This window comes from Hemiscyllium ocellatum, chromosome 23 (assembly GCF_020745735.1).
Source record: "Hemiscyllium ocellatum isolate sHemOce1 chromosome 23, sHemOce1.pat.X.cur, whole genome shotgun sequence".
Classification (NCBI taxonomy): domain Eukaryota; kingdom Metazoa; phylum Chordata; class Chondrichthyes; order Orectolobiformes; family Hemiscylliidae; genus Hemiscyllium; species Hemiscyllium ocellatum.
In genome coordinates, this window is record NC_083423.1 from 39101063 (window position 1) to 40060263 (window position 959201).

At 40.5% G+C, this 959201-nt stretch overlaps 1 protein-coding gene across 12 annotated transcripts; it reads left to right on the forward strand.

Annotated features, from left to right (window-relative positions):
• Positions 1-35341: 35341 nt before the first annotated feature.
• On the forward strand, positions 35342-850455 carry anks1b (ankyrin repeat and sterile alpha motif domain containing 1B). 12 transcript variants are annotated; one of them, XM_060842911.1, is made up of 27 exons: positions 35342-35757; positions 284574-284654; positions 297763-297919; positions 406689-406985; positions 410709-410784; positions 429015-429116; positions 464792-464911; positions 482328-482503; positions 549229-549369; positions 628686-628845; positions 647367-647500; positions 708966-709134; positions 741990-742654; positions 747010-747082; positions 750839-750945; positions 782377-782475; positions 786531-786683; positions 815682-815789; positions 817506-817568; positions 820931-821110; positions 824329-824457; positions 824817-824888; positions 827481-827564; positions 831459-831596; positions 838074-838244; positions 848155-848246; positions 849605-850455. In XM_060842911.1, exons 1-27 carry the CDS (start codon positions 35624-35626, stop codon positions 849648-849650), a joined length of 3927 nt encoding a protein of 1308 aa, XP_060698894.1. In that variant the 5' UTR covers positions 35342-35623; the 3' UTR covers positions 849651-850455. The 12 variants fall into 12 exon arrangements, with proteins under 12 accessions (XP_060698894.1, XP_060698897.1, XP_060698893.1 ...); XM_060842914.1 differs by lacking the exon at positions 849605-850455 and adding an exon at positions 846594-846683 and having other exon boundaries at positions 848155-848242; XM_060842910.1 differs by lacking the exons at positions 848155-848246; positions 849605-850455 and adding an exon at positions 844381-845027.
• Positions 850456-959201: the final 108746 nt, after the last annotated feature.

The following is a 959201-nucleotide window of genomic DNA, read 5'->3' on the forward strand; positions in this document are numbered from 1 at the left end:
AGGCTTTTCCATGGTAACTTCTAAAGTGAAAATAGAACTAGACACCTTCCTAGTTTGTAAGACTATATGCCAGAGCAGGCAGTGCGTTTTTAACTGCACACCTAACCTGGGAAGGAGTTCATTATTTTCCTAGGTTAACCAAGTGATACCTGGAATCTACTTGCCAGCCACATGGAAGTGAACCACGCTGTAGTATTGTGCCATTGTTGCACACATCAGCGAGCTTTGGCCAATCTAATATTTGTATATGTTAAGGGTTTCCCTGTGAAACAGATAACTAGGTACGCTGTTTAGCTATGTTTAAATCAAGGCCAAAACAAACCAAAGAGAGACAAGGAACTTTCATTGCATTATGTATAAATAAGGGATTGATGTTTAACAGATTGATTTCATAATATATTGCTGTATAAAACTAATCTTAACTCTGGGCTAGAAAGTCAAGGTTTGAGTCCCATCTGCAGCAGAGATGTGTCACAATGTGATTACATGCGATGCACAACATTATTAAAAACAGATAAACTAGTGTTGAGGAAGCAATATAATCTACTGAGAAATGTAGAGAAAGTTAGATGCTGTATGTGACCACTGTTTGAATCTATGTTAGCTCAAATTGCCAAGTCAAATTAGACTTTAAGTCAATAAAAGTCTTTTCCCTGGGGTCGGGGAGTCCAGGACTCGAGGGCATATGTTTAGGGTGAGAGGGGAAAGATATAAAAGAGACCAAAGGGGCATCTTTTTCACACCGAGGGTGGTACGTGTACGGAATGAGCTGCCAGAGGAAGTGGTGGAGGCTAGTACAATTGCAACATTTAAAAGGCATTTTGATGGGTATATGAATAGGAAGGGTTTGGAGAGATATGGGCCAGGTGCTGGCAGGTGGGACTAGATTGGGTTTGGATATCTGGTCGACATGAACGGGTCTGTTTCCATGCTGTACATCTCTGTGACTATGACTCTATGACTATGATACTCTGACCTGTCCTTAACAAATCATTGCTGGCCCTTTCTAAAAGCTTCATAATGTAGCCACTTCAAGAAAATCCTTCATGAGTAATCAGCAGTGGACTAAATGTAGATAACATTGCCAGACAGTAGCAGGAGATTAGTTGGCATTAAGGACTCATTTGTAGAAACTGGGCATGCAGTGTAACGTTTGGCTGATCCACAGCTGTTTACCATGTGTGTTTTGATGTGTTAATTATTTGAATGAGACTGGTTTATAACTAAATATGGTAGTTACCAATTGTGCTAGATTAATCAGTTTTAAATGTAATGGTACATAATACTTTCACATTGCAAAATCATGGCAATAACAGTACAAGAATACTAAACCCAACTTCAATTGAAACAGGATTTATTTTTCTGGAAGAGAATCCAGTCTTAGATAGGAGAGTTCTGAGGAAAGCATTTCTGAGGCTGACAGATAATTTCCCACAGAAAAGAATTACTACCTTTGATTCAGCATTTTACAGCTTCTGGACTCCACATTGAATTCAACAATTTCGAATCATAACCATTACTCCCATTTTTACATAGAGCAGCTGTAGGCAATAACATAACCATTACCATTTGTCCTGTGACTATCCCCTTTTGTCTTACACCATAAACCTTTCTGTCATATAATTTCCACACTGATGCAGACATTCTCTTATGTGCTTTCCTTATAAATCTCTTCCATGTCTCTCACTCAAAACTTGTAAAACCTTGCATTTTTTCAGGACCTGGGAGCAAGTTTTGGATCTGCTATGTTAACTTTGTTTTAACTCTTTCTCTCTTTGTAGATAAAGCCATAAAGCTATACATCATGGGAACAGACTCTTTGGTCAAACTTGTCCATGCCAACCAGATATTCTTAATCAATCTAGTCACATTTGCCAGCATTTGACCCAGGATCCTCTTAACCCTCCCTATTCTTATACCCATCCAGCTGCCTTTTTAATGCTGTAATTGTAGCATCTCCACCATTTCCTCTGGCAGCTCTTTTTATCCATCTGCATGAAAAAAAATTGCCCCTTTGGTCCTTTTTAAATCTTTAATCTTATCTTAAACCTATGCCCTCTAGTTTTGGACTGCCCCACCCTGGGGAAAAGACTGTAGCTATTGCCCCTATTCATGCCCCTTATGATTTTATAAACCTTGATATGGTCACCCCTCAGCCTCCGATGCTCCAGGGAAAATAACCCTGGTCTAATCGATCAGCTCAAACCCCTCCAAACATTTCTGAATCCTTCAAGTTTCACAACATCCTTCCTACAGTAGGAAGATCAGAATTGGATGCAGTATTCCAGAAGTGACCTAACTGATGTCCTGTACAGCTGCAACATGAGTTCCCAACTCCTACACTCAACGTGCTAACCAATAAAGGGAAGCATACCAAACGCCCTTTTCACTATCCTGTCTCCCTGCAACTCCACTTTCAAGGAACTATGAATCTGCACTCCAAGGTCTCTTTGTTCAGTCACTGTTGCCTGATTGTTGAGTATTTCCAGTGTTTATTATTACTTCTGTTTTCCAAAACCCAGACTACTGAGGAGTTAGAATGTTATTTTAACTTAATGGAACAAATATCCTCAATATCATCTTGCTACAACTTGCTAAACTATTTCTCAGTAAGTGCCATATCTTGACTATGACATTCACTATGTGGATATTTTTCACATCAAGCAAGTTACCTGTTTCTGAATTTTACCCGTGTTATCAGAAATTGGAAGCTTTTGAAATAAAATTTCTAGACTTCAATTACCTATCCAAACACACATTTAATTTTTAACTATAATTTGAAAGTTGAGTTTGTTCCATTCTGTTTCAGTGCCTTAGAGTCTGATAGTTTAGATACAGCCGTTGTGTCCACCAAGTCTAGGCTACTAAATCTACAGTAATTTCAGTTTCCAGCACTTGGCCCACAGCCTTGAAAGTTACAACATTTCAAGTGGTCATCAAAATACTTTTTAAAAGTTGAGAAGTTAACTGCATCAACTACCCTCAGGTGATCCCTACCACCCTTTGGGTGAAAACAGTTTTAGTCAAATTCTGGACATTAAATGGTTTAAGACCCAAATTAGTGCAGCAAAGTCTTGGGCACCATGGCTGAATCTTAAGTGAAGCATGGTTTGCCAAGATTAAAATGATCAATTGGTGTGCGGAACTCTCCAGTGTTCTGAAGAAGGGTCACAGGACCCAAAATGTTAACTCTGATTTCTCTCAACAGATACTGCTAGGCCTACTAAAATTTTCTAGCTATTTCTGTTTTTATTTCTGATTTCCAGCATCTGCAGTTCTTTCATTTGTATTTAAAATGAGGGAGGAACGGGACCGGCAGATCAATGTTCTGTGGTATTATTGCCGTAGGACGGATAGAAGGGGAAGCAAGAGAGGAAAACATCACTGTTGTACTTAGACAGGATTTTCCTGTAGACTTGTCCAGTAAAACTATATGGGTGAACTAAGAAAAAGGGATGATCACCTTCATGGCAGTATATGATCCCCCAGCCTCCCTAATTGTCAGTGGGAAACTGAGGTGCAAATATGTGGGGCGATCTCATATCTAAGAATAATGGGATTGTAATGGCAGGAATTTTAAAGTCAAAACGTAGACCGGGACTGCCATAATTAAGGGCTTCAACAGGGAGAAATTTAAGTGTATACAAGAAAATTTTATCAATTTGTAGATGAACTTAAAAGAAAGTCAAGTTTCGCTTTCTTTTGTGAGAAATAAAGCAGGGGAAGTGACTTTGGGACCAGTGATCATAATTTTACTAGTTTAAAATAGTTATGGAAGACGATGTGGGTGGCACAGTGGTTAGCACTGCTGCCTCTCAGCGTCAGAGACCTGGGTTCGATTCCCACCTCAGGCGACTGACTGTGTGGAGTTCGCACTTGTTGGGCTGAAGGGCCTGTTTCCGCACTGTCAGTAATCTAATCTAATCTAAGATGGATCTTGTATAAGAAAAGGTTTAAGTTCTAAATGGAGTGATGACCATTTTGACCGTGTTAGTCAGGAACTTTTTAAAAGTTGAGTAGGGAGGCTTTCCAAAATGAGATAATAGGAGTTTAGAGATAGTATGCTTCTATTGGAGCGAAGGGCAAGGCTGGAAGGAGTAGGAACTATTGGGTGACTGGAGATATTGAGGCTCTGGTCAAGAAAAATGGAGGTATATATCAGGAATAAACAGCTGAAATCAAGTGAATCCCTTGAATTTCAGGGGGCTAGGGTATACTTAGGAGGAAAGTCTGCAAGGTATAAAGGGAATGAGATAACTTTGGCATATAAGGCTAAGAAGAATCCAAAGAGATTGTGCAAGTACATTAAAGGTAAAAGAACAATCAGGGAGCGCATTGGGCCCCTTGAAGACCAACAAGGCTGTCTATATTTCGAACCACAGGAGATAGGTGATATACTGTATGAATGTTTTTGCTTTGGTATTTACTGTGGAGAGAAACATGGAAGCTAGGGAAGTTGGGGAAATTCATACTGATGTCTTAAACAGTCCACATTACAGAAGAGGAAGTGCTGAATGTCTTAAAATACATAAAAAGTACATAAGTCCCAAGGATCTTGATGATCAAGTGTAGCACGGGACATTGTGGGAAGCTGAGGAAGGAATTACAGGGCCACTAGTAGAGATATCTACAGCCACAGGAGAGGTGCACTTATTTAAGAAAAGCTGTAAGGAAAAGCCCCTGTACTATAGACTGTTGAGTCTGATATTTGAAGTGGGTAAATTGTTGGATGGGATTATGAGAATCAGAATTTACATGCTTTTGGAGAAGCAAGGACCAATTAGAGATAGTCAACATAGCTTTGTGTGTGGGAAACCATATCCTACAAGTGTGATTGAGGTTTTTGAGAACATAACCAAGATGAGGAAAGAGCGGTATAAGAAAGAACAGCTATAACACGGTAGTTCCATTCTCATGCAATTCCATGTTATCAGAGAATGGTGTAATAGCAGCACCATTTGAACTAATAGGGCCGGGATCACATTATGACCAATACACACTTTAAAGCTTCGTGTTTTGGAAACTGTGTCCCCAATTTGTCAGTCAGGTTGTGGTGAATTCATGGTAATGGAACATGCATTCTAGCAAAACGATCTGTAGTTGTTGGCTACATGGACTTTAGCAAGGCCTTTGATAAGGTTCTGCATGATAGAGTGGTTGGGTAAAGTTAGATTACACAGGATTAGAATATAGGAGGCAGGGTTAGTAAGTTTACGATGACTCCAAAATGGTGGTATAGTGGAGAGTGAAGAAGGTTATCTCAGAATACAATGGGACCTTGATCAGATGGATCAGTGGTCAAGGAGTAGCAGATGGAGTTTAGATAAATGCATTGTGTTGCATTTTATTAAGACAAATCGGGATAGGACTTCCACAGTTAATGGTAGGCCCTTGGGGAGTGTTTTCAAATACAGTGATTTAAGGGTTCAGATACATACTTCCTTGAAAGTGGCAACACAGACAGAGTGATGAAGAAGGTGTTTGGCATACTTGCCTTCATTGGTTAGAGCATTGAGGAGTGGGACACTATGTTGCCACTGTACAGACCATAAGGCCATAAGACATAGGAGTGGAAGCAAGGCCATTCGGCCTATCGCGTCCACTCCATCATTTAATCATGGTTGATGGGCATTTCATCTCTACTTACCCACGCTCTCCTCATAACCCTTAATTCCTTGCAAGATCAAGAATTTATCAATCTCTGCCTTGAAAACACCCAACGTCCTGGCCTCCACTGCACTCTGCGGTAATGAATTCCACAGGCCCACCACTCTCTGGCTGAAGAAATGTCCCCTCATTTCTGTTCTAAATTGACCCCCTCTGATTTTAAGGCTATGACCATGAGTCCTAGTCTCCTCGCCTAACGGAAACAACTTCCCACCATTCATCCTTTCTAAGCCATGCATTATCTTGTAAGTTTCAATTAGATCTCCCTTCAAACTTCTAAACTCCAGTGGATACAATCCCAGGATCCTCAGCCATTCATCGTATGTTAGGTCTATTATTCCAGGGATCATCCGTGTGAATCTCCGCTGACACTCTCCAGTGCCAGTATGTCCATCCTGAGGTGCGGGGCCCAAAATTGGACACAGTATTCTAAATGGGGCCTAACCAGAGCTTTATAAAGTCTCAGAAGCACGTCGCTGCTTTTATATTTCAACCCTCTTCAGATAAATAACAACATTATGTTTGCTTTCTTAATCACAGACTCAATCTGCAAATCAATCTTTAGAGAATCCTGGACCAGTACTCCCAAATTCCTTTGTACTTTGGCTTTATGAATTTTCTCACTGTTTAAAAAATAGTCCATGCCTGTATTCTTTTTTCCAAAATGCAAGACCTCACACTTGGTCATGTTGAATTTTATCAGCCATTTCCTGGACCACTCTCCTAAACTGTCTAAATCTTTCTGCAGCCGCCCCACCTCCTCAGTACTACTTGTCTGTCCGCCTAACTTCGTATCATCGGCGAACTTCACCAGAATGTCCCAAGTCCCTAGCTAGTAAACAGCTGCGGCCCCAACACTGAACCCTGCAGGACCCCACTTGTCACCAGCTGCCACTCCAAAAAAGAACCTTTTATCCCAACTCTCTGCCTTCTGTCAGACAGCTAATCCCCAATCCATGCCAGTAGCTCACCTCGAACACCGTGGACCCTCACGGGACATTGGTAGGCCACGTTTTTGAGAACAGTTGGTTCTGTTACAACATGTGTTTCTTCAACATAAATTGGCTTTAATGCATTTGAAGAATTTAGACCATTATTTGTAGATTGTGAATTTTCCTTACCTGTATTGGCTATAATGTGATTCGAACCCCATTAGTTTCAATGGCACGGCTATTGCTCAATTTTCCTATAATGCGAGATTGCACAAGAACTATCGAAACAACTGTAATGCATACAGTTTTGGTCACCCGATTATAGGAAGGATAGTGTTAATTGGAAAGTGTGCAGAAAAGGTTTACAGGGACTACTGAGTTTGAGTTATCAGGAGAGGAAAGATGGTCTGGTACTTTTCTCTTGGAGCATAGGTGCTTGAGGGGTGACCTTATAGAGGTTTATATGAGGTGTATGGATAAGGTGAATAACCAAGGTCTTTTTCCAAGGAGGGGGGAGTCCAAACTAAAGGCTATAGTTTTAGAGTGAGAAGGTAAGGATTTCAAAGGGAGCTGCACAGGGTGGTGCAGATATGGAATAAACTGGTGGAGAAAGTGGTAAATACGGATACAGTTACAATATTTAAAAGCTATTTCAACAGGTACATGGATAGCAGTAGTTTAGAGGCATACGGACCAAACACAGGCTAATGGGACTGCTTTAGTTTGGGAAAGCTGGTCAGCTCAGACAAGTTGGACTGAAGGGTCTGTTTCCATGCTCTACGACTGATTGTGGTGATAATTCCACCTCAAACTATAGCATAACTCTGTTCCAATTCAGATGAATTGCAATTATTCAAATAATTGTTGACTAACAGTTTAAGATGTGAAGATGCAAGTGTAAACAGTCTTGAAAGTAATACAACAAATATAAATGTCATAATAAATCTTGATCATATTCTTGTAACCCACAGGAAATCCTATAGCAGGGAATGTCACATGGTCAGGCTAAATATTAATTCTGTGAAGGATTTAACTGGACTGTAGATTTTCTATAATCTGCTCAATGTTTACCGAACCCTTTTAAATGACACAATCAGTCTGTGTTTGCTAAATAAAATGCTCAAAAACAAATTCATTAAAACAAAGTATCAATATTCTGCTAATAATCAATGTCAGATACTATAAATAACAATAATAATCAACATCATCTCTCTTGAGGATAGGTAAATTGGAATCCCGTATATCTCAGGTTAAGATGAGATGACACATTTTGTAACACATAATTGATACTTATTTTCATATTGTCAGCTTTACATAGGAGCACAAAATCAGTTCAATAATTTTTCTTATAAAATAGGTTTCCCAATATCCATCACTTTATTTGTTGTTAGGTCTTTGAACCCAGATCCAAAGGGTCTGATAAATAGGAAAAGCATTCAGAGATTTGGAAAAAGTAAAAATCTTTTTCATTCCTAGCAACATAACCAGACGACTGAGAAGCACATTATAAGTGGATGATTTTCTAATGGTATGGTCTTTCAGTTGCTGCAATAATGTTTTGTGGGGCATTTGAATCATTACATTGGCTCAGATACAAATGTGTGGATGTGAACAAAGCTTCTATGGCTGTGATATTTGTGTGAAATTTCTCAAAGCTTACGGGTTCAGAAATCTTTCAGATATGTAACTAGGTTAAATTATAGACACCAATGCAAGTATATTAAGGCATATGTCAATGTGGAAATATAAGCAACTGTTTATTCAAATACATTTCTATCTTCTATTTGAAATTCAGAAAGATTGATCATCCAATCAAATCATTTTTTTGAAATCTAGATATATGCAACATCATAATTTTTACCTTTTAGAAGTTAAGTTTTATATTCTGGGAGCTAAGCATGTAAGTCATTGTAGATATTTAAAATAGCAACTAGTTTATGGTCGATGGCATTATACGTGGCAAGTGAATGAAAGGTTCACTATTCAGACCAAGCAGGGTTTGAGGACAGAGATGTAACTAGATCAACAAACAGCAGGAAATGAAGAAGGCAAATAGAAAGATCAAATCTGAGGCCAGTGGGAAAGAGCAAGTTGAAGAAGGAAATAAAACCTTGATTCATGAGGAAAGAACAAAGAGAAACTGATGGACAGAGAAGAGCAAATTGGAAGAAGAGGAAATGGAAGAATGGGAAGGAAGGGTGAGGAGGTGATGAGCACATTAAAGTCTCCTGCAGTTCTCATTTCTGATGCCTGACTTGCACTGTAAATACTGTGCTGATATACCGGTTCACATTCTGGATTTTGAGAGAACTAAAGTGATTTGCTATAATTTAAAAAGCTGCCATGAAATTATCACAATAAGTAAATCCTTCTGCACACTTCCTGTAGTTAAGATTTTTGAAGGTACATTAGAAGGATACATGAAATAATGCTTGGATGGATCATCAACACTGGAGGCATTTTGTCTGTATCCACCTCATCCATTGACCCATAGTTACTGATCCTCAACAACTCTTGTCTGGAAAGAATTGCACTTGGAGTTTCCAGAACCCAGAGACAGTAACAAAACTGTCATCTGCTCAAGGCTAAATGCTCACCACAGTTCAGCAGAGTGTGATCTTCAACCTGAACTTTAATGTCTCTTTCCAGGCTACCACAAAGAAAATCTAAGCTAGATATTAATCAGTTGTGTGTGAATGTATTAACACCTCTGGGACGCCCAGACCAACCAACCCAACCAACCCAACCACCCCGTGGCTCAACACTTTAACTCTCCCTCCCACTTCACCGAGGACATGCAGGTCCTTGGACTCCTCCATCGCCAGAACATAACAACACGACGGCTGGAGGAGGAGCGCCTCATCTTCCGCCTGGGAACCCTCCAACCACAAGGAATGAACTCAGGTTTCTCCTGTTTCCTCATTTCCCCTTCCCCCACCTTGTCTCAGTCGGTTCCCTCAACTCAGCACCGCCCCCCTAACCTGCAATCTTCTTCCTGACCTCTCCGCCCCCACCCCACTCCAGCCTATCACCCTCACCTTGACCTCCTTCCACCTATCACATCTCCATCACCCCTCCCCCAAGTCCCTCCTCCCTACCTTTTATCTTAGCCTGCCTGGCACATTCTCCTCATTCCTGATGAAGGGCTCTGGCCCGAAACGTCAAATTTCCTGTTCCTTGGATGCTGCCTAACCTGCTGTGCTTTAACCAGCAACACATTTTCAGCTCTGATCTCCAGCATCTACAGACCTCACTTTTTACTCAACTTTAATAACTAGTCCTGCAATAGAAGACAGACACACAATGATGTTGTGAGCCTGTTACCTTTCCTCACTTTTTGATAAAATAAGATTGTTCTGATTCTATGGGAGAGAATTCTGGAACAACTTGCACACTGTAAATAGTGGTTTAAAGCTTGTTACATCACATGTTTTGGCTACTGCCAATCCTCTGTGAAAGTTGCTGCAATAACTTGGGAGATTCCTGGAGAAATTTGAGATGTGCGCTCACTTGTAATTTGTGAAATAAATTAACTAGCACATTTACTGTAATAGATTACACGGAAAATGCAGGTAAGTGGACATGGGGAATGTCAGATGAGCCGTGATCCTATTAAATGGTGGAATGGGCTAGAGGGGCCATACAGCCTTCTTCTATTCATATTTCTTAAGATCTAATGTAATGGAACCAACCAAGGCACCTCACAGGAGAATTACAAAATATGACACTGAGCCACATTGGTCAATTTTTGGTTCGATGAACAAAAGCTTGATGAAAGAGATAATGTTTCAGAAGTTTAAAAGACGAAACCAAGTTAAATATTTGCAGAGAGGGAATACAAAGATTGGGTCTTAGGTTACTGAAGGCACAGCTGCCAGTGATGGAGCACTCTAATAATTTGGACCTGGCGTCATTGCACTCAGTACTTCCCTGTCTAATTTCAAAAAGATTCGAGGGGGTGAAACCTGACAAGACACGATGTACAGTTTAAATCTCAGGTAGGTGGACTTGTAACCTTGAAGTAGATGCATCCCTTTGTTTCTAACTTTAGACATTTAAAATTGATTGCATCAGATTGTATTCAATTTCACTGACCTTCCAGAGTCCACTTCAATCCACCCTGGAGATTTATCTCGAATCAGAACTGAAGGCAATCCCAAAAAATCAAGCAAATTTGAATTTCCTATAACATCCTATTCGTAAGTCTTCCTTTCCTGTTGAACAGATGTCAGGATGGAAATCTACTCTATACAAGACAATTAAAATGAGAAATACAAGGATAAATGTTTAAAACATTAAACTGGAATCCAGATTTTATATAATAGAAGCATTCAGTAGGAAGGCATAGAAGCAATCTTGAAATTATACTCATGATGTTTCAACTATACAAAATGGGAGACAAGAAAAGATTCACTGGTTCATCCACCTTTTCCAATTTGTCGATGACCCCCTTAATATTAAGGCAGATGCTCATCCAATGTTATCTTCAGGAAAAAGTCACAAGCAATTTTTTTTTCAAAACAGGTTTATAAATGGGGAGAACCTGAAAAAGTCCTTTCCAATCCTTTAGATAATCAAAACTAGATTAGGAGACCATATTGAACCAGATTTAAAATTTATCTATCAAACATATAAACACTGTGGTTCTATGAGCAGATCAGAGGCCACAAATTTTGACTGAGTAACTCACCTAATTCATCAAAGCCTCCCATCTCCATGACAAGCCAGGAGCATGATAGAATATCTCTACTTGCCCTAGATGTGTGCAGCAACACTCAAGAAACCTGACACTATTCAGATTAAAACATTGCTTAATCACCACTATATGCACCACCTCAACAACCATTCCCTTCACCTCCTACACAACTGACAGCAGTGTGTCCCATCTGCAAGATACACTGCAGCACCTTCCGAGTATATGATCTTTACCATCTAGAAGAATAAGGAGAACAGTCACATACGCACACCACACACTGCAATTTCCTTTCAAGCTAAACACTGTCCTGATTTGGAACCATATTGCTTTTTCTTCATTATCACTGGGTTAAAAACATAGAACTTCCTTCCTTACAACACTATAGGCGGATGGCAACAGTTGAAGAAAGTGCCTTGTAATCAATTATCTTCTGATGAGCAATTGTTATCAAGCAGCTAATCAGGAAAACCACTCCTATGGATGAGCAACATAATTTATCAAATAATTAGGTACTGTTTATACAATGGTTGTGGGTAATTAATGTTGGCTGAAGCAGCAGTGTTCACATCCCATGAAGGAATAACATACAATTGTGTACATTGTTGTTCTGTCGTTCACTCAAAATAATGCTTGACCCAGGGAACGTCTTTGATTTCCTTCTTGAAGATTTGTTTGATTGAAACCAGTAATTTTAAGTCTTGAATTAAAGAAGCAAAGTCACAAAGACAACAGTTGCAACTTTTGTGTTTCTAGTGCTGATTAAAGACATTTTTACAAAGATTTTCATTTTGCACTCATTAGGTCTTTTGCACAAGTACCGATGAAAGGATGAACAGCATTTTGAAATTGTATGAGAAAAGAATGCTGATTGGTTGACAAGTGGATTTTAATTGGCATTGTCATGGAGAATCCATGATGACTGACAGTCAATAGCCAAACTTGTTTAATTTTAAGCCAGGCAGGTTGACTTTGGTCAAGATGGAAAAAGAGACTGGCTACAGTCTATTTTGTTAAGTTGAAATAGTGTGTCATGAGTACATGTTCATTCTGTCTCCAAACACCAGGGCCTTGTGCATTGATGTGCAGCTTCCATTATGTACATGTGGACCACATTGTGAACCCAAACGAAAACCTTAAATTGGGTATGAATGTAATTCATAGCACACTCTGGATTACATAGCAAATGGTGTCTTAAGTGCAAAAGCATCTAGTGTTGAACATTGTGATTTAAATCTTGGAAGTGTGGGCTGATTGGAAACATTGGCCACAATCAAACTCAAAATAGACTCTCCAACATTAGATGTTATTCTGTGATTGGATAACATAGTATACCTGAATGTACTAATAATTATTTGTGCTTGTCAGTTGGACTCTCATTTGTGATGCACTTGAGTGTACTGAAAATGCAGACAGTAAAGAATATTTATATACAATATACCTGTATCAATTTAACAAAAGAGACAAAAGGCAATGTGTTTTGATTCCTTAGGGCAAGGCCTTGAACCAAGCAGATTGAAACTACGTGGTTCAAATTTAAACAAAGCTTATTGGCTAATTGTCAGGCAACTGGTGCATTCTCCATGGCAAAGCCTGTTCTAATGAGAGCCCATTTAGCAATCATTGAACACTGTTTCCTCAGAAAGCATAAAACATGGTATTCGCCTCTGCACTAGTAATCTTGTGAACTTCCTAATGAGTGCAAGATGAAAACCTTTGAAACAAATACTTTTTCCAGCAACATTTATGTTCTATGCTACTAAATACTTATTTGTGTTGGTCACCATTGATATAATTTTCAAGTGAGAAGACTGAACAGTATACTCAAAATAAAAGAAGTTCAATAATTCCAAAATTCCCATAGGAAACCAATCAATTTATTTCAAAGTTGTACAGTATCTACTTTTTATTCCCAGTGCTTTATGCATAAAGATAGAAGCTGATCTTTGCAATTGTCTCTGCAATCTTACTTTGATAAATGTAGTGTTTTTAATGTCTCAATTCCATGGCGATGCAAAACATTAATAATTTTGCATTCTGTGTAGTTTAGGTATAATCATTTTATAAATAATTTTTAAAAAGTGAATTGTCATGTGTCCAAATCTGAGTTAATGTAATGTTTCAAATATTAAACTAACTAATCTTTCTCCAAGAGTCCATCAGATATAAATACTAAAGGCACATGAGATATCTCAGCAATTATGACAATTTTCTCAACTATTTAAAAATTCTCCTCTTAGTTATTAACCAATAAGAAAGTTTTCATAATTAGCTGCTTTTTAGCAATTCAAGGCAAAAAGTAATGAATGCATGATCCATGTTTTTCTATCCAGTTAAAAGTTATGGACAGAGATTTGTGGAGTGTGCAACTGCAAGTGTGCTCCTTCTTCAAGTGCAAACTTGTGGAATTAGCAATTGTTTCACCAAATTCACACATGGAAATAACACTTGGCTCTAACTAATCATCTTAAAATGTTATTCAGCAGCTTAGAATATGCCTGCTTCTCTATAAGGATCATACAGCCCTATTTAAATCACATATGCTGCTTTATAATGGGTAATTTTCTAAGTCACTGACGATGTTGTGGGGCTTTGTCAGGAGCAGGGTGAGCTTGGAAATTCAGGCTTTAACCTTCAAATCCCATTTTTCAAAAGATGATTTGAATATGTACAAAGAAAACTAACAGACATGTTGTGTCCTTCTTGCATTAAAGGTTCAAAGTAGTATAGCAAGAATGAGGAGGGCCAACTCTCTAGACTAACTGGAAGAGTTTTGTTTAATGAATAGGATGAAGTATTCTGAATTATTTGCAGATGCCTTGAATATGATCTACATTACTACAGACTGATAGGAGTACACACGAGTCTCAGTCTGTCTCCTACCTTATTCCTGACCATGTCTGTGTGATATAAACACATAAAGTGATGCTTGCTGTATTCAATCAATTATTAACTCATCACCTTCGTAGTTTCATTTCTGCAGTCTACCTTGTTGTATCCATGTGCCTAACTTGAGTTGCAACTTTTTTTTATATTATTGCTGTGACAGCCTAAAATAATGTATGGTTTAAAGTTTCCTCTTCTTATGCAACGGATTTTTGGCTTTCACCCTTGCACTCCCCCAATGTCTGGTTAGTTCTTTCACTCAATACTGACTCAGGACTACAGGCTCATGTTGCAGCCAGTTCCACTGACTCGATGTGGCAAGTTTAAAACTGTTCTGGTGCATCTGTCAGGATTGAAATGCCATCTTCATCGTTCGCAGAGGGATATGTGGAGCTGAATTTTGCCACAAAGTTTGTGGGGTTCACTGTCATCAGCAATCAGCAGTATCTGTTTTTTTTATGTCTTTAAGGTCAACCATCTTTCTTTACTCTGAATGCTTGGAATCTAATTGCTCTTGGTTGGCACTCTCATAGAAATTGTGCTGGTTATTCAATATTGGCAAGAGTTCACAACTGTCACTACACCACTGCTTACCAAGTTGCATATGTGGGTTCATATAAGCCTAGAGTATTATAGTGTGGATGACAATAGACACTTTCTAGTCTAACCAGAGGATTCTTGTTTAATGATCAAACTTAAATTTCTTGCTTTATTATATGTATTTTCAAAATATAATCTACATGACTACAAACATTGAAAGGAGTATACTTGGCTCAGGTTTGTCCCCTTCCAACTCTTTGTTTTAAACCAAGTCCCCATGACATTGCCATAGTGGGTAGTGCAAATGTCACCTAACCAAGTATTAAACCCTTTAACTCCCACATTGCAACAAAGGCAACCCTCAGCAAGAATCACTAATCTAGTTGAAGCCACCAGAGGAATGCAAAGTCAGTAGCTTTATCTTACGTGTTTCCATACCTAGCCATAGACTTTTACTCATCTGATTTGATGATAAGACTTGGGGATGAGGTAGAAGAGTTAAGAAAAAATATACAGTAAGTGTTGTAAAAAGGAGCAAACTAAGTAACTCATTTGAGAATGTGGACAAACTTAGTCAATGTTTATGATAAGAGATGAACACTTGGGGACAGGTATTGTAAGAGGTTTCAGGATTCTGAACAACTTCGCAATGATATCACTGAGGTGTGCATCACTGAGCAAAAATAACAGTGTTTGTGGAGTTAGAACACTCTAGAATGAGAGCACATGGACATGAACACATGAAGAAGACATAGTTACATTAGGTAAGTGTTAACCTGAGGCCAGAGCCTGGTGTATCAGTGATTAGCACAAATTGTAGAATTCAGTATTAATGTAGAATAAATAGTGAGTTTAAGCATGAGGCAGGTCTTATTCTAAAGAACCCAAACCCATAGTGTGACATAAAACCACAAGACAAACAATTACCCAATTCTCAACCCATCCTAGTATTTTTTCCCAGATCTGACATACTGTAATTTTATTTGTTAATCTTCTGTGTGAGATCTTATCTAAATCCCTGTGAAAATCCAAATACACCACATTCAGCGACCCTCTATCTTTGCTCCATGTAACAACCTCAACATCTCCAAAATGTTTGTCAAATGTGATTTCCCTTTTATAAATTCATGTTGACTTTGACGAATTTTGCCATTATTTTCTAAATGTCCAATTATTACATCATTTGTAAGCGGTTCTAACAATTTACTTACTATAGATGTCTATTTTACAGATTTACAGTTCTGTACACCCGTCTTCTTCCTTTTTAAAATAGTGGGGTTACATTTTCTACTTTCAACAGGAATCTTTCCAGAGGTGGTGCAGGTTAGTACAATTGCAACATTGAAAAGATATCTGGATGGATATCTGAATAGGAAGGGCTTGGAGGGATATGGGCCAAGTGCTGGCAGTTGGGACTAGATTGGGTTGGGATATCTGGTCGGCATGGACTAGTTGGACCGAAGGGTCTGTTTCTGTGCTGTAAATCTCTATGATTCTATGACTCGAATATGTAGAATTACAAAAGATCATTACTGCATCCACTGTCTCTATTCACTATACCGTGAGCCATCCATTTGTCTGTCTCTCTCTCTCTTCTCCATGTCTATTCTATCCGGGCCTCTCAGTATTCCAAAGATATGCAGGTCAGGTGAATTGGCTATACTAAATTGCCCATAGTGTTAGGTGCATTAGTCAGGGGTAAATATAGGGTAGGGTAGGGGAATGGGTCTGGGTGGGTTATTCTTCAGCGGTTTGGTGTGAACTTGTTGGGCCGAAGGACCTGTTTCCATTCTGTAGGGAATCTAATCTGTTCTGTATGTTTCAATGAGATCTCACCCACCCCACCCCTCCATTCCAGCCTTCTAAATTCCATTGAATACAGATCCAGAGTCCTCAACTGCTCCTCATATGACAAGCCTTCATTCCTGGGATCTTTCTTGTGAACCTCCTCTGGTTGCCCTCTAAGGCCAGCACATTTTTGCATAGATAGGTGGCCCAAAACAGCTCACAATATTCCGAATGTGATCTGACCAGCGACTTAACAGCCTCAGCAGTACATCTCTGCTCTTGTACTCGAGCCCTCTTGAAGTGAATGCTAACATTGCATTTGCCTTCCTTACTACCAACTGAACCTGCAAGTTAATCTTAAGAGAATTCTGAACAAGATATTCAAGTCCCTTTGTGTTTCAGATTTTCTGAAGCATTTCCCCACTTAGAAAATAGCCTATTTTTGTACCAAAGTTCATAACCTCACCCTTACCATATGCCCCTTCTTTGCCTACTCTCCTGTCAAAGTCCTTCTGCAGTCTCCCTGCTTCCTCAACACTACCTGTTTCTCCATCAACCTTGGTGCATGTTAATGTCCATTTTGGTCATTCTCTCGTAGTCCACATATAAGCATGATGACCTAAAGAGATGGAAGGCGGGGCTGGAGATCAAAGCTATGACATACAGTCATGATTGTTGCACCTCAAGTAGAAATCTTCTAACAGCAGCAATACATAGAAATGCCGAGGCTTGTGGACTGCTGCGCAGAATTACACAGACTACCGTTTCATTGTTTAGATGCTCAGATAGACTGCTACTCTGCAATGTTGCCAATGTCTCCAAGGTCTGATATAAAAAAAATTTACTAATCTAATCTTACTTTAAATTGCATCCACTGTATCCCTGCATGAAACTATTTCAAGCAAATGTTAGTGGTATAACATAATCCAATTTTGGAACGATCAGCAACAAGAATTAATCCTTATAAACATCAAATTGTCCTATTCTGAAGGAGCGTCATACCACGATCAAAATGTTAATTCTGTTTGTCTTTCTGCAGATACTGCCAGACCTGCTGTGTTTCTCCAGTGTTCTCCATGTTCGTTTTGTATTTCAGCATCTGCAATATTTTACCTTTATTAAAATAGTCGTTCGGTATTACAGAACTTGAATATTGCTGAAAAAAGACAATATTTGGCAAAACCTTTCATCTTGCACTCAGCAGCTCATTTTGCAATAATCCAAATTCAAGAGAAAAACCAACAGTTACACTACATGAAAGGAGAACCTGACTTGTTGGTAATTGAACTCTGATTTCTAGAAGAAATGTCATGGAAAATGTATTCAACAATGCTGATTGACAGTTAACTGCTTGGCAGGTTAACTCTGATGGGTCAGAACATTGCTCTAAGAAATGAACCAGAGAATGGCTGTCAACTATTTTGAGTTGAAACAGGCACACTATATGTACATGTTCTTCCTGTCAGCAAAGTACAGAGCTCTGTACATTAATATATGTAGCTTCTGGTACACTGAAGAATTTTAAAGTGCAACAATGCAAGGCCGACTGACAAATGTGGATGTGAATGTCTGGCAGCATTGCATGGCCTCAAGGCCACCCTGGACAAACATATCAGTAGGTGTCACAAAGGGACTGGGATGTTCATCTTTAACAAGTGTGAATATGTCAACAAAATGCATACCATTCCCAATGACTGGTCCTCATTTGTATTCATTGAACCTGTCGCTCAACATGATTGGATAACCTTATTTTAAAGCAAGTCAAAGAAGTGTTTGTTGGGCCTGCGTAAGACCAATGGGTGGTAGGGTGATATAAAGGCTAGGGTTCATCCTGATAAATCACAAAATGTGTACTTCCACAAGCTGCCCAAGACAAACAATAGTTAGGTCCCTTTTAGCCCTATAAGCTTTTAAAGAGCAACAGAGGATTACTAAGAAGGAAATACGCAGAGGAAAAATGAGGTACAAAGGTAAACTGGCCAATAATATAAAGGAGGATAGTAAAAGCTTTTTTAAGTATGTGCAAGGCAAAAAAAATGGTTAGGACTAAAATTGGGCCCTTGAAGACAGAAACAGGGGAATATATTACGGGGAACAAAGAAATGGCAGAAGAATGAAATGGGTACTTTAGATCTGTGTTCACTGGGGAAGACACAAGCAATCTCCCTGAGGTAACAGTGGCTGAAGGACCTGAACTTAAGGGAATTTATATTTGCCAGGAATTGGTGTTGGAGAGACTGTTAGGTCTGAAGGTTGATAAGTCTCCGGGGCCTGATGGTCTATATCCCAGGGTACTGAAGGAGGTGGCTCGGGAAATCGTGGATGCGTTGGTGATTATTTTCCAGAGTTCGATAGATTCGGGGTCAGTTCCTGAGGATTGGAGGGTGGCTAATGTTATACCACTTTTTAAGAAAGGTGGGAGAAAGAAAGCAGGAAATTATAGACCAGTTAGTCTGACCTCAGTGGTGGGAAAGATGCTGGAGTCTATTATAAAGGATGAAATTACGGCACATCTGAATAGTAATAACAGGATAGGACAGAGTCAGCATGGATTTATGAAGGGGAAATCATGCTTGACTAATCTTCTTGAATTTTTTGAGGATGTAACTCTGAAGATGGACGAGGGAGATCCAGTAGATGGAGTGTACCTGGACTTTCAGAAAGCTTTTGATAAAGTCCCACACAGGAGGTTAGTGAGCAAAATTAGGGCGCATGGTATTGGGGGCAAAGTACTGGATTGGATTGAAAATTGGTTGGCTGATAGGAAACAAAAGGTAGTGATAAACGGCTCCATTTCGGAATGACAGCCAGTGACCAGTGGGGTACCACAGGGATCCGTGCTGGGACCGCAGCTTTTTACAATATATGTTAATGATATAGAAGATGGTATCAGCAATAACATTAGCAAATTTGCTGATGATACAAAGCTGGGTGGCAGGGTGAAATGTGATGAGGATGTTAGGAGATTACAGGGTGACCTGGACAAGTTAGGTGAATGGGCAGATGCATGGCAGATGCAGTTTAATGTGGATAAATGTATGGTTATCCACTTTGGTGGCAAGAACAGGAAGGAAGATTACTACCTCAATGGAATCAATTTAGGTAAAGGGGCAGCACAGAGAGATCTGGGTGTTCTTGTACACCAGTCAATGAAGGCAAGCATGCAGGTACAGCAGGTAGTGAAGAAGGCTAATAGCATGCCGGCCTTCATAACAAGAGGAATTGAATATAGAAGCAAAGAGCTGCTGTACAGGGCCCTGGTGAGACCACACCTGGAGTACTGTGTGCAGTTCAGGTCTCCAAATTTGAGGAAAGACATTCTGGCTATTGAGGGAGTGCAGCGTAGGTTCACGAGGTCAATTCCTGGAATGGCGGGATTACCTTACACTGAAAGACTGAAGCGACTGGGCTTGTATACCCTTGAGTTTAGAAGACTGAGAGGGGATCTGATTGAGACATATAAGATTATGAGAGGATTGGACACTCTGGCAGCAGGGAACAGGTTTCCGCTGATGGGTGAGTGCCAAACCAGAGGACGTAGCTTAAAAATACGGGGTAGACCGTTTAAGACAGAGATGAGGAGAAACTTCTTCACCCAGAGAGTGGTGGCTGTGTGGAATGCTCTGCCCCAGAGGGCAGTGGAGGCCCAGTCTCTGGATTCATTTAAGAAAGAGTTGGATAGAGCTCTCAAAGATAGTGGAATCAAGAGTTATGGAGATAAGGCTGGAAGAGGATACTAATTAGAAATGATCAGCCATGATCATATTGAATGGCGGTGCAGGCTCGAAGGGCTGAATGGCCTACTCCTGCACCTATTGTCTATTGTCTATTATATCAGCTATGACTGGTTTCACACAATATGACCTGGCCATTTTCTTTTCTTTATTTTTTCATTTTGTAGGATGTGGGCATCACTGGCTGTCCAGTATTTTTATTGCCCGTCCCTATTTGCTGTTGAGAAGATGGTGGTGAGCTGCCTTCTTGAACTGCTGCAGTTCACCTGCTGTGGGTTGACCCATAATGCCATAAGTAATTTGGTTCCAATAACAGTGAGGGAATGGCGATATGTTTCCAAGTCAGGATGGTGAGTGGCTTGGAGAGGAACTTGAAGGTGGTGAAGTCCCCATGTATTGCTGCCCTTATCCTTCTAGATGGAAATGGTCATGGGTTTGGATAGTGCTGTCTGAGGATCTTTGGTGAATTTCTGCAGGGCATCTTGCTGCGACTGACCGTCAGTGTGGAGGGCGTGGATGTCGTACCAATCAATTTAGGGCAGTATGGTGGCTCAATGGTTAGCACCGCTGTCTCACAGAACCAGGGAACAGGGTTTGATTCCAGCCTTGGGTGACTGTCTGTGTGGAATGTGTACATTCTCCCTGTGTCTACATGGGTTTCCTCCCGATGCTCCGGTTTCCTCCCACAATCCAAAGATGTGCAGGTTAGGTGAATTGGCTATGCTAAATTGCCCATTGTGTTTAGAGATGTGTTAAATGCATTAGTTTGGGGTAAAATGTTGAATAGTAGGGGAATGAGGGTGGGTTGCTCTCTGAAGGGTCGGTGTGGACTTGTAGGGCCAAATGACCTGTTTCCACACTATAGGGATTCTATTCTATTCAGGTGGACTGCTTTGTCCTGGATGGCATCAAGCTTGAGTGTTGTTGGAGCTGCACTCATCCAGGCAAGAGGGGAATATTCCATCACACTCCTGATTTGTACCTTGTAGATGGTGGACAGATTTTGATGAATCAGGAGGTGAGTTACTTGCCGCAGTATTGGGTTAGATTACATACAGTGTGGACACAGGCCCTTCGTCCCAACAAGTCTACACCGACCCTCCAAAGAGCAACCCACCTAGACCCATTCCCCCACATTTAACCTTTCACCTAACACTACAGTCAATTTAGCACGGCCAATTCACCTAACCTGCGCATTTTTGGACTGTGGGAGGAAATTGGAGCACCCGGAGGAAACCATGCAGTCACGGGGAGAATGTGCAAACTCCACACAGACAGTTGCCTGAGGCGGGAACTGAACCCAGGTCTCTGGCGCTGTGAGGCAGCAGTGCTAACCACTGTGCCACCGTGCTGCCATGCCGCCCATATTCCTAGTCTCTGACCTGCTCTTGTAGCCACAGCATTTATATGGTGAGACCGGTTCAGATTCTGATCAATGGTAACTCCCAGTATGTTGATAGTGGGGGAATTCAGACACGGTAACACCATTGAATGTCAAGGGGCAGTGGTTAGATTGTCTTTAATTGGTGACGGTCATTGCCTGCCATTTATGTGGCGTGAATGTCACTTACCACTTGTCAGCCCAAGCTTGGATATTGTCCAGATCTTATTACATGAATCTTGGACATGAATTGCTTCAGTATCTGAGCAGTTGTGAATGGTGCTGAACATTGGCAAACATCCCCACTTCTGACCTTATGATGGAGGGAAGGTCATTGATGAAGCAGCTAAAGATGATTGGGCCTAGGACACTATTCTGAGGAACCCCTGCAGAGATGTCCTGGAGCTGGGATGACTGAACTCCAACAGCAATGACCATCTTCCTATGTGTCAGGTATGACTCGAACCAATGGAGAGTTTGTCCCCGGATTCGCATTAATTTCAGCTTTGCTAGATGCCACATTCGGTCATATGCAGTCTTGATATCAAAAGCTGTCACTCGCACCTTATCTCTGGAATTCAGCTTTTAGGCATGTTTAAACCAAGGTGTCATGAGATCTGGAGCTGAGTGGCCCTGGCATAACCCAAACTAGGTGTCACTGAGTAAGTTATTGCTGAGCAGGTGCTGCTTGAGAGCATTGTTGATGACCCCTTCCATCACTTTACGGATGATTAAGTGTAGATGGATGGGACAGTAATTGACTGGGTTGGATTTGTCCTGCTTTTTATGTACAGGATATACATGGATAATTTTCCACATTATCAGGCAGATGCCAGTGTTGTAACTGTACTGGAACAGCTTGGCTAGGGGAGTGGCAAGTTCTGGAGCACGCATCTTCAGTATTATTGCTGGAATGTTGTCAGGACCGAAACCTTTGCAATATCCAGTATCTCCAACCATTCCTTGATATCATGTGGAGTGAATCGAATTGGCTGAAAACTGGTATCTGTAATGCTGGGGACCACTGGAGGAGGCCGAGATGGATCATCCACTCTGCACTTCTGGCTGAAGATTCCTGCAAAGGCTTCAGCCTTATGCTTTACACTGCTGGGCTCTTCCATCATTGAAGATGGGGGTATTTGTGGAACCTCTTCCTCTGCAAGTCTGTTGTTTAATTCACCGTTCACAACTGAATGTGGTAGGACTGCAGATCTTAGATCTGATCTGTTCATTGAGGGATCCCTTAGCTCTGTCTTTAACTTGTTGCTTACGTTGTTTGGGATGAAATTAGCCCTACTTGGTAACTTTACCATGTTGTCACCTCATCTTCAGGTATGCCTTGTACTGCTCCTGGCATGCCCTCCTGCGGGGGTGTGTGGGGGTGTGTGGACCTGATGAGGGAGTCACAGAGGGAGTGGTCTTTTCAGCATGTTGATAGGGAAGGGGAGGGAAATATATCCCTCGTGATGGGGTCCGTTTGGAGGTGGTGGAAATGACGACGGATGATATGATGTATCTGGAGGTTGGTAGGGTGGTAGGTGAGGACCAGTGGGGTTCTGTCCTGGTGGCGATTGGAGGGGTGGGGCTCAAGGGCGGAGGAGCAGGAAGTGGAGGAGATGTGGTGGAGAGCATTGTCAATCACGTCTGGGGGGAAATTGCGGTCTTTGAAGAAGGAGGCCATCTGGGTTGACATCTGAGGTCCACACCCTCCAACAACCCAACCTCCACTCCCGGCACCTTCCCCTGCAACCGCAAGAAATGCAAAACTTGCGCCCACACCTCCCCCCTTATTTCCCTCCAAGGCCCCAAGGGATCCTTCCATATCCACCACAAATTCACCTGCATCTCCACACACATCATTTACTGCATCTGCAGCATCCGATGTGGCCTCTATATTGGGGAGACAGGCTGCCTACTTGCAGAACGTTTCAGAGAACACCTCTGGGACACCCGGACCAACCAACCCAACCACCCCGTGGCTCAACACTTCAACTCTCCCTCCCACTACACCAAGGACATGCAGGTCCTTGGACTCCTCCATCACCAGACCATAGCAACACGATGGCTGGAGGAAGAGCGCCTCATCTTCCACCTAGGAACCCTCCAACCACAAGGAATGAACTCAGATTTCTCCAGTTTCTTCATTTCCCTCCCCACACCTTGTCTCAGTCCCAACCCTCGAACTGAGCACCACCTTCCTAACCTGCAATCTTCTTTCTGACCTCTCCGCGCCCACCCCCACTCCAGCCTATCACCCTCACCTTAACCTCCTTCCACCTATCGCATTTCCAATGCCCCTCCCCCAAATCCCTCCTCCCTACCTTTTATCTTAGCCTGCTTGGCACACTCTCCTCATTCCTGAAGAAGGGCTCATGCCCAAAACATCGATTCTCCTGCTCCTTGGATGCTGCCTGACCTAGTGCGTTTTTCCAGCAACACATTTGTAAGCTCTGATCTGCAGCATTTGCAGTCCTCACTTTCTCCCCGGATTAATAGTACAGCAATAATACCTAAGTCCATTGCCTTCCCTATAATGGTTGGGAGAATTGCTACAACCAGTTTGGAACTATTTTTCCACCTGGATAATTGAAGATTCTTCCAGATTCGTGTAGACCATACAAGACAGGGCATATTAATAGCACTGTAGGTCACGAGGGCAGCATGGTGGCTCAGTGGTTAGCACTGCTGCCTCACAGTGCCAGGGACCCAGGTTCGATTCGCACCTGGGGCGACTGTCTGTGTAGAGTTTGCACATTTTCCCTGCACCTGTGCGGGTTTCCTCCCACAATCCAAAGATGTGCAAGCCAGGTGAATTGGCCATGCTAAATTGCCCATTGTGTTAGGTGCATTAGTCAGGGGCAAATTGATCTGAATGGGTTATTCTTCGGAGGGTTATTTCCACACTGTAGGGAATTTAATCTGTGCTCATTTGATATTGCTAGTCCATTCACCAGTGTTTCCCCCAAGAAGGCCAGGGACACTCGTGCTGCTGCATTAGATCTAGACCCCACCACCTTTGCATGAATCAGCAAAGGCTGCTCCAACTATGTATCTGAGTTCCATTTTTGAATCTGTTCACACTTGGATTTGTATCCAAATCAGAACAAAATGCACAACCATGTAAAATAGCCATAAGTACGAGGGAGCATTCATACAGTGGATCTTTAAAATTCATATTAATGCATCCTTCAATGGGATCACTTTCTGAAGTACAAGCACTCAAAAGTTGACTGAACTAATGAACTCAGCAATTCACATAGTTGCAATCAGTTGCAACAATTGTTATGTGCCCAAACACATGATGTTATCATCAGATCCCCACTGGGCCCAGGTCTCTCAAACACCTTTGTTGGAATCTAAGAAAAACAGGTTCTTGATGAAATGACACGTAACCTCCTCCCTCTTGCAGATTTCCAAGATGTAGTTGATATGTTTGTATATTTGAATCCAGAGCTGCATATTAAAATTTCCTTTTATGTCTTAATGGGCTCTATCCTCCACTCAAATTCATTTTGAAGTGGAACAATGTAGTGAACTTCTGTTCCTCAATGTCGGAGTTAGGAAACTAGTGAGAGGTTTCTCCACAACTACTTTCCGCACATTTATCTTTACTGGCTATTATATATGTTGGAACTCCTACAAGTCCATGTGTTATAAAATTGGCCTTAATGACAACCTCATAAATAGGGTCAAGCCATTTGCTCACGAGGCAAACTTGATGCGGAAATAGGGTCCATCAAATCCATCCTGATCCAAACAATTCTTGCTGTGTAAGCACCACTTTTTATTTCTTTAGTTTGGACAGTGGATCAAAATAGGAAAAAGAATCTCATAATTAAGGAATGTGGAAGGTTTTGCTGTAGTTTCAGAAACAAATTACTGGAACACATTGTGAGTTGCATTTATTTTGTTGCTTTATTGAAGTAGTGGGGGAGATATGATATCTTAATACCATACATCAGGGTTCTGTGTTCAGAGTAATCTTTGCCTTAGTGACAGGTCGCTAATTGGTTTATTCAATCAGGGCTAGAGAAGTCATCAACAAGATGACAACTATGATTGACTCCTGCTTAAGTGAACAGTTGGTGTGTTTATGGTACATGGTTCAGCCTCCCAACTGCAGAAAAGATAATATTTGCCTATCTATCTTTGCAGTGAAGTAACCAAAACCTGGACAATAGTTAGCATTTTTTTCTTTGTACCCATCTGTTGCCCTTACAGCAACTGAAAGACTTTGCAATAAATGTATGATGAGTAATGTGTAATGAGTAATGTAGTGAGTGATGCTCAGTACTGCATGATGACAGGTATGTGAGCTTTATGTCTTAAAGATTGGTGGAACATAGCAAACAGAATAACTTACCGGCTGTTTACAATAAGCAAGGTACTAACTGTACCCAACCAGTCCACCCTAGCACAATTCATAGTGTTGAACATCAGATGTGATTCTACAATTGGACAGCATTTAGTGGATAAACCTGAGTGCGTGAAGAATTATACTGACGATCAATTTAGTGTTGGCAGTTGGACTCGGTCTGGTGTATTTGTGTGTACTGGAAGTTACATATATTATAACACAAGTTCATGGTCTTTGCAGGCAGAAACAATATGTGCATGCATTGCATTTGTTTCAATTCAATAAAATGGGTGAAAACCATTCCCTGGTTCATTTTTCAGACCAATCATAGGCAACATTCTGTGTTTAAAATTTTAAAAAGCCCGGCAGTTAATTGTCAATCCGCATTAAGTGCATTCTTACCCACAAACTCTATTAATCAGAGTTGACTTGCCAATCAGCATCTTTACCTCATACTTCAAAATTGAGTTTCCCCTTGAATATGTATTTTTCTGAATTATCCTAAGGGGTGCAAGGTGAATAGTTTTGACAAAATGTCTTTTCTTCAGCAATACAAGTACAAACATGCACGCTTAATAAGGAAGAGGACACAACAAGTGAATGTGAGGAATCTTTGAGTTGTTTTTACAACTACTAACAGGTCATAGAAAATTTTACCCCATTAAACGTATTGAACTTTAATTACAGATTTTACAGTTGGTTGTTCAGAGTATGAATATTTTCATATATAACGTAAATTGAATGTTATTTTACTGTCCTGATCTAATGCTTCCTAAATATTTTGTCACTATTCCTGTAAAAAGCACATTAGTAGGTTAGCATTCCCCCGGTAAAAAGTAACATAATGGTGCAGATGGAGTTTAGTGTGACAAATGTTGTCATGGTTCACCCAAACTGTGCGCCTGCTGAAGAATTCAGCGTATTGACAGTGCTGACTGATAGAGTGCATCACTTCACTAACAAAGAGACCATGACATATGGACAGTTCTGACAGCAATGTTTGCTCCACATGGGCTGTATCTGCAGGTGTCTAAACTGCAACAGACACATTTTCTTGTCACATTTACCTATCCATCGATTTAACCAGTTCCAAAGCAGGCAGGCCTTTTGCTCTTCTTTTTCTTTTCCTTTGTTTTCTCTCTCTTCTGCAAAGTTTAAGGATTTATTTTTGGGTGATAAGAGATTGTGAAGGGTGTACATCAAGGAGCAGCATGTCTGTGATCTCTTGAACCCTATATCTGTGGCAGCTACTTCTCTTTGAGAGATTAACTTTTATTACCCAATGCATACACGAAGAAACTTGTGCATTCTATTGAGTTTATTGGTAAGTTTTCTAATTTTACATATTTTTGCTTATACAAGGCTTAACTCGGCAATTATTTGGAAATCAAGATGTGCATGAAATTCAAAGATTTTGCTTTGTTTGTGTTTGATTTTATAAAGGCGTATCTTCCAGATTAATCCAACTGCTTGGGAGCCGTGCCCATGAGCAAAAGCAATGTTTGCCAGAAGTTCCAATATCTAGGATGTTCAGACTATTTAAATGAATGGTGAGGAACTTTCCCACCGTGCATATAAATATGGTCACATCCACTCCCAGCAGATGACATCTCCCTGCTGAAATGTTATTTTTATAAATTTAACCATTGTTTAAAAATAATAAAACACAGAAAGTGTGAAGATCTGGCCTACTTCAACTTGAATTAAGGCAACTTGCCACAAATATCTGTTGTTACTTGCATAAGGTTTGCTAAATATTATTGAAATGTTATCATTTCTGCAGTATAAAATTGAGATATCTAAATTAATGTCTGCTTTCATACAATAACTAAATGCGGGTCAGCGTTGTGGAGTGAGTCACCATCTTGTCTTGTGCCTCATAAATGTTTGACAGGCTTTGAAGAGCCAAAATGTGAGTCATTCATTACAGAATGCCCAGCTTCTGCTCTCCTGTTGTAGGCCACAGCACTTATATGACCAGTCAGTTAGGCTTCTGGTCAATGGTAATATCCATGATGCTGACAATGAATGATTCAACAACTGTGATGCGATTAAATGTCAAGGACAGAGGGTTAGATCGTCTCTTCGAGATGGTCACTGCCTGATTTGTGTAAGCTAATGGTATTGAAGGGGTTAATTTTCATGTTACATTGTGCGTAACATCAGGAAAATGGGTGGAGCCAGCCTGTGTGTGGAAATAAGGAGCTCTATTTTAATTTTTGGAAGGAGGACATGTATTTGTACTAGCTCCCTATGATGCTACTAAGAACGTAGCAGGTCTCACCAAATAATCATTGTTATCGATAGACAATAAGGTTTATTGCATGTAGTAAACCTTCTTGTTACTGAAGGACAGTGCCTCTTCTGCAGATATTCTACAGTGTGTCTCCTTTACCACTCATCATGACATAGGCTGAGACAAAGCAAAGATAAAAGGAGAACTGGTAGCAGGGAACTACCTCAAACCACCCTTACTGAGTATCGTACAGTGGTGATGGTGGCAAATACCACAATGTACCAGGAATGGCCAACTGGGAAAATATCAGACCTGGCACATTTACAGCACAAATATTGATCGCAGTTTATCAATCCAAACATCAATGATGTCCCGATTTTTCTTTATCGTGGCATGCATTACTTCAGTATTTGCGGAGAGTTGAGTAGTACTGAACACTGTAATCATCAGTGAATATTCCCAGTGCTGATTTTATGTTGCAGCAAGAGTCAGTGGGAAAGAAAATAAAGATGCTCGGGCCTAGGTGAGTACCCTGACTATTTTCTGCAATAAAGTCCTGAGCTGAAATATTTAGCCTCCATTGACCATAACTGTCTTCCTATCCAAACAGACGGACAGTCTCCACTCAATTCCCACTTACTTCATCTTTGCTGGGGCTCCTTAATGTCAAACTCAGCCCAATTGTGTCTTGATGTCAAATGCAATAGCTCACAGCTCAAGTCTTGGTTGAGGTTTGAATATTTTCTATAAAATTGTTGGGATCATTCTCTCAATATAGTCAGTATTATTATCCAAAGGTTAATAGATACGCAGAAATAAGTTGCCAGAATGAAACATAATCTAGGTAATTACAATAATTATGGTGTTTGAATTGGTTTGCTAATATCTCCTGAACAATTTGACTGTGGTATATTCTTAACCCTCACATATACTAAAAGGTGCTTTTGCTCCAGATTGCAGTGAAACAGTAATCAGCAAGGAACTAATCAGAACTGATTGCTGCTGTTAAACTCATCCCTTTCTGAGCTGGAAATGTAGTGCTGCACATTGATTCGCCAGCAGATAGAGTCAACAATAAAGTAATAGGTTTTGCCTTTGATTCTCCAATTCCACCCATTTGTATCATGGGGAAATTCTCAGCAAATGTTGAAAACCTCCTCGGATGATAGGAGGTGATATTAGGCCATGTTTCCCCTAGTGTACATCTTGTGTTCCATGACTTGTTTAACTTTAAGAGCATGTTTAAATTTTATTTTTAAAATATCTTTGTGCGTTAACTTGAATAATCAATTAACAAATTATAGTGATGAATAAACTAGGTTTCAATTTTTCGATCTCTGGTATAGAACGAAGTTTACCTTGTCTACTTCAATATTCACACACAACTTGCATTTATATGTTATCGTTAACATAAACTGCTTCATCTACCAGTGATTAAAAAAACAATAGTATGAATGCATTTATTATGCAGTACACACAAAAATCTGTGAAAACTTGAAATATGTTTCTGAAGTTCAGACCCGTAAAATATTAGCATTGTTTTCAGAAACAAAAATGTGATTCCTATCTATTTAAAATAAACTGGAGCAAAACAAAGCTGGAAATTACAAAGCTTAGCAATCTGCTGTGCTGCCACATGTCCCTGCTGCATCCAGACAGCAGCAATATTATTGGGAATGAAAGCTTATTCATTTGTTCGTCAGCATGAAGAAACATGACTCCCAGTCTTGAGTAAAATGTGAGTTAACTAAAATCAATCTATTACCTTCATTATAGCACTTTACCACTGTTGGAACTGTCATGTGCAATTAGGACTTCTTACAAACATTTAATCAGGATAATATCCATTGAAGTCATAAATAAACAATGTGAACTTTTCATGAGTGACAATACTTAAAGTGTGGTGATCTGCTGATAATTAGGGAGGTTTCCTTATTGCACAATGTGTAAATTAATCATAAGAATACTCATCAAGAACTCTTTCAATATTTCATCAGGGGCACTGAGATCTTGTGTTTTTTAGTGTCTGATGAAAAATCTGTTTCATCTGTAGTTAGTGCCAAGTGGAGAGCATCAGAGAAAGAGGGGAGAAATGAAAGGTAAATGATGGGTAGATGCCCCCCTTTCAGTATTGTGGTATTGGCAGGAAGTTGGAACTGAGTGGTGAACCTACTCTCTCAGTGGCCTAAGAATGAGAAAGATAACAAAACGGAATTGATTTTTTTTTGCTTTGAACAGGTTAGTGCTGACAGATGGTGCTGTCTCATACACTACTCAGCAAACTAATGTGTTTTATCTATTAATGACTTTGTAACTATCAGCGTTCCTGCCCACAGGACCCCGGTGACACACAATAGCATTATGCCACTTAGGTTGCAATTTCCAAACTTTCTTTGTGATTAACTGTCCCCATTTCTTCCAGAAAAGTATTTCTGCAATTAGTATACTCATCTGTTAATCATTATTCTCTTTCATGGTTCATATCTCATTGCATATTAACCATCTCCCTTCTATAAAACCTACCTATTATGGGTGCTGGTGGTCTTCTGTCCATCTTACTAAGTTTTACAAAATTTCTTCCTTCAGCCTCCTAGGCTTGTGAACAGTCCTTGAATGAATGCAATGCTATTTATTTTACTGCCTTCATGTGGGTTTTTTTTTCATAAATAGTTTTTCTGGATCAGTTATGAAATGTACCACACTAACACAAAAAATATTCTGCTGCAGAACATGCAGATATCACTGCCTATCCACCAAATCATACCAGGTATGGTCAGACTGTATTATGAAGAAAGGTTGATCAGATTGGACCTATGCAGCTTGGTATATAGAAGAATGAGAGCTGACCTTATTGAAGCGTACAAGATTCTTAGAGGACTTGACAGGGTAGATGCAGAAAGGTTGTTTGCCCTTGTGGGAGAATCTAGGACTAGATTAAGGGGATGCATGTTTAAGACAGAGATGATCAAAATATTCTCTGTAAACCTATGGAATTCTTTATCACAGGGAAGTTGAGGCTGGGATTAACAGATTTGTAATCAATAAGGGAATAAAGAGATATAAGGATAAGGCAGGAAAGTCAGTGTGAGGATTACTTGATCAGACATGACTACACTGAACAGCAGGGCAGACTCAAAGGACTGAATGGCCTCCTTCTGTTTATACATCTTTCAGACAGCTCATTATTAGTGTTTAATCTTAGATAATGCATGAAGCTGGTGCAAACACTTGTGTTGTAAAACACACAGGTTCTCGTTCTAACATTGATCAAAGGCCATAGACATTGTAAATAAATTTCATTTATTTTGACTGGCATTGTGTTCCTCCCATACAATCAGGGAGGGCATCAAGCCCATCACTCTTCACGGATACACTGAAAAGCTCAGTAGCAGCTGTTATGAAAGTATATGTCTGAAACAAAAAGTTATGTGTTTGCTTAAGTGCAATAAATAAACTAATGTTGGTCCAGAATTATTCAGAGCTTATAAAGTTTACTTTGCAGTCAAACCATTGTTTCTCTGTATTGAGTCAAATCATAAGCCCCATGCTGAGACGATGGAGTGCTGCAGCACTCAAGTACTTGGAATCTCAGTGCAGGGGGTTGGCCTTGTAATTTTCCATGTGATTAGCTTCCAATTTCAGTAATGATCAAGAGATGATGAGATGGAGGTGAATTGCTCTAGTGTGCCCTTACATCCTGTGTAATCAGATAAGAGCTGACATATGCCTCAGACAAAGTTGCTTATAATCTCAGACTTGGAAATCTAGTGGAGCAGGGCTCTTAGGGCACAGTGGTAATGTCCCCACCCCTCAGCCAAGAGACCTGCTTCTAGTCCCACCTGCTCCAGAGGTGTGGAATAACATTCTAAACAGACTGATACAGAAATATAGAAACCTCGCAGAGGGGTCTTGTAATGCAGTGGTAGTGACCCTGCTTCTGAATGTCTGGGTTCAAGTCCCACCTGCCCTGGAGTTGTGTCACAGTATATCCAAACAGGTTGGGGGAAAAATAATGAGAAATCTAGCAATAGGCCCTTTGTGGTACAGCTGTACAGTCCCTTCTTTTGAGCCAGGAGACCCGTGTTCAAGTCCTACCTCCTCTAGAGGTAAGTAATAATATCGCTGAACAGGCTGATCAAAAAAATCTAGAAATCTAGCAATACTTTTCTTTAAAATCAACAACTGATGGTTACAATGGGATCTTGATTAGATGGGCCAATGGGCTGAGATGTGGCAGATGGAGTTTAATTTAAATAAATGTGAGGTGCTACATTTTGGGAAAGCAAATCTTAGCAGGACTTATTCACTTAATGGTAAGGTTCTTGGGAGTGTTGCTGAACAAAGAGACCTTGGAGTGCAGGTTCATAGCTCCTTGAAAGTGGAGTCGCAGGTAGATAGGATAGTGAAGGTGACTTTTGGTATGCTTTCTTTTATTGATCAGAGTATTGCGTACAGGAGTTGGGAGGTCATGTTGCAGCTGTACAGGACATTGGTTAGGCCACTGTTGGAATATTGCATGCAATTCTGGTCTCCTTCCTATTGGAAAGATGTTGTGAAACTTGAAAGGGTTCAGAAAAGATTTACAAGGATGTTGCCAGGATTAGAAGATTTGAGCTATAGGGAGAGGCTGAACAGGCTGGGGCTGTTTTCCCTGGAGCTTCGGAGGCTGAGGGGTGATCTTAGAGGTTTACAAAATCATGATGGGCATGGATAGGATAAATAGACAAAGTCTTTTCCCTGGGGTGGGGGAATCCAGAACTAGAGGGCATAGATTTAGGGTGAGAGGGGAAAGATATAAAAGAGACCTAAGGAGTAACTTTTTTCTCATAGAAGGTGGTACGTGTATGGAATGAGCTGCCAGAGGAAGTGGTGGAGGCTGGTATAACTGCAACATTCAAAAGGCATCTGGATGGGTATATGAACAGGAAGGGTTTGGAGGGATATGGGGGTGCTAGCAGGTGGATCTAGATTGGGTTGGGATATCTGGCGGCGAGGATGACTTGGACCAAAGGGTCTGTTTCAGTGCTGTGCATCTCTATGAACTGACAACTTTGTATTTTAAGAATTCTCACATGAAGGTTAGTCTGAAATGGGACTTTTAATGTAACCTGCAGCATTAGTTGTCGTGCTCATTCCTTTGTAGGTGGGATATATTGAAGTGTAGAAAGCACAATTCACCCCACTTTAGAAATTACGTATGAAGTGGGCTCATCGAAAGCACTGATACTTTCCAAGTGGATTTTGGAAACGCTTCTCTTCAAAAATATAAAGGTCTTAAACAATTGGCTGCATTTTCCAGTGCACTGTACTCTATCATAATCCCTTCTGAAAGCATCACATGTATCGTGAATTTAACATGAAGTGACTTCAGACCTGGATTCATTTCATGTAGAACCGCAGCACCAGTTTTGCCACACACACCTGACAACATTTTCTGCATTTACGGCACAAATCGAGTTCCCTTGACTGTGCCTCCTTTCTGGGCTGTAGGAAAGACAGCGTCAGGTGGGAAAAACACACAAAATGCTGCAGAAACTCAGCATCAGATTCGAAATGCGATTTCTCCTTCTTCACATTTGCCGTCAGATCTGCCGAGTTTCTCCAGCAATCTCTGTTGGTGCGCCAGTATCCTGAAGAACTTTGCTTTCATTCGAGTGATAGGTGGGAGTGTTTTCTAGGTGAAGGGGCGTGTTGATGAAATAAAATCCCTGTTACAATTACTGACATCACTGAAACAAAGCAGCAGGGATGAGATCTAAAAAAAATCACATCATTCTGAACGGTTTTCTTGTACATGCTGATACACCGATGCATTTTCAGCATTCTTCTGTTTTTAACATAATGGGATTGATACTTACTACAGACACAGAGTGAGAGCGCAACACGAGTGGAACATTTAATTAATCTACTTTTTGGATAATCCACTGATATGATTGGCTACATTAGAGTTAAGTACAGGCCTTCAACTGATCTGATTGGGTTTGAAGGATGTCGATAAATAGAGCTGATCCTCAAAACGGAGCCAAGTTGACAATTAGAGGCATGTTGTTAACTTAAGAAACATTGTTAAAAATCACACATCAGGTTATAGTCCAACAAGTTTAATTGGAAGCACTAGCTTTCGGAGCGACGCTCCTTCTTCAGGCGATTGTCACCTGATGAAGGTGTATCTCTATGAAAGCTAGTGCTTCCAATTAAACCTGTTGGACTATAACCTGGTGTTGTGATTTTTAACTTTGTACACCCCAGTCCAAAACTGGCACCTCCAAGTCATTAAGAAACACTGATCGGTTACAGATCAGTACTTGTGAATGTTTTCAATTGTCTTGACACTTTAGATTTCGATAGAAGAACAGATACAGATTGTAAAGTAAAAAAAAGTCGTATGAGGTCTCATCCAGCAATTGTTATAAAATACCTACAATAAATTATACAAATATCGCAGAGTTGGAAAGACACAATGTGATAAAACACTCATTGTTTGCTCTTTAAAGAGAACACTAAGGTGAAACCATCAAATTGTATGCAGACAAAGAATAAGGTGGATTTAATTTTTCTAACTAAGACAGGTAGAAGTACAGGCGATAGTGTAGGGACAGTGTGATGGTCATTTATGAAAATAGAAATAAACCCGAGTGAGCTGGGCTCGCAGAACTCCCCACAGCCAGCTGTCAGGGGCATGGTTCAGTTATTGTTCTGTTGCCGAGCCTGGCCCGCCCTTCTCCCCTTAGGAGGTTCACTGAAAGAACACACCTTAAAAAATAACTGACCCAACTTCTACGTGTAATTATTACCGAGAGCGCGGCTGGTAGTTCAATTCCACGGTAATGTGAGACAAAACACAACTAGACGTTACCTGCGCGACCCCATTAGCCTACAGAGCCACACAACTTCGCCTGTGGAAAGGGAGGGGGTGTGTGTGTGTGAAAACAGAGGGTCCCAGACGTTGTTCCCCTGTCACTCAGCGCTGCCTCTGCTGCTGCTGCCGCCGCCTGTGAGGCTCGGGCTTGGGGAAACCGCAGTTCACGCCCTGCTCTGATTGACAGGCCGGCGGGGCTGGCTCTGTGTGAGGAGGGGGTGGGACTGTTCGCTCTTTCGCTGCCTCTGCTTTCCCACCCCCCACTCCTTTCCTCTGTCTCTCTCTGTGCTGGAGATACAGGGGGAGAGCGGGAGGCTCTGGCTGACACAACCAGAGCCGAGTGTGGTGGAGCCGAATCCCCCCTCCTCTCCCCTCCCCTCCCCTCCCCTCCCTGCCTGGCTCGCCCACCCCTCCTTTGGAGTGCTAGCCTCCATGAATTTACCGAGCGGCGCTCTGTGGGGATGATGCTCGGCTCTTGACGCCGCTGAGCACGCGTTGCTGACTGGAATTTGTACAATTTAATCCTCTGACCCCCCTCCCCTCTGGTTGTATGATGGGGAAAGAGCAGGAACTTCTGGACGCCGCTCGCATTGGGAATGTAGCGGTGGTGGAAAAATTGCTAAGTGGCAAAAAGGGATTACTAGGAAGTGGATCGAGCTCCATTCCACTGTCCAGCTTGCTGAGGTGAGTTAGAGAGACCTCCAGCCTGTCCTCTTTAGACCCGTGCGAGAGTGTGTTTCATTACAGGTTGGGAATACAAACAGTTCAGAACTGTGAGAGGTGACATGACCTTTTCATTTTCTACCCAGGTTCATTCCATTGTGGAGCACCGTACAGCGTTAAGGCACCTTTTAAAATGTGAAATTCTCTCATGTTTTTATTCGATTGACTAATTATTATCGATTGACTGTATGCAAGCCAGTTACTTCCTGCATTCCCCAATGAAAGAAATTCCCAGTCCGGTTTGTACTTTGTGACTGTGGCTCCGAGATGGTCATGTTTACAGGGTTAATGTTGGTACAGGTGCAAATGTGATGAAATATTAACGTGTCGAAATGTTACACCAGCCAAAACAAAAAAAAGTTGGAGAATCAATGCTCTGAGTTTATGTTGTGAGGCAATTTATCACTTCGAAACTAGAGTTCCATGACATTTCCCCAAAAAAGATGTTTGGACGCTTGTTGTCCTTGGACTGTGTGTATTGCTGTGACAATAGACCACCGAGAGGTAAACAAAGTGGGGGCAGGAATTTCAAATAGGAAATGTGGTCGTGTTGTTAGCGGGGGAGAGATGTGGTGGGGGGTAGGGGGGAGAGGATGATGGGCACTAGGACCAGGATATGGAGTAGGAACATCATGGTAAAAATGCAAGCTCCAGGAGGATAGAGGTTGGCGGTTACACGCTCAAAACATAATTGGAAAATGGAAGGTTTATTTTTTTCCTTTTGTTTAAAATGAGTAACATGAAGGATCAGAGGTTTGTGTTCACATTCACTTCTGGTATCGCAATGAGCTGACAGCGGAGCTTCTGTCTTGGTTTTGTGTTTGGGATGGGAGGGAACAGGACAAAGCCAGCAGCACAGAGAGGGAATTCCTCCTGGCGGCGGCGCCTTGTATTTCATGTGTTGGACAATGAAAGGGATGGGACACATTGTATCCAGATTGGAGCATTGTCATTCGCAGCTCCCTGTCGCCTGTGTGAGTCCATTGGAAAGCTGTACTCGCCGTTTACTCGGAATCTCAGTTCTCCACCAGCCTCGCTTCCTCCTGAGGTGATGAATGGCTCTTGATTGACCAACAGGGCGACGAAACCACATTAACAGGAACCGGGTGCTGCAGCGAAAGTTTAACTTACTGTTTCAGCTGGACGTCGGTGGTTTTGTTGGAACACACTATATGACTCATTGACTTTTTAAACCAAGAAACGACGTTTCAAAAGCGACCAACAGGCCAGATCCCTTTCTTTACAAGAGAAAGTCCTCTTATTTGCATAACATGGCGTTGGTTCAGCGACAGTGCTACTGGATGTTTGGAATAGCTGGGATAGTTCAGTCGTCTGGGAAGCTGATAGTTTACAGATGAACCAACGCCACATAACAGACTTCTTCATCCCAGGGCAATGAGAGTCATTTCCCACAGCACCTGGCCACTGCTGAATGACATTTATTTTGATGGATAAGTGTTGAACCTCAGTAAGCTGGGAGAAACTAAGGGCATTTAAAACTGTGCTATAAACAAACACTGTTTCTGTATGTTTATAAGTGTATGACTGATATAAATAAACTGGCGTATGATTTCACATGTCAATTTATGAATTTACATGGTTGTGAGCTAAGTAGTATTCCTGGAACTGTCAGTGCAAGGGTTGACATATTTCAATATTTACTGCTTCTGAAAGGAAAAACAAATGATTCCATTATTGACTTGCTTAATTATTCTGAATGGGATACACCCACTTACAAGGAGGTTTACAATACAAATACATTCTTGGTAATCTATAATTTTTAAGTGACGTTGTGTTAATCACAGAGGAAATTCAATCATCATGTGCATTATAGTTTGTCTTGCAGTGATTATGTGGAGGATAATATTTATCCAGATGTAACAATAAATCAGTAACTTGTCCAGGACCATTGAAATGATGAAAAATACTGAAGAATTTCATAGGAAACATCTAGACGTAGAATGATGCGCAGTCTTAAAATCAGCACCAGCTAATCGTTGACATTGAGATCCTAGGAAATAAATAGAGAAGCAACTCAATATTAACTTAGCAGATATTGCAAAATATAGAAGGATAGACTTCTAGCTTGCTTTAAACAATAAGAAAAAGTTTCAGGCAATTTAACATACAAGAGTTAATAAACAGGCAGGTTACTCAGTCTATCTGCTTCTTGGATGGCCAACTTTTCTTGCGTCCCTTCTGGAACTGTTAGAAATGGGAACAGTATTCGAGTCTTGGACAGGGTTGGACTTGGTCAGCAGCTGAGACACGACAGTTGCTTTTGAGGCATTGCTTGCAGTGCAAATAATGTAGGAGATCCACTTAACTATAGACCCAATTGAGCATAAGGAATGCCAATGGTTGATGGAAATAAAAGGCAAGTTTTGGATTTTAATTCCATTTAAAAGATTGGAAGCAACTTTGAGGAATTGAAAGTCAAATGTTACTTTGTTCAGACTGTATCAATATTATGGATAATGGATATTGAAGGTAATTAAAAATAGCAGACAAAACAATGGAGGAGCCACAGTAAATGAAAATGATGAAGTCAGCTCCATGGTGAAGAGAATAAGCTGGTAAATGGAGCTGAACATTAGACAGTGGCAGCATGAGCAGGATGACAGTTTGCAATATTATCATGATTCAAACATAAGAGAAATTTAAAGTAAGTTATGATCCGACGGAGTAGCCTGCAAAACCAAAGATACTTTACTGGACACTGAGGGAACTTGCTTTTTAATAGCACCTGGATACAGTATGTCTGTGTTTCACAGGCAATATTTGATCATTTTGTGTTATAAATTTTCTTCAGCCAACTGTGTTCACTGAAGTCCTGCGAAGAGTAAATATAATCAACAATTGGTTATTTTCTTCAGTCCTGGTCACGTGGCTGAGGAAAGAATGTTAGCGAGGCCAATGGAAGGGCTCCTTGCTATGCAAAAAAAAAATGCTTTTTGATATTTCAGGCTTAGCTTTAGCATTGCTTCAACTTTTAACCAAAACTTGACATTTCTGACCATACATCATTTCCTCAATACTGCACTGAAATGTCAATGTATCTTTTTGCTCAGAGAAATTTTAACCTCCAACTTTGATAGGTAATAGGGTGAGGGTTATGTACTAACTGAGCTAAATTTGTATTTGAATTGTCAGCATCTGTTGTCCAATTTAGCGTTGTAACTGTCGACATTTATGACAGTTATAAATATTTTATGATATGAAGTAACATCTTGACTAGTACAAAAATGGGGGTGGGGAGGCAATGAACACACTGGTGCGAGAGGGGTAATGCTTTGCTTTGAAGTTTAGGAAAATGCTTCGGAGATTTTGTCAGATTACTTCATCTGAATGCTCAATGCAGATAGCTAAAAAATGTTATCTTCCATTGCTGACATCCATCAACGTGATGAACAGCAACATTTACCCCAACCTTCTGACTGTTCTGAATGAATTTGCTTGTCTTTACCAAGCCTGCTGTTTTTAATTGGATCAGCAGAGGGAGGAGATTCCTAATACAAATCTCCTCCTTTCGACCTGAGCAAGTATTATCTCAGAAAATATTGCAGGGTCTGTGGCCGATGTGTTGTCTGAGGCTTAAAACCTTATTTGGTTCTAAATCTGTCCTTAGGATAGGTATGCTTTATCTGATTTACCATTTTTCAGTAAGAAATAAATTAAATACAATCACACACTGGGGTAACACACTGCTCAGTTTTATTTCAACGCAAATATTTAATTTTCTGCAAATACAGTTGAGGTAAATTTGTATGTTTTTCATAAAAAAACTGCATCAGACTGATCTGCTTAGATTGTAAACATGGAAGTTTGAGACACTTAGTGTGTATTTGTAATTTGACTGTCGATTTTCATCTACTTATACCCCACATAATCATTTTAAGGCTTGTGAAAATTAAAAACAACACTATTTTGTATTGTTTAAGCCTAAATATACATTGAGGGATAAAGTTATTTTAGTACTACAGAGGACGTTGGAGCAGGAGTAGGCCATGCAGCCTACTGAACCTGCACTGCCATTCAGTTCAATCATAGCTGATCTTTTAGCTCAGCATCACTTTTTTCTCTCTCAATCCCATATTGCTTGATATCTTTTAATAGCTAGCAATCTATTGATCCGTCTTCAATATACTCGTGGCTGAACCCTATGGATGGATGCAGTAAAGCAGTCATTATGATACTAAATTAGTAATTCAGAGGCTGGAATGATAATATAGAGATGAGTTCAAATCGATTAATAGAGGCTTGGGAATTTGAAATCTGCTTTTTGATGACCTCTTTGATAATTAAAATGCTAATATATAGGGTTACAGGGATAGCATGGGGGATGGGTCTGAGTGGGATGCTCTTCAGAGGGTTGTTGTGGACATTTGGGCCAAATGGCCTGTTTCCACTCCGTAGGGATTCTATGATTCTAAAATCAGTCAAGATGCCAATGAAGCTGTTGCCATTGGTACTCAACCTGTTAAATAACATCTCTTAAGTGGTTGTGTGTGTATGGAATGAGCTACCAGAAAAAGTAGTGGAGGCTGGTACAATTGCAGTATTTAAAAGGCATCTGGATGGGTATATGAATACAAAGGGTTTAGAGAGATGGTAGGCCAAGTGCTAGCAAATGGGGCTAGATTAGATTAGGATATCTGGTCGGCATAGACAAGTTTGACTGAAGGGTTTATTTCCATGTTATACATCTCTATGATTCTAAGTGTACTTACTTGCCTCTTCAGCATGCATCTCTACACTCAGTATTGTAATGTATTTGAATTTTATTTGCCCTCTGAAATAGTCTAGTAATCCACTCATTTGTCTCATACTTGTATTTAAAAAGATATCAGAATAAAATGGACAAACCATTGAGTATTGAGCTGAGCAACAATATTATACATGATAAAAAGGCAGGCCCAAGCTCATCTACTGAACAAATTGTACTTCCTAGATATCCAACAGATTGTTAATTAGCTCAAGGGAAGATTTTGAAAAGTAACAAAGAAGATTGATGAGGGCAAAGCGGTAGATGTGATCTATATGGACTTCAGTAAGGCGTTCGACAAGGTTCCCCATGGGAGACTGATTAACAAGGTTAGCTCTCACGGAATACAGGGAGAAGTAGCCATTTGGATACAGAACTGACTTGACGGTAGAAGACAGAGGATGGTAGTGAAGGATTGTTTTTCAGATTGGAGTCCTGTGACCAGTGGAGTTCCACAGGGATCGGTGCTGGGTCCTCTAATTTTTGTCATTTACATAAATGATTTGGATGCGAGCATAAGAGGTACAGTTAGTAAGTTTGCAGATGACACCAAAATTGGAGGTGTAGTGGACAGCGAAGAGGGTTACTTCATGTTACAACAGGATCTTGACCAGATGGGCCAATGGGCTGAGAAGTGGCAGATGGAGTTTAATTCAGATAAATGCGAGGTGCTGCATTTTGGGAAAGCACATCTTAGCTGGACTTATACACTTAATGGTAAGGTTTTAGGAAGTGTTGCTGAACAAAGAGACCTTGGAGTGCAGGTTCATAGCTCCTTGAAAGTGGAGTCACAGGTAGATAGGATAGTGAAGAAGGCGTTTGGTTTGCTTTCTTTTATTGGTCAGAGTATTGAGTACAGGAGTTGGGAGGTCATGTTGCGGCTGCACAGGACATTGGTTGGGCCACTGTTGGTATATTGCATGCAATTCAGGTCTCCTTCCTATTGGAAAGATGTTGTGAAACTTGAAAGGGTTCAGAAAAGATTTACAAGGATGTTGCCAGGATTAGAAGATTTGAGCTACAGGGAGAGGCTGAACAGGCTGGGGCTGTTTTCCCTGGAGCTTCGGAGGCTGAGGGGTGATCTTAGAGGTTTACAAAATTATGAGGGGCATGGATAGGGTAAATAGACAAAGTCTTTTCCCTGGGATCAGGGAGTCCAGAACTAGAGGACATAGGTTTGGGGTGAGAGGGGAAAGATATAAAAGAGACCTGAGGGGTAACTTTTTCACGCAGAGGGTGGAATGAGCTGCCAGAGGAGGCTGGTACAATTGGAACATTTAAGAGGCATTTGGATGGGTATGTGAATAGGAAGGGTTTGGAGAGATATAGGCCAGGTGCTGGCAGGTGGGACTAGATTGGGTTGGGATATCTGGTCGGCATGGACGGGTTGGACCAAAGGGTCCGTTTCTATTCTGTACATCTCTATGACTCTATTTGTAGCTCACTTTGCAAGGAGGTCCCACCTCTATAGTTGCTGGCTGATCAAATGGCTGACAGCTGTCTGGTTGACAGCGGCCATTGTTGGCACTGCAGCAAGTTCTCAAAGGAAGCAATTGAACCTTCAAGGCCTTGTTGGTGCCAGGCTGACAGGAACTGGCAAAGGAGGTCGGGAGATGTGTGGGAGGTGTGATGAACATGTTGGGGGAGTGTGGAGGAAATGCTGAGGCTGGGGGTTTGGCATAGTTTGGAGGAAGGGGGATTGTCACAGGAGACTCATGAAGATGGCAGCAACCACCCTGCCATATCCTGTTGGGTGGAGTGGATACTCTGATCTATCCTCCTGTCAACATTTCAGCATTGAGGGAGGAAGATGCTGAAGGTGCTTGGTCTGAATTGGCTCATAGGTGAATGATCCTCTCACTACTTCCCCACTCACAGTGAAGTTCCTTCAACAATGAGTGAGCAAGTACTGGGAATGGGCTTACGGCTATAACACACATTTATACACAGCAGCCTGCTAAACCATACCTGAGGACTGTAAAATTCAGCCCATTATGTCTTGATCTGTACAAAAAAAGAACAGGTAAGACCTTGTACTATGTGACTTTCTAAGTAAGGAGACACTGAGTAGACAGGATATCTTTGAATGGAAATATTTTTGCTAAAATATTACCTTTTATACCTCAAAATAAACCGTGAAGCAAAATAGTGTTCTTTAGCACAGTTTGGAATTTAATAGTAGTACTAAGGATATAAACTAAGCCACAATGTGTCCTTAAGTTTACTAAGTCAAGTGAGGTAGGTGTTTTTTAGATTATGGTCCTTCGCGGAAAGTTCACCGTTGGAACGTGCTCCATGATGTGTTCCCTGTCTCAGTTTGTTGATTATAACAAAGTCTACACTCAAATGCGTTCTGATTTGGTATCCATGATATAGTAAAAACTTTGGAATGGAATTTCCCGTATAATTGTGCCCAGAAATACTTTGGAATGTGGGGAGAAAATACACAGACAACCTAAAAACATTGTGGAACTTAGTGAGAGTTGTACATGCAAGTGCAATGAATCCAAATTTGCTCAGTCATTTATGACTTGACAGGGGATTGAAAGATGAATGAAACATCATCCTTGCATATGAACCTCTCTATGAAATTTTCTATAGTTGTGCTTGCTCAGGGGCTTTCTTTAGGTTATAGTCATGGTTTTTCATGTACAGCAGGAAATAGTTATTTTTCCAGCATGTTATTAAGGTTTTAAAAAACATTCGCTTCAGAGACTTGCACTGTACCTCTTTGTTGAATGCATTTTGAACAAGTAACATTAAAAATTGAAATCTTCCTTGACTTTCAGTTTCTTAAATGTGTTGCACCTAATGTGCATGAAGAATGGTTGAGTGATTTTAAACTTTCTTTTAACAGAAGAGAGAATATATGATTCAAAAGACAAAACAATTTGGGTGCCAAAAATCGCAAGTATAAACAGAATGTCGGAATCACTCAGCAGATCATGGGGCATCTGTGTAAAGAGTCAAGCAATGCTTAAGGTCAGCGACCTCTGATCACAACTGGAAAATGTTCTAGATAACAGTTTTGTGGATCAATCCACACTGAATGGACTGCAGTGGTTCGAGGAATGATGTGGAGAAGCCGGTGTTGGACTGGGGTGGATAAAGTTTAAAAATCACACAACACCAGGTTATAGTCCAACAGGTTTATTTAGAAGTACAGTACAAGCTTTCTGATGAAGGAGCAGCACTCCAAAACCTTGTATTTCCAACTAAACCTGTTGGACTATAACCTGGTGTTGTGTGACTTTTAACATGGCTCATGAAGGCAGCTCACCACTTTATCGAGGGCTGCAAAGGATGGACATTAAATGCTGGTCCGGACGGCAATGCCCCCATCCTATTTGAAAAACAAAAGTTGGTAATTGTACTCTGGTATTCGTGTTGCCATGGAGAATGAACCAGTTAGTAAAGACTGGCAGTTATTTGTCACGTTATTCATGAAATGGTGTATTCATTTGATGCCTGTGACAGAGTTTTTGAAAGACATGTTTATTCCGTGGAGGAAAATGTAGACTTTAATGGATTATGGAAAGGATTTCAGAAGCTAGTTTGGACATTCCTTGTTCAGTGCTCACACTAAAATTGCTGGATTGTTAAGATTTTTGCCTCTTCAGGTTTTAATTGGCATTAGGATCTCAGAAAGAGGCACCATGTTGGACCAGATGTCTAAAGCTTTAACTTCCGTAACTTTGCCTGGAATTTTGCCTTAAATGTGTTTGTGGGTTAAATAATGTGTCAAGGATGTGGCATGCATCAGTTAGCTGTTTTGTCAAAAGTAGGTTGGATTCAACTGGGGGAAAAAAAGCAGGTCCAGCAATGATCTACTGGTATCACAAAGCAAAACTCTCTGGCACCTTAATAATGAATGGCAATTATTTTCTATCAGGAGGACTTATGGAATTTGAACAATTTGTATTAAATAGGATTAAAAGGAAATTTAGGATTGGAAGCTAGGCTCAGGGCCTTTGGATAGGCTGAGCAGATAATAACTTTGAATCAACAACCTTATCAAAGTGATACTTGTATGCAGATAAGTCATGTGAGGTCATCACGAAGACGATATGTTGAAAGAATAAATTGAGTAGTTAAGAAGCATGACTGTACAGTTGAATTAACTATGTGCTCAGCCAAGTTGAGATGCGAGTTTAGAATGAAGTACTCCAATGAAGTGTCCTAACTGAAGATAATTTGGTGGGCAAATAAAACACTAAATGGGATGAAATGCACCCTCAAGTTTCCAGCCTTGCAAGTCCAGATGGGTGTGAAATTAGTATTGCTTTTAGTGCTGTTACTCATACCAATCTTCTGAGTGGGGTCTGGGCATTTCAGTTGAGCTAGTTTTATAAAATTCCCTGTGGTTGAAAATGAAAAATGTTGTCCCTTGGCTGAATGAAAAAATGGTTTGAAAGGACTTTGGTTGTGGAAATGTTCATTTTTCTAGAGGCAACAGGATATGGAATTTTAGTTGCAAAATATTTTGGGCAACTTCTACACAGTGGGGAATCGAGAATACGTTACCAATTAAATCTTACAAAGAAATTTGTTTCCTGTGGGATAATGCATATTTGACAAAAAAAAGTGACTGCAAAGAGATTAAGGATGACCCTGCCAGTATAAAACAGATACTTGATATCAAAAATTTCCAAGATGAAGTAAATTGCTACAAATCTTCAACTGTGGGATTGTTTTGCCACAGTAAATGCTTGCACAGAGATTACTTGGATGGTCTTAAAGGGGCCATCTTTTATTATGATGTGATGTATAGAATATGGATAGTTTTCTTTTTCTTTGAATTGTTTTGAAATATTGTTTGTGCATTTTAATTGTATTATCAACATTAAGAATATACAAACGGATCGCATTCATGAACTACATTGAGAACATATAAAAAGGAACCATATGGGTTGGTTGAGGAGAAAGGCAGACATTTTTAATGTTGAAGCCTGTAATAAATCTAGTATCAAGTAAAACATTGACATCTTGTTTCCTACTTCACCATCTGGTTTCAGGATGAATCAATAACTCAGTCTTCACATGTTCTTCCTGCTGAGAAGGACAGTGCATCATGACTCTATACTAAATTGAAATGGCACGTGTTGGTGTTTTCTTTGTGCACAAGTTGCTTGTGTTGATTTCCACCCATTCTTACCTTTGACCATATCCTGATGAGATGCTTAAGAAATTTGGGCATGACATGACTTTGGCACAAAGGATGTGGCATAGGCTGCCGCATAGGCCCCAACTTTCAGGTTGTGGCACTGCAGGAGATTCCAGGCTTTTATGTCCGCGCACACTTCCTGTCCACAGAGCAGTACTGCTGGTTGGGTTCAGTGTTGTTATGTATTTTCATAATGAAGGTTGCTAGCTCATAACGATGCTCATCAGTCACTGGTGACTCAACTCTAGGTTTGATGATTTGGAGATGCTGGTGTTGGACTGGGGTGTACATTCTATATTCATGTAGAACTCTGAGCTCAAAAACTGCATGAAATTATGTAAAACTCTGTTATCTCACTTTTTAGATTAGAATCAATCTAAACATCATGCCATAGACACAGAACACAGGGGGCTAACACTGTCAACATATTGTCTAAATATCACCATTATCAACCGCTAACATGAGAATGCAACATTTTAAAAAAAAGGTTTTGTGATTTACACATGAAAGAAGTGAAACTATCACTGTATTCTAACAGATGAAAGGCTTAACAGACAATCAATTTTTCAATGTATAATTTCAGTTACATCACACTGCAAATTTTTGCTATAAATTCTGTGTTACGATTGAGCCCTCCACTATCACCTGATGAAGGAGCCTCGCTCCGAAAGCTAGTGCTTCCAATTAAACTTGTTGGACTATAACCTGGTGTTGTGAGATTTTTAACTTTGTACAACTCCAGGTTGATATGGAATAAGTAATTAAGTTATGATATTTTGAAATAGAATTATGAACTGGGTGAGAGTTGAAGTAAAAATCTGAAATGTAAATTCCTTGCAAGCACCCCTGGTGGAATGGACCTTGGAGGGCACCAAGTATTTGAGAGAGGAATGAAAGGTCAGTATAATGGTACTTCAGCTTAAACATAAATCCCAGATGTGACAGGATTTTGTCAAGGTGCTGAATGTAGGTTATCAATTTATCTTTTCACTTTGCTGTGCTATTCTGAAACCATCAATATTTAAATAAATAAAATTAAGTTAATCCGATAGTCAAATTAATGTGTATATTGTGTAATTCCTTACTAAGAAAAAGTCGAAACATATGAGTGTGAGAGGTCAAGCATCCAGACTCCTCCTGTGGCATATGCACAATCTGAACAAATTTAAACACGTGAGTGAGCTCAGACTCAGTCTTACAGTTGGCTGCTCCAAGTCTCAGTATTAAAAATGTTCAGTCTGGTTTTTTTCCCAGAGCCTTGGCTCAAGCTCTCTGACTTCACTCTTGGTGATTCCCTGCTGTAAATTAAATGTACAGACAGAAGGTGTGATAAAGTTCTCACCGCACTTAGTGTTTTGGGGTCTCAAACTGATCAGTGAACAATTATTTTGCTTTCCACATTATATTTGCAAAGATACTCTCAGTAGTAAACTCTTACAAGTATTCTCATCTAGTATTCCTTGCTGCTCAGCAATGAGGCTATCCCAAATGTTCACTGTGGATTAATTAAAGCTATAATACATTTAGTCTTATTAAAGTGAGGATTAAGAAAATGAGGTGGGTCTAACTATCCCTGAAGTCAAAATTTTATTTAAGTTACTGTATTCAATGTACTGTATTAAAATTGATCTTCAAATTTTATCTGGATATTAATTGTGTTTAGTTCAGAGTGGCCAACTGGATGAGAGGATTACAGTACATGGAAGGCTCGCCAAACTTAAGTCATGCTGAATGCTTCAAACTACAATGACAGTTCTATTACATGCCTTTTTCTTTTGTTGGATAATTTTAAAGAGGAGTTGTGCTAAATGTAAAATAAGATTTTGTTAATTAAGAATTAATAATTAAATCTAGAATAAAATCTGTTTTGGAGATGTTATTATTGGTGTTTGCTTTTCAAGTTTGGTTTTCCTGAGACAGATTTGATGAGACAGTGTCCTTTAATTGAATTGAATAGAACCAAATAAGCAGACTGTCACCCAGTGCCCCCTGCAAAGGCTGTTTAATCAGCTGTGAACAAGCTGGATTGTTGCTCTGGTGGGTAATAATGTTGTCCTCAAACTGAAAGCTTGGTAGTGGATGATTTAAACTTTTTAAATGACTTTTCTAATGCACTTTGGACGTTTTAAAATGCATAATTTTTAAAAGTAAAAAGCATATTTAAAGATATTTCAGAGGTGTTCCCACATGGCTGACCTTCAAAATGTAAGCTGCAGGACAGTGTTTTGCTCATGCAGTAAGTGTTTGGGGGTCTGAGCCATTTGTTCTTGTTTCAAATGTTCTTAAGTGATATCTGTCCTGGTTACAGTGATCTCTATATTTTGTTCAGTATAACCAATAATTAATTTGAGCAGTAATGTCAAATTACACCAGCATTTTTGTGAGCATGTTTAGATAAGTGATTTCAATGTGAGTATGGAATATAAACGTTAGGATATTATATTAAATCAGAAGACCTCTATTGCAGTACTGTCAGTATTGCATTACATGCTGTTGAAAATATCAAAATGTTTTTAGTAAAAAGTTTTTTTGGAAAGAGGAAACTTAATGACTTAATTGAGTGTATTTGTTTCAAAATAGGTAATGGGATGATCTGATAAAGTTTAAAATTATGTGCATCTATAATGCAATAGATGGAAACAGATTGTGCCCAGTTGCTGAAGTGTCACAGTTATGCGATTTAACGCAAGTGATTTAGAACAGATGGCAGGAGAAACTTCGTTATACACAAAGAGTTCTAAGCTACTGAACTGAACTCCCTGATTCATTATAGCAGGAACTATGAATCGTCTGGATTAGTTCGGATGGATGGGTGGATGACGGCATTTGGGAACAAAATGGGGAAACTCAATTAGGGCTATTCATTTGTGTGGAAAGTAGGCACTGATACTGGCTACTGGGGCTGACTGAGGAGTTTCCCTGCTGTTATTTCAATGGACACCTGTCTGGTTGTTGAGCAACCTGGAAAAGAGCCTGGGATTTTATAAAGACTGTTAGATTACTCAGCCAGACTGGAAAATTTTGGTGAAAGAAACAAGTTACATTGTAAACACATTACTGTATACTGTAGAAAGATATTGATTGGGAAGATTGGCATATTTGAGATGTTTTGTTCAAGAAAATATTGCATAAGCCATTGAGAATTAGTAATTCAGTGTTATATATTCATTTATTTCCACATCCCAATTTCTACACAATAAGAAAATGCCTATGTGAACTGTTTCTAACTCTCATAGGTAACAACTTTACATGCTACAGTGTTTCACTTCTCTGCAGCATCTGATGGGCCTCTGATATAGAATATTGCGTGTGTTTTCAAGAAGTGAAAACTGTACATTTTGTGACTTCTGATGGATTCTATTGCAGCTTAAACACCACTGACTGGCAAAATCAGTTAATCAGGTGTTTGTAAATAGTGAAGTAGTTTTCGCTTTGACATTCTACGTTGATTTAAAAATATCACTGCATTTAAAAATAAAGCAAAAGTTGAAAATCTGAAGCTAAATCAAGTAAAACACAAAAGCTACGTGAGTATCAAATATCGTTGGTTTTGTAAATGTAATATTGAATGTAAAATTTGTTTTTAATAGAAATGAAATTATTTGTGACAGGCTGCACATGGAGGTATTAGATATATAACTGTGATCCTTTTTAATATAAATTATACAAAACATTCTTTACACTGTGAAAGCAAACGTGCTCGTGTTTCCTGTTTTCAGGCTGACGGGCATGAGACTAATGTTTAGTGGAAGAGTGTATTGAAACTCACTTTTACCACTTCCGATGTATTAATTTAAAATGTTTGAGTAACATGTTGCCTTTTATGGATTTGAACCTTGAATGTTCAATTACTTCATCCATTGGAAGTTATAGTTGTTCATTATCAGCTTCTGATCGGCTTGGCCAGCATGTTACTGAGTTAAAGAAAGGTGTTTTTTTTAATGAATGCAAATCTCCACATTGGTTTGATAAACCAATCATTTTGGGAGGATTCTTTGGTGTTCAGGCACACAGACCGATACACTTCTATATTGGCATTGATAATGGCTCAATTTTGGTAATGATTTAGCAGGTATGAGATTACAATTTCCTACTGACAGAATGTAAGGTAGGTTGAAGTGGTACGGGAGGAATACCCATCTGTGAGCTGTGAAATTAGTCTGCTGGTAAACCATGCCTGAATATATTACAAGTTTGGTAATGCTGTTGTGACATGATTGACTTCTTTACAGTGGTTTGGGGCAAGAAAATATGCAGTAAATTCTAATACTGACCAAAGGTTTCTAAAATGTTGCCCAGTCCAAACATGTTACATTTCTATAGGAAGAATAGATTGATTTACAGATGTTCATGTTGGAGCAGAGTTTCACAGTTTCTTTATCCCTTTTCTGTAGATGTCATTGTCACTTTTCACTATAATCAAACACCGACTTTGTAAAGGGTGCAGAATTTGATAATTATAGTTGGTATTTTCATGATTGTTCCCAAGATGAGGGGATGAGAACTATCATTTCCAGCATGATTTAAAGAAATCCGTAGTGACTGTCAAGTGACTGTCAGATTTTGGAGACATTTTCTTGTATTATTATTGTGTTTGATCTATTTGCATCATTTCAATAAGTATAGAACATTAAGAATTCTTGAAGAGCTTCTGAAAATATATTTGCTTCCTGCAATTTTCCCTTTAAAGAGAGGTGAAGCAACTGTGGAAAGAGTAAGCACAGTTACTGGTACATGGTATGTAAACGGAAAGAATGTGCTCACAGAGTGCGTGCTCTCTTGGCAAGGTTTACAAACCCACAGCCAAGTACCTGCAATTCCCTGAGGAGCAGGGCACAATGCTGCTGTGCTTCTGTAAAGAGGCTGTCTGAGCTGTGTCTCATTTTGCAACCAATTCTCACAGTTAACAAGTCAGTGCCTGCGCACCCCTTTTGTTTTACTTTGGGTCCTTTCCGGGCCATTGCCTGCTATTCAGCAACCACCTACATTCGTGATACCACCCACCCCCTTCACCTCTTCCAAGATTTGTGTTTCCCCGGCTCCCAATGCCTGATCTTCACTCTGGATATCCACTCGCTGTACACATCGATCTGCCACAATGAAGGTCTCCAAGTCCTTTGTTTCTTCCTCTCGTGCTGTCCCAACCATTACCCTTCCACTGACACCCTCATCCACCTGACTGAACTGGTCCTCACCCTCAACAACTTCTCCTCACAATCCTCCTACCTCCTCCAAATCAAAGGGATAGTCATAGGCACCCGCATGGGACCCAGCTATGCCTGCCTGTTTATCGGATGTGTGGAACAGTCCATCTTCCGCCGTTACACCAGCACCACCCCACATCTGTTCCTCCACTACATCGATGACTGACCATATTGGCACCACCTCATGCTCCCATGAGGAGGTTGAACAGTTCATCAACTTTACCAACACCTTCCACGCCGACCTCAAATTCACCTGGACCACCTCAGACACCTCCCTGTCTTCTTGGACCTCTCCATCACTGTCTCCGGTGACCAACTAACCACAGACATCTACTACAAGCCCACTGAGTTCCACAGCTACCTTGACTACACCTCCTCCCACCCTATCTTCTGTAAAAAAACACCATCCCTTATTCCCAAATTCCTCTGCCTCTGTCGCATCTGTTCCCAGGCTGACCAATTCTACCTTAGAAAATCCCAGATGGCCTCCTTCTTCCAAGATCACAATTTCCCCTCCCACATGGTGGATGGTGCCCTCCAGCGCATCTCCTCCACTTCCCGCATCACTGCCCTTGAACCCCACCCCTCCCAATGCAACAAGAGCAGAACCCCCTGGTCCTAGCCTTCCACCCCACCTACCTCCAAATACATCATTGTCTGCCACTTGCGCTTCTCTGGGACACCTGCACCCACCAACCCCTCTGCCCATGGCAGAACACTTCAACTCCCCCTCCCACTCCATCAAGGACGTGCAGGTCCTGGGCCGCTTCCACCACCAAATCATTACCACCTGATGCCTGGAGGAGGAAGACCTTATATTCTGCCTTGGGACCATGCAATCACACTGGCTGAATGTGGATTTCAATAGCTTCCTCATTTCCCCTCCCCACACATTATACCAGTCCCAAGCCTCCAACTCAGTACCACCCTCCTGACCTGTTCATCACCTTTCCCATCTATCTGCTCCAGCACCCCCGACCTATCACCTTCTACCTCACCGTCATTACCAACCACTTTCTCAACTACCTTAGCCCCTACCCCACCCCCCTCCCATTTATCTCTCAGCCCCTGGCCCACAAGCCTCATTCCTGATGAACGGCTCACGCCAAAATGTTAATTCTCCAGCTCCGTGGATGCTGCCTGACCTCTTGTGCTTTTCCAGCACCACACTCTCAACTCTGATCTCCAGCATCAGCAGTCGTCACTTTCTCTAATCAGCAACATCAGTAAGCCTTCAGTTCCTGCTTCCATTCATCAGTTAACTGATGCAGTGTCTTCTAAAGCAACAGGTTCACTACCTTTTCAACATACACCAGGAAATGAAGGAATTGGTTTCTGCCGCCATTATGAATTACTGAGTTTCCCAGATCCATTGAAACATCGAAAATAGGGTGGCTAGCCCCTAATGCCAGCTCTAGCCATTCAACCGGATCATGTCTGATCTTCCACCTCAGTATAATTTGCTCACATTAGCTCATGATAGCTTTAATATCTGGAAATTGAATAACCTCAGTATTGAACATACTCTATGACTGAGCCTTCTAAAGCTCTCTGAGTCAGAGAATTCCAAAGATTCTCCTCCAGAGAATAAAGCAATTTCTCCTCAGCTCAGTCCTAAATAGACCGCATGTTATTTTGAGACTGCCCCCACCACCCCCCCCCCCCCCCCCCCCCCCACCCCACCCCAAGCTCTTGACTGCCAGCCAGGGGAAACATCCTTCATCCATTTACCCTCTCAAGCCCTGTAAGAAATATGTCTGTCTCAGGGGTTCTTTGATTGCACCTTGCACATTACTTCAGATGACAACTGCCAGATTTTCTGAATGTGGTGATCAGTAGACAGGTCTGAATCTACTTTTCCGATACCTCTGCCATTGAGAAAATTGCACCAATCCATCATACTGCAGAGCGAGTGAATGTTGGCTGCTTTGGCGACTAGCACTGTATGTCCTGTATACGTGAGCAATCCATTCCTGTTAACTGAACTGTGTTGTAAATAAATAGATGCCTTGGATAGCGCTCTCATTGAGCATAGTGTTGGAGTTCTCAAGGGACAATGGTACTTGTGCAGGCTTCCTGTCATAGCTTACAGAACAGTTTCCTGATTGAAAGTTTATTTTTTTTAAATTCATGAGCTGTGAACATTTCTGGCAATGCCAACATTTATTGCATGCCCTGGATTACCCAGGAAGGTGATGGTGAGCCACCTTTGTGCACCACATTGTGGTTATCAAGTGACAGTCAGGGAACGACCGTATGTTGCAGGTCAGAATGGTGAGTGCCTTGGACGTGAATATGCAGGTGGGGACACTCTTGTGCATCGTTGCCCTTGTCCTGGAGGTGGAGGTTGTTGGTATAGAAGATGTTGCCGGAAGCTTGGCAAGTTGCTGCAGCACCTCTAGAGGTGGTAGACACAGCTAATAGTGAAGGGAGTGAATGTTTAAGGTTCGGGATAGGGCATTAATTATGTGGACTGCTTTGTCCTGCATAATATTGTGCTTTCTGAGTGGTTTGTACTTGCACACATGAGACAGGTGGAGAGTGCTCCGTCACGTTTCTGACTCGTGCCTTGTAGATGGTGGAAAGGAGACGTCAGGAGGGGAGGTATTTCTGTAGATTTGGCATCCAACTCTTGAATTTATTTATAATGCTGATTGTAGTTTAGTTTTTTTGGTCAATGGTAACCCCTGTGTTGTAGATAGGGGATTAAATAATGATGACAATGTTACGTGTCAAGGATGAATAGTTTTATTATTTCTGGTTGCGCGCAGGCATTGTCTGGCACTTGTATGGTGTGAATGTTACTTGTGTAGCTTTAATACTGCATCGGGGACTACAGATGAACCTTAAATGACATGGGTAGCGGGAAATGAGAAAATGGACTCCAATAGCTCATGTTGTTGGCAGCGACTTTTTGAGAATTACTTCAGCTGAACAATCCTTGTACCCTTACATTTAATCATATTCAATACCTGTCCTAGTCTTTCCATCCTTAATGTATCTGCTCAAAGACCACAATTGATGTTCATTGTTATGCAGGTTCAGAAGCTGCCACTCGAATACACTCTGCACAGCTTTACAAATGAACTGTAATTCTAATAGTTTGTACAAATGTCTAATGGTAATTATCACTCTATTGTGAAAACCTTTTTATCTGTCCTGACTGCTGTCTTAGCATTCCAATGCTGTTCCCACAAAGATTGCATCAAGAGTTTTGGAAGGCTGCTGTGCCTCGTTGTAGGTTCTTAAGCTGTTCATGGACTGTGAGATCTAGGAGCTCTGGCCTGACTCCATGCAGTTGCAGACATGGTGTGGCACATAGAGCTTTCCGATACAAAGGAAGGTATTGGTTTGCAAGAGTTAAGGGTCCTGAAATGCTGCTATCCTGAGAGATACCAACATGTTCCTTTCCTGTTACATTAAGAGAAAAGGTTTCTGATTCATAAGCAATTTGATTCTGTTTCAGGCCAGTGACTCCCATGGTTCTAGAATATCCATGACTGTGCAGCATACTAATTTTGTGCTCCTAAAAGTTGGGTTTGTAAGATTGATGGTCAAATCTTAATTGGTATCAGGACGTGTGTAGAAAAAGCATACTGTGTGCCTCATCTACTAGATTAGTTGGAACAAAAAGAAAATTCATCTATTAAAGAGGAAAAAAAAGTCTGCCATCTTGCTTTTAAAGTATGTGCAGTTTGATCCTGTCAGGGACTTTAATGGAACATATTACCTATGGATCACGTTCTGAAAACTCTGAGTTGTAATTAGCCCATAATTAAATGTAATGTTATTTGACTGTAACTAGTAAGGAACAGAACCCAGAAAAAAGTATTTAAAAAGGCAAATGAGTCAGTTAGGGAAGAGTTAGAAGAAATTAACAGAGCTATTTCACCTCTGGGAAATTGGAATATTTTTCACTTTGTATTATGCAGTAAGCAGGGTTAATCCAAGGGAAAATGGAAAGAGGCTGCTTGCTTGAAGTGCCTAAGTGAGTAGCCGTGCCCATTAAAAAAAATGGATTTATGCTATGGGCAGACTCTTAAGTATTTTAAGAAATCGAAAAACCCAATTGTCTCTTCACATCTTTCACTTTTGACTGCATGCCATTTCATACAGTGGTGTTTTTAAAAGCTCTGGTCTGGTACATGGCCATTTTGGAATCAAATCTCTGGCACAGGTGGGACTTCGCCCTGGGCCCTCCTGGGCTAGAATTAGGGATGCTGTTGTATCACAAGAGCCCCCAGAACACTACCACATATTTATTTTCGGATCCGCCTGTTCAGAGACATTGGTACACACCCTGGAGCAGGTGGGACTGGAATCGGGGAACATTTAGCCCAGCAGCAGGGACACTCCCACTGCCGTCCCCAATACTGCTACATTTTTATCATTTTGACCTATTTTCCTAAACAACCCATTCAGAGATGTTATTACACACTTCTGGAATAGGTGGGACTTGAACCTAGGTCTCGGTTCAGGAGTAAGACAACTACCTCTGCACCATTAGAGGGCCAACACTAATACGGATCACTTGAAGACCAATAGAAGACACCCTGCTCACTGAGTGATCTTCTCAATGATAGAGTTCATTTGATTTGGATGTGAAATGGGATATATTGGCAGATGTGAACATATTTACCCTCTAAAAGTAATTTTTAAACCCCTCCCCATGGCACTTATTTCAGAAAACATTTATAAAAGATTGCTTTTAAATAATTTCCACAATAATTACACTTTTTATGACCAACAGTGTGAATTCCTTTGTGTTTGCTAATCTTTTAAAATGTCTAAAATCAAAGCTCATGTGCCAAATATTTGGGATAGAAATTTACACCATTTTGAATGGGAGCCAGTGCAGAAATTTTAAACTGTATACTGACAGCTAGGCTCATGCCCAGTTGTTTTGCATGAACGTTTCAAGAAAAATTGGGACAATAGTCTTCCCGAGGCTGAAATTGAACCTGGGACCCTGGTGCTGTGAGGCAGCAGTGCTAACCACTAAGCCACTGTGCCACCCATAAAGCTAGGGCAATCTTGACCCAACTCCTAGCTCAAAAGTCATAACTATATTGATGGTTTCTGATAAATTAACACGAATGTTGGCACTCTAACATCAATATAACTGGAAGATTAAATGGAAACTTAACACTCCTGCAGTGGCAGGTGTTCATATGATGTTGAAGCATATTGTGCAAGATAAAATACCTTCTTTTGGGACTTGGCTTCTACTTTATCCATTTGGGAACAGCTTGTGTTAATCTTCTGTCTAGAGTGGAAAAATGTTTAATTCTATAACACTGACCTTCTAAAGTTGCTTAACAGAGAATCTCAGCAGAAGGAAAAACTAAAAAGTAAACAAGGTGACATCATATATACATGTTCAAGAGTAGTTTGGTTACTTACAGTGAGCTGCTGTAAGTTTGTAGTTGTTGATTAAGTGGTTCCAGGATGTGTATACATAGAAATATGTTGAAATATGTGACTAAAGGCATGAGGTTTTTTTTAATCCTAGATTTGTGGGAGAGGAGTAGGGAAGTACACATACAGTTAACTGACATAAAGCCGTGTGAGGTTAGCATTACTCAAGTATTAAAAATGATGCACAGGTACTGGTGAGAAAATAATGTATAGAAGTGTAATGTTTATTCCATTTTATAATGCTGCTTTGTTATATACAGTATTATAGTGAAATACCACCAAAAACAAAGAAATCTGGTTGTAGGTCTGAAAAAGGATAAAATGGCTAGAAGTAATTGTAAGCCATCACTTGGTCTGGATCACTTGATGGGATGTGGGTTATAGCAGTAACTATATCTTTGGAGTGACATGACACGGGATGGAAAGTGAAAAGTCTTGAAGTTGCAGATCTTTTGATCTTTGACTTATTTTGGGGATTTTGATTTTAGCAATGGCCAATCCATGAATTTGCTGAACTAGGCTTCATTTACCGATTCAAACTAATGACCCTGTTAGCTCTGGGCCTTTGTCTGTTGGAATGTACGAACGCTTTATCGATTTCAAAGGGCTCTTGCTGCTTCCTTCCAAGATATGGCATCCAAGCATTCACTTGCACCTTCAAGTAACTGTGCAAGCAAGTCAGGTGCCATAGTTTAAAGAGTGGGGCAGTTGTGATCTTGTTTGAGCTAATATGGCAGAGGAGAAATTTTTCTTGTATCCGCTGTTAAAAGCGGTGTTGGCAAGCGGTTTTAAAAAAAATCAAGACCAACTGCATCCTTCAGTAGGCACTGTGCTATTGCTATGGGATCCTGTTATATTGACCTCACTGGGGTCTGTCAAAAAAAATGTGTACTGAACACCTCCCACCTTTGGTGTAACAAATTTTGCTTCTCATGAATATTCATTTTGCAACATTGTGAAATTGATCCCAATCTCCCCTTCTCCCTCTTTAATGTTATTTCTCTCATCCCTAAAGCAATTTTCATTTTGCTCTACCTTCCATTTAATGATCCTGCATGATATATTTTCATATTCACCACGCTTCTGGGAATTTTCATGTTGTGGAAAAAGAGCAAAATCTGTACCAGGATGGGGGCTTACCTTAATCCTGTGAGGTACTCTGGGAAGTTGTGGCAGTTTAAAGACAATACCTACCACCAAAAGGCAAAGACTTGATTCTACACTGAACTCCTATCCTCTTTCTTTCGAATCCTACAATCTCACTCAAGTACCTTCATCACTGCATGCATTGAACAAGATTCCAGTGTCACTTACACTGTTCAGTGGAAATGTACAGTTGAAAACCAGGATTATATAATCTCTCTGTCTCTGTCTGTCTGTCTGTGTCTCTCTCTCTCTATATCTATCTCTCTCTCTCTATCTCTCTCTCTCTCTCTATCTCTCTCTCTCTCTCTCTCTCTCTCTCTCTCTATATATCTCTCTCTATATCTCTCTCTCTCTCTCTCTCTCTCTCTCTCTCTCTCTCTGTCCCTGGTTGTTACTTGGGATCCACTGGAACATTACACTACACAATGTTCACATTTTATTGATCCTGATCAGCTCTGGCATTGTATTTGATTTTGAGGTGAATATATTGGTGACTGGGAATGCAAGACGGTGAGTTGTTGGTGTGCAGAAGGATCCTAAACACTGTACACAGGCCTAAATAATCTGTCCTCCTTAGTTGATGTGAACATGGATCTAGACATTGATTGACCAGTTTAGAAATGAAGAATGCTTTCTGGGAATTAAAAGATCAAAAGGAAAACTAATCTTTTTTTTAAGCCATGTGAAGCCACAGGAGTGAGATTACAACAGTTTTTTTTTAACTTTTCTGGGTCAGACGTGATATTGCAGAAAGCTAAATCCAGTACTTGAAGGGCTCCTTGTATTATGCTTTCACCCTTACTTTCTACGGTGAATTTAATTGTTCTGCTAGTGCCAAGGCAGAAACTTTTCATAACTCTCAGATCAATTGGCATTACCTGTTTTTGTAGGGCTAACTATGGGGCAGCCGTAAGTTGTTAGGTATTTGCAGATTAAGGGTCATCGATCCTGCATTTTGTTCTTAGCTTCAAATACTATCGTCTGTCAATAGACTCGAAAAGGGAGTTAGAATTGCTCACATCATTGTTGTGTAGTGGTTGTTTCAGTGACTTCCCACACTATGCAGCCTGCACCTTCAGTCGGGCAGTGAGCAGTCTTCCTGCACATCCTTGAGTTGATTTTTGTTTTCAGTTAATTTCAGTGGTACTAGGCTGCTATACCAATTAACCTGAACACCATCACCTGTACGTTCCCTTCCAAACCACTCCCACTCCTGACGTGGAAATATATCGCTTTTCCTTGGCTGTCGCTGGATCAAAATCCTGGAATCCTGTCCCTAATTGTAAAGTGGGTTCACCTCAGCAGTTCAAGAATCCAACTCTCCACCACTATCTCAAAGGTAAATGGGGATGGGCAATAAGTGCTGACCAGATGGCAGTGCCAACATCCCAGGAGAGAATCAACAAAAAAAAAGCCCGTGTTTCTTAATACTTTGATGCAAGGGGCTAACACTGAACAGTCAAAACATTGTAAATTTATGCTGTGTAAGCCATTACTCCAGTCCAGTGGTGTGACTGGCAGTGATGGCACAGGCTCCATGGCTGCATGGGTGATGTGTATGCCCTTGTAGTCTCAGTGATGCCAAACAGCCTCCAGCAAATTCCAAGCCGTTGCCTAACCACCAGCAAAAAGGGGGACATATAAAGAATGATCTGAACAAAAGAATAGAAACAGGAGGGGGCCATTTGGGTCCCCATTTGCTTCACCATGCAATAACATCATGCCTAATCAGACTGTGGTCTTTCTTTTGAATTCAAATATTTCTAAATCGTTCATTGTTTCAGGAGCTTAAGCTACGTTACTTGTAGCCAAGTTGATTCTCACTTGGGTGCTCTTCAGTCCTTCACTTGCATCCAAATACGGATTTCACATTCAATAAATCCTTGTCAAGTATACCAAGCATTTACAGCATTCTACAATAGGTTACAGCAGAGGCAAAAATATGTAAATTTTCCTTGAGAGAGCTTTGAAATATGAGTTATACATTTTTAGTTTCATGCTTCCAAACAGTATCTGATTTTGTTTCTTTATATCTTTTATGTTCATCCAGGTATAAACATTGTTTTAAAACAGTGCTAACAAATATGTAATCTAAATAAAAATACATTAATTGGCAGGCTGATTTGGCCTTTCTGTGACTAGTCTCAATACTTCTGGGGTGATAACTCCACCTTCTTGTCTGCCCCCTTAAGCTTTGACTCTCTCTTAAAATGGCTGTCATATTTTGAATATTTTCAATGACCAAGTCTCCACTTATCTCTGGGGTAGAAAGAATGGCAAACGCACTGCAAAGAAATTATTTGCGATTTCATTCTGCAATGAGGCAATGCCCCCCTCCAAGTCTTGATTCTGCTGAAAGTCTGGTGTTCAATCTCAACTATGGAAGGGTACCATTGACAAGCTTGTAGTTCCCAACAATTTATGAGAAGTGTAGCTGCGATTGTATTCTCAACTTCTGGAGTAGGGTTGTGCCCAAATTTGTGTGACCTAATGGAGAAGCATGTTACCAAATAATTAAAAGAATTTTGTTTGAAGAAAGGTAACGATTTTGTTCTAAAACAATGTACATTTGTTTCATTTACAGAATGTACAAAGGACTGGTTGTCAAGCTTTGGGAGGACCCATCACTCGAAGATCCTCCACGGGATCACAGCCTGAGTGAAATGGTTTATGTGCCATAGTGGAACTGGAAACTGATGTTAATTCGTGCAGACTGGCCTTCAGAGGACTCGAGAGAGCTCTGAATGGCTACATCCCAGAGATGCTAGGCGGAAGGTTATGGTTTCTCACCTGTGTTTTGAATGGATTAACTGGAGAGTCAACCTGCTTCAGACATTGTGTATAGGATTCTGAGTAAACTGAAGCAGGCGAATAGCCTCCTTTGGCACATAGGGGTTGCAGTGGGGTACAGTAGTAGCATGTCTTCTTGTCCCTGTTGGAAATCTGTCTGACCTGAATAATATAACCCAGAGGTGATGTCGTGCTACGGATTTGGTTTTTGTCTTTGCTCCACCCGTCCAATCCTTTTCTTTTCCCATCCTTCCCCTCCACCACTCAGCAGCAGTTATGGACTTCCTATACTTGGTATCATGGGCACAATTATACCCTTTACTGGGTCTCTCTTTATTCCTATCTCCTTTTGGATGGAACCCTTCTGAGGAAGTGGAGGTGAATGAACCATTGGATGTTTCCTTCATTCTTTCACCTTGTATTGTGCATGGGCTGCATGTTCTTGTTGGACCGTTCAAGAAAACAGTGAGCTAAGCACTCCAGGTAGATGGAACAATGGAGTTCTAGCACTTCATAAATATTACTAGCGATCCAAATCTTGAGGAATTCTTGAAAAATTCCTGTGCTTTAATTTTTGAAGAGTAGTTTGTGAAGTCTGGCATATAAACAAATATCTGATTGTAAAGACTGTGTGAGCGTGAGGTTTTTTTTTCCCCAGAAGGTTACACAATGAGCTTTTCGACAGTCGAGCGAATATCTTTTCGGGAGGAGTTCTGTTGCCTGCAGGACATTTTCTGGCTTCTACTTATTTATGTATTCGCATATTTCCTCGCTGATACCTCTTAGCTTTTGGAAAAGTAGTGATCTTAATGAATTCTGACACAGCTATTTTGACAGTCTTACGAGCAATGATGAGGCCAGCAAACCAAATTTAAATTTCATGTATTAATAAACAGTTGCCCTTCGCTGAAACACCATCTATTGTGTGAATTCTCTTGCATCATGAATTTCCATTCTTCCACACCAGACTTGGCTGAGCTGATGTGGTGGAATTTTCACTTAAGTTGAACAGTAAACCTGAATAATGTAAAAACAAGATCCCACTGGATGAATTTGTTAGTGGAACTCGAAGTGTCAATAAATTTCAAAACCGATTATGTGAACCAAGTCCAAAGCCTTATGCTTTCTTAGTTTTGTTTGTTGGGAATAGTGAGCTGCGATGTGTGCTTCATTTTATAGACTGTCTTGGAGAACCAATCAATCACATAAGCACTTAAAATCTATCTTCATCTCAGATGGGAATCTGAACGTTGTACTCAGTGAACTAATCCATTTGAGTTTAATGGACTTCTGCAGCCCATGGCTGTAGGGGTCAGTCCCTACTCTCTGTGTTAGGCAGTCAAATAAATCCTACTTTATTATTGCCCTCTCTGGAGTTTCTGTGCAACTGAAAAACAGACGTAATGTGAAGGAGTGGGTTGGAATATTCGGCATGAATTGCTATCAGCAAATGTATGTGTTTGCCAGCAGGAAACTTTTTTGAACTCCACAATGTTGAATGTTTGTAGCTTTTGAGTCCAATAGTTTATAAAGCAAGGCATATTACTGTTGAATTGTTTTAAATTCTCCCATTACTTTGCTTTGTACAACATCTGCTCTTTGTCTTAGTATGACTAAGAAGACTTTTAAGGGGTAATATGTTAAAAAATTAATTACAAAATAAAATCTGTGTGACTAATAGGTTCACCGCTTACCACCACTGCTCATAGCTGTCAGCTGAAAAGAAGTTTGAACAGAGGTGAAGGTGTGAAAACTGCTACTGAGTGCTGTGAACAGTGAGAAAAAGGAACAGTGTTTTCATTAATTTGAGGCCACCGAGGTGTTGAATACTGTTGTTGTGGCTCTATAAACAATTAAGCAACAGAGTGCTCACATATATGCCCACGATGTCTTCTCTGGGGAAATATAAACTCAAAGTCCTTGTACATTTCTGTTGGTATTCCCTTGAAATGTTAGTCCGCTTTGTGCTTCAGGTTTTTCAAGCTGTTGTCAGGTATGTGGTATTGAAAATGGGAGTGTAAGTACGTGTTCTAGGCCTCTTTTTAAAGGCTTTTTGAAGCTATTGGTCAGTTCTTGCTAGTTTTTGATTTGAGTATTTACATATATTTGATGTTGAAGTTTAATCCTGCGTACAAAGATAATTTGAAGGGTGGGTGAACAGTTAAAATCACTTTTCGGATTTCCCTATCAACTCTGCACTAATCCCTCCATTCCACAATTTTTAACCGACTGTCTTTTAAATGTATATTTTAGGCTTAAGTGAGGTCACCATGACCCATTTGTCATTTGAACCGTGAGTCTAAGGGTTGTAGCTTTCTCTGTGGTGAAATTGTCAAATTGGAGAGATGGTTCCAGCCAAAACCCAAAGTTGTCATTTTACTTTACAGAGCAGAGGAAGAAGTTGTTTCTCCATGCCTGATAAGGAAAGATTAGACATTACAGCTGTCCTTTAATTCCTGGGCATCATCCCATTTCCCAGTAGCATGCCATGCTTCCGTACCTGATTCCTGCCTGGTTGAAAATGGAAGCTTTGGTGCTTCTGCTAATTCTATTTCTGCCTTCTTCCCAGTTTTTAATACTTGCTTTGACATTTATTTATTAACTCTCAGTTTTCTGTTACACTGCTTATATCATTGACACTGTCAGGAGAGTTACAATCTACACACCAAATGACTAGCTCCTTTTTAATAAAAAATGAGTGCGACAGTATGATTATTTACTCAGTTGCTGGAAGTGCAAGGACAGTCACCTGGCTCAATTGATTGAAGGATTGTGAAATCAACTGTACAAGGAGCTGAAAATGAAATACACTTTGGAATTGCTGAATTCATGCCATATCAAGTCAGTGCAATAACGAGCAGAAATCATTAGAAATATGAGCAAAAGAGATACGTGAAGAATTTTGCAAAATGTGGAAGACCTCCTATAATTATACCTCGAGGAATGAGACTCCAACTGTAAATAATCTTTCAGTTTTGAAGAGGTTGACCCATAGCATTAAAAAAAACTTCTGAGTGTTGTAAGGGCACTTAGACAAAGATGGATAAAGCATATATTATTGTGGTAAGTATCATTGCAGTCTATCAATTCAGGAACTTCATGGTGTTTGACTTATTTGAGTAGTGAGGTAGACAGCGACAAGTCATTTTTGTGGCTCACTTTGAGCCAGTTGGTTTTGAATTTTAACCTGCACGTCTGCCCTTTCTTGAGGCTGATGAAAGATGTGTGTATATATTTTGTGTCATTACTCCAGTGGTAGGTTGACAGCAAACTAAAACTGAATGCATCTCTATCTTAGTATCACTAAATCACAGCATTATTATGGTGCAGATGGAAGGTTTCTGACTCTTGGTTATGCTTGCCAGATAAGTATTTTAACTTAGTGCCAATCTCCTGCCTCTTCTCCATAATCCGGCACCTTATATCTAATCAGATAATCAACCAAATGCTGCTTTGAGTGTTGCAGTTGAACCTGCCTACACCACACTTAAAGACAGTGCATTCTAGTGTGGAAAGTAAGAAGTTCTCACCTTGCATTTGATTCTTTTGCAAAACACGTTAAAACCATGTAAGTCTAGCTCTTGATATGTTTGAGAGGGAAATTTCCTCTCAACTTTCTTCTCTTCAAAGAAAACAGTCCCACTTGTCCAATCTGTTTTCATAGTTGAAGTTGCTCATCCCTGGAACCATATTTCAGAGCCTGTTTGGCATTCTCTGCAATGCATTCACATCATTTCTATAGTGTGGCACTGAGAACTGTACTCAAAACTATCCTTTACCTAAGTTCATCATAACCACCACTCTGCTCTTGAACCCTGTGCCTGTGTTTAAGAAGCCGAGATTACTGTCTACTTAATGATCTGTCCTGCCACCTTTTAATGATTTACACAACCAGGTCTGTCTGCTGCTCACACCTTTGAGAATATTGCTTTGCACTTTTTAGAACAGTATATTTTATTTTCTAATATCTATGTTCTTTGTAGCCAAGCGCATTACCTCACACTTGTCCACACTGAATAACATTTGTCACCTATCTATCCTTTCCACTAACCTGTCCGTGTCATTTGAAGTTCTACACTCTCCTCCTCAATTCTCCCAGACTTTGTGTATCCGCAAAGAATTAAGTTGTCCGGAGTAAGTCTCCGATAGCACTGCTGCCGGAAAGTCTGGTGGTGTCCTTTGTAAGGGCAGGACCACGTAAAACATTTCCTATTATTGTGCAGCTGCAACTTGGGTTTGTACCTCTTTAAGCCTATAAAGTATAGCTGATGGCTAAACACTGGATGAGCTCATATGTAGTTTGGTTGAGAAACTGCTGATATTTTGTCTCTAATAATTTCTGTGCTTGATTGTTTGTGTGATCCAAATGGTTACTTATGTTTCCTTTATGCAAATATTCTATGATGAAATATCTGGGAATATTTTATTGTATTACTAATGTACCACTGTCACTATTGCTGATGGCAAGTTAGAACATACTTTTTAAAAATAATATGGACATACTGTTACATAATGCATAATAATATAATGATTGAAATGAAATGTTTTATTCCGTGGAATTGCGAGATCTTTACCAATACATTTGGGTTAGTAACTGTGATACTGTCCCATTTTCCTAAAGTTGAGGTTTAATGACTTTGATTACTACATTTTCCTTTCATCTTGGTACTCAATTTGACCACATTGATTTGAAGTAATTACTGCAAGGGGCATGTAAATCAAATGGCAACTTTTGTCACCATTTATGCATTTCCAGAATTTGCCTCAGGGCATGTTTTAAAGTGCAAATATTTTGCTTCTCTTGCCTGGATTAAGAATGGACGATGTTTCCAGTTGGTTAGTAAAAATTGCTGGATCAACTCCACTATGAGCAGTTTAATCCAAACACTAATTTTCGATTGAGCCAAGTATTTGTAGACGTAGTGCGCAAGAAACTTGTATCAGTTTTACAAAGACCGAGATGCAACCTGTGGGAATACTTAAACATGTTTCTGATTAAAAGTAGCTGTGGCTCATTTTTGTATGCATCACAGTTTCCATCTTTGTCCTCTCCTCTGTATATATGTCTTTCTTTCATTGTTCTTTCCTTTATACCGCAAGCATGCTGTCTTCCCTTCCTTGTTATCTACATCAATCAATGTCTTAAACAGACATACTCTTCCTTTTCGCTTAACTAATCTCTGCTTGTTCTTTCTGACTACCTTTATAGTTCACCCTCTTTGCCATCCATTAGTCAGGTTAATTTAATCAAATATAGTTCCCTTGCTGGGAATTTTGATAAGCTAAAACATGGAATTTGGAGTTTAAGCTTTTCAGTTCCTAAAGTCATTTGTTTTTCCACAGGTTGCACTGAACAATGATGCTGTTAGTATTTCTGCTATGCTTGCATTTGTTTAGAATATGGGATGCTGGGGATTGTAGGCAGATATGCTTCTGGGAGTTGTAGTTGTCTTTCAGCTGCGCAGGACCCGAAAGCTTTTTAGGCAGACATGTAGGTCTGCAGAGGAAAGCTGTTATAAATTTTAAAACCAGGAAATTCAGCTGTTTATTGTAAGTTTTCTTATTACCTTTATGAGTATTTGTTTCCTTGATGTGTTTATTATAGCATCCATAGTAAGGACTTTTGTTTTTAGTCAGAGTAAATGCAAACATTATTTGGTTGGGCCAAATGGCCTCTTTCTATTTTGCAACTTCTATGCATTTCTATTTATAACTTTATCTGAAATACCAAGTTTTTTGTAGCGATTTTGAGAATTTAAGGTGACACCTGAAAGGATTTCACAAAAAAAGAACAATTTGGTTATTGTATTTAGTTTGTCACTGATACTCTTTCTCTTTTATTTAGACCCACCATTGCTTTTGTTTCTGCTTATTGATACATTCTCAACTCTATAGACCTACTTTCTATTCTATTTCTGAGCAAATCCAAATTTTGCAAGAAAAAAATGCTGAAACACATTCTGTCTTACAAAATTATTGATATGAAATTCCTGAGGTCTGTGGGAAATTGGTTAAAACACTGTTTGGCATAGATGTCCAAGATTAACATTGACCTGTTTTAGAAGGATATTGTAATGCAAGCATTTTAAGCATGTATTCCAGCATTTAGGTTGTGTAGATTTGGTATCAAATGCTCATTTGACTCATGGTAAACAATTTTACTTTGCAGTTAGCCTATCATTTTGCCAAACTGTTTTCAAACATGCCCTTCAATAGTTATTTCAATTATTGTGGTGTTTTATTTTGAGTTGTTAAAACCAATTTAAAAATTCATGTTTTTATGTAGCGCTTCACCACATTCCAAGGCCATCTCAGTACTTCAGTTAATTACCTTAGAAGTGCAGTCACTGTTTCCATGTAGTCAAATTTGACAGTTTGTTTGCATCGAGCTGTGCATAAACTAGAACAAATGAGGTGAACAACCAGTTCGGGTTTTTTGATGTCTTGGTTGAGTGGGAAATATTGGCAGTGATACCTGAAGCATTTCTCCCAGTAACTTTGCACTATCTTTCTGTCCACCTCAGCAAATGGATAGGCCTTTAACAGGGGCAGCATGGTGACTCAGTGGTTAGCATCTCTGCCTCTGGGACAGGGACCCAGATTCTATTCCAGCTGTTGGGGCGGGGGGGGGGGGGGGGGGGGGGGGGGTGGTGGAGGGTGGAGAGATCCTGTCTGTGTAGTGTTTGCACTTTGTCCCTGTGTCTGTGTGAGTTTCCTCTGGGTGCTCTGGTTTCCCCCCCACAGTCCAAAGATGTGCAGGTTAGGTGAATTGGCCATAGTGTCCAGCGATTTGAAGGTTAGGTGTGGAAATGCAGGGATAGGATAGGGGTGGGTCTGGGTGGGATGCTCTCTAGAGGGTCAATGAGGACTTTATGGGTCAAATAGCCTGTTTCCACGTTGTCGGGAGTCTGTGTCCTCATAAAGATAGCATCTCTGACAAAGTAAGACTGGCTCAGTGCACTTATATTCAATCCCTATTTTGGAGTTTGAACTCCATCTTCTGAAACAGGGGTTTGATTCTTAGAGGGTCGGTGAGCCAAAGACATTTGTGCAACATTGATACATTTCCACAGTTGGAATAAACGTAACACCTCTTAAGCAATAATTAGCTTGAGTCAAGGTACAGTTGATATAGTCTTAGTAGACTAGAGGGCTGCTCTCTCATGAAAGAGAAACAGCTGCTGGTGGTTAAACCTGTGAGGGTTTTCATGTCTCAGGAAAGGACAGTGGGTTGAGAAGAAGGATCCTTCACGATAACCTGTGCCAGCTCGGGAATTGACCCACACTGTACTTGTTAGTTCTTGTAACACTTCTGTCTTGGACGCATGGTTTTATTTTGTGATGATTGTGGTTAAGTTAAATATTTTCTTAAAAAATATAAAAGTTCACACTACTAATCGGTTTGTGACTAGTTAACCAGCTGTTTATTGTAGATAGTTTATACAACCTGAAGAGCTTGTTAGCTTCAAAATAGAAATTTGAGCAATGAAGGAAAAATACTTCAATTGTCCAGTCACCACATGTACCAGCAACACTTCATGCAGAGTTGAGATGCTTTTGCAGATTTCCATGAGCAGTTTAAAAAAAGCAAAGCCTGGATTTTAATCCAGTTTTCTGTCCGAAAGTTTTGTGTTTTTAACAATTTATTGACTAATAAATGTGATAATGAATATTATGCTATTTGCTGTTCTGTCAGTGAGAGCTGTTTAGTTTGGAGGAACCAAAGGAGGGGAGAAAAAGAGGCAAAATATCTAACTTACTAAAATCAGTATAAATTTGTTTTTTCCAATGTGAACATAGCTCCTACCTACATTCTGTGTGATGGACAATAGAGTCTTGCTGCTACTATCTCTCTTTTCTCCTTGCCTTTATCATTTTTGGCTTTTCTGCACATGCTTAATGCAGGTAGAAATGCTGAATAACTATGCTGTAAATACCAATTCTATTCTGTCTTACAATGAAAATAAAGTACCGCTGTTGCATTGCCCTCTTCATTCCTCCAATTGAATGATAAATGACAACTTGATAATGATAATTAAATAAATAAACACTTCAGCAAATTTTAATTAGGAAAGCCAGCATGGATTTGCTTCTCTAACTACTGGGAAGTACTCTCTGGACTAGTAGCCCAGAACCCCAGGCTAATGTTGTGTTGATGTAGGTTTGAATCCTCCCATGGCAAATGTGAAATTTGGATTGAAATTGAAATCTGGCCTAAATGTTGGCCATGTAACCCATTGCTAATTGTTGTAAGAACTCATTGGTTTCAGTGTTGTCCTTTAGGGAAGGAAACCTGTCATCCTTTTGAGGTCAGGTCACTCTAGATCCACAACAATGTTGTTATCTCTTAACTGCCTTTGAAAATGGCCTACCACCAAACCAGTCAGTTAGAGGGCAGTTGAGGGGCAATAAAGACCGGTCTTGCTAGCAACACCCAGATCCCATGAACAAATTAAAAAGAAGTGACTGAATTTTTGGATGAGCAACCAGAGTGCATTGATGAGGCTGATATAGTTGTGATATACAAAGATTTTACAAAATGGTGTTTAAAGAACCATAATTTTTGCCAGGAAAATCAAAGCCTGCACATTAAAGGGACTGTAGGAGTATGGCTTTAACATTGATAATCACACAACACCAGGTTATAGTCCAACAGCTTTATTTGGAAATACTACCTTTGCGCTGTTCCTTCATTAGGTAGCGCTTCCAAATAAACCTGTTGGACTATAACCTGGTTTCATGTGATTTTTTTTAACTTTGTCCACTGGCTTTGTAAAACACTGGCTCCTCCCTATCATTTAAAATTGATAGGTGATGAGAAAGAGTGTGTTTGGCTTGTTTTCTACACTGAAGAAAAATGTATATAATGGGTTGCCCTAGGTGTTGGTATTAGACTACAACTTGATGTTTGTGAGCGACCTGGACTTTGATGTGCAGAGCACCATTTTAAACTTTGGAGGTGACACCAAACTTGGATACATTGTAAACTGTCAGGAGGACAGTGGTAGATTTTAAAAGAGTATAGACAGGTGGGTAGAATGGACAGACTTTGCCAGCTGAAATTTGATGCAGAGAAGTATGATGTAATGCATTGGAAGAATGAGGAGAGGCAATATAAAGTAAAAGGTGCAATTGTGGGGGGGGTCCAGGAGCAAGGAGACCTTGGGTTATATGTGCTCAAATCATTGCAAATGGCAGTCAGGCTGAGAAAGCAGTTAATAAACTGTTAAGGAATCCTGGCATTTTATCACCAGAGATATTGGATACAAAAGCAAGGAGGTTCTGTGGAAAATTTGCAAAGCGCTGTCTCTGTCTTTATAGGATTGTCATCTAGTTCTGTGTTTCAGTCTCTGAAAGATGTAAAAGCATTTGACAAAGTGCATGAGCATTCTGAGAATGTTTCCGGGGATGAGATGTTAAAGTACCTATTCAAGACGGCTCAGGGAATCCCTAATGGACTCGATCTGTAAGCCTCTCTTGGTTCGTCCCAGAGATCATACTCTGTGGTAGTCTAGAATATAAAACTTTTTACAGACCGTGTAGTGTAAATTATTACCTTTTTTATTTGCTAATGGCATCAATGTTACACTATAACATAGATACCTACAAACTAGTCTTGAGCTAAGGTTTTAAAACCATTAGCAGAGTTAACGGCACCAGCTCTTATCCCAAAGAGCTCTCTCAGGCTACTCCCTTTATTGCTGCAAACAAGCCGTCTTTATACAGAAATTGGTATTAAAACTACAAAAACACCACATGCCTTTGCTCAGATAAGCAGCAATAAAATGGCAAAAATTTGCAGAGGAAGAGAAACCCATTGACAGGTCTGTGTACACTTGACTAATTAAGTGACTTGCACATCAAAGTGGGAACCCTGATCAAGCCAGGCCAAATGGCCAATTGCCTTTAGCTAGATAAGCTTCCTTTTTTAACAGTACATCATAACAAGAGACTAGTTAAACTATGTGAAGAGGTCATGAGGTAAGCTTGCTCAGCTCACATGCCCAGTATCATTGTCCTACAAAATGGCTTTTTCTTTTAAAATCCTCTTTGATTCCCAAACATGCAAATTAAATTCATAACATTCCTGGATCTCGAACTCCAGGGAACAAAACACAAACATTCAATCCATGACAAGCCAGTGTTCACTCAAATCAGACCATAAAGGGTTAATCTTTCCACCAGCTTCCATCCTGTTGCTCTCTCTCTCGCGCTCTCTGTGTCCCGTGACCCCTTCAGTCAGTGAATGTAATTTACAGAAGAATGTTTTTTTCTCTCTCTCACTCACACATGAACATCTTCCAACTTTCAGCCTTTGTGTTTCCCTCACCTGTAAGGGTATTGAGATATTCCCTTCCCAAAGCTGTCAAGATGCGGGAGCTGAGCTTAATAAATTCAAATCTGCTCAGTGTATAAGACATGAAAATGTATCAGGATTGTTCTATTACATACATATTCCATTCAGCTTATTACATTACAAGTTGTTTTCCTATTGAGTATGAGTTTTGTTAAGAGTCCTTGATATAAACAGAAATGTAGTCATCCGACACTCTACAGTGAAATATGTGCGCCTCCAGCCTCTGGCATGAGAAGGAAGTACTGCCACACATTCCATAAGTGAACTAATGTTATCACCTTATTTATGCTGATCCATTGACACTAGGAACAGATGTCCCCAATTCTTCTGATTATTGTTACTGATTACAGTTGAATCAATTTATGGCAGAGCTTAAATGAGGACAAACCATTAATGCCCTCATTCACAATTTTAGTTTGGATAGTCATACCAGCCTGATGGAAACACATCTTGTAGCTCTCCTGCTGTTTTCTCTGTGAATAATGAATCTTGGCACATTGATAGATGAGTAATTTCATCAAGTCTAGTGCATGATAAATGTCTTGGGCACATTCCACACAACCTCTGGTATTTTATATTTGGTGCTGGCCATTCTGATTAGTCAGTCCCAAACAGGTCAGATTGGGATCTGGATAGATCATCAGAATTTTTGTGCAGTCTATTATCTTTTAATGGCAGTATGTGTTCTGCATTATTTTAAGTAGACAGAATGATGTACCTTCTCAAGTGTAAGCAACTGTAGGCATGGGTAGATACTCACTCCATATTGTTGAAAATTGTGTATAATTGTGCTTGTAGTTATTCATTGTTTCTAAATTGTTATAAGTACCATCATTGAGATATAAATTGTCCCAGCATCCAGGAGTCGAAACTGACTTATTGGTATTATCACTGGACTGTTACCCAGATAATTTGAATCCAGATTCAAATCCTGCCACAGCAAATGGGGGAATTTGATTTCAATAAAAAAGAAATCTGGAATTAAGAGACTAATGATGACCATGAATCCATTATCGATTGTCAGGAACACCAGTCTGGTTCGCTAATGTCCTTTAGGGAAGGAAAGTACTGACCTTGGTCTGACCTACACATTACACCAGACCCTCAGCAATGTGGCTGACTCTTCACTGTCCTCTGGGCAATTGGGGATGGACAATAAATACTGCCTAGCTAGTAACATCCACCCATATCCTGTGAATAAATAAAGAATACAGCATAGTTTATTATACTTGCATAGTCTTGAGTGTATTTTTGGAACCCTACCCTCTCCTTTAACCTTTCCGTACTTTTAAACAAAAATCATTATCCCCTTCCAACAAAAACAAATTTGTATTTATTGTGTCTCCAGGACAGAAAAGATGTGCTAAGGCCTTTTCATACAGGCATAACTGTTCAAAAACTGACAGCAGGGAGGAATGTATTGGGAGGGCTGAGCAGAAGCCTAGTCAAATCAAATGGTTTTAAGAAGGATCTTAATGTGAGAGATGGAGGTGGAGACGCTGAATGGTGGTTGGTGGGGTATGGAAATCTGGATCATAGAGTTTAGGTAGCTGAAGGTGTGATCTTCAATGGGAATGAGGAATGCAGATGGGAATAGGGGAGGAATGGAGACTTCAGTGGGAAGATGGGTTTCGATGCTGGTCAATGTTCCAAAAGTCACCATTAAGGCCGCAATGGGAAAAGACGTGATGAAAAGGTGACAATGGAGGCATGAAGATGCCAGTGCAGTGAGCAGTGAAGTGATGGGAAAGTAAGGCTTACTGTATGACAGAACACGTTTCAGGAGGCAGTCACACCCTCCAATTCAGTCAGTGGTCAGGAACAGGAGGGTGTGACTACCAGCGAAGCAGCTTGAGGGATCCAGGAAGGAGCCTCAGCCCTTCAGCTTGTCTAACAGGTTTGAGATTCTTGCTGTCTGTGTGGATGAGAGTGTAGGAAGAATGAGTAAACTGACCATTGTATTATGGAGGGAAAAGAAAGGAGAAAGGTAGCTGTAATTGAGGATCGTGTAATCAGGAGAATGGACACTGCTCTCTGTGGTCAGGATTGAGAGTGCCAAAAGCCGTGTTCTCTGCCTGGTGCCTGGATTCAGGATATCTCATCTGGGTTACAGAGGAACTTGGAGTGGGAGGGGAAGATCTAGTTATTGTGGTCCATATAGGTACCAAAAATATAGGTAGAAAGAGGAAAGAGGTTCTACTGAGAAAATATGAGCAGCTCAGGGGTTAAATTTAAAAAGCAGAACCAAAAAGGTAACAATTTTTGGACTCCCCTCCTGACTTCCCCACAACCTGTACATCAACCACTAGGCACAAGTCTGGAGTATAATGGAATACTCCCCACTGGCCTGAATGGGTGCAGGTCCACCAACACTTAAGGACATTCAAGGAGCTTGACACCATCAAGGGTAAAGCATCGACAAACTCGCTCCATAGCTGACACTCAGCTGCAGCAGGGTGCAATGGAAAAATTCAACAAGATATCTTTTATATTATTTCTAAGCACATGATCACATATCATGATGAACAAAGGTGGCACAGATACATGGGAACACCATCATCACCTGCAAGGTCTCCTCCAAGCCACTTGGAAATATATTGTTGTTCCTTCACTCCAGCCAGGTCAAAGTCCTGGAATTCCCTCCCTAACCAGATTCTGGCACTATCTGCACCAAATGGACTCCAGTGGTTCGAGAAGGCAGCTCACCACCACCTTCTCAAGGACAACTAGAGATGAGCACTAAAAACTGACCCAGCCAGTTCACATCCCGTGAACATAGAACATTACAGTGCAGTACAGGCCCTTCAGCCATCAATGTTGCGCTGAACTGTGGAACCAATTTGAAGCCCATCTAACCTACACTATTCCATTTTCATCCATGTGACCATTAAAATGCCTTTAAAGTTGGTGAGTCTGCTACTGTTGCAGGCAGGGCATTCCACACCCCTACTACTCCGAGTAAAGAATCTATCTCTGACCTCTGTCTTATATCTATCACTCTCAGTTTAAAGCTCTGTCCTCTCATGCTAGCCATCACCATCCAAGGAAAAAGGCTTTCACTGTCCGTCCTATCCAACCCTCTGATTAAGTTTCCTCTCAACCTTCTCTCTAATGAAAACAGCCTCAAGTCTCTCAGCCTTTCCTTGTAAGACCTTCCCTCCATATTAGGGCTTAAAAATGTGTTGCTGGAAAAGTACAGCAAGTCAGGCAGCATCAAAGGAACAGGAGAATCGACGTTTTGGGCAGAAGCCCTTCTTCAGGAATGAGGAGGGTGTGCCAAGCAGGCTAGGATAAAAGGTAGGGAGGAGGGACATGGAGGAGGGGTGCTGGGAAAACGATAGTTGGAAGGAGGTTAAGGTGAGGGTGATAGGCTGGAGAGGGTGAGGAGGTTGGGAAGAAGATTGCAGGTCAAGAAGGCGGTGCTGAGTCTGAGGGTTGGGACTAAGAAAAGGTGGGGGGGAGGGGAAATGAGAAAGCTGGAGAAATCTGCATTCATCCCTTGTGGTTGGAGGGTTCGTAGGTGGAAGATGAGATGCTCTTAAGCCTGGAGGAACCCTCAAACTCAGCACCGCCTTCTTGACCTGCAATCATCTTCCCAACCGCTCCACCCCCACCCCCTCTCTGGCCTTTCACGCTCACCTTAACCTCCTTCCACCTATCGTATTCCCAGCGCCCCTCCCCCAAGTCCCTCCTCCCTACCTTTTATCTTAGCCTGCTTGGCACACCCTCCTCATTCCTTATGCCCGAAACATCGATTCTCCTGTTCCTTTGATGCTGCCTGACCTGCTGAGCTTTTCCAGCAACACATTTTTAAGCTCTGATCTCCAGCATCTGCAGTCCTCACTTTCTCCTTCCCTCCATATTAGGCAACATCCTGGTAAATCTCCTCTGAACCCTTTCCAAAGCTTCCACATCATTCCTATAATATGGTGACCAGAACTGTATGCAATACTCCAAGTGTGGCTGCACCAGAGTTTTGAACAGCTGCAACATGACCTCATGGTTCCAAACTTAGTCCCTCTACCAATAAAAGCTAACACACTGTATGTTGTCTCAACATCCCTGTCAACCTGGATGGCAACTTTCAGGGAACTATGTACATGAAACACTGAGATCTCTCTGCTTGTTTACCCTACTAAGAATCTTACCATTAGCCCAGTACTCTGCATTCCTGTTACTCCTTCCAAAGTGAATCACCTCACACTTTTCTGCAATAAATTCCACTTGCCACTTCTCAGCCCAACTCTGCAGATTATCAATGTCCCTCTGTAACCTACAACATCCTTCGGCACTGCCAACAACTCACTGACCTTAGTGTAATCCACAACTTTACTAACCCTTTCTTCTATGCCCTCATCTCGGTCATTTATAAAAATGACAAATAGCAGCGGACCCAAAACAGACCCTTGCGGTACACCACTAGTAACTGAACTCCACGATTAACATTTCCCACTAACCACCACCCTCTGTCTTTCAGGCAGCCAATTTCTGATCCAAACTGTTAAATCATCCTCAATCCAATGCCTCTGTATTTTGTGCAATAGCCTGACGTGGGGAACCTTATCATGAGTGAATATTAAAAAAAACTTTATTGTAGCTGAGTGATGAATTAGATGGTAAGATGTCGAAGTAGTCAAGCATAAATCTAGATAAACGATATAAACTCACAAGTTTCGTTGACTGCAACCTGTGTGTGGGCAATATCTCAGTTTGTCTTAATGTCTATGGTTTAACATGTGATTTAGTGTTTAAATTTTAGTACATGCCCCATAGCTACTAACCCAATGTATTCTGTCAATTGCATAAATAACGTACTGGCTTTGATTAAAATTCTGTTTGTTTCTTACTGATGATCAGGGTACAAATGATAGCAAACTATATCTCTCATTCTACTTTGTTTTTCCCCAATTGTAAGCAGAGTGATAATATGATTGTGATTAATCACATACAACAAAGAATCTTACAGATTCCAAATAACTGGTTCATTTGTTAACATGACATAATTGTTGAAAGAAAAGTTCAGAAAATTGTTTCCAACATCCAGTATTCTGATATGTACTCTGTTGATATTTGATGGAGAGACATGTCAAAGAAGGAATCCTGAATCATGTTTTCAGTAGCACAAATTGATCTTTATCCTGACCTCCTTTATCAAATGTGTGGGAGAGGCCAGAGACCATTCCAAACCTAGCTTTCACACGGGGCCTAGTTTACCCTCTTAATTATGGCTGAGGTTGGAGGAGAGCTCAGTGACACTCTGGCTTCCCCAGCTGAATATGGAATTATTATACCTTTTGCATTACAATAATTATATGCAACATTGTTATTGTTCCATCCCCCTAATCTACATGTACAATCCTGTAAATGCTCGATCCATGATGGACATCCCCATGGACAACAACTAGGTTCTCCCACGACCTTGATGTTTGCCGGACGGCTTTACTATCAGTCCTTGTGATATTCTTCTGCATCCCATTATTTAACATTCCAATCCTTGCAGTTATTACAGGAGAAACAAAATGACACTAATTCCTACAAAGATCATAATGTCTTAGTTACATATTAAGTTATATGGTTACACTCAATGTTGGAATGCTTTAGCCAATAAGGGATGAGCAGTTTCTTTCTCATCTGACCTAGGAATGTCAAACACACACTGCCCCTCTACTGTTATAACTCCTATTCACATGCTGTCAGTAAGCGTGACAACACTTTACCGTCCCTACTCTAACTGTTTCTACATAAAATATTTTACTTAACATCTATTCAAATTTCATTAATAAGACAGAAACTCAATCACTTACCCAGCTGAAGAACCTTGTCTGAATTCCTAAGGTTTTACAAGATATTTCTGTTCACTTATTCTCACGCAAATACACATACACACACATTCCACACCCCCCCACTGCCTCCTTGATCCTTGGATATATAAAAAAATTTGAGCTGTCCCCATCATTCTCAAGGTTTACTTATTTAGATTGGGAAGCTGCCATTGTTTATTTTCTTGAATTCAAGCTTTTCAAGATCATCTGCTTGCCCATTTGTTATTCAGTCACCCCTGTAAACAGAATGGGGCCTGCTCTCCACTATCTATAGCCCTTTTGTTTTAAAGGAATGCAACCAAATCTCTCAATGTTAGGTGTAGATTGTGTTTCTTAATTTCTCAATACTCAATCACCCAAAGATTCACTATTATTGTAGGAACATAATTTTCTTTTCTGACTAAATTACAAATTTGAAGTTGTTTGTTCCAAAACATCTCTTGTCAGACTGCCTCCTACAGATATCTGCTACTGTGAGTTTGTATAGAACTCACTTCCTCTATTTTGATTGGTAAGATTTTTTGTTCTATCGGTAACCTTGGAATTATCTTATTCTCAAAGCTCCTGTTGTCCTAACTTATGATCTCATTCAAGTGCTGAATTAAACCAGCTATTTCTATTACTGCAGCTAAAAAGCTTCTCTGCCGTCTTTATGTCAAGTGAAAATCCGTGGAGAGTCATTTTGTGCCACCTCTGGCCATGGGCTGCCCCAACAATACTACAGTCAGAAAGATATCCTATAAAGTAATAAATAAACCTATTATTCTGCATTCAGGTTGTACCTTCTCCTTCTATTTTGCACCAAACCTACCTAATACTGACCGCTTATAAGGCTTTGATCTTTTTATTTTAAATGGTTGAAAAATCATTTGCTGAATATGATTAGATTATGATTAGATTACTTAGTGTGGAAACAGGCCCTTCGGCCCAACAAGTCCACACCGACCCGCCGAAGCGCAACCCACCCATACCCCTACATATACCCCTTACCTAACACTACGGGCAATTTAGCATGGCCAATTCACCTAACCCGCACATCTTTGGACTGTGGGAGGAAACCGGAGCACCCGGAGGAAACCCACGCAGACACGGGGAGAACGTGCAAACTCCACACAGTCAGTCGCCTGAGGCGGGAATTGAACCCAGGTCCCTGGCGCTGTGAGGCAGCAGTGCTAACCACTGTGCCACCCTAAGATTAGATTACTTACAGTGTGGAAACAGGCCCTTCGGCCCAAGTCCACACCAACACGCCGAAGCGAAACCCACCCATACATTTACCCCTTCACCTAACACTACGGGCAATTTAGCATGGCCAATTCACATGACCCGCACATTTTTGGACTGTGGGAGGAAACCGGAGCACCCGGCAGAAACCCACACAGACACGGGGAGAATGTGCAAACTCCACACAGTCAGTCACCTGAGTTGGGAATTGAACCCAGGTCTCTGGTGCTGTGAGGCAGCAGTGCTAACCACTGTGCCACCGTGCTTGAATTTTTGATACTCATAAAATTGATTCACTTCATGTTGTTTCAGCTTAATGTTAATGAAGTAATGATAAGACATCCATAAACATTGCCAGTTGTAGGCTACTCCCTTCTCCTGGATTAGTGGTGCTGGAAAAGCAGAGCAGTTCAGGCAGCATCTGAGGAGCAGTAAAATTGAGTCCCATTCTGAACTCATACTTGATATCCTGTTCTCCACCCAGTGACACAATTTAGTTGGTACAAGTGGTCTTAGGTCTTCATTAACTACTGATATTTGCCACTAGATGGATCCTGGTCAGTCAAAAGTAGTTGAGTAACCTTAAAATATTTTACAGTTAGCGTGCATTGTGTCTCCTTCATTTTTCATGATGTTGTAATTAGCAAGTTATTTTAGCTAGCCATGTGCAGTGCTGAACATATATGGCGCAGTATTTCAACTTGTGCACTGTTTAGTTTTTCTAGGCAAAAGAATGTCTGAAGGAACCTAACTCTGATTTTAACATTGATTGCTATGAGAACCCATGTTCCACTTAAAGTTGTTTCACTTAAAGTTCCTATTTTCAGGAGCATCACCTCAACTTTTAAGTCAAGACTCCCTGTAAGTGACTTTTAGAGGTATAACAACATTGGGGAACTTCTGTCTTAATGTTCAGATTGGCTAATAGTAATTGTAAGGTCTGTCTGTTTAAATCAGTCAATGACAATAATGCATGGGGCAGCACGGTGGCTCAGTGGTTAGCACTGTCTCTTCAAAGCACCAGGGACCTGGGTTCAATTCCAGCCTTGGGCCACTGTCTGTGTGGAGTTTGCACATTCTCCCCGAGATTGCGTGAGTTTCCTTTGGGTGCTCCAGTTTCCTCCCACAGTCCAAAGATGTGCAGGTTAGGTGAATTGGACATGCTAAATTACAAGTAGAGTTAGGTGCATTAGTTAGGGGGAATGGATCTGGGTGGGTTGCTCTTCGGAGGATCGGTGTGGACTAGTGGGGCTGAAGGGCCTGTTTCCACCCTGTAGGGAATCTAATCTAATCTTCATTGCTGTGGATGTGATCATACCATTGGATTAGTAATGATCAGTGACATCTGGCCTAGATCTTATTTGAACTGTGAATGATTAACCTTTGGTCATTTAGTTTGCTCTTAGCTGTTCATCACTTACGGGCTCCAAATCTATTGTGCTTCACTTTATATTGAACTGACCTCTCTTCTCAGCTCACTGTAATTCAGTCAGTTTTTAATGCTTCTATTTTCAAATTATCCATAGCTTAAATGTCTGTGGATCTTCCTTTGAGTTGGTTTCATTTCAACCTGGTCTCAAGAAAAAATCTTTAACCAGATATCCTGTAGGCTTTTCCAATAAGACTTGTCTTGTTTTTATCTGAAGTTAATTGAATACTTTGCTATTTCAGGATTTTGAATAAATGTAATTGTTTTTGTTTCAGTAGGCTTGGGGCTTGATAAAATTGAATTTATTTCCTGAATATCCTTCTTCAGGTCAACTCCTCTCCCAGATTATCTTGGATTTTCTAAGAATAAAATATTAATATTAGTAATATGGGATATTAATCTTTCATGTAGCTAATGAAGGAGAAAAGTAACAGGAATGTGAAAATCAAATTTTCCTTGGTATTAATTCTAAAAATGCAAAATGGCCATTTTACAGTTAAAATCAGCTAGCAATAGGTTTAGTTGTAAGTATTGTGTAAAGCCTGCATCTTTTTATTACCTTTAAATTTGGACTGTGGATGATAAAGGAAGACGTTGCTTTAAACCAAGGCAACCATGCAAAGAGATGGTTGCAATCTTAAAAAATCATGTTTGATTGATCACTTTGAGTTGTCTACAATGTTGCATTTCTCTTAGAACAATGAGACTATTTGTAGATGGCACAGAGCTGATGGATGTTGAACTAGTGGACAGCTGCTGGACAACAGAACTCTGGCCCATGACTAGGGTGACCATGGCTTCTGTGGGGTCGATGTAGTGGAGAAAACTCTAGTCTGCAAAAAGAGAGCAAAAATCTCTGTCCTGTGTGGAGGTACCAGAAAGTCTCTGGTAATAGTTAGCTGGCTTCCACTCCCCTTCCTCTGCAAATCCCCAGTTCAAGGAGGAATAAAATGTGCTCAAAGATATTGAAAGGACAAATTCACACCTAGTGAATGAAAAAACAGCATCACTGTGCAAACAACCTTGTGTTAACAGCAAAGGTCTAAAAGAATTTGAAATTAGCAACTCGCCAACTTTTGTGGTCCAGACTGGTTGAACTGGTTTCCCTAATCTTTTTTTCTTTTCCATCCTTAATGCCCATGTTAAATATTTTGTTTGTGAAGGGGGGGACTAAAACTGGTAGAATTTAAATTTTATGGAGATTTAAGTTACCACTTGATATTTCCTTTATGCCATTGGTTTAATGTAATCTGTTTGTAATAGTTATTTTCTTAAATACAAAAAACTGGTGAGTGTTTTCTATTAACCTGGTTGCATTAGTTCAGTAAGTTGGGGACTTTGAACAGACAAACTACATTTTTTCCCCAAATTTGTATAAAATTCTGGGAATAGGGGCTTGGTTTCCAATACAGTACCCCAGTGAATTGCGATAAGTTGGGAGGTCATGTTGCAGCTGTACAGGACATTGGTTAGGCCACTGTTGGAATATTGCGTGCAATTCTGTTCTCCTTCTATTGGAAACTTGAAAAGTTCAGAAAAGATTTACAAGGGTGTTGCCAAGGTTGGAGCATTTGAGCTACAGGGAGAGGCTGAACAGGCTGGGGCTGTTTTCCCTGGAATGTTGGAGGCTGAGGGGTGACCTTAATAGAAGTTTACAAAATTATGAGGGGCATGGATAGGGTAAATAGGCAAACTCTTTTCCCTGGGGTGGGGGAGTCCAGAACTAGAGGGCATAGGTTTAGGGTGAGAGGGGAAAGATATAAAAGAGACCTAAGGGGCAACTTTTCACACAGAGGGTGGTATGTGTATGGAATGAGCTGCCAGAGGAAGTGGTGGAGGCTGGTACAATTGCAACATTTAAGAGGCATTTGAACGGGTATATGAATAGGAAGGGTTTGGAGGGATATGGGCCGGGTGCTGACAGGTGGGAGTGGATTGGGTTGGGGTATCTGGTCAGCATGGACGGGTTGAACCGAAGGGTCTGATTCCATGCTGTACATCTCTATGACTCTATGGTTCTAAGTGTGGTGAGGGACATGTTGAAAGACTAGAGGGTGTAAGGGGCAGATTAGTTGAAGGAGATTGATCATCTAATAAGACCTCCTGGAATATGTGCAATGAGTGTTGGCTTCACTAAAATAAGTGACCTTTTTCTCATGCCATTGCTCAGGTTCAGTGACTCACTTTGGTAATTTTAGGATCCTTTGTTCAATAGCTTTTTAAAAAATCTGTGGTCTCCTCCCAGGTTTATAATGCAGCACTCCCTTTGTTGAGGGGGTGGGGGGAAAGGTAGTTTCAGGGAAATCTGAGGATTGACCCTGCTCTCAGCCTGGGGGAGATCAATTTGTTGGCTTTGCAGGATTCTTTTCCAGGCCTCAGAACAGCCGTAACAAACGGAAAATAAGCTCTGTCTCTCTTAGTTTCAAGCCACAGTAATGAAAGCAGTTTTCAAATTTTAGAGTTGTCTCATGTTGATACCAATTTAATTTTCAACTTTCTCTTGCTGGATGAACACCTGTGTTTTAGACTAGAATGGAAATGCTAACCCCCGATTCCAGTCAGGCACAGCTTTAGTTAATTGGCTGTTGGAGGCTGCTGGTGGAGTTTGATGGTTTTACTCTGTTCTAGATTGTTCAACATGGAAACATTGCAGCTCTGAACTCTACTCCCAAGCTATTGTCAATAAGTGTCATTTGAAATATGCTCAAGTGATTATTCAATCAGTATGCTTTGTCTGTATACCGTGGTTTGTACAGTCACTGAGCTTATCTGGTCCCTTGAATAAGAATGAGATACAGGAGTGACTCAAAATACAAAAGTTACCAAAAAGAACATCTCCCTTATCAATACAACATGAGGTTAAAGGCTGAATTTGATTGTGTGGCTGCTTGACTTTACAGCATAATGGCTAAGAACCTTATCTTTTTAATTGTATATTTGGATATGTGAACTCATTGTGATTTTTTAAATATTGTACTATCAGTTGGGACAAGACATCAGAAACATGATTATCAGCATTTCTTTTGAGAGTCTTTCAGTAGGTACACTGACAAAATATCTTTGAAACTCTGGTGGAGAGTGAGGTTGATGTTGAGTTGTAACTGTAATCATAGGTACAGTACCGAGTATTGATTTGATAGCGCTAATGATTTATTGTTCTCTTCAGATGATGTGTTAGAAAGTGCTGTTCTGTATCTTTCTGATTTTATAGCTCAGCTGGTAATTGATTTTTGTGTTTTATGGTTTTCATGAACATCACTTGGTGGAATGATAACCAGAGAAATGGTTTATGATTGTGTTCGTTTGTGATAGATTGAATACTAGTGCTGTTTCATGGTTCCAATACAAGGCAGAGGTGAAATATGGTAATAGAATGATAAAGCATTAATCAGAGATTGGTCAGTAGTTCAGGATATCAAACCTTTCTAGCTAAAAGGAAAGTACGGACTTGCATGTGAAAAGTAACTACAGAATAGAATATATCAGTCTCTTCATGTATTGAAATACATAATACCAGCCCGCTGTAAAATTTTGAATGTATTCATAAAATTAAACCACAAATAATATACTTTCATTTTGTTTTTGTGCCGGCGCATCGAAGGCAAATTTTGATAATTCCTCAGCTTTGTGGTGAGATTTGTCTTATTTACACTGGCAGGGATGAGCAAGTATATACTGGTTTCTCCGAACCAAAAGGGAGGATTTCACTGAGAAATCATGTATTTTAATATTGTGTAGAAATAGTCCTAATGATGTGTAAGTATTGCCACTTACAGACTGAATTGTTCAGCACTATCCAGTGTTGTTCTGAAATATGCAGGGCAAGGTGATCATTACATTTGATTCCTGGCCAACTGATTGAATTAGCTAATCCTGACTGCAGGCCAAAGTTGGGATGTTAGCAGTTGGTTATTGCCCTGCAGGTAAGGACTAAGGAAGGAAATAAAATGATGGATTCAGCTCCTGATGATGAACTGTGATTTATTCATTAGATGAAAACCTGATTGAACTCAATCCAGTGCATTTCCTTTTTCAACTCAGTACCAGGGCTCAAAAATGAGGAAAGAAGGTAGAAATATGTGCTGTACTCGCCAGTGCCAGCAGGAGAGAAACTATTCGGTAATCACCTACATGTAGAGAAATTCCCAAATATATTTATTTACATGTTTTACTGGAACTTAGTGCTTGCCAACAGCAAAGACAATAACTAATTGTTTGGAAAGAAGCCATTATAATGAATCTTGCGCTATCTGCATTTCTTTGCCCCATTATCCCATTTCATACAGTACATTTGATCCAGTTTTACTGATATCTACATTTTAACCTGGTATGCAGAGAATGTGTTAACCTTCTATAGTATTATCCCATGCTGAGAACGCTTGTTAAAACGTATGAACAAGTCTTTGAGCGTGCTCGGTTGGATTTGAACAAAGAATGTATTCAGTAAGGATTTATGGTGCTTTTTGTTGTGTGTGAAATGTTAGATTCTTTACTTAGGTTTTTTCATGAATTGCCCTGGTTTTCATTTGACCATCAGTGTTCTGCATTTTAAACCAATGCTGTATTTGTGTAAGAAGTGCAAAGAGCAAATAAATGTTATTTAGTCGGTTCAGGCAAACATGTTTTGACATGGTTTGCATCACTTGTGCTCTGTTTGCAAACAAACAAAATTTTATCGCTGTGTTTTAATGAATATGGAGCGTCTCAATTTTTTACCTGATCAAACTCTTCTTACTCTAGTCTTCACCTGAAAAGAAAACTCCCATGAATTTAAAAATATACACATGTCTTAGGACTTACATTTATAGAGCACCTTTCATGACCTCTGATCATCCTAAAGCACTTTACACTTAATTAAATACATCTGGAGTGATTTGGAGTTGCTGGTGTTGGACTGGGGTGTACAGAGTAAAATAAAAATCACACTGCACCAAATCACAGTCCAATAAGTTTATTTGTAAACACTAGAGTTTGGAGTGCCGCTCATTCATCAGGTGGTGAAGGAGCGGTGCTCCGAAAGCTGGTGCTTGCAAATCAACTTAGTGGACTATAACCTGGTATTGTTGATTTTAACTCTGAAGAGTGGTTATTCTTAGACTGTCAGAAATGTTGTAGCTTATTTGCATTCATCAAGAGTTCACAAATATATTGCACTATGACGAGGTAATCTTTATGATATTAGTTGAGAGTTAAGTATTGGATGATGCACAGGGGAAGAACTTCTATGAACTTCATTCTAGCCTTGGAAGGAAAGCAGCAAGGATTGAAATGCGTGCTTGGAAGGAGAATTACCAATAGTGCTTAATTAAATGGGGTCAGCAACGTGTGCTGAAAGAGTGTAAAATGACTTTGGGACTGAGGGAGATAATTAAGATCGCGGGGAAAGGGGCTTTTGAAGGTTGTGTCAAAAAGTGTTCAAGTTGACCAATAGAAACATCAAAGCATTAGTACATCTTAGTAAGGGTGAGAGTAATGGAAAGGTGACACAGAAACACATGGTCCAATGATGATTTAACAATAAGATATGTATTAATGTGAAATGCATGAAAATGTATTTGTTCTTTTGGCTGTCACCAAAGGACAGCATAAAGATCCAGGTCAAAAATACAATCATGAGCAGGAAGACAGCATGAAATCGAGGCTAATCATGTCAGAAGAAAATGGTGGTCATTGTTAACCGTATTAACAAGGGAATTGATGATTATTGTAGAGAGGTCAGAATGTGGAGTTGTGGCCACAATCATGTCACTTATGATCTTGTTGAATAGCAGAGTAGGTTTGAGGGGCCAAATAGCCTACTGATCCCAGTAACTATGTTTGTATTGGCTTTCTTAAAAGAATTAGAAGACATGTTGGGTAAAGTGAACCCAAATGAGTGTTGTATCTTTAAGCTTCACTGAAGAATTTGACAATGCTGCACTTGGATGTTGTGAAACAGATTCGAAATTGGGAGAGTCAGAGGAAATGAATCGAAGAAATGCGTGGAGTTGACTCGGTATTGAAGGAGATTTCAGGAACGGTATTCTGGGTCTGTATAGTTATAGGCACCATAACTTTATTTCTGGCCAGCAAATTAAAATGATTTATCTGTTAGTTCATGGCAAACTGGAGAAAAGGTGACAGCAGATAACAAGGCAATAAAGTAGGAAGAATAGGAGCTGTAAATCAGAGTCTTCATTGTAAAAGAGATAGGGAGAGTCTATCAATGCTTCCACTCAAACACTGCTCAGGTATGACCAAGGAAATGAATAATTTACAACCAGCGGGTCTTTCATGTTGGATGTAGCAGCTAGTAGTGGTGGGGGGATTTTTGAGGAGGAGAATATTTTTTTAAAACATGCATTAGCCTTATTACATTAACCAAAATTTCAGCTTAGCCTTCTATAATTTTAGAAGATACGAAATAGAAGCAGAAATAGACAATTTTGACTTGAGCTGACTTTACCATTTACTAAAATCATAACACACCATTTCACATTGAATTTCACATTTCGATCTAGTCCTGATAACCTTTAACTAGGGCATCCATCTACTTGCTCTTTAAAAATATTAAATTACCCTGCCTCCATCGTCTTCTAAGGCAGCGAGTTTCAAACTCTCGCCCTCAGAAAAATATTCTCCCATTTCTCTTAAAATGGTGATACCTAAGTTTCAAACAGTGTCCCCCATCTTCTAGACTCAGCCACAGAGGAAATATCCATTCCATGTCCACCTTGTCAAGAGTATTCAGGATGTTGCATATATGTCAATCAAGTCATCCCTTGCTCTCAAACTTCAGTGGAAACAAGCCCAGCCCATATGTATAAGACAGACCACTCATTCCAGGTATCAATCCAGTAGATTACCTCTGAACTGCCTCCAGTGTATTTATTATCCTTCCTTAAATAAGAAGACCAAAACTTCACATGCAGTTAGAGATGTGGTCTCAACAATGCACTGTACATCTGAAGCATTATATACTTAATTTTAAGTTCAATTCCTCTTGTAACATTCCATTAGGTGCCCTGGTTATGTACTGTACCTGCGCACTAACGTTTTGTGATTTGAGCAGTAGAGTACCTAGACCTTTCCACACCTTTTGAATTCTCCAGTCATTCTCTGTTAAATTAGTACTCTGCTTTTCCATGCTTCATGTTTTCACATTTTCACTGTTATGGACCAGGCCAGACCCCTCAAAACATTTCAGGAAAGTAGCCCAGCCCCTAATTCTGCTCGTTGTTTTCAGCAAGTGTAACGTGGATAATCCAGAAGTGATGCAGCTGATTAAGCTACTTGTTTTCAAACAAAACAGAATTTATTTGCAAGATTAACGAATTAAACACACAGAAAAGAGTACAGAATATAGAATAACTTAACCTGACCGAAAACCTAACAGATTGTCCCAACTTAATGATGCTGTTCCAAGTTCCTGCAACAATCCCATAAACACCCCTTGGCATAAAAGATAAAGTCAAACATAGGGTCTAACAGGAGAAAAAGGGATGGAAGCAAGGAACACCTTCCATGTATCTGTTTCTTGGACCACCAGCCTCAAACTGACTGACTACTTTCAGTGAACAGCCAGATCGCTCAAACCAAACCAAACCAAACCAGAGTTATGCTGAGTAGGGAGAACTGGCCCTCCCTTTTCATTGTACATATGCTTTTTTTAAAATTTGAAAGCATTCTCAAGTAGATCAACCCCAAACATTTTGGAGTATCTGTCATTAGAATCTCCTGAGAAACAAAAATTAAGAACTCCCTAACCTTGTTAAAGGAGCAGCATCATCACATCACCAACTTCACATTTTCCCACATATACTGCTTTCCATTTTCTGCCCACTTGTCAAGCTTATCAATATCTATCTTCAACCACAACTTTCCTCATGATTCACTTTTTTCAACCTGTATTGGTATCCTCTTATAAATTGAGGTACCATTCCTTCAACTTCCTTCCACAAAGTCATTGATATAAATTGTAAAAAGTTGAGATCCTAACATAGACCCATGTGGGACTTGTCAAATCCTGCTGTCACATTTTGTAGCAATTGATTCTGTGAAAAATGTAAATGTGAAGTTTTATTAATATCTTGTGTTTCCATCAAAAATGGAAATTTTGTTCATTGATGGACAGCAAAGCTCAGAACATCATACTTTAAGGAAATGATATTATTAATTTAGATCACAGCTGTAATGCATCTGGAAATACGCACACCATCCTAGAACAGAGAACAGTACAGGCCCTTTGGCCCTTGGTGTTCTGTAGATAACCTGTCAGTATTTAAATTGAATAAGAATTTGAACTGATCTGAAATAAAAAGGCAACTATGCACCAAATAAATTTCAATACTGGGTATTAGGCACTGCATCAATTATTGTAATGGCTTTATCACATTTTCAGTATAGCCCATTAAATATTTTGCTTTGCAAATATGAGAAACACTCAGCGTATTCTTCCAGAAGAATGTTTGGGGCTCTTTCTACAAACTAGATTCATTCTTGCTGTCATCTTCTGGCTTCAGTGTTTTAGCTGGGTGATAGATAGCCCTCTGCAATATGCGTTGGCTGTTGTAATTTCTATCTGGAAGATTTGTGTATAGAAAATACAGCTGATTCTGCTACTGTCAGTGACAGTATTTAGGTGTCAATAAAACTGAAAACCATTACAGTTGTTCTATAAGGCAATTGAAAAATGACCCACACACATTGTACATGACAAATCTCTTTCCTTTAGAAGATGTTAAAAAAAGTGTAAAGCAGACAAAAAAAAGTTGGCCTACAAGGATTGCTCTCTCAGACAGCAATAAAAGGCAAAAATCACAAGTTAGAAAAGTTAGTCAGGAAGCCTCTGGAACAACCAATAATTTGATCTTGACTTGGGATCTAGTGTGAGTCTCAAGGAATATTGTCCTCTGCCTTTGGATTTATTTAGCCTTAAATATTAGTCAGTAGTCTTTGCATTCCAAATTTTGGCAATTGCAGGAAAGACGTTTGCTGTTTGTGATAAAACTTTTAAGATGCAGAAACATATCCTTATAATGTGTGCCATACAGATACTTTGGTGGTGATCTTGTGATGATTGTAGTGATTCTCGAATGACAGAGGAAGATTATGACCTTTCAAACAGCAGAACGTAAATGTACCAGTATTTGGAAAATTGGAAAATTAAAAATGCTTCTACTGAAAAATGATTTAAAATTCAAGATTGGATTTTTATCCCAGTTTTACTATCAAAAGTCATCTTGTTAAGTCCATACTGGATCAGCAATCTGCATTGACCCAAGCATTACAAACATAACAGCAATAATCATGGAAATTTTCTGTTTTCCATATTCTGGTGGCTTTTTTTGTGACTGATCATATTTGGTTTTTGTCATAACTCTCCATAACAACAAATAGTATTTCTGTACAATATTTTATTGTTTTGTTTGTATTCCTTTCATCTCTAGTGATGTACTTTATTTCACGCATTATTTCAGCTAAAAATACTCAGTGCTATAGTACAATATTACAACTTGTACATTTATTTTTCCCCAGGTGAGTAATGTTTGAAAAACATTTCTCTGGTTTAATATTGATTCCTATCAGGACTGAGAATTCACTTAGTTGATTTATGTACAGTTTGATTTTCAGGGATGCAGCCTCAACTTTAAATGAGAACTTTTATGACTCAGATGTCACACTTCATTTTATAATGCTAGTCAGTGAGAGAGCTTTTAAGAAAGATCTTCTAGAAAAAGAGAAATGAAGAGGTTTAGGGAGGGAATTCCAGAATTTCGGCACGATTTTCAGCTGAAGTTCTATCAGTATGGATTGATGTAGCAAAACAAAAATTCAGTATTTCAGAGGATTGTGGAGCTGGAGGTAGCGACAGTAATTTTCAGCATAAGGTGTAAGTGACCGCAGGTTTAGAATTTGGTGGACCAGTTGGAGCGAGTTAAGATTATTAGGTCTACAGGTCAAAACAAATGGATGAGGGTTTCAGCTGTGTGTGTATGTATGTGTGTGTGTGTGTGTGAGAGAGAGAGAGACCTTGTATTGAGAGGTCCCTAATGACTCCACATTATGGGGAAATTTTATGGATACAATGGAGATCTTTGCCATTAGTTTAAGGGCTTCCTAGGGATCTTCATGAAAGCCCTAGAGTATTGTGTGCACTTTTGGCCACTTTATCTGAGGAAAGATGTTCTGGCAAAGGAGGCAGTTCAAGGGAGATTTACCAGATTGATTCCTGGAATGGCGAGACTGAATTGGTTAGGATTACATTCACTGGATTGCAGAAGAAAGAGAAAATCTCATAAACTTCTAGGCAGAGTAAATGCAGGAAGGAAGCTCCTGGAGACTGAGGAGTCCACAAACTGGTGTCACAGTATAAGGATATGAAGCAAACCATTTAGGACTGAAATGAAGAGAAATGTCTTCACCCAGAGAGTGGTGAGCCTATGGAGTGCCACAAAGTGATTGAGGCCAAAATACTCAGTATTTCCAGGAAGGAGTTAGATGTAGTTCTTAGGGCTAAAGACATCAAAGGACATGAGAAAGTTGGAACAGGGTACTGAGCTGGATGATTAGCCGTGATCACACTGAATAGTAGAACAGGACCGAAGTGTCGGTTGCCATAATCCTGTTTTCCGTGTTTTTATGTCCCCTGGTATTTCATGTTATTCTGGGAATTGAGCCTTTCACAGGATTAGGAGCGTAGGCAGGATGTTAGAGGCTGGCAGCAATTTTACTCTGAAACTCAATCTAAGAATGTCCCTCATAATAAGCCCAGGCTGGAGCTGTGATGGTCAGGGGGTATTGCCATGATTGCATGAACCTTCGAGTTCAGTCTTACACCATATGCAATGACAATTAATCACTCAGCTCTTTGATTGTTTAATTCTGGGTTAATAATGCGGCAATGTATGGAACTTGTTTCATGCGTGAGGCAGGTAAAAGGATTTGCATTGTCACTTCGTTCATCAGCAATAATATTTCTGTGTTGGCAGCTCTGGGTCCTTTCAGATGGTGTCCTTTCTGCCATAGTTAACATTTGATCAACATTTGTGCTAGACAGGAGGATAAATTTCCATACTTGTGGACAGGGTAGCTCTAATGTAATCATACTTTGATGCCTGGTGAGCAAGGATGTCTGAAATATTGGGTCATGATGGAAAGAGGAGCTAAGTTCACTTTGGATTTTAAATTCTGAACACGGCAGTACTTTATACAAAAGTATTCCCTTGAAACTTTCCTGTTCCTTTTCAGTGCGAATGCATATTGATGCAATGTGTTAGAAATTGGGTTTTCATCCTTTTTGCTATAGGATGGCACAGTGGCTCAGTGGTCAGCACTGCTGCCTCACAGCGCCCGTGACCTGGATTCAATTCCAGCCTCTGGTTTGTGTAGAGTTTGCACATTCTCCCCATGTCTGCGTGGGTTTCCTCTGGGTGCTCTGGTTTTCACCCACAATCTAAAGATGTGCAGGTCAGGTGACTTGGCTGTGCTAAATCGACCATAGTGCTAAGGGATGTGTTGGTTAGGGGCATTAGTCAGGGATAAATTGAGGTGATAGGATAGGGGAATGGGTCTGGGTGAGTTACTGTTTGGAAGGTCAGTGTGGACTTTTTGGGCTGAAACTGCAGGGATTCTAATTCTAAAAAAATTAAGACACATTAATGAGAAACTTACACATTTTGCTGATATGTTCCAAAAGTGTGTGCATAACATTGAAGATAAAACTCAATTTATAAATAAATCATGGAGTACAAGTTTGCCAAATAGTGACCTGTGACTTGGTTAGGTTTTTCAGGACCATTTGGATGTCAACACATAGGGTTAACATTGCAACAAGAAGTCAGCTGGTCAAAGATTATCCTAGCATGCGGTGAATTACTGTGATCTTTACACTTGAAAATTACACCAGAGAAAACCTCCCATTGTTGAAAATTGTAATCAGCACAAAACATTTCAAAATGTTAGCCTAGGTTTCTTCCAATGTTTGGCTATTTCCAGCATTGCATCATGTATTGTGTCTTTGTGCAGGACTGTGTGTAGTTTGTGTGTTTGTATGAGCAGTTGGGGAATGTTTGTTAGGAAGCAGTGCTCTCCTATTTTAGTTTATGTAGTTTTATGCATTTTCCTTTCATTATTAATACCCTCCCCTTGATTTATTTTCAACTTTCGCTGTTCTTGTACTGACCACTTCGTAATAATTTATACTTGTAAAGCAATCCAAAACTTCATTGACCTGCCTGTAGTGTGTTATGATTATTGCTGATTCAAGTTTGTGGTTTGGTGTCCAAGTCAGCTCCAACCTCACCTACAATACAAGGCTGTAACTGTCATTCCACATCTCCCTTTATCCTCCTCAATCCCCTCTACCAGATTTGACTGAGGCAAATAGTTCATCCTGCCAATATTTTTTCTAGGGTTTTAAGGAAAATAAAATACTTTTTTCAAACTTCTGTAGTTTATATTTGAATATTCAGTATATTTTTAATTATTTTTGTGTTTTCAGATGACAGCTGGACAGTAATTTGAAAGGCTTGTAAGAGTATGCACTGGACCACTTGATACATAATGCATTGGCTACTTCCTACCTGCTAATTTGCAAATATTACCAGGAGGAAAAATGAGCAATTTAGTTTGGGTTCAGTAATTCAGTGGACTCAGGGCTGCTTGAATAATGACATGGATTTTGCTGTGAAGAGAATTTAACATGCAAATTGAGGTGATATATTTCAAAGTTTCTTGCAGCAGCGTAAGATTGGCTGACTGTGCTACTGTGTGACTGACTTATAAGACACAAAACAAAACTGCAGATACTGGCATCCAAAGTAGACTGGGAGGGGGCTGGAAGAACACAGCAAGCCAGGCAGCATGGTGGAGAAGTCGACATTTTCAGGTATAACCCTTCTTCAGGACTTGGGGTGGGTGTGGGAGGAGCTGCAGATAAAGGGGTTTGTAGGGGCAGGGTTGTGAAGTGGGGAGAGGTGAAGACAGGTAGAGGGTATGTCCTGGATGGTCAATGGAAGGAATGAATCCAGTTGGTGGCAGGGAGCAGTGGAAGGAATGGGGATGAGCTAGGAAGGGAGTTGGGGGATGGTGAGGGAGGTTATTTGAAATTGGAGGACACAATGTTAAGTCCTCAGGGCTGTAGGGTGCCCAGGCGGAAGATAAGGTGTTGTTCCTCCGATAGGAGCTATGGTTTCTCTTGACAATGAGGAGGCCAAGGGTGGTCATGTTGGAAAGGGAGTGTCGAGGCAACTGAAATGGGCAGTGACTGGGAGGTCAGTCGGCCCCTGCGGGCCCGGCTGTGATGCTCGTGAACTGTTCCCTGAGTTTATGTTCGGTTTCCCCGATGTAGAGAAGACGACATCGTTTCCTCACTAAATCTTAAAACAAACAAAGATGAATGTACCATTAAATAAAATGATAACCTTGAATTATTAACACAATCAATAAACTGGCATACATATTCAAGTCTCTGATCATCATTGACCAGATGTATTGTGAAGGATGCATATTGAGACCCTTGAACATCCCAGCAGATTGACTACACCTTGTGACATTTCTCCTCCTCCTCCTCCTCTTCATGGCCTGACTTGCCCTTGTCTTCCTTTGCTGCTAATCTACCCAGGTACCTGACTCTCATTCATTTAGTAACACTCTGAAAAGCTGAGATGTCCCAAAGCTTTTCAGTGTGTTAGTGAATGAAGATTTACAAGAATGCTTGTTCTGTAATGAGGGGACATGGCTTCCCCCTGTACAGAAGGGCTTTTAAAACAGGTATATTCCACATTTTGAAGAGCTCCGAAATGGCCAGAAATGTGGAGCTCCATGGTCATGTTAAAAAAAAGTCCAATTCAGCACTGATTACCATTCCTCAGAAGATTCAACCCAATGTTATTAGTATAAGATTTTATGGCCACAGAATACTGGCAACATATTTTAATAGCAAAATAAATGTCATATTTATGAATTAACTGCATGCATTAAGTTCTTCAATGTTAAAATTAAACTTTAAAGTAGTACATCACTACAGTATCCTGAAATACATTTTTTTGAAAATATCCACATAGTTGCTTCTAAAGCAGAATTTTAACACTGTACTCTGCCCCGAGGTATTGCAACCATTATATCTTTTATTAATAAAAAAAAGCTGTGGTCATCGTCCAGGCCCTTCTCAGAATTATGTTTTTCCCCTAAAATTCAAGAGGAAGTCAGTTTTTAACAATTAAAAACTGCTGAAAAGACTTGGAACAGTGCCTCAATATCGCTTATGTTCATAATTAATAAAATATAAAGTCTCAAGCTAGGATGTGCAGTGAGGACATGTAGGAAGTAACAGAATTTGGATTGAAGATGTTTCGGTAGTCTTTTGTATTTCTGCCAGATTACATTGATACTATAAGGCTGTGGTATATTGCCGTCCTGCCTGATCATCAATTTCTAGAAGACCTGAAAACAGTTATTTAAAAAATACCTGTTTTCCTAAGCAAGTGAATAAATGTTCATTTTAGATTTAGAGATTTGTTCTTGTGTTGCCTCAAAACATATTGTTAGCAGTCTGAAATGTAGTGATGCTCAATGGAAGATTGGCAGTTCTTAAAGAGAGATGGGGAATAACGAGGGACAAAAAATAATTGCTTCCTGACGCTTCTTTGGGATACGTTGTTAATTTTTAATCTAATTTGGAGGGATAGTATATGCCAAGGAAGGCTGAAGGAGTGTGATTCATAAGATGAGGATGCTAGTCATGTGACTAACCTTGCTGTTTAATAAAATGCATAGAGTTGCTTTGTAGAAACAATAAAACAGCTGTTTCTTTTAAAAACATGTTGACTTTTGAGGTTCAAGAGTCTGGTTTGTTTCATAGATCAATTAGTGGTATAGCACATCAGGAATACAGATCCTTCAACTATTTCTTTATTGCTTTTTCCGACCATGTTAAGGAATTTTGTTTGATGTAACACAGCACATAATTGTATTGTGGAAATTCCAGCTGTTCTTCCATCATATGACTACAAAGAGGTGTTTGACTGGAAAACTAACACCACAATTTACCGCTGTACCTGTTGTGGTGTGTATTCTGTCATTGATGACCAAGGATGAGTTCTGTGAAGCTGAATTGCATTTGAGGGATTCAGATGATAACCGCACCAACACAAACTGATGAGGTCAGACTGCACACACTCCCAGCTATTTCATTATTCTTTTATATTCTGCCAGAATGTATTTTTCTGGAATGTGGGTGCTGATTTTAAAAAGAACAAATTTGCAGATGTGTACCTAACACCTTCCATAAGTTCAAAATGCTGCTGTACCATTTTAGATCGGCTAAGGTACTTCTGTTAAAGTTATCACTACTGTGATGTGATGTAGAGAAATGTGGCAGCCAATTTACACACCCCATGGTTTTGAGTACTGCAAGGGGATAAATGACTACATCTTTCTTGCTGTTGTTGATTTGAGAGATAAATATTAGCTAGAACACTGGGAGAATTCCCTTGTCCGTTTTTTGATTAATGCAATGGACTCTTTTTGCATTCACTGGATACAGCACTTTGGCCTATTATTTAACATGAAATGCTTTTTTTAAAAAAAAATCTGATGAAGTAGTTAATGGAAAAATGTCATTTTTACATTATGGTCATGATATTTTATAGAGAGCAAATAATTATGATGTTGATTTACTAATGAGCAAACTGTTGTCAGCATCTCCAACTTGTTCTGCACTATACTTTTGCCACTTTTTGTATAGTCAAAGTTCTGAAGCAGGATCAGACCCATCACACTCTGATTGAAAAGCATTTGCAATGTCAAGGCATACGAGGCTATGGGGTAAGTGCTGGAAAGTGGGATGAAAATAGTTCATTGGCTGTTTTTGACTGGTATAGACATGATGGGCAGAGGGATAAGTTTCAGTGCTGTAGAGTTCAGACTGACTGACTTAGAGCCTCCATCGTATAACTGAGACCTTTTTTTTCCTTCAAGACATTGTTCAATAATAGGAAAGACTTGACTTTCTAAATCAAATATACCTGATGAAGGGCTTTTGCCTGAAACGTCAATTTTTTCCTGCTCCTCGGATGCTGCCTGGTGCTTTTCCAGCACCACCACTCCTGAATCTGGTTTTCAGCATCTGCAGTCATTATATTTACCTAAATCAAATATAAGCTGATGTGGCATAAGACCTGTTGTTCATTGGAATTTGTTATTGGCAATGATAACTGAATAAGATATCTGTTGAAACAGTGGATGTGGAATGACATGAATGTGATAAGCACTCATCTGAGTATCAGCATTAGCGATAAAGTTTTCTCCACTATCCAAAAGCTGTGTTTTTAGAAATAATAATACTCATTTCTTTTATGATGTTTTTAAATGATGTGTATATAATATTGCAGGACTTTGATGAAGAGATGCTCATTTGAGTACGTGTTATAGACTAGCGCTAGTTGCATTTGCTTTATAAATAAACTGTTTCCACTGGTTAGAGATTTCAGGACCAGGGTTTATTGCTAAAAGGCTTGGCTCTAATTATTGGGCAATGAAGTCAAAAAGCACTTCTGCATGAAAGGTGTGGGAGAAGATTGGAATTCTGTGTTTCAAAAACAGCAGCCAAAACTAGTTTAATTTTTAACTTTTAATCTGAGATTGACTAGATCTTTGTTTATTTTTAAGGGATATTGGACAAAGCTCCATGATCTCCTTGAAAGGCAAAACTAGCTTGAAGAGCCTCTGCCTGTTCTCCCATGGATACATCCATTATTAATGATGACTAATGCCTGTAATCTTTGGAATTGTTTAGTCTCGATCCTTATTGAACACTTGAAGCTGTTTTGCTTGGTTGTCCTTTTTTGTCTGTGACATTTTCAACGCAGTTTAATTAGCATGTTGGAATCATTGACTTAGATTTTGCATTCACTTTCATTACCCTGTGAAAATGTCGGCACTGTCTGGCCTCTGAATTTTTGAATGTAGTTGTCAATGCGTGGAGGTTGCTGTCACTGATTTTCCCTTACAGAATCATTGTTGGAGCTCCTGCAGAAGACCACCTTTAAATCAGTGTACTGAGCATTTCAACTATGCTGGAATTTTAACAGTGATATGACAAATACAAATGAACTCAAATTGACGAGGTGCAGCTGGGATTTTAATGGCATACTTCTTGATAACTATAGTTGAACACCTTTTTTATGCCTGTGGAAGCTTAACTTTTTTTTTTATTCATATGATGTCAAATTTATTCATTTGTTAATTCCATATGCCTTGGCATTGCACATTCACATCTAAACACTTCAATAGTTTTTCTTCTCAGGTTATTGATATTTCAGCTTTTAAATGTCTGTTACCATTTTATTTCATCTGCTTATTTGGTCTGTAACAATGCTTCAATATGATTGGCTGCTTGCCCTTACTTGATAACAGCAACGTTGTGCCTGGAGATCCCCTTGACTTGGCATCAGATTCCGATTACAAATAGCAAATGTGAAATCCCTGTCATAGAAATAACTAAATCTTTGTAGATAACTTACTTTGAGGTAACCAGTGAGCAGCATTGTGCTGCTGCTGTTTGCAAACTCCTTGCCTTTAATTCTGATGAACCTGCAAAGCTGATTTATAGGCTGCTGTAATGCCATATGCATATTTCAATTATTAGAGAGGTGATACTGCTGGTTACAGTTCTCTGGTCAGAGCAGCACTTTGTTTTTCCAAGTGTCAAGAGGGAAGCTTACCTTTCCTAACTGAAAAGGCCTCTACTCTTAGTCTCAAAGTCTGGACTTCTTTTCAAAAGTAAACACATTCAGGATGTGATACTGTGTAATATTTCCTCCACTGGGAACAGCTCCATGTCTGCGTCTTGAGAATCTCTTGTTACTCTGTGGGGGTCTTTTTTTGTTGAAAAAAACGTTATGTATTCCTTGCACGCTCCCAACTGCGTGAAGAATTCTGCTTTCTAAAATAGTGCTGAATAGAAGCAGCAGAGAAATAATAGTTGTTCACTCAGTGGTACTTCTATTTTAAGTAGAATAATTGCCCATGAACAAAAACACTTTTTTTATTTAGATCTAATAAAACTTTGACTCATATCTGTTGAAAGGTTTGATGTACAATCATTCTATATTTGACCAGACTATGGTTAGTCGGTTAATGTCTTTGATGCCAATGTGAGGGTGCACTGCAGTCTGGGGAAGTGAGATACTGTGGGCTCCCATGAGGAGAATGGGAGCAGATGGAGCAAAGATGCTCAGTCAGTGAGGGATAAAGAGCAAGGGACAGAAACCGGAGCCCAGAGGAGTGGGAAATGTGGCGTGCTAGGTGACTTAGTGAGGTGGGATGCAAATCTTTGTGTTCCCGATGGCTAGTTTAAAAGCAGTGATAACATTAGCAGTAGGTTTTTCTATGTTTCAAAAAAATTACCCCAGCCTGTGGTGGGATCTTACTTGTTTATTCTTCCATGCCACAAATACGCATTAATAAGAAACCATTTTCTGCAAAGACTTACCTTTAAGATAAAGTCAATGGCACATGGAAATTTTATAGGTTCATGTTCAAATAAAAGGTGAAGCTGTTATGAGGCTTTGTGCAGTTGTATATGAGGTCATCAGGATATGTCTGAGTGGTTGTTCCTATGGTACAGACTTCAACAAGGGAAGCAAACAGGAGAATAGTCTCATGCACAGAGGCTCTGTGCAGGCAAGGGTGAGTTAATGATAGGGGCATAATGGAGTGGGTTCAGGGGCTTGGAGGATTGGAAGAAGGACGGACAGAGAGTGAGTTGGAGTCTTGGAGCTATGAACTGGAAAGGGCTTGGTGTTTTGATGTGGTGAGGGGTGGGGGGGTCGAACAGAGGTTAGAGAGTAAGTCATGGGGACAGTTAGTCAATCAAATCAACACGGACATTTACGATAAACCGACCGACTCTCACAGCTACCTAGACTACACCTCCTCCCACCCTGCCCCCTGTAAAAAATGCCATCCCATACATATTTCCAATTCCTTCGTCTCCACCGCATCTGCTCCCAGGAGGACCAGTTCCAATACCGAACAACCCAGATGGCCTCCTTCTTCAAAGACCGCAATTTCCCCCCAGATGTGATTTGATGCTGCTTTCCACCGCATCTCCTCCACTTGGATGCTGCCTGACCCGCTGCAACACATTTTCAACTAAGAAAATGAGGCCCAGAGGGCAGTGTCAGTATTGTCCAAATGTGTGTCCAACTCTGGGTGTTGGCTGGCAGCATCTTTGCAAGGCTTTGATCTCCCCTCCTTTACTTCTGAGATTGCTGCTCAATAATGTCCTTTATGTTGCATAACTGAGAGAACTGAAGAACCTACAAGTTCAGTCATGTCCCATAGACCAGAGAGCACAATGCTGGACATTAATGTTAACATTTACGAAAGCAAAAACAACCCGTGTTCCTAACTCCCCTGTAGCCATCAACACATGGCAATCATGAGGCATGCCATTTACCCCCCAGACTAAGATACATCCCAGTACCACCATAGTGTCAGAGAGATGTACAGTACAGAAACAGACCCTTCGGTCCAACTCGTCCATGCTGACCAGATATCCTAAATTAGTCAAGTCCCATTTGCCAGCACTTGGCTCATATCCGTCTAAATCTTTCCTATTTATTTGCCCATTCAGATGTCTTTTTAAATGTTGTAATTGTACCAGCCTTCACCATTTCCTCTGGCAGCTCAATCCATACACACATATCACCCTCTGCGTGAAAATGTTGCCCTTAGGTCCCTTTTAAATTTTCCCTTAACACCAGTTGCCAGTTCCACTCTAAGCCACTTGCTATCCTGAAATATATTTCCATTCCTTCACTGTTGGGTTAAAATCCTGGACTTTGCTCCCTGAGGGCATTGTGGGTCCACCTACAGCAGGGGGTGGGGAGGAGAGGGATGTTCAAGAAGGCAGCTGACCCCTACCTTTTCAAGGGCAACAAGAGATGGACAATAAATGCTGGTTAGCCAGCGCCACCATCATTCCATTAGTGAATTTAAAAAAGAGCTAAGCTGGCCTCAACAAATCAGTGATGTGCACAAGTAAAATGAAAACTCTGTAAAACACCCATATGAATGTAATACTGTTGGTTCCTGTGTTGATGGCAATGGGGTTAGACAGAAAAACTGTGGTTGTAATGCAGAGCCTTTGTTGTGACCAGACAACTCTTGAATAGGCCCTGTTAGTGCATTCGTGCCAAGAGATGTTGGGTTACATCGGTGAAGACAATCCCTTGCTGCTAAATGTTGTGTTGTCTATGACTATTACTGGTATTTAGAATTTTAATTGTAATCATATGGTGTAATGATGGGAAACATACGTACTTCTGACTTGCTTGGGAAGAGTGCACCAATAAACGAGTCCCACAATTCCACAAACCATCACAAATTTGTAACTACTCAGTAAAACTCTGCGATAATCAAATTGCCTGACTGACATTCAAAACAAAATCATTTAATACCAGCTTTCTTCATTAGCAGGAAAATAACTTTCTTTATTGTAAACAAACTTATTATTTAACAACTAGGGAAAAAAATGGGTTACCATGTAACTGCAATGTGACTTGAGCTATGTCCCTTTAAAACCCAAAATATATGTGCACACATGCGCACTGACACATGCATTCATGAATAAGACAAAAACAAATGACTTGGCACAAATATTATGAGTAAAAAAAATAGATAAAAAAGCAAGTTCTGTGATCTAAGTACAAACAGCAAACTGAAGAGTTATTTCTCTCAGTTTTTCAAAAGTGATTTATGACATGATCATGTTTGCAGAGTAATGTTCAATCCTCAATTCAGTAGTGGATTGGGTAGACCTAGGTCTTTGTCATTTTCACTCTGAGACTTGGGGAGAGAGGTCTGTCTTGTTTGGAGGCTTCCAAATGCCTCTGGTTGCAAAGCTCCGTCTAGCCATGATTGAATGGCGGAGTGGACTCGATGGGCCGAATGGCCTTACTTCCACTCCTATGTCTTATGATCTTTATGGTCTTATAGATTACATATTCACTCCGAGATTCCATGCAAGCTGATCAGCAAGCATTTACTTTCGGTTTTGGAAGTTGATGCTATGCATGGACCTTAGGGGTCTATGCACCAATAAAGAAATTGGAGGGAGAATTGTCTGAGTGCACAGTCTCGCAGGTCTGTAACAAACTGCACCTAGACCATTCTTCAGGCAGCTGTTTGACAGTTTTTCCATAACTCCAAGACATGTGGTGCCATTCTGCCTTATAAACGTATGCACGTCACTGCTCCAAGAAGAAATATAATATTATGCAGCTGAAGGATACACTATCCAATCCCATTTGATCATCAAGTTGCAATAAACTCTCTTCGTTCTTTGAATGAGGCAAGTCTTTTATGCTTAAGTGCTTGTACGTATTAAGGGGCTAATGTTCATTTGCAGGAATAGGAAGAGGGAATATGTGGCATATCTTTGGACAAATTTAAAGTATATAAAAGATAGAGATGTAAAACCAGCAAAAAGATCTTGGAGAAATTAAGTCCAGAAGTGACAAAGACATGGATAAGAATTTCTGACATTGTAGAATTTAGGAATTGTGGAAAGAAGGGAACTTTTATGGATAATGAGCTGGGCATTTGAAGACTGGTGTCATTTGAAGATCTCGGTCATGCAAGGATTAGCTATTGCTTATCCACTAGGCAGGTGCAAAATCAAATTGAGACATACCGGAATTGGTAACGTGAATTGATCTCAACTCTTGAGCCAGATTGAATATATACCTGCAAAATAATGTAGATGCTGGAAATCTGAATTAACAATGAAGCTGTAAAGAGCAGTCATATCAAATTCAGTATTAACTCTTGTTTCCTGCTCTATGGATGCTGCCAGATCTGCTGAGCTTATCCAGCACTTTGTTTTTATTGGGTAAGTATTAGGACTTTAAAAAAACCCATCAATTTTGCATTCTGTCACTTAACATCTGGCTGGTGGAATGAGGAGAATAGCTATTGCAACTGAAAGCAATAGATGTCATTTAATTTTGGTGTACAGCAGGCCACCATGTGTGGTGTTATAGCTGAGTACACAAAATTACTTTTAAACTACTGTAAAATGCTTGCTTTATTTAATAAATTATAGTTCAAGATTTCAATTTGAAGAGATATTTTATGCCTAATGCATTGAAATTTTTGTCTTCAAATTTTGAACAAATTCCACATTACCATACTGCAGAAGCTGGCTTTGATGCATTTCAGAGATTCTGGTATTTAAATCAATACACAACACCAAGTTGGGAGGGATGAGGCAATCAGGACTTTACAAAAGGGGTTTGTGACTTGGCTTGTTATTGGAAGTAAGGCTGTTAATTCTACTATTTAGGGAAAGGTGAGAAGGATGGGTTGGGAATGAGGGTAGAATAATCAAAGCTTGCAGTGGTATGCTGCCAAATTCGTTCTCTGTAAATGTTGAGGAATCATTCTGAAGCTAAAGTCAGATTGCACCAGGATGAGCTACAATTTCCTTCACTGTGAGAATTGTAAATCTAAATTGTTTATCTTCACCACTGCCACCAGCACTGTATGTTTGACTTAATTTCATCCCTATCTTTAACTAATTGTTGTGAAGGAGACTTTGGAAGCCTTTTGAACTTGTTTCACATCAGGTTGAGATTAATCTTTATATCCTGTCTGAAAAAAGACCACCTATTTCTGCCTCCACAAGATAACCTGCACCAATTCCAGCTCTAATCTATCTGCTGTTGAAACTCTCATCTGTACCTTTGTCATTACATTATTTGAATGTTTTAGTAGATGGCCTCCAAATTATCATGAACTTAAAACTCACCCAAAGCTCTGCTGTCTTTTTCCTAGTGCATCCAGTGCATTTCTGTCTTCGTTTCATGGTGGATCCTGCTTTCCCAGTGCTGAATAATTCTCATCTTTATGTTGTCCTTCTGTTATTTCTGAAGCATTCCCAAGTTGTACAGGAATTTAAGGTTCCCTGGATTCTGGCCTCTTGGTCATCTCTGACTCAAATTGACCAAAAGGCCCACCTTCCTCTGAGTGTGTCTTGGGATCAGCCCCATGTCCGGTTTGTGGAAGTTTCATGATGACGGCTTATTGAAGTTTGGAAAATGAAAGTAGGGCCCCTTGTAATCCAACAAGGTGGAACATCTTGCTTCACGAAAGTAATTTGTGGGTAGGGAAGGGGGCACGAGTTCTTGAATTACGAAGTACTTTGAAGGAGAATGTTACCTAGTTTCTTTTGTGTAAGAAACTATGTTGTACCTTTCTTGTTCACCAATGGCTGATGAAGTGGAAAATTGTGAGTAGACTCTGGAATATAGCTGTAAATCGACACAAATCCAGGGGATGCTATAGTTGATCTATGTGCTAATACCTCATTATTACTGATGAGCAAGTTTTAAAAGAAAGATCAAAATTCAAAAGGTACCATTGATGTGTAATAATAATTGAATTAATGATAAATTGATCCAACATTAATATTTACACATATAAAGGGAATTGCCCCTTCTCTAATGTCATGATGAAATCTTGGTTTTGTTTAAGCACATTTTCCACAGAAATGGTCCAAACGTTCATTGCTGCTTCTCCATATTTTCATTTTATGTATATCATAGAATCCCTACAGTGTGGAAACAGGCTATTTGGCCCAACAATTCCATACAAACTCTCTGAAAAGCATTCTCTGCCCCCCCCCCCCCCCCCCCCCCACCCCTCTCCAACAACACTACGGGCAATGTACCATGGCCAATGCACCTACCCTGCACATCTTTGGACTGTGGGAGGAAACCAGAGCACCCGGAGGAAACCCGCACTGACAGTCACCCGAGACTGGAAATGAATCTGAGTCTCTGGCACTGTGAGGCAGCGGTGCTAACCACTGAGTCACTATGCTGTAAGCCTACGAATTGGTGAGAAACTAAATAAAGATATCCTAATTTGGGTCAGTAATCGCCAACCCTGATTAATGCTGGCACCTTCCCAGTGAAAGGTAATTTGTAAAAAGATCAATGTACTAACCTTGGAGCAGATAAAAATCACTCCCTGAATGTTTATGGTGGGACCAAAAGAGATTACTTAAGAGGAAATAGCCTTGCCTATATCTGGATGAAATATGTGTTGCAGCTTACAGATATATAGAGGGCGGCATGCTGGCTCAGTGGTTAGCACTGCTGCCTCACAGCACCAGGGTCCCAGGTTTGATTCTAGCCTCTGGTGACTGTCTGTGTGGAGTTTGCACATTGTCCCCGTGTCTGCGTGGGTTTCCCTCTGAGTGCTCCGGTTTCCTCCCACAGCCCAAAAGATGAGCAGGTCATGTGAATTGGCCAAGCTAAATTGCCCATGGTGTTAGAGGTGTTAGTCAAAGGGAAATGGGTCTGAGTGGGTTACTTTTCAGATGGTTGGTGTGGACTGGTTGGGCTGAAGGGCCTGTTTCCACACTGTAGGGAATCTTAAAAAAAAATAGTTGTAAATACAATGAAATTGAAGAGGTCAAGCAGAATGATTGGTGAGTTATTCATCTCTTCTTTGTGTGTCCATGAGAGCTAGGGGAAATCTGTAATCTGAGCAAAACAGCATAAAGATTGCAGAGACCTGGAAAATGAACAATCATGCTATAGTGGTTTACAAAGCCCTGCTACAGCAGATGCGCTGCCAGAACTGCACCTCTTGATTATATTCTGGGAAATATGCTGAGCTAGTGCAGTGCATCAGAGTAATGGTGTAAGCATGCTCATGGATCGTACAGGGTCAGTCCCAAAACTACTATTCGTCTATGGGAAGCAAATCTGCAGAGAAAACCAGGATTCAGCAGATCTGTGTGGCTTTACCATGTCCACATCCGATACATTCAGAAAATGTATTAACTCAGAGACACTCCACACACCCACCAAATAATCTGATGCACCAAATCTGTCCCTGTAAATTTCAAGCCTGCAAATTTAAAAAAACCTTACAGGGATTGATCTGTAGTAACTCAATGGGTCAGGGTGCAATGTGATCACGCACATTTTGGAAGTCTGAGTATGACTTATTGCGGGGCATTCAACCATTCTAGTTATCGCTTCCAGAGAGACGTCAAGGAGATTAGTCAAGCAAGATTAACTTCCTGTTGAATGCTCTTGTTTGTTAACTAACAATTCTCTTCTTTCTGATCATTGAGAATATTAATTTATGCAGTGATGGCACTGTAGTTACCTATACCTGCTTTATCATCCTTTCTAAATATGGCATAACATTGGACATAATTGGAGGCACAGCATGTAGTCAAGAAAGCCACTTGGATGCTATCCTTTACAATGAAGGGAATTGAACATTACAGGTAACAATTGTATGCTTTGGTTGTTCAGGGCATTGGTGAGGCTGTGTTTTCAATATTGTGTATAGTTTGGTTTCTGTTTTTAAGGAGAGAAATAGGTTTGCTGGAGGTATTTTAGAGCAGGCTGACTAGATTGATTGATGGAATGAGTGAGGATGAGTTTCCAGGCTGGGCTTGCTTCCAGTGGCATTTAAAAGTGTAAGGGATGACTTAGTGAAGTGTGTAAGATCCTGCATGGTCTTGACAAGGTGGGTTTGGGTAGGACATTTCCTGCTATGGGTGAGTCTAGAATTAGGAATTACTTTTAAACTAGAGGTTACCCTTTTACAACATGATTTATTTTTTCTCTGAAGGTTATGAGACTTTCAGAAGAGGTGGATGGGAGATCTTTGATTACTTTTGAAGGAAGAAGTAGGTAAATTCTTGAAAGGGCAGGGAAGTAAAGATTATCAAGGGTGGATGGGAATACAGAATTCAAAACACCAGTAGATCAGCCATGATCATATTGAATGATGGCGCAGTCTTCAATGGCTGATTGGCCTATTTCTGATCAATTGCTACATATGAATTTGCCAACAGAAGCAGGAGTTGGCCAGTGTGTCCACTGATACTGTTATCTCTCTGTCTCTGGAATAATTACCATCTTTCATTGGGGATTCATTTGTTTTGAGTCCTGTCTAGGGTTTTGATTTCGCAAATCAATATTAAGTCTATATTAGTGAAGTGGTCATGTGACATCCACCTGAGAAATTAATGGTCACTGAGGATGTTAATGTACTTACGGTGGAATAGTGGCTCTCAAACTATAGTCCCTGTGGAACTGTCCCAGGAAGAACAAGCTAGGGAAACAAGCATAACTGTATGCTTTGTCTATATGATAAGACATGGGAAAGGCTCTCAATCTATTTTCATGAAATTCTTTCAGGTAGTGGTCTGGAATTGTCTTCCAAAATGGAATGGATGCTGGATCAGTTGATTATTTTAAATGTGCCATTCAATGCAATTATGGCTGATCTGTGGTCTAACTCCATATGCCTACCTTGGCCCATACCCATAAGACATAGGAGTGGAAGTAAGGCCATTCGGCCCATCGAGTCCACTTTGCCATTCAATCATGGCTGATGGGCATTTCAAGTCCACTTACCCGCATTCTCCCCGTAGCCCTTAATTCTTCGTGACATCAAGAATCTATCAATCTTTGCCTTGAAGACATTTAGTGTCCCGACCTCCATTGCACTCTGCGGCAATGAATTCCACAGGCTCTGGCTGAAGAAATGTCTCCGCATTTCTGTTCTGAATTGACCCCCCCCCCCTAATTTTAAGGCTGTGTCCACGGGTCCTAGTCTCCTCGCCTAAAGGAAACAATTTCCTAGCGTCCACCCTTTTCAAGCCATATATTATCTTGTACGTCTCTATTAAGTCTCCCTTTAATCTTCTAAACTCCAATGAATACAATCCCAGGATCCTCAGCAGTTCCTCATATGTTAGACCAACCATTCCAGGGATCATCCGTGTGAATCTCCGCTGGACACATTCCAGTGCCAGTATGTCCTTCCTGAGGTGTGGGGACCAAAACTGGACACAGTACTCCAAATGGGGCCTAATCAGAGCTTTATAAAGTCTCAGTAGCACAACGGTGCTTTTATATTCCAACCCTCTTGAGATAAGTGACAACATTGCATTCACTTTCTTAATCAAGAACTCAACCTGCATGTTTACCTTTAGAGAATCCTCGACTAGCACTCCCAGATCCCTTTGTACTTTGGCTTTGAGTTTTCTCACCGTTTAGAAAGTAGTCTATGCTTTTATTCTTTTTGCCAAAGTGCAAGACCTCGCATTTGCTCACGTTGAATTCCATCAGCCATTTCCTGGACCACTCTCCCAAACTGTCTAGATCCTTCTGTAGCCTCCCCACTTCCTCAGTACTACCTTCCTGTCCACCTAACTTCGTATCATCTGCAAACTTCGCTAGAATGCCCCCAGTCCCATCATCCGGATCATTAATATATAATGCGAACAGCTGTGGCCCGAACACTGAATCCTGCGGGACATCACTTGTCACCGGCTGCCATTCCGAAAAAGAACCTTTTATCCCAACTCTCTGCCTTATGTCAGACAGCCAATCCTCAATCCATCCCAGTAGCTCACCTCGCACACCATGGGCCCTCACCTTGCTCAGCAGCCTCCCGTGTGGCACCTTATCAAAGGCCTTTTGGAAGTCTAGATAGATCACATCCACTGGGTTTCCCTGGTCTAACCTACTTGTCACCTCTTCAAAGAATTCCAACAGGTTTGTTAGGCATGACCTCCCCTTACTAAATCCATGTTGACTTGTTCTAATCAGACTCTGCTCTTCTAAGAATTTAGAAACCTCATCCTAGAATTTTACCAACAACTGAGGTTAGGCTAATTGGCCTATAATTTTCCATCTTTTGTCTTGATCCTTTTTTGAACAAGGGGGTTACAACAGCGATCTTCCAATCATCCTGGACTTTCCCTGACTCCAGTGACTCTTGAAAGATCTCAGCCAATGCCTCCGCTATTTCCTCAGCCACCTCTCTCAGAACTCTAGAATGTATCCCATTGGGGCCAGGAGATTTATCAATTTTAAGACCTTTTAGCTTTTCTAGCACTATCTCTTTTGTAATGGCAACCATACTCAACTCAGCCCCCTGACTTCCTTTAATTGTTGGGATATTACTCATGTTTTCCACTGTGAAAACTGATGCAAAGTACTTGTTAAGTTCTCCTGCTTTTTCCTTATCTCCCATCACTAGGCTTCCTGCATCAGTTTGAAGTGGCCCAATGTCTACTTTTGTCTGTCGTTTGTTTCTTATGTATTGAAAGAAACTTTTACAATCATTTCTAATATTACTGGCTAGCCTACCTTCATATTTGATCCTCTCCTTTCTTATTACTCTCTTTGTTATCCTCTGTTTGTTTTTGTAGCCTTCCCAATCTTCTGATTTCCCACTGCTCTTGGCCACTTTATAGGATCACTCTTTTTCTTTAATACATTTCCCCCTTAAGATAGTAAGGGGTATGGGCCAAGGTAGGCATTTAGAGATAAGCCACAGATCAGCCATAATCTTATTGAATGGCAGAACAGGTTTGAGGGGCTGAATAGCCTACTGCTGTTCCTATATCGTATAATGAGATTCAATATGATGGGCCAGAGCCACAGACTTTTGGTGTGGGGTGGGAGGGGCTGCTGTTGTTGTAATATGAGATTGTGTGGCTATATCTTGGGGGCATAGTTTTCTGTGATGATGTATACTATGCAATGTCACAGGGTCCTGCTTTCTCCTACAGCCTCATGCCAAAGGAAACTGCTGTAGGAGAGCTTTCATTCTCAAGTAAAAGCCGATGTTTTCTTTGTTTCATCACAGGCTCTGTAAATATTCTTCAACAACACAACAAGACTGAGAATAATAGAATAATCACAACGTTTGAAATTAGCAAGGTTTTTGCTTAGAAATTTGAATAATCCAATTTAATCCCAGTTTGAAAACTGTATAAACAGATTAAGATAACAAAGAATTGAGGTTTTTTTTAAATGATTTTGGAAGTATGGTCTACCTTTATCTAATGTTAAGTCATTTCATATTTGTGCTGTTTAAAGATTGCTTTCCTATTTTGACTTAGGTTTGCTAGCTTGAAAGAAAGCTTTGAAAATGCTCCTCCTGTGATTAAGATATTAAAAGATTTTTGTCAATGCTTGCACTTCCTGTCAAGTAAGGATCTCCAGTTACACAATTTGTTCTCCTCACACCTTTTCTGGCTACTTATGCCATTACACCCGTCTATTTCAGTCATGATCAGGTGTACCTATTCACAGTACTTGCATTAAAGCTTTGCTTTGATGATTCATTGATAGCTCACGTTGTTGTTGCTTGCCTCGGAGACTTCCCAGAAACTGACCAGTGATAGGTGGAACTCATTTTCAGTGTGATTCAATTGGGAGGATTGTAGTCTGCTTTACTGTTCTTAGGCAATCAAAATGTTCTCTCAACTGAAGCATCACCATTGACTCATCTCAGGAGCCTGCAGTGTTACTTTCAAGAATGTTTAAAGCCTGAATAGCTAGGAATTCAGGTCTAGCACCATTTGTGGGGCGAGAAAAACAGTCTTTTTTTTCCCTCAACGTGTTGTCCCGTTTTTCCCTCCTCAGTCGAAGCAAAACACTCAGAGACACAATATAGTTTTACCTCCTTCATAGAGCAGAGAACAATACAGCACAGAACAGGCCCTTTGGCTCTTGATGTAGTGCCAAACTGTGAATTGTGAAGTGAGCCCATCCTCCTACACTATCCCATCGTCATCCATGTGCTTATTCAAGGACTGTTTAAATGCCCCTAATGCGGCTGTGTTAACTACATTGGCAGGCAGTGCATTGCATGCCATTACCACTCTCTGCATAAAAAACCTGCCTCTGACGTCTGTCTTAAATCTATCACCACTCAATTTGCAGCTGAGCTCCCTCGTACAAGCCAACATTATCATCCTAGGAAAAAGACTCTCACTGTCCACCCTATCTAATCCGCTGATCATCTTGTATGTCTCTACTAAATTCCCTCTTAGCCGCCTTCTCTCCAGTGAGAACAGACTGGAGTCCCTCAGCCTTTCCTCCTAAGACCTTTGCTCCAGACTAGGCAACATCCTGGTAAATTTCCCCTGCAACTTTTCCAATGCTTCCACCTCCTTCATGTAATGGGGCAACCAGAACTGTACACAATATTTCAAGTGAGGCTGCACTAGCGTTTTGTACAGTTGCAGCATGACATCACAGCTTTGGAACTCAATCCCTCAACCAATAAAGCCTAAAACACTGTCTGCCTTCTTAATGGTACTCTCAACCTGGATGGCATCTTTCAAGAGATCGATGTACATGGACAGCAAGATGCCTCTGCATCTTTACACAACCATGAATCTTTCCATTCACCATGTGTTCTGCCTTCCTGGTATTCTTCTCAACGTGAACCACTTCACATTTAGCTGCATTCAACTCCATTTGCCAACTCTCAGCCCAATTCTGCAGTTTATCCAAGTCACCCTACAATCTGCAACATTCTTCCACTGTCCACCTTTCCACCGACTGAAGTGTCATCTGCAAACCCTTACTAACTCATCCACCAATGTCTGCTTCCACGTCATTTATAAAAATGACAAACAGCAATGGTCCCAAAACAGATCCTTATGGCATACCACTACTAACCGGACTCTAGGCTAAATATTTTCCATTAACCACCACTCACTGTCTTCTTACAGAAAGTCAGTCTCTAATCCAAACTGCTAAATCACCCTCAATACCATGCCTCTGCATTTTCTTCAATAGCCCACCATGTGGAAGCTTAAAGGCTTCACTGAAGTCCATATATACCGCATCAACTGCTCTACTCTCATCCATATGCTTGGTCACTCAGTTTTGTGAGATGTGACCTGCCTTTGATGAAACTATGTTGACTATCTGAAATCAAATTGTTGCTAGTTAGATGATTTATAAATCCTATCTCTTAATCCTTTCCAAAATGTTTCCTATAACAGTCAGAAGGCTCACTGGTCTATAATTACCTGGGTCATCTCTGCTGCCCTCCTTGAACAAGGGCACAACATTTGCAATCCTCTAGTCCTCTAGTACTAAACCTGTAGATAATGGCAACTCAAAGGTCAAGGCCAAAGGCTCCGCCATCTCCTTCCTAGCTTCCCAGAAAATCCTTGGGTAAATCCCCTCAGGCCCAGGGGACTTATCTACTTTCACATCTTCTAGAATTTATAACAACTCCTCCTTACTAACCTTAATCCTTTCCAGTATAATAGCCCATACCTCAGTCTTCTGCTCTACAATATTCTCCTTTTCCGAGTGAAATCAAATGATAAATGTTTTGTTTAGCGCCTCTCCAATCTCCACAGAGTCTACACACCATTTTTATTCTGGGCCCTGGAGGGAGAGAGAACAATGTCCGATGTGCAGAGACACAAGTGTTTTGTCTTCTCTGGAATAGCAGTTTCTTAATTAAGTATATTGTCATTTTACAGGGAGGAGCTTCCAGATAAGGCAACATACATATTGATTGTCTGACCATTACAATCAGAGAGTGTCAATAGTAAAGATTAAGCCATCTGCAGTTACACAATGTATAACTGGCTAGACATAATGAATACTTTTGACCTTGCTAAACTGGCCTTAAATACTGAATTTTTCCAATATTGTTAAATGGCTCTACATAATGTTGAGACAGATCTTCTGTCCCCGTGTTCGTTTGGAGGAGAGAGACACCGGGTCTGATTAAAAGTATAAACAGGTTTAATCAGAGAGAATCGTACACAGTACAGTGAGGTGTCTAGCTCACTGGAGAAGGTGCGTTCTGACTATTTTTTTAATTTGTCTATCCTTTTGTTCTCTCACATTCCAGAGTTACATCCTTATTTGGTAAAATGCAGAATTTTCGTATGTCATTGGTTCTCACCTGATAACGTTCTATTACCTCAGTTTGAGCTACGTGCGTTTAGACACGGCTCCAATGTCCTGTTATCTCTCACCCTCCCTTGGGCCTCTTCAGGCTATGCCATCAGCTTTTCAGTCTGTTCTTAGTGTAACATAATGGCTTACTGTTGTCTAGTGAAGCTAACAAGTTCCAGACTTGCTAATACTACCTTACGTGAGCACTACCTAACAATAAAGTTTCTTACACTACCTAACCTTAATAATGGATCCCAACACTCCCTCCCTTGGCCTCGAAAGAGGCCACACAAAATACAGCAGTTCGCGCGCAGCAGTCAGGACCCGGATGGTCGGTGAGTGCCCCTCCGTCGCTCCTTTGCAAGACCGACCAATTAGCTTAACCCGGGCTTGTCTGACTCTAGGGAGACATAGTTATAGGGGATAGGAGTCCCTAAGCAGCATACAACGTCACAAAGCAATCCGTGTCGCAAAAAATCCCTACTCTAGGCACCTCTCCAGTTCGCATACAATCGTTAAGGCACGAGAAGCAGTGAAATAATACATAACAGACATAAGCACTCAGAAGTCGTAACATGGGGGTGGGAGGTCCCCCTCCATCTCAAATTCGGCCATGCCAACTGTCGCACAGGGAGCGCCTGCGCATTCCTGCTGTACAGCTTGATAAGGTGGGGGCGAAGAAAGGTGGTCATCCTTGTCTGTAAGGACTCGGTCGATAGTTCGAGTTACAAGGGTCCTGAGACAGGGGATACAACAACAGCCACAAATAATAAAAATAGCAACAGAAATGCTCAGGCCCAGGGCCAACTGCCCCAACATATTTCCCCACTTCCCGAATGTTTTACTCAACCAATCTATAACAGGATTACTGACCCCAGACTGCAGCTTCCGTTCAGTGGCCAGAGCTCGTAGTTTCCTTAAAGTTCTAGTGAGTTTCCCATCTGGGCCTGTATTGTTTGCTATTGAAGTACAACACATTGCACCAAACATCGCGCAGACCCCTCCTTTCTCTGCTAAGAGCATATCCTTTGTTACCTGCATGGAGAGTCGTACCGCAAAGCACAGACCCAGCCCTATGAGAAGATGACCAGTCCGCCTTGGTTCAGACATCATCACCACCACTCTCCGTCTCCTCTCCGGGAGCGCCCTCCACCAGTGATTGCCCTTTTGGAGATCTGGAACAGTGTAAAAAGTGGTGCCAGTTATTGTCCCCCTCCCTGTCCACCCTCAGGGTGTTGTTAGTCACTTCGGTGACTCGGAATGGCCCTTGCCACCTCTGCTCACTCCAGGATGTCCTGCCTGGGTGCCGGAGGTAAACTTCCTCCCCCACCGAGAGCGGTGCCGTTGAACCAGCCTCCTTTTCCTGAGCATCGATCACCTGTTGCCTGACTAGCTTAACCATCTCGTGCAAGAACTGCATGTACTGGGTCATGCCCTGGTTCATGAAGTCCCAGGTGTCCTCCCACCGGGGTGATAAGCGAGGTCCGGGCATGGGTCTACCGGTCAGAATCTCATGAGGGGAAAGGAAGGTGTCTCCGCACTTCTCCTGGTGCATGGACATAAGAGCCAGGGGCAGTGCTTGTACCCAAGTCATGGAGGTCCCCGCCAGGACCTTCGCTATCTTGTCCTTCAGGGTCATATTCGCCCGCTCAACTAAGCCCTGGCTTTCTGAATGGTATACACTGCCAAACCTATGGCTTATTCCCAGCGCCACCACCACACGGGCTAGGTGTTCGTTCTTAAAGTGGGTGCCGTTATCGGTACAAATGAGTCTGGGCACCCCATGTCTGGGGATCAACTCATTTTGCAGCCAGTTGGCCACTACCTCCCCATCCTCCTCCTTTGTTGGCGTCGCCTCCACCCACCGGGAAAAACGGTCCACAATCACCAGGAGGAACCTGTAGTGGTCTGGCGTGCGCCACTTGGCCCCCATGTCAGTGAAGTCCATGCAAATTTCCTGCCACGGGCCGAGGGGCGTTGGGAAAGTAAATAGTGGGTGAGGAAGAACTTTGCGAGCGTTATGCTCATTGCAAATCTTACACTTTGCTCTCAGATTTTCCAATTGTTCCCGTAGCTTGGGAGCCCACCAATGAGCCCGCACTGCCAGGAGGACCTTAGTCAGTGCCACATGCGTCGGCCCATGGAGTTCAGCAAATAGTGTAGGGAGCAGGGACCGGGGCGCCACTACCTCTCCGCCTGCCGATCTCCATAGTCGATGCTGTGATGTCCCCACACAAATCGTCTGGGCCACCGCCCCCTTGCTCTCCCACTCACCTTTCTCGGCCTCACTTGCGCGGTACTGTAACTCAATAAGGTGCATAATGGCATCCTCCCGGTTGACCGGGTTGCCCACATCGCGTTCATTCCCATGTGGTGTCCCCTGTTCATCCGTTATCCCTTCTTCCGTGGCCCCTCGAACACTGTCTCCCTGTGTGCGCCTCCCTTCAAAATTCTGAGCCACCAATCTTGTTTCAGTATCAAATGTCCTTCCACAATAATGGCATCCTGCCTGTGGAGACCTTCGTCTCTGCCCCTGTCGCTCAAACTCTCTATCAAAAGCTCCTCCTTGTCTCTCCCTACTCCCTTTCTTCTCTGTCCTACGTGCTATCACTCGCTGCTCCGGTTGCTCACTTTTGGCTGCATTCTTCTCCTAATTACCTCATCAACCGCAGCTACCATCATTTACGCGTTCTGCTCCTGTCACTCGTCCTTTCTCTCTTTACAAACACTTTCTGTGCCCCTCCTAACAATTCATTTAATGGATTTATCCCACTTCACCCTTCTATCTTCCGTATCTTTCCCTATCCAGCATCCCCATATAAGTCTCCTTTCTCCTGCAGTAAATAGAATATTCAAAATAGACATTAACTCAGCCCACAAATACAGACTGGGCCTCAAAAATAAATTAATTTGTTCTGACAATCCTATCGGATTCTCAACCAGGACCGTCATTTCCTTTTAAATGTTCCGACCTCCCCACTGGTGAGGGGGTCACACACAAACCCAATCTCCTTGTCCCCTATCAACACTTCCCGAAGGGGACAAGTCGTTATGTTCTTCCCTGTTTCTTTCTTTTAAGAAATTTTCCAATGTTCCTATCTTCCCATATGCTCAAACACCAATTTATCAATTCGTGCTTGACTAACTTTAAGGCCTGTTCCTAACTTGTAAACATATTTATATATTTACGTCCATTTATTCAGTGTTTAATATTTAAAATGTAAAATGCGTACAGTTCCCAATTTTGAAATCCACTGTAATCGTCCAGATTTAGTACCCTAATTTAGATCCAAAATTAGTTTTCTTATGTACTCCTGACCAATCATTTCTCAATTACAATACTTTAGGTCGTAAAAATAATCAGAGCTGTCTTACAACAATTCGTTAATTCAAGTTAAAAACTTCTAACGCATGCACAATGGTCGAATCCAAGGTCACAGATAATAACCATGGAAATTTTCGTTTTTACAACTACCCACTGTCGAACGAAACTTCGACTGTCCTTCATATATTGCTTTTATGTAAAAATAAAAGAGGTTAGTAAGAAAAGTAGTTAGGGAGTCATGACTCATAAAAGAACAGGAGTTATTAGCCTTAAAAATTCATGTTAAGTTCTCATAAAAAGAAATTACTTTAAACAGCAGTCCCGGAACTTGAGCTCTAGAAACAAAAACAAGAATTCAATCACCAAACAAACAGATGCATCTAAATCATGTTAAACAACCATAACAATCACATCCAAAACAGTCCCGGGACTTACGCCCTAGGTGACCAGACTTAAACATTCAATCACTATCAAACAGATGAATTCAAGCCAGAGTACAAAGTGTTAAACTGCCTGTTAGTTGAGCAGCCTTTTGCAAGTCTCTCTCTCTCTCTCTCTCTCTCTCTCTCTGGGCAACAATACAGACTTTTTCACAGACTTCCACACATAGAAACTCTTTTTCTCACACAGACTTTTACAAACACAGAAATACTTATACACACACAGATTTTACACACCCAGAGACTCTATCTTTCTCATAAACAGACTCCCTCTCTCTCACTCACACACACACACACACACACACACACACACACACACACACACACACACACAGTCGCTCTGTCCGTAACTCTGTGTCTGTCTCTGTCCTCTGTCCTCTGTCTTTGTCTCTCTCTCCTTGCCCAATGCCCCCCTACTCTAGGAATTCAACTTATGTGCGTCGGGGTTCGTGAGCCCCTATTAAATACTTCCATTATATTGCGGGACGGGCCGGCTACTGAAATACGGTCCAGAAATCGGGTTCTCAAATCCTTGTAATTCGACTCCTGACAAAGCCTGTTCCAGTCAACACTGTCCTCTGGTCAGGGGAAGTATACACTTTACCCCAAATTCGTCAGCGCGGGGGGAAGCATACGCTTTACCCAAATTCGTCAGCGCGGGGGGAAGCATACGCTTTACCCAGATTCGTGAGCGCGGGGGGAAGCATACGCTTTACCCAAATTCGTCAGCGCAAGGGGAAGCATACACTTTACCCAAACTCGTCAGCACAGGGGAAGTATCCACTTTACCCCAACCCAGTCCAAAGCGCATGGGAAGTATCCGCTTTACCCCAAAACTATCTCTTCACCAAAACTTCGCAGCGCTGCATCCAAAAATGACTCCCCACTCTTGATCACCGGTTCACTCTACTTACTCATCTCTAGGACTTTCAATCCTTGACCCAGAGACTTTCGTTACTATAAAACAAAACGGTTCGATTCTCTCTCGGGCTGACAAGCCCAGAATTTCAGTTGGCAAAGAGTTGTGAGACGCCAAACAAAATAAGAATTTAGTGTATTCAAACCCCTACTGGAGATCTTTTGTATAAAGGGCGTCTCCGAGCCCGATTAGGAGTGGCCGGCCGTCCGGCGAGCTCTCAATCCCTGCCAACAGGCGTGTCTCTACTCCCTCCCGCGATGGGGTCACCATGTTTTGAGACAGATCTTCTGTCCCCGTGTTCGTTTGGAGGAGAGAGACACCGGGTCTGATTAAAAGTATAAACAGGTTTAATCAGAGAGAATCGTACACAGTACAGTGAGGTGTCTAGCTCACTGGAGAAGGTGCGTTCTGACTATTTTTTAATTTGTCTATCCTTTTGTTCTCTCACATTCCAGAGTTACATCCTTATTTGGTAAAATGCAGAATTTTCGTATGTCATTGGTTCTCACCTGATAACGTTCTATTACCTCAGTTTGAGCTACGTGCGTTTAGACACGGCTCCAATGTCCTGTTATCTCTCATCCTCCCTGGGGCCTCTTCAGGCTATGCCATCAGCTTTTCAGTCTGTTCTTAGTGTAACATAATGGCTTACTGTTGTCTAGTGAAGCTAACAAGTTCCAGACTTGCTAATACTACCTTACGTGAGCACTACCTAACAATAAAGTTTCTTACACTACCTAACCTTAATAATGGATCCCAACACTAATGAATGCTTTTGTTAACACATTACCCTTGCCTCCAGTATCTCATTGTTCACTGTAAGATTTTGATCTGAGTCATGCTCAGCTGCACCTCTTGTTACTCAAAACTTAGCTCTTTCCGTGCCTGTTTATACCCTATACACATTCTCGCACAGATGCTCCCAGACCTGCTGAATTTTCCCAGCATTCACTGCATTAGCTTCAGATCGTCAGCATCTGACAAATACACTTAATGGTAAGGTCCTAGGGAGTGTTGCTGAACAAAGAGACCTTGGAGTGCAGGTTCATTGCTCCTTGAAAGTGGAGTCGCAGGTAGATAGCATAGTGAAGAAGACATTTGGTATACTTTCCTTTATTGGTCAGAGTATTGAGTACAAGAGTTGGGAGGTCATGTTGCGGCCATACAGGACATTGGTTAGGCCACTTTTGGAATATTGTATGCAATTCTGGTCTCCTTCCTATCGGAAATATGATGTGAAACTTGAAAGGGTTCAGAAAAGATTTACAAGGATGTTGCCCAGAGTTGGAAGATTTGAACTATAAGGAGAGGCTGAACAGAGCTGTTTTCCCTGGAGCGTCGGAATCTGAGGGGTGATCTTATCGAGGTTTAGAAAATTATGAGGGGCATGTGGATAGGGTAAATCGGCAAAGTCTTTTCTCTGGGGTCAGGGAGTCCAAAACTAGAGGGCATAGGTTTAGGGTGAGAGGGGAAAGATAGAAAAGAGACCTACGGGGCAACTTCTTCACACACCGGGTGGTACGTGTATAGAAAGAGCTGCAAGAGGAAGCGGTGGAGGCTGGTACAATTGCAACGTTTTAAAAGGCATTTGTATGGGTGTATGAATAGGAAGGGTTTGGAGGGATATGGGCCGGGTGTTGGCAGGTGGGACTAGATTGGGTTGGGATATCTGGTCGGCATGGACAAGTTGGACTGAAGGGTCTGTTTCCATGCTGTACATCTCTATGTCTCTGTCTGCAGTACTTTTCCTTATTAATAGGAACTAGCTTGCCCCTAATTAGCTACTGTCCACTAGAGATTACAAGCATCTCTCCTCATTCGAAAGAATAAGTAGTTTGAACTTGAGGGGCATGATTCTGCATCAAGTGTGGCTGACCAGAAATCATTTCTGCTTCTTCCTGTTTGTTGTTGGTGTGGTGGAAGCATTAGCGGCTTGATTTTCAACCTGTTGGACTGCAGCAGGGGAACTGCCTATTGAGGTACAAAATCACTCTTAATTTGCAGTAGAGTCACCTAAATCGAACACTCCCTTCTCAAACTTTTTTGAGTGACGGCATTTTCAAATCCAGCGATTGTGCGGCATCTTCATTCCAGGTCCTTGTGCCTTTCCCATTCTGTTTCCTGCTGTCCTTGACCCCTTCTGTCCCCTTGCATGAAAGTCTGTGCATTATACTATCCACCGCTGACCAGTTCCAACAAAACCTCATCTGCCTCGGTGTTTCTGCATCCAGAGACTAGTCACCCCGTGCTGTCAAATACAAAACCCTCCCTCAGTGCTGCAGAAGTCCAACACACTGCCTCTCCTATATCAGTGATAAAGCTTGATCACGCCATCAAGATGACCGCTAAACATACCCTCATCCAATCTTCTGCATGTTGCCTAACATCCTTCTGCATTCTCAGTTTTAAATACGAATGCATAACCATGTAATATTTGGATAATGGAACACTAATTATTGTGGATGTACAGTTTTAGTATGCTGCATTCATTTTTGTTTCTTATTTTTTTTCAGCCCAGAATCAATTTGAGTTGTTATGCAATTTTAGCACTGAATTTGGTGATATTCAATTTGTCTTGCATTTATTGATTTCATTGCAGGTGAGGCTTTGTGACAAATGTAAATAACTTTGATCTCTTCAGCAGTTAGGAAATTGGTTTTCTGGAATCAGCAACTGCATACCACAGCAAACCTACTTAATGCTGACTAGGAGAAAACATATCCTGGCTACAAAAGATTGGAATGACTGAGGAAATGAAATTTCTCAGAACAATGCTCTGTACTGTTTAGCTCTTTATTTCAAGGAATTCAATTGAATTTGCACTGTTTTGAATGCAGGATAAGGATTTGAAAGTCCTGGTCTATATTATTTTTCACAATGAAGTCGGGTGCATTTCTCTGAACATTGTGACATTTGTGTAGCTTTTGTTTTTGGGCATAACTGGAAGGATTATTTTCCTTTACATTTTTGTGTCAGATTTCCACTCTCATCATATTTCTTGGACGATCCAACAGTGAGTCTTTTTGATTTTGTTAACTTTTATTTGTTCTTGGCACTTGGGCAAGTCTGACGGTGTTGCATTATTTCCCAGCCTCAATTTTCTCAGCGCATTGGCCTTCTTGAAGTGTGGCACTTTTGGTTCAATGCTGCTGCCTAACAGTGTAGGTCATGGGCAGTGATGTAGGATATAGATTTGAATTAATTTTATCTGGATGCAATGAAGGAATGGCGGCAAGTGGCCAAATCATGAACCTTTGTGCATTTGGAAACTTGCAAGTGTTAATGTTCCCATTAGACTGCTTTTGTTGTCCTTTAATGGCAGAGGCTGCAGCGAAGGAGGAAATACTATTAAAATTAGCTTATGTTTCAGATGTGTATTCCTTTTAGATAGGACACAATGCTAACACAAGGGTCAGTAGTGATGCATAGGTAAATATTGGGTTCAGTGATGGGTACCAATTGTGGGAACTGCTTTGAACTACCTGGTGTTGAACTTGAGTGTTGCATTGACTTCCCACATCCAGCTGAGTGAAGTAATCCTATCCTGTGCCTTGTGGATAGTGGAAAGCCATCGAAGGGGGTCAGACAATGAGTTGCTTTAGTTCCTTGGCAGGCACTCAAAATGTTAGCTAGCTCTCCATGGATGCTGTCTGACCCGCTGTCTCCACATTTGTTTTTGGCACTGTGGTGAAATAGTTCAGTTAAACTTTGGACAATCAGATTCATGATGGATACCTTGGCAATAGTGGTGCGGTTGAATTTCAAAGCAGAGGATGACTGGACCATTTCTTGCTGAGGAATGATCATTACTTGGTACCTGTGAGATGTAAAAGCAGCTCCACTGTTTGGAGTCAGGCCTAGTACGAAGAAAATGGTTGTGGTTGTTGGAGGTCAATCATCTCAGCTCCAGGACATTTCTGCAGGAATTTCTCCATGCAGTGACTTGGGCCCAATCAACTGCAGCTGCTTCATCAATGACCTTCCCTCCTCCATAGGATCAGAAATCAGGATGTTCACTGAAAACTGCATACTGATCAGCACCCATTCACAACTTATCAGATATGAAAGCTGTCCATGTCCAAATGCAGCAACAATATACAGGTTTGGTTTGACAAGTGGTAAATGACATTTGTATCACACCTGTGCAAGCTAATGGCCATCTCTAACAAGGGAATCTAACCATCACCCTTGACATTTGATGGCATTGCCATTGCAGTTAGAGTTAGACTAATCTTAACCCTAAATCTCACCCCTGTCACATCACAAAGATGAGAGATTACTCCCATCTTGCCTCGATATGTGCAGATCCAACAACACTTAAGTTTGACACCATCCAGGACAAAGCAACCCAGTAGATTGACATTTTGTCCACCAACTTAAGCATCTTTTTGTGTTGGTCCCTACATTGCACATCTGATGGTCTTTGTCAGAATGACAACATTTTGTATCTCATCCCTTTACTCCCACTGCCCTCAAAAATAAACACTCTCACACTGTGTCTCACACACACACACACACACACACACACACACACACACACACACACACACACACACACACACACACACTGCAGTTATATAGTGTTGATTGACATTATTTACTGCTTACTAAAATGATAATTTGGCTGCTGTTGGTTTTGCAATGCATTTATGCCACTACTATCCATTGTATAACTTTTATTAAAATTAGTCTTTGTATAGATTAGTTTTGTATCCTAACTTTGAATTAGGAGCTCTAAAATGCTAATGTTTAACACATTCTAAAACTGAATGCATTTAAAAAGAAAATTGGGAAAGGCATACTTTTAATGTTGCAGCGAGATCAGCTGAAACTAGTTCATCAATGTGCTGCCTTAAACTTGAAAATATAAGTAGTTATTCATTTTTAATACTGCCAATTTTAATAGTACTGTGGATGTATTTCATTTTCTATTAAATGCACATTAGTAGTAATTGCACTTAGATCAGATGTTTAACCATAACAAAAAAATGTTGAGTCAGAAATTATAGCTTTGGATATGAAATGGGGTTTATTTTGTTTAACAGATGATAAATTTTGGTATCATTTGTACTTGGCACCTTTATTATAAAATTTAATTAATGTTACTAAATTAAGAAAAGAAAATAGAACAATTAGCACAGTGACCTGGGAAAATAATATTTTCTGCTATCAAGGAAGACTTTGATGCTTACCTTGATTCTCCATAAGTTTAAGTAACACTTGACATGTAGGTTTGCTTAGGTAAATTAACATTAAGGAACGAAATGCTGATTTGGACAGTGGTTTGATTCCTGTTGAGAAATGATAGTCTTGCCATTGCATGGGTAAAATGGTTTGTAGATTAGATTTGATTCCTTACAGTATGGAAACAGGCCCTTCGGTCCAACAAGTCCACACTGACCCTCTGAAGAGTAACCCACCCAGACCCATTCCCCTACCCTATATTTACACTATGGGCAATTTAGCATGCCAGTTCACCTGCCCTGCACATCTTTGGACAGTGGGAGAAAACCGGAGCACCCAGAGGAAACCCACACAGACACATGGAGAATGTGCAAACTCCACACAGTCACCTGAGGTAGGAATCAAACCCGGGTTCCTGGCGCTGTTAGGCAGCAGTGCTAACCACTGAGCCACCATGCCACCCTTCGGTGTATATAGCATTCGCAAGAGTTGGAGCCTATATCCATCAGGTGGTCTTTCCATTTTTGCTCCATTTAAGGGTTTTATTGTGAGCCATTGCTCAGTTTTTGGTTGAAGGCAACAGAGATGACTACCAGGAGAAATTAAACTTGCAGAGAAATCAGGCGCTTCAAATACAACAGCTCTGAGAAAGAAATCGGAAAAATGAAGGGAAGTTTGCATACCAAGGTTGAACAATCTTTCATCGATAGTTGAAGAGCACCATATTAAAAGTAACTTGTGTTTCTACTAAAAACTAATTACACAAGTTACTTCAGAATAACAAAATTCTGATTTTAAAAAATGTCTATCACCTATAGTAATTTCCCTATGCTGACCTGAATATTGAAGTGGCTTACAATATGAGCATTGACATTAAACATTCAAAATATTCCAAATAGCATGCTTAAGCATACCATTGGGAGTTATCCTTTGTATACTGGCTGAGGAAGGGGTGAGACCATTCCAAGTCTTTCCCACTACATCCTCCTCCTGACACCAATGTGCAAATCATTAATTGTTTTTAAGCTTCTGAATTAAGTGTGAGTAGATTCTACGCATTTACCAACCACGAAATCATGATGTCTCACATTCTGAATAAACCCTTATCAAAACATGATTTAATTTTTGAGATTTGTGCACTGAGTGACCATCTGTTCTTACAATTCCTATATGAAAAGGCAATTCCCTCACAACCCTAGGTCTTGCTAATGATCTGGGTATGAGAGGAAGTTGAATGAAGGACTAAAGAAGTATTTTAGTTCAACCTTTCTGACTCTTGGAAAGAGATTTTGGCAGGCGCTTTTTCTCAATTACTGCTGTGAAATCCTTGCCTGGCAAAGTTTGCTTGCATGAAAGGGCTATTATCTCCTGATGGTATCATTTTGTCTAATTGAAAATTATTTCTTGTTCATTATGGGCTGGGAGGTTGATGAAGAAGTTTTGTTCATAAAAATGACACATCTGCTCATGGTATCAAAGCATAAAGATTGTAAATGAGGCCCGTGCTAGTTACTCAGACCCTAATGATCAGGTTTTATTCAGTCAGACAACAGTCAAGAACCACCATTCCTATTAATATGGCTTTTCTTATGCAATAGGAATTGCCACATTGTGTTGGTGGTACTTGACTAACTGGCAAAGTACACTCGGAACCTAATCTATGAAGACTAGAATACTTCTCAGTTCACATTTAATTCTAAATCATTCTTTTCTGAGTGGTCATTGTTATCCTTCTGTAAAATTGGATACAACTCATCATCCTCATTGGTGGTCCCTCTCAGACAAGCATGACTCTCTTCCACTCTCAGGATGAGTCTGTAGGTGGTTGTACAGACCAATGTGGCTTCCACAGGTTGTATTACACTTGGGGCAGCTGGTGGTCATTGGAAGGGGTCAGTGGGGTGTTGGTGTGACAACCTGCTTCTTATGCCGTTTTCACCTAGCTTCCCTTTCTGTGGGAATGCTGCACTTCGACGGTGAGACCTTGAGGGTATCCCTGAAGTGTATCCTCTCCACTTGGGGCTGTTTCAAAGCTGGGAGTAGAGAACCTGTTTGGGGAATCTCTTGTTGGTCATGCGGACAATGTGCCCAACCCATCAAGAGTAGGCAGTGCCTCAATGCTGGAGATGTTGGCCTGGTCGCAGACACTAGTGTTGCTGTGTCTGTCTTCCCAGTGGATTCACAGGATCTTATGCAGGCAGCGTTGATGGTACTGCTCCAGTGCTTTGAGGTGTCTGCTGTCGACAGTCCACATCTCAGCCATATAGGAGAGCAGGAACCACCTATGCTCTGAATACCATGAGCTACCATACAACATACGACCATAACATTGTAAGGGCGACAAGCTAACTGTACTTTCCTTAAATTCTTTACAGAAAATGTTTGTCACAGTGAATGCTAACTGCTCCACAAACAGGGTTTGCACGTGTTTTGGAATATCAGATATTTTTCACTTCAAGCAATGGAACTGAAACATCTTTTTTGTCAGCCTGAATCAATTATAATCTTATGCTTTACTTCTCAAATTAATTACAAGTCCTGTGATATTTTAAGAAGGATTTTGAATAAGCAATGTTGGCAACCAACAAAATCATCTTCACTCTGAATGCCAAGTGATATTTCCAAGGTGAATTTAGTACATTGTCAAATATTCAATGATGCAGGAAACAAAGGTCAGTACAAAAAGAGGATGACTGTACAATGATTCACTCCCAGAATAGAATAATCAGAACTGAGTAAGGGTGCGAAAGCAAGACTGATGAAGGGTTGCCTGTACCCAAATGGAAAGGCTGATTAAACAGGCAGTGGAGCCCTTTGAACTGCCTTCACACCTTTCACTCGAGTGAAGCTGATGTCATCTGTGCTCAAGAATCTAACTAAATTTTATATGAAGGATATATATAATTCTACTTGAATAATCTAGTTTCAGCGGCATCTTGAGCCAGACAGAAACACTTAGTGTTGTCTGGTGCCTTGATTCAATAATGCAGTGAGACACAAAATAACAGGTTAAGGTTCATCACATTATTGTTGATACAAATGGCTGAAGTTATTAGTCTTTACACCATTAATCGTACTGATCAAATATGACCTGTTTCAGTTCGTGGATGACTTCTATAATCTGCACTTTAATGGCTCCAAAGCCAATCAATTGCACTTCCAAAAATGAAGACAAGCATTTAAATTGTGCTTAAATGAAAGTTTAGTATAGTAACACCATTTACTAAACATTTAATTTCTTAATGACTACTATTGTAATAGGAGTTGAGAAGATTGCAGTTATTCATCACTGTTCGTTCATGATATTGCCCTGCACCTGTTTGTAGAAAAAGTCGCAACATATTGTAAGAAGAACGTTCTAGCAGAACAAAACAATTTGTCTCAAGTTTAAAATAGTCTTGTAAATTTAGTTGTCAACAACATTGCATGATGCAAGCTAATATGTGCAATTAAACAGTCGGTATGTTGGACCTGACAATTGGCTTGGGCTGAGGCATTTGTTCTTCACTCTGCTTGTTTCTAACTAAACTATTGCATCAGAATATGTACCCTGTCCAAGGATGTATAGTGGGCAGGTCATTGACTGTGACGTATAGTTTATTGTGCAAGTGCCTATTGGTATATTTTGCAACTGACTACAGAGAGCATTTTCTGGATGGATTTCTGAACCCTAATTTTTGTTTCTTATCCATTGATGGGATATGGGCATTGCTTGCAAGGCCAGCAAGTATTGACCATCTCTACCTAGACTGGAGAGGGGTCGTGAGCTGCTTTCTTAAACTGGTGTTTTCCTGGTGGGGATGGGTGAAATGTAGGTGTATTCTGTGCGGTTAAGAAAGAAGTTCCAGGATAGGAAGAAGTTCCAGGATATTAACTCGTCAACTGTGAAGGAATATTGAGAGTTTCAAATCTTCAAACTTGCAGGGAGTGGTTTTCTCATGTAAATGCTGCATTTGTCATTCTAGACGGTGGAAGTCGTGGGTTTGGAAGGTGTTATTGCAGGAGTTACTGTAGTGCATGTGTATCAGTGATTTTTAAAAATTTATTGACAAGTTAATTGTGATCTTTTTCAAGTTATGTATTTCCTTCTGCAGTATTTCAGATTGATATTCAGTTTAATAGGCCATGGCTTTTATGTAGTTATTAGTACAACACTACTGAAACATTAGTATGAAAATTTTGCACATTTTCAGGCTGTTAACAACTGAGCACAGTTCATTGAAAAACATTTGATTAGTACAGCAGTAGCACAGAATTTTGTTCACTTATTTTTACTGTTTTAAAGTCCTTGGAGTCTTGTATGATTCCTGACTACATCCCTCTTCCTCAGGTTTGGAAGGAACCAGAGATTTAACTTTGCACTGTCTAGACTTTCAGGAATATGTCAAGAATCAAGACCAATGAATTACTGTCAACTAATCATTAAAGTTGTTAAAATCTGATAGTTGTTATGGGGTCATACAGCTTAATCATAAGTTACTTTGCTAATGTGAAACACAGGAAGCAGAAAACTTGTTGTAATTCACATTCAGTTGGGAACTTATCAGGTCACGAGGAGTTTAAGATGGCATTAAAGTTGGAACCCAGTATTAAATAACAAGATTTAATACTGTGGATTTTTGTTGTATATGCTTTGTAATCTTTGTGACCTTTTTAAATTCAGCCTCAACTCCATACAATGTAAATCTTTAGATGAAAGCAAACTGAAGATTGAAAAGGACTAATGGGCAAGAATGTTTAGATAAGTATTGAAAATAATTCCAGTGAGGAATTGAAGATTTTTAAAAATTACTTACTGTGGAAATAGGCCCTTCGGCCCAACAAGTCCACACCGACCCGCGACCCGCAACCCACTCCCCTCCACCTAACACTACGGGCAATTTAGCATGGCCAATTCACCTAACCTGCACGTTTTTGTACTGTGGAAGGAAACCGGAGCAGCTGGAGGAAACCCACACAGACACGGGGAGAATGTGCAAACTCCACACAGACAGCTGAGGTGGGAATTGAACCGAGGTCTCAACACTGTGAGGCAACAGTGCTAACCACTGTGCCACTGTGCTGCTTCTGGTAGCTGTTAGTTGTATTTTGTCAGTGTGTTTATTAAATGTTACATGACCTTCATGATGCTGCTTTATGGTATAAAGGAATAAAAACTGGATTTGGTCATTAGATAACCACTGGCTAATTTTCTAGATGGGAAGATAGCTAGATGTACTAAAACTAAAACAAAACATTTATTTTTATGCTATAGAAAAAAGATCTTATCCTTATTGCTCTGGAAAGAAATTCAAATAAGTCCTCCTTCAATTTTCTATTCTGCGTTGAGAGTTTTTATTTTTAAAGGGGTGTTGTACAGGAGAAGTTTGCATATGCGATAGTTCTTACATTATGCATTACCGACATGTCAGCCACCTTGACAGTTTCACCTGTTAACAACAGACTGGGGACGTACACACACTGAGTCTATGGTACTCCGTTTGTATGCTGTTGGAAAGGAAGTTGACCATTCATTTTAAATTCTAAAGCATCAAAGAGCTACGGTCTGCTTCATCATACAGGAATCACCTGCATCACTACCTCTAACAATATCTATCACAGATCTGAATTTATGCTAGTTAATGATTATTTGTGCATTTCGAGGTTGCTTGTAGAACGAAAAATACTTAAATTGGGAGTTTGTTAAGAAACTTTGTACAGATTCTTGCAAAAATGCTCACAAATGTCAGGACCATATCATTTTTTAATGTTATTCTCAGCTAGTACATACGTCACAACCTTAGTTCTGAGCACTGCTCTTCTTTAGAAAGTTGTTTATATCAATGTCTGCCTGACTAACATTTAGTTTCTGCAAATTAAAGGGTACTTTGACAAGAAAAGCTGATGAAATGTACTACATTCCTGAGGAACTTCACAGATCTGTCTGTCAGTTTCTCATTCACTTGCAAAATACAGACAGATGCTAACCCATCCATCATTACACGTTGTCAGCTGGTTCACTCAATTAGTAGCAAGTTGTTAAAATTAGACTGAAAAAAAGAGTTTAATGTAAACAGTCATTTTAAAGAAGCTGACCTGAGTGTCACCACTGTATTCTATAGAGATGTGAAGCCTGTTCAGACCTGTCGGTTTGAAAAGTACCATCTCGAACAGTTGGGGACCATCATGCCCATCAAATGGTGCGAAGTGTTAAGATCCCACCAACATCAAGGCTGTGCTAATATGCAGCTGTGCTAGCACGGACACTCCATTCATACAAATGATTGCAATGTAGCAAAAACATGTGATTGCGAATGGGAGAAGCAGTCAGTCAGTGAAAGTGAGATAAGAACATTCTTCAGAGTACTGACATGGAAGGTTATATCAATGTTGACAGCTCAAATAATCTCTTGGCTGATCACATTAGCTTGTGCTCAGAAGTACATGATGGTGTAATCCAATCTGAGCACCAGAATGTTGGTTTCCTTCAGAAGTGGCAACAGTAGAAACACCAAAGTCAAAAGCAACATCCTTTTTATCCCAGATAAGCCGTGGATCTTTGCATGTGGGATTGCTTGACTCTCTTTATATTGGTCTTAAGTCGATGGCTGCACAGATGATGTTATTTCATGTCATGTTAATTTACAAACGGCTGGACTAAGTAACTTGGTTTGAGTTGTAATCATTACTACTGTGAATTCAGTCCCATCACTTAATTTGTTTTGTTGATAAGTACTTCAGGTGAACCTAGTACACAGAATTAACATTTAATAATCACTTCAAGTTTTTTTAACTGCTGCATATACATGTGTGCCATTTTGATTGTGACTCATTACAATTAGGCACATGAAATTCCATTTGCCTTTTAGTAGCTTATCCATTTGTAGTGTTTCTTTGTACGTCACTTCATTTCTCTGATACTTGTTACCTCGTCACACAACTGACAGGAGTAAGCTACATAACAGCATGTTTCTCATGATGAGCTAGAAATTATGCTGTAGCAAGAAGTTGCTGCGGGAGAGGAAGGTATACTGGTATCGAAAGAATTTGAACAAGATCTCTTGTTGGATTGGGATGTAAATAAACACCACAGTTACATAATGTAAAGCAAATATTACAGAGCATGCTATTTTTATATTTTTGATCTTTATGATTATAAGTTTTCCTCTTTTAATCCTTCCTCCTTTATCTTTGCAAAAAAGTTCAATTGCATTTACGTCAAAGTTTTGATAAAATAGTTTTAGAGCTACCACTTTTATTCAGAATCTTGAGAGCAATATCTTTTCAAATGAAAGTTGCCACCTACTTGTGAACAGTACAGTCATTTTGAATTCATAAACTGCTGTAGCTAGTTAAGACACAACAAAATGGAAAGGTTTAACTTTGGTATTGCGATTTCTTGAAGCTGCAGTTTGTTAAAATATTGAATGTAGTAACAGTTGTTTCAGGAAAATTACCTGAGAAAAAATTCAAGATTTGACTTGGCTTTAAAAAAATGTCCGTTACTTTTACTGTCCGGAAGACAGGTACTGTCCCTTAGGGTTTCATTAGATGTAGTTTTTCATTGACACTGATGGGCGACCAGCCCTTGGATACGATGGCCAGTTTTGCTATTGCTTATTTCCAGAAGCTGGTGGGATATTTGTCTTCTGTCCTGGTGAGTCTGTTCATTCAAACCACTGGAACTTGCCTGGGTATGAAGCTCAGTCTTCTAGCGTACATCTCAGATAAATAAAAGTGAAATTTTATCATATTAATTTTGCAAAGCTTATGCTTTGAAGTTTAAACACTAATTTTATGCTTTAAAAATTAGCAAAACATGTTTAATATTGCGTTGTCCAAAATTGACCTTTATTTGAAGCTGACGCAGCCCAGTAATCCGGTTTTTAATCAATTGGTAAATTTTTCAAATATTGAACATCTTTTGGTATCATTTTTATTAACTAGATGCAAGAGCAAACCTCTTCTAAAATGTTAAATCACAAGTGGGACTCTTGATTTCAGAAATCGCAGTTAAGGCTCCTGTTTTGAGCCAGATTTATTTCCCATATTGTTAATGGGCAAACAATCCTTCCTGTGCAAGTTTGTGTAGTCTGACAAAATTTTTGAAGATGTAAGATCATTAGCTAATTGCCATGAATTGAAGTTATCCTGTTTGGGATTGTGTGCTTGGATGGAACAATGTAGATGCGATCAGATTACTAAAGTTATCTGTGCCTGAAGAAACTTGAAGATGAGTGTAAAATTAATGCTGTAGGAAGAAGCAGGTTGTGACCACTAATAAAAGCAAATGTTATTTAGAAATAACATTCAGTCAAATAGTAAATGCAAGATCAATTGAGGCCTTTAAATACTGGTTAATAATGGTTTTACACTTTGTAAGCTTGCATTGGCACAAGTTTGTGGTGTTGTGCAACTTAAATTGAATTCAGTTCTGGGTTTCTGTCTGCCACCTCTGGCTTATTGCTTACGTATGGTAAGGTTTTTATACAATAAGTACAAATGAGGAGCTACCTTTTAGAAAGAGATCTTAAAAAGACATGAGAGGCAAAATTGTTACATGGTGGTTCATGTACGGAATGAACTTCCTGAAGGGTGGTGGATGTGGGTACAATTACAACGTTTAAAAGACATTTGGATAGGTACATGAATAGGAAAAGTTTGGAAGGACATGGGCCAGAAGCAGGCAGGTGGGACTAGTTTAGTTTGGGATTGGACTGATTGGACCAAAGGGTCTGTTTCTGTGCTGTACGACTCTGTGGCTCAGTGGCTAATACTGCTGCCTCACAGCACCAGGGACCCAGGTTCAATTCCAGCCTCTGTCTGTGTGGAGTTTCCAAATTCCCTCTGTGTGAGTTTTCTCTGGGTACTCCGGTTTTCTCCCACGATCCAAAGATGTGCAGGCTAGGTGCACTGACCATGCTAAATTGCCCATACTTTTCAGGGATGTATAGGTTAGGGGTAAATGTAGAGTAATAAGGTAGTAGGAGTGGGTCAAGGTGAGTTACTCTTCGGAGGGTTAGTATGGACACTGTTGGGATTCTATGATTCTCAATAGTACCACTCACAACCACTGGCTACAAAGCAGTTGAGTCAGTAAAGTAAATGAGTAACATGGAATACAGTACTGGATTGTTGGAAATACTCCCCATGGAATGCAGTATTTAGAATAAATAAAAACAGGAGTTTTACTTGAGAGCTGGACTGGGGGGGGAGGTGGATAAGGAAAATGTCCTTTTGAGTTTAACATGTGGCGAGCCATTTCCTGAGGAAGGTTTTGAGATGAGTTGAACTGTTTTTGAATATTGGGGGGAATAATGTTTTATTTTTAATATCATGGGGAACAATTTGAGCATCACTTAGGAATTCAACCCGCTCTTCTCTGGACTATATGTTTAGTTTTTCTGCTGATGGTGATTTTATTTGTCTGTACATTTAACGCTACTACTGATTGAATGTATTTATTTGTTCTGTGTTTTCAATTATGGTTTTATTTTAACAGTTGTGTTATAGAACATAGAACAGTACAGCACAGAACAGACCCTTCAGCCCACCATGTTGTGCCGACCACTGATCCTCATGTATGCACCCTCAAATTTCTGTGACCATACGCATGTCCAGTAGTCTAATAAATGTCCCCAATGACCTTGCTTCCACAACTGCTGCTGGCAACGCATTCCATGCTCTCACAACTCTCTGTGTAAAGAACCCGCCTCTGACATCCCTCTATACTTTCCTCCAACCAGCTTAAAACTATGACCCCTCGTGTTAGTCATTTCTGCCCTGGGAAATAGTCTCTGGCTATCGACTCTATCTATGCCTCTCATCTTGTATACATCAATTAGGTCCCCTCTCCTCCTCCTTTTCTCCAATGAAAAATGTCAGAGCTCAGTCAACCTCTCTTCATAAGATAAGCCCTCCATTCCAGGCAGCATCCTGGTAAACGTCCTCTGAACCCTCTCCAAAGCATCCACATCTTTCCTATAATAGGGCGACCAGAACTGGACGCAGTATTCCAAGTGCGGTCTAACCAAAGTTTTATAGAGCTGCAACAAGATCTCACGACTCTTACACTCAATCCCCCTGTTAATGAAAGCCAAAGCACCATATACTTTCTTAACAACCCTGTCCACTTGGGTGGCCATTTTAAGGGATCTATGTACCTGCACACCAAGATCCCTCTGTTCCTCCACACTGCCAAGAATCCTATCTCTTAATCCTGTGCTCAGCTTTCAAATTCCACCTTCCAAAATGCATCACCTCACATTTGTCCAGGTTGAACTCCATCTGCCATCTCTCAGCCCATCTCTGCATCCTGTCAATGTCCCGCTGCAGCCAACAACAGCCCTCTATACTGTCAACGACACCTCCAACCTTTGTGTCGTCTGCAAACTTGCTGACCCATCCTTCAATCTCCTCATCCAAGTTATTAATAAAAATTATTAACCGTGGAGGCCCAAGGACAGAGCCCAGTTATAACCAAGCATGTCTCACACTTTTGGTCTCCAAGCTCAATGTGAGCCAAAACGTATTGCTCTCATCAAAACTTGTGGAAAATTCAGGAATTTGCTTATTCCTTAAAAAAAACTAAACAGTCTCATCAAAAACCCATCAGTTTTGATGATGATATTAAGCTCTCATTGTGATAGAGTTACAGACGTTAGTTATTTTCACTGTTTCTTTGTCATCTTAATAATCGTTATTTCATATTTTGCTAACAGCATTTCCATTGCATTACTTTGGTTTAATGTGCACTTCATTCACTTAAATTGTTTCAAGATGTGAAATTACATTGATTCGATGAAAACAAATACTGAGCAGTGTTAGAGGATCTGGGTTGATTTTTCACAAGTCTATGTGCCCTCACAAGTTCATGTGCCCTCCGCAGATTGGACTCTCATTAGCCTGGCGTGAGGAAGGTGGAGGGGTCCATGGGATAAGTAACCAGCCCTCACATCTTCTCATTCTGGATCCCATAAAATGGTGGGATGAGAAGGTGCCAAACCCGCAGCCTGCATGCCATTTAGAAAAAAAAAATGCACTGGCAACTGATAAGCTAATTGGCCTGACTATTACTGTGTCCACACCTCATTATAGTTAGTGTGGATGCTGTGCAAGATTTGGAAGGATTTTTTTTAACCTAACTGATTAGAGGGCAGAAAGAAAGGTGGGGTACATCCTTCAGGAGGTGTCTAGTGTGCACTGGATGGGGGCGGGGGCCATCTGTTCCAAACTGTGACCACCCTGTGTTGTTACTTCCCACCTGGTGAGCCAATGAAATTCTCTGCCGCCGAAAGCTTTGAGGCTAAAATATTGAATGTTTTGAGAAGGTAGGAGATCGAGTTCTTGGGGTTAAAGGGTGTGGGGCAAAAGTGGGAACAGGGTACTAAGTTAGATAATCAGCCAGGATCATGATGAATGGCAGACCAGGCTCAAAGGGCTGAATGGCTGCCTCCTGTTCCAGTTTTCTATGTTTCTAAACTCAGCAGCGCCCAGAAAAAATGACCAGCTTTTATTGCTATCCTTAAATGGTCACTTTCTCCACCAACTACCCCCACTTTACCGTCTTAGACTCATTTATTGGGCTGCAAGTTGGGGGTTGATTTTTGTTTTTTGAGTCTTCAGTTCTATTCAAGAAGGGGGAAGAAATGCTTTGCACTCTTTTTTTTATCTATGCCAGTGGTAATTGAACTGGGCTAGGGGCTTAAACTTGAGAGTGGTGCTGAAAAAGCACAGCAGGTCAGGCAGCATCCGAAGGGCAGGAAAATTGACGTTTCGGCCAAAAGCCCTCATCAGGAAATCTAGGAGCTTGTCTGTACTTTTGGAGTTTCCAAATTCATTGTTGCCTACCTGCACTTACACAGCATTGTTTCTTCATTTACTTCAATTGTTCATTTAACCAGGAACAAGGGGATATTCCTCTCCTCCTTCAGGTGTCTAAGACTGCTACACTCCTTCACACATTTTTCACTTTATCATGACAGTTATAAATTTTGCCTCCTTTGCAACCAAATTGATTTCCTCAAAGCTGCCATCATTTCATGAATGTAATTAAATTTTCTTTGCTGCAGTCTAAATAGTTCTAATACTTGACCGCTCCTATCATATCTATAGTTTTGTTAACTTGATATTTTCAAGAGACATGCATTTGAGCCTCTCGGTGACAGTCAATTTGCATCCTTTTGGCCTTCCATTTTGTCTAGAATCCAATTACGTATTTTCAGTCAATGCGTTATCTCATGGTTTAACACATTAAGTTCCATCTGTCTGTTCTGCTTAATAATCCTATATTCAGGTTGCCTGTCCTTTATCTTTGGGCTTCATATTTAAATGTTTTTCTCACCTATTGGGTTGGTGAACAAATGTCTGAATAATGACGTTTGGCACTGCACATGAATTTCAAGTAAAATAATTCCAAAGGAAATGAGCAGTGAATTAAAAATTTGCAAATCTAACTAGTAAAACCTATTTTTGTCTTTTTAGCTGAACAGAGTCAGAATAGGACCCAAGTGCTATTCTTGGGGGAAGGGGGGAGGGGCGCACGGGTTGAGCTAAGGGTTTGAGTTTAAACAACACCAACCAGGGTTCTCGGCTGCTGCTGCATTCTCCAGCTGGTTTCAACCAAATTCAGTCAACAGGTGAGAGTTAGATGCAGATTGGCCTTCAACCTGGGCTTTGCTCCTTTTCCATTATGATTTGTGGTTAGATTTTTGGGAAGGGTGCCGATGTGCACAGTCCTTTCACCCCATCAGTACAATTCCTCACATTCAACACCCCTCACTCACCCCCTCACTTGACACTCTCCCTTCCTCCCTCTTGCTTGCTTGCTTCCTTCCCTCACTCTTGTTAACACTCTCCATGTTTTCATTCTCTCTCTCATCAGTATCGCTTTCCCTCCCTCATGGCCTCTAGTCTTGGGCTCCTCTCTGTTTGTTGTGACCTTGATAGTTGCCTCCCTCACCATGGTGGGAAGGAGGGAGCCTCGGTTCCTGTCCACATCTTCCCCTGTCCCCAATCTGCAGGAGCCCTTTCTTTTGCAGACCCTGCAGACTCCTCACATTGCCACTCTTGTGCAGACCTTAAATTTCATGAGATTACTCACTCGCATAGCTTGCTGTTCCTTTAATCTGAGGCTGCTTGTCTCCTGTATGTACCTGTGGTAGGCTCACTAGTTAATAATGGACTCTGGTTGGAGGCACTTCTCCTTGCACCAACATGCTGTGTTTAGAAGCCGGGTGGCAGGCTGGGTCGGACTCCAGTAGCTGACTACATTGTGGGTCCCAGGCTACCTGCTGAACAAGATTATTCTGTATGCTCCAGAAGTCTTTCATAACTCTCCTAGCTACTTGTCAAGCCAGAAGATATCTGTATTGGCTATACAGATTTCGTAAGTAAAGAAAGATATCCCACATATGATTCAACTTACTTTATTGCAGTGAAGGAATGTGAAGTTTTGCCAGAAAAAGATCTTGATGAGGTGTAAGGAATGAGGTCCTTCAGTAAGGAATGTCAGAGTCTAGCAATAATAGAAGGATGTTTCAGATTAAATTTCAGAATTCACAGCCAAGATTGGTAATTAATTATGAAGTGTTTCTCTTCTCAATCTCTTCACATTAATGTGATTGACTGACTGAATAGGTTGAAACCAATTTCATATGAGCACCTGGGTCAGTTCCATGAACCTTTCTGGTTTGAGAGTGGTTGCTCCATTCTCTGATGCTTTAATCTTTATGCAGTGAATTGGTCCCAGTCTTTAAATCTGATCACAGTTGGTCAAGCAGTTATTTGACTAACAGGTGATCGGTTGTAATTTTTAACGTTACTGATGTGCAAAGAAAGCAATGAACACAAAATTGATTTGAAGTAGGTGTGAACCTGAACAAATGGGAGGATGCTAAACTTACTTCATTAGCTGCAGATTAACAGCATGCCCATGCTCATGTAAACATGTCCAGAGAAGGCTTTTTATGTGGTGGTGATGTTCCTACCTCCGGGCCTCAAGGTTGGGGTTCAAATCCCACCTGATTCAGAGGTGTGCCATGACAACTTTTGTAAGGGTTGATTTAAAAAGAATTAAAAGCACCCAGAATAAATCAGTTGGTGCTCAACTGGGGAGAAAATAATTAACTGTCAGAATTTCAATGTCCCTTTCTTTTTAAAAAAAACTGACAGAATATTACTGCTGTTAATGTGGAGAATCTTCGAAGTGCATGTTTTCCCTGAACCCATGAGGAACTGCACTGAAGCAAAACTCTGCTATTTCATTGTGTTGTGTTGATTTAAGAGGTCATCTTGTAATTGATCAGTCAGCCATCCCAATTATGAATTCTACTCCCCATCACTCGATATACTGGCTATGAAGAAATAGGTTATACTGTAAAGTTTGTTTTTGCAACACAAATTCATAACACATGTATGAAGTCTTCTGTTGCAAAGAAGCTCCCTTAATAAGGAAATTTGTACATTATTCAATAATTCAGTAAGAACCTGGTTACCAAGTGATGTATGCAGTGTTCTAGATCATTCATGAAGGTTTATGGACCTCCACTCACCATTTAGCCTAAATCTAATTCTGCTCTTTTGGTTGATTGCTGCCATTCGTTTCCTAACTTTAAGATTCTGACCTCCACTTTCCAATTCTCCTTGCCCTTTCCCAAAATGTTATCTGCAACCAGTACACTGCTGCTTTGCCCATCGATCTCTTCATCATCAAAAATCTCTTCATAATTACTCTGTTCTTTTACTCATTCAGTCATGTTTGGTAATGTTAATCTTTTCTGCCTTGGTGTGTTCTGATTTCCTGTCCAGTGCCTTAAGATAATTGTTCACCTCCAGTTTGCTAAAGGATTTGTCAATTGTATAGACAGTGAGAAGTCATCCCATGTCCACGACCTCCTGTTTTGACTACAGTTTGGACCACTTGACTACTAATTATTTTAGAAATAAATTACACTGTTTTGCATGACTACTGAATCAAATGTTCAGTACCTGCATGCTGTAGTTGCTACTGAGCTGCATAATGCGCATGAACTCTATGGGAATCTGTTTGAGAAATGACTGTTACTTTTACAAACATAATGACAGCAGGAAGTTGTAGATAAGCTGTCTGGTATAATTTTGTTCTTTAGTCAATCATTTTGTTTAGCCAGTTTAGTTTTGATTGAAGGTCAAATCTATGTTTCTAAATTACTTAATTTTGATCCTTAATTCTCCGATACTGATTACATTTATATCACAGTAACAATTATTCTAAGAAAGTAGGTATACAACTTATAGACAACAGATATTTGCCAGAAACTTGAAACCAATTTCAGCTGTATTCTTAAATAGTGTGATAATAGAACCTAACTTGATTGATTCTGAAGCATGAAAAGGTTACAGGCAGCATTACATGGGATCATTTTATTCCTGATCTAAAGAAAGATCCCATGACTACCATGATTTATTGTTTATCCCAGGTCAGCAGCTGAAGCTTTGAGTTTTATGCCAATTAGATATCAACCAAGGGATGAACATTATCACTCAAGGCAATTGCATCAGTTCTAGGCCAACATACTAAAATGGGCTTGAATAGGTCTATGCTCAGCAAAAGTTAGTTAAGCTTTGAAATAGAGTTAACATCACAATATTACATTATGATGATGAAATAACAATGTCAGTTGCGTGAGAAGTTAGAGAGATCAATAAGGAAACAGTTGCTCTCATCTCCTATGGGGAAAATGTGTCTCCTGAAGTTCTTGCAGAAAAAGCTCATGGACTTCAGGCCCAACCCTGGAACACACAGCAAGACCTCTATAGCTGCAGTTGATATTTTTCTAATCCACCTGTTAGACATGTTATTACATACTTCAGGAGAAGGTGGGACTTGAACCTGGGTCTCTCATTCCATAGGAAGGGACCCTGCCACTGTGCCACAAGAGTCTTTTATTGCTGCTATTGTGAGCTGATGCTTTAATGGTAAATGCCAGAAAGCTGTTTGACTCCTAGGAAAATTAGATCTCTCCCTATTCATTTGAACAACCAGCTTAAACCCTTATCAAGCCCAATGTTCACATATATAAAGTTCTGAATTGTTGCATGGTGAAGAAGTAGTAAGAAACCCTTCTCCATTCCCACTCCCTTTAACCCAGAGATGTCCAGACCAATTGAATGAAACATTGACTTGACTGAGATTAATTAGTATAGGCTTGCAATTGAACTTGAGGCCTTCCTGGTTTGTTGAGCCTTTTGGGGGATCACAATTTGTCTTTTTTATCACTGAAGAAATTATGTATGAAAACTTCAAATGGAACCTTCTGAAAAAGTAGCAAATTAAGTCAAGTCCCTTTCTGCTCATCAATTTATTGACAATGATGAAGAAATGAATTGAAATCTATAAGTTTTTACTCCAGCCTGTGCTTAGAGAGGATAATTGCAAATTTTTAAGCATCTAGTGTACAGAACAACTTTGATTTTTCGAATGAGACCGGTATAGAGTATTTTGTTTGGATAACTGATTGCTCAGATATCTGATCTGATTGTAAACAAAGGAAGCATTTATGGGATCTTGAGATCTTGTTTGGATAATCTGAAATTCGGATAATTGATGTTTGGATAACCAAGGTGGTTCTGTAGTTGCTAAGATATTTATAGAAATGGAAAACAGGTTACCTACAGTTGTCATCTTGAGTTCTCTGACTGAAGGGAGAATCTTATCAAACCTTGGCTATGAATGGGAAAGGGAGCAGACCCCAGATGTACCTCAGCCAGAAAGGGGATTGAACCCAATACTGTTGACTTTAATGTGAAAAATATTCCCGCTATTTAGCCAACTGAGCCAACTTCTATTACACTAAACAGCCATGATTAAGTTTGATTTCTGTCCTCCCAGTGGATTGATAGTCTTAGAATTCTCTTACCCCCAAAAATAATGGAGGCTGGTTCATGGATTTACTCAAGGCTGAATGAGACAGATTTCTGATAGACAAGGGAGTCTAGGATTATGGAGTCAGAAAGGAAACTGGAGTTGAGACCTTAACCAGATTATCCACTATCTTATTGAATGGTAGAGGAGGGTATAAGATTGGATGGCTCTGTCCTGCTCCTACGTTTCTATGATAATAAATGGTCGTGGTTATTTTGGGATTTTTACTGAGTCTCCTTTGCATCTAATGCATTTTTCTGAACATGTATGAAGTTATGATTTCCACTAATCGGTAGTTTTACTAGGAATGTATTGGTCCTCTTTCATTTTGGCTATGTCATCAAACAGACTGCAGAATAAAATGCCTTCCTGTCAATATGTCACATAGATAAAAGTATGTTGTAATTTGCTGATAAAATCTTATTAAAAGTCATTCTGCTTCTCCCCTCATAAAATATTGTCACTATGCTTTACTCCTCTGTGCTCAGTCCATTGTGAGAAAACCAGTTGTTTTGGACTCCAAGAGATGCTTTGAGGTGCATTATATTCTCAAGTTTGATTACACATTTTGACCAATGCTTGTAAAATATTGTCAAATGGTGTCTCCAATGGGTTGTCTGTGTGGGAGCTGGAATGTGAAATCTACTGCCATGTTAACTGAGTAGACATGAAGCTAGTGCATGAAGGAGAAGTTACCAGAAAGAAATTAACGAGGGGTTGGAAGGAGATTTGCGTGTAGCATAAACATCAATGTAGAGCCCTTGCATTGTATGACCTGTCTGTGCTGTAAATTCTGTGGAACTTAACCACAGGAGTCAGCACTCTTAGCAATGAATAAGAAATCCAGTTTTTACCTATTTCAATTCAAATCTTGACTGGTCAAAGTAATTTTTATTTGGAATATTTGACAAAAATGTAAGGCTCCACTGTATATATGGTCACAACCACTGAAGGTTTTAAAGCACTTCACTTGAAGTGGAATCAATTTATGCACAGCTAACGCCCAAAAACAATTGATCAGGTCATTTATTTTTATGTTGTTGACTTGAGTTAAATATTGACTAGGATACTGGGAATAGCTTTAGATTGAAATATTTTCTTTATTGTTTCATGGGATACAGGTGTTACTGGCATTTATTGCCCATCCCTAATAGCCCTTAAAGGTTTAGGGTCTAGGTTTGCTCGCTGAGCTGTAGGTTTGATATCCATACGTTTCATTACCTGGCTCGGTAACATCATCAGTGGCGACCTCCAAGTGAAACGAAGCTGTTGTCTCCTGCTTTCTATTTATATGTTTGTCCTGGATGGGGTTCCGGGGGTTTGTGGTGATGTCATTTCCTGTTTGTTTTCTAAGGGCTGATAGATGGTACCTAGATCTATGTGTTTGTTTTTGGCATTGTGGTTGGAGTGCCAGGCCTCTAGGAATTCTCTGGCATGTCTTTGCTTAGCCTGTCCCAGGATAGATGTGTTGTCCCAGTCAAAACACAAACCTTGCAAAAAGCCCTTAAAGGGTTTTTACATTTACCTGCCCACCTAAGAGGACAGATGAGGTCTCTATTGAATGACACTTCAAGACTGCACTGGTTTAATCACCTTGAATTTTGACCTCAAGTCTTGGAGGAGGACCTGAACCTAGAACCTTGCCATTTGAAGGCAACAGCGATATCAACTAAGCCACGCTAGAGAGCTACAGTAATCATACAAAGTCACAAATGCCAACAATCATTTCTAGATTCAAATGTATGCAAATGGGTTCATTTTGGAAGAGGTATTCAAGTCCAGCCTTGGCAATGAAATATTTGTTTGTGCTAAAGTAACCATTGCCTGAAATCTTGTAATGTGAATATTTAGCCATTTTCATGAAGAAGCCAGACTTAAGCTCTAAAATGGAAATGAGAAATGCTGTAAATACAGGGCAGATCAGTCAGCTACTGTGTAGAAATGGAAGTTGACGGCCTAGGCAGAATGTTTTATCTCAAATAGTTTTGACAGTGGGTTCACTCAGTGCTTCTGAAGGACAAGTGCAACAGAAATTACTCTATCCAGCATTTTAGTTTTTCTCTTTTTGGTTCATGAGTAAGGTGCGTTTTAAAGATCTAAAAGAAATTTGTATATTAAGCTCCAATTTAGTGCAGACTTATTTTTGGGTTTATATTCTGCGCCAAAATCATTTTTTTAATGCTAACCACAGAGATTCTTTTGTGATCAGGATCACTCACCTTTACAGAAGACTATTGATTAAATGGATCATCTATTTTTCCCATTTTGTACTTCCTTTAAAGGGTTCAATATGGCACCAGACCCACAATAACCTGAGCAACAGGAAGCCTGTTAAAAAGTACTGCTTTAAAAGAAATTCCTTGTGGAGGGGGAGGTGGGGGAGCATGCAACAGTCTCTAAAAATGCCACTTAATATTACAGATTTGAACATATTTGCATTAGCTGCACTTAACAATTTTAAACAAAAATATTGTGCCTGCCCCTGGTGCTCTTAGCAATTACCTACTTTCACCCTGGTAGTTACTTATTTCTATGTACTACAGTGAGCATTGTTACATTTCTCATTGTCTGCACAAATTCCAATTTGATACATTTGTTGTACTTGCAATTATGCTTGGTATCTGTGGTAGGTGGAATTGATTAGAGAATGCCGATATTACAATGATTTAATGACTTGCCCTCTGAATACTTACTAGTTTGTCAATTTGATAAGCAATATCCCATATGCATAATGCTTTCTACATTTGTCGACAAGCTGCAGAAGCTGCACTGCAAAACTAACTTCATAGAAATCATACAATCCCTACAGTGTGGAAACTGGCCATTTCGCCCAACAAACCCACACCAACCCTCTGAAGGGTATCCCACCCAGACTCGTGCCCCTACACTATTAGTCATTTCCCATGACTAATACATCTACCTGACACATCCTTGAACACTATATGGGCAATTTGGCATGGGCAATTCACCTAACCTGCACATCTTTGGACTGTGGGAGGAAACACATGCAGACACAGGAAGAATGTGCAAACTCCACACAGACAGTTGCCCGAGGGTGGAATCGAACCTGGGTCCCTGACCTGCCTTGCCGCCCACCTTGTTTGCTATGAAGTGTTTGCAGATATCGTGAGGATATGAAAGTCATAAAAAATTTTTATGGTTTTGCTGTCAATTACAAGTAATTGTCAAAACATTTTTGAAGCTTTTGTATTGTGATGCTGTCACATCTTAAATTGGAGTTTACTGGGAAGTGCATTGTCACATACTAAACTGCAAGATACACATTCTAATAAAGGAACTGTTTTTTGTGAGTACGTTCAATACTTGTGTAGTTTAATTTATTATTTGACGTAAAAATAAGTTGATCTCTGGTGCTCAACACAGTTGGTCAATAGGTAATTGTTAATTTTTTGAATGCTATCTCTTAAACCCTTTTATAAAGTTGTGGCTCTCATTTGCTTATGGATGCCTTCCTAAATGTGAGTGCCAAAGGCAACAGTGTCAGGAGAAAGTTAGAGCGGTTTAGAGGATTATCACAAGGATGCTACTTCATAATATTTGTTCCTATTGTGCATACTGTAGCTGGACTATTGACTATCTTAGTTAATTAGCCCATTGCATCCTGTAAACGTTAACTAGACTTCAGTTTGTGACCTTCGTTGGTCACTGTGAAAGAAAGCATAAGAGGTACAGTTAGTAAGTTTGCAGATGACACCAAAATTGGAGGTGTAGTGGACAGCGAAGAGAGTTACCTCAGGTTACAACAGGATCTGGACCAGATGGGCCAATGGGCTGAGAAGTGGCAAACAGAGTTTAATTCAGATAAATGGACAATACTGCATTTTGGGAAAGCAAATCTTAGCAGGACTTATGCACCCTATTGGCAAGGTCCTGGGGAATTTTGCTGAGCAAAGAGACCTTGGAGTACAGGTTCATAGCTCCTTGAAAGTGGAGTCGCAGGTAGATAGGATAGTGAAAAAGGCATTTGGTATGCTTTCTTTTATTGGTCAGAGTATTGAGTACAGGAGTTGGGAGGTCATGTTGCGGATGTACAGAACATTGGTTAGGCCACTGTTGGAATATTACATGCAGTTCTGGTCTCCTTCCTATTGGCAAGATGTTGTGAAACTTGAAAGGGTTCAGAAAAGTTACAAGGATGTTGCCAGAGTTGGAGGATTTGAGCTATAGAGAGAGGTTGAATAGGCTGGGGCTGTTTTCCCTGGAGCATCGGAGGCTGAGGGGTGACCTTATAGAGGTTTACAAAATTATGAGGGGCATTGATAGGGTAAATACACAGTCTTTTCCATGGGGTCGGGGAATCTAGAGCTAGAGGGCATAGGTTTAGGGTGAGGGGGGATAAAGATATAAAAGAGACCTAATGGGCAACTTTTTCATGCAGAAGGTGGTACGCGTATGGAATGAGCTGCCAGAGGAAGTGGTGGAGGCTGGTACAATTGCAACTTTTAAGAGGTATTTGGATGGGTATACGACAAGGAAGGGTTTGGAGGGAGATGGGCCGGGTGCTGGCGGGGTGAGACTAAATTGCATTGGGATATCTGGTCGGCATGGATGGGTAGGACCGAAGGGTCCATGCTGTACATCTCTGTGACTCTGACTCTAACTGCCTGTACTGTTAGTAGCAATAATGATTGTATCTATCGTAGGGCCAGAGAGCTCTCCTACCTGGAGACAGCTTTAGAGGCAAAATTAGTCAAAACACATTCAAACATATTGATGGCCTCCAGTTCTGCATAGTGACACTAGCCTTACTGTACTTTTACTTTGTATTCAAAGAAATATGATCAAGGGTCATTACATCAGCAAACAGCAAGCAATTCTCATTAAATCCCTCCGACTAGGTGCATTCTGTTTCATTAGTGTCGAAGCAAGGAGTAGATAGTTAGACAGCTGATTGCCTCTGCTGTGTTACTAACAATTCTTTTTACTGTTTGTTTCTGGGATGTGAGAGTCCAGGAATTATTGCTTATTTCTAATTGCCCTCGAGAGCTCCAAAAGCCACATTTATTTGAGGTAATCTTTAGGACATTGTACTCCAATTCTGCGAATCCCTGGAGATGCATTTATTCACTTTGCTGGAAAGCAGTCAACATCCACAATTTTGATTGAAAGTATCAGTCAACTTAAAGGATAGGCAGTTTATCTTTCTTGTGAATAGATAAGCTTCCCTGATGTTTTCCTTCTACTTCCCTGATTTCTGTTGTATTCCAAAAGGTCTGAGTAGACAAAGTGCAAATCATCTTGATGATCTTGCAAAGGCCTGATTTATTTTTATTTTGCTAAAGCAGCTGTAGTTGAATTACCCTTTAAATAGAGTTCTTAATTGAGACATCATCTGAATGCTGAGCTAATCCATGTTGCACACATTGTAAGTTAACAGCTCTTAGAACTGGGGCTCCGAACATCTTGACCAATTCGTGCATAGCACCCATTTATTTTTGGCAATGTTTACAGAAGGGGATAATTCTATTTAGAGCTATTTTCTGGAATCTATTAATCCCACTACTCTCTGTTTCTCACATTTGTCTTCAGTTGGTTTACAATCTAGTTCTATGCAAGTGCATGTGGCAACCATTTCATTTTCTCTTTTGCCTTATTGTCAGTTTATTAAAAAATTGTCAGTGCTAACAGGACTTGCAAGCTGTGACCGAAAGGCCTTCTGAGGTTTCGACCGTGATTGTAAACTGGTATGAAAGAAAATTCAATTACCTTGAATAAATTGTTCCGTACACTGGCCAGTCAAATGGGAATATTTATTTTGTCTCATGGATGATAGTGGAAGCCAATCTGTAGATTGTGGTGATGTTAGTTTCAAGGTAAACCACCAAGGTAAGTAAGTGATCAGAGATTTGCTATATGAACTGAGAGATTTTTGTTTTGTGAAGCTATGAAAGAATGTAGATTTGATATTCATGATTGAATTGAAGGCTGACTCCTGTCCCAAGTTCTTATTTTATGAGGTCCATTTCTCAACGCAGCACACAGGTTGAAGGGCAGATGTATATCCTCCTATCTTTCCTAAAATATTGCATACCAAGGGCAGATTTTCTTACTTCTGTTTGCCTCAAATGATGCAGTACGGTTGATGGGTTGGACTTTACATTACATTCTGCCTAGGACAAGTTGGTTCAATGAAATAATAATGAGGAAGAAGCGGTGATGACACTTTAAGTGGAGCCTTCTTTCTCATGGTGCTAGGCCAGAATTTCCTAAAATCAATGGGCCTACATCTGCAGTTGCTGCAGGCAAGAGGAGGGGGCAGAAGGAGATATTCTTGTTTCTTGCCTCACTTTGTTTTGTGACAGATTGAATGCCTTTGTGTGGAGTTGGGATGGGAGGAGGGGGCTTATTGAAAGGGCATGCAGTAAGATGACGCAGCTGCTATCATATTTGCATGGACTGGAGCAGACTGAAGATCAAAAACTGAGTCAGGCTAGGCATTTCTCTCTTCTGCCTTGCCCCTCCTCCATACATACCTTAACTGTTGCTTCCCAAAACATTCAGCACAGGAAACTTGGGTACTTCAATGTAAAACAAACATAAATACAGTGAACTCTCTAAATTATGGACACCTCAGGAACTTGCGTCAGCTCTTCTACTTCGCAAAGGATGTTAACTTATAAAATGACTATTAAACACACTAAATATTTTCTCGATATTTGAGGTGCCAGCTGAGATTGTGATCACCTCCCACCTGCAAAAAATGGGCTTTGTGCATGGGAAATCATGCCTCACAAACTTGAATGAGTTTTTTGAAGAAGTAACAAAGAGGGTTGATGAGGGCAGAGCGGTAGACATGATCTATATGGACTTCAGTAAGGTGGGAGACTGATTAGCAAGGTTAGACCTCACGAAATACAGGGAGAACTAGCCATTTGGATACAGAACTGACTCAAAGGTAGAAGACCGAGGGTAGTGGTAGAGAGTTATTTTTCAGACCGAGGCCTGTGACCAGCGGATTGCCACAAGGATCGGTGCTGGGTCATCTACTTGTCATTTACATAAATGACTTGGATGCAAGCACAAGAGGTACAAGTTAGTAAGTTTGCAGATGACTCCAAAATTGGAGATGTAGTGGACAGCGAAGAGGGTTACCTCCGATTACAACAGGATCTTGACCAGATGGGCTAATGGGCTGAGAAGTGGTAGATGGAGTTTAATTCAGATAAATGCGAGGTGCTGCATTTTGACAAAGCAAATCTTAGGACTAATACACTTAATGGTCAGGTCCTAGGGAGTGTTGCTGAATAAAGAGACCTTGGAGTGCAGTTCATAGCTCCTTGAAAATGGATTTACAGGTAGATAGGATAGTGAAGAAGGTGTTTCGTATCCTTTCCTTTATTGGTCAGAGTATTGAGTACAGGAGTTGGGAGGTCATGTTGCGGCTGTACAGGACATTGGTTCGGCCACCGTTGGAATATTGCATGCAATTCTGGTCTCCTTCCTATTGGCAAGATGTTGTGAAACTTGAAAGGGTTCAGAAAAAGTTTACAATGATGTTGCCAGGGTTGGAGGATTTAAGCTAAAGGGAGAGGTTGAACTGGGGTGTTTTCCCTGGAACGTCAAAGGCTGAGGGGTGACCTTGTAGAGGGGTGTGGATAGGATAAATAGACAAAGTCTTTTCTCTGGGGTGGCAGAGTCCAGAACTAGAGGGCATAGTTTAAGGGTGAGAGGGGAAAGAACTAAAAGAGACCTAAGGGGCAACTTTTTCACGCAGAGGGTGGTACGTGTATGGAATGAGCTGCCAGAGGAAGTGGTGGAGGCTGGTACAATTGCAACATTTAAGAGGCAGTTGGATGGGTATCTGAATAGGAAGGATTTGGAGGGATATGGGACGGGTGCTGGCAGGTGGGACTAGATTGAGTTGGGATACCTTGTCGGCTTGGACAAGTTGGACTGAAGGGTCTGCTTCCATGTTGTACATCTCTATGACTGAACAAAACAAATATGTCAAATGCAGTCCTTAAGCAATAGGACCTGTTCCAAGAGTGCTCTCAGATAATGGATTGGCCATACCAAGAGAGCTCTGTTGCATGCACATCTTCTGGATCCATGGTGCTGGAAGAGCACAGCAGTTCAGGCAGCATCCAAGGAGCAGTGAAATCGACGTTTCGGGCAAAAGCCCTTCATCATGCTTGATTTCTGGTTTCCAGCATCTGCAGTCATTTTTTTTTACCTCTTCTAGATCCATGGGCTAGTTGTGTGTGTGTGTGTGTGTGTGTGTGTGTGTGTGTGTGTGTGTGTCTCTCTCTCTCTCTCTCTCTCTCTCTCTCTTTCTCTCCTGGCTTGCATTTTGCAAGTATGAACAGCAGTAGTGGGGGGATTCTTGTCAAGAAAAGTACAGTGTTTACTGAATTGTATGTGTAATGTGTAGTGTGTAGTGTGTGAACTTTAAGTAAGCCCCTAATATTAGATTGTAAGAAGACTGAATGCATTGAATGCTGATTTGTTTATATTGATGGTTTTAGGATGCTCCGAATTGTAGTTAACTTTGCAATTGATTTAGGTTTCTCAGTAAGTGTCTGATTACACAGTTTGACTGTTTAAAAACATTGCCTGTAATAAATAAAAAGTATTTCTGAGTGCTGACTTATTAGTATTCTATTCCTGCATCTGTATTTTACAACTTGTAAGAATGCATTAAGTGCATTTTTACAGCCATGCATAGTGACCTTTTAATAGTGAAACCTCTTAAACTGTTGAAGAATACAGAAGTTCAAATGTTTATTGATTTCAGTTAATGCCAATTCAATTATGAAATGCCCTATGAATAAATTGATTGCAGCCTTCTGAAGGAATTCTGCCTTGTTCATTTCACTATTTGATACAATTAAAATTAATTTTCATGGCAAATGGAATTTTTGATGACTCTGTTACCCATTGTGCATGAAACAGCCTTTGAAGTAATTAATAGGCTTCTTCCATTAGCAGTCTCTCTGATGGTGGAAGGAGATCTTTTGACTTAAGCTGCTAAGGAATCTGTGCATGTACACTCTCCCTCGAGGGACATGTCTCATTTTACCAATATGGAGAGCGCAATTGTAGATTGAGAGATGAGGCTTTGAGGCCTCCACCCCAAGACTGGGTAGAGATATCTCTGAAGTTTGCAGCTTTTCTGTACAAGGCATTGCTAAGCGTTCTGATCTGGGAACAGCCCACCCTTGGGGCATTAGCTTTAAATGCTGTGGTGGAGCTGCGTTGAAAGAAACTCGACTATAGTGACAGAGTGACCCTTCCCTGTTCCATTAGTGAGACAGAACTAGCTCGTCAATCATTGAGAGTTCCCTGCAGGCTGCCTGGGTTTGATATTGGATTACTGAGACCACTGTCACAGACTGACTTCTTTCTGAACTTGTACTGATATGTGGGTCTTCATGGAGCAACTTCTCCCACCTTAACAATCTTCCATCTCAAGGGGTAAGAGATAGTTAGTCTCTAAAATTCCAATGTGAACATATATAATTTACAATTTCTTACAGAGGAAATTTTGAATAATTTTCCTCTCATTGCTCTCTGAATAAGTAAAAAGGCCATTCATGGGACTGTTAATTTCAAAGATGCTGATTGGTCAAATGCTATAGCATGGGGTTTTATACTTTTGAACTGGTGTTTTGCTGTTTGAATTTCACAATTGTATCCATTTTCTCTTCATTAAAGCATTTTATTGTATGGCAAATAACAATTGTGCCCTGCTTTGCATCAGAGAAGATTTAAGTTTACAAGGATGTTGCCAGGGTTGGAGGGTTTGAGCTATAGGGAGAGGCTGAATAGGCTGGGGCTGTTTTCTCTGGAGTGTCGGAGGCTGAGGGGTGACTTCAGAGGTTTATGAAATCATGAGAGGCATGGATAGGATAAATAGGCAAAGTCTTTTCCCTGGGGTGGGGGAGTCCAGAACTAGAGGGCAGAGGTTTAGGGTGAGAGTGGGAAAGATATAAAAGAGACCTAATAGGCAACTTTTTCACGCAGAGGGTGGTGTGTGTTTGGAATGAGCTGCCAGAGGAAGTGGCAGAGTCTGGTACAATTATAGCATTTAAAAGGCATCTGGATGGGTATATGAATAAGAAGGGTTTGGAGGGTTATGGGCAAGTGCTGGCCAATGGGACTAGATTAGTTTAGAATGTCTGGTCGGCATGGACAAGTTAGAGCGAAGGGTCTGTTGTACTTCTCTATGATTCAATGACTGTAATTTAGTACGATTGCCATAATGGTTGTACATATTGTTCATGCAACTCAAGAGCGTTTCCCATGATACAGATAACTAAAAGGTTTCTTAAAGCTATTTCAAATTAATAATGCTTCCAATAATTAACCATATCGGGTAATGTAGTTCCAACACACAATGTGTGCAATGTAAGTAAACTTCTGATTTTATGAATTCCATTTAGAGTTAAGTCTGCAATTGTTACTATTGTGACAATAACAACTTGCACTTAAATAACATTAAAAAGGCATGCTAGGCCACTTGTAGCAGTGTTACAAAACAAAATTTGATACTGGGCCACATAAGGAGATGGGCAAAAACCTGATCAGAGGTGTTAAGGTGCATCTCAAAGGAGGAAAGAGAGAGTCAGGTTGTGTGAAGAAATCCCAGAGGTAAAGACCGTGGTAGCTGAAGGCACAGCAAAAAATGTCAGAACTAAATTTGGGATGTTCAAGAACTCTGACTTTCCTCTTTGGAGGGAAGGAGGAAGAGAGGTGACCTAATCGAGGTATGCAAGGTAATGAGAGGCATGGATAGAGCCAATAGTCAGAGACTTTTACCCAGGGCAGGATTGACTGGCATGAGTGGCCATAATTTTTAGATATCAGGAGAAAGCTATAGAGGGGCGTCAGAGGTAGATTCTGTACGCAGAGAGTTGTGAATGCATAGATTTGTTACCAGTAGTTGTGGTGGAAGTGGAAGCAAAGTCATTAGGGACATTTAAGCGACTGCTGGACATGCGCTTGGACAGCAGTGAATTGAGGGATGCATAGGTTAGGTTATTTTATTTTACTTTAGGGTTAATACTCGGCACAACATCGTGGGCAGAAGGGTTTTTCTATGCTGTACTTTTCTATGTTCTATATTAAGCCAGAACGAGAGGAATGCTGATATTGTGAAGCTGGAGCAGATTGCATAGGTCAGGGAGGCCAAGGCCAGGTGAGGAATTTGAAAACTAGGAAGCGAATTTCAAAAATAAAGCTGTTGCTTACCAGGGAATCAAAGATCACTGAGTTCAAAGGTGATGGGGGAAAAGGAGATTTTGCTCCCCTTGTCATAACTTGCACTGTGTTTTAGGTGAGTGCAAGTTTAAGGAATGTAACGTTTTTGTAAGGACAGCCAGGTGCACTTGCATGTGATGAAATCTCAAGGCAGCAAAGATATGGAGGGAGGTTTCAACAATAAATGAGCAGAGGTAGAATCAGGTTTTGACAATGTTGCAGAGGTAGAGGTAGGCGGTCCTCAACATGTCACACATATATGATGAATTCTTTTCGGGGTTAAATATTGAGTGTAATGCATTAATCGGTTTTCTAATTTCTGTCTGATGAACAGCATCAATGTAGAATCCATAATCAGTAGGCATAGTGCATGTGCATGGTTAACTAAAATTTCTTTGGAGCAATGGATATTATTGATGTAGTATATGCTGTCGGTCAAATCCAACCAGCTATCCCGACCTAATCTAGTCCCACATGCCAGCACCCGGCCAGATTCCTCCAAACCCTTCCTATTCATATATCCAAATATTTTGCTTTGTTGACAATTCTTCAAGTTGGATAAAAACAAGATATTGCAATTTGGTAAGACAAGCCAGGGCAAGACTTATACAATTAAAAGTAAGGCCTTTGGTATGTTGTAGAACAGAGAGAACTAGAGGTTCAGGTACTTTATTCTTTGAAATTTGCATCACGTAGACAGGGTGGTTAAGAAGGTGTTTAGCACACTTGCTTTCAATTCTCAAACCTTTGAGTGTAGGAATTGGGATGTCACGTTGAGGTTGTACAGGACATTGTTGAGGCCTCTTCTGGAGTCCAGTTCTGGTTAGCATGTTACTATTACAGGAAGGATATTATTAAGCTGGAATAGGTTCACAAAAGATTTATCTGGATGTTGCTGGGAATGGAGGGTTTGAGTTTACAAAAAGGCAGGATAGGTTGGCACCTTTTTTTTCCACTGGAGCATAGAAGGTTGAGGAGTGACCTTTTATCGAGGTTTATAAAATAATGAAGAACATTGCTAAGGAGGATGACAGGTGTCTTTTCCCTAGATAGGGGTTTTCAAGACTCAGCATATGTTTAAGGTGAGAGGAGAAAGATTTAAAAAAGACATGAGGGCCACCATTTTGCTTATGCAGAGAGTGGTTCATGTATGAAATGAAATGCCAGAGGAACTGGTGGCTGCAGGCACAGTTAGAATGTTTAAAAGGCATTTGGATAAGTACAAGAATAAGAAATGTTTGGAGGGATATGGGCCAGGAGCAAGCAGGTGGGACTCATTTAGTTTATGGCTGGCATGGACTGGTTGGACCGAAAAGTCTGTTTCCGTGTTGTATGACGATGACTCACCAATTGTGTTACTGAATAATCCGAGGTTATCTATATTTTTTTAGATAACTAATTTGTTAACAGCAGTTTGGGGAAGAAATGTCAAGCAGAAAATCAGGCTTACACTATCCCCACCATCTTGATGGATTATTTAAGTTCTGTTTGTTGGTGAATTGGTTTCTAGTGAATGCTGTATGTTCTGCCTCCATAACTGTCATAATTCAGTAGATTTTCAATTTTGTCTTCAGTGAATCAACTGCTATTTAATGTTTTTTTTTCCCTTGGGTGCTACCAATTAAATGAGTTTGCATTTGCATTTATTAAGCTGCATCAGTCTTTCTATTGAATGTGGTGTCAAACAATTACTACTATTAAATAGCTACAAAATAATTCATATCTGTCAATAGAAGGATTAAAAACACCAGATTGAATTTAAATATGGCACAGAATTATGACCAGTAGTATTTTGTACAACCCTTGTTTTCTATCTAATAAGTCATCAAGTATGTGAGCAGAGAAGTACACTGGAATTTTCCAGTTTCTATCACCAGTTATAAAACAAATTATGTAAAACCATGACTTTGCTTTTTGCCAAACTTTGCACGAGGCTTTGGTATTTTCATGTCATAATAATGTTTGCTTCGAGAAGGGACCCTGAAGAGGTCCCTTCAGTTGAAAACTTCTATTCCACAATTGAAATGAAAATGATTCTGCTTGTTTTACACTTTCAGTAGGGTTGACTATCGCCCCAGTTGAAAATCGAAAATTAAAAATAGAAAATGCCAGAATGACTCAGCTATGTTGTTTTTAAACATTTTCTCTCCTCTTGCTTGCTTTTTTACCAATTGCCAGTTTATTTCATATTTTCCATGCTGACTTCATCCTGATGTAACTTCTTTGTTCTTTGTACTGTTTTCACCTCTGAATTAAATGGGGTGACATATCCATGAATGTAATGTGAAGCAGGTGTTGCAAAGAAGCAGGGGATTGCACAGATTTTGTACTTGAAATGTACATCGTAACTTACTGTTTCAAACTCTGTCTGAGGAGTATACAGTATTGGTTACCAAGGAAGATTTCCATTGCAGCAGATGGTTTGCTGGAATACAGACATGAATTGAGAATTATGACTATTTAACAAACTCTTCAATCAGTGGTTTCTGCTGTAATACGTGTACAGTCATGACAGTTTTAATTTGAATGGAATAAATAATGATACTGGCAAAGGTATAGGATAACACAATTTTCAAACTAACTAGAAATCGCAAGAACAATACTGTCATGCTGTACAGATGAATGTACAGATGAAAAACATCATGCAGGTTGGATGTAAACTTGCTTGCTGAGCTGGAAGGTTTGTTTTCAGATGTTTTGTCACCATACCAGGTAAAATCAGTGAGTCTCCAGTGAAGCACTGGTGTTAGAGACCCGCTTTCTATTTACATGTTTAGGTTTCCTTGGGTTGGTGATGTAAACAAACACACCGGTTTAGATCCCATCCACCTCCCTCTAAGAAAAGGAACAGCAAATGATATCACCACAGGAAATAACATCAACCCACGGAAACCTAAACACTTAAATAGAAAGCGGGTCATAAACACCAGTGCTTCACTGGAGGGTCACTGATGATGTTACCTAATTCGGTGATGAAACATCTGAAAATGAACCTTCAGTGAAAAAACTTACATCCAGAACCTCAACCTGAGCTACAAATCTTCCCAAAACCGCTATCGTACAGAATCTATCAATGAAAAACAATATTTACGAATTTATTTTCTTAATTCAGTTTTGTTTTTATTTTACAAATACCTCACATGGAAGTTGAATCTTTCCAATCTGATTTATGTTTTATCACTTAAAGGGCCGTTGGCTTCTTTTTCATTCCGTTCCCTGTTTTTGTTTAAACAATAAAATCAAAGATTTATGTGTCGAGGTCTTGTTGTTGCGTATAAAGCTGAATTCTCCATAAATGTCCCCTTCCCTAGCTCCTAAATGTTCACTGTAACCAACAGAAGAAGAATCTAGACTCTCACTCAGGCTTTTGAAACTAACATACAGGAAACAGCATTTCTGTCCAGCTCTCTGCATTAACTCAACTGGAGAGACTAAAAGTTGCACATTCCCTGAATGATGTTGACGGTACCCTAGATCTCATTCATAACGGCACAGTGGTTAGCGCCAGAGACCTTGGTTCAATTCATAACTCAGGCGACTGACTGTGTGGAGTTTGCACATTCTCCCCGTGTCTGCGTGGGTTTCCTTCGGGTGCTCTGATTTCCTCCCACAGTCCATGAAGGGGTGAATGTAGGAGAATGGGTGGGTGGCAGGTCGGTGTGGACTTGTTGGGCTGAAGGGCCTGTTTCCACACTGTAAGTAATCTAATCTAATCTAATCATAACCTGGAACATGGATTAAATGCTCAAGGAGAAAAGCATAATGCCTGATGTGTTAGCTTGCGTCCTGATGTGTTAGCTTGCGTCCAGCTGTAAAAGCCCAAAAAGGCATGCCTTTAGTTTATCTCTCTGTACCTGGTCAAAATCTGTGGAAAACAAGTATTGTCAATGCGTTTCAAAGTTGATGTTACCCTCGCGTGGACAGAGGCCTCATGAGTTGTTAAATGCCCTTTTTGACTGTTACGAGATCCCCAAACATTCTACCTGTTTATCAGCATCCGACAGGTTCTTTACAAGGATCAATATTCGTATTCCCTGACCACAATGAAATTAAAAGTGGTTTCAAAATTTTCGTTATTGAGATTCTTCCTGTGTATGCCTTGAAAGTTCTGTGTATTGATATATTGACATGCTTCCTGACTCCTTAAAATTTCAGGGTAATTTGTTTAAACTATATTCCCTTGATGTTCTTTTTCTATTTTAGTGCTTACTTGCAAATGGAAATTGACCATTGCTGTTTTCTAATTGCCTATTCCTTGCTTTCTGACCAAGATTAAGATAGCGAACTCAACAAGGGCCAATCCAAATTAATCCCATCCTTATTTCTCTACATTCTCACAGCAGAAGAGGCACGGCTGTGATATATTTTCAGCTGCACATTATAGTGAGGTTACATTGCCTATTCAGGTTTTTCTATCCCTGTTCCACTACTAGAAAATGCCATCACATGGCATTTTGCATTTCGATGATAGCAGCATCCCCTCTTTGGACTGATAACTTGAGGGACAATTATTAATTTCTATGTGACCAGTAGAACGAATTGCAGGACCAGACATTTTACTGTAACAAACTAAAATCAATATAGGACAGGAATCTTGATCTGGGCAGCAATTTCAAAATGAACTATTTTGGCATTAATCATTTAACTTCATAGAACTCTCTTTGGTGTTTTATTTTCTACACATTTCCAACAGACAAGTTCTGAGCTCCTCAGATTTCCAGCAGACTACCTTCTCCAGTTGCAAAGTCCAGTGGCCCTTGAAATTATTTCGATCAGTCTTATCCTTGAACCAGCTTCCTTCAGTAATGCTAACTGGTGAATCCTTGTTTGTTAAATCTCCACAAATTTTTTCTTGCTTCCTTGCCCTCACTCACACACTCCCGCTGTTTTTCTTGTTAGATTACATTGGCCTGTTTGAGACAAAGCTAGAATGATGACTATTCCCTGCTCCTTAACAGATTTTGGTTTTACCTTGGGAAAAAAGTGAACATTTTGCGCTAGCAGACTTATAAGGTGTCACATTCGTAACAAGGGTAACATACCACCTTTACGCTGAGCAAGTGAGGTGATTCTGTACATACATTTAGTAGTACTTCTCAATTGCTTGCTCTACCTGAGACTGTTAGGAGTCACACCTGATAAAGGAGCAATGTTCCAAAAGCTTGTGATTTCAAATAAACCTGTTGACTATAACCTGGTGTTGTGTGACTCCTAACTTTGTCCACCCCAGCCCAGCACAGGCACCTCCACATCATATTCAAGATTAACAGTGTGTTGTTAATTAGAAATTGTTTTTCTGTTCTGAGTGCATAACTCAATTTGAATTCAAAATAGTTTTTTTTGGTTTAATCCATTTGTAATTTTCTACCCAAATCTGAATCTATTCCCATAGTAACATGTTGATAGTGTGCAGGGTCAGTTGAGTGAACCAATCAAGTTGTATTGGGGAAGAGAGTACAGCGACATAATCACTAAGTTGCTTTGGTTGGTGAAGTGGGGTCAGATGGAGTACACAAGAGGAATATAATGAGGTAAAACGATTGAAATGGAATGGATCTAGCTATTGAGCAGTTTGAGATTGACAGGATTTAGAAGTCAATTTGATGCATGGGGCTCTCTGGAATGAAGGACTGTTGGGTATGTGTGTGGTCTTTGTAGGCAACATTAGGATTTCTGGATTAGTTGTGATTTATGATTAGGACCAGAGAGGATGGCTAGGATTGCACCAGTGAGTCAGACCTAGAAGAGATGCAGATCTATGTCAGGATTTCGTTTGCAGTGGTGGATAAATTGCAGCTTATTTGGAAAACTACATCATATCAGTCTGCTTAAAATAAGCCTTTAACTGCTTTTTATGAATTGACTGCAGCTTTCAAAGACCAAGTCAATAGCTAACTTAATATCTTATATTATATTCATACACTTGAATTTTCCACTCGACGAGCTCATGAAAAGTTTAATAGCTGATTTACTTCAAAAATACATATTGTTTAGAGCAATAAATTTATTACTTTCATCTTCTGCCTTCCAGGAAGCGGTTCCTGCACTCCAAACTGTCACCCACAAGGTAGGAAACCTTCACATGTGGACATTAACAAATACCAATCTGGCAGTAAAACTCTTGACCTATGTTATTAGTTCAAACCTCATTCTCTCTAAAGTGAGTAGTTTAGTTATTTACTAATCATTCCTCATGCTGAGATATTTTGATATATATATAACTAACTACAATCATTTTTGCAATACTTGGCTGATTCACTGATCTCTCTGTGTTTCGCAATTATGACACTAGCCCGCTCAAACTTGATTGTGTGCTCTATGTTGTTGTGAAAGCTCCAAAGTGGTTTTGCTTCAATAAATCAGATGAAAATTATTGTAGTTATCTTGGACAATAAGGATTTGTAGTGATTAAGCTAGTAAATTTAGTCTTGTCTTAGTGCTAAACTTGATTAAAACAATACTAAAAATTCAAGTATAATAGAACATTTGAATAAAGTGCTTTCCTAGATTCTGAGTTATTTAACACTGCACTTTTAAAGCAAAAAGGAAGTTTAAATATGTGAGAACACCTCAATTTGGCAATCTTTATTGAGCTGTTGAGAAAATAATATTTTCTGACACTTCAAACATTTCCAAATGCTGGTGGTCTTGGTTGCAGTCAAAATAATGTTATTTCTGTCTTTGAACAGTCAAGTACTTGAAGTTTCTAAATAGTTTAGTGTTTACTTAAGGATGTTCATGTAAATTTGTACTGATGTTGGAAAAGCATAGTTTGAGACAAAAAAAGTACAAAACTTTATTTTCCTGAGTTCATTTAGCATGTTGAAATCTATTGCAAGAAAAATTTCATTTTCAATAACAGTAGAGCAACGTTCAAATGTTTGTTACCACTGAAGCCAGGAATGAGACTTTTCATGTTTGTTTATTTCTGTGTTGGTGTATAGCTACAATGCGCACTAACCATTCTAAGTATTAGATGATCACTCCAAAGTTACAGTTCAGTAATCTCTGAGAGTTTACCTGAAATTAGTCTCCAGTTAATTACTAAGAGGTGGGATTGCACAGAACTCTTTCTAAATTGTAGTATTATTAAAATCTGAAGATGAACCAAAACCTTCCCAGGTGATCACAGAATGCCGTACCAGAGATGCTTTGGGAAATTTGTAACTAGACAATGATCAATGTGAGCATTGCAGGAAGAATCTCATGTTTAAAGAAGAAAGTCCTTCTGCTTCAATTCTGCATAATAATTCTTAGAGGTGGCCACATTTAGTGACCTTATTTGGATATTTTTTTCTCCACGTTAAAATCAAAAACTGCTGAATCTATATTAATCAGGAAATGTAGCTTTCATTTGGGGCTGAAATCTAAAAGTTTTTATCTTCAATTTAAACATATTTTAGAATTTTGGGTGCATGTACACTATTGAGTGAAAGCCTGTATGTTGGCTAGTTTATCTATTAAAGTTTATGTTTCTATTAAAGCTAGCTGCAGTAAATTAGTGACTGAAATCAGCTCACCTAGTTTTTTTTCTACGCGCATCCTTAATTTCAAATGGCTGATATGTTTAGCTTGAAATTTTTCCCAAAAATCTTAAGGAATGAGTTAACACTATATGATCAGCATCTCACAGCTACATTAATACTAAGAAACCCCCTCTCATGTCAGCAAACAACTCCGTTCATTTAGTGGTTTTTGCAATCTAAATTTCCATTTCATTTCAAACTGTCTGTCTTGGAGCAGTGTACAACTTCACTAATGAACTGTATTTCTCAGTTCTACAGTCACAGGAGAGAAAAATAGGAAACGTGATTTTATAGATATTTCTAAAGGCAAGTATTTACAATTGGAGAACATTTGGAAAGTTAAACAAAAGGACAGCGTTTAAGTGCAAAAGCAAAACTTGGGCTTTTCTATTTGAGTAATAAGTTTACAGGGAGACTGATAACTAGATTTGACAGGCCTATTCATCACTCTATCGACAAACAAAGGAGCTGCATACACTGCACTCCCCAAAGCTCCTCAAAGTGAATTCATTATCAGCAAGGAAAGCAAAGATTATGGCAGGGTCAGAGGAGAGGATGGAAACAGCAATGAACTGGAAAGATGATCTCTTATTAATATTCACATGCACTATTCTTGAGATATGAGGCCAGTGATGTCAGTGCATACATACTAAAGTGAGGCAACAACAAGTTTTATAAAAACACCAATTTTTGTGAAATGGAATGTACATTTATAGAGTAGCAGAGAAATGGCTCCATCGCTGGGATAAAGCTGTGCAAATATTTAGTCCTGGTAAATACTTGTTCTTGCATGCAATGTGGGTGCCAGTGGCAAGGCCAGCATTTAATACCGTTGAACCAAATGATTTGCCAGGCTGTTTCAGAGGGCTTTTAGAGTCAACCACATTTCTGTGGGTATGGAGTCATGTTAGGTCAGCTAAGGATGACAAGGTTTCTTCCCTTAAAAAAAACAGCAGTGAACCAGATGAAGTTTTGACAATAGATAGTTTGATAGATATAAATACTGAAATAAGATGGCATTTCTGGAATTTTGTTCATGGGATATGGTCATCACTGACTAGGTCAGTGTTTATTACACACCCTTAATTGCCTACAAGACCGTTAAGAGTCAATCACATTGTTGTGGATCTGGAGTCATATGTAGGTCAGACCAGGTAAGGGTGGCAGATTTCCTTTCCTAAAGGACATTTGTGAGCCAGGTGGGTTATTATGACAATCCACAGTAGTGACATGGTCTCCATTCATTTGAATGTATTTGATATGTATATGTGATATGTATTTGAACTCAAATTTTGCCATCTGCCATCATGAAAAACATACCTTTGTTTCAGGAACATGGACTTGTGGTTCTGGATTTTTAGTCCAGTAACATTGCCACTATGTCAAGAGTTTCCCATTCCATTCCATAAAAGTGTTATCTTTCACAGAATCAAGTCACCTTGCATGACCTTCACATTCTATGTTTTGGAGTTGTAACAGAATTTGATCCATTGTAGGTATCCAGAGTTCATAAATTATAAGCATTCTAGGTCGACCAGGTTCCTATTGTATAATTTGTTATATAGTTGTTTGGATTTTCCGGTAATATGTGTTTTATTCTGGGAGAGTCAATTTATTCAGGTTTTGTTGCGTGCTGTAAGATTAGGTTGTTTCTGTCACAGTATAGTGGTGCTTATCAGTTTATTTCTCTAACTTTAAAATTGTTCTGCTTTTATTTTGAAATGGATCAGAAATGGATCAACTTTTATACTGTAAAAAAGTATGAATAATCGCACTACCACTGTAAAACTTTTATGTATAGCATTAAAGATCGACAGACAACTTATCTAATGTTCATTCAAAAATGGTTCAGATAAATATTTTGATAAATAATTCTAATGATATGGAATTTCTAACTTCAATGATAGGCTCCAATGGATCGTGTATGTTGCTGTAATTATATAGTGAGAATTATGGTTTGAATTGTGGTCCAAAGCAGCATAGTTAGAGGGGAAAGATGTTACACATTATCCAATAGCTGTCACCTGTTCTAAAGTACACTGTTATTGAGGCTTGGAGAATTGTCAATAATCTCTATCTCACTGCTACAACACATCTTAAATAAATGTTTTTTGGTCAATTGTTAGGCTGCCTTGTTGTCAGAAGTATTCGAGGCTTATTTAGAACACTATAGAAATATTTTCACATACAAGTTCCGGTATCTGTGTAGGATGAAATAAAAGTGACATGTTAGAGAATTGATTATAATAAATACAAAAACAAGTTCCAGGGTGATTGATTATTACACTTAATAAGCATATGTATCTATACAATAGATTTATCATATGGAAAAATATACTTTGCAATTGTAATGAGAATTATAAAATAAATTTCAGTATAAATATTTTGAGTGGCAAACTTTTCTTGAACAGCATTTTACAGAAATATGTAGGCAGTATTCACAAAGCTGTACAATTATACTGAACATACAGATTCCTGAAGAAGGGCTTATGCCCGAAACGTCGATTCTCCTGCTCCTTGGATGCTGCCTGACCTGCTGCGCTTTTCCAGCAACACATTTTTCAGCAATTATACTGAATGAAGAATTGTCACACATATTGTGGGAACTCCTACATTCAGTTCATTTGCTCAGTGGAAAATGCATATTGATGATATTTTTTCAGTTAACATAAGGGAGACGACCTGTGGGAAATTCAGAAATGAAGAGAATGTTCTGTTTCATTGCAGAGTGTTCATTTTGTGAATTTGAAATGACTAGCTTCTCAGATATGCTGTAAAAGCTCTCCATTCGAGTTATGAGAAAAAGCCTTGCTCTGTACATCAGAAGGTCACATTGACATTGTTTTGTCTTGGATTTAGTACTGAATCATGTCTCCACAAGATTTCATTTCCTGCATGTTCAAGCTGCATTAAAAAAAATTTAGGCACATTTGCCCAATATATTAGGGCAGAATAACTCTTGTGTTTATAATTGCCAGGTTACCTGCCCCACAATGAGGCATTAAGTAAGGTTCTAGTGCTGAAGCTGGTTAGAGTACTAGTACTGAACATGACAGGTCCAACATCCTTCAATTTAAAAGAAAGGCTATGGCGCTTTTGCTAGCTTAATTTGAACCATTTCTTTTTTAGTGAAAAACTTGTCTTTTTTTGAAAAAGTGTGCAGAAAATTAAATATGGACAGTGTATAACAGTTTCTTGCTTTCTATATTACTGATTTAGTTGTTCCTGAATCTTTAATATGTACAACAATGCAATTTATGTTGTACTGTGTGCCAAATTTTGAGATTTCACATTGACATGGAATTGTTGGTGGGCTGATTTTTGGCTATTGCCAACAAATTAAATTTAATGCTCAGGAGTTAAATCCACACAAGAAACAAGTTATCTGGGAAGCTACATTAAAGGCAGTGGTCAAACTAGATTAACTGCACTGTTTGTATGCTGGAATAGTTTGAGGTGATAGTATTTGTTGATAATGTCAATGATTTTGACATGTATAATATTGGAATGGCATTATTTCCATGAGGTGTCTCCCAAAGTATATAGTCAGTCAGTCCAGCCAATACAGACCTGTGAAAGTAGGGCTGTATCAATCAAAATTTATTGTTTCATTTTATGAATCAAGTAGAACTTGTACTGTATAGAAAATAGCATTCATTAAAATGTATTATATATGCAAGTCTAACCAGTTTCTTGGTCAGCAGTTGGCTACTCTAAAACATTTTAATCCACCTTCCAAAAAAAAGCAGAATCTTCAGAGGCATACAAGAGTATTTGGTTATTGACGGCTGCTGACCATGGAAAGTAATTTAGTGCAGAGTGAAATTTTTAACCATCTTTGTCTAGTCTTTTCAGTGGTTTCTCACAAATTCACAATGCAGACATCGTGAACCATCTTATGAAACTCTCATTTGCAGCAATATAAATTTCAGTAAGCCAAAAGTTGTCTAAACAGAAATAAACAAAATGGGAATATTGATTTCATAAATAGGCACACAGAGCAAAAAGATGCAACAATATAGTAGTAAAACTATACAAACTATTGATTATTCTGTTGGATGCTTTATTTTGGAATGGATTTGAAGATCAGGTCATGGTACAAAAGGGGTTAATCAGACTTTAGTTGTGATGAGCGATTGGGGAAACTGTGGCTTTTATCCGAATGAAGAAGAGGTGATCTAATAAAAGGTTTGTAGGGTTTGACAGAACTATTTCTGTAGGGCAATGTATTGGTAACTAGAGGGCAACAACTTTGAGGAAAGGCATTGTTTTACCTTGAAATGTCCTCCCAGAAATAGTTGTAAGAGCAGAATTAAAAATGGATTTTTTCTGGGAAGTGAGAAAATGGTCGAAAATGAAAGGGGAAAGGGCAGGTGAGTGAGACTAAGTGGATATCTGCTTTAAAAGCAGCAGCACAAGCATGAGCTGATGAAAAGTGATTTATTTCACTGTAAAACATTTGCTGTAAAGCTCCATGATCCTATGATGACTGCAGGACTTGCCAAATGACACAGGAGAGCTTTGTAAACTTGAGCACAACTTACACTGGAAAGCAGAAGGTGAAACAGCAGTCGATCAAGTTGATACTGGCTTAGGATCAGAGTGTAGCAGCAGCTGCCAGCACTAGTGCTTGCTGATAGCTTGGGAGAAAGCGTTTCTCTGTAGTGCCAGGACTGAAATACAACAGTTACAACTAGTTAATGACAGAAGACTTATCTATTGAAAAACTGTAACATTCTGCACGATCATTACTTTCTAAAGAAGTTCATCTTGAATGGTTTCATACAGTGCCAAAAAAGAGATTGCTGTTTAGTTCTTGAACTTTGAGTCTGTTAAACAGTGTTATATCATTTTTGGAGTTTGAGCAGCTGGCCTGAATTCATTTTGAAAGGATGTCACATAAAATATTTTGGTTGAGGATGAATATTTTGATTCCTTTAAAATGAATGCAGAACTGAAAGAGCATGTCTGTACTGTGTATATACAGAAATGCAGTTCAAGTACATTAAATGTTGTAAATTATTTTAAGTTTCCAAACATTGACTTGTTTGTCCATACTGTTCAATCAATTAATTCCATGTGAGTACCTGAAAACGGGTGAGGTTTCCCCCATCACCACCTTGCAGTGGTAGAGTCCATTGCGACTTTCTTGACTTGTCAACAACCAAGGCCCTTAAATGTAAGCTAAATTAATGACCACTTCAGGATGTCAAGTTGTCAGTCACTTTAATTCCTAAGTTCTCGGCAGTGAAAAGAGTTAGGTAACCTGTGTTATATGCCTTACCGATTGTGGGTTAGAGTGGTCTCCATTTGCGCCAATCAGGTGTAGAAATGGAGCATTAAACTGAAGGCTAGCCCCTGCCCTTGCCTTCGAACCCCATTCTGTGATTCCCCATTCTGTGAAAAGCAAAACAAGTGCTTTCTCACTGTTGGATCCCTTAAAGTCTAGGCCTCAACCAACGGTCCTGAGAACCATTGAAGCATATTTTGAAATAATCAGACAACACTGTACTCCTGAACTGTGGTAAACATCTCACTTGAGAATGCACAATTTTGGCATGGAAACAAAATGAATCTCTTCAAGAACTGATTCCAAACTGAAGAAAGAGCACAAGCAGCAAATTTCACAATATTACAATAATTAAATATACAATATTTATATTCAAACTCCAGTTTTAGTCAGCAATTCTACTCCATAACCTGGACCATGTGTTCATAATGCCTATGTAAAATTGATTCTATCAGCTTCTGGCATGGATAACAAAATCGTGAAGTCACAGACAAATATTGAGTTAATGTAAGATGGGTGGCTAGCTCTCAGCTGCCTGTTTTCTCACCTTTCATAGAAGTGAAACTTCATCCCATTATTCCTGTCAGAATTTTTTAATTGTTTTTTTTCACCACCTCCAACCATTGTCACAGATCTTTAACCCCAAGATTTGTTTCTCGTCTCTGTCATAAAGATTGCCTGTTTTCACCTGTAATTCAACGCATCTTCCCCGACATGTAATTATTCCCAAGGACCAATTTGCCAACCTCCATCCTTTTTTAAACTTCAGGCCATCTGAAAGTTATGGTATATATCTGACCTTGCACTCATTCCTGGTTTCCCATCATCACTATCCACACTGACCTTTGACTCCCTGTAACTCGCAGTGTCAAATTTAAAACACTCATCTTTTTTAAATGCTTCCAGAGTCTTTTCTGGACAGATTTGTGAGACCTCCTACATTGAAACATAGAGAATAAGAGCAGGAGAAGACCATTTGGCCCCTTGACCCCTGCTCTACCATTCAGAATGAATATGGCTGATCATTGCATTCAAATCCTATTGCCCCTTTGAACCATCTAGCCTCAGGGGTTATAGCTACCTCCTTGAAAACACAATGTTTTAGCCTCACCCACTTTCTGTTGTAGTGAATTTGACAGGCTTTCTAGGTGAGTTATACAACCTTTATTGAATTCACCATTAACCTGAATCAGACTTCTTAAACATCAACCCAAGCAGTCTCCTTTCTACTCGTTTGAGAAGAGCTCTGAACATATCTCTCTTTTTGCCACTTTTGGAGGAGGAAGGTGAGAGAGGCATGCCAGGCAAGGGAGTGCTCTCAATTGAGGCAGGGTCCAATTTTTATGGTGACTACTATCCTATCCAGGCATTTTATGCGGTAGGTTCATTCTGAGTAGCTGCAGAAGATCTTGGCTACATCTCCCAACCTTCAATGTATATTTGCATTATGATAATGGATTTCTTCCCAGAAGCAGCAAATTTGGTTGTTTGCTTTCCGAAAACAGCCAGTTGCAGCCAAGAATGTTTGAATACCCCATAGTGCTGCCACTTGTGACTGGGCACTCCTCTGTGGTAGTTCAGTGGAAAGGGTCACTATGAGAGTTTGGAGCTGCCTTGTGACTGTAGCTACTGATCATGCCTGTTACTGTGGCAGCTGCAGTGATTTATTCCTCCTACAGCCGCCCAGACTGCCAACAGTTTATGTAAGACAAAAAAAAGATGCACTTTTATCAGGGCTGACAACATTATTGATGATAGCAAGGATGAGGGTTGAGGGCAGATATAACCGGTGCATGCTTTTCCAGAGTCTTATTTGAGCACAGTGATAGCTTTCTTAAAGCCAATTCAGATAGGAAAACTGGACAAAATGCTACAGTGCCAATGTTTGAGCTTATTGTAGTTTGCTTTGTCTGACACAACGTTGCCAAACAAATAGCATCGCTATAGAGTAAGCAGGAAAAGTTCTCCTCGGCGAAAGTGTGGACTGCATATGCTGGAGATCAGAGTTGAGTGTGTGGTGCTGGAGAAGCACAGCAGGTCAGGCAGCATCCAAGGAGCGGGAGAATCGATGTTTCGGGCAAAAGCCCTTCTTCAGGAATGAGGCTGTGAGCAAAGCGGGTGGAGAGATAAATGGGAGGGGTATGGGCATGGTGTGGAAGGTAGCTGAAAGTGCAATAGGTAGATAGAGGTGGGGGCAATGGCAATAGGTCGGAGAGGAGGGATAGGTGGGAAGGAATATGGACAGGTCAGGCCAGCCATGAGGGCAGTACTGAGTTGGAAGGTCGGAAAAGTTCTTCTGTCGTGCTGAATCCAGAGATAGTTAATGCATCTTAAAAGTAAAATACCAAATTATTTGCCTTCTTTGATTAATGCTTTTCAATAATATTTAATGTTAATTTTAAACCTAATTCCAAGTTCTGTGCTTCCCTCTTTTTATTCTCATATCACTATCATTTTATGCCAGACAATGTAACTCATGTTTCCTTTGAGTATGTGGGCGGCATTTAATAAGTCATTGACCATATGCTATTTCTTCGCTTGACTGCAGAAACATGTTCCAGTTGTCAGGAAGAATGGATGCACTAATCAATTTTGACAGATGCATACGACTACCTTTTTTGTCCCATCTTGTCAAATAGTGAAATTTGTCTTGACCCCTCTTTACATGTAATTTGTTTTGTTTTTGATTAAATCCTCATCTGGATAGCACTGGTTATAGCATGTTGATCACATTTGAATTAGACTATAAGAAGACTTGCAAGTATTCTAATGACTGAATCCAGAAAAGGAAAACAGGATATATTACCTACTATATTTCATTGTCTTCCTGTGGTATTTACTTTTGGTCATTAAGATATTTTCAGTGCTTCAGTTGAGATTCTGAGCTGATGAAGAACCTTTCTTGATCCTGTTTCTCATTTGGTATTATCACTGACAACGAGTTTTTATTGTAGTATCTTTAATGTAGTGAACCATCCCAAAGAGCTTTGTAGGAGTGTGATGAGACAATTCAACACTGAGCCGCATAGCAATGCAAATGCTCAAAAACTCAAACAAAAAGGTCCATTTTAAGAAGCCCCTTAAGCAATGCTGGAGAGGTTTTCAAAGTGAATTCAAGTACTTGCAGCTGAATTAGTACTCACCAGGAGTAGCTTGATTAAGTTGAACAAAGGTTAGATTTGGAGGACTGAAGGGGGCTATGTGGATGCAATCGATGACAGAAGGGGAGTGGATCATGTATGGAAGGATTTCGAAGTTGGGATGAGAATTTTAAAAGTAAATACATTGCTTAACATAGGTTATTCAGCACAGGGTTAATGAGATAATGTACTTGGGGTCAGGGTAGCAGAAGTTGAGATGAAATTAGATTTGTATGGGTTAGATGGGAAGGAAATGGTCATGTGTTATATGTTTAGTCAGTGCCCATTGGCTATAACGTGATTGAATTGTGGATATTGTTTGGATAATGCGAACTTTCTACTGAATGGTATAGTGATTTTCTATAAGTGATTTTCTATAAGTGATCTTCTCCAGCGTGATTTTCTATAACAGTTTTCTACAGTGTGATTTTCTATTGCGCGAGTTTGCAGAGAAACATAACTGTCGCATCATAGCAGAACAACCAGTAAGTCATAGCTGAAGATTTCAAAAGCGATGAGCTTTTATTACAAAAAAGGAAGCATGGTGTGATAATGGCATGGATATGAGGTTTGAAACACTTTTCAGATATAACGCCAAGGTGGCAGGGAAATGAAGTTGGTGATGAAGGAAGGAATTTTGCATGGTGACCTGGCTTACTATGTGTTGGAGGAATGTGAAATCGAGGATGCTATTGAGCTAATATTCTCAAATTTGCTTTCCTCCTCATTTTATTGGGGAAGATATGAGGTTTGGGACAGCAGATTTTCCTCCACACATTTACAGTAAGATGAGAAATGCACTGCGGAAAATTGAGAGAGAGGACTGGTCTTTAGTGTTGACAATGAGAGAATTCAGTTTCAGGGACAGATTAAACAGCCGCCTCCATGTGAAGTGAAAAATCAGCTGTATTTCAATGCAAATAAAATGGCCAGCAGCTTGGCTCTTCAATTTCTCAACAGTTGCCAAAGACCTTCAAGGCTCTATTGAGTGACTGATAATTGCATCCTGCAATTACACAACAGTGGAATCAAATACTCATGTCTCTACCTTCAATCAAAGCCATCAAAGTGACATTGCAGCACAATTTGTATTGATGTTCTTCCTTCTTTAGTGTTGTATGCTGACCAAAGTAGTAGTATGTGTCCACAGCATGTACTTGTTTCAGAATTGCTGTAGCAGCTGCATTAATGTAGCTGCCAGACATCGTACAAGCAGAATTTAAAATAGCTTTGGCTCGTTTGAAAGCATAATTGTTTTTGTCAATCACAGCACTCATTGAATCAAAAGAGAAGCTTGGCACAGTCTCTCGTTTTGTAGTCAATTAAAATCAAATTAAGGGTGCTGAACAGATTTTCAGCATTCGCAGTATTTGTCTGGCACTCTCAAAAGGCCTGTCATTGTACTTTAAACTCTAGTGTCAGTACCCCATTTTGATTAAGATTTGCTGTTGATATCTCCCATTTTATATGCAGCTTGTATGCTGGACTGTTAAATTACCATCTAGAAACAAAGCTTGGAAAATACAGTAATTGGACCACCTGCATTTTCAAAAAATCCCAAAGAACTCCCCTCTCACATTTGATGCTTTATTTTAGAAAAATGAATCAGATTTTTTGGCCCTCCATTTGCATTGAAGATGATGTTTGCAAGAGTGCAGGAGGAGGGGCTTGACTGAGTAGTAATTGCCTAATAGCGAGGGTTGCATATTGTATGATGAAGTATTTATGAAACTGCTTGAAGTACAGCAGAGTTCTAAAGGAGATAGCTGAGGAGATTGTGGAGGCATTGGTGGTGATCATTTAGAAATCACTGGAGACAGGGGGTGGAGGGGGTGGTGGTCCCAGGGGACTGAAAAGTTGCTAATGTCGCACACCTGTTTAAAAAGAGAGGGAGGCAGGAGACAGGAAATTATAGGCCAGTTAGCCTGACCTCAGTAAGATTTTTGAGTCCGTTATTAAGGATGTGATTGCGGAGTATTTGGAAGTGTATGGTGAAACAGAATTAATTCAATGTGGCTTCATCAAAGGGAGCGCATGCCTCACAAACATGTTAGAATTCTTTGAGGAGGTAACAAGTAAGTTAGACAAAGGAAAACCTGTGGATGTGAGATATTTGGATTTCTGAAAGGTCTTTGACAAGGTGCAGCACAGGAGGCTATTAAATAAGGTAACAGCCTCTGGTGTTTGGGGCAAGATACTGGCATAGATAAAGGATTGGTTGACTGGCAAAAGACAGAGTGTAGAGATACAGGTGTCTTTGTCAGAATGGGAGAGTTCTGCAGCAGTCAATATTGGGACCACAACTATTCATGTTATACATTAGTGATCTGGATGAAGGAACTGAGAGTGTTGTTTTAGCTTTGCAATGACACAAAGCTAGGTGGAGGGACGAGTAGTGTTGAGAAAGCATGGAGGCTGCAGAAGGGCTTAGACTTGCTAGGAGAGTGGGCAAAGAGGTGGCAGATAGAGTACGATATGGGAAAGTGTGAGGTTACACACTTTGGTAGGAAGAATAGAAGCATAGACTATTTTCTAAACTGGGAAAGGCTTTGGAAGTCTGAAGCACAAAGAGACTTGGTGGTCCTAGTTCTGGATTCTCCGAAGGTTAACATGCAGGTTCAATTGACGGGAAGGAAAATGCAATGTTGGCATTTATTTCAAGAGGTCTATAATACAAGCACAGAGCTGTTCTGATGCTGTGTAAGGTGGTGATATAATCATATTTGGAATATTCAGAGCAGTTTTGGACCTTGTATCTAAGGAAAAGCTGAGGGTGTGTCCAAAAGAAATTTACAAGAATGACCCCGAGATGAAGGGCTTGTCATATGAGGAGCAGTTGAGGACTGCATTTTGAGTTAAGAATGATGAGGGGGCATCTGATTAAACCTTACAGAATACAGAGAGGCCTGGATAGTGTGGATGTGGTGAAGATATTTCCACGAGTAGGAAAGACTACAAGGGCACAGCCTCAGAGTGAAGGGATGAATCTTTCAAACTGAGATGAGGAAGAATCTCTTCAGCAGAGGGTGTTGAATCTGTGGAACTCACTGCCCTGGCATCCACACTCCTCTGTGGTCATCAGTGTATGTGAGACATATATAGATGAGTTTTTCATTGGTTAAGGGATCAAGGATTAAGGAGAGAAGGCAGGATAATAGGTTTGAGAAACATATCAGCATGGTCAAATGGCAGAGCAGACTAAATGGGCCGAATGGCCTTATTCTGCTCCTACACCTTACAGACTTACAAGAATTAAACCAGTATCATTGGCAAAATTTATAACATTGATTCTGCAAAATTAAACAGAACATGCAAGTCACCATTGTCCAAATTGTGCATGATGTTTCCATCCTTGTTACCTGCTCTTCCATCAAGCCGTCTTATTTTTACCTGAAAAGCAGCATTTTCATTTTAATGAATGATTGATTGATTCGCAAAATTTCCTTTTGAAGCTGAGCAGCATTTGACCTTTGGACAGATTCCTCCAAGAGCTCATATATTCCAACAGTGAAGCTGTATGCTTCATTAGTCATTCAACGACATTTCACTTCAGTCATTTGGTCTTCATTGCCTTCTTCACTGAAGCATTACAGCTGTTGGAACAAGAGGAAGCTTACCACAGGAAGAATTCCAAGGTGCACTTTAGTTTTCACTATAAACCTTAACACAAGATTTTTGTTGCCATCTGAGCTAATTCCAGAAAGTTAGAAAGCTTTGTGTTATGCAGGATCCTAGGCACAGTAGCTACAGAACACTCATTCATCTGATGTCAGAGCCTTAGTAATCCATCCCTTGTGATGCATTCCAGCATGGCTACCTCCCAGATGTGAATACAAGTGACCTCTGATCCATATTTTCAATGAAGGAAAGATCAAAATTGCATTTATTGTGCTGTTCATATATACATCATTATAACTGGGTAGACAAGTGCAATTGAAAACAAATATTGGCTTGACAACATTTTCCTCCTTGAAGGAACTGACTTTTTTGAAAGTGTAAAGCTTAGCTTTAATAGTGCTAATTGAAGCCATAGTTCAGTTGTTTATGAATCCTGCCAAAGTCGTAGAGTTGCTTCAATCATGTAGACAAGTGTGCGATACAATTTGCAAACACCTCAATGGACTCTAATATCTTAAAACATCTCTGTCATGCCATAATTTTAGGAGGTTTCAGACGGTCATTGTTTGCTATGACAAACCTGAAACATAGCACCATGTACATATTAATTACAATTTCCTAAACCTTCAGTTATGATAGGGAATGTATAAAAATGAAACATTTATGATACTTAATTGAACAGAAGAGATGAAAAACATGAAACATTTCAATCATTAAAATGGCTATACTGTTGTAAAGCTAAGTGCAGTTTGCAAAATACAAAAATGCTTCATGGTGAAGCTGATGCATTTTGTAGATGATCAATCAATACAGCACAGTGTTTAAAATTAAATTGGTAAATATTGGAAATAATCTTTCTGCTACAGATATGAAATGATTGCTTAACCGTTTTTGTAGAAATTCTTAATATTTCTGAGTGAGTGAACACTTTATTGATTTACTTTTCTATGTATATATTTGTCTCTGCAGCAACCATAATGTCTATAGGCAAGTCATTTGAATTGAGCTAAGAAATAGAAATAACATTAAGTATTCTATTATTTATTATTTACTCATTCCAATTCTTACCAAGTAGCAACTTGAGAATGCAATTTAATTTCTTTCCCATTTCTTTTGGAGGTCAATGGATAGGTTGCCTCAAAATAAATTCACATTGTCTTTCTCTGCTCAGTACCAGCAAATGTCTTTGTTTTTGGCTGTACTCATTATTTTTTCCTTACTGTTGTTGTGAAGGTCTTGCCTTCAATACTTGTTTTGAAGGATTGTGGAAAACGGATTTCGAGTTTTGTGATGGATTGCTGTTTGTAAAAGGTTTCACTGAGAATCACTTCAGACATTGGAACAATTTTTGTAACAAGGCATTTCTTGGAAACCATCTAGTTTCATCTAATTGCTTGGACTTGCTTCTGGGGGAAAGGAAGACTGAGGTCATGGCTGGGAGAGAGGTGATTTTGATTGAACAGTGTTTGCATACTGTTGGAGTTTGTTTGTTGGTTGGTTTCCATTTGGGGGAAAAGCTTGATATGGGAAAGGCTGCAGAGCTCCACATTCTGCCTTTCTGAAAAAAACTTTGAATCTATTAAGAAAGTTAGAGATTCTGTTGAGGTACAACCAGAAGATCTCTCGGGACTGTGTTTGCTGAGCAAGCTGTAACTGCCAAGACCCCAGAGTGATGCACAAAGTGATTGTCTGTGTGTCAGAACATCAAATTAATATCCTCTAAACATTCCATACCTTACCCTTTTTCCCTTTCAAGAGTAACCAATTGTATTTGTTCAATTACCTGGCATATGTGTGTACACATGCATATTTTGGGTTATTTGAAGTAGTTTTAAAAATTTTATATCACAAACTTGTGTTAACCATTTCTGCACCTTCATTTCAAGTTGTATTTGATAATAAATCAATTTTCTTTATTAAATAAACCTGGTTTGTGTATCTTACTATTCCAAACCTAATGTAGAGAGAGCATACAACTGGCAAAGTGAATAAAATTTAAACCAAATGCACATGTTGTGACCTGTGGAGTAGTAGGTCTAGATAAAGAGACAAAGAGATGGTGCATTCTTCCCATCTCTGTCATAACATTGTCAACAAAAATTTTATTTAGAACTGTACATGATACACAATTGGTTTGTACATGGTATTACAGAGAGATGCTACAACATGGTAACCATTAACAGAATAGAAATGGACCATGACAATGAAAGTAAGTTCAGAGTAGTGAGTTTACAGGGTTATGCCCAGAGATTGTAAGTATATATGTATATGCGTATTTTGCCAGTGACCTGCAACACTCTAATTCAATGAACAAGTTTCAATCACTGATTACACTGAGAGTGAATGTCAGAAGGTCCATAACATACAGCACATTATATACACAGCTTTATTTTATTTTAATCCTTTATAGATCAGATGGCAGAGTTATGATTGAACATAGTAGTTGTAGTAACCTACATGGAAGAGTATTGAAGATTGATAGCATTGAATGTGACCTTTAGTATTAAATAGTACAATGTATTAGCAAGTTTTGAGAAGATTTATAGCTCAGGTTGAGGTCCTAGATGTAAGTTTGTTCACTGAGCTAGAAGGTTCACTTTCAGATGTTTTATCACCACACCAGGTAGCATCATCAGTGAGCCTCTGGTGAAACACTGGTGTTAGTTACTTATTTATGTGTTTAGGTTTCCTTGGATTGGTGATGTCATTTCCTCTGGTGATTGTCATTTGCTGCTCTTTTTCTCGCAGGATGGTAAATGGGTTCAAATTGATGTGTTTGTTGATAAAGTTCCGGTTGGAATGCCATGTTTCTAGGAATTTTTGTGTGTCTCTGTTTGGCTTTTCCTAGGATGGATGTGTTGTCCTAGTCGAAGTGGTGTCCTTCCTCATCTGTATGTTAGTGTTTGTGGTGAGAGTGGGTCATGTCTTTTTGTGGCTAGGTGATGTTCATGTGTCCTGCTGGCCAGTTTTCTGCCAGTTTGTCCAATGTAGTGTTTATTGCTGTTCTTGCAAGTTTTTTTCTAAATTACATTAGTTTTGCTTGTTGTCTGTACAAGGTCTTTCAATTTCATTCAGCTGTTGTTTTAGTGTATTGGTGGGTTTGTAGGCTGCGGTGAAAAAAATAAACCTGCAGAAAAAAACTAGACAAACTCATATAAAATACCAACACAGACAACACAGAAGCATGGATTAAAAAAAACTTATCTGACCAATCCTTAACAGACACTGAAAAAGCCATCTTAGTAAAAGGATTAAATTACAACTTCCAGGATGTGGAGAACAAAGATTTCTTAGCAGCATTAGAAACGACACTGGAAGGCAAGCAACTCACAGAAGAAACCCAGCAAACCATGAGACAGACAGTCACACCAACATTAAGCAGGATAAAGGAAGGAAACGCACTCAATGCGCAAGAAAGGAAAGCACTAGAAGGACTGAAAACAGATAAAAACATTGTTATCTTATCTGCAGACAAAGGACGCTTGACAGTCATTCTAAACTGAACAGACTACATTGAGAAACTGAACACACTACTTGCTGATACCGACACTTACCAACAGATGGCGATAGACCTGACCCCAAAACTAGAGAACCAAATCACAGCCCTATTCAAAGAATTTCAGAAATCTGGAGAATTAAATTAGACCGACTTACAAAAAATGAAACCAGATGAAGTCAACCCAGCACATTTCTACAGGTTACCCAAAAATTCACAAACCAGGAGCCCCCCCCCAGACCCATTGTCTTGCTATCTAGAACACCACAGTACGGATTAGCCAAGTAGCTACACCAAAGACTAAAAAACTTAATAGAAGACTCACGCCACTCCATTCAGTCTACTCAAGAACTCCTGAAGACCATCAAAGATACCAAGATAGAAGAGAATGAAATAATGGTTTCCTTTGACATAACAGCCCTGGTCACATCCATCAACATCAACCTGGCCAATGAACACTGACTGCATTATTAGAAGAACCAAAGACACAGACACCAAACACCGCCAACTTCAACAGCAAGGACAGTGTCATCCAGCTAGTGCTCCCATGTCTTACCATTCACTTCACCTTCCACAATAAAACCTGCAGACAAACCAACAGAACACCCATAGGATCTCCAATATCAGGGCTCTTAGCAGAGGAAGTAATGCAGATTCTCTAACAAACAGCTCTTCCAACCATCCAAACCAAACTTTGGGTCCGCTATGTAGATGATGCCTTTGTCATCACTAAATGAAAAAAATTAGAGCAGACCTTCAATAATATCCTTATTGGCATAAAATTCACTGAAAAGAAGGAAAACAACAATAAACTGCCATTCCTAGATGTCACAGTAGAGTGAACAGCCAATGGGGAACTTCAAACCAGCAGATACAGGAAAATAACACATACAGACTGAAAATTGAACTGCAGAAGCAATCATCCCAACACTCTCAAACAAAGCTGCATCAGAACATTATTTCAATGAACCACCCCACACTGCAGCACAGAGGAACTATGCAGAGCAGAGGAAAATCACCTATACAGTGTATTAAAAAAGAACGGGTACCCAATGAACACAGTCTGCAAATTTCTGAGCAACAAACCCAAACAAGCAGGCAAAACACGTCCAGAAACCCTAGCCACTCTCCCCTACATCAAAGACATCTCAGAAATGACTGCCAGACTACTCAGACCTCTTGGCATCATGGTAGCCCACAAACCCACCACCACACTAAAGCAGCAGCTAATGAACTTCAAAGACCCCAAGACCCCATACAGACAACAAGCAAAACTAATGTCATTTTGAAAATACCTTGCAAGAATGTAACAGACACTATATTGGACAAACAGGCAGAAAACTAGCTGCCGGTATACATGAACGTCAATTAGCCACAAAAAGACATAACCCACTTTCACTGGTATCCTTATATACGGTTGAGGAAGGACGCCAATTCGATTAGGACAACACATCATATCCATTCTAGGACAAGCCAAACAGAGACACGCATTAGAATTCCTAGAAGCATGGCATTCCAACCAGAAGTCTACCAACAAACACATCGAGGTGGACACCATTTACCAACCTCTGAGAAAAATAACAGGAAATAACCTCACCAGAGGAAATGGCATCACTAATCCAAGGAAACCTAAACACATAAATAGAAAGCAGGTCACTAACTCCAGTGTTTCACTGGAATCTCACTGATGTTACCTGATTATGGTGACGAAATGTCTGAAAACAAACCTTTCAGCTTAGCGAGCAAATCTACATCCAGTACTATGTATTCTTCAAGAATGCAAGAAGAAAATTAGGTTATTCCATTTGCACAATTCCTGCTCAACTTACATTTGAATAGCAATTGCAAGTAATATGTAATAATGAACATTATTTTGCGTAAGAATGCACAGCAACTGTGGATGTTTAATTTTCATGTGGTTTGGGGAATTAGTGGGCCAAAAATGAAAGTTGTGTGTAGAATGTTTAGTCCTTGCATTTATCATGGCCAGTGAAGACATGCCCTATTTGTGACTTTAAATGTGCACAATGGTTGTAAGGAGGTTTCTGAAACTTTTATTTTTGAAATGGTGACACTGTCAAAGTTGTTACAAGATAGCTGCAAAGATCAGGTGGCCAAGGTGACCAGCACACAGAACATCTGAAGTTTATGATCCATTCATAATTGTGTTACTACAGATATCGGCCTCCTCTGGAATGGTCGTACCAAGGTGCATACTGCCTGTGAAAGTTACACCTCTATTGTTGGGGGACTTATGCAAAAAGCACCTCAACACCATGTTTTACAAATTGGAACCATAATAGTGAGAACTGGATGGAAAAAAAAAGCATCCTGTGTAAGATTCAAATATTCATTACCTCCATTGTATAACAATAACATCTGATTGGACATTAGCAGTTGATCGTGTGATTGAAACTAGCTTGAGATAATGGGTTACTAAAATCTGATTTAACAGTGGGCATTATAGCTTTAGAAGCAGTGCTGAGAAGATTTACTGAACTGATTCCTGAGCTGACAAAATTATCTTATGGAAGGTTGGATTGATTGGCCTTGAATCCATTAGAATATAGAAGAATTAGAGACCATTTTATTGGATCAGATGAGATCTCGAGCTGATTTATAAATGAGGTTGCTGAAAGGTTTCTCTTTGTGGAAGAGAGTAGGATTAGTGAACACAGTTTAAAAGTGAAGGGTCACTCATTTAAGATAGATATGAAAATACTTTTCTCTGAGGATCTTGAGTTTGTGGAATTCTTTATCTAAGAGAACAGTGGAGACAGTCATTGAATATTTTTAAGGCTGGATTAGACAGATTGTTGATGATTCGGATATGAGACTAATCGGGAAAGTAGAGTTGAGACCACAATAAAATCAGCCATGATCTTATACAATGAATGAGCATGCTCAAGGAGCTTAACAGCCTATTTCATATGTTCCTATAAGTTTAACATCTGAAGACCTAGAAAGATCTGGGCAGTCAGCAAAGAACACTGAAATCTGCAGAACATCACCAGTGAAAGGCAATGTCATCTTTGCATTTAAGAATCTGGAGGCTGAAATAAACATAATAACCTCTTGCCCTCATCCCTTTCCTGTCATATGTTCAATAGTCAGAACTTGATCTCTTGTTGAGCAAGTCATAACAATCAACTTTGATCCCTTTGAAAGAATCTTGCAACAATTCTGACATCTAACTCCAGCTACACTGCATCTGAATTCAGCTAAAGTACAATGCAAGCGTGCAAAAGACCCATGGTGACTACCGTTGTACAATGAGCCAAACATACAAATTATGAGTTATTCTTTCAGTTTAGGATTTATAAAATGTACTGTTCTCTTTAACTATACCTTCCTTGTGTTCAGGTGTGAGTATCCTAGCTATTGGGCTTTTGGAAATGTGTGAATAAATCCTTTCATTTAATCTGACAAAAACTTGGCAAAATTCATTTCACGTTCCAGGAGCTAAGAAACGCATGCACCTGCCTTCCTGTCTCAAGCTAATAGTAAGGTAAACTGTACAAAGGTACCAACTCCCTCCCAACCAAGTCTGTGACAGTGACCAATGCAATTCTGTGTGCAGAGGTTTCTAGTTTGGTCCTGGATGGAGTCAGGAGATTTCTGTCCTTCCTGGCTGACAGCAAGGTAGGTGATTTGGGACAGTGGTGGTGGACAGCACCATGCTCTGAGAAACTGGGCACGATGAACTCAGAATTGTGACAACCCAAAATTTCTTAGTTTGCTCGCTCCTGGCCTCAGAAAAGATAATTTTGGCCATGACATTTTTGGTGTCTTTTCGAATGTATGGTATATTCTCCTAAGGCAAGTTACTGCAGTTTAAATGGCTTCAGTATTCTAAGTTATTTTGCATCAATTCATAATATTTCTGCCTGAGTCAGGTGATATCTGAGCTCCTTGTTTTTAGAATAGCATGATGGCAAAGTGAGGAGTGAGTTGGCTGCTTCAACTCATGCTCCGTTCCAGCTCATTGGTGGAAATTGAAATGTTCTCCTTTACTGATTCTGATATATTTACCATGTAACCTGATGGTACAATGCAAGGCAAGTCAGTTCCTGTCTTGGAATATCCACTGCAGAGATATAAGGCCTGGTGGGATGCTAGACATCTGTAAAAGTCTTAAATTTCTCTTAGATTAGTGAATGGCTACATGCTGATCGCATGACTCAACAACATTATAGTTTGCTGTGGTCTCACCTTTAGTTAAGATATTTACTTCTGTGGCCACCTGAGTGTGTGGAAACGAATAAAGCAGTGGTATAAATTCTCGTGCCAATTCTCCTAAAGGCAACTATTTAATGTCGATTCCAATTGGTTATTGTACAAAGTAAATGAAGCCCTAATTTCAAAGCCAGTTTACTGAATTCTTTTCTTTCAGTAGTCCGTCATTGTACCGAATACTGTTTGGCCCACTGTCTTTACCAGATTTAATAGTTGGAATTTCTAAGGGTGGATTTAATTTAAACTGTTCTCAAAGAATCAATCAACATTGAATTATTTTTATTTGGTGACTCTCATCTTTTCACCTGTTGCCTCTTTGCTCTGGGCACTTTTCTTCATTAAAACACCAAGAGGGATGTACCACAGGCAGATGTGGCAGAGAAGTCTGTTCAGAGACAAGAAACTTTGGAGCGCACAGAATTTAAACCCAGGCCTCATGCTCTAGTGGTAGGGGCATTACCTCATTTTAGATTTTTTTTTAAACCATGTGCTCAGACATGTGAACACACCTCTGAAGCAAGTGGGATGGGAACCTGGGTCTCTCAGCTTAGTGGTAGGAAGACTACCACTGCATCACAAAACCTCAAATATACTTAAACTTTGTGCTTTATAATCATTGCTTATGAGAAATCAACTATTAATGTTTCCCCTTTTCCATGACGGCATGCTATTTGTTAGTGAATTTCTCAAAATTGCCATGACTGCTGATATGTAGGGTAACCAGAAGACCAGTGTTTATGCCAATATCCTGTAGGTTTGAGAAGTATATGTGTAGCAAATGTCATAGAGTCATAGAGATATACAGCATGGAAACAGACCCTTCGGTCCAAGCTGTCCACGCCGACCAGATATCCCAATCCAATCTAGTCCCACCTGTCAGCACCCGGCCCATATCTCTCCAAACCCTTCCTATTCATATACCCACCCAAATACGTCCTAAATGTTGCAATTGTACCAGCCTCCACCTGGCAGCTCATTCCATATCTGTACCACCCTCTACGTGAAAAAGTTGTCCCATAGGTGTTTTTAATATCTTTCCCCTCTCACCCTAAATCTATGCCCTCTAGTTCTGGACTCCCCGACCCCAGGGAAAAGACTTTGTCTATCAAATGTGTTGAATATCAAAGTCTAACGCTGAAAACATGAAGATGAGGAAAGAACTGACATTTATGTAAACCCAACCAACCTCAAGATTCCCCAAACTCATAACAGGCAGTTAAGTGGTTTTAAGGTGTTGCAATGAAGGAAGAATTGCAGCTATTTTCACATACAGCAGTGAAATAAATGACCAGATCATCTACTTTGGGTCTTAGTTGTGGGATAAATATTGGCTAGCATATTGGCAGAACTTTACTGCAAAATTACTCAAAAATGTAATTATGTCAGAATGAAAATGTACATGTTTTGCTATAGAAATTGAAGGAAAAAAACTAACTCAAGCTGCTCCTGAAACAAGAAGTTTATTACTCTAAAAAGATAACCTGGAATGAACTAAGCAATTTACATATAACACAACTTGAAAGATTTCAAACAAGTAGGATATTTGAGAGTTTATTTTGTTAACACCATCACTTCACAGGAGCCAAACCCAAGTGAGTTGCATTTTCTATCATATGTATGGATGTGACTTTACAGTTTCTTTCAGTTTCTGATCTTGAGAGTTTGATGACCTTAGTATTGAGTGTTCACACAACTGAGCTTAGACTTATTCAGCTTCAAGTAACTCGGACTTTTAATCACATACTTCTGGTCTGAAACTTTCAAACTGAAAACCTTGCACTGACCAAACTATTCTCAACTAACTCCTTTCTCATATATTGTTTCATTCACCCACTCAAATAAACTAAAACAATTCAAAGCTGTGGATTCTTCTCCTAAACCAAAATAAGTTCCTTATTATACAAATTGAAAGCAAGCTAATGCTCTTCAATGTTTACTCTGTCAACTCATAAAACTTTCCCAATGCAAATTCCCATTTTCATCCCAAGAAGTGTCTCCCTTAAAGAGTTTAAAACAACCATCATGGCTTCAGAAAGCCTGACAAGTTGACCATTGAACCCCTTCATACACATACCAAAACCTGTATGCTATTAGTTGAAAATCTAAACTCTCAAATAATCTATCTCACTTATATCACAGGATATAAAGAAAATTGCCTATTTTAGTGAGCTTTAAGTTAAGCTTACATGTTGGCTTTGCTAAATTTTTGAATAATCCTAATCTTCTCTTATGTTTTCAGTTGGTCCATTCATTTGCAAACATTAATGTTACATAAGCATGACTGATATTCAGCATCACTCCAATGTTTCAATAGAATTATTAAATAGATCTTTGTAGCTTGGCAGTCAATCACTATGCTGAAATTGTCTGTATTTGTGATTTCTCAATGCAAGGCATAAGATTAATTCTAAGTGTAGCATCTAAATGGTGAAGATGATCATCCTATGAAAGCATGAATTTGTAGCTTTGTCTGGACTGGTTGTCACAGGTCATATATTTTAAATTTAATTTGAGGAAACAGCTCATTATATAGCTATTCAGTCTTTTTTGTGCAGAACGTGACATTTTGCATCGTGATATATTCATTAGTATGACTGAATGTTTCTGTGCTTGTTAGATTGGATTTTCTTTATTCTGATGGTAATTGATACGTCCTCATAGCTGGCTTAAAGCTGCATTAAAGGGTTTCAGGGTGGGCGTCAGTCCCATTCCAGGGACATGTTCAAGGCAAACTCTCCAATTGTGAGGGAGGCACTCTCTGATGAGGTATAAAACTGAAACAACATATGCTTTCTCAGGTGGAAATAGGCTCATGGAACTCTTCCAATTACAGGGCAATAGTTCTTCTGGTATCTTGGCCAATATTTATCCCTTGACACCAATAAAGGAGAATACTTCATTCCAGAACACAAGTTGGCTGCCAAGTTTCCATATATTGTGCTTTTACTTCACGGCCCTGTTGGTACTTTTTGAAATGTCTGTGTCATACCTATACAAGAAGGATGGATTGCATCTGAATTGGAAGGTGACTAAAGTAATGGCAGGGAGATTTGCTAAAGCTGCTTGGGAGGATTTGGACTAATAAAATGTGGTGGGTGTGGAGAGGAGGGTGGTGGTGGTGGTGGGACCTAGGGAGATAGTGAGGAAAGAGATCAATCTGAGACTGGTAGAGTTGAGAGAAAAAGTTGAGAGAGTCAGGGCAGGCAGGGACAAAGCAGAGAATAAACTAGGACTAATAAATTAAACTGCATTTATTTCAATGCAAGAGGCCTAACAGGAAAAGCAGATGAACTCAGGGCAGGGTTAGGAACATGTGACTGGGATATCATAGCAAATACAGAAACGTGGCTCAGGGATAGACAGGACTGGCAGCTTAATGTTCCAGGATACAAATGCTACAGGAAGGATAGAAAGGGAGGCAAGAGAGGAGGGGGGAGTGATGTTTTTGATAAAGGAGAGCAGTACCGCTGTGCTGAGGGAGAATATTCCCTGAAAGACATTCAGGGAAGTTATTTGGGCGGAAGTGAGAAATAAGAAAGGGATGATCACCTTTATTGGGATTGTATTATAGATCCCCGAATAGTCAGTGGGAAATTGAGAAACAAGTTTGTAAGAATAATAGGATAGTTATGGTAGGGAATTTAATCTTTCTAAACATAGACTGGGACTGCCATAGTTTTAAGGGTTTAGATGGAGAGGAAATTGTTAAGCAGGTATAAGAAAATTTTCTGATTTAGTATGTGGTTATACCTACTAATGAAGGTACAAAATTTGACCTATTCTTGGAAAATAAGGCAGGGCAGGTGACTGAGGTGTCAATGGGGAAGCACTTTGGGGTCAGCAACCATAATTCTATTAGTTTTGATACAGTGAGGGAAAATGATAGAACGGATCTAAAAGTCGAAGTTCTAAATTGGAGGAAGGCTAATTTTGACTGTATTAAGCAAGAACATTCAAAAGCTGATAAGGGGCAGATGTTTGCAGATAACGCGATGGCTGGAAAATGGGAAGTCTTCAGAAATGAGATAGTGAGAGTCCAGAGACAGTATATTCCTGTTAGGGTGAAAGAAAAGGCTGGTAGGTATAGGGATGCTGGATGACTAAAGAAATTGAGGGTTTGGTTAAGAAAATGAAGGAAGCATATGTCAGGTATAGACAGGATAGAGTGAGTGAATCCTTTGAGTATAAAGGCAGTAAAAGTATACTTAGGAGGGAAATCAGGATGGCAAAAAGATTTACAAAGGTGTTGCCAGGGTTGGAGGATTTGAGGTAAATGGAGAGGTTGAGTAGGCTAGGGCTGTTTTCCCTGGAGCGTCAGAGGCTGAGGGGTGACCTTAGAGAGTTTTATAAAACCATGAGGGGCATGGATAGGGTAAATAGACAAAGTCTTTTCCCTGGGTGGGGGAGTCCAGAACTAGAGGGTATAGGTTAGGGTGAGGGGGGAAAGATAAAAAAGAGACCTAAGGAGCAACATTTCATACACAGGGTAGTACGTGTGTGGAATGAGCTGCCAGAGGAAGTGGTGGAGGCTAGTACAATTGCAACATTTAAAAGGCATCTGGATAGGTATATGAACAGGGAAGGGTTTGGATGGATATGGCCGGGTGCTGGCAGGTGGGATTAGATTAGGTTGGGATATCTGGTCGGCATGGACAGGTTGTCTGAAGGGCCTGTTTCCATGCTGTATATCGCTATGACTCTTTGTTGATGCTCTGAAAGTCATTTCTTAATTCTTTGACTGGCTGTGTACCTTTCTGGCAAAGTCAATATTTCTCACCCATCCCTAATTGCCCTTGTGAAGGTGGTGGTGAGCAACATTCTTGTAATGTGTGTGGAGAGAGTGCACCCTTGTTGGTGGGGAATTTCAATATTTTGTACCTTTACCTATGACATTGAATGAATAGTGATATAGTTTCAAATCGGCATAGTGGGGAACTTGCAAATGATGCTGTTCCCTATATGCCTATTCCCCTGATTCTAGGGAAAATGCTAAGAGTTGCTGTCAAAGTAACTTTGTTGTTGGAATATGCTGCAATCTTGGTGTTTCAGTATTGGACAGGATGAGTCTCTAACTTACAGATCTAGTGCTAGTCAAACTATGTTCTGGATGATAGTCAGTGGAATACCTATAGCTGGAATACCATCATGTGGAAAATGGTGACTATTCCATCACAATCTTGATTTGTCCTTTGATGTTAGAAAGAGTTGGCCAGGTTAGATGATGAGTAGCAGAGCATCATGCCTCTGAGCTGCTGGTGTTGGCTCCTTGTTTAGGTGGCTTTAATCAGCATATTGAAGAATGCTATGATGCACTGCAGGGGCAGGTAAGATTTGAACCTAGCCCACCCCCCGACTCAAAGTTAGGGACACGATCACTGCACCTTTAGGCCTCCGTATTTAGGTGCTTGTCTTGTTACGCCAATTAAGCTTCTGGAACAGTGGATTAGAGGTTGGGTATTCTGTGGTTTGTGACTCATTACCCATTGTCTTTATCAGAGTGAGGTATTTTTTTTTATATTAACCTGTTTTTCCATTACACCTGTTCAGAGATTTATTGCACACCTCTGGAGCAGATGGGACTTGAACCCAGGCCTCCTAGTCCAGGGATAAGGGCATTACCACCATTCCATAGACCCCCCCCCCCAAGAGTGAAGTAGTTAATGCATTTGGTTTTGCTGAATTCTCCTGTGATGGGTTATGCAGCGAATGACCTTCTCTTTCAAGTTATCTAAACCAAAACACACAACGTCGATCACAGTCTTAGAATCCTCCACATTTCTCTCTGAATTGCACATCTCAATCAACACTGCTTTAAACTGGTCAACCCCACTTCAATGTCGGCTAAACTGCTTTCACTGCCGTCAGAGGTCATTAGTATCCATTAGATCAATTAAAAGATGGAGCTCAGCTGGAGAGCAGGACTGGAGGTTGTGTGGACCAGTCGGATTGGTTGGAGGGAAGGACTGAAATCTGTCAGGGCAAATACATCAAACTCAATTTAACTATATTTCCCTGTGAATGATCATTGGACCATTGCAGATGCTCTTGGCTACTGTGGCAACAAAGATCGATTGCTGTAAATTAATTAGCAAACTGAGAACTCATTATGCATGTGCTTGAGAGATTTTAAGATGAGTTGATTGTGCATGTATGGAATGGAAAGAAAGACCAATTTGTATTTATTTAAGTAGGATCTTTTATGATTTCCAAACCTATCTGAAGGGCTTCCCAATTAAACATTTTAGAAATCTAGTTAGTCATTACTGCAAAGCAAAAGGATGTAAATGCAGAAAAATTGAGTTAACTTGTTTTAGTGTTAACATTTTAGCTGCTGAAATACAACTTCTTAAGAACTCCTCCTTTTACCTCTCTTTCCAGACATTTCAGTTGTTGACCTACTTAAAAGTTTGTCTTCAAGCCACTTTTTGGAAATAATGAAGGGGATGAAGCTCTGGTGTGTCTGTGGATAAAGATACAATAAATTAAATACAATAAGTTATTGCTGCCTTTGCAAGAGTGCTACCACTTGGAGATTCATTAACAAGTTAATTGAAAATTGTGACAAGTTTTGTTTCATTTATAAATGACAAGAAGGTTCTCTTTAACTATAGTGTAACACTATAATTTCTTGTGCGTATTGATGGACTTTCAACTTTCAATGTGCGATAGCACCTTTTTTACAAGATTTTCTTTGCTCCCTATCGCACTGGTAGTAGTCTCTTCCTTGCCACGGAGCTATCAAGAAGAATATATCCACTGGAGTGGTTCATATCCAGAGAATTTGCAAAGGAATCAGTTCCAGACCAGAAGCAGCCTAGAGTGTAGAATTCAACTGCCTGTGCCCTATCTGGATTCATGCACTTCAGCTTTCTCAGGATTCAGTCTGTAGTAATTTATTCTTGATTTGGTGCGATAATAAGAAGTGCAGCACAATCAAGGGAAAAGAAAACTATGCATGCCTGACACAATTGTACGACATTTTTGTGCCTTTTTTTAAACGAAATATGAACCAGTTTTGATGAGGTTGAAATAGCAGGCAGCATTGTGTGATAGGAATACATCAAGCAATTGTTTGCTATAATAGCATCAAGACTATAATTAATTTCTTGGCTTGTGTCATTGAACGTGAAAAATGCACCTGGGATTTTCCATTTTAAGTATGGCAGTGACTATCTTAGAATGGCATCACTTCTAAGACATCCTATGGCTAGTGGAATGAGCAATCACTTGTTAGCTCGTTGTGTATTTAAACAAGTTTCAGGGCCCGGATAAATGGTGAATCATGTGCAGCTGTTGGGGCAGACTTCTTGCCCCTGCCAGTACCATCAGGGAGCAGGGATTCTGCAAGTGTAATTGAAGACCACCCATGCATTGTTTCTTCACTGCAAAATGTCACCCCCCCCCCCCCTCCACATACACGCACGCACACGCACACAATCAGAAGACTCCCTCCTTCATAGAACCCCCTTCAGGCATTCTGAACCTGGCTGGTTGGCTCGGAATGGAGGACATATTCTACTGTGATGAGTAAAAGAAACTCTCTCATTGGAGCCAGTGGAGGTCAGTGTTACAAATAGGCATAAAAGACCTAATGCAGAAAGTGGCTGAACAATTTCTTGTGCTCTGCAAGACTAAATGCCCAGGGTTTCTTACACAGGGCCATCCCTCAGTTCAGACTAACCCTCCCTCTGTACAGCCATGTCACTGAGGCATGCTAACGTCACTGTCACTGTGGGGCTCACACCCACCAGATGCTGCCAGTCTGCCAACGCCTTCCAGGCACTCTGCCACCTCCTGCCTCACTGGGGCAGGACTCATTATCTGGATGAGCTCATCACATGCTCATGCACGCATTCCTATCACACTTAACCCTACCTCAGTGGGTTCTCTCTCACCTCTTCCCACATAAACACAGTCAAGAGACAGCTCAATAGCACAGGCTTGAGAACCCTCAGAGACCATGCGACAAGGCATTCAGCAGGAAAAGGACAGTTCCCTCAGTGGGCGCTCTCGCTAGATTGGACACTGGCACAATTCAATGAGTACACCCCTGATTCCTGTCTCCATTCAATAGGCAACGAAATGCTTGAGGTCTCTGATACTTGTGATTACTGGAGACTCTTCCCCCAAGTAGAGTCCATTCCTGTGTATTCAGTTGTAAGTAGCAAAGCCAGTTGCAGAGACAGGCAAGAGAACATCAGGCTGCAGGCCCTAACTAGACTGGAGTGGAAGATCGAGGAGTCTATCCATTTGTATACTGTGGTAGCTCTAACATTGGAGAGTTTGGTTGCCTCTACAGAGGCATTTTAATGTGCATTGCCAGCAACCCCTTAACCCTCAACATGTTTCTGGGTAACCAGAACATGATGTGCTGGTAAGCTTTGGCTTCTGCCAACTTGGTAGTTTACAGACTGCATTTACCTCCCTAGTGGCATTACTCACTGAGAGATATGAGATGGTTATCAGGAGAAACTGTACTCGGGCTCCATGCATTAACGAGACCTGTTTGGAATGTGATTTGAGTGCGGTGATTTGCTGGTCGTGTAACAACTGAAGACATCTGAATCCGATTGTTAGTTCACTAGAGTCCTGATTAATGGGGGCCCATCAATTGGCGTAAGGTATAACCATGTCCTGCAATGATATCTCCTCCCATTTTGGCTGTTGTCATTTCTCTTTTGGTGTTGTGCAGCTGGTTTGAAACAGGCAGGTGAGATTTAGCTTGCCTTCAGCCTTAATACTCCCCTAATGGAAACCACCTTACCATGCTACTCTTGAGCACACCTGCCAAAATACTGTCTGTTCCCTGACCCTCAGTTTCCATCTCTGAGATGACAGTATTCCAGTGTGCCCTATTCTGGTGACCATTCCATTTGCTTCACCAGAAACGCCCCCCAAACATTGGTCTTGGATGATGTTCTGGACACAGCCTTCCCAAACCCAGAGAGTCTGCAAGCCAACAAGAGTCATGTATATTGGAGCCCAGGCCCCTGATTGATTGGAGCACCCAAACTCTGAATTGATATCCATTCCCAACTTATCCTTCCTCAGCTTCAGTACTTTAGTGATTCCACGCAGTGCTGACACTACCACTCCCAGTTTACCCCCTTCACAATGCCATGCCCTTTATCCAGAAGCACTCCCTTCCCAATGTGTGCCAAATCCTGCCCACTGTTTGCTGTATGTGCTTTGGGCTTGGAGGTATCCCAACATTGACTGTACTTGGAGAAATAACTGAGAGCATTATGTGAAGCTATACTCCCATAAGGACGAAAAAGCAAGTATTTACCCTAATGTGGAAGAAGCTTTTTGCTGTTTGATTCTAAAGTATTGAATTTTTTGATTAGATCAAAGTTAATTGGGAAGATAAAATTAATTCTCACATACTGTTCTTCGAATGGATGCAAATGCATGCTCAAGGGCTCCTCACTGATTTGCTGGTGATGTTCTTGACCAGTCTCTGATGGGGGACAATGTAATTTATGAAGTCTATCTCCATGACAAGGGTCTGTTTTTATTTTTTCCACTCACATAATTAGATTCACTCACCTGCCATTGTTCTTGCCATCTCTGGAAAATCCTGCCCAAAATATTTGATATATTTAGCCAGCTAACTCAGAGAGGGGAAAAGATATGTTAATATTTCTGTATTATACCGAATTAAAACTCCTTTTTACAATAAGGTCAATTCAGTACGACTTTTCAATCCAAGTAAGCAGAGTTCATGAAGAAATAGAATAGGCAGAAATATGTAGCAGGTCTTCCAACATTTTTAGACAAAGTAGTATAGTTGATATTTCAAATCCGTGACCCTTCATCAGAGTTGCTTTTATTTCAGCATTCCAGCCATGTATTTTACTCTTGTGTAAATCTTGTCCTTTGAGCTTGTTTTGGTCTCTGCCAGATAGAGGTAGCTGCTGGAATCTGTGCCCTTCCTGTGGATGCACAAGGGCATCATCATATTAACCTAACAGTGCCTGGGGCAAGTCAACCTTTGGGGAGGATGACGAGCAAACCATGTGATTAGCACCACGTCCACAAATATCCACTCTCTCTGCCACCAATGCTCAGTAGCAGCAGTGTGTACCATCTATAAGACACACCCCTGAAATTCATTAAAGATCCTTTAGATTGGACCTTCCAAACGCACAACCACTTCCATCTAGGACAAGGGCAGCAGATACATGGGAACACCACCAGCCCTACAATTTCTTCTCTGAGCCTCTCACCTTTCTGACTTGGAAGTATCGATGTTTCTTTATTGTTGCTGCCTCAAAATCCTGACAATCCCTCCCTGACAATATTGTGGGGCGATTATAGCAGGTGAACTGCAGCAGTTCAAGAAGGCAGCTTATCACCACCTTCTCACAGACAACTCGGGGCAGGAAATAAATGCTAGCCAACCAGCGAAGCCCATGTCTCTCAGATGAATTTTAAAAATAAACTCGTGGTTTGTCTGTTTACAGGTTCCCAGTGTGGGGTGCCCCTTTTTCAAAGGAATAGGCTTGATCAAGAGACTCAGCATGTGAATAGAGGTGGCTTTTGAAAGCCATTATCCTGTTGTTGCTGCCTCTGAATCCCACTCCCGCCTTCCTTCCCTCTTCCCAGCTGCTAGCTGTACCCCACGAGAGGATTGTTCACTGAAGAACCTCCTGTCCTACACGCTAATTAACATTGGCATTTCAGCATTAGTCTTACTTGAGCAAGTTTAAACATAAAGGCCATTACTGCTTTATAGTTTGATTATTTGTTTCAAGCATCGATCCAGGTATATTCCAGTATTGCAAATACCTCTTCTGACCGAGGCCCCTTTTAAGGCTACATACAGCTGACATCAACATAAAAAATAATCATTTCACGAACCTTGCTTCTTATTAACACAAGAGCTGCCTGAGCTGTAATCTTTTCCCATATTGGCATGTATGATGTATTTTAATAGGTTTTCTAATTCGTACTGCTTGTAAGATATTGCTGCTCCCATTTCCTTGGCATTGATAGAATGAACTGATTCAATGAACTGCCCTGAATGCACTACGCATGTGACCAACATTATCTTGCAGCAATCAGGAAATGAAGCTGGCTTATTGAAGTATGGATTATAAAAGCAGTTATTGGATAATTGTTAGTCGGCAGGAAGGCAGACAGAAGAACCAGAAATTGTGTTTTGTATTTATAATTATCTTGCAAAGAGCAACGTATTCCTATTTATATTTGCTTGAAGAAGCAGAATTAGTCATTACAAATGAAATCCCTCTTAACAATGAAGTGTAATAGGTCCAAGTGGGTCAAGATTACATACCTCCTTTAGCCAAGGAGCTGAATAGTAGCTAGTTCTTGTGAAGGAATCATTAGTGACCGCAAACTTAATGCAGTAATGAGAGAGTAGAATGGAAACGCTCTGTAGGATGCAAATTGGTCTTTTCTGAATAGTCAGATACCCAGAGTCTACAATTAGGCACGGACAAAACAGCAGTTTCTGTCACTTTCATCTCAGCTTTCATCAGCAAATGTGTTTCTGCTATCAGTAGCAAGCAGATCTGGAAACTTCTTTTAATTTGATCATCTATAGATACAAATGCCATTGTAAGTGCCAACTTCTACACTACAGACTGCCTCTTCATTAATGAGGGTGGTTGAACAGGGCATCAGGCAGTTCATTCTGTTGAATGGTATCCACACAGTATCAGGTGCAGAGGCTTTTGATTCATTCATTTTCCTAAAGTTGAAAACATCAGTGAACTGACAACAAAGGATCTTTATTTCATCTGGATATGGTTAGAGTGTGGTACTGTGCCCATGTGTTGAGGCGCATAAATCTAGATCTAAGATATTAACTTGCTTGCATGACAAAAGGTTTCATTCAGCTCTTTGTGCTACAAAAATAAGATTTGCATCGACATTGGGAATTTCTGAAGGAATGAAAAGAAAAAAATGCTTGAGACCCAATGGACGAGTTTGAAGTTCAGTTTCTGCTCATTCATAGACACACATTGGGGAGAGGCAATGGCATATGGATATTGTGCTTAACTAGTAAACCAGAGACCAGGTAATATTCTGGTGACCTGGATTCAAATCTCAACTTGGCAGATGGTGGAATTTGAATTCAATAATAAAACCTGGAATTGCTGTAAAAACTCATCCTGTTCACTAATGCCTATGGTGAAGGAAAACTGCCTGACCTGGTCTGCACCCACAGCAGTGGTTGATTGTTAAATGCTTTGTGAAGTGGCTCAGTTGATTGGCATCTCATCTACTACCTGAAACATTCACCCTCTCTATCACCAATGCATAGAAGCAGTAGCATTGTGGCAATGCAACAAGACTGCTTTTGCAGCACTTGTACTATAATCTGATTAAACATTTAAAGTTTGCATTTGTTTTAATTATTTCTGCTTTGGAAAAAGTTTGTCACCTTTTATGTTAGATTCATTTCCTGAAAGACTGGAATGAATGCAATTTCATGCAAATATTGCACTTCCTGAACGTACATTCTTTTACAGCTGGGCAATTAGAGGTTAATCTAATTACTTAGTGAATGGAATTAAAACAAATTTGATTTAAACATGCCATCATCTGTAACCGCAGACCTTGATATCCCATTTATTTAAACTGATGCTGAACTGACAGATGACAGGTCATGAATGGTAATAGGAGCAATTGTTTAGCTCTGATGCTATCATCCTTTTTAGATTTAAGAAACTTTTTCTGAAAAGTCACACCTAAAACATCCAGGTTTCGGAAGTATGAAGTATTATGCATTCGCTTTTTTAGATAACTCAATTGGTGTGATTGGGTAGTTTACAAATTATAAATATGCAAATAATTGTTATTTGAATTACTGTTACTTTTTTTCATTTAATAAACCCTGCATTAATGCTATTGTGAGCTTTCACAAACTAGCTGGCTTTTGGGAGACTGACAGAACTGAAATCAGACAAAAAATTGAAAGTTATCGAGTTATTCTTTGAATATAGAAAAAAACTTGGCCTCTTAAATGTCTGTATGAATTTTGTTGAATACAAAAATAAGAACCCTTCAATGGACTTATAAAGTACACTTTTTAAAGAGCAATAGTAGTAAATGTAATATGTGTTTATTTTTTGGCTACATTGAAGGTGGAGTATAGTTTTCTGTTAGATACAAAGATTTAATTAAAGATAAGACCATTTGTGCTTAATGTATCTTTTCAGTACCAAACATTTGAACTGTCTTTCAAAAATTGACACATTATAGATGTTGCTTTTAAAGATTGTCAAGTCTCAAGAAAGCATTGATTGAAATCTTCTGCTTCAAACATGTTGCCTATGTAACAGCATCAAGAAGAGAAACATGAACTGATGTAGTACCTTCAGCCTAAACCCCCCCCAAGATACTTTCCAGTTCAGTGTATGGGAGGTGCTAATGAATGTCTAGAGTATGCTGGAATTATGTTTGGTGCAGAATGAATGGCTAGCAAGGAGAGCTTTGTGTAGTTGAAGGTGGAGATGGTGCGTTTCAGTGCAGAGGGGCTGAAGGAGGGTAGGGGTGTGCAGTTTCACGCAGCTAGAATTAAGGAAGCTTGGGGATGTAAAGATATGGAATCTGGAGGTCAGCATTAGATTAACTAGGGCATGAGGAGAAGATTGCATTTTCTGTTGTTAGTGCTGGAGGGAAGGGATAACATCAGTGCCTTGTAAAGAGATTAAGTGGAAGGGACCGGACACAATGGCTACAGTCTGTAATGTTGAACTAGAGGAAGTGAAAACTATTTCAAGACTGGATATTAAGTGAGCATTCTTGATGGTGCATGACAGCTAAGGAATGAGAGAAAAGGTGGGAGAATAGATTGCAGATCTGAAAACTTACCCAATATTTAACTACCTTTAATATCTATATAATCTATGATTGGCATACAACCAGAACTTTTTTAGAATTCATGGTTCTGCTGTCTCCCCACAGCCAAAGATCAGGTAATCCTCTCTGCACCTCAAAAGCCTGTTTGATGGTTATTGTCAACGAAAACAACATCATTATGATCTAGATGAGGTTTTTTTTGAGTGAAATTTGAAGAGGCCATTTTTGTTGAAACTGTTAATACACTAGTGTATTGTCAAAAGCTTCACTTTAAAGAAATTTGCCAGAAATTTCCTGTTGTGTAGGGTGTGCACATATTCACGATCGCTTCTCCAGCATTCCTACTCCTGCCCTTGTTCCTGAAGCTCATTTCATCCACTGCACTTCCACTCTGTTCTTAACTTTAAAGTTTCCAGAACATACAGCATGCTCCTATGGATATCAGCTGCTACTCTTGACTAGTGAAAAAATCTCCAGTTTTAACATTGGTTCCCATCACGCTGCATGTTAAATGGTAGAGGTGAACTAAACTGTTTTGTGTGCACAGACCACCTAGATGTCAACAATCACTGAATCTCAACAATGTTTTTAACACTCAGTAATGTCCTCCTGAGGGTTGTTAACACTTCACCCTAAAAGATCCCATTTCTGTATACCCTCCAATACACTTCAACATAGAGTGCCGGAATAACTGCTGATCTCTGGTGTTTCTCAGACTCACATTCCAATACGGAGTCACTAGAAAAGTTCCAGCTTCTTTTGGGATTTGCCTCATCACTAATTACATGGAGCCAGCACACAGTGTTTGCTCTGGTGTCTGAAACCTCTCCCCTGGTTCCTTTGCTAAGAGTCTTCTGCCATTGGCCCTCTGCTCCTTCGTGTCAACATCCTTTCCCTCTCGAGTCTTGGTTATCTTCTTCTCTTGGAACCCAAGGACACTCATTCGCCACCTCCTCTTCTGGTTCCTGTGTTTTATATTCAGCTGGGTGTGCTGATTTTCATGCTGTATTGATGCACTCTTGATGATTTGGGTGGCAGGGCCCTTTAAAAGTCTGAAGGGAAGGATACGACATTACTGGCTGGAAACGCTTGCTGCATTGTGGCCATGGGCTGAGACTCCTCATCTTTTGGTGGTCATAGTTCGAAGCTAGCTGTGTATGTTGTCAGCTGAATTCTGAGCAGGTTCAATCACCAATTTTACCAGAATTTAAGGGCAGACTCCTGAAACTCAATGTTTTAGACTTGGTTTTGTAACAAGGTTGGATAGATTAAACAAACATCTTAATTGTAGCACAAAAATTGGTGTGAATTAAAGAATGATTTTGGCATACATTTCAGATGAAGAACGGCTACACTTAGAAGCAACGGAGAGCATATTATGTTAAAACAAAAAATACCCTGATGAGTACTAATGAAAAGTACTTCAATTTGAACATAGGTTAATTAGGTAGGATACAAACAATTGTGTGTTTTTGCATGTTCTACAAAGATAGTGTTGTGAAGTAGCTGGAACTTTGTTGGTAGTTTCCTACAATAATATCGCACATGAAGTACTGGTTGAAAGGGAACACAAAAAGTTTTTGAAACCAGCTGCTACTGTGCGTCAACAGTTAAACAGTCTAGGCTATGCTGTACCTGAACTGAGAAGTGTAAAGCTGACAACTCCTTTCAAAATTAGGAAAATATTATGCACTGTCCGTGTAGTCCACTGTCTACAGGAATAGTGCCACAAGACTGGAGGATAGCAAATGTGGTTCCCTTGTTCAAGAAGGGGAGTAGGGATAACCCTAGTAATTATAGGCCGGTGAGTCTCACTTCTGTTCTGTGCAAAATCTTAGAGAGAATTGTAAGGGATAGGACTTATGAATATCTGGATCGGAATAATGTGATCAAGGATAGTAAGCATTGTTTTGTGAAGGGCAGGTCGTGCCTCACAAACCTTATTGAATTCTTTGAAAAGGTGACTAAGGAGGTGGACGAGGGTAGAGCGGTAGATGTGGTGTATATGGATTTTAGTAAGGCGTTTGATAAGGTTCCCCATGGTAGGCCACTGCAAAAAATACGGAGGTATGGCATTGAGGGTGCGTTGGAGGTTTGGATTAGGAATTGGCTGGCTGGAAGAAGACAGAGGGTAGTAGTTGATGGTAAAGTTTCATCTTGGAGTCCAGTTACTAGTGGTGTTCTGCAAGGATCTGTTTTGGGACCATTTCTGTTTGTCATTTTTATAAATGACCTGGAGGAGGGGCTAGAAGGTTGGGTGAGCAAGGTTGTGGATGATACAAAAGTTGGTGGAGTTGTTGACAGTGAGGAAGGAAGTTGTAGGTTACAGCGGGATATAGATAAGCTGCAGAGCTGGGCAGAAAGGTGGCAAATGGAGTTCAATGTAGGTAAGTGTGAAGTGATTCACTTTGGTAAAAATAACAAGAAGATGGGGTACTGGGCTAATGGTCGGATACTTGGTAATGTGGATGAGCAGAGGGAACTTGGTATCCATGTACACAGATCTCTGAAAGTTGCCACCCAGGTAAATAGTGCTGTGAAGAAGGCATATGGTGTACTGGCTTTTATTGGTAGAGGAATTGAATTCTGGAGTCCTGAGGTCATGTTGCAGTTGTATAAGACTCTGGTGTGGCCACATCTGGAGTATTGTGTGCAGTTTTGGTCGCCATACTATAGGAAGGATGTGGAGGCACTGGAACGGGTGCAGAGGAGGTTTACCAGGATGTTGCCTGGTATGGTAGGAAGATCGTATGAGGAAAGGCTAAGGTACTTGGGGTTGTTTTCATTGGAGAAAAGAAGGTTTGGGGTGACTTGATAGAGGTGTACAAGATGATTAGGGGTTTAGATAGGGTTGACAATGAGAACCTTTTTCCACGTATGGAGTCAGCTATTACGAGGGGGCATAGCTTTAAATTAAGGGGAGGTAGGTATAGGACAGATGTTAGGGGTAGATTCTTTACTCAGTGAGTCGTGAGTTCATGGAATGCCCTGCCAGTAGCAGTGGTGGACTCTCCCTCTTTATGGGCATTTAAACGGGCATTGGATAGGCATATGGAGGGTAGTGGGCTAGTGTAGGTTAGGTGGGCTTGGGTCGGCGCAACATCGAGGGCCAAAGGGCCTGTACTGTGTTGTATTTTTCTATGTTCTATGTTCTATGTTCTATAGTATAAAAAGACCCTGTCAGTTGAGGAACAAATCATTTGAATGCCCACTTTAACAAGTATTGTGCTGTGAAGAGGAACAGCATTATGATGACACTAAATTACCACAGTGGCTAAATATTGAGTTGAATTTTGGAATCTGAATGTCTTTTAAGATGAGATTTTATAGCATGTGGCTTCAGAATTCAAGAATAGTGAATTCTAGTACCTGTGAGAGGAACTATGCCAGAGGTTTTAATGTGCAGGCTAGATGGATTGAGCAGCCATTCTGTGCTGTCGATTGTTCCCAGTTTGACTGCACAATAACAATGCATCATGACCATATTGGCTTTGTCTGACTGGTTTCAGACCACATAATGTATGAATAATGCCTGAGGTCCGGTAAAGCTGGTAGTGGGGCAGGCCTAACATCTATCTTTTGTGCATGATGTGACTCTGACTTTAAATTTGTGTTCTATTTAGCATTTCATTGAAGTCCAGTCCTCATCATAGCTTAGTGTAGAAAATAAGAGCTATTCTGTAAACTATGGATGTATAAAAGAAAAAGAGGAAAATGTTCTGTCAGTGGAAAGCTCATTTGCTTTTGGTTTGGAGCAGCAAACTTAAGTACAGCAGTTAAATAATTTCAATATTGGTCATAAATTTACTGCTACATAGGTTCTAAGAGATGACTCTGCTGCATTTTGTTTTATTTACAGGAGGAGATTTTAATGTTGTTGATTTATGTATGCGTGACTTAAAGCTGCAGCCCTCGTTGTGATCAGATCATTAAAATTCATTATAAGTGGACCATGAAGGAAGATTAGTTAATCTTTGACATAGCTGACATTTTAAGTGAGAATTTCTTCAAACTGTGCTTGATCATCCATATTTGAATTGAGTTCTTCCTTAATGACAATATCTGTTACAAGCTAATCTTGTTGAACTGTGATAAGTGTTTGTTGAGCTTAGTTAAAACAGGAGTGCACTTGTTAGTCCTTTGAACTTGTTTTGGCATTTGTCAAGATTGTGACTGATCTGTGAAAGCATTCCATACACCTTCCTTTGCCCTGTACTTCTTCATAAATTTGGTTAATCCCATTTAAAATAAACAATTTGTCAACATCTTCTGATGTTAGCAGAAGAGATTTCCAAATGTCCAGCTCCATTTGCCTCTGGAAGTGTATCTCAACCTCATTGCTGAAGTCCTTGGCTTTCATGTCAATCCTCTGATTCTAGATTCTTCAACCATTGCAAATGAGCTCCCTCTACCTACCCTATCTATTACTGTTAATATCTTGAAAACTTGGATTAAACCATCGCTTAACCTGAATTGTGTGGCCTACAACCTCAGTTTGTAGAATCTCTTTTGGTAATCTAGTTTTTGAAGTCTACTTATCATTCCAATAAAGCTACTCTGCACTGCATCTGTTCAGTATATCTGTACCGAAAGTGTGGTTCCTGTTATTTAACACAATGAATTCCATGTATGGTCAAAGCTGGGCTTTATACAGTTTTGGCATAACTTCGACCCTGTTTTGTTTTTGTTTTCTGGAAAGAGGGGTCAGCATTCCATTCACCCCTCTGATTATTTTTTGTATGAATCCACAACATTGTAACCTATGTACACGGACCCTGGTGTGATTGTAGAGTTCCACTGTTTCTAGTGTTTCACCATTTGGAAAGTATGGTGTTTTATCCTTTCTGTGAGTAATCTTACAGTTGCCAAAACTGAAACCTATTTGCTATTGTTTTGCCCATTCACTTAATCTATGAATATGTCTTTGAAATATTCTGCTTCTACCTATATTGGTCAAAAATACTGCTTATCTTTGTATTATTGACAAACTTGAATATATGTCTTTCTCTCCCACCAATGACATCGTTAATAAGTACAGTGAATAATTGAGATACTCAACACGAACCCTGACAGGACACCATTAGTTGCATCCTGCCTATTGCCCTTGTCCTCTACTTCTTGTCATTTGGCCAACCATTTCAATTTGCCTTCAATCCTATGAGCTTTAATTTTAACATTAGTACCTGTTTGAGTTGTTTTTCAAATGCCTTCTGGAAGTCCGGGTAAACAATATCTATTGACGCACCACTGTCCACTAATTTATTTTCTTCTTTGAAATATTCAGTCCAGTTCCTCAGTGTTATCTGTTCTTTACAAATCTATGCTGGCTCTTTCTGACCAGCTGAACATTTTCAAGGTGTTCAGTTAACGTCTTTAATTATCTGCTCCAGACTCATTTCCTGACAACAGATGCTATGTTAACTGGCCTGTAATTCCCAGGTTCCTCTCTTTGACCTTTCTTAATTAGTGGCATGACGTGCAATTATCTAATTTAAATGATCTAACCTGAAGGAGTAATTCCTGGGAAATCTTTGAGAACTTTAGAGGTTCATAATTAATATTCTGAAAGTCAGTTGGATCCATATGCCCATGTACTCCATGCAGTGCTCAGAACTAGTTGAGATGTTGTCCTTCAGATGTGGTATTAACCATATTGGTTCTATTTGAAGAAGAAAAAAATAGGTTTTCTGTTTTGCTGATTGATATTCCTGCCTCAACAAATGGTATCAAGATGTGTGGAGCTTAGAAGAAAGAACTTTGAGAAATAGAATGCCGCAGGATGAAGAGACCCTCTGAAGAGGAGAGGTTGTCCTGGTTAGAGGTGTACTCATTGGAGTCTTAAAGAGAGAGAGGTACAAAGTTTGTTTTAAGATTTGTAGCTCAGGTGCTCGTTGTTGTGGTTCTGTTCGCCGAGCTGGGAATTTGTGTTGCAGATGTTTCGTCCCCTGTCTAGGTGACATCCTCAGTGCTTGGGAGCCTCCTGTGAAGCGCTTCTGTGATCTTTCCTCCGGCATTTGTGGTGGTTTGAATCTGCAGCTTCTGGTTGTCAGTTCCAGCTGTCTGTTGCAGTGGTCGGTATATTGAGTCCAGGTCGATGTGCTTATTGAACACACACAAAAGAAGTTGCATCAAGACACTATTCAAAAGGGCCACAACACACTGCAGTAGACCAGAACTGCAAAAAGAGGAAGAAGAACACCTATGCAATGTATTCGCCAAAAACGGATACCTGTGCAATTTCATCAACAGATGCCTAAGGGAAAGACAACGGGACGAGGACATGCCACAACCCAAAGGACTAGCCACGCTACCATACATCAAGAGCATTTCCGAACTGACAGCCAGACTACTGGACCACTAGGACTCATAACAGCACACAAACCAACAGCTACTCACAGACAACAACTCACCAGAACGAAGGACCTGATGCCCAGCATGAGCAAAACCAATGTAGTGTACAAAATCCCTTGCAAGGACTGCACAAAACACTACATAGGACAAACAGGAAGACAGCTAACGATCCGCATCCATGAATGCCAACTAGCCACGAAACGACACGACCAGCTATCCTTAGTAGCCATACACGCAGATGACAAGCAACATGAATTCGATTGGGACAACACCACTATTATAGGGCAAGCCAAACAGAGAACCGCCAGGGAATTCCTAGAGGCATGGCACTCATCCACAGATTCAATCAATAAGCACACCGACCTGGACCCAAATATACCGGCCACTGCAATGGACAGCTGGAACTGACAACCGGAAGCGGCAGATTCAAACCACTACAAATGCCGGAGGAAAGATCACAGAAGCGCTTCACAGGAGCCTCCCAAGCACTGAGGATGTCACCTAGACAGGGGATGAAACGTCTGCAACACAAATTCCCAGCTCGGCGAACAGAACCACAACAGAGAGAGGTAATTACGTGGAGTAAAGGGTTGGCTACGCTTTTCCTGATGAAGGGCTTTTGCCCGAAACATCGATTTTCCTGCTCCTCGTTTGCTGCCTGACCTGCTGTTCTATTCCATCACCATTCTAATCTAAACTCTGATTTCCAGCATCTGCAGTCCTCACTTTTGCCTATGCTTTTACTCAGAATAGCTACTTGAATGTGAGTGTAAAGAGTTGTCTCATAGGCACTGTAGTTTGTTAGGTAACTGTCAACGTCCTCTCTTGTATATAGTTAGGATTAATAAAGCTTGTTGACCTGATCTTATGACAAATTGTTTGAAACATATAAGATTGTGAAGGTGCATGACAGGGTAGATGTTACCACATTTGGATGCATATTAAACAATGTTTCAGAAGTTGGGGGTTTCAATTTGGTATGGATGTGAAGTGAATTTTCCTGTCTGAGAGTCATTAATCTCTAGAGCTCTTTACCGCTGGACAGCTATGACTCTTATGTTAGTTTTTGCACAAATTTTTTAAATTTGAGGCAAATGAAGAACCTAAGTGTCCGGCAGGCAACTTATGTGTAGGGTTCCTTTGCATCTGTGTAAAAATGTTTTAGTTCAGAGAAGATTTTATTACAAAGTTGGATTTGAATTTTTTATTCTACTAGAAATGAATATTTTACAGAGGCTCTGAGTCCCTTTTGCAATGTGTCTCCATGAGATGGTAATCTTCCTTTGCTGGACTTAGTCTTGCAGAGTTCATTTTTCAGCTTTATGCCCCCTTTCATATGTTATTAGAAACTGCTGTGCTCTCTGAGATTAGCAAATGGAAATGAGAATTGCCTGTGCTGTATGATTGCGGAGCACATTAGTATGTACATTGAATTTTAATAAGGTCATGCGTTTGAGAGAGGGGACAAGACAAATTAATCAATTAGAAACAACAAGATGTTAAAATGTTCCTAATTGAAATTAGCACTATATGTTACATTTTAGTGTCGGCTTTAATAGTACTATGTAGTAGAAGTGCCACTTCAGTTCTTATGTTGCTATTCTGTAGTCAATAACAATTTGCATTTGTACAATGTCCTTAATATACTGATAGGTTTCAGACACTAGTAGCCAGACAGTTATTAGGAAATGTAGCTGAGAACCAGGTTGAGAAGAGAAGCTTGTGGAAGGTATAAGGACAGAGTTGGGGACGGAAAATGTCAGTATGTGAGGCTCTGCAACTGAAGAGGAGGAGCTGAAAAAAATCAAGATGAGAAGAACATCGGACAGAAGGGGAAGAGAGGGATTGAGCATACTGAAAGCTGCGCAGATGTTGGAAATAAACAAAAATATCAGTAAGCCAAGCCAGGAATTTAAAACAAAGGAGTTCATGCTGCTTTGTATGATCTGCCCGGTTCCTATCTGAATCCTTCCCTATGTCAGTCATCTTACCAATTAAGGCAATTCTCTTCATTCTGCATATTTTCTGAACTGTCTTCAAAACTGTTTTTGGAAGTGCAAAGGCCCAAATGTGGCTTTTACAAATTTAGAAGGATTGATTTTGGCTTGTTTCCAGATGCTTTTGCATTACATCCCACTGCATGATTAGCCTTGTTGATGCCAACTTAATATTGAGCGGGTACTTTCTGTGGAAGCATTAATTGAACTGAATTCCTGTTTTAATGTCTTTCCTAATTGACAACTCTTCATTGTGTACATTACTTACAAGTTACTTAAATGAAAATGTGTGTGTTCTTTATATTGTTTTTTATGCTCCTGTGAAGCATTGTTGATGTTTTATTGTGTTTAGACATTCTACAAATCTGAGTTGCTGATGATTTGCCAGGGATAGATGGAGTAACAGTAATGACAGTCAACTAGTTATCCAGAAATCCAGATCATTGTAATGGGGACATGTGTTCAAAATTCACCATGGTGAGATTTGAATTCAGTACAAAAAAGTCAATAGAATTCAATACTTGAATTATGACTAAATTAAATCTAAAAATCAATCAGGAAAAAAAATCTGGAATAAAGGGCTGGCCAAACAGCAAGTGCGTAACCATTTGTTACAAAAACCCATCTGATTCACTAATGTCCTTAAGGAAATCTGCCATCTTAATCTGGTCTGGTCAATCTGTGACTCCAGAATTTCTGCAATGTGATTGACCCTTAACTGCTTTGTGGACAGTTGGGGATGATCACTGGCCAGCATTGGCCACATCCTGGGAAATAAATAAAAAGTATATTAATATGTATGCCATGCAACCAAAATGCTTAGCTTCATGTTTGTGCTTAGGAAGCAGCAGTGTTCCCATGCACACCTGAGGCAACGTAGGCCTGTGCTGAGCCAGCATTGCCTGGTGTTTGATAATATGTGAGTGCTGTATAACGTGTAAAGAGGAACACTGTCAAAATGGGTTTCTTGCTTTGTATGTGTCCTAAACCCAGTCAACTGGAAGAAATCTTCCTTTTTCCATCTCTTCTGAGACTCATGAGGCCCATTACAACCTCTGCTGTTTTCGATCTGAGATAAACTAACTCTGTAGATCCTGAAACTACCTGATCTGTGGGGCTGTGTCTGCATTTAGTAATGAACCAGAGGAGAAATTTATCCAGCTTTGTTTTTAAAAATATATTAATAAAAGCTTTAACTGGACATCTGCTCCATATATCCACTGAGGGAAAAAGCTAATGGGATATATCTTTCTGTTTATGCCTTAACTGTTTTAAAAGGTTAAAAAGTCACCACCAGCTGGTATTAGCATGACTCCTGATGCTCACTACAATTTCCTTGCATTTAGGTTATTTTCTATCTCCTTATTCATCCACAATGATTTTATCTAGCTGCACTTCTTTTTATTTTTGATCATTTTTACGATATTCCACTCAACAATCTTCAAAAGAGAAAACTGAATGCTTTTTAAAGTCTACTTTCCGTTCTTACATTTTTAGGTTTTTTTACAAAAGATTTTGCAAAGTTAATTCTGAAACCCCGTGCAACTGTATTATTTTTGGCCCTGGTTTTAAATAGAATATTAAAGCTCACCAAAACTAAATGCTGGTTTTTTAGTTACTTCAGGATGTGTTGTTAAACTGAGTTCCCTAATTGCCTTCTCATATTGATGTAAAAAAACAATCCCATAGCATGTTTTCTAGAGCACCTGTTAGATTATCTTCATTATTTCTTGTTTTGGCAAACTTGCTGTGCACAAATTTCCTATATTTGAACAGTTATTACACTTGAAAAATTCTTAATTGTCTGTAAAGCTCTGTGGAACATTCTTAGGTTATGAAATGTGCTCTGAGTGCAAGTTCCAAGCTACTAACTAGGCAGGAAAAAAATATTGCAGGCAAAAGAAAATGACAGGAAGAATCTGGCTGGTGCAAGAAATGTGAAAATGTTTCTGAGCTGGGAAGAGAGCTGAAGCAAAATTGGAGGCAGCGTGATGGTAAATTAGAATTGTGATGATACCATGCCTTTGAGGTGTATGCTGCCTTTTTTTTTGAGAGGTTCCAAGACCAAGGTGCTGAATCCAATAAAGTAAACAGTTTGTGAGGCGTTGGGCTTTTTTTTGAAGTTGTAACAATAGAAGCAGCCTGAGTGGGTGTGATCAAGCTCCCACAGAATGAGGATTTTTCGTTTATTTTTCTGTAGCAGTTGCTGAAGTCTCGAAGCTGGATGTGGAAGTTCTTATTCCTCTCTCTTTTGCAGCTAAAAGCTGGGGGTTCTCTTCTTGCTGTTAGAATAGCAAATGAGACTATCTATTTTAGTAGATGTGCCTTTGCCAAGGGTATGTTGATGGGATCCTCTATATTGGTGAGACAGGCCGCTTACTTGCGGAACGCTTCAGAGAACACCTCTGGGCCGCCCGAACCAACCAACCCAATCACCCCGTGGCTCAACACTTTAACTCCCCCTCCCACTCCACCGAGGACATGCAGGTCCTTGGACTCCTCCACCGGCAGAACACAACTACACGACGGCTGGAGGAGGAGCGCCTCATCTTCCGCCTGGGAACCCTCCAACCACAAGGTATGAATTCAGATTTCTCCAGCTTCCTCATTTCCCCTCCCCCCACCTTGTCTCAGTCGGTTCCCTCAACTCAGCACCGCCCTCCTAACCTGCAATCCTCTTCCTGACCTCTCCGCCCCCACCCCACTCCGGCCTATCACCCTCACCTTGACCTCCTTCCACCTATCCCACCTCCATCGCCCCTCCCCCTAGTCCCTCCTCCCTACCTTTTATCTCAGCCTGCTTGGCTCTCTCTCTCTTATTCCTGATGAAGGGCTTATGCTCGAAACGTCGAATTCTCTATTCCTGAGATGCTGCCTAACCTGCTGTGCTTTGACCAGCAACACATTTGCAGCTGTGATCTCCAGCATCTGCAGACCTCATTTTTTACTTATACTACTAATTGGAGCAGTTAATGTTTAGTAATTAATCTACTATCCTGTTCAGTTTTCCATAGTGTTCAGTTCTTCCAATTTCTTCTTTCTTTTGTATTTTAACTAAAGTGCACAAATAAAATGTGTTTGGCAGTTGACTGGTAATTTGACCAATCGAATTGCAGCTGGAATGCAATGCCTGGCACTTGGCAAGACCCAACTGTTCCTTATTTTAAAGACATCTCCCTAATATATTTTGAAGGAATTTGGTCTGGTCCATAACAGATTACTCTAAAGCTGTGTAAATCGTCTCGATATTTTCTCTCACTGTGACTACATCAGGTGCATAAGAAATGTAGTCAATTCTTATTGAAATAAAGCACTGTGAAGTTTCCTTTATATAGCATCTTTCACAATCTCAAGATATCCCCGTAGTAAAAAACAATGAAGCTTTTGTGCAGTGTTGCAACTGTAGTAGTGTAGGGAAATGCAGCATTCTACTTGCACACAATGATGTGAAGTGTCAAACACAGGACAAAGATAAACAGGTGATTAATTTACAGCTTGATAGATAAACGTTGGTTAGAATGTTACCTAATATCTGTCTTTTCCTCAAGTTGTGCTATGGGATCTTTAAAATCTACATGAACAAGCAGGCGGGGCTTCAGCTTAAGGTCACATCTTCAAGATCATGCAATATTCCTTTGGTGCTATCCTGAAGTGTTAGCCAAGTTAATAGCATAGAATCTGCAGTCGTAATTGTGGCAAAATTGTCACAATGTGCTGCTTTTACTGTGTGAATCTGATAGAAACTACTAGGGTTTAACCTGTCCAGTTATATGCAGAAATTCATTTGTCGCCATCACTGAAACTTTGCTGATGCAACCAATAAAGATGCAGGGAAGATGACTTGACTTGAATGTCATATTTTTGTGTGCAATGTTATTTTTTTAAAAAATTGAGCATTGACCCTTGTTTATTGAGGTGTAACTGAGCATGATTGATGCTGAGTATCTCTGAAGAGTGGACTTTTCTCATTGAGACCACATAATTTCTGGATTATGAAACATTTAATTGTGTGAAAGATTGATTCTCATCAAATATGACTTTACAAAGGGAAGTGTACCTAGTTATTGTCTGTATAACTAGGTTAACCTGAGATGATGCTCATTTCAGGTGAGATGTAGCAAAATAATTTTCAGCCGCTTAGGTATTATGGTTATATTGTGACTTATACATTTTCTTTAAAAATGCGCCTCTGTGTGCACCTCCTGTCCTAACTTCATTTTGTTTTCATTTTTCATCACATTTTTGTGTCAACATTTGCAGAATTGCATTGAAGATCCAGAACAAGAAGAGGCCATTTCACCCAGCCAGTCCATGGTTATGTTTATGTTTCACTAGTGCTATCTTCCATCATTTTTCAACTATGTGACCTGGAGGGGCTGGCGTTGGGCTGGGGTGAAAAAGTAAAAAATCACACAACACCAGGTTATAGCCCAACAGATTTATTTGGAAGTACTAACCTTTGGAACACCGCTCCTTCATCGGGTGGTTCATCAAAACAACCACCTGATGAAGGAACAGCGTTCCGAAAGCTAGTGCTTTAACATAAACCCATCGGACTATAACCTGATGTGTGATTTTTAACTTTGTCATCTTACAATCCCTACAGTGTGGAAACAGGCCCTTCAGCTCAACAAGTCCACACCAACCCTCCTCAGAGTATCCCATTCAAATCCATTCCCCTTTACTCTACACTTACGCCTGACTAATGCACCTAACCTAGACATCCCTGAACACTATGGATAACTTAGCATGGACAGTGGGAGGAAACCGGAGCACCCGGATGAAACCCATGCAGATACGGGTAGAACGAGCAAACTCCACATAGACAGTCGCCAAAAGCTGGAATTGAATCTGGATCCCTGGCGCTGTGAGGCAGCAGTGCTAACCACTGAGCCATCATGCTGCCCCAAACGTTTAGGTAGTTCTCCTATAACATATGTTTATTAAATATAATTTGGCTGTATTGTAATTAGTGAATTGTGGGCTTTTTTTTTAAAATAAAGTGAGCTCCGGTTCACTGTTACGTGATTCCATCCCCAGTACTTACCTGAATAGCAAAATGCAGCCTCAGTATCCTCTGTCTTCAAAATACAAGTCCAGTGTGTACAGCTAAAATAGGAATGCAGTCAGCTCTGCAAGCCTTGAAACTTGAAACTGGGAATTGTAGTCTATATTTAGATGGAACTTTACGTGAAACTGCAGGAGAATTTTGGGGAGGACTGGATTTCTGCATTGGTATCACATGAGTAGTTGGCTCATGAGCTTTCTAGTGAAGTGCTTAGTGAAAGGTACAGTGCTGTAGTCAGTGATTATAGTGTTAAATTTAATGTATTATATAATTAAAGTGTGATTTAAAGATTTACTTATACTGTTCTATCATTTGTGTTAGGTTACCTATTATTTTGTTTTGATTTTTACTTATATATTTGGCAGTTCACCCCAACTCTCTGTTTCCCATAGGCCCCATCATTTATATTGCATGATTTTCTATAACATGGTGTTGCACAGGAATGCACCTACCGCATTTATAGGAGAATTACCTGTATTATTATAATCCTCTATTCTCTTCTCCCTCATAAATGCATTTATTTTCTCCTTGAATACATTTGTACTATTTGCCTGAACTATTTCCTATGGTAGCAATTTCCACTTTGTGAGCAATTCAATCTCTGGATAATGGAATTTCCTTTGACTAGCCTATTTAATTTTTTTTGTTACCCTATACTGATGGGCTCTTTTTTTGCTTGTCACAAGTGATAACACTGTGTCAAAACGCTTCATAATTTTCAAGGTTTTGAGTTGTCGAGTCAAGTAAATCTGTTTGTGTTTTGTGTTTGTGAGATGATTAAGAATCAGAGGACGTGCCTTTAAGGTGATTGGCACAAGACCCAGAGGTGATATGAGAGAAGTCTTTTATTGTACACCAAGTGATTAGAATTTGTAATGCACTCTGTGAAAGTGTTGGAGCAGATTCAGTTGTAACTTTCAAAAGGAAATTGGTTAACCATCTGAAGACTGTCACAATTATTTGATTGTATTTTGGGACAGTATTTAAATAAAGAACACCATGTCATCTGTAATCTTCCTGATTGTAAGCCAGAATGGATTGACCGATAGAAATCAAAAGAAGCCTTGGAATGCTTTACTGGAAAGAAGGTGCAAGGTATTTACACTTAGAGTCAATGACATCAGTCTCTGAGTTCGCCATGGAAAAAATCCCAAATCTCCCCATGTCCCAGAAAGATGTGCAAAGTCTTCGGAGGGTCGGTGTGGACTTGTTGAGCTGAAGGGCCTGTTTCCACACTGTAGGGATTGTAAGATGACAAAGTTAAAAATCACACACCAGATTACAAAGTCTACAATTCCCAGTTTCAAGATAAATTTCGAACATTAAATCTAGTCAAGGATATCTAATCAGCATTTCTAGTTTTACACAAATTTAATGTGCCATGATATTTCCCTGGGAGGAGGAAAAGAAGCTAATCTCAGATCAGGTTACAGGCTTTCCTACAATTCAATGAATATTACAGACAGAAATGGTTCTATGTGGTGAGCTATGACAGCCAGATATGGAAGAACAATGTCCTTTGATCAATGAGGCATGTTCTGCACCTCTCCATAGATTTTGGGACAATGATTTTACCATGGTTGGAAAAAGAAGCTTCACTTTTAATGGTTGATTTAAGAAACTTTCATACTAATCGAAGTACCCAGAGATGATGATGACGAGTAACTACTGAGTAAAGTAGGGATGCAGAAACCCATTGGAAAATAGGAGTGACAGTGGATTGTTTGTGAACTCAATGGTGTGAGTGATATGTGATAATTATGAGGGAATTGTCTCTGTAGTTAGAACATCAGCTTCATACAAAAAATAGCGTTTTTAGGCAATAGTTTTTCTTCACTCTGCAGTAAACTTTCAAAATGTGACATCTTGTTACTTCAGCTTTTAGCAAGAAGTTAGACTTTCTTTTGAAACGTCATGGTCTCCTTGGTGATTATAACAAGAGGAACAATTGCGGGGCTTCAGGACAAAAGTGAGGAGATCGGATGATCTGAATTCTTTCTGTAAAGAGCTGACATGAGTATAATGGGTTGAATGGTCTCTCTCTGAGGGGCAACCATTCCATGATTTGAAAGGTCACCCCTTGGCAATTCTTTTTAAAAACATTGAGATACTGAACATGTTCTTTGTTTCATGGTAGGTGTAGCTTCACAGATTTGTTGTCATCTTTGAGTCTTTTCTGTCATCTGTATCTCTATACTCTTCTAATAACATTGCAATCAGAAATGTACCCATTATTCTCGATATTGTTGCTGTATTTAAAAAGTCTAGCCCTCTTTCCTGAAAATGTCCCATCTCTTTTTCTTAAAGAAACATAACATTTGTTCCTCTAACAATACAACTTTTTCTAACAGACAATAGAGGCTGTGCTGTCTTTTTCCAATCACCTTTTAAAATGCAATTTATTTTTATTGGAGATTTTTTTTCTGTGGTTAGATTTGTTTATGCTGTTCCTATTTTTGAGTGCAGTTACATCATTTCTAATGTAATCTTCTAAATTCATGTCCACTTGATCAGTCTCTCCTTTTCTGGTAAATATGGCAATAAAATATTATTTAATATTCTTGTCATCTCTCTGTCACTCCTTGTGATCTTAATCCAATCTTCCCTTCATGGTCATGTTCCCATTGTAACTTTTATTCCTTTTATTTATGCATATGTAGAATATTATACTATTTTGTTCAGTGTTCCTAGATAATTTAGTTCTTGATCTGATCTTTAATTACCTATTATTATAGAGTGATAGAGATGTACAGTATGGAAACAGACCCTTTGGTCCAACCTGTCCACGCCGACCAGATATCCCAACCCAATCTAGTTCCACCTGCCAGCACCCGACCCATATCCCTCCAAACCCTTCCTATTCATATACCCATCCAAATGCCTCATAAATGTTGCAATTCTACCAGCCTCCATCACATCCTTTGGCAGCTCATTCCATACATGTACCACCCCCGAGTGAAAGATTTGTCCCTTAGGTCCCTCTTATATCTTTCCGCTCTCACCCTAAACCTATGCCCTCTAGTTCTGATCCCAGGGAAAAGACTTTGTCTATTTACCCTATCCATGCCCCTCATGATTTTGTAAACCTCTATAAGGTCACCCCTCAGCCTCCGATGCTCCAGGGAAAACAGCCCCAGCCTGTTTAGCCTCTCCCTATAGCTCAAATCCTCTAATCCTGGCAACATCCTTGTAAATCTTTTCTGAACCCTTTCAAGTTTCACAATATCTTTCCAATAGGAAAGATACCAGAATTGCACACAATATTCCAACAGTGGCCTAACCAATGTCCTGTACAGCTGCAACATGACCTCCCAACTCCTGTACCAATAAAGGAAAGCATACCAAACGCCTTCTTCCTATCCTACCTACCTGCGACTCCACTTTCAAGGAGCTATGAACCTGCACTCCAAGATTTCTTTGTTCAGCAACACTCCCTAGGACCTTACCATTAAGTGTATAAGTCCTGCTAAGATAGATTTGGTTTCCCAAAATGCAGCACCTCACATTTATCTGAATTAAACTCCATCTGCCACTTCTCAGCCCATTTGCCCATCTGGTCCAGATCCTGTTGTAATCTGAGGTAACCCTCTTCGCTGTCCACTACACCTCCAGTAAGTCATCTGCAAACTTACTAACTGTACCTCTTATGCTTGCATCCAATTCATTTATGTAAATGACAAAAAGTAGAGGACCCAGCACCGATCCTTGTGGCACTCCACTGGTCACAGGCCTCCAGTCTGAAAAGCAACCCTCCACCACCACCCTCTGTCTACTACCTTTTAAGGCTTGCCAAAATCCCCTGAAAACCAACAAGAATAGGTAATGTTCTTAGTACTGGCTGCATTTTTTTTCTGCTACTGTAATGTTACCCCCAATACATGACACCAGAGAAAGTGCTACAGGTGGGTACAATTAGAACAGGCAAATCAGGGCAAGACTTATACATTTAAAGGTAAGGTCCTGGGGAGTGTTCCTAAACAAAGCAACCTTAGAATGCATGTTCATAGCTGCTTGAAAGTGGAGTTGCAGGTAGATAGGACAGTGAAGAAGGCGTCTGGTATGCTTTCCTTTACTGGTCAGAGTATTGACTGTGGGAGTTTGGGAGGACATGTGGCTATGCAGTTCATTGGTTTGGCCACTTTTGAAATATTGCATGCAATTCTGTTCTCCCTCCTATTGGAAGGATGTTGTGAAACTTGAAAGGGTTCAGAAAAGATTTAAAAGGATTTTGCCAGGGTTGGAGGATTTGAGCTATTGGGAGAGGTTGAATAGGCTCGGGCTGTTTTCAGTGTAGCATCACAGGCTGAGGGGTGACCTTAGAGAGGTTTATAAAATCATGAGGGGCATGGATAGGATAAATAGACAAAGTATTTTCCCTGGGGTAGGCTAGTCTAGTCTAGAGGGGTAAGGGGAAAATGTAATAGGGACCTGAGGGGAAACTCTTTCATGCAGAGGGTGGTGTGTGTATGGAATGAGCTGCCAGAGGAAGTGGTGGAGGCTGGTACAAATACAGCATTTAAAAGGCATCTGGTTGGCTATATGAAGAGGTAGGTTTTAGAGGGATATGGGCCAAGTGCTGGCAAATGGGACTAGATTAGGTTTGGCTATCTGGTCAGCATGGATGAGTTGGACTGAGAGGTTTGTTTTCATGCTGTACATCTCTATGACCTTATGACTGTATTTAAGTTATTTGGACAGGTACACGGACAGGGAAGGGTTAGTTGGATATGAGCCAAATGCAGGCAAATGGGACTAGTTCAGTTTAGGAAACTTGGTCAGCATGGATGAGTTGGACCAAAAGGTCTGTTTCCATGCTGTCTGAAATTGAGTGCATAAGAACATAAGAAAAAGGAATACTCGTAGGTCACATTTCCAAGGATTTTCCATTTTTCAGTGAAATGGTAGCTGATCTGACTTTGGGCATATCTTCACTATAATTCAATAATCTGTCAATCACAAACTTGAATTTTTTTAGTGATACCAATTCCATTGTTCTCTGGACTGGGGTGTTCCAAAGACTAACCAACTTATGAGAGAAGAAATTCCTTCTCGTTGCCGTCTTAAAGATGTTACATTAAAGAACATTCCATAAAATAAAAGCTCATGGAATAGTCAGTAATATAGTGACACCAAAGGAAGATTGGCTGGCTAGTAGATGTAATTAAATCAGTTTCTGATTGGCAAGCTGCACTGAGGATAGAGCTCAGTGATCAGAACTGGGGCCTCAAATTCTTCATGTTTATGTAGGTATGTTGGATGCAGTTTAGCATACGTTCAGTAGGCTAAATATTGGTAGTTTGTCTGAGGAGGATAGGTCGGACAGGCTTGGCTTGTCTCCAGTGGTGTTTAGAGGAGAAAGAGTGAGGCAATATAAGATCCTGAGGGGTCTTGGTAGTATGGTGGTTATGGAAAGGATGTTTCCTCTCGTGGGAAAACCTAGAATCAGGAGTTGCCCACGTAAGACAGAGATGAGGACAACTGTTTTTCAGCAGAATTTGGAAGGTCTTTGGAATTCTTCATCAAAAAGCAGTGTAAACAGAATTCTTGAACACTTTTAAGCAGAGACGGATAGATCCTTGATAATGTCCGGAAATATTATTAAGATTGTGGACTAAACAGATCAGCCATAATCTTATTGAATGGCAGACCAGGCTCGAGGGGTAGAATGACTTGTGCTCCTAATTCCTATGTTTATATGTAACTAAAATGTGCAATCCTTTATTATCAAATGATTCCCCATAGTGGAAACATCTTCTCAGCTACACTGTGAAGCCCCCTCAGAATCTTTATTGTTTCATTAAAGTCATTTCTAGTTCTTCTAAACTCTAAAGAGCATAAAGCCCAAACTGCTGAACCGATTGGCCTTTTATCCCAGGTACCCCATGTAGCGAATATTCTCCAAAGTCCTTCAAGTGGAAGCATATACATCTGTAAATAAGGGCACCAAAGCTATTTAGAACTTTAAGTTCAGTCTCGCCAATGCCACAGTTATTTCAGACTTCTATCTTTCATTCCAATTACTTATCCCAATAATTGCATGCTAGCATTTTGTGATCTCTGTATGAGAGCATCCAAATCCCTTTTTACTTCAGCATTCTGTAGTCTCTCTCGATTTCAATAATATTTCGCTTTTCTTTTCCCTGGTCCCAAAATGAATAATCTCACATTTTCCCACATATTCCATTTGCCAAGTTTCAATGTAAGTAGAAATTCTAATGTCCCAAATACTCTCTCAAAAAATGAATTTAGCATACTGGTGAAATTTTAACCAATGAGCTTTATATTGATGTTTTCATTAAAAGTTCCTCAATAATCAATTGTTTTCAAGACCAAATTTGTGATTTTGGGATCTGGTTTTTGTGTGCTCTGAGCAGATGTGGCATATGTAATTTCCTGAGGTAAATCCATTACTGTAATTCAGTTATATTGATGGATCTGTGTTTTTTGCAGCTTCTAGTAATTGCTGTTCTCTTGGTTTCTTGCAGTTACTTGAAAAATAAGCTAAAGAAAATACTTAGTGGCTTAATTCATATCAAGTCTGTATTTTTTGTGTGGTATTGTGAGTGTATGCACATAAGAATTAATAAAGAGAGAGAAAACAGTGCACTCTGCCTTACCTTAGAGCTTTGGAAAACATATCCACTGAGGGAGTGTCTCATTATACTGCTGTTTAACTTTCAAACCTTGTTGCATTTTGAAGTAAATTACCTTGACTATTGAAATAATAAGCAAAATTGTAAATATGTGCTTTTCAATAATATGTTTTAAATTCTAAGATTAAACAGATGTAAGGTTCTGAGAAAATGCCAGATTGAACAGTGTAGATTTAAACACAGGCACAGACCATCCATCCTATCTGTTCTTTAACAGTGTTTATTTTCCAAGCTAACTGCTTCCCAATCCATTCTAAAATTACATTCTCTTCTATTTTTCTCCCTCATACACTGTTGCTACTTGAATACATCTGTAATATTCACCACAACTAGTCCACTCAGAAGTGAGTTCCACATTCAAACCGCTCTACGTAGAGTTCCTTATTGGCTTTATTGGTGACCATCTTCTGTTTATGATTCATGGTTTTGGATCCCTGGAACCCTCTCCAATGAACAATATCCTTTTTAACAGGGCAACCAGACTACACACAGCACTGCAGAAAAAGCCTCACCTACATCCGGTCTGACTGCAACATGACATCACAAATGTCTGAGCAATGAAGGCAAGCTGCTTCATAATTTTGAAGACATCTACCTAGTCGTTCCTTCTGTTGTAAGAGCTGCAGCCTATGTTGTATTTTCTGATTGTTTTAACTTCTTAATTTTACAGTTGAGTTTGTGAATTTCTTAGACCTTCGCTACTGCTTTTACAATGGAAAACACCCCAGGAAGCACAGGTATTTTGAAACTTTGACGGGAAACACATCATGTGATCTACTGATCAGACAATTTCAAGGCAACATGCGAGGTGCTGACTGACTTTGTGGAATTCGATCGTGACACTTCTGTCGTGATAAAGTTCCATCTCAATAATAATACTGGAAACCCCTTATTAGCGAGAAGGCAAATAAGTTTAGTATTTTGATTCAAACTCTTTATGAATGAAGCATGTTTGTTCACTGTTCAGATGACCCCAATGTTTCCAGCATTCTCTCTTTCAGTGTTTTGGATTTATTTGCAATCTTACAATGTTAAGATAATTTCAGCTGGTACTTATGATGCCACACCGGTACTGTCTCACCATGCAGAAAAATTTGCAGTGCCCTGATCTTTGTGGCGAAGACAAATAAAATGCAAATACTGGAATCCACATTGGACGAGCAGGAGGCTAGAAGAACACAGCAAGCCAAGAATCATCAGGAGGTGGAGAAGTCAATGTTTTGGCTATAACCCTTTCTCAGGACCCCTCGGGACTTGGGCAGGAAAAACGTGCACACACTGCGTATGACGAAATCAATGGCAGCCATCCTCCAGTTCATTTCTTAGGGCAATGCTATCAACCTGCAGGATTCAACATTTAAGCAAAGCTTGGCAGTTAACTTTCAGTCATTACTAGCTGGTGCGTTCTGCATGCCAACACCTTTACCACTCAGCACTTTTCTCTCATAGTATCCAGGTTGTGTTTAGTTCAGTATTTCATGTAAATTGTCCAGGTGAGTATAAGATAAAAATCTTCAACAAAATGTCTTTTCTGCAACAGTAATGTCCTGAAGTACCAAGCAACTATTTCAATATAGAGATTTAAACTACCTTGCCTAATACTTCCTACAAGTTAGGAAGTGAATTAATTTTCTAACGGATGGATTGAAGGGCATGTTGTCAGGGGATTGTCCCATTCTGCAGGCATGTTATGTACTGGCAGTCAATAAAAGATACAAGCATCTGCCTTCATTCAAGATATTTTTTACAGATTAAGGTGGATTAACTGGATACAGCGCTTATAAATTAATGGGGCCACGTAAAGAAAGGCGACAAACCAATGTAATTGTTGATACAAAAGATAATTCTGTTATGTTTTGTTTGAAATCTGGGCCACAATTTATCCAGCTATTTTTTCTGCTTCAATAGTTGTCTCTGTCATTTCAAATTAGAACATGAAGCAGTAACAATGATGATGCAGCTGATTTCTGATGAACCCAACTAATCCTCCAGGAAAATTGGATCCTCCAGGAAAATTGTAAAGGAAGGGATATATTTGCAAATCTTTGTCACAACCCACTTCATGTTTTTACCCATTCGGCTCAAACAATAACGTGCCTCATGGATGAACAGTCTGATTTCCAATTTCCACTGCCTTTTGTTTTGTCCCAGATGTGTTTGGATAAATTGAAGGTTTTTCCCTGCTGCTGACAGATTTGCTGCATTTCAAACCCTGGTGTGGCTGTACTAACAAGTCAGATAGAAAAAGGTAAATGGCCATCCAGCCATTGTTCAACATTCTCGGCACATATTAAGTTCACGTTTACCAGCAAGGCATAAATGAACTTTGACAGTGAAGCAACTATTTATTGTGTCAAAAACCTAAAAGCCAGATCGCTTGAATACTTTATGGACCATGATTTGTTGCATTGGAACTCTGCACTTGGAATGTATATGTTTTGAGTCGCCTATCATATTCTGAAAGGCTTTTACTTTTCCTTTTGTTTAGTCATATTACCATGACAATGACGGCATTCAAACAAATTGAACTTGGAGCAATTTCATTTACACAATATCAATAACAAAAGCCTGGGCTCTGATCGTGTCCCACTAGCATTACATTGTTCATAGATGCTGCATTAATGCAGTGCAAACAAATATCTCAGTACCTTTGTATCGATTGGTAATCGAAATACGTGATTAGTTGCCAGGTCAAACAGACAATTGAGAACTTGTGAACAGCAGGACGCAAACGCCACATCTTCCACATGTTGTCTTGTTAATTTTTTTGTAGTTCCCTTAAGTACAATTAGATCCATCTTGGAAAAAATGAACTCTCAGTCACCATTTTTGTGAGCCACTGGCCAGCAATAGTTGGGTTCATCAAAAATAAGGAGGCAACGATGTTCTATACAATAGAACAAGACTAATCTCCAACTTGTCTGTCATTTCCTCCCTCAGCTACTCTTCATTAAGCTTTAAATTTTAAAAATCTCAACTTTGCTTTCCCTAATTGCTACTTCCTCATTTTCCTTGACTTTTGTGGTTAGTCATACCCACTGCATATGTGAAGATGTTAAAAAAAATTGTTAAAATGGACATATCACCAGCATTTTGGACAATTCCTTGGTAGTAGAGAATCATTAATTGGTGACAGTAGAAGGAGACCATTCAGCTCAGCATTCTGCACTAATTCCTTTTTCATATATAGTTCTTGTGTAACCCCACGTTATAGAAAAATTGTGCTTTAGAAACAGCGCTTAAAGTGTTGGTGCTGCAATTGCGATACAATCGATACGTTTTAAAAGTTTGCGTTTTAGAAACAATGTCCCCAGTTCGTCAGTTTGTGTTACAGTGAACTCCTGTTAACGAAACGTGTGTTATGGCTGAACGAGCTGTGCAGAGCAGGGCCCTGTGTGAACAAACCTAGCTTCTAGCACACCCAAACGAAAGGTGCTGCGAGTCTGACAGTCTTAAATTGCATTTTAATGTATGGTTTGTTTTCTAAATGTTGTCTAAAAACAGAATTGCATCTCGTGCTGGAGCCTGTGTTCTAAGTCTCGCAGCTCAGGTTGCATGAGTACAGTTGGAATGTTGCCTGCTGCAGACAAAGGGACCTGTTGGTTAATACAGTCCATCAGTCATTGAGCCTGTTTACCTGGCATCACCCCAGCACTGATCCTTGTAGATTACATTCCTCATTGACATGGTAGGCAGAGCATCTTTGCGGCCTGACAGCATCCTATTAGTGAAGAAAAACATTTGTGTTTATTGTAAAGCACCAGTATGAGATGGCCCTTTTGGGTCAAACGTGGTGACACTAGGCCTTCTCATGCATTTGTAAGATTAGGCGGAGAGTAATGATTTGATGGTTGTCATTTTCATACAGGATAGTTTCCCTAGGCCCTATTTCAGCATCAGGCCTAGACAGTGAGCAGATGGCTGGGGCTCTGTTCATGAGTTTGCCACTGAGATTATTTTGTAACGCATGGACTTTAGTAAAGCCTTTGACAAGTTTCCACATGGTAGACTAATTAGTAAAGTGAGATCACATGGGTTTTAGGGAGAACTTGCCAGTTTGATGCAAAATTGGCTTTACAATAGAAGGCAGAGGGTGGCAGTGGCTGATTGGTCACGAGCCTCCAGTCCAAAAAAAATAGGTGTTCCACAGGGATTGGTACTTACTGGGTCTTATTTGTTTGTCATTTTACATAAACAATTTGAATGCGAAAATAGGAGACACGGTTAGTAAGTTTGCAGATTATACCAAAATTGGCGGTGTAATGGATAATGAAGAAGGTTACCTAATATTATAAAGAGATCTTGATTAATTGGGTCAATGGGCTGAGGAGTGGCAGATGGCATATAATTTGGACTCCAAATTAGGTTTGAAGTATTCCATTTTGATAAAAAAAAGGGACTGGACTTATCCAGGTAGGGACCTGGATGGTATTGTAGAATGGAGAGGCCTTTGGGTTCACATACATAATTCTTTGAAATTTGCAGACAGGATGGCTAAGAAGGGATTTAGTGTGCTTGCCTTCATTGCTCAGACATTTGTGATGTCATGTTGAGGTCATACCGGATGTAGGTGAGGCTTTTTCTGCAGTGCTGTGTATAGTCTGGTTGCCCTGCTAAAAAGGATATTGTTCATTGGAGAGGGTTCTGAAAAGATTTACCACAATGTTGCTGGGAATGGAGGGTTTCCGTTATAAGGAGAGGCTGAATAGAGTAGGACTTTTTTTTTCACCGGAGCACAGGAAGTTGACCTTTGTCGGGGTTTATAAGATCATGAGGGGCATAGATAAGGTGAATAGCAGGGTCTTTATCCGAGGGTGGGGAATTCAAAACGAGGGCGCATGTTTTTAAGGTGAGGGGGGGAAAATTTAAAAATGATGAGGGACAATTTTTTTTACATGGTGATTTGTGTGTGGTATGAATAGCCAGAGACAGTAGTGGATGCAGGTACAATTAGAACATTTAAAAGGCATTTTGATGAGTAAATGAATAGGAAAGGAGTGGAGGGATATGGGCCTGAAGCAGGTGAGTCAGCCTAGTTTAGTTTGGGAACATGGTCAGTGTGGACTAGTTGGACTGAAAGGTCTGTTTCCACGCTATATGATTCTACGCCATGCAGCAATCCCACCACATTTGAGAAGCTAATGAACACGGGCCTGCTGTCTCTGTAGTGATCCCATGAGGTGGAGGAACTGGTGTTGGACAAAGTTTTTAAAAAAATCACATAACACCAGTTATAGTCCAACGGGTTTATTTGGAAGCACTTGTTTTCAGAGTGCTACTCCTTCATCAGTGGAGTACAAGATCATAAAACACAAAATTTTTAGCACAAGATTACAGAGACACACTATGATATATTTAACAAACCTGGATTATTATGTCTTTCATCTTTTAGAATGCATGTCTCGGTTGAATCTAATGTAAATCACAGAACTTCTTTTAAGTTACCTTCTCGAGATAATTTAAGATTTTGTAACAAAAGGTGACATCTCAGCTCAGACAAAGCGTTAAAGGTGTGATTGTTATTAAACTCTTGTGAACTTTGACTAGAATTCCCAACTGTTAGTTTTTTTGCTTTAGAGTCATGAGGACAATTTTGGCAGCAATTAATTCCCTCTTATACAGTTGTAAACCAAGTTAAAATGTGAGATTTTAGCTGAAGTTTTTTGATGCATTAGGGATGCTGTGATAGTGTGGTTGCAGACAGGATGGACAGGACCTAATTAATTAAATGAGAAAAAGTGGGGTTTTGGTTAGACTTTGTGTGGACAAGAGTAGGAGAAGGAACATAGACATCAAAAATCCCATATGGGTTCCTTTATTCTAGCTGTCAATGCTTCCGTATGTACTTTGAGGTTTCCTAATTTCCTTTTTAAGTTTCCCTCTGCGCTTTTTATACTTCTGTGTGGACTTTGCTGTATTGAGCCCTTGGTATCTCTACAGCTTCACTTTTTCTTCATCCTAACCTTTTTGTCCCTTGATATATAAGGTTCTCTGGTCTTCTTCCTGCCTTTGTCTTTCTGGGAACATATTACTGTGTACTCCCATCATTCCCCTGCTTGTACACATTCCACTGTCTGACAGCTTTATCTGAAAGTAACTGCGTTTAGTCCATTTGGGACAAATTGTCTCATATTTTAGTAACATTAGCATTTCCCGGTTTAGCTCCAGCTATTCTTATCCTTTTCAATAGCCATCCTAATTCTGAGTTACGGTTGCTGTTTCCAAAATCATCCTCTACTGAGAATTCTACCACATGACCAAGCTCATTTCTGAATGAGGTTCAGAACTGTAACTTCGCTTATTGGACATTGTGTAATGGCTTAAAAAAAATCTCATATATGCAATTTACAAAGTTTGTTCCCTCCTTGTTTTGTACACTCGAAATATCCCAGCAGATATTTGACTAGTCAGAATCCTCTACTATTACTACAGTTGTTATTCCTGTACTTCTCTGAAATGTGATTACACATTTGATCTTCTATATCCCTTACTGTCTGGGGGCCTATAAACACTCCTGACTGCTGTTTGCTCATTTTATTTTATTATTTCTGCCGATATGGCCTCATGTGACAATCCATCAAAGATGTCCATTTTCCCTGCTATAATTGATCAACAATATGACCCCCTTCTTTGTCCATCCCACTTTCTTTCCTGGCTGTAAGTGGGAATGCTGAACTGTCTATCCTCTTCGTCTGTCAGCCAAGTCTCAGTAATAGCTATGATATCATATCATCCCATGTGCCCTCAGCTCATCTGTCTTATATCTTAGGCTTTTTGTACTAAACTATTTTCCATTCAGACTTGCCAAACTCACTACTTATTTTTATCTTATGATTCCACTACCTTCTCGACTCATTTACTTGTAGTTTAACTGTCTTATTCCATTTCAGCTCCTCTCCCATCTGAATCAGTTGCCAGGATGCCATCGTTGTTGAAAACTGTCCAAACAGATTTAGCAAACCTTCCCATGTGGATGTTGGTCCCATTTCTGTTCAAATGAAACCCAGCCAACATGGACAGTTCCCACCTGCACCAGAAATGGTTTCAATTCTAAATATCCCCCTCCTGCACCATCTCTCCAGACTCACTGTCTTCTCTATCCTTGTGTTCCCAGACTCTCTGCTGCTGGGAGTAATCCAAAGGTTACTACCTTCTTGAAGATATGTTTTTAATTTGCTATCTAGCTCAGTAAAGTCTGTTTGTTGGTCCTCATTTCTCTTTCTGTCTTTGTGATTGTTCCCAACATGGACCATGACCTCTGGCTGTTCACCCTTCCAGTTCAGAGTGCCCTACAGCCATTCCATGACATCCTTGACTCTGATACCCAGGAGGTAACGTAGGCCATCTCAGAGTCCTGTCTACAGCTACAGATGTGATGGTCTCCCCTCCCCACGACCACTTTTGGCCTTCACGTGACTACTTCCCTTGCTGCTCTTCAACGGATTCATCACTGTTTTTGGATGCTAAACATTGGGAGTGGGATTCTCTCACTGCCTGTCTGGCAGTTATTCATTCCCTCTCGGCTGGCACTTTCTAAAGCTGCAGGGTGACTACACCCTGTAACATGCAGACCTTTCTGTTGCATGAATGCACTGTTGTGTCCCCTTGTCCACTGCTGAAGCTGTAAAACCCAGAGCTTGGGTTGCTACAGCAGAGGCACCTCCTGCTCGGATGGCCATCCAGCCACCAGGAGAATCTCTGATTTCTCACATGGAGCAGGATGTACATACCATGGGCTAGAGCTCCGGGTTCCTTGAAAGTGGACCCTTACTCTTATTTTGCTACAGACAAGAAAGACCTTATTCCACTTTGTCAAGCAAGCCATCAAAATTCTTTTAACCAGAAGAAATTTAGTTTAGAAGTTCCAAAATATTACTTATCTATGTGAAGTTTTTAAACTGTAGTGTCCTTAACTTTAAATGAATATCTAGTTATAAGGGAGAGGAGGGAATGAATCAGCTGCTCATTTGGGACCTGACTTTTTTGGTTTTATTAAGTGGCCCTCCTGCTGTCTTTGCATATCTGGGATCTCTGCTGGCCATTACTGGCCAAGTCCAGCCAGACTGCTTCTGAGACCTCTCCGCTCTCCACTTGCATTACTCCTTCTAACCTCCTTATCACTGCTACAGATGAAGCTGCTGTTTGGGTTTGCCTGTATTGGTCTCATTTGAGCTGTTTAACTTTATCCGCCTGTTTATAGAATCAGGTTTGGCCTTTAAAAATGGATCTACCTATTGCAATAACTTACCTGTAATCCTGGGGGAAACTGCACTTGATTGACACTAGAATCAGGGCTGATCTGAATTTCCTGCTCATAAACATGTGAAATAAGAACAGAAGTAGGTAGTTTAGTGCCTCAAGGCTAAGATCATGGCTGATCTTTTTCTGAATTCCCTATTCCCATCTTTTCCCAAGAACGTTTTCATTTCACTGCCCTTTCAACAATCTATCAACCTCTGCCTTTAAAGCGCTTCAGTGACTCTGCCTCCACCACTTTCTGAGGCAGAATTCCAAAGTCTCTCGACTCTTTGAGAGAAAGATCTTTCCTCCCTCTCTGTCCTGCAAGAGCAACCTCATTTTAAAACCGTGCCCCTAGTGCTGGACTAACCCACATGAAGGGAACGTTATTTCCATGTTGAGGATCTTTCAAGACACTAGCACATAGTTCCATCGTCTCCATTACTGAGCTTAGTTTTAATTCCAGAAATAGTAATTGAATTTGAATGTCATTAGCAATTGTGAGAGGATTTGAACTCATTGTCCCCAGGACATTACATTTGAATTGTAAACAACAAACGCTAGCGATCACAGCAGGTCAGACAGCATCCTTGAAGAGAGTAGACAAGCAGGAGTCTGGAAGGGCTATTTCAAGTCCAGATGACACTCATCAGAGCTGAAGTGAAATGGAGAGTACAGGATTTATGCTATAGTTTAGGGGGGAGTGGTGGGGTGACATCCTGAATTCCCTGGAACACTGCCACACACCAAGGACAGGCATGTGGGCAGGATGCTGTCAGTCCTTGGCATGCTGCAGTATTCCAGTGAATCGGGTCTGTTTCCACGCTGAACATCTCTATGACAAACTGGAGGAACAACATCTCATCTTCAGACTAAGCACTTTATAGCTTTCTGGACTTTATATTGAGTTTAACGCCTTCAAATTGTGAACCATTTCTTCCCTTTCTTTTGGTGTGTTATCATGTTTTCCCCCAACCCACCCCAATCCCAGTATCTATCCTTTCAGGTTTGGCAGGAGACACACTGTTCTGTCATTCTCACATTCCGATCACTTAATCTGAGCTATCAACATCTTTTCTCCAGCAACTCCCTACACCCATACCCCCTCCTCCAACCTACAGCATAAATATTGATTAGATTAGATTACCTACAGTGTGGAAACAGGCCCTTCGGCCCAACAAGTCCACACTGACCTGCCGAAGCGCAACCCACCCAAACCTCTACACTTACCCCTTCACCTAATACTACGGACAATTTAGCATGGCCAATTCACCTAACCTGCACATCTTTGGACTATGGGAGGAAACCGGAGCACCTGGAGAAAACCCATGCAGACACTGGGAGAATGTGCAAACTCCACACAGTCAGTCGCCTGAGGCAGGAATTGAACCCGGGTCTCTGGCGCTGTGAGGCAGCAGTGCAAACCACTGTGTCACCGTGCCGCCCACGTGTTGCTGCCTCCACACTTCACTTCAGCTCGGAAGAGCCATTTAGACTCAATCATTAGCTTGCTCTCTCTCCATGGCTGTTGTCTGACCTGCTGTGATCTCCAGCTTTGTTGTTTTCAGTACAGATTCCAGCAACTGTAGGAATTTGCTCCTGCTATTACATCGGGATTAGTAGACTAGTAACATTATCACTATGCCACTTTTTCTCCTCATTTTTGACATTCACATTTTGATTTTATCGAACATCCGACGAGGGAAAGGGCCATATTGGACCTGGTACTGGAGAACGAGACAGGGCAAGTGGTAGAAGTTGCGGTTGGGGATTTCTTTGGGAACAGTGACCATAATTCTAAGTTTTATAATACGCGTAGATAAAGAAGAGAGTGGTCCTAAGGGAGGAGTACTAAACTGGGCCAAGGCCAATTATATCAAAATTAGGCAGGAGCTGGGAAATGTGGATTGGACATAGCTATTTGAAGGGAAGTCCACATTTGAGATGTGGGAGGCTTTCAAAGATAGTGCAGGATAGGCATGTCCCATAGAAGGCAAAGGATAGGAAGGGCAAGATTCGTGAACTGTGGATGACAGGAGAAATTGTATGACGAGCCAAGAGGAAAAGGGAAGTGTGCATAAGGTCTAGGCAGGCCCTGGAGGAATATTGGAAGAGTAGGACAAGTCTTAAACAAGGAATCAAGTGGGCAAAAAGGGGTCATAAAATAGCTTTAGCAAGCAGAATTAAGGAAAATCCCAAAGCATTTTATTCTTATATGAGAAGCAAGCGGGTAACTAGAGAAAGGATTGGTCCACGGAAAGCTGTGTGCTGAATCTGAGAGAATGGGTGAGTTTCTGAATGATTACTTTGTATCAGTGTTCACTGAGGAGAGGAACATGATGAATCTTGCGATTAGAGATAGAAGTTTGATTGGTCTGGATCATGTTGGCATAAGTAGAGATGATGTGTTGGGTATGCTAGAGGTTATTAAGGTAGACAAATCCCCAGGACTGGATGGGATCTATCCCAGGTTGCTGAGGGACGCGAGAGAGGAAATAGCTGAAGCCCTGACAGATATCTTTGTAGCATCCTTAAATACAGCTGAAGTGCTGGAGGACTGGAAGGTTGCTCATGTTGCCCCCCTGTACAAGAAGGGTAGTAGGGATAATTGGGGTAACTACAGACCAGTGAGCCTGATGTCGGTGGTGGGGAGGTTGCTGGAGAGGGTACTGAGAGATAGGATCTATTTGTATTTGGAAAGGAATGAGCTTATCGGTGATGGGCAACATGGTGCTGTGAGGGGGCGATCGTGCCTTACCAACTTGATAGAGTTCTTCGAGGAAATAACTGAGTTCTTAGTTGAAGGAAGGGCTGTTGATGTCATATACAAGAACTTTAGTAAGGCATTTGATAAGGTTCTCCATGGTAAACTAATAGAGAAAGGGCAGTCACATGATGTGCAGGATGTTCTAGCTAGGTGGATTAAGAACTGGTTGAGCAACAGGAGACAGAGTAGTAGTTGAAGGGAGTTTCTCAAAATGGAGAAAGGTGACCAGTGGTGTTCCACAGGGATCAGTATTGGGACCACTATTGTTTGTAATATACATAAATGATCTGGAAGAGGGCACTGTTGGTATGATCAGCAAGTTTGCAGATGACACGAAGATTGGTGGAGTGGGAGAAAGCATAAGGGACTGTCAGAGAATCCAGGAGCATATAAATAGACTGGAGAGTTTGGCGGAAAAGTGGCAGATGGCTTTCAATCCAGACAAATGAGGTGACACATTGAGACAAGTCTAATTCTAGAGTGAATTATACAATGAATAGAAGAGCCTTGGGAAAAGTTGATGGGCAGAAAGATCTGGGAGTGCAGATCCATTGTACCCTGAAGGTTGCTGCACAGATGGATAGAGTGGTCAAGAAGGCATATAGTATGCTTGCCTTCATCAGACTGGGTATTGAGTATAAGAGTTGGCAAGTCATGTTAAAATTGTACAATACATTGATTCGGCCGCATTTAGAGTACTGTGTACAGTTCTGGGTGCCACATTATCAAAAGGATGTGGATGCTTTGGAGAGGGTGCAGAGAAGGTTTACGAGGATGTTGCCTGGTATTGAAGGTGCTAGCTATGAAGAGAGGTCGAGTAGGTTAGGTTCATTTTCACTAGAAAAAAGGAGATTGAGGGGGCACCTGATTGAGGTTTACAAAATCATGAAGGGTATAGATAGGGTGAATAGAGACAAGCTTTTTCCTAGGGTGAAGGATTCAATCACGAGAGGTCATGCTTTCAAGGTGAAAGGTGGAAAGTTTAAGGGGGATACATGCTGTAAGCACTTCACACAGAGGGTGGTGGGCATTTGGAATGCCTTGCCAGCACAGGTGGTAGAGGTAGGCACAGTAGATTCATTTAAGATGCATCTGGACAGATGCATGAGTAGGTGGGGAGCAAAGGGATACAGATGCTTAGGAATTGACTGACAGGTTTAGACAGTACATTTGGATTGGTTCAGGCTTGGAAGGCCGAAGGGCCTGTTCCTGGACTGTAAATTTTCTTTGTTCTTTCTTTATCCCACTCAGCACCTGCCAACGGAAATGACTGATCCTGTAGGGACTCCGGACTACATTCTTATCTATTACAATCCGATGCGAAGCCTCTTCCGAGGATGCCTACCTTGAAGAAGTTCTCCTTCTTCATCCTCTATAAGGATCTCAGTGAGTCTCTCTCTCTCACTGCACCCCCCTGCCCATGTCATCTCCTGGACCCTGAAGCTCTTTAGCCACAATCTGAAGCAGACTCAGTCCCACAGCCACATCTCCTTCCTCAACACCTCCCTACTGAATCAACTGATCCTGCTGGGACTCTGGATGACATTCTTATCTCTCATTCCTGATGAAGGGCTTATGCTCGAAACGTCGATTCTCCTGCTCCTCGAATGATGCCAGAGTGGCTCTGCTTTTCCAGCACCACATTCTTCGACCTTATTGAACATAGAGCAAAATATTTTTAAAAACTTGAATTAATAATCTGCACTAGTCAAATACATTTGACATAAACAAAAGATTTTGATTGCACAGGGAAAGGACTTTTTTTTAAATGCTTCAATGCTGCACATCTATATTTTGAGCAATCGCTGTAATTTATCTTGATATAGGAAATGCATTTGGTGCCTCTTTTCTTTACGACTCAAACTTTTGGTCTGGATTAGGAATGGATTGTTGAATTGCCCCATTTTCCCATGGTAGCAGCTAACATCCACGTGTAGTCACATCCAGCACCTGTTATACCAGTAGGTAACACTCCAAACATAATGCAGCTAATAGAAAACATATGGTTGTCACTTTTTTGTGCTAAAAACAAGCAAATATTTAATATGCTCCAACTTAAAACATTTCATTTTTGAGTAGCCTCTGTTCATTCTTGTTCTTTCCTTGTGTTACATTGACAAAAGGTTTTTTTGGTCCAAGGTACACAACCAATTATGCATGTCTAAATTTACACACTTTATTTAATAAATTCCTTTCTTTGTAAAATTACATTCTTGAGTACAGTATACATTTTAAGCACTGGAGTAAGTTTTTATAATGTAAATAAAATCATTATGGAAATATTAGTAAGAATTAAAAGATGTTGCTATAAGCATTTAATGAACTTATTGTCTCACAGTTGCAGCTTTATCAATTAACTTAGTGTGCTGGAATTGTGTTTATTTTAAACATCAACTTGAATAACAATAGAATCAGATTTGTCTTCAGTTTGATTATTACGATGGCTGGGGTTTGCAATACCTTGGGAGCTGATGCTTTCTATCATGGACAGGTCAGCAATGTTTCCTTAGCCTGATGAATCCTCAGAAAAGCATGGTTCACAAATTGGATTGTTAACACTGCACAGAACATTTGAAAAGGCAACTTTACCAGAATGGCAGGAAAAGCATTATGTGAAACATTGCTCTAGTCATGACATACAGATGGTTTGGATTGATACAGACTGCCAATGTGCAGCCAAGTCTATGCTTCTGCTGTCAGTGTCGATGTCTGATGCAAGTACTTAATGGATAATTGTGGTTATGCTGTGGTTGTGATTCTGTAAGGAAGTGACAACTCAGCCAAATCTCTGGAGACCTGGGAAGTCCCCTTTTCAGAGCTGGTGTGTGCTGTCTATGACCTAAAGCTTTCATAGCCTCTGTTTCTCTCCCCACTGTTGCTGAAGGTCTTTCTGAGCATTTCCCGTGATAAGGTGTTACCTAATGATGGGGCTGTCCAACAGCTCAGTTTCAGCCTCCAGCAATGAGTGCATAACTTCACTTGAGAGAGGGTGTAGCTCAATAGTCTGAGAAAATCACTGAATCCTACATTGTGGAAACAGGCCATTAGGCCCAACAAGTCCACACCGACTCTCTGAAGAGTATTCCACCGAGGCCGATTCCCCTACCCTTGATGTGAAGGTGCCGGTATTGGACTGGGTTGGACAAAGTTAAACATCTCTCAACATTAGGTTAGATCCAACAGGTTTATTTGGAAGCACAAACATTTGGAGTGCTGTTTCCTCTTCAGGTATCTGTGGAGTAGGACCATAAGACACAGAATTTATAGCAAAAGATCAGAGGGTCATGCAACGGAAATGAGTATTGAACAAACATAGGTTGCTGTGAGGTCTTTTGTCTTGTGGAATGGGTTGCAGATTTCAGTTCGCTAATATGTAAATCCCAGAACTACAATTAAGTCCCATTCTCAAGATTAATCCATGTAATAGTAAATGGATTGACTGCCTGGAGATTGCTCCAAAAAATGCACAAAAATAGAACTTCACCCCATAGATGTAAGTGTGTGTATGTTTGCGTGTATGAGAGAGAGTGTGTGAGCATGCGTGAGAGTATGTGTTTGCATGTGTGCCTGCTTGGTAAAGTGTGAGTGTGTGATGGAATGTAAGTCCTGATGGGGTGTGTGTGTGTGGGTATATGTGCGTGTCTGTGTGTGAGTGAGAGAGAGAGACGGTCTGCATGAGTGTGCGAGTATATTGTGTGAGAGTGTATCGTGTAGTGGGTAAAAAGTGAGGTCTGCAGATACTGGAGATCAGAGCTGAAAATGTGTTGCTGGTTAAAGCACAGCAGGTTAGGCAGCGTCCAAGGAACAGGAAATTCGATGTTTCGGGCCAGAGCCCTTCATGGCTCTGGCCCGAAACGTCGAATTTCCTGTTCCTTGGATGCTGCCTAACCTGCTGTGCCTTAACCAGTATCGTGTAGTGGGGTCACCTGTAGTGTGACATGAGCCTGAGGTCCCAGCTAAGGCTATCTTCACGGGTACAGAACTTGGCTATCAGCGCTCTGCATGCTGGTGCTTCCAGATAAACCTTTTGGACTCTAACCTGGTATTATGTGATTTTTATTAACTTTGTCCTACTCTTAAGGCAGACATTTGCCCTGACTAATGCACCTAACCTACGCATCCCTGACCACTATGGGCAATTTAGCAAGGCCAATTCACCTAGTCTGCACATCTTTGGACCGTGATAGGAAACTGGAGCACCCAGATGAAACCCATGCAGAATGCTGTGATGCAGCAGTGCTAACTACGACTGAGCCACAGTGCTGCCCCAATTCTTGGTGAAAGAAACAGAAAATTGAATTTTTAATTGCTTCCCATACTGCAGGTCTCTGGCATGGGATACCTGATGCTGTTTGAAATTGGGGTAGTTTGATTTTTGCCATTGTCAAAACCATTGATGTGACTGGGCTGATTGCTGATGATTTTGATACAGATGAAGTCTGTGCTTTAGAATGATGACATAACTGGAGAAATACAAAAACAACAGGTATTGGAAAGAAAGCTTCTATAATTCCAATTTGCAGATCTGGATGACTGGTAAAGGCTGTTCCCCAGGTGAAAAATCTACCAGTGCGAGTCCTATCAAATTCCATTCTTCCAGGCTTGAAACTTAAACACGCTTAAAAGTCTTTTGCTCAACTGTTTGTTCCCAAAAATGGAGAGCCAGGGAATCCGCTCGAGCATCACAGGCTGGTTGAAGACCTTTAGTGGCTGCAGTTAGAGTTTGAGAGCATTCTGAAGCTTGGTAGTTCACTGAAGTAAAGTAAAATATTTATTATCTGGCAGTGGCTGGGATCAGATTGTGCTGCTGAATCCACAGTGCTGGTTAGAGAAGGTGATCATAAAACATGCTGCTTCCTTGCATTCAGCAGGAATCATCACGACATCACTAAATTATTAAAGTGCAGAAGGAGATCATTCAGCCCATCGGGTCTGCACTAGCTTCGAGCATTTAGTTTTGTGCTAGTGTCCTGCCTTTTCCTGTAATCTGGCACATTGGATGAGTATTTAAATAGATACAATGCTACCTTGAATGCCTCAATTGGATCAGTCTCGATCAAAATTGCTGTAGGAAACAGTCTTTGTCACACTTTAATTTTTCTTCTTTTAGAAAATATTTTAAAATGTTGCCCTCTGTTTCATGATCCTAATGAGTGGGAACAGTTTCTCCCAATCTGTTTCTCCAGATCCCTTGTGATGTTAAAAGCATCTGTCAGATTTTTTCTTAGCTGCCTCTTCTTCAAGGAAAACAGGCCCAAACTCTCCAGTCTGTCTGTTTAACTCTGATTCCTCATCTCAGGAACCATTCTCATAAACTCCATCTGAGCTCCAGTGAAGTGATCACAGTACCTATATGTGATGGATGTGAATACACTGATGTAAATCTACCTTTACGATGGTAGACTTGGCCTTGAACAGCACTTTCAGCAGTATTTTCCCCTCTGTCCCATCACAAGGGTACTTTACAGCACTCAGGTCTTTGTTTTGAATGAGACCATCTTGACTATGATATCTTACAGTAGTTGGTCGCTGGATGCCATCAGAGGTTCTTTTGGTTACTGAGGTGTACATTTGGTATTGGGCTGATGGAGAGTTTGTGATGCCACTTTGTGAAGTGCCTTATGAAATGAATTATACTGTAATTTGAAACTTACTTATGCAAGTACAATTCAAAATGTGATTACAAAGCTAAGGTGAATGGTTAGAATCGAAGAGTTTGTCCTGTTGTGGATAGAATTAGTAGCAAACAGCAAGGATTCCATCTTTCTCGACAGGCTTATTGATTTTCATTTCTGTGCAGAAGGTACTCTATTAATTGTCTGCTTATTGTCTAGTTTTCTATATGTAGCAATATCTTGGTCTGCTTTCAAATGGGAAGCTAACTATTTAACTCGGGAGTCACTAAGGAAATAAATCAGAAGTAAATGATGTCAATTTAATATTGCCATTGCTACTGTTAGTTAATTGCATAGTATTGGGACAGGTGTATTGTAAATTTGTCAGATTAAAAAGAACAAAGCCCTTTAATTAGACTACAGTGATAGAAATGAGTCATAAATTAGTTTACTTAGATAATAATGAGGACAGATATGACGAATTATTCTCTATCCTTTGTTTGCTCAAGCTTCTACTGCTTGTATCTTTTCTCTGTGCTGCAACCATTGGCTGAAATATTTATTACTGTACTGCAGATCGAAGATATATACGATGTAAAATACAAACATTAGAAGCTTGTTCAGTGGGAAAAGAAAGGATAGATTTGATAAAATATTTAGACAAAACCAGAGGAGGATAAAGAAATGGAAACAGCATGCTGGAAAATGTTGAGAGGGATGTAACTAATGATGTGTAGGACAGGATAGGGGATGTACAACCTACAGACCCTGCATCTCAGTAATTAGATCTCAAAGCCTAGCCAATACAATATAAATTGCAGTTACTTGTTTCATTCCCAGTTTGACCTACATTTTTGGCCTGGAGTTTTGCCAAAGGATTCGGTTCATTGCTATTACCTAGTCATGGAGATATTCTGAACTGCCATACAAATCTGCTTTTATTGGCAACTTGAAATGTAGCTGAAAAATGTGTTGCTGGAAAAGCGCAGCAGGTCAGGCAGCATCCAAGGAGCAGGAGAATTGACGTTTCGGGCATAAGCCCTTCTTTGAAGAAGGGCTTATGCCCGAAACGTCAATTCTCCTGCTCCTTGGATGCTGCCTGACCTGCTGCACATTTCCAGCAACACATTTTTCAGCTCTGATCTCCAGCATCTGCAGTCCTCACTTTCTCCAACTTGAAATGTACACAAAGATACAGGCAGGTGAGCTTAATCTTATGCACACTTGCACAGCTCACCAAAGCAAAGGTTGGTTGCTCAGGGGGAGGATTGGTGAGCATCTACTTCACCTAAAATGTTTGACAACTTTAAGAATCTAAATGAAATCAAGGTGAATTGTCACACAGTGAAGGGCGCAGAAAAGTGGACTGACTATATTCTGTAAAATATGGATGGGCTGGTGGGGGATCAACAGAAACAAGTGCCCATTGACCACCAGCATTGACAAACATGAGAGAACCAACCACACAAACTACAAGATTACTTGTTACCAAGACAATGTATCAGCAATCTTCCTTCATCAGGCCAACCCCACATTTGAACAAGCTGCCAAAAGAAACCTTCGCAGTCCTATCATTTGACATTGTCAAGATCTATTTTTAATTAATTTGCATTTTTTAAAGAATTTTTTTTTGTTTCACCAACTCAGCAGGTCGTGCCTGGTTTAGCTGGCTCTACCCATATAAACATTGGGGTACTAGTCTGTGATGTTGACACAACTAAAGCAGAATGAAGCAAAGTATTAATTTGCACACACAAACGAAGCAGATATACTTTAGATAAAAGGTGGTAGAGCAGTTAATTTACTTTTAACCATCCTGCTCTAAATTAGGAACATGTGTGGGGAAATTATCCTTTTCTGGAGCAAGTGTAAGTCTAAAGAGATCGTTTCTCAATTACACTATGCTGATTGCATCATCCCATTACTGCAGTTGAGTTTAAACTTGATAAGCTAATTGCCTATTTCTACATTGTACATACCCTTATTTAGATACAGGCCCCATGATGTTTGATTCAATGTACATGGGAATGAAATCCCTTTCTTTGACCATGAAAAGGTCTGTATCTTTGTAAAACCATGTTTCCAATTTTGTACTTAAGGCATTTGAATTACAGGACAAAATAGCAGTGTAAATGATCATTTTAGGGATGCGGTTGGGGTTGTATTTAAGTATGAACCCATATATTCTGAATTTTAAGATCTGTATCCAAGTGATTATAATAAAGCAACGAACTGTGGATGCTGGAGATCTGAAACTAAAACAGTAATTGATGACAAAACTCAGCAGATCTGGCATCATCTGTACAAAGAATGCAGAGTTAGTGTTTTGAATCAGGTCTCTAGACTCAAAATGCTAACTCTACTTTTTTCCCACTGAGACTGCCAACACCACCTGAGTTTCACCAGCAATTTCTGATTCTGTCCAAGTAATGGCATTGAGCAGAAATGCCAAAAATGTTGAAAGAATCAGTAGGGAAAAGTTTTAGCGAATCACGTTTGTGCTGACACTTGCTAAAACGATTTCTTTAAGGAAGACAAATGTACAACTAAGCCACGTCAGCTCTCAGAAGAGCAGCTAATAAATTCAAAGAGCTCCTTGGAAGAACTGATAAGCTTCAACAGTGTATCTATCGCCTGTTGGAAAGTATGAAAAAAACAATGGTTGTGAGTCGTGATAGATAGCAGTATGGAGCCACCTTGCTGACCTTTTCATCAATGACATCTGGCCATCTTTATTTAAAAAGGAAAACACACTGCTGCCGTCCATCCTTCACAGTTCACCAATCAGTAGCAGGAGGCTTAACATAATCAAGTCGATGGTGAGGCTACTGTCCTTGCCAATCAGCAGTAAAGATCTGCCTATGTTCATACAAAGGATGTCACCGACCGTTTGTAGACAAATTGCAGTGGATGTGAGGATGGAGGGCATGACTTACCACGATGACAGTGCATCTCTTGGTAGGAGCAGCTAGAAGCAATTGCAGCAATACATTCTGTAATATAACTCGTGTTAAGGTGAGGTCTATGAATGGGCTAGTTCACAGGTAAGATCTCCACGGGTTTATCTGTTGTTTCATATCTTTAAAGAAAATTTTATAGATCCACTGAGGCATAGAATGAAGAATTCTGTTTGAGAGAATGTGTACTTTAAAGGAAGATAAGTGCAAACCAGGAATTTTCATATTGGGAATCAAGAATGAAGGCCCAGATTTTTGGAAATTGCTGAAATCCTGACCCTAACATGGTTCTTACTATTTAACAGGAATGGGAATAAGTTTGGAATTTACATATGGGTGTTTCACAGAGGCATTTACCGAAATAAATAATTATTGTATCATTTTGATGACGTGGGAGTGTGAAACTGGATGTGCATAGATTTGACTTGGTCAAAGCAGGTCTGAAGCTTGTGGATTCAGTTGAAAAATCAGCAGACCCTTTTGGAAAGTATGATGAGACTATGGCTTTAAGAGACAATGTGTCCTTTACGCAGAGGTGAAAAGCAGTCTGTTCAGAGCCAGTCGTATAAACAGTTTGTGAGGCCTTGGGTTTATTTTCGATTGGAACAATAGAAGCAGCCTGAATGGGTGGGGCAAGCTCCCACAGAACCAGATTTTTATTTTTTCTTGTTTCTCAGTAGCAATTGCTGGCTGGATCTTCAGTTGGAAGCTGTATTTTTTCCCCCTCTCAGTCACAGCTAAAAGACGAGACATTCACTTTCTGCTGCTATAGTTGCATGTGAGATAATCTGTTTTTCTGAATTTGTCTTTGGTCAAGGCAGTGTTTATGAAATATTACAATATTAGAACAGTTACTTTTTGGTCATGAAATAATCTTTTATTCTGTTAGGTTTTCCAATAGGCACAGTAACTCAGTGGTCAGCATTGCTGTCTTACAGCGCCAGAGACCCAGGTTCAATTCCGGCCTTGGGGGACTGTGTATGGAGTTTGCACATTCTCCTCATGTTTCTGAGTGCTCTGATTTCCTCCCACAGTACAAAGTTGTGAAGGTTAGGTGAATTGGCCATGCTAACTGCCCATCATGTTCAGGGATGTGTAGGTTAGGTGCATTGGTCACAGGAAATGTAGAGTAGTAGGGTGGGGGGATGGGTCTGGGTGGGATATTTTTCAGAGGGTCAGTGTGGACTTGTTGGGCCTAATGGCCTATTTCCACACTGTAAAAAGAAAAAAAAATGTTAAGTTATTCCAATTCTTTTATTTACTTTTTCCTTGTTGTGTTTTAACTACAGTTTATGAATGAAGTATGGTTTGCTTCAAATCTGGTACTTTGATCCGTTGAATTGCATCCAGAATGTTATACTTCCCACCAAAACAAGAAAACATCGAGACTATCTTAATATATTTTGAGGGGAGTTTGGTCTGGTTCAAAACAAAAGCTAAGAAAACGCTCTGCGTATTGTCCCAAGGTACATCAGGGAAAGATCAGATACACTTTGGGATTGTTACAAGTAGGTATGAATGTATGTAAAAAGTGCATAAACTAATTGGAATTTTGAAGATCATTAGAATTGTCAAATGTATGTGTCAAGAAGAGCTTTCAGATGCCATTGTAAATGGAGTTGTCAGGACATTTTAAACTCCTCTTTAAATCCTTGAAAATATGTCTGCAATGTTCTATTTCATTTTGTTGAAATAAACCTGAGGGGTACTTTGCTGGATTACTACTGCAGGACTGATTCATAGCCATGCATTATCACAATAGGATGCCTGCTGTTCCATAGTTTGACAGCTACAGGTGGCTATCCCCTCAGTGAAATGGGACCATGCATTCCAGTGGCTGTTTATAACAGATTGTGCACTTGAATGAAATATTTGTTTTTAAGGCATTATGTTGATAAAGGAATATACGTGTGGTTAGTTAATTTTGTATGAATGAATGTTTGCTTCAATATATTAAAGGCTGCAATGGATATTGAGCGTTTTACATTATTTCATCTGAGTATGTCCATGATAGACACTGGATGAGTTGGCAATACGTTTATGTGTGAAGTGTGGAAGATGGGGGCATGGGTAAATATGAATTGATATTCAGTGGCATAGGAGCTATAAAGGCCAATGTGGTGTGAGTACAGCACGATAGGTTAGCATGTTGTTTGAGCATGAGGGAATCGATTGAAGGGCCTCTGAGGAGAGGGACATAATCAGGGCACGGGGGTTGAGGGCTGTGGGGAGATGTCTTACTTTTTCCTTCCCCATTTAAAAGTTTTCATAGAATCCCTACAGTGTGGGAACAGGCCCTTCAGCCCAACATGTCCATACTGACCCTCCGAGGAGTAACCCACCAGAATCATTCCCCTACCCTATTATCCTATGATTACCCCGTACTACTGCACCTAACCTACACATCCCTGAACACTATGAGCAATGTAGTTTGGCCAATTCACCTAACCTGCATATCTTTGGATTGTGGGAGGAAACCGGAGTGCCTGGAGGAAACACACACAGACACTGGGAGTATGTGCAAACTCCAAACAGACAGTCGCCTGAGGCTGAAATCGAACCCGGGTCCCTGGCGCTATGAGGCAGCAGTGCTAACCACTGAGCCATCATGCTGCATTTTGGGTACAATACCAAGTCAAGACATCCACGCAGCTGCCCCCAAACCCACCCCCTTCCTTACCCACTCTGGGGTCTCTAAACCTCTTCCAGTTAAGTCAACTGGCCCAACTCTCAGGGAACTTGACTGCCCTGGAATGAAAGTGTTAACTTCCACGGCACTTTTGCTCAGAGTTGGGTTGGTACAGCCAGGAAATGTCCTGTTGTGGGAGTGCAAATTCATCCCATGGTAATTCCTTGGGATATTCAGCAGGGTCTGTGATGTTCTTACACAAACTCCAATAAGGAGGTTAGAAAATGCTGTTCTCCTCAGTTGCGCAGGAAATATGTGGAAGAGCAAATTGCCTCATGCATCTTAAAAGTGATGCAGACAGACTTGCCGTTTGTAGTGACTGACAATAAACAGGATTGTGCGATGAAAAATAAAACATTTCAGAATACGAGACACTAAAAAAGCTTGATTATTCAGAGGTAGTGGTGAAACCAACAAAAACAAAATGAACACTACCTTTTGAAAAATGCCTTTCTTCCTGCTATATATCATTTAGATTTTCAGTATCAAATTAAAACAATTACTGGACTATGGGTGAGAGGAAGAATTGTAATTTCAATTTGAATGTTATGAAGTTATGGCACTTGTTTAACCTTGAAATGGTCTGTTTTAAATTTTCAAAAACCTTGCATATCCTACATGAAAAATTAAAATCGCTACTTGTGATGTCTTTCACATTTGGGCACATGTTCTACCTGGTACTTAGGGTCTCATATTGTGGGTTGTCTAGATATTATCTAAACTTAATGTACCCACATAGATTCCAGCATGCATTTGGACCAACTACAATTTTCGCAGGTTCATCTGGAACCTCCTACAAAACTAACTGAAAAGCAAAAAATCATGTAGGATTTTGATGAGTAACATTTTGTCATAGACAGTGAAGGAGGAGGATATCAGACTTGATAGATGACTGGTATTAAGGATTTGTTTTGAGAAAACTGAAGCTTCTTTTCTATGTGATAAATAGAAGACAAGACGTCATATGTTAACGCAATGCTTCAGGAATTAAAACCAAATGTATTTATAGAAAAGTAGGCCACATAACAAAAGGCAAAATATTGTTGATGCTGAAAACAAAAGCACACAGTCCTGGAAATATTCAGCCAGTTCCAGGGGAGGAGGTAGTGAGATAGTGGTACTGTCACTAGATGCATAATTGACAGCTTAAAGATGTGGAGTTCAAATCCCATCAAGTTAAATTTAAATTGAATCAGTAAATCTGGAACTGAAATCTTGCTGCAAAACTGGGAAATCTGCCATCTTAATTCAGTCTGGTTTATGTGTGAGCTCAGATCCACAGCATTGTGGTTGACTCTCTGTTTCTGTCTGAAATGGCACAGCTCAATTCAAGGGAAATCGGTGATAGAACATAGAACATTACAGTGCAGTACAGGCCCTTCGGCCCTTGATGTTGCGTCGACCCGTGAAACCAATCTAACTTACATTATTCCATTATCATCCATATGGGCTGCGTGTTGGCTTTGTGTTTCACTTGGAGGTAAATTCTATTCAAACTGCAGAGGCGACAATTTGATTGCACCAGCAGCCATTTGCAGGAAGGAAGGTATCTCTGCCCAAAGTTTTTGGATAATTCAGTACAAATGCAGGTACTCTGTGGTTTATGCTTGGTTGTTTGATTAAGACAGTATTTCAGTTCTGAGTGCATATGCAAGAAAGAAAGGATTTGCATTAATGTTGAATTTTCCATGATTTGGGGATGTTGCAAAGTGTTCTATTTAATATTGAACAGGAGAGTCAGCCTGGATTCTGTGCTTAGGTTTTGGGAATAGAACCTGAGAATTGACATCCTCCTGAATCAAAGTGAGGGACAGTCCATTGGCTCATTAAACTTTGGGACAGTTGGCAGACCTTCTCTCTCAAAGTGTCACTTCCTAAGTCTTTAGAAATGTATGGGATAAATCTCTGTTGCAGTCAGATTTTCTAAATAATTTCCATGACACTGGAAATGGTCAGCATTCTCATTGATAGATACAAACTGAATGTGAAATTGGCCTCTTCAATGCAATGATTCACGGATTACTTGAATCTCTTTCAAAATTATCTTGGTGTACTCCTAATTAATAAGAAATCAGATGATTTTGCAATGATGTCGAACATGCAGGTATATTTATACGTACAATGAGAGTACTTGTATGGTGGCTAGATAAGATGCTTGAGTCTGGTGTGGTTTGTGATGTTAATGGAAAATTTTAGATTCAAGTCCTGCTGCAGTTGCTTTTGTGGTGCAGTGGCAATGTCCCCCAATTCTGAGCTAGGAGGACTGAGCTTAAATCCCACCTGCTCCAGAGGTGTGTAGAACCATCTTTGAAATGGGTGGTTAGAAATTATCTGTATCACAGGCAGTTTGTGATGTGAATTACTGTATTGTGTTGATCTGGAAGCTGGACGCACCAACAAGGACTAGATTAGATCATGTTGAAAGCAAAGGTTTCACCCCTACAAACACACAGTGGCTCAGTGGTTAGCAACGCTGCCTCACAGCACCAGGAACCTGGGTTCAATTCCACCTTGGGGCAATTATCTGTGTGGAGTTTGCACATTCTCCGCGCATCTGCGTGGGTATCCTCCGGGTGCTTTGGTTTCCTCCCACAGTTCAGGCTAGGTGCATTGCCCACGCTAAATTGCCCATAGTGTCCAGGGCTGTGTAGGCTAGGTGGATTAGCCATGGAAAATGCAGGGTAGGGTGAGGGGTAGGTGAGACTGGGTGGGAGTCTGTGTGAATCCGATAGGCCAAATGGCCTGCGTCCATACTGTAGGGATTCTATGACAAACTCAATTGAAAATCAAGCTTGTGTCATCTATTGGGATTAATAATGAAGCAATCTTGTTCTGTCAGTTTGTTGACTATTCTTGTTCTTGCTGTGACATATGACATAACTGCAGTGCCAGGAACCCTCTAATGATGAGGTTATTGCTCATGCACCTTTTAAATTATTGATTGTCTCGATGGATTGTGAGCTCAGTCGTGTGACACTGTGTAGCTTCAGCATTCAGCTTATGCTAGTACATTTGAAATCTTCATTTACTGTCTGAACCAAGAATCTGAAGTCAATTCCACAGAGAAAACAAAAATAAAGGCTAGTTTTCTTTTCAGTCCTGCTGCAGGCTGGAATGGAGCAGGCAGATCCTGAACCTTGGGCCGCGAGCCAGCTTTCTCTCCCTGTTTCTGCTGTTTGGAGCTTTTTCACAGGAAGGAAAAGGGCAGGCTCAGGCACCAGTCCCATTTGACGACAAGGGCAATTATTTCAGTGAAGGAGTCCGTTGAGAACTCCAAGGGCGAGCGCAGGATTTTGGAAGGTCCACGGGGATTTCAAACTAGATCTGGGTCAGACTTGGTGCATGGAGGGCAACAATGCAGAAAACCGGTCACATCGTCCCCTTCAAATTAGTTGGGTCCATAAAAGGAGGAATGTTATCAACTGTGTGTGGTTTACAGCGTTGATTGTGTGCATTGGCAGTGCAGGGTGGTGGTACCCAGCTGGCATTGCAGTCGGGATAAGCCGAGGGGATGAATCCTCTCAGACACAGCTGGAAGTTCAGTGAAGTGGAGGGTTAGCGGCTGTTGGTAACGCCAATGTAACTCCGAGATTATGTGTGTCATGATCAGTGGGAGAAATATCATCAGGAGCCTATAGGCCTGAGGTCAGTGGACAGGCAGCAGAGAGGGATGAGGCTTAGGAAGGAAATCAAGGCTGTATCAACCCTTCCAGCAAAGGGATCCACCAGTGAAGATGGAGTTACCTTAAGATGCCAGAGAATCTGTGTTCCTGACAGCTGTTCACAGAAATGTGTGCCCTGTTGGTATAAGACCTTATACTTTGCACTATTCACTTTGCCCAGCCACTGTAACCCCTCAGGTCACTAGTGTCCTATTTGTGAAAGCAGAGCCATACATTGAGGTCCAGACAGACGACTCGCGCAAACAAAGGGCAGTAGAATTCACCTCCAGTGCTAGAATCTGCCACGTGGCAGTCAAAGTATTGACTGACCGTGCAGTGAAATTCATCAATGTCCACTGGCCTATTGCCACAAGAAATGCCTCCTGTATGAGTGCACTGACTTTCCTGGCAGCTGCTGTGACTCGTCCTCAGAGGATGGTGCTGAGAATTCTCAAATCAATCATGAACTCATTGAATGACAGAGAATTTCTGAAAGGAGTGTACGGATGCCATTCATCCTATGCCTTATGGAGTAAGGTGGAATGCTAATCAAGTAGACATTTTTTCTTTCCCTGGATGTTAAGCTCATTAATATTGTTTGATTATTGCAATCATCCAAGCAATGGGGAATATTCGGTCGAACTTCCAACTTGTGCCTTGGAGATGGTGGACAGGCTTCGAGGACTCAGGAAGTAGTTGCTCACTGTAGGATTGCCCGCTCTGACCTGCGCCTTGAAGCCTTGGTATGCCTGTGACCAACCCAGTTCAGTTTGTCATCAGGATGTTGATGGTAATGCCAATGAATAGCAAGAGGTGATGGTTAGAGATTTTCATTACCCAGCACTATTTTTGTGCAATTGTCACTAATCAGTCTAAGCCTGATTATTTTCAATACCTTGCTGCATTTGGGCACAAACTGCTTCATAAATATTGCTGAGCCTTGTGGAATCATCAGCAAACTCTCCACTTTGGACCTCATGTTAGAGGAATGGTCACTGAAGCAACTGAAGATGGTTGGGCTTAGGTTTATTGACATAAGCTGCATATATTAGAGTTGGCTGCCTTTCCATAGCACCGGGGTACTGAGCCTTGCTGAGGGGTTAGTAAATACCATGGGTACAGATGTGGTCCTGTGTTCAATACACCCTTCGGTTTCTTAGCTGGTGTGACTACTGGAAGGTGAATGTACAAATGTCTGTCATGAGGGTTCAGCATAGCACTTGACAAAATGAAGTCAGTCATTAACCGTCTTCCTGCACTGGACCCAATTCTTGTTGAACATAATTTTGTTGTTATTGGACTCAGCAACCTTGATCCATTTTGGTTTGGTTTGATTCCTTTGGATTCAGGATCCGTACTCATCTTTGTTACTATGTGAAGGAGGACCTCCAGAATAATGTCAGCCTGACTGCGGAACAGCCTTCCCTGGGAGTAACTGTCTGTCTTTCCCTTCCTTGTTACTGTTGCTTTGATTTCCTCAGTGGATATCCATAAGGCTTGCACTTGCTGACTCTGCCTCTGTTCCTGCCCCTATAGCTGCTCATGGTCACCCAGCATGCCCCTCTAGGCAGTTAACAGGCTCACTCTGAGGAGGCTAACTTGGTTCGGGTCCTACATCCCTGCACGTAGGATCAGAGAATGGACTTAGTCGCAATATCAGTTTCCTTATCCCAGAAGGAAAATCACGCCAAAGATTACCTTTATTCTCTGATGTTGTTTGAGTTTTCAAAAGGCAGTTAGCAATCAGACTACTTCGAAAATATAGATTAGATTCCCTGAATTAGGGAAACAGGCCCTTTGGCCCAATAAGTCCACACTGACCCTCTGAAAAGTATCCCATTCCCCTACCCTATATTTAATCCTGACCCATTCTCCTACCCTATATTTAACCCTGACCCATTCTCCTACCCTATATTTAACCCTGACTAATGCACCTAATACTATGGGCAATTAGCATGGTCAATTCACCTGACCTGCACATCTTGGATTGTGGGAAGAAACCAGAGCACCCAGAAGAAACCCGCAAGAACGTGCAAACTCCACACAGACAGTCATTCAAGGCTAGAATTGAACCCAGATCCCTGACACTGTGAGGCAGCAGTGCTAACCACTGAGCCATCCTGCTGCCCTACAGGGTGGATAGGACAGATTGTTTTACTGTTGTCACTTGTTTTTTTTAACAAGATGTCATTTGTAGGGCTAATTTAACTAGCTTTATCAAATCATTTGGTGCAGATCATGAAATGTGCAACCCTGCTTCTGAAATGATGCTTTCTTTCTACAATTGCTTCATCAATGATAAAAAATGAAATAACTTTCTACAGCAGGCTATCTCTCTTGGGTCTGTAGTCAAATTTGTATCAGATATGCATGGCCATCTCACATTGAACCAGTAATAAAGTGCATTGCAGCATGGATGCACATGACCCAGGTTGCTGTAACAAATTATCCACTTCACGTACAGTGTAAATTAACTTCTTGTAATGGAGCACAGGATCATTCTGTAAATGCTTCCAGTTGCCAGCCCAGTTTACCTGCTAGCAGTGACTGCAGTGCTGTGAAAAATGAAGGTTCAGCAGCCTGACAACTTTGCCATTATCCCTGGTTGCCTTCAGCAGAATTTGGATTGCATGAACCTGTGGCCAATGATCAGTATAAATATGGTTTCTGATGTAGATTTGCCATTTTTTTCAAAGAGAACGTGATAAAGCTGGATATACAAGTTGAGGCTTGTGATGGTTCAATAACTGGCTCAGCAAGTGATTTGGGAGTTAAAAGCAGGAAGGAGAATTTTTTTGGAGTTTAATTAGAAGAAGATGACAATTTCAAGTGGGGCCTGGTCTGAGTCCTCTGGTGATTGTATCGGTATATCTAGGATGCACAAGGATATACTTCAACAGTTACTCTAAGACCTGCTGAGGGTAAAAGCTGACTCTCAGTAATTTGGCCAAACCATGTGTATTAATAATGATTGATATTTATAGTAGGTAATCCATACCAGAACACAGCAATTGAAGGAGGATTTCATTTTAAATACATACTTGATGCCCACAGGACAATTTGATCGAGTGTTTCTACATCATTGAAAATTAAATGAGGTTTGGACAGAGGCTAATATCAAAACAAAGCAAATGACCATTACAAAATGAGGAAAAGGCTTTTGCTGTGACTATCAACCATATAAGGAAAGGATTGTTGAATATTAAAGTATTAAGTGTGTGTAATTTACTGAGGTACAATAAAGAAGGTTATCTAAAATTACAGAGGTCTTGATCAATGGGCTGAGGAGTGGCAGATGGAGTCTAATTTGGATAAGTGCAAGGTATTGCATTTTGGTAAAAGAATCAAGGATAGGAATATACAGTAACGGTAGGGCCCTGTGGGTACTGTTGTTGGACGGAGAGACCCAGGTGTTCAGGTACATAATTCTTGGAAATTTGCATCAAAGCTAGACATGGTGGTTAATAGTGTGCTTGCCTTCATTGCTCAGACCTTTTTGGTCTGAGTTGGGATGTTATGTTGAGGTTGTACAGGATACCTGATGAAGGGCTTATGCTCGAAACGTCAAATTCTCTATTCCTGAGACGCTGCCTGGCCTGCTGTGCTTTGACCAGCAACACATTTTCAGGACGTTGATGAGGGCTCTTCTGCAATACTGTGTATAGTTTGGTCACCCTGCTAAAGGAAGGATATTAATTGGAGAGGGTTCCAAAAAGATTTACCAGGATATTGCCAGGAATTGAGGGTTTGAGTTGTTAGAAGAGGCTGGATAGGCTGGAACTTTTTTCACTGGAGTGTACGAGATTGTGAGGTGACCTTAGTTTACAAAATCATGGGGGGAATAGATAAGGTGAATGCAGGGGTCTTCTCCCTAGGGTGGGGTTCTTCAAAACTAGGGGGCATGTTTTAAGGGAGAGGAGACAGTTTTTAAAGAGGACATGAGGGGCAACTTTTTATTTTACACAGTGGTTAGTGTGTGGAATGAACTGCTAGAAGTAGTAGTGGATGCAGACACAGTTACATCATTTAAAAAACATTTGGATAAGTACATGAATAGGAACTGTTGGGAGGGATATGGGTCAAACACGGGCAAGTGGGACTATTTTAGCATGGGAACTGAAGGGTCTGTTTCCATGCTGCATGACTTTACCTCAAATAAATTTTTTTTTATATAGATATTTTTATTGAAAATTTAACATGTTTTACAAATTTACAAATTAAAAAAAGCAAGTCCAAACACTAATATACAATTAAATCTTAAATAAATAATAGCCAAAACCTGTCAAAAAAAGAGATACAGAGAAGAAAAAAAGACAAAACTGAATTAACTACTGATCTAACCTATAACTAACCAGAGTGTATGATCAAATATCTTACATTATTTAAAAGAAAAAAAGAAGGATAACATAGTAATTAAGTCGTGAAGTACATGCTCGGAATTAGTCATAATAAGTCATAATAAAATCCGTATTCATGCGGGATTCCTCCCTCCAAGGGGCCCCGGACCAGCCTGAACCATTACCTCAACTAGATGAAAGTCCTTGAGAGAATGGCCGAAATATCTGTATCCATGTAATTCAAAAAGGGCTGACATATTTTATAGAATAATTCAGTTTTTTGGTGCACCATGTTTGTAAGGAAGTCAAGGGGAATACATTCCATGATTAATCTGTGCCAATTCAGAAGTCCTGGGGGGCCCTCAGCCACCCAGTTTACTAAGATATTTCTCCTTGCACAGAAGGAGAGAAGGAAAAATAATTTCCTCCCGTGTACATCCAGAGAAAGTAAGCTCAAGAAGCACGGAAGCAGAGATACTGGATCGACTGTAATTTCCGTTCCCAAGATTTCTGTCAGGGTGTTTGGTCCGGTATTTGTGGATCTTATGGCATGTCCATAAGCAGTGTGTAAGAATGTCCACCTCTGTTTTACATTTGGGATACATTGGAGATGCTGCTGCCCGAAATTTTGTCAATCGTTCCTGTGCCATATGAGCCCTATGAAGAAGTATCTTTAACTGAATGGCCTGGATTCTGTTATAAATGGAGATTTTTCTGGCATTTTTCCTAGATGTCATTCCACATTTCCAGCCCCAAATCCTGATACCATGTTCTTCGTCATGTAATAAATGATAGAGTGCTGACCAACGGTACACCCATTGGCCACAACATTCTATGTTCTCTATCTGATTTATAGAGACTATCTAATAGTGTAGTCTTCTTCTGTATGTAATCTCGAATTTGGAAATATCAAAAGAAGTCTCCATTAGGTAATCCAAATTTCTGATGCAGCTGTTCAAAGGACATCAGGACCCCCTCCTCAAACAGATCCCGTAAACAGGAGATACCCCGGATCTCCAGGATTTGAATGTGGCATCTGTGAGCCCCGGTTGAAAACCCCATGCCACAACTATAGGAGTATAGAGAGATATTTTATGTGAATTACCCTTGTTTTGCCGCATTATATTCCAAGCTTTAATTGTATTTAATACTATAGAGTTTTTACAGTGGTCCGTAATGATATTCGTCTTATCTAAAAATAAGAGGTTAATAAGAGGGCACTTTACTTGAGAAGCCTCAATGTCCATCCAGATTGATTGCGGGTCAGACGAGACCCAATCAGCTACGTAGCTTAACAGAGAACTTAACTGATACTTTCTAAAGTCTGGAAAATCCAGCCCTCCCCTTGCCTGTGGGAGCTGTAGCTCTCTTAATTTAATGAGGAGCCATCTATGATTCCAGATGAAAGAACCCAGTCAACCATACAATTTGTGCAATGCCGGCCTCTGCAACATCACCGGGAGCATTCTCATCGGGTATAAGAGACGGGACAAGGCATTCATTTTAATTAGGGCTATTCTACCTAGCCAGGAAATTGGAAGGTCTCCCCAACATTGAAGGTCCTGCCTTATCCTTTCCAACAGATGCACAAAATTAGCCTTGTATAGCTGGCCACATACTGGGGTGATAAAAATGCCTAAGTATAAGAAACCCTCCTGAGACCACCGAAAGGGAAAGTTGGATCCGTCCAATAAGTAGGATATACTAGCAAGGCCACCCATTGGCATGGCCTCCGATTTTGAAAAATTAATTTTATAGCCTGAAAATACACTAAATGTATTGATAACTTGGATTAAGCGAGGCACGGACATCAGGGGATTGATTACTAAGAAATAGAAGAACATCATCTGCATAAAGGGTAATTTTATGTTTACTTATACCAATCCTCGGGGCCGTTATATTAGAGTCAGCCTGTATAGCTTCCGCTAATGGCTCAATTATTGGCGTGAATAGCAATGGTGAGAGAGGACATCCCTGAAGCTATCCGAGCGTAGTCCATTGGTGATCACAACTGCTTTGGGATCATTATATGGTGTTGAGACCCATTTGGCAAATACCTTTCCAAAGCCAAACCTTTCCAATGTATAGAACAGGTATGACCATTCAACCCTATCGAATGCCTTCTCTGTGTCCAATGAGACTACTATTCCAGGTATTTTTTCCTGATGACAGACTTGAATAACATTCAAGACCCTTCTAATATTATTAGATGATCTACAGCCCTTGATAAACCCCATCTGGTCCTCTTTTATGATATATGGCAGCACCCTTTCTAGCCTCAATGCTAATGTTTTAGAAAGAATTTTAAAATCTACATTTAGCAAGGAAATTGATCTGTATGATGCACAATCTTCTGGGTCCTTTCCTTTTTTTGAGACCTCAAATAAATTTCACTGGAAGTCAAATCACTACTTCATCACTTCAAAGCAATACGTATGTTGTTGGTTAGGATGTTCTGTGAACTCGTGTAGTTCCTTGGGGGAAATGTGAATAGTACAAACTACTCAATGTAATATAGACCACTCTCTCTTCATAATTGTCTTGATGCATTGAAAGAACGTACAGAGGAATACGAAGAATGCTCTTCCTACTGTTATGAGGAGAGACCACATAGAAATGAATGTGCTTTCATTTTCAAAAGCATGTTCAATTACTGAAGAAATTTTAGAGGGAGTTAGGAAGGCCAAGTCTAAATGTAGGAGCCAAATTATGTTGAAAAGAACACAGAGCTGAGTTTTACTTTGTTGCAAAAGATGGATTGAGAAGAGGGCATAACCTGATTGTTCAATTGCTCAGAGGCATGGATGATGGAGACGTGAAGGCATTAATTAACTTGAAACCTCACAACAGAATAGCATGCAAAATCGACAAGCCTTGGGCAACACTTGAGATTAGAAGATTTATTTGCCCCATTGGAAATATGAGCTAGATTTCCAGCAAAAAGCTGTTCATGGTATGTCAGTCCCTAAAATAGCATTGGATACCTACCTGGTTAGGACAGACATTCTGTTTTTCATTGCAAATAATTATGATTGATGAAATTTATGGAAAACAATTGTTTCTCCAATGCTAGAACTTTAGAAATCCCATCAGTGATCCCAACTCGTACATGTTCCTGAAGAAGAGCTTATGCCCGAAACATCGATTCTCCTGCTCCTTGGATGCTGCCTGACCTATTGCACTTTTCCAGCAACACATTTTTCAGCTCTGATCTACAGCATCTGCAGTCTTCACTTTCTCCATGTTGAATAATATCAAGTTAAACAATAGTTTGATGCATTAAAAATTTTACTTGATTCTTCAGGCCATGAAGTAATGGCATAAAATAGTTTTGAAGGTTTTCTGTGGAATTGCTCTAGAGTCTTGTTTGGGTAGAGTCCATGATAATATTGTATGTGGTCTTTCCCAGTTGGCTTTTAGTTTGAAAATACTCAAGCATTGTTAAATTACAATAATACTGATAGCATTTTATATAGAAGCTTGCTGCAATGATTAAAGGTCTTTGGGCATGTGACAAAATGAATTACAGAGATATCTAAAATATTGGACACAATGCTAACAAATTTGTTTAAATTTGACTTTTTCTGGCTTCAAGTGTATGATGTATTCATAAAGTCATAGAGTTGTACAGCACGTAATCAGACCCTTTGGTCCAATTTGTCCATGTCGACTAGATACCCTAAATTAATCTAGTCCCATTTGCCAGTACTTGGCCTATATCCCTCAAAACCCGTTCCTATTCATATAACCATCCAGATGTCTTTTAAATGTTGTAATTATACCAGCCTCTACCACTTCCCTTGGAAGTTCATTCCATACATGCACCACCCTCTGTGTGAAAAATGTTGCCCTTTAGGTCCCTTTTCTATCTTTCCCACAAAGTCCAATAATTCCTGTCCCTGTTGCACTGTTGGGAAGTAACTTTTTGATATCAGCATTTAGCTGTCTTGCTCACCAATAAAATGCATTAGATGTAATGAACTTGCTGCGTTTGAATATTGGATACCCATTTAAAGAATCACAGGAAGTTAAAACAAGTTATTTTAAGCCTGAGGAGCTTTTCCAGAGCATGTTACTCATGGTCAACCTCTTTGGCACAGATGATGAGTTTTTACAAGTGCAGACTCTCATGTCTTTGTATTTAATTGTCAGTTTAAATTTTAAAATTAACTTTTAAAACCAACATGCAAAGGGCTATCTAACCACATTGTTCAGTGTCCTGCTACAGAGGTTTGTGGCCTGTTCTTCCCTTCCTGGACCTGTCCATCTCCATTAATGACGACCGACTTGACACTGACATTTTTTACAAACCCACTGACTCCCACAGCTACCTGGACTACAACTCTTCCCACCCTGCCTCCTGCAAAAATGCCATCCCGTATTCCCAATGTCTTCGCCTCCACCGTGTCTTGCTCCCAGAAGGACCAGTTCCACCACAGAACATACCAGATGGCCGCCTCCTTTCGAGATCACAATTTCCCTTTCCACGTGGTTGAAGATGCCCTCCGATACATCTCATCTACATCCCGCATCTCTGCCCTCCAACCCCACCCCTCCAACCGTAACAAGGACAGAGCCCTTGGTCCTCACTTTCCACCCTATCAATCTTCGCATTAACTATATCATCCGCTAACATTTCTGCCACCTCCAAACGGACCCCACCACCAGGGATATATTTCCCTCCTTACCCCTTTCCGCTTTCCACAAAGACAGTTCCCCCCGTGACTACCTGGTCAGGTCCACGGCCCCCAACAACCCACTCTCCCGTCCTGGCACCCTCCCCTCACAGGAATTGCAAAACCTGCGCCCACACCTCCTCCCTCACCTCCATCCAAGGCCCCAAAGGAGCCTTCCACATTCATCAAAGTTTTACCTGCACATCCACCAGTGTCATTTATTGTATCCGTTGCTTCCGATGCGGTGTCCTCTACATTGGGGAGACTGGACACCCCCTCACAGAGCGCTTCAGGGAACATCTCCAGGACACCCACACCAATCAACCCCACCGCCCCGTGGCCCAACATTTCAACTCCCCCTCCCACTCTGTCGAGCACATGGAGGTCCTGGGTCTCCTCCATCGTTGCTTCCTCACCATCCGACGCCTGGAGGAAGAACACCTCATCTTCGGCCTCGGAACACTTCAACCCCAGGGCATCAATGTGGACTTCACCAGTTTCCTAATTTCCATTTCCCCCACCATACCCCAGTTCCAAACTTCCAGCTCAGCACCGTCCTCATGAACTGTCGTACCTGCCAATCTCCCTTCCCACCTATCCGCTCCACCCTCCTCTCTGACCTATCACCTCCATCCCCACCCCATTCACCTAGCGTACTCTTGGCTACCTTCTACCCAAGCACCACCCCCCTCCCCCCCCCCCCCCCCCCCCCCCCCCCCCCCCCCCCCCACCTCTCCACTCTGGAGGCTTCCTGCCTCTATTCCTGATGAAGGGCTTTTGCCCGAAACATCGATTTTCCTGCTCCTCGGATGCTGCCTGACCTGCTGTGCTTTTCCAGCACTACTCTGATCTAAACTTTGGTTTCCAGCATCAGCAGTCCTCACTTTTGCCTTGGAATTGAGGAACCAATTCAGCTCCAGATGTCTTAGCATTTACTGAAGTGTTGCTACCTTGGAAAAGCTTCTGTTGAAATCTCGTATTTGGTGTGAATAATTTATTGGGGGAGAAAGTGAGGACTGCAGATGCTGGAGATCAGAGCTGAAAACGTGTTGCTGGAAAAGCTTAGCAGGTCAGGCAGCATCCAAGGAGCAGGAGATTCGACGATTCGGGCATTAGCCCTTCTTCGTGACTAATTTATTGCCTATTTAGTTGGTGACCACTGTGTAAAACTCAGGACTGTCTGATATTTGGTCATTATAACGGGTCCATAAGAGCTGATGAGGCAGAAGACAGTTACATTTATAAGTTTACCTGGTCTTCAACTCCTGAAGAGAGGAGCACCTTATCTTGAAAAAATGTTTGCAAGCCCTTTCTGCACTGAAATAGATCATTGCACACAAATTGACATGAAGTGCAATGATGACTAAAATGATCGATAGCCGTACCAGCTGTTGTACCACTTTAAGCCTCAATGAAGAATCTGGCATACATATGTTGGTATGCATTTTGCAAAGCTATTTCAGAATCATTTTTGCTTTTGTACTTGATTTATGCAATCAGGAAAGCTTTATGCAAATTGAGAACAACGTTTGGTAATTTGTAATGTTCCAGAGAGAGAGCTTTATCATGTATTTGAATTCCGCTTTACTGCTCATTGGAATTTATTTAATTCTAAATTTGTGCATCAAAGGAGCCAGATTTACTCTGGAGTAGTAGTAACTGCTGACGAGCTGTCATGTGGTATAAACTGTAGTCGGTGCATGCACCATGGGAGAGTGGGCGGTTAGAGCAAAAATAGGATTCCTTCTTGTAAGATTGTCAATTTCACTTAATGCAGTAGCCTGTCTGACAAATTGCGGTAATGCTTTCTTGATTACAATGTCTTCCAAAATCTCAGCTGTACCAAAAGAGAAGCAGAAATTAACCATGTCCATTGCAGGTAATCTTTGCTATTGAAATTATTCATTGTTTTTGCAACTGAAGAATTGCCTGAAAAAGAAACTAATTTTGCATTTTAAAAAGCACTTGTCCCTACAAATAGAATAAATGGGCAGAAAGGAAATATTTGCATTTTATCTCCTCCTGCACACCATCAAAATGTCCCAAAGCATTTCACAGTCAGTTAATAACGTTAGAGCTATAATCAAGGTGGCATGCAAGGAATGACAGCAGCTTGCATTTGTATGCTACCATTAACATGCGAAGACACTTCATACAGGCATCATAAAATAAAACTTGGTACTGAGCCATACAAGGCAATAGAAGAGCAAACAAAAAGATAAAGCGACTATAAACTTGGTTAAAGAGGCAGGTATAAGGGATTGTTTTAAAAGAAAGTGAGGTAGTGCATAGTTGTCAGGCAACATCCGAGGAGCAGGAGAATCGACATTTTGGGCATTAGCCCTTCATCAGGAATCTTATGCCCAAAATGTCAATGCTCCTCTCCCCGAATGCTGCCTGACCTGCTGTGCTTTACCAGCACCACCCTCTCGACTCTGATCTCCAGCATCTGCAGTCCTCACTTTCTGTTGCAGGTAAGAGGTGCCAAAAGCATGGATTTAAGGACTTTGCAAAGGATGAGCCAAACTGGGTCAGAATTGGGCGATGTCTACTTCTGCCTCTGCAGCGATTTTGGAACTGGCATAGATTCATGGATGGAAGTCAGCTTGCAGTCAAATAAAATGCTATGTTTGCACACACTCTTGTTTAGCATCAGGCAGTTGCCAGGGAGAGGTTAGTGTTCAGTGCTAAGGATGGAAAACAATGCCTTTCAATTTCCCAATGTTTAATTGTTTCTTGTTATGATCTTAGTGAACACTCAACCTCCATTATTTGACTTCCTGAGTCTTCCATGTTCTAAAAATGGTCTCATTTAAAAAAAATACTAACCTAAACTAGCTTCTGTGATGCCTCAGGCAATGGCCACGAAAGTATGTGGAAATGAATGCATTGGAATTACCCCTTTAATCAAGAGCTACTGAAACTCAGAATATCAAGAATTTCTGATTCCCCCTCGTATTACTCTCACTTGTTTTGAGAGGCAAAAGGCAATCTACAACTATACAGCTTAGAAAAAAATCAATAACCCAGACACCAGAATCCTTGAAATCAACAAAGGAGAGAAAGCAACATGGACTGATAAAGCTAGGATACTGAAAGCTCTTCCCCCTCCTCTCTCAATCTCTCTCAAACTTTGAAACTAAGCTGGACAAAGGAAACTTGGAAAAAGTATTTTTCACTGGGGAATCCAAGCTATCTGCAAGCTTTGCAATGCTTATTTTTCTCAGGTGTATAGTGTAACTCTTTTAGTCAGGAAAACCATTCGATTGGCTGTCCTTCGTTTATGATCTAAGCTTAATTGTAATGTGAAACATCTGAGCTTGAAGATATTTGTTGTCACTGACTGAGAGGGTTTAAAAAGAGAGGAGCTGACACTCTTCTCCTGTTTATAACATTATCCAATCCTGGCTTTCTGATAATTCAGGGAAAGTGGAGTTGAGAGAGGATATGGTGAGGTAGAGCAGGGTATTGCCAGCATTTATAGAAAGACTAATGCTGTGCTTTCGGATTATATTGCTAAGAGACGGCATCTAGATGTGTCAAGCATAGATTGACAAGACTGGAGCAGTGATTGTGTGGGAGTGAGTCATTGTAGAGGGGCCACATTGAAAATGGTGATGTGGTCAACTACATCAAAGGCTTCAAAGGGTCAAAAGAATGAGACATGGGCTCTCAATTGTGACTTCACTGAAAGCGGTTTAAGTCATGTACCAGTGGTGCAAGCCCTGTTGGAAGGATTCAGTTGTGAAGTTCAGGAAGAAAGGGGCAGAGATTTGGGAGATGACAACATTTTAAAGAAGTTTAGAGAAGAGTAAGAGGTTGCAGTGTTTTGCACAGAAGGACAGGTTCATTGAGGAAGGGAGTAGTAATGGAATAGGAGAAAGTGAGGACTGCAGATGCTGGAGATCAGAGCTGAAAATGTGTTGCTGGAAAAGCGCAGCAGGTAGGTAGCATCCAAGGGGCAGGAGAATCGACGTTTCGAGCATGAGCCCTTCTTCAGGAATCCCGAAACGTCGACTCTCCTGCTCCTTGGATGCTGCCTGACCTGCTGCGCTTTTCCAGCAACACATTTTCAGCAGTAGTAATGGAATGTCATACAATTTGTGAAGTCCCACAAACTGTAAAATGATAATGACTAGATTATCTACTTAAAAATATTGAAGTGGTAAATTTTCTCGAGAACTCAAATTTACCTGCTCTTTTCAAAATGGTGCCATAGTATCTTTCATGTCTGCCTGAGAGTGATGGTGGAGCCATGCTTTAACATCTCTTGGAAAGATAGCACTATTAATGATAAGACAGTGCTTTCTTTAATCCTGTGAGGATGTGTCAGTCTGGGTCACATGCTCCAGTCCTTGCAGCATAACCTTCTGACTGCAAACTATAGTCACTGAACTGGGACAAGCCACTGCAGGTACTGCAAAACATTAGATTAGATTACTTACAGTGTGGAAACAGGCCCTTCGACCCAACAAGTCCACACCAACCCGCCGAAGCGCAACCCACCCATACCCCTACATTGCCCGTAGTGTTAGGTAAAGGGGTTAATGTGGCATGGCCAATTCACCTGCCCCGCACATCTTTGGACTGTGGGAGGAAACCGGAGCACCCGGAGGAAACCCACGCAGACACGGGGAGAATGTGCAAACTCCACACAGTCAGTCGCCTGAGTTGGGAATTGAACCCGGGTCTCTGGCGCTGTGAGGCAGCAGTGCTAACCACTGTGCCACCATGCTGCCTGCAGTGCCAACCACTGTGCCACCATGCTGCCTGCAGTGCCAACCACTGTGCCACCATGCTGCCTGCAGTGCCACCGTGCGGCCCATAAAATACTGGTCATTGTCAGTGTGTTAGGCAGAACACATGGAAAGAGAAACAGGGTTCATGTTTTCAATTTCAATGATTGTTAACCAGAATGGGGAAAATGTTACAGATGTGACTTGGTTTTGAGTAAGTACAGAGGCATCTGGTTGGAAAAAAGTTCAAGGATCTTAACCCTAGCTGTCGTCTCAGGCACATAATGGTGATAATTATTTTTTATTCACAATTTTTTTTTGGTCTTTTTGCTTGTTTTATAGCCACACTCCTCTTCATGTCTTTTGTCAAACTATTCCTCTTGTATGTACTTGTGGTCTCTATTTATTGAAACAGATTGCACCTTGTAATGCTTCCCATTTCTGATGAGAGCTCACCATCCTGAAACATGGGGCTGGGTTTCCTGGTAAAGGAGGTGGGAAGTGTGAATTGGGAAATAGTTGACCTCGCAAATGCTTTTTCGTTGAGGCTGCCCTTGGTTGCCATGTCTTTGTTCCAGAAATTTGGATTTGGCTCATTGCCATTGGAGCCAGTCCTGAGGTGGCCGAGTGGCAAAGCTTCCAGGTTAGAGCACTTGCCTTCATTTATTGGGATGTGTGCCCAGCACGGATGCTGAATGTCAGGCCCACAGCCCCACCCACGACCCTTCATATTCTCTGTGCATTCCACCGCCATCCCCTTTCATACTCTGTTATTCCTTCCATGCACCTTCCTTTGCCACTCTTCCACTGTATATAGTCCTCAAGAACTTCTGAATGGGAAGATTTTGAATTGGACTTGGGAAAAGATACTTCTAATAATTGAATCATGCTGTCATTCAAACAGGAAGCATCATCTTAAAGCAAGAAAAAACTTAGATTCCTCCCAAGTGGTCATTCAGTTATAAAAACAAACCAGTATCTATTCAGTGCCCACATCAAAGACAGTAATCCTTTATTGATACTGTAAAATTATAAGTCAATGTTAACCCACTGCTAAGGGAAGTGGTCCCATAGCGTTTGAAATGCAACCAAGGATTCATGATCAATTCAGTTGTTAAGACACGACAACACAGCTAGAATTGGGACAGAACCTTTTTGCTCTATTTCAAAGTGTGTGCCTGATGGAGTTAGTTACAAAAGAATGTCTGCAATTAATTCTTCTGATGCCTCACACAGTCTCTTAGCTGGAGACGAGCTTTGACTCTACCTTTTAGAGTGAGCAGCTGTATCTGTACCAGCTTCCTACCTAGTAATTAATTCCTGACCAGATGTAGCCATACGTATTACTGTAATACACTACCATCTTCCCAACAACAGTGCTCCAACGTGGTGTAACCTCTCCCACTAATCACACAATAGCTTTGCTTTGTCTTAGACTAAGGAAGAATTGGTGGCAGCGAACTCAACTATAACCAACCCTTACCAAATGTTAGAGGTGACAATATCCACAAGGCTCCAGGAATGGCCATCCAGGAAAATACCACCTCAAAGAGCACAACTCTGCACATGCTGTTGCAAAGGAGTAACACAGTGTCATGGATGAATGTTATATTGGCCAGTGTGGATGTTATTTTGTCTGCAGTGAGATCTCATAAACAACGAGGTGAACGAATGAGCAATTAATATTTTTGAGTGAGGAATACATGGATATGTACTTGGAGATCTTTCTGATTTTTGAATGGCACTATTGTCTCTTTAACACTGTGGTGGTGTAGGGGTATTGTCACTTGACTAGAAATCCAGAGGCACAGATATTTGGGAACACCGGTTCGAACCCAATCACAGCAACCAAACAGAAAATGCTGGCAAAACCCAGGTCTGGCAGCACCTGCGGAGGGAAAGCCGAGTTAATGTTTTAAGTTGATTGTCGCTTCAGAACAGCATTCAGTACACTGGACCCGAAATATTAACTCTGCTTTCTCTCCACAGATGCTGCTAGACTTGCTGAGCTTTTCCAGAATTTTCTTTTTTTGTTTCTGGTTTCCAGTATCCATAGTTCTGTTGTTTTAGCTTTGTCCAATGTTTAACTCCCCACCACAGCAGGTGGGTTAGTTATTCTTTATAACTCCCTACAGCTGGTGGGTTAGTTATTCTTTATAACTCCCTACAGCTGGTGGGTTAGTTATTCTTTATAACTCCCTACAGCTGGTGGAGCTTAATTTCCAATAATTAGTCTGAAATTGAAAGCTGGTATCAATAACGGTAAGTGTGATGGTTGTCATTGATTACTGTAAAATCCCATCTGGTTCATTTATGTCCTTTGGTGAAAATATCTGCCACCCTTGTCTGACCTACTTGTGACATTAGACCCACTGCAATGAGACCCACTCCTCACTGCTTTCTGAAATCCTGACCATGAAGGATGGGCAGTAACTGCTCGTCTTTCTGGCAGCATACACTCAAGAAAGAGTAAAGAAACTGAAATTAACAGAAGAGCTGCTGTGCCTCTGTTTGACCATCCAAAGATGTCATGGAGTAACAACTTGACTCTGTCCTAATTATGGACTAGGCATTCAACATACATCTGTTTTACAATAGACGAGATGCAAGCAACTGAACTAAACAGACACTAATGATCATAAGACGGGTCCAGAGTAACTCCCCTTTTGACTAATGTTAATATTAAGAGATTAATATATTTTTTCTTTCACTGGGGACTCCTCGATATTTTCTTATTAGTACAATGAGGCCTTTAGGCATTGAACCTGCTGTTGCTTCTGCAATGATGTATTTGGATTCGCGAGTGCTACACAGCAGTGGAATTTTATTTTCAGAATAAGCTGAACACTTCCGATGGTAAGCATACCTGTGGCTTTGTCATTGTTGAATTACCCTGGTAAAAGTCCAAATATAATGATAATTGTTTTGTCTAAAGTGTGCTTGCTCTGCTGAATTGTGATAGGAAATAGTTAGAATTTAATAATTAAAGTTATCACTAAAAGAATTTGGAGTACTGTGAGCAGATCTGGGTACCACAGCTTAGGAAATGTATATTGGCTTTGGAGGGAGTACAAGGTAGATTTGCAAGAAAAATACCTGGACTTAAACGGTTAAATTCTGAGAGGAGATTAATACACAGTAGGCCTGTTTTCTTTAGAATTTAGAAGGTTAAAGGATGATCTGATTGAAGTCTTCAAAATATTAACAGGAAAAGCCAAGATAGCTAAGGATCAACTATTTCCACTGGTTGGAGATTTTTGAACTGGGGGATATTCTGAGAGTTCAGGCTGGACTTTTCAGGAGAGATGTTAGGGAGTACTTCTACACAGAAAGGGTGGTAGAAATTTGGAACTCTCTTCCACAAATGGCAGACGATGCTAGATGAGTTGTTTGTTTTGAATCCGAGATAGAATTATGTTAAGGAAAGGTATTAATGGGTATGAGTCCAGGGCAGGCAAATCGACCATGATCTCACTGAATAATGGAACACACTGAAAGGGGCGAATAGTTGCTTCCTGTTTCTATAAATTCTCATTTTCATATCTAATCCTTGTTTGTGAACGGTTCGGTTGAAAGGATGAAACTTTGAATCATTCCATTTGAAGCTAGCTAAAGTAGAGAACTGGCATGAATGGGTCAAAATGTTAAATATTTTGGAAATTAAATTCCTGTTCTAATGAAAAGCCTAAAGAACGTCTGTTATCATTAGTGACTCGCCAACAGAGACACAAGTATTTGTAAAATGTATTTAACTTTTCTGACTCACTGTTCTGCTGCAAACCTTCCCTTGGTATATGAGTAGTATTTCAGGGAAAGTGTACCATAGCAGTGACAGTAAAGATTATTGCACCAGTCTGGAAATGTACTGATTGGACTTCTGCCAGAGCAGTGGACAACAGGATCTGCTTTGTGCAGTTCTGTCATCAGTCTTCGAAATGGAACAGATTGGCAGTAATTTGCTTGAGGTTATATGAAGCAGTTATATGAGGCCATGGTCCTTTAGTTGCACTCTAGGCAGTTGTTGTGTCCACCAGTGTGCAATGCAGTAAAAATAGTGCCAAAGCTTAAACCTGAAATACATTTCACTTTGGGAGTAAACCTGTGAAAAGAGCAGCAGATTTGACGTGCACAGAATGTCAGTATATGGAATCACTGATATTTCCAAGAAAAACATGCCAAGTTGCAGCAAGGTAACCTGGGAAAGATGATGAATTTCCACAAGAGGGAAATTCAGAGGTCAGTTTCATCAGTCAGCCTACACTTAGTGAAAACCTAAATCAAAGAAAGTAACTCATAAAATTGGCAGAAAATTCTGTGTGAAAACCAAAATAGAATTTCCAAAATTTTCATACGATTCAGTTTAAATTCAAAACCTTTCTTCTTGGTGATGGTTTAGTTAGATAAAACATTGCTATGATTGGCACACTGTTATTCATTGTTTTTATTAGTATGTACTATGCTGGTTCAGTAAGGGGGAACCTGCTGCTTTTAGAAATGCTTATTTAGCAATTACAATTTAGATTCTCATTATCCAAGTCAACAAATATTGCACAATTACATGCTTAGGTGCAGTATGTCAAGGGTAAAGCCAGGGTTATTGCACAAGCTGTATATCAGAATACTCTTTGATAAGCAGTTTTATTATTTACAGTAATTTGTAATGGGATTCCAAGTTATCAGCTCATTCTGTCCTTTGTGGTATGGTTAGAAGCAGAAAGCTAATGACTGGGACTGACATGTATAATCACAGTCAGCAATCTTTAATATAGATAATTGGTTAGAAAAATGATCAATGATCAGTCAAAATCTGCATTTGCTATCACACTTGTAGTTAGCATTGTATTGCGGTGTTTTATTTAGAATGATGTTTGTTCTTGAAGAACAAGTATTCGGATGTCATAAATTTCTTTTTACAATTAGTGCTGTTTATTTGGTACAATAATTTAATGTCTGCAATAGAACTGTATTAACCTTGTCCAGAATATACTTAAGTGTAGACCCAGGAGAGAGTCCAATGGAGTGCTTTTCAAAAGCAATATTTCAGTATCATCAACACGATAAGAACAGCAATGTCGGTCAAACAAAAGAACAGACCAGGCTTTAAGGCCTTGGTATATCCTACAATTGTTAATATGTAACAGGAACATGCAGGGGTGTCTGAGACCAAATGGAATACAAGAACAGGTAATGGTTATATGTTAATTGAGGAGTAAATTAAAAACCCAACTGGGTGTACATAAAAATATTTTGTTTATGGGAAAATAGATAATCAGTGAGAAGGGAGCTGATGATACATGAATTGAAATAAAACTTTGACAACAATATTATATGCCTGGACTCTGGCTTACCAACATTTAACCTCGGCTGTTTAACAGCAAATAGAATAATGGTGGTTGTCAGCAGGATGACTTAAACTTTTGAGCTTCATTTCCTATAGGTATCTGTTAACCACCAACAACAGTGTTGTAAGCAGAAGAATAAAACTTAAATGAATTGTCTTGTCACATAATACTATATTGAATAACACGTAGTGTTTTACCAGTCTTTATCGGAGATAATTGTCTTTGCTCTACTTTTTAATGAGTACTTCTAGAAGCTTTGAAAAAATAAGGTAGATATTTCCTCCAAATGCAGAACTATGGTGTTCGATGAATGCTGTCTCTATTTGTCCAAGTGTAATGGGTCACAAGCCCTGGATCACTGCAGGCAATGGAGTGCACAAATCTTCTTGTCTGTTTGGGAATGGTGAACGCATTTATGGATAGCAATAATTGATTCCATCAATACTTGATCATACAAATGATCATCTCACTGTTCTAATGGGTTTTTTTTGGGTCACTCTTCTCCCCCCGCTCTCCCTACTCCTGAAGACCATTTGCTGTTTAAGTACTACATTACCCAAATAATTATTCAGTTGCAAATAGAGATGGGGTCAGCAGTGCAAAGCACCTCCAAGCCCTGCCTCAAATCCTTTTCTCCTCCAATCATGCGCACTTCAGCAGGGATTTTTGGCCAGTGATCATACTGAGGTTAGGTAACTCTACAGGCCTGGGCATGAGTCCTGAAATATCGTTGCTTGGCAACTGTTGGACAAGAGTAAAGTTGTGATGTTTCTTTTGTAGTCTTGATCCTCATATAGAAAATAAGTGCTTAATGTTATGCAATATTCTTGCGTGCGCTTTTGATATTCCAGTTGAGCAATTGCTTGTGATGGAATGTGGAAAAATAAGTGATTTCTGTGTGTTTATTTGAAATCTTGAACTTGTGGTTTTACGTTGCTGGGTTTTCTGACCCTTTAAACATCCTCTTTTCAAACTATACATTGTTTAAGAAATTTTTAATTATTTGTAGCAGGAAAATCCACATTCCATCTCCATAAAGAAGCTTTGATGTTTCTGGTTACTCCAAATTCGCTGGAATTATCTCATCAAGTGACGAAACCAATCATGCTTTTAATGTATCGTGCCCTTAATTTTCAAGCAGAAAAAGCTCTAATTCCTAACGTCCCTTTTTATGCAACTCAGTCCTTGCAACATGCATGTGCACCTTGTTCATTTTTGTCATATTCTTTCTATTCTGGGATGCCAAAGGTTGTATCAAGTTCTTACGGGCAGCACAGTGGTTAGCACTACTGCCTCACAGCGCCAGAGACCCGCCTCAGGCAACTGTCTGTGTGAAGTTTGCACATTCTGCCCGTGTCTGTGTGGGTTTCCTCTGGGTGCTCCGATTTCTTCCACAGTCCAAGAGTGTGCAGGCTAGGTGAATTGGCCAAGCTAAATTGCCTGTAGTGTTAGGTGAAGGAGTAAATATAGGGGAATGGGTCTGGGTGGATTGCTCTTCGAAGGGTCGGTGTGGACTTGCTGGGCCGAAGGGCCTGTTTCCACGCTGTAAGTAATCTAATCTAATCTACTTCAGTTTGCTGTTCAACTTAGCGTCCGTTCTTTGCTTTCGTATCCTCTGTCTCCAGATTAAAGGAAACATTTGCCTTCTCAATCTTCCCGACTTGACATGACACTTTCATCAGCCTGTATAACTGTGCACAAAACACCTTCAGCTTCTCTTGAGTTTTTTTATTGAATGTATGTGTATTTTCAATGTTCTTACTTAAAAACTAATAGTCACTTCACATTCTTCTGAGTTGAATTGCATCTACAATTGTGTAGAGCCCTGGTGAGATCTCACCTGGAGTATTGTGTGCAGATTAAGTCGTCTTTCTTGAGAAGGGATAACCTTGCAATTGAAGGCTCACCAGACTGATTCTTGGAGTGATGGGATTGTCCTATCAAAAGGAGACTGGGCCTGTATTCCATAGATGTAGAATGAGAGGAGATCTTATTAAAACAAGAAGATGGTAACAAGAAGATGGATTACTGGGCTAATGGTAGGCTACTTGGTAGTGTGGATGAGCAGAGGGATCTTGGTGTCCATGTACACAGATCTCTGAAAGTTGCCACCCAGGTAAATAGTGCTGTGAAGAAGGCATATGGTGTACTGGGCTTTATTGGTAGAGGAATTGAGTTCCAGAGTCCTGAGGTCATGTTGCAGTTGTATAAGACTCTGGTGCGGCCTCATCTGGAGTATTGTGTGCAGTTTTGGTCGCCATACTATAGGAAGGATGTGGAGGCATTGGAACGAGTGCAGAGGAGGTTTACCAGGATGTTGCCTGGCATGGTAGGAAGATCGTATGAGGAAAGGCTGAGGCACTTGGGGCTGTTCTCATTGGAGAAAAGAAGGTTTAGGGGAGATTTGATAGAGGTGTACAAGATGATTAGGGGTTTAGATAGGGTAGACACTGAGAACCTTTTTCTGTTAATGGAGTCAGCAGTTACTATGGGACACAGCTTTAAATTAAGGGGTGGTAGGTATAGGACAGATGTTAGGGGTAGATTCTTTACTCAGCGGGTTGAGAGTTCATGGATTGCCCTGCCAGTAGCAGTGGTGAACTCTCCCTCTTTATGGTCATTTAAGCGGGCATTGGATAAGCATATGGAGGTTATTGGGCTAGTGTAGGTTAGGTAGACTTTGGTCGGCGCAACATCGAGGGCCGAAGGGCCTGTACTGCGCTGTATTTTTCTATGTTCTAAAAGATTTTTAAAAATTCTTACGGGGTTCACAAGGGCAAAGGAAGGAAGGGCGTTTGCCTTAGCCTGGAGTTTCTATAACCAAGGGGCACTCAGAATTTACAGGTCAGTCATTAGGACAGAAATGAAGAGATATCTTCACTCAGAGGCTGGTGCATTTATTTGGAATTCTACCTCAGAGGACACTGGAGACTCAGATATTCAGTACATTCAGGTAGAGATCAATTGTCTTCAAGATAGCTAAGATGCCAAGAGATGTGGAAATGTTGTGGGAAAATGGTGTTGAAGTTGAGTGGTTTGCATGGTCAAATGGCCTACATCTGTTGTGATTTCCTTCATTGCCAAGTACAGATATATCTTCCCTGTAGATTTCTGCAGACTTTCACAGTATTGCTCACATTTGTTCATACTCTCCGATTTCATGAAGACAGGAAATTTCAGTCCCTCAAACGCAGTCCATCAAAGAATAAATTCCAATGTCTAGATCATTTATGTTTTGCGAGATGAGCACAGCCCATGTATAATACAACTCTTCACATCTTTCCTTGTGCCATTGCCTTTTTGCTTCATGTCTGCCAGCCATTTGGCCTCAATCATATTAATTGTATGGTGCTGCTATCTTTGCTAATGTGGTGCCTTATTAAATGTTTGTTTAGAATTCATATGAACTGCATTCACTGCGTCTTGTCAATTAACTTTGCTTACTTTTCTGCTCCTGATAACAATTCTAGATGGTTGATGAAGCATAGCCTGTATTTTAGAAATCCAGAGTGACTGGCTCACATTGCTACATTTTGGTTCAAATGTTTGATAATGTTGTTATACTTTATACTATTTGGTTGCATTAGTACCTACCTAAACAGGATGGGGCTCTTGAGAAAAAAATGGCTGAGAGGTGACTACATGGAGGTTTTAAAACTTATCAAATAGTTCGATATGGTAGATACCGAAGACATTTCCTCTTGTGGGTTAGGGCCCACGAGTATCAGACAGTTGCTACTAAATCCAACAAGACATTCAGGAAAAGCTTAGACACTGAGGAGGGATGACATTGCAGAACTCACTACCAAAAGGAGAGATTAAGGCTACATTTAAGGATGCAATTAGAGTTGAGCTAAATAAACGTAAGGGTGAAGGGCATAGAGGCTTATGTTGATGGGATGAAATGAACAAGGCAGCTCATGTTAAGCCTAAGCCAGATGGCCTGTTTCTGAGCTGCAAATTCTTTGAAATTCGATGTAAGGAAAGACTAGCCAGACATATACTGTATTACCTACAACTTTTTTTTAACGGGAGGTGTTCCATTTGTTATCCTCCAGTTGTCTGGCACAATTGTCTTCACAGAATTTGAGAAACGTAGCCAGATTCCCGAGAATTGCTGCTTTCTTTTTCCTCTGGCTCTGTGCATGTAAACTGTCAGGGCTGGGTTTTGAGCAATGCGAAACGCATTCAGCAATGACAGTAAATCAGTCTTTATATTTATCAGAACATCAGGATATGAATGTTCTGTATGGAGAAGATGTACTCCTTTGATTTTGAAGGTCATGTCTCAGTTGCCATATTCTTTTACCATGATAAAAACTGAAAGAACTGAGGATGCTATAAGTCAGAAACAAAAACAGAAATTGGTGGAAAAGCTCAATTGTTTCTGAGGAAGGGTCACTCGACCCTCAACTCTGATTTCACTCCACAGATGTTGCCACACCTGCTGAGCTTTTCCAGCAATTTCTGTCTTTGTTTCTGGTACCATGATGTGGACTCTACTTGCAGCAAGGTAATTGTACCTGATGAGGCAATACTTATATCAAGTTCTGAGGGGAGGTGATGGCATCATAATACTGTCACTGGGTTAGTTATCCAGAGATACTGCTAATGTTCTGGGGGCTCGAGTTTGAATCTCACTATGGCAGAGTGTGGAATTAAAAAACAAATTAAAAGTCTAATGATGACATGAATGCATTGTGATTAGGAAACTAGAGAAGTCTTTACAATATCTTTCAGGGAAGGAGAGCTGCTGTCCTTTCTTGATTTGACCAATTGATGCAGTTTACCCATAGCAATGTGGCTGCATCTCAACTACTTGCTGAACTGGCCTAACAAGCTGTGTCAAAGTGCTAAAATGTCTCAAAAACCTAGGCACTGGAAATATCGACAAACTGTGTTGATTCTGAAAAGTTCTAGTTCTAGAGTTAGAGGCTTTCAGCATGGGAATGGCCCTTCATCCCAATTTGTCCATGCTGACCAGGATTCCTAAACCAAACTGGTCTCGTTTGATAGCTAGTATGGTTAGTAATTAGATAGTAATATCTGTGTGCCAGAATTGAGAGCCATCTCCAAGATTAGTCGAAAAACACCCTGATGTCGCCATACTCATAAAATCATACCTTATAGACCATGACCTAGCCAATACCATCATTAGCCTTGGGTATGTCCCCTCCCATTGTCAGAATGGACCTAGCAGAAGGCCAGTAAACATTCAGGAGCAAGATTTCCTGGGAGTACTTAACCCTGACTCATAACCACGCACATCTCATGCCAGCAGGTTAAACACCGTTTCCTACAACAGAGTGATGACTCGTGCTCCACAACTTCATGCCCAACTATGCTGGCCCATTGCAGCTCTAATATTGGCATCTATCTAGCAATGTGAAAAAATTGACCAGATATGTTGTGCCCACGAGAAAATCAGACACTAGGGATTGATCTAAAAATTAGGGCCAGACCGTTCAGGAGTGATGTTAGTTAATACTTTTGTACACAAAGGCTGGTAGATGCTTGGAATTATCTTTCACAAATGACAACTGAAGCTATATCAATTGTTAATTTAAAATCTGAGCTGGATAAACTTTTTGTTCAGTAAAGCTATTAAAGGATATGGGACAAAGGTGTATATATATATGGAGTTAAGCCACAGAACAGCCATCATCTCATTGAATGGTGAAACAGGCTCAAGGGACTGAATGGCCTCCACCTGTCCCTATCTAACTTTTCCCTGGCCAGTTACCACCCTGACAGTCTACACGCAATCATCAGTAAATGATGGAAGGAGTCCTCAACAGTGCTGCAATCACCACCTTTCTGCTCAGTTTGGATTTCACCAGTGCTATTCTGCCCTAGCCCTATCGCAGTCCTAGTTCAAAGATATGCCAATGAGCTACATTCCAGAGGGGACATGACAGTGACTGTTATTGACATTAAGGCAGCATTTAACTGAATGTGGCTTCAAGGAGTTCCATCAAAATATAATCTATGGGAATTGGGGTTTGTAAATATCTCCACAGTTCAGTCATACCCATCTCAAAGCAAGATGCTTATTTTTGCTGGAGGTTAATACACTCAGCTGCAAATGTGTTGCTGGTCAAAGCACAGCAGGTTAGGCAGCATCTCAGGAATAGAGAATTCGACGTTTCGAGCATAAGCCCTTCATCAGGAATAAGAGAGAGAGAGCCAAGCAGGCTGAGATAAAAGGTAGGGAGGAGGGACTAGGGGGAGGGGCGATGGAGGTGGGATAGGTGGAAGGAGGTCAAGGTGAGGGTGATAGGCCGGAGTGGGGTGGGGGCGGAGAGGTCAGGAAGAGGATTGCAGGTTAGGAGGGCGGTGCTGAGTTGAGGGAACCGACTGAGACAAGGTGGGGGGAGGGGAAATGAGGAAGCTGGAGAAATCTGAATTCATACCTTGTGGTTGGAGGGTTCCCAGGCGGAAGATGAGGCGCTCCTCCTCCAGCCGTCGTGTAGTTGTGTTCTGCCGGTGGAGGAGTCCAAGGACCTGCATGTCCTCGGTGGAGTGGGAGGGGGAGTTAAAGTGTTGAGCCACGGGGTGATTGGGTTGGTTGGTTCGGGCGGCCCAGAGTCCTCACCCTGAATAACTTCTCTTTTCAATCCTCCCACTTCCTCCAAACTAAAGGAGTTGCCATGGGCACCCGCATGGGCCCCAGCTATGCCTGCCTCTTTGTAGGATATGTGGAACAGTCCATCTTCCGCAACTACACTGGCACCACCCCCCACCTTTTCCTCCGCTACATCGATGACTGTATCGGCGCTGCCTCGTGCTCCCACGAGGAGGTTGAACAGTTCATCAACTTTACTAACACCTTCCATCCCGACCTGAAATTCACCTGGACTGTCTCAGACTCCTCCCTCCCCTTCCTAGACCTTTCCATTTCTATCTCGGGCGACCGACTCAACACAGACATCTATTATAAACCGACTGACTCCCACAGCTACCTGGACTACACCTCCTCCCACCCTGCCCCCTGTAAAAACGCCATCCCATATTCCCAATTCCTTCGTCTCCGCCGCATCTGCTCCCAGGAGGACCAATTCCAACACCGCACAACCCAGATGGCCTCCTTCTTCAAGGACCGCAGATTCCCCCCAGACGTGATCGACGATGCCCTCCACCGCATCTCCTCCACTTCCCGCTCCTCCGCCCTTGAGCCCCGCTCCTCCAACCGCCACCAAGACAGAACCCCACTGGTTCTCACCTACCACCCCACCAACCTGCGCATACAACGTATTATCCGCCGCCATTTCCGCCACCTCCAAACGGACCCCACCACCAAGGATATATTTCCCTCCCCTCCCCTATCAGCGTTCCGCAAGGACCACTCCCTTCGTGACTCCCTTGTCAGATCCACACCCCCCACCAACCCAACCTCCACCCCCGGCACCTTCCCCTGCAACCGCAGGAAATGTAAAACTTGCGCCCACACCTCCACACTCACTTCCCTCCAAGGCCCCAAGGGATCCTTCCATATCCGCCACAAGTTCACCTGTACCTCCACACACATCATCTATTGCATCCGCTGCACCCGATGTGGCCTCCTCTATATTGGTGAGACAGGCCGCTTACTTGCGGAACGCTTCAGAGAACACCTCTGGGCCGCCCGAACCAACCAACCCAATCACCCCGTGGCTCAACACTTTAACTCCCCCTCCCACTCCACCGAGGACATGCAGGTCCTTGGACTCCTCCACCGGCAGAACACAACTACACGACGGCTGGAGGAGGAGCGCCTCATCTTCCGCCTGGGAACCCTCCAACCACAAGGTATGAATTCAGATTTCTCCAGCTTCCTCATTTCCCCTCCCCCCACCTTGTCTCAGTCGGTTCCCTCAACTCAGCACCGCCCTCCTAACCTGCAATCCTCTTCCTGACCTCTCCGCCCCCACCCCACTCCGGCCTATCACCCTCACCTTGACCTCCTTCCACCTATCCCACCTCCATCGCCCCTCCCCCTAGTCCCTCCTCCCTACCTTTTATCTCAGCCTGCTTGGCTCTCTCTCTCTTATTCCTGATGAAGGGCTTATGCTCGAAACGTCGAATTCTCTATTCCTGAGATGCTGCCTAACCTGCTGTGCTTTGACCAGCAACACATTTGCAGCTGTGATCTCCAGCATCTGCAGACCTCATTTTTTACTCGTTAATACACTCAGCTCTTAGGATTCCGCAGGAATTCTTTAAGGTGGTGTTCTAGGCCCAACCACCTTCAGCTGCATCCTCAATGACCTTCTGTCCATCATAAGACCAGAAATGTAAACATTCAGTGATGATTGTACAGTATCCTGCACCGTTTGATTTCTCAGATGCTGACATAGACCATGGCGAAATGTAGCAAGACCTAGACAATATCCAGGGCTGTGTGACAAATGACTATCTCTGCCAAGAGAATCCCACGTTTCCTCTTTATGTTTAATGGTGTTTCCATCACTGAATCCCCTGGGGTTGCCATTGACTAGAAACTGAAGTGGACATACCATCTAAATACTATGACTACAAGAGCAGGACAAAAGCTGGGAATTCTAGTGTGAGTCACTGACCTCCTGACTTCTCAAAGCCTATCCACCTACAAGGCACCAGTCAGGAATCGGATGGAATGCTCCTAATTTTTCTCAGATTGGTGGAGCTCGAGCAACACTCATGAAGCTTGACATCAGGTCAAATTAGCTTGATGGAATGTATCACGACCACAAACCTTCACTCCTTCCACCACTGATGCTCGGTAGCAGGAATATGTGCCATCTACAAGATGTATTGCAATAACTTACCAAGGCTGTTTAGACAGTACTTTGCAAATCTACGACCTGTACAGTGTAGAAAGATGGCAGCAGCAGATCCAGGAGTACACCGTCTGTAAGTTGTTCTCTAAGCCCATCACCATCCTGACTTGGAATAATGACACTCTTCCTTCAGTGCCTCTGGGTCCAAATCCTGGAACTTCCTCACAGCATTGTGGGTGTACCTGCACCTAATGACTGCAGCACTTCAAAAAGGCAGCCCGCCATCACTTTCTCATGGGTAACCAGGAATGCTGAACGAATGATAGTTCAACCAGCAAAGTCCAAATCCATGAATAAATTAAAAAAGCTAAAAGTTGGTCATCTAGCACCAAAGATATAATAGGATTTTTATTGCAGTTACTGTAATACATATCTGACAGACATAGGCATTTCTTGCCTCGGCTAATACTAAGCTGCAAAGAGTAGTGTGTTTCCATCAACATGTACTTGAAATGGTCCCTCAAGTCAGATACTGTCATAAAATGAGGAGATCATGAGCAGATCTCTTAAAGGTTTACTGCATGCCAGCTGTGAAACCTAGCACAGTAGCCATTAATATTTCAATCGCTTGATAAAGGAAGCAATCTGATGTGGAGGTTATCGTACTAATATTGTCCAGAATCAGATGCCAGGGGATGTGAGAGAACACACACACAGGAGCCAGCTGCTCATTTCTTATTTTTGTGCAAGAGAAATTCTGATCTTCAAGCTGGCATTTCACTCTGCTTGAAGCAGGGGCCATGCCTGATGGACTATACATTTGTATTCTACTATTATGTGTACAGCATTTTGTCTGTGGTTCCACTGTGAGTGGAAAGTTGGTTTCTAATAAAATAATTACATTTAAGAACGGTGAGATGTTAACTTTTCTTCTCAAAGAGGATCAATTCTTTTTACTTTCAGTTCTGCTTTTCCAGTAAGGAAACAGTGGTATTCTAGTCACATTACAAGCTAACAATCCATTGGCCTGAGCTAAAGAACATGAGATGCAAGTTCACATCCACTGTAAACAAAAGCACTGATGCATGAGTGACCTAGGGAAGGAAACCTGGCTTCCTCACCCAGTCTGGCCTTTACGTGTCTCCGCACCTGGGCTCACTGCCCTGTGAACTGACTTATTGAGCCACTATTTTAAGGATAAGTATTGTTAATGCCTTTATCCTTGGTAAGGTTCACCAATTCATTATGGTTCCAGTTGGGAGACCCAGATGTTTCATCTCCCAGGTGAGCTGGGTGAGCAGGCTTCTCGTCCTTTGGTTGAGCACAACCAGGTTAATTTGTAAACAAACTGCCTTCTCTTGTTCATTCCTTCTTCCCAGACTTAAAGTAACTTGTGTTTAAAAGGATTTTTTTTTTGAGTTAACATAAAATGAGTTTATCCATTGCTTAACTTTAGTAATGAAGCATGTGCATACATGCATGAGAAGTAAGAGCGAAGTCCCAAAAAATGAACAACAGAAGCAATGTTGTACAGCTCAGTCTTTCTTGAATTGTACATCAGAAGCAGATAAGCTGTATGCTGCCTGGTGCAGCAGTGGCTACTAAGCGTGTTGATGCTGGCAATCGAACATTTGATTTTTCAGATTCTTAGTTTCCTTATTTGATGCATGTTTCTGTATCCTGATTCCTTTTTAACTGCTTTGCAGCACTTGGAGTGAGGGAGTCTTCCACTAGTGCAACACAGATGACTAGGGGATAGTTCTTTGACTATGACTTTAATAGCACACTCATGTTCCAACCTGGATGATGTACATGAACACTTTCAGTTCCACTAGCCCAATTCAGTTGAGTTGAAACTGATGTCGTAACCACTGTGTTTGTGTATTCCTGGAGGATCAGGCAGACCTCTCTTTAAGAGCTGGCTTTGTGCGAGAGGTGAGAGAGAGTCAGCCCCTCATTATCTCTTTTTAAGTCTCTTCCCTGTTTGAACTTTTCCTCCCAGTTCACATACGAGACACTGTTTAACAGAACCTTGGCAGGCAGCTACTGAATGTAAATCCATATTATTTTTTCCTGTCGTATTCCTCTTTTCAGAAACAATGTATTTTGGAATCAAAAGTGAAGCGTATCTATAAATAATTTAAGGTTCTGATCCATGATCATGACAGTAGGGTTGGGCATTAAGCCCATACTGCATGAATGAACAAAAATGAAATGATTTCTGTCTTGTAGATCAGTTTTCATTCCCACTTATTTTAGTAGAATAACAAAACTGACAATGAAAAACAATGTTTCTGAAATGGTAATTGCATAGACATCTATGATTAACATTCCAAATTTTAATTCATTGTAAACTTACAAAAGTTTGCAAAGACAACATTCTCAAGTCTTCTGGATTATTTTAGTTTACTGATCCCACCAATGCCTTTAGTCAGAATGTAAATAAAAATTAGATTACATTTACTTATTAACTTTGTAAATAAGATTTAAATAGGTGAGATAGTGTTTTGTTGAGCTAAGTCTTTGCAACATGCCTTTGCAATGTATTGATACAATTTTTAAAAAATGCTGATTCAATTTTTTTTGTGAAAAACAAGGTAACTTGCGATTCACATGTGAATTAAAATATATATTTATGCTTATTTGTGAATGACTTGGAAAAGATTCACAAGTTACTCTGTCTCCATAAACAACACACTGATTATGCCACTTTATCCATTTAAAAAACTGAAAAATTACTTTTTATGAAGGATACATTTATTTGGCATATGTAAGAGGCCAACTTATTTAGAATGTCACTAATAACCTTTTACAGGTTATCATTGAGGCATAAGGCTATTTCTATTACGGGGAATGTACTCTCAAGAGCCGATTTTTGTTCATTCTGGCAACAGTCATGAGAAAGTTTGAGGTGTTTGAGCAATAAACTGACAGACATCTATCCTCATTTCCCCTCCCCCCACCTTGTCTCAGTCAAATCCCTCGAACTCAGCACTGCCTTCCTAACCTGCAATCTTCTTCCTGACCTCTCCGCCCCCACCCCCACTCCGGCCTATCACCCTCACCTTGACCTCCTTCCATCTATCGCATTTCCAACGCCCCTCCCCCCGGTCCCTCCTCCTTACCTTTTATCTTAGCCTGCTGGACACACTTTCCTCATTCCTGAAGAAGGGCTCATGCCTGAAACGTCGACTCTCCTGCTCCTTGGATGCAGCCTGACCTGCTGCGCTTTTCCAACAACACATTTTCAGCAGACATCCCATACACCTTGCAAAAACATTGTTCACTTTATGGTAGTGAAATCAATGTGAAATTGTGTTGATAATATTTGTTGAAGGCTGATGAAATATTACTTCTATACTAGTTAATTCAAGAACATATCTTCTTAACCATTGAGATTGGCCATGCTTTCTGTTTCTCAAAAGTACTGAAAAGCCAGCTTCAGGTTATTCATTGCTGTCTGATTATTCAAAGTGTCGCTTGGCCTCGGACAGTGGCAATGCCACATTTTCAGATACCCAACAGCGAACTCGAGCTCCCTTGGTCTCCCACGTTTAAGCATTTAATGTATCAATGCTGCATTATTGAAGGGGCAGCTTATTGTGTATGATGCTTTGTATCCACCTGAATACTTCCTTTTAAAAGGTAGTGGGTTCTTGGTTCATGTATCTTATTGAACTTACATTGGTAGAACAGGTTAATCTGTCATTTTAAGGAGAAAATGTAAAAAGAAATTCTGATTAACACATTAAACATTCCTGTACTAGTGTCCCACAATGTAATTTTAAAGGAAATTTCTTTTTTTTAAAGCAAATCTTTAAACTACCTACATTCACTTGTCTTGCAAGTTATGGAGTGCTATGATACAGTTATGCTACTTGTTTAGTAATTAAGAGGCCTGGCCTATTAATCAGGAAACATTAGTTTATACCCCACTTTTGCAACTGGGGATTTAAAGATCAGCTTATCCAATACAATCTGGAATATGCATGAAAATTGGAATAAAAAGCATGGCGACCAAACCCTTGAAATAATCCCCCCAGGGAGGGACATCTCCTGACTTTATCCAGCATGAATGATTATAAGTCCACAGCAGTTTGAATGGTTCTTATCTCCTTGTGAAATAATCTAGTAAATTCCATTCAAGGAGATGGTACACCATCACTTTCTCCAGGGAACATGTGGATGAGCAATGAATGCTTGGTTTATTAGTGATGCTCATTGCATGAGCGAAGAAAATAAATGTAGAACGTGACTGATTCCAAGGAAGGGATTCACAAATGCAATGCAAGATTGTGACAAATTGCAGGTGGATATTGGGAAGTGGCAGTGATGAATATTTATTGATTAATGTCCAATTGCATCCAATTGGATTCCATTCCTGAGTATGGTCTTCATTTAATTTATGCACAATACAATATAATACAGTATAAAATAATTTTTAAGTCTAAGCAAACATTTGCATGTCAGACCTCTGATATTAATATGGGATCTTTTTCATATGTACAAATGTTCATAGGTTGGGCATTTATAAATCAGGGACTGTCTCTACCGTTGTGTTGTTTCTTAACATAAGAACCAAATACAGAATAAACTAATTCAAGTTTATTAAATGCTTATGGGTTGCTACATCAACAGATAATGTAATATTCCCTCTCTTTTAATCCACCTTCCCCCCCCCTGCTCCCCAGCTCATTAACCACTCCCTGGTTTGCAGCTTCTGTCATCAAGCTCTGTGCAAGTACTCCTATTGCCAGGAGTGATCAAGTGGAGTTCAAGATGGTCTATCTGTGTAATCGGATACTTGCAACCTTTCCTCTGCAGATAACATCTGCAGGACACGAAACTGTGTGCTCTGTTTCTTCATCCTAGTTATCCAAAACCATCTGCTTCTAATGAAAAGTTTGTCTAGCTCTTTACTGAGAGATGATTGACACAGAATAACTTTTTACTCTGGATCTCTTTGCACATCACAATGGAATGGAGGTAAAATGCAGCATGCAAACTTGTGTGTAGTTCATGGTCTCTGTTACACTCATGCTACTAGTAAGAGGGAGACTGACAGGCCAATATCATGTGTATTCACGTGGATATTAGATGAAAGATCATTCTGTGTGGTAGACAGTGAGCTTATAATGTAAGCTCTATAAAATGAATTAGTGCTTGTAGCTGAATATGCCATTTTACTAATTTCCAACTATTGAAGAGCTGTCCCCATCAGGTACAAACACTTAAAGTATAACAGGGAAGAAATTTTATTAAATGGAATGATCACTGGCAGAAAGTGAAGTGGCAAGAATGCACACTTCTACTTGATGTATTATCAATCTGTGGATTTCAGAAAAAGCCTTATAAATTGATCACTGTTGCTGAGTCAAGCAGGAATTCAGGTTAGGCATTTAAGGTGCGGGGGGGGTGGGGGTGGCGGGGAGTGGAAACAATACCCCCGAGTAAATAGCTGTTACACTAATTGTTCTATATGATTAAACTGGAATGTGAGAACTGTTGTGGCTACTTCTTTCATTGTTAAAATCAGTTTGTAGAATGTGACATGATTATGAAGGTGATAAATTATTTATATGCATGAATTTGAGAGAGGTATATCTCATTAAACTTTATACAGATTCTGTTTAAAACCTGTGGTCAAAGCTTAAATTCATCAACTGATTGAAGCCAATCTTTTTTTGAAAAAAATGTCCTGTAAGGTGAAATGCAGTTGTATCACATGAGGATCAATAGCAGAAATTAGTGCCCCAGACTAGATGTCTCCCTCAAATTGAAGGGCAACAAACAGACATGATTAAGTTAATCAGAATTAGCAGAATGAAAATGGACACAAGAACAGGACAGGTTTGCAAAAAAATGATTTGCTATTTCCATTTACTCAGGTAGGAGCAAAGAAATGATGGGTATGTTGCTGATATATTGTTGCTATAACACTACAAATATTATTTCATCATGACCTTCACCTTTTAATGTATTTTAATCATTAACATCCTGACTTATGGATTAAGGCTCTTGACAAAAATACTACTTGCCAACAGCAGAATATTGTGAGCGTAGAAAGACTTCAATGTTGACCATTAATAATAAAGATGTGTGCTGTCAATGTCAAGGTGTCTGTGGCAAAGGTATCCTACACATCGCTGTCCCAGTGGTGTGATATCATTGTAGATGTTCTCTCCGTCCCACTGTGACCCCATTCTGGCCAAACCCCTTACTGCATTATCCAGCATTTTGCTCACGGAACAGGACAACGAGTGAAATATTGGATGATGCTGAAAAGGCACTCTCTGAGCTGCATCAGTGGTTTCCTAATTCAGTTCAGTGGCACCTCTTGCATAGATGCTTTAGCAGTATGATACTCCAATTTTAAATAAAGCCACATGCTGGCAAGTATGTTCTGTCAAACTGTAATATCTGTTCATTTCAGTCAACTAATGCTCAGATGTTTGACTGCAAAATTGTGTTACATGTGTGCCTGATTATTGCACAAGTTAGCATTGGTGTTGGCAATTAATATAGCTTAATATGATTAGCACTTCATATTTATATAAGGACTGGATTTTCTCAGCTGGGAAGACTTTACGCATCTTTAAAAATGGCAGGTGGAATCTAGATGTGGAATACCCACTCCAATTTCTGATTGATCCAAGTTTTTGCTAGCAGAATAAGGAGATTGTTGTGTCATTCAGAGGACAGAAACCTTAAGTCCAAAGGAACATTTGGACGTAGCGCTGAGTTCAAACAGACCATAGTGTTTTTTTACAAAGGCCTTTACCTACATTATGGAAATCCTGAATTAAAGTAGACATAAAAGCTCTTAAAAGACAGGGTCTGTTTATGTGTCTTGATTTGAAGTTCAGTGAATCTACCTCTCTTTAAACTTAAGATAAAATCACCTGAAGCTACCAGTGAGAGTTAAAAGCACTGTTGCTTTGCTTAATAGGCCATCTCAGTGTATATTGCAATAAATATTTAAGAAAGGAGCTGTTTGTGCTGTTTTGATTTACTAAGGGCTATGACGTCATTATGAATGTTTGGCTGAGTTTCAAAACAAAGCTATCATTGCTTCAGCAGGGTTGCCTGCATTTGCAGTTTAAACTGGTTTTGAAGAATTTTTGAACTGCCTACCAAAGTAGACAAGTTTACATTTTCCCACATTATATTCTATGCTTCAAAATTTTGCCCACTCACAACTTTTCTGTGTTCTTTTGCAGATACCTTATGCTCTATTGACAAATTACTTTCCTATCTATCTTTGTCTCTTCAGCAAATCTTCCACGGTCCAAAGATGTGTAGGTTAGGTGGTTTTGCCATGCTAAATTGTCCCACAGTGTCCAGGGGTGTGCAGGCTCGGTGGATTTGCAATGGGAAATGCAGGGTTACACTGATAGGGTGAGGGGGAAATGGGGTGCTCCACCCTCGAGGCTCCCAGCCTTATTCCTGATGAGGGTCTTTTGCCCAAAACGTTGATTTTCCTGCTACTCAGAGGCTGCCTGACCTGCTGTGCTTTTCCAGCACCACACTCTCGACTGCTCTTCAGAGGGTCTGTGTGGACTTGATGGGTGGAATGGCCTGATTCCATATTGTAGGGATTCTATTAAATAGATGTTTGTCTGTTTTTATAAGAAATTAACCACTTGTGATTTAAATATTTGAATGGATATCAAGAATGGACTTTTTATTTTCATCAAGTGCATATAGATGAGGGGCTTTTTCTTGCCCACAGATTGACATTACACTAGAAAGTATTGTACATTCTTGTATGTAACATTTCACCAATGATCATTTGATATGTTTCAGTTGAAGGTTGTGGGGATGACCCTATACTATAATGAACCTTCTAACCAACCTGCTTCAGGACTCATCACCTATAAGCTACTTCTCCGGTATTGGGCCTGACTCCATCTAACCCACCACCTCCATGGAATAAAGATATTGGGTAATACCAGGCCATTTAAAATAAGATGGGTAAGCTGAGTTGAATAATTTCACTCCAAGTTCAAACTTGATGGTGAAAATCCAACCCTAGTTGTAGAAAACATGTTGAGATATTTGAATGTGCTGTGTAAATTCTAACTCTTTTAGATATTAGAAAATTTAAATACTTTTTTCTTCTGACTAGCTGCTGAGGCTAAATCAATTGAAAGGTTCAGCACTGAGATTTGATAGATATATTTTTATGATGAAAAGTTATTAGGGATAACAGTGTCAGGACAATTTGATGGATAAAGGATCTCCGATTTCTGACTTGTATCACATATCATGAGGCAGACCACATGGATTAACCAGTCTAGGATCTTCACAGTATGTGGTATATTGTGGAGTCTAATTATAACATGACCTGTTCTGCTGAATGATCCATTCACCTGAGGATTTGATGTCATCTTACAATATTTTGAAGGAAATACAATAGCATATGAACTGATGATGATTCATCCATCAAAAATAAGAATATTATGCTACTACCTACCTTAGATGAAATTTGAGTAGGTACATAGAGTGCTGCTGATACTGGGCAGTGCAGAACCTGATTTATGGATTTAAAATATCTATTTCACATACAAAGTACAGGCATGGATGTGTCAAAACTGTGAAACTATAATTTTAAGAATGGACACAGCTTTTAAGGTGCAAAGAAGAATCATACTCGACTAAAATAATGTTTCAATTTTCCAGTCTTATTGCAAGACCTGTGGAGTTTCTCCAGTTTTCATTTAGAAAGGCTGCCATCATCTTAAAAACCCAGCATGTGATTTTTGTCAGTATTTAGTTTCAGGTAGTTCTGAAACTTGAGAAAATATCTATTTTCATATGAACAGTCACAAACATTTGTGAAACTCAGATCATTTTGTTTAAGGATGGACTGTCAACTGAAAGGGGAATAGCATACCAGCCAACTTGCCTTTCTGCTTCACCAAGGTACAGTAGAGATGCCAAAAGTCAATGGGTTTTAGATGAATATGAAATGGACCACAATTTTAATACATTGTGCTCACCAGTCTTGCAATTACAAAGATCTTGACTGTAATCCAGAGTATCTGAAAAGCCACACTACAGGATGATTACTAGTCTGGCACATGACCATATTTGGAAAATAACCTTGCATTAGTAACAGGCCACCTTATTAAGCTAGCCACTTTATCTTCCAGAAGCTAATCTGATGGGGAAAGACCACCTGGAAAGTTGTCAAATTAGCTGCATTAACTATGCATCCAAGGTTATGTATAGCCATACCCTGAAAGTGAGAGAAGTCCTCTCTCACAATATGCTCCAAATTCAAATTTCATCTGATAACTGACCTCCTGGCAAATCAGCGGCATAAATTCTCAAAGGTTACTGAGAATCTTCACTTTCTACAAGGCCTCCATTCCAGATAAAAAAAACAGTTTATCTAAGAAACTACAGGTACACTACAAAAGAGATTGGATTAGCTACAAATTATATATGTATTGGTTTTTCCTTATCTATATTTAATCTTTGTGCAGGTGATGTGTGTCAGATGTCATGTTTTAAACCGTTGGGATCACTGTGTGTTTAAAAATCTTTTTTTAATGTATAAAAGCTAGCTGCTGGAATCATTTAAATTGGGATAAATCAGAGGGTAAGAAAACATACTAACCTCATGCATAAACACTTTGATCAATGGCAACAATAAAACACATTCTGCACATGACATATCGAGTTCATTCATACAACATTTTTCATGTTTATTAAAAACTTTATACACTGAAGAAAATATAATTTTGCTATTTTAAGCTGTTTGTACAAGAATGTCATTTGAACAAACATCTTTTAGACTAGATTAGATTAGACTAGACTAGATTACTTACAGTGTGGAAACAGGCCCTTCGGCCCAACAAGTCCACACCGACCCGCCGAAGCGCAACCCACCCATATCCCTGCATTTACCCCTTACCTAACAGTACGGGCAATTTAGCATGGCCAATTCACCTGACCCGCACGTCTTTGGACTGTGGGAGGAAACCGGAGCACCCGGAGGAAACCCATGCAGACACGAGGAGAACGTACAAACTCCACACAGTCAGTCACCTGAGTCGGGAATTGAACCCGGGTCTCAGGTGCTGTGAGGCAGCAGTGCTAACCACTGTGCCACCGTGCCGCCCATCTTGCTTCATGTTCCCCAGGTTATGATTCAGGTGAATGGTATAGCCCTTATGGAAGTTCAAGTATTTTCAGGGATGACTTGCGGCAACAAACTGAGCCTCGTCTGTTACATTGAAACTGTTCTGGTGTGTTTTAATCATTTTTGTTTGTCATTTCTTGTCTGTCTTAGCAATTCTGCAGTTAGAACTGTGTACTTGTTAAGAAAAATATCAATTAATTGAATGAATTGGTTGACTAGTGTTAACAATTGTACCTATGCGTGGTTATAAAGATGTGTAGTTCAGTCTCTATTTTGCGCAACACAATGTATAAGTTACAATGGCATACTTCACATACTTTACTGCTTGAGGGAAACTGATTTGCATAGTTTAAAGTGGCTTCTTACTGACTATGTTAATTTACTACCTGGAGAAATTGAGGTGTTGTTGTGGGAATTTGCAGAATTACCAGCTGGATAAGAGGTGATTTCCTTACCTGTGAGGAAACCAACTTCAGGAGCTCCGTAATTATATTTTCTCAGCAAAAATGATCATGTATTGGAATGCCGTTTCAAGTTTTAATTCTCAGGATGTGGCTTTTTTAAAAATTCTTCGGATTAAAAGGGCTTGCCAGGACACTGTGTTTCTTTGCCAAAAGGATGTTTGTAAACCCAGTCAGTCGCTTTTACCAGAAGCTGACAAAGGCATTTGGTTTTGTGTGACTTGAACTTTGTATGACTAACTTGTCCAGCCATATTTGGGTTAAGGTATAGATTTGTGCATTCTGTCTGCAAAAAGGGCATTGAAGTTCTGCAGATCTTTCAAAGTCAAGTTCTAGAATGTTCTATGGCGAGGCTGCAGATTAGAAGAAAAAATTCAAACAGCTGCCCTAGTCTTCATTCAAAATAAAATTGGTTTGAGTGAGGTTATCAATGTGGTCTTTAAAATACCAAGAGGCAGAGGTAATGTAGATGTAAGCCAACTAATTAGTTTGCCAGTAAAAGCTCTACTTGAGGGCATAAGTACTAAATTAATTAGCCTCAAGTGAGAATAGTGATTAAAATAAATAACTTTTCCTAAATTGTTAAACGTGTGGAACAGACGAAGGCAAAGCCAGTTAATGCTGTTCTCTAATTAGCATTTTTAAACTGACTGCATAGAGACAGACTTGAAGGTTATAAGGATAAATATGGATTGAGGTGTTCACCTTCAATTTTAAACGTGGTGCATTTCAAACCTTTTAATGTTTGGATTATTCCATAGAAAAAGGTGGACCAAAAAACAATGGGTCATAAGGTTAGGTGGATATCTGGAGTTTTGCTTGATTCCCTGGGTAGTAAGGAAAGTGTTATAAGAGTATCTCGTACATGTGGATGAAAATGAATTGAAAGACAGTTTTACACTTGCTGGTTTTCTGTGCCCATTAAATTTGTTTTGATTGAAAAGATAGCCAGAATTTTATATACAAGATGGATGACAGACCATGAAAATAAATTGCCTACGCCTACTGAATGTATCTGCTTTTCTGTTGTTGCAGTGGGTTTGCATCTTATTTGCATTAGTCTTAACGTTGGAGAAGAAATGCCATCTCCTGAGGTCAAAATTGATGTTAGTGTTAGGCAGAATTTTCTTGTTAATATTTTGCTTAATGAAGGACGGAATAGCAGAAAGGTGCTTTGGGAATCAGAAAGAATAATTTAATTTATTTTGCTTTAACATTTCATCTATCCCTCAAATAACTTCTTGCAACGGAGTTATACTTGCCACAATTTAAATCAGTAGCTAAGGAAAATATTACATCAAATCATCAGAGTCCCTGCAGTGAGGATAGAGGCCATTCAGCCCATTGAGTCTGCAACATCCCTCCAAAGAGCATCCCATCCTGACACTCAGTATTTAGGGCAAGTCAGTGAAACGGCTGGGAAATCAGATGAGTGGCAGAAAGTTTGGAAAATGGGTAAGTACTCAAATTGGCCGGATGTGACCAGTGGTGTCCCACATGGATCTGTGATAGGGCCTCAATTGTTCACATGTATTTATTAATCAATTGGATAATGGCATAGGAAGTCATATGTCCAAATTTATGATGACACAAAGTTAAGTGGTATGGTAGAGAGTGCATAAGAGATATTTGTTAGTTTTGGTGAATGGACAAAACAGCAACAGATAAATTCCAAAGTAAACAATTGTGAACTTATTGATTTTAGACCAGAAAATGACAGATCACTGCATGTTCTAGATGGTTAGAGGTCAAATACAGTGGATGCCCAAAGCAACTTAGGGGTTCAGGTGCAACAGATGCAGAAAATAATCAAACCAGCAAATTGAATGCTGGTCTTTATATCTAGAGAATTGGAGTATAAAGATGCAGAAGTTATGCTTCAGCCATACGAAACCCTGGTTAGCATCACTTGGGGTATGTGAACAGATCCAGGCACCCCATTTTAAGAAGGATATCTTGGTTTGGTAAGGAATATAACATAAGTTTACAAAAGTGATACTTCCAACTTCAGGGACAAAGTCATGAGGAAAAATTGTACAAAGTAGGCCGTTTTCTCTAGAATTTAGATAGTGAGAGAATGAGCTGATCAATGTCTTCAAGATATTAACAGGAAAGGACCAGGTTGAGAAAGATAAATGGTTTCCCTTGGTTGAAGATTCAAGAACAAGAGAGTACAGGGCCAGACTGTTCAGGAGAGATTTTAGGAAGCACATTCGAAACAGAGACTGTGGAAGCTTGAAACACTTTTCCACAAATTGTAGTTGAATTTAGATCAGTTGTTAATTTTAAATCTGAGAAAGATAAAGTTTTAGTAAGCAGAACTATTAAGGGAAATAGCCAAGAGAATGTATATAGAGCTAGGTCACAGAGCAGCCATGATCTTAATGAATGGCCTACTCGTGTTCCTGTGTCCCTATGTTCCCGCCACCACATCATCTGTTAATCAAAGCAGTCCAGCAGATATTACTTTTTAAACTCATGAACAGCAGCACCCTGTTTTTGTCCACGCTTAAAGAGAGGAGGATTTTTTAAAAAAAGTCAGACCATGGCAATTTAAATAACAACAAGTCTGGTTATTTGTATTTTGTCAATTTGCAGTTCCCTTGCAGCAGCCTGAATGTGGTCTGTTGAAACATGGCCTGAAGTTTAAATGCCCTGCTGAGTTTGAGTTTCCCTCCTATGTGAATCATTTCACTTCCCCTTCTTAATGTCGGTAGGAATCTGAATTGTCAGATTTGAGTAGGGGAGGGGGGTTGGATTTCCAGGTTCCTTCTGCCATTTTGAAGGCCCATGGACTCTTCCAACTTTGCGAAAATCCATCCTTAAGTGTCTTAAAAAGTGCAGTTCAATAATGTATAACGTTGTTGAATTAGTGTCTAAATGTTGCTGATGTTGTAATCTCAATGACACATTATTGAGTTGCGTTGACAGCACATTTAGAAATCAAGCTTTCCACAGTTCCCCGAGGAGCTATTCAACAAGGCCCATCCATCAGCAGCCTTCAGCTCATCTTGCACACATTGTTGCATGTACTGTTTTCTAAGTCTGCCTTAAAAAAAGTTTGTTTAAAAAAACTTCATATTGTTTGATAAAACAGCAACACGTTATGATTTTCTGCCTGAAATAGATCAAGTCATCTGTTGGATGAAGCTGACAGCAATGAAATATTTGAGAAAACCACACTGCTCCTCTTCTTTTATATAAATATCCCTTCTGTAACATATGCTTTACGTAACATAGATTTTTTTTTAAAAAGGCTGCCTTATGAATCTGTGGCAATTTTTGCTTATGTTTTGAAACCATCACAAACAATCCTCCCTCCCCATGACTTGCAGTGGTTTACTGCCTTATGGGAAACTCTGATTTCTCAAAGGTGTCCTTGTTCCCTTTTCTACCCCCTTGGTCTTAAGATCAGAAACTTGACATGAAAGGAATGTGATTGAATACATGTCTATTTAACGTGGACTATTCAATTGGAGCACAATTGATCAACTTTGGCATTCCATATCTTGAGTTTTAATTAAAACTCATCATATATATTAGAAATTTGAATGTTTAATTAAATTTCAATCTGATACTGCCCCTCTAGGTTTAAGTTCATTGTGCTGAGTGCTTTAATATTTCATATGTTCCCAGGGAAATGCTATTATTTGGTCTCAACTTATTTATCTGCAGTAACAGTAATGCTCACCATCACCTGTTTTAATACAGTATTGTAGGGGTATAGAAAAAGTCCTGATGTTGCACTGTTCATTGTGCTCTTCTGAACTGAACAACAAACTCGATGAAATGATGCTATGCACAGTCAATGGTGTGATTGAATTAATCTGCAGAATTATTGAATCCTTTGTATATTTAGTCTAATGGTAGAACATGCATATTACATTTATAGATTAGTAAACAATATGAAATTGAAAGGATTTGCACACTGGTGCTCGAATGAATGATAGGCTTTTGTATCTGCTTCATTTCCAGGTATGTGGCATTGACTGAATCTTAGCTAATTTGTCACAATGCGTATTGTGCGTAAAGACTGCATTATTTTTAATTTTCTGCTTTCAATTAAAAAGGAAAAGTAGTGTTTTAAAAACAAGGACTGTGGAAGGGAATGCTGCATTTACTTAAAAAAAATCAAGCTGCCAGCATTTATTGTAAGCATTCTTAACATTGCTGTTTGTTGAACCAGTGGGGGAGGTTTAGCTGAACACAAACTGGCATCAGGGAGTTTGTACAAAAGTGAGATTCAGTCTGCTAAGATTACAGAGGGATCTTGATCAATTGGGTCAATTGACTCAGGAGTGGCAGCTGGAGTTTAATTGGATAACTGTGAGGTATTGCATTTTGGTAAAACAAACAAGGGCAGGACTAATACAATTAATGGTAGAGACCTGGGTAATGTTGTAGAACAGAGAGGTCTAGGGGTTCAGGTACATAGTTCTTTGAAATTTGTATCCAGGGTAGACAGGGTGATTAAGAATGTGTTTATCACATTTGCCTTTGCTCAGACTTTTCAATATTGGAGTTGGAATGTCATGTTGAGGTTGTACAGAATGTTTTTGAGGCCACTTTTGGAGTACTGTGTACAGTTCTAGTCTCCATGCTATAGGAAGGATATTGCTAAATTGGAGAGGGTTCAGAAGTTTAATCAGGATGTTGCAGGGACTGGAGGGTTTCAGTTTTAGAGAGAGGCTGAATAGGCTGGGACGTCTTTCACTGGAGCATAGGATGTTGAAGGGTGACCTTTTATAGAGGTTTATAAAATCATGAAGGGTATAGACAAGGTGAATAGCAAAGTCTTTTCCTTAGAGGACACACATTTGAACGTGAGAGGAGAGAGACTTAAAAAGAACCTGAGGGGCAACCTTTTTGTGCACAATGATTACTATGTGGCATGAACGTCCAGAGGAAGTGGTGGATGTGGGTACAGTTAGAAATCTAAAAGACATTTGGACAAATACATGAATAGGAGAAAGTGAGGTCTGCAGATGCTGGAGTATCAGAGCTGAAAATGTGTTGCTGGAAAAGCGCAGCAGGTCAGGCAGCATCCAAGGAACAGGAAATTCGATGTTTCGGGCATAAGCCCTTCATCAGTGTCGAATTTCCTGTTCCTTGGATGCTGCCTGACCTGCTGCGCTTTTCCAGAAATACATGAATAAGAAAGGTTTAAAGGGATAGAGGCCAAATACAGACAAACAGGACTGGTTTTGTTCGGGAAACTTGGTTGGAATGGAGGAGTTGGACCAAAGGGTCTGTTTCCTTCCAGATGACTTTGACTCAAACAGGTTGATCTGGAGGGTAGTGACAAGACAACAGCTATGGCTTCCAGGCGGCTGAACAACTTGGGGATGTGAATGAGGTAGTTAGTACCCAACAAACCTCAAAATAGGGAGGTGCTGTCCTTTTCTCTGCATTTAAAAAAAAATCACCTAAACCCTGAAGGAAACCAATTTACTTTCCCTCAGCATTTGCAACAAGTTGTTGCTTTAACCAACAAGTCAGAGACCTTTATAATTTGGGAAATAATTGGCCTGTACTCCTGCAAGTAGGTGAAAAAGATGATTAAAAAAAAAAGAGGTTGATTAACAGCAAGGCCCAGTGAACCAAAAGGATCATCTCTGTAAACCCTGTTGACAAGGGCAATTGAACTGCCTTCCTATTTTACCCACCACCCATAACACCAGAGTTTTTGTCTGTTTGCATGTGTATGCGCCTTTTATAAGAGGTTGGGGTTTTAATTGCGAGAATTGTATGTCAACAGTTAATAATTTTTAACTGTAGCTAAGAATCATTTAGTAATAAACCATAATCCTTGTTAAATCCATACTTTCTGTCAAACTGGGTCTGAAAGAGAGGAAATTGGGGAATTTCCTGTGTTTTTATAAAATCTTGAACTTTTGTGAAATACTCTAGGAGTAGTCAGAGTTATACAGCACAGAAACAGATCTTTTGGTCCAACTCATCCGCACTGGTCAGATATCCTAAACCGATTAGATTAGATTAGATTTACAGTGTGGAAACAGGCCCTTTGGCCCAACAAGTCCACACCGACCCGCCGAAGCGAAACCCACCCATACCCCTACATTTACCCTTTACCTAACACTATGGGCAATTTAGCATGGCCAATTCACCTGACCCGCACATCTTTGGACTGTGGGAGGAAACCGGAGCACCCGGAGGAAACCCACGCAGACACGGGGAGAATGTGCAAACTCCACACAGTCAGTCGCCTGAGTCGGGAATTGAACCCGGGTCTCAGGCGCTGTGAGGCAGCAGTGCTAACCACTGCGCCACCGTGCCGCCCACTAGTCCTGTTTGCCAGCATTTGGTCAAAATCCCTCTAAACTCTTCCTATTTGTGTACCCATCCAGATGCCATTTAAATGATGTAATTGTACCAGCCTTCACTACTGCCTCTGGCAGTTCATTCCATATGCATGCTACCCACTTGTGGATAAGTTACCCCACAGGTCCCTTTTAAATCTTTCCCCTCTCATCTTAAACCTGTGCTGCCAAGTTTTGGACTCCTCTACCCTGGGAAAAAAGACCTTGGCTATTCAACCTATCGATGCCCTTCATGATTTTATAAACTGCTATAAGGTCACACTCAACCTCTGATGTCCAGCATATTAATCCTCTCCCTGTACCTCAAACCTTTCAATCATGATAACAAATCTTTCCTATAGCAGGGAGACCAGAATTGAATGCAGTATTCTAAAAGCTGCCTCACTGATGTCCTATAAAGACATAGCATGACATCTCAACTCCTATAGTTAATACACTGATCAATGAAGGCAAGTGCGTCACTACCCTGTCTACCTGTGACTCCACTTTCGAGGAACTATGCACCTGTGTTCAGCAGCACTCCCCAGGGCCCTGCTATTTAGTGAATAAGTTGTACCCTGGTTTATCTTACCAAAATGCAGCATCTCACATTTATCTAAATTAAACTCCAGCTGCCATTCCTCAGCCCATTGGCCCATTTAATCAAGGTCCCAGTGAGCTGAGATAACCTCCTTCACTCTCTACTGCACCTCCAGTTTTGGTGTCATCTGCAAACCTATTGACCATACCTGCTATGTTCACCTCCAAATTATTTACATAAATGGCAAAAAGCAATGGACCCAGCACTGATCCGGGTGGCACATAGCTAGTCAGAGGCTTCCAGTTTGAAAAGCAACCCTCCACCACCACCCCTTGCCTCCAACCTTCAAGCCAATTTTGTATTCAGTTGACTAGTTACCCCTGGATTCCATGTGATCTAACCTTGCTCGCCAGATCTACCAAGCAGAATCTTAAATGTCTTGCTGAACTCCCTATAGACAACGTCTCCTGCTCTGCCATCTTCCATTATCTTTATCACTTCTTCAAAAGATTCAATCAAGTTTGAGAGACACAATTCCCATCCACAAAACCGTGTTAACTATCCTAATCAGTTCTTGCCTTTCCAAATGCATGTAACTCCTGTCTATCAGAATCCCTTCTGACAGCTTACACACCGCTGACTTCAGGCTCAGTGTTTTGGTTCCCTGGTTTTTCCTTACCACCTTTCTTAAAAAGTAGGGGCTTGATTTACAGTTTGCTTCCCCAATATGAACTGTATGAGACCTGTGGAACAAAAGTGATCTGGGCAAATATTATTAGAGTTCACATTTATTAGAATAAAGCTTAAATGGTCAGGCGTAAGAACCGGCTCCTACAAGTGTTTGAATGACACACACTCTGGCACCTGTATCTCAACATCATCAATTGTAACACTTCATTAACTTAAAATTGCTGTGAATTTACCTATGCCACTGTTTTGCAAAATTCACTGCCAGCTAGTTGCTGATGCGTGTTACTTGCAAAATTGTCATCTTTTGAAAACATTCCTTATTTTGAGGAGAGCCCTCCTTGCAGTCAGGACTTGCCTGAAAATATTGCTATTTATCAGCTATCAAGTGTCTAGAAAGTGTTAATTGTATCATGTTGTGAAAGTTTGTGATTTCATCCATTACTTCCATCACAATGAGTGCTATTCAGACAGACCATGTAATCAAAAAATAAAGAGTCAAACTTTATCCCAGAAAGTGAGGCTTTGGTCTGTCACAAGGCTGAGTTTGTTTGTGGAGGTAAAGGTTTCCCATTGTGATGGCTGCTTGTAAAATGAAATTCATATGTGGGTTTGACTAATAATTCATGTACACTTGCTGGTAAATTGTCAACATCAGGAATAGAAAGATAAATCACTTTTTTGGTTGATTGTTCGTTATTGAATTATTTGGTTACAGTCATTTTAATGGGCGGCTGTTCTGAGTGACATAATGACCACCATCACATGATCTATCTTGCAGGCTTCATGAAAATCACCTGAGTGGGGGAAGGGATGGGGGGGTGGGTATGTATATCTTCATTCCAAATGGAGCTTGATGTACCACAGATATTTATTATGATACTTACAACAAAGAAGTGGTATTGAATTTCTAGTTCAATAACCATCCATCACATTCATGTGCTCTGTCATTCACATGGAATGTACATACACAATGGTAACATATACTTATTAAAAATGACCAATGACAAATAAGATAAAAGTGTCATCATTTCTCTGGTTCAAATTCGTTAGAATTTACTCCATTTGCAATATGTAGGAGTCCATGCTGACCTCTAGTTTTTGATCTATGTCAACACTTTATGCACGTGTTTGAATTCCTGTACTCTGAACCACTGCCCTGACATGTATTCATTGGGGCATGGTTACATTTGGGCAAAGGTTACCCTTCCCCCTAAGCCTATAATGGGTGGCTAGCCCACTCACTTGCTGCATTCCACAACCTGGGCCCATACCTATGGTATATGGATTGGTCCTGAATTCAGAAGCCCTGCCATCATTTGGGGAAAAAAACAATAGGAAATTGAGCTTATTAAATGATGATTGCCATGAATAATCTACTCACACTATGAAACAATTGATATAAACAGGCGGACAAGATTTAGAAGACATTTAAAATAAAGATTTGCTGGGAAAATGCAGAAAGGAGTACAGTTGCATCTTTTTGCATTTTTTCAATTACCCACTTGGGGGTTTCTAGAGAATCTTTTCAATTTTATCATTGCATAACCGTTGGCTTTTCATATCCAGCTTGTTAAAACATTTAAAATAAATTACTGTTGGAGATTTCTTTTTAGATAACAACATTTGAACACGTTTTACACATAATTAGTGAAAAAATATTGTAATTCTGTAATTTGCAAACATTTTGAATCACAGGTTTTATAATTTTGTCTAAGATTGCTGGTGACAATATTACAAGTCAGCTGGTGTGATTTGTCAAGAGGAGGAGTTATCACTGGGATACAATTACATTATGGTCAAATGTGTCTATATCTGGGTAGTGAGATAAAGACTCGTGGGGATGGTGATTAGCAATATGGGCAGAATTATAGATAGTTTAAAAAAAGCACTCTTAACGTTGCTTGCAAAATAATAAATAAAATTTATAGCACAATACTGACAAAAAGTAATCATATTCAATAATGGCATGTATTGTTATGTGAATGAACATAACTACCAATTAACATTTTATTATTAGGATGAGGTGGATTTGGGTCATACCAATGAGAAATAAAATGCTCTTTTGTATTTTTGAATCTTGCTTGAGCAAAAGATGAATTGTAAGAAATATTTCACATTGGGATAGGATGTTTGGCAAAATACACAGCCTCCTCCCAAATCTCATTTGAATTCTGGAGTTTGTGGTGGGAAATATTTTTCTTTGAACATGATCATAAAATAGGTGGCATTTATCACAGTTCAAACACAATATTACAGCACAGATTACTCTTCTATTCTGTTGTAATGTGCTAAACCACCCAGGCGCAAAATACAGAATGTAGATCAAAAAAAAGACCAAATTCTTGAATTATCTTTGACATAGAAAGAATCATTTAAGGATAATTGAATTTAGTTATAGCAATTTAGAAATTTAGCACTTTCTGGTAACCTTATGGAATTTGATCTGCTGGCAATTAATAGCACTTCAGTTTGATTTAAAATTCACTCGGATGAACCTGCAAGGCCACTGATAGTGTGCACTGGGTTATGCATGGATTTAAATTGTTAAATGATGCTGACCTTATTTTTGTTAGAAAGCTCAGCTTTTATTTTTGTATTTCCTTTCAGCATTTGGCGAGGGCCCAACGTCAACTGTACAGACACTTCTGGTTATACAGCCTTACATCATGCTGCTTTGAATGGACACAAGTAAGTATTGGGAATTTAGTAACAGTACACAACTGGACAAAAATTAAACCTTTCTTGTGATTTCTTCCCCCACCTCCCCTCCATTTTAAGGGAAACTAGTTCCTTGCACATAGGCTTTTGTCAGTGATGACTCCTTCCAGATCATTGTGCACAGAACTAGAACTATAAGTAATGTTGGTTTATTGTAGGCCACTTAGCCAGAATTCTTATCCACTCTTAAATGTTCAAATATATACATCAACTAGAACAGGGAAGTTTGAGGTCCAACTATCCCCCTTAAAGGAGGCCATTATCTTTGTGGGCAAAGGAGAAATCAATGAAGTAAAGCAGCAATTAGATATAGAATTAAAGTAATAATGCCTATTTGTCTGTAAACAGTGGCACCAAACTTGGTGTAGGTGGTTTTTGTATGTATTGAAATAAACCTAAATTTGTCTGAAATGAATGATGCCCTATTGAGGGGTAGTTTACGTAGATGGAAAATTGATTAGCAGACGAGAAAGAAAGAATGAATAAATGGGTCTTTTTCTGAAAGACAGGCAGTGACCAATGAGATACTGCAGGGATCAGTACCAGGACCTCAGCTATATGTTGGCCTTCACGGTGAGAGGATTTGATTACAGGAACAAGGATGTCTTGTTGCAATTACGCAAGGCCATGCATGAAATATTGTGTGCAGTTTTGGCGCTCCGTAGTTGAGGAAGGATGTTTTTGCTACAGAGGGAATGCAGTGAAAGTTTACCAAAGTCATTCCTGGGACAGCAGGACTGGCATTTGAAGCAAGATTGTGTTGGTTTTATTCACTGGAGTTGAGAAGAATGAGAGCTATCTCAAAGAAACCTATAAAACTCGAACAGGACTAGACATGTTGGATGCAGGAAGGATGTTCCTGCTGGTGAGGCAGTCCATAAGCAAGGATTATAATTTAAAGATAAACCCTTATAGGACTGCAATGAGGAGAAATTGCTTCACCCAGAATGGTGGACCTGTGGAATTCTGTACCACTGAAAGTGGTTGAAGCCGAAAGGTTGTATTTTCAAGAAGGAAGTAAGTGTAGCTCTTGTGGCTAAGGGGATCAAGGGATATGGGAAGAAAGTGGGATTAGGGCTACTGAGATCGATGATCAGCCATGACCATAATTGAACGGCAGAGCATGCTTGAGCAATTAAATGGCCTGCTCCCACTTTTCTGTGCTGTATTTCTATTGTAGATTTAAAAATTAGCCGTAATGTTAAAATGATGGGTTTTGTTTAAAGGGAAATAGTTAGCTGTGGATTCTTAGTGCTACATTCACGATTTTCTTCAACATTATGTCGTATGAAATCTTTGCTCATGTTGACTTGTTAATCAGACTTGCTTTCTGAGTAACCTGACTCACTGAAGAAAATGGGCATGAGATGAAAATAGTTACGGTTTCAAAATCAGATTTTCAGGTTAATAAGAGATTTTTTGAGAGATCTTGGGACAGAAGCCAATTGAATTTTCACCAGTCCATCTAATATGTGAACACGTTTCATTGCTGGATTGAAAGTAACACATTGTTTAATGCAAGGAAAATATGATGGCTTATGAACTATTGCTTTATTTGTAAGGTAATGATTCAAGTATATTTTCAGTTTTTGGTAAGTGTTTTTTGAGGCTGAATTAGGAAAAGAAATTTTAAACGAGCAAAATAAGAATCAATGTTTTTATTTAAACTCCACTCTTGTATTCCTTTTTTTAATATCTAATTCCCAAATATTAAGCTTGATATTGTTTAATCTTGAAGGTTTGTAAAATGAATTATTTGAAAACAAAAGTTAACTGATTTAATTAAATGCAAAGATTTAAATCTATAAAATTCTGTATGTTGTATATTTTGCCAAGATTGCAAGGCCGCAAAATTCTGCTTTCTTAGAAAAAAGTGTTCAGTTCTCCATTATTAAAAAGGAAACAGAAGCCTTGCATTTAAATAGCTTTTTCTCATGACCACCAGATGTCTCCAAGAGTTTTACAGTATATGCAGTATAGAGAATGTTGTATTGTAGGAAATATGGTAGGCAACTGAACACAGCATGCTCCCACATCTAGCAATATGATAGCAACCACCGAGTCTTTTTTTGGTCCTATTGATTGAGGACTAAATATTGGTCAAAACAGTGAACATAACCTCCCCCGTTCTGAAGACCATAGAAACAGGAGTAAACGTATTTATAGCTGACAAATACGTTGGTGTCTTTTGTGCATACTGTTCCCATAAACCATTACGCCATTGGTAATTCAAAATCTATCCATCTTTACCATACACATACTCCAAGACTGAGCTTTCACAGCCTCTAGGATTGAGAATTTCAAGTGTTCACAACCGTGAGTAAAGAAAATTATTTTCATCTTGAGTCCTAAATGCATCCTTGTTGCTGTAATGTTATACCCCATTGTTCTTAATGTTGAACTAGGGGAAACATCTTGCCTGCATCTACCCTGTCTAGCCCTTAAACATTTTGTAAGTTTAAAAGAGATCACTTCTAATTCTCTAAAACTCTTTAGAGAATACAGGCCACATTTGCCTAACCTCTCTTCATAGGACAGTTTGCCATTTCAGGAGTAACGTCTAGTAAATATCTTTGAAAGTGTGCAGTGAGACCTTTTTATATCCATCAAAGCAGGAAGATGGACTCTCAGTTTAATATCTTAGCACCTCCATAGTCAGTCCCAAGTGCAGTGGAATCACAGCCTTCATCTTTGTGCATGAACCTCATTGTGTGAGACTTGAACCTGGACATTAGTGACTGCAACAAGAACGTAAATAATTGAGGCATGACTGACGAACCAAAGAAAGTAGAAATCCTTTACACTGAAGCTGCAAACTTCTTTATTTAGCTCTGGAATGTATCTGGTTTTTCCTGATTAGTTGACTTGTGCCAGTACAAGGTAGTTGAGGACAGTAGTACACAAAGCAAAAGCTGAATCTAGGGATCAGGTATATCGCCAAGAAGGCACAACAATGTATCATCTTCCTCAAAAGGCTCAGGAAATTCGACATGTCCATTGGGACCCTCACCAACTTATACAGATGTACCATTGAGAGCATACTGTCGGGGTACATAATAGCCTAGTATGGCAACTGCTCTGCCCAGGACTGTAAGAAATTGCGGAAGGTTGTGTGCACAGCCCAGACTATTGCGGAGGCCAACCTTCCATCCATGGACTGCATTTACATGGCTCGCTGCCCCAGAAAGGCTGCCAACATCATCAAAGATCCATCTCATCCCGGCATTGATCTCCTACAATCTCTTCCATCAAGCAGAAGATACAGAAGCCTGAACACATGCATGTTCAGGAACAGCTTCTTCCTGGTCATTATTATGTAATTGAATGGACTGTTTAGCCTCAAATAGTGCTGAACTTGCTAATGTTGATCTCCCTTAGTGCACAACATGTGCAATGTAACCTGTATGCCACTATCTAAGTCTTTTTGATCTGTGAACCATTGCTTACTATGAGCTGCCTGTACTGCTCATAAGCAAACTCTTCACTGTACTTCGGTACATGTGACAATAAATCAATCTATCAATCAATAGCAGACAGAAGGCTCTGGGTCCATGTATTTTCCCACTCTAGCTAATAATTGAGTAGAATCTGAATTTTCAGGATGACCAGGTGATGCAAATTACAATACCACAAAAAGCATTAGCTCCAATTTAGTGTTGCAGTGGTAGTGCCCCTACCTCTGAGCCAGGAGGTCTGTGTTCAAGACCCACCTGTTCCACAGGTGGACAATAACATTTCTCAACAGGTTGTTTAGAATATTTTTATCCAGCTGCCGTACACTAAGAAGTAAACCACGTGACAATGAATTCCTTGTTTACTTGAAGTAATTTTGTTTCATTTCAGCTCAGGCAGCAAATAGCACTAGAGAGAGGCTGAGGAACTTGGACAGAGGCAGTATTTCTGAAGATTCTGGGGATCTCAGATTGTACCGGTGATGCTGGTATAAACAGTAAAAGTAAATTCTGCTAAAATTTCATTTATTGCCAACAGAACTATGCAAGTCAGTGCTCCAAGGCAGTATCACAGTTATTTCATTTTTAAAGCAGTCCAGTGACCCATCAATATTTGACTCTCGGAGGCGATTTGCAGTCTGGCTTTTAGTGTACCAAAGCTATTCTTTACTGTCATGCTTCATTTGAGCTTTGGAGTATCCATGGTTACCAATTGAAAATGGGTATAATGAAGTGTCACCAGAGTCGGCATAGAATACTCCTGCACTCCAACTGTCTGGACGGGTCCAGGCAGGATATCAATCATTGTGGAAATTTGCATGCTGCATGACTAAGTGCAGGGATACATTGTTATGGACACCCTGGAGGTGTCCATGCAGCTATAGCAAGGGGATTAGTATGAAGAGCCTGGCTGAACTGCGGAAGAGAATCTGATCGTGCTATTGGGAGGTTTTCAGTGCTGTGTTGTAGAATAGAACATCTAATGTGTAAAGCTGCTTATTGCATTAACAGTTCTGACTGCATCATCCCAATTCTCCTGCCTAATCAACCTTTACAACTATATATTGACTGCCCTATTTAAATCCCAAAACTATCAGCTAATAAAACATGACTCAATCATAGGCTGTTTGAAGCACGTCCCATCTTTTGTTTGTTATTCTGTTGTATACTCTATGAATGTGTCTTAGTTATTCACATGGTGCTTTCCTTTGGTGTGAGATCTTTATAATCTTGACCTAATCTGATGTTTCATCAATGTTCCACGTAAGCAACCAAGTTTTCTCATTTTGTGAACTGAAGTGGCAGCTAGACAGTTATATTTGAAGAAAACAGGAAAATCATGCAACTTGAAAAATAAGTTGCATGTTGTTGAGCTGTGCTGTTTTGTAGTGAAAAGGGATGACCAGAGGCTACACTTTGAGTTGAGGAAATTCTGCCTGGCAACAGCTCTCGGAGTTGAGCTGTAGAATGTGTTGTAAAGCCGAAAGTCCCGAGACTTGCAGATAGTTTCCAGATCCTCTCTAAGCCAGAAAAATTGAGACAGTTTCAACGAATTCATATAAGAAAAGATCCAAGTTGACCTGATTGAGCACAGGTCCATTAACACAGTTGGCTAGGTGACAGGCTTGCAGTCTAAGTGATGCCAACAGCATGGGTTCAATTCCTACACCAGCTTAGGCTGCCATGAAGGATTCTTCTTTGAATCTCTCTCATCGCCTGAGAAATAGTGTTCCTCCCATTAAGTCATCACCAGTCATCTCTCTCTCTCTCTTATGAGAAAGCAACACGATGGTGTGGTAGCTAAATGGCGATTTTACCTTTTCTATCACCATGCATACAAAAGCGTCTCACCATTGCAAAAAAAATCAAAAGAACTGTCAGAGAAAAAGGACTTTCCAACTTGTAGTTTGGACTTTTTGATCTTTGGAATTTTGTCTACATTGTTTTCTCCTAATAGTCATGTAAACCATATTTCTTTTTTCTGTCATAATTGTGCATGTTTTCTACAAGGATACATCCAATTATCTTGGGAAGTCCAAACTGCAATGTAATGCTCCACAGCAGCATATGAAGAAGTGCCAACCAAGGAACAATGTCAAGGAAATTTCCAAAGTTTACTCCATGGCATGCAAGCATTACAACATAGTCCAAGAGTTATCTCCAACTCTCAGCTTACAGTTTCCAAACAGCGGGTACTTGGAGTCAGTCAGACACATCACATGGACATGGTCAGAAAATCTGAAGCTTTTACCTTCTTCTAAGAGATCTACCTCAAAAAGAATAGACACCATGTGCTGTATACCAAAATTGACCCTGATGCCAGTGCACATTTCACCTCTTTTTTGCATCTTACAAGAGATGCATTCAGAAATTGGCAGTGTTGTCCAGTTCACACCTGTTAAGCTGCTTACAGTGGGTCTGACATCCTTTGTATTAACATCATCAGTCTTCCATATCAATATAGCTCTTCAGGCTGGACACCTGAAACTTTTTACATCAGTGATACAGTAGGACCTTCAATTACTGGCATGTATGGACCTACATGTTGCGATCCACCAGGTAACAAATCAGTCAGTTGAAACACCAAATATTCCAGACCACAATGTTGATTTTGTTCATTTTGGTCAGAGCCAAGCATAGGAAGTTCAGCAAGCTGCATCAGATATTCCTCAAGATCAATTCTGGTCATCTGGAGATGAACTTGATGTCTCCAGGAATGTAACCCTCAAGGGCAAATATGTTCTAATTCAGCAAACTCATGCCAAGAATTATTAGACCATATACACAGAGGTCACATGGGTACAGAAAGAAAAACTGAGGGATCATTAGTTCATTCATTTGTCCAGCTTCAAAAAGAACATCAATCATATAATCAAGTCATGTGAACATGGCAACTCCACCAGCCTCAACAATTGCTGACCTTCTTTATCCACACAAGATTTCTTTTAATGCAGGATTATCACTGATTGTTTCCATGTTCAAGGATATGCCTAGAGTTTGGTGACTAATGTTATGAAAATGTGGATGTAATATATCTTTAAGAGAGTAAAAGTTAGCATTGGCAGCATCAATTGTACTCAATAAGACACAATATAGCACGTGCTCCACCTACTAGGGTAGCTGGTTGACTGGAAATGACAAAACAGATTCAAATTAGGCTGATCAGTTTAAATTATATAACAAAAAAAATCCCAAATTCTAATTGATCAAGTTTGAATAGAGTATATTGACAATCGTAAAAGCCAATGACCCAATCTGATGCTTTGGAGTATAAGACCAGGGAAAATTGAACAGTTAGTGGGGAGAACTGCCATAAGAACAACAGATCTAGACTGATAGTCAGAACGCTGAGAGGTACCTGTCTAGAAAATACATTTGCACAGAGAGAAACCTCAACACTGACCTGGGGAAGCTAATCTACTGATGAAAATAAACAGAAGATTCGACCGCTGGCTGGTTTTTAAAATTTGAATTTTCTGTAATTCTTAATTGGGAGTTTTATCGGACTAGTATTATAGAAGGGAAGGTAAAAGAAAGTTTAGGGGAAAGAATTGTAAATAGTTGTTAGTTAATTATTCTCTGTTATACTTTAAGAAACAAAGTTGTTAATTTTTACTTTAAATAGTTCTTCGCCACTCGAAGTTTTACAGATTACTTCACGGGATAAATCTTTTCTGTGTTGCTGGTTTTAAAATAAGCAGGAGGGTTTACCCTGTGTCATAACTCTGACTACTTCACTAAGTTCCCTTTTGGGTGACAAATCAGGGATATTACCAGTATGGTGGTGATTGACAAATTCACCCCCATATTCCGTATGGTTGGTGTTCCTCAACAAATTGTACCTGGCAACGGTCCATAATTCACTCTCCTGAGACCTGCAGGAAAAGGGATGTTAAACATGTTTATCTCTTTTTCATCAAAACATTCATTTGAACAGTCATGCAGACTGCCCTGTGTGTAGCATAAATCCATGATAGTCAGGTATCAAGTGACTTGTCAAGGTTTTAGACAGCTCTGTTAAATTTATGTGCTATTCCTTAAGGTATTGGTTTGCCCTCACAAGCAGCTCTTGCATTTGGGAGACAGATCCACACAGTTGTTCTCTTCCACATGAGCATGATGCATTATTGAAAAGGAGGAAAACATGGCGTGAGAGAATAATCAGAGTATGCAGGCAATTACCCCAAGTTGAACCAGTACAAAGCATGTATGTTTGAAATATTAATACAATCTCACACGTTTGTGGAAAAATACTGTATTGTTGCCTTCAGCCTAGATCATATGATATTATAATAGTAATGGTCAAGTCCCAAAATAGGTGACATATCCGAACTGCATATCATCAAACACCCATAGTTTGATCCAAAGATATCAGCCCATATAATAACCTACGTATTTATTATGCACTTCCATTTGTGACGACAGACCACAAATTGCAGAATGAAGCTACACAGCCAAGTCATGATAACCCTATAAGGACCATGTTGGATTGTATCATACATTTGTCAAGGTAGTGCATTCATGCATAACGGTATTGTGCCTATTGTACCTGTTAATTGGAAAAGGGTTTCCACTCAAAGGAGAAAAAGGAGATGTTACTTTATTGCTCAGTAGGCAGTGTGTCTTTTAAGGCATGAAATTGGGACATCTTTTGCTCCAGTGTAAAAATCCTCACTTTCACATATTCTGTTTTAATGCAGTGGAGTAAGCAGAGTGCCTTCAATAGGCTGTGTAAATGTATTGTAATAGTAAGCTGAGAACTGAAAAAGTCTGCTTCAGAATCTAAGGAATCATGACAAGTGCTGAACGTCATGCAATCAGCTGCAAATATCCATGTTAAAATTCACTAAGATCTGGACAATATCCAGGCTTGGGCTGAGAAACGGCAAGTAACATTTCATGCCTTACGAATGCTAGTGAAAATCATCAATGAGAGAGAATTTAACCATCTCCCCTTGATCTGAAAACATCCCACTTTTGATCTTTTGTGATGAAGGGAAGGTCTTTGATGAAGTAGTTGGGCCAAGGACACTACCTTGAAATTCCTGTAGAGATGTCCTGGATAACTGATTTCCGACAACCACAGCCATTTTCTTATGTGCCAGAGGAGCATTCTCCCTAGTTCTCACTGACTCCCATTGATTTTGGCTAGAAGATAAACATTCTGTCTTTTTAAAAATTGTTAGAATTGAATTTTATCCTTGATCTCTATCCTTCTAATGAATGGTTTCTTTATGGTGTCTGTGACCTGAATTCAGTTCCTGAAACTAGTTACAGTACTTGTGTTGCACACACATTTTGTACTTACCACTTTATATGATTAAGCCCCAAATCCAAATTATCTAAAGCTTAGTGATATCATTACAAATACCAGCAGATTAGAAAGGAGAGATGCTGTTAATCATGAGCTTGAAATCGCTATGAATTTTACAGTAATACAACAAATTTATATTTCTGAAAAATCCTGTTAGGATATTCAGAAAAAAATACATTAACATATGATTGCTGATGTGCTTGAGATTGTCAGATTTCAAAAATGAAGAAGTAACAAAGAGGATTGATGAGGGCAGAGCGGTAGATGTGATCTATACGGACTTTAGTAAGGCGTTCGACAAGGTTCCCCATGGCAGACTGGTGAGCAAGGTTAGATCTTACAGAATACAGGGAGAACTAGCCATTTGGATACAGAACTGGCTCAAAGGTAGAAGACAGAGGGTGGTGGTGGAGAGTTGTTTTTCAGACTGGAGGCCTGTGACCAGTGGAGTGCCACAAGGATCGGTGCTGGGTCCTCTACTTTTTGTCATTTACATAAATGATTTGGATGCAAGCATAAGAGGTAGAGTTAGTAAGTTTGCAGATGACACCAAAATTGGAGGTGTAGTGGACAGCAAAGAGGTTTACCTCTGATTACAACAGGATCTTGATCAGATGGGCCAATGGGCCGAGAAGTGGCAGATGGAAATTAATTCAGATAAATGCGAGGTACTTCATTTTGGGAAAGCAAATCTTAGCAGGACTTATACACCTTAATGCTATGGTCCTAGGGAATGTTGCTGAACAAAGAGACCTTGGAGTGCAGGTTCATAGCTCCTTGAAAGTGGAGTCGCAGGGAGATAGGATAGTGAAGAAGACATTTGGTCTGCTTTCCTTTATTGATCAGAGTATTGAGTACAGGAGTTGGGAGGTCATGTTACGGCTGTACAGGACATTGGTTAGGCCACTGTTGGAATATTGCGTGCAATTCTGATCTCCTTCCTATTGGAATGATATTGTGAAACTTGAAAGGGTTCAGAAATGATTCACAAGGATGCTGCCAGGGTTGGAGGATTTGCGCTATGGGGAGAGACTGAACAGGCTGGGGTGTTTTCCCTAGAGCGTTGGAGGTTGAGGGGTGACATTATAGAGGTTTACAAAATTATGAGGGGCATAGATAGGATAAATAGACAAAGTCCTTTCCCTGGAGTGGGGAGTCCAGAACTAGAGGGCATAGGTTTAGGGTGAGAGGGGAAAGATATAAAAGGGACCTAAGGGGCAACTTTTTCACGCGAGGGTGGTACGTGTATGGAATGAGCTGCCAGAGGACGTGGTGGAGGCTGATACAATTGCAACATTTAAGAGGCATTTGGATGGGTATATGAATAGGAAGGGTTTGGAGGGATATGGGCCGGGTGCTGGCAAGTGGGACTAGATTGGGTTGGGATATCTGGTCGGCATGGATGGGTTGGACTGAAGGGTCTGTTTCCATGTTGTATATCTCTATGACTCTATAACAGAGCTTCAAGCTTGGAAAAATGAAAGTTTTTGGATGGTTTAGAATGACTACAAAAGACATGGGTAAGGAGCAGATTGTTGAGTGCTATTACCTTTTGTGGTCACTTGCCTGCCTTTGTTAAAGTGTCCTTGTCCTATACTTTCATATGTTCTTCATTTAATTTATTATATTCAGTTCTTATGACTATGTTTCCTTCCCACAATGTTTCTCTCCTTTCCTGAGACGTGCTTCATGTAGATGTCCAGTTTTGGGAGTCAATTCCTTGCCCCTTGCAAGAGGGGTCTTTCTGGTTGAACATGTATATGACACTGCTTCTCTCACTTGACTTTATTTGCCACACTTGAGTTTCCATTTTTATTCGCTGTATTTACAGGGTGAATTGGAGCAAAGACTTCCTTCGGATTTGAGGTGTTTCTTAATAGTTTTCCTGTTCGCCTGCCTCAATGTCAAAGCTTAACTCATTAACATTTCAGTGACCTTAGTGCCTTAAGGCCCTATATTTTAAAAAAATGTTTCAAAGATCCATGACACCTCTATATATCGCCATGTCTCAGGCAAGGGACAGGGTCTGTGACCTCCGCTTATACAGGAATTAAACTGTTTGCATAACTGGACACCACAAAACATCTGTCCCATCAATGGTAACATTTCAGGTCAAATATGGCTTTCTCTTTGGAATTCTAAATAGTTCCTTTTTTAATCCTGTTTAGTATTTATTGGGTACTGAGTCACCGAGACTAGGAATGTTCCTATTTCATTATCTGACATGTGCCACGTTAATTGTCAGGATATTGGTCAAGCCTTTAAGAATGCTCTCAAGACCTTTCTTGTAGAGTGGCTACAGTGAGCTGTCTGTGCTTGGCCCTCTTAAGCAGTTCAGCTAGTGCTACTCCCGTGCCTTTTCTCTGTGGCCCTGAAGTCTTTCATTTTCAGATCATGAATCAATTACACCTCCCCCCAATACCTCAACTGAAACTGGCTTTGCCACTGTGTCAGTGCAATCCACATGTGCACACCACTCACTGCACAAATCTGAAAGATCTGGTATGAATTGCTTCGTTAGTGGGTATTTCACAGAATCCCTACAGTGTGGAAAAAGGCCATTTCGTCCAACAAGTTCACACCGACCCTCCAAAGAGCACCCACCCAGACCCATTCCCCTATCCCACTACTTTATTTTTCCCTCGAATAATGCACCTGACATACACATCTCTGAATGCTATGGGCAGTTTAGCATGGCCAATTCACCTAACCTGCACATCTTTGGATTGTGGGAAGAAACCCACACAGACACTGGGAGAACATGCAAACTCCACACAGACAGTCGCCTAAGGCTGGAATCAAACCCAGGTTCCTGGTGCTGTGAGGCAGTATGCTAACCACTGAACCACCATGCTACCCAAATTTGTATTCACTATCTTGATGTAAACCAGAGGGCTTATTTGAACAGGGGGTGTGGGATCAGAGGGATTTGTACATTTGCTGACATAATTGAATCATTGAGTGTGTTTCACAAGTTAACAGACTTATGGAGTTTTAAGCAACAAGTATCATTGCTCTTTTGCTAATTACCTTCAATCCATGTCTTCTGGTCCTTCCGTCACTACAATTTCTCTCTATCTACAGTGTCCAGAAGCCTTTCAGATTTTGAACAGCTCTCTCAAATCTATTTTTAACCTTCTCCAAGGAGAAAAGTCCAACTTTGCTGGAGTTTTTACATGTTGCAGTCCCTTATCCCTCAAACCATTTCTGTGATTTTTATTTTTCTCTGCGCACTTTCTATTGCCTTTGCATCTTCACTAGGTATGGTTCCCAGAACTGGACGCAATATTCCAGTTGAGGCCAAATTACTTCATACAGACGAAATACATTTCTTCCTTGCTTGAAACTCTACAACTCTGTCAATAAAGCTCAGGATTCTGTTGTTTCATTTACCATGTTCTCAGCCTGACCTGCAACCTCAAGTGAGTTCTGGAAATATACAGCCCAAAGCTTCTGATCCCATACCCCTGTAGAAGTGAACACTTTTTATTTTGGAACGTTGTGATGGAGTCGACTATTAAGAAAAATTCCCACTCGAATGAAATTTGCATTTAGGGAAAGAGTTCTATGCAGCTCTTACATGGGGATTATTGTCTGTGCAGGAGCTACATGAATCTGGCATTGAAACAGCTTTCAACATCTCATGTACTGCTTTTGGCTTTCGGTGGAGCTGTAAGATTTTCTTCAAAGGAAACAAATTACCTTGGCTGTGAGGAGAGGGATATTTTTACAGCATAAGCCAAGTATTATATCCCTCTATTTCTTCATAAGATGGTTTTTTTTAATCATTCGCACTTCCTTTTAAGTGGTTGGATTTATAATGCATTGGAAATATTTAATAACTATGGTTAAAACAAACCAAGGTGGTCTTGGCAATAACAATGAAATTTGTGCTTTTTGTGTTATCTGATCTAAGAGAATTTATTTAAATTCCATGAGCCAAGACTGTGGTCTACCACGAGTCTTGTAATATAAATCACAACAATTCTTGTATCACACATACCTATGCCTTTAACCAATTGGATGTGCTGTTGACACTGTGCCGTCTGGAACATAGCATTAACATTATGTCACATCACTGCTAAATTGTACATTATCTGCTGCTGTAATTACTGTGTTGTGTTGTACTTACCACTGTAACTATATTTAATTGGACATGTAGACACAAAATGATGAAAATACAGAGTAGGTCAGACAGTATCGGCCCAAAGAGAAATACAGTTATGTTTCAAGTAGATGATATTCTGTTTTGGATTTTAGTGTCAATTTGACTGTAATTTCTCTTGTTTACGTTTTGATCCTTATCTTGTAGGGATGTTGTTCTGAAGCTCCTTCAGTATGAAGCCTCCACCAATGTGGCAGATAACAAGGGTTGCTTTCCACTCCATTTGGCTGCTTGGAAGGGAGACATGGATATTGTGAAAATTCTAATCCACCATGGGCCATCCCATTCACGAGTGAATGAACAGGTGGGGTCTGCTTGTTTGGTCCTTCCTGTTTTTCTTCGAAAGGTATTTTAAGTGCAGAGTTGATTAGTAATCTCCTGATTTTACAATCTAACAGACATGAAATGCTTGTGCGTGATGCTTGAGGAAGGTCTATCTTTTCATTTAATGATTTGAAATTCTGGATTGCTCAAGCTTTTTGTGGATTAATTTTCAGATTGTACAATAAAATGAAGTACATTTCAAAAACTTGCACAGGAATGTTTCATGATTTGCCCTCAATGTTTTTGTGAAGTTTGGTTATCAGGTGCCTGTATTTTGTGTGAGAGGTACTGTGTGGTTCTAAGAAATGTTGACACCTTCTGAACATTCTTCCGGTGCAAGATATTGGTTATTATTTTTGATTTGGAGATGCCGGTGTTGGACTGGGGTGTACAAAGTTTAAAAATCATACAACAACCAGGTTATAGTCCAACAGGTTTAATTGGAAGCACACTAGCTTTCGGAGCGACACTGATTCATCAGGCTATTATTTTGACAGGGTCATTACCGTTGATCCTGGGAGTATGTGGAGGAGAAAGGTTGTGGCATCAGGCAGCATGTAACACACATGTGTCTGCAGTGCTCCCCTACTTTAGTCATCATTCTCCTCTAAAATATACCTTAAAACCTGTGACTTTGATGACAAGCTTATGGTTTTGTTCCTTAATACATCCTTAAGTGGATTCGTGTTATATTTTGTTTTATGATGTGCTCCCAAAACATGTTTTGGTAAGTATCAGTACGTCAAATGTATAAATACAACTTTTGTTCACATCACCATCTTGTTGTTGGCCGTCCATTGTTGTTTCAGTGAGGTGTGTGTAAAGAGGGAGAAAGTTGTGTTCTTCAGCAAGGGTAAGAAAAGTAGAGTAAGCACGTGGCTTTGTTAGGATTGCAGGGCTCCCTTTGTGTAATCTGTCATTAACCCTCCAGCTGTCACTCTGTAAGTCCTGCTTGTACTTATTGCACCATAAAGGGTTCCACACCGTCCATGTCCAGCTGGTGTTTGACTATACTGATAATGCAGTCCATTGGCCAGGATTATGCCAGCAGGCACTGTAGTTTTATTTTTCTGCCAGTTTGTTGAACCAAGCATTAGCACTATAATGAGAAACTGGTTCAAGGTTACTGGGCACTAGGTACAATCAACCTAACTCACAATTGCAGTATATGTTCTAACAAGAGCGATGCTCGCATGAACTGTCAGTGAGTACATAATTAAGCATTACCTCAGCTTCCTGGCCCATTCTCAGGAAAAGCCATGCAGTATTTCACAGAACAAGAGCTACAATGTGTTGTGCTTTGCTACAATCTACGTAATCTCACCATCAACTATACTCTGAGTGACTATGTAGGAGGAAGGTGTGAAGCACTATATGTAATAGTGGCTCAGCTGGTTGCAATCCCACTGAATGCAATTCCAATTCCCCAGTCACCAACTGGGCCACAAAATGTTTTCTGGTCACGACAGCATCCTCCCAGCCATTGCTGAAATAAAACACATCTCTAAGACAATATTCTGAACTAACTTTATTTCTTTTCAAATGGTTGGTTTGTTGCAAATACCATGTTCACCCTCTTGCTGCTGATTCCTCATGCCATTTCCTCTCCTGGTGCACACAGCGATGCTGATTGCAGCTACATAGTTTGTGAAAAGCTGCAGACTTTCACTGGGGAAGACACTTCTGTTGCATATCTCTATCTATAGAAAGCCAGGCTTTGGATTGCACCATATTGGCATGGAAGGCAGGAGTCCATGCTACTGGTAGAATAGCAATGGTTAGAGGCAGAGCCTGTCATCATAAGAGAGGGCAACAGGTTTGTGTTCTGTAATGGCTGCTAGCACTGCCCCAAGGTGACTCTTTAGCAACCTGAGTGAGCTGCTGCTGGATGGAGTGCTGGCATGGGACTGCAAGCCCTTTAGAACACTGATGTTCACAGCCTTTGGAGTTTGCATGGCAGCAGGCTGACATTTTGTGACTTCATGTGCAGGACTTGACTGTTGTGAAACTTCTGCTGTCTGTTGGACTGGAATTTGAGACATTGACCATCAGGCACTGGTTCATGACATGGTCGAGCTGTGAGATATGGGAAGCTTGCAACAGAGGCAAGTGTTAGGATCCAGTGAAGTATGAGTGGTAGTTCATTAGCTATTGTTGGTAAGTGTGTGAGGGAGTGTGATTTATTGAACAGGGTGTGAGGGCAATGGGTCACTTGGTGGGGTATGACATTTGTGGATGAATTCATTTGACCGTGACCACTTGAGTGATGTCTTGTGGCGCTGTATTTAGACCCTTCGAGCCATGTGCTCCTACTTTCTTTTGCAGTGTCTGTCTGAAAAACCTCCTGATTCTCTCTGGATCAAAGACATAGATCCATCTTTCCAATTCCTGCACTAAGGCGGTGTCTCAGAACCTTGTAACCCATTTTGTGTCATGACGTTGTGTATTTCCCAAAGTGAAGTCACCGATTTTCACTGTGTCCTCTTGGGAAAGTGTGCTTCCCCTTTAAATATTGAACTTGAACTCTTCTTTCAGGATTTGTGCCCCCACACTGGGTGTAATCACACTATAGCATCTACATCAGGAAGTTTTACTGCTGCTGACATCAGAAGGAGCAGTCATGGGTTAATCTCACACTGCAATCCCTGTGCCTGTTTTGATGGGTGGTGGTGCTATTGAATGCTGCCACAATGAAGTTTAAGCCTCAGTTATTATCTTGCTTGCAATTTTGTTTCAGCTCTTTGAAATTCTTTTTGTTGAGGAAGGTTCAAACCATCCCCCACACTGATGCCAGGATTATCTAACTTAGTAAAATTATGATACAACATTAAAACATTGTACGTCGAATTCAATCTACTGGTTAGAAATCTCATGTATCGCTGCATTCATGAATTGCACATTTGATGGGAGTGCAAGTTTAAACCACATGTGACCTCTTTCCTAGAGATTTAATTGCTTTGGGTCAATAATAAATCTACATCTGCTTTTCAATGTTTGTGTGCCAGCAGGTGGAATGTTGGGCCTACACTTGTACACTGTTACAATGCTTGCACTAATCACAGAAGAAAGCAGATACAGTGGTCTCCTCAGAATTCTTTTATTTTAGTAATGATGCTGGAACCATTTGTATAAATGATCGTTTGTTTATTTCCTTTTATTTTATTCTTGCTCATTTTTACTTTGTTATAGTTCTGACTATAGGCCTCAGCCTGTTTACATTCCTCATCATTTCTGATATTGCACAGTCTCCATCTGTCAACTTGCTTCTTGTCATTGTTTCTCTGCCATCCCACACCTCTCGCCACAATTAATTTCTCCTGTGGCTCCTAATTTCAGTTAATTTTGCACAAGTTATGGTATTGTATGCCAGAACTATTATTGTTTCACATCAAAGTTCAGAGAAGAAGAGACTTGCAGCTTTATAGTGCTCCATTATACCTCTTAGTAACATTCTAGAGTACATGCTTTAAGTTTAATCAATCTGAAAGTTACTTAAACCAATATGGTGGCTATTATACTTACAGCAAGGCCACAGCTATCAATATGATTGGTGTATCTCTTTCTGGCATATTTATGTTAGTGACACTTGTGTCTCCATTAGTCAACAGATTTGCAGAATCCCAAAGTATAATTAAGATTGCTGCAGGGACTTGTAACATTTAATTAAAAAACATTAAATTTCCTGTAACTGACTCAAAATACACATGATAAACCTTCATAAAGATGTACAGCATGGAAACAGACCCTTCAATGCAACTCAACCATGCCCATCAGAGATCAGAACAGTGGATCTGTGGTTAGCATTGGGATCCGGGTTCAATTCCAGCCTTGGGCAACTGTCTGTGTGGAGTTTGCACCTTCTCCTCATGTCTGCATGGGTTTCCTCCTGGTGTTGTGATTTCCTCCACAGTGCAAAGATGTGCAGGTTAGGTGAATTGGCCAAGTTAAATTGCCCTTAGTGTTCAGGGATGTGTAGGTTAGGTGCATTAGTCAGGGGAAAATGTAGAGTAATAGGGTAGCGGAATGGGTCTGGATGGGATGGTCTTCAAAGGGCGGTGTGGATATGTTAGGCCAAATGGCCTGTTTCCACATTGTAGAGATTGTATGATCCCTCCAAACACTTCCTATTCTGATACCCAGCCAGATGCCTTTTAACTGTTGTAATTGGACCTGTCTCCACCACTTCCTCTGGAAGCTCATTTCATACAAAACCACCATCTGCATGAAAAAGTTGCCCCTTAGGTCTCTTTTAAATCTTTCATCTTTCACCTGAAACAATGGCCTCTAGTTCTGGACTCCCCCACCCCAAGGAAGAGACCTTGTCTATTTATCCTATACATGCCCCCAGTGATTTAATAAACCTCTATAAGGTCACCCCTCAGCCTCCAACATTCTAGGGAAAATAGACCCAGCTCATACAGCCTCTCCTGATAGCTCAAATCCTCCAATCCTAGCAACATCTTTGTAAATCTTTCCTGAATCCTTTCAAGTTTCACAACATCCTCTCTATAGCAGGGAGACCAGAATTGAATGCAGTATTCCAGAAGTGCCCTAACCAATGTCCTGTACAGCCACAACATGGCCTCCCAACTACTATATTCGATGCATTGACCAAAAAAGGAAGCATTCAAAACGTCCTTTTCACTATCCTATCCACCTGCAGCTCCACTTCAAGGAACTATGAACCTGCACTTCAAGGTCTCTTTATTCAGTAACATGTCCTAGGACCTTACCATTAAGTATATAAGTCCTGCCCTGATTTGCCTTTCCAAAATGCAGCACCTCACATTTATCTGAATTAAACTCCATCTGCCACTCCTTGTCCCATCGGCCCATGTGATCAAGATCCCATTGTATTCATGTTTTAAGACTTTTTCTGGAGCTGGAGACTAAATTCAACACGGATTAAGTACACTTAATTAAAAGAAACAACTTAATAATGGGACTGAAAAGTCCATGCCATATTTATATGTTAAACTGTACTTTGTGGAATTGTACTATTCACAGGAATCAGTCCAAAGTCACTCCAAGCTTCCCACAGACTCACTTCTCCCTGTTTCGTTGAGTCAACATAACAATCACTGTCCTTGGACAGTGGCTTCCTGCAGTCTTTTGAAAACCCCTGAACTGACTTCCAGCGATAAGGCCCACTCCAGTATATCCTCCTCCTGACCAAACGAGGATCAGTTTACCACTGTCCTTAAATCTGCCCAGGTTCCACTGCGACAGGATTTACTTTCTGTCCATTGTTCCTGCAAGTCTGACAGGGCTAAGTCTAGCTGCTTTTCCCTTTTGGCTCCAGATGTTTTAAAATTGGAATGTACTTTCAACAGGGCTTGAATTGAGCCCTGTCCCCTTGGTAAATAGGTCACATGGGCTTTTTGTCTGTCAGAACTATTAGGAGATCACATGCCCCTCTCCACTATGCCATTTTATCTCTTCAAAGAAATTGCGGTTTTGACATTTGAACCCTCCCTTTGCATTATGTTAGAGTGTCAGCTTAAATTATATGTTCAAATCCTGACACAATTTTGAACCCACAACCTCTGACTCAGAGGAAATATGGATTACTGGAAAAAAATAGATTCATGAGCTGAACCTGCTGTTTAGCAGGCCAAAGATGAAGGATCATATTGACTGCCAAGTTTAAATTACAAATGTAGACTGATCCTAAAGGATCTCCAAAATCAATCCTAAAGGAGACACTCTTAAACCATAATCACCTTCTAAAGTCTCACAGGTGTAACACTAGAAATAGAGGCTTTCAGTTTAAAATTAGCTAACACATTTTAATTTCCACACCCAGATTTGTTTAGAAGTGGTTAGGAGTTGAACAATCTGTGGCTGTATATTGTTTGCCCACAAGTGCTACTTTTTTTTAGCTTGGAATCAAGTTTCACTGATTTAACTGCGATTTGTTAAGTGTCTTTGCCTAAAATGTCTTCATTTACAAAACAGTCCAAACTTGATGAGTGATTTCCTTTCATCTCCATTTGGCTTCCTTTCAAAAACAAGCATACCAGAAACTGCGAGCATGCCGACCAATGTGTTGGAAAAGTACATAGCACTTGAACATTCTGTACTTCTCACCTCATGTTCTCATGAGAGTTGATAGGGGCTTTCATTTATTGCAGCATTAGTTCACTGTTAAGGGAAATGGGAATCGTACTTGCATGTATTTTTATTTTCTGTTCAGAGCTGATTACATTTTTAACTCAATCAAACATTTAACTGAAGCATGACTATTTCTAACACTTGTTTCATAACAGAATTATATTTGTATTAACCCAACTGTATTAAAGAACTCCCATTTTGTGATCTGTGTTATACCATCATGCTTAGGAAGCTCAAAACTTAATTCACATTATGCATGTGATGGGAGTTTTGAACAATATGAGCATCTTTTAATTGATTATCTATGTCAATCTCACTCAGCCAGTTTAAATAAGTGTTAATTCCAGGTAAAGGTCAACCATTGATCAAAAGTGACAATTGTTCTGAGTCTTGCAAATGCCAAATTTATCCAAAATAGACAGTTGTCAACTTTTTTTGATCAGTCAACTTCTGATGGGGAGTATTTTTGTCATAAACAGTAATCTGTCAAACTGCAGTTTGTCTTAAAAAAAACAGATGCATTTAAGACACACTGAATTTACATGTTGTACCTTGAACTCTTGTGATACTGTCATGTTAATATAAAATGTGAACTTTTTAATTATTAAATATCATTGACTAACTTAAATGCCTTGGACCTGGGTAAGTGAGAATAGTTTGGGATGAGAATGCGTTTCTATCAGTTGGAGAGATAAGGACCTTAGGGGACAGCCTCAGAATGAAGGAATGACCCTTTATAACTGAGTAAAAACAAGGACTGCAGATGTTGGAAACCAGAGTCTAGATTCGAGCGGTGCTGGAAAAGCACAGCAGTCCAGGCAGCATCCGAGGAGCAGGAAAATCAATGTTTCGGGCAAAAGCTCTAACTGAGATGAGGAGGAATTTCTTTCAGCGAGAGAGTGGTGAATCTGTGGAACGCATTGATGCAGAGGCCTGTGGAGGGCAAGTCATTAAGTGTATTTAAGACAGAAATGGATAGGTTCTTGATTAGTGAGGGGAACCAAGGGTTATAGGGAGAAGGCAGGGGAATGGGGTTGAGAAACATAACAGCCATAATGGAATGGTGGGCAGAATGGCTTAATATAGCTCCTATATTTTCTGGTCTTTTGGAACCCATAAATGGCTGTCAAAGCCACCACTTCTGAAAACAGTCATGTTCAACAAGATGTTTCTCCTGCCTTATCTGAAAAAACCCTTGGTTCTCCTCACTAATCAAGAACCTTTCCATTTCAGTCTTAAATACGCTTAATGACTTGGCCTCTACAGCTCTCTGTGACAATGTGTTCCACAGATTCCAAAAGAATGTCTAAATTAGATAGCTGAAACTGTTGACCACGTTCTAAAACTACCCAAGATACTTAACCAGACAATAAAATTCATCATCTGAAATATTTAGCTCAACTCATTATTTAAATTGATCTGTTCAAAGATATTATTATGCACCGATGGAGCAGGTAGGATTTGAACTCAGGCCTTCTAACCCAGAGATATGGTCAAGATCACTGTGCCACAAAGGCCCTATTCTGAGACCTGCGGAGATCTTCTGGTATCTTTCTGGCATTTCCTGATGATGATAAGTGTGTACAGAACAAAGTGTATCATCCAAAACCTGCTGTGGGAAAAAACAAGGATTGCAACTACCACATTTACCATCAAAAAATATAACTGGAGAAGACTGACAATAGATCGTCAAAACTCTTCCTCAAAAATAGTTTGTTCCCATTGTGGCCAACAGCCACTATTCACATGTCAAAATCCCTCCCTCATCTGTATGTGAGAAGCCATGGTTATAAAGCTTGTGGTTTTGCAGCAAAAACAGTAATATCAAGAAGGAGGACTCCCCTCTGAATGTATGATCACCTATCTCTCTCACTCTCACTGTGCAATTTTTCAAGCTGAGGCCCTGTCTCTTTTCCAAGTTGGACTTTCAGAATTAGAGAACTTAAGTGCTATAGCGCCCACTCTGTGGGATAACAATAACTGCAGGTTAAATAATGTGTCTGCAGAAGAACAACCAGCTGAGTCACAATGCCCACTAGAACTTCAAAATCAATGCAAATTCATTCACCTAAGAACTGTAACTTTCTTTTTCTGTTCTCTCCTCTCGTCGCCCGGATGTACCTCAATTCTGCATCATTTTCTTAGCTTGCATGTTTGTGTGTATGTTGTGGGATGGGTTTTTACCTTTTTAATAAGCCTTGTACTAAAATTAACTCTAACTTTGGTTAACTCAGAGGGATTTGTCTGGCTTCTTCTTCATGTCTTTATGCTTTTGTAGTGGGAAAGTCATTTGTTTAAAAAGTCAAATCTGTTACATCAACCTTGGGACTCTGAGGAATGTACTCCCCTTTCTGGGCTTGGTCATAACAATACGAACATATTGGAAGAGAAATGAAAAACTGGTTAGTCCCATAAATCGGATCATATAACCTGATATTGATATGTCGGCTGGTGTATGAGGCAAAAAAAAGTGATAGGAAGATTGCTGAGCCCAATCTTAGTAACACTCTGGGAAATTACTTCATGATTGCCAAAGGCAGAGAACCAACTTTTTGAAACACAAGAGCCAGATCAACATGACCAATAAGTAGGTCACATATGGTTTAGTAATGAGTTTGGGATAACCCATCAATTTGTATTTTGTGATTTTAAAGCAGAATTATAATAAACATCTAATTGTTTTTTCTTATGATTCATGTCGGAGTCCAGCGATTTTTGTCAAAAAATGTGTTCTTTTTATTGGATGACTGACAAGAAATTTAAACATGCCGAAGATGTTTGCGTTTTCTCATGTGATTCAGAAACAACCATCCTCAGCCCATCTGGCCTATATGTGACTGCACAGTGGATATTGTTAACGTGTAACTGTCCTCAGGATTAGCCACTCAATCAAACCATATTGCTCAATCTATTAAAAGGGAAAACTGACTGACCAGGCTGTATTGACCTGGGAATCAGACAAAGATGCACTCAGTGCCAGCACCCCTGCAAAGTTTCTTTCACTGGCCTGTGGGGACTTGTGTCAAAACTGAGAAAGCTGGCACACATGCGAGTAATATAAATCATGTGACATAATCAGCGATTGTGACCCTCCACCATTATAATCAGAAAATGTTCTTTCCCATGAGCAGGAGAAAACTACTTTAGGCTGTGCCATCGTCATGTACAGATAGGAGAGTGCTGCTCAGAAACTGCTTGAAGTCTCATAGTATCAGGTCAAAGGAGGATAAGAAAATCTGCTGATTATGACTTGAACCATTCTTCCAACTCGTGAATCAGTACTCCTTGATGTTTCATTCAAGGTAGATGAAGCTTTGAGCATATCAATGACATGTAAAGTATCTACACTGGGTGATTTTAATTTTTGTCACTAAATGTAGCTTGTTTGCGCCAGTACTAACTCATTTGGCCATATGTATTTGCCAGACTGGGCCTTTGGCAGATGATTAGAGAAATAATATGAGGCATAAAACCTACTTGATCTTCTTTTTATCAATCTACCTGCTGCAGATGCATCTGTCTATAACAGCAACTGTTGGCAGTGACCTTCTCTCAAATTTCTGTGAAGGTGAAGACCCTTCTACTACACTGTAGCTCCTTCACTATGTTGTGTGGCAGTAACACTGTGTGCCAATGGTGTCGATTCAGAACAGATTAAAAAGCTCTGAACTGTAATCTCCTGGTCCTGACATATCCCCCACTCTTCTATTACTGTCAGGTCAAGGGGGCAACCTTTATTAAATGATAGATTTAAGAGAAAAGACGCCTGGTATACCAAAAATGAGGCTCCCGCCTGCAGCAGCTACATTAAAGAATGATGTGCATTCTAAGTACCAGAGAAGGTATGACATTAATAAGCAATCTTGCAAATGACACATCTTATTTCAGTCTTACACTCCTGTCTCATCTAGCCATGAAAGCTGGTGAACAATTAAATAACAGATGGGAGAAGGTTCAATGAATATTGCTACCTTTAGTGATGGGCTAGTCCATCAGTTGAGAGCAGAATACAAGGCTGAAGTTCTAAGTGGATGTTCTGTCATTCCCTCCTCCTGGAGAGCGTACTCACACAGATGCCAGTCTTCAACCACTTTGGTTTCCTTCATGTGATATTTTTAAAAATGGATGAGTGCATTCAAAATAGTAAAGGCTAGAAATTCCAACATCACCCCAGCTGCATTGCTTAGCGCTTGTCCTCTAGCACTAATCAGTCCTCATGTCAAGCTGCAGGATTTCCTCAGGGTACTGTCCTAGGCCCAATCGCCTTCAGCTACTTCCTCAACAAACTTCCCTCTGTCATCAGGTCAGAAATGGGGACTTTTATTGATACAAACTCCTCAAAGCTCCTCAGATAATGTGTCCATGCGCAACTAGACTGGGAAAATATTCATACCTGAGCTAAAAAACCTCAATTAACATTTGTTCCCTTCAAGGGCCAGGTAAAGATTATCTCCAATCAGAAATAACCATTTTATTCGATGCATCATCATCAAATCACCATCATCAGGTCCACAGGGGTTATCATTGACCAGAAACTGGAGCAGTCATATCTATGCTGTAGTTACAGATGCAAATCAACAATTGGTAATTCTAAGGTAACTTAAGACTCTGTGCAAGACAGAATCAGGAATGGAGATTAGTAAAAATACATACTAGAATTACATGTTTTGCTCCTCCATCAAGAGCACAAAGTGAGTGCAGCAAGTTACTAATGTTTCTTTGACAGCGCCTCCCAATTCATGCATTCCACCATATAGGAGAAAGGCAGCCAAACCTGTGGAGATACCCATTGCCTGCAAGTTCTCCTTCAAACCTCACAATTATTATCACCATTCCTTCATTGTCACTGCAGCAAAATCCTGGAGCCCAAATCAAAACAGCACAGTGTAGGTACCTTCACCATCAATTTGCAGGAATCCAAGAATATGGCTCACCACCTTCAACCACAGTGTCTGAACCACCAATGGCCACATCTTGTGAACGAATTTTAAGAAGTGCGACAAAACACAAAAATCACAGCATTTGAGTGCAGTGTCAGCACTGTATATGCAAAGCTACACAAACATGTCAAACTGCCGAATGAGATGCAGCAAAAGCCTCATTTTAGAACATTCAAGAAGCCCTCCAGTGTACACATTCCATGTTCCTCATCCACAAAGACACTAACTCCACATATACAAAAAACACAAAGCAACCTTTGTGTATCCACTCATTCCAAGCTCCCCAAGCACACCATTCCAATTTCTGCACGCCCAAACAGATTTATGTCTCTCTACACAAACCCCAAGGGTTACAATCCCATCTACACTAAAATTCCAATCCTAACCAGCATAGTAATTTTATTCCTCCTTCTTTCAAGACCATAATTTCCCCTCCCACATGGTCGAAGATGCCCTCCAACGCATCTCATCCATGTCCCGCACCTCCGCCCTCCAACCGCAACAAGGACAGAATCACTCTAGCCCTCACCTTGCACTCTACCAACCTCCGCATAATCCGCCTACAGCAGACCCCACCACCAGGGATATATTTCCCTCCAACCCCTATCTGCTTTCTGCAAAGACCGTTCTATCCGTGACTACCTGGTCAGGTCCACGCCCCCAAAAAACCCACCCTCCCAAAAACCCACCCTCCCCTCCTGGGCAGTTTCTCCTGCCACTTCAGGAATTGCAAAACCTGTGCCCACACCTGCCCCCTTATCTCCATCCAAGGCCCCAGGGGCCTTTCACATCCATCAAAGTTTCACCTGCACTTCCTGAAATGTCATTTATTGTATCTGTTGCTCCCGATGCAGTCTCCTTTACATTGGGAGACTGGACACCTTCTCGCAGAGCACTTTAGGGAACATCTCTGGGATACCCGCACCAACAATCCCACCACCCTGTGGCCGAACTTCTCAGCTCCCTCTCCCACTCTGCCGAGGACATGCAGTTCCTGGGCCGCCTCCACCACCACTCCCTCAACACCCAAAGCCTGGAGGAAGAATGCCTTATCTTCGGCCTCGGAACACTCCATCCCCCGGTCATCAATGTGGACTTCACCAGTTTCCTCATTTCCCCTCCCCCCACCTCACCCCAGTTCCAACCTGCCAGTTCAGCACCATCCTCATGACCTGTCCTACCTGCCAATCTCCCTTCCCACCTATCTGCTCCACCCTCCTCTCTGACCTATCACCTTTATCCTTACCTCCATCCACCTATAGTACTCTTAGCTACCTTCTCCCCACCCCCTCCCATTTATCTCTCCACCCTGGAGGCTCCCTGCCTCATTCCTGATTAAGAGATTTTGCCTGAAACGTCAATTTTCCTGCTTCTCGGATGCTGCCTGACCTGCTGTGCTTTTCCAGCACCATTCTAGTCTAGAGTCTGATCTCCAGCATCTGCGGTCCTCACTTTCCTTGCCGATTCAAAAATGTCAATGCCTGGCTAGGCAAAATGCCAATCCTTGTGTGCATAAAAGACTCCCTGAACTTTGAATACTGGAATATTTTGGTGCTATCTAGAATCAGAAGACCATTCCTTGTCTGTAGCCAGTGGCCATTCTCTCAACCTATGAAGTATAAGCAAGCCTGGAGTTGCACAGGAAGAACAGCAACTTATTTGCATTTACATAGCATCTTTAAAGTTGTAAAACCTTTTAAGATGTTTCACATGAGCAATTCCAAATTTGAGACAGAGCCACATCAGGCAGGATTAGAACATCTGACCTAAAGGTTGGCCAGTGAGAGAGGTTTCAAGGAACATCTTAAGAAATTCTAAGGAGCCAGTTAATGACATTTTTTTTTAAGACCTGGATTTAATCCTCACTCAAATCTTGTCCCTAAATACCCTGTAAATCTAGTCCAGCTCCCTGTAACCATACTTATTCAGGATGGAATGTTTCCTTCTGTGAAGATGAACGAATTGGGTGACTTCTGCCTGATGATGTATTTGCCCCCCTCTTGGCATCCCACCATTTAACTTTTGGATAAGCAGGTTCAGTGGGGATTTTTCCTCACCTGCCACCAAGTAAGGCTCTTGATCAGTCAATTAAGAGCCTCAACTCACCACCAATCTGATTATCTGCCTTCCAGATGGATGAGCAAAGTGACCAGTCTCCTGACTGGAAAGTCGGTCAACCTGTCAGCAGGGTTGGGGGAGGGCCTTCAGACTGGGTGCAATTTCAGGATTTTATGTGCAGTGTGTGCACAAGGTTGCAACTTTGTCTGACAGTCTACTGTGACTCTGTATGCTGTACATGTAACAAATCAGGTTGGCTTGTGCAATGCCTGCCCCATAACTTGTGAAGTCTTCTCCTGTGTTAAATAAAGTAACTTTTTATGGAGTTAATAAATTCCTTATCAACAATTGATTATAATTAATATGCCACACCACAGGATAAAAATTACAGATAAAACATTTTGCGGGTTCTTGAGAGATGCAATAGTGTTGCATAAATGCTGGTTTGTTTTATTTGTATTTCACTAAGCCATCGCAAAATCTAAAAGTCCTGAAATAAAATAGATGCTTTTTAAAATATTAGTATTTTGTCGAATGTTTTAAGCATGCACACACACAACATACAAATCTCACAAATGTGAAATCTGAAAGTGAGGCAAAATGTCAAAGGTCAGAGATGTCAGCATCTGTTCAGCTGAATCAAACGACAATGTCAGAAAGTCAGTGTTCTTCCACAACCTTAGGAATTACCTTTTTGTTGTCTTTCTGATTCATGCCTCAAGCCTTCCATTGGAAAATTATAGCTCTTGGGACATTGGAATAATAATGAGCTAATTAAAGTGCAGTCAGTGATCTCACTGGGATATAAAAAAAAGACAAGAAACCAATCAGGAGTCATAAATTGGAGAACAGCTGATGTGCAGAAAAAAAACAGCATTTTACCAAATGTTTACTCTTGCTTTTTTTTTGGAATCTTGTGATCTGAGGTCGCAAATCATTTCCAGGAACAGGACGAGCACTGACTACACAGTTCACTTCTTTAACCATGAGTCGTAATTTGCAATAGAGACAAGAAAGGAAATACTTTGGCCTTCAGAATGACAGTGCAATCACTTGATGCTGACCCGATCTCTCTTTTCAGGAAGTAGAACTGTAACCAGAGTGGAAATTGTGGGGGGAAATGCTCTGGAATTTACATGACAGGTCAGCTTGTGGGAATCCAAATGTATAGTGATTCTTTTCTGTCAAAATCTGAGTGTTTCCTTGCATGGAAGACTGATTGCATTAGTAATGAATTACAACGGGAATGATGAAGGTCATTAGCTGGGAAACTCTTTGCTCAATGAGCCTAATTATAACTGTATAAAGCGCAAAAAAACAATTGTTAAACAACTTGACCCATACATGAAGCAGTGAATCACTGAGGGGCTTTTGTGACCTTCATAGCTCAGTATCCTTTCAGTAACTTAAATTTGCTGAATCAAAGAAAATCAGCTGATCAGGATTCCACGATTGTATCCATTTCAAATGTTTTCCTCATCCATGTGTTTATTTGTTTTAAAGAGAAAAAGTATTGCAAAGCTTTTACTCGTTGATGGGGTATGGATGTTGTGGCAAACGCCATTGTTTATTGTCCATCCCTATTGCAGTTGTGAAGGGGGTAAGGCAAGCTGTCCTAATGACTTCCGTGGGCCACCTCAGAGTTCACCATAATCAGTGTAGTTCTGGAGGCACATACTGGTCAGAATGGTCAGATGGCAGATTTAATTTACTGAAAGACCAAACTGAACTAGAGAGGTTTAATGTCAGCATTACCAGCTTTTTATTCCAATTCTGTTTAAATACCTGAATTTAAACTTCCCAGTTGTCTTGTTAGAATTTGAACTCTTGTCATTAGGTCAGTAGCCATGATGAAGGAGAAGTGCTCCAAAAGCTTGTGATTTTAATTAAACTTTGTTGGACTATAACCTGGTATTGTGTGACTCGTCAGTAGGCCAGGCCTTAGAGTCAGTAATCCGGTAACATCACCATTATGCTGCGATGCTCGGTGATCTTCAGAATAAAACATTTCACAACTTGATTTTGCTTTGAAGGCAGGTATGCAGTCAATGGGTAACCAAAGTGTGGGATTATTACATTTGAAAATGCTGTACGCCTGCACCCTTTTTTGTCTGTGCTACATCAATTTGTGTTGTCTTACCTTGGTCATATATTTTCTGTCTGATTTCTTTGTCACTACAAATCCCCACATCCATAATAACTTTTGACTTTATTAATACATAACTTTGAAATGAGACCTGAAATAAATCCTTCTGCCCTGGTCTAATTCTCTGATGTAGGAATGAGGAATTTTCAATCTCTGAAACGTTCTGGAGCAAATACTCTCGGAAGTCAATCCAATATTACATACATTTGACAAATGAAGCATGCAGCAGTCTTTTCTGGTGGAGCATGAAGCTTTGGGATCGGAAAAAGCTATTGTATAAATTTTTAATTGAGGAAGCCCAAATCCCTAGCTTGGAGCTGGGAATGGAATGTGATTGCACTCCTGCCAGGGAGAACTGCTGTGCAGCATGGATCAAAGTTTAGGTTGGATCAGATCTATGTCCTCTCATCTCTGCACTGATGACTTTTCCAGAGAGCGAGTGTGCTCCTTCACTTCAGTTCAGGAGACATTCCTCTATTATCAAAACAACAATAATTGAAATCACTAGAGTGACACTCCCATCCAGTTTCTGGGCTGTGGACAGATGTGAAAATGATTTATAATTTGGATCACTCCCCAGGGTAATCTGACACATGACCTACTTGGACTAGGTGTGGCCAGTGTCCCTAAACTGCTCTCTTCTACAGGAATCCAATCTACCGAAAGACTCTTTTGTTGTTGCTGAATTAACATATTGCAAAATCAGTGCCTTGTTATCCTTGTTCTTTCTTTGTATTTCACAAGACTAATTAATATGAAAGAAGTAATGTTATGCACATTTTAACATGCTTTATTTTATCAAGTTAAGCTCTTTTCCGCTGGTCAGAATTAATTTTTAACTATCTAAACTGCAGAAACAGATTGCTTTTACAGTAATTATGTCCAAAGTCTTTCCACAAATTTAATTGTAATATTCGTATCATAATGGAGGAAGCTGGTGAAACAAAATCTTCATTCTCCATCAGCATGTGATTTTACAACCATCTGGTCAGTCCGTCTGTGCTCACATGTTTAGTCAAGATCGTGCTGAAAATTATTCAGCTTTGTAAAAACAGCAAGATTAATTGACTTGTGCTTTGTTGTTGTATCCTGTTATTTTAAGCCCTTATGAAAAGGGAGGTCTTGGCATTGTGATATTGTCAGTGGAGTAGTAATCCAGAGACCCAGGTAATGTTCTGTGGACCTACATATGAATCGTACAACAGCAGATGGTGGATTTTGATAATTCCAATTGAGAAACATCAGAAATTAGAGAGTAATGATGATCGTGAAACCATTGTCGATTGTCATTAAAGCCCGTCTGGTTCACTAGTGTCCTTGAGGGGAGGAAACTGCCATCCTTGGCTGGGCTATATATTACTCCAGACCCACAGCGATGTGGTTGACACTTAACTGCTTTCTGAAATGACCTAAAAAGCCACTCATTTGTATCAACCGTTAAAAAAGTCTCAAACAAAAAAGGAATGAAACCAGATGGGCCATCTGGCAGTGAATAAGGCAACAGAAACAGAGGCTCTGTCAACAGGGCTGCAGTATAAGGATGCAGATAATATCCTGCAATTGTACAAAACCCTAGTTAGACCCCACTTACATTTCTGAGAGCAGACCTGGGCACCACACCTTAGGAAGGATGTTTTGGCCAAGGATGGAGTTCAACGCAGGTTTGGAAGGATGGTACCCGCACTTTAGGGTTAAGTTACGAGAAGAGATTAGACATTCTCTCAAATTTATAAGGTCAAGGGTGATCTAATCAAGGTTTTCATGGTATTAACAGGGAAAGATGGTAGATGATGAGATATTATTTCCATTGGTTAAAAATTCTAGAACCCGGGGCATGTTCTAAGAATTAGGAGCAGGCCATTTTAGGAGAGATGTTAGAAAGCACTTCTGGGAGATCCAAGATGGCGGCGACTCAGCAAGTCTGAGTCTACAGAGCCCTTCCCAAAACCTGGGTAAAGTGGGTTTCCTGTCCCCACCACACTTGCCAAACCACCCAAAAAATTTATTTAATCTTAATTAGCTGCTGAATATTATATTTAAATAGTCTAATACTGAGTGGATAATGAGTAAATCAAAGGGACCCCGCAGCTCTCAGAAAACAAAGACCCCTCCCCCACCCTCCTCTCCTCCGGCTGCAGCTGATGTAAAAACAGGCCTTATAGAGATGATTGCCAGATTGGAATCGACACTCGTCAATTTCATCGCAGAATCCAGACAGAGATGGAATGCATTCGAAGAAAAGCTGCAGAAACAGAATCAAACTATTGGAGAATTACAGGGCCGAGTGGAGGGGGCGGAACTAAAGGCCACGACCTCCGAGGCTGCAGCTCAAACAGCTGCAGAACAGGTGCGAGCTCTGGAGCAGAGAGTCCGGGCCTTTGAAATTTACATCGATGATATTGACAACAGAAATCGGAGAAAGAATATTCGGTTGCTGGGCCTTCAAGAACAAGAAGGGAAAGGACAGTTAGCAGCATTTCTGGAGCAATGGCTGCCCCAGCTTTTAAACCTGGGGGCTGAAACTGACCGGGTAAGGGTGGAGTGGGCCTACCGGGTCGCAGCACGCGGATCTGGCCCAAACCAGCGCCCACGCCCGGTCCTGTTCCGGCTGCAGAGTTATAGGGAGAGGCAGATACTCCTGGATGCCTCCAGAAAGCTTGGAAAGGATCCTAAAGCTATGATTCATGAAGGATCCAAGATTATGTTATTTCAGGACTTCTCCCCGGCTTTGGCACGAAGAAGGAAGGCGTTTGATGAGGTGAAGAAATGTTTAAGGGACTTAGATACTCAATACACCTTACGCTACCCAGCGACGTTATGCTTTACCCACGAAGGATCCGAGTATAATTTTAGATCATCGGAAGAGGCCAAGAAACTTTTAGACTCGGTTAAATAAATCGTAAGAGACAATTTATGTTGGCTTGCCTCTCCCACACTCCGTGGGGAGAAATGGATACTTTATTCTACTTTACTTTTGCCTCTGGGAGCGGGGTTGTCTTCCTTGCTATGTTATTATACTTAACTGTAATCTGTTGGAGTTGTAATTTTATAGTTATGTGTGTTTGTACGTGGCATTGATGCTATTAGATATACTCAGGTATGGGTGGGGTGGGGTGGGGGTGCGGCGCTCACTGTTAACTCTAGCTCGGTATTATATCTAAATCCTATTAAGGAGCGCCCGGGTCAAGGGTGGGACACTGTTTGGGAGAGGATATGGTGGAACGTTGGAAAGGTAGTAAGGCCCCCTGAGAACAAGGGGGAAGATCTCCATTCAAACATGTTTAATTTTTTTTTTGTTTGTTCTTATTGTTTGGAAATAACTTCCTTTTAATCATACTGTTATGAGTGTATTAGAGAACATTTTCTCTTATTTGAAGGATGTAAGCGACTCAACTATACACTCTGGATGATTGTGGATTAGTTGAATTTTGATGATTATATATTTAAGATCTATTTTGATATTAATGTTTGTGCTTGAAAATTCTGCTTATTTTTGTAAATTTGTCAAAATGTTAAATTCCCAATAAAAATATCTATATAACTCTGGAAAAAAAAAGCACTTCTACATGCAAGCGTAGTGGAGATTTGAAACTCTCTTCTTCATATCATTAATTAATGCTAGTTCAATTATTAAATTTCAATCTGAGCTTGCCAAAATGTTATGAAGCAAGTGTATTAAGAGATATGAGGTTATGCCACAAGTTAGCCATGATCATAATGAAGAGTGGAGCAGGCTTGGGGGAGCTGAATGGCCTACTCCCAATCCAATGTTCCTATGTAACCCTGCAAAGTTTCCTTTACCCCAACTCTGAATCCAGACACCACAACGTGTCAAATATGGCAAGGGAATCCTCTGGTAACCTCATAGCCATGACCGCTACTTCCGCTAATGGAGGAGTACTCCTGTACGGTAAACTTTGAGGAAGCACTGCGGATGGTAGGGGTGCAGAAATTATTCTGGGTTGGAAACTTAAATGTCCATTACAAGGAGTGCCTCAGCAGCAGCATTAATGATTAGGTCAGTTTCTAAAGGATATTGCTGCTAGACTGGCTGTGTAGTAGGAAGTGTGGAAACCAAGAGAGAAAACACTCTTGACCTTCCCTTCATCAATCCATCTGCTGTTGATGCATTTGTCCATCACAGTGTTGGTAAAAGTGACCATCGCACAGTCCTTGTGGACTTGAGTGTTGCCATCATGTTGGAGATACACCCCGTTGTTTTGTGTGGACCTATCATCATACTAAATGGGATAAATTATAAACAGATGCAGCAATTCAAGAATGATATTGATGAGGCAGGGTGCAGAATTGTCCTCCAACACAATGTGAAGGTCATGGCCTGGCACATCCCCAACTCTAATATCACCATCAAACCAGGGGATTGACTCTGGTTCAATGGAGAGTGCAGGAGGGCATGCTGGGAGCAGCATCAGGCATATCTGAACATGAGGTGTTAACCTGCTGAAGCTACAACACAGGACTATCTGCCTGCAAAACAGGATAAGCAACAAAGGACAGAGAGAGCGAACCAATTCGGCAATCAGTGGATCAGATCTAAGCTCAGTAATCCTGTCACATCCAGTTGTGAAGATGGTGGGCAATTAAGCAAACATGTTGGCCGAGGAGGCGGCTCCACAAATATCTCTAACATCAATGATGGAAGAGCCCAAAAGATCAGTTCAAAAGATAAGGCTGAATAATTTGGAATAGTTTTCAGCCAGGGGTGACAGGTGGATGATCCATCTTGTCCTCCTCCAGAGATCTCTAGACTCTGAGGTCAGTTTTCGGTCAAGTCAATTCATTCCACATTATCATCAAAAGGTAGCTGGTAACACTGGATTCTGCCAAGGTTGTTGGTGCTGACAACAATCTACCAATTACACTAAAGATTGGTGCTGCAGAAAGTGTCACTTGCCAAGTTAAGTGGTTCCAGTACCAGCTAAAAGACAAATTTCTAGCTCTAGCCCCCTCTTTGAAAAGACAAACCAGATATAACTCCCTATAATAGCACATAAAAATCATCACAGTTAGTTGTATTGAAACCCTATCCATTGAAAATTGCCAAAAGTGAGACTCATTTACTCAGATTTTTATGAACACAGAAGCAAAAATTACTAGAATATGGCTCATTCTATTCAGCAGGTTAAATGGTAGGATTGGGAGCAATGTTAATCCTTCTGCAGCTTTACCTCTATTGTGAATGGATATTCTCAAGATGATATGATTTGGAGGAGCTGGTTTTGGACTGGGGTAGGTAAAGTTAAAATTCAGGTAGATAAAAGTGAGGACAGCAGATTCCGGAGATCAGAGTCTAGATTAGAGTGGTGCTGGAAAAGCACAGCAAGTCAGGCAGCATCCGAGGAGCAGGAAAATTGATGTTTCAGGCAAAAGCCCGTCATCAGGAATGAGGCAGAGAGCCTCCGGGGTGGAGCGATAAATGGGAGGGGTGAGAGGCTGGGGAGAAGGTAGCTAAGAGTGCAATAGGTGGTTGGAGGTGGGGATAAAGGTGACAGGTCAGAGAGGAGGTGGAGTGGATAGGTGGGAAGGAAGGTTGGAACTGGCATAAGGTGGGTGGAGGGGAAATGAGGAAACTGGTGAAGTCCACATTGATGCCTTGGGGTTGAAGTGTTCTGATGTGGAAGATAAGGTGTTCTTCCTCCAGGTGTTGGGTGGTGAGGGAGTGGCGGTGGAGGAGGCCCAGGACCTACATGTCCTCAACAGAGTGGGAGGGGGAGTTGAAATGTTTGGCCACGGGGCGGTGGGGTTGGTTGATGCGGTGTCTCGGAGATGTTCCCTAAAATGCTCTGCGAGAAGGTGTCCTTTGCGGCCTGAGATGGAGGTGAGGGGGGAGGTGTGGGCACAGGTTTTGCAATTTCTGCGGTGGCCGGGGAAGGTGCCAGGAGGGGAGGGTGGGTTGTTGGGGGTCATGGACCTGACCAGGTAGTCACGGAGGGAACGGTTTTTGCGGAAAATGGATAGGGGTGGGGTGGGAAATATATCTCTGGTGGTGGGATCTGTTTGTAGGTGGCGGAAATGTTGGTGGATGATGCAGTTTATATGGAGCTTGGTAGGGTAGAATGTGAGGACCAGGGGTTTTCTGTCCTTGTTACGGTTGGAGGGATGGGGTTTAAGGGCGGAGGTATGGCACGTGGATGAGATGTGTTGGAGGGCATCTTCAACCATGTGGGAAGGGAAATACGATCTTTAAAGAAGGAAGCCATCTGGTGTGTTCTGTGGTGGAACTGGTCCTCCTGGGAGCAGATACAGCGGAGGCAGAAGAATTGGGTGCAAAACCTGCACCCACATCTCCTCCCTCACCTCCATCCAAGGCCCCAAAGGAGCCTTCCACATCCATCACAGTTTCATCTGTGCATCCACCAATGTCATTTATTGTATCCGTTGCTCCCGATGCAGTCTCCTTTGCATTGGGGAGACTGGATGCCTTCTCACAGAGCAATTTAGGGAACATCTCTAGGACACCCGCACCAATCAACCCCACCGCCCCGTGGCCGAACATTTCAACTCCTCCTCCTACTCTGCTGAGGACATGCAGGCCACTCCACCTTCTCCACCGCCACTCCCTCACCACCCGCTGCCTGGAGGAAGAACACCTCATCTTCTGCCTCAGAACACTTCAACCCCAGGGCATCAATGTGGACTTCACCAGTTTCCTCATTTCCCCTCCTCCTACCTTATCCCAGTTCCAACCTGTCAGCTCAGCACCACCCTCATGACCTGACCTACCTGCCAATCTTTCATTCCTCCTATCCACTCTACTCTCTTCTCTGACCTATCACTTTCATCCCCACTTCCATCTACCTATTGCGCTCTTAGCTACCTTCTCCCCAGCCTCTCACCCATCCCATTTATCTCTCCACCCCAGAGGCTCCTTGCCTCATTCCTGATGAAGGGCTTTTGCCTGAAAAGTCCATTTTACCTGCTCCTCAGATGCTGCCTGACCTGCTTGCTTTTCCAGCACCACTCTAATCTTGACAAAGTTTAAAAATCACACAACACCAGGTTATAGTTCAACAGGATTATTTGGAAGCACTGACTTTTGAAGCGCTGCTGCTTCATCACGTGGTTGTGAAGCAGAACCATAAGACACAGAATTTATAGCAAAAGATTACAGTGTCATGCAGCTGAAATAATCTAGATTCAACAAACTAGATTAAATCTTTCATCTTTTAGAATGGGTTTGCTAGTTTTTGTTCTTTGACATATAAGTTCCAGAACTTCTTTTAAGTCACATTCTCAAGATAACTTAAGGTCCCGGAATGGCGGGACTATCTTACGCTGAAAGATTGGAGCAAATGGGCTTGTATATGCTTGAGTTTCGAAGGCTGAGAGGGGATCTGATTGAGACGTATAAGATTTTTAAAGGATTGGACACTCTGGAGGCAGGAAGCATGTTTCCGCTGATGGATGAGTCCCGAGCCTGGGGACATTGTTTAAAAATAAGGGGTAGGCCACTTAGAACAGAGTTGAGGAGAAACCTCTTCATTCAGAGAGTGGTGGGTGTATGGAATGCTCTGCCCCAGCAGGCTGTGGAGGCCAAGTCTCTGGATACTTTCAAGAAAGAGTTGGATAGAGTTCTTAAAGATAGTGGAATCAAGGGTCATAGGGATAAGGCAGGAACAGGATACTGATTGAGGATGATCAGCCATGGTCATAATGAATGGTGGTGCTGGCTCGAAGCACAGAATGGCCTACTCCTGCACCTATTGTCTATTGTTTTATAAGACAAGGTGCCATCTCAGTTCAGACAATGCATTTAAAGGTGTGAGGTTAAAGTCTGTATCCTAATCTGGAGTCAGACTGGTTCTGTTTCCAAAGTGGCACTTAAATTATTACATGGTTTGTCTGCCTTTAGGTTATGCATTTTTTGAGCAAACTAGAATGTATCTGTAAATATAAATTCATCCCATAAACTTAGATGTGTGTGTACGTACAGGGGAGACAGACAGACTGAGTGAATGTGAGTGCATGAGAGAGACTATTTGCGCGCGTGTGTGTGTGTGTGTGTGTGGGGGGGGGGGGGGGGGGGGTGGTACTGGGGGCTGGTGGGGGGCGGGTATGAGGCCATCCCCATGGATACCGAATCTGGCGATCAGCCTCTGCTCAGCCATTTTGGTTTGTTGCCTGTCCCGAAGTCCGCCTTGGAGTATGGTTACCTGAAGGTCTGAGGCTGAATGTCCCAGACTGCTGAAGTGTTCTCCGACTGGGAGGGAATACTCCTGCCCTGGTGATTGTTGTGCGGTGTCCATTCATCCATTGTTGTAGCCTCTGCTTGGTCTCACCAAAGCACAATGCCTGAGGGCATCCTTGCCTGCAGTGTATGAGAGAGACAATATTGGCCAAGTCAATGAGTACCTGCTGCATACATGGTGGATGGTGTCCTTATGTGTAATGATGGTATCCGTGTTGACACTCTGACACGTCTTGCAATGGCTGCTATGACAGGCTTGTATGCTGTTGTGGTCAATGTTGTCCTGAAGGCTGGGCCGTTTGCTGTGAACAATGATCTGTTTAAGGTTTGGTGGTTGTTTAAAGGCAAGAAGTGGAGGTGTGGAGAAGGTCTTGGTGAGGTGCTTATCCTCATCAATAATGTGTTATGGGCTGAGAGGCACATCGCGTAGTTTCTCCGCTCCTGGGAAGTACTGAACAATGAAGGGCACCCTATTAGTCCCATCCCTTATCTGTCTCCTGAGGGGGTCATTACAGTTTCTCGCTGTGGCACGTCGGAACTAGTGATCAATGAGATGAGCATCATTCCTTGTTCTTATGAAGGCAACCTTGAGCACTTTCAGGTGTCCGTCACATTCCTCCTTCCCTGAACAAATCCTGTGTATGCGTAGGGCTTATCTGTAAGGAATGGCTGTTTTAATATGTTTGGGGTGGAAGCTACAGAAGTGTAGCATTGAGGCTATTCATGGGTTTGCGGTAGAGTGAGGTGCTGAAGTGCCTGTCGCATACATAGGATTTGTTCAGATGAGGAGGAACTGACTTCGCATAATGCAAATTCGCCAAGCAGAGACTGATGGCCTAGTTTGGGACCCATGAGGATGGCCTCAACTGGAACCTTGGGTTCAAGTCACACTACAGGTGACCCCACCGTAGTGCGTACACATGTGCACCCTCTCAGACACTTGTACCCCATCTCTCTCTCTCTCTCTCGTGAGCGCGCACACACACACATAGACTTTACCAAGCTTGCACACACGCAAGCACATACTCTGTCAATGCACTCTCACTCACTCTGCCTCTCTCTCCTTCATTTACACACACATCTAAGTTTATGGGGTGAACTTATATTTGCAGAATTATATTTGCAGATGCATTCTATTTTGCTCAAAAAAATGCATAACCTACAGGCAAACCATGTAATAATTTGTAAGTTCTACTTTGGACATAGAACCAGTCTGACTCAAGATTGTGCAACAGACAGACTTTAACCCTACACCTTTAATGCATTGTCCGAGCTAAGATGGTACCTTTTGTTATAAAACTTTAAATTATCTTGAGAATGTAACTTAAAAGAAGTTCTGGGATTTATATAATAAAGAACAAAAACTAGCAAACCCATTCTAAAAGAGGAAAGACTTAATCTAGATTTGTTCAATAGATCATTTCAACTGCATGACACTGTAATCTTTTGCTATAAATTCTGTGTCTTATGGTTCAGCTTCACAACCACCTGATGAAGGAGCAGCGCTCCGAAAGCTAATGCTTCCAAATAAACCTATTGGACAATTATCTGGTGTTGTGATTTTTAAACTTTGTCACAAACTTAGTGCCAACTTCCAGCTTCAGGTCGACCTACAACTGTTGGACTAAACAGGCAGACAGTGATCCCATTGGAAGCAAGCAGGAGTCTCATTGGCCATTGCAAGTCTTGGACCAATGATCTTTCTGGGTTCCTAAAGAAATGTTAATCCTCAGTGATATGTTAGACTGTTATCTATGGGCAACAAAGCATGGAATCATCACGCTTCAGTGAAAGTTCAAGGGATAGCTGGAAGCAGGGCTGAGAACATTGGTAACTTATTGATTTAGCAATTGTAAAATGTTAGAACTACCTGAATTGCTTTCTGTGCCCCTGTCCAGTTCCAACCCCTACCTTTCACCCATTAAATGTGTCACTGCAAGTCCACGATCCATGACTACTCTTTCACAATTCTTGCCTTTCCACTGGGACAAGTTGGCCTACAAAACATAAATATCTCCTTTTGAATGACTTTTCCATCTGACCCCTCGAAGTAATTAAGGAGCATCACCAATGTCAAGAATCTGTTGGAATCAGACTCTAAGCTGCCTTAAATGTTGAAGACCAAGCTTGTGCCTATACAGAAATGATGAAAAAATGCTACCAACCAAAAATGTGAAACAATATTGACATGTTAACTAGCGCTGAACATGAAAATCCCTTTTCAGTTCCATTTATTGTTACCTTCCATTGGCATATGTCAGAATGATTTACAAGTTAACACTCAATGCCGTTAATACTATTTAGCCACAGCATGCACATTCCTTGTTGCAGGCCAAGTCCAAGTCTGGATAAACCTCTGTCCCTGAAACTAAACTCCTCATAGATGATGTACCTCGTGAGTCTTATCAATATGACCCTTAATGCAGGGTCATCAGAGGAGCTCTTAATTTATTTCTTGGTTTTTTTAAAACCAAAATCTATTATTAGTAATTCACGGACTTGTAATCAATACCAATTGAAACTTGAATTTCTATACAAGCCTTTGAACATCTCTTCGTTTCAAGTTCTTGACATGCATCAGCCACAAGTTTCTCAGCTGGGATGTTGTGCTACAATAGACACTGAATTCTATGAGAGAAATGAGCGTGGGTCAAGCCTGGTGACATATTGACCTTACTTTGGATAGCATTGAGGCCTTCAGATCCTTTTGAAATTCTTATCCAATGTGGTGCCAGTGTTCCATTATATTTCAAATAATCTCATAATATGCAATGTGAAAAGTAGGTCCATTTCAAAGACGCACATTGATTTTAGAGTTTATGTGGACTACACTGGATTTTTCAAAATCAAATAATTTTTTTCTTCTGCTGCGCTAAAGTATTGAGTACTCTATTTATCAAATTGAAATTTGCCTGTTACTAAGAAAAATGCATCAATCGTTGATGCCTAAAATCTAATCAAAAACAGTGGGAGCACACTAAATGTATCCAAGACACAACCTTGTGTCTTTCTGAAAAAGATTTAATATTCTTTTTGCAGTCACTTGGACTTAATATCATAGCCTAGGTCTTCCTATTATATATTTGATTTTTTAAATACCTTTTTCAGGTTAGATTTTCTAGTTTCTGTGTCTGCCTTTAAGAATGTAGTTACTAGGAATGTAGGAAGTCAAGAAGCACATTCAACCCCTCAAGTCTGTTACAACATTGATTTTGATCACAGCTAAACTACATCATAATTCCAGTCATCCACCTTTGTTCCATTTACTGACGTAATCATATTTCACCTAAATTTATCAAACTCCATTTAAAATTATTAAGTGATCCATCCCCAACAGTTGAGTTATACAGTTGTACTGCAAATGAAGATACTCATTAACCACATCAATACACATTGGCAAATTATTGCTACACATACTCAGACTATGGTAACTCACTTCAACGTTTAAGAGTGGGAATGTTGGAAAACAATATGCTCAGGATTTTAGATGAAAAAAAATGGTTCAACCAAATATCACAAACTCATCTCTTGTTCTTGCAATAAGGGAAACCAAACTGGTCCATACCCTGTTCTAATTCACTATCATCTACTATCTTGACTTAAGGGTTTCTGCCAGTTCTCCGTGTATCCCATTTTACTGTGACAACATCTATTCAGGCTGCCTATTCCCAGCAAAACAATTGGAAAAATTTCAAGTAATATGCCAATCATAGCATTTGTTCAAAACAACAGTAACATTGGTATTTTCTTTTTTTACCTGATTGATTTTATTAGATGGACTGTCATGGTGGAAAATTCCACGGCTATGGGCCTTCAAATCCATTGTTGGAAGAGTTTAATCTAGTTGTGCTCAAATTGAGTTTTACAAACATTGGAACACATATTCATTCCTTGCAAGTACTTTCATGTTATTTTTCCTCTTAGCACCTCAGAGTTATTCCAAGTCAATTTCCTTTGAGCAAGGTTTAGCAGTCTTTCAGAGGTACTTAAATTCAAGATTCACAGATGCATCGATAATTCACATAATGAGCTATAGTAGAAAGGATAGCAACCTCCTGGGCTAAGCTCTGTGGAAGTTAGGTACTTGGCTTGAGAGGTGGCTAATTTATTTTTCCAATTCAACGAGTTAATCTAAAAACAGCCTTGTGGAGGGCTTTTGGAGCTGCTTATTTACTGAGCGGGTTTGTTCCAGTGCCATCAGCCTAATGGATTCTTTGAAGCATTCTTGCTCTTGAGTATCACAGAGGGGAAGTTTTAACTTCCATCAAGCAGTCAAAAGACCAATACTCATTTTCCACCTTAGCGAGGTTTGCTTTCCATGATCGAGTTGCTATCAGCTAGGCTTTTTCTTGCACGTAAGAGGTAAAATAATTGTCGTGTGATCAAATTGATGAGAACAATTTGTTTTCATATTTTGCAAATTATGTAATCAGCTTACTTTTAAATGAGAAATCATTTCAAGCATTTGTTCAAAAAATTCACAATTTGAATGCTTTTTAAAAATGAAACCATACTTTTGCTCATATATACACGTTATGTAGACATATAGACTAGTAAATGACCAGAGTAAATGGCAAATAAATTCCTAGAAAATATTATATCCAATGCTATCACTTATATTCCTCTGTCAATTTTTTTTCCAGGTACTTGTGCAGCTCTGATACATTCAGCATTCTGTATTAATGGTATCTTGAGTTGTCATGGTAAGGTTAGTCAACTAGATGGTATTGATTGATTAAGTTTCTTTAGAACATATCGAGACACACCTGAGGTAGAGTTTTTTTTAAAAGCAGAAGAATGGGTGTGTTTGGTGTCAATTAATTTGCTGTCTCCACCACCGAGACAGCCTGCTGTACTGCACACCATGCAGCTTGTTAAAACTTGCCTGGCTAGTCTCTTGGCATATCCCAAGGCAATCAAATGCTAGTAATTTCCGTCCCCCAAATGTTAACAGTCAAGACTGACTCTTCTCTCGATCCAATAGTGAGAAGATGGACCTTTTTCTCACTGCTGGTATAGTGGGTAGGAGGCAAGGGCAGACAGTGGCTTTTAGAGGCTATGACTTTGCCCCTCAGTTCCTCATATTGCCTCAGATTGGGATAAATGGAGGCCCCCTGACAATCGGGAAGGCAGTTTGCCCTGTGTACCCAGACAGGCAACCAAGCACATTTCTCACCTGCCAGGAAGGTAAGTAATTTGAAAGTAATAAGTTAAGGCCCTTAATTTGCTGTTAATTCACGATGTAAGGGATTTAACTGAGAGAGAGTTGGGAGAGTCTCATTGGATCCAGTTTCAGCTCAGGAAACAAGCAGAGGAGTGGACAGTCATTTCGGGGCTTCCTAAGCCAATCTTGTCTGGTTTCACAGAGAGATCACAATGACAGCTAATGGATGGGGTCAGTGAGAATCTGGAGTGGGGGGGTGTATCCAATGGATGGAGTCATATCCGGTACCACAGAAGATGGTTGTTGAAGATCAGTCATCGCAGCTCTGCGACATCTTGGCAGGAGTTCCTCGAGGTAGATAATTTCTAATTAACCTGTTAAGAGATGTTATTGTGGAGAGATGCATCTGGAGTACGGGGTCCTGGACCCATCCCTCCTAGCTTAGAGGCAGGGGCACGACCAGTGTGCTGGAAGAGTCTAGTTCTTCAGAGTAGTGTCCTAATTTAAGCATTTGGATCTGCTTCAACCATGATTTTCCTTCTGTCATAGGGTCACAAGTGGAGATATTCACTGATGGCTCCACAATGTTCTGCATCATTCACGATTCCACAGATGCTGAAACAGTTCATAGCCAAATGTGTCAAGATCCGGATAATGTCCAGGTTTGAACTGACAGGTGGCAAGTAACATTGGCACCACACAAATAATGCAATACCTTGCCAAGCATAACCGTGAATCCATACAGATGTCTATGGCAAGTTACCAGATATTGTACCTGAAGAGGAATAGAGAATGCACAGGAGATTGTTTATCTGGATCCATAGAGACCAACCAAAAATGAGAGACACCTTTTTTTCAGAATGACCACCCAAGCTATCAACGGATAACTGTTGCGCCTTGATGTGGAGCTTGACTTCATGGTTACAAGAGGAAGTGTTTCCTGTGGGGAAATATGTTGGGAAAATTGGTGTCTAATGTTCAAGAAGTTCAATTTCCATTAAAGCTTTACCAGAGTTATCATCTGCCTCATGCAAGTATTTCTTGAATAATAATAAAGAGCAATGGAAATCAGGAGAATTGATGGTGCACTCTTTGTTGTGCTGCATTGGCAGCACTGTAAAATATCTACCATTGCTGAGAGAACTGACCTTACACAGAGACCTGAGGCTGTGGAATTAACTGCCAGGGTTAATACTCAAGATAGAAACTGTCAGTATTCAAGATTACGTCGGATAGGTGATGAAAAAGCATTGAAAGGTATATTGATAGGGTGTTTGAGATAAAGGCAGATGCGAACTGGTTGGTCTGAAAGGTCTATTTTGTTGTCCTATTTTGTGCCTCAGGATGGCAGGTTAAATGTGTGCCTGACATTGGTAAATGCCTGTCTTGTATTGCTAATAAAAAAACAGTTTTCACTGGGAATGGGCTCTGATCTTTTATGAATTACCTCATGTAGGCTGGAAGTAAGAATTGATTACTCTCTCAAAGTGTTGTCGCTGTTATTTTGACAATCTGGTTTGCCCTGCTTTGAGTGTGAAGTTCTCTGATCTCACAATACGTTGCCAAAAATTGTTTTAAGATAGTCTTCTTGTGCTGAAGTTATTTCTTCCTACCAATCTTCAAAGATACTTTTGTTTCCTTACATTTCCTCACTTTGATAATATCTGGCAAAAAGCTGTCATATCCATGTTAAGGCAATTTTCCTCCTTTTAGCTTTCAAAAACAGTCATAGCTTTTACATTTAGTTCACAGTAAATCATGCGTTGCAGTTGTATTTTTATAGCCAGCAAATTCCAGGTCACTGAAGAACTGTGGTAATAGTTAAAATCTGTATCAAGTGTGCTTCTCTTTAGGTATGCTGTATACCTAATTAACCAAGTGCTTTACAGTGCATTAGGCTTCATGAATTGATACCTAATTAGTCATTGCATTGATTCCCGGCATGTAAACTGAAACCCACAACTGCACAAATAGCGACAGCCTGCTGTATAATTACAGAGTAAAACAATTCAAGTGTGAGAGCATCCTGTTCCGATACCTATCATGCATTAATTCCAGTGGCATACGTTGTAAATTGATAAAGTATGAAATGATGGTTGGAAGGCTGGTCAGAATGGATGTATGCCAACTCAGCGAAATGGTCTTGGAATACACGGCACTGTTTATGATCTATTTGAGGTTACTGTATTGTAAAGGCAAGGCAGGTGGCCTGAAGTGATAAGTGGAATTCCAGTGACACTCAAAATATTTCGAGGAAGGTTTGTGAAAGACGAACTCAAAGTAAACTATTAGATTTCTGCCTGGCCCAGGACCCAATCAGTAATTTTGTGTGATGGATATTTTCACAAATATATTTAGTTAATCACTGATTTCCCACATAATGCTACCTGGTAATCCAGAATGCTTTCTTTGATTCTGTTTCAATCATCAAACTTCTCATATCATTGGGAATCAACTTGACAATTCTCTATCTTTTCAAATCATTCCAAAGCCCATGTTTTCCTTCTTCTCAGCTTAATATCCTTGAGCATATGATTAGATTAGATTCATTACAGTGTGGAAACAGGCCCTTCGGCCCAAGCAGTCCACACCGATCATCTGAAGAGTAACCCACCCAGACCCATTTCCCTCAGACTAATGCACCTAGCTCTATGGGCAATTTAGCATGACCAATTCACCTTGCCTGCACATCTTTGGACTGTGGGAGGAAACCGGAGCACTCGGAGGCAACCCACGCACACGGGGAGAATATGCAATCTCCATAGAGACAGTCACCCGAGGCAGGAATCGAACCTGGGACCTTGGTGCTGTGAGGCTGCAGTGCTAACCACTGAGCTACAGTGTGCTGTGCTTCCTGTTTTCCCTCTTCTTGCTCCTTGATGTCTCCTGCTTTTGCCATTTTCTATATATGTTATGATCCCAGCCAGTGAAATGTTGCAACCATCCTGACTGTATAATTTCTTGCTCAGTTGACTCTTTCCAGTCCTGCACCTTGGATTGTTGAAGCAGCTTAAGGCTGTTTGTGCTGCTGGGCATTTAGATCGCCGATGACAGCAAGGACTGCTATGAAAGTGGGGTGTGTATACCTTCTTCCAACTATCCTGCACTAGGCAGATATAAGTAAAATATTGCGGATGCTGGAAGTCTGAAACAAACAGAAAATGTAGGAGAAACCCAGCAGGTTTGGCATCATCGTTGGAAAGAGAAACAGAGTTAACTTTTTGAGTCCAGTATGACTCATCAGAATGTTCTGACGAAGGGTCACTGCATTTGAAACCTGAGCCTCTCCTGCATTTTTGGTGTTCGCTGTAGTAGCAGAGACTTGTTATGTTCAAGCAATGGGAAAGGCAATCGTCTGGTTGTATTATCACTGGGTATTAATCCAGAGATCCCTGATTCAAACCTGGGGACCCAGGTTCAAACCTTGTCATGGCAATGGTCAAATTTGAATTCAATAAAAAAATCTGGGATTGAGCATAATAATGACCATGAATCCATTGTTGTTTGTTTGTCAGGAAGAATCCATCTGGATCCCGAATGTCCTTTAAGAAAGGAAACTGTGATCCTTACTTGGTCTGGCCTACATGTGACTCTGGACCCACAGCAATGTGGTTGACTGTTAATTGCCCTCTGGGCAATTAGGGATGAGTAACAAATGCTGGCCTAGCTGGAGATGCCCTCATTCCATGAATGAATAAAACAAGTTCTCTGCATTTCTGAAAATCAGCGATCTGCTGCTGGAAATATGAAATTCTTTCTGAATACAAATAAAATCAGAGTGCTGTGGCAATCTGACAAATACTTTAACTAAGTGACTCCATGATTTAAAAAAAACACACAGGATGACTTATACAAACAGCAGCTCGGAGTGAAGCAAAAAGAACGGGTGGAAATTTGAAAGACCAAGAGCTACATTTTATTAACCCTTTGGGAATATTGCTAGGAGGCAGGAAGGAGAATATTATGGGGTGGCAAGGCAGTGGGGGATATGCCATCCCAATTCTTCCAACTAACATGCCATTGTACTCATCATAGGAAGATAGCCCACAGCCCTATCGTAGCTCAATTGAGAGTCTCTTCTATAAGCTGCTACTTAACCAACTGCTGGGAGGCTTTCTGCCCTTTAGGTGATCCCACTTGGTGTGGGTGGAAGGGGTGGGGGATGTTGAGTCACCAATTGGGTTGGGGTCTAAAAGAGTTGTGTTTGGTGGGTGTGTGTGTTGAGATCTGATTAATGGTTACTAAGGAATTTTACTCAGTGTAAAATTTTCTGCATAACTATTATAATAACTGCAGTGGAACCCTCCAAATTCTCAGAATACTATCACATGGTTCAAAGTGGATGAGAATTGCTGATCAGAGTCTTCAATTCCTTAGGCATTTCCATTGGAGTCTGCTACAGTTGGATTCTGAGGGCCCCAATGCGTACTCCTCTAGATACCAGAAAATCTGGGTAAATAATTTGGGAGCTGCTCTAGTGTGTTAATGGAGTGCAGGCAAAGCTTACCTCATGGGAATGTTTTTGTGCAAACATGAGACATTATCCATGAGAGGAGAGAGGTTCTTTATGCATAACAGATGTGCTCAGCAATAAAAGCGAAACGTGGTTTCCACAATTAAACTGATCTGCTGGGCTTTCAGTGAGGTCAGAAAGAAAATCATTAACTTATAGAGTCATAGAGCATGGAAGCAAACTCTTCACTCCAACACTTCTGCGCTGACAAAACATTCCAAGCTGACCTAGTCCCATTTGCCAGCATTTGGCCCATATCCCTCGAAACCCTTCTGAATTGAATGCTAATCCAGATGCCTTTTAACTGTTGGTAATTGTACCAGCCTCCACAATTTCCTCTGGCAGCTCATTCCACACATGCACCATCCTCTGTGGAAAAAGTTACCTCTTGGGTTGTTTTTAAATCTTTCCCCTCTCACATTAAACCAATGCCCTTTAGTTTTGGAATCCCCCACCTTACGAAAACGACCTTGGCTATTTACTCTATCCATGCCTCTAATGACATTATAAATATCTATAAGGTCACCCGTTAGCCTCCGATGCTTCATGGAAAACAGTCCCAGCCTTTTCAGCCTCTCCCTGTAACTTAAATCCTCCAGCCCTGGCAACATTCTTGTCAATCTTTTCTGCACCTTCTCCAGTTTTCTAATATCCTTCTGAAAGAAAGGTGACCAGAGATGTGTTTGAAAGTACAAAGGTACCTGTTTGAAAATACTATCCCATTATTAAACAACAGCCATGGAATTTGGGGGCACCTATTCTAAACTGCTAGTTGAATTGTTGATCTTGGTATCATTACAGAATAAGGAAATATGATGGGATGTTTTAGAAATATGATCAAGCAGTCTGCATGGCTTCATGAAGAGAAAATCATGCTCAATAAATTTATTAGAATTCTTTGAGAAAGTAATGAGCAGGATAGGTAAAGAGGAGCCAGTAGATGTACTATATTTGGATTTCGACAAGGCATTTGATCACATACTGTGCATAAAGCTGTTTAAGATAAGAGCCCACGTTGTTGCGGTATTAGCATGGATAGAGGTTTAGCTACCTATTAGAAGACAGGAAATTATAATGAGCGCATTTTCATGATGAAACCTGTAACTATTGGAGTAGCATAGGAATCCATGCTGGGGCCGTAATTCTTTACAATATATCTTTTGACGTGGATGAGCAAAGTGAATATATCGTTGCCAAGTTTGCAGATGACACTAAAATTTGTGGGAAGGTAAGGAGTGAAGACAGAGGGAATTAGACAGGTTGTGAGTGGGCAGGTACTTAGCAGATGAATTGTATTGATTTGAATTGAATTTATTGTCGCGTGTACTGAGGCACAGTGAAAAGCATTGTCTTGTGAGCAATACCAGCAGATCACATAGTTAAATAGTTGGGATAAGTAAATAATAGGTAAACAGCAGCAAAAGCTAAAACACGGGTACAGGCGAATGCTCAGAGTTTGTGAGTCCATACAGTATTCTAACAACAGTAGGGTAGTAACTGTTTCGAAACAGGATGGTGCGTATGTTCAGGATTCTGTACCTTCTCCCCGATGGTAGAGTTTGTAGAGAACCATTGCCAGGGTGGGATGGATCTTTGAGAATGCTGGCAGCCTTTCCTTGGCAGCAGACATGGTAGATGGATTCTATAGATGGGAGGTTAGCCTTTGTGATTGTCTGGGCTGAGATGGACTATGAAGTTGGAAAATGTGAGCTTATCAATGTTGGCAGAAAGAATAGATGGAGGTGTGTGGTATGTAAATAGAGGAAGGCTGCAGGGCAAAGGGATTTGGGAATCTTCAGGCAATAACATGAAAAGCCAGCAACCAAGTTCAGTCAGTAATAGGGAAGGCAAGTGGAATGTTGGCCTTTGTTTCAAAGGGAATGGAATATTAAAATAGGGTAGTCTTGGTAAAGCTCTATAAGGCACTAGTCAGTCACACCGGGAATACTGTGAACAGGTTACGACTCCCTCGTATAAAGACATGTACATTGACATTGGAGGCAAATCAGAGGAGATTCAATTCTAGGTATAGAGTGATTTTTCTTATGAAGAGATGTTGAATAAGTTGGACCTATACATATTGGAGAGGCACTCTCATTGAAACATATAAGATTTTTCAGGGCCTTGATAGGGGAGATTTGGAGATTTGTTTCCTGTTATGGGAATCCAAATGGCATCATTTCAGAATAAGGAATGGTCCATTTAAGACTGAGATGCGGAATTTCTTCTCTGAGGCTAGTGAACCTGTGCAATTCTTTACCTCAAAGACCTGTCAAGACTATCTTGTGAAATGCGTTGAAGTCTGAGATGGACAGATTTTAATTCAGTAAGAGAATCCTGGGTTATGGAGAAAAGGCAGAAAAATGAAGTTGAGGATTGCCAGATCTACCCGAATCTCATTAAATGGCAGAACAGACTCGATGGTCAAACGGCCCAGTTCTGCTCTGACATCGTGTCGGAAAATATGGGAAGACGGTTGTTGCAATTTCATAAGTATAAGGAAAGTGGACTTGTCCATAAAAAGCAATTAACTTGGAGGTTGTTAGATTTTTGAAAACGCAAATTATGTTTTTTTGGTTTGTTCATAAGTGTTGTACATTTCACTATAATTCTTTTGGAGATCTATGAACTAAAATAACCAACTTACTGAATGACTCACACTAAATTAAGCATTAATAGAGCAGAATTCATATTTAGTAGCTTTTACTTCAACAGGAGTCAGAGTTCACCTAAATTGTGTACAATTTGACCAAATCACGATTGGTATGAACAAGACACTGCTTGCTTAAAGTTAGATTTGCATTCTCAAAAACAGACTTCAAGTGAAACAATTTCAAGTGAATCATAGTTTTCCAAATGGGTGTCAATGGTAAGGCTTGGTTTTCATTTTTTTCCCAGATAAACCAATTTACGAGCTGAAATATATTGTCAAGCCAAATTTGATTACATTGATCAGAGCACAGGCTTTCATGGCTGCTGTCTCTCTCCTCTCCAGCTCTCTCTTTTCTGTCTCTTCCACTATGTCTTCCTCTGCATTTTCCATTTTTTAAAAATCTTTTGTTCTCTATCCCTTTCTTGCTCTGTCTTGAACTGTGTACCTTTTTTCACAGCAACTTTTCTCTTTCTTTGCCCTTTCCAATATCTCTCACTCCCTTTCCATTGTTCACCTCTGTTCCCAATAGATGGTCCTCTGGGTCTTCCACATTCTTCATATGGCTGACTCCAAATAATCCATCAGTCAGAGTGAAAGAAGCAGTGGCTGCAGACCTAAATGTACTGACTGCTCTGCTATCCTCTTTTCCAAATTGCCTTGCTGCCTGTCTCCCTGGCTGTGCTCTACCTTTTCCTTTGAGTCTCGGGCTGTGCATTTTGACGTTTTCTGCTGCTACCAGTGGGAATCATGAATCATTCCTAATCCAAAAATTACAATTGACTCCCGTACAAGTGACATAATTTCTTAAAATTGCTTTTCACACATCTTTGAAAACCGTTACTGATTCAACAAACATGTTAAAGACTTGGGAACGTTGTTTATTGTCACTGGGTCAAAGGCTGTCACACATGGATGTGTTTCTGTTTGAGGTTCTCTTCCAATGTTATCTAAATGACATGAGCATGTTTCCATGCTGTATGGTTCTATATGAACGTTCTGTATTTTACTTTGAGTTAAAGGTACATTACAAGGCATGACTGCCTTGTGAAATGTGTGACCCTGTCGTTCTTTTGGCGTCTTTCGTTGTTCCACTGTTGCAAGTGGGTTGGAGATTGGGAATTGTACATGCAGCAGATATGTGTACCACTGTATATTATCCTGCAGCATAGTGTTTACACCACTGGACTCAGAAGGTTGTTTCCTGATGTGAAACAATTCCTCATGATTGATGGATCATTAGGTGCTAATGGATGGAGGACAATTTCAGAGCTCGTTTATATTATTTATAACCTGATATTTCTACTACACTGCTGAAGGGCACTGGAATCTTCCAAAAATTGTCTTCCAAAAATAAGTTTCCAATGGAGCATTGACTGATCAAAAGTAAATATGTTCATTAGACTTGTTTGAAATGGGCTGTATGCAATCAAAAGTTAATGCTGATGTAGTTAGAGCCACGGCATCATTTCAGGCAGCGCTGAGTTGTGGATTTCTTCAGGGCAGTTCTTGTCCACTTTTGATAAATGTGACCTCTGCTTCATTCACAGAGGTAAAATAGCTGAGTACCCTATCTATTAGAAGAAGAACTGACATTACAGTCCATCAATTTAAGACCCACATCATCCAAGTTGCTTTGCAGTGTGCTGTGGCTACTGCTGGTAAATTCAATTTTGTGGATGCATAATTTTGTTAATGTCTGTACTATTTCACATCTACATCAAATATAACACAGACGTTATTTCAATTCTTATGGCTGCTTTAATCATTTTAAAATAAAAGTTACTTGTATTTTATGAGCCACTGAGAGTGGACCCATCAACGCGCATCAAAAATTGTTTGTGACTCTGATTCTAAATGGGATAAGTTTGAATCCATGCTTATTTATTCTTTGGATATGAAATACAGTTTAAAAAGTTATTGACAGGATGCAGCTGTATTCTTTCGTCCCCAAAGGTGAACATGGTGTTTACCCTGTCAGATCATTTTGCTGTCTGTCAAAGATAATGGCCATGTTGTAATTTGTATTGGTTGCATGTGTAAATAGGGTTGCAAAGTTAATTTTGCAGTTGAACTTCAAGCAGCTGCAATGACTGTGTCAGTCACACATTAAATAAAGAATGGGAAGAATTCCAGATAGCTTGGTATTCCCTGTGACAATACTCATTTTTAAAATTAATCTCTTAATTTTGATTTAGAGATGCCGGTGTTGGACTTGGGTGTACAAACTTAAAAATCACACAACACCAGGTTTAATAGGAAGCACTACCTTTCGGGGCGCCATTCCTACATCAGGTGGTTGTTGAAGACCTTTCATTTCTGAGCCAACATTTAGTCAGCAATCCAGAAAATAATACAATGACCCCAAAAATGATAGGGAGAATAAACAAATTGTTTGGTCCTTTTGTCTCAAACAGTTCTAATCTTTACAGTTGCTACATTTTTCATCCACCGCCCCCCGCGCCCCCAACCCCTCTGCAATATCTGCAAGTGGAAATCAGCGTGGTTGCTGAGAACTTTCCACGTGGGAATGGGAAGAAATTCTGAGGCATCTCAAATTTTCTTGGATTGACTTCTGTTCTCAATCACCAGTCAATATCAATGTTAGGAGACTAATAATGGCTGCTTTGTTCTTCTACCAATGTATCACATGTTTCAGACAACTGTGAACATGCTCTACAATGTACATTTATACTTCTCCCTAAAAAGTACACTAGTGACTTTCTGTGCAGTGTGTTGAGAAGATTGAAAAGAGCTGTGAATTTTGAGATTCTGTAACAAACCTCGTACCTGCAAAAGTCCACCAGCGTCCAAACCTAAATGAATTAATGCTTTTAAACAAGGTTTTCACAAAGTTCAAACTGGGATGTGAAAACCATCTCCCCTCTTTACATATGTGAAACATGAAATATCACTAACGAAAGGGAATGATGCACTGCTCAGTGTCTCAATTAATGTAGACGACTAGAATTGCACTGATGAACCTGTAGAATATTTGCAGTGCAGGAGGTACCTGATTTAAAACATCTGACTTACAAATGTCATAAGTATGACCTCCTTCTTAAACGGGTGTAATTTTAAAGACCTGGGGTATGAAATTTCCTGTATCTATGAATGGCTACTTCACATGGTCCTGCATTGTGTTCTGACTTGTGTACAGATCGACTTGCACAAAGATCGACTTACAAATGGACTTGTTCACAAGGAATGCGACTTGTTCACATTCGAGGGATTGCCTGTTGCTTCTGATGTTTGCATAACAGCATTCATATAACATTCCAAACATTGTTTGCATCCAATCACTTTTTTTGGAGTGTAGTCACTAATGTTGAGGAGATGAATAACAAGTTCAAAAGGTATTTGGTGCTGTTCATTCAGGAAACTGGACAAGGGCATTGCTGGCTAAGACAGCATTTGTTGCTCATTTGTAATTACTCAAAAGGCAGATAGGAGTCAACATGTCTGGAGTCCCATGTAGGCCAGACCAGGTAAGGATGACAGTTTCTATCCAATAATCAACATTAGACTCCTAATTCTTGATTTTTTTCTTATTGAATTCAAATTCTATTATCTGGCATGGCAGGATTTGAGTATGGGTCCCTAAAACATTACCCAAGTCTCTGGATTAACATGACTAGGCCATCGTCTCCCCTACTGGTTTTTAAAAAGAATATTCATTTTGTAGGTTGTGTGTGTCACTGCCCTGCATTTATTCCCCATCCCTAGTTGCCTTTGAGAAGGTGGTGATGAGCTGCCTCCTTGACCTGTTGCAGTCCACCTGCTGTGGGTTGACCCACAATGCCAATAGGGAGGGAATTCTAGGATATTGACCCAGTGATAGTGAAGGAACAGTGAAATATTTCCAAGACAGGATGGTGCATGGCTTGAAGGGGAACCTGAAGGTGGTGTTGTTCCCATATATTTGCTGCCCTTGTCCTTCTAGATGGAATTGGTTGAGGGTTTGGAAAGGATCTTTTGAGTTTCTGCAGTGCATCTTGTAGATAGTACTTACTGCTGCTACTGAACATTGGTGGTGCAGGGAGTGGATCCTTGTGGATGCAGTGCCAATCAAGCAGGCTGCTTTGTCCTGAATGGTGTCAAGCTTCTTGAGTGTTGTTGGGGCTATATTGATCCAGGCAAGAGGGCAGCATTCCATCACACTCCTGACTTGAGCCTTGTAGATGGTGAACAGGCTTTGAGGAGTCAGGAGGTGAGTTACTCGCCATATTATTCCTAACTTTTGTCCTGCTCTTGTAGCCACTGTGTTTGTGTGCTGAGTCCAATTGAGAGTTTGGTCAATGATTACCCCCTCCCCCCCAGGATGTTGATACTGGGTGATTCAGTGATAGTAACACTGTTTAACACCATGGTGCTGGGGTTAGATTGCCTCTTATTCGTGATGGTCATCAACTGGCATTTGTGTGGCACGAATGTTACTTGCCACTCATCAGTCCAAGCTTTGATGTGGTCCAGATCTTGTTGCATTTGGACATGGACAGCTTTAGAGTCTGCGGAATAGCGAACGGTGCTGAACATTGTGCAATCATTGGTGAACATCCCCACTTCTGACCTTATGATGGAGGGACAGTCATTGATGAAGCAACTGAAGATGTTTGGGCCTAGGGCACTACCCTGAGGAACTTCTGCAGAGATGTCCTGAAGTTGAGGTGATTGACCTCCAACAACCATGGCCATCTTCCGATGTGTCAGCTATGACCGCAACCACTGGAGAGTTTGCCCCCTGATTTTCATTGATTCCAGTTTTGTCAGGACTTCTAGATGTCACACTCGGTCGAATGCAGCCTTGATATCAAGGGCTGTCACTCTCGCCTCCCCTCTGGAATTCAGCTCTTTTGTCCATGTTTTAACCAAGTCTGTAATGAGGTCGGGAGCTGAGTGGCCCTGGTAGAACCCAAACTGGGTGTCGCTGAGCAGGTGCTGCTTGATAGCACTGTTGATGACACCTTCCTTCACTTTACTATTAATCGAGAGTAGACTGATGGGGCGGTAGTTGGAATGTTGTCAAGGCTTTGCAGTATCCAGTGTCTCTAAATGTTTCTTGATATCAAGTAGAGTGAATCGAGTTGGCTGCAGACTGGTATATGTAATGCTGGGGGACCACTGGAGGGAGGCTAAGATGGATTTGCCACTCGGCACTTCTGGCTGAAGATTGTTCTGAAAGCTTCAGTCTTCTCTTTCGCACTGATGTGCTGGGCTCTTCCTTCGTTGAGGATGCGGATGTTTGTGGAGCCTCTTCCTCCACATGTGAGTTGTTTCATTGTCATCCACCATTCCCAACTGGATGTGGTGTTTGGCACGCATGTAGTCCTGTTCGGTGGCTTCACCGGGTTGACTTCTCATCATCAGGTATGCCTGGTGCTGCTCCTGACATGCCCTTCTGCAGTCTCCACTGAACCAGGGTTAATCCCCCTGCTTGATGGTAATGGTTGCGTGGGGATATGACAGGCCATGAGATTACAGATAGTGCTGGAGTACAATTCTGCTGCTGTTGAGGGCCCACAGCGCCTCATGGACACCCAGACTTGAGTTGCTAGATCTGATCAAGGCCTGTCCCATTTAGTATGAGAGTATGACAGACAACAACAGAGGTTATTCTAAATCCTCCGCAAGGACTGTGCAGTGGTCACCCTTACCGATACAGTCATGGACAGATACTTCTGCAGCTGGCAGATTGGTAAAGATGAGGTCAAATATGTTTTTCCCTCTATTTGGTTCCCTCAGTCTAGCAGCTATGTACTTTAGAACCCAACCAACTCGATCAGTAGTTCTGCTGTTGAGCCACTCTTGGTGGTGGACATTGAAATGCCCCAGAGTATATTATATGCCCTTGCCATCCTCAGTGCTTCCTCCAAATGGTGCTCAGCATGGATGAGCACTGATTCATCAGCTGAGGGAGGACTGTATCTGGCAAATGTGGGTACAGATGAAGCAGGTGTAACAATGCTGATTTTTGATGGTCAAGGGATCACAGACAATAGTTTTATGTAATACGTCACCTGAGAGGTAAAATCTTCTTAAAGGGCAGGTTTCTACTTTTCCTACCCCACCTCATTCCCCTCTGGTATAGTGATTAATTTATGGAGGGAGGAAGGAAAAAGCGAAATGACTTACATCCAAATAGACAGTTTGTATTGCAGAATGTGAGCTTTGCTGATAAAAACATCATATAAAATAACATCATATAACCAAAAATAGAAATAGCTGGAGAAACTCAGCAGTTGTAACAGCACTTGTGGAGAGAAAGCCGGGTTGATGTTTCAAGTCCAGTGATCCTCCTTCAGTATTTATTTCTATATATAATATATATATCGATGTTGTTCTTTCTTTTCACTGAGTATATTTTTGCAGATTTAAAGTCAATAAGGTACTTTTGAAATGTAGGCACAATGTGGACATAACATGCAGCCATTATTCTGTTTAAGCCACTCCCAGTCTTAGAGGACTAAATTGACACTTCTGCATGCTGTATGTAGGGAAGGGAAGAGGTAGAATGCCTTTGAAGTGACAGGCCTGGAAGCATATGAAGAAGAAAGGAGCATGGAAAAATGCATGACCAAAGAAGAAATGAAAGGAAGACAGAAATCATTGTAATTGAAGTGGAAAGTTCCTATCTTACCCAAGAGAAAATGGAAAGTATCTAATAAAGGATGGGATCAAAAGTTGTTTTGGGAAACAGGGAAGCATTATATGAAGTGCAATCTGGTGGCAGAATGACAGCATGAAATGGCAAAAGGGAAGTGCACTGGCTTAGATGGAGGAGAGGGGAAAGGGTCACTGGGTTGATTGAAGGGATCCAATTGAACTTGAGAGTGAGAGCAAGAGGTTGGCCAAGATGAACTGGAATTTTAAGTAAGAGGATGTTGCCATTAAAAGATGGGCTGCAGTGTCTGTTGAATGGTTTGAGGAGCCAAGTAGCTTTTAGTATGGGGGAACAGGGAGCAATTGACTGTTGGAGAGCAGTTGTCTGGATAATTCAGTAACTGATGGTTTGGCCAGTTCATTTAAACTCCATAAAGTACTTTATTGTTTCCTTTTGCATTTACACTGCATTACATCATAAAACTAACATGCAAAACTTTTCAAATAAAGATGCATTTGTTTTGTTCACGGGGACATATGCTACACCAAGGGGACAGATGCACCATTGTTTATTGACTGTTATCACCCTCTCAATATGTACAGAGCATCAAAACATATCTCTGCCCAAGTTGTTGGTAAGCTTTTTTCGAAGTTGTCAAGTACTTAAAAGCGGTGGTGTTATATACCTTCAAACAAAGTGGAGTGTGACAGCTGATGATGGGGAAGACTGTATTAAGTCATCGTTTATTATGTGGTCGGGTGGTTATGCACAAACTGCTGTTTAAGAAATGCTATAAACAATACATATATAAGGGAGAGGTGTCACTCTTTCAACAAGTAAAACAAATTAACAACGTAGATGACCTTTTTCCTGTCCACACTTTCTTGACAAATGTTGCAGGAATCGTCTAACTATTTGTATATGTTAACAAGACCTCTGTCAGTGGGAATTAAAATAACAAACTAACGTTTGGTTGTATATTCATGTTAATGACATGAATATGAAGAAGTCCTTTGTTTATAAATGTAGCTCAGAAAAGTTAGACTTCTTCTAAGTGCTTTCTTGGATTGAAAACCATTCCTTAATCAGGAAATTTTGAACTGGCAGCTAAATCATTTTGGAAGAAACAAAGAACTTAAGAGGAAAAATAAGAGGGCAAAAAGGGGACATGAGAGTGCTTTGGCACATAGGGTTAAGGAGAATCCAAAGGGTTTCGACAAACACATTAAGGACAAAAGGGTAACTAGGGAAAAAATAGGGCCCCTCAAAGATCAGCAAGGCCGCATATGTGTGGGACAACAGGAGATGGGGGAGATACTAAATGAGTAATTTGCATTAATGTTTGCTATGGAGAAGGACGTGGAAGATAGAGAACGTCAAGAAATAAATAGCAACATCTTGAAAAATGTCCATATTATAGAGTAAGGGCTGCTGGATGTCTTAAAATACATAAAGGTGGATAAATCCCTGGGACCTGATCAAAAGTACCCTAGAGCTCCGTGGGAAGCCAGGGAAGTGATTGCTGGGCCCATTGCTGAGATATTTGTATCATCCAGAGGTGAGGTGCCGGAAGACTGGAGATTGGCACCACATTAACCAATGTTGAAGAAAGGTGGTAAGGCAAAGCCAGGGAATTATAGACCCGTGAGCTTGACATTGGTGATGAACAAGTTGTTAAAGGCAATCCTAAAGGACAGGATGTACATGTATTTGGAAAGGCAAGGAATGTTTAGGGATAGGCAATATGGCTTTGTATGTGGGAAATCATGTCTCATGAACTTGATTGAGTTTTTTGAAGAAGTAACAAAGAGGTTTGATGAAGGCAGAGTGGTGGATGTGATCTAAATGGACTTCGGTAGGCCGTTCAGTAAGGTTCCCCATGGGAGACTGGTTAGCAAGGTTAGATTTCATGGAATACAGGGAGAACTAGCCATTTCTCCCTGGCTCAAAGGTAGATGACAGAGGGTGATGGTGGAGGGTGGCTTTTCATACTGGGGGCCTATGACCAGTGGAGTGCCACAAGGATCAGTGCTGGGTCCACTGCTTTTGGTCATTTATATAAATGATTTGGATGTGAGCGTAGGAAGTATAGTTAGTAAGTTTGCAGATGATACCAAAATTGGAGATGTCGTGGACAGCAAAGAAGATTACAATTACAATTAAATGGGATCTTCATCAGATAGGCCAATATTCCAAGGAGTTGGCAGATGGAGTTTAATTTAGATAAATGTGAGGTGCTGCATTTTGGAAAAGCAAATCCAAGCAGGACTTATACACTTAGTGGTAAAGTCCTAAGGAGTTTTGCTGAACAGAGACCTTGGATTGCAGGTTCATAGTTCCTTGAAAGTGGAGTCGCAGGTAGATAGGATGGTGAAGAAGGCGTTTGGTATGCTTTCCTTTCTTGGCCAGTGCATTGAGTATCGGAGTTGGGAGGTCATGTTGCAGGTGTACAGGATGTTGGTTAGGCCACTTTTGGAGTATTGTGTGCAATTCTGGTCACCCTGCTATAGGAAAGACATTGTGAAACTTGAAAGGGTTCAGAAAAGAGTTACAAGAATGTTCCAGGATGGAGGTTTTGAGCTATGGGGAGTGATTGAATATACTGCAACTTTTTTTCCTTGCACATCAGAGGCTGAGGTGACCTTTATAGATGTTTATAAAATCATGAGGGGCATTGAGAGGGTAAATAAACTAGGTCTTTTCCCTGGGGTGGGAGAGTCCAAAACCAGAGGGCATAGGTTTAAGGCGAGAGGGGAAAGATTTAAAAGGGTCCTAAAGGGCAATTTTTTCCCAGAAGGTGGTGCGTGTATGGAATGAGCTGCCAGAGGAAGTGGTGCAATTGTAACATTTAAAAGGCATCTGGATGGGTATATGAGTAGGAAGGGTTTAGAGGGATATGGGCCAAGTGCTGGCAAATGGGACTAGATTTATTTCGGATATTTGGTTGGCATGAATGGGTTGGACTGCAGGCTCTGTGTCTGTGCTGTATATCTCTATGACTCTAAGAACTTGAAAGAATTGAAGACTTAACTGTATTCAAAGTGTTATCGTAATGGATTAATATGTTTCATTGACTGCAGCCCTTCAGTATTCCAGTCTATGATGGTTCATTTAGCCATCCAACAGGACACATTTGAATATATGCTATTTCTTGAATTGAGCAAGCTGAGGTTATTCTGTTTAACGGGAGAAACAAGCCCTGTGCATTACACCAGAACCCAAGAATAACTTTTCTTCTTTAACTTGGTGTAATCCAAAGTTTGTAATTCATCTTTTCATTCTAATCATTAGGTGGAATGAATTTTTAAATTAATTTAACCTTGTATACAAAAATTGAGGTTTTTACCCAGCGCCAAGATGAACTCCAGCACGGGTAGGCTCGGGCACTAGTTGGCCGGTGGATGGTTTTTTGGCTATGGGGGCGGCATGGTGGCCCAGTGATTAGCACTGCTACCTCACAGCATCAGGGTCCCAGGTTCTATTCCAGCTTCGGGTGACTGTCTGTGTAGGGTTTGCATGTTCTCCCCATGTCTGCGTGGATTTCTTCCGGGTGCTCCAGTTTCCTCCCACTGTCAAAAAAAAATGCAAGTCAGGTGAATTGGCCAGGCTAAATTGCCCATAGTGTTAGGTTCATTAGTCAGAGGGAAATGGGTCTGGGTGGGTTACTTTTCGGAGGATTGGTGTGGACTTGTTGGGTCAAAGGGCCTGATTCCACACTGTAGGGAATCTAATCTAATCTAAAGCCTGAGGTGGTGGGTAGTATTATAACAGATCTCATGCAGGTTGATGCAAAATTCCATTCCCCCAATGCTGAGTGTTGACTGAGGTAATGGTTCTGAAAAAGTTAATGTTAAGCTCTATCCAATCTGATGATGTCATGCAGTCTTTGTGAGGAAATAAAGCAGTCTCATTGGAAGCACTGAGGAGGGTAAATGTGTCATCTCTGCTTCCTGATAAGCATAATCAGAAAGACTAACTATCTGCCGTAACATACCTAGTACTATCATGTGATATACTACATCTCGTTTAGTAAGACAAGTGCCTCTTGTCACCAAGGCTCAATAGTGTTTCATCCTCTACCATGTTAAAATAGATAGGCCCTTCGATCCACCATAAAAAGACGAATTTGGGGGATTTTGGTAATGTCCCTATCGCTAGGCCAGAAAGTCCATATTCAAGTCTCTCCTGCATGGTAATATATCCAAACAACTTTATTCCAAATAACTTTTAGAAAACTGAATTGGTGACAACACTCTAACTCATGTACAAGACACCAGAGGTTGGATCTCTAACATAACAAAATGCAATTTGTGTTCTGTAGTGTGCATGATGTGATAAAGATGTGCAATATATTATTGTTTTTGAAATTTGGATTTTAAAACACGGTAAAATAGATATGTGGTTCCAGTCTGTGAATAATGTTAGTTTGGAAGAAGTTAAAATGTCATTTGGGGCATGAATGTAATAACAACATCATACAACTTCAGTTAAATGCCTAGAAGGATACATGTTACTTGATGAGCTACTAGCAAAGTTGCATGTGCATTACAAACATAGAAAACAGGCCAGCATCCACAAATGATTTGATCTGAATTCAGTTCAGAATTGGGTTTCAGTTAAAGTCAGAGTCATACAGCATAGAAACAGGTCCTGTGACTCAACTTGTCCATACCCACCAGGTTCCCTAAGCTGAACGAGTCCCATTTGCCTGTGATGCCCATATCTCTCCAAATCTTTACTATCCACATACCTGTCCAAATGTTTTTTAAATGTTGAAATTGTACTCACCTTTACCACTTCCTGTGGCAGCTTATTCCATATACACACCATATTTGGTGTGAAAGGGATACCTCTCAGGTCCTTTTTAAAATCCTTCTCCCTCAGCTTAAAGCTATGCACTCTAGTTTTGAACTCTTAAAAAATCTTGGCTATTCACCTTACCTATACCCCTAATGCTTTTATAAACCTGTATAGGACACTCCTCAGTCTCCTGTGCTCCAGGGAAGAAGAATCCCAGCCTATCCAGCCTCTCCTTATAACTCAAAACTTCCAGTCTCAGTAACATCCTTGTAAATCTTTTTTGCACTCTTTACAGTTTAATAACACCCTTCTTGTAACAGGGTGACCAGAATAGTATACAGTACTCCAAATGTGGCAGTATCAGTGTCGTGTACAGCTGTAACATGATGTCCTAAGTCCTGTGCTCAGTGATTTGACTGCTGAAAGCAAGTGTGTCAAGTGCCTTCTTTACCTCCCTGTCTATCTGTAACACCATTTTCAAGGAATTATGTACATGCACCCCTAGGTCTAGTCAACAACATTCTCCACTGTCCTACCTCTAACTGCTCTGTTCGTCCTACCAAAATGCATCACCTCCATCTACTATTCCTCAGTCCACTGGCCCAGTCAATGAAAAGATGCTGCTGTACTCTATAATAGCTTTCTTCACTGTCCAATATACCAGTCTCTCTCTCTCTCTGAACTTTATTTTAGTAATACTTATGCAGGCTCAGTCCCAAGAAAGCAATATTCTTTTTGTAGATCTTTTGGCCAGTTATCCAAACTCAAAGTTGACAGTCATTAATCCATCATGCTGCCTCTGTTATCTTGTTGAGTTAGATCTCACACCCTAATGAATCATAGTTCGCCTTTCTGAAATTGAAAATAATTCGGATAACCTCTCTTAAATCTCTCTCCTCAAAAATGTGTCCCCTAGTCTTGAAATCCCTCATCCTAGCTTTGAAATCATAAGTATGGTTAATCTAGCAGGAGGTTTAGTATCATTCTATCAGTCTTTTAGATTTCTTTTCACTATGTTGATGGTACTGTGTTGTGCGCTTTATCCTAAAGCAAAGAACTGAACTATCCTAATCTCTTTTTCTTATTCTTTTCCCAATAAAATAATTTTCCCACTCAGGCTTTTTTTTTGATAGTCATCTTTGATCATAATTTAACAAGTTAAAGAGCTCTGACACTCTCCCTGAAAATCCAGACCTCTACTTTGGACAATTGGGCAGTTTGACCTGTGAAAGAGACTTATGATTTATTTCATTATTTGCGGTTAGAAAACCAATAGGGGAGAATATATATGAAAAAGAACCCACAGTGAGCCCATAGTCATACAACGTGGAAGCAAACTCTTTGATCCAACCTGTCCATGCCGAACATAATCCCAACCTAAGCTAGTGTCACCTGCCTGCTCCTGGTCCATATCCTTCCAAACCTTTCCTCTTCTTGTATCTGACAAAATGTCTTTTAAAAGTTGTAACTGTACCCACATCTACCACTTTCTCAGGAAGTTCATTTCACATGTGACCCATCCTCTGTGTAAAAAAAAAATGCCTGTTTTGTCTTTTTTAAATCTCTCTCCTCAAAAATGTGTCCCCTAGTCTTGAAATCCCTCATCCTAGGGAAAAGACAACTACTATTAACTCTATCTATACCTCTCATTATTTTATTAACTTCTATCAGATTGCCTCTCAATCTCTGACACTCCAGTGAAAAAAGCCCCAGCCTATCTTTATACCTCAAACTTTCATACCTGGCAACATCCTGGTAAATCTCGTCTTGCTTGATAATTCCCTTCCTATAACTAACCAGGCAACCCAAACTGGACACAGTATTCCAGAAGAGACCTCACCAATATCCTTTTCAGCCACAATGTGACTTCCTAACTGCTGTACTCAAAGGACTGAGCAACGAAGGCAAGCTTGCCAAATGCCTTTTGAACTACCCTGTCCAAATGTGATACAAACTTCAAAGAAGTATGTTCCTCTGTTCTACAACCCTACCCAAGGCCCTGTCTTTAGTTTTGTGATGAAAGTTTTTTGCCCAAAACATTGATTTTGCTGCTCCTTGGATGCTGCCTAACTGCTGTGCTCTTCCAGCACCACTAATCCAGAATTTAGTTGTATAAGCCCTATCCTTGTTTGTTGTACCAAAATGCAATGTCTCACAGTTATCCAGATTGAACTCTATCTGCCATTTGTCAGCCCATTGACCCATTTGATCAAGATCCCTTTGTTACCTCAGAAAATCTCCTTCACTGTCTACTATGTCACCAATTTTGGTGTTGTCCGCAAACATACTAACCATGCCTTCCATATTCTCATCCAAATCATTTTATATAAATGACAAACAAAAAAGCTTGGGTAATGCACAAAATCTTTTATCTTGGGAGCACAGTTGGGAATCTAGATTTAGAGTCATAGAGATGTACAGCACGGAAGCAGACCCTTCGGTCCAACTCGTCCATGTTGACCAGATATCCTGAATGAATCTAGTTCCACTTGCCAGCACTTGGCCCACATTCCTCTCAATCCTTCCTATACATATACACATCCAGAAGCCTTTTAAATGCTGTAACTACCAGCCTCCGCTTCCTTTGGCAGCTCGTTCCATACATGCACCACCCTTTGCATGAAAAAGTTGCCTCTTAGGTCCCTTTTAAATCATTCTCCTCTCATCTTAAACCTATGCCCTGTAGCTTTAGACACAGAGGAAAAGATTTGGGAACCAGGTCAGACAGGCTAATATTTTTTAAACAGCTACATGATTGTCACAAATTGTGAAATTCCAATCTGCCTTGCCCTCAGTCAATCTCAGTTTATCATCGATGGTGTCAACATAATCACTCACCTCAGTATATATGATGTACATTATTGTCAGTAAGTATAGAACTCTGATTGGGACTCAGGTGGCTGAATGGTAGTGTCCCTACCTCTGAGTCGGAGGCCTGAGTTCAAGTCCCTACTGCTTCAGAGATATATAAGCTGATTAGCAACTATCTAGGGTGTATGTGTGATATTGTAGCTATGTAAATAGTTTGTTACTAAACTTTGGGACATACGTCCTCATCAAAAGCTTAATTCTTTCTGGTAAATGTTATGCAGATTAATGTACAGAAAAACAAAATCACAACAGTAACAAAAACTTAGCTGATGTGACAAGTGAAAAAATATTATAGTTGTGGAGGAGGGCTCACTTCCAAATTAGGTTATTGAATAGCAAAGTTAATTGTATAAAGAAAACTTAATTCTGCAACTGTCCATATTGGACTTGCCAATGATGCAATATTAGTTACCATGGGGAATTCAGTAGAAATCCCCAATTGCTAGCATTGGCTTTGGAGGGCAGACAGAAAATCATGGAAGTTATGCTGTCCTGTTTTGTTGCATAATTTTCAGTTTGCGTGAATAAAAACTAATGCCTATGGAGAAAGTGGGTTTGCTTAATTTTCTTTGTATTGGCACATCTTTGAAGGCGGTATTCACGTGTTTGTTAAGCTGGAAAACATCAGATGTAACACCGTGAAATACAGTTTTAAAAAAGGTTGTAATGCAATCCCAAATTATGTCTGTCAAAAACATAGAAAATTTGATTTATACAATCTCTCCTGCTTTATGTCACTGGCGAGTTCAGTAGTAACATGTCCTATTAGCCCAGTTGCTCAGGTCAGTGATGTTCTGATGGCAGGATTTTTGAACGAAATTCGTCAGAATATTGAATAATAGAGCTTTAGTAAACTAGGACTTAGCTTGAAAATATCCTGCAATTAGCTTATTGAATTCAGATTCCTTCTTTCTATTCAATGCCAAAGTTAATACATCATTTCAACATGGCATCTTTAGATCTTTTGCTTCGGATTAATATAAACTGTGTCAGTACCACGAAGCATACTCCGTTTATATCAGAGGTAATATGCATAATTTATTGTTTTAAAAGCATGTAATTACTGTACTGTTTTGACTTGTTGCTGTCAACGATTAAGTTAGAGAACTGATCTTATGCCATTTTTCTGTTTTGTGTAAAAGTAGTTTTGGAATGTATTGGTGTTTGACCATGCACTGTTGTTGAAGTTGTAAATTTAATCACTTTATTTCATTACTGAGTCAGTCATATCGAAACTTGCGCAGGTCTGTGTGGACTGGTTGGGAAATGTTGTGTTTAATAGTGCTCACCATAATCAATGAGTACAGCATGGAGCAATGTCTGGAATTTAACCGATACCCAATGAATTGCAAATCACCACAAGTTGTAACTGACCATTAGCCTCAGAATATCTATAAGTCAGCCTCAACATCACATAAAATTGCTGCATTTGAGTATGAATTAATTTCACAGAAGACTATTACGGCTAGTTCTAAGCAGCACAATGGTTTCAGTGAGAGTTTATTTCCTAAAACACCAATCAAGCATGTAAGAGAAAATTATAATTTATTCCATCTCTCTGTTAACTTTCTTCTTCTCCAGCCTTTCTTTTCATTTTATTTTGCACCCCTATGCATGGGTCCTTTTTTGATTTCTGACTGGCCACAGCACTGCTTCTGTCAGTCATGGTTCTGTTGTAAGTACTCTCCCCTCAGAGTAAGAGGGTTCCTGGTTGGAACATTACTCCAGGGCTTAAAGCTAGTGTAATAGACTTGGTGTAGTGCTGAGGGAATGCCGAATTGTCAGAGGTGTTGCCTTCCAGATGATTTGTTAACCCTAGGCTCCATCTGTTATTTCAGATGAACATAAAATATCTCATGAAGAAGAGGACAAAATTAATTATGTACTGTCCAAAATTTATTGCACAAACAAAATTACCAAGATTAAATATCTGGTCATTATCATGGTGCTGTTTACAGAAGCTTGCTCAGTGCAAATCTACCGAGTGTTTCCCACATTATAAAGGCACTTGATAGTGTTTTAAAATCTTACATTGGCTTTCAGATGTTTGCTTGTGGGTAAAATGCATTATTAAATGCAAGTTAGTCTTTTTATACTGTTCACTATTTACGTGCATTTGGATTTCACATTCCCCTCTACATTGCCTGACTTTTCTTTCTTCTTGGAAACTCTTTTTTTTTAATCATTTCACCTCATTCTATATTCATCCTCATTTTCATTTCTGTTGTCAAGCTGACAGCTACCATAGTGCCCTTTGTTTTATTTTCTGCCTCTTTTGTCATCTAGCGAGTGTTGCCTTTGGTTGTTCTGCCTTTCCCCTAGTTCAGCGTACCTTGAATCTTTGAAACCATCTCCTGTTTAAAAGCAGACTATTGTTCCATTATAGTTGTGCCTGTCAACTTTTGATTCTCATTAACCTGGTCCAAATCCGTTCTCACCCCACCAAAACTGGCTTTCTTCCAATTAAATATTTTCACATCAGATGTAAATGTTCCCTCACTGACACTTGATCTACTGACCTACTCATTCCCCAGAATTGCTTCCTCTCTGTAGTCTCATAAAAGGCCGGCATTAGCTTACAGCATTCACTGTGCTGTCACTGTTTATAGAACTTGAAAAGCAGTCTGCAACCACTGCCTGGAAAAAATATGGGGGCAGTGGCATCCCTTAGGACGCCATGCACTCGTTAAGTTCCATTGGAGAAAACTATGCCCTTATAAGTGTAAAAACAATGTGTGCAAACCTACTGTGCTTTGATCAAGCACATATCTTTCAATCCTTCACTTATTTCAAATTGCTAGGCACAAGCGAAATATCCAAATCTGACCTGAAAAGACATGCATTTTTAATTCTTCTGTTGTTGTATTTGGACATTTCCCTTGTGCCCCAGTGACCAGACATGATGCCAGGAATAAGTTCATCTGAGTAATTGATACCTGCGATGGCCTTCCAAATAAGGCTTTGGACTGTGGACAAAATTTCATCTCATTTAAAATCCATCCACTTGCACAGAATTAACATCGGGCCCTTTGACATTGAATTACTTAAAGAAAAGGCAGTTGGAAGTTCTGATAAGAGATAACTGGTTCTGATGGAAACTTGAGCTGTGCAGTATCTATTTACCTTGTGAACAGAAAGTTCCATTGCTCAATATGTATCTGGCTAGACGACGCTATGATATGATCTGTTCGTTTGTTTGATCCAATCATAAAGACTTTAATGTACATTATTTACACTGCTGTGAGGCTCTGTACATCCAACCAATCCAGAAGCAGGAGTAGACCACTCCATCCTTCAAGCCTGCTCTGCCATTTAGTGAGATCATGGCTGGTGTGATCGTTACTTCAACTTTCCTGCCCAGCCATGATATTCACCCCCCCTACTGAGCAAGAATATCTCCGCTTTTTCTTGAGCAATATTCAAAGATTTGGCTTCCACCACCTTGGCAGAAAGAAAGTGATTAAAACATGTGACCCTGTAGGAGAAAATAAAAGTGTGCCTCAGATTTGTTTTAAATGTGTGAGCCCTTATTTTTAAACAAGGGGCTGTAGTTCTAGATTTTCCCTAAGAGGAAATATTCTGTGCACACCCACCCTGTCAGGATCCCTCATGATTTTTAGATTAGATTAGATTGCTAACAGTGTGGAAACAGGCCCTTCGGCCCAACAAGTCCACACTGACTCGCTGAAGCGCAACCCACCCATACCCCTACATTTACCCCTTACCTAACACTACGGGCAATTTAGCATGGCCAATTCACCTGACCCGGGAGGAAACTGGAGCACCCGGAGGAAACCCACGCAGACATGGGGAGAACGTGTGAACTCCACAGTCAGTCGCCTGAGATGGGCGGGAATTGAACCTGGGTCTCTGGCGCTGTGGTGCAGCAGTGTTAACCACTGTGCCACCTTGCCGCCCACTTGATTATATGTTGCAATCAAGTGGCTTCTTGCTCTTTGAGACTCCAGCAGATCCAAATCTTATCCTGTCCCACCCCTTACTTCCTCATAAGGCAGTCTGCCAACCTCAGGTGTCTGTCTGATAAACCTCTGACCTTTTATATCCTTGCTTAAATAAGGGTGACCAAGGAATAGATGAGTCAACTGCTTCACTGCTGGGATCATGCTTTGTAAATTTATTATGGTGTCTTGAATTTAGTCATTTTTGCGAAGATTTGTCACTCAATTGAAAACCTGTCAAACTGGACAAATCTATGGGCAGTGATCTATCAGATCAGTTAGATATGGCATGTATATGAGAAGAGCAGTGTTGAGTAAACATTATCTCTATTCTGGTCACTTTGCTACAGGCAGGATGTTATTCACCTGGAAAAGATGCAAAAACGTTTTACAAGGATGTTAATGAGATCGGAAGGTTTGCTATATAAGGAGAGGCTGGATAGGCTGGGACTTTTTTCCCCTGAAGTGCAAGAGGCTGAGAGGTGACCTTATGGATGTTTATAGCAGATAAGATGAATAGCCAAGGTCTTTTCTTCAGGGTAGAGGAGTCCAAAAATAGAGGGCATAGATTGAAGGAAATAAGAAAAATATTTAAAGGGACCTGAGGAGCAACGTTTTCCACACACAGGGTGGTATGGTTATGGAATGAACTGCCACACGAAGTGATAGAAGTGGGTACAGTTACTATATTTAAAACACATTTGGATAGGATTCTGGATCAGTGGTGCTGGATCAGTGGATCAGAGCACAGCAGTTCAGGCAGCATTCAACGAACAGCGAAATCGACGTTTCGGGCAAAAGCCCTTCATCAGGAATAAAGGCAGTGAGCCTGAAGTGTGGATTTGGATAGGTATAGGAATAAGAAAGTTTTGGAGGGATATGGGCCAAATGGCGGTAAATGGAACTAATCCAGTTTAGGAAACCTGGTCAGTCTGAATGAGTTGAAGCGAAGAGTCTGATTTCATGTCCGATGACTCTATGACTCTTGTGTGGATCAGCATAACAGAAAAACATTGTGCAAAAGAAGGGATGAATATGCATCATACACATTAACATGTTCAATTAGTGAAAAACAGTAACTGTGCTAAATGGAATGCTCACCTACAGTACCAAAGTCTTCCAGTACATTTGACAGGATCTAATGCTTAAACCGTCCCATGCTCTCAACAGCCCGCATTGTGACTATTCTGTCCAGTTGGGGTCACCAAGACATTAGACTGATGCATTGGAACGGGAGCAGAGAAAGCCGATCAGGTAGATGCTTGATATCACACGAGTTCAAAAGAAAGATTAGAAGAAAATGATTGAAATATATTGCTATAACTGCTAAGTAGATCATGGTATTTGAGAAGGAATTCTGAACTTGAAGAGAAATATAAAGGATACAGGAGAAAATAATTCTGGTGTGAAAAGCCCAAAGGATCAAATAATTTCTTGGCATTCTGAAATTCATTTCACAAACTTCAGCCATTCATCTTGGGCAGAGGCAATCAAGGAGGGAGCTGAATGAAAATTGGAACTGGAAACAAAGCGGGGGAACAGTTTGCTAGTTATCATTGCTAGTTATCGTTGGGGCATTGCTGCAGAAAGAGAGGCATTTTGGCAGTGAGAAATAAAATAGGAAAGAACTTTACGAACTCGAACATTTCCTCAGAGTTCACTGGAAGAATGTTTCAATGCTGTGACAATTGATCTGCAGGAATAAAATCAATGAGAGCAAGTACAGCGAAGTGTCCCATCTTCACCTGGTGTTTTTCTCCAAGCTGATCATGTTGGAACAAGCAAATTTGGGAGACTGCATTAAGAGTGAGTGGGTTTCTGTTCTAGATGTTTAACCACGGGCTGGAGAGTTACTGTTGGACCTGAGACTGTGGATGTGAAGGACCTTCTTACAGGCCTTTATTTATTAGTGAACAAAAAAAAACCACGTTGGGCCGAAGGGCCTGTTTCTATGCAGTACGGAAGCATGAATTCACATTTAACCGTATTACTAGGAATAAGATATCCAAGTTTGAATGATTGAAAGGACTGTTGCCGGAGAGAGATCCTTCCCATTGAATAGCCTTTCTGGTCAGAGGAGAGACATTTGTGTTTTTTTTCTGGACGATGGAGCTTAAGTCCTTTAAATAGCTTTACTTTGTTTCCATTTGTGTTCAAAACTGCATTTCTGTTTTATTTGAAACCTTATTGCACTTATAATTGAGTATTCTAAATATTCAACCGGAACTAGAATTTTCAAATACTTTAGTGTATTGTGATTGTCAAAACGCTTCACTGCTTGTGGATAACAATGTTGTAATTCTTGTGATACTGAGAAATGTGGCAACTTATTTGTAGCATGGTTCAACAATCAATAAAAGACTAGCTGATCAATTTTTGAAAATGACTTTGCCTGAGGAACAAATGATAGTTAAGAAGGAAAGAGAACTCTCCAGCTCCTCCGCCCGTATTGCCATAGGATCAATACTCTCCTCCTGAAATGACAGGGCCTCTGTTTCTCATTCAAACAATGGGACCTTGAACTGCGTGCATACTGAAATAGCAGCTCATATTTGTAGTTAATGCTCAAAAAGGATTTGATATTGCAATGTTCTGATTTAAAGAGGAAGAGGCTAATGCTGATTCAAGCCTGACATCCAAGATGCAATGTGAATTTACTACCATATATTAACATTGAGAAGATGCTGTTAGATTGCCTGATGTGGAAAACTAGGATTTGAGTTTCAAAGGGCCATGCAGCGCAAGCCGCATTTCAAAATCATAGTCTTGGACATTGTCTCAGGATTTCAATGCCCCCACGGCAGTTGGGTGAGGAATGGGCAACCCACCACGGACAATTAATGACTACTTAAACTTCTTAAGAAGCTTGTCACAAGATCTCTGTGATTGTAATCTTCATTTTGGGAAACCCAGTCTGGTGTATAAAGATGCAGAGCAGTCAGGTTCACTGTGAAGTTTGCCTGGGCCTACCTGTGCTGGTTCCATCTCCACTGTTACCAACCTGCATGACACTTTCATTCTGGTTGGCATTGCCACCTCTTTTAAACTACTTCTCTCTGGCAAGGCACAGGCAGTCCTTAACATGTTGCCTGCTATTGTCATTGCCAGTATTGCACCTCCTGTCTACTAGACTTAGTCCCAGTAATTGGATATCAAGCTTGTCTGCTCTCCACTTGGCTCATTTAAATTTAAAATAGCATTACAAGGTCAATGCAACTCAAGCTGTGGTTGTGACCAGGAATTCACATGGCATCATCTACATGTAGTTTAAAAAAACATTCACCACATGGCCTCCAGCACATTTTCACCTGATCTGAACTTTTGACACAATTTGCTTTATGACAGTATTTTCATGTAACTCTCCTGCTATTTCTGCATTGTACACAGAATAACATTTGGTTTTAATAAAGCAAATTTAATATATTTTCTAACTGGATATTGTAAAAATTATAATCCTACCATTTTTCATATAAAATTTTAATATTTATGATTTTGCAGTACTGAAGTAAGAAACACAGAATAGTTTGCAGTTAGATATTAAGTGTGAGCAATAATATTTGGATAATGTCTTTGGGAATAATTTCTTTGACATGTACGGTTTTGCAATAATGGTGGCTGGGAAATTCACTTTTCACCAGAGGGTATATAAAATCCTTACATTTGTAAATATCAATGGAATCTAAGCAATGTTATGTCTGAATTGTGATTTCTATAAACTACAGCTAAAAGTACAGAACTTGGAAATCTTCAACACATTTAGTTATTTATTGAGCTGTGCAGTGTGAGTCTAATACAGAAAGCCCTTACTCTGATCAGGTGAAATTATTTTATTCTTTCAGAATATACTTTGCACAGTAAGATGAATGCTGATGGGGCAATATCTTCATGGTTGGACCAGTAATGTTGTATAAGGACATCATTCATTATCACTGACATGGGTACAGAAGGAACCACTATGGTTGATCATGCCTGTACCAGTACCAGCTTCTTATTGTAGCTATCTGCTTGAATCCCTTACAACTTTTCTTGTTTTGTAGGCTTTTCTTGCCTTTGTTTTTAGGCATTTATTTAATTCTTTTAAAATGTGGTACTTCATAGTTCCAGTTGCCATTTATAGTAAAGCATTCGATTATCATAGTCGTTTTGCATGAAAACTCCTCTCTCATCTCCCTTTTAATGCTTCTGATACAATCTGATTTTCTTCCCTCCTTTTTACTCATTCACCAATCTAGAATCTAGGGCTTGAGTGCTATTGCTTTCTCGCTTTCATTGTGTATATAAGACGTGTCTGAATTAAGAAACTCAACTTCTGCTTCTCTTAGTCTGCAACTAATACACTCAATGAATCTGCAGCTCTCTGAGGTAGACAATAACATGGTGAGTGAAGATGTTTCGTCATCTCAGTTCTGTATGGTTAACTACTTATCCTGAGACTAAGATCCATTGTTCTAGATCGTCAGGGCAGGGAAAGGTTTCTCAGCCTCTATGCTAACAATCTTTACAAAAAAAAATTTGTATGGTTTCAAAGAAGTCATCTCTCGTTCTTCTAAATTCTAGAAATGCAAGCCCATCCTCCTCTTAGGATAATCATGACTAGTCTTTATTACACTCCCTCTGAGGCAAGTTTTTAAAGCTGTTTTGTCACTGATTGTGAGCATGGTTGGCTCAACTGATACATGTTGTCATTTCTAGTTGCTCTTGAAAGCAGTCAGCCCCCATCTTGAAATACTGTGGTAACACACCCACAGTACTATTAGTGAGGGAAATACTTATCCTAAAGCAAGACCAAAAGTTATTGCACTTCACTGGGGTAATGCACTGGAAATCAAATCCCACCATTCCCGTTATCACCACAAAGGTCAACGATTTTAAAAAGTATGAGAAGCTCCCCAATTGACCTGATATTCAGACATGGTAGGGGAATAATAAACACAAACCAGGTATTTGTGGATTGAACAAGAATTGTAACTTCTTACAGGTTGTAAGACTCTAGCTCCAGGTCTAGTTATAAACCATTAGCCTATAAATCCACTAACTAAAACTCTAATTTCTTCATAAACTCCCCTCTAATGTTCAAATAGACAATGTAAAATAGGTTATTGGGCAGAAAGTCAAAACTGGAATAACAGATAAGTAGTCTTTGTTACCAGATTGTACGGCTGAGACAATTTTCACAATTCTTCTGCTGATCTACGCACTGTTTCACTCCCCTTCACTCACCTTCCTCTGGATGCTTCCACTGGTTGGTGAGAGACACAGGCTGCCTGGTGCATTTCGAGAAGCTCTCTGACTTATCAGATAAACGTCACTGCTTACAACAACTCATGCTGGAAAGGTAATTTGGTTTTCTTCAGGCTTCCAGTGAGTTTTGACTGCAAAGAACAAATCAGACTGTTCGTGAGGTGGGGGATAAACTGAACATAGAACGTTACAGTGCAATACAGGCCCTTTGGCCCTCGATGTTGCACCAATCTGAAGCCCATCTATCCTTCACTGTTCCATCATTATCCATATGTTTATCCAATGACCATTTAAATGACCTTAAGGTTGGTAGGTCTACTACTGTTGTAGGCAGGGCATTCCACACCCCTACTTCTCTCTGAGTAAAAAGTCTATCTCTACCTATATCTGTCACCCCTCAATTTAAAGCTATGTCCCCTTGTGCTAGTCATCACCATTCGAGGAAAAAAGCTCCCACTGTCCACACTATCTATCTAATCCTCTGAACATTTGTGTCTCTCTTAGTCGACAAAATGTTTTCAACATTGATCACCTGTCACTGTCACTGCATCTTTACATCTCTTCGGCTCCAAATCATGAGCAGTGCAAATTTCAGTTACCGTTGTTTAAACAGTTGGAGCCACGATGGCAACAATGGGTATCAGAATTGCTTTCAAAACATGCAGCCTCCCTTTCAGATGCTGGTTTTAAAGCAGCTCTTTCCCCTTTCAGCCCCAAGTTTTCAAAAGCACAAAATAAAAAGACACAGGGTTTATTCTGTGCATTGCACTCCAGTCGTGGTCTTACCAAAGCCTTGAATAACTTCAGCAAGACTTTCTTACTCTTAGACTGCATCCCTTATAATAAAAATTAACATTCAATTTGCTATCTAGCTTTCTATTGCCAGAAAACCTGTACATATTACTCTTTGACCCCTCCCCCATCTAAATCATCAATAAAACCTGTCAAAACAAAAATATCCTGTTAATACCTACTTGCTGCTGATTGTTTGTTTGTTTGTTTGTTTGTTTGTTTATTAATTAGATTAGATTACTTACAGTGTGGAAACAGGCCCTTCGGCCCAACAAGTCCACACCGACCCGCCGAAGCGTAACCCACCCATACCCCTACATTTACCCTTACCTAACACTACGGGCAATTTAGCATGGCCAATTCACCTGACCCGCACATCTTTGGACTGTGGGAGGAAACCAGAGCACCCGGAGGAAACCCACGCAGACACGGGGAGAACGTGCGAACTCCACACAGTCAGTCGCCTGAGGCGGGAATTGAACCCAGATCCCTGGCGCTGTGAGGCAGCAGTGCTAACCACTGTGCCACCGTGCTGCCCTTTATTAACAAATCATTAAGCCAAGATAAGCTGACATATTACCCACAATACCATGAGTTCAATTCTTGTACAACTACTACTTCTTTGATACTTTATTGCATGTGCTCTGGGAACATTATCTCCTGAAATCTAATATGCAGTTATCTTATGATGTATGATATTAAAACAAGTAAATGAATTTCCAAAATGTGTTCCATTTAGATTTAAATTTATTTAACTGAATGAGTGCAATAGATCTCTCTCTTGGAGGAACTATAGTGTAATGCTAAGGAAAATGTCATCAGCTGTAGTAGAATACACACTCTTAGGCTTAGAGTGAAAAATACGTTTTGAGGCCAAGGGACCTTTACTATGTAGTTGTGTGATATACATTGCGTAGGAATAGATAATGCTTTCAATTGGATTGTCAGTAGATCCCTCACTGACTAGTTCTCACTCAAGTTGATAAAGATTATTTTAAAAAGTGCAATTACTATGTTAATGTCTTGCATGTTACCAAGAATGTGTCTGTTTTTTTGGATTTGACTGGATCTTTCGCTCCCACTTCTCTCTCCTTCCCATTATCATCATCTTCCCAGACTCTACCCATACTTCCCATACTAACGCTTAATACCACTGTACTTCAGGTTCTGTGGGGAAATAAACCACTGTATTTGTCATGTTTCCCTGCATCAACATATTCCTCCTGCAACTTAACAAGTGATGTTAAATATAAGCTATGACTTACTGGAATGTGCAATATTACAGACCAGGTTTTGAAATGATTCTGTTTCTCACAGAATGTGATTTATTTTCTTCTTCCCCTCCTGATAGGGGGTTTCACATTCCCTTCATAGTCTCTCTGCTTCAGTCAGAAAACCCGTATTAAGAGATTGTCGTAATGCTTAATTGTTAGTTCTTGCTTTATCTCTCCTTCTGTGGTTGTATGTCTACCGACAATTTGGGACATGGATACCTGATTATGAGAAATGCGATACCAATGCTGCCACTTTGATTTTACAGTCTTGTGATTCCTCCAGCTTAAGACACTTGAAGTGTCTTAAGCTTTAGGAATCACAAGGCTGTAAATTATAACAGTGACTTTAACTTAATGTTATTATACTAAGAGAAACAACAGGACTCAATTGTTTACTGATCTTTGAAGACAACTAGGGTACAGTGCTACAAGAGCTGAAAATGTGTTGCTGGAAAAGCGCAGCAGGTCAGGCAGCATCCAAGGAGCAGGAGAGTCAACGTTTCGGGCATGAGCCCTTCTTCAGGAAGGGCTCATGCCTGAAACGTCAACTCTCCTGCTCCTTGGATGCTGCCTGACCTGCTGCGCTTTTCCAGCAACACATTTTCAGCTCTGATCTCCAGCATCTGCAGTCCTCACTTTCTCCTACAGTGCTATAAGGAAATTTTAACAGCTTCTGCACTGGCATCAGCAGGATTTGCTGTGAGTTTACTATTTTGAAAAGCTGCTACAATTAACCATTTTGCAGAGATAGAGTTTTCAGTAGCTATATTTAAATATAGCTTGCTGTATTGGTGATTTTAGTTTATAGTTGCAATAAATACTTTGTTCACTCTAATGATTATTATCATTTGTTTCCTAAATGAGAAGAAAGGACCAAAAACTTTATAGTTAAAAGATCTAGATTAATCAAAGATAGGAGAAAAATATTAATGCCCATGAGACAGGGAAAATAGATGAGCATTGATAGCTCTGATATGGAGTTAGCAGCAGTAGCACAAGGAATTAAGCTGAGTGGTCATTTCCTGTGCTGAAATATTTATGATCCTATTTGAATATACATGGGTAGGCAAAACTCTGCAGAGAAATAAATTATCATAACTGCTGGTCTACCTCTGCAAAATTCAAGTTCGTTCTCTTATTGGCAAGATTGAGACATAGCAACACAGTATAAAAATAAATAATGATGCATAAATAGACATCAGTAGTATCGTTGAATAAATCAGTGGTGTATACACATAAGATGTATATAGAGGTTATTTCTCATTAAATTAATATTCATAGCCTCATTTTTTTCTAATATATATTGTAATTTGCCAAATTGAGATTTGCGATTCTGTCAGGGAGAAATTATTTGATGATGGGTATGAAAGTTCTGAAGAAGTGATTTCCTTGGCCACAACAATCTCAAAAAAGACATGAAATGGTGACAAGGGACTTTAGGCACCAGTTCCTAGTCAATGAGTTATTATTTGCAATAAGTATTAAGTATCAATTACACCTTCATCTATTCAAACTGTCACGTATACTCTGCTGCCAAATGCAAAGGAAAAAATTAAATTGCTTTTGCATTATGTACTACTGAAATTAATTTTTTTCAAAACTTGCCATGTAATTACAGGAAATGGATGAAAATGAATGAAAAAAATTATTTGAGCTGCTGTTGTATAAGAGCAGTTTCCAAGCATGATAAAATGTAGGCAATTTTTTGGAAATGTTTGTATATTATTTTCACCAAATTGAGAGTTCTTCTGAATATTTGTGCAACACTACTGATTAACCCCTGATTCACACCAAGTTCCTTTTACTCAACCTGTTTCATCCTCTACCTATACCTGTGCACATGCGTGCGTGCACACACTTTCTTGTTAATTCATTTGTGAGATGTGGGTGTTACTGGCTAGCCAGTATTTATTGCCTGTCCCTAGTTGTCCTTGAGAAGGTGGTGGTGAGCTGCTTCTTGAACCATTGCAGTCCACCTGCTGTGGATTGACCACAGTGCCATTAGGGAGGGAATAACCTGCTCAATTGCATTGGCTACCAGTTTAATTTGAAAATTCTCATCCTTGTTTTCAATTTCCCTCCGTAGCCTTGCTATTTGCTATCCTTGGTGAACTATGCACTCCTCCAGTTCTGGTATCCAGTTCGCCCTCCCATTTGAGTCCAACATGATTGGTAACTTTTCTTTCAGCTGCTCGAGCCCCAGAGCCTGGGAATCCCTCCAGTTTCATTTGTCTTTTCCCCCTCTGTCTTCTTTTATTAATTTCCTCTTGGTTTGAGCTTTTGATGATTTGTATGGCTTGGTGTCAAATTTTGCTTGTTCCTTCCAGTGTGAAATGCTTTGGAACATTTTGCTACGTTAAAATGATGCAGAAAAGCAGGTTCCTCTTGTACTCAGTCAAATGATTTTCAGCAAGTGAAAACTATTTTGAGGTCAAGGGCAAAGGCATTTCTTGTCAAGCAACGATAGGAAACGGAGGATATCCGTTTTTACTTCGAAACCATTGTGTAAGTTTTTGCTGTCGATAACCGTGTAGTTGCACAATGATTTCATTTTCCCATAGAAATTTTCCCCTCTGTACTTGCAATTGAATTCTGTTATTATTTTGCAGTTGCAAAGCCTTTTTTCCTAAAGGTGCTGATGACACTGAAGAATAGCTAGTAGACAGCCTCAACATTGGTCGGGAAATTTTTTATTGCATTCTTTGGAATAACTTTGTCTATCTAGTATTGTAGAATGTACCTATGATGAGTTATTACACTCACTTTTGTGGACATTTATGTGTACAGATTCAAGGAGAAAGTGAGGACTGCAGATGCTGGAGATCAGAGCTGAAAATGTGTTGCTGGAAAAGCGCAGCAGGTCAGGCAGCGTCCAAGGAACAGGAGAATCGATGTTTCGTGCCTGAAACATCGAATCTCCTGTTCCTTGGATGCTGCCTGACCTGCTGCGCTTTTCCAGCAACACATTTTCATCTGTGTACAGATTCAATTTGCTAATACATATTATGCATGTTAAACAGTGGAAATAATCTTATTTCTCCCACTCCTGAAAGTCTAATGTCACTGGTGACATTTGGTCATTTTAAAAGATATGACCAAAAGTTTTGATGTACAATTTGTCAGGATGGAAACAATAATGAAGCTTCGGAGCTCATTGACACTCTCAAATAAGGGAAATCACTAAGTAAGTTATACAATACCATTAAAACACTGTCTCTGGTAACTTTTCTTTATAATTGGTTTGTGAATGCAGTTTACATTATCACTGATCAGACTGGAAACCTGAAAAAAAACTCAGTGGGAACAGTATGTAGGTGTTTAAAATTGGAATTAACATGCATGATCCAAGTAAGTGGAATAATAAGATTTGTAATTTAATATGCAAATTAACAAGTTTATTGCAGATAATGCTGCTGAAGTAATAAAAGTTATTTCTGAATCATATTAAAAGTGTTGATACAATATCTGAAGAGACTCTTTCACTCTCCCTAATCTCTGTATAATGCAGCTATAAATAAAATGTGGGTGCTGTGCAGCTCTCCCTTCCAAGTGTTTACTTGTTGACCGGAAAATTGCAAGTAGCCATTGCATACCCTGATACCTAAGCTAGCGTGAATGGAATGACTAGATTAGATTCTCTACAGTGTGGAAACAGGCCCTTCAGCTCAACAAGCCCACACCGACCCTCCGAAGAGTAACCCACCAGACCCATCACTAATGTACCTATCACAATAGATAGTTTAGCATGGTCAATTCACCTGACCTGTATATCTTTGGACTGTGGGAGAAAACCAGAGCACCCGGAGGAAACTCATGCAGACACGGTGGAGAATGTGCAGACTCCACACAGGCAGTCACCCGAGGCTGGAATCGAACCTGGGAACCTGGTGCAGTGATGCAGCAGTGCTAACCACTGAACCACGGTACCTCCCCAGTCTTTTTGTTTGTTTTTCCAATTATTTAGTCAGTAGTCAATGAGCTACAACAATCTATTAATTTGTATTTCCCAATAAGAAATATCAGGGGTATTTTTTTGCATAAATGCAGTGTGATCCTGAGCACCTCAGGGCAGATAATGCATGGTTTGGTGAAGCATCAACTTCAACGGCTCAGTGCCGGGGTGAAAGAAATCTGAGCCCGAGTGCTTTTCCTGTTTCCAGGCTCCTTACCACTCCATAGACCCTCAAATAGATAACCCTTCTCTTCACATCTGTCAGCTTCTCAGAATTAGGAGCCATAATCCTATTGGGGTTGAACTGTATCAGATAGCAAAGCTTGTTGGATTTTGTACTCCATGCTTCCATTTGTAAAGTCATCAAAAGGCTCAGGTTTCTGTATGATTCATCCTACAGCCATGGCTTTGTCAGACAATTACACACAACTTGATTATTCTGACCCTGTACAATATCAGACAATAACAACATCCAAAATATTTGAAGTTTACAATAAACATTGCAAATAATCCCATATTTTAATGAAAATATCTTGAACTGTAACTAACATATTGTATTATGACTTGACTTCTGGTTTCACTTCCAAGTTTAAAATTGGCAAAAACTTCCAGCAGCTGGTGTAGCACATTCACCTGGAAAAATGTACACTTTCTGTCCACACAAGGGGGCTTTGAAAACAGAAAAATTAACTTTACCACTGAGTGATAAATATTTTTTCATTTGGTTTTGAAAAATCTAACTTACAAATGTCCAACATGGAGGAAATAATAGGGGAACAAAATACTGTGGATGCTGCAAACTAAGTAATCCCACCTCCACCACCGCCTCATTTGCCATTTGTCTGGTTACTGTTATTCAGATCATTTTCCTTGCAGCTGCAGCCGATGTGGCATTTTATATTCACTTCACATAATGTTATCAAAGGCCATAGTTACTCATCTCCACATTATCAGCATTAGATTCACTGCTGATGCCCTTCTCTCCTTTACATGGCGGTCCGCACTACAGCCAGTACTCAATACTGCTACCTCCGCCTCCTTCCCTCCATGCCTCTTACCTCCAACCCCCCAAAATAACTCTCCCATACCTCACTATGGTCACCATAGCTGTTCCCCATTGCATTTATTTATTATTCATTCAAGAAATGTGAACATCATTGATGAAGCAGCATTTATTGTTCGTTGCCCTGAAGGAGGGGGTCGTGTGCACTACCATGAATTCCTGCGGTCCAGTTATTTGACACATCCTCAGTGCCAGGGTGAAAAAAATCTGAGCCCGAGTGCTTTTCCTGTTTCCAGGCTCCTTACCACTCCATAGACCCTCAAATAGATAACCCTTCTCTTCACATCTGTCAGCTTCTCAGAATTAGGAGCCATAGTCCTATTGGGGTAGAACTGTATCAGATAGCAAAGCTTGTTAGGGACAGTATTTTGTTCCCCTGTTATTTCCTCCATGTTGGACATTTGTAAGTGTTTTTTTCAAACCAAATGAGAAAATATTTATCACTCAGTGGCAAAGTTTATTTTTCTATTTTCAAAAACTGTTAGGGAGAGAGCTCCACTGTATCAGGCTGATTTTACTTTTGTGATTTTGATGCTCTTTAATGTTATACCTACACTTCAGACAGTTTCCTGATCAAATTCACTCTACTTAAGGCTTCTAGTGACTTTTCCTTGAACTTAAACTTGGTGCCAGTATCTGTGACAATGCTGGATGAAGTGAGATGTGGAGTGGGACATTCACTGATCTCCCCTTAGGAATAATCTCAAGCAGGAAAGAAGAATAAGATTTTTAAAAAAATCCTCCAGATAATGACAACCAAGATAAGTAGGATTATAAAACCTGTAAGGAAAGAAATCCATTAAAGGGGATTTGGATAATGCCTGCAAAGGATTGTAATCAACACAGATTATTGGATGGACTACAACACAGACTCTCCAAGCTAGTTCTGTAGATGCACATATGCAAATAGAATACTGGCCACTTCCTTAAATTCAGGCAGCTGCTTCATCTTGGCTGGTGCAGCCCTCATGTGAATTCTCTGCTGATGGCTGTGAGTAGCTTTGGCCTGCAAGCAGCTCCCATTAATGACCATGTTTGCAGGAGCCTGGGCCCCTTTCAAACACAGCTGTGTACATGCCATCTCTCATTAGTACGCATCTAACATTGCGTGACTGTGTTACAGACGACCTGTGAAAGATTATCTACTCGTTCTGTTGTTCACTTTTGCAAATGTCTTTTACTTTTTGCAGGATAAAAGCTGCTTGCAAAACAAATGAAAACTGATAATAGCATTTATGTCCTATCTCACTGAAAGATACAGTGGTTAAGTGTTGACCATTGGCCTATTTTTCCTGGTAAGGAAGGTCCTCCCATCCAAAGGTACATATGCTTCTCTGATGTCATTGAACATTTTCCTGTTTGCTCTCAGAAATGATGGATCTCAGGTAATGGTCACCTCCACTATATTCCATGCCCAGGCTTACTGTGATACAGTGTCTCCAATCTCTTACTCAGTGTATGGTGGGTGCAGTTTTTCTGGCTGCTGACTTGCCCACGGGACGCATGTTCTGGTATTTGGGCAGAGTATTTTGCTGGCTCTGCTGGGTGGATCATCTGCTTATACAGTGAAGAAAAGTCCATTCCTGTTCCGTTTCTGATTCAGCTCACATAAGCTTTGGAAGGCCCTAAAGCTGGACAGCTGATCGCTGCCTGGAGTGAGATGAGAGGCTCTTTAAAATGCACATTGGTGTTTTGTCACATACTCCAGATTCTGTGCAGACAACTGCATTGGGTTTTTTTTTCCTCTCCTGAGGACAGACTCATCTTTCAATACTGTCCCAGGCCTTCCTACTTTCTTTCCTTCACCAGTGTGCTATGACAGGATGCTCAATAATGACACACAACACTTAAAATGCATGGTGTCTTCCTTTGACATTATCTGGCTCTGCCCAAAATCTGTCTGTAGTAAACATCTCCCATCTGGCTTTCTAGTCTGCTTACTTCAATATCCCTTGGTCAAATGCAGTTCAGAATTCCTTACACTTGATTTGGACTTAGACATCGAATGTTTATGTTACAGCAAGGTCAAAGAGAACTACTGAAAATCTGGTCCTCTTTCCTATTGTCCTATAATCAGTATGACTTTTGAAAAGGAAGATACAGGGTTTTCTTAAATCCTAAATGTGTGGACAATTTGAAAACCAGCAACAAGCTTTTTGAAAGTTTAAATGAAGAGAATTATTCATTCAATCATGCATTCACTCTGAAAATCTTAACAGTGCATCACACATTCACCTAGCCTCTCATAGAAAGTGCAGTTGAGGAGAATATGTATAAAATTACAAACTGACGTGAATAGCTCATGTGTTTTCAACATGGCAGCCTGAAGGAGAGCCATTTTCTCTCCTTCTCTCAAAGCTACAGTTTTATTCCAGAACCGTGTATTATTCTTTCAAAGAAATGGACTGTTTGCAGGTCATGAACTTAGTTACTTGTAGTCTTCTTATCAGGAGGTTGACTTTGATATTTTGGTGGACGTGGAAAGGTGCAGACTTGGAATGTTAGAAGCTCCAGTTCTTAAGACATAGGTGTTCCTACCTTTTTTGCTGCCGTGTTGTGTGTCTCTGCAGACAGCAGTTAAAGCAGCCGTGTTTGTCTCCATTTGTATTCTTTATCATAAGACTCCTTAACATTCCCATTTCTAAATTTGCTGCTGGGCTTAGGTTTAAGACGCTCACCCTGCAGTGATTGTGATCATTGTTGTTTCAAATCAATCCATTTAAGTCAGGAGATGTGCTTTGGATTGACTCAGGACATGGACAGCGACACACTCCTGCATCTAGAATATTCCTTCTGAGACAGTTTTGAATCCAGAGGACAAGTCACATGATGTGTAGTACTGCACTGCTGATTTTTGACAGAAAATCCCCTTCCATGAGATTCCACAATGACAGCATTTAATGTTTAACGTGTATAAATAGAGCGTGCTTTTATTGCACATGATGGTTTAAATGCTTAATGTTGAAATACTGTTGCTTCAAAGATGTAATACAGTCAAAAAGATGAGTACATAGAATTCAACCATATTCTTCATTGCCTGCCAATTTGGGAAGGCTTTTGCTAGATGCATTCAGAGATGTCGTGCCATAACAGGCTGGGCTTCACTTTTTTCCTAATCTTAGTTTATGAACACGGAAGAACACTTACCATAAATAGCTGAAATGCTTCAGGAATCAATAGTTTGAACTGGCTATACAATTAATTAGCTAAAATGCAGAATGGTTGGGCATTTTCCCTTGTAGTTTTACATTGATTTATACATGCTAGAAAAATTAATAAATGCACAGTATCTGGGAAATGATGATAAATGACAGCACTTTTGTAAGTGATTTTGTAGATCACAATTGATGATTATATATTGTGCACATAGATTACTTTCAATAGAATTTTAAATACCTTCTACAGTAGGTCTCTGAGTAGCTGTGCTCAGCCAGACATTCAGAATTGACACTCAATTAACTTGTTAAATTACAAGAAACACCTTGTATTGTAATAGGCACATTTATTAGCAATTCAAATTAGTTGAGTGAAATCAGTTGAAATCCTAAAATTATCATCTTTCTCCATAACTAGAAAATGCTTTAACTTTGACTTTAGATATGGACTATTTTGAGACTGATAGTATAAGACATGCTGGAAACGAATAGCTGTTACCAGCAACTAGCTAACAATCTATATTTATCCAATATTTATCAAAGTGAAGCTTATGAGCAACATGATTTTCTTTTGCTTTTAGGAGTAATGTTTATAGTAACCTAAGAACTGTCTGTGCCAATTAGAAAATGTGCAGTTCAATGGTTTTGGGACAATCTATGTCACAATCCTTGCCACTAAGATTTCAGAAAGGTGAAATCAGACAGAAACAAATAATTTGAGTGAATGAAAATGTGACTTCAGAGCAACAATATGAATTTAACATTCAGATGGAGGTTTTAAAGGGAGGAAAGGAGCAGATTCCTTCCCAAATCTCTGAACGAGTGGATTGGTTTGGGATCGGTGTGCAAGCGAATTACAAATCTTGAGCAAACTTGCAATTATGTCATGGAGCTGCATGTCATTGAGTATAAATACCACAGTGTGTCAGAACATTCAGGAAGAAATGGGACTTGATGGGTCATTCTAGAAGACATGTGCGAGTGAGGCTCTGTAGAAGAAACACAGAGCATCTGTGAAGTTATGAAGGAGCTAGATTAGTCACTATATAATGTAATTTTAAGATAAGAGCCTGATCTATCTCTGATTATCATATACACAGGAACCTTGATTATCTGAAGGACATGGGTGGGGAGTGTTTCACTTGGCTAATTAAATTCTCGGTAGTTGAAGGCTGGGTAACATAGTTTAGCCAAGCATCGGGACCTTGTGATCTTACCGGGTAATGTTATATTCGGTTAATCAAATGCCAGATAATCAAGGTCCCTCTGTATTGTGGTATTTAGTATTAATGTCTAATAAATAGTCTTTCTTTGAAGTCTAAGCCTGAATATAGACAGACATTGCTTTCTCATTGATCTGTCTGGAAAGTGCCCGAATATATTCTGTGATATCAAACCACAGCAGCAGGAACAATGACTGAAAGGGCTCAGTTGATTTTTTTTTCAGAAGATAAAATTGGAAGCAATCATTTGGAAGTGACAGGTCATTGGATTATAGAGCCGAACAGTAGTGTAATGCAACTGAGGGTGCAGGCAAGGATTTTAGATGTTTTGAGGGCAACAACAGGTTTTAAATTCAAAGTGCTAGATTAAAGAGAGTCAACACAGCTCAACAAAAATAGAAAGTGAACTTTATACTTAAGATGACATGAAGCTTTTAATGACTTACTGAGAATTTCAGATCCAGGCAAAGGCATGGACCGTCAGTGTGGGGTAGCATTTGAAGGTAAGGAAGCGATGGGGTCAGGAAATTATCATTTTTGAAGAAGTGGGGTTCGAATCTCAGCTTTCAGTTGGAACAGAATGCGGACTGCAATCTGAGCATAAGTGAGGAGGTACAGTAAAGGGTTGGAAAGTGTGGTGAAGATTTTGTCATGAGTTGATAACTTATCTTTTTCTAGTGATCAGTTACAGAAAGTTAGGACTCAATGATTTAATGTCATGGCCCATTGAAATTTGGGCCGAAAAGCAGCTTTTAATGATTTGTAATTAGGCAATACATCCAAATAAGGATAAATTTTCTTAAAAGCTCCGTCAAGCGTTTGGGGATATTCCATGGCCAGATATTTGACTTAAATAGGATTATGGGAGTTGAACCAGACTTGTGTTTATGTTGATGAGAACTTAACTGTAAAGCTAAGAAATTAAAATATCATTGAGTTTATAACCAAGATTATCAATGACTTCATCCAATTGCACAGTAGATTTATGTAAAATATGTAGCACATTTTTAACAGTTTGTGTGTGAAATTACTGAACTGCCAAAGAGTTATGGCCCTGTGAAACATACCAAAAATACATGGCCAGTATTAACACAAAATACGTTTTTAACACAGCAGTGTGCTTTAATTAAAATCCCAGATAATTTTTTTCTCTTCAGTGACTGTTTCTTAAAATATTGGAAAAAGAAGGTCACTGTTTATTGGTTGTTGCTGGACTACAACAATGAAAAAGCACTCTTTTTTTTTGTTGCATCTCTTGAACAAGGAGCGGTATGCTGAGTCTCAAATCTGATTACAGGCTTGAAAGAGGCAACTGTGTCCATTAATGATTGGGAGATATTTGAAGATGGGTGAAGGTATATTGCAGCTTGGGGACTGCAAGAACTTTAGATTGACTGACTGATTTTTCAGGGGTTGGATGTAGCTGATTTAAGTAAGGGCATAAGACAGAGGGATGGAATATAATCACCATGCTCTGCCTCTCAGTTAAACCATGACTGATTCTTTGCCTTGATTCCCCAGTATTTCAAGACCCCCTCAGAATCTTGTGTTTTTCAATGTGATCATTTAAACATCTTCTACACTCCAGATGTGTAGACACAACTTTCTAAGCCTCTCATTAATGGAGTGAACATCTCAGCTAGGACTGAATCTGGTGCTGCCTCTAATACAGTATATTCTTCCTTAAATGAGGAACTCAAACTTTACACACAGTATTCCTGTTGTGTTCTCACTGCTTTCCAGGTTCTTGTGAGCGGATCCCATGTTAACATACATGTACCTTCCTATTAGCTGCACTTGATGCATGCTCACTTTGTGTTTCTTATACAAATAGTCAGAGATTTATTTGAATATCAATATTTAAAAGCATTGCATCATTCAAGCATTTTTTATTTGGTTTTACCGAAGTGAATGATCTCACTTATTGCTTACTGATGTAACAAGTATCGTTGCAGCCTCTTTGTCCTTCACATGGCTTATATCTAACTTCATATTATCAGCAAAATTGGATATTTTATCTAAGCCCTTTCCTCTTATATATTGTAAGTTGGTGAGGCCACTGTGCTAATCCTAGAGGTATTCCACTTTGGTTATCGCTTCCCTTTGCTTTCTGTTCACTAACAAATTACCTATCCTTACTATCCTTACTCACACATTTATGAACTTTTGTCACTTGTCACATTATTAATAATCTTCTGGTGGCATTTTGTCGAATGTCTATAGGAACCAAATATCCTGCATCCGCTCATTCCTTTGTATCTAGCTTATTAATTGCATTCTCAAAAATCACGAACAAATTTGTCAGGCACCATGTCCTTTTCACAAAATGGTGTTGTGCAAACATTGCATTTATGACAGGCAAAGGACAACAAAGAACTCAGACTCCAACAGCACCCTCGAAACTAGACAGTAACTAGGACAAGATATTCTACTCAATTGGCATCCCAGTCACCACCTTCAATATTTTCATTTTTTTAATCATTGTTATAAATGTGTCAGCAGCTGTGCCATCTACAAATGTGGTGTTTAGTTAGCTCACTTGGTTTTCGATGCAGAATGATGTCGACATTGATGGTTCAATTCCTGCATTGATCTATGCAATCATGAAAGTCCCTTGTTATTAACCTCTCCCTTTGCCTGAGCTTCAGGTCAAACTTACCACCAGTCGTCTTGCTGTAGTAGGAGAGCATCCCTTTACTGTCTACAAAATGCACAGCAGTGACTCAAAAGCTCCATCAACAGCACCTTTCAAACATACGATCTGTATTACCAAGAAGGACAAGAGCAGCAGAAACAAGCTCAAACACCATCCTGACGGGGAATTGTATTGAGCTTCCTTTGCTATTAGTGGATCCACCTCTGAATGGAGCTGTGGATATCCCTACACCCCAAACGCTGCAATAGTTCAAGAAGACAGCTCGTTTCCACCTTCTCCAGAGCAGTCAGGGACTGTTGGCTGGCCAGTGACACCCACATCTCATGACTGAATAAAAACAATTCTCTTTTAGTAAACAGAAGTGCATTGTGTTGTTGCACACTGAGAATGAAAAATGCAACATAGTATTTAGGTGTGAGCTATGTGTTGGAGAATGGGATATAATTGGACCGTGCGGTGCTAAACAGTTCAGTTCTGATTTTAATGTAAATTAATTCTGCATTTTTCTTTTAAGTTATATTTTTATAAAATTGGAGAACAGGGGAGTAGAATTAGTCGCACAATGCAAACAGTAGTGTTACAGCACTCCTGGTGGTAGCACTCAGGGTTTACAATCAGAAATGTAAGGTTATTAAGGTATAGGTATAACATTTGCAACTGGAATAACAAGTATTAACAGATGGTGTGATGCTGAAAAATAATGACATATGGCACAAACAGAATGTTTCAAGAGACCATTTCTCTCGCCCGTTACCACCGCCCCCAAAAAATCTTTTCGTGATAAATGAAGAAAAAGTAGGAAATGGCTCATGAATAATTTGGAATGTCTTAATAAGTTGGATTAAGAAGTCATACCTTACAGGAAAAGGTTATAGATGAAAAAGAAGAATGTTGGATTCCTTAATGAATATGCCATGGTTAAACTAGTTAGATATACTTAGTTCATCAACTTCACAAACACCTTCCATCCTGACCTCAAGTTCACATGAACCATCTCGGACACCTCCCTCCCCTTCCTGGATCTCTCCATCTCCATTTCTGGTGATCGACTCAACATGAACATCTACTTGAAATCCATCGACTCCCACAGCTGCCTGGACTACACCACCTCTGAACCCACTCCGTAAAAAATGCTATCCCTTACTCCCAATTCCTCCACCTCTGCTCTCAGGAAGATGAAATCCATTCCAGGGCATCCCAGTTGGCCTCCTATTTCAAGGATAGCAATTTCCCCTCCTACATGATCAACAGTGCCCTTCAGCACATCTCCTCCACTTCCTGCACCTCTGCCCTTGAAAGCCCACTCCCCAACTGCAACATGGAAAAACCTTCTGGGTCCTCACCTTCCACCCCACCAATCTCTGGATACAGTGCACTGTCCTGCATCGTTTCTGCCACCTACAGTCAGACCCCACCACCAGTGATATATTTCCCTCCCCACCCCTTTCAGCATTCCGCAGCGCCCATTCACTCTGTGACTCCCTCGTTATGTCCAAGCCAACCCGCCACCCCTTCCTGGCACCTTTCCTTGCTACTGCAAGAGGTATAAAACCTGTGGCTCCACCTCCCCCCTCACCTCCAACCCATGCCCTAAAGGACCCTTCCACATCTGGCAGAGATTTTCCTGTACGTCCAAACACCTCATCTCCTGTGCCTGTTAGTCTCGATGTGGTCTCCTCTACATTGGGGAGACAGGATACCAACTTGTGAAACGTTTCAGAGAACATCTCTGGGACACACACACTAAACAACCCCACCACCCTGTGGCCAAACACTTCAACTCCCCCTCCCACTCCCCCCAGGACCTGCAAGTCTTGGGCAGCCTCCACTGCCAAATCCTGGCCACCCAACGCCTGGAGGAAGAATGCCTCTCATCTTCTGTCCAGGAACCTCCAATCACACACGATCAATGTCAATTTCACAAGTTTGCTCACCTCTCTACTCTCCCACCCTCCAACTCAGCACCGCCTTCTTGAACTGTTCTACCTGTCCATCTTCCTTCCCACCTCTCCGCTCCACCCTCCAGTCCGACCTACCACCAACACCCACCCACCTGCATCCACCTATCGTATTTCCCGCTCCCCCCATCCCAGCAGCACCCCCTCCTGTTTATCTGTTTATCTGTCAGTCCCCTTGGGCCCTCCCACATTCCTGATGAAGGGCTTATGCCCGAAACATAGACTCTCCTGCTCCTCAGATGCTGCCTGACCGGCTGTGCTTTTCCAGCACCACACTTTTTCACTCTAATCTCCAGCATCTACAGTCCTCACTTTCTCCATACATTTAGATAGTAGGGGAGGCAATGGCCTACTGGTATTATCGTTGGACTGTTAATCCAGAAACCAGTGTAATGTTTGGGGACCTAGGTTTGAATCTCGCCATGGCAGATGGTAGAATTCAATATAAATCTGGGATTAAAAGTCTAATGATGACCGTAAACCTGTTGTTGATTGTGGGATCACTAATGCCCGTGAGGGAAGGAAACTGTCATCCTTACCTGGTCTGACCTATATGTGACTCCAGATGGGTTGACACTTAATTGCCCTCGAGGATGGGCAATAAATGCTGGCCAAACCAGTAATGCCGTCATTCTGTGAATGAATAAAAAGAGGAATCAGTTCATTATATAAAGTGTGATTGGCTCTGCATTCTCCCTAATTGGGTTATGTGTAAATCTGTGATTTAACATCGAGTGGAATGCAGTGCTGTTGTATTCGGATCCATGTTTTATTGAAGTCACTCTTTATAGGTTCGTAGATAATGGCCAAAGGATGTCAACATTCATTAAAATGTCTTCTCCCTTCACTGCACACCAGTTAGACAAAATTTATTCAGATTGATTGTGTACACAATTTATAGCTGTCAGTATTTAGTTGTTTAAAAGACTGCACTGAAAGCAGTAGTGCATGAACGAATAGATCACCAATAGACATTGATCATCAAATCAGAGAGAGCTACAACAGCAGCTCATTGTTAATGTGCCAACTCTGTGAAACCAGCATTGTGCTTAGCCCCACATCACCACTTTTTCCTCAGTACCCTATAAGTTTGTTATTGCCCCGAGTTATCTGCCCACCCACATGAATTAATTGAATCATGTCTAAGTGGAGCACTGCCTGCTTCGGCGTTCTGAAGAGTCAGTTCCCTCTGTGACATCCTATTTGAACATTCCAGATCCTGACAATTCACTGGGTGAAAATAACTTTCCACATTTCACCATATTGTCTTTACCAATAACTTTCGATCAATGGCCTTGAGTTATTGACTGACTTAGTGGAAGAATCATTTTTCTCTGTCTATTCTGTCAAAAGCACTCATCATCATGAAGCCTGTATTAGGTTACTTCATAACCTGGTGTGCTGCACAACAGAACAGTCCTTCCTTGTAACTAATATACCACATCCATGGTAACATTCTGACAAATAATATTTTCTCCTCTTCTTTGAATGCGCAGGTGATTTCTTTATTTGCGAGGTCTCTTTAAATATTTTGCATGGTGCACACTTGGGGCTGATTTGGGTGCTGCCCATGCAGTGTTTTGGAGAGATCACTTTAGAACTTTATAAGTGACTGGTTAGGACTCAGTTGGAGCATCACACCTCAGGGAATGTATAAAGGCGTTCATTGTATGCAGTTCTGGTCACTATAGGAAGGATGTGAAGATTTTGCAGAAAGTGCAGAAGAGATTTATCAGGATGTGGCCCAGATTGAAGTATATTACATAGAAGGAGAGGTTGGACAAACTTGGATTGTTTTCACGAGAGCATCGGAGGCTGAGAGACGATCTGATAGAAATACATAAAAATATGAGAGGCAATAATGGTTGGAATCTTTTTCTCAGGATGGAATGTTAAATACTAGGGGGCATAGGTTTAAAATGCGAGAGGGAATTTAAAGGAGATGTGTGAGAAAAAGTTTTTAAAACAACGGGTGACAGGTGCCTGGAATCTGAGGAGGTGGTAGAAGCAGATACGATAGCAATGTTTCAGAGGCATTTAGTCAAACACATGAGCAGGCGGCGAGTAGAGGAATACCACCTATGTGTAGGACGGTGGGATTAGTTTAGAATGGCATTGTGGTCAGCACAGACATGGCATGTGGAAGGGCCTGTTCCTGTACTGTAATGTACTGTTCTAGCTTTTATATTAGAAAAGGCACAGAGAAGAGTCATCGGACAGTTTAGTGTCTGTGATCAGGGTAAGACAGGAAACATTACTGCCACCTTCAAGAGTTTTTATCTCTGGGGAAAATTTCTTCGCTCATCCACACTCATTAAAAAAAAAGTCCTGTTCGAAATAAATTGTCCTCCATATCAACCTAACCAATGCACATCATTTCAAACCTCTGTACCTATTGAACTCAGTCTGTCAGGCTTCTGCCCATTTCACCATCCACTCAGTGCCAGCCTAAAACCTGTAAATATCCTCCTTGTGATCTACTTGACCTTGGTTTGTATAATCTGCACGCTTCGTAATGCAACTCTCAACATCTGAACTTAAGACATTGATTTAAAATCAAGAATACCGGATCCAAAACTGACCCTTGGTGAATAACATTGTAGATCATCTTCTAGTCTGAAAAAGCAGTAATCTAGCTCTGTCCTTTACTAGGCCATTTTCCCCTTAATTCGATAGGCAGCCATTTTAATACGCTTCCTGTTTGGCATGCTCCATTCACATTGTCTTTAGAAAGTTTATATACACATCTGTAATATTTTGATTAACCTGTCCAAATGAAAAATCTGACAGATGCTGGAAATCAAAATTAAAACGAGTAATGCTGGAAATACTTAGCAGGTCAGGCTGCATCTGTATAAAGAAACAGGGTTAATATTTAGCAGTCTGTCTTCTGAATTAAGGAAAGTTACCTGGTACACAGGAAGATTTTCTGGTTGTTTGAGGTCACTCATCTCAGCTCCGAGACATCCCTGCAGGAGTTCCTCAGGGTAGTTGTCCTAGGCCCAACCATCTTCAGCTGCTTTATTAATAACCTTCCCTCCATCATAAGGTCAGAAGTGGGAATGTTTGCCAATATTCAGCACCATTCACAACTCTCTAGATGCTGAAGCAACAACATCTGGGCAATATCCAGGCTTGGACTTGCAAGTAGCACACAAATGGGGGCAATGGCCATCTCCAATAAGAGAAAATCTAACTACTGCCCTTTGACATTCAGTGGTGATACCATGACTGAATATCTCACTATCAACATCTTGGGATTTACTAATGACCAGAAACTCAATTGGACTCGCCACATAAACACAGTAAGTGCAAGAGCTGGTCAGAGGGGAGGAATACTGTGGCTAGTAACTCAGCATCTGACTCCCTAAAGCCTGGCTGCCATTTACAAGGCATAAGTCTGGAATATGATGGAATATTTCCCCAAGATGCAGCTCCAACAACACTCAACAAGCTTGATACCATCTAGGACAAGGCAATCCACTTGATTAGCACCACATCCACAAGCATCCACTCCCTCCACCACCAACGTTCAGTAACAGCAATATGTACTATCAACAAGATACGCTGAAGAATTTCACCAAACATCCTTACAGTAGCTTTGAAACCCATTACCAATACCATATCGAAGAACAATAGCAGCAGATACATGGAAACACCATCACCTCCTCTCCAGCCATTCAGCGTCCTGACTTCGAGGTATATCACTGTTTCTTCTCCATTGCTGAATCACAATCCTGGAATCCCCCCCTAAAGGTATTATGGGTTAACCTTACAGCACATGGACTGCAGCGGTTCATGGAAGCAACTCACCACCATGCTTCACACTGGCCAGCCAGTGACGCCCACATCCCACAGTTGGATAAAACAGAAGTTTTCATCAAATGGAAATGAGGAAGATAAACAAAGGGGAAAGTGATAGGAGGACAGGAGATGTTAAATTGTACAAAAGCCAAAGGAGTGGTAATATTATGAAAACAAAAAATGCATCCAGAAGAATGTGAATGGCTGCATAGCAGCAATGGGAGGAGGTCTTTAAAGAAAAGAGAAGAAAATCAAACCATGTTGTAATACTATTGGAGATAATGAGGGCTGCAGATGCTCGAAGTCGGTCAATAAAATGTTGAGCTGGAAAAAATAGGTCAGATAGCATTGGAGGAGCAGACGAGTCAACTTTTTGGGTCAGGACTTTTGAGGGGGTAGGGGAAGGGAGTTCAGAACTAAATAAAGGGAGGGGTTGGGGCTGGGGGTGAGGTAGGTGGGATGGTGGTAGGTGGATGCAGGTAAGTGGAAAGGGTGGAGTGGATAGGCGAGAAGGAAGCTGGATAGGTTAAGTCAGGTCAAGTGGGCAGGGAGCAGGAAGAGGGCTGGTCATAGGCTGAGTTTGGGAGTGAGGAGGTTTTGAAACTGGTGAACTCGATGTTGAGGCCAAAGGGCTGTAAGCTCCTGAGGCAGAATATGAGATGTTGTTCCTCCAGTTTGCATGTGGCCTCATTTTGACAGTGGAGGAGGCCCAGGGTAAACATGTTGCCAAGGTAGTGGGAGGGGGAGTTGAAATGGCTGGCAACCTGAAGGTGGTATTGATTGGAGAGTGCAGGTGCTCTGCGAACTAGTCCCTGAGTCTGATTGCATTTTTATGAATTTTGGAATCAAGCCAGTGGGTGTAGTGACTACATTACATTGTTGGAGATTTGTACTTCAATATTACAACAATCCTGGTCCGTGTAATAAATGACCAGCGATAAGTTATTGCACAAATTTTTCCCAACTGTTGTTGAAGACCCAAAATTAAATTGTACTTTCTTTGTTTTTGCAGAGAATAAATAGAAAAGGGAAAAACAGCATTTTATCACTTGAATCTCTTAACAGAAAGTACTGTGAATTACGATGGCACCTTGGTATCCAGAAAAATAAGAAACTTATACCCAATGAATGAAATACATAGGCTTAGAATGTACTTGGCATTACTCCAACTCTGACAATATAACTTCACCAGAAATATGGTGGAAACTCTAATTACTGCACTGTGGGAAAAATTCCCGGTTTTATTACCATAAGGAATGGAGAACCCCTTCATTTTCATTTGCCATTGCACTGATATCAAATAAAGAATTCATTACTATGTTTGGGGCTTGGGCATAACTTGACCAATTTTTCATAGATAAACATCGTTATCAGATATCTCCTTAATAAAAGGATGTACAGGGCTTGAGGAGAATGCAAAGGCACCTATAGTCTCAAGGGACCTATATAAAATGGAAAATGTATTTGACAATGTTTAAAAGCATCTTTCTGTTGTATTTAGGTAGATTGTTTTCACACCCCAAATGTTTGCATAGTTCTTGAGAACCATATTAGTCACATTAAATATTGACTGCATTATTTATCTATTCATAGAATGGTTCCTCAGGAATTGAGCACCTGTAGTGATAAATCATCCTTGACACCATGTTGCAAAACTGGTTATTCTTATTCTCCAGGTGACTTGCAAATGTCTTCACTTGCAAAACAGCATAAATGAAACGAATGTTTCCTTGGAATTTGGCAGTTCAGCATTTGAGTTGTAATTTAACAAACTGAAAATATTTTGACTTTTGTTAATGTTCTTTAAAACCTATTTTGTAAGGACATAAAATATGAAGTTCACACATCTCAACACACCACAAAGGAGAATGTTTCTTTTGTTGGAATGAACGAATGAATTATTTTATTGTCACATGGATTTGGGAAAATACAAGAAGTGTGTTTTGTCTCCACAACCCAGCGCCATTTTGGATGACAAAATGGATAAAAAGAAATAGCTTAAATAACACTTTACCTTCTGTTCAACTAACAGAAAAATATCAAAGCAGAAAAATTAGAAACACACTTCAGCAACAGTCCTTCTCATCAAGCCTGGCTCCGGGTTCTTTTTAAAGTCTCTGGGGTTTCTGTAGGATGTTCAGGCTCCGGGTCACAGTGAGTCCCCATTCCGGGTCCAGCTGATGAGTCTGTTCATTAGTTAATAGGAAAAAGATGCAAGTAAAATAGTGTTTGTTTCATTTGGCAGGAACACTGGGCTTTAATCTCTCTCGCTTGAGTTTCAATTGAGCTTGAGTGATGGGAGGAAAGAATGTTGACTGTGAGGGTCCAATGTGAAATCAGTTTGGAAAGTCCCAGCTTATTTCCTCAAGGGTAAGAGTCACAGCAAAAATGTTGACAACCTCAATCAAGCTGACTAATGTATAATAGGAAAAGAAAAGTCACGTCAAATTATGCAGTGGAGGCAAAATGAAAGTTTGAATGGCGGCACGCTTACATTTATATAGCGCCATACACTAAATTGGAATGTCCCCAAAACACTTGTCATGACTTAAAAATAATTTCCTGATTAACATAGGAAAAATCACTCCTAATTTGTGTACCCTAAATTCTCAAAAGTAACGATGTGAAAACACCAGGTAATATTTCAAAAGAGTTGCACGGGATTTGGGCATCGCTGGCTAGACTAGCATTAGCATGGGTTGATTCTCTAACTGTTCTTCAGAATATAATGGTGAGCTGATTTCTTCAACTGCTCCAGTCCATCTGGCGCAGCCACATCCACAGTGCTGCTGGATAAGTGTTCCACAGTTTTGACCCTGCGACAATGAATGAGACAGCGATGTAATGACAATGCAGGGTATTATGTTTGAGAGATAAATGTTTGTTAGCTAGTTAGAACTTGGATAGGCAAACAGTGCGGGAACGATCATTAGAGGATGTTTTTACAGCATGGAAAAGGACCCTTGTTTGCATCAGTCATCAAGCATCTATCTAATTCTAATACAGTTTTCAAGCACTTGGCCCATATCCTTGAATTCTGTGGAGTTTGAAGTGCTCGTCTCAATACTTCCTGAATGTCTTGAGGATTCCTGCCTCCACCAGTAATGTTATAATGATCAGACAATCTATTTTTTTTTATGACACTGAGTTAAAATTGACTAGGAAACCTTGCTGCTCCTGGAAATAGTGCCAAGAGTTCTTCTGTATCTACCCAAGAAGGTCAATAAGATTTCATGTCTCATTTAAAAATAATACTGCAACAATATAGCTGCCCCAGAGTGTTGCACTGGAGTGTCAATATAATTTTCATGTTTGAGCCCTGCAGTGGGATTTAAACGTGGAATCATGTGGCTCAGAGACTACCAATGGAGCCATTCTTTACTGTCAATTATAATAATTGGTAATGTCTGTCTTCCTTTATCGTTAGTTGCTTGCTTTTGTTTGTTTTTCACAATTCTCCTAAATGTGAAAATAGTAGCTGCCATTTTTTTGTCTGCTTTCATTCTCTGATGTAGGAAAGTCAGAGAATGCTGCACTTTGTGGTACAAATGAAAGCCCTTTGTAGTTTTAATAGACATTCTCAGTATTTTTAATCAACCTGCTAGAAAACACGTGAGGCAAGTAAGACTTGAAGAGATAGGGACACTACCACTATGCCACAAGAGCCCTGACAGACAGTTTCAGGACTGAGTGTGAGTGCTGTCATAGTTCTCTTGCTGATATCTAATGTTCTGGAAAGCAGTGCACAAAATGCCAGTGTGGGCCATAGAAGCAGCAGAACACAGCTTTGTAATTGGAGCTCCTGCCAAAAATACTGTTGTGTTCTGGTAGGTCTGTCATATGGAAATAACTGCCAGTTAAGAATGTTTATGTGAAATTAAATAAGTTATAATTCTTTAAGTTAATCAACTTGATACTCAAAAATATACCAGAGCGCTCATAGATAAACCTTGGAGGAGTTTTATTTCAATAGCAATCAAAGTGCTATTTTACTGAAGTGTTTGTTTATTAGTTGCTGTTCCAGGATAAGAAACTAGAGAATCTTCAATCATTTCATTTGCTCACAGTAAGCAGAATGACTTTGGCTAGGTGTTCTGCCTTGAATCCATATGGGACAATAATTTGCCTTCGCTTTGGTGAATTTTGCACAAATGTTTAAGCAGATGTATGCAGTTGTGTACAATGCGTTAATAAACCTGGGCATTTTAGCTCAGATGTTAAAAAAAAATTGAAATAGCCTTATAGTTAGATTTATGGACAGTCCAATCTTGAGCTTCAGTTAATTCCATAACTCAATGCACGTTGTGAGGTCCATCCCCCATTCCTCTTAAAACCTCACCAGCTGATCTGACATTAGAGTATTTGTGCTTTGTGGACTCATCCATGGTCAGAACTGAAAATTGACATATTTAAATGCTCAGAATGTGGAACGCACACAACATTTGCTGAAATTTGATTGGGTTTTCAAAATTCTTTGGCATCCACTGCTCTGGAAGTTTCTAGTGCTTGTTCTGTTAATTCAGAAAGAAACAATGCGGAATGACATATTATTGAAATAAATAATTCCCTCTTAATTAGTATTGTGTCTTATCAGAAACGGATTTAAATTAGATAGCTAATTCATCAGCTTTTAGTGATGAGTATGCCCTTTTTTTGCTCCGCATAATGTTGCAAAGCTAGAACAATGCAGATTGCAGACTGGGGCAGAAACTGTAGATATTTTGGTGAGACAGGCAGAGTCAGTGCTGAGGATGTTGGAAAATTAATTGCTATAGCTGACCTTGCTCCCTGTTGGAATTGCAGTTGATAAGGCATATCCTTAAATCAAAGTGCTTCTGTTTAGTGCACAGGAAGAACTTACTGGCATCTGACTACGATATAGAAACTGCGCACAACTGAGCCTGACAGCAGCAACATTTGTATTTCCTGAAAAGAAGCTGAAAGAAACAAAGAAAGTGAGGAGTTTTTCTATGTGAAAAGTTCCATCTTCTGAGAGGAAAAGAAATTCTCCTCCTACCCCCCACCTTAGTTTACTAGCAGTTAAAAGAGCTGGATTTGCAAGTTGTAAATCAAACTCATACCAGAGCCTCTGCAGACGTGCCTGTTTGTCTCCTCTCCTAAAGACCTCACGATGTGGAGTCCTCGGTAGGACAAACAAAAGTTTTGACATCTTTGTGGCACTAAAAATGAATTGGTAATTGCCATCTTTAAATGATATAGTTAGCTTAAGGGCTTCTGTTTCCTTCTCCAAGAATCTTCACACCTTTTAATTCCCACTTTTTTTCTCACCAAAATGAATTTCCTCATCTGTTGGTGTACCATTGGAGTGATTTCTCCATGGATTAACTGTACCTGTTTTCCTCTTGTTTTGAAATAATTGGTGGGAGACAGGATGTGTAAGCTTCCATGATTTTCTATTGAGGATGTATTGCCATATAAGTTGCAGCAGAGGTATGTTGCTGTGCATGACTCTCCCATGTATCCAGTAAACACAGGACATGACAGCAGTTCACTGTCTGGAGCCTTCACTGTAAGATTATTAACCATAACCTGAAACTAACCAACAAGTAAAATGTTAAAATGTTTCATATCTGATTCCCTTCCATTTCTTTGAAAAGTCACCTTGTATGTCTATTCCATAATGGGGACATGAAGTTGAACACTTCCTATTCCCATTCAAAGAAAACTTGATTTCTTAAGAAACCTTTGCCACAGCTAACATTTGTTACAATGTGGTAGTCCTTGAGATTATGCTGGACTTAGGTCATTGCCTTTAGTTACCGCTGGAAACTTCATTCTTTATCTTATGATGCCTTTGCCCTCTGTAGTGAAAAGCCATTCTCTGAGGCTGAATCAGGCTTTTCTGAACTGGTTCTGCATTTGACCCTGGAGTGAACTGTGACAACACATCTACAAAATGGCTGAGACTGCCTGGTCTAATTGGCCTGGAGATGGTGGTGATGAGCTGCCTGATTGAACCACTGCAGTTCTGGAGCTGTGCCTACTCCCATGATGCTGTTAGAAAATGAGTTTCAGGATTTTGATCCCACAATAGTAAAACAAAAGTGTGGTGATGCAGTTCTGGGTCAGGGTGGTGTATGGCTTTGAGGGGAACTGGCAGGTGGTGGTGGTGTTCCCATGCATCTGCTGCCCATGTCCTTGGAGTCGAGGTCATGGGTTTGGAAGATGGTATCAAAGGAGCTTTGCTGAGTCCTGCACTTACTAACTGAATTCTGGCCTCATCACCAAGTTTCAATTTGGTGGCCATGCCTTCAGCTGCCAAGTCCATGAGCTGTAACCCTCATGGCCATTCTTTTTTCTTTTAAAATGTTCCTTACAAAACTCCCTTTTTGGCTAAGCTTTTAGCCATCTGCATGAATATTGCAACTTGTGGATTGGTGTTTAGTTTTACTTTAGAATGCTCAGATGAAATGCCTTGGGATTGTTTTTGTGTGGAAGAGACTATATGGCCATGAGCTCTTGTTATTGTTTTCTCACAAGTTGCCCATTAGGTTAGTGTGTAACTGGAGGGTGCAGATGAAGGAGTAGCATTCCAAAACATTGTTTACATTCAAGATAAATACTCTGAAGAATTGGGACATTGAACAAATGGATGGAGTAAGGCAAGGTAGAGGCCAGGGTTCTCTCCAGCTGGTACGGCCATCTTATGTTTTTCTTTAAGCTTTTATTCACTCACTCTGCTTAGGTATAGGCTTGAGCATTATATAAAACAATGCAATGTGCAGCCACTAAAACAGTATTTGCTATAGTGTAAGTAGCCTTCTGTCATGTTCCTGTCTTTACCCTGTTAATGTCCAAAAAAAACACGTAATTCCCAATGCATCCCAAAGAACTGCTAGCTTCCATCATTTACTGCCCGGCATAAGCACCAGCCTAGGTAATCTCCACTGTTTAGGTAATCAGTTGTGAGATGTGAGTGATGGAAGTGTGGGAAACCGTGGTCAGTTAAAGGAAGCTGTTGATTGGAATGTAAGCCTTTGTCTTTCCTCAGCTGCAGAATCATAAAGTTTGAATCTCACAGGATCAAGTTTTAAAAAGAATTCTGTTTATTCAGTGCCAGTGCTTCCTGCAGTCATTACAGGGTTTTCAAAGTTCACTTGGTGGTAATTGTAAAGGGCACCCTGTGTAGTTGCAATTGACCATTTAAGAGTATTGAAGACCACTGTGGTATACCAAGAACTGCAGGACATTCTGAGGTGGACTCCTCCTGTAAGGGGGTCTAAATTCAAGTCAAGATATCCCTCATGAACATTCAGAAAACTGCTTTTGTTTTCAATGTTCAAGTGCTTGTTTTGTCTTATTTTGACACACAGGGAGATTAGATTTGGACAGCCATACTATAATACTTCACTGCTCATTGTTGCTTGTAAGCCTGTTCCTATGGATATCACCGGGTTGCTTGAAAGAATCCGCAGCAGGCCTGAGATGGTTTTTAAAGGATTGGAACTGCTTCCTCTTGGAGTGGAGCCATGTTTTGTTCTCTCCTCCTCCTCGAGATGCTTCAGAGCCAATGATGGCTTTTTGAAGTTGAGACTGTGTTTATTTGGGAAAATGCTGCTGTCAGCTTGCCCCAACCAGGCCAGAGAGAAGACGGCCTTACTCCTCTTCAAAAGCAGTATGGGATCTTTGATGTCACTTTGACAAGCAGATAGTGTTTGGTTTAATGTTGTGTCCAGAAGGCAGCATGTCCATCAATGGTTGCACTCTTTCAACTTTGGGAGTGTCAGCCTATTTTAAGCGCGCCAGATCTACAAAGCTTGAATCACTGAGGTGAAAATATTACCATTGAATCAAGCTGACAGTGTGTGTAAAAATAAAAGCTAGGACCAAAATTAACTGTATCATTGGATGTGGAACAAGTTGCAAAGGGCGACATTGAGCCAAGTGCAAGAAGGTAGCTGGATAGTTAAGTCAAGAAATTCACAAGAGCTAGCAGGCAGCAATTGTATTATTCCTGTCAATGAGAAATATCTATTTAGAAACATCAAAGCAAATATCTTCTCCAATAAAAAGTGATGCTCAGTGGATTAATTGAGTAGCAAGCACCAAGGCAGATTATTTGACCTTGTTATAAATTCCCAACCAAAGAAGAAAAGAAATCCAGTACCTGAATCAAAAGTACACAAGGAAAACTTTGGAACATCCTTTTATTGATGAGAAGCAGTACAGAACTAAAAGGAGTGCTGAGTGTTATGAAGGTGTAAGGGGTACTGTACTTTTAAGAGAGTTGAAGGACTTAGCAAGCACACAGAGTGCTGGAGAATTTACAATGTAATATTTGGTCCAGCAACCAGCAGTACCTGGGTTGCTATGAGATAAACAAAATCAAATTTGGCCAATCAGTTTAAATTATGTCCCAAGATACAAAACTCCAATTGAGTTTATATTTAGTATTTTGACAATATTTAAACCAATAAGACAATCCGAAGCTTGGGCATCTAAGACTAGGAACAAATGAACAGTTGAACCAGAGTTGCCAAAAGACCAACACATGTAGGCTGTTAGTAAGAACGCTCTGAGATGTACCCTACTGGAGAAGGCGTATACATGGGAAAAAATACGACACTGACCTGGAGAGCCAATCTACAGAGGAAGATACCAACAGAAAATTCAACAGCTGGCTGGTTTTGAAATTTGAATTTTTCTGTAAATCTTAGTTGGGGGGTTTTATCGGACCAGTATTGTAGAGGGGAAGGTAAAAGATATTTTTAGATAAATGAGTTGTAAATTGTTAGTTAATTATTCCCTGTTAGATTTTAAAAATTAAAGTTGTTAATTTTACTTTAAATAGTGACTTTTGAGATAGTTCTTTGCCTCTTGAATTTTCACAGATTACAGCACAGGTGGATTTTTTTCAGTATATTGTGTTTAAATTAGCTGGGCGGGGGGGGGTTACCCCATGTTGTAACACTGGGAATAGCATAATATGCATCTGAAGATCGATCTTTCCACAATATCTTTTCCTTCCTCATCGTCTTTTTGGTTCCCATTCTAGTTCTGTTTGTTCATTCACACCTCAACATTTAAATTTCATTCAAAGTTACTACTAGCTACGGGACTTTCCATAACATATTCCTCCTTCTCTTTTGTCTGCTCATTGGTCTCGTCAGAAAGCAATCTCACAGGTATTTGAAACTGGGTGGGATCTGTGCAGCATATAGGCACAGCAGAGAAGTGCACGGTCTGTTCTAACTTGACCATCAAGCCTCATCATTAGAATTTCAATGACCCGTGCATGCCAATTAATGATTCAACATAGACTCCTGATTAAGACTACTGATTAGTTTTGTGTTTGGGTGTCTGGTCAAGATGAGCTATCTATCAGCAACTCCAACTTTAAGATCGATTCAAGAGGAACAACCAAAAACAATTTACTTAAAGACCTGTTACATAGTCCTTTGAAGATTGAATGCAGTGAATGGCAGTGAGAACACAATCCTAATGTCTCAGCCCGACTGAATAGTGATGCAGATATACTTCCCTAAAGAACTGTTCGTTAAGTAATTCTGAATCCGTAAATAGTAGTTGGAGCTTTTTGGAACAATGTCCCAGTAAAGTTGAGAAATAGTTTCAAAAGTGGGGATTTAGTTGCTGATAGAGGTTGAACTTAACTACATTTGAAGAACATTTTGATGCAGTTATCAGCCCTTGATTAAGATTTATAATTAATTTTGATGGTCGAGGAACAAAATGCATCTGCGAAAAAAAGATATGCTTGTTGTTGAAATGGTCTGTATCTGATTCTTGGCATGAGCTATGAGAACGTTGGACTCTGTTTACTGTTCTATTTTGTGACAGAGAAATTCCTGGCAGCTATCTTTGCTTACAATTGAAATATCAGTGAGCCTTTGGTCATTGTGGGTTATGGATGGTTTTTGGTTCATCACCATTTGTTCATCTTCTGTAAATTGGAAGATCAATTATTTCCTGTTCAGATTTTGGAAGTTATTTTCACTCCTTCAGTTTGTTTTTATTTCTGTGCATTTTTTCATCACCGGGGAAAAGTGTATCTGTGCCCAAGGTTTTCTGAACTTTATTTTGTAACCAGTCAATTGGAAGTTATTGAGAGCAGCAAACATTTACTTTATTGTTTAGCCTTCTTTATTTCGGTGCTCTGTCCACAGGAAACATAGAACAGAAAGAGTCTTAAGTATGGTCGGCCCATTGTGGAACACATTATTGAATTAATTCAGTGGTAACACTTGGAGGAGGTGGGGGTGGATTTTCCTTTGTGTTTATTGAAATAAAGAATGTTGATATTTGGTATTAGAACATTTCTCATTCATTCCACCCTCTGCTTGCCATGAGAAAGAAAACAGGAGCATGTCATTGAAAATCTGCTTCTCTGAGATGTTTTATAGAAATATCCTCCCACATGACTGCCCCACAATGAACCTTGGCTGCAATTGTAAAAGTAAGGTTAAAGCACACGTTTCTTTGGTTCATATCAAAACTTGGTAGTTTACATAAAAAGCTTAAAAGATTTTTTTTTCAAGTGTTGGAGGAGCCCGAGTTATGGAATATTCTGTAAGTTTATGGAAAATAATTTTTGGGTGCTGTGCCCTGCCACCTGAAGTGCTGGCACAGAATGCAACCTCACAATACCAGCTGCTCTGCAGTTAGCTGGGCATTAATTGGCTAAGACCAAGATTTCTGGCCCCATCTGGAAACAAGTCTTGTCTTAGAGAGTTGTCAGCTAAGTGGACGGTGGCAGAATCTACAGTCCCAGCTGTGCCAGTTGAGCGGAGGCAGTCTCTGAAGAAAATGCTCAAACAGAGGCTGGGTGAAAGGTATATCTAGGCTACTGGTTGGGCCAATCTGTTAGACCTCAGTGAGTAAGGGTATAGGGTTTTAGTGGTCAAGTTTGAAATGCTAGGGGAAGGGTTAATGTAGACATGGCCTTGGAAGATCCTTTGTGGGAGATCAGGTGTTCTTACGGGGAGAGAATCTGCCATATAGAAGGTATCAGTAAACATTTGGGAATTGTTAAAAATATCTATGACTGTGCATAAAGATGTTTGGCATCTTTGTAGCTGTCAAGGCTTTTAAAATTCCTGGACTTGAAATATTTGAAAAGAGTGCAATGTTTTTGAAAGAGAAATAGTTGTGAGAGATTCTGAACTGTCTGTTTACATTAGCATGAGTTCTATAGTTTCTTTGCATGGCTGATTTCACAACCTTCAGTTGTCACAGTGGTGTGCCCCAAATTGTAGTTCTGTTGATAGTTCGAAGTGGTTATGGATTTTTGAAGTGGAACATTGGAACTTGAATTCCAGTGCATCTTTTAATAAGGGCTTAAATCAAATTAAACATGGTGGATCATCTTTCTAAAAATAAATGCAGATGTTAGTTTTAAAATTGTAAAACCTTCAGTATACAGAAGAAATTTATTTTATCTGAGAATGGATCCTGAAGTCTGCCTACTATGGATACTGGGTGAGTTTGCATTGTAGGTGTGAGGGCAAAAGTGAGCAATGAGAGGTATGGGTTTGCATGAATTGGCACAAAGTTGTCCTAGGAGTTAGAAACGACATTGAGGATGGGCACAATTCACAGGTCGGCATAGAGGATTATGAGAGGGCGTAAAGATGGGTACATGGGTAGGTGCTTACCTGAAGTGTAGGAGGAGCTACAATAGACAGCATATATAGGCATGGAGACAGTGTGAGGGGATGTGAAGGATGGAGTGCTGTTTATCTTATATATTTTTATTTGGTAATGTGCCTGTGTGCTTAAACAGGCCTTCCACCACCCACACCCGGCAACCTCATTCTTCTTCCATGTTCACCCACAACGTCTCCCATTTTCACAAGCATATCCACTCATTTGTATTAAAGATTGAGCCAGAGACTTTTATGTTACACAATTGTTCACAATTATTTATTCTGAAAGCTGAAAATAAAAATGCTTCTGAAACCTGGGCACTACTACTTTCAGCTTGCTCCTATTTTACTTGGAGTTGGCACAAAGCTAGTTGATTACCCTCATCCACCTTCTCCTGTCAGTTACCATTGCTTTTCCAATTCTATGGTATTTAAGACTCTCACCCCTCAACTTTCCACCTTGCTTCAGGCCTTCCTGCCACTTCCATTTCCAACATCCATCTCACTACATTTTCTCTCTCTCTCGGCAACGGGTACCAGACCATTTCAAACTGTTCTCAGATAATTTATTGGCTTTCACAATCTTTCCTGAGCCCCTCTCTGACACATTGGTTCCAGACTTTGTCTCTTTTTGTTCCTGCATACATTCATCTCACCATCTGTTCTCATTACTAGCTAATCATTGTTTCTCCTATTTTGATGTTGCCCCCTCTTCTGGCCTATGTAACAAGGTCTATCTCACAACTGTCTGGTAGATTCTTCTTTTCAGTTGCAGTGATACATTTCTATCACCGTGGCTTTCTACTCTGCTACTTCCAGTCATTCTCCCAAAATTTAAGCTGTTGCTTAATTTCAGTTTGTGTACTTCAATGTTCTCTCATAACTAATCCCAGTCACATGAAGCCAGTCACTTTCTGTAGTTCTTCATTGCACTGCACTTGCACTGTCTTCATTCTAATCCTCCTATCTTGATTGCCCAGAAATTTCTTTGCTCTACCAATATTCTCACACCCCAAAATTAGACACGATTAGGGTAACATATTTTGTAGGTATTTCAGGATGTCTGAAGCTTAGGAGATGTTCTGTAATGATTGATCTAAGCTACTTTGAAAATGTCTGTGCAAGTAGTTACCGCCTATGTCTTGTAATTGTATTCAGCAGAATTGAATGATTCGGCACATAAATTGGACTCTGGATCTAAATAGGCTGATAAAATTGTGGCTGGATGCCAACGGGATTGCCAACTGTGTTTTAATAATATTTAACAGCTGACAGACCTTGCAAATTTTTTCCTCTCATTTTGTTCATTCCCAGAGGTCATTAACATCAGATTTTAATGATGAAATTTAATTTTTTTTTCTTCAAGTGATCAATCAGTAAGAATCAGATTTTCTCTCAAATTGAAGGAAAGCACTCCTAATTTCCCATCCGTTTCTTTATGAAAAGTCAAGACCAGAGTCTCATTCGTGTTGCTTTGGTGACATTTGCCAAATACATTGTGCTATGAATGCAGTACTCATACATATCTGAATGATTGTGCAATCTGAACTGTAGTTTATAAGGAGCGCAGTACACTGATAGTTACCTAATGCCTGGGATCTTTGAGCCAAGACTGATTTGGGTCACGCATTGTTTACTAGAAAGCTTTTGCAAATGGGCCTCTATGCATTATATTTTTTCAACCGAAGACCTCATCAAATGACAGCTAACTCTCTGAACTCCTTAAAAAAAGTTAAGAACTTTTTAATTCCTTTGTTTATTGTTGAAAATATTATTTTCCTGACACGTTTTGGGTCATTTTATGCACTGACTGCTCTCCTTTTTCTATGAGGTTAAAACATGAAAAACACACTTTATAATATACTGTAAAGTCCAACTTCTATGATCTTCAATTATAACATGATATTAAGTGACCGTGAGTCCAAGAATGGTATATTTATACAATGGATTTCATTTTGATCAGACTAAATATTGATTCCTTTGTTACAAGTGGTAGACATGGGACTATATTTTCTTATGAAGTGTTGACAGTTAATAATTTATATTGGTGGAGCCGCGCTACTGTTCTCAGAATTTAAGTAAAGCCTATAGTTCAAGTGGATATGAACTTGCCAGTCATTTATTCCTGTGACATATCATGCTGTTTCCTTACTTTCTTTACACTACTGCAATGCCCTTTATAATATCAACATTTTGTTTATATCTATTTTACTGTAGGCTGAAAGGTTTATGACTGCAGTGCTTCTGTAAATCCATGTGCTTTTCTCACAGAAATCATTAATAACTCACTAGGTTGAAAGCTGGTTGTATTTTAAATTGATTAAATCTTGATTCTCGATGATTTGGATTGTTGTGCTTTTTCAGATCATTGAATATCATTAAGTACATGTAACATGCTTGTTTTCTACCTTGGACACTTACGCTTGGACTTGAACCAATTCATGACGATTCTGCTTTTAAAAGGCAAATGTGACACAGGTGCAGAAGTCCCATTCTGGGCCTGAATCACATATGACATTCCCCAAGCTCAGCAGGCCATTGGACCAAGACCACCTGTTCACCATAGGATGGGCTGTAAAATTGCAGTGTTACTATATTGAATGTGCAGAGTAGGTGTAAATACTCTTGAAGGGAGAAGAACGTCCTTAGAGCTTTCAAGCTGTGGAGTTTTTTAAATCCACATTAGACATAGGAGTGGAAGTAAGGCCATTCGGCCCATCGAGTCCACTCCGCCATTCAATCATGGCTGATGGGCATTTCAACTCCACTTACCAGCGTTCTCCCCGTAGCCCTTATTTCCTCGAGACAACAAGAATCTATCAATCTCTGCCTTGAAGACATTTAGCGTCCCGGCCTCCACTGCACTCCATGGCAATGAATTCCACAGGCCCACCACCCTCTGGCTGAAGAAATGTCTCCACATTTCTGTTCTGAATTGATCCCCTCTAATTCTCAGGCTGTGTTCATGGGTCCTTGTCTCCTCGCCTTATGGAAACAATTTCCTAGCGTCCACCCTTTCCAAGCCATGTATTATCTTGTACATCTCTACTAAGTCTCCCCTTAATCTTCTAAACTCCAATGAATACAATCCCAGGATCCTCAGCTGTTCCTCATATGTTAGACCTTAATTTTCTTTTTAACAGGCTGTGTCAGTGAGGAGTAAATAAAAACCTGGTTTAATGGTTATAATATCGATCTGTTGACATTACCCTAAGGCTGGTCATTGAAATTATCAATCTTTGGTGGTTTTCTACATCTTATAATTATCCCAAGAAGGATACATAAAGTTGCAGTTTGATTGACAGTTCAAAGAGGTTTCTAAAGGATTTACTGTCTTTGATAAAAAATTATGAAACAAATCTGTTGTTTTTATGAAGGATTGAGTAATTGTTCAAAGAGGTTTCTAAAGGATTTATTGTCTTTAATTAAAATTATGAAACAAATCTGTTTTTATGAAGGATTGAGTAATTGTTATGATTTAAAAGTTTTGAGATAGAGGAATTTAAAAAAATATATATTGAAGACTTAGATATTAAAAAAATTATTTTATTTTATCTCCATGCATCTCCTGAGGACTTTCCAGGGTTGATCAGTGGTTCACACTGCTGCCTCACTGTGCCAGGGACCCAGGTTCGATTTCAAACTTGGGTGATTTACTGTGTGGAGTTTGCACATTCTTCCTGTGTGGGTTTCCTCCCACATTCCAAAGATGTGCAAGTTAGGTGGATTGGCAATGCTAAATTGCCCATAGTGTTCAGGGATGTGCAAACCAGGTGTATTAGTCATGATTACAGGGATAAGGTAACAGGATTGGGTCTGGGTGAAATGCTCTTTGGAGGGTCAGTGTGGACTTGATGGGTTGAATGGCTTATTTCTATGCTGTATAGATTCTATGGTTTCTATGATTTTGAGAGATGTTGACTCAACCGTTGGTGGATGAGAATCTACAGCACCAAACAATAACTTTTAATATGGAAATAGTTAGCAATCATATTGTTGGTTCTTTGTGGCCCTCAGACCTTTTGAGAGGGCATTGGATAATTGTTTGGATAGAAATGGTGTGCAAGGATATGGAAAAATTGCAGGAAATTAGCACTAGGTAATAGAACCAGTGAGGCATGATGGATCCAATTATCTCTTGTTGCATTGTAATATTTCTGTGCCTCTGAGAGATGACATGAGAGTAAGGAAGATGCAACAGGACTATATGCAAGATTGCCTATTAAGCAGATTGAATTCTCTTGCACCTCCAATTTTAAAAGTTAGTACACTGCCGCAGTTAGATGGCGATCCAGTTGCTACTAGCTGTCAATGTGGGGAAAATCATAGGTCTATGAGTGTGTGTGTGTTGGAGACTCTTCAAGCTCATGTCTAGAACCTGCATTTGGGATCATTCAGCATGAGGCTAACCAGGAAACCTTCCAACGTTTACTGTGTGTTAGAGTGCAGTTTGATGATCAATCAATTCGGCATTGTTATGATGCACCTTCTCTGGCCATCATGTCCTTAGATGGAACTTGACCACAGAGAGCTTCTAGCCCAGAAGTTAGGGATATTATCACAGCAGCACAGGAGCCCCTTGCAGGCTGTTTTCCCCATACAGTGCGGGGCCCCATTTGAGCCTGATGACGGAATCAAAAGGCCACTGAACAATCTTGCCCTATCTTTTGTTCTCAGGTTATATTTAGAATAGGTTGCTTCTGGTACCTAAAAAAGTAATATTTTGGGCTACGTGGCACATTGAAATATACATACACTATTTCTTAAAACTAAGAATCGTGGCTAAAGATCACAAAGTCAATGCATTCACTTTTTAAAGGTAGCAAAACAGGAAAAATGGTGCGTCCATGTGCAGAATGTGTTTTTCCTGCATTGCGAGCTTGTAGCACAGCATATACCAAGGCAAAAGTGAGTTCTGCAGATGCTGGAAACCAGAGTCTAGATTAGAGTGGTGTTGGAAAAGCACAGCAGGTCAGGCAGCATCCGAGAAGCAGAAAAATCGACATTATGGGCAAAAGCCCTTCATCAGGTGCACTATTCCTGATGGAGGGCTTTTGCCTGTAACATCCATTTTTCGGCTCCTCGGATGCTGCCTGACTAGCTGTGCTATTTTCCAGCGCCATTCTAATCTTGTACAGTATATAAACCTTACCACACTGCTATTTTAATGTTTCTCCAAATGCATTCATGACATTATTTATGAGAATGATTGTGAAGTTGGACAAATAATCATATTGAGGTTTATCCAATAATGTTCAAAATGCATAACGTGCAAGTGTGAATACTGTTCCAGCACAGAGAATGTAATTGGGAATTAGGCAGTTACATGACAGGACTCCATTCGGAAGTTGGAATTAGTGCAGCACAAAGCAGCAAGCTATGTTGCCTTATTATCATGTTTATGTTGTTAAATAAAATTGTTTAAAAGAAACTGGGAGCCTGGTCTGAGCTTTTACGAAAAACAAAATACCATCCTCTACCATGGTGGAAGCAGTGGAGATACTTAGATGATGATTTCCTGAACATAGTAAGCTGAAGACTTGCTTGCAGTGAGGCATGTGTCAGGATGTCCACACCAGCCAAACAGTCCTTGTCCTTTCACGCTATTAAAAGACGTAGAAACGTGGGCGATTACATGAGGATACATTTCCACAGATACACAGTAGTTCCAGATCTCTATATGTAGTAAGTTCAGCTCCAGGTCAGTACTTAATTTACAGGCAGAGAGTCCCATTACCAAAGAGATCCCTATCAGACTAGGTGTTAACAAAAACTCAGCAACATTTCAATCGATCCAAGCAGCATTTGATGCTTATTTTAGTTTCAGAACATTGTTATAGAATGTGTATGCTTCAACCAGAAATGCCGGCAGACTCTGTCTCAGAGTTCTCCATTGAGAATTTAGATCGAGCTGCCAGTCATATGTTGATGTGAAATTGAAGGGTAAACTTGTTTAAACTCCCAGTAGTATGCTGCCTGATTTATTGCAGTCTGCACAAGGCTTGATATTAAGGCAGGCGGCCCATGTGGTAGTGAGGCCAAGCACAGAGCACAAAATTAGGGCGTGATTTGTTGCAACTCCAAATGCAAAGTCGGCTAGGCCCAAAGGTGGTCACCCACTTGACAGTGTAGTCTGCCAAAAATCGGGGGGGAGGGCGGAAAGGCAGGAAGTGCCATCTTGAAGCGCTAGCAAGTGGTGAGAGAAGACGGCACAAGTGGCAAAATTGTCCAGTAGGTGGCATCCAGTGTTTTCACTGTGATAGATTTGGGAATTTCAGCAGTTTTGCAGTGGAAGAGCACCTCTTCTGAGTAAATCAAATCCTCAGTGAAGTAGAGTCCAGCAGATTGACCAAGAAGATGGTGTAGGCAGGATATTGTTGACCCTAATGCAGGAAATGATGATCTCTACCACGATCACTAACCTTAAAGGTCGAAAATTCTGACACAAAATCTTTACTCGATTCAGGAGCGACCAATAATGTGCTGCCTAACAATTCAGAACATCTTCTTGCTGTGTGCCTTCAAGAATCAAATATTATCTGGATGCTAGGAGTCCACACCTTTTGGTAAAGTTAGTTTTGAAGCAACACTTGCTTGCAGTGGTAACATTATTACGGAACCTATTTATGTCATACAGAATTAGAATAAATCCCTGTTGAATTGGCAGGCTTGTGAGCAACAATGTCTTTGACAACAGCCAGCAAATACTTCAGTCCAGGTCATAGACTCTTCTTCTAAGGTGGTGACGAGATTCCATTTTGTGAGGAATTATGTCTGCTTTTCCAGGAGCCTGAGGTTTTGTCTGCTGAAAATGGAACAGCATTTTTGTGGATTTTCCAATGTTGTGTCAGTCAACTTAAGTTTCGTATCATGAAACTTAGAATGATTGTTATTTATAAAGAGTATCTCAGCTTTTCTCAGAATTTGACTAGCATTGTGATGCTCCACCTCCAGTTATGCCTGAAGAGGATGTGCCTCTTCTTCAGATATTTCTAATCAGTGGGTGAACTTGACATCGTGTTAGTGTCAGACCCAGATTTATCCCTTCTGGAAGAAACTCCAGTTGTACTTGACTTCTGGGTACTTCATTCCTTTAATACTTAAGGCTGAGGTAAATTCTTGTTCAAAAGGGGAACCAAAAGGCATGAGGAATGTCAGATCAACCAAGGTCCTATTGAACGGGGAAGCCTAAGTTTCAGGGTTTGAATGGCTTACTCCTCCTATTTCTTATACTTCTAGACCAGACTGAGCGGAATTCTTCACTTACCTCTATGGAGAAGCCAGTTTTGTAACCAGCAGTAATAATGCAGAAATGCTACATGTGGTTATTGAAGATGTGGTGGATTTTGAGTACTTTCATCTGTACAAGGGGATCACAATGGTTTTTCCACTATTATGGCCCAGATCCAACTCCCTCAAAATATTTTTAAGATAGCCTAGACTCTAACTTTCTTATTTTAAAAGTAGATGTGAAGTGCATGTTCCAGATGTGACATGGCCTATTTGATGTTAATCAAAATGCAATTTATTTAACCATGATCGTTCAAATACAAAGAAAAAAAAAATGAACTTAGAATAACTTAACTATTGGAAAACGTGGCTGAATAATAGATACAGTGTACATTACTAATTAATTGTTCTAATATGGTGTCATTCCATAACCACATTCCTTGGCAAAAAGGCAAATTCTGACACAGATTTTTGCATGTCGTTCTCCAATCCTGGATGAAACAACATCGAGAGATTTCAGAGAAAGTAGCAACTGGAAAGCATTTACTGAAGCTTCCAACCCTTCTGGGACTCCAAACAGCTTCTGACTGCGGTAGCTAAAAGAAACTAGAAAGCCTGGTCTATGGGAACTGGCCACTCCCCTTCCATTGCTACAACTGTTTTTTAAAAAACCTAAAGGCCTCCTAAATTATTTACTTCAGCTGTTTTAGTAGCCGGTACGTCCTCTCTCCCTTCCTAAACCCTCTCCAAAAAAAAAACAAGACAACCTTTTTTAAAGTGACAGCATTGTCACACAACCGGCAGCAGCTTCAATTGGATGGGATTATGCCAGATTACAAAGAACCGCAAAACGTGCAGGAGAGTCCTTCAGCAATATGTGACAACGTGAGCTCGAATTTTCTGAGATACCAGTAAAAGGTTTATTTTTATCTGGTATCCCAGACACATTGACAGAGAGAGACAGCAGTCAATGTTAACGCTCATTGGCCCACAGCTTTTATCCAGAACGATTTGATTAGATTAGATTATCTACAATATGGAATCAGGTCCTTCGGCCCATTTGCGGTAATTACTGTTGTGGACTCAACTGCAAATCTTCCAGTGCAACCAGCAACCTCAGAAGAGATTTTAATTGATCAGTTATGTTCTTTGTGCAAGTCTCTTTCTTTTTAAGAAGTATATCTATGAGCTGCAGTCTTGCTGATGTCCTGTTCCCTCTTCATCCAAAACTTGAGTATCGCACAAGAAACTCAAGATCTTCTGTCCAGCTAGTGCAGCAGATTGGTGATGCCTGTAAGCTCTTCAATAGTGCAAATATTACCAATCTGTCATGCTTCATTGTTAACTAACCTTCTCAGAAAAAGGTATTTCTAAAAAGAGAGATAAGACTACTCAGCATCCAGCAAGGAAAAGAACACCCACCAGTCTTTGTACTGATAGCCCACAGGCAGCCAGCCCCTTCAGTACCATGAAGTGGCGCCTTGTGATTGATCCTACTCTTTTCATTCCAGCTGCTGTATGAAGTATGGTCCCAAGTCAGCCTTCTGGTCATTGTTCTCCTCAATCATTTTGAATGACCAGACCAGTATTGAGAGTTCATTGTGTTAATCAAATCTGAGAGTGATGGAATTTGGTGGGAAATAGTGGGATTGAAGAAACATTCACTTAAAGGGGGATACTTTAACTTCAGTGTTTAGTCAGTATGTTAAGCAAATGCTTTCAGCTAAAACTGAGAAAGCATTTGTGGGGAGATGTAGCGATTGGATTTAGGGGACATGCAGATAAGTCTCCAAGGCATACCACAATGTAACTGTAATCATGTGATAGGGCTCTGCTGAAAGATCAGCTTGGAACAGTGAACTCTATTGTCTTATCGTGTAAACAATGTAAATAAACATTGTTGGAAAGAAGCCTAGATGTTTTGTCTCAGCTTATATGATGAATAGAAGAACACATACTAAAAAAGATTGCATTCTGTAAATTCCATTACGTTTTTTGATGCTGGTCATAGGCCACCTAGTAAAAAGATAACCTTCACTGATCTTAGTTTACTGAGTGATAACAGAAGGCAGACTGATATAGCCCTGACTACCACACAAATGATGTAGGTTGTTTCCCTTGAGTTATGGAAACCTAATTCCAACCATGTGATAATCTTGGTTTTGTATTTGTTCCTATTAACTAGCATGAGTCTAAAGCTAGTTTGTTGTGGAGTGAATTTCGCCCTTCATCCTCCTTTCACACACCCTGCTGGTTTCCTCTGGTTAAAGACCCACTGTGCTGTTAGAATATTTGTGGCCACTTTATTATTGTGAAGTTATGGAGCCTTGCCCCTGTCCACTGATTAGAGTCATGCCCTCAACCTCCCATCATTGGAGGCTTCTCCCTTACATAGACTTTGTAACGTCACAGAGGTCTAGTGCTCCTGAGGCTGCCCTTGGTTTAATTGCTCTTTATCTGAACGTGTGGCGCATATCACTGCCTAGTCACATGGCTATCGTGCTAATGAAAAAAAAGACACTTTGATCTCCAAGTTTGAAAAAGGAGATCTTTGATATACTTTGCCAGAGCATAAGAAGATCTGGAGGCTGACTGGAAAGTCTGAGAAATGCATAATTTACCATAACTGCATTTTCAGCTCAGGTGTCTGTATGAGAGAGAGAGGGAGAGACAGAGATGGACAGTCTTATCATTAGACTGTTGATTTATGTTTGTGGTTATTACTGATTTGTGTAGAGCCTGAACTGGGTAAAAGAGCATTGTGCAGCCGAGGTTGCAAAAGTCTTTCTTGTTTCATTTCTGTTCCGATTCCAAGCAGAATATTGCAATAATACAACAAAATATGATTCCTTGTCATTGCAGTACAATAACGTTTATAAATATGCAAGGTTCTTCTTTAAGTAATGGAGTCATAATGTTGATGGCTATTTAATGTTTTAGCATATACTCTCTGTTATGAGCAATACTGCCTGTTCCCTATCGAACTCCTGATCGTTAGGAAGTAAGAATTCACTGCTGTTTAACATTCCATGTGGAAGAATTTGGGTTGTCCTTATCCAGTTTTTAACATCACAGCCTGTCTTGTGGAGCTTGTGGAACTATACTGATGTGATGGAATAAGACACGTGGGCAAGGGAATTAATTTATGCAAATCTTAATACTTGCAGCCTAGAGTGCTTCACGTGTGCAGGATTATTTCTCCAGACTTCAGAATCCCTCTATCAGGTTGGAATGGGGCCAATGAGTGGGAAAGAGTCATTCCTTGTGATTTTCAAAGGGAGTTGATTAATAACCAATGTAGGGGAGAAGAGTCCTCAAGATGCATGTGTCTTTTCTCCGACTCTTTAAAAGTGTGACTAGAAATGCCTTTTGCAGTCAGACCACCATGGTGAGAGGGGGGATGAGCCAGAACTAGGTAGGCCTGCAAGAAGGGATAACCTCTAGGCCCTCCAGCTTACAGCTTTGATGCTTTCCTGCCAGTCTACAGGAGGAGACTGTTCCAAGCAGTTAAACTGGCTGCCAGAGCATGAAAGGATCTGGAGGCTGACTGGACGTCCCAAATGGTGTTCTTGAATGAACAAATTCAATCAATCACCCACTGCTTCCAGGAGGGCAGCATTGCCATCAACCCCCATGTCCATTCCCCCCATTCTGCCATAAAATGGCAATGGCATGGGATGGAGTTGGGGAATCAGCAGGCCAGAGCACCCACTTTCTATCACCATCAAATCCAAAACTTCAGGCCCTGGATGATTGGAAGGGGAAGTTGCTCACTTCTATATGATGTCCTACCTCACTTTGATGATCTTTGTAAAATTATGCAACTTCAACAGATGTTTCTGTTTTCTTGGGTCATAAACTAGTACAGATTGGATACAGGGGGATGTGTGAAGAAACTAAGCACTTACGGAATGAGGGTATTAATAGCAACTAATGAGAGGATTAGGAGCAGTGCTGTGTCTGAGCTTCTAACCCGGGGCTTGAATGCTCCTGTCTGCTTTCTTGTTTTTTTTTCTTTTTACTTTTGCTGCTTTTCTTTTGCTCTTTTTTTCCCTTTCCCCTTTTAAAACCTTTTTTGGCATCTTCGTCTTAGCAAGAGTAGGCCCGGCCTTCTGAGCATGTGCGGTAGTGAAGGCAACAGAGTTGGCTCCTCCTGGCAGCAGTGGGCACAGCGATTCCTGAGGAGAAAGTGAGGACTGCAGATGCTGGAGATTAGAGTCAAGATTAGAGTGGTGCTGGAAATGCATAGCAGGTCGTGAAGCATCCGAGGAGCAGGAAAATCAACGTTTTGGATAGGAGCCTTTCATCAGGAATCTGAGATTCCTGAGGTGATGTCAGTGATGTAGGCCCAGCAATGAATGACGGTGCCTGAGGATTTGTTGAGTTTAGCGCTGGTGGTGAAGGGGCACCATGCCAACATCGACTATGGCAATAGTCTCGGACGTTGGTATGCCCAGCGTGGGCAGTGGTGAAGGTGAATCAGCCCAGCAAAGAAAGATGGTGCCTGAGGATCGGCGACTCCCACGTTAGTTGGTTCTGAGTTGGAGACCCTGTACATTGACAGACTTTAAGCTATATCTTTTCATTTGCTTATACTACCAAAATGATGCTGGATTATGGCGACAAATGAAAGTTTTTCACTTTTTTTTGTGTTTCGCTGTAAAGTGCACTTGGCAGTAAATCATTCGTTCATTCATTCTTACCTAAGTTGTTCTCATTCTCATTGTTATGTCCAAAGATAGTTATGCCTAGATATTCCCATGGTCAGGTAGTTGTTACTGCTGTCTGTGTAGGTGTTGCACTTTGGTATACTGCAGAAATCCCAGTGCAATTGCTTACAAAGAAATTGCTGGTGAATTTGAAAATACTGATTAGCAACTCCCCTCCACCCTGTTCAAAACAACATCTAGAACTCACAAGCATATTCTTGTAAACTCAAAGAATTTGGAATGTTCTGAATCATTTGAGCCTAAAAAGTACTCAAGATGCATTAGACGGTTAGAAAGCTGCTGTCATTCTTGGGTAAATGGGACTGAACCTCTGACTCACCACACACACACCCGCCCACAGCTACACCCTCCCATCCCTAACTGACCCTTCCTGATCTGAGCAGATCCCTACCTCACCTGATACCTCCCCATCCCATAACGTGCGTCCACTCACCCACTGCATTCCCACTCGATGCTTACTGACCAGCTCCTGCCCCCAAAATAAATACTCATCCATTCCCCTAGTGCCCAATGTATCTGACACTGCCTCCACCAGCAAATTCCACCCACCCGGACTCTTCACTTAATTCCATGCCCTTTCACAGTAGCTTTCAATATTTCTCCTGGGCACTTAGTATGCAGCACTGAGTACTGCAGAAAATGGCACAGCTTTAACAACGATCTTCTCAACACTGAATCTCAGGATTTTTAGGCAGGTTCATAGCGGGAGGTCCCTGACCAGGAATTTCCATCACGGAAATCATCAAAAAGTAAATGGCTACATTTTAATTTGAACGGGGTCTTGACTAATTGTAAGACTAATGACTATATTCGGAATTTCTAGGCCACCTTTTTATGCTGGTGTGCTTTTAAAATATTGTGGATGTTGCGATGCACATTCTGAAACCAAAGCACACAAGGAAACCTTCATTATCATCCAGATTGTCATCATTTAGGGTGTTCAAAGGCAGTAGCATGTTTAAGAGTTGTGTTGATGCTGGTAATCTGCTTGTGGTTTGATGTTGAGGTTTATATTGTTATATCAACTGTGTTTCACATCTTCACCACCTTGCAGCTTTAATTTATGCTTCAGAACATTCTCACCCCTTTTGTATCAGCTAATTCTCGAATGCTGGAGCGATTGCAAAGTAGCAAAGCAATAGTGAGACCTTTACAAATGAGTCACGTTGGAGCTGTTGAAAAGGTTAGATAACCTCAACACAAAATGCATATTTTGAGTTGCATTAATTTAAGGTATGGTCTTTTTTTTCCTAAACACAGAAATATAAGTTGGAAATCTAGAGAGCTTTAAGTTGGGACTTGTAAATTCTTTTAATTTATGGGTAATGGTAGATTGTAGATATTTACATGTCACTGATTACCTTGTTTGGATTCTATGTTATTTGTGTACATTACTTTGGCTATTATCTCAGGAATTTGCTATGATTTTGCTTATTGTATATATTGTGTGGTAGTTGCATATGAACTGCATTTGTCTTTTTTTTCTTTGTTACTTTTAATTTTATTTGAACATTCGACAACATGATAATCATTCATGCTTTACACTGTATGCTGAAAATGAGCATAACTTGTACAAAAATGTGAAGCGTGCACATTGATCCTCTCCTAATGTGCTGACCCTCGTCTCCCTCACTCGACATAACCCATCAACCTATTGGACACAAGCAGAGGAGTGCTAAATTAAGAAGTCACTCCTAATCAGTACACAGTCTTTCCTGCTCCTCCAATGCTGTTTGACCTGCTGTGTTTCTCCAGTTCCACATTTTATTAACTCGGACTTCCAGCATCTGTAGTCCTTTCAATTTCTACTGCCTCTTCTCCTCTGCCTTGCCTTCAAAATATACCACTGGAGTCTGTTGTAACCCCAGATTATAACTTCAGGGGAATTCAGGGCAGATTTGGCTCCAGGATATGTAGGCCCATTGGCATGTGGACACTCCCTCACACTCACGAATCAAATTTGCTGCTATGGGTGAATACCTCTTCAGACTTAGGGATATCTTGACAGGTTAAAGGCAAAAGGATAAAATATTGACAACATTTCTAGAGGTGAGCCCAAAGAACTCATGTTATCTTCCTGGAATCTTCTACAAACAAGTCAGTGCCAAGGAAAAGCTCAGCTGGCTGAGAAAGAGGGATTGGAGAAAGCTGAGGTCAGTGATTCTACAGCTTTCCTGTCCATTTGTCTTCCTCTACAAAAGGTGCAGCAGAGGCTGTGTATCCCACAATGGAGATCCTGAGCCATACCTGGTGGTATTTTACACAGAGCACAAAAGCCTTAAGAAAACAACCTGCTTTGAAAGATACATTGGTATGAAACATTGGCCAGCTTTAAGTTTGGAGTCTGCATCCAGGGCATCTGTTAGTCAAACTAAGAGAAACAGCTTTGTCAGCTGTTGAGTACTTAAGGGTCTGTTTACTAAGCACTCTGGACATTGTATCAATAATTTTGAAGGGTGCAGTTCCTCTCCATTATTCAGGGAAGCACAGGAAATCCTGCTTGTGATTAGAGCCCCTCTAGAACACGACTTGACTCAGTTTTGTATCAGATCCTTTGTTAATTGTTTTACTTGTGACATTCATTTAGCAGGATGGTGTGTCATGACAATGAAAGAACATAAATACACTCAATGACGTGGCCTCCACGACCTTCTGTGGAAATGAATTCCACAGATTTACCACCCTTTGGCTGAAGAAATTCCTCCTCATCCCCTTTCTAAAGGGTCATGTCTTCACTCTGAGCTTGTGTCCTCAATACAGAGTCTCTCCTATTAATGGAAATGTCTCCTCCACACCCACTCTATCCAAGCTCTTATACTCTTTAAGTTCCAATCAGGTCTCCCTTCATCCTTTTACACTCCATCAAGTGCAGACCCAGAGTACTCAACTGCTACTCATATGAGCAGCTCTTCATCCTTGGGATCATTCTTGTAAACCTCCTCTCAACCCTCATTTAATGCCGGCACATTTTTCTTCAGATTTGGAGCCTAAAATTGCTCACAGTATTCCAAATGTGGTCTGACCAGAGCCTTATACAAGGTCAGCAGTACATTTCTGCAATTGTATTCTAACCCTCTTAAAATGAATACTAACATTACATAAGTGCTAGCTAAACCTGCACAATTCTCTTAATTGGGTGGCACAGTGGCTAGCACTGTTGTCTCACAGTGCCAGAGACCCATGGTTTGATTCCGGCCTCGGGTGACTGTCTGTGTGGAGTTTGCACGTTCTCTCCCTGTCTTCATGGGTTTTCTCTGAGTGCTCAGGTTTCCTCCCACAATCCAAAGATGTGCAGGTTAAGTGAATTGACCATGCTAAATTGGCCATAGTGTTCAGGGATTTGTAGGTTAGGTGCATTCATCAGGGGTAAATGTAGAATAATACGGGAGGGGTATGGATCTGGGTGGGATATTGTTTGGAGGGTCAGTGTGGACTTGCTGGGCCTAAGGGCCTGTTTCCATACTGTAGGGATTTGATAATTCTATAATCCTGAATCAGGTCTCCTAAGTCCCTTTGTGCTTCAGATTTTCAAAGCTTTTCTCCATTTGGAAATTTTCTATGCCTGTATTCTTCCTCCCAAAATGCATAACCTCACACTTTCCCACATTTCATTCCATTTGCTGCTACTTTGCCCCACTCTCCGAGCCTGTCCAAATCCTTTTGCAGCTTCCCTGTTTGCTGAACTCTATCTATCCCCCCACTAGCTTTGTGTCATCCACACACTCCGATCTTTTCTCCACCCCAGTCCAACACCAGCTCCTCCATATCTCTGATACCCATAATACTGTAGTTACCAAATTCAATCTGCGCTACTAGTTCACTTACCCTCCTTCGTATGTGTGCGTTTGTGAGCATTTAGTTATAACACCCTGAGTCCTGCATTGACTACCCCCCCACTTTCTCACAGGTGTCCCTTTATCTCCCATGCCTGAAGTTAGATTCCTGACCCTTTCCATATGCTGGCCTATTACTTGTTCTAGAAACGTTCATAACCTCTCATAAGCCATTCCCCTATCTTTAACTTTTTCTGTAATTTTCCATGCAACTGACCCCCCTCCCCTACCGCCACCCCAGTCCTCCTCCCCTCAAGCACAACCTCCACCTCACACTATTTAATTTAAATTTTATTTGGAGGATGTAAGTAGTTTGTGGAAAATGCAGTCCTTGAAAGATGCACGATCCCTTGCATCTAGTCAGTGAAAGCTCTAAATTAAATGGTACCATCAACTTATTATTTCTGGGTTCTGCAGCTGAGTTAGAAATTTGTTAGACTGAAGAGATTTTGTTACATGAGACACTCTGAAACATGAGGAATGCTCTGACCCCAAGTGCAGCACAGAATACATTGGGATAATGACCCATGTGTCAGTCCTCCTGTCCCACTATACAATGTCAGGATTTTCAGAAGATTGGCCTGAAACCTGATGGCTGGTACAGAGTTTGTACTTTAATTAGGCCCAGATCAACCCGGTGAGAAAGGAAGCTTCCCCTCTCCTGCCTTCAATCACAGGTCAGGGGTGTACTCTAACACAAACATTACGGCTTTCACTGACACTCCGTGACTGTGGGACAGACCCAATAACTTACCAAAGACGTTGGACTGTTCTCATTTCAATCCCCGTGAAGGTATCAAATCGTCTGGCCTTTTGGAGAACAGCAGCCAGAGTCGGCAATATTGGCAGCTGGGACTACTGACAGGTTTTTGTATCAGCTTCTCCAATCCCTGTGCAAAACCCTCTCAATGCCTGCACCCTTGCTACAAAAGTGCTCAGACAATGTAAATGACCCAGTGTTGGATTTGGGTGCCCTTCCATTGCACACATGCTGATTCTGATTAGATATCTAGAAAATTAGACAATTCCCAGCTCACTGCCCCAATTGTTTAAAATGTTTGCACATTTCTTGTAACTTCCAAACACTTGAAGAAAATGTAGGCCAAATTGAATTGAATTGAATTTCTTGTCACATGTACCAAGGCACAGTGAAAAGCTTTGTCTTGCAAGCAATACAGGCAGATCACAGAGTTAAATAGCATAGACAAGTAAATAATAGGTAAACAGCAGCAAAAACAAAAAAAGGTACATGTGAATGTTAAGAGTTTGAGAGTCCATTCAGTATTCTAACAACAGTACGGTAGAAACTGTTTTGAAACCGTCTGGTGTGTGTGTGTTCAGGCTTCTGTACCTTCTACCTGATGGTAGAGGTTGTGGGAAAACATTGCCAGGACGGGATTGAACTTTGAGAATACTGGCAACCTTTCCTTTTGCAGCGGGCCTGGTGGATGGATTCTACAGATGGGAGGTTGGCCTTTGTGATTGTCCAGGCCGAGTTTCTCTGTAACCGCCTCCGATCTTGAATGGTATATTTGCCATACCAGGACCTGACAGAATATTCTCGATGCACCTATAAAAATTGGCAAGGGTATTTGCCGTCATGCCAGTTTTCCTCAGTTGCCTGATGAGGAAAAGATGTTGTTGGGCCTTTGTAACCAGTGCATCCACATGATGAGTCCAAGAAAGCTTGTTGTGGATGACCACTCAGGAGCTTGACGCTTGCCACTCGTTCCACCTCCGTGCTGTTGGTGTAGGGGGGCATGAGTAACATTCCACTGAAAGTCAATAATGAGTTCCTTGGTTTTGCAGGCATTGAGAGCTAGGTTATTCTCAGTGCCCCGTTTTTCCAGGTCTGTCGTCTGTTCAGTCGCCATCTGAGATTCGACCGACTCTGGTGGTCTCATCAGCAAACTTGCAAATGGTATTCGTCTGGTATTTGGTGATGCAGTTATGGGTATATAGCAAGTACAGTTAGGGGGCTGAATACGCACCCCTGGGGGGCTCCAGTGTTAGTGAGGATGAAATATTGTGAAAAATTGATGACCTTCACCTTTTTTCAATAGTTTGTAGAAATATCTTTTGCAATATAAAGTGGAACTTTGTTTCATCATGCTGTTTATTTGAGAAATGCATTTTTTTGTGAATGTCTTGTAATGGGTCTTTCTTTTTTCTGCTCTGAACTCGAACAGAACAATGAGAATGAAACCGCGTTGCATTGTGCAGCCCAATACGGACACTCTGACGTGGTCGCTGTCCTCTTGGAGGAGCTGACTGATCCCACGATACGGAACAACAAATTTGAAACCCCCCTCGACTTAGCTGCACTCTATGGCCGTTTGCAGGTGGTCAAGATGTTAATAAATGCGCATCCAAATTTGATGAGCTGCAGTACCAAAAAGCACACTCCTTTACATCTCGCTGCACGCAATGGACACAAGGCTGTGGTCCAGGTTTTGTTGGAGGCTGGCATGGATGTGAACTGTCAGGTGGGTGCAATTGTAGGTTACTGTACACTCATTGTGGAAATCATAGACAAATAAAATGCAGAAGGGAGCCATTAGTGCCTATTCTAGCTCTTTGCCACTGCCCTTTTCTTTCAACCTAGCCCCTTTCAGCTTTAAATGATGTGAAGATTTTGAACATAAATATGATTCAGCTATATAGTTATATATACATAGAGTCACAGAGTCATAGAGATGCACAAAACGGAAACAGACCCTTTGATCCAATTCATCCATGCCGACCAGATATCTCAACCTAATCTAGCTCCGTTTACCAGGACTTGCCCCATATCCCCCTAAACCCATCCTATTCATATACCATCCAGATGCCTTTAACTGTTGTCATTGTACCAGTCTCCATCACTTTCTCTGGCAGCTAATTCCATCCACACACTACCCTCTGCGTGAAGACATCGACCCTTAGGTCTCTTTTATATCTTTCCCCTCTCACCTTAAATCTATGCCCTCTAGTTCTAGACTCCCCCACTCCAGGGAAAAGGCTTGCTCTATTTACCCTATCCATGCCTCTCATGATTTTATAAACCTCTTTAAGGTCAGTAAAATGATCAAGTCCTAAAATATGTAGCAATTTCTCTTGATTTTCCTGCTTGCTTTTATAAGTATTCTTCCCATCACGGAAGGATTGAGGACATGAACACAGATTTAAGTTAAGTAGCAAAAGAAGCATTGGTTACATGGGCGAAAAAGCCTTTTCATGCAGCACGTGGTTATGGTCTGGAATGCACTACATCAAATTTAGTGGAAATATTCAATTAAGGCATTAAAGAGGGAGTTGTGTTATTATCTGAAAGGAAGAATATGAGAGTGGAATTTTGTATATGCTGCGACAAATATCTTTTAGGTATATGCTTCTGTAGAGCCTGAGTTATCTAGTAAGGATACTATAGTCACCTTTTGGTCTAACTAGAGAAGAGTCTAATAGTTAAAATATTGTTTGAGTGTTTTTGAAGCCTGGCAGTTAACTGTCAATCATCATTTATTAGTGTATTCTCCATTGCCATATCCTTACCCATCTCAGCCCATCTGCCAACTGATCTGCATTCTTCTCTTATGCAATATAAATTATTTTCTTCCTTAATGTTTGCTTCTTACAACATGTCCTGATGAATATTAGGAAGAAAGCTGTGAAAAATGTCTTTTTTTTCAGCAATACTCAAGTTCTGTAATACCAAAAGATATTTTTAATTGTATTTCTACAACAATCATCATGATATGGTTTACATTCTGAGAGAGACTGTTAGGAGTCTGGCTCCCCCAAGAGCGTTAGTTACACTGACCACTAGTCCCCAAATATCATCACAGTAAATGGTGCTAACACTTTCAGACCCTCGTACAATATTCCCCCACCCTCCCAAGATTTTAGCAGTACGTGATTGTTATTCATTTATTTATGTAATTCTATTGATCACTCTCCCATTTCCTTGGCAAATCTATCAATTCAGGCAATCTGGATGTTTCACTTTTCTCCCCGTGTGTGGAAGAATGTTAATTGCTCTCTTGGGCAGTCTTCCTGATGGTTTGAGATACTCTTCTGTTGTCAGATTCTCCATTCAGTTCATCCTGGTCAATAATCCAGGATATCTCAATCATAATGGAATGAAGTTCCTGCATTTCCTCACATGACCTTATTGGCATTACAAGCAATGTATTATGTCTGTTGGTTTCTGTTTCTGAGGAAAATCATGCCTTTTCCATTTAATCCACAGTCAACACTGATTCCTCATCCTAATCTCTGACAAATTCCTCATTTGGTAGCATTTATTGTAATGTGTGGCTTGCTGAGTGTGATAGGATTCCTTTTTATCATATACTGATTGGTAATCATGATGGTGTAATAGTAGAACCAGGTTAGTTTGTGAGCTGAGCCTTCAGCTTTCTGTCTATCATGAGACAGTTATAGACTGCTTGCGGTATGGTGGACATAATTAATTAATGCTGTGTCAAAATTGGAATGCCTTTTGAAGATCAGCTTAACCATTCTGATGTCACATTTAGCTTCCCTGTTAATTTGCAGTTTCCAGATTAAGCTTGTGACATACCGATATCAAAAATTGTCAGTGAAGTGGCTGAAGGTCTTGTTTATGAATTGTGGCCTGTTGTCTGAAATAACCACATCAGGAAGACTGGGTGCTATAAATATCATTTGTAATACTCAGATAATTACTTCTTGTAGTCTTGCAATTTATTAAGTTTGATCCATCAGGAGAAATAATTGCTGGTGATGAGGTGAGATCTTCCATTAAATACAAGCAAATCTATCCCAACACATTCCCAAGTCAGGTTGGGAATATTTTGAATGTTAAAATGACAATAGGAAAGTGGGTCTAGATGAAGTCAGACAGCCAGTCCAACATAATGGCCAAATGGCCTTATTCCATGCACTGACCATTCTATGATACTTTATTTTCTGCATTTGATTATAGTCTTTAATATTCCAGTGTAGTTGACATGAGGTGATTTTAATAATATTGGTCATCTTTTTGTAAATCACACCCAAGCGTTAAACATTGCATCAATTTGACTGGACAGTCCTGCTATTTCAGGATTACATATTTTAAATTTAGTTGCGTGCATCAAAGTTTCAAATCAAGTATTTGTCTTTTTTCAATTTCTCAACAATTTCTATGAAGTAAAATATTTAAAGAATTGACCAGCAATATGTCAAAAACAATTTTTCCTTTTGTATTTTTATTGTCTGTCCAAAAATTGAACAAACTGCCACTTTATTGCTACTGTAAAAATAGTGAGGACTTCAAGATACTATTGCACGGCTGTCATCTCCAGCCTGTCGAATACAGAATTTCAAAAATGAACCTGGAAATACTTTTTAATACAGTTCCCTGTGATATATTACTATTTATACTGGAGATTACTTGGTAGGGAAAATGACAACTTAATAAACAAAGGGAATGACTTATGTGCATCGAAACAAATTAACCTCAGAATCTTGTATGGAGTGATTGTCCCCAACAGCAGTAGCAAAACAAAACAACTTTTTTCCAGTTAAATTCCTGGAAATGGTGTGGCAAGAGATTTCCTTTGTTTGACATCATCAATTCCGAATCATTCAAGGAAGCAAGACAGGAAGAACCTTTTGAAAAGGCGAGGCTTTTGCATCCTGTGCATCCATTTTATACAAAACACAGCACATTGAATGCTGGTAAGAGCATTCTGTGGTTTAGCTGTCTTCCGTACCAATTATCTCCGTAACCACTTAAGTTTGAGAAAGCTGTTGATAAGTCTGCTGATATGCATTAAGCTGTGAAGAGACTGAATAACCAAAACCACAAAGAAATGTACTGAACTATAATATACTCTGGGCGCCCTCATTTTCAAACTCTGCACAGCTGCTTTTTGTGACGACCTTTAAGACATCAAGACTAGTCAGATCTGTGCAACCAGTTTGGAGATGCCAAAGGAGCAAAAGGTAATAATTTTGGTCATATCTAGAATTGATATATTTCAAATACAAGCATTACTTCTGCAATAAACACAGAATATTTACAGCATATGCAAAATGTGCTGAAATCCTAGAATACCATTCAGTGTACTTATTGTGAAGTTCACGTGAGGAATGAGACAGATGAATGATGTTAATAACTTGCTGCATTTATATAAATGTTCTATCTGTTATCAGTATCATGTATGTTGAGTGCAGTTATAAAAACCCACATCTGTGCTTTGTAGACAGAGAAGGGGAGTGCCCTGCATGAAGCTGCTTTGTTTGGGAAGCTGGATGTTGTTCGAATTCTACTAGAAGCAGGTAAGATTTATGTAACTCTTTTGTTCATATTTGCTACTAAAGTTTCTTGTTGGCAATTTTAAACCATAATTTTTTTCTCTTATATAACAGAGATTGAATTTTACAGGCATATATTTAGATTTATTGTAGATATAAGCATTCCGTTTTATTCATTGCCCGTGAACTTCTGTTGTTGCTTCTTCACATAGTCGTTGTATTTTTCTCATTTGTCATTGATGATGTGTTGGATAGTACATTAAGCTGAATCTGATGCCTCACTTGGGATAACAGCGGCAGCATTCTTTTCAGGTGCCAATATTACTTAATTCCTGTGGAAAGTAGATGACGTAGGGCAGCACGGTGGCACAGTGGTTAGCACTACTGCCTCACAGCACCAGGGTCCCAGGTTTGATTCCAGCCTCGGATGACTGTCTGTGTGGAGTTTACACATTCTCCCCGTGTCTGCGTGGGTTTCCTCCGGGTACTTCAGTTTCCTCCCACAGTCACAAAGATGTGCAGGTCAGGTGAATAGGCCATCTTAAATTGCCGATAGTGTTAGTCAGAAATGGGTGGGTTACTCTTCGGAGGGTTAGTGTGGACTGGTTGGGCCGAAGGGCCTGTTCCCACACTGTAGGAAATCTAATCTAATCTTTATATAGGTTTACGATTTTGATGAAAGCATGGTGATTTAACATTTTCATTGCTGATATACATGGTATCGTTCTTAATTGTTTTTTAAGTCACACAAAAGTGTGCCGATTCACACTTCTTTGGAAAGATCTTTCTCTGAATGAGCCACAACATTGCATAATACAAAAGTATATACAATACAGCAAGAAAATTAACTTCTGAAAGCATGTGACATACAGATACATATATTAAATAGGTTCCTAAACTATTGGAGATGCCATACTTTGAACACATACATGAGATATTAGAATTGATAGGTCAAAGTAGACCATTCTGCAAACTTTAGTAAGAATTACACTACCTTCAGTTGAAGAGCATCAGTGCAAAACCTAATGTCTTTGACTACTCTCAATTTCTAACAACATCACACCAAAATAGTTCACTTCTTTTCAAATGTAAAAGTTAGCAAGACTATGAATAGGTTCATGACTTGTATTTTGAGTTTTGGGATTTGTTGTTAATGAAGTTAATGTATGTCTCTGTATCAGAAGAGGCAGGAGTCTAATTTAGTGACATCTTCTGATATGTATTGAATTACATTTCTGTATTTATAAATACTCCCATTAAAAAAATGAATTAAAAGTTAGGTTAGTATTGTCTTACCAGACCATAGGACTGCTCTCTCGTTAGAGAGAGAGATTACTGGTGGTGGTTTAACCTAAGGGTCACCATGCCTCAGGAAAGGAAAGAGGAAAGAAGGTAACCTCAGCCGGTGTGAGGATTGAATCCATGGCCTTGGTGTCACTCTGGATTGTAAACCAGCCATCCAGCCAACTCAAAATGGTAGATTTTGTCAGTAGTGTTGAACCATTGTCCAAGTTAATTCATTAAAAAATATTAACAAGTTATAGCAGAGAATATTAAATTGTAGCATACAACTATATGTATGAGAAAAGAATCAGACTGAGTGATACATTGAAGAGAGTTAAGGAGTGGGGGCAAATCTTTCAACTACCTCCAGTAAGTGTGTACCACTTCTGATTTTTGTTCTGCTGACATTCAAAGGTGGAATATTGCAAGCAGTGATGAGATTCCTGGCACAGATGGTGTTGTCAGTGGTGTGAGCACTCTGAAAATCATAAATACGTTCCCTTCAATTCACTTACTTTCTGTCTGCCTATCCCTCATCCTGTCTTCACTCTGTATGGTTGTGTTGCTTGATTCCTGTGATAGCATTGTACAGAAGAACCTGAAGGAAGCTCCAGTAGATAAGATTAAAATGAAACTAGAATTAAACTGAAATGGATATCAGTAATTCATGCTGTTGTAATAGCCCCTAACATACATAAAAATATAACAAAACTATTTAATAAGTGTGAAAGATAAATAAATAAAACACCTCTGTTACATAATCAATATCATGAAACTAAAACCTTTTTACCAGTGGAATTGTCGACAACCATTCATAAATTGTTGACAGTGAGGAGGCTCGCTCTGAATAAATAAATCCTGTTTGAATGGGAAATGGATTTTGACAAATGCAAAAAAGTAAAGGCATATCCACGTTGTGAGAAAGAACTGCAGTATTTAATTTTGCTGAGAAAAAGAGACATGCTGTTGGAGCTTTCTGTCCGTCCTTAACGAATTGGAGGAGAGAATGCAACATTGCAAGAGGACCAATAATGTACACTGCATGAGAAAAGGCTGTTGATTGGCTGGCAAATTGACTCTGATTGGTCAAGGTGTTGCTGTGGGAAATGCACGGGGAAAGTATTGTCGTCCCCATTCTTTAATTTAATTCAAAATGACAAAATACCCAGCAGAGGAGAACACCCCAGTGTAATGATACATGCAACTCCCAGTATGTGTATATGAGTCACATTATGACACCAACTGATAATCTTAAATTGGTTGTTAGTTTAATCAGCACACTTGAGATTGTCCAATTGATGGTAACACATTTAATGTTAGCATTATGCTCTGAGGTTTGCAAGCCTGTTGTAAATAGCTGAACGTTTGGTATAATTTGCCAGTCTTTGGGATGTACAGGCCACATATCTGACCTCACACCAGTCCTTAGAATCTGCCAATTGCATATGAATTTTATCACATATTAGATATCTTTAGTGGCTCACAAGGGAAGAGTGATGACCATCATCAACTAAGCCATGCTTGGAAAACTCAGAACGTAGTGTCTAATATTAGATGTAATTTCACAATTGAACAGCACTTGCTGAAAAATCCCAAGTTCATCAAGAATCATGCTAACAGCCAATTTAAGATTATCAGTCTGGCTCGCATGTGACTCACATAGGTTTGATAAATGTGACATATATTAATGCACAAGGACCTGTTCTAGGAATTGTGCTTTTTTTTAAAACTAAAATTGTGTGAGACAAAAATTTACTGGACAAAACTTCTCTGGTGCATCCTCCATATCGACGTTCACTCATAGAGTCATACAGCATGGAAACAGACCCTTCGGTCCAACTAGACCATGCAAACCAGATACCCTAACCTAACCCAGTTCCGTTTGTCAGAATTTGGATCATATCCCTTCCTATTCATATACACATCCAGATGCCTTTTAAATGTTGTAATTGTACCAGCCTCCACCACTTCCTCTGACAGCTCAATCCATGCACACACTATCCTCTGTGTGAAAAAGTTATTCCTCGTGTCTTTTTAAATCTTTTATGCCATAGGTTTAAGGTGAGGGGGCAAAGATTTAAAAAGTTTTTGACTCCATCTTAGAAAAAAACATCTTGGCTATTTACTCTATCCATGTCCCTCATGATTTTATAACTTCTATAATGTCACTCCTCAATCTCAGGCCCAACCTTTTTAGCTTCTCCCTATAGCTCAAATCCTTGAGTCCCAGCAACATCCTTGTGAGCTTTTCTGCACGCTCTCAAGTTTAACAATATCTTTCCTACAGAAGGGCGAACAGAATTGTATACAGTATTCCAAAAGTGACTCACCAATGTCCTGTACAGTCACAACATGACATCCCAACTCCTATAGTCAGTGCACTGACCAATGAAGGCAAACGTGCCAAACACCACCTGCATCACCTTATCTACCTGCAACTCCACTTCCAAGGAACTCTGCATCTGCACCCCTACATCTGTTTGTCTGGCAACACTCCCAGGGCCCTACCATTAACTGTATAAAAAAGATTTAAAAAGGACATGAAGGACAGAGATTGATTCGTGTGTGGAATGAACTGCCAGAGGAATTGGTGGATGTGGGTACAATTACATTGATTAAAAGACATTTAGATAAGTACATGAATAGAAAAGGTTTGAAGGAATATGGACCAAACACCAGCAAATGGGACTAGCTTGGTTTGGGAACATGTTTGGCATGGACTAGTTAAACCGATTGGTCTGTTTCCATGCTTTATGACTCTAGATAATTCATTGTCTAAGAATGGCCATTACATTTTCTAGTTCCTGCTTTGGTTTGCCTTACCAACATGCAGCACCTCACATTTATCTAAATTCAACTCTATTTTGATCAATCAGAGTCACTTTGCCAACTAATTAACATCTGTCACTTGAACACTTTGAAATATAATTTTCTTGGAACTATCTTGATGAGTACAAAGCACAAAGCCTTGACAGCAAGTCTCTTCTTTTTTGAGCAGTTCTCAAATACTGTGTTCCACGAAATACCTAACTTCAGAATAATTTCTGAAAACATCCCCAAATAATGCAAAATGATGAAAAAGAAAGGACATTTCATCCAATGAGAACAGAATAAAAGTTAAACTCGGAAACACATGTCAACAGATCAAAGTAATCCAGTCATTGGACATTGTGGGCCTAGCTGTGACATATGTACTAATTGTCAGTATTTTGAGACAAAAGACAGCATTCCACCCAATGTTCTGGCTAGTTTGAATTTCACAGGAAACTCCTCCTATTCAAAGCAATTTGAACCGTAGGACAACAGAAAGGAAATGTGCCAAAGCTAGTCAAATGAGTTTGATACAGGGATAGAATTAACCAACAATATGACTTCTTTCCCACACAGACATGACAGAAAAAATCTGAACTAAACTTGTGGCTTGTTGAGAGCTGCAGTTTTAAATTTAGTTGAGCCTTAATTTTAACCTGAATTGGCATTTGCAAGAGGTGAGTCAAACTCCAAAATCATCTCTATGGTCAAGGCTAGTTGAACACCTGTGTATCAGTTCCACTAAATCATTTGACAGCTAATAGGCAGGCAGGAGCGGGGTTCCGGGTTGTACCACAGGCAGGAGCGGGGTTCCGGGTTGTACCACAAGCAGGAGCGGGGTTCCGGGTTGTACTACAGGCAGGAGCGGGGTTCCGGGTTGTACTACAGGAAGGCTGACTAGCAGCAAGTCCAGCCATAGAGCAGGGCTTTATGGAGAGCCATACAAAGGCAGATGGGAGGGAGCCTGGAAAAGTGACAATGTCAACTTCTCCATTCGAGAGTCCCTGCCCTCTGCTTTCACCTTCCAGAAAGCTACAATGACGTCTCACTAATACTGCTGTTTAAAATTGTAGTCAGACCCTGATTGTATTGTTGGATTCAGATTTATAGATTGGAATAAAGCATTTTCAGGTGACTATCCAATTTTACCCATGTACCTGTTCATTGGAAACTAAGTGGATAAGATTGAAATCATCCTTATATTTACAGGACTAAACCATTAAAGGGCAGGTTTTAAAAACTCTAAAACTAACTGCAGCCATGTGTTATGTCCAAAGAAGCATCATCTGTGGTACTGGGAAAGTATGTGTCTCTTAATGTATTGACAGTCCGCAGTCCTGTGTCTGTTTTAATAATGAGTTACAACACAGTTTTTAAAAAAAAACAAAATGTTTATTAAAGATTAGATTGTTTTTACACTCATGCCCATACACCACGATTGTAGATGGATACCCAAAGCTTATTGCACTCAACCCATTCCAGACCTGTCAGTTCTTCGTCTCCCACCTTTAGGCTACAATTTGATCTCCCTTCCAGCTGCAGTATTCCATAGTGCAATTTTGTAATCTTTCACTATGTTCAGTACCCATCAAGCTGTCCCTGGGTCTGCTAAATGTTCTGATCTCAAAGTTGCACGTACTTTGGATGAAAAATGTCATAAAAAGAGAATAGACGTTCTAGTTAGGTGAGACAATGATTGCTGATAATGTGTGCTTCGGCCCTCTCGTCAGACATTTTCTCAGTCTTTCACTTTCAGTTTCTTGAATTCCCCTGAAATAATCCAAAAGTAAAACAAAGGAAATGTCATCTTTTGTTGTCAAATTGATTTCTTAACTATAACCCAACTTTTGTCTCTAACAGCAGAATGCATCACTTAAGTTTGAACCTTTTGTCACTGTGTTATTCTGAGTTTGGAAGGAAGATAGAGCAAGTTTTGAATAATGCTGAACCTCGGTGAGATTGCCATATTTAGGATTTGATCACGATGTACAGCTGTGATGTTTCTTTTCAACCTATTGGTGTACAAATAGAGCACTGAGCTTTTTTCGATAATTTTAATAGTATTTTTCAATTTGTTTATAAATTTATAATGAAGGTTGCATGAGGATCATTCAGTGACCAGGAACAGGTCTTGCATTACAGCAATTAACATCCACACTAATACATGACAAGTGACTGGAACAGAGCCTGTTAATAAGTTACTCAATTATCTAGTAACTGAAAATGTGGTTCAGAGGAACAAGAAATACCAGAGACTATTATTAAACTCTTCAAACGTGTAATCATTTCCTTTCCTAATCTAAGAGAATATTGTAAATTTTCCACGTTCAAGGACATCCCATTGTTTTGCAAGTAAGTGAGTGAATGATGTCATGTAGGTAAGTGTTTGCCCAGTGAGATTCCACTACCAATTATGAGATACAAGAACAATTAATCTGGTTTTTCGTGTCATCAGTTCAGGGATAAACCAGGTCCAGTGTGCTGTAAAGGCTCATCTGTTTCTGTTGGATCTTTTGTGTCCTACTAAGGAAATACCGTGTCAGAGTTTAACTTCTGATTTGAAAGACAACAGCTCCTGGAATGTAGCACTCTGTGCAAATTGTCAACTACATTACCTGCTCGACCATGGAGTAGAGCTTGAATCCAGAACATGATTCGAGCCAAAAATACTACCAAATAACATTGAATCATCTCAATGTGAATAAAGGCATGCTTGACATACCGACGTGCCCATCACTGTGTGGACTGCCACTAAGTCTTGGACAAAGGTGAATGCGACAGTGATCCAATTTTACTTTCAAGTATGCAGTACTGTTTGTTTGTAAGCACACTTTTTTAAAAAAAATACATTGTGGGTGGCATGGTGGCACAGTGGTTAGCACTGCTGCCTCACAGCACCAGAGACCTGGGTTCAATTCCCGTCTCAGGCGACTGACTGTGCACATTCTCCCCGTGTCTGCGTGGGTTTCCTCCGGGTGCTCTGGTTTCCTCCCACAGTCCAAAAATGTGCAAATGAATCAGCCATGCTAAATTGCCCGTAGAGTTAGCGGAAGGGATTAATGTAGGGGAATGGGTCTGGGTGGGTTGTGCTTCGGCAGGTCGGTGTGGACTTGTTGGGCTGAAGGGCCTGTTTCCACACTGTGAGTAATCTAACTCTAATCATGTTTCTTGTAAAAAAAAATCTTATTCGCAAATTCAGCATAGTCTTTGGTTAAATGGCTTCCTTCTGATTTGTCAAATGTTAGATTCTCACTGCAAAGAATTGGACCCCATTTATTGTATTGAAACACTTTTAGTTATACACAAATGAAAGCTGAATCTCTAGTGAACCATTGAACAAATATTATACTTCCAGAGGTGCCATCTTTTGGATGATATTTTAAACCACTTCGGTGGATATGTCATCCCATATGTCATCGATAGTGTCATCCCAATGACACTATTTTTGTAGAAGAGCAAGGGAGATATCTCTGGTGTCCTGGCCAATATCTATCCCATAAGCAGACTTTCTGGTCTTTTTCCCACTGCTGCTCATGGGATTTTGCTGTCTGCCAATTTTCTGTTGCACTTCTTACATTACAGTCGTGATTGTATTTCCAAAGTGTTTCAATGGACGTAAAATGCTTTGAGGCATCCAGTTGTCATGAAATGCACTGTTTAATGCAAGTGTTTTTTAAATTCTTTTTCTATTGAAAGTGTCTGTCATCCTGTCAGAGAAATTATAGAAAAAACAATGTTTTCTGAAATGCCAGAAAATGCGCTGTGCTAAACATAAAAAGGTTCTGAAGGGGAATATTTGCTCAAACCTTTAATGGCTTCAGTAGTTACATCCATTTTCATCACTTTTGATGTCTGTCGCTGCTGTACATTTTTGTTTGCGTGAGGTTTTTCCAAAAGACCAGGAGATATAGGAGCAGAAGGCAGAAATTTGACCCATCGAACCCGCTCTGTTGTTTGATGAAATCATGACTGATCTGATTATTCTCAAATCCACATAACCTTCAATTCCATTACTGATTAGAAATCTGATTCTCAGCCTTGAGTGTACTTAATGGCCCAACCTCAATAGCCCTCTGTGATAAAGAATTCCACAGATTCTGAGAGAGTAAATTCTTCCACATCTATGTCATAAGTGGGTGACCCCCTAGTTTGAGCTTATGCCCTCAGGCCGTAGGATGTTCCATAAAGGGAAACAATCTCTCATTGACCCTGCCAAGCCCCCTGAGAATCTCCTATGTGTCAATAAGCTCTGCTCGCTCATTCCTTTTGATTCAAATGAGTACAAGCCTAATCTACTGAACTTCGCCTTTCAAGAAAATCCCACCATTAACACTATCAACCTAGTTAATCTTCTGTGGACTGCCTGCAGTGCCTTAGTTAGGCTTTCCAGTTGGACCAACTGGAGCTCATCTTCTCTACCTAATCTTTTTCCTTTTTTCTCCCTGTTTTCCTCCCCTCTCCTGGCCCGTACACCTGGCCCCAGCCTCTGAAACGGGGTGGGTGCTCGGGAGCCTGGAGCAAGGGCGACAGCGACCAGTGGCTTGAAGTGGGGATGCCCGTGACCAGCAGCTGCAGGCAGAGTGTGGCAGCAGCAGCTCAGTGCGGTGACTGGGGGCAGCTAGTGGTCAGACCACGTAGAGGCTGGTGTGGAGCATCCTTGGAGAGAGAATGTGATGTTTGTGCTTTTAACTTGTTGTTTTTCTGATCTATGGTTATACTGTGTATAGCTGTAATATAACATTTTGTTTTCTTCATTTCTCTATTCTGTAACTTAGGATTGTACCTCGGTACTTTTGTACTTAAGATGGCACTGTGTTGGTGACATTGTTGCACTGTAACTGAAGTGCTGTACCTAGGTCCCTGTGTATCTAAGATGGTGCTGTAAGTGGTGACTTGACAACTTTCATTTGAGAACATGCAACAATAAAGCTAATTCATTCACTCATTAAGATGAATGATAGTTCACAGTATTCCAGGTACATTCTGAACAGAAGCAGAAATTTCTGGAGAAACTCAGTGGGTCTGGCAACATCTGTGGTCCTGGAAGAGGCACAGCAGGTCAGGCATCATCTGAGGAGCAAGAGAGTTGACGTTTCCGGTATAACCCTCCCCAGTCCCGATAAAGGGTTATGCCCAAAATGTCGACTGTCTTGCTGCTCAGATGCTACCTGACCTGCTGTGCCTTTTCCAGCACCACACTTTATCGACCCTGACTCCCTAGCATCTGCAGTCCTCATTATCTTATAGCATCTGTGGAGAGACAATTGAGTTAATATTTTGAATCCAGTGATTCTCCTTCTGAATGGTTTGAATGGTGTCTTGTATAGTTTAGCACGATCTTCCTATTTTTATGCTTCATTCCTCTTAAAATAAAGGCCAACATTATATTTACCTACTCTATTACTGTCTGAACTTGGAGGGTAACTTCCTGCAAAAGTGTATAATCCACATTTCCCCATATCCTATTCTTTCTGTCAAGTATTTTTGTTCAGCCAACCTGCCTATATCTGTCTGTGTAATCCTCACTACCTGGCTTGTCATTTATTTTGGTGTCATGCACAAATTTGACAACAGTACATTCATTTCTGCTAGCCAAGTTATTGATATGTATTGTAAATTGTTGTGTCCCTTGCAGTGATCCCTGTGTCAGACCACTAGTTACAGGTTGCTATCCTGAAAATGATACCCTTATCCCAACACTCTTCTATTAGTTAGCCAATCCTCTGTCTATGCTCATTTATTATCCACTGCAGCATGGGCTGTTTGCTTACTCAGTAGCATTATGTCTGCTACGTTAATGAAAACCATTTTGAAATCCAAATATGTAAAATCTATTCAGCTCTCCTTTATCCTGTTTTTTTTAACCACCTCAAAGAACTCTGACAAGTTTGTCAGGCATGATTTCACCTTCATGAAGCCTCTGCTTGATTACACTGCCTTATTGGATTGTTGGAAGATAACAACCAGTGCATCCATTATTTCTATAGTAACATGCTTTAAAATCCACAGTTACAATGCATCTAAGTGTATGGGATTTACCAGTCTTTAGCCCCAGTAGATTTCCCAGCATTCTTTCTTTCTTTAGTAATAGTCACTGTGTTTATTTGCCTCCCTTCCTATAGCCCTTTGATGGTTAAGTATTTTTGAACATCTGTTAGTGCCTTCTGCTGGGAAGTCTGGTGCAAAGTACTTCTTCAACTCCTCAGCCCTTTCCTGATTCCCTGTTGTAACCTTCCAGGCCTCTTGTTCTGTAAGGGGCCTATGTTCACTTTGGCACCTCGATCCTTTTTTATATTTTTAAAAAGCTCTTACTGTCACTTTTTATATTACTTGCTGCTTTGCCCTGAAGACTAGTACTCTATGCAGAATCTATAACATTCTGAAAAATCTTGTTTTAAGAATACAAAGACTTAACATTCTCCTCTTTAATTATTGTGTCATGAATTATTTTTTCAGGTTTTGTTATGTTTGTCAAATTCTAGTGAACTCCTCACTCATGAAGACCCAAGCCCATCTCGTGGTTGTGATGTGGGAGCTGGAATGTTGAGGTTTTCTATAACCCCTGTGATTACTGCTTTGGAGTATTCACACAACATCCTATAAGATCATGTGATAAAGAAGCAGAATTAGGCCATTTGGGTCATAAAGGCCACTCTGTCATTCAATCATGGTTTGCTTCTTAAACCTGTACTCCTATCTTCTTCCCTTGATCCCCTTATTAATTAAGAGCACTTAATGACTTGACCTCCACAGCCTTCTATGGCAATGAGTTTCACAGATTTACCACCTTCTGGCTGAAGACACTCCTTTGTGTCTCAGTTCTAAAAGGTTGTTCCTTCACTCTGAGGCTGTGCCCTCAGGTCCTGGTTTCTCCGATTAGTGGAAACATCTTCTCTATATCCACTCTATCCAGGCCCCTCAGTGTTCTGTAAGTTTCATTCAGATCCCCTCCCATCCCACGAAACTCCATCGAGTACAGACCCAGAGTCCATAACCACTCTTCATATGATAAGCGCTTCATCTCCAGGATTCTCCTTGTAAACCAAGGCCAGTCTATCTTCCTTTGGTACGAGGTCTAAAACTGCTTTCAATATTCTAAATACATTCTTATACAGCGTCAGCCGTAAATCCCTGCTCATGTATTATAGCGCTCTTGAAATGAATGCTAACCTTTCCTATCCAAACTGTTAACTGAACCTTAAGAGAATCCTGAACTAGGACTGCCAAGTACTTTGTGCTTCAAACTTCTGAATCCTTTCCCTGTTTAGAAAATAGTGCACACCTATATTCTTCGTATCAAAGTGCATAACCTCAGAGTTTTCCATTGTATTCCATCTGCCACTTCTTTGCCTACTTTCCAAGCCTGTCCAAATCATTCTGCAGCCTCTCCGCTTCCTCAATACTACCTGTCCCCCTAGTGATCTCCGTGTAGGCTGAAAATCTAGCAACAATGCCCTCAGTTCCTTTGTCCAGATTGTTAACATATTATGTCAATGGTTGTGTTCCCAACATGGACCTCTGCGGAACTCCACTCGTCATCAGCAGCCATCCTGAAAAAGACCCTTTATCCCCACCCTCTGCCTTCTGCCCATCAGCCTTACCACTAACACTGTGGGTTCTTATCTTATTTAGCAGCCTCCTGTATGGCACCTTGTCAAAGGCCTTCTGGAAATCCAAACAGATAATGACCACTGGTTCTCCTTTGTCTAACTTGCTCATTACTTCTTCAAAGAATTCAAACACATCTGTCAGGCATGGCCTCCCCTTAAAGCTATGCTGACTCAGGCCTATTTTACCAAGTACTTCCAAGTACGACACAATCATGCCCTTAATAATGGACTCTTAAAAATCTTATCAACAACTAAATAACTAGCCTATAGTTTCCTGTCTCCTTCCTCCCTCCTTTCTTAAACAGGGGTGTTACATTAGCAATTGTCAAGTCCTCTGAAAGATTGAGACCAAAGTCTCTATAATCTCCTCATGCTATCATTTTCAGAATTCTGGGGTGTAGTCCATCTGGATAGGGTGATTTATGCATCTTCAAACCTTTTTAGCTTCGTTATCACCTTCTCCTTAGTGTTTGCCACTACATTCACCTCTGCCTCCTGATGATCTTGAAATTCTGATATTCTGATATTCCACTGCAAAAACTGATGCAAAGTACCAATTCAACTCCTCCTTCATTTCTTTCTTCCCATTAATACACCTACAGCCTCATTTTCCAGCAGTCCAATGTCTACTCTTGATGATCTCTTAGTTTTTAGATATCTAAAAAGATCTCTTCTAATCTTATTTTATATTACCTGCTAGCTTACTAGCTAGGTGTTTGTTTCCCCCTTTATTGCTTTTTTTTAGTTGTTCTCTGGTTTTTAATTCCCAATTCTTTGGCTTCAAATTTATCTTCAATATATTGTATGCCTTTTGTTTTGCTTTTCTGCTGTTTCTGACTTCCTTGTCAGCCATAATTGCCTCATCCTCCCTTTGGGATGTTTCTTCTTCCTTACAGTGGATTTTTGCTGGTTCTCCTTGAATTATTCCAGAAACTCCTGCCATTGCTGCTCCACCATTCTCCCTACTAAACTTTCCTTCCAGTCAACTCTGGCTAGCTCCTCCCTCATGCCTTTGTAGATAGTTTTGCTCAATTGTGATACCATTACATCTTATTAAAACCTCTCCCTCTCAAGCTGCAAGATGAACTCTATCATCTTTTGGTCACTGTCTCGAAGGGTTCCTTCACCTTAAGCTCCACAATCAAGTCTGTCCATTACATGTCAGCAGATCTAAAATTGCCTATTTCCTAGTGGCCTCTACCACAAACTGCTTAAAAAACTACCATGTCGACATTCCATCAATTTCTTTGCTTGGGATTTGTGACCAACCTGATTTTCCTAGTCCACCTGTATTTTGACATCTCCCATGATTATTATAATAATGCCTTTCTTACATGCCTTTTCTGTCTCATGATTTATTTGCTGCCTCACATCCTGACAATTGCTCAGGAACCTGCACGCAATTCCCATCAGCATTTTTTTTCACTTGTGGTTGTTCCACTCTACCCTTTCAAATTCTACACTTTCTGACTCTATAGTATTTTTTGCTATTGATTTCATTTCATTTTTTACTAACAAGGCAACTACACCATTACTCTTCATCTTCTTGTACTTTGGATAGGACACATATCCTTGGATATTTAGTTCCTAGCCTCGAACCCCTTGTAGCCACGTCTCTATGATACCCACAATATTGTACCCAGCAATTTCAATCTGCACTACAAGCTCATTTACATTGTTTTGTATACTGTGTCCATTGAAGACACCCTCAATCCTACCCCCTTTTTCATTGTTGACCCTTTATCTGCTGTGCCTAAAGTTAGATTCCTGACCATTTACATACTCTCTGCCCTATTACTTGTTCTGGAAGCTTTCATAACCTTGCTGAGCCCTACCTCCCTTTAACTATGTCACAAGCTTGAGTCACAGACTGCAACAGCAGGATCCTGGGCTAATCTAGACTTGCCTGACGTTCTGAAGTTACAGCTAGATACAGAAGAGCAATGACAGTGATGCTGACAGTTTCTCTTCTTCCCACTATCAGTTGTTTACAAAATCCAACACTGCGCCTTTAAGTCCTCAGAGAACTTTGCATGTGACTCATGTACCAATAAAGGAAATGAACATATGTACAAATAACATTGATTTTAAACAGAAAATGACATCCACTATGGAGGGACAGAAACTGAGATTCTTATTTGAAGCTTATGAAGCCTGAGGATGGCTCAAGGGAGTGAGCTGAGAATTTGTACAGTTTGTACTCTGAGAGAAATGAAGTGGAAAGCCAGTATATAAACATATCATAAAATGAGCCCATAGTAAATTTTAAAAGCTGGAATTCTGTTGCTGACAACACTTTGTCAGGAAAGGAATGCAGTTTCCTGTTCAGGGATGTTTGACTTAGCAGTTCCTCATAACTTAAGTCATAGCTAATGTCAGTTTGAGTTATGGTAGAGGTCACAATAGCATTCTAAAGTTAATATCATCCTCAGAAAATCTATTAACCAGCTTATAATAAAGTGTTGCATGTCAGAAAGCACTCAAACAAAATGCTGTATAATACTGGTTGATGGTTGCTAGTAGTTTATTGTTCTTGAATAAAGAAGTAAGATAACGTTGATGATAAATCATTTCAATTTAGCTCATTACTTTATACCATAATTATCTTCTAGAGGTATGTCAAAATTTATCATAGTGGATATGAGGAAATTAATAATATTACTTCAATAATTTCCTCCTCACAGGGCAATGTTGCAGTTGTAGGCCATGAAACTGAAAAATTATATAAGCAAAACATCTATTTTCAGACCTGAATGTAACACCTTAAAATATATTCACCATTTAGGTCTTGGAAACAAAGTGTGGAGTTTTATGTTTAGTTTTGCAGTCATGGAAACAGAAACACTTGGAGCAACAGTAGGCCATTTGGCCCCTTAAGCCTGCTCGGCTATTGGATTATACAAAGGCTGGTCTGATTGTGGCCCTGATTCCACTTTCCATTCATCCCTCACCAACCCCTGGCTCCTTTGGTGCTTGAAAACTTACTCAATGCAGCATAAAATATATGCAGTTGGCCAGCCTTCCTGCTTCAGGCAGAAGAGAATTCCAGAGTTAAAGACTGTCTAAGAGAGAAAAAGTTCTTTTCATCTCCAACTTACATAGGCGATTCCTAATTTGTAAACCAAGTCCCTCCGTTGTAAGCTGCTCCAGAAGGGGAAACATTTCTTCAATATTGTCTTCACTGGTGTCATTGTGTTTTCCACCCAAACTGGCTTGAGATGGTGGAGCTAAACCACTCGTTGAACTGCTGCAGTTCATCAGCTGGGAGTATGGCCACAAAGCCTGTTCCAGGGTTGCAAGCTCATGACAGTGAAGGAACAGGATTATAGAGGAGAAGTTACAGGTCTGCATCTGATGGTTTTGCCCTTCTTGCTGGTGGTTCTGAGTTTGGAAGGCACTTTCCAAGTAACCATGGTGAGGTTCCCCAGTATGATTTATATATTTGCATTGTGCGTTGGTGGATGGGGTGCTGATCAAGTAGGCCTGGATGGAGTCAAGCTTCTTGAATGTTGTTGGAGCTGCACCCACCCATGTAAATGGAGAGCATTCCGTCACATTCCTGACTCTACGTTTGTGGCAAGTCTTTGGGGAGTCGGAAGATCATGTCACATGTTAGTATTTCACCTCTAAAACCTGGGGTTAAATCAAGGTTAAAATTACATGTAAAGCTTTTCTTCCCTCTTCTATATTTAAAGATTGAAATGAACCTGAGTGGGCTGTAACTAGTTGAGTAACTTCTCGTTCTTTCTGAGCAAAACTGTAATGGTAGACTTCAGATGTGGCACCTGAGTAGATTTATGGGATTTTTCTCAAAGCAAGACGCAGCACATTTTGCAGAGGCATTAATCACATACTTACTCTTTTACTAGCACAAAAAAGACTCAGCAAAGGCCAGTTTTGGGGACTACTACCTTGCACTGCAAGAACATCTGAAAGAAATCTGATATGATTTTGTGTCGAGCCATTTTTCCGGTTTTAGGTTTGACTGCACAGAGGAGACATGGGGTCGATTGCATGGCAATCATGTACTGCCTTGAGAAGATCAGGAGGCAAACCTACTTTTGTCCTACGTTCCAGGCAAGATGGCTTCCCCACCCCCACCCCCACCATCAGTGTTCCCAAGGGCCGGCACTGGCTTGTGATCAAGGTGTCTTACGTTCTGTTACCACACAGAACCGAGCCATGTGTTGTTGCTGGCAAGACATGTTACCTGTCGATGATCTTTACAAAATGGGTGAACTTCATGTGGAGGCATGGCGATTACTAGAGAATGGGGCAGCATATAATAATGCACTCAGGAGCCAATTCAGGCTAACTCCTGACCTACTGGTTGCGGGCTAGCTTATTTTTATCTAAGGCTATAAATGAGAAAGGGAATTTCCTCATTCAACGTTCTTGGGCAAAATTTGTTTTAGAGTGAGGTTGATAAACTTGGTGCAATTTATTTTCGTAAATTGAACAATTATCCTCTCAGGATTGTCTCCTATTTTTCAATTAAGAATGTAAATTAATCAGGAGGTTTCTAAGAATGCTCGCTGATTAAATGAGAAAGCATTGCTGCAAGCTTAAAAAAAAATCAATAACACTTGGGAAACAATAATGCACTGGAGAGAACCAAGAAATAATAACTTCTCAGAAAGCGATCTGTCATACAATCTGCTATCATCGACCATAAGATCAGAATGTGAACGCTTAGGTAAGTCTTCAAAATAAATTGTAATACTGTTGCATTTATTCTTGCTATAAACAATTGACCAAGATTAGGTGTGTGGACTCTGTAGTGCAGCTTGGTAAGGTGTAAGTGAGGTTTGAAGATTGGTCTCTGACACCAAAGGGCTGATTCTGTAATGTGCTGGAAATAGAACTTTGCAAAATTATTATTGTGATATACTCATTAGATTTTTAAGTATAATCAGTGGCAATTTGGCTTTATGAATATGTATGCCATGTATTTCACAAGGATTCAGTTCTCTCAATGGCTGAATGCATGCATACATAGTGCGTACTTCAGCAACAAAAATCAGGAGCACAATGGGTTCAACTATTGGGCTATTAAACCAGCCATGATCGAGTCAATAGGAAGTTGAACATAGACCAAGTTTCCCATTCCTGATGGCTCTCTGACATTGTCTTGTCATGTTGCAAACACGAGAATTTTTTCAGACAAAACAGTTATCAGGTATTATTTAGTTGAAAACTCAACAGCTACCTCATGAATGAGTGCTTAGAATTGTAGGCCACAGAATACAGAATGAGAAAACCCCTCTGCACAACTCTCATTACTCTGCACCTCTGCCTTATCCTGGTAATGTTCTTCCATCTTTTTTTCTTGAAAGCATTGAGTCCTTAGACAAGTAAAATTCCACAGCCCCTCATTCCTTCTCAGTCATTCTCCAAATTCTTGCATTTCATGAATGAGCTCACACTGTCATTGGCAATAGGCCATCTTCTAAGTAATTTTGTGTTAATAAAATGCTAATAAAATTATTTTTATAGTCAAGTTTTTATTGCCTGATATAATTGTCAGAGTTAATTTGACCAGAAAGTAATACCTATGTGCTGTATAGGATACAAAGCTTGGGCTTTATTTAATGTTACCATTACATAATCTAATTCCACTAAATTATTGATGTTGAATATGCAGCGAGAAATTTATTGTCCCAGATTTTAAAATTGTAATGACAGCAAAACTGTCGGTGTTCATTGTCATTAATCTGCGAGACTGACTTAAAGCACTGGCAGATTCCAGAATTTGCTCTCAGCAGTCCCTGTTCTTTAACTGAATGTGTTGTTTAACGCCCTATATGTTGAGATTATCTTGAGTGTTTAACTGCTGAATAAGTAATAATTGCTGGTGAAACACCTCCTTGGCCTTGAAATTGTTTTATTGGTGAAATATCCTTTTTTTTCCATGACAAAAAACCCACATTTCAAATAATAAAAAATATGTTTATGTTTGTATACTTTATTTCAATTCCCACCTTAATCCCATTTTTATGTCCCACTTTTTTTTTGCTTTCTATAAAATTATAAATAACATAGGACAAAAAGTTCTTTGTTATTACCTGGCTTGCTGTCTCTAAGCATTCTTCAGGATAATAGATCGTTTAGTTTGCCTGTTAAGATGGCTGTTGTTTTATTCCAGAGATGCCCTGTATCAACAGTTTTAAAATCCATACCACCAAAACCTATTAGATTTCTGTGTGAGCAGTGTCTTTAAGGTCAATGGCATACATGGTCGTTTCAATGTTGCCTTCAAATTTGGGCCAATCTCTTCTTGCATTGCCTGAATAAAATTGTTTTCAATAATTTGTTCATAGACTTATGCTGCTGTGAAGTTACTAACTGCATTATGTGCAACAATGAAGATTAGCAGTACACAGCGCTTTAAGAAACCTCAAAGATAACAAAGACATCTGACCCATTGAAATTATTTGCGTATACCTTAACTCAGCCATGTTAACATAGTTTGGAACTATCTCTAAATGTATTTTTTGATTCTGATCCTTGTATTTCTGTATAATTCTAACTGTGGAATGTTTATTCCAGGAATTGATGCAAGTATTAAGGACACCCAGGAATGGACTGCGTTAGACATTCTGAAAGATCACCCATCCCAGAAATCACAGCAAATCACTGCTCTCATACAAGGTAACATGATCTTGTACCATAAAGGAAATGATATCACGATGAGATCATGGCATCACATTCCTACAGTAAAAAGAATGTTGTCACCTTTAAATATTGGTTTGAGAATTCAACCCTGCGTTCAATATCATAAAATATATGTGACATATTACTAAAACAAATTTAATTTCAATTGAAACTAGTCAACCATCTATTTTAAGTGTAAGAATGAGATATTCTCCTCTTAAAATGCAATTGCCAACAGCCCCATTGTATGTTTAAAGTGATGGATAATGTAGTACTGAAAAACTAGCTTCAATAGGGAACGGCACGTCACTGTTCTCATCCTCCATTTTTGCAAACAATGCACGAATGAAAATGAGCGAAGTATTGTTTTGGAACATCACAGCATTCCAGTTCAATCCAGGGCTGATATCGTCAATACATATTTCAAGATGAGGTAATTGGACAACTTGGCCAGTCTTGCCCCTTTAAACATCTGAGAACAATACGGTATAGAAGAGTTAGAACGCTATCATGATATTAGAGTCGACTCAACTTGGAATATATCTTTGAAATGGCACCATTGGATGCTTGCACAATCCCCATTGTTTATACTGAGAGCATTTGTCATATTGCCAAGCTCTTTGACCCAACAGAGTGTGCCATGACATGTATATACAATTTTGCCTTGAAAGTCACCTGTCACTTTCTGTGTAATTTAATGACCACCACTGTGTTTATGAATGCCTTTAAGAACAGCATTTAACAGAGAGATTATTCACAGAAGGAGAATTGTTTGTTGAGCCTAGTTCGTCTGTAACTTTCAAGTTTGCAAAAGAATGGACAAATACACTTTCCTTTGGCAATAGTCATCAAAACAAGTACTGCAGGACAAATGGCAGTGGAGGGGCATGGGTGGAAGGTGACCCCAAACAGCTGATTGAGCTGTCTGAGGAATCCAGCTCACTTAATACAGTTTAGTTAGTGTCTTTCTAATAGACATGTTTGGTATTGTCAAATACTTGGCCATATTTGCTGGATTTAGGAGCTATCTGAAATAACTCGACTGGTGTAAGCAATGGGGATTGTGTACAAACGCTGAACCTAGCTGGATGGAATTTCTGTCTTTCTACTTTAACAAAGTGTGACTCTACTTTAAACAGGATAACTCCTCTGTTGAAATAGCATGAAGCAAATGCCAGGTGCATGCAGTAAACGCTCATGTGTTAGTATCTAGGCTGTACATTTTTCCTGCAAACACTCATTTCAATTGCAGCCTGCAACTTGTAGGGACTCCATTCACCCTCCATGCCCCATCCACCTCCACCAAAGTGGAAAGAAAAATAAAATGATACAGCAGTAAACGAAGAGTTTAAAAGCGAGAGAAGATACAAGTACAAGAAGGGGCAGAGAAAAAGGCACCAACATAGACTACCAAGAAGAGAAAGCACATCTTCTCTGACCAACCATTTACAATATCAAAGGAGGTAAACACGAATCAAAAACAATTCCCCTTTCATGATTCCTCTTCTCTTCATGCTGTCCAAGTTCAAGAACATGCTAAAATAATTCTCAGCACAAAATTAAGTGTTAATTAGAACCCAATTTGCAGAAGCTTATCAGGCTAATATGTGAATACTGCACTGCACAGTGGTGGTCATTTCTTGTTATTCAGTCATTCTACTTAGCACAAAAGCACAAAAACTAATGAATTCAACTAAGTAGTAGAAGCAATTTGTGATGTTTGACACAGGGTTATTTAATGCATGGGACACCTCACTATAGATCATTAGACACTGAAACAATAACTGGGGTCACTGAATTTGGCATCTTTTACTGCTGCTAGCAATTAATAGTTTACAAAATAAAAATGTCAACAACAAAATATCGGCACTCAGTGTGAAGGTCAAGCTTAAACCTGCAGCAGCTGCCATTTTCGACATGCCTGTTTGCGGAGCTCGCCATATATCACCAAAGAAATATGATAAGGTTTGACATCTGCCCACCGAATGAGCTTCAATTTTCTAAATTAGTTGTGTGAGCAATACGATGTTTGCACGCTTATGTCTTCCAGGCTATCAAATTAGATGTGCACTGTTGTACAACTTTTTCTTTTAGACAGTATGAAAGAAATGTGAAACAGTAAGATGTAAATTTTAAAAGATATCTAACTTTAGTTAGCAAAATGGTGAAGTATATGCAATATTTCACCTTTAATTTGCCACTGAGGAACAAAATGTAAGATTATATGGTTTGTGACGTTATCACAATATATTCATATTTGGTTATTGCAAAGTACTTTGAAGTAGCTATTATTTTTATAAAATTATTCCACTTTATTAAAATACAAAGTTCCATTTGGTTCCATTTTAATCTAATTAGGCTATATCATGTTGACAATTTAATATCCCATTCCCAATAAAAGGGGGAAAAAATCAAGAAATATATCTCGATAAGATTACTTTCAATAAATATTCTATTACATGAATTTTAATTTATCCAAAATACATATGGCTCCTATTATATACTGACTGAACACGTGTGTCTCAAATCTGTGAGAAGGAAACTGCAGTATTTAAGTCCTTTTGTTTTCAGTTGGCTGGAATAACATTTTCATATCTAGTTTAATTATCATTGCAATTAATTATTTAATTGCTATTTGACATTATACATTGGTAAGAAGTTGATTTTATTTTTGAGTCAGCTTAATTAACTTAAAGTAACCCTGCTTTTGAAGGATGTTTCTAATGGTTGGAGAGTCCAGACCCAGGAGCCACAGTCTTAGGATATAGACCAGGCCATTTATGATTGATGAGGAGAAATGTCTTCACCCAGAGAGTGGTGAACCTGAAGAATTCTCTGCCACAGAAAGCAGTTGAGGTCAGAACGTTGAATGTTTTTAACGAGGAGTTAAATCACGTTCTTCAGTCTAAAGGGATCAAGAGGTATGGGAAGAATGTGGGAACAGGGTAATGAGTTAGGTGATCAGCAACAATCACATTGAATGGTGGAGCAGTGTCAAAGAGTCAAATGACCTACTCTTGCTCCTGCTCCTATTTCCTCTGTTAGTATGCAGAGAGGGGATATTAAAAAAAATGTCAGTAACTATGCGTATTATGGAATACACCAAATAAAATTCCAATGCATGACTCAAGCAAGTTATTGATGGAAGTAATGTTCACAAGAACAATAAAAACAGTCAGAAGAGAATGCAGTTACCAAGACCAATTACCCATTAATGGCCTAATAAATTTTGTGCTGTACTTCATCCAGGGTCAGTATAATTTGGCTAATGTCTGCTGACCAGAAATGCTCTCAGGACGCCAGGTGTGGTGTGAATAGGGCTTTTGTATCATTTTGAAACATGACTTAACCATTTAGAGTCCTCAAGCTTGCAGCACGGAAAACAGGACCTTCAATCCAACTTGTCCATGCCGACCAGATATCCTAAATTAATCTAGTCCCTTTTTCAATTACCTATGTACCTGCCTCCAGGTTTTTGTAGACCTGCACAGATTACCAATTTTTATCACTTAGAAAGTAGAAAATCTTGCCTGTAATAAAAGCTATTTACCACAGATTTGCTAATTCATTAGAATCAGGGAAGGTCTCAGAGGATTGGAAAATGGCTTTTATAACACTTCTGTTGAAGAAGGAAGGGAGGATGAAGACAGGAAATTATAGGTCGTTAGCCTGACTTTAGTTGTTAAGATTTTAGACACCATCATTAAGGATGACATTGTGGAGCACTTGGAAGTGAATGGCAAAATAAGACTGAATCAGCACAGCTTTGTCCAGGAGAGCTCCTGCCGGATAAATCTATTAGAATTCTTTGAGGGCTTAATGAGCAAGTTAGATAAAGGAGAACCAGTGGATGTGATCTATTTAGATTTCCAGAAGACCTTTGACAAGGTGCCACACAGGAGACTGATAAATAAGATAAGAGACAAAGGTGTTAGGGGCGGGTTACTGGCATGGATAGAGGATTGGCTAACTAGCAGAAGGCAGAGTGTGGGACGAAAGGGACTTATACCGGTTGGCAGCCAGTGACTAGTGGAGTTCTGAGGGGATGGGGCATGTTGGGAACACAACTATTCACATTATATATTAATGATTTGGGTGAAGGAAGTGAGGACATTGTTGCTAAGTTTGCAGAAGAGACAGAGCAGTGGAGAGGCAGGTAGTGTTGAGGAAATAGGGAGACTGCAGAAAGACTTGGACTGGCTATGAGAATAAGCAAAGAAGTGGCAGATGGAAGACAATGTGGGAAAATGAAGTTTGGAAGAATAGAGGCACACGCAAGGGGACTTGAGAGTCCTTGTTCAAAATTTTCTTAAGGTTAACATGCAGATGAATCTAGCACCTAGAAATCCCTAGCATTCATTTCAAGGGAGCTAAAATACACAAGCAGAGATGTACTACTGAGGCTGTGCAAAGCTGTGGTCAGACTGCATTTGTTTTGAGCAGTTTTGGGCCCTGTACCTCAGGAAGTTGTGCTGAGAGACTCCAGAGGAGGTTTACCAGATTGACCCAGAGATGAAGGGCTTGTCATCTGAAGAGGAGTTGAGGATTCTGGGTCTGTACTCGATGCGGTTTAGAAGGATGAGGAGAATCTCATTGAAACTTACAGAATACTGAGAGGCCTGAATAGAGTGGACATAGAAAAGAGGTTTTGATTAGTCAGAAAGAGACTCGGACTCTGAAGGCACAGCCTCAGAGTGAAGGGACAACCCTTTAAAACTGAGATGAGGAGGAATTTCTTCAGCCAGACCGTGGTGAAACTGTGGAATTCATTGCCACTGAAGGTTGTGGAGGCCAAGGCATTGAGTGTATTTAAGACTGAGATAGGTCCTTGATTAGTCAGTGGATCAAGGGCTATGGGGGAGAAGGTAGGAGAATGAGGTTGAGAAACATGTCAGCCATGATCAAATAGTGGAGCAGACTCGATGGGCTGAATGGCCTAATGCTGCTGCTATGTCTAACGGTCTTACTGGCATGAATTTGTACATTGAAAATCAAAACCTTGATCCATGGGCAGAAGTCATTTTTCAAAATGGGTTATGAAGTTTGAGATACCATGGGTGAACCAATACACAGCAAGGGAAAGTTACTTCTTGTGTGAAAATGGTTGTGAGTTATGTTTTGAAGAAGAAACTGGTTCTATAAGACATATAGAGCTGAGACTGTAATGCTGGAAAAGCACAGCAGGTCAGGTAGCATCCGAGGAGCAGAAGAATCGATGTTTCGGCATAAACCCTTCATCAGGAATCCTGATGCTCGGAAATGTCAATTCTCCTGCTCCTCAGATATTGTCTGACCTGCTGTGTTTTTCTAGCACCACACTCTCGACTCTGATCTCCAGCATCTGCAGTCCTCACTTTCTCCCTCTGTAAGATGTATACTCAGATTCCATTTCAAAATCATTGACAGATTCCTCTGTTTACAGAAGTGCCTTTATTATAATGCAGCTGTCTCCATAGAGTGATTTTTTGGCTGGTGCATTAAATATGTTCATCCTTCAGGTTGCATCAGGTTTGTAATATTATGCTATAGTTTGTGCAGTTTTGAATGCATTCGCATCTTTAAATAAATTAGTGCTACTGAAGGAATCAAAGTAATTCTAACGCAGAGGAAAGAGTTCCTTTTTGTCATGATGCAGTGAAGACATCATAAGTACGTGCCTTAGCAATTAAATAAACTTTACTAAAATGCATCATCTGTGCACTATTTTAACTAACTTAGTTATATATGCAAAAAGCGAAAAATGAGCAGTTAGGTTTTGGTCGTGACTAGTTCACACTGCCTCATCATCTGAAGTTTCCTTTGTCAAGGAAATTTCCATTGTTCATTGTGAAAAGGTTTGGACTGTGTTTGCGAGTTTGTGGTTTTAGGTGATCTAAGTGAAGATAAGTATTCAGTAACTGAGAGACATTGAAGCCGTCCAGAACATGAGATGCATATTTTCCTTTGTTCCTCAAAGGGCTTCACAAAGCTGTTATCAGCTCTGCAGTTAAGATATCCAAACCATCCAAATTATTTATCAAGAATGCTGTTGCTAACATTGCAATTGCCATTCTGTTTGCATGAACGCAGGGAGTAATGTCACTGGGTTAGTATTCTGCAAACCCTAAGCTAATTCTGTGGGAACACAGGATCAAGTTCTACCACTGAAGAGCTTGTCTCAGTAATGGTGACTGTAAAGTGTAGTTGATTATCAATTGGTCAACATGTGACTCCAGACGATAATGTGGAGGATTTTCTAATGCTCTCTAAAATGTCCTTAGAGACAAAAAGACTGAGGATGCTGGAATCCAAAGTAGACAGGCAGGAGGCTGAAAGAACACAGCAAGCGACTTCACCACTTCCTGATGCCACTTGGCTTGCTGTGTTCTTCCAGCCTCCTGCCTGTCTACTGTAAAATGTTCTGACAAGCCATTCAGTTCTACTAAACTGCTACAAATTCCAAGAGGATTGGAACTCCCTTCCTAAAGACAGCAACTGCAGCGATTCAAGAGGTTTCTCACTACTGCCTTCTCAAGGACATTTAGGGATGGGCAATAAATGTTGGCTTGTGCAGTGACATCAACGTTTACAAAAAACTAAGAAAAAGCTGAAGGTTGATTTGCACCATCCATGATCCAAAAGATTGATGGAAACAAATCTAAAATTGCATAGAAGCAGCCTTTTAAGTGTAACCTTACGAAACTAAAATGATGCCCTTGGAAGTATTGGGTGGCATTATAAATGTTATTATTTTTGTTTGTGATGATAATTAAACCTGTGGATTAGGTAACGGATTTGTAATAGCTCCCAAGTACCCTGCTATTCTCTGCAAGCTGTGCCTTTTGTTCAACAGTGCCTTTGCTGTGCTGGTGTGCTTGTGTTGCTGTCGAAGCATTCTGCACATTGTATACTATGCCATGTGCCCAAACATTTGTCTGAACAGAGGGTCAACTCCAGGTAGCAGTTTCTCGCAGACTGTCAACTGCTCCAGGCCTGATTCCATAACAGATTAATATGTAGGGCCTGAAAGAATTCTGCAGACTGAATCTCTCACATTGAAAATCTCAAGGTAGTCACTTTTGAATATGATCTATCAGGAATTAAGTAGGAAGAACATTTTTGCTTGAATTATAGAGATTAATAAGTATAGAGAATTTTATTTTATGTGAAAACATTTTATAATATGGTCCTTGAAACAATTTAACCAACATTTCAAACAGGTCACTTTGAACATTTGGAATATTTTTATATGGGTAAATGTGGCAAGCTTTAACTGAATGCTCCCACTAGTCACTCCATTCAGCGGCAATAAATGATGAACAGTAGATGCTATTGCAGCCAGTGATGCCTATCCTATGAATGATTAAAAATAAACATAGCAAGAGCCACATGCAGCAATTTGATGAATGATCAGTGTGGGTTGAGAATGATGATAAATCACTGAGTGATACATTTATACAACTGTGCAAACTGTTCCCTATGCTTCTTTATAAGACCATGGAAAAATCATGGGAAGAATCTGATACTCTTTTTGAACTGCAAGGAACTTGGATAGAATTATTTAATGTCATGTAATTGTCTAGCCTTAACAGTAACCGATAAGCTTAATTATTTTTAAAAATTTAGCAGCTTGATTAAGGAATGTTAATCCTGCAAGACTTCGTATAAAACAGACTTGTGCCGATTACTTTTTTTTTCAAGTATTAAACTGTGATGGTTCCTCTGAAGAGTTCTTTTTCAGGACATGCTTGTGATTAATTGCATTGTCACAATTTTGTGCATCATTTATCAGAAGTCAGCATGTAAACTACCTTAACCTGCTCTGCACACCTCCTGGTGGCTAGAAACAGAGTATCAGCAACACAAGGCAGTACTGGACTTGATGAAATAGCAGTTTGAAGAAGATGCTAATTTTGCAGAAATTCCATTTCAATCACAGAACTGCTACAGTGCAAAAGGAGGGTATTTGGTTCAATGTGTCTGCATCAGCTGTCCAGCAAGTATTGTGCTTGCCATTTGCTTGCCTTTTTCCCCCATATCTTTGCACATTGTTTTCATTGAGACAATCATCTAATGCCTGCTTGAATGTCTCAATTGATTGTGTCTCCACCACACTTGCACACAGTGCATTCTAGACCTGAATCATGTGCTGTGTGGGAATTGTTTTCTCTCTCATCACATTTGCTACGTTTGCAAATCACTTTAAACCTGTGGTGTTTCATTCTTGATCCTTTTACAAATGGAAACAGTTGTTCCCTACCCATGCTACCCAGGCCTTTCATGGTTTTGAATACTTTTATCAGATGCTGTCTCAGCCTACTTTTCTCCAGAGACTCCTAACCACACCAATCTATCATAATTGAAGGTTCTTATCCCTGGAACATCTACTGTAAATCTCCTCTGCTGTCTCTCTGATGCATTCACATCCTTACCACAGTGTGACACCCAGAATTATACAGAAACCTCCTGCTGATGTCTACTAGGTCTGATGGTAGATGTGCGATTACTATTTATTACATTTTTTCCACATTTGAACTTTAAACTAGTAGTGTATATATTTTGGTTAATTTTGGAATGGTGTTTAAAGGTATCTAAGTTAATCTTTCTGGAAGCGTAGTTTTAAATCAGTGTCAAAGTGACTGCAATGCCTCCTAGAGTGTAAATGATTTTTTAAATAATATTGTGACACGGGAGAGGGAATATTAAGCCATTAAATTTGGCAGAATTCAGAATGAACATGTTTTCTTTTTCAAAAAAAATCTTTGGATTCAGTTCAAAGCAGAACTGACTAAAGTCAAATACAAATATAATCTCTCCTAGGAAAAGAAATTGTACCAAGCAGGTAAGGGAATAAGTTACCTAGTGTAGGATTTGATTTTGCGGAAATTTCCAGACCAGGAGCGCCTCTGTTTAGAGATTTGCGGACTCTTAAAAGACTGAAAAAGCCCAAACTCTCAGTTATTCCATGAAAAAGACTTTACAGACTACAGGGTAAGAATTTTGAAGAAGTAATTAACTTAAAGATTGAACATGGGGAAAAAAAGGGTTTGCTTGCTTTTGATTAGCTGTTAAATGAAGTTGGGGAATTTAAAGGATTTTGTTTTGCTGTGTGTTTTGAAATTTTTCAAACTGTTGTTTTTAGGTGGATTTTTTTTTATTACTTTTAAGCCATAAACTTCTGTTTTATTGTTAAAACTGGATCTGTGACCTTGTGTTAAATTTCATGTTAAATTTTACAAAAAACAAAACATGACCTATCAAGCCAGATTTAATTCTCAGATCTGATTTGTCCAGTGGTATTATCAGCTGGGATTACAATGCAGTGTGTTGTATAAATTTAGCACAAACTCCTTGCTCTTGTATTCTTTATTTCCATTAATAAAACCAAAGATATTGAATGCCTTATTAGCTGCGCTTTCTACCTGCCCTGCCAACTTCAGTCATTTCACCATATATGCATCAATATCCATCTACCGCTTCTTTGCCCATGTTCTTTTTACTAAAATGTATGAACTCACACTTCTCCACATGAATTTCAACTACACTTATCTAAGCACTTCTCCAACTTGACTATGTCCTTTGGGAGTTCTGCATTGTCCCCACAGTTTACAATTCTTCCAAGTTTTATATTGTCTGCAAACTTTGTTATTGTCCCCAAAAACTAAGATTGTGATCATATATGGATATCAGGAATAGCAAGGGTCCAAATACTGATCTTTCTGGATCCCCCTTGCAAACCATCCTCTAACCCCAAAGAAAAATCCATGGATCATGAAGTTGTTTCTTATGGTTGAGACAATTTTGTATCCATGTCGCCACTGTGTCTTTTATTCCATGAGGTGTATCGTCTAAAGAAGTGCAGGTTAGGTGAATTTGCCATGCCAAGTTGGCCATAGTGTCCAGAGATGTGCAGGCTAGGTGGATTAGCCTTGGGAAACACAGGATTACAGGGATAGGGAAGGGGGATTTGTTTGGGTGGGATGATCTTTGGAGGTTTGGTGTAGACTCGGGCCAAAAGACCATAAGACATAGGAGTGGAAGTAAGGACATTTGGCCCATTGAGTCCACTCCACCATTTAATCATGGCTGATGGGCATTTCAACTCCACTTACCCGCATTCTCCCCGTAGCCCTTAATTCCTTATGACATCAAGAATTTATCAATCTCTGCCTTGAAGACATTTAGCGTCCCGACCTCCACTGCACTCCACGGTCATAAATTTCACAGGCCCACCACTCTCTGGCCGAAGAAATGTCTCCGCATTTCTGTTCTGAATTGACCCCCTCTAATTTTAAGGCTGTGTGCACAGGTCCTAGTCTCCCCGCCTAACGGAAACAATTTCTTAGCGTCCACCCTTTCCAAGCCATGTATTATCTTGTAAGTTTCTATTAGATCTCCCCTTAACCTTCTAAACTCCAATGAGTACAATCCCAGGATCCTCAGCCTTTCTTCGCATGTTAGACCTACCATTCCAGGGATCATCCGTGTGAATCTCCGCTGGACACACTCCAGTGCTAGTATGTCCTTCCTGAGGTGTGGGGCCCAAAACTGAGCATAGTACTCCAAATGGGGCCTAACCAGAGCTTTAGAATGTCTCAGTAGCACATCGCTGCTTTTATATTCCAATCCTCTTGAGATAAATTCGCTTTCTTAGTCATGGATTCAACCCGCATGTTTACATTTAGAGAATCCTCGACTAGCACTCCCAGATCCCTTTGTACTTTGGCTTTATGAATTTTCTCACCGTTTAGAAAGTAGTCCATGCTTGTATTCTTTTCTCCAAAGTGCAAGGCCTCGCATTTGCACACATTGAACTTCATCAGCAATTTCCTGAACCACTCTCCCAAACTGTCTAGATCCTTCTGCAGCCTCCCCACTTCCTCAGTACTAGCTGCCTGTCCACCTATCTTCTTTTAATCGGCAAACTTCGCTAGAATGCCCCCAGTCCCTTCATCCAGATCATTAATATATAACGTGAACAACTGCAGCTCCAACAATGAACCCTGCGGGACACCGCTTGTCACCGGCTGCCATTCCGAAAAAGAACCTCTTATCCCAACTCTCTGCCTTCTGTCAGACAGCCAATCCTCAATCCATGCCAGTAGCTCACCTTGAACACCATGGGCCCTCACCTTACTCAGCAGCCTCCTGTGTGGCACCTTATCAAAGGCCTTTTGGAAGTCTAGATAGACCATATCCACTGGGTTTCCCTGGTCTAACCTACTTGTCACCTCTTCAAAGAATTCTAACAGGTTTGTTAGGCATGACCTCCCCTTACTAAATCCATGTTGACTTGTTCTAATCTGACCCTGCTGTTCCAAGAATTTAGAAACCTCATCCTTAATGATGGATTCTAGAATTTTACCAACAACCAAAGTTAGGCTAATTGACAAATAATTTTCCATATTTTGTCTTGATTCTTTCTTGAACAATGGGGTTACAACAGCAGTCTTCCAATCATCCGGGACTTTCCCTGACTCCAGTGACTTTTGAAAGATCTCAACCAATGCCTCCGCTATTTCCTCAGCCACCTCCCTCAGAACTCTAGGATGTAGCCCATTGGGGCCAGGAGATTTATCAATTTTAAGACCTTTTAGCTTTTCTAGCACTATATCTCTTTTGTAATGGCAACCATACTCAACTAAGCCCCCTGACTCCCTTTAATTGTTGGAATAATACTCATGTCTTCCACTGTGAAGACTGATGCAAAGTACTTATTAAGTTCTCCTGCTATTTCCTTATCTCCCATCACTAGCCTTCCAGCATCAGTTTGAAGTGCCTCATGTCTACTTTTGCCTGTCGTTTGTTTCTTATGTATTGAAAGAAACTTTTACTATCATTTCTAATATTACTGGCTAGCCTACCTTCATATTTGATCCTCTCCTTCCTTATTTCTCTCTTTGTTATCCTCTGTTTGTTTTTGTAGCCTTCCCAATCTTCTGATTTCCCAGTGCTTATGGCCACTTTATAGGATCTCTCTTTTTCTTTGATACATTTCCTGACTTTCTTTGTTACCCATGGTTGTCTAATCCCTCCCCGGATAATCTTCCTTTTCTTGGGTATGAACCTCTGTACTGTGTCCTCAATTATACCCACAAACTCCTGCCATTTTTGCTCTACTGTCTTCCCCGCTGGGCTCTGCTTCCAGTTGATTTTCGTCAGTTCCTCTCTCATGCCCTCATAATTACCTTTGTTTAACTGTAACACCATTACATCCGATTTTGCCTTCTCTCTTTCAAAAGACCTGCTTCCACACTGTATGATTTTCTCACAGGCCTGTTATGTGGTACTGTGTCAAATGTCTTTTGGAAATATGTATACTTCACATCAACAGCTTTATCTTATTGATCCTTTCTGTTACCTCTTCAAAAACTCCAGCTAGTTAAGCTTTTCCTAAATAGTGCAATGTTTTCCATGTGACTGCTAATTCTATCCAAAATAATTCAGAATCTTCCTGGCCACTAAATTTGAATTGACAAATCTGTAATTGTTGGGATTATACTTATAATCATCTTGAATGAGGATGCAATGTCTGCAATTCTCCAGTTCTGTAGTACCTCAGGTGAATATAACACAGACTGAAATATTATGCTCAGTGCTCCTACACTTTATATTTGCTTTGTTGAATATTCTTGGATGTACCAATCCAGTCCCTTGTCAACTTTATTTATCGCTATCCTATCCAATATTTCCTCCTTATTAATTTTGAAACCTTCTACTGACAGAAATTCCTCCTCTGGTAGCATTTCAATTCTTGGTAAAGACAATATTTTAAGCATTCGCTTAACACTTTGAGCTATACTCCTTGCTTCCCCTTTTTGGTCTCTATTTGGCTGTTCCTCCTTTTGCTAATCTCTTACTATTGATATGTCTACACAAGACTTTAGGGTTCCCTTCTATGTTTGCCACCAGCTTTTCTTTCCTCTCATAATCCCTGGCCATTTCTCTAATATGCTTTTTCACTTGGCTTCTGAATGTTCTCTATTCCACTTGGTTCTCTATTGTATTTTCTACCTGCCATAGACACACCTTTTTTCATCTTTATTTTCATTTCTATCTCTTTTTTTAATGCAGGAAGTCCTGGGTTTGTTTACCCTCCCCCTGCCTTTTGAGGGAATGTAACTTGACTATACCTGAACCATCTCCTGGTCAGCAACAGGTTTTCCCATTAACCTTTTGTTCCAGTCATTCTGGCCCATTGAAATCCATTCTTGGTCCATTGAAATCCATTCTTGGTCCATTGAAGTCAGCAATGAGTTCAAGAACATCTCGTCCGGTTAATTGTTCTTCCACTGGTCTGTCTTTGTCCATCTCTAATACCGTCATAAACCTTAGAATACAATCAACATTGTCATAGTTGTCAGGTTTTACAGGATTGAGTGCAACTTATGGCTAATTTTGCCAGTGTTGATCAGGCATCTAGCTACTCTAGTTCCATTTTTCAGTACTTGACCTGTAGCCTTGTATCCTGTGGCATTTCAAGTGTTCAAGTAAATACTTAGTAAATGTTGAAATGATCAACAATTAATCTGTTTGTTCCTTCTCATTTCCAAAAATTAGGAACAATGCATTCCAACATTCCAACAATGCATCCTTTCTAGATAGGCTGGTTACATACTACTGTGGGAAACGTTACTAAGCATAATCTAGGACTGTCTCCCTTTTAGTGTTATCACTGTCTCCATCTACATCCAGGTGCTCAAGGTTCCCAATTGCTACCATTCTGTAATGTTGGCAACTCTGCAATATCCCTTTATATTTGATATTTATATCCTCCTCAGTATTGCTGGTCCTTACACTACAGCCCACAATGTAGTTCCACCCATTTTGCTCTTAGCTCCTGCAGATTAAGTCTGTTCCTTGAACCTGTGGGATCAACTTTTTCCAGCATTGCAATCTTGTCTTCAATCAATGCTAATACCCCTTTTATTTTCTAGTCTTTTCTGATTTTTTTTTGTTTAGAAATAACATCTAAACTTGCCTTTCCGTGCATCAGGTTTCTGCTATCGCCACAACATCATATTTCAATATGGCAATGGTTAATTGCAGAATCATTTATTTCAACACAAGAGACCTAACAGGGAAGGCAGATGAACTCAGGGCATGGTTAGGAACATGGGACTGGAATATCATAGCAATTACAGAAATGTGACACAGGGATGGACAGGACTGGCAACTTAATGTTCCAAGATACAAATGCTACAGGAAGGACAGAAACGGAGGCTAGAGAGGAGAGGGAGTGGCGTTTTTGATAAGGAATAGCATTACAGCTGTACTGAGGGAGGATATTCCCAGAAATACATCCAGGAGGTTATTTGGGTGGAACTGAGAACTAAGAAAGGGATGATCACCTTATTGGGATTGTTTTATAGACCCCCTAATAGTCAGCGGGAAATTGAGAAACAAACTTGTAAGGAGATCTCAGCTATCTATAAGAATAATAGGGTAGTTATGGTAGGGGATTTTTTAACTTTCCAAACATAGACTAGGACTGCCATAGTGTTGGATAGAGAGGAATTTATTAAGTATGTACTGGAGAAGGTGCAAGATGTACTGGAGAAGGCAGGGCAAGTGACTGAGGTGTCAGTGGGGAAGTACTTTGGGGCTAGCGACCATAATTCTACTAGCTTTAAAATAGTGATGGAAAAGGATAGACCAGATCTAAAAGTTGAAATTCTAAATTGGAGGAAGGCCAATTTTGACGGAATTAGGCAAGAACTTGCAAAAATTCATTAGGTCGGAATGTTCACAGATAAAGGCATGGTTGGAAATTGAGAAGCGTTTAAAAATGAGATAATGAGAGTCGAGTGACAGCCGTATATTCCTGTTAGAGTAAAAGACATGGCTGGTAGGTATAGGGAATGCTGGATGACTAAAGAAATTGACGGTTTGGTTAAGAAAAAGAAGGAAGCATATACCAGGTATAGACAGGATAGATCGAGTGAATTTTAGAAGAGTATAAAGGCAGTAGGAGTATAATTAAGAAAGAAATCAGGAAGACAAAAAGGGGACATGAAATAGCTTTGGCAAATAGAGTTGAGGAGAATCCAAAAGGTTTTTAGGACAAAAGGGTAACGAGGGAGAGAATAGGGCCCCTCAAAGATCAGCAAGGCAGCCTTTGTGCGGAGCCGCAGGAGATGGGACAGATACTAGATGAGTATTTTGCATCAGTATTTACTGTGTAAAAGCACATGGAAGATATAGAATGTAGGGAAATGGATGGCGCCATCTTGAAAAATGTCCATGTCCTAGAGGAGGATGAAACGCATAAAGATGGATAAATCCCCAGGATCTGATCAGTTGTACCCTAGAACTCTGTGGGAAACTAGGGAAGTGATTGCTGGGCCACTTGCTGAAATATTTGTATCATCAATTGTTACAGGTGAGGTGCCAGCAAACTGGGGGTTGGCTAACATGGTGCCACTGTTAAGAAAGGTGGTGAGGACAAACCAGGGAACTGTAGACTAGTGAGCCTGATGTCAGTGGTGGGCAGGGAGAACTTGCCATTTGTATACAGAACTAGCTCAAAGGTAGAAGACAGAGGGTGGTGGTGGAGGGTTATTTTTCAGACTGAGGCCTGTGACCAGTGGAGTGCCACAAGGATCAGTGCTGGGTCCGCTACCTTTCATCATTTATATAAATGTTTTGGATGGGAGCACAAGAGGTATAGTTAGGAAGTTTGCTGATGACACCAAAATTGGAGGTCTAATGGACAGCGAAGAAGATCACGTTAGATTACAACAGGATTTTGATCAGATGGGCAAATAGGCTGAGAAGTGGCAGATGGAGTTTAATTCAGATAAATGCGAGGTGCAGCATTTTGGGAAAGCAAATCTTAGCAGAACTTATACACTTAATGGTAAGGTCCTAGGGAGTGTTGCTGAGCAAAGAGACCTTGGAGTGCAGGTTCATAGCTCCTTGAAAGTGGAGTCGCAGGTAGATAGGATAGTGAAGGAGGTGTTTGGTATGCTTTCCTTTATTGGTCAGAGTAGTGGTCGGAGTTGGGAGGTCATGTTGTGGCTGTACAGAACATTGGTTAGGCCACTGTTAGAATATTGTATGCAGTTCTGGTCTCCTTCCTATTGGAAAGATGTTGTGAAACTTGAAAAGGTTTTGGAAAGATTTACAAGGATGTTGCCAGGTTTGGAGGATTTGAGATATAGGGTGAGGTTGAATAGGCTAGGGCTGTTTTCCCTGGAGTGTTGGAGGCTGAGGGGTGACCTTATAGAGGTTTATAAAGTTATGAGGGGCATGGATAGGATAAATAGACAAAGTCTTTTCCCTGTGGTGAGGGAGTCCAGAACTATAGGGCATAGGTTTAGGATGAGATATAAAAGAGCCCTAAGGGGCAACTTCTTCATGCAGAGGATGGTATGTGTATGGAATGAGCTGCCAGAGGCAGTGGTGGAGGCTGATGCAATTGCAACATTTAAGAGGTATTTGGATGGGTATATGAACAGGAAGGGTTTGGAGGGATATGGGCCGGGTGCTGGCAGGTGGGACTAGATTGGGTTGGGATATCTGGTCGGCATGGACGGGTTGGATCGAAGAGTCTGTTTCTGTGCTGTACATCTCTATGATTCTATGACACTATAACTGTGTGCAGTTTCAGGCACACACCTTAACCCTGATCTACACTTCATTACTTTTGCCCTCACTCTGAGTTTCTATTTTCTGTACTAATGCTAACAGTCTCTCATAGACCTAGACATAGGAGTGGAAGTAAGGCCATTCAGCCCATCGAGTCCACTCCGCCATTCAATCATGGCTGATGGGCATTTCAACTCCACTTACCCGCATTCTCCCCGTAGCCCTTAATTCCTTGTGGCATCAAGAATTTATCAATCTCTGCCTTGAAGACATTTAGCGTCCCGGCCTCCACTGCACTCTGCGGCAATGAATTCCACAGGCCCACCACTCTCTGGCTGAAGAAGAATGGTTCGCTATTGCAGAAAATTAACTTTTAAAGAAATATATTGTTTACACTTACATTGTGCCGTGTTGCATCCTTGTAGCATGAAATTTGTGTGTCCTGTTCTTTAATTCATTGAATCTGAAATCATCTTTCTCCACTTTAAACTGTTTTGCACCCTCAACTTTCCATGTGTTTGCTCCCGTCTCCTCTGGAATCCTTCTATTTTTGACTCTAATTTACTCTACATTTGCTTTTGCTTCATCCCACTTATGGTTTATTCTATTGCACTCTGCAAGTCCGCTGTTTGCTCCTCCTACTCCATCCTTAAAAATTATGTATTTGACTAATCTTTCAGTCAGCCCCCTCTGTCCATGGCTCGTTGACAATCCGCCTTATCTATTTTACTTGGAAATTCTTTTCCTTTTGAACCCTGCTGGAAAACATTGGAATGTTTCCTGCATTAAAAAAAATTGTAAATGCTAACTATTGTTGCTGTTGAAGGCATTTGAGCTATGATTTATGTCTTCGCTCTTCTAATAAGCATAAATTATTCACAGTTTTGCCATTCATGAATACAACTGCAGAGTATAAATCATACCTGACAGTGACATTTCACTGACAAGGTGGGAACCTGCCCAAATGCACAAAAAGCATCTCACACTTTACCACCAACTAAATTTCCTCCACTCATCAGCAAAGTAATGGAAGGAATCATTAACTATTGTTCAGTTTAGGTTCAGTAAATATTGTTAAGCTCAAATATTACCAGAGTAATGATCCCGAACTGAATATGAGAACTGACTGAACTATCTTTCAAATGCACTGTAGGAACACAGTAAGTTGATATCAAAAGCACCTCCCAGCCCTACCTCCAAGATCAAAGATTCATTCTTGTCTCAGTGATATCATTCCAACACAGCAGAGGTTTGAGCAAACAGCCTAGGCTGATATTTTGGTGTACTATCTGGGCATTGCTACATTGTTGGGGGTGGGGCAGAGAAAGCAAGTTGGCATTTTCACTTTCAAGCAGATGCAAAAGATTCTGTGGAACTACTTCAAGGTTCCGTGGAACTACTTTAAGGTTCCGTGGAACTATTTCAAGGTTCCGTGGAACTATTTCAAGGTTCCGTGGAACTACTTCAAGGTTTCTGCTGGTTGTCCTGGCCAATATTTGTCAAAATAAAAGATAGTAGATTATCAATAATCTATTCATTGCTGTTTGTAGGATTTTCCTCTGTTCAAATGGTCTGCTACTTTCTCTAAATTGCACCCATAATTACTTAAGTATTTAATGGGTTGTGAAATGCTTTGTGACATCCTGAATTAATGAACTGTGCAGCAGCATTGCTGTCTGAGGAGGGCACTGCTTGTCACTGCCCACTCAGGTGTTTCCTTTCTTCCTGGTGATGAAATATAAATCAAGATTTACACACTTGTTGTTTTTTACTGTGTCTGACACTTGCACACACACAATAAAGAAATAGAACTGAGCCATTCAGTGCAGTGGGTCTGTGCCAGTGTTTATGTTCCACGTGGGATTTCTCCTTCAAACCTTATATGCATAATCTTTTATTCCATTTTCCATAATATACTTATCCTCTTAAGCTCATTAATGCTATGAACCTTGTCTATTCCTTGTAGTAGTTTTTAAAAAAATTCTTTTACTGGATCTGGGTGTCACAGGCTGGACCATCATTTTATGCCCGTTGCTAAAAGGACGTAAGTAAGCTGCTGCTTTGAATCACTGCAGTCCATCTCATGTTGCTGCACTCTCAGTACTGCTGTTTGAAAGGGAGGTTGAGGATCTTACCTCACAAATAGTGACAGAGTGGTGATGTGGCCTCAAATCAGTTTGCTGCCTTGCTTGCGAGGGTCTTCCCCTGCATCTCCTTCCCTTGTCTTTTCAGCTGGTAGACGTTGAGGTTTTGCAGTGTGCTATTGAAGGAGCCCCCGTGAATTGCTGCGGCATGTTTCATTATCTGGCTACTTTCTGGTTCATGGTACCTCTCCATAATTCCATATTGGATTGCATTCTCCTTTCAAGATCAGGGGAAGGATATTCCCCAATGTCTCTCAGCATCTTGACTTGGATTTACACTTCCTCATTTCTGAGCCAAAGTCCTGGAATTTCTTAGCTAAAATATTTACAATCACTCCATCAACAAAAAGACTTCAAAAACTCAAGGGGAAGGAATATAAGCACATGGCACCTGAGGGATTGGAATTAAACTGCTGTTCACTCAGCTCCTGCAAACATTTAAGCACAAAGATACCAGCTCATATTGAGTAGTTGTAGTTAGTGACGGTGTCAGTTTTAACCATGATTGTAACCGTGAAACTAACAGCAGCGTCTGGTGACTACATCATGAGCACAAGTTCCTTTTCTTCCACGTGATGCACTGTTGCAGTCCTTGTAGATGGAGGTATTTTAAAAACACTTGAACTGTTATGGGTGCATCTTTACACTATTAGTGTCAATGTAAAAACCCTTGAAATGGTTATGCCTTGTTGAATGAGGTCTATCTACTTTTTTAATTGTATAGTACATTCAAAATTACTGCTGACCAACTTCTCTGGCTGTAAATCTCAAATTTATACATGTGGACTATATTATTTTACCTTCTGTTTGAATTTCCTATCTAGCTTGTCATTTTATTTCACTTAGAAATGACTTAAAAACTGGGGCCTTTTATTTCCTTGTTTATATTTTGTGAGACTGTTTTTACTTTACCTGCTTGATGACATCACTGGTGGATGCTGCACATCCCCTTTAGCTTATATTGCAAAGAATTTTACTTCATTGTGGGCGGAATTTGTTAATAATTTGGTTAATTATTAAGTCCGTTAATGTCTTTCTCCCAGATTGAAGTGAAACATGCTGATTGTTGATTGTCTTAACCCACATATAAAGAACATCTGGGCACAAATATAGAGGACATTTGCAAAACTGAGCTATGGAAAGAAGGAAATGTAAGGTTTAGGAGTTAGTAAATGCTGTCTACTAAGGAAGGTATTTAGGTTTCTAAACTACAGAAAGACTTAGAACCAGATCGATGTTGGTAGCAGGGGATGATTGTTTCAGATGGAAAAGTGAAAATTGAGTTTCTTTTGAGCAGAGTGGCAGGAATCGATTTCTTACCAATGGCCTGTGAAGCTGAACTTATGATCAGTGGAAGACCTCTGTGGATAAGTGAGCACTGGATGCATCTTTGAGAAAGTGAGGACTGCAGATGCTGGAGATCAGAGCTGAAAAATGTGTTGCTGGAAAAGCGCAGCAGGTCAGGCAGCATCCAAGGAACAGGAGATTTGACATTTCGGGCATAAGCACTTCTTCAGGGATTCTTCAGATTCCTGAAGAAGAGCTTATGCCCGAAAAGTCGATTCTCCTGCTCCTTGGATGCAGCCTAACCTGCTGCGCTTTTCCAGCAACACGTTTTTCAGCACTGGATACATCTTTGCCAAAGGAAGAAATCAAGGTCCGACCTTGGCATTGTCACTTTCTCTCAGACGCAGGATCTATTGAGAAGTCCTGTTAGAACTGAGGGCTCAAAACCTGGACACCAGGGAAGGTTTAGATGATCAATTATAATTTCTGGTCTGTGCAGCTTGTTCACACTTTAATAAATTGAAAAAGCAGGATGGATATTATATAGCAGAATGTATAATGGAATTTGACAGGCAATGCATAAACTCTACTTAACTCAATGCTTTCCTTTAAATTGTTTGACTGTGCTCAGGTGCCAAGCATAGATGCACTCCTGGTGTTAACTGGAATTAGCTTGTCAGAAGGAATCGCACTAATGTCAGAAAACCTTAAAAATTCCTTCCTGGGAAATCTTCATTCCCAGTGGCCCTCATGGCTCAAATGGGGCTAACAGTGATAACTCGATGAAAAGAGGATTTCAATGGCAACGTCAATGTGAGCCTAGATACAGTGTCAATGCTAAAGGAAAATTAGAATAAAAAGCAGTTGGTATTATGGTATCTTTAGCAGTCATAACAGACAAGGATTACTGTCATAAGAGAATGAACCTCAGCTGCACCAGGGCATGATCAACAAAGGGCTTTAGAAGTGACATGAATTATGATGATACAGTGGATTGTCCTAAATGGAATAATTAGGTGTTTTGAAATTAAGCATGACATGAAGGGTGAGAAGGAGATATTGGTGATACTGATTCGCCAATATGACAGTTACAGGAAGTGTCAGCTCGATAATGAATGTTTTAATAGTTGTTTGGTAGTAGAAAACTTAAGTATTGTTGACACAAGGCAGAACTTTTGATCTTTCACTTATCAAACCAATTCACAAGGATACCAATTCAGAGGGAAAAACAGCTTTTAAAGTGGTGATTGACAGTTTACTACCAAACTTTAAGTTTTCATCTAAGTAGATTGTCTCTGGTAAGGACTCTGCTCTGAGGAATAAATCAGTGGCTGCCCCTAATTTAGGTGAGTTGGAACAGGCACAGTGCATGTACATGCTCTTTTGATTTTCCAAGAGCAGGACCTTGTCTATTAATATGTGTAGATTCCAGTACATAGAGTAAAATAAAATGAATAGAATAGAAATTGACTTGCACAACTTGCAACAGTCCAACATTAAATGAGACTTTGTATTATGACAATATTTTTTGAATATCCTCAGCACACTAAGGATTTCACTGACAGCCAATTTAGGATCGTCAGTCAGGCTTGTACTTGTTACTTGTGAATCATCATTAATTGGGGCATTCTCCATAGCTATGCCTCTACCAACAGCATCCATTTGAATGGCACAATTGCTCAGTGGTTACCACTGCTGCCTCACAGCGTCAGGTTCAATTCCAGCCTCGGGTGACTGTCTGTATAGAGTGTGTGCATTCTCCCCATGTGTGCATCAGTTTCCTCTGGGTGGTCAGTTTCCTCCTACAGCCCAAAGATGTGCAGGTTAGGTAGATTGGCCATAGGGTAACGGGGATAGGATCAAATGCTGTTTGGCAGGTCAGTGCAGACTTGATGGGCTGAATGGCTTCTATCTGCACTATTGAGATTTTGTTCTTTAAACTTGCCAACTGATCAGCACTAACCTCTCATGTAGTTGGCTTTCCTCTTGAATGTGTATCCTGATGAGTTAATGATGAAAAAGCGTTGACGGAATGTATATTTATTTTAGTAAAGCTGATGAATATTTTCGTTGCAGTCTCATTCACTTATGCTGTGTTGGCTCAGAGATGCATGTTCACATTGTGTGGAGTGGATTGGAAAGAAAATTTTACTCAGATTCTTAAAATAAGGATCATCGGGGTGAAGAATCTAAAAGTTCCAGCTCCATCGGGTTTGGGGAGGATGATATGCTGAAATTGGTGAAATGCAATGATTCTCTGGAACATAACTGGGGCACACTGCTTTATCAGCATGGAAGTGTTGTGTAAAATGAAAAGCCCTTACTGTTGGGCAGATCATCATCTGAGCAAAAGGTTTAAATGAAATGGGCATAGAACATGGTGAAGTAAATGCTTTTAGGAAGTTAGTAGGATTATGCTTTACACAGTCTGGATGTTGTTTCCTTTAATGTGTCATATCCCCTTTGATCAAAACATGAAACCAATGTTGCTGGTGTCAAGAGGTGTAGAAACTTGAAGGATAAAACGTCAATCATCTGAAAGCTACACCCTGTAGTTGTCCTATTCTTTCAGAGGTTAAATATTCTATTAGCGGGTGCAGGAATAAGGGAAGAGTATGCTCAATTTACAGAAGAGATTGGCAATAAATGTGATCCATTTAAAAACAAAAGGAGGGGGACCATCACCACCTATAGTGAATCTCCCATTAGCAAGAGCCAAAAGTTGGTACAGTGAACTTGAAGGTGTGAGATAAGGGAAAAATACATTTTTATCTTGCACATTATGGATATGGTAACTAGTTTGAATCAGTCCAATATAACATATAGTAAGGAGAAAAGAATAACAATGGACAAGGTAATGAAGAATTGATAGAGACCAGCCTGGGGCATTGGCTAAATTCCTAAATGACAATGATGATGTTGTAATAGCAATCCAAAATATGAGAGGGTGAGGAGAGTTTGCAGTTTTACGAGAATGATAACTGTGGAACAGGCTGGGGATACCATGAGTAGACAGAGAAGCCCGTATGATCCAAACGTTTCAGTGGCTCACCACTCGTTGCTAGATCACATTAGTGAACTGAGCTTGTTAGTGTGAAGAAAATGTTGGGAAGAAGAGATTTCTGTAACAAAATGGGTTGAAGTAATCGCCAGTTGTCTGTTTTTTAAAGAGAAATGCTCACCTTAAGAAATGAAGATTGGCATTCTGTATTATAGTGAGAACACAGAATATTGTGTCCAGGATATCAATAACTGTTTTCTTTAGTTGCATTGTAACTATCTATGTGTGGAAAATTATATTTTGTCAAGAATGAGGAATATGGAATTTGTTAATAATTGGTCATATGATAATGTCTAACATACAAAGGAAAACACTTATTTCTTTGATTAGTTTTGGGAAGATTATTATAAATAGTTTGAATTTAAAGAAATAAGAGACTCTGACATGTCTAGTTTGTGAAGATACTTCGTAATCAACCTGTTCAGCAATGTTATTACGCACCTCTCGAGCAGATGAAACTTGAGCTCAGGGCCAAGATTAGAGTGGTGCTGGAAAAGCACAGCAGGTCAGGCAACATCCAAAGAGCAGGAAAATCGACGTTTCGGGCAAAAGCCCTTCATCAGGACTGAGCTCAGAACTCCTGGCCCAGAGGTATGGACTCTGTGTCACAAGAGCCCTCGTTTGTTAGGATAGCTACTTTTTTTATCAGCTCAGTCAGAGATGTTATTACATGCTACTGGAACAGGTTGGACTTGAACCTGATTTCCTTGCTCTGAGGTAGCAATGCTACCATGTGCCTCAACTGTTAATTTCAATGCTAGAAAAGTAGTTTGACAATAATATATAATCGTTATTTTTAATTAACCTGTTGGGGACTTATTATGACACACCTGTGGGGCAAATAGGGCTTGAACCCAGGCCTCCTTGGTCAGAGGTATGGACATTACTGCCAGATCACCCTTCAAAGGTGTGTCAGGCTCAAGAAGAAATGGTGCCTATTAATTATATATATATTATATATGAAGAGAGAGAGAGCACTCTAACACTTGGGGTGGAAAAAAAATTGTATTCTCAAGTAAATAAACTTAATCTACAAAGCAAGCTATCTTGATTTTCTGTTGCTGACTTGGACAATATTCCACCCCCACAGAGTTGGCTGCCTTCTTGAGAGCAGCTTTTCTTGAAGTCACTCAAGCATGATCACTTCACTGCTGACCCCAAAATCTAGGTCAAGATATGCTCTATAATTCTCATTCACTTAAAAGAAACTCCTTTCCAGCAAAATTTAAATGCAGACCCTTCGCATGTCTGCATTACTGAAATGGAAGGATATCTTGCATGATGTGTTGACATTTATTTTTAAGTAATACAGCAGCAGCAGCACTTCTTTTTGGGCTGCTTGTGCATTAAATGATTGCTCCTCATTTGAACTCAACAATGTATTGACATACTGGAATATATACAAATTATTGGGAGTGCTCACTCATTAAAAAAGCACTATGATTATTAAACTAAAAACCATTGATAGTCAACACTTTAATCTCTCCCATGAGTATTGTTTGAAATATTCTGTTGTTCAATGTGCCATTAAGCCTTTCAGCTAATGTTTGCGACTCAGATTCATCATCATTTCTTGCCTACGCAATAATTCACTGTTAAATGCATCATAAATCTGTCATTATTTCCATGCTTTCCCAGGTGGAAACCTTTACAGGTAACTTGCAATGCAAAATTCTGTACTTGATGTTAAAATATTATTTAGCAAATATAATTCAGCCATTGTTTCATTTTGCATATATTTCTTTGTAGGTCGCAATTTTTTTTTGGTATTATTTTGTTCAAGCTGCTATCTCGTAAATTAGTAGACAATGCTTAGGAGCTTAAGCTGTCTCATCCTGTTCTTCATAGTGTCCCATCCTACTAATACATATTTAATGTGTGGAAAACAGTGCTGAACAGTTTACATTCACTTTAGTTTCATGTCATTTTCTCTGGAAGAGTCACAGTTTGAACTGAACTTCCTGAAAGATGATGACTCACTTCCTCAAAGTGAATCATAATATCATGGAAGGAGGTCATTCATGCCCATGCAAGTGCTTTGATAGAGCTACCAATTAGTTTGACTTCCCTTCACTGTCCTGTAAATTTCTGCTTACTTGTACTTATTAAATTCTCTTTTGAAAATTCCTACTGATCCTACTGCCATTGCCAAAGGTTTCTTCTTATTCATTAATTTCTGTCAAAACTTCATTTAACCTTCTCTGCTTGAAAGCAAAAATGTCCAGCTTTTCCAACCTCTCCATGTATGGATGGCACAGTGGCTCAGTGGTTAGCACTGCTGCCTCAAAGCACCAGGGACCTGGGTTCGATTCCACCCTCTGGCAACTGCCTGCGTGGGCTTCCTCTGGGTGCTCTGGTTTCCTCCCACACTCCGAAGATGTGCAGGTTAGGTGAATCGGCCATGCTAAATTTCCATAGTGTTCAGGGATGTGTGGGTAAGGTGTATTAGTGAAGGGAAATGTAAAGTAATAGGGTAGGGGAATGGGTCTGGGTGGGATACACTTTGGAGGGTTGGTGTGGATTTGTTGGGCCAAATGGCCTGTTTCCACACTGTAGAGAATCTATGATAACTGAAGCTGCATTAGCTGGTACACCCTCACCTTTGTCACAGAAAGTTATGAGTTCAAATCCAGACTTTAGCATAAAAGTTTGAACCTTCTTTGCAGAGGGACAGAGGACGGCTCATGTAGGTACTGTCTTTTGGGTAATACTCTAAGCTGGAGTAATGTCCCTGCTGTCAGATGGACATAAAAGATTGACAAACAGTAGAGAGAGGTAGACGTGGTGTTCTTACAATTATTTAACTTTCTATCACTGTCACAAAAGAGGTGATCTAGTCATTATGTTTGCAGTTTGTAAGATGTGCAAATAATCTAACATATTCTGCACATTTAAGTTTTTTAGAATTATGTTTTATACTCTGTTTGGTACATAGTTTAGCGTATTTTTAAAAAATACTTTATAAGGCATTATCTGAAAGCACAATATTAGTTTTCATGTGTACACTAATGACACTCAGCTCTACGTCACCACAACCCTCTCTGTCCTCCTCCAATGTTGTTAAATTGTCAGGCTGCTTATCGAACATCCAGTACTGCGTGAGCAGACATTGCCTCCAATTAAGTAATTGGAAGAGTGAACTGATTGTTTTCTGTTCATGCTTCAAATTCCATTCCCTAGCTATGCAATTCACGCCCCTCTCTGTCAACAGTGAGAGACTGAGCAAATCTGTTTACAACCTAGATGTCATACTTGACACCAACCATAATCCCTTTTTTTTAGATTCCCTACAGTGTGGAAACAGGCCCTTCGGCCCAACAAGTTGGTGCAGCATGGTGGCACAGTGGTTAGCACTGCTGCCTCACAGTGCCAGAGACCCAGGTTCATAGAGTCATAGAGATGTACAGCATGGAAATAGACCCTTCGGTCCAACCTGACCATGCCGACCAGATATCCCAACCCAATTTGGTCCCACCTGCCAGCACCTGGCTCATATCCCTCCAAATCCTTTCCTATTCATATACCCATCCAAATGCCACTTAAATGTTGCAATTGTACCACCTTCACCACGTCCTCTGGCAGTTCATTCCAGACACGTACCACCCTCTGTGTGAAAAGGTTGCCCCTTAGGTCTCTTTTATATCTTTCCTCTCTCACTCTAAACCTATGCCCTCTAGTTCTGGACTGTCCAACGCCAGAGAACTTTTATTTACCCTATCCATGCCCCTCATAATTTTGTAAACCTCTATAAGGTCACCCCTCAGCCTCCAATGCTCCAGGGAAATCAGCCCCAGACTGTTCAGCCTCTCCCTACACCTCAAATCCTCCAAACCTGGCAACATCCTTGTAAATCTTTTCTGAACCCTTTCAAGTTTTACAACATCTTTCTGATAGGAAGGAGACCAGAATTGCACGCAATATTCCAACAGTGGCCTTACCAATGTCCTGTACAGCCACAACATGACCTCCCAACTCTTGTACTCAATACTCTGACCAATAAAGGAAAGCATACCAACCACCTTCTTCACTATTCTATCTACCTGCGACTCCACTTTCAAGGAGCTATGAACCTGCACTCCAAGGTCTCTCTGTTCAGCAACCCTCCCTAGGACCTTGCCATTAAGTGTATAAGTCCTGCTAAGATTTGCTTTCCCAAAATGCAGCACCTCGCATTTATCTGAATTAAACTCCATCTGCCACTTCTCAGCCCATTTGCCCATCTGGTTCAGATCCTGTTGTAACCCTCTTCCTGTCCACTACACCTCCAATTTTGGTGTCATCTGCAAACTTACTAATTGTACCTCTTATGCTTGCATCCAAATCATTTATGTAAATGACAAAAAGTAGAGGACCCAGCACCGATCCTTGTGGCACTCCACTGGTCACAGGCCTCCAGTCTGAAAAACAACCCTCCACCACCACCCTCTGTCTCCCAGTTCTGTATCCAAATGGCAAGTTCTCCCTGTATCCCATGAGATCTAACCTTGCTAATCAGTCTGCCATGAGGAACCTTGTCGAACGCCTTACTGAAGTCCATATAGATCACATCTACTGTTCTGCCCTCATAGTGTTAGATGAAGGGGTAAATGTAGGGGAATGGGTCTGGTGGGTTGCTCTTCGGAGGGTCGGTGTGGACCTGTTGGGCCGAAGGGCCTGTTTTCACACTTTCAGTAATCTAATTTAAACAAAAGTCCACACAGACTCTCCAAAGAGTAACCCATTTCTCTCTGACTAATACATCTAACACTATGGGCAATTTAGAATGGCCAATTCACCTGACCGGCACATCTTTGGACTGTGGGAGGAAACCGGAGCACCCAGAGAAAACCCGTACAGACACTGGGAGAATGTGCAAACTCCACACAGACAGTCACCCAAGGCAGGAATCAAACCTGGGTCCCTCGCACTGTGAGGCTGCAGTGCTAACCACTGAGCCACCTATGTTCGATGAATTGTTTGTTGCGGTTCTTGCAGGATATTTTGTTCAATGGCGTTCGTTCTGCTAGTTGTTGGTACAGGTTCCGTTAGATTTATAAAGAGTTGTTTCAGTGTGTTGGTAGCTTTGTAGGCTACCATGGTGCCAAGGGGTCGTTACCTCTGAGATGTCTTTCATGTATGGTAGTGTGGCTAGAGTCTCTGGGTGTGTTGTGTCATCTTGTTTAGGTTTGTTGTGTAAGAATCGGCGGATTGTACCCGTTCTTGAATATGTTGTGTAGGTGCCTTTCTTCAGTATTGCATAGTTCCTGGGTGTTGCAGTATGTTGTGACCCATTTAAATAATGTCCTGATGCAGCTCCATTTGTGGGTGTTGGGTTAGGGTTTTTTTGTCCTTTCTGAGTGGGTGTGTTGGTTTTTGGGCTGATATGAATCCCGGTGGGCAGAGAGGTCTGACTGTCTGTTCTTGTTCTCAGGAAATAGCACAATTATCAATGTATTATTTCTCATTATGTCCCTCACTTCCAACTTCCTTTTATTGGCTTAGGTCTTCAAATGTGTTATCCCCAGTGTCCACCTCACACAACCCCAGCTGCTTCACTTCAGTCCCATTTTAACTCTGTTCACAGTGGTAACATTGTCTTCACCAACGTCATGAATGACATCCTGGTACAGTGATGCACTTTCCATACATGTCCCCAGCGCTTGAGAATGTTCTCGTTATTCTATTTCAGCACCTATGTTCCGATATCCAGCTCTGTGTGAATTCCCTCACATGGTCCCACTCCATCTTCTCCAAATACAACGAGAGTCTCTCCATCTATCCTCATGCTATGTGCAGTTATCACTGAATTCCCCAAGTATCCATATCCAACTCTTCTGTATTTAGGTGTTCTGTTCAACTATTGACAGGCATGGTCACACACTCAGTCCTTGTCCATACCATCTCTGTGCAGTCTGTTTGACATTCCATTCTGATTGACTTAAAACATCTTCCCACCAGACATCAAGAAAATCAAGCATCAACCTGAACTCCCTTGACCTTGGCCTGCTCAGGCTGATGCTTGAGATCCCATCTGTCCCAGAAATAACCCTATCCTTCCCCTCTAGTTTGATCACCACCAGCCCAGACTTCTCCACTTTCACCTAGATCATGGTTACAAATTTCTGGTCTGCAGTAAAAGTTGTTCTCTTGAATGTTTCAGAGATGCACCAGTGTAAAGCAATTTCTTGAGAAGATATTAGAGAATGATATTTTGATTTCTGTGATTGGCTGGGCATGTTTTACCTTCCAATTTATTCCATAATAACTGAGAGAACTGTTAACCCCACTGTTATTATTAAAATGAGTCTTTCACAATTTATCCTGCACCTATACTGTATTTTGCAGCATTTTAATAACTGCATTTTGGATGGCAGACAAAATTAATTAGATAGCAATATGAAGCATGAGTTCAAACACACAACTCTTTGGTGGCATGGAGTTGGAGGTCACAAGAGTATTAATTAAGCTGTTATATGAGAGAGTGTTTTTACTTTGAACATTGGCTTCGAATTAATTTTTCAAGAAAATATAGTCTCAGTTAATTAGAGTGTGATGTGATGACTTCCGCTCATAAACTTAAAAAATGTTGCTATTATGTGTGCTATGATTCCCCTTAATCTGCAAATGGAAAGAGAAAACATAATGGTCAGCATAATTTAATCGTATGCTTCTATGATAAAAACTCTGGGGAGAGATTGACAACATCATAATAGACATATTTTCATGTGCGGCTGACATGATATTGAACAAAATATAATATGAGAACTGGATAAATCTGGGTCAGATTCAAAGCACAGAAATAATGTCTGAATTGTTAGGTAATCAACAGTAAGCTTTGTCAAATGGTTGGTCGAGCCAGAACGAGGATTTGTAAGAGAGAATATGGTTTAGAGAGGGAAGATGGTAGTGTAGTGAGATCAGGGCAGTTGTATCTCCTGGACCTTGTTGCATCTAGCCAGATGATTGCCTGAAATGGGCAGAAAGCAACGGTTCATTAGCAGCTAGAGTGGAGGTACCAGAACAGGAGGGCACTGGCTGAAATAATGAGGGCTTGCACCAACAGGAAGCAAAGTGGCAGGAAAGGATCCTGGCTGACCGAATCTAATCTTTGCCACTGGGATGCAAGGAGCACTTCTACTCCAGGTAATCCCATGGAGGAAATTTAAAAAAAACCCTGGTATCTTCAGATCTTAGATCTTCCTTTCAATGGTGTTCATGGCTTTCAGGCTTTTGTCTGCTGCCATCCACAGGTTAAAATGAAAGAAGATTGGGCCTCATCCACATTGAAAGCCAGGCATGACTAACTTCATCCCCACCCATTTGTTAAACTTCAAGAGCTTGTTAGGTTGAAGGAAGAGAAGAGCTTGAAGAAAGAATTCTGATGGTTTCAATCAATGTTTTGTTGACTATTTTTAATGTTCTCTTGGAAAGGCTTAAAGGGATCTTAAAGTAGGAAAAGAAGAATTAGACCAATAATCTTCTCTATTTTTGCTCATCAGCAATCAACAAAATAAGCTGTTGATAATGTTTAAAAAAATTGTCCTTTGGAAATGTCCTGTTAGAGTGTATGAAATCAAACTCATCAAATTTCAAAAAAAGTAGTTAGCTGAGTCTAGCATAGTTAATATGCAGGCTATGTTATGCCTCTGTGGGGATTTGGAGCATGGTTCTTTTTAAAAGTTGTACAATTACTGAAGATGTAAAGCTGAGAAAGGATCTGATCTGCAAAATATGTTTTATTTTTTCATCCATGAGATGTAAGCATCATCGGCTGGGCCTGCCCTTATTGCCTGCTCCTAATTTCCCTTGATGAGGCAATGGTGAGCTCCCTGCTTGAACCATGGGAGCATAGTAACATCAACAGTTCCACTTAAGAAGGATCTCAATTGATTGCAAATCAATTAGGTGAGTGAATGGAGGGAAATTGGCAGGAAATATTGTTCCCCTGAGTTTGCTGCCCTTGTCCTGTTATATGATAAGGTTTCAAGTTTAGGAAATGCTGTTGAAGAAACCTTGGCAAGTTACTTCTTAGTATATCTTGTAATGGTACACACTGCTGCCACTGTGCAATGACAGAGGAAGTGAATGTTGATGGAATGATAAGCAGGCAGCCTGCTGTGTCCTAGATGGTTTTTAGCTTCTTGGGTGCTGTTGGGGCTTCATATCTTGGCAAGTGAAGCTTATTGCATCACATTCCTGACTTGTGCCTTTGTAGGTGTCAGACAAGTACTGGAGAGTCAGGAAATGAATTACTTCAAAATTCTTAGCTTCTGCCGTATTACATATTCTCTGTTATTGGCGATGATCATTGCCTAGAAGTTGTGTGGCATGACTGTTACTTACCACTCATCAGTCCAAACGTGAATGTGGTCCAGGTTTTGTTGTACACAGGCACTGACTGTTTAGTGTCAGTAGAGTTGCAAATGGTGCTGAACACTGCACACTTGAGTGACTAGCCCCACTACAAACCTTACGATGGAACTGATGGATTTCTAGCAAGTTCCTAGAACTGTGATAATTGGTGTCCAACAGCCGCGACTATTTGTTTTGTATTAGTCATGGCTCCAATTATTGGAAAGTTGTCTTAAAGTTATTTAAACATTCCAGAATATCCATGCCAGTGGAAAAAAATTGGTGTGTTACTGGAGCACATCACACTAACCTGTTAATACTGTGGCATGGATGTCTGATATAGTCTGTACTTATGATTTATTCCCTGGCAAAGTGCCTGAACTCGAGTATGTTGCAGTTAATGGATGTAAAATATCAGGTGAGGAAACTGCCCTGCTTCACTGTGTGCCTGCAAGAAATCTAAGGAGTAGGATAAAATTCACTTGAGAAAAGAGGTCAGTCTTAAAAAGAACATGTAAATTGCATATTAGTCTAGAGACGTATCAACTAAATAAGCTAACAATACTTTTCAGTTACTTTATCAATTGTAAACAGCTTTAAGTGTACCACAGCATATTATATATCATAACCTATGTAATAATTTTCAGATTTCCTCAGTAGCCGATGTACTGAAGACATTTTGTAATCCATAATCGTGGAGTGTTAATTCAATGGAAAGTAGATTGAATTGTTAATACTCATTGGATGATTTTTTTTTTGAGAATGGAGCAACGATGTGGTATGAATGCTGCCTCTTCCTCCAGTGATATCTGGTTTACTGTTTGTTACTGTTGGAACTATACAGTTGTACTGGTGCCAATGTGAATTTCTTTTTATGCAGGGTAGCATGTGGTCTGCCAAAGCATGGCAATGAAATGGCTGAATTCAACTGAAATGTAATATTACACTTGTGCTTCCAGGTCACCGAAAATGGAGCATCTAATATATATCCTTGTCAGTTTCCATTTCGCTAAACTGCAAGACATTTCTGAATAAAGCAGACTGCCTGGAACGTTTGAATTCATGCGGAAAGATTACCAAGTTCCCTTTAGCAGGATTCATATGAACATACAAATTTGGAGCAGAATTAGGCCATTTGGCCCCTTAAGCCAGTTCTGCCATTCAATGGAATCTTGGCTGATCTGGTTGCGTTTGGAATTCACATTCCATCCAATCCTGATTTCTTCTGATTCCCTTGCCTCAGCCTCTTGACTATTCCCTGCATTTCCTCTGGACCTTGTGCCTTTATGCTGAAACTAAGCATAAATGAACTTATGCTATGGTCAAACCAAAGGGCTCTACATGCAGCTTAATTTAAACTGTTTCTGGTGTGAGTATTCTCCTGTTAGATTTAGCCGCTATTGGGAATACTTTGTGGAGAACAAGAAGTCTGTGTTGTTGTTGTGTTCCTCTTGTTCTCTCATCTGCCACTTGTTTCTCATTCTTTAGTTATGTCCCATCAGATGGGCAAGTGTGGGATGGTGGAGATTCACAAACCATGCCAGAGGCATTTTGTGGAGGGTGTTACCAACATTGACCCTCATTGGTATCTTTTTCATTCCCTCCAGCTACTCATTCCTACTCTTACATCTTTTCACTATCACATCCCCTTCCAGAATTTTCCATCTAAATGGTGCACACTTATTACATGTGTTTCTCACAGATTTACTCCAAAGTAAGTAAGTGTTGCTAACCGTGTCTTTATTGTTAATGTTGATAAGTTAGCTCAGTTGGCTAGATGCCTGGTTTATACTGCACGGTAACAAAACAGAATGGGTTCAACTCCCAGACTGCTGAGGTTATCATGGAAGTACTCTCCTTCTCAGCCTCTTTCCTCAGCTGAGATGTGGTGATCCTCAGGTTAAACTCCCCACCAGTTATCTCTGTCTCAAAAGATAGTGCAGTCCTGTTGGACTATGACCACTTAACCTTTTTATTATTAATAACAAATCTAGCAGTTTTTGTAAAGTAGATAATTGTTTTTCCATCTTAAACTCTTATTTTGGAAACTAGAAGTTTTATTGCCTGATAATAATGTCTGAACCTTTTGTGATGGAGAAATGGTTTACAAAATTATTTGTGATTCATTGGTAAAAGCCACCCAGTGGCCAATCTATGCAATTGGAGAGTAATTTTGAGTCAAACTAAATGTAAAATATCATTGAGCTGTGACAGGTAGGCGTCATCAGATCTGGCATAAGTGGGGGCACAATTAACATGTAAACTGTGACAACATACTGTTTTATTCAAGTAGATTTCAGGTTTATTGATGATTTTTTGACGTAGTAATGACAAGTGAAAATGATGTAACTCACTTGATTAAATATAAATGAGTAATCATTTACACACGCAAGTAGTTTTTGATTAAACCGATCTGAATATTAGATTTAGCTTAAGCTTCTTTGTGACTGTAAGAAATGGAGGTGGAATGTATATTTTCAAGAGAGAACAATGAGTTGTTCTTAGACTGCTCACTAGTTCAGGAAAACATCTCTTTGGCTGGTTTCGTAAATTTTTCCATGACTGCCAATCCTACTGCAGAACGTCTGTGTAGCAGCTGCATTAAAACCTTGCCTCTGAAGAAGATCACAAACTTTTTAAAAAAAAAACAGCATGCAGAATGATGCTGGTGAATCTATGGACCTTTAAATTCCATGTAAATTCTCTGCAAGCAACAGAATTATTGTGCGAAGGACCATGCTTTTATTCAGATCAGCATTGTTGAGGTTGACCAAGTATCAGGGAGGTTCAATGGTCAGCATAAAACCAATGTTATCTGTGGAGCTAACCATAGAATGAGTGAATCAGATGATGTGAATTTAGGTTTTCTTAGTTAATAATTAAAATACTTTTGTTTCAACAATTAACTTTCCATTTTTTCCCAATCCCTGACCTCTTAAGCATCACTGGCTTCTTTCATTCCAATTTTGATGGGCATTTCATTGGCAGTCTAGGCCCTTACTGACTGTAGTTCCTTTAAAAAGCCTTTCTGTCACTCTATCCTGTATGTCTTTCAAATGCTCGTGACTCTCCAAAATTGGCTTGGTGTTTAATATTTTGACTGGTTGCATTTTTTGTATAGCAGCTTACAATATTAAGATGCAACGTAGTATAACTACTTGAATATCAGGATTTTTATCATTGCAGTGTTATTGATGAAATTCTTAAAAAATAATTACCAAAAGTAATAAATCAATGTGAATTCTGCTGTCCTGGTAATTAAAATGGACCTTCATCCTGTTCTGCGGCAACTTGAGAGTCTCCAAACAGGCTGGAGCACAACCTGGTTCTTTTTAGCTACTGTACCTGTACAACTGTGCAAATTATTTTAAGGACTTGTGTTCTTTAACAAACTGCCCTGCAATACCAAAAAGAATTTGAGGGCACATTTCCACATTTTTGGTCCTACCATTTATTCCTGTTTTCCTTTCCTTAGCTACCAAATTTCACATAATTTTCCATGTCTAACCTATCATCATTCAACCTTTTTGTAACAATAATTTTGAAGTATTTTCTTAATCCATTGATGTAATCTGTCGGCTTGAAGTCATTAAGAAGAATAAGACATAGACATAGGAGTGGAAGTAAGGCCATTCAGCCCATCGAGTCCATTCCGCCATTCAATCACGGCTGATGGGCATTTCAACTCCATTTACCCACATTCTCCCCGTAGCCCTTGATTCCTTTTGACATCAAGAATTTATCAATCTCTGCCTTGAAGACATTTAGCGTCCCGGCCTCCACTGCACTCTGCGGTAATGAATTCCACAGGCCCACCACTCTCTGGCTGAAGAAGAATGGTTCGCTATTGCAGAAGATTAACTTTCAAAGAAATATATTGTTTACGCTTATATTGTTGCATCCTTGTAGCATGACAAGTTGTGATCAACAATCCACTAACTGCCCCAATGGGTTTTGATCCAGATCTCTCTATTCCCAATCCAGTTACATTACTGCTGAACCACTGCATCCCTAACATGGATACAATTTAAGGCAGTCAGAAAGAAAAGGTTGGAAGATCATGAATTGGTGTTATGATAGAAGTTAGCTGAAGAGTTCTCTGGTTCTGTGTGAGCCAAGATGATCAGACAGTTTAAATATTTAGATTGGGTTATCAACATTCTTGCTTCTAATGAGACTTCTTCTTAAAAATAAAATAAACATGTGGGTTCAAACCACAACAGGAAGAGCTAAATGTCTGAGCTGTTCACTATGACTGTCACTTGTTTCTAATTATGCAGATTACATGATGCAGAAGATGGACATAAAGGGAACAGAAGAACCGGGGAAGCTATGTCCAGTTCCAACCCCTCGGGCCTCAGTTTCATCACCAGCAGCCTCACCTTCTCATAAAGTCAAAGGTAAAGAAATGAGGTCTCTCTAGATTACATTTTTAGATTATTTGGAAGTATTTCAAGCACTATATTACTGGCCAGTCGGTGTGGAATTTGCTGCATTCTAATACCCATATTCAGTGCTCAACCTATAAGACCGAATTAATGTTCTACACAAGACAAACACTTTCACTAATGCTCCATTCTGCATACTGGGTATCCATGTTTATTTTGCAGAGATTCTTTGCAGTAATTTGTTTGCCAAAGTCCCAGTCAATAAGTATGTTAGAAATATGGGAGTTAATTTTAAAACTCAACAAATTGTTAGGGTGCAGATGAAAAGTTAAAAATTTTAACATTTCAATCCAGACTCCAACGCACCCACATTTGATTCTAACAAATGAGGGTCAGGGAGTGATCAATCTACTCTAAGGAGGTGGAATGGTTGGCAATTGATCTTTGTAGAAAGTCTTTGAAGAAGGCTGTTTGCTAATTTTTAAGTTTTCTTTTGTTACCAATTTAGCTAGACTGCCCTGGTATTCGGGAAAAGTGTCAGGTAAAAGCATATGAGAAGAGCTAGATCAATCTGGTTGGTGCATATATAAATGTATAGCACAGCATGTATACCAAGGGAAGTGTTCCCTCTGGCCCTCCTTCCTTGCCTTTGCTCAACTGAGATAATCTCTTAAACCACAATCCACAACCCATCAATTCACCCATGATCCAAGCCTCTGTCCACAGCCATGCTCATTTAGCCCCAACCTCAATCTTGTCTGAATTTAACTTCAGAGGTTGGTTCTGCTTATGCAGGTGTACGTTTACCTCTCTGTTTAACTACTAATGATGGCTCTATTTATAAGATGGAGACTTCCTGCTGATACTGAATATTGTCATTAGGACCATAGCATCACAGAGTGAGACAATACTGTACCACAGAAGGGGCCATTCAGTCCATTAGATTTGTGCTTGAAGAGGTGTCTGATTGGTTCCATTTTCTGGGTCTGTTCCCATAAGCCTGGAACATTATCTCTTCCATATTTATCCAGTTCTCTTCCAAAGGTTACTTCTGGATTATACCCAACTCCCTAACTGTGCTTTAAGTGAAAGGCTTTTCCCAATGCCACTTCTGTTCTTTTATGCCCATCACCTTGAATTTGTCATCTGTTTATCACCTATTCAGTCATTGAAACAATTTCTCTTTACTCTCTCCATCTAAATCTTTCATAGTTTAAATATCTATTAAATCTCCTTTTTTGCTTTTCTCTGCTTGAAGGAGAACTGCAGCTTGTAATAGCTCTGCGATTGTTAATGACCACCTCTAAGTTTGTTGCACACCAATTTCAAATGGATTCCACAATTGCTAACCAAGAGTAGGAGTCAATTTTTAACACTGGTATTTGTTGTCAAACTCAGTTCAATTAATGACTGATATTTGCAGTGATATACAAATCATCCCTGCTCCTCTGTTCATTCAGCTGCTCTCATCCAGAAACCTTTGTGGCCTGAGAGTGATTAAGTAATAATAGGACAGCAGTTCAGTTCACCAATGCAAATAGAAAAATCCCTGACACATACAGCAATGTCTTTGAATTCTGTGGTTGCAAGCTTTCATCATAATAATAAATAAACAGGCCTCGATGTTTGTCGTAAACAACATTTCATCTTTTGAATAATATTCAGAATTTGATTTACATATTCTGGATGTTTTACTCTGTGAGCACTGTCTCAATATCCACACAATTTGACATCCTGTCTTGATGTACTTCAAATGCTATTGTTTTGCTTTTGAGTAATGCCAAGGAACACATCAAATTTCAAGAGAATGATAAACCAACCACACGCAGTAGCATTGAGTCTGATTTTAAAAATGGCACTGTCTCTATTTACAAATCAACAAAGAGCAAAGCCCATCAAACTGTATCAAACTGAGTTGAAACGCAGATGCACATAGATTGTCATGACTGTGTCTGTATCTACACCTGGAATATTTGTCTTAAATGCAGCTGGATCCTTGAGTGGGTTTTGAGCCTCTGGCACAGGTGATATGAGCACAGAACCAGACGTAGCAGAAGAAAGTCTTATTTTATTCTGTTCACTACATTGTAACTATCTTACAGGTTTGCCTTGTTTTGCATATTGTAAACAAGACCATGGGCCAAGAGCTACAAAATGGAATTAGAATAGATAGATGCTCGTTTTTAACCAGCACTGATTTGATGGGCCAAAGGGCCTTTTTCTGCGCTGTAGCCTCTTTACTCCCTCCATCTAAATCTTTCATAGTTTAAATACCTATTAAATCTCCTTTTTTGCATGCCACTTACATACAGATTTTGGCATTTGCAAAGATTGCTAAATTAAGCCGTTTGATGTATAAATGTGGAAATGCATATATGACATAATTTATTTGAAATTGAATCCATTCTTGAAGAATAAGTAACACTAACATTTTACTGAAGATGTAATTTGAAGTTCCGTTTCCTAAGCTACATGGAAATGCAGAAAGGTCATATTCTTGCCACAGGATGGAATGAGGTGAAGAACGCTCTGTGGAGGTTTTCTCAATCTCCTGTTGTGCCTTGTGACAACAATGCAACAGCTGACTGGAAGAACCAGTGTGGAAACAAAACCCAATGATCTATGAGCACAACTGATCTCAGTGACTCTGTCCCTCATGCACCAGGTCAGGGTGGAAGAAATGGGAGATAGGGTAGAATTTCACATCAGCTCTGGGGATCTCGCTTAAGAGACCTGTGCCACCTGTTTTTGGGAAGGTCTACATTATTAAATGCCACAGGTGGGTCACAGCGGAAGGAGGAAACTAGGATGATGAGAGGGGATGGCAGTGGCAGGAAATGAGGATGACAACCAGGGGCGTGGTTCTCAGGAACCCTTCTCCTTCCACCTGATGCAGGGTCCGTCGAGTCTTACGCTAACCCTTATCGTTCTGTGCCTTTGTGTGATGGTCGCATGCTTCAAAATACACAAACAAACCTTACACTTCTCATCTGGTTCGCACCCCTTCCAACAGCTGGGGTGGGGTAAGGCTGTTCACTGGCCATTAATTGCCCACATACAGATCACCAGGAGGTGATGGCTGTTCATGTGCTTTCACATCGTGGACCTTTTCGTGGAAGAGCAGGAGGGGCAGTTGGCTCCTCACCCACCATATTTACCTGTGCTTACAGTAACTGAGGAGTTCTTGGCAGAATTACACTGCAGGTGAAAGTGGGTACTGCAGATGCTGGAGATTCGAGTCTAGATTAGAATAGTCCTAGAAAAGCACAGCAGGTCAGGCAACATCCAAGGAGCAGGCAAAATCGACATATCAGGCAACAGTCCTTCATCAGGAATGAGGCCAGCAGAAAAATCGACATTTCGGCCTCATTCTCCTGCTTCTTGGATGCTGCCTGACCTGCTGTGCTTTTCCAGCACCACTCTAATCCAGAATTACACTGCAGTTTGTTAATTTCATTTTCATTCATTTCTTTGTCATTGCATTTTCACTTCTCTCATATCTTCTGTTTGCCAATATCTTAGCTGCAACACATGGTGCAGATATTGCAAATGTTTGACCTTATTTGGATCATGCCCATCAGATTAGTTAATATAAAATATTTTGGTGCCCAGGCTTTGAATTTGGGATTTTGGGTTGGCACCTTGACTTTGAGGTCAGATGGAGTGTCCCAATAGTGCAGGGTGGGGAGCAGTCATCCAGCAGTCATTTCCTTTGAATTGGCCAATTAGAGGCCAGAGAGTGAGCATCTAATTCAGGGCAGCATGCAAGCTCTTTAAACCTGGGAGGGGTGAGGGATTATCGGAAACCTCCGGTATGAGAGGAACCCACAAGTTTTGAGTGGAAACAATCGGTGTTAGTTGCCAGTGTACTGGGATCCGATGGCCGCAGAATGAACAGGCCATTCAGCTTCATTGCTCTGTGTCAGTCTCAACGCTCCACGTGGGGCTCCACCCATCTTAGAATCATAGAATCCCTCCAGTATAAAATTAGGCCATTCAGTCTACACTGAATATCCCACCTAGACCCATCCCCCTACCCTCTCCCTGTAACCCTGCATTTCCCATGGCTAACACACCTGACTTACACATCCCTGGACATTATGGGCAATTGATCATGGTCAATCCACCTAACCTGCCCATCTTTGGACTTCATTTAAAGCTCTCTGCATATTCTCCTTTTCCTTTCACCAATGTGTTCCCCTTAAACATATCAATGTGTTTTGTCTCAGCAACTCCATGTTGTGGCACGTTCTATGTTACAATCACTCCTTCAACAAAGAAATTTCAGTTGGATTTCTTTCTGAGTGTGTCTTACGTTAATGGCTCTGAATGTTGGACTCCCTATTCAAGTGGAAATGTGTTCTCTGTGTGGTTGCAGCTGAAGCCAAGTCGTCAGGGTGGGTCTCAAAGCAATGCACACTTCAGTGGGTCAGATCAATCCCTGGGTCCAGTAAAGATTACAGAACAGCAGCCAGTCTGTGTTCCAGTGATTTAGCATCAGACATTGGTAACAGGAGAAACCATTAACTCACATTGACAATACTGATGAAATACTCATGAATTTTGATATGCCCAGCAACTGAACTGTGGAGTGGAATAACTAAAGGTATCCTTGTAGAAACAATTCATTCAGTTAAAAAGTACTGTGATGATTTAATGTGAAATACCAGCGCAGTGTTCTTTTGTTCACATTTCAAAATGGTGGCCAGCTATGCCAGGCACCAAGAGCGCATCACTTCAACAGTGTATACATTGGCCCTGTTTGAAAAGAAAAGCATGCGATAGTGAGACTCTTTTCACTGCAGCCATTTTAGGAAATTTAATAGACTTTTAAAGAAAAATCAATTGTTTCTGATGGGGTAAATGGGGAAAAACAATGGGCTGAAATTTACTAAAATTTCCAATACTGGGAAGTTTCATGGAAGGTTTCCATCCGTGGGCTTTAGTGAGTTTTCTGATATACTTTCATGCTTCTCATTGTATTACATATCCAGACTCTCATCTGTTTACCAGTGGCAGAGTGTTTACCCCTGCAAGGACTGGATGGAATAGCCACCCCTATTAATGTGGTTTCTTTGAAACCCAAATGTGCTACCAGCCAGAGAGTCCTTGATAATCCACACGGTGGAAGGAGAAAGAAAAACCTCTGCAGGCAGATGAGACTTTATTGCTGATAGGATCTCGCGTTTGTAAATGTGTTACTTTACAACATTCCCTGTCTGACCATTGTAACTACAGCTATAAAAAGCAAGTTACATGTCAGGGCCATGACATCTTAGAATCGTATCTTAGAGATTAGATTAGATTACTTACAGTGTGGAAACAGGCCCTTCGGCACAACAAGTCCACACCAACCCTCCGACGAGCAACCCACCCAGACCCATTCCCCTACATTTACCCCTTCACCTGACACTACAGGCAATTTTGCACGGCCAATTCACCTAACCTGCACATATTTGGACTGTGGGAAGAAACTGGAGCACCTGGAGGAAACCCACGCAGACAATGTGCAAACACAGACAGTTGCCTGAGGCGGGAATTGAATCCAGGTCTCTGGCACTGTGAGGCAGCAGTGCTAACCACTGTGCCACCGTGCCGCCCATTACCAGAGAGCGCTACTGTTTCCTGAGCACCTGGCATATCATTTTGTCATTGCTCAGTGTGGGAGCATCGCATGTTGGAAAGTCTTCAAACCATTGAAAATGGGAAAATTGAAAGCACAACTTTGATTGAACGGCAAAAGCAAAGAAAAGTAAAACAAAAGAACAGGGACTGCTTGTTTTCAAGCAACAACAGATTTCTAGCCAATGAATGATTACGTCGCCCAGCTCCTATCTACTAGGGCATAACCAGATGGTAATTAAGTCCTGTCCGTCTGGTTATGCCCCATGTTGCACTGCTCTCTCAAACTGAAGATAATGATTCTCCTCTGAATTCCTCACCTTCCTTCTCAGAAGACTGCGCTCTCAGTCATCACATCACCTCTTGGCCTGCTGCAGTGTAGAGCACAACTTGTGAGGATTTAGTTAGGAAGGTGAATGCAGTGTTAGCATTCACGGTGGCGCAGTGGTTAGCACTGCTGCCTCACAGCACCAGGAGCATGGGTTCGATTCCAACCTCAGGTGACTGTCTGTGTGGAGTTTACACATTGTCCCCGTTCTGCGTGGGTTTCCTCCTGGTGCTCCGGTTTCCTCCCACAATCCAAAGATGTGCAGCCTAGGTGAATTCGCCATGGTGAATTGGTCGTGGTGAATTGCCCATCGTATTCAGGGATATGTAGGTTAGGTGCATTGGTCAGGGGTACATATAGGATAATAGAATAGAGGAATGTGTCTGGGTGGGTTCCCCTTCGGCGGATTGGTGTGACTTGTCGGGCCAAATGGCCTGTTTCCACACTGTAAGGATTCTGTGATGAAACTCTATAATTTCAAAAGGGTTAGAATATGAGATATACTGCTGATGCTGTTTAAGATGACTCAGGCTGCATTTGGAATATTGAGAGCAGTTTTGGACCTGCTACCTAAGGAAGGATAGGCCTTGCAGGGGGTCCAGAGGAGATTTACAAGAATGATCCAAGGGATGAAAGGCTTGTCATATGAATAGCAGTTGAGGACTCTGGATTTGTACTCAATGGAGTTTAGAAGGATGAGGGGGATCTGATTGGAACTTAGTGAATACTGACAGGACTGGATACAGTAAATCGGGAAATAATGTTTCCATTGGTTGGAGAGTGTAAGACCCGAGGGCACAGCCTCAGAATGAAGGTATGATCCTTTAGAACTGAGATGCGGAGGAATTTCTTCAGCTGGAGGGTGCTGAATCTGTGGAACTTATTGCCACAGAAGGCAGTGAAGGCCAAGACGTTCAGTTTATTTAAGACCGAGGTAAATAGATTCTTGATTAGTAAGCGGATCAAGTGTTATGGGGAGAAGGCAGGAGAATGAGATTGAAAAACCTATCAACCATAATTGAATAGTGGAGCAGATGGGTGAATGGCCCAATTCTGCTCCTGTATCTTTATGGTCTTATGGATTATGTGGTACAATCTGTCTGGACCATACTGCCTCAGTTCCCTGAAGCTAATCCAAGAATTGGAGTCTCACCTTCACACGGCCTAGTGAAACAAATGACTGCATCGCATCCACGGTTAGCCTCGAGAACATAGAACAGTGCAGAACAGGCCTTTCAGCTCTCGATGTTTCACCAACCTGTGAAACCAATCTAAAGCCCATCAAACCGACACTATTCTATTATCATCCATATATTTATCCAACGACCATTTAAATGCCCTTAAAGTTGGTGAGTCGACAATAGTTGCAGGCAGTGTGTTCCACGCCCCTGCTACTCCTGAGTAAAGAAACTACCTCTGACATCTGTCCTATATCTATCACCCCTCAATTTGAAGCTATGCCCCCTCGTGCTAGCCTTAACCATCTGAGGAAAAATGCTCTCACTGTGCACCCTACCTAATCTTCTGATCATCTTGTATGTCTCTACTAAGTCACCTCTTAACTATCTTCTCTCTAATGAAAACAGCTTCAAGTCCTTCAGTCTTCCCTCCATACCCGGCAACATTCTGGTCAATTTCCTCCGCACCCTTTCTAATGCTTCCGTGTCCTTTTTATAATGCAGTGACCAGAACTGCACGAAATACTCCAAGTGTGTCTGCATTAGAGATTTGTACAGCTGCAGCAATGACCTCATGGCTCCAAAATTCAATCCCACTATTAATAAATGCCAACACACCGTATGTCTTCTTAACAACCCTATCAACCTGGGTGCTAACTTTCAGGGATCTATGTACATGACACAGAGATCTCTCTGCTCATGCACACAATCAAGAATCTTACCATTAGCCAGTCCTCTTTATTCCTGTTGCTTCTTCCAAAGTGAATCACCTCACACTTTTCTGCATTAAACTCCATTTGCCACCTCTTAGTCCAGCTCTGCAACTTATCTATGTCCCTCGCAACATGCAACATCCTTTGGCACTGTCCACAACTCCACCGAGCTCTGTGTCATCTGCAAATTTATTAACCCATCCTTCTACACCCTCATCCAGGTCATTTATAAAAATGACAAACAGCAGTGGACCCAAAACAGCTCCTTGCAGTATACCATGAGTAACTGAACTCCAGGATGAATATTTCCCATCAACCATTGCCCTCTGTCTTCTTTCAGCTAGCCAATTCCTGATCTAAAACTCTAATCACCCTCAATCTCATTCCTCTATATTTTGTGCAATAACTTAGTGTGGGGAACCTTATCAAATGCCTTACTGAAATCCATGTGCACCACATCAACCACTTTACCCTCATCCACATGTTTGGTCACCTTCTCAAAAAATTCAATAAGATTTGTGAGGCACAACCTACCTTCACAAAATTGTGTTGACTATCCCTAATCAAATTGTTTCTTTCTAGATGATTATAAATCCTATCTCTTATAATCCTTTCCAACACTTTACCCACAACTGAAGTAAGGTCTATCATTTCCAGGGTGTCTCTACTCCCCTTCTTGAACAAGGTGACGACATTTGCTATCCTCCAGTCGTCTTGACACGATTCCTGTAGACAATGATGACATAAAGATCAAAACCAAAGGTCTATAATCTCCTTCCTGACTTCCCAGAGAATCCTAGGATAAATTCCATCTGGCCCAGGGGACTTATCTATTTTCACACTTTCCAGAATTGCTAACACCTCCTCCTTATGAACCTCAATCCTGTGTAGTCTAATAGCCTGTATCTCAGTGTTCTCCTAGACAACATTGTCTTTTTCCTATATGAATACTGATGAAAAATATTCATTTAGCACCTCTGCTAGCTCTTCGAGCTCCATGTACAACTTCCCATTATTGTCCTTGACAGGTCCTACTCTTAGTCTAGTCACTCTTTTATTCCTGACACACCTACAGAAAGCTTTAGGGTTTTCCTTGGTCCTACTTGCCAAAGACTTCATATGTCCTCGACTAGCTCTTCTCAGCTCCCTCTGTAGGTTCTTCCTGGCAAACTGGTAACTCCCAAGTGCCCTAACTGAGCCATCTTCCTCCTCTTGACAAGACAGTCAACTTCTTTAGTAAACCACGTTTCCCTTGCTCGACTACTTCCTCCTTGCCTGACAGGTACATACTTATCAAGGACAAGCAGTAACTGTTCCTTAAAAAAGCTCCACATTTCAATTATGCCCATCCCCTGCAGTTTCCTTCCCCATACTATGTATCATAAATCTTACTCAATTGCATCATAATTGCCTTTCCTCCAGCTATAACTCTTGCCCTGCAGTGTACACCTATCTCTTTCCATCGCTGTGTCTGGGCTGTGTAATAGCCATTAGCCATGGTCACAGAGGGTAGCCCTTGTCTGTCCATGACCATTCTTGTAAGGCATTCAACTCTTGAAATGAAGCAGCAACATGAGAGAAGATAGGTATCGTGGCAGCTGCCAGCGTGCCTGGCACAGGTTTCTAAGATGTAGTACTGCTGATTACATGTTACTTGTCCCTCAATGGAATTAAGCCCTTTTCTATTGATGACCTCGGCTGTGCTATGATACAGCACTCTCAGTGCAATGTGTGTATGGTCCATAGGGCCTAGTACCTGGAGGAAGCCCATTACATTGACAAACTCTAGTGCCTGGGCGTTGATCCTCTCTGGAGATATGAGATGATGTGATCTGGCACCAAGTGAATCAGTAATAGCTTTGATATGTTTTTTGTGTTGAGGGTTGAGGATTACCACATAATCCTTGAAAGCAGTCAGTTTGAATATAAAATTCAGTGTACCTGTCACCTTGTCACTCACCCCTCAGGTTGCAAGTTTGACTCCAGCTGATGACATGGGGCTGGAACAGTGACCAGGGAAATCTGCAATGCCAATGCAACTCGTTCATATGGATCAAATAGCAGTAAAGCCGTCAGTCCTTTGGCTCTCCATTACCTACTCCACATCCTGAGTGGACCTTCAGCTATCGGAAGAGGTAGCTGCTGGTCCTGGGTTAGCTGGCACATTTGTTCCTCCTCTGCCTCTGCGTCTTCATGGTACCTGTAGCCACAGTGACGCTGAACCCTGTTGTGGATGGATCTAATGGTCATGGTCTCAATAAGCCTGTGTGGAGGAACATCAGAAACAGAACATTTTCTTAATAATGGGAGCAGTCAGCATTGGCATCGTTCACCATGGATGGTTCATTATAGTCCTCCATGTCCCACTGTGTGGAGAAATTGGACAAGGAAGTCCATCAAATGCTTTTACATGGGTCTTTGACATAGTGGACCTTATTCCGATGTGTGCAGCACAGTCTGTTCTACAAATACAGCAGGAGACTGTAAGAACTGTATCTAATTACTAATACCTTGTCTCTCACATCACCCAATAAGTTTAGCAGTATATATTGTAGTGATTGGAATGAGGCTAACTAGCTGTACCTCATAGAATAAGCATTCTCTGATTGGGACTGTTAATCTGGTTCAATCAGGGAGCCCTGGCTGTCAAGTTCTGTTCACTTTCGGAGCAGGTTCATTGTTAGCTGGGTCAGTGTCACATCCTATGCACGCGGAAATAAAGGGTAACTTGGTGACGGGAATTAGTCTTTGTGGAATTATTTCATATATGAGACAGCATGTTAACAAATATAATTCAAAGTAAGATGAATTCCATTCCATAACCATCTGCAGTCCACAAGACCTTGGATAATCCTTGTGAATTGACATACACACTAACCACCCCGTTGCCCTTCCCAAAAGCAGTCACTCATGTCCTCCAGTACTCTATCCTCTTTTAACTTTACACAGTGGGTTTCCTCCCTTTGCAATTATTGATGTTCCTGCATCCCAGCATACTGCCTCTGATCCTCACAACTGGCTTCCCCACAACAGCTGTGACCCCTGCTAACACTCCTTGGCTTTCAGTGAATTGCCCCCACAGGATAGGCCACAACTCTCCAGACTGGTTTCAATGAACCTGACTGCCCCAAGTGGCCACGTGGCAGTGTCCAGGCTCCTGGACTGAGATGATGTGCTGCCCTTTACTAAATGTAGCAACACCATCTGACTGACAACAAATCCCTTGACCTGACCAAGAGGTAATCTCCTCCGAGTTTGAGACATGGTTTAGGTATTAGATATTGAAAATTGGTTTAGGTATTTAAAACAATAAATTTCTTATTGATTTCAGCACAAAGATGGCCCAGTAACTTTGGGTTTCTTTCTGTGCTGTTAATTTTCATGTTTTTAAGTATGCTGTACATCTGTGTTAAATACACACCTAATAAGAATAGAAATATCCATCACTTACTAGCTACAGATCCTCTGAGTACTACCATGTACTATTTTCCTACTAAAATGCAGACGCTGCAGATACTGAAATTTTCTTGGGCACTTGGCACTTTTTGGCTGACTGCCAAAGGGCCTGTTATAATGAGAGTTGACTGCACTTTCTGTGAAAGGATCATGACAACTTCTCTCTCTATTGGGAGAGGCAGGAAACCGCAAATCCTTCTCGTCATCATGAACTCGTGTGGGTGATGCTCCGATACATCTTTGCAAACAAACAAAAGTTTGCCAAGCAATTTTTCACAAAGACATTCTTCCTCTGAAATGCTGCTGCTTCACTGTAATGTCAGCAAACTGTTCACTCAACTCGCAGTTTGATTCCAAGCTGCTGAAGAATATTGGAATGGACGCCATGCTCCAGATTTCATAACTAATTCCAACTTGAGTGCCCACACATTCCTAGTTCCAGGTGGCATCCAAGTTGCTGTGACTGAATAAGCTGAGTGGATAAATGGTGCTGAGGATCTTCTTTTAGAATGAAAAACATTATGTTTGTTAATTCATGACAAGTTTAATTTGGAAAGAGGAAGAAGTGACAAGTTTTGATTTTGAATTAAACTTGATTAGTTTTTTTTAAAGTACCTATGTTCTCCGAAATTCAAATATCATTGGAGGAAAACCTTTAACAAAAAACCAGGCAATGTGTCAAAGAAACTTACTTGAAGTGGCATTCATGAAGACATGATTTTTCAGCTTGATAGATTGTGAAGTCTCATTCATTCAAATTTAAATTGATTCCAGTGATACAAGTGCAATCTCTAATATTAAATGTCAAAGTCAAAGTCTGTAACTGAGCGTACAGCTTGTTTATGCACAGGAAGTTATGAAGGATAGAACTGATGGGGGAGCAGGATTAAGTACAGAATGCAATATATGTATCATAGTTCTGGATGAGTTGAAGTTTACAGAAAACAACATATTTTATATTTACTACGGTCTGTCAGCACACAGAGAATGGAGCTAGCATGCAAAGGAACAATCAAAGGAGGCACAGTTGCAACTGTTTTGATTACTAGCTGCTTTAGTAAGATGGACAACTCGTCACCCAGCCAGGAGAGCAATGGAATCGTCAAATCCTGAGCTGACAAGGGCATTAAATATTAGCAGCAAATGAGCTGAGGCAGGCATGGAGTTGGGTGATTTCATCAGTCATAGCATATGATAGAAGACAAAACAGAACAGACATATCATGTCTGCTGATGGAAATTTTGTGTGTGTGAACTCATTTGTAAAATGTAGTTTTGGTTGATGGAATCCTATATCATGTATGTTGTGCTCAGCCTGCGCAAACCTGCCAGCCAGGCCAGCGATCCTCAAAGATTTTGTTGTAACCTCTCTTTGAAAAGGTAATTATAGTTTATCAAAATTAACTATGCTGTAGAATGGAGAGGAGGAATCACAGTTTCTTTAAATACAGCAGTGGAAGAGAAGAGAAATTTGTAATTTAAACTTGTAGTATCCACAGGGAATGATATAGATAAAGACTATGTTGACTAATAAGACTGATGTTTTATAGCTCTGCATTGCTTTTAATTTGAGAAAACTGTTTTCAAATTTAGTACATCAGGGGATATGAGAACTTCTATCATAAAAATTGATTATCCCAGTGCTGAAATTATTCACTGAACAGTCATTGTAATGGTAGAGGATCAATATTTCACCACCAGCCCTTCTGCAATGCTGCTGTTTTAGCATACATTGTTAATGTTCCTGTCGGGATAACTTCCGTCAGTGCTTTACTTATAAATTTATGAGTGGTTCTCATCTGACTCAATAAAATCCAACATCATATTCAAGAAACATATTTCTGTAATATCATCATCTCAATACAGCAGATAGAGGGAGTACAGTTCCTGTGAAGCAATGATACCAAGGACACCTGAGGATTATGTTGTAGTGGTCTTTACTGCCCCCTGTGGTGGCCATGAGCAGCGTCAGATGCAGAACAGTTTGTAAAAAGTTAATAAAATCTCAAGTTTTCTGGACATGTTTTTGTTCCTTTTGATGATCAGTGATGAGTAAATATGACTGCACTGTGTATAGAATAACCTTATATCTCTGCAATGTTGCTCATGTATTTAGTACACTTCTATGGTACAGCTTAACTGTTTAGTGCAGTCCATCACAAAATTTTCCAAGCTCTGTTTGCCACATGGTTATGTAACAAGGATGGGAAGGATATAGTCCTGTATTTACCTTTCGTATCCCTCAGTTGATTTTAGACAAATGTCAGTCTTGGATGATAAGACGTTTACTTTAGGAGCACATGTAGAAATCAAGATAGTAAGTATTGCAATACTACCGTGCCTTCTGTACAGCCTCTTCCCCACCCCCCCCCCCCCCCCCTCCCCCCCCCTGCCATGTGTGTGAGTCGTACATTCCAAGACCTACTGTAGAGACCCAACACTATGTAATATTTTCGGGCTACGGGAAACTGGAAACCGAATCCATGGATGGGTGGGGGGCAGGTTGGGTGGATTATTCTACTGGAATTTTTTTCAGTTTAGCTATACCACCAGACTTGGGTCAATATAAAATGTTTTGCAGCATCGTTAACCAGCTTAAATATATGTGCTAACTCAGCATTATTGTTCACTTTATTCTTTTCTCTGTCCTATTGGCCTATTGATGTTGAATTCTTTACCTTTCTTTCTATACCATCAAATTAAGATTTGTTTATCAAACGTTTTGAAACCATCATAGTCAGCATGTTTAATTTGCTGCAGGTGTTTAATTTGGACAGGTCTTTGGGATTTGTAACACGTGTCCTAACTGTGTGATTCTTGAGCAGCTCCGATTGCTATTGTCAAAAACCCTATATGAACTCGGTCATCTTCAAATGTAATTAGATTCTAATGCTTATTTTCAACTTTGCTAACAGGCTCATTGGCTCTCTGCTGGTTCACTGCCATTTCCAAGTGAACCAGTTTTATTTGGCATTTCTCCCTTCTTCCCCAGCAAAATGGAGATATTTGATAAAGTCTGCACAATTAGATTAAATATCAAAAGCATTAATGGGGCACTCAGGTGACACTGTCAGCGGTGTTATTTGATCAGCTTATGGCTACAGCTTGCATTCTGATATGAAGTTCTGTCAAGTACTCATTATTGTACATATATATCATAATATAGAGTTGCAATGCATGATAGAGTTTTAACACAGCAAATGCAAATAATGTGTGTTTATTTCAACTCCCCTGAGGTCTTGTGTTAAATCAGATTCAGCCATTTTATTCAATAAACTATCAAAACAGTAATTATATCATAACTCCCGAATCTCATGGTTTTGTATTTCACAGAGAAGTGTAATTGGAAAAAACTTTAAAGTTGTTATGTCGGATGTAAACTAATTAAGGGATAGAAATGCTGTACAATCTGATAACTGACCATATGCGTAAGAATTGCTAAATTGCTCGTGAATGATGGACTGGTTGCTTATTGTTAGCTCTCATTGATGGAAGTATTGCTGATGTGCTGATTTTTGTACCACTTGTTTTTAAATAACTTGTGTTAGAAATAAAAATGCATTTTAATACTTTTCAACTAGAAACCTTAATTCTGAATGCGCATGAAGTCAGTCATTAATTCAACATGGTGGTTACAATCATGGAAACATGCTTGACTTGCTGCTTCAACACATTCTTCATCCAAATGATTCACTTTTTCTCCCTTCCTCGGAAATGTGATGCATGATACTGTTTGTTGGAAGAGGTGTTGTATGGACAGCTTCCTAACAAAAAATCCACACATGTACATGAGATGACCAGACAATTATCACGATTATGGAAGCCATCCCGTGCTCAAGGACATTGAAGCCAGTTGAAGTTTCTCCCTGAATGGGATGTACAAGAAGTCAGCACAGCCTAGGAGTGGAATAGTTGTCTATTCCATTTACTGCCTGTGTCATGGGCAAAACCTTTGCAAAACAGTGGATGTCACTTTGTCACAGAATCTGCAGGCATTGTTCACCTGTTGTCAAGGCCCAATTGCTCTATTATCTGTTTTTGATTCCCATTTGATCATCTGAGGCTTATGCCCGAAATGTTAACTCTTCTACTTCTTGGATGCTGCCTGACCTGCTGTACTTTTCCACTGCCACCCTTTTCAATTCTGATTCTCCAGTATCTGCACTGGAGTCCTCACTTTCTCCTAGCACCTGAGGGTTTTGCACGCGATTGAAGAGATTTCAAAGTGGTTTTAAAAAGCCGGGATTCATATCCATCTAATAATAGGCTAAGGAATGTCAGTGAAAGTTGAGAGAAAAGGCTTTCTTTTTCTTTGTTATAGCCATGTAAAGTATATTGAATCTGAACTTGTGTAGAATTTTGTGGCTAATGGAGTTTTAGAAGGGATGACTGACTTCACTGAATTTTCATTTGTAGGATCATCACAGTTACAAACTCACTGAGGACATTTAGTAATGAAGATAATTTGGACCTTTTCTTGCATATGAATATTTTAAACTCTCAGCAATGCAACATTGTTGGATTTTTTTATGTTTGTTTATGGGATTGGTGGAGGTTACTGACTAAGTCAGCATTTATTGCTCGTCTTTAATTACCCTGGAGGTAGTGGTAGACAGCTGCCTTCACAGAGCACTGTAATCCTTGGAGTGTACACATCTTCCCAGTGTGGTTCGGAAAGGAATTCTGAATGGAGAAGAATACATCAGAGACTCTCACTGATGGTGTTACCTCATATGGTGATGTAACGTCTGAAAACAAACGTTTACGCTCAACCAACTAACTTACATACTTACCATCAACCTGAGCTACAAATCTTCACAAAAATTGCTGGTGGAGGATATTCTTAATCTTGGGTTAAAGGCAACTGTTATGATAGGCAATAAGCCCAAAATATTCCAGTTTGCAGTTAATTGGGCCAGCATACAGTATGATTCAGAATCACATCTAGCACAACATTGGTTACAGTTTAGAGGAGGTGTTGGTCTCTTAGCATTATCATTGTACTATTAATCTAGAGACGCAGGTGATGTTTGGAGAACCCAGGTATAAATCCTGTAATGGAAGATGATTTTTTAAAATCTGAAATTGATGATAACCGTTAAACCATTGTTGAATGACTGAAAACAAACTGTCTAGTTCACTACTGTCCTTCAGGGATGGAAGCACTTGTCCTTACCTGGTCTGGTGCATCCATGACTCCTGATCCACACTGACTGACCCGTGACTCCTGATCCACACTGACCGCTCTGAGAGTCCTGATCCACACGGACCAATCCCTGACTCCTGACCCACATTGACCGACCTGTGACTCCTGATCCACACTGACTGATCCCTGACTCCTGATCCGCACTGACCGATCCGTGACTCTTGATCCACACTGACCGACCCGTGACTCCTGATCCGCACTGACCGATCCGTGACTCCTGATCCGCACTGACCGATCCCTGACTCCCGATCCGCGACTCCTGATCCGCAACTCTTGATCCGCACTGACCGATCCGTGACTCCTGATCCGCACTGACCGATCCGTGACTCTCGATCCGCGACTCCTGATCCACACTGACCGATCCCTGACTCCTGATCCGCACTGACCGATCCCTGACTCCTGATCCGCACTGACCGATCCCTGACTCCTGAACCGCACTGACCGATCCGTGACTCCTGATCCGCACTGACCGATCCGTGACTCCTGATCCGCACTGACCGGTTCCTGACTCCCGATCCGCACTGACCGATCCCTGACTCCTGATCCGCACTGACCGATCCCTGACTCCTGATCCACACTGACCAATCCGTGATTCCTGATTCACTTCAATGTTGTTGACGTTTAACTGTCCTCTGGCCAACTGGGAAGGACAATGAATACTGGTGAATGAATTAAAGCAAAATTCTAATTATTGGAGATTAACAAACAGCTATTGATCTGTATCTAGATGCTCGAGTCAGTAGCTGTGCTCTTGTGGATCATCTTTAGTTATTGAATGAAGTATGTACTTTCTAAATAGGTTGAGCCATTTCCCAAAGCTTTCCCATTACAATTCATCGACAAACATAATTCCTATAATTACACTTGTATTCATGCATTGAGCGTTTTCAGTTTCACAGGAATAATTTTGCATCCTTTGTTGGCAGGTGAAGCACTAACCGGGGAGCTGTCAAAGCTTTTGTTGGAAATCCGAGAGAGCCAGGATAAAGATTTTGACGATCTCTGCCAAGCAGTGTCCTCATGCTCCATGGAGAGTTTTACCAGTACAAAGATTTCTGATGATGATGTTGCCAAGTGTGAAAACCAGCCAAAACATTCCAAGGTTAGTGTTCAGTATAGGAAGAAACTCACTTAATAAAGAACAAATGTCCCCTGGACATAAAACTAAATCATATGGCCTGAACTAAATGAATCTATTTCAGGATTTTAAGTTCATTTATGGGCAATATTTTGTTCGCTGATTAATGATTTAATCTGATACATTAAGATTTTTATTCTGGTCTCTAACTAACTTCTGAATTTTCTGTAATATCAAGGGATTGTAGCTAAAGGTTTTTGGCTTGTTGGTACTCATTTCAAAATGTATATTTTAATACAATTTGGATAAGACAATAAGATATAGGGACATAATTAGGCCATTTGGCCCATCAAGTCTGTTCTGCCATTTGATCATTGCTGATGTGTTTCTCAACCCCATTCTCTCGCCTTCTTCCCATAACCCTTGGACCCTTTGCTCATTAAGAACCATGGCATCACTGTCTTAGAGATATAGATGGTCTCCACAACCTTCTGCAGCAGTGAGTTCCACAGATTCACCACCCTCTGGCTGAAGAAATTCCTTTTCACCTCAGTTCTAGATGATTGTCTGGTCACTCTGAGGCTGTGCTCTTGGGTCTGTTTTTCTGCATCCACACTAATCACTATGCCTCAGTATTCAGTAATTTTCAATGAGATCCCCCCCTCGTACTTCTGAGTTCAATCGAGTACAGACCAGAGTTCTCAACTGCTTCTCATATGACAAGTCCTTCATAGAGTCATAGAAGATCATAGAATAACAGAGTCCCTACAGTATGGAAATAGGCCCTTAGACCCAATAAGTTGAGACTGACCTCCGAAGAGTAACCCACCCATCCCCATTCCTCTACCCTATTACCCGACATTTACCCGTGACTAATGCATCTAGACCATACATCCCTGAGCACTATGGGTAATTTAGCATGGTTGATTTACCTCACCTGCACACCTTTGGATTGTGGGAGGAAACTGGAGCACCCAGAGGAAACCCATACAGACACGGGGAGAACATGCAACCTCCATATAGACAGTTGCCTGAGTCTGGAATCGAGCCCTGGTCCCGAACGCTGTGAGGAAACAGTGCTAACCACTGAGACACCATGGCACCATCCATCCCTAGGATCGTTCTGGTCAACCTCCTATGGACCCCCTCCAACACCAAAGCATCCATTATTAGATACAGAGTTCAAAACTGCTCACAATATTCCAAATGTGGTCTGAACAGAGCCTTGAACAGCCTCCGCAGTGCATCTCTGCTCTTGTATTCTCGCTCTCTTGAATTGAATGCTTCCAAACTGCTACCCGAACCTTACATTAATCTTAAGAGAATCCTGAGCTAGAACGCCCAAGTCCCTTTTTGCTTCAGATTTCCAAAGCTTTTGTCTGTTCATAAAATAGTCAACACTTCTATCCTTACTACCAATGTGCATAACCTCACACTTTCGCACATTGTATTCTATCTGCCACTTCTTTGCTCATGTTCTAAGCCTGTCCAAGACCATCTACAGCCTCCCCACTTCTTCAGCACTACCTGCTCCTCCACCTGTATTTGCCATCTGCAAACTTAGCAACGATGCCTTTGTTTCTTCATCCAGATTGTTGATGTATAATTAAATGGTTGTGGTACCAACACTGACCCCTGCGGAGGTCCATTAATCATCGGCTGCTAATCTGAAATGACCCCCTTATCCTCACTCTCTACTGTCTGCCAGTCAGTTGGTCCTCTCCCACACCAGTACCTTGCCCATAGCACCATGGGCTGTTATCTGATTTAGCAGCCTCCTGAGCGGCACCTTGTCGAAGGCTTTCTGGACATTCCAAATACGTCATGTCCACTGGCTCTCCTTTGTCAAACTTGCTTGTTACCAGCTCAAAGCATTGTAGCAGATTTGTCAAGTGTGACCTCCCTGGAATGAAGCTGTGCTGACTCAATTCTGTTTTACCATGCAGTTCTAAATACTTCACAATCTCATTGCATCTGAAGTCTTAGGAACAACCAAGGTCAGGTGAACCTGCCTATGCAGCTCGTTCTGCTGTAACATGCACTTTGGTAATGTGAATTTGCTGTAACACAATTGGCGAATTGGGGACGCTGTTTCTAAAGCGTGATCTTTTAAAGCATGTGTTGGCTGTAATGCAATTACATCGCCAACACTTTAAGTGTTGTTTCTAAAGTGTAATTTTTCTATAATGAGTAGCTTTCCTAAACTAAACATGTCTCATTTGCTTTTGTTTAGTCCATATCCCTTTAAACCTTTACTATACCTGTCCAAAATTGTACCTGTACCTACCAATTCCTTTGGCAGATCATTCATACAATGCAAAAGAGGCCCAATTGAGATTATACCTCCAAAAATATGCTACTGCCAACACTACTAGTCCCACTTACCTGTTAAACCCATAACCTTGAATGTTATGACACTTCATTTGTTCATCCAAGTATTTTTGAAAGTGAGATTTCCTGCCTCAACTGCCCTCCTGGGCCATGTATTCCAGACCCACACCACATTCTGGATGAAAAAGCTTTTCCTCAAATCCCCTCTAAACCTCCTGCCTTTCACTTTGAGGTTATCCCTCCTTGTTATTGACTCCACCTGATCCAGGTGATTTATCCATCTTCAGACCTTTCAGCTTCCCCAGCACCTTCTCTTTAGTGATGGCCTCTACACTCACCTTTGCCCCCTGACTGCCTTGAAGTTCTGGTGTGCCACTGGTGTCCTCCACCCTGAAGACTGATGCAAAGTACCTGTACAATTCCTCCATCATTTCTTTGTTCCCTATTACTACTACTCCAGCCTTATTTTCAAGCCATCCAATATCCACGTTCGCCTCTCTCTTACCTTTTTTTATATGTCTGAAAAATGCTCTTGCTATCTTCTTTTATGTTGCTAATTACCTTAACCTCATTTCATCTTCTCTCCCCTTATTGCTTTTTTGGTTGTATTTTGCTGGTTCTTAAAGATTTCCCAATCCCCTCACATCCCATTAATCTTCACCACATTGTATGCTTTTCCTTTAGCTTTTCTGCTGTACCTGACTTCCCTTGTCTGCTGTTGTTGCCTAGTTCTCCCCTTAGGATGTCTCTTTTTCCTTCAGATGAATTTCTGTTCTGCCTTCCGAATTAGCCCTCAAACTCCTGCCATTGCTGTTCCACCTACTTCCCTGCTAAGCTCTCCTTCCTGCAAATGTGTTGCTGGTCAAAGCACAGCAGGTTAGGCAGCATCTCCTTCCAGTCAACTCTGACCAGCTCCTCCCTCACGCCTTTTGTAATTGCCTTTACTCAACTGTAATACAGATATCCCCTGCTTTTTGAACATTTGCTTTACATAAGTTAAGCTTTACCAAACACCTACATTAGTACTTATTTTCACGAATCCAAAGAGGACTTTTGCTTTTACAAAAAAACGACGAGACATCTTCCCATATAAATTGTGCACTTCGCTTTACGCTATTTCCTGCTTACAAGAGATTTCCTGGTAATACTCTACTTTCAGATAGCGGGGGCTACCTATACTGTTACAATTGATTCCAGCTTCCCCTCTCAACCTGCAAGGTGAATTCTATCATATTATGGTCACTGTACCCCTAGGTGTTACTTTATCTTAAGGTCCGTCATTAAGTCTGCCTCGTTACACATCACCCCAAAACTAAAATTGTCTGTTTCCTAGTGAGCTCTACCACAGGTTACACCCAAAAAATAACCATCTTGTAGACATTCCACCAATTCCTTTTCTTGGTATCTGTTACCAGCCTAATTTTCCCAGTCCATCTGTATATGGATGTCTCCCGTGATTGATAATGTTTTTTTAAATGCCTTTTCTAAGTCCTGATTTATTTTCTGCCCATATCCTGACTGACGCTGGGAAGCCTGTACATAAACACCATGAGTGGTTTTTTTGTCCTTTCTAGTTCCTCAACTCTAACTATACAGATTCAACATCTTCTGGCTCTATTTCACTTTCTGTGATAATCAAATCATTGATTAGTTTGCATTGTAGAGCTGATGAGCAGCGGAATGGTAGCTGCTGGAAGACTTTATGTAAAGCAAGCATAGATGTGACCAGGATCAATGCACATTATTACTGAGTTGCAGAGAGATTGGTTCACAACCTCTAATCAGCAATAACTGGGTTTAAGGTGTATGTCTGTGCACTGACCAAGAAGATGTCAGCAATACAGGCACTGATCATTCTGTGGGGAGTTTTGAAGAGGTCTGATGATTGGGATTGTTTAGCAATCAATGAATGTTGATTGTACAGTTGATGGTTTATGGGTACTGAGTGAGGTCCAAAGATTGTAAGTGGTGCAAGAGTTCAGACTGAGATGTCCAACAGAACTGGTGAGATGGTTTTCAAGAACTGGAGATTTTGAGGTGGAAGGATGGTAATTTTGGAGGAAGCAAGTGTTTAAAAATATTACAAAATAAAAACTGAAAGAACTGCTGGTGCTATAAATCAGACCCAAAAATGGAAAATGCTGAAAAAGCTCAGCAGGTCTGTAGCATCTGTGGAGAGAAATCAGAGTTAATGCTTCGGACCCATCCTCTGAGGGTCGGAACTGCTGAGCAGTCGGATCAGTCGATCTGAGGCATTAACTCTGATTTCTCTCCACAGGTACTACCAGATCTGCTGAGATTTCCCAGCAACTTCTATTTTTGTCTCTGTAAAAATTACTGTTATGTACTGTAAACTGTTCGTAGCAGCATTCTAAACTATGTGCTGCTTGCCTAAATAAAACTTAAAGAATTCGAAATCCTATTTCTGGAATATTCTGAAAACTGCATCTTTTTAGTCTTCACAAACAAGGTTGAAGATCTAGTGCAAAATTATGAGGAAGAAAATCTCGAGTCAAAGGCTTTGAAACAGTCTGAGATTTTGAACAAAAAGTTTTAATGTGATTATTTAAATAAACTAGAAGGCTAGTTATAAATAAGGAAGTTAACTTTTTTTTTAGATTGTTTAAACCTTTACATTGAAGTTTGGAAATTACTGTTGCTAAACAAAATGGTGGACAAAAGCTTCTACCAAAAAATATTTTGTGTAATGTGGTTGGTCTATGACAGTAAAAATTTGACATTTAATAAGGTTTCATATTATGAATGTATACAGGATTTGTTCTGTGGCAAGTTGGCATGATGAAAGTATTTCATGTTTAGTTAAGTCTCCTGGACAAAGAACAGAATGCACAAGTAAATTAGCCGTGGTATTATTCATTGTTGATTGATAAATGTCTTGTTTTATTATATACTAAGTGATAACATGCGGATTCAGTAATTTATGGAGTAAGGGATTTTGTTGTCTGCAAGATTGGGGAGTATGGTATAGTGAGGTTGGTGAAAATTTGGCAGGAGGTAAAATTACATTTTCCTGTTGTCAGGACAAGATGCTGAGTTGAAGTCAGTGGTATTTATGACACTTTGGACCTCATGCTACCCTAGGACAGGTTTCCACATGCAGTACATTTGTATGCCATGAATACTCATTCACAAGGATATTTTTCAAATTGCCTCCAAGTCTCAAGCTCAAGTCGGTCATACATGAGAATCTTGCTGTTTAAAGATGTCAAACATCAGATGGATTTGGGCAGTTGAGTCAGGGGTTAGTGGTTTTGTGCACTGGAGGGAATGGTAACGTGCAGGGAGGCTTCGGAATATCGAGAGAGTTTGGTGGGCGGATGTGGAGAAATGGGTGGAGGGGGTGGTGTATAATTTTGAAATATTTGAGGTTTGGACGTAAAGGGCTGAGGTGGAAAGGATCTTACATTCTGGGCTGATAGTCAAGCTAAAAAACAGAGCAGTCAAAGGTGCAGAATTAGGATTGTCCAAATATAGCACTACATGGTGTTTTGACTGGTACAGCTTTTCCTAGAGTTTGAGTTCACCTATGAATTATCCTAACTGAGATTGACCTAGGGCCATGTTCTTTACAATGCCAAGTCCCAAATGTAACCAAGTTCCCCAGAGTGGTGAACACATCACTGGACACTGCTGTGAGCATTCAGTAAAAAGTATCAACAGCACATGGGCATTGTTCTTACTTGATGTCCTAGCTCTTCTGTAACCATATGAGGCATGCTGGAACATCTAGATTTCTGCCTCATCTAGTCCTAACAAACAATGATGATGTCCAAATGAATAAAATTAAACCTGTGTAACGTGAAGTATTTACAAGTGAAATTTAATCTAGTAATCAAAACATGCCACCTCTATGTTCTCAGAAAGTATTATGTTAATTGCAGTGGAGGTTTGGCCCTAATTCAGAGACTCCCAGTTTGTAGCATTGCCAGTAGGTGGTGGGTTTTCCCAATGAAAACCTTCCCTGGTCTGAAATTGCACCTGTTTCCTGTGCATGCCACCAGCACTTGAAATTTTATTTGGAATTGCATTGGAAATGGAGGAGAAAGCTGGAAAGCAGAACACGGTATACAGTTCCGTTGGGAATGGTGTGCAATTGATAAAAATCCTGCCATTGTTAATGCCATTGTTTCTTGACCAGGGAAATGCGGCTATTCTATAACAGCTGACAAGGTAAAATTGAAAAGATGCTTTGTTGCATTCCGGGGGGCATTTGGAAGGGACCTGGACTGAATCAAATAAAAGTGGGATTTCAGAAGTTAACAGCGCTTTGGGGAGTTGACCATTTCCAATGGTAAATGTCAGCTTTAGGAAAGGCTGGTTTCTGCGTCAGAGATTGTGGGTTCAAGGTTTACTCCAAAGATTTGAACACGTGCCAGGGACACAGCGAGGCCAGTCTTTTGGATATGACCTCAAACTGTGATCTTGTCTGCACTCACGAATATAAACTGTATTGTGTGTTTAATCTCTTTTGCGGTGTAATGCACTGAATTTAGATTAATGGTACCCACGAACAGCCCTCTGGGAAAGAGAATTCCACATTTCCATTTTAATTAATGACAAAACAAATGCCTCCTGATTTCCTTTCTGACTAGCCTGGCTCTAATTTTAAGATTGGGTTCCCTCAGCCTGGTTTCCCATGCCAGAGCAAGCAGCTTCACAGCATCTATTCTATTAAATTCTTCCATCATTTTAATCGCTTCCATTATTATCAACTGTCAACCTTTTAAATTCCAGCCAATACAAGCCAACCTCATGCAACATCTCGTAATGATTCAATCCATTAAGCATTTAATGCAACTCTGTGAGTAATTTTCTCATTTTCATGATGACTGTAGTTCATCTGCTACTTATATTTCCTTCTTGTTTAGCTTCATACTGAGTGAACAATTGATGTGAAAAATGTTGACATCTTTAAGTAGGAGGAGTGAACTTTTAATCTCCAGTAAAGTTCTCAACAAAGATCTGTAGCGGTTAAGTTATTTATGATAAAGGCCATCATTTTTTAGTGCATTTTGTGGCATAATTTTTTCACATCTTCCTAATGAAACAGAGTTGCCTGTTAACATTTACAGCTGGAGATGGTAATCAGGGATTTTCAGCTTTGGCTCCAGAGTCCTGGGAATTTTGATATTTGTGGAGCTAAAGAGTCATCCTCCGCTCAAGAGGGCAAGTCCCTGGGGAACGTCGGAATCATGTAGCTGTGTTTTCTGTCAAGCATTCCCACAGTTTCACACAGTCGAGCATTTCAATTGCAGCAGCAAAATAAAACTTCAGGTGAAATGCAATAAGAAATGGATAAAAAAAAAAGCTAAACGGGCATGCAAAGGGACATATTTGGGAAGCTTTCCTGTGTGTTTTAAAATGCAGCAAAAATTTATAAATAAAGGGTTTTTTTTTAAAGATATTTTTATTAGAAATTTAATATTTTGACAGATTTACAAAAATAAACAGAACTTTCAAGCACAAACATTAATATAAAAATAGATCTTAAATATATAATCATCAAAATTCAAAGGAATGATACTAAAGAAGAAAGAAAAACAATGAAACTCAGTTAACTACTAATCTAATCCACAATTATCCAGAGTGTATAGTTGAGTCACTTACATCCTTCAAACAAGAAAAAATGTTCTCTAATACACTCATAACAGTATAATAAAAAGGAAACTATTTCCAAACAATAAGAACAAAAAAAATAAAACATGTTTGAATGGAGATCCTCCCCCTTATTCTCAGGGGGCCTTACTTCCTTTCTAAAGGTCCACCATATCCTCTCCCAAACAGCGTCCCACCCTTGACCCGGGCGCTCCTTAATAGGATTTAGATATAATACCGAGCTAGAGTTAACAGTGAGCGCCCCACCCCCACCCCTCCCCACCCATACCTGAGTATATCTGATAGCATCAATGCCACGTACAAACACACATAACTATAAAATTACAACTCCAACAAATTACAGTTAAGTATAATAACATAAAATAGCAAGGGAAGACAACCCTGCTCCCAGAAGCAAAAGTAAAGTAGAGTAAAGTATCCATTTCTCCCCACGGAGTGTGGAAGAGGCAAGCCAACATAAATTGTCTCTTACGATTTATTTAAACGAGTCTAAAAGTTCCTTAGCCTCTTCTGGTGATCTAAAATTATACTCGGATCCTTCGTGGTTAAAGCATAACGTCGCTGGGTAGCGTAAGGTGTATTGAATATTTAAGTTCCTTAGACATTTCTTCACCTCATCAAACGCCTTCCTCCTTCGTGCCAAAGCCGGGGAGAAGTCCTGAAATAACATAATCTTGGATCCTTCATGAATCATAGCTTTAGGATCCTTTCCAAGCTTTCTGGAGGCGTCCAGGAGTATCTGCCTCTCCCTATAACTCTGCAGCCGGAACAGGACCGGGCGTGGGCGCTGGTTTGGGCCAGATCCGCGTGCTGCGACCCGGTAGGCCCACTCCACCCTTACCCGGTCAGTTTCAGCCCCCAGGTTTAAAAGCTGGGGCAACCATCGCTCCAGAAATACTGCTAACTGTCCCTTCTCTTCTTGTTCAGGGAGGCCCAGAAGACGGATATTCTTTCTCCGATTTCTATTATCCAGGTCATCCATGTAGATTTCAAAGGCCCGGACTCTCTGCTCCAGAGCTCGCACCTGTTCTGCAGCTGTTTGTGCTGCAGCCTCGGAGGTCGTGGCCTTTAGCTCTGCCCCCTCCACTCGGCCCTGTAATTCCTCGAGAGCCTGGCTGTACTTTTGTAGCTTTTCTTCGAATGCATTCCATCTCTGTCTGGATTCTGCGATGAAATTGACGAGTGTCGTTTCCAGCCTGGCAATCATCTCTTCAAGGCCTGTTTTTACATCAGCTGTAGCCGGAGGAGAGGAGGGTGGGGGAGGGGTCTTTGTTTTCTGAGAGCTGCGGGATCCCTTTGGTTTACTCATTATCCACTTAATATTAAACTGCTTAAATATAATAGTAAACAGCTAATTAAGGTTAGAAATTTTTTTGGGTGGTTTGGTAAGTGTGGTGGGGGTGAGTAACTCACTTTACCCAGGTTTTGGGAAGAGCTCTGTAAACTCAGACTTGCTGAGTCGCCGCCATCTTGGATCTCCAATAAAGGGTTTTTGATTTTGCTGTACTTGGCATGTGAAAGCACCTCTCCAAACAAACGTAGCTTCAGTGGAAGCAGAATGAAGGGTTGCCAGTTCCAGATTTATAATGTTTCCGTTTGGTTCTTCCTCTAATCCTACTGCCAGCCAACACTGTAGAGTCCCCTTTTCATGTACTTTTCATAATTTTCAAATAGTCAAAATAATGTTATTCCAGGTTCCTTTGAAATCATACGATTGGACCATTCAGAAACCACTCCAAGAGAAGCAAAATAGCCAATGGATCAGGAATCAATATTGTCCCTCTCACATCATGGAGAGGTGCGTAGAACTTGAATGTTTTAAAATATTTCTGTTCTACAAGAATCACTGAAGAGCCACAGAGCTGAGTGCACCTCGTATCTTAGCATGTAACACTGGTAGCAACAGCTAGGCTTGATGCTATTAAAGCCAAATTACTTTCATTGCAATTGCAGGTAAGAAGTATGGATCCTGTCTAAGCCATTGTAACATTAATTTGTTTATAGTCTACTGGCTGATCAATAATCTACCCACATGGGAGATGGGGGAATAACAGCATCAAGGTCTCTGGAGATCTTAACATTTGCTTCAGTCATGTTAAAGCTCTGGTCAATAGCAGGGTTTTTGTGTTAGTTTGCTATTGCACAATATTGAAACAATCTAATACACTGAATCTGGAATGCACTGCCTTGGAGGGTAGTTTAGGTGGGGCACCTCATAATCTTTAAAAAGTACTTGGATGAGCACTTAAAATATCATAATATTCGAGACTATGGGCCAAGTGCTGGAAACTGAGATGAGTGTAGATTTAGAGTAGTGCTTTATCAGTGCAGACTCGATTGGCTGAAGGGTCTCTTCTGTAGTGAGTGATACTATGAATGCATTCATGCACAAGACGCTTTGGAAAATGTATCAAGAAAATTCTTCAAACAAGTCCAGGAAACCTGGCTGATTGATATCATTAGTAATTTGTTTTTATGTATTAAGAAATTATTTTTATGAATAATCTGCCCAATTACTTTTATGTGGAAACAAATGGAACAAGTATCAGGCAGGGTTGACAATTGGCAGATGATCAAGTTGAATTCACTCATGAATACCCGAAGTGGTAAAATGTCAAAGCCTTCAGTTGTATGATTAATATCAGGAGACTCCAGCTGTAATTTACCTCTATTCATTTATGTTTAGCCTTTAATCCTAAGTAAATTGTCCTGAAGGTTTTTGATTTTCTACAATAAGCTATAGTCAATGGTCCAACTTCTCTGTGTTAAGTGTATCCTATGATGGAGCATCAGTAGCAAGAGCTATCAGCATTCCTTAACTTAGTCACATTCCTTAGAATGACTGTAATTTCCCACGGCTGAGATATTCCAAAGAACCAGCAAGAGCTTCCTTTTGGACGTGGTAGAATTAACCTCAGTTCTCACATTCTCAGGATTCCAGCTCCCTCTTGTAACGACCTACTCTGAATGTGCTGTGAGAAAGTTTCCTCCAAAAGCTGCTGTACTGCCAGGAAATATTGAGAGGCGGAATACTCTGCGATGAAGCTGACAGATCGCTGTTTAATTTACTTCAGCTTTATTCTCACAGGATGCAAACAGTTTCCTTGTTTGATTGAATTTCCTGACTTACACCAAAGAACCAAGACTCTTTGCACATCTGCAAACCACTGTATTCCTGCAATCAGCACATTAAGGTAGCAGAGAAAAAAATGTCATGTTGTGATCTCTTCAGGGAGTAATACAGCCTTTAGCAAACATTATCTATTGGTTGAATAATTATTCTATAATTTTTATATCCCAAACTTATAGTAAACCCATCACTAAAAGAGAGAGAGAAGCTGACCTGTTTCTTTATGCGCCAAAATGTATTTAATGTCACCTGAAACAATCTGGTGCACCAGAATGCTTTCCAGTAACTGATCTGACAGGTTTAAGTAATAAAAACTTTGACAAATTGGCTTCAGTAATTATGTTTTTACAGTTCATCTACTTTGGGTAGTTGTGATATTTTGATGCTAATTTTATGTGGAAGGACATTCAGGAAGAATATTGGGGGGAAATGAAAATGACTATGGATTTGACAGTTGATCAGAATCATTAGAAATAGAAACAGGACTAAACTGTTTAGCCCCTCAAGCCTGCTACACCATCTAGTAGGATCATGGCTCATCCAACATTCCCTCAATTCCATTTTCCTGCATTTTCCCTGTAAACCTTGATTCCCCTACTGATCAAGAATTTATCTATCTTAGCCTTAAATAAGCACAGGAACACACACCCCATGGCAAGGAGCTCCGAGGAGACTCAATGATCTGAGAGAAGGAATTTCTCCTTATCTCAGTTTCAAATTGGCACCTTTAATTCTGAGTCTATGCCCTCTGGTCCTATGTTCTCCCATGAGGGAATCACCCTCTGATACCCTGTAAGAATCCTACATGTTTCAAAGACATCACGTCTCCTTCTTCTAAACTCCAGTGAATAGAATCCCAACCTGTTTAACCTTTGCTGATAAGACAGTTCCTCCATATCAGGAGTCATCCTAGTGAACGATTTTCCTCCAATGAAATGATATCCCCCCTCAAATAAGTGGACCAAAACTGTTCTCAATATTCCAGACATGGTTTCACCAGCACCCTGTGTAGTTGCAGTAAGACTTGGCTCATACTTAACTCTAATGCTTCAATCTCCTTGAAATAAGGCCAATCGTCCATTTGCCTTCCTAATTCCTTGTTGCACCTTTATGTTAGCTTTCTATATTTGTGCACAATTCCTTTGTGTTGCAGTTTTATTTATCCATTTAAATAATAATCAGTTCTTTTGTTCTTATGTCAAAAATGAACAACTACACATTTCCTTGCATTATGTTCCATTTGCCAAAATTTTGTCCACTACCAAACCTCCATTCATAATCAACAGTAATCCATAGGATGTTTATCATCGGGGATTCAATGAGTTTCAGCTGGAGATAGTGGAGAAAGGGAGCAAATGCCAAAATATTGCTCTCTTCAGAAGCAAAATGAGCTGCTATCAATCCCTTGAAAAGTCAGCCATGTTGATGGCACTATATCAAACTCCAACAAAGGTACAAGTTACTGAAAAGGAACACTAGTCAAGCGGAAGAAAGGGTAAAGTTTATGTTGGCTGGAGAATATATACATTTCTCCATTTCAGTGAGCCAAGTTTTCTTTTTCCCCTCTTGGTGAAGTCTTTGCTGTGAAAACACTGGCAGATCATTGAGGTGAATAATTGGAGTATGGATAATGAATGTTTTCCTGTATTGCTTCCGGAATTTGATCTAGCAAGTAATTCATGATTGTTACATTGCAACCACTAACTTTTGCCATGTGTGTATGGAATGCAAGTAGAAAATCCACCAAATATCTCAGTCCCAAGTCACTGTGGATCTACATGACTCATGTTCCACTTGGTTTGTGTAGAATGGATTCTCATCCCATTGGGGTACACCTCACTAACCTCTGGCTGAAGAGTTTAACCATCATTTTATCAAATCTGCCTTTGTTTCAGACATCATTACTTTCATATGTTTTTATTCTATCATGGGATGTTGGTGTTGCTGGCTAGGCCAACTTTTATTACCTACCCCTAATTATTCACAGGGCAGTTAATAGTCAACCACATTGCTGTGGATCTGGAGTCACATGTAGACCAGACCAGGTAAGGACAGCAATTTCCTACCTTAAAGGACGTCAGTGAACCAGATGGGATTTCCTGACAGTTTACAATGATTTCATGATCATCATTAGATTCGTAATTCCAGATTTTTCTTTTTAAAGTTCAAGCTTCACCATCTGCCGTTGTGGGATTTGCACCTGAGTCCCCAGAACATTACCTGGGTCTCTAGATTAATAGTCCAGCATTAACAGCACTGGACCAGAGCCTCTTGAGTGAACTATAGCAGTCATTGAGGAGGAGGAGAGGTAGCCCCACATGCTGTTTGGGGAGAACTTTGAGAACTCTGGATTGAACATGTCAGAACTGACAGAATGTCAATTGACAGTGAAGGAATGGGGATTTATTTCCAAGTTAGGAACCAACATGCTAGTAACCCATGTATTCACTGTCCTTCTCCCAAAGTAATCATGGTTGTGAGGTTGGAAAGTGTTTGTTGAAAGAGCTGGAGTGAAATCCTGAACCTTACAGACTCCACATTATCAGCACTTCATAGCAGTACAATGTGGAGAGTATATGTTGAGGATGGTGGATGGGTCTCCAGTTGTGTGCAAAGCTTTCCTCTGGATGGTGTTGAGCTTCTTGAATGTTATTCGAGCTGTACCTGCCCAGTCCAGTGGGAAGTGTTTTTTCTGTAACCGGCAGCATTCTGGCCCAAAGGCAGTAAAGTGGCATTAAGCTGGACGGTTTGGTTTTTAGCTGGCGCAGACACAATGGCTAGGCAACTTCCTTCTGTGCTGTAACTCTATGAATTTAATACTTCCTGACTTCTGCTTTGTCAATGTCGGACAGGCTTTGTGGAGGTGGTAGATGTGTTATTCGCGACAGGATTCCTAGTCTCAAACCTGCTCCTGTATTCACTTTTATATGACTGGTCCTGTCAAGTTTATAAACATTGGTAATCTCTATATTTTAGATAGAGGTGATAATAATGTCATGGAATATTAAGGGGCAATGATTAGGTGCCATATTGTTGGAGATGATCATTGCTTAGCACTATGTAGCAAGAATATTACTTTCTATCATAATTCCAAGCCTGGATAATGCTCAGATCTTGTTAAATGTGGACATGGACGGCTTCAGTATCTGAGGAGGCATGAATGCTGCTGAATTTTGTGCAATCTTCCCCATTTCTAATCTCCTGGAGGAAAGGTCATTGATAAAGCAGCTAAAAATGGTTGACCTTGTTCCATGAGGCCCAGTTGCAGTAATGTCCTGGGAATAAGGTGACTGACCCCCACCAACCACAGCCAGCTTTCTTTGAGTGAAATATGTCTCCAATCAACCAGGTTTCCCCCTGATTCCCATTGATTCCAGATTTTCTTAGGCTCCTTGATGCTACTCTGTCGATATGGCCTCAGCATTAAGGGAAGTCATTCTCACTGTGTCTCTAGAATTTACCTTTAATTTTCAGTGTTTGCACTAAGGCTGTAATTTATGTCAGGAGCTGAGTACTCCTGGCAGGGAACCCAAATTGAGTGTCAGTGAATGGGTTATGGTAAGGCAAATGGTGATACTATTGATGACCCCTGCTGTCACTGTATTGATGATGATAAGGTTGTGCTAAACGTGTATGAAAGATTGGTTTAATCTCAACCAGAGTATTGCGTTCAGTTCTGGGCACCACCAGTACATGAACAACTGAAAATGGCCAGCAAACAATTCAAGTGAATAGTTTCAGTAATGAAGGACTTCAGTGATATCGATTTGGAGGAGATTGTACCGTCCTCCTTGAAGAAAAGTTTAAAGTGACATTTGATGGAGGTGTGGGAAGGGCTGTTCCCATTGGCAGCATGATTGCGAACCAAAGGATTCCCACTGAAAGTAATTGGCAGAAGAGGCATTGGCAATATGAGGCAAAGCTTTTCTACACTGTGTAATTAGGATCTGGAATGCACTGCATGCGATTGTGGTAGAGGTGGGTTCAATCAATACCTGGAAAAGAGAATTGGTCTTTTATCTGAAAAGGAAAAGGTTTGCAGCGTCACAGGGAAACTGTGGAGAGTGGGATGAGATGAGTTGCCCTTGCAGAGAGTCAGTACAGAGGCATTGGGCCACATGGTCATATTCTCTGCTGTAACCATTCTGTGTCACATTGGCCTGCACTGCTGTTAGTTTCATGAAAATGTCACCCCTCTGCTCATCTCACCTCGGAGATGAGTTGAATGTCTTGAAATTGCCTCGATGCATCATGCATCGGCATGTATTGGAATTAAATCCACTACAAATATTTAGGGCTAGCAATTAGTGGAACAATGTTCTTTCAACAGTTTGTGTGTGTTAATTACTGCCAATCAATGTCCTAGGCACTGAAGATGGTTCAAGTGTGAAGTCTGTTCCTTTATTTGCAAGTTTTCAGGGAGAGTTTTAAAATGTCAACATTTTATTTTTCTCTTTTCCTTTATTCCCTTTTCCTCTCAGTCAGTGATTTAATTGGGTTCCTTCACTGTACTTTTCTGTCAGCCCTGAAGTGACACTGAATTCATCCTGTTTAATTCCTGCTGTTTATTTACCATTTCTTACATGTCGCTGATTGAAGGAGGAGGGGTCACTGGACCTGAAATGCTAACTTTGATTTCTCTTCACAGGTGCTGCCAGACTTCCTGAGTTCCTTTCCAGCAGTTTCTGTTTTGTTGAAGTAGATAGTCTGCTGGTTTTCTTGATCAGTCAGCTCCCAGACAGTCTGCTTTTACTCCATTCTACCTTTATCAGCACTCTTTATAAGCTTATAGGCAAAACTGTTTTGTGCTGAGAGATGTGTGTCAAGTCTAACTAATGGCAGGTGCTGTTAGATACCCCTCTATAATTAAGCCTGTCCCAGTGACATCAGTAATAAACACAAGTGGAAGTATTTTTCCCAGTGGAGGAAAAGAAGCATCTATTTTAATGCTAGATTTGCTAACTTGCATTTGGCATCACTCCACAAGTAAAGGAACCGTTAATTTGTTTCCCTATTAAAATATTGTATTACAGATTTTAGCAACAAATATTTCAAAAAAAAGCTACATTATCCAAAATGATTATAATCTGTATTTTAACGAAAAAAAACTTTATTTGTTGTTCTTTACACTTGCAGTGTGCAGGAGCCTTTAATACCTGGTAAATCTAGGTTGGGATTTATTTCTTAATTATTGCCAATAGCTGGAGATGCCATTTTACTTGCATTGGCAACAAATTGTGATGTTTGCATTAATAAAATATTAGGTGGTGTCACTGAAACTACTATTATAAATAGCTTGATGGTTCTGGTGAAGCTGCTCATTGTCAGATACAGTAAGATATTTTTAAAACTGTGTTATCCATGTCTAAATGATGGTGAGCAGGTCTTAGACAAGGCAGATGCTGGAGATTAGAGTTCAGAGTGCGGTGCTTGAAAAGCACAGCAAATCAGCAGCATCCGAAGAGCAGGAAATCGATGTGTTGGGTAAAAGCTCTTCACTAGGAAATGTCTTAGACAGTACACCTGGAAAGAAGGCAGAGGTTGTGTTAAGAGAATGTTTTTCTTCAACTACAGCAGAGAACTTAGAGTGTTCACCACATAAAAGGAACGAGAGTTATATGTAATGTACATTTATAAGCAACTTGTTCAGAAATGTTATGGGGCATCTCTGGAATAGGTGGAACTTGAACCAGAACCTCCTGGCTCAGAGGCTGACACACTACCACTGTACGACAAGAGCTATCAAGAGATTAAACCAGGTAAGAGTAACAGATTCCAGTCTCTCAGTGCATTAATGAAAGAGATGTGGCTTTTCTAAGAAAGTAGAAGATTTCTGGTAACCTTTGCCCCTCTCCCATCTCCCTGGCATTCTGTGCCAAGTTCCAAATACCAATTCTTGTTGAGTACAGTTTCAAAACTTGCCACTTGGTATTACCTAATCCAGTGCTGTAAACTGTGTGTGTGTGTGTGTGTGGTCTGAATTATTCTCTGCACAATGGAGGGCTCTGATGCATTTCATCCTGTTCCACAAAACTGACACAGAGAGTCTCAGCTTTTCCATCTTCTCGTTATTCAGTGGAGAGGACAATGCTGGAATATGATCAAATATCAGAGGAAAGCTAGGCTGATTGCTGTAAAATAAATTGTCTTTACTTGCTAAATGTTCTTGCCAAAAGTGATTTCTCTGTAATTGTAGTTCCTGAAATTGCAATTTCATTTGCTAATACTTGTAATAAATGAGTTACCCAGATCCAAATGATTGACCAAGAATGCTCCAGTAATGCGTGCACTTGTGTCCGTACAACACAAACATCTAGAGTCCCCAAACCCATGATAGACAAAGACCTGCAGAGCGTAGTTGTTCAATAAAAGATTGTAAATCCTGCAAAATCTACTCCTTACATGTGATTAAGTTTTCCCCTCAATCGGGAGATTTAAGGTCAGATATAAATTCTTTGCAAGTTTGCATGAGTTAAAATTATGTGCTCAATTTTTCTACCACAGCAAATGTTGCACAACATGCGATTAGATTTCAGATCAAAGTTGTGGAAAATAATGCAGCTAGTATGTCCACAAGTTAATTCTGTATTGATCATATATTGCCAGCAGATGGCAGCCTCCTCCAAGAACCCAACACTTGATATCTAGGCATTTCAGTGAAGACACATAGAGTACATTCAAGTGATGTAATGATCATATGTTCTCCATTTTGCATGCAAAATTGATTGTTTAAGTTATATAAAATTTGCACCTAAAAGGTATGAATTCCCTCTTGCAAAAATATTTTCATTCAATGTAAATACATTATAAAGTAAGCTTAATAGCAAAGCTGAAGTTTAATCTCTCAACCATTTAGATTTAATTTTCATCTCTCCTTTGCACACCACATTAACTCGTTATCCTGTTCATACAGGGATTTTGACTTTATTTATACGAAGCCAAGTCTTCAATGCTCTTTAAATAAGTAATTCAGTTCCCAGCCATTTTATCTGCTTTTACAGAGGAAAGGTTGAAGACCAAACCTGCAAAAATGTGATAGTGGTATTTGATTCCATTTTTGTGTGGTCTGAAATGAATAAGATCACTGAACAGAAGGCTCCAAATACTACAACTTTTTAATGCAAGTTTGCCTCATTCAGTGGCTTGCATCCATCAGACAGCAATGTGCATGTTTAAACGACTGAATAGCCTTGGCATGTTTTAATTGCTCCAACTAACATGTTTATATCTTTGTCCAACTCTCAAATGAGTCTTTGAGGTAGAAATAATGAATTTGATTGCATTAATCTCTGCCACAAGTCAGGGAACTGACATTTGATTAAAACACAATGAGATACCCAAATATTAAAATCTGGATTTGATCGAAGCGAAATGTAATTAAAGATTGTACTCAATTATCCCTTTGTAAGTACCATTGGTAAAATAGAATTTTGTCTAATAAAGTGCACATAAAGAGACTAGTTGAGGCATTTAAGTGAATAATTATGGAGAAGTAAAAAATTTAATTTGTTTGCAGGTCACAGTAGATTTGATGCATTGCATACTTTCAAATCTGAGTTTATTGCATTGAACAAAAATTGGTGACAACCATTTGCCAAGTGTATGTTCTTGCTGGCTTTATGTTTTATTGAGATCTGTCTCTTGATTAAAATTTAAAAATATAAAGCAAAGGTACCAAGTTAGGCTGTAGCAGTGTTTCTAGATCAGTAATGCTGTGCTCTTCTGTAAAAATGTTAAGGTGCAAAGATGGCCTTTACTGGAGTGATGTGTTCTTCATGTCCTGATGAGGGAGAATTTCCATGTTACTAATGATTATGCCTGCAGTGAGTGTGTTTGATTAGTTGGGACTGCAGTTAGAGACAATGAGGAATTTACAGGAACCAGGCGGTGTGATGGATGGCAGTTATAGGTTGGGAGAAAAAGTGTAGATACAGTCAGGTTACTGCCAGTAAACATAGGAGAAGGAGGCAGGTAGTGCAGGAGTCTCCTGTGGCTATCCCCAACTCAAACAAGTACACTGTTTTGGAAAATGTAGGGGAGTGATAGACTCTCAGGGGAGTGTAGCACAAACAGCCAAGTTTCTAGTATTGAGACGAGCTCTAATGTAATGACAGGTATGTCAGGTTCCAAGCGATCAATTGTGATGGAGGATTCAAGTCAGAGGCACAGACAGATGATTCTGTGGCCAGTAGCAAAAAATCAGAATGGTGAGTCACCTGCCTGGTGCCAGGATTAAGGATATATTGGAGACTGTGCAGAATATCCTCAGAGGGGATTGGGACCAGCAGGAGGTCATTGTACACACTGGGACTAATGACATTGGAAAAAAAAAGGATGATATTCTGGTGGGAGAATATAGGAAGTCAGGCAGGAATTTAAAAAGGATGTCCTCGAGAGTAATAATATCTGGATTACTCCTGGTGCTATTAGCTAGTGAGGGTAGGAATAGGAGGATAGAGCAGATGAATGTGTGGCTAAAGAGCTGGTGCAAGGGAGAAAGTTTCACATTTTTGGATCATTGGAATCACTTCCGGGGTACAAGTGACCTGTATAAGAAGGGCAGATTGCACCTGTAATGAAAAGGGGACTATTTGCTAGAGCTGCTCAGGAGGATTTAAACTAGTAAGATGGAGGGAGAGGGGGTACCCAGGGAAAGAGATCAATTTGAGACTGGTATAGTTGGAAAGTTAACCAGACAGGGCAGGTAGGAACAAAGTAGAGAATGAAAATTAAACTGCATTTATTTCAATGCAAGAGGCCCAACAGGGAAGGTAGATGAACTCAGGACATGTTTAGGAACATGGGATTGGGATATCATAGCAATTTCAGAAATGTGGCTCAGGGAAGGCCAGGATTGGCAGCTTAGTGTTCCAGGGTACAAATGCTATAGGAGGGATAGAAAGTGGGGGGACAAGAGAGGAGGGAGAGTGGTGTTTTTGATAAGGGATAACATAATGACTGTATTTAGTGAGGATATTCCTGCGATACATCAGGGAAGTCATTTGGGTGGAACTGAGAAATAAGAAAGAGATGATTACCTTATTGGGATTGTATTATAGACATCTCCCACCTCCCCCCCCACCCCACCCCCACCCCCACCTCTCCAAATAGTCAGCAGGAAATTGAGAAACAAATTTGTAAGGAGATCTCAGTTATCTGTAAGAATAATAATGTGATTATTTTAACGTTTCAAACATAGTCTGGGATTGCCATAATGTTAACGGTTTAGATTAGATTAGATTAGATTCCCTACAGTGTGGAAACAGACCCAGATGGAGAGGAATTTGTTAAGTGTGTGGAAGAAAATTTTCTGCTTCAGTATGTGGATGTACCTACTAGAGAAGCTGCAAAACTTCGGGTAAAAAATGAGGTCTGCAGATGCTGGAGATCACAGCTGAAAATGTGTTGCTGGTTAAAGCACAGCAGGTTAGGCAGCATCCAAGGAACAGGAAATTCCTGTTCCTTGGATGCTGCCTAACCTGCTGTGCTTTAACCAGCAACACAATTCAAGCTGCAAGAGTTGACCAACTCTTGGGAACTAAGACAGGGTAGGTGACTGAGGTGTCAATGGGGGAGCACTTTGGGGCCAGTGATGCAAAAGGATAGATGGGATCTAAAAGCTACAGTTCTAAATTGGAGCAAGGCCAATTTTGATGGTATTGGCAAGAATTTTCAAAAATTGATTGGGTCCAAATGTTCACAGGTAAAGACATGGCTGGAAAATGGGAAGCCTTTAAAAATGAGATCATGAGAGTCCAGAGATAATATGTTCCTGTTAGGGTGAAAGACAAGTTTGGTAGGTGTAGGGAATGCTGGATGAAGAGAGAAATTGAGATTTTCGTCAAGAAAAAAAGAAGAAAGCGTATGTCAGATACAGACAGCAGAAATCAATAAATCCATAGAAGAGTACAAAGGCAGTAGGAGTGTACTGAAGAGCGAAATCAAGATGGCAAAAAAGGGGACAGGAGATAGCTTTGGCAAATAGGATTAAGGAGAATCCAAATAGCTTTTGTAATACATTAATGACAAAAATGGGAGAGAAAAGGGCACTTCAAAGATTAGCAAGGCAGTCTATGTGTGGAACTGCAGGAGATGGGGAGATACAAAATGAGTATTTTGCATCAGTGTTTATGGTGGAGAAGGACATGGAAGATACAGAATGTGAGGAAATAGATGGTGGCATCTTGAAAAATGCCCAAGTTACAGATGAGGAAGAGCTGGATGTCTTGAAACACATAAAGGTGGATAAATCCACAGGATTTTTCAGGTGTACCTTGGAACTCTGTGGGAAGCTAGAGAAGTGATTGCTGGGCCCCTTGCTGAGATATTTATAACATCAATAGTCACAGGTGAGGTGCTGGAAGATTGGACGTTAGCTAATGTGGTGCCACTATTTAAGCAAGATGGTAAGGATAGACTGGTGAATCTGACATAAGTGGTGGGCAAGTAGTTGGAGGGAATCCTGAGGAACAGGATGTACATGTATTTGGAAAGGCAAGTACTGATTAGGAATAGCCAACCTGGCTTTGTGTAGGAAATCATGTCTCACAAACTTAATTGAGTTTTTTGAAGAAGAAATGAAGAGAATTGATGAAGGCACATTGGAGGACGTGACCTATATGGGCTTCAGTAAGGCGTTTGACAAGGTTCCTCATGGTAGACTGATAAACAAGGTTAGATCATGTGGAATACAGGGAGAACTAACCAATTGGATGTGGAACTGGCTCGGAGATAGAAGACAGAGGGTGGTGGTGGAGGGTTGTTTTTCAGGCTGGAGGCCTGTGACCAGTGGAGTGCCTCAAGGATCAGTGCTGGGTCCATTGCTTTTCATCATTTATATAAAATGATTTGGATGTGAATATTGGAGGTATGGTTAGTAAGTTTGTAGATGACACTAAAATTGGAGGTATAGTGGACAGCAAAAAAGATTACATCAGAGTACAATGGGACTTGATCAGATGGGCCAATGGGCTGAGGAGTGGCGGGTAAGAGTATAATTTAGATAAATATGAGGTGCCGCAATTTGGAAAGGCAAATCAGGGCAGGGTTTATATACTTAATAGTAAGGTCCGAGGGAGTGTTGCTGAACAAATAGACTTTAGAGTGCAGGTTCATAGCTCATTGAAAGTGGAGTATTAGGATAGCAAAGAAGGCATTTAGTATGCTTTCCTTTATTGGTCAGAATATTGAGAATGGGAGTTGGGAAGTCATATTGTGGCTGTACAGGACATTGGTTAATCTACTTTTGGAACATTGTGTGCAATTCTGGTCTCTGACCTAGAGGAAGGATGTTGTGAAACTTGAAAGGGTTCAGAAAAGAGTTACAAGAATGTTGCCAGGGTTGGAGGATTTGAGCTACAGGAAGAGGCTGAATAGGCTGGGGCTGTTTTCCCTGGAGCATCAGAGGCTGAGGGGTGACCTTAGAGAGGTTTATACAGTCATGAGGGTCATGGGTAGGATAAATAGACAAGCTCTTTGCCTTGGGTTGGGTGTGAGTCTAGAATTGGAAACATAGGTTTAGGGTAAGAGGGGAAAAATTTAAAGTGGACCTAAAGGGCAAGTTGTTCATGCAGAGGGTGGTACATGTATCAAATGAGCTGCCAGAGGAAGCGGGGGAGGCTGGTACAATTACAATATTTAAAAGGCATCTGGATGGGTATATGAATAGAGGGATATGGGCCAAGTGCTGGCAAACTGGAGCAGATTAGGTTAGGATATCTGGTCAAACTCATCTATGCCGAACAAAGGGTCTGTTTCCATGCTGTACATCTCAATGGCTTTAAGGTCTGTGCTGACCACAATGTATTAATGCAAATTAAATGCAAGCACATTAATTATTTTAATTAAAATATTTTAAGATGGTTTTATTGTAAATAGATTTTTTTTTAAAAAAAGACAGTCAATCTTTATGTTTCCAACATTTTCCTCCCTCATCCCTGGTGGATTTATAATTAAAATTTACTATTTATAGATAGGGCTAAAGAAGGTGTGCAAGCATTAAGATGTTCCTGGTTTTTTTTGATTAAATTCACATTTTTTGGGTGTATTCTTACAAGGTCATTCTAGCTAGTTATTTGTTTCAACTGATATATCTGTTGCTGATTCCAAGTTGCTTGAAAACCCCTGTACAGCTGCCAGGATTGAGATACTTACCACCTATAATTGGACCCCATCAACAAATATATATTTCCCTCCCCTCCCCTAAACACTTTCTGTAAAGACCATTCATACTGTGACTCCCTTGTCAGGTCCACGCCCTCCCATTAACCCACCCTCCCCTCCCGGCACCTTCCCAAGCATCACATCTCCCCCCTCACCTCCATCCAAGGCTCCAAAGGAGCCAGAATTTTACCTGCACTTCCACCCATGTCATTTACTGTATCTGTTGCCCCGATGCGGTCTCTTCTACATTGTGGAGACAGGACGCCTACTTGCAGAGCGCTTCAGCGAACACCTCCGGGACACCCGCACCAACCGACCCCACCACTCCGTGGCTGAACACTTCAATACCTCCTCCCACTCCACCGAGGACATACATGCCCGGGGCTTCCTCCATCACCATTCCCTAACCAACCTGACACCTGGGGGAAGAATGCCTCATCTTCCACCTTGGGATCCTCTAACCCTGCGGCATCAAGGTGGATTTCACCAGTTTCCTCATTTACCCCCCCCACCTTATTCCCACTTCCAACTTCCAACTCTGCAACACCCTCTTGATCTGTCGTGCCTGTCCATCTTCCTTCCCATCTATCCGCTCCAGCCTCCTCTCCGACCTATCACCATTACCTCCACCTCCATCCACCTATTGCACTCTCAGCTACCTCCCCCCAGTGCCACACCTCCCCCAGCCCCATTTATCTCACCACCCCCTCGGCTCACAGCCTCATCCCTCATGAAGGGCTTTTGCCCGAAACATTCTCCTGCTCCTCGGATGCTGTCTGACCTGCTGTGCTTTCCCAGCACCAGACTCTCAACTCTAACCTCCAGCATCTGCAGTCCTCACTTTTGCCTTGAGATACTCACCAGACAGGAGATTTCAACTCTCTGTGCCCTGTGGGGCACTGCAGTCTGCTCCAGCAGCAGATGCAGGGCAGAGAAAGGAATCAAACTGAAGAGTTGGCTGCCTTAGCAAGAAGGGGATGAAGCTGTGAATCTGAGGATATCAACATGTCTGTAGTGATGAGCAAGCTGGAAATGGCCCAGGGTATTGCTGGAGATGGCAGGGGGTAGGGAGACAAATCTTCCAAAGAGCATCCCTCCAAAAGTACTTTGACTGATGTTAGAATGGTTAGGAACTGTCATGGGATTCCTCTTGACAATCCCCAGTCCACAAAGAAATCCCTCACCATTTATTGATTTTGGAATGACTTATAATAAGGTAGAAGATGAGGGAGTTTGAAAGTTGAATGCAATTTTCCATTAGCCAATTTGTTTGAATCATTTTGTCCTCTCTCCAAAGGTGGGACCAGAAAATGTGTACAAGTGTCACCCATGGTTCACTTGGTAGCACTGTATCCTTGCAACTGCAATGTTGTGGAGTCAATGCCCACTCCGTCGTAAAACCAAGGCCGGAGGGATGGCTGTATAGTTGAAACTGCCATCTCTAACGTATAAAGTTGAGAGAATATTTGCCTCCGATTGAGAAGATTTAGAGTGCACTGTTTAGAGAAAGAGCACAGAGTTGGCCCATTGACCTGGCCAATATGTATCTCTGAGTTAATGTCACAGAAGCAGATTGGCTGGCATTTTCACAAGGCTATTGGCTGTCTGCTGTGTCCAAAATGGCTGTTGCATTATAGTAGTCACTACACCAAAAATGTTTCATTGGCTGTAATCACTTTCAGATATCCACTGGTTGTGAAAAGCACTATATAAATGCAAACCTTTGTTTTAATCAAAAGCAAAGCTGTTGCTATTGAGGAATAGCGGCTTTGTCAGGAATACGTCAAAAACTAGATCAAACACTGTCTCTCTCTACCTCCAACAATCTGTTTAGACCCCAATCTGAGTAATTTACCAGATATCTTAAAAATCATTAAAGTAGTTATTCACAGGCATGTTTTATTTTATTTTCCTTTTATGTCCTTGGGTTAGAAGATGCTCAATATTTAATCATTGTTGTTTCTTTCAATGTATTTAGAATGGCAGATATCACCAGAAGTTTCTTACATTTCCTGTCCCAGTCCCCCACAGTACTGCATTCCCAGCTACATCGTACTAAATGTACCAGACAGCTAATCTTCCATCCCAGTATTGAAGAGTTGGAAAATCATTATTGGTTCATTGTCGCAGATCCTGTAGTAACTGGTTCAGAGGCTTGGGAAGATGAAAGGAAGGAAATTGGAAATAAAGGCACTTTAAAGGAAATACATTTGTATGTTCCAAAAAAAGCATACACAGGCTGGTATGTCACAGCACAATTCAGTTCATGCTGCTTTTCATTCTCTATTGTATTCTGCTGTACTATGTTTCTGTTACAGTACAACAAATCACTGCATGTCATATTCAATTACGCCTTCCAAACTTAAAAATTTAAAACAGGACTGATTTTGAAGCTCACAACACATCTTCAAGGGCTGTTCTGGGCAGTGGTACTGGCTAAACCTCTGAGACAGGAGGCCTGGTTTCAATATAACCTGCTTCAGAGGTATATCGTAGACTGATTTTCAAAATGTCTGCAGCAATCTGCAAAGATGTTAAAATCACCGGAAGTCATTTGTAATTTCACCTCATTTCTCCATCTGCTCCTTGAAGAGCAATAAATTAATGTGAATTGGAAAAGAGTGAGATGATTTATGAACAATAGTTGCAATATATTCATGTTAGTCATAGATTACCTACAGGTGTATAAATGTGACACTCCTTGTATGACTAATGCACTTAATAATACATGAGAGAGTGAACATGATGCATTATAGATCTGGCTGCAGACACATGGTAAGCCCAGTGACACATTCAGTGCAAAGCTGCATTACAAATTATGGGTTTTTAGAAGATTCACCCCCTTTGACGACTGCTGTGCAGAAATTCAGTAATTCAATCCCAAGATGAATCAGGGTTTTCATTAATGTAAGGGTTTTAGATTTCATTTTTGATATTGAATGGTAAAATTTAGAAGTTTGTCTTGCTGCGTAATGATAGAGAAATCGGTTCAGAACGCAAACGTGATTACAGTTTTAATAACATACATTTGCCACAGCTGCAGGTCCATTCGCATTCTAATATTAAATGAGTGGAGGGAGCCAAAGCTTAGAGGGTGAAGGGGGAAAGGTTTAAAAGGGATAGAAGAGGCAACTTTTCCACACAGAGGGAGGTGTATGTATGGAATGAGCTGCCAGTGGTGGAGGCTGGTACAATTACAACGTTTAAAAGGCATCTGGATGGGTATATGAATAGGAAGGGTTTAGAGGGATATGAGCCAAATGCTGGCAAATGGGATTAGATTAATTTAGGATATCTAGTTGGCATGGACATGTTGGACCAAAAGGTCTATTCTATGTTGTACATCTCTAAACCTCTATGAAATGCTGTCATTTGGTGTACAACAATTAAATAACTTGAATATTATTACCATTCAGAGGCTTTTTCAGACCATAAGACGTAAGAGGGGACGCCAGGCCATTCAGCCCATCGAGTCCATTCAATCATGGCTGATGGGCATTTTAACGCCACTTAGTTGCACTCTTCCTGTATCCCTTAATTCCTTGAGACAGACTTCAACCACCTGCCTGGTAAGACATCATATACAACATGTTCCTCACGTTCTGAGGAAGGATCACTGATTTCTCTCCACAGATGCTTTTCCAGCAGTTTCTGTTTTTGTTTCTGATTCACTACGTCTGCAGTTCCTTTGGTTTTTCTGAAGACATCATGTAACTGGTCTTGCATTAGCGGACAATGATGCAATTGTGAATAAGCAGATTTCAGACAGTGCTGCCAGTGCGGTTTGTGGTTGCAATCGGTATACCCTGTGGGGAGATTACCACGTTAAGGGCATTACAGTGCAGACAACAATACAAGTGCCATTGAATGATTGATTGTTTTTCACCAGGAACGCCACATCAACCACACTAGAAATCTTTTAAAGTTGAAAAGAAAAGCTTACATCTCAACAGCTATGTGTCTGACTTACGAGCAGCCCTAAAGTCAGTCGAAGGACTTCATGCAGGGCCAGCTGAATCATCATATGCTGTAAGCTTAGTGAAAATGGCATAACATTGAAAAATACAATAGTTAATGGTTGTGCTACAGTTTTCAGTTGTAACTGTACCAACTTTTCTATTGTCGTTGTTAAATCAAAACTGTATTACAGAAAATCTTTTGATATTCTGGTTTGGCAATCACATCTTCTGCCAGTACCTCTGAATGCTGTCAACATAAATTAAAATGATGAATCATGTGTGGTGAATCTTATGAAGTGCAGTGCCCACCTTATTGTTAATATCCTTTGATCTTTAGATGCAAGTTTTGGAATATTTTAATAAAATTGGAACCTGTTCCTTAAAACTTGCTTTTGCAATCGGTTTGAACTGAAGTAATTCACCATTGCATTGTGACTCAGTATTCAGTTGTCAATGTGAGTGGAGGTTTTGTTGACATGACAATGATTTTTGAACGTGTGCAGGTCTACATTTAATATCACAAAGAACATTTATTAGCAAGTTATAGTTTTGTTAGTGACTGACTAGATAAATCTCTTCCACTGGAAATGAGGATGTGCTTTCATTCAAGTTACTTTGCCAACTTATGCTTTTTTTAAAGGGACAAACAATGCACTCTCCCCTCTTACAAATATCTTGTCTTAATGTAAGCAACATGGGACTTGGTGGATACCTGCATCCCACACCTGCAGTAATAGCCCAAGGAATGTCAGTTCTGAGTTTTTTTTTAGATTAGATTAGATTCCCTGCAGTGTGGAAACAGGCCATTCGGCCCAACCAGTCCATACCGACCCTCCAAAGAGTAGCCCACCCAAACCCCATTTTCCTCTGACTCATGCACCTAACACTATGGGCAATTTACCATGGCTAATTCACCTGACCTGCATATCTTTGGACTGTGGGAGGAAACCGGAGCACCCAGAGGAAACCCATCCAGTAAGTGGGAAAACGTGCAAACTCGGCACAGTCACCCGAGGCTGGAATCGAATCTGGGACCCTGCTGCTGTAAGGCAGCAGTGCTAACTACTGAGCCACCGTGCTGCTACAGCACATTGTGATAGGTCAGGGAGAGAGAGAGTTACCTCGACATTTTGTCACATCTGTTAGGTATGACCTCAGAGTTGTTGCATGTTCAGGAACAGGAGGCTATGACCGGGAGTGATGGAGGTTTGGGAATCCAGTGATAGCGCCATTCCCTTTCATTGTTTGACGGGTTTGATTCTTGCAGTTTGTGTGAGTGAAAGGAGGAAATGAAGGGAGGATGAGCAAACTGACCTTAGCGCTGGTGTGCAAAGGACCATTCAAATGGAGGAGCAAAATGAAACCTAGCATAGGAGAGGGTGAGATAGTTAGTGGAATAAATGCTGTTGTCTGCACATGTAGGTAAGAGTCCCAAAGGCTGTGTTGACTGCTTGGTGCTGGAGTTAAGTACACCTCCTTGGGGCTGGATAGGGATTTGGAGTGGGAGGGGAAAGATCCAGTTGCTGTGGGCACTAATGACATAGGAGGATTAAGAAAGAAGTTCTACTGAGGGAGTATGAGTCACTTAGAGCTAAATAATACAATAGAGTCACAAAGGTTGTGATCTCTGCAATATGAGCCCTGAGCAGATTTGCATATCAAAGAAGATCAGAGTTAACTACATGGCTCAAAGATTGGTGGGGGAGTTATAGTTTTTAGTCTTGGGTGTCCTGGTGCCATCTGAGCAGTGTCCTAGCAAATTGTACAACAAGAGCTCTACTGAAGGCTTTAAACAGATTAATGTTGGAGAGGGTTCACATGAGGGCAATTGGAAAGTTTGAAGTGAAAGACACGGCAATATTGCAGGGTAGTGATATCGGCCATGATAACTAGTGAATAACAAGATGGATGAATTGATGGCGCAACTAGAGATAAAGATTATATGGTAGCCATTACAGAATCGTGGTTGCAGAGTGACCTTGCAACTTAAATATTTGTGGATGTTTGATATTTTGGAAGGAAAGGAAAAGGGGGTGGAGTATCTCAGTTAATAAAGGGTCAATATGTTAGTGAGAAATGATATTAGTTCAGAAGAACAAGGTACAAGTTGGATTTTCCCATTTCAGTGTGTTTTTTAAGAGCAAAATTTGTAATTTCCGCTCCACTGAGGGTCAAGGTAACTTTTCACAGCCAACTCTTCACCTCATTCACTCTGCAGCTGGGTTCATGCTGCCTCTCTTGTGGAATTGCGTAGCACGAGAGCTGGATTAGCGCACCTTGGCCAGAACTCTGCAGAGCTTGTTCTCTTTTTCAGGAAGTGCCCTGTACTCAGTGAAGCTCCATTGTTATCATTGGTCCATGCAGAAAGGAAAGTTCACTTGCTGTTTCAGGAGCAGGGAACTGGAAATGAAGTTGGTCAATCCTTTCTCCTGCTGATGTCCAGGGAGGCCATGCCACTAGATGTAGCCAGTTGGACCCTGGGACATTAGCTTAAATCCAAACTGCTCTTGGGTCAGGGCTGTGGCCCTGGTGAAGTGTTATCCCTGCAGTGCAGGAAGGAGCTCCATGATCTGCTAAGCTCCACAGTGCGTACGTTCCACCATCTTCACTGTGTTACCTCACAGAATAACTCCTCACTCAAATCCGCTGCACACGCTTCCCACTAGGGTCATGGGTTACAATTCTCACTATTGCATGCAGCCTGTCCACTCAACGGCTCGCCCTCCACAGGCTCCCAACATACTAACCCTCTCTGCCCTCTGCACTTCCTCATCGCTCAATGGGTCACTTCCTTCGCTGCTCCTGCTCCTGTATCACCACTAATGGCTCTTCCACCAACTTCCATCATACTCAATTCCCCCCCCCACCACACACTCTGTCTGTCTCTCTCTCTCTCTGTCAATGCAGACACAGTCACCCCAGCATCCTGACTGACCTACTTGCAATGCGCTTTTGTAAGACCAAGTGTCTGACTGGAATCAGGTGAACCCCTGACTGACTCTCATCCCTTTCTGGAGCTGACTAAAGCTCATTCCCCTTTGACTTTAAGCCAGAACTTGTATGTCAAGCTAATGGCAGTGTATTTGCCACACAACTTGCTGGCACAGCTTCATTTTACACTGAGCTGAGTCTAAGAAGAAATATACCACAGAAATGATGGTGAAATTGTACAAAAAGACACTGAGAGCGGAATCTTCTCTGAAATTGACCGTGTGTCATTTTTGGCAGATTTCATGGAGGACCTCTCTCCATGAGCCCTAATGCATTTTCTTACACACATTTCCCAATCTTGTCACAGTAATTATGTAACATGCCCTTATGGTGCCCAGTCATCACAGCTTCCCACTAACCATGGACTTCGGTAATGGCCACTGCCAAACTTCCCATGATTCCTGTTGCTGGCACCATCTTTAAATCCTGCTGTGCACCTCCTTAAGCACTGATCCTCTGCATTTGCCCTGCAATGCTGACTTATTCTTGCCTCAAACAGAGGGTAATTGGCACTCTACCTTGGCAACAGTGACCTGGGGAATGGGTGGTGCAGAGAAAGGCCATCATCTTCCCTTCAGACTGGCAGAAGATATCATGGCACGAGACTCTGCCCGCCTGCTCTGAGGTTAGCACCCAGCAGAATTGCAATGCAGGAAGAAGCTCAAAGACATTCTCTGCTTTGCAAGGGTAAGTACCACCATCTTGTGTTGGCCACCTTGCAATCACGCTATCTCTGCTACTGTATCCATCTCCCCAAAGCCTTATCATTTACCAAGCTCTAACAATTACCTTCACCATCTCCCTCATTTGCTCAAATCACCCAATCTCCCTTCATTATGAACCCTGCATGCCCTCTGCTCTACATATTCACTCGTGTTATGCCCTACTGGAAATTACATCCTGCTATTTTCAGAGCCATCATAAAATGTAGAAGTTCTTTTTAAAAATTGCAGCATTCCTCAGTTTACTTCTCTTTTAGATCCAGGTTGACAAAAGTGCAGACCAGATTTTCATATTTAGCGAGAATTGCTATTCATTATAGACGAACAGATTCTAATGACAAAAACGGTTATGAATTGTTAACATATAACTCTGCTCATCAAAACTGTAACCCACTCATAACGCAGCCCCAGTACACACATGCGCACGCAAATGCATGCTCAGACATACAGACACACACACACACGCGTGCACACGCAAACACAGACACACAGATAAGGGTGTTATGGTTAGAGGAAAAACTGGGAAGGCAGTACAATGGTTCCTATCCACAGGGTTTGCTAAGATGATCTTCTTGCTCATAGGGCGCTGCTTCTCAATCTTCCTCCTTCAGATACTCTCACCTTATTTGCAGGAGGAACAGGGTCATTGGTTCCTACATTAAAGAAAACCTTTGAAATTAATTAAAGGTCAGAGGTTACAGCAACTAATGAGAGGAAGTCAATTTACTGTCTTCAAACTCACTGCAGGACAGAAACAGCCCTTCTCTTCCAGAGGTCCCATGGCTCCTGACCCAAATCTTCACATCCCCAAATGATTCAGCTACCTGGCAGAAGGTGGTTAGCAGGGCAGCTATTTCATTGATAACTTGTCACTGTTTTACTTGTTGCCAGCCAAATTTCTGTTTGTACACAGCCCCTGGCTCCAGCTTATCTGTAACTATGCTTTCGCCATTGCTTGAACTAACAGCTGTGTAAACAGCACTTGCAGTGAGTGTCTGGTAACATTGTTTTTAAAACTGTGCAGTCATCTTTTCCATAATCCTTGGATTTTAAATCAGTCCTTTTCTCATTTCACTTCATATTGAAAAATACTTAAATATTGTGACACCTCATCAGTATTGCTCATCTGCACCAGCACTAACAGCTGTTCTGGTCACTTGTATCTTACTCATTCTCTCCTGATGTCTCACCCCAGAAGGAATAAGGCCCTCACTTGGGCATACAGTGAGAAGACAACGTTTGGTGTCTCACCCTCTGAGATAGAAGGATCCTGAACCTGACCACCCCAAGAAGCCAACTGGACTGATTATGGAGGGTAGCCTCTGACCTATTGTGAGCCCAGCCTGAAAGCTGACTCCCTCAACTTGACTGAGGACTACTCGTCTAAGACTTTGAGACCCAGCCATTGTTTGATGAACATATGTGTTTGCTACATACAGGTGCTGGCACAGGGTGCAGGCGTGAGATGGACATAGCCCAGTGTGGTAAAACACCACTTTCACCCCCTTGACTGATCACTGCTGACAATAGTGACCAGCCTCCTGGCTTTGCGTCTGTAACTATAGGAGTACTGTGAGCCATTAAGCTCTCAATGAGGAGGCAAAGCACGAAAAGACAAGGCAAGGCAGTGAATCATAGAATCAGGACAAAGTGGAAACAGGCCATTCGGCCCAACGGGTCCACACTGACCCTCAAAAGCGTATCCCACCCAGACCCATTCCTCTACCCTATTATTCTATATTTCCCATGACTAATGCACCTAACCTGCACCTCCCTGAACACTACGGGCAATTTAGTACCTAACCTGCACGTCTTCGCACTGCGGGAGGAAACTGGAGCACCTGGAGGCAACCCACGCAGACACTGGGAGAATGTGCTGTCTCCTTGCAGGTAGTCGCCCAAGGCTGGAATCAAACCAGAGTCCTTGGCGCTATGAGGCTGCAGTGCTCAACGAGGCTGATGCTGTGAGACTGCGATGTTATGAATGTCTGAGTAGGCACAAAGTTAATGAGTACTAAGAGTCCAAATGTGTGTCATTGAGAAGCAGCCTGGAACGGTCGATAAGCTGGGTGCCTGTCCTTATGCAAAGTGTCCTGGCAGTGGCATTCCAATGACAGGTGCCAATATGCTCCAAAGTGCAACATTGGATTGCTGAATGAAATTGGGTGTAGATCAGCAATGTACCATAAGTTTCCGATGCCAGTGTCTGTGGATGGGAGGTGCCGGGTGGTGGTTTTGAGGCTATTGCCCATGGAATTGCCCTAACATATTGGTAAGTGGTGTCGAAGAGTGCGAGTGGTGTCCAAGATGGATGATGAGAGAAGCAAGGGACTGGGGTGGCCAGGTACCTGCTCTGACTTTTCTGTTGGGAATTGTCGCCATCTAGTTTCTATCCTGTGGGTGGGCGAGTGAGAGACTGCACGTTGATAAAGTGAGATTAACTAATAGTGAGATTTGAATGCATGTGAATCAGCCTCTTGCTGCTTCACTAGTGAGACTTTCACCTTGCCTTTCAACAGCTGGTTAAAGAATAGGAGATTTTGCATCAACGTCAGGAGTCTCCTTACTGCCAATCTCACTCGACTTTTCCTAACATCCTCAGCAACACCAACACCCACACAATTCAAGTGGCTGGGAAGATTCTGCCTGAATTTGCAACTCTAATTCTGAATTGTTTTTTTGATTGATGGGATATGGTTATCACTGGATGGCCAGCATTTATTTCCTGTCCCTAACTGCCCTTGAGCAGGAGGTGTGAACTACCTTCAACCTTGTTCATGTGGATAGCTGCTGGTGGTAGGCCCACAACGGGAGAGAATTAGGGACAGAGTTCCAGTATTGTGACCCATTGATACTGAAGAAACGGCAATATAATCCAAGTGGTGAGTGGTTTGGAGGGGAACTTGTAGGTGGTGGCGTTTCCATGTACACAACACCAACACCAGGTTATAGTCTAACAGGTTTATTTGAGAGTGCAAGATTTCAGACTGTTGCTCCTTTGTCAAGTAGTGTGTTCTTCCAAACAAACCTGTTGGGCTATAACTTGATGTCATGTGATTTTTAACTTTATGCACCCCAGTCCAACATTGGCACTACCATAACATGTTCTCGTTGTTCTTGTAGCTCTAGTTGGAAGTAGTTGTTGGTTTGGAAGGTGCTGTCCAAGGATCCTTGGTGAATTTCTGCAGTGCATCTTGTAGATGGTACATGCTGCTGCTACTGAATGTCAGTGGTAGAGAGAGTGAATGTTTGTGGTTGGGGTGCCAATCAAGCAGGCTGCTTTGTCCTGGATGGTGTCAAGCTTCTTGAGTACTGTCAGAGTGGCACTGATCCAGGCAAGTGGGCAGCATTCCATCACCCCCCTGATTTGTGCTTTGTAGGTGGCGGACAGGGTGTGGAGAGTCAGGAGGTGAGTTACTCGTTGCAGGATACCTAGCCTCTGACCTGTTCTTGTAGTCGCTGTATTTATATGGCTAGTCCAGTTGAATTTCTAGTCAATGATAAACGCTTGGATGATGATACAATCGGTTCTGCTGTAACAGCTTCTAGATTAGAGTGGTGCTGGAAAAGCACAGCAGTTCAGGCAGCATCTGAGAAGCTGTAACAGGTGTTTCTTCAACACAAATTGGCTTTAATGCGATTGAAAAATTGAGACTGTTATTTGTAGAAGGTGAAATTTCCGTACATGTATTGGCTATAATGTGATTCCGGCCCCATTAATTTAAATGGCATGGTTATTGGGCGATTTTCTTTGAATGCGAGATTACACAAGAACTGAACTATCGCATTATATCAGAACTGACTGTATTGCCAATTAGATGATTCTAATGTCGTTGAATGTCAATGAGCGATGGTTAAATTCTCTCTTGTTGCAGTACCCTCCAGTTATGTCTTCAAATCATGTGGACTGAATTGAATTGGCTGAAGACCTATAATGGCAGGGGCTTTGGGGGGGGGCTTCCTGTGTTCTTCTTAGAAAATGCTTCAACTGAACTCTGACGTAAAATGAGTGTCACTCGGTGTTATCCTGTCTTTGTAACTAGAGTCTTGTAGGCTGAGCAAATATCTTGGGTCAAATGTCCATATTGTGTCCCCTAGACTTCAGGAGTTACCAGTTCACTGTGTGAACAAGTGTCATATCCTTTTACTGGAGAAAAGTTGTGCAAACAATGTTTCGTCCTCAATAATGCCAGCGATTGCAAATGTTCAACCAACGTTCCCAAGAGCACTAAAGCATGTGAGAACAAATATATCTAGCAGTGTTTCAGGATGCCTTTTAAAATATAGATGTTTACCAAATAACTCCACAGATGCCAGTATCCCGTCACCAAGTCAGCCTTTACTTACATGTGGAGAGCCCTTGACACTAATCCTGCTTCTTTAGAGCCAGCTCTGAATGAACAAACCTCTGACATTCCTGGGTTTTTAAATTTTATTAAACAATTCCAACACAGGATACAAAAAAACAGCTAACATTAACAGCTGTGTACAAAGAAACAGCAATTTTACAAGGATGAGGAATGGCAAAGCCAGGCCCCAAACCCTAATGTTCAACCAGTTTTCAGGAAATGAGGACAAACCTCAAATCCCAGTTTCAAACATTGCAAGACAGCAATGACATTTGTACATAAAAAGACAATCCAATTACATAAAAAAAAACAGTGCAGACAGTACAGACCCAGCAAGCCCCTGTCCCTCCAACCTTCTGGCCACTCTAAGGCACCCGTCCCTACGCACCTTCTGGCTGACACTCCTGTTTATTTTTTTTTCTTCTTTTTTTTCCCCAATAAACAGAGCCCTTAGCACAAAGAGTGAAAATGACCCAAACAACTTACAGGTTATGAAGTCAGAAGGGCAGAAGGAGGAAGAGAACCACACACTGCTGCTGAACTGAATCAAAAACTCTAATCTAATCGAAGGCTGACTACACAGTTAGCTGGCCACCCTCCTTTGATTATACTGGGTTCTTTTTAAAAGATATAAAAGCCTTAGGCCAGCGGCATTATCTGTCAGGGGAAAACAAAAAGGGCCCCAATACACCTTTCAAACCCAGCCTAGTTGAAGCCTGACCAGTTATCTGCTCTCTGGAAAAAAACTCAGGGGCTTAGCAACCTTGTAAAAAGACGAACATTGTTAATTTTTTTTGTTTTTTTTTTCTTTTTTCTTTTTTTCCCCCCCACACTACTGCCTAACTGCGGTAGTGCTTATTTTCCCCAGCACCCATGGTGTGTGTGTGCAGGTGACACTCTTGTTTATATCTGTTAGCCAAGGCTCCCTGATTGGACCAGACTAACAGCCTCAGTCAGGGAACTCCTATTGTACGGCTCACCTCATTACAATCACTACAGTCTGATTCTGTAGTTTTATTTAATCAATGAAGGCAGTTATACTTAGTCAAAATACATGTTTCTTATTTGAAGATATATGTCATATTCAGGTCAAACTGTTAAGTTCAACTTTTTTTAATACTTCTTAGAAAGTGACAAACAAATTTTGAATTGGACCTAGTGTAATTAAAATTGATACATTTGCCTTAACTAGACTCTTTGGTACTCTTAAGTCATATAAATCCAATCTTGAAATTAGATGCCCGAGCTGCTATTTGTCTTCGTATCTGAAATTCAAACTGAACTGGTTTAAAAAGATAGTGAAGACCAAACCTTTAAAAAATGTTACTTCAAAGCAATCTAATATCCTAAAAGTTAATAGTATTTATCAGAATAATAGACTGTTGAACTATAAACAAATTGACATGTATGGAAAGACAATGTAAAGCAACAGTGCCATTCTTGAATTCTACCTTTAAATATTCATGTGGTGGTAGCTATGCAATTATTTTCCCATCAATTGACACCGAGACGTGGCTTAGATAAAGGATGATAGATATAACACTTGTGAAGTTAGCCTGTGAAAAACAGTTAAAGGCACAGTATAATACCCTCAATCTTAATTCACAAAATGTCAATGTCCTTGCCTGCTCACAGTTGGGCTAGGATGCATGAACATGGGACTAGTGATGCCATCATGTTGTTCGAGCTGTGTACAATACATGGGACTTCGATCGTGGTGTGCATATAACACCATCTCTCATAAGACTCGCACGTGTTTGGAAAGTGACCTTTGTCACATAGAATAGAAGGTATTTTTCTGCTTTGTTTTTAATTCAGGGATAGTATTTTCTTGATTCAGCTCTCTAAAAATACACTAGATTTATGATAAAGCTTGTCTTTTTTTAAAGAAAAATTACTTTGGTGATTCTTACATCTGAAATTGTGGCTACTGCTGCTATTATACAAGAACTTTTATTTACCTTTCCAAATTCTATAAAATATCAGCTCCAATTTTAACCTAACTCTTCACTGTGAAGTGGTGGGCCTGTGTGAAAGGCTGCCTGTATGGATTTGAAGACTGAGCATAACTTAATCCATTCTTGTCGATAGAATTTAGCTTAAGCTTGGGACTAACAGGGACAAGCTGCCATTGCTTGTTTTCTTTCCCTAAGCTACAACTTCCACATTAATCATTGCACTCTTACAACCTTAAACTTTGTAACTAAGATATTACAAACCAAAACAAATTTTTAAGTGTGGAAGAATGGCAACTCTTGGTTTTCTTTGGAAGTATCTGGGCTGTGAGGATCACTTTTTAATGGGGTACAGTTGTTGTTTTAAACTTTCAAGAGATTTTCTTTCACTGCAAGTGAATTGGAGTAGTAATAATTGGTGATCTTATTAGAATAGCTATTCATTACTGGAACCATCCATTGAAAATGTGAAAACTGCTTGCATACTACACATAACTTGATCATTTACCCCTGAGCAATAAATTATCAGTGACTGGAACACTCTATCATGAAAAACCTTTGTGAAGTGATTGTTTGACAGTAATTGCTTTCAGAATTTATATTTCCAAATTTGAAGGAGATTGTGCACAAAAAAACCTGCCAACCGTTCCTTATTTTAATTGGTTGCTGTATTGTGTCAAAAATAGAACATCCTTGGGTATCAACGACGGAAGAAATTAAAATGCATGTAGTCTTGCTGATTATGTTTCATTGAAGTTTAGAGAAGCTTAGTAAAATCAGAGTCTTGGACGAATTGCTGTACGTTTTCAGATTTCAATACTAAATATTTCATTTCTGGTGTAACCACTGCTATCTAGCAGTATGTGTGAGATTTTTGATACATCTCTCATAATTGCATTACTTAATAGGAAAGTAGAAATAAGATTTGTTCATTCAATCCCTTGAATCTGTCTCACCATTCATTGAGATCATGATTGACTTTTGACCAATTACAATATAGAATGAAGACATCTACAGAACGTGGTTGCGTAGGTAGCAATTAGTAATAATATTTATTTTTACTGAGAGTAATTGCTGTATTCCTGGACAAAGATAGCTACTGTAGTTGCTATATTTCTGATTGTAAAATAACTTTACATGATAAAACTGCATCACTCGCTGGTTTGAATTGAACCTTGCCTCAGCAGCTTTATGGGGAGAGATTTACATTGCTCGTTGTATAAAGGAATGTTGTTCGCAATTACCTCTGAATGGTGTAGCTCTGGTTTTAAGATCATACCTCCTTTTCCTTGACCTGACCCATCAGAACTAGTTGTTTGTATCTATTGACCTTACCAAATCCTTTAGTTGCATTAAACACCTCAGTTAGATCACTTCCTAAATTTGAAATAATCTCTCAGTGTAAGCAGCACAAAATATATTTCTATTAGTTTTTTGACAATTCTCAAATATTCAAAGCAAAAGTAATTAAGGAATGATAGGATATATTTCAATCAATGCTACTTAGTTCCACTGGCAATGGAAGTTGTTCTTGTAATGCTACCTTGTGAGTCCTGAGGTGATTATGTCGTCCAATGCTTGCCACAGGTTACCTTTGATGACGTGAGATACTTAAAGTTTTGCTCTGAAAATACAGCAGTATGCAGAATAAATACAGGGATTTGTGGTTTTGACCAAAGGTTTAGGAGGATATGACGGAATTGGGAACATCTTGATCAGAGATCAAAATGAAGGATCAGATCCAAAGAGGTCACCAACTGTATGATGAAGAGAGGAAGAAACTCCAAGGCATAGTCTTGATTCAAGAAAACCTCAAGAGAATGTCAACAAAATGTAATGAAGGTTGAAAAATTAAACAGCTTTAAATGGAATTGGAACAGAAAGGTTGATAACTAAACAGAAATCAAGGGAAGTCATTTGGTTAATGAAATAGGATGTACAACAAAAAGAATGTGATGGGAAAACAGGAAATAAAAATGAATTGGAGTGCTATGTGGCAGTGTCCACTTGCTCAGTTTGACTCCAACTGCTTAGAAAGTATGTGCTTGTCAGTTCCTGAGTGTTTAACTGTTTATGTGCCGGGACTATAAATGATACAAGCAAAGAAGAGAGGACTGAATTTATTATAGTTAGCTTGGTCTAAGTAAAGTAACGAAAAGGCGTCACCTTTCTCTCTCAAACTCTTGAAGTTCACAAATGCGCCAATAAGGAACAGAGTGGGAGGATAGATAGGAATACTTTAAAATCCAATTCCAATTAGAGCCTCTTCTAGATTGATGAATTAAGTGAATTCAGGCTGAGCTTGGATCCTTTGGATTTTAGCATCAAGACTGTTTAAGGTGTGGACAGATGGTTTACCTGTATTCTGGAGCAGCAGTTACGCAGTTGAGTTATTAGCTATCCATATGCTGCAGACTGGCTTTGGTCAGCAAGCTTGCAAGATGGGTGGAGACTGGCCCATTCAGGTAGTCTGTCATTTAAATACATTTTATACTTGTGTCTTTGGTCTGGAGACAACCATTTCTTAAGCACACAAAAGATTACCTGGCTTCTCGCATTAATTGTCTCTGGTCAGCAGTCCAGTGTCCCAAATATGATCACAGCTTCTGTGTTGTAGGTAGATAGTTTCAACCTTTTTTTTATTTCAAAAATATACTTTAGTCATAAAATACTTTGATCTATACAAGTGGACATGCTATACATATGTAAACATTCCATTTCTTTGCATACCGAAACAGACTAATCGTTCCTATTTACAGGTCTGTACAATTACATTTTTAGCTGAGGCGACAGCAGAGCCCAAATGACTGCACGGGCCCCCTGTTCTTCTTTAGACAGGCAGATGTTACACAGTGGTCTTTCCCCACCGCGCCTTGGCGGCAGTTGCTCCAAGCTTCAGCGCGTCCCTCAACACGTAGTCCTGGACCTTGGGATGTGCCAGTCTGCAACACTCATTCGGGGTCAACTCCTTCAGCTGGAAGATCAACAGGTTTCGGACCACCCAAAGAGCGTCCTTCACCGAGTTGATGATCCTCCAGGTGCAGTTGATGTTCGTCCCGGTGTGCGTCCCAGGGAACAGGCCGTAGAGCATGGAGTCCCGAGTCACGGCGCTGCTCGGGACGAACCTCGACAAACACCACGGCATTCCTCTCCAGACTTCCTCTGCATAGGCACATTCCAGAAGGAGGTGTGTGACAGTCTCTTCCCCCCCCGCAGCCGCTTCGAGGGCAGCGTGTGGTGCGGCTGAGAGTCTGGGCGTGCATAAAGGATCTCGCAGGCAGAGCCCTTCTTACCACCAGCCGAGCCATGTCTTGGTGCTTGTTGGAAAGTTCTGGCGATGAGGCATTCTGCCAAATGGCTTTGACAGTCTGCTCAGGGAACCGCTCGATAGAATCCGCCCTCTCCTTTTCCCGAAGGGTCTCGAGAACACTACATGCTGACTACGTCCTGATGGACTTGTGGTCAAAGGTGTTTTTCTTCATAAACTTCTCCACGAAGGACAGGTGATACGGAATGGTCCAACTACTCAGAGCGTTCTGCAGCAGCGAGGCCAGGCCCATCCTTCGCAACACCGGGGACAGGTAGAACCTCAGTACGTAGTGACACTTGGTGTTTGTGTACCAGGGATCCACGCACAGCTTGATGCAGCCACACACAAAGGTGGCCATCAGGGTGAGGGTGGCATTGGGTGTATTTTTTTTCCCCGTTGCCCAGATCTTTGTACAGCCAGTCCCTTTGGACCCGGTCCATCTTTGGCCTCCATATAAACTGGAAGATGGCCCGGATGACTGCAGCGGCACAGGTTCTGGGAATAGGCCAGATCTGTGCCATGTATAATAGCAATGACAGTGCCTCACACCTGATTACCAGGTTTATTCTCGTGATGGAGAGTGACCGTAGCTTCCATCTGCCCAATTTCTGCCTCACTTTGCTGTTACGCTCCTCCCAAGACTTGGCACACTCCACAGCCCCCCCGAACCAAATACCCAGCACCTTCAGGTGGTCGGTCCTGACAGTGAAGGGGATCGAGGATTGGTCGGCCCAGTTCCCGAAGAGCATGGCCTCGCTCTTGCCTCGGTTTATCTTGGCCCCCGAGGCCCGTTCAAACTGGTCACATATGCACATGAGTCTGCACACGGACAGTGGATCCGAGCAGAAAACGGCGACGTCATCCATGTACAGGGAGGCCTTAACCTGCAGGCCCCCGCTGCTAGGAATAGTCACCCCTCTCAGGCTCGCATCCTTCCTGATGGACTCGGCAAATGGCTCTATGCAGCACACAAACAAGGCAGGCGAGAGAGGGCAGCCCTGCCTGACTCCAGATCTGACTGGGAAGCTATCTGATTCCCACCCATTGATTGAGACTGCACTGACAATGCTGGTGTAGAGCAGTCTGATCCAATTGCAGATTCCCTCCCCAAAGCCCATTTTGGAGAGGACATCTCTCATATACCTGTGTGATATCCTGTCAAAGGCTTTCTCCTGGTCCAGGCTGATCAGGCAGGCGTCCAACCCTCTGTCCTGCATGTAGGCGATCATATCCCTGAGGCGTGTGAGACTCTCAGCGATCTTCCTGCCCGGCACAGCACAGGTTTGGTCAGGGTGAATCACTGACCCCAGGGCAGACCTGACCCGGTTGGCGATTACCTTTGACAGAGTTTTGTAATCCGCATTCAACAGTGAGATTGTCTCCAATTTTTTAGTTCCTCCCTCTCCCCCTTCCGCTTGTAGATGAGGGTGATGATGCTTTTCCTCATGGATTCACTCATGGTACCTGCCCGAAGCATACTGACATACACCTCCAGCAGGTCCTGGCCAATCAAGTCCCACAGAGCGGAATACAGCTCGACCAGTAAGCCGTCGCTTCTGGGAGTTTTTATTCTTTTCGAAGGACTCGAGGGCCTTGGTCAGCTCATCCAGAGTGACCGTAGCTGGTCCAGCCTCTCGCGTGTTCTGTCGTCTAAGACCTCTGTGATAGAGGACAGGAACGACTGGGAGGCTGCACTGTCGGTCAGCTTCGCGTCATACAGACTGGCATAGAAGGATTTACTGATCCTCATGACGTCAGCCTGACCTGGATAGATGATGGCTGTGGTAGACTCCCTTCTCAGTCACAGTTCATGGTCTGAAGTGATTACATCTTATACCAAGTCCCCACCCATTGATTGGATGTTCTTTGAATGGAGTTTGGAAAAGATCCCATTCACAGTCCTTTAAGTCCATTGTCTCTGTCTTCTAGACAGATTGGCCTTACTTAATATATTCAAAATATTTCCTGTCAGGTGATGCAATATTCAGCCAATTTAGAAGCTGCAGTTTGAAGTCAGAGGTCTTTTTTCTGAATCAAATCAGTGGTTTGCATCTCGTAAATTCAGGAAGCCTTTTTATTTTAAGTATGACTTTGCAACAAGAAAGTGAAAGATATGGGATCATGGACAAGGCAGAAAGGAAGGTAGTTGCATATTATTCTCTATAAACCATGCACCACATGTATGTGAGCAATTATCTGAAAAATAAGTTTGCAACCAGTTCTAGCCATAAAGACTGAATTGTTCAACTTGTGACAATAAAGCTTCTGATGTCAGTTATTTTAATAATAAGCTTCATTATTTTGACAATTATTTTTTGACAGCTTTATGTTTCTTGAAATACGCTGTTTCCTGTGTTAATTTCTCATTTCCAATTATGTTCCCATTAACATTTTTATCTTAATGCTTTCCAGCTTAAATTGAATTGAGTCCAACACAAATGTGTGTCTAGTTCACTAGTTTCTAGATGCTAGATTGAAGTGGAATACTGAATAAAATTCATATCGGTGATTTTGATTCCATTGTGGCATGTTGTTGCATTACCGAAATGGTGACAAAGACATTCTGAAATTGCTCAGAGCCATATCTTTCACAGCCTGTTCCAAATCAGATTACACTGCATCAGTGGCCACTTTTACTTTGTTCAATAGCCTTCAAAATATTCACAATCCTTTCAAAACCAATTGGAAGGATACTTAAAGGATGTTTATGAAATGCAAAGTTTACTCCACATTTGAAGAACATATGCTCACAAGTAGCAAATCATAAGAAATTGTTATTAAAATCAAGATTGATCTAGTCAATAGAAATGAAGAGTATCAGACTCATTTCAATTCCTTTCACAGCACAGCTGATGTTCAAATGGCTTTTTTTAGTGCATGCTGCATCACACAGGCAAATGTTTGTTTGCTAACTTAATGTTCCTGGTAAGCTCTATCAATGCACCTGCTGCTTGGAGTGTCTTACACAGGCTTGGGAGCAAGTGACAGTGGATCCAGCTTCATGGATTTTGTGAGGTCTTCTAAGGGTGTATGCCTTCACCTTCCATAAACAGTGTCAGTCATTGAAGAAGGTGGGGGAAGGATCTGGATGTTGAGTGTTTCTGGTTTCTCCATAGCTGGGCAGATCATTGGAAGCTAGTATGCAAAACAATCTCGATTACCTGAATGAGACGGGCGGGGAGTATTTTGTTTGAAAAACTGAGAGCTCGGATAATGGATTGTTCAGTTAATGGATAGCTTTTTTAAAGAACCTTGAGATTTTGTTTAGATAATCTGAAATTTGGATAATTGATGTTCTTCTTGCAATGCCTGATCGATGACCCACTGGCATATAGACAAAGCTCACCCAGCCCAGAAAGTCGGCTGAGCTCAAAAACACTGATCCCTGGCAGACAGACTCACTTTCACCTTAGCTTAGCTTTCACCTCCATTCCTCTGACTTCTTTCTCATTTGTGGTAGAATTCTCTGGTGAAATTCTGCAAATGTCTATGAATATTTTCAACATGACAGTACAGAAGTAGTGTTGGATTAAGATGCATAAAACTTTTAAGAATAACGTGTAGGTTAAGTGAATTGGCCATAACAAATTTGGGGTTACAGAGACTGGATCGGGGTGGGATGCTCTTCAAAGAATCTGTGTGGACTTGATGGGCTGAATGGCCTGTTTCCACACTGCAGTGCTTCTATGAATAATAAAATATACCAAGTTTTCGAACCATGCCCACCTTTTTTTTTCCTGTTTTATATTGCTCAGTACACCCAGATGACAGAAAGCTTCCTGCAACCAAGGAATATTAAGCTCAGTGTGTGGCTAAAAGCTGACCTCAGTTACAAATGTAGGTTGATTGCAATGCATGCTGTCAAGTGCCAGCATTCTGCTGTATAATGGATCTGCTGTCACGCACAGTTACCTAGAAATAGCAATAATGTTATGTGCAAAGAAACATCAGTGCAAATGTCCCATTGCCTTCAGGGATAACTCTTCATAACATGTAACATTCAGATGTTACAGTCACAGGCAGTAAATCTAACTCCCAACAAGCTATAAATAAGAGGAGGGAGCCACTCAGACCTGATCTGCTGTTAAATAAGATCATGCCTTCTCCAGTTCAGCTCCACTTTCCTTCCCTATTCCCATATTCCTTAATTCTCTTAGTGTCCAAAAATCCAGTGACCTTTTGGATACAAGCAATCTATTGCTATCTTCATCCTTAGTCTGTAACCCTTCACTCTGAGCTCTCCAACTAAGGAAAAACAGCCTCATGGCATCATCCCTGTCCTAACACTGCAAAGGTTTTGATATGTTTCATTGAGACCAGTCTGACAGAAAAATATCATCTCACCCCAGGAAACAGCATTACGAACCTCCGGTACCCAAGGTGGGAGTCTCCATTCCTAGAGTAGGATATCTAATACTGTGCACAGTTACACAAGGTATGGTCTCACCAAACACTTATATAGTTGCAACAAGGCTTCCTTACTGTTATATAACAGTACCTTTGCAAGATAGATCGAGCTACAGTATAGTTTGCAAATTACCTGCTGTATCAGCATCTTAATTTGCTGTGATTTGCATTCAAGGGCACACAAGTCCCTCTGCAGTCCATCATTTTCTAGTGTGTTGCTTTTGGAAAACAAAATCTGCTTCTTTTTATTCTTAAAAGCATAGTGGATAATTTCACGTAGCACCACATATGTCCTTTTGCAAAGGAGGTCTTGTTCCAGGAGTCGGTAGTGGCCTGTGATGAATTCCATGTTGAGGAATTTGATTTTTATAGACTTCGAGTTGAGTGCGGCTCATTTCTCACACTGTAATTTCCCTTTAAGTTTATGTAGTGGTTGCACATCTTAAAGGGACTGGCTCCCGTGGTGACCTCTTGCTTCCCTTCGCAGTAAGTTCTGAACTGCATGATTGCACACTTGCACAGTTCAGACAGAAAGTTGATCTCACATCCCTGGTGCTGGGTCCGTGTGGCCATCTCCTCTGCCACCTGGAATGGTGCGAGGTTGAAGGGAAAGCATTTGCTGCCTGTGTTGCTGCAGCTCCTCTAGGTGCCATGGATGTTGCTGCTTTTCCAGTTCTTCATCAAAAGAGTGGCTCCCATGCAATGGTGATGGCTTGCTGCAGCTGAAGCTAAGTGAAATAACTTCCAAGTAGTTGTCAACCAAGAAGGACTTTCCGAGAGAAGAAATTCACTGAAATTCATACATTAATTTGTGTGACAAGCAGAATGTCTTTGTTTTGACCTGATGGCAGTTTCTTTGTTAACAACGAACTTCATACTTGGAAATTAGGAGGAGTATCATCTATAACCACGGCTGAGGTGCCTGAGGACTGGAGAGCAGTTAATGTAGTGCCTTTATTTAAGAAAGGCTGTAAGGCAAAGCCTGGGAACTATACACTTGAGACTGACGTCAGGGGTGGGTAAGTTGCTGGAGGCGATTCTAAAGCTAGGAATTACATGAAGTTGAAGAGGTAGCGAATGATTTGGGATAGTCAGTATGGCTTTGTGCAAGGGACATGAGGGGCAATTTTTTTTTAAAGAGTGTTGTGTTGCAACATTTAAAAGACATTTGGATAAGCACATGAATAGGAAAGGTTAGAGGGATATGGGTGAAATGCAGGCAAGTTGGACTAGTTCAGTTTGCGAACATGGTCAGTGTGGACGAGTTGGACAAAGGGTCTGTTGCCATGCTGTATGTTAAATACTTTGAACAATGGACTCTCACCTGGCTATGGCTGCATTTCTTCAGTTTCATTGATCAAAGGCTTCCAAGTCTGTCTGTTTGGCTTAAGAACTGTACTCATCTCAGAGACCCTCATATGACACTGACACCTCGGGAAATAGGTCAATGGATTTTAAGTCTAGAATCTTTGACCCACTCAGTACAGAAACACCTATTTAAATATTTGCAGGACTCCCCCTAGCAGCTGCACAACGATTTTCCTGCTTATCTTCAAACTCATTCATGGGCAGGATGATTTTTGGGATCCTGATCAAACGCTGCCTTTAGAACATTAAGCTCTTGGTGTGCTACCTGCTACCCCTGTCAAAAAGTCACATCTACATGTTTAAGATGGGGCAATATTGGCTTTGGTGATGGTAATCATATATACACTTCAGCAGCTTAATGTCATGGTCTCTGGATTTCAAATCCTGAAACACTGTTAACCAGGAACGTTCTGATAATGGCCTCTTTTCATGTGCTGTTGGGTCAGCTTTGGCTATCTGCCTTTGTTGTTTTCTATGGTTAACGAGCCATACTTACACTGGCTCACTACATGGCTACATTGACAAAACTAGCGTAGAGAACATGTGATGAGAAGATTTATTGGTTTTTGAACTCATTGAGCGTCACACTGTTTGTGACTCTTGTTTGTGATTGAGCCCTGTTTAACAGTCAGTTGATGTTGGATGCTTTTAGTTATTAGATTGCAGGCAGTCCTGTCAAGTCAAGGAGCAGGTTTTATTCCCAAAAGCTTTATGCAAGCCCCTACTACCATACCAGCAACGATATCTAGGTAGGATGTCTTTTTTTTGGTCTGAAAAGGTTAATGTTTGATTGAGTGCAGTAAGCACAACCCTTTGGGATGATGTCACAGGGATCTGGGCAGAGTGATGAAAGATCTTGCAGGAGACAGAGGTGACTCCTAACAGTCTCTCTATCAATGCAGGTCCTATCCATGTAATTCTAAACAGTTGCTGTAATGCAATAAATGTCCTATTGTATACTGAATAAGATCCTTCTGGTTAGACCAGAACGCATGGGTATTCTAATCCGCACTAAACCATTTCTGGTTTTCAAGGAACCCCCACACAACAATGTTTTGTCACTGCTTGAGATGCTGTAATAGTTTTGGTTTTAATTGCTGTACTTGTTCTTGATGATATATGTTATTCCCTGAGGTCACACCAATCCTGGTCTGATTGTAATGTGAGTGGACATTTCTGCAGTGTTAATTCCACAACTACAAATTGTCTCATAATGCAGGATGACAAACCTGAATCTTCTGGCAGTCAATTATCTCAAGGCACAAAGATAACCAATTAGCAGTTAACAGAAGAGATTGAAACAGTGCTTTGTGGTACACTCCTTTGCCAAACTGTAATTGGCATTGGATAAACAGCAGTGTTGCAGCTAAATCTAAACCTGTGCTCTATTTGACCCCAAAATTTCCTGTCATGGTTAAATTTGTAATGTTCTGTTCACATACTGTCAATGAATGTGAGTCCATGTAGTACAAATGTAAACTGAAGTTAATGCACATGTACAATGTGAATTTGTAAAAGAGCTTAGTGTTGTGAGGATAGATTCTACTCTCTTGAACTAAGTGTAGCAAGTGACTTTTTGCTTTCTTTGCAATAGTTATATTTCATTCCTATATGGGAGAGAGCAGTCATATTTTTTGTAGTAAATGAAGAAAATCAATTAATAAAAATTGAAAAAATGCTTAATTTACTCAGACATGATACCATCCATAATTAGCCACAGTCCACGAGGATCTGCAAGTAGCTCTCTGCTCATTTTGATTCTGATAGATTGATTTATTGTCATGTGTACCGAATTACAATGAAAAGCTTTGTTTACGGGCAGTACTAGCAGATCATAACAAAGGGGATGTACAGATCAAAAGCTGAAAAAAAAAACTTAGAGGCATACAGGTTACATTGCTCAGAGCATACGCCAAGTGAGATCAACATTAACAAGATCAATATTATTTGAGGTTAGAGAGTCCATTCATAAGTCTAATAATGGCCAGGTGAATGGCCTGCTGGTGCATGTGTTCAGGCTTCTTTATCTTCTGCCTGATGGAAGAGGTTGTAGGAGATCATTACCGGGATGCGATGGGTCTTTGATGATGTTGGCAGCTTTTCTGCCAGAACAAGCTGTGTAAATGAAATCCCTGGATGGAAGGTTGGCTTCTGTGATGGTCTGGGCTGTGCACACCACCTTCTGTAGTTTCTTATAGTCTTGCACACAGAAGTTGCCATACCAGGCCATTACACACTTGGACAGTATGCTATCAATGGTCCACCTGGAGATTCTGCATGCCACTGTCATTCCTCCCGAACTGCAGCTTTTGATCACTTACTCCACCTTTCTTTCACCTCTCTGTCCTGATGTTTCACTTGTTGCCACCATCAAACTCTCACCTTATGTTTTCCAGTGGTTATACTTCCTCACCTCAGTTCAATGCACATGAGATGCTGGTACTGTAATCAGTGGTTCTGAACTCTATCTGCAGCTGATTCCAGAGCCACATTCAAAATATTGTCATCCTTTTCTTAGCAGCTACATTGAGGGCCTATCTCCCACTGTAAAGCATGGTGCTCCATTCCAAACATTTTGCAAACACCTTTTTAAGTGCTGGCCAGTGTTGGAGGCCCTTCATACTTTGTTCTGCTCACCAGGCTAGAAGGGGACATTGCTAACTGGAGTAGTTTGATTGCCACTTGTGGTCACTTTGGAACCCAGAAATTGACCATGATCTATGTCACTATGGGTCAGGAAATTTGAGACAGTTATAAGCGTTTGTAAAGTATGCATATCTTGTCAGCCTTATATTACATACATAATATCTGTATGCAAGGTCAAATATACAATCTGATGCTTTTGTGTAGATTTTATTTGCCAATAATATTCCAGTCTGCAAAAGCAGTGAATTAAATAGGAATTGGTGCTTTGGGAACTGTTTCCCCAAGGGTCTGGAGATCATGCTGGTATGTGGTGAAACCTGGGGGCAGCAGTTTGTGCAGAAGGCCGATGAACAAGCTGCTTTTGGGGCTTGCGACTGTTAGAGAACGATGGTCTGCCCCCTAGGTATTGGTGGCCCAGTTGGAATGTGAGAGAACTCAGTTGCCTCAACAGTGCCATTGCTAGCAATGTCATGGAGTTTTTTTTTAAATTAACTTCTAGGATTGCACATGCCTTGAGATGGTGCTGGTGAGCCGCTGCCTTGAACCATTGCAGTCCATGTGCTATAGGTAGACCCAGAATTCCCGCGTGAAGGGAATTCCAGGATTTTGATCCAGATGATATGCTTTCAAGTCAGGAGGGTGAATGGCTTGGAAGGGAACTTGTGGTGTTCCCATGCATCTACTACCCCTTGGTCTCCTCTCCAAGGATCGTCACCTTGTTGTGGTGAGAGGCCTGTGTATACCTAGGAACCTCAAAGTTAAACTGTCTGGGGTGTCATTCCTGGAAGGATACCTCAAGACAATAAGGTCAAAAGGGAAGCTCCAGGCGTAGTTTGATCGATGCAGGCCTCTGTGGTGGAGCAGGTGGAGGATGGTAACCAAACTTAAATTAGAGCATCACAACAGTTGCAAATGTGAATAGAGGCTACCACAGAAAAGGGCTGCCAGTTGTCTTGGGCTCCATGCCACTGGGCTTTGACCCCCTATCTGTCAAGGTCATGTGTTGCTGGCTGTCTGTCATACATAAATGTTCGCCCAAGAAATACCAGTCCTACTTACATCCTGGACAAAGGTCCTATGGCAATTAGCTGGAGGTGAAACGGGCACGATTGTGATATCTGGAATCCCCTAGTCACAAACTGACATGGCAGGCAGCGAGTGTCAGATTCAGTCGTCCTGCTCCTGGGTGAGGCAGATAGAGCATTTTGTCAGCTGGAGCTACGGCTGAGCAGCTTTGTTTAGGATCCGCGTTGCTCACTCCAGTACGGCCGGGGGCTGGAAAAGGTGCCGAAGAATAGTCTGCCTCGAAACCCCGAACTGGATTACTGCATCCAGAGGGATCACCTGCATGCAGACAGAAATGAGCAATAATAGACTTGGGAGCCTGGAATGTAAGAACTCAGATGAGCCCAGCTGATAGTGACCACCCTGAGAGAATAACGGTGATTTTAACCAAAGAAGAGATGCCAGATTGACCTAGCTGCTCCAAAACCTGCCTTGCAGACCAAGGAAGGAGGTGAAAGGTGTTTGCACCTTCCTTTGGAAAGGCAGAGCTGCTAATGAGCCCAGAATTCATAGTGTTGGAGTCTTTCCCCACTTCCTATGGGGATCAAGGACGGGCACATGATCATCCGCAAGATGTTCACCAACAACCAGATGGCTACAGTTGGGAGAGCTAATGCCCCAACACTTGACTTGGAAAGAAAGTAAAGGAGACTTTCTGCGCCAACCTTGCAACACTGTTGTCAGATGTCTGCAAGGAAGACAAGGTAATTCTTCTTGAAACCTTAATGCTGGGTTGGTTGAGACCACAGCCTTGGAGACGGCACTATAGGAAGGGAAGGTATTGACAATATCAACTCCAATGGAGTCCTTCCTCTCTCAAAATGGCTGAATCCAACCCAGCCATTGCAAATGCACACTTCTGTCAGAAAAACAAATTCAGAGCATCTTGAAGGCACCCACGCTCAAAGCAATGGCATCTTGTTGGTTAGTTTGTTGTTCACTCCACGGACCATTGGAAGATGAATGTCACCAGGGGTCTGACTGGCTCCGATGCCTGCTGGACTGATCACCACCTTGTCCACTCCACTGTGTCCATCAGACTACACAGAAAGAGGAGGGTTCAGAAGAAGCAGACCTTGCCAAGATTCAGCTTGCAGAGCTTGGGTGACATGGTCACTATGCAACATCTACAGGGCTCACTTGTTATAAACCTGCCAGAGGATATGGGGAGCATTGGAGTCTGCTTAAATCAACCATTCTCAGTACCTGCAAGAACACCCTGGGGTAAAAGTCCAGAAGCCATCAGGATTGCTTTGGTGAGAAAGACACAGAAATTGAACAGCTCATCTCCAAGTAAAGGACAGCATTTTGTGACTGGTGGAATGATATAAACTGGAAGGGCCTATGTCAAAGTTATGGCTGATGTCCAGAAGAGAGGAGGGGTTGCTCAAAAGCAAATGGTGGACTGATAGGGCCTTGGAAATCCAGTAGCTGGCAGATGCAAGTGACACACCGGCTTCTACAGTGCCACCAAGGCAATATACAGTCTCAGCTATTGTGGTCTAAAGGCGGACAAAAACTGCCAACGGATAATAAGGCGATTACACTTTCTTGGAGAGAGCATTTCCACAAACTCCGCAACTATAATATCAATGTCAACTCGGATCATCAACCAAATCCCCCAGAGATCCATGCAAGGTGACATGGGAGAACTCCCCAGTGTGAGTGAAGTACAAGAGCCTGTGAAACAAAAAAGGCTGCTGGTTCTGTTAAGATTCCTGCAGAGATCCTAAAGGAGGGCCCACAGCTCCATGAACTCGAACATGCTTTGCTCTTGAAGATTTGGCTCAAAGAACAATTCTCCTCAGAGCTTAAGGAGGCTCTGATTGTGACCATGTTCATAAAGGGTGATAAGGCTGACTGTGGGAATTACAGAGGCATCTCTCTCTTCTGTCAGCCACTGGCAAAGTACTTGCACGTGTCCTTACCAAAAGATTTCTGCAGTTATCTGAGGAAATACTCCCTGAATCGCAGTGTGGCTTCTGCCCATCCAGAGGAACAGACATGATCTTAACAGAGCATCAATTACACAGAAAATGTCAGGAGCAGAAAGAATTGCTTTACATGGCCTTCATTGACCTAACTAAAGCCTTTCACAAAGTTAACTACCAGGCTCTCTGACAGATGCTGTCAAAATATGGCTGTCCTGATAAGTTCATCAGGATGCTGAGGCTGCTGCATGATGACAGTCCGAAAAACACCCCTCCACCATCTTCTGTCTCCAACTGTCCCAAGCCAATTTTGTATCCAGTTGGGAAGCTCTCCCTGAATCCCATGTGATCTAACCTTACTAATTAGGTGCAACCTTATCAAAGGCTTTACTGAAATCCAAGTAAACAACATCTACCACGCTGCCCTCCTCAAACTCTTTGGTTGCTTCCTTAAAAAACTCAATCAAGTTTGTGACACGCGATTTCCTTATGCTGACTATCCCTAATCATTCCTTTTGCCTCTTCAAATGCATATAAATCCTATCTTTTAGAATCACTTCCAACAACTTACCCACCACTGATATCAGGCTCACACGACTATAATTGCCAGGCTTCTCCTTACAGCCTTTTTAAACAAAGGCATGACATTAGCCATTCTGCAGTCCTCCGGCATCTCAGCCATGTTTATAGATGATACAAATATTCCTCCTACTACTCCCAGCTGAGGGAAGGTCAGTATGTTCCTGGGTGGCCAAAAGAAACATTTGAAAGGTATCATCCAGACCAACCTCAAGAAATTCCACATCAGCATCAACTGCGAGAACATAAGTGCAAACCAGAATCACTGGACAAACCTCATGTAGCAGAGTGCGCAGTGCCATGAAAATGATCTCTGCCACACCACTGAACAGAAGTGACCCTTGCGCAAAGGGAGACAGAGCATCAGGAAGACCCACCCACTACCATCTCCAACCACTATTACCACCTACCAATGCTCACAGTGCAATAGAATCTGTGGATTCTAGATTAGTCTCTTCAGCAATCTGAAGACTCACAAATGTGGAGACCAATCATACTCAACCCAAGTGATTGTTGATATCTTCCAGATGGAAGTGATTGTGGGTTTGTTAAAAGAACCTTGGTGAATTGCTGCAGTGCATCTTCTAGATGGTAGACAGTGCTGATTCAGTGTATCTGTGGCTTGTGGATGTGATGCCTATCAAGTGGACTACTTTGTCCTGGATGGTATCAAGCTTCTTGAGTGTTGTTATGGCTGCACTCATCCAGGTAAGTGGGGGTATTCCATCATACTTCTGACTTGTGCTTTGTAGATGATGGACAGGTTTTGAGGAATTAGGAAGTGAATTACTTGCTGCAGTATTCCTAGTCTCTAATCTACTCTTGTAGCCATTGTGTTTGTATGGCAAGTCCAGTTGAGTTTCTGGTTATTGGTAGCTCTCAGGTTGTTGATAGTGGGGGCAAGACTGTTGAATGTCAAGGGCCAATGGTTAGCTTATCTCTTATTTGAGATGGTCATTGCTGAGCATTTGTGTGGTAAATTTGTTATTTGTCACTTCTCAGCCTAATACTGGACATTGTCCAGGTCTATTGCATTTGAACATGGACTGCTTCCATTTCTGAGGAGTCCTGAATGGTGCTGAATATGTGCAATCATTGGTGAACTTCCCTATTTCTGACTTTATGATGGAGGGCAGGTCATTGATGAAGCAATGAAGTTATTTGCACCAAGGACACTCCCCTGAGAAACTCCTGTAATAGGAACTATCTCCCTATGTGCCAGGTATGACTTCATCCAGTGGAGAGTTTGCCCTGATTCCATCAATTCCATTTGCAGGGCTCCTCAATGGCATGCTTGGTTGAATGTGGCCTTGATGATTATCACCTCACCTCTGGAATTCAGCTCTTTTGTCCATGTTTGAATCCAGGCTGTAATGAGGTCAGGAAGTGAGTGGCCCTGACAGAATCCAAACTGGGCATTACTGAGCAGGTTATTGCTAAGTAGGTGCTGCTTGATAGCACTGGTGATGAGACCTTCCATCATTTTACTGATTGGTCGAGTTGGATTTGCCATGCTTTTTGAGTATAGGACCTACCTGGCCAATTTTCCACATTGTTGAATGGATGCCAGTAATGTAACTATATTGGAATAGCTTGGCTGGGAAATAGCACGTTCTGGAGCACAAGTCTGCAGTATTACTGCTGAAATGTTGCCAGGGCCCATAGCCTTTGCAGTATCCAGTGTCTCTAACCATTTCTTAGTATCAGGTGGAGTGAAACAAATTGAGTGAAGGATGGTGTGTGTGTGAGACACCATTACCACAGCGAAGGTGTCTCTGTGCCAAGGTGTCCTTGAAGGGCATGAATGTCTTTTAGTGGAAGATAGGCTAAGGCAGGCAAACCGTGGTGATTAGGACAGAGAGATGTTGTTATGGTCATAAATACTGCTGCCATTGCTCTGTGTATGGGGGTGTTTTGATTGAGGGGGTGTTGGTGGGCAAATGGGGAGTGTGTGTGGGTGTCCACCAATGATCATCTGATGGTCATTCACATGGTTCTGGGCTCTCTCAATGTGGGCACACTGTATATGTTGGTTGGAAGTGGTCCTTAATCAGGCCATTATGTGACAGCTCAGGTTCCTACTAGGGCAACAGAAAGACATCAGAATCCCTTCTAGTACCTTCTCTCACATAGTGCCAGTTCTCCAGCCTCCCAGCTCTCCCAGTGGGCTGGGATGTTTAGCCCTATATATGACAACTCCAGCTTCTAATTCTTCTGAGTCCATTGAGCTTACCCTGCACCTCTGCTAACCAGGTATTCTATTATGTTGTCATATGAACTCATCTTCCCTGTCCTCTGCAGTTTGTAATTTCTCATCCTCATTTAACCTGCACTTAAATTCATTTGAATATCCTTTGGTTTCTCAACCCTCTCTCTTCTCTCCAGGCTAATCTCTCAAGCTCCTCCATCCATGACTAAGGTCCTTACTTTGTCATCAGGTAAAACCTCATCTGCTGTTTCAGCCATTTTCTAATCTCCTTCCTCTCACAAAATTACTTGTCTGTCTCAGTGGCTGCTAGCCCCTCCCTTTTTGCAATGAAAATTTTATCCCTAACTCTCTCTCAAATTTCAATTTCCAATTCTGTAGACTTACTGTACAGTGGACCTGCTTGAAAACGATCTTTCATTCCCACTACAAGCTCTCATCTCCAGTTTAGCCTTCCACTCACACCTTGAATTCCTACTTTGAGGAGCACATTGTATCAAAAAATTCAGATCACCCACATTTCTGGCAACCCCATCATCTTTCCTTGTTTTCCATTTCTTCCATCTCAACTTCCTTAGGTACAAGCATCCTGTCACGGATTCTTAATCTGTGTTTGGAATTTGCAAATTTCTGACTTCCACTTCAATGTCAAGACTAGAAGAGTCCAAATTTTCTCCGTTCATTGTTGGCAATATTGAAATTGTTCTGTATTTGCCAGTGCTTGCTTGTCTCTATCTTGTCTCCTTGGTAACAGTGAACTGTCTCATTTTTGTTTTTAATTCTTCCATAGCCATACTGTTTTCTGAAAAAAATGTCGTACAGCTGAATAGAACATAGAACTTTATAGTGCAGTATAGGCCCTTCAGCCCTCGATGTTGCGCCGACCTTTGGAACCAATCTAAAGCCTATCTATTCAACACTACTCCATTTTGATTCATATGTTTATCCAATGGCCATTTAAATGCCCTTAAAGGTGGTGAGTCTACTATTGTTGCAGGTAGGGTGTTCCTACTACTGAGTAAAGAACCTTCCTCTGACACCTGTCCTATATCTATCACTCCTCAATTTAAAGCTATGCCCCCTCGTGCTAGTCATCACTATCTAAGGAAAAAGGCTCTCACTATCCACCCTATCTAACCCTCTGATTATGTTCTTTGTCTAAATTAGATCACCTCTCAACCTTCTCTCTAATGAAAACAGCCTCTCAAGTCCCTCAGTCTTTCTTCATAAGACCTTCCCTCCATACTAGGCAACATCCTGGTAAATTGTGTCTGCACCCTTTCCAAAGCTTCCACATCCTTCCTATAATGCGGTGACCAGAACTGTATGCAATACTCCAAGTGCGGCTGCACCAGAGTTTTGTACATTGCAACATGATCTCCTGGCTCCCAAACTCAATCCCTCTACCAATAAAAGCTAACACACACCATATGCCTTCTTAACAACCCTACCAACCTCGGTGACAACTTTCGGGGATCTATGTATATGAACTCCAAGATATCTCTGCGTGTCTAAACTGCCAAGAATCTTACCATTAGCCCAATACTCTTTATTCCTGTTGCTCCTTCCAAAGCGAATCACCTCACAATTTTATTCATTAAACTCCATTTGCCATCTCTCATCCCAGCTCTGCAGCTTATCTATGTCCCTTTGTAACCTGCAACATCCTTTGGCACTGTCCACAACTCCACCAACCTTAGTGTCATCTGCAAATTTACTAACCCGTCCTTCTACGCCCTCATCCAGGTCATTTATAAAAATGACAAACAACAGTGGACCCAAAACAGATCCCATCAGTGTACCACTAGTGACTGAACTCCAGAATGAACATTTTCCATTACCCACCACCCTCTGTCTTCCTTTAGCTAGCCAATTTCTGATCCAAACTGCTAAATCACCCTCAATCCCATGTCTCTGTATTTTGTGCAATAGAACCATATCAAATGCCTAACTGAGGTCCATATACACCACATTAACCACTTCACCCTCATCCACCTGTTTGCTTACCTTCTCAAAGAACTCAGTAAGGTTTATGAGGCATGACCTACCCTTCACAAAACCATGTTGACTAATCCTAAACAACTTATTCCTCTCTAGATGATTGTAAATCCTATCTCTTTTAACCTTTTCCAACATTTTACCCAGAACCAAAATAAGGCTCACTGGTCTATAATTACCAGGATTGTTCCTACTCCCCTTGAACAAGGGGTTAACATTTCCTATCCTCCAGTCTTCCGGCACTATCCCTATAGACAATGACGACATGAAGATCAAAGCCAAAGGCCTCCCAGAGAATCCTAGGATAAATCCCATCTGACCCAGGGGATTTATCTGTTTTCACACTTTTTCCAAAATTGCTAACACCACCTCCTCGTGAACCTCAATCCTGTCTAGTCTAGTAGCCTGTATCTCTGTATTCTCCTCAACAACATCATTTTTTTCCAGTGTGAATACCTTGAAAAATATTCATTTAGCGCTTCTCATATCTCCTCTGACTCCACGCACAAATTCCCACTACATCCCTTGATTGATCCTAATCCTATTCTATTTATTCTTTTCTTCCTGATATACCTATAGAAAGCTTTAGGGTTTTCCTTGATTCTATCTGCCAATGACATCTCATGTCCCTCCTGGCTCTTCTTAGTTCCCTCTTTATGTCAAGCACCTGAACTAAGCCTTCACGTCTCATCCTAACATAAGCTGCCTCCTTTTTCTTGACAAGAGATTCAACTTCCTTAGTAAACCACGGCTCCCTCACTCGACCTGCCTGACAGGTACATACTTATCAAGGACATGAAGTCGCTGTTCCTTGAATAAGCTCCACATTACAATTGTGCCCACCACCTGCAATTTCCTTCCCCATCCTATGCATTCTAAATCCTGTCTGATCGCATCATAATTGCCTTTTCCCCAGTTATAACTCTTGCCCTTCGTTATATATCTATCCTTTTCCGTTGCTAAAATAAACATAACTGAATACTTAAAATTCATTCTCGATTCTGGTTCGAAGTTCCGTATGGTAAGTGATTCCTTCTTGAACAATTCTCCTTTACCTTCAGTTTAACTTGTTACATCCTTATAACACTCACTGTCTTTGAGCACTCGTTCTTTCCATTTCTAGCCTCAAATTTATTGTCTTCTGTGTTCAGTATCTGCCCTTGCTATCCCACTAAGACATTGGGAGTGCTCTGGAATCTTAATATTTCTCAAAGTAAAGTTGAACAGGTTTTTCTCTAGACCCCGAATTTGAAACTGGACATCTCTATTACCCATGCATAACTTGTATTAAGCACATGATCAATAATTGAGATACCTCAAATGCAGTCTTTTTGAAAAGCTACGTAGCTATTTAAGAGAGTGCAGATGACTGATTTATTTGAGTCCATTCTTTGATCTGCAAGTTAATTGCTAAAGTACTATCCAGAGCAAAATAATATTTTTACTGTTCTAAAATATAAATGTTTCTGATTTAGTGCTATGGATATAAATTGCATTATGACAGGAGCACATCCTCGGCAAAGATATGGAAGTTAATTTATTCAACTTAGCTGGCGTGATTTTCTCTTATTCTTAGAACTATGTGAGTCAAACATTAGCCAACTTTATGATCGAACTTGCACTTGTTTGGGGCCCAATACAGAAGCACAACGTCATGTACACGTTGTTAGTAAAAGAGTAAATCTGTTGAAAACAAGAAGTAACAACTTTATTTGATAAGGATTCAGAGGAGTTGGTGTTGGACTGGGGTGAACAAAGTTAAAAATCTCACAACACCAGGTCATAGTCACTATCTTTCAATGTACTGCTTCTTCACAACCAGCTGATGAAGGAGCAGTGATTTGAAAGCGAATGATTCCAAATAAACCTGTTGCACTATAACCTGGTGTTGTGTGATTTTTAACTTATTTGATCAGGGGATAACACAATCTCATGACAGGTTTGATGAAGAAAGCCTGTCAACCTGTTTGACTGCATCATTCATACCATAGGCCCTTATAGGAGGGACAGATCTGTCCTGCCATGAGTCAAATTTCCCACTCATGTCTTTCCAAATTTGTAATTGTTTTAAAGCGTGTGAGTTTCAAGTTGTTATGCACTATTTAACCCTTACCAGTTCATTCACTTTACAGATCGATTTAGATTAAATTTCCAATGTGATTCATGATATATGCAGCGTCTGGAAGTTTTGGAACACAATTGTCCCAGTATAAAAGTGACAACCTTTTGAAACCTCTGTGTTAATCATATGTGTTCCTGATTACTGATCCATTTCATGGCTGGTAGCAATATAATTTATTTCAATCAATGAGTACATTATTTGTATGATTTTCAAATAACAATCCTTCTGTGATTGGCCCATCATAAATGAGAAAACAAATCGTGTTTTTTGTAAGTTTCTTTGTGCATGACTGTTAAAATTATCTTTCTAGCATGTTAGGCCATAATTTCTCATTTATGTCCTTAATAATTAGCATGAAAATGTATTCAGCACATTAACTGTAGTCAAATTTATGGTTGTTTCCACCAGTAATATTGAAACAATAGGGGCAGAATCAGATGAAGTGGAAAAGACCAGGGCATTTTAACTAACAATTATGCCACAACCCAGTTATGGTCATGTTCTCTGTGATTTGTTATGCTGGTTTCTGTTAAGTTTACACAAATCAGACCTGTACACAAGACAAGCCTCTGCCTCTCGTTTAGATCTGAATGATTCTGCTGATTCTTTGGTCTGAGATACCAATTGGCATATATTTTGTATTGAAAACACTTGATGTTTTAATTTACTGAGGAACTTATTAGTGTATACCAATGGAATTGTCAAATGGTTGATTGAGGTTATATTTTCAAATGATTTTAGATCAGAATACACATCGGTGGAATACTGAAAACTCTATAGTGATTTTTAGTTCTGAAACCCATTCTCAGTTGCATTACTAAAACTTATTGATCTTAAATGCATTAAGGAATTTTATATAATGAAAATAAATATAAGTACACAAATTATTGTGTGCTTAATTATACAATTGGATGCTCTGGCTTTGGAAGATTTAATGTTTGATTAGATGTATTAATATTAGCAGGTACTTGAACTGCAGCCTAACCAATGCTTTTTGGGTGGATTTTCCAATTGCAGTCAGAACAAAAAGTATACCTAGTAAGCAGTTCTAAGGAAGGGTCACTGAACCCGAAACGTTAACTCTGCTTGCTCTCCACAGGTGCTTGCCAGACCTGCCGAGCTTTACCAGCAATTTCAGTTTTCATATAAGTATACCTCTTAAATCCATTTGCAGTGTGATAATAGCAGGACCTTACAAAATTCATCCTGGCAATCACTCACATGTTTCAGCACTCGCCATTGTGTCAGTCTCCAGTGTCCACAGTTCGATTCAAAAATCTAGTCAGGGAAGAATTCATTCTGTGCATTGCATCCTGTTGTTTGCATTAGCCTGCAGTGAGAAAAGTATCACTGTGATCTTTAAACAGCACACCTGTTGCCATGGAAAAGACTTGGTGACATTATAAGATTTTAGAAGATACAGAGGTAACGTCAATTAAAAAAGAAATAATTTGTGAATCAATATTCTTGCTAGTTCAGTAAATTGCAGTCCAATAAATATGGCATTGTTTTAATACACATCATGAAGTATACAATATTCCTGTCAAATAGTCCAATAAACTGAATGGCAGCTAGCCAATAAAAATGCTCTTTTTCAAATCAATAGGTTTTACTACTAATACAACACATTTATAACCTGCAGCACAGCAGAGATTGAAACCTGACATTTGGCAACATCTCAAAGCCTTAGATACAATTCCTCCCTTCAAAAATGATAAAAGTTTTACACACTTTATAATTAACCATAAACATTGTTGAGCATTTCAGAATCACTTAATTTAACTGGGCCATCATTTTTATTTTCTCGAACCAGCTTTGCCTTCAAATCACACCTGAGTGTTGCATATTGAAATTAATTTAGTAGTTTGCTAATCCACATTAATTCATTCAAATATCTCTTTTTATAAATATCTTAACTAGATGTATTAATTCCAGAAAAACAAAACCAGTCATTTTAATGTATATTTAAATCTGCACAATAACATTTCCCTACATCAATTTTTAAATTTCCTTGAGAGCAGCATATATGGTAAAAATTTGCCTGGGCCGATTAACAATCTTGAACTCATGCTACAACACCTGAAATTTCACCTTGGCATGCATTGCAGTAACTTTGTTGAGTGGGTATTTGTAGGCAGTTTGTCCATTTCAGCAGTTGAACCCACATTCAGTTGAAGGCAAAGTTCTGCAGATGCTAGAGATCTGAAATAAAAACAGAAAGTGCTTGAAAAACCCAGCAATCGGGGCACTGTTTGTGGAGAGGGAAACAAGCAAAGACCTGACTTTTGGCTGGCCAGGCAGTCATTATTGCTGTGTAGATGGGACTTGCATGTATAATCCCCTATTCTAGCTAACTCTGAAGGAAATGCCTGGGAAGTTGAAGATTAGATGTACAGAACTTTAATGTTGCTGAAAGGGGAGGAGAAATTGAAGCTTTGCATTTTGTCCTCATTAGAACTGGGACACAAGAAGCAGACTTTGTGTTTTACACAATGAGAAGAGGGTGTTGATTGGTTGATGCAGAGAGGCAGCGAGAAAAAGTAACTGTTGATGTTTATCTCAGGAGAGGCAGGTAAATTCTGATTGGTCTGGACATTGCCATAGTGATGCAGTAGAGTTTGGCATTGCCGAGATTTTTTTTAAACAGAAAGTGAAATAAATGTGCACATTGTTTTTCGGCTACATAATATTCAGGCCTAGAGTGCATTGAAAAAGAATTATAAAGTACTAGGTCTAACATCTGATTAACTATTCAACTAACCTCATACTTCTCTCTCAAACCTACAGCTACATTACTCCCATACTACATGCATCCATCCATCCCAGATCCTGATCTGAAACATCCTTTTTGACCCGGTATGCCTATCCCACCCTGTTCCAAAACAGCTTTATTTTTCTCCTTTCTGTCACTCTCGATGACTAGTCACTTCCCCACACCAGACCTGACACCCCCAACCTTTCTCCACTTATACTGCTCCTTCCTTTCCCTGCTCCCTCTCTTCCCCCACTCTCCCCTTCCCCAACTTTTGCCTTCTCCAGCTGCAGACTCACCCTCCCTTTCTACTCTTTCTGCAACCACCCCCACCCACCGCCACCCTGACACCCATCCTGTGGAGATGCTGAGTTTCTCCACTACTCTTTTTCTATCACACATTTGATCATTTGATTGTATTAGACCAGCAATGGTCCATGTTGCCCAGGACCAACATCTGTGCTTGTTTATGACATTAAGCAGCAGGAAGACTGAGGATTTTCTAAGTATACAACAACTTAGCTCAAAGCAGGAGATGGTAGAATTATGCAAGAGTATCAAAGAGATGAAAAATATAACAATGTCAACAGATAAAATGCATCACATAATTTAAAAAATCACCATTTTCTTGTCATATATATGCACTTTGTTTTAAGTGTACAACACCGCATTGTGTTTAAAAGGAGGTCTTTATTAAAGTGAGGCTTAAGATGCTTACAGGTTGTATGCCTCATGATAGAGCTCACATGACTATGGCAGACTGTAGCAGACATTTGTACACTATTGCATTTAAATTCCAAAGCACTTCATCAATTGCTAGGAAGCTTGTCCTTCTATACATTTACACAAAAACAGGTGCTAATGTTACACTTAAAGAAGTAAAATAAAGGCTATGAAGGTTGGTTCCTGTTAACTACTTCCTGAACACATGGAAGAACTGGAGAAGTGGATACTGTTAGCTTGCGTCAACTGTGTCATTTATGACTTACTAAATTATTTAGTAAGATTAGCCAATACATATCCATTAATAAAATGACAAAACTCTGAATGAGTATTTTGATACAAATGAAAAACACAGCGAATGCTGGCAGTCTGAAATAAAAACAAACTGCTGCGTGAACTTGAGGGCAAGTGAGGTTTTTATCAGAATTAATCTGTTCTGAAGAAAGGTCAGCAACTAAAAAATATAAGTGCTGTTTCTTCCCATGAATGCTGCATGACCTGCTGAGTCCATCCAGCACTTCTGTTTTCATTTCTTAGTGAATTTTCTTGTGAATGAAATTTTTTGGCAAGAAATGGTATTTATTAATTTCTAAGGTAGGGTTCTCGGTGCCAAGACATTGAAATACTACTTCACTGCACTTTACTATTGAGATTATGAATCATCTATAATTACCTTAATGTAAATTTAAAGTATTTACTACTGAGATTATGAATCATCTATAATTACCTTAATGTAAATTTAAAGTAAGACATTAAAGATTAAAAAAAAACTGCTCAATGTGTTTTAGTGAGAGCACTTGCCACCTTAAAGTTTATGAACAATCAGGTTACCATAGCAGCTGATCCATGTTGTGTGGATGTTTGCAGCCAGAACCCAATGTTTAGAGCTTTATAAACAACTTTAATAGTTTGACAAGTACTGCTGCAAGAAACTGAGCCTTGCCCCTACATGATGAACTTTGTATCATGTCTGGTCAAAGGGATCAAGAGAAGCAGTAAGTAAAATGTTCTTGGAGGACATTGTTATATCTTTCTGATTTAGGGCTTGTAAATTTTGATTTCCTGTTACTTGATATCCACAGATATACTCATCTATGAATGGACATTTTAATGGAGATATTTAATACTAACTGATCTACCTTTTTACCACTCTGTTATTATGATTGCTATAGAGACAACTACATTCTAAAAGGGTATTTTCATTTCCAGTGGCTGACTAAAAGAACCAAATGACAAGATTTCAAATGTAAAGACTCTTACTGTAACAACCAAACTAAAAGCAATATTGATTTGCCAGTTCTTAGGAGGTACCTTGTATTTTAAACTGCAGAAAAGACACAACATGTGACATTTAGCACAACCAAAAATCCCCATGCTATCCTTTAAATGAATGCTGATGGCTTGCTTCCTATTTCCCTTCTCTATCAGTTAATGTTTAAGCCAGAAACAAACTCACTATGGTCGTTACACTGGAAGTTCCTGCTTTGTTGTGTAGTTGGGATGTTAAGTTTTATTTGGGGTTGTCTAGTCTCGGAAATGTATGCTGGTTGAGTTCATGATCTCTTTAGTAAGAGCTATTTATTTTCAGATAAAGATGTGCATAAATTAAACTTTCACACGAAGGCTACAGCTGCTCTCTACTACTACTGACTAATCACGTGACTCTGATGTCATTGCTACGTCATTATCAAGTAATCTTCTAATCATCTTAACCCATTGCTCCACAATTTCTTCTCTCTATCCTAGGTTAGGCCAACCTTCCAGCTGCTCTTAGCTCCTCACAACTTCAGACTTTTTAAATTTGAGTATGAGTTCCAAACCTTGTTCTGTGTGGTGAATGATAGAGTCAGCAGTTTTCTTTATGTACAGTGCAAGATGAGGTGCCTCTGTCTTTTCAGATTCTTGCAGACAGACTTGGGTCTGTGACATTCAGTGTAGGAAACAGCATAACCTGATTAACAATGGCATGCTGTGGGCATTTCCCCTCTTAGAGGCATTTTCATGACAGTATGAATTACGTGGGCCCTCTGGATCCCTTAGACAGTTTAAAATATAAGACAAGAAAAAGAATTTAAACTGAAAATCAAACTGGGCTTGTTTCCACTGAAGTTTAGAAAAATGATGGGTGGCTTGATTCAGGTATATAACACTCTGAATGATCTTGACAAAAGTGGACATGGGAAGGATATTTTCTCATGTGGGTGAGCCCAGAACTATGGAGCTTTGCTGTTGAATGGAAGAGACCCCTTTTTAGGACAGAAATGGTGAGACATTCTCTTTCTCAAAAGGTTGTGCGAGTTTGGAAATCCCTGTCTCAGAAGGTGGTGTCACTTACTATTTTAAAGCCTGAGATTCTTGTTAGGCGCCGGAATCAATGGTTATTATGGACAGATGGAAATGTGAAATTTGAAACACAAGCAGATCAGATATGATCTTATTGAAGAAAAGAACCGGTTTGAGGGGCTGAATGGTCTACTTCTGTTCGATTTTGTATCTTTGTACAGCTGTTTACACAATCTGACTCTCCCATTATCTCCCTGAGACTTCGACATTAACAATCTACCCATGGTTAGCACAGTTCTTCCCATTCTCCTTCAGACTGAACGTCTTCCATCACGTTTAGCAAGCACTCCACCCAAAAGCATTGTGGGGCAGAATTCAGAGCAAGTCACATGACTGTCCACCTGAAGTAGAAGGAGCAGCCCAAAAATCTAACAAACTTATAAACGTTGTATTTGTAACACAGTGGATAACATATAATCCAATTTTCCACCTTCTCCCGGTGCAATGTATTTGGCTGTTACTAGGGAAGTCTGTATTTTTGTTCATTTTTCTTTGACTTTTGCTTATGAGTCATGGTATCATCATTCTACTTCAGGGATGATTATACTGTAGTTAGGATCTGAAATGAGGTAGGTAACATTATCCCCATTTCTACTGGGAGGTTTCACTGCTGGCACTAATATGAAAGATCAACTTTGTGAGTCATAAATAGGACAACAAGAAAGCAAAAGGCTAATAGTTCAACATTAAGTGTATGGTTTTGGTTTAACTCCCATAATAGCACATTTAAATTTTGTGTCATGTTTGGAGATTGCAATGATAACATTATATTAAGAGGCATGCAATAGTTAGTATACAATTACTATAATGAGTCTGAAATGTTTTTCATCAAAAGAAAATTCGTATAGCCTTTTGGAATCCCACTGATTATGGATAGTGCCTTTCGAAATTATGAACAAAGGGTAAAGTTTGTGGAGAAACATTTACAGCAAGAGATAACAGCGGCATTCTTTCCTACCCCAGAAAACTCTGAAGTTTAGGATTGGAAAACACATCAAAAGTTTGTTGTTAACTTTTCACATGAATGTCCAATGATGTGAAAGTTTCTTTTGGGTAAAGAGTTAATTGTTTTAAAGTGCTTTAGTGCTGAATGGAGAAACGTTCTTGGAAACGTTATGGTTGATTCTGAAATGGAGTCAGAAATGTGAAGGTAGCAGGGACTGTGTAGTGTTAAGAATGAGAAAGTAGTGAATGTTAGAGTCAGGAGGCACTGTTTGGAACTCCTTGCCACAGACAGTTGTAGAGGCAGAGTCCTTGTGTTTGTTTAGGACTGAGATAGATAGGTTGATGCTCATTAGGTGAATCAAGGGTAATGGGGAAAGACCAAAAAATAGGAATTGAGGAATGTTGGACCAGCCATGATCCTGTTGAAAGGCAGCACAGGATTAAGGGGCTAAATGGTCTACTCATGTTCGTATTTCTTACTGTCTGATAGGCGAAGGTGGTGAGAATGTGGGTGTCAGCAAGGAGAAGGTAGTGGATGGTAGAGTCAGGAAGCAAGGTATGTGACAGTTCTGTGACAGTTGCAAGGCAACTGGTCTAATACGGTGGAAAATTTAGAAATGGACAGTTGTGTTTGTATTCCTCTATGTGTCCCATGCCTTAGCATGTGGCTTAACACTAGGGCACAGTCCATACATGGAAAATTATTGCCGATGTGAACTGAGGTATAACACACACCAGCCAATGCATATTGTAGAATGGAAGTCACTCTGGTGATTGGAAAAAGTTAATAACAATGGGTAAAGAACTGAAATCTTTTGCTCTTTCAATTTGTTTGTAGATTTGGTGGACAGAAGTTTCATTGTGATTCAATGTGATATTGAAATACAGCAACACTTTTGTATGATTAGTTAAAATGTCCAGAGAGAAAATTATTCTGCTTCCTGAACTGATTTAATGGAAAAGATCCTAATGCTTTGCTCCTAACTGATTTTGTTGGATTGCTCTTCCTGCCTGTTCACTATCTCCTGTTGTTTGTATATGACTTTGGTTACTCCTTTGAAAGCAAAAGGATTCATTTTACATATTCCTCTCTAAGTTACTTTTTTTTTTGCCGACAGCGAGACCGTCCATCTCCTCCAATAAACACGCCCCAGACAGATGAGGAAGAAGGAGAGAAAAGCTGTGGGCCCACGAGACTATGGGAAGCGTTCACTCCCTGCAATGGCTGCCGACCGCTTGGCTTTCCAATTTTGACACAGGTTGATATTTTTACTTTCTGTATAATACTTGCCTGCAGGAAAACACATCCATCAAATATTCTAATTAAAGAACCTTTTTTTTTGTTCAAACCTAACAGACCAAATTAGGATATTCTGAGTTCAAAACAGCATGCTGTAAAATTTATTCAGGCCTGACACTAAAGCAACAGGCAGCCTGAGAGTGGGTCAATATAATTTATGGAATTGTTTTCCCCCTTTTTGAAGTGTCTGAAAGCAGTCTGAAATGTATTGGGAGGACGTTTTTTGTCAGAACTTGTTGCCTTGTCCTCACTGGGAGGACAAGGGAGTTGGATGGGCTACCTCCATGGAAGTTGAAGTTAGAAATCACACAACACCAAGTTATAGTCTAACAGGTTTGTTTGGAAGCACAGGCTTTCGGAGTGCTGCTCCTTTGTGAGGTAGCTAGTGGGGTGGGATCATAGGACACAGAATTTATAGTGAAAGGTCAAAGTACCATAAAGCTAATGTGATATATTGAACCAACCTAGATTGCTGTTAATCATTTATAATGAGGATGCGGGCTTCGATTAATTAATACGTAAATCCCAGAACTTCTTTCAAGTCACAGTCCTGAGACACCTTAAGATTTTATCTGTATTAAAAAAAAGTGACATCTCCGCTCAGACAATGCATTGCAGGTGTGAGGTTAGAGTCTGTCTGTATCCCAACCTTGAGTCAGACATGGAGGTTGGAACAGGTTTGGGAGCAGTGCTGGCAGTGCCCTGCAGCTTGGCAGGGTGATGCAGCAGACGCTGCAGAGATGACATGCTCCATGCCACGTCTTTGGCTAAATGGGAGTCCGATTCCTCCCTACCCCTTGACAGTAGTGGGAGGTTGTCTAGTGGGCTAAACTGTGCATCCACGTTTTGGCTTTTATACCCAATGGGTACTCTACTGCTCCCCACCCCCCCCCACACACACACACAAAAAAAAATAACCTTATCTGAATCTCTGTAGCAGTATCTGCCTGCCATCTTGTCCACTGGTGAGCTGGCAAATGAGTCATGGCTTGCTTGTAGCCCATTCATATCCAGTGACTCAGCATGTGCTGATGCCAACTCCAAACCTGTCTCCAGAGTATGTGCAGTGCCAATGTCTGATCTGGCAGCTAAATATCACGTCAAGTCTTCGTCATTGCTTGGGCTCCTTCAGTTGTGCAGGTGCCAGTACTTGGAATGTCATAAAGCAGGAACTCTGAAGCGAGTGCCATTCTGTGGGTATGTGCAAGGGTGAGAAGCAAAATACATCACTTGCAGTTTTCTCATCCTGCCAGATGTGAGGGTGAGCTGGGAGTCAAGAAGTGGGAAAAGACTGGAAAATGCCGTTAGATTCTCAGTGTTCTCCAGTGCCAGATGTGGGGACAGGTTGCATTGAGCTCCCTGCTGCTGAGAGTCTCTGGAGATACAGGCTTCCTTATCTCTCCTGCATTAGCTGTGCTCTATTACTTTCCAGTGAATTCCACCTTGTCCTTCAATGGTGAAGGCAGAATATTAATGGTAATGGGTTTAGATGATGTGCCTGGCAAAGTCTCCTGTACGAAGGTATGTGAAAGCTAGAGGTTGGTAGCAATGATAGATGGGAAAGCGTGAGGAGGGATTTCAATATGTTAGGCTGAGCCCTGAGAGTCAGGGACAGTTGTTGGATGAGTGATGGGAGTGTGGAACATTGATTTCTATGGATGGTAGGAGAAATTGAGTTAATTTGCATTCACTGATCTTGATCAGCCATATAAGGTGATTAGAATTCAGTAGCACTGCTTCCAGGTCATCTGGTCCAGGAGTTGTCTATCCTGCTCCGTCTGAGGAGGTCCTTGTCATCTCCTGCTGCCAACCAACACTACTCATGCCTTGGACACTATAATCTCAGTATGGATAGCTCTCTGTGCCCAGGCAGTCACTTTTCAAGAGCTTCTTTTGCAGCAATCTTTTGGTGTCTCCACAGGAGAACCTGCCTTTTAAGAACGAACATGCTGCCTACAATTCATGAATAGCAAACAAAGCTGCAGGCACCTTTTGGTATGTGTGGAGGTTGCCAGCAACATTTGAGAAGGGAGACTAGTGCTGGAAATGAAAGTAGTGGCACTGAGGCGGGTAGTCCAATACTGTGTCCTCCCAAGCTCAGCTGGAGATATGGGCACACATCATGCCTCCTGCAGCCAGAAGTTGAACAAGTTAATTTCTAGCTGGAGGTATTTAACTTTGGATGAATTTTCAACCTGCTGCAGTGAAGTTTTGAAAAGATTATTCTCGTTCATTTGTGAACTATCAATATACCTCTTCCATTTGGGAATGGTTTTGAAGCTACAATTTCATCCTGCTTAAATGTTGCTGAACCTGACAACATGTGATCTAACTGTCTCATTGGATTTGCCTGGCTCTTAATGCCATAACTAGTCTTAATGACATATCTACACTTTCATTGCAGTATTAGCATCCAGTGCAAACCCACCTATACTGCAACTGCAATTCAAAAGTCCTTGTTCCATCTCCTCACCAGTCACCTCTGATGACCCCACTTCACTGTTTATATCCTAGTCGCTAAATTATTCTCCATATCCTTCTCCCTCTCCTTCTCCCTCTCCTCAACTACCTTCTCCACATGGTCATCCTGTCCAGTATATTGATCTGTACCTCTGCTGATAACAGGATATTACACCAGTCTTAACAAGCCTAACATACATGGCTCCACCACACTCCTGATCTGCTCTGTATTTTCTCTAGTCCAGTTTCTCTACCATCAGTTACAAGAATGTAAAGCTATTGCTTCCTTAAACTCTATTTTCTTCCTAATCTTTACCATCCCCTATTTTCATGACATCTAGTTATCCTTTCCCCAAAGTTGTGTCTGTTACCTGTCCTAACTCTGTCCTAATACGTGATGTCCATTCCACTACTCCCCCCACTCCTCTGCGGTGCTTGGAACATGTTATCCTTGGAAGTACAAGCTGTTGTCTTGTTATTTCTAACCTGATGTGACATCTTCTAAAATCGTAGAAGTTCTCTCCTGCACTGACTGACCATAACTTGAAAGGGTGCAGAAAAGATTTACAAGGATATTGCCAGGGTTGGAGGATTTGAACTATCAGGAGAGGCTAAATAGTCAGGGGCTGTTTTCCCTGGAGTGTCAGAGGCTGAGTGGTGACCTCATAGAGGTTTATAAAATCATGAGGGACATGGATAGGATAAATAGACAAAGTCTTTTCCATGGGTGGGGGAGTCCAGAACTAGAGGACATAGGTTTACGGTAAGAGAGGAAAGATCTAGAAGAGAACTAAGGGGCAACTTTTTCATGCAGACGGTTGTAAATGGAGTGAGCTGCTAGTGGAAGTAGTGGAGGCTAGTACAATTGCGTGATTTAAAAAGCACCTGGACGGGTATAAGAATAGGAAGGGTTTGGAGGGATATGGGCCGTGTGCTGGCAGGTGGGACTACATCTGGTCAGTGTGGACGAGTTGGACTGAAGGGTCTGTTTCCATGCTGTACATCTCTATGTCTGTATGACTTTAAGCTCATAAAGCCATCTGAATGCACAAAAAAGAACTTGTCCCTGTGTAGAAATATGAAGGAAAGGAATGGTGTTTCCTATTCTGTTTCTCCACATTAATTAGTTTTTTTCAAAGCAATGTTGCTATGAATATAAATTTTATAAATGTTTCCATTAATTATTAGTTGTTTTATAACGAGATAATTGACAGTAATTTGTTAGACTGTAAAGATGTTTCGACCAGCATTACTGCTGAGCTGCAGACGTCATGATATCCTTTTGTATTCTAATTCCTTGTGTTCGAAGTTAGAAACAGACTAGCAAGCCAAGAGCAGTGAGGAAGGAAGCACCATATATGGTTATGGAAGGATATTGGTTTGTAGTGATGGAGTATTATGGTAATGAATGCAAACTGTGAAGCTAAGCTACCTTTAGTACTGACGTAGGAATATTGTATCTACAAAATCAAAAAGACCCAGGACAATTTTATTTTTAACTCTGAATACAATAGAAGAATTTATGCACTAAAATTTAAGAAATAATCTGCTCAAATAATTCTTTTTTTTATATATGATGAGCACATCTTCTGTGTCGTTGTAAATTTCTCCAAATTTACTTATAATCAGCACTGCAGATTTATATTAGACAACAAAGTACACATTTTTACAGGGGCAAAGGACTGCCAAATGAGAACATGCAATGCACGGAATTTGAGGTGAATTAACTGACGGCCCGATACCTGTTCCTTCACTCACTATGCATAATAACAGTTAGGGTGTTAAAGTACGTTTAGCCTTCTCATCAAGTACTTGCCAAGTGAAAGATTCATTAGTAATGTCAAGAACATCACTCCCACACAGTCACACTGCAGTGAATACATAAGAGACTCTAATACGTATTCAGGAGATGAGTAATCAGCGGGATCTAATGATATCCTGCTGTACATTGATGTATAATGCACATATTAAAAAGAAACACAAAGGAAGTGTACATTAACAACTGTATTTTTAAAGCCATTTTTGGAGTTCTGCCTATCCGGAGGATGAAAGAAGAGGTTATTGATATTTTTAATATCTGAATTTCCTTCAGTTCCAATCATTTGGGGAAGACATACCCATCTCGTTTCCTCTCTGCATTTTCTTCCCAGCTTATGTCATCATATTTATTTGTATATGAGGAGTTACTGTTAGCATCAGAAACACCTTGTTGCATTTTTTATTTAACTTACATGAGAACATTGCAGTAATGAAAATGTGTTCAGAATGTTTTATGTGCAGTTTCAAAATACTTGCTGAAACAATTGACATAATCTTTGCCTTCAGCCTCAACATTGACATTTTATTTAAGTTAACATCTTTGGTGTTTTTAGATAAGGAAAAGATAGCTGCCAGAGTAATTTGTATTTCCATTTTTCACACTAGTAATTAATTCATAAATAAAATATTTCAAACTCAATATATATGTCATAAATATTCATGACAAGGTATTTCAAATCCTTCCAGATATTCATCAAGAAAAATAATAGTTTTGTGGAAAATACTTATATATTTCATGAAGTAATCACCCCCCATTATGTTTTTAGTTTAATTTGTTAGCAAACTCTATACTGCAGCTCTGGTATAAAGAAAAAGTAGTTTAATAGAATTGCTTGTCATTCTGTTCACATTGTAAAATCAGAGTGGCTTTTCATGACTTTAGTGCATCAGTGGCTGTGTGGGATGCCCGGTGTAAAAGCAGGAGTTTTAACCATTGCTTTCTGAGAAGCACTTGAACATTGTCTGCTGTCATTACTTTATGCCTGCTCTTGTCCATGCTACTACTTAGCAACAGTTACAAAATAAAGAATGAGGAAAGTAAAATGCCTTCTGCTTTATTTACTTGGTGCCAAACAGTTTTTCTGATGAAAATGGTTTTAATTTAGTTTTCAGTCAGGGAATGAAAGTACATTACATGCTGTTCTATGTTAGTGCTAGAAATGCAGTGGTAGTGATAAATCAGATTATTTTTTAATCAACCCGTTCTGTGATGTTATGTCACTCCCCTAGAGCAGGTAGAGCTTGAACCTGCCCTCCTGGTTCAGAAGTATGGACACTACTACTGAGCTGCAAGAACCCACCTGTAGTGGTAAACCAGAAGACATTTCCTGATCAACCTGTCAGACAAGCTGCTATACACCTCTGGAGCAAGCAAGATTTGAACCCAAGCCTCCTAGTTTACAAATAGGGATACCAGGACTGTGCCACGAAACCATTGAGAGCTCTTTTTTTTTTGAATAAATCACTACCAATTTAACCACTCAACTAATGATCAACAAGCATTGCCAACCAAGGACAGTGCAACTCTGCAGGAGCCTCCTCCCATACTATTTCATCTTACCCTATCGGCATGACCTTTGACTCCTTTCACTCTGTGTACATAGCCACTTTAAATTCATCTTCTGTTCACCTCAACAGCACAATCTTTGTAGTGGGTTCCATATTCAGATCGTTCTCAGGGTAAAGAGGTTTCTCCGGAATCCCTTACTGGATTTATTAGGAACTGTCAAATTTTATAACCTCGCAAATTAGATTCTCGAAAAGTGAAAACCTTTTTCGTTTTCCTACCAAGCCCCTCATTTTTTTAAAGTGCCTCACCTAATTCACCTCTTGGCATCCTCTCTCCCAGTCAAAAGAATCCTAGTCTGATCAGTTTTCCTGATTGTTAGAACTGCGGGCTGACAACTGTGTCAGTCATATTCACTTAATTAGCCCAACAAATGAAATTGTATTCTTTGCTCCCACAATTACATCCCCAACGTGATTGGATCAGTCTTTAATTTATGATTGTTTGTAGGTCAGATGAAGGATTATTTGGCAGTTTGTGTTTTTTAGATGCTATTTTGGGTTTAAGGATATCAATACAAACTGAGGCCTTTCAGATTGAGTTACAAATGTTTTATTCAGATTCCTGACATCAGTGCTCATTAGTGCTGGTCCAAAAAGCTTGCATTATGTGAACACATATGAAATAATTTTCACCTTCAGGATAGTGCAGGTAAAAGTATTCAGGCATACCGCAATAAGATGGTAAGATGTACAGTCAAGTTTGGAGAAGACTAACAATCAGAAACCAAGGCATAGTCAAAGAGAAAATTTTTGAATTTGGCTGTCACCTATTTTGTGTAATTGTCCCACTGATGTTCAATTTTAACTACAGTTAATTTTCATTTAACATCAGTTTGATACAACAATCAGCATGAGCAGAGACATAACTAATGGCTACATCCAGTTACTTGCATCTGAAACCTAGATTGGAATGTTTCTAGCTATGACGAGACAGTTGTGAAAATATCATGAGATTGGAAACATGATATTCTTGATGTCAAGAGAAAGGCGTCAAATTTTTCCACCCAAGTCTTTCATAGCAAGGTGAGAAACACACTAGTGAGTGATGAGGTGCCTAGTTGCATGCATTAACATCTTACTATTACCTAACCTCACCTCAGTTATATGCAGCTTGCTATTGTCCCTGGCAGTGGAGAGAAATTAGACAGCACACAGTTCCTGACAGGAAAGTCTGAGCAGGTCCATGGTAGCTGCAACTCCCTGGCACCATTTCTGGACATCCATGTTAGCCAGCATTCCCCAGTGCCTCAGGACATGTTCCATGGGCACCAACTCTGCCCATGTAAATTGGCATTGGAAAATCGTTAACCTTATCGCATTGTTAGGACTCACCTTTAATACAGTCAGCTCTTCAACACTGCACATTGGAACTGACCAATATTGCAATGCCAATTCACACACAGGTACAGGTGCCTGTCACATGGGACATGGATGTATCTCCGAGCTGTTGGCTCATTTCCTTAGTGATCACTCACTTTGTATCTGCTTGAATGCTCTCAGCATCTCTGCTTTCCCATGCATTTTAGCACAGACAGGACAACCACATTGTTTGGCAGTAAAGAACAGCTAAGGGTGACTATGGTCTGACAGGCAAGATGGTGAGGTATCCTGAGTGAGTCAGTAGGAAGTGCAGAGGGACAAGTAGGGTGGGTAGTATGGGGAGAAGGAAAGCTGTGAATGAGAGCTATTGAGGGAAGGTGCTGCATATAACATTGAGAGTGGTAGTTCATCAGTCTTGATTGGAGTCAGGTGCAATGGTTGAGTTTGAGTGAGTGTGTGGTACCAAAGAGAAGATGATGACACTTATCCTTTCAGAAGCCAGAAGATTATTAGGTATCTTGGACAGCTGCACGGTTCTCCAGAATATGTACACAACGCTGACTGGGTTCTGGATTAGTGGTGCTAGAAGAGCACAGCAGTTCAGGCAGCATTCAAGGAGCAGCGAAATCGACGTTTCGGGCAAAAGCCCTTCATCAGGAGGTGGCTACTTCACATCAGGGTGGCAGCTTGGCTTTCTCTGCCCATGGTGAGAGGGCTAGAGGATCCCAGTACTGGGAGGATTTCACTGCTGCTGAGCACCATATAGCACAAGCACTGTGCCCTGGAGGCATGATCTCTACTTCACGGGAGAGAGAAAAGGATGTGGTATAGCTCACAGAGATGAAACTCCTCAAAATTGATTTTTGGTAAAATTCAGCCTGGGAAGTTCAAGATTTAAGCACTTGTTTAATATCACTGATGGAGGTGGAAATATGTCTTCATTATGCATTAATCCAGGCTCTAAAGTGATCTGAGTTGCCTGCCATATATCTCCCTTTAAAACCACCCTGTTCAGACCGCAGACCCACCATGTTCAGTAACTTCTCACTGCCTGTTCTTCCTCTTAGTCTTCCTGGCTTTATTCTCTAACTCCTCCTTGGTCATTTCTCCTGCTGACCTACTGTTCTGCTTCAGAAACCCCTGCCACATTAGTTTTAACCCTTCCCAGAGGCATTAACAAACTTCACCTGAGGATATTGGTGTCCCTTCAGTTTGTGGCTGCAGCTGTGGAGAACTTTAGTAAGGCTGCATTTGGAATATTGCATACAGTTCTGGTCGTCACACTACCAGAAGGATGTGGAGGCTAAGGAGAGGGTACAGAAATGGTTTATCATGACGTTGCCAGGTTTGGAGGGTATTAGCTACAAGGACAGATTGGACAAACTCAGTTCGTATATCAAAAGCTGAGGGGCAACCTAGTACAGGTTTACAAAATCATGAAAGGTGTGGATAGAGTAGATAGTCAGAGTCTTTTTCCCAGGGTGGAAATGTCAGTTACCAGGGGACTCGAGTTCAAGGTAAAAGGGGAAAATTTAAAGGAGATGTGAAAAGCAAGTTGTTTTTTTTCTTCATGCAGAGGGTGGTAGGTGCCTGCAATGCACTGCCAGAGGATGTAGTAGAAGCAGATACAATAGCAACTTTTAAGACACAGCTTGACAGCCACATGAATAGGCAGGGAATAGATGCAGACTGAGGAGGCAAAAGGTTTTTAGTTTAGAAAGGCATAATATCTATGTAGGCTTGGTGGGCTGAAGGGTGTGTTCCTTTGCCGTGCTGTTCTTTGTTCTTTGATTATTTGTTATATATTCCATGGGATGAAGCTACTGGTTCATACCAGATGTCTTGAAAGTCAAAGGTGGTCACACCCAATCCCCTTTGCAGGAAGATAGCTTGGAATGGGGAAACAGGTTTAGGGTGAAATCCAAAATACTTTCATATGTCTAAGAAATGAGAAAGAATGCAACTCCATTTCATGTTTCATCAGTGTCAGTGGTTACTTACTTTATTTTTTGTGTGTTCATTGTCCTCAAACATTGTGTTTGTGATCCCAACATTTCAGCCAAATAAATGGTAAATCACTTTCTTGATGAGCATGTTTTACTCTTGCTTCATTGAGCACCTCTTTCATACTTTGATTATTTGTTCACATCCTAATTGTTAAATGTATATCCATGTACAACATATCTGCCATGAGTTTATCCAGTTATGGATACGTTTTGGTGCTCATTACTGTTTGCCATTCCAATTTTCCCACTTCTGTATCTTCAGTTCTTACCATTTCCCTTCATGTTCTTGTCCAAATCAGAAAGTTGCCATTATGAGAAATACAGATGGAGATTATTTGAAGGATGATTAGAGGAAGGTTCTGGGATGTGATCTGTAGACCCTGTGATCAGTGCGCTGCATTTTCAATCAGAGAAACAGATTAGGTAGACACTGATCATGGGTGTAGTTGTCAGCAATAAATAAGAAAGACATTTCATATATCTGTTGAAGAAATGTTGCAGAGCAGTAAAATCAACTAATCATGGAGAGTTCTGCATGAGAAAAAGTTTTTTTTTTCCTTTGTTCACTCCTGTCATATTTATAGTAGCATAAAAGTCAATGTATATGTTGTATTAATAACCTTTATACCAAGCTTCATAAGCTGACCTGCATTGCCCCATAAATTATATGTGCCATAAATAATGAATAAGGGTGAGATTTGATAAGTTCAGTGGTCCTTTATTATCTTCCTTACGGCCATGTTCTAGTTGTCGATGATAAAACTTAATGATGGTCAGACTGTCAAACACTTAATTGAGTTAGCATTTCAGTTTGTTGTTTGGCAAGTGCAACTTTGGTGGATTTATATCCAGTAGGCAGCAACTTACTATTTATCTTGTTAAATCCATGGTAAGTACCTGTCATCAAGCTACTTCATAAACATGTCAGAATTTAATAGAAATTGAGTTATCAAAGTATAAAGATTCTAAATGTCACTTGTCATTGTTGTACATAAATGTTCTAGTCAAGTCAATAATAACTAAGTTGAATAAAGCTGCAAGTATAAAATATTTATTTCTAAAGTCGATTGAATCTTGTATCCCTTGAGGAACACCAGCCAGGTTTTCACAGGGTTTTAGTACTAAAATCCACAAATTGTTTGCAGGTTTTACACTTGAAGACAATTGCTTTGACCTGTGTATAAAGTTTTGTGCTCTAAGTACAGCTGCAAGCATGAAAACTGCCTTGGACTGAATGTGCAGTAGAAACCATATACAACAACAGAGTCATGTAGGACACCTTTGTGCTGAATTGAATAGGATGTATTAGCCGTGATGATGATGATCTTTGCAGACTCTGGATGCAATACTAACAGCTGGCAAGCATTAACTTTCAGAAATGCAGGAGGGTTTGATACAGTGCAAATGCATAAACAAATATATTAAAAGATGCTGAGGAGTTGACTAGGTTTGCTATTGCGGGTGAAGGGCTCTGATTCACTTGCTGCCTGATGCCCACTATACAGGGATTCCTTGGTATCTGTGGACAATCTTTACAACATCGTGGGCTTAATCTTGCCAGAAAATCAGCTCATAAGTATCATTTTTGGCAAGTTTCATGAAGGTCTATCTCCAAAAGGCCGAGCAAGTTTTCTCACTCTATCATTCCAAACACACCTCATTAACAATATACCATGCCCTGACACATTGTATTCTTGCAGTCATCACAGCAAGAGCTCTTGCCATTGGCAGATTATCCTGGTATCCTGGTGCTGGCACCATTTGTGAATCTCAGCTATGCATCCAGTCAATCATTGGCTGACTGGCATTGCCCTTCATTGTGTGCATGATGGGCCAACAATCACAAACCTTCTTGGGATACATAGGTGGCACAGTGGATGCTTCAGTGCACATATAGTAGCACAACTGCATCTATCACTGTTTAAACATATGCCACACAGCAAATCTGTCCTTAGCACATTCCATCTGTGCCCGTACTCCCCTGTCCCAATATCCAGTGTCATCGAGAATCATCATCATTCCAATCGCGTACAGGCAATCCTTCAAACACTTCAAACCATTCGCTTTAATTAGCAACAGCAAAAATGAACATAACCAAACAAACAGAAGTTGTATTTATCTCTTGGAAAAGAAATGGACTGCCTGCTTTTTCAGTACCCACAGATTTACCGTCAATGAATGAATATTACACCCAGTTCATATTGACAGGCAGCGAGAGTCAGTTAATTCCTGTCTGGTTTGTTGCACCACTCTATCGTGCATTTCTCCTGTTCATTGTTCTCACCTTGCTGCTGGGAAGACTTGTATCACTCTTGCAGCTGCTCAGACTCTCTCACAGCCCCTCTTGACCTCCCGCAGTTGTCTACAACATGCTAATCTTTTGCAGCACACTCCTGTCCGGAATGTACTGCCACAACCCCCGGCACCAATCCAAGTATTTGGACCCCCCTCTTCAGAAGATCTATCATCTGCTTCAGCATGGCTCAGGTGGAAGAATGGACTGTATTGTATCTACAGTCAGCCCCAGCAGGCTTGGTTACAGAGTCATCAGCCAACATTGTAGAAGGTAGCCCTTGAGCCCAGTAGCCATCCTTGAAAGACAACTGGCCTGTGAAGCACTGCCAGAATGTGAGAGTTCTTAAGGATATAGGCTGCATCATTGCTCCCAAGGTACAATATTATGGACCAGACCAGACCTCCCCTAAATATTGTAAGGAGACAGCCTAAACCCTGCCTTCCAAAGGCAACTGTAAGGTATTGTGTTCCAGATATGATTCAGTTGGCCAAGCTACCATATTTTAATCAACACACACTTTATACTTGCCAAATTTTTTTGTATTTTAATTGTGGTATAACTTTAACTCTATTGAAATATTTAAAGTGATGTCTTATTTAATCAACTGTTCCAATATAGGCAACATCCCACAAATACACCTTTGGCAAGGCAATTTAGTAAAAGTTAAGGTTGTCATGTGCTGCATCTCTCCAGGCCATCAGAATGAAATACTGAAGGGAACAGTCTGCCTCTTTTCATTTCCAAGAGGGAGCCTGTGAGACTGTAGCAGCAGAGAACTCAAACTGTTAGCTCAGCAGCAGCAGAAACTTCTCACTGACTGAAAGCAAAATCAAAAGCCTTCCTGGGTCTGTGTGAGCCCTGAACCTACCCACTCCTGATTCTTTTGTCTATAAAAAAGAGACCCAGAGATACCCAGTATTCACATCACTCACTAATGTGGCAGTTCAGCATAGTCTTCCACATAGTTGGAAATGAAGCACTCCAACAGGGTGGGCCATGGAATACCTCTCCATGGAAATTTAACTTGGAGCCTTATTCCAAAGAATGCAACATACCTGTCTTGTTGCAAAGAGAGAGTTAGAGATTGGAACTGCTGCATGAGCAGGAGACTTGTGCACCAAGCCCCACAGTACTTTCATTCAAAGCAAGAGGGAACTATTCCGTGTCCCAGCTTTTGAAATCTTGGATTATATTTGCTGTTGGAGGCCCCCCCCCAACCAGATACCACTTGTGACATTGCCTGTGATTACTCCTGTCTCACAAAGAAGACTATGATGAATCTGCGAAGACCAATGATATGGTCAGGATTGCTTTGAACACAGTGGGGCACTGTTCGCATTTCCCAAGTATGGTGCTATGATTGCACGGTTTCAGCCTGTGATGTGTGAATGCCTCATGGGTGCAATTGCCCCTTGAGACGCCTCCCATGACTCTCAAGTGTTGAGACAGTAAAGTAACACTTACTACTCTCTCTCTCTCTCTCTCGGTATGGTCTCAGCCATTTCTCATTTGCATTTAGTAGTTAGTAAAATATGGCAGGAAACACAGATCACAGTTGGCACACAGAGTCACAGATAATGATTGTTAGTCAAGCCCCTTCCCCACACACTCCACCTCGAGATTTCTTCCTGGCACTCCTGGGCCAGCTCCACATATTCCCACACACTACCAATAATTTTCTCTGTAGTTTTGACCTTCACTTCTGAGTCACGGTCCTATAGTTTGGTCTTGTCCACAGTCATATTTTGCACTTCCCTGTCAAGACCATGGTGATGCTGATGACCATTGAATCTAACCCTTTGCCCATCGTTGTCCCTTTATTGAGTTCATCAACTCCCCTATCATAGCAGTATCCCTTGATTACCCCCTTGGCTTTGATTCTGCTGGCCCCCCAGCACTGACCAGGACCTACACCATCTGACTGATGTTGAAAGACAACCTACGATCAGACCCTATGCCTGATCTGTGTGTAACTTCTTAACTGACTAACTGAGCTTCTTCTGACTGCCTTCTCGGATCTACCAAATTGACAATGGCGCACACCCCAGGAATGTGCTGAAATGGACTCCTGACTCGTGCTTGCCTTGAGTGGCCAACTAACAGTCCTCTGCACTGCAATCTGATGCTGCAATTGACATTTTGTTCTGAGACCATCTGACTGATGGCAGCCTCTCACCTTCCCTTAACTGAGGACTACACTCCCTTTGACTTAGGGATGTGGTCATTTCCTTAACATACGTGCAGTGTGTTTGCTGTGTACATGGCTAACCCATAGAGCAAAGTAGGCTTTGCTGTACAGCACCATATTCATATATCAATGAGGTGAGATTGACTAATAGTGAGATTTAGCGCATGGCAAACAGATCTCTCGCCACTCACTAGTGGGAGCTTGATTTGCAATTCAACACTTGGTTGACACTGAGTTGCTCCTTTCTGGTTATCTCAACTGATTTTCCCAATTTCCTCACCAAGGCCCACCTTCTTCAGGGGCTAGGAAGCTTCCACTGTATGTCTCTTCAGCGAATTAGATTAATTCCAGCGAATTCCTGGAATGGCGGGATTACCTTGCCCTGAAAGACTGAAGCGAATGGGCTTGTATACCCTTGAGTTTAGAAGACTGAGAGGGGATCTGATTGAGACATATAAGATTACGAAAGGATTAGACACTCTGGCAGCAGGAAACATGTTTCTGCTGATGGGTAAGTGCCGAACCAGAGGACATAGCTTAAAAATACGGGGTAGACCATTTAGGACAGCGATGAGGAGAAACATTTTCACTCAGAGAATGTGGCTGTGTGGAATGCTCTGCCCCAGAGGGCAGTGGAGGCCCAGTCTCTGGATTCATTTAAGAAAGAGTTGGATAGAGCTCTCAAAGATAGTGGAATCAAGGGTTATGGAGATAAGGCAGGAACAGGATACTAATTAGGAATGATCAGCCATAATCATATTGAATGGCGGTGCAGGCTCGAAGGGCTGAATGGCCTACTCCTACACCTATTGTCTATTGTCTAATGAATGTGCACAAAGGTGCCCAGACTTCAAACATGGAGGTATGAATCAGAAAATTTAATTCAATGCAAAATCACATACAGAAAGTGAAATTAAAGAAAGTTAGGAACTAAGGGAGAGATGAAATAGAAAACTTCCTTATAAAATGTTGATTTTTAATATTGTTTACAATTAATATCAGAAGAAATGTGATTTTATATTTGTAAAATTAAAATGTCATCATTGGAATATAATTAAGATTATTTAAGATAGTTAAAAATTAACAAACCATCTCAGTACATGCTGGAGAGACTCAGCAGGCCTGGCAGCATTTATGGAGAGTGAAAGTTAATGTTTTGAATCTTTTATGACTTTTTTTTCAGAACTCCATGGAGATGCTGCAAGACCTGCTGAATTTTTCCAGCTTTTTCTTCATTTGTTTAGGATCTCCAGCACCTGCTGTATTTCGCATTTATTAAAAATTCATATGTAGATGAAGGCATAAATCATAACTTTTTCTGGCATGTTTACATGAAAATAAATGGGTCAATAGAGCAACTTCGCACCTGTTATAAATGTCATTGCAGGGTCTTGAAGCAAGGCGCCAGTTTAAGCAAGACCATTTGATTTGATTTTTTATTGTCAGCTACTGAGATACAGTGAGAAGTGCTATATTGTGTGCTATCCAGACAAATCATACCTAACATAAGTACATCAGGGTAATGCAACAGAATGCAGAGTAAAGTGTTACAGCTACAGAGAAAGATGAACTGTAATATGAGAGGTCCATTCACAAGTGTGATAACAGGGAAGAAGCTGTTCTTCAATCTGTTGGTACGTGTTTTTAAACTTTTGTATTTGCTGCCTGATGAAAGACAGTGGAAGTGAATATGACTGATTGAAGCAGCAGGGGATTTCAGACAGAAGCTTCTGATTGCCATGCTTAACTGTAAATGAGCAGGTACCTGAAGTGATTTTCTCGTAATAACAGTGAATGCTGTTAACTTTATCATGGACCCAAATTGTGTATTTAGGATAATGTGTTGTTAAGTTTCAAAAAGAAAGTAAGCACTTAAGACACTCCCCATATCAATTCTGGGCCTTATTCCCTTCTTCCTCTCTAGCTCTAAACAGGTAGGTTCTGTCTAGCATGTTCAATATTTAGCAATTTGCCACCTTTAGTTGTACTGATTGATATCTCTTTCTAATATTTAAATGAGGACATTTTCTTGAGATCAAATCAAAAGCAATTTGAGTTTCTTGAGCAGCAGTCCATCTTCAATTGTGCTAAATTACATATGTGATCATTAAAGACTTGGCCAGCAATTAAACTGCAATCAAATTCTGATATGCACTGAATAAATTATGTGAGAACTGTTAATGCTGAAACATTCTGATCTGGAGCCAGATTGGATACTAAGACCAGAGACATCCTTCTTCATTAGGTACTTGTCTAAATAATGACAGCTTTTGGGCAATAACGTATTGAAATAAAATATAAACATCGACACCAGGGTTATTTCTTTGCTTCATTTTTATGTTTAAAGGAACAACAGCTATTGTGTTCAGCAATCAATAACCAAATCATTTCAAAATGCTACAACAGAATCCTGAATTGAAAATCTAACAAGTGCTGGATATATTTAGCAAGCTGAGCTATATCTGTGGAGGGAGAAGCAAATTTAACATTTCAGGTCAGTGGCTGTTCAACAGAAAAGGAACTCTCATGATGAAGAAGAGTCAACCTGAAGCATTAACAGTTGCTCCAGATCTGCTGAGAATTTGCAGCAGTTTCTGTTTTGATTTTGGTAATGCTTCTCACATACTTTAATTACAAACGCCAGTGATAAGACCAAAATTCAGATCACTAAACATGTGCACAGCCAAAGTTGAGTTCATTTCTATAAAGTCCGCTCTTCATATTTTACTATAATACAAAACTGTGATCACACACATAATCATTGTATCATTGTCATCGCAAAGTACCAGTCAGAGAATTTGAAAGTGGTTATTTCTTTAATTCATTTGTAGTTGTAAATGAAAGAGTGTAGCGGGAGGATGTAGGGTGAGGGAGTAGGTGACGGAGGGTATAGGGTGGTGGAGGGTGAGGGAGGGTGGAGGGTATTGGAGGTTGTGAGTGGTATCGGAGGTGGGGGTGATTTGGTATCGGGACAGAAGTGTGAGTGGGTGTTGGAGGTGGGTGTAAGTGGATATTGGAGGGGTGAGCCATATCTGGCCAAAGCTAGTTAATTAGGTTGGGGTGATGGTTAGGTAGCCAGTTGCTGAAAGGGTTGTGGGGATAGTTGGATTGATTGGTCAAGTAAATGAGCCATCAGAGGGAGGGGTACTGATTATCTGAGGTCACTTGTGTAGTTGTTAAGGAGTTACATGGTTTATGGCCAGACCTTCTGATTGGAAGCGTGTCATTGCTGAGGACGAGCTTGGTGGTGTGCATCAGGACCAATGACAGCTGACTCCACCAGAACTGCCTGGAAGGTTTCATCATCTGCTGGGGCAATTGCCTGGAACCCTCTGAAGAAGGCTGTAACTCCAAAGTCTTGGGAGGGTTCTGTCTTTTTTAGCTTAAGGGTTAACCTTGGAAACTCCCCCATTAATACCCACTCACCTCCCTACCCTCCACCAACAGGTTCGATTCCAGCCTCGGGTGACTGTCTGCGTGGAGTTTGCACATTCTCCCAGTGTCTGCATGGGTTTCCTCTGGGTGCTCCGGTTCTGTCCCAAAGTCCAAAGATGTGCCGGTCAGGTGAATTGGCCATGCTAAATTGCACATAGTGTTAGGTGCTTTTGTCAGAAGGAAATGGGTCTGGGTGGGTTACTCTTCGGAGGGTTAGTGTGGACTGGTTGGGCCAAAGGGCCTGTTTCCACACTGTAGGGGAATCTAACCTAATCTAATCAATCCCCCCCCCACCCCCCAATATTCACTCACCACCCCCACCAATATCCATTCAGCCCCACCACCAATATTTATTCACCCCCCCACCAATACCCACTCACCCCAAATAGCCACTCACTCCCCCAAACCAGTACCCTCTAACCCCCCCAAATAACCAATCACCCCCCACAAATACCCTCTAACGCTCTACGAATAGCTACTCGCCCTCCCCTCCCAAACCCACTCACTCCCCTTCTAAAACCCACTCACTCCCCTTCTAAAACCCACTCACTCCCCCTCTAAAACCCACTCACCAGCCCTCCCTAATATCCACTCAGCCTCCCGTTACAATACTCACTCCCTCCACACACCCACTTAACACCCCACCTTGCAACTGAAAAATGTGGTGCTGGAAAAACACAGTAGGCCAAGCAGCATCCGAGGAGCAGGAGAATCGACGTTTCGGTCATAAGCACTTCTTCAGGAATGAGGCTGGTGTGCCAAGAGGGCTGAGTTAAAGGGTGGGGGGGGGGGGAATTTGGGGGAGGGGCATTGGGAATACGATAGGTGGAAGATGGTGAGTGAGGGTGATAGTCCGGAAAGGAGGTGGGGCGGAGAGGTCGGGAAGAAGATTGCTGGTCAAGAGGGTGGTGCTGAATCCGGGTGTTGGGGCTGAGATAAGGTGGGGGAGGGGAAATGAGGAAGCTGGAGAAATCTACATTCATCCCGTGTGGTTGGAGGGTTCCTAGGTGGAAGATAAGGCGCTCTTCCTCCAGGCGTTGTGTGGTCAGGGTCTGGCGATGGAGATGACCAAGGACCTGCATGTCCTTGGCGGAGTGGGAGGGGGAGTTAGTGTTCAGCCACGGGGCGGTTGGGTTGGTTGGTGCGGGTGTCCCAGAGGTGTTCCCTGAAATGTTCCACAAGTGGGCGGCCTGTCTCCCCAATGTAGAGGAGACCACATCGGGTGCAACGGATACAGTAAATGATGTGTGTGGAGGTAGAGGTGAATTTGCGACGGACATGGAAGGATCCATTGGTGCCTTGGGGGGAGGTGTGGGCGCAAGATTTGCACTTCTTGCAGTTGCAGGGGAAGGTGCCGGGAAGGTATCTCAGCCTGCTTGGCACACCAGCCTCATTCCTGAAGAAGGGTTTATGCATGAAACGTCGATTCTCCTGCTCCTCGGATGCTGCCTGGCCTGCTGTGTTTTTCCAGCACCACATTTTTCAACTCTGGTCTCCAGCATCTGCAGTCCTCACTTTCCCCACCTTGTAATGCCCATTCTAACACCCAGACAAAGACTGATTCCTAACTTGCTGCTGAATCCCCCAATTTCTGCCCTTGACCTGATTCCCCCTCCCCCATTCCCTCCAAACAGATACATACCATGTCCATTTACAGTAACCCCCACCTCAACCCAATTGGACCTGACTGCTTTGATCTGACCCACCATCCCATGATCTGCACTTCCCCTGCTTGACTGACCGACTGACTGACACCACCCTCCCACCCTGAAAGCTCCAAACTAGCTCACTCTGCCTCACCAACCCAAAACAGTCTTGACTTAGCCTATGCCCTCACCCACTACATTGGTTAAGTGGTAGTGGATAGGCTGGCAATGTACCCATCCGTCAGCCAACATATCACACCCACACTAGGAATGATTAATTATTTGAATGTTCAAATAATTAAGAAATCCTAGTAGTGTTTGAATTTGTTAAATAAATATCACATTCATCATTCTTGAAAGTCTATTTGTAAAAGCCTCTGAGATGGAGGAGCCATTTTTTAATATGGTATTGTTGGACCAACTTTTGGTGGTAATCTGACATTCTCGACCAATCTGTTTAACGTTTCCTGGGTAACTGTTCAGGGAAGTGCTGTAGACTTTCCAAGGTTCTAACTCTAGCCCATTTATGGAGGGTACCGGGAAGCAAGGGAATTGCCTCTTTGGAGTCAAAATTTCTCAGGAAATTTCCACACAGTTTGCCAGTCAGGACTTACACAGGATCCTGATCTTATCTTTGACCATCTGGAGACAAAAACCTTTGTCCTATTATAGAGTCATAGAGATATGTAGCATGGAAACAGATCCTTCAGTCCAACTTGTCCATGCTGACCAGATATCTTAAATTAATCTCACACTTGCCAGCACTTGGCCCATATCCCTCTAAACCCCTCCTATTCAGGTGATCAACCAGATGCCTTTTAAATGTTGTAATTGCACCAGCCTCCATCACTTCTTGCGACAGCTCATTCTATACACATATCACCCTCTGCGTTTAAACATTGCCCCTTAAGTCCCTTTTAAATCTTTCCCCTCTCATCCTAAATCTGATTTATATTTATCACATGCCTTTCAAATGTCTGACCTCAGAATTATACCGTAACAGGAGATGTGTAGATAAGCTTTGGAGCGAGACGAGGTGTCAGGAGATCACACAAAATGAGGTGATTATTGCTGATATTGGACAAGATTCTAAAAGAAGTGCCTGCTTTTTTGATAGTCTCACCATCTGAAGCGCTGAAAGAGGCGAATGTGATCCAAATTAAACGTCAACATGATAAAATTGTCCTTGGAATGAAATAGCAGGCAATAACCAGAGGCACATGAATGGAATACAACTCTTTTGCTTTATGCTTAAAGGCCCAGATGCTTACTGGGGTTCCATCGATCACTCCACACATTTTCACAAAGTTGCATTCTTATGGAATTGGAAAACCTATGTCAAGCAGGTAGGGAAATAAATTAGAGCATTGCTCCTCCCAAATAAAGCATGACTAATTTATCAGTGGATACCGTCAACATGTTTCTGACTGCAATAGGCTTGCAGTTCCTGTATTTGAGGCTATTTGTAGACCTTCATGAAATAGATTGTACATGGAGTAGTTGCCCTCTTGTTAATCTTAAGCCACAGGGCCGTACTGTTGAGTCATTGCCAAGCAGCTTCGCTTCAGTTTATAGCTGCGATGGGTCTTGACATTATGCAACTACTGTCAATTGACATTTTTGCCAACTCTTTACTCTGCTTCTGCTTTTCATCCTCTGCTAAGTCATATGTCATGGGAGAACTGACAGCAGTGTTCATTGTACCATGAGACTTCTGCCATTGCTCATTTATCAGTACAGTAAAAATTACAGAGGTTTAGCCTGGGAGAAATTGTTATCTGATCCATTCCTTCTGTTCCTGTGTATAATGCTTATATAGGGAGACGAAACCTCAGGTGACAGAAGGTCATGTGGCATCACGAGAGATATTTGGTAAAAGGGAAATTAAAGTATGCATAATGAATCAAAGGCAAAATGTCATGCATTCTGGACATCTGAAACAAATGGAGAATGCTGAAGCAACTCAGGTTTGAAAGAAAAGTCATGCTAGACTTAAAATGTTAACTTTGGTTCTCTCACCACAGATGCTGTCAGAACTGCTGAGTTTCTCAAGCATCTTCTGTTTGATGCAAAACAAATCCCCTTAGTCAATTCAAAATGTATTATTTCAACCAATTGTTTGCACATCTGTCCAAAGTAATGATTGGGGATATCTTGGAGCTGCTCCTGCTCTGTTTTAAGGTTTCCATCACATGACTGTCAAGGGTGGACATAGCCCCTGTAAGGATCCAGAAATATATCCTCAACTCCAAGTCAAGGTCATTTCTTTTACTTCCTTGTCCTTCCAATATCTTAACTGTGAGAATAAGTACAAATATTGCTTCTCCTTACTGTGAGCCTAATAGTGGTGTCACCTTAAGTGGGGTATGTATGTTATAGTAAAATTAAAGTTCCAAACATAATTTCTTTAAATATGTAAACAGGTGGGAAGGCAAGTGGTGACACTGCAAAGTGTGGAAGTGGCTTTGCAGATAGAAGATAATGTAGGAAAATGTGAGATTATGCACTTTGGAAGGACAAATAGCAGAGATGAATATTATTCAACTGGAGAAAGACTGCAGAAAGCTCCAGAGCAGAGGGATTTGGGAGTCCTTGTCTATGAATCCCAAGCTAGCATCCAAGTTCAGCAGGTAACAGGGAAGGCGAATGGAATGTTGGCATTCATTTTAAACAGGATGGAATATGAAAGTGGGGAGGTTTTGCTAAAATTACATAAGACACTGGTCACACCACAGTTGGAATACTGTTAACAGTTTTGGGCCCCTTATCTAAGGAAAGATATGCTGGCATTGGAGATACTCCAGAGAAGATTCACTGGGGTGATGTGAGGTATGGAGGGACAGTCTCATGAAGAGATGCTGAGTGGATTGGATTGTACTTGGACTGTAGAAGAAGAATGAGAAGTGAACTTATTGAGACATACAAGATTTTTAGATGACTTGACAGATTAGATGCATAAAGGTTGTCTCCCCTATTTGGAGTGTCCAGGACCATATGGCATAATCTCAGAATAAGGATATGCACTTTTAAGACAGAGGTGAGAAGGAATTTCTTCTGAGGGTTGTGAATTTGTGGGATTCTTTATCACAGAGAGCTGTTGAGATTGGGTCATTAAGTATACCCAAGGCTGAGATTGACTTGTAAACCAGTAAAGGAATCAGAGTTATGATTTCCACAGAGTCATGTGGAAAAGGCAGGAAAGTGCAGGTTGAGGATAATCAAATCAACCATGATCTCATTCAATGGCAGTGCAGACTCAATGGGCTGAATGGCCTAATTTACCTCCTGTGCCCTTATGGTCTTTCAAACGTAACATTCTTTGTCTTGTGTAAAAGACAGAAAACAGCAGGTTTCCATTGCAGATTTAACAATCTTTACTGATTATTTGTTTTCCAACATGAACAATGTGCAATTCTCAATCACCATTGCCATGTAATATCAAGTGTCCTGCTTTGCAACACTGACTGCAAAGTATACTGAAGTCCTTTAGAATGGCTAGAGGTCATGAAAGACTGTCTCTTATTGCAAATCTTAGTCTTTCTTAAATTGTCATTAGCAAAGGAGTATGTAGCATTTGCTGACTTAAATTTTAAAAATTATTATGCATCAAAGAAATACCAATGGAAATTGTTATTAAAGTTATTCTGCAAAGCAGAAGGATTTGATTGAATTATAGCATTTACAGTGTAATTGCTTTCTGCTATCATTATCACATCTGCAACAATAATAAATGGATTATGAAAATATATCATAGTAGTGGACTACTGGATTTGTGACTGATTCTCCTAATTATGGGGTCTACATAGATATCAGATAAACTCAGTAATGAATTATCATCAACATATTCATTTTCTTTGTAACAAACCTATGTGCATCAGTGAAATAACCGAAGTTAATGTGCATAAGTAACGACATTCTAATTGTTTAAATTAAACTTAATGTCATGCACTATTTATTTCTGACAGCCATTTGGTCCCTTGCTAGAATCCAGTGTTCAATAGTTTTAACAAGAAAATCTGCAACTGACTTGACTCAGAAGCTGTTATTACTCCTAAAAGGAAAAAGAATGAAATGTCATAAATTTGAAGTGATGCGCAAATGAAGCAAGGGAAATGTGAGAGAAAGTGTTCTCACGCAGCAGGTAGTTATGGTGTGGAATGCACTGTCTGCGTTGGAGGCAGGTTCAGCTGAGGCAGCCAGGGGGACATTAGATAGTTAATTGAATATAAATGCTGTGCAGGGGGAAAGGCAAGAGATTGGTGCTGTGTAATATTACTGGTACAGGCCTGATGGGCTGAATGGCCTCCTCTGTGCCATAACAATTCAGTGATTCTGAGATTTGCTGCTCTTTGAATCAAACAATCCATTAAGAGCAGGGGAAATCTGACAACAAAACAAAACAAAGTTTAAAATTTTGCATTTTTAATTTAAGTTATTTCTTGAGACATGAAAACATAAGAATTAGGAGCAAGAGTCATTAATTAAGCCTTTAGATCCTACATCTCCAACCAATACTATCATGGCTAATCTCATCTCGGCCTCAACTCCATCATCACACCTGATGCCATTACTGAGTAAACATGTGTCAATCTTCTCCTCTAAATTTATTCAGTGTCCTGGCATCTACTGTCTTCTGGGAGAGTGAATTCCACAGTTTCATGATTCTGTGAGAGAAGTAATTCCTCCTCAACTCTGTTATAAATCTGCCATCTATCCTAAAGCGACGACCTCACAGTCTAGACTGCCCTACATGAGAAAATTTCCTCTCTACAACTACGTTTTCAATCCTCTTTTGCATCAAATATACTACAATTGTATCTCCCCTCCTTCTTTGAAACTCTAGCAAGTAGAGGACTAAACTGCTCAATCTGTCCTTGTAAGATAAACGTTTTAGTTCTGGAATAATCTAAGAGAACCTCCATTGAACTACATCCAATGCAATGACGCGATTCTTCAAGTAAGGGACCAAACCTACATTCAGTATTCCATTGGTAGACTCATCAATGCCTTCCACATTTGCAATAACACTTTCCTACTTATGTTCTATTCTTTCAGCACACATGATAAAACTCAATTTACCCTCCTTATTACCTGTACGTGAACACTAACTTTCTCTAATTCCTGCATGAGGACACTCAGATCCCTCTGCCCTGAAGTATTTTGAAGTTTCTATCCATTTAGATAGTAAGTTGGCTTTTTTGTTCTTCTGACCAAAATGGATAATCTCATACATTAAAATCAATCTGCCAAATTTTGGCCCATTTACCTAATCTATCCCTATCCAATTGTAAACCTCTTATTTCTTCATTGCAACTTACTTTCTCAATTATTTTAGTGTCAACTGCTAAAGTGGCTCTACTGCATTCTATCCCGACATCCAAGGCAGTGGAATAGATTGTAAATATTTGGAGTCTGAAGCCTGAATCCTGCGGCACCTCACGAGTTACAGCTTGCCAACCAGAAAATGATCCATTTATCCCGACCCTCTGTTTTCTGTTGGTTAGTTAATCTTCTGTCCAAGCTAATATATTATCCCTAATCAAATGAAATCTTACCTTGCATTTTAACCTTTTATGCTGGACCTTATCAAATGCCTTCTGAATGTCCAAATATACTGACCAACTGGACCCTTATTATCCACTTTGCATGTTACATCTTCAAAGGACTCTAGCAAATTAGTCAAATGTGATTTACCTTTTATAAAATCATGCTGACCATGATGGACTGCATTTTGATTTTCCAGATGTCCTGTTCCTACTTCCTTCATAATGGATTCCAACAATTTCCCAATGACATATTAAACTAACTGATGGTCATTGCTGACAAAGCCAGCATGTATTGCATTAATAAATCTTCTCTCACAGTTGGCAATTTAGAGTTATTCAACTAGATTGCAGATTTATTATCAATTTTGAGAGTTTTTTTATTTTCAAAACATTTAATTTATAAGTGTGATGTTCCAAAGTGCCCTAAATATAAAACACTGTCTTTATATTTGATTAGCTGACTGGAATTGAACTAAAACAGTCTGTTCCAATTCAGGCAACATCAGAATTAGAAGATGCAATCCCTCAGAAAGCCCACAGCATGTCCATGTGTAAGTATTTATAAATGCTGTAGTTTTGGGGAAAAAAAGGCTGTGACCAAAATACTCAAGTATATTATTTCTTTAGGATGTAAATTGGTACACAACTGACATGATGCATGCAATAATGACATATGATGCATTTACTGCACTTCTCTTTCCTCTTCAGACTAAGGAAGGACGGAATATTGTGCTCTTTGTTTTAATGGTTAGTTTTCCAAGATAAATGCACAGGAGTCATTGTGAACTAACACTGGGACTGGAAATATTGATGTTCACTAATGGTTTTGTTCTCTGCTGTCTTAGAAAATGTCTAACACTGTGCAAAATTAATGAGATGAAAAGGAAGGGGAGGGCAGCAAAATATTTAGAGAGAAATGCCAGAGAATGAGTCAGTGGAATAAATAGAGGTGGGCAGAACAAGAAATAGAGAGATAAAGACAAACTCAAGGACTGGAAACGTGTGTGAAAAATAGAGCTGAAGGACAGAAACAACAAATACCATGTAAAGAGGATGGAGGGATGTGTTAACCAATCACACACTTACACCTTGTAATTATAAACTCTCTTACCACAGATTGCTGCTTTCCAAAGCAGCCTTTTTCTAGTCATTAGAAATAATCATATATTGCACCTATATCAAGATGTACATCAACTTGTAATTCCCATGCTGGTAAATGTTATTCTTTAATGATTTCATTATTGACTAATAATTTCCTCATTATTCAGCATGCAACTAATCAACAACCTACGTCCGCAAAGTGCTCAGGGAAATCTGGAATTATAGCCCGAGAACCTACTAAATTGCACTAAACACTACTGGAGCAGGATAAATAAATTACCATGCATCGGTCTGCATTAGTAATTGTAATTTCAGATAATGTTTAATGTAAAGTAGATAGCTGTCTATTCTTTGTTCTGGAAGAGAAAAGTTGCTAAAATGTAAACAAAATTGGTCCTAATGAATAAGTGCTACAATGGAAGGATCTGATTGATTCTCTTTGTTGAGTGGAGGTAACAGGGCTACACATTTTGCAATACTTCCGTTGAGTGGGAATTTATTTTCTGTTTTTTTGTGAGGAGGGTTTTCATTTATTTTCTAGCACAAAGTTAACAAAATAAGTAAGTTTTCATTGTTTCCTGGGAATTATTTGCAGGTCTTCTTATTGTCCAAGTTACAAATAATTGAGAACAGTAATGAGTTGTTTTAGATGCAAAAATTGTTTTGTTTTGGTTTGTTCGTAGCATGAGAATATTGCTTTGTGCTTGTGTGTGCACTAAGCATTGTTTTTTTTCTATTCTCCATGAAAAATAATCTTGTACATAGAGGTGCCTGTTTTCTTTCCTGTTTAATTCTCTCCTCTATATTTTCACTAAAGTTTGTATAGAGAAGAAAATATGTTTCTGAAATCCCAACTGCAGGAGCATGCTTTGATTGTAGCTACAGGTCCATGTTTTTCACAACTAAGTTTGAAATTTATTGCATCAGTGAAAAGATTTGACCTTTTGTCAAAACTTATTTGTGCCTTGGGTATTGTCCTATTATCATGACATGAAGGAAAACTAGATAAAAGTCTGGTTGAGTTGCTGTGCCATTCTGATTTAAACCAGCATGTGTCCTTCATTCAGTTGCTAATAGCTTCCTCAGGCAAAACTAGTACTAAACAAATCTGTACAGAAATTAGAACTGTTTATGCTGATGTTGGAAACACAGTTAGGTCTGCGAAAGATTCTAAGTGCAAATGAATTGAAATATTTTTAAACAAGCCCTTTGTGGATTTCAAATAGTTAATATAATGTTGGATTTTTGCCCTGCACTGCCTGTGGGCAGAGTGTGGGAGAACTAATGGAGACCTTTCTCTAGGGAAGGAGGAGAGGTTTTAAACATTTCATTACCTTATCATATTTTTCAAATTGGTTAACTTCAGCATGGTTAGGTTAGAATTTTATTTTTCAGCTAATGAAAGAGATATAGTAATGAGAGTTGAGTCCCACTAGTCACCTGAAAAGCTGTTTTTAAAATATGCCTTCTATGTGCAAAATGCTATAAGCATGAGAAACTTGCGTCAGTTGCTAGGATGCATCAAACCCAGAAGGTACATGAGTGGGAAAAACCTCTCACTGCGTCAAGCACTGTTTGTCCTAGATTTCCCACGCAGCTATGCAATAAAGCTGAATCACCGGTTAGCAAACTTTTCTTTTATAAAGTTCCTACTGTATGCTCAACAATCAGTAATGAGAATCACAATGTTCCTAGTCTCTGACAAATTTAGGGAATGTAACATGCATTAAAATAAGAAGTCACACCATATAACAGCATGACTAGTAATTGGATTTAATAATGAGTTTTTACTGACAGATATACAGATCTGCCAGTTTACAGTCCACTGACGCAGTATAGTGCAGCAGTGATGTGCTGAGCTGTAGAATATTAGAAAAAGTGAAGGTCTGTGCATTCCCACAGTGAGCTTCCATTATCAGTTAGGCTATCTCGAAGAGATATAGGTGTACAATCTAGTCACTTCCTTCGAGAAAGTATCAGAAATGAAAGCATCAATTAACCCACACTGGTTTTGTGTATTCCCCGACTGTCAGTTCTAAAGTGATTTTATTCATGACTTCTATCAATAATTTAACCTTTCTCCTCTCATTTGAGGAACTGTCTCTAATGAGACCGGAGGAAAAATCAAGTTTTAAAAAGAGACTTGGTACAATTCTGCCAATTAACGAACCTAAATTGAGGAATATTGCTGAGAGAAAAGTTACAAATTTGCTGATTGACCTGCTTTTGAACCTATTCGTAAAGAGATGGTGTTTTACAATGCACATGTGTGATTGGTAATGTTATTTACTGCAAGAGACAAGTGATACAGTTTAAAATTAATATTGAACTAAGCCTTAGCTGTTTATGTTATCATCTTGATCAATGACATACTGGCTAGAGATATGCCTGAGTCAGTCACTCTGGAATTCATATATTGATGTGCACTAGATGCACATTTCACACGAGGTTGCAGTATCTGTATGATGGGTTTATTACTTGAGGATTCAAGTTTGCAGATTATTTGAAGAATAGATTTTGATCTACGGTTATGTAACACATATTGTCAGAGAAGTTAATCATGTGTCTCTAATTTAGAAAGCAGATAACGGGCGGCACGGTGGCACAGTGGTTAGCACTGCTGCCTCACAGCGCCAGAGATCCGGGTTCAATTCCCGCCTCAGGCGACTGACTGTGTGGAGTTTGCACGTTCTCCCCGTGTCTGCGTGGGTTTCCTCCAGGTGCTCCGGTTTCCTCCTACAGTCCAAAGATGTGCGGGTCAGGTGAATTGGCCAGGCTAAATTGCCCGTAGTGTTAGGTAAGGGGTATATGTAGGGGTATGTGGGTATGGGTGGGTTGCGCTTCGGCGGGTCGGTGTGGACTTGTTGGGCCGAAGGGCCTGTTTCCACACTGCAGTAATCTAATCTAATCTATAACCTGTTCCGAAGTACTAGACTACTTAATTTTCATTTAATCAAAGTTTATAAAATTATAGTTCATTCTATTCAGTAACATTATTTCTGCAACTGTAAATTGGCAATATGTAAAATTACTTCATGAACTGTTTATTTCTTGTAGAAAATGTAGCTTCCACTTGCTTTTGAAAAGTGTCCCCAAAAATCCATCTGATCTGCAATGCTGCCCTTTGAGGTATTTAATGAATTCATGTTCATATATTTTTCCTGGAGCAGACCAGATGTTTGGAGGTGGATGCACTGTCTCTGAGTGCCCCATGAAATGCTGGGTTAGGTAGTGAGAAAATGGTATACAGGACAGAGGGTTAGAAGCCTCCTGGTATCCTGGGACCAGAAAAAGTCTTCCAGACTTGACTGGAGTTCCACCTCAGTATGAAGAAGGTAGCAGCTGACAATAGGAGTAGACACTCAGACTTTCTGATGAATAGGAACAATATTCTTTGCAGAAAGGGCAGCGTCCTGGACATGAAGGCAAAGGCGAAGGGAAAAGGGACAGGAAGGCAATGAAAGTCATGACAACCACATTGGATCGACTAGCAAAAATTAATTAACCTGATGATAGCTGAGACCAGTGATGCGGAAGGCAGTGACTCCTTAAGCAAATGCTCACTCTGTCCTTGGTCTTTGCTTCTATATCTCCCCAAGGAGCAGTTACAGATCCTGGTGGTGTCTCACAAATGGCTGCACATCCCTGATATCCCAAAGCTCAATGTACATCAAAGTTCAGAGAGGCGAGGCATCACAGGTCCAAAGGCCAGCAGAATTCATCTCCATCACTAAAATCCCCCAGGCACAGGGCTGCATCAGCTATACCACGTAGCCGTCGAGGCATTGACTGACCACGTAGTGAGATTCATCTTCAGGAATGCTTCCAGTCCCTTAACATTCAACTGGCCCATCACTAGAACACATGCCTCCTGTTTGTGTGCACTCACTTTCCTGGCAGCAGCCCTAACTCTCCGGCTCTTCATTCCACAGTCCAGACTCCCTGGATGGATTCAAGGGCCAAAGGGAATGCCTCAAAGAGTTGGCTGTTCACCTGTTTACATGATCCTCAACCACTACATCTGCAGCCAGTTGTTCAGTGAGACCATCGAGCAGGCCATCACGCTTCTGAAGAGATGGCACCTGCCCTGTCTGCACTAATCAGCCTGACGTATTCCCCAGCTAGGATCCCATGCACTTCAGTGGGCTGCTGTGCTCTCCATGACTAAAGAAGGTGGACCTGGAAGAAGCTGAAGCACTCATTGGAGCAAGAGGAGAAACAGGAGAGGGGAGAAGAAATAGTTGCAGAATGCCAAGGTGCCTGGTCTACCTGGGTTGGGGGAGGAAGCATGGTGCTGTCACACTTGGCTGAATGCCAACAATGCCAGGGATCATCTGGTTCAGACTCTTTTCTCCCCTCCCCCACCTCATCTCTAAAATGATGCTTGCTGTGACCTTTGCTTTGGCCATACTTGCTCTGTCATTGGTAAAGGGATCAGTCTCTTATCTGTGGCCAATATTAGATGCAAGAAGAGATTGTGGACCAGCCTTGGAGAGTAGAAGCCTCTGTGCTATAGCAGCTTCCCTGTTAAATTCCATTATAAGTTAAGAATCACACAACACTAGATTATAGTCCAATAGGTTTATTTGGAACCACTTGCCTCCAGAGTGCCGCTCCGTTATAAGTGTACACTCAGCAGCATGGAGTGTAGTGCACTCTGTATTCACCATCCACCATGGATGCACACCTAGCCTTGCCTGTCTTCCTCTTAGTCAATGACCCTAGTGATCTCCAGGACTCTCGTTTCCATGGTGGTGAGACATATGGGTAAAGCACCCACCTTCCAGTCTGGTCTCTCCCCAATATTTTGCAGAAAAATAAGCCCCTGCTGGCTCTTATGCTATTTTGGCCCTAATCCTTCAAAGCTATATCTAATGTGGGGCTAGGAAATAGGTGGACACTCCTCTCATGTTAACAAGCATTCAGACCTCTTCAACTGATGTGTGCCTGGTGATAATTGACTGTCTTTCCAGATGCTGCTCCTGAGGCTCTGGCTTTGCCAGACGAATGTGACCTTTGAACCCCTTCCTGCACTGGACGCCATTTCAGTAGATCACACTCTGTCTTCTCTCTCTGACTTCACTCCGTCCCTGCTCGGTCTGGAGGTGTGGCCTGCCCCTGCTGCTTTCCAGGAAGAAGGTATCTCTCCTCACCTTCACAGCCCCGAGGAGAACCTCCAGAATCTCATGTATGAATCGTGAGGCTGCCTAGCCCCTGGTTCCTGGCCTCTGCTCCCCTTCCCTGTGATCGCAGTTCAACAGCAGAAATGGTGAAATGGCAATCACAGTAATGGCTGCTGTGGTGTGTTCAAATGTGGTCCACTTCTGTTCAGTCCCATATCTGTCACCATCCCAGCAACCACAAATTGCTCACCCGACCTGCCATTCAGTTGTGGAAGATACCCCCACTCCCCTATCCTGAGAAAATCAGTGCCTATTACATCCCAATAATAGGAGACGCCTATCTATTATTCAAATAAATCATGGCAGATCTTATTTCATGATGCAGCGGCCTTTGCTGTAAAACCTTTATACTCACCAAAAGCAACCAGGGAGGGGTCAAAAATCTGAAAACAGTCTTCCCATCCACATCCCACTCCAGAAGGCAAATCCTGCTCACAGTGACCGAGAGAACAGCCGTTACTCATTAATAGAGCAAAGTAGATGAGGAATAACACACACAGCAGATTCAAAGTGACAGAGTCTGTGGCGTTCTGTAATTTCCTGAGGTACAACTGTGCAGGGATCTTCACTGAGGTCATTCGTATGCAATGACGTTCAGTTGGCTGAGATCACAAAAGTAACCAATGAAGTTAAATAAACACCTAAAAGTCAACAATTTGAGTGGATAATCACATCATCTAGATGAATAGCCACATTGCAGTTGTAAAACTGTCAGAAGGCTGTCTATGATTAGTCACTTAACAAGTGCTTGGAAAAAGACACAGTTCAGTCTGTATTTTGTTGAATTCACTGCTGCCTCTGTAATGACTTCAGTTCATTAGGTTGTTTCAAACCATTGGGCATCAGCTCAAGTATCCATCACATGATGTGTTCTTGGTGCGGATTCTCACTGTGAGCGTCAGGACCTCAGGCATCAGGGGTTGCACGGAGAGGGCAGAGACTTGACCTGTGAGGGAGATGGTCACTCATTGTGATTTTATATTTGGCCAAATAAAGGACTCCAGCCTCATGACGGAGGCACCCTCACTCAATGTTTCAACAAATTCAAAGTAAAAATTAGATTTGGCAGCCTGCCCAGCATTGTTGCAGGGCTTGGAGAGAGCCATTCATAGGGTAGCCTGCAGCTACAGCTGAATTCAAGCTGTCTGGGAGAGCCTCTTGTCCTGTCTGGAGCACTGAGTCTGCACTCCGTCATTGGGAGGCTGCATCCAGGAAGCTGCTCCATCCCCAGACACCACTGGGGACCTGAGGCTGAGGTTTTCAGTCAGCTTCCAACAACAGACCTGTCCAGGTCTTTATTTAGCTGAGGCAGCTATCCCTTCTCTGTGGGTGGGTAATCTTGCCAGACTGGCCACATCCCATTCTCAGGAATGAGCAGAGGTCAGGTTTATGCTCAGCTCTTCAGGGCCTAAAAATGTAGCCCTTTGTTTGCCTGTTTAGTTGAACAATGTGGATTCTTGAAGTCCCTTTTTTTGCTGCTTCAACAGTTTTTTAAAAAAAGCTGGTCTAGGAAGTTGTCTAATCAGTGACCCATAATATATCACAATAACCACTTTGTAGAAACTGTGTGTTATTAGGACCTCCTATTGCTTCTATTTGATTTGCTGGTGTCAGTTTTTTTGGTCAAATTGCATGTTTTTCAATTTCTTGTGCCATTTTTCCATTTTAAAGGCATCACATGAACTCATTGGTTTTTCTTGTTAGACAATGTATTCCTCACCAAAAAATCCATCATCAATCTGTCACGTAGCTTATTTATAGGAATAATATAATGAAGCATCAGTCATGGGGGGGGGGGGAGGTGTGATGTGTGGCAGAAAAGAAAGCAGTACTTATCATTAATGTCACCAATATCAGATCTTTACAAGTTGTCATGAGTATAAAACACACCTTCATGGATCAATCACCTCATATACATCCCTGAGATTTCTCTTTCTGTTGAAGTCAATGGAAAGGAACACTGGGCATGTGCAAGTATTCAACCAACTGGCATTGTCTGTTTTCCACCCCTGTCGAAGTGGAAAGTCCAACCCAGCTGTCCGGTTGACTAAAAGTGCCAAAATAAAGGAACATTTTACTTCTTCTGACCAGTGGAATACTGGATGCAGTCAAATTTAAGATCTAAATAATAGACTATTCCTCTTGAATTGAAACCTCTCAAAAGTGCATGTACTGGTGCTATTCCTTGGGAGTAAGTCTTATTTTAACTGCTGACTGAGGGAGCTTCACATGGACAATCCACTCAGTAAAACCTAATAGTAATGAAAGGCCCTGAACATCTTAGTTTTGTTGGCTCCCTTCAGTCCCTGGTAATCACTGCTCCAGCTTTGCCCTATGTTATCTTCGATTCAGAACACTTTTACCACAAGGAGGTTTGGAAAAACAATTTAAGATCCATTTTCTGGAATTTTCTTTCCTTTTTTACTAAAATTTGCAAAATCACACTCATCATTCTAAGAAATATTAAAGTAAATAAAATCTATTTATTTCAGTGGATGGTTCTGCTAAATTCATGACGCATTTCTGTCTGTCATATCTATATTCATAAAGTAAATTGACTGTCTCCAGTGTCACCGAAAATGCTGATTGGTTTGTAGCAAAAATATGTTTGAAAGTTCCTATGTAACACTTGGCCTTGGAAACCACTGCTCATTGGTTCTTAATAACCAGATGATTGTCTCCATGGTAACTAGAGCCTATTGAGCCCTACTCAACACATGACTATTTCCAAGGTAACGGCTGTCTTGTTGGTCCTTGAGTATTCAGAATTTAAAATAGCTGTGGCGATTTAGGTATATAAAAAGTTGTCGTTCATGTCATTTGTCAACTGGCTTAGTTGGTAGCCCTATTATTCTTGGATAACCAGGGTGTAATTTTGGCCTCTTGATTATGAGTTCCAGTTTAGGATCAGTCTTTCAGCAATGAATCACTGGTCACGTGAACTGATTCAAAAGTGGCTTGTGGCAATATTCACCTCCAACCAACATACCAAAATTGGATGAGGTAGTCATTAATCTTAGTCCTGTTTGTGGGATGCTCCTTCTTTAACTGCCATGTTTAGCTATGTAACAGTCGCCACTATATTTGAGGTAATTTACTGTATATGAGCTCCTTGGAGACGTGAGCACATCAAATCAAAGAACCATGTAGCATAGAAGGAGACCATTTGACACAGCTTTTATCATAAATCGGTGAAGCAATACCTTCATTTCTTTTGTTCTATGCAATTAAATATTCTAAATTCGTACTTTTACTGACTAAAATTTAAAGGAAGTTGATTATACCTGACAATGCATACTTGAAATCTCCAGTTCACAGCAAATTTGGGTAAATGGTCATACTCTCACCTCTGAGTCCGGATTCCTCGCCCAGGAGCTTATACACAAAATCTAGCCTCTTCTCTAAGTTCAATCGTGAAAAAGTGCTCACTGAGCTGTTAAACCAAGGCCCTGTCTGACCTGTCATCTAGATCAAATTGTGCTATTTCAAAGAAAGTTAGCGTAGTTCTCCTGGGTATTCAGGCCAATATTGATCCATCAATCACAATCGCTTATAGAGACTATGTAACCATTGTCAAATCACTTGGACAGAGTTTGCTCTGTGCTAAAGTTACCTTCAGAAGTACATAGCTGTAAAAACATCTATTGGCAAGAAGACGGATGTATTTGCTATCCCTAATTGTCCATGAAAAGTTGTGGTGAATCATTAGTGAGAGAGTTCCAGGATTTTGACCTAGCAACACTGAAGGGGAGGTATTATATTTCCATATCAGGATGTTGAGTGGCTTTAGGAATTTCACTATACATCAAGAAAAGTAGCTCTTTTGACCAGTACTGACTAAGCTGACCAATACTGAAGGACATAGACAGCTAGACTGAGCTAAGTTATCCCACAATTAAAGGATCAAAGTTCTGTAGTCTTGCAATGTCCAGTCATGAACAGTAAACAATTAGACAAGTAATATGAAGTGCAGGCTCTAAAAACACCCATCCTCAATGATCAACAGTCCAGACAAAGTTGAAGTGTTTGCAATCACCCGGAAATATCTAGTGGCTTACCTATCTTTGTTACTACCTAAGCATTATATGCCAGTTTTCTACTAACTGAGTTTATGCTGAGGGACATCAAAAACCCACTAAGTGCACTAGATACAACAATGGCTGTGGGACCTAAAAACATGCTGACTCTCGCGATGAACAATTTGCTGCATCTTTAGTCAAGCTGCTCCGTTACAGCTATAAGCACTGGCTCGATCTGACAATGTGGAAAATTGTCCAGATATGATCCAGCATATAAAGCAGGACAAATCCAATCCTACTGATTACCACCCCACCAAGCCACTCCTGATTATCAACTGTCAACAAAATGATAAGGATGTTATTGACTGTGCGATGAAGCAACATTCACAGCAGAAACACTGATCTTTCCTCCACCATTAGAGCAGAAGTGACAATATTCTGACAATTGCACAATGTTAAGTTCACTTCATAATTCCTCACATAACATAGTTGTTCATGTACATACATGACAAGTCCTGGATTCAGGTTTTGTCTCATCATTAGAAATCAGTATTTATGCAAACCGCTTAGAATTCTCCAGCTAAGGAGAATTGAACGAGTTTTGCTTGACATTCAGTGACGTTACATCACTGAATCTCTCATTAGTAACATTTTGGGGATCACCATTGACAATGAAATTTAACGAAATGAGCCACTTAATTATGCCGATTAGAACTGCTCAGAGACTGATGTCCTGCAATAAGTAACTCTTGTCGCAAACCTTTGTATGATCTGGAATAAGTATGTCAGGAGTAGAGTGGAATAGTCTCCACTTGGATGGGTGTAGCATCAACAACAGAAAAGAAGCTTGACATCAAAAGGAAACAACCTGCTTCATTGATTTCTCATATTCCCTCCCTTTGGTACCAGTATTCCTCGGCTGTAGTATGCGTCATTTATGGTATATAATTTGTTTTTTAATATGTTCATGGGATACAAACATTACCAATGAGGCTGCATTGATTGCCCATCCTGAAGAAAGTGAGTTTTAGAATTGCTACAGTCGGAGAGGTGTATGACCACCTACAGTCCAAGAGGTGTATGAATACCTACAGTCGGAGAGCTGTATGAATGCCTACAGTCCTAAAGGTCTATAAACGTCGACAATCCGAGAGCTGTATGAACACCTACAGTCCCAGAGCTGTATGAGCACCTACAGTCCGAGAGGTGCATGAACACCTACAGTCCGAGAGGTCTATGAACGCCTACAGTTAGAGAGGTCTATGAACACCTACAGTCCGGGAGATGCATGAACACCTACAGTCGGAGAGGTGCATGAACACCTACAGTCCAAGAACTGGAGGAACACGTACAGTCCGAGAGCTGTATGAACACCTACAGTCCAAGAGGTGTATGAACACCTACAGTCCGAGAGCTGTACGAACACCTAGAGTCCGAGAGCTGTATAAACATCTACAGTCCAAGAGGTGCACGAACACCTACAGTCCGAGAGCTGTATAAACATCTACAGTCCAAGAGGTGTATGAACACCTACAGTCCGAGAGCTGTATAAGCACCTACAGTCCGAGAGGTGCATGAACGCCTACAGTCCTAGAGCTGTATGAACACCTACAGTCGGAGAGGTGCATGAACGCCTACAGTCCTAGAGCTGTATAAACACCTACTGTCCGAGAGCTGTATGAACACCTACAGTCCAAGAGGTGTATGAACACCTACAGTCCGAGAGCTGTATGAACACCTACAGTCCGAGAGCTGTATGAACACCTACAGTCCGAGAACTGTATGAACACCTACAGTTCAAGAGGTGAACGAACACCTACGGTCCGAGAGCTGTATAAACATCTACAGTCCGAGAGGTGCACGAACACCTACAGTCCCAGAGCTGTATGAACACCTACAGTCCATGAGGTGTATGAACACGTACAGTCCGAAAGCTGTATGAACACCTACAGTCTGAGAGCTGTATAAACACCTACAGTCCTAGAGCTGTATGAACACCTACAGTCCGAGAGGTGCATGAACACCTACAGTCGGAGAGGTGCATGAACACCTACAGTCCCAGAGCTGTATGAACACCTACAGTGTTCTTAGAAAGAGAAGAGGCTGCAGAAACATAGTAAGGCTTCTTTGACAACCCCTTCCAAACCCGTGACCTGGAAGAACATGGACAGGCGTTCCATTGGAACATGAGTGCCTACAAGTTTCCCTCCAACTGATAGAGGTCCCTGACCTATAAATATATAATTGCTGCTTCACATCGCTGGGTCAAGATTTTGCCAATGCAGTGAGTTGACTTATGCCACACAGTCTAGTCCTCTTGTAGTGGGTTGCTCACTACCACCTTGTGAGCAATTAAAGCGGTACGTGAAAAACACACTTTGTTGATGACACATACGTCTCAGAAGCAAAAAAGCTTTGGGACCTCCTGAGGTCGTACAGACATGATCTAACTGTGAGGCTGTATCATTGTAATGGCTAGTGCTGTGAGCATTCAGATTTTCTCCTGAACTGGATTAATTTAAATTTAGTAGATTGTGTTTCAATATTCATATTTGAAGTTCTCTTTGAAGAGATTTAGCTGCTGACATATTCTGCAGCATGTTTTCTTTGTGAAATAATCATTTGTGTTACCATAAACTCTGATAGGCAGTTGTCCTGAAGGGCAGCTATTATTTTCTGGTCTGGTTCGTAGCGAGAATTCACTGAGCTTCCCGGTAAATGGTACAAAAAGAACAGGTTGCATCTTAACTGGAGGGGCATCAGCATCCTGGCAGAGATGTTTGCTCGTGTAACCCGAGTGGATTTAAACTTATAAGGTAGGGGGTTGGGAACCAAAACAGTAGATCAGAAAGCCAGCAGAAGGTTAATAGGATAAACAGGCAAGACCAGTCTAACAACCATGGTGAGAGAAGGAATCCTAAAAGATCAGTATGTGAGTTGAAAGTTGGACTAAATGGTAGAGGTAAGACTCGGTGGTTTCAGCAATTTAAAAAAATTAGGATGGAGAGTGTGGCGCACAAGAGAATATTAAAGCAGACAGACAAGCAGTAAAATTTGTTTAAAAACCTTGTACCTAAGTCCATGCTGTATTCAAAATAAAGTTGATGAGCCGATGGCTGCAATAAGAAATGATATTGGTATTAGGGAATGTTGAATCAGTCTGGGTGGAAATTAAAAGCAAGGGAAGAAACCACTTGTTAGGACTAATTTACAGGCCCCTGGACAGTCGTTCCGCAGTAGGGCATTATATAAATATAATGAGGGCCTGTGAGAAGGACATCACAGTAATTATAGGTGATTTTAACATGCATATTGACTGGGTTAATCAACTTGGAAAGGGTTGCCTCGAAGAAAGATTCATAATGTCTATGAGGGATTGTTTCTTAGAGCAAGGTGCCGTGGAGCCAACCAGAGAACTGGCTACTTTTGATTTGGTATTGTGTAATGAGGAAGGACTGATAAATGGTCTTGTAGTTAGGTATCTTCTTGGAAGGAGTGACCACAACATGCTAGAGTTTCAAATTCAGATTAAAAGAGTGAAGGCAGAGTTGCATGTGTGAGTTTCAGCATTAGGCAAAGGTAATTAAACAGGGCTGAGGAAGGAGTTGGCCCGAGTGGACTGGGCAAAAATATTAAAGGGTAGGACAGTTGAAGAACAGTGGCCCGTGTTTAGGGCGATTTCGCTTAAAGTATATTCCTGAGAGGAAAAAGAATTGGAAAAAGGTGAAAAATCATTCATGGCTTTTAACAGGGAAGTCAACAATAACAAAAGGCAAAAACTAGAGCGTAGCATTCTGCAAATGTTAGTGGTACTCTGGAGGATTAGGAGAATTTTAAATATCAGCTAAGGGTTACTAAAAACAAAATCAAAAGCACTAAGATGAACTACGAAAGGAAACTGGCACAAAACATAAGCACAGATAACAAAAGCTTCAGTAAATGTATAAAGATAGAGAATAATGAAAGTGTTCACCCTTTAGAGGATGAAAATGATGGGACAATGGTGGGAAACTCAGAAATAGCAGAGGCACTAAACCAAGGTTTTGTTTCTGTTTTCACAGTGGAAGATTATTTCTTCCCAAAAACTGAATTTACTATATCTTGGGAGAAGGTTTTAAGTAAATTGATGAGATTAAAGGCAGATGAATCCCCATGGTCTGATAGCATGCACCCTAGAACATTAACGGAGGTAGCAGCAGAGATAGTGGATGCGTTAGTTATGATTTTCCAAAATTCCCTGGATTCTGGCAAGTTGACAGTGGATTAGAAACATGCTGATGTGACACCCGTATTCAAAAAAGGAGATAGGCAACAAGTGGGAAACTATAAACCAGTTAGTTTGACCTCTGTCCTGGAGACTTGCTGGAGTCCATTGTAAAGGAGGAGAAAACTGAACACTTGGAAAAAACAAAGCTGAATTCATCAGTTTCAGCACCCTTTCATGAAGGGCAAGTTATGTTCGATGAACTTGCTGAAGTTCTTTGAGGATGCAACCAGCAAGATAGATAATGGGGATCTGGTGGATGTGGCATATCTCGGGTTCTAGAAGACATTTGACAAGGTGCTGAATTAAAGATTGATCCAGAAGGTTGGATCCTAAGGTTTTAAGGGTAATCTTTGGCTTGGATAGAGGATTGCTGACTGACAGAAAGCAGAGAGTTGGGATAAATGAGTCGTTCTTTGGATGGCAAACCGTAATTAGTGGGACACCGCAGGGTTTAGTTACTGGATCTCAACTACTTAGAATCTATGTAAATGATCTGCAAGCAGGTGTAACATAACAAGGTTTGCAGATGACAATAAAATAGGTGAGAAAGCAGGCAGTGATGAGGAGATAGAGATTTTACAGCACGGGCGGCACGGTGGCACAGTGGTTAGCACTGCTGCCTCACAGCGCCAGGGACCTGGGTTCAATTCCCGCCTCAGGCGACTGACTGTGTGGAGTTTGCACATTCTCCCCGTGTCTGCGTGGGTTTCCTCCGGGTGCTCCGGTTTCCTCCCACAGTCACAAAGATGTGCGGGTCAGGTGAATTGGCCATGCTAAATTGCCCCTAGTGTTAGGTAAGGGGTATATGTAGGGGTATGGGTGGGTTGCGCTTCGGCGGGTCGGTGTGGACTTGTTGGGCCGAAGGGCCTGTTTCCACACTGTAAGTAATCTAATCTAAAGTAATCTAATCTAAAGATGGATATTGATAGGCTCAGAGAATGGGCCCAAATTTGGCAGATGGAGTTTAATATGGATAAGTGCGAGATTGTTCATTTTGGCTGAGAAACAAAATGGCAAATGATTATTTAAATGGGAAGCAGATTCAAATTGCATCAATACTGAGGGATCTGTGTGTCTTTGTGCATGAATCACGGAAAGTGGGTATGCAGGTGCAGCGTATAATAGGAAAGGGAAATGGAATCCTGGTATTTATTGAAAAATGTCTGGATTATAAAAGTAAAGAAGTGTTGTTACAATTATATAAAATTTTGGTCAGACCGCAGCTGAAATATTGCATCCAGTTTTGGCCTCCTTACTTGAGGAAGGATATGGTGGCACTGGAGGCAGTTCACAGGAGATTCACCAGGTTGATACTGGGGATGAAAGGGCTGTCATATGAGGAGCGGTTGTATAGCTTGGGCCCGTACTCACTAGAGTTCAGAGGAATGAGGGGAATCTGATTGAGAAAATGCTAAAAGGTGACCATGGAACAGATGTCCCCCACTTGTAGGATAGTCTCGAGCAAGAGTTCTTAGTTATAGAGTGAGAGGAGGTAGGTTCAAACTGAAATGAAGAGAAACTACTTCTCTCAGAGGGTTGTGAATCTATGAAACTCACTGCCCCAGAGTGCAGTGGAGGCAGAACCAATCAACAGGGTCAAGAAAGAAATAGATATGTTTCTGATGAAACACGGGATAAAGGGCTATGAGGAGCAGGCAGGAAAGTGGAATTGAGATTGGGATAAGATCAACCATGATCATGGTAAATGGTGGAGAGGGCTCGAAGGGCTAAATTGCCTACTCCTGTTCCGAATTCTTATATTCCTATGTAAAAGATAACAACATAACATATCTTTCTGGGACTTATCTGAAACATTGCTGGTTATTTCATGGTGCCATGAGCCTTTTTTAAATTTTTCAGTGATTCTGAGACAAAGCAATGCAGCTTTAATGAAAGTATGTTTAAAAGATATTTGATAATGAAAGCACGTGTCTTGTGTCTGTGATTAACTACACAGTTCATTGGACGCTGTCCTATAGGTGTATTTGTGTAATTTGAATTAGAGATTTATAATTAATTGTGGAAGCAATGTAAACCAGAGGGGAAAATTTAGAAGTCAAAATGGAATGTGTTTTTGCACTTGAAGAATATCAAATTGAAGTGCTTTCTTAATTGATACCATTTAGGATCTGAAGCAGGCCAATTGTCCTGAAATATTTTGAGAGTAGTGGGGACCATATTTAATCAAAATTGCACATTTCCAAATTATGATTGTTATTACCAGCCAGCCATGAGTTTGTTAGGGCATTCATTTTTATCATCATCTTGGATGGCCTGATCAAAAGAGAAGACTGATTGATTGTCTGATCACTCCTGTTTTTTATGGACATCTGTTCACAGATTAAAGGTGGCCACCATGATCCATGCATGTCTGCTCAATTGTGAGGTTACATTACACACATTTGACAGTCAATTGACAGGATCTGAATGGCGATACACAATATCAGAACTTACATGATTCAGGTTCAGTTGAACACCAAGCGCTCTCCAGCAGAATTTGAGGACAAGAATGTTCAAAGATGTTTTTAAGTTTTGCTTCCAGAATGACAATGAGAGATACTGCCGCCTTAATTTGCACGTTACAATGAGAGCTCTAAGTTAATTGAATTGTTGCTCACGGACTGCAACACTCCACCTAGTGGTGGTGTTGCCCTTAAACACAGCCTTTCTCTAATGTGGTGTTTAGTGATCATGCACATATAGTTACTATGAATGATTCTCCTTCCCAATCTCTCCCATTGCCTGAGTGTTAAATTGTCACCAGTTACCTCTGTCTATTGAGAGAGCAGCCCAATGGTCTGGTAAGACAATAGTAACTTTACATAGTTCATTGACTCATTAATTGGAAACAGTGTCCCAAAGAAAGAAGGCATGTTTTCTCAAATCTAATTGCCTACCTAAAAATACAACATGAACCAATGCATCATTATTATAGAATTTCAAATGTGTCGGTATCCTGGAATATGAAGGAAAATGATCATGAACAAAATATTTAAATAATTGGCAATAATATCCAAATAGTAAGTAATCTCACTGTTTGGCATGCCCCCAAAAGTAAAAATCAGCACCGACCAGCAGATCAATAAAGGTGTAATTGGGGTCCCATTTGCATGTTAGAAGGGGATGCCACCTGAAGTTGTCAAGTGTTCATCTATAGGCTGCTTCTAAAATGTCAATGGGTAGATGATTGGAGTTTCCAAGGCAGACAGACAATACCATTTTCAAGGCACTATGCCTGGCTGAATAAACTGTTGCAAAAATCCTTATGTGGAGAATTGGAGATCAGTTTCACTAAGCAGATTCTGCTCATTTTGAAACATGTCATCATGTGTAATGTCATCTACATTAGAGTTTGCTGTTGTCAGGTGCTGCTATTACAGCTAAAGGGGAATTAGCCAGGATGGTATAGAAAGGATTTTGTTTTGAGCATTGTAGACAAACCAACAGGAATTTTCACTTCTATAATATGTCACATTTTGAGTGGCAGGTATAAGGTGTTAAGATGGTTTTAAGAATTCATGCAATGGCTGAACTTTCAGTGTAAATATAATTCTGGAATAGAGGGACAGGCTGTGAAAACAAACTGCATCTTGTTGCCTAGGAACTGTTCGACGCATAATCACTGCAAATTTAATCTGTGTGAGCATTATAAAGTCCAATCATGGCAAAATTTTACAGATCTCTCTTCTTGGTTTCACATTAAACTGAATTCATATTTGCTACTTTTTTGGACATAATTCTGCGTGTTAACTATAAGACTAATAATGGTGCTCTTAAAACAAGATGAAGTAAAATGGCATTTGCCGTGGCAGATAGGTTGGATGAAAGCTGTGGTAAAGGGAAAGATTATAATAATTTGCTCTTTAGGTGGCAAGTGTAAGAGCTGGAGCTTGTGTAACAATCTCTATTGGTAATGTGACTCATTCAGACAAATTCTTCACAAATACAAAGGTAGAGAGGTCAAGGTCCAGTTATCTGTAGAATTGTCCAGTGCAAAAGATCTCATACAATTCAGCAATAATGGATCTGCAACTTTTCAAAATGATTACCTTTATTATCTTCATGTGGAACCCATTGTGAATTTCCAAGTGATCCTTCTCTCACTGCCATTTCATTCACTCCCACAGCTTTCCAATATATAATGGTTCTTGTCCAACAATCTTTAATTGGTCTTTTTGCTTTGTTCGTTGGCATTGTGTGGCTCATCTATTATTTCTTCTGGCTCACTGCCCAGCTATTACTATCAGCCTGTCGTAAAAATTACTTTTCTTTTTGTCTGATACATATTATTTATCTCCTCACACCAAACTGTGCCCTGGTGTCTCTGTGCTGTTAACTGAATGGAAAAGCCGATGCCCCCTAATTTCTGGAAATTTCTCGTTCCCTGAGATGGCATGAATTTGAATAGTCACTTTCAAAGAGCAAAGATTTCAAGTCTGGAGAAATGCCTGTGGTATTAGCCCTGTGCTAAGTCACAGAGCCATGGACTCGGGCCCCATTCTGGAACCCGATCAGATTAGCTAGTCCGATTTTTCATTCAGTACTTGATGGTGCCACTTTACTGGAAATGATAAAAACTGAAAGAATTGTGGATGCTGTAAATCAAAAACAAAAACCCACATTGTGGGAAAGCTCAGGTCAGGCAGCATCTGTGAAGAGAAATCAGAATTAACATTTTCTGGTCCGGTGACCCTTCTTCAGAACTTACAGTAGTTAGGAAATTATTGGTTTTAATGCTGAAGATTGGGGATGGTGGTGGTGGTGGGATGAGGGCTAAATGTTAGTTGATTGGGAACAGAGTCAAAAAGTGTGGCACTGGATTGGGGACAGAGCCCCATATGAGAGAATAACAGTTGGACATACAAAAGACTGGATAACAATGTGGCTTGGAGGGTGAATAGCTGTTAATGGGGACTGTTAGTGGCTAAAACTGGCACTGTTGGCTAAATGGCTTAGCATTTGAACAGATCTAGCAACTCAAGCTGAGGCATCCATGTGGCATTGTGGGCCATCAGCACTAGCAGAATCATTGTCCAACACAATCTGAACCTCATCACCTGGCATATTCCCCAGTCAACTATTACCATCAAGCCAGGGGGTCAACCCTGACTCAGTGAAGAGTACAAGACAGTGTGACAGAAGCAGCACCAGGTATATTAAAAAGGAGGTGCTAACCTGGCGAAGCTACAACATAGCTCTACTTGCGTGCCCAACAGCATAAGCAGCTGAAAATGTGTTGCTGGAAAAGCGCAGCAGGTCAGGCAGCATCCAAGGAGCAGGAAATTCGACGTTTCGGGCATAAGCCCTTCATCAGGAATGAGGAAAGTGTGTCCAGCACCTTTTATCTTAGCCTGCTGGACACACCTTCCTCATTCCTGATGAAGGGCTTATGCCCGAAACGTCGAATTTCCTATTCCTTGGATGCTGCCTGACCTGCTGCGCTTTTCCAGCAACACATTTTCACCTCTGATCTCCAGCATCTGCAGACCTCACTTTTTCCAACAGCATAAGCAGCAAGAGATACCCAGAGCTCAGTGATTCCATGACCACCAGATCACATCTAAGTTCTGCATCCTTACCACATCCAGTTGTGAATGGCGGTGGACAATTAAACAATTCATTGGAGGATGAAGCTCCACAAACATCCTCAGTCTCAATAATGGGTGATCATCTTTGTGGGCAATTTAAAAAAATTTGGATGTAATAGTTCAAGAAGGCAGCTCACCATTGCTGTTTCAAGAGCAGCTAAGAATAGGCATTAAATGGTGGCCTAGCCAGTGACACCCAAAACAACTAAGTCCACTCCAGAACAAATAATCAAACCATTTATCTAATTTCCTTCTGTGAAATTTCCTACTTTGCACATGTTTTTCATTTTATCGCATGTTATAGGTTACATAAGAAATTCAATTACTGGGGAGCACTTTGGGATCAGATCCACCATAAAATCTTTAAATCAGTTCCTTTTAAACTCACTTACAAGTTTGTTACTTATGGAACAAATGAGCGATCGTCATCATCATTCTCCAACCCACCCACCCCCAATCCCCCAACTTGGCATGCACCACAAGCAGAATTTAAAGGACGGACTCTATCCGTGATAGAAGTGTACAAGATGATTAGGGGTTTAGATAGGGTTGACAGTGAGAACCTTTTTCCACATATGGAGTCAGCTATTATGAGGGGGCATAGCTTTAAATTAAGAGGTGGTAGGTATAGGATAGATGTTAGGGGTAGATTCTTTTCTCAGCGAGTCGTGAGTTCATGGAATGCCCTGCCAGTAGCAGTGGTGGACTCTCCCTCTTTATGGGCATTTAAATGGGCATTGGTAGGCATATGAAGGATAGTGGGCTAGTGTAGGTTAGGTGGGCTTGGGTCGACGCAACATCGAGGGCCAAAGGGCCTGTACTGCGCTGTATTTTTCTATGTTCTATGTTCTATCCTAATCTAATTTTTTTCCTTCGATCACCTCATCTATTATTCAAGTTTGTTGTGTGGTCTTAAATATATTTTGTTACTTACATGACTTTCGATGCTGAAAGCATCTATTCCTTTCACATCATTCTTAATTTTCAGATCATTTCTTCTTTCACAGCCTCACAATGAGTTGCATTGAGAAGTTGCATTACTTTGTCTGAGATATATTTGGAAATCTAATTTTGATTGAATGGCAATCGTGAATGCCCAGAAGTGGTCAGTTCATTGAATATATGAACATTTTCTTGAAGCTCTTGATGAGCTAGCCCAGTTGGCCTATTCATTTAAATAATTTAATATGACTTCAACTATCTGTCCTGGTTTATTAGCTACATGTTCAAATAGGATTTTCTGAGATAAAGATGTTAAATGCTCAAATGTAAATCTAAACCAGAACAGTAGAACATATTCCATAGAATGTGTACCAGAACATTTACCACAGCAGAGATACCATCTGAATGAATATCATGAGTTAACATTTAAGGTGGGATTCATTATCAGAAGCAATACAGAAGGGGAAAAGCTTGTAGAACTTACTAGAAGAGAACTCCAGTAAAAAAAAATGTAACCCATTTCACAAAGAGGATCTTGATAGAATTATCAACATATCAAAATCAAGGAAAGAGCATAGAGATAGTAAATATATGTGGTACAAAGATTAGTTCAATCACATGCAACTACATTTGGGAAGGTATTCTTGAGCCTTACCCATCCAAATATGTTAAGGCACCAGCAGGGAACTGCTGACTCCATTCAAGCTTGGAATCAGATCTGAGGTTTCTAGTCTGTATTCCTTAGTGTAAAATGGCCTGCAGAACCTCATGACTTGCTGAGCCATCAAGACAGTAAGTTTGTCACATCGTTGTAATGTTTTAAAACTCCAATCCCAATCACATCAAATTGCTCTTGAAGCATTCAGGCTTCCAGTTTGCAGCAATGAATTATGAAAACTCTAAGAAAGAATGTGCACCTCAGCTATATTTTCTGTTTTTAGAATTGTTTTTGTACATTAGCGATGAAGAGTAAAAGTACAATGCTTATTCTACAGAAATGTGGCAAAATCCTGGCTAATGTGGACTCCTCTGTAAAAATATCAAATTTACAACTTTTGCATACTTTAGTCACATCGCACACAAAGATGGGTAAAACTCAAAAGGGAAATCGTGCAAAACAGCTAATTAGCATAGTTTATTTCCTACAAATTTCTAATTTTGTGACTTGACTATTTGTGATAATGTATGTAATCAACCTGTTTCCGTTTTACAATTAGAAACCGAGGTCCATTTGGGACTATTGCTTTCCTGCTAACTGTGTGTGAAATCCGGTGGGGTGTAAAACAGGAAATGGTTAATTCATTTTCATCCTTTCATGCAACATTGCAATAACTTGTTAATCGACATTAATGCCCATCCATAATTACCCTGAGGACAGTTAAGAGTCAGCCATGTTGCTGACTGTCAGGACTCACATGTAAGCAAGTTTGGATCCAAACAGGACAACCAGTACAGACTATAAATTCAAAACCATCAGCAATAGTTGTCCTTCAGGATCTTCCACTCTACACTTGCAGCCATGTGCCAGCACTTACCTTCGCTACAATCAGCTATGCCTCAACTGATGGCCACATTCTCTCAGAGCGGCAAAGTCCCCCTTCTGTACTATATCCTAAGAAACCTCCTCTACTGCCACTCCCTCACCACCTGATGCCTGGAGGAAATATGCCTCATCTTCCGCCTCGGAACACTTCAACCCCAGGGCATCAATGTGGACTTCACCAGCTTCCTCATTTCCCCTCCCCCCACCTTACCCCAGTTTCAACCTACCAGCTCAGCACCATCCTCATGACCTGTCCTACCTGCCAATCTCCCTTCCCACCTATCTGCTCCACCCTCCTCTCCGACCTATCACCTTCGTCCCCAACCCCATCCACCTATTATACTCTTGGCTACCTTCTCCACAGCCCCACCCCCCTCCCATTTATCACTCCACCCTGGAGGTTCCCTGCCTCATTCCTGATGAAGGGCTTTTGCCCAAAATGTCAATTTTCCTGCTCCTTGGATGCTGCCTGACCTGCTATGCTTTTCCAACACCACCCTGGTCTGGATTCTGATCTCCAGCATCTGCAGTCCTCACTTTCACTCTGTAAGCAAGACCAGGTAAGGGTGGCAGATTTCCTTCCCTAAAGGACATCTGTGAATCAAATGGGTTTTTAGAACAATCACCAGTGATTACACAATCGCCATTAGATGAACTTCTAAATCCAGAATGTTGTCGAGTTCAAACTTCACCATCCACCATGATGCAGTTCCAACCTATGTTCCCAGAATGTTAGCCTGGGGCTTTGTGTTACTGGTCCACTGACATTACCATTGCACTTCACCTGATGAAGGAGCAGTGTTCCAAAAGCTTGTGATTTAAAATAAACCTGTTGGACTGTAACCTGATGTCACGTGACTTCTGACTTTGTCCACCCCAGTCCAACACTGGCACCTCATTATCATGATGTCCACTATGCCACACCTCCCTGCTGCTCTAACAGCTTAAATTAAAACTACCACATAAAATAAACGACAGACCTGCTTAAATAATTACATATATTGTCTATTGTGAAATGTGCCTACAAAAACAAGCTTCCAAGCAGATCTATCTTCGTGCCACATGTTTACTCCCTCATTCACAAGTTGGGTTGCAATTGAGTTGTCGGTGTTACTGTTCAGCTTTTTTTTCTTGTGATGTAATTGCATACAGGAAAGCTCAGTTATTTGTGGAATATATTTAATGATACTCTGCAAGGTAGTGATTAAGTGCTTTCACGTGTTTGTAATATAATTTGTACATGTTGTGGAAGAACTTACGGGAAAGGTGAAATTGGCACTCATAAGTTACAATGTCAATTTTCAGGGAGTGGGAGTTTGAATTCCTTCCTTGTCCTAGTGACCAACCTTACTCCTACCTCCAACATTACTTTATCAAAAAGCTGGTTCAGATTATTAGCTCAGTAACTAACTGCCCCCTCCCCAATGAAATTTATTTTCAAACATGATAAAGCTGAATATCAAGAAATCTTATTATTAAGAGTGTTCACCATTCATGCTCTATTTCTTGCAACACGGCTCTCAGACAGTAAAATAAGTACAGTATGTATAAATTGCATAAATGAGATAACACTGGGGTACAATCCTTAAGCTTTTTACATCTATTGAATTAAAAACTGGATGACAATTCAAGTTAGAAATTTTGGTCACAGTCTGTCACAAATGTGCATTAGTTGATCTTCTGTTATAAAGATGAGAATGCTTTAGAAATAGGTGAAGCAAATGAGAGCAACAAAGTTAATATCTCAGGCCAGTGACTGAGCTTCCATCAGAACCGAGATGAGTTGGAAATGTGCAGGGTTTTAAGCAAATAAAAAGAGGATGGATTGTGAAAAGAACCAAAGGGATGTGGGAGAGAGGAATGATTAAATGATAAAAGTGTTGGTGACACAAGGTCAAAGGGAATGGTAACGGGAAGGTGAAAGAAACACAAAACAGCCTCAAGAAAGTACGAATGGCAGAATAATAAAAAGCAAAGAGAAAAGGAAGGCCGTAAAATCAAAAGCAACAAGGAGAAAGCAAACAAAGTAGGCATTGAGATTAAGTTGAAATTGCTAAATTCAGTATTGGGATCTGCAAGATTGTAAAGTGCAGACCTTTAATCTTGCAGAATTAAAGTCAGCTCTGACACTTCATCCTCTTGCTCCACCTCCAAACATCTAGAACTGTCAATGACTTCATTTTCTCTGGAGATTTACTTTATATGACTTACAGTCTCATTGTCCCCAAACAATCTACTTTTGTCTCCTTCCAAAGATCTACTGATATGATTGATCTGGTAAACCCATTGTTTTAACCTGCCCTCTTTCCCACTGATCTGATTTCTTCCAATTTCAAATCTTGTCTTTTTTTTCCCTAGTCCAGTCCCTTTTCACATACATCTATGACTCTTCTGTTTGCCTCCAGCCCTTCATCAGTTTCCAAATCCTAACTGACTCCTGTTCACTATGGGCATCTAATCCCTTAGTATCTGCATCTCCCCCACACCAGGACAACCTGAGGATTTACTATTCTTCCTTGAGTGTGGGCCCAAACACTCCTTGTCAACTACAATCCTCCAACAACTAAATTGAGCTTTTATTCACCTTGAATAACTTTTTCAATTCAAACTACTTCCTCCAATAAAAGATGCTGCCACAGATATGCATGTGGGTTCTATTTTTTCATGGGCTATATAAGACATTTCTTACTTTAGATCCATCCAGATACTCTCCTTGATTCCTCTATTGATATTTTTATAGCCATATTGGCGGCATTTTCTGCTTTTACCCTGAACTCAAAAATTTAATGAACTTTGATCCAAACTTTCACCTTCCTCTCTGTTTTACATGGTACATATTCAAACTTGCTTCTGTTCACTTGCCTCCCTTGATTTTTCAGTCACCATTTCTGGAAAAAGGCTATCAATGAATATTTATTGTCACCTCACTGACTTCCATAGCTTCCTTGACTACACATGCTCACATCTGCCTGTCAGGATTGTGTTGCGGGTTCCCATTTTCTCTGTCTTTGTTGCACATATTCAGATGATGCACTCTTCCATACATGTCGTTCTAAAATCCTTTTCCCACAACCAAAGATTCCCTTCCAGTGTGGGTGATTGGGCCCTTAACTGTGTCCATCCTGTTTCACGTCCTTCAGTTTTCACCACTTCCCTTTCTCCCAGAAATACCATGGGAACCTGCATGTTCTGAACCTCTAACGCACCAGCCTCTGTATTTATCCCGTCTGATTTCGAAGATAACAGCACATACTGAGAGTAATCGGTTTAGCTCAGTTGGCTGGGTTGTTGGTTTACAGAGCAGTGTGATGTTAACAGTGTGGGTTCAATCCCCTTCACTGGTTAGAGGTTACCATGAAGGAGCCTCCTTCTCAACTTCTTCCCTCGCCTGAGGTCTGGTGGCCCTCAGGTTAAATCACCACCAATCACTTCTCTCTAATGGGAGAGCAGCCCCGATGGCCTGGTAAGACTTTGGCGACATAACAATAATTATGACTCTGTATGAGACCTTGGGCTTCATACATTGAGGTCTTGAATTTAAAGGGACGTTATGTTGAACATTTATAAAGCTTTGATTAGGACACAACAAGACACGTGCATCCATTAATCCAGGAAGGATGTGATAGCCCTTGAAAGGGTAGACAGGAGTTTTGTCACAATGATTCCAAATACAAGGAAATTTAGCTCCACAGTAAGGTTAGGTGGATAAACTTGGGGTTGTCCTCCCTCAAGCAGAGGAGATTGCGGGGAGTTTTGATATAAACATGTAAGCTTATGATAAATTTAAAGAAGATAGGCTGTTCCTGTTAGTTGATAGCACAAAGATTAAAGGGTACAGGTAAGGCATGTGCAAGAGACACAGTAAACACACAGGACCGTCACTGCCAAAAAGCATGGTGGCAGCAGGTGAGATGAAGAGTTTTATAGAAAGAGATTGGCTAGGCACTTGAAGGGGAAAAAACTTGCAAGGACTCACTGATAATTTTACAGGAAGTCATCATGGGCTTAGTGTTCTTTCTCCACTCTCATCCTTTCATTTGCTTAAAAACCACTACCTCTCTCACCTTCGCCATTGAACTGAAACATTAATTCTATTTTTTCTCTCCGGATGCTACCTGACCTGCTGTGTACCTTTAGCATTTTCTTATTTTAGATTTTCTTATAGATTTTTCTGTAGTATGTTGATTTTGTTTTGATATTGTATACTTTCAATATAAACTCCAGAGAATGGATTTTCACAGAACCAGTCATAAAAGCCCTTTGCTTCAAATCTTGTCTCCATTATAATAAATGCACAAAGATTTGAAATCAGGAGTGGAGTGTGAGAAATATTTTCCATTTTTGGTATTGTCTGCATCTAATGAAATCTTTTGTGACTCATCCACCTGCCCACACATGCAAAGACTGTGTTTAACGCAAACTCTCTCACTCCCTCAGGACTTTCACCTCTTGTATCGAGGCTTAATTCCCAAAAGCAACTTTTCCGATCTCTTTTCATTTTCAACTTGTTCAAATTCAGCTCCATGTGCCAATGTTTATAGGTGATTATAAGTAAAAGGTGTCAACGGAACTTAAGAATCTAAATAATGTATGGTTACTTCAAATTTCTGCTTTAGTATTTGAATATAGAAACTTTATACTTCATAGAATTTGAATGTTCTTTTAAGGTCTGCAAAGTTTGGCCAATTTTTTTTAAAAATCCAAACGTATTGATTTTCTTTTATTATACAACCTGCTTTCTATTGTTGCTTACTTATTATGATGCTGAAGGTAGACATTAAACATTATCAGAAGATGAATTCAAATTACAACTTTCACCTTTTCACTCAGAAAACAAGAAAGATACAGGTTTAAAAAGAGATGTCAACATTTGTGACTGTGTATGAAAACATTTTTAAGGAGCTTTCGGAAATAGTTTGGCACAGTATTGTGGCCAGTGGGTGGGAAGGCTGGAGAATTGAGGACATATTTTGAGAAATTTCAAATTAACTCCCCCTCTGAGCTGAAATCAAATCAACACTAAAGTAGCTAAGCTAGTTCCCACAATAGGACCAAACTTCCCATGGTTTGATGTCTGTCAACACAGAACAAAAATGTAGGCTTAGTCTGAAATGTGGTTTGGTGATTCTTTTTGTCTGTCCTCTGTTTCACTGTGAGCTTAATTCCTGTATAGATCCATATTTGGTCATGTGTGCTTACATGAAATGTAAAGTTGCCAATGGGGGTGGGGGTGGGGGCGGGGGAGCAGAGTTGGTTAGTTGTCCCTCCATAATGAGAGCGCAGCCCTGTGGTGTGGTAGTACCAATGGGTGACCTTTTTTTTTACATGAAATATGCACATAAGCTCTATTAAAGGCCTGGAAGTTATTGAGCAATGTTCATATTCCCTGATGGTAATATTTCTGTGATATTTTGTATTATCTTTGAAAGTTTGGAGTTGCCTTCTTGGACTCTTCTTTTTGGATTAGACTTTACACTTTACCTGCTGTGTATCATCTAATTATGTTTGTTCTGTTTTTCCATTTTTGACAGCATTTTTACCTTGAAGATGTAACAATTAGAATTTCAGAATCTTGATGGAAACCATTAAATGTTTAGTTTATAATAGTTTCTGAAACCCTCAACCTCTTCCCATTGGATTAGATATCCCAGTACTGGTACATGTGTCTGAGTGATGCAGGACATTGAGATGCTGGGCCTAGCATCATAATTGTTGTCTGTCTTTGGGTTTTTTAAAGGTTTCTGTACATTTACATGACACACCTTCATTGTTGGCACACCATGCCCTGTGGAATTCAAATTGTGTGTGTGCATTAGTGAGTAAGAAGGAAGGGAAGTTTGATATGCAAACGATGTCTCTAATTTTCAACCTCTCCTAACCCAATAGCTCTATGGGCTGCAGACCCAGAATTTTCTCTGCATTCTCTGATTGACATTAGGGCCAAAATTCACTTTTTCCTGTCCCTCTGCAGCTATTCGTGTTTATATCCAATTATCTGGTACACTGGCATACATAGTGGAGCAATTGTTAAAGTTTGCAAAGCTGCCAGTTACATCCCAGTTTAAGGATAAACATTTTGTAGTGTTCAAGAGTCTTTTCAAAGTCAGATGTTCCAAAATCTCATGTACCAATTATTATATATTTTGGTAGAGAAAGTGAGGACTGCAGATGCTGGAGATCAGAGCTGAGAATGCGTTGCTGGAAAAGCACAGCAGGTTAGGCAGCATCCAGGAACAGAAGAATCGATGTTTCGGGCATGAGCTCTTCTTCAAGAATGAGGAAAGTGTGTTCAGCAGGCTAAGATAAAAGGTAGGGAGGAGGGAGTTGGGGGAGGGGCATTGGAAATGCAATAGGTGGAAGGAGGTCAAGGTGACCCTATCGCATTGCCAACACCCCTCCCCAAGTCCCTCCTCCCTACCGTTTATCTTAGCCTGCTGGACACACTTTCCTCATTCCTGAAGAAGGGCTCATGCCCAAAACATCGATTCTGCTGCTCCTGGATGCTGCCTAACCTGCTGTGCTTTTCCAGCAACACATTTTCAGCTTACATATTTTGGTACCATGTGCAATTTGAACAGTATATCTGAAAGACTTGCAAGTTCATTTGTATTCTTTGGATATTGGTGGTAAACCCAGTTTGACAGTCGAGTCTTTGTGCTGTGCATTGGCACTTTGTACTTTTTTGAATTTGTTCACTGCTTTGAGCGTCACGAGCAAGGCCAGTGTCTAATGCCTATCCCTAAATGCCTTGAAAAGAATGCTGAAGCTGCCTCCTTGAACCAAGGCAGTCATTTGGGAGAGATACGTTCTCAGTGATGGTAGAAAGGATTTCCAGGATTTGGGACCCATAGGCAATGAAAGAATGGCAATATAATTCCACAACAGCATGGTGAGTGACATGGAGGGAACATGCAATTGGTTGTGTTCCCTTTCCTTTGAGGTTGGAAAGATGGAGAATTGTCAGGTGCTGGCAAAGGAATGTTAGTGAGTTGTTATAGTGCATCTTTGAGATGGTACTTATTGCTGTCAGTATATGCCGAGCGAAAGAGTACAAAGTAAAGAATAGAAAGAAGTAACTTTTAAGGATTCAACAGGGCGTCACTTAAGTAGGCTGTTTTGTATTGGATGTTGATAAAATTATTGTGATACACTCATTGAGCCAAATTATATTCTATTCATTTGCAGGATGAGGGCATTGCTGGCTAGGTCAGTGTGCCAATCGCTAATTGCCTGAAGGGCAGTTAAGCATCAATCACATTACTTGGAATCTGGAGTCACATGTACTTCAGACCAGGTAAGGAAAGCAATTTCCTTCCCCAGAGGGGAACCACATGGGTTTTTCTGACAATCGACAATGGTAGATGGTTATTGAATTTGAATTCGGCTATCTGCCAGGGCAGGATTTGAACCCTGTCCCCAGAACATTAACTGGATCTCTGGATTGATATTCTCACAATAATACCAGTAGGCCATTGCCCTGAATTGAACATTGTAGATGGTTTTCAGTCTTTGGACAATCAAAATGTAGGTTCATTCCTGCAGAGTACCCAGCTACTGATCAGTTTGGCTGCTGTAGCCCATGGGTGGTCCAGTTAGGTTTGTGTTTTGTAATAACCCACAGAATATTGACTGTCAGGGGATTGGGTGATGGTTGTTGCCTGGACCTGTGTATTGTAAATATCGCTTGGTACTTATGTATCCTACATTGAGTGTTATTTGGGGCTTGTTGCATGCATTTTAAGAAGTCACAAACTGTATTGAATGCTGAACATTCCCACAGTTGAAAGGAAGCAGCTGAATGTGGTTGGGCTCATGCGCCTATCGCTATCCTCTTTATATCCACTGTATTAAATGCAGAATTTCCCAGAAATGAGTAAGTTATTTCTATTGTTTCAATTTGAAGTGATTTACCTGAGCACAATCCTGGACTAATACTTTTCTGATTTCTAATCCACATCTCACAACACTTGACTACTCTTTTGATTCAGTCCCTCTCATTGGGGATTAAAGCAAAATTGCAAATCTGTATTTAATTGTTAGGCAGAGAACGTCTGACAACAGCCTTAAATATGACCAGATGATTTATAACACAGGTCAGCTGCAATGTCAAGCCGTAATCCCCATATTATCCTCATTTTCGATGTGGATTTGCACTGCTTGCTGCATGTTAATGACACCTTGCTTCCTGGTCTAAAATTCCCATTTCATCCACGAACAGAAACAGCAACAGCAAAATTAGTTCCTTTTATGTTTATGTGTAGTTAGAGTGAATGTCTAAGTAAAGCATTATCAGTAGTGTCTGTGACTCTATGAGAAGTTGCATGTTTCATGTGGGTTTAATCTATTTTCTGTATCCTCATATTAAAGCTATTACTGTGATTAGAATTCATTTAAATGTAAGGCATCATAAATTTTGCATGTCAGCCAAACATTAATTACTCACCAAGACAACTCCAATCCTGAAATGTTACATTTACAGCTGCTTCTGGTTATTTTATAGTTCCTTTATCTCTTCCTTCAAATGTAATTGCGTTTTTACTGACAATTTTATTTTCTGTTCTCTTCCTCACCCTGTGTCTTCTGACCACTTTTTCTAGAGTTCTGCTATAGCCTTGTGCTAGGACTGATCCTATTAACGGTAGTTTGCCAACCTCTGTACCATTACACAACGTCCTTATGCCTGCATCGCCAGCATGTTGGGATGGCCAGCAGGCGTGAGCTCTGCCAGGGTTCCCTCATGAGTATTTGCTTTGAGCCTAACCTTTGGTTACATTTGACATACACCAGTCCTGATATGTCATCATTCTGTTTTTGTTGTGGGGGGACTCTTTTAATCTCGACAATACCCTTTTGGTAAAGTATAATGTGAATCCTTTCAGCTTCTGGAAAATTTGACAGATTCAGTCACTGGTCCATTAAACAAATATTCCAATTATCGATCAGCTTTTTCCACCTTCACTTCACCTTATGACCTAGTGAGAGCACCAATTTTCACTTGGTTGTGTTTTCATAGTCAGTGCCCTTGCCTGCTCCATTCAGCATGTTAACTTCTTTAAAAGTAAGAAAATTTGTACTGGGAGAGTCTGATTCATCTTCATCCATTGTCCGCCAGCACTTTCACTCAGGGACACATGAAGAAAATAACAAAGTGCCTAGATATCTACAGCCTTTCTTTCACAGCCTGAGGACATCTCAGTGCTTTCTAGCCAAGGAGATGCATTTGAATTGTTGGCACTAATGTCGAAAAATAGCAGCATGTTTGCCTAAAGGTCACTGCACCTCAATCATTTAATCCCTGAAGTTCACAGAACAATTGTTCATATTCTTTTTTGGAAACTTTTTTTGTATGTTTCATTGTTGTTTCACATTGTTTGAAATTAAATGTTATTGCAATATTTTCCAAGTCAATGGAAAATAAACCCTGGCATTGTGAAACATCAGCTGTCAATTCACTATGAACTGTTGGTTTAGACCATTTCTTCTCAGTGGAGTTTAACAACTGGAAGTCCGATTTCTGCTAAGAAGTGAAAATGATTGGTACGTTTTCCTTTGGTCTCGCATCTAATGTGTAACGTTGATTTTTCCGGTCGCTCTGTTTAAGCATGTTGTATGGAGGTTAGGCCAGGACAACAAAAAAAAGTTTTCGAGCTAATATTGGCTGACCATATGAACACTTTTGTATCCATTTTGATTCAGATTTAGATGGACTTTACACTTGTTTCCTTCTGAAGTAATAATTTCTATTTTCCTGGTCATGGAGTCATAGAGATGTACAGCATGGAAACAGACCCTTCGGTCCAATGCTGATCCAATATCCTGACCCAATCTAGTCTCACTTGCCAGCACCTGGCCCATATCCCTGTATTCCGTGAGATCTAACCTTGCTAATCAGTCTCCCATGGGGAACCTTGTCGAACGCCTTACTGAAGTCCATATAGGTCACATCTATCGCTCTGCCCTCATCAATCCTCTTTGTTACTTCTTCAAAAAACACAATCAAGTTTGTGAGACATGATTTCTCACGCACAAAGCCATGTTGACTATCCCTAATCAGTCCTTGCCTTTCCAAATACACGTCCATCCTGTCCCTCAGGATTTCCTCCAACAACTTGCCCACCACCGACATCAGGGTCACTGGTCTGTAGTTCCCTGGCCTGTCCTTACCGCCCTTCTTAAACAGTGGCACCACGTTAGCCAACCTCCAGTCTTCCAGCACCTCACCTGTGACTATCGATGATACAGATATCTCAGCAAAAGGCCCAGCAATCACTTTTCTGGCTTCCCACAGAGTTCTCGGGTACACCTGATCAGGTCCAGGGGATTTATCCACCTTCGTGCTTCAAGGCAGTTTGTAAAACTTCCAATTTCACTTTTAACATGACAGATGGATTGATTGCTTGAACCACATTATCCCTTCAAACAAGAAACATCGGGAGTTGATAACCTAGAATGCACATTTAATCCTTCAAGCTAATTGAAGCCACTCTCTGTAGTCCTCCTTTCAATTATGAAAGGTTCATTAGCAATGTATTAACTTCTGCCAATGTCAAACCTATGCAGTGAAGTTTCTCTTGTTAGAAAAATATTATATATTTGCCTTGCTCACTTTAATGATGTTATGGCTGTGTGCACATTGGAAGGATATGTAGGGATATTCGAGATTTGGAAGCAGTAGCAAATTCAGTACTTTCAAATCTCTAGTAAAAGGTAAAGAAAATAAAATTCTCTCAGTAATATTTGGGTTTTGTCAAATTGTATCAGACAAATCCTTAATGACAACTGCATTCTCATCATGGTTTATAATGGACCAGGCCAGACTCCCTCAAAGCATTTCAAGAAAGTAGCCAAGTCCCTAACTTTGGTCCTTGTTTTAAGCAGGTGTAAGGCAGATATCCCAAAAGTGATGCTGCTGGTCAAACCACTTCGTTTTAAACAAAACAGAATTTATTTACAAGATTACCGAATTAAACACAAACAAAGAGAATGGAATATAGAATAACTTAGGTCATCTATCCCTGATGAAGGGCTTTTGCCTGAAACGTCAATTTTCTTGCTCCTTGGATGCTGCCTGACCTGCTTTGATTTTCCAGGACCACTCTAATCTAGACTATGGAATAACTTAACTTATCCAAAAACCCCGCAGATTATCCCCATTTAATGAAGCTATTCCAAATAATTGCAGCAATGTCCATAAATACCCCTTGGCAAAAAAGGGGAAAATCTAACACAGGTTCTTACAGGAGAGAAGTCAGAGATGGGAGAGAGATTCAGCATGGAACACTTTCCATGTAGCTGTTTCTTGGATCAGCATCTTCAAACTGACTAGCAGCCCTGAACAGCCAGACTATTAAAACCTCAACCAAAACAGAGAAAAGCTGAGCTGAGAGAACTGGCCACTCCCCATTCATTGTACAAGTGTTTTTTTTAAACTTAAAAGCTTCCTCAAATAGAGCAACCTTGGGGTTGTCTACAGAGTCAGTATGGGTAGAAGTCAGAAACAGGGAAGAAGCAGTCACTTTGTTAGGAGTTTTCTACAAATTCCCCAATAGCAATTGAGATACAGAGGTGCAGATTGGGAGGCAGATCTTGGAAAGGTGCAGAAGTAACACAGTTGTCATGGGTGACTTTAACTTCCCTAATATTGATTGGAACCTCCTTAGTTCAAATAGTTTAGATGAAGCAGTTTTTATCAGGTGTGTCCAGGAAGGGTTCCTGACTCAATATATAGATAGGCTGACTAGTGAGGAGGCCATATTGGATTTGGTGCTTGGCGACGAACCACACCAGGTGTCAAATCTCTCAATGGAAGAGCATTTAGGTGATAGTGATCACAACTCCCTGACCTTTGCTTTACTCATGGAGAGGGATAGGAGCAGGTGGTATAGGAAAGTATTTAAGTGGGAGAGGGGGAAATTAGAATGCTATTAGGCAGGGTCTGGGGCGCATAAGTTGGGAAAGATGTTCTCAGAGAAATGCACAACAGAAATGTTGAGGAAGCACTTGCTGATAGTACTGGATAGGTTTGTCCTACTGAGGCAAGGAAGGGATGGTAGGTTGAAAGAACCTTGGGTGACAAGGGATATGGAACATCTAATCAAGAGGAAGAAGGAAGCAGGGCTTTAAAGGGTTACAAGATAGCCAAGAAGAAATTGAAGAGTGGACTTAGGAGAAGTACAAGGGGGCATGTGAAAGCTTTAGCGAGTCGGATTAAAGAAAACCTGAAGGCATTCTACACATATGTGAGGAACAAAAAGATGGCTGATCAGGGATAGTGGAAGGAACTTGTACCTGGAGTTGGAGGAGATATGGTAGGTCCTTAATGAATACTTTGCTTCAGTATTCACTACTGAGATGGACCTTGACGTTTGAGGACAGTGTGAAACAGACTGACATGCTCGAACAGGTTGATGTTAGGAAGCAGGATGTGCTAAAAATTTTGAAAGACAAGGATAGATAAATCCTCTCAGCCAGATGGAATATACCCTAGGTTACTACCGGGAGCAAGGGAAGTGATTGATGTGTCTTTGACAATGATCCTTGAGTCCTCACTGTCCACTGGAGTCATGCCAGATGATTGGAGGGTCGCAAATGTTATTTGCTTGTTCAAAAAAGTGAACGGGGATAATCCTGGGAATTACAGGCCAGTTAGTCTTATGTCTGCGGTGGGCAAAGAATTGGAGAGGATTCTGAGGCAGGAGTTATGATTACTTGGAAACTGTAGTTTGATTAGAGATAGTCAGCAAGGCTTTGTGAGGGATAGGTCATGCCTCGCAAGCCTTATTGAATTCTTTGAGGATGTGACAAAACACATTGATGAAGGTAGAGCAGTGGATGTAGTGTATAAGAAATTTTAGCAAGACATTTGATATAGTTCCCCATGGTGGGCTTATTCAGAAAGTAAGGAGGCATGGGATTCAGGGAAATCGGACTGTCTGGATACAGAATTGGCTGGCCCATAGAAGACAGAGAGTTGTAGTGGTTGGAAAGTATTCGGCCTGGAGCTTGGTGACCAATGGTGTTCTGCAGGGATCAAGTTCTGGGAACTCTGTTGTTTGTGATTTTTATAAGTGACTTGGATAAGGGAGTGGAATGGTGGGTTAGGAAGTTTGTCGATGACTCAAAGATTGGTGGAGTGGTGGATAGTGGGGAGGGCTGTTGTAGGTTACAACAGGACATTGACAAGTTGTAGAACTGGGCTGATTAATGGCAGATGGAGTTCCACCTGGAAAAGTGTGAAGTGATTTACTTTGGAAGGTCAAATTTGAATGCAGAATACAGGGTTAAAGGCAGAATTCTTGGCAGTGTGGAGGAACAGAAGGATCTTGGGTCCTTGTCCATAGACCCCTCAAAGTTACCACCTAAGTTGAGAGCGCTGTTAAGAAAGCATATAGTGTGTTGGCGTACATTAGCAGGGGGATTGAGTTTAAGAGCTGTGAGGTTATGCTGCAGCTCTATAGAGCCCTGGTTAGACTACACTTGGAATATTGTGTTCAGTTCTGGTTGCCTCCTTATAGGAAGGATGAGGAAGCTTTGGAGAAGGTGCAGAGAAGATTTACCATGGATGCTGCCTGAACTGGAGGACCTGTCTTATGAAAAAATATTGAGCGAGCTAGGGTATTTCTCACTGGAGTGAAGAAGGATGAGAGGTGTACAAGGTGATGAGAGGCACAGATAGAGTGGATAGCCAGAGACTTTTTTTCCTGGACAGAAATGGCTATCACAAGGGGGCATAATTTTAAAGCGACTGGGGGAGATACCAGAGGTAGACTCTTTGCACAGAGTGGTGAGTGCTTTAGTCAGACACATTAGGCACATTTAAGTGACTCTGGATAGGCACATGGAGGGTAGTACAATGAAGGGTATGTTGGTTAGTCTGATCTTAGAGTAGGATAAAATGTCGGTACAATATCGAGGGCTGAAGGGCTTGGACTGTGATGTACTGTTCTATGTTCTATTAACCTAACCTTGTTAAAGGAGCAGTATCATTGCAGCTTGCAATTTAAGAGACCAATTTCTTAGGTAGGCAAAAGTGAGGACTGCAGATGCTGGAGGTCAGAGTCAAGAGTGTGGTGCTGGAAAAGCACAGCAGCTCAGGCAGCATCCAAGGAACAGGACAATTGACATTTCGGGCAAAAGCATTCCTGATGAAGTACTTTAGCCCGAAACGTCGGTTCTTCAGTTTCTTCGGTTGGGTCCAATTGACCAAGATGCTCCTTTGCAGATTTAACAACAGCCGCATTTATGTGCCTCCCAAATATTGCTTCAAAAGCGGGAAAATGTCCATGTAGAATTCCATTTCAATTTTATAAAACTCTCATATGCAATGACTCCCTGAAATGGTTTGACGGTTTTCCCAGCATTAGTACAGCACAGCAGGAAGTTATTTGGCCCGTTGTGTCGGTGTCAGATTTCCAAACAAGCAACTGACTGAGAGCCATTCTCCTGCCTTCTCCCTGTACTGGTGCAGATTGTTCCTTATCAAAGAACTGTCTCATTCCTTTCTGAAAACCTCAGTTGAACCATCCTCCCCACGATTCTCAGGCACTGCATTTCAAACCCGTAACCCCTTACATGAAAACAAAGTTCCTCATGTCACTTTTGCCTCTTTTACAAATAAGTTTTAATGTGAGGACTCTCAATCTCGATCCTTTCATAAGTGATAACATTGTCTCCCTTTTACTCTGTCAATTTTGTATATTTCAACTTGTGTAATTTTGAGCCTCTCGGTCGATTGACTTTATCTGATGAAATAAATTAATTGGTAGCAAAAGGATTAGTGAGAGCCTTGATGTATGACTTATCAGTGACTTAACAGCATGTTCACATTTTGATTGTCACCTCACTGTGCAAAATATAAAAATGTCATTAAATTATATTGATCAACAGATTTGATCTTCGGAGGTCTGGCATTTGACCATCATAGAGTCATAGAGATGTACAGCATGGAAACAGATCCTTCGGTCCAACCTGTCCATGCCGACCAGATATCCCAACCCAATCTAGTCCCACCTGCCAGCACCCAGCCCATATCCCTCCAAACCCTTCCTATTCATATATCCATCCAAATGCCTCTTAAATGTTGCAATTGTACCAGCCTTCACCACTTCCTCTGGCAGCTCATTCCATACATATACCACACTCTGTGTGAAAACGTTGCCCCTTAGCTCTGTTTCATATCTTTTCCCTCTCACCATAAACCTATGCTCTCTAGTTCTGGACTCCCCGACCCCAGGGAAAAGACTTTGTCTTTTTATCCTATCCATGCCCCCCATAATTTTGTAAACCTCTATAAGGTCACCCCTCAGCCTCTGACGCTCCAGGGAAAACAGCCCCAGCCTGTTCAGCCTCTCTCTATAGCTCAAATCCTCCAACCCTGGCAACATCCTTGTAAGTCTTTTCTGAACCCTTTCAAGTTTCATTACACCTTTCCGATAGGAAGGAGACCAAAATAGCATGCAATATTCCAACAGTGGCCTAACCAATGTCCTGTACAGCCACAACATGACCTCCAAACTCCTGTACTCAATACTCTGACCAATAAAGGAAAGCATACCAAATGCCTTCTTCACTATCCTATCTACCTGCGACTCCACTTTCAAGGAGCTATGAACCTGCACTCCAAGGTCTCTTTGGTCAGCAGCACTCCCTAGAAGCTTACCATTAAGTGTATAAGTCCTGCTAAGATTTGCTTTCCCAAAATGCAGCACCTCGCATTTATCTGAATTAAACTCCATCTGCCACTTCTCAGCCCATTGGTCCATCTGGTCCAGATCCTGTTGTAATCTGAGGTAACCCTCTTTGCTGTCCACTACACCTTCAATTTTGGTGTCATCTGCAGACTTACTAACTGTACTTCTTATGATCACATCCAAATCATTTATGTAAGTGACAAAAAGTAGAGACCCAGCACCGATCCTTGTGGCACTCCACTGGTCACAGGCCTCCAGTCTGAAAAACAACCCTTCACCACTACCTCTTATAACCTCTTATATCTTTGAGCCAGTTCTGTATCCAAATGGCTAGTTCTCCCTGTATTCCGTGAGATCTAACCTTGCTAATCAGTCTCCCCATGGAGAACCTTGTCAAACGCCTTACTGAAGTCCATATAGATCATATCTACTGCTCTGCCCTCATCAATCTTCTTTGGTACTTCTTCAAAAAGCTCAATCAAGTTTGTGAGACATGATTTCCCACGCACAAAACCATGTTGACTATCCCTAATCAGTCCTGGCCTTTCCAAATACATGTACATCCTGTCCCTCAGGATTCTCTCCAACAACTTGCCAAACACTGAGGTCAGGCTCACTGGTCTATAGTTCCCTGGCTTGTCTTTACCGCCCTTCTTAAACAGTGGCATCACGTTTACGAACCTCCAGTCTTCCGGATCTCACCTGTGACTATCAATGATACAAATATCTCAGCAAGAGGCCCAGCAATCACTTCTCTAGCTTCCCACAGAGTTCTCGGGTACTACTGATCAGGTCCTGGGGATTTATCCACTTTTAACCGTTTCAAGACATCCAGCACCCCACCTTACTGGTTTAAATCCTCCCGAGCAGCTCCAGCAAATCTTCCTGCCAGTATATTAGCCCCCTTCCAATTTAGGTGCAGTCCGTCCTTCTTGTACAGGTCACTTCTACCCCAAAAGAGATTCTAATGATCCAAAAATGTGAATCCTTCTCCCATACACCAGCTCCTCAGCCATGCATTCATCTGCTCTATCCTCCTATTCCTGTCCTCACTAGCTCGTAGCACTGGGAGTAATCCAGATATTACTACCCTTGAGGACCTCCTTTTTAAGTTTCTGCCTAACTCTCTGTAATCTCCCTTCAGAATCTCAACCTTTTTCCTTCCTATATCGTTGGTTCCAATGTGGACAATGACCTCTTGCTGGCCCCTCTCCCCCGTGAGAACATTCTGTACTCTCTCTGAGACATTCTTAATCCTGGCACCAGGAAAACAACACATCATTCTGCTTTTTCTCTGCTGGCCACAGAAATGACTGTCTCTACCACTGACTACAGAATCCCCTAACACAATTGATCTCTTGGAAGCTGACTTACCTCTCGTTGCATTAGAGCCAGTCTCAATACCAGAAATTTGGCTGTTTGTGCTACGTTCCCCTGAGAATCCATTATCCCCTATGTTTTCCAAGACAGCACACCTGTTTGAAATGGGTATATCCACAAAAGACTCCTGCCCTAGCTGCCTACCTCTCTTACCCTTCCTGGAGTTAACCCATCTATTTGACTGTATCTGAGATTTTCCCCCCTTCCTATAATTGCCATCCATCACATACTGTTGCTGTTGCAAATTCTTCATCACTTCTATCTGTCTCTCCAACCAATCCATTCAATCTGATAAGATTCACATCCAACAGCATTTATGGCACATATAATCCGCAGTAACCATTAAACTCTCTATAAACTCCTACATCTGACAAGAAGTACATATCACTGCAAAGGCCATTTTTGCTCCTTCACAATCTACAGACCCAGAAAATAACACAGTCTTATTCCTCTACAAAACACTGTCCCAGGTTAAATTAAGAGCTATGGCTTATAATCAAGAAAGAACCTACTGTACTCACTAATACAGCCTTTCTCTTGGACAGACTTAAAACAACAATTAACTTATCCGATTCTGTGTTGTGAACTTTGCCCAAACCGGATCCTCCAAGATTAGTTGTGAAATTCACTGTTTGTTAATTTTCCCAGATGCACTCCCATGTCCAGCGACACATGAACTCAAAAACAGCAAAGGCAGTAACTGTGCAGGTGTTCTCTCTCTCTCTCTCTCCTGCATTGTCCTCACCATGTGCTTCCTTTGTCTGCTCTTCTCCCTTTTAAAACTGCTATTGTTTTAACTTTTTTCCCCAAAGTTCCAAAACAATGCAACAGCATATAAAACATTAATTGCTGCTCCCGGAATTCGAGGAAATCACCTCCAGCACCTAAAATACCTCAAAAAAGGAGCAGCTCTTACAGCCAGAAATTTTTCCCATCCTCCATCTTGGATTACCCAAAATCCTCCTCATGTTAGTATTGTGCTTCATTATACTTCCTTAAAAAAACCATTATAGATATTTTGTTTATTTTGTAGATAAAGTGACTTCAAAGCTGATGAACATATGTCAGGAGTGATCAGCAGTGATAATGTCAGCAATTTAGTGCAGGGAAGGTTTGCCTGGAATTGGGAAATTGACCGGTATAGAAAAGAAAGACTTACATTTAGAAAATACTTTTATGGCCACCAGACATTTTAAAGCTAGTGAAAAACTTCTGAGGTTTTGGTCACTATTCTAATGTCGGAAATATTGGAGACGTTATGTCCAAAACTGGTCGTTCACCGCCCCGGGTAAATGGCACTTCCGTTTCATTTGAACAATGCCATCTCTGATAGTGCAGCATTCAGTATTGCACTGTGTGCTAGCCTTGATTTCTGTGCCCAAGCCTTCAGCAGGATTTGACGCTAGAACCTTATGATTCAGAGGTAAGAAGGTAAGCCAGGGCTGATGCCAAACTATTGTCTGTTCACGTTTTTCCCTTTAGTTCATTATAAACCTGTTTGAATTTCATTATGAGTAAACTGTCTGTGGCCAAAGAGCCTTAGGTTGGGAATTGAACCCAGGGTTTTTGGCTCAGATACAGGGTTGCTAGCTATTAAATGACAAAATCTCTAGACTGATTGATTGATTGAATAAGATGGCTTCATCAATCACTAAGCTCAAGAATAGAGAAAGCTGCAAGTAGAAAAAGATAAGAAAATTGATTTAAACTTAAAATTTGTTGAATGGCAGTATGTTATCCAAGAGCTATTCCATTTATGATAGAGCATGTCTTGATATCTGAACCCAAGCCGCCTTTGAAGTTACCATCCTAATCAAAACTTCATGCATTATTTTACAATTCTGAGCTACACACAATTAGACTTCCAAATGAGTTTATGATCAAGTACTAATTTCTACTTATAACAAAGTTAGGAGTTACAATCTATATTAAGGAAAGTTTCTGCTAAAGTCAGTTACAACGACAACATACATTTATTAACATCTTTTGATAATGACAGGGTCTTCACGGGAGCCTTTATATAAAACAAAATATGACGCTAACCTGTGTAAGGAGAAATTAGATCAGTTAGCAAAGAGCTTAGTCAGAGATGTAGATTTTATTTTGTTTATTAATAAGGGCATAGAGTACAAGAGGCAATTTAATAAAAGTTTTCAAAATATTGGAGGGGTCTGGGCAGAGAAGATAGTGAGAAACTGTTCCTTCTCATAAAAGGTTCAAGAATGAGAGGGTATGGATTTCTATAATGTGATTTGTCAAAGAGGCGATCTCTGTAATGGTGCCAGTACATGGCAGGAAACTGATCTCAACATTAAAAAAGTAACACACAGGTTGTGAACAAACTGGTTCAATCTCAGACTCCTGGTAGGGTGGGGTTGGGGGGAAAGTGGAGATGGAATTGGTGGCTAGGGGCAGAGTTTGGAGCAGAGACCAAAAATAACAGGTTCAGTCTTCCCAATATTTAATTGGAGGCAGTTTCTCATCAGCCAGCACTGCTTGGCAGATAAGCAGTCTGAGAATTCAGCAACACTGGAGGAGTTGAGAGAGTGTGAGTGAGTAGAACTGGATGTTGTCAGTGCTTTTGAATTATATCGTCAAGGGACAACTTAAAAATCACAGGGTGTCAAGTATTGATCTTTAGGGGAAAAGCCAAATGTAACAATGTGGGAGCAGGAAGAGAAACCATTGCAAGTGGTACTTTGGATATGGTTAGAAAGCAGGGAATGGAACCAGGGACAACGGCCACAGCTAATTAAATGACAGTAGAGAGGAGGATGATGTCTGGGTCAAAAACTGCAAGTAGTTTGAGAAAGATTAGAAGGGAAAGTTCACCTTTGTCAAAATAACATAGGATACAATTTCTGACTGATTAAAAGACAAACTGTTTTGTATGAACCTCATGCTGCCGTGCTTTGTCTCAGGCCATTGTAACCTAAAAACTTCTTGAGTAAATGGCATAATTTTGTATACTGCCGTTGAACTGAAATGTGACAGGAGGATCCAAGAGGTAGTATAAAAATGTTGAGCCAAATCTTTCTGACAGGGCACAGCATTTGATATTCGAATTTCCTCTGCCCCACTCAGCTGGCACTGTTTGGTGCAATATTTTTCAGGGTGTGCGAGTTGGTAATGGCAGCCAGGTATCTGGAATTCTTAACTATGGAGCAGTAGTGTACATTCTTTACCAGTGAGATTTAGCAACTGAGAAGGAAATAGGAATGATGGAGGAAGATCAGTTGGAAAGGAAGGTTGTATTAAGAGAAAAATATCAGAAGGTAAAAAATAGGTTTAAAAATGTATAAATAATATATTTTTAGAAATATTTGACGACCATTTAATGCATGTAGGCAAAGACCCCACAATTTAAATTGTTCTGATTCTGGGCTGCTGAGATTGATTGACATTTCATTAAACACTCATTAGCTGTCTCTTGATTGAGGAAGGTGAGAGCTCAGCACCATGCGTTTTCTCCTGACTGAACAGGTTGATTCTTAGCTAACAGGTCTTTGGGACACATGGGGCAGGACATTCGAGGAAATAGTCAGATCTTGAGTACAGCATTTGCTTCCTTTTCCTTCTTTCTCTGCCATTGTTCTGCCTGCATCATTAGGGCGTTTGGACTTGAAGCAATAACACTGATGGTGGCCTGGCCTTTCCAGTGGCCAGATTATCATTTCTGCAGTGAAGGTGGGAGTTGCAAGTGGTGACGCTGTGGAATCTCCAATGTAACAGACTCTGAGGGAATTGCACTGCATATTGAAGATTTCACTGGGCAATTCCCCTGTGCCTGGATCTGTCTGAATTAAGTTGCAAGACTCTGAGGATTCCGCTGCAGTTAAGTAAATGGTTATGTGGGAATGGGTTAGGCTATTAAATACCAAGTTTAACTCCTCAGCAACAATTACACTGACTCCTCAATTTATCCTTACATCAACCCCATCTTTCTCACCCCTGGCCCTGATCTGATACCATCCCATCTCTGCACCCAGGACCTGAAACTCCCTGCACTCACTCCCCATGCCGTTGGACCCAACCATCTCTGCCCTGCGTCTTCCCCCTTCCTTCCAGCACCCTAACCTCTCACTTACAAGTTACTCTGCTGCAGGAGCTGTCCAAGTACCTGTCTGTGGTACTGCATGTTTCAATCACAGAGTACAGGAACTGACTGCTGTGGGAAAGGGGTCAGTTTGTCTTTCCTTGACTATCCTGCAATATGTGTGACCTGTCGGATTTTAAATACTACTTCATGTTTCTGAAAGAGTCCTCGTGGGAATCTCCTGTCAAAATTGCAGAGTTCTTTCTTAATGTAAAAACGAATGGAGTGACAAACTGTGGTGATTGCCCATCCTTGGAAAATAGAGTTCATTGCGCTTTGTTAAAATGGTACTAAAACTATTTGTTATGAGTTCTAACTTTCTGTGTCAAGTTTAATGGAGAAGTAATATGTAATTGCAGCAGGTATTAGTACTGGAGAGGTACACACCATCAATCAACCAGCAAGTTGTGGAGGTGTTTAACACTCAGCAATATATGCTTCCATTTGGCTGGTTGGTGCAAGTGCTGTTATTTTTCCAAGAAAATTTGGCCTTATATATCTGTTGCAGCTTGCCAATATGGCAAAAGAGTTTCTATAATGTTATTTTTATAACATTGTTGAATTATAAATTAACATTTAGATCTTTTATTTCCCAAGTTTGTTGAATGTATGCATTTTAATACAGATCCTCAAGATACTGAAACTAAAACGTATGAAAAACCTTTTTCCTTCAAGTGACAGGCTTTTTAAACAATTCATAACGCAGCATTTGATCAGTATAGCTAAAATTAATGTTTTTGTCATGGGAGTCAAATATGTTAACATAACTGCCATTGTTTAATTTATCAGCGAGGTTTTTGTGGGATGATTTAATAACATTTTTCTGTTTATGAGGAAGCATTACTGGTGGTGTGCTCCAGTTCATTACTGCAGTCCGAGTTACTGTGGCAACGTGCACTTTTACCAGCATGTTGTCGTCCAGAGATATGGGTAGTATTAGCAGAGGCTTCAATTTCCTTTCCATCATAAGGCTTGCCAGGAATTCTCTCTGGCATCTATTACCTTTCATTGGCCTGTATTTGAGGATTTGTAGTTTATTATGTAGCCTGTTGGGTAGTATTATGAAAGCGTATTCCATAGCACTGGGGTGAAGACTTGTACCCAGAGCTTGTGGTTCGGAGGCAAGGATGCTTTTCACTGCAACCAGAATCTTCCCAAAAATTAAATAGTCCAACCCAAATATTCAAGCAGTATCAGTCATGAGCAGGTACCATGGGCAAAGCTTTCTGCCCATCTGGAGTAAACACGGAGATAGACAGACACAAATATTTGTTCCAGGACAACAATTCTCCTCCAACCTTCCGAGATATTTTACAGGGTGGTGGGCTGGCAGCCAGTCGAGATTCCTGAAAGTCCTATAGTCAGAGGATGACTGAAGTCTTCCAGTTGACTTCCTCAACTTCCTGAGGCACTAGGGTGGAGGCCAGTTGCCTGGAGACAGTGCCCCAGTAGCATCTGTCATGGGCCAGTGCTCCAAAAGCCTTGCCATTTTGCTGACTTTGCATCCTCAACAGGCAGCCCTCTGCCCTTCAATGTGGGTGGCCCAGTTGCCAAGGGGAATTCTTGAGTAGGAGTTTAAAAAGTTGCAGAGAAGGCATCTCCATCTTGATGCTCTTTTACCCAAAAGACAGCCTGCTGTGTTTTCAGTGTTGGTAACAGCCTGCCAACTGCCCTTATTTGGTAAGTGACCTCACCCTCTGGCCACTAATGGACCAATTTGGTGAATATTCTTGATAGTTGACTGCTCCCCTCACAAGGTGGAGCTTGAGAGCCTTGTTTGGCCCAAAACCTTGGGCCCAATCCAAAGACAAAATCCTGTTCTTTGTTTTAACCATGTTTTGTGAAAGATAGTCACGTTCAGACTAGATCAGCATCAGGAAAGCAGGTCTACTGCCCTCTGAGTTTTACAAAAACCCAGTAACCATTGCCACTTTTTCTCTCTGCTGCTGCTGCTCCTCAGGTTTCTCGAGTTATTGATTGAATTTTACAGCTTGCTGTGATGGGATTTGAACTCACTGTTTTACCATCGCAAGTATATGTGAAGATTCCTTTTGCAATTTCCAAGTTGAGACAGCAGCACCGCCACTGATGAAAGGTCTGAAGTATCCACAGTATGCACTATAATCAAGAACAGTGTGCAGACTTAAAATAAGTCTGGTTGCTATGGCTGCCAAGGAAAACAGCCAGTGCAATCAGACGGATTGTCAACCCTGAAACATAACAGCAATGTAAGAATGTTTGGACATGGTGCTTCATTTTGCACAATGCTTTCAAAAACTCTTCGAGTGATTTCTCCTAACTCCCAGTATATACATTTCACAAACTAGTTATGCATTATCGACAGATAGACCAGGCCTTCTTTCATGCAGGCTCATCTGTCAAGAGCTGATGCTTTCAATTAGACACCAACTCATAATAAGAAATCCAAATTGCTTTCATTTTATTGATGCAAATGTGTTGCTGGTCAAAGCACAGCAGGCCAGGCAGCATCTCAGGAATAGAGAATTCGATGTTTCGAGCATAAGCCCTTCATCAGGAATAAGAGAGAGAGCCAAGCAGGCTAAGATAAAAGGTAGGGAGGAGGGACTAGGGGGAGGGGCGATGGAGGTGGGATAGGTGGAAGGAGGTCAATGTGAGGGTGATAGGCTGGAGTGGGGTGGGGGCGGAGAGGTCAGGAAGAGGATTGCCGGTTAGGAGGGCGGTGCTGAGTTGAGGGAACCGACTGAGACAAGGTGGGGGGAGGGGAAATGAGGAAACTGGAGAAATCTGAATTCATACCTTGTGGTTGGAGGGTTCCCAGGCGGAAGATGAGGCGCTCCTCCTCCAGCCGTCATGTTGTTGTGTTCTGCCGGTGGAGGAGTCCAAGGACCTGCATGTCCTCGGTGGAGTGGGAGGGAGAGTTAAAGTGTTGAGCCACGGGGTGATTGGGTTGGTTGGTTCGGGCGGCCCAGAGGTGTTCTCTGAAGCGTTCCGCAAGTAAGCGGCCTGTCTCCCCAATATAGAGGAGGCCACATCGGGTGCAGCGGATGCAATAGATGATGTGTGTGGAGGTACAGGTGAACTTGTGGCGGATATGGAAGGATCCCTTGGGGCCTTGGAGGGAAGTGAGTGTGGAGGTGTGGGCGCAAGTTTTACATTTCCTGCGGTTGCAGGGGAAGGTGCCGGGGGTGGAGGTTGGGTTGGTGGGGGGTGTGGAGCCGGGGGTGGAGGTTGGGTTGGTGGGGGGTGTGGAGCCGGGGGTGGAGGTTGGGTTGGTGGGGGGTGTGGAGCCGGGGGTGGAGGTTGGGTTGGTGGGGGGTGTGATGTCATTGGCTGGGCCTAATACTCATTGCCCTTCAGAGGTTGATGGTGGGGTGTCTTTTTGAACTACAGCACTCCATTTGCTGTAGGTAATGCCCACAGTGCATTTTGGGAGGGAACTCCAGGATTTTGATTCCATGATTGTGAAAGGACAGCGATATAGTTCCAAGTCAGGATGTTGTATGGAAGGGTAACTTGTAACTGATGGTGTTCCCATGTATCTGCAGCCCTGGTCCTTTTAGCTGGTTGAAGTCACAGGTTCCATAGGTGCCATCAAAGAACACTTGATGAATGATCGGTTTATTATTGTCATATTCACTGAGATACAGTGAAAAGTGTTGTTTTGCATGCTATACAGACAGATCGTACCATACAAAGTGTATCAGGGTAGCAGAACAGAGTACAGAATACAGTGTTACAGCCGCAGAGAAGGTGCAGAAAGAGAGAGATCAGAATTAATATTTGAGAGGTCCATTCAAAACAGTGGGCAAGAAGCTGTCCTTGAATCTATTTGTACCTGCCCTTGCTTACTCTTCATTGCTCTAGGTTTGATCCCTGATATTGGTGGCAATAGTAGATTGGCCGATATACTGGGCCATGAGGTTACAGCTTATGGTTTACTACAATGCTGCTGCTTCTGGTGGCCCACAATGCCTCATGAATGCTCAGTCTTGTGTTGTTGGATCTGTATAAAATGTATCCCATGTAGCGCAGTAGTAGTGCCACAAAACATAATGGAGAGTATCTTCACCATGAAGACAAGGCTTATTCTTCACAAGTACTGTGCGGCAGTCATTCCTACAAATAATGTCACACACCGATTCATCTGGTTGGCAAGCACCAGGTCTAGTAGGTTTTACATTTGTTGTTTCTCTCATCATCTTCTGTAGACCCAGTGTGGCAGATATTATCTTCACAGCTTGGCTAGTTGTAGTGGTACCAAGCCACTCTTGGTGATAAACATCTTGGTTACCTTTCTGTGCCTTAGCACACCTTCTTCAAAGTGGTATTGAACATGGAAGAGTACTGACCCATTCGCTGAGGGGGATAATAGATGGCAGTCGGAGGTTTATATGTCCATATTTGACCTGATACCATTAGACTTGGTGGGAGGTGGAGTCAATGTTGTGGGCTCCCAAGGCAATTACCTCCTGCCTCTATACCACTGCGTCATCACCTCGAGAGATTATGGTGTCTAGGACATTGTCTGCAAGGTTTGATTCTGAGACTGTGACTACATATTGTTGTTGCTTGACCAGTCTATGGGACAGCCCTCCCAAACTTGGCACAATTTTGAAACCTTTAAATTTGAAATTAATTCACTTGTTTCCAATTACAAATTAACCTTGTAGCATAATGGTTCTCATCCCAGTACTCACCTGCATGAGCTCCTGAGAATATCTACCTCATAAATCACAGTAAATAACCAGCTTTGGTCATTTTACTGCTCTGAAGATCTGCAAATTGCTGTATTTTCATTCTACTAAGCTGGAGGTAATATTGATTTCTCCCAATATCCAGATAAAAAGGACTACTTGGGTTCAGGATGTTAGGTTGTAACACATTAAGTAGTGAAATTACTCTCAGTACACTGAGAAAGTGTCATATTGAGGTTATCTTTCTTGCTTTTGTTTTAATGTACCTTCTGGCAATCACAACTTTACTGTGTACACTTTCTGCAAGATTGATTCTGATAAAGCTAGCGTACAACTGGGTAATCAAGCAGAAAACAAGTGTATTAATGGTGCAGCCTCACCTCTAACCAGCAAATAGCCTCTTTACAGGTTTAAATAGGAACAGATCAGCTGTTTATCATGTTAGATTGAGTGACTGTGGAGTGAGAACCCAGGCTGTGTAAAGCCCAATTTACTGAGAAGGTCTTCAGTGCTATTATAAGTACTGAGAGGTCACAACAAAGGACGAAAGAGCAACCTATTTATACACAAAATTACAGCATAAAAGAAACAATAAACCAGACACTGACAATGGATTTTCACAGCTACAACTTGTGGGAAAACGTGAGCAATAGGTTTGCTTGTGTGAAATAATTGCTGATATGAGCAGTAAGGATGAATGAGAATAACATCCATCTGCCATATATATTGCAAGTGTCAAACTGGTTAGTTTGACCACCTTTACAAATAGTGTACGTGACCTGAATTTATCGAACAAAATTGGAAAAGCCCACTTTAAGAGAAATTATGGAAGACTGTTGAGATGCAAAAGAACAGTACCAAAGACTATCATCCAAAGTATTATGCATAAGGCATCCTGCATTCAGTGAGGACAAATGGTGCTAGGCAACAGGGGGAAAAAAATCACTACTGCCATGGTTTCCAGAGATCATAATGGATATGATTGCTTTAAGTTGAGGGCTTGAGCACCTCAGAACCTGGAAAGAATCGACAATGTTGTTGTGCCATTTAAAGTGCATGAGCCAAGCTAGTGCGTGTGGTGTGGACATTCTGTTAATGTCATGTTTTAACTGCACTTGTGCTCCTCTTCTTTCTTTTCAGAGAAAGCTCAGCATTCTGTCAGCATCACTGTGTTGGGCACATATTGTATTTCATGTCACAATTCAAGCAAGTCCACACTTCAAAATATTTGATTCAGATTAGAGTTAGTACTAGAGATGGAAGGGCTTGAAAACTGGCATTGGGGAGCAGTGTGCCGACTTGCTTGAATGTTCCTGCCAATGAGTTATTTCTAAGCTGAATGTTCTATTGCAATGGTGGGATGGTCAAATTCCAACAGACAGTTGAGACCCTGTATCCACCATATTCTGGTCAGGAGCCGCTGGCTGTCCTGCTTTAAATAACCTTTTGCATCATGTCACTGGCTAGGTGCAGGAGAGGTTTCTTTTTCTTTCTTTCTTTTCAGTTTTCTTAGACACCTTCCTTTTGACACACGGTGTATGTGTCTCTCTCTTTTACTCACCTACATAAGCAGCTCCTCCCTCTGATGGTCTGGTCACTGATCTCTCAGAACTGGAGATCCCCTATTAGCCTGATGCAGGGCCAACCCCAAAACAAAATTGCTGTCCAAAACATGCCACTCCTCGTGGGCTTGGAATCAACAATGTTGAAGACTAAATATAGGTTTTGCAAAGTCCTTGCTTGACCAATGGTCTATCACAACCCAATTCCTCTACTACAGCATTCCATCTCGATTATAATGACACCAAGTCAGGAATGTCATTGATGGTTTTCTTCCAATGAGAGTGTAGCTACTGCAAAACGTACAGGAAGCAGGTGTGGTTAATGTGGTCAACTCTTTGGAGTCTAAACAGCAAATGCAGTAAACAGGCAACAATGTTCAATGGATCAAGTTTGGGATCACCATAACTTGGAAGTATGGAATCTATATTTTGTCCATTGGCAGCAAGTACAGTTTCTTGCCTGTCGCAAGGAATAGTTATTTCTGCTTTTCTCTGGCTGTGTTTTGCTGCTATTTATCTTTCACACCATTATCCTTGTTTGTTTTATCGTTTCATGTGGAACCTCCAGCTGTTAGCTAAGTAAACGATTCTATCCATAGTGAGGACACTTTTTAAAGTGACACTTTTCAATTCCAAAGCCTTGCTCACCTTTTTTAACTTTACATACCGCATAGGTCAGTGTAAAATATTCAAACTGGGCTCTCGGACATTGCAGGGTACCCAGACTAAGACCGTTAGTCTTGGATATTGTGCCAATCATTGGGCAGTAAAAATGTGAGGGCAAGTGGATCAGTTCGCCTCTTTTTGACCCCTTTTAAACTCTTTTTATCTGGCCGTTGCATAATACTTCCATTGAAGCATAGTACTAATTCAAATTAAGGAACCAATTACAAGGTTTACTTGCGTGAAAAAAAGAGGAACTTTATTACTTCAGCAATCTTTGCCTGTCTTAGCTCAACTTGCAAAGAAAGCTAACAGAAAGCCAGTACTTACTGTCATTTGTTCTTTCACTTTGTCAGTTTTGCATTCTCCTGAAGTGTATAGAAACGTAATTACAATGTATGTCTAATCAGAACACAGCCCTTCTCTCAGCTGCCTTGCCTGCTTTTATATTTTAAAAAAAACATTACATCAATAAAGCTTTTAAACTGTATTCTCTTGATTTTTAAATGTATTTTACTTATTAGCTAAAAAAAAATTTTGATGGCAGTTGTTCTGCTTTCTGTCTCTACTGTTCCATTTAAGATATCATTGAATCATGAAAAATATCCAACCTGTTAAGATCAAACCTTCCTTTTGGAGGTGCCGGTATTGGGACTGGGGTGTACAAAGTTAAAAATCACATAATATCAGGTTATAATCCATCAGACTGTTGGACTATAACCTGTTGTTGTGTGATTTTTAACTTTGTAACAAGACCAATGGAATGTTTACAATCATTTTGTGGATATATTCCATGTTGTACCTTATTTTGACTGGTTCAGTGCACAATTTATAGAGAAGAATTATGAAGGAAAAAGTATACATTTGATCTTTGGAAATGTTTCTGGTATAAGGCTATGGTTGCATTCTTGGGCAACTTCACACTATAGAAAATTGTTACAGAAAATTGCGCTCAAGAAATTAAAAATCTCTCAACACCAGATTATAGTCCAACAGGTTTATTTGGGAGCACTATCTTTCGGAGTGCTTCTCCTTCATCACCTGAACAGCACTCTGAAAGCTGAGGCTTCCAAATAAACCTGTTGGACTATGTCCTGGTGTTGTGAGATTTTTAACTTTGTCCACCCCAGTCCAACACCAGCAGTCCACACTGTAAGTAATCTAATCTAAACCCCAAATCATGTGCTAAAGAAGACTACCGTAGGAAATCACTATACCTGTGCAGTAGAAAGTTTGCGCTGTCCAAACAGCATCCGCCATTTGTCAATCATGTTACAACCAAGTCGCGTCAACAAGACACACATTACACCAGAAATACCTACTGGTCTCCCCCTACTAATGCACTATTAACTAACTTTTAGTCTGTGCTGTTGCTGCCATTACTCCAACCTCAGTGTCATAATTCTATACTTAGGTGAATGATTGATTAACAATACCACTGTGAATCTCAGCAAATGAATACATCTGAGAGCTGATGCCATTATTTCCCTAGCCCCCTTCCATGCTGAGCGCACACAGTTTAACAGATGTTAGCAAATAATTCTTACAAACTCATTGTTTGATTGCCCCTGTGGGAGTCACAACTCTGAGATAACTAGGAAATTTTCTTTTATGGATATCATGCCAACCCATCCCTTGTCTGATAGTCACTGTGCCCAGGTGATCCAGAGCATCTGGGCACAGACAGAGGGAAATCTCTTATTCCATCTGTTGTTTTTTTGGCATTATAGTAAGCACAGAATGAAGATTTCTGTCTCTTTGTGAAAGAAAGGCGACAGTGAAGATCATCATAATGGGTTAGGACTGAATCAGCCTCTTTGTTCTGTGGAGCTGAAAGTCTAGGGACATCACAATTTTACTTCCAAACAAAATATCAGCAGAGGTAGCAGGATTTTTTCATTATGAGGAAAAAAGCAAATCTCTCAGAGCCCTGGAGGTGGAATGAGTGTCACCATTATGTTTTGTTTTGTCAGGATTCATAAGTTTAGAGTCTCAGATTGTTTTCTTCCTTGGGGTCTGTCTGTGTTTTCTGACTGTATGGAGTCACATGTCACTTGTAATTGAAACAGTGGGAGGGAGTGTGATCTGCTTTCAGTCCTTAGGAGACTGGCTAAGTGTCATTTTTATCACTTGCTCCTGTTATTAAGCAGCAGGCCTCTATTAGATAATTTTCTGACATTCCATTGCACAATGAATTAGCGTTTTAATCCAATCTGTTGCTATTTTCCCAACTTTAGCTTAAATTTCATTAATTGTCACATGTGCCCAAGTACACAAACAGTGAAAAGTTTTGTGTTGCATGCAGTATAGGCAAAGATCATTGGGCGATTGAGCAGAGCGAGGAATGCAAAGCTACAGCTGCAATGAAGGTGCACAAAAAGCAAGATCAGCAATAGGTTTAAAATTTGGTCCATTTAGAAGTCTAATAACAGCAGTGAAGAAGCTGTTCTTCAACTTGTTGATACAAAAGCTTGAACACATGTACCGTCTACTTGATGGGTGAGGTTGGAAGAGATTATAACCAGGGTTGGAGGGGTCTTTACTGATGTCAGCTGCCTTTCTGAGGCATCGAGAAGTGGAATTCTTGGAAGAATCTTATTCCAAATCCAATAATGCCGGATTATTGAAGCTCAGTTTATTAGAAGGTGTCTGCTTATCATTTATTAGGCAAAACCGGTGTTTTTTTTGTCATCATTGCAGCCTGTAAATGAGATTAACAAAACTGGAAGCAGCAAACGTGTCTAACATACATAAACCAAAAAATCCATTACTTTCTTTATATGATTTTATCAGTTTAATATTTCATTGTTGATTTTCCTCTTGTGGTTTCTAAAATCAGCTTGGGTCTTACACATTGAAAGAAAAGAAATGAGACCATAATAAATGGATGGGTTCTATCAAAGAATCATATTGGACTTGAAACATTAACTCTGTTTCTGCCTGCACAGATGCTGCCAGACCTCCTGAGTTTCTGCAGGACTTTGTCTTTGATAATAAATGAATAAATGGTCTTGAAATTACTGCATTGACATTGCAAGTAATACTAGTTTCAACAGTAGCCATTGTCTAATCACTAATAATGCAAACTGCACACCAGCTTTTATTGCTATACCAGTGGAACTGAAATTTAACATGAAATAAAAGCAGTGTAATTTAATATGTGTCCAGTTCGAATCACAATGGAAAAAACCTAAATAGTAAAAGTAATGTTGGGAGGAGCCAGATGCCAGTAGACTGAGTTATGAGAAAAGGTTCTAAAGACAGGAGCATTCCAGTCTTGAAAGGAAGTGAAAGTGGTTGGATAAAAGTTTGTAAGATAAATAGAACAGGAAGGGTTCACCCTGGGCAGTCTCTCTCTCTTTCTCTCTCTTCCTCCCACCCCCTCAAACGTGACCTTCTCAACAAGGGGAAATAGGTCCAAACTGGTAAAAACCAAGATGACGACTAATATCAGGCAACACTTTTTTCAAGCAAGAAGTGATTACTATTGAATTGACCTTTTGGCCAGAATAATGGAAGCAAAATCAATGATGTGGAAGGATGAGTTGAATTGCCACCTGCGTCTGGACTTACTTTGGAACAGCTACATAGTTTAAATATTTGAATAACAGTGATATTTTGTTCGATTTAATGGTCTGTCACATCTCCTGATGCAAAGAATAGCCAAGAATTCAGAGAATGGTTTTCTAAACAGACCCACAAAGAGAATCGAACCAATTGTGCTATTATCACATAGTGAAGTAACAGCTGTGGAGAAGACCAATTTCACAGAAGAAGAGCTGAGAATCGAATTAAATACATTTGTAACTAGTAACGTATGGCCTGTGATTTGGCCAAGTTCATTTACAGACTGAAGCAGGTGTAATCATTGCACTGCTTTGGATCAGTCAATCAACAAGCCCTTGTTGGAAAGTAGAAAATGAGCCACATTTTATAAAGTTAGTGAGTCAGCATAGAATGGAGTTAGGACCTGGATTATTCAGGGCTGGCTATAAATTTCTATACATGTCATTGCCAGTTGGCACTGAATTATTTTGTATGATGACAAAGGACTGTAGAATGCTTCAAAGATGCAGTAGCAATAATTGCAACATAACAAATAGCTTTCAATAAAAAAGAATGAAATAAATCTGGTTTCCAGTGCAATTTTTGGAAAAAATAACTACTGTGCATGCATACCTTAGATAACAAAATGCTTATTTTGACAAAGCAAAGATAGTTTACCTGTGATGGTACAACACAGATAAAAATAGTTGAATTAACATTTTGTGCCATTTTGCAGGAATCAGAAACAAAGGCAGATGACCAGACTCTGGACATAAGGCTGTCTCCATCCCTAGACAGTTTCCCTCCAGAAGAAGAGAACAGTCCTTATGAATTCCTGGCTGTTACAAAGAAACCCCGTTCACTGGAAATATCCAGAGTGTCTTCAGGAATAACAGGTAGTACAACTTGAGAGCCCTTAAGTTTCAGGTTTTGGATTAAAATATAACCGAAATACATATAGAAGGCACATATGGCAGTACTGGTGAAACAGAGCAAAGGGCACTACATGTGCCTGTGTCCCACTGAGCTGATCTCACCATATTATATAAAGGTTAGTTCACTGAAATTTCTTTTGAGATTTCTAGAACTCAGTTCTCCTGGGGCAGGAGTATCATTGTAATCAGCATGTCAGTTGACAGCAGCTACTGTTGATTGACCTCAAAGTGATCCATTAATTTCCATTTGAAAATCTGTCTGAAACATAGAGGTCCCTTTGACTGATTGGTCTTTGAAGCCAAAAAGGCAAGTTAACATAATAAAACATAGCCTTCTGTTTTGATAGGCCCATGAAAGAAGAAAAAGTCATCTCTGAAGAATTTGTTCTAAATTATTGTTGATTATTCGTACCATAATCTGAGAAGAAGTCTCTAAATTGCATTAAATAGAGCCTTAAAATTCAAAGTTTACTGCTCCAATTGGAGTGATAGGTAGACTGCATAATAGGATTAAGAGCAAAGTACTAACGTGCTTTAGGTGCATGACAACAAATGAATGTGCATTTTGGTCATTCGAGTAGGTCTTTGTTCTCCCATTTCACTGCTGGAAAACAGCTGTAACCAGATTCAACGTCCACCCTAATGTATATTCAGACATTGATAAAGTCCAACTTAATGATGTGGCACCATTCATCCTATTATTAATATCAGTGACAGAACCAAGTACAACACATAACTCTTTGTTACCTTCCTTCAGCCATTATCAAAGTGGCTTTGGCGCCTCAAACAAGTCAACTCCTGAAATATAACAGCAATTGCTATTAAAAAAAAAGGTTGTGTCTTGGCCTTGCTCCAGCAATAAGTAGGACTTAAGAATTCTAGATGGGAAAATCACCAACATGTAAGTGGACAATTTTAAAGAGGGTTATTGATTTCAAATGTAAAAGAACTCTGCAATATCCATTTTGTTTATAATATAAACTAGCAAATATTCTATGATACAGTGTACATTTGATCATCCAAATCTACAACAGAAATTTTTATTGTAACTGCTGTGTAATCTTTGAAAGGGAAAGTGCACCTTTGAACATTGGTAAGGACATGGGTCCCTTTACTTTTAATATTCTGATTTAATAAACGCTGTTAATCAAATTTATTGATCAAAGATTAAAACCAAATCATGTCAAGTGTCACTTTGCAAATCAACCTACAGCAAGTATTTTGATTTGTTATATAAAGATACACTGCTGTGGACTGAAGAAACTGCTGCGTTTTATTTTGCAGAGTATTTCATTCCATTGTGCTGACCATGTTCGGCTCGTAGACAATGGAGGTACAAATAAATCCATTCTCTGCAACTTACCACCCACAACAATGTGATCCTGATTCTTGCTGTGAGACAAGAGTAGGAAAATTATTGGAAGCCAAGCAGTTTCACACAGGGAAAGTGCAAAATTCAATGCATGAGTCAATAAGTGAAATTATCATCCAACACCAGGACTAATTGATCAGTTCGATTTCCAACAGCTTCCTCTGAGAGATAACGTGTACAGTATTAGATGTACAACGGAGATGATTAATAATTTACTATAAGTGGTTAGTTACAAGGCCAAACAGAAATCTGTCTCTAGTTGGAAACCAGTGACAGAATCTTTAGAATCAGCAAATTGATAGTTTATGGCCATCCCATGAGACATTTTTACCTAAAGTATTTGAATTGTACGCATCATCTTATTTTAAAAGTTATCTTTGCCCCTATCTCTCCCTCCTGACCAATTCTCACTCTGTCGTTCCAAAGAAAAGCAGAGTCCCAGTCTAGCTCACAGGTCAATGTATCCAAATAGTAAATCGAACAGTCACATTTTAATGTTTGCAAATAAATAGCAGGATCAAAATTCTTTGTGTACATTTAAAGTGTCGAAAAGTAAGCTTCAGTATCCAATCACTGAGCTTTTGAAGTTTTGCTTTCCTTTTTACTGCATTTATGCCAAATGAATTGCAATTCGCACGAAACCTTTGGTAGCAATTTTCACTCAGTGATCTGACAGACGTGGGCGTGCAGTTTATTTTCTGAGTTTACCTACCCATTGTGGAGCATCTGAGAGATATCCGGTTCCAAATTTCACTTGCTTTTGTCTGTACATCCAGCAGGCCCAGATGTCTAACCAAGGCACTGAAATGAGTTTCCACCAGGCCGATTCAATGTTGTAGAGATGCTGGCATGAAAAGACAAAGAAAACCAATGTTTTTTTCATTCAGTTTTACTTCCTTGGGCCTCACAGGAAAAGCCTAGACCTTTCCTGTCCTGGCAGGGATATAGAAATGTCAATACGAGCTTCTGGGAGCTTGAGACATACGAGAGCTGAATTCAAGAATAGTGCCACTGTTCACATTCATTGCCCATGACTTTATAGATTAACATGGTAGAGCAGTAGTTAGCTGGTACCTTCCTCCATCTGATGTTAGTCCTGTGTGACTAAACATCAAGATGACATAGCCGCTTTTTGCAAATGCTCAGAAGCTACCTTCTGAGTATTGATGCAATTATCCCACTAATCAACCTCAGAGCTCAAATTCTGGAAGGCAGTTCAGAAACAGTTCACCTCTGTCTTCCTTCTGTAAATGGACAAGCACTTATCTGCCAGGAATAGATGGAGAATCATCTCATGGGATAGAAATGACGCTCAGGTGTTAAAATAGCTCAGAGTATATTTCTTGAGCTGGAGATGAATTTTTAATCTCAGTCAACTGCACAACCACTGAAATCTGTACTGGAGTTAAAATCTGAGCCATTGATTTTTGCATCCCCTGCCTATAAGGAGCATGAATTGTTGTCAGAATACCAATCAATGAGGCAGGCAATTTGTTTCTGTATAGATTGTCCACTTCGTAGGATTCACTCCAAAGTCGATTGAATTCTGGTTCACACCCAGAGGAACAATGATTCCGAGATTCAAATGAACTATTTTTGTAAGATGAATGTTTTATTACTTCTCCCAATTATTTAATGTCTTTTTAATACAACCTTAAAGACAAGACCCTGTAATGCAGAAAATAGAGGCTTGTTCATTCCATGGAATGAATGTAATCTTTTTATATCTTTCTACTTAGAGAGTTGCCACCTTCACCATTAACATTTCTGTTTTGGAGGGTACTGAGACTTCCGTTATACCCTGGCTTCTAGCAACCTCAATTTCTCGGTATCTTTCCACCCTCCTCTTGTCTGCCTGCTGGAAATGTATATTTCCTAGTCTTCCTGAATTCTCTCTTGTTTTGGTTGGACACTGTCTACTGGAGTCTTCCCCTGAGTACATTGTCTCATTTGACCTTCAAAACAGTCAGGTTAATTTTTCTGCATTCCCTCCTTTGTTACTAATACTGTTAACTACATTCCTATCTGTGCAACGCAGTGTTTCATTTCACTTTTCCCAAAACTGATATTACTCCCTAATCCCTCTCTTCCCTTCAGATGTGTCTGTATAATTGGCCATTTATTAGTTCAAGGTGATTGGCTGCTCCTGTTAGGTCATAATTAACCATCTCAAGCTTTATACATTTTGCCTGAAGAAGTGACAGATTCAGGCTCTTTAACCACAATTTGCCATGACACAATCAAATCCATCAGTCTCTAACTCAGCAGTTCTTTCAACTTTCTTGTGTTTTTTGGGTGGACTTTATATTCTTAATCATTTTAATGATGATGTGATTATGTGGACAATGCTCTGTTATTTAGTGCACTCGGGCTTTTACTGAAATAATCTTCATGAAAGACATAATATTCTCTGATCAGCTTACTTTCTAGCCTCATCACTCAATTTATTCTCATGATGATGTTGTGATATTTGTCCATTTCTAGCCGGATTATAAGCATATGTATTTTAGGTGATACTTGATTGGATAGAATCATCCGAAAAAGAAAACCCTTCAAATCTCCTGCAACCCAGGAAGTGGCATCCTGGGATAACCCTTGAATCCTGTTACTTCCTGACAGAAACAGCTTGATTTCTATTGACTTGGGCATGGGGAACTAACAACCACCAGGCATCAATTTTATTTGCTCATGGGATGTGAGTGTCTCTGATTGGGCCAGCATTTATTGTCCATCCATAATTGCCCAGAAGCAGTTTAAGAGTCAAAAATATTGCTGGGGGTCTGGAGTCACACGTTGGCTAAACCAGGTAAGGATAGCAGTTTCCTTCACTAAAGAACAATAGTGAACCAGATGGGTTTTTCCAACAATCAGCAACAGATTCACAGTTGGCATTAGATTCTTAATTCCAGATGGTTTCAATTGTGTTTGAATTATGTCATCTGTCATGGCAGGATTCGAACCCTGGACATTACCTAGATCTCTGGATTAATAGTTTAGTGATAATGCCAGTAGGCTATCACCTGCCACTTCTGAGGGATGCAGTGATGGGGAATGGTGCTGCTTTGATACCTCCTGTGAAATAAAGCAACATAAACAGGTAACCTATACCCAGGGCTCTATCAATTCTATTCAAAAATGACCCAGTTTTTTGTACCCACAAGGAAGAGAGCATAGTAATCTCTGTTATACTTGCCCTTCACTTTGCGAGGTGATGTATAGCCAACTCTTGTTTGGTTCTCAAAGCATGTGGTTGAGGTCAGGAATGTCGAGCCTGGAGATTAAACACTCCTCACACTGGGGTCTCGATCTGAAAGCACGACCACTCCACAGACATTGACTTCTGTAAAATGAAATAACTGCGAGAAATATTACTGTAGCAAGATGATTTCAATCAATGTCAGAAAGTGAGTGACTGCAATTTTCTGAGAGACCATCGAAAGCAGATAAACTGGCATCAGTGCCCAAAAATTGAAGTCCAGGACATTGATACTCTGACAACAACATCATGCTTCGTCAGATATAAGGACATTAACTACAACTCCAAATTATTTCACATTTTTTCCAGAATGTTAAACTGATTTCATTTGGCCTCACCCAGAATTCTATCTGCAGGAACAACAGAAGAGCCATCTTGCCACTTAAGAGTGATTTGACTTTGGTTCAGAAGGTTTTAAGAAATAAAAATGGACATGCTGACCATTATGTCTCAGAACGTTGCAAAGTGCTTCCGAACCAATGTTAGTTTTGATGGTCAGTCATTGTTCTTATATAAGCAAATGTGATAGTTTATTTTTGCAGGACAAGCTCTGAGCATTAAATGAATCATATTTGTTTTAGTTGGCCGAGGAATTACGTGGACAAAGTGATCAGGGAAATGCTGCATTGTTCTTGAAATGCTTGCCCTGGAGACATATGTTCTACTAACTGAGTAAAACTGATTTCCACATTCCATGATTCAAGGATAAACTAATAAAAGAGAAAAAGTAAGTCATTTCAGTCGTGCCTTGGATATTCAGAGCATTTTACTCCAGTTTTCTGGTATAATCACCGATGTAATGTAAGAAAACCACCTAGTTTTTGCACAACAACTCTCACAACTAGCAGTGTGAACTGACTAGATCATCTGTTTTGTGATGTAGATGGAAGAATGAATTTTGAACAGACAAAGAGAGAACCTCCTGATACTCCTCAACTCAATAACTCTAATAGTGTTTTGAATCTTTTACACCCATCTGAGAATGCAGATGGGACCTTAGCTTAAAGACTCCTCTGATAAATAGCACCTTGAACAGTGTAGCACTCTGAAGTACTGCACTGAAATGGCAGCTTTGACTTTTGTGCTCAAGTCCTGGAGTGAGACTTGATCCCATAACCTTTTTATTGAGCAGGGAAATCTTCCACCCAAGCTACATTTCAATTGAGTCAAAGAGTGTGGTGCTGGGAAAGCACAGATGGTCAGGCAGCATCCGAGGAGCAGGAGAGTCAATGTTTTGAGCATAAGCCCGCCATCTTTACTGATGAAGAGCTTATGCTCGAAACATTGACTCTTCTACTCCTCAGATGCTGCCTGACCGGCTGTGTTTTTCCAGCACCACATTCTTCGACTCTGATCTCCAGCATCTGCAGTCCTCACAGTCCAATTTTCAATTGACACAAATGTGCAGATCTCTTCCAAAATCAAGTGGATGAATGCATTAGGTACTGAGGTGCAGTAAGTCCCTCCTTAAAGTTGTCCTGATTAATGTTGTTTCATTTTAACATTGATAAATTAATGAACCTGTAATCTCATTGAGTTTAGTGAGATTCATTTTAATGTCATTTCTTGTGCAATCCAGTTGGCACATACCCTTGTCCACAATCTACGACTTGCTCTTTTTCTGCCACCATGACCACCAAATGGTTGTTCCTCCTCACTCATGACCACTTGAGTTGCAGCCTCTTGTCTATCCCGGAACCATGCATTGCTTCCTTCTCCTGGACTCAAATTCTCATGCATAAATCCTGTTTCAATCTGAAGTCATTGTTCCAAAGTTGTGAAACTGTGAATCCTGATAGCTCAGATGCATTGAGGCTTTTATATTCTATGTTTTTTTGAAAAATGTTTTTCAAAAGTTGCTGCTCATCTCCCAAGATCAAGAGGGGAATGTGGTGCACAGGAACGTTTGTTAAAACAAATATGATTGCCAAAACCTCAGCACCTCAACCTTCGGGATTTGCACTTGCATACCATCTTAACAGAACCCAAGACCAGGATAAGGGGCTGGGCGGGGAGAATGGATGTCATGACTGGGGGCAGACATCAAAACTTGGAGGCTTGGGAAGTGAAAATTGTCTGCAGAACCAGGATGATTAGCAAGAATAAACTTCAGGAAACAGGATTGCTCATGAGCAGGAGTGACTATAAATAGCAAGCTATATTTTTCTCTCTGTGTTACCATTATTTTATTTTAACAGGTATCACATTTAACAATGTAAGGATTTAACCATATGAAATATTTCAACTGAGAGGGTACATTGTCTTAATACCTGTATTTTAAGATCCTACACAACTAAACTACTTACTTTTAGTTACTTCAGTTGAAGTTGTGATTTTCAGGAATGCCACCGCGAAATGGGAAAGTACTGGACTGACCCATCAATCTCAGGAAAGACCCCCTGATCTGATCTTGCAGAGAGGTTTTGCGTAACACTGAGGAATTAAACAAACAGTATATCTTTAAGTCGTAGCATACAACAAAAGGTCATACTGTATAATATGATGTTAGTCACCCAGTATTCTATTAATTGCTTTAAAATTTATTGAATCCATGTTATAAATTGAAAGCATTCTAGAATCCCTTTAAATGCGATGCTTTTGCAATGAGCTGATATGAAATCATTCCTGTCGGATTAGACAAGATCAGTCCATTAGATAAATATTGTAAGCAGCAAATCCCCTATCCATGTCTTCTGTTTATTGTTATTTTCCATTTGCCAGCCAAAAAACTGACAAACAGATGGGCTGCGCTATAATGCGATTGTCATTCCATAAAATGGACGTTACCTTAGGGAAACTTGTGCTGCTATAAAAAGATTGTGCCATAATTATTTCTTTTTTTTAACATTGCCTGTTCCTGCAGCACTGTAAGCAGTTTCCACTGCATTACAAATTTAAATTGAACTCTGCTTTTTTTGATAGCATATCCCCTCTTTTTGTACCAGAGCTTGTTAAACAGCAGGGATCAATACATCCAAGGTACATAACTATACTAAAATGTACTCCAATTGACATTTGGCTTGAGATGGACATTTAGATCGCATATTGTAATGGATTATGTGTAGTGTCATTCATTATCAGAGCCATTAACTAGCCCATGATAATGCACACAAAATAATTGTAAGTCATCAAATGAAAATTATTTAATTCAAATGTTCATATGATTGGAAATGTTATCCATTTGAAAATGGGTGATAAGCAGAATCATAGAATCCTCACAGTGTGGAGGCGGATCATTTGGCCCATTGAGTCGACACTGACTCTCTGAAGAGCATCACACCAATCTCCATCCCCCTATCCTATAAACCTGTATTTCCCATGGCTAATCCATCTAACCTGCATGTCCCTGGACACTATAGGCAATTTACCATGGCCAATGCACTTAACCTGCACATCTTTGGACTGAGGGAGGAATCTGGAGCACCTGGAAGAATCCCCTGGAAATATGGGGAGAATGTGCAAACTCCACACAGACAGTCCCCCAAGGGTGGAATCGAACCCAGGTCCCTTGCTCTGTGAGGCAGCAGCGCTGACCACTAAGCCACTAAACTCTACTTAGGGCTGATCATTTTACTTGTTCCATGCCTTCATCCACTAACTTACAAACATTCTTCAGCCATACTAAGTTCCTGTTTCTCATCCATTCCTGTGATCAGAGTGGTTTGCTGCTTCTATTTAAGGGTATAAGGGTGTGAAAGGGTTGATGTCGAGGAGTGCCTTAAGCATCACCCACTATGATGATGTTATGTGGGTTTGGTGCAAGGAAATGAGACCCACCATCTGGGTCTCACATCCGCGTAACAATACCTTATCACATCCACGTGTCTTGTATATTGTTGCTGACGTATAATAGACTACATTTTGTTGAAGGCAGGAGCCTCTTTTTGTTATACTGCCTCTACCATAATGTACCAAGTGGTTCCTGCAGATCCCAGAAAGAGGATGGTGGCAGCGAATTTATGAGGTAACGTTATGATCAATTGTGAGGATTCATTTAATGATACGTTGGCAAGTGGTATGGCTGCCTTGTTCAGCATTTTCAAGGAGAAAGTGAGGTCTGCAGATGCTGGAGATCAGAGCTGAAAATGTGTTGCTGGAAAAGCGCAACAGGTCATGCAGCATCCAAGGAACAGGAGATTCGACGTTTCGGGCATAAGCCCTTCTTCAGGATTCCTGAAGAAGGGCTTATGCCCGAAACATCGAATCTCCTGTTCCTTGGATGCTGCCTGACCTGCTGCGCTTTTCCAGCAACACATTTTCAGCTTGTACAGCATCTTGACAGCCATGGGGGTCTGAAGATTTCTGCTGTCGCACCTTTAAGAAGACCGATTGTGCATGCAGTCAGCAATGGGAAGAGCTGACCATTCAGGAACCTGACTGAACATCTCATGGCAAGATTCATCAAGGCAGAATCTGCAGTAGAAATATTCAGGTATGTGCAGCAGCAAGAAAGAGTTTGGAGCAGAGAACTGTCTTTCCAAGGCAGTTATCGATGGGATCAAATGCTGGTGATTTGTAGGAGGAGCCCAGAGTTAACGTTCAATTAAATAGCAAATGGACACTAGAGACTCTGAGGGTCTAGTTGAACTGCCTGATGAGCAAGGAGAAACTACAAAGCACAGCTTTACAAGACTGAGGAAGCAAAAAGTAAGGGAAATATGTCCGACTTTTTTGAGCGTAGTGAGCAGGCTTTGTGAAGCGTGGATAGAGTGAGGGACATCTAAGGCTACAGATGCACTTTATGACAATACGCAAACTTAGGAATGTTGCAAAGGCAGTCATGAAATAAAAGGTCAAGGAATATTTGATTGCGAAATAGCTGGTCATGGAACAACCAGTCAAACAATAACTGACATGAGTCCCCAGACTTGTGGCAGAAGCGGGTTGGCACAATGGCTCAGCGGTTAGCACTGCACAATACCAAGGACCCAGGTTCGATTCCCGCCTCAGGCGACTGTCTGTGTGGAGTTTGCACATTCTCCCCGAGTCCTTGGGTTTCATCCGGGTGCTCAGGTTTCTTTCCACAATCCAAAGGTGTGTAGATTAGGTGAATTGGCCATGCTAAATTGCACCATCGTGATATGATGCAATTTATATTAAGGGGCAAATTTGGGGTAGGGAGGTGGGTCTGTGTGGGTTACTCTTTGGAGGGTCAGTGTGATCATGTTGGGCCGAAGGGCCTGTTTCCACACTGTAGGGAATCTAATCTAATCAAAAGCCCCAACAGAAGACCAAATCCATTCAGATTAGCTATGTTAACATAAGAAATTTATTTCATTAAGTGACTGCAACTGTATTAGATTGGCAGAAATAATTTCCAAAGCAATGCAATGCTGAAATGAGTTCAGCTTGTCAGGAATCAGCAAGGTTTGCAACCATATACATGTAATGAGATAGCCAATGAGCATTATATCACACTTGAATTCATTGATGAAGCTTTAAGTGATGTAATTCAAAATACAGCACAGCTTGATGAGAAAATAGTAAAGATGGATTTAAGACTGATTTCAGAACATTGAGGTGATTCTGAAGACAAGAATAATTAGAGAATTTCATTTCCTCATCTTCCCAGGAAGAATCATCAGTATTAGTGACAGAGATCATGCCAAGCAAGAAGGAATCCTTGAAGTGATAATCTTGATTTCGTCCTGTTTGAATGCAAATCTACAATACCTGTGTTTAAAACAATTTGAATGAAGAGTCTAATGCACAGTTTTACCAGTAGAGTAACAATCTGTTGAGACAGATTAAAGATGTGGTGCATACAGCCCACAGAAACCTAAGAAGGGGACAACCAATGTCCAAAGATTCAGGACATGATGGAGAAGATATTACTTGTTCATCAATCATAGAGACCACTTACAAGAATTTGCCTGATCCAGTGATTTAGGCAGCTGTTGGTAATGAAGGAAATGCATGAAATTAAATGTTGTCCTGTTACTGTAATGGAGCATTGTCTATTTCAGCAGGAAACACATCCACTATAAAGCAAATCCAAGAGGTATATAGTCCTCCAGCTTACAGGCACTTTTGGAATTCACATTGTCAGGAACAGAATCTAAGTCAAAAATCTTCAACCCAAAGATCTGCCATTCTTTCAATTCTAAGGAAACATGTTCAGGGAGAATAGTAATATGTGCATATTGCGTGATTATGTAAAATTGGAGACTTGGAGAGTGAGATGAAACAGTTACTGTATGGACAAATATATGGAAATAAATAATGGGAAATTGCTGGGAGGTGGTGGAGATGGTGTGTATGTGATGAAAGGGTTAATGTTAATGTGTGCTTTAAACATCATTGTCTATGATGTGATATGGGCTTAGTGGGAGACCAGGTTATAAAAGATTACAACTTACCATCTAGGTCTTCCTCAGTCTCATTAACAATGGCTCAATCTTACCAGATATTGACTGTCAATTGGGTGAATCTGTACAGGAGGGTTTCCCTGTGTGAGACCTCTTGATTTTTCTCATGCTATTAGATCATAAAACCAAAAGATATAGAGCAGAAGTTAGGCCATTTAGCCCTTCATGTCTACTCCGCCATTCAGTCATAGCTGCTAAGTTTCTCAAACCCATTCTCCCGCTTTCTCCCCATAACCTTTTGATCTCCTTGACAATCAAGAACCTTATCTATCTCCATCTTAAACGTACTCAGTGATCTTGCCTCCACAGCTTTCTGTGGCAGTGAATTCTATTGATTTACCACTCTCTGGCTGAAGAGGTTTCTCCTTATCTCTGTTCTAAAAGGACTTCCCTTTACTGTCAGGCGGTGCTCTCAGTGTAACCTCGTCTGTCCTACCAGTGTAAACATCTTCTCAACATCCACTCTGTCCAGGCCATTCAGTATTCTGCAAGTTTCAATTAGATCCCCCTCATCCTTCTAAACTTCATCAAATATAGACCCAGAATCCTCAAATGTTTCTCATATATTCCAACCCTGGGTCATTGTCACTGTACCTCACTCATCCAATTCTCCCAGTCACCATAAGTGGATATTCCTGATGCAAACGTTGGACCTGGTCAAGTGTTGGCAATCCAGAGTTGCCCTCCACTGTGCACAGAGTGGGAGAGCACCACAAAGCAATGTTTTCTTGGGCACATAGGTGGCACAGCTGCAGCTTCATTGCATGTTCCTGCATCTGTCATCGAAACACCAGGTCACACAGCACTCCTGTCCTTAGACAATGCTGTAAGATGGGATGTGCCTAAGTCACTGCTACTCCTACCGTTTTCACGTATTTCCAAGTTTCATTGTCTGCAGCTGTCAGAATCGTGCATAGGTCAAATGCCTCATTTCCATAAGTTAAGCTTGTTATGTTTATATATTACAAGTGGATCAGTAAATGCTGATCAACTGTATTTTCTGCGTATTTTGCTTTCAAGTAATTCTGTTCGATAATGGCAAAGGATACCTTCTCAAAACTGGCTGAAAATCTGCTTTCATGGTTTCTTTGTCAATACAATTTTTAAAAATTCTATTATCTTTGTAGAGTTTGGGTTAGGCCTTAAATGAAGTATTGTGTGCAGTTCTGGGCACCACTCTTTTTGGAAATACAATGAGGCATTGGAGAGTGTGTAGAAGGGATTGTTTTAGAATACCGCCAGGGATGAGTTCAGTGGAGATCCAGGGGAAGTTGAGTGTTTTCTCCTTATAGCAGGGAATGTTGAATGAACAAAAACTGGAAGTGCTGGGGAAAGCCAGCAGGTCTAGCAGCTGCTATTGACTTGCTGGGGTTTTCCAGCATTTTCAGTAACTTCAGATTTCTAGGATTCGCACTGTTTTGGACTTTGTTTTCCCAAGATTAAATTGAGATTTGATGGGGCTGTTAAAAGTTGCTTGGTACTCTGATAGAAGAAATGCTGAGAAGCGTTTCCAGCAGTGGAAGGACAAATGGAACCTGCCTCCTGACCCCTTAAAGCCTGTCCCTTATCTACAAGGCAAAGTGAGGAGTGCAATTGGATCCTTCTCACTTGCCTAGATGGATACAACTCCAACAACATGCAAGAAGCCTGACGCCATCCAGGACAAATCATCCCACTTGATTGACATCGCATCTACTCCCTCCACCACTGACACTCAGTACCAGCAGGGTGTGCTATCTTGAAGATGCATTGCAGAAATTCACCAAAGATGCTGAGCTGGCATCTCAGAAATCCATGACCACTATACTCTCTGAAATGCGTCATCCGTACAGATTCAATCATAACATTCCATAGAAATTGGAACAAAATTCTTGAAGGGGAAAGATATTACCTGACTGTGAAGAAGCCGCATCGGGCCTGTAATTAATTGGATAATCCTGAATTGTGCTGACAGTTGCGCAATCAGCCATTCTTTTGTGCTGTATCAGTGTAACATTTTTAGTTTAAAATTTGCTTTCTTGTCAGGCAACCACATTTTTGCAGAAAATGACAAGTTAGCATTGCACCTTAAAAATAAATAAGTAGAAATGGACAATCAGTGGCACCTTAGAAAATTGGTAATGAATACATATCTACTGCAAAGCATTGTCCATTGGGGGGAGAAAAAGTAACAAATTGTTAAGTGGATGCATTCTACTAAGCTACAAATCAGTTTCTGGTCTAAACTGGTGTCTGTCAGTAATGTTTGCATCACAGGTGAAAGTCCCAGTTTTCCATTTGGCATTTTCTATCCTTTAGCATGAACATCTGTCGTGTTATTTCCATTTGTGGAGATATTGGCATCAGTGACAAATGGAGAATGAGAATGGAAATAAATATGATAGGAATGCATGAGGTTTGATTTGGGTAATTCTATCTTCAATCAGTCACTTTGTTAGAAATAATTCTTGTGCAAAGGAAGATGTTATACTTGGAGCAGCTGGGAAGCTGCATTGAAATGCTAAAGGCCTCTGTTAATTTTTTTAAAAATCCATAAATAACAGCTTGAAGATAGTGATGGCATTGTTGCTGGGCTCGTAATCCAGAAACCCAGGTAATGTCTTGGGATCTGGGGGGGTTCGAAAGCCATCACTGCAGATGGTGGGATTTTAATTTATTAAATTCTGAAAGAATACTATTAAGACCATTGTAAATTGTTATAAAAATCGATTTGGTTTCACCAATGTCCTTTAGGGAAGGAAACTGTTGTCCGTACTTGATCTGGCCTGTATGTGATTCCAGACTCACAGTAATGTGTTTGACTCTTAACTGCCATTCCCTTGCATCAGCTGTTGAGAATTCTCAAATAAGAATTGAAACTAGATGGGCCAACCAAGATTGATCGTAGCGTCAAAAATAACAGCAAGAAATGCAGCCCTGTTGATGCTGCAAAGTCCTCCTTAACAACAATTGGGATCAAGTGTCAAACTTTGGAGAGATGTCTCAGTCTAGTCGATCAATAGCCAAATGTAGTCTCCTTAGACAACACCTTCGAAACCCAGGGCCACTACGATCTAGGAGAACCAAGGCATCATATCAGTGGGAACACTATCATGTGCAAGTTCATTTCCAAACCACTTGCCAGCCTGACTGGGAAAAACAATTTCCTCGGTGTTGCTGTGTCAAAATCCTGGAACTCCCTTTCGGACAGTACTGTAGGTTCAACCCCACCTACCAAATTATAGTGGTTCATGAAGGCTGCTCCCCAACTCCTTTGCGAGGGCAACTAGGGATATACATGTGAGCCTAGACAGTGACGCCCACATCACATGAATGCATAAAAACATTGCTGCCGGTATTAACTACTGTTCCATCCTTTAAGTCACAAGGAGAATTTCCAGTGGTGGCAATGATGAGTTGTAGATGGAGCTGAACTTATTTGAGTAAAGATAGACTAGGAAAGCAAAATAATCTCTACAGCAATTCACTGGACTTGTAACCAGGACGACAGCAATCAGAGTTGCATTAGCACAGCGAGGTTATTACTCCAGCAAGTGCAGTAAATGGAGAATTGTTGCAGAATATAAGTTTTAAGTGTAAAATTAATCCCACAGTTCCCTTGTTATCTACAAATTGGCTGGAACTTTGGCCCAATGAACTTGAGCCATGGCAATATGCAATCTACAGATGATATAGCCTTTATTCCAAAATGCATTTCAAAATGGATTGCCAGTAATAACTGAAGTTGTTGTTGGTCTATAATTCAAAAGGCAGTGGTTATCAGGACTCTCAGGTGTAAGGGGTTACAGGAGGGGCAGTTAGGAGTATGTTTAGATAACGATTAACAAAACTGAAGCACGGCATTCCAGATTATGCCCTTAGGGTTTTTTTTTGGATGACTCTAGGTATCAGGAGATTTCAGGGCAATTCCCATGGAATTTCAGGAGGTCCCAATGCCCAACTCCAGTCTGTGTTGGTCGGATGACTCTCTAACCATTGGAATGCTGAAAAATAATGGATAAAGGAGGAGTGTGTATGTTGAAAATGACAAACAAAATCAAAGATTGTTTCACTGGTGCATGAAGATTGGTGAAAACTCTATCCTCTTCCTCAACTAGTGGCACAGCACAAGAGTATTGTGTGATTTTTCCCTTGGCTTGGAATGAAAGCTTACCTTTTTATTTATTTATTTGTTTATTTTCATCCTGGGGGTTTCTTCATCTTGTCGGTAACATGCTCACCTCAAATCACAAGTTAGTTAATTCAAGCACCACCATGAGCATAAAATCAGTGTAGACACTTTAGTGTAGCACTGACAGATTGCTACGTTATCAAAGGTTTCCGATAAAATATTAAGCTAAAACTCGATATTCCCTTGTTTGGATAATATATTCCATGATTATGAGGGCCAACTATGAAGAATATTAAAAACTGACAAAATGAGCCTTTTTAAGTATATAAAATGTAAGAGAGATCTCTAAATAAACATAGGCCCCTTAGAACATGAATCTGGAGAGATAGTTCTGGGGAACAAGGAAATGGCAGAGGAATTAAACAGATATTTTGCACCAGTCTTCACAGCAGAAGATACTTTGAATACTTTATTAAAATTAAGGAAGATGGGAAGAATTTTGTAGCATGCCCATCACTAAAGAAATAGCATCAGACAGACTGATGGGCTAAAGGTAGTTAAGTCCCCTGATTCTGATAGTTTGCCTCCTCGGATTCTAAAAGAGGTGGCCACAAACATAGTTGATGCATCAGTTTTTATTTTCCAAAAATCCTTGGATTCTGAAGAAATCCCAGAGAATGGGAGAACTGCCAATGTGACAGCCATATTCGACAAGGAGTGAGATCCAAAGTGGATTGCTACAGGCCGATTAGGCTAACATTTATTGTTGGAAAAATGATGGAATCAAGTATTAAGGAAATAATAATAGTACATTTAGAGGAACATAATCGAATCACGCAGAGTCAGCATGGCTTCATGAGTTTTTCATGGAAATCTCAACCAGAGTGTTTGGAGGAAAACCAGTAGATGTGTTGTATTTGGACTTCCAGACGGCATTTGTCAAGTTACTTCACAAAAAGTTAAGTTTTAAAATAGGAGTCCATGGTGTTGGAGGTAGGTATTGGCATGGACAGAGAATTGGCTGATTTGCAGAAAACAGGAGCTTTACAAGGTGGCAGTAAGGCTACATTCGGAGTACTGCAAGCAGTCTTGGTTCCCTTATTTAGGAAAGATATATTATCGGAGGCCCTTCAGAGAAAGTTCACTTGGATGAATCCTGGTATTGAGGGACTGTCTTATGAGCAAAGGCTCAACAGGCTGAGACACTACTGACTGGAGCTTAGAAGAATGAGAGGTGATCTTATTAAAACGTATAGGATTCTTAAGGAGCTTGACAGGATAAATTCCAAGATGATGTTTCACCTCATGGGAGAGTTTAGGACAAGAGGGAACAGTATCAGAATTTAAAACTGAGTTAAGGAGGAATTTTTTCTCTGAAGGTTGAGAGTTTTTGGAACTCCTTGCCATAGAGAACTGTGGAGGCAGTGTCCTTGTGAATATTGTGAGACAGATAGATTCTTGATCAGTAGGGAAATCCAGGTTACAGGGAATATGCAGGAAAGTGCATCTGGGGAATTAAAGGTCGGTCCATGGTCCCGTTGAATGGTGGAGCAGGCGCAAGGGGCTGAATGGCCCACTTGTGTTCCTATTTCTTATGGTCTATTACGTTATGAACAGAATTTCCCCCTCCTCAACATCTTGTATACAAGAGCATTGTTACTTAATTGGTTATGCAGTACTTTGACGTGACATCTGATTGTGAGAACTATCAGATGAATGCAAGTGTTTTTTTTCCCCTTAAACAGTCAGTTTATAACTGTCATTTTTAAACTAGAGATGAAAAGACTTGGGTTTTTTTTGCCTTAAAATGTTATTGGAATGTGTTCAATGTCAGAAAGATTCAATAATCTGTCAAATGATTGATGTAAATTCTCACAAGGTTAAAAATTATTACTGACCGTAACATGTACATTTCTACAAATAGACAAATGGAAGATTTTGAGATTGCAGGGAATGGTTATCAACACTGTTCTTTCCATAAACATGTTCACTAAAGTACATTGTAGACTTTATCCAATCTATTTGAAAGATAGGTCTCTTAAATCTCCTCTGATCCTCAACATACTCATTAATCCATTCTCATTTTTCCATCATTCAACTTTGTAGTGCTACCTTTAGAGTCAGCAATTCTCTTCTAACCCCAACATAATGTCCCATTGACTGTTAGATCACCTGAGTTCACAGATTTCACTGTGACTGCATCCTTGTTAACCCTGCATTTCCCATGGCTAATCCACCTCGGCTATATATCCCTGGACACTTCGGGGCAGCTTGGCATGGCCAATCCACCGACCCTGCAAGTCTCTGGACTGTGGAATGAAACCGGAGCACCCAGAGGGAACCACGCAGACATGGGCAGAATGTGCAAACTCCATTCAGACAGTGACCCAAGGCTGGAGTCAAACCGGGTTCTTGGTGCTGTGAGGCAGCAGTGCTAACCACTAAGCTTCTGTGTTGCCTCTGGTACAGTGTATTATTGATGTCAACTGGTACTTAGCATGGTGTATATGGAAATTTGATAAAATATTTGAAAGAGAAGGTTTTACGTATTTTGGCAAAGACATTGCAGAGAAGGCTGAAATAAATAATTTGAGCAGGACATGTCCACAAGCCAAGCAATCAAGTGCAGAAGAGACCCAATAGGCCTGGCAGCATCTATGGAGAGGCAGACAGAGTTAATATTTTGAGTCCAGTATGACTCATCTTTGGTTCTGAAAATTCATACCAGACTTAAAATGTTAACTATTTCTGCCAGACCTGCTGAGTTTCTCCAGCATTTTGTGTTTGCTTCAGGTTTCTAACATCTGCAGGGTCTGTCTCTGTGCTGTACATCTCTATGACTCTACGTAGTCAAGTAAATTAGGTGGCCTGAACATTCCCCCCCTTATATATTGTATACTTTGTATCATCTTAATGGTATTCATGGCTTGACACTGGAAAATGAATGTGGGAATCTGAGTCCTTCTAGGAATTCTCTGCCATCAGAATGTGCCATGCAATATATTCTTTTATAATTCAAATGTTACATTAACTTTCGGTTTTTGAGAAATCTTAACAAAAATGTTTCTTAATGTGCTTCATGCTGTACGTCTCGATGATTCTATGCTAGAGGAAATGTTATAGTATTGAAGGTTATTCAGGGATCATAGACCAGAAGATGTGTTCAATCATTAAATAGAGAAATCACTTTGGAATGATCTTTGAACTATCTGTTAATTCTGGGAAAGAGTCAGTTTGCAAAGCCAGTGGGTGGTTAACAGTTGACAATAAATCATTTTCAATGTGATTTCATGACTTGTATGAGAAAATTGTGTGAAAAAATAAAGCTGGTGAAGACTTGATTCAAATGCATGTAAATAACTTATTTTATTGCAGAGGTTGCCCCACAAGTAACCGTTACGGCACCAGAGGGTAGTCATCATAGGAAAAGTAGAGGTCCCACCCCGGATTGCTCACCACCGTCCCCAGATACAGCACTGAAAAATATTGAAAAAGTTATCCGACCTCAGGTAAGTTGAGTTGGTGTGACTTATCTATTGTTGCTGCTAAATAAATAGGTTGCAAATAGTAATCTAATGTTTCACAAATACAAATCACTAGATTAAAATAGCACTGACATTATGAAACTCCAGAGTTTATTTAGGTAATGCTAATATTTTGGACATGTGAAGCAGGTATCACTCAGTTTTGTTCTTTTATTGATAGGAGGAATGGAGTTTGATTTATTTTTTACTGTCTGACTTCAGTCCAAGTCTACTACAATGGTGGTGCCAATTGATTCCTTGCTATTTGTAACTAATGCCATCTTTGTCTTTGGTTCAGCTCCTTTATTCCTTCTTCAATCAAAGTGATATACAAAGACAGTCTAGCATGAACTATCCTACCTGCATTACTAGCTCATTTGAAGCACTATCTCTCAATGGAGGAGGTCTGTGTGTTAATTAATCCATGTTCTTATGTGACACACAAAATATTTATGTATGATTTTTAAAAATGAGAAAAGGAAGATGATGGTTTTAATTTGTGCCATGTGTTGCCTAACATAACAAAGGAGGTGGGATTTGGGTTGGCAGAATTGTGAATAGTATCTTAGCCAACACAGGCAGAGACTTATTAAAATTGATGAAGTGGAAGCAGTGGCATGTCTGTAAAGTGGGCGGCTATTTACATGGAGTGGCCTTCCAACTGGTCCTTGGAGGAATCTTAGTCCAGAAGTACATTTTGCTGCAAAAATGAAATCCAGCACTTGCAATGCCAATATTATCAGTCAGGAATTAGACTGTTGTACATTTTGGGTCTGTTCTGACCTAGATGCCAGATCATTCACACTGTAAAACTGAGCAATCAAAAGTGTAGGCTTTCTTCTTTCACTTAATATTGTGCAGTCAACGATGAGTTATCTTGCAAAAAGTGTTTATATTTGCATAAGACCATGTGGCATCAATATTTGCCTTGTGATTAATTGCTGCTTCGTTGAAAAAGTGTTAAGTCAAATAGCTTTGCGTATCTTCATCGTTGCTAAGGGAATTAACATAATGCCATAATGGCATCTCCCTGTTGTCAGATTATAGACAAAATTTGAGGTTTCAACAATTCCAGCATCTGCCAGGAGTGAGCACAGTGTCCAGTTTTATAAGCTACATGGTGAAACCTAGCTGGAAGCACAATCTCTGGTGATATGTGCTTTAGGAACCTCTGAGTGGAATGCCTTGCTATCGTATTAAAGATGTAGCTATGAATGACCAAAGCATCTTATTGTGTAAGCCTGTCAAACTGCTTTAAAGCCGTCGCACGTTGTCATTGATACACTGGAGGAGAGCTTCCAAATGTATTTCTGTCTTGTAGGTTTTAAGTAATAGCAGCTTCTGACAAAGAATGAGGTTTTAATTATGTAATGTTATTGACATTATAAAGACATCTCAAAATTCCTCACAACTGATGTCCTTGTTATTAAGTTAGCAAACACAGAGTAATTTGTATTTACATGATGCCTTTAATATAGAAGAAAGGTGAATTTACTGTAGCAAAATTGGATTAAAAATGGGTGCAGAAGCTAAGAAACGCAAGAAAGGAATTTTGGAGGGACCTAAAGGAGGAGAGGGAATTAAGGATGGAATTAGAATGCGGAGCCTGATTGGCTAAAGACACAGCCACAGGAATTGAGTGTTGAGAGTGGAGTGCAGAAATAAATATGTCAAAGAAATGAAGAGCTCTCAGAGTTGAGCAGAGATGATGTATGGCGATAGGATATATGAAGGTGTATGACTGGAAAAGATTTTAGAGTTTGGGACAGATGAGGCTACAACGGAGGGGGTGATAGGTGAGCACAATTAGATGCAGAATAGGATGTGGACCAGAGAGCTTAAGTGGTGTCACAAGAAAGATGAAAATATTATTGGATTTCAAATGCCCTCTGTTGTTTTTGTGTCTGGAAAAAATCTGAGAGCATTAAACTGGGAAATGCCATAAGCATCACCACTGTGATAGTGTTATATAGACATGTGGACAGAGCAGTTCAGAATCTGAAAGGAGTGAAACCTAATGCCTAGCTATCCTTTCAGTCTCTGAACAATGTCTAGCCTGTCAGTATTGACTGCAACTAGTATATTTACCAGACCAGACTCTTTGAATTAGACCAGGAAGTGAGTAAAGCTTATAATTCCTGGTGGACCATAGAAAATCTAAAATGGCATTGAGATGCACACTGGAAAAGTTTGAAAAAGCTCAGATTAAGCGTTGCCATCATCATGAATGGGCAGTGTGAGGTCTGGTTCCAGAAATGGAAGTAAAAGATCCATTTCAGAAATATTCACCTAAGGTTGCAAATCCAGGGCTTTGGGAAGCTGGTTTTAAGCAATCACATCTGGTAGCTTAAATTCCTTAGGCAGCCTGGTCCAATAGGGACAGAACATTTAGGAGACTTTACTCGGAACAGGAGAAAGGCAGGTGAGTTTAGAAGGAGGAGAGGGAATCTGATTAAAACTTATACAATACTGAGAGGCCTGGGTAGAGTGGATGTGGAGAAGATGTCTCCACTTGTAGGAGAGGCTAGGACCTGAGGGCACAACTTCAGACTGAAGGGATGGCCCTTTAGATCTGAGATGAGGAGGAATTTCTTCAGCTAGAGGGTGGTGAATCTATGGAACTCATTGTGTAGATGGCTGTGGAGGCTAAGTCACATTGTATTTAGAAGAGAGATAGTTCCTTGCTTGTTAAGGAAATCAAGGGTTACAGGGAGAAGTCAGGAGAATGGTATTGAGAAACCTATCAGCTTAGGGTAAGGTAGGTGATAGTCTAGTGGTATTATCAATGAACTATTAATCCAGAGACCCACTTTACATTCTGTGGACCATGGATTCAATTCCTGCCATGGCAGATGGTGGAATTTGAATTCACTAGAAGTTTGGAATTAAGAGTCTAATAATATTCATGAATCTGTTGCAGATGGTCAGAAAACCCATCTGATTCACTAATGTCTTTTAGGGAAGGAAACTGCCATCCTTGCTTGCTCTGGTCAACATGTGACTCCAGAACCACAGCAATCTGGTTGACTCTGAACTGCCCTCTGGGCAGTTTGGGGTGGGCAATAAATGCTAGCCAGGCCAGTGATGCCCTCATCCTGTGAATGAATAAAGCAGACTTGATGGACTGAATGATTTAATTCTGCCGCTTTATCTAATGGTCTCAAGAAATCAGCAGAAACTTGGAAAGTCAATGTCTTGGAGATGGTAAAAATAATTATGTACTGAAACTTATAACCTTACTGATGACAAAGACAACTGTATGTGGGTCTATAAAGTTGAATACTGCAGAGTGTCATAAACACTGCCTGCTAACATGTTGTCATGTGCACTTTGGGCAGAACAGCTTTGAACACTGAGAACTCAAAGGATAGCTGTAATCTTCACTACTGCTGAGAACACAAGACGTCAACTAAAATACTGTCATCTTAGCTGAAAACTACACCACAAGGATGTCCTTAGCCCTCTGCATTACTTCTGTAAACTGTATATGACTTGCATCTTTTTATACCCCATTTTAACATATTACTGTGCATGTGAGCTTGATGTTGCATTGATATTATTTTTTCTCAGTTCAGCAGATACTAAAACTACTATTTATTTCACTCAGGAAATCTTTATAATTGGGTCTTAATCTTTTACTGGAGATCAGGATAGCTTTGACACATGATGTTTTTGTTGAAGCTAACCCAGAGATTTTGAAAAGAGGGGGCCAATTTATCCCTCCTTTTGTTATAAGGGGCTGAAGTTTACAGAAGATGGAGTGTGACATTAGGGCTCAGTTCGAGGATGTTGGAGATTAAATGATAAAAGAGCCTTGGACGGTTGTTTTAGTGAAGTGACAGAGCATTGTCCGGAGTAAGTGTTGAAAGGATAACAAAGGGCAGCTCTGTGCAAAAGTAACCAGATGAAAACAAAATACAAACTGGCACTTGGAAAAATAAAGAAATCCAAATGAAGGAGAGAATTCATGGTCTGAAATTGTTGAACTCAACGTCGAATCCAGAAGTTGAGGTGTAGTTCTTCATGTAGGCATCGTGAGATGTGACGGATAGCCGGTTGCTCCTGATTCTGAACTCATTACTTCTTACCATTGCTGAGCTCTTGAAATTAATTTAGTTTCTTACTGTCCATTTTGTTCCTGTAATGATATTTGGACAATAGGTAACTGCAAGGTTAATACCTTGTGCCCACCTTTAAAATATCAGAATGATATTTATTGTTCTGCAGTCTGTAAGTACTGCCTCCAGTATTTATGGGACTGAGGAACATTAGCCAAAGCCATTTATGTCTTTTTCCTCTCTTATTTTCTTGAAGCTTTTAGGATATGTCCCATTTGGCTGAAGTGTCTCGTAAAATTCGAACTCTTAAATTTTATGTATCGTCCAATGATTGACTAATGATTGGTTCCATCCCTAGTCCTTAATTCAGAATTTAATCTTCAATTTATTGCTAATAAATAGCAATTGTTAATATTGCTAATTCTTGATTTCCCTATACTATTTTGTCCCATTTTATAATTTGAATTATCCACTTTGTTGTAAATATAGCTTTAAAAACATAATTTGCCATTTCACTTGAAGCCATCCTGTTTGCTGTTGGTTTTTCTACTAAATCAAATCTTGGTCTCATGTTTGCTCATTTTGTATCATTCTTAAACTCCTGGCTGTACCAACTCTCACTGCTCATCTTTCTATTGATCATCCTGCTGGCTCTGTACATTCCATTTTCTTATGTTGCCTATTTCAGTCTTTCTCTGGATCTGCCGACAGCTGTATATCCAAGATTAGACCTGATCTCAGTTCTTGTGCTGTGCAGTTGCTGCTCTGAACATTGCCCTGCACAACTTTCTACATCTGTCTTCCTTAATAAAGTATTTTTGCTTAAATGTCTTCATAACCATTTTATTTTGTTAGCCATTTATTTTGTTTGTGAAGTCATAGAGTCATACAGCATGGAAACAGACCTTTTGTCCAATCTGTCCATGCCACCCATAATCCCAAGCTATACTTAGCCTCACCTACCTGCACCTGGTCCATATCCCTTCAAACCTTTCGTATTCATGTACTTATCCACATGTCTTCTAAATGTTGCAACTGTATCCATAACCTGAACGAACACACACACACACACACGCACACGCACACACACACCCCACTCTCTGTGTAAAAACAATTGTGTTTCATGTCTTCTTTAAATCTTTCTCCTCTCACCTTGAAAATGTGCATCCTAGTCTTGAAATCTTTCACCCCAGGGAATTTGCCATTCGCCTTATCCATGCCTCCCATGATTTTCTAAAGCTCTATAAAGTCATCCCTCCACCTTCTAAGTTCCAGTACAAAAACAATCCCAGCCTACCCTTATAACTTAGACCCTTCATTCTTAGCGATATCCTGGTAGATCTCTGTTGAACACTCTCCAGTGTGAAGCATCTGAGAAGACTGATAAACTGAGGAATGAAGTCTGCTTAGGAAGGCAAAGTACTAATTTCTGTGAAACTACATTCTCCTTATCACTTATTTGCAGGCAAATGTTTTGTGTTGAGTATCTGGCTGCTTTCCTTAACTTGTGAATTCTCCTTAATATTATAAACATATTTGGTAATTATTACATTAGGGCTCACAACACATTACAGCTTTTTTTACTTAGAAACCTAATTTCCCATTCCCCTTGACAAAAGACATCATTTGTAATTGAATGATCGAGTGCAGGCTGGTCTTTAATTAAAACATATCATGGAAGCAATGACCAAATTTTCATGATCCAATATTCATTACAGTGATTAGCTCAAGTTATTCAACCCACAATAAATTAAGCAACTTGCTGAAGAGATAATTGGAACACATTTTGGATCAGAATACATATATAAAATGTGTCTTGTGGCAGACTTAGTGACCCTTCCTCTGTGCCAGAACACCCAGGGATTCATGTCCCACTAGCTCCAGGGCATACCTGAATAATTCATTAAAGTAACAATGTACACAAATTGCACAGTGCTCTGGCATTTTTGATTTGCATTGTGTTCTGCAGTGGCAGGGCAACTGGACATTGGAGTTTTCAACTGCAGCAAAATGCAACAGAATACTCATTCATGTTTAAGCTGTGCATAGCACATGATTTGTTTCACTTAACTAATCCAGAATAGCTATATTTTGTACCTTATATATAATTAGGTGAATAAAGAGTTTACCATAATTTTCCAAATATAAATGCAGCTTCATTGATGTGCAGTCCCAATTTGCATGAACAAGGAGCTAAAATTGCATTATCTCTGCATATACTATTCATTTGGACTTTTATAATGCTGTAGTCAAAGTGTTGTAACTGGCCAGTTGAAGGGGTGTCCTGCAGCAGCAGGCTTGTGTGAGAATGCCACACTCCAGAAGGATTCCTGCACTGCCTGCTTCTTCCATGCTTTATCAGATAATAAACCAATCACACAAAATACCGGGACAATGAGAATCACGGTATGGTTTTGGATGGCATCCTATCCCATGGGATGTTGCTTGAGTCCTTTGGTTAAGGAAACTCCCTGAATGGTTTGTCTCAGTGGAAATCCCCCACCAAGACCATCTTAAAAGATGCATATTTCACAGGCCCCAGTTTTCATTTGCAACCTTCCGTTTCCTTGTGGGAGGATCCATTCTTCTGCCCTCACATAATCTCTGGCAGGCACAAAAGACTCCACAATAGGCCTAAAGAATAGACCCAAAACTTTGCAGTGCATTCCATGTACCCACCTACTTCTGTGTAAAGGCCCACACCGACCCGCTGAAATGCAACCCACCCATACCCCTACATTTACCCCTCGCCTAACACTACGGGCAATTTAGCATGGCCAATTCACCAAAGATGGTCAGACCCAACTGGAATGCCCAGTTACTGGTTGCGATAAAAAAGTAATTTGATTTATTCACGTATTTAATACATGTAATAACTTAAAGTTCAAATTTTAAGGTTTAAAAAATGTTTCTATTTGGAAAATTATTGTAAGTGTTCAATTTTCAGCTTTTCATTTTAAAAAAAAGAACAAACGCTTTGAATTGTTTCTACCACAATGTGAAGGATGCTCCATTCTTCTGGTTTTGGTCAGAATTGATGGGCAGAATCCGATAGGGTTCTGAACAATGTGGGCAATGGCAAAATGTGTGGCAAAATTGGGCGACAGAGCCCTCTTTTTATTCATCTGTGAGACATGGGTGTTGCTGGCTTGCCCTTGAGAAGGTGATGGTGAGCTTGCTTCATCTTTTATGTTGACCACAGGTGGCATGGTGAAGTTCTCTCTTGGCAGTGACAAGATGCCAATTGAAGGGAATTAATGCTGCCTGGACTTGGAGGATATGTCTCACGAACAAAGGTTGAGGGAGCTAGGGCTTTTCTCATTGGAGCAAAGAAGGATGAGTGGTGACTTGATAGAGTTGTACAAGATGATGAGAGGCATAGATAGTGTGGATAGCCAGACTTTTTCTCAGGGCAGAAATGGCTATCACATGGGGCATAAGTTTAGGGTGATTGGAGGAAGATTTAGGGGAGATGTCAGAAGTAGGTTCTTTACACAGAGAGTGGTGGGTACATGGAATGCACTGCCAGTGATGGTAGTAGAGTCAGACACATTAGGGACATTGAAGCGACTCTTGGATAGGCACATGGAAGATAGGAGAATGAATTATGTATTGAAGGTGTGCAGTGCCCTGTATGAAAATGTCTGTGCCCCAACAAGCCCACACTGACCCGCTGAAACGCAACCCACCCATACCCCTACATTTACCCCTTGCCTAACACTACGGGCAATTTAGCATGGCCAATTCACCTAACCCGCACATCTTTGGACTGTGGGAGGAAACCGGATCACCCGGAGGAAACCCACGCAGACACGGGGAGAACGTGCAAACTCCACACAGTCAGTCACCTGAGGCGGGAATTGAACCCGGGTCTCTGGCGCTGTGAGGCAGCAGTGCTAACCATTGTGCCACTGTGCTGCCCCAAATGTTCAGACTGATTCTAAAGGGATTTACAGAATCTTATGTGGTTTCATGCAGTTTTTGAGCAAAATAAAATGTAATTTTGCAAGTAAACATTCACCCCACAAACTTGTGTGTGTGTGTGTGTGTGTAGTGCAGTGGGGTCACCTGTAGTGTGACATGACCCCAAGGTCCTGGTTGAGGCCATCCCCATGGGTACCGCACTTGGCTATCAACCTCTGCTTGGCCACTTTGCTTTGTTGCCTGTCCTGAAGTACACCTTGGAGGACGGTCACCCGAAAGTCTGAGGTCGAATGTCCCTGACCACTGAAGTGTTCCCCAACTGAGAGGGAACACTCCTGTCTGTTGGTTGTTATGTGGTGTCCATTCATCCATTGCCATAGCCTCTGCTCAGTCTCACCAATATACCATGCCTCAAGGCTTCCTTGCCTGCAGCGTATGAGATAGACAAAGTTGTCCGAGTCACAGGAGTACCTGCCATGTATATGGTGGGAGACGTCCCCACACGTAATGGTGGTATCTGTGTCAACACTCTGCCGCATCTTGCCGTGTCTACTGTGACAAGGTTTTATGGTGTTGTATTGAAAACTGGGCAGTTTGCTGCAAACAATGATCTGTTTGAGGTTTGGTGATTGTTTGAAGGTGAGACATGAAGGTGTGGGGAAGGTCTTGGCGAGGTGCTCATCCTCATTAATTTAGGTTGCAGGCTGTGAAGAACATGGCGTAGTTGTTTGGCTCCTGGGAAGTACTGGACAACGAAGGTGATCCTGTCGGTTGCAGCTCGTGTCTGTCTCCTGAGGAAGTCATTACGATTCCTCACTGTGGCCCGTTGGAACTGGCAGTCAATGAGTTGTGCATCATACCCCATTCTTATGAGGACATTCCTGAGTACTTTCAAGTACTCGTCATGTTTCTCCTCATCTGAACAGATCCTGTGTATGCATAGGGCCTATCTGAAGGGGATTGCTGTTATAATATGTTTCGGGTGGAAGCTGGAGAAGTGTAGCATCATGAGGTCTGTGGGTTTGTGGTAGAGTGAGGTACTGAGGTGCCCATCCTTGATGGAGATATACGTGTCGAAGAATGAATCAGATACCAGAGAGCAGTCAATGGAGAGTTTGATGGTGGGGTGAAACTCGTTGTTTCAGTGACTCCTCGCTATGGGTCCAGAGGAAGAAAATGTTGTCAATATAACTGAAGTATAGTGCTGGTTGGAGGAGGGCTCTGGCCCGAAACGCCGAATTTCCTGTTCCTTGGATGCTGCCTAACCTGCTGTGCTTTAACCAGCAACACATTTTCAGCTTCAGTGCTGGTTGGAGGTCCTGTGTAGAGAACCTGTGCATGAAAAGTTGGCATATTGAGGTGCAAATTTGGTTCCCATTGCTGGATAAAGAACTGGTTGTCAAAGGTGAAGACATTGTGATCGACGATAAAGCGGATGAGTTGTAGGATGGTGTTTTGAGATTGGCAGTTGTTGGTGTTGAGTACTGAGGCTGTTGCAATGATACCATCATTGTGGGGGATGCTGGTGTAGTGTGCTGAAACATCCATTGTGACGAGGAATGTTCCCAGTTTGACTGGTCCGTGGGTCCAGAGTTTTTGTAAGAGATCTGTAGTGTCGTGACAGAAGCTTCGACAAAGCCAGGGAGGTTCTCATACAGAGTCCCAATGCCTGATACGATAGGACATCCTGAGGTATTGGCTTTGTGTATCTTCGGAAGGCAGTAGAAGTTGCCTACACGGGAAGTACATGCGATGAAAGCATGTTGGCAACTCTGAAAGACTGGATCCAAAGTCCTGATCAATGTGTTTAGTTCACGGGTGTGTTCTTTGTTCGGACCAGTTAGTAGTTGCTCATAGTGTTCCTGGTTGTTCAGTTGTCGGTACACTTCCTTGCAGTAGTCCGTTCTATTCTGAATGATGATGGCTCCTCCTTTACCTGCTGGTTTGATGACAATGTTGTGATTGGTTTTGAGACCATGGATAGCGTTGCATTGTGATCGGGTGATGCTTTGCTCTACCTTGTGGGTACGACTGATGACTCTGGCATTGATATATTTCCTGACGGTTTGAGCATACATGTCAAGCTCAGGGCAGCGGCCCTCCAGTGGGGTCAAAGTTGACTCCTCCTTTGGTCACACTTCTCCGGATCCCTGTGATGATGTTCCGGTTCCTCGATGGGCTCATTGGGATTACTGCTGGCAACTTGAAAGAATTCCCGGAGTCTCATTCATCTGATAAATTTCTCTGTGTCTGCTGTGTGGGGTGAATTTATATTTGCAGAATTCCATATTATTTTGCTCAAAAGCTGCATTAATCCACGTAAGATTCTGTAATTTTTTTTAGATTAGAATCAGTCTGAACGTTGGGACACAGACAGCCTCATACAGGGCACCTCACACCTTTAATACATTATCTGGACCAACATGGCACCTACTGTTAAATTTCATTTGAGACTCTAATTTTAAAAACGTTCTGGGAACTGAAACCAACATGCCCATTCTCAAAGATGAGAGACTTAACAACCAATCAAGGTATTTTTCAATGTATAATTTCAGTTACATCACACTGTAAATGTTTGCTATAAATTCTGTCCAAGGATCTTATACTCCACAACCACCTGATGAAGGAGCAGCGCTCCGAAAGCAAGTGCTGTCAAATAAATCCGTTGGCCTATAACCTGGTGTTGTGTGATTTTTAACTTTGTCCACCCCAGTCCAACACCAGCTCCTCCGAATTATCACATTCAGAATCCTTGGCTTGCATTGTCTCACCGTTTTGCACTTTGCTCCCTCAACCAAAAGGCTCATATTACGACTGTTTTGTTGTGCCATTTGTTGTAGATACAAAGCCAGGATGGTTGTCAGCAGGACCACAGTCCAGTCCAGGGGAGTAGCTTTTGTTCGGGCGAACCTTGCGCAGTAAGTCAAGGGCAGCTTCTGATCTCAGTCAGTTGACTGCTCGGGGCGGTCAGAGTCATGATGCTGCACTCCTTAGGAGTGAGGAGTCAAATGATGGGCAATACACAGTTTGTCTTAATCCTTTCTCACCCAGTATGTAGAGGAAGGTATTGTGTGAGACCAAAGTGAATGTCACAGATGTTGGTATAAGTGGGGAGGTGTCCGAATGAGTGAGTAAGGCAGCACAGAGGGAACTTAAATTTGTTGGTGACAGTGTGTGAACAAAGATGCTGCAGACAGGAGTGAGAATAGTAGAGTATGATGAGTCTTAGAGACGTGCATACAGGAGCAGAGATAGAATGAGTGTGCGATATTGGGGAGAAGATTGTAAAATCTAACCTGGTGGATGGACAAGGTCATTGTCCTCCTTCCTCCTGTATTGGGTATTCCTCCAGACAGTGGCCTGTACTCTAACCCAGGTGTCAACCTCGGAGCAGGTTTGCAGTCTCAGCACCCTGTTCAGCAGGGCCTCCAGGATCGTTGTCACAATGGAGCCTGCTGATATCGCCCACCCCCTTAACTGACGCATCCAGCCACATCTCAGGAACTGTGCAGGGCTGCTCTGGACTGACAGAATCTGTCCAGGTACACATTGAGCTTTTAAAGAAGGCATGGATGCAAGGGATTTCAGCGAGCCCTGGGATATTCACCGATGATCATGTTGTTCTGGGAATGGCGTGAGATAAGATGGCGTAGAAATCAGACATGAGAGATGCGATGGGGGCATAGTAGATAATTAATGAAATAGGTTTGGTAAGATATGATGAAGGAACGTACGAGAGATGTCATTGACAACCTGCAAAAATATTGATGCAACATAGACTTAGCCACAGAAAGTCAGATTCAGCCCAATATTTAATTCTAACTGAGCTGAGTAGTTAAGATTTATCCTGTATGAATGTTGACAGTCTGCTTAACCGTAACCATAAAGTTTTATGACAACATTAATTTGGGCTTGATATTTATTTCTGTCAGCAAAATATTCTGAATATCTTCCATTGTTACTTTGATTATCAATTTATTGAGGGGGGATCATTGAGGGAGTAATTGAGGGAGGATCATTCTTTGTGATGAAGAACAGAGCAGAAGACCAAACCTGGGGAAACATTAGCTCCTACTTGGCTGAATTCCCATTATATTCATCATGGTCGTTGTATATTTAGATTTTGGTGATTTACCTGTTCTATTATCAGTTTTTTTTTCTCTGCTAATGCAGCATTTTTGTCTCATCAGTGAGAGGGAGCTTTATTTTTGTGCTGATGTGTTAGATGCATCAAATATTGCCTAGGTGCATGAATAATGAGGTAAGATTAATAAGAGATCTCGTAGTTAAGAATCCTCTGGGATTAGTGACCACCACAACATAGTTGAATTTCAAATTCAGTTTGATTGATAGCAGCTCGAACCTAAACTACTGTCCTCAACTTAATAAGGGCAATTACAGAGGCATGAAGAAACACAGAACAGTACTGCACATTGCAAGCCTTTCGGCCCTTGATGTTGTGCCGACCTTTTATCCGACTCCAAGATTAAACATACCCTACGTTTTACAATCATCCGACTCTACTACCACTGCTGATAGTGCATTCCACAGACCCCCTACTCTGTGTAAAGAACCAACCTCTGACTTCTCTCCTCAACCTTCCTCCAACCAACTTAAAATTATGTCCCTTTGTAACAACCATTTCTGCCCTGGGAAAAAAATCCCTGGCTATCCACTCTACCAGTGCCACTCATCATCTTGTACACCTCTATCAAGTCACCACTCTTCCTTCTTCACTCCAATGAGCAAAGCCTTAGCTCCCTCAACCTTTCTTCATAAGACATGCCTTCCAGTCTAGGCAGCATCCTGGTAAATCTCCTCTGCACCCTCTCTAAAGCTTCTACATCTTTCCTACAATGAAGCAACCTATAATTAAGGCATAATTACCTGTATTGGCTATAATGTGATTCTGGTCCCATTAGGTTAAATGGCATGGCTATTGTGCAATTTTCTTAACACAAGATCACACACGAACAGAACTCTTGTGTTATATCAGAATCGACTGTATATAAAAAAAAGTAGCTTCAGTAAGTACGAGATCCTTAGAGGGTGCAACTGGGCAATTGATAAAGGAACAGGGTAATGGCAGATAATTGAATCTAGTATTTTACATTATCCTTCACAGTGGAGGACACCATAAACATCGCAAGGATAACAATAAGAAAAGTTCCCAGAGAAGGAAAGATTTGATTTGAAGTTAGTGGGGTGAATTTGTATTTGCAGAATTACATTTTATGTTGCTCAAAAACTATATGGATCCATGTAAGATTCTATAAATCCGTTTTTTAGATTAGAATCAGTCTGACCATTGTGGCACAGACAGCCTCACACAGGGAAGCTCACACCTTCAATTCATTGAGGGTGGGGGGCTGGGGTTGAGGTTTAAACATTGGGAAGCCTGGTTACAGCTGTACAGGGTGTTGGTAAGGCCTGATCTGAAGTATTGTGCACAGTTTTGGACCCTGTATTTAAGGACGGATGTACTGGCATTGGGGGCAGTTTTAAAGAGATTCACTAGGCTGATTCCTGAGATGAAGGATGTGATTTATCAAGAATGGGGAAACATTGTGGCACGGTGGCTCAATGGTTAGCGACTGTTTGTGGGAGTTTGCATGTTCTCCCCGTGTCTGCATGGGTTTCTTCTGGGTGCTCCGGTTTCCTCCCACAATCCAAAAATGTGCAGTTTAGGTGGATTGGGCATGCTAAATTGCCCATAGTGTTCAGGGATGTGTAGATTAGGTGCGTTAGTCAGGGGTAAATGTAGAGTAATAGGGTGGGAGAATGGGTCTGGGTGGGTTACTCTTCGGAGAGTTGGTGTGGATCTGTTGGTCCAAATGGCCTGTTTCCACACTGTAAGAGTTCTTTGAAATTTTATAGTTCGGTCTTATTCATTAGAGTTTAGAAGACTGAGGGGTGATCTTATTGAGACAAAAAAATTGCTGAGAGATCTTGACAGAGTTTGGGCGGCACGGTGGCACAGTGGCTAGCACTGCTGCCTCACAGCGCCAGAGACCCTGGTTCAATTCCCGTCTCAGGCAACTGTCTGTGTGGAGTTTGCACGTTCTCCCTGTTTCTGCATGGGTTTCCTCCGGCTGCTCTGGTTAGGTGAACTGGCTATGCTAAATTGCCTGTAGTGTTAGGTGAAGGGGTAAATGTAGGGGAATGGGTCTGGGTGAGTTGCTCTTCGGAGGGTCAGTGTGGACTTGTTGGGCCGAAGGGCCTGTTTCCACACTGTAAGTAATCTAATAAGTTGATGTTTGGGGAGATGTTTGCACTGTGACGACACAGTTACAGAATAAGGGACCCCTCATTTTAAACTGAATGTGGTAGACTTTCTTCTCCCAGTGAGACTGGAAATCTCTACTCTAGAGATTTATGGAGGCTAGATCACTGAAATTGTTTAGAAAGGTAGATATATTTTTGAAAGGGGAGTTGAGGGCTATGATGAACCAACATGAAAGAGGGGATGAGGCCTATGCTAGATCATCCATAGGCTTGTTGAATGTGCATGCTTAAGGGGCTGTTTGTCCTCCTGTGTTTTTCTGTTCTTAATGAAAAGTTGTGTCTATGTTACTGCAGTTTTGCTTGGTCAATTACAATAACATTTGCATTGGCTTCAAAACATTTGATGGCTATCATTTACCGAATTAACATTATGTTAACATTATAATTTGAATTAATGATTGACATATGTAGAATGTTCCTTTTTGTTCTCAATTATGGGACTGCGTATACTTGACAATATTACATTAGCTCTCTTTCCACTTAAGTATCATATCTCATATTCATTCATATTCATGTTAAAATAAATATCATGCATTTATTACTAACCATTAAAATAGCAAAATGTTCCAGAGCCCTTCACAACAATTAGCAAATGAAGTAAGACAACAAAGAGATATTAGGGCAGAAGATTAAAAACAGAAGAGGTAGTCTCGAAGACGTATTTTAAATGAGGCAAACAAAGGAGAGAGGAATGGACAGGGTATTCCAGAGTTTTGGATCTTGTCAATGGAAGGCTAATGATGATAAATTCAGGGGTAGACCGAGATCAGAATTGGATGAGGTCTGAATGTTGTAGGGCTAGAGGGCATTACAGAAGTAGGAAGGAAACAGAGCATTGAGGGATTTAAAATTGGTTTCTGGTTGAAAATGTATTGCTGTATGTCAGAAGTAAAATACTGCTAGAAACCTGAAATACAATGAAAATATACTGAAAAGCTCGATAGGTTAGGCTTCATCTGTGGAGCAAAACAGTTAACAGTTTGATTGGGCTGGCTTCATCTTAACAAGGTGTGGAGGTGCCGGTGTTGGACTGGGGTGGACCAAGTTAAAAAAATCACCCAACACCAGGTTATAGTCAAACAGGTTTATTTGAAAGTACAAGCTTTTGGAGTGCTGCTCCTTCGTCAGGTAGCTGGTGAGGCAGAATTGTAGAATAGAGAATATACAGTAACAGATCGAAGTGTTATACAACTGATGCAATGTATTGAATAATCCTAGATTGTTATTAAGTGTTTAATCACTTTGATTGGGGATGCAGGTTTCGGTTGATTAAGATGTGAATCCCAGAACTTCTTTCAAGTCACAGTCCCAAAATAACTTCAAGTGTTATTAAAAAATGTGAAATCTCAGCTCAGACAGTGTATTAAGGGTGTGAGGTTAGAGTCTGTCTGTATCCCAACCTTGAGTCAGACTGGTTCTATTTCCAAAGTAGGAATTTATAAAATGTCACATGGACTGCCTGCCCACAGATTGTGTGCTTTTTGAACAAAATAGAATGTATCTGCAAATACAAACCTGCAAATGCAAAGCTACCCCATAGACTTGTGTATGTGTGTGTGAGTGTGACGGATTATATGCCTGTGAGAGGATGTGTGCGTGAGTGTGTTGTAAACAAGTTCCTTTTGACAAGGATCATCTCAGCTGAAACATACTGTGGTTGTGAAACAGAGTTAACGTCAGCATACACTGGAGTGATGAGTGAACAGGCTTTGGCAAGGATTAGGATGTTTGCAAATAACCTTCTGATGAATTATCTTATTGAGTGTGGAAGATGGAAATCCTATAAGCAGTGTGTTACTGTCATCAAAGCCAGAGATAACAAGGATGGATGAGGGTTGCAGCAGTGAAAGAGCTAAGGAGGGGATTTTAAAGCGCACGTAGCTGGTTTGGGTCAGGTGAGATGTTAAAATCTCAATTCCAGCTTCAGCCATCCACTTCTGGTTTTAATGGGGGGGTAGAGATTGGGTACACTCAAGATGTGTGCTTCCAATTTAAATACCATGGTGATTGGAATGTGGAACCTAATGCTGAAACATCATTTTAAAGTTAACCATGGGAGGCCTCAGGAAATCCAGAGGTTGAAGCAAATAATGAGAAAATTGTTTTTCTACTTATCAACTGGAACCCATTTATTTAGGTGACAGATTCCAAAAGAACACAGCTGCCTGACTTGGCTTGCTTCCACCATGCTGTATGGGATAGAGTTTGGACAGATCAAGCAAGTCGAGATCAGGCACTGATGAGGAGCTGTAGCCCTTCAGCAGCAGGACTCTGTTCAAACATGACCGATACCCTCATGGCCCAGCATTTTCTCTAGCATTAACCCCACACCCCAAGATTAACCTTTGTTCAATCAAGAGTGCAGGAGGGCGTATGAGGAGCAGCACCAGTAGAAACTGAAATTAAGATGTCAACCAGGTCAAACTGCAACACATGCCAAGCTGCACTTGGGAAATGCACAAGGAAGAGCTCAGAGATCCCACAAGCAACAGACTCAAAGCCTGTCAACTACCTACAAAGCACTTGTCAGGAGTATGATGGAATATATTTCACTTGCCAGACGAGGGCAGCACCAATAACATTGAGGAAGCTTGACACCATCCACGACAAAGCATCAATTAATATCCCTCTGCTTTCTTCATCACTTACTCCTTCTAACACCAGTGCTCAGTAGCAGCAGTGTGTACTATCTAAAAGATGCATTGCAACAACTCACCAAGGCTCTTTGACAGCACCCTCCAAAGCCCTGACTTCTGCTACTGGGATTCAGATGCATGGGGACACCATACCATTCATGTTTCCCTCCAAGCCACTTCCCCCCCCCATGACACTGGGTCAAAATCCTGGGGCTCCTCCTTTATACATCGTGGTTGTACCAACACCAAATGGACATCAGAAATTAAAGAGGGCAGAGCACCACTGCATTTGCAAGGGAAAATAAAGATGAGCATTAAATGCAAGCTTTGCCAAAATCACCCACATCCTGTAAATGACTTTAAAGAATACTTCCCAGATTGTAGACAACTCCAAGCTAGCCTATATCCCTACACTGACTGTTCTGATCCAGTCTCCCCTGACTCTTTCAGTCTGCCTTCCCATGGTATGAGGATCACAATGCTGCTCCGTGTATGTGCGTATTTAAAGATGAGATGGGATTCTGACTGATGGGTGAGTGGCGTGGTTGATGACATGGTGGGAATTGAGCAGTATCCAGCAGTGCTATTGATAAACTCCATTGAGTCGAACTGTTGCAGCACTACATTGAGGTCTTTAGTCCTTGACTCCAGATTGTGATTTCTACAGTTAATAGCTCCCACTGCTATCTAAGGATCTGATGGGGACATCTCATCCTCTCGGGGTCATTGATGTAGTTCGTCCATTCCCCTCCTCTATTTAGGCCTCCAGTGCATGCTTGAAACCTTGGACAATACGTACTTTCACATGTTGTACTGTCAATGAAATGTTTCCTAACTCCTGATCAGTAAACAGGAGGGCGGCACTGTGGCACAGTGGTTAGCACTGCTGCCTCACAGCGCCAGAGATCCGGGTTCAATTCCCGACTCAGGTGACTGACTGTGTGGAGTTTGCACATTCTCCCCGTGTCTGCATGGGTTTCCTCCGGGTGCTCCGGTTTCCTCCCACAGTCCAAAGATGTGCAGGTTAGGTGATTTGGCCATGTCAAATTGCCCGTAGTGTTAGGTAAAGGGGTAAATGTAGGGGAATGGGTGGGCTGCGCTTCGGCGGGTCGGTGTGGACTTGTTGGGCCGAAGGGCCTGTTTCCACACTATAAGTAATCTAATCTAATCTAATAAACAGTGAATCCTCATATGTTTGCCCTCATTTATTCAATTATGCATCCCCCTTCACGGAATCAGGCAGGCTTGGAGAAGGGGAGATAACTGATGCTAGTCTATCCATAATAATGGCTTTCTGTTGAGCAGCCAATCAATCATCAATGCAGGAAGTTCTAGCTTAACAATGCTAACCTTTAAAATAACAGGCTGCAATAGTTGGCATGCAGCCAGTGTTGCAGTCAATGGGCCTCAGAATCCTTGCCCTAGTTTCAAATTTAGCTGCCTGTCATCTCATTTGGGGTGTTAATGTCCTTACAATAGGAGAGCAATTGCATTGTAATAGCCCAAAGTTTATTGCTTATGTTGATGAACGTGCACACAGAAAAAAAATTAAACACAGCAGAGAGACCAAAAAGGTGTCTAGTGTAGAAGGTGGAAATATCTGCATCACCGCAGAGTTTTTCAATTGGCTTCAATTGAGAAGAAACCTGGACAGGATGCAATATGAGCTGATCATTTATAATCCTCTAATTTTCCAGTTTTATCCCCATTGTTTAGCTCAGAATTAAAGACACATTATTTAGTGTCTGCTCTAAGCTTTATGTGATTTATTTGTCCTTGAAGTAACAAAACACTATTTGTCAGCACCGCGATCCCTCACATTCATGAGTAGGAACGCTCATTGGAAAAAGATCTCAATCTGTTCACATGTTGTATAAATAGAATCCTTCTCAAGTTGTTGCTCAATGGAAAATTAACCACGGCGCTGTGGCCCTGTGCATCATCTATACTTCTTAAAATTATGATTTTCTATACACTGCCTGCCCCCAGTCTCCATTTGTACAATGCTTTGGAAATGTGCTCCTTTACATTGGAACACCAACTTTGAACGGTAAACTGCTTGCGAACTCTCTTAAAAACCTGCTCCTTTCATGGCTGTGTCACTGCGAGTTCACAGCTTTGCTACAGTACATGAACATTAACTGCTGGGATGCTTCCTGCTACAAGTAATTACTGTCTTTTCAACAATGTCTGCATTGCCTGTAGGGGGGAGGGGGTTGAAGCCGAGGATAGTCGCAGTGGTATAAATGAAAACTCTGCTTTTCATTTCTAATTAATTACACTTGAACATTAGGGAATCAATAGGCAGTTGGTTTGAAATTTGAAGTGAAGCCTAAGTGAGTACCACATTTTTGAAAATGCAATAATTTAATTCTGTAGAATTTTTGATTGCTGTTGATATCTTTAGCTACCTGTTGAGAATGTCACCAGAGCAATTTGTTACTTTTAAAATAGCAGTTCTGGCTTTTCAATGGCTGCCTTTTCCTTTAGCCCTCGCAGAGAATTTAAATAAATGGCTCCTGAATTCTCCCTCATCCAGAAGATAACTAAATAAACATTCCAAGTGTTTTGTGGATTTTTATTTAGTCTCAGGGCCTGTTTTGAAACACAGTGGCAGTGAACAGTTTTCCAAACCATCCTTGCAGATTAACTGTACTGCACAGATAGAATTGAGCAGAACTCACTCTGCAGGATCCAATGCACTACTTTTTCTATCCTGCTACGTTAATCCTTCAGGCATCTTTTATCGATGTTACAAAACTCAAAATCTTTGTCATAGGCTTATTGTCAGTTCTAATGAGTTGCCAGGAGGCCTGTATAAATATGTATTCGTTCCAGCCAAGAAGTATGTGCTTTTTACATCCTGCCTATTTAAAGAAAACGGGCTTGAGATGTCTCAACCACACTCAATGCTTCCTGTGTTCCTTCTACAGTCAACACTTCTTGACAAATAGCTAAAAAAACATTTCTCATAATCCCTTTTCTTGCTATTTGACTTAACTCATTCAAAGATGACTTTATAATTTGAAGAAATCACTTTTAAATATTTGGAAACAATACTTGAGGTTACAGTGGTGGCCATAAAGCCAGGTGGACATGAATATTTTCCAGACCAGAAATGGAGAAAATGGACTACGCATTCATCGTCCTTCCAGAGGAAAAATATGAGGCAGAGGAAAGAGGAGATTTGAATGTTTAAATAGCTTTTTGGCTGTCATCTACAATGTCACTTAGAGGATTTATTAATGTTAATTACTGAATCTATTGAGTTACATGCATACTGGAAACTGCTTGAATTTATTTATACTTGGACATGTGCTTTCTGGTTCCATGGTGCTGGTTATTCCTATTAGTCAATGGTGCTTTACATTCAGAAGTGCTCCTGTAAGGTCTGATATCAATATGACTTATACCTCCGCAGGACATTTTAGCTGATGCAGCAATGCTTATGTTATCCTTCATAACTGAAGAAACGAGACATGTATACCTTGGTATTAAAGAAACCATCAGACCTTTATTGCAGCTCACTACTAGAAGCCAACATTGCATTCACAGGTGCATCAGTTGCTGGGCTCACATTAAGCTATTCTGTTTCAGAGAGTAGCATGCTTCCAGACTATATCATGCTTCAAATGACCTCAGTTAAGACAGAGCCTGACATGTTTATACCCTTGGTTCCCATGCAGTAATAGTGTTAATATCGTAAGCATGTCCCTCCAAGGAATACTAACATGCTACATCTGTTAAACCAATACTAACAGGAAAATGACACAATAATATCAAATCAGATCTTGTGTAACCCAGGCATTTTAACAGTACCCCATTGTGATTGAAATTGAATGTCATGGGGTGGCATGGTGGCTCAGTGGTTAGCATTGCTGCCTCACAGCGCCAGGGACCCAGGTCCGATTCCAACCTCGGGTGACTGTGTAGATTTTGCACATTCTCTCCGCGTCTGTGTGGGCTTCCTTCCACAAACCAAAGTTGTCTAGGTTAGGTGAATTAGCCGTGCTAAGTTGCCCATAACATTAAGGGATGTATAGGTTAGGTGAATTAATCAGGGGTAAATGTAGAGGAGGAGGTCTTGGTGGATTGCTGTTTGGAGGGTCGGTGTGGACTTGTTGGGCCGAATGACCTGTTCCCACATTGTGGGGATTCTATGCTGGTTGTTAGATGTCTTCTCCAAACATAGGTTGGGCGATTGAATGATACTGAGACTAAAGTCAAAATGAGTCATTAAATTGATGAATTTTACAGACTAAAGATGAATATACAGAGCATAATTATTAGCCAATCTCATATTTGCTTAACTTCCCTTTCATCTTTGTGAAGAAGACAAGAAATACAAATGCATGCAGTGATCCCCTTAAATGGGCAAACAAAAAATGTTTCTTGGAAGCTGCCAAGCTACTTTAACCAAGGAGAACCTTCTTCTTCACATAGTCCAGCTTAGACCACACTTGTCTCCTTTTGCGTGCCATTTACTGAATGACTGATGCTTCACTTCTGATCACAATAAATAGAGGAGTTGAATGAGATAGGGAACTGATTCCTTTTTTTATTTTTATGAGCATGTTTGTGGATAAAACTAGTTAGAGACTAAAAAACACGGTAGATGCTGGAATCCAAAGTAGACAAGCAGAAGGCTGGAAAAACACAGCAAGCCAGGAGACGGAGAAGTCAATTATTCAGGTATAGCCCTTCTTCAGGACTAGATGTAGGGTAGGGGGAGTTACAGATAAATAAGGGGGTTGGGGTGGAGAGTGTAGCAGAATAGTGGAGTAGTGATAGGTGAACACGTAGTGGGTATGACCTTGTTGGTTAATGGGAGGGTTGAATCCGGTTGGTAGCAGGAAGGAAGGGTCGGTGGGTGGAATGGAAGGGAGGAGGTTGGGCTGGAAAGAGAGCAGGGGGATGGAGGGGGGGATGATTATTTGAAATTCAAGAACTTAATGTTACGTCCTCCAGGCTGTAGGCTGCACAGGTGGAAGATGAAGTTATTGTTTCTCCAACTTGCTGTCTGATTCACTGCAGCAATGCAGGAGGCCGAGGTGGAGAGGGAGAAGGAGTGGGAGAGGAAATTGAAATGGGAGGTAACCGGGACGTCAGGCTGGCCATTTAGGACCCGGCAAAGATGCTCGTTGAAATGGGCACCTGATCTAGGTTGGGTCTCACTGATGTAGAGAAGAACACATTGATAGCACTGGATGCAGTAGACCAGGTTGGAGGAGATGAGGTGAACCTCTGTCTCACCTAGAAGGATGGTTTGAGGCCCTGATTGGAGGTGAAGGAGATGGCATACAGACAGGTATTGCATCCTTTTCAGTTACAGAGGTAGGGACCAGCAGGGTCGGTGGGGAGTGTTACTGACTAGAGCATGGTGAAGGGAACGGTCTTGTGAAAGGCAGAGAGGGGTGTGGAGAGGAAGAAATTCTCGTTGTTTGGGACTAATTGAAGTAGGTGCAAATGTTTGAGGATGATACGTTGGATATGGAAAGTGACGATATTGGAGATCCTATCTTTTAGATTACTTACAGATTAGATTAGATTACTTACAGTGTGGAAACAGGCCTTTCAGCCCAACAAGTCCACACTGACCCTCCAAAGAGCAACCCGCCCAGTCCTATTCCCCTACATTTACCCTTTCACCATCACTACGGGCAATTTAGCATGGCCAATTTACCTAACCTGTGCATCTTTTGACAGTGGGAGGAAACTGGAGCACCCGGCGGAAATCCACGCAGACACAGGGAGAATGTGCAAACTCCACACAGTCAGTCGCCTGAGGTGGGAATTGAACCCGGGTCTCTGGCGCTGTGAGGCAGCAGTGCTAACCACTGTGCCACCGTGCCGCCCATGTTATGTTTTGGGCGGGTGGGTGGAGGGTTTACAGCAGTGAAATGGGGAAAGAAACATTGTTTGAAATAGGAGGACATTGGGATGCTTGGGTGTGGAACGTCTCCTTGTCGGAGCAGATGCAAAGGAAATGGAGGAATTGGGATAACGGGATGGAATGTTTGCAGGATACAGGGAGGGAGGAGGAGTAGTACATCAGCGCATCATGAACAGATTCCCAGTGCTGTGATTTTGAAAAAAGGAGTATTAGATTTGGTACTGCTGGTTTCAGATTGGTAAGTTCTCTATAACCTATTGCTGCAGGTTAGAGTCTTGCCACAGATCACTTAAATGTTTTAAACTGTCTGTGTACAGGGTGTACACACTCTTAGAATGGCAAGAATGGGACTGGAACTGTGATTTAATCTAATCCAAGAATTTCAAACTTCTGAAAACTCACCTTAAAATGTATCAACTAAATGTAACTTATTTCCCAATCCTTCCAGTGGAAAATGTTAAAAACCTTGAAACGAGTCACCAGATTGATCAAGTCGGAAGAGATTTTGTTCCAGTTTCTCCAGTGTTACCCGGAATGAATTAGCAGACGATTGAGGTTTATTAGCGTAGCATGTTACTTTGGGTATTTTTACAGAATTTGAAAATTTGCTGAGACTCTTTATTCAAATTTGACAAATTATTGGGTCTGTTTAGCTCAGTTGACTGGCAGCTGGTTTGTGATGTGGAATGACAACAAAAGCCTTGGTTCAATCCCAGCACTAGCTGAGGTTACCATGAATGTATCTCCTTCACAATATCTCCCCTCACCTGAGGTGTGGTGACCCTCAGGTCAAACCACCACCAATCATCCTTCTCTAATGAGAGAGCAGACCTAAGATCTAGCAAGGCTGTAACAACTTTATCATTCAGTATCATTGTCATATAGGAAATGTACCTTAAAAGTGAATTAGTGAATTATCTAAGCCTAGCAGAAGTTCAATGAATCAAAATATCTTATACGTGGAGCAAACAAGACTGAGCAGAGTCTTTGGTGAAATCTGTCTTGCTCTTGTATCCAGTTATCTCTCATGAGTCTTTTTAAATTTCAATCATGCTTAGTTTCTCCATCATGGTTAGGTTCTCCATCTAAAAAATGCGTTGATGGTAATTATAGACTTTAATCCAGGCAGTGTCCTACTCCGCAGCTGGAGAAGAAGGCAGCTAAGAAAATGAATGAACCAGGAAAGACCAGAATTGTGTGGAGTTGACTGGAATCCATGGAACTAACACAAGTCCTCACTTTCCCCTCTGTGGGATGGCCTGCTGCATTTGGGCCTTTCCTTGGGAGGGGGTAGTGGTGGTGGTGAGGTGGGGGGAGGTGGTTGTTGGTGGTGGTGTTCAAGGCTTCTGCCAATTCAGGTCCATAAAAAAGAGATGGTTGGGGATCATGAAGCAGGAGTTGGTGAAGATTAGCAGCAGGACTCCCTGTCAGCCCCATCTCCCCCGATTCTGATGTAGGTGCCACGTTCCCTTTAAAAGGACACTTCCCCCTTGTCCTGCCAACCCCACATTGGTTTGCCATACTTTTCATCTGGTGAGCCTCCCACTCAATGGTGGCTGGTGGCATGAGGTCCTTAAGCAGGCATTATTTGGGCATCTAAGGGCCTCAATTGGCACCAGGAGAGGGAGGGCAACCTGTGAGCCTTCCCACCATGGACTTAAATCAGGCTGAAGGCAAGGTGGTGGAGATGTCCTCACACATCACCCTCCCACTCAATTAAATGCCCACCCTCCTGTGGCCCTGACCAAACCTGTTAGAGGGAGGGCAGGAGATTCTGGTCAATATTTCCAATAAAAAATTAATTTGAGTGTGTGTCTTCAAAATAACTGTAATGTCTATATATGTCTTGGAAGAAGATCAAAACAAATTTGGTTGCAAAGTCCAACTGCACAGCAAAAAACATTCTTCTGAAAATAATTATCCAATTATTCTCTCTCCCCTGAAGTGGAAAAAACAGTATTACATAAGTTTTTTGCAGATTCTCAATTCAAAGAAAGTAGGTCTCGTTTTGAAAAACTACATGCTGGAACATAAATGCACTATTGTGCAGAAGATTAATAAAGTTTTTTCTCACGGTTGTCACGTGGACAAATTCTTGTCTCGGGTTTTATGGAGTCTTGGATGAGCCAGTTCAGCTTACTGACTAGAAGCCACTTGAGATTAGGAGATGTCTCACAACTAGGTCACATATGGATTCAACGGGACATGGTTCTAAGGACTCCACGAGCTATGAAAAATAATAGGTCTCTAGGGAGAAGCGTTCAGGTTTCATGGTTAAGGAAATACCACAAACTTGAAAATAAACAATAAATTGTTCTCACTCAATGCAGCATCATGTCAAAAGAGCAGTGTGAGTCTCGCTAATGGTAGTTCATATGTGCATCAGTTTTAATGAAGCAAAGAGAGATATTAGTTATTTAATCTGAACCTGTTACTGTATTTTATTCAAATTGATTGCAACAGGTGATGGTGTTTAAACTGGAGAAACAGGTCGTGCTGTGTGTGTTTTAATACAGCCTTTATTCCAGCAAAGAAGGTATGTCATCTTGTAACACAAAAAAGATAAAGAAAGAAAGATCCACTCATATAGTCTCACAGACCAGATTGACTGGGATGTAATCCATCAAAATCCTGACTCAGGAAGCAAGAGGCTTTTAAAGGAGTTTATTTATTTTTCAAATAATGCTTTCTCTGCTTTTGTGTTACTTTTATTTCAAATTTATGCCACTATTGCAGATGATTCTGAAAAGACTTACTGATATTACATGTTTGGCATGCTTAAAGTCTGTTGTAATAGTTGTAAAAGCAGATGTACAACCAAGAACACTGGTTGACCAAATTTGGCACAAATCAAATGTATAATGAACTGTGAATAGCTATATGATTCTCTGGTGCTGGTGTGAATGGAGGCATGACATTGCCATAAGCATTGCATTTGAATAATATAATACATTGGAACATTAATGCACCACATTACTGAGAGATATGGTCTGTATTGTCTCATTGCTATGCACACATCCACTCCACTGCTAAAGATTTCTCATGTTGCATTTTTTTCACACCAGCTCTACGTATGATGCCAACATCTGTCAAAATCTTGAATATTGCTCCTAATATCTCCTGCATACGTCAAACAATAGGGAAAAATTGTTTATCATGTGACTCCCTTTTAACTCAATTTTTTCTTTGTGCTTTCAATATGCTTCATCTCCATTGTATTAGTGTGAGTATGATCAGTACTCCTTTGAACTTGCATGCTGCATCGCTCAGAAACTGACAAGATATGACACATTTGCTTCCTCCACCCTGTGTTCTATCCTGGAACCCCACTTCGCCCTTTCTCTTGTAAGTGTTTAGGCTCAAAATTTCTTGTTATCTAATGATGACTTTGAGATTTGCTGCATTGTTTCCCTTAAATTTTTATTGTGGTCTCTTATTTTTGTGTCTTGTATTCCTTAAAATAAAAAAAAACAAAGAGGGTAATGGCTTACTTCATACAGCTCATCTAGAGTTAACTATTGAGCACAACCAGTTTTGGAAGTCATGGTATTTTAGAGCAGACAGTTCACATACATATTAAATGGGTCATTGTTTAAAAATAAAGGGGTGCCCATTTAAAACAGAAGAGGAATTATTTTGTTCATTCAAAAGTTTGTCAGTGTTTGGAAGTCCCTTCCTCAAAAGGCTGTGGATGCACTATCTTTACATACATTTAAGGCAGAGGTAGATAGATTCTTGATCACCGGGGGATGAAAGATTACTGCAGATTTGCAGGAGTATAGAGCTGAGGTTAAAGTCTGAACAGCTGCGATCTTATTGAACAGGGAGCAAGTTCGAAGGGCTAAGTGATCTACTGTTGTTCTCTGTTCATATTTATATTATTTTAGAAAATAGGGATGAATTTTCAGCCGAGTAATGATTGAAATATAATATTGTCTTTCCCATGCCGTTACAAGTTATTAAGTCGTGCAAATCGAGGTCTTAGTTGAATTTGTTTTAATCATAACCATGAGAATAGATGGGATTAACTTCCTCATTGAAGGTTTTGGGACTGAGCTGACTTCTGATGAACTGAGCTGTCAGCTGCAGAATCCTGTTGAATTTTGAGCACCACCTTTTAGTTAGGCTGTTAAAATCTTGGAGAGGGTACAAAAGAGATTTACAAGAATGGTATCGGGTGAATTTGGAATGTTGCCATTAGACCAGGGAAGACTACGAGGAAAAGGGGTCAGAGTAAGTATAACTTTCTGGCAACCGGAAGGTGTGGGTGAAATACAAAATAATGGTAATTGTCCAAATTGTCAGGTATAATGCAGAAGATGCAGGATCAGTCCATTCCAAAAAGGAAGAAAGATCCTAAGGGGAGGCAGAGGTGGCCGTGGCTGTCGAGGCAATTTAAGGACCATATAAAGACAAAAGGGTTAAGTATAACATAGCAAAGATGAGTGGGAAATCGGAGGACTGGGAAGCTTTTAAAGAACAACAGAGGATTACTAAAAAGGAAATATGCTGAGAAAAAAAATGAGGTACGAAGGTAAACTGGCCAAAAATATAAAGGAGGATAGTAAAAGCTTTTTTAGGTATGTGAAAAGAAAAAAAAATGGTTAAGACTAAAATTGAGCCCTTGAAGACAGAAACGGGTGAATTTATTACAGGGAACAAAGAAACGGCAGAAGAGTTGAATTGGTGCTTTAGATCTGTCTTCACTGGGGAAGACACGAGCAATCTCCCAGATGTAATAGTGGATCAAGGACCTGAACTGAAGGGAAGTTATATTAGGCAGGAAATGGTGTTGGAGAGACTGTTAGGTCTGAAGGCTGATAAGTCCCCGGGACCTGATGGTCTGCATCCCAGGATACTGAAGGAGGTGGCTCTAGAAATCGTGGATGCATTGATGATCATTTTCCAATGTTCTATAGATTCAGGATCAGTTCCTGTGGATTGGAGGGTAGCTAACATTGTCCCCCTTTTTAAGAAAGGAGGAAGAGAGAAAACAGTGAATTATAGACCAATTAGCCTGACCTCAGTGGTGGGAAAAATGCTGGAGTCTATTATAAAGGACGAAATTATGACACATCCGGATAGCAGTAGCAGGATAGGTCAGAGTCAGTATGGATTTATGAAGGGGAAATTATGCTTGACTAATCTTCTGGAATTTTTTGAGGATGTAACTCTGAAGATGGACAAGGGAGATCCAGTGGATGTAGTATACCTGGACTTTCAGAAAGCCTTTGATAAAGTCCCACATAGGTGGTTAGTGAGCAAAATTAGGGCACATGGAATTAGGGGGAAAATACTGACATGGATTGAAAATTGGTTGGCTGACAGGAAACAAAGAGTAGTGATAAACAGCTCCCTTACGGAATGGCAGGCAGTGGCCAATGGTGTGCCACAGGGATCAGTGCTGGGACCGCAGCTTTTTACAATGTACATTAATGATATAGATGAAGGTATTAAAAGTAATATTAGCAAATTTACTGATGACACAAAGCTGGGTGACAGGGTGCAATGTGAGGAAGATGTTAGGAGAATACAGGGTAACCTGGACAGGTTAGGTGAGTGGACGGATGTATGGCAGATGCAGTTCAATGTGAATAAATGTGTGGTTATCCACTTTGGTTGCAAGAAACAGGAAGGCAGATTACTACCTAAATGGAGTCAGGTTAGGTAAAAGGGCAGTACAACGAGACCTAGGTGTTCTTGTACATCAGTCAATGAAAGCAAGCATGCAGGTACAGCAGGTAGTGAAGAAAGCTAATAGCCTGCTGGCCTTCATAACAAATGGAATTGAGTATAAAAGCAAAGAGGTCCTTCTGCAGCTGTACAGGGCCCTGGTGAGACCGCACCTGGAATATTGTGTGCAGTTTTGGTCTCCATATTTGAGGAAAGACATTCTGGCTATTGAGGGAGTACAGCGTAGGTTCACGAGGTCAATTCCAGAATGGCGGGACTATCTTACTGAAAGATTGGAGTGACTGGGCTTGTATACGTTGAGTTTAGAAGGCTGAGAGGGGATCTGACTGAGACGTACAAGATTATTAAAGGATTGGACACTCTGGAGGCAGGAAGCATGTTTCTGCTGATGGGGGAGTCCTGAACCAGAGGACATGTACATTTTTTGTCCGTACTTGGAAAAAAAAGTTATAATTTTATTAGCCGTTCAGAGAAAGCTCACTTGACTAATTCCTGGGATGAAAGGATTATCTTATGGAGGAAAGTTGAACAATTAAGGACAATATCCATTGGAGTTGAAAAATGTGGTGCTGGAAAAACACAGCAGGCCAGGCAGCATCCAAGAAGCAGGAGAATCGACGTTTCGGGCATAAGCCCTTCTTCAGGAATCCTGAAGAAGGGCTTATGCCCGAAACGTCGATTCTCCTGCTCCTCGGATGCTACCTGGCCTGCTGTGTTTTTCCAGCATCACATTTTTCAACTCTGGTCTCCAGCATTTGCAGTCCTCACTTTCTCCCAATATCCATTGGAGTTCAGAGGATGAGGTCGGATCTTGTTGAAACGTATACGATCTTGAAGGTAAGGTGGATACCAACACAATGCTTCCTCTTGTGCAGCAGTCTAAAACCCGGGAAGCAGATCTCCCTTATAAGACAGAGGTTAAGATTTTTTTTCTCTCAAAGGGTCATTAGAGTTTGGAATTCTATTCCCCAAAGGGTAGTGAAGATTGGGCCTTTAAGTTTATTTAAGGCTGAGTTGTATAGATATTTGATTGACAAGGGAGTTGAGGGCTGTGGGGTGCTGACAGGAGAATGAAGCTAAGACCACAACCAGATCATCCATGATCATATACAATGCTAGAACAGATTGAATAGCCATCCCCTTGCTCCTATGTTCATACGTTCTGGTGCAATTCACCTAATATTGGCCAAGCCATTGCAAAAGAATAAGCAGCATAATTTTTGCTAAATGAAAATGATTTGCTGCCGCATTTTACATAGGTTTAGGAAATGTTGGGTTCCACATCTGCTTAAATCTGACTGCATCAGCAGACTAATGGCACCCAAGAATAGGTTTACGTGGTGGCTCTTAAATTTAAACTAGTTTTTTAATGTGTCAAGAAAATGAATATGCACCTTTTATTTATTTTCTAAATTTCCTCAAAGATCACAAGAAAATAACAGTTTCTAGGTATTTTCTCATCAACCTGTTAGGAGATGTTATTACACATCTCTGCAGCAGGTGTGACTTGAACTCAGGTCTCCTGGTCTAGAGGTAAGGACACTACCACTGCACCTACTCCACCCTAACAACTCTTTTTTCCTTACTTGTCACTTCCAGTAATTCAGAATTGTATTACCCTCAATGGTAAACTGGCAATGATTAGATATGTTTTTTTTTCCAGGATAAACTCACTTTTACTCGATTCTTCAAACTGCACCAAGTTCTGACACTTAAACAGATTGAGTTTTTCTTCATGCCAGTTTTTAAAAGATTGGTTTCTAAAATGTTGTCTATTTTTCCATATTTCATATGCACATGAGTTTGCACAAAAACTTGAGAAAACAAAAGTCACTCCTGAAAGCTAATATAATTTTAAAAGCAATTTGTGCCTGTGTCATATTCAAAGCCAAAACTCTTCTGTTTTGCATTAAAATAGCAGCTTCCCTATAATTAAATATGTTATTGTTCTCATGATATTTCAATATTAATTCATCTGAACTATATTGTACTTTCTGACTGTGGAGAGATTGATAGTTGGGCGTTTGACTTTTGAATTTTGAGTTCAGGAATTCAATTACATACAATATTCCCTTTCCCACAGGATCATAAGAACAGCCATCAAGTATATGAGATGACTGAGAAAGGAGGAATGAGAGGGAGCCAAACACTGAGCTGTAATATCACAAGTGCCATCAGATGTGTAATGGACCGGACTAAACCGCCTGCTGTCCAAATATGTGCAGGTTAGGTGAATTGGCAATGCTAAATTGCCCGTAGTGTGAGGTGAAGGGGTAAATGTAGGGGAATGGGTCTGGGTGGGTTGCTCTTCGGAGGGACGGTGTGGACTTATTGGGCCGAAGGGCCTGTTTCCATACTGTAAGTAATCTAATCTAATCTAATCAAACCCCCTCAAAATATATTAAAAAGACGGTCTAGACCCTACCATTTCCTTATTTTAAATGGAAATGTAAAGTGTTACATTTTAGCTGTAAATTGATGGGTCAAAGTATTGACTTTAAGCAAAACAAACTTTATTTTTACTCTAAAATGCAGACAAAATAAAAATAAAAGAATTGACTTAACTGTATTGAAATGCTTAACAAAATAATATATATACACTATATATCGTAACATCCCATAAACATACCCTTGGTAAAACAAATTCAGTAAAAAAGATTGTCTCACATGCAATTATAGCAAACAGGAAGAGAACCCCAGCTTTTAGCTGTAACAGAGGGAGAAAAAAGAGCTTCCACATCCAGCTTCAAGACCTCAGCAACTGCTAAAAGCTAAAACTAAAATCTCGGTTCTATGGGAGCTTGATCCCACCCATTCAGGCTGCCTCTATTGGTCCAATTTTGAAAAAATCCCCAAGGCCTCACAACTTATTTACTTTATTGGCTCTGAGCAGACTGTCCTATACCTGTGTCTCAACCTTTCTTCATTAAAGACAGGACAAAATATACGTCTCAAGGCCATACTATCATAATAGCAGCAAGACTTGAGTTCAGTGTAATTCTGTCTTTGTTCCAACAGTGTTTGTTAAAAAGAAATGGCAATGTATGGAGCATCTCACTTTGCAAGTTCTTTGTTTTCTTTACAAAAATCAAAATAGTCTGCTGGAAATGTAAAGACACTAAATCCTATAAGCACTCAATGTCTAGCAGCATCTATGGAGAGAAGAAGGGAGTTAACGTCCTTTCATTGGCCTGAAAAGTTACTGCTTTTCCCTTCCAACTCTTCACATGCAACCAGACTTGTTCCTTCTCTTCCTGGTTTCAACTTAACAGTGAACCTTGTTGTAAGATGACTCCTCACCACAGCTGATCACATTGTGTGAGCTATTGGGTCGATTCACTGTTTGCATCCTCTTTCCTGATAGGAGACTGCAGGCCTGCTTGGTCTGGAGTGGGCAGCGAAAACCACAAGAATTTCTTCTCAAAGCAAAATATTGTGGATGCTGGAAGTTTGGAATAAAAGCAGGAAGTACTAGAGAAACTCAGCAGGGCTGGCAACATCTGTGGAGACAAAAACAGAGTTAATGGTTTGAGCCTAGTAGTTCTTTCCTCTGGCATTGAGCTTTCTGGCTTTATTTAAGAAGCAGCTCTTGGTTTAATGAAGATATGGTTTATTACATGATAGCAAGCAGGTACAAGATATGCTGATAGAATAGAATCCCTACAGTGTGGCAATAGGCCACTTGGCCCAACAGGTCCACACCAACCCTCCAAAGAGTAACCCACCCAGACCCATTCCCCTACCCTATATTTACCCCTGACTAATGCATCTAACCTACACATCCATGAAAACTATGGGCAATTTAGCTTGACCAATTCACCTAATCTGCACATCTTTGGACTGTGTCAGGAAATTGGAGCATGATGTGATAGACAAAAGTGAGGCCTGCAGATGCTGGAAACCAGAGTTTAGATTAGAGTGGTGCTGGAAAAGCATAGCAGATCGAGCAGGAAAATCGACGTTTTGGGCAAAAGCCGTTCATCAGGAATTTACAAATGTTAGGTTTTACTCCTTCAAGATCTGTAGTGATGCTTTCACCAAGTCCTTATGACCTCAACATAGTATGTAGTGCTGAAGTTAACACTTCACTATTAACTCTGCAGGTCCTTCCACTCTTATGCAACATCTCTCTTTGCTACAATGAAGCAGACATTTGCTAACATAACTTAATATGAACCATTGCAACATAATTCACAGTTGCATGCTGTTCAAAAAAAGCAAACTTCACTGCTATGAATGGATTGTGCAATTTTCATTCTAGTATTAAAGCAAATAATCTTTCATATACTATTATTGATGTAATCTCTATCTTTTTCTTAAAGTGCTCACTTGAATGTACTTTCTGTATGGAGAAAGGTTATTTGCATTCTTAATATATTCCTGTCACATATGCTGAAGATAAAATTAAAAACTCTGCTCAGACATAATTTATGGTGTAGGAATTGGATTTCCCTGAATGGTTGGGAATAGAAAAGCATATAATTATGCCACAGATTGCCCAATAGTATGCAATCACCAGTTTTGTGTGCAGGAATCGATGATAAGTGCATCTTCAATTTTCATAGGGAGAGGATAAACATATCCGAAAAGTACTTAGAAAATTGCATTCGTGAGTAGATAGATGAGGTTGCATCATATAGTTATAACATAAAAAGGTTAAAATGAGATGAACATCACTGCCTACTTCCTTTACTGATCTTTTCCTTCACTTTCACTTTGTGTTGTGCTACGTGCATTGTGCATTCTGTGTAACTAAGGATACAGTCAGCTCACAGCGTAAGCCGTGAAACCTAGTGTTAGGGGTGAACAATGGTGACTTCATTTTCCCCTGTGATACCTTGCCTCAATTCTGGTAAGGCTGAGATTAGAACACCATTTTTATCAGTATTATAATTGAATGTCTAAAGTGCTGCCTAATCAGATAAATATCTCAAATATTTTGCCATCATTTGAGTTTTACATTACAGTCAACTCACAGCAGGGGAGGCCTGAACTTTCCCATTGGCTTTAAATAATCCCATGGCAGGAATATCCTGCTTCTAGGTTTCTTGACAAATTAATGAATGAACATGAGCGCAACCTGGTTACTGAAGCTTCACTGTTTACAGGAGGGACTCTATGAAGTCCAGAATAATCCATTTTACGACTGGAAAGAGAGAGAGAGACAGATACATGAAGTTTCAACAAGGAAGAGCTGGTCCATAATTCAGTAACATGTTGTTGGACACCATGCCATTGACTATAAAGAGATCCAGACAGTGATTCTCTTTCTAGAAGGCACATGCCTCAGAGACCAAGTAGGCCTGGCTGCATGTGGTAGAGTAGGTTCTGATGTCACCAACCTTGTCTTGTACAGCACTGCTCAGCCCCATTCATCTTCTTGAGACACCTGAACAAATTAATCTGAATATATTAAAGTCTGATCAAATGACTGACACTCACTTTCACCTTGACCATGTTGCAGAGGAGCATGCACCATAGATAAGTAGAGTCTCAGCCTGCATGGTCAGTAGCAATGCATAGATAAAGAAATATCTCAGTTATGTGATTTCACATGGCTTCATGGTAAACCTAGTTCAATCCTATGGACATGATATGAGCAAGCAATAAAAGCTGATGATCTCATGGTGAAGACTGAGAACCCTTTCACCTTGTCAATTCTAGATGGTATTTTCCATTTCTGACTGATCCTGTCAGGAGCCAATGCCATAGGAGAACCATGTAGCTGAGGGAGCACTGTCATACAACTGATGTGCAGCCTCCACCAACTTAGACACACATCCATACGTGCACACACACACCCCGACACACACACACACACACATTTCTGCCCCACGGCGCGCGACACCCCCCCCCCCTACTCTCTCTCTCCCTCTCTCTGTCACACACACGTCCTCTCTCTCTCTCTCTCTGTCTGATTGACACACACACACACACACACACACACACACACAGTAATCCAGAGCTGCGGGTAACCTGTGATCAAATAACAAATCCCAGTATGGTAGATGGTGAAACTTCAATTGAATAAATAAATCTGCAATAGAGAACTAACCTAGCAGTTACCATAAAACCACTGCCAATTGTTGTAAAAAACCACTCAGTTCCCTAATGAGCTGTTAGGAAAGAAATCTGCCATTTTAACCTACTCCTGGCCTACCTGTGACTGCAGACCTATAGCATGGAGGTTAACCTTTAACTGCTCTTTAGGCAATTAGGGAAGGGCAACAAATGCTAGCAAGTGATGCCCACATCTTATGGATGAATTTTTAAAAAAAAATACTGGGGGCCCTCACTCCAAAACATTGGCCATGACAATTAGTGTAGGGGAATGAACAGCTTCCCTCCAACTTTGAAACCTCAGGAATAGACGTATGTAGGAGAAATAGCAAAAAAAATCATTATCATGTGGATGTTAAGGTGTTTAATGCTGTGTTAATGTGTTTATTTAATGTTCAGTGTTTACGTATCATAACCATCAACGTTAAGGTCTAATGTCCAGTCAATATTGTGGCTCATTATTGCATCCTAATTGCTAAGTAGCCTTTAAGATTGCGAAAAAAAAAGTATGGTAAGAGTCAAAGGTGAACAGTACGTGTTGATGAGAGGGACGAATTATTGTCTGTGGATTGTTTTGTGTTGGAGGGCTTTGGTATTGGCTGTGGGGATATTAAGTGTGTCAGGTTAGTGGAAGCAAATCTGACTGAGTCTGTCTGTGGTACCCTGGCAGCTTAGTGAGCAGTCACAATTGTTCTGGCCACACCATGATCCTTCTGTTGCTGTTCAGTTCGGAGGCGGCAAAGTGGTCCTTATGTTCCTCCTCCTGCAATTCCAGCCCCCTCCACTGCATTGTGTAGTACAAGCCCCAGCAGAGCACTATTGCTGCACGTACCCTTGCTGATGCAGACTGAAGGGCCCTTCCCGATTTGTTCAAGCATCTGAATTGTATCTCCAATGCCCTGACAGTATACGCTGTGACAACTTGTTCTCATGCAGCTTGTAGCTCTACCATTCTTGAGAAACAGAGGTAGGACTCTTCACAGTATTATCAGCCACATCATTGGAGGATAATCTTTGTCTCCAAGTTGATCAGCTGATGCTGCTTGAATGTGTGAATGTTTATAAGAGACTTGGCTGCCACAGAAGGAAGGTACAGGTTGTGTACATAATGGGCGCTTCATCAACGCAAATTGGGGACCCTGTTTCTAAAGCGTGAAGTTTTAAAACATGTTGGTTGTAACATGATTATATCGGCAACACTTTAAGTGCTGTTTCTGAAGCGTGAACTTTCTATAAGGTGGGGTTGCACATGGAAGCAACTATAACGTTATAGAAGAACTGACTGTACCATGAAGCTTTCTGGGTACCTTACATACACATACATCACCATTTTTTGGTATTAACATACTAGATGAATATTAATGGAGTGAAATCTCTTTCAATAAATACTGCTGGTTAATCAGACAGTGCTGTAAAAGCTACAGGGAGGGCAGTGGCATATGGTCTTGTCAATGGGTTAATAGTATAGTGATTTAGATAATGTTCTGGGGACTTGAATCCAAATCCTACCATTTGAGATTGTGGAATGAATAGTCTAATGATGACTACTGTCTGTAAAACAAGTATCGCTTTCACTAATGTTCTTTAGGGAAGGAAACCTGCCATTCTGGTCCAGCCTACATGTGACTTCAGTCCCACATCACCCTGGTTTAATTCTTAGCTACCCTCTGAAATGACCTAGCAAGCCACTTCACCAACTGCTGCAAAGTCTCAACAAAGGAATGAAAGGAGATGGCCACCTCACATCGACCTAGGTTCTAGAAAAAACATGGTGGACTGAGCCCTAATGAACCTCCAGTGTCCTCCATAGCAATACCTGGGGACTAACTGGGACAACTGTCAATGAGATTGGTCAAGCAAAAGCCTGCTATAATCATAGTCACCTAATCATATCTTAAAGACCATGTCCCAGTCAACACCATCACCATCCCTGGGTATGTCCTGTCACACCAGCAGGTGGTGCTACAATGGTATACAGTTATCAGAGAATTTTCCAAGAGAGACTTGAACATTGACTCTAGACCTCATGTTGTCTTATAACATCAGGTCAAACATGGGCAAGCAAAGCTCGCACTCTCCTCCCTCGGCCAATAAATCAGTGCTCCTCCATGTTGAACACCACTTGGAGGAAGAACGAAAACTGAAGTTGCTGGCAAAGCTCAGCAGGTCTGGCAGCATCTGCAGGAAAAAAGCAGAGTTAAAGTTTTGATCCTGGTAACTGTTCATCAGGCCGTGGAAGGAGAGATCAAAAGAGATAAGAATACAGTATAGAGTGTACTCTGAGTTGCTATACCCCCGCCCCAGTGGCATTGTGGGTCTACTGACTGGGAATGGTGTCTTAGCTCTTCATTCACACATGCTACTAGCTGATGATCTGGAGCTCTAACTGTAACATGTGCAAAAATCATGGCTTGCTGAGTTGAGCAAATCTGATCACTGCTGCAATCTCAGAGCTCTCTCCCATTAAGGTCAGTGGGGATGATGTGCTGGTTATTCATAGCTCTGAAGCCTTAGTGACCTACTTGATAGATTTGTACACTGGAGACTAGGTGGTGTACCCTGGAGCAGAAGGCAAGGAGCCCATGGCCAAAGTCTTAAGTGCTGCAATTAGTTTAAAGGCAAGTGACAAAACTGAACTCTTTGTCCACCAGGTCCTGTTGCAAGAGACACCGACTAAACAATTCCTGAGATCTACTAAAATAAAAATGTCAGAATCCCAGTTTATACTGGACGATAGCAGCCTATGTTTGTTGAAAAATATGAAAACTGTCAACTGCGTTGCTTGTTAGCATGTAAATCACTTTTTAATGGAGGATACTTGGTGGATTTCCACTTTAATCTGGATTGTATCAAACATTTCAAAAGTGAAAAATATTGTAAAGGTGTAAATATAAAAGGTTTCATGTTGACCTTCAGTTTTGAAACACTTGCTCTTGTACCTTATAATTCAGGAGCACCACAAATATGTTAGCTGTAGCTAAGACTGGGCAACAGAAAATATTAACTTGACATTGTAGAAAGATATGAGTCCTCAACATGGTAGTCATAGAGCAGACATGCTTGCTGATTTCAAGTGAAGTGTTTGATCATGTAAAATGCTCTCAAAGTCCAATTAAAGAATATAATGACTTTTGTGAGCATTGTTTTTGAAACAATCACTAAAATTTTGATATCGTAGAATTGTTTCAAGGAATACTATAATAGTGGGCAAATCCTTTCCTTGGAGATAACTTACTTAGATTTTCAGAAATTATTTAATAAAGTTTCTTTTGCAAGTAAAAAGTTTAAGTTCGTATAATTCATAAATTTATTACACTAGAAATTGACTTTGCAATTGACAGCAGACAGAAGCACTAAATGGAAAGAAATTCTGGGTAGGGGATAGCAAATAGTGGAGCAATGCAGGACTCGGTACTCTTTCTAATATCCTTTTGCCGTGCAAGGTCCATTAATTGTGATCCCTTCAAGGCTTAACTTGGTCATATAGGCTAGGCGTGCATCTTAAAAGGGCTGCTGCTTATCAGTAATCCATAACCATACTGAAGCACACACTCCCAATTGCTGTGATTGCAATCTTGCTGCAGCTTACAGGGAACACCAATAGATATTTGTCTTGGATGCCTGATACTAATTTAGAACGAGCATTTGTGCTCATTTCTGACAACATCAACTGATTTGTCCAGTGGCTACTTCAAGAAGAAGCAACAGTATTCAATGAAATGTGAGCATTTGACATGAATAGGCAAAGGTATGAAAGCTAAGCATATTAATGTGAATAAATGCAAATTATGACACTTTGAAAGGATGGAAAGTGTAGCAATGTGGGAACACTAAAAAAGGGTATCCATCAGCAAAATGAGAAAAATTTGAATGTAATTGATCTTTTCACTAAAAGCATCCTGTCATCTCAAGAATGTTTGATTGTAACTCAATTATTTTAACCTTGCATAACTCTTAGTTGGGGGTCACATTTGGAATACCAAAGGCATCTTGATAATGAGTTCAGAGGAGAGCATCAAGAATGATTTTTATGCTTAGATCTCTCATTTATAAAAGGGAAGTCAGAGAATCTTGAGTTGAACAAGAAAACTCCTGAAGCGTCATGATCCGTCGTAAATATGTAGAAATTCATGAATAATGCCAACATAATGAAGATATTTAGCTCAGATTATACCTGCAAAACTGGGTAAGCCTTGGACAAAGTTAGAATCGACAAAATAATTGAGAATATGGGGTAGGTACAATGTGAGTTGTCACTGCTATGTTAATTAACTAATTTTAACAGATGTGATTAAGAATAGGATTGAACATTAGAGTGATATGCATGTGCATGAATGCTCAATAATTCATTTAGTGGTGGGGTTATGGGATTTTACAAATAGATTACTGTCCTGTAGTTTTCACCCAATTAACTTGTGGTCTGAGAAATTCCAAAAGGCTCTGTTCATGTTCTTTATAATCACTCAGTTGTATAACTCTAGCTAATACGTATGTTGGATTGTAAAAATGTGGAGGATCGCAAATCAACCTTCATGTAAAGCGAAATGCAGATTAAAAAATGAAAGGGTGCAAGATATCAGAAAGTCAGTTTAACCCATAATGAATGTTTGCACAGATTTGAAGAAAATAGTGAGCAGCTTTTCTGTCCAATGACCTGCTTACTTCTCTATGATTCATAAAATCATTAAAAATACAGTCCAGGTGAATATATTTGACTCCTTGGTACTGCTGTACTTCAATACTTACCAGCTAATGTGGTGTCTTTATGATGTATGATCTTTACTTTCCTGAACTGTGCAATTTCTCCTTGCAATCAGTCAACCTGTGATTGTCTTCACTCTAGTCAGGGTGAGTATATTGCAAGGGAATTGTTGACTGACTTCCTGCAGGTTTGTTCAGTTAGTCTATGTTTCCCATGCTCCAGGGAGCCAAGCAATTTGAAGATTGGTTCCTTGCAGCTAGAAAACTTAGAAATAGTTGATTAAATTGTCTACAAGGAGAAACAGATCTATGTCAGTCCACAATTAAAGCCATGTTTTGTGCTTCCCTCCAGTCATTGTGAAAAGTGAATTTCAATATCTTGATGTCCTTTGTTCAATTTTTAAAAAAATATTTCTGAACACAGATACCAGAAAACATTTTATTCAGAAATATTCTTTACTATGATTTGTTGTTTCATTTGACTTATTTCAAACAAATGGTTCAGGTTGACAGAATCCAGCTGACACCACATTAGAATGTACATGATGAGTTACTTGTGGTCGCTCTGATTGTAAATGTTTATTTTCCATTTACAAAGTGCAGTGACAAGATCTATGCACTTCCTCATTGAGTGTCAGTAAGTTTTAGGTATGTTATTCTATTAGCTAGGTGATTGTATTATTATAATAATTTTTTTTTGCTTATGAGTATTGTTCTTGAGAACATTCAAGAGGAAATCAGACAAAATTTCAAGCAATAAGACTGCGGCAGTACAACCTGGCTGATGAGTCAGTTCTATTAATCTCTGAGAATTTAGTAGATTGTACCCCATTGGAGTTCTTACTGGAGTTCCCACCGCATCGTAGGCACCATGTTCAGGAAAACCTGAAGCGTCCCCAAAATTGTAAATGAACAATTAACTTTTGTAAGCCACAGAGGAGCAGAGAGTGGTTCTAATGGATTCTGAAAGAATAATGTGGGTGAATATGTCAATTTTCTCTCTTCCCAAATGTATTTGGATATATTAGGATCGTAGGAGGAAATCATCCCAAATTGAAATGGAGATTTGTACAATATATGTTTGATGCATCCTCATTCAGGCGAGCTCATGGTGTCACATGGATTGCTTCTTGGGACTTCAAATATTCATATTTATTAACAATATAGATGATGAGATAGAGGTACACACCGTCCACATTTGTTGATGATACAAAGATATAAACAGCATTGTAAGCAGTGTAGCTGGTAAGAAAATGTAAGATATTGATACATTAAAGAATGAATAAAACTAGTGAATGGACTTTAACACATAGCCAAATGTCATCTCATCCAACATGGACTAAAAACAACAGATTAGGATTCTTTCTAAATGCTGGAAAGCTTAAAACAGTGGAGCTCTGAAGAGTGTGACAGTTGAGGAGAGCCTATGTATACTGAAAATTGAAATTTCTTTGATAGGTACAAAATATAGTCAGAAAAAGCTATTGGAATTGTGGCTTGCATATTGGGAGGGCCAGGATACAAGGGGATGGAAGTCATGACTCAGCTATACAAAATCCCAGCTAGATCACGCCTCGAGTAGTTTGGGAACCACAACGTAGGCTGTATTGGTCTTGGAGGGAATGCAGAATAACTTTAGCAGAATAATATTGGACTCCAAGGGTTAAATTATGAGGAAAGGTATGCTAACTACAATTCTGTTCACTGGAATCTAGAATGCTAGATATAATTAGAGCCAAGCTATCAGGTTTTTAAGGGGAACTGCAAGTTATATTGAGAGAGATTATTTCCAATGGGGAGACTGGCTAATCCAGAAACCAGAGCCAGACCTTTCTAGAATGCAATTAAAACTTGTACTGCTTTACTGCTGAATCAGCTACTAATGCCATATCTGAAAATTACAGATGTTTATTAATCAAATGTATAAAGATTTGGGGTAAAGACAAGTATATAGATTTCGGCTACAGATCAGCCATGATCTCATTAACTGGCAGAACAATAACAAGTATATTCCTTTATCCCATGTTTCTGTCAGAAACTATTCTACCAACAATAAAACCCCCTGTCGGGTCTCAAAAATACTGTGCTGAATCTTCTATTTATTCATGGACGTGAGCACAACTGCAGAGGCCAATAATTATTACCCATCTATTGTTGCTCTTGTGGGCAGTTATGAGTCAACCACATTGCTTTGGATCTGGAGTCATATGTACACCAGATGAGGGAAGGACAGATCATTAGTGAACCTGGTGTGTTTACTCAACAATCAAAAATAGCTTCTTCTCACCATCACCGCTCATGATTCCGGATTTTTCAGAATTTAATTGAATTTACACTCTACCATTTATCATGTGGATTGAATCGTGTTTCCAGAGCAATAGTGTCGGCTAGTTGATTACTTTTCCAGTGAGGTTACTGCTGTATCGCTGTCTGCCCTATTGAGCTCATTTAATCTTCCTCTCAACTTGAAGCAAAACTTTGGATTATAAATGGCATCATATCTCCTGCTGATCACCTCATCCCTCTCCCCTTGGCTCATAACTCAGTACTCCTCCACGTTTAACAGTGCTTTGAAGAAATACTCAGAGTAGCAGGGGCACTCCACCATGTACTCTAAGGGACTTCACTGTCTATCACCAAGAGTGGTTCAGTGACACCACTACTGACCAAGCTGTTAAAGCCCTAAAGGACATAGCTGTTAAACTACATCTGCAGTTGGTAATGTGTAAACCAACACGAAAGGAAAATATATTTGACCTCATGTTCACTAATCTGCCTGATATAGATGCATCTATCTGTGATGTTATGGATAGGAGTGATCACTGTACAGGGCTTGTGGAAACAAAGGCCTGCCTTCACATTGAGAATACCCTATATTATGTTGTGTTACACCATCATCATGCTAAATAGCATAGACTTCAAACAGATCCAGTAACTTAAAACTGGGCATCCATGAGGTACTGTGGGCCATTAACAGCAGCAGAATTGTACTGAAACAAAATCTGTAACCTCATGGCCTGGCATATCCCTGATCAAGCCAGGGGAGCAACTCTTGTTCAATGAGCAGTACAGGAGAGGGCATACCAGGAGCGCTAGTAGGCATATGTAAAAGTGAAGTCTCAAACTGATGAAGCTGCAGCTCAGGGCTAACGGCACTCACTGATATATGAGCGGTGGACTTACAAACACTTGTCCTTACTAGTGAGGTCCCACGTAAATATTAATTTTAAAGACCTGACGTTGAACGTTTGCTTTTACACATGAATGGCTATTTTATTTTGTACTGTATTGTGTTCTGACTTACGTACAAATACACTTACAAAAGCACTCAGGAATGGAACTTGTTAGTAACATGGGACTGTCTACTTGCGCACCAAGCATCCTAACCAGTCCAGTGGTAGACAGAGCTAATCAATTTTACAACCAAAAGGGTCAGATCAAAGCTTTGCATTCCTGCAAACAATTGTGGACAATTAAACAACTCACTCAAGAAGGAAGGAGGCTCCATCAATGCCTCTACCATCAGTGATGGGGAGAGCCCAGTACATTCGTGCGAAAGTTAAGCATTTGCAACAATCTTCAGCCTGAAGTTATGAATGGATGATCCGTCTCAACCTCCTCCAGAGATCCCCAGCACCACACAGGTCTGTTGTCAGCCAGTACACTTCACTCTATGGGATATCAAGAAACAACTGAAGGCACTGGACTCTGCGAAGGCTATGGGCCCTGACAACATTCCACCAATAGTACTGAAGACTTGTGTTTCAGAACTTGCCACACCCCTAGCCAAGCTGTTCCAGTACAGTTACAACACTGGCGTCTACCCGACAATGTGGAAAATGGCGCAGGTATATTCTTGTACATAGAAAGCAGGGCAAATCCAACATGGCCAATTTCCGTCCCATCAGTCTACCCTGATCATTAAATCAATTGAAGGTGTCATCAACAGTGCTAACAAGCAACACCTTATTAGCAATAACCTGCTCACTGATACCCAGTTTGGGTTCTACCAGGTCCTGCTCCTGACCTCGTTACAGTTTTAGTTAAAATGAAATCATGGATAAAAGAGCTGAATTCCAGAGGTGAGGTGAGAGCGCCAGCCCTTAACATCAAGGCCACATTCGGCCGAGTGTGGCATCAAAGAGCCTTGGCAAAACTGGAATCAATGGGAATCAGGAACAAACTTTCTGCTAGTTGGAGTCAGACCTGCAACAAAGAAGATGGTTATGGTGTTGAAGATTAATCATCCCACTCCAGGCCATCTCTGCAGGAGTTCCTCAGGGTAGTGTCCTAGGCCCAACCATTTTCAACAGCTTCAATAACTTACCTCCATCACTAGGTCAGAAGTTTGCTGATGATTACATAATGTTCAACCCCATTTGTAAGTCCTCAGATATTAAAGCAGTTCATGTCCAAATTCAGTAAGATCTGGAAATTATCCAGGTGCAGGCTGACAAGTAACATGTAACATTTGTGCAGACTAAGTGCCGGGCTCCAAAAAGAGAGAATTTAATCCTAGCAATGGTATCACCATCACTGAATGCCACTCACCACGCCAAACCTCACCCCCCCCCCCCCCCCCCCCCCCCCATCAACATCCTGACCATTGAGCAGGAAATGAACTGAAACAGCTATATAAACATGCTGTGGCTTGGCAGCACCTTCCAAATCCATGGTCACTTCCATCTCAAATGGCAAGGACAGCAGATACATGGGAACACCACCAGCTAAAATTCCCCTCCAAGCCACTCTCAATCCTGACCTGGAAACATGTCTCTGGTCTTTCAGTTCACCGGGTCAAAATGCTGGAATTCTCTCCCCAGCTGAGTTGTAGGAATGGACTGCTCTGTTTCAAGAAAGCAGCTCAGCACCAACTTTTTAAGGGCAACTAGGGATGGACAATAAACGCAGGCCCAGGCAGCAACATCCACATCTCCTGAATGAATGAAAAAGACGGGAAGAAAGTACAAAAAATAACGAGCCGAACTTGCATTTTACAGTGAAGCTTCTGATTTAACAACTTAAAATTCTACTGCTGCTTTCAAATTAAGGATCAAGGGATATGATTTTGTAGGGATGGCAGAAGCTGAAGCAGAGTATTGATGGACACCTGAGAACAAGTTGCCTGCTGTGTCCCTTGATTGATGAGTGTTAGATAGCAAAGGGAGATCTGAAAAAAATGTGGATTGTAGATCTGTGCAAAACAGCTGTGAAAGAAAACTTCTTTTACCAACCAAAGAGGAATAAAGACTCATCAAAACATGAGGCCATCAAATTATATCTGAAGGAGAATAAACAAAACTCTTGAGTTGACAGATGGTCATGTCAAACATGCACTACTTCCCAAATGGTTGTGAATTCCACATAAATAGCAATGTTCGTGAGCTCAGTACCAATAGGACAAAACAATTTGTTTTTATTCTTTTGTGGGATGTGAATGTTGCTACCAATTGTTGCTTATCCCTCAATTTTAGATAAATTGCTGTATTTCATAGTCAACACATTGCTGCATGTACTGTTTGTATCATGGAAAATCCATTTTGACCAAGTCCTGGACTAATTGGATTGGGGACAGCTGTTTGAGGGTCAATCCACATCTGACATGTGGCAGCTTTTTAAAAGCCAGTTGGCCAGAGTTCAGGACTTTCCTGTGAGGATGAAAGATAAGGGTGGCAAGATTCAGGAATGTTGGATGACAAGAGATATTGAAAGTTTAGTTAATAAGAAAAAGGAAGCATATGTAAGATCTAGAAAACAGAAATCAAACAAGGCCCTCAAGTCATAGAGATGTACAGCACGGAAATAGACCTTTCAGTCCAACTCGGTCCATGCAGCCAGTTACCCTAAATAAACCTAGTCATACTTGTCAGCATTTGCCTCATATCCCTCTAAACCCTTCCTATTCATATACCCATCCAGATGCCTTTTAAATGTTGCAATTGTACCAGCCTCCACCACTTTCTCTGGCAACTCACACCATACACACACCACCCTCTATGTGCAAAGGTTGCCCCTTAGGTTCCTTTGAAATCTTTCCCCTCTCACCTTAAATCTATGCCCTATAGTTTTGGACACCCCTACCCCTGGGAAAAGATCTTGTCTATTTACACTATCCACACCCCTCATGATTTCATAATCCTCTATAAGGTCACCCCTCAGCCTCTGACTCTCCAGGAAAAACAGCTCAAGTCTACTCAGCCTCTCCCTATAGCTCAAACCCTCCAACCCTGGCAACATCCTTGTCAACTTTTTCTGAGCTCTTTCAAGTTTCACAACATCCTTCCTATAGCAGGGAGACCAGAATTGCACACAGTATTCCAATAATGGCCTAACCAGTGCCCTGTACAGCCACAACATGCCCTCCCAACTCCTATACTCGATGCACTGACCAATAAAGGAAAGCATACCAAATGCCTTCTTCACTATCCTATCTACCTGTGACTCCACTTTCAAGGAGCACTGAATCTGCACTCCAAGGTCTCTTTGATCAGCAACACTCCCGAGGATCTTACCATTAATTGTATAAGACTAAAAAGGCAAAGAACTTGTATTGGGAGGGCAAAATGAGGCCATGAAATGTCTTTGGCAAGTTGGATTAAAGGGAGCCCCAAGGTATTTAAGCATATATTAGGACCAAGGGGGTTAATATGAAAAGGAGATCTGTGCAAGGACAAAGGAGGGAATTTAAGTGTAGAACCAGAGGAAGTGATTGAGGTCCTAATGAGTACTGCATCAGTATTTACCAAGGTGAAAGATATGGCTGATAGTCAGTTTCAAGAGGGGTTTGTTGTGCTCTGGGGCATGTCAATATAATAGAGAAATTCGTGTTGGGTGTCTTGAAAAACATTAAAGTAAATAAGTCCGCAGGACCTGTCGGGATCTTTGGGTGAAAATGGCAACACAAATGGTAAAGAATGCATAGAGCACCCTTTCTTTCATTGGTCAGGGCACTGAGTATAAAAATTGGCAAGTCATTTTGCAACTCTGTAAGGCTTTAATCAGGCACGTTAGGAGTACTGTGTGTGGTTCGGGCCACCACATTATAGGAAGGACAGTCAGAGTCTTTTTTCCCAGGGTGGAAATGTCAATACCAGGAGGCATAGATTTAAGGTGGGAGAGGGAAACTTTAAAAGAGATGTGTGAGCGAGGTTTTATTTTACACAGAGGATGGTAGGTGCCTGGAACATGCTGCTACAAGAGGTGGTAGAAGCAGAAATATTCACAAAGTTTAAGACATATTTAGACAGACACATGAGAGGCAGGAAATAGAGGGATACGGACTATGTTTTCACAGATGGAATTGGTTTAGAATAGCATTTTGATTGGCACAGACATAGTGGGCCAAAGGACCTATTCTTATGTGCTATCCTGTTCTATGTTCAATCTATGTTTACAGACTTTGAAAGACCAATTTTACTCACATTAAAGTATAAACTGGAAGAATAACAATGAAAAACAAAATCACTATTGATCCCTAATGTTTGAGAACCTTTGATTAGGTTCATGCAAATCAACTGGGAGGGAGAATAATGATGTGTAGTGGTTTTGGTGATGGCAGTCATTGGTACTGGCTACTTTTGGGGTATGGATTTCTCTGGGAGATATATTACTCAAGCCACACCCTCCTCAGTGGCAGGTCCTAACGAGCAGAATTTTCCATCCCTGTGCGGAAGCAAGGGGCACCCTTAATTGGTTGGTACTTCTTTCACTCACAGCAACACAAGACCTCAAGCGATGGATACTGCTCCACAAAGAAGACAGCATTGTTTGCAGAGCGAACTGTGTTGATGGAGGGATCAATGGGCAGGGAATTAGGTTTTGGAGACCATAAATGGCCCAACATATCCCAACATGGTGAGGCTCTGTCCCTGTTGTGCACAGACAGGTGGTACTCTCATCCTCCCTTACCTTCCAACTGTCTCATCTCAGCTGGTAATAAAGTCCACTCTCATCTGCCTTCTAACGCCCCATGTATTATGACAGAACAAGCAGAAGGAGACCCTTAATTGCCACTTGGACAGTTAAGGCCTCAATAGGCCGAAAGGACGAGTCAACTAGTGGGCAGCTGACCCCCCCCCCCCACCACACTATGGAGAATGGGTTGGGAGTGCCAGGCAGGTGGTGGGCATATTTTACATGCACATCTCCACCGAAAACATGCCAGTGGGTGGGCTATACAATTCTCACCAGGATCTTAGGATTTGCCTTGAAGATTTGCACTTTGTTGAGAAAATGGAAATAATTTTGTGGAGCTCATTATTGCAGGATGTAAGCAGAATAACAAATACATTAGGAGCTGTTTCGATTACAGGGAAGCAATTAGCCCGCTCCTGTGCTGTGTATATAATTTTGTGTATGAACTACAAGAGTGAAAGTTGCTCTTATTATATCAAGCTTTTAGGAACAGTCCTTGCCTTAGCAGGCCCTAGATTAGCTTGTTAAACACTGTTCTGTGTCTAATTTTATGTTTCACACATAGAAGCATTTTAGAGCTGCACACTTCAACAATAACTTTGCCTCAGAAATTATCCCAATAGCAAAACTAAGTGAAATATTTCTGCTACAAATTATTCACAATTGTTCACAGTTATGTCAAGGTTTAACAGCAAAGAGATAATTTGCCGTACTTCTCTGTGCTGCTGTTTCTCTCAAGCTAATCAAAATTCATCCCACTGTCCTGCTTTCTTCACATAACCTTGCACCTTCTTTTGTTTCAATGATTTATCCAGTTTCGCCATAAGGGGTGTCCTCCTCCTCCCACGAGGAAAGTGAAATGCATATAATAGTTGGAGATCTAGCTCCTCCTCCTGCTACCTTCAGGTTGGTGGGAAAGCCAAAGTGACCTTCACCACTAACTACCAGTTACAATTACAGTCTGTCCTTATGTGTAAGTGGGAAGAGAAATCAGCTTGGTTTGTGTGTGTGTGTGTGTGTGTGTGTGTGTGTGTGCGCGCAAAATGGATAGAACAACAGTGATCAGAATCTCTTGAAGATGTTGGTTCAACAGATTAGGCAAGTTTTATAATGGGTGGGCAATCCCTTTTACAAGTTGGTGGTTGCAAGTTACCATCATTGTAACTGGTGCACCAGCATAAAGTACAACTCCTGCCATCTTCCTTTACTGTCCATCATAAAACTCTGGTTAAGGAACCAGCCCTGAGCATCTCAGCAGCCATGTCTTTGTAATAGGTACTGCCACATAGCATCCTAATTGAGTTTTTGCCCATTTATCATTCAGTGATTTCTTATACTAAATGACTTTAGATGAAGAAAGCTTATTTTTGGTGATTACCTGATCTGTCCTTCCATTTTAAACCTTTTATTTAGGCAATATTCATTTCTCTTTGTGGATCTTTAAAAAGAATTTAGTCAACTCTATACCTGCAATGCCTAAAACACAATTTCTGGCTAACATGCTACTCTTCTCTTTTATTTGTTTTCAAATAAATATTCATATCATCTTTATTATTTATATAGCTTTCTACACCTTAGTTCTGCCCCATATACCAATCAGTTCCAGCAACCATCTATCTGATCTATATCACCTAAGTGACTGCGGTGGGGTTAGCCAGGACAGTAAATTCAGAGTGACCAGAACTGTCCAGGTTTGAACTTGACACAAATTGAATGTGGGTTGGTCAAATTAGTGATGAAGTATTCTAGTGCAGTCCTTTCCATCTATCTTTCAGTGGCAGCTAGGGAGCTGAGGAGAAAAGATGTGATCTGTCCTAATCTAATCTCTCCTAATCTGGATATTCACACCTTCCACTATGAGTACTGAATAATCATTGGAATTGGATTTCTTGCATAGAGTTTGCTTTTCCATGTGATCGCCTGTCTTTCTGTCCTGATCAGAGCCAATAGAAACTTAGGAACAGGAGTAGGCCATTCAGCCCATCACACCTGCTTGACTGATTGAACACATGCCTTCTACCCATACTATTCCCATAACGCTTTAAGCCAATCCCCTTTACTTCATTGGTCAATCAGTAGCCAAAGAATGATTGACCTGCAATTCTTCAACCTTTTCGCTTGCGCTGAAGAGTTTTCCTACTCTGAAGTGGTCAAGACAGATGACACTATCGAATGGCAAATTGAATTGTTGGCTTCTGACTATATAGCATTGCAATTAATGCATCAGTGGGTGACAGAATCATAATGCAGATTAGATGCATCTTATAACCCAACATGGGCATCTCCCAGGTCAAAAACAATCTGTGTTTTACTGAATGAACTTTAATTCGTTCACAGACAAGTTAGTTATTTCCTTGGTGATTCTATATTTGCCCTGTTATCTCAGCAACAATAAATTGACAAATGTGTTTGCATAGGAAATAATATTTTACTGATTTGCATAACAGGGTAGATTTGTAGACGGCTGGGTATTAGGAAAAGGGTGGATGGCTATAGGTTAGTGATTGTTCAGGTGATTAACTGTAGGCGTGTGCGTGGGATGAATGAGAGACTGTGGGTTACTGAATTATCAAATGACTGTGTGCATAAGACATTGCCAGCCTGCCTGCTTGATGATTACATATGTGGGAGGGTTGTATTCAGCCAAATCCTCTCCTGGATTAACTGTTACTGAAATCTCTCATTTCTGAAATGGCCTGAGCTTTTTATTTGTAGAGAGCATTATGGGTGCTACTCACCTTCAGTGCAGTCACATACCAGTGGGTGATGTATATTGACAGACAGACAGACCACTGTCTGATGCCTTTGCCTCATGCGGATGTGGACTCTGCAATTGGCATTCCATCTGCTACACCAGCTTACTCTCAGGCAATGAAAATGCAAGTTATCCTTCATATGTTTTGATAGTAAGATAACATACTCTCACATCTGCAGCATCACTGACCTCTTCCCTTTCTTTTCATTCTTCCTGTGAAATTTTCATATGTCACATAGATAGGGTTAAGAAGGCACTAAGCATGCTTGGCTTTATTTGCTCAGATCATTAACTATAGGAGTTGGGACATCATGTTGAGGTTGTACAGGAGATTGGTGAGACTACTTTTGAAGTACTCTGTACAGTTCTGGTTGCTTTGTTGTAGGAAGCATATTGTTAAATGGGAGAGGTTTCAGAAGAGATTTACCAGTATATTGCTGGAACTGGAGAGTTTGAGTTATGATGAGAGGCTGGATCAGCTGGGACTTTTCTTCGGGGTTGAGGGGTGACTTTACAGAGGTTCAGTAAATCATGAGGTGCATAGATAAGGTGAATGGCAAAGGTCTTTTCCGTAGGGTAGGGGAGTACAAAACTAGAGAGTTTTTTTATGGTGAGAGGAGAAATATATGAAAGGGACCTGAGGGGCAACCTTTTCACACACAGGGTGGTTTGTATGAAGAATCAACAGCCAGAGGAAGCGGTAGATGCGGTACAGTTACAATATTTAAAAGACGTTTTGACAGTACATGAATAGGAAAGATTTAGAGGGATATGGGCCAAACATAAATAATGGGACTAGTTTAATTTGGGAAAGTTGTTGTGGTTCTGATCGCCGAGCTGGGAATTTGTGTTGCAGACATTTCATCCCCTGTCTAGGTGACATCCTCAGTGTTTGGGAGCCTCCTGTGAAGTGCTTCTGTGATCTTTCATGTTGGATGGCTGGGATGAGTTGGACTGAAGTGTCTCTTTCTGTGCTGTATGACACAATGATTCTATCTACAGACACAGCCAGTAATGGTCTGAAGCTTGGCTGACCCCACCATATTGGTACATGAGGTGGTTCCCTAGGATGCCACGCTTTAAGCAAAGCCAAATTAGACCCTTATTTTGCCAGTTGAACAAAGATAATGTTTCATGAGAGATTCTCACTTTTCACCCTGTATTTAATTTTACATCGAAAAGCCTTGAACCAATATGGTGAGATTTGAATGGAATTAAAATCTGGAATGAACGGGTCTAAAGGTAATGTGGTAACCAATTATCAATTGTTATAAAACCCATCTGGTTCATGGATATCCTTTAGAGAAGGAAAGCTGCCATCCTTTCCCGGTCTGGCTTGCAGGTGACTCCAGCCTCACAGCAACGTGGTTGACTCTTCACTGCGCTCTAAAATGAGCCAGAAAACCCTTCAGTTATATTACAACCATTACAAGCCTAAAGCAGGGAATGAAACTGAATTAACCATCTGGTATTAATCTTGGCACTGTAAACAATAATGGTAAAACAAACCCTGTCGATCCATCAAAGCCCTTGCTGGGGGCTAGGGCTGAAACAGAAAGAACTGTCCCTTAGACTAGTCAAGGAACAACTTGACATTGTCTGTAAGGTATGAGCGTATGAGTATGACGATGTCCCAGACCCACCATCAACATCCCTGGGTATGTCCCATCTCATCATCTGGAGATGGCAGAGTAGGGGTGGGGAGATGGGGGTGCAGTTGAATGGGGGAGGTTGGGGGTGGTATGGTAATCCTCAGCTTTTGCTCTGGATGTCATGAAGTATCATGGCATCAGGCCAAATGTACAATAAAATCTCCTGTTGATTACCACCTACTACCCATCCCTTAGATGATGGGCCAACATTCCTCCAAGTTAACTTGCAAATGCACAGAATGTACTCTGGGTAGCTGACTCCAACGTCCATCACCAAAAGTGGCTTGGTAGCATGAGTACTTACCAAGCCGTAAAGGACCTTTCAGCCAGACCTGTCATTGCGCTGGTGGTGAGGGATTCAAAATGGGGAAAGACTTTACCTCATTCTCATCAATCTGTCTGTCACTGATGCAGTCATTATGGAGCCAAAGTCCTGGCTTCACATTGAAGATACCTTCCATCATGTTGTGTATGACTCACCATGTTAAATGGGACAGATTTGGAATAGATTGAGCAATTTAAACCTGGACTGCACAAGCTACCATGCACCATCAGCTGCAGCTGAACTTATTCAACCTCAATCTTTAACCTTATGGTCCAGCATAATCCCTGCTCTAGCATTGGCATAAAGCCAGGACATCAACCTGGTCCAAGCAAGAGTACAGTAAGACATGTCAGGCAATAACCTGGTGAAGCTACAGCATAGGACTATTTGTGTGCCAAATAGCAGAAGCAGTATGTAATGATAGGACTCTGATCTGGACCAAACGACTGCTTGTCATCTTCTAACTAGTGCATTCGACATGGCAACACCTTGATCAATCAGAGACCACTTACCAACTAATCTGTCTTCCCACAGTCAATGTTGTTTTCCCTTTGTACTATGGTTTCTTGTGAATTGCCCTGATGAGTGCAAGATGAAAAGCTTCAATACAATTTGTCTTCTCAGTAATACTTGCGTTCTTCCAGTCCCTTGCTGAGCTATATTCGAGTGCTTGCCTTGTACTTTGGTGCCCTTTCTTATGTCGAGCAATTTGCAAAGGTTATTCCACAAAACCTTAAAAAAAAGCAATGCCATCCCCTACCGCCCACATAACCTTGATTCTGTGGTATACCCTGATTTGGCAGATAGACTAATTTTTGTTCAGAGAATTTCTCTTCACCGTATTTATTTGTAACATTTTGCTGCATTGATTAATGCAATTAAATCCTCTATTGCATTGTGCTTTCAGGGCACTGTGCCAGATAGCCCTCAAACAGTTAGATGAATCCCTCACCTCAGATAGTTCTTGATCTCAGTGGTGCTATCCTGCAAATAAAAATCATTTGGCCTACATGGCAGTAGGAGGAATAAATAGGGAGTAATCAATAAAACTTTTGCTGCCTTGTAGATTAGTAGATAATACAGAATAGTGCTACAACCATTACTCTGGTATGAAGCAGCTCACAGATTCAAAGTCATACAGCACAGAAACAGACTCTTCATTCTCACCAGTCCATGCTGACCATTATCCCAAACTAAACTAGTCCCACCTACCTGCGCTTGGCCCATATCCCTCCAAACATTGCTAATCCATGTACTTCTCTAAATGTTATAACTGTACCTGCATTGACCACTTCATCTGGGCGTTCATTTCACACACAAACCGTTCTCTGTGTAAAATAAAAATTCCTCCTCTCACCCTAAAAATATTCCTGTTAACCTTCTCAGATGCAGCAGCTTAGTGAAACTAGAGACCAGAAATGGAGGCTAAAACTATGATGTAAATGTCTATCACCTTCCCATTCTTCAGAAATTAAAATCCTTTCAATTTATAAACAAAACAATGTGTTCAATGGCAACCTTTCTGCTTTGTTACAGTGTGCTCACATTTTGGGTTGAATCTTATCTGACCAACTGTCTTTCCAAAAGGTGTTAAATACAGATTAGTCTAAATTCTCAGAACAAAAATATTCTCAGGTTTAGCAATAATTAGGATTAATATGGTACTGTAGAGACTGCCAATATGAAGTGATAAACAGAACTTTGCCATCAGTAAGTCACATGTTATTGACATCAAGGTTAAACTGGGATTATGCAGCTGAATTTCTCCACTGTATTTAAGTATTCTTGAGTCAAGACTTTGTTAGTAGGATAATGGTTAGGCATAATGTGGTAACATATTTCATTTCCCAGAACTGTCAGCCTTTTTGACAAGCTTTCATTGCGAAAGTAGAACAGCACTTTGTATTCAAACAGATGAATATAGACTGTCACCTAAGAGCTGCATTAAACTCAACCACTGGAATTTTTAGAAGGAAGAAACTTTGTGGAAAGTTTGATTTTCATGAATAGCCATGTCCGGTTGATTGTATTGTTAGTTTAACTCAACTTTGGATCATTTGACTCCTTCTATTATTTCACAGAAGTTTATGATTTAGGAGGTAGTATATTGTAAATTCTGCAGATGTGATATGTTGTCATTATGTCTATGTTTATGCACACATGTGGGTGTCACCTGGGGTTGCTGTTCTAATCTTTCCATTTCTTAAAATTCTAGAAATGGGAGCTCACAGAGTTGCTAATTTTATGGATGTTATCGATTTTATTGATTAGTTCACATTTTGTGTGGGAATATTGAGAGTCACCCACTTCCAATCGCAAGTGTTCAATAACCATTGAATACTCCAACATTTCTTGTATGGAAGAAAAGGAAGTATGAGAAGAATATAATGAATACTGAAAGTGGAGAACAGGAAGGCAATAGGAAATCTGGGATCATCAAGCAAAGGCATACTTAAGGAGCAGATGTCTTAAACCAAAGCAGGAGGAAGAAAGACCAAGGGTACGGGTAAAAACAACAACTTAGCGGTGAATGAATTGCCAATGGTGAACTGAAAATTGTGTAGGAATCCAATGTCAAAGGAATGGAGGGATGTCATGCTTGTTCCTGAGGGAAGAATTGGTCTCAAATAGATTGGGACAAAGATCTGCAAACATGGAAGAAAATTTCTGAGCCCAACAAATTGGGACATGGGGAGTGAATAGGTCTTGAAGGAATGTGGATTTTGTAACATAAAGTCAATGGGGGTTGGGCAGTAGGTATGAGGTGATGTAAATTAACTGGGCTTCAAGATCAGCTGAGATGGTTTTTGCATTGATCAGAATGCTGCTTCTCAGTCTTCCTTCAGATGCTTCTACTGGTTTGCAGGAGGCACAGGGTGACTTGATCACATTTATAAAAGATCTCTGACTCATTAATTAAAAGCCACAGTTTATCGCAACTGCTGAAAAAATAAAATTGATTTCTTCAAGCTTAAAGTAGCTTTTACTGTAGAGAACAGAGAAAAGTCCTGAGCTGGTGGAGGACCTAATGAGTTTCTAAAATCCTGTTCATAGTCCTAAGCTGATAAGCTACCTGAGAACCAATCATATAGTTTTTGGCAGGCCGAAGACCTGTATCATCAGTTACTGGTCACCAGTCCACCAGCCAATCAGCTACCTCTTGTCAGCTGAATCACCACTTGCACAGATTATTGGCTCCAGCAGCTGTGGAACCAGTGCTTCTAAGGAGTGGCAGGTTCCTTTATTTCAGAAATGTGCAATAATCCTTCAGCAATCTTTGGTTTTTTTAAAAGTAGTTCTGTCGGCATCTCAGTCCACAATTTAAAAATACAAAAAAAAGACAGGTTTTTTTTCAAATATGAAAGCTCATTTTTAGTCAGGAAAGGAGGCAACTCAATGGTTGTCATGGAAGTAAGTCGATGGGATCCAAGGAAATTTGATAAATTACATCTAAATTGGCTAAGTGGCAGGAAGCAGAGGGCGATGAGGGGTATTTTTCTGACTGGAAATATGTGTGTAGTTATGTCCCACAAGGGTCAGTGTTGGGGCCCTTGTTGTTTATGGTTTAGATAAATAATTTAGATTTGAATGTAGGAGGGTTGATCAGTAAGTTAGCGGGCAATAAAAGTTGCTAGCAGTGGTAAATAGTGAGAAGGATAACCGTAGACTCCAAGAGGACTTTGAAAGGCTGCTCAGATGTGCTGATCAGTAGCAAATGGAATTCAATCCAGATAAATGTGAGGAGATGTACTGGGGCAGTACAAACAAGGCTAGGACATTTCTAATGAACTTAGGATCAGGGGGACATGTCCACCAGTCCCTTATGGGATCAAGACAATGGTTAAGAAGGCATATGGGATACTTGCTTTTATTGGTCGAGGCAGAAGTTTGAGAGCAGGGAGCTTATGCTGGAACTGTATAAAACATTGGTGAAGTCACAATTAGACTATTGTGTGCACATTATAGGAGGGTTATCATTGCACTGAAGAAGGTGCGGAGGAGATGTTGCCAGAATGTTGCCTAGGCTGGAGAGTTTCAGTTATGAAGAGTGATTGGATAGTCTGGGGTTGTTTTCCTTAGAGCAGAGGAGATTGAGGGGGGACATGAGATGTGTAAAATTATGAGGAGTGCAAACAGGAAGAAACGGTTCCCCTTGATGGAAGGATCAATGACTAGGGGAATAGATTTAAGGTAAGGAGCAGGAGGTTTAGGCAAGAGGGTTTTGGAAATCACTGCCTTTAAGGGTGGGAGAGGCAGAAGCCCTCATAACATTTAAGTGTTTAGATGTATAATATGATAACATAGGAGCATCATTATTGGATTAGTATTCCAGATACCCAGGCTAACGCTGTCAGGACATGGGTTTGATTCTTTGTCAGGTGCTAAAATTTGAATTTAACAATAAACTTGGTTTTAATGGATAGTTTAATGGTGACCATGTAACAATTGTTGGGTGTTATAAAGACCAGGAAAGGAAATCCACCATCTTTACCCAGTCCAAATAAGAGACTCCAGACCCACAACAACTCTTAACCGCCCTTTGAAATAGTCCAAGCAGGCCAGTCAGCTCAAGGAACAACTGTAGTTGGGCAATAAATGCTGGTCCAGCCAGTAACACCAATGAACAAATTTGTAAGCACTCTTTGTGTGATGTAGAGTGAAATGAAGGTTCACTAGATTAGTGCCTGAAGTGAAAGATTGTCTTCTGACAAGAGGTTGAGTAGACTAGGTCAATATTCCATGTAATTTAGAAGAATGAGATGTGATATAATTGAAGCATATAAAATTGTTAAGTGGTTTGACATGGTAGGTGCTGAAAAATTGTTTCGCCTGGGACCAGAATCCAGAAATAGTGTCATAGTCTCAGAATAAGGTTCAGCCATTTTGGACTAAGGTGATATGACATTTTCTAACCCAGAGTATTGTGAATCATTGAGCATTCACTGCTGAAAATCTCAATCATAGGTTCTTGGATATTAAAGGAATTGGGAAGAAGGACAAGTTAGAGTTAGAGTAGAAGATTAACCATAAACTTGTTGGTTGGAAGCGCAGGATTGAACGATTGGCAGACCTATTGCCATTCCCATTTCTTATGCAGTTTGTGTAATTAGGGCATGTGCATCTGATTGGGCAGAGAGATCTTTTTCATTCACATTCTTGATCAGTTAATGAGATTTTTGTTTTCTTAATACGGGCTGGATCTTACAGGGTGGTCCAAACCTCTGCCCCTACCCCCTTAGTAAAAAGTTGAAATGCTGCACATCAATGATTCTGACAGCTGCTCCATGACAATTTAATCCTGGAAGTTAATTGATTAGAAGTAGAACTCCCAGCCCCCATTCACAAGAAGATTTCCTGCTTTAGAGAGGTGCCAGCCAATCTGAGGAGCCTAGGTAAGTCCAAGGTCTGGGATTTCAGTGAGGGGTGTATGAGCTCAGGTGGGAGAGGATAAGGGGGTCAGATCACCATGGGAGGGGGAGTGTCACCAGTGGGCTCAGGGATCCTGCAGAGAAGGGTCCTTTTGTTCTTTTGTCTGGGCTGGTGTCAAGTAAAGGTGCTGGGCATCTGTCAAACTGTGGACCTCCATAAGCAGTAGAATGAGACCCTTCACTGGCCTATTCCTGCCCATTAATCATCCACATAATTGCCTCAATAAGCCGAAGGATGGGTTGGTGAACTACCTGACACCTTTGCCTTCCATAACATTTCAGACCGGTCTGGCAGGCAGGTAAGTGGCAAGAAAACCACTGACTGGATCTTACATCTCATGCTCAAGCACATGCACAAGGAAGCATAAAATCAAAGTTCCTAATTATTTTCTGAGGTCTTTAAAAGTATATCTGTTGTAATATAAAACAGCAAAGTCCAAACACAGTGGTCAAATCAGGATCACTTCGCAGTATTGCCTCTTTTCTCTTCCCATTTGCTGGTTTTGCTGCTACTTTCCTTTTGTATATAAATATTACTGAAAATTAAGGCACATGCTCGTAAAAATGTGTAGCTAGAATGTTACAATATCCTTGCCTTGTTTCTACCTGCCACTCTTCTCCTGTTCCATTTTACCATTTGCCCCTACTTTCATTGTATTACCATCCCTTTCACTCTCTGCAAATAATATCCAAAGAATGTTTTCAGTTATTAAAGTTCTGCCACTTTGAGGTAAGTTTGGAAGAACACTTTTATAAAATCCCCTGAATTATTAGGGTATGGCATTCCACAATTCAGCATTTGGATTGGAGTTTTGTCAGTCTTGAATGGATAGATGAACTGTCCATTTAAAACTCAAACTTAAACTTCCCCAACTTTGGGCAGAGACACATATTTGTCCATTAAAAACTCTGTCCTTTGTACCTTGACTTATTTGCGTACACAAGTATCTATTGCATCACACATAGCTTGCGGTCACAATCAATTGTTAAATCTTAGAAAATATGTTACCTTTTCATTTGCTTGGTTCATTCATGTTATCTTTAAAATGTAACTTCCCTTTTTTTAAAAAAAAAGTTACTGTTCTGTCAATTTTTTTTCTACATTGTCCAACGTTGGACTCCACCCTTAATCTGATGTCAGCACTATATCAAATGATAGCGAACTGTGGCCGCAAATGTTTTCAGGATATGTAAATCCTAGTAACCCCCTTTGAAAAAGCCTGGAAACTAAATTGAAAATGTTTCACTGAAATAAATGACCCTCATGTATATTACATAAAAAAGATGAATGGTAACCACAGAATAAAACTGTTCTGTTGCTATCACAGTCCTTTGTATAGCACAGACACAGCTGAGTGGATCATTTTGCACAGCATCTAAATTGATTATCATTTATTTCCCTTGCTCCATCACATGTACAATAACAATGTCAAACTTGAAGAGTCATCCTTTAAAGGCATTATTTTCTTAGTCTTCCAGACACCATCACCTGTCACTGTCAGCTCGCAATGCTTCTCACTTGCTATGGTCTGGCGGTAGTCCAGCTGGTTAAAATTAATGGCCAAATGTTCACAATATAACAGTTCTTCATTGTTTCGTAATCCCTATTGGAAATTACACGTGGCTTGCAGCAGGAGCCGTAGTTACAGTGTGCATTTCTGATAATGTTCTTGCCAGCCATAATGAAAACCAAAAGAGAACGTATAATGTTAATTTTTTTTCACTGCTTTCTTTAAATGAACCAATTTTGCAAACACATCTCTGAGCTTTTAAGTCTTTTGTGAATTGTAAATGTTGTATAATAGTCCAGCCAAAAGGAATTGTGCTTCAGTTGTGCTTGAACTAAGTTCAAGGATTTTTTTGCCTCCCCCTCTGATTTGTTCTGCTATTTGCTTTGACAGTTAATTGCAAGCAGTTCAATTCCGACATTTTCAATGAGCCTATCAGTTGGCACTGTTGTTACCACAATATTTATTATTGCTGTAACATTTGAGGTATTAGTGAGGATTAAGATTTTTCAAATTGACAAATTGATGGAGAATATTTTGCTTTGAGTCCAGAGTGAACAAACTGTTTTAATTATTATATGTTCATGCAACTCTGCAACAAAACAGCTCATTTCCAAACCAGCTGAACAATAAAACAAAAATCATGGTTGAGGTAATGGTGGTGATAGGCTTCTTGTTAGTCAAGAAAGTCCACTATAAATAAACTTACTGCCTCTCATGGCTGAATAATCTGGGTTTGATTTGATTTATTATTGTCTTGTGTATCAGTGAAAAGGTTTGTTTTGCGTGCAGTACAGGCAGATCATACCATATAAAGTTCATAGAGTGATAGAAATTGGAGGTGTAGTTGACAGTGAAAAAGATTACCTCAGAGTACAATGGGATCTTGATCAGATGAGCCAATGGGCTGAGGAGTGGCAGATGGAGTTTAATTTAGATAAATGTGAGGTGTTTCATTTTGGAAAAGCAGATCAGAGCAGGACTTATACAATTAATGGTAAGGTCCTGGGGAGTGTGACTGAACAGAGACCTTGGAGTGCAGGTTCATAGTTCCTTAAAAGTAGAGTCAGAGGTAGATAGAATAGTGAAGAAGGCATTTGATATGCTTTCCTTTATTGGTCAGAGCATTGAGTTGGGAGGTTATGTTGCGGCTGTACAGGATGTTGGTTAGTCTATTTTTGGAATATTGTGTGCAGTTCTGGACTCCTTCCTATCGGAAGGATGTTGTGAAACTTGAAAGGATTCAGAAAAGATTTACAAGGATGTTGCCAGGGTTGGAAGATTTGAGCTATAGGGAGAGGCTGAATATGCTAAGGCTGTTTTCACTGGAGCATCAGAGACTGAAGGGTGACCTTATAGAGTTTTATAAAATCATGAGGGGCACGGATAGGATAAATAGATAAAGTCTTTTCCCTGTGGTGTGGGAGTCCAGAATTAGAGGCCATAGGTTTAAGGTGGGAGGGTAAAGGCATAAAAGGGGGCTTAAGGGGCAACTTTTTCACACAGAGGGTAGTGTGCATATGGAATGAGCTGCCAGAGGAAGTGGTGGAGGAGGGTATAATTACAGCATTAAAAGGCATCTGGATGGGTATATGAATAGGAAGGGTTTGGAGGGATATGGGCCAAGTGCTGGCAAACGGGACTAGATTAGATTAGGATATCTGGTCAGCATGGATGTGTTGGACCGAAAGGTCTGTTTCTGTGCTGTACGTCTTTAAGACTATATAACTGGGTGAGGAATACAATGTTAAAGCTGCAGAGAAGGTAGATGCAAGATTATCCATGCGTGCCCATAGAGTATACAGTTTCTGTATTCATTGTTGGTCTTTGGGGAAGCTTCTGTAGTTTTGCCACCCCTAGCCTTCCACTGGACACATTGATGTTGCACATTTGACTGAGATGGTCCTTAAACCATTGCTGAACCAATTGCATTGCTTGCCACCACATAGGATAGTCAACTGCAGAGTTTTCCCAAGAGAGATCATCTAAAATACAGAAGTTTGTAAGGTTTTTTGTAAAGGGTTTCTTTCTCTCATTTATGCTGATCACCTTGACATTGTGTGTGCTGATCCAGTTCCCCCGTAGCAGATCTCCTTGGGGCTTAATAGTCCTTGACCTTTCTGGAGGGTCATCTCCCTGGAGTTGAGACCAATTTATAATAGATGTTTAATAACATTTTACATAATTTTGAACTAGCTGAGCCCAAAAATGCAACATTCAGTGATGGTTCAATATGTTGAGGGAATTGCCACATGGATCTACAAGTAGACATGGTTGCTGATCTCAACAACATTAAAGTAGCCAGTCACTGAATCAATGTCAGATGTTGCTTTTTGGACCAGAGGAAAAGCTGAATAGGAATACTACAGCAGTCTATTGTCAGGTTTCTGGGAAACAGCTAAGGATAAAATTCAGATGGTATCTCACCTCACCCCCTGACTATTAGGTATCTGTGGTAAATAATAAAACGGAGAGTTCTCATTGGATGGTACATGCACTGTATTGTTCAGATCCCTCACGTACAAATCAGTTTTATCTGCAGGTTAATGAAAAAGGAAAATAATGCAATAAAAATGTTTGACGACCTTGTGACACTGTTTTAACTTTTGTTTACAGCCAAAACAACGGACTTCACTGATTTCCTCGCAGGAAGTATATAGGCCGAGCCATGTGTATGATCAGTCAGAGGTCAGTTCATCTGCAGGCTATGCCAGTGTTAATACTACACCTCCTATTAGCCCTGCCAACTACTCCATTGGATCAATAGAAGGCAGTGACCTCATAGGTAAGATAATGGTTTGGAAAGTATAAAATATTACAGATGTTTTGTTTTTATGCTTTAAAGCCTCTAATCGACAATAACACATTTATATAATAGATTTTCTTCTACACGTGTATAGTCATTTACTGTTTCACCATTTTTGGCAAATTAAAATATACAGTACAATTTCTTAAAATAAAGCATTGATAAATCACACGGCACAACAGGGGCCTGTGGAACTTAAAAAGAATCAATTTAAAATGCACAATAGAGCGAAAGAGAGATTGCAATATCTAGTTTGTAGAAATCAAACAATTTCTACCAACTACCAACTAATCTATTTAATAGGATCTCATATGATACTTCATGCAACTTTAATCCAATACCATTGAATTATCAATAAAGCAGTTGAACAAGAGATTAAATATTATAGCGTTAGGGATCAACTGTGTTTCAGTAATAACAGCCTTGCTTCCGAGTCAGAACATTGTGACTTGTGCTCCACCTCAGAGAGTTTGGGCTGACATTTCACTGCTGGTCTTACTGCCTTTCTGATATGCAGTAAACCAACTCTTTGTCTATCTCATCAAATAGTTAGTGCATCATTCAAAGAGAAAGTTCTCCCAACATTCTGGGACATATCATTCCTCACCTAACGTCATAAAAAATTGATCCCACTGCCATATTAACTGTACAACATTATAGCAGTAACTACTCTTGGAAAAAAGGCTTAACTGCCAGTAAAATACTTCAGAATGTCTTGTTGTAGAAGATGCAAAATTCTTTGACTTATTTTATTTAATTTGCATACTATTAACAATGAAAGAACCTGTTTACTAATAGACAATGGGTGCAGGAGTAGGCCAATCTGCCCTTCGAGCCTGAATCTAAGCTAATGAAGCAGGTGGAAACTTTATTTGTATTTCATGTCAAAAGAAATCTTATTACAGAATGATTAATGTTTACTCATTAATGCATAAGGGCAGAAATCTCCAAGACAGGTAAGCCAAGATTTTTTCCCTTGTCCAATCCCCAGTGCAAGTGTAGTATGATGTATTTTCAATCATACTGAGCTAGTCATGCTGGCGCTGGCAAGATGAGATAAGACACAGACCAGTACCACCCAATGGAAGTGAACTCAGCATTGTAAGCAGTTAAAATCCAGGCTTTTTATTTGACTCCATCTAATACATCCTACATGCCACAACTTAATGAAGAATGTATCCCCTTTGGCATTAGTTCTGCATTCATGATTGGAATCGCAGGGTATTTCAGCAAAATCATGAAGCCATTCTCAGTGCACAGGAATAAAACAGCCCATGGTATGCAATACGAAGCATAATTGTAAAATTGTGATTGATTTTGTTAGGTTTGTGTATTGTTGCCCTTTAAGAATCTCTCTTATTGTGAAAAGAAATTTTGGCTGATAATACATAGCATGAAAAGCGTTATTTGTGATTTGTTTTTATTTGCAGCTTGGATGAAATGGAGTGAACCAAGGCAATTCTCATCAATGATAAATAATGTTCACTACTGAGGCATGTAGACCAAATAGTCAAAAGCTTGTTCAAAGAGTTCAGTTTGAAACAATGGTTAAAAAGAGGGAATAAAAGTGTGAAGAGGTTTAAGGAATGAATTCCAGAGCTCAGGAACCAGGCACTAAGGGCACAGATGGTAAAGTGATTAAAATTGGGGGATGCTCTCAAGAGGTTACATTTAGATGAGCATGTATATGTTAGAGAGTTATGTGGCCAGAGAGGATCACAGCAATTGTAAGGAACAAGGCCATGGACTAATTTGAAGGTAAAGATGAGAATTTTAAAACTGAAACATCAATTTAACCAGGAGCCAATGTAGATCACCAACTGTTAGGGTAATGAATAGAGGGGACATTGTGCAAGTTAGTGCTTTGAATTACTTCAAGTTTATGGAGGGTAGAATATTGGTCCCTGACTAATGCATTGTAATAGTCAAATCCAGAGGATACAATAGCCTGGGTGGAGTTTCCACTCTAGATGCTCTCAGTTAGGAGCAGTGTTACGGCAAATTAAATGAGCATTTTTTTGTGATGGTATGGATATATGATTGAAAACTCATTTCTGGTATTAAGGTTTTATCTGATTAAATCTATAGCTCTAAGAGAGACAGATCAAGTCACTAGCCAGGGAATGGAGTTTGTGGGTAGAATCTAACATAATGGCTTTGCCCTTCCCAATATTTAATTGGAGAAATTTCCATTCATTCACTATTGGATTTAGAGAAAGAAGGTGATAATTTAGCAACACTGGAAGAGTTGAGAGGGTTGTTGGTGAGATAGAGTTGGACATGTAAAATTAATATGTTTTCGGATTATGTCACCAGGGGAATCATATTGATAAGAAGTAAGGAGAGGGCAAGCAAGGATAGATCCATAGAGGACATCATAAGTAACAGAGTGAGTAGAAGCTATTGTCTAGCTACGAATGGACAAATAATAACAGAACAATAAGCACAGTCCCACCCAAGTAACTGCAGTGGAGAGGCATGGGAGACGATTGGTGCGGTTAACCCTCTCCTATACTGCAGATGGACAAAGATGGATGAGGAGGGACAATCTAAACTTTGTAAGTGTGATAATAGCAGATGTAAAATGGAGAAGGAGAGAATTGTCAGTTGTCTCAGCTAATATATTAACAGGAAATGATGCTACCTAGTCAGCAGTTTAGTGGGAATAGGGTTGAGGAAACAGGAGATGGTGGGCGTCTTGTGACAAGGTGAACTTGGGGATAGCATGAGGGGATTGGGGAAGTAAAGAAACTAGGGAAGCAAAGGGCTAATGCAGAGAGTGCTTTTGAGGAAGTTTTGCTTGGGGAGGTTGTGAACGAGAGGGAAATAGCAGTAGTATCTAATCTTCTAGTTTCAGTCTTAGTGACAAAGAAGATGATGACCATAATGTTGGAGTTGAAGTTAGAAGAGACAGGATAGAGGGATACCACCTTTACTAAGTGTGTTGATTTTCTGAAAGATAATAAACGATAAATAACAACATAGATAGCATAGACATGGTAGTTTTCCTCAGTTAAAATTCTGAATTATTTTGCCTCTAATCTCCCATGGCAAAGTCAAGATATCTCCTACTGCTTACCTTGTTTGGCTTCTTATCAATAGCTGAAGTATCTATGCCATTTTCTGCCGTATTCACATTATACCAAGGATTTCGTAGAGTGCACCATAACTCAACATCTTCTGAAAAAAAGTCACCTAAATTTCAACTTCATTAGCTGAAATGTTTAAATTATAAATGATGGACGGAGGTGACTTGTACTCAATCTTTCAGTCACTTGGCTGTCATTTTGAAGTGCTTCAGTTGGATCATAGAAAATAACTCACAAGCTAGAATGGCAGTTGGTTATCCAGGTAAAATAAATGAGAAAGTATTTCTGTTTAGGATGAATCTCATGTTTATTCAGGAAAATCTTTGTTTCTGGACATTAATATATTATATAGTCCATGAGGGACTGAAAGCTCTTATGATTTATGTAAGGTCTTATGGACACTTTCTAATCAGAGATATTATTACATGTGACTGAACCTGAGTCTCCTGGCTCAGAGATGGGGACAATACCACTGCATCAACAGAGCCTCCCACATAAGTTGTTTGGTTGATGCTGATTAAATCTCCACATTGGCATATTCAGTTGGAAAAAGCAACAGTAATACACAATTCGACTGTGTCCCCAACAGTATACTGTACGTATACTTTGAGCTTTTTGTGTACTCTGGGAGGAATGAACACATCAAATTGTACCTGGGACCAACCTGCTCATTATATCCTGATAGAGGTGGACCTGGGATCCTAATTGATGCCATAACAATCACTTTCAATTGCTTGCAATGAACCTTTAGCCAGAACACAAATACTGACAGCTGGGCCATTTTGAGCCTCAGGCAGAGCAGCTGGAATTATTGAGGACTCAAGGGAGACATTCTGATAAAGCTGCAATATGTTTTCCCAAATGAGCTGAAATCTAAAATCTAAAACAACACTGCTTTTCTGACAAATGTAGGAAGTGATCTATGGCGAGCAGATTTTTTTTCCCCAGAAGTAAGTCTCCCCAGCCATTCCTTCATGGATGACATAACCAATCCTTCCCTCCTCCATGTTGAATACCATTTGGAAGAAGCACTAAAAATAATAAAGGGGCATAATGTATTTTTGTGGGAACTTCAATGTCAATAACCAAGAGTGCTTCAATACCATCACTACGCCAGACTGGACCCACAGCAGTCGTGAGAGGAACCGACAGAACTCCTGCTTCACTGTTCTTGTCATTCCACCTACTGATCCAAGATAGTTTTGACAGAAATAACTAGCACACAGTTCTTATGGAGACCACGTCCTATCCACAAACAATCATGAGGACACCCACAATCATGTTGTGTGACGCTATCATTGTACTAAATGGAAAAAGCTCACAACAGATTTGGCAGTTCATACTGGGTATCCTTGAGAATGTATGGGTCATCATCAGCAGCAGTGTTGTATTTAACAACAACCTATAACTTTATGGTCCAGCTTATTCCCCACTCTACCATTACCATCAAGACAAGAGACCAACTCAGTGTGGAGTTTAGCAAACCATTCCAACAGCAGGACATATAAATGAGATGCCAACGCACTGAAGCTAACAACACCTGCATGGTAGAAAGGTGAAGCCATATTCTATGGATAGAGCTAAGCAATTCCACAGCCAGTGGATCAGGTTTCAACTCTGTAATCCTGCCATATCCAGTCATGCAAGATATTGGCTATTTGAGAAACTAACAAGAGGCAGAGATTCTACAAATATCTCCATCCTCAATGATATACAAACCAGCAAATAAGCACAAAAGACAAGGCGAAAATGTTTGCAACCACCTTTAGTCAGACTTACTGACAAATACCAGTATTCAGCCTAGTTGGAGACACTTGGATATTGCAAAGGTTGTGGGCTCTGACAATATTGAAGTCCTTGTGTTCCAGAATTGGCAATGCCCCTAGCCAGGCTGTTTCAGTATGGTTACAGCTATGTCCTGTTCTTACAAATAAAACATCCAATCCAGCCAATAATTGCCTTACTACTCTACTCTTTTTTTTACAATTATTCTTTTTTGAGATGACAGCATGGCTGGCAAGACCAGCATTTGTTCCCCATCTCTAATTGCCTTTCACCTGAGTGACGTGCTGAGACATTTACAGAGGGCAAATAAGGGTCAACCACATTGCCGTGGGTCTGGAGCCACAGTGTAGACCAGAATAGATACAATAGACAATAGGTGCTGGAGTAGGCCATTCTGCCCTTCGAGCCTGCACCACCATTCAATATGATCATGGCTGATCATCCTTAATCAGTATCCTGTTCCTGCCTTATCTCCAAACCCTTGATTCCACTATCCTTGAGAGCTCTATCTGACTATTTCTTAAATGAATCCAGAGACTGGGCTTCCACTGCCTCTGGGGCAGAGCATTCCATCCAGCCACCACTCTCTGGGTGAAGACGTTTCTCCTCATCTCTGTCCTAAATGGTCTACTCCGTATTTTTAAGCTGTGTCCTCTGGTTCGCACTCACCCATCAGCGGAAACATGTTTCCTGCCTCCAGAGTGTCCAATCCTTTCATAATCTTATATGTCTCAATCATATCCCCTCTCAGTCTTCTAAACTCAAAGGTACACAAGCTCAGTCGCTCCAGTCTTTCAGTGTAAGGTAGTCCCGCCATTCCAAGAGTTGACCTCGTGAACCTACGCTGCACTCCCTCAATAGCCAGAATGTCTTTCCTCAAATTTGGAGACCTGAACTGCACACAGTACTCCAGGTGTGGTCTCACCAGGGCCCTGTACAGCTGCAGAAGAACCTCTTTGCTTCTATACTCAATCCCTCTTGTTATGAAGACCAGCATGTTATTAGCCTTCTTCACTGCCTGCTGTACCTGCATGCTTACCTTTATTGACTGGAGTACAAGAACACCCAGATCTCTCTGTACTGCCCCTTTACCTAAATTGATTCCATTTAGGTAGTAATCTGCCTTCCTGTTCTTGCCACCAAAGTGGATAACCATACATTTATCCACATTAAACTGCATCTGCCATGCATCTGACCACTCACCTAACTTGTCTAAGTCACCTTGTAATCTCCTAGCATCTTCATCACATTTCACCCTACCACCCAGCTTTGTATCATCAGCAAATTTGCTAATGTTATTGCTGAATTCATCTTCTATATCATTAACATATATTGTAAAAAGCTGCGGTCCCAGTACTGATCCCTGCGGTACTCCACTGGTCACTGCCTGCCATTCCGAAATTGAGCAATTTATCACTACTCTTTGTTTCCTATCAGCCAACCAACTGATTTGTTGAAAGTCCAAGTACAATAGCAGATTTCCTTCTCTGAAGGACATTAGTAAACCAGGTGGGTTTTTACAATAATTGATGGTAGTTGTGATGGTTACATTTTGATGAGACTCGCCCAGGTTTATTGATTGAATTTAGATTCTACTAATTGTTGTGGAAGAATTTGAATCCATGTTTACAGAACATCAGCATGGACCATTAGGAGCCTCGTGACATTATCATTCGGTCACTATCTCCCTCCAATTATCAGTGCTACCTTATCATAAATGCTCTGTTCGAGTTTTATTAGAGCCACAGACTTTGTTACAGCTTTTATCAAAACATGGATGATTCTGTTGAATTCAGGAGGTAAAGTAAAAGTGAAAGCCCTCAGTATCAGGGCCATGCTTGATATTGTGACATTATTAAAGCAGCCCAAAGAGACTCAAGGAAACATTTCTCACTGGTTAGAATCACACTGAGCACAAAGGAAGATGTCCTTCTTACTGGAGACCAATTATCTCAGCTCCAGGACATTACCTCAGGATGTCCTCAGTGTAGTGTCCTGAGCCCAGTCATCTTCAGCTGCTTCATCAGTGACCTTCTCTCCATCATATGTTCAGGAATGGCAATGTTCATTCATGGGTACATAATGTTCAATACCCTTGCAACATTTTGGACACTTCATATCTACATGCAACAAAATCTGGTCAACATTCAGGATTACGTGGATATCTATCAAGTAATGTTCACACCACAGAACTGGCAGGAAATGGCTATATCCAATGAGACAAGATCTAATAATCAGTCTGAAACTTTAGCAGCATTATACTGTTGCTGAACTTCCCACCAGCAATATCCTGGGTGTCACTAGAAGTCTAACTGGACCAACCATATAAATACTATAGCCACAAGAGAAGGTTAGAGATTGAGAATTGACAATAGAACAGGTCCTGACATGCAAATATTTACAAGGCCCCAGATATTCTTGTGATCCACTTGGGAAAGCAAGTAAAAATCTTCACCTGTTGCTGAACCTGCAAATTCTGCATTAAAAAAAATGCATTTAAATTAATTGGATTCCCTCCCCCAATTGGTATTTTCAGTGATTTAACACTTTTATAAAATCCATGGTGTGTCATTAGAATGACTATTTTCAATGTAATTAATCAAAGTGCCATTTTTAATTTGGAAATGAACACACAAGCAGTCTGCAGGAGGGCGCATAAATCTCCTGATTACATTTGAACAAATAGTAGTGCAGATTAATTTTTCCTTGTTGTCTGTCATTTTCTGAAATTATATTAAGATTGTGTTGGAGCTAAAAATAAAGGTGTTTGCAAGATTTCTTTTTAAAGATGAGTAATTTCGTAACTTTCCAAATGCAATTGAATGATGTGCTACACAGGGAACATCACTTTATTAAATCTGTCGTCTCAACAGCATACATCTTTCTATCCTTAGCAAGGAAAATACTTTGATGGTATGGAATGATTCAAAGGACAAATAATTTTCATGAGCATAGAAAAAAATTACTTTTAAAACCAGCATAGAGATACAGTTATTTGATACATTTTAATAATGTTTAATAATTCTCCTTGTTTGAACCATCCAGTCTAAAAATATTGAGCATCCAAGTGCCGAGCATGTTTGAGGTGAGCACAGACTGTGGCATTTATTCCTGCCGTTGTAGCCCATCTTGTTCTGTTGAAAGGCTCAGTGTGATATTAGTAGGCGGTGAATGATGCTGGAACAGTTCCATTATGAGCTTTCTGCTGTTACAGTGAAGCTGTACGAATAATATGACAGTGTGAGTCAGATTGCTTCTGCAGCTGACGCACTTGGGAGACGGTTTGCAGCTCAGTTCAGTCTGGCACTGCCACACCTAAAGGGTTTACTTTCCATGGAGAGTACTGATTACTAAGAGTACCAAGTCCACTTCAGCTGCAGTTTTTTAAAAGCCCTGCTTAGCGCAAACTAATGAACTGATGTCCTATTCATTGGGAATGCTAGGATGGTAAACTAGCAGCAGTGAGCACAATTGGAGAGCACTATTTTCCACAGTATTGTATTTTTTTGTGTTCTGTGTTATTAATTTTATGACACCAGCTGTACTGTTTCCAAGGAAACAAGCACTGTGCAAGCAATGTGTGAATTACTTTGCATTTATCTGTAAGGGAGAGGGGAAAAAGGCTTTAAACAATCTGTAATAAAGTAAGAATTTTTAAAGTGTGACAAATATAATTTCATAGTTAATTCATCTTTGTGATGCAATGTAGGACCAACTGTTGTGTGCACATAGTGTGTATAAAATATTTGTAACATATTGCACACAGGTACAAACATATATGTTATTAAATGCATTCAAACAAGTTTAGCCAAATACATCTCGATTAGATCAATATACCAAAAGAGGAACTACCTTGTGTTATCCCGAGCCAGAAATTAGTTCCCAGCAATTCTGTGACACCCAACAAGTTATCACAACAGAGTCAGTATTTTGACAGTATCTCTATCTGAAGAATGGTGCTTGTGCATTAACATTACTTGAGATGCAGGAAACACAATAGATTTTTCCCAAATTAGTTTTAAAGCCACAATCATCATGCAGCAAGGCTTGTCTTCATTATACTTATGATTTTAACTTCTGACTTAATGCTTTTAGCTGTTGAACTGGTCCAGCAGCATCACTGTTGCTGTGAGTGAGAAGGTTGCATTTAAAGACTTGAGTACAAAATTGAATCTTCTACTGCTGCAAAGTAGTAGAAGTGCTGTCTTTCAGATGAGGCATTAAACCTTTTTGCTCTCTTTTTCTTTCTCTTTCTCTCTCTCACCTGGATGCAAAGTGAATGCTTTTCAAAGAGGAGCAACAAGGTATATCCCATTTGACATTTATCCCTCTATCATACTGCTTTAAAATAGATTACTGCAGATGCTGAAAATCTGAACTAAAAACAGAAATTCTTGAAACACCAAGTTAATGTTTCAGATCAGTGACTTTTTCATCGAGAATCAGGTCTTTCCTTTCATTGATGTTTCTGGCCTCTTGCTGTGTGTCAGATTTTTGCTGTATTTCCTAAAATGCAACGGTCAAACACTTCAACACTGTTTCATTAGTATTGTGTTGTTTTGGGGATTCAGCAATGACTAAATATATGCCTCTTTCTTCTGTTTCTTGTCTGTGCCTTTTTTCATCTCATGTTGTGGTCTAACAAATGCATGACAAAATGCCTCATAGGTGTAGATTAGGCTAGAAATGGGAATATGGAGATATGTTTCTTCTGAACTGTTTATCAAAGATCGTCTGGTGGTAAGAAGATGCATTTCACTCGATCATGTTTTGTGGTATCTTTATATAAAGTTGGATGCTTTAGCTTCTGTGAAGGTAAATTACTTAGGGAGATATCCATGTTTGTGAGTTGAGTGCTCTAGTTGCTTAGTTTCTTTTACAGATGTGATTTAGTGCACTTTTGGCTATATAGGAATGTTATGTTGGCGACCATAGTAAGCTGGATTATCACTTAGATATTGTTGACTAAGCTGTTGAGATGTGCCATATTTTTACCATAAGAAGCTGACAATTTGTTCATTATGACTGAAATTTGTTTTGATTCACAAAAACAAATGTGGTTATACAGTAATTTTGTTACTAAAGATTTTTAAAACAGCAGTCTAGAATATTACATTTCATATAATTGTATTAAAAGTAGTTTCAACATTTGTGGCATATTGTTATTATACAGTCATGTGTTGAGTTAAAATATGTGTGCTATCAAAAACTGTAAAGAATGTTACAAAAATCATGGTGTTACTCTCGGTCAGTCTGGAGCGACCTTTATGTACAACATGACATAATGTACATTTACCATTTGGAAGAGAATTGAGAGAATACTGAAGTAAGAGTTAAAGAATTAATGTTATAAGTCATCAATTTTTGCATACATATAAACTAGAAACAGGAGTAACCATTCAATAAGAAAGTAGCTGATCTGATTGTGACCTCAATTCCACTTTCCTGCTTACCCTTTGAATCTCTTGTTAGCCAAGAGTTTTGTTCATTTTAAATGACTCAGCCTCCACTGGTCTCTGGTGAAGAGAGTTCTGCAAATGTGTAGGAAAGTTTTCTCTTCATCTCAATTTTAAAAATGAGGTCTCCCATTTCAGCTGATATCCCCTAGTTCTAGTCTCTCCAACAAAGAGAAACATCTTTTCAATATTCACCCTGTCAAGTCCCCTCATGATCCAACATGTTCCAATAAGATCATTTGTCATTATTCTAATGGATCCCTCATGGATTCAGACCCAACCTGCCCAATCGATCCGTAAAAGAAAGCGATCGGTCAACAGAACCTTTTCTGAGCCTCTTCCACTGTAATTTTACCCTTCACAAAATAAGGCAACCGAAACAGTGGATGGAACTGTAGATGCGGTCTCACCAATGCCGTGCGGAACTGTTGCAAAAACTAAATAAAAACCCAAAGAATTGCGGATGTTTTTAATCAGAAACAGAAACAGAGGTTGATGGAAAAGCTCAGCAGGTCTGGCAGCATCTGGGAAGAGAGATTGAAGTTAACGTTTCAGGTCTGGTGACCCTTTAGAGCAGTTCTGAGGAAGGGTCGGCAGACCTGAAACATTAACTTTGATTCCTCTGCCAGACCTGCTGAGCTTTTCCGGCAACCTCTATTTTTGTTGCAAAAATGTCCTATTTTGATATTCCCTTCCACTTACAACTTCATATATCACTTGCTATGCCTGGATACCAACATTTGCTGATTCATGTAGCAGAACACTCTGACCTTTTTGCACTTCAGAGCTCTGCAGTCTCCCTTAATTTAAGTAATGTGCATATTTTGTATTGTTTGCGAAGTCATTATGTCCACTTCACAACTTATGCTTTTAACCATCTTTTGTTATCAGCAATTTAGCAGCCACATTTTTGGTCCAATGTTGCCATGAAAGCACTGTCTTCTGAATCTATTTTCCTGTCTGAAGGAGTCTTTCCAAACCTCATAAATGTTTGAAAATTAAAACCAATGCAGCTACTATTTCAGCAGCCACTTGTTTTAAGACTCCAGGATGAAGTAAGTCCCTTAGAATCTGGGAATGTATAAGTTTTTAGTTCTAATAATTTTCTCTGTACCAATATCTTCCTGACTGTAATATTTTTCAGTTCCTTGCTCCCTATCAACTCATGATGCACAATCATTTCTGTTCAATGGTTGTATCTTATGGAGGGAACTGAGAAGATTTAATGGAGAGAAACCAGCTGTGTACCTCAATGAGTCAGGCAATTGATTGGTTGCTGGTGGGCTTTCAGGAATCTGGACTTAGTTGTACCCAGCTGGAGCTGTTGGCTCATCAGTGGTTGGCATCTCCAGAAGCTGTCAGAGTCCATCAGTCTTGCACAAAAGAATGAAGATTAAAAGACATCTTACCCACAAATCTGACAGCTCACATAGTCTGACTTACCAGTTGGAGAAGCTAGCTCTTTGTCTGCAGCTGAAGTAATGGCAGCCCATGTGGGCTGATGCCCTTAAGTGGTTTATCATTGACTATTTAAGGGCTTTAATTGGTGGTGGGTCAAGAGGTAAACTCAGGGATATTTTATCCAGAAGTTAAATTCTGCGGCAGAAGGAAGAGTGTGATATCCTCCCTGGTGACAATACACCTGATTAATTGTCCCTCCTTCTCACAAGAAGTGAAAATCCCACTACTTTTTTGCACAATTTCAATGCAAGGATGCATTTCAAACAATTGGCATGGGCTAATCAAGAATTTAAAGGTGTTAAAGAAAGTCAGGCAAAAATTGATATTTTTGCTGTCAATTGTAATGACAAGACAAGGGGTGGTGAACAATTCTCCTGTTTTTAAAATCCCTGTGATCATTTGCAACTTTATTTTTGTATAATGCTGTTGTACTTCAATTGAACCCAGTTAAACAGGTCAAAAATAAAGAGCCAGTTCCGAGGCTTTTGAACCTAAGAGAAAAAAAAACAAAATGTGACATTGAGCACAAGCTTACAGAAAAGGAAGTGAGGAGTGTATAGTACAGACAGGAAGATGAAAGCAGCTACAGTTTAAGTTTAGGAGTCCCTGTTTTGTGAGAGTGGAAACGGAGTCCAACTTTTTAGCTGTTGTCTTGTTTCTTCCATAATAGCTTTGGTGGAGAAGTTCTGGAGTTCTGAGCAAATGACTGAGTTGTTCCAAGTTACTTTTCATTGGCTAGCTTCTGAACTTGAGAGTCTGTGAGAGGGAGAAGAACTTACATAATCCATAGAGTTATGAATCCATGCTTTTTGTTTTCCTCTTTATTACACAAAGCAATTTACTAAGATATGGCTTTTTATTCTAATTCTGGCTCTAATGTCTTTTACAAACGGAACTATCCACAGCTAATCTCTCATCTCCAATATATGAAGGAATTATGTTAAGTATGAGTACGTATGTAAAACATAAACCAAGAGATGAAAATTTATTTACTACCACACTGAGTTTTGACATTTATCATGTGGGTTGCCTGGGCTTGTCAGGAGATCACAGCAGCCATATTAGGTAAGTGATACCTTTTTAAAAAACATTTTAAGCTCATGAAAATCTCAGGAATAAAAATAAAATAATGAGAATTGGATATTGATGATCAATTTTCACTTATAACACGAGAGAGTGAAACAAATTTAAATACAAAGGATACATGAGTCAATGTGTTTACTATAGTTAGGCAGGATGTTGAATAGTGAAGTTATATCAGACTTCAGTCTCCCCTTTCTGTCAGGTCCCGAGAAAATCAGTGCCTCAAGGCCGTAACGCATTAGCATCTGACACTTCACAGAAAGCTCATATACCAGCCCTAATATGACTGTTTTGTAAGAATAGTTAACAGCAGAGATAATTTCACAAGCATGAGTAATATTACCTTATGTAGAAGCCATAACATCCATAAAATATGCATGGGACAGGTCCTTGTGGTGATAAAAGAATTAGCAGAAAAATGTCGGCAAAATTAATTATGGCTTAATCTTCCAGCAGCTGTGAAATGTCATTATCACTTTCACCTGTAATCTGCTTGTATTTAGAACCTATTAGATGTAAAAGTGATAATTATATAACTGTTAATGTTAATAATTGACATCCAATACCCTTGAAATGTTGCTAACGGGTGTTGTGACTGTGGAGATACCATAAATTGCAGCATATAAGACAACCCAATTTTTCCAGTCCCAAAAATCATGGGCTGAATCTTGTGCTGCTTCTGAGAGTTGGAAGCAAGTCAGGCAGGGGAGCGTAATTGTGCGAGGTGCCAAAACTCAGGTAGCAATGGCGGGGAGAAAGTTTGAGGTTCTCACATCTTCAAATACAAGTTGACTTTTGCTAACTGCAAGCATCAGAAAGTCCTCGAGCATTCATGCAGGTTCGATAAAATGTCCACATGTGAGTTAAGTTCTATTTTCCAATTTAAACTTTTATGTATCTTCTGCATTTGAGATGCGCAGCAGGTTATTATCGTTGTTGGAGTGAGTAACTGCTTTGATCCATCTGGGAAATGGGTATCTATGCCAGGCTAACATGGACATCCAGCAACAGGTGATAATAAAGAGAGAGAGCGAGCCTGAAGTGTGATGGGCAACAGGTGAAGAGTGCTGGTCAAAGATGCAAGTCTGTCTGGCCATGAAAGAGAGGCAGACTGACAGGATGACAATGTTTAGCTGCAGATATCCACACATGGATGAGATCCTACGAGAATGAATGATTGTCTGAGTGCCCTTTAAATAAGCTTCGTGAATTTAAACCTGAGATAGCAGTGAGGTGGTGTTGAATTCTTGCTCACCCTGCTACAGGATTCACTCCATGATCATGCATGTATTATGAACGGACAACCACCAAGAAAATCTGACCCACTCACAAGCAAAAGCAGTGAACACTCACTTCTGTGTCTGTTATTAAACTTAGCACCAGAACAGACGATTACACCCACATTTTTACACAGAGTACATAGTCAATGTCCATTTTCAGCCACAATATGTTATATTCCCATTATTAGTTAACTACAGGTTTTCAGCTCATAAGTGCATGTTTTACTTTTTGAGATCTTATAAATGTATACTAGGGGTCTAGTGGGCAATATGAACTGTATTGAAAAGCTGCACATGTCTTTAAGATAGGCCCACATTTTGCATTGGATGCTGATGACACTTCAAAATGATAATTGCTCTTAGCTCATTCCAAGGTTCGCTTTTATACTCAGGATAAAAGTTGACTTCATTTTTTGAAGTTTTGTTTTTGGCACTCCTCAGGTTAATTTTACACTTGTCTACAATATCTGTTTTGATTTTATATGAAACAGTACAATTACCAATACCTTAGCTTCAGGTCAGCATGTTTCTATTGGCAACTGTTTTGTTACTTGCACTGTAACCTTTGCATTAATTGCATACCATGAACAAAGGCCCTGTGTTGCTCAAAGATGGCAGTGCGTCATATGAAGACAAAAAGTGCATTTTCTTTCGGTACAGTTTCCCCAGCTGTGGACAGAATGGGATTAAATTACTGTAATTTGATGAAAGTGTCATTTAAGTGAAGCACATATGAGTATCTGCATTGGCAGCTGCCATCTTTGTTGTTTATACAGCAAACCTCTGCTGAAATCTTAATCTTGCTTGTTGAAGAGTTTGTTGTATCTTTTTACCATCAATGGATTAAAGACTTGGGCTTCAAGAGGCTCAATATTTCAGAGGACTTAATTTCAATTAATGTATAACTATTCCTATGTTTTAAAAATTTTTTGTCAAACTCCCATCAACCTTTGCCGTTATATATTCCTATTTCTGCACTTATTATAATTATTATTATACCTTTGTAGTATGTAATTCCTCCCTTCACTATCGGAGGTCCTGCAGCAATTAGTGCAATAATTTATCACAGAAATGCAAATATTAAGACAATAGTATAACTTCAAAAGGGGAACTGAATTAATTCTGCATTTTTGCTCTTTAATCATATTTTACTTAAAGACGATATGGAGGTGCCGGTGTTGAGCCAGGGTGGACAAAGTCAGAAATCGCACGAGACCAGGTCATAGTCCAACTGGTTCATTTGAAATCACAAGCTTTCAGAGAAAATCACTTGATGAAGGAGCAGCCCTCTGAAAGCTTGTGATTTCAAATAAACCTGTTAGACTATAATCTGGTATCATATGACTTCTCACTTAAAGATTATACTCAGCCTTAAATTTCCAAGTATAAGTTTATGAAATTATTTGCAATAATAATAAAGTTTAGGCAATATGATATGGTTTTCTTAATTAGAAAGTCAAAACAATAGCAATAAAATTAACTAAGATCCCTGCTGACTTCACCTCAGCTTATTTACATCTTACACAAACTAATGAAAATGACTGGCGCTTGCCAAAAACCTCTTTTAGTAAGTTACTTATACAGAACAACAGTGTCTGCAGAGATCGACTTATGATGTTGTTGCCTCAGGAACTGAGAGTAACTGTGCACCTGATGTGCAACATTACTGGGCAGCCTTTGTGAAAATTGTACAATGATTTTTCCATAATGTGACATATGCTGTTTTAGTTCAAAATGAGCACTGAATGGAAAGCCATCAGCAAAACAAAAAGTATTTTTAAACCGCGGTGTACATTTCTGCATTTAACTGTCCAGCCTTCTTTACCTGGTTAGATAATGAAAGGGCAAAGTCCAGTCAAACATATGCCAGTGTTCTATAAGCAGGCAGTGGTTCTTCCAAGCCCAGCTTCTAACCCATGTTGCATTCCCAGTATATCAATTTTCAATGAAAGTCAATAGCTATCAATGGATAATACCATTAACCTTACTGCTTTACATTTTTCATTAAAACATAAATTATATCTTATGGGTGTTATGCAAAGCAAAAGCAATTATCTAGATTACACAAAGTATAGGAAATAACTGACCTCAAGGCAAAATACTTATGAAACATATTCTCAAGCTTTGCATTGCAATGTTTTCTTGTTTTTAAGAGTTGTAGCAAAGGGGTTACTGTCAGGTCCAGTACTCACCAATGCCAAAATGGAGCTTTTTGCAAATGTATAATTGTTTAATATGGTGTCTGACATAAAATCTTCTTAGTTTTCCTTAATTAGTTTCCCTTAGTACTCTTAGGTACTTGCTCTTGGTGACATTTCTGAACAGTTACTTCAAATGTTGTTACGAGATCACCAAATTATGCATGAACCTGGATGAATTCCCAAATTAATTGTAGATAACACTGCCCAATTTAGTTGCGATCTTGGCAGCACGGTGGTTCAGTGGCTAGCACTGCTGCCTCTCAGCACCAGGGACCCGGGTTCAATTCCAGCCTTGGACGACTGTCTGTGTGGAGTTTGCATGTTCTCCCCATGTCTGCATGTGTTTCCTCCGGGTGCTCCGCTTTCCTCCCACAGTCCAAGGATGTGCAGATTAGGTGAATTGGCCATGCTAAATTGCCCATAGTGTTCAGGGATATGTAGGTTAGGTGCATTAGTCCGGGGTAAATGTAGAGTAATAGAGTAGGGGAATGGGTCTGGGTGGAATACTCTTCGGAGGGGTTAATGTGGGGTCAAATGATCTGTTTCCACACTGTAGGGATTCTATGATTCTGGTAGGAGACCATTAGCTTTTTAAAAAAAAAATTGACAAAAGGTTGAGATGCAGAGGATTTTATACGAGACTAGGGTTAAATGCATTCCATGGTTTTGAAAGGAAACACTGCTTGACTGTGCATGTTGGACCAATAATGTAATCTACAATATATGTACAAGTTATTTCAAACACCTAGCTTTAACTTGGTGAACATGGTAATATACTGTGATTGAAGGTCCCACAGCCATATCTAATATAAAATACAATTGACAAATTCCACAAATTTCTCAGTAATCCAATCACTCTGTCCCAAAAGATGATGGCAAGTCTCATGAAACTTCAGGTAACAATTCTTTGTTTTTGCCAATCTGACTTTGAAATTAGCTCTTGAGCTCTCCTGTCCTGGACTGCCTTAATGGCTGCCTCAGTTTTGCTTGATTACTTTTCATCCCTGGATCTACACTCCCCTGGACTCCAAACACTGAACTCCAGTAAGTAATCAATGAGTTTCACCGAACTGGATCATTACTTTTCTTCCTCCCATCCTCCAATCATGCTCAGTTGCATCAAGCAGTCACTAACTGTAGCTTTCCAGTTCCCACTCTCAGCTATACTTGTTAGTGGCATCCTGCTTCTTGTGAGCTACCACAGTCTCCAAGAGTTTAAACCCTGATTGCAACACCTAGCTGTTTGTAACTCCTAGAGTTTAGCCTGAACTCTAGCAACACAGAAATATCAACTGCACCAAATTTCTTCTCACCCAGTTTCCTATGCAGAGCTCATTTAATTCATTTACATTCTCTGTGCGACAGCTAAAAGTCAGTACAGTACTTATAACATGGAGTCTGCTCTCTTTTTCCCTTTACATACTTTCAGTTCCATCCAGTAATCTTTTAAACGCATTCAGTGATCCTGAACTGTCCTGAGAAACACAATAAAAACCTCTGATATGGCTAGGTAGAATTAAATGTTGTCATCTAGCAACTCTGAGAATTGACTGTGCTCTGAATGGTAGTTTGCTCAATATAAAAACGTTGAAATAACTTGAGATTTTAATGATAACTTTCAGATTTGTTTGTGGAATGAATTACTGTGTTAGAGCAGATTGAGAGTGTAGAGAAGTGGGAAGAGTTCTCCCTATGTCCACACCAACATTCATCCTCCAATAAAGTCACAAAAACAGATCATTCATTCCCTTTCTGTTTGTGTGGTTTTGCTTTGGACGGGTTGGCTATTACATTTATTGAAGTATCAGTATTCATTATGAAAAATAATTTGCTGATGGAAAGTAATTTGAGATATGCTAAGGCTATGTTTCATTAATATGTCAATACATTGTGCATTGTTTGTTTCCCCAAGGTCAGTTTTCACCATGTGGGGAAAAAATTATAATTTGGAATTTCAGCATAGACCAAGAATATATGGGATCAAGGGTGCTTCCACATGTCCTACTATTTGGTCAAACTACCTACTTGTATATCTCAATTGTCTGTTTTAGTCTTTTTTCCTTCCGAGATAGCTCATGATAAAACTGCTCGTCACTCCAAATAATTTTAATCAACAGACAAATGGCTTTAGCATCAAACATCTGTATAAAAACAGCTCCTTAAACAGTTGGCCAGAGGCATCTTTTTTTGTGGTGGAACTAGCCACTAATGTCAGTTTCCAAAATTGGAAACATTTTGTCACAGCTTGATACTCTATGGGGCAGTCTTGTGGCAAACCACTAGTTCTCCTGATGTCAATAGATCAAGTGCTGGCTGGGGACACACATCAAACCCATATCTTGCATGCCTGTGCTATCCATTGGCTTCATTTTTAATATTGCACTTTCTGAAAGATTTTCCATAATGTGAACTGAAATCACAAATGCGCTAAATTACTCCCTTGGGTCTATGACAGTAATTACGAGAAAAATATTCTGCACGATTACAAGCTGCTTGTTCCTAAACAGAGAAAAACTGTGCCATCAGCAACTTTTACTGAGTATAGTCAAGAAATTATGAAAGGTGGTGTCTTCTTTAAATCTGTTTGCAAAGTGCTATGGGAAGTTTGTCATTTCATAATGGTATCATTTGCTAATAACATATCACAACACATTTTGCATCTTGTTATGCCTTTATGTTTGCAAAAATAAAGTTTACAAAACATTTTTCTGTTTAAAAATTTGAAATTATTTCAAAATGTCAGAATGCAAAATAATTTCCTAGGTTTATAATGGAAAAGCTTCCCAAGATTTTAGCAAATTTTAGTGTTGTTCATTGACCTCAACATAATTTTCTATGTTTGATGAAGATGTACATGAATGCTAGTTTGAAAAGCAGGGAATTTTATTGTTTATGATCATAGTCTCTTCATATTTTTCAATTGGCTGCAACACTGGGTTTTTAACAATAGATTGGAGTAGTCAATACTGCCTGAAGATGTTGTGAAGATATCAAGCAAATATTGCTTAATGATACAATGTCAGTATGTAACTTACTCTGCTGATACTGAAGAATCAGTCATAATTTCATACTGTCAGTGGGGACCAACATAATCAGACAATAATAAAACCTTCCTTATCATACAGATCAATTTTCATCTGTGGTCAGTTTTCAGTATTGCTTTGAAAATGAGTAGCTGCCAGAGTTACACTTGACAACTGTATTTGACAATGCATTTTAGAAAAACGAGATGTAGATTAGGGAAGCCTTACCCAGTGGTTATCCAACTCTGCTGAAAGCATGGGCTTTTCTTGCTTTTTGAGAGGTGAGGATGTGGGTGGATAACATTTCAGCTGCTGTGTTTGGGTCAGAAAGAGCAGCTCCATATGTGGGAAATAACTGTATCGACTTTTCCAAAAATAATGTTCCAAATGAAATTATTGGATAATGCCATTCTGCATTTGAAAGGTCCACTTGAATGTTTTTGTTAAAAGGTGTTAAGATTTCTTCAATTGAGAGTCTTTTGCATTGGTGATGCACTCTTGGAAGAAACTAGGGTCGCCATTTGCATTTTTACTGAATGGAATATGTGAAGGTGTATTTTGATAGTTTGGACAGTGTATTTGATATCAGTGATGGGGACAAGTGATTTTAAATAATCTTTATACATATCCTCTTAAAGTGAAGTAAGTTTGGAAATGGTTGAGTCAATAATTAGGTGCACTATTTGTTGGATTTTTACCATCGCCACAACCTTGATCAGGTATTACCAGCCAGCTGGAGAGCCTGAGAGTGTCACATCCTTTCCAGGATGGCCTGTCTAATTTCATGCTAAATAGGCATGGGTGAGACCACCAGTGGGTCTTGCCCTGGAATCAAGATTGTGAGCCGTGCAAGAGCTGCTGGTTGACTATAGGCCAGCAACTCTTTTACTCAACAGTGCCATGGTTGAGCAGGATAGTGGAGAACCTATGAAAGAAGTAAATGTTGAATTGTGTTTTGCAGGGAGGCAGGACATGGAAGTTTGACAAAAGATGGAAGAAATGTTGTCAGTCAGCACCTCTCTACCCAACGTCCAATCCCTTGAACAGATATTGATTGTTGCTGATTGACAAAGAAAAAGCCTTGTTCTCCCAAATATCGCATGCCCATGGAACACTGCGTGGCTTACTCCCAATGGGCTAAAGTGGTCCATGACAGTACCTCAATTAGCAGTAGGGCAGTAAGGTCACCCATGGGGCGAACAATCTTAGCTATTGAAGTGCACTTCCTTTTCCAAGTTCACTGCCTCTGGAAGCAGTTGTTGCCCTCTCTTTTGTAGTCATGGAAAATCTATGGATGGAAATATGCTGCTAATCTCCTCCATTTATTACTTTTAGATCTCCCTGTACAAGGCTAAATGGTTGCCCTCATGAGTAAGACTAAACCTTTGTGTGGTTGGCTAGTTTGTCTACTTATTGTCCTCTGGGCCATTTTCCTGGAGGTAGGATCACAGTCAACAGAATTACCATCCCTTAAATGATGAGGAGCCAATTAAAGGAGGGTAATGTGTCTGTTCAGGCCTGGAGACTGTGAGATATCAGGGACAGGCCAGCTACTTGGACATAGCCTCCAAGGGCCCAAGTGGAGAAGCAGGTGATCGTGGGCCTTTGAGGCTTTCCATAACCCGCTTCTGATGTCATATTTGAATTTAAAAACCTTTAAAACTCAGAAAGCTGGTCAATATAAGATCTCCCACTTGAACTGCATGCTCCACCTACTTTGCAACTAGAGAGCACCATATTGACCTTCCAGCATAGAGAGACTGTCTGTCATCTTTAATTGGATGATGAACTTGCCTGTGGGGATGGGGGTTTGGAATCACTGCCAGGTCGCTGTTGCCCCCACAGGGAGGGGCTCAAATGACAAATATGAGCCTGACATTAGCGTCTCCATCCAAAATCCTGCTGTGGGGTCCTGGCCGCACTACTCCCTTCAATCTTATTTTGTTGAATCGGTGACCTGCAACAGCTTTCTTTTGCAGAAGCAAGCGACACATTTATCCCTGACTGTGTCTGCTGCTGGCGTTGAGCACTAAAAATGGAAAAGTTCCCATTCCACAGTATTGATGTTCTTCCACTTGAAGAGCGTGTTACTGACCCAGAGAAACACAATATAAACTTGAATTGCCCTGTTCACGCCAAAAGGGTTTGGTGGTGGTGGGTGAGAAGTGTGTGGGGGGAGATGTGTGGGTGGGGGAGGGGAGTGAGTAGGGGGGAGAAGGGTGTGGGGTGAGGGGAGTGGGTGGTGAGGAAAGTGTGGAGGGATGAGAGAAGAAGTGTGATGGGGAGGATTTCCTTGTGGATTGAGTGCAGCCATATCAGAAGCATTTTATTTATAAATGCCGTTATCTGTGATAAAGACTTTTTTCTGCGTGTATCAAAGACTATAGTTTGTCTTCCTCAACTGGACTCTAAATTGACTGATTAAACACCGCAGCCCAAAGGTAAATAGAAGTGACCGATACTGCTGCAGTTTTCCTTGATGGATGAGCTCTTGCATTTCAATGAATAATTCTCCATCACAGTGGGGAAACCTCACTTAGCTGCCAGGTCTGAGTGCTAGCCTCTGATTAGTTGCCTGTAATCTTGGCAGCCAAATGTCAGTGCGCAATTGTATTGTCATCAATTCATTTCAGTGAAATCTGGGGGCTGCTTTTGTGGGGATTCCACAGTCAGCATGGTTTTGCTTTGTACATGTGTGGATCATGGAAGCAAAAGGTCACTGACCTGATTCCTAGCTTTTGAGCAGGAGGTGGTTCAAAGTATCCCATTAACCAGACATACTCGCTTAAACAGGAAAATCATTAAAATCAGATTTTGCACTGAAATTTCTGCCAAAGATGCCAGCTGATAAGATTACACCCACAACTTGTCCTTGCCTATCTAACATGATTATCCCCCAGTCTGCTAAAGTAGGTTTTCACAAGGAGGATTGCAGATTCTTTTCATTATTTTTTTTTGGTCTATAAATGGTCGAGTAATTTGTAATTTTGGGTTATTTTCTTTCTATAATCTTCCTTTCCTTGGTGTTGTTGCTGCAATTTAAATAATACCAGACAATGTATTGGTGTTGGGGATTGATTTGGAAGTTCCAAATATAGTGTATGAAACTAATATTGGAGATGGAGATTCAAGAGGGAACCAAAAATGCTGTGATTTTACTTATTCAACACTAACGGCCCATGTTGTGGATGTCTCCAGAACTGGACGTGTCAGAGGAGAGATCTCCGTGCCATGTCTACTTTGACAAGATTGCATCATTTACTGCAGGATAACTTGCAGACATACTGAGAAAGAGAAAGTGAGGAGTGCAGATACTGGAGATCCGAGTTGAAGAGTGTGATGCTGGAATAGCACAGCCGGTCAGGCAACATCCGAGGCGCAGGAGAGTTGAAGTTTCGGGCATAAACCCTTCATCTGGGCTTTTTGAGAACAGGGACAATTCTTCCCATACGAGTAAAGGTTACCAGCTCAAGAAGAAACCAAATCATATTGTCTGCAGCATACACATGGTATCAGGCACATGACAAATTTTGGAAGATAGGACACTTTTGTTAGATCAGGCATATCTTATTAAATGGGGAAGCTGGCTTAAGAGGTTGAATGACCCATTCCTGCACCTTATTCACATATCCCTTGGTGTAAGAAGAGAAAACATTAGTTTGCCTGGGTTCCAGAGCAGAGCAAGGCACTGTGGAAGTTATTACACCATGTGAGTATTACAGCTTATTCAGTCAGTTTGCTGGGTATGTGATCAACAAGGAATTCAACTCGGTCTGACCACAGAAACGTTATTGTTCGTGTCAGTGGCTCTTATCCAAAGCCCATGGTGATGCTAATTTTTGGAAGGAGATGAAACACGGGTGGTTCTGGAGACACTGGAACTAACCTTTATATGTATGACTGCTGATCTCACTGTGAAAACCTCAACAGAAGAACAATGTTCAGGTTAAAATTCACACAACACCAGGTTATAGTCCAACAGGTTTAATTGGAAGCACACTAGCTTTCGGAGCGATGCTCCTTCATCAGGTGGTAGTGGAGGTACCGCCTGATGAATGTACAGGTTGGTTGCCATTTGTCAGCTGCTACCTTCACATATAAGAATTGGCGCAATGAAAGTGTATTATCCCAACAGACAATCCTTGTGTATAATGCTTTAATGACATTTTTCACAGTGGTGAGGGAATTATCCACATTGGTGGGAGCTAGCTTGATGGATCCACAAGAAATTTGAGGAGAAGTGAAAAACCATTTCTTTTATTTCCTCTTCTCATCAAGAACACCATTTGCAGTCGTGTACTAAGGACATGAGTAACTACAATGTCTCCATGCAGCTGTATTAGAAATAGGGTGATGTTTATTCCTTTGATACATTCGCTGCAGCATTTCTTCCAACTGTTCAACATCAATGGCTTCCTTGTACTGTGGTGAACAATTATCGTGTTCCTGTCACTGTGATTTCCTGTTTAATGGTGAGCTGCAGCCTTGAAGGGATTCTGTCTTCCGATGTGCCATCTTGATTTATTCTGTGCTAAGATCTCTGAGGACCAGTTCCACCACAGAACACACCAGACGGCCTCCTTCTTTAGAGACCGCAATTTTCCTTCCCATGTGGTTAAAGATGCCCTCCAACGCATCTCGTCCACATCCCGCATTTCCGCCCTCAGACCACACCCCTCCAACCGTAACAAGGACAGAACGCCCCGGTGCTCACCTTCCACCCTACCAACCTTCGCATAAACCAAATCATCCGCCGACATTTCTGCCACCTCCAAAAAGACCCCACCACCAGGGATATATTTCCCTCCCCACCCCTTTCCGCCTTCCGCAAAGACCGTTCCCTCCGTGACTACCTGGTCAGGTCCACGCCCCCTACGACCCACCCTCCCATGCTGGCACTTTCCCCTGCCACCGCAGGAACTGTAAAACCTGTGCCCACACCTCCTCCCTCACCTCTATCCAAGGCCCTAAAGGAGTCTTCCACATCCATCAAAGTTTTACCAGCACATCCACTAATATCATTTATTGTACCCGTTGCTCCCGATGCGGTCTCCTCTACACTGGGGAGACTGGGCGCCTCCTAGCAGAGCGCTTTAGGGAACATCTCTGAGACACCAATCAACCACAGCGCCCGTGGCCCAACATTTCAACTCCCCCACCCACTCTGCTGAGGACATGGAGGTCCTGGGCCTCCTTCACCGCTGCTCCCTCACCACCAGACGCCTGGAGGAAGAACGCCTCATCTTCCACCTCGGAACACTTCAACCCCAGGGCATCAATGTGGACTTCAACAGTTTCCTCATTTCCCCTTCCCCCACCTCATCCTAATTTCAAACTTCCAGCTCAGCACTGTCACCATGACTTGTCCGGACTTGTCCGACCTGCCTAGCTCCTTTTCCACCTATCCACTCCACCCTCTCCTCCCTGACCTATCACCTTCATCTCCTCCCCCACTCACCCATTGTACTCTATGCTACTCTCTCCCCACCCCCACCTTCCTCTAGCTTATCTCTCCATGCTTCCAGCTCACTGCCTTTATTCCTGGTGAAGGGCTTTTGCCCGAAAAGTCGATTCCGCTGCTCGTTGGATGCTGCCTGAACTGCTGTGCTCTTCCAGCCCCACTGATCCCAAATCAAGAGAGCCTTTCCCATCATCCAAAGTGGCCCTGGCTTCAAATTACTCGCGAAGTAAAACTGTGCTGTGCCACATTGTTGCTGAACTGTCAGAATTGGAGTTATCATTTTAAAAGATGCAGTTAGGTGCACAATTGCAGATGTTTGCTTATTTTTATATGGTATTTGGCTTGCTAATTAATCATCATATTTGTTAACTTGATAATAATTGTGATCTGCATTATTATCAGGCCATTACTTTGTGGGAAATAAAATATGGTTAGCTTACATATGTGGGAATTGGCAAGTATGCTAAATCATGAGGGAATCTAATGCAACAATGTTTCAAAAAAGTAGACAGTCCCCAGGCTTCTGACATTCAACAAAGCCAGCTACTTGCTGGTCTAGAAGAGAAATGTCCTTGACCAATAATAAATGGTCTGGAAAATATGAATTAGAGATAAGAAAGAAATAATTATACTTCTGAAATTACACCAAGCAATGAATTGTGTCCTAAGCAAGCAAGGTTTTTGTGAACTATTTAATGCTCTAACAGATTAGAGACTAACATGCCAGATGTCACCAACGGCAACTTGAAATAACTTACATTAGTAATGCAATGCAGTGATAAACTTCACAACCACAAATATCTTGCTTTTGTAATCTTTTCCAAAATTGTCCACACTTTCTTGAATATTCCAAACTTTAAAAACAAACTTTCACATTTTCTAAATTTACAAGTCTATAATTTCCAACCAAAGGTAAGTGAGTAATGCTGAGTGAACATGTCTGGAAAGTATTAATACCAGAATTTGTTTAGGTTAGTTCAGTTGCATTTTTATTGAAGAATGAAGGTGAAAAGGGCGAATAACGATTACTGCAGCCAGCAGCAAAAGCAACAAGTATTTGAGGAATTGGACTTTGCTTGCCACATTAGCTATCAGCTGACTATGCTGGAGATCTCATTGGCTGACTGGTTTGGCACTGCATTATAAATGTGCAAATGTTTTCATTGAGAAAGTTGTTGGGTTTTCCATAAACCCTGGCAAATCATTTTGGGTGCTAGTGATTGCACACTACACCTTGGAAGAGACTGTGACCACATAGTTCTATCTTCCTGTCATCTCTTGTTGTGTTCAAGGTGATATCCCAGTTTTTCTAAACACTCTGATATTATAGTGATTCGACAGGACTGTATGCTGTAAGAGATAAGTGCAGCTATCACCTCTGTAGCAACAGTAAGAGCAATGTGAACACATCACATAGATATAGGCCTTCCTGCATTAGATGGTAAAGCGTCTCTTTCTCCCCTTTAATTAAATGCTTTTGTAAATGATCATACATTCTTTACAGATTCATGTAAATATATCAATAAAGCTATCTGTAGCTGATGGGGCACCAGCCACGTCCACTACAATAACTGGAAAGTAGCAATTATTACCTTCAAAATAAAGATGTCAGTTCAAACTGACATAAGATGTATAAGCAGTGAGACACCAGAAACCCTAAATTAACATTATTCAAGCTCACTTGCTATCTATTCATAATGTAATTATAATTGGGGCACTTAGTCATAAAGGAGATCGCAACACAGAATAATAAATGGGTCATGTTTCAAATCACCAACACTCTCCTAATGAAACTGCTCTAACACAGGAATGGCACAGATCGATTTGGTAATTTGTAGACCCAATTTAACAAAAGCATCTTATTACTGTGGTTTCATTTTCCTCTCGATAATTTGATCCCCCACCCTCTCACTCTTATGCTACCATTCACTTGGTGGGGATGATAGTCCTAAAAATACCTTTATCACCTAGAATTTTCTTTGAATAGCAGAAAATGTGCGGCTGTTGAAACTTAACTCTGGGAATAGTGCATTGATCCTTGAATAAAGGACCTGCACATGAGTAACAAAAGTTGAGTCTAATCACAAAACTGTCTAGTGCTCAATCATTTGGATTCAGAGAATATGGTAAATGAGCAATTGTGGCAGGAGGGTCTTCAATTCAAGTGCTGTATTTTCCATTTTTTTGGCTTTTAGAATTAAACCGATTAGACATCTATTAAAAACCTCCATTAAAATAGCATATAAGGAAACATCATAGGAATATGTTTTGAGTCTTGTGTTATTACTGGGCTTACAATTTGTGTGCCTGTATTTCTGACATCATTGGAAATTTACTGAATTGTCTCTTGCTAAACTTCCATTTGGTTGCTTAGGAACATACAGCAAGGTCAAGAATGTAATCAATCTCAAATTTCCATAAGTCCTTTTGCAAAGGCCTGTGTCTATGTTCGTAATAATTCATTCATAAACTATAATATCTTAATTGAGATATTCTACTGTTTTACAATAGATACATATTTCAAGAAATATTATTCTTTTATTAAGAAATTAGAAGATCTTGCAAAAACATAATGAACATTTTATTTTGTTGGAAGGAAAAATAGTTTTACTGTGTCTTTCATTATGCAGACCAGCCAAGGTCAGTCTGAGAAGATTAAACAAAATGCTTTTAGTTTAAATGTGTTTAGTACAAAATAAAGTTACCTTTTGCCTCTTCTAATCGTACTGCCTTCTGGCAAAATAGATCATGGGAATGTCCTATGGTCCCAGTATTCTTGTAATGAGCTGAGTAAACCTCAGGAACTCTATGCATCTTGTGAATAGGCAGTTCCTGCTTATTTCTATAAAGGTAACCACCTATGTCTCATCTTTACAGATCAACCTGCAGCTCACCTCTTATAATCTCCTTGGATTGTTAGTGTACTTTTCTCTGATGCTGTACCTCCTCCCCTTTGTTCTTATTTCCCAATCTTTTATTCCCTCACTCATTCCATTCCCTTTCTTTTTAATTCCAGTTTTTCCATCTCTCTTATTTTGTTTCCAGTGAATTTTTATTGGCAGTCACATCATTGGAGAGTGACAGCAATCTTAACCACCAACGGGATTACATTCAGCAAGGAGGATATTCACTTTTATCAAATTGATATTATTATAATTTAATTTATTCAGTATTTTACCATTTATACAATTTATTCAGTATTCCAAGATGGTGCTGGAACACAGTGACATTATCCTCTTTTCACTAGGTACAAGTGCCAATATTAAATAAATCCAAACTTCTTATCCGGAAATTGTCATTTGAACTGTATCGACAGCATGATGAGCAGTATAGTTCTCTACAAAATATGTAAATGCAGTCCTGACCAAGTTGGACATGTATTTTATCTCATTGAGCAGTGCTTCCACCAGTGGGTATGCAGAGCTTAAATTGTGGCCGTGTGCCTGTCTGTAGCTCAAATCTATTAGGCACTGAGGCCTAGATATCCATGCACATGTTCTTTGCCCAGCCAGCAAGCTCCTCCTTTCAGTGACTGTTGTCCTAACTCTAAGACTTTGTGTTGAATATGCAACATATATCTGCTTTCAGCAGGATGCTATCATACCAGTCATCTTGAGGCTGAAGGCAACCAAGTACAAACCAGGAAGCAAGCTTACTTGTAATCTTGAATTGCAAGTGCACAGGTGAATTGGGTAAAAAGCCAAGCCCACCTTTCTGCAAAAGATCAAGCTGTAGTATCTTATTATCTTTATCATTGTGTGTATATGCAAGATTATTGATAACTAGCTGGCTAACTGAAAGACACATCAGAGGGATTAGAGAAATTGTTCAGAGTGACAGCATGTAGAAAGTGGAGTCTCAAAAAGGTCAGTACTGGGACTACTATTGTTCAAAGTCGATATCAGAGATTTAGCCTTTGGAAACAAAACAACATTTCTAACTTTTCTGGTCAATTGAGAGGGACTGCAAAAGCTGAGGATGACGCACATAATTCAGTAAAATTAATGAATCATCATATAATTGGCAAATGGATTTCAACATGGGTCGAAACAAATAAGGTCATAGAAAATAGAAAGAAAAATCTAAATGGAGTAGAGGAGGAAAGGGATGTGGGAGTACAGTTACAATAAGCCCTAAAGATTGTGAGATGGTTTGATAAAACCATAAAGAAAATCAACCAAGCGCCGGAGATTATTTCTAGAGGGATAGAACAGAAATAGATGCGAGGTTGAACTTGCAATGAATCTTAGTTGGGTCACTTGGAATAATGTGCAGTTTAATAACAATTTCACCAAAGGATACAGAAGCTGAGGAAAGGGTGTGAAATTTATTTACAAAGATACGACTATCCCATTGAGATTAATATCTAGCAAGATAGGATGAATTGACTGAGTTTCTGTAATGTTGCAAAGAGAAGGCCAAATAGTGACCAACTACAGATCTTTGAAGGTGTGAAAGTTTTGATATAGTAATGAGAAGGTGGTCTGCATTTTAGAAAAAAATCAACAGTTCAGTTGCTGGGGATTAGACAACTTCAACACATGCACAAATCCATGCACACCTACCGCCACCACCACCCCTCCCCTCCCCCCTCCCCCCAACCGATGCCTACTGTTGAGGGTGTGCGAGCTATATAAATGAGCCATGGGGAATGCATAGTTACAGGGGCGGTGGGCTGCTCTTTTGACGCTCAGTGTGGACTCAATGGGCTGAATGGCCTGCTTTCCCATTGTACGGTTTCTATTCTATGAACAAGTACCTCAATACCATTGTACCCTTAAAGAGAAGATAAGTACTCTTTAAATGGCTGGAGCAGACTCACATACTCAGCTTATTTTGTCATTTGTTGCAATACTGGTTCCTTTTGCTGGTCATATGCCATATTTCCAGATCTCCCATCTCTCAGGCAGAATTCCAATGCCTCTGGAAAATTTAGCCATGTATTTCCACATATAGAGAAGAGCAAAATTGGACATCATAAATGTAGGGAGGTCACCAAATCATCTAGTGGGAAGTCCAGAAGACATGTTTTCAGTGATAAATTGGTGGAACCATCAAACTCAGTATCATAAAGAATAGTTGAGGTGAATAGTATAGATGCCTTTAAGACAAAGCTGTATAAGTAAGCATGAGGGAATTGAGGATTGTGCTTGATAATTAGATGAAGGATAGAAAGAAGCTGTTGTTTAGCATAAATGCCAGCATCGGCGCATTGGGTCACACAGCTTGTTCATATGCTCTACATTCTCTGTGAAAGATTTTGTACTATTGAGGGCTAAAATAGAACTATACATCATCCTTTCTCACAAGCTTTCAATGACACAGCAAACTGCTTTGATTGTTCTGGTAATTAGTCATTATAAGGGGCAGATGATATATTGGCTACATCACTTAGCAGTTCCTGAATATATCAAATCTTGTGGTTAAGATTGTGTCATGTTCAACATGCTTTATTTTGCCTTTGAGAGTATTCCAACAGAATAGGATTGTAAGAATATCAAAGCAAGATTGTAAATATTTACACTGTGCTATTTTAATCTGCTAAAAATATTAAAATAGCAGAAAAAAGTAAAGGCTATTGCTACTTTATCCAGTAATTTAATCTGTTCCATATTTGAATCTATCTCTTCCTGTAAATTGAATGGGCAGTTTTGGACTGAGATGAACCTTGCCCTGAGTATTTCCAGAATTTTCTGTCTTTTTTACAAATTTCTAGCACCCACAGTATTTTGTTTTTGTACTTGTGTTAAATTCAATGTTACTGTTCCTCCAATGTACATTCCACTGTTGTCTTCAATAATATTTCTGTTGGTCTTTTGTATATTGTTCACCTTCATTGCTTTCGATATTTTTTTGTCCATGTTTCATCAGATACATCACTTATATTGGCGTATCTTTCTTTTGCAACTCAATATTGTCTTTGGTTTACTTCATCAGCATCAATGCTCTCTTTGTCGCTGGACGATTTCACCCTTTCCCTCCACCAACACCTTAATAAACTCTTCCCCGGTGTTGGTGCGAAGGATTGTAAACTTCAGAAAGATTGAGATACTAACCCCCAGATCCTTGTTTCCCTTAGCTGTATTCTGATCCTATCCCTCCTTACAGCTTTACCTTTCATAACATATTTATTATCCTCTTTTGGCTGTCCCCTCTCTTAGTCCTCAACAAAAGTCACAGTTTTATCCTCTTCGTATCTATTGCAATAGATTTTGAGCTGAGCTCTTCTGTCACTTCAGCCTACCTGGTTATTTCTCTGGCCAGGAGTCTTCCCCTGCAGAGTGGATCATGTCTTTCATTTTCAGAACTCCTGGACCTCTTCTTCGAGCCTCTCTTGGACGTTTCATTGGGATCTGTCCACATGACACTTGTCGGTTCAATTTCTCTACATCTTTCACCCATTGTATGTTGTAGAGGAGACATCTTCAACTATGGCTTTCAAAAGGGCCCTGGATAATTACCTGCAGAGGTAAAATTTGCAAAGCTACAGAGAAAAAGCGGAGGACTGGCTGAGTTGTTCTTGCAGAAAGCTGGCACAATGGGCTGAATGGCCACCTTCTGAGTTATTGTAACAAAACTGCAATTGTACTAATTAGATTAGATTAGACTTACAGTGTGGAAACAGGCCCTTCGGCCCAACAAGTCCACACCGACCTGCCGAAGCGCAACCCACCCATACCCCTACATTTACCTCTTACCTAACACTACGGGCAATTTAGCTTGGCCAATTCACCTGACCTGCACATCTTTGTGACTGTGGGAGGAAACCGGAGCACCCGGAGGAAACCCACGCAGACACGGGGAGAACGTGCAAACTCCACACAGTCAGTCACCTGAGTCGGGAATTGAACCCGGGTCTACAGGTGCTGTGAGGCAGCAGTGCTAACCACTGTGCCACCGTGCCACCCAAATGTATATTGTTGTCATTATCTGTTAATGTTAGCGTTTCTGTCTCTGAGTACAGACTGTAGAATGGGCTATCTATACTATATCTAGTACAACCCAGTGGCTAAAGGGAAGTTATTAGTCCTGAGGCATTCACAACATATGAACTTCCAGGATCTTTTCAGAGGTGCATGGGCTTTTCAAAGGGAGCTCTCATTTGTGCTGAGCATGAACAAACAATGTTGGGATAAGGTTTGCAACAATTTGCTGTATTGGTTCAATTCAGTTCAGCGATTTCTCTCGCATGTTTATTAATGCAATCATCCCAGCCCAAACTTCAGATAATTTCCTTGTTTTTATTGAATATTGGCACCTGTTGGAAATCTTCTTGACCTGTTCTCAATGTGAGAGGATTGTGTTCTGAAGCAGATTCCTTCATGTATCCCCTTCCGATTCAAGAGTGGAACATTTTAAACATATAAATTCAGTATGATTAGATTGGATTCCCTACAGTGTGGAAACAGGCCCTTCGGCCCAACAAGTCCACACAGACCCTCCGAAGAGCAACCTATCCAGACCCATTCTAATCTATCCAGACCCTAACTAATGCGCCTAACGCTACAGGCAATTTAGCATGGCCAATTCACCTAACCTGCACATCTTTGGACTGTGGGAGGAAACCGAAGCACCTGGAGGAAACCCACGCAGACATGGGGAGAATGTGCAAACTCCATACAGACAGTCACCCAAGGCTGGAATTGAACCTGGGACCCTGGTGCTGTGAGGCAGCAGTGCTAACCACTGAGCCACTGTGCCGCACAAAATTGCTCTGGATCTCAAAAGCAGAAGTGAAATCTTTCAGTACTGTAAGGCCTTGCTAATCAGAAATCCTTCACTATGCCTGATGAAATGAAAATCCAATGGACACAAACATTATCAGATCCATGCTATTTAAAATAAATCATTCAGTTGAATAAAAGAGAGATTGGTTAATTGGTATTTTTCTTATTGTTATAAAAGAAATTGGGCAGAATTGTTAATTAAATACAACCTGCCCTTTATCCATTTTTTGTGTCTAACTGTACTTCCCTCTTATCCTGTCTTTGCCAGAGGAGAGTCTTTGCCAACGTGAAGCCTCTGCGGAAGAGGAACTCCATGATGGACACATCCCTGAGCAGTTTGCAGGTTTGCTACATGGCTCTTCCCCAGCCTGTGAGTCTCCAGAGAACCCTTATCATCTGTACACGAAAGCAAATAAGGAGTTCAGCAGTGACAATGCCTTGAGAATCAAAGGGACAACCCGGGAGCCAAATTTAATTAAAGCAAATTCACTACAATGCACAGATGAAACAAATGAGACACAGCGGCTGCAAGCTGTCAGTGACGCATCAATATTAAACAGAAACGGCAAACCACAAGTTCTTCATAAAACCATTTTACACACAAAAGTGAACCAGAATGACAGTGATACATTAGTCAACTCCAGAACTTTTCGGAGTAATGATCGTTGGATAAGTGGCACAGGAGAAAAGCTTGGCTTTGAGGATAGGGCATGCACTTTAGGAAGGGTAAGATCAGGAGGAAAGACTCTTCTTGAGTTACAATTAGCCAGAAACATTTCAAAGTCGGACTCCAACCTTATTACTTGTTCCCCTATTGAGGAAGAATCGAGGAGCAGTCGCTGTGAGTCTGTAACAAACTATTTTAAAGAAAGCAAGCAGTGCAGCGGAAAATGTCTGGAACGTACACCTTCTTTCACAGCTGAATGGGAAGAGGTAAGAGTCGTTACAAAAATACCATCTGTGGGAAATGTCAATTGTGGACATTCCAAGATTGTATTGCATTTAAAGTGTGATTTGTATTGGGGGAACTGTCAAACTATTAAAGCAATAAGAAATAAATAGGGCCCCTTAAAGGTTGACAAGATAGTCGATATGTGGAACCACACATGATGGGACAGACAATAAATGAATATTTCATGTCATATTTACTGTGGAGAAAGTTGTGGAGGCTGTGGAAATGAATAATAATGCCTTGTAAACAGTCGACATTACAGAAGAGGAAGTGCTAGAAATCTTTAAAAAAACATAAAAATGGATAAATCTCCAGGACCTGATCAGGTCTATTCCAGGATGTTGTGGGAACCTGGGAAGAAATTGGGGGCCCTTAGCAGAGATATTTATATCATCTACAGCCATTGGTGAGGTGCTGAAGGACTGGAGGATGGCTAATATTGTGCCTTTATTTAAGAAAGGCGGTAGGAAAAAGCCTAAGAACTATTGTCCTGTGTGTCTGACATTAGTGGGGGGGGGGGGGTAAGTTGTTGGAAGGGTTTCTGAGAGATAGGATTTATATGCATTTGGAGAGGCAAGGAATTTTAATTTACTCACGGGATGTGGGCATCTTGGCGAGACCAGTATATATTGCCCATCCCTAACTGCCCAGAGAGCAGTTAGGAATCAACCACATTGCTGTGGCCTGGACTCACATGTAGACCAGACCAGGTAAGTATGGCAGTTTTCTTTTCCTAAAGGGTATTAATGATTCAGGATAGTCAGCAATGGCTTTGTGTAAATTGTGTCTCACAAACTTGATTTGAGTTTTTAAAGGATGCAAGCAAGAAGATTGATGAGGGCAGAACAGTGGACATCGTCAAAATGGACTTTAGTTAAGCCTTTGACAAGGTTCCACAAGGTCAACTGGTTAGTAAAATTAGATCACATGGGATCCAGGGAGAGCTTGTCAGCTGTGTACAGAATTGGTTTGACAGTAAGAGACGGAGCATGGTGGTGGAGTGTTGTTTTTTGGACTGGAGGCTTATGACCAGCAGTGTTCTGCAGGGATCAGTGTTGGATTCACTGTTGTTTGTCATTTTTATAAACAATTTGGATGAGAATTCGGAAGGCCTGGTTTTTATGGGATGACATCAAAATTGGTGGTATAGTGGACAGTGAAGAAGGTTATCAAAGATTATAAAGGGATCTTGATTGATTGGGCCAATGAATGGCAGATGGACTTGAATTTGGATAAATGCAAGGTGTTACATTTTGGTAAGACAAAAAAAGGGCAGGACTTATATAGTTGATGGGAGGGCCCTGGGTAGTGTTGTTGAACAGAGAGACCTAGGGGGTCAAATACATAGTACTTTGAAAGTTACATCAAAGTAGACCAGTTGGTGAGGTCTTTAGCATGCTTGAGTATACTCAGACCATTGAATATAAGAATTGGGATGCCATGTTGCAGTTGTATAGGAGGCTGCATTTGGAACACTGTGTACAATTTTGGTCGCCCTACTGGAGAAAAGCTCCAGAAAGAATTTACAAGGATGTTACTGAGGCTAGAGGGTTTGAATTATAAGGAGAGGTTAGATAGGCTGGGATTTTTTTCACTGCAGTGTAGGAGGTTAAGGGATGACATTATAGAGGTTTATAAAATCATGAGGGGCATAAATAAGGTGAATAGCAAAGGTCTTTTTCTCAGGGTAAGGAAGTTCAAAACTAGAGGCTTGTTTTTAAGATGAGAGGAGAAAGATTTAAAAAGGACCTGAGGGGCAACTTTTACACACAGAGAATGGTTCATATGTAAAACAACCTGCCAGAGAAAGTGGTAGATGCAGGTACAGTTACAACATTTAAATACATTTGGACATGTACATGGGGGCGGCATGGTGGCACAGTGGTTAGCACTGCTGCCTCAGAGCGCCAGAGATCCAGGTTCAATTCCGGACTCAAGCAGCTGACTGTGTGGAGTTTGCACATTCTCCCCGTGTCTGCGTGGGTTTCCTCCGGGTGCTCCGGTTTCCTCCCACAGTCCAAAGATGTGCGGGTCAGGTGTATTGGCCATGCTAAATTGCCCAGAGTGTTAGGTAAAAGGGGTAACTGTAGAGGAATGGGTGGGTTGCACTTTGGCGGGTCAGTGTGGACTTGTTGGGCCGAAGGGCCTGTTTCCACACTGTAAGTAATCTAATGTACATGAATAGAAAAGGTTTAGAGGGATATGGGCCAATGGGTCCTGTTCAGTTAGGTAAACTGTTTTGTATGGATGAGTTGGACCAAAGGATCTGTTTCTTGCTGTATGAATCTATGACTCTAGACTTGTGAATGATGCCTAAACTCTAGAGATGCAACTATGCAATAAATTGAAACTCAGTGGTCATTGGCACTATATTTGCTTGGATTGTTAATAGCGACAAATAAACTGTCTTGAAAGGACTTAACATTTCAAGAGTCTGATGTAAATATGCTAATAAACACACAGGTTTTTAAAATTAATAATTCAGATCTTAATTCAGTACTTTACACAAAGTTGAATTCTATTCTGAACATATAAAATTATAATTTAAAAGTGATTTTTGGGAATAGTATTTCTTTTTGAAGAAACATTGGTTATGAGGGGCTATGGGTTGGCACATCACCTCTTCATCCCTAGAACCTGGATTCTACTCCAGCCCACTGTGAGAGGTTGAAAGGACTTCTGGCTGCTGGCTGTGCATTTCAGTTAGAGATTGCATGGTATCAATCAAGCACTTTGTGGTTGCAAAAACACTTCTATTTCAACAATAGCTAGTCTGGTTGAGAAGAGCAACCAGATTGTGACAGGAATCACACTGGTATAGTAGTTACAATTGAGAATGAGTACAGGGCACTTCTGTGGGGCAAAAGCTGAGGTGACTTTATCTAACATTTGGTAGTTCACTAGCCCATGTGTGGTTAAGGCTTGGTGCTCTCGATTCAAGTCAAAAAATAAAAATAAATACCTTTGATGATGATGTAATATATCAAATATTTACAGTATTCTGAATAATTCCACTTACTAATTACTTAGTTTAAGTTAATTTATTAGTGAGTATAAAAGAACAGGAAATGACATCACCAGCCCAAGGAAACCTAAATAGAAAGCGGGTCACTGACAGCAGTGCTTCACTGAAGGTCCACTGATAATGTTACCTAGTATGGTGACAAAACATCTGAAAATGAACCTTCCAGCTCAGTGAGCAAACTTACATCCAAGTTAATTTATTTCCAATATTTTCTGAAAAAAGGCTGAAGGTTTCAGATGCTTTGATAGCTTGCTGGAAATGTGCAAAGTAGTTACTGTCATGGGGCTTTGTTGACTCAATACAGGTGAACTCAGTACTTTCATTACCCAGCCAAAAATACTTACAGGATTTACTGATAATAAGACATCCTTATCTATCCCAAAGGTTAGGAGAATCAACATTGTGGATATCTCACCAACTGAGCCATAAAAGATGAAAGCGCAGAAAAGAATCAATTCACTCATGAAACCTGTGCCAAGTCTTTGATGGAACAATCCAAAAGTTAATCCTTTTACTTCCCCTTGCATTCTCCTTTACTTCAAATATACATATATATTCACACTTCCCTTTAAAAGATGCAATTATCTAAATTAACCCCAGTGGGAAAACATTACATGCTCCACTAATGCAGTGAGTAGTTTTTTTTATTTCAAAGCTCTCTTCTCTCTTTGGGACAATTTTAAATTGATGAACCCTCATTGTTGAGTTTTATCAGTGGAAATAAACTTTCCTTAGTCAGCTTATCAAATCTTCTCATAGTTTTAGTAACTCTTAAATCTCCTCTTGGCTTCAGGATCCCTCATTTGAGTAAATCATTGAACTTCAAATGCATTCTAAAAAATTTAAAGGTTTTCATGGTGAGAGCAATGACGTTGAGAAAGACAAAATTATGGTTATCCCTTGTAAAATGTTGCTGTGATAAAAGAACGGTGCAACCATAAATTTGCCTTGCTCAATGTTACATGCAGTCATTGGGACTTCTGGGATTAATCGGTGACAAAAGGGGAGAATTTTATGTTGTAAATAGATCATAGAATTCATCCAGTAATGGGGATGTTCATCATTAATTATTTTCCACTTGTAATTGTAACTTACATTTTTTATGCTTTGAGATGTAATTGCTATCAGGATTTTTTTTGGACAGGACTGTAACTAAGACTAAAGCTGAGCAAATAGTTGTAATGGATCCCACGGGTGTACCTAATCGGAGCAGAACACAGTCTTTGCTTTTGCAGGTGTTCAGAGCTCTAAAGTGGATGAGCCAGTGAAGTAGCTGTTTAGAGATTAATGGCTCTTAATATGTCTTTGCAGATTGATAAAATCATGAGCTCTATAGGAGCTGGAATCAATACCGGCCTGAAAGGAAAGCATGATGATGTTTCAGGTAAGGAACAAAACCTGAATGCACATGATTGCGTTCCCATTAAATTTGTGAAAAACAAATATTTATCATTGATAAATAATAAGGATCCTCAATACAGTTGTCAAGTGTTGTTATTTATTGAGTCTTGCAAAATCTTTTTCTGAAAGCCTTTTTCTCCCTTGGCCTTAGGAATATACATAATTTGACAAAATATGGGCTAATAAATGAAATTTGTTCAAAACAAATTATGTTCAACTAACTTGATTAAGTTCTCTGATGAAAACCATGCAGTGGGTTGATGCGAGCAGTGCAGTGTATGTTGTATACATCGACTTTCCACAGGTTTTTGGCAACAAGTCGCTTAATACACTGGGAACTATTATTAAAATCTCAGGATTATTGGAACAATGGCAACATGGAAAAGGAATTGGAGCAGGGACAGAAAGCAGAGAGTCATGGGAAATGTCGAGAGTGTGGTGCTGGAAAAGCATCCGAGGAGCAGGAGAATCAACGTTTCGGGCAAAAGCCCTTCACTGAAATGTTGATTCTCCAGCTCTTCGGATGCTGCCTGACTTGCTGTGCTTTTCTAGCATCGCACTCTCAACTCTGATCTCCAGCATCTGCCATCCTCACTTTTGCCTTGTAGTGGTAAATGGTTGTTTTTCAGACCCCTGATGGACGTTTATAGAAGTGTGCCCCAGATCTTGCTTATAATACCACTGCTTCATCTGAGATATATTAGTGACCTGAACTTGGGTATATGGGGAAGAATTTTGAAGAATCCAGGTGACATGAAACCTGACAATGTAAAATCTAAAGTGATTAGTAACACAGTTCAGGAATGCCAAAGACAGGATGGTGAAATAAGCAGATACATAGCAGATGAAGTTTAATACACTGAGGTGCTATATTTCATCTGAAGAATGAAGAAATGTAAAGAGGGTGTAGAAACAGTTTTCTGTGAATATTCTGTGCACACAAATCTTTGAAGCTGACAGGATAAGTTCAGAAGGCTGTTAAAAAACCATGACCAAATCAACAGCTAATATCATCTAGAAGGACAAGGGCGGGAGATAAATGGGAACACCCACCACTTGCAAATTTCCCTTTAACACTCACCATCCTGACTTTGCTACATATTGCTATTCCTTTGGTGTCACTGGATCAAATGCCTGGAATTCCCTCCACCAAGACATTGTGAGTCTACATACTCTACATGGACTGCAGCGGTCAAAGAAGGCAGCTTCCCAACACTTTCTCAAGGGCGACTGGGGATGAGCAATAAATGCTGGTCCAGCTAGCAACACCCACGTGCCATGAGAATTTATAAAAAGTATGGAATTTGTGATCTTATGAACAAAAGGCTCAGAATACAGAAGCAATATAGTCATGCCAAATATTTTTAAAAACACTTCTTTGTCCGCAGATTATTGTGTTTAAGAATGTTAAGATCTTAGAGACAACGCAGTAAGAAATTTATGAGAATGGTCCTAAAACATGGGGGCTTCGTTTAATTAGAGAAACTGGTGAAGCTGGGATTGGTCTCTGCACAAAAAAGGTTAAAAAGAGATTTAATAAAACTGTTCAAAAATCATGAAAAGCTTTGATAGAGTGAATGTGAAGAGACTGTTCCTAGTAACAGAAGGATCAGCAACCAGAAGGCATGTATTTACAGTGATTTGTAAAAGAACGAGGCAACATAAAGAAAAATGTATGAATTATTGTAATCTGGGACAGACTACCTGACAATTGTTAGAAGCAGCTTTGGCAGTAACTCTCCAAAGGAAACTGGTTCAATGCATGAAGGGGACAAATTTACTGAGCTATGGGGCAAGAATCTGAAAGTGCAACAAAATGGATAGTTCTACAAAAGAAGCAGGCGAACAAAATGGTTGGATTTGTTTTAATTCTAGTATGATTCTATGCTTCACATTAAAAGCTTACTTCCAACAACCTAATTGGCACTAGGTCTCACTTGCCATCATGTTTTTAGTTTGTGCTCTTCTCAACAGCAAGCAAGGTTTGTCCAAAATAGCACAACAGTGTATGACACTGAGCTTTTTGCAATAAATTCTGTGTCCTATGATCCTACTCCACAGGCTATTTGACGTAGGAGGAGTGCTCCAAAAGCTTGTATTTCTAAGTAAACCTGTTGGACTATCAACTGGTGTTGTGTGATTTTTAACTTTTCCCAAACAGTTGAAGTGTAAATTCTCCTTTGTGTTTCAAGTCCCTTCAAGGCACCACCCCTGTCTATCTCTGTAACCACCTCCAACCTTGCAGGACCCTCCCTAAATTCCATTCTTTGGCTCCATTTTCATGTACATTTCTCCCCCAGTTTTTTTGTCCCATCATCGATGGCTTTGTTTTAAGCCACTCTGCCTCAATATTCTGTAATTTCCTTCTATCTCCTTGCCACAATTATCCTTAAAACCATCTGACTACTTTCGCAGTAATGTTACTGTCTTTGAGTAGGTAGTAATGCTTCTTTTGGTAACGCCTCCATCAGTTGCTTGGAGACATTTTTAGTGTGTTAAATAAAATGCAAGTTATTGTTATTAAATGAGAAACTGACTTTTCATTATACCATGATTTTTTTTGTCACTGTATCGAGGAAATGGTGTCGCCTATCATGTTTGTTGCAGCTATTGCATTCACCTGCACTTCCCAAAATAGCTGTGATCTGTCTTTAATGGTGAAGAATAAAATGAGAAGCTATTAAACGTTAATATGCTTGTGGTTCAATTTGATATGTAGATTGTACCTCTGTTATGGACATATGTAAACATAGTACCGATGCAGTATAATGTACTTTGTCAGGTAAAACAGAGGTCTGAACAAATGTTAAGGTGAATGCTCTCAACTCTGATCTGACAAGATTTCTTTGAGACCACATATATTTGTTTGAAGGGAAAGTTAAAAGGCATCCAACTGCAAGTACGTTTTGGCACTTCACCTATAAAACATTTGAAAAATGTTTATTGCTTTTAAAAGTTTTAGTATTTTTGATGAAAGTGCATTGAATTGTGATAGTGTTTGCACATTATTTCAAGACTGATGTTGTCAGTGTGCTCTGTTGGAGGAAGCAGTAGCACTTACAGAAAGCAGACTGAAGAATTTTGTACAGTGGTATTTCCTGCATTTGTTTTAACTGAACTCATCATTCAAGGTTGGCGTATGTGTGTGTGTGTGTGTGTGTGTAGGAGGGAACAGCATCAGCATCTGCATCAGCAACAGATTTACAGCTAGCAGACAAAGAAATCTGGTTTTCTGATGGCCTTTATAGAGACTGTGAGGTGTAGCCTGGGCTGGGCAATGAACAGGAGAAGGGGGGGAGCATGAAGCATGGTACAGCATACTGATGAGTGTGGGAGTACTTGATAAAAAGAATCCTAGCTACTGGCAGAACAGTGCTTACCGTGGAGAACTGCGACATTCACACGTTCAGGGACCAGCCTGCTTTTAATATTCTCTCTTTGATGTGTTCTTTAGACAGACTACTATATATATAGAGATAGACACCTTGGCATGCTGGATCCACATCTTGTTGCAATACCTGCTGGCTGTGAGAAGCTTTCCAGCATTTAGTCAAGCTACAGAGAATAATATTGTCAATAGACTTGTGCACCACAAAAGCTATCAAGCTGGCGGGCTCTTTCGACAGTCACATTCCGAGGAATACGATGTGGCAATGCCACCTCTCAACCTCGGAATGCCCCTATTACCGGATTGATGGTATGTCACTACTGAAGCGGCTTCCCCTTCAACCTCTTACAGGACCCAGAGTTGTATTTCAGACTGTGGGACGGTGGCTGGAGAGCATAGGACTTCCCCAGTATGAGAACCACCTGCTGGCAAATGGATTTGACAACATCCAATTCATGGTAAGCTACCTTCTGTTTTATTTTGCGCATGAACAGTTGATGTTTTCTCAAGACCATGCTTCTTCTTACCTTCCTCCCTCCCTTTCTCTCTCTCTGTCTGTCTCTCTCTGCCCCCCTAGATCATGACCTGTATCCATTGTATTGTTGCCCCAGCAACTGTGGACCTGTGTGGCCCATTAAACTTAGCATTGGAGACATCAGTTTATCTACCATTACCACAATGGATTAATTGATCTCTGTTGCTGTGTGTCTGTGTACCTTTGTGCCCTGTGTGTGTGTGTGTGTCTTTCTGTGTCTAAGTAAAACTATATATCATTATATCTTGCACATCCAACAGGCAAGGGAACATTAATTGATTAGTTTTGTTTCTGGAAAGGAATTATTTTGTGAATGTACGTACATGAATGTTATAATTAGGGTAGAGTTGAAATTTAACTCTGTGCAAGTATACATGCACACAAGTTTTCTTATCTGTGAATAAAAAGATATTTGAGTCTTAGGATAATTAAAACACTAAGATATAAGAGATTCTTAATGGCCAAATATCTTGGCAACATTTTAAAATTGCTTATCCCATATTCTTTGACAAAATAAAAGTTGATGTAAAAACGAGACTTTGACACAATTCATTTCTGATCATTAAGATTTTTGATTAAAACAGAGCTGAAATGATGTCTCTAAGCCATATAGACAGATACCTCATACCTATGGAGAAACAATAACTTCTATTCTACTTGTTTTTTTTTAGAAATCAGTTTTGTATTTCATTTTCACTGTATACAGCTCATAGAAATATGTGGTGACTTCAGCGAGAGAGAGAAAAGCAATTATTGTAGTTACTAGGAGACCAGCTATAATTAGCTGTTTCTTACAGGGAGTGTCAATCACTGACAGAATGCCTACATTATAATCTTCCCTACCCACACCAAGCTATAACCTGAACTCATTCTTTTTAAAAATTGATGTAGATGAATTGAATTAATATGGAATTGTGTGTTTTCATATATTTATCTTGTTTATAAGGTAGAGTTATAAATCTAAAGTTTATTATGTCATACCAGTGGAAGGAAATGTGTTGCTGGTTCTCAAGTCGTTTTACTCCAGTCTGCAGTGCATTTAATATGATTTTGAGTGTTAAATCTAATTTTTGATCTTTCATCAATTCCTTTAAACCATAAATCTAACCAGGAAAAGCAACTTCCACTGCACAACAGCCTCTACTCTGGCTCTTTAAAGAATTCTGTGTTAGGTAGATTTAGGTGATGACCCAATAATGTTCCAGTTTTTCTCTTGTTGGTAAAAATGCTGAAGGTTAAGTTTTTAAACAATAGCTTGTACATCATTTCAGCAAGGTCACCCATTCCTTTCAGAGTCTTTATAGCTGGTGTAATTAAAAGTAATATGCAGTCTTTCTGTCAAGGTGAGATGTGTCAATCTGCAAAGTGGTGTGTTCATTATGTTAGACCAATATTTTAACTTTGAAATTGAAAAGCGATTTCTTTTCTGAAGATTAGGGATAGCTGATGAAAATGATCAGATTTGATTTAGTAAACATACCCATAGAAAACTCTGTTTCCTACAGTCAAGTACTTGAAGCTCACTCAAGCTTTCCTTTACAATCATGATGACTTTGTCTTTTGTCAAAATGACTTCATCAGAAATATAGAAGCTAAAGTTTTGGTAATGTTTACCTCTAATAGGAGCAATTAAAAATATTTTTCATGAGCAATATATATTTCAGAAATGCTTCTTGTAATGTTCAATTAACTTCATGTAATAATACATTTCTATACTTCATATACCCATTCAGGCTGTCAAACCCCTTTACAACTCAATCAAATCCTAGTTGATCTATTCCTCAAAATCACCCTTGATCCATTATCTCCTAATTTCTTTCCACTTGCTTCAAGGGAACTTGTTTATTTTTAGCTGACAGAAAACATCAATGTTTGGGGGCAAGGATAAATAGAATAATTTCAAAAGACCTCCATGACCTGGAGGAAAATATATGTGGAAAATTTGAAAATAAGATCACTGATTCAAGTAGTGTGGAAATAAATCCCTCAGTTTAGTATTTATGAAATGTTTATTAATATTTCAACACTTTAAAACCTACATCACTAAATATAAATGCTCGATTGGTTCCTCAGTAGTGATATTAAGTGACTACACCGCTATATAAAACATTCGATTATTTCCTAAATAGTGATTTTAACAATGTTTTTATTAAAGTTCCCTTCCCCTTTCCTGCATGTGGGATCTTTGAGGCAAACCCTGTGGAGACGAGCGGGGTCTTGGCCGCCATCTGCAGAGCTGGCAACATTCCCACGTTGTCTCCTTTTTAAGGAACACCTGCCACTACTTGTGCAAGCCAGGCACTTACATGCCAGCTATGGGACTTTCCCCAGGACTCTGAGGTCGGAAGTCCCCGCCCCACCTAGCCAACTAGAGGCTGAAGACACTCCTGTGCTTAGCAGCGCCACTGGGGAGGTAGTGGCTGCTGTTAATACTACACCTAAGGGAGGCCTTGGATTGAGGAGGTTCCCAGGTATGAGCACATGATAGCTGGAGGTGCATCTTGGGAAGGGTAAGTGAGGGATGTTGGCAGTAAAGCCATCCCCTTTCTTGATGTTGGGTCCCCTTGATCAAGCCTTAAGTGCTATTGAACAAGGAAAATCTTGGGGGAGCCCACATGCAAATGTGCCAAAGTTTGCTTGTCGTGTTTTCCAAATACCAAGTGATGGAAGATGAGGTCATTAAGTGTGAATCAATTATCCATTTAACGTTCTCTATTGGCAATGCGCAGAAAGGGTTTAACTAGTGCATGTCACCAAATTAGTCACCAAAAGGCACAAGATTGCACCCATTGTTTAGTTAGACTGCTTTACTTCTGGCCATTACATGGTCCATTTAGTTATAAAAAAAACACATGAACCAGTTTCCTAGGAAGTACATTTAATATTTTTTTAAAAATGTTTTCAAGTCAACTTATTAAGAAGCATCTTCAGAGACAGAATATTCTAAAAGTTGGGACACGGAACAGTATCCTTGCACTTGAGACAATGTTACAAAAGTAGCTTTCAGTGAAGGGTTACAATCAGAAGAGAAACAGAACTTTTCCAACCCAGCTGAACCAGATGTATGTTCCTAACATTTCAGCTTTTATTTCTGATTTCCGTCTTTTGTAATTATTGTCTTCATCTCTATAACCCTAACAAAGAACTTTCTATCCAATTGCATCATTGTGTTCACATTTGCTGCTGTAAATATTATATCCATTAGCAATTACTCTGTTTCCCTTTGACTATTTGGCACTTTAAATTAGGGAGTTGCCTTCATGCATTTATTAACCCATCGCTGTTAAAGGTTTTTAAGCCATATGAGAGACATTTAATATTCCAGCCACTGTGCAATACAAATCATATCAAGGGAAGACTATTTGGCACTGAATGTATTGGCTTAAATCAAATTTCCAAAAGGATCTGATATATAATTTATCCTGTGCTTTCTATATTAGAAGAAGATATTCATTCATGTTATAATTAAAGCTTGGAATTTTTTAAGCAAATGTTCATGTTGATATTGATCTTAAAAAGACTTTTGTTTTATAGAACATTGATTCTCAGTTTTTTTTTCCCCTGGAAGATTTTATGTCTGTATGTGAAAGGAGATTTTGCTAAGTCTTCCAGTTATCACTGATAATGTTGAAGAAAGATCAGAAATGTTAACAGATGAAAATAATCATCAATAATGAAGGTGCTCTGAGTTGAATTCAGAACATTCTTTTTGCATTTTTTTCCCATAAATTCATGGGTGAGAATTTTAATTTGCTGGGAAAGTAAGAGGATTGGGAATATTTTGGATGAATAATGCAGTCCGTGTTTTAGGTGGTTTTTGCCTGTATTTATTTATTCTTCAAAACAATTGGAACATTTCCACTTCTCTTTTTGGTAAGCAATCCTTTATGTTTGTGATCATCGTTAATTCCTTGTCTTCTGATAGCATGTCTGTAAGTTTGCTTCAATGACTGAAAGATCTATGAAATCTCAGTGCACATCCTTGTTAGTAAGTTATTAGCCTGCAGTTTTCCCACCTGTTCTTCTCCACACCAGTACTTCAAAATATTTTCAATCAGAATAAATACCTGTTTTGCCTCAACCTGATTTTAAAAAAAAGTGAGACAGATCTCCAAATCTGTAAAAACACAAGTTGTACTAAACACCTATGGAGAACAACTGAGGAATATCTTCAGTTCAAAATGCAAAGCTGATGTTAGGAAATATATTTACACTTAAGGTTGCAAACTGTCTCAATAGATTATAGATGATCATGAACTACTGGTATCTCACTAGTAGACATGCATTCTGACACAAGTGTTCACCATTTTTCTTACCATATCTGTTGAATACTAAGAAGGATTAATGATGTAGTGGAATTCTGTCTTTAAATTGTTGGCTTATATAGCCCTGTAGTCATTAACAGTACCACTGATGCTTGCATGCTCATATGACAAGTTAATAATTCCTGCAGATCCAGAAAGCAAACCTGTTAACATGGCAAAAGTGAAGTTTTTTTTGCATCTAACTGTTAATGGTACAGATTCGGTACATACTAACAAAATTAGTCTTTGTGTAATATTAAAACATTGCATTGCAAAAGTAAGAGTATGTGTTACTATCTATCAAAAGATTGGAGGTGGAACATTGATGGTCAAACTGATGTAATTTTTAAACTGCTTTTATAAACATTGTATGCTCTCCTCTGATATGACTTCCAGTCCGTACTTTTCCATTCCTGTTTGCAAAGGCATTACAGAGGGAAGAAAGAGCCCTCTACAGTTTTGTTTTTCATTCTACGTGCATTGCACCAGGAATAATAAAATGATTAGGGTCAGGTTTTAATAAGCCTTTTCTCTAGATGTGGCATTTCAATGATGCAGCACACTGCAGTCAATAATCATTCCATTGTGCCCAACAGGACAAAATTAATACATTTAAATTTTTAATGAGCAACTGCTATTTCTAAAGAAATGCCCATTGTCATTTATATTCCAAACAAACAAGAATATCCAGCAACTTAAAGAATGCCAGCCTTGATATGTTTTACATTATTGAACGTAAACTGATTGGATAAGTTCCTGCCCATCTAAGCATCTGATATCTATCCTAGAGTTGATTCATTACCTCAAACCCCTTCATGACCTCACTCCTCCCTATCTCTATCACTACTTTCCACCTTACAACCTGTTCTTTCAATTCTGAAACTAAACACATCTTGTAGCTTTTCCAAGTACTTTGTCCATTCTTGAAGGATGCATCTTTGGCCATCAAAGCCCTACACCTGTGGAAATCTCTCCATAAATATTCTGTCTCACCAATTCCTATCTTTCTTTAAAACTCACCTGTCCCCAAACATTTAGTCATGTCTCCAAAAATCTTTTTTTTGTCTTGGTATTTGCCAAGTATCTATAAATAGTGTCTAGGGGCATGCTGTCTAGATGGATTAGCCACCGGAAGTGCAGGGTTACAGAGATAAGGTAGGGGATGGGTCTGGTAGGTATGAACGCAATGGGCCAAATGGCCTGCTTCCACACTGTAGTGATTCTATAAAATTTACTGTTTCACATGACAGGAGATTTGGACAGTAAAGGAGAAAGAACAAGGCAGTAACACAGAAGAATAACTCAACTGAGCTGGAGGGTGACAGGGAGGGACAGAGCTAGCAAGCAGACCAGTGCACCAAATACAGTCAAGCATAAAGAAAAACAAATGATTAAAGGACTGAATTCAAGGGTTTTTTTAAAATCAGAATGTATACAGCCACACATAACAAAATGGATGAATTGATAGCACAAATGTAAATAAATGTTTATGACCTGATAGCCATTACAAAGACATGGTGCAAAATGACTAAGTTTGCGACCTGAATATTCCAGCATATTGACATTTCAGGAGAGAGAGAAGGGAAGTGAGGTAGCTCTGTTAATAATCAATGAGCTCAGTCCCGTAGTGAGCAATGATTTTGTTTCAGAGTATTAAAATATGGAATCAGTGTTTATGGAGATAAAAATTAACAAAGACAAGAAGACAGAGGTAGGAATGATCTATAGTCTCTCTGACACTAGCTACATTGTAGGACAGAATATAAATCAAGAAATAATGAGGGCTTGAAAGAAAGGACTTGCAATATTTGTGGGTAATGTCAATCTTTATTATAGATTGGACAAATCACATTGTCAGAAGTAGCCTTGAGGATGAGTTAATAAATTGTATTTGGAACAGTTTCTTACAACAATATATCTAGAACAGACTATTCCTAATCTAGTAATGAGTTCAGATGAATTTAATTCATAGAAATAGGATGCTTGAGATAAGCATGATAATAATGTGAATTTCACATTCACTTGGAAGTTGAGGAAATTTGGGTGTGAAACTAGTGTCTTGAACTTAAATAATAGCAATTACAAGGGAATAGAGATAAAGTTGACAAAATTGGAATAGGACACTAAGTTTAAAAAAAGACAGTAAAGTAGCACTGGCAGATATCTAAAGAAATATTGCCTAACTCTTGACAAGGGTATATTCCATTGAGAAAGGAATGTACTCTGGAAGGATCATCCATAGATAAATAAAAAAATTATGAAAGGGAGCAGATTGAAAGAGAAAAATAAATTCTGCAATGATTAGTTGGGGTAGTACAAAAGGTTGGATAACTTTAGAAATTAATGGCACAGTGGCTCAGAGGTTAGCTGTGCTGCCTCACAGCGCCAGGGATCTGGGTTTGATTCCACCTTTAAACAACTGTCTGTGTGGAGTTTGCACATTCTCCCTGTGTCTGCGTGGGTTTCCATCAGGTGCTCCAGTTTCCACACACAGTTCAAAGATGTACAGATTAGGTAGATTGGCCATACTAAATATCCCATAGTATCCAGGGATGTGCACACTAGGTGGATTAGCTGTGGGAAATGCAGGGTTACAAAGATAGGATGGGATGCTCTTTAGTGGATCGGTGTGAACTCGATGGGCTGAAAGGCCTGTTTCTACACTGCAGGGATTCTATGAACAAAGGATGGCTGAATAAACTAAAAAAGAAAGATGGAGTAAGAAAAAAACTAACAGCAATTATTATGAAAGATAATAAAAGCTTCCTTTGTGTATGCTTCTGGAAGAGAGTAGCTGAAATGAACATTTGGTACCATAGAAGGCGAGACAGGGAATGAATAATGGAACACGTAGAGCCTTTGGACCAGTGCTTTTCATAGTAGAAGATGCAGATGCATCCTAAGAATAGTAGAAACACAATAGCAAAAGGGAGGGAGGCACTTAAAGTTATCATAGTCACAAGAAAGAAAGTGCAAAAAAGTACTAGAGACTGAGAAGTCCCCTGGACTTGATGATCTGCATCCTATGGTGTTAAACAAAGTGACGGCAGAGATCGTGGATGCATTAATTGTAATGTTCCAAAGTTCCCTGGATTTTAGAATGGTCCCAACATACTGGAAAGTGAAGAATATAACACCAGTGTTCAAGAATAGAGTGTGACCGAAAGCAGGAAATTATAGAACAGTTGTTCTGACACTGGACATTTGGGAAAATGCTACAATCCAGTATTAAGGAGGTAATAGCAAGACATTTATTAAATCAATACAATCAGACAGATTCAATATGGCTTTCTGAAAGGGAAATTGTGTTTAACAAGTTTGTTGGGATTCTCTGAGGATGAAATAAGCAGGGTAGATGCAGGAAAACCAGCAGATGTGGTGTTTCTGGATTTTCAAATGGTATTTGCCAAGGTACCATTTAAAAGGATAAAGCACTAGTTAAGAGCTCATAATGTGGTTTAAAGGATGGGTTAAGGATTGGCTGACGAATAGGAAACACAGTGAGGATAGGTGGGTCATTTTCAACTTGACAAACTGTAACTGGTGGAATGCTGCAGATGTCAATGTCAAGGCCTGAACTGTTTACATTCTGTATGAGTGACTTGGATAAAGGGACTGACTGCACTATAATCCAACTTTCTGATAGTAAAAAGATGTGGAGGAAAATGTGCTGGGCATTAGACATTGAGAATTTGGAAAGGTAGATTGATATGTTTAGTGAGTGTGAAAAATTGACAGCTGGGAATAATGTGAGAAAATGTGAAGTTGTCCACTTTGGCAGGGATAATAGAAAATCAGAATATTATTTAAATTTAGAGAAATTCCAGAATATTACAAACAGAGCGACCTGGGTGTTGTTCACATGAATCAAAAAAGTTGGTATTTAGTCTCAGCAAATAGTTAGGGGGGCAAATTGAACGTTGGCCTTTGTTGTAAAGAGAGTGAAATTCTAAATATCTTGCTAAGCTGTGTGAGGGTACACCTGGAGAACTATGCACAGTTTGGTCTCATTAAGGAAGGATGTGCTTGCAATGAATACAATTCAGAAAAGGGTCATTATGTTGATTCTTGGGATAAAGAGGTTGTCCTCTGAGGAAAGGTTGGGCAGATTGGACTTATGCTTAATAGATTTTATAAAAGTAAGAATTAATTTTATTGAAGCACACGATTCTAAGGGAGGATGTTTCCCTTTTTGGGGGGGCAGCTTAAAATGAAAGAGCGCTGTTTCAAAGTTCAGAGTTTCATATTTAAGCCTGAGATGAGGAGAAATATCTTTTCTCAGTGGGTGGTTATTCTTCAGAATTCTACCCACCAGACAGCAGTGGAAATTGGATCATTTAATGTATTCAAGGCAAAATTAGACTGATTTTTGATCTAAATGGGAGTCAAGGTGTAGGAGACAGGCAAGAAAGTGCAGTTGAGGCTACATTTGGATCAGCTATAATCTTATCAAATGGCAGTGTAGGCCTGATGGACCAGATGGACTCCACTTTCATATTATCTTGCAATGCAATGGTTGTCGTAAGGTTCCTGGCATTCACAAAGGATGTATGGTCAAAATTTATGCCACGTGGAATTCATTGAACAAATGGCTGCTACAAGCTGCCACAATTAGGTATTGAGTAGTGACAATTGTATGATTACGGTCAGTCTATTTCTACTGTGTGCCAGCTAATTGGGCTTTCATTCCAGATAATATATTAACAGTGTTAAGGACTATTGCCTCCTAAATCTCAACATAAAATTAACATTCACTCATGCTCCTTAAGTAATATTACTCATAGTGAACTAAATAATGTTGACATTTAATGTTTAATGCATTAAATAATTAAATGAAATATACTTAAAGAATATGTGGTGTCTAAAATTCAAATATACCCACATCTGACATAACCTGTTTGGCACTTGATAAATAACTATGGTTGAGGTCAATGTGGCATAAATTCCATAAATCATTTGGAGTTAGCTAATGTTCAGAAATTGTCCAAGATACATTTTATATCATCATCAGGTCTGCTTGACTGAACTGTTTGGCTTGTCACCTATTATCAACTATCCATACATATTCGTAATACTTTGTAAATATTGTTATATCAGTTATAAAACCATTGACTACTGTATATTATCAACAGACCTAATCTCTATGAATAAAATAAGATTCCTATTCTCTGTTATTTGTATTTAGTGACATCAGGTTGCCCATTGTAACGAGTGTGGGACTATTTTAATCACTTCTGTCCCTTACCTTTCCAGTGTCCTCCCTAAAAATGTTAACCCAGTCAACAAAGACTTATTACTACTACTACAACAACTACTATCAGAATTCCAGCTGCTCTACTTATCTAGCTCTTTTTTAAATCATTCTACTTTTTTACCGTACTTTAATCTGTAGGAGAATTAATTGAAATCATGATAGTCATGTAGAAAATACTCATTAATAATCTTCCACTCCTCTGCATCTCATGGTGCATTTAACAATCTGTTCCTTTCACTGCATTCATATCCACTAGCTCATGATCTCAGGTGTTTCCATAACAGCAGCCTCTTTTGTTCTGCAGCCAAGTCAGCCACTTGATTGGATGATGGAATTGTCACTTCCAACATATCGAACACCAATACCTCACACTTGGCAACTCATCATTAAGATTGTTTGATTTCCTGCTTTTCTGAACTTAGTTGATATGGATTAAGAAACTGTACTCCCATTGATCCATGGAAGCAAAACCTGATGCAGAATGTTAACTTTGGTTTCCACTTGCCTGTAAGTTGGTGTCTGGGTTCTTGATAGAAGGTAGTCGATACTCTGGACGGTGAACATCAACATTCTTTATTAAGTAGATACACGATGTATAGAAGAGAGTATGTGAGGACATCTCTGGAACCCTGCACACTCAAGTCCCAAGTTCCATGTGATCTTATCCATGTGTTCGGCGGGTCGGTGTGGACTTGTTGGGCCGAAGGGCCTGTTTCCACACTGTAAGTAATCTTATAGCTGCAAGGTTAGGTTCAAGAAGCTAGGTTTATCTCGTTGGAGAAAAGGAGATTTGATGGAGGTGTTCAAGTTGTAATACTGGACAATACAGGTACTACTTTCACACAGATTGAAAGTTGGCTTGATAAATCTTAAGTTTTTTTTCGCAATTTGATGACTTTGATAATTTCTGCACATTGACCAGATCCTTACTATGTCTCCCCTAACATTCACAGATTTAAGTCAACTCACTTATCTCTTAAAAACAAACAACTCAGGTCTTTTCCCAGCACTGTATACTTGCATTGCTGAAACAGCTGAAGATTTTTCCAGCCTGATAGCGAGCAGAATACCAAAATGAGACTGTCCTCCTTTTCTCTGTGAACTAGACCTGCTTGTGGCCCTCTCCAGCAGTCTGTCTCTGGGTCTTAAATCTTAAAAGTAGTTCAGCCATTATCTCACTAAGATGGCTTGACTAGTCATATAGCTTACACCACACGATTTCTTGTTGAGCCCCAGCTCAAAGAAATGAGTGTCTGTCTCTTTTTTTCTTTGAATAAAGTCATGTTTACAAAACTGAAAACCAAAAACCCATTTATGTCTAATTTAGAACCCAGGTTCCCAATAATAATAACATTAGGAGCCTTCAAAGGTGATGACAGATTTAGGTAAGTTTTCTGTGATGTCTATAAATCTGATCTTATTGCTTTTTCCTTGCTGTTTTGTATATATCATGACTGTGCATTAAATACTTTGATTATGGAACAATTAAAGCACCAGCATTGCAAAAGGGTTATGTCTTGATGAAGGGTTAAGGCCAAAATGTCAGCCTCTCTTGCTCCTCAGATGCTGCTTGACCAGCTGTGCTTTTTCCCAGCACCACACTTTATCTACTCGGACTCTCCAGCACCTGCAGTTTTCACTGTCTCCTAAAAGGATTATTCTATAAAGATTTTACTTCCTTTGCGAGGACAATGTGTAGGTTATCAGAAAAACTTGCAGAACTTCTGGGAAATTATTCAATCTCCGCCACCTTCAAACCAAATCCAAAGTCACCCCAACCAGTGTCATCGCGTTGCAGTATGCAGATGATGCTTGTGTATGCGCAAACTCTGAGGACGTACTCCAGACCGTCATCAGCACCTTTCTGGAGACATACAAGAGCATGGGTCTCACCCTAAATATCCGCAATATGAAGGTGCCTTATCAACATGACCTGGCATTGTGGAGGAAACCCCTGATCATCAAGGTCCACAGGGAGGCCTTAGAGAATGTTGACCACTTCCAATACCTCGGAAGTGTCCTGTTGGCCAAAGCAGCTATTGATGAAGAGATCCAGCATTGCCTCCTGTGTGCTAGTGCAGCCCTCAACCGCCTAAAATAAAGGGTGTTGGAGAACAACAATATCGGATCCAACACCAAGACAATGGGATACAGAGCTATGGTGGATCCCGCCTTCTTATACAGCTCTGTGTCATGGACTGTTTACAGCAGACACTTCAATACACTGGAGCACTACCATCAATGCTGCCTGCACAAGATCCTGTGGATCCACTGAGAAGGAAGACACACCAACACCAGCATTCCCAGCAGGCCAGCATCAAGGCACTGACCCACCCTTGATCAGCTACAATGGGCTGGCACCATCATCCACATGACCAACACTGATCTCCCCAGGCAGGTGCTATACTCCCAGGTTTGAAACAGCAAGTGAGCCCCAGGTGGACAGAGGGAGTGCTTCAGTGATACCCACAAGGCCTCACTGGCAAAGTGTGGCATTCCCACAAACACCTGGGAATCACTGGTCGTAAAACATCCAAAGTGGAGGAGGAGCATCCGGGAAGGCGTGAGCATCTCGAGAACCTGCCAATAGGGAAAAGTGGAAGCCAGGAGAAGCAGTGAAAGGAGTGTGCTGCCACATCAATGCCACCCCCATCCCTTCCCATGACCACCAGCTACCCCAGGTGTAACAGAGCCTGAGGTGGCCATGTCAGTCTGTACAGCCACCTACGGACTCACCCTGTGAGTGGAAGCGAGTCATCCTTGCCTGCGAAGGACCACTGATGACAATGATCAGAAAGGAGTAGAAAAAGATAGGGTATGCATTTCTTTAGGATTTTTCATGTCCACAGCACAGTCAACAAAGTACTTTTGAACTTTAGTCATTGTTTTAATGTGTGAAATGCATCAACCAATTTGCTGCTCAAAACAGCACTGTGATAATGACTGGATATCCTGTTTTTCTGATGTTGGCTGAGAGATAAATATTGGCCAAGATACCAGAAATAATACCCATGCTAATCTTTGTAATAGTGCCATGGACTCTATTAATTTGAACGAGTAGACACATCCTGGAGGGTAGCTAATGTCACCCTACTCTCTTTAAAATAAAGGGGGAGAGAAAATGGGGAACAATAGCTGGTTAGCCTGACATCAGTGGTGGGGTCAATTATTAAGGAAACAATAACTGAGGATTTGGAAAGCAGTGACAGAATTGGTTCTAGCTAGCATGGATTCACAAATGGAAATCGTTGTTGACAAATCTCCCGAAATGTTTGAAGATGTGACCAGTAAAATGGACAAGGGTTAATCAATAGATGCTGTGTATCTGGACTTTCAGAAGGCTTTTGACAAGGTTCCACACAAGAGATTAGTGAAGAAACTTAAAGCTCATGGTATCAGAGGTAATGTATTGACATAGGTAGAGAACTGGTTGGCAGACAGGAAGCAGAGAGTTGGAATAAATGGGTCCATTTCAGGATGGCAGGCAGTGACAAGTGGGGTGCTGCAGGGTTCAGTGCTGGGACCTCAGCTGTTCACGATATACATTAACGATTTGGACAAAGGAATTGAATGTAATGACATTAAGCTGGGTGGCAGTGTGTGCTGTGAGGAGGATGCAAAGAGACTGCGGAATGATGTGGACACACTGGCTAAGTGGGCAAATACTTGACAAATATAATATTGTGTAGATGAATGTGACATTATCCACTTTGGTCACAAAAATGGGAAGGCAGATTGTGATCTGAATGATGGTAGTTTAGGAAATGGTGAGGTGCAACGAGACCTGGGTGTCATGAAGGAATAGTTGCTGAAGGTTGGCAAGCAGGTGCAGCAGGCAGTGAGGAAAGCTAATGGCACGCTGGCCTTCATAGCGAGACAATTCGAGTATCCGAGTAAGGATGTCTTGCTGCAACTATACAGGGCCTTGGTAAGGCCATACCTTGAGTATTGTGTGCAGTTTTGGTCTCCTAGTTTGAGAAAGGACGTTCTTGCCACTGAGGGAGTCCAGTGAAGGTTGACCAGACTGATTCCCGGGACGGCAGGACTGAAGTATAAGGAAAGACTGGATCAACTGGGCTTGTACTCACTGGAATTTAGAAGAATGAAAAGGGATCTCATAGAAACATGTAAAATCCTCTTGGTACTGGATAGGCAAGATTTGGGAAGAATGTTCCCAACATTGGGGAAGTCCAGAACTTAGGGATCACAGTCTAAGAATAGGAGGTAGGCCACTCAGGACTGAGATGAGGAAGAATTCCTTCACTCAGAGTTGTGGAATTCTCTAGCACAGGAAGCTATTGGAGCCAGTTAATTAGTTATATTCAAGAGGGAGTTGGAGATGGCCAGTGTGGCTAAAGGGATAAAGGGGTATGAGGAGAAATTGGAAATGGGATACTAAAATTGCATGATCAGCCATGATCATATTGAATGGTGATGCAGACTTGAAGGGCCAAACGGCCTACCCCTGTACCTATTTTCTATGTTTGTGTTAACGTCTCATATCACAGGAGGTACTGGTGACAAGTGCAGCACTCCCATGTAGATGCACTAGCTTACAGTTCCAGAAGCCACTGCCATGGAGGTACCTCTGAAGTCCACACAGATACACAATATTAGAGGGAAGATAGCTCCAATGATACTGTGGAGTGCAACAATGGAGTATCACCCTTAATTTTTGTGCACTGGTCTTGCAATGGGACTTATGTTCAGTACCTTGTTGATTCAGAGGTATGAGTGTTACCACCATGACAGCCACTTCATTAATGTACCATTCAAAGAGTGTGCTGGACTTGTAGTGACATTACAACATGTAGAATGAGAACAAACATGTGCAGTAGTATTCAACAATGCTGTGTTAATGCAGAGATTCTTCTCACCCACTCAACCACTTAACTACTAAGTCACCTAATTTCAGTTCCAAATACAAAACTGGTTGGTTCCAGTTAGATTTTGTTATTTTTCTCCTCCTTTTGATTGATATCTTTGTTTTGCTATAGTTTTGGAATTACATTGTAATTTTATCGTTTTTAATGTTATTTCAATTTTTGGTGTATACTTCTATATTCCAAGTATTTCAATGATGGTTAGCTATAAAAGGGAATTGTAAATTACAACAAGTCTAATTTTGTGAGTTACAGAACAGCAATCCACAATAATGTGAGTGCTGCTGCTTTTCTTTTAAATTATGCAATTCCCAGTGCTTAAAAAACACAAGCATATGACATTTGAAATTCCAAATTCTGTAGGATCTTTTTCTGAGAACAAACTATCAACTCAACTTTTACTATATAATTGTGTGAATATGTAGATTTTGCAGTCATAAACGTGCAGAAGTAGAAAACATGATACAAACTTGGCCAGCCTAGAGAATTGAAAAATGCTTCCTGAAGAGAGGAGCTGGTAGTGTACTACCAATATCACTGGACTAACAATCCAGAGACTCAGACTAACACTCTAGAGACAGTCTACAATTCTCATGTTGGCAGCTAGTGGTATTTAAATTCTGTTGATAAATCTGGATTGTGAAGCAAGTCACCATTACTCTCACTGACATCATTAAACCATCTGATTCACTACATCCTTTAGGGAAGGAAACCTACCATTTTATGACAGTGTATTCTAAAAAAAAGTACATTTACTAAAAATAATATGTTGATTTAATTCATCATATCGGGATAGAATTGATGAGGAGGTGCCTGTGTTGGACTGGGGTAGACAAAGTCAGATGTCACAAAACACCATTTTATAGTCCAACAGGTTTATTTGAAATCACAATCACTACTCTGAAAGCTCTGCGTGACCTCTGACTCAGGATATGGTGGTGTTGGATCCATTGACACAGGAAACTTTAAGTTCTGTTTCATTTGCAGGAAGCAACTATTAAGCAGTCAAGTTGTTAACGTAACATTTGAATAATATTAGGGAGTCCAACTTGGTAAACATTCAATGGTTAAGAGTAACCGTTCATAAAGCAGTGTCATTTGGACCTTTTCCAAGTGAATAGGTTTTTCCTATCTCACCATTTGTGCAGCGTCTGCATTAGTGAAAATTTAAATGAATCTTCAAAGTTTTCTTTTATGGAGCCAAAAGATCCATTCTCATCTTGGTCTCTTCCATTTGAACATAGCGCAGCAATCATTCTTTCTGAGGTTAGTTCAGTTTTTTTTTCCCTTCTGCGCTGCTAACACCTCAGTACTGAAAGCTTCACAATTTGAAATAAATAAAATGAAATACAAAACAGTTCTCAAATGCTCTCAAGAAAAATTACTGCAGGATGATCTTATCTTGTGAGAAAGCAGACTCCCTCAATCAGCGGATGCCTAGAGGAAGAACGCCTCATCTTCCGCCTCGGAACACTTCAACCCCAGGGCATCAATGTGGACTTCAACAGTTTCCTCATTTCCCCTTCCTCCACCTCACCCTAGTTCCAAACTTCCAGCTCAGCACAGTCCCCATGACTTGTCCGGACTTGTCCTACCTGCCTATCTTCTTTTCCACCTATTCACTCCACTCTCTCCTCCCTGATCTATCACCTTCATCCCCTCCCCCACTCACCCATTGTACTCTATGCTACTTTCTCCCCACCCTCACCCTCCTCTAGCTTATCTCTCCACCCTTCAGGCTCACTGCCTTTATTCCTGATGAAGGGCTTTTGCCCGAAACGTCGATTTCGCTGCACTTTGGATGCTGCCTGAACTGCTGTGCTCCTGCAGCACCACTGATCCAGAATCTGGTTTCCAGCATCTGCAGTCATTGTTTTTACCAGATTAGCTCTTATGCCAGTTGAAAAGAATAAAATCTTTATCACCTCTAAAGAAAAATATGTATATGTAACATTACAAAGTAACTCTTACTACAAAGTGCATAGCACAAGCACTACGTCAGAAATTATGGTGGTGAGCAATTTACAAATAGCTTTTCATAAAATCCTTTTTTTCTGTTTGTGGCAAGACAAAGTGAGTCACAGTGAAAGAAAACATTGATAGCTCATTTTATGTTGACTCTCTGTTTTTGTTCATTGTTTACTGTTAACTACTGTCCTGTATAGATTTGGGGATGGTTAGCAAGTCTTTTTTTTATCAGGAAATGGGGTTGAAATTCTAATTAATTCTACATTCTTGCTGAAAATTCATTTAATATCATGGAATAGTGAGAGAGTTCACTACATGGAAAACCCACAACCTACATGAGGGAATAACCTATTTGATGTATTCTGCACAAATGTGCCCTTCACAGATGAGTCTATCCATGACAGCATTGAGAGGAGAGATCACACAAAATTCCACCTTTACGCATAATCATTCACAGCTGGATGTCTTGGGACTTGGTTGCATTGCTTTAATACCTTCATGTGGGATCATTTCACCTTATTAATAACATACTGTTTCTGCTGTCTAGGATGTGTGTAAAGTCCTCTGTTTTATGTCCTCTTTTCAGTGAGGATATCTTCCAGTGTTTGATATGACAACCATGCTAAGTGAGATAGATTAAGAACAGATTTAATAGCCCAATGCTTGGCATCAGGAAAGTCGTCTGGGTGGGCAAAATTGTATTCCAGAAAAGTTTTCAACTGTATCAGTGACCATACCCTTCAGTCTGCTGTCACCATCAAGACAAATATCAGAACTTGGCTCAGTGAGGAATATAGGCATACCTAAATGAAATGCCAACTTGATGAAGCTACAACAGAGGACTATAAATGCATCCTAGACAGTAGAAACAGTATGCTATCAACAAGGTGAAATGATCCCACATGAAGGTATTAAAGCAATGCTCTGAAGTCCTGTGACATCCAGCTGTGAATGATAATTGACATTTAAGCAACAAATAGGTGGAGCTGAAGGGCCAATGTAAATTTTTTATTCAAAAGCTCTTGTTGAGATTTTTTTCCAGGACTACTTTTAGATTTCTAGAGGCTCAATTTTTGGTTTTCCATTCTCGACAACTCCTTTACCAGGTGATCGAGTGATGGTGGTGATGCGATCTTCCATGTTTGTGCTGATGGTCAGGGAGTTTGGATTAACACAGAAACAGAATCAAAAGAATTCATCAATAACCTCAATAATCATGACTGCCCCATTTAACCTAAAGCAAGCCACAACCTGTGTGGATAACATTCATTTCTGAGAAGACATAGTATTTAAGTTGCCACAAGACAACAGGCATAAGTTAGGGAAAGTTATTTTGAAAGAAAAATAGCTGACACAAACATTATACCCAAAAAAGCCATCGTCCTGTGCACACATTCCACAGACAGGCGACGTTACAGCTCAAACAATTACATTTGTCTCAAACCACAGCCATTGCACCTCAGGCAATTGTGAAAGCATTTGAGTCATTTTAGCACTAAAATTTTTAAAAAAGTGAGGCTGAAGTGTTCATGACCATCTCCAGCCAGAAAGACTGAGTAATATTATCTTTCTCAGCCTCTTGGTTCAGTTTCTACCCTGGATCCCAGTGCTCCATGTAACACTAAGAAATGATCAAATGCACTGGGAATGGAAAGGCTGCAGTTTCTGACAACACTTTGTTAGACTTGTTCTCTCAGACTAGCTGTGCCATGTGACAAGCTGTTCTAGTATTGCTACAGCATGAGGCTTTAACCAACAATGTGGAAAATAGCCCAGATGTGCCCTGCTATAAAGCATAATCAATTCAACTAATTACCATCCAGTCTATTTTCAATCATCAAAGTGATAGAAACTGACATTGACAATCTTAATTGGCGCTTAAACTTGCTCAGTTTGCATGATGCAGGACTAACTAGCTGTAGACCTAGTTAGAGTTTGGATTCAAATATCAGTAAAAGCGCTGAATTCCAGTCAGGACAGAGTAGCATTCAATCATTTAACACCAATGATTCCCAGTAAGACTGAAATTAATGATAAGAGAAATTCCAGCGTAATTGTGACTGGTTATGATTATTGGACCACTCTTTTCCATCCAGTTGTGTTGCAGCAGTGTTCATTGTATATTAACTGCACTTAGGTATTAAGCATTAACTGATTCAAGTATACTCCTATATTTAAAAGTTTGGTGGTGTATGTTTTTGATGTGTATTTCTATGAGTAAAACCATTTTAAAAGAGTATAGGTAAGGCTGCAGTTCTTCTGCACATGACATCTGGAATAGAATCAGGGGAGTTCCTCAAGTGAGACCCTAAACCCAACTAGAATAGAATAGAATCCCTACAGCCTGGAAACAGGCCCTACGGCCTAACAAGTGCACACCAATCCTCTAAGAGTAACTACTCTACATTTACCCCAGACTAATGCACCTGGCCTTACACATCTCTGAACACGATGGGCAATTTAGCACAGCCAATTCACTTAACCTGCACATCTTTGGACTGTGGGAGGAAACCAGAGCACCTGGAGGAAACTCGTGCAGACACGGGGAGAACGTGCAAACTCCATATCGACAATCACCTGAGGCGGGGATTGAAACCGGGTCCCTGGCGCTATGAGGCAACAGTGCTAACCACTGAACCACCGTTTGGGATATTCTACCTACCTTAGTAAAGAATGGGGCCCTTCACTAACAACTGTGCAGAGTTTCCATGTACAAATCTTCAAATAATGATGCAGCACATTCTTGAGAACAGGTCCTGGACAGCATTCCATCTTGGGCTGATAGTGCTGTTAGTATCTTCAATGAGAGCAGGTGCATTGTGTACAGGACATTAGCATAACCATTTTCATTCTAAAGATACCACTGACCAGAAACTCAACTGCATGAGGCATGTCAATGCCACAGTTACAAGAGCAGGTCAGAGGTTGGGTGTTCTAGGGTGAATGGTTCACTCCTTAACTCCACACTGCCTCTTAACCAGCTGCAAGAATTGTGATAAAACGTGGTCTACTTGCCTTTAATTGATGCAACTGCAACAGCACAGGTGCTCAACACCATCCAGGACAGAGCAAAAAACTGTGTAGGTGGCTCATGTAGCACTTTTGGCATCCACTCCCTCCACCTCTAGTGCACTGTGGCTACAATATGTACTATCCTTTGAATGCCCTAACAATGCTTCTTTACCAGCATCTTCTAAGCCCACATTGTTGAGGCTACACAAGTAGTAAATGCCTGAAGTATCATCACCTCAGAGTCCCACACCATTTTATATTGTCATTCCTTCAATATCAGTGCATCGAACATTAGACCTATGGGAATATTCCCACCACACTAACTGAACAATGCAAGAATCAATTTCACCGCCACCCTTTCAAGGTGACGAAGGTGGATATTAAGTATTAACTTTGACAGTACCGCACTTACTCTAAAATTGATTTTGTTTTAAAAATCAATGTTACTTGATGTTAAATCATGTTGAGTATGAATGTTTCATCAGAGAGGCACTGGCTTTGAAGAATCATAGAGATTTCAATGCAAGGATGTTCTCTCCAAGAAATCATGCAAACAAAAAAATGTATTTGTTCATCTTTTAAGACATCATTAACTGTAGTGGTACTTGTAATTTTGACATGATTACAAACATAGGGAAGTGTTCTGTAATCATGGGGAAATTAATGGAAATCTGTTGAGCAATTTGTCAGAGTGCCAATAATTATCCATTAGACATTTGCTTTTGGCTGTCATAATCAGTGGATTAGAGAAAAATTTTGTTTTGCCCATTGCATCTCCAACAACTGCCCCCCCAATAAAAAACAATTTGTGACTTGATACAGGAGTATCCTCATGACAGAAGGGGAAGGGTGAATTACTACACATCACCATCTGGTGAATGCACCAGGAAGGATTAAAGATTGTATTTGGAACATGCCAATTCAATGGGTACTACAAATATTTCAGACTGCAATTCTTCCACTGTCTTAACAGTAATAACATCTTGCAGCACTGTCCATTTTCAGAAATTCAGAAATGAAGAATTAAAGAAGATAAAATGCTAATTTTGTTTTCTGTTTGGAATGACCAGGAAGTCTAACACATATAAAAATTGTTTCCCAGCTGAGGCCAGTGTGGCATAGTTGCCTGGAAATTTCTGTTCAAGTGATAAGTTAATTATTGCCTTATCTGCTTTGCCCAATAAATCAGATTATTCCATCTCCCTTCCTCCTGTGTCCTGGATGAATCATGCTATTTTCTCTCCTTTCCTTCAACCTGAGTGAATAAAACGGTTATTTAATCTCTTTATCCCTGCCATGCTGAGTGAATGAAAGAGGCTGCTCCATCCATCTATCCGCAAACCACACCATCCTTCCTCATCTCCCCGGACTAATGTAGGAACCCAACTTTGAGCTGCATGCAAAGAAAATCCATAGTGTGATGAGAAACGTATTTTTAAGGTTGAGGCGAATTCAGATGCATCTACCAAGATGCATGTATTTTGACATTTTTATTATCAGGAAAGGTTTGGACTGGAAATGATCTGTCTGCACTTTTAGTGTGTTTTTGAATGCCGAAGCAGTGTTGTGATAGAAGTTTCAAACATTTAATAGATCTTCATTAAACTACAAATGGTTATTGCCACATCAGCCTTTTGATTAAAAAGAAAAACTGAGCTTGCAGAGAATCATCAGCATGTTCATCCATGCATCTGTAAAATAGCCCCCTTGGAAGAGACACTGTCAACTCAATTACAGGTTTAATCACAGCATTGGGTGAGCAAACTACTTTGAGTTTGTATGTACAGCACAGCATGAGCATTACAAACATTTTATTGAGTTCTGAACAAACTTGGTGAGTAACTTACTGTTAACAAATTCTTGATTTGTTTCACATTTCAATCCTCGGATCCTGGGAACTGTCTCAAAATTTGTTATTTCAGATTTTTTTAGATTAGATTACTCACAGTGTGGAAACAGGCCCTTCGGTCCAACAAGTCCACACCGACCCGCCGAAGCGCAGCCCACCCATTCCCCTTCATTTACCCCTTACCTAACACCACGGGCAATTTAGCATGGCCAATTCACCTGACCCGCACATCTTTGTGACTGTGGGAGGAAACCGGAGCACCCGGAGGAAACCCACGCAGACACGGGGAGAACGTGCAAACTCCACACAGTCAGTCGCCTGAAGCGGGAATTGAACCCGGATTTCTGGTGCTGTGACGCAGCAGTGCTAACCACTATTTTCACAATTGAGTAGAACAACTTTCTTAATTTAATGCAACAGGCTTAAACAAAGTTCCCAAAAAAATGTTCTTGTGATAAATTTAAATCTAACAATGTTGAATCGTACTTATAAAGCTGGTCACCATGTGTATCACCATTCAACGGAATAAAATCTTGAATTTACTATTTTCTTTTGCCACCTTTATTTCAAAAACTGTGACGCATGTTTCTGGCTACAACACGTGAAAAAAGTATCTGAATCTGTTTTCTCTAAGTCGAAAAATGTGGCACTGGAAAAGCACAGCAGATCAGGCAGCATCTGAGGAGCAGAAGAACCAATGTTTTGGGCATAAGCCCTTCATCAGGAATGTATCAGCCCCTCAATATTCATTGTATCCATAAAATCATCCTTCAGCCTTACGGGGGAAAAAATCTCTTCTGATAGCTCTATATCTCAGTTCAGGAACCAATCTAATTTGCTTCATTTTGACAATAACCTAATAAACGTTATAAAACAGGGCATCAACAATACTATAAAGTACTCCAGAATTGCTCTCATATGGCCACTATGCAATTATAGAATTTACTCCGTTCCAAAGAAGAATCACATTGGACTTGGTGTGTTAACTTTGTTTCTATTTCCACGGATGCTGACAGACCTGCAAAGTTTCTTTAGGGCCCTCTGTTTTTCTTACAGAATCTGCTCAGTTTGCTTATAGTATATATCCTGTGTTATATAATATAACATTTGATTTGCTCATATTTAATTATAAAATCAATGGTTTCTGAGTTCTGATCGTTAAAACCCCAGAATCTTTTGACCTGCTGCAATATAAAAGCCGTATTTGCATTTGGAACACAGTCTGCACTATCCTTTCTTCTGTCCCATCTAATTTTTTAATCCATATTATTTTGCATCTTTGTTTCAATTCGGCTATCAATGGGAATATAGCAGTAGGTTTAGGCCATTTTCAGCCCTCAAGCTTGTTGTACTATTCCGCATCATGGCTGGTCAACGTCCTTAGTGCCATGTTCCCACACTATCCCCACATCCATGTTGTCATTAGATACTGGAAATCTTACCAGTCTCTGTCTTGAACTTACATACTGACTGGAGTCCTCTGGACTACAGCATTCCAAAGACTCATTACCCTCCGACTGAAGAATTTGCTTCTTATCTCAGTCCCAAATGGGTTATGTTTTATTCTGAGACTCTGTCCCTGATTTAGATAACACAGCCAGGGGAAACATCCTTTCTATATTTGCTACATTTATTTCTTTAACAATGTTTATGAGATCATATCTCATTCTTCTAAATTCCAAGGAATGCAGGCTGTGTCTCCTCAAACTCTGCAACTTCTTGACTTCTAGGTGGTGGCAGAGTAGCAGTACAGCATGACTTTTTGTTTCTTCTTTTCATTGTTTTCTTATTTTAATCTACTTACCTTCTGTGGAGAGCGAGTCTATGCAATGCGCAGGACATCAGCACGGAGGAGAGTGAGTCATTATGGGGAGAGTGATCCCAATGTGACAGCAATGTGTCCTGGCATCAACAGCAGTGTCTACCGCACGGGAGATTGAACTTACCTTTTGGAGAAAGTTTGGTTGTGGAGGCAGCTTCATTGGGCCTGCAGCGGGTACTTTGATAGTTGGCAGCATTGCAGTTTGTTGCAGTCCAGAGCGTAGCAGCAGCTGGGGGCCTGGATTGAAACATTGACAGTCGGAGGTTGAGCCCAGTGTGGGAAGAGTGAACCCAACGTGGCAGTGAAGGAGTTCCCTGGCATCTGCAGTTGAGCGAGAGCAGTAGTGATGGTTGATGGAAACCACTTTCAGGAAGAGCTTGTGAACTAAAGAGTGAATCATTGCTGTAATTAATGGCTGTAACAAATAAATTCATCTTTAGTTGAAGGTGAAACGTAGAACTGTTGTAAGAGTAATGAACGTCAAAATACTTTGTCAGTTAATGCCAAAATAGGCCTGATTTATCAACAATATATCTGACATGTCTAAACAACCATGACATATATTTATATAGCACCTTTAACCTAATGAAATGACCCAAGGCACTTCCTCGGATCACTACCAAACAGAAGTATGACACTGAAGCCCATAAGGAGACACTGGGCAGCTAACTAAAAGCTAAGAATGTTTTAAAGTGATATACAGAAGTGAAAATGCAGCAAATTCCAGAACATGGGCTCAAGGTGACTGAAGGCATGACCACCAATAGTGGAGCAATTATAATATGGAGTGCTAATATTAAACAAGTGTAGATATCAGCATGGGTTTGGATAGGTCAAATCAGGCATTGTAGTAAAATGGATGTAAAACTGATTTCCAAAATCGATAGTGATTGAATAGCTGTCCATCAATTGTCAGTTTTAATCATATGCAACATGTGTCATTCTCATCTGTCTGCTTTTGCTTGGTTGATCACAGCTGTAGCGTGTAGACTCTAATTTCATCTATTATACTTAAATATTTTCTTGTGGAAATGTTGTTTCATCAAATCCTTAGTATAATAGATTTATTCAATCGTGTCCAGATTTGGAAAAATCCAACTCGTAACAACTTAACACCTGACTGTTTTAAAAGATAACTATTAGCAAAGATATTAGGCAGAGCAAAACATTTCCAAAATAAATTGTACGCAGATTGAAATATCACGAAGCATAACAAAATAATAATCTGAATCTCTGTGCTGCATTGCTCCAAAGATTTCAATAATGTTTGCACCTAATGATATCTGACTTATTGTACCTGATAGTTCAAAAGGAGATGAAAATATAATGGAATCAAACACAGAAATAGAACAGTGAAAGATATAGCAAGCGGCAATCACATCACATGCTATGTCGATGTGTACCTTCCAAGAGGGTAACAACAGAAAAAAAGAAATTCAATTTGTAATGTGACTTTCACCAGTACATTTCAGGATCAGTTAGTTATTATGTTAGGTACTCACTAGTGTTTCACAGGAATGTACAATTTGTGCACATGCAGATCCCACAAATTGTTGTTGACATTAAAAGGCCAGTCAGTGTTTGTTAAAGGACAAATGTTGGCTGCAAACCAAGAAATTGGGCGGCACGGTGGCACAGTGGTTAGCACTGCTGCCTCACAGCGCCTGAGACCCGGGTTCAATTCCCGACTCAGGCGACTGACTGTGTGGAGTTTGCACGTTCTCCCCGTGTCTGCGTGGGTTTCCTCCGGGTGCTCCGGTTTCCTCCCACAGTCCAAAGATGTGCGGGTCAGGTGAATTGGCCATGCTAAATTGCCCATAGTGTTAGGTCGGGGTAAATGTAGGGGTATGGGTGGGTTGCGCTTCGGCGGGTCGGTGTGGACTTGTTGGGCCGAAGGGCCTGTTTCTACACTGTAAGTCTAATCTAATCTAAAAAAATCTCCCACAGGGATCCTGTGTGCTCACCTGAACAAATACACAAATGTTTAATTTAATATCTCAGAGCAAAACAGCAAGATAGTTCAGAACAAAGTTTCAGTATGCTTCTCAGTGAATTTGGGACTGCTGAGTGATGTTACTTGCTCTGCGCATTCCATACATGTAACCTCTACCACCTTAGAAGGTCAAGGGCAGTAGATGTGTGGAAACATCATCAAGTTCCATTCCAACTATGTGCTATGTATGTTATTTAAACTGTGAGAGATTTCACATTGATTGTATAGAGGAATCAGGTTGTCCTGGTATATAAATAAAAATGTTCAGCTTGCAGGTATAGCAGTTGACTGTAAAGGCAAGTGGAGTGTTATTGATAATTGACAGGGGAGTGGAGTTTGAAATTAGGGATGTTTTGCAACAGAAGTAAAAGTAGTTGGTGAAACTATATACTGTGTAAATTTTTCATCTATTTACTTAAGGCTATAATAACATTAGACACAGTTCTAAAAAAAGTTCACTCAGGTGATTCCTGGGATAAGTGGTTCAAGATTTTGCGAATACATTAAGGACAAAAGAGCAACTCAGCAGAAAATAGGGCCCCTTAAAGATCTGCAAGGCAGCGTACATGTGAAACCGCAGGAGATGGGGAGCGTATTAAACACGTATTTTGTGTCAGTGTTTAGTGTGGAGAAGCACATGAAAGATATAGAACATGAGGAGATAAATAGTGACATCTTGAAAAATGTCCATATTACAGGGGAGAGGGTGCTGGATGTCTTAAAATGCATAAAGATGGATAAATCCCTGGGACTTTCTGAGGTATATTCAGTAACACTGTGAGAAGTGAGGTAAGTTATTGCAGGGCCTCTTGCTGAGATATTTGGACCATCGATAACCATAAGTGAGGTGCTGGAAGACTGGAGGTTGGCTAACATGGTGTCACTGTTTATGAAAGGTGGTAAGGAAAATCCAAAGAAGTATAGACTGGTGAGTCTGATGTTGGTGGTGGGCATGTTGTTGGAGGGAATCCAAAAGGACAGGATTTACGTGTATTTAGAAAGGCAGGAACTGATCAGGGATAGTCAACATGGCTTTGTGAGTGGGAATCATGTCTCATGAATTTGATGGAGTTTTTTGATGAAGTAACAAAGAGGATTGATGAGGGCAGAGCAGTGGACATGATCTGTGTGGCATTTGACAAGATTCCTCATGGTAGACTGGTTGGCAAAGTTAGATCACATGGAAGACAGGGAGAACTAGCCATTTAAATACAAAACTAGCTCGAAGGTGAAGGACAGAGGGTGGTGGTGGAGAGTTGATTTTCAGACTGGAGGCCTGTGACCAGTGGTGTGCCACAAGGATCGCTGCTGGGTCCACTACTTTTTATCATCTAGATAAATGATTTGATGTGAACATAGGAGGTCTGGATCAGTAAGTTTAAGGATGACACCAAAATTGGAGGTGTAGTGGACAGTGAAGAAGGTTACCTCAGATCACAATGAGATATTGATCAGATGGGTAAAAACAATGACTGCAGATGCTGGAAACCAGATTCTGGATTAGTGGTGATGGAAAAGCACAGCAGTTCAGGCAGCATCCGACGAGCAGTAAAACTGACGTTTCGGGCAAAAGCCCTTCATCAGGAATACCATTGATCAGAAGGGCCAATGGGCCAAGGAGTGTCAGATGGAGTTTAATTTAGATAAATGTGAGATTCTGCATTTCGGAAAAGGCAAATCAGGACAGGACTTATACTGTTAATGATAAGGTCCTGGGGAGTTTTGCTGAACAAAGAGACCTTGGAGTGTAGGTTCATAATTCTTTGAAAGTGGAATGGCAGATAGATAGGATAGTGAAGAAGGTGTTTTATATGCTTGCCTTTATTGGTCAGTGCATTGAGTATAGGAGCTGGGAGGTCATGTTGCAGCTGTACAGGACATTGGTTAGGAGTTTTGGAGTACTGTGTGGGGTTTTGGTCTCCCTCCTATAAGAAGGATGTTGTGAAACTTGAAAGAGTTCAGAAAAGGATTACGAAGATGTTGTCAGACTTGAAGGGTATGGCCTATAGGGAGAGGCTAAATAGGCTGGGGCTATTTTCCCTGGAGCGTTGGAGGCTGAGGGATGACCTTATAGAGGTTTATAAAGTGATGAGGGGCATGGATAGGGTAAATAGGCAAGATCTTTTCCCTAGATAGGGTGAGAGGGGAAAAATTTCAAAGGGACCTAAGGGGCAACTTGTTCACGCAGAGGGTGCATGTAAGGAATGAGCTATCAGAAAGAAGCTGGTACAATTACAGCATTTAAAAGGTATTTAGATGTGTATATAAATGGGAAGGGTTTCGAGGAATATGGCCAAATGCAGGCAAATGGGACTACATTTATATCGAATATCTGGTCAGCATGGACATGTTGGACTGAAGCGTCTGTGTCTGTGCTGTGACTGCTATGATTCTATGACTCTTATCTTCAGAGGAAAGGTTGGACAGATTCAGTTTGTATCTGGTCTTACCAAAATGTATAAGATTCTGAGGGGCTTTGGCAAGTTTGATGTTTTCCTTTTGGAAAGATTAGAACAAGGGAATGCAGTTTTAAAATAAAATAAATCAATACTTCAAGATCTGGTTAATTCCAGGAAATCAGGACTTCAAGTGAATCATTGTTTCCTCATGAAATCCAGGTCAAAAGTTTGACATTTCTCACCCAGCAAAGACAATGTACAAGTTGGAATGCAGTACCATCTATGTGCAGTACTTCCATTCTTTGCTGAAATTACGAACAAAATACAATGCCATACAATACTGTCCCTTTAGCTTAACCAGGCCCCATCTAGTGGCAGATGATGTTTGGTGCAAGTATCCGCAGAAATTTCTGGACAACCAGCACTAACCAATAAAAACCGACAGAACTGTGGATGCTGTGATTCAGAAACAAAAACAGAAATTGCTGGAAAAGGCGTGGTATTGGGTTTTTTTGGGGGGAGGGGGGAGTGTGGAGCGGCCAAGCATCATAGGTGAAGCAAGGCGCTGGAGAGAAGAAACGTGAGGGAGCAAAACAGCCGAGGCCTCGGGCAGAGGCAAGGTTGGACAGTGGTAGCTTTGGGAGCTGGGCAGTAGTCGGGGTTGGGAAATGGGTTTGTATGAGATGGAATGAGGGCTAGAGCATGAGAGGTGATACTATAATCCAGTCCACAGAAGAGGACGTCTGACATTGACAAGAAAAGTGAGATAATGAGAGTTCAGAGGCAATAAGTTTCTGTTAGAATGAGAGGTAGGGGTGGTCGGCATAGGGATCAATAGATTAATAAAACATTTGAGGCTCTGATCAAGAAGAGAATGAGGCATGTGTTAGGTATAGACAACTGAGGTCAAGGTGTGTAAGGGCATTCTTGAGATGGAAATCAGGAGGGCAAACGGGAGTGTAGGAGGTTTAGAAGCGACCTGATAGAAGTTTATAAAATAATGAGAGGTATAGATAGAGTTGATGGCAGTTGTCTTTTCCCTAAGATGGGGAATTTCAAGACTGGGGGCAGATTTTTAAAGTGAAAGGAGAGAGACTTAAGAAAGACATAAGACGCAATTTTTTTACACAGAGAGTGGTTCGCGTGTGGAATGTATTTCCTCAGAATTTATTGGATTAGATTACTTACAGTGTGGAAACAGGCCCTTCGGCCCAACAAGTCCACACCGACCCGCCGAAGCGCAACCCACCTATCCCCCTACATTTACCCCTTGCCTAACACTACGGGCAATTTAGCTTGGCCAATTCACCTGACCCGCACATCTTTGGACAGTGGGAGGAAACCGGAGCACCCGGAGGAAACCCACGCAGACACGGGGAGAACGTGCAAACTCCACACAGGAATTGAACCCGGGTCTCAGGCGCTGTGAGGCAGCAGTGCTAACCACTGTGCCACCGTGCCGCCCACAATGTGGGTACAATTATAATATTTAAAAGACATTTGGATAGATACATGAATAGGACAGGTTTCGAGGGATCTGGGTCAGGAACAGGCAGGTGGGACTAATTTAGTTTGGGTTTACGTTTGGCATGGACTGGTTGCACTGTAAGGTCTGTTCCCATGGTATATGACTCTCTTTGAAGTAGGTGATATGTAGCTGTTATATTCATGAAGTTAAAGTATTTAGCAAGGCAACATTGAGTGACAACATACTGTAAAGGGACCTCCCATGTAAGGAGATGAGCAGAATTTCTTATGTTCTGAGAGTTGGTAGCCTGTGGAAATCTTTTCCCTAGAGTGCAGTGGACACACAACCATTGAATATTTCACTACAGAGTTACACAGATTCTTCATTGATGAGGAAGTTGAAGGTGTAAACAAGAAAGTAGAGCTAAGGACACAGTCAGATCAGCTATGTTCCTATTAAATAGCACAGCAAACCCTCAAGGACTGAAATGTTTACTCCTAACCCACATGTTCACATGTGATTGTTGAAACCAGTAATCTATTTTTGCTTTAATTGCCATACTTTGTCCAATGTTTAACAGTAAGTGAATAGGGAGTGATGATGGTAGTGCACTGGTAATGCCAGTGGATTAGTTATCCAGAACTTCTAAGTACATGGATTCATATCCCATTGTACCAACCGGTGGAATTTAAATTCAATAAATAAACCTGAAATATAAAGCTAGTCTCAGTTGTCTTCGTCACCATTACTGTCAGCAATTGTTGTAAAATTGACTAACTTCCTTGAGAGAAGGAAATCTGCACCCTTACTTCATCTGCAGCACTTCCTCAATTTTGATCTACGTGTAACTCCAGACCCTCGGCAATGTGCTTGGCTCCTAAATGTCTCTAAAATGCCCTAGCAAACCAATTGGTTGAGGGGCAACAAATGCCCAAATCCCAAGATTTTTTTTAAGGAAGGGCCATTTGGCAGTGTCTCAATTGGTAGCACTCCTGAGTTCAGTTTTCATTCCTGGACTTGAGTACAAAAACCTAACCTCATGCTCCAGTGCTTTGCTGAGAAAGTGATGCATTGTCAGAACTGCCAATGTTCAGATGAAACATTAAATTAAAGAACTTGCACATTCTCCCCGTGTCTGTATGGGTTTCCTCCGGGTGCTCTGGCTTCCTCCCACAATCCAAAGATGTGCAGGTTAGGTGAATTGGCCATGCTAAATTGCCCGTAGTGGTCAGGGATGTGTCAGCTCGGTGCATTTGTCAGGGGCAATGTAGAGTAATAGGGTACGGGAATGGGTCTGGGTGGGATACTCTTCAGAGGGTCAGTGTGGACTTGTTGGGCCAAATGGCCTGTTTCCACGCAGTAGAGATTCTATGACTGTCTGGTCTCACATGTGGATGCAAAAATTCCCATGGTTCTATTTCAAAGAAGATCAGGGCATCATCCCTGTCCTGGTCCATATCAGTGCCTCAATAAACATCATTTAAAAAAATACAGATTCTCTAGCCTTTATCCCATTGTTGATTGTAGGAGTTTTGGTAAGTGAGACTTGAGTGCCACATATTTTACATTACAACAATGAACACAGTTCACAAGTCTTTTATCCTGAAACCGTGCAAGTTGTTTTTTTCAATGCAAATTTGTCTTTTTTATTTGACCTTTAAAGCACCAATCACACTTGTCTTCCTGATGTTCTTCTCTTAATATTCTGAAGGTTTTAAAATTCAATATTGTTGCAGAAAGTCAGCATCCTTGGGTTATTCAGGACTGTTTTGTAAATGCTCGGTGAAAAATGGAAATTATTGCAATCCAAGCTGTGACTATCTGTAGAAATGACAATGTGGAATGAAATGACGTGCCTGTAGCATGATCTTTCTTTTCAACAATTAAGCAAATGTTAGCATTTAATTTGTGCAAACAAAATATGGTTCAAGACCCCTTCAGGGCAGAGAGTGCATCTTAATAAAAGAAACATATGTAAACAGAATGGCACAACAGCTAAACTACTGAGATGCTTGCGTCATGCTGGGTACTATTGACCACAGTTGCAAACCTGGAGGAGCTGACTTTCAGGGTAAGGAAAGTGTCTTCTTTCCTGTGCGTGGAATCAATACAGTCTGTGGAAAGCTGGCTTGCTACTTCTGCTTTCTTTATTTGTTTACAATAGCATTTTTTTATATCCCAAATTCGATTGATGTCTAAGCAAGTCAACATCAAAGAAACTTCAGCAAGCGCAGAGAAATTTCATGGCACGGGGTAACCATTTGATAGTCACTGTTCACCTGCTGCTTCCTGTATATTGCTGCTGCTGGGCTTACAATGGAGAAGTTTATCAGATCATTATAATCACATTTTGACTGTGGGAGTGACATAATTTTTCTCTTTTTACTTGTCTCCCTTTCAAGGGAAGCAATGTTGTGGAAGACCAGGATTTGTTGGAGATTGGCATCCTTAATTCTTCACACAGACAGCGAATTTTACAAGCAGTTCGTGGCCTTCCTCGGGTGAGTTGCAATATGATGCCAGTAAAAAGAACACCTCCTGTAGTTATATGTAATCATGTGGTGGACTAATTCGTATTGGATGGCGTTGAGTTTGATGCCCTTGTATTTATTACACAGCTTGTGTGAAAGCTTCTATCAATATGATCTTGTCCAGGCAAAACTTATTAGTTGTCAATAAAATTTGTTCAACAGAGATTTTGCTGTACTTCACTTCCTGGAAAATTAGAGTATTCATTGTACCAATTCCATTGTACAAGCATATGGAGAAATTAATCAAGTGCAGTGCTAATTTATCCAGTGTCCATTTTGTGGAATTTGAATTAGACATGACTCATTTAGATACCTAGCAGCACTCTAATCTGGACTCCAATTTCCAGCATCTGCAGTCCTCAAATTTGCCCAGTTGATTTTAACCTTACTACGAATCCTCGTGCAAGGATATCTACCTTGAAGAAGTTCTCCTCCTCTCTCCACAAGAATCTCAGTGAGTCTCTCTCTCATTGCAGCCCCCAGGTCATCTCCTCTGCTCTGAAGCTCTTCAACCATGTACTGAAACAGACCTGCTCCAATCTTCCTTCCCACCTATCCATGCCACCCTCCTCTCTAACCTATTATGTTCATCCACACCCCCACCATCCATTGTACTCTTTGCTACCCTCCCCCACCCTCCTCTCTGACCTATCACCTTCATCCCCACCCCCATCCACCTATTGTACTCTTTGCTGCCTTCTCCCCAGCCCCACCCCTGTCCCATTTATGTCTCCACCCTGGAGGCTCCCTGCCTTCAGTCCTGATGAAGGGCTTTTGCCCGAAATGTCGATTTTTCTGCTCCTCGAATGCTGCCTGACCTGCTGTGCTTTTCCAGCACCACTCTAATCTAGACTCTAATTTCCAGCATCTGCAGTCCTCACTTTTGCCTAATTCAGCATTATATGCCTTTTTAGTTTCATCTCAGTACAATTGCCAATTTGTTACTCTAAATGAGCTGTCTATAAAATATATTAACTTATATAAATATTTACAAAGATTCAGTTCAATTTGAAATGCCAATCTACCTAAATGCATTTGTGCAGTATAATGAGGACATACTGTCATTTAATATCCTCTGTCAAGATGTATATATTTCTAATTTAATGGTAGGAACTTCTTTACCATTCCTAAGCTAGTTCCTGGCAGCAATAATTATAGAGCATCACTAGTCAGAATTTGTTCTTCAGCAATCTAGAAGTGACAGCAACCTGTGATCAGTTTACATACGAGACTGGAAGGTAAACTAATTACAATTGTATTATGATGAGTTAAATTAAATAGGTTGACTGGAGATAAGTTTTCAACTTGATGATTAATGGTGAAGTATAATACATTATGACAAGAAAATGAAGTTTGAAAAGAAATTTAGGATTGACTCCCAATTTAATATTCCAATAATTCCTATTCCAACTCAAAAGAATGATATGTCCACACCTCCTACTGTCTTCCTGATGACAGTATAAGGGCTAACCCTTTTAGACAATCATGGAATTACAGAATAGTTAGTGTGCTGAAGGAGACTATTAAACCTTTCTTGTCTGTGCTGGCTCTCAGCAAGAGAGAGTGACTCATGCCATCTCACCCTGTTCTCTTTCTTCATAGTTTTAGTTTGCTTCAATTATACTGTCAACTCCTATTTAATAAATGCTGGTCTGACCATGCTCAAAAATGCACATTTCTGTAATAGAAATGGTCAGTTTCTGGTTACATTTAGTGTTGAATTAGATTTAAAATTAATCTTTACAGTCAATTATCAGTCAGTCCAAAACAATTTTTTTCTGCTTGTTCCAACTTCAGAAGCGAAGATGACAGCATTTGGAAAAGTCAATGCTGTAGAAGTATTTTTGTTTTTAAGAGTAATAATGTACATAGGAGAGGAAAATGCAGCCAGAATGAAGCCAAATATCTACTAGTAGAAGCGGGAGAAAGAAAAAGCAAAATTTGAAGATAATTGAATAAACTACAGCACTGTTTCATTATTCGAAATATGATGAGATTGATAATCTCATATTAAAGTACATTTGTATAAATATGATCTATAATGTTGGTTTTTGAGTCCTGGCCATGGTTAGTAGGAGCAGGTGTAGCTGTCTTGCCCATTGAGGCTCCTCCATAGCTAGAATGCCAACACTATTTTCCTACACTATCTCCACATCCCTTGATGCCTTTAATATAATATAATGACCTGAGCCACTCAGTGACTGAGGCTCCATTGTACTCTGGGGCAGAGAAACCTAAAGCGTTCTCCACTCTGAGTGAAGAAATTCCTTCTCATCCTAAGCCTTATGATCCACTCCTTATTCTATGACGTTGTCCCTTGGGAGCTCTCCCCCAGCTCGGGGAAACTTCCTCCATGAATCTGACCTGTTGAGTCCTATAAGAATTTTGTATGTTTGTATATTTATATTTTACCACATTTATAAAGTTAAAAATAGTTTGAAATTTGCAGACCTGTGTAATTCATAATTTTCAGCATTACTCTGGCAATTTGAAGGTTAATATCTTCCTCAAAATGAAAACAACATGGGCAATCGGTTCACTTGTTATAATTTGTACAAAGGATAATTAGCAGATGATTCTCAAGCTGTCCCACCTAGATTAGATGTATTGTTAAATAAACCAGTATTGACAGTTAATTCTGAATATATCGTGAATATAGCACCAGTTCTTACTTTTCATATCGGTCTGTATGGCCAAATGCCCAAAAGTATATTTAAGCAACTCGCAAGTTCAAACAAACAACATATTTTTCTTTCTGGTTATCATATTGTACAATTCAAAGTTAAAGAAAACAATTAATTTCAAAACTGGCTTCCACCTGTTTTTACTTCTCAAGAACTTACTAAACTCCTTCTTTAAGGAGTAGTTAAGTTGACTTCTAACCAACTGTTTGGCAAATTGGGTGATGGCAAAACTAGGTGGATTTTTGCTGGAGAGAGTTTAATGATTTTAACTCAACTTGGAATATTGTGATATTCTTTCTTCTTTATTTGAATGTTCTATTTGAATTAGAAAGTTCTATTTGACATTTGCAGTTTATATATTATAGGGCTCTCTTCAACGGAGGCTAGCAATTGGGGCAAATTTAATAACCTGGATGCTAGAAATGCTAATAAGCAAGAGTAGGCCACACAGACCCTGAAACCTGCTCTGCCATTCAATTAGATCATGTCTGAACTTTTACATGAACTCAACTTTCCACCTATCCCCACTGCCCTTGAATTTATCAGCCTCCAAAATACCCTCGTCTGAAGTTTAAATAGACTTCTCAAATGACACTTGTAGCCTTTCTGGGTGTGACACACACTGAAGAATCACAGTTTGTCTCCACATCCCTGTTCTAAATGGCTGAATTCTAACTCTAGACCCTCTAACCACTGTAAAATGGTCTCTCACTGTCTGACAAAGCCAATGAGAATTTTATACATTTCAACTCCTCAAAACTCCAGTGATTATAGGCCCTCTCATCCTGAGAATGAATCGAATGAACTGTTGGTTGATCTTATGATTTATTAAGGTTTGTGCATGTTTACTCACTAGTTTGAAGATTCTAATTCTGATGATAGTCATTTCCTCAGGTGAATGTTGGATGAATTGTGCCCAACAGTATCATCAGATTGTAGATGAAAGTGCTTTAAACTCATCCCTACTAGCATGGAGAACACCAGCAAATTTTTAAATCTGTCAACTCCATTCCTTTCAAAATATTTGTGCATAATAATTAATTCTTTTCCAGTGTTTTATGGGAATTATGATATGTTCAGTGATGCTATAATGGCTGCATTTTTAGATGCCATGTCTGGCTATAGAAAATGTTATTAAGTGAAAAATGACAAGCTTTCTTAAATCCCATATTTAGGATGGAGCAACTACAATCTTCAAATGCTGCTTTCTGATTTTTTGAAATCAAATATGACAACTGATACTCGGGACAGGATCTCATCATGAAGATGTTACATAAAATAACAAAATCTCCTTACGTAATTTTATGCATCTTACATGTGTATATTTCTTCTTTGTTGCAGGTTAAAGTTATTGGTTATGATACGAACAGTCCAACGTCTGTCGCTGACTGGTTAGATTCTTTGGAGCTGAACGACTACATCAAGACCTTCCTGGCAAATGGTTATACCTCAATGGACCTCGTGAAAAAGCTGTGGGAAATCGAACTCATTAATGTAAGTTCATGATTCATGTGATGCGTTTAAAATAAACTGTTAGTGCTGAAATGCTTTACATTCTGAATGACTGCTATAATGTAACCTGTGACTTACTGAAGAAGGAGAAATGAGATAGCAAAGTAAGTTTTTATAAAGCTCTTATTTTGAATATACCTTAACTCAATGCAGTGTCAGTCTTGGTTGCTTTTAGGCTTGAATTAGATGAATTCATCAATTTCTAGAGTACACATTTGACTTCATCCATTGTCCAAAATTGTCATATTATTTAGGACAGTTTATTTTCTGGAACTGGCTGAGGTTTCTACGGACATGTTACGAATTGGATCTTATCACTGTGACTTATGTTCAGGTGTTGGGACATAATATTGTTAGCAAATGTAAGAAAGAGGCTTTTTTTTATTTTCATCACATTTAAGCCACTGGAATTTTACTCCCTTTTCATTTATGATGTATAGTGTATTTTATAAAAAGAATTATTTGTTTTTGAGATCACCCTGTAACAATCAAAACCTTCACTACAGTATTGCTTCCACAAATCTCGACACTAATTCGCATTGTTTAGTACCTCTTCATTTATTATTTATAATTTTACAAGAACATGAAAATCCTTTAGAACCAGTTCTGTGTTCGGTGTTTCACATTCCTTCTTTTCAAATTTAAACCCAGGTGCTGAGTTGCCTGTACAACTGAATCATAAAACAGGGGAAATTTGTAATTTAAGTAATAATATTATTGCTACTGTCCTTAATATTTTCAACCCTGAGATGCTAATCTGTCTCAGAGTGCTTTAGAGAGATTTGTGGATATTTGGGCTGCTTTTCTATGGCAGCCAGAGATGGCAACAGAGATGCAGGGATACCAACTGCAGCCAGGGGTCACAATTAGCACCTTGAGATGGCCATGTCGGCAAACCCAGCAGGAGACTCAAGAACAAGTCCTTACAATTACTCTTGTCCCCTTTCCCCAATCTCCTACACCAGAGATGGGAAGAATTGATATTGAGGTTTGAGACTGAAGTGACACCAGAAGTTGAGGAGAAGCTCCTTATGGTTATCACATAAGAGCTGCAACCTCCCACACAGTCGAAATGTGGGATGCATTCATTGGGACCTCAAAACCTACAAACAACGAGGGGATCCATGATATGGCTTAAAATCTTGCTTTTCTTTAGACCCAGGAACGCCCGGGTTCAAATCCCACCAAGAAAGATGATGAACTTTGAATTGAAAAACAAAATCTGCAATTAAAAATCTAATGATAATCTTGTAATTTCATCAAATCACTTCAAAACACCATCTGGTTCACTGAAGTAATAGAGAAGAAAATCTACCTTCCTTATCTAAAGTGACTTTGAAAGCTATTCTGTTATCTTAAACTGCTTAAAAGTCTTTAAAACAAAATGGAATGAAACTGGATGGACCAGGCATCAGCCTAGGCACTGGAAATGACAACAACAAACTCAGCCCTGTTGACCCTGCAACTTCCTCCTTTCTGATATCTAAAGCTAGTGCCAAAATTGTAAGACTTACAAACTAGTCAAGAAACAGCTTGCGAGTATGGTACTCACAGAATCATCCCTTACAATGTCCCAGTCACCATCATCACCATCCCTAGATATGTCCTGTCCCACTGGCAGGACTGACCCAACGGAGGTGATGGCACAGTGGTATACAGTTGGGAGGGAGTTGCCCCGGGACTCCTCAGCTTTGACTCTGGATTATGTGAAGTTTCATGGCTTCAGATTAAACATGGGCAGGGAAACTTGCTGCTGATTAGCACACGCAGACTTCCCTCGGCTGACAAATCAATGCTCCTCCATGTCGAACACCACTTGGAGGAGGGATTGACGTGGCAAGAACACAATATAGTCTGAGTTCCTGTACTCCCTCATAATGGTATTGTGGGTCTACTCCTGAAATAAGGGGTGTCAAAGACAGAGTCATTTTAGTCAGACACCGCATAGCAGTTTACAGTGATCTGATTAATGAAACAAAATGTGTTCCAAACACAAATGCCACAGAGTACTGAGTAAGTAGTTGGGCTCCACCCTGTCAAATGGCTATCATGATCCAGGGGAATGGTGGTGCCTGACACACCAGCTCTCTCTGAATGATGGATCAATTCCAGGATCAAGCAGATATTGTTGAGGTTAGATCAGCCTGGAACCATGAAGACTGCTCAGGGTGGGTCAATATCATCCTGAGTGATATCAAGGCAACTACAAAATGTCTATGCAATAGTATCTGAAGTAAATGTTTGATATTCTAAAATATGCATTCCGTATGTATGTACTGGATGTTTTGCTTTGTCATGATAATTAAACAGTGGTGATAATAAATCCAGAAGGATCTACTGAGAGACAGGAGAAACATTCAATCCCTGGAGGTGACACAAAAAGAATGAAGCCACACCACTGATTCCTGGAACCTTTTGTGTTCATCACTTCTCTGGTGTCCCACATGGATTGAGTTATGAGAAAGGTGAGGAAACTGTAAAGGAGGCAAATGACACAGAACATTAGTGAGGTGGTGAGGTATTCAGATAAGTGACCTGGAAAAGGCAAGTGCAAGCACTACTTCAAGAAGTGCCATGGAAATAAGGCAAGGGAACATAAGTTATATGATAAAAGGCAGATTTTGGTACTGATGCTAGGATACTCCTCCATAAGACACTAATTAACAGTCTTGGACTGATTTTCTGATAAGGCAGGCAAAATGGACATCTTGGAGGCAATTTGAAGATGACTGAATGTTGAAGCTAGGTTTGCCTTTGGATGGAAGATTTAATTTAGACTAAAGATTTATATTTGCTCTGTGATCTAATGAAAACAAGCAAGTTATTGATTAATCCACAATGGACAGAACCTTATGCCCTCTCCTGTGGGGTATTTGGTGGCTCAGGATTGTTTTATTGGCCTAGAGGGTTATGAGTGAGAATGCCACTACCTTCGCAAAAGGAAATGAAATTTGGAAATGATACAAACCAGTCTGACTCTTTGTGTATACCTGAACTTTGAACTCCCATTCCTCTGGGATGTTCACTTTCAAGTTGTCATGTTTTAGCCCTCTGTCTCCACACAATTAAGTCCATGGACAGCATTCTGCCCCATTAGCAGCCCTCAAGCAAACAATAAGAGACTCACTTCAAGACTTCATCCAATCACCATGGGTATTAACCAAGCAGGTGGGTAGAGAGTGGGGTGCTTGCCATTCTGGGGCTATGACTTGTTTATCTTACGAACTCCATGGGGAAGGGGTGGATTTCTTGTTCAAAGGTGCTCAGTTCTTGATTCAGGAATCTGACTTCAGGAAAGAGGGATTTTTGACTGAAAGCCAATTCTTGACCTTGACACCGAGGATCATTCACACCCACTCCCTCAACCCTTCCTTTCCACAACTGTTCGCCATGTCATTGTGTTCCCAACTGCATGTAGTACCAGCAGTAGCCACCATCTTCCCAGTGGCACCATCAGTCTGATTTGTTGGAAATTCTCAGAAAGCTGGTCTTCCCAACCCTGTGACCCTTGATTTGGGTAAAGGCCTATCACTGACTTGTAAGGTGACTGGCCCAAGAGGCGTTTCAGGGACTTTGTCAGCTCTCCAGCCAGTAGCTAAGACCATTTTGCACAAATTTCCAACTAATGTCTTGATTAAAAATTTAGATTTGTGACTTGGTGCTTTTTGTATTGCTCAATAATAAGAAGCAAAACTGTTCAGTTCTAGAAACGCTGGCTGTATGCCTTCACTGTCATTTTAGTTCATGCAGTGTTCAATCTTCTTACATCCATTATTCAACATCATTTATTTAATTTATGCATTATTGAATAGAGTTCTTTGAAATCAAATTGTGCTTGCCTCAAAGTAAGTGGTAAGTAAAGTAGAACTGATCAACCTAGGGGGTAATTTTCATCTTCAATGCTTGGGTGATACATTACAGAAGACATTGCCTGTTGACCTCATTATGAGTTATTTTGTTATTTTGTTGCAGGGAATAGTATGCCTTGTGTGCATGATATAAAAGATGTTCATTGTTTACAGATATATTATTACTTTAAAGAATGTTGAAAAGAAATGTGTTTGCTCAGAGATTTGTTGATTCCACGTGGGTAGGTAGCATTGCAAGCTGTTAACTGTATGGCCAACACAGCATCCTTCTTTGATACCATTGAAGACTATTATGTGAGTTGCTACTTGTCCCCAGGGTGTCAAAGTCTGCAGAGTGCCAATTGAAGTGAATAAATGTTTTCCCCCCCCCTCCCACTTTCAAGGCATATTGGACAACTTGCACTTCAAAGGAGACTTCTGTTTTGTGGTCTGTCAAAACCAACCAAATATTATACATCAAAACAAATATAATCTTTTCCAAATTATTTTGACTTTTTATTTAAGCTGTTTTTCCTCATATGAACATCTTGTCTACAATAATGGTTTGATAGTTTAAGTATTACACTTCCTTGACAACAAATTAATTTTTGCTGTTTACCAAATGCGCAGCTGAATATGCAGCATATTCATTTTATGTAAGAACAATATCTCGCATTAACATGCTATTAACTGATTTGAGCACTTGGTGGTGCAGTTGCCCAAATAACTGAGCAACTAATAGTAAGTACAATTGATTGGCTCAGTGATGTGAAATAATGGAGTCATTTTGGTTGTCAAAGGATGGTATTTGTGATCAGTGCTAGGAGGAAAGAAATGAAATCATGATGAGGTTTTACACTCACTTTTCACTGGAGATTGCATTTAGTTTATATCCAGACAATTTAAGCTGAATTTACACATTTCATTCTTACATGCTGTTTTTATGTCATCATATAAATTATTAGCTGAAAAATGTTTTGCTGGAAAAGTGCAGCAGGTCAGACAGCATCGAAAGAGCAGGAGAATCGACGTTTCGGGCATGAGCCCTTCTTCAGGAATCCTCCAGCATCTGCAGTCCTCACTTTCTCACACAAAATTATTAGTCAAGTATATGGGCTGTTCTAGTTTCTCGAAATAAAAACTGGTATTGGCCTTGGGCCATTGGAAGAGGCTTTGTGTTTTGTCCATTTTGCTTTCTTAATGGATGTGATACTCATGCATGTGCTGAATATATATTGGCATGAACAAAAAGGTGGTGAATAATAAAATCATACATTTGTTCTACAACATAAAGCCAGAATTTTAAAAATGTATTGGGATGATTTTTAAAGAAATTGGAAATTGCAAGGAATATCTGGATTTATGTATCAACATCTTTTAATTTATTTTGAAGGGGACTCTATATTGTAGATTTTTCTCACCCACCTGTTCAGATGTTATTACACACCTCTATAGCAGGTGGAAGTTGAATCATTGACAAATTCAAGGAATGTTGCATATTTAAATCCTGCTTCATATGTAAATAAGTTTTAAAAAAGAAAAAACTGAATACTTTGCAGTTAGATATATAAGGAGAAATCCACTAAATGTGAAATGCTTAATGAAACTCCTATGAAGTAAGGATCAGGTTGTAACTTTGTTAGAATTGGTCTCTCATTTCATTAAAGATTACAGGAGTAAGATTGGACTTAAGTGTGTATGGATAGCAGATGTATGCAAAATGATCCAATTTAAGGCACAACCTCTTGTCTGAGCAACATGAGAATCAAATGTTGAATTGGTTTGGGTGATGTAGACATGAGGGCAGTGTCTGGACAGCAGGGGGCAGTTCACTTGCAATTAATGACCTTTTCAGTATTTGCATAGTGGATGGGGAGGGCTCAAAGGTAACTTTCAAATTATAGATGAAGAAAATGAACTGTTTGATGCATGTTAGTGTATTAGTGTTGGGAGACACTATGAGCGTGTCTTTGTTGGAATGAAAGTTCCTCACTTGGGTTGGTGTAGTAATTTTTCATTGGCTGTTTGGTCACTTGCTTGCACCATGAGCTGCTGACCTCCTTCCTGCTCTAATCAGTTAGACCAGCCAGGTTGTGGTTTGTCTTTGTGTGTTGTACTCTGCAATCAGTTCCTCGTACAGCTCAGTGTCATTGATCTCAACCTCCAGCCCAGTTACGGGATCAGTACTTTCAAAGTGTGTTGCATCATCAAGAAAAGGGTGGGGTAGATTTGAAACCTGGGTTAAGTTGAGTGAGAGGTTCCTGACCCTGATTGGAAATCAAGGCCCTGCCCATGTTTCTGATTTTTTAAGTTGGCTGAATTAGATTGATATTTCACTGTGTACTATGATTTGTTGTTTGCTTCCTTGCAGTTTTCACCTTAAAAATCACAATTGTTATAGTACGGGAGGCCATTTGACCCTGCACTGCCTCTCCAAATGAGGAATTCACAGAGTGCCACATCACAGCAGTGCATTCATCAACCATTTCTCTTCAAAATGTTCTTGCCAGTTATCTAAGTAGACAGTGCCCTCCAGTAATCCATGCTCAGTTTTGTTGACTAACCTGTTTTTGCCCATGTGACTGTTAATTTTGTCCTAAACTATTGTTTCTAGAAATTCCCATACCACTAAAGTTAAACTGACTGGCCTGTAGTTGCTGGGCTTAAAACACCTTTTTTTTCTGAATAGAAGTATAATGTTTGCAACCGCTAATCCTTTTAAAGGCATAGACATATTAAAAGGATGGTAAATGAAAAATAGGAACAATCAAAATAATGTCCCTTTTATTCCAGAAAGCCCTAAAGCATCGGGAAGGATTCAAAGTTGCTGTTAATAAATTTTGCACTGCTCAGGTGCCCAGTACAGCTTGTAACAAACCTGTCTTCGGTTCTGGAGAAGTTACAAGGTAGTTAAATCTTAAAAATTACTACTGATAGTTAATCACTCCACTGCAGGTAAGGTGCCACATCACGACATTGTCAGACAAGAACACCTTTTTATAGAATCCCTACAGTGTGGAAGCAGGCTATTTGGCCCAGAAAGTCCTCACCAAGCCTCCAAAGAGCATCCCACCCAGACTGACAGCCTCCCCCACCCACCCCCATCACCCTCCACACCCCCCTACCCACCCCATCACCCCAACACCAACCCCCACCCACATCACCCACCCCAGCAACCCCCATCATCCCTCCACCCACATCACCCCCCCATCAATCCCCAACCCACCCCATCACCCCCTGACCCTCACCACCCCCATCACCCACCCCATCACCATCACCCACCCCATCACCACACCACCCCCCATCACCCCCCCAACCTCCCCATCACCCCCCCAACCTCCCCATCACCCCCCCAACCCCCCCATCGCCCCCACCCCCCATCGCCCCCAATAACCCCCATCAACCCCCATCAACCCCCATCTCTCCCATTACCCCTCCATCATCACCCCAATCACCCCCATCACCCCACCACCACCCCATCACCCCCTCCATCTCTGCAACTCTGCATTTCCCAAGGTTAATCCACCTAACCTATACATCTTTTCATGTGAAATTTTTCAATAACCTTCTAATTTTGGAAAATTGGATACAAATAACAATACAGAATGTGAATTGTCATGATACTGCTGAGAATATTGTAATTTTACAAGTCTGCCTTATTTTTAATTATTAACAGCCATTACAATTTCTCTCAATTTCCAGAAATGAATTGTAATCTAGTGATCCTGTCAAAAATACCTTTAATTTCTGTCACAGCTAACTCATTTCCTATGTTTATATGTGGTGTTGGATTGGCATCAAGAACACAACATAATATTTCTATTTGATGCATTATAAGTGTATAGTTAACAAAAGATGCAGTTCACTATCACGTGTTTTTACAAAAGACCAATTATCTAGTTAAAATCAAATATACTTAAGCATTGACAGCAATTATTAGGTGTCATTTTTCTAGACATTTTAAAATGGAGAATCTGTAAATGGTTGCTATGACAGCTGGAAGTTGCTATGGTAATTGTAGCTCAGCAAAGAACAGACTTTCATTAGCAAATTCCTTCCAGATTTACAGCATTTTTTCAGAATTGTTCTCTGCACAGAATAAAAAGGTTCAGATCCGAGTTTAATGAAAATAGCAGCGTTCCAATCTCTGTGCCTTATTTTAAACAAAAAAAACCTGCATTTTTGTTCTTTGGCCTACTGCTTCTCCCTCTTCCTCTCCTATGTTATCTAATGAAAGGGTCATTGGGAATCGTCAGCCTTTCGTGCATGCCTCTGGTAAACTAATGCAACTACTCCAAGAGTCTTAATTAGCTGTCGGACGGAGCTATTTGCAACCGTGTAGCAGACGGTGTTGTCAAGTCCTCTCTGTACGTTGGTTGTGGAAGTATTTGATTTGTCCACCATTTAAGACGTGCTTGTGGGAAGTTGGGTCTTGGATTGACGGTTCTCGTTCTTGGCTATTCGTAAAACATCTCTCAGTTGCTGAGAGGTTTTCATTTTGTTGAAAACTGGGGATGGGCAAGTGACATACTTGCTCGATTCAACCGATCAAGCCTTTTAAGGCACTAAATGTAATTGTGGCTGGAAACCAGAAAAATAAAGGCTACAAATGAATACATTGTCTCTCTTCATAATCGCTGCAAGCAAAGGTTTCCACTTGCGTGAATCAGAGGCTTGTCTCTCTGCATGGCAAGATAGCCATAATAAAGGCAAGTGATGCAGTGGGACAAGTCAGTACTGATGGAGAATTGATAGACTTGTTACAACAGTAAAAACCATTGCCGAGCTGGCTCACTGTTGACCCATAGTCAGAACAGCAGTATTTATGTCATGAACTTTTTTTTTGCAGAATAAAAGAAAATGCAAATCTGATGTTCCTCATCCTTTGGCGTGGTGTGACGCATTAGAGGGGGGTAAGGTACTCAGAAAGCGAGGATCTGACTGCAGATCTCTGCTGTCTGGGAGAGGATTGAGAAATCCTGCAGCTTTCCGCCAGTGCTTTGGGGGTCCGGTGAGTCCGATTAACCGTTCATTTCAGGAACGGAGAGGTGCTGAATTGCAGTTAATGATGATAAACTAGAACGGCGGGGTAAAAAGACAGATTTGCAGCTTTGCAATAGTAAGAGCAGGGAAAATGCTTCAGCTGACGGTAGTAGATGAGAGATGTGGACCATGTAGCTAGTTTCTCCCGTTCTTTCCTTATTTGTTTTATTATTGCTTCTTAGTATATTTCCTGTTTAAGCGAAGCTATGTAAATATCCCAGCTGTGTTTATCTGTAGTGTGTGCGTAAATAACGCATCATTGTTATTACGCTTTCTGCTCGAAGGTACACAGTGTGAGTGCTGTTTATATACATCTTTCACAACTTCACCTTCTGTCATACATAGTAAGATCATTTAGCGTATCTCCTGAATAGTTAAATAGTTCAGTCTTCAGATAACACTGGAAAAAATAATTTGACCACCTTTGCCTACAATAAGTAAAATACGTTTGCTGTAAAAATCATCGCGATAAATAATGATATATTGACGAGACCTTTGGCATAAATAGATTTTCAGATTTTAGCCTAGTTCAGAGAGCTATCACTATAATTGTCTTGTTGCATCTCTCTTTCAATAAAGCAAAAAAGAGTTGAGGAGGAATGTATTGTCTAAACAACCAAAGATTGGAACACAGCGGCATTAGTGCATAATTAAAGAATTCTTAATTTAAAGTAAACATTAAACATTGTATCTGCCAGTGAATGATATATTGAATAGTGAGTGCAAATCAATTTAAGTATAAATGTAGGAAATCAGTTAGCAGTTAATGTTCAAATTGTTGATGTTACATTTTACATGTTACATCCACTGGCTTGGCAATCTATAATTGATTAAAGTTCATGTCAATATGAATTGGGTACAAGGGATTTTTTTTAAAGGAAGATTGCATTTTTTGAGCTCATTTAACCAATGTTTGTTTGGCAAAGACTTTTTTATTTAAGTCCAAGCTTTTCCTATAAATATTCCAATCATCTTCACTTTGGATGTTTTCAGTGGGTATTTTGCTAATTTCAAGATTGGTAAGGTATTCCTTACTTAATAAGTGATGATTTAAAGCTCAGTACTTTATACAGACCTGATGAGTAGTAATCAGGACAACAGCCCAAGGTTAGTTATCTGGATACATTTGCTGTCACAAGATCCAATAATGTTGAGGGAGATCAAAAGTGTGAAGAAAGTGGAATGATGCAAGGAAATATATTGTCAAAAGAAGAAAAAAGGATTCTGATATCATTGAAAGAAAACATTTTATTATGAAACACCTGCAATTCCTTTAACATTGTATGATTGTAGTCCTAATGGTGCTGTCAATTAACTTATGGAAATTATCTGTCTAATCTATAAAAACTGTATGCCAACATTGAAGAAAATTCGCACCCTATTTTAGTGAACTATTTCAAAATTTGACACCAAGACGTAAAAAAATTTATCAGGTGACTAAAAGCAGAATCAAAAAATGTCGCTTCTTGTGTCACCTTAAAGGCCAGAGAGGGATACAGAGAAAATGAAGTTTAAGGAGGGAATTCCAGATCTTGGGGTACAGCAGCCAGTGAAGTAGAGGCTGCAGAGATTGGGGAACGGAGGGTTGGGGATGGACAGAGGTTTGGGAGGGATGGATGGTGGGAAGCGGCAAGACCAGAGAGGAACTCTAAACTGTCACTCAACCAGGCCTACTGCATTCAGTGATTTATGCATGTGTACATCCAAATCCTCAGGTCAGTGGAACAGTGGTATTGCCCTTACTCTGTCAGGAGCCCTGTGTTCAAGTCAGACCTGCTGCAACCTCTTGACAGATTGGTTAGAAAACACTACTGTTCCTGCATCCCCTTTGGACTCTTTGTTTTGTGATTTTCTGACCAAAATGAATGACTTTGCACTTTCTATTTGAATTTGAAATGACTTTGAATTTCATCTGTCAAATTGCACATTTCACCAATCTGTCCCTTTTGACATTCTACACCATCTCCTATGGTTCACAATGCTACAAGACTTCCAGATTTTGTATCCTCCACAACTTTTGAAATTGTGTCCTATACAGGAAAGTCTATGTCATTGAGCATCTATTTCTGGAGAACATGGATCCTAATACTAAGCACTGGGGAGCCCATTGTAAGGTGTACTCCAGTCTGAAAAGCTACCATTTACCACAGCATTTCCTGTCACAGAGCCAGGTTTATATACGTATTGCTACAGTTCCTTTTTATTCTTCTGAGCTGTAATGTTGTTCAGTATAGTCTTTTGTGCAATAGCTAATCAAATGCCTTTGGAAGTCTATGTGAACCACATCAACACTCTATATTACTTTTGTTACCTCTGTTTGCCAAAGTGGCCATTAATATTATCCCAGATCGCTTCTACAAGCCCTCCTTCCCACACCCATCCACAAATCAACACACGCACAGGTAAGTGCACACAACCTACTTTGTCATTGCTGAGTTATCTTTACATTCTATTTTAGTAAGTTTGTGACATTTAAACTCTCCAATTTTGTGGAACACTCAACCTTCCTCCCAATAGCTGAAAAAATCAATTGGAAGATTATTGCCATCGTTTATGCAATTTCATCACTTCACACTTCTTCAGCATCTTTGGATGCATCTTATCTGGTCCTGGTGTCTTATCAACTTTTTAAGTTCAGGCAGCCTAGCCTTATCTATTGTACCCGTCAAGTGTCTGAAGTAGCTCTTCTTCCACCATGGGCAATAACTGCTTCCTTGGTAAACAGAGATGCCGTTTATTCATACAGTACTGCAGCCATGCTCCCTGTTTTAGCTCATCAATTCCTACTGGTTGTCCCTGATTTACAAATATATGGGGTATAATCTGAAAGATCTGACATAGGAATATGTTATGTACTTATAAAAGGCTATTTCATATTGTCCTACATTGCGATTTGACTTGTGTATAAATCGATTTGTGAACCGACCTGAGAATGGAACCTGTTTGCAACCTGGGGATGGCATGTAATTTGGTACAACCCACCCCTCCTCCTATGATCCTTTTATAATTCATATGGTTGGAGATTCTCCGATTCACTTCATATTAGCTGTCAGTCTGTTTGATTCTCCAATTTGCTTTCTGCATTCCAATCTGAACCTTCTGTGTTCCGCCTGGTTCTCATTTGTATTAGCTAGCTGATACCTAGCAATTGTACACTTTTCCTGCTTCACCTTGATCTCTATCTTTCCTGTCATCCAGGGACTCTGGAATTGATTGCTTTTTTCTTTTCATGAGAATATACCTTGATGTGCTTGAACTATCTCTTAAGGCAGCCCATCACTCAGATACAGTTTTGGTTGTTCACCTTTGGATCTGACCCAGATAAACTGGAATTATTCTTATCCCATTGAAGTTGGAGTTCTCCAGATAATTATTCCTACTCTGGATTTACCTTGCAGTTTTCTACAGCTAACGAAAACCTTATCAGACAATATTCTTTATTCCCTAAATGTTCCTGTAATGGCCTACCTCATTCCCAACAACCAAGTCTATCAATGCCTGTTTTCTTACTGGCAAAAATTCTCCGGAGCTGAAAATGTGTTGCTGGAAAAGCGCAGCAGGTCAGGCAGCATCCAAGGAGCAGGAGAATCGAACATTTCTGGCATGAGAAGGGCTCGTGCCCGAAACGTCAATTCTCCTGCTGCTTAGATGCTGCCTGACCTGCTGCGCTTTTCCAGCAACACATTTTCAGCTCTGATCTCCAGTATCTGCAGTCCTCACTTTCTCCTAAAAAAAATTCTCCTGAACCTATTCTTGAAATTTTTGCCATCTTCCCTTCTTTAAACAGCTATAACCCAGACTATCCCAGTCCCTCCTTATAGATTGCCAGATGTATTGTACCTCTCTGCTATTTCCTTAACATTTAGTGTTCTGCATCTTTTCCATTAATTGATGGCCTATAAAGCAATGTAATTGCACCTTCTATGATTTTTAACTGTAGTCCAACAGATTCATTGATTCCTTTGTGATATTCTGTATCTCCAGCATTACACTGTGTTTCTTTGTCACTACTATTATCTCTCCTTTACTTTTTTATCTTCCCCAAACACCCTTATATCCAGAAATCTTTAACAACCAAACCTGACCTTTTATGAACTATCTCTCTGTCATCAACATATGATGCTATTTCCACATAGTTATCTACACTTGCATCTCACCAATCTGGCTGCAGGAAGGCAAACTACATTGTTGGAATCACACCTGCAGAAATGCTTGGCTGCTCCCTGAACAGTCACATGTCTTGCCATATTACCCTTAAAGTTTTCCTTGTGCCTCCTGTGCAGCTGTGCTACACATGGTGCTACGATTTGGCTCTGAATGCACTCTGATGATGAGCCATCGCTCTCATCAGCATTCAGAACTGAATAACATTGCCCAACTCTCTCGGTTATCCTTTACTCATGCCTGCCTTACATCAGACTATTCTAGTGGCCAGCCTCCTCCTATACCTTTATAATCTTAAATCTCGATGTTTGTGTATTATCTTTTTCCTGGTCCTGTACACCCATCACCATTTTACTGGTTGCTTTACTTTGACTCCTGCTGAAGCAATGTCTCTATTTTAAAATTCTCATCTTTGTTTTCAAATCCCATCAGGTTTGGCACATTCCTAGTTCTCTGATCTCCTTCAGTTCCAGATGTCTGAAATATCGGCACTTCTGCAGTTCTGATCCTTTGAAAATATAATTGCCCCCTCCCACTAATGGTGCCCCACCAGGTTTACAGTTTCCAAGGCTCTAAGCTCTGGAATTCCATCAATCTCTTTCCCTCTATTTTTTTTCCCACCCTCAGGCCTCTCTTAAAGCTGACCTCTTTGACTGAACTTGAGGCCTGTGCTAACATCGTTTTATGTGACTTAGAATCATAATTTGTTCTTGAAAAGCACCTTTTGACATCTTATTAAGCTAAAGGTGTTATATCAATACAAATTGCTGTTGTTAACATGAGACTCGAAGGTTAACAAATCCTGAGCAGTGGTGGGCCGAGAGAGATGATGACGTGGTATAACAGAGACTCACCAGTGTTCTTTTAAGGTTAAATCAGAACTTTTAAAAAAGAAAATGGTTTCACTGTAGGATTGTTCACAATTGACTCATCACTGAATTTGGAAGCTACTTTTCCAGGCTCTGCTACAGCAGTTTAAACAAAGATTGTCTGCTGTCACACTGAGGCAAACAGCTCAGGAAGATCCTAACTTCCTAGTCGATGTTGATTTGATTGCTGAAGAAAATACAGTAGGTTTCCATGTCCTGATAGCTAACCAGTCTACACTTGCCCTGCTGCATACTCTTGGATGCCACGTGCTGACATAATGAGAGCATCATTGTGATGGCTCCAACAGTAAAATAGTTTACCAACATGTACTATACGTGACAGATGACAAGACAATTTGTGGATAGTGCATGTAATATTCTAACATCTGGATCTACAACTCCGCAAAATGAATAAAACTGAAATTATGTAAACAAACAGACACTCTCAGACAACAACTCACCAGAACGAAGGACCCGATACCCAGCATGAGCAAAACCAATGTAGTGTACAAAATCCCATGCAAGGACTGCACAAAACACTACATAGGACAAACAGGAAGACAGCTAATAATCTGCATCCATGAACACCAACTAGCCACGAAACGACACGACCAGCTATCCTTAGTAGTCACACACGCAGATGACAAGCAACATGAATTTGACTGGGACAACACTACTATTATAGACAAGCCAAACAGATAACAGCCAGGGAATTCCTAGAGGCATGGCACTCATCCACAGATTCAATCAATAAGCACATCGACCTGGACCCAATATACTGACCACTGCAACGGACAGCTGGAACTGACAACCGGAAGCGGCAGATTCAAACCACTACAAATGCCAGAGAAAAGATCACAGAAGCGCTTCACAGGAGGCTCCCAAGTATTGAGGATGTCACCTAGACAGGGGACGAAATGTCTGCAACACAAATTCCCAGCTCGGCGAACAGAACCACAACAACATGCATGAGGATTCCTTTTTTAAATCCTCTTGTTAAAATCACTTTGGATTCATTATAGCCTCTAATTCATGGGTAGGAGTGAGCTATATGTTAGACATCCAGTGTTCACTTTCCTAACAGTTGTCTCTTTTGTAGTCCGTTCGTGGGAGCAGGTGGGCATTTCTAGGGCTATCCCAAATCCAGCTGTAAATCTGACCATTTGCATTTGGCATCCTTTTTAGTTTCAGTTGTTCCAGTAACATACCTGTGCAGAAAATGATTCTAAATATGTGTGGGGTTGAGGTTGGGAGCAGGGGTAAAGTCAAGGTGATAAAATTATGAAAGAAAGTCTGTAAGATCCTTAGTTTTATCAATATCCATGCACAAACCACTCTCTCCATTTTAAAAAAAAGTTGCCACTCATCCTTTTTAAATCTTTCTCATCTTATAAATATACCCCCATTCTTGAAAATTCCCCACCTCGGGGAAAGGCAGTTCACTTTATCTATGCACCTTATGATTGTATAAGCTGCTCTAAAGTCTCCCCTCAGCCTCATACACTCCAGTGAAAAAAAGTCCCAGTTTATCCAGCCTGTCCTTATCTCTCTGGCCCTCCATTCCTGGTGAATCTCTTCTGAACCATCTCCAGTTTAATTATATCTTTCTATAACAGTGCAGCCAGAACTGGACATGGTACTCCAGAAGAGGTCTCACCTGCATCTTGTGCAATCTCAACATAACATCAAAAAGAATTTTACCAGGATGAGTGTCAGGGATAAAAAGCTTAATTTATGGATCTGGGTTGTTAATATGTAAACAGTGATAGTCTGGAGACAGTCTGATATGTTGCCCAAAGTTAGGACAGGTATTGATATAATAATTAGTCAAAATCATTTTCATCACTTAAAGCATTGTTTCTGAGAATGAATGGATTTAAGATGAAGAATGAAGGGAGAGAATAAATGATTTATTTCAGAGAATGGTTAGACTATGAAAGGTGGCATTAGAAATAGTAACGGTAGTAGGATCTGTAACAGCTTATAGGTGGAATCTCAAAAATATTGAAAAAGAAAAATTAAAGGCACTAAGACTAATTGAAGAGCCAGCCCAGGAAATGGACCAACTGCTGCTTGTACTGTTAAGATCTATGACACCGTGTTCTCACAGGATGCAGTGGGCATACAAAATTATCATAATCATGATACTGAAAGGAGTCCCATTTATACACATTATTCTTTTGAATTCTCCAAATTACAGTTTCACTTTTCATCAGCACTGGGAGTGATGCATTGTTTCATCTGGTTATGATTGGACATCAAGGATGCTACCCTCCAGGATTAACTCTTCAAGTAATCAGAAATATCTGACTACATGTGAGACTGTTGCAAGCAGTGCTTTTAAAAGGTTTTGATCAAGCATTTATCACATGGATTATGACAAAAAAAACCATTGGTGGAAAGATCAAAGTAGATCCTTGTGCTGTGCAATATTCCAAACTTACTGCTTACTGCATCTGTGGATATTCAGTTGTCCCTCCAGTGCCTAGTAGAGTGACGATACTCCTTATAAACATTAATCCTACTGTTAGGACATGGTAGAGTATCTAGAAATGATTTTCTGTTGCAGCTAGTTTCAGGAGAGCGTCACTATGCAATTATCCAGATGCTGTTTTCCATTGTTTTCATACTAACAATGTTGATTTGCAAAAGACACAGCAAAAGCGAGGCCATTGAGTGTGGTGGTAGTTCACAGTGGGTGCCTGTCATCAGTACAAGGTAAATCAGGCAGTTTAAATTTCCAAGTGCAGTTGAAGGTGGAAGAACCATGTATTTTTCATCTGCCTGCAGTTTCACAGCATAAAAGAACCTTTACAGTACTGTAAAGACAAGGTATTTATGAAGTGATAATTCTACCATTGATACCAATTAAGTGAGACGTTTAAATCAAGCTTTGTTGAGATCATTTAAAAGCAAAAGTTTGATTATGCCTGAGTTAAAATGAATTCTTTAAACAGGTACTTTATCATCGATATATTGTTGGCTTTAGAATATTCGTGAACACTAATACCTTTAATATAGAAAATTATTTATACTCATAAGGAAAGACATTAGTCTCAGCCACCGTATTTAATGACCTAATTAAAATTTAAGCCATTAGCAGATTTTTGTGTTTTATTTAATGCCTTTAGGAATGATCATTCTTTTGCTGTGAGCTGTACATGGAAATTGTTAGCTGGCAAAATTTGCAATTCATTTAAGAGTAAATTAAGACTGATCTAGTATCAGGCAGTTTATCTGCAAACAAATGATGCAATTTCAGTCTTTGTCTCCTTTGAGAATGTCATTGAAGTCAGTAGCATCTAGCTCATAAGAAATTGTATTAAAATCTGAAGATTTAGCTCTTCAGTCTCATTATTTTTGTGGAATGTACATAGTACATTGTAGCTTTGAGCCATTGATTTCCCTGACAGGAAATCTAAAACCTTCTTCTCAGGACTGATAGCTACCATTTGAGTAACATTTATTCTGTACACTGTAGACTTCCGACCTTAGATAATGATTGAAATACACTCTGTGTCCATCCATTTGGTGACGCTATTTGGGCAATTCTTACAGCCCTAAGCTGTAAAGTTTCTGAGAGAGAGAAAGGAACTAAATTGAACTAACTGGTGAAATAGAAAAATGACGATTTCTGGTTCACACAAAGCTGCTTAAGTGGTCAAAGAAATGTCAAGACACATTAACTACATGACTATAGCATTGACATAAATTAATGTTGTTTCACAATTTGAAATTATGAACAAAGCACTTGCATTTATAGATTTTCTTTCAAGTCCTCAGGGCATCTCAAGTTACCTTTACAAAACCATTCCCTGAATGACCCCTCTTGTTGGCTAACAGCTGTTTATTGAAGGAAATGCACAAAATGTGAAGGGAAGCAGATAATATTCAAGAAGCTCCTTAATGATTATTTGGGAGAGAACATTTCCATTGTAGGGGGATGGTGAGTTCAGATCCCAGCCGGGGCTGTCAGTTAAGCTTGCTTGCACTCACGGGGTGAGATTTGCCAGTTCTGGTCCAGGGAGCACTGCACACATGCACAGCACAGTGTCTCCAGAGGACAAAGCATTCCCAACTGTCAGCCGATCAAAAAGCAGCATTCACAGCTACCAGAGAGAGAGAGAGAGGGACGTACTGTCCTCGCAGCTTGAGGAAAAAGGCCATGCAGGATACCATTGACGATACCAAAAAAAAACATTGAGAGGGAGGACGTTCAAGATCAAACAATGTAAAGAGTATAAATTTGTAAGCTTTCCTTCTAGGGAGGCAAAGAACAGAAGCTCAGCTCAAAGGCACAATGATTAATCTCATCGATTGCTGGTACGTATTGATGTGTGATTACTTGATTCCAACCCAATGTAATTGTAATATCTATAAGGCATTAAATGTGCATGTGAAGTGCTCATCAAAAAATCAACCTGTGTCTAACCTTGTCTGACAGTTCTTTGGTAGTGTCTTCCTGCATGATGTGGCAGCTCTTGTTTGTGTGGGTGACAGCAGCAAATGAAACCAACCTAAAAGGCAACTTGATAGGTACTTAGAAGCCAGAACAAAATCTTCAATACTTCAGTGACATTTTAAAAAAATATATAAAGCAGCAGTTTGTATGTGGTGTTATCAGAAACCTTTGATTCTTATTAATTGATAAGGATGTATGGAGCCAGAAATTGGTTAAGGTCTTTTTCCTATCAAACGTAATCTTGCTGCAACTTAATAGCAAGTTTCAGCTCAATTTGTTCTTGTTGTTAATTGAAAATTTATCATTCATTGAAAGTTATGTATTACAGTGTAAGAACAAATAATTATATGTGTGTTCATACAAATATAAATTGATCACTTTGGAATGAGCAATACTGAAGCTTTCAAGCAGCATGAGACCAGCCAGGAACATATAATCTAAATTGCTGCAATATTAGTCATAGGATTTTTAAAAATCCTTGTTTCTGCTACAGCTTTTGTTCTGCAGAACTATCATCATTCTTAACATAGAATGTTTTGGATATAAAAGCAGATTAACTTATTACTGAAATGAAATTAGCCTTTTAAACATCAAATCTTAATTCTTGCTTCTTGTGCTGGTTATTTCCCTTTACTGATTGTTAAATGAGATGAGGTAATATTCTCTGCATTTGAAGGTATTTTGATGTAATTGTGCTAAATGATTTGTAACAAAAATTGACTGTATACTTTAATTAGAACTTACTGATGATAGTCTGGTTTCCAAATGATTTGCCTACATTAACTTCACATGTGCCATGTTATTCCATGAGCAAATTGCCTATAAACTAGATTATTGTGCAATATAGATGAGGTTAGTCCAGATTTAACTCTACCTCTGCGTTCAATTAGTTGTTCATGGCTGTGGTGGCACTAAAAGAGACACAGTAATTAGATTCAAGTCCCTGGTTGAGTAAAAAGGAACGAAACAGCCGAGATTTTCTCTCCTATGTTCAGTAGCTTTCAGTCGAAAGTTACATATGTGGACACAGTTTGAGAACAGGATAAGACACAGTTGGACTGATCTGTTTGATGAACCTAACTCTCTGTTCAGAATTCAGCTGCTTGTGGAGGGTGCTGGAGAGCAACCAGTATCTCTCAACCTGTGGAAGGGTCACCCAACTCAAAATGGTATCTTTGACCACAGATGCTGCCAGATCTGTTGAGCTTTTTCAGCAATTTCTAGTATTTCTCAAACTGTGCCTTAATACCAATCGCTGCTTTTTGAATCACCACCTTCGTGAAAGAAGAAAACTGTTTGTATAACTTTGTGCCTTCCTTTACAGTCTGTGCCATCGCAGACTCAGGTGTATCGGTTATTTACTCTGGTATAGTCAATTAACATTAATTTTATCAGCTTTACTTCCTCAATTTAAGGAAAGCTTGAACTATGTCTACAAGCCCTTGCATATATGGCTGTATTAAATATTAACAATTAGAATTGCAGAATTGTACAGCACAGAAATAGGTTGTTCAGTCCAATTCGGGCATGCCAGCCAGATATCCGAAATTAACCTAGTCCCATTTACCAGCATTTGGCCTCTAGCTCTCTTAAACCCTTCCTTGCATATACCAACCCAGATGCCTTATAAATGCCAGAATTGTACCAGCCTCTACCTCTTCCTCTGGCAGTTCACTCCATACACGCACCACCCTCTGCATGAAAAATTTGCCCCTTAGGTCCCTTTTCAATCTTTCCTCTCTCAATTGCATGAGGAATGGTGGTGGATTTAAAAATTCATAAAAGAATGTGATAATATTTTTGTGTGCAATTTTGTTTACATCACTTTGTCCTGCTTTATTGGCAAGAAACTTAAAATGAAGCAATTACGACTCAACCCTTAGATATCCTTGCCCCTTTCTATCTCATTAACATCTATATTGTATAATTCTTAGCACTCTTTGTGCACATCCCTGATAATAACTGTGCCATTGCCGATTGTGCTGTCAGCAGTTTAGATCCTAAGCTCTGGAATTCCTTTGCTGTATCTCCATTTCTTTACTTCTCCCTCTTCCTGCATGGCACTCTTTAAATCCCACTGCTTTGCCCTAGCTTTTGCTCACCTCTTCTAATATAATCTTATGTGGCTATGTGTCATGTTTTGCAAAGCACCCTGATCATTTTACTGTGAAAGAAGCTCCATAAATGTGGATTGTTGCTGCAAAAAACTGTACCATAATTTTATTAACATTGTTGAAAAGTTGATATTGTTATCCACAATATTCAAAAGCAAATGTTCCTATTCTGTGACTGGGAGTTTTAGTTGCAACCGACAGGAAATCGGCTGATCCTTTCTTGATCTGCGTTATTTCATTGACTGTTGGCTTATCTTCAATCCATTGTTGTAGCAACTCAAGATGTCATTGGCCCAGATACTCCAATGGCCACACAGTGTTTGCAGCAGTGAGGACAGTAGTTGTGCATTGGGACTTTGTGGGATTCCTGGTGCAGTTGATTCCGAGGGAACTACTGGATAATTGAAAATTCCAATGGAAGATTCCCTTGTGGCTAGACTTGTCTGTACAAGCCCCTTAAAGGAAAATTTTGAAGGTTCTGACTCACTAAACTTTATAGTTACTTTGGAAATGTTGGAAGACTAGACATCTGCTCTAATTCTTGGGTAACTATTAAACTGAACCCATACCTTAGCATGAACTGAAAATGTGTTGCTGGAAAAGCGCAGCAGGTCAGGCAGCATCCAAGGAGAAGGAGAGTCGACGTTTCGGGCATGAGCCCTTTTTCAGGAATCCATATCTCAGCATCCCAACTATGTTTCTTCTCTATCCCATTGGAGTCAACCCACTTTCCTATCAGTGTGAAACCTCCTCCAACTTGCATTACCCCTCCTTAAACCAAACACATTCTTCTTATGATCAGGGTCAGAAATGAGGTGTCCGATCCTGAACAGAATTTCTGGACAGTTCTTGTATGCTTAGCATTAAATCCAATGATTGGTTTCATCTCATTAGTAAAATATGATCCTTCAATATTTGGATTCGGAGTCATGTGAACTCTGCAAATGCCATCTAAGCTAAATAGATTAGTCTGCATTATTAGTAACAAATACAGTATATTGACCTGGGTCATATCTCCCCCATATCATGTGCCTCTCCTCTGATCCTCACACCTTTGTCTTATAGCTTTATGCCGTTTGTTCTCATCGATTGCAGTACTTTCCACATCTGCAAGATCTTCTTTCATTATTTCTATTGTCTACTATATCCAAATGTCAATGTCACCATGAACAAAATATTCCCCCTGTTCCATAATCTTTAACTCATTCATTGATTTTATTTCCCACCAATTCCCAATGGTATTATCACCTACCTGAGAACTCTACATCCCTCTAGTTTGGATTCATATGGACAGTCTTGGACCTAACTGTGTATTCCATTTGGATTGTCCTATGCATACGTTTCTTCCCTCTTTTATTGACCCTCGCCTTCACTGAGTATGTTTAGAAACCAGTTTACCATCTATTAAGTTGATTAACAGCTTTTTATTAAAATGAAGCTAACACACCAGGCTCTCATATTTAGTTCCCATCTATGCTTATTTTAATTAAATTGGTAAGGGTAATCTGCAGTTCTGATGAAAGATGCCTTCCTAAAACAATGTACTTTTTCCTTTTCTAGAGCCTGAGACACTTGATTTGTACTTACAGCATATTCTGATTTTAGTTTAATTATTTGGACTTTGTTCTGATGTGCCTGTATCCGTCTAAATTAACTTCTACCTGTAAATAAAAATGCTGAACTAGTTCATGTTTTGGCTTGATTTAAACTGTGATTGACATTGTTTCTTCTGGTCTGATTGTCTTTCCTGAACGTTAAGAGTGAACATGGTTTTTAAGCTTCATCTTCTTAGTTAAACTTGTGTTAATTTGACTTTGAATAAACTAAAGCCCCAAAATATTTTGAGATAGAATTGCTTTCAACATTGAAGAACAAGATGAAATAAGTGAACCCTATTTAAGGGTGACAACATTAAACCAGCCCTTTGAGTCATTGTACATCTTCAGCAACATTTCAAACAAATGAATGTGTTTGTGACAGTGGGTTAACACTCCATCGTCTTTTCGTCAGGGTCTGGGGTTTGAAATTAGTGAGACTGATGAAATGGAAGCCCATTGCTCTACTGCTTTATAGATATTTCACATACTAAGTCTCAAAGTGATACTTGGAGTGCACAGAATAAAATTGCTTACCTGTCGATGCTAATTGGTGCTATTTTGGTATAGAATGGATGAATGTAAGAAATGGAAGAATCACACCGGTGCAGAATGAGGTGTTTTTCTGAGGTTTGGATTGGGGTCTGTTATTGCTAGAGAGAGTAACTAGAATTATAACTGCAATTGCTTTGTCATGTACTTATCTTTGACAGGATAGTACTGTCAATGAAGAATACTGACAAAGCACTGTCTGTTCATACTCCCAGCAATTTCTCTGCCTGAGGACAGTATAATAATCAGGTTCTATGATTATAAAAAAAAAGCGAAACATTTTTGTCCTAAGATCCATTAATGAAAGAACTTTCTTGCTAAAGGCTGTATTCTATTTTAAGACACAGTCAGCTCTAATTCTATATAAAATCCAAATATTGCAGATGACTCCTTCAATAGGGAAGGTAATGACAGAAAGGCGGCCAGCAGTAAAACCACCCACCAAATCACAAAAATGAAGATGGCACCACGGTGATAAAGCAGCATTGAGATGATCCCATGTAAGGTTGGAAAATGCTTGGTGGAGTGATTACACAATAGAAACTTAATCTCAAGATGGCTGCTTCTCATGGATTCAGGAGCAACTCTGTTCATGTTAGTTTCTTCTATTCTTAACAAAACATAGTGAGATTTTAGTGGCAGAATGCACTGCAAGTGATCTCTTTGAATATTCATACACTTGGATCCCAAACCAAATCCTTAAAATGTAATAGTGATTTCAGCAAATACTAATTTCTGTTCTGTTTAGAGGCTATTGACTCTGGAAGTAATGAATTGGTCTTGGTTATCTGTACCAGGATAAGGGGTAGTCCATTGAGACAATCCACTGTGAGTGCAACACTCCACCCTGAAGCTGAAATTCCAAATGATTACGATACCTAGGTTTAAGCTTGTAATGTGGTGCCTTCGCTCTTGCACCTCACTGCTGCAGAGCTGCTGCTGTAGGTGTGCACTGAAGAAATCAAGAGAGAATAACAGAGAACCACTTTGAAAGGGACAATAAACAAAATACAAACAATTTGTCTCCTCATTCTTTGGGGAAGCACCTGATCTCTACTCAATGCCTTTTTACAATATGGGGTGTATCTGAATGGTGCAGGAGCAGAATCATAGAATGTCAGAGAACTAAGAACTGCACTGTTAGCATACCCTTTGCAGTGCTTTCTGTCACCAAAATCTCATTATGTTTTGTTAAGAATGGAAGAAACTAACATGAACAGAGTTGTTCCTGAATCCATGAGAAGCAACCATCTTGAGGTTAAGTTTCCATTGTGCAATCACTCCACTGGGCATTTTCATCCAGTTTCTTAAATCGGCTGTGTTGGTGTATCTGACCCTGCAAGGTCAAAGAGGTACTTGGGACTGGTCATTGGAATGGCCTTTTTGATAATGGTTCCTTTTTGTTTTAGAACAAACATATTATTTAAATTAAAAGGAACATTTGAAAGGTCTATGGTTAGAATTTATATTATTTGATTTAAAATTAAATAATGACAGGTGTCAAATTTTTTGTGCGGAATGCAATCCAAATGCTACACCCAAAGTTGCCCTTATTCATATCCCAATGTCTTCTTCCAGCCAGTTTTCTTCCAAACTTTTTCCAGCATACACTAGAATATAAAAATGGACATAAATAAGTGGAAATCAATGCAAACAAACGGAGGCCAACGATAGTATCTATTCCTCTTTTTTTATGTGATAATTAAATTTTCAAGCTGTCAGCTATCATTCACGTTAGGCAAAGCACGCTTTCATGTGCAGTCATAAAGATTTACTGATTTTCAATATGATGTATGTCATAAAAATGCATTTGGAGAAACAAGATGCAGTGCAGGTTTCAGATAAATATTTTAAAACGCTCAAAAATAGTGATATAGAAAATTTGATGTTTCCTACCGAATTGCCCAAATTGACTAAGTTAAGACTTAGTGTGAACATTTTGAGATGGCTCTTTAGCTTGGGGCAGGCCAATTATAATGATCCAAGTTGCACTCAATGACAGGAATTGACAGGCTGGTTTAAGTGAGCAAGGAAATTTGGGCATTGCATAATTATCTATTAGGACATATTTGGAGACCCCACTATACATCCTCCTCTTTGTTTCTGCTCATCGTAGATATCCCCATTTATTTTTCATGCATAATGATAATTAGGTATCAGTGTTAATTTATTTTTTGGAGTGACTAACACAAATATATACACAATGGAGAAACAGAAGAAACAGACACATTTAGCTTTAGAAAAGTGAATTTGTTAGTTTTAGCTTAATGCACTTTGGACCTAGCACGTCCATTTGGTTCTAATAATGTGCCCTTGAAGGTGTGTAGTGCTCTTTATTTCAAAAATATTTAATGAAAATAAAAATGCCATTGAGTAAGTAGGGAGTAAATAAGTCCAAACCTTTGTGTCACGGTCGGTCTGGGGATGGAAGAAGTAATAATCCCTTGGCAAAATGTTTCAAAAGTGCACTTCAGAAAAGGTTGACTCCTCCTGGTTTGTTTTCCAAACATTATAGATGTTAACAGAATATAGGATGTTCTTTTTTAATTCAAGAAGACTGTTCATATAAGGTGACCTCATTAAATAATTGCATCACAGGGGGCCATTCACATCATTGTGTCCATGCTGAGACTGTTTAAAGCATCTTTCCCCTCAGCATGCAGTGCTTTTTTCCTCTTCAAATATGTTTTCAATTCCCTTTTGAAAACTCAGAATCTGCCTCCTCCACACTTTCAGGCAGAGCATTTTAATTGATCATTGTGTAAAAATGTTTTTCCAAGTGTCACTCTTGATTCTTTGGATAATTAACTTACGTTGGTGTTCTTTTGAGGTACAGCATTTCCATCAAATGCAACAGTTTCTCCTTATCTTTCTGTTTGGCCTACTCTGGCTTCGAACACCTCTCTCAGATCTCCTCTTAGCTAAGCCTCTAAGGAGACCAATACCTTGACCAATTTATTCACAAAACGTCCCTCATGCCTGGAATGTTTTGAATTAATCTTTTCTGAATCCCCTGTAAAGTTTGACAACCTTCACGATATACGGCAGCCAGAATTGTACCGTAAGTTTTAAATATCAATCATGTTAGGGAAGGACCTAAATAAACTTGGAGCATATGTCCAAAGAATCTTAAAGCTCAACAGTGTACTTATGAAGGCAAATTGAATTGAGGCATAAAGTAGAAGAGAGAGGTGTTGCCAGAATTGTGCACAACACTTGAGTACAGTTCGGATCACCATATTGCAACAAAGATGCACTGGAGAGGGGACAAAGGAGATCCAATGAGAATCTTGCCAAGACTGAAAAGTTCAATTTTTGGGAAGATTGGATGGGCTGGGTTGCTGTTCTTGGAACAAAGCAGGCTGAGGGGAGCCTTAATTGAGGTGTATAAACTTATGGGTGGCCTAGATAGAGTTAAAAACTGGGGAGCATAGATTTAGATTAGATTAGACTTAGTGTGGAAACAGGCCCTTCGGCCCAACAAGTCCACACCGACCCGCCGAAGCGAAACCCACCCATACCCCTACATTTACCCCTTGCCTAACACTACGGGCAATTTAGCATGGCCAATTCACCTGACCCGCACATCTTTGGACTGTGGGAGGAAACCCACGCAGACACGGGGAGAACGTGCAAACTCCACACAGTCAGTCGCCTGAGTCGGGAATTGAACCCGGGTCTCAGGCGCTGTGAGGCAGCAGTGCTAACCACTGTGCCACCGTGCCACCCACGAAAAGTATATGTTAAAGGCTTAGAGGGGAAATTAGAATTATTTTACTGCCAGAGAATGATAGCAATTTGTTACTTACTGCCTTAATAGGTGACAGAGACAGGAACTCACTATTTTTAGTGTAGTTGGATGTTTGCTTGAAGAGCTATGATCTGTAGAGCTATGCGTTAGTACCAAAAGGTGAGTTCAGGCTGGATTGCTTGACAAAAGTGAAGACTGCCGATGCTGGAGATCAGAGTCGAAGAGTGTGGCGCTGGAAAACCACAGCCAGTCAGGCAGCATCCGTGGAGCAGGAAAGTCGATGTTTCGGGCATAAGCCCTTCGTCAGGATTGCTCATTGTTGATCAGCACAGGCATAATGGGCTGATTGCCCTCCTTCTGTGTTGTCTATACTTGCAAGGAGCAAGGATTGCACCATTCCTTTATTGCATGTGCTTTTTCATTTGACGATCTGATTGTATGGTGACATCTCACCTGTTGATCAAGGCGTTTCCACCAGGAAACAAGAATCAGAGTTATTATCAGAAAAATTATAATGAATCACTTTCAGTGAACCTGCCTATCAATATGACTGCCTCTGTTAGTTAACAGTTAGTTAACAGTGTATCTTACTGGTACTTTGGCATTGTGTGGCTGTACTGTTTCTGAATCATGCTGGATTCTACACATTTTACTTGGAAGAATAAATAACTGTCCTGTGTACATACGTTGAGGAGTAAAATTGTCTTCAGCTCTGTTTTGTAAAATAAGAGTATTAAAACATGCTCAATTGAAATCTTTGTATGGGAAGCGCATCAGCATTTACATTGGTTGACCTTTAGTTTTATTCTATTTCATTATGAATCAATTCTTCAAGAATTAATTCATTATCTTTTATGTTTTGAGAATGATTAAAATATAGATTTCAACCTGTATAGGTTATGTAACTATCCTATCATCAGGTTAAATGCTCAATGCTCATTAAGATATGAAATACTTCAACATCTGGAAAGTTCTGCTGATCAACAGAAAGACGACAAGTGGTTGGATGCTGAGCTGTGTCCTATGGATAACAGGAGAGAGCTGTGTTGTTGAGAACATAATTGAGTTCAACTGATGCTTGAATGTAATTGTCAATTCTTCCTGAATCAAGTAAAAGCCTGCAGTGCTCAGTTTAGTTAATTTGTATTAAATACATTGATGGAGTGTGCTGTGACTGGCAAGTGTTTTAAGTTTAAGATTTTCATTATAGATAACAGTATTTCTCAGGGCATGTCGGTGAAGCTTCAATCTGAACAAAATAATAGGCTAAACTTCATTTACCATTTATATAGTCTCTTTTTGTAGCATGCAAATACATTGTACACCACACAGAAATTCTGGAGTTAATTTGAAGATGTAGTGTGTTAACTGGAATAATATTCTAAAATGTAAATATCATGAAAATTCATCTTGCAAGTACAGGGTTGAGTTTTGAATCTTCTTTCAGTTGACAATTTGGATGTGTTTTTCGAAGTAGATAAAGCACTTAACTCAATATTAGTTATCCAGTATATCCATGTCAGGCCCATCTAATTTGAGCTAAAATACCCTGATCTGATTACTGGCTACCATAACCATAGCAAAGGCAATGATAATCCTTGACTGAACACAAATAAAATCCTGAGGGAAATGCAAAGAAATGTTCTCCAAGGAGCTGAGTAAGTTGCAAGTTCTGCAGCCTTTCTTGTACCCTGAGTGAAGCAGTTCTAGGTTTACTCGATAAACCTGTAAGATCCTTTCTGCATATTTGTGTTCGGTAAGGGTGTTTTTGTTGAAGCTGAAGAGTAATGGCAATCTAAAAATGCATTACAGTAACATTTGAGAATATGATGTGGTTAACAGTATGACGATTACGGTGTTTTAACAACAAGCTTGAGGCAGGTTGCTGCTGATTCGATTTGGGTGGATTATTCTTGTGTGTGCATTTGTTGTTTGTACAGCTAAACTCATTGCTCCATTTAAGTGGTGTCAGAATAAGGATACATTGTCTTGGGTTTTACTTTTTAATAGATATGCACAGCAGTATCTTGCTTTCCTCTTATTATGTAATTAGTTGAGTGTTGTCAACTGTATAATTAAAAATATGGATGACTACTGACATTGCAATCCATTTTGCAGCATCCTTCAGACACAGTCCTTCTGTGATCATATGTAAAAAGATACCTAGCTTCTTCACCAGTATTGCACAGCCACAGAAGTAGTGTGAGGATCTAAAGCTAAGGAATTAAAACGTCATTTAGCAGGAGGTTTTCTGTTTTATCTGGAAATACTGCAGTGAACTGTCAGAGGAAGGCTCAGAATATATTGTTTGCAAGAATAGTCATTTAAGTCCAAAGGAGAGGTTTGCATTTTCTGCCCAGAACTATTATGTTTCAGCATTGTGTCTTGTCGAGTTACGATGACACATTAGGATGGGGCATAATTATTCTGGCAGTTAATTCTGTAACCACGGTGCAGTACATCATCCGTCCTGGATTACCTCCCACTTCAAGGTCGTTTACTGATTTTGGAAGGTATTCCATTTTTTTCCTTTCTCTTCAGCCATCTGTAAGGAGTCTTATTTACATCACTGAATCTTTCAGGTGTTGAAAATTAACCTTCTGGGTCACAGAAAACGAATCTTAGCATCACTTGGAGACAGACTTCACGACGAGCCTCCTCAGAAGCCTCCGCGTACAATTACTTTGAGGGTAAGCCATGTTTGTACAGTGTTGAATTACTACAGCTATTCGCATGGAATGTAGCACGGTATAATTTTAATTAGCACATCTCAGGCCGATCTTCAGCACTAGCATGTATCATTATTAGCTGCTTGCCTCAGTATCTTTCCTGTTCCATGATCACCACCAACATTTTTGTTCTGTATGTGAGAATATTCCCTGAAGATCTTCCAAGCAATATTGTGAAATTAAAATATGGGAGAAAATTCATTTCAGGTTTTTTATTATTGTGACCTTTTGATCTAATGTAGGCTGAAAAATATCTGTCAAATCTTTCTGCGGGTGTCAGAGAAATGAAAATCAATATCTATTCTCATTAAAAAGTAAACTCTGTTAAGCACATATGTCAGAACCCTTCAGCTCTGTTGCTGGGATTCAGGTAGTTACTGAGTCAATCGTAGCATTAAGCTGCACCACATTAACCCTTCCTCAACAGATTTACAGCATTTCAAATCTGTTCCACATCGATTAACTGGCTTCTCTTTGTAGACTTTTCAGGAAAGGATTTTAAAAAATTATTTGGAACATTTATCTACAAGAAATTTTATAATGATTTGTTGTTCATCTTGTTCTTTACTCTTATGCTATTAAATCATTTTTTTTTAACCTGATAATGTAGGACAGAATTACCTCAAAGATTTAGTGAGTGGTTCAATTTTCCCCACAGGAAGCAAACCCTTTAATCCAGGGAAGGATTTTTGCAGATGGTAATGAATTGCTGTAGTTCGTGGAATCTGACAGGTTAAGATCTGTGCCAGGATCATCATCATGTTTTCAATAGCTGTATAAAAGCAGCGATTTAATCTCAGTTTTTGGAATTGTGCAAAGCCAAGTTCACATTTCAGCTTATCAAATGTTTTTTTTTAAAATCACATTCAACCTAAAATGTCACTGAAGGATTCATGGAAATGTGTTACTTGGTTCTGCTATCATGGAAAAAAAAGGAACGCTCTTGAGGAACTGTATATATTTCAGTATTCAGTTAAGAAAGGTGACATACAATTGTCAGTTTCATAAATGCATACAACACATTCAAAATGACGCTGGAGTAGTACTGTCATTTAACAGTTGCCAGAAGGTTTTTTTTTGAGTCAAGTAATTTTAATATATATTTCCGTGTATATTTTTCCAATAATTTATCTTCAGCACTTGAACAAAAATATCAAATCTTAAAGCTTTTTAAAGCATAGTTTTCAACTGGAATTATTTAACTGCGCTGTTTGGAATGCTAAATCGGGAAAGCTGAAAGAAAAATGGGGAATGGTCAAAATGGTTATCTTCCAGTTTCCAATTTGCCAAAGGCTTTCCTTTGGAAATGTTTGTTCATCTTTTCTTTTTCTCAGGTACTACAATGTGACTGCACCTTTTTACATTGTTGTAAAGAGCATTCTTGATAAAGCATCTGCGGGAAAACAAAAAGTGTTTCCAGGCCGATTTTTAGGAACTCAACAGAAACATGCCCACTGATCCGTGCAATTCAAATAGAACTGTTTGTACATTTGGAATCTGCTTCCCTCCCACTGCTGGGAGCCAATATTGTTGATTCTCATGCAGACCACTAGGTGAAGCACTATGATATGATGGGACCCTCCATCTTAGAAGGAGGGAACAACTGACGAGTGGTGGAAGAAAGAAAACCACTCATTTTAGGTGCTATTCAGATTGGATCTCTTTTTATATCAATAGGTCAGTTGTCCTGAATCCCGCAATGCCATCTTGCAAGATGATGTATATATCGTATCTTGGATGGTAAGTCACCTCACTCTGAAATAAGCTGGGCAACATGGACTTGAGGCCTTCTCCCCCCAATAGAGTGCAAGTAAGCTGCTTAATTTCTGATGCCTGCCTCCGCTGCAGGATGTAATAATTTTTTACACCATACTTTTCCCAAGCAACAGTTAACTCAGAACTCTAGTGAAGGGCAGATGGTCTGTCCTTCGTTCCTGCCAAGCTTGCAATAAAATGGGCTGTCCAAGTACTGTCACTCTTTTGTATGTTGTCCTGAAAAAAAAATCATCATTTCATGTACATTTTGTAGGAAACATTATGGAAACACTTGTTTTAGCAATCATTTTTAAATCCCTGGGATCATTATTTATGATTTAAAGCAATTTTACTGCCATCTGTCTTTCTTTGCAATGTATTTCACCTGTTCCTTTCTCTGCTGTGCAATGACCACCAACCAACAGAATTTTAACAGAAGCAACATCTATAAGTTTCTAATCCAAAGACTTATTTCATGGGAACAGTTCATGTCTTAGTTAGCAAATTTCTAAATCGTCATCCTCTTGCAATATGCAAATGACTGTGGAAATAACCCAATCATGAAGATTTAACAGATACCATCACTTCATTTAGGACGGCTCCTGTCTCCCTCCTCACCAATCCCCTAATTAGCACATGACACAATTTCATAGCCTTTAGATTTGTAGTTTTCTTTGCATAATATCTGTCACTGAATTCATCTTAGATGTCCTCAGGGTGCAAAAGGAAGCAAAAATCCCAAAAATAGATTTTTAGAAAATACTCAATGCCGATTTGTTTCTTGAATCTGACCTAGAAAACAGTTAATCAGTCAGAGTTTTTATTGACAGTTTCAATCAAATGATACCAGTTCCACAACTTCTGTCATGGACTATTTCTTTGGTGCTATGCTTAATGTAAAGGCTTCCATTTGTAAGGAAGAAGGTTTTAAGCAGGTACTTTGATAATGATTTACTTTGGTTCTTACGGCCTCCCATCAGTGACATTAACCCTCCATCTGTGAAGAAAAGCATGCCATGTGTTTCATTTTTCTCTCTCAATGAAATTGAGTGGATGACTGGAGCAACAGGTTTACTTCCACAAATATATTGCTTTTGGTACTTTTGCTCGTTGGGACTGTGTGAAACTCTCACTGATTGGAAAAAGATTTGCCAAGGTCTTTGAAAGTTTTAAGTAAGGATTGGCTTGCAGGACTGCAGGTAATTCATATCCACTGTAGCTGCAGCATCCACCGAGAGACCTCTGCACAAGTAGCCAGCAGAATTGGCAAAATGAACAGCCTTATTTTCTTAGAATGGTTGAATAAATGCTGATCCTAATGTCTTTCCATGGCATTATTGGAAAATGTAGGGACAACTAATTAGTCTAACCCTCCCTCTCCATTTCTACCTACAACTTCAAGTATGTCAGTAAATATCATGTTATGGGTAAGCCATAACTTCCAGAAGCTCAGCAGTGACAAGAATAAAACCATTCTGTTTGTCCACCACTGCTGCTGGCACTCATTCAGTCCATCTCTCAGCTATTTATTCGGATGCAATTTCATGACAAACAACTTCAGTGTCCTGTAACTCTGAATCTGGCTGGAAGTGTTCCAAGTCTGTAGTTGAAAGGTACTCGCTCCAAATGTCTCAATTTGGAGAACATAGCCCCTTTCGTTTACCCCCAAAATCCCCTCAATACAACTGAATCCGTCATCCAAGCCTGTTACTTAACGTATTTTTCTAATTGAAGTACGATTCAGCCCAGCTCTCTCACTCATATGCGATTCCATACTCCAATTATCCATCTGTTCACTGAACTTCATTCAATCTTGATCCCAAGCTGCATTGATTTCAAAGTCAGTGTTCCCTCTTTTTTTTGATTTGCAGCTCCCACTTTTTGAAATTTCCAGCTGCCAGTTTCCCTGCCCAATATCTCCAAAATTACTAGCTCTCTCCCACCTTCAAAAACCTCACTAGAACTTGTGACTGTGCTCTTTGCTCCATCCCCAAGTATTCTATCGCACCCTCTTCCTTCATACTTGGGCTCCTCAAGGCCTCTATTAATACTGTTAGGGCATCTTGTCACATGATAGGTGGGATAAAATTGTAAGCTGTTTGCTCGCATTTATCTAACCCCTGATCATGTCCTCTAATACTCCAAGCATTTGACAATGAGTAAATTAATTATCCTTTATTGAATGCTGTGTTTTTGATATCAACATAATAATGTAAAAGTCAATATTTTGCATTTATAAATATCAAAGGGAAGTCTTTGCACTTCAGTCAAGAGCATTGATATGTCCTTTTACTGATTACCCAAGACTGGAAGGTTCCACAAAAGCCATCAGAAGCTGATTCTTTCCTGGACCTTTGCACAATTATAGTTAATGTTGAAGAGGGACAGAGCAAATGTAACAACAGCTTTTCTCTGGGATTCCTATCACTGAATAAAGAGTTGCTTTCCATCACCATGAAAAACCAAAAATACTTCACTAAAAATAATGATAGATCAGATATTTGCCTCCCTCAGTTTTTTCTGACCTTTTCAACTCAGAATCTTGAAAAAGTGCCCGTTTATAATTTAGCCATAGCTTCTTGTAAAAAGAAATGGTCACTTATGGCACAGTTGGTCAGGGAGTAATTAACACATGGCTGTAGAGGTGAAAGGAAGGTTTGATCCTCTCCACTTTTGTCCCTTCTACCTAATAACTTAACTTTGTGACCTCAACTGTACTGTTGTGGGGAGACATAGTGCTGAGGCCAGACACTACCTTTTCAAGGGGTCAGGAAGTCAGAGAGGGGGGGTCATGCTTGACCATTGTCACATGTCTCTTAGTTAAAATATGTAATTAGAGCCAGTAAGCAAGTTGGCAAGAGCATATTTATAATTTGTGCAGACTGGGAGAGAAGAAAAATCATCTTAGTTGGATTATCTAATAGGATTCATGAGTATCAGTTTAAATATTTAACCTGAAGAAGCGAAGAGAGGCCAGTTTGTCTGTCTCATTAAGGAGCATGTTACATAACCTTGTTCCACATACATTTGATTTTTATACCATTTTTGTGTTAATGCTGAAATAAATTTCCTAAAGCAGTGCTTTAATATTAAATCTATATCAACTAGCTCTTGTTAGATTATTGGTGTTATGCCGAGATTAAAACTACCTGAGATATCCATTGATTTGTGATAGATTATTTAGGTGCGAGGGCTGTAAACATGTTTTCTGAATGTTTCATCAATTTGAAATGCTTAGCTTTCACACTCATGAATGACACTGAGAAACTAAACCATTAGGGCTGGGAGAGATTCAGTAACATAAATCATAACATTAATTAATACGTTGCTATTTGCTTCTGGAACAGGACCCTGGGAACAACACTCCTCCTCAACTTTCCCCATCCCTTAGCCAAAGCACTTACACTGGTGGCTCTCTTGATATCCCCTCTTCCCATTTAATGATGCAAGGGGACGCAAGAAGGCGAATCAATGACAGCTACTTTGAGGATATGCCTAGGTCAAAACTGGAAAGACAAATGGCTCAGGTAAATTGCATTGAATAACATGCAATAGGCTGTTAACCTTGGGTTCCCTTTGCACTAGCTTGGCTTACTTTCCTCATAATTGATTATTTTCTTTGTGAGTTTGTTTGTCATACTGTACACCAGTACTATCTGCTCATCTATCAATTCTGTCTCTTCTATAACTTGGTAAAAAAAAATTAATACATCATTTATACCAAAGCATTTTCACTCAGATTCTCAAAGGAGTTTTATTTTTGATTTTGGTGAAACGTAGAGGTCCTCAGCTGTATGGTTTGTAAGATCTTCAAGTATTTATGTAATTGAGAGCTTGGCCTTATCTAGGATTCCAAGGCTAAACAAAATGGAAAACATGTCTTTGTCTGCATAAAATTCACTGTTTTACATTGTAATTATGTGGATAGTTTGACACTTTGACAATTTGATCTTAGAAAGTGCTGTATGTATTTATTTGATCAGGACATCTGACAGACACATGGTCATCCATAGCATTGTTTTAAGAGTATTGGGGCCAAGCTATTGTAGAAATTATACCAATTGTAAATATAATTTCAGATGAATATAAGGTCTCTCCCTGTACCCCACTTACTAAAATGTTAAGCACAGGTCTTGCATTTAAAAACAGTACATTACAGAGCAATGCTTGCAGCTTGTTCACAAGGAACATGCTAATCATTAAGGATTTATTTGCAGAGATAATGAAAGTTTTAATGCCGGGATTTCAACATTTAATAATATAAATAGAACTGCAGATGCTGAAAGTCTGAAACAAAAACCAGAAATTGCTGGAAAAACTTAGCAGGTCTGGCAGTACCTGTGGAGAGAAAGCAGAGTCGATGTTTTGGGTCCAGTGAGTCTTTTTCAGGGCTGGTCACTGGGCCTAAGCATTGACTCTACTTTCTCCCCGCAGATGCTGCTAGACCTGCTGAGTTCCTCCAGCAATTCTTGGTTTTGTTTCAACTCTCAATGACTGATCTTCTTCTCAAGGCTGTTTCAATGAGCACGTTTGTAGGTAAACTAGTGGCCTGGAGTCTTGGAGATCTGTGTGTTTTGTTATCAGGCTACTAAATGTTCCACACAGGTTTGATTTTGGCTCCAAACCCTTGTAGTCAAACCTTCAAGCCAAACAGGTTCCACTGTACTTTCTTATCCCTTTCTCTCTATCCCCCACTGCTCATCATTAGAGGATGTTTGGTAGTTAGTGCCAAATCAATGCAGATATTGTGTCAAGAAGTAGAATTCAAAATGAATGAATGTAATATGATTACATTGGAACCTCTTTGAGATCAAATCTTACTAGGAAAATGTATAATCTCTGACAAGTCAAATTTATGTGTGAAGGTTCACCATGGGCTCTTGTAATAAGAAAAGAGTTGGTGTGGAATCTTCTTTTGCTCCCTCTTGTATTTATAATATTCTGTAGTGTGGCAGAGATCCAGAACTGACCCTTTTCATATCCACATCAATAAGATGTTTACAACTTAAGCCTTACCATACAGAGGGATGTTGAAGACATGCATAACTATAATGTGAGAGGCATACTCCTAGCCAATATAAAAATAAATGGAATGCATACTTACCATTCCCCCATTTAGATTCAAAAAAGAAAATTTAAAACAAATAATCATTTCTAATGTTCGTTCAATTGACTGAGCATACTATTAGGTTATATTTTGAATGCCCTGTAAAATGCGTGTCTCAATTACCATGCCTGCTCGTCTGTTCAATGGAGTATATAGCCATGGCATATTCTGTGGAGGTACAAACATTATGTTGAGAATGTCTACCTCAGCATTTTGTAATAATTTGATTTATCTTTCAAATTGCTTCCATATTTTGTCTTGACATTGAAAATGGCACAACTACTGTAACTTCCAGACCTCTTTCTAAGTCTCCACTTCAAAGTTCTCATACCCTTATTGTATAGCTATGGCACTCCTCTTTTGTTCATTAAACAGTCTTTTGTTCATTAAACAGTGTTTTGTTGCTATAAAAGGTAATGTTTGTCATTTGACATCCTACTTGCATAACCAATCCAAATCTGTGGTAGACTGTTGCCTGCATCATCTATCCCACTTTATCATAGTGTTTCTTCAAACTTAATAAATTTACATTTAGTCATTATGTCCAAATATTATGCAGTAAGGAAGCAATGGATATTTTTCAGTGGATAGCTGCTGGTATTAATCTTGTTCAACTTCCTTTCTTGTTCCGCACTTGTCATTAGCACACACATTCACACTTCTTTTTAATCCAGTCTGCACCGTACTATGGATTCCCACGGCTGTTGCTCATGGTTTTCCTTGAGATCTTGCTGAAGGCATTCTGAAAATACAAACGAACAATGTGAAAAGAATTATCAGTAACTGGTACCTTGCTTCTCTTAAAATAAAAAATACTGCATTTATTTCCTATGAAAGGTTCCCACACGCAATGTTTCTTTCATAACTGTAATCAACATTCCACAATACATGATATCCATCAAATCTACTGTCATTTTTCTGAATATTTGCCTCTTTTCCTCATGGATTTAATAGAAGTTTTGTTCATTTCATTCCTTCCATTTTAGTTGACCTCATCATCCATTTTGTAACTGCATTTTCAGCACAGAAAATTTTCTTTGATACTTATTTGTCTGCTATATTTATTCACACATTTTAAGAAGTTTTCAAATTTCCTCAACTGATTTGTTTCTGAACAATATCAATTAATCCAATAAATGTACTTTGGTTAATCTTCCTAGCAGCTAAAGTTTGCATTCCTAAAATTCCTCAACGAAAATGCCCAGATGTCTAATGTCAATAGTTCTGATGTTGAATGCTGTGCAACTTTAAGGTTTAGGATTTGATATTTTTATTCTTCAGTGGTGTCACTGCCGTGGGAAAACAAAACAATAAAATGAGTCTTTTAATTATCTTTTGCACCATTGGGATAATGTGTTGAAGGTGGAGTAGACAAAAAGACAACGACAGTCAGCCTACCAAATTGAACTCTGTACCCTTATTATTGTTTCTGAATGCATCGGTTCAACTCATCACCACTTGTGCTGGATGTAGTCTGATCACACTTGGACTTGAGGTGCCTCCCTTGGAAGGAGCTCCAGTGAAAATGAATATCAGTAATAAATCAATTGACAAGTCACTTCTGACTTGTATAAGTCTTGTTACCAAAGCTGTAAGGGACTCTGTAATTCTCTGGTTTAATTTTCCTTTTTTATTTAGCAGGCAGAATGGAGTGAGCCTTCAATCACTCTACGGCCTCCAAATGAAGCCACGTCATCTACGCCTGTACAGTATTGGCAACATCATCCTGAAAAACTGATCTTTCAGTCCTGTGACTATGAAGCATATGTAAGTACTTCTTAGAAAATAGGAATGGGAGGAGAGTAAACTGGGGTTAGCACACTGCACAGTACTTTGTACATGTGTATTCTAATGCTTTCTTAGCAACTGTGTCACCTACTTTAATTTGTCTTAGCTTTTTGTTCAAACTTTATCCCACATTATTTGCCCTCCATCCATTTTGTAGACTGCTTGTTCAGATTTTTTTTCTCTCTCTGGTAAATACTGAGATAATTAATTGTCAAAATATTAATTTTGATAGCAGAAAGCTATTTTGGACCATTATATTTGAAAGTATTTATCATGTATTTTCAGAATTCTCCTTCACATACTATGGATTAAATGTAACTTTCTTTTCTCATGTTTAGTATTTAGGATCTATGCTGGTGAAGGAATTGCGAGGAACAGAGTCAACACAGGATGCCTGCTCTAAGATGCGGGTACGTTGTCTGATGCAGTTTTCACAGTGACATTTGTGCAGTACACCGTTATGTTAATGGAACTGCACTGCCTGTTGAATATTCATATCAGTGTGCACATTAGACAAAGATTGTTTTGTTTTTTAAAAATGTAAAAACTTTTAATTTAAAAAAATGAAATTAAAAAAGTGAAATATTTGTAATATTGCATCATTGCACATTGATGTTCATGTTCAAGAGTTGGTGTGAAACTTATCAACGATCATAATAACGTAATAATCTGGGTGACACAAACACCTTAACCTTAAGCTTCCTGTTCATTTAGGCTGAGGTCAGGAACATCTCTGGATTGGGACATCCCATTAGCACTGCTCCTTTCCATTGCACAATATGTTTTGCTCCATACTCGACACTGCAATTGGCATGAATTATTGATATTTATTATCCTTCAGCTATTAGAATCCTTCAGCTATTCCAATTGGTTTTATAATAGAGATGTGTTTTAGAACATTCGGGAATACTTGGGACCAACGGTGGGAATGAGTAATCACATTCTGAAGTGATTTAAAAATGTGTATAGAGGACTGTGTCTTCTTTGCAGTACATTGGGGAGATGCGTCTGTCCTCCTGGTATTGGTGGCAGAATGTGCAGGAATATTATAACAACATGCAGAATATAAATTAATTGATTGCTGCTCCTGGCCAAAAGAAGATTGAAGCTGTGAATACATTTGAAGGGACGGCCATGCTGCCCTGAGTTATGTTACCATCCTTAATGTTCACAGGAGTGGGAAGGATAATTTGCTGTCCGATGAGAATAAGGTATTCTTAGAACTGAAGAAAACTAAGGTGAATTAGAACACACAATGCGCAACCAGAAACAATCATGTACATATAATCCCAAATAGCTTTTCAAAAGGAATTGGCTGACTGTTTGAGCATGAATCTTTTGAAGGTTTAGAGAAAAGAGCCAGTGTGATTGCTAACTTTTTGAGAAGGCTGAATAAATCCTTTCTGTGCTGAAAATCTCTAAGAATGTAACATATTTTGTTGTATGCCTAATTTGCAAATCTCCTTTGATACTCTTCATCCTTTCTATATGAGCATTCAAATTAGAAGCAGGAGTAGGCCATATGAGCCTAATCTCCCATTTTGACAAGATCATGATTATGGTTTCGATTTGATTTGTCTAGCTATCTGGATGTCCTTTGAATCCCTCTTTCCAGAAACTCTTGTGACATAATACCCTGTCAGTGAATACATGACGTTGTCCATTTATTAGGTGACTTGGGGTCAATTTTACCAGCCTTGAGGCAATCGGTGAGGAGATGGAGTGTCAGGAAACTGTCTCAGTAGGATTCAATCCTATCAGCAGGGTATTTCTTCAGTGACAAAACTCACTGTGGATTGTGGCTCAGCAGCCTCAAGAAATGGGGCGGAGTGTCGATTTGAATAATCAAATGCCCAAATAAAGACTACTTTCCCAGGCCACAGGGATTATACCAATCCCAGAGCAGCCCCACATCAATTGGTCACATGGAAGAAGCTTCCCAAGGGCATCCTGGTTTCCCGACCTTTCAATTACAGAAAAAGAAAAGGAATTGATGCTCACTCTTAGGGTGCATTTGTTTAGAGGCATGTTCAGACTGTTCCCATTCCCTTAGCAGTGGCCACCCCTCTCAGTGATGCTGCTTGGGGTGCAGAACTGAGGGTCCTTAGGTTTGACTGTCCGCACGGAAGGACTGCCCGCAGACCTTAATTAGCCATCTCTGCTGCTTGGCAGCTCTTCATTACATTCTCTTAATAATAGTGCAGGAGAAATCTCACCTCATATTCAACCTAGGAACTACCTCTTATCCAACCATGGGACTTCATTATTTGGAACAATCTCACTCTTGTATCTGATCTTTTCTCTTTTACAAATTTTCTGACTAACAGAGGGTGGGACCATGGCTCAGTGGTTAGCATGGCTGTATCACAGCACCAGGGACCTGGGTTCTGTTGACTGTGTGTGGAGTTTGCACATTCTCCCTGTGCCTGTGTGAGTTTCCTCCCACAATCCAAAGATATGCAGATTAGGTGAAATGGCCATGCCAAATTACCTGTAGTGTCAGGGATGTGTAGGTTAGGTGCATTAGTCAGGGGTAAATCTGGGGTAATACAGTAGGGGAATGGGTTTAGGTGGATTACTCTTTGGAGTGTCAGTGTGGACTTGTTGGGTCAAATGGCCTGTTTCCACATTGGAGGGATTCTATAAACATTATGCTTCTTTACTATGATGAATTAAATAATTAGCATTAACTTTGCAAACATCGAAATTGTTCAACCATCAATGGAATACGGTCATTTTGTTCAAAGAATCAAGTTTCAAATACTTTCTGAACATAGGCCATTGGACTTGAAACATTAACTCTTTTCTCTCCACAGATGCTGCCTGCCCTGCTGAGTTTCTCCAGCAATTTCCATTTTTGTTTGTTTGTTTGTTTGTTCATTTTCAAATATACTTTCAGGATTGAGCTGCAGTAATGCTCTTCCAGTCTGTTTAAAATTGTTTTGTATTTCTAAAATCATTACTTTCGCAGAAAGTAACTCACCTGTCTTGTTTCCCTAAAGGCTTCAGAGCAAATGAAGAAAATTCCTACAATTATACTTTCAATCTCATATAAAGGTGTAAAGTTCATCGATGCTGCAAATAAGGCAAGTGATTAATTTTTCTTGGTATATTTGAGAACCCAAGTGCATATACACTTGAGGCTGGTACAGTAATATGAAGCTCTTCCATCAGCTGTAATGTTTCAAAGTGTGAATGAATCTAGGATCCGTCCAATTTCTGTTGGGTACTGACCACATTAGAAAGCTGTCTGCTCACTAACCAAATCAGTATTGAGAGAAATTATAAATTTGGGAGAAGCTGCAGTGCCCCACTGACGTGGCCAAATAGAGTTGAGGCACATAATGGGTAAGTTTTCTGTCTGCAACATATGGCAAATGTATTCAAAATATGTCTAAACTCATTTATTTCTTTAACATGTGTACAGTTTATTGATTGACTTGATTTATTGTCATGTGTACCTAAGTGTAGCGAAAAGCTTTGTTTGTGAGCAGTACAGAGAGATAGTAGTAAGCAAAGACATGCAGGTCATAAGGTGGTTGCACAGGACATGCACGAGGCCAGATCAACATTAACAACATAAACATTTTTTGAAGTTATTTGAATGTATTCCTAACGAAGGGCTTTTGCCCAAAACGTTGATTTTCCTGCTTCTTGGATGCTGCTTGACGTGCTGTGCTTTTTCAGCACCACTCTATAATTTGAAGTTAGTCAGTCCAACAACAGCAGGGAAAAAGCTGTTATTGAACCTGCTGGTGCATGTGTTCAAGTTTCTGTATCTTCTCCCTGATGGAAGAGGTTGTAGGAGATGATCCGGTGTCACAAAGCAATATTTTTACAGGAAAGCATACTACAACAAAGAAGGGGGTGGGTTTTTTAATGTAAGTTGTAAAAACATAAAGCATGGGGAAAAATACTCAGCTATTCATGACTGTTCTGTCCAGAGACCAGTTACCATCTACTATATCATGGATGTCACCCTACTCATTCAATCTTCTAAGGACAGGTTCTTTAAAGATTCTCACTATGAGCTCACAAAGACCCAGCTGGAGAATATCCATCTACAACCTTACATGCTGTATTGTTCACCATTCACCGGTCTTTGTCCCTGATCAGAGTAATGTGCACACCTGCTGCTCTGGATTGAAGGTGTGTTTGGGGGGCTGGGGGGAGGGTGTAATTGCTTGCGATCTTATGCCTTCCTTGAATATTGTTAATTATATTTTCTCATCTGCTACTCTTCATTCACAGTTTATTTAGTTAGCCCTCTTTAACCAATATTATCATTTCTGCCAGCATTTTAGGAAAAGTAGCAGCCAATGTATATGTATTTCTGCTTCTGAATTTCTATTGAGCTTTGTGTCAGTAGTGCAGAGTCAAGAATAGAATCCCTACTAACCTAGGTATGCCATTATTAATAGAGTATGTTAAGTTAAAAGCAAAAGTATTTTTTGTTATTTTCAGCTGGTTCCAGGCTGAATGTTTAGTTTTAATAATAGCTATGCGCTAACCAAATATTTCCATGCTATTTCCTTTCCCACTTCTATGTGGTCAGAGTGTTGTTTTACCCTTTAATGATTGGATTTTGGTGAATTTCACCATTTGACTTAGCCTACCTTAGAGTAGCATCCATTTATCCTGTACACATTCGCACTGAATCTTGCATTCACATCTACAACTAGTTTGACTAATAGGTATCGTGGAGCATTTTCACTTAGGTGCCAGGGAATGGTAATCTGTAATAAGTGAGATTCCAACTATCTATCTTTGACACTCAGAGACATGGCCATTTCTGAATTCCCCTACTATGAAAATACTGGTAAATCTACTCAGAAACATACCTGGACCAGACACATAAATAAGATGGCTACCACAAGAGCAGATCAGAGCCTGGGAACTCTGCAGTGTGCAACCCATTTTCTGACTCTTCAATACTGACCATATACAAGGTACAATTCAGGATTGTGATGGAATACTCCCCATCATGTGGATGGGTTCAACAACACCTCAAGGAGTTCATCAACATGTAAGCCATGGCAACCTGTTTGATTGGTGTCTATTTCACTACCTTCACACTTCGTCCCGTCAGCACTAGCATGTAGGAAGAGTAGTGCATCATCTGTTAGATGCAATGCAACAATTCATCATGACTCCTTCAATAGCACCTTCTGCATACCTGCAACTTCAACCCAAGAAATGCAGAAGGGAAGTAGATGCATGAAAACTGAAAAATCCCCTCCAAGCCACATATCATTTGGACTTGATATAATATCAGTGGTCCTTGGTTATTACTGAGTCAAAAATCCTATCTCCAGGATAGCGGTTTAGGTATATCAGGAGGACTGCAGTGTTCAAGAATAGCGGCTCACCACCATCTTTCCAAGGGCATTTGGAGATGGACAGCAAATGTTGCCCTTGCCAATGTTGTTAAGCTTTCAATTTAAAAAAAACCTTAGCCATTTTACTCACTGCATCAAGATCTCTGTGCATATCAGCAATCTCTGTTGTGACTCTAATCTTGTCACAGGAATCAATGCATTTAAGGTATTTGAAAAGACATATGTATCTGTACAGATATTAATGTAAAGTGCATTAACAGTGGCAGAGCACTAAACGAGAAATTGGAAAGGCAGTGTGGGGAATCCAGTTATTAAATAAGCGTATGGTGAGAAATTATATTTTCATTTAATGATTTGCTGCTTTAGAGTGTGTAAAGAAAAACAGATTGGTCTCCATATCTTGGGAACTGAAATGGTCTAATTTCCTGGACCAGAGTTTTCTCTCACTAAAATTCATACAATGTGTAGGAGACCTGATCAGAATTTATTAATCACTGGAGTTGTGGTTTTGAAAACATGAGCTCTAAGCAGCATAAAGTATTAAATTCAACACTGAAAGCATAAGCTCCGATGATCCTTCAAGTATAGTTGTCAACATTTCCCAGGCTGGAGACCAAGCTGAAGTTAACCTGACACATTAACTTTTCTTCCACTGTTTGAACTTTGGGATGGTGTCATTTCATCAAAATAATTTTCAAAGATAACCAAATTACACTGATTTGAAATGCTGTTGCAAAATAGATGCAACCTATTTAACTCTTAATAGCCAGATATCACCTCAGGGTTCATTTGAAAACCAAAGAGAATTGCCTTATGGCAGCTGCAATTCAGATGTAAGTTATCACTACAGAAAATCTCTTCTCCCTCTATTTATAACCGAACATCTGCCACGAGTCTTTCTTAAACATGCCTTTACAGTTTAGCTAAAGGCATTTAGTACTTCCATTCACTTGGCAAGAACCTTCAGCTTTTCTATAAAGTGAATGATTCCAGTTAGCTGAGCTAAACTTTTGCCACCCAACTTTTTGAAGTTGACAGGAGCCAGTTGAAAATTTGCAGTCTGTGCATTAATGTATTAATTACCAATGACCCTTCAGGCAACAATCTGTATAAATATATCACCATGCAAAGAAAAGTTGGAGGGGTTTTTTAAAAGAACTTTACTAAATGGAAAAAGTCCCTCATTCATCTTATGATTGGTTTTATAGAGGTTTCAGTTACTCAGTAGAATTTTTGAATGGTCATTGCTACCTGTCCATGGCATTCTAAACTTGTTCTGTTGTGTGAACGTACTAGTGAGTGAGCATTTTGTCATCTGTTAACTGAAATTGATGCAGCCAGATAATGTTATCCCGGCTGGGGTAGTCATACGGGCTGAGGGGCAACAACAGTGTTCTGAAGCACGAAAACAGAATTAACGCAGTCAGTGCGGACTCCTAACAAGTTACACTTCCTAAATCAGGCACACCAGTGTTATTTTCTTTTATTACAAACAAAGCAGTATCATGTCTTCCTGTGTAGTGGTGGGCCTTGCCTAATTATGTGTCCTGAGGTTTCTACGTATTAGTTCAGCCCTGCAAATGTCTTATTCTGTTATTTGTGAACCTGCTAATTTTAGTTCATTCTTTTAATCATCCACAGAATATCATCACAGAACATGAAATTCGGAACATTTCTTGCGCTGCTCAAGACCCTGAGGATCTTTCTACTTTTGCTTACATCACCAAAGACTTAAAGTCGAGTTACCACTACTGTCATGTATTCAGCGCGTTTGATGTGGTCAGTCTCTTGGCATTTTTCATTTTTTTCTGAACTGGCAAAAAATTTTTAGGTGTGTTTTTTTTTGTTCCATTTTCTTGCTTGGATTCGTCTATGCCACTGAGCTGGGTGAAAAATAACCAACAGTGTTTTCTGTTTCAGCTTTTGTAGAGTAATTAGGTGAAACCATTTGCAAAGGATTGTGATTATCTGAGAGATGTGCAAAAATGAGCAAACAAACAGTCTGTAGTGTCTCTGTTGACCCACAGTCAACTCAAGCTCTGATAGGTGAGGTCCACCAGCATTGTTCACTGGAGACATTTATATCATCTATTTTCAAAAGAGTAAAATTAAATTGAAGTTGACACATTTGCTTTTTGTAGTATAGAACACTTTTTTTATAGCTTGCAATGTAGATTTTAATTCTGGCAATTTATTAAATTACATTTCAGATTCTTTTAAACACAAAATAAAAGTAAAAGGGACAGTAGAAAAGCAGGACTTTTACTGAGCTTCAGGCCTCTGACAAATGCTTCAGAGACATGAATTCAAAACCTATCACAGCTGCTAGAGGCATTTAAATTCAGTTAATTGATAGTTAGAAATCACATGTTGGTCTTGTTAATAAAGATCATGAAACAATCATTTTGTAGTAGAAATCCATCTAGTTCACTAGCATTCTTCAGAAGAGGAATATGCCAGCTTTATCCATTCTGGCCTATATATGACTTCAGACCCCACAGCAGTGCCCTCTGACATGATCTTGAAAGCCATTCAGTTGCATCACATCAGCTAATGAAAAGTTCAACAATAAAAATAACTCCCTAGAGGAACACTGGGTGTGGTGGCACCAAATGGATTGCAGTGGTTGAAGAAGGCAGCTTACCGGCATTTTCGCAAGGATGAGTAATACAGGTGACCTGTGCATCTCCCAAGCAGAGTCGTAGAGACATACAGCATGGAAATAGGCCCTTCAGTCCAACTCGTCTGTGCCGACTAGATATCCCAAACCAATCTAGTCCCATCTTCCAGCATCCGGCCCATATCCCTCCAAATGCTTCCTATTCATTTACCCATCCAGATGCCTTTTAAATGTAGCAATTGTAATAGCCTCCACCACTTCCTCTGGCAGCTCATTCCATAGTCATACCACCCTCTGAGTGAAAAAGCTGCCCCTTAGATCTCTTTTACATCTTTCCCCTCTCATCCTAAACCTATGCCCTCTAGTTCTGGACTCCCCCCATCCCAGGGAAAAGACTTTGTCTATTTATCCTATCCATGCCCCTCATGATTCTGTAAAACTCTATAAGGTCACACCTCAGCCTCCGACGCTCCAGGGAAAACAGCCCTAGCCTATTCAATCTCTCCTTATAGCTCAAATCCTCCAACCCTGGCAACATCAATGTAAATCGTTTCTGAACCCTTTCAAGTTTCACAATATCTTTCCGATAGGAAGGAGACCAGAATTGCATGCAATATTCCAACAGTGGCCTAACCAACATGACCTCCGAACTCCTGTACTCAATACTCTGACCAATAAAGGAAAGCAAACCAAATGTCTGTTTCACCATCCTATCTCAGAATAAATAAATACACAAATATGATAAAAGACCAATATCTGGTACATCACATTCTGTCTCTTGTGACCAAGTGGATTCCTTTAGAAGTGTATTCAACAAGCAGGCATTTGATTTAGATGAAGCTGACAAAGTAGACAGTCTATTGCTCATTATTCAATATATGCCAATGTAACTAGTTGACCCTCAAATTCACAGTTGTCCTATTTTATATTTTCAAGGCATATTTTATGACAATTGTCACTTTCCAGAAACATTTCAAGGAATGATTTTTTTCATAAATTTAACAACTAAAATAACATTTAATATTTAACAATCACTCATAAAATACAGGTTGGGTGAATTTAGGTGGATTGTGGTAGATTAGTGATTTTGAGAAAATGTGACTTGAGATCTCTCTGTGGATTGCATTAAGCAAATTAATTTGGAATAAGTAGCTACTATTGGTAATGGCAATCATAGTTGTCGTAAAAAGCCATCTGCTAAACTCATGTCCTATAGCGCAAAAAAGCTTTTGTCATTACCTGATCTCGCCTCCAAGCCTACAGCAATGTGTTTGATTCTTAAGTGCCTTCTGAAATGTCCTTTTGTTGAACTTCCTTTTTGAGGATGAGCAATAAAGGCTAGCATTGCAGAGATGTCTATATCCTTTGAATAAGTGAATTTTGGAGGTTCATCTTATATATTTGAGTCCACATAATACATGATTCCAAACATAATTTCTGTATTATCATTGAATGCTAGTGTTGTGACTTGAATATCTTCCCATAATATGTCTTTAGCTCTACTGTGTTCAAAAGCATAATCATTTCCAGTGTTTGAGTCCTTTATATGGCAGAGTTGCCATTAAGATTAATAGAGGAGTCTATTGCCTATGTAAGGCTTTAGGCTGTGCAGAATTGGCTAACTCAGACTGTCATTGTATAGCTAAACTAGTTAAATAAAGCTGAGGCTATCTTCATTCCATAATGTTCTTAAGGTATATATATTGCTTATGTAATGTTATGGCATAGATTGTAGGCCAGACAGGCAAGTATCTTGAAAGACAGTTAAGATGACACAACAGTTATGTGTTGTTTCGGTATAAAGACCTACACGTCAGTCACATTCTGTATCTTGGAATCTCTGCAGTCAGTTGTTTTTTTTGTGTACAATGTATACTAACATTAGTAAGCAGAAAACACAATGTAATTCTTTGATATTATAGCTTTACCAATAGTTGCTGTAAATAAACATCAAGATATCTGATGCAATAGAACACAACACATCTATGGTTCATGTTACACAGGCTAACATATAGAAAACCATGAAAGGTATCATGTTGGCACAAGTGAGCATTAAAAATCAGTTGTGACAACTAGCTAGGGGCACTACATGGATTTTAAGGGCAGAACAGGTCACAGCACAATGGCAGGTTTGAAATGTTTTTCCTAACCGTCATCAATCCTTCTCACCAACTCGCCAACTGAGAGCTGAAGTTACAACTATAAACAAGACTGAAGTACCAAAATTAATGGTCCCAACCTGTACTGAAATGCAGTGAATGTACTGTCTCTCTCTCTCTCTGTTTCTATTTAACAAAAAATGAATGAGAGGCTGCTGGAAATCAAATTTTAAAACAAAATGCACTTAAAGTGCTGCTGGACAACCCCAATCTAAGGGAGCTGGGCCTGGAACAAAATATTGTGGGAAAACAATCACAGCATAAAGTGATTTTCCACCTGTATCCAATATCAGCTGATTCCATCACTTTCACTTCCAAATTAGCTCCTCACATTTTTATTAAAGTCTTTGTGATGACATTAATGTGAATGTCACATACAGATAAAACCTACGACTACAAGACTGCAATTTTGAAGGGGCAATAACACAATATATAAAAAAAAATACAAAAGCACAGAAAAGAGCTACACTGTCATACAACTTCTTATTATGTCATTTTAAAGAGCAAGAAGGAAACACATAGCAATGATTTGGCATTCTATGGATATTCTATCAGAACTTCAGTTATTTAAATAAAATATCAATCTTTATGGATCAACAGGCAAATGACACAGAATAACAAGCAGTCAAACCTCTCATTTTGGGGACTGAAACGTCCAAGAAGAATAAAGTCCTTTAGTATTTCTGATGATGACTGCAAAGATCCTGACCATTTCTTTTAAGATCTTCAAAGATCACCTCAAAGGTTGAGTCAGTTTCAGGTTACACAAGCTGACTGTTTGTCATAACGCCAACAGTTATGTGAAGCAATCGATCAATTCATAGGTGTCATGCAAAGCTACAGAATGAGAGTTCACAGAAAATAACTTAGCTGAAAGGCTTATAGAACTGGTTATCGCCACCAGAACTATTCAATCTCCCAGGAAAGCACTTTTGAACAAGCCCCAGAACTATACCATCAGTGCACCGTTAGACTCTGCTCTGTCGTTATTATGTAATACATATCAGATCAGAGAGTCTAGTACTGGTAAGGTAATCACATGACATCATGTGACTTCTGTAAAAGTACCTTGCCCCCCTTCAGCCACTCTTTAAGATGGACTCCAAATAGTCACTTGGTTATGTATATATCATGTACAGTTAGCATAGAACCCAGACTCTGTGTTTAAGTCTGTGACACTATAGTGTTGTAAATAATTAGAATTGTAAATAAACTTCATCAGACTCTTTGGTGTATGTATCATGGACTAATATACAGTAAATATATGGTAAGGTACAGGTGAAGGCAGTGGCCTGGCAGTATTGTTGCTCGACTATTAATCCAGAGACACAATGTCCTGAGTTTGAATCATGGTTGGAGGTGGAATTTGAATTCAAAACAAATCTGAAATTAGGAGTCTAATAATGACCTTGGAACCTTTGTCGTTTGTCGGAAAAAGAGAATCTGGTTCACTAATGTCCTCTAGGATGGAAACTGCCATCTTTACCTGGTAAGGCCCATATTTAACTCAAGACCCATAACACTCTTGATTCTTAACTGCCCTCTGAGTAGTTAGAGGCAGGGAAATAAATGTTGGCTTCACCATTGACACCTATATCCCATGAATCAATAAAAAGAAAAAACACAAACGGCATCATGTATTTTGTTGGATAATGCTGATAAATGACATTAAATTTAGAAATGTTTACTACCCCCCTGAATATGACTTTCTGTTACTATATAGTTAATAAAATTATAGGATGATCCAACCACAACCTTAGATTACAGGGTTATTGCAATTGGCCTAATCTTAAACTGCAAAACTTTATAATCTGATTTATAGGAACCTTTAATATTTCTAGCTTATAATTAAGCTTGCATAAATTTTTGAAAACTGTATCCCTCCTTTCTAAAACAATGCAAATTAATATATTTAATGGAACCTGCAACTTGCATTGCAAAACTTAGTGGCGATTAGATAGTTTTTCTTTGCAACGGGATGGTGGCACAGTGGTTAGCACTGCTACCTCACAGCGCCAGAAACCCGGGTTCAATTCCTGACTCAGGCGACTGTGTGGAGTTTGCACATTCTCCCCGTGTCTGCGTGGGTTTCCTCCGGGTGCTCCGGTTTCCTCCCACAGTCCAAAGATGTGCAGGTCAGGTGAACTGGCCATGCTAAATTGCCCATAGTGTTAGGTAAAGGGGTAAATGTAGGGGAATGGGTGGGTTGCGCTTCGGCGGGTCGGTGTGGACTTGTTGGGCCGAAGGGCCTGTTTCCACACTGTAAGTAATCTAAAAGAAAACTGTTCAATGGCAGCTTCATTTAGTCGACTTGCAGAATTTATCAATTAATGTTTAGAATGAACTCAATTAAAGGCGCAACCTTGCTATATAACGGGAAGGATTATGCTTTAGAACACAGTAGAGCTACGGACACATTATGGGAAGATGCTCAAGTCAGAATACTAGCCAATCCTGAGAATTTTGTATTAGTATTCCAATGATAATACAGAAGTGATATTTGGGTTTATATATTATGTGGACTCAAATATATAAAAAAGGTGAACCTCCAAAATTCACTTATTCAAAGGAGAAGGGCATCTCTGCAACACTAGCCTTTCTTAATCATCTTAAACAGGGAGTTCAATCTACTAGAGCACTGGGAGAAAACATACTTTTAATTTCGACATTGTGAGATCTAAGGATCAATTATGGGAAGATGTTCAAGTCACAACATTAGCCATCCAGAGAATATTTGTAGAAGCATTCTAATGGTAATATACTGGAAATAGTTCAAACAGAAATGGCTAGAAAATGAACCCCAGTGCTGCAGACGTCTCCAGTTAGAATCAGCAACTCAGCTGCAGTGGAATAGATCCTGTTGTTTCCATGGAGATCCAGAGTGTTGCAGTGAAAGTTGTTGGCAGTAAGCGCATTAGATATTAGCAATCTGTCAGTTAAAACTGCTGATACAATACAACCTTTGAATCGTAATTACATTACGTAGCCTCAGAGAGCAAAATATAATTAGGTAGTATGAATAATCTGTCAAAAGCAAACACCCTGGAGTTATTTATTTATATATTGATACTCCTATCAAATCAGAAGTGCGTCAGTTGGTGCAAAACATCAAGAAAAACAAGTTTAAGGGAGAATTTTACTAAAGCAGCTTGAGCGCACGAACTTATTGTAATGTTTGATATGATGAGTTGGACTTGACTTTAATTATGAAACATGCCATATTTAAGGTAATGTGCTGCTGGTTTAAAATTAATAAAAGATAATGTAACAAGACATGACATCCATCATTCTTATATTAATAATATGGATTAGAATAATAAACATAGTTCAGAGTGCTCTGTTTCTCATCTCCTATCCACTGAAGTTAGAAAATATAGTCATTTGCGCACAATTTCATCCAGTTGAATTTTATTAAGTTGCCTTCAAATGATACTTATAAATCCAACAATTGTCTTGTTTCTCTCATTTCTCCTCCAGAATTTAGCCTATGAGATCATTTTAACACTTGGACAAGCTTTCGAAGTGGCTTATCAGTTGGCCCTACAAGCCAGGAAAGGTGGCCACGGCCCGCCCACAATGCAAGATAGCCTTGAAAGTAAAGCTGGCAAACCCATTCCAAAGCCGCGAGCAAGTATCCGGAAATCTGTGGTAAGAGTCTAATAAGCAGATAGATGCATAGCAACAAGATGGATCCTTTTCTGCTTGTTATTGGCAGTAAGCAATTCATTGTATCTCAGTGCCGCACTTGGAGATCTTGTGCATTAAGGACTAGCTGTCTGCTGATATAAATTGGATGCGAGATTGTTTAACATGCAACAAACAGTCAGAAGGAAATAAGTTAACAATGACCTTTCAATAGTAATTATACAAATGAATTGCTATCTGACATGCACATTGTTGTATGTGCTGCTAGTGAGCTGTTGCAAACAGTAAATCGAGACTGAAATTTCTCCATAGGGACCTGCGGCAAGCCAAAGCTTGCTTTTGTCACCAACAGAGGAGTTATAATGTATCCAAGAAATACGGTTTCTGACTATGAGTTAAATCATTAATCATGTGAGATTTCTAACCTTTATTGTTTATCAGTGGAAGAGCAGGAAAGATGACAAGCATATTTGTAACATATTCTGCTAATCGCTAACTTAAATATGAATTAATTGAGCCCACTTTATCATTTTGCTGCTAGGTATGCAATGCTATTTTTGGGAGGGTGATTAAGTGGAGACATGCTCCATACCTCCTGATGCCCAGTTGTAAAGTTGAGAGTGCAGAAACCCTGGCAGCAGGTTACTGGCTCATTATCTTCGCCCAGGAATGGTAACCAGGATAGAATTGAAACATGACTAAACAGACTAATCATGCAGTATATATAGAATAGATCATTCCTAAACCTGTGCAGCATGAAAAAATACATCAGCTCAAACGCATTTCTACTTGAATGCATTCAGTCTGCTGGTTCTCAATATGGGTGATTTCAGCTAACAGGAAACAACTCTTGAAATGACCATTAAAAACTAATCTGCTATTCGATAACTGGTTAAGAAAAGATTTGTGAGGATGCTATCACAAATCTACAGAAATTTGATTTAATGTCTTTCCAGTTTAATGTGAAAACCTGTGGGAAAGGTTCAACTACAAAAGTGAGGGGGAGGGGTGACCATTAAATTTGCATAGATTTTAATTTCAATAAAGTTATGACTCTGACATAAAGTACCAGAAATGCTGTAGGATAGGATGTGCAAGCTTTAATTAATTTCTTTTTAGTTTGCTATTTTAGTTTCCTCTTCTCTGTCTTATTTTGAAATATTAAGTGAAAAGAAACAAACCCCTGAGCTGTTCCCCTCTCTCTGCATTCCAAATGACATAAGAAAAACTGGTAAACTGTTTCCTCAACCATCCTGTGCTCTCAGTCCACCCATCAAGACAAAAGGATCCTAGCTGTCATGATCATTTATCCTACACTATGCCACAGAAGGAAAGTGTGAATAACCTTAGCCTGGCCCCTCAAACTCTGATGGATTATAACAGTTTGGTCTGTTAGCCACAGTCTGAGTTACTGTCTTGTTGCCTGCATTCATCAGAAACTCACCACCTGTCCCCAGCTATCGATTCACTCAGCTGTTGCAGGCATAAACTCTGACTTAATTGCTGCACATTCTAGAGAAAGGATTCACAATTACCTCACACAATCGGTGAATCAATGTAACATATTCTGCAGAAAATTCCAGCTTTCTAACATTGCAGCAAGCACCTGGATAAAAGTATCGTAGTTATGAATGAACAAGCCTACATTGGCAAAATAACTCAAAATAAATGCCCTGCACTTTGACACTTTATATGTTAATCTGAAAAAAGGAACTCTCAAATTCAAGCAAAAACTGCATGTTCTGATAGAACTCTGTTCCAACTATAGTCCTGTATTTGAAGAAGGAAAGCATGAGGGAATACTGAATTGTTCTAAACGTTGAAACCTGCTACAGCATACAGTGTAGCACCAGCACAGATTTCATTCACATAGGGACACTTTATAGCAATATTTCTCAAAACAGCGAATGTATTTTTAATGTTGACACTGCTGTCTTTGTCTGCTCCATCTTCTTGTGTCGCTGTCCCCCACTCTTTGCTCCGTCACTTGTGTGAACAGTAATTTCTTTTAATAGTTTGGAGTTCATGGACCCTTTCCAAATCGTCATTTTCAGGCAGCTCAGGAAATGGATGATTAATGAGAGAATCATTCTTGAATTTTTCTTGTGATTTGTCTGTCCTGGCCTCATTCACTGCTCTGCTGGCTATTAATAGCACCCACATGCTGCAGCCAGAGAGTTACTGCTTTCCCATAAATTTTCAGTATGACAACTTGGCATTATCCCCTTGAAAACGCAACCTATTTTATTGGCACTGATAAAAAGCTTCAGGGGAAGCCTTTTGGCAGTGATAGCTGGTGTCAAAGGTGGCTAGCAATGGTCCAAAAGCTCTGATCCTGAATTGAATAACTCCATCAACTGTAGCCACAAATGCACCAAATCACCATCTTCATTTCACCATGAATGGGCTTTTGTGCGGTGGTTGGAAGCTGAGTATTGGTGAATGGTGGAGTGCTGTTTTCTTCCATGCACTTTTACCTTGTGCTCTGATGGAACATTATCCAGGCTGAATGTAGAGCAACGTATCCCTTAGGCTTCTCAAAAGCAGAGGCCGGCACATCAGTTTGAGCATTGCTAATTCTGGCTGGATACATTTCGGTAGATGGCAGTGGACGTAATGTCACGGAAAGCCAGTGGTATGGTGTGAGCTGACTCTGAGGGGAAGCAAGGACCTGGTTCCTCACTGACATGATCAGAAATCCCCTTAGAGATAGGAAATGTCCGCCACCTGTCCCCTTCCTGCCCCAGGCCTGGTTTAAGAATAATTTAAATCTGGAGGGTTTTATAACAAAGATTAGGAAACTTTTAGTTGGCAAATGTAACTTGAAGACACCTCAATGCAACTTTTACTTTAAAAAAGGGGTGCTGCGAGTATAATGTCACCACTGTAAACTACTGCTGCTGCTTAGAATCACTGCCTTGTTTCAAGATTAAGAGATGCGACTCTCAAAGTATTCTCACTCGCACTTAGACCAACAATAGCGCGTTCTGTTCTATCCGCTATAGATCGGGTCCGGAGCTACATCAGGAACAGGGAGATCAACTGGTTCACGGGACAGTGGCAATAAAATACAGCCTTTCCCGATGCTTCAATATTTCAAGAACACGGCACTCTAGCCCTGCTCTCTTGTGCGTGATTCGTGGTACCTGGGATCACCCCCCGGAGTCAGTCACAGAGAACGGAGCACCGAAGCCATGCCAAATCGACAGCAGGATCCTAGACAAGTCCTCCAATTAAATCTGACCCAAAGTTAGGGCCGCTTGTCCCCACCCTCCATCCTCCCAAAAGCTGGTCAGATAAGCCACCATTCCCATTGCAACCTGACAAAATCCCAGCCATTCGGAGACTTAATAACTTCTTTTTTGATTTAAGGAGGTTTGAATTTGATTGGATGTGTGTGGTGTTAAAATCCCTCCCGGAATATTTTTCTGTCAGGCAGTTGATGCTGGTTCCATTGCACTCCTGACTATTCCGGGAGGCCGGCAATCCTCGTTGGTTTCCGGTGTGTGGAAACTGACCTGAGTGCCAAATTGAATTTCCCTGGCGAGCATTAAAGCTGCTCTATCTGCTTTTCCTCTTCAAAATTGAATCTGACAATCCACTTATCTTAGCGGGGATTGCCATTTGGCAAGTGCTATAGGGTAATGCACGTTGAGTGCTGCAATAGAGGATATTGGGGAAAATAGTAGAATCATTTTTTTTCCCGATTTCATTTCAACCCTGTCCTCTTCCAATCAACCCCCAATGCTCCCAATATTTTGGTGAGTGGAGAAGATAGGATGAATTTTAGGTTGTCTACCTTTCCATTCTGGGGAGTTGAGAGAGAGTGCTGACCATCAGTATTGCAGTAATAGGTGTCGTGGAATTGTTTCCTTGGTTCTATTTGATAGATTGACAGCTGGGCATTGTTATTCTGCCAGGGCATGTGTGATAGTTGGGGAAAAGTCCAGGGCAGCTCTGGACCTAAGTTATGGGGGTAGGAATAGGGGACACTGTGCATAATATCATTGACAACGCTGTTGTGCTATTGTCACAATACAAACTCTCAGTTTTGTTATGAGAAAATGTTTAGTTGTGCATACTTTCCAGTATGCTAATCTCCAAAACATCTGGAGACAAGTTTATAGCAAAGGCATTGGTGAGGCCAAATTTTGCCACAGAATATGGCAAGACTGAAGATGGCAGGACCTCACTTTATTGAGAATCTGCACCTTCTGCCTTGTGGGCAACTGAATGGGCACTGCAGCTAGCCCCCAGGATGAAACACTAGCAGTAGAAGGCTGCAGTGTGTAGGTTACTCCCTGGTCATCCGGGGTTGGGAAGGGGGATGTTGTCCATCATTGATATGGCACAGAAATGCCTTCAGCTTGGAGGTGGGAGGAAAGTTGGAGATCAGGGCCAGGGGAATTCTGAAGACTTGAGGAGCATGGGAAGAGTCCAGAGGAACCTGTGATCATAGAATTGGTGCCTGCTGCCTCATGTTGCCAGATCAGTGTAGGGTCAGTCCTTCTCAAACAAGATTCCCAGATGAAATGGAGTACCTAATTCATCTGAAACATGTTAGGAAGCATGCTGCCTTTCCAAGATGAAAGCCTGATCTTCACTGTTATTCTGCATATGCGAGCTAAATGAGCCAGGGTACAATTTATAACTGCATCCTCAGACCCTCTCTCAGTAGTTGCAGGGTGGGGTGGGGGGTGAAGATTTCACATTGAGGCCATAATTATTTATTCATTTTGCTCACCAGTCTTCCTCCTTCCTTCATGAAAGCATCCCCAAGTTGGGCAGCAGTCTCTCTCCAGTAGCTTTCCACTTATCCATGTCTAAGCTTATTTTTAAGCTTCATTACAGAAACAATGAGGTCTCGCCATTGGGTGGAGTGAGATGGCACAGAAAGCAGACTCCCATTGGCTGTGTTTAGTCATAGTATATATGAACTAACACCCCTTCTCACCCTAACCAATACCAAAACAGCTAGTGCAGCTGATAGCCTAACAAATTGGTAAATTATTTTGTGATGTTGTTAGGATAAAATTGTATTATCAAATGTATTTAGCACTTTGAAACCTGTCCCTTGGACATGAGATATTTGTTCAAACCATTTTTCAGAGGTTTCCCTTGCCGCTTCTGTTATAAGTTGAAGTGAACAAGGATGTGGAAACTTCTGGTTCAGTATTCACCATAAAAGCAATGGAAAACATTCAAGTTGCCCGGTTGCATGCCAATACAATTTGCAGTTTGGCTTTTACATGCCTTACAGCACTGACAGGATTACTTGTGGTGCTAATGAGGAACTGTACAGTGACCATGGGGGTCTTTGAGGTGCTGAGAACTTTACAGGGCTGCTGTGCCTCAACAAATCCCAGTTGGAAGGACACCAGCATTTGTGCAGAAAGCTAAGGTGTTCTTTTTTGAGGAATACATGTTTGTCGAGGAAAACAGAATGTAAAAATTCCAGAGCAATTAAAATGAAGCAGCTTTATGCAGCAAGGGAATTTGGTGTTAATGTGTCTTTCTTGGACCAGGTATAAATTCAAGTTCAACCTCTTCTGCAAAATTGGCACTTTTTAAATGAATAAATATCTGCTTGTTAATTTTTTTCAGAATGAAGTATGGATTTATGTTTCCTGTAGCCCTAAACTTGTACCGTATTAGTTAAATCAAATGTGAAAATGTAATTTCAGTTGGAAAAAAAAATGTCTTGTAGATTTTACCCAAGCAATATAAATGGGTTCTAGGATGCTTAAAAGATCTGTATCCAAACCTAAGTCTGTTTGTGCCAATGCATTAAACGTCATATTGTAGGAATCAGCTATGCCCCATTCTTCCACTTGTGGCAAGTTTCCATTTCAATCGCTTCAGGGAGCTATGGAATAGAAATAAGATGGTGCCACAGTAGGAGGGAGTGAAAGTCATCATTGGCAGCTCCCTTACATCACACCTATTTCCAGCTGATGACACTAAATAGATAATGGGGCATGGCATGGGCCGGAGAGTTGGTGATAATGAGAAAGCCCAGGAGAGCATTTGGTCTTGTATAATTTGAGATAACAACACTTGAAAGTGTCTTTTTTGCTAAGAATGCCTCTGCATTTTTATGACGCATATGTATAGCTATGTTGTTTACACTTTCTTTCAGGTGAAACATCCAAATAACAGATGGTCCTTAGATCATATTTACACCCCTCACAGACCTCCCCATCCTCCTCCTCCTCCTCTTCCTCTTCCTTCCAAGTTTCATCATTCTCTGCCGCACAAGTTTCAGGTCTTATTTTTCCTTTGTGTGCATTGCTGTGTCTTTCCCTCTTGAGTTTTTCCTCTGTTGGCATCAAATGTTATTAACTGTCCAAGGCTAAAATTCAGTTGGTGTGATGCTTCAATATAGCGCTTCAGAAAAATGTTTTTCAATTTGTTTGAATTGATTAAAAGGAAGCAGCTCATTTTATTAAAGCATCCAAGGAACTGGCCCACCAACAATGTGCAACGTTTGAAAATGGCTCTTAGTTCCCTTTCAGTAAAACAAAATAGCAGATTGAATTTAGTCTCAAAATCACAACCGATTTTTGAATTATTGGTCAATGTAAATGGACATTCAGAAGCTAGATTCTGTCAAACAAATAAGTTGAATGCATTTTATTTGTAAAATAATCAGAGTAAAATAATGATGTGAATTGAAATGTAATGCTATGTTTATAAATCTGCTGATGCCCATCTTTCCTTCTGGGGGTCCTGATGCAGCTTAGCATGTCTATACTTGCAACTTTTTCAGGCAAGCTTAGTTTGAATTTCTGTATTATTATAAATGCTAATGAGATATAAGCCTGCATTAAAAGCAACCATAGTTTTTTGTAGGTTCTCTGATGCGCATTTAATTATTTATGAATGAAGTATTATTCCAGCAGCTCCATCGTGACACCACAACTTCAATAAGGTTTTTCAAAGACCTTTATTAAGAATAGAAAACAAATGTGGCATTTGGAGTTTTGTTGGGCACACATTGAATTTTAGCCTCGACATTCGCTGTGTTCATTGTTCAATCTTAACACCTACAGACCTTAACTTCATTGCAGACATGTCAAACTGATTCTTTTATACATTTAAAGAAAAACTAATTTGCTGAACAGAGTGCAGTGTGGAAGCATGTAAAACAACTGCATGTTACTGCAGTATTACCTCCTTGGCATCTTGACTACCCTCTGAAGGCCCAGCATTCTCATACTATATAGGATCTAAAAGGAACAGCCTGTGGTCTGAAACCAATAGTCATCACTAATGAGACACCACCTACTTTTGGAAAAAAATGTGTGGCATGCTATAGATAATATAGTCATATTATGTATTTCTGTATAGATCACAAATGCCCATTCCATTCTGGAATCTTATGGAATTTTGAGCTGCTGTATTATTTAGAGCTAAATGATGGAATTTAATTTTGCTATTTAAAATTATTCTAAAATGTAATCCTTTTGGATATGCAGTCTTTCTGACCATGTGCAACATTTCAATCATGGTTTTGTTTTAAAATGATTTTAAAAATTGAATGCATTAGGATTAGATATTGCTTTCGTGGCTTGGACCATACAGGATGCTTACTAACAGTACAGTGAAAATTAGCAGTTTAATTGGGTATTTTTCAAATTGGCCTGAATTAATGCCACTAGAGATTCAAAAAAGAATATTTTCTTATTTGCAGTAAGCAAAACAATGCAGTTAGCAAAGCAAATATACACCAGGTGCTGTTAGTATTAAGCTTGTTAAATCTGCCACTTTGTGTTTTGCTGCTTGTTATAAAATGGTGGTATATGTTTCCAGTAACTGAGCACCTCAGCTTTTGGTGCAAATAGAATGGCTTTATAATCCTAATATCTAGTGCATCAAATGTACATTTGATTTTTCATTCAAGAAATTTGCTTAATGTATTATTTTAGAATCCTGTGTGTTTAATCACACCAATGTAAAGATTTTCTTTTAGCCCACCTGGCAGTAAGATCTCTAAGTTGCACCTTCCAGGTTTTCAGATCTTAAAAACCTCCATGAAATTATGAGTCAGATGATGGGTTTAAACATAATCTATGTTAAGTAAATAGTCGAAAGTAATACAGTGGAGCAACTTACCAACTCTTCTGAGTTTTGTTGGTTGCTATAATTACTGTACTTTGGTATCACACAGACTTCATGGAAGGTGCTTCAAATATATTTTGTTTAACTTAGGTTATGGATAATATGCCTTAACATACAAGTTGCTCTATAGTTTATTAGTATTTTTGAATGATGTATTGTTTACGCACAATAACAATGAATTGTGCTGTGGTGAGATTTCCCCTTTAACAGTTTTAATCGCACCGTCTCTAGGAGATGCAGAATGGTAATAAGGCGGATACCAACAACGAATGGTCTTTTTTTACATGATTTCATCAAAGACCAGTTTCTGTAAAACACTAGGTACGTGTCTTTTGCAGCTGGCCTATGCTGTAATCGTCTAAATAGTGTAATTTAAAATGAGCACAAAACAATTGACGTTTCTAAACTTCCAAGTATCATGCAGCAGCGGGGTAAGGGTGGAGGTGGTGGTGGGGGGGTAACGGAAATATCACCAGGTCTGTTTTTCTTTCTTTTGACCCTTTTTTTAAAAAATATATTTGCCTCCTCTCCCCGAGTGGATGGTCAGTTGGCCTACAGCCAGGGCAGTCTGATACCTGTCTAAACAGGGCGTTGTGTAGTGGTGTGTGGAAGTGGCCTAGGATGAAACTTTATCTGTTTCCTCCTCGTCGCCTACCCACCTCCCCCCCGGCTTATGTAGGAATGCCTCATCTCCTCTCCGTGCTTGTCCTTAAGTGTCAACCTAGATTTGGAATTCCTTATGTAGGAAGTTGCAGATTCAAGCCTGCAACCAAGCCAGTCCATGGCAGAGAACCTACTGTGCTGCTCTGTGGCCAGTGGGTGTTCCTATTCTCCAGGGTTGTTGTTGGTTCTATGACCATTTAAAGAATCACTTCTAGCAAGTAGTCTGCTCTATTAGGGCTAGCTCTCAAGAGCGAAAGATTCACATCACTTAAGTGTTTTTTGAGACCCTTTCATTAGTATTATTGTTGTTGCTCAGTGTTCAGTACCAACCTTCCAATGGATTCACTTGAACTGTCACTTCTAACACTTGCAGTGGTAAATTTATTTACCTAGCTAGTGAAGCTTCAACCATAAGTTGACAAAGACTTGGCAGTTTATGTAAGGCCTTAAAACAGCCACAAAACACAATTTCTGTAAATTCATGTTATTTTAGCAATACCCAGTAATATATAGTGTGCTGGTCAGCCAATAGTCTCCCCAAATTGTAAAATATTCCTGTAAAATTTTCAGATTTCTATTGCATTGTAATTAATTTCAATTTCATTATTGTGATCGAACACCTCAGTAAAATAAATCAATTAGCTATATTCCCAATAAGGTGCGATTATACCTTTAGTTTTCATCTTTATTTGAATCATTTATATTGGAAACAAAACTAGTTGGTTGACAAACTTATTTCAGATAACTGGGTTTTGATGCATATATGTGTGTGAGTGTGTGTGTGTGTGAGAGTGTGTGTATGTGCGCTCTTCACATGTTGGAATGACCCCTCCTACCATCCCAGCATCCAGTATACCTGAGATGTTCAGTAGGTGCGGAAGCCAGGCTTAACATTCATATGGCTGAGGAAGTCATGTGATGGAGCTACTGTACTTTGCTGTTATTAAAATGCAACTACTGTTTCTTTCAGTAGAACTGAAATGGAATGTAGCCTTACTTCATGTCAAAGAGAATTTGAACATGGTTTGTGGAGGCATTAAAACTCTAGTGCGTTTATTAATTTTATTATTCATCAGTAATTGATATCCCCATTTGCTAAGGAGGTCTTCTTTTTACTATTTACCTGCAGATCGATCAACCTCTTCTGGAACAAAAGACTCATCCTAATGTACCTTGGATTGTGGAACCTGTACAAGAATCAAAAAGGGCGATGAGCACTAAGTATGAGACCACGATATTCTAAACGCTATGTCTCATTCTCCTCTGTCTGTGCCTTCGCACTCTTTTGAGCAATCACTGCAAGCAGCACATTTTGTCTCCTCTGGTGACCTCTGACCCAGTGGAGAGGAAAACTGCACTCGCTGAGTGACCTTTACACAGTTACTGTCATCACTGCATGAAGCTGCTATTTTTCCTTGACATTCCTCCCACTGTAGCAACAGGAATGACACTGACACACGACAGCTGTCTTTAGACTTATTTAAAACCAGTCCATCAGAAGATTTAAGCTGATGCAGTTTCAAGAGTTTTTTCTTGGTCTTGATGTAACTTTGCTCTTCAAATTTTTTCGGGGTCATCGCGATTTAGAAGAAATCAGTGGACTCTAATTCTCAAGCTCTCTTCTGCCCATCTGATAACTTGAATGCTGCTAAAAGCTGATAACAAGTCTAAGCTTTTTTAAAAAAATCTCTTTTGGACTAACACTTTTTAACAAACATATCTGCAATTTATGTATTGTAGTCTTGGGATATTGTTTGAAAAAAGGCTAAGCTATTTCGATAACTGCTTTTGTTTTGAAATTTCTGCTGTTTTAGTGATTTGCAAATGCTTTAGGTAATTGTTGTGAAGTTCACTATTGTTTTACTGGAAATTTCACAACATATCAACATTCAATCAAACCAGTACCTTCAGAGTTCCTCTTGCCCTTGTTTCAAACCCTGATCTGCACTGAAAAGAATTTTATGATTTTCTTTTTTTTGATAACGTGGTACGGCAAATGCTAGTATGAGGATTTTTTTATTTATTGTTTTTTTTTCCAGGTAAGCAGTAGTGATTTTATGACATTTTGCTCCTAAATGTGAAAGAATAAAGAATGTTTTAAAAGATAGAAACAAAAATCAGGAGTTTTACACTTGAAACCAATTTTCAGTCTTATTTCTAAAGCAGTATTCAGCATAGTTATCTAATTTTAAAACATTTTGTCCGGTGGCAATTGAGAGGCTCAAAGGAAGTGAATTCCCATTTTTTTAAAAACAATTTTCTCTATGACTTTGGTGGGGAGAAAGACATCTGTCATTCCAATGCAGCCTATCGCGATGTTGGTGAGGTCCTTTGTGCAGTAGAAGAAGGTGTTAATTTCTGCAAACTGACAGCATTGCATTACAGGTGGAGGCACACTGCGTATTCAATACAGTGCACTGACAATGGATATGTTAGCAATCCAAGTAACAGTGCTGGATGCAGAAGAGGTTGCCTTTTCAGATTTAAAAAAAATAGCTATTCAGAAAATCTATTGTCTGCACGTGTGGTTGTGAAATTTAAATGAAACATGGCACAATGAATATATTTTTGTTCAATAGTACAAAACACAAAATATCACGAATAGTGACTTGCTCGGCAGTGTGATGCATCTTCCGTTTGAGGCAAAGACTAAGATCTGTGACTGATTTCTTTCAAAACAATGCAGCACATAACGTTTTTTGAACTAAACCTGTGAAACCACAATCAACTGATTTACTACCTGGAACGATCAGTGTTTATTGAATATGAGAATCATCTTGTTTCTCAATTGTTTGCAAAAAAAAATGCAGCTGCCTATAATACAGCTATGCTGCATTGCCAATTGAAACCACGTTGAGCTAGAATTTAACTGTGGTGTGAATAGGCAGCACTGTAAAGAATGGCATCATCTATTTGAGACAAAAATCTATTGTGAATCAATTTAATGTTTATTTTAGAATCCTTATTGAACTTGTGTAATAATGGTCTTAAGTTGTTTCAATGTTACATTATTTTTATATGATATAGAAATTAAGCTGGGCTTACTGATAAAGGTCACCCAAATATAAGTTAAGGAATGACCATTAGAGCTTGGATTGTAATTGATAATCAAATGTATATTGTACGGTTGGACTGAATTTTAGTTCAATTCAGTGTTAATCTTTTAATACGGTATTATAGTACTTGAACAATGCGGTTTCCTTGTACATATCTTGCCTATTCACTGTTGATACATGTATGTAGTAATTTGGCAGTTTAAAAAAAAACACTGTAAACATGGTACCAAAATGAAAATGTATGGGGATAAAATTGTGGCCTCGCTGCAACTAATCATTGTATATATGCTTGGGCTTCCAGTTACAAATTTTGTAATTTTGTCATTATTTATATCCTGCAAAAGCACATTAAATAAACAGGATGTATAAACATAGACGTTTTACAATTTGTTTCACTGTTTTGCAAACGTTATTATCTCATGTTCATTAAAGGCCAAAAGCCTGCATTTTGATCAAATTGTGAATTGGTCAGAATCCCTTTCTCCTATAGTATTTATCAGAGCGTTAATTTGAATTAGGAGGTATACCTTTTGAATTATTTACAATGTATATAAATTATGGTGTTGGAATTTGAAACTCAATTGATTCCTGGTTGTAAATCCATTTGATGCCAAAGTTTTCCTTTATCATTTAGCCTTATGGGATCTTTAGTTAATCGGAATGGAAGCATATTGGATCGCTACAGATTCCACACCACAAACCTGCATTGTCACGATTCTTCATTAGATAATTATGTATTGATTCCCTAAAGGCAACTGTATATGAAGTAGAAGTGTGAAATACAAACCTTAATTTTCTGTTTCTGAGATCCCTGGTATTTATTTGTACCCAATTTGAATTTAATAGTCATTCACATTTGATCAAATTTATGGCTGTATTTGTGACTTAAGTTCATATTTTACTGTATTTTCAATATCATCCATGGAAGGGATGAAAAACCTCCAACTCACACAAGAAATATTCTAAGGTGGATGGAAATTGGATCCACCTAGCCTTTAATAAAAGACATCATTAATCGCTGGAGACTTCAAAACAGTCAAGCAGTTCTATAGGCACGTAGACATGGTATCAATAAAATGGCTGAATAAATCTAATAAAGGTTTATAAAAAAATTTGTATGAGGATGTTTAATTCTGATCTTATTTGTCAAAATTATTATTGTTTTACCAAAGAAATAAACACCATTCATACAGCATAAAACACAGGGGAGGAGCTTGTCTAATTCTTGTAAAACAGCTTTATCCTTCCAGACCTATAGGCCATATGTTCAACCTCTGTCATTAACTCTCATCCAAGCTGTCTTTTTGGTCTAACTACATCATTTGACATACACACTCAATGTTTTCACTGCTGTATAAAGGACAGAGAATGGACAGCGAGCTGAATCAGGCAGGCGTGAGATGTCAGTTGAAAGTACACGTCAGTCACTTGATGTGCCAGCAAACTGCTTTATTCATACAACTTTGCTGAATAAATAGTGGAAGTTTGACGTTTACTGTCCTGGTGAACAGCACACTGATGTGATTAGCATAATACCAATTAAATATTAAATTTAGTTATACGAAATCAATGAGGTTTAAATAGAGACCATCCAAACAAGGAAGGAGCAGACATGTCATTTATATTCCAAATTTAATATCAATGCTGACATTAGTGCAGCATTGCCTCCTCAAAAATTCTTATAATTCTTCACAAGGAGGGAGTGCCTCCTGGTGCACCTTATTTGTTAAAGTTGCAATTTTTTAATCTCAATAACATTACAGGCATGTTCTATGTTGACCCATGAAATTTCTGTAAAAATTGATTTGTTGGTATGCATAGCAATTGATCAAAATGATGTTGAAGGAATACTGCTGAGACTTCTGTAACCAGATAGTGAGGAATTTCTACCCTGAACAAGTTTGCCAATGTTACCGAGGTTTCATGGCCTTCAATATGTTATTTGCAGATGTCCCTGAATTCACACAGTAATGTAAATAAAGACTATTTGCATATCACAATTTATGAGGAGGGTATCGATTTTAACTTGACAGATTTCTAAAATGAGACCTCATGCAAAATGTGGTCATATTTAATAAACTGATCTCCAGACCATACTTCAGTCTGCATTTTGTTTGCCCCAGATGGGAAATTGTTGTTGGCTTCTAAAAGACCATGCAGTACATTATATTATAATCCTAGTTTGATGTCAGTATTGGACAAGTCAGATCCCAGATTGAAATCTGGCATGATAGATGATTGGTTTGGTTTTAACAAAGCAGTCTCTCCATGAAACATAAGCACACAATGCTGCAAGTTTGATTTGAACAATAAAACAAGTTTATTTCACAAAAGAATTGAAAGAAAATAGCTCAAACTATTTACATCCAACACAAGTTTAAAGATTTTGACACAGTGAAGTATTATACCAAATCATTTCTGTACCGATCCCCAAGACCCATGCACAGTATCCAAAAACATCCTTTGTACAGTACTCACAGGAGTGAAGAATCCATTTCTGTAGTACCTTGATTGATTTCATTGAGCTGTGACTTCAACTCTCAGTCTAGAAAATCTGATAGCCTAAACCAGGAGATTTCATACTCCTGTATTTAAATGTTTTCAGCTTCAAGTAATCTCAAGGGTTTGAGTAAAATAGTTACAGTGTGGAACTATTACCAAACTCCTTTCCTTACTCTCTAATTCCAAGTTACAAAAGTCAGGAAACAATCCAGGTTGATGCTCTTACAACATTTCAGTTTATTTCACCTCCACTGGTTGTTCCAAGACTCTTGGTGAAGCTAATATTCATGAATTGCCAAGTCATTCCCAAAGATAAAATCAATTCCCTCCATAGGAATTCACTTCACTCACTCCCATCTTTTATGTTTACCTGGACACTCTAATGCTGTATAATGAGAATGGTTTGCAAACTCAATGTATACTTCTAATTAATATTTTCTCCTTTATTAACCCCTCTAGAAGACAAGTAAGCATCATCAGTGACTGACTTGCTTCAGTGTCTCTCCCTATATATATATATTGGCTTGTCCCTGATTTCATATACCTAATTTTAAATAATCTCAACTTCAAATACCTTCCTCAGGAGTTTAATCAAGCACTTCTGGTCTGGAAGTATTATAAAACATCTTGCCGTAAGGTATTCTGATTTGACTATCTTCACTGGTTTATACATCAATCTTCATCCAAGGATTTGAAGCATAAGGAAATACCTCTGCTATAAGATAAAATACTCAACCTCCAGTGGTCTGATTTTCCTTCTCAATTTTCAAAAAAGAATATTTGTGACTATCCTGAGTCATTTCTCTTTTCTTATTTCATTCCAAGGAAATTTGTTTCTCTACCACTTGCTACAATTAGTATCTAGTTCCTTTACTGATCCTCCTTTTCTGAAGATTACTTAGATATTCCTGTGACTGTAAACAGCCATTTAACTTCCCAAGGCCCTCCTTCACAGAGCCCAAAGACCCCTGTACATTACCCAAACCACCCCTTGTACAGTACTTACACCAGGGAAGAAAACATTTCTCTAACGTTCCAGAAGATTTAATTTAACTGTGCTTTTGACTCACAATCTCACAAAGTCTGATTAAGCTTTCATATACCTGATTTTAAATCATCTCACCTTCATATACCTTCCTCAGGAGTTTATTCAAGCACTTCTGGTCCTGAAGTATGATAAAACATCTTGCTGTAAGGTATTCTGATTTGACTATCTTCGCTGGTTTATACATCAATCTTCATCCAAGGATTTCTATAGAGCTGCCCCAAACTGAATCTTTAAAAAATAATGCTTTAATTTAAGCAATAGCTGTTACCCCTAACCTGCAAAAAAAAGTCCAGATGTTACAAATTAGAAACTTTGATGCACATTGCTCAGTCATAAACTCTCCTAATGTACGCCAAAACCTCATAGTTGTAAAAGCTACATCTCTATCAAATTGCTTTAAGAGAAATCATGATGGTTGCAGACATACAACATTAAATTCTTCAGACACACCAAAAAGCCCATATTGTCACTAATTCAAACTTAAAAATAAAATGATTGTAAAATATATGTAAAACTTCACAATGTTTAACTTCCAGTGTGCAAGTGAATATCAGGTCACTGTCTTTTCAATATGAGTATTTATTTTGATACTAAGGGGGAGTTACCAAATACAATTGGTGCAACATAACTTTTTCACATTTAATATGGTTTTAGTTGTTGAAATTTCAGGTGTCTCCTGCTATAATCCCTGCCATCTCTAGACAGTCTTGTTTGCTCAATATTCATTATAGGCTGGTAAAATCATCGTGAAAAACTGGTCAAACTGCACTTCCTTGTGTGAGGTGGACAATTTAAACATGCTTGACAACTGATCTTTAACGGACCGATAAACCTTTGCTACAAAGAGAACGGACATGACATAAAACAGCAGTGAGATTAACGTGCCAATAATATTGTGGACAAAACACATCCCAGTTAACTCTAACACAAACAAAACCAGAAATTGCTTGAAAAGCTCAGCAGGTCTGGTAGCATCTGTGGAGGGAAAACAGAGTTAAGCTTTTGGATTGAGTGACCCTTCCTCAGAACTTCCTCACTCAACCGGAAAGGTTATCTCTGATTTCTCTCCACGGGTGCTGCCAGACATGTTGAGTTTTTTCAGCAATTTCTGTTGTTTCTGATTTCCAATATCTGCATTTTTTTTGGTTAACTCTATAGCAGATTTCAAAGCAGTCAGATTGATTATCATATTTAATTTGTGTCATTATGAAAAGACCAAATCAGATTGAGGAGGATTAACTCTGTCTGACAGTTAATATAGACCCTGTCAGCTGACGGAGGTCAAAAATATCTATCAACCATTTAAAGAGGCATTCCACATTCCAGACACTTCTTATCCTTTCAGGCAAAAATTATAATTTGTTGAACAAATATCTTGCAACTTTGACAAATCCAAATATCTTGACATAAAGGATAGAAATTCTACAGCAGTCACCATCATAGAGATATATAGCACAGAAACAGACCCTTTGGTCCAACTCATCCATGCTGACCAGATATTCCAATGCAATCTAATCCCATTTGCCAGCACTTGGCCCATATCCCTCTAAACCCTTCCTATTCATATACCCATCCAAATACCTCTTAAATGTTGTAATTGTACCAGCCTCCATCACTTCATCTGGCAGCTCATTTCAGACAAGCACCACGCTCTGGATGAAAACGTTGCCCCTTAGGTCCCTTTTATATTTTCCCCCTTTCACCCTAAACCTATGCCCTCTCGTTCTGGACTCACCCACCCCAGGGGAAAGATCTTGTCCATTCATCCTATCCATGCCCCACATGATTTTGTAAACCTCTATAAGGTCACCCCTCTGCCTCCAACGCTCCAGTGAAAACAGCCGCAGCTTATTCAGCCTCTCCCTATAGCTTCATTCCTCCAACCCTGGCAACATTCTTTTTGATCTTGTCTGAACTATTTCAAGTTTCACAACATCCTTCCAATAGGAAGGAGACCAGAAGTGCACACAATATTCCAAAAGTTGCCTAACCTATGTTGTATACAGCTGCAACATGACCTCCCAACTCCTGTACTCAATGCTCTGACCAATTAAGGAAAGCATACCAATCCTATCTAGATGCAACTCTACTTTTAAGTAACTATGAACCTGCACTCCAAGGTCTCTTTATTTAACAACCTGTTAAGTGTATAAGTTCTGCTCTGATTTGCTTTTTCAAAATGCAGCCGCTCATATTTATCTAAATTAAACTCCATCTGCTACTCCTCAGCTCATTGGTCCATCTAATCAAGATCCTGTTGTAATCAAAAGTAGCCTTCTTTGCTGTCCACTACACACCCAATTTTAATGTCATCTGCAAACTTACCAACTATACCTCCTATGTTCACATCCAGATCATTTGTATAAATTATGACAAGTAGTGGATCCAGCACTGATCCTAGTGCTACACCACTGGTCACAGGCCTCCAGTCTGAAAAACAACCCTCCACCACTACCCTCTGTCTTCCATCTTCGAGCCAATTCTATATCTAAATTGCTAGTTCTCTCTGTATTCCATGAAACCTAACCTTGTTAACCAGTCTCTCGTGAGCAATCTTGTCAAACGCCTTACTGAAGTCCATTAAGATCATGTCTACCTCTTTGACCTCATCAATCCTCTGTTAATTCTTCAAAAAGCTCAATCAAGTTTGTGAGACATGATTTCCCACAAACAAAGCCCACGCCAAAGTTATCAAGATAATTTTCTTTGTTCATCTCTGTAAAGAAGGCAGGCATGATATCAGAAAGCATGTTGGATACACCAGAAGTTTCAATGGCTAAAATCATATCAGAAGATGTGCAATAAATAAGTTATTATCAGATCAACTGTATTTCATAACATCTTCCCAGATATCAAGCTAACTTGTCATATTGAACATTTGTTCTTATACAGTTGACTGATGTTTGCAGCTTTGAAGTCATCCCCCAGGGAAAGCCAGACATTGTGGAGATGTTTAAGCACAATTTGTCCACCCAGTTTCAATTCCTCAGTTGGAATTCAATCTTTCCTGATGCTAAGGAAGTGATTGAATTTTCAAGCTTTTCTATGTTAGCTGTACACCAAACTCATCAATGGGCTGCAGTCTGTTGACTTTACATAATGTTGTTTCAGAAGTAGTTGATTCATGAGTCAAATGTTTGCTCTGATTCTATGAAGAACAGTATAATGTGATCTCAATCAGTGATATTTCTACTCAGAGATTTGAATGATACAAGCTTCTTGATTTCTTCAAGGTTTGTGCGAAGATTTGTAGCTCGGGTGCTCGTTGTTGTGGTTCTGTTCGCCAAGCTGGAAGTTTTTGTTGCAAACGTTTCTTCCCCTGGCTAGGCAACATCACCAGTGCTTTGGAGCCTCCTGCGAAGCACTGCTTTGATGTTTCTTCCGGTATTTATAGTGGTCTGTCCTTGCCGCTTCCGTGTGTCAGTTTCAGCTGTCCGCTGTAGTGGTTGGTATATTGGGTCCAGGTCGATGTGTTTGTTGATGGAGTTTGTGGATGAATGCCATGTCTCTAGGAATTCCCTGGCTGTTCTCTGTCTGGCTTGCCCTATGATAGTAGTGTTTTCCCAGTCGAATTCATGTTGCTTGTTGTCTGCTAGGCATCTGTTGATAAAGTTGCGCGGGTATCCGTTTTTGGCAAATACCTTGTATAGGTGTTCTTGTTCCTCTTTTTGCAGTTCTAGTGTACTGCAGTCTGCCTAAGAGACAGACCACGGAACGAGGACATGCCACAACCAAAAGGACTAGCCACACTACCATACATCAGGAGCGTTTCAGAACTGACAGCCAGACTACTGCGACCCTTAGGACTCATAACGGCACACAAACCAACAGCCACGCTCAGACAACAACTCGCTAGAACAAAGGACCCGATACCCAACATGAGCAAAACTAATGTAGTTTACAAAATACCATGCAAGGACTGCACAAAACACTATATAGGACAAACAGGAAGACAGCTAACAATCCGCATACATGAACATCAACTAGCCACAAAACGACACGACCAGCTATCCCTAGTAGCCACACACGCAGACAACAAGCAACATGAATTCAACTGGGAAAACACTACTATCATAGGGCAAGCCAGACAGAGAACAGCCAGGGAATTCCTAGAGGCATGGCATTCATCCACAAACTCCATCAACAAACACATCGACCTGGACCCAATATACCGACCACTACAGCGGACAGCTGAAACTCAAACCCGGAAGCGGCAAGGACAGACCACTATAAATACCGGAAGAAACATCAAAGAAGCGCTTCGCAGGAGGCTCCCAAGCACTGATGATGTTGCCTAGCCAGGGGACGAAACGTTTGCAACAAAAACTTCTTGATTTCTTTATTCCATCGTCATAATGCTGAGTTTCTCCAGCATTTTCTCTACTGAGTTTTATTTCAACAACTGCAAACATTTCCTCAGCATATGCTGGAGTTCAGACATTGTATACAGAAGACTGCCATATGCTTGTATCAACAACAAACTTTATTGTGTGAGTTAATGTGACAATACATCAAGTATTTCTTGATACAATTGTTTGAAAAGTTCATCAGAATTTAACTTTTCACAATGCACATAACTAATAATTTAACAAGAGAATATACTGGAGGTCAAGAAACATCTGTGGAGAGAGAAACACAGTTCCCTTTTTTTTGAGACCAGTAAAATCCCTCCTTCCCCTTCCACCTCCCCAACATGTCTCCAACCTCCCACATAAAGAGACAGACTGGACTCGAGACACTAACTGTTTCTCTCTCCATGGAGAGAGACCTGCTGACTTTTTCCAGCCCTTCTGGTTTTATTTCAGATTTCCAGCATCGACAGTATTTTATTTATAACAATAATTCAGTTGCTCAACAATCTGCCATTGTAATCTGAGTTAATTATGTTTCACAGTCTTTGACTGATTTCAGTGTTTTTACACATGTTAGCTACTTATGGCAAATAGCACCGATGCAAGAATACTTCCACCTAAAACTTTAAACTTAAGATTTTTGAACTTGCATTGTTCAGATCAGAGTACCTGTCTACTTTTTCAGGAATTGTAACACACCTTCACCAACTTCCCAGTCGTCTTCCTCTGCAAACCATCAAGTGCCACATTCTAACATTATGTTATTGCCCCAGGTAGAAGTCACTGAGCTGGTGCCAGTGAGTGATGCATGAGATGAGCTGTAGACAGTTGGGAGAATGAAAATGAACAAGAACTACAAATCATCATTATGTCACTTTTATCATAACTGTTGCTGTGATTTAGTTGACCTTGAGGAAGTGGTGAGGTCCCTGTTGTTTCCCCTTTATCATCAGCATCACCTTCATCTTCCTCTGTGTCATGAATTGTTGTACTGGATCTTCAGAAGGCAACTAGATGCTAAAATTGAATGAGTACTATCCCTTTTGAATATAGACAGAAATGGAGAGGCTGGAGAATTTTGACACTTTACAAAGATGGCAGTGTGGCAGTACAGACTGCAGATTTGCAGTCACTAACCTGATGTTCACAAAATGTCCATGACATTAGCGGTGGTAGAGTACCATGGCCTTTACAATGCATTGTACAAAAAGTTTAAAGTAGAATCATACCCTTTCTTTGGTGGTCTGTGCAGAGTGAATCCTGGAGGAAAATAATCCTTGCCATGCAAAGTCTGAGTGTTACTTTGTGAACATTTCCATATCTGATTTCAAACCAATTTATGCGTTCTTTCATATTGTGGTGTTGTCACAAAATTCAATACCCAGAAATGCAGAAACTGGACTGGAAATTGTTTGGGGTAAAGTGTATGGGACAGCAGTCATCCCAGAATTAAGTTTCTTGCATATCAGATTAGCTTGAGATTGAGAATAGTATATCTTTGAGCAACTGAAGCTGTGATGTTGGCCTTGCTTATATTCACTGATAATGGCAGGGATTTATGTTAAACAGCTAATATAGAAGCAATGGTTTGCACAGCAAGGAGGGGAGGTCTTTATTCAAATTAAGCCAATACTAATTGGGAACAATTTGACCTGGCATAAACTGGCAGTGATATTCAGCTCCATTCCACCAGCAAGGGCTGTCCACTGGCACTAAACCCAACTCTCAACATCAGTTAATACTTAAACTCGAGAACCTTGCATGGGGTCCCCTCAATAGGCCTTTAACAACATTCGCATGTGGATCCACTTTTACTATTCTTGACAGAGAATAAGGAGAACTTTTTGAAGACCAGCAAATAAATGAACTTCCCCCAATCTCTTTGTGTATCTGTTTGTGCCTGAGTGAAGTGCAACTTTGCGGAGTTCCTCCCCTGTGTGTGTGTGCTTTATCTTTGGCCAGAAATCCATGTTCTGGATCGTGAGGCAAGTCCTGAATGTTTCACTTCTAGATATTGTGCACATAAGGGTGCAATTGAAGTAGAAATTAGGGGCGTTCAGGCTTAAAACCAACCCAAAGAATAACTTTCCAACATCAGACTGAATGAGAAAACATCAATTTAAGGTTCATGAACCAAGAATTAGATCATACAATCTAAACATTCAGTGCTAATGTGCGAACATTCTTCTCTTAATGAATTAAACTAGCTTCTTGAAGCAGTTGGGTTCCGACAGGATTATGTGGGTGAGTTTAAAGTATTTCCTCCTAACACTTAATGCAGCTAACAGCTTTTTTCTTATAAGCACATAGATCAAAGATTTATGGCAGGGAAAACATTTTACAAGTGAGTGTTTCAGTCAGCTATGGAATGAACTTCATCAAGAAGGAGCTGACTGGCTGGACACTAATTAATTAAATGCATTCAGGGGAAGGTGATGGCCTAGTGCTATTAATACAAAACTATTTTTCCAGAGATCTATGGAATGTCCTGGACACTATGAATTCAAATTCTGGATCAGTGGTGCTGGAAGAGCACAGCAGTTCAGGCAGCATCCGAGGAGCAGTAAAATCGACGTTTCGATCAAAAGCCCTTCATCAGGAATAAAGGCAGAGAGCCTGAAGCGTGGAGAGATAAGCTAGAGGAGGGTGGGGTGGGGAGAAAGTATCATAGAGTACAATAGGGGAGTGGGGGAGGAGATGAAGGCGATAGGTTGGGGGCAGGGGGAGGGTGGAGTGGATAGGTGGAAAAGAAGATAGGCATGTAGGACAAGTCATGGGCACAGTGCTGAGCTGGAAGTTTGGAACTAGGGTGAGGTGGGGGAAGGGGAAATGAGGAAACTGTTGAAGTCCACATTGATGTCCTGGGGTTGAAGTGTTCTGAGGCGGAAGATGAGGCATTCTTCCTCCAGGCGTCTGGTGATGAGGAAGCGGCGATGAAGGAGGTCCAGGACCTCCATGTCCGCAGCAGAGTGGGAGGGGGAGTTGAAATGTTGGGCCACAAGGCGGTGAGGTTGATTGGTGCAGGAGTCCCGGAGATGTTCCCTAAAGTGCTCTGCTAGGAGGTGTCCAGTCTCCCCAATGTAGAGGAGACCGCATCGGGAGCAACGGATACAATAAATGATATTAGTGGATGTGCAGGTAAAACTTTGATGGATGTGGAAGGCTGCTTGGGAGGAGGTGTGGGTGCAGGTTTTGCAGCTCCTGCGGTGGTAGGGGAAGGTGCCAGGACGGGAGGGTGGGTTGTAAGGGGGGGTGTGGACCTGACCAGGTAGTCACGGAGGGAACGGTCTTTGCGAAAGGCGGAAAGGGGTGGGGAGGGAAATATATCCCTGGTGGTGGAGTCTTTTTGGAGGTGGCGGAAATGTCGGCGGATGATTTGGTTTATGCGAAGGTTTGTAGGGTGGAAGGTGAGCACCGGGGCGTTCTGTCCTTGTTACGGTTGGAGAGGTGGGGTCTGAGAGTGGAGGTGCGGGATGTGGACGAGATGCGTTGGAGGGCATCTTTAACCACTTGGGAAGGGAAATAAAATCTTGCCATGATAAATGGCGGAATTTGAATTCAATTAAAAAAACACCCGGGAATTAAAAGCCTAACCATGAAACCTTTGCTAACTATTAGGGAAAACCCCATTTGGTTTACTAAAGAGTCATAGAGACATAGAAATGTACAGCTTGGAAACAGACCCTTCGGTCCAACCCGTCCATGCCGACTAGGTATCCCAACCTAATCCAGTCCCATCTGCCAGCACCTGGCCCATATCCCTCCAAACCCTTCCTCTTCATATACCCATCCAAATGCCTCTTAAATGTTGCAATGTCCTCTCGGGAAGGAGACTACCATCCTTACCTGCTCCGTGACTCCAGACCCACAACTCTCTACTGCCCTCTGGGCAATTGGGGCCTAGCCAGTGACGCCTTTACCCGGTGAGTGAATGAATTTAAAAATCTCTACAGTCATCTGACTACAGCAGGACAGGAGTTTGAGCAGCATCCCTTTTGGTGTTCAGGCTCATAGGAGTTTTATCGTACTCCATCCCCTTCTCCTGTCCACTGCCTGCCAAACTGCAAAGTTAGAAAGGATGGTGTGGAAGCAGGGGGTTATCTTGGGATGTCAGCTTGTTTGGGGAGGAACTAAGTTCTTGGTGTATTATCATGGAGCAATGCGAGTGAGCTCACTATAGATTTGTATGATATGACCCTGAGATGGGCATTATCTCCCTGCTTGAGAGAGGGTATCATGCTCACTGCTTTAAGGAATGGGCATTTTAATGCCACCAGTGACCCGTTGGGTAAACATACACAATTACCTCATTGTTTCTAAACGTTCCATGTGAGATGACTGGACTGCTAATTCTGCTGCCTACAACCTGCCTTATGCCACTGTACCTCAGCACAGCTTGCAGGCACCTGAGGTAAATTGCTGGTGCCAGCTTGGTGTTTATAATTCCAAGCAACCTGAGTATCCTCAGCACAAGCTCAGTGGTAGCTTTGTAGCCTCTGTCAAAGTGATAGGTTCACGTCTGACTCCATGAATTAAATGTATAACTGAGGCTCACTTTCACCCCATTGCAAGGGGGTGCATTGCTTTGGTCCTGCCAGCCTTCTCATATAGGTGTAAAGGATCCCATGGCAATAATTGAACAAGCCAAGGCAAGAGTTATCCATTTTAGGTATTCTAAAATCAATGATCTGGTCATTTATTTAGTTACTTTGTCTGAGAACATATACAATGCATGTACTGGCTGTCATATTTTCCAAACAAAATATTTCAAGATGTTTTGCAAAGCTCTTTGAGGACCTCCTGAGATTTGGCAAGGCACTCTGGCAGCCTGACAGAACTGCCTGCTGGAAATTTCTGGCTCCTTTCCTGACTGACCTTTTTTCAGGGGGTTAACATCTTCTCGAATATGGAAATGTTGGCAAGTGGAACAAATTTTAAAAGTAAGTTTTTTTGAGAAAACAAAAACTGAGGAAAGTAAACCCTACTGCACTTATCACAAAATAAGCTAAAATAGTTCCTGAAAATACAGTTTTCTGAAGGGAGTATATCTCTTCACAACTTATGATATTATAGTTAGATTTTGGCAGTGAAAATTCCAGATGGGTTAGTGTAAAGTTTAAGATTTGTTTCTTTTGCGAAAAGGTGCCAATAGGAAATGTTGGAAAGGCTGTAATTACAGCAAACCTGGCAATCATTTTGAAAATCATAATTAAATGGGGGACAAAGGGATTTAGTCACTTCCCAACATTGCCAATATTTGCAGATTATTAAAGCTCCAAGCCACATTTGGTCTATTTATGACTTTGAAATAAATTTTATTTAGCTTGGAATGGATTTGAAATCATAGCCTTTCATAGGCATAATACAAGTTATTTCTGATAGGGAACCTCATAGGCGTCTTGCTATAAATAATTCTGACTCTTTATATATAGAGATGGCAAGACAATTTTTAGTATGCAGAGAGAAATACTACCTCGCATTAAGTTGGAATTTCTTCCATGCTGCTGCCTGAATTAGGCAGGAGAGCAACATAAAATGAGGTGACATTATGTCATTAATTTGAGATTGCCACTTGGGTCTCCTTCCTGAATTACCTGATGCGATACGGTTGGAGAGACAGAGCTCAGGCAGAGTTTTATGCCATCTGCTTTTTTACCTCCAGTAATGTCTTATCGAAGGTCTCTCATGGACAGTAAGGCTGCATAAACCATCAGGTCCTAGTAGTATCTTCTTTTCCCTCAAAGATTTAAGATCCTATGTCTCAGTCTTGGCCAAATAGTGAAGAGCACTTCAGCTGAACACTTCTCCAGGAGGCTTTCTGCACTTCTAAGTCCCTTTTGTCTCTTCAAGTTGCTGTTGTAGCACTCAGAATTTCCTTCCTTTTCGCATTTCTAGCAGTCTTTCTTCAATCCATCTTGGCATTAGAAACCTTGGTCTACGCTGCATGTTAAACAATCTTTGACCCAGTAAAATACAGCACAGTCAAAGGGTCAGGCAGATGTTCCCTGTCTACCTCCATCTCAACCCGATGGTGAGAGAAGAATCATGTCTACTTCCACTACTACCGTTGGTACATCTTCCTTTGTAAATCATACTCTGGTAGTCTGCATACACTGCAACCTCTTTGTACTGTTTATAAGAAGCCTTCACAAGGAACCCTCATTCACATGTACACACACTCACATATCTACATAATTATACCCAATCCTTCTTGAATATGTTCCCATTTCTTCATACTTGGCCTTCCATTTCTTGCAGTAGCATTGACAAAGTACAGTTAAATATCGAGAAAAATTCCACTTAACATCTCTAAATGGGAAATCTCTAAGTGGTTCGGTTTGGGACATCTGATTCCGTCGCTTCTAAACCGTGTTCAGCTAATCACATTACCAATTGGGGTCATCATGAAAGTAAAAGCCAAGTAAATAAAAAGGCTATGAGCTAGGACTGAATGTGAGACAGTGGAAAGTAGGGAGTTGGAGCTGGGACTTTATGAAATATTAGTGCTCCATGAGACCATGAGGATGTTGACTCTGATTTGAAAGTGGATGGTGGTTGCCTCTGAAAACTTTGCAGTTTGAGAAGCACATCTGATATGTCTAGTGAAACTAAAACACCAGAATATGCTGGGATGTTGTGCTGACCTATTAAAATATGCCATATTAATATTTGATATGTTGTGCTGCCACTTCTAAGGCAGATCAACTTTCAGTGGAACAGGCTCAGGTACAGACTCAGCGTGTTTAGCATTTAAAAATAATGTCAACCCTCTTACATCAAAGAATACTTACGTCAAGCAAAAATATTCCTTTAAAGCAGTTTGCTTTGAGAGATAGCTTTTATGCACCGATGACTGAAATAAATCAATAATTAATCTTGAAATTTTCAATGAATTCTGTTACAGTAAATATAGCAAGTTCCAGTTCTGACATGCCTATTAATGCTGGTAAGGTTCATCCAAAATTCTCAATTTCAATTAAATGCCCTGAAGCTGATTTGAATTAGAGTCATAGAGGTCTACAGCATGAAATGGGGCCCTTCGGCCTAACTTGCCCATGCTGCCCTCTCATTTTCTAAATTTGTTCTTCATCTATTGCTTTGTTTCTGGAGATGGGAGATATGTGAGATTGAGATGGGTCACTTTGTCTTTCATTATTCCCAACCATACTGATGGTCAAGCTAATGATGCAACTTTGCTCTCTTAAGCTTTAAGACTTTGCAATCAATAGGAAATTTCATTGTATTTTCTTGTCAGCTGCCAATTTATAAAACAAAACTTGTTACAACACAGTAACGGTACAGTATATCAATACGGTAGGAAGACTTGTGTGAAATTAAAGTCAGTGCCGCTATTTGGTCTTATTTAAAAGATAGTGAAAGGTATAGTACACATTGGAAGCCAGTATTCTAGTGTCAGCATTTTGACAGACATATTGCTATAATGTCTAAAGGTCATAATATTTGATTCATTGGGAATAGCATAAAACTGTAAAAAGTGGTGACAAAATCAGTAGGTAACACACTAAGCCTTCAGTGTGAGTTGGTTATTTTTGATGTACTGAGCAGATAACAACTTACCATATTTCAGTTTTAGAGGATAGTGTCATAAAAGTTACAACTGAAGTATTTCCTCTTTATTTTCATAGACACTTCAAAGATGTGCTCTTGTAAAGCTGGTCACCTCACACTGCAAAAGAAAGCAGCATTTTAGTTTCATTGAAGATAAGCCTGCAAAAACCACAGAACCAAATATTCAAGATATCCTGATGTTCCAATAATATATCATTCAGCTCGTTTAGAACGTTCTGTCACCCCAATCTCACCTTCTCTCAGTAGGGCATGTTTTTGTTGATTTCAATAAAGGTATTAGGTACAGTCAAACAAAATTCCAAATTCATGTTATATTATTTGTATTTGCATCGCCACACAAAAAAAGCACAATACTAAATTGGCTACCAACTTTAAAACCGTTTGATCATCCTATTCAATAAATTTAATGTACGGCAATTAACAAAAAACAGAAATTGCTGGAGAAAAATTAGCAGGTAAGACAGCCTCTGTGAAGAGAGAAATGGTACTAATGTTTCAGGTCTAATAGTCTGGCTTCACAACTGACTTGCTGGACTCAAAATGTTAACACTGTTTCTCTCTCTTTACAGAGGCTGCCAATTTTGTTTTTCTTCATTTTGGATCTCCAGCATCCTCAATTCTTTGATTTATTTAATGTACAGTAAGCTTCAACTGGCAGTCAAACACGGAGATAACTAGATTCCATTGATTTTCTACTAGGTGGATAAGCCAAATACTTAAGTCTTTTATTCACCTATCCCCCCAACACTTAACTATTCTGTGTATATGATTACTCCTTTCCATTCCGGAAAAACACTTTTCACTGTAGTGAATTAGATGTGACAACTATCTGCCCAATCTAACAACTTGACCAAGACATCATGAATCATTTCATTCCTCTTCACATTTAACCTGTTTCTCTTATAAAAACAGGAAGTGCTGGAGAAACTCAGCAGGCTAGCAGCAAGAGTGGAACGAGAAATGTTCAGAAGAAGAAGTCAGGAGAGAAATTAAAAATGTTCATTCTGGCTTTGATAAAGGATTTAATTTGGTGGCTCTTTTCCCCATCACCATCCATCTTCTTTTCTTCCAGAGAAATATTCTGATTAGAATTGAACACTGACGGGTTTATGATCCAATTTTCCTTTTAAACATTGTTATATCCTTCAAATAGACACTGCAGTAAAGATCAGCATATTTTCACCTCAGACATTGAGATTTGAACCAGGAAATGTATGGCGGGTGAAAGTCTCTCAACCAAATAAAGCTCAATCATACAATTTCATAGGATAGTCTGCATGAGCTCATTGTGTAGAGCAGCCTTTAAGTTGAAACATGGTAAATTCAATCATGGGAAATGTGGATGAACATTAAAAACTTACAATGTATAATGTACACTCTTGAAGAGTCAACACAATAAGAATTGCTGTCTATACTGGAACTTCAGAATTTATTAATTAAATCTGCAGGAAAACGCCTTATAAATTGGTATTTGAAATCTGATGTGATTACTATAACTACTCATGTTAGGTAAATTACTGACAATACATTTACCACTTCCTAAACTGTAACTTCTCTTTGATGTACTGAGCAGATCTGTAAAATAAACTGATTTGTCAGTCAAAGGTTTGGTGCAAAGAAGAATTTCCTACGTACTTACTTAACTTGACACACTTCTGTTTTTACAAGATCAAAACCCTCTGCCAGACTGTGGTAGAGTTACTAGTTTCCTTTATAGTTTGAGCACTTATTTAATTAAAAGTATCATGTAAGTGAGAAAGGATGAATTAAAATACTTGTTGTTTAATAGTTCTTAGGAAATAGTAACCATATCATGATTGATTGTTCCTCTAAGTTAAATGAGATGTAGTTCAAACTTAAGCAAGTAGAAAGTACATTAAGAGATATGACAGTAGCTAAACAATAGATGGCATTTAAAAAAGTAATACTCAACAAGGAAGTTGGAGCAAGTACCTGACGAGTTCAACTCACTCCTTGTTCTGAAGGACCAGGTATTAACATCTAAGGGCATTTGCACCCACACCTCACATCAATGGACATTTGCCTCCAACATTTGCCAGCCCTGAAGAACACCTAGAGGGAGAAAGGCAGTAGATACATGGGAACATCACCACCTACAAGACACTCACCATCCTGACTTGGAAAAAATATTGCTGTTCCTTCACTGTCACTGGGTCAAAATCCTCAAATTCCCTCCCTAATGGCATTGTGAGTCAACCTACAGCAGGTGGACTGCAGCGGTTCAAGAAGGCAGCCTACAACTGCCTTCTCAAGGGAAACTAAAGATAGGTAATAAATGCTGGCCCAACCAGCATCACTCACATCCCATAAAGTGGGTAAAAATAACTCTTATGGCACAGTGATCAGCTGCTCAGGATGGTCAGTTGCTCGGGATGGTCAGAAGTAGGATGTTCTTTCCATCAGCGATAAGGAGACAAATGTTGGGCCTCTTCCTGCCCAATTGTTGGCTGTTTTCCTCCTCAGATGAGAAAAGAGAGAGGCAGGTATTACAGGAGTAAAGGTGGGTGACACAGCTCTTATTTTTGGTGCAGGTGGAGAAGTGATCCTGAATGAGTGAGTAGGCAATGCAGAAGGCATGGAGAGTTAGTGCTCTTGGGGGTTGAGATGCTGAAAGCAGGTGGGATAGGTGGTACAGGCAATAGTGAGAGTGGTACAGCATGAGCCTTATGGGAAGTGACTATCAGAGAAAGGATGGTAGCACTTAAGGTGATGAGGTGAAAAAGATCATTGACCATCTTCCGACAATGTTGGGTCACCTCCAGATGGTTGAGACTGCTTTAATCCATGTGGCCTCCAATGCTGGCCCTGGGTGAAGAGGTGATCCCATTTGTTCACCACCCCCTCCAACATTCAGGAGCAGCAAACATTTTGGAAGGTAAATTTTATTTTAGTGTTTAACATGAGAGGACTTTAACATAGGAACAAAGAAGTCTTGATTCACGTATAGAACAGTGAGACGTCAACTGGAGTATTGTGTGAGGTTCTATCTCCTTACCTATGGAAGGATATGTATATATCCATAGTATTTCTGGGCAGTGAGCACCAGGTTTGACCCAGTGATGGTTAAGGAGCAGTGATATATATCCAGATTTGGATGCCATGTGGTTTGAAGGGGATCTTGCAGCTGGTGATATTTGCATCTGTCAACTGTAATCATCCATCTGGGTGGTAGAGATTGAAGAAGCCTTGGTAAGTTTCTGTGGCCCAGTTTGTTGATGGTACCTGTTCCTGTCACTGTAAACCAATGATGTATACTTATATAGTAAGACATGCTGATTGGTCTTGGACATTTGGATGGTGAAGCTTTGGTAAAGCTACTTGAATGTTGTTGGTGCTGCACTCATCCCGGAAGTGGAGAATATTCTCTCACACTGCTGACTTATACATTATGGATGGTGGACAGGCACTGGAGCATTAAGAAGCAGGAGTTACTCACTACAGAATTCCCAACTGCTAACCTTCTCTTGTAGTCAGAATATTTATATAATTTGTGCAATTGACTTACTAGTCTTACAAAGGTGTTGAACAAGGATGGTGCAATGTTTTATATTGAATCTTTCTGCACAACATGCTAATACTCAATTTGCTATTTAAAGTACAACATATTTGACCCAGAAGTGTTAAGGATATTTATTCCTTTAGTTTCTCCATAGCATGTTCTTTATTTAGCTTTGCTTACTTTGACTGTCCGTAGTGCTGTCCTGTGAAACCTGATGTAAAGATTTCTGCCAATAAATCTGTAATAAACCAATCATACCAAGCTTTCAATGGATTTATCCCTTCCTTGGCTCTACTATGTTTAGCACAGCAATCAAACCATCTTGGCCTCCTCTTTCTAACCCTGTGGCTTGCTTATACCTTATATAACACTTCAATTTTTGATGACATTATTTTTCCATACAAGAGCAACAATGCCGTACAATGAGGAAGTTACTGCTTCAATAAGTTCACATTAGAGGATCTTTTTATTGGACAGCTCTTAAATATCTTACGATTAATCTCACTTTTACAGATGTCAATTACAGTCTTGAATGGCTGCAGCTCTTTTTAATTGGTTATATGTTGCCTCGTAATTTTTATTCATTATTCAAATTCATGTCAAACAAAATTTCTTCATTTTCTGCATATTTGTTTGACATCTGTATTTCTTTTTTGGATCCTACCCTTCCGACTGTACCATCTATTTTTACAATGAATGATTGCATTCCTAACACTAGGATGTACTCATGCTGCTACAATCCAACAGTTGCTCCACTGACAGTAAACTGAAGCAGCTGGCACTATATCACACAGTTAGAAAATTGTCATGACAAATTTGTAATGACTGCAAATCTATAAAAAGCTTGTTGATGCAAGCCATGAAGTATGACTTTTATATTAGCAATAAAGTGTTTAGTTAACTGTGGCTCACAGGCGCTAAAGTGATAAATGCAAAAATGAAAGGAGCTGCATTTTCAGATTACTTATACACTTTAATCCTCTTATAGAAGTGTCTCAGTGCTGGAAGATATTTATACTGATTATTTTGATCACACTTCCATTTCTTTGCAAGATTCCCAATAACTTACATATTTTAAATATACTTATAAATCAGATGTGTTAGTGTCTCTGTTTTTCTGTCATAGTTCCATCAATTCTGCTTAATTATTCTAATAACTGAAATGACTGCTCTTCTGTCTGAAGTGCAAAATGACATCTTTCCTGTGGGTATTGTTACAATCCATGCAGAGGCTGAAATCTTGGAAAAAGAGGTGCACACAGATTTTCTGGTGACTGGTGCAAGGAATCGCATAACAACCATTTAAAGTTTAAGCTGCAGCTAACAAACTAAAATTAACATTAACGAAACATTACTTAGAGCAAATGAATATACAGTAGGATTGTGCCATTCGGCCCTTCAAGTTTTCTCTGCTGTTTAGCAAGATCCAGTTGATCTGATTGCCATTTAAGATATTTTTTCCCACCTACACCTAGTAACCTTTCATCCAGATACTTAACAAAAAGCTATCTGCCTCTGTCTTAAAAATATTCAAGGAAGCTGCTTTCCGGAAAAGAAGCCCCAGTGACTCTCAGGGAGATAAAAATTGCCTCATCTCTGTTTAATTTGATGACCCCTGATATGTAGACTGTGACCCCTAGTTCTAGATTCTCCCCTAAGAGAAAAACATCCTTTTTCATTCTACCCTTTCAAGGATCTTACAAGTTTCAATCAAGTTGCCACTTCTGAATTCCAGTGGATACAAGCCGAACCTCTGCATCCTTACCTTAAAACAACCCACCCATTCTAGGTATTAGTCTAGTTAACCTTCTCTGTTCTACTTCGAAATCACATATATCCTTCCTTGAATCAGGTAACCAAAACTGCAATTGTACACACACCAGTGCCTTGTACAATTGAAGCATAGGCACCTTACTTCTATATTCAATTTCCCTCATTGGGTAACATGTAAGTTACTTCCCTAATTACGTGTTGTAATTGCATCCTAATCTTATTTTTTGATTCATACACTAGGACACCCAGATCTCTTTGCAACTCAGAGCTCTGCAATCTCTCACCATCTGTAGAATATGCTTCCTTCTTATACTTACTGCCAAAATGGACAATTTCATATTTTTCTACCTTCAACATCCTTTGCCAGTTATTTGACCACTATCCTTATGTTGTTGTAGTGTTCTTATTTCTTTCTCACAATGCACTTTCTTTCTTATCTTTGCCCCATCAACAGATTTGGCAACCATATCTTGAATCTTTTCATGTAAGTCACTTTGATAAATTCTAAACAGTTGAGGTAACAGCATTAGTCCTGTTGCACCTCATTTTGTGACATCTTGCCAAGCTGAAAGAGATTCATTTATGCCTACTCTCTGCTTCCTATTAATCAACCAGTCTTCTATACATATAAAAGGCAATAAATAAGCCAATCAACAGAAAAAGCATTTTCTATTGCCTTCTTAACAAAACTGAAAAAATTCCGAAGATGGGTCACTGAACCCAGAACACTAACTCTGATTCACTCCACCGACGCTGCCAGACCAGCGGAGATTTTCCAGCAGTTTCTGTTTTTGTTTCAGATTTCCAGCATATGCAGTACTTTAGCTTTTTTTGCAAATACCATACAATGGTTTACACATCATACTGCATTCTTAGCAGAAGTGTAATTTTGTATTTAAATTTCCAAGCTCCTGCTGACCTCCATAGGATCACCTCCTCCTGTTCCATTTGGCTGTATCTTCCAGGGTCCTAATAAACAGAGGAGAAAGTGAGGACTGCAGATGCTGGAGATCAGAGCTTAAAAATGTGAAGAAGGGCTTATGCCCGGAACGTGATTCTCCTGTTCCTTTGATGCTGCCTGACCTGCTGCGCTTTTCCAGCAACACGTTTTTTAGTCCTAATATACAGAGGCCCCTTAATTAAATCTTCTGAGCATATTCTAATCTTCTCATAGCAATACACCCACTGATGATTCCCTGGCCATTAACTTTCCACAGCTTGATTCTTCAAACAGGAATCCATCCTCACATTGGATCAGCTTGATGGTTAACCCCTAAAACATTATCTTCTATCTCCTCTCAAAGCAGGACCTGATTCTAGGCTTTGTTCCCAAACTGTCTGCGTCAATGACTCTGAGAGTCTGCATGCTGCACGCAGCAAGATGACCTTCCACCTCCTTTGTCTCCACTTGGAGCCATAGAGATTTACAATGCTGAAACAGACTCTTCGGTCCAACTCTCCCATGCCGACTAGATCTCCTAACCTAATCTAGTCCCATTTGCCAGCACTTGGCTCATAACCCTCTAAACCCTTCCTATTTATATATCAATCGAAATGCCTTTTAAATGTGGCAATTTAAAGCCTCCACCACTTCCTCTGGCAGATATTTTCACCCTCCACGTGAAAAAAATAGCCCTTTGTTCCCTTTTAAATCTTTCCCCTTAAACCTAGGTCTAAAACCTTTAGTTTTAGACTCCCCTACTCTGGGAGAAAGGACTTTGTCTATTTACCCTATCCATGCCCCTCATGATTTTATAAACCTCTATAACATTAACCCTCAGCTTCCGATGCTCCAGGGAAAATAGCCCCAGTCTATTCAGCCTCTCCCTATAACTCAAATCCTCCACCCCAGGTTAAAATTTGTAAATTTGACTTGAGTCTCTGTCTCCGTAACAAGTAGGTTAAATTGATTTGATTTTGGGTCGATTTAGGTTGAGGAAATTTGGGTTTGTCTTTAGATGGATTTTGTAAGGGACCTTATCCGCCTTTCCATGTTTTACCTTGAATTAAACTAAATTAAGACATTTTAAAGCATAAATTTTAACATTCATCATAGTGTAGCACAATTTTGCATAGTTATACAATGGTGAGGTTCATTGAAACCTCATTGAAATTCAGAGCCTTTGCTACAGAGAGACAAATTAATTGGCTACATTTTTACAACAAAACCATAGGTACCAGGATTTAATACTTTTGACTTTTACTTCTGGGAAAGAATATTTCAGAAAGGGAGAGAGAGAACGGGGATAGTGGTGGTACTTTCACTGGGCCAGTCATCCAGAGCCCAGAACTAATGGTTAGGGACAATGGTTTAAATTGGCAGAGTGTGGAATTTCAATAAAGTTCAATGAAATCTAATCTTAAATATTGGTCCAGTGGTGACCAACAGCAATAGCTGTGCTACCATCTTTCATTTTCCCTTATACCTACCTCTACCTCATTCCAGGAACAAAACACCTCACAATAGGGCAGAAAAGGTCAAGACAACTGTCTTGAGTAAAGGATCCTGATCTTGACTATCCTGCAAAGAGCGGTGCTGGAAAAGCACAGCAGGTCAAGCAGCATCCAAGGAGCAGAAAAATTGATGTTCAGGCAAAAGCCCTTCATCAGGAACCCTTTCCTGATGAAGGGCTTTTGCCCAAAACGTCAATTTTCCTGCATCTCAGATGCTGCCTGACCTGCTGTGCTTTTCCAGCACCACTTTGATCTAAACTCTGGTTTCCAGCATCTGCAGTCCTCACTTTTGCCTATCCTGCAAATAGCCTGTTCAGTTGTTTCAGAGGCTGCACCTTATTTCCTGTGCCAGGATCCCCTGAGAGAAGGTAATGTCCCTTTGTCTGAGGCCTGCTGACAACTGTGGCAAGCTTCCTGGCTTTGTGTCTGCACTAAATAGCACGGCAATACCAGAGCAATACGATCCTGGTATCTCTGGCTAAGGAGGCAATGCACAAAAGAGGCAGTTATAGTGTGAACATTTCAGGTAGGCTCAGAATGAGCAAGCCACAATGACAGAGCCCGGAAATGCAGCTTTGTCCAGACCATGAGCTGGTGCATGTCCCTAAGTGCATAGTGATATAGTAATAGCCACTGGTGCATCCAGTGGAATGGAAAACCATGAAACTTCTCAAAAGGTGTATAATTTGCACTCAGATGATTGATTGCACCCAAATCCAAAACACTTAGCCAAAATAAGGGATATAATGAGAAAATGGGGATAGTTTTATTTTTAAAAATGTCAATGCCAGATGCACTTCCACAGACACAGAAATGACCCTGAAGCAGAGAACATCAGTTTGCTATAAATTGCTGAGATGTTTACCCGACAACAGCGTTGAGTCTCCTGAATTATTTTTCGGCATTCTTTGTACCGGATAGGATTAACACTTTCTGCCATGATCTTAATGCAGAGCCGGCTTAAACAGCTGAGTGGTCTACTCCTGTTCCTGTGCTTCAACATTTTACATGATCTTCTCACCTTCCACTGAACTTTTCACAACCCACACCACGAACCAGCATTAGCAGCACCCCTCATACGGAGAGTGTCAAAGATGCAACAGTTTCCAATTATAACCTGCAAAATATAAATTCTCTTGAAAAGCAGCAGAGCCCGGCCCTCACTCCTGAGTGTATTGCACAGCTTTACAGGCACCACATGAGAAGTCACACATCAAATGCTTTGTCACACTCCTCTGCACCACTGTAGTCAAGTCACAACTCCATGATGTATAATATCTCCCTAACCTTGCAGGTGTTAGCAACTCGACTATTCACTGTTCATTCTGGAATGCTTCTACCTTTCCTGGGCCTGAGAAATACGCAAACCGTGCTCATTAAATAAGAACAGCAGTGCACATTTCAAAACTTTGAATCAACTTTAACTTCCTTCATAAAGCCCTCAAGCTGTAAGGGGATGAAACTGTCCTTGTAGCAATGATATTACAGCTCAATTACCACAGATCACGCAAATTTAATTTCCACACTTTACATGTAGTTTAATCTGAACCAAGTTGATCATTGACTCAGTCAATTAGTGGACAATGTTATGCTTCCAGCAGATGTTAATTCTGGATAAATAAGATCCCAGATTGAAACTTGGTTTATGAAATCCTAACTTTGTTTTCTTTTTAACCATAGGGATCAGTAACTGAATGCGTTCCCCAGAGCTGTCAGTGTATCACAGAATTGTTACCATGCAGACAGGCCATTCAGCCTCTCATGTGTACTACGGCTCTCTGAGCATTTTAAATTATTGCAAATCTCCTGTCATTTCCCTGTAACCCTACACTGTAACTATTTTAATAGTCAGCCAATGTCCTCTTGAATGCATCCATTGAACCTGCCTCCACCACACTTCCAGGCCATATATTCTATGCCCTAACTACTCACCGTGTGAGAAAGTGTTTCTGTTTGCATTTGCTCCCATTGTCAAACAATTAAAAGCTGTATCCTCTGGTTCTCAGTCCACTTATGAGTGGGAGCAGTTTTCCTCTATGCACTCTGCTCTGGGGTTTGAAAATTTCCTCTTAGCTTTCTCCTCCTCAAGGAAAGCCACCTACCTTCTCAGATCTTTCTTATTGGCTGAAGTATCTCATTGCAGAACCATACTCATAAACTTGTTCTTCACCCTCTCCATTGGATTCACAATCTTCCTATAGTGTGGTGACCAGATCTGGAATTCCGCAGACAAAATTCCAACTGAGATTGAGCCAGTGTCCTAAATGAGTTCATCATATCCTCCCTGTTCTTGTACACCATGGGCCTATTTATGAAACCTAGAATACTGGATGCCTTACTAACACTGCTCCATACCTCTCCTGCTGGCTTTAATGATTTATGCCAGGTCTCTCCACTTCTGCACACCCTTTTAGAATACTACCTTCCATTTTATATTGTCTGTCTGTGTGCTTTGTACCAAACCAACACCTACTGCATGCTTTGGACAATCACCTCACTTTATTGCATTGAATTTCTCTGCCACCTATCCAACCACTTCACTAATGTTTCAATGTCCTTCTGAAGTTCTACACCGTCCTCATCACAGTTAACAACTCTTCCGAGTTTTATGTAATAGACAATGAAAAGAATATTCATTGATCAAGAAGAAAAACAAGAACTATACTATATTAGACAAAGAAGGTCAGAAAGATTTTAAAAAAGAATTCAAGCTCATAATACCACACTTATCCCAGCAATATCCACACAAATAGCCAAGTCTCAGTGAAGTTGCCATTGACTCCGCATTAAGATCTCCTTGCACAGACTCAGGATGGCCCAGTTTCTCTTCAACCAGTTTCTCTTGGCAAATTTCTGTGCAGCAAATACAATTTCCCTTCATCTGGTGTGCAATCTAAGATTTATTATGTCCTATCATAAATCACTCACAATATAAACAAGTTTCCATATCACCCCAGAAGGTGAGGCATGATAAGGCTCTGGTCAGACAGCATTTCAAAAATTGTGAGCATTTCTGGGCCTGTATCTAAGGAAGGATCAGTTGGCCGTGGAGGGGATCCAGAGGATTTTAAAAGAACAACTCCTGGGGATGAAGGGCTTGTCATATGAGGAGTGGTTGAGGACTCTGTTCTTGGTGGAGTCTAAAAGGATGAGGAGACATCTCATTGAAAATTGCAGAATGCTGACAAGCCTGAAAGAAGCAGATTTGGAGAAGATGCTTCCACTGGTCGGAGAGACTAGGATCTGAGGGCACAGCCTCACAGTGAGGGATGGGTCTTTAGAACTGAGCTGAGGAGGAGATTTTTCAGCCACAGTGTAGCAAAGGCTGTGAAGCTCATTGCTACAGAAAGCTGTTGAGGCCAAGTCATCGAATGTATTTAAGACAGAAATAGACAGGTTCTGAATTAGTAAGGGCTTTCAAAGGTTAAGGGAGAAAGTAGGAGAATGGGGTTGAGAAAAATATGAGCCATAATAAATAACACAACAGACATGATGGGCCTAATGGCCTAATTCTGTTCCTGTATGTTACAGCCTTATGGTCATAGTTTTGAATGCCTTCATTTGTCCATTCAGGGAATTCTTGGCTGAAGTATGAAACAATTTCTCTTCGAAAAAGGATTAGTTTAGAACTGTTGGGAAATAGATTGCCTCAGTGTAAGGATTTTAGTTTGAAAATTCCAGATCAGAAGAGTTTCTTTAAAATCCTGAAGGGGTTATTCAAAGTTGAGAAAGTCTATGCTCAGCTATGTGATTAATCATGAAGTAACTCCAACAATCGTGAAACCAGGATTGAATGCAACAATTATGTCAAACCTGTAGATGTGATAGAGAAGGGACCTCTCTGGTGTTTGGGCACAGTGAAGGGACTGGGATAAACAGAATTGTATTTTTACGGTGTTTCAAAATGTTTCAAATTGTTATATATGAAAATGGCTTGCTTTATGGTCCTGTTTGATTATTTAAACCAAATCTGCAGGATTACATATTTGTGGTTCAGTGAAAGACTATCTTTTTAAATAAAGGAAATATGATCTATCAAGCCAGATTTCACATTGGGTTCTGAATTGTCCAGTAATAACATTAGCCATGGTCAAACCAGGTATCCCTTCCCAAGGTACTTAACACTGCATTTTGGAGCAATTATGTGAGTTTGGGAATTGGTATCCTAAGGAATTCTTCAAGATTTGCAGAAAATCTCCAGAATGCTTCAGTAATTGGTCTTAATGTTAACAATGTGTAGCTAAGGCAGTAGTTTCATTTAGTTTAAAGTTGAGTCTCACAAGATTCAATCACACATCTTAGGTGTCATTAGCTACCAAGTGATATGCAATAAACTTAACTGTTTAAACAAGAACAAATCCATCTTCTGCTTGGAACATTGTTTGAGAATCTTTCCAAATTTGATATCAGCCAGCCAGAAGGATGGATGCTGACAAACCTACCCTGCATATCCACTGAAATGAATGGACATAACCCCAGGAGAGTCCCAGCAGAGATGGCAGAGAAACATTGTTTCTGGACTCCATGAAGCCACATAGCATCAGGAGGAGAAAGGGAGTGCTGCAGATGTTGGCGATCAGAGTTGAGAGGGTAGTGCTAGAAAAACACAGCAAGTCAGGCAGCATCCGAGGAACAGGAGAATCGATGGTTCAGGCATAAGACCTGTTGAAGATTCCTGATGAAGGTCTTATGCCTGAAACATCGATTCTCCTGCTCCTTGGATGCTGCTTGACTTGCTGTGCTTTTCCAGCACTACACTCTCGACTCACATAGCATCAGGTCAAAGATAGGCAAAGAAATCTCCAGCTGATTACTGTACTGTCAGCTGATGAGTTGGTACTCCTCCATGTTGAACTTGGAGGAAGCACTGAGGATGGCAAGGTCACAGAATGTACCCTGGGTAGTATACTTCAATGTTTACCACCAAGACTGGCTTGATGGTACCACTCTTGACTGAGCTGACTGAGTCCATAGTTGCTAGAATGGGTCCATGGCAGAAGAGGGAACCAACAAGAGGGAAATACATTGGACCTCATCCTCACCAACTTGCCTGCCACAGTTGTATTTGCCCATGATAGTATTGGTAACAGTGACCACGGCAGAGTCCCTGTGGAGATGAAGTCCTGTTTCACATTGAGAATACACTTCATTATGTTTTGTGGCACTATCACAGTCCTCAATGGACTGACTTTGAACAGAGGCGATGTGAGCCATCAACAGGAGAAATGTCTTCATCCAGAAAGTGGTTACTCTGTTGAATTCACTACAGTTAGGGACCAGACCAGACACCCCAAATTATATAATGAAGATAGCCCACTATTTAACTTTTTGTTTTTAAAAGGCGCAGTGTTCCAGATATGATTCAACTGGTCCACCACTAAGCTTTAATCAAAACACACTTCATTTTTGCAACACAGTTAGAATACAGCAAAAATAATTGGCATAACTTTATTGAAATATTTAACAAGATAATGTATTATTTAACCACTAAACATCAACTGTTCCAATATAGACAGTATGCCATAAACTCACCCTTTGGCAAGAATGCAATTCAACAAAGGAGTTATGATTCTCGCATGCCATCTCTCCAGTCCACAAGAAAAACACAATTTTAATTTTTAATTTTTACGAGGCAACCTGTCTAAGTCTTCACTCTGGAAGTGGGGAGCTCAAGCTTTCAGCTCTAGCAGCAGCAGAAACCTTCTCAACTAACGGAAAGCAAAGCCAAGCTCCTTCCTGGGTCTGTGTGAGCCCTGATCCCACCCCCTCATGGTTCTTTTGTCTCATTTAAACAAAAACACCCAGGGAGAACACAGAAGCTGCTTTCCAATTGCCTGCCTGAAGGAGACATTTTGGCACCACTGTGACAACACCCTTCTGTAAGAGAAACACATCGCTTAAAGGCACAGTACATGTCACTAGGAAGTGGTCAAGGAGTTGGCATAGGAATTAAGCTGAAGGTATCAAAGGATATGGGGTGAAAATGGGAACAGGTCACTGAGTTGGATGACCAGCCATGATCATAATAAATGGTGGGGCAGGCTCAAAGGGCTGAATGGCCTACTCCTGCTCTTATTTTCTATGTTTCTATGTTTCAATGTAACCAGGAGATGCAGATCAGAATTAAAACAAAAAGTGCAGGAAAAACTCAACAAGTTAGGCAGCACCTGTGGAGAGATAAACAGAGTTGACATGTCAAATCTAATACGACCCATCTTTGAAACACACTGGGTTCAAGTTTTTGATAGCATGTTAATTTCAGTTCAGACTGGCTCTTTTTTAATAATGATTTCATGAACTTGGCTGAACTTGGTCAGGTGACTATCGTGACTATCTTAAATCAGTGTTTTCCTCTTTAGAAACCATTTTAGAAACCTCAAAAGGAATCAAAGATTAAAATCAGATGATGGGAGTCAAGAAATAATCATAACAATGGCCTTGGGATATTTTGTTACAATTAAGATGCCATACAAATACAAAATGTTATTGTTAGGACAACATTTTGAAACATTCCAATACTTCATCATAATAAAGTACAATGAAGATGCAATAATATTAGGAAGCCTTTTCTTCCTTGATACTAAATCATAATTCCTGATCCTTTCTAAAACCTCTAGTATTGCCATTTACATATTTTAAGCATAGTTTATGGTTAACCATTCTATTTTGCTTAATGTGGAATCCTGTGTCTCTAAACAACTCTGACATAACTTTATGGCATTTGTTCATCAGAATGTTAAAAGCAGGAAGATTCATTAGTTTGAGCAAAACATCAAATTGATCAAATGGGGTTCCGACCTAATCACCTTGTTAATATGTCTTTCTGTCTTGTTATGAATGTGCGGTTATAATATCATGTGTTTGGAAACAAAAGTATACCTGTCTTAAAAATAGACACAACGCATCTAACAAAATGGCTGACAGAAGAGATATGACTAGCCTGATTGAACCAATGACAAAGAAAAACCTCTTGACGTGAGATTCCCCGGAGGTGTGAATAGCTCTTCCTACCTTGCCAGCAATCTGACACGGTGAGAGCTCTCCAAAGTAATCGTGTGCACTTAAAAGTTAATTACCTCCAACAAAATACAATTGAATGGCTCTGTGCCCAGACTTAGACTCACTTTTAGACACAACAGTTTCAAGGTTAGCAGCCATTTTAAGATTCAAGAGATCTTGAAACAGTCAGTGCTTCACATAGGAAGGCAGGAGGGAAGATTCCGGGTCTACAGTACTGAATCAGGCTTTCAAATGACATAGCCTGAACTGCCAGAAAATAGAAACACAGCTGCCTTCATTCACTGATGACCTATTCTACTCAGTCCACCTTTGAGAGCAACCTTTGCAGCTGCTGAATTCTGATTCAAAGTTTACAACCTTTTCATTTTCAAAATAAAATCTTCAAGCAAGTAACAGGCCTGCAACGGTTGTAAAGACTGATCCCACTTTCATCTTTATAGACATATTTTATCCTTTTAAACTTTATACTTGACTTTACTTGAATAACTATTGCAGGAGGTTTGAAACAAACAAACCATTTGCTTATTTGAGCATAAAGCTCTGCTGCTCATTATTTGTAAGCTGACATAATCAAAACCTAAAAAGGACTACAGACAAGCTTATACAAATTCAGGGACCATTCTGAGACATGCTTGATGTAGTCACTACAGTCTTCTAAGAAGGATCTAATATCTCCTGAATCTATTTGTCTCAATGTGAAAAGAATCTCGCTACTTAATTAGTTCAGTAATCTCATTGACCTCTGAATGAGATAGTACCACTCTGTTCCTGAATTATGAATTTTCAACTGGTTAAAAGATGAAAGGCAAACTTAAAACTTAAGATAAAGAGACAGAATGATAGAACACACCAAGTGTTACTTAGTTCTGACAGGAAAGGGAAAGGCTAATTAATGTTTAATTAGAATTCCCACTTCTGTGTAGCTCAAAAAAAAGCACAGAAACAACAGAGCGACAAAAGGTGCTGATGAAAGATCTGGGGAAGATTTTCCAAGACCCAACATAACCTTGCACGCAGTCTGGTAGTTCATCAGATGTTTATGCGTGCATTGCTTAAGATTCTTCAATGTATCTTCTGCCAAGTTGAAAGCCCCACTCTGATAAACATCATCAATGAGCCTGCCCTCAGCTTCAACAAGCTGAAACCTAACTGTGCAGCAACATTTTTCCCTGCCATAGATAGAGACTTGAGGGAAGCAGCATCCTTTTTCTTGTTCAGTTACTGAATTTTCTGTCAATCTTTTAAATGTGCATTAATTTGCAACATAATTCAAATACAGTACCAAACAATGAAATTTCCTAAATACTTTTCGCAAACACAGTGTGATCCATTACATATGATTCAACTTGGAGTCTTTATATCTACAGTAACGTGTGAATAGACTGAAATAGAAATCACATCCACTGTTAAGACTATATCCATGGCATTTCCAAAATTATTGAAACAAAATAGGTAATTCTTATTCTTTACTGCAGCTTATTCCCTGTAAAGCAATATTTATTAATAATGATCAGTGAGTTTTTGCCATTTGTTACATTGTTAAATAATGTGACTCCACTGACTTTACTGCTGGATAAATTAAATTACTGTGGCCAGTAATTCATTGTTTGAATATCATTCTTGCTGTTTAGTCATAAATACAAGCAGTTTGCTTGTTTATTGTCACACAAGATTTAAAACAATTATGCAGAATGACTTCCCACAGAGACTTTGAAATGCTGCTGCTTTCAGGCCCAGAATTAGTACTCTGGTGATCAACAGATTTTCTCGTTATTTTTATAGCTCCTTTGGACTCATGAAGTCTATTGTTCTAACCAATCCATGGCAATTAATTGTTGTAGCCCCCTTAGTGATCCTGCTTGGTGCTTTCTCCAAATCTCTCATCGATTAATTCCTTAACATTGCCTTTTAATCATTCATTCACTCATGGAACATTGAACCAATGGACTGAGTAAGAATTTTACTCCCTCTGTATATCTGTACTACCAGCTAACCAATTCAGGCCATGCTGGTCTTCTGCTTGACCTTCAAAGCCAGAATGGAGTTCTCAGTAATTATTGAGTTGGAAAGCTGCCCACAGCCTCACTGCTGCCCCATCTGACTGAAGCTGGAGAGAATCTCCTTGATGGGAACATTCATTTAGGACTCATTCAGGATCTGCAGCTTCACAAAAGATATTACACTTGAGCTTTCATGTAGATGTCAAGTGGGCAAATAGAATTTAACTTGATTAGCAGGTTAGTATCAGTAAGAGCTCATGACAAGGAAAGCAGTCAAAATTATACTTATTGTAAATGTAGTTGGCATGAAAGTCAATCCAATTAATATGAATCAAATGGCCATTTTAAGTCAGAACGTGGTTCAAATGAGAAACCCCTCTGAAAGTTAAATTTCCCTCCATCCGGTGGAAACAAGAGGCATCTGTTCATATTAAACTCGGGCCTCCTTTAACTGTGAGCGGCACGGTGGCACAGTGGTTAGCACTGCTGTCTCACAGCGCCTGAGACCCGGGTTCAATTCCCAACTCAAGCGACTGACTGTGTGGAGTTTGCACATTCTCCCCGCGTCTGCGTGGGTTTCCTCCGGGTGCTCCAGTTTCCTCCCACAGTCCAAAGATGTGCAGGTCAGGTGAATTGGCCATGCTAAATTGCCCGTAGTGTTAGGTAAAGGGGTAATGTAGGGGAATGGGTCTGGGTGGGTGGCGGGTCGGTGTGGACTTGTTGGGCTGAAGGGCCTGTTTCCACACTGTAAGTAATCTAATCTGTTGTTGATCCACTTCCTGACCACTTCATGTGCTGCTGAAGATTTAGTGGTTGTCATAGAGTCACACAGAATAGAAAAAGACTTTTCGATCCAACTAGTCTATGCCGACCAGGAATCCCGAACTTAACTAGAACACAGAACATAGACCATTACAGCGCAGTCTAGGCCCTTCGGCCCTTGATGTTGTGCTGACCTGACAATCTGATACCAATCTAACCTACACTGTTCCATTATTATCCATATGTATGTCCAATGTCCATCTAAATGCCCTTAACGTTGGTGAGTCTACTACTGTTGCAGGCAAGCCATTCCACACCCCCTACTACTCTGAGTGAAGAAACTACCCCAAGACCTGAACTAAATCTATCACCCCACAATTTAAAGCTACGTCTCTCATTTTATCCTTCACCATCCGAGGGAAAAGGCTCTCACTGTCCACCCTATCTAACCCTCTGATTGTCTTATACATCTCGATTAAGTCACCTCTTAACCTTCTTCTCTCCAATGAAAACAGCCTCAGTTCCCTCAGCCTCTCCTTGTAAGACCTTCCTTCCATACCAGGCAACATCCTAGTAAATCTCCTCTGAACCCTTTCCAAAGCTTCCACATCATTCCTATAATGTGGTGACTAGAACTGTATGCAATACTCCAGGTGCAGCCTTACCAGTGTCTTGTACAGCTGAAGCATGACCTCGTGTTCCAAAACTTTATCCCTCTACCAATAAACGCCAACACGCTATATGCCTTCTTAACAACCCTACCAACCTGGGTGACAACTTTCAGGGATTTATGCAAAAGGACACCAAGATCTCTCTGTTCAAATATACTGCCAAGAATTTTACTCTTAGCCCAGTACTCTGCATTCCTGTTACTTCTTCTGAAATGAACTACTCACACTTTTCCGCATTAAACTCCACTTGCCACTTCTCAGCCCAATTCTGCATCTAATCTATGTCCTTCTGTAACCCACAACATCCTTCAGCACTATCCACAATTCTGCCTACCTTAGTGTCACCCGCAAAATTACTAACCCATCCTTCTATGCCCACATCTAGGTCATTTATAAAAATGACAAACAGCAGTGGCCCCAAAACAGCTCCTTGTGGAACGCCGCTGGTAACTGAGCTCCCTTCAACAACCATCCTCTGTCTTCTTTCAGCTGCCAATTTCTGATCCAAACCTCTAAACCACATTTAATCCCGAAACTCCATATTTTGTGCAATAGCCTACCTTGGAGAACCTTATCAAATACCTTGCTGAAGTCCATACACCACAACGACCGCTTTACCCTCAGCCAACTGTTTTGTCACCTTCTCAAAGAACTCAATGAAGTTAGTGAGGTACGACCTATCCTTTACAAAACCGTGTCGACTATCCCTAATCAACTTAATATTTTCCAGATGATTATAAATAGTATCTCTAATAATCTCTCCCAGCACCATATCCACAACCGAAGGAAGGCTCACTGGCCTATCATTACCAGGTTATCCCGACTCCCCTTCTTAAACAAGGGAACAACATTTGCTATCCTCCAGTCTATTGGCACCACTCCTGTTGACAATGATGACATAAAGATTGAAGCCAAAGGCTCTGCAATCTCCTCCCTGGCTTCCCAGAGAATCCAAGAAAAAAATCCCATTTGGCCCAGGGGTCGTATCTGTTTTCAGATCATCCAAAATTGCTAAAATCTCCTCTTTGTCAACCTCAGTCCCATCTAATCTTGTAACCTGTACCTCCGTACTCTCACTAACATTGCCCTTTACCGATGTGAATGCTGATGAAAAGTATTCATCAAGCGCTTCCCCTATGTCCTCAGATTCCACACACAACTTCCCAGTATTGTCTTTGATTGGCCCTAATTTTCCTTGAGTCATTCGTTTACTCCTGATATACCTATAGAAGTCCTTAGGGTTTTCCTTGATCTTCTTAACCCTTTCTTTAGATCTTTTCTGGCTAACTTATAACTCTCAAGCAACCCTAACTGAGCCTTCACCCTCATCCTCACATAAGCCTTCTTTCTAAAGAGCTTCAACTGCTTTAGTAAATTATATCTCCCTGTCTCGACAACTACCCGCAGGAGCGTTCCTTGAATAAACTCCACATTCAAAGTTTGTGAGAAGATTTGTAGCTCGGGTGCTCGTTGTTGTGGTTCTGTTCGCCGTGCTGGGAATTTGTGTTGCAGACGTTTTGTCCCCTTTCTAGGTGACATCCTCAGTGCTTGGGAGCCTCCTGTGAAGCGCTTCTGTCATGTTTCCTCTGGCATTTGTAGTGGTTTGAATCTGCCGCTTCCGGTTGTCAGTTCCAGCTGCCCGTTGCAGTGGCCGGTATATTGGGTCCAGGTCGATGTGTTTATTGATTGAATCTGTGAGTAAAAAATGAGGTCTGCAGATGTTGGAGATCACAGCTGAAAATGTGTTGCTGGTCAAAGCACAGCAGGCCAGGCAGCATCTCAGGAATAGGGAATTCGACGTTTCGAGCACAAGCCCTTCATCAGGAATGAGAGAGAGTGGCCAAGCAGGCTAAGATAAAAGGTAGGGAGGAGGGACTTGGGGGAGGGGCGATGGAGGTGGGATAGGTGGAAGGAGGTGAAGGTGAGGGTGATAGGCCGGAGTGGGGTGGGGGCGGAGAGGTCAGGAAGGAGATTGCAGGTTAGGAGGGCGGTGCTGAGTTGAGGGAACCGACTGAGACAAGGTGGGGGGAGGGGAAATGAGGAAACTGGAGAAATCTGAATTCATACCTTGTGGTTGGAGGGTTCCCAGGCGGAAGATGAGGCGCTCCTCCTCCAGCCGTCGTGTTGTTATGTTCTGCCGATGGAGGAGTCCAAGGACCTGCATGTCCTCGGTGGAGTGGGAGGGAGAGTTAAAGTGTTGAGCCATGGGGTGGTTGGGTTGGTTGGTCCAGGCGGCCCAGAGGTGTTCTCTGAAGCGTTCCGCAAGTAAGCGGCCTGTCTCCCCAATATAGAGGAGGCCACATCGGGTGCAGCGAATGCAATAGATGATGTGTGTGGAGGTGCAGGTGAACTTGTGGCGGATATGGAAGGATCCCTTGGGGCCTTGGAGGGAAATGAGTGTGGAGGTGTGGGCGCAAGTTTTACATTTCCTGCGGTTGCAGGGGAAAGTGCCGGGGGTGGAGGTTGGGTTGGTGGGGGGTGTGGATCTGACGAGGGAGTCACGAAGGGAGTGGTCCTTGCGGAACGCTGATAGGGGAGGGGAGGGAAATATATCCTTGGTGGTGGGGTCCGTTTGGAGGTGGCGGAAATGGCGGCGGATGATACATTGTATGCGGAGGTTGGTGGGGTGGTAGGTGAGAACCAGTGGGGTTCTGTCTTGGTGGCGGTTGGAGGAGCGGGGCTCAAGGGCGGAGGAGCGGGAAGTGGAGGAGATGCGGTGGAGGGCATTGTCGATCATGTCTGGGGGGAATCTGCGGTCCTTGAAGAAGGAGGCCATCTGGGCTGTGCGGTGTTGGAACTGGTCCTCCTGGGAGCAGATGCGGCGGAGACGAAGGAATTGGGAATATGGGATGGAGTTTTTGCAGGGGGCAGGGTGGGAGGAGGTGTAGTCCAGGTAGCTGTGGGAGTCAGACGGTTTATAGTAGATGTCTGTGTTGAGTCGGTCGCCCGAGATAGAGATGGAAAGGTCTAGGAAGGGGAGGGAGGAGTCTGAGACAGTCCAGGTGAATTTAAGGTCGGGATGGAAGGTGTTAGTAAAGTTGATGAACTGTTCAACCTCCTCGTGGGAGCACGAGGCAGCGCCGATACAGTCATCAATGTAGCGGAGGAAAAGGTGGGGGGTGGTGCCAGTGTAGTTGCGGAAGATGGACTGTTCCACATATCCTACGAAGAGGCAGGCATAGCTGGGGCCCATGCGGGTGCCCATGGCAACTCCTTTAGTTTGGAGGAAGTGGGAGGATTGAAAAGAGAAGTTATTCAGGGTGAGGACCAGTTCAGTCAGTCGAAGGAGGGTGTCAGTGGAAGGGTACTGGTTGGTGCGGCGGGAAAGGAAGAAGCGGAGGGCTTTGAGTCCTTCGTGATGGGGGATGGAGGTGTACAGGGACTGGATGTCCATAGTGAAAATAAGGCGTTGGGGACCGGGGAAGCGAAAATCCTGGAGGAGGTGGAGGGCGTGGGTGGTGTCCCGAACGTAGGTGGGGAGTTCTTGGACTAAAGGGGACAGGACCGTGTCGAGGTATTGGGAGATGAGTTCGGTGGGGCAGGAGCAGGCTGAGACAATGGGTCGGCCGGGGCAGGCAGGTTTGTGGATTTTGGGCAGGAGGTAGAAACGGGCGGTGCGGGGTTGTGGGACTATGAGGTTGGAGGCGGTGGATGGGAGATCCCCTGAGGTGATGAGGTCCTGGATGGTCTGGGAGATGATGGTTTGGTGGTGGGAGGTGGGGTCGTGGTCAAGGGGGCGATGGGATGAGTGCCATGCCTCTAGGAATTCCCTGGCTGTTCTCTGTTTGGCTTGTCCTAAAATAGTAGTGTTGTCCCAGTCGAATTCATGTTGTTTGTCATCTGCGTGTGTAGCTACTAAGGATAGCTGGTTGTGTTGTTTCATGGCTAGTAGGTGTTCATTGATGCGGATCGTTAGCTGTCTTCCTGTTTGTCCTATGTAGTGTTTTGTGCAGTCCTTGCATGGGATTTTATACACTACATTGGTTTTGCTCATGCTGGGTATCAGGTCCTACTATTATAGGACAAGCCAAACAGAGAACAGCCAGGGAATTCCTAGAGGCATGACACTCATCCACAGATTAAATCAATAAGCACATCAACCTGGACCCAATATACTGGCCACTGCAACGGACAGCTGGAACTGACAAAGCATGACCCCATTTCAAGTCTGAGGTACTAGAAGTGCTGATATATGAATTGTGAAGTATTAACATGCAGGTGCAGCATATTATTAAAAAGGTTTCCTCGGAGATCCAAGATGGCGGCGACTCAGCAAGTCTGAGTCTACAGAGCCCTTCCCAAAACCTGGGTAAAGTGGGTTTCCTGTCCCCACCACACTTGCCAAACCACCCAAAAAATTTCTTTAATCTTAATTACCTGCTGAATATTATATTTAAATAGTCTAATACTGAGTGGATAATGAGTAAATCAAAGGGACCCCGCAGCTCTCAGAAAACAAAGACCCCTCCCCCACCCTCCTCTCCTCTGGCTGCAGCTGATGTAAAAACAGGCCTTATAGAGATGATTGCTAGGCTGGAATCGACACTCGTCAATTTCATCGCAGAATCCCGACAGCGATGGAATGCATTCGAAGAAAAGCTGCAGAAACAGAATCAAATCATGGAAGAGCTGCAGGGCCGAGTGGAGGGGGTGGAACTAAAGGCCATGACCTCCGAGGCTGCAGCTCAAACAGCTGCAGAACAGGTGAGAGCTCTGGAGCAGAGAGTCAGGGCCTTTGAAATTTACATCGATGATATTGACAACAGAAATCGGAGAAAGAATATTCGGCTGCTGGGCCTTCAAGAGCAAGAAGGGAAAGGACAGTTAGTAGCATTTCTGGAGCGATGGCTGCCGCAGATTTTAAACCTGGGGGCTGAAACTGACCGGGTAAGGGTGGAGTGGGCCTACCGGGTCGCAGTACGCGGATCTGGCCCAAACCAGCGCCCACGCCCGGTCCTGTTCCGGCTGCAGAGTTATAGGGAGAGGCAGATACTCCTGGATGCCTCCAGAAAGCTTGGAAAGGATCCTAAAGCTATGATTCATGAAGGATCCAAGATTATGTTATTTCAGGACTTCTCCCCGGCTTTGGCACGAAGAAGGAAGGCGTTTGATGAGGTGAAGAAATGTTTAAGGGACTTAGATATTCAATACACCTTACGCTACCCAGCGACGTTATGCTTTACCCACGAAGGATCCGAGTATAATTTTAGATCATCGGAAGAGGCTAAGAAACTTTTAGACTCGGTTAAATAAATCGTAAGAGACAATTTATGTTGGCTTGCCTCTCCCACACTCCGTGGGGAGAAATGGTTACTTTATTCTACTTTACTTTTGCCTCTGGGAGCGGGGTTGTCTTCCTTGCTATGTTATTATACTTAACTGTAATCTGTTGGAGTTGTAATTTTATAGTTATGTGTGTTTGTACGTGGCATTGATGCTATTAGATATACTCAGGTATGGGTGGGGTGGGGTGGGGGTGCGGCGCTCACTGTTAACTCTAGCTCGGTATTATATCTAAATCCTATTAAGGAGCGCCCGGGTCGAGGGTGGGACACTGTTTGGGAGAGGATATGGTGGAACGTTGGAAAGGTAGTAAGGCCCCCTGAGAACAAGGGGGAAGATCTCCATTCAAACATGTTTAATTTTTTTTTGTTTGTTCTTATTGTTTGGAAATAGCTTCCTTTTAATCATACTGTTATGAGTGTATTAGAGAACATTTTCTCTTATTTGAAGGATGTAAGCGACTCAACTATACACTCTGGATGATTGTGGATTAGTTGAATTTTGATGATTATATATTTAAGATCTATTTTTATATTAATGTTTGTGCTTGAAAATTCTGCTTATTTTTGTAAATTTGTCAAAATGTTAAATTCCCAATAAAAATATCTATATAAAAAAAAAGGTTTCCTCATCAATGAGGAATTAATGCCCACACTACCAAATGATAAGGATGCGGAGGATGGGGAAGGAAACTGCATTCAAACCACTACAAATGCCGGAGGAAAGATCACAGAAGCGATTCCCAGGAGGCTCCCAAGCACTGAGGATGTCACCTAGACAGGGGACGAAATGTCTGCAACACAAGTTCCCAGCTCGGCGAACAGAACCACAACAGTAAACTCCATATTTCAAGTGTGTCCATCTCCTGCAGTTTCCTTCCCCATCCTCCGCATCCTTATTATTTGGTAGTGTGGGCATTAATTCCTCATTGATGAGGAAACCTTTTTAATAATATGCTGCACCTGCATGTTAATACTTCACAATTCATATATCAGCACTTCCAGTACCTCAGACTTGAAATGGGGTCATGCTTCCAAGGATTCTGACCAATCACAGGGAAAATGTTTAAATGAAAACACAACCTCGCAAGTACAATAGGTATTAACTAATATGACTCGGGTGACATATATCTCCATTTCTGTGGAAAACAATGTTAACTTTCAACAAAGCATTTGATCTCACAAATGCATTCATGTATGGTCTTCACACATATCAAATTTATTTTGAAAAATCAAAACAAGATCAACTATTTTAGTAAGGGTTTATCCCAAGTATTAATTACATTCACTTTGGAAAATTGTGCTAATTATGCATCACCCAATAAATCATTAAGGAGACCATTCAGGAGACAAGGATGGGGTATGCCACAAATTGATCTGTGAGGCCTGGAGGTGCATTCCAGCTCTTTATAGTCTCATGGTGGCAGGTTGCTGACTTACCTCCTCGGACACACTATCACTTCTGACAATTGCTGATCTGGTGGGAAGGGAACAGCGATTGTTCCCACTCAAGCGTGGGTTAAAATCCATTAATGTCATAGACCCTGATTTATATAAACTGATAAAGATCATGCTCCCCACCCCCCCATCCCTCCTCCCCATTCCTGTCACAAAGTGGTCTTCATTTTGCTTTGAAAACTATGAAGGCTTAGATCTCAGGCGTCAGGTAAAGGGGTAGGTTGGACACTTGGGTTCCACATAGCAGAGGTTCATTCCAGGTAGAACTGGTCCTAAAGAATGTGCACAGGTTGATAATGCACATGTTTAGTCATCTCCCTCTGTTTAGGCTGGGTCTTAAGCAATGTATCAGCTATAGGCAACATTGACGGCACAGCCGCCAATGAAATAAGCAGCTATTGCACTTAAGAATGGAGCTAATTTTTTCTTTTTTTATAATTACATCAGTAGCTTGGGAGATCTGTGGTGAGTAATTCTTAATTTCTGATCTTCCAAATCCCAACTCTTTTTTGCAAGGTATGGCCAGGAGTGTGACGGAGTACTCTCCACTAACATTAGTTCAGCCACAACACTCAAGAAACCTGACACATCTTGGGCAAAGCAGCCCACATAATTGAAAACCCATTGACAACCAATTCCACATTTATTCCCTCCCCCACCAGTATACTATGTTGACAGCATGTGCCATATATCAAGCTGAACTTCCATTATGCTTGATAGACCTGTCGATGACATCTTCTATCATTTTACTGATGATTGAGAGTAAATTGGACAGCAGAGCCATACCTGGGCAATTTTACACATTGTTGGGGATGTGCCAGTATCAAAGCTGTACTAGAACAGTTCGGAAGGAGTATAGGCAGGGATCACAAGTCTCCACTCCTCCAAAAGTGATGCTATAATGGCCCATACCATACTGAAATATTCAGGGCTCAGCTGTTTCAATGATATCACATATGGTATGTTAAATTGTCTTAAAACTGGCATCTGTGATGTGAACCAGATCATTCACATACGCTCCTGTTGGTTGTAAATTCACTGCAACCCCCAGGTCATCTCCTCTGCCCTGAAGCTCTTCAACCATGTTCTGAAACAAACCCGCTCCAATCTTCCTTCCCACCTATCCACTCCACCCTCTTCTCTAATCTATTACCTTCATCCCCAACCCATCCACCCATTGTATTCTTTTCTACCCTCCCCCACCCTCCTCTCTGAACTATCACCTTCAATCCCACCTCCATCCACCTATTGTACTCTTTGCTACCTTCTCACCAGCTCCACCCCCTATTTATCTCTCCACCTTGGAGTCTCCCTGCCTCCATTCCTGATGAAGGGCTTTTGCCCGAAACATTGATTTTCCTGCTCCTCGGATGATGCCTGACCTGCTGTGCTTTTCCAGCACTACTCTGATCTAAACTTTGGTTTCCAGCATCTGCAGTCCTCACTTTTGCTTTGTAACTTCCACGGCCTTATCTTTTGCACTGACGTGCACTAAATGACTTTATAAATTTATTTCTTCTTTCTTGGAATGTGGGACCCAGGATCTGTAATTTACCCTTGAATCATGTGGCTCGTTTGGAATTCTCAGAGGGCAGCTAAGAGTCACCCACATTGCTGTGGGTTTGGAGTCAAGTACAGGCCAGATTAAATAAGGATGGCAGATTTCCTTCCCTTAAACACAGTAGCAATTTTCATGGCAATCAATGGGATTCAATATCTCCCTTATTGAGATCATATTCTGTTCTGGATTTGATAAGTTAAATATAGATTCCACCAGCTGCAGTAATGTGATTTGAACCCAGATGTTTTAGCCTGAGCCTTTGGATGGCCAATACACCAAAAAATTCCCCTTATATTTAAAGAAAAACAATTATTCAAACACTCAAGTTGGAATCTTAGAGGGGCTAAGCTGTAAGGCCTATGACAGGGTAAGAATGAACTGGTGAGACCTATCTTAACATTGGGAGCAACTCACTGCATTTTTCACACATTTGTTAAGTGGCAAGGTGAGTTTCTGGCTAGTAAGTTGCCAATGAAAGGAGATTATTACTTGCTAAATTACTTATTCATGCTTCATCTCATTAATATTCAGCTTCCTATCTTACCAACTGCGCTGGAGAAGTCAGACAGTAAGAATTCTTGACACAGATGTCAGAGTGAGTACCCAACAAATTAAACTTGCTGCTGGTTGTGACCAGCCTCCATGTTCCTCAACATCAAACACCAACCAACATCTTAGAGCATTATCCATGCATATTAGCTGTAATGCCCCTTTGTCCGCAGACATTGGCATTACCATACAAACATCACAGCACCTCTCACTGAGGAAGCACTGCCTTGCTCTTACTTGGTGCACTAGTAACTGGCATAGCAAGTGTCCTGTAAGGACACTTTGTATGCAGAAACATATACCGAGCTCATGGCATCGCGGGGTGCTCACTGGCTCTTTTAGTACTCAATTAGCCTAACTAACCTTAGCCTGCATGCTCACAGATATGCAGGCCCTACACTGCCTTGTAGCTCAGCAGTCCTCAGTCAAGGGGGTTACATTGTAATTGTATCAATCCAATACTTACATCATATAGAACACTCGATGTTGCGCCGACCAAAGCCTACCTAACCTACACTAGCCCAATAACCCCCATATGCTTATCCAATGCCCGCTTAAATGACCATAAAGAGGGAGAGTCCACCACTGCTACTGGCATTTCTTGGTTTGATTGAAGTGTCCTTGATTCTCATCTGCTTTATTCCACAGGAGTTAGTCTGGGAGATTTCTAACATTTCCTGAGTAGTTCCGATGTGTGGATGAGAGGTCATTATTTTCGAATAAAGGTGCTTGTATCCAAATGTGTGCTACATGTGCAGCAAGAAGACAGCTATGTCTCAAAGTCTTAAGAGAAGCAGTCCTCACCAAAGTTTATGGAGACACCCATCAGTCAGGGCATCCAAGCACAGTAATTCAAAGGCAGTCTCACATACATGGGGTTAGCCACGGTCAGACACTTGATTCAGGATGGTCTCAGTCAGTTGGTCCACAGCCCAGGCTCAGGCATCAGTCAGGGACTGGGCACTTCTCTTCTGGGACTGTCTGGTTAGGTCACTCAAGGGAATAGATTCATTCTGTAGGGCCCATGCATGGAAACTAAGGAGAAAGGGATGCGAGGCAGAGAGACAGGGGCGTGCTGCTGATGAGAGAAACCAACAGTGCAACCTATTCTTTGGGACATTGCAAGACAAAAGATAGAAAAGGCATCATGAGCAATGGTTAGAATGGTGTGCAATGAATGACACTGACATTATCCATGCATATTAGCTGTAATGCCCCCTTGTCTTCAGACAAAGGCATCACTTGGGATTACTGTGAGCTTTGCAGTGAAATGGAGGGTGGTACGTTCTCAGCTGACAGATCATGGATGTCTCAGTATCTCCACAGGAACACAGCTAGTCTTCTCCTGAAAGGATCAGGATTCTCTCCTCATGGGAACTGAGGAGTCTAATGTCGGGCACTCCCATGTCTCCCCCCATCAGTCCAGGCCATTTCAGCTCTGTTGTGGGCCCTTTTTTGTCATGAGAGGACAGTGCTGAAACGGCCAATGGCATGGCTGTTGGTGCTGCTGCGAGTGAGGAAAAGCGTGCAGAGGGTCTGAATAGATGGTGCAGAGGCCATGCAAGATTAGTGGGGCCAACAATAGTATGAGGGAAAGTGTTGCGAAAGTGGCAATGCATGAGCCTTGGTGGGAGCTGGGCACAGCAGCAGAGATTGAGTGGAGGTGAGGTAACAGAGAGAAGAGTGTGGCACTTACACTTGCAGAGTGGAGAGGTTCATTGACCTTCTTACTGCACTGTTGGCTGTTTCTCCACATTGTGGAGACTGCAGTGACCCAAGTGACATCCTTGGACCAGTCTGGGTAAAAACAAGGACTGCAGATGCTGGAAACCAGATTCTAGATTAGAGTGGTGCTGGAAAAGCACAGCAGTTCAGGCAGCATCCAAGCATCCTTGGACAACTCTGCCAGGCTCTGGTGGCACTACCGCCTCTGCCAGTCCTCCAAGAAGAGGCCTCTCCTATGCACCTGCCCCTTGAGCAGGACCTCTAGGTCACTGCTGGAGAATTGTGCAGCCCTCTTCTTTTTCTCCAACATGTTCTGAATCTGTAAGCAAGAGGGCAGCTTCAAATGCCAGTGCCTGACAGGGTGGCACAGCAGCCTTTTAAAGATAATGCAGCCTGCAGGATAATGGTCTGTCAGAGAATATCCGCTCCAGTTATTCTGGGGATGGGGCATTGTAGGGTGAGACTAGAATCAGATGTGAGGACTGCCATGGGGAAGGTGGTTAATGAGGTGAGCTTGTAAGGTGCAGCGAGATATCTCACAAGGCCTCCAATAATGTTAATGCAACTTGCACTCAGCGAAAAGAAATGTCTTTCTTCTATTTCCTACCAGTGGAGCCCCTAGATTGAAAATAAAAACACAGAAGGAATTGCTATTCCACTCTTTGTTCATACATCTACATTCCCTAGGTAAACTTTGGAAAACTGTTCCATTTAGATCATTTTTGGAGGTTAATGTAATGCCTGATTTCTTGGAATTTTAAAATCGGAATGAACTATGGTGCAGCCTAACTAATGAACTTGATGCAAGTCTGCTCAACCACTGTTCTGACCTTTCATTCTCCTTCGGGAGCCTGTATAATAAACATACAACACAGGAAGAAATTACCCTGATGTTCTGACAGTTAGTGTTGTTTGCACTAACCATGAAGGGTACTTGTTTGAGCGTAATGACGGATTTATTTTTGTTGTAATTATTATTAGATTTATTTCTGTATACAGTAATTTGCAGCTTTTCACCTGCTTTAACAAGCATGTGCGTACATAGCACAGACACGTTATCATTGTCTATAAAGAACTTGAAGTGTAAAAATTCCACTTGTAAATGAAACACCAGGAAACCACAGAGAAAAATACATTTCACAAGTTTCTGTGTTATAAACAATATTGCAGAAACTAAAAGTCTAGAATGTAGTATGTTGAGAAATAATTTTGGTCTATTTAAGGTTGCATTGTTAAGTTTTGTTATTTTGACAAATCTCTCACTCTGAAACAATCTTATTTTCATTTAATTCAAGGAACAGAGATGATTTTACTGGATTAGGACAATGTATTGCTGAACACACCAAATTTGTGAATATCTAAACTGCTATTAAATAATGATTTCAGAAATAATGAGCTGTAAATTTAAATCAATGAAATATTGATTAACCACTGAGAGTCTGCTGAATTAGAAAATATGTATGGTTTTGAAAACACAAGAAAAATTTATGTGTCAGTTGAGAAATTTGCTCTGGTATGTTAACTCTGTTCCAAAAATCTTCATGGTGGGCATAATCTACATCTGAAAGAGCAAGTTGAACACAACTTGATTTTTCTTTACCCATATAAAAGTAACATTTTTATTCTTCTTTCTCAAAATGAAGAAAATGAAAAATGCCTATTCTATTCACTGTCTATTCACAGTTTGTTCTCAGATAGAAACTAGGATCACTATGAGTGCACAGACAAGTTGATCATCATCTGACTAAATGCTTTGAATTTACAAAGGACCGCATAAAAATATCATTGTTATTTTATGGAAAATGGAGCCCCTTAACGGATTAATTTTGTGATGATTCAAGAAAATATTTACTTCTAAATGCCAAGAATATTGTGTTTAAAGGCATTTGGTATGCTTTCTGCTATTGGTCAGAGTATTGAGTATAGGAGTTGGGATGTCATGTTGTGGCTGTACAGGACATTGGTTAGGCCAATCGTGGACTATTGCATGCAATTCTGGTCTCACCCCTAACAGAAGGATGTTGTGAAACTTGAAAGGGTTCAGTAAAGATTTACAAAGATGTTGCCAAGGTCGGAGAATTTGAGCTACAGGGAGAGGCTGAATAGGCTGGGGTTGTTTTCCTTGGAGCGTTGGAGGCTGAGGGGTGACCTAAGAAAGGTTTATAAAATCACGAGGGGCATGGATAGGGTAAATAGACAAGGGGGGGAGACCAGAATGAGAGGGCATAGAGTTAAGCTGAGAGGGGAAAGATTTCAAAGGGATCTAAGGGGCAATATTTTCATGCAGAGGGTTGTATGTATATGGAATGAGTTGCCAGAGGAAGTGGTGGAGGCTGGTACGATTACAGCATTTAAAAGGCATCTGGATGGGTATAAGAGTATGGGTTTAGAGGATTATGGGCCAAGTGCTGGCAGGTGGGACTAGATTAGTTTGGGATATCTTGTCGGCATGGACGAGTTGACTGAAGGATCTGTTTCCGTGCTGTACATCTGTATGACTCTCCATAACTTTATATAGTCATAGTTACAGAGTCATTGGACTCATAAGGTAGCTATTCAAACCACTGAATGTCTGTCAGTTCTTTACTGGGCAATCCATTCATTCCACCTCCCCTGCACTATTCTCACTACCTTCCAAGTTTTCTTGGTTAGAGTGCCCATTCAACACTCTTTTGAAATCACTTAATGTCTCCACTTCCACACCCTCCTAGGCTGCATGTTCAAGGTTCTCATCACTCACTGAGTGAAAAGGGCTTTTCTTCACATCACTGCTATAGCTCATGCCAAAACAAAACTGACATTTGGCTCCCCTGGCCCTTGTATGCCTGCATCAGATCTTTCCTCAGTTTCAAAGGAGAACAAGCTCATTACTAAATTCTCTTATCCCTGAAACCATTTTAATCAATCTGCCCTTCACCTCCATAATGGTTTTAACATGCTTCTTAAAATGTGGTGACCAGACTGGAAACAATGTTTGTAGTCTAACTGGAGCTTTGTGAAGCTTCAGCAGATGTTCACTGCATTTTTACACAATACATTACCTCCATTTATGAAGCCCTCTGTTTAGTCCACAGCTTTCTCAATAAATCCTACCACCTTCAATGGTTGAGGCGCATGGTCCCTCTATTCATGAAAACTCTTGATAACTTTTATTATTGCCTTTAATTAGATTATTTACAGTGTAGAAACAGGCCCTTTGGCCCAACAAGTCCACACTGGCCCTCCAAAGAGCAACCCACCCAAATCCATTCACCCCTTCACCTAACACTACCAGCAATTTGGCATGGCCAATTCACCTGACCTGCACATTTTTAGACTGTGGGAGGAAACCAGAGCATCCGGAGGAAATCCATGTAGACACGGGGAGAATGTACAAACTCAACACAGACAGTCACCCAAGGCAGGAATTGAACCCGGGTCTCTGGCGCTGTGAGGCAGCAATGCTAACCACTGAGACACCATGCCTTTCAACATTCCTTCTGCCACAACGCATCATCTCATACTTAGCTGCTCCAAATTCCATCTGTTGAAATTTTAAAAAGTAATTACAGCAGTTTAGAGCATCTGTTCCATATTGTTTCCCGGGAGCACAAGACAAGATTTGGTCTCCCTCCAAATGACAACTTATTTGGGTTCATTTTGAGCAATAAAATGTGTTGAGGAGCCATTGGCTTAAATACACAGTAGGGAATTTGCAGTAGGATGACCTTCCTGAAAAAGATCCCTTCCAGATCATTTGGAGTTAGGGAGGTATGGCTCCTTCCAGTTTGGACCTGTTTCCTCCAATTCATGTTCTGAATCCATTCCAAATTACTACTCCCAATGTCTAGGTAGTGATAATAAATACTGGAAGTAATTCTGAAGTGCATATCGTATCGAGGAGGCTTTTTGGCCTGGGCTGGTGCAGAAGGTTTGTCTTTGCTTCCATATAAAACTCCTGCACTTTACAAGTGAAGTCATGAATTTCTTGGTGACCAGGAGTTCCACTTTGTACCAAGGATATGCTTTATCCCACTGGGATCATCTCTATTCTTACATTTGCTCTATTGTTTGTCACACCTACCTTAGATCCATGTTGATGTCTCACGGTGTGTCTTGAAACATCCGTTTCTCGATAAATGGAATGTAATAAGCCCAATTTCAAAATGATATAATATTTAAATTAAGCATAGACTGCCTTTTGGGAACATATCTTCAGTCCATGTCATTATCAAACCATACTTTGTACTGAAGTAGCAAACGTCAGGCTATATATGACTGAGTTGGTCTTTTCAGTGTGGCTCTGCAGCTAACAGATCACCTATAAATATATTCTTCAATATTCAATGCAAATTTTAAGTGCATTCAGGCAGTTCTCTTTCATTCAAATCAAAACATCTTAATCTTCACCTTGGAAAATGGTAATTTAAACCAGCTTTGTAATGATTGAAAAAATAAACAACTAATAACAATTATAAGATTTCAGTCACAATGTGGGTACAGGGTGAGGATTTAATTTAGTGATTTTAGCAGTGTTACTGCAAAAGATCTGTATTCTACCCTGGAAGGAGGTACAATCAAAAATGTCAATGGTGAAGGCAAACTTGGTCACTACTCACATAAAGTTCCTCTGACCCCCAAGTTACAATATTATAACTGAGCTGGGAGAATCTCTAGTCCCCTTATTCCAAGGTTACAACCTAAATGTAATTATTTCACACTGTTTCTAATGTGGTTAATCATATGCTTTCCTAGGTTAGACTTAGAATATAATGAGCTTCAGGGCAGAGGAGATGACCTGGGGACTGCAGTGAGAGAGAGACTCACTGAAATCTTTGTAAAGAGAGGAAGAGAACTTCTTCAAGATAGACATCCTTGCAAGAGGATTCGCAGTAAGGTTAAAATCAACTAGGTGAAAGTGAGGACTGCAGATGCTGGGAATCGGAGTCAAGATTAGAGTGGTGCTGGAAAAGCAAAGCAGGTCAGTCAGCATCCGAGGGACAGGAAAATCACATTTCTTGATAAAGGGCTCGTGCCCAAAACGCCGATTTTCCTGCTCCTCGGATGCTGCCTGAGCTGCTGTGCTTTTCCATCATCATTCTGATTTTGACTCTGATCCCCAGCATCTGCAGTCCTCACTTTCACCTTAGAATATAAAGATTCATCAATAGGTTTCTTTAGTAAATGCATAATTATTGATTTCGAATAAAGCAAAACTTATTCCGTGCAGATGCAGAATTGGTCGACAGTTTGTTTGAAAGATAGTTTGTAATATGAAAATATACATGTTTACCCTTTTGAATGAATACTCACATACCAGCTTCCAGGAGATATGCTTTATCCCTCTCTTTCATATTGTGGAAGAGTGGTGTGAGCTCAACCCCATTAAAAATAAGACACACATCACACTACAGAAGCAAGTGACATCAATTCAAACCAAGGAAGCACTTCTGACAGACCACACTTTTTTCTGGATATGAAGACCTGTGAGCAGTAATTGCATACGGTTTAAAAATGTATGGATTGTTAAAGTCAATCTCACATTTTGACTTGCAGATGCGATGTGTGTATTCTGTGTGCTCTGTAGATCTGTCCAGCATCAAGGGTAAAGCTCACTTGAATTGGAACACTCAAGTGATTTTTGTGTAAATGAGTCTCTAAGCTACACAGCCACACACAAGGTGGCTGAGGACAGATACACAATGATAAAGAGAGAGAACAAATCTGGGATCTTAAGGGGAATTCAGTGGGCTGCTGGTGTCAGAAATGGCTTCCAATGCCACAGAAATGCAATGGCAATTCAGAAATGCAAATTAATCTCCTAATTGATAAAAGCAAAGAATTGGTGATTTGCATTTAGATAACACAATAACCGGAGTGTGCTTGTAATGTGTCACAGAATACACTTTCGAGTCAATGAGATTGATCCAAGTTGTCATCTAAAACTGGGAAATGGCTTTTTGCCTTACCTGCCTCATGAATGCAGTATGTAACCGGCCTGGTGAGAGGTCAATTTAAATACTAAAATTAATGTTCAAAAGCACAAAGAAAACCATGAAGGAATGTACTCTTCTTGAGTCTGTTTTAAAGATAATGAAAGTCTGGCTCATTGTGGTCCTTCAGTTGGATATTACAGTGCTGCAATGTTGAAGCAGGAGAGATGCTGAGGTGTCCCCCATGAACAAATAAGAAGCACAGAGGCAAGGAGTTGGAGTGATGCAGCTAGAAGTCCATGGGTACATCTGGTGTATGCAATGGTGAGAGGTGGAGAGGTTGAAGATGCTGAGAGGTTTGTGCTGTGGCAGAGGTTGAGTAAGTGGTGGGCCCTGTGAGTGTGAAGCCACAGAGAATATATGGGCAGCATCTACCCTTGTGGAATGTAGAAGGTCATTGCTGTGCACTTTATTTGACCTTGGGGAAAGTGATGAAGAGGTTATGCATGAAACCTTGATCCTCCAGCTCCTCGGATGTTGCCTATCCTGTTGTGCTTTGCCAGCACCACACTTTTTGACACTGTATTTGACCCTGGACATTGCACTGACCCACAGACTCTATGTCTGTCTAATTTTGGCTGTGCCTGGTGACATGGCATCCATGGACAATCTGGGGGCAATTAAAACACTGAATTTCTCTTGGTCACCTGGCCACCAGAACAGACAGATTCCTGAGAGCAGAATGGGCTACCTGCCCCCCTTCCTGTGCCAGTTGTTAGATTCCAACTCTGCAGACTGACAGTGTGAAGAATGGCTCTTGGTTTGCACTGTCTGAAATGCTGTGGGGCTGAGGCATACACATTGGACTAGCAACGTGAACATCATAAAGAGCTGGGAGTAACCACCACTTGCACATCACTTGCTGCATAATTCCACAAGACAGATGTTGGAATCTAGACAGGCAGGAGGCTGGAAGAGCACAGCAAGCCAGGCAGCATCAGGAGGTGGAGAAGTCGATGTTTTGGGTGTAACCCTTCTTTGGGACTGGGAGGCGTGTGCCGGAGAGGCTGGTTGTATAAGCATTGAGCTGAAGAGCAGAAGTGTGAGGGAAGTTGACTTAGGCCACAACAGACTGCTCACTATGAGTCTCAGAAAATACATTGCCAAACTATGGAACAATTCAGCCCATGTTTAATTCATACAATATTCTATGATCCAGTTGAATACTTTAAGGATTTCCCACTCGATTTCAACCCAGTCCCAGCAAAACCCTGAAAGGACAGGATAATTGCATAGTGACTCAGTGCTTAGCACAACTGCTTCACAACACCAGGGACCTTGGTTTGATCCCACACTTGGGCTTGCCTGTGTGGATTGTGCATGTTCTCTTCATTTTTGCTTAAGTTTCCTCCAGGTCCTCTGGTTTCCTTCTACAAAGTTATGCAGGTCAGGTGGATTGGCCATGCCAAATTGCCCATAGTGTCCAGGATGTGCAGCCAAGGTGGGTTAGCCATGGAAATGCATGGTTAGATAGGGGAGTGGGATGCTCTCTGGAGGGTTGGTGTGGACTCAGTGGCCTGCTTCCACACTGTGGGATTCTATGATTCTGTGTGCAACAAAACCAGCCTCCCCTTAGCCTAGCCAAGTTATTGTTATAGTTAGGCTTCTACAGTTATAGTTAGAGTTTGTTAGAATTTTATGGAGTCATAGAGATGTACAGCTTAGAAACAGACCCTTCAGTCCAACCCGTCCATGCCGACCAGATACCTCAACCCAATCTAGTCCCACCTGTCAGCACCCGCCCCATATCCCTCCAAACCCTTCCTATTCATATACCCAATCAGATGCCTCTTAAATGTTGCAATCATACTAGCCTCCACCACTTCCTTTGGCAGCTCATTCCATACATGTACCACCCTCTGTGAGAAAAAGTTGTCCCTTAGATCTCTTTTATATCTTTCCCCTCTCACTCTAAACCTCTGCCCTTTAGTTCTGAACACTCCGACCCCAGGGAAAAGACTTTGTCTATTTATTCTATCCATACCCCTCATGATTTTATAAACCTCTAAAGGTCACTCCCTCAGCCTCCAACACTCCAGGGAAAACAGAGAGCCTGTTCAGCCTCTCAAATCTTCCAACCCTGACAACACCCCTGTAAATCTTTTCTGAACCCTTTCAAGTTTCACAACATCTTTTTGATAGGAAGGAAACCAGAACGGCACGCAATAGTCCAACAATGGCCTAACCAATGTCCTGTATAGCTGCAACATGACCTCCCAACTCCTGTACTCAACACTCTGACCAAAAAAGGAAAGCATACCAATTCCTTCTTCACTATCCTACCTACCTGTGACTCCACTTTCAAGGAGCTATGAACCTCCCAGTCCAAGTTTGCTTTGTTCAGCAACACTTCCCAGGACCTTACCATTAAGTGAATACGTCCTGCTAAGATTTGCTTTTCCAAAATGTAGCATCTCACATTCATCTAAATTAAACTCCATCTGCCACTTCTCAGCCCATTGGCCCATCTGATCAAGATCCCATTAACCCGCAACGAACCAACTTGTGGCAAGTCCTTTTAACATTTGATTCTTACTTGTCTTTCACTGTGTCTCACATGTGCACTCACACAACGTGGGTGCCAGGGTACATATAAGCACTACTGCCTAACTGTGGTAATGTGGGGGTTTAAGAAAAAAAAGAAAAAATATAACCAGCAGATCTAGAAACTCCTCAGTTTAGAGCACTGCCTCTGCACTGGCTGGTCCTACAGTCAGTGTGTTACTGTTGCTTTTGATTTCTGCTTCTTCTTTGGGGGAAAAACCTGACTTCTGAACTGGCTGAATTATTTAGCCAGTTTGTTAACTGGTACATTTTTTAAAAAACATTTGATTCTAGTAACTAGATATCAAATTGTACTTAGCTCTTAAGCCTGGCATGTGATTGTTTTAATTAATCTCGATGTGCAGTTATTAGGGACAATTGGAGACTAGAGCTGAGCTTTCTGACTGAGAGGGCTCAGCAGTTGAATTTTCCATTTGATTTGCAAACCCTGCTGAAAGCATTTGCTGCCATAACAGGAACTGCGTGTTCATTGAGATAGCAAACAGAGACTGATGCTTGGCAAAATATGTTCAAGCAGTTCTGCTAATCCATGATGGTTACAGCAACTAGTCTTCGCCTGCTTTTTAAAAACATTTCTTTGCAGAATTGCGGAAGTCCTTGATTCACTTACAAGGTGAAATTAGATTCCCTCTTGTCTGTATTTATACTGCAGGTTGTCAATTTAGGAAGCTGCTGGATGGAGCAATGAGAGAAGCCCTGTTGTATGATCAGCAGGATCTCCACATCTAAACCTAGCAGGTTATTCAGCCATTTTCAGCCTCTCCCTCCTTACCCCACCATCCCCCAAAAGATATTGGGTTCCAAATGTCCCCCAGTGTTCGAGAAGGGAGCTGATAATGTTTCTAATGAAATGAGAAGTTGAAGTTTTTAAATGCAGCCTATGGCTTTTTCATCTGACACATAGAATGATTTGGCATCGAAGGCAAAACAATTTGTCATTCATCCTAATGGGTCCATGTTGGTGCTTCACAGCAAATTCTTCCCATATATAAGCCTGTCAGCATATCCATTTCTGAATCCCTCTCAGTTTCAGATAACTAGCATTAGTAAGGGATTGTTGCTGCAGGAACGATTTTCCGGTTAAAGGCTAAAAATTACGTCAACACTAGCAAATGATTGTGTGGGTGAGTCTTTGATAATCTTCTTGTCAAAGTGTTCGAAGAACAGCTACATCAAAGTTACACAAGAGAGTATTCTTTCTTTTGCTGCTCCTTTGTCTGCAATCTCTGTGACTGCAATAACATGCCAGCTTGGTCATATGCTGCCTGACTGTTAATACATGACCTTCATACAACACGGTTGAACGCCTTGTTTTATTTAATTTTCCTGTGAAGCATTTTAAAGTGTGTTAGTCATTCAGAAAACAATACATCTGGTTGTGAAATGGACATCAGTCTTTAATTTCATTACTCTTTTAAATGCAGATTAATCACGTTTTAAACTTTTCTGCCTGGATCTGATTTTCTACTGCTCTCACAGACTTCATTTCATTGTTGCTCAGCGGGACTGCAAGAGGAGGATCCATTCATTACTGGTTATTTTAAATGTGTATGTTTAATCAAAGGCAGTGCACTTAGATGGCACAGAATACATCCTGCAGATCAATGAAAACAGCCGCATGTGGAGTGTTAATAAAACCAATTGATAATACAAGAATTAAATAATTTACACCACTCCGACTTTAGCCTTGATCTTTATTGCTAATGCATTTTTCAACTGCTTCCATCTCTTTTAGTTTGACCCTTGCTTTCAAAGGAAGTGATACCATTCTTTGATGGAGAGTGAAAGCAGGCAGGGTGATAATCACTGCTTTTTGACAGGAATTGCTTCTCTGTTAATTGATCTACAGTGAAAGCTAGTGCCTTTCAACTGTCTCATGCCTTCTCAGATGAGGACTGAGAGTTTATTAAGACAAACATGGAGCTAACTTATCGCTGGATTCTAACAGATTTGAATCTAAAGAAAAGAATCATTGTCTGGAGCACAAAACAGAGGGGAAAAGATGATCAGTTGATCAACTTGCTGCTGACATCACACATTACACATATCTAACCTTAACCTACTGAATTGGATACAAAGTCTATCCAAACAATTCTTCGGATTGGGTTAAAAGTAATTATGACAACATAAATTTACTTAAATATGAAAATTTATTAAGTAAATTAAAAGATGGAAAAGGAAGGGGAAGAAACAATAGGCCTGACACCCTACTGCCTGTCAGGGACTCCTCAAGCAACAGCTGGCCTGGAGGCTTTGGTTAGTTCCTGGAACTGTCCGTGATCCCAGTCCAAGGGGAAGCCCAATGATTCGGAACAAAACTCTCTCTCATTCAGTGTATCGAGCTGCAAGTACAGAAAAACAAGTTGACTGTGCCGTCTTCAGCACGTACAGGAATGTTAGTCACACATTACCGGACTTATTCAATGTTAGGCAGCTGAATATCATCAGCAAATCTAACTCATCCTTTATACCTACTTTCAAAATCAAAAGCTTTTCTCAGGCCTTCTCATCCTGCTCACTGGGCATTTAACAATGTGTGAGAGTGGTGGTACCTGGTTCAATTATTCATATTTCTCTCCCTATCTCTTTCCTTTTTCATACAATGGTATAGCTGAGATTGAAGTAACACAATGTGAAATGAGGAATAGTGTTTATGCATCAATACCTATGGTGCTCTAAACCTGAATATTTCTTTTCTGGTTTACTCGGGCAAGGACAGTGCTATTTAATCAAAAATGCCAGTTGACGTGTCTCTGGATGGCCAAGTCCTAGTCCTGCCTTTGGGTTTCAATGCACATTAAGGTTCATATGTTGTCAGCAGTGGGTTGGGTGATTTCTCAACTGATCATCAGTTAACCATTTCAGACAGTGGTTCCTCACAACGCTGTGCCTCTGAGGAGGTTGAGGGGAGACGGGATGAAGTTGGAAAGTCAAGGACCTGTGTTCAGCAGAGCGTGGCAGTGAGACTGCCATAACTGAAGACCAGGCTGAAACCAAAACTAACGCCATGACCATAGGACCAGCGTTTCAAAAAAATCGAGTTGCCAGTTTGCCTAATCATTGCTCCAAACATTATATCTTTGTTCACATGCAATAACCAAAACTGATCCAATAATTTAATATTTTCAATATAAAACATAAGAACAACTTGTGGAGATTTATGATCTACTATTATAAGCATTATTAGCTGTTTTTAAAGAATATATTATCTGAACACTGCAAGAGACTGTCTTAAAAAAATTGAGCTGTCAGAAATTCCAGTTACCAGAAGATTCCAGGTGGTAGGGAAGTAAAATACATAACATTTATTGTTTATGTGTTTTGTGCATGTGTGCAAATATGGTATGTAAACCAGTGAGAATCTATTTTCACAGAACAGTAAAGTAATTACGTCTGGTAATTGTTCCCCCAGCAGCAATAATCAGTAAAAATATGCTTGATTTGATGCATATAGTCATGCACATTGCGAAAAAGAAGTGTGAATCAAGGACTACCAATTGGCTGAGGTGATTGACTATGGTTATTGGCCAGTCACTGAGATTATCCAGTCAATGTGAAGCGAACATTTTAAGAATGGTCAATTGTTGGATCTAAACAATTGAGTTTAACTCTGTATGGCTCATGTAAACTAACATTTGGAATACTTTGGAGTATCAACAGCAGCAGAATTGTATTGCCTCGTAAAAGGTAAAAACAATGACTGCAGATGCTGGAAACCAGATTCTGGATCAGTGGTGTTGGAAGAGCACAGCAGTTAGGCAGCATCCAAAGTGCAGTAAAATCGACGTTTCGGGCAAAAGCCCTTCATCAGGAATAAAGGCAGAGAGCCTGAAGCGTGGAGAGATAAGCGAGAGGAGGGTGGGGGTGAGGAGAAAGTAGCATAGAGTACAATAGGTGAGTGGGGGAGGGGATGAAGGTGATATGTCGGGAGCGAGGGGAGGGTGGAGTGGATAGGTGGAAAAGAAGATAGGCAGGTAGGACAAGTCATGGGCACAGTGCTGAGCTGGAAGTTTGGAACTAGGGTGAGGTGGGGGAAGGGGAAATGAGGAAACTGTTGAAGTCCACATTGATGCCCTAGGGTTGAAGTGTTCTGAGACGGAAGATGAGGCATTCTTCCTTCAGGCGTCTGATGGTGAGGGAACGGCGATGAAGGAGCCCCAGGACCTCCATGTCCTGGGAGGGGGAGTTGAAATGTTGGGTCACAGGGCGGTGAGGTTGATTGGTGCGAGTGTCCCGGAGGTGTTTCCTAAAGCGCTCTGCTAGGAGGCGTCCAGTCTCCCCAATGTAGAGGACTCCGCATCGGGAGCAATGGATGCAATAAATGATATTAGTGGATGTGCAGGTAAAACTTTAATGGATGTGGAAGGCTCCTTTAGGGCCTTGAATGGAGGTGAGGGAGGAGGTGTGGGTGCAGGTTTTGCAGTTTCTGCGGTAGCAGGGGAAAGTGCCAGGATGGGAGGGTGGGTTGTAGGGGGGCGTGGATCTGAACAGGTAGTCATGGAGGGAATGGTCTTTGCGGAAGGCGGAAAGGGGTGGGGAGGAAAATGTATCCCTGGTGGTGGGGTCTTTTTGGAGGTGGCGGAAATGTCGGTGGATGATTTGGTTTATTTGAAGGTTTGTAGGGTAGAAGGTGAGCACCAGGGGCGTTCTGTCCTTGTTACGGTTGGAGGGGTGGGGTCTGAGGGCGGAGGTGCGGGATGTGGACAAGATGCGTTGGAGGGCATCTTTAATCACGTGGGAATGGAAATTGCGGTCTCTAAAGAAGGAGGCCATCTGGTGTGTTCTGTGGTGGAATTGGTCCTCCTGGGAGCAGATACGGCGGAGGCGGAGGAATTGGGAATACGGGATGGCATTTTTGCAAGAGGTAGGGTGGGAAGAGGTGTACTCCAGGTAGTTGTGGGAGTCGGTGGGTTTGTAAAAAATGTCAGTGTCAAGTTGGTTGTCATTAATGGATATGGAGAGATCTAGGAAGGGGAGGGAGGTGTCAGAGATGGTCCAGGTAAATTTAAGGTCAGGGTGGAATGTGTTGGTGAAGTTGATGAATTGCTCAACCTCCTCGCGGGAGCACGAGGTGGCGCCAATGCGGTCATCAATGTAACGGAGGAAGAGGTGGGGAGTGGTGCCGGTGTAATTACGGAAGATCGAATGTTCTACGTAGTCAACAAAGAGACAGGCATAGCTGGGGCCCATACGTGTGCCCATGGCTACCCCTTTGGTCTGGAGGAAGTGGCAGGATTCGAAGGAGAAATTGTTAAGGGTAAGGACCAGTTCGGCTAAACGAATGAGAGTGTCGGTGGAAGGGTACTGTTGGGGACATCGGGAGAGGACAAAATGGAGGGCTTGGAGGCCCTGGTCATGGCAGATGGAGGTATAGAGGGATTGGATATCCATGATGAAGATGAGGCGTTGGGGGCTGGGGAAACAGAAGTCTTGGAGGAGGTGGAGGGCGTGGGTGGTGTGGGGGATGGGGCGGGGGTGTCCGCAGAATGCAGGTGAGTGGCATTGATGGTGGCGGAAGTGGTGGCAGACACAGCAGCAGGGGTGGCAGAAGTCACTGAGCGTGTGACATCAACGATGATGTGAGGGGCAGAAGTCATGTCACGTGTGATGCATGAAGAATTGTGAGGGGAGGAGGAGGTTGTGGGAGTGGCCATGATGGAGGCAGAAGTGACATCATCAATCAGTGTGGGGGTGGCAGCTGCACCAGCCGCATGGCTAAAGGCATCCGAACTGTTCCAGAGGCCAGGGAAATCTTCTGGAATGTTTGAGGAGCGCTGGTTATAGAGGTGGGCAGATAAAAGTTTGTTGTACTTAACAGTTTTTGATGTTTGAGATGGAGTTGAAATACTATTTGTTGAGAGTATGAATTCTTCTGAGGATGTAATATAGAGTGGGTCCTTTGCAATTCTGAGAGAGTGTGGCCCTCAGCTGAGGCAGGGCTGACTGTAGAGAGGATAGGTGCCAGTGCATTTCTGCAAGCGTGGAGCGGAGGATCTTGAAGGAGAACTGTTGCTAGTGTTTTTGAATCTGTAGTCTGTACTGTTTGTCCTGTTCGGGTCCGAACTCTACTGGTTTAAAGATGGTCCACATTGGGGAGACTGGACGCTTCCTAGCAGAGTGCTTTAGGGAACATCTCTGGGACACCCGCACCAATCAACCACACCGCCCTGTGGCCCAACATTTCAACTCCCCCTCCCACTCTGCCAAGGACATGGAGGTCCTGGGCCTCCTTCACCGCTGCTCCCTCACCACCAGACGCCTGGAGGAAGAACGCCTCATCTTCCGCCTCAGAACACTTCAACCCCAGGGCATCAATGTGGACTTCAACAATTTCCTCATTTCCCCTTCCCCCACCTCACCCTAGTTCCAAACTTCCAACTCAGCACTATCCCCATAACTGGTCCTACCTGCCCATCTTCTTTTCCACCTATCCACTCCACCCTCCCCCAACCCCCGACCTATCACCTTCATCCCCTGCCTCACTTACCTATTGTGCTCTATGCTACTTTCTCCCCACCCCCACCCTCCTCTAGCTTATCTCTCCACGCTTCAGGCTCTCTGCCTTTATTCCTGATGAAGGGCTTTTGCCCGAAACGTTGATTTTACTGCTCCTTGGATGCTGCCTGAACTGCTGTGATCTTCCAGCACCACTAATCCAGAATTGAAAACTCGTAGCCTTGCAAATCCTTTACCATTAATATGAAGTCAGGCAATAAATCACAGGTGAATAGAAATTTCAGGATGATATGCCAAGAGCAGCAATAGGTGTATATAAAAAAATAGGTAACCATGAAGCTACAATGCAGGACTACTTACATACCAAACAATGGAAGCAACATGCAAGAGACAGGGCTAAGTGATTCCCCAATCTTGTGAATGGTGGTGGATTATTAAACACGAGGAGGAAGCTGCACTAATATTCACCCTGAATGAAGGGGTGCCCCAACACATCAGTGCAAAAAACAAAGCTGAAGTCTTTGCACATATCTTCAACCAAAAGTGGCAAGTGGATAATCCATCTTGGCCTCCTTATGAGGTTCCCAATTATGGATGTAAATTTTCAACCAGTTTGATATGCAATATCAAGAACCAGGTGAAAGCATTGGAAACATTGGATACTGCAAAGGCTGTGAGTAGTGTCAAATCTACTGGAGTATTTCTGAGCCCTAATGTTCCAGACTTAGCCATATCCTAGTCAGTTGTTCCCATAAGGCTACTTGGCAAGCTGGAAAATTATCCAGTTTATCCGATCTCACTAAAGAAGAGCAAATCCAAGCCAGCCAGTTCCTTCCATATCAGTCGACTCTTAATCATCAACAAATTGATGAAAGGTGTCTTTGACAATGCTATCACGCTGCATTTGCAAAAGTATAACCTGCTCACTAATGCTCAGTTTGGGTGCTGCCATGGTCACTCAGTTCCTGACCTCATTATAGCCTTGCTTGAAACATGCTGAATTCCAGAGGAGGGGTGCTGTTGACATCAACGACACAGGTGACTGTGTGGCATCCAACAAGCTGAGCAAAACTGGAGTCAAAGGGAATTGGGGAACACTGGTTGGAGACATATTTAAGCACCAAGGAAGAAGATAATGGTTGTTGGAATTCAATCATCTGTCTCAGGACATAACCTCAGAGTAATGTTCGAGCCCCAGCCATCTTTAGCTGCTTCAGCAATGATTATCCCAACACCAAAAGTCAATAATGGGGATATTCGCCAATGATGACACAATGTCCAACATCATTTGCCAGCAAGACCTGACTACTAGCCCACAGATCGCCGAAGGTGGCAAGTCAGATTAACAGGGTGGCTTTCAAGGTATATGGGATGATTGTACGAACAGGGAAATTATGTTGGCGCTGTAGAGAACTTTGGCTGGACCACAGCTGAAGTAACATGTGCAGTTCTGGTCCACACTCTTAGAAGGGGATGTATTACACTGCAGGAGGTGAAGAAGAGATTAACGAGGATGTTGCCTTGGATGGAACATTTCAGTTATAAAGTGAGGATTTGCTTTCTTTGGATTTAATTTGATTTATTATTGTTACATGTCCTGAGATATGTTGGGAAATATTGTATTGTGTGCTATCCAGACAAATCATGCCTTATATAAGTACATCAGGGTAATAAAACATAATGTAGAATATAGTGTTACAGCTATAGAAAAGGTGAAGGGAAAGATCAATCCAATATATGAGAGGTCTGTTCAAAAGTTTGAAAACGGTAGGGAAGAATCTGTTCTTGAATCTGTTGGTATGTGCTTTCAAATTTTTACATCTTCTACATGATGGGAGGGAGTGGATGGGAGCATAACCAGAGTGGGAGGGATCCTTGATTATGTTGGTTGCTTTCCTGAGGCAGTGGGGTGTATTGGGAGAGTCCGGGGAAGGAAGACTGGTTTGTGTGATGGGCTGGGCTACATTCACAACTCTCTGTAATTTCTTGGGCAGAGCAGTTACCAGATCAAACTATAACGCAACTGACCAGGGAAGGTTTGGCGGGGACCTGATTGAAATCTAAGAGATTATGAGGGAGCATTGACAGGGTGAATAGAAAGCAGCTGTTCCCCTTAGTTGAAGGGTCAAGAACAAGTATGCACACTAAAGTGAAAGGCGGGAGGTTAAGAGGGAGCTTGTGGACAAATCTTTTCACCTGGCGGGAGGTGGGAGTTTAGAATGCATTGCTTGGTGGTGGTAGTGGTGGGGGTAGTTGAAGTGGGTAACTTCACAACCTTTAAAATGTATTTGGATGAATACTGGAAGTGACATAATATTTAGGATTATGGGCCCGGTGTGGGAAAGTTGGACCAGCACAGGTAGTGTCGCAATTTTGGCACCATAAGGCCGCTTCTGCACTGTATGATTCCATTAATGTCGCAGCTTGGGCTGGTAGTGGTAAGTAATACTGATGCTTCACAAGTGTCAGGCAATAGCTATCTCTGAAATGAAAGGTAAGAATCCAATCATCACCCCACAATATTCAATGACATTGCTATTGCTGTATCCTCCATCATTACCACCCTGGGGGTTATCACTGATCAGAAACTGAACTGGACTAGTCACATAAGTGGCCTAGCCACTGAAGAACGGCTTATGCCCGAAATGTCGATTCTCCTGCTCCTTTGATGATGCCTGACCTGCTGCGCTTTTCCAGCAACACATTTTTAAGCTCTAGCCACATAAGTACAAGAGCAAGTCAGAGGCTACAAATTCTGGAGTGCGTAACTCACCTGCTGTCTCCCCAATGTCTGTCCATCATCTAAAAAGCACCAGTCAGGAGTGTGGTGAAATACTTTCCATGTGACTGTGGCTGTACAGCTCCAATGACACTGAAGAAGCCCGGCACCATCCAGGACACAGCGGCCTGCCTGTTAGTCATTATGAAAGGAAATTTGCCAGGGACATCAAAATCAATAAGAGGAAAGGTTATAGTTACCTAAAGGGGAAATGGGTTGGACAGGAGCAATGTTGATCCACTAAAGACTGTAAGTGGGGATATTGTCAATGACAGTGGGGAGGTGGCAGGCATGTTGAATAGTTGTTTTGCTTCTGTATTTACAGTAGAAAAGGAGGAAAGCTTGCTGGAGGTCCAGAGGAAATCAATAGTGGATTGGTGCAGGAACTTAATAAAATTAAGTAAAAACATTGGTAATGAGAAAACTAATGGAATTAAAAGGTGACAAATCCCCATGATCTGAGGCTTTCCATCTGAGGGTATTAAAGGAAGGAGAGGAGCACATTGTAGACATCCTACATGTAATCTTTCAGAGTTGCCCAGGCACTGGAGTCATCTGTCTGAATTAGAAAATTGCATATAACTTTGCTTTGAAAGAAGAACAAAAGAGGAAAAAAACAAGGAATTACAGTCCAGTTTGCCTAACATCTGTGGTGGGCAAATTGTTGGAGTCTATAATCAAGGATGTATGAACTGCACATCGTGGAAATTTGCAGTTAATTGGGGAGAGTCAGCATGGATTCATGACAGGTAGGTCATGCCTGACAATCTCAATGAATTGTTTTGAACAGGTGACAATGTTAGTGGACATTGGAGTGTCTATGGGTTCCCCCATAGGAGACTGTTGACTAAGCATGAAGCCCACAGAATTGAGGGCAAATTACTGACATGGTCATAAAATTGGTTGAGTGGAAGAACATGGGGCTAATGGGTAGAATTGGCAGAATAAGTCCAGCGGTGTGATACACAAATCTGTGCTAGAACCTCAGTTATTCAAAGTACTCATTGACAACTTGGATGATGACATAGAAAGTCATATATCCGATTTTGCCGGTGACACAAAGTTCAATAGCATTGCAGACAGTGTAGATGATCACATAAGATTATAAAGGGACATTGATGGAATAAGTGAATGGGCAAAACTGTGGTAGATGGAGTTCAAGTGTGAGGTTATCAATTTTGGAGCAAAAAAGGTGTTGATCAGTGTACTGTTTAAATAAAATGAAGTTAAATGCAGTGGATATCCAAAGAGATTTAGAGGTTCAGTTCCATAGATCTTTAAAATGTCATGAACAGGGGCAGATAATAATCAAGGAAACCAATGTAATGCTGCCTGTTACCTCTAGAGAACTGGAATTATGGAGATACTGAAGTTGTGCTGCAATTATACAAAACCCTTGTGAGACCCCACTTGGAATACTATGAGCAGATCTGGGCACCATGTTTTAGGAAGGATAGATTGTCCTTGGAGGGAGTACAATATAGGTTTGCAACAATAATTACCTGGACTTCAGGGGTTATGTCATGAAGAGATATTGTAGGATTTAGGCCTGTTTTCTCTAGAATTTAAAAGATTAAGGAATGATCTAGTTGAATTCTTCATGATATTAAAATGAAAAGACAGAGTAGATAAAAATAAACTACTTCACTGGTTGGGGATTCTGGAACTGGGCAGCATAGTGTAACCATTAGGATCACACTGTTCCGGGGAGATGGTTGGGATTTGGAATTTGGTTCAGTTATTAATTTTAATTTTGAGATAGATAATTTCTTGTTAAGCAAAGGTATTGTGGGATATGGGTCAAAGGCTGTTATCTGGAGTTTGGTCACAGATTAGCCATGATCTCATCAATAGTGAAACAGGATTGAAAGACTGAATGGCCTACTCCTGTTCCTATGTTTGTATTAATGCACAATGGCAAGAGTGTATATCATCTACACTGCAACAACTTACCAAACTGTTTTGACAGCCTTTACCATCTAGAAGGCAGCAGATACATGGGATCAACCATTCCATTCACCATTCTGACTTAGACACATATTTCCATTCCTTTAGTTTTCCTGGGCCAACATCATGGAATGTTCTTCCAAATGGAATGTGAGTGCACTTACACCAGATGGATTAGAGCAGTTTAAGGACAGAGCTCACCATCACCATCTCGGGGGCAATCAGGGATGGGCAATAAATGCTGGCTCAGCCAGCAGCACCCATACATCCCATGAAAGAATAAAATAAAATTAACTCCGGTTTTTGAAGCATAAATACTTAGACACCAATATAGAGAGGCTGGGGGCAGGAAGGCTTGTTTGGATGGCAGTGGATGGCTATGTAAATGTGTTTCCAAGTGGACAATGGTACAAGAGATTTGCCAATCTACATAGAAGATGTGGATCACAGGAAGATGTAGAGCACAGGAAGATGGAGAACACAGGAAGATGTAGAGCACAGGAAGATGGAGAACACAGGAAGATGTAGAGCACAGGAAGATGGAGAACACAGGAAGATGTAGAGCACAGGAAGATGAAGAACACAGGAGGATGGAGAACACAGGAGGATGGAGAACACAGGAAGATGGAGAACACAGGAAGATGAAGAACACAGGAGGATGGAGAACACAGGAAGATGGAGAACACAGGAAGATGAAGAACACAGGAGGATGGAGAACACAGGAAGATGTAGAGCACAGGAAGATGAAGAACACAGGAGGATGGAGAACACAGGAAGATGGAGAACACAGGAAGATGAAGAACACAGGAGGATGGAGAACACAGGAGGATGGAGAACACAGGAAGATGGAGAACACAGGAGATGGAGAACACAGGAAGATGAAGAACACAGGAAGATGGAGAACACAGGAGATGGAGAACACAGGAAGCTTTGGGCTGTAAAATGTTGATTCTGAACAGAATTGTTCTGCATGTGTGAGTGTGAGTATGCGCGCGTACTGATGTGTTCGTGTGTGTGTGCATATGGTTGTGTGTGTGCATGTGCACGCGCATGTGGCTTTGTGTGCATGTCTATGTATGCACATGTCTGAGTGTGCACTTATGAACATGTGTGTATGTCTATGCATGTGTGTAAGTTTGTGTGTGCATCTATGTGTACATGTGCATGTGGGCATGTGATCATATGTGGGTGTGAATATGTCTGTGTGAGTATGTGCATGTTTATGCGTGAATATGTGTGTTTACGTGTATGTACATGTATTTGTGCTTATGTGCGTGTATGTACCTATGTGTGCATGCACATGGCTGTCTGTGTGCACATATCTGAGTGCGCACGTGTGAATGTGTGTGTACGTTTGTGTATGCATGTGTGTGGGTGCTGTGAGTGTGTGTATGTGGACATGTGATCATATGTGTTTGCATGTCTGTGTGTGTGCATGTATGTGTGTGCATGTGTGTGTGTGTATGTGTGTGCATGAACATACGCGTGCATGTGTGTATGCGTGACTATGTGTGTGCATGTCTGTGTGCGCATATGTGTGCATGTATGTGTGTGTGCGTGTATGTGTATGCATGAATATGTGTATGTGCACGTGTGTGTGTGTGACTATGTGTGTGCGCGTGTTTGTGGGTGTGTCTAAACTGAGTCACCTACGCGAACAAACAAATGAACCATTTGAGGTTGTTTGAGAACTGAATGCATGTTTATTTAAAGGGCAACTTAACACACAACATAGGACATAGAACATCACAGCACAGTATAGGCCCTTCAGGCCTCGGATGTTACACTGCCCTTTGAAACCAATCTGAAGCCCATCTAACCTATACTTGTCCATACTTGTCCATATGCCTATCCAATGATGATTTAAATGCCTGTAAAGTTGGTGGGTATCCCATCCAGAAACATTCCCCCACCCTAATACTCTACATTTCCCCAGATTACTGTACCTAACCTACACATCCCTGAACACTATGGGCAATTTAGCATAGTCAATTCACCTAACCTGCACATCGTTTGGACTGTGGGAGGTAACTGGAGCACCCAGAGGAAACCCATGCAGACATGGGGAGAATGTGCATGGTGGGCAGAGTCTGGAATCAAATCCAGGTCCCGGCGCTGTGAGGGAATAGTGCTAACCACTGAGGCACTGTGCCACCCCAGTGGAGGCATGGTAAAGGCAGTGCTTTCTTTCCTCTGGCTGCCTCAATTTAGTCAAGCTTAATTAGTTCTCTTTTCCAGTTCAGACCTCTTGTCATTTCCTGCAAACCATTCAAGTAGAGAGACAGTAGTTAATCAGTTGCCCATATTCTGCTCTGCTTGTTTCTCATTAGTGGCGGTGGGAGAGTTCATCTTGATACATGTTTCACATTGTTCTGTTGCGCCTCTTCCAGCGAGGCTATAGACCTGCTTCATTGGGCTTTATGTAATAATACGTTCACCAGTGTGAATTCTAATGGTCTGTAATGCACTCTGTAAAGTGGTGACAGATCAAATAGTAACTTCCTGAAGTGAGCTGGATTTACACTTGATAAAGAAGAATATTGTTTGGCTGTAGTGCCAAATTCTCAGTCCCCACACAATTTTGTGATGTGGAAAATATATTTTAGTTATCAAATCTGTCTATCAGTGAAGAGATACAGAGTATATTCCAACAGAATTCACCTTTAAATCTTTTATTTGCAAAGTTGAATAGGCAGGGAGAAGACACCCAACATAATCCGTTAATACTGAGCCAATCAATCCTTGAAACTGAAACAAATATCTGATAGGTGATATCGAGAGCATTGCATAACCCAAGAGGCTTATTGACACACATTCAAAGAAAAATGTATACTGCATATAAAATGAGTTTCTTGCTTACTCCAACAATTTTGCATCATTATTGATCATCAGGATATAAAAAACCAATGGATTTAGACATATAATCCACAATATAAAGATTGTTAATTAAAAAGTATTACCTATCAGTAATTAACTGATTAATCTTTGGCAGTTGGGAAAAACACCTGAGTTTCATCCTTTTAGAACTTTTTAACTTTGGGTTCTTGGTTGGCTGAACAGCTGTTTGTAATGCAGGGTGATGCCTCCAGCATCTGTTCAAAATCCCTTTTGTATGAGGTCATTGTGAAGGTCCTGCCTTCTTGACTTCACTCCTCACCCAAGGTGTGGCAACCCTCAGATTAAATTCACCATTAGTCATCTTGGTCTAATGGGAGCCCTATGGTCCTCTGGGACTACAGTGACTCCTCTATCTGAGGAAACATAGCAGAAAATCTCACAAGGTCAGCTCATACAAAAACAATACGTTATGTCTGGATTCATCCAAGGAGAAGGAAAATCAATGTTTCGGGCAAAAGCCCTTCATCAGCCCTTCATTCCTGATGAAGGGCTTTTACCTGAAACATTGATTTTCCTGCACCTCGGATGCTGCCTGATCTGCTGTGTTTTTCCAGCACCACTCTAACCTTGACTCTGATCTCCAGCATCTGCAGTACTCACTTTCACCTCTGTCTGGATTCCTCAGCTCTCTCAGAATATTAGGGATATTGAATCAAGTTCACAAATCTGTGTAGTGCATTGGGTAAAAGGCTGAAATAGCGTTTGTTTTTCTTCCATAAGCAGCTTTCTCAATTAACTTTCAAAATGTCCCATTCTCCCTGCCATCACTGACATTATGGTTCTAGGAACATTGTACCACAAGTACTTCGAAAAATTAAGGAGAAAGTAAATGAATGGATGAAAAATCATAGACATGGTGAACACCTGAATTCCCACTCCACATTGTTCCGACTGTGAGCAGTGAGGATGAAAATTTACCTCTCGGTAATTTTTGAGAGCTAATGAAAATTAAAAAGGAAAATATTGTAAATGTTCAGTGAGATGTAAAATCACTTCATCTGAGAAACCCATTTGCTTTGTGTATCAAAAGGGTTCTGTTCAGAATAGAAAGTCTGCTGAAGATCTTATGGCACTGCTGTTATGTAATTAGTTCATCTCCATCAAAGGTACAGGTTGCTGTCATTTCTACTTCAATCCCTCACCCTGGAAGATGTCGGATTGAATTATTAGTGTAGCTATTCCATGTGGTGGTGAATTGAAGCAAAAGATATGACGATAGTAGTCTAGCATGAATGGATTAATCCATATTTTATATCTCAGCTTCTTTTAAGCTATAAAACCATATAACATATTTCCCACTATCATATCTGTTACATAAATCACAATGAATCGGCACTTCCTTTAATATGAATTTTAGAAACAAGGATTTAAATTTACATATTTTTAAAAACAAATTGCATGGCTGTGACAGTTATCTCCTCCAGCAGGAAGCTCAGAAAAATTCCTGTGATTCACTTAATGTAACAGTGTGTTTGACTCTCATGTAATGCAATAAACTCTGGCTCTAATTTACAACTGCAGAAACAAAATTCCACTTCCTAAATCAATTACTCAGAGGGAAGAATAAACAGAAATATCAAATGATCTTGAAAAGCGTAGTCTTTTTTAAAAACATTATATTTAATCAACTGAAGGAACTTTTGTGATAATTTGATATTATTGAACGATTATGTGTATTATTTTTTGATTGGGGAAAAATGAAAACATCACCAAACCTTCTAACTCATCTCTTCTAGTGAAAATAACTGGGAAATTGGGAAATTTTGGGAAATTGGCAATTAACATAAACTCTCAAAATCCAAAACAAGAACAGAACGGCACGGTGGCACAGTGGTTAGCACTGCTGCCTCACAGCGCCAGGGACCTGGGTTCAATTCCCGCTTCAGGCGACTGACTGTGTGGAGTTTGCACGTTCTCCCCGTGTCTGCGTGGGTTTCCTCCGGGTGCTCCGGTTTCCTCCCACAGTCCAAAGATGGGCGGGTCAGGTGAATTGGCCATGCTAAATTGCCCGTAGTGTTAGGTAAGGGGTATATGTAGGGGCATGGGTGGGTTGCGCTTTGGCGGGTCGGTGTGGACTTGTTGGGCCGAAGGGCCTGTTTCCACACTGTAAGTAATCTAATCTAATTAAAACTAATAGAAATTGCTGGAAAAGTTCAGCAGGTCTGACAGCATCTGTAGAGAGAAATCAGAGTTAATGTTTTGGGTCCAGTGACCCATCTTCAGAACTCTTGTTCAGAACCTAGTCAGAGCTTGACCCGAAATATTGACTCCCTCCACCGATGCTGTCAGACCTACTGAGATTTTCCGGCAATTTCTGTTTTTGTTTCAGATTTCCAGCTTTTGCAGCTCTTCTAGGTTTGTGGAGAGTTTGTGCGATTTGATTTCGGTGCAAACAGGCAGGAGAGACTCAGTATCTGTGAGAGGGCGAAAATGTTTTGAGTCCCGTGTGAGTCTTCTTTGAAACTAAAAGGGCTTGGAATTTTTTTTTTACACAGTACATGGTTTTGGCAGAGGCAGAGGAGGAGCAAGAAGGAAGATGACATGGAGGCCCAGTGCACAACACAAAGCAGTTGATATTGGTGGTGAAACAGAAAAAGAGATGTTGAATGGGTTATACAAAATAAATCAGATTTCCAGCATGCACAATATTTTGCTTTTAGATAAGTAGTTTCTGGTGAACTGTCTACATGGCAACAGATAAAAAATATAACAAAATGTAACATTTGAATTTCCACGAAGACTTATTTTCAGCAGGGAATAACCACTTAAGCTTAAACTGCATGCATTGCAATGTTACCTGATTGCCAGAAGTTTGTGATACCCTCAGTCAAAACAATTTACGCAAATCCAGAATTTAGTCAGAACTGCAATATCAAAATTCAATACGGTAGAAGCTGAATTATCGGATTTCTTTAGCAATGACACTTCTAAGGAATCAAATTAATGAACACAATTTCCAATAGTAGCATTTGAAAATGAGTTTTTCCATGATCTGACATGTGGTTTTCACATGGTGATGCATTGATTTGCTCATTAAAATTTGACTGCAGTTTGGAATTTTTCTCCCTTTCTATCCTGAATTTCCTTCACAGCTTGTCACGGTAATTTTCTGTCAATTGATAATTGCAAAACCACTTAGTATATTTCTCATTTATTCTGATCCTGTGAAGATCGAAACCACACCTCACCAGAACCATTTCCTCGCTGAATGATTCTTTGAGATTTCAGACTGCAAGTGACAGGATGTAAGTCAGCTTCATGATATCGATATATTGATCATATTCCAGAGAAGTTCAATTTACAGCAGAGTTACAGTCTTTTCCACCCAATTATTTATGCTCCACTTTGCTTCACACTAGAAATTGTCAACCATGAGGGCCACAGCCCCACCACAGTGCATAAGAAGGTTGCAAGGAAACCATTAAACCTAATCACAAGGATAAACTGGGAAAGTCTCATATGCATGTCACAAAATTGATTCCAAAATTGAAACTTCATTGTTTTTGTCTATGGCTCGAGGCAGGACTCCCAACAGAGGAGTACACCAGACAGGGCCTGGGTCTGAAGGCCATTCAGAGATGGGGACCTGGGGGCGATGCCAGCAGCAGCACTGAGGGCTATCATTTTTGTCCCTGCCCCTGACTGCAAGAAGTGACTTTCTACTTACCAAACAGTTGCAGTCCCAGGAAATATCCTCAGCAAAGCTGTTACGATTGTTTGCAGGTTTGAATAAAAATCTTGTAACTGCCCTTCCCCACATATCACATTTACAGTTGCTTATAAGTTTACCAAAATCCATCCACTTCTGTTTTTGGAAGGGACTTTCTTTCTCTCGTTGGATTTGCGATATCACTGGTCCCTGGATGATCAGCAATCAGCAGGTTACAATGAACAATGTCCATTGAATACAATTGATTCTGAAGAATATACATGGAGAATTTGAGACAGCATTCTCCAACTGCAAACAATCTAACAACTCCTGACACAATGGGGGATCCATCCAAAGGATTCTGATGAAAGGTTCTTGAGCTGAAAGATAAGCTTTGTTTCCCTCCATGGATCCTGACTGTCCTGCTGAATATCCCAGCATTTTATATTTTAATTTCAGTTTTCAGTATGTTTCAATTTTAATTCTTATTTTCATTTCACTTTACCTTCAAATTAGTCTGGTTTCCTAGAAAGATGTCTGTGCATGTGTGATTATGTGTGATGAGTGTACATGCATAATCTCCGTAAGACAAACCAAAACTGATATGTTGTGAGGTATAACAACAATGAAATTTGACATTAGTTCCTGTAATACAGATACCTATACTACATTGCTTCTTGAGCAATACAGGCTTCCATTGATAAATTGCTAAATAAATCCAGAAACTCAATGTGTTACTTGCATGGGAGAGATGCTGTTAGATTCCAGCGGCATTTAGTTAACTATTCTGAGTCTTGGAATCATATAACATGGAAACAGACCCTTAAGTATAACTAGTCCACATCAACCATGTTCCCAAACTACACTTACCTGCTCTTGGCCCATTTCCCTTTAACTGTTTCCTATTCATGCAATTATCTAGATGTATTTTAAGAGTTTTAACTGTACCTGCATCTGCCACGTCTGCAGGCAGTTCATTTCACACACAAACCTCTATAAGGTCACCCCCACCCCCCTCCCCCCAACCTCCCACACTCCAGTGAAAAACGTCCCAGCCTATCCCACCTATTGAATGGCAGTTAAATGCTTCCGGCATCTTTGGAAAATGAAAAACAGAACTGGCCAGGATTCTCACTCCTGATTGTTAGTCAGTGATCATGATGTGATGTTTGGACATCACATGAAACAGGATGGTGTTGGCTATGGTGCAAGCGCATCATTGGAACTTGCAGCATCAGGAGTATATGTTCCATTTAGTACAAGCCACTGAGGTAAATCTGGGGTTTCAGAAATGACACTGATGAAAACAATGCACTGAATCAAGCTGAACATTGAATGTCACGTACACAGAAGTATCTCCATGCCTTGTCAATACTGTTGCTTAGCACCAGCAGCAAGTTCCACATTAAGCAGGTCAATCATAATAGTTTAATTGCGTGACTAAATTATATATAGATTTTTACAACAAAATCCTTTGGTTGTCGGAGAGTCCATCAAAATTTTACAACATGGAATGGAGGTAATATAATAAAACTGGTCAAGCACCTTACTTCACATGAATTTTCTCCAATCCTATTTTATTTGTGGATGGTACGGTGGCTCAGTGGTTAGCACTGCTGCCTCACAGCACCATGTTCAATTCCAGCCCTGGGTGACTATCTACGTGGAGTTTGCACATTCTCCCCGTGTCTGTGTGGGTTTCCTCCAGGTGCTCTGGTTTCCTCCCACAGTCCAAAGATGGGCAGGGCAGGTGAATTAGCCATGCTAAATTGTCCATTGTGGTAGGTGCATCATTCAGAGGGATATGGGTCTGGGTGGGTTACTTTTTGAAGGGTAGGTGTGGACTGGTTGGGCCGAAGGGCCTGTTTCCATACTGTAGGGAATCTAAATCTAAACCCGACCTGCACATCCTATTTTATTGTCTGCTTCACGTATATATCTTGTTTCCCTTTAAAAATGTCTGTGCTTGTGGGATTCAAGATGGCGGCGAACCAGTAAATCTGAATCTGTAGTGCTCTGCCTAAGACTCGAGCAAAGCAGGGCACCCACCTTCACCTCACCCTTTAAATCATTTAGGATAGTTTTTGCCCAGCGTACTCAGTCACTTTACATCAAACTTCGACAGTTTGGTGTTTTTTAAAATGACTAAGGGCAAACCCACTCCCCACCTCCCACCTCACAACAGTCATATCCCTTCCTTTCATCTTTCCCTGGGGTTTTAGGCGGAGGGGAGGAGGGGGGGGGCGCTTGTTTTTTAGTCTTCTTTTGTTTTTTTTTATAGATTGTGCAGCTTGCTTGATTTGTGGGGGTGGGGAGGCGGTTTGTTCTGTTTGGCCTTTTTTTTCCTCTTTCTTCATCTTACCTAGTTGCCTAATACTTGCTGGGATTGTAATTTTGTAACTTCAAATGTTTTTTTTTTGTGTTGGGTTTGCTAAACGCACCCAGGTGTTGGTGTTGGGAGGGAGTTGGGTCACTCACTTTTAATTCTGGTTTTATAAAACACTTGAATTTGTTCACTCCATTCTATAATGCCTAGGCTGAGGGCGGGGCCCTAGTTAGGAGAGGTTATGGTGGGCTTATTGATAGGTAGTTATGCCCCCTGGGAGCAAGGGGGAAAGTCTCCTTTCTAATATGTTTTGCATTGTTTTTTCTTATTTAGGAGTAGTTTTTAATTGTGTTGGTGTAATTGTTTTAAAGAATTTTTGCATTTGTGAATTTTCTATGGTCTTTATTCAAGGTGTTTTGGGTGGGGTTCTTCCTTCTGGGGGGGGGGGTCTCAGACCTGCCTGGATGATCGTGGCTAGCCATTCGCTTAGGTGGTGCAACTGGAATGTCAAGGGGAGCAATTCACCAATCAAAAGGAAAAAGATATTGTCAAGTCTCAAAACAGAAAGCGTTGATGTAGCTCTCTTACAGGAGACACATCTGCTTGATAAAGGACACTTAAAGCGACAACAGGGTAGATTTGATCAGGCTTTCTTTTCATCTTTCAGTTCAAGAAGTAGGGGAGTAGCCATTCTTATTCGGAAGAATCTTCCTTTCCAAATGTTAAGCCAGATAAAAGATGAGTCTGGAAGGTATATATTGATCAAAGCACTAATATATGGAGAAGAATATGGAATTTCAAATTTTTATTGCCCCACAGCACACATTTTTAAATTTATAACAAAAGCGTTCTCTAAGTTGATGGCTTTTGGGGTCCACCATACAGTTATATGAGAAGATTTTATCTGTATTATGGACTCAGTGATGGATAGGATACCTAGGAACACTGTGGGTCTATCTCTGAGATCTAGACAACTGGTAGATCTGGATAAGGAGCTAGGTTTAGTAGATGTGTGGAGGTGCCTTCACCCCCAGAGTAGAGACTTTACTTTCTACTCTAACCTACACAAGTGCCCTACCAGAATTGATATGTTCTTTGCTCCCTCGACAGTTTTGAATTCCATATTGTCTTGCAAAATAGGTAATGTAGCTATTTCTGATCATGCCGTAATATATACAGAAGTTAAGACTAGGCATGATGGGATAGGTCCCCGACATTGGTGTATGGGTCCCTTCTTATTGAAGGATAGCAAATTTGTAAAGTATTTTTTGCAGGAATTCAAAACTTTCTGGGAAATTAATTCAGGTATGGCCAGTAACCCATTGATGATGTGGGAGACCATTAAGGCATATGCGCAAGGTTTGGTCATCTCATATTATGCAACCTGGAAAAGACAAAAGGGAGAGTAACAGTGCTTGCTCAAGGCTCGCTTGAAGGCAGCTGAGACAGTGTACATTGACAGACCCTCTATTACTAAGCTATAAAGGATCACAGCCCTGAGGGCAGCCTTGAATACCACACTTACCCAAACAGCAAAGAGGGTTATATTATTCACAAAGCAGAGATTATTTGAATATGACAACAAGCCTGGCAGGTATCTAGCATAAAATGCTAGAAAGAAAAAGGCTCCCCAAGCCATTACGTCCATTAGAGAAAGTACCTTGACTTGTGATCGTAAAAAGATCAATACAGCCTTTAGAAATTTCTATTTTGAACTGTATTATCACAGGACTGTGAGGATAGAATTGGGAAGATGGAATCCTTCTTTAAAAATCTGGCCTTTCCGGGCTTAACCTTGGAGCAGGTGTCAATCTTGAACGCCCCCCTGACAACCCAGGAAGTACTGGACACAGTTAGGCAGCTTCAGAGTGGCAAAACGCCTGGGCCAGACGGATTCCAGGTCGAGTTCTATAAAGAATTTATAGAGGAACTGGCCACGCCACTCATAAATATGTATAATTATTCACATAGTCAGGGCTGCCTCCTGCCTTCGTTGAGAGAAGCAAATATCTCTCTCATTCTTAAAAAGGGAAAGGCCCTAGAAGATTGCTCATCATATAGACCCATATCCTTGTTAAATGTGGATTTCAAAATTCTTTCCAAAATGTTAGCATTAAGACTGGAGAGGGCCTTACCATGCATCATAAAAGAGGACCAGATGGGATTTATAAAGGGTTGCAGGTCAACTCATAATATTAGAAGGGTCTTAACTATGATACAAGCCTATCAATAGGGAACAATACTGGGTTTAGTTATCTCCTTGGATGCAGAGAAGGCATTTGATTGGATAGAATGGCAATATCTTTTTTATACACTGGAAAGGTTTGGTGTCAGAGAAGTATTTACTAAATGGGTTTCAGTATTATACAATGATCCCAAAGCAGCGATGATTACCAATAATTTAGGTTCACTTAGCTTTAGTGTTGGCAGGGACTGTCGCCAGGGAAGTCCTCTTTCACCATTATTATTCACACTAGTGACCGAACCACCAGCAGAAGCTATACGAATTGACCCTAACGTAACAGCTCCGAGGGTTGGATCGGGCAAGCACAAAATCACTCTCTATGCAGATTATGTCCCCCTCTTCTTAAGTGATCCTTTGCTATCCATGCCCCACCAATTCAAGTGGTCAATCTGTTTGATATGTTCTCAGGTTATAAAATCAATTTTATGAAATCAGAGGCCATGCTGTTGGGATGTCTTGCCAGTGTATCCAATTTACCGGACGGATTTTGCTTTTCCTTGCGATGGGCACTAGAAGCTTTTGTATACTTAGGTATTTTTATCACTCCAGTATTTGGTCAGCTGTATAAAGCCAATTGCGTACCCTTATTAGAGAAAATAACGCAGGACCTTCAATGCTGGGGCAATCTCCCAATATCCTGGTTAGGCAGAATAGCCTTAGTTAAGATGAATATTCTACCTTGTCTTCTATATCCTATGAGAATGCTCCCCTTGATGTTGCCAAGACAGGCGATATGTAAGCTCTACTGCTGGCTCAGCTCCTTTATTTGGAATCATAGACGGCCCCTTATCAAATTGGAAAAGCTGCAACGTCCACAGGCAATGGGAGAGCTGGACTTTCCAGATTTTAGGAGGTATCAATTGAGCTCCTTATTATCCTGTGTAGCTGATTGGGTCTCTTGTGACCCACAGTCAATCTGGTTAGATATTGAGACCTCCCAAGCAAAGTGTCCCCTCCTCAAACTTTTATTTATGGACAAGATGAGAGCTATTGTGGACTATTGTAAAAACCCTATTGTATTAAATACAATTAAAGTCTGGAGGATAATGCGAGAAGATGAGGGTAATCTGCAAAAAACCTGTCCTTATACCCCTATAGAGGTATCATTGGGATTTCAGCCAGGGCTGACAGATGCTACATTTAAAACTTGGAAGTCCAGAGGTATCTCCTGCTTGGGAGACTTGTTCGATGGGGAGGTTATGATGTCCTTTGAGCAGTTGCACCAGAAGATTGGACTGCCTCACAGGGACCTCTTTCGGTATTTCCAAATACGAGACTTTATACAAACGAAGGCTGCATTGGTAGTTAATCCCTACAAATTGGATAGGGAAAGGAGAGTGCTATGGCTGATGGGGCCACCCTCGGTCAGTACTCTTTATCATTCACGATACAATCAGGTATCGAAGGACATGGAACGATTATTTAAAACCTGAAATCAAGAATTAGGGTTAGAAATCTCTTCAGAAATGTGGGAGGACATCTGGGAAAATGCCAGCAAGATCTTTATCTGTAATAGAACTCAGGCTATTCAATTAAAGATACAATGGTGGCCAGGAATCCAAACACCCTATTGTTCGAACAAATTGGAATCCGAACAATTATTTCGAGAAAATTGTGCTCTAAAATCCGAACACATTTTCAGAATCCAAACACCACGTACCGTTCAGGTCGCACATTGTTTGTTCAGTTCGTCCAGGGAGGTAGTCATGAAAGCATCTCTCGTGTGTCCATCACTAGTTTACCTCGTGTTTTCACCTTGATTTGTGCTGTTTTATTTTAATTATCATCCTTGTGCATTCACCATGGCACCCAAGAAGAGCAGTGAACCAAATAAGTGCATTCACCATTAGCATTCCTAAAGTAAATGAAGTTATTTTCATTTTAGTACATTTATTTCTTGCTTTTATTATTATTTGATATTTAGGTCATTTAACTCATCTTATTTCAACTTAACCATGTGTACTTGCAGTTAAAAGTGTCTAGAAAATGTTTTTGTTTGGGTCCAGAAACAGGTTAATTCACTTTCAATTATTTCTTATGGGGAAAATTGTTTCGGAATCCGAACTTTTCGCAATCCAAACAACCTCCTGGAACAAATTAAAGTCAGATTCCGAGGCACTACTGTACTTTACAACACTCATATAGAACCTGAACAACTCTCAAAATTCAAGGCAGGAGTATCCCCAATGTGTCCTAAATGTAAAATAGAAATTGGCACTCTCACACATACGCCATAATATCCGCAGGTATTGGGATAAAATAGCGAATGCCTTATCAGAGATCTTGGGTACGGAAATTAGATTGGATCCAATATCCCTACGTTGGGCTCTTCAGATTTTCCCTCCCCTGGATGTATACGGGAGGAATTTATTTGCCATTCTCTCCTTTGGTGCAAGGAAAAATATTTTAGTGAGTTGGGTAGTTGAAGGCCCCCAGGAGTTTTGAACTGGCACAGGATAGTTATGGAATATATCTCCCTTGACTTCCTCACAAATATGGTGCACCAAAAAACGGAATTATTTTATAAAACATGGCAGCCCTTTTTGAACCATATCGACACAGAAATTTCGGCCATACTGTCCAAGGATTTTGTTCAGCTGTGGCAATGTTTCTGGCTGGTTCAGGGACCCCGGGAGGAGGAATCCCATATAAATACGGGTTTTATTATGTCTTTATGTAAACCTATTTTGAGCATGTATCTGGTTATTTAATTATTTTGTTGTTTACTACTAGTATTGTATGATATCCTATTTTATGTTTTGGTTGTTTATAGGATAGATTAGTAGTTAGTTGGGCTTTTTAATCCCCCTTTTTTTGGTTGTTATTTTTCATCTCTTATTTATTTAATGTTATATTGGTGCTTAAATTTGTTTGTAATTTTGTAAAAAATCTTTAAAATTTTCCTATTTTCAATAAAAATACATATTAAAAAATGTCTGTGCTATTCCGAACAACTGCATGGGTTAATAGACTTTCATTATAAATGTCTCTTGATAGAGCAGCAAATCTGATGGACAATTGCTGAAATGATGTGGCGGCAGCGACTGTTCTTATGACAGTTGTGGGCTCAGAACTCTCAGATCGACGGAGGGATCCTGCTCACGAATACAGCCCACTCTCTCAGGCCCTAGAGTCTTGGAGGAAGTGGAAGGGGTCTGTTCGGGATTCTGCTTCAGGAAAGAAACAGTAAGTTCTGAGATGATCCCCAAGTAAGGATAATGGTTGTTGAGTGACTGGATGCCTCTTCTCCCTGCGAAAAGAAGACAGTTAAGGTCAGGAAACTGTTTTAAGTCAGAAATGTATCTTGCTTGGAAGGAGCTGGAGAAGGTATGAGAAAAAAAAATAGGAAGAGATAAGTTCTTTGGGGTGTGAACAGGCCAAGCTAATGAGTCTACCACAGCAGTCTTGTTCGTGTAGCTTCAGATGGAGGTGGAAATATTTGTCCAGCATTGGGGTTAAAGTTCATAGAGGGATCAGCAGGTTCAGAGAGATGTGCTCTACATTTCAGTTGTTTTAATCAGTTTGCAAAATGTTTTCATTTCTTGATAAGGTATTATGCTTCCATTGTATGACGAATTAAAATGTTTTGTTTCAGGAGTCATTAATCTTGCCATCATTTAATGTAAATTTATTTTTTCTCATTGAAGTTAGAATTGCTGTTAGAATGTCTGGGGGTTTTGTTCAGGAATTGCTTTTATAGCTGCACTTTCCCTGTAATGTGGCATCTCTTCTCTTTCTATTTTGAGCACAGGCAGGAAACCTTGAAGTACAAAGGTCAAGATGAGATTCTCCCTAGTGAGTCAGGAGATGCCTCTTCATGGAGTTGTCAGCCCCATTAATTACAAACCTCGCCTCACTAATCTGCAATTCCCTATTCTACCTCATTGAGAGGAAATGAGATGGTAAGAATACTTGACATGGAAGTCAGAGCAGGTACTTGGGGACTCCACCTCACTGCTTGCTTTTCTGGGACCATCCCAGCAACAATGTCTCAACACTCCATGGCAACACTCTATGGCAACAGCCTCATGTCCCCACATCTATGGATACTGGCATTCAACACCTCCCACTCTCACAGCAGCTTTCTGATTCACTTACATCTTCTGCATCTTAAAGCTTCACGTTTGGGTAGACTGGCATTGAAAGGCCGCTGTTGAAGAGTGTGGTACTGGAAAAGTACAGCCGATCAGACAACATCCGAGGAGCAGGAGATTCGACGTTTCGAGCATAAGCTCTTCTTCAGGAACGACTGCTCGATTGAACTAAAAGGCTGCTGCAAAAGTGAGTTTGCTGTCAGGACCAGGGACCCAGCTCACCCAGCTCTGGGCCAGGCTGCATTACAGGGCTGCTCACTCACTCACTTAGTGCTCACTCATCTAGAGCCTACCTGGATGTTGACAACATCCCTGCCTTGGCCTTTAACACTTTGTCTTTTTAGTCAAAGCTATCAGGCTCACATTCCTTCTGTCTCGCCCTGCCATTTAGCGCAGGGACAAAGCCAGGATGTTTGTCATAACTATCAGCAGCAGTCCTCAGGCAAGTCAAAGGAGACAGTGTTCTGTCTGTGGGTCCCAGCACACTCAGTCAAGGTCAGTCCCTCATATCAGTTTCAGACAAGCCTGGGGAAGACATACTCAAAACCCAAACTGTAATCGATCTGGTTTATTTATAGCTCCATAAGGGAACGTTAGCTTGCATTTTGGATAATGTTGCATTTAATGATAATGTTTGAGAGATAAAATTGCACAATTAGCAGGCATAATATGAAATTGGATTTTTGATAATTGTGCAGGAGAGATTTCTTCCCTGAGATCCTTTGGAATTCCCGTCCATGGGGAACAGTGGAGGCTGTCATTGAATATATTCAAGAGCAAGTTAGATTTTTAATTAACAAGGCTGTAAGAGTATTGGAGGAAAACAGAAAGTTAAGGGCAAAATCAGCTCAGCGATGATCACATTGAATGACAGAGCAGACTCAAGGGATGAAAGGGTTTCCTCCTGCCCCTATTTCTTACATTTATGTATGTTCTTAATCAGTGAGTGCAGTTCTTGTTTTTTCTGGAGAAAATATAATTTTCTCATTTGAGAACAAACACCTAAATTAGATTTGCAGTATTGTGTACGTTCCAGACTCAGAGGAAATGCCACAGACATTCAGGTTGTTTTCTGAAGTAAGTATGCCACCACAAGAATCATAGAATCCCTACAGTAGGGAAGAAGGCCATTTGGCCCATTTATTGTTTATGCATCCTCTGAGGAGCATCACACCCAAACCTACAGCTCACCCTATCCCTATAACCCTGTATTTTGCCTGGCTAATCCACCTAGCCTGCACCTAGCCGGGCAATGGGGATGGGGTGGCCCTTTTGGTAAGGAATGAGATTCAGTCCCTTGGGCAGGAGGACCTAGAATCAGGGGATGTAGAGTCAGTATAGATAGAGCTGAGAAATTCTAAGGGTAGAAGGACCCTCATGGGAGTTATCTACAGGCCCCCAGACAGTAGTCTAGATGTAGGGTGTAAGTTGAATAAGGAGCTGAAATTGGCTTGTTGCAAAGATGCTACTACAGTTGTTATGGAAGATTTCGATATGCAGGTAGACTGGGAGAATCAGGATGGTACTGGACCCCAAGAAAGGGAGTTTGTGGAGTGCCTCCGAGATGGATTCTTAGAACAACTGGTGTTGGAACCTACCAGGGAAAATGCAATTCTGGATCTGGTGTTGTACAATGAACCGGATTTGATCAGGGACCTCGAAGTGAAGGAGCCATTAGGAGGTAGTGACCATAATACAATAAGCTTTCATCTACAATTTGAAAGGGAGAGGGTACAATCGGAAATGACAATATTTCAGTTGAATAAAGGGAACTATGGAGCCATGAGGGAGGAGCTGGCCAATGTTCAATGGTGCAATACCTTAGCAGGGATGACAGTGGAGGAACAATGGCAGATATTTCTGGGTATAATGCAGAAGATGCAGGATCAGTTCATTCCAAAAAGGAAGAAAGATCCGATGAGGAGGCAGGGGTGGCCATGGCTGACGACAGAAGTTAAGAAACATATAAAGTCAAAAGAGAAAAAGTATATCATAGCAAAGATGAGTGGGAAAACGGAGGACTGGGAAGCTTTTAAAGAACAACAGAGGATTACTAAGAAGGAAATACGTGGAGAAAAATATGAGGTACGAAGGTAAACTGGCCAAAAATATAAAGGAGGATAGTAAAAGCTTTTTTAGGTATGTGAAAGGAAAAAAAATGGTTAAGACTAAAATTGGGCCCTTGAAGACAGAAACGGGTGAATATGTTATGGGGAACAAAAAAATGGCAGAAGAGTTGAATTGGTACTTCAGATCTGTGTGCACTGGGGAAAACACAAGCAATCTCCCTGAGGTAACAGTGGCTGAAGGACCAGAACTGAAGGGAATTTATATTTGCCAGGAAATGGTGTTGGAGAGACCGTTAGGTCTGAAGGCTGATAGGTCCCTAGGACCTGATGGTCTACATCCCAGGGTACTGAAAGAGGTGGCTCTAGAAAGTGTGGATGTTTTCCAATGTTCTATAGATTCAGGATCAGTTCCTGTGGATTGGAGGGTGGCTAATGTTGTCCCATTTTTTAAGAAAGGAGGGAGAGAGAAAGCAGGGAATTATAAATCAGTTAGTCTGACCTCAGTGATGGGAAAGATACTGGAGTCAATTATAAAGGATGAAATTATGACACAACTGGATAGCAGTAACAGGATAGTCAGAGTCAGCATGGATTTATGAAGGGGAAATCATGCTTGACTAATCTTCTGGAATTTTTTGAGGATGTAACTCTGAAGATGGACAAGGGAGATCCAGTGGATGTAGTGTACCTGGACTTTCAGAAAACCTTTGATAAAGTCCCATATAGGAGGTTAGTGAGCAAAATTAGGGCGCATGGTATTGGGTGCAAAATACTGACTTGGATTGAAAATTGGTTGGCTGACAGGAAACAAAGAGTAGTGATAAACGGCTCCCTTTCAGAATGGCAGGTGGTGACCAGTGGGGTACCGCGGGGATCAGTACTGGGACCGCAGCTTTTTACAATGTACATTAATGATATAGATGAAGTTATTAAAAGTAATATTAACAAATTTGCTGATGACACAAAGCTGGGTGGCAGGGTGCAATGTGAGGAAGATGTTAAGAGAATACAGGGTAACCTGGACAGGCTAGGTGAGTGGACCGATGCATGGCAGATGCAGTTTAATGTGGATACATGTATGGTTATCCACTTTGGTGGCAAGAACACGAAGGCAGATTACTACCTAAATGGAGTCAAGTTAGGTAAAGGGGCAATACAACGAGACCTAGGCGTTCTTGTACATCAGTCAATGAAAGCAAGCATGCAGGTACAGAAGGCAATGAAGAAAGCTAATAGCCTGCTGGCCTTCATAACAAGAGGGATTGAGTATAGAAGCAAAGAGGTTCTTCTGAACTGTACAGGGCCCTGGTGAGACCATACCTGGAGTATTGTGTGTAGTTATGGTCTCCAAATTTGAGGAAAGACATTCTGGCTATTGAGGGGGTACAGTGTAGGTTCACGAGGTCAATTCCCAGAATGACGGGACTATCTTACGCTGAAAGATTGGACCGACTTGACTTGAGTTTAGAAGGCTGAGAGGGGATTTGATTGAGACATATAAGATTATTAAAGGATTGGACATTCTGGAGGCAGGAAACATGTTTCCGCTGATGGGTGAGTCCCGAACCAGAGGACACAGTTTAAAAATAAGGGGTAGGCCATTTAGGACAGAGATGAGGAGAAGCATCTTCACCCAGAGAACGGTGAGTGTGTGGAATGCTCTGCCCCAGAAGGCTGTGGAGGCCAAGTCTCTGGATACTTCCAAGAAAGAGTCGGATAGAGCTCTTAAGGATAGTGGAATCAAGGGTTATGGGGGTAAGGCAGGAACAGTATACTGATTGAGGATGATCAGCCATGATCATAATGAATGGTGGTGCTGGCTTGAAGGGCAGAATGGCCTACTCCTGCACCTATTGTCTATTGCCTATTATCACATTCCTACACACTAAGGACAATTTAGCATGGCCAATCCACCTAACCCGCACATTTATGGACTGTGGGATAAAACTGGAGCAGCCGGAGGAAACCCACCCAGATATGGGGAGAATATGCAAACACCACACAGACAGCTGCTTCAGGGTGGAGTCAAACCCAGGTGCCTGGTGCTGTGAGGCAGCAGTGCTAACCACTAAACCACCATATCACCCCAGTGTGGAGGCAATCAGTGCGAAGCTAGTTACAGGAGTTGCTGGACATGGAGACCAGTTATTTAAACCACTGGCCTTGACATTCCAACACTTGGTCCTGGTTGTAACAACAAGCAGAGAAAGAATTGTTGCCATCTAGCCCACACTGCGTCACAGTCGAACATTCCCCAGGCTCCATCTGTGCCCCATCATAGGACTCCACTCCTCCACCCTTCATCCATAGCTCCTAATACTCATCATGCCAAACTCTGCCCCTAGATCCAACACCACGACCTTGTATAGCCCCATGTCAATTTAATTTCACTTCACACCAATATATAAAGTAGAGCAGAGAGTAGTTTTTATTTGTCATTTCTACCATATACAATTGATGCAGTAAAAACGAGATGATCTTCACACTGTCCTCATTATCTGGTGCAACGGTGTAAGGTCTTACGCTCGAAGATGGTGCAGTTCCCGAACCAGGCAGTGAGCAGCAGCTCAGGCTATTCTCAATGAATCCTCTGTAGAATGTGGTGAGGGAGGGGGAGTGGGAAGTGGGCTTCCTTCAACCTATGTACAAAGTAGAGATGCTGCTGGGCTTTCTTGGCCATGTTGAGCTGGTGTTGAGGGTCCAGGTGAGATTCTCCACTAGATGGACGCAAGAAATTTTGGTGATCTTCACGATGTCCACAGGGGAGCCGTTGGTTTCCAGCAGAGAGTGGTTGCGCCGCACCCTCCTGAAGTCAACAACCATCTCTTTCGTCTTGTACACGTTCAGAGGCAGGTTGTTGGCTGCTGGACCTCCTCTCTGTATGTTGACTCACCGCTTCTGCTAATGAGACCCACTACAGTTGTATCATCAGTGAACCTGATGATGTGATTTGAGCAATGCATTGCTGCACAGCCATGTGTCAGCAGCGTGAACAGCAGAGGACTGTGCACACAGACCTGGCCCCCCACCCATGCTCAGTGTGATGGTGTTGGAGAGGCTGTTCCCAATCTGGACTGACTGAGGTCTCCCAGTCAGGAAGTCGAGGATCCAGTGACAAAGGGAGGTATTTATATGCCTCCATTATGCCGTTTGTCACCTCCCTGCCTTTTCCCTCCAGAGCAATTCTCCGTGTTCAGTCTTGGCACACCAGCCTCATTCCTGAAGAAGGGCTTATGCCCAAAACGTCGATTCTCCTTCTCCTCAGATGCTGCCTGGCCTGCTGCACTTTTCCAGCACCACACTTTTCAACTCTGATAAACAAATATCCATTCGATTCCTGTAGCAACTTAATCACTTATGAAAACCACCATTTATATTCATAAACTTTCATCGAAGCCTTTACAGTCATTGGAGCTGTCAGTCAAACTGCAAGCTGACAGGCACCCTGAGTGATGATAATAGGTTGTGAAATCAGTTATGACGATACTATGGCTTTGAGAGAGGTATATTTTGTCCTGTTTTTTTTAAGAGAGGTTTGAAATCAGAGCAGTCTATGCAGAGCCACTAGAGTGAAGAGTTTGCGAGGCCTTTTTTTTAAAGTTGGAACAATAGAAGCAGCCTGAATGGGTGGGTCAAACTCACACAGCAGGATTTTAGCTTTTTAAGTTTCTCAGTAGCAGTTGAGATCTTGACAATGTGGAAGCGTTTTTTTACCTCTCTTGGTTACAGCTAAAAAGCTGGAGGTTAGCTTCCTGCTGCTGGAGTTGCATGTGAGGCAATCTGTTTTTGCTGAATTTGCCTTTGTCAAGGGGGTGATTATGGGATGTTACTGTATTGGAACAGTTAATTAGCAATTATTTGGTTAAGCATTTTGATAGGATTACAGCTAAGCCAATTATTTGCTTTTTATTGTTGTAGTTTAACCGTAGTTTATGAATAAAGTGTGTTTTGCTTCACATCTGGCAGTTTGACCAATTGAATTGTACATTTATCTTTAAAATAAGAAAACATTAGGGTCTAGACCATCTTCTTAATGTCTTTTGAGAGGGTTTGGTCTGGTCCATAACACAGACATGCAATGTACATCTGATAAACCTCAGTGTCTGTTAACCGGTTGAAACAGAAAGCACTGACTTTTTATATTTTTAAAAATGCAGACTTGTTTTCTTTCAAAAGTCTGAAAACCAAGAGATGTAAATGCTTTGACAGATTGACAGTTCTGATGAATTTCATGCACTTTCATTCCCAGGTTTTAACAATTTCAGAGGGCACTTGACCTTTCCCAAAGGGAGGATGATCTCTGTCGACGGTAAACCTTGACCTATCGAAAAGCTTACACCACTTGTCCAGATAATTACAGCAGCTTTCGGCAATCTCATGAGAGGTGGAAAGTGTACAAGTTGTATTCTGGGCATCATACTATTGAAAATTGAATCAGTTTGTAGCAGCTGCATATACTGAACAATGGATTCACAAAGTACAACTTACACCCATTTTCCTCCCATAGTTAAAATATTGGGTGCCATGTTTGGGTGGAGGGGTGTAGGATTTCCAGAATCAGGGCTCTGGCAGCATTTTGGCTAAGCCAGAGACCCTCTCTGGTGTTATGAAACTTCAAATCCTAGTGTGATGATACCATCAGCACACTTTCTTCTAAGCTAAATGTCTATTTAGGACATGCATCTGAATTGCTTGGCTTATATGGGACAACAAAGTCATACAGTTAAATGTTTCTATGTGAAAAGTAATTATGACCTGATGGAAAAGGGGATATGCTTCATAATTGATCATTTACAATATTTCTGCTTTCTCAGTAAGAAAAATAAGATCTCATTTATTCAATCGCACTTAGCTCTGTGGAGTGATTTCATTGTCAATTGTCTTTTGCATGTGGAATTAAAATTATTGTAAAAGTGAGATTATCATTGAAGAAAATATTGACAAGGATTCAAAAAGATTTTAAGCAAAATTTGGACTCAGTACTTTTCCCTTTGGAAACCAAGTTGCAAATTAAAATGATAAAAGATTTGATGTTTTCATTTGAAAGTTTAGAATTGCTGGGACATTGCTCAGCACTGACTGTACACTTGAAATGACCCTGTCGAAAATAAACTCCTTATGCTGTAAAAATTCTTCAGAAAAATACTTTATATATTTTTTGCATGTTTTGTATCTGGTGCCGAGAAGGCATGAAGGAAGTGTTCTCAAAACATGTTTAAAAATGGGCACTGGCTGGACTGGTAACGTGGATACCACTGGCCCATGCCTGTAGACCCTAATTTCTGGCAAGTTGCAACTAGCAGTAAGCAGGGAACAAAAGGTTACATTGTCTTCTTGGAAGGTGATGTTGATTGCATTGTACAACCACAATGCCCATAAAACAACTAGAGGAAATGCATCGCTCCCTGCTGAAATGATTTGACAGAAACATTTTGAAACTCATTATGCTGGAAATGATGTTAACAATTTCTCAGTGATCGTACATAGCACACAATGTGTTTTAGTAAAGGGTCTTCAAAGTAGTCTCATTAACTAAGTTGCTTCCATAAAACACCCGTCACATGACTGAGGCTGTTTGTTTGTTTGAATCACCTTTAATTATATAATTCTCGACTTGTCTCCTTAGTCAGAAGAGAAAATAGCAAAGCGACTCCAGGCTTAGCTAACAGATGCCTCCACTCTCAATCGATTTCTGGATAGAATCCTTTAGTTTGCTTGTGAAGGAATCAGTTGCTATAGTTGCTTTATAATTGCTGCACCTTCAACTGCATCTGAGTTCCAATCAAAGGGACAACTATGCACAGCCAGCTGAAAGACTGTTCACTGAGCATTGACGTACTGGACTCTTATTCACATGAATTAATGACAACACCTTTAATTTTAACGACTTGTAATTTCTAACTTCTTCCTTTTCTGTTTTCCTTGTATGCTTGTGTGTGTAAGCATGTGTCACTGTATCCATCCACTCTCCTAAGTTTGAATACATGAATCAATTCTAATTTGTATTAACCCGAAAGGTTTTATGTGGGTCATGTTGAAATTGGACTTAGCAAACATCATTTTTGGAAGGACTGCCATCTATTTCTAAGAGAAAGCAAATAAGAAACAAGAAAAACATTACTTCTGTTATGGACTTTTCCCGACTGTCGGATGCACTGGTAGTATTGATTGGGTTGCCATTTATCAAGAGGTAAATACTTCAAAAACAATGCTGGTGCTTTTATTGTACCTTTAATGCACTAAAATAATCCACAGCGCTTCACAGGATTGTTATCAAGCAAATTTTGGCATCAAGCAAAAGTTGACCAACAAACCACAAGAGAAAACAATGGGCCACGGCTCAGACAAAGAGATTGAGTTTAAGGAACGTCTTTGAGAGAGGAATGAGCTAGAGGGACAAATAAATTGGATTAGATTCCCTACAGTGTGGAAACAGGCCCTTAGGCCCAATAAGTCCACACCGGCCCTCCAAAGATTAACCCACCCAGACCCATTTCCCTCTGGCTGAACATTATGGGCAATTTAGCACGGCCAGTTCACCTGACCTGCACATCTTTGGATTGTGGGAGGAAACTGGAGCACCCAGAGGAAACCCATGGAGACACGGGGAGAATGTGCAAACTCCACACAGAGTCACCCGAGGCAGGAATCAAACCTGGGTCCCTGGCGCAGTGAGGCAGCAATGCTAACCACTGAGTCAACATTTCACCCTAATATTGAGAAGGAACCGAGAAGGAATGGAACTTATGCAATTTACGGCCAACAATAGTGGAACAAATTAATCAGAGCTGCACAAACAATGTGCGAAATCAGAGACTGGGGCAGGACTGGAGTGAGACAGTTGGTGGCGAGGCTGAGCTCAGTATAATCAGTATTCAAACAAAAGCTGACATTGTGCTTTTGGATTATGATGCCATAGGGCAACATGTAGATGAGAAATAAGAGAAGGTCAAGCATAGATCTGTGAAGAACTCCAGAAGGAATGGTGGCAAGTTGGGAAGAGAACTCTGTTGATGATTCTTTGGCTGCATTATTTTAGTTTCTCAAATCTGTTTGGCCATAGTTTTATCTGTGTTTTCAGCAAAGCATGACGAAAGTAACCATCCTCAGATTTAAGTCTGTTGCAACAAAGAAAAATGCTCAAATTATTGACAGTGAAACCATGTAGAAACTAACAGTTGTTTTGGGACAGATAGATCAAGGTATTGTGCAGCAGACAAGAAATTTCAACTTTCACAGCCATTGATTTTGTCAATGTCTTTGCTTTTGTAACAGTCTCTTTTGGAAATGTGAGAGAAAATGTAATTTGCATGAAATCAAGTTAAGGAGAGACCCACCAGACTTAGTGGTAATCTAATATGAAACCTTAATGACAATTGCATATCTGAACATGGTATGAGAGGGGATGATGGAGTTGTGTAATCTAATACTTCAATTTCTATCATGCATATCGCCAAATCATTTTGATGGGCTTCACACAATTATTTTTGAAGTGTAGTTTGCTGTTATGTGGATAGCTGTGCTGTCACAATGTCCATTCTTGTAAAATTTGCGAACACATCAAAATCAGACACATCTACTCTCTGAGTGCCTGACTCACTCAGTCTGTATTCTTAGTAAATGCTTCTCAATGAATGCAGATTTATTTTCCTTAGTACCAGCTAGAGGGTAATGTTAGTTTATAAGATAATGACTTAAAAAAATCTTTGAGCTGAAAAGTGTTACTATAACACATATTTAACTACATAATCTATGTTAATGCTTCATTGAAGATTGAGAGAATGCCACATTGCCAGAGGTGTTAACTTGTGGTTGAGACCTTCAATTTCGAGGATCATGTTTGCCTGAATTCAATGTATATTAGGATAAATGATCCTATTAGAGAAGAGCAGAGAATCTTCCTATGTCCAGGTCAACAACTCTCCCTGGCAGAAAACTACAGAAACAGATTTGTGTGCCCTTCAGTTGGAGGTTGTTTGTGGGATCTTGCCATGTGTTCACTGGCAAACATACAACCATTAATTGTATTTAATCATGAAGTGCTTGGGCTGGAAGCAATATAAATTAACCTGCATAAATTCTCTTCTCACTCAGCTAATTCTGTTTTGAAGGGATCACGTTTTGAAAGCAATTGCAAATCAATATGTCAACCACTAGTTCAAAAGATGTTTCTAAAAGTGTTGTCGATCTTTATTCTGTGAGCTAGATTAAGAAACTTACTGAAGGCTGACACGACAATCAGGCAGAGAATCGATGGCAATGTCAAGTTTTCTGATGGACAGCTTTGTGATAAAGTGCATCTTCCCAGTGTCAGCAAGTTAAGTACTGTGGACAAAGACAGCACCTACTTATGGAGCATTTAATTTCAAAGTTAGATTATTCAGTGAATTTCATCCTTCAGTTTAATACCGTCCTCATCCGAGCTCAATTCTGCTCGCTAGACCAAAAGCCCAGAAGATAAATAAGTAGTATTAGGCCATTCAGCCCACCTTTGATCCCCTTATGTCTCCATAAGCTATCTAACTCTGTCTTAAAGACCATCAGTGACTTGACCTCCACAGCCTTCTATGGCAATGTATTCCATAGAATCATCACTGTCTGATGAAATTCTTTCTCATCTCAGTTCTAAAGCTTCCTCCCCTCACTCTGAGGCTTTGCTTTTGGGTCCTAGCCTCTCCTACTCAGGGAAACATTTTCTCCACATCCACTATATCCAGGTGCCTCAGTATTCTGTAAGTTTCAATGAGATCAGCCTCATCTTTCTAAACTCAATCAAATAGACCTAGAGTCCTTCATCCTTGGGATCATTCTTGTGGACCTCCCTCCAAAAGCCAGCCCTTTCTTCCTGAGATACAGGGCCCAAATCTACTCTCAATATTCTAAACTCATTCTCACTAGAGCCTTACACAGCTTCAGCCTCAGCAATACATCTCTGTTTGTGTATTCTAGCTCTCTCAAAATGAATGTAAGCATCGCATTTGCCTTCCTAACTGCCAACTGAATCTGCCTATTAACTTTAAAAGAATCCTGAACTAGGATCCCCAAGTCTCTTTGTACTTCAGGTGTCTGAAGCTGTTCCTCAGTTAGAAAATAGGCTATGCCTCTATTTTCCCAAGCCAAGCACATGACCTCACACTTTCCCGTTTGGTCTTCTACCTGCCCCTTCTTTGCCCATTTTCCTAGCTTGCCCATGTCATTCTGCAGCCTTGCTGCTTCCTTCGCACTGTCCTTCCAGCTATCTTTATGGCATTTGCAAACTTAGTAACAATGCTCTCAGTTTCTTCGTCCAGAATGTTAATATATAACAGGAATAGTTGTGGTCTCAACACAGACCCTTGTGGAACTCCACTAGTCAATGGCTGCCATTCTGAAAAAGACCCTTTATCCCCACCCTGAGCCTTCTGCCAGTCAGCATTGCCCTAACACCTGGGGCTCTTATCTTATTTAGCAGCCTCCTGTTCTGCACCTTGTCAATGGTCTTCTAGAAATAGAAATAGATCACTTCTACTGGCTTTCCTCTGTCTAACCTGCTCAGTACTTCCTCAAAGAATTCTAACAGATTTGTCAGGCATAACCTTCCCTTGATGAAGCCATGCTGCTTTAGCCCCGTATTACCATGCATTTCCAAGTACTCCGCAATCTCATCCTTAATAATCCACTCTAAAATCTTACTAACGACCAAGGTCAGGCTAACTGGCCTATAGTTTCCTGTCTTCTGCCTCCCTTCCTGCTCAGTGATGCCCAGTTTGAGTTCTACTAGGGCCATTCAGCTCCTGACCTCATTACAGCCTTGTTTCAAATATAGACAAAAGAGATGGGAGTGACAGCCATCAAGGCTGCATGTGACTGAGTGTGGCATCAAGGAGCCCTGGCAAAACTGGAATTAATGGGAATCTAGGAGCAAACTCTCCAATGATTAGAGTCATACCTGACACATAGGAAGATGGCCATTGTTGTTGGAGTTCAGTCATCTCAGTTCCAGGACATCTCTGCAATAGTTCCTCAGGCCTAACCATCTTCAGCTGCTTCATCAATGACCTTCCCTCCATCATAAGGTCAGAAATGAGGATGCTTGCTGATGATTGCACAATGTTCAGCACAATTTGCTGCTCATCAGACACTGAAGCAGTCTGTATCCAAATGCAACAAGATCTGGACAATATCCAGGCTTGGACGGAGAAATGGCAAGTGACAGTCACATCACATAAATGCCAGGCTATAAACATCACCAATAAGAAACAATATTACCAATGTCCCTTGCCATTCAATGGTATTACCATCACTGAATTTCCCCCAATGTCAATACCCTGGGGTTTATCATTGACCAGAAACTCACCTGGGCTCACCACATGAACACAGTGGCTACAAGAGAAAGTCAGAGGCTAGGAGTACCGCGGCAAGTAGCACACCTCCTGACTCCGCAAAGCCTGTCCATCATCTACAAGACTCAAGTCAGGAATATGATCGAATATGCCCCACTTACCTGCATCAGTGCAGCCCCAACAACACTCAAGAAGCTCAACGCTATCCAGGACAGAGCAGTCTTCGTGCTTGGCACCACATCCGCAAGCATCCACTTCCTCCCTCACTGACGTTCAGTAGCAGCAGTGTGTACTATCTACAAGGCGCTCAGCAGAAACTCAGCAAAGATGCATCCATTGTCTGCAGGACTGAGAATCATGCATGGTGTGTTATCTGCCTGGTGCGAAGGTATGGGGAATCTTGAAATGGCTTGAAATGGCATTGATCAAATGTGAAATACTTAACCTACAAGATATGACTGCCTCCTGAAACACAGCATTCAGGTAATTTTCCCTGTCCCTGATGTGCTGCTGTGTTTGAAGTTCAGACTCCAGCTCATCAGTTCTGAGCTGGAGTTCCTGGAGTTCCAGCACTTGCTATAGATGTGGTCACTAGAAACCACAGCGAGGTCCACCAGCTCTATCATGCATGTATAACACATTGCCTGGCCCTGCAGCTCCAAATGATTTAATTCATTTTTAATTTGTTTTTAAACTATCTATTGGTCTTTAGTTTTTAGTTTGTAAAATATTTGTCTAACTTAACTTTAATCTGAAAGAAACTTATAATCGGTATTCAAGTTAGTAGTGACTTACCAACTAACGAACTTACAGCTTTTCCTGTGATGCCACTGTTTTTTCCCACAGTTTCTGATCCCTGAGTATCCAACCCACACCTCCCTGTCCCACTCATCCCTCTTTCCCTTTATGCCCAAAATCCCTTTATTTTTATATTAAAGAGCAGAAGTACTCATCACTGAGAGAAAAGTATACACTGAACATCTCCTCCCTCTTTCACCTATCTCCCTGTTTTACCAGACTCCAGCTACAGTCTTTGATGTTTGAATTCATGCATCGCTGGATATTGGAGTGTTCATTAATAAACAGTGAAATTCACAACTGATCTTGGAGGAACTGTTTGGGCGAAATCACAGCACAGAAACAGGTAAGTGAATAGTTTTAAATGTGACCTACAGAAAGTCTGCAGTAGTGAATAGATTGGGTTCTTTCTTGATTATATTTTTTTTTAGATATATCTCTCGGTTAAACTTAAAATATAAGCCATAACAATTAATTTAAGTGGGAGCAGTGTTTTGTAGAGGAATAAGACAGAAAGTCCGTAGTAGTGAATAGATTGTGTTCTTTCTTGATTATATGTTTTTTGAGATATGTCTCTTGATTAAACTTAAAATATAAGCCATAACTATTAATTTCAGAGGGAGCAGTGTTTTGTAGAGGAATAAGACAGTGTTATTTTCTGGGTCTGTAGATTGTGAAGGAGCAAAAATGGCCTTTAGTAGAGTGATATGTGTTTCTTGTCAGATGTGGAAGTTTAAGGAGAGTTTACCGGTTACCAAGGATTATATCTGCAATAAATGCTGTTATTTGTGAATCCTGTCAGATCGAATGGATCAGTTGGAGAGACAGTTAGAGGCAATGAGGAATTTGCAACAGCAATTATATGTGATGGATGGCAGTTATAGGAAGGGGGAAAAGTTGTGGATACAGCCACATGGATTGGTTAACTCCAGAAAAGGTAAGAGAGGTAGGCAGCTATTGCAGGAATCTTCGGTGGCTATCCTCATTTCAAACAACTATGCTGTTTTGGAAAATGTAGGGGGTTATGGATTCTCAGGGGAACGTAGCACGAATAGCCAAGTTTCTGGTTTTGAGACTGGCTGTAATGCAATAGTGGGTATATTGGGTTCCAAGAGATCAATTGAGTTAGGGGACTGTCTCTAGTCCGAGGTACAGACAGACGTTTCTGTGGCCAGCAGCGAAAAAGCAGAATGGTGTGTTGCTTCCCTGGTGCCAGTATCAAGGATGTCTCAGAGAGGGTGCAAAATGTTCTCACAGGGGAGAGGGGCCAGCAAGAGGTCATTGTCCACATTGGAACCTACGACATTGGAAGGAAAAGTTTGAGATTCTGAAGGGAGATTACACACAGTTAGGCAGGAATTTAAAAAGGAGGTCCTCAAGAGTAATAATATCTGGATTCCATGTGGTGCTACAGCTAGTGAGGGCAGGAATAGGAGGATAGAGCAGATGAATGCATGGTTGAGGAGCTGGTGTATGGGAGAAGGATTCACATATTTGGATCATTGGATTCTCTTTTAGGATAGAAGTGACCTGTACAAGAAGGATGGATTGCACCAAGATTGGAAGGGGTTTAATATACTGGCAGGGAGATTTGCTATAGCTGTTGGGAAGGATTTAGACTAGTAAGGTGGGGGTGGGGGTGGGACCCAGGGAGATAGTGAGGAAAGAGATCAATCTGAGACTGGTACAGCTGAGAACAGAAGTGAGTCAAACACTCAGGGCAGGCAGGGACAAGGTAGGACTAATAAATTAAACTGCATTTATTTCAATGCAAGGGGCCTAACAGGGAAGGCAGATGAACTCAGAGCATGGTTAGGAACATGGGACTGGGATATCATAGCAATTACAGAAACATGGCTCAGGGATGGGCAGGACTGGCAACTTAATGTTCTAGGATACAAATGCTACTAGAAGGATAGAAAGGGAGGCAACAAAGGAGGGGGAGTGGCATTTTTGATAAGGGACAGCATTACAGCTGTATTTAGGGATGATATTCCTAGGAATATATCAAGGGAAATTATTTCGGTGGACATGAGAAATAAGAAAGGGATGATAACCTGATTGAGATAGTATTATAGACCCCCTAAAAGTCAGCAAAGAATTGAGAAACAAATTTGTAAGAAGATTTCAGCTATCTGTAAGAATAATAGGGTGGTTATGGTAGGTGATTTTAACTTTCCAAACATAGACTGAGACTGCCATAGTGTTAAGGATTTAGAAGGAGAGGAATTTGTTAAGTGTGTGCAAAAAAAGTTTCTGATTCAGTATGTGGATGTACCTACTAGAGAAGGTGCAAAACTTGACTTACTCTTGGGAAATAAGGCAGGGCAGGTGACTGAGGTGTCAGTGGGGAGCACTTTGGGGTCAGTGACCATATTTCTATTAAATTTAAAATAGTGATGGAAAAGGATAGACCAGATCTAAAAGTTGAAGTTCTAAATTGGAGAAAGGCCAATTTTGATGATAATAGGCAAGAACTTTCAAAAGCTGATTGGGGCAAATGTTTGCAGGTAAAGGGATGGCTGGAAAATGGGAAACCTTCAGAAATGAGATATCAAGAATCCAGAGAAAGTATATCCCTGTCAGGGTGAAAGGGAAGGCTGGTAGGTATAGGGAATGATGGATGACTAAAGAAATTGAGGGTTTGGTTAAGAAAAAGAAGGAAGCATTTGTCAGGTACAGACAAGATAGATCGAGTGAATCCTTAGAAGAGCATAAAGGCAGTAGGAGTATACTTAAGAGGGAAATCAGGAGGTCAAAACGGGGACATGAGATAGCTTTGGCAAATAGAATTAAGGAGAATCCAAAGGGTTTTTACAAATGCATTAAGGACAAAAGGGTAACTAGGGAGAGAATAGGGCCCCTCAAAGTATTTCCTCCTCTGTGTGGAGCCGCAGAAAATGGGGGAATTACTAAACAAGTATTTTGCATCAGTATTTATTGTGGCAAAGGACATGAAAGATATTGAATGTAGGGAATAGATGGTGATACCTTGCAAAATTACAGGGCAGGAAGTGCTAGATGTCTTGAAACGGGTAAGGGTGGATAAATCCCCAGGACCTGATCAGGTGTACCCTAGAACTCTATGGGAGGCTAGAGCAGTGATTGCTGGGTCTCTTGCTGAGATATTTTATCATCGATAGTCACAGGTGAGGTGCCGGAAGACTGAGGTTGGCAAATGTGGTGCCACTGTTTAAAAAGGGTAGTAAAGACAAGCCAGGGAACTATAGACCAGTGAGCCTGACCTCAGTGGTGGGCAAGTTGTTGGGGGGAATCCTGAGGGATAGGATGTACATGTATTTGGAAAGGCAAGGACTGATTAGGGATAGTCAACATGGCTTTGTGTGTGAGAAATCATGTCTCACAAACTTGATTGAGTTTTTTGAAGAAGTAGCAAAGAGGATTGATGAGGGCAGAGCAGTAGATGTGATCTATATGGACTTCAGTAAGGCGTTTGACAAGGTTCCCCATGAGAGACTGGTTAGCAAAGTTAGATCTCATGGAATACAGGGAGAACTAGCCATTTGGATACAGAACTGGCTCAAAGGTAGAAGACAGAGAGTGATGTTGGAGGTTATGTTTAAGACTGGAGACCTCTGACCAGTGGAGTGCCACAAGGATCGGTGCTGGGTCGTCATTTGTATAAATGATTTGGATGTGAGCAAAAGAGGTATAGTTCGTAATTTTGCAGATGACACCAAAATTGGGGGTGTGGTGGACAGTGAAGAAGGTTACCTCAGATTACAACAGGATCTGGACCAGATGGGCCAATGGGCTGAGAAGTAGCAGATGCAGTTTAATTCAGATAAATGCGAGGTACTGCATTTTGAGAAAGCAAATCTTAGTAGAACTTATGCACTTAATGGTAAGGTCCTAGGGAGTATTGCTGAGCAAAGAGACCTTGGAGTGCCGGTTCATAGCTCCTTGAAAGTGGAGTTGCAGGTAAATAGGATAGTGAAGAACGCTTTTCCTTTATCGTTCAGAGTATTGAGTACAGGAACTTGGAGGTCATGTTGTGTGTGTACAGGGCATTGGTTAGACCACTGTTGGAATATTGCATGCAATTCTGGTCTCCTTCCTATCGGAAAGATGTTGTGAAACTTGAAAGGGTTCAGGAAAGATTTACAAGGATGTTGCCAGGGTTGGCGGATTTGAGCTATTGGGCGGGCTGAACAGGCTGGGGCTGTTTTCCCTGGAGCGTCGGAGGCTGAGAGGTGACCTTACAGAGGTTTATAAAATTATGAGGGGCTTGGATAGGATAAATAGAAAATGTCTTTTCCCTGGGTTGGGGAAGTACAGAACAAGAGGACATAGGTTTAGGGTAAGAGGGGAAAGATACAAAAGGGGAAACGTTTTTCAAGCAGAGGGTGGTACATGTATGGAATGAGCTGCCAGAGGAAGTGTTGGAGGCTAGTACAATTGCAACATTTATAAGTCATTGAGATGGGTATTTGAATAGGAAGGGTTTGGAGGGAGCTGGCAGGTGGGACTAGATTGGGTTGGGATATCAGGTCAGCATGAACTTAAGGGTCTGTTTCCATGCTGTACATCTCTATGACTCTATGACTCTATAGCGGCACTCAGTGCCAAAGTCAACATTGCTCTGATGCAGCATGGCTGCTGTTATCTTCTTGTTTTGGTTTAACCTTGTATTATATTTGAGTTGTGTTTATTAAAAAGGGTGGCTATTGTAATGAAAATTAGGATTCAATACTAGTACCTCTATTCCTATCATGATGCGTGTGCTGCAAAACTAACTACTATTGGTTTGGGTAGAAACCTTCCATCAATTTGCCCTTCCCTGCTGGGTTGGAGGGCTTACTTGGTTAATAGTGGTGGAGGATTAACCACCAGTGAATCTTAACAAGAAGAGGCACTTGTCTTAACTGCAAGATGTTGTTTAATGTGTGAGAGCAATAATTATGAATTACATTTGGTAATTAGATATAATAAGTAAGGCTATCAGGAGCCAGGGGTGACATATCAGACCTGACTGGGATCTTAAGCACAAGTCCCTATTTTCCATCAAAGACTGTTTAGCAACACTTGGTTAGGTGGCCCCTAATATAACCTACAACACTGGCCCTTCAGAACCATCACCTTAACCAACAGATTAGCTTCTTCATTTGTAATGAGTAATTCCCAACTGTGTTATGTATTGAAATTAGTTGGACATCTGCCAAGTTCTCCTTTGTATCCCAAATGGCAAGTCTTACAAAACTGACCAGCTAAGTTGCACAGAGTAAAACAAGACATTATTTGGCAAAATTACAGAACGTTTTGAGATCATAAATAATTACATTGCAGATGCACGGTAAAAAAAGGATCTTACCTTGACGAGAAAGTTAGATTATATATTCCCCCAAGTAATGCATTATTAGAACACAGAATACTGTCCCATAAGTAGCTATTAAAGAAGAGACATGTGTGGTGCTTTCAGTGTGATGACGCACTTGCAAATCAAATTACCATTCAGGCGTTTTAAATGTGGGCTTAGACAGGGTAAACAAATAAACAGAGTTTAGTCAAGCAAAATACTATGTATTCTTAATTCAAACTATTTTGTTACCTAGGCATAGAGATTGGTAAAAATAATGTGCCATTATATGTAAAAGGAACAACAGGCTCTTGCTGATGCTGATGCTCATGACATGTTATGAATCTCTCCTGTTCAAGCACAAATCAAACTGAGCATCTGACTGTATGTGAATTGACATTGTTGTGCAATGTTCTGATGCTTTTCTTTTTAAAATTTAACAAGCATACAAAATTGTCTTTTTTTTAAATGTCCAGTCAGCAGGATGAACTGCCAAATTTTCTGCTATATGAGAGTGAAGAAGGTACATTTATGGGCTTCTCTGTCAAGATGGAATCAATCATTCTTATGATCCAAGTGGGCAGGGATGTTTCATTATCTGCACTGCTCAACTCAATATCTGTGAGACATTTTAAAAAACCCTCAATAAATTTAAAAGGGATGATAACTACATACTAAAATACATACATTGTTGAAAAGGTAATTTGAATTAGAAATTGCTGTTTAATCAGGCATATTTCAAAACATTTGGATTGAATCTCTTGAACCTCAGGAGGTCCTGTTGTTTCATGAGGAGCTTCTCTGTCTCTGGGTCAGAAGATCTGGGGACAAATAACATTATGGAAATTATTGGTCATGGAAGGTGCATTCATAACACAGCCAACCAGGCCAAGTATCATTCTGCAAATCCATCCACCAGACACCATTGGCAGGTAATGCGATACATGGTCAGTCATATGTGATGGAAAGAATCTCTGCTACCACCAGCTGTAATTTCTGACTATATGTAAAAGTGGATCTTTCCTCAGCATCTTACTTTTGCTGAATGGACTGCTACTTATTTTTGGATCTTTGAACAAAAATGCTCACAAAAGGTTAGGTCACAAGGTAAGAGCCCCTAATGTTGGAAGTAGTATATTGGAATGAAGAGAGGATTGGCTCATAGGTAAGAAACAGAGTGATGATAAATGGTTCTTTCACAAGTTGGTGACCCGTGACTAATGGGGTTCCATAGGGATCAGAGCATGTGTGGGTATATGAAGCACAGAAAGCCAACACACAGGTGCTGCAGGTAATCAGGAAGGCTAATGGAATGTTGGGCTTTATTTCAAGGGGATTGGGAAGTCTTACCGCAACTGGACAAGTTGCTACTTTTACTACATTTGGAATACTGTGAGCAGTTTTGGTTCCTTTATTTAAGAAAAGATATCTTTTCATTGGAGACAGTTCAGAGAAGATTCACTCGGAAGAATGTTTCACAAAGAGGATGTTGCCCCTCATGGGAGAGTATAAAGACCAAAGAGCAGTCTCAGATTAAAGCGGTGCCAACTTAAGACTGAAATGAGGAGGAATTTCTTCTTCTCACAGAGGGTTTTGAGTCTTTGGAATACCTTGTCACACCTTGTGTATATTTAAGACTGTGATAGATTCTTGATCAGTAAGGGAATCAAGGGTTTCATGGAAAGAACAGGAAAGTGGAAGTGAGGAATGTTGGCTCGGTTATGATCCTATTGAGTGATGGAGCTGGCTCGAAGAAACGCAGTGCGTACTCCTGGTTCCATTTTTCATATCCCAATGGTCTTATGCTGCACCATATTAAAAAGTTACTTCTAAACACCAGGTAAAGAGTGCCGAGCAGCAAGGGAAGACTGGCAAGCTAGCCATTGTACCTGCATTAAGAGAAATGCAAAAAACAGGCTCCTGGTTCCATATTATTTGATAGTCATGAGGTGCCTAGTGGCTGCTAAATAGTTTTCATTAGTAACATGTGCTATTTCCAATTAGTGATTGGGCATTTACCAGATGGAGAATGACAAATTCATGGCAGTCCTTTTCAATTAGTTCTAGGCTTTTTTCATTACTTAAGATAACATATTTTTAAACTTGATGGAATAACAATGGCCGCACACACAATAGTGCAGTATGTTACAGAACCAACTTGGTGAGATAGAGCACAGTTGAGTTGCTGATCACAGCAGCTGCCTTATCATCATATCCAGACCAAGTGAACAGTACCACTTTAGAAGAAAACAAAACAGGGAAAACAACTGCAAGTTAATCTACATGCTTGGAAAAAAAAAGCAATTAAACTTTACATTTTAGCTCTGGCTCAGATGCAAAGAAAAACCTGTGAAATTATTTCTACAGCCTTTTCTTGCAATTGTTACACGGGTAACTGCACATACTTGACTACCAGATTCCATTTATGTTTTGACATCTAGCTTATTGACTCTGGCTTCATTGTCAGTTTGATTGTTTCAGCAACTGCAATGAACATGGTATTATGTGATTGCAGAGCAATATCCTTCAGTGATGTATAACCCTCCATAAAATGTCTTGATTGATGCATTTCTCTTCGTGTGCATTTAAACATGATTCCAGTGTATGTAGAATATATCTGCTTAAGATATCAAACTGCTGATCAGTTCAGAATAGCAAAGGCAATATTTTCAAATAGTGTCGACCAACATTTTCAATAAAGGTCAAGCTTATCCACTGAGGGAATTTATAAACTAGTTAAATGTCTGAGTAAATATTGAGTCTTGGTGCTTAAATGCTAGAACAGCATAAAATAAAGTGATTTCCAAATTTTCCCTGTGTGTTCCAATCTGAGGCTTGAAAGTTGTTGTGGCCCCCTCAGCACATTTTTTGAAGGAGACGGGCAGCTGTACAGCAATTTATCACAGTCAGGTCTCCACAGCAGCCAGTGCTGTTTTAAAGCTTGTTCCCCAAAATTTCAGCTCATTATTCCATTTGTGGTTGCCCCCTCAAACCCCCACACCCCTTTTGGAAAGGCCTGAATTAATCTATTAAACCATAATTTGTGCAGTTACAGTTGGCTTTCTATCCCTATCTCATCTGTTTCTGGACAGATGTGAACAGAAATGGGCTTCCGACGCTGTCTGGCACATTTCCTGATTATTTCCAAGATATATGAGGAGAATCTTGGTAAAGATAAATGTGCCCATCTAATTTGTGAGTGAGCACACATACGAATCTCAGGTTAATGAGGAAAACACCACCTCCTGTTCTCAACTTTTGACCACATGGCCTCAGGTACATCTTGAAAGATCCCACCAAAAGCAAGATTTGAAAGTGAGCTGGCTGTCTCTTTCCTGATACAGTCTACCATATCTTCTCAGGATGCATTTCTATCCTTAACAGATACTTATTATGGACCAGGCCACACCCCCTCAAAACATTTCAAGAGTGTATCCCAGACCCTAACTTTGCTAGTTGTTTTAAGCAGGTGGAGAGTGGATATTCCAGGGGTGATGCTGCTGGTCAAACCACTTGGTTTGAAACAAAACAGAATTGATTACCGAATTAAACACACAAAAGAGAACAGAATGCTGAATAACTTAACCTATCTGCAAACCCAACAGATTATACCAATTTAATGATGCTGTTCCAAATTCCTGAAACAATCCCCATAAATACGAATTGGCACAAAAGGGAAAATCAAACACAGGGTCTTACATGAGAGAGAAAGTTGGCAGAATGGAACACCCGCTTCCATGTAGCTGTATCTTGGACCAGCAGTCTCAAACTGACTGACTACTAGCTCTCAATGAACAGGCAGGAACAACACAGTGAGGCAGACAGCATCAGAGGGTGGAGAAGTTGACAATTCGGGTGTAACCTTTCTTCAGGACCAGGGGTGGGTGTGAAGGGAGCTGCAGATAAATGGGGTGGCAGGGGGCAGGGTGGTGAAGTGGGATAGATGAAGACAGGCAGAAGGTATGACTTGGTTGGTCAATGAGAGGAATGAATTTGATTGGTGGCAGGGAGGAGTGGGGGGGCGGAACTGGGAAGGGTTTTGAGGGATGGGAAGGGAGGTTCTTTGAAATTGGAGAACTCAGAGTTGACTCCTTTGGGCTGTAGGCTGCCCTGGTGCTAGATGAGGGGCTGTTCCTTCAATTTGCGGTTTGGATTGTTGTGGCAATGGAGGAGGCTAAGGATGGTCATGTCAGAAAGAGAATGGGAGGGGGCATTAAAATTGGTGGTGACTGAGAGGACAGGTCAGCCCCTTACATGCCCGGCTGCGATGTGCTCCATGAACTGTTCCCTAAGTTTACGTTTGGCCTCCCCAATGTAGAGATGTTCATCTCCTCCATTGCCAAAACGAACCAAACCGCAAATTGGAAGAACAACAAATTATCTTCTGCCTGGGCAGCCAACAGCCCAAAGGACTCAATATTGAATTCTCTAATTTCAAATAATCTCCCTTTCTATCCCCTAACTCCCTTTCCAGACCCTCCCCCTCCCCCTCCCTTCCACTGCTCCCTGTCACCAACCAGACTCATTCCTCCCATTGACTAACCAGGTCGTACCCTCTACCTGTTTTCACCTATCCCCACTTCACCACCCTGCCCTGCCACCCCTTTTATCTTCAGCTCCCTTTACACCCACTGAAAAAGGGTTAGACCTGAAATGTTGACGTCTCCACCTCCTGATGCTGCCTGGCTTGCTGTGTTCTTCAGACCTCCTGCCTGTCTACTTTGGATTCCAGCATCTGCAGTTATTTTTTGTCTCTAACCTGCTTTTAGTGAACAGCCAGACCGCTAAAAAACAAAACTCAACCAAACCAAAGAAAAACAGCTGGGAGAACAGGCCACTCCCTTTTCATTGTACACATGTTTTTTTTTAAACTTGAAAGCCTTTTGCCAGAGATCGTATCTGTGAGCTAGAATTAAATTGGCCTTAAAATCCATCCAAACCAGACCTTTTGAAATCACTGCTTTTATGACCTGTCTGAAAAAAAAAGCCAATTCAGTATAACCTTGTTAACGGAGCAGCATCATCACAGCCTTTCCGAGCATGTTTCTGGGTTAATGGCTCCAGGGCTGGAATTCCTGCTTTAATTGGGCTTGTATCAGGAATATTGTGTTACTGAATGTGAAGACAACTGGTTTGAGGGGTGAGAACCATCTCAATCTCAGTGTAAATTATTTTTGATAAAATTAATCAAAATACTGACAGCTTTAATCAAATTTATATTTATTAAATCAATGACTGTTATTTTGTTATAGCTAAAGTAATTTGGTTGCTATTCAGGATATTTTATTTTCTATAGTGGTCAAGTGGGAGATTGTGTTCATTATAAATCTATCATTAACTTTTGATTTTTGTCTTTTATTTCTGCGAACTATTGTCCAAAGATTAGCATTGTGATATCCAGGCGGCATGATTCCAATTTCTATGTGAATAAAGAACTGAAAAAAAGATTGAGTTTGAAATATAATTTTCAGCAATTTTGATTTTGGAGTTCAGAACTTCTTGTCAAGAAGCTCAATGAATATTGAACTTTCAGTGCAATGAACACACACACTGTGATGTAAGAAAAAGTAGAATTCTTTTGACAATTAATATCCTGAGTTTTATGATCAGGACAAAGCAAGAGTACTCACTAATTGAGGAAAGCCTTCTAAGAGATCCAGAGAGTTCAGTTGCAAGAACACTACCTCTGCTCATCATGGAATGTAGTTCTCTTTAACAAGGATCCCTAGAGTCGAGCTGAAGTTATGTCATTAAGCTGTCCAATCAGATTAACTAATTCCCACCAACAGGCAACCAGGAAATGAAAGAAGAAAATTAATTGGCTTTCTAAAATTTGAACATAGAGCAAAGCAAAGATTGGGACATTCACTTAGGATGAAATTTGAAGCTGAAATATGATTTTAAAACAAAGACAAATTTAGTTTAAATATCTAGTAATACAATTTAATAATTTTTTAACAACGCATCACAATGTAAAATATATCTTTTATTTATCTGTATTTTCATTATGGACTTGAAATAGGAACAGAAAACCAAGAATTGTTGAGTGATAGCTGCACTTTTTAAAACCCAGTTACCTGACACACATTGGAATGACTGTTTACACAGCTGCTTGTTCAAACAGAATGGAAGACTAGTTTGTAGATGAGATGGTGCCAAAGGGTGTGCTTGAATGAGCTTTAGCTGGCAGCGAGTAGCGATTGGTCTGTGGACTCATGACCAGTTATCATTGACAACAATAATGTGATTGAGTTCCATGTAGCTTGGAGGACTGAATGTTTTGGCAGAAACTATCGGATCTCTGGAAGAGATGGAGCTGTTTTGATCTATACTAACAATCATCTCAAGCCTGAAGGTAGCCATGTTATCCTTTCTACATTCTGTAAATGGTGACATTTGATTGATATGTCAAAGTCCTTTAAAGTGTGAACCAGTCACCCTGTACTTTCTAAAAACAAGGGAAAGTATCTGGAGAAGAAAGATCGAGAAATAGCATTCTAATAAGCAAAAGGGTCACCTCAGCAAACCCCATGGAGAAGGACCACTGAACTGCTTCCCCAGTCTTTCCCCATGCCTATACCACCTGTGCTTTGATGTGTCTGTCTGTACATGTATGAAAACAGTATGTTTAAAATGCTATGTCAATGTAGAGGGACTGTTTATAAAGGGGTCAACGTTTTAACTAGTAGAGTTATATGGCAATGGTTCATAATAGTTTGCCTGTAGATAGAGTTTAATTATTTATTATAAATAGTAATTCTTGTTAATTAACAAAGCTGCTCCATGCATTTCATCAACTGGGTCTGAAGGTTAGGTAAATTAGGGAGCTATGTGTTCTTTTTGAAAATCTTTAACTTTTGAGATGACCCCGGATCATCTCAGTGCACTACCCCAGTGAGGTGTAATGTCAAATGTGATTATTGTTTGTCAAGCTCAGATCGGTTCAACAAAAGTAATTTCTCAGATCATCATCAATACCCCTGTATAACACAAGTTGGCTAACATCCTGTATTGGTCTAACAAACGACAAATAACAGTCATGCCACTTAAATACTAGTCAATGATTGTTTCCATCAAGAGAGAATTTAACTATTGTCCCTTGATATTCAAGGGCATTTTACATCACTGAACCCCTCACTGTCAACATCCTGATGGTTACCATTGACCAGAAACTAAATTGGACTAGCCATTTAAATACTGTGGCTGCAATAGCATGGTCAGTGGCTAGGAAGTTTGCAATGAGTTACCCAGCTCTTATTTCCCCTGTATCTGTCCATCACCTACAATCACAATTCAGGAATGTGATGGAATATTCTACTCACCTGGATAAGTGCAGCTCCATCAACTCTCGAGAAATTTCACATCCTCTGGATCAATGCAGCCACTTGATTGGCATCCCATTCACAAGCTTAAACATCCACATTGTAGGGAATCTAATCTAATTTACTCTTTTCACTTTTGCATTGTGGCCACAGTAACTCAGCAAAGCTCTTTTGATAGCATCTGCCAAACCCACGATCACTACCACCAAAAGGATAATAACAGCAGGTGCATGGAACACCATCACACGTAAATTTCCCTCCAAGTCATACACCATTCTGACTTATTCCCACACCTCTAAGACTTCAACAATTCAAGGAGGCAGCTCACCACCATCTTCTCCAGGGTGATGATGAATGTGCAATAAATGCTGCCTTAGCCAATGATGCCCACAACCCAAGAATTAATAATAAAAAAAACTCAAATCATAATTAAAAACTCAGCTACACGTGGTGGAGTGAAATGCAACACTTTTATGGATTTCGAACAAAGATGTGTGAGTGAAAACAAAGGATTTATTCCCATAGTAACTGAATTTCAATGGTTGATGGCTCTTGGAGTGAGCACAAGCAAAGCCTTTGACTAAATAATGGGCTGTAACTTGGAGATATCCACATTACCCTGTTCATACACTAAATCCACAGAGGGGTATTGATGGCAGTCCAACATCAGTATTGCTCATAAAAATCAAACCATTGTGTAAGACACTGTGCTTGTGAGAAATACATGGATGGATCCTGCTTCAACATCAAATGAAATCAATGGGGCTCAGTTTAAATAAGTAGTGCAAATGCACATTTGAGGTCTACTGTATAATATAACAGGGTAAAAACAATGACTGCAGATGCCAAAAACCAGATTCTGGATTAGTGGTGCTGGAAAAGCTCAGCAGTTCAGGCAGCATCCAAGGAGCAGGAAAATTGATGTTTCAGACAAAAGCCCTTCATCAGGAATACAGGCAGAGAGCCTGAAGGGTGGAGAGATAAGTGAGAGAAGGGTGGGGGTGGGGAGAAAGTAGCATAGAGTACAATAGGTGAGTGGGGGAAGGGATGAAGGTGATAGGTCAGGGGGGAGGGGGGAGTGGATAGTTGGAAAAGAAGATAGGCAGGTTGGACAAGTCATGGGGACAGTGCTGAGCTGGAAGTTTGGAACTGGGGTGAGGTGGGGGAAGGAGAAATGAGGGAACTGTTGAAGTCCACATTGATGCCCTGGGGTTGAAGTGTTCCGAGGCGGAAGATGAGGCATTCTTCCTCCGGGCGTCTGGTGGTGAGGGAACGGCAGTGAAGGAGGCCCAGGACCTCCATGTCTGCGAGAGAGTGGGAGGGGGAGTTGAAATGTTGGGCCACAGGGCGGTGTGGTTGATTGGTGCGGGTGTCCCAGAGATGTTCCCTAAAGCACTCTGCTAGGAGGTGTCCAGTCTCCCCAATGTCAAGGAGACCCCATCGGGAGAAATGGATACAATAAATGATATTGATGGATTGGGGCCTTGAATGGAGGTGAGGAAGGAGGTGTGGGCGCAGGTTTTGCAATTCCTGCGGTGGCAGGGGAAGGTGCCAGGATGGGAGGGTGGGTTGCAGGGGGTCGTGAACCTGACCAGGTAGTCACGGAGGGAACGGTCTTTGCGGAAGGCGGAATGGGGTGGGGAGGGAAATATATCCCTGATGGGGGGGTCTGTTTGGAGGTGGCGGAAATGTCGACAGATGATTTGGTTTATGCGAAGGTTGGTAGGGTGGAAGGTGAGCACCAGGGGCGTTCTGTCCTTGTTATAGTTGGAGGGGTGGGGTCTGAGGGCGGAGGTGCGGGATGTGGACGAGATGCATTGGAGGGCATCTTTAACCATGTGGGAAGGGAAATTGCAGTCTCTAAAGAGGGAGGCCATCTGGTGTGTTCTGTGGTGGAACTGGTCCTCTTGGGAGGAGATAGGGCGGAGGCAGAGGAATTGGGAGTACGGGATGGCATTTTTGCAGGAGGTAGGGTGGGAAGAGGTGTAATCCAGGTAGCTGTGGGAGTCGGTGGGTTTGTAAAAAAATGTTGGTGTCAAGTCAGTCGTCATTAATGGAGATGGAGAGGTCCAGGAAGGGGAGGGAGGTGTCAGAGATGGTCCAGGTAAATTTGAGGTCAGGGTGGAATGTGTTGGTGAAGTTGATGAATTGCTCAACCTCCTCGAGGGAGCACGAGGTGGCGCCAATGCAGTCATCAATGTAGCGGAGGAAGAGGTGGGGAGTGGTGCCGGTGTAATTATGGAAGATCGAATGTTCTACGTAGTCAACAAAGAGACAGGCATAGCTGGGGTCCATACATGTGCCCATGGCTACCCCTTTGGTCTGGAGGAAGTGGCCGGATTCGAAGGAGAAATTGTTAAGGGTAAGGACCAGTTCGGCCAAACGAATGAGAGTGTCAGTGGAAGGGTACTGTTGGGGATGTTGGGAGAGGAAGAAACAGAGGGCTTGGAGGCCCTGGTCATGCCAGATGGAGGTATAGAGGGATTGGATATCCATGGTGAAGCTGAGGCGTTAGGGGCCGGGGAAATGGAAGTCTTGGAGGAGGTGGAGGGTGTGGGTGGTGTCTCGAACGTATGTGGGGAGTTCCTGGACTAGGGGGGAATAGGACAGTGTCAAGGTAGGTAGAGATGAGTTCAGTGGGGCAGGAGCATGCTGAGACAATGGGTCGGCCAGGGTGGTCAGGCTTGTGGATCTTGGGAAGGAGATAGAACCGGGCAGTGCAGGGTTCCCAGACTATGTGGTTGGAAGCTGTGGGTGGGAGATCTCCTGAGTGATGAGGTTGTGTATGGTCTGGGAGATGATGGTTTGGTAATGGGGGGTGGGGTCATGGTCGAGGGGGCGGTAGGAAGTGGTGTCCTCGAGTTGACATTTGGCTTCAGCGGTGTAGAGGTCAGTGCACCAGACTACCACTGTGCCCCCTTTATCCGCTGGCTTGATGGTGAGGTTGGGATTGGAGCAGAGGGATTGGAAGGCTGCGCGTTGTGAGGGTGAGAGTTTGGAGTGGGGGAGTGGGGTAGACAGGTTGAGGCGGTTAATGTCCCAGCAGCAGTTGGAGATGAAGAGGTCGAGAGCAGGTAATAGGCCAGCACAGGGTGTCCAGGTGGATGCAGTGTGTTGGAGGTAGGTGAAGGGGTCATCGGAAGGTGGGTGGGAGTCCTGATTGTTTCATTGATGTCTGGGCGGAGGGGATAAAGGTGTGTCCTTTCTGAGGACTGATCATTCGCCCTCAGTGAGGGGGAGGTCTGGAGATATAATATAACAGTATTCAGGAATTCCCTGAGGGAGCCCATTCAAATTAGGTCATCTGACAGAAGACAAACGTTGTGTCACTACAGTTATAGGTTGGCCAGAAAGATGCTGAAACATTTGACTATTGGACAGGGTATAGTCAAAAATATTGGATAAATGTGAGGAATGTACAAGAATGTTAAGAAGCCGAACTATGAAAAATATTTGTTGTAAATATTCACTTTTAGTAGCAGTAACCTTCATGGTATGAAGATCAGATGGAGTGAAAGGACAGAATGTTGTGGAAAAAGCTATGGAATATTCAGCAGGTTAACATAACAATTGCTGCCAAGCTCTGATTGACTTTTCAATTGAACATCTATTGGGATGCATTCAGATACTTACAAATCCAATGAAAGAAAACAGCACATCACAAAGCATCAGCTCATGGAGAGCGAAAACATATTTCGAGAACAGAGAAGAACTTCTACTTGACAGTTTTTTGGGAACAGTCTATTCACCATTTGGCCAATCTGTCAGATGTTCAAGTCTGAACTAAAGTAAGGATTTTATTTCAGAACAGCTATACATTAAGTGAAATCAATCAGACTTTTGTATCAATAGAAATGTGACAATGAGCCCAAGAGAAATCTCAAGTATCATAGCTAACGGGAAAGAAAGAATAATAATAAGGACATTCAAATGTGATCCTGTCTCTATACAATAGACTGACATTTTGCATTGACACAAATTGCTGAGAAAGGCTTTCTTTCTAACAGCGGTCCAGCTCTGAAGAACATATTCAATTGGGACCAGATGTTCCGTAATGCATATTCCGAAGCCTTGTTAATGATACCCACATTAAC

Bases quoted from the DNA above. Each gene is read 5' to 3' on its own strand.
- anks1b (XM_060842910.1), top strand. From the start codon at position 35,624: ATGATGGGGAAAGAGCAGGAACTTCTGGACGCCGCTCGCATTGGGAAT. The intron at 35,758-284,573 runs GTGAGTTAGAGA...ATTTCCTTTCAG, and splicing joins CCACTGTCCAGCTTGCTGAG to CATTTGGCGAGGGCCCAACG. The intron at 406,986-410,708 runs GTGGGTGCAATT...TGTGCTTTGTAG, and splicing joins GCATGGATGTGAACTGTCAG to ACAGAGAAGGGGAGTGCCCT.